We start from the raw sequence: 1,153,433 nt of genomic DNA, 5'->3' as shown, positions 1-1,153,433 counted from the left end.
ATGCCCAATTATTCAACATTTATAACCATAGTCTAAAATTAAGTCTCAGTTTTGAACCTTCCAAACTTGTGAAAATAAGGATTGCTTTAGCACAGAAGCTGTATGAACCCAAGACAACCCAAAAAAAACCTTTGTGATGCGGTGGTAACAAAACTCTTTAAAATAGGGGTTTTCCAGGGTAGGTGCTGATACAATTACTGGGGAGGTACAGCTGGCACCGCCGCGGCAATCCCCCTCGCTCAGTTCCGCACCCATGGCTGTGGCGGGGAGCTGAAGGGGCTGCTTTGACTGCTGCCTCCCCAATAAGATGAGCTGCCTTTTGAAATGTGTGAATCTTCTACTAAGATAATTTTGTATGCTGATGTCTTGTACAAGATTTGTATTTTTAGGATCATACTTATATTTTGAAACCCCTGAAGTATGTGATACTTAAGTGGACTAAACCAGCTTCCAGTCTTTATCTCCCCCATCAAATTGTCTTCCCGTGAGAGGTAGAGCTCTGCTCTCTGCCCTTTTCAGTATGTTTACCAGCTTGAGTCTTTCATTCAAAATCATTTTATTTCAGACAGTTTAAGACTCCTTTTAAGGTTGATTGCGATTTTCTTCTCCCACTTTCCTTCTCAAGCAAGATTATACATTCATTAATCAGTCCATTTTTATTTCAAATCCATTCCTTCAAAGATTGGGCTGAGGGCAACCCTTTCTTAGAAATTATAGGCTATCTGTTGCGTGAAACAATCATTTAAACGATGCCTCTGTAATCTCTTTCCCAGTCAGTTTTGGAGATGGTGGCAGACAGAGCTATTATCATTATAAGTGACTTGGCGGAATAAAGGGAAATGCAGATGTTGTCTTGTTGACAATTTTATGAGCAAGCTGAGTGCAGGCACTAAGAGCCGGTCATTGATACAGCCAAGATTTTGAGAGGGGAGAAAATGGAAGTGTGACAAACAAAATTAGTTTTATGCTTTCTAATGAAAACATCTCTCTGTCTTCATCTTGAAGGATCCCTTCCCAGTGCTAGAGGGTGTCTGAGCCGGAGGACCCATTCCCTCAGGCTCCTTCTGTAGTCATTGGCAGTGGGGACGGGACTGACCACGAGCAGTTTTTGTATGTACAGATAAGTGCGCTTACATGTGAAGGTAGAGCATTTACAGGAATATATGGGGAATAAGATGGGACAGGCTGGCTGCTGTCCCTTTCCCTGCAAGTGTTTTATCAGTTGCAGCCCATTCTCCTGTTATAAAGGACACGAGACCATGCCAGCAAGTAATATCTCAGCTGGTTATACTAATATTATTTATGCCAGTCATTAGAGACCCATATTTAATACATGCAGCTCCAGTTCTACAGGAATGGAAGATGTCAAGCTGGAAGGGAATCAGTTTTGTCATTTCTGTGTGAGCAGATGGAGTGACTGAGGTCAATTTAAGGTACTCATACTTAAGAGTTGGTAACGTTACCATCTGATGGCACTTTGGCCATGAAAGAGAGGCCTAGGAAAACAAGTCCATCCCTATGCAGTATGTTTTAATTTTTTGTGGCCACTGCTATTTTCACAGTTTTTCAATATTTTTAAAGAACTGCATGAATTCCTTAGGAAAGCCAAACTAAAACAACAACAACAAAAAAGAAATTGCTTGAGAAAAACTGTCTGTTTTTTGTGGTTAGTTCCTCCCCGTAACTATTGGGTTAGACAATCCACCAACTACAAATAATTTGCCATCTGCATATCTGTACCACCAGATTCTGAGACCCAATTTGAATAGGCTCATTTTGGGTTTTAGAAAATAAGCAACTTGCCTCAGCAATTCTTAGAAGAAATTATTACTTCATTCTTTTTAGTGAATTGGCATTAGATAAAAGATGAATGATACAAGTCAATACAGTGTCTGCCTCTTTGTGTTTGTACGAGGGCTGGATTTTTTGAGAACTTTGGCAGAGCAGAGCAAACTGAATGCAAAGTGAAAACCTGGAGTGCCCCGTGCTCTGAGCACAGGAGAGGCAATGCTTCCTTGCCTTCAATGAAAGGCAAACACACCTAACTACCTGCTAGTCAAACATACAGCTCTCCTGCAGTCTGGACTGGCATGACTACTGGTCAGAAGAACCATGCCATTTGATAGATAAATAGTAAAGAGGGTAACTTGGCAACTGCAAGAGAGTTGTGTTCTCTGGCACAGAAAGGGGTGGTTTTAGCTATTTTTACTTTGCTCTTGGAACCTAAATAGCTTAGTAGAGATTCACGACTGCTCTTATACCCATCTGGGTATACAAGGGTCAGAAAACTAGCGCCTCTGGTGATGCGGGTCCTTTTTGGCTGCACAGTCTTTCCACCAGCTCTACCCCCTGGTGAAAATAGGAAAAATAGACTATTTGCTTTCCTAATGTTGCATCACTAGGTGAGTCATGCAACGATGAAGCTTTGCCTGATGTGTAAAAACAGATTTAAGGCATGATGACAGAAATGTGAAATCATTTTAATGAGAGTGTTCTTTAGTAAGTCTGTTTCTCTAAAATCACGTAACAGTGTTCCTCTGTTCTGGAAGTCCCTAATAAACAACATTTCAAGCAACTATTTAATGCCATCTCTAGAGGAGTACCTAGATGTAAAATCCACCTCTTATTTTAGTCCTTTTGATACATGTTTCTGATGAATTTTTCAGAATAAGTGAAAAGGGACAGTGGGAAGAGGAAGCTTGGTTGGTTATTTTTTTGCTTTGTTTGGCTAATTATGGAATTTATTGGACTCCAGTTCCTTAATTTTTTTAATTAAATCCTTACTGTAGTTATACTAAGAGTTAACGTGTAATTCTCCAAACTATGGGTGCCTTATGAATATAAATGTATTGTTTTTAACACTGCTTATCATAACTGAATGTCTTTCTCACACTTGACTACTGGGAACCATAAAAAAGCATCTTTAATGCTAAAGTCTGCTGGGCATGTGCCAAATATATTGCCAGAAAGTATGCTGAACCTCAGGAGGAAGGAGCAGGCTTGTTTATATTATTTGAGGTGTGAGTGTTCTTACAGGCTGTATGAGGATGAATAACCGTTAACATCATAGCTTGCATCTCACTGACACGAGAGGTGCAGTGCAACAGGGAATATGTGAATCTTCCACATTAAGACCATTTCTACTGGTTCTTGACAGTCTTTCCTGCCCTGTAATTGCAGTACAGTTTTTCATATTGAAATTAGAGTTTAAAGTATTGCATATCCACTGCATAATGTTCGGTGCAGGCTACAGTAACTGCACTGACCTCCACTGGTTTGGTGCCTTAGAGAATGTGGTCCGATATCATTAATGCCATCATGGCACAAACTCCGTAATTCAGCAAGGTACTGATTTTTTCTGTGGGTGAAAGCGGTATCATTGAAATCAACGGAATTTATTAAAGTTTTTTAATAAGGTGTGTGTTGATATGCAAGATTGAATTGAAACATTCCTAGGACAAAAAAAAAAAAGCAAGAGCGCTGGTATCATGGTGAGAGGAGAGCACTGGACCCTGTCCAACAGTGCCCTCATGTTCAGTTCCCAGGGTGCCTGAGGTAAAGCATCCGTAAAGCTGTAGTGTGGGCTAATACAGTTTGGGACAGAAGAGGCACCTAAAGCTATCCTTGAGACTGGAAGCAATGTGCAACTCAGTCCTGGCACGCTCTCTTATCTGTCAGAGATTTGTATTTTACCACTGCTTGTATATAGAGAGGGGCAAGATTAAGATTAAGCAACCTGAATTCCATGGCAGTGCCCTTTTGGTATGCTGTTATTGCTTGCTTATAAAAAAAAAAATCCCCAAGCACTGCCACTTATTTCATAAAAATAAAAAATATCCATGAATTGCATGTATTTCTGAACACACAGTATCTCGGAAAATGAAAGCTGTATTTACAGCATGTATCTCTAGGCAGTGGGATGCCGTACACCCGTGTGGGTATGATTGAATTTGTTGTCCTAGTTCAATAACGGCCCGTTTCCAGTGTTCGCAAATTGACTCAGTTTGCCCTGGTTTGAATGACTACAGACAAGTGCAAACTCTGCGCCCTTCCAAGTCGTCAGGGGTCTTCCCTGGTTGGTGCAGCTTCGTGGCACAGACGCTGAATACAGCAACAAGATCACAATTCTTAGAGCAGAAAATATGGCTTCAGGTTATCTGATATTTTAAGTCAGGGTAAGAGACTGGCCATTTACCTCCCTTATGTTGTGAAATACTGCAAAAAAGAAAAGTATTATCTAATAGCAAAATACTACCTTAAAGCTTCTGAAAATGTAATTTATTTTAGGGTAGTTGTTAAGCAGCTAATTGATAAAATCATTCTTTTTGGTTTTAAAAATGTTCAAAAGACTATTTTTATTCAGAGACCACCAAGGTAAAAAGTAAATTGCTGAGTAAAACCTTGATAAGTTTTGCAAAAAAAAAAGCAAAAATTAACAAAATATTTATCAGCATGAGCATCTGCAATGATATGATCCCAAATATATGTAGGCTTTCTGGTGAAATTAACACCTTCTGTCACTAGAACTAGACAAAGTAAATTTCAACATAGCTTAACCATTTTCTTTCAAATTTGATTAAATGACACTTACTATTAATCCTTCTGACAAAAAAAAAATCAAACAACAAAACAAAACCAAAAAACCCCAAACAACTTCCTACCAAGAAAAGGCTTTATATCAAACAAAACATTCCACCTGACCTGAAATAAAATCATTTTGTCAACATTTTTCTCCCTGACCTGTTTAAGGATTCAAAATCTGGAGGTTTGGGTTTTTTTAAGTATTTACACTGACTTCTCAGCTTAAGCAATTTTAACTTAAACCACTATGCCTAGAATCCAAAGCACACGCATTTTAACTGTGTCCTCAGATGACTGCTCCTCTAATCGCTCCCCTTGCTTGTCGTGGATAGGTGACAAAAGAACTTTAAGATGTCTCTTCAGTGTGAAATCAAAATCCTGGAGGAAAAGTGACTTTGCTCCACACTCTTTCTGCCAGCTGACACACAAAAAGACTAATGACTTTTCCCTTGCTCCACGAAAATCTAACTGTGATACGTTAATGGCCTTCATTAGATGTGTCACTTAACATCCCCCAAGCCCCATCACGCGTTTACTGTCCTCCCCTCCCACTGAGATGTTTTATCACTCTCCTAAGGATGTGGAGGGAGGCATGATTCTTTAGCAGCAGCGCCCGAAACTTCTGCACTGGGGTGATGAAATGTACTGTCAGCTCCCCAGTCCTGTGCAGCCGCCTTAACTGCTGGTCTTCCCGGCTTCCTCAAATCACTCTCCACTTCATGATGGCTCTCTAGAAATGTGTGTGAATAGCCTGCTTTCATGCTTGGACTATGTTATGTGATTAGAATTATAGAATCATTTAGGTTGCAAAACTGAAACGCTCCCCAGCTTACAGGGCTGCCCCACCGCCGCTCCTCCCTCGCCTATCATTTCTGGAGAGTTTGTAGTCATCCGTTGCAGCACTCCAGCCAGGCCAGCCACCCCACCATGGTTCCGTGACAGCAGCTGTGTCATCATTTCTGTGCTGCACAATGGCTTCCAGCTGCTCCTGTTTGTTGTCCAGGCTGGTGTGGGTGTGCTTCAGTCGGGCTGTTGATCCAGCCACATTTTTGAGGGGAGAAGCCCTAACTTCTATGTTCTCAGGCTCTGCTGTGGCTTCTAACACATCAGTAACCCTTGCATCTTTGCTGCCAGATGGATCTCCATCCCCTGCATCTGATAAGAGAGCAGGCAGAAGGGCCTCCCTAGCACGCTGTCCCTCAAGCACTGGTGTGCTGCCCGCAGGCTTGTCCCTAGTGAGGCTGCTTTTATCCTTTCCCTCTTCAAATCTGTCTTAAAGCTTTTACAGCGAGCCCTGCTAACTCACTCCTGTGCAAAGATCCTTTTGCCCCTTTGAGACAGGCAGACCTCACCTGCTGCCCGCTAGCCTGCTGTCCTTTGAGCTGCCCACGATCAAAACACCCCAAATTCCACCAGTGACACCAGCCCTGGAGCCAGGGATTGATCTACTCGTTCTTCCCTTTTCTTCCTTCGTCATTGCCTCAACTGGGAGGACAGAGAGCACTGCTTGTGCTCCTGACGCCTTAACCCATTGCCCCAAGGCCCTGAAGTCTCTCGTCATTGCCTTCAGGCTTCTTGTTGCAAATCCCTGGCTGCCTGCCTGACAGATCAGTAAGAGGCAGTAACGTGAGGGTGGCCGCAGGGTGGGAAGCTTTCCCTCTGCCTCTTGGCCCCAGGGAGCCAGCAGGCCTCCCTTAAGAAGCGGGTCTAGTCAGCGTGTTGGCACCCTGTTCCCTTCAGCAGGTGTCTCCCATGGCGATGACCCAACTCCTTTTCTGTACGGATGCAGTTTTGACGCAGGGCATAGGCCAGCTTAACCTCAGTGACGCCTCCGTGCGAGATCAGCCGTCTTCCTCGTTGTTGTTGGGTTCCACTTGCAGAGCCTCGCACCTACCGTGTGGTGGTCATGGTGGAGACTGCCCACCGTGTCAGGCAGGGGCTGGTCACCATGGCCCCCATCCCTTCAGTTGCAGCGTTCAGCCAGGTGGAGAGAGGACAGGGAACCCTCCGTGTCATGTGTTTTCTCTGCCTGTTGGGCTTGTCTCAGGGAAGGTAGGGTCTTCCAGCAGCCTGTCCTCTGTCACACCCCCAGGCGCTTCCCAAACTGCTGTCCTCCTCCTGGAGCTCTGTCCCTAAGCTGAGTAGTTCTTCTGCCTGGGCACGCTCCCACGGCTGTGCTCACTGCTGCTGTCCCATACTGGTGTAAAAGCAGGGCAGGGGGTGGCTGCGCTTTTCCCCCCGGGCTCTGTCAGGGCAGCGGCAGTGGCCATGGTAGGTGCAGAGCTTGGAGAGGCAGTGGCTTTCTGCAGGGTGGGCACCATTGCACCCCGGTCTGGGTGGCAGGGCTTCAGCGCTCGCCCCACCATGCGCGCTGCTGTGCCACGCTCCCTGTTTTGTAGGCGGAGGGCCTTGGACCCCATTGCTCCTGGCCATGCCAGCCTCTGTGGCATGGGCTGCGGACTCCCAGTGTTTCTCTCTGTTCCCCCTAAGGTTCTCCTCGTCTGGGAAACCCCACCGTGACCTGCGCTGGAGCGCTGCACCACCAATCCTGCTGACACTGGAGCCACTTGCCTCACCGATTAAAGCTTAATGAGTTCATTATCCTATTTAACATTTCATGGATAATTTGTTGTTATTTAAAAATAAACATGTATATTTAAGGTCTGAATTAACGGAGAGAAAAATATCAAATGCTGAAATACATACATATGGATAGGGTAGGTAATTGCTTAGTCAAGGCTACGTTCCTTCAAGGCTCCTCTTCTCCCACACGTAACCCAAATATATAAATAGGTAGGTAGATACTTGCACGTATACACACTTCTATGTATGTGCTATGTATATTGGCTTTCCTTATGTCTTCATTAAAGGGTTGCATTAAGATAGGTCTTCCGTGCTACAAGGAAATTATGGATTTAAAGGAAATTTTCTATCACCTGTTTACTGAAATACTGAGTGCTGACTAGCAGGTTGGGTCTTAGGTGTTTTTAGCTTGAGCATTTCAATTGTTTTCTAACATCGGTACATAGGGAAATGCAGAATGTAAAAGTAAAACTGGGATTTATTTGCATATATTTTGTTTGAAGAGTCAGTCAGAAAGGACAGATCCTGCTCATGGGGAGGGCTGTGCTAGAAAAGAATTTCAAGTATTTCTGAAGTATCTCTACATCACTTACAAAGCATTCCTTGCCACAGCTTGTCTTCTCTTCCACTGCTACTTTTATTCCTGCTACGATGCTGTTTCTTTTGCTGTCCTCTGCCTTGAAAGCAATGATCTCTACGGCACTCAGGACATAACTGATAACGTTATCTCCTGGTAGACATCACATGCCAGGTAAGGAGATTTGTATTTAGCATACAGCACCTGAAATGAATATATGTTCAGCCTCCACTTGACAATATCCCTTAGATTACGGTTTCTTGGCTTGCTTGATGTGGTATTATGCTAGACGAGACTTGCAAATCAGAAACTGTTATAAGATATTTGTGTCTAAATCAAAAACAATACTCACCTTAGATGAAATTCCAGTCCCCCACAGAAGCCAAGGAAATTTTGCCTTCGACTTTACTGTGACCAGAATTTCAATCAGAGTTGTTACACAGAAAAACAATTGAATAGCTTTGGTGGTTATCATTTCAGTCAGAATCTCCTGCATTTTTATTAAATTAGTACCCCATAACAATAACTTCTAAGAGTGTTAGAGGACAATAGAAGAACAAAGGAGGAAAGGGAAGCTTGAGAGGTAAACACTTTTCTTAGAGAGAGACATGCTAGCCTTTAACAATGGATATATAGTTACCCCCCATCTGTGGGAACCTCAAGAGGAACAAATAATTAGTCTGCTATAATCTGTATCAAAGCAAAATTAATGGTATCCTTTGGGGTTACATATGTCTGGGCAAATTGTGATAGTGAGAATTTATTGGAAATACACTCTGGAACCTGCCCAGCAATAGATTAGTCCATTATAAAGGTAGACAAAGGCATCCTTATCCTTCTGCTCTAGCAGTGGATCACAGCTCACGGTCTGTGGAATTATATTTTGAGCAGCTGGAATGAAAAAAGAACAGACCACATGTCCATGATGAATGGTCATGTTAACACAGAGCAGTAAACCTAGAGAAAGGAAATATATTTGAAAAGCATTTTGTTCCAACAATTTTGAATGCTGTTTCATACTCAGTGGGATATGGTACCAAAATTATAACTTTATGATATCACTTGAGATAGTTCTGCTAGGCTGATACAGGTATTGGAGCATAGTTTGTGCATCATGAAATAAATTGCTAAGTTTTGAAACCCCATGGGAACCAGAAAAAACAAGCTTGCATGTTGAGTTCGCAATCATAGGTTCAAAAACTTAGCAACAACAGAAATATTTATTTTTACTAAATGAACTCAGTAAGGTTGCAAAAGAAGGGCATAAGTTCAGTCTGGTTTCAGATACAGTATTTCTGATTTTATCATTACTACTTTAAATATTAAATGCTAGGGGCCAACTCTGTTTTATTGTCTTTTCTTTTTATACTCATTAAAGAGAAGACACAGAATTCCTAGCTAAGGCTCTGTCATCAACATAACATTGCTAGAACTTTTTGCAGAAGGAAGTAGAAGTCAAGTAACATTGAGAACACCTTGTGAGGCAAAATTCACAAAACAGATAATAATTGGGCTATCCTCATTTTTATTCTTCATAGAATATATAGAATTAGGTGTATTCAATTATATAGATCGTATAGAATTCTTTATAGAATATATATATACAATTCTTTCACAGCTCACGTGGGTACCGTTACCTGTTTTCAGCAGTGCAATAATTTTGCGCGTTGGTGTTGAAGGGGGGAGGAACAGCCCATGCGGCCGGTGGTTGTGAGCCCAGCTGACCGCAGGCAGCAAACCGGCCCTGCCACGGTGGGGGCAGCTGGGAGGGCAGCAAGGGTAGGAAGACCCAAGAAGGGAGGGAAGTGGGAACAAAGCCCAGGGTACCCCACTACTGTCCTAATGTCTGTTTGACTGTCCTCAAGCTTTATTTTTTTTTCCCTTGATGTCTGCATAACCCTTCCCAAACCCACCATAGCCCAGTTGCTCCCAGTAGCACCAGCAGCTCATGGTGCGGCAGTGCAGGGCTCCTGCCATCGTGAGCAAGGGGAAAGCACATTCAGATCTTTTGCAGAGCAGGATATAAAGAAATTCACCCCCTGCCTCAGCTCAAGAAAGCTTTTTGCAAGTTCACTGCCCAGAAAAGCAGTTAAAAAATATCTGCCCCAAAAGTCAGAAGAAATAAAATGCAGAATTTCAATTCTGCTAGTAAATAAGGGAACTCGGGGAGGCAACTGGTATTTAAAAACCCACAACTATTCGTGCTTTTCTAAATGACTCTTTACTTTTCTAAATTCTAAGTTCTGGCTAGGACAAGAGAACTAAACAAAATCGGAAATCATGGTTTTCTTCCTAACTCTGTATGCATTTACAATTGAAATATAGACTTAATTGACAAAGCTGAACTAAAACCTTTCACGTGGTTGTAATGTATTTCAGTTAGGAATGCAGTAACGTTACATCGTCTTACAGCCAGGTTGTAAAATCATAGGAAGAAGAGAACATTTAAACTAGATTTATCCCCTGTGGAGGACTTTGTACGGAAATTAGAAGATGATCAGATCTCTGAATGGTAATTTAATAGCTAATTTAAAAGCTTCTCTTGCTTAAATTATCAAGAAACCACAAGATACATAGTTATATATCATACAATGTGCATTATAACATAGGCATATGCTAGTGAAGAAAGGACTCCAAAACCACAGTTTGAGTTTCATATTACTTTAAATATATATGATTACCTAAAATGTCAGGTGCATTTAATCGTTTTTAAAGCGCAAATTAGCGCAAAAGCATCCTATTGTTCCGGCTTTACACAGATTCTGCCTAATCCCAATATACCACTCTGGGAAGTAATTCCTCATTCAACATCCTGTCTGGTAAATTCACCTGCAATTAAATGAGTGTTGTGCTGCAGCCAGAGACTTGGCAAATTTATCCAATTTGGGACTGAAATTTCTCTGCCTTCACCTCGCTCTCTGTAATGTTGAGGACTGGGGCTTTCATACCTCTGCTAATCTCCAGTGCAGCGTGAACAGAGCCCTCATCACTCAGGCAGGCAAGTGTCAAGCCACCTGTAGGTTTGCACTAACACTGGTGCCTCATGTCCAAGCTCAAACTGCCTCTTACCGTTTTTTGTCGCTGTTATTACCTTCAAAAGTTTTTTATAGACTTTCTTTTATAATAATGTTCCTTATGCAGAGAGGTCACGGAAAATCAGAACTATTAAGTTGATTGCACAAAGCACAATAGAATTAAATAGGGACCCATCAGAATCTTGCAGGAAGAATACATTTTCAGGTGCTTTCTGCTACATTAAAAAAGTAATTTTCTGTTATTTATTCAATAATCACTGGTTATTTTTACACCATCTCGTCTTGGCTTAAAGATGCAGTTGTGAAACTGGGAGACGGTTCTGATTGCAAAGCTGCACAGGGAGAATGGGTTTTGTTAATGGGTGATGATGCACAGCTCTACTTTGTCTTCTGGTTGGATGGACAAGCTCCAAAAGGATTTATCCCTTCAGTTAAATCCTCACAGTGAACCTTAAAGTCCTGTGGCAGTCTCTCTTCCAACAATTCTCTCTTTCATTTGGGTGGTTATGAAAGAAGATGTATTTTCTTTTCCTGCTTAGAAAGAGAGAGACAGACGAAGGGAAAAATAAAGCTAAACAAAACAACAACAACAACAACAAAAAGTCGTCTTAATTTCTTTTCCAACTAAATAAACCTAAAACACACATTTCCCCACAAGGAAAGCTTCTGACTGATATGTTGTGTCAAGACACCATCAAACTTTCAGCTGTCACAGCATTCCAAAAGTACAGGTTCAGCTGCCAAAAGCCAGGAGGTTATTCTGTGACTGCTTCCAAACAAGCGTGCCAGGGATGCTTTGCGGATTAATTCAATCCAGGGGCTTCTGAGAAGATTTCACTGAAAATGACCAACTTACATTTGTGCACTGATATTCTGCTGCCATGGCATGGGGAGAAATATTCGAGAAATGCCTCGGAGCTGCCCCTCGGTCACAGACATCAGATCAGTGAGACTGGCTGGGACTTCTGCCCTGTAGGCAGTGGCCAGGGAGCATGGATGAGTCTTGCCCGTGAAGGGGGACAAGCCCGTGCAGCAGGAGGGACTGCAGGTGCCAGCACAGGCAGCAGCATGCGTGCTTTTCTTTCAGGGTGGCGTAACACCCTAACCTGCTCAAAAGAGAAAAGAGCCATGCCTTTACATCAAGGGCTTGATCCAAAGTCCTTGGAAGTGAAAGAAGGGCTCCTGAAGATGCCCAAGAGTGTTGAGGGAAGGATGAGGTGCAGAGAACAACCATCTCTTGCCCTGATGGCTTCAGAAAGACTGCTTGTTCCACGTTGTTGCAATTTTCCTCATGGAAGAGGACCACCACCTAAGGGCGGGCGTCTGACTCCTTACATGAACCTCGTTATCCCATTCAGCAGGAGCCTTGATGTTCAGAAAACAGTTGCTTCCCTATCTTCATACTGTAAACTAAAAATATTCAGGATCAGAATCAGACTCAGATTTTCGACTGCACTATTGAACAGTTGCCAGCCCTGCTGGCTTTTGATTGAAAGTTAGTGTTTTGCTTAAACAAGGAAAAGGTGTGGAAGTTCTCTTTTCTTCCAGAAAGTGAAAGAAACCCAACACCTTTTAACTGAAAAAAGTAAACCAGAATTTTAGTGAATACAAACATAGTAATTTGACAAAAGAAAAAAAGAACCAAAATAATTTCCTTGAGGAAAACATCTAAATTTCATGAAGCTTTATAAGTTAAGAACCGTGTTCAAACAGCATGCAGTAACTACCTAATTGTGGTAGCCTGTCAACAAGAAACAAAGAGGAATAATAAATGTCTGTATTCTCTTATATAAAACATACCTCTTGCCGTTTTAAGGGGCAATTTCTCAATTGCAGCTGAAATCTAAAATTATCAAGTTTGATCAATGGTCTAGGTAGATGAAAAATCTGGCCGACCCATTAAATAGGAAAGTTAATAAGAAGAGAGAACCGTCTCACAGTTCATGAAATAGTACAGCAAAGTACAATTTTTCAAGTCCGAGTAATTATGTTGGCTATCACACCATTACTGATGTAATGTGAAGCTAATAAGCCAAGTAATTAGAATGCACTAGGTCAGAGTTTTCACCTTAATATGTGAAGGGTAAATGACAATGAGGCATTATAATATTTAGCATATGGCTAAAACAGTACAAAAGCAATAGAACCAAAAGGTTACTTTTTAGAGGGAAAATGTTCATCGAGTTGAAAGTTGTTTGTATTGACTTACATGCTGGGCCTAATGAAGGTCATTATGGGGATTTAATTGTGTTACAGATGTGCCGGAGAGGTCTGGCAGGCCGAGTTTCTCCTCCGTGAATGACTTGCTGCATTCTGCTGCTACCATCCAAGTTCTTCACAGGCTGGATTGCCTTTCTCGCTTACAAGCCACTTACAAATTGAATGCAGCACTACAAAAGATTGTCTAACACAAAAGACCCAAATTAGTCAATACCTCAGAAAAAGAAGTGGGATATTTCTGAAAAGCAGGGGGGAAATACTTCCTTTGCTGGTGTTTCTGTTCGCAACATTGCCAGACCAAATTCTGTTGGTTTATGTTCATGCTGTCAGACTGTTGAGCTGTTTTTGAAAGAAAGCTGAGTACAGGTTTCCAAGTTCATCAGTTTAGCTGAAAATAGTTAGATGCACCCCCCAGCACCAAGGTTACTCAGTCTCAGCTGTTTGCAGACACAAACTACCAGAGCACCATTCTCCTGTGAACATACAGTTTAAAAGATGCTTTGCTTTCAATCCTTGAGGAGGCAGAACGACAAATTCCAAACAAATATGTAAAATGGAGAGAGAGGAAAAAAAAAGAAGGTTATTAAAAGAACAAGCTGGGAAGTAGTCTCAATTTTGCAATGATAACTCATGCAAGATATAACCTATCCGACACTGCCACGTGGTACAGTGAGGGGGCTCACAGAGCCAATGAAGCCCTTTACTGAGTTTGTTATGGGGCATGACGACATCTCACGTTTGAGCGTGACACACGGGACTGCCAAGTGTGATGAAATAGAAAGTGCCATGTGAAAGAGAGCTGAAATCTTTGCCTGACTCTGCCTTGCAGTGAAGCATCTCTATTTGATCCACTTCGGGCATAATAATATTAAAAAAAAAAAAAAAAAAAAAAAAAAGGCAGATTATGGAATCAGTCTGCAGCATATGTGTGGAGGAATGCACAGAGTGAATGAAAGAAGGAAAGAAGTCAGTGGGAGAAGTAATTTGAATTCTTCTAGCAAAGCCACACACAAAAAAGACTGCCTCCCAGAAGGTCTTGAATTAAAAAGGTGCCTTTGAGGTTTCAGGCTTTCTTCAGCCTGCATGTTCAGCCAATATGAAACGCTAAAAACATTAAGAGCTTTGAGGAATGCACTTTCCTATGCTTTGCTGTGCAGTTGTTCTTTGAAGGGTGGGCATGTAAAGTCCTGAAAAAATCACTTCAGAAACTGAAAGGGAAAATTACTCTGATGGGACAGAGCTTACAGCACACCTGATCAACTCTGAAAACGCATGCATCGACACACGTGCATGGTAAGGGTCTCTCTCTGAAGACCTGATCCTGATGAGAATGGGAGTGAAAGTCAGCCTTCATCCCACGCCCACGTTACAGAGGGTGGTGTATAAAAGGTCCGTTTAGCGAATGGGCTTATCCTTTGCGAGGAAATAATTTTAACAAAAGTCCAGTCATAAAAGCAATAACGTTTTAGATGGAAATTGGAGCATGCCCAGCAAACAAATAGTAATTATTTTATTAGTAATTTATTTTATAAGTAACTATAGTCATATTAACAACTCCAACTTCTCTAAGGACCTGAAGCAAATGTAACCGTGAAGTGGACATTTACATTGTGCATCAAACATAACGTCAATATGAACTATTCTAACCTTAACAAGTTTCATAGACTGAAATTCTCCTATTCAAATTTTAGCTAGATCAGTCACATCAGGTAGAAAACCATGGATGGAAATGGAGACTAGGTCTTGACATCAACCTCAGCCATACTGCTCCTACATAGCTATTCTGTAGAGAGCATCTAGGGAATGGGGCCTGGCCTGGCTCCCACAGCCTCTATTACATGGAATTTCTAGAAGCAGGAGTGGGTGCTGGAGGGTGTGAGAACTCACAGCTTTCCAAACCTGAAAGGAAAAGTGTTTAAGGAAAAGGACCAGTCTTCTCATGGCAGCAGCACTACCATCCTCGACACCTTTTTGCTCACAGCCTGCCCGAGAGGAGTGGTTTGCTGAGCAGCACAAGCACACATAAGGAATGAGGATGGTGAAGGGCAGCCCCCAGCCCACCCAGAGATCTGGAAGTCGGGCAGCAGTGGTGGAGCAGTGGGGCTTGCAGAAAGTCTGTGCCTCACTGGTAATCTGCAAAGGGAACACACCACAGTCCCAAACAAACTCCTCAGCGATCTTCTTTGGGAGCCACTCACTCCTTTACTTCCAGCCACGGACAGGCATGTGGGAAGCTGCTCACCAAAGCAGGTCTTCTTGGCACCTGCAGCTTTTGCTTCTACTTGTTTAGATCCTGCTAAGTAAAATGTCAATGAAGTGAATATAAACGAGCATAAAAGTAACTTACCATTGCCAGACTCTACTCTCAAATCATACTTCCTCGATAATTGCTTGACTGATGTATCTAAGCATATATCTTTCATATCCATACTAATTAATGAGTTGGCACCTCCAGAGATTCAGAAATATGCCTTTTCCTTCCCTGGAAATGATGTGTAAGACTCCAGAGTATTTCCACGTAAAATTCCATCTAATATTTATATTTCATTAAAACATACTTTTTTACTTTGGTAGCTATTCTTTAACTCCCACAGGTCTTAACTACGTTCACAAAAGGGCATGAATAATTCATAACATCGTTTATGCAGTTAATGTCACTATTGTTTTTTCTGTTGCGCACACTGTCCACCGGCAGAGCGTGGTTTTGTGGCGTGTCTGCTCTGGCGCCCGCCTCGCGTCCCCGAGGAGCAGCGCATGGCCTGCCAGAAAGAGAGTGGGAGATCCAGGGAGGAGTTGTTGCGCTGCTTTTGCTCATCATTTCAGGACATAACAGCGACTTGGGCTTTTGAATGATGATCATTCAGCTTCTCTCTTCCTGTTGCATCTCTAAAGAACTCCCTGATAAGATGCTCACACATCAATTTTCTATTTTCTTTCACTCGACGAGCTGCTTCAAGACAACAAAGGACTGAGCAGTGCTCAGATTTAATCTGTTCATCTGCTCCTTGCCCCCCCACCACCCCATGCCCCATGTATATCAGGCGGGAAAGTGACACACAAGGTGATACCAAAGCTGTTTTAAACCTTGCCCTTCTAGTCCAGAGTTAAGTTAATTTTCATCAAATTACAAGTCTGTCACAGATGCAGGTGTGAATGTCACCAGAAGACATGCATTGTCAGTTTTTATTTCATCATGCACTGAAATCAGGAGGCAATTATTCATGTTTAATATCTGAACTTTAAATAGTTCTAAAGATGTTGAAGTAGGTGTCCACTTAAATAAAAAAAGTGGAAATAAAGTTTAAAATTCCAGTAAGTTTCAGAGGATAAGAAGGGGGGAAATATCACTTTAATAAAGACCTGCCATAAAATGGAAAAGTAATTTTTTGTTTTAAATCTCTTTAGGTTTTCAGCAGAGCTCACCTCTGCTTGGTTCTTTCATAGAATTATGATCAGTGAGTGCCTAAACCACAGAGAAGATTGCTGCGTAAATCATGGAGCTATATGTTGTCTTAAAACAATAAATGATCATCAGTGCCCAATTTTATTTTAATTTTCAAGAAGGAGGTGGGCAACGTATTACTGCAAAAGGAATAGGTAGATCTTCTTTGTTTATTTCACAGTGTGCAAAGAGACAGAGAAATAGTTTTAAAAAACGTGAATATTGCAAATCTCCCATGGAAAAAAATCAGATCTACTAATATTGCTTTGGGGCAGGGGGTTGTTTGGGTTTTTTTGAAGCGAGTCTAACAGGTTTCTTTTCCGACTGAATGTAGCAGGGATGGAGCTCTAGAGGAGCAGGAGGCTCAGTGCCCTGCACTTGAAGGCACGCTTTGCTGATGCTTCTCTGAACCCCTGGAGGCTGCCACAGCAGAGCCGAAATCTCCCAGGACAAGCCTTCCAGCAGGCATTTCAAAGTTTCTTTTTCAAGTCCTAATGAAAACCCAGAAGAACAGAAGCTGCAGCAAAATGAAGAGCTGTCTAAAGCATTACCAGTATTGATTCTGCGATGTTGTGGTCTGGTTCCAGCCGGTCCTTGCTGTCGGGAGCAGGGACTCCGCCAGCCTTTAAGGTGCTGCCGCTTTAGCTCTGGGACCTGGATAAATGGCGAGGGCACAAAGCAGGTCAGCGTGGAGCTGGCTCCCTCCCTGTTCTGCAAATCACTAAAGTAAATGTTCCTGCACTAAGAAAAAAGTGTCAAAACCCAGAGTCAATGGAGAAAAGTCTTATTACCGCCACTAATTTTTATTTAAAATTTTATTAGCGCAGCTCAGATGAAAGCTAGAAGCTTGACATATGCAGGCCATAAACCCCTGATGGCTGATCATCAGCCAAGCCTTAACCATGACTTTCAAACTGACAGGTGGGGAGAGGCTTACAAAACTTGACCTGTCTTAAGCACATCAGCATGTGACACCAGACCCAGATTAATAAATACTCTTTGCTGCGAACACATGCAAAGGGGCTGTTCAAGTATGAGAAGTTGCCATATGGCACAGCCACTACAGCTGTGGTGTTGCAAGGAATGATGGATTGTGTGCTCTAGCAGTTAAATGGTGTCATCTGTTATTTAGATGAGAGTGGGAGAGACCAACGCAGAAGCTGGGTAACACAGCCTCTCGAAGGTTTGAAATAATACACCAGGATCTGGAAATAAGCGGCTGACGAACTCATCCTTTGCTGTGACACTGCAGGGCTGCGCGGTCTGTTCGAGGCACGGTGTGGTGTGGGACGGCAGTCCCCAGAACCCGGGGGGAGGAATGCTGCATGGCACGGAGCACCTGCCTCGGCGGGAGTGGTGGGACACGGCAGCCGTGCCCCTCCTGACACAAGGACGGGGACAGGCTGGCAGGAATAGATGCTGCTAACCTGTCTGGTGCGGGTGAAGGAGCGCCATCTCCATCCCAGTGAAATGATGCCTGGAGATAGCTTGGAGTATTTCAGGGCTGGAGTCAGTTTTGGCAATGCCATATTACCATAGGGGATTCCAAATTCCTCACCTCAGCGAGCTGGAGGACAGAGAGGACCATAACGTCATTGTAGATTGACCAAGGAAATAGGTCACCAAACGCTCCTTGCTGCACAGAGCACTTTACAGCCAGAGCTCCGGCGCTGCTGACGAGCACCTTGTGGCCGGAGGGGGGGACCTGTCACTGCTCACACACGGGGGAGGATTGATTCCCACCACGTTCCTGAGGCAGCTGAGAAAGGAGATCTCGGAGAAGAGATGCAGCACCCAGCTCGGCACGGGGTAACGGACGTGCTGGGGCGGTTCCCTGGCCACGGTCACAAGCTGGCTGCTGACCACAGGCGGGCGAGCGAGCAGCTTAAGGGGTGGCCAAGAGACAGCTTTTGTGGCCCCTTGCCTGCAGCAGCCTGGCACCCGCGTGCAGCAGCTGAAGGCAAGCAGAGGGCACAGCGCGCCCCTTGCTGCCATGTGGCCTTCGCCAGCCCGGCCATCCACGCTGGGCTCATCTTCTGCCCTGTGTGTCGGGTTAATACTTCAGCTGGAAGATGTGTCTTGCGGCGTGTGTGCCAAATAATCCTGCCGCTGAGACTACTGAGGTGCTCTGGACTGTTTCTGCTGGAGAGCAGGGCTTTGGTGGAGTTCCTCGGAGCAGTCTTCACTCTGCCTGCCCGAGAAACTGCTCGCCAAAGCAAAATTGCTGGGTTTAGCTGTGAGGTGCCAAGACAAGTTAGTGAATTGCTGTGCATCGGCAGATAAATGGGCTTTAAGAAGAAAGGAGGAACCTGCACTACTGACTGCATTTTAATAGTTCACTACTGTCTTTTTGGTTTAGGCCACACAAACTCCATGAAATGCCCCAGCACCATGTGTTCAAATATCACTCCCTGATCAAAGCACAGATTTTTGGCATTTTTATCCTCGCAGAACGCTCTTCCCTGAATAAGCTGTTTTGTAGCATGAGTAAGAGCGAGCAGCAGAATCTGACTCTCTGCTTGATTTCCCTTGACCAGAATACACAAGAGAAACAAATGGAAAACAACATAGAGCAAAAGACCTGTAAAAATAGATCCTACTTAGTATGGGGAGCATTCATGTGAAATTACAGAGAGCGAGAAACTGAACTAGCAGTATTGTCAGGTAGAATGGTTCTGTAATTGAAGAAAAATGTTAGTGAAATAAGTACAAAATAAAGGGTCAGCAAATAGAAAAAACAGGCAACAATATCATAGGTAATGTGAGAAGAAGAGAGGGTGTCTCCTGCATGTCAGGAGATATTTCCTGCTGCGGGATCTGTTCAGCTGAGGATGTTTATCGATAGCTGCCAAAGTACGGGACAAAATAAACCGGTTTGAGGGAAGGGTTTCCGGGTGACATCCTATCTCTGCAAAGAGGCAGGCAAAGTCCCAGGACATCAAGAAAGCCACGTTCAGGCAGGGCAGCAAGCCCAGGTTTGTGGGGCAGCAAGGATCTGCCGATGCACAAATGCACTAAGCAGCAGCAGCAGCAAACCTTCATGAGGCAGGAAAAAGGTACAGCAGACCCAGTCGCTGGAAGCAGCAGTTTCTTTGGAAATAGCTACAGCCATGCAAACACAAAAACCCCGGAGACATGGCCAAACCCATCGGGATGTGTTAATCAGCAGTGTAGGAAGCTGGAAAGGCTTTGAGGGGGCAGCTGGATTTCCCAGCCTCTATTTGATACATTGCCAGAGGAATAACTCGACAGTGATGAGGCTTTTTGACAGGTTATCCCCATCACCTATGTGCCACTGCCTCTGCGCAGGGACACGCTGCCTGGCAGAGGCTGGACAGCTGTGACGTTTGTCGGGGTGGACGGGGTGACCTCTAACTGCAGCGATGGCAGAGGCAACGCGAGTGTGCACAGCATGTTTGCGTGGGTAATCCCATTGCCATTCCCAGGCATCAGAGCTACCTCCAGAGTTTATGCCTTCAGCAGGAATATATGGGTGCTAGCAGAATGTGAGCAATTAAAGACTTCACCCCCTTTCCCCAGCTTTGCTGCTCTGATTTTCATTTATCTCCTTCTGACATGCTCTGAAGGCTCCTGCTTGGTGGAGAGTGCAGATTTGGGACTATTAGTCACAGCCATTAGAGGTTAGATTTGTCCTCCAGTCAGTAATAAGAGCAAACACTTCCTTTTAGCTGTAAAAAACAGTGTCAACTGATCCATTTGCAGGCAAACAGCGAGGAAAGGGCTGGCACAAGTCAGTCTGAGGGCTGTAATTGCCCGAGACGTTTTGTTTGTGTTCCCCCCCTGCCCACCCCCCAGCTTTCTCCAGATTTTCCTATTTCCGTTTGTGTTGTGGAAGGCCCAAAACACAGCAGGGGCAACCGAGCAACCACTGGCTTTCATGGCAAAGCTGCTCAACAGAAGTGCTGTCAAATTGCAAAGGGAAAAGTAGGGCATATTCCCCTTCATCTTTTATAGTTATAAGCTGAATTATGAATAAGAACGATGAGTAAAACAACTGTGATTTTTAAATCATTCCTAACAGCAATAGGATTTATTTTCCTCCTTTCATGTGGATGAATTTTGATTCTGATAACCTGATAAGAGCAGAACTTGACGCTTGCTCTTGGTTCTCGCTGGCTTTGCAGAGGGAGGAGGGGGAAGGAGAGGAGTGGGCTGGAGCAGGGTCCTGCACCAGTCTTTGAAAACAGCCTTTCACGTCACAGCAGCTCTTTCAAGCATCCAGAAGATGTCCTGTGCAAAGTCATGATGCAATTAAAACCCTATGAAGCTCTTTTGTGAAATTTCACCCATCTCAGATAGACAACAGCTAAAATGTTCACCTGGGAGATTCACATTTAAGTTTCCTTTTAGAAGAAAAATGGAGACTTGAGTAGAGTGGGGCAGATTCCTTCGTGCCCCGCCAACATCTGAACCACCAATTATCCTCTTCTTTTTCTGATCAGAAATTTTGTCTCAGATCCAAGAAAAAACATCCTTCAAAACTAATGTGTGTGTTCCCACAAGAATTTCTGGTGGTGATGAATTAACATTTTCCAAAAACACCCAGCCACTTCTGCATATTCTGAATTAAGTGGTTGTGTTCTGATCAGGGCAAGCGGTTTACAGTGTTTGTGATGTACAGATCAACATTTTCTTCTTATCTATTTTCTTACTGATTTCACCCATTCATTTCTTATTTTGTGTCAGAAGGAAAGAAAAAAAAAAAAAAAGGGAGGTGTACTCAGTTTCTGCATTTTCAGATTATTCCAAGCAATGCCTGATCTAAGCAGCACAAGTGTTCAGTGCCGGGGGGCTAGGGGGAGACCCCACGGTGGGTGTGCTGGGGCTGGCCGCTGCTTGGGCTCTGTGCCTGCCTTTGCATGGGGGGCTGGGGGGCTCACTTCCATTGTCCTGGGGGGGGTTCAACTAAGCAGTGATGGTGCAAAAGATGTGCTAAGAGTTATTTCTAGATAGCAGTGACATGATTTTAAAAAAGGTGGAATTGTGGCAGAATTGAAATGTAGTCTTTAAACCTCTCAATGGTCCTCAAAGTAAATACGTGAAATAGGATGTTATGGTCTACACTTTTCTCTAGACTAAATGCTACAAAGTCCGTCATAAATGTACTTTGTGAAATTTATTTCTTTTGTTAATGAAGAGGCACATACTTGGATTCACTGTGTGTTTTATCAGAAGATCAGAATAGCTCTGAACAGCTGTTGGTGTGGAATACATTGGGGTTTGCCAAACCTTCTCTTAGCTAGTGGGGGATGCTGGAACAAATGAATCAGTCTTCACTGAAGATCTCAAAAATATTTGTAACTTCATCGGGATAAGAACCTGTCTCTATAATGCTCTCTTCTTTATAAGCATTAGTATAAATATACTACATTTTTGTATACTAATTTAGTTCCTGTAATACTCGGAGATAATAAGCAAGGACATATTTGGCCAATAAAGGTCAATCCCTTCACCAAAGAACTCGCATCTTAGAAAGATAAAGGACGGCTGAAAGATAAGGAAGAAAATTTTATTAATCTTCCTGCAAATACAATCATTCATTAGTATTACTATTTTCAGCAGTTATTATGCATGCCAGGCAAAACTTCTTAAAGTATGGAGACATTTTTTTTCCTGGAATTTTTTATTCAGAATATTCTGTTCAATTTTACAGGAAAATCACGATGTCTTGAATAGTTATTTGTTTGGCAAGTATTAGTTATTTTCTTTAGTACAGAGATTTAGCCGGTATCCATCCAGAGCATTCTCATTCGTAAGAGTAAGAAACCACTACTCATTATTTTGTTGTTGCATAAAATGTACTGCTATCTGCAGTCATGAGTTAAATACAAATTATTTATTGTTAAATAATAGAAGATGTGTTAAATTAGAAATGGAGCTTTAGAGATGCATGTTAAATGTCAAAGGATTTGTCTAAATAATATAAATTTTGAAATTATGCAACTTAAAATTGTTGGCTTTCTAACAAAAGGTGTCAGCTTTGGCTACAGGGATTGTAATCGCCTAATACTGAAATGAAATAACTTCGTGTGAAAAGCTTGTAGGAAGATTTTCAGGCAGTGTCATATAGTAGGAAAAACTTTTTGCTTTCACTCTAAAAGTTCCTTCTCAGGTCCCAGAGAGACCATGCCTCACTAATATTTCCTTTAATTTCCACCTCAACCTTCCAAACCTCACATTAGCAACGACTGAAAACTAGTGAGAAACCAAAGCTTTTTGACACTGTAGTTCATGGACCTGCAGGGGACTGCTGCAGCCCCCGAGCCATCATGGGCGGGTTAATATCTTCACTAGTGGCATCAAGGTCTTGCAAACGGAAGGAGGAGCAGATGCAGCCGATGGGGGAATCGTTTGTAATAGGCAGCGCAGAAGACGTGGTGAGGACTTGAGTTTGGAAGAAAATGAGCCTAGCACCCCACAGCACCAGGCTTGGTTGCCCATCACCTCCTGTTGTACGCAACTTCATCCACACACCGCTCCCTGGGTCCCCTTTCAGCCTGAGTTGTCCACGCCTGGGGTAATTCACATGCTTGCCCATTTTTGCCAGAAGGAGAATAACCAAATGGAATATTTGCTCTACAAACACTTCAGAAAGTGCCTTTCAGACTTCAGGGTTTAAAACTTTTAGACATCTGCTTGGTGTAGGTGCTAAAACAAAGGCCTAGAAACAGCACCAGGACCATAGTAAGTAGAAGAAGCTACAAGTTCGCCTGTTTGGGCAGGCTCTGTTGACAAATCTCTAGTTTTACACCTAAGAAGAGCAACTGCCATTCCCCACACCTAAGACTGTTAAGCACAAGCTACTCAAGCTGGTGGCAGCGTGTCTATCGTATGTCCTCATGGTCCTGCCTCTGATGGAGGTGGGCCCTGTACTCCTGCCCTTGACGAGTCCGGTTTCGGATCAAGCTTAAGCTATGGGGAATTGTGGTAATCAGGTATATAAAATAAGGGGCGTTGAACAAAGAAAAGGCAGAAGCCTGTGCACACAGGGATGTACCCAGGAACTGTTTTCAGTGTGACTCAGAATAGGTCATCGCTGGAGTCAATAAATAAATAGGAAATGAGAAAACCGTACGCCACGTAATGGCTTCAGCGTTCAAGGCTGGGTTGTTCAAGTCGCTGTTCTCAGGATCATTAAAGATCAAAAGTAAACTTATTCATGTCATTCTATCTTCTTTAGTCTATCACTTTCATATTTAAACAGTGACTCCCATATATGTGTTTGTGTTTACTAGAAACGGAGGTGACTAGCAGAAATCTGATAGTCTTTTTTATTATTATGGCTTCTTGAAGTTTAAACTTCTAAATCACATGCAAAAAATATTAAAATAATACTATCAAAGGCTCTGTCTTTCGGAGATTCAGTTCATAAATATGCACTTTGATGGAGGAAATGCAGACCCTTTTATGCGGCATGAATGTCATCAAGGAGATATTCTCATGCTAATTATTACAGACAATTCATGGCTGAACAGCTCTCAGATAATGTAAGGAATGGTGGGGGCTTATTTCCACTTTCTTCTATTCTTCTGCTAAAGCTCCTGTTAACCACTTTTTCACTAGCTACGCTATTTCATTTGCGACCTGCCATCTCCGGAGAGAGGGTCTGTAGTTTGGAAACAGCTGCTGGGGGTGGTGGGAGGCCCTGAGGGCCCTGGGCAGCCCCAGGTGGGACCTGCAGGGCCCCCCCCCCCACCGGGCTAGGAGCCCCATTTCAGCCCAGGCCAGGGCTCCCAGCCCTTCCCCAGTTGCCCTGAGGGTGCAGGGCTTCCTGCAACAGCCCCCCATGTGCTGCTCCCTGGGCAGTGGTGGGGGTACCTACGGTGTCTGTCTTTGTATTTAGACCAGGTAGTGATGTTAGAGTAATCCATCTCGCTCTGTGGTGATACCCACCAGAAGCAACAGCTACTGTCGGTAAGACCACGAAATACCAGTTTTTGGCAGGAAGTGGACATGAGAAATGCATATGCATGATGAAACTGGAGAATTAGATTGTGATGACCCAACTTATTTTTGTGACCTTTCCTATTGGCATCTTTACATCATTAGGGAGAGGAACTCCCAGCAGCCTGCAAACAAACTGAGAAAAGCATCAGGCCCCCGCTGAACCATGGCTTTGTGCTTGTAGCAGTGGTTGTGAGCGTCTCAAGCTGGAAGAGATGTAGAAAATAAACAAGTGAGGAAAAACAGCTTAAGGCAGAGCAAGTTTAATATGTTTTTCCTTTTACATAGGGGCAGGCAGGGGAAGTGTGTGCCAAATTTAAAGTTGACTGCCGATGGCTGTTACTTATGTAAGTAACGCTGGCGTGCCAGCCCAGTGCACACGGCTGGCTGACCTTGGCAGCCGCATGGCGCTGTTATTCTCCCACAAATCCAGGATTCTTTGGCATTTTCTGCAGCGCTCTGAACAGAGGCAGGCTTGTCAGTTGGTAGAGTAGGTTCTTCCTATTTTTTGGCCTTTTCTTTAAAGAAGCAAGAGGGAAACTCATGCCGGTTTCTGTGTCTGTTTCAAGGGATGTTAAAGCAGGGGGGAATCTTTCAGTTTGGTGGACTGAGAGCGTGGTTGTGGAGCTGGATATAGAAAATGCTGTGTAGAAAAGCAATTGCTTGAAATGGATGCTGGAATAAATAAATTTAGGTAGTGAAGGGGAGATGACTGAGTCTGAGCATCCTGTGCTGTGCTGTTCCCATTTCCTCTCGGTGGTCACAGACTCCGCTGTCTGTGCCATTTTGCTGTCAGTACAGATCCTAAACAGGACTCAAGGAAGAGCTGAAATGTGCATAAGTGTGAACCAGAAAATGCCAGGTTTCCAGGTCAGAAAACCTGGAGAAAAATAAATGGAGGAGGAAAAAATATCTGTCCCCTTTTGTCGACAGAAGGGCATCTGCAATAACTGGCAGCTGCACCAGGGATTAATTATAGCAGCACAACAGTGAATGGCAGTGAGTCTGTCAGGGTTTTACCACCCTGGGTCTGAAGCACTACAAAGCCGGTAGGCTCCCAGTTTTTGGATCGGATCACAGTTGGGTTTCAGGGCGTGTCCCAGTCTAGGAAACCTGCACCCCAGAACACAGGTGTCCCCCTGCAGCCCTTACAGAGGACCTGGGCTCTCTGAAGCTGTCCAGAGGCAAGAGGTGCCCAGCTGTGCTCCAGATTTGTTCTCCATTTCATAGAAATATAGAACTATAGAGTGGTTTGGGTTGGAAGGGACCTTAAAGACCACCTAGTCCCACCCCCCTGCCCTGGGCAGGGAGACCTTCCGCTAGAGCAGGGTGCTCCCAGCCCCGTCCAGCCTGGCCTTGAACCCTCCCAGGGACGGGGCACCCACAGCTGCTCTGGGCAGCCTGTGCCAGCGCCTCGCCGCCCTCACTGTGAAGAACTTCTTCCTAGTATCTAATCTAAATCTGCCTTCTTGGATGAATCCCAAATCAGAAAATAAGTAAGGTAACCTGAAAAGTTCAGGTGGAGGTTTGGCAGATGGATTTCATGAGCTTCTTGCAAGCCAACTTGGAAAAATACAGGCGGCAGTGCTGGGGTGGCTGGGTCCCAGCGGGGGGTCTAGCAGGGCAAGGTGATACGATGATTTTTTTCTTGACACCCAGAGCAGCTGGGTGACACCTTCCCCCCTGCACTGGCAGGCTGTCAGTCGGGCTTTCAGCTATTGCTACTAGAAGACCATTTAAGCACTCATTCCCTTTAGCCTGAATACAAATGACTTTCAGCTAAATCGTTAGTTAAGTCTGAGTCTAAGCCTCTAATACCGAGTATTTGTTCATTACTATTTTATCTGGTTTCTGCTTTATACATCCAAATGGAGAATGAACTACAAGTTTTCCCACTCTTGCTCTTTCCTTTTGCTGCCAGGGTCCTTGAGCGTGGTGTGGCCGAGTCGCAGGCATACAGGGTACAAGAGGGGGTGGGGGTGGATATATGTACATGTATATGTATATATAAATTCTAACAGCCTCCCTGGGACAGGGGAGGAATGCTACTTGATGTTCCAATTTATGTCACTGCAGGTACACTTCAGGCACGAACAAGATTTTTTTTTTATTTAAAGCAAGTCGATTTCATTTAAATGCAGATAAAAATCGCTCTATGCTATACCTTTCATCTTTGTTCAAGAAATATGCATTTTTAACCACCCCTCTTTCTGTGTCAAATAGTGACTCAAGTGTCTAAATCTGCATGGATGAATTTTTAATTTGCAGTGTGATCCTGCTATTGTTGCAGGTTCATCCATCCCTTAGGCACCTTGGATGTACCCACGTGAAGGATCAGACTTGCCTTTTGTAAGTCGGTCTGGCAGGCTCTTAGTCTGTCGTACTGTTGTAGTGGATATAGGTGGGGCTTTCCAAACACAAATGCTCTATAACCCAAGTTGGTCCCCTCAGTTTTCTCATCACATTCGAACCTTTCAGCTGTCAGCCCTTCCTTGTCATAAGAAAATCTCTAACAGAGAGCACACGTGAGACATGAATCAGGCTTATTTGATTTTGTTACTCATATGAATACTTAGGGGGTTGGGTTTGGTTTTACGTTTTCCCAGTTTTCTGCTGGTGGAATGGGCTCCGATTTTACTTTTTCACCCAGCTGTAAAGCAAGTGCTAGGAGAATGTGGCAACCTGGGATAGTAAAGCAGAATTGTATGTCCAGGTCCTTCCTTACTGCGATCCTGCCAGCAGGTCCCCGGGGAGAGATCTTCCAGCAGCACTCTGGAGCAGCAGGAGCTTGCTGAGACCACCGGCAGCACTAGGGCTGCGGGGCTTGATCTTGCCATCTGAATGAAAGCGGCTAAGGGAGAGCACGCAAACGGACTTGCTCAAAATGAGAAGTAATTCTCTGCCTTGGTACAACAATCATAAAGGGGTGCCACATGAGAAAACAGCATAATCTTCCTTCCTTTTAAACTAAAACTTTTTAATTTTACTTTTTTTTTTTTTTAAAAGAATTATATATTATGCTTTTCTTTCAGCACTCTATAAGCCTCTACTTCTTTTGTATCTTAATAAGGAAAGCAAAGCTGAACTGAAGTTTTTAATATATTAAATCAGAAACCTAGACTGGAATGAAAGATAAGAATCCAATAACACCAAAAAGACACATAGAATAGTGTCGGTTATAAATGATTTATGCACCAGGATTAGGAGGTTAAAAGGCAAAAACTTTAATGTTCGCTCATGCAAGAATGTCAAATCACTGGCCTAAATAAGGAATTTGATGGTAATAAGATTTTAGAAGTGGACATTTTCAGGTAGTGCTATCTGCCATAATAAATAGAGGTCATAAAACTTTGATCTAAGTATATTCCTGGGATGTTTATGGCTAAGGTGGTCACTCATCTGAACTCTGAAAATTTATTTCATAACCTGTTTTAATAAACACCTATTAATACATGGCATATTTATACACCTCAGTAAGACTATGCTTCCTGGAGTTGCTTTCCTTATCTGTATCTCTGCAGTCCTTGTCTCATGGCAAACGGTGCCAGTCTTCTGAAGGATTTGCTGCAGGGATAAACCTCATTTACTTTCCACCTTGGCTAGGGTGAAAAGCGTGCAGTTGTCTTGAAAGTTTGATGAGAGAGGAATTTCTAAGTGCTAACGAAGGACACCCCTCCCTGAGTTATTTGAGGTGGAACTTTTCATTCAGGATAGCACATGGGATATAGCAGGAAAGCAACGTTATTTAACTCACCAGAAAATTAAGTTTTCCCACTGCTAGCATGTGTTTACATTTATTTTGAACGCTGAAGAGCTGAACAACATCAAGCTCTAAGATAGATCAAAAATAATACTGAGGATCCTGCCCTTCCCACAAAATCTTCTTTCTGAATCAGAAGATTTGAGACAAGAATAAAACTGTTATAGCAAGCAGGGCATGGCAGGTACTTCAGACCACTGCTTGAAGTCCCTTGCTACCATTTCTAAAAATCGGGTCAGACCATCTATCTAAAGGGAGCCACTGTGTAATTTTCACTTGAGCCTCTCAGAAAAATGGCTGGAGCTCGGTGCTCTCGTTTTGGGGAAAGGTGGCATGACGCAGCCGCAGCGTAGGAGCTGTCGCAGCGGTGCCAGCCTCGCATCTCTGCATCGTCTCTTCGCAGACCAAAATGCGCGCGGTGCTGCGCGGTGCTGCGCGGCAGGACTCGGGTGCTGCCGGAGGGGCCTTCGGGCTCGGGCTGCGCTGACGTTGCTGGGGCCGAGCCGGGGGGGCGGGGAAGGAGCCAGGGCTCGGGCAAGGCGGGTTTTGGGGGAAAGGAGCAAAGGCACGGAGCGGCCGCGTCTCAGTCATTCTGGTGTGTCTGACAAATTAGCTGGTACCGGGTTTTGCGTGGGGCACCAGTGACATCTCCCGGCGCCTGGCCAGAGTTGCAGCCGCCCCACGGCCTCCCGGGGCTCGCTCCCGCCGCTGCCCCACGCCCCCGCCGCGCTCCTTAGTCCCGGCAATTACACACTCGACGGGATTTCTTTCAGTCCCAAGAGCTCACAGTACCTGCCGCCCCCGGGAGCGCCGCCGCAGGTGCCGGCCGCTGCGCAGCATCCCCGCCCGCAGAATCCCCGCCCGCGGCATCCCGGTGCGCGGCATCCCTGTGCGCAGCATCCCGCCCGCAGCATCCCGCCCACAGCACCCCGTCCGCATCCCCGCGTGCAGCATCCCACCCGCAGCATCCCCGTGCACAGCATCCCGCCCGCAGCATCCCTGACCCGCCGCCGGGTACCAAGCGCACCCCGGCAGCCACACCACACCGTGCCCAGCACCCGGGTCTTTAACACTCCTCCTGTTTCCTAGGCTGTTTGCTGCCTACATGAGCAGCCGCTCTAGCATCTTTCCCCACTACCAGCAGCAAAGGTTCAGGTGGGCTGTAGTGTCATGCAGACAGTGCTCTAATTAAAATGCTTCTCACTGGCATGTACAGAAAGTTAAGAGAAAGAGAGACAGACATACTGATGTCTGTTTGAAAAATGTTCAAAGCTCAACGTTTTTACAAAAAGCTCAGGAAACTCTTCCACAAGTACAGTCTAGTTAGTCATTAGATTGGTAGTTTATTTATTTTCAGAGAGAGAGAGAGGAGGAAGGGGGGAGAGCGTGGGAGACACGTAGGAGTTGAAAAAGCACTTGTGTTATTCACCATGCAGCCAGGAGCCGAAAATAAAGAGGCAATTAGAAGGTCAGAACCAATAATAATACGCTGGCAACTCGCAGAAGCTGTAGAGCAGGTGTTTGTTCTCCTGGTACTTTTACTGTGAACCATCATTAAAGCTGTGTGACACCACCAGTTCTCATGCCACAATTATTTGCATGCAAATTTGACATCTTCGATGTGAAGACAGATTATATGTTCACTAATTTGGTCCAAGGCAAATTGTCACTATTTCCTTAAGAAAACACTGCTTTCCATGAGGAAATTATTGAGTGCCAACTGAGGGTTTTTTTTCATGAATTTAGCCTAGGCAACCAGACAGAATCATGCTTTTATTATTTACTTCCACTATATAATCAGCTTTTCATTGAAGATGACAGCTTTCAGCCAAGCAAGTCCGATGTTTTTTCTCAGGGAAACAAGACAAACAGGAGGCAAAAAAAATGTTGAGCTTTTGTAGGGCTGAAGCAAGCTGTTGGTTTTGCTATTCTCCTTGTACTTATACAGAAATGTACACACATATATGCACTCGAAGCATGCATGCAGGGACCTGTGGCCTCACTGAGGACTGGCGTGAAACCCTGTGCACCGTTACAAAGCAGGTCCAAAGCACTGATCAGAAAAGGCCCCTCAGGACCTGAAATGGAGAAATCAGGGCTGAAAATCCCCACAAAAACACAGAATGGATAGAAGCATAATAGCTGCTGGGTTTATGTTTTTATTACACAAGTGCTCTGATCCTCACAGTCTTCATTCTCAGGCTTAAAATGAAAGTGGCATGTGGGGAGGGAGCCACATGGTATTATTCAAGCATTTCCCCTGCTTGAGGCTACCTGCAGCGACCTCGGGCAGCCCTAGCAGGCGCGTTGTGCCCCAGCCGTGCAGGGGGGTGCAGGGCGCAGCCCACGCTGGGTGGGCGGCAGGGCTGTGTGCCTGGCGTGGGTCAGCCCCACCAGCAACTGAAGGCCACGCAGCTGCCCCCTCCCTGCCCCAGTGGGATGGGGGGGAGAATTGGGAAGGGATGTAGAACTTGAGGGTTGAGATAAGAACAATTTAACAATGAAAATAAAATTATAATAATAATAAAAGTAATAGCAATAATAAAAATAATAATAACGTTTGTAATGAAAAGGAAGGAGAAGGGAAGAGGAACAAAATCCAAAGGGAAGGGAGAAAAAATAAGGGATGCACAACACAATTGCTCACCACCAACTGGGCTGATGCCCAGCCAGCCCCCAAGCAGTGGTGGGCGGCCCCTGGCCAACCCCCCTGTTTATATACTGAACATGATGTCCCATGGTACAGAATGGCCCTCTGGCCAGTTCGTGTCAGCTGTCCTGGCTCTGCTCCCTTCCAGTGTCTTGTGCCTCACCAGCCCTCTTGCTGGCAGGGCCTGACAAACTGAAAAGTCCTTGACTTTTGTATAAACGCTACTTAGCAACAACGGAAACCATCCGTGTGTTATCAACAGTATTGTCACACCAAATCCGGAACATAGCACTGCACCAGTGACTAAGAAGAAAGCTAGCTCACTCCCAGCTGAGACCAGGACAGTACAGCACGTGAGCCCTTGCCCTGGCATGCTCTAAAAGCAGCAGGACATCTCCTGATTTGTGCCTTCAGGGTGGCCATCACACGGCAGCTTTTATTACAAAAGAGTCAAGTCTGTAATTTGTGCGTAGTATGTCCAAGAATAATGCTTTATGCTTTGTGTCCAGGAATAACAATGCTTTGCCCAGCTTTGGAGCTGAGGCTTATGGCTCAGGATCACGGTGAAATACATCGTTGTGATGAATGGCTCAAGGACAAGTTCCTAAAACAACCTTCCCTTACAAATATTGCCCTGCAACAAAAAGTGCCCCTTTCCAAAAGCTGAAATGAGGAGGGAGGAAAAAAAAAAAAAGAAAAAAAAGTGGGGGGGGAGGGGGGGAGGAAGAAAAAAAGAACAGAAAAAAAAGAAAGTAAAAAAAAAAGATGGGAAAAATTGTTGCTGCCAGAACTGCCCTTGCGTTCCCTCTTTTTCTGGTCTTTCAGGGTTCCTCCCATGAGCTCGTTATGAAGTGACTCTTCAAGCCATACCTGGGAAGTGAGTGCCACTTTCTCACAGCTGGTGCCCTACAGCTCTGCTTTAACCCCCCCCAGGGGGAAGGGGCCTCTGTTCATCACCCTGGTCCTTCCACAGGGCACTGGTCGCCGAGCCTGCCGGGGCTGGGCTCCAAGCCGAAAGCCCTGGCCCTTTGCTGAGGCCACGGAAGGTGTTGGGGCTTGGGAGCACCAGCCGCCGGCAGCCCCTGCCCCGCCGCTCCTCCAGAGCCTTCGCGCTCGTCTGGCAAACCAGCCACAAGGCGCTGATCTCGCATGTACACTTGAAGCAGAAGATGGAAAAAATATGAATGTTTCGTTGTCATCATGTTTAAAAGTGAAACCTTTTAAAGAAATGGGTCTTCACCAAGGATAAGAGAAATGTTTTTCTTAACTGCATAGCAACAAGCTATAGCTGCAATTATTTATATCGAGTATGAAATTCCCTCAGTGCTTCATTTATTCAAAGCTATATTTTCACCCAGTTTTTGTTTTCACAGATGGCTAAGCTAAGATGCCGTCTTGGGCTTAAATATCTACACAGACTTTGGCAGTCCGCACCAACAAACAAAAATAGATTAAAAAAAAAAAAAAAACACAGAAAAATTGCTGTTAAACTTGCAAAGCCCTCCAAAGAGCACAGCAGTATTTTTAACTAATTTAAAACTATGATTATCTACTGAGGAATTTAATGTAATTCTGTCATTGCGACATAGTATTAAAACAGCCTTTATGGGAACCACTGGTTGTCAAATGACAATTATAAGTGGGATTTTATTTTTTTTTTAATTCTTTTTCAAAAAGCACAGGTTTATAATTTGATTCCGGCACTTGTTCTGAGTGCTTTGCTCAAGGAAAGTTTATTATTATTGTGTAGGAAAATAAAATTGAGTACTTGCAAGCAAAATGTACATACTCAGCCAACACTGAGATTCAGTTTCAATGCTTGCTCTCGTGCTCTTTCGGGATGAAAAGCTGTGGTTGGTTCTGTTGTTGGTTTTGTTTCGTCTTTTGCGCAGTTCAGAGGAGCATGTCGGGGGGGGTGGGGGTGGGGTGCTGCCTTCGCGCAGGCACGCCAGCCATGGGCACGTCACCCCCTCTGTCTGCACCGGAAAACGGCCGCTTTCATATCCAGCCCAAATCAGAGCCCCTTCACTTGTCACCACATCTGCTCTTTAAGATGTGAACTTAAAAAGTAACTGAAATTCCCAGGTATTTCCAAAGAATGTTTTTTAGTTTGATATTTTGCATTTGGGAACCATAATTTAATGAACTTTCCCTTCAAAATAAGTATCCCCATCCTTCATTTGGGGACCGTAATTTAATCAACCTTCTCTCCAAATGAAGTGCCATGCTCCCACTCAACTGTCTTTGTTTGCTTCAACAGTAACGTGTTTTCCTACTGGTTTTTACCCTGTAAGTGGTATTTTGATGGTGGGCACTGCTTCAGCTGGCTGTCAGTGCCCTTCTTCTCGGGCAAACTCAGTTTTCTGTCAGTGTAGAGTGTTACTGAAGAGTAATACAGAAACAGGGTGGCTTTGCCCAGACCCAGGAGACCAAAAAGATTATAGACCAGTAGTACAGGGGCATGGTCATTACTATCTCTATAAAGCACATGGATATTGAGGAGGTGTCTTTCATCAGATGAGAGGTTCCTTCCTCATCTGGTCCCATCATCAACCTTCATTTCTGATGCAATGTATTTGAGCTCTGGGAAAAAATAATTTCTAGCATTGAGATCAACAAGGAGACCTCAGTTTGAATATGAATATGAGTACCAAGCATGACGGACAGGGTCTCCGGCAGCGTGAAGGTTACTCTGGCTTGCTTGCTAAAGGTGGGGAGAAGCCTGCCTGGCCCCTCCCTGGCTCAGGTCCATGGGAGTTGGGCTCCTGGGAAATCTGCCCAAGGGGTGAATATGACTCCTATGGACCAGGTAATAGAAAAATACCGATTCAAAGCCACGTTTGCCATTCAAAATAAAACATGTTGGGGATGCTTCAGCTTCCGTGAAGGCCTCATGAAGGAGTTCCCCTCCCACCTAACACCACCTCTGAGCCAGTGCTGTAGCACTCATCAGTCAGCACGAGAGTGGCTGCCACAATCAGAAACAATTACTCACTTCTACTGCAGCTCCAAACAGAGAGAATAATGAATACTTTTCACCAGCTCCTGCCACTTTATGTTTTCATATCAACCAGTCAATCAGACTCTGTATAAAACAGCATGTGTCTGTTCATTAAGAGGAGAAAAAGTTGATTGGTACCAGAAGATGAGTGCAGAGTGATTTAATTGTAGCCCTTTGGCACATCTGTGTTAGATATATTAGGCACTTAGACACTCCACAGTGACAGCAACAATGGGAATTATATTGGAATAATATGATTTTTAAAGCTATACTTACACACAAAAAATCCCCAAACCCTTTTGATCTTTATGATTAAGTATTCCAGGTAATTTCACATCATCAGTTAGTCTTTCTCCTAAACCAGACTGAAAGCTGTTAACTCCCCTCTTCTGCACAAGCTAGATGATCTATAAATAAGGAATATGTTCTTACAAAGAGAGCATTCTTATTGATTGGCGAGATGTATTGTTACCATTTCATTACACTTGATCATTACACGCTCCTCTCCTGCCAGAATTTTTTATTCATCACCAAGCTAGAGACTTGACACCTTTGGAAAGGCATTCACCCCCCAGTTCCGTAGCCGGGAGGGATGCTGGTGCTGTCTCCTGGCCAGAAGCAAGGCTCACCTGGGTGAAACCACTGGCAACAAGCCATCATTTCACTGTTACAGTCTGTCGTCTGAAACCCACCCTGGGTCTTAACTGGGTTTCTCAGAGTACTAGTACTATTCCAGTCTTCTGGAAAGTGTGAAAGGATAGCCACCAGAGGACACGTTTCTGGAAAGATAAATTGTGGACTGCAGTTTCTTCAGGAACTGTAGGCACCAGTCACCTATTACCTTCAAACAGAGAAAAGAAAGGCAAATCAGACTTGTTCCCTATTGCTGAGTGAGCATGATTTATGATCTTTTTAATGGCATTTTAGCTATTTACATCCCAGAGACAGCCCACCTGGGAAGCAGCTGCAGAGTGGCCAGTCTGTAAAGGACAGAAGCTCCGGGATCTGCTCCGGAGGGGCCCCGGCACTGAGCAGCGCAGTTCTGCTGGCCCCAGCTCAGTGCCTCTGCCAGCACCGCTTTTTGCCAGGCTGCTTCGGCACGGCTGTTAAGTTTGGCCATTTCTGTGCTGCTCATTTTGCCAACTTCTCCACCTTGCTGCAGGTCTCTGGATCTGTAGAGCCCCTGCTGAAATCCAGCACTCCTGAAAAACGGGGGCATCCCAGAGTTGGCCTCAAGAAGAAAAAACATGTTCCTCTAATTCTAAGAGTCAAACAAAGTCAATCTAACAGTTATTTTACTTTAAAAACATAACTTTATAAACCATTTTTGAGGTTATTGCAATTTCTGGGGGAGTGTCCACATTTTATTAGCAATGTTTAAAGCAGGACGCGATTAACATGCTGGGAACAAATGCACACAGCAAAGCACAGGAGCTTTCTCTAGCCACTGTCTTCCTACGGCCCAGGGGCAGGCATGGTCCCAGAGGGGAGGGCAGCTCCTCCCGTGCACCCACCAGGGTCCTGCATCAAGGACCCTGCCCCATCCTTGCTCTGGGTCAGGTGCTCACACTCTGCAGTGCTGCTGATGCTTTTCTCTATGGGCAGAGGTCTTGGGGAGCCTAAACCCTGGGGGAGCAAGAAGAGCCACAGCTGTAAGAAGAACAAGAGCACAAGTCGGAATGCAGGTGCAATGTGACCAAGACCGCCCTGCGAAGCCCAGCAGCCGCCTGCCCCCCCAGCGTGGGCGGCACACCTTGCTGGCTGTGAGCACGCAGCCATCCTCGTTAAGGAGCCAGCAAGCTTTCACATCCCAGCTTAACAATCCCGAATGTATCGTTACGAGAAGAGCATGGCTGAGTCTCTTTTATTGTTTCCGTTTGAAATGTATTCTGCACTAAAACATTTTTGTGAGGCTGGAAATTCTTTCCAGAATCTGCTAATTATTTTCACAATCTACAGTCTGCTCTTACATTTCTAATTGTAACTATTAATCCTCACTCATCTACATGTCCTAGATCTGTGCAAGGCAATAATGCATATTATGCTCAGCAGCACCCTGCCTCTTGACTCATTTGTCAAAAGGATTATTGTACAGTCAGTACTGAATGTGAGGAATTAGCTGCATAAACTTGGCCATTACAAAGCGTGCCTGTGTATTACCTGCGCCGGGCACTGGCATGTGTGCAGCAGTCCCCTCCTCAAATACGCAGATCCATCTCACTAGCTTGGGTCAGATTCCTACACGCTACAAACAAATCTGGAAGTGACTTGAATGCAGTTTCACCTTTGTGTCAAGTTGAATGGTGTTACAATTGTAATTAATAAAGATTGAATTTGACTTCAGTCCCCTGATTCACATTTGGTTTCCTAAAGAAATTTTTTAATCCATTTTATAGCATGGCAAGTGCAGAACATGCTCTGTTGTTTTCAAAACGTGATCAGGTAGCTACCTACAAATATTGACACCCAAGATCTGACAGATATTCATAATTACCACTCATCAACTCTGCCAAGACAAGACAGCATCCCTGCTGCCGCATTCGGAGGCAGGGAAGAGCAGTCAGACCAGAGCAGTATCTGTTTCCCTTCAGCTGCGTAGGAATGATGTGCTTTCCAAGCCTCTCTCACAGCAAAGAAATTCCTCTCTTCTGTCTGATGAATATTGTCTATCCAGGCATCTCTGGACAGCCTTCAGTGAGGGTTGTTTGATGGTGAAATCCATTAGTAGCTGCCTCATCAGAACGGCAGCTGGCATTGCCCCTACCCTCGCTGCCAGGGGCAGCAGCCAAATACTTTCTCTTGGCACAGTATGAAGAGGGCTACTGAAGCGTTCATCTATACCAAAATTTGGCCCATTATTTTCATGGACGGCCCTCAAGCTGCACAAAGGTCTGTTCACTTCTTGGCTTATGGTTATTCACATTCATCAAACATGCTCTACAAGAAGACCACTGAGGGAAAAATGGCAGAGAAGGCACTTTCCTAGTTACGTCCCGTTAGTCCCAGCTGTACTGCGGCCAGACGCAGCCAGCGCCTCTGTGCCTCATCCTCACTGTGCTGCCAGGGTTCAGAGGTTCCTCTTCTCAAGCCTCTTCTCCCGGCTCTTGCACAAATGCCACGTCACGCCTCAGTTCTGGGGCTCAGCCTCACGCTCCCCCCACCACCCCCAGTGTTCTGGTTTTTCCGGGGGTTCCCTCGGGCAGTGGGACCCTTCGCTCCTCCGGCCAAGTTACAGCCACCTCTGGCCAAGCTGGTGAGAATTCACTCCCCGCAAGGCCGGAGCAACCAGCCCGCTGTAAGCTCGCCTTCGGAGCCAGCTCAGCCCTTGCTTCACTGGGCATGCTCCAGGGCTCACCACGGTCCTTCCAGGCTCTGCAGGGACAGGGATAGTCCTTACCACCAGGTAAGGAGTCCTTCAGGAGGAGGTACAGAGCCATGTGTGCCCCTTCTCTTAAAATGCCGTCGCATTTGTACCTTGATGTGATGTGAGCTGCTGTGGGGCTCTCATGGTTCAACTGGCTTGCCATCGGCACAAGAACTCTCCCAAGACTTTCTAGCCGGTTTAAATGTGGAAAGGAAAACCCCTTTCCTTCCCCTTTATCTGGCACAAGCTTTCATAGATGATTACGCTTATCCCGCTAAAGCCTGAAAATACATCAGGCTGAAGATTAGGATATATGTCCAGGTAATTGGGGTGGCATGTTCTAATGCGAAATGCTTAATTAGAAGAAGCTTTGCTCAGGAGACCAGAAAGGAACCATTTGCTGAAATAAATCAGATCTTGCAAGAGAAGCCTGTGGTTTTTTTCCCCATCACACCTGCTGATAGGCAGGAGGCCACCCAGGCAGGCTGTCGGTGTACTGGCCGACAAAATGACTCAACTGTAATCTGAAATCCAGACTGGCTTTGCAGCACTGCTTTTCTGCCCTACATCTGCTTTCCTGCCTCACCCAAGCCATTTAGCCACTTGCTTTCTATTTCAAAAGGTGGCATTTATTCTAATTCTTTGTTCGCATTCACCCCATTAAGCTTCCGCTTTCAATCACCAGCGCTGAGGCACTCGGCTGCACCGCTGAGCAAGGCTCGGCGGTTGGCTCACACCGCAGCACCGTACCCTTTATCGCTTTGCTGACGCTGGACTGATAAAACATATCGTCTCTGGAGGCTGGAGCAGGGAAGGGGCCTTTAAAGCAAAATGAAATTTCCAGTGTGTAAAGATACGGTTGTTCCAAGAAATAAGAATGGAGGTGGCTTTCGCCTGGCGCGGCGTGTGGCCTCAGCCTGGGGATGGCGCATGAGGGCTTCTGGGGGAACCGCCGAAAGGCGTCAGAAACACTGTGTTATGCTGTGTCATATTCATTCATTTTTCGTTCTGAAGTTTTCAGCAAGCTTGCCAAGAAAGCTAGAACAGAAGGGCACTTGTTTGTATTTGAGATAGTGAATGCATTTCTGGAGTGAAGAAAAAGGCAGGTGCCTTCTGCAAGAAATTATAACAAGGTAAATTCTAAACAGACAGAATTAAGTAAAAATTAGGCATGACACAGTTTAATGTTCATCCTGTCCACAAAAAAAAAAAAAAAAAAGAAAAGAAAATAACTTTTAAAAGGGGAAAACTTCTTAAGATGGGCAAGCTAGCTGTAGATTCATTTGCGGAGTGCCTCCTGAGTGCCGCCGAGGTGCGCGGTGTTGCAGAGGAGGCTGTAACAGCTGGATGTGCCCCCCTTGCGCTTCCCCATCCCCAGCGACGGGAAACCCCTGGCATAAACGCAGAGCCCCTGGAGATGTGCTCATTTTCGGCACCCACACCAGTCCCTCAGCCCTGTTGCACCAGCCAGGTAGGGCAGAGGAGTGGGAGTCCAGCACCATGCCCAGCCCTCTCCAGGGCTCTCCTGGGCAAATTCCCTATGGCAGGAGCTCTAGCCAGGCCGTCAGCTCAGGCAGGAGTTACCGTGCGTTGGGATACACCCAGCCAAAAGGGACCACCGCTGATGCCAATATGGGTCAATGTTGGCAAAACTTCTCGGACTGGCTCCTCAGCTGCAGGTGATCTGAGCTCCCAGCAATTGGGTTTGAGCTGTCTTTGGTTTTTCTCCACAGCTTGGACATCTGCTCTGACCACCACTGGAGTGTCACCAGGTCTCTTCTCTGGCTAGTGTCCCCACAGGGCGAGACCCGCTGGGAACCTTCTGTGCACAGCGCTGTACCGGGGTGCCCAAGGAGGGCTAAAGGGGCCATCGGGAGAGTCTGATCTGGAAAATTCCCCAGTGCAGCCTGATACGACGTATTAATTCATCCTCCGCTTTCACAACAAGCTAATAAAGGTGAGATGATTGTCAAAGTATGAAAGTATTCCATCTAAAATCTCAGGGGTTGTTTAAAATATAGGGTAGTTGTTTGGTTGGTTGGTTTTTAAAAAAAAAATACTTTGTACGAGCAGTCTTTTCTATTTTTCCCTAGTCTTCACCGAACACTTTCATTTCTCTTTTTCTTATGATTCAAAAGACCCTCCAGGAGAGCACATGTAATTTTTTAGTGTGATGACAGGGTAGAGTGTTCCTATAAGATGTTCTTGGAATGTGGGGATTTTTACTTTTTTTTTTTTTTACAGGTGAGGATCACATCATCATTTTGGCTTTCCAGTTTCTCTGTGCTATGAGCATGTGGGAGTCACAATTTCTCTCTGGCAGCTTTGGCTTCCCTTTCGATTTGTCTTTATCCTGTTGATGCTTCCTTAGCAAACAGGCAAAGCCCAAACAAGAAAACACATGCACCTGGGTGAGCCTCTGCCGGTTAGCAAGGAGGAGGAAACCAAGTGCAAGAGGTGACTGTGTGAATGATGAGAGCTGAGGCTGTTGAGGAGGGTCCCCCAGCCCAGGGGAGGGCTGCCTGGCCAGGGCCGAAACGGGAGAGATGGAGACTTTGTGCTGGAAGTGCGGGCTGCGATAATTTTCCTTTCTTCTCTCCGACTGAAGGTCTGTTCTGTTTCCTTTGAGTTTTATATTTGTAATCTATAGCTTAGTAGTAGCTCAAGGGTTTAGAAGAATAACTTTGCCTGTTCTTTCTCGGTTTTGGATGTTGTTCTTCTTGTGCTCATGAACTAAGTTACTAGGTTAATCTTTCTGGCTTAGGAAAGGGTTAAAAATCCACACAACTCTTCTAAGTGTCATTTATCAAGGGCAGTACTGTTTCCTATCTTTGTTTAAGACTCTGTGCTCAAGACCTAAGGCATTTTCTGCACTCAAAGAACAGAATCTCTAATGGGGGAAGCTGCAAGTGTTTTCGTTTATGAGGTGCCTAAAGTAAATTGAGCTCCTACAAAGTTACCACACCTGGGAAGTTGTCATATATAAGTTTAATCTCAATTCTCTTTCCTTTAAGGAAAGATTTTTTGATGTAGACATAAATTCAGAAATTCTTCTGGAAACAAAGCCCCTGTAAGGGTCCTGAGCTAGAACTGGAGTGCAGAGACATTTCCCTAAATGTTAGTAACCAAATTTGGTGAAATTTGGAAGTTGAAGCTGTTACAGCCAGATCTTTAGGATACAGCAAAGGAAACATTTTCGTTTGAGTTAGTCAAGGGATTCATGGCTTTTTGTTTAATATACAGCTGTGTGGGCTATTAGAAATGGAAATGCAAGGAACCATAATTGAAGAAAAATACTTTTTCCAGTGATAGGATCAAAGACTTTTGGTCTCTGCTTAACATGTAACAGCCTAAGAGGTACATCTGTTCATAAAGCGAAACGAAAGACTGCAGACAGAACTGGTGTTCTCATTGATGGCCATCTTATTATTTTGATAAATGTCCTATTTAAATCAAAACAAGAGCAGCATCATAACTGTATTTTTTTCCTGTTTCCATTGTAATTGTTCGTACTATCACTGTGAAGGCAGGTGGGTGCTTAGGAAGCAGTGTATTCATTTTTCATATTGCCTTCAGGAGAGCTAGGAATTTTTTCCCTCGCTTGTCAAGGAGGAAGAAATGTTGTAATTTTACAACTGATAAAAGGGATCATCTGAAACACTAAGCATGAGTAAAAGGAACTTCTCAAACCTGGTGGCCAGTGGTTGTGTCAGGCTCTTGGCAGCCCTGGAATGGCTTTTTCCCTGCAGCTGACGACATGCACAGACTTCACCTAGCTTTGCCACCTGGTGCAGTTGCTGTCCTGTGACAGCGTTTTTCCAAAGGACTGTTTCTGCCTTCTTACACAGTCACACTTTAATAATAAGCTTTAATAATACCGATGTGTTCAAGAAACTATACATTTATATCTTTCTCAAATATTACAAAGTAATGCCCATCTTTTAGGAGAGAAAGGATTTTGTTTCCCCAAGTCAGAACTTTCCATTATTTAGCAATGCAAGCACTTTGTTTTATTTTTAATTTAGGATACATCTCACTTGCATTTTGAAATGTTCCATACCAAAATCTTTCTCACCACCTTTTCCCCCTTTTCTGGCTTCTGTTGCGAAAGTATAAAAATAAATCTAAAGCCCAGGGCTGTGGCACTTAAGTTGTAACAAGCCTCACCCCTTTCCTCTTCCTCTGTCTCATGCTCCATGAAAGTGTTGCTGAAATGACCTAAGTGGTAGGATGCCTTCGGTGAGATGAGAGGAAGGGAAGAATTGGGATTGTGAGATAAGAGCTAGATGTATTGCCAAGTATGTTTTCTTTTGGAAGGGGGGAAGTTAGCAAATGAGGACCTCTGGGATGGCTGACCAGAGTTCAGAAAAGCAACACTGTGTCCCCGCCTGGCATTCTGACAATGTAAATGGGATTCGTGGTAACTCTGTCAGCAGGAAAACGCCTTTGCTCTTCATGAGCATTGGTCCCAATACGCGCAGCCGGGAGAGACACCCCTAACGGACCATGCTGTGTGTCACGGTTCACGTGAGAATGGCTCACGTGTCCCAGCCAAGGGATGTTTTTAGCTTAAATCAACCTACTGAGTGCTTTTAAAGCATCCTACCACTTGTCCTGAAGAAGCAATTGTTAGTGGCAATAGATCCTTGTACTCGTGTATGGCTTGCCAGAAGCGTGGGCTTATTTCTTTTCTGCCTTGCTTTAGTGAGTTATTCCTGCAGTGACTCGGGGTCCGCACCCAGCTTGGTGTGCTGCCTGGATCAGTGAGCAGGACGCGGGAGATGTGCGGCGGGGCACGCTGTGCTCCGCGGGGGGGTTCAGGAAGGCAGACCCAGGCAAGGAGGTTTCTCTCCAACCTGCCATGTGGGGTGTTGAGGATTTTTGATCTCAGTTAACGTCTGGATAGCTAACAAAGCACTAGCAGCTTTGCCGACACTTTAATCGGAGCAGATATTTGGCAAAAAACCACTTTTTGTGGAGCGTCAAGGTGCTAGGCTGTGGCACGAGAGAAGGAGCTCTACCAGGCGGGTACGAGACAGGGCTGAGATGCAGTGCGTCTGTCAGGTGGCTGTGACGGCTTTTGTCTGTTGTCAATGATTTTTCTGAATTGAGTCTCGGCAAATTATTCCACTAAATATATTTCATTCCTCTCTGAAAAGTAATGTGACACTTGTGCAATATCTTTTGGTGTCTCTTAAAAGCTACCATGGATAGCTTGAGAAATCTGTGTTTAAATATGATAAATTTCGGGGTCTCTATGGTAGCTCAAGATGAAGCAAATAGGAAGCTATTTAATTTACAATTTCAATTCATGCTGTGGACAAACTAGATGTTTATTCCAGCTGATCTGGAAGTGAGGAGCAGCATTGAATCTAACAGTAAAAAAAATATTTTCCTCTCTGTGAAGCCTGTTGCCACACACCAAGTTTGAATATCCATCTTGTAATGGTATTTCATGCTTTGAAATATGACAAAGTCCATGATCACTAGTTGTGATTTCTGACAGCGAAAAGCAAAAAGATTGACATTTGGCAGGTTGTGGGTCTTTGTAAGCCAAACAAATTCAAGCCAAAATCACTGCTCAGCTGAAGTATCCTTGGAAAAGCTAGTGATGTTTTCAGCAACAGTGCTGAAAAAGTGGATTTGACAACTCTTTTACAATTACTAAAAAAACCCCTAAAAATACTGCAAGAGAAAAGTCCCCTGTGCTTTTTGGAACATTTATGGTAGGCTTGTGTGTAGTTTTGCCATATGGTTTCTTCTGCTTTCCCAAAAAGAAGGGGGGTGAGGGGGGAATTAACACCGTTCCCAGCACAGATCATCGTCACAAAGATTTTAAGTGACTGATCTGTAAAACTGAAGAGTGTACAATTTACAGCTTGATAAATCAGCGGTGTGGTAGGCAGGTCTGAGCTCCGTTATACTGAAGTGGTGTTGGGAACAAAAGTGACTCATAGTAGCACCTTTGAGTCAGAAAAATATAAATTACTGTTGTAGGATTAACTTTTTTTTTTTTTAAGTAAATTAAGTTAACAATAGTTTATTCTCTTCTCTTAATGCTGTTAAGCCTCTTAGGAGCTTTCTCTTCTGCAGAAACCAAATGCTTGGTTTTATTAAAGGGACTTCAGATTCTGTATTCTATCAGTAGGGATATTATTTTTTGTAATGTTTGCCAATTGTTTCATTATGTATTTATACAAGTCACATATTTTAATTTCTGAATACCTTTTATCTCTTGCCACACCAGAGAGTTTAACTGAAGCTGGGAGGATACAAAGATTTAGCCTTTTGTAATGAAGAAAAATATGTGTAATTCCTTTCAAAGAAAATAAAGAAGTACTAGGAGGTAATTTTCTCGGGGAATCAGTATGGGGAAGTAAAGCTTTCTGCATTCCTCCTTTGTCCTACGAATAAAGCACTTGTGCGACTTGGTGCAAGTCCTGTAGTGCCGTGGTTATGTGCAGCTAAAGGGCTTTTGCCTGACACCAGGTTGCTGTTTTGGTCTCTCAGACCCAGCTGGATTAAAATTTCCTGTCTTCCTTCAGCCTGGGTCAAAGGAATTGGTGAAGTCATCTTCATTAGGTGATCTAATGGGTGTCACTGCAAGTGGCAGGGGCTGTTAGGGTTGCAGGTCTAAAGTGTCTGGAGAAGGCAGGTGCTCCTGGAGGGGAGCAGGGGCTTGAGCACATGCCATCATCCATCGCCCCCCGTGCCAGCAGGATAGCCACAGGTACACAGATATTCTGATTCGCTTTCCTCTGGTTTTTTAGTCCTTTCCATGCTGAACCTCCCCTACTACTTTGCCACTCTCCAAGAGAAAAGGGCTACCGGTATTCCAGTGCTACTGAACCAGAAGTACCGGACAAGGAATTACCGCCACCTTTTTCTGCTGTTTATGATGTTTCTCTGGGGCTCTGTTCAAACCTGAATTCCTCCAAGCACTCAGCAGCACCTGGGCAAGGGCTGCCCTGAAGGCTGGCAAGCTTGTGTGTCTAGCAGATTAGAAAGTAGTGCATTGGTTGACCATGATGTATTGACCTGCATTAAAGAAATCGGCAATCTCACAGAAGGAGCTTTCGCCTCAAGTGTATAATCAGCGTGGCATCAGATCAGATGCCAAGTAGAAGATGTGATGCCATTAAGTCACAAATGCTCGACGGTGCAGAGATAAGTAGCTGCGCTCTCCGTTGCTTGCGGTGCAAAGCTGCAGCAGCGCGTTGGACTCGCGGCGGCGCCGAGCAGCTGGGCAGGCACCCGGACCCGCAGCACCCGGGCCCGCAGCACCCGGACCCGCAGCACCCAGCTCTGCCTCCACTGGCCTGGCTCCAGGCCTTGCCCACCCTACGCTGCATTCGCCGTGCTGCTTTGCCTCTGTGGAGCTTACATCCCATCTCAACCTGCCTTAGCAGGGATTGGTGATTGACCTTTCTGGGGTCGGGAAATGTAAGGAGCTTCCCAGCTCCCACCAGCCCTTTCTGTGCAGCGGCTTTTCCCTAGAAATACAGCCAGTATGGGAAAATCCCCAGCGCAGTTCGGTTTCACTAAAGTTTTGTCTTCCGTGTTGGGGTGCTTAAGGGAAATTACACTGTACAGAAACAACAAGGATGATATTTCACAGAGCAGAGACAGAAAACTCCTACGGAAAAAAAATGCAGGCATTTAAAATCACATAAAATCACATTAGAAAGGCACCATCAATTGTGGCTTAGTATCAGCTCTGTCAATGTGTCTATCACCAAACCACACACAAAACAGGCATCCTTGGTCTTTATATCTTCCAGTGGTGTCATTAGCATTTTAATGATTTGCCATGTTCTCTGCTCAGTCTTAATTTGGTCACTAATGTGCTGTTGTAAATTAAGCTTTGGAACAATCCTTTTTCTCTTTTTTTTTTTTATTTTATATGTATTCAGCAGAGTGATTTTATTGTATATGTATTCAGCAGAGAGCTGGCAACAAAAGGCAGCCCTGTGTTTCTCTTACTTGTAGCAAGCACCGCTCAGGTACCCGCTGCCGCCCTTCATGTGCCAAACTGGCTCATGCTCTGACTTAAAGATGGGATGTCGGTGTGTTCAGAGGGACATGTGAGGACAAGGACATTTGCTCCCCTGACACAGGGATGAGTGCTCTCCTTGCCACAGAGTTTTAGCATGCGGGAGGGCAGATGCAGGCAGGCACATCTGAGGAGGGAGGGCAGGGAGGAGAGACCCCGCTGCACACCAGCTGCTGGGATGCCTTGAGATGCAGCATGGAACCAGCACTGCCTTCTGCCTCGACCTTCAAACCCAAACTCCCCAAAGGTACAGGGATCACTTAACTTGGAAAAAGAATGAACCGTTCTTGTAAAAGCACCAATGCAGATGGCTACCCCTGGTAAATCCTCAGGTTGGCTGTGAAATCAAGACTTCTGCTTGGCCAACTAGGATCAGGTCTGCTAGTTTAGGCTGTTACATGGAAAACATACCTGGAAGGGGCTGGGGAGCCGCCAGCTTAACAACAGCCGTTGCAGAGGGAAAATCACTGAGGCTTGGTCTCCACTAACACATAAGGTGGGAGCTCTTTGCAGTTACTGTAAAAACATAATCGACTGCTGCCTCGTTTGCACAGTGGATGGGTTATAATTCAAGGAAATGAGAAGCGATTTCCAGCTGGCTGAAACTCCCTGGCAGCTCTGAAGGGTTTGGGTGTCCCAGAGCGAAGTAGAGACTGGGGGACTGCGAGGATGAGCCTTCCTGTTTTCCAGGCTGAACAGAGGTACCCAAAAAACTCCTGCTATCCTGAAACGTTTGGTCAGGATGGCAGGTGAAAGCCCTAAAACTACTTTGCAAGCAAGTAAAAGTAGGTCACTGCTGCCTGCAGCTGGCACTCAGGAGAACAGGACGGTTGTCCATGAAATGACTTTGTCTTGTATGGTGCACATCATGGGAGAGGTAAGGTCATCGTTGGGGGGAGCACAAAGCTAGCATACAGAAATTAAAGTGATTACTTTTTCTCTTAAGTAGCAGCCAATGCATGCATATTTTTTTTTAATTAGGGTAGATGAAAAGATAATTTGTAGAAAATTATCTGCATTGAGAAGGTGAACAAGGGAAACAGTATCTTCATGAATCTGAAAGAAATGGGGAAACCCATTAGCCTGTCTCTATGACATTGTTAAGCCTTTTTCTATTACATTTCTTTGTGTAATAGCTGCTCTTTTTAAACACAGTGGCATTTTTCATCTAATCTGACGATGATTCAAAGCATTTATGCATTCTACTTATAATATGAACCACTGGTCTTTCACCACAGGGTTCACATTTAAGATTAGACTGCTGTGATTTTCACTGCTGCTCTGGTTGAAGGTCATTTAGTTTAGGAAATGGAGAGGGCAGTTGCCAAAAGATAATCTCTCATTTTACCTGGCAGTTGGCTTTCATGTTCAAATCATGGCATTAAACCCACTGCTATAGCCTGCCTGTAGTCTAGCTTAAAAAATAAAATAGCTGAGACATGCTGCAACTGTTTCTCAATACATTTAAATCCCTGCTTTTCCAGAATGTTTGCTTTGCTAATATGGCACTTGCAGAGCAGGTCTGATTGATCGCTCGTGTCAAACACAGTGCCCAGCTCATAACTCCATTTCATGAGTATGTAATTTATGATGTGTTGGGTCACATTATGTCATAATAGTACCCATAACAATTATACTTTCTTTTGCTTTTCCTTCCTCAAAACCACAAATTCTCGATATCATTTTAGAATGAAATTATTTTCTTCAAAGTTCATTTTGCTCAGAGTGGTGGAATTGTGATTAAAAAACCCTCAAACCACCAGCCCATCAAGCCTGGCATTATGTATGTTCACCAGGGCTTAGTTTCTCTAGTTAGGAGAAGAAAGACAGCACTCTCGATAGTTCCCGTACAATAACGATACATTCAGAGACACGTGAGTGTTCTGGGTCGCTTTAAGCAAAATGGAGAAGTCAGGCTCGTCACCAGTGGCTACAAGCTATAGCTGAAAATGTTAAAAGTGACACTTTATTGAAAGGTCAGGTTGCTTTTTGAAAGGCAGAATACCTACATAATTCCATGTTCATTGCCTCTACCTGTTTTCTTCTGTTTAACTGCATCCAGATCATAGGGAATGCTGCTATATTTCAGAGCCTATCTATGTCACGTACAGTTTTAGAAGAGCACCACAGCAAAGGGAAGGGAAATGTGACCTCCCCCCTCCACCAAACTGTCCTTAAAGACAAAAATCTGTAACATCGAGTGACATCGGTATCGCACGCGCACCCGGTGCAAAGCAGAATGGGATGGAACACTCCCACTTTGCCATCAGGCATTTCCAAATGTCCTCTGCGCTATCTTTGCTCAGCGTATTTTAAGAAAAGGCTGGGAGCATTAAACTGAGTTTAGTAAAAAAGGCCAACATATGGCCTGCTCTGCGTGATGGCTGCTCGGAGAGCAACATGAAAGCAGCAGAGAGGAGCGGTGGCTTTAGCAGATTTCCTTGCGTGTATGCGGGGAGCACAGCAGGTAACTTAATTGGAAGGGACAAAAGGCATCTAGGGGCCTCTCTGTCTTGAGGGCGATAAATGCTGGAGATGCTGAACCTCCCTCTGGAGGGCTGAACAGCAAGTTCAAAAGTGGGTAGAAATTTCCATCCGCTGCCTAGCATTTGAGCTTAAACAAAAGATAACTGGAAGCTGGTTTCTGTGGTGTTTATTTTAAGTATTTCTAGCAGCAGAAGGACACAGTGCTCCATCCCGAGGCTTTATAGGGTGTGAAGTCCATGGTTTCCTAGATTGCAGGTCTAAGCAGGATGCTTGGCTTGTGGCTTGCAAGCAAACTACCCTCCCACTGCTTAGCAGTTAAAATCTGCATTAGACTAGCAGTTTTTACTTGTACTTTACCTGTAGCCTACATCTTCTTCAGGTTTTCTTGTTGCTTTCCAAAGAATCTGTCTGGTTGGCTTTTAGCTTTTTATTCTCTGAAGGTTTAAAAATCATCACTGTGATGTGCCCATGTGAGTCATAGACCGGCATATCCATGGAGAAGTATGTAACGGTGTCTTTACTGAACATGAAGAGCTACTGGATTGCTACTGCATGCGCGAGCCCCGGAGGCTGTGGTACCCCGTGCCCAGGGTGCCTGCTTATGAAGTGAAAAGCTTTGCCTAATTAAGGAAACTTGTAGGAAAACTGATTTGTCACCAAGAAGCGGGACATGGAAGACCCTTTTACTTTGCCGAACGTGCACTTACTTTTCCAGGTGATTGTGGAGCCTCTAGAAAACACGGCTCTTGCCCTCTCCTTTTGCACGGCGCGTAATGCCCCCTTCTCCTGGAGAAGCAGAGCCCAGGCGTGCTCCAGGTCTGAAAGCTGCGGTACCCCCTGGCCTCCTGTCGCCCTTCTCTCACGTGTTTCAGCTTTCGGAGAGTGCAGGGTGGCTACGGATGAATTGTTTTCCTCAAGAACATTTCCTAAAGCCTTTGTGTTCACCTGATTTAAGGAAAACAAGTATAGTTGAGAAACGTGGCTTCTAACCCCACGTTTTCACTTAGGGAATAAACAAAGGAGAAACCCTAGAGGGCTTAAGATGCTTTATGGGGGTTTTGTTTTTCCCCTCTGCTGGAAAGACGCCTGTATTGCCTTGCCAGTGCTCCTCCCGTGTGACTAGTAACAAATGTTTTATGAACAAATACAGAATAAAATGACCTTGATATACCTGGGTAGAAATAAAAGAAGCTATCTGAATATAAAATATTTATATTCATCGGGAAACTATCTGGCACTGTTTATACAACTTATTTACCGAACTTGGATAGTTAGGATCAGCCTCTGGAGGTTTGAGGAAGAAAAGAGGCTATTCCTGACAACCACTTGAAGTAAAATTTTGATAAGCATTATTCTAATTTAATTTAAAAAATAGAAACACAAAGACTCCTCTGAAACAGGACTTCAACTTTGATTTTTAGCCCTGATAAAATCAAAGGAATTTCTTAATAAAAGGAATTCAAGCTCCAGCTGATTTTATTAATCATTTTCCTCAATCTTTCAAAGCAAAGATTTATTTGATACAAAGAGTTTTCGATAAAGTCACCAAAAAAGCGATTACCAGATTTTGTTTAACTGAGTTGCTCTTTGCTGGAAATTCATGCAAGTGTTGCACAGTTTTAGCAATTGGCACAGCATTCCTCCTCATTGGCTTTTGTCATCACACAAAATAAATAACTTAAAACTCCAAAGAAACTATGGGGTTTCTTTTTTGTTTGTTTTATTGCACTTGAACAGTTAACTGGAGTGAATTGGAACTGAATACTGCAAAGGTTGGGAAACGCTGCTGCCTGTGGTTAAGCTGAGCTGAATGGCAGCATAAAGCTGGAAGAATTCAAAAGCGGGTAAAATGGCAGCTGTAACGGCAAAATAGTGTGAGGCCTTGAGTAGATGCGCTTTAGAAGAGCATTTTTCAGTAAGTGTTGAATGTCATCCAGGGGTACTTGCTACGTGGTGTCAGCCTCAGAGGAAGCAGCTGGTTCCCGGAGCTTTCCATGGCCTTCCCTTCTCCCCTTCCTCGCTGTATGCTCTGTACTATATTTGACTTTTCCTGTGGGGTAAAATTTTAAAGAACTTGCCATCAGTCAATGAAATATTTTCTATTTATCAATATCCATTTTTGAACCAAAATTTATATCTCAAGAAAAGGCAATATATCTGGTGGTTTGCGTTCTGTATTTCTTCTGGATCTGGAATGGAAGTCGATACGTTATTTTTATTGCAGTTTTGTCGAGATACAACAACAGAAATCAAGGCCAGGAAAACCACTCGAAGCTGCATGATTACCTCCAGTAGGTGGGGTCTTTAGAGTCTTCCTTTTAATTGTGTTTGGCCCGAGGAGAGATGCTTCGGGTTTGGCTCTGACAGTGGGGGCGATAGGAGCTCAGTGCCAGCCTGGTTGGCTCCTCCATCCTCAGTCCAAAAACTGGTCCCCAAAACTGCTCAGCCTACTGTGGGTGGCACGTGGGGCCTGTGGGAGACCAAGCATGGGGGGCTCGCCGGAGGTGCCTGAGACCCTCTGTCCCTGTGCCCGGCTGGAAGGAGCGAGCAAGGTGCCTGCTGCCCTGGGCCGCTTGGGTCCTGCGGGCTGCGCTCCCAGCAGGAGCGGCCGGGAGGAATGCGGAGCTGGGTGCTGCTGGCCTCCGTGGAGGTGGCTTGCCCATCGCAGCAGGGCATGGTGGTGGTAGGCAGGACCAGCTTCCTCAGTGGGAGTGCTTTCCCCCGTGTCTGGTTTTGGGTCAAGGCAGTGCGTTTGAAGCAAATTGTGGAATCGTCCCTTCATGCCCCAGTCTAACCTGAGAGGCAACCTCCAGGAGGGCTCCCAACGCTGCATGGTCTCTGAAGAGCATCCATCTGTATCCAAGGTCCAGATCAACCCAGGCAGAAATGCACAACTCAAACGTAAATCCAGTAGATGCTGAGTCCACGGCATTAGCTATTTACGACCACAGACCCTTTGCTCTTGCGCTACAGCATTTGCAACTGTGGATGCGCCTGTATCTCTTAAAGGACAGAACAAATGGTCATTGCCAACATATTCTTTGTTGCCTGGCAATTATCTGTGTAGTTCTGTGATGAAAGACTAAATTTCCAGCATTGATTCCTTTTATGACCTTGCCAGAAAGTATTTATCCCACTTTAAATTCTGGCTATCAGCTGTACGTTGTAATAGCCTTGTAGAGCATTGTACTATTTTTTGTAAACCGTTGGTAAACAGACCTGAGTTCATTACTGTCTGCATCCGAGCAGGTATTTTACCCTGTTTAAATGGCTATTGAAATTGTCTCTTTACATCCGAATATTCACATACATGTTGCTGGCAACTGTTGCAAATTCAAAGACATATTTTTTTTCTAAAAGGAAATCGGCAAACAAAATTAGAAAAACTTGACACCATAATAAATCAGAGCAGCAACAAAATTGTAAAAATCATTTGTAATGACATATTTTGTTGCTGTTCTTGTTTGCTAGATTAGATTTCTGCTAAAGGTAATTGAAGAAAAAATTGTTCTGGTTAGAGGGATAAAATACATTAAAATTAAATGAGCTTCTTGAACTCTGCTCAGGCTTTAAGATATCATATCAAGGAATGAAAACACGTTAAACAACTACAATAGTTACTTTGTGTGGGTGACCATAAAATGCATATGGTCCAGCCTTTCCGTCACATCACAGGCGAGGCTCCTTGAGTTTGGGCAACATGAAAGCACGGGGTCCCTTCGCTGTTCTCCACCTCTATTTCAGATGGTCCCTTGTGTCTTGCCCAAACATGACATTTGCAGGCCGAGAATCGGGTGGGAGCTGTGGGTGTCACTCGGAGCATCCCACAGGCCCCTAGTGACTTGGTGCTGTGAGGGGAGGTCTGGGCTGCCGGCACCTCTGTGGGATTGTGCTGGGACGTAAGTTCAGGCTCCGATTTTATGCCTTTTCTGTAAAGGAACATAAAACTGAACTGCTTTTCTTCAGGGCAGCCTTTTCGTACCTCTTTCAAACACTAGATAAATGCAAACAGGAGGAAAAATAATTCCTCAGAAAATAAATATCGAACAACTGAGTAATTTTAAAAGTACTGGATCTTTGAGAAACTCTAAGCCTACAGAACTCACGTTTTCCAGTTGTTTCAAAACACAATACCTTTTAAAATATGCTTAATAGTTCCCCCTGGCTCAATTTGGAAGTAGCATATGCTTTGTATTATTAATTTATTAATTTCCTTTGATGCACAGTCTCCCGTTAAGTATACCCCACTGCCCCTCTTTTTTTTTAACCTTCCTTTCTCTTCTGGCCTTCTTTCCTCGCTTTCTCCCCAGAAAGACTCAGGCAGGCAGGCTAAGAGTTGGGGTTTGAGGGTTTTGTGTTTGGTTTGCTGTTTGTTTGGGGTTTTTTTTTAAGAAAAAAAGAGCAAACGAAAATGTAAGCAGTTATGGATGGCAGTTCCCTCTGCAAGTGGTATGGAGGAAGAAGCAATAATTTCTTTTAAAAGCATCTTTACACATCTGTAGAAAACACTTGAATTTTTTCTTTTTTTATTGTTTACTAAATCAAAGAGAATGCATCTGAGGCTCATAGTGATGATAGCAAAAATTGCAAAGACTTTTCATATGCAAAAAGACATTTTTGTATGACTGAAGATTGGAAATGTATTATGCCAATCTTGTATTCAAAGACCCACTTTGCAGGGTTTGAGTTCTGTATTATGTGACTTTCTGGAGGCTTTTTGTTTCTTGGGTATTTTCTTTCTCCTTCGTTTTCATGAGGTTTGTATTATCAGTGCTTCGTAACGTTTTCACAGGGTCTTTCCTTTGAACCCTGCACACGAGATGAATGAAGGAGCTGGTTTTGCTTTATGTATCAGCCTCTCTAACAGGTCTTCTGGCTCTGGAAATATCCCCAGAATTCAGAAAACTATCAGGCCAATCTTCATCAGCACTTTAGCTCTGGCTGCACGCTGCAGCACACAGCTTTGAAATGTGAAAGATCTTTCTATTCCGCTATTATGCATCTTGAAGGGATGTGTTATCTCGGTGTCAGGGGATTTGGAAGGGGAGGGTGAAGCGCTCACTAGAACCGCAAAATATTTTTATGACTGAATGCCATGTTTTAATGAAAATTGTCAGCTCCACGCAGCTCAGGGTTGCTCTGTATTGCTGTTGCTGCTATTTGGATGCTCTCTGTCTGTAGCGATCCATCAGCTGTTCAAGATTCCTGTGCCGGTTCTGCTGTCAGGTTGCCCGCTTCCTTGGGCTTGTGCCCATCACCTGGCTCACCCCGAAAGCTGGGTTTTTCTTTGACCCACCTCGCCGCTGCGCTGGGGGTGGGTACGTGCCTGTCACACCGGGCAGTTCCTACAGCTCTGGGTGCAATCTCGGGCCCCGTGGCATTGGGGTCTCTAGTCTTATTACCTGTTGTTCTGCCTTGGTGCCCCGTTTTATTTGTTATTGAACTAAAGAGCATTTATTACTTTCTTGCAACTATGAAACTCCCCTCTCCAACCAGCATGGCAATAACAGCTACTGTTAGGAGGGAACTGAGAAGCATGAACTTGAACTTTGATTATTTTTATTTTGATTAATACACAATCGGGTAGGGGTCAAGACACAGGGAAATTCTTGTGGCGCAATAAACAGAATATTTAGACACGGTCATGCCATAAATGTCAAACGAAGTGGTGCCCGTTCCGACCCCTGCTGTCCCCTCGTGCCTTCTGGTGCAGCAGCAGACGAGCTGGGCAGGGCTCCGAGGGCTCGTCCCTCACAGGTCAATGGGTTCCACTTCCCGCTGCGGAACACGGGCAGGGATGGACTCGGGGATAGGAAAGCAGATCTTGAAGTGGGGGTACCACTCCTGTAGCAGGACTGTCAGAAAAGATTTCCAGCATGTTCCCTCTCCGCTCCCGTGCAAAGCCTGGCAGCTTCAGCTTGCCGCCTCTGCAGGCAGCTTCGCCCCAGGTCAGCCCATGCACCGATGGAGACACAGCTCGGGCACGTGTCCCATTCTCTGGACGGCTACCGGGGCCATCAGGAGGCGTGAACTGCAAGAAGTTAATGATCTGTTCTTACAGTCACTTGCAGTCTCTCTTTGGCCTAAGGCAGCCAAGTGCTAGTTAGCTCTTGCCTACTGCAAATTACCTCGAGCAGAACAAGTTGGCTTGCTCAGAAATAAGAATCTGTTAGTTATAAGCAACCAGGTGAAGAAATGTTGACTGCAGCTACTAACCCATGCACGTGTTAGTAAGCATGTGAGCATCAAATAGCCAGCACAAGGTAAAAGTAATTGATTTTGAAATAAAACCTATTCAGAAGGTTAAGGCCAGATAACCTCTTGCCACTGCCAAAACCAGCAGCTACCAAAATGTAAATCAAGAAAGATCTGTCTCAGGAGCTCCTGCGTTTACAAGTTACAGCTATATTTTAAATTGAGGGCAACAGGGATCAGTTACCTATTTAGAAGTTTGTGCCTTTTAACTATCAGCAGTTTCTGTGGTAAATGAGAAAGATACAATTACAAGAGCTCAGAAGCAGCTTTTTCTCTTGATCGCACATTTGGATACATACATGAGGTAGCCTTCAGCGTTCCAGCATCTCAGAATCCTTTTCATAAACAATCCAAAAATTGTCCTGCAAAGCAAAATATATCTACCTTAGTGACAGATTCAGAACAAATTGTGCTATATGAGGTTGATTTTTTTTTAATAATTAAAAAAATTTGCACAGCTATGCAGATGTTTCAGCCATTTGGCTCACTGTAATCAAATATGGTGAAGAAGCTCAAAGTGCATTTCAGGTTTATAGCACGTCAGTTCAGCTGGCTTGACTGCTTTTTTCATAGCAAGTCTGGTGGAAAAAGCATTCAGTAGAGCAAAATGGTGCTGCTGCTAATATTAATAATAATACTTAGCACTTCAATAGCATTTCATATTTTCAAAGTGCTGTACAAATGCTAATTAATTAGGCAGTGAAGCTGAATGCCAAATAGAGAAAAAGCCTTGTGTCACTGCTTGTAGAACAAGTTAACTTGATTATTGCACTTTTAATATTTATTTTTTTTTTTACTTGGGAAAGCACTAGTAATTCAAGGAACAATTCAACTGCACAGGGCACAGCAGGGGCTGGGGAGCACAACTGCCATGAAAAAACAAGGATCTGCTGATCCCAGAGCTGTGACAAGCTCTTGTGATTTTAGTGTTTGCAATGAAAGCAGGTGTCTTTATTCCAGGAGTGAGGTCTTAGTTCAGTGACAGAAGCGGAACAATAGTTTTCCCATTCTGAGCAAAACAGTTTGTTGTTTTTTCTGCTTCCACTGTGTGGTACCCCCTTTACCAGTTTTTCATCCTTCCTCTAACAAAACACTCACACATCGCCTCAAACACATCTTCAACACCTTTGCTACTAAAAACCCCCAAGTTTACATTGCTTTCAGAGATCGCGATGCACCCACCTCGTCGTTTGTTTGGCCGGCAGGTGAAGCCCGCTGAACGGGTGGCTGGTGGCATCCTGGGGCACCGGGTCCCCAGGGTGGCTCTGCTCGCGGCAGGGAGGTAACGGGACCTGCCAACCCCCCCCTCTCTGCTCCTCTGCAGATCTCATGTTAGCTGAAAGAGGAAGGCTGTGCCCAGGGAGCACCTGTACCAGGGCCATAAGCTAAAAGAAGTGATAAAGAAACTTCAGCCCTTTCACCGGGGTTGGTAGTGCTGTTTGCCAGTTCCTATAAAATTATTTTCCAAGGTTCCGTGCAGCCGATACGTGCTAAATGCAGTGTCGGTTCTGTGTTTTGTGTTTCATCACCACTGCAACACTCGGAAAAGCCAAAAGCACCCACCTTGTCCTTCCCCAGCAGGTGTCCCTCATGCTGGCAGCTTCAAGTCTGGGAGGTGTCTTGTAGGAAGGTCGCTTCCCCAAGGGCTGAGTTTGCTTTTTCCTGGAAATGATCTTTCGGTTTCAGAGAAAATAAGACTTGAATTACAGTTAAGTAAGACCCTGGGCTGTGCACTGGCAGCATTAATTTTGCACCAAGTGGCATAGAGACATGAGTCATCCCCCAGCAGACGGTGCACTGACCCAGCGCGGGGTCCTCCCCTGAGAGCGCTGTCACCCAGGGGTGCCGCACAGCTCCGCGGCCGGTCCTCGCCTGCGGCCGGCACGGGTCCTTCCTCCGAGCCAGCCGCGATGGGGGATGCAGCTCCCGGGAGGAGGCAGCACGGTGGTACTCCTGCTCGGGAGCAAGGACATGGGGAGTCAGTCTCTCTTGCTGTCGGTTTTATTTGTTATTTATATTTTTTTTAGCCTTTCATATTGACCAGCTTTTCTGGTTTGGTCATATTTTTCAGTATTCTCAGAAAATATTTTCTTCTGAAGAACGTGAGAGAATCTGTACAAGTGAGCTGTGAGTTAGCAGGGCGAAATGCAGATCGGGTCCAGCATCTCCAGGGCACCAGCACGTGCTGAAGCATTCCCTGGAGCCCAGCTCTCTGCGCGTTTCACTCCGGAGAGTTGCCTTCCAATGCAAACAAGCTTCTAGACTATCAGTAAATGACATCAGAAGCAAAATTAACCTGACTTAAAATAAATTGAGCAGCTGCTTTCAAAGATGCTGTACTGATAATCTGTCTGTATAAAAGAGCATCCTGAGATGGTTTGGTAGGCAATATTTTCCCAGTCTCACATCCTTTCTTATCCTTAGGCACATCCACACCGTAGGGAGGACAGGGGAAGGAATCATGATATTTAGACAAACTTATTCACATTTGAAAGGGACTTTACAAACTCTTGTAACTAAAACAGAGATAGAAATAAAAGTAAAATATAGTAGTCCTCCTTTTTAGTTCTTTCCCAGAGTTAATGAAAGATTTGTTACTGTTTTTGAAAGAAACAAGTATTTATGCTAAAAATGCTGTTATACCAAGTTGCTGTTGCAAACAGACAGAAACAGGCTACTGTTTTGGAATTAGCAGTTAAGGAATTTTCTTTGCTGGTACAGATTTTTTTTTTTTTCAATTGCTTGCTATAATTATTATGATGAAACAGCAGATAATTGTTGGTCTGACCACCAGGCCTTTGTTAAACAATTAATCTTTGGTTCGATGGAAGCAGTGTGCCTAGCATCCTATTTTCAAATTGCCTCTTGTACTTTTCTTGGCTTTCTCTACAATACTAAGAAATCACCATCATTATATTTTTATGTAATTTCCATATGAGCAGCTCCTTTCCTCTATTGAAATAAAAATGCAAGGTGCTCCCATAACTTTGTTGACAGCATGTTGCGATGATCATTTCTCCTACAATACTACTCAAAAAATACATACATTGACAACTGATTTTTTCCAGGCTTCCATTTAGAGAGGGAGGAGAATAAGTGGTAAAATTGGTGGAATTACCTTTCTGTGAATAAATAATCCAGCCAATTTATTTCATTTTGTGGTTGGCAGATCATTCTAAAACTGCCTGTGGTTTCCGTATTGGTACGATTTGCTCTCATGTAACCACAGAAGGTAACTGGCCCCACAGCTCAGTGCCAGGGATTTGGTCACCTCCTGATTGATCCTGAGTGGCAGAGTAATGCACAGGGTGGGATTGTCCACTGCAGTCTCAGGAATTGCTCTTATTTAGCAGATCACCCAACCGAAGGCATGCACGGCAATGCTTGTAATCAGTGATCTATCTCTGCAGGAGTGACGGTGCCTTCTCCAAGCGCCAGAATGTTGAGGAACCCACATGCCAAGTGTTTAAAAACCCAAGGGGCATATGCAATGGCATGTATTTAGCAGCACTGTTTAATTTCCATATTATTTTGAAAAACACAGTGTTAGTAGTTTTAGTTAGTAGTTAGCAGTGGCTTCGGGGGGGGAGGGGGGGGGCACGGTTCCTTGCGCTGCTCGCTGCCCTCTGCCAGCCAATTCCCTCCGTGGCAGGAGGCAAAAATGCTCCCAAATCAAAAGCTAATTGAAAAGTTATGAAAGGTATTACAGGACTCCCCAGTTCTATGGAGGGATCGGTGGTTGAGTGCTAATCAATTCCGAATATATTTCTTCTGGGACCAACACTTACTGGCAAGTAATTATTCTTTAAAAGATATACATCATAATGGATTCTGCTTCCCAAGAACAGTCTCCAATGATATCTCCAGGAACAATACAGACCAAAATGGGCATCACATTGTCCCAGTGAAAATGGGTATACTTTGATTATATTAATATTGCTGGACCAGTTAGGTGGAGCTGCTCATTTGCAATTAGGCTTGCTAGGTGCTAACTCTATTAACGCTCCCAGGTAGTAGCTCTGTATCAGCACTCAGATGCAGAGCCATTTATCTGCACGCCCGTAACAGAAAGCCATAAGGAACCTCTGCTCTCCCCGGAACCTCATCCCTGTTTGTGCTCAGACCTTATAACACACTTATCAAGCACTAAAACTACTCAAAATTTTTACTGCTCGGTGCAGAGTGCAGGTGTGTCCATGTAAATAAGAGTCAGTGTCAGCTGTGTTTGTTTACTTGCTCAAAAAGAGCTGGTCTGTCTATATCTTTGCGCTGAATTTGCTACAGGCTTCACTTTTCTGTGGCGTTGAGGAAAAAGGAAATTAGTGCGTGTTGTAGCATTATATATCCTGTTGCTAAAAGTTTATCCCTTGATTTATATTTTTCTTTTATGAATGTGTACGTAAATCTAGATCTTGTCTATCCTGCAGACACATGCACACACATGCAGACTTGGCATTTTGTACACTCTGTTGTAGCTCAATAGGTAAAGGATTGCCTCTGGGTCCTCTCCGGTCATTCGCCCTCCTCCCATGCCTCCCTGCTTCTCTCCACCCAGTCACAATCTGAGTTAACTCTTATTTTAGCTGAATTAAACGTGTGCTCCCTATTCACCGTTCTAAACTCTAAGCTACCTAAAAAATATTTGCAAATCTTTTTTTGCACTGAAGCTACGTGCAAGAATCTTTCTTTTCTGGAGTCATTTCTACTCTCACTTATCTCAGAATACAGCCAACACATCTGCACTGAAGATGTACAGTGGGATAAGCAAAACCAGAATCTCACTCATACAATATAAATTACTTTTATGTCTGAAGAAGTCATTATCTAGTGTCATAAGAAAAGCAATAATAATTTCCTAATGCTTCTTCCAAGTGACATGGGAAGCATCAGACAGTCTGAATCTGTTCTGTAAAGTACAGGAGATGTTAATGAAGATTAAAACTGAATTAGTGGACATAGCAATGCAATCACGGCAAACGAAAGCAGCCAGATTATAATTGCAAACACTGTTCTGTGGCACTTTCTGTCACGTGGAAGCAAAAATAACCATATTCTCCAGTCCCTTTTCAGTCATTTTTATGAATGTTGCATTTTGTTCCTCTTCCCCACTGTACAAGCCAGGTGTTCCTTTCTGCTGAAAAACAACAATACATCATTTAAGTGAAGTTCATTTTTTGAAGCTCAGCGAGTTGAGGCTTTCTCCATTTCCCTGGCCGTATCCAATCAACCAGCGGAGGCACTGGCATGTGTCATAAATTTTGCTGCAAATATGGGCCAGCTGAAACGTATACCAATTCAGAGATCACATCTCCTCAGCATCCCACTAGGCAGGAAAGGAAATGAAATGTGTGTGCTGTGTTCTGCTGGAGCAAGAGGACGGAGCAGGAGCTGAAAGAAATTTGAATTCTTCACAGGAAAGAAAAACCTCTCTCCAAAGAAAACTTGGAGAAAAATTAACCCCCAGAACACTGCCTACACTCTTCTCCAAGAGTCTTTCCTCCAGCAGTGTCCGAGTCCAGCTCGCCTCTTGTGTGCAGTGATTCACCCAGCTGCCCCCGTGTTGCCCCAGCGGCGAACGCCTTTGCTGCCTCACACGTGAGGCTGCTCTGAACTGGCTTTACGAGCAGTGTCTGGGAAGCAGGTTGAGACTGAAAGCCATTAATAATTGAGGGATTCTGTGATGAGTAAGAAAGTTTGCTCTTCTGCCCACATAGCAGTGGCTTTTGTGGCTCTTCCATTTACAGTCCAGGCTTCCAAACACTGAAGAGCAGGTCAGCACATCTGCAAGGCTGGCTGGCACTGCCAACCCAGTGCCATGTCCGAGAGGAACAGCGTGGAAAAAGAGACAGTTACTTCTGCAAGTAATAGGTGTTACCGCAGGATGCGGCCCAGTCATCCAGCGGCATGGGAGCAAATGTTCTAGCAAATGACTAGACTCCTGTTGTCTAGTCCCCAAAACAACCACCCCTGGCTCTCGAGCAAGATGCTGTCAGGAAAAGTTGTACTTACCAGCCTGCTGACCCCATGGCCAAATGTGTGTCCCAGGCACACTCCTCCTCTTCTCTGCAGGGGTTTTGTGGGGCTTCTAGACTTGCCTTGCTCATGGAATGATCATCTCCCTCAAGTCTGCCACATTAACCATTTTCTCAGCAGAGCCATGCAGTCTGTCGAGGTCACAAGACTTTATCCATTTACTTGATGCTACAGTAAGCTGAAGGTCACATTCCTAAATAAAATAAAAATAAAAATAAAAATAAAAATAAAAATAAAAATAAAAATAAAAATAAAAATAAAATAAAAATAAAAATAAAAATAAAAATAAAAATAAAATTAATCCCCGGAGGATAAAGAAGTGCTTTGTCTCACAAGGAGGGTCTGGTTTGTCGATTCAGCCCTTTGCCTGCCCTGGGATGGCTACGTGGCATGCCCACCCTCAGAGTCAGAATTTGTCACGTGTGGAGTAGGACGTGTATCAAATCTGGAGCTTTTGTCATCCCGACAAAGTCAGTCCTCACTTGTCTGACCTCGGCCTGTGGGCTATGGGGTCATTCTGCAGTGATTTCTAGTTTCTGTATTACCCATTTTTTCCTCTCCATTTTGGGAAGCAGAGGTCAGGGCAAAGTCACACATCTAAATGACAGTTTCTTCTTGCTGTTGGGGATTAAATGTTCTCCCATGGCCGCTCTGTGGTCTCTACCACGGGGCAATGAGCAGTTCGAACACTGAATGGTCTGAGCGAACACAGACACTACAAAATCCCTTGAAATCTGACGTGCAGAGGGGTCGGTTCCCAGTGTATTTATTTCAAGGAGTTTCCATGACTGTAATGAACTCTATGCAAACAACTACATGTCCTCATGTAGGATGTAGCCAAAGCAGGGCAGGGGGGAGACAAGGGGGAGAAAGAGAAAAAAGGATTTAACTATGCTTGGTCACTCTCTGGATTACTTACTTTTGTCTGTTTGCTTCAGGGTTTTTCTCTTAACTCTGCATCAAGGATATGTATTGACTTTGCTGAATTATTGAAGGTAGTTGCAAATGATGCATGAAATGAAAAATCCTTCTTCACCCTTCGCACAGGCTGCCAGCAGACAATCCTGTGCAATCTCTGCTGAGCTGCACTGTGATACCAGGTACAGATACCCACACAAATCATCGCATTTAATGGTCATGGGAGTTTCTTTTCTTGATATTTCTCTTACTCATTTCACCTGTCGCTTTCAGAAGAACTGTGCCCTCCTGCCAGGGCAGTTGGCATCACCAAAAGCAGCTGCACCCACTATAATCTTATGTTGGTGGAACTGGGGGTAGCATTTGGGACTAAGCCAAAAAATACAGGCAGCCTTCTGGTGTGCTTCTAGAAATCAGCTTCTCTCAGGTTTCTGAGCGTACATGTGTGTGTCTTTTAATATTTATTAAGGAAAGCTTGGCGGACAATACATTAAAATTACCTGGAAGCTGCTACAGCATCACATAAATCTGCACAATGAGAAAAGGACTAATAAAGTAGAAGGATATGAACACCAAAGAATAAACAGAATTAGAGAGAAACAGTTACTAAGTTGTAGGAGGAGGGAGAGGTATGTGCGGGGGAAGAAAGCCCAGCTTATGCAGGTGGGGGGACGGGGCGGTGAAGGACGAGAGGAGGAAGCAGAGAAGATGGTGGAAGGTCGCACCGTGACTTTCTTGGGATAAGCCCCGAAGAAAATGTGGGGTGTGTGAAGGTTGTGCCACATCGACAAGAGGTCTAGGAACAGCACGTGTCAGGCCTGAGGCTGTGTAACGTATGGGTTCACTTCTTTTCCTCTTTGTAATGGTGCTCTACCTGCTAAAGGGATCTCAGTGTTGAAAAGCTACATTTCCACGTAGCTACAAACCCAAAGCGGCGCCGGCCTTTGAATTGCGCAGCACACATGGGTGACAACCTGCTCTGGAGCCACAGGAGCTTTTTAGCAACTTGCATGCTTCTTTTCTGCGTGGTGTTTATTTTAGCAAAGCATCCCTTGCCCAGAGGCCCCACACCCAAAACATTATATTTGCTTGATATAATTTGAAAACCTTCTGAAAAGATGTATTATAAAAGCAAGCAATAACATTAGGGTTTGGAGTTTAATTGTGGCTGCGCTGCACAGCTGCTAACGCCGTCCTTTTCAGAATTTATGTCCTCATCTAGGTTTTTCAGGAAAACTTAATTTGAGGAAGTTCTGTTTATCAACTTCCTGGCTTGTTGTCAACAGCACACTGCTTGCTTTTTAATATGAGGTGCTAATTATGTTTTTCTCAGACTTCAATATAAATGAAATGCATTTGGCAGTTGCCAACAGCTTCGCAGAGCATGATAATGCCATCGTGCAAACTTTGAGGCTCTCTGAGCATGAGTTTATGCTTCTGCGCTGTGCAGCTTACAAGTACATTTCACACCGCAGACAAGAAGTGACCTGCAGAGGTCACTGCCAGAGGAGCCTCTTCTGCAGGTGTTTTGGAGAACACAGAAACCGCCAGAAAGTGTGATTGATAGCACCCAACATCAGAAACGCCACTTCTTTGTGACGGTGGAGCACAACAAAGCTGGTCTTTAGGGAATAATCTTGCAGCATTTTCAAAGAGCTTGAATCAGCCTCAGCAGGAGCGCACCGGTGAAATTCCTTCTTGATTCCCAAACTGAAAAGACCAGGCAAGGGTGAGCCATTCAGGAGGGGTGCCTGCCTTTTGTTTCTAGCTACACACAACAATCTGCATGCTACTGAGCCCCACACCACAAAAATTAACGCTTAGGTTCGGTGAAGGTTGATCACCAAAAACTTTCTGAAACGAGTCTGAGCACAAAGCAGGAGGCACGCAGCCCCGAAATCCTTTTGCCACAGCCCTGGCAGTGACCTGCTGAGGAGATCCCACCAGGAGATCCTCTCAGACATGAGCTGCTCCTAGAAATCTTCGGTGAGAGATTATTAAAGGAGTATTGAGCCTCTTTGGTTCCCACAACAAAAGAAAACAATTGCAGGACAGAAAGGAAGGAATTGATAAAGGCTTGAATGCAATTTGAATGTGGCACAAGAGATGGAGGTAACCTGTTTTCCCAGCCACCACATTAGGGAGAGAATGGCATCAGTGCAGGACAATCCTGCAGCTTCCTTTGCCAGTGGCTGTCTCAATAGCAGTGTTTTGAAGCTAAATAACCTGTGGGCTGCTGCGCAGAAGAAAGGATGATGAGGTATCGATTGCGTTTTAGTTAGCGAGAGGGAGAGTGAAAGGGCACAGTCTATTTTTAATGTCTGGTTACCGCCACGGATGGAGCGAGACCCAGAAAGCCTGGGAAGCCTTTGTTTTGATCAGAGGTAATTTCACTGAGGTCTCCATAGCCTTTGCAAATATGTCACTGATATCAAAACTGGAGGACGGGGCAGAAAGGTGATGTAGAAAGCCGTAATTTGAAATTATTAGGTCTATTTGGGGTTAAGAGATTGTTGGGGTTTTTTTTTAATTGCTTTATTATCCTTTATATTTTTAGAAATCAAGCTCATTTCAGTGATATTGCACTTAAATATGATGCTCTTAAACAAGACTTGCTCTCAGTTTGTTTACAGAGAATCTTGAAATGGGAGAGGCTTTTTAACATTTCTGTACTTGAAATCAAATTTTTAATAATCCCTTTTGCAAAATAGGTTTTACATCTTCCATGCTGATATACCTATAATCTTTCCCCCTATCATAATTAAACGATGCTTCCTTGACATTTCCGCCTCCTCCTTTTCCTTTAGATTAAATATTTCTTTAGAAGAAGTAATGCGACTTGCACTTTCCCTCCTGCTCCTGCTGCGCCGTCACCCCGGCTGCAGGACTGGGGCCGTGTTTGTATTCACTGTGCCTGCTTTGTGGCTCTATTTCCTTCCAAAAGCTGTAATGTTTGCATCTTCCCGGCAAAATCTGCTCTAGGACTTGTGTGCGATGATGACACGATCATTTGCAATGTTCACCTCCCTTTGAACAGTGTCTTTGACTGATTCGCCTGTGCTCGCGTGGTGGTTGCCCTCCTGAGGATGCACAGAAGTGGAGCACCTCTGGGGACGCCTAAAATGCTCGCCAGGCAACAAGGATAGCGTCTTTTTCCTTCCCCCAGGAGCCACTAACCATGCACAGGCATAGGGGATGAACACATATTTCTTACGACTGCAAGGAAACAAAGATAATTCAGATCCCTGAAGAGATTCGTGATGCAAAAATGTGTCCCTTCTCCCTACCCAAACTAAAGCAAACTGACTTCTCTAGTCAGTTTGATTTAGGTCAGCATGGCAAGCGCTACAAGTGTTGCCGAGCCCTGAAGAGGGACAGATTCCTCAGAAATGAAGGTATGGCCAATGTAAACGTGCCCGCTGGCACCCCGCTCTCTGGTCCCTCATGATTTTAGGCCATTACATCACCTACTGCTATTTCCGTTGCTTCTCTTCTCCCTACCTATGCTTTTCCTCAGGCTTTTTCTAAGAGTACATTTAGGATTTATCTGGATGAATAATATTTTCTATAGTTTAAACAGGGGGGGAATCTCTCTCAATCTGTCCTCCATCACGCTGGCTGCAGAGTTGCTCCTGGTGCTGGCCAGCGTGCCACGAGGCCAGCCCGGAGCCCTGGCATGGATCCCACACCCCGGCTTCGGCTGCCGCCTCCCTCTCTCTGCAGGCAGGAGAAGGCAGGTCCTCGGCCGGGACAGCAGGTAACCTTCCTGCTGGTGCCTGGGAGGGTCCTCGCTGGCACCTTGCCACGGCAGAAACGCTTTGATAGCTGCTCTCAGGGGTAATACAAGACAAAGTCAAAAGTCAAGAGGGACCGTGGGAAAGCGCTTGCTCAGTGCGTATGTGAATTCACAGGATACCTGGAACACCTTTCTTCTGGTCACAAAACCCACATTGTTTGTAAAGCCTTGAAAATAGCGTGTTGGGGGTAATTTGCTGCTCGTGGTAGACTTTAGAAAAACTTCCCCAGCCCTGTGAGGCAGGAAGGTTGTCCCTGCAATGGCACAGGGAAGGAAATTTGTGTTCCACCAGTGGAAGTCTGGGGCGACCCTCCACAGAGGTGCCAGAAGGCACTGAGGAGTCTGCTCCAGATGCTTGCTGCCTGCTTAACGGTAAGCACATAAGTAGCAAAGAAAGGAAAGGAGAGGCCCGACCAGCAAACCAAAACTGAGGGAGAACCCAAACTGGGGCTGAACCTTGCAGACGTGGGAAGGGGCACGGCGGGAGCGCCGGCAGCATCGAGCCCAGCGTTCAAGTCGCTCTGCCCTGCGCTGGGCTGGCCAGTGCTTGCGCCATGCGCCCAGGGAGCTCGCTTTGACTTTTTCCCTCCATTTAAAATTTGCTTGTATGATCTTTATGTGCAGAAATTCTGGCACAGCTACATTCCACCCCTGCCAAAATGCGTGCCTTGTTCATGCTTTTATTCTTCTCAACATAATCATTGTAATTTAATTTTGCATAATTAAAAAAAAATCCAAACCCCTCAGGCTTTAAATAGCCTGATCTTTTTTTTCTGAATGAACACCGATATTCCACTTTTATCATTGTATTCATACACTTGAAATCACTTGCCATTTCTTTCTGTGAAAATTAATCTAATCTCAGGAAAAACAGTTAATTCATTTTAGTTAATTCAGTTCTCTTCTGAGTTTAATTTCCTATGTGAGATTTTTCCCCTTTACTCATGTGTTTCTTACAGTCACTGCATCAAATTTATAACTCACCATTGCTTCAAAGTTATGACTCACAGTTATGTCATTAAAAACAATAATGGAGAGAAACTTGTGAGCTTCATTTATTTTGACTCATTATATGTTTTCAATTCTAAATGTCAAAAGTGCAGCAGAACTTCTGTCACTTCTGTTCATATGAAAAATATTAATAAACCAAGTAAAATAGCCCACACTGGTAAATGTGAATTCTGAAAAAATCAAAACGAAAAGCTGAAACTCAGCCCATGAAAACAAAGGGAAATAATCCTGAATTTTTTATCAGAACTGTATTTGGTCTACATTTTTGAATGTATTTGTCATGCCTCACACACACAAAGAACAATCATAATTCAGATGATTTTTTTTTTTCAGATTAAGGCAAGAAGCAAACAAAAACGAAGACATAAACAGCTTTTTTTTATTATTATTACTGTGTGCTTGTTGACTTTGATGGAGTTACTTCAAAGACTTTTCATTTCTTCCAGCATCAAGAGAAACATCAGACTCTAATTCTTCTATACAAAAGAGCTGTGTTTGACTCAAACGTTTTCCATCTTGAACTTCCTTTACCAGGTAAGAGAAAACCTCAAGTCTCTTCTCCTAAAACTGGTAAGGAAATTGAATAAATTTCAATGAAAAAGCAATCTGTGTGCAGACAAAATCTAATAGAGGGCAAAGGATGGAAACTCAGTAGGAAGTTTAAAGTGAGACAAACAACCAGAAAATCATAGAAAATCCTCTTATAAATGAAAAAATTAAGATTATTATCTCAGAGTTGAGGTTTTTTTTTTAAAAGAATCTGTAAGTGAAAACAACTGGCCCAGGCCCAGTAGCTGGGCTCTGGACTAAGCACAACACAGCTGTGCGGGACGGCCTCTCTGGGTACACTTTGCTTCAGAGCCGTACCCGCTCCATCACGCCATTTGCAGTTTTGTAGATGAAAGTGGTTGTGCTGAGATGCCTGTCTTTGCTGACAAGTCATTTTGTTTCCTTTCAAAGCCAGAACACCGGGGCTTTGCAGTGGTGATTTTCATAGGATTTTTTTTCTGATTAGGAAAGACAAACCACATCAGTCATGACTTCTAGTTCAGTCTGATCGCTGCTTAAAATAACCTGGTACTTAAACCTTAATTTATGTCAGAAGCACAGAGAACAGTGGTATGACACCGTAACCTTACCCACAGTTTCTAAGACCCACGTGTTTAAAGAGTGACAAATGTCCTTAAACGCAACTGTTTATTTTGCAGAGAGCAATTTCTAGGAATCTGTCTTTATTCAGTCAGTAAAAAAACAAAAGAGATTGTTTCAGCATTAGGATAGATTAACTTCCTATTAATTCTGTGTTTTGAAGACTAGCATGGTACCTGCATAAACTGTATCTCTAAGTTATGTGCATTGTGGGGCGAGCAGGGGGCAGCAAAAAAGCCCCAGCTAACTATCGCTGTGTAAAAAAGCTACTAAATGGAAATATTTTGACCAAGAATGGGGCATTTTAGTACTCAGGCTTTGAATTAATATTTGGTGCTCTTTGAAATCAATAACACAAAGTTCCTTTTGGGCTAAGTACATCAGTGCTTTTTCTGGTTTAACAAAAAGAAAAAACAGTGCCAGGAAGATGCTGCCTAATTCCGATCCCATCCATCCAATTTTGACTTCAAAATTTTCCTGTACTAGCCTGGGTCTGTCAGATCTAGTGCAGAATCTGAGGTTTCAGGAAGACATATAGCACCAACAAACGGTATTTGCTCACCAAGGAAGATTGGCGTTTGAATGTGGTGACAGGTCTTTATAAATCGCAGTGGTGGGTGGCAGAGCAATCCGTAGGAAAATTAAGACTTTTTATTTTTAGGAAGGTGGAAGGGCAATGTGCTAAGAGACCAGTCACAAGGGAAACAGAAGTGGGGTGGAAGAATATAGGAGATAAATTATGCAGGACAAGTGGAAAACATAAAAATCCACGTGGATAAAATTAGAGAACTAGAGGAAAATTTCTGACTCAGGTGAATCCTGAAGTCTGTGATTCAAACTGAGGTTTATCAATCTGTAACAACCAAGAAAAAAAGAAAAGGACTAAAGAGGTTTCCTGAAGGAAAGAAAAAGCAAACTTCTGTCATGGGAAGCTGGCTAAATGTCAGTAGTTGGGGTTTCTGCAGCTTTCTGGCAGGCAGAGCTGGCTGGGACCTGGCAGCTCCACGGCTGAGCCCTGCCGGCGCTCCCTTACCAGTGCCCGGCCTGGGGATGCCAGGAGTCGGGAGGCGAGGGCAGAGGCTGAGTTACAAGGCACCGAGGCATCTTTCCATGGGAAACGCCACCATGCAAGAGGGTTTTTTGCCTAGATGTAGCCAGTCAGGCCCCAGGGCAGTTATTTTCCTGGCTCTTCTTTCCACTTTGTAATGGGGGATGGCAAAGTACAAAGGTGCCAAAATAACGTCCAGGTGAGTCAGAAAATAAAGACCTTAAAAGGACTAAAATATCTTACGGAAATGAAAAGATGTCTCAGTTTAACTTAAACACGGCACCAAGCGGACCTTGCCTTTAGCCCAGGATGGTGGCTGTCCTGCGTCTCCCGCTGGTAGAGCTTCGTGGTGGCGCCCTGCCTTGTGGCAGCACCCAGTCCCCAGAGAGGCGAGAGGTTTCCCACGGGTGCTCGGGGTAGGAGCTGCTGTTCTCAGTCTTCTGTAAAGCTTGCAATGATTGTGGTGTCTTTGGACTGTAAAAGGATCATTAGCTTCCCACTGCTCTTAAATGTTTATCAGTCTCCTTTTCACTCCAATTGATTTTCTAAACACAGGTTGCCCTGGAACTGAAGCATTGATGTCTCTGAGGAGCTGGATACACACGTTTTCCTTCTGTCACCAGGTGAGGGCAAGAGGAAACATTTGCTCAGCCAGAACTGCTGGAGAAGAGGTAACTATGATGCTTGAAAACAGCGGTACTGTTTTTTTCCTGCATTTCTCTCAGATGCAGTGTCCACTGCACTGCTGATCCCTTGCACCTCTAACTTCCTCGTTATTCCTTACCAGAGCTCTTGCTTTACATCAAAGGTGCACCAGGCAGCTTAAAAATACTCTAGGATTTTCTGCATTTTTCTTTGTATTTTTCTTGTCCCCTTTATTCCGTTCCACTTTTCCCAGTGCAGCTTACTGGTATGTACCCATCCACAGCTTCTGTCCTGCTATGGGAAACTAACTGATTCGATGAAAAAAAATAAATATTGATGGGCTTATAACTTTTCAGACAGGGAGTAACACAAGAAACAAAGCATAAAAGTTAGCAGCTTGAGGGTGCAGGTGGAGTAGGAAGTTCTAGTCTGAGGTCTTACTGATTTGGGCAGAAAGTCATTTGGGAAAAATAATTCCTCAGTATAAAAATCGGAACCAGCACAGCTGAGATGTGTGAGTTTTCAGATGTACCCATCTATATGAGATTTGACCCAAGAATCCTGAGGTATGTCTGCTCTCTTCTTCACCCTTACACTTTTCGATCTTCTACCCATGGAAACTGCTGGACCTCATTTGACACACAAAGAGGAAACTTTGTCTTTCCTAATAATTAACATCCTTTTTTGATGAAACTATTTTGTAATTTTTGTTTGATCACACAGTGTTCAACCTCAATGGGAAACATTGGCCAGCCAACCTTCTAATTTCCCCAGACCCATATTGCCCTTGCCTGTAAAGTCAAGAAGACATCTTCAGAAAACACCTTCTTGCCTAATATGTTCAGCAAGGTGGGTATCTGGGTAAACCTCCCCCGCTCAACACAGGTAACAGCCAAGAGTAATATCAGAAAAGACAAGCTGACATCGATAAATTGGGCAGGAGCGGGTTTTACATTCGAAGTACAGTAAAAAAACATATAGAAAGGTTAGGAAATAAACCCTTATATAACAACACTACAATTTCTTCCCTGAAATGTTTTGTACTGTATTCATTCTGGGGTATTTACTACTTTAAAAATATTCTGAAAGGGAAAATACCTTTGAAACCAGTATTTTAATTTTCTATTATTTTTTCTTTATTATTTCTTTTTATTTTAATAATCTATATTTTTAACAGCATTAGTGATTTTAACTTGTAAGCCTAAATGCTTACTTTTGTCAGACAAATAAACTAAACCCAAACCTAAAATAGCCTATTATGTCTGAGAGGATTTTCTCCTGTTAATTGAAAATGAACTGGAACTAAGCTAAATTACTTGAATGTTTAATCTTTCTTTGCTACACTGAGGTTACTAGCGGGTGCAAGCATAGACACATTTCTAAATAGAAATAACAAGCTATTTAGTGTTTCAGCTTTGGTAAATGCTGAGAAGGGCAGTGACCTGTAATACCAGTAAAAGCATGAGCGTTTCAAACTCCCAGGCATTCGTGCTAAAATACAACTTCTCAAAGCTTAGATTTGTTTGTAGCTGAGGGAAATGTTAAAGAAACTTCTTGTAAGAAAGCTGATTGCCTCCATCATTAATGTAGAGAGAATTTAATCTTCAGAAAATTGAACTAGTTTGCAAACAGAAAAATAAAGAAGCTATTTTAAGGATCAAGCAGCAGGATAGACTGGATCTCCTGTCCTGTGGGAAAATTATAGTAGTTACAACTCCCCGTGGCGTGAAACGCGTGCTAATCCTTCAGGCTTGTTCTCCCTGTATCATCAGGCGTTTCTTACGTGCAGCACGCTGAGGCTGGTCTTGGAGATGAAGTACATGGGAGCAATTCACGTAGGAGAGTGGATGGAGGAAATTGCCCTGCACCCCTAGGGAAGCTCTCACCACAGAGAAGGCGGGAGAGAAGGTCGCTCAGAGGAGAAAAGGTGCATCTGGCAGATAGAAGGTAGTTGAATTCTGCTCCTGAGAGCAGGGGTTGGGACTGTTGTCCAGCAGAAGCTGGTTTTGCTGGCCAGGGATGAGGAGAGCTGGGGAGGAGCGCAGTTCTCCACTGCATCTCAGTAAGGGAGGACACATGTCCAGTGAGCCATGCATTAACAAAAGTCAATACTGCACTGACACAGAGAAGCAGAGGCACTTTACATTTTCTTTTCAAAAAACCCCAAACTTACACATCTCCTAGACTCGTTATTTCCACTGGCAGGCAGTTCCCCTGTCTCACAGCACTTCACAGCCCCTTGTTAGCTTTCCCTTTCCCATCCTGCCACTGCCGGTGCTGTTTTACTCCACTGCCACAATTAAAATCACCTAGCTATGTCTGGTACAAAGTGCTTTTTGCTCAGCCCCTCAAAGCACGGATATGAAGAGCCTGATCCCCAGCCCGCTGACATCAGTGGGAGTCCTTCCATTCATCCCGATGGGGTCTGTGCCAGGCCAGGCAGGGATATAGATGAGGGAAGGCAATTTGGCCATTACGTTTGCCTTTCATCAAGTGCTTTACACAGCCAAACAGTTTTTAATATTACTTCTGCTCCTGTGTTGGAGATTTAGTCCGTGTGAAGTGAATTTCCTTTAATAACTACAGAGAGCTGCATGCAATTCCAGCACAGGGCTGAGAAGCACAGTGAAGACCTTGGATCACGTTGGGTATGGCTAAGGCAAGGAATGTTTTTTTATTGTTTGTTTGTTTGTTTTTCTTTGTTTGGCAGCTAAACTGGAAGGTGAGGTGAAGACCTTGGATCACATTGGGTATGGCTAAGGCAAGGAATGTTTTTTATTGTTTGTTTGTTTGTTTGTTTGTTTGTTTTTCTTTGTTTGGCAGCTAAACTGGAAGGAGAGAAGCAAAACCAGTTTGGAGCAGAGCAAGCGGAACATGAAGGCAAATGAAACTTTAGCGTGGTGGTTCAGCTCCAAGCAGCATCCCTGTGCCCTGGCACACAGCAACGGGGGCCGCAGCGGTGGCAGGAGAGAGGAGGGCTGAGGGATGGCATCCAGGTGACAGCCAAAGCATCAGTGTCACTACGGAGACAAAGGCAGAAGCAGCATGAGGAAATTAGCATCACTTTTGGTGGTCCAGGAGGGAGGACAGTCTAGCCCCAAGTCTAGGATGGGATGTGTAGAAACAGCTGCAGTCACCAGAACCGCTTTCCTGGGGTGTCAAAAAAAAATAAATATAAAAAAGGGATCATTGTTGCAGAAAGAGGAGTCTGCAGGACTGGAGGCTTTAGGGAAAGGTATAGATATGATCTTCTCAAGTGACTGTAGAGTTTTCACTTGGAAAATGGGTAATATTGTAAAAAACCTACATTTCTTGTTAAATATTGAACTATCTTTCATAGTAATGGATTGCTACCTTATCCTTTGGGACAGGTGCCAAAAAATGGTACCTGGGGTGTGTCTCTTGGGTACCAGCTTTCTTAGGAGGAAATACACTGAGTGACAGGTAAGATCAAAAATAATGATTTGCCTCTTATTCTTCCTTTAACCCGATGTGAGCATGGCAAAGGCTGGAAATCCAGGTGAAAAGCTCACATTAAGTCAACTTTCTGCTTTCTCCCAGTAGCATCTCAGATGTCTTAATATTTGGAGTGTCATTTAGAGGTCAACTTTATTTTGACAAGGCCATGTCCCCAGGATGCTTGGGATCACAGTCAACCTCTAACAGCTCGATGCATTGTCAGAGAAGTGTGCAGGTGAGGTTTGAGTGACAGCCAGAGAGCCATCTGCTCCTAAGTTCGAGCTTCGGCGTGAGTGGAATGGAGAAAGGAGGCAATGCCCCTTCCCTGCACACAGCCTGGCCAAAAGCTGGGGAGAGCTTCTCTCCAGAGAGAAAAATGGAGATTCTTTTTTTTTTTTTTTCCCCCTTTCTATACGTCTTAATTTCCCTTAGTACATGTTCTTTTCTAGAGTCGTAGGTGCCCACTCTCTGCAAGTAAACTGTCATCTTCGTTGGAGTAAACGAGGAGGGTCTGGGGCATCGGACGTGGCTACAGTATTGGCGCTTCCATTCCTGCAACCGTCGCTGATTATAATCATCTGCAGCCACTTCGGGGGTATCAGAGTGGAACTTTTTAATAAATGTAAGTGCATAATGGTATAGAAAATTTGCTACCATATGAAGCAGCTCTAAAACTGATGATGATATCAAGCAAGGCCTGGCTGAGGGAGGTGTGGTGCTGAAAATGGAAATGGAAGTTAACTTTGGGTTATCTGTGGTTTGCAGATTTTTGTCAGGGAAGCAACGTGTGTCAGGGGAGGGGGAACTCCTTGAGTTCTGTCCCGAAATTATGGACATGGAGTCTCCAGGGACAAGCTCAGGGTGAGGACAGATGGCTCTGAAACAAACAATAGAAAGAGGCTTCTAATTATTGAGCTTTTAAACACTCGGACTGAAGAGATTTAGTGGCTTGGTGCTGAAACCGGATCAGATACATCTTGGCTTTTTAATTTACGGCTGGTCAAAGGAAAACGTATGAAACATATCCCGGTTTGGGTCATGGCATGGACTTTTACTGTGGAGATTCTTTTTTAAATCATTATTTATCTATGCCAACAATTTATAATAATTATATAGAAATCTCATATTATCAGTTCATAAAAATCACCCTATTTATCACGATGTAAAGCTATATTAGGTATGGTGCATGAGAAGCAGATTTTAAGTATGGACCTATGTACTGTTCTTTCTGATTTGCTCAAAGAAAGTTTTGATTGCCTCCCTTGGAAAGTAACTGAAATCAGGAAAAATAATTATTTTTCCTCACTCATACAAGTCTAGGTCTCCCTTTTCCAGAGCCAACTTAGTGTGATTGTCCACAGAATCAAAATCTCCATGAATTACAACCGCCGCTCATATAAGATATTACAAGATAAAAAATGTGTCTCAGATGTACAGTCAGGATACCAATCACGACTGTGCTTTTTTACTAAGTATGCATGACAACAGAAATGTGTACATTTAATTCCTTCAGATTATTGCCTCGGTGTAGTTAAGAGCTAATTTACACCACTGAGACTCCCACTGATTCTGTCACAATTCAGAAACTTTCTTTAAAAAAGACTAGAGTATAAGACAAAAAAAGAAGAAAATATAAAGACAGAAATGAATAAACTGCTTTTAACCTTTTTTTCCCACACCTTAACTTTCAAAAATAACCTTGCTGTAGGTCTGCCAAATTTGCATGTTCTGCCATCAAAAAACACTTGGAAATGGGGTGTCCAGATCTCTGGTACTTAACCCTGCTGAGTTTCATATTGAACATTAGAGGGTGCTCCCCAGCCTAGAGACTGCTAAATAGGGCACAGGCCGGGGGGTGCGGGGGGGTGGAGCAATAGGCTTTTCTATGCTCTTTTGCCCCTGAATCCCGTGAAATTCTGACTGTGTCCACAAGGCTTATCAAGTACACCAGAAGCTAACAAAAAGATACTATGCTCTCTCTTACATTTTCCATCCCAATAGCAGTAGCTTCTGGGTCGAGCTACTGTTGGCAGAGCACCGTTTTTCCACTGTTGAGTGGAAAGCAATAACAGTACTTGATGGCTCTTCAAATTTTAAAAGTGATCTTTTTTCCAGAAGTCAGCACAATGTTAAATCCAATATTTGTAAACTTTTTTTGGTTTTTTCCTGTTGTAATAACTAAGCCATTTTACCTCATAGACTTAACTTGTAATTACACCAGCTTCCACTGTTGATAGTCTGAAGCTAACGAACCTTCAGTTTGGCATATACGTTGTCACTAAACAAAATATCTGTTTAGCAAACCATCAGAATTTGTGTATGATGGGAAGCAGATGTATCATTAAGCACTAAATGGGAATATCATTTACAGTAGATGTCATGTTTCATTTTGATAAACTGCAGAAAAAAACATGTGAAGGATGTAGCCCTGTGTATCCAATGCTGAATTTAAATTTATTAGATTTAAGATTTATTAGAAAATATTTATTAAGATTTACACAAATTTAAGATTTATTAGAAAATACGATACACGACTTGAGCATTACTATGAAAGATAATGAAATGCTATCTAATATATGAGATGCTATCCCATGTAAACACTTAGAGAAGAGAAGCTAGAAAACAACACCCTTCCTTACCATAATGCTTTACGATGATGGGGTTCCTGTTTGGAAGTCTTTGGTGCATGAGCCATCTCCTTCCTCCATAACAGTACGTATCCCTGGCAGGGCACTTCTGTTATTTAAGCTCTTTGAAGTTATGAGCTAATTCCTCATCACAACTGTAACAAATACAATCTTCATTTTGTAGAAAAGGCACATGGAGTGCAGGGACTTGACTGGGACCAGCCAATTGGCATCAGCTGTCTGCAGCCTTTGGGTTGCTGTAGACCAATCTTCCTTCACAAGCACTGACTGTCCTCCAAGCTGAAGAAAAATTGTCACTGTCATTGTCTTAGTCTGTAATGATCAAAAAAAAATAATTAAATAAGAGACATAGTGAAATGTGCTTGAAATTATTCTGTTGTTGGGGAAAAAATATTCCTTCAATTTATCTGTCATACCCCTGTCACTGCTACTTGAGTGCCAATTTACTGGTTTTAATCCATGCAACATTTTCACCTTTCCCTTATTCTGAAATTCTTCTTCCTTTCCCCTTTCCCTTCTTCTATTTAATCTCATTTTTAATGTCAGTCTGCATAGGATGTTCATCTTCTAAATCGCAAGTTAGTTCAGAGGAAATATACAGAAACAGTGCTCTTCTTGGGGCTGTTCTAATTCCTGTTTCTACAGTCAGTTTTGTTCAGGCTCTGTTTGCTTCAGACTTCCCCAAAATATTTCTCAACAAATATGTTTTTCTTTCTCTTTCTGGGATCCCATTAATCCCATAGGTATTATAACCCATTAAGCCATTTCTTTGGGTATTTACGCTGTTCCCCTTGTTATCCATGTGAAATATGTAATATGTATGAAGCAAATGCAAATCATACTACATTATCATCATAATTAATAGTGAAGCTCCCTCTGCACTGACTAGGGACCCACTGCTGGATAGGTACAGAAAGACACTAGTGGCTTGGAAAGTATAAAGTATGATGCGGGGATGGGTGATGGTTTCCTAATGCAATTTTTTGTGTGACTTGTCTATCCCCTGTTTACTACTCCATTTAAATAGGGTGAATACAGACAAAAGCACAAATGTGGCACTCCTGAAGATTTGGACTGATGTTCATTACTAAGACCAGAGCGAATATTAATGATTTACCATTGTAAGTGGAAAACATAAGGATTTCTATCAGAAGGACGAAGTACTGACACAGCTTTACCTTGTGGAACATGCCATGCCCCGTCTGTTGCAACACAAAGCCGCAGTGGCAGGAAGCAAAGCGACAGGCATGGAGCCTGGCCTTCTGCCTTTGGCCTGCGATGGGGGTCTGCTGAGATGCTGTGGATCAGTCGTTCCCGCTGGGAATTGGGTGAGAGGGGATCGCTGCCCCGCCGGGGCTTGGCCAGACCACCACAGGTAAATTGCAGCTCTCACTGGAGGGGTATCCTGTCCTTTAGATCCTGAAAAACTGGGTTCCTTTACCCAAACCTTTGATCCAAAGCGAAGTCCTGGTGGCGTCCCCCGGATAAGCAGCAGCTGAATGCAGCAGGCAGCTCGCCATGGAGCGCGTGGGTTTGGGGACGGGGACGGGGGCGGGGGGGGGGGGAGCACAGAGCACCTGCACGTGCAGGCTGCACTAACAGAGGGGACTCAGGAGGAAACCAGGGGTATGGAAACGCACCTGCCCCAGCCCCTGCCTGGCAGCACCTCTGTATGAAACCTGAAAACACTGATTTTATTTTAAGTGCCTAATAGCCCTAACTGATCTAAAGTGCTGCCAGGGTGACACAGAAGACAGCAGTGAGGACAGGGATGAGATGATGGTTACGGACGGCTCTTACGTGCAGAATGACAGATGTGGCTCACTTTTCACCATTATGCTGCAAACTGCTGGGTCCGGTCCGTGAGCTGACCTCCTCCATGCTCCCAAACCCCTACAAGGCTCACAACACAATTAATGAAAAATGAACTGCTATCAAATTAATTTCAGGAAAGCAATAGGAAATCAATAGCAGTACAGCACAACTGTTAGTTAAACCGTTAACTGCACGTGACTAATTGCACTCAGAAGTTGGGTGGTTTTATGCTGCTGACATTTATAAATTGCAAAGCCTTCACTTTCATGGTTTATGATGTCAGATGAATCCTTTGGGAAAGTATTTTCCTTCTAAACGTTTAAATGTTTATAATTCTGTGCTGAATGCCATTTACCAACAATTGTAGTGCTTTAAAGCATACAGTAAACTCCCATATTTCTCTATCAAGCAACTTGACATTTAAGATAATTTGTTAACTGCAACAAAAATATATAAACAATGTAATTTTCTTGTAAACAGTTGCCATGTAAGATGCAGTATAATTGGTAGCCTCTGTCACAAGCGTGAAAAGTGCCATTTCAGAAAGACTCGTGATCGTGGGTGTACAAAATCAAAACAATTCCACTGGGTGGCACCTGCACTGGGTCTGCTCAGCTGGGAAAGTAAAAGGGGCTACAAGAGCGGTTGCTGCTGGAAATGGGCTTTTTCAGAAGGAAAAAAAAGGCACCTTCGTCTTCCTTCTGTTGCTCTGCAGCAGGGCTGAGCTGCTGAGACGTGGCAGGAGCTGGTAAGGCTGCTGGGGACGTGTCCCCGGTGGGGGGGTGGCAGCAGCAGGCACTGCAGGACCAGGGTCCTACTGTGCAGCTGTTGGGGACTTGGGCCCTGGCTTCCCTGGGGAGCAAGGGTGCAGAACGGCCATTGCTGAGCATCAAAATGACTCACTGTGCCAGCCACTGCCCGACTCGGCAAGCTTCCTGGCGAGGGGGTGCCCAAGAGCCTGTGAGCACCGCAGACTTTGGGTCCCATCCCTCTTCCCAGGATACCAGCTGAGTTTTTGTAGCATGAGTGACCCACAGTTCTCAGCAGTCCAGTCTGGTTTTTGCATCCATTTGTGCTATTGGAACAGAAAAGAACACCTTTGTTTCTGGTGGCCAAACGTATAAGGCTATAAACTGTACGCATCTTATTGAAGCTGTTTGTATAAGCAAGGTGACAGACGTGCACTGCAGCATCCAGCCATTCGCAAACACTTAAGGCAATAAAGAGAAAGTATACAATCACTAACAGCAACGTATTCAAAGAATTTGCTTAGAGATTCCTGGTGACACGATTCTTCCTTAGCAACAGTTTGGAGGATACAGCAGAATTTTTCAAAAATGCTGCCTGCTTCTTGCTAGTCAATTGTTAACCGCACCAACACAACACATATTCATTAACTCGCTGCAATCATTAATACTCTGTAAGCTCTGGTTCCTAAGTAAGCTGCTGAGAAAAGAGAAAGAGGATTTATTTCTAGAGGCACATTTTTCTGAGTGCATCCTTCATCTGCCCACTGAAAAGATTCATTTTCCTCTCCTATTCACTTTGCTTTCTTGCAGGACTGTCTTTTGTGAACCATCTCCCTTTGCAGGGTCTAGGCCTCTTCTGGGCGATAACTAGCTGCCACAAGCCTTCCCCATTCAAATGCCCTCTCCTATTATTATAGCAGCTACCCTTTGTGGATGCTATTGTCCTCCTCACTTCTATTTCTCTGGCATCAAACTCAAATGCTCTGTTTCTCCCCACGCATAATGGTGGAAACACGCTTTTCACAGAAAAGATCTGTATCTGTGGTTCCGCTAGTTATTTGCTTTGGTACTGCAGTCTTTATTCTGAGTTTATATTATGAATCCTGCCTCTATTCAAATTGTGCTTAGGGTATATTTAGAGGTACGTGAAACATTTACAAGCACCTTATCTTTATTTAAAAATAAAATAAAATTTTATTTCCTTCTCAAACACAGTCTTTTAGGGGAATGAGGTTTTATATACTCCTTGTGCATAGTAACAGCGTTGCTAGGGGGACAGTATTTCTGCAGAGTCTCCTTCAGCTGAGATTTCATCTTAACATTTGTCAACTCATTCTGTGAGAATAAAGCAGAGCATTAACAACAACAACAACAAAAAAACAACCCACACCTTTCATGTCACCTTAAACTTTCTACAGGTTCAAGGGTTACGGTAACAAGGACATTTTTTCTCCTCTCAGTTAGACATGGTGCACACCAGCTTTGTATTGAATTAAATTAAATCAGACTGCTATTCTGTCTTCAAAATATGTGCAAATGATGTTCTTGTCTTCGTGAGCAAGCTTAATGACCAAGTGGAAAATGTGCCTTCAGCACACAGAGCTATAATGAAACTCTTTTGTGTTTACCCAAACAGGACAGGTGGGGAAGGTGTTCAGGTTCATTTCTGTGAGAGCTGGGGCTTTGTAGAAATCAGGGAGCTTTCCTCACGGGTGGCCAAGACACACCGTGTGAGGACCTGCCTAACCAAACACCTTTCCACACGCTTTACTATGTGCTCACCTTCAACTGCAAGGTACGTGCGTAAATATGCGCTTAAGCACACAGTCACCTGCAGCAGGAAGAAAGAAATGGTTGCACTGAGTCATTTCATTAACAAAGTTAATCAGATTTGAGTTTCTTCTTTAACCCCCTCAGAACCATCATGGCTATTCTTTAGACCATGAAGGTCTCGTCTTCAGGCAAACCACAGTTTAAAACAAGCGTGGGAATCAGGTAGTGGCTGGGGCCTTTGATTTGCAGCAAGGAAAAGGAAGGCTGAGGAACATGGACCTTCACATCGGTTCTTCAGGGCTATGCGATGCTCCTACAGCAGCAGCTCTAACCTACTTAAGCTGAAATATGTCCGTGTTATTTTCAACAAAATCCCAGTTGTATCTCACCAGAGATATGCTCTAGTTCAACAGAGGTAAATTTCAAAACACAATCACCACACAGGATTTGCTCTCTTATTTAATTGGTTTTGTAGAAGATAAGATGGTATTTCTCATAAACACATTGTTGTTTTGTTTTTTTCTTTAAAATCCATTACCTTCTATGCAAGCCCTTAAATATTTATAAGATTTAAATAATCTTTTAAAGTATCCTCTGAGAAGACATTGACTCTTCCTTTAGTTAAATACTTCTTATTTCTCTGGTAGGAGAATTGTTTAAGTACTCAGCCAACTAATTCCCCAAATTAATCACAATATTTTTATAGTCAAATGTCTATTTTACGTAAGCAAAGATAAATACAAGAGACAAACTTCTTATATTTATGTGTAAACTGACTTACTACTTGTATGATGGGGATATTATGCAGTGATTCTGGAGCTCGCAGTGAACAGAAGATACTTTTGAATAAGCACCTCAGGAAGTTTGTGCCTCTCTAAATATTTATGCCATAAGAAAAGCTTTGCCACAAAATATTTCTCACCTTCACATTTCTTCCGCATAGCCATCTGAAGTCTTCAGACTATTTGCAAAACAGGTGCTGGAGAATAAGCAATATCACCCACAGGAGGAGCCGTGAAGTTTGTAGTGAAAGCCTGAATCAGAGACAACTGCAGAGAGGAGTGGTGTTACCGTCTGGCACTGCATCTTCGCTCACAGCTTGAGGTTAGCACGTGCTGCAGCCACAACCTACAAAAGCAAAGGCCACAGTCACTTGGTATCTATTTCCCATCATGTAAATCATGTGGAGATGACCTTACAGCTCCTGGCTACTGCTCTGATTTCTCAGGACTGCAGGAGACACTGCTCCACAGGCTGTTTGCTTTACCAGGGGCCCCTTGCACAGTCAGGATCTGGGCCAGGGGTGTCTGTCTGCTTTTGTATCTGCCCCTGCGCAGCACAAGCGGATGAACTGCATGTTTCATTTAGTCAGCTCCGGGTTAGCTTTATTTGATCTGCTCTTTTATTGAGCAGAGTTTTGGTTTCTTTGCTTGTCTCTGCTACCAGCAGAGCTTCTGCGTCTCCATGGAGTTAAATTAAGTGCCAGGCTTAGGATGTTGCTTCGGATCAATTAGTTGTTCTTAGAGATATGGCAAAGACAGTCTCCAGTATCATGCGAGTTCAACACAGTTTTCCTGTACATTCAGCTTGTACTGAACCCCTCAGCTGAAACCAATACTGCTTGGGCACATTTTCCAATTCGAAGCCTTATTTCCCCTGCCTGCCGCGCTGTCCCCGGCAGCTACCTGGCAGCCACAGCAGTCAGGGACCAGCAGAAATTGCCTCACTCGTGGGGAAATAATTAACACACTGAACCAAAACCATCCATGCACATGGTTGCACCCTACAAAAACATGTTTGCAAAGGTGATTCATATTAATGCTCTTAAAACAAAACACTCTGTAACTGTCGCCATCACCAGCGTAAGTATAGGATATTTTCTCGCGGTGGCCTAACCCTGCAGCGATAACAATAAACGATGCTCCCTTTTTTTTAATCAAGGGACAATATTCTTGTTGGTTGATGGAAGTGTTTTTATCAGAAATAGCTTCCAATAATAACCTGTCTTGTTAGTACCGTAAATTCTGCAGACTAAAAATCCTTTGTTTCTCATTAAATTACCTAATTACTGTCTCACCGGATCGATAGATTTAGGAGCAACTGCCATAATCTTGCTAGGAAAGGAAAGCTGCCAAATTCCATCACTTCACTTAGATCTATTACCCTAGGATCTGTACACTGGCAGAAATTTATCACCATGTAATTAACAATTTTAGTTGGTTGATCACCATACCAAAAAGATGCAAAGCTTTAAGTTAAACAAACAAACAAAACAAAAGGCACCAGGAGAACTGCATATACAGTTTATGTTAAAGGGTTTGTTTTGTTAAACATATGAAAAATATTTTTAGAAGAAAAAACACATAAAATTCTGCCCATCGTTGCAGGGCTGATGACGTTCAGCGTGCTCAGAAGCAGCGTTTACCTGGCCGCCAGCAGCAAGGGCTCCGGGCGCGTGCCCAGGGGCTGCGAGGGGTGCTGCTGCACCCAGGCTGGCCCCGGGACTGCACAGCAGGCGTCTGTGTGCTTGAAACCTGCTCCGAGGTGCCCCTGCTCTGCACAGCCAGGGAACCCGAGGGCAGCCTGAGGGTCCTGTGCGCCATGGCAGGGTTTCCCTGACCCGCTGACCCTTGAGCCCCACACCAGCTGCTTGTGACTCCTTTAAAACACCACTTACTTGCTTTTTTGCCTAGCTCTGCAACAGAATATTTAGGGTCCTGTCCTATGCAAGAAATATAAAACCAGGTTTTCACAGGATTAGAGAGCCAATTAATCTCTAAAACAGTTGATCCATAGGGTAGGAGGACTAAATTTTAGAAGGTTAATGGTGCAAACAGGCAAAGCCATTTCTCAGCTGCAAGCACTGCACTATATCCTACTCGCAGCTTAGCTATCCAAGTGGTTTTATTGTGTTTGCTCAGCTTTAATTTATACATGTTTTAACATACTCTTAGTTAGTTCTAATTTTAAACTAAGAAACCCTGGCAAATCGCTTTCAATATAATTAGAATTTTTCCTTTAGTTTGCTATTTAGTCATTATTTTCTTATTTCCGCTTTATTTTCTGGGGGATAAATCCTCTTATTCATTTGTTTCAATGAAGCTTGAATAAAGGTCATTTAAATTGATTCACCTTTCTTATCTCCCTTGCGTTTATTCTATAATCCTACCTTCCATTGTGTAGAAGAGAATAGCTTTCTTTTCTCCGCTTGTTTCTGCTAGAAGAAAAATGGTAACCTTTTATTAAATAAATCTTGGAAAGCTGTGCTCCAAATCCATATTATCACTAGCTTGGGGAAACAAATTTTTTCACAAACTCAAACAAAGAAAATATACAGCACTTTTTGGAGTTTGTTGTTAGATGGCCTGAACTTACTGCCTCGAGCCCCTTCAATGAATGAGCGGAATGCTTCGGCATAATTTGCAAAAGCAAATGCACACACAAAAACTCAGGCAGCCAAATATAAGAGCAAATTTCAAACACATCCCTCCAGAAGTGCAGAGCACCAGCAGCCTCAGTGATGCTGGGTGCTGGGGCAAGCGGCTAGCCAGGATTTTCCTGCTGTTCCCAGATATTTCCATGCTTAGGAGCACTGTTTAAACTCACCAGCTTGTCTCTTAACACACAGCTCAGCTTCTGGACCTATACCAGACTTCATTCTTGAAGGGAATATTTCTGTTCTTGACTCCTAACCTGGAATACATAGTATCTACCTCTTCATGCACTTTTTAGCCTTTTTAAATGCAAATCTAGTCTTTTGAAAAGCACCAGCTAGAAGAGAGCAAGTTTATACACCCTCTAAAAGATTTAATATGAGAATAACCATGAGAGACTATTCAGTTTGCCTGGAAAAATTACCTGAGTGCATACTTTATTTTCTGTTTATAGTCAGTTGACAAGAGTGTCTATAGGCTCCTGCCCCACTTTCTGGACTTTCTGGTTTTGTTTCAGAGAGATTTAATGTTTTTTCCTGATCGGATGATGTTCTGTGATGTAGGACAGGTTTTATATGAAGAAAAAATGGTATTTTCTAATACTGGAATGTTTGAGGAAGCAAGAGGAGGAAATGTAGGCTTGAGCCATACGATTAGGAAAATATAAACAACCCAAACCAATCTGTTAACAATATGTTCACACACATAAGGGTGTATGTTCCTCATTTTCAACAACTAAACCAGTATTGCTTTTTATTTTGTTGCCAAGGTTACTGAATTTTTAATAGTCTTTAGAGGGTGGTGGGTTTGACTCATTGAATGGCATCATTGTTTAATATTAAGGATAGTCTGATAAAAGCCATCTCAGCTGTGGAAAATCACTTCCTTTAAAAAACTCTAAAACTAAGTTGCCATTTTAAAACCACTGGAAAGAGAAGGACATTTTTTTGGCTACGAAAGTGCTGCAAATAGCAGGAATGAACAGCTATGTACTACTGCGCTCTGCATCGTGCTGGCATGGGGCCAGCTTGACTGAAGGATCTCCCCTCACCTGGCAGCACTGCTGGGGCTTGGGCAGGGGTGGCCCCGAGTTTGGCAGCCCAAAGTCTGCCAAAGGCAAGCGTGGGGTTTGCAGCCCGGACACAGCCCCACAGTTCTGGGCTAAGACCTCCTGATCCCCTGTAGTTTGCCAGCCAATGCCAGAGATGGGCAGGGAGGCCAAAAGGGCACGTCTCAGACACATTCACTTGCCACAGGCTCAAAAGCAGGAAAGGTGACGTTCAGAGGAGAAGAAACAATTTTTCAGACCAATATCATGGGCAGAATACCAATAAGTGCAGGGAAGTACAGAAGCTGTTTCCAGGATCACAATGGCGATGAGGACACAACAAAATCTTACCTTGTAATCACTGATATAAAAAGGTGGGGGACCCTGACTGCATGCAGAGACAGCCAGTCCCACAGAACAGTGAGGATAAAAGCTGACACTAAAGAAAGGGAAAACACTCGGGACCCAGACTTGATCCCCCTCATCCCAAAATGCGAGATGAGTACCGACAGGAGGCACGATTCCTCCAGAAGCTACCAGGTCCCAGAAAGGTGGGTGAGCAGCAACACCAGCAGCAGTGAGCTCTCTGTTTAGACCCTATCAGCCCCAGATTGCATACAAATGGCTCACTGCCACTTTGAGGTTTTCTTTCTTCTCGCTTTCTTCTGTAGTCACCTGCAGAAAACGCAGTATGGCACCAGCCTTTCGCGTTAGCGTTGTCTGTTCCTCCTGTTGAGGCATTAATATGTAAGAATGGGTGGAAATGGCCTTCCTCTTCCATGCCGCAGGTTGCATTCATGGTCACACCTGCAGAACGTGAAAGAGACAAGGAGATAAAGTCAGTGATCAAAGACTAGAGACAAAGAAAGGTAGACTCAGCTGGGGGATAGGGATGCTATGTTATGTCTTGTTATGTTATCCTGTGCTGCTCATACATGCATGAGTACTTGAGCTAATGAGTCAAGCTAATGCTCTGGCAAAACACAGTTTACAAGAAAGTAATATCGAGCTCGTGGTATAGAAATATGTTGGTTATATGTTATATTTACTGCCACCCACTCAGCCAAACACATGCACACTTATGTACACTGAAATGTGTCAACAGTGATATAGGCAGTAATTTGAATTAAATGCTTGATTTAGGAAATATTAAAAAACATATCTGAATGCTAACAACATTTTGTCTAGCATATGTTAGTCTTTAAGTCTTTAAGTAATCTGCATACACTTTTGCTACCATGAAACTGTAAATCAGTTTTTAAAAAATTTAAAAATAGTTTTATAATGTCCTGCAAGTACAAATAGACTGATGTGAGGCAGGTACTCAAAGGTGGATGGGATTTAAAGTATTTGAGAAATGCAGTTTACGGGAGGGATGCCCTAATGTTGCATTTGGGACCAGTGGACAGGTCTGGGATAACGCCGGGACATGCAGAGCTTCGAGCTCAGGCAGGCTGAGGGAGACGCCAGGAGCTTCCCCTAAATTCTCAGTTCTGCAGCTAATCGCTACCCAGAGCTTTCTTGGGTATGAGTTTGGTTTACACTGAAAGTATTCTTGTCTTGTCCAGCCTGTCATCAAGATCTCGAGCAGCCACAGCCAGCAGCAGAAGAAACCTGACCCCTGCACTGCTTTCCAGCCCGCTCTTTGCTGAAATTCAGCAAGCAGGCTATTTGAATCCGTGGCGTTCAGCCCAGCAGCCTTGCTTGCCATGTGCAGCCCTCCTATCGCATCTGAAAAATCCATTATGCTGCACCCTGCCAGAGCACTCTCAAGGCAAAATGGCATTTTAAAATCTGTAGGAAGAGAGACTCAAATAAGTTAGAAATCTCTTTTCCCCCTGGTAGCCCAATAAGGCAAGTGAAAACTTTTTTGGTTTCATTGGGTTTCAGAAAATTGCTTTCTTCTAACTACCTCGGTGTTCAGTTCTGCAATGCTCTTCTGTGAGTTTGGCTGTTAAGCGCCGAGTGCCACTGCTCGAAACTGGAGCCACACTACTGGGTGCTGCTATAATGACCTTCCTCATGAATATGTATTGCTGGAGAAGTAAAGCAGAATAAAAGATTAGAAACTTTTAACACTCAAAACTCTCCAGAGCTTCAGCCCTGGAGATTGGAAAGGTATTCTGCTTCTTCAGGAGCAAAGCACTGAGCGAGCTCTGCGATCGTTGTGGTCCATTGTTGTGGTTTCTTGGCCTCTAACAAAAAAATAGAATAGAACACCCATTTATTGCACTGCTAAATATTTTCCATTCAAAAAGTGGTTAAATGCCGTAAGAGTGTTGTACAAAATTTTAAAAATTAACCATCAAGGAGTGGTGGACTAATTTCCAAGAAAAATCTGGTTCCAGAATGCACCTGGGTATTAAGGAGTTTGAATTCATTTCAAAATTGGATCAAATTTAATTCTGCACAGAATGGATAGTATTTGATATAATCATAATGAACATTACCATGTACTGTGCAGTGAGGGAACTCAGCTGAGCTTGCCAAAATTCATTCCTGAAATCACTGCCAATGCAAAAAAATAGCTTCCCCCACAGGCACAATATTGAGGAGTTTTAAAAATACTTCAGAGTGATGTTAGAGTTATGTTTCAAAAGTACCTACTTAAGTTTTGGAAACCGTGCTGTGCTACTTGTTCCCTGGACCAGAGTCCTTTCCAGGATCTCTGATGTTATGACTTTGTGTGGTCATTCAGTGACCATCTGCCACTTACCTCCTTTGGCTCCACATGTCCTCTGCTCTGATCGTCATCCCTTTTTTTTTTTATTTTTTTATTTATTTTCCAAAAGGAGAACCATAAACTAAATGCAGCAACTATTACATTCAGGTCGGGTGGGGGGAGAAAGCCCTTTGTTTCTGTAAATTGTTTGCGTGTTTCTAAAGTATTGCTTAGAAGCAGGCAACAAAAAGAGAAATCATTTTATAGGAGCCCTTTCACACTGGGATCATTAAGCTCATGTCCACAGTTTCATTACCAGCCTCGATTTTCAGAGAGGTAAAAGTCATCTGCAAAAATTTCCATGCTAAGTTTTAGTGCCACAGAGAAGCGTTGCGTTGCTGCCTTAAGCCCCTTGACCTTTATGAGCTCCATTTGACTATTTTGCGGTTCTCTCAAAATTTGCAAATTTCCACTAAAATAAAACATGCTGCCAGCAAGTCAGCTGCTCCTCTGCTCGCCTCCCCCTTCCAGGCTGCCTGTTCCTGCGGGGCGCACGTCCCGGGGCTGCTCCTGGACCCCCAGTCCCAGCCAGGGCTCCCAGTGCCAGCCCTGGGAGCGCCCCAGCCCCTGCCCTGCATGACCCCACGCCGCAGCGCCCGGGGCAGTAAGCAGTCTGTTGGGAATGCTCATTCTTTCCTGTATTCTAACCAAATACTTCGCAACAACACAATGTTAACAATGGAATCCCAGAATTTCCATCCGCTATTTTGACTAAAATGTTCTTCATATACCTTGTAAAACCATCCTGTGCATGAGCACTGCTTTTTACATTAGCCTGAAAAATTCAGCTTCAGTAATGTTTCCCTTCATTAATGGCATAGCAGCCTCTTGAATAAATTGCATTTATCCTGGTATTAGCATTGCATCAGTAATCAATAATTCCCTTCACCAAGTTCTAAATCTGGGAGGAAATTTACCTTATGCAGCTGCCTTCACCTAACAGCAACCGTACTAAACCCTGCCATGAGACAGAGGGTCCAAAAGGATTTCACCCCGAGCATTCCGTTTTCCTGTTTGAGGGGGTGTTTCTCCCTGTTTCTGCAGCAACCACCAGCAGCCACTAGATCTGAAGTCCTACCACAGTATTCAGCACATCCATTGATTAAATGCATCTCCCACAATAAATACTCCAGGTGCAGTGCGTCTTCTACTTGGGGAAAACAAGGCTTTGAGGTCTGTCTCAGTGGGATTTCAGAAATGTTGCACTCGATGTAACACCTAAGATCCATAAAACCCAGATTTGTACCTCACTTTCCCACTTACTGACGAGGGAGGAGTCTTACTGCATAAACAGATGTGTAACACTCAGAACCCTGTGCAGACACTTGCATTTGGAAAGCAGCGCCAAGCGCAGCTATGCAATGCAAACAGTTGTCTGATTCATGAAATGTTTTCCTACGGCATCTGCTTTTGTTTTTCAGCTTTTGTATGCTAATGGAAGTAGCATCTCCAAGCACTTTTAGCCTGCCCTGGAAAATCCCAACTTCATTTTGCCTTTGCCCAAGTATCTTCCTAAAGATAGAGGGTATCTGAAAAATGCACACAAAAACCAGACTCACCTACAGAATCCAGCCATTTCCCCCCCACCTCCCCACCCCCCCCCCCGGAAGTCCCAGAGCCATGAGTGGTGGTGTCATCCTGCCACGTTTAGAGGAAGACTGTATCTTCTGACTGTTACAAATTACCACTTAGCGGACTGCAAAACAGCCGATCAGTATCCCAGCTGGACTACTGCCTTTGAATCCATCATTTTTCTAAGATAACAGAAGAATGACTTCTTGGTTGATACGGCCTCATTTATGGGATGCTATTTTCACTTGGATGAAGTCTTACTATGGGTAGTTAGGAGAGCCCGAAAGTGCATCTTGTGTGAAGTACGCCACTTTTTGTCTACTTTGCTTGAATGTCGGCATGTGTAACTGCAAAAGTAGACTTGGAGGAGGTAACCCTATCAGTCATGGGAACACAAGAGAAATAAATTCCCTCTAACAATGTTTTTTATAATATTTATGGTTTCCCAAGTTACTAGTTTCTGTATCGCTGACTGACCTCTTTGGAAGATTTTGCCATTACACAGAGCCATATGGCATTTGAGGACAAAACGGGACCTGAACTTTTTTCAAAAGTCAGAGCATCTACCTAATGAAAGGTCTTTCCTCTGTCTGATTTCCAGGCTGTTCTTTAGTCTTGCTCTCTCATATTTTCAGATAGCATCTTCTCTCCTCTGGTTAGCTAGTGGTACGTACGTTTTGCTGGGTTTTCTTCCCTTCACCAATGGCTTAAAACCCAAGAGATGGTTAACTTTGTCCCACCAGCTGTGCCACTGGGACACAGAACCTGCCTCAGCCCATTTCTGTGACTTTTCCCCATTCTGTTCTAGGCAGGACCTAGCTCAGGTCATCTGCAATCGCCTCTGTGTGAAGTGAGTCAGCAGCTGCAGGATTTCTTTAATTCTTCACCTAGACTCTTGAACTCCCAGGCAGCTGCTATTAGGCCTGCTTGGGTGGTGACTCCTCAGAAGAGGTTTGATGGGTTTTGGGGTGTCTTTAAGAAAAGGTATTTGCACAGGTTTACAATTCTGAAGTGATGTGGTAATGGAAGCCTTTATTGGTTTTTTATTGGTAGCATTTCGAAATGTTTTGCTTCAAACATGCTTTCAAAGTGTTTTCTTTTCTTTGCATTTCTCTCTTCTCTGCCAGCTTTAAAATGTTCTGTCAGAGACTTCTGGGAATTATAGCTTAGTACGGGGTTTTTTTCCCAACTAAAGGTTTGCGCTAAGAATGCTATTTGCTTTCCAAAATTAGAATGTGTTGAATTCCTAATTGCAGCAATAGGTGTAGCACCTTGCCATGAGAGTACAAGGGAAAAACAGCCTTGTGTGAGGCTGCACTCGTACCTACGCAGTCAAAAGCCCATTGTCAGAGAAAAGTTGTTCATTCAACACCATCTTGCCTAACCGGTTCTGGATGGGGAAAGTGATGGGGAACGTTTTTATGTGTCAGACTGATCTGGGGTACAGCTTTTCACATGAAAAAGTACCTTAGCTTCTAATCTACATGGGTTTCAGAGCACACATAAATTTAACTTGATTGTTTTCTATTAAGATTAATTTCCTGGGGCACTCAAAGCACAGGCACAAAGTCTGAGCAAGAATCCTTAATTTGGAAACAGTTTCCAATTAAAAAGCAGCAAAATGTTTTGAGGCTTCCAATTACCACAGAAAAACAATTAGTTGCATGGCTAGCAGTTTAAGACCAGAGTTCTTTCAAGGATTGTTAGAGTCTGTGGGCCTAAGAAACTATTTATAAATGTAAACTTCCCATGTGTCAACTATGTACACATGACAAATATAAATTTACATTCAATTAAGCAAGCAATAATCAAGAATATTCATACAGACACACCGAGACCGAAACCAAATCTGAGTATATAAACTTCTGTATGAATGGTTTTTACATCAAAATGATTTTAAGGATTGCTGTCTTTGAATTTCATTCAGCAAGAAAATAATTTGCTCTTGGCCTTCAAGAGTTATGGTGCATTCTAGCAGACAGCACGTTGTTCTAAGTGCAACAATTAGCAAGGATTTCAGTACATGTTGCTATTGTAGATTGTTTCCTTAATGTAAGGTCTTCTAGCTGAGCATATATTGCTACTGTTTTCTTTAGTAAACCTATCATGATTTTTCCTTTATTTAAATACCTTGCTAACGCCACTCCTAGCTGTGCAAGCAAATTCTAATTTACAGCTTACACAAATAAAGCGTACTCAGGTTATAATTTGATATTTATACTTAAAATAGATTCAGTGTACTTCATGACAGTAAGAATAGTTTGAGGAAATACAAAATCAATTTAATAACAGATAATACACTTCACTATCTCTTCTTCGATGTCTTGCATAGTCTCAGGGTCTTATTCTGATCTCATTTGCACTAATGTTATGTTGGTTAAGCTCACCTGACAGGAGTGAAATTATTTTTCATTTACTAGAGAGTTAGTGACACCAGAGATTCATTTCTATATATCATGTCTTTACATTTCCTAATACAGGGTAATGATGCTAAGCACCTGCTTAAAAAAATGATTGCTCGTCCCAGTGATTTCCATTATGTTAAAGTAGCACATGGGGGAAAAAAGCCATTGTTTCCTTTTAATAAGCAAGTTAAAAAAAACAAATGTCTGTTAAAACGTGCCTTTAATCTTTGTTACATAAATAGCCACATGACAAGCTTCTGTCTACCAGGATGCACAGAGCTTACCAAAAATGATGGCAGAGTGGTTGCAGTGACCAGCCCTTTCCCCTCTCCAGCAACACTTTCTCAAGGTATCATTCATTCTTATGCAATCAGACAGAATGAAAACGGAGACTGTCAATCTACCCACTTCCTTAGATTAGACAATACATCCCATAGTCAAATTTTTAAAACTTACCACCATCGAAGAGGAAGCAGAGGTTAAAATGTAGACAACAGACTATGCTGTTCATCCCACTACTTCTCTAATGTGTGCTCCTGAACCATCTATGGATCTTTAAAACTTGATCCTGCTGTTATTCTGTAAGAGTGGAAGGACAATACAAATCATTCAGTTTATGTGCAGTATATACTCATAGTAATACTTTTCTTGACTTTTGTGATTTCTTTTATACAGAAAATAACATATTTTTTGAAGTGGTAAACAACAGAATTATGTATGAAATAAGGGAATCAAGAATAATTAAGAAATAATAGCAAGTCTGGCACGTTAGTCATTGGTTCAATATGTGTATGACTTGCCTCATTGTATAGTTTATATATAGCTTCATTATGAGCAGAAGTACAATTTAATGTAGAATTATTTTCTGGAAGGCCTGTTTTATGCATCATTGACTTTCCTGTCACCTTAAAACCATGTTTAACTGTACAAAATTAACTATATTTACAGGTGATATCTAAAGGGGCTGAACATGGGTTTGGTTTTTTTCTCCAGCACATTTCCTAAATCAGATGCAGTAGCTGAACTCAGAACAGAAGAAACGTGATGAATTTCAGCTTTGGCGAGACCTCTGCACAGCTCCGTTACTGCCTTGTAATACCGTGATGCCGCTCACCCACAGGAAGGCCCTTTGGCCTGCTCCTTGAAAATGGAGCTCCATGGATCAGCTGGGATGGGGCCATCTCTGACAGAAAAGATTTTGTATGAAAGTATACTGTAAGGACAAAGACCTTTTACTTATAAAAGAGAAAGAGTAGGTAACTTCTAAGGTACCTCACCCCCACTAGAACACCATTTTCCATATAATGTGGAAGATGAATGATAATAATCAAACAAATGACGTTATTTTAAAGTGGTAAGTGGGGGGAGAGTTTTCTGCTGTGTAGATTGCCATCTTATCAGTTGTCAAAGTCCACGTGCATTTGTCTTACAGTATTATGCCTTCAGGAGGTAGCTAACCATCCCACTGCTCAATAATTGCTCTTCGGCTTATTTATCAGAATTATTGCGTTATTGCCAGCATTTGAAGAGTTGTGTGTAAGAGGAATTCACGTACAATGTACCTTCAGTTATCAATGTATTAGTTGGCATCCCCTAATATCACAGACTGTCTTCTTCAGGACATGTATTGAATAAAAGCTATTTTACCTGCATCGAATAATGAAAAACTTCAACCAATACACAATCCAAGGATTTGGCTCCCCAAGATTCACCTTAATTTTCAATTCCATTCAAACTAGACATCTTACTCACTCAGTATTCATTTATACTTAGAAAGTGAAACATGGGGTAAACAAAGTTTTCACTTAGAGGTTATTAATAGTTCTATATGGTTGTTATGATATAATCCTCTGGGGAAAAAAACCAAATCCATGCTTTCCTGCCAAATCTGCTTTGCTTTAGAGAATATTCATACAAATGCTTATTAAACAAATAAATAAATAACGGGGGGAGGGAGGAGACAAATGTCAGAAACAAAAATATAGAAAGTGATGTTACACTTTAAATGTCACCTTTCCCAATGAAGTTAGCAGTAGAAAGTCACAGGGGAAAAGATATGTTTTAAAGTCTACTGTGTGATAAAGACATGGCAACCTCCCAGGAGATAGCTGCTCGCTGATAAAAGGCAAGGTCTGCAGGCTGCCCGTGCCTCACAGATTACAGCCCCGCGCCTGAAGCGCTTCCCCCGCTGCCCTCTCACTGCAGACCCTATTGATAGCACTGCAGACTGAGAAAGCTGTGCTGCAGTATCTGGCATAAGAAAAGACGATAATTCATTACCATATAATGACCTTCCAGAGTTGGAGCTCATCTCAATAGTATATTAAAGCAATCCATTCAGGTATAACAGAATAAATAGGCCAAACTGTATCAAAAATCCCTGAGCCATACACTATTTATTGCCAATTGAAAGATAAGCTTCACAGAAGAAGCAACTGTATATTTGCCTTCTGGTATAAAACTATTTTTAAATCTTCAAAGATAGATTTAAAAACTCTTGCAAAGCCACCTGTCAGTCTAAGGTCCATGGGAAGAATGGGCTTCTAGCTCAAAACTTTCGACACTGTGATTATCATTAGTTTGCAGCTTAACATTTCAGAAATTCTTACAATAAATATACATATATATGTATAAAGTTTACTGTCAGAGTGAGAGGACTTGGTGAAATTAGACTTAAGAAAATTGGGCAACATATACACAATAACTACACAACCATCTGTCTTATTTACAAACGTGGTTCAAAAGACATTTTTTAGCCATATATCTCCTTGCTGTTACCACCCTAGGAAAGCAGTAGTTAAATTTAGGACCTGAAGCTATAGTTAACAGATTAGCAATTAATCAGTGACAAATAGGCATGTATTACTATAATCCCAATACTTTAAAAAAAAAAAAAAAAAAAAAAAAAAGCGCATTTACTCACTTGCATGCTGCTCCAAGCAAGCCAACCTTCAGCTTGGTTCAGAGCAATGGTGTATCTGCAAAAGGGCACATAGGACTGTCCTGTGTGGCTTTAGAGAAATGTTTCAGCTGAGCCTGCCACTGGGGATGAGAGAGAAAGAATTTTAAAAGAGCTTTTGTGTGTCAAATCATTATAATGAGACTGGAGATCATAATTTTAATTTTTTTTTCTAAAACAAAACAGAGCTTTCTCTCTCATTAGTGTTTGGGTTTTTTTAAAAAAAAATCATTCCACAGGTCTTCTAGACTGTCTTTAGAATCTAAGCGCTAAATGACTGGGTGGCACAGAGCAGAACAGGTTGATAAAATGCAGAAATGTACAAGACTGAATATCGAAATCCATACTTGTTACAGCTTATATTTTGGGAGACATCCTGCAATTTACCCTTATTGTGTTTGAATGAATAGTCTTAAGATATAGCATGGATTTTAGGAATATATAGTAGAAAGCTTTCTTCATACAAATTCCCAACACTTAAAGGCAACACTGCTATCTACTGGGACACTTGTTCAAACCACGTTGAAGGCCATTGAAATGGCAGAGAATAATATGTCCATGGCAGCAGACTTGGCAAGGAGTCAAAGACAGTGGCCAGATGCTAAATGACTTAGCCCCACTAAGGGACACCATGAAGTTGTGCAAAAACCAAAACGCTCAATGACATTGCACTTGTAGCAAACCAACAGTTAAATACACTGCTTGAAAGCGATGGGAACAAAGCCTCTGAAGGAAGAAAGTCTGTCCATGTTCTCCCAGCACTGATAGCTTTTGCGTGAGTACAAGGGCACCACCAGCAATAAAAGTTGCACAACTTGCCTGAACCGAGACACCAGTATGTTCCTGGCGTTTCAAGTGAAATGAAACCGTTTTAACAGCGGAGCCAGATAACGTACCGTTTTTTTTCTAGAAGGTAATATTTTCTGCAAGTTGAAACTTGCTCAAGATACCTGTGGTGTGACTGTTACTTAAAAATGATAGTTACCTGCAGAAGCAAATTGACTATTACGAAAAGCTGAACATCTTTCAAACATACCACCTGACAAGTTTTTTGCTGAGTGCTTTCAGAGTAATTGCATTCACTTTATAGACACAATCATAAAAGCTGGAACTGTTAAAAGTAGGACCCTTTGAAAAGGAGGACATTGATTAAAATTAAAGCTACAAATGCTGGTAGTATGCTGGACAGGTTTAAAAGTGTACACACAGACTCGGAGAAATTGTAGGTATGATTATCAGTACAACCCTTATGTTTTTGGTACCATGAAGCTTTGGACCTCTCAGTCTGTGATGTGAACAGCCTGATGATGACCACTACCCATGAAGTGCTACTCCCTGCCTAGAAAAGACTGGGGGGGGGGGGGAATCTTTCTTTTTTAAATACCAACAGAACAGCCAAATAACAGAAAAGAATAACTGCAGTGCTACTGAATGTTCAAATACGAGATGTGTTTAGGGAGTCAAACTGCTGTGTCCACATGCTGACAAACAAGACACATCCTATTTCATGTCTTATCAACAAACAACACTTAATTCTCATTTGGGAGGCCACAAGGAATGGAAAAAGCTCAGAGGGGTGGAAGCAGGAAGTTCAGTCCATGCTCCTCTCTCCAAGGGTCCAGGAGCAGCTTCCCTCCTCTACGTGTTTCAGGGCTACAGAAATACCAGCATTAGCAGAGCAGTGAATGGATAAGCCTGACTGCAACACTGCTTTCATTAGCTTTAATATACTTCATCGCCTTTAGTTACTATCCTTCCAGGGTACCAGAGATAACTAGGTATTTAGTCTTTAAATTACAAACTTAATCTAACTTCCAGAAAGGGAGACCTTGCTCCCCTTTCATTTGGGATTGGGAAGCAGAATGGACGGGGGCTGCAAAACTTCCATATACATTTTCATTTCACTCTAGTAAGTAAACACTAGTGCTAGACAGTCTATATCAAATCAGCTGTAAACCAGTTGATATAAAAGCAGCATTCTTTTGCCTAGATGATTATACCTATTAACAGAAAAATTCATTTGATGTATACGTGAAGAATTCCAGCGGTTGTCTTTTTGATGTCAAATATGAAAGAGCATACACTTCATTAAATGGCACATCAAAAGGATGAAAATGCAATCATTAATCTATCTTTTATGGCATTCTCCTAACAACGTATTGTAGAAACACATATTGCAAAAAGGTCCTGAAAAATTCCTTGAGTTGTAGAAGGTCTCTTAAATTTCCTAAGCCCCCCATTTTACACCTGAAGTTAGCGCCATACTCATCTTCTTCCCACTGATGTAATTTTAAAATCTGCACATCAGAGGCAAGGTTAGGGATATAAAATGTAAACACACATCCACTCTGCTTAATCCTTTGTCTCAGCAACAAATTACTGCATTTGATCCATTCAAGTCTCTGAGCATACTGAACTCTTGGTGCGGTGCACATATCCAGACCTAAATTAAAGCAGGCTAATTTCTTCTCAGACTCACCCAGCACCTCCTTCTAATGCGCTGGATGTGTCTATGTCTGGTGGCACCACCCCAGTGTTGGATTTATATTGCGTTAGATATCGTCTCTAATCAGCAAGGGAAATCCACAGCTGGCAAGGAAGGCAGATCTTCATCCTCACTAGCAAGAGAGAATTGGGATGTAGCTTTGGGTCAAGACATTCCTCACTGATTTTAACAAGAAGTTCTGTAATCGTGAACCCTTTGCCTGGCAGGACCAAGCCCATAGCACTCAGCTGATCACGTCTGCTGCTTGTGGAAAGGAAGAAAGAGTTATCTGAGGCTTGAACCTATTTGGAAAGCATCTGCCTGAACAGGAGCAAATTCCCCGCTGGGGAACACTGATGCAGGCAGGACAGAGGGGCTGCGGAGGGGGCCTCTGCAGTACCCACCTCCCAAGGAGCCACTCCAGAAACGCTGAGTTAAAACAGTGCTGGATCACTCACCTGCTCTGCAAGCTGCATCTTTATGCCAGGTTCTGTGATGATGTGAGCCAGATGAGAACCTGAAGGACCTCGTTTCCCAGTGTAAACTGCTGTCTTTGCTCACAGATGTGTCCGAGTTCCTTTGCAGTATCTGAACATTGCAGTGCCTGGAGCACTTCAGCTTACGTAGGGTTTAGTTTTTAAAGAAAGCCTTTCTTAGTTGTGGGATTGGCTTTAAAAATACAAAATATAATGGCATTTTTCCTACAGTTCAAAACCACTACAGCAATTAAAAACTCTGAAAGGTACTGTGGCTAAAAATGAGACTGGATTAAAATGATGAAAGCAATCCCAATATAACAATTTTTATTTTTAATATTTGAGGTTGAGAAAACTGATTTGACTATGTCCTGAAAGCAGCTACACAGACAGTTTCTGACTTTCTTCATTTCACACAGAGCTTGATGAATTTTCGCTTGGTGAAGAAATGTAATTCAGTTCACTGTTGTAGCTTTCCTGTTGTATTTGCATTCCCCAAATAAGCTATTGAACAACTTTTCTAGCAAAAATGTTCACTTAAACAGAAGCTGAAAGTAAATATTGGAGGAAGTTCACAGAAGGTTCCTCCTTCTACAACCTGTGAATGAGAATACTAACACTGGAAATATGCTTCCACGGTATATTTATCCAATAATAATAACAACGTGACCCATTTGTGGCAATTAAAGGCCATCAACATAGGTAGAAATAAACATGTAGATGTTCCTTACACCAGAGAAGCTATTCTACTGAAAATATTTTCTAACTACTGAATAAATGTAAACACAAAAGAAGGAGAAAAATAGTTTTAAATATGTACTACCAGAGGGGAAGAAGAATAATATTAGTTTTCAGACTGCAGGATTTGTCAAAGCAAATTTAGTCATTTAAAAATACTCCTGTATTACCAATTTACAGAGACATACATCATTCAGCCATGAAAAAGAAGTGATGTTATATGACTTAACAGGTTAATTTGCTTTCCATATTTCCATTATCAAATGCTAAGCATAATCATGCCAATATTTCTGAGCTACCTGTCATAGGGAAAAAATTTACCAAGAAAAACGTTAGTTATTCTGAGTGAAGGATAAATTCAATGTTTCTTTAGTCTTTTCATAAGCTTTTGAAGAAGAACACAACTTTCCATGTAATAAACCGTTCTGATAGCACTCATTTACATATACTTACTACAAATCTAGTATTTGGCATACAGGGATTGTGAAGTTTGAAAAACCTGCTTTACGTCTGTAGACGGAAACCAAACCCTGCAGGAGTAAGACCTGGCCAGACAGCACCGAGGTCCTTCCAGGCCCACATGGGCTCCACTGGTGAGCCTGAGGTTGCTTGACACTGAAGACAAGAAGTGTTCCCGAGACGTGGAGATTCCCTCCCTTCATCCCTCTCCAGGTCTTACTGCACAGCAGGTAACAGGGCAGTCTTGCCTCCTGCATTGAATTTGACTGAAACCAGGGCACCGTACCATGTTTAAATCTGAATCTGGCTGCATCTACCCATGGAGCAGGTGGCCTCCCTGGGATGACAGAAGGGATGTCTGGCAATGAGAGGAAAGCCTTGCACCATCAAGGGCCTAACGGCTTCTGTGGTCAGGGAAGGCAAAATAAAGATAAGAAAGAGCCTCACAATGATGAACTTTTGTAGGAAATGAAAATCCATGGCAACCACTCAAGACCGCACTAAAAGATCTAGAGAGGATTGTTCTTCTGGCCAAACCTTCAACAATTTTTGGCACTTACAGATATTAGGTGATTGGGGGGAAAAATAATACAAATGGATTTTATTTCCTTGCTAGGCTGCCAATGAGTAGCAACTTTCTGCCTGGCCTTTGAACCTGATGGGGCATACTCAGAGGTGTCCGTCCCAGCACTGCCCTCAGGCCTGTGCTGTAAAGAATTGCTGCACCAAGACTACAGCTGAAACACAAACTCACATCCATCACAGAAGCATTGTGAAACATCTGCTTGGCGTGTCTGACCCACTGCCCTCATGCAAGGCAGGAAGCATCCCCATGCCTTGCCCCTTTGAGGTGTCCCCCCAGGCTGGGTGCGAGGGGGGTGCAGGCATCCACGGAGGTAACAGGTACGGGGAGCAGCCAGACTCCTTGGGACAAGTGCCAAGGGAAGCACCTTTCTCAGTCAGGCATCAAGTCAGTCAACAAGTCAGGCATCAGCCCGTTAGCTTTTGCAAGGGCAACGGTAGTTAAGAGGTGACCCTTGCCTGCATTCAGGTCTTATCACTCTCCCAGGAGCTGCAGTGCTCTGCGAAAGAGACTCTTGCTCTTCATGCAGACAAATGAGTTAAATCAAACCCTGACATAGATGCCTTTAACAGCAACTTTGCCCTAAGAAATTCAAGCTGAATTCAACCCACATTGTCTTAGTAGAGCAACCACTATTAAATCACGTGCATGCATGGGTGCAGTAGCACTTGCATAAACCTACTGCTGCCAATCTGAGCCATCGTGCACTCCAGTATTGAAACAAACATAAACTAGCAATTCCCAGGTGCTGTGGGCTGTGTCTGAACCTTGCAGCTTGCTCAGCTGCGCTCCTACTGCAACTCCTCCTGCGACTGTTTATTTGCATTCAAAACCCGTGATCATCAGATTATGCATTAAAGCACACTTTGAGGCTTCAAGCACAAAGGCCTGTTTGAAAGCTGAAGAGGAGCAAGAAGAAGGTTCTTTCCAGTAGCATTTCGCAGGCAGGCAGTTTTAATATCCTTTGCCTAGGCTTCACATAGGTGAGATTTTTGTCTTCCATCACCATAAACTGCTCACCATCTTTCTAAGTTCCCCATGCAGTAAATAGCACAAACAGTAACATAGCTGTCAATAAACCAGCTGAATCCAACAGGTGGTTTTTTTAGTCACTCCTTATATAGCTGTAATTCAAGAGAAAACGGTACTTCCAAGTTTCTGCTCAAACTTTCTGGCATTCAACAAGGAAAACATCTCTGAACATCCCCTTTTTCTCTCAGATTTTTCTCCCTTTACTCTGAAGGTCAAAGGTTTAATTTGTATGCTCATCTCTCTCTTTCAGTCTCCAACATATCCCTAATTGAAATTTGACACATATACCCATTAGCTGAATTTATTCTTTTTCCACGCTTCATTAACAATGCTCTTTGCTATATTACGACGCTAATGCTCATCATAAAACGCTCTCCTATGCAGTGTGGCTTACAATGGATGGTGATTGATGTTATCAAAGGTAACATGGAATCTAGAAGGTATAACTTTACATGCTGAAATTGCAAGCTGCGGCAGGAATCTTGACAGTCAGGGACATATCCTGACCTCACAAGGTCTGCTAGAGTGTAAAATGCCAGCTGATTTCTGTGATGCTGCAGCAGTAACCCAGCTACAGCAGAATCCATCCACCCCTGCACTCTCCGAACCCGAGTCTGTCACAATGAACTTCTGGCTGAACTTGATCTTCATCTACATTACCCACCTGAAATGTTGAATATAATTTTCTCCACTAAATTGTGCACAATCGGGTCTTGTAACTAGAAAATGAAACTCAAAACCATAAATGCAAATTAGCTTTTCATTTTAAAACTGCAATTTCCTTTTCTGATGTACTGTACCACTTGTCCATGAAGTTTTGTCTTTTTTGGAAAATGACATTTTCTTATGGCGTATAAGTTTCACAGGGTTGCCATGGAAACTGGGCCTCTTTCTCCCTCTTTCTCTCTGTCTCCAAGTCTCACCTTGAAAGGAAAATGGTTGTCATTTGCAGCGCATAATTTTGCAGGTTAAACTTTCCATGATCATTCAGATAGTGATGAAATACAACCCCAAAGTTCAGGGACAGCAGAAGAGGGGAAGAGTGCTTATGTATTTCTAAAGCTGACAGTCAAATCCTCCACTGTCTTTTACCCTTACTTTAGCTGCAGGGGTGAAGGGTGCAAGTCTGACATGCTGAGTAAATGACCCAGGCGCTCTGCTTTATGGCGTGTTTACATAGCACAGCACACTGAAACCGGCTTCTCCTGCCCCTGCTCCAATAGGCGATGCGCAGAGGCAGGGCTGCTTCAGGGGCACGTTCACGCTTGGTGGCCCCCAGCACACCCCCACGTGCCCTGCAGAGCCAGCAGCCCCAGCCGCATCGGAACTGCCCAGTGGGAAGCAGGAGAGGCGGCTGCCAACCCACAGTGGCCAGACGGCCGAGAAAAGCAGAAGGGCAGGGAGCACGTGAAAAGCCCCAGAGAGCTGAGGAATGCCTTTGTAGCTGGGAAGCAGGGCTTGGCTTTACCGTAATACCAGCCACGGCCAAAGCAAGCCCTCGTAAGGCGAGGACAGAGGACTGCCTCAGAAAACAAGGCAGCATTCTGAACAACTTACCACTTATTCAGCCCAGCCAAAAGAATGTACCAAACGGTCAGGCTTGTTCTTTTCTCCAGACCCATAGACCGTTCTTGCCTAAGACTGGTTTGTTTCAGTCTCCATGCCAAGGTCATGTGTGTCACGAGCTGCATCCTGCAAGAAAAAAAAAAAGCTACAAGTGCAGGCACCAGCACAAGGTGGATGCTCTTGGAGTGGCTGCACTGAACGTATCAGAAACTACCAACAGCATGCCCCGCTACAGGGCCTTGCCATGGCCACATAACATAGCTGCATGAGCAAATCCAGAATACAATGCCCTAAACTTGGGGACAAAATCCCTTCTCAATCCACCATCCACTTAGGTAGATTGCTCGCCCATAAAAGCCGGGTGTATATAAGCAGCATATATCCACATAGAAAGTGTCTCAAGGAAAACTGAAAGTAGCAACACAAGCAAAACACCTGCTGCTTTTACGGCCAACCTGAAACAAGAAAAAATGGCAATCCTTATTGTAAGTGCAGCCTCTGCGGTTTTAGCCAGAGGTGGCTGAGGTGAGTTTGGATAAATATTGGATAATTATCTGAACCTCTGAATGTTTACCAGCATTATCTGAGGTTTACTAACCACTCAATTTAACCCCTGCAAACCAATTAGCTAATGCATGTAAATACTTGAGGAATGATTAGACAGGAGGAGTCATTTTAGTAGCGCATATTTAGCAGGGAAAAAAATGGATGTTAAAATGAGGCTATTTAGCAAATGAGTGCTTGAAAGCTAAAAGCAGTAGTAAAAAGTTCATTGGTCCTTTTTTTTTTCTTTTTTCTTTGCACTACCAATTTCACCTATGGGAAGCTCTACAACTTTATATTCTCTGTTAGAATATTCTGCTCAATAGAGGACTTTTTTTTTTTTTTTGCAGTTTTTAATGAATAGCACTGCTGTGTGCTGCATGATGTGAAGAGAAGAGGTTTGAAAAAGGTGTTGCAGGAACACGACATTGCACTTTCACTTGAAGAAACACCTTATATGCTTTCCAGCTGTTTCCTACAGATGCTGTACATATGCTTAAAGGTCAGTGTTCTTTTGAGAGCATCCGTAGCCCCACTATCATTTAGATAACAAATGTCTCATGCCAGGATAAAGTGTTTTAAATACAAAATGTTACAGAAATAAAAAGATTTAATCAGCAGATGAGGAATGGAAAACATAACTCCGAAGGAAAACCTGCGTAATATTTTGACTGTTATCCCAGCCTTGAAGTGCTGGGATTGGTCCCATGGGAAGAGACCTTGGAGCTGGCACGTTAGGAGGGGGAGAAGCTGTGCTGCCTCGTGGCTCTCGCTCCCCTGGCCACCCTGTTGCTGATAGGGCTACATAACCACGTATCCCTGCCAAGGTCAAGTGCCTGGCCCTGTGCAGTCTGCTCAAAAAAAACAATCTGCCTTGTAAGCTACCATGAAATGGGAACATAGTCACTCTCTCAGAAGGATAACAAGACTTTGAGATTTCTACAGTTTTCGGGGATGGGGGGGGGGGGGGGGGGCGGGAAACGCGGGGGGCAGGGGAGAAGAGAATCAGACTGGGATCATAGGACAAGAGGAGATGTCCTCAAGTTGTGCCAGGGGAGGTTTAGGTTGGATATTAGAAAAAAATTTATTCACCAAAAAGAGTTGACAAGCATTAGAACAGGCTGCCCAGGGAGGTGGTGGCGTCACCATCCCTGGAAGTGTTTAAAAAACACATAGATGTGGCATTTAGGAACATGGTTTAGTGGTGGCCATGGCAGTGCTGGGTTGGGCTCTATCTTAAAGGTCTTTTCCAAACTGAACAGTTTTATGGTTCTTGAACTTACGAAAAACCCAAAATGCAGAAGGTGCTTGGCTCAGTGCTTTGATAGAAAAAGAGGAAAAATACAGTGTAGCCTGGCTGTAACACACTATTTGGCCTAAGATTGAGTACCAACCACTACAAATAAAAGGCATAGGTTTAATCCTGGGATTATATTTTTCTAAATGATTATATTTATCCTGTATTTGATATCAATATCTTTTAAAACACATAATCACGTAAAACTGAATGGTAAGGTTTGCAGATGTTGATGATTGAGTTAGCAGCAGATAGTGCTTAAGGCTGGCCTCCAAACGACCTCCAAGAAAATCGATGAGGAAGGTTATAATTTTAGTAGTCTGAGATTAATTACTGAAAACTAAATTGCAACTCACAGGTATACCTTGGGGTATTTGGTCTTCATAGTCTGGTGCAGCCTGGGTGAATTCACATCATGAAAGTGCCCTTTTCCTTGAAATACCGTGTCTGCCTCAGCTGTCTGCATCCAGTCACCTATAGATCTGGTCAGGAACAGCGCGTACAAAGAGAACAGAGAGCAAGTTTTGGTACTTCCATAATAGCCCCTTATCCACCTGGCAGTTTATGAGAGGTTTCATAAACCTATTTACTTCAGGTATTTATTCAAATACAGTGGTACATTAGCAAGCTGTCGCAGTACTTAAAAGTATCTCTCAGCTGCATATAAAGGAAGTGCACATAATTACTATTTGTTTCTTTATGGTGTTTTATTACAAGAAAGTAGCGCAAACTGTCCTGAATTCTGTTACAGAATACAAATTCTTCTCAATATACTAGTGAGTCAGAAATGTTTTATAATTCCTCTCTCTTGGTGTGCCCATTAAGCATTTTGGGGTATGTTTTTCTTTCCTGTTGAAGGCATCTGGCTCTCCTTAACAGATGAAAGCTCATGCTCTTTAGATTAAGTACATTAATTTTTATCCCCCACGCTTGTCAACAGATGCGCAGACTGGTTTGGCCATCATGTCTAGGTTATGCTTATAGCCAGCTCTCTACAGGCACAGGGTGACCTTGGGTTTGCGGCTCTACCTTCCTCTCTCCCACCCATAGACACAGGTTGTCCAGGCTTCTTTTCACTCATGTTGTGTCAGTCTACTATATTTGCAATATAACTTGCTTTCTTGAATGTGTTTGTACAGGAATAATGAGGCCATCATCTTGATTAAGATTCCTCAAAACTAGTATGGATACCAAAACCCAAGCAAATCGCTGTGCATTGCTCCAAGGGCAGCTGACTGACCAACATTCCGCACATATTGCCGATGCTTCCGCAAACAAGGTTACATTGCTTTCTTTTGCTTTGTAAAACCCAACCAAACAAACCCCCCAAACCCTAACAAGCTATAGCTGTGTGTTAACAGTATTTTCCATGGCCTTCCCTTCACTGAGTTGGATGCAGGCAGGAGGAACAGTAAGTGCATCCCACCATCTAGGAGAGATCGCACCTGTTGCTGCTCCGCTGCTGCCCCAGCCCCAAGGAGACACAGGGCTCAGTCTTTACATAGAAGTGGATGGGAAGCCATTTTCACACAATTAGTCTGAGCTGGGGGGAAAAAAACCAAACCAAACAACAGTTCTTAGACTGAGAGTGAAGTGATAAAAGGTCTGAACCTTCTAGTAGTCATAAAGAAAAAGCAGGTAAAGGCAGCCAGCCAAGAGGAGACTGAATGTCATGCAAATGTCTGTATTTCTGCAATGTATCTTACATGGAGAAAAATTCTTATGGGTTTTAAGACATTATAATTTAGGGAAAACTCTGTAACATTTCTTATTAACTCCTGGCTTTAAAATACATATTCAAAACAGGGAACATTCACTGTACAAAGAAAATCTTTATCACTGCTTCTGAGCTTGTGGGTCATCATTTCTCCATGAAATCCAGTAAAAGAGGGAACAGCTGACTGAATTTATGGAAGACTGATGTTCTAGCACAGTATCTGCCACCAGCTCTTTGGTACCCTGAAGCAAACTTGAGCTTCAAGCCGCCTAAAGAATGAATGTGGAGTACTGGGGTAGCAAAGCTCCTTTTGTCTGCTACATTGATCCAGAATTTACATCAAGGGAAAAGAAATTTAGTAGGCTATTCCTTCAGGCCACTTGCAACCCATATAAATCAGTCTTGTTCACATGAAGCACAATAAATACTGTGATAATTGCCAAAGTTATTGCACTGATTTCTGCTGTTCTAGCATACTAAGCTGCAACATCCCAAAATGAAAGCACAAATGAACAGAGATCTTAGCTTTGCTCAAGCTATCAACCCCATGAATAGGGTGATTAAATTTTCAATGAGAAGGCACTGTCCATTTGCAAAATTACCTTGACTTGTGCAAAAAAATTTACTCTGGCTGCACTCTGAATTTAGTTGTAATTCTTGGTGGCTTTCCCTTCAAACGCACCTCTCTGTGGGCACACCAAGTTAATAAACTATAAAACATAGGCTTAATTACAGGAAAAAAAATTATAAGTTGGTTACGCCTGGGAGTTTTACACACTTAATGTGTCCATTCACAGTGTTGTCCAATGTACTATCAGTCATATAACACCCCCCCCCATGCATATTCAATCACGTTTACAGAGCGAGCAATGCCTCAGAGGCATAGGGCGGTACCCAACCAGGGCTAGACAAAGGCACCGGGTTTAGCTTCACTCCCAGTCAAACCCCAACCTGTTCCCAGTTTTGGTCACTTCAAACTGATGCTGGAGGTTCCCCTTCTCCTGTCAACATGCATATATTTGATCAGTAGCAGTATTACTGTGATGACTCTCTACAAATGTAGATTGGGAAAATGGAAAATACCTAGTGCCATTCCATAAATAACATTAAATGTTCGTTTTTCCTTGGTTTTTTAGAATGTTTTGGGAATTCTTTGCTTACTCTGCTCAGAAGTATTTTGAACAGGGCAAGAAGTGACTATCCTGGCAAATAGCCTCAAAGCTCTTGTTAAATAGTGTGAGGATAAAGCAATGACTGTAATTATTATTATTTTCACTTCTAGCTATATTTTTTAAGGGTTACACTGCAACTTAGCAGAACAGTTCCCATTCTTCTAAGAAACACTTAAAACATTTACTTGGTGTGTAGGCAAGTGACCTTCAGGACTCATCTGAGGACAAGGCAAGGCACAAAAGCTAAGCCACAGCAGCAGGGAGCTGACAAGCCGGGAGTGCACATGCTTAAACAAGTTTCACTTATTAAAAGAAAAATGTAAGCTTCTTTTCTGCAACTTGTACTACACAGACAGAGTCCTATGATTACATGGTGTGCCAGTGTACCCTAATCTCCAGCAGCTAAAGGAAATAGGTCAGCAGAACAATTAGGACCAAAGCGGTGTGTACCCTCCTCAGCTTGAATTCCTCAGGTGACACCTGCAGATTACTTGAGCTTTAGGCACAGATAACACGGGCTGTCACTGCAGTATAGAGAAAGGTAGATCTGAGATACTCTTCAACAAAATTTCAAGAAAAGTACCTGTCAGTTTGTGGCATTTCACTGACCGTGACATCTTTGACTATTACTCACAAAAGAAAACAACTTGCTCTGTCTTTCATTACTACCCATAGCCATGGGCAATGAGATGTAAGGGCATACTTACAGAGGTATTTATTTGGTCCTCATGTCAGATGATGTAACAAATATTTGAATTTTATTACATTTGTGCTTCTAATACTGAAAGGAAATAGCATACATAACTTCTAATAGACAAGGAGGAAGCCACTGGATTTTTCACGTGTTGAAGACATGACAGCTGAGAAACAACAGGAAGGCAAAGGAGTGCAAATATAGAGTGATGACATGAAAGCAGCAAATAATGAGGAGCAAGCTAGTAGATGGAGGAAAACCAGACTGTTCAATAGCTAAAGACTAGCTAAGATATGGTAATTTGAGTGGGGAAGAAGACTTTGATGATCTCTCAATTAAAAAATGTAAAGTCTACATATGGCAAAGGCTGGTGAGAAAAGAAAAGGAAATTTTAAGAGTTCTATTTAAGCTTCTCTTTTTTTAATAATTTTGCCTTTCATATATATATATATATATATGTCTATAAATAACCACCTCATATTTGAAAATGCAAAAACTGCTGATAGGGTTAGTTATGATAACTTAAGGTCCCTGTCCCCCATAGCCTTTAAGATAAGGAAAACAACTCCATTTAGCTGGATCTACCTTCTGTTAAGCAAATAGCTCAGAAGAAATGCTGATGTCTTCTAGACTGCCTCTCCTGCTTGAGGGAGAATATTAAATATTTTAGTGACTTTTGTTACGCTGAAAGGGTTCATGGTTGCTGTCACATGGATCTTCACATAGAAGCACTGAGTTCACCGAGGTTGATGAGCATACTAGCAGCCTGTCAGTCAGGCGAAAATGAAAAAAGCCATTGTGCTCCTATAATGGATATGACAGATTAAACAAGAGAAGTTATTTGCCAAGGTACAGCTTGACAAGGTCTTTGTAGACGGTGAGTTAGGTTTTGGAGGGTTAGGTACTCCCAATCACGCCAAGAGAACAGAGTCCATTTTTCTTTGAACTAGTTTCTGATTTAGGGGGCTAATAATCATGCTCGTAAAAGGTCTGGCTGAGAGGTTACTTGTATGTACAGCACCGAGAAGTGGCCCACACCCCATTCAGGTTGGTGACTGTGACTGCAATAAAGCATCAGTCAGCCCCTGAAGACTGGATCTGCACAGAAGAGGGAGACAGATATTGTCACATCTGCCCTATTGATGCATTGCTGTTAGAGACAATTTTAAATGTTTTGAAAATATGGAGAAGGAAGGCTATGTCTGAAATAAGAATGAAATTAAAAAAACTGTGAGCAGAGAAATCAAGTGGGATCATCAGAATAAACGGAGACCAACCAGAAATTTCCTTTAGAAGCTATGACTTCAGAATGTCTTTACACCTCCCACTGACAAAGTGGAGTCCAGCCACTTAATTACCACTTATGGTCTGGATGAAAACCACTACTAATCCTGGCCTATTTGACCTGGCACTTTCATTTCTCACTTTTAAGCAGACAATACAGCAGAATATTTTTTTGTAGTCAAGACCACAAATTCCTTGGCCATAAAAGCAAAGAGAAATGTTTGCTGCCACCCAGAAAGCCTTCCCCACCTTGCAGAATTAGTCCCTTTGTTAATTGCTAGGAGGCAGAAGGTTGCAGAAGTTAACTACTAATGCTTTCTCAGTCTGTTTAATCAGGAAAGGGTCATATTACAGCTGAAATAAGATGTTCCTCTCATTAAGGCAGTGAATTTCAGACTAAGATTAAATTCTTGATCCAGGCACAGATTTGTCACAGAGGGCAAATCAATTAAAATTTCTGTTACCCATCAGTAAATGGGGTAATTATTTGTTCTCCAGACCTTTTTGTATTTGCCAATTAACCCATGTTTATTTAGTCTGCAAGTTCTCAAGGAGAGTGTCTGTGCTTAGCACACACGCACACCTGTGATGTTGAGGCCTTAACGTCATTTAGGATCAAGCTATAGTAACACTTCTACTACATGTCAGACAACAGCATAACATTTAAGCAAAATAAATGTCTTCATCTATACCTCATTTTATTCATAAGAACCAAAGAACAAACTTTAGGATAATTCTGGGGAAAAGCAAGGCTATTGAACATAACCAAAAATAAAGGTAATATTCTACCAATGACTAATGTCGATACTCTAGATTATAAATGTAAGTAAAACGGACACAAACCAATTAATCTTTAATCTGTTTCCTGTAAAATTGTTAAACTATTCTATAAAACCAGATTTCGCTATTGAATTAGACCAGGAAAAGGATAACGACAAGATAAAGCAAATGCACAGCCTCCACTGAGTTCAACAATCTGACATCATCCAAGTAGCAAAAACCTGGAGATGTTTTGAAGAAGGATGTCACAAAACCACTGAGCTTAGCACAGAAGGCAAAATCTTTCACTGCAGATCCAGATTCTGTGTCAAAGCCAAAAGAAGGTAAATTCTTCTAATCAAAGTTACAAATTGACCTAATTAATTTTATAATTAACCTTGATAATTGAAAGGAAAAAGGGTGACCTTCACTGAGTTTGTTCAGTGTTTAGTTTCAGACTATAAGCAAATTCATTCCTGCTAATAAGGCCACTACTCCCAAATGCTGATGGGATAAAATCGAAATTAATTAGCACATGCAAATGAAGACTACTTTTATTATACTGTACCATAGTTCCTAACTTATTTTTCCAAAACATAGAGCTATTTTACATTAAAGTTTGAGGGTACTACATCTTAGTCATGTATGAACATCAGACTTCTATGTGAAAGCCTATCTAAATAAACAAGCTTTCTAGCAATAAGATTAGTATTTATTTAGACTACATCTTTAAAAGAAACAATTCCCTAACTGGACAATCCTGGTTGGAGTAAATTTTGCAGTATTTGGTCCCTTCAGATTTAGGTCATCTCCCCTCAAGCTGACAAGTAGAAAAAGCTGATTCATTTCATTTAGGATTAAGTAAAATAACAGGATTTCATTAAATCTACAGAGCGATGATCTTCTGCGTCTGCATACAAATCACTGCCTGCCACCTGGGTAGGTATTGAATAAGTTTTAAACTGTTTTATAGTCCATATTTCTATTATGAGTGACTTCCTGAGAAGGCTTTGAAGAGTCCTGCTGTGGAAAGCAGGATGGTGCCTCCCGTGGGCCGTCTGCCGCCTGTGGGAACGAAGGGAACCATCTCCCGCCCCGGCGCGCTGCGGCCTGACACTTTTAAGGGGAGGGGGCAAAGAAAACCTTCTCAGCTGCTCTAGCAAATGCTCTCACACTCATCCAAAAACTGAGTAAGAGGTTTGTAAAACATGTCATCACAGTGTTTTGAATCGGCAAGCGGCAGAGTGCTCCTAAAGTGGGCTTGAGGAGGTTACTCGCTGAGCGGGGGGGCAGGAGGGCAGCGTGATCCCCCAACTCCATCCGGCTCGGGTGGGTTCCAAGTGCAGGGTCCAACTGGTATAAGAGTAGCAGAATAACCATAATATTTGCCCACATCAAAAGCACTTTAGCTTGCAACTGATAAGTGGTTTTTAAAACTATCTTTAAGAGAAACATATCGGGGTGGGGGGCAGGGGAAGGGTGGAAATGGAGCACTGGAAGTCCTGCGAGTTCACATAGCTGTCATTTTTTACTTCTCTTTGTTGCAGTGAAATGCCGCTTGCCTGCTTTAGAGTGAAATTGCAGTCCTGGGATAAAAGAGCAATAATAAAGCATCACAAGTCTGCTAAAAGTGACTGGAACTTTGTATTCTTTATACTTTTATTTTAAACTGCCAGAACTGAATAGCAAACATGGGGTGTTCACATCTCGGTAAAGCCTATCCTGCTTGGACAGAAACGGCCAGAATGATACAAGCCTGCAGTGGGAACGACCTGCAAACACCTGCTGACCCACATGCAGATTTATCCATCAACTGATCTTCATTCACATACGTCCACTTCAGATGTTGTTTCCCCAAAGCCTTTCTCAGCGACTTGCCCCGACCTGTCTGTCTCGCAGTAAATCGGCGGGGGGGGGGGGGCTGTAAACACAACCCCCACCGTGAGGCTGGCACTTTTTTGATGATTAGCTAAGGCTATCTCTTTCTAAAGGAAAAAAAGCTCTTCTGCTTCCCACAGCTGAATAACAAAAATTAAAAATTGTATAGCTCATTTGTCCTCATTCCTTGAAAGACATTTAAGTACTGCAGAATGGATGCCTATAGTTTTATGCTTCGAGGACAGCCTCATGCACTGGCATTGATCCTGGAACAGAACAAGAAAAAAAGAAAAAAAACCAACAAACAAACGGTTTTCCTTTAGGGACTTTCTGGAGCAGATGTAGGCAGTATGTAGCCATGGTCACTGGTAACTTTTACTTCTTGTGTCCACGTAAAAAGTACTATTCAGGTTGGAGAGACCTTTAAGATGATGAAGTCCATCATAACAAGAAAAGCAGGCAAAATTCCCTGCGCCCTGAAGGACTGTACTCACCCCTCCTGCTCTGCAATTCAGAGTTAGAGTGGGACAGCCTGGGGCAGGGGGTAATTATTTGGGGTTTTCTCATTATTGAAGTATACTTAGGACACACTTTGCATGCTCTTAAAAATTATAAAGACGGCTCTTGGTGTTGAAGAACTTTTTGGGGTCCTTGGTTTCAGCACAGAGGGAATTCTGTGGCCAGTGCTGTAAGCTCCAGCAAGTTCTTGAGCCAAGCGCCATCTACCAGCTGGTATTTATCTGTCTGTCTGTGTGCCCTGTCACGTGTAGTATTTTGAGAAGCCCTGACCTTCTGGAAGCACTCCTGTCCATGCACCTGCTACAGCACGCACAGGAGAGCCACAACACTAGCCACTTGTACTGGATGGCCACGCTATTTTAATTCCATGAGCTACGAACGTGACGGTTATAGGGACGAAGTGACCAAGAGCTGGAGTGAATCAACTAGGGGCAAGGGGAAGCTATGAGGCTATTCAAAGCGTTATTTAAGGAAAAGTCTTTGACAGTTGCGTTAGTGAATCTAATTCTTCAGAAATGTGAATATGAATAAACAAGCAGCTTCAGTGTCTGCCTGAGCTGCAGCCAGCTGTACTAAAAAGCAGAAGAGATTTGTGGTATGAAATTCCTACATTTATTTCAGCTCTGTGCATCCATATATATAGTATTATTTATACAATACACTCCCGACTGCACCACACCTGATCAGGGCATACAAGAACACACAAAAAAAGCACTACTCAGAGCAAGCAGTGGATCAGAGTCCCTAACTGGAAAATCAAATTCATATAATATATTATATATAATAATAATATAATAATAATATATAATAATAATAATATAATATATATATAATAATATAATACTTTTCATCGTCTCTGTTTGGTCTCTTTCTAACATCTTTAATTGCTACCAATTTTTATTATTGATATTTTAAATAGTATTAATTCTAAAGCACTTGTACAATCCAACCCTGGTTCTTGGCACAACAGTATAATGGAAGAGCTACAGTTCTGTTCCACATGCTTGTGTAAACCAAGTGACTGCAAATCCAGTGTCTAAGTGGTCATCAACAGTATACAGTTTCACTGTTATTTATTCCAGTGTGGTATTCATCAGGTCAACTGTTTTTAATTATTGAGCCAAAACCTGTGGAATATGTTTCATAAAAAATTAGGTTACCTTATTTTTATTTGCCAAATCCATGAATAGCTATTACTCAAAACACACAATACTATATACGCTGGCTTACCTGAAAGGTGGAGAGCAGCTTCAGCTTTCACATTAAACTGACTGCAATAGAAGCTAGTACCTTACTGGTGTGTAAGTCCTTCTCAACCCACAAAGCTGGTAGCTTGTGTGCTCTATCAGTGGAATTGTATTCACACCACCTCAATGTCATTCACCTGGGTAAAGTTCCCTCAGCCGGTAACACCCAGGGAGCTGGAAGTTAGGTTTTATTCTTAGGTTACATAATAATATTTTGCTTTCTACAACAATGAGTTTCATACAAAGACCTCAAAGTCTGAACAACCTTTTAGGTAGATAAATACAACTGTATCTATAAAGTAGAAGGATTTACTCAACACACAGGGAGAACTTGCCCATGACCACATAGAATGTATTTTATCATTACGATGGCCAGCTGGAATAGAGCACCTTTACAGGCAGACATAAACTACGGAGGCTTTACAATTTCCTGAGAGTGTAACCGAACATATCCCTTTAGTTTTTTTTCTTTTACATCCTGTGTACCGATGACAATACCCACACTCAGAATTCATTACACTTCCTTTAATTCTCTAGTACAAGGGATCACAGCCAAAAGCTGTACCACATCTGGTAGTACTGTGTCAAGAACCTGTGCAATTTTCTTGCTTAGGCTACTCAGGGAATTATCTTGGCTTATGCTATAGAAATTTAGAATTATCCTCTAGCTTTTTTAAAAATACTTTAAAATTATCTACCTACAGCCAACAGCTGGTTCACAATGCGCCAGTTTCAATGAAAAATCTCTTCAACAGCCTGCAGTATATATGTCTGGTATCACTACATCCACCTTTACTGAAGCAAATGCAATATTTTTAAGACATGTCTGTTCATCACTGAAGGCTCATTTAATAAGGAAAATGAAAGTACAATGCATTCTACCCCATGCACAACAGCAATACCTATCCTACAAAGAATGCAGACACCTCTTCTTTACTTTACTTTATAGTATATTTTAGCCCTTCCTCTGTTATCTTAGAAAGAAGAGCAGCTAAAACTTCATGAACCAAGTATCAGAAATAGTAAGAAACTTCCCAAGTCACAAAAACTATGAAAACCAAATGCCCTGCGCTTTTCAATGATTGAAACACTTTGCCAGCTCGCTCGCTGCGGAGAGCCCGGGTGGTGGGGGCAGAGCACGGCCCTTTGGCCCTCACTGCCTGGGCTGGCCGGGGGTGCCTGCAGCCTGTCTCGGGTCCGGTGGCACAGCTGGGAAGGAGGCAGGTGACCCTGCCTTACTTTACGGGCAGAGTAATAAGTCATAGGGACTAAGAAGCCCATCAGTGAGAGCCAGAGGAAGAGGAAGTGCAGAAAACTTTAGTGCTGCTTTGCTTCATTTCTACCAGTGTTTTCAGTTTTTCTTAACTTGTCATTCTCTAAAATGATAGTCCAGTCTCTAGCTGAATATTGAATTTATATATTCCAGAAATAAATTTGATTTTCTCAGTTATTTGTTGTGAAATAAAAAAAAAAAAAAAAAAAGTTTGCAGACCTCTGGGGATCTAAGGCTCAGGTGCTTTATAAGGACACAGCTGTAGAGTGTAACAGACAGCCAAGGAGAGCCCCCCATCACCCACATGTGCAAGACTGCCCGAAGCTCTGACCCCTCATGGTAGGAAGGGTGACAAGCAAACAAGATATCTACTTTTGCTCGGACCATGTGCACCAGAAGCGCTGCAGACCTTCAGCTGGAGGGAAGCACCATGAAAGAAAGAGGAGCATTTCTGCCAGATGCGGGCATGCATGTCCACCCACCTAGCTGCAAAGCCACCCGCCAGCACAGGCGTTTATTATCACCCTCTACCATACAGCATAGGTGTGCCCAGGCACTGGCAGGGGCTTTCTGAACCATGGAACACTGCTCTGTAGCCTTTCTGTTTGTACTTCTTTCCTCAGGCTGACAGCAAATCCCATCTCTCTCTCTCAAGCTGAGGAACACAAGCTCGCCACCCTGCAGAGTGTATTGCTCAGAGCTGTTCAAGAGATTGCCCTGCAGTAAGGAATAGCTACAACACCACTACAAGCAGATCAGTCAGTCTCTGAGGCTTTTTTTTTTTTTTTTTTTTTTTTTCGTGAAAATAAAGGCACTTGGGACCTGTGGGAGGCAAAAAGTTCCTGGGTCTTCCCTTCTAGAAACATGTTTCAGGAGGAACTTTTTGCATGGTGACATTAATTTTACTCTCTCAGTCCAGCAAGGAGCTAACCTGGCCGATTGTGGTCTGTTCTTGTTGACAGGGACTCCTGGTGATGTTATCGATCTGTGTGATTACAGGGATTATCTCTGAGGGAGCCAATGACTTCAGCATTCATCTGAGGGGTTGCTGCAGAACTCGCTATGACTTCCAAATTCAAAATTACGCTGATCAATGCCTTAAAATAATGTTACAGAAATTATTTGATCGCACCAGTTAATTAACATTTGGAAATGACTATGTAACCAAAATTAATGAAAACAGAAAGCCAATTCTTTTATGTATCACACAAGAGTGAGAAGTAAATGTTGAATTTTAAAGTTATCACTTAATTATCCAGTTTTAACTGGATACAGAAGCACAATATGGAGATCTTCTACCAATACCTCTGTAAAAGAGGAGGAAAACAGAATGCAAACTGGTCAAAAAACAGCTCTGTAGGAAAGACTAACATTTGAATATCTTCAAAACCTCATTTTTCATTTTCTGAGATAGCACATAGTCGTCTCATCAATTCTCCTGAGATTTACTTTCAAATAAACTGAAACTTTCTTTACAGAAAACCTGATTTCGCTGAATGAAAATTTTTCTAAGCATCTTCAAAACACCAATAATAAACATAAGGATACGTTTCAATGGAAAATACTAGGGCTGTACAACATCCAGCCTCTTGTAACCAAAATGCTTAGGAGTTTTTTAACCTCAGTGTGTAAGTTATGCATTAATTTGAGAAAACTGCTATGAGCTTGAGAAATAATTAGAATGTTATTATTCTTTGATCAAAGTCAATTTGTGATTTTCTTGATGTGAATGATGGCAAAACATGTTTGTACTTAATTCTAAAGCATACAGGAAGTCAAGAAATTACAAGAACACGACTCAAGAACAATGGCCAAAGATATAAACAAATACTAAAGATGAGAGCCACTGCTTATCCTTCCTTTATATTTAGGTGTGGAGTTGAACACTGTGCTCCTCATAATTAGAGCACTAGAAGTATATCCACTGATTCCTGCAAGGTTCTCGGAAAACATTGTTTTGTCCAAGACTGGTTGCACATCCCACTAAAGGGTAAGAACAAATTCCCTTCCAAATGGACCAACAGCACAAACAAATTGAAGTGGTAAGCAGGAAAAGGTGCACTATGTTATGAGCAGGATTGCTTTCCCATCATCCTGCTAATGAACTCAAGCCAGGTCCTCATCTAACTCTTCTAACAAGATTCACGGCAGTGACATAATATCACGGTTGCCACATCAATACACGGTTTAATTCTGTATTTATTTTTACAATAAGCATCACTGTGATGCCTGAGACACAGGACTATGACCCTTGCAACCAGTACCAGCTATGCTACTTGTACCATACTACTCTGCAAAATGTTTAACTGTGTTGCAAGAAACATGCAAATGCTTCTTCTTGTCCCCCACTGAATGGTGGTGGCTTTAGGAGTGTGCCGTTAATTGGATTACTTGCTTTAGTCTCCCAAAGAAATGAAATTCTTGGCAAACTAATTTCATGTCAATACCAGAACGCTTTTCTATCAAGTCTGTGGCTGTGTTCACAGGATAAAACGAATAAACACGTGCAACCTATTTGTGCACTGACTGTCAAATGTAAAATGTCAAGCTAAGAAATGTAAAAAGCAGAGCAGAAGGCAACCAAAATTTTTCCAGGGACCAGTTCAATTTAACAATTTAAAATAAGCTATTTAAAAAAAAAAAATAAATAAAGGGACGGGTTTGTCAAATTTCTTCTTTTCCCCCTCTATAACAAATCTGTAAGCTAAGAACATTTCCCCCCCACCCCCACCCTCCCCCCAAACTGTAGGCACAGTTAAAAATCAGGCAGTTAAATATTACTGGATAAATCCAGCCTTCACGACTTGTACTCTACATCTTCTCTATCCAATTTGGTTCACGTCTTCTGCAATGAGGGGAAGAAAAAAAAAGTTCTCTTAGCTTTCCAGCCTGTGCTGTTAGGTCTGTTAGGTGAGAAGTGTAAGATGCTACTGGCAGTTAAACACCACACTCTGGATGTGGTTGCATCCTAGTTACAAAAGTCCAATTGTGATGCCTGAGACACATCTGAAGGGCAAAGAGCCACTCACGGACTGTGACCAGCCTTCAGTCACCAGTTATTAAGAAGAAGCTTATACGGCAAAGAACAAAGTACAGCTGAATTCATCTTCCAACACTGCCCACCTGAGTATCTCCCAAACAGCCAAACATAAAGATGGAGAAGAGTAAGCACAAGTATGCATTCATGTAAACATTTAGACCTACCACTACAGGTAGGAAGCTGTCAGATACTCATCCAGTTCTGGTCTTAATTGCATGCTTAAGTGAAAACACTTCGTGTGAAGCATAATTTTACTTACCCTTCTTTCCCACAAATCACACCAATGAGGGAAAGGGTACAGATCTTCAATAAATCTCTGTCTGGGACTTGGTATATTCCAGAATACAGTGTAACTGTGTCTTGCTGGGACTGATTTATCTGTGCGAGTCATTTGCAAGTTAAAATCCCCTGCCAAACTTATTGCTTCCTTTAGAACTCACTAAGTCTACAGAGTTGCATCCATGTGTTAACATTGAAATAGTATAAAAATACATTAGTCTGTTACTATCTCTTAACTATTTAACAAAGATATCTAGAATGTTTGCAAACATTTTCTTTTAATAAAATAACTCGTTAAGTGGGGAAAAACTGGATGAAGCAGCAGGAGATGAATGGGGGACATGACAACTTTTAGAAAAAATCAATTTTTAATAAAAAAATGAATTGCCTATAGTAGATATCTGCACAAATATTGATACATATTCATCTATGTATTACAGGAATTGACTTGAGGCAAAAAGATATAAATCATCATTTTTAGAAAGCCCAAGAAGGAATTACTTCCTGTTATTTAAAATTCATCTCAAGAGCAAAGAAATGTCATAAGAAAATTGCACAAGATTTCCTCTCCTGTACATGCAAAAAAAAATCATTCACTCATTTTTCTCCCTTTACTTGACATTTACTTTGCTCACATCCATGATATCACCCTTCCTTCTCTCGTGGAGAAAGGGCACATGAAGCCACACAAGGTAACAGTTTAAGTTCCTGATCTGTAGTTCTTACAGAGGTTTCCATTTTCCAGCAGACTTTGTATTTACATGAGAAGGAAATGGCCTGGGAACCTCAGCGCAGTACTAATCATCCTAAATTCTTCACACCAATTGTTCCGGCTGTTCTCTTCCTTTTGTACAAACAGTGGGAACACAAGCCCTGGGAGTGACTCTCTCCCTTACCTGGCGATTGGGCCTTTACTACTGAACACATATGCCCCTAGCTGAGAAACCATCCAGGAAAGCCTGGGAAATAAAAATTCTCCATCCTTGGAAGGCAGCTTTACACCCGTGAGTGTAAAGGGTGCCCCAGCTTGTTATTATCTCTCCCAACAGCATCAGCTTTCACTCAGGTGCAACACATCAAAGGCAGCCAACAGGGGAGCAAGGTATTTGTGGGTCCATGCAGTAAAAAGGAAAAGCTGCCCAAAATCTATCTCATATAATTTTACACACACTCAGATACAGCACACCTTCCCTATAAATCCCTGCATGTGGCTCACGATTCTCATAACATGCTGTTTAGGAAGGGCAGACTTTCCGCTACTTGCTGAATTGGTATTCAAAACACCGATTTAAACACCTGCAAAGGTGTTTAGAACAAAATCTAAATTTCTATTTTAATATGAACACAATTTTATGATTCATTAAAAGACAGCAGTAGTGTCTTTAGAAGCAGTACACATGGGTGAGTGGTGGGGACTTAAATGAGATTACATGCTTATGCAGCATACGGCGCCTACTAAAACTGCAGTGGAGGTACAGTCTATATAGATAATGTTCGGAAATGAAGGTCAGAATGCAGATAACATAAAAGCATAGCAGGAAAATCAGAAAAATCATGTTCTAGTCGATTTTCTCCCAGCTAATGCACAAAAGTGGAAGTTGCATGTGCAAAAGACAAAAAAAAAAAAAAAAAAAAGACAAAACCCAGAGGCTACAGCTGTAGTGCTTGGGGAGAGCAAGGGCTGCTGAGCTGTTCCTCCTGCAAGAATATCTGCTGTGGGCTCCACGCCGCAGAGCCCTCTGGCCAGCACAGGAGCGAAGGAAGGGCTGGGTGGCACAGGGCTCTGGTGAGGTGGGAGCCACAGCTCTCTGAGCATCAGCTCCCTTCCCTGCTCAACGCTTTCCAGATGCTCCTGGAACTGAGGGGGTGCCTGCCGTTCCCCTACCTGCATCTTATTTGTATTGGAACGAGCTGATGGAAGTTAAAGCCCATTGGCAGTAGCTGGATAACTTCCTAGACAGCTGCTAAACTAAGCTCAGCATCTTTCCTTGCACATGGGCACACCCCTCCCACCCAAAAGAGCCCAGCAGTAGGCAGCACATCCCTGCAGGGCTTGGAGACAATTTCCACCATGCTGCAAGCACTGTCCCGTTCCACCCTCACAGCACATGTGGGCAGAAGACCCTTGTTAAAAGCATACTTTTAGCATACATATAGAAGAAAATCCTTCTAGGAATGGGGATTATCGACTTGCCATTTAAAAGAAAAGGGAGAGCAATGGAAGCAAGATAGGAGATATATTGTGGATCGAAGCTGCATCAGAGACAATTCACTGCAGAAGGCTGGAGGCTATGCCAAAGCATCAGCAACAGAGGAGAGAATTTTTTAGTGTGATCCCTAGCAAAATATTATTATTTTTTAAAAAAGACCTGAAAGTGAATAGTCGGAAGCTGGTGTAAAACCCTGATTTACTAAGGGCATGGTTTGCATCCCAGAAACAGCAGATTTGTCTATATTCTCACCCATTTGTGTTCACAAAGAGCAAGGAACATAGTCACATAAGACCTGATAACAGAGCTCATGAAAAGGAACCCAGGAACCCTCTGTTTTGGACAAATTGTTTCAGAAGATTGGAAGAACTGACTTAAAGGGTGTCAAGGTGCCCTTTTTATTTGCAGGCTGGTCTCTGCAATGCCAGCAGAAAAAGGATATTCACTTCATGCTCTGAGTAGCACCTTCCCTTCCTCTGGGTCTCCTGGAGCTCCTGCGCTCAGCCAAGCCGTTTTGCAGCCTCACCCCGTTACCTTTGGCATCTCAGGCACCTACAGGATGGTGGATTATGGAATTGTCTTTGGGGTAAGCAGGCAAGTTTTTCTTTTTCTATTATATGACAGCCTTTTTATATAGATGGTGGGAATTACAACATTACTTACATCCGCTTTGGGGCTTGTAAAACATGACTCAAAAAGCAGTATTGTAGACAAGGAGACTGGCGGCTGCTGTAGCCATCACAGTATAATTTGCATCAACACCTTACCATAACTCTGGTATCCATGGCATGATAGAGCAATGAATCCTGAGGTGTTTCAGAGACCTTTTTTAGGACATTCATCCAGCCAAGGCAGGACCACTGCTGATCCCACAGGAGACTTTGTGTGGATGTGCCCGACCCCTCAGGTTGCAGCAAAGGTGCTTTTTTTCCCTTTTGGTAACATCTTTTCTGAGATTGCATCAGAGAAATCTGGAAATACTGTTGTATATTACAAAAAACATGCCATCACTTTTTTTTTTTTTTTTTTTTTTTTAATCTTGGGACCAAAAAGGAACCATGTTAACATTTCACAAAGGAGTCACTTGGCACTCAGCAGTGTTCCCCATCTCATTACAAAAGCTGACGTCTCTTAATCAGTAACTCAAAGATTGATAAATGGTCAATCAGAAATAAAGTTGTTTCCTAGAAAAGAAGCTGGTGCCAAAATAAATGCTTCTGAGCTTCCTGATCATTAGAAATGAGACTTATCTGCATTCCTATTTCACTTCCAACCTTCAGCATTCTACTAGGCAGATCCAAGGTAGCCTGAACTCTGTAGGACTTAAAATCTGAGTCCAAATTCAAATATCACAGCTTCTGCCTATCTCTGTTTCTCGTGAGTTTGAAGTCATCAGCATTTGAGGTAAATTTTTAACAGAAGAGCCAAAGCGAAGCATCAGGGGTGGCCTTTGCAGGAAAGCAGAATAGATCTGACTACAGCCAGCAGATATTGGTGACCATCACAGCTCACATATTCTGCTGGAACAGATAAAGCAACCCACTTGCACAAAAAGGTGGGGAGGGAGGTAGAACTCACAATAAGAAAAGGATTAAAAGCTAAGCAGAATTATATGTATACGTGTAAGAATAATGCTGACGTATGCATACACATATGAAAGCTCACAGTAGCATATTTAATGATTTTGTTAAAAGCTTTGGGGAGGTCAGCGCAGGTCACAGAGCAGACATACAGTGAGCATAGAGCGGAGGAGAAAAGCTCACAGGAAAGGGAAACAAAGGAGTTGAGTGAAAAGAAGGCATTTAGCTTTTTGGGGAGGAATCCTGAAAAGAGCTGGCTAAGATAAGAGACCTAGTGCAAACTGACTTCTTCGTTTCATATTAATGTGGAGCAAAAAGTGTAATGAGGATATGTGAGAGATTACAACAAACACATTGCAGGGGCACCTAGGAGAGAGAGAAAATCCCTGAATCATTTGCCAAGTAGATAACAAAGCTTTGATATAAAAATAGCAATGAATATCTGCTACAGATGTTCAGTACCTTTGTTCCTCTACCAAAGAAAAGCCCATCATGTGAGGGATGTTCTCAATATTTGCAGTTCCATGTCTGATAACAGATCTGCCTCAAAATGAGAGCTCAGGCGCTGGGGCACAGCTCACTGTATAGGATTTTGCCAACACTCCAGGCCTTTATTTAATACCCTGTACTTATACCCACTACAAAATAAAATAAAACCCTATCAAACAGAATGTTAAAAAAGAAATGTAGGTCAAAGCTTCCATTTTGAGCAATGTACTTCAGCAGTGGCTGTATGCCAAAAAGAGTCATCCCTAGGATGCTGTGCTCTGCGCTGGGAGGGCACTGCTCAGTGACGGGAGGGCAGAGCAGGACCACGCTGTTTCTGACAGCTGGAGCTCACAGAGAAACCTGGGAAAGACAAGGAGAGAAACTGCTGCCCCACTGAAGAAAAAAGTGGCGTTGGTGCATAAAAGCTTCTGGAGGTTTTTGCAGCAGCAGCCGTCTCCCCTAGGCTCTCCCAGGGGCAGCTTTTTGGCTTCTTCCAAGTATTGAGCTGTGATGACCCATCCTCTTCAGGAATCTTCATGGCTGACTGGGAAGACGAGGTAGCGCAGGGATGTGTCCACCAGCCCTGAGGTCTCTCAGCACTGGGTGACCCCTCTGCTAGCCCACCCGGCAGAAGTCTGATTTTCCCTATTATGCTGCCGTGTCAAAACGAGAGGGAATTGTATGTGTGGAACCACTCCCACAGCCATGTCACCCCCGGAGAAATCAGCAATAAGCTTCTGCAGTGTCCAGTGCAACAGAGCTGAGCCTTGAGATCACAAGTAATACGGTACTAACGTTTTCACTATGCAGCTTCAGAACTTTCACGTTAATACCTCAATATTTTCCCCAGAGCATAAGACACCAATCTTCAGGCCAAATAACATTAATGAGGCTGGGTAATGTTTGTGTCTTTCAATATTCCCATTCCTGTTAGAAGATACGCTCACGTTCGGCACACCGGATACTACAAAAAATGTTCATTTTTACCGTATCACTTCAGCTGAGCTTCGGGTAAAGACTACCAAAATTATATGCTTTGCTTATTATAACACTCCAGCTAGAAAAGAACTTTAGTTGTGTGTTCCCAATTTCTTCATTTTGTGCACTTTCTAAGCATATATACACGTGCCAGCATATTTCACAGGCCTTTTGATGTTTTATTATCTCTGTATGTGGGTGGTTTGGTTCCAGCTATAGTTTGAAGTGCAAATTTGCCTCTCAGTTTTCGTATGTGAAGGTTAAAAATATAGTCATGAAACAGCCCCCACACATTTTTTTTCTAGGTTTCCAAAGCAGAAATCTCAAACCAGGCACTTTTCTTGAAACATTTGCATTATTAAAAATAAAATAAAATAAATCAAACAAATAAAGAACAATCAGCCGTTAAATAAAGAGCTTCAAGGCCCACTATCCCTAAGTATTTCTCCATAACCCTGAAGCATTAGCCATAATGCCCACCCTGTTAAAAATCTCCTGGGTGCAACAGGCACAGCAGCAAAAGGAAACACAACGGGTTGGAGATTAACTCAGCACCCGCCGTTTCAGCCCACTGTGCGCTTCTGGTGCTTTACATCTTACTGTGACTCATATGGAAATGAGGGGATGGGTCCCAAACAGAGCTTTACTTTAAAAAATCAAACATAAACCCATCTATTTATTAAATGAACATTTCCGTCTGACATACTGAAAACAAATATGAAAGTGTTAGCTACAAGTTATTTTTCATTCTTTGTTTGGCATTCTCGCAAAGCAGGACAGCATGTTCCCAGCTCTGCTGGTCCGTCGGTCAATGGCAGCAGCAACTGCTACAACACGGCCCCTGGGAATTCGGCTGTCTAGAGGATTTTTTAAATCCTATCAGCTGTGTTGCACATGCCAGTGAAGCAGCGTGTTATCTGAGGGGGTTTTCTCTATGTCTGAAAAACTTAGGAGGGTTTTTTGAAATTTTGCTGTGGAAATTAATGTTTAAAAGTAAACCCAGAGCCCTGAAATTTGAAGTGCTGTGATGAAGACTAGAAAAGGTTAAAGGGAGCTTGCTGACCTTTAAAATTAACACCTTTTTAAAAGACGAGAAGTTGCATAAGGGTCTTTCCAGGAAACCCGGTATGAGTGGAGGGGCCAGACTGGCTGGGAGGGGCGGGCGTGCACCTGGCCTGGCTGGGCTCAGCCAGCTCCAGCAGCCCAGCAAACACTTGCTGCCGGTGCAGAGCAGCTGTGAATGATTGCTCCTGTGCAGCAAAGGGCAGCAGGGAGAAAATTGTGGTTTGCTCAGTGAAATTTTCTCCCTGCAATGATTCCAAGGCACTTCGTGCCGCATATAGTCTTTTATTACTGCAGTAACATTTTGAAGAAGTTGAGCCTCTCATTGAAACAGTCAGACATGGAGAGAAAGGAACTAAAAAGGAGATTTTTTTCCAATTTACTTGACTTTAAGAATCTCAGGATGCTGCTTTTAAAGCTTAATGAGAACAGGCAGAAGTGTGATTTTCAGGTGGTGGGTGCTGCTTTTAACGATGCCAGCAGATTAGAGCTGAAGCAGTAGCTGCAAAGCAGCAGTTACAAGTGGCCTGCTCCCATACTGTTGATGGGTCGTACCTTTCCCAGAAGGTGGCTGCTCTGCTGCCACTAAGCATAAGAACGCTAGGTTGCAAAACTGATGAGAAAGTGGTGTGCTTTTTTTTAATCCATGCTGGCCAATGGTAACAGGATTCTTAATCCACCAAATGCTATGTTGACAGAAGTGAATTTGATCTGTGGATCAGTCTTTCCTTTATTCCTTTGGATTCATTTTGCTTTGTTAATATTCTTAACCCTTTCCCTGGAGACAGCCTTTCTTTTCCAGCTCTGTGACCCCTTTTCCTTTGCTTACCCCTGGCTTTCAGTTTCCTTTCGCCTGAACCCCTACCTGCTCTGTACCTAGCTTACTGACACCTCCTTTCTCTTTCCCCTTCTCTCCCCTCTTTCAACCTGATACAAGCTACGTGCTTTCCACCTAGGCTGAACTGTAAGAGTGTGTCTTTTCATTTCTGGGAGATATGAAATATTAAAACCAACATTCCCTCACTTCAGTCTCAGTAAGAGCTTAAAGGAGCTGTAACAAGGATTATTTTTCCTCTACTTACTGGAAAACAAAGATAAAATTGTAGCTTTCAAGTAGGTCATTTAATCTTAGAACATTTAATTGTGAGGTTGCCAACCATGATTTGATTTCTCATCTTCTTTTGTTCCAAGGTTACAAACTTTCCAATTCATTTATATTTATAAACAATGTTCCCACTATATTACATGCATGGATTATTAGGAACACCTCCCAATAGAGTACTGTCAACTTTTTGTACATAATTAATTAAAAGCCTCAAAGTTACCTTTTATCAAACTTTCACAGAGGTTTAGCCTATCAGAAATCTCAAAATGAAAGAGCTCTATTTAGACCAAAGGGCTATCCAGCTTACCCAAGTAAGGAAATACTCTTTATTTCATGGGATTTAAAGGAAAAAAAAAAAAAAAAGGATTAAAGCCAAAGTGGAAATCACCTAGGGCAGAATGTGGTTGCACTGATAACAGAATTATATTTCACAGTAAAAGAAGCCAAATCCTGGCTCTAATTAACAGGAAGTAAGGCAAAGGAGAAAACTGCTAGCCCAAAACTATGATCTTACCTGCAAAAGAATTGAGGTGGCAGTAATAACTGACCCCTAACAGTTAAACTGCTTATAAATCACCCACGAGAGGGAAGAAGACTGGAAATGCAAAGCTCTGCCTATCTGTCTGGCTGCTGCTTTTTAGAGGAGTTCCTCAAAAGCAAATTGAGCCTTTGAGCTTCAAATTAACTTGCAAAACTTTGACTCGGAGGCCAGGTCAATCTCACGCAGGACCCATGCTCATGGGACTCCACACATTACCACCTAATTTTGTACTTGCCATGTGCAGCATGTGTGAGTAGGTCTGGGATGGCCCCACAGTGCTGGAGTGAGCTGGCTAATAGGAGAAACACATATTTCTCCTTGCATGCCTTAAAAAAAGGCCCTTTTTGTGTTACCTTGCCATCCTAACACATCTGCATCTCTAACTGCGAGCTCTCTGCCAGAGGAAGTACCATGGTGAAGATTATTTATAGGCAGCACATGTCCCTTCGATTCAGACCATCACTGGCATGTCACAAATAAATGTACCACTCTCGATAGCATGTAGCAGCATTTAGCCTTTTACTGGGGCTTTTGGGGCAGGGCTCGTGGCCTGTAAGAGTGTTATTACTTTGCATAAATTTTAGTATGAAAGTTAAAACGTTGGGGATTTTAAGGGCTTTTTTCCCTTGCTCTGCTGTAGGCAGCAGTGGAAAGAGCACAGGAGATAGTTCTCATGATTTCACGCGTTAGTGGACTGGACCATTTCACAGAGGTGGATTATCTGCAATATGACCAATGGTTACGTTCCCACCATTCACTCCAATGGCCAGGAGATAATGTGGGCTCTGTATATGAGATGAGGAAATCTCTGAGCCACACTGCCAGCTCTTATCGGTTTTAACAGCAGACTGAAACCATTTCCCAGGATCAACAACTTTCTGTTTTTCAAATGCTATAAAAAGCAGCTTTGCAGCGTGGCTATCTGCCAAGGAGTTTTCCTTCTCCTGGTAGGTCACCGCTAGTGCAGCAGCACTTCAACCGAACAGACAGCTTCTCTCCAGAGAAAGTCATATATTTAGTTTCTCAAATGCTAGGTTAGATGTCAGATTTAATTTGAAACCTGAGATGCTGTAATTCAGAAGAAACTCTTGGCAAAGTGTTCGTGATTATACAAGAGGACATTGGTTTTACTAAAAGGAGTTGTCTCATTCTGCTTGATATTAATTATCTTTAATGTGTAACGGTTTACCTAAAAATAATTGAGAAAGCAAAGGCTAGCAACTTTCTCTAAAGTTCCCTATGGTACCAAAAGAGAACAAAAGTTAAAGATGCTAATGATGGAGTCTCTGGTCTTATCCGCCTTCTTACTGGTGCCCAGAGCACCATTATATTGTCTATAACAAAGAAAAATTCCACTTCCCAGAGCGGCATTCTGAATGAATAATTTACTACATGAACCTTAAACACAATGATGTATTTTATATTGTTCTTATTCTAAGATGTCCATGCATTTCTTCTGCACACATAAGCCAGAATCCACATGGCTGTTCTTACAGAAATAACTTGGTCATCTTAGAAGCTTATCCTTGTTTTACTTCAGTGTGCCGGCTCACCATAGTTTATGCATTCCCATTACACGTATCTACATCTAAGGTCCTCATCCTGAGCTTCACTTGTATTTAGTGGAGCTCTAGTAAATGAGGCTAGAGCACAGGCTATCTGTTTACATTTGCTCAGATATATCATATCCTGACTTCTTCCAATGATAACTAGATATACAGTGGTAATAGAGAGATCCCTGGGTTCCTGCCTCACATGTAGACATAAATACTAAATACTATCACCCCAGGTTCCTGTTACAGCTTTATATACCGTCAAGCGTGGAGATTCAGACTCAAAAGTTTATAGATGTAAAAAGTAATCAAACATTTTCCTTTTCTTTAAATAGATACAAAGGGAGGCTAATGTAAGGTACAAGACTAGTCAAAGTTAGTTAGCTGTTAGCCCTCTATAGTCTATAAGGGGTGAAAAATTTCCCTCTGTGTAAGTAGCAGAAGTCACTTGAAAAGTCTTGGACATTGCCAACTTCCTTAATCATTTTCATAAAACACTGAGATTGTATGAACTGCAGTAAACTGATGGCCACTTCTAGTTGACTTCAAGACTTCTAGTTGAAAGCCCAGGACACCCCTCTGCTGTGTTTCTGCATCCTGTGCAATATCTTGCAGAAATTCTGTAAACCCATTTTCTGAAAGAAAAAACTCATTGCCATTGCTGTCTTTTGGGACACCTGCTATAAATAGTTAAAATTGCCCTGCTTTACTCAGTTTAATTATTTATTTGGAGAATAATTACTTCAGATGTCAGATCCATTATCATGGAAGTTGCAAATGACCCTGAAACTGAAACAAATGCTGTCCTTGAGATCAGTCACCTTAGCATTACAGACACTATTTTAATTGTGTTTTCATTGCAGAATCCATATAGAATAAGAATGAAATGTGAATCTTAGACTGTCCTGAGATTTAGTTCAGAAGAGCTAACAAAACCTACAGATAACAAGTAGTGAAGGATTTCCCATTGCCGATACTTGTCTGTGCCTGTCAGAGTCTTGCAGATAATATTATATCCTTCAGCAACAGCAGAATAACTAAAAGAAATAGTATTAATGGAGACTCAGTATAAAATGTGAATATATTATGATAGAATATTGTTGTTAGAGTCAATGAACTTGAATTAATTTCTCTCCATCAAAACCCAACCCTTTCAATCATATATGTGTGCAAAGGAGATGCCTGCCAAGACCAAAACTGAACATGCTTCTATTCATCAAAGAAAGGTAAAATTTGTTTATTACATTTATTAAATATTCAGTTGATTTCCTGATAGCTCGCACACATCTGCCCAGTTCTCTGAAACATCAACCTTGCCCACCTCTCAGAAGGACACTGAAATTTTTCACTAAACATATTGTTGCTGTTAAGCACTTTCACAACACTCATCTCTTGTCACTGAACAAGAGAACATGCGGACTGGGTCAGACCAAAGATCTGTCCAACCCAGTAACCTATCTCCAGTAGCAGCTGAAGGCAGATGGCCAGGGGAGGGCTGAAGACTATGGCACGAAGCCTGACACTTCCCCTAGCAGTCCCTTGGCTGCCAATCATCCACAGCCCAGGCACTGCTGGAGCCGAGTGGGGTTTCTTTGCTCTTAGTCACGTCCACTGGACACCTCCTCCCACAACGTGCCCAGTCTTCCCCTCGAGGCATGGAAAGCTTCAGCTTTCAGTGTTGCTTTCAGCCCAGGTCATTGCATGAAGACCGATCCTCTCCAGTGGAGTCGGTGGCAATTGCCTTCTGTCTATGCAGGTTTTCCAGCCATGGCTGTTTAACCATTACAAGTTTTAATTTCTAGTTCTGCACCGCTCTTTCTTGTTGTATCTGCTTCTATACATAGCATATTTGCACTCGCACATTTATCCTTTATTATTATTGTGTTTGGTTTTGTATTTTGGTGCTTATAAACTGTGAGAGACTGTGTATTCCTGGAATGCTAATTCAAAATTGCTATTGGAAGTCACTAGGTTGTGTCACATGAAAATCTTTTGTTCCATGACCTAAAAGCAGCACAGACATCTCCCTTTACCCAGGAAACCAACACGTCACCATCTCAATATTGTTCCTCGGGAGGAACGTTCTATAACATGAAGAATAAGAGGAATATTGTTAGGTACAGACTAAGGGGTTTACTTTTGTTACTCAGAAAAGAGCCTACTACCCCTCCTCACCTGTGTGAGGTTCACTCTTACACCTACCCTCTATCTCTGGTTCATTTTGGCAGATTTAAACATGTAAGGCCAGGTTTTGCATTATATCTACTAAAAGCTAACCTAATTTCTGAACATATAAAATGTTGCTTTTTCAACCATCTTTTAAGACTTACTCTATTGGATTTCAAACCTTCTCTACTTCTCATTTACTATAAACCACTTTTTTTTTATTATTATTGCAACCAAAATACCATCTGTGCTGAAATTTGTTACATGAGGGTTTTTCTTTGGATATCAACTATTTCTATAAAACATCACTTAAAATCAATTAGTCACTTTGGACATAAAGATAAACTAAACAAACAGTTACATATATCTTCCTACGCCTTTTTTCCTTTAGCTCTTATGGTATTTTGAGAAGCACCAGATTTGCCTGATGAATGCTTGCCTATTTAATGACAACAGATAAAAATTCTGTAACAGCACTTGGGAACAAATACAGTGGGAAAATATATCACTCTGCTTATCATCATCAAATGAAGGAAAATATCCTGAAGCTTAAACTAGTGCCTAAGACAACTCGGGTCTCCTCCATCTGCCCACAAGGCTGGTGGCAGTGGTGGGGTGATGGCCGGTAGGATCTCATACCTCTCAGCAAGGTGAGGGTTGGTCCAGGGAAGCACAGAGGCAGACCCCAGCAGGGACAAACTCCTGTTGCAGGAATGGGAACCAACACAGCTGAGCCTGGGAGAATAAGTTGGGAAGGTAGCTTGGGGCTTGTGGTTGTATTCAGGCAGGAATACAAACTACAGAGTCTAGAGGCAAACTTTATTATTTTTTTTAATCAAACTATAAATTGTCTTTTGCCTCTGCTGACAACCTAAATATTCAAAAATCTTAAATCAGAATCTCAAGCACAACAGGTCTGACTTTAAAAAGCAGGAAATTAAAAAAAAAACCATTGGTTATCTTTGTCCCTGAAGACCATTACACAGTTTCCAAGGCTTTGAGGGACACCAGCATTACGTACCTGAACTCCTATAGCTGCAACAGCTACCGTCTTCACTGGAATTAGTTTGCTTTTTCTGCACTTGTGTTATTGCACATGTCCACACAGTGGGTCTTTAGTACCGCACATTGCCGTGACACCAGACTCCCAGGGACCACAGGTGAAGTCAGGTAGCCATTCCAGCATTGGCGGGCTTCTCTGACCTTCACTGGGCTGCAAACTCAGCCAGGGAATACTCTTCCCTGTGCCCCTGCCAAGAACACCTCCATGATCTCCATGGTAATATTTACACTGCGTTGGTGCCTGTGGCATGCTGGATGCTGCCTGCATGTAAGATGTGGGGCTTTTGGCTCTGCACTCATGATCGGTTTAATCTCATTTAAGTATGGGTTGCGACTATGAAGGAAACTCCATCCTGCCACTAGCTGCCTAATCTGTAGAGCAGACACCGTGATAATGGAAGAAGCTGGATCGTGGAAATGGCCTGGTTGAAAAAGCATCCTGACAAAAAATTAGGGGATAGTTTTCCACACTGGCTCCAGGAGGTGGTTCCCCACACAGTCATTCAACCATTAATGCCACACAAAGGAGAGGTCAGGGACACAGGGACATCCATTCAGTCTGCACTTAGTTAAATTGCGGTCATGGAAACACAGATAAATTCCTGAGGTCGTTCGATAGTCCTGTGAGTTAGGACTTTTTCTGCCGTGCTTAGAGCCCAAGCTCTTTTTCAAGAGGACCCAAATACGATGGGAAAATACGGATGCTATACTTTTTTCTTTCATGCTTTGTCAGTCAGATCAGATTACAAACCCTTCAGGGCAGGTTTTACCCATCTTTCTGCCTCTACAGAAAGCGCCTTACTTGGCTGTTCAAATAAACACGCTGGGTAATAGAAAAGCCATAGAGGGAGAAGAAGATGGTGCTACTGTCATTTCCAGTAGTGGCCCGAATTAAGCTTGTTCCTGTTAGATAAGTTACACAGTAATGAATAGCTGCATTTTGCACAAATGAGAGTGAGAAGTGCCCCTTACTGACACGTGGGGGGTTGTACACAACAAATCTGGAAACACACCTATTAGCCACCATAAAATAACTTCCTTTACTAAATCAGCTTAACCTCAGTGCCCCTTGACAGAGAGTTTGCATAGCCTGTAGGGCACATGCATGCTGCTTTATCTCCTTTCTCCTTGTGTATGTGCAGTTTAGATCTCTGATGCGAATTTTATGGGACTTGCAGATCTTAGGGCAAATCACCAAGAAATGAGAGATTTGGAAAGTAAAAGAACAAGCCTTGCTATTAGAATACAACAGTTTATGTTCACTTTTTAAGCCTTAAAAATCGCAATTGCCTTGAGAAGGCAGAGTCCCAGAGAAAGCACGCTCTGTAGGTTTGCTTTTACCAAATGCCAGGCAAAAAAAAGATGTAATTTTAGGTAACTTAGTGCATGCAATAATACCAAATCTAACCTTAAAGGGGTTAGGTTTTTGGGTTTTTTTTCCAAAATCCCTAAGACAGAAGCTCTGCTAATGTTGGAACAGTTTTACTGAGAACGCCTCAGACTACCTAGCGCAGGCTGGAATAACGGAAGGACACAGGCACCACAGGAACCCTCCCGGGGGTTCCCAGCACCTTGGTATAAGCTGCTAAGAGGCCCAGATGAAAGCCCACTGCAGGCTCAGCCAGCCCCCCCCACCCCCCCGGCAGCCCAGCAGCCCCCCAGGAAGGGGGCTGGCCGTGGCACAGGCTGTGCCCACCCCAGCCTGCGGAGCCCAGTGCCTGTGCTGGACGTACTGCAGCCCACAGAGTATGTGGTGTACGCTTTGGTTTTAGGCATGTACGTAGATTTGTAATGCAGAACCAAAGCAAATTAGCAGAGATCTCTCAACATCAGTGAAATGATAACAACTGCTACACTCAAGCTGTAATTTTTAGCTACTTTTTGCTGTATACCATGTATAAATTAAGATTGAAACTTCTTGCAGACACTCTAAGCTTAGGCCTTCCTTTTCAGACCAATACAATGTTATCTTTTGAAAAACTATTCAATAAATCAATATTAATTTAATAGTTAAAAAAATAGTTTAGTAAATCTTTTGCATGAGAAATCTCACCAAGAGGCATCTACTCACAAAAGCAGCACAGCGCAACATAACCACATCTTTAATTTGCTTCTGCTACTGAGCAGGTCGGTTTACCTCTGTGCTTTTCAGTTACAGAAGCTTTGATTGTACTTGTCTCTATAAAAATAAAACCTGCATCTGACAGCATGGAACACATTTATTTCAAATATGGAAAACTATAAAGACATAACTATAGTAGGATCTCCTGCTTGCACATGGGAGTGCATGAGAACACAACAAACTCACATACACCATTATCTATCTGAACAAAGTCAGAATTTCAGTTCCAGTGACTTTACGGTCACAAAGATCACAAATCACAAGACAGAAAAGGTTAAAAGAAAAGGGCTTTAGTCAGTCAGTTGTACATTGCTACAATACAACCTGCAGTTGTTGTATCTCAGAAACTAGTTTTCTTAAGACAGAAATAAGGGTTCCCCTCGTGTTGTTCAATACCTTACAAAACAGCTCGGGATAATTCACACTGTTGCTCAGTAGTAGTAAGGGAAACATCTCTTCAGTTAAAGATGAAGAACCCCCAAAATGCAAAAGAAAAAAAAAAAATGCCCAAAACACAGACATTACAAACTTGCTGTGGTGAATTGGGCATAGTCCTACATACAAGAAAGTCCTCTTAAGGAGCTGAAGCTTAAGTTCAGCAGAATATGGTACTATTGATAGGAATATTACAGTAAGCTTGATATTAAGGAAAGTCCAGATTCTAATATGTGTAGCAAATATGCTTGGTGAATAAAGTAATAGAAACGTTCCTACTTACAAAATTAGTGATATTCTTTTTTGCTTTAGTTCATATACATCAAGTTTCACCCCCTCTGGACCTGGGCTGAGCTGTATGACTCCTAAAAGAGGTCTCTGTTTCGTAGGGATTCCTAAACCCCGAAATGGACCAATATCACATTTAGCTTCTTTCCAGGCTGTAAAGGCACAGCTACCTTACCTCGCAGCTTCAAAATACACAGCTCTCCCTGCCCACAGGTGGTCAGTCCTCCGATCCATGGAACACCACATAGCCATAAACACTACAAAAATAAAAAATATACAGGTCTACTATGAACAGCAGAGTCTAGATCTCTGCTGTTTTTCATACCTAACTTTTCATGCCATCTTATTAAGGACTATGTGAGTATATAATGTAATTTAGAAGAGCTTTTCTGCTCATAAAGCTATGGCATCTCTAGAGGAGTTAATATTTGTTCTGGGGATCAACAGGCACTATAACTGAAATTAAAGATGACTTTTTCATCTAAAAAATCCTTTCTAAGCCTCATTGACTTAGTGCCCTATACACAATCTAGAGTTTGGAGCAAAAACAGAAAACACAAAGCCATAGTCTGATGGCAGAAAAAGACAGTTGTTGGTAGGGTTTATCCAATTTGATCCTACTCACAGTACATCTCAATTTCACACACTGTTTTAATCAAAATATGCTTTTATGGATATCCACTTCTACTTACTCTAATAGATTCAAGGACTGAGAAACGCATATGCTAGAAAGCAGGACCTAGCTATTAAAGTAATTCTCATTAAATAACACAAAATTCAGAGAAACATACTTCAAGAATCACTGAGTTAAAGGAACTAGGACACAGATGCAGTCACTAGGCATTTTTAATTTTCCTCAGATAACAACAGTTAATTGCATAAACAGGTTACAAAGAACACCATTTTGCAGAATGAGGTCAAGCAGGTGCACAGGCTGCATGTGATGGGGCCACTTCAGTATCAGAAGTGCCATGATCTGTGTAAGAAAAAAGACACTGAAGCAGGAAGGCATCGGCCATCCTCATGTCCTGCCCCTCCCAGGAACAGCATTTTGATGATGTGTATTCTAAATGGTAAATCTTTTCAAAGCCTCCAGATCCCTCCTTAGCAAATACCAAACATTTTTAAAAAATGTGTTTCATTTCCCCAAGGACATTAGATTGAGAGGAAATCCAAAACACAGGGTTACTTTCTAAATTTGCCTTTATGCAACTTCATGTTTCAAAGCATTAATATACAGTGCCAAAAGCTCTATGATAAAAACGAGAACAATATCTCAGGAAGCCTCATTTTCTTTTGCAAGGCAAATCAGTACAATATTTTAGGGACGTATGCTACCCAGACCACCTCAGACAATGATCCCTTATTATGTCAAAAGGAACGAAGCAAGCATGAGAGGCAGAATAACATTTTCATCACAGTTTAAATCTTTCATATCTTTGCTTTGTGATAACGTCTGCAGTCCAAATCTGAATGAGGGCATTTAGCATGTGACATTTAGAAACATGGTAAATTAGAAAAAAGCCCAGAGACATATTTCTAGATGAGGATGACCACAGAACAAGTCAATGGAAACGTGCATGCCAGGTCATGGGCGGGTAATAACTCTCACAAAGAATGTAGTGCCACAGTAATGAAAAGAAGTGAGGCCAGCATCCCTGCCAAACAGCACAGGGGGAAACTAGGACATTATTTAGGGTATGTATATTTGGCTTACATCTAGAAAAAAAAATTATATGCAGATATGTATCAGAATGTGTTAGTAGATAGGGCAAGCATCATCACTAGAAACCTAGCTAACAACTTTTTGGGGGCGGGCAATAGTTCTCACAAAACGATCAAAATCCCAGACCCATTACATTAGGGAAAAATTCATTGTGTGGAGGATGGCTAGATTTGTTGGGGCCCATTTAACACTACAAACACAACTGCAATCCCTAGATGCCTACCCGGGGATGAAAAAAGTTAGAGCTTACAAAAACCATCTCTCTCTTAGCAAAAGCAAATACTACAAAGACTGTTCTACTCCAGGATTCACTGTTGAATGTTTTAATTCAGGTGGGCTCTGGGCCCTTTGTTGTCACTCCTTCACAACTCTTTACACATGCGCTTAATTTGAGACACAGAGTCAAAGATTAGTTCCAGCAAAGTCCTATGATATCCTTAACCATAGGATCAAAACACTCCCACTGACTTCAAGTGTGAGAGATCAGACACTGATGGATCAAGCTTTATAGCAAGTAGGGTCAAGCATAAAGTTTCCAACCCACAATACGATCACTGTTTTTTTATTATATATCTTCTCTGAAGGACTATTCTGTGTCCAGCATGGCAGTTTCTCTTCTCTCCTGAATGGCCATTATCAGATCGCAACTTTACACTGAAGTTGTTTAAAAACGTTCCATACAACACTTCCTTTATTTATTTATTTTTTTATCAAGCCATTTTTCCAACATGAAACAGGACGTTTATTGTTCTTACATAAGAGGCAATGAACCTGCAAAAGCAGTCTTCATAAACCCCGGAAACCTCCTCCACAAGCAAAGTCACCAGCTGCGATGGACATTCATAAATCACTCCATATCATTCATCATAATTCCTGAAGTTTCATTAATTCCTAGAGGAAGGCATAAATGTAATGCACATCTTAAGGAGCCAGCAGGTTGGCTGGCTCTCTAGGCATGAAAAAAATATGATGCTCTCTTCCTTACTCAGGAGATGCAAGTTTTGCATGTGCACACAGCAGAAAAATCAACGTCATTCAAAACGTAGAGATATTCTTCTAGTCAGCTGTACAGGCATCACCTTTGTTTGCAGAACGGGTAAATGTTCAGTTCTAATCCTTTCCCCACTGATCTCAGTGGGCTCTTTTCCCTCTGAAACTCAGGCAGAATTATACCTATACGTTTTTTGATCTACCTCTGATTTTGAGCAATCAGGTTAAGAGTGCAGATTTGATTTCTGAGAACTGAGGGGCTGCCAGTGTCTGGGCCAGTGCTGCCCAGGGCCCCTCAAAGAGGACACCTGCAGCAAAGTAGGGGTTAGCGGAACTCTAAGAGCTTGGAGGATCACAGAGACAACATGTCTGTAAAGCCAGCTTTAAAAAAAGACGACAAAATATTTTCTTTTAAAGCTGGCAAGCTGATAAAAGATAAACAGACAACACAAGCCTTTTCCAATGAAGCCTGGTGCTCTGCAAGAAGCTGCGTTCCCTGCAAATGCTAAGGCAAGCTTGACATCCTGTGGCCGGAGCCAGCAGGGGAATGACTCCCCCTTTCAAAACCATGGCTCCCTCACTCAGGAGAGAACCCTGCTCCAGAGGGCATATTTTTTCCTTTGAGGGGGGTGGGGGTGACAGTCCTGTGACAAGCGAGTAAGTATCTTGTAAGAAAGGACACAAATGCGCACACTAAATATTTCTGGCAGAGCATGATAGGAGCTGAAAGAGAGAGATCCCACGTGAAAGCCTGCGGGGCATCATCAGAGGGTAAACAGGGGGTGGGTCCCCCTTGCAGCCCAGAAAGTCTCTGTGGCCTCTCTGCTCGAGAGCACCCCCCACCCTGAAAGAGGGATGCAAATCCAAATGGGGAACCAGAAGCTGGAAAAGACAAAACAGAGCATAGAAAGACTAGTTTCTCCTGAGAGAAACAGGTGCAAGCTGAGATGTAAATCTCTCTCACAAGATTATTTAGTCATAATCATAAGATCTGTTTAAAAGTCTATGGCTTCTTTTTTCAGTGCAGATTTCACAAAAGAAAAGCTGTCCTTAAAATATCTGTGCTAATTGTTATAAAACAATCACATGTAGCAATCTCTGCTTGTCGATGCACAAGCAAGGCACCACATCAATCATTGTAAACCTTCCCAAACCTACATGTGCACATAATTTAGAAGAACTCATCCTACAGCAAAGATAGCAAGGCAATTTTCTAGAGCTTAATATGTAACAAATTATTTCTGTTGAAAGAGCAAATGATAACAAAAGGGATCTCTCTAGATTTATGGTTGTGAGGTAAGACCCAGCTGCGCAATACCTTGCGGTAAGTAGCATTTGCACAATTTACAGAAGATGGTCTTTGAACTTTCAAGATTGTTGGTATACGTTTAAACAGATGTTAATGGATTTATTGCTAGGTTTATTAAGATAGAATGGATATTTATTTACCCTTGTTTTCTTCTCCAGAGCAAACAAAAATAATAATTGTTATCCAACGTACATTATATATTCAACCATAGCAAGCTTTCCAGGTGAAACAAACAGCCTTTGAGTCAGGCTACTGAGTGGTCATGTTGGGTGAAATAACCCATTTTACATGTTGTTACTCAAATTATCCACCTACTGTGAACTGCTTTCTACTATCTTTGCTTGGGACAGATATATACCTCTTACCACTTTTGAATGGTAGCGGTTTGACTTTACAAGTAGTAAATGTTGTTGTGGTTTTTTTTTTCAACGACCTTTATTTTAACCTTTTAAAATAACAATATTTTACTCTATGTTAGAATATGCAGCAGCAAGTTAAAAAGGAGAGACAAATTCCAATCCTGAGGATCCCTTTACAGTTTCAGGGTTTTTTTATTTGATTTCAGAATCTTATGGTTTTGTTCTTGTTCAGCTCAAAATAAATTTCTAACTGGAAAGTTTAACTGTTAGAATGAAAAGTTATTAATGATGTGAAAAAACACGCTGAACTCTATTCCGGCTGATCATAAAAAAATAGGTTTAAACTCTAAACATAGAATTAATGTAGCTGATAATAACATACAAGCACGGGTTTGGATTCAAACTAGACTTTCCAGGGCTTAACATTAAAAAAAAAAAAAAAAATAAATTTCACAGACTTATTAGCAAAATAATTCCAAGAAAATAACCCCTATGCTTGTTACCTAGCATTGACAATCTTCTAAATATAAACCTCATTTCAGCTGATGTGATTTCACTCTGTGCCTGAAAATCCAAAAGCCTTCAGTGGTAATTCATTAAACCAAGATTGTGACCAATTGTCTATTTAACCTAATCTATGTTTCATCCAAACTGAAATGATGTTTACAGACACTTCCATTAACCAATGCTGATTCAGCAATAAAGAGTCCTGGGATTTTACATGTGTTCATAAGGTGAATAGGAGAACAGCACAACTCTTTGTGCTTGGTTTATTCATTGGAAAAAGGTTTCATCACCCTAGACGCCATACATTAAATAGAGAATTAAGCTACGTAAAAGCATACAACATATGTTAACTAGAGATAGGGAGCCACCGCAGAGGTAACAACACATTAGTGCAAACAATGCTTACCTGTTTCTAAGTTTTTTTCACTTATATCTTTAAATTATTTTGTATTAGAAAATTACAATGTGCACATCCTTACAGTTGCAGGGTTAAAGACGGGGAGGATTAGGGCAGCTAATAAAGACAGGTGAACCTTGTCCTAACCAGCAACATCCAATCACTGACCTTCCAGACTGTGGAATGGGGAACTATTTAAATCCTCCTTAGTTGCAGAAGAGCTTCAGCTGTGCAGATGAATGAGCAGACCACCCTCGAGAGTCTGGGTTTCTTTAGCAGGTGTGCAACAGCCACATGGTCTTCATTTTGCAAAGGTAGTCAGCGGCAATTATAATCAGCTTGGAGATGTGTCACTCCAAATTTGTGAGCTGTTATTCATCAATACTTGCACTAGGAAACATTAGGTTATTCTGCAAGATGCTGAATGTTCCTGTTGATTGAAACTATTTAAGGATGTCAAATCAAGGCTTTTCTCTATGCTGTACCACACCTGCTCAATTTCTGATTCATTGTTATCACAACCGCAACAAAAACAAGCACTTCCTCTACAAAGGGCCCCACTAACACTTCCAACGATGAGAATTTGGTTTGCAAACTAGCCTGATTTGTGGAGTAAAAATCTCAAGGGTACTTACACGTAATTTTCAAACGTAACTATAGGCACCATAGAGCTAAACTTTTAATGCCATGTAGGCAAAATTTTAGGTAAAATGAGATCTTCAAAAAGCAGCCTGGCGTCAAACACACATTGTTTAAATGTCTGACCATCAAAGCCACATTTTCAAGCGGGACATAATCCTATTGCACACCAATGTCATTTCTGCTCTCATACCATTAACGTTCCCTCAAAGATGTTACCCCAGCCTTCCATTCCAGGCATTTTTAGGTCACTGATGTTGGCATCTTTACCTTTGCAAAACACACCACAGAACGCGTGCACTGGCAGATGCCTTCCTCATCCCAAACCCACCTTCAGGACAAAAGCTGTATGAGTAGCAACTGTTGGACAATTCAGCTAGTGAAATTAGGTGTGAGGGAAGCGGGATGGACTGAAGGGCCTGTTTTGGAGCGCAATGCCCTTGCAACTCTGAGTCTTATGGTTTATGCATCTTCTGTAGGTGCACAAAGTACAAAGTACATCCAGCCTGTGCCCATTTCGAGAGTCCTGGCTTTTATCTATGTATGAAGCATGCTGTGTAAATGAACGTCTAGCCTGTGAGAGACTGTTTCTGCTCCATGGCTGGATGACTGAAGTTTTGTAATTAAATTGGTGATCACATGCAGTATAACTAACAAATACCTCTCTCCAGATGCATACTGAGGTCTGCATATATTTATACAATCAAAACACAACACTGCAGAAAAAAAAATCAATAACAACTTTGGAAAAACCTAGACTAAGAATTAACCAGAACCACTGCTGTACTGACAGATATTTTCCAACAGGTGGAATCTTGTTGTTGCATCATATCCAAAATACAGCTCAACTTGTTTCATGCTCTGACATCTGGGCTGTAATAGCATGACTGCTAATACCACACAGGGCATAAATTCAGTGTAGGCTTAAAAGAAATTAGGAACATTAGGACTGGCTATGGAAAATAGGTGTAATATTTGTTGGCTTATAGAATCAGAGTGAAGGGAGATTTAACTGCAGATTCAAAATACCAGCAGTGAAATCTCCGTGTATTTAGAGCTGGCCTATTTAGCTATTTAACTGACAGCTGGTGATTAATGTAGATATAAAATTTGAAACGGCTTTTTCCTTGGAACACAAACTTGATAGCGGTTTATGTTTCTGGTTTTGGTTGTTTTCTGAAATGAAAGAATTTCTAGAAGCCAAAGAACATAAATGGGAATGCTGAAATAAAGCCGTTTTCAAAGCTTTCAGAATAGCCATGGTGAGAAGAAAGTTGGTTTAGACCTTAATTTAATTGACAGTAATAACAAGGAACAATTGTTCTGATTTGTTTTTCACCATGGTTTGGACAAATGAATGACAGATTCAAGTGCATTTTTTAAAATTAATAACCTGATAACTCCATTGTGCTGCGTTATATTTATATTTTCCCCAGCTAGTAATACAGTTTTCTAATTGAACCACTGGGTCTCTTATTCAAATCACTATTTTTAATTATTGACACATAAAACAATCAAATATGATGCTTCAGCAATAAATTAGCATCACATTAGAGCGAAACAATCTGAACGTATTCACTAATCAAGATGATGATTCACCAGCATGACTTCAACCTGCACAATTGTGACTGCTGAACTAAGCAGCCTGGGTTATCCAGAAGTTTGCAGGCAAGCTCAGCAGCAAACACAGAAAGATGCCTAAGCAGCCTGCTGTCTGAGGTGAGGTTGGCTCTCCTTTCAGCATCCAGTCCAATGTTCATTTAGGCGAGAGGACCCTTCACTCATATTCGCACAGACACTAGATCAGGTCTTTAATAACAGACTTGGAGGAGGGAGAAGCCATCCTTTACTTGGTCACTGAAAGAATTTCCAGTGATGACAGATAAGGATCGTGGCATCGTTTTCACCTGTGATAAGTTACAAGAGCCACTGAAAATAAAGCAAAACAACTAGGCTGAAGATTTGCTGACTTGGTTGTATCCCTTGCAATCTCTGCCCAAAATTGTTGGCATTCTTAGGGGGACTAATCCCCCGACTGACAAACATGCAGACTGCTTGCCCTATACACACACACAAACACAATGCTTAGGGCAGCCTACACAGACAGAGGTTCTATACAGCATTCAGAATACTGTCTATCTACTTTTCTAGAGAAATTAGGAGGTAAAGGGAGATGGACAGACAGGCCCCGACCCCAGGGCAGTAGACAAACCAGCAGAGCTCAGATAAGCTGGAATAAAAGGGAAAACTGGGCCAGGGTCTTGCAGTGTTGCAGATATACATGAACTAATGGATGACTGCTGCTGGTGGGTACCGGCCATGAGGGCTTGCTCACAAGACTCTTTACAGGGTCAAGGCCTTTATCTGCTTTCTAAGATTAAGCCCTTGAAGAAGTGTTTGCTGTAGGCGATTAAACAGCCCAAGATAATGTACTCTTTCATGTTGCAGCCCACGTCTCAGATGGTATGTCAGAGCATTATGTACTGGGACTTGCACTGGAAATGAGACCCCATGAAATATGCAGAGCTTTGCAGCGTTTTGTTCCTCTTGCCATCTCGTCTGTCTCTGATGAAACTGTTCTGCTTCCGTTTGTGGTGATGTGAAAGAGAGATTTTACTTTTAGTACACAGCCGCTCCACATTGGCATGGCATTATGCACAGCAGCTGAGGGCTAAGTGCCGCCGACACTCCCCCAATCTGTCCAGGACCCAGATGCAGCTGGAGTTTTGGCAGGTCAGCCCTTTTACAGGCACCGTGAGATGCAAGTTTCGATCTGCTTGTTCCAACTCAAATGTTAATGTTTTCTCCCCATGCTTTCCAATCGTAAATAATTATCCATGAAAAAACAGTGAGTTAGGTACCAGATTTCTCTCGCCTTTCTACAGTATTTTGAAATTGCTTTTACATAGTCCTTCGGTTTTCTACTCCATCTTCTCCTGCTCATCCAACTGCTGCTTGGCAACACAGATTACTTTGCAAAATATGAGCTCCCAAAGATTGCTCAGTTCAATAAAACTGAGAGGCAAGCATGCAATGAAATGGAAATGCAGTATTTCAATAGAATAATTGTGTGTTTGGTTTGATTTTTTCATTATGGCTGAAAGATTTCATCTTGATGAGGCAACATGGCTTCTGCTCAAGCAGACCAAACAAGGCGTAGGCAAGAACTTGCATGATTAAAGCCTTGTTGGTCTGGGGACTGTTGTGACACCTCCATTGTGAAAGGACACTATCCACTGTTTGGAAGAAGTACTTCCTAAATACCATCTTGTCCCCAGGATGGTGTGGTATGCACTAATGCACATTATTTAGTACTGAGCATAAGGGGGTGTATAGGACATTAGTTAACAGCTAAAAAACAGGAGGCATAAACTGACCCTTGCATACGGATAGCAATTTAATATGGCCTGGGGGAATTTCCAGCACCATTTCAAAAACCAAAATGAGTCAGTTTCACAGAGTCCTGACTATTCCTTCTGCAGTACAAGCTTTTTCCTTTGCACGACCAGTTTTTTTCCTAAGAAATCAGTTTTTCATTCCACTTGTTCCAGAAAAAACCTGTTTTTCTTCTGGCACTCCTTTTCATTACATGACCTGCCTTTCAGATAGAGCTGGCATTTAAAAATAACCAGGGTTCAAATGGCATAAAAAAGCTGAGAGGCTTTTTTTCTTAAGATTTTTACTTTTTTTCTCTCCATATATTCTCCTATATTCAAATCATTCCCCATTTTATTTTTCACAGACTTAATTATCCACATTCTCAAAGTAGTTTTATATCCCCTTTCTGATATTTTTGTATTGTTGCTCTGGGGTTTATGATACAGTGTGTGTTAAGTGGACTTCAGATAAGTGAGTTCTACTCTCCAGGTTAGTTGGAGTTATGAGAGAGTTTCTAGCAGGGTCTCTTTCCCTCTCTCTCCTCTCTCCCTTTTTATTAATCTTTGATAACCCTCTTTTTGATCTGCACACTACACCCTTCTAATTTACAGATGCTTTTAAAACTCAGGCATGGGATTACTTCATTTGATTCATGGAAGGCCATGAGCACTTCAAATTAACCTTTTGCTTCCTTGGGGAAAAAAAATTTACTTTGGGGATTTGGTTCACCTGTTGAGAAGAAAGCTGTCTCTTCTTATTTACTGAGATTGCCTCAGTACCATGGAGATGACTCATGCATACTCTGCAGGGCTCAGATAGCACCATAAATTCACTGCTGGACACCACGGACCCGGTCCAGAGCAAACTGAGGTCAAAAAAATCATTCCCATTGACTCCAATGCCAAACCTAGATTATACTGAGTGCACTTTGCTCCCAAAGAAATTAATGGAAGAAGATGGTGTTTAGTATATCAAAGTACCATCTAAAGGTGACACCGTATTGTTTGATCTACTAAAAAACAACAGCATGAAGTGACATCATTACACTGCTGACAGTTGCATCCTCTGACCTGTCCATATCTGTTTACCATCATTTTTTTTTTACAGGTATCCAGAGAGAGATGTGGTCAGTGCCCAAAGCACGTGTTAAGCCCTGCTTTTCTACCAGCCCACCAAGGGCATGTAATATTTGCAAGTGTCTCAGTAAAATGGGGAGAATAACAACTCCCTAATGGAAAAAGACATCGAGACCACTTGAAAGAAAAGCTCATCTCAGAAGGCAGGTAAAGGTCTACAGGGCTGATCTTCACTATGAGGCATAGTAACTTCTAAGAGTGTGAAGGACTACTTTGTCGGGATCTGAAGAACAGAACTATGTAAAGCATTCCCACAAACATCACCAAAATGCTGAAAGAGTTTGCCTGTGAGCAAAACAAATACGATGACTCCATTTCCTGATACATACATCAGAACTGGAGTGCAAACACCTTCAAGCACTGGATGTGGTTGCTGTGTTTCAGAAACACTAGATCAGAGGGTTTTCATATCTTTCTCTGACCACTAGACAGGAAGCGTCACAGCATAGTGCTGAGAAAATAAAAAGAGACAAGGGATGAAAGGAGAGCAAACACTGAACTTTGTTTCTGCTTTTCTAAGCATTTTACAAACAAGAACTTTGCAATTAGAAAACAAAACCAGAAACTGGGTTACTATGAGTTTAACACTATTTTCCTTCTCCACAAGTTTCCCCCCTGTCCTCCTCAGTATTCAGTGACAAAACTGATTCTTAAAATCTGGTCCACAGCCCTGGCCTAATTGCTTGACTGTGAACTCCTTTACATAACTACTGTACTAAGCAACACGATTGTGTTGTTCGGACACTGTTAGCGTGCATACCGTTTCACAACCCTGCAAGAAAACCGTGAGCCTAGGAGGGCAACAGCACTTTGTGAGGATTTTACACAATGCCACATTGTGCATACCCAGCAGGGCAGGGCAGCAGCAGAGGCCCTTTCTATTAGAGCTTTTCTGTGCAGACCGTCCATTTTCTGCCTCCAATAGCACAGGTTGCCACTATATATTAAAAAAATAAAAAAAAATCCAGAAAGCATGAGAAAAGTCAGGATGAACGTTGTCTTTTCTTGTTCACAGAAGCTGCTTCCTGGCATTAAATATGAGCATTACACCCTGTACGGCTTATCCTACTTCCTTGCCTTAGCCTATCAGCCTCTCTGCCTCTTAATGAATCAAGACTCAATAAAACCTGGCTCAGTCCATTATACTTGTTCACTTGTGACTATTGATAGCACACAGGGCATACCTTCACCAAGGGTTTCTTGTGTCAAGTCATTGCGCAGATTAGTAGTTCATACAAGACTATAGATGATATTCAAGTTATCTCATTTGAACACCATTTTCTTGCTCTTGATCCCACAATGTGAGGGTGCTTTCCACCAGGAGGCAGCGGGCTGATAGGATTGCAGTAAGAAAGCCACTCAGGCTTTATAAGGTGCAATTCCCAACGCTATCTATTAGAGATAACATTATAAGAAGAGATTAGCACAGATAATCTTATGTCCCTTTAGGCAGTGGGAACCCTGAGCCATAGCATCGAAGGGGCCTCTGATCTGCATGCAGCAGACCCTCTCCATAGAAGAGATCCTCCCCTTTCAGTCACTCGACGTATTACATGATTTTCTTACAAGGAAACAGCTCTAAGTCATCATTGCCAGTGTCAAACAGAAAGGATGTTCATGATGAGTTCTTGCTGCACTCCTTGATACAGACAAAGCCAGGCAGGTGGGGCAACTGCCGGCCCGAGTGGGACCTGCCAGAGACTGCTCTGTTCAGCGGCTGGGCCAGCGTGCCCTGCAGCGGGGGGCTCGGTGCGGCACGGGGGCACGGGTCAGGCGGTGTGTGCCGCTCAGCGTGTGCAGCGCGCTGGGGCTGCTTGGGCTCACTGCATCATGGATTTCTGACACCCCGTTGTACGTGCTCCGGCCAGGCCCGCTCCACAGGGTAACTACTGCTGATGTCACTGCAACAAACACACCGCATTCGGCTGCTGATCGCCCGCGCGCTGCCGACGGCGTTGTAGATGGAGACTCTGGCAGGGCTGAGGAGGCACACAGCAGAAGCTGCGGCTTCATCACCCTAAAAAGCTACAGACTTCTGTAGGTTAAAGTACAATGGAAATATTGGGAATTTATGGACTGCGGTTTAATTCACATTAATAGGGAAGACTTGGGATAAGGGATTTTTCCTGGATTCGCATTGGCTCTTTTCACATAGAGAGCTATCTGGGCCACATAACCCAGCTTCTTCCTCCCTTTCTTCCTCCTCCTTTGTTTCTCTGCATAAGCCAAGTGTTCTCATAAATCAGTCTTCTCAAGTTCTTCAGGAAATAACTCAAAGTGCCAAAGGGACTGAAGAAACAGCAATAACTATAGTGACACCAAAAGCCGCAGTAGCACCTGGACCTGCACTAGCAGCAAAACGTGCAAGATTTATAGGCGTTACTGAGCCAATGCAGAGAACACAGCTGAAGTCGTCAGCCTAGAGCAAAGCAAACTTACTGTGCTGTGGCACTGGTAGAAGATTTTTCTTCAAGGTCAGTTGATCCCTGAGGTTCCAGAGTTTTTAGGAAGAAAGTGTCTGTAGCATACACGTACAATCCTAGTTTTATGCTGCTCTTCTTTGTCTCCCTACCAGCCTAGCAAGAATAACTATTGCGTTGAGACATACAAATGGATTATATGTAGCCTTAAACTGCCAAACCCTTCACTGCAGTGAGAAGCATAAAACCTCAGCACAGTGCAGAACAGATCTAGGAAGGAAAAGGAGAAGGAAAAGGAGGAGGAGTGAAGTATCAGGGTGGCCCATTTTACTCTACATAATTAGAGTGACAACAAAAGAAGGCAATGTGCCCTCCTGACACCTCTGCTACCTAGAGTAGCTCTTTAATATGCATCCCAGCTAGCAAAATCAAGCGTAATGCCAGTGCAGTTGAAGAAACAGAGCAGAGTTGAGATAGTCTCAATATTCACAGTCAGATGCTTAAAGAAGATGTATGAGTGTTTATTTGTTCCTTGCAATGATATAAGATGCCAGACGACTGGTATAAAAGTGTTTAGTTGCGGCTGACCTCTCTTACAAAATACTACATGGCTATGGTTTATGGGGTAGCTGTGGTTCAACCTTGTGAGTCATGACTTCATTCATTTTTGATTAACAACTGCTGTCTTCAAAAATTATTTCAGGAAATGGAAGAACACGGCCTCTCTTACAATCAGCACAAGCAGACAGCAATGTCAGTCACACGTAGTCTTATTTTACAGTAAAAAGACTACAAAACAGGAAAGAATAACACAAGTGTTTCCATATTCAAACCCAGATAATTTCTCTTTGTCAGAATCATGGCAACATTATGAGAGATATCAGGACCCAATGCCAGAATCACATAAATCTTCAAAATCCTTAGTAATCCAATATTAACACTATCCTAGTACAGTGCGACGTCATATACAGGTGTCCCAGCCGGAGAGAGAAAATACCAAGACTGTAAGCTAGTAGTGAGCAGAACTGCCTTTACCTTTCACTTAAAGTACATTTTGCAATGAACAAGTTCAATTGCCTCCATTTGGCTTCGGTAGTAGTGTGCTTCAGTGTAAGCACAAGCGCAAGCTGAACAAAAAATGGAGTCTGTTGCATTATTTACAGCTCTTTGCACAAGCCACTTTACATGAGCATTTATTAATTGACTGCAAAATCAGCAAAATATGTTCCATGTGTGTCAGCTCAGCATATATTGAACATAATTGCACATTTGAGCCACACAGTTGTTTATGTCACTTTGTAATCACACTAATAATTACCAAACCACCAAGTAATTCAATGAACAGTAAATGTAACATTTAATTACTTTATTAATTTCCACATAACATGGAAGAAGAAAAATAACCACCTTGATCTATAATTTCACTCTATTTGCAAACCCTATCTTTATGCAGATATATGGGAGAAATTATCAAAACACAACACAGGAGATACACAAACATAACTCAGCGTTCACTTGATGTTTTTCGTGTTGGCATCTTTCCTGCATGGAGCTTTGAAAATTTGTCCTACAACGTCAAGCAACTTCAAGGCATCCTGGACTTTGAAAATTAAAAGGAAAAGAAAAAAATAAATAAATTCTGCACCGAGATACAAATTCCACCTTCTGTCAGGAACTTACTGATTAGAAAACTCTTTATAGGTTAAGCCAACCATTACATTTTTATGTTGCTATATATTTCAAAACATAAAAAATAAAATATTTTCTCCATAAAACCTTTCAAAACCGTAAATACTAGCACAGTCCACAGCTCCAGATGAAGTTGCAATTTATTATTTATCTGTTTTTATATTCTGCCATGGTATCTTTTTTCTTTTATAAGCCTGGCAAGTTTCCCACAGAAGTTTCTTCATCAGCAGTTATTTTAAACTATATCCTTCATAGTCCATGCTGCTCATACGCTGAACCAGTCCTCAAGAGCTGGGCACGTTTTTGCAGCAAAGCGTCTTTGTTTGGGGAGACACAACAAAATCTTTGTAGTTAACGAGCATTAAGAAAGTGTTTAAAAATTCAAATGCGTCATTCTGAAACACACCTGAATTCATGCTGAGCTTGATTTTTTTTCACAAGCATTTCTGCATTCACACTGCCTTCAGTAACGCTGCTGAGGACAAAGCTGCACCCACGCTCAAAGGAGAGCATAAAATTCTGAACCTGAGTTTCCCTGTCTGGAGCTCTTCTCATCTAGAACGTGAGCCACAGAGTGAGCTATTTTTATGGTAATTTTCACAGGCCACCAGGAGAATTGTATTGGAAACCTATGCTAACATGGAAATGTAGATGTAGCCTCTGAAATGCGTAAGGCTATTTTTCCTAGAAAGTACCACTGGATGTAACTGAGTATTAGCAGAGCGCGACATCCTCCCTGGAAAGCAGCACCTGCCACCTCTGACCAGTCCCTTGGGTAGAAATAGCTGTGTGGCACAGCTACCATGTAATGTGTTTGACTTTCAGTGACAATGACAAAAGGTCTGGGCCAGCTCTCACAGCTGTGGTGGGCAAAGGGCTCAACCAAACCTTCATTTGTCCTGGCCTGTGAGGCATCAGGAAGGAGATGATTATTTGTGCTTTTTTAAAGTGGCACAGTGATGATCTTAAAAACGGAATCTGTTATTGAGATTACTGTTTAATAGCAGGGCAAATGGGAAGGGGTTAGCACCTCTTAAACTACAGCTTAGACCTGCCGTTTAGATGACGTACCCCAGATCAGAGCTGAGGCCCACCTATATCTACACCTGAAAAATGGCTCCAGATGAGCCTGGAGCCTATCTCAACTCAACATGATTTTTTAGCACATCTGTTCAGTTACAAAAACAGTTTGTACTTCTTTTATAATTTTTATAAGCTTTCAGACATTCATCGACAATTGACCGCCTAGATAGTTTGCCAAAAAATAGAATAAGAAAGTAGTGAAATAGACTGAATATAAAAAAGGCATTAGTGCAAAAGGTAAATGCTTTGCTTTGTCCTTGATGTTTAATACTCATATCTTTCAACTCATCTACTTTATTTATTAGACTTTCACCTTATCCCTCACATTTACTCTGACACACAGAATTTCTTAGTTCAGAGAGTAAATATAGTACAATGCAAAGGGTTATGAACATAAAAAATGCATCAGAGAAAAATGTAAATGCTCAGATTTGTCCTTGATATTTAATACTCATATCTCTCAGTTCATCCACTGTATTTATTAGACCTTCACCTTATCCCTCACAGTTGCTTTGACAGTAAAAATTTCTTAGTTCATCAAGGGGTAAGATTGCTTGCGCTGAGTACTGAATAGTACTCCTGCTGCAACTGCTAAATGTACCGCGGGTTTTGTAGCTGGAGACACTGCCTCTGAGAGAAGAATCTCAGAAGTTTTGAATAAAGTCATTGGTACAGAGGCCCATATGACATCAGGTTGTTCTTATATTTAGAGGAATTATATAGTCATTTCTATTTGAAAACATTGTACTGGGAGTTCTACATGCATGGTCGTACTGCTACCAGTGAGGATCTACAACCATTTTCACTTCTAACCTCACCAGTGAAAGTGATAGGTCTCATCTATTTCCAGTCACATTATATATGATAAAGCTGAGACGTGAGTCAGCTCGGCTTCAACAAACACCTTGAGAGATCAACTCGTGTCAGTTTTTTACTATATGTATTTTCAGGCACAAGTGTAATAATTTTTCTCAAGTTAATAATTAGCATGAAATAGAGGCCTGTGACGTTTTAACAAGACAACTGGCAATTATAGGGTGGAGTTGTCCTGTTCAGAGCTGTCCTAACAATCTACACCTTCCACCACTGTCTGGAGTAATTAGGATTTTGTACTGTTACGAACAGTCATTCAGCTGACTTTAGTTTTTAAGAGCTAATTTTCAAAGTCCTTTGATCATGTACCTAATGATACTTCAGTGCTGATCTAGAACCAAAGCTTAAACAAAAATCCCATTCATTTCCCCAAACGGAACAAGAAGGGTCTCTAGAACAGAGACAGTTTATACCAAATACTGCTACTGTTATGAGAAAGAAAAAGTAATGCAAAGATAATAATTTCTCTAAGATGGGGTGTTGAAATGTTGATAGAAATCTAACTTACATAACACAAAGACAAATGCAAAGGATTAAAATACCATATAATTTTGAAACCATTACGATGTGCCTGAGTGATTCTTTATTAGGGAGTCTCAAAAAAGCATGTAATTTCATCTTCCACGAAAGCTGTAATCTCTGATGGGTGTGTTAAAGATGGCATTTCAACCTCCCTTCCAAAAGCCTTTGATTTTGTGGGTTTCTGTCAGGCTACTGTCATTACTTTAATGCATTTTGTGTATATTGTAATAACATAAATGTTTAAATGCATTTCTTCTCAGATCAATCTGGACAGGTATCTCTAAATCAGTCTTATGTAATTATAGGTAAAAAAAGTTATAATTGGATCAATAGGAACTATTGGCAATGAAGCATTTAAACTTTTTGTTCATTTCCTTGTAGTAATAGACTTCTGAAAACTACTCCTAGTTATATTTTTAGTTCTTGACTTTTAGAAAACACTCGTGAGATAAATGAATTTGGAAATGCACATGAAGTGCAAGTTACAATGCACCAGTCCCTCACAAATCTCTCTGAAACCATTTTTATAAAACTCAATAAGCCATGTACAATGATGGCAAGAGACCTACTTTTGAACAACTGGAAGCCATCATGCTGAACCTGTCAAGAAACAGCCTCCAGTGAACAGGGAGCTGCAGAAGAGAAACACCACCACTCCTTAAAGGGAGGTTGATTTCCTAGAATTATTAGGAAGATAAATTTTGTTTGGCAAGTGGCATCACCACACTTTATACATCATTTATAACTCAGTATAATGGAATTAAGTCTAGGCAGAAAGAATCATCTATTGGGAGGCCCCAGACCTGCAATTTTTTCTCGTTGAAGTCCAGTCCCCTCTTTGAGGTAGCTAGAATATGTCTACCGCTGTGTAACAGAGCAGTGTTGGAAGCATAACTTGGGTCCTGAAAGCAGGTCATTTGGCATGACAGCCAACAGCAAACTATTATCGCTATTTGGAAGCAAGTGTCACCATTGTAAGGTCTCTCCAACGTCTTATGCTCTTACCTATAAAGGTGATGATGATATTTAACCTCCTGTCTTGTGCATGTAATTGGAGGAATAATAATAAATGAATTCATTCAAGAAAGGTATCTTGAAGTGCCATTATAATCACCCACATGCTATTTTAATTCCATGTGGAATCTCTACTTCTGTAAGTATACTACCATTCTAATGAAGTAAGTAGCATATTCATTAGAAGAAAATAAAAGGTTGAAGCTTTTAGAGTTCAGGTGGGCATTATTTACTGATGGTCACAAGAAAAAATAGAAAAAGGTCAAATTTCCTACTTAAGCAGGCCATCACTTAATGGTACATCAAATAATTACACCACTACTGCCCTCAAGCAATAGAAAGGTTTACAAGTTTGCATACATTAGCCAACATCCTTAAACTGGGTTGAAGACATGTGAAGACTCAGTTACTGGGTTCAACCCTTAGTCATTTCAGAAGCTCCCTATTCCAATGGCCACTACTTTCAGTAATGTAAGGAACTATTATCCAATTTGAATACTGGAATCAGGATTTAGCCCACCGAACGGCTGATGTTAACCCACATCAGACTCTTTCTTGTGTTTTTTTACCACTTATCTATGCAACCTCTTGAGTAGTCCCTGAAAGGTTCTTGAACTAATGCTGATCAATAACCATAAAAGGTTTTTAAAAGGGATAATTTAACACTAGCACTCTCTCACAGCTGCCAGAGAAAGCTAACACACGGAGTCCAGTGTTCAACCTGATCTAACCACGGTAATTAGACACTTCAGTTGTGAGCCTTATGCACATGGCCCCTTCCTCAGTAGAGACAAGTTTAGCCTTTGGCTGAACCTCTAGCTAAAATCAATCTGAAACAGCTGACATGTAATCTTCCCCAGCATTGTCATCTAATTCCACAGATTTGTATTTCCTACCATTAGGGATATGCTGTATAATTTACAGGAAATATCACTTTCTGAATTTCTGTTGTTCTGACGTTAAGGGTTTTCTGATGTTGCCAAAGAAGTCTTTCTCTGCCTGGAGACTGGCAGTAGGTTACTGAACAAGTGGCCTTTTGGATCCACTATTTAGTTCTGAGGTTTTGTCCTTATGATTTGGTCAGGTTTCCACTCACACCATTTGTTAGGACAAGGGACTGGGTTTTGTTTCTGCACTGTGAGCTCAAAAAGGACTCCAGTTCTCCTGAGCTAAATGTACCAGTCCTCAATGGGAAATATCATTAGGAGATTCCTGTGGAGCCAGAGGAGAGGAAAACTATTTATTACCACCTATTTATGCATCTGGCCACTTTTTGACACTGAGCTGAGAAGATATTAAGCATCCTTGAGTTAGCGAAGCTTTATTTTCCTGCTCCTGAACACAAAGTACTGATGGATTTGCCTTTTTGTGGCAAAATCAAGCTAGTTACTGCTAGTCAGGATGGTTTTTCTGCTTGTTGTATCTTACAACTAGACATGATCATGACTCCTTTATATACGTGCTTGTCTTCTATTTGTACAGCTCCTAACATAACAGAGAATCTGTAGACGCTGATGGCTCATTGGTACATTTTCATGTACCAGTCCACAGGACAGAAGATAATGGTTTTGGAGTTATATTACTTCTCTCTTCCATTTCTGATATGGATAGGGGCAAATACATTGGAGAGAAACTGGACTCAGAAAGAATAAGCTATGGATCAGCAGAACCAAGGGACTTAAAAGCAGCAGAGCAAACTGGGGAGAGTGGCCCATACTAAAGTTTATCTTTTCTTTTCTCAGCTAGAGCACTTCCAGGATTTCAATGGGTGGCACAGATACTGGAGGTGAAGAAGAAGGGTAAGCAGAGCAGAAAAACCTTAGCAGATCACTTCAACTGTTCATGAAACTCAGGCCTTAACTTTTTCTGAGTGTGTAAAAGGCAAAGATGTGATTGAATGCGGAAGGAGCCAACACTGTGCATTCTTTTTGTGCACTTTCACAAGAAAGTGGACATGTGTTTTGGTAATTTATTTTTTTTATTCACTTCTACTACAATAAAAAAAAGGAGCATGGTGCAGTCTGTCAGTCTGCTAAGCAAAACATTTTTCCTTTTATCATGTGTTAAACTGCATCTTTAGACTCCTAGTGAATTTTTTCATCTTGCTGTACTCCACAAAAGACTTAACATTATCATCCTTGCAGAATACTGTAATTACAAGAAATGTAACAAAACCTACTCGACCTTTAAAAAATGTATGCTTAACAAACATATTAATGACTGCAGACACATAAAAAATTTGTAGGTCTTTATTGAAACCCTGATCACACTAAAAGTCGTCTCCTTCCTTTCTGCTATAACTTGGGACAATGTGTAAGTATGTATAGGAGCACCGCATTTTCCAGATATGAGAACTTTGCCTGCTTTTTTTCTTTTTTTCCAGGTATTGATGTATCCTGCCAATAAGACATACATAGCTAAGACTATTGATATATAAGGCAACCATTAGTGTTGGTTAAAAGAGAAAGCTGGGAGCTTGAACGTAGATCTTTCTAAGTCTAAATTTTGCCTGTGATTCTTTAGCCAACAAACCTTCCTGTGGGGATGTGGGGAAAAGAAAACCCCTGTGCCAATTTGCTGAGCATATGCTCATTCAGTAAATGCTTTTCTTTATGTATATTAACAAATCAGTAACAGTTTCTCCTAGAACAAAGTCGTGGGCCTTGGCATGGACAAGTCCTTTGCAAATTGTACCATTCAAACTACAGACATTTGGAGCATGGAACTGCATGGAGCAGTCACTCCTGTAAGCATGTATTTTCAGACCTTTCTTCTTGAGAATATGGAAGAATCTTTCTCCATACTTTAAAACATTGATATTGGCACAAATCCAGGATGAAAACTGCAGTACAAAAGGGAGATTTTTCATAAAGTTACGAGTGATTGAAAACAAGGAGTTACAATGCTAACTACTTTTCAACATTAATTATAGAAGCCGCTACCAGGCATATTCTATAAATACCCACCCTCTTCTCTATAAGTAACAAGAGCACTTTCTGTGATCCTGTTATCACACTGAAACAGGAATTCACATCGTTTTGCATTGTTAACCGTATTTTGATACAGTTTTGATTTGTCTCACATACAGAGCATTTACAATTCTGAAGATCAGAAGAGGTTTTTTTCTGTTCATGACTGCACAATGTATCTTGAAGTGGTGCAATTATGGCAATGTTCTATTTATTTGACCACCTCTTAGAGCCAGAACTGGGAGTAGTCATCTTTCTTGGATCACTGGCCCATAACAGAACAAGGTCTGAGAATCTCTGGACACATTTAAAGTAAGATCTTCTGATTGTTTGGGACATCTCTTGAGCCTAGTTTCATAACTTGGTACGAAGAGGAAGCTGAGGTCTGCACAGGTGCAAGGACCCAGTGGCAGAATCAGAAGACTAGGATAAGCGTTGGTGTCAGACCACAGGCAGGCTCTGAATTAACGATCTGGAGAAAGCTTCCTTACATTTGCCTCTCTTTTTGTTTGCAGCCTCGGGTGGTTGCTTCAAGTGATATTTGAATGTTCACTTGCTATGCACTACTTCAAGAATTTCATATTAGGGGTATGAAATTGTCTGGTCTTCTTACCAATAAAGGTTACGTAGCATATTTCCATTCTTTGATGATGAGATTGCTGCAGTAAGCTTGCTGCAGTAAGCTTTGCATTTCCAGAGAAAACACTTGCAGTTATAAATTCTGCATTGGTAGTCTATACTAATCCTGGTGGAATATTTTCACTAGAAATTTCCAACAAGTAAAAATAAATCCCGCATAGCTCTCAAAACTCAGGAGAAATACAGCTTCTAATGGTGATGTTTGTCTGCTAAACACATTAAGGTCACATCCTGGGGCACGTCAAGGGCGTTTCCAGACTCCTGATTCTCCCCACACATCGGGAGCTAAGCACTCACTACCTATTTGTGGTCACAGTTTTACTTACAAGTTCATGGTTATATGCATTTAACTAACATTATTATTGTTGTTGTTATTATTATTTTATTTATTAGATTGGAAAATAAGGTAGACAATTTGTGACAATGTCATCCAATATCACATGGGAAAATTTTAACCAAAATATGTTTCAGGGGGTGCTATGGTAACAAGAATGTGATGGCAACCAGTGATCTTCATAATAAAGCTCCTTTTCGTAACTCAGAGAGCTAAAATGGCCGGTTCATTCCACGGATTTCACAAATAAGGAAATTAACATTTTGTTTGCTCCTTTTTGTATTTGTAAGTGATCTGAGCATAAGCACAGAGGAGCAGTTTTAGGAAAATGAAATTTTGATTGGATACTGGCAAGTCCAGTTTAAAAAATATGAAAAAGAAGTATTAAGCTTACAGCAGGAGTTCACGCTATAAGCTTTGTGAGACAGTCTGAGGTAAATTACTTAACAGCTATCCTGGTTTTGACTTTTAATAAAAGTGCTGTAGTCTGTATGTTGAGTGTATTTTCATTTTTCCTTCTTCCTTTTATACAAGCCATTCAATGTGATGTATGTTGGTTGTAAATATCTTAATATCTTGCTACCAATGGAAAAACTTGCATAAGGGTGATTGATCTAAAAACTGATAACCATTTCAGCCTGAAGACATGTTCTTTTCCCTTCCCCCTTCATAAAACCCTTACATTCTCCTGCCTTACTACACTAAGTGCAGTCACTCCCATTGAGTTGGAGCACCCTATTTGGTAAAGTCATAATTAAATAAGTGAACCCTTCTCACATTGCACTCTAAAAATGTCAAAAGTTATTTCTGAACAGCCCATAATTGATCTTTCACGTATTTCCTATGTCAAACATTTATGACTAGCATAAAGCTCTTTTGTAGAATTTTTTTTGCCAGAACTAATATCACAGTTTTGAAGCACAATAGCATATATACAAGATCTGTTTTTTACTATATGTTCTACTCTTCCATAGCACGGGGGGGGGGGGGGGGGGGGGGGCGGAATTGTTTTGAACTAATACGATCTAATGGGAAGATATTCACATGTAAAGAAAAAGTTAAGTCAGCATTAATTATGTTCGTAAGCCTCTTTATATCTGTTAAAAGTTTTATTCTCAACATGTAACTGTTTTACTGGGAAAACATTAATAGCAATACACTCTGAGAAACTTGCAGCTCTGGAATGTTTGACACAATCTCCTTGATTGGTATCAAAAACCTGATTACAGATCAAAGCATGTTCATACACTTTAAGCTTAAATACCAGCTAAAACCAAGGTTAATTACCATATCAGGCTTCTCATGAGGTGGGAGGCTAAACCAGAACAACTATTTTTGTATCATGGAGGGTTTGCTTTTTAAGACATTTAGTAGAACAGTGTTCTTGGGTCGCATATGAGAGTAGCTGTCTGGTCAGACTTCCATATTGGCCAGTTTTCAGGCAGCTCCACAGAAAGCTCACTACTTTGAAAAAATCACTGACATTTTTTTCACAAAATATTTTCACAAATTACATATGACCTGAAATTCTTAGAATCCCCAAAACATGGCATTTTTGAAACTCCACTGAAGGAAAAGTAAGGCTGTATCATGGAGAACTTTCATGTTGTTTCCTTCTTCTATTTCTAACTACTATGCTTTTCTGTATAGAATTCTATGATTTCCTTTTCTAAAGGGAGTTAGTAGGGATGTACCTGACAACATATCTTCACAGGTATTTTCCAAGGAATTCTACTTTTTTGAACATTTCCATACACTCAGATTAAAACTGTGCGAAGATGATAGATTTATAGTTGATGTATACTACCAGCATTATTCCAAAAAAACCTATTCTAAATCAATGTCTCTTCTTATTTCTCCCTAAACATTTTTTTTTTTTTTTTTTTTTACTTTAGGCTGCAGATCCACAAAGAAAAACATTAGCAATTGCTCCCTGGGGTTAATACAGTGCTTCAAAGAAGGAGCATTTAATTCCCATAAGTACAGAGCTGATTCAAAGAACTCCTGTAAATGATGAGCTGAAAAGAAAGAAGCATTTAACTGTGCAGAAATAACATGTTTCATTGCTCCAACACAAGAAATTATGCTGTGCAGTCTGCAGCTCCATCTCCTGGTGTTCATCAAAGAACTAAAATAATTTCTGAATGTCTCCTAATCTAAACAGATACTTCAAAGCGCCCAAGCTATACCGCAGGGCAATTGCAAGATTCCTCACCCCACTGCAAGTACAGTTTTGGGGTTGTAACCCCTGTGGGCAGGGAATTGCAGCTTTGCAGCGTGCTTCCCTGAGTCACTCGGGACTCCCTGGGTTGGTTCCACAGCTCCTTCACCATGGGCTACGCACGCTTAAATAGCGTGATCCTGCTTTCAGTGAAAATCATGGGAGTTTGTGCATACTGCCTTGTTCACAGGTTTTTGAGAAGGGTGAAGACCACAAATATGCAACAGTACTGTGCAAAGTAGAATAAAAATTATGCTTTCTAAATTTATTTAATTCTCCATTTGTGAAGGAACTGTCATTTGAAGGTCAGAGTATTGCCTAGGAAATAGCTATATGAATTTCTCAGTTAAAGTGAAAAATTTTCATTTAAAACCTTTTTTTTTTTTTTTTTTGCATATATAAAAATATGCATGTATGTATAATTCTTTTACCAGAGATGTTAAAACATAATTTCAACTGGGCAAAATGTAACTTAGCCAAAGGAAATACCATACAAATAGGTGTACTAAACGTACAATAGACAAGTGAATGTAATACATGCCGGAACAGATAAATCAAGGCTAGTATGCCCGTTTGGAACAATGCATTATATGGTCATAACAGGAGGTTAAGTTAATGAATTTTGTCCATGCATTAGCCACAAAAATAGCCATAATAGGAAAGATACCACACATAACATATTTCAGGTATATTTCTCAAAGAATAAGAAAATTTGCATTATTATGAATGTTAGTTATTTTATTAGAATCTTTTTCTGTTATCTTGCTGGTAAAAGTACCCATTCTTGTCATACTTGTATTAACTTTTCTCCACAAATAGATTCAGAAGTGAACATCCCATCATTTCTTAAGAAAGATCATTATACAAGTCATTTAGAATGTTTTTGCTTCTATTAAAGTATTTACAAGTAAATAAGCTATTTTATTCAGTCAATCAAAAATACCGTAACTAAAATACATGGCTACTGCTGTATGGTGGCTGGATCATTGATTTAATACACTGGCATCATTTTAGGGATGGGCTTTTTATCAGCACTGCCAGTGCAAGCATAGTCAATCTAATAGTTAAGTTTACAACTCATCTATTTTTTACTTTATTTCTTCATCATTTGAAGGCTTACAGGATCACACAGAAATCTAAATCTATTCGAGAGGACTGTCATGAAAGAAACAGAACATAGAATGCGGGATGGCAGTTTCTTTGGGAATGAGTAGTAGTAGCTGTGATCCGCATTTAATTTGAGTAACTGTCACTTGCAGACTTTTGACCAGGTGAACATGGCTCTCCCCATTTTTTTTGAAGTCTGGCCATCAGCAATTGTTGAACCCAAGTCTTGTTTTGTTATCCCAGTGTAAAAAGATACTGGCTTCATCAATTTAAGCTGGTTTATTACAGCTTTGTCTCACTGTGAGAGCAGAGATTAACCCATAAATTGGGATAGCTGGACTCAGCTGCTCAGTGAAGGTGCACCCATCTCTCTTTCGGAAGCTACTCTTACATTTCATGAACTGAATTACACTTTTAACATGTGTTAAACATAAAGAGAAAAGAATAAAATATGAAGGGGAATATGAAGGGGAAAGAATAAAGCCATGGACAAATAACATTAAAAAGCTTTTGCAGTATTTTTTTTTTAAGAGTAGAAGTAGCATACACTTGTATCTACTCTTTAAGTTTAATCACATGTAGTCTTGATCCTAAAAAGACAGATAAGAATTGATTTGGGAATATGAACTGCCTTCCTTGTGAATCATTATGCAGCAAATTCCAGTAATATATGTCCATCCTCCCACAGGGAGCAGAAAACACTAGAAATCACTGGCATTATGTATGTGGCAATTCTCTTAGAAACTATTATTGCTTCTCAAATTATTACAGGTTCTTATTACAAGGCACATGCCTGATCAATAACAGGCTTTTATTAGTTCCCTTACTGACCTTTCAATATATTAGACATGGCTGATGTTGTAACTTAAAACTCGCCAGGACTAACGCAGAAAATTTTCAAAGCATTGGTTTGAGTGGGAACCTTCAATCAGCTGCGCTTTTCCACTCTTTTCTTGCAGCAGTCTGTTAATATTTTAATGAACTCTGGCCTTAAGCTCAGACTCTGACAAAACACAAACACATCAGAATTCTTTCAGGCGAGTTTGTAATTCTACCGTAATAGAATTCCTCCAGGCATTTGTCTCTGTGGCTCTGCTCAGACCATATTCAGGCCCACTATGCACAGATGAATGTGACAGAGCATGATGGTTGATTTACATAGGTTTATTACACAACCTGTAATGATTTTTTAATTTTGATAGTGTAATTATGATTTATAATTATTTTTATAAGATAATTATTACACAGCCTGTGTTATTTTGCCTGTTGGTGCAGCCATTAGAGAACTGCAAGAGGTTTCACATTTCCAGCTGGAGGTTTCCCACAGGAATGCAATCAGCTGGACCTGAACCTAATTAGGTGCGTATCCTAACAAGGAGAGCAGAGGGCTGGCTCGCTCTTCTTGCTGAAGCAGGATCTGCTGGTTAGAGTTAGCGTACGGACGACTAAGCTGTGCAGCTACTCAGCCGACTGAGGCTGCAGGCTTTTGCACCGCTTAGAAAACGTAGGCTGGGCTGGATTATTATTATCTTAAATGTGTAATATGCCTGTAAATACCCCAAGTCTAACTAGCCGAAATAGTTCTGCTTAGCAGAGCAATCTCTAAGACACTCTTTAGTTGCTCAACCTCGCTCACTGCTATGGTGTGCTAGTGGTGTTGCACCTGGTTCCTAGGAAGTATGTGCTAATTTTTAGAGTGGTAGCATGTACTTACAGATCCACAGAGATCATTACCCACAGAGATCATTACAATCATGACCTTTTAAAATGAGCTAACTCTTCAAAATACCAGAGCCAAAGACCTTTTAGGTATTTATGATTCTGAAACCTTGTTGCAGTGAATCTCAAATACAACAACAAACCGAGCAATCTGGAATGAGACTATCCTTCTGGTAAACTTACTCTAGAATGGATGAAAAAGCTTCTCTTAATAGAACACCTCCTAAGTGTATTCCTTATCCTCCTGATGTTTGTTTCCTGCGTTGATGACTTCTAGCTTCACATCATTAGCAATTTCAATAGCATGTTCTCATTTTCTGCCATATAATTAATGAAAATATTGACTGACATCTAATGCAAGGTGGTCAACCCTTCCACTAATAACTTGTCTGCAACCTAATTATTCCCACTTCTTATGACTCATCATTAGCTAGAAGCTTACCTTCCTTACTATCCTTGTGATGTTCTTCAGGTTAACCCACACAATCTCATGAGATACCCATCAGTTGCTTTAGTAGAACATAGAGAAAAAGGGCCTACCTTTTTTCCTTAAACACACAGAGCAATTCTTCTCACCAAAGAAAGGCAGTAGCATGTTTTGCCACCACTGCTCTTGGTGAATCAATGGTGTACTTTATTAATTATATTTCTGTGATTTTAGTTAGTCAATCCCTCAAACTATTTTAAACCTTTACTTTAAAAAAAAGTAAAACCTTTACCTAAAAAAAAAACTTTAAACCTGGTATTGAGTCAGACTCAACTGAACCCAGTTTGCACTTTAACTACCTAACCAGGGTTGACTGTTATTCTCACTATTGTGCTAAGGCAAGTCCTACAGCTGTTGTGTAAAGGTAGATATATATTCAGATTTGAACAGTTAAATTACAGTGTGTTGCTTTTTCTAGATTATTTCCAAGTTACAGTGCCTAATGTTAACAAACTCATTGCAAAAATACTAGCTTGTGAGTTTTGACCAGACAACCAGAGAGAACTGTCATCTTAATCTACTGCTATGACTTTAGAACCAGCTGTTGCTTTTTATCATGTATTTAGTGTACTATAGCACACTGACAGAGCACCTTTTTTAAGGAATACCAGCATAATGTCCTTACCAAAGAAGCAGTAATCATTACAGTAAGCAGTAGACTTGACAAAGACAGGGTGACCAACAAGGAAACTGCTGGATGAGACTATAGCAGACCTTACATGTTGTGTAACCTTGGGCCCACTACAGCTCTGGGGCCTCAGTTTCCCCATTGCTATGTAACAGAGTGCATGCAAACTGCTTTCTTCAAGAGGTGCATTGAGATCCATTCATGTGACACATTAAGGAAACTATTATTAACTATTTTACTAGAGACCCGAGGCCAGGTATTTCCCAAAACCTCTCTAAGTGAACCCAGTCAAAATCCCACAGGAGGTCTTACAGCACCCCTTTGTGCATCCACTCAGTGTGGTTGGCACCTTTCTTCTCCAAAAGAGAGCTCCAAGTCTTTTCCTAGTTAGAAAGTCAAACTGTTCTTATTTGGCATTCCTACAATGTAGGACACCATGCTGTGACTCTATCTCATATATAAATATATCCATTGATGCTAAATAAACTCTAATCTTTCCTTCTTTCAGGTGCAAACTTCCAATATCAGATTTGGGGACAATCAAGAATTGCCACTAACTATGCAGTGCACCTGCAGGCTTAATACAACAAGTTTGTGCTGTGGGTTTTCTTCTTGTTCCTGTTAAATTGGCCTTTTGAAGACTAAGGGCTTGTAAGCTTTGCATGTTAAAGGCTAAACTCTTGTTATAGTGAAACTGATTTTTTTAAGGCTTGAGGGAGATTGAAGGTAAATTGAAAAGAACGCCATGGAGTCCTTGTGCAAGTCATTCACCTTGTAGAGCTCTAGGCTGAGAGAGCTCAAATGCCACTCTACGTAACAAGCTCAAAAACTCTAATTTAAATAACAAGCACAAACTCCACTTGGGATCCACAGTGAGGCATTTGTGGATTGTGCAGCCTGAACTCCCAAACAACATTATTTGAAGGAAAAAAGAAGAGTAATTCCTTTTTTAAATTGGTAATTCAGGGACCAAGTCTCAAAAGCATTTGAACATTTCAAGGACTATTGCTATACCAAATTGTTCTTAACTACAAGTATTAAACTTTAAAAGGGACAGAGTGCTTTTTTCAAATTCAAATTATTAGATTCAAGTCTCACAAGGATAATAAATCTATGCATATTCTTGTCACTTCAGCTTTAGCAGAAAGTACAATATTTGTGCTTTAAAGCTGAAAAGTTAATGCTTGCTAACAAGTGATACAGAGTATGTCTAAACACCATCTTAATGGCTCAAAAACAATGTGTAAGAACAAAACCTACAACTCCTATATCCAATACCAATCAAATAAAATATTTGGGAGAGTGTAACAGGCAGATTTCCTGGAAGAAAGATGCAACACGAACCACTAAACCAAAAGGTATCTCATCTGGCCAGTGAAGTCCTTTGGTACAGATTTTTGTTAACTGGAATGCCAAACAAGTACTGCTGCGTATTTGTCCAACCATTATAACTTGCTCAGCTATTTTAAAGTGCTTTAGTTAAACTTCAGTGGAAGTGTTTGCAACTGATTTGGACACCTATCCATATTTAAAAAAGTTTGTCATAACTAAAAACCAATGTGTTTTCAAAAATATGGAAGAATATTTGCTGGTTTTTACAGAACTTTTTATTTTCAATTAAAATATGTATCCATAAGTCTGTTATTTCACCTGATTACTATCAGTTTTAAAGACTGTTGGTTCAACAAAAAAGGCAAGATGCTAATTCTACTTCTGAAAAATGAAGAAAAAAAATATATATTGGAAATGGATCCTGTGTCCTCTAAGAGGACAAATTTTATGAAAGCCTCTCTTTTAAGTCAGCTGAGATCAATATCTCACTTGTTTTAACAAATTATTTTTCAATTCAAAAGTGATTTAAAAATCCTGGTACTCTTACTCAAGGACTAGATCATACTAAAAAAATAAAAAAGAATAGTGAGGAAGATCTTCAGAAGTATCTTAGTTCCTATGAAAATTTTTAGAAGTACTTATGTTAAATAGGCATCTAAATAGCATTTTTTGGAATATTGTTAAGTTAGAACTAGGTGCCCCCTTTTCAGCTGTTGTGAAGATGATGAATTGTGCAAGAAAAATATGCAGATGTAAGGTAAGTATACGGCTTAAGGCAAAAGCAATAGGTAAGAAATGAAATGCCTGATTTCAAACTCAGTTAGTTTCATCACAGTGTAATTTCTCCTTATTATTTTTTCAAGCTAGTTTTGAGACAAGTCCTACAATTCATATACAGTCAAAGCTCCCATTCAGTCAATGGGAACTTTGCCCACTTTCAGGAGTACAAGCTGCGGCACTTGGCCCCAAGAATTTAATATAGCTATAATGACTCATTATTGAATGTTTATGTTAATAACAACCGCTTATTAAGTGTATTAATCTCAGCTGATGAATGTGAAAACTGTTTAGTGAGAAGCTGTTTTTCTTTACATTAGTATGCAATTATTTAACTGAAAGGTTCAGAGAGACACATCTAATTACAGTGTTGCTTTAAAAGTATTTAAGCATCAGTTATTAAAATAACATTTGAAATATGCTTATGGTTCTCCTGTAGTGTTGTTAAAATGCAAAACTGTTTTCAAATTAGTACTTACAATACGTTTCCATTCAATACCAAACAATTCCTTACAAAATCTGCTTAATGTAAAGGAATGAACTGTAAAACAGAGCAAGAAGATTCATTTATGGGGAAAATATCTATTAATACTAAAAGTAGTTCACCACATAGTTGTCTGTTATTAGAGAAACCAAGATACTTATCATTATCTGCAGCAAAACTAACTCAGCTTGCCATTTAGCATCTTCAAATATTTGTCATCAAACTACCTAAACTATGAGAAAATATTACAAGCATTTGCCTTGCGGTCTGGTGGTTTAGTCACCTGATTTTTGGGGGTACTTGTTCCTCCATCACATGCTTCCAACGGAGGACAGATAAGCAGTGCCCATCACTCCTCAGAGCTTCCTGCCAAGCTCTGTACACCAGACACGCGTGAAGAGAAGAATCAGAGAAGGTATCTTTGGTGGGTAGTGTAGCATGTCAAATGTCTAGCAAAATTCTAGTTGGTTAAAGACACGTAAAGAATTTGCACAGAAGGAGGCAGAGCCGTAAACAGGCATCTCGATGGTAAGAGCTGGGTACTTTTCCAGCAACTTTCTACTACAAAGGCGTGATGTGGTAGAGCTGCTCATCTGCTGAGCTTGAACAGAAACAGTAGAAGTCTGAATGACAGTTCTGAGCCTCAGAACAAATTCTCTGCCCTACAGCTTAGGTATATAATGACTATCCTTGCTCAACTATTAAAGTACAGGTTTTCATTCTTTCACAGATGCAAGGCAGTAAGAAAGCCTGTTAGATTATTTTCTCACTAAGCCCCTAAACTGCTCAGTTAACCTCTTTCTGCTCTTAAACTTCAAGCCTACATATTATTATTATTGATTCTTTCATACTTTCCTTTTCACGTTGGTGTTAATGTTATTGATCTTTCTGACTCACACTGTAATCCTGCCACTTTGTTTTCTTCTCTGCCTTCTGTTTATTTCTCATGGGGAGGTGCTCTCGGTCCCCTTGTTCAGGGCTTAGGTTGTGTGCCTGGGTGCCTCCAAGGGCAGTATGTGCTGTGGTTGTACCGAAGAGGGACAGAAGAGTTGCAAACAAAGGAGGAGGGCAGAAAAGCTGCAGGGCAGCTTGCAAAAAGTACTTTCAGTTAATATTAATTAGCCATAAACCTCCCTAGACTGCTCAGCCAAGGGACAGGCTATTGGCTTGTTCCTTAAGATGTCTTACGCTCTCAGCTTTGTGTAAGTAAGGACTAAACTTCAAAAGTTCTGAGACTGTTGCCTGTTTCACAAGCTGTCTCCTTGATTCATTTTGCATCTGTGCTCCCTTTCTGCATCCATTTTTTCCTGCTGTAGTAGAATGGCTATTTTGTCCCATGTCGCTATTGGTCTACCAGAATCAGGGTATCAGGCTCTGCCAAATATCAGGGTTCATTAATACAGCTGCGAGTTGCTCCTTCTAAACAGAAAAGCAAAATGGTCACGGCCCTCAAACTTTACTTTCACTCTTTGTAGAGACAGTCACAGCAAGCCAAGCTCCGGATGGCTTCACAAGCCTTGAGAAACAGGACTTGTTTGGAGGATGTTGGTGCAGGAGGCAGGGAGAGGAGCCCTGGATGAACACCTCCGCAGCAAGCCCTGCTCTCGAGTGGCAGGCACCACTCCCAGCTCCACACTCCCGAGATTTCTAAGTCACACAGTTTCCCCACATAGAATAGTCACAACAGAAAGAAACACACAAAGGTTAAAATATCACATGTGGCAATTTCAGGGTTAATTTTTCCAGTCAAATAATAGCACAGTGGAAATACGAGTCATTATCTGTGCTGGGGAGCTAATGCAAAACCATTGGTAGTGACCAATATTAACAAAAGTTGTGCCCAGTGCAGGAGGTTCATATTCACCATCATGTGATACAACAGCTTTGGTGACTTTAACAAACAGGTTCTGGATCCATCACTGGTCACCAGCAGTAAAAAAAACCAACACCAACAAACAAACAATAAAATACAATAAAATCAGGTCTAGGACTTTACAGTATTGATTTTAAAGTAAACTTCCTTAACTTGTGATCTAATTGTACATCCACTCAGGATTTGCAGTCCTATTACTGTATCACTAGAACTGGAGAGGGCTTCTTTAAATAAAAGATGAAAAGCAGGGGAAAAAACAGAACCAAGAAACACAACATCTGCAGCCTCCCACTTTCAGCAATGTCTTGGAATAAAGAAGTTTTTAGTAATAGCATAACACTTTCTTTCCCAGTAAATAATTATTAGCCTCCAGCTCAAAGTTATCAGCTAGGTGAAGGGCACTTGGTGTTAAGGCAGCTCTACGGCAGGTGCAGTGGGGAATCAGCTGTCAGACTGGAATCCCAGTTGCATTCTATTTTCTTCCGCCAAAAATTATCTAGATACGTTAATACTACACATTAAAAATTACTGGCTGCTAGTTTGCAAGACGTGTGTCAAAGACAGTGTGTAGCGTAGCAAAACTTCAGAAGTATGGGTACCTGTATTCCATGTTTCCTTTGCAAACGTGGCCTTGCTGGTTCCTTGCCTTTTGTCTCCTAGCTCTGCCTTCAGTATAAAAGGACTCGGAGAAGGCAATAGAAAGAGACTTTCAGTCTCCTATAAAAATCCCAACCTAATCACAGTGCTGGTGCCTCTACAGCAGGGTCTAAGGGGCTCTTAGAGGTGATTATGGGCAACTCCTCAACAGGACGCATGAGAAGAAGAGCCGAGTAGCAACAGGAGTGCGGGTCCTTGCTGTGAGACCTAACCGGGCCCAGCGGCAGCTATCAAACTCTCTGCATGGGAACCCAGCAGGAGAATGGCAACAGCTCTTAAAGCCTCTGCAGGACATTAGAGATGAGTACTAAAAAATACTAGAAAATCACACAGGAGTACTTAAATATTACTTGATCATTAACATAGTAATTACATCTGTGCTGCTTCTGCCTGATGCCATAATTTAAGAGGTTTCAGCATTTTCATTATAATCAGTAGCAGTTATTTCCTGTGGTTCATTGCCCCTAAAATGTTCACCATGGAAAAAAAAAAAAAAAGAAAAAAAAAGAAAAAAGGAGAGGATGAGACTTTGCCATGATGGCAATTAACATCCACTGTGCTGTTCGTGCATCCCTGAGCCACAAATCACTCTGGTGGGTGCTTCATCAGGCTTCAGGGGGCCACACAAGGCACATTTGTTCCTGAAAGCTTTTAATAGACACTCTTAACTAAGATTTTTAACCAAACCTTTTCTGAGGAACTGGGACACTTCTCAAATATGTTTATGTCTATTTTTTTTTCTCTTTTCACCATTATTTTAAATACAAGCTCCTGTACTTACTGGGCTATGTAGAACATGTGGTAGTACTTCTACAACAAAGTAGACCACAGCTACTGCACAGAATGCATTTCCTAAGGAGACTATAATCTCTGACATAAGCATATAGAAAGTGAACTATCAAACCCTGCTGCTGTCAAAATGAAACCTGAAAAAACTTATCAGATATGAATTTATCTAACAAGCTTTCGCACATTTTGCAAATGGGAATGTAAATGATGGTTCCTATCTACCAACCAGATTGCATGATTAATTAAGGCATTACAAGAGAAAAAAGTTTGACATTTAAAGCAAGATTGGGTACTCTCTCAGTGCATTAGTTTTTATGGGTTTGATCTGAACTGGGCAAAGAATTACAACATTCAATCAACTTGAACTGTTCGTATTGATCTGCATAGAAGATTGGGAAAAAAGATATATTGTGTCACTATAAGCTTTTCCCTGGTTTTATTTGCTTTGCAAGAGAGCAATATTTTTCTGAGCACAGATTGAGTGCAATGCCTCCATAAAACGGCCCAGGAGGCTTCTGCAGCACCATTAGAAGCGCGTTCTCTCCGCTCAGAAGCTACTGAGCAATATTGTTGAGGAAAGGAGTCCCCTGGTATATTATTCCCACAGCTGCCATGATGAACAAGCACTTGAAATTCACTTGAAATAATTCTGAGCTGTGGTGACTATGATAAAAGTAGTCTAGTGATTTTTGCCCCTAAAACATTTCTTGCCATATGGATGACTCTTTCAGAAATTAAATACCTTGGGAAATCACTTGAGATGAGAGAATTAATATTAGGAACAGAATTGTTATTTTTCCAACTTCACGACACACAGTTTTTATTTATTTATTTTCCCCTTCCCTCTTTTTTCTTTCTTTCTTTCTTTCTGGGCTCCGTTTTGCACGAGCAGATTGTGGTTGCCTTGAATTCATCTGTTATACTGAAATTACCCTCCAAGAGCTGAAAGGAGCTGTTGGACCCAGCACAGATATGGGCTCTGGCACACAAGGAGATTATTTGGGAAGCAGCCGTGACTCAGGGTACAGCTCCTCCTGTGCTCCCTCCACTTGCATAAGGAAGGGAAGAGGTAGGAGTGCAAAGTGCATTCTGTCACCCGTTCTCAGGGTGCAGCTGGCCCAGGCTGCCTCAGCAGGCTGCATTGCTTTCGCCTCCTTTGAAGAGCACTTCAGTAACTAGAAGAGAGCATGCTAGCAAGAAATGATAAGCCAAGCATGGAACAAATTCTATCATACCCTCCACAGAAAGACCAAGCTGGTGAGAATTAGCACACCATTTATGCAATACCCTTTGAATATGAGCAAAAGGGAACCTTCCCGAGAAAATGGAGGCATCTCCTCTCAAATTAATCCATGCCATCGAACTGTTGTAACTGAGAACACCGTTTGTTCCCAACTGTTTAACTTTGCCACATTTTGTACCACCTGCAGTGACATTTCATTACTGTGGAGTGACAGCAGCAAAACCACCATGCAGCTATCAGCAGGAAAGGAAATTAGTGATGTTATGATTAACAAAACAGCTCTGACTTAGCCAATGCTGAGAGAAGACAGCCTTCAAAGGAAGCAAATGCTACAAGTATCAGGAACGAAATATCAGCACCACCCTGTGGTTCCCTCGATCTGCTTCCTCCTTGTGTGGGTCAAAAGGGACTGGACGTGGCCAGGCAAACTCAGAAGGAAGAGCATCCTTCTGGATTTTCTCCAGTCCTCTTTCATATGGCTGATAGTAAAAACTCACCCTGCTGCCCCTCTGACCTGAATGAAGTCCAAAAAGCTATTCAGAAAAGACTGTAGGTTTTGTGGCACTTGAGGCAATCCCTAATGAACACCCTGCTTGTCTGCAGCCAACAGCCTGTCCTGTCTTCCCGTCTGCAGCTTTTCCCATTGCTCCCACGGGGCAATGCAATCTGACGGCAAGCTTAAGGGAACACAACTGAAATCTAATCGCGGTTCTGTCATAGTTTTTACAGATTTCCTTGTTCCTCTAAGTTCTGATTCAGATAATCAACGGGAAAATGGGTGTGTGGCAGAAAACCTCTCCTGTGAAAGTCACCATATGCAACAAGTCCTGTCATAATTAGAGTGGTTTGGTTGTGCAAAGGAGTACACAAATGCTATCCTTATTTTAGCAGAGTTTTCACTAAGGTATCAAATTAAGAAAAAGTGATACTAGCTGCATATCCTTATGGTATAATTTTCTTTGTTGCAGCAAGTACTGATGTAATTTCAACAAAACTGATGGCCATATATAAAAGCAATAAATGCCATTCAAGAAAATACTTGTGGTGCATCAACAGGTGTGAGGCTATCTGCACTTCCCCCATACAGCTTGGTGGTTATAACAATCAACAAAATACAGACTGACCTTCCAAGGCAAACTTTTTTATTAATAAAGAAAAAAAGTCCCTATATAGAGAGATCACTAAAATAAATGCATTTCACTTTAACAAGTCTTCCAAGGATTTGACGAATTTGTGTATGAAATTCTGTTCATCTTTGACTGTATTTTTCTGTTTTTCTATCTTTTCAGAAAATCAAAAGGCAACTGATGCATAACTAATAGCTGAGATTTAGCACCCCCAGAATGACTCACTCTTTCCTTTTGATTGAATTGTATAATGAAATTCAAATAATAAATTTATCCAAAATATATGCTAACTTTTAGGATGCACGTGACCATCTGTAGTACAGGGTGTTGTTACCACCTTCACAATGGATGGCTGAAACATACATAATAAGAACACTACAGGTGTACGCCAACAAAACACCTGCTTAGAGCAGGTGCTCACAAATGAGCAGACAAGCACAGCCACAGCAAATCTCATCGTTGGACCAGTTAGCTCAGCAAGCTGTCCTGAGAAAGACCAATGTTATCAATTCAAAGGAAAATGCAAGGATTAAGCAGTCGACAACTGGGATCCTAGCTCACCCTATACCTCACCATAAAGAAAAGGGGAATATGTAACAAGTCATTTTTATAAAAGTTAAGGTTTCTAGAATTTAAGGTTTCCTTTCCACATTTTAATTTACCTTTAATTTGGGTCACTTCAAAATTTTGTTAGATAATGTTTTGGAGCAGGGTTGAGGATTTTCTTCCCACAAGGAAAGAATGAGAAGGAATCTGTGTAGGAGTCTGTCAGACTGAGTGATTAGTTTAATACTGCTGAGATTTTGTTGTAATATTAATGGTGTGCTATGGTGCCTAAGGTCCTGGATAAGGATCATTCATTATTTTAAATCTAAAGAAGTAAATAAATACAAGAGTCATGCGAGAAACTTCTTGCTTAGTCTTATCAACACTGTAGCATAACCATAGTCATAATATAATTAAAATATATTACATATTCTACCCATTTAAGAAATTACAAGCATTGAAACTCTGGTTTTATTTAAACACTAAAGAAAACATCAAGATGATTAAATTTGTCAGCAAAGTGTATATTGCCACTCTACTAGTTTACTAAGAAAGTAAAGAAGGGATTCGGGTCACCATATGGGAAATGCAACTATCACTTTCCCTTGATTACAAGATACTGAGTGAACATTTTGAAACTTGTTTGTACAGTAAATCCCATCAAAACCCGTAATGTTCCTTCTTATATTATTTACACATTTTAATCATTACACTACTTCTTCCTTCAGACTACAGCCTATCAGCATTTAAAGCATAGTAAAAAGAAATAATTTGCAGTCAATCTAGAAAAATAAATCCGGCTCAAGGTTTACTTTTTTCCCATGTTTTCTAACTTTAAATTTGTGGAGAGGATTACTGTTTTTCTCACCAATATAAATATATTTTCTATTTTTAATTTAATGTAAGTAGAAAACCTCTGGCTAACCACCATCACATATTTTATACTTTTTGAAAACCTCAAGCAAGCTATTGGTAACACAGCTGGTGTGCCCGGTCTAGTCTGTATTTGTCAGAAGCATGTATTTTAGAGAGGTAATCTGGTCCTTCATTATGACAGAAAAAGTATAGCAACAATTAAGTCAGAGGTAGTTTTACTATGAATTTCATCATAGAACTGACTGTATTAATATATTAACATTATTAAATTCCATATTCATTATGGGTAGGGAAATAACTTCTGCACACCCACTCCTAAGGCTTACTCAATCTAATGCTATCTCGAGACCAGACAAATCTAAGGGCGGGGGAAATGGACATAAATGTTAAAAAAGATGTTCTCTTCTACACAGTTTTTCATTAAGCTCATTGTACAGTATCTCAATTTCTCCTTCTGGGAAAATTCCCATTGAGAGTTCTAGCATCTAAAGGACAAAGAACCAACAGACCTGAGCCACACAGTTACATGTCATCTAAAGCTGTGAGCTGGTCAGTTTAGTTGAACTGGTGCAAGATCTCCAATGGGAATTTAAACTGACCGACTTGTCCTCTGCTTAGGCAGAGAAAACTATCACCTCTTTAAAGAGGTCTAACTCCTGAGTTTAAGTGAGGCCTTTATCTCTCTTTTTTTTTCTCTGATATTCTCAACTTTGGAGAATGTGGCTACTATAAGAATTTTCCATGCAACATAGCTATGCCACGGATAAAGGACAAGGTGCTACAGGACTATGTAGCAGCTTACATTTCTGTTTCCTCGTTGTATGATTCAGCTTATCGCTAAAACATTTTTTAAAAGACATCCTTTTTCTCTTCTCCCATCTTTCAATGTGTTTCATGCAGTTAGCGCCACACTGTTGCCCTGTACATGCAGTGCTATGTCTACAGTGAGATGAGACTTTGGTTTATGGCCAAAAGTTATGTTTTCAGTAATGACTTCACACATTATGCATATGGTTATCTAGCTAGCTGAAACCCATTTCTGACTGGGATTATTTTTCTTTCCCTGGCCTTAATGGAAAGGTGTGAGGAAGCAGCTTTAGACTGACTTTCAGAAATGAGTCCTTCTTATCAGGAATTAGTGTTCTGTTAAATTTTGCCAACAAGGTCATTAAAGTTTGAAGAATATGAGATGCTGCAGTGGAGCCAGAAAAGGTTGTGGGGGTTCCTTTTGGTGTGGTGTGATTTTCAGCAGATGCATACCGTTTTTATTTGCCTAAATTACATGAATAATTCTATTGGAAACAGTTACCTTATGCAAACTCCTTTATCAGGCCTGCTTTTCTAGACATGACACATCTTAACAGATGAGATACCCTTTACATAGTCTGAAAAGCATTTGGAACTGAAAGGAAATCTTTGTATCCTTCAGATACATTTGTATAGATTCCCTCTGGAGATGGAAAAATGGCAGCCAAGAGCTAGCCAATGCCCCTGCTTTGGGAAGCTTGGCTGTAATCTTGAAAGAATTTCTTTTACCACTGCTTATGCCCAAAGCCCTGTAAGGAGATTGGTGCCCCTAAGATGAGTGCTGCACACTTACTGGTGGTCTCCATTTCACATTCGGGACTTGATGGTGTGAAAGTTCCGCTCCCTTACCAGATGTGAATGACTCAAGTATAGACGCACTCCAAGGACAGGGTGAAATCTGAGTCTTTCAAATTTTCACTTGCCACAGGAACACACATATTACGGAAGTACATTCATAGCAGTAATTGCAGGTGTTTGCACTTTCAGAGAAGCAGGAAATGTTTCCTTCACAGAAAACAAGAGGAGCTCATCTAGCACTCTTGAATTAAGCTGTAAGTCCAGCCCATGTCCAGAGCCACTGAACAGTGGTAAGCAAACACCAGGCTATGTGAAGCAGATGGGCTTTTGTACCAGCTGGCTGCCACTCGCTCTGGGAAACTCTTGGCAGATAGAAAAGCAGCTGAGGCACAATTCCCTTCAACTTGCGCTCAGGGCCATGCTGTAGTTACGAAAGGCAAACGGAACTGACAGTGCCTGTCCATGACCAGTTCAGATTCACTCTATTCTTTTGGATAAATAGAGGTTTAAAAGAGTGATCTATTCTACAATGTAATTAAGCCAAACCTATGATACTCTCAGCTTTCAAAAGGTAAGACACGGGGGTTTCCTAAAGCAGAAATTATTCATTACCTACAAAGATGTATAATGTCATGGTGGTAACATCCACTGGTATCCATCTACCTGAGATTCCTAGACCCATTTTACATTTAGTGAGAAAAAGCAAAGAGCCAATGCTTCACTTTGTTATCCTCTTCTTAGCTAATTTTCTTCTAAATTTTATTTTCAACCCTTTCTGCATTGCAGAGAAGCATGTGTCAACAGACCAGAATTAAAAAGGTGACAAACTGTGAAGAATTAAAACTTCTAATTTAACAGATGAGCAACTGCAAATAACAAAATCTGAGACAAACACAATTTTAATGAAAGGTGACATGCTGGAGATAGAAGGTTTTTTCCCTCTCTCTTCATCAAGCAACAACAAATTAGTTTAGGAAGCCATAAAATAATGCTGTGAATGCAATAACAAATTCATATCCTGTGCTGCTAGTTTTGTTTCCTTGTTTGCCTTCTGAAACCATATATGACACTTCTTTTGTAACAGTACATTTTCCTCACACTAGATGTGTCAACATTTGTTCATGTCTGGACTAGCTCTCATTCTTATTACTATCAGGTATAGCTCTTATTTTTCACCTCCTCAGTGGAGCTTTACATTTTAGCCTGCTGAGTGATGAGGGCAGGGCTGGCACTGCGGCAGCCTCTCCGAAGTTTTCTAGCACCTTGGGACATCTCGTATAGAGAAGTGGCTGGATAGATGTTGGCCACTTCTTCGTAATGAAATTTTCCAGTGTGATAAACATCAGAAGGAAAAACTAAACATGTACGTAAGGGTACATACTGAGTATGAAGTAACACTCCTTTACTCCTTTTAGTGGGGCTAAATCCAGGTCAATCATAAACACAAGTGGTTTCCCTGAAGTCAACAAGCCAAATCCAGAACCAGTATAAAGCAACTAAGCTTTATAGAAGTTAATAAGTAGCCACACTGACTTACGCACATTTGGGATTTTGGCCCAGTCAGATGCAATCTACCTATTTTAGAGATGAATGCAGTACTCTTTGAGTACACCCAGCAGCGAATTATAAAGCCAGCAGAATTCTAAAACCTGCTTTAAATGGAATAGCCCTACCTCCTTTACTCAAGGGGTGCAATTTAGATCAATGCATGTGAATTTTATAGGCAACTCGCCTACTGTTGGTAAGCATCCCTTGGCTACCTCTCTGAGGATCACATTGAAATAAGTTTTCAGATGTATGCAATTAAGCTCAAGTGAGCACAAAAAGAGGCTGAATAACTTCAAATGACTTACTAACAAAGTGCTGTGTGTACTACATAGCAGGTGGTCACCACATGTAGCATTAGGAAGGCCTTAACCTAAAATGTATTGTCATACACAAGATCACTGAAATAGCTCTTTTTTGTCCTGCTGTGCTTGAAAGTATAAAGCATGACAAGGATTTTGGTAAATTATAATTATGCAAACCGAATAAAGTTTGATCCAGATCCTATGAATGAGATTTCCAACACAGTGACTGGGAGTCTTTAAGGCATCAGAGTCAACCCACAGCATCACTTCCAGCTAGTAGTCCTGCAGGTAACTTCCCCAGCAGTTCATAACATGCATGGTATCAATTCCCTTAGATAGCAAAGTACCCAGATTTTTACCTACTCTCTACTCATATACTTGAAGATAACTCTTTCATTTATTTCCATATCCATGGCAGATGCCACAGTAAATTAACCAGTGGGAGTCTCTCATACGCACCTCTGCCTCACTGGGTATTAATGAGGTTTTTCATTTAACTTCCATTAGGAAATGATTTCATGAATTCAGCATATGGGACTTACTGTTTAAATTGTTTACAAGTGACACTTTGGCTCTGTAAATGTAAAGTATGTATGACAATGCCCATGTAACCCACCGATGATTAATTGTGGTGTATTTTATGTAATAATCTGAATTTAAAGCAAATACCACAACTTACATTTCTTCCCTCTGACACATAATATACGTTACAGCATGCACTAGCTATGCTTTTTTACACTACAGATGAATTTCACCATAAATGAGTCTGGTTTATGCATCTTTGGGGAGAAAGGACATTACCAGTTAACACCGTCCTAGAATAAATAATGGAACTGGAAGGTCACTTTGCTTAGATTATACCTGGCAATTGAAAGGCCAGGAAGTATTAGCGTGCAAATACCTGAAATTATTAGAAGAAATAACTCAGATGTATCCAGTGCAGGCACAGGAAAAATTATCGCTTACTACTTCACATAAAGTCAAATGACAGCCACTCATTTTACACCACAGTTAACTAAACACATATATTTCTCATAGCAGCTAGGGACAGTGGTCTGGACTGTTACCTCATTGTGCTGACTTGGTACAAACACAAACCAGAAAGAGACAAACATTTTCCCTAATATTTGCCATCAAAACTTAAAAGAGTATTCATGATTTGGAGGAGAATGTCAGAACATCGTAGTAATATTTTAATCAGCAAGATGAGCAGCTGTCTTTGCACACTGGGAAAATTAATGTCAGGTTTTGGGAAGCATTGTGGAATGGGGAAATCTGATAATTGTAAGGTCTTTGATTGTTCATGACAAATTCATTCCAAGTTGGGAGCTAGCATGGCAGAAAACATTAACATGCTTGCTTGAGATTTTAGCAAGAAGATAAGGAAGACTGGCATCATAGGCTAGAGACAGCACTTTAAAGTACTCAGAAATAATTGGTAGGATTAGGTAGCAAAGTTCATGGTGATAAAGACAAGCATCGCATGTTTTTTAATAAAGGAGGGAATTGGAAAAAAGGTGAATGCAACACCAAAAAGTGACATTATTAGAGGGGCAAGGCAGGGAAGTGATATTTGAAGCTGCATTTGGGTAAATAAGAGCTGACAAAATTTAGATTCACTGAGTCAGCTGAAGAACCTTGCAATGGATGGATCAGGAGTTAATGTGCCTCCTGATATTAAATGTGAAAGAGGAGAAAGAAAGAGCACAGCAGTAGCTGGAGATCTGGACAAGGACAAGAGTGATTTGCTGGGTTGGAAAGAGTATGAGGGTAAGATCATACTTGCATTATCTAGAGAGAGAGGCAGTTAAGAGTAGGGAGACGGGGATGGAATATGACCAGGAAAGATCATGGGATGGGTCAAATAGGTTTCTTCTCTTCCGTTCTTATAGAAAGAAAACAGAGGAGATACCTCTGTATCTGTCAATCAACTTCAGGCCCAACCTGCTGTTGAAATCATTCCTGTTACACTAAAAGAGAATGCAGACCCTGTCCTGAGCAGAATATCGGTCAAACAAAATAACTAGCCAATATGAGCATCAAAGGCTGAAGTTCTGACCCTTGGGTAATTTTCAGCACAGCAAGTAGTGCCAGGGCCATCCCTGCACCACCTCGGTGGCTGCTCCACTCCAGGCTAATGAGGATTCACACGGCTGAGTGATCCGAAGTGGCCTGATCGCACAACCTTCATATGGTGTGCAAGAACTGCCCCATTATATTTATTACTTTTGAAATAAAAAGGAGCACCCTCCCTGGGGAAGTACAGTATTTATTAGCTGTTCTTATAGGATTGCCATTTACCATACAAGCTATCTGATTTTGCTGTGGATTCTTCTTTGAATCTGCCTATTGACAAGTTCAGCACTTTTTACTCCAGAATATTTTTCTTATCACCCCTGTAGATCTTTTCAAGTGGGTGGCAGAGTCTTACCATATGCTTCCACTGTTATGTAAGACTTCCTCCTAGATCACTGCTAAAATAGAAACATATATTGCAGCCTATAGAAAAGCCTGGAGCCTGGTGTTATTTGTAAAATCAAAATCTGGTAACAAGCTCCCACTCACTACAAAAATCAAATCCTGCAGCAGGGGGTCCTGGCTCCCCTGCCTGTAATGGGGAAGGATCTCTTTAAATCAGACCTTTCCTGAATAAATTAGCTATGATACTGGCTTTATCAGAAAGAGGAAAAGAATAGATGTCCCACTTGTTGCAGCTTCTTTCTGTTGCACAATATATTCAATAATAAGCCTGAGTATTAATTCAGCAGGGACAAAATATGATGTAGAAATTATATATAAATTAAAGCATCCATTCAAATCAGCAAAGATATTGATGGTATGATGCAGAACCATCTGTACTGTCCATATGTCAGGTAGAAGGACAAATACAAATCAAATAAGATCATTAATAATCTTTCAGGGAATAGTTCAATATTTTCAATAAATTAGATTTATGGAGATTGTTATATTTTTCAAGTAGGAACATACCATTGCCATTATTTATGTGTAAGAAGCAGACTTAATGTAGACTATGTCACCTAATTAACTTAAATAACATTTAAGTAACTACAGTATTTTATGAAAACTCTCTATTATTTATTATAAATTTAGAAGCCTGGGAACAAGCTATCCAAGTTCCTAACTCTCTTAATTTCAACTAAAGAGGAAATAGAAATACAAGTATAATTTAGGTTCTGGAATTCTTGTAGGTGCTGTGAAACAGATATCACTAAACTCTAAAAATCGAAAGGTAAAGGGAGAAAGGAGGTTTTAAGTCACGTAAGCCATGAGGACTGCTCTTTCAGGGAGCTCCAAGGACTCATGGTGCATTTGGAAGCAAGTAGGATCTTGCTGTTATTCTGGTTTCAGCTGGGACAAAGTAAATCTTCTTCCGAGTAGTTGGTGCAGTGATGTAGTTTTTAAATTTAGTATAAGAATAACGTTGGCAACACACAGATCTTTTTGTTGCTGAGTAGCGCTTACCCCAAGCCAAGGGCTCTTCAGTTCCCCAGGCTGCCAGCGAGGAGGGGCACAAGAAGCCGGGAGGGAGCAGAGCCAGGGCAGCTGACCCGAACTGGCCAAAGGGCTACTCCACACCACAGAGCGCCACGCTCAGCAGATAAACTGGGGGTGGGGGTTGGGTGGGGGCCACCGGTCACTGCGCGGGGACTGGCTGGGCATCCCTCAGCGGGTGGTGAGCAACTGTATTGTGCATCACTGGGTTTTCTTGGGTTTTATTCCTCCCTCTCTTTTTATTTTCTCCCTTTTCATTACAATTATTATTGTTATTGTTGTTGTTATTATTGTTTTATTTCAATTATTAAATTGTTCTTATCGCAACCCACAGGTTCTCCCCATCCCACTGGGGGTAGGTGGGGGATAAGCAAGTAGCTGGGTGGTACTTAGCTGCTGTCTGGGGTTAAACCACAATAGCTGTACAAAACTATTCCTAAAAATCAGGTCTGTTCACTATAGCTAAAAATAGAAAATATCATCACTTTGATTAAGCAATCCTCAGAGAATGTGAACAAGGCAGTCAGGCTGCATGTCTGCACAAGTTCTCTGAAAAGAGCTGTGGGAAGAACCCATGAAAAATAGTTTGCAAGCACCTGCAGAAGGTGAGATAGAAAGACCAGTTAGACCTTTTCCAACCCAGGCCCTTTCCTGCCTCATCAAGATTGTACAAAGCAGTGTAAAATGTTCTGTAACGAATAATTTAGTTGGAAATCTTCTGTGTTGTCCAGTAACATGAGGCTTCCATTGATTCCTTTACTTCCTAACTGATACATCTTAATGTCCTAGAGATTTTCCCAACTACTTTTTCTTAATCACAGAGCCTCACTTTCCTTTATAAACAGTTTCCATTTTGTTCATGCACATTCAGCATTACTAGATTTTAACATCTCCTCTTGTCTCCCAAGCAAACCATGTTTCAGTCTTTTAATCCTTCATCTTAAATAAATCCCTCCAACTATAATAATGATTCTATAGCTCGTCTTTGAACTCCATTCAATTTGCCAAGATACTTATCTCCAATGAAGAAACCACTACATCTAAAAACCCACAGAAGGGAACCTTATTTTTCTGCTCCGCAGCATAATGACCCTGCGTGCTTCCCTAACTTTTTGCTGCTGGGCTGCAAAATCAACTCTAATTTCCGAGCTGTTATCTCCCTGAACTTTGGTAGTGTTATGCTTTGCTAGGTCTCTCCCTCCCACTGAATCTCTTTTGTATTAATTTCCTCTAGATATACTAATCTTTCATTTTCAATGGCTCTAAGGCTTCTAAGGCTTGCCTGTTATTTTTGGTCTATACTTTAAGCTCTTTCTTCTTTGGTTTGAATCTCTGGTATTTGCAACTCTTCACAAGTTAATGTCATCTATGGATTTAATGAATTTTATTTTTCTGCTCTTTTTATAATTATAAAAACTAACACAAGTATCTTACGAGATTAAACACAAGAAACGTTCTTGTAAAAGCCTGTACACTGCTACTTTAAAATTTAATGATTCATTCTCCTTCAAGATTTCAACATACATTGCATGTCCATACACAAACCAATTTCTTCAGGAGCACATTTTCAGATACATGAAGAATTAATATAATTCATAGTATACCCATCATGCTCTCCCCAGTGCCTAATATTGTAATTCATTTGCAAGAACAGCACTTGAGTCTGAGTGGCAAGGTCTATCCTCTGTGAACCCAAAACAATTTTTGTTTATGTCTGTAGATCATTAAGGGCTTTCATCAGTACTCACTTTATTAATTGGGGTGGGAGGAGAGGCGGGTAACAACTCTACACAGTTGAATTGCACTGGTAGCCTCTCTCTGGCATCACGACAAGGAGACCCTGCCACCTGCACCTGCTGCACCTCAAACACCACTCTGAGGCTACTCAGACTCTCATGGAGGGATCAGGGCTTGAGGGGAAGACGAGACCACAATAATACAGAGGCATAGTTTCTGGACCAGCACTATACAAATGCTTTAAACACACACATTTGTATGGGAGAATATGCTAGAAGCTACTGTATGTACAAGCTGTCCTGGTGCAGATCTTTTCTATTCTGCTTAATTCACTGTAACTATTACCCTTCAGAGCCAGCTGCAAGATTAAGTCCATAGTCAAGTGCTTTGCAGACATAAGACAACAGAAAGTTCAGCTGCAGAGAAATGCAAGCATTGGTAGGATGTTGGGCATATTATGGCATCAATCTTGCAAGCATCCACACTCGTGACATGCAAAAATGGAAAGACACACAAAGCAGCAGAAGCTTCACTGTACCTAAAAGCCGAGGTTGTACAGCATTTGGAGCACCACTACCAGATGATATTTTCTAAGGAGCAAATGATTTTCCAATCCATTTTTCTCAGAAGCAGGGACTAAAGATCAGTCTTGGAACCTAATTTCCCTGTCTTTTTAGCCAGGTAAGGACAGCCACAAAAGTTTGTGGCTACAAACATCAGACAAAATATAAGCAGACACAGAAGCTCTCATCTCTTGAACATCAGAGGTTGCACTAGCAGCCATTCCCCATCTTATCCAAGGATAAGAGACAACAGGCAGATACAAATATAGGGCAGCCTGGGAAACTGTAAGCATTGATCAGCAGTTGATTCAGCACTACAAGAGGAGGGTATAACTCCAGCCCTGAGCAGGGAGACTGACCTGATTCAAAAGTGCAGATGTTGGTTGGGGCTTCTCAGTTCTTCCCAGCCACCAGGAGCCCGCTGGGAAAGGCGAGTGCTGTCCTGGGCAGCAGCAGGGGGACAAGGTCTCTGTTTCTGAAAGAAGAGTGAGGAAGAGCCGTGAGAGTGAAGTGGAGCCTTCCTGCCTATTACATTCCCAGCTACTTCATGCAGTCCTAGGAATGCAGATATTTAGAGTGTAGAGTTTAAAATGTCAGTGTGGAAGAATTGCTCGATCTATGTCGTTTCTCCCCAGCTGGTGTTTATTTTATCTGGCTTGGAAAAGCAACTTTGTGTTCTCTCTGTGAGTGTATACATGTGTGTGTGTATGTGTACATATATAAAAAATGCATATGCTTATAAAATACATATATAGTACTTCCCTTACTTTCAGAATGTCATTCCCTGTGGCCTTACCTCTATTACACACATCATTCATTAGATTATGAAAACCATTAATGTCAGGCAGCAGAACCAAATGAATTCACTAAGGGACCACCATTAGCATATCAAGTAGCTATTTCTCAGCTAAATATTCCTGACAGCCCTCATTACATATGATGGATGGGCTTTATAAGAGGTAGTAGTTCCAGAAGAAAATAAAATCTCAGCATTCTACCACGTGTGGCCCAATAACTAGATATCATTTCTTGACTGTCTGTTTGCATTTCTTTCCTTTTTTTTTCTTTCAGAATGAAAGAGTTGTAAAACTCACAAATAGATTAACTGCATAATTCAAAATTCATTAAAAATTGTGAGCCTAATTGAGCCTAGTTTCTGAATTCTGCAGGTGCTTTAGTCATGGGATATCAAACACTGTGTGCCATCATAGCTGTATTGCCAGCAGTCTGTCAGAAATAGATATAACTGAAAAAGCAAGTAAGGCTGGATTTTAAAAGATGATGTACTGCAGAAATTTTTTATGAGTTGAAACCCAACATTTTTTAAGGTAAGAAACCCCATTTTAAAAGAAAAAAAGAAACTGTAGCAATGTCTTCAGCAGTTGATGAATAGTTATTTGCAATGCCTCCTGAAAAACAGGGTGGTTACACATGGAGCCACAAACAAGTTTGTCTAAGTACCTACTAACACTTGCGGTGTCCTGCTAGGTGGGCACGCCTGTGACAACTGATAACACCCTTTGATGGGAATACAGAGCCCAGCACTTCATTTGACAATGTGATGGGAAATCATCTGAAAATTTCTGTTGTGCATATTTCCCTTAAATGTCAGCAGTGGAGCACATGTCACGCCAACAGAAGATTTGTCCCTTACACGCGTGAGAACTGAAGCTTTTTTATTTTTAAAATAGAATTGACATTTCTGTCCTTGGGCAGTTGAAAATTAGTGACGTTCAAGGGATCAAATGACCTTTCCCTCACAGACACAAAGACAGAGCTGAAGTCAGGCAAAATATTGTCTAGTGTCTCACTAAAGGAAAACTAAGCATCCCTCCACCTGGCTAGCTATCTTCGGGTGGGCAGTTCCCCAGACATCCACTAATCCTATGTCATAACTAATGTCCTTTACAGGTTCTAGATCTGCCCCAAAATTGGATCCAGTATTTTATTTCTCTTCTTCTCTTTCCTACATAAATAAACATTCCGAGTAGAGATATCTTACTCCTCAAAAAAACAGTCATTGACTGAAAAAATATTCTGAAAAGCGGAGTTGAAACATGTTTTGCTACTCATTCACACACGTTTGGCCTGAGACTGTCATTCAGCTTGAGGATACCCAGAACTACGCAGAGTGCAAAAGTGAGCTCCCACCTCCCCAGCAGAAGCCATTTACACCAGTGGATTAAAGGGTGTGCTCCTGCTGCCTCGGCTGCCCCACTTCTGTTAATGGTTTATGACTTAAGTCCCAGGATCTTCTCAAAAATAAGATATTAGGAGGAAGGGCATAGTTTTGGGAGAAGTATGTTTTCCATCATACTTAACCACTTCTCATTGCATATTATATTAGTTTTCAAATGCAAGAGATTACTATATTCAAATAACTTTAAATCATGCGGATCCTTGGCTACATGTAAAGAAAAAAAACCAAACTTCTAAGGCTTATTAACTACTGCAAGTATCTGGTTAATAGTTGGCAATATCTGTCAGCCGGTATTTTTCTATCATACTACAGTCTGCTAGACCGGCAATCAAACTGTAACACACTACCACTTCCATCTCACCCAGAATGCCTTCAAATAGCTCCAGCCTATCACAAATCCCCAGATGTAACCTTTTGGATAAATTTTGCTAGATTATCTGAAGGCTTCTGATGAATCAATTTCTCTAGCAACCTGATTCTGATTTCTCTTAATTATAGCTTTCTAGTACTTCTGTGCTCACAATTAAATACTGTGTGTTTAGCACAGCTGAGACAGAAGGAAAAGCTCTGGATAGCAAAGGCCCTCCACGTGACATCATGCCTTTGTGCAAACTCCCCCAAATGTCTGATTTTTCCAGCTGCATTATGACATTAAAAACCTGTATCAACTTTATTGGAGAACTTTCCTTTTTTTTCCCCATTGGCCATCTTCTTGCATGCACATTTCTCACAGATTTCTCAGTTTCTATTTGCTGGTCTGGGTCTCATTTTCTTATCCTCTGCTCCTCTTTGCAATATCTTTTGTTGTGGATTTTTTCCTTCTTTTTGATTACTTGTCCTGAATGCTCATCAGTTAATGTCATTTACTTTCCATTCTTATGTTGCCTACTCCTCCCTTCCATACCATTCATGAAAATGTTAGTTAAAATGCAGCTCCTCCAAGGGACGCCTACTGTTCTCCTTATTGTCCTTCAATTATGATGCTTTATATGGGACTTTCCTTGGCCCAGACAGCATTGTTCACATTTGAAAAAGTCAATTAACTTTCCACATCTGTTTTCATGGGAATCACTACGAAGTGTTTTGCTAATATCTATGTATATACCTCGTGTCGTTCTTTCATGTACTGATTTCAATATTTTTTTTCAAAAACTGCAGTATAATTTGCCTAGCATGATTTATTATCAATACTACTAAATCTTCATGGTTCTCTTACCCTCTAAATCTGAAGTGATTTGACTTAAATGAGGCAGAGGACTCCTTTGCAAACCAAATTAAAAAACAGCAGGGTATTAATTTTATTATTGTTCAGAAATGAGTATTGCAGAATCAGAAAACAGATTGGACACCTACTGCACGATGATCACCAGTGTCACGTGCTGATGTGGCAGGAGGATGTATTCAGTCAGTTTCTTTTCCCAAATTTAACTGCCACCTACTACTTCTTAACTTGTTTCAGTTACCTTTTTTTTTTTTTTCACTGTTATTTAGAGGAAGAGTCTCACCAGTAATGAAAAGAGGTTCATTAGAACAAGTCATGTAAAACCAGAATGACACACAAGGAAGCCATTCTTTAGAAAATTGCTGAAATCATTGGAGTAACATTGTTTAACTCCCGAAAGAACTTTTTTCCTTCCAGTGTAATTCTGTAGCAGTTGTATGCACAAGTCCCAAAGTGCTAATAATGCTTCTGAGGTACCTCTAACCAGCTCAGAAAAGAGCCCAGATTTTTTTATACCACTCATTGTTTTAAGTACTTTTTGTGTGTGTGCGCTCAAACTCAATAAACTGTGCTTTTCTTAATGTGTGATTCTTCAGAAATACAGTGTGGTGATCCTTTGAAAATAAATGCTCTAAAGCAAATTGAATTTGCCACCCAAAAATTAAAGGTCAAAAATAAATGTTCACCTTTGAAAACCTTGTCTGATACAATTATAAGTAATTATAAAACTATTGAAAAACCAGCTAGCCGGCATTTTCAACACTGTAGCTCAAGATTCCTGGCCAAGATGCATGTTAAGATTTCTTAGATTTTAATGGAGTTGTAATGAAATACAATGATGGTAATACTTACTGCCTATGAAAGCACTAAAATGTTTACAATTACCTTTCCCAAGCAATTAACTTCAATGTAACATTAATACTATAATGATATTTATTATGCAAAAATAAAACTGTAAGGGCATATTTTCAAGACATACTCTGAATACTTTTCTGCAGAGTCCCTCAGATTTATTATAGCATCAACAATTAAATTGAAATGAAAATGAATATGAATAATTAGTGGTAGAAATTCAGTGCAGGAAGATCAACTCTGCCACATGTTGCTTGTGAAACCTTAGTTTGAGTACTCAGTTCTCTTCAACCAGTAGGAACAATAAATCACAGAACACTTCATAGATTATGTAAACTGTCAAATAAGAGTGAATATATTCATTGCTTTAACCTTCATAATTACATGTGTATCCCGATATGTTAATTCTCATGACTCTCACCACCTGAACAACTGTTTAAACAGAAATTTATATACAAAGCTCTGATATATCTTGAGATTTCGGAGTTTGGGATTCATTTAGTATGGCTAACATCTTCATCTTCCTAGCTAGATATCACTACAGAAGTCTTTCCACTGAACTGTAGGAGTCAATAGGTCTGGGGAAGAAGTTTGTATGCCTGAGATGCCAAAACAGCCATTGGTCTAGTCCTGCCACTGTGTTGATATTCATGTGCTCTTCTTCATGATATTTATTTATCATTTCATTTCTGTATCTGCAAAAGAAGGACACTAATACTGGCCTCTTTTGTAAAATGCTTTTGGGCTTATGTACGTACTTTCAGGCTTATGTACAAAAAATATAATAAAAGTCTAGTTATTATTTATCATGGCCCATTCTTGTGGCACATAAAAGTCAAATCCAGAAATAGTTACAGATGAGTAGATAGAACCACTTTTTTAAGTCTTGAGTATCAGAAGATGTAGCAGATGTTCTGTTATTATTAGAAAAAAGGATGAACAGGCAGACCAGAAAATAAATTACACCTTGTTTCCTCTCATTGTAAGAGGTTTCTGTGCCTATTTCCACAAGGAGTGTTTGATGATTCAGCCATTTCCATCCTTTTGGACTTCAGCCTTGACAAACGTCATTCACTGTGTATCTTCATTCACAAGAATATTAGGATGTATGCAACATGCAGGCATTCCAGCAACACATCTCCAGATTATAGAGAGAAATGTACAATGCTACTGAGTTAGACTTGAGAGTATAGAATGGTTTACAGAATATCTTCAATATGGTTTACAAATATTTTCACGTTGAAGCGTATTGTTTCAAAATTAACACATTCAGAAGAAACATTACCCGGCAGTCCTAGGTTTTATAGGGTGTAAGCCAGCAGGCAGCATACATCCACTGCCACCTTGGGCTGTTTGCTTTCCCCAACCAGCCTCTGTGCACAGCGGTAATCCATATCAACAGGAAGATGCAGTCTCAGTGGTGCTCCCTTTTACCTTCCAGGAGGTTTTTCAAGACAGGCTGCAAACAGGGACAGTGCCTTGCAGACACCCCCCCTCCCCCCAGAGCCCCACTCCATGCACCCCGCTCTCCTTACAGCAAGCAGGCTGTGCAACTAAACAGCAGCCATCTCGTAAATGTTTGATGGCAGTGTTGCCAGTACATTATTTTTACAGGGATTTACACCTGCATAGTGAAAAAAACCAAGAGCTGTTCAGACATAAGTGGCATATTTAGACATTAAAACAGCAGGAGCCTATAACAGATGAGCATACTGCTTTCACGCCAGCCCTGCGCATTGTGGTGCTTGCTAAGAGAATATCTTCAAGGCATGCTGTTGCACCTTCTCTCCGACTGACCATGTACAGTCACTTAATCCCACCTGAATCCTTTCCCTCTTGCAGGATTGACTACTCTGTGCTCCCAAAGACATGCAGCCACAGTAGATCTCAGATCAACAGACCAATTCCAATTAGAGCTTCATTTTCACAGTGTGTGTTGCAGAAAAGGGCAAAAAAGCAGATAAAAACTAAGTTATCTTCATACACATTTGGGAAACCATGCAATGCAGGTCCAGAGCAGGTAGTTTTCTTCTAATGTAGTATAAAGCGCTGGCTGGATCAGAGTTGTTCCCAGGTTATCCCAGTGTCTTTTATAGGTGAGAGCGTACATGGTAATGTCAGACTCTGGTATCTTGACATAGTGTCTATTTTGTGGGCAGATATTTCAAAACGTCCACATCTCTGCTGTGAAACTTCCCTGGTTGAGAAAATGGCTAACAATTTTCTACATAACATTTCTCTGTTGTTTTCTCTCAAAGTTTATAAAGAGCAGGCATGTATTAGAGCCTTCAGAAGCACTGCTTTTTGGGAGACTCATATTTCTTTGTGAAGCTTTTCACATCTGCAGTTAGTCAGGAGGGACAGGGAAGAGCAACATAAGGGTACTTCTTATGGAATGAGACACAGAACTATAAAGAGGAATAAAGCAAAGGAGATGAGACAAATGTGAAGGCAGGAATGAGGAATAACCTGGGAAACAGAGAAAGACAATGACAAATCCTAGTAGGCATTTATAAAGAAAAGTTGAAACTTAAATAAAGGAGAGAAATGTAGGGGGAAATACTATGAACCATGGTGGGAGGGACAGGGAGAAAAGAAAGAAAAAACATGGAAAGAAAAAGTATCTGAGAAGGGATAAGTAAAAGAGAAATCAAAGTTTCTTCAGAGCTGGGTCTGCAGCTTAGGAAAAGGAAGAAGAAACTGAGAAAGTGAGTGTTCACAGACTAACCTGCTCTTAGAAGCAGGGATACAACAGCTGCCTTTAGCAAATACACAGTGTTCTAATCTCAAGCAGATACTGCCAGGAGCCTTAATACCTGCCAGAAATCAAGCTTCAGGGCAGATGATGGAGAGAAGCTAGTGCAGGTATCACTAATTTTGATCTTCCTTTGACTACAAATTACAATAATGCATGACACTTTGGCCCTCCTCACAGCACCCAATGCTGCAGTCATAGAAATCTGGCAGTTCTGCCTCACCAACATCACTCAACATCAAGATGATTTTGTTCTTTCTTTTCCAGTGATTTTTCTAAAGCCTTCATTTGCCGGTTACCATAAATTCCCCATAGCACCTTCCATAATAACCCAAGATAAACAAAAACACCAGCTTGTGAAAATTAGGGAAGAGAAACAGAACTGGAATTGTATCAAATAATCATATCCTGTTCTCTACAGAGAGCAAAGAGCAAAATTAATCTTTTGTTGTGTGCATCTGGGAACTTCAATATTACAGTCAAAAAACCACTTTTACATAAGTTTATCTCTTAATTGATTAAGTAAAAGAGCACTACCTGGGAAAGACTGTGTTTACAATGGACACAAAAGCCAAAGCTAACAGTTTTTTTAAAAACAGCGGTTTTAAAACAGTACCAAAATCCTCTAACTGTCTGTGATATTTCAGATAGAGATTTTTTCCACAAAATGTATTAGGTCTTTTCCAGTTCTTCCCCACTTTCTCTCCTCTTCCCCTAAACGGGAGTGGAGAGATATGGAAACCAAGCAGAAAAAGAATAACTCTCTTTATGCAGAGATGTGCTCTTATCAGAGCTGACAAAGAAATAAATTGTCATTTTCATCCTAAAAAGAAGTAGGAAGTATAAGCACACATTTCTCATAAGCATCCCACCTCAAGTCTGGAAAAAGCACTCAGCTAACCATACCATAACACTGAGAAAGGCTGAACAAAACTGTCAGGAAAGTTTGCCTTTTTTCTTCTCCCTTTACTCCTCCCTTCCTACTAACCATGAATCTACTGTTACCATGACTTGCACGTAACTCTGAGGATGAATTAAAAAACATGGCATGATTCCCAAGCATATCCTTCCGAACAAAACACATATTTCAAATTTAGGATTCTGCCTGGGAGAGAAATAGGAATCTATCAATGGCTGTGAATTTGAGTAAGAGTAGCTGACTATAGCAGCAGGTGAAGAAGTGCAAGGAAATATCTTCTGGATCACAATGATTAATATCTCTGTGTTTATAGACTTCCAATACATTAAAATTATTTGCTTCCCTATATGTCCAAGTAAAGGCTGCTCACTACTTGCCTTTGCAAGAAAGGGCTCAAATGAAAAAAAAATATGACCAGTACTAATTCAGAAATACTGGACAAGTTAATGGGCCTCCTTTTTTTTCCAAGCAATGCTTCCATGCAAGGATGTATATTGGCACAGTTTGCCCTTTGCAGGTGCTATATTTTTCCCTACATACAACTAATCTCTCATATACAGACTTCCATGGGTTATGGCAAGCATAAAGGCTGCAGGTTTGCATGAGACACCATGCTCCTACTGCTCTGAAACTACTACAAACATACAAGGCTATTTTTTAAATCCTTTGAGTTCCTTAAAGTGAACTTATATCTATTTCTTTGAAATGCACGAAGAATGCCTTATATGACAAAAATAATATCCAAGTTTTTCTCATCCTACAAGCCAAAGTCACATGCAACTCAAACGCAAATTCAAATGAGAAAGCAACTGCTGTTTTAGTAGTCCAGGGCAGTTACAGTTTGGATACCTTAGCAAGAAATCTTGCCCTTCTTTCCTCTGTAAAATAGTTCAACCAGAAATGAACTATTTATGAGTCACATGGGTCAAATTTGATGTCTACTCTAGTGAAAAGAAACTACTCTTAATCACCTTTTGCTTCTAAAAAATAGAAAATATATTTAAAAATACAAAATTATAGAATTTCTGAGATGGACATACAAGAGGTAAACATGCCATCTGTATTGTCTCATTGTAACTTTTTCATTATTCAGCATAATGAAAACCAAAATACACTGCAATTTGTTTTCATGAATATTTCATGACTGTCTGCTGTCATAGTTTTCCTTTTAAGATGCAGTTGTTACTAAAACCATGCTTCACTCAATTACTCATCCCAGTCGTCTTGGAAGCATGAGATACTTCCTATTCTGCAAAACAAGAGAGCCATACCGTGCTCCTTTCTTTGCAATATCCCGAGTATATTTTCTAACATCTGAAGTTAGAAGCAGTATCCAAAACACTGCAATGTACCTACTTGAACAACTGAATGAATGCCAAATTCCTAAGAAAAATCTCAGGTCCAAAGGCACAGCCTAAATCAGCTCCTTCATTTTATTTCTCTTTGGCCCTCAGAAGAACCAGGGAGCAAATAACACACCTTAGTCTATTAATTTTTATTAAATTCTATGCCAGAGGAAATCTTTTGAAAGCACAAAGTATTCAGATGTTTGCTGCATGGGGAGGTGGTAGACACCATAAAGGTGCTTGCCACAAGAGGACTGTGCATATGAATCTTTAATTCCTCCCTCAGTGGCTGGATTTTCTGTGGAGGAGATTCAGAGAAATTCCCCAAACTAATTAAGCAGACGTCCAACATTATTAAGCTTTTTCCTGTGAGGCACAGGAAAGAACAGCCTGATCTTAGTACTTCACAGCAACTGGGAAACAGAACAGTGCTGCTCCAAACCCATCTCTGCTCAGTGGAGTCTGAAAGGCATTTGCGACTGACTGCTAACAGTGACTCACATTAAACGAGCTGATTGGCCGTTTTTTAAAGTATTAGTCATATAAGATAAATATTCTGGAGGGGTATGATTTTCACAGTGTGCTGGGGTATATTCTGTCAGATTTGAGTCTGGTCCATATTACAAAATTGCTTTCGTAACTGAACAAAATGTTACCAATGAAGACAGCCTTAGGAAGGGAAAAGGACTGAAAAATCCGAGATGGAATTGCCTTATGGTGATACCTATAGGCCACAATAGAAGTAGCAGAGGAAAACTTGGTTTCCTCCAAACCTGCTCACATTAGTTCATTCTCCACAGCCAATGCATTTTATTTAATGAGGAAGTTACGTGGGGGAAATAACAAAACAACTGGAAATAGAGAACAGGGTGAAGACTTTTTTCTCTGACTGTGGATGAAGGACAAAATTTAGCTACACAGAGCCACTTGTAGTTGCACAGAACAAGTCTGTGAAAAATGGCAGGGGAAAAGGAGTGTGTGGTGGAAGGGGCAGTAGCATTTGTTGCTGATTTAGGGTCCGGCTTCAATTTGTATAAAACACCCTTTAGTGAGTTTGCCTTATTAAGGTGATCCAGCAAGTGTCAAAAATGCTAACCTAATGGAAATAATTTGATTACATTTTGCTAGATTTTCCCATTAACAATATTGATGTTTAGTGGCTTTCTTAATTAGACATTAACAGGAACATAAAATAAATTAGCAACAAGCTCACCAGTTTAAGCTTGGGAGGCTTATGGGCACGGCAGGCAAGAGTAAAATCAGTTCCCAGAAGTACCCCCTGAAGTTGTGCTGGGAAAACATAATTTGTGACATCACTGGAGAGGAAGTATTAGGAAATGATCTCATGGGTTGTATTCCCATGTTCATATTCCAAAACTTGAATGTACAGGTGCCTCTCATTGTTGCATTAGCTACTGCAGAGATAGACTCATGACATAAGCCCATCCTACAGAGCTTTTAAGTTTAAGTTTGGTGAAAGCTGGAAAGATCAACTGATTTGTTAACTGTTTCCTGTCAGTATCAGAGGCTTTTCCCATTTCTGCAGAAATGACTGTGTTTTGCCTCAGCAGTATTGCCAAGAGTGTAGAACTTCCCTTGGAATTTCATACAACGTGAGAACTGTTTTAGGTAAAGAGCAGCAACCCATTTGCTCAGCTTTCTACTTAGTCTTTTTCCTGTTCTCTGTATCTTGTCCAAATCAGCAATGAAAATAAAAGATTTTTTGCTCCTGCTGCTTGCATTCAGCACCTGTTCAACAAATCCAGTCAGCAATGTCCACTAAGAAACATTTTCAGCACCTCTAGATAGGCAAAGCTACCAAAAACCCACAGATTGTAGGACACACTCAGGGCAATGTGATACTTGCTTCACAAACAGAATAAAATGTTTAGTGCTTTAGCATATAGGTATTTTAAGTTCACCTGTGCATATGCATAAATCTGTAGTGGGCTGTTTTATTTCACCTTAATGTGTAAATGGGGCCTAAAAGACTTCACTGTAATTACTGATGTTAAGTCAAGAAGTGCCTAAACAACTGTCTTTGAGTCTTCTGAAGAACTGTCTTTTGAAGTTTTTTAGCTTGATCAAGTAATTTTTAATGCTTTTCATTAATTCACTTCAACAAGCTTTTGTGTTTGGCATCATAAAGCATTTTCTATAGCTTTCATTTTTGTAGTTCTTTTTCACTCCTCTAATTTTTTAACAATGTATGAGTCTGGAGTCTAACAGTATTCCAGGGTCTGAGTCACCAATGCCACATGAAACCAGTATTTTCCAAATTATTGTCATGTTCTGCTTTTCTTTTCCATGCTGCATAAGTCAGAATATCACTCAGAGGAACAGTCTACATTCTCCTGTAGACCAAGATGATTCCCTCCTGGCTACTACTTTTTGATACTTGTATAATCAAACGATGTGTCTGATTATCCCTATGAACAGCCGGTCTGATAGCTTTTCAAAATGGAGAAAATATGTCCCTTCCCTTAATTTATGTTCATGAAGTTAGAGTGACTTACCATGAAAAGGAAGCATCTGATTGTTAAGGCTATTTCTAAAATTACTTTTTATACAAATACCACGAGGAAAGGAGAGGGAAGGACTTAGTGACCATCCATGACCTTATTGAGTCTTAAGCGCTTCAGAAAAACAAGACACATAGGACTGTTTTCTGCCTCCCAATGTTAAATATTTGCTCTTGAGTAGATTTTCCACAGCTGTCTGTTTTTGCACTTGATCTTCCTGCTTTATATCGGCCCACCAAACACAATCCCAGCACACATGCTGCTCAGCTGCTGTATGTGCCCTTCAGTGTTCCTTAATTGATGCACAGTTTGCACTCTTTACAGGGATTCCACAAGGACAAAATTTGTGCAGGCAAAATGCCAGAGCAATCTTCACTGGATAGCCAGATGTTTCATTTCATCAGTTGGCTAGCTGGCAAGCTTTTACCAAGGGAGAAAAGGAGAGATTGGTGCCTTTTTCTTAAATCAGACCCAGTGTTAATTCACTACTAAGTTAGCCTCACAATTTGAAGTTGAATTGGTTTTTTTTCACCATTCATTTGGAATGAATTTGAAAGCAAAACTAGCAAAGCCTGTCAAAATAACTGTAACCTGGGTAAAAAGAACAAACTCCAGTGAGGCTTTGAAGACCTTATAAATTGCTTCTCAGTTAAGACATTCTTAAAAGACACATACAGCAAAATGCTGTCATCTGAATTTAAAAAAAAAAAAAAGCAAACAAAAAACCACGATGGTTGTGCTTATTAATTGTGTTTGTTTTTCTTATGACTAATTTATTAAGGACAATTGAGAAAGCTAAAGCATTTGAACTGATTTCCATTTGTTTGGCTATTAAAGTTCCTCTGTGAAATGTATGTTTATTTAAAGTATCTCCAGCTACCCATTTACAATGCATTTGTTAAATTAGTTAAGAGACTTTAATTGGGCATTGGGGATTTGTTGTGCTATTCCCAAATCCGTTTACTAAAAATACGTGCGAATAGCGAGCAATTTATTTATAACCTTGTTATATTAGGCCATTACCAACACCACAGTTTTTTCTTAACATGTTTTTAATTTGCATTGACAAAATTGAAGCCTTGTTTGCTTTTTTTCTATTTTTAACAGAGCAGCCTGCAAACTGTTTCTAGTTAAATACAGTAGAACCACCTGGTTTTTTTGGAACAGTGTTAATAGAAGCGGATTGCAACAATATTGAATCAGTAATAGAGAAACAGTCTTTCCCTCTTCTGTATCCCACTCAGATCAATAATTTGAGCAGTTAACTGCATTGGAGATTACAAATGCACTGTACTACATTGGCATTATCATCAAATATTCACTTATTTACTTTAACCAGGTCCTAGGCATTTCATACCAATTAAAACAGCACGCCAACAGAACTCCTATTACAGTGCTTTGTTCAGTGACTGGTCTGTTCTCACCATCATACTGAGCCATTCTGCCAGACCCTGACATCCCAGTATCAGACCTACATATATGAATATCTTCTATGAGGCAAAAAAGGAGAGGGTTTTAGAACCCTTAGCTTGAAAAAGGCTAGTTTCATTCAAAGAAATGGGAAGAAAAGCAAGTATTTCCAGCATCTTGGCTAGAGCTAAATGTCAGGATTTCTCTGCAGTGCAGAAGACTAGATCTGTTTTGCTTGCCTCAAGTGATTATTTACGGGTGTTTTTTTCACATATTTCCAGATTATCTTTTTTTTATATTATTTACAGTACTCTCCCCATACCATCCTATCAAAGTTCAGTAAGTTGTCCACAACATATTTTGAAAAGAAACAGAAACTTGGTCTTGCATTCTCATGCAAGAAATGAAGAAAATATTTACAGATCTTTATGTTTTCTCTTTAATATCTTAGCCAACAGGTAGCAATGTACGGTGGAAGGGTACAGACTTAGCTTAAGCAGAGGTAACCTGGGAATTCTGTCTGAGCTAAAAGCCTGGGACCTGGGAGAATGAATGATGGTGGGTTTCCAGGATTTCAGTTCCCCATCTTGTTTACAAGGCTCCCTGTTTGGCTACTACAGGTTTCCAGATTTTAGATTTTATTTTTGCTTTTTTTTTACCTCGCCCTACTTTCATTAATCAATCGTAAAGTCAAACCACCTCCACAGAAAAAAAAAAAAAAAAAAAAGACATTTTAATGTTTTGGGTTTTTTTAACCAGAGATCACTCTGTCTTGTGAACCCCCAAATGTGTAAACCGTGTATTTGACTAGAGAAAAGTTAATAGACCAAGCCCTTCTTTTTTTGAAGTCAGTGAGGGATTTGGAACCCATTCCTTCTGAAGTGAATTACACATATAGTGTGGTTGAATATTCTCAATTTTAAATACGCCATCTCCTAAATAGTCAGTAAAAGGAATAATCTTCATGTCCTTGTAAAAATTTAGCAACAAAACAGGCAAGAGTTTAGACCAATCTGCGTACGTTACTGGGGGAAATTCTTCCACTTTATCAACAATTTTAAGTTCAAAGCAGAGATTCTAATAAAAAAGGACGGGATTCAAAGTTTCAGCCCTTCAGTAGGTTATTCTGTGTCAGGGTTAAAAGACAGCAATAGGGATTCAAATGCTGCTCGGAGATGAGGATGTCTGCCCACCTATTCAGACAGACCATTCACGTCCAAGGTCAAGATATTTCTAAACCAACATCTTACTGTTATAACGACAGCGTACGGGCAGATCTCTGTGCTCACCCAGAGCCTAGGGAAAGTCATTGGACTGCTATGCTGAGGAAAGTGGTTCATTCCCAGGAAACAGCATGTAATTAAATGTTTCAACTTTCCAGAACTAATTTTTTCTGTCTTGTTAAATTCAGTTGCTTTAACATAATTTTCACTCCTGCTGACACTGATCCGTTGTGATGTGATGAGTGAGTAAGTTAACAACTGTAAATGTTAACAAGTAATTTATTTAAGCTGTTATAGAAGTCAGACTGCTTTCATGGTAGGGGAAAGCAACACCATACTGTGTATGCCAAATATTTTTACTGAACATAATGTTGTATGAAGCTTGAGTTGTTTTCCATAGCTCTAAGAACAGCATTCTGTATTACACAAAGAATTGCTGTCATTTTTCAAAGGACTGTACAGCCCTGGTACATGAGGAAAGTCATGAACTGGTACAAATTAACATAAATGCATCCATTTTAATGGAGCAGTTCCACTTTATACTGGCTGACTTTCTGACCAAATATGTATTGTTTAGCAAGAAATAAAACACTAGAGAAACACGAAATACTTCAGCAGGGGACATAGAAAAGAAGGAGCACAATCATACATAAATTCTCTCCCCTGTCATCCTACAAAATACATGTAAGAACATTTTTCCTCTTTTCCTGCAAATTATTATACATTACAAAACTTATCCAGACTGTGCATCACATACTCTAATTTAAATCTTGGGTGTAATTTCTCTTTCTAGCTGAACTTAACTTTATAAGCTTCTTCTTGAAACTGGCCAACTTTAGTGCTACTCTAATCAAAGATCTATCCTTGCTTGTTTGTCAAATGCTGTACCTTTCCCCTTTGAGAGCCTACAATTAATGACAGTTTGCATGCAGACCCAAGCACTTGAAAGACCACAAATTCTTTCTGCTGAATTAGGACTTGGTCTGATTTTCAAAATGTGTTCAAAAAAGTTTTACCTAGGTTAAAAACCTTTTTTTTAAGAATGCTCCTGGCATGGAAATAAAAGTGAAAAAAGCTTAATGAGCCCTTTTGGGGTTTATGACTGCAATCAAAAGCTTGGAAAGAACAAGAGGTAATAAACCAATTGATAGTACTGTACATCCTGGCATAAGCAGCACAGGAAAGAGTATTTGCTTGACTTTGCAGGAAGCTTACAGCTAAATCTTATATTGAAGAACCAGAAATAACAATTAGTACATGTTTGTTCTTAAGAAACCATAGATATTCAAAAACCTAAAACAGCAGTAGGAAAATGTGGAGACAGTTTTAATTAATGAAAATTTGTTTACATATCAGAGTTGATTTTTATGTTGTTTTATATGCTATGTCACATAGCTTAAAGCAAATGTAGTTTTAAATCCTAAGCAAGATATACACTGGGAAGAAATTTTTGAAAAAAAGAAAAGTAAAAATGACAAATATTTTATATAGCTTATCAGGAAGCATCAAAAGCAGCCTTCTTGGTGAACAGAGAGTTTAACAGCTAGCAGCTAATACTCTCACAATGCCATCTTGATAAATTTAGCACTCCAAATCCTGAGAGCCCAGATTTATACCCATCTGGCAATACTGAGAGACAAACACTCATATATCAGATGTGCTGCAGAGTTAACATTCCCACGCAGAGAGCAACAGTCATCCTGTTTTGATCTCAAACTATCTCAAAACATCACGTATTTCCTGATTTTGTTGTCCTGGATGTTGTACTATGCCACAACAGGGGAGACAGATCCAGCCATTTGGAGCTGCTGAAGAGCACTCATAAAAAGCCCGTAGGCAATCTGGGGAAGAAAGCTCAGGCCAATAGTATTGGAAGATGTCTACAAAGGACATGAAAACATGTTTGCTTCTGAGACACAAACGAACAGAAGCGCATCTTTATAGCGGAGAGCAAGCAGGGATAACAGAAGCCTGTAGGCTGGCTAACACTGAGGCTCACAGAATGAATCTAAGGTTACATTTGAATTCCAGTGAGTTTCTTGCACAAGAAATATATTTTCAATGATGGAGCAAAATGTCTCTTTTATAATGTAATCAGTGTTGATGACATTATCTTTCCCAGGTGCATCATTTCATCTCTATACTAAACATAATGGCAGAAGATCAAAAACTAGATGGGACCTGATCTGCTCATTTTCTTCCTGTAGTAGGAAAGCAGGGCTGCACTACAGCAATCCCCGGAGCGGGTGACTTCTCCCCGACTGAAACCTATCTTAGTGGAAGCTCATTTACTTATCCATGAAATGGGAATAATGCCTTCTACATAGATTTTGAGGTTTATCGATTACATCCCTGACTGGACCATGTCTCTTCTTCATACCTGCAAAGTGTCTAAAACAAATGGCCTATTTTCATATAAGAATTACTCCTTAGAGCTTTCTCTTTTTTGTTCACAGGGGAACTGTGCCATTTAAGGGCCATTTTTATCATAACAAGAAAGCCATGTCATGAAAAATGATGTACCGTTTGTCATGGAATTCATTTCTTCTGACTGAAGATGCTGCTTTTTTATGTGTAATTAGAACTCGAGCTTACCTCAGGCTTCCGGGAAGTTTTCCTGACACAGAAACAGAACTATGAATGACACATCCACCAGACTGCACAAAAAGCCACAAGGAACAGCTTAATGAAGTCAGGTTACTTCTGCAAAGGCTGGGCTAGACTTTTGGCCCTGCAATGGCAGGGGTGGGGGAAGAAATCAAGAAAAAGATGGCAGAAAAAAGATTGAGGCATAGCCATGATTATCCAGAAAATGTAAGAAAAGCTTGAAACTTCGGAGCGGGGAGGGAAGAAGTCATGTTTGTCTATTTCATGTTTGTAATGATGAAATAATGACGACAGCTCAATTGGGTTGCAGATGAAGTCCAGGTTTCCCGGTGCTGCAGACACATTAATAATCATAACAAGAAGTATGCTATAGTCTGAATGTTGATTTCTGACAACTTTCAAAACATAAACTGTATTCTTTTGGGGGGCATCCTTTCCCAGTATTCAATAGCATCTTAGAATAGGCCTTGTATAATATTGATGTACTGTAAAGTGGACATGTTTATACATTCATGCAACTTTTAATATACACGCAGACCTACATTTAGAGGAGTTCACTCATGCATAAGAATCTGCAGTCAAATACCTTTAATCATACTTAGCTGAGCATATGAGTAGCCAAAAAAAACCTCAGGATATAAACTCCTGCTTACTGCAACATTAATTAACAACAACATACTTGAGTTTCTTGCTTTACATACAGGACTTCATTATCTTCCCCCTCTCAGACACACAAACATAAATGACAATATATACGCATGTATACCTATTTATCTATCAGTCTCTATATACGCGCACACACACACTTTCAAATACCAAGGTCTAATGAGCCCTCCGAGGTATACAAATGATTAAAAATATAGAACATCAAATTCTTATCTTAACGACACCTCTGACGGGAACAGCAGGAGCAAGAAAATAAAACCAGACCAAATACTCAAACTAAAAACTCCCCAGTGAGATATGGCAGTCTAGGAAAGTACAATAATGAGATCAAATACAAATTGCAATATGAAAAGTGAAAATTCAATATGCAAGTATGAATAATACAAAATTACATTAGTAAAGCAACATCTTCTATTAGTGGAATATCCTACAGTATATGAAACCACCTACTTTACATAACATACCCATGCTTTTTTATATTTCCCAAATTTAACTATACTAAAATACATTTTATGTAAAGTAGCTATTTTCACATGAACCAGAATACTTCAGAGGCAGTGAAAAAACGTATTAGCAGAATGCCTAACCTCCAGCTTCATTCCTTTTCCCCAGAGTGGGCCGCAGTGTGGCTGCACAGACACTCTCCACACAGAGCCCCAGCGGAGCCCAGACCTCCCTTAAGCAGCACCACATCCGAGCACCAATACAAGGGAGAAGTAGCACAAGGAACCTCTTAGAGCTAGACCATCATCTTATTGAAACTGACACCTATGGTTTAAAGGGAAATGAAAGATTCACAGGCTACAGCTGGTGATACACACACTGAGACATACAAAAGCTCTATGTGGCCTCCTCGTGTTTGGTAGCTGTTTGGAGAAAATAAAAAAGATGTTCAGATCTATCTCCAGCCCAGCCATGGGTAGCAGGGAGCACACCAGGAGCAAAACTTCATATGGTGCATTTTCATAAAGGGCCTTCACCGCCCATTTCTTAGACCAAATGTACAGAGAAAATTTAACTTTTGCTCTGTGAAGCAGGATAACACCACTAGACACTCACACCAAGGAACACTGACTTTCTCCTTCACTTGCACACTGCCAAAGAGGCCATCACTAACCCCAGCAATAACAGGCCATTTCCTAATATATCCCAATTTTTTTGCCTCGTCCTTTATCTCTACAGAACCACAGCATAAGTAGCTACACAAATGTACCCATGGAACAAAAAGCTTTCATGTAAATAAGTTTGCACAAAGTTTATCCATATTATATGTGGAATTACCCTTTGCAAAGAAAATGTTCTTCTTTTTTTTGATATGCAGTCCCCCAAAATCCTCCAACACCGCGTTGAAAGGAAAAAAATAATAATTCCATTTTATTCAGATACATCAGAAATTAAAACTAAAAGCATAGTATGTATTTTTTGCTTCCAAGACAAAGGCCAAAGAACGTTCCATTGGCATACCTTAAATCAGCAACACAAGACAGGATGGGCTGTCCCTGGCCTTTATGGATGCCAGGGAAGTCAAGCCTCCTCCTCCTGTGCAGAGACGTTCCAGGCAGCACAGTGCTGGCAGTCTTTGGCTACACTATTTTCTCTCATTTGTATTTCTGTATTGGATTCAACACAGTGGGGAACACTCCTGAGTAATTTATTTTCTCCAACCATTCTGTTCAGCTCCTTTCACCCCTGGGGACTGAAAGGAAATCTTTGACAGCCAGATACCTCTATGTATAAAAAAACCCACCACCTAATGTCAGAGGGAAATCAGTAGTTGGGCAACTACAGTAAATACAATGAAGGAAGAGAAACAGCAAAAGAAAGGCATTTGAGATAAACTAGCATTCAAAGACAGTATTATGAGACAACTGGCTGCCTACCAATCTACCTGATGGTGCAATGGGCACTGGGAGGTTGCCATGTTGTTATCTATATCTTACCCCAAAACCTCTCAGCTGAAAGGTGGGATTTCCTGCTGAGACGTCAAAACTGTACACAGAGCTTTAATTACCATTAGCTGGAGCAATTTATTCTAGTAAAATAAAAATGTCACCGATGAAGACTGCTGTTGCTGATGTGATGATTGTTAGGAGCGCTGAGACATGCTAACACTGATTTTAATGAGGTCGTTTGGTTGTTTCTCAAAGAAATGTTCCTTAAAATTATACATCATTAGGAAGCTACCAAACACCATAAACAAGAATCCTCTCTGTTATAAAAATATTCACCCTTGTAAAGAAAGAAGCAGAAGACAGAGAAATTTAAATTCCAAATATTTACTTTGGCCAAATGATTAAATTCAAACAGCAACACACTAGACAGCAGCACCGTCATCCAACTCTGCAGATATTCCATAATATGTGCTTCAGCACTAAATTCCACATGCACATGAAAAAAAATTACAACCGGGCATAAAATTGTGGATTTTCACTACTCCGTAAATTATATTCACAATCTTTTTTATAAAAAGGGCTTGTGGGAGAGAAAAAAGGAGAGAAACTACTACATTAGAGTATCTAGTTCAGTGCAGGAATATGTAGCAAACAGGTAAATTTTTGTACATAAGAATGTACTGTAAGGAATTGAACAGTAAAACCAGAGGCCTTGAACTAGCAAGCATTCTAGTAATTTCAAGTTTTGCATTTGAGAAACAACACTGTCTTCATTATTTTCTACTTCAGTGCTTCTGAGCAGGAAGAATTTAGGTCAGTGTTCAGTCTGAGTTACTGCTGATAACTGTCAACAAATAAAACTCTGCCCTGTATTTCACTCTTTATGAAAAATAAATGAGCATGGGGGCAAGGAAATTGCCTATCTTTCTGAGACAAGAATCTGTTAGCCAGTGCATTTGCATTTTGAAATTACTTTTGAAGACTCGGTAATGGACTTTCCACATTGAGCTTGAGACACAGACAGCATCAGAGACCTGGCCATATTAGCCTTTGTTGGTCCATGGTATGTGAACCTCATCTTCAGATAAAAAACAGGTATGTTCAGGAGATATGGTATAAGAATTAACTAAATGGTAATAAGAAATTGGCTTTAACTTGCTCAATATGATGGCTTTACCTTGCTCAATATGACAGTGACCTAGAAGAACAGGAGGAAGGATTTATATTCCTGTGGTGGTGAGAAGAAAAGTTAAAGAGCTTTTTGACTGTAGCTTTTCTCCCTTGAGTTCAGTACTTTTACATATGTAGCTGGTTTTGCAATAGTTTTAAAATAAAATCTCTATAATATATTCTTGAATTTAAATTATACTGCTGTAATTGTCCCAAAACAACTGTAGGTGTGAGTAGAAGTCCCTCTTCTCACTCCTCAGCTCTCTGGTCTGAGAGAATTGTATGTTGCCTTTCAAGGGAACATCAATATCTGCAACCTGACACATGCATTCAAAAACATTAATTTAGTCCACCCCTATTCCTGATGGCACCTGCTAGCTTCATGATTGTGTATATGTCCCAGTGAAACCATCAGGATTTAGGCACGCGCTTCAGCTCTGCCTGTCATTTAGCACAGGTGAGCATAAAACCCAAGGACCTAACCACACAGAAATCAGGCATCACACGGTAGTAAATTGCCTTGTAAGTTTTATTGGCATTTATACTTCCAGCTCTTTCTTTTACTGCCTCTCACTACATTTTCCCTCTTACATCTAAAATATAAAATGGAGATATTTTTTTTCCTTTTTTTAACTGAGATTATTTAATTGCTCTATCTTAGCAGTGAAGGAGAAACACTAGAAACTGTGAGTAAAAGCCATTCCTTTTCAAATACTTCTTCCATTAAAAATGTCCAAAACATTCAATATGTTAACTAAATTTTAATTAGTCATTTTCTTTGGGCTAGGAAAATACCTGCTTTATTGCTAGAACAAGCAACTTGGGACAGCATGGCACTACCTTCAGAAAGCATGCTACTAGTTGTTCTTTACAGGAGAAAATAAGCCACTCTGATTCTAGACGAGGAAAGTTACACTGAAGTGTTTAGAACTGCAGCATGTACTTTGAACTGGTGCAAAGCAAATAAAGGCTTTGATATTTTAATATCCGTTTCTGCTACTAGATGTTCTGCATCACCAGACAAAAACACTTAGGAGAATCTCTGCAGTTTACTCAAGGTAAAATCCTATCCCAAACAAATCAGCAGTTTGAACCTATTTTACTGGGGTCAGGATTTCACCCAAGTCACTATCAACCTTCCCTCTTAACTCTTCATGTTTACAGTCGCTTTAAATCAGAGTGTTAGAAGAGTTTTGTATGAGTAACAGTCTTGGCCTCACAGTCACAAAGTCTAAAAATAAGTATATGTAATACTCATTCCCTTCCCTAAGCCTACCAAGCCCAATCATACAAGGTGTCTTTCCCTTAGTTTCTCCCGAATGTATTAGAGCTCACACTTCTACTACCTTTTAGAACACAACTGTCTTCTAGCTTAGGTGTGTATCAGTTCTTGTCCTAAGACTCCCTTGAAATTAATAGTTCCCCTCTGTAACTTAGAGACAGCATTCACATCTCCTCTCAGCTGTAATTTTACCAAGCTGTGCAAGTCAAGCTTTTCAGGCATTTTCTGTATGGGTTTTCAGTATGTGTGCACAAGCTGGCTCCACCAAGGCAATCCAGAGGTCTGAGATGCTTAAAGACAAGGTCTGTGAACTTGAATTCAGCACTGCACTAAGACTGCCTAGTACACAGCCAACACCAGGCAGCATCCGCCACAAAGTCATTCCCCTTTCCTTTGACCATAATACTAGCCTGCTGCACTTCTTCCCAGTACATCTTTTTTTGAACATGGCTGTGCAGAACTCTACCAAACTTGTATCAAATTAGTGTGCTACACCCCACCTGCATTTTGTCTACATTTTCTGGTCTTCTGTTTTTAGACATGATTTGCTTTAAAATGTGCCTGAATTTTCCATCCTGCTAAATTTATGTTAAAGGCCTGCTGCTGGCTAAATCGCTTTTAATTCAGTTGTGATAATATTAGTCTCCATATTTGCAATTAATAACTAGCATCATAAACCCTACTAAGACTGAGGCAAAGCTTTCATTCAGCATAGAGGTCATTCCTGCTTGTGATCTCTGCCCATCTTCACAGCAGAGAGATGCCATTTTCTTCAGTTTTCTTTTAGGTAAAGCCACATTGCCAGTCATATCCTGTTAAAAACCCGAGGTGCTTCATCCCATTTGATTTAAATTTAAGTTCTTTCAGAGGTTTGCTTTTGAATTTCTGTTCACCAGAAACAGAAGATAGCATAATTCTCCATTTATGGTGTATAAGAAAAGAATTACTTCTACAGAAGTAAGGTTCCCATCTCAGTCATTATACCATTATCACATTAAATAAAACCAAATTTGTGCATGACATTTATGCTTCGTGGCTGTATTGCAAGAAAGCCAGAAAGAAATTCAGAAACCATGAGTCTCTGCCAGGTAAGATACAAAATGACAATAAGATTATCTGTGTCAAAAGTGTGTGAAATCACTCAAATATAGAAAAAAGATAGTACAAGTTTTCAAACTTGGAATAACTGAACACAGTTTATTAGAACGCCACCTTACAGTGACATGGCCAAGTGAATTGGCACATTTCTAGCTTTGTAAAGTGAAATAATTCCTTGAACCACTGGAAAGAATTGATTTTTGTGTCTTTTATTATAGTAGTGTAGTAAAAGTTAGAAGATTAAAAAGACCTATTATTTCATCCAACACATAACAGTATATTCACAACTGCTTTGTCCAAGAAAATTTTAATCAGCTCATGGAAGAGTATCTCAGATGTTTTTCACATCAACTATTTTGCAGTCTGCTAAATTTTTATGTAATGAATTTTCCTTTTCTCAAATCTACCCTCTTCTTTTATCCAACAATTCTGCAACTTTTTCAAAGTGAAATCCTGGCCTATTCAGGGTAAGGAGAGTTTTGTTACTGACTTCAGAGTATCTATGATTTCCCACTTAAGGTTTGCCTATATATATTTATTTATGTACAGCTATAGTGCAACCCCATTAAAAAGTGCTACAGAACTTTCCAGGTTTGTGATCATTTATCCAACTAAATAACTGTTTATCATTGTCAATAGCTTCTTCCCACTCTTGTCTGCAGGGCTACGCAGTCAGAATGTGCATATTCCCTCCTATTTTCAGCCCATTCTCCCCATCACTTGCTGATATATAAAAAGTCATTCTCTCTCACTGACATCAGGATTTGTCTCTCCCCTGTGTTTACAAAACCCATGACATTTCTCAGACACACAGAACACCACAAAAGGAAATAGGAAGGTAGAGCAACATTCACTACCACTGATAATTCAACAGAACGTAAAAGCAAGCTTTTCTGTACCATAAAACACAGGCTTCTTCACTTGAGAAGGAAGGCAAGTCCATTTATCGGTACCAGGGTTAGGCATACATCCTCAAACAGTCCACACACCCTGAATTATCACATGCATAACAGCCTATTCGTGGGAGAACAAAGTATCTGACAAACACTACCCTATCTTTCCACCGTAATGAAGACAAGCACTCGTAGCAAAGGACAGGCTTGTAAAACAGACTCCCCAGTACCTTGCCTGTGTCAACACATCTGCCAGAAACATGACAAGAATTAGTAATTTGAATGGTGCTTTGAGGTCCTTGGCTGAAAAGTTTGATGGAAGTATGAAGTATCATTACAGTATCTATTATTTTTATATGAACAAAATTCAAAGCAACAGTACAAGAACAGGCACAACAAATTATCTAAAGACAAGGCAAAGGAACAGGAGCTCTTATTTCTAAAATACTACTGTGTTTTCTGGCTCATACTGTATGCCTGACTGATTCCCTCTGAACAAATATGGTCAAATCTGTTGTCCCATTCCTTTCTCATCAGTTTGAGAAAAAGAGTGAAATACTGAATATATTCTAATATGGTCTTTAAGCCTCTGATCTATGGACAGATGAAGAATATCCTTTTCTGATAGATTCTGTGATCATCTGCATTTCCTGTGTTGCTGGCGCCTCTACTCACTGCTAGCTTCCATTACTAAACATCACTGAGGAAATAGCTTAAAAAAAAAGGAGGGGGGAGGGAGGGGGGAGGGGGGGGGGGGAGGGCAGGAACAAACGGCAACCTGGGAAAGGAGAAACAATAAATCAAATCTGTTTGGGGCAGTCTACAATGTAAAAATAAATATTGTTTGATTTCAACTTACCACAGTAGAAAACTGAGGCATATTTATCTAGATTCTCCCTCTCTGATTACTTGCTTGAATGTTGCTTTACTGTATTCATTGTCAGGGTTGGATGATCATTTTCATCATTCACTTAAAATGTGCACTGATGTGTCATTAATTAATTATTAATCACAAAATTGCCACATAAGTGCAAAGACTATGGGGGCCTATATATGCCTCATTAAGATAATACAGCTTAAGAAATTTACTGGACTTTCAAACATGTTAGTTATTGAGCCCAGTAAGAACAAGTAATTAAAACTCAACTAACTCAGTGTCAAGTATACTGTACAGATGCACTACAGTGAATCTTTCAAAATCTTTCACATCCCTAACAAAAAGTTACTATTATTGCTATTGCTCTTCCTACATTAGACAGCTCATGATCTTGATTTTAAGAACACCCATGATGTGCCAGGCACTATAGAAATTAAACACAAGAAGCAGCCATTGCCACAATGACATACAAAGGGAACAACAAAAAATCAAAACACTGCTCATTGCTTAAGCAAATGCTTTCTACTCAAAAAATAATAGTTAATCAAAGGAGCTTTATCTGTCTGTGAATGCAATACCATGCTAAGTGTCCTATATTTTTTTCTAAATACTTGTCTAAAGTAGTATGGAATTGAAAATTAAATGGCAATGAAGAGCATAATGCAAAAAAGGGGCATTGTATCAACACAATAAATAATCCTAACAGCAAGACATTATTAGTTATAATTTATCTGTTAGTGTTGAAACTTGTAACTGTTCACATTTCTAGTTAAAATAAGAACATATAGAGAGGGACCACAGCTGTTCCCCCCAGGAATCCACCCTAAATGTGTTAAACTCAAAGGCAGCAGCTACAGCTGTATTGTGGAAACAGAAATTACATCCTAAAGTGCATAGCACTAGTATCTTTCCTTTAGTTGCAAGATGCTTTGGTGATATGTTTGAACACGATTCAGAGCTCATGTTGGCCATTGTGCGAGAGACAGAAGATGTCTGGTTCCATGAAGGCCTAGAATTAGCCTTGGGTTTTGTTGCTAGAATAGAGTTAAATGTGAACAGCAACATATGGCTTGCATATGCATAGACATCTGCATATTTCAGTTTGCAAAGGAGGAGAGCATGTAATCAAAAAAATACATTTAATGTGATTTCCTGTATAATTTTTTTGCTTATAAATTTCATTTTGTCAAGAACCTCAGCATATATTGATGGCAATAGAGGATTCAGTTCTGGAAGAGGCCCCCTTAAAATATCAAGTCAGCCTCAGCTATTGTAATTAACCATGATCATAATCCAATCTAGCTTAATACTTTAAGTTTATTACAAAGCTTTATTACAGGGGTCCTCAAACCTTTTAAACAGGGGGCCGGCACACAGATGAAGTCGCAGGCAGCTGCTTGGTATCCCCCCCCACCCCCCACCCCCCCCCCCCCGCAACCCTCAGCAGGGGGGGGAGGGGGGAAATCTGTAAATACCGGGGGCCAGATTGAGGACCCTGGGGGGCCGTATCTGGCCCATGGGCCGTAGTTTGAGTTCCCCTGCTTTATCACAAAGGTATTCTTGCATCTGATCCCTCTGATGATTAGAAAACCTGTTTTAATGTATTGTTATATGTATTCATGTCCACTTGCTCCTGTATATAGATGGGTTTCAGCTAATGCAACAATTCTGATTCCCTAGTGTTTATCCACTGGTGTAGTTCAAAAAATCTCCATTCAGTTTTCCTTTGGCTGTATTTTAAAATATGTATATCCTGATCATATGAAAGCACAAAAAAAGATGGAATAAAAGGAGATTTCTTGATAATTTTGCTTTTTCTTTTAATTGAAACAGTTCAGATATAATTAAATGCTAAACTTATTATGTTCAGAGCATAACACCCATTCTTTAGTAAACCATGTTTCCCATCATGTTAAATCTTAGACCAGAGGGTTGACTGAACAGCTGATAAAAACACTCCATTGTCTTTGGGGGTGAAGGCAAAGGAAGGGCAAAATAAAGATGTAAGAAGGAGCTGGTCATGCTGATGAAGTCATACTGGTGTCCAAACTAGGTGTCCTATGAGCCTGTGAATTTTATAATTCAAACTAGCATCTCAAATTAGCATCACAGCCAACTGCTTTACATGACTACACTAGCTTTTTCCATCTACACTGGACAACTAGCAGCATCAAAAGCAGCACTTCTGAAGTGGCTGGTCTAAAAGCTCCTGAAAAGCGTGCTGTTAATGGCCTCAGAAGAATCATAGGCCAAGTGATACTATGAAGGCATAATTTTTCCAAGCATTGACAAGATTTGCTGGCTGAGAAAAGCAAACAGTGTTCCACGATGGCAGATGGAAAGGAAATTAGTCTTGCATGGGCTCAACAAACTTTCTTTAGCCTGCTCTGTCTTTTGCCAATACCTAGCAAGTTCAGCTGGATGACAGTTGCAGGCTGACTGCCCAGGTCCTGTTTAGCAAGGCAACAGAGGCCTTTTTCATGATTTATTCAGCACTGGAATCTCTATCAGTGATGACTGGGTTTCAGAATGCAGAATATTCAAAAGAACACAGTCCTCCTGTGTTAATCAGACTCTCATTGTTGAATTCTTATGCATTTTCTGAGTAAATACTTTCTCCCAGTGACTTTGGCATTTCCAGGATAAGAAATTCAGTGAACTGTAACAGAGGTGTATAACAATCTATGCAAGAACGGTGTGATAATAAAGATACAGTAAGCAGTCTCTAGATCTAGTCTCCCAGAAGGATGCAACAAAAAGGAACATAAGTCAGTCAACTGAGCTGACAATGAACTACAAGCCAATACTAACTTCAGTGTAATGGAAAACAGACTGTGAGCTACAGAATGATGCTTCAAAATAACAGAATTATAAACACCATTGAAAGCTATAAATTGTTCAAGTTCTTTCAATAACTCCAGAAGCCAATCAAACAATGGCACCTAATAAAAATTCCTGGAATATAAATATATTCAGACTTAAATTATTTGATCTCTTCAGGTGTGCTAGAACTGTTAAGAATGCACTTGGGAAACAGCGAGTGGCCAGAGTTGACATGTTTGCAAGTATGATCTAAAAAACATTTTTAATGTCATACTGTTCCCTTTTCATTTTCTTTTTTTCTTCGTATTTCTAGGAGAAAAGATAGTTCAGGGTGGCAGGGGTAGAATTTGCCACAAAAATAATCAGGACCCTTCTGGCAGATACTAACTCTCTTCCTACTCTCTAGGGATGTGGTGAACAAAGAGGGCAGTAAATGGCATTTTAGTTTTGCTAACTATCAGTTTCAATTTACAGATTTTAATTCTGACCTAATGATGCTTTGGAAGATAAGAATTGACCTTTATGGGACTTTTACCACTCCAGAGAAAACTCCTTGGTGTACACATTAATCCACTCAAGAGGAACCTCATGGAGCTTAAATGCCAAGTGAACATGTGAAATACCAGGTTTTAAAGTGGAGTTTGCACAGCTGCCATGCTGGTTTAGCAGGGAGCGACTGCAACCACAGCTCTGAATAGTGGGAAAACAGACCTTTGGATGGAAACCGTCTTCCTGCTCTTTGCCAGAATTCAGCAGTATTGCACTTTGCCTTAGCTTTGGCTTTCCCTCCTGTTTCTTCTTTGTATTTTTCCTCCTATTTCCTCATTCTTCCTATGCTCTGTGTATTTTTCTTTAATAAAGTTTATTGTTCAAATTACTCTGCAGATTTTCGAATATTAAAGTAAGATTTAATATCTGAGTCAGTTACAATGATGAGGATTTCAACTCCAACATCAAGCTGAGCTACTTATCTTGTAATTTGATTCACGATGTAGGAAGAACTGTAAAACATTTCCACCAAAATCAGGGTTTATTTGTTTTGTTGTCACTGATTGTGGATCCAGATCAAGCAATTACATATTTTGTTACAAATACAAAATATTCCCGATTATAAATATCAACAACACCTAAACTATTTCCTAGTTGCTATTATAAAAGTCAGAGAACATTTCTTGTTGACATTTTAAATATTGGATCTCTAAACATCAGAGCTCCATTTTGTGCCTTGAATATAACAACTTTCATAAATATTTTGCTGTAGTTCGGATGCAACTGCCTTCAGCATTACCATTGCTTTGGAGTAAAAATACAGTTAAAAAGCCAAATGAGTCCTGCTAGTATGATTAGATACTGAGATGTGTCAGTATGAGCTTCTGTATTAAAAAAGATCTAAGGTATGGGATACCACAGAAGGAGCCACCTACCCAGCAAGACTTCCCCCAGAATTCTATTGCACAAGGCATAATAGTACCTCAAGGTAAATTTAGATGTCTCAGGTTAAGCAGAAGTCTTGTTACTTTCTTGACCTGACAAATATATCTTTCTTCAGTGGGGCTTTGTGATGCTCAGAATCTTTGAAAATTAAGCCAAAGAAGTGTTTTCTTCTGGATGTATACTGGACAGACAAAACAAATGAAAGGAAGACTTCACCTGAGATTCACAATTACATAAATGAAATTTGCAATGTGAACTGCAAAAATATGTGAGAAGAACACAGTGTAAATCCACAAGGAAATAGAAAGTGTGTGAAAGGTTTTTGTTACATAAAAAAACACATTGGACTTGGAGGTAAGAAAAAGTTTTAGGGTAAATACCTGTTTCTATAGGGATTCTGATGCTCACATAAGGCTTTATGTACCAGATTGATTCATTTCAATCCTGTTGACTCAACAGAGACTAAATCTCTTATACTTTGGTTGGAATTCACACATTTGTCTCATATTCACTCATTCAAAAATGCTGATTCCAAAATAAAACCCTGGAATTATACTTCTAAGAGATTGTTTCCAAACAAGCAAGAAAGAGAAAACCATTCATATTTCAGACATATCTTAATGTGTTCAGGATTTCCTTAAAGGATTATTTTCTGCTTTACTCCTCTTCATGCCTGTCTATTTGGCAGCCATGAGCAAATAGATGTGTGCAGTCAGTCCTGCTTCCTGTACATATGTATGTAGTCATATTCTGATAAATTGGACTTGTTGCTTTTGTAGCAAAATAAGACTACATAAAATAGTTTCTAATTTTTTTACTTCAGAGATATAATATGTAAATAGGGTGTGAAACTAAAGCTCTTTTGGATTATAAGAAAAACAGTGAGTCTTGACTTTATTGCATATCCTTAACTGAAATGAAGCTGAGACCATAAAAGTAAGACATTTCAGTTTCAGCAGAAAACATTGATAAGATCAAATTGTTTAGCAATCTTGAAAAGTAACTACTTTTGTACCAAGTGTAATGAACACCTGAAGTAATTTCTTGTTATTTGCAGTGATATCCGAGATCTTGTTTCAAGTTATCATGGCAACAATTTACAGAAATGTTGAATTTTAAGTACATGGATCATCTCATTAACTTCAAGATGACTATTCATGTGATTAAGTTGTCCCACACCGAGTCCTTAGGTGGAAAAATACGAAGATAATATCTTACTTCAAGAAAAGTTAGGAAAAAGCGCACCTCTCAAAACCTCAAATTCAAAAAAATAAAGAAATTGATAAAAAGCAAAATTACAGATCTACATCACTGTGTCTTAGTATAGAAGCTGAATACAAAACTTACTGATGTGATTTGGAAATATTTTCATTTACTTCAATGTGATTATTTATCAGGCCCATATTGCTGAACTATCTAAACAATTTCTTCACCTATGAACTGCTTCACCACTTAATTACATGACAGTAACTCCTTTGATTTGTATAGTTTCTCCCAGCTTATTACCAGCAGGTATCCAGAGTCAGAGACAACATCCCATGTTACCATTCTTTTGGTCTGTGTGCCCTACTTATGTACAAGTACAATAAAAAAATCAACCATACCCTAAAACCCATAGATACTACAATGCTTAGCATAGACTCCAGGAGCAGTAGAATCCACAGATCCCACTCTACTTTCTCTAAAAAGACGACTGGTTTTAATCTCTTCTAATGAAATTAGATTTATTGCTCTTGGGTCACAGTTTCTTGCCGTCCTCTGCTACAGTACCATCATCTGTACAGCGGATGTCACTGAATTTGAATTATTCTTCAGCCATACTAGCAACTGACTGAGATGAATGAAATCAATATTCTTTTCCTTACAGGTGAAGTGAATCTAGTAACGCATAACAGCAGTAGACCTTCCTTTCTTTGTCCAGCTCTATGCTACAATCCATCAATGTATTCTGCTTAGCACTTGAATTAACATATCTTAATTTGCGGGCAACTCCTTCTAGCATAGTGAAATCTTTCAGTCTTTGATTTCAAGTCTATTCCATAGTCTGGGTTTTTTCAGCCACTACCAATGATCTTTGATCAGGATATCAAAATATGAATAAAAAAAGATACATCCTAACCGAGCACCACTTGTGTGGTTCTAATAGCTAAACAAGAGTTCTCTGATTATTTTTTAAGAAAGACCATCTTTAGTTAATTTGGATTCAAGTTTATGCAAAATATTTTCGTAGAATTTCATTTGTACTGAAGGAAAACACCAGTGCTTTTTTTCTGGCTGAAAAGACACCAGCTGGAGCAAACTAATGAGCCCCAAAAAGAGAACATTTGTACAGCTGGAGTCTGAATGTTATCAAGCTGCTTGTTTTTGATTGATACTGTAACAGTCATGGTAGTGGAAGGTGACCAATAATACTCCCTCTGTGACAATGTAAATAGTATCATCCAAGAGTGATTGCCAAACAAAAATATTCATAGGTTCAACTCAATTTGGGTAAGCATCCAAGACTTCAGATCTTTCTTCTAATTGCCTAACCTATTGGGGTCTCCAATTTTCAGTCAAAAATAGGTTGATCAGTGGCTCGATTAAAGTATTCCGGATTGCTCTGGTACTTGGTATCAGCCCAAGGCAGGAAGGATGATAATAAGCAAGAACAGGTTTTGAAATCAATGTCTCTTAAGTTTTTAAAAGATTCACTTTGAAAAAGAAGTTTAATTCTTGCTGTTTACCTTGAGGTAGATCATTCTTCAACATCAGCTTCAATTTGTGTATTTAATACACAGAATAGATAGTGCTGTTATTCCTGTTGATATATGCAGCCATGTACACAACAGAAATTATTTAAAAGTTTTACAAGACATGTCTACATGATCTTCATCCAACTCCAGTGGAGGCAGACTGCCCTGGAAGCAAGTAAAACCCAGCCCCATCTGAACACAGAGGGAATTGGTTGGTCACTATGGCCAAAACTTTTCTGTGCTTCTAATCAGCACAGGAGTACACCTGGAGGGAGAGGCCTCAACAAGAAAAGAAGAAAAAAGTACAAGCACATGTGAAGCAACTTGTGGAGGCAACAGGAGCACTTAAGGTAGAAAAATGGATGTATGAAAAATGCAGAAGCTAAGTAAGATTATAGGTATGAAGGCTATAGGTATAGACTATGAAGGGCTGTAAGCAATCTTTTTGTATGTTTTTGCCAGGTAGTGGAAGCACTGTGTCCAGAGCTAAAGCAATAAGGTTCAATATTTTGGAGAAGCGGGGTGGTTTTTTTTTCATTTTTTTATTGTGCTTTTGGAGTATTTAATGCCTCACTAGACCTAAAAAACCCTAGGGTCCCATGCTCATTTCAATTCAATTAAGATATACAGGCTGTGCAAAATATACATCGATAGGGAGCCACATTTTCAGAAATAACTGCTTACCCATGCACTTTTTAGCTCATTATAACAGACTCATGGAATCCAACTTTAAATAAAGGCTGTTGGTGGACTAAGTTACAACATGGTATCAAGAGATTTCATGAACTAGATATATTCTATTTTATTAAGCTTTCATTATATATAGTATGAGTCAGCAAAGCATTCAGCAGAGTGCTAAGCAGAGTCCTGGTACTTACTCTAAATCTTGAAGGCAAATATTTTTTGCCAAGGGCACCCTGTAAATGAACTGTAGGTTTTGGCCCTCTCCCTGTTAAAACAGACGTGACAGAGCACCCACCTCGCAGATTTTGGTTCTCCCATCAGAGACCCTGCCCAGGCCAGAGAAGACAGCGCAGCCCTCCCCTCCCTGCCGCGGGCAGCCGCCTCCTTCCACAGCCATACCAGCCAGGCAAACACACCCCTACCCTAAGATTTTATTTGCAAGATGACAAAGATTTATATATTTTTTTTAAAAAAAATCTGAATAAGCAAACAAGTCATTTCTCTCATAAAGTTACTTACTGGGCTTTGGGGCGCAGGCAAGGGCTGTACCCCCCACCATCCTACAGCCAGGGTGCCAACACTCTGCCTCTGCCCCACATGCAGCCGTGCTTGGCCAGGGGGTGCCATGCGGCTGTTTCACATTATAAACACACTGGTGTACACCATGAGATAAAAAAACACTCTGCAACCGTGTTTGTAGGAACTCACTACTTTTATACAGTTTCCATCTCGGTCAGGTGTTTGAAATCAGCCAAGATTTGCGAGGAGCCAAGAGGCCTGTCAGGGGATGGCAGCGCATTTCCTCAGGTAACCAAAAGCAGTTTCTAACATGGTTTCTAGTACTTTCCTCCAGTTGTTTCTTTTACAGCAACAAGAGCACCTTTGCACCTGCCAACACCACAAATAACACTCATGCCATGCTGGTCAGGGAGCCCTGTCACCCCTCTGCCAAAATGGACTAAAACCCTTCTAACCTGCAGAGAGAGCCTGTCCGTGTTCACACCATAAGAGACTAGTTGAAAGAATCACAGCCCAGGGAAATTACTTTGATCATTAAATTTCCTCCACCGGGGCCCTCAATCGTCTAGGTGAGGAAGGAGCCGGGTGTCGCACCTGGGGCTGGGTGCACCAGGGCCGGGCTGAGGCTGCAGCCAGCTGCTCTGTCTGCCCCTGCACCGCACAGCTGTGGCCACTCACCCTGGGAGAAGGGGCCAGCAGGGGCCAGCTGTTGCCAGCAGTTGCCAGCTGTTGCCAGTTGGCTATTTCAGGAAGAGCAGGGGAGCTGCTTTCCTGAGAGGTGGGGTCTGTTTACAGGCCCTAGAGCTGCTCAAGAGGAGCTGAGCTGAGAGGGGGTGGGTAGGGAAGGTGAATGCACGTATGCTGGGGGGTGCCTGTAGTAAATGTCTCTTTTGGCTTTGTGCTGTCTAGTATATATTGTCTCTATGTAGCACCTTACCAGCTCTGGTCTGTGCTGAAGTAAAGCCTAGTTAAGGGTGTAAAGTCTTTCTGCTTTATTGTAGGGGAGCGGGTAGGCCCCTCCGTGAGGCGTTAGACTTGCTTAGGGCTATGCTACCAGTGGGACCAGGGGCAGTGTTTTGGTGGGCAGGAGGCATTAAAGCATCAGCAAGCAGGTGGGTGGGAACTCTGTTGTGTGACTTGGGGGGAGTAGGGGGACACAGCCGGGTCCCCTAGGCCATGAGGCTGAGCAGGAGCCATATGCCATTGGGCTGCAGTAAGCCTGTGTGCCTCGCAGGAGCGAGGGGCTCTGTGGGGCCTGGCGTGCAAAGGCAGGGCTGAGCTTTAAAAAATAAAGTCTCCCTGAAGAAAAGGTGTGAAAAAGGCAGTAGGGTAAGGGGAAAGAGCAGTTTCAGAGGGAGCTGCCAGGCTGGTCTGGGTCCCCTTCCCAGCTGATTTGAGTAACTGTATCTCAGCCAACAGGAACATGGCGGAGGGAGAGGAGCAAACTGGTGGGCTCTGATGGGGCTGACTGGTGAGTTCTGTGTGCTTTGTGGTTATTGTTTCCCCCTCAGAAATCAGACCTGACAGTACACGAGACAAATATAGTTTGAAAGTACAGTGAGGCACTTCAGGCATGTCCAATACTCAGTTTACTTGTTGCAAATGCACCCAAAACGGTGATAATGAAATGTAATTCCCCTTGGAGTGGGGGAGGGAGAAAAAGTAGCTAATGATTCAATGTTGGCGCAATTCTTAATGTACTCTCTAGTTCAGGCCCTTTATGCTGTTGCATTTTTAAACTTTCCCTTGGAAACATAATGTCAGAGGTGGTAGTGGAGATTTTACAGTTGTTATGGTTTTAGGCAGTTGAGCCTGGTACAACATACCTGTCTTTGCCAATACTTCTGTTATAGTAACAACTTCTGTTAGAGTAACACATTAAGGTTCTTGTGATGAAGGGCTTTGAGACCTCCCCGTTACAAATAATGACTGCTTGATTCACCTTTGAAGTAGATAGGAAAGCTGCAGTCAATTTCCTGCAGTATTTGATTATATTGTAAAGTATATGTAAAATTTTATTTTTTAAATGGCACTGCTCTGAAAGCTGCAGTGAAAGGTAACGTGAAATCGGCAGTCTCAACGCTATATCGTAATTTCTTTGCTTTAGCTATGGGATAAAAGAATGAAGCAAATTACCCTATTTTGTTTTGCTTTCTGGACTCTTACACCTTTTTTTCTTTTTTTTTAATAACACAAGTTGATACCAGCATGTAGGCAGTTGCAGTTAACTCTAGGATTAAAGTGTTATGTGCCAACATCAGACAAATAGCACTCAGAGAACGAGTTGGTGGTGTAATATGTGAAGCAAGTGTTGAACAAGCATACATGTAGCACTAACAAATCTGTCTTAATTTTCAGCATATGCAATGTATGTTCTTTACCGCAAAGTGGTAGTGGGGTCAGACACAAGACCTTGTAATAGCTTTCTTCATCATTAAGGATCTTTGAAAGAATGAAATAGTAGTAGTTTAAAAAAGAAGAAAAAGAAAAAATACATGCTGAAGGGATGCTGTTTTCTTATAAATCACTACCTGGTATTCCATAGGATTATTCAGAAGCTGGCTGATGTCACAGTTCATTCTTCTCAAAGAAATAAGTATTAGCTGTTTCTTGCATAATATATAAAAAAATCAATTTAATATATAAACTAATAATAAGTACTGTGTGGATTAATTTATTAGTGATTCTGAAGTGCTAAAATGAAATATACTACCTGGATCAAGGGTTGAGTGTTGTTTTTAACACCTGAATGATATTCAGTAGTCCTCCAGACAAGATATTAGATGCTAAAAGGTGGTATGTGTTTTAGGTTGTCGTCTTAAGATCTTTTTTGCATGTTTCTTTTGTTGTAAAATCCTAGTGCTTGCTGATAACTATGTAGTCAGATGTAGTAGAACATGACATATGAAGAAACTAAGGGTACCTTCTGTCTTGCGGGCAGCTGGAAAAGTTTGCTCTGTTCCTACCCTTCACTGAGAGTGCTGTAATTCTGAATTTATGGGCCTATCAGTGCCAGGTCTGAAGGTCATGGTGCCAATGAGCGGTTAGTCCATGGATGTGCAGAATGCTTTATCATTTGTCTCCAGCTTCCCAGAGTCTTTGAGATGGTCTTCGCTCCCTCTTTTTGTGTGAGAGCTGGGAGAAACTGTGTTGGCATCTCAGTCAGCAGTTCAGAACTTTCTCCTACACCTAATTGGTATTGGTTCATGTAAATACAGCAAGGCCTGGATTCAGTGACTGAGTCTAGTATATGTATAATTCTGCTCTAGGACAGCTGAAAGCAACAGTCTCTCATATTGTCCCAGTATGAGGTGGCCCTAGTCTCATCTAGAGACACCTTGGATGAAGAAAAGTTGGAGGGGCTTTTTCTTGGGTGCAATTGGTAGTTGTCTTAGCTCACCTTAAAAGAAGTGTGTGGCAGGGGGAAATCTGATTGGGTTTCTGTCTCGCTTGTCACATCTCCCAAATTATCCTCAGAAGTTTGAGTTATTTACTGAAACTCACTTGTCACTTTAATTGCATTCAAGTTGGGGTTGGTAAAAAAAATCATATGGGAATGACATGGGAAAATTAGGGAAGATAAGGTTAGTGGTGAATATATGTAACAGTAGAACCAAAATATCCAATTCAAAACCTCTCATATTTTTTATTTTGCTTCTTAATTTGTAAAGAAAGGGAACAAGCCTACTTCTTTCTTTTGAGGATCACTTTTAGAGGTGATGCATAGCTTATGGTACTACAGTAACTTCTGAAGGAGAGCTGGGGCAAAGATAGAGCTACTGAGATTATCAAGAGCATTGAAAGCTTGCTGATAGAGCCACCAAATTAGACATGGGCACCTTGTATCTCTGGCAGTCGGGGGCGGTGGGGGGAGGGGGAGTGGGATAAAGGAGTGTTGTTTATCTGAAGTAGTAAAAATGTCTTAAAGTATAGTAGTGGGTAGTGTATAACTTTTTCATTATCCTGTCACACTCAAATTCTGCTTTGCAACACCTCAAAGTTAAAAGCAAAAGAAGCCTATTGCAGTGTATGCTCTTTCAGGTGAGGTGGGGTTTTGCTGCTTTTCCTATCTAGATTTCAGACTTGTTTTAATTTCCGATCTCATCCTTAAGATGAGATGAAATAACAAGGGACTACAATGCTAAATTCAGATCAAAGGAAGCCACTGCTTTTTTTTTTTTTTTGGTTGCAGATCTAAAACGATGAGATCAAATAGCTATTTATTCTATGTTAATTTCAGTGTCACTTTTGAGGAAAGGATATTCTTTTTTCCCAAAAAGTTGTCTGTGCATTATATGGTTTCTGTGGCTTTTTGAGTATGGTGAAAATCCTGTTGTTAATTTTTGGTGCTCTACTGAAAGTGAAAAACCAGATGCAGTTTAGGCCTGCCAGATACTTTGTGTCTTATGTGGATACATGCATTTGTGCATGCCTTTTTAATGAGAGCTGCAAAAACTTCTAGTCGTCTTTACATGGCCAGAGCTTTGTGGTTATGTGAAATGGGTATGTAGAAACCCATACTCAGTTAACTGATGTATTATAAATTCCTCTGTGTGTGCAGGTGGAGTCAAAAAAAAAAAAAAAAAAGCACCACCCAAGGAAACCCCACTTAAACTGGAGATGTGGAAGACATTCAGACTCACAATAATGATTAGTGCTGGACAACTGAAAATACTACATATAGATGATTGCTTCTGTAGTTTTTTTTAAAGTTTGAGGGGTTTTCAATAAAACAAAGGGGTTGTTTCTTTCCTACATATCCTAAATTTTTAAAAGCTGAGATTAAAGGAGTGACCTGAATCAATTTGGCAGACCTTTCCCGTGAGTTCTGCCCTGCAACAACAGCTGTCTGAAATGGAAGACTGGGGAATTTGCCAGTGTATACGATGGCATGTCACACCACTGCTGAATAACTCTGTACCCTAGATGTCCACGCACATCTAGCTATATAAGATATGTTTGAATATGGGTGGAGATGCCTTGTGTAGCCTAATTTCTGCTATGTTTGCCTTTAACCCAGAATATCACTGAAATGTGAAATATGACTAGGACTGTAGCTTTGAGGGGCGTGTACAGTGCCTCTCCAGTAAGTCTGACTTTTCTACAACATATGTGCTCATATGGGTTTTCCTTCTCCATGGACTAAAACCTAGTGGTTTTCAGTGCTTTTCTGAATGCTCATAAGATACAGAGGAGTAGAAGTAGCACCAGAAACAGGCTTCTGGCATTTAATATTCAAATAAGAACATAAGACCTCCTAATGCTCAAGGCAATCTAATATCTGTCCAAGCAGTAATTAGCTCATAAGATTTTTCCTTAATTAAAGTTATATTAATTAGGAAGCCACTTAAGTCATAAAGTTTCTGGAGTCTGGACAGTACTGAAGTTTAACTTTGTTTATGTACTGGAAGACAGCGAGCTCTTCCTATAGGAGAGGAAGAAGTAGATTTTTAACATCTCTGACAGTTAAAGACTAGAAATCCTGTGTATTTGTCATTGTTATTCTAAATCTGCTGTTGTAGGTCCACTTATTTGAATATGGATGATTTATTGACTTACCCATTTTGAATCGGAAACAAGATTCTGTCATTCAGATTATCATAGTGAAAGGAATAGAGGAGAGGCTGAAAACTTTGAAGGCAGGAATACTTTTGTCCCTAGCTAGTGGATAAGCCTTTCAAGCAGGGTTACAGCTAACAAAAGGGTTTATGTAGCTAAAGAATACACCATGTGTTCCACAACCCAGTCCTTTTAGCAGTCTTCATCTGTGATCAAAACAGAGAAGTGTTAGGGATTTGAAAGTGCACAACTAGAAGTAGATTAGAAAATGCAAAAATAAAATACTTCTGCATTTCAGAAATGTGACATTGTGAAAGGAAAGCAGTGTGCAGAAGCTGTAACTATCAATGCTAGTGCAAAAGCTTTTTTCCCCTTCCCACTTTTCCTCTAACTTACCCAGCAGTTACTTGTAAAAAGAATTCTCACAGCTAGAATATCTTTTGTCACAGCAGTTACCACTCTAATGACAAAGCTGAAACCTGGAACTCCGTACCAAAGCAACAGTTTCTTCTATGGCCTTATTGTTTATTTCTGCATGGCCTTATTATTTATTTATTAAGAGCCTCAGTCTACATCAGTTTGGGGCAGACAGGTAATAAATAGTTAAGCAACATAGTGAGCTAAGGTTCTTGATTGATAAGGGTTCATGAACCTGATGGGTAATCTGCCTGTCACTGTGCAGCAAGCTGGGCTTGTGGTCTCACTTCTTGGTGTCCTGCAAGATCCTAGTGTGTCATGGACACATGCAGTCATGACCTTGAAATCTGCAGCTGTAAGACTTGAAGCTTAGTTTATTTTCCCACAAAAAAATGTATTTTTTACATGCCACTTGTTCCTCAACCACAAGTGGCACTTGTATGCATAACTCATTCTCCAGCATCTACTGTTAAGCAGATGATTCTTCACTGTTTATCTGTTGGGTTTCTCTTACTCACACCATTTGATCAGTCACATTACTGTCATGGTGACAGTCTGGTCTCTTCCTTATGTGTATGTTGCCATAACTGAACAAGTATTAACTGTTTTGATTTTTTCTTGTTCCAAATGAGAAAGCATATATAGGCTGCCTTCCATTCTATTGTCTTCAGCATTGTAAGACATGTATTATAAAACATGAAGTAGGGTAATCAGCATGCTAAAGTGATAGCATCTCTTTAGCAAGAATAGTGCTTCCCAACTTCAGGATAAAGAGAACACCAACAGGCCTGAAATAATAGGCAAGTTAGGTGAGGAAGAAAATAAGTTATATCATGTAGTGATTATGGTGAGCCAAGGCAGAGAACTAACTCATTCCAACTAATGCAATGTTTGAGATAAAACGCCAAACTGAGATTTTTATGTTCAGGCCAGTATTTCCTGCAAGATCCTTATAACTTTCTAATGTGATTACCCTTTCTGGTTAAGGTTTTCCTACCTGAAAAATGTTTATTTCCTAGGAATATCAGGTATGACCTTCCCACAAAGCAGAAGAAAGGGGCGTTCCTGAGTTATTGGGGATAAAGCAAAAGACCCAAGATTACTTACAATGAACACTTGCCAAGACTTTGTGAGCCATGCTTCAACCCACAGTGGACTTGAAGGGTATTACAGAATAAACATCTAAAAATGGGTCTATAATGGAAACGTTGACAGACCTAAAAGCAAAGCAGTAAGCAGGTGCCACTATAATTAAGAGCGATGACCCTTTAAAGAAAAGGGTTGCCGTCAGGTAAATAAACTGCCATTGTGCAGCCCACCTTGTTAAACAGGAAAGCTTGGAAAATGATTGGAGAAACAGCATCAATCAGTGTTACCTTAGACATCAGTTACAAGGTACAGCTGACTGCTGTGGGACAAACGTAGCGTATGTACTATTAAAAACAAAGTCTTTGTCCTGAGAGTTGTGCTACAGGTAATCTGAACCCTTGAATTTATATCCTGTTTGCAGTTATCAGGTTCTTCAACATAATTTTTAATCATGTCATATTTTCCCTCCTCAAATATTTGTAAGTAATATACGAGGTCAGGTGGCTAGAAATAGTTGAGATAAGTGAGCTGAGCTTCAGTCTCTTGTGTAGTTGATGTCCCAGCATAATTCTGTATGCATGTTCTCCCCTTTTTGAATTTCACATTTTGATGTTACTGTAATTGTATCTGATCTTGACTATTCCAGGTTCATGGATTACTGCAGCCAGTTGGTGCTGGGTTGTTTGGTATGGTTTTCTGGCTGTTGAGTATCTTGTTACTGCAAGTCTCACTTCAGGCAGTTTCACAGAAGCATGGTGAAATTGCTGAATGATCACTGCTTTGATTGGCAGGGGACACGAAGTCACAGCTGAAGCCTTGTGTCATCATGGACTGCAAAAGCAATAGTGTTTTTAGTGTAGTAAAAGAAAACCCAGTATGGAGTTTGGAATAGTTTTGTTCATTATCAAGCGTATCTCATTCTAAAGATTTATTTTACATGTTTTCCCCTAAATGCAAGCTCTTCTATGGGACAGTATGATTTTTTTATTATTATTATTTTGTTGCAGGGAAGGTAGCCAGGCTGTCTCAGGCTTTAACTCATGTTACTGGGATTTTGGAGGGGCAGGTTCTAACAGTCTATGATGTGTATGATCTAAGAGGGAGTAAACTGCCTTTTTTTTTCCTTTTTTTTTTTTTTAATCAAAGATAATGATTTGGACTTGCCAGATCCTGGGTTTAAGGCTGATTTAAAATTTAAATAAGCTCACAAAGTAATTGAGTTAGTGGTGCAAAATCCTATATAGCTGCATTTAATTTTTAACCTATCTTGTCCACTCTTACCTTCAGATTCTAAACCTTAACTGCTTCTCTGCTGGGGAATAGAGAAGTATAATTGTGCAATTAAACTGTAGCATCTAGAAAATAAAATATTTTTCCCCCCTCCAATTTGACGCTACTACACTTTCTATCCATTAATCTTGAACTATTACCAGAAAAACATGGTGTCGATCAGTTTGAACTCCAAACTGACTGCAGCTTTTGAAGCAGCAGGAATTTTTTTTCCTCTGGCAGTCTTTATTTCTAGGTATGGCACAACTTGCTAGCATTTGCAGACTGGTATGTGGTTTCTTTAGCAAAATTGAACATATAGGTGCAGTCTTAATGAAAATTAATTTATAAATTGAGTTGTATTGTTTTTAATGACTAGTTAATACCTGTTGTGTGTGTGAAAGGAGCCTGAAGCTATAAAGTTTACAGCAGCTGCAAATTTGACCACTAAAAAAGCAAAGCATGGCTTCTGAAGATTTTACTTTTTTTTTTTTTTAACTCCTTACAGATTGCTTGTTTATCAAACTGGCCACTTTGATAAAGCAGCTTATCTCTGATCAAGAGCACAGTATCCATCAACTTCAATTTCTTAACTTCCAGGAATAAGAGTCTATCTTTCATTATCTGAATCTTTACAATACTTTAATTTTTGAATAAGAGTTTGTATTTAGCAGCCACTTTCTTTTAAACATGAGATCCTGGGTGTGTTGGTTGACAGCTGGATGAATAGGAGCTGGTGGTGTGCCCAGGTGGCCAACAGCATCCTGGCTTGTGTCAGAAACAGCATGGCCAGCAGGACTAGGGAAGTGATTGTCTCCTTGTACTCAGCACTGGTGAGGCCACACCTGGAATCCTGTGTTAAGTTTTGGGTCATACACTGCAAGACAAACACTGAGGTGCTGAAGCATGTTTAAAGGGAAACAGAGCTGGTGAAGGGTCTAGTGAGCAAGTCTTGTGAGGAGCCACTGAGGGAAATGGGAAAGTTCAGCTTGGAAAAAAGGAGGCTCAGGGGAGACCTTGCTCTCAGCAACCACCTGAAAGGAGGTTGTAGTGAGGTGGGGATCAGTCTCTTCTCCCACATAATAAGTGATAGGACGAGAGAAAAGGGCCTCAGGTTGTGCCAGAGATGTTTAGATTGGATATTAGGAAAAATTTCCTCCCCAAAAGCATTGTCAAGCACTGGAACAGACTGCCCAGGGAGGTAGTGGAGTCACCATCCCTGCGGGTACTTACAAAATGCGTAGCTGTGGTGCTTACGGACATGTTTGAGTGGTGGGCTGGGCAGTGCTGGGTTAATGGTTGGACTTGATCTTAAAGGTCTTTTCTAACCTGAACAATTCTATGATTCTTTTTTTATTCTTGCTTGTCAGCCATTTGGTGTTTCCCTTCCCTCAAAAGTCAGTCTAATGCTCTAACAGGTACTGGGTAGAGTATGTCTTCCCCTGATCTACTAGCTATGGTCCTGTCAATATAGCACAGAATGCTGTGAGCCTTCTTTGCTTCTCAGTTCCCAGCCTGTATTGTTGCGAGGGGCTCTTACTTCCCAGGTGCATGACTGCTTTTGTCTTTGAATTTCACAAGGTCCCTCTTGTCCCATTACTTAGACTGGTTTTTAGGCCTGTCTGAAATAGCGGCCCTGCCTTCAAGCATGTCAAAGGGTGCCACCAGTTTGGTGTTGTCAGCAAACAGACAGCATTATATTACCTCCTCAGAGTCATTGGTAAAGATGTTAAACACAACAGATCCCTGTGATATTCAACTTACTGGCCTTGGTGCAAGATATGAGTAGGCGCTATATATTTAAAACAAACACAGTGTACTTTCTGTGTATAGTCATCTCTTGCATAGCTTTAGTAACACAAGGTGAGTCTTTTACATGACTTGTTATCATTTTTGTTTCCCATTAACTTTATTTCCACTGCTTATGGCTTCACTGTGACCCCACTGTATTGTATTCACACTAATAGTGGCAACACTGCATTTCCCTTAGCCTTTGCTTTCTCAGCCTGTTGGCTGTAGGTTGTTCTACATGCTGGTTCTGCAGCTGTAGCAGCTCTGACCAGGAAATTGAAATGGCAAGCAGAGGCGTTCTGGGGAGGGAAATGCATTTATTTCCTAAATGGCTGTCCAGTTGCATAGGTTAGTAATGGCTTCTGGCTCAGACTCTGTTCTTGGGAAGTACAGCTATTCAGTAAAGAGAGGGATACCTTATAATTGACCCAAAATGTGTTAAAAGAGTAATTGCTGCTTATGATCGCATGGCATCATTTGATCTTGGCATTGTTTCAGGTTTTTGACTGGAGAATGAGGCTTTTGGTGGCTTTGGTCTGTTCTGAACACCCAAATTCCCTTTCTTGCAGCATCCTGGCAATGCTGTCATTCAAAATAAGAGAAGCAGAAAGGTCCTGCTAGCTCAGATTCAGACTTAGTGCTGCAAGAATTCATGTTAATGCAAAGAATGGATTATCTTCCAGTTTTAAAACAAACTTAGTGTGTAACTTAAACACCCTGATTTTTCTCTTCTCTTTAGTTTCTGATTAGAAATCTACTGTAGAAGTTAGCTGGAATAATGACAGCTCCTTTACTAAGGTACACTGGCTGCATATTATGATAGCAGCATAGAATAAACTTGCACTTCCCTTGTTTTCCTGCCTTGAAAGATATGTGAACCTCTAATGCTCTAACTGAAATATTAAGCTTCCAGTGCCATCTGGTTTAACTGGTTCTGACACTCTCAAATAAGTTTATTAGGAGGCTACTGAAATAAATGTAGCTGCCTTTCAGAAAGGTATACTGACCTTGCTCTTATAGATGTGGGTGGGCAAGGTTGAGTGTAATCATCTATCATCACACATAATACTGGACAAAGTGGAAAGAGCAAAATACCATACTCACAAAGACTGTAAGCCAGTGACCCATGCCATTATCTTCCAGAGCTGCTTTTCAAGCAGCAGTGTACAGTGTGGAGCAGTATCTTCTCCATGAAAAGAAACGCAAATATAAACTTTTGCCTCTTCCTGACATCGAGGAGCACGTTCTCCATTCACTCATGAAAATTTTACGGTTGTTTATTCAACCTTTGCAGCTTGCTGTCTCTACCTGAAACCTGCCTGAATATGTCTGCTTCTTACAAGACCTGCTTATAAGCAGTGGAATCCTTAAGTGTCTTGCCTCCAGCTTGGCCTCTGGAAGTATTGCTCAAGGGACTTAATCTGGTGATCTTTGAGACCATTGCTATTGAAATTGAACACTACTTAACCTGTTTAGTTCTTACTGGAAACAACACAAGAAGGTATGCCCTACTTGGTTAGAACAGTGCTCCTTCAGTCTTCAATAAGGACATTGTAATTAGGAAAAGCACACACAGTATCTGTTGTCTGTTCCCTTCATCCTTGTGCAGCATCCTCAATGGCTGTAATAGGGATTGCTTGTTACACTTGGCATCTGTTTACGGGCATGTTTTACAAGTGCAAAAACCAGTAGCATTAACATGAGTGGTGGAAACAAACCTTCTGTCTGTTCAGGCTTCAACATGCAGTTTCTGAATCGCTCCTAATGCCACAATATTCCCTCTCTATGAACCAAGTTACTAAGATGGTACCATTTTGTTGTAGAATTCTTTTCTCTTTAAAATACTTTAACCCTTTAATTAAATTCAAGCAAATAACATTTTAATTTCCTATGTCACACAGGGTTAATCCATTCTTCACAGTGAAGTGCAAAAATTTTGGAAATAGCGCACTCTGTTCCACTGCCATCCATATAAAATTGTTTACACTCCAGGCCTATTGCTTCAGGAAATTATTGATAGGAACAGCTGCTCCTTCACAAGAAGAGTAGAAAAGTCCTTCTTCTCTGACCAGGGGCACTTCTTAGCCACCTTTACTCTATCACTGTGACACAGAAGCATGGAAGATTGGATTTCTGACTTTAAAGAATAATAATAATAAAAAATAAGTAGGAAAAACTTTCTAAAACTTCACTTGAACTTTTGTGAAGCTCTGAGCCATCTCCCTGTGCTCAAAAGGATTTGTTCAAAACAAAACGGAATTCAGAGCATAAGATATACAGTACAATCAGTATCCAACTTCAAATGCATCTCATTGCTACAGTTGAACATTATAATTACAATTACAGCTCTGCAGTGCTTTATGCATAAATTATTTAAATTAAACCACATTGATTATTCAGACTTTATCTCCAAGAAACACTTCTAAAAGCCTGCTCACACTCATGTTACAACTCATTCCTAACATGCAAAACTATTAAAGACTAGGTTATTTTTAAAAATCTTTTTGGAAATAGACTCTGAGCAATGACTTGACTTATTTCAAGTTGAATGAGTCTTGGGTTAAATGTATTTGGTGCTGGTCTGGTGATTTCAGATCTACCTTCAAGCTCAGTTGAGTAAAAAGAGTGCTATTCTGCCTTTGCTTTCTTGGTAGGAAAGTAGCATTCTGTGGGGTTTTTATGCAAAGCAAAAGCCTCTCCAGTAAAAATAAGGAATTCTTTCTTATTACCTTGAAAAAGCAGCCCCAGCTGTTATAGTAATTTGACATATTGGCAATTAGTTGTTTGAGACAATCCTAACAAGAATAATATTTGCAGGTGAAATGAGCTTCATGGGAGATGGTCTGACCAGGGTAAACATCACTCCTCAAGGACATCTCTGGTTTTGAGCATTTCTCATGGGTGGCTGGGGAAAGCAATGTGATCATTTCATTCCTCTGTAGCCAATGTGGGCAGATGAAGCAGGTTAGACTAGCCTGTGATAGAAGCCCCAGCCCATCAGAGAATGTCCAAAAGCAGGGAAGAGTAATGGGAATTCCCCCTTTGCAGCTCCTCATTAGCCTGCACTCAGAGATCTGGTAAAAAAAAAAAAAAACAAAACACCTCAGTTTCAAAGTACAATATATTTTTTCTTTAATATTAATTTTTGGTTACTTTTAAAATCAGAAAGTTCTTCAAAAGTTGCAATACTTAACTATAGACCATGAAGCAAATACATTACATATTTTAATAAGAAAAGATGTTATGTGAATCAATTGCTGTCCTGCACTAGACTCTCTATTTTTATTTCTTCTTCAGGGAGAAGGAGTGGAAATAAGAAAAGCATAACTTCTAGTGATCATATTATCCCTTTCCCTTTGTGAATTCAAACAGTACAATGAAAGATGGATGTTTATTGCTATGTTACTGTTAAAATGCTTAGCAGATCCATGGAGTATCTGAATAACCAGGTGCTTGATTCTCAGAGTTGGCTAAGTTTCCTGAACTGTTCAAACAATCTTCAGCGCAATTTGAACTCCTGCTGTGGGTGCTTCTTAGCAAAGAAACTCTAAAACTTGGAAATGGTGGGGGGGAAAGCCAGTCAGAAGATAAAGTGAAAAAGTAGGAGTAAACATCAAGCCTCATCCAAGAGGACAAATCCTATCTTCCTTGACACCCTATTTCAGAGGAACAGTATGTTTGTAGTAAATCCAGTCCTGGTACCTAATAGCTACAGACTGGCTTATACTGAGAAGCAATAAACAAATACGCTCAGAAAAAATGAAAGCCAAGTGATGTTTCATTTTAGTATCTCCTAACAGTGGTGACCTTGTTAACTCTGTACTGGATGTCTGTACATCTTGCACTCTGGACTATGTTGTGTTCCAAAACACCCTGTGGGTCCCTCATGAGAGGAAGATTCTCATGGCCTTGCCAGGTACTGGATGGTGGCAGTCTGCATTTAGGCACCACAAATCGATGCTTTCTCCATACTCTGATAGAAGGTAAAGCAGCAGTAGGGCGTGGAATTATTGAAGTGCATTGCAGATGTTCCTGAATGTCCTGGAACAGTATAGTGAGTGTTTTATAAACACAGAACAAAGATATGCCTCTTCCAAAGGGTTTTTAAAAACACAAGAGACAAGCGAGGTCAGATGTATTCAAGCCAGACAGGGGACTTGGAGAAGGATGAGTAATCACAGGCAGCGTGTTACCTATCCCCTTCAGGTTTAAGCGTAAGCTTACAGTTGTTGGCACTAGTTACAGAAATCACGCTAGAAAGTGATGGACTTCAGGGTTGGGTTGTTTTCCCATAGAGTTGGAGAAAGGGAGGAGAGAGCAAAAATGCTTTATTTTTGGTGTGAGGGGTTCCAGCATATTAGTCCCAGAGCAAAAAGGGAAATGGAAAACAATATTGAATTTATGCTGTTGGGGAAGCATGACTTTTTCCCCACGTGGTGTTTCCATGTGTCTTATACACATACACTACCTGTATATAAATTAATATTATGGTAGTGAGGTCAACTTACTTCAGGCTCTTAGAAATCTTTTTCCACAAAAACCTGAGTTCTTGAGATTTTTATGTTGAAAGGTGCTGTGCCTCAGCTTTGAAGACAGTCTTATTAACTCCTGAAGAGGAAAAAAGTAAATCTGAGTCTTGCAATTTGCCTGCATTGTATTGCTGCCTGTTACAGTGTAAAAGGGTAATCACTATCCCTTAAAATGGGAATTGAACGTTCATATTTTTTTGTGGAGTCATAAACTGTCAGGATAGGCTGGTTGTACAAAGAAGTCTAATCATTGGTGACTTGAATTCATCTGGATGGACTGCATGTTAATACAGCCGAATAAAGGTGCAGTATCTCAGCATGAAAAATGCGGGTCACCCTAAGTGACAAGAGCATGTGTCTGGTAGGCAGTCACTTTGGCAAGGATCTAGAAAGCACAGCGGGCAACCAGTTGAGAGACAGTTCTGTTGGGAGGCTGGGGGCTAGTCGTGTCCCGGGATGTGTAAGTAGAGAAGAGATTGGTGTCTTTTTAGAGAACATTTAACTCAAACTGAAGTGATGACCTTCCTACAGGAATGCTGGGTGAGTTTGGTGCTTGTGCTGTGCAGCAGCTGGAGAATTGCGATGGCAACTTCTCCCCTTAAAACGTATGACTATTAAAACTCAAAAGCTGTAGAGTCTTGAGACTATTAACCTCACAGGCTATTGATATTTGCATTGGTAAATGTGTCATTTAAGATTGGATTCTGTATTAACTTTTTATTTGACCTTTGATATTGTTGCTATTACATATATATTAATGTGTGTAGCAGCAGGTGCTCTCTAAAATAAATATTGTTAGACAGGACAGTAATATATGACCTGAGTTTAATCGCTGAGGCAAATTACTAGTTTGAAATTCTGGCATATCTGCAGCAATAACTTTCTTGCAAAATACTTATTGTTACCAAACCAGCTGCGATGTAGATAGAGATTGCACTACTCTAATCCTATCAGTACAAGTCTTTAACTACTGGGATATAATTTTCCACCCTCACCCTCTATGGGCAGTCACTTACCTTTGTTCCAGCATGCCACTATGGGAGGCTATTATTTTGCCTACCAGCTTCTCATTTTGGGGAGGCATAGGTGTATTGCAAAATGATTGAGGTATGCAAAGGAAAGTGTCCTCCATGACCAGCAGTGCTGTAAAGGGACATGCCTTTGCTTGTCAATGTAAGCTTTAAGAGTGATAACACATGATGGTAGTATCAGTAATCAAGTATTTGGCATCAAATATGTAACAACAAATAGCTGCAAACATCTGCAGAAAAACAGGTTAGAATACCTACAGCAAACCATAATATGTTTGTCTTTTCAGCAGAACTAAGACAAAATATACTAATAATTTGGTTCTGAGACCAAATTCAGTAAAGTTTTTAACCCTTTTCTCCATCAGTAATTTGGACTAGTAAAATCACTTAACCAATGTTTAATATTATGAATGTTCTTAAATCTGTTACTGGCCATGGACTGTTTCAAAATGAATCACTGAATTGTAGTGTGCAAGAACCTGGTTTTCAATTTACAGAAGGCTGTTTTAATCCTCTTATTCTTAGACATCTTAATTCTGAATTCCTCAATGTCACTTAAGGTTTTCACTTAGTTTAGTTCTGTTTCCTGAAAAATCAGTGGAAAGTAGAGGGAAGCCAATGCAGAATGTGTCAGAAAATTTCATGCTTATAGTGTACGTATTTTTTTCATATTACAGTGGTAATTTACTGTTGTAGAAAATGTAATGAAAAAGGATATGCTTTTTAAAGTGTAATTTTTCTGAACAAATAACTAACACAATTTTGCAGACATGGATATTTGGAGGAGAAATTAGTATTGCTATGACAGTTAGATACCTGATAAGAAAGAAAAATAGACCTGTTTCAAGTTGCTGAAATTGTGGAAGAAGATAACCTAAGATCTGAAATTCCTCTTGGGCTTTGTATCTCTTAAATTATAAATGAAAGGAAAAGCTTTCAACTTTGTATCCTTCATCACAAACCAAGCATTAAGTTAGCTCTGTGTGCATGGTAACTCGGTAACAATGACACATGGCTTGAGGGTCTATATAGAGTTAAAAGGTTGCATAAGAACCATTTCTTCTTCCCTGTGAGGCTACTCAAACCTTTCATCTTTGCATGATCAAGTAAGCAGGGCTGTATGGAGCAACCTTCAACAGCAAGATATTCCTTTCTTTTTGCAGCGATGGAAACCATGATTCTTCCATATGCTATTTCTTGGTGGTAAGGTTATAGCTCTTTTAGGTATGGTATTTGTAGCACTATGTGATTTAGATCTTGACTTGCAATTTCATCTTTTCACTTCTGGAAAGAACCACTGTAGTTGCTTAGGGGCTTTTGTCTTGGTGGTTTGTGGGTTTTTTTCCACCCCAGTCTGGGTGTTTGACCCTCATAGGAAAGTTCTAACCTCAATACCCATTTTAGCTGTGTTTTGAAGTGAGTCAAAAGGAGAAACAATCTGGAATTCTCTAGTGACTCTCTGAAATTCAAAAGACTGCTTGTATATCAAGTCAGACCAATTCTCTGGATGAACGGGAATGTTCAGTTGTTTCTAAATAAAGTTCGAAGAAGAAAAACAACAAACATCTTATTTTCTCTCCCTCTCCCAATCTCCTTAAAACTTTCTTTAAGTTTGTCTATTTCCTTCTTCTACACTCTGTTTTACAGTTAAAAATATATCAAAAAACCAGAAGTAAACCTTAATGTTGCATGCAAATTCTAAACTAACTGACTTCAGCTGTAAATAAAATCATGTCCAAGCAGGGTGACATGCTAAAGATGTTATTTCAAACCCTCATGGTTTATAGCCCACAATTCCATGATTATTTATCTTAAACTCCCTTTAAGATTCCCCATGTTATCACTGAAAATATTTTTTTGTTGTCTTTAATTACTCTGACAGAACTGCAGTAGGTTGTAGGTTGAATGTGTTATTAAACAGGCTACAATTAATTGTATGTTTCAAAGGCATAGCTCTATACTCCTCTACTCAGAACTGATAGCAACTATTCCATGATTAATTCTGTTTAGTAGGGTAGCTCTTATGGTTTGACCATAGCAGGATATTGATGTCCTATGGCAGAGCTGAGAAAAACTACAGACATGGGTATAATGCTTCTTTTTTTTTTCCTGTGCGTAGAAGCACAAAGTATTTGTATCTAGCATATCTAGTACGTATGTGTTCAAGAATTATCTTGATGGCACTTGCACTTAGACTCTTTTATAATAGGGGTTGCCCACTGCCCTAACATAAAAGCACATCTTCACACACAACAAAAACAGAATTTGTTTAATAAGGAAAACCAGTGCTGTTTCCAAAACAATATAAAGTTGATCAAAACCATGTTAACTTTAAATCTGATTGATTCTTCTTTTCAATAAATCTGTGCCTATCTCATTTGTAACATGAAATGTTCATAACTGCAACTGGTTATAAACCCTTTTTTTCAGAAAATAAGCCATAAGCCATTTACCTAAACAGCAGCTACTGTTCACCATTATTCTTGGTTACTGTTACTTGCCTGATAGTCCCACATGCACATCATGAAAAGCTTTTGGAGAGATTTTCTATTGGTCTAATGTTCCTTTACTATCAGACAGTTAATCAGCTAACATGTAAAATGCAAATAAGAGCTTACAGATAGATATCCCAATAGCCTTTTCTACACTGATAGTGATCTTAAAAGACATTTTCCAGGCAGCTTGAAACTTCTTAGTCTTCACAAGCTGTTTTTTCTATAATCTCTTCTATTTTGCAGAAGCAGCCACACTTTGTACTCTTCATTCTGAATGTGCTTTTCACTGAAAGCACTTCTCATTTGCCGACCTTTATATTATCACTTGCATTTTAATATGATGATCTGTAACTATGTTGAAGGATGGAGCCACTTCCTAAAGCAACTTCCTTTTGAAGGATTTTAGTTTTTATATTGATGAGCTAAATGCTTAGAAGATGGAAACCAAAATTTCATGGAAAGAATTAATATGCACCAGCTTTTTTATTGTAGGAGACCTTGGAGATTATGGGCCAAATGTTGCCGAAGAGCCTAAAAGCCTGTGTGAAGTAGTAACTAATCTCCAGTGAATAGACCTTTTTTTTTTTTTTTTTTTTTTTTTTTAATCAAGCCATTCTACTGTATTATGGAATCTTCTCTCTTCCTTTCAGTAATAGAAAAAAAATCCTAATAGTAATTACATGTAGGAGTACATATTTTAGAGAGATTTTTAACTTGCTATGGCCTTTTACTGTCAATTTGGCTTCCAGCCACATTAATAATCCATAATCAACTCAGATTTATGAATGCATGTTGACTTTATTTTCAAGTCATGAAGCTTCAGGGAAGCTGTTGTTAAAGGAAGCCTGAATTTGTTTCACTGTACAACTGGACTGTGGTTTTCTGACTGTGTTTTATTATGAGCTTATGCTAGTGACCTGCAGACAGGAGTCTCTAAGTCTGTAAACTGCACCTGCAGCCATAGCAGCTGTCAGTTAGGGAGTAGGTGTTCATCTGACAAAACAGTGGAGCAGATGACTCCTGTGGATACTACTTTTCTGAAACTTCCTCTAAGGTGAATGGAAAAGATGGACTAATGTTACTACAAAGGAAAGTAGGAAGCACAAGAGTCAGAAGAGGCTGTGAGCTAGAGGAAGACTGTTAAGATCTTAGGTATGTCTGAGTGGCAAGAAAAGGCGTGATGCAATCTCCACCACCCCCTTGTGTTTGCCAGCTGAAATAAAAGAATCGTAGCTTTTGGGAGCCTGGCTGAAGCTGATGTGTTGGCTTGCTTTCCAGTATTACCAAGGAAGTCAGTGTAAACACAGAACTCATGAAGCTGCATGTCTAAGAAAAGAGTATGTTATGAGCTGTTTCAGGCAGTTTAGGAATCGGTGTTTTTCCTGAAGCACTACAGCTGCTAAGCTGAACTTTCTCGCTGACACAGTCAGTACTAAGAAAGAGCAAAAGGACTTGAGAAATGGTGACTGGAGCCTACAAAGTCAGTAGAGCTAAAGTCTTACAATATTATATATGGCAGTAGTATTTCAGCCTAACGTTGCACTCCCCTTTCTCCTTTGAAAAACACGAGATACTTTCTGCTAAAAAAGATACTTTCTGCTATAGACACTAGCCATGAGCCTAAGACTGTCGCCCTGTCTTTTGTGCAGTCCTCAATGCTGAAAATCAGAGTGCTTGTGCATCAGACTACACTGTCAGTAACAAGGCATGATGCATGTCAGAGGCAAGTGTGGTTCACTACATAAAGCTGTGTGAGGGTGTTTAGCCTGGAGAAAAGGAGGGTTGGGGAGACCTTATGGCTCTCTGCAGCTACCTGAAAGGAGGTTGTAGTGAGGTGGGGGTCAGCCTCTTCTCCCACATAATAAGTGATAGGACAAGAGGAAACAGCCTCAAGCTGCACCAGGGGAAGTTTAGACTGGATATCAGGAAAAAATTCTTCCCCAAAAGGGTTGTCAAGCACTGGAACAGGCTGCCCAGGGAGGTAGGGGAGTCACCATCCCTGCGGGTACTTACAAGATGTGTAGCTGTGTTTGACTGGTGGGCTGGGCAGTGCTGGGTTAATGGTTGAACTCAATTGTCTTAAATGTCTTTTCCAACCTAACCAATTCTATGATTCTGAGCATTATTGATGTACTGAAGGGGGGAGATGGTTTTTAAGCATTATTCACTCATTCTTATAGAACCTTAATGGAACATAAGAACACATTGTTTGCATGTGATATCATTATTTGTCTAGATGAGAACGTAAAGAATAGAAAAAGCACTGAATTTTTAAACCATTGGTTAGTCAAAGAAATATATTCTGCTTATACTCTTTAATGTAACAAAGAAAAACAGGCTCTTGAAACTCAGAACTCTACAGTGCAAATTTTCTCACTATTCAAATCAATCTTGGCTTATAAGTTCAGAAATTGGATTAACTGTGACTGATTAAGGGAATAAATAGCATTTAGCATTTGACACTTAATTTGGAGGCTGTCATCACCTGTCCTGGCTTCGATGTTCATCAGACTGTGTCAAGAGGCTCAGTAAGCTTATCTTATGTGTAATGTATATTCTTCTTTCAGAAATCTCCCATCTGATTCAACATTCAAATAGCACTTATTCCATTCACAACTGACTATTAAAAGCGTGGACAGTCAAATATTGGCATCCAAAGTGTTTTCCACACATTCCAATTTGTTTCTTGTGTTGTTTTAAATTCCTGGCTGCTGTCTTCCCACTGACCTTTCTGCAAACAGACACCAGTAGCCTTTCCTACCTGCACGGGGTTCTATTAACTATAAACAGACTCTGCAGGTTGGAAGAGTTTGCAAGATCATTCCAGTCACTAAAGAGGCAAACAAGCTGTAGCACTGAAAACGTGTGGAAAAGCAAGTGTTATCACTTTTCTTACCATCCTTACATCTTTTTATTACTATGAGGTATGAAAGTTCCATCCGAGATTAGGGCTCTGTTAATTGAGACATGTGAAGAGGGAAGGTGGATTCCTTGCCCAAAGAATTTGTAACCTAAATAGTTAAAGCGGAAAAAGATTGGAGAAGGAATAGAGCACAGACAGCTGAGGTGACTTACCCAAGATTGCATGGCAAGAACTTAAGTCCACCATCCTCGCTTGCAGTTCAACAACCTGTTCTGTTCAGTGTGACAGACTATACAAGGGCTTGGTAGTGCTGTGCAGAATCCTGGCTTTGGTTTAATGTGTCCTACTTCACAAAACAATCTGACTTTAGTAAAGGTAACATGTACAGCTTCAGTTATTCAAGTTCTGTTGCTTCAGTCTCTGCTATCACCGGGGTCACTAGGTGAGTCCTGCATAGACAGCTATAGCGCGTGTAACTGAAAGAGATGTCCTCAAAGCTGAAAGACACATGGCAGTCCTCATTAGGAAAAGCACTATCCAGTGGACTGGGCAATCCTGAGAAAGACCAAAAGAAGATTAGTGTCTTGGGCACAAACTAGTGAAGAATTTCATTAAAGCCTTTCAGTAGTCCTTTTTTTCAGGTCCAAAATAGGCTGTTATATGGAAGGGTGGTGGAAGTATGGCTGCAAGGCAAAGACTCTATTCAAAGTCTCAGTGAACTGTTCAATCTGGACTTCAGAGGACTCTTTTCTTCTTGTACTTGTACTTCTAAGAGCATACTAGAAGTTTTCTTTTATGTTCAATATGCTGGAGAATAAGTAGGGTGTCAGTCCTCCCTCCCAACGTCCATTTGCTTAATTCTAGCATTATTTCCTTTTTGCTCTTTATGCTTCTAATATTCTGGCTAATCTACAGTATTATAACATTTGTGGGTACATCACCTGCATTAAATTAAATTTTTAATTTAAAAATAGTGCACTTGTTAAAGCTTTAACTTTCTTATCCTTAGTAGGAACTTGTAACAGTGTTATGTTCAGGCAAAGTAGTGAAATTGAAAAAAACCTCTAAGTATCTTTCAAAATATTATAGGTAAATAATAAGCAACTTTTTCCCTACTGCTGTTACATGGTGATAGCTCTCTTGTCTCTGTTTTTATTTTCCAGTGCTAAATTAATTTAACAGCTACTTCAGACCTCTGTAATTTACCCACATTAAAGGCACAGCTAGGAGAGTTCTGGGGATCTGCAATGACGAGGTAGAAAATGCAGAGCACACTGTTAATAGGAAATTGTTTTCCTTGTGATTATGGCTGCAGGTAGATGGAAATATATAGAAAAATAAGGAAATTATAAAAAATATAAAAAGCCTGCTGAGTTGGGCGTTTTGGTCAGGATTTTCAGAGATTTCTGGATTGGAATACCAACTTTCTATTAAATTTCCATTAAGTTAGTAGGAATCCACCTATTTCATGTAGTTCTGAAAACTTTAGTCCTCTTGTTAATACTCTTTATGAAGTTACGCAAATCAATACATGGGTTTTCAGTTTCATTTTTTTTTTTTCTAGAAAAATTGTGATACAAGGTTTACATTTGTACCATAGGAGATAAAATCATAGTGATCCCTATTGGTTTTACTGGGCTTTTGAACAGACCTTTTCAAATAATATCAGGGAGCTTTACACAGAGGTAGAGCAGGATGCACTGAAGGAGTATCACCAACATGCTTTGCTTGCTGAAATACAATAACTTAAAAGATCAAGGATATAGCCTTCCTCAGATCCAAAGCATTTGTTGCAGGTGCTGTTTTTTAGAGTAACTAGATTTGTAACTCTGCTGTCTGAAGTAAATGTCTGAATTGTAATGAACCCAGACCTGAGCATGATAGTAATATGATTGTGAAATAAGTATACCAGCACAACTTAAATAGTGTAACACATCACTTTGCTTCTGGGGCAGGAAAAAATGTGGTTTTCCTGGAGTGATTTCTTGTTTGCTTTTATGGCATACTTTCCTATTGTAGCTTCCTATGCTTCAAGAACAAAATGTAGTTTCTGGTAGATTTTTTTCATATTAAGAATGATGGAATACCTTCGAACTCTACTGGAGAGGGTGTGTTATCCTAAGGTGCCTCTGGAAAACTTGATAGCACGTGCTTCCTCAAAGGTAAAAATGCAAATAAAGCCATCCAGATATTACTCCTGTTTTTTGTCTTCCACAGTTGGCCTGCCTTGAGCCGGCATTTATTCCAGCTCCCTGTCAGTCCCACAAACCAGAGAGAAGATCTCTTCCTTTTAGTACTGTGTTTATTTTTCTGTTTGGATTTCCCTCCCCCCCCCAGGTTTCTGTTGCCTGACAAGTCTAGTATGCTTCTGATACCCAGGTTAGGTGACAGTATGATCTTTTAATGTTTGTCAGTGTACTGTGTTCGTTGGACAAACTGGAGACACCATCCGGATTTCCAACATTTTTTTTCCCAGCAACACCTCAATGATACAGTGGCTTTATGCCATCTTCAGATCTTCTGTGTTTCAGGATAAGGCACTAAAAAAACCTTTCTCCATATAATTTGAAGCAGCCCTTGGGCTAATGTGCCCTGCTTGGAACTCCTTGTAAAATGCCTGTGATCTACATCTGCTTGTCTTAATGCCTGTGTCAGTCAAAAACAGGTAGAATAGCAAAATATACTTGATGTATAAAGGTTTTGGAAATTTCTTCAGGTTTTTGCTATATATGTATGATTTCAGTTGCACATAGGTACTGGAAAGAGACTGAAGCTGAATGCGTTATGTAAAAGAGAAAAGTAGTTCTTAAGAGGTTGTATGGCATCCTATATACAGAGAAAGTGACTGACAAATTTTATCATGCTGCTTCAGTGCAGACTTTCTTTGTCCCAGCACTTATCTCTCAATATACGCATTCTTCCAGCCAAGACTTGTTTGTTTCCCAATGTATTTCTGAAAACTTGGGCATGTGGAGGGATATTTAGTGAAGAGAAGTTTCCAGAGTGTGTGATAGGACTGGCAGAATGAGAACAAAAGTTGTAACAGCTCAAGAGATACTGCCAAACAGAGAAGGGACCAGACAGGCTGGCTTCAAGGATGAGGAATGAAGATGCTTGGAGCCAGAAAGAGTGGTGCTGCAGGGCAGAAAGTAACTGGTTGACTGAAATCAAGACTAAAAGCAAAGATGTGCTTGAGAGGACACACCAGGCAGCTAAGGCTGTTCCCCTTTTACCTAATTCTCTTCTACCTTGTATCTAAAATCAGTTCTGTTACTGGATTTTGTACTTTTTTGGGTTTAGCATGTTAGTTAGCTCATTTATTACTTTATTGTGCAATTCCAGCATACTTTTCTACTAACCTGGCAGGTAAGTTTGCATCTTGCCTGCATCTAATGTTGATTCCTCAAACGATGAGAAAAATAAAACTTTTAGAAATCTCCCCATGCAAGGCAGTGAGGAAGAGACGTTCAGCAGGAAAGTATTACTTCATATGCAGCTGGTGGAGTGCAGAGTTTTAAATCTGAAAACATGGATGAAACAGGGGTGGACAAATAGTCCTTCTAGAGAAAAAGGAGATTCCTTCCTTGTTCCCCCCCGTGAGAACCATTTTTTAAGCTTCTCATGGGAACTCATAGAAGCAGCTTCTTGTTTAATTTTTTTTATTAATCAAGATTTACATGAATCACATTTGATTCCAGGAACTGATTTTAAGATGTTACCCTTAGCAACCCCTCTTTTGCTTTGGATCACCAAATTATGACCCCAGTGTATGTAGCAGGTGTCCTCCATAATAACTGCAAGGAAGCAGAGAGAATACTGCAGTAATTATGCATTTATCTAAATTGGAAACTGCTCATTTTCTTAAAGAGAAGACTTCTACTTTTTGCTTTACAATCTTGTGTTTCTGCACCCTGTGGTTCAGAAACTGTATTTCAAAGTGAGTAGGGGAAAAAAAATCATGACAAATCAGTCAGGGTAATGGGGGGAAGAAACCATGAAAAAAGGCAAGAATCACTCTAAAATTCAGTGCTTTGTGCCAAAAAATATATTTATATCCGTGAATGGACTGATTATGTGAAAAAGGTTTGGGATTTTTTTAATAGCTAAACATAAATGCTACTTGTTATTCAGGCAAAACTAGTATTTTTTTCTGAGAGAAACTTGTTTTGGTTTAGATTACCTTGCCAGTGGAAGGAAGGGAAAGCAAACACTTCTGGATTCTGAGTAAGGGATTTTGAAATCCCTTGATGCTTAATAATGAATCTGGCCTCTTTCACTGGCAGTTGTACAGAACCCTGCAAAAAAGATGTGAGAGTAAAGAATCTTGCCCCAGATTCCCTGGAAGCCTTCACAAGGCTGAAGATATTGGGAAAGAGCTGGAAGACGTACATGAACTCTTTCATGGATATTCCAAGTCAGACTGACTATAGACATTCCTTTCCTTCTCTTGACTCTTCCTCACTTCAAAGTGAATACACAAAAGGTCACATGAGAAACTCCTTTCAGGCCTCAGGCTAACAGGAGTGTCATTTTTAGTACAGTCCCATGGGAGCCACTCTTGTATGGAGGAAGCCTCAAGGCAAAGAAATTTCTTCCTGCCTGCTCTTCCCCAGGCAGAACTGGCCTCTGGGGCAATTCTGACGTGAGTTTTGGCTGTCGTTTTGCCTTCAGTTCAAGCAAGTCCTTTGCAATTGAAACTAACAGCAGGAAGGCAGAACATGGGCCTAGAGCTTTGAAAATCTCAGATCTGTTATTTATCTTCTCTATATGTCTAGCCAGGGTTATTTAATTTACCTTTTTTGCTTTCAAAGCCTCTTTCCATAAAGAGATTTCTGCACCATTAATGTGTTACTGCCCTTAAAAGCCTAATATGGAAGAGCTTGTCCTTTAGTCTAATTAAAGAGTTAAGAGACCGCAGTGGCCTGGAGACCCCTCCTCCTGCATTAATACCTGTGTCTGCCCTTCAGCTTGGTCAGATTTGAGAAATGCCACTCAATAGGATGAGATCATAAGAATGCGGAGGGTGGGGGGGAATCCTGGATCTTTTCAGCCTAAATATTGGGTAAATAGTTTTCCCCTAAGTTCAAGCATTTAATCAAACACAGAATTGACTTGTCCAGCTCTGTTAAACTCATCTTTCTGTAATGGTTGTATTTTGTGGGCTCAGAGTTTGCACTTTATAGGATTAAACCTTTGGAAAAAAGTCTCATTTTCAGTTCTCAAGTAGGCACCTGCCATTGCTGTCTTTACTCTAGGAAAAAAGTTTACCTGTATGAGAATAGTGTTCAGGGTCTCTATGGAAAAGACCTGTAATCTACTTTTAGCAAATTAAAATCTAATACAGTTTGTCTACTTCATTTATGCCTCAGGACAAATTAATGTGAAAAAAAAGCCTTTGAAATGAAAACGGTGAGACCTCAGATTAACCTACTTGTAGTATTTTTATTTCAGGTTTCGTTTGGGAATTGAATGTGGCTGTTAAATTACTGGTAGGTAAAACATCAGTGACAGTTTGCCTGCATTTTGCTGCAAATAGATTTTTTTTTCCCACTCAAAAGCACAGTGGGGTTTCAAAAAAAAGAAATTATGAAAATAACTGTAGTTGGTCTTTTCCTTAAAGTTTTATTTTATACTCCAAAACTTTAAGTTCTGTTAATAAAGTGATTACAATCCTAGAAATTCATATTGAGAATAGTCAATAATTACTTGATTTAAAGCCTTGTGGAGTGGGGACAGGCCATGTTAAGCTTCCTGTGCAGAGTTTGCTGTTCAAATGTGCGGTCTTCACTGTGCCGTAAGGTGGCTAGAACTTGAAATGAAATCCATTTTCATGTGTGAAGTGTAAGCAGAAAGAAGGAAAGCAAGTATGTTTGCATATTGACCAATGTCTCTGTGTGAGGAGGTCCTCCCATGCACTTGTCATGGTTTTGTCAGCCTAGATGAATCTTAATGGAGGGCAAAAAGGCCAGCAGACTGCATGGAAGATAATTCATTTCTTTCTGCAGAATACCCTCTCATCATAAATTGTTCTGCATTCTTGAGGGTCATTACTAGACAGGCTGCTTAGGATACTGTAGCTGACCAGGAGCGTTTATAGTTTCTGCCTTCCAATTTTTCAGAAATGTGAGGAGAGGGGCCCTCATCATATCTGACCACATGAATATTTTTCCTGATGAGAAGTAGCTAGCAGTAAAAAAAAATTAAATAAATAAAACAAAAAACCACAACCCACACCTAACTGGTTTTCCTTCTAGATCAATCATATTTTTAGGGCTTAAAAACAAATGTTACTTTCAGCAGTAGCAAACATATATTTATTGGGTCAGTGTATGTTGTGAAATGAGGGAGATTGAGGGAGTGTTGTCCCAGCTGTATTTTATTTCTGAACAGAGTTACCTTACGTTGGTCTGATTTCTGTAGGCTAAGCAAGGCTTTCCTGTATGTGAGGTCTGACAGATTTAATCACCTTATAATCAATTCTTGAAGTGGCTAAACAAAGCAGAATTCTAATAAGAAGTATTTTTCAATATTTTCCTTACTTTTTGTCTTAATTATGTTTATAGCTTACATACTTTTCTGATTTACAGATAAGTAATTTTCAAGTGCCTTTGTCCTACCCCCTCCTCACCTAAAAACAGAATACATACATGCACTGTAGTTTATTTAAAATACACGTATTTTTCTGCTCCGTGCAAAGATTCCCTGCAGGTTTTGGAGTCAAGGTTAGCTTTTCCTTTTTTAATGTAACATTAAATCTAACTCTTCTGCAGCTTCTGAGCTCACTGTCATTTCTTTTCACCAATTAAAACTGACTGCTTCAGTGTAGAAGGGGCAAATATGAAAACCCGCTGACAGCCATAGTAGCAATTTCATTCATGGCTTATAAGCCCGGAGGGTGAGTGTCAGGAAGCCAGCAATCTGTTAAATGCTTTATCTATGTTACCCCAAAAATATTTCTCCTTAGTTATCTCTTTCATGTTTTGGTTTGAGAGCCCGTTATTTTGTGAAGTCTAATTTTACTTGCTACATAGAAATGTATTAGTTGAATAGATACATTTTTCTGTCTTGGATAGTTACAAGGGTTGTTAGTCCATTTGCTTCAGGGCAAACACAGATCACCTCAGAGGTCAGAAAGCAATTGCCTTCCATGGTGAAGCAATACTCACTGTAATAGTTGGTGTAATAAAAGGGATTAATTTTCCAGTACTACTTATTGTGGGTAGCCATAGTAGGTTTCTGCACTCTGTGTCAGTCTCTATTTACTGAGTATAAGAAAGTAGTGACTTATGTAAAAGCTTTCTTGCAAAGCCTTCAACACTAGCCAGTACCAGACTAAATGGGTTATTGATCAAATTCAGTGTGATATTCCTGCTTCAGCAACCAGTAGCTGCAATTAAAAAAGAAAAAATGGGCCTGGTCTTCCCTGCAGCATTACATGTTACAGACTTCTTGCTCAACTTGTTGCAAGATGCTGTCATAGCACTTCACGCTGATTTCAGGTACTTCAGAAGGCAGTGCATGATGAATACAGCCATTGAGTCTTTTGATAAGGACTCAACTCGGGAAGCAGCCTGCAAAACATAAGCACCTATTATATATGCTGAATTGATCACTTTTGACCTTTGTAATGCCATTTACTCCAGTGGAAAATGGATAGAAGTATTGCAAAGTCTCCCTAAACATAAAAGAACTTGGTCCTTTGTGTCCCAATGAGTGATAAGATCATGTGTACAGAGCTAACAAAGCATGTTTACTGTTTTAACTTTTAATATATTACAGTTCTACTATTTTAGTATGATTGTACCCATAGCAGCTTTTCCTGTAAAAAGAGTATTTTGCAGTTTTGGTCATAACAAACACTTTTCTGTATTGCTTATGTAAAGATTTGACTGTTTACAAACAGTGCCCATCAAAGAAAGACATACCTTAAGTTTTATACTTGGGTCTGACTCTGAAGATTTTTACTACTTGAGTCTTGTTCATCCATTTCTAATATAAAGAAAGTGTTTGGATTGTGAATGCTTGTCACCTATTTAATGAGTTATAAAGTATTTTGATCTGACACATTATTTTAGCCAGTTCATATTATACATGTAGGGAGAAAAAGTTATCCATAAACTTCTGGCCAGGAACAATGCTCAAATATATTGAAACACTTGGCTGTGGTTACCATGTCAAACAGATTCCTGGCTTTAGTGGCACACACAACAAGCTATGACAACAAGAATGCCAAATAACTGCCAGAACTGATGCAAAGGAAGTCAGGATTCCAGGATTCAGTTTTGTCTATATCCAGCATAGCAAAGCACAACAACCATATTTACAAGTATAGCTCTTTCTCTTCCATGCTGGTTGCTTACTTAAGAATTTTGTCCTAATGGCATGCTCTAATTTGAACTGGTAGCATTGTGCACAAATGCAGATGTTTGAACTAGATACAGCTTCTCAGGGTACCCATATCAGGAAACAGTGAAGAGGATAGAACAAAGCATTGGTAAGTGATCTAAGTTTGCAGGGAAATAGTCTATAATGACTAGTGAAAGACAGTACTATGTTTTTGACAACCCACTTAATGATATTCTAGACGGAGCTGGAAGATCAAATTTCTTTACTGGAGTATAAAAGCCTCCTTTACAGAGTGGAGGATAGTCCCTCACAGGAGGAGCCCACAGTGACAGTACATGAAGCTTTTTCCCTTAAAGTTACTAGGTATAGTGAAGTGTGGGTCTGCTTTCCTGCTGTCTGTGCTGAGCTGGAGAAACATTCCTTTTTTTATAGCTTTACCATTAGCGGGGCAGGGGTGAGTGGGATATTTTTTCTCTATGTGGTAATTAACATAGATATTTTTTGGATGATCATAAATAAACCTGTATAATTTTTGGATGGTCATAAATAATAACCACCTACTGGCACTTGTGAAGGTGGCTCATAAAACAGGATGTCAAGATGAATGTGTGGTAGTTGCAGCTTAGACCACATAGTCTTGCCCTGCTTCTATTTCCATAGCTTGAAAATTCTTTGCATACAACCATCTACTCTGCTTCTAGACACAAGGTGCTGTTAGATCTCATTAATTGGCATGCAAGCAGAAAGGAAAGAAAGTGACCTTTCCATGGACTAATTCACTAGCTTCAGTCCAGCAAGAGCCAGTGAAGTGCCATGCAATTAATAAGAGTACAGAAGGAAGTAAAGGTCTCATTTTATGGTTGGAGAGATTAATTTCACAAAGAGGGACTCAGTGTAATTTTAGAAGCAGTTAATATGCATTCTGTGGCACAGGTACGTAATTGAGCCATTCCCTCTGTTCTACTAGTACATTAAGACAAGAATATATTTAATGTTTTCTTTTGCATTATGTTTTTGTGTGGTTGGTTAGTCATCAAATCTGAAATGACATCTAGGCCTAATTAGACTTTCACAACTTCTTAAGGCAGTCATACTTGGAATTGTTATTGTTTGCTTTTTTCTTGTTTAGGAATAGATGAAAGTTCTCGTTGGTGGTTTGGTAGTAAGGCAAGTTCAAAGGGGAAAACAGCTATAGCTTCCCAATAGTTACTGCCTAATAGCACATTCAGCTGGTATTGATCTACACCCATAACATGCATATATTTAATACTTTTTTGTTGCATATGATACACCTTAACGAGAACAAGAAAATGCCTTTATCTCAGGATTGTCTTCATATTAATGGTTTCTGCTCCCATTCACAAAGAAAGTACAATGGCCCATTGAGTCTACAGATCTAAGCTGTTTAGCTCTGCTTCTTTTTATGAACAAGAATATGTCAAAAGAACTAAATATCCTAGCATGCGTTGACAGGAATGGACCGTGCAGTATCAATGCCAGGAGAAGTGTATATTTAATTCCCTGTTCTCATTTTAATGGAGTTTTAGGCAATGAGCATGCAGGAGGAAGCCCTGAAGCCTTGGCATGCTGTCATTAGTAGTTGGAAATAAAGGCAAAGGAAGAAGCAGAAACAGCAGTTGCACCTGTCAGCAATGAGAAAACTATTATTTGAGATTGCCTCTTTTTATTCTGACCAACATCATGGAACAGCAATGCTTGTATCGGAAGATGTAGTTATTAGTGTGGGCACTTCCAATTCTAAATATTCTGTGGTCCCGCAAGAGTAGTTGCCATGAATATCATGCATATGCTTTTAAACTTGTGCCAGCAAAATGTCATTGCTCCAAATGTTCACAGAAGTAAATTCAAAACAGGTGAAAGCATGGCTGGACTAAAATCACTTAAAAGTTCAAATTTATTTATTGGGAATGTATTGGATGACTCATCTCTCTTTGCTGACAGTACCTCAGGCTTATAATATTTATGGGGACCTACAATATAAGAAACAATTCCCCGCACCACCACCAGCTTCATCTGCAGTTTCGTAGTTATAAAATCTGTTCGATCAAAACAGAGGTGATTTGCAAATGCAGTCAGCCCTAACCCAGCACAGGCTTTATGTGCACAAGAGGGTCTTGCTGAAAGCTCTATATAGTTCTAGTGTTCATCTGCCACCAGCTACGAAGAACTGAGCCTCCCATCATGCAACTTTGTAGGCCTATAAAACATCTCCTGAGATGGACTTTCACTTCAGTAACCTAATAAATACTTCTAAGACAAACTTCATGTCTATATCTACCAATAATATATTACAGGAAGAAAAAAAGTACAGCTGACCCTGTTGTCTCCACAGAATTTCAGCTAATTCTAGGGGGTTTGTTTAATTAAACTCTTTGTAAACTTTGTGCTTTGTCCAGAGGTTCTCCAGAATAACTGTCAGATACAGGTTGGTCAACGCAGTGGTAAACTGGAGTCAGAGGTCAGCAGAATATGTGAATCTTTTACATCAAAGAAAGAGAGGGGAAGGGGAATGATGTATTTTTGTGTCTATATAATACATATATATGCACACACACACTTTTGGAATTATTTGGTCAGAGCTTAATAAAGTGTTACTGTACTGAAATAATTTGTAGGTACCTAAACACAGGCAGTTTTGGAGTTTGGCCACAAGTGGAACCAAAACATTGGGTGGCATTTGCAAGTCATCTTTGGTACTGAGGTTTCTCTGAAGGTACCCACCTCACAGCTACTCACATGCTCGGCATTAAACTATTGCCAGATTTGGAGAAGGGACTAAGTCTTTCTCTGAAGCAACAGAAGGAGGCACTTTGGAAGTGCTCACTTGACAAATTCTGTTACTTCTGCTGCAGGAACTGAAGATGTTAGCAGGGTAGTTGATGCCCTCCCTTCCTTTTCCTTCTAGTGCACAATAGTCTTGTAGCATTTCTATGAATGTGACTTTGTATGAAAGTTTTTATTACTATAGACTGATGCAAAGTAACTTGTGGTTTATACCATAAGGTGGAACACTTGTTTTCTAAACTTTTATTAATTTATTACTTGGAATTTATGTTCTCTGTACCTGTTTAAAGTTAGTTGCAATTAGAGTAAGATGAAAGCTAATAATAGTATTTTTTTTTTATTTCATGCTTTCCAATACCTATCTATATATTCCAGTAACTATCTGTCATTCTAAACTTTCTGTGTAACAAGACACTTTCTTATCTTCTTATATCATTAGGCCTTCGGTTTTATTCCTTTTCTGTCTATAGAGCTCTACGCACACGTAACAATCAGCAGACTGGTTAACCTCTAACAAAATCCCTGATACATTTTTTGATTCACATACTTTGTTTTCCCTCTGGTCCCAAATGTACATCGTTTTGCCTCTTACATAGACACAAACATCATTCTCCCCTGTGCTCATCTCATTGCACTGTAGTGAGAAAGGACAGTCTGTTAATAGCAGACCTGATGCAGCAGATGAAGCACGTAAAAGTTTTGAAAAAAGAATATTTCAAGTTATTTCAAAAGGCACATGAGACTGCCACCTGCTTTCATGTGTTTTGCAAAAAGCACTTCAATAATCTCCCCAAAATCATCTAAATTTGATCCATCCTGTTTTAGCAGCCATGTTATTTCTGCTAGCAATAGGAAACTCATCTGTCTGAAATATAAGTATCTAAGCTGTTATTTTGAGATGTAATATGCCATAATATTTTGAAAAATGAACAAGACATGCTTGATTGGTTAAAAAGTGTGCATTTATGTAAAAATGTTCAGCAGGCTGAGTATTATGTGGGAAATGCCAGCATTCTAAACCTTGATGTAAAGCTAATGTCATGAGACATTTTAATATAGCAATGTATCATGGAATAATGTTTCATTAAAAGAGACATTTGGAAACATTAGACAAAGTACAGTTATGCAAAATGAAATATTTTACAATGTAGTTTCAACTTTAATACTAATCTTTGAGCACTTTATGGCAAAATGGTAATCATGGTGAAGACAAAGCTGCTTACACCACAGTCCATAGCTGGTTCCTCTCATATTTGTGTATTGCACGTTATATCAAGAAAACAGTAGAGGGATTTTCAAATGTAGTGCTGTTCTTAATGTGTCCTATTTTGAAGTACTTACTTGAATTCCATGAAGAGGTATGGTATTTGATTACTGGAGCAGAGCAACTTTTCTCTTTGTGCTATTAAAGAGTTCTCTCTTCTTTTACATTTTCTGTGCTCTGGAAGAAAATATTGCTGTCACTTTCAGTGGTGTTTGCCTTTCATCTCACTGCTCTTCAATGGCTTTCAAGTCTCTAAGTGGTATCCAATTTATTTGTATTTTGATGCCACTTCTGTGAAGCATACCTTTCTGTCAGCTGAATGCAAGCTTTAGGTGTTTTGTATTTGGAAGCTATGCTATAAACAAATTGACAATATCAAGTGCACTCTGTCCTCTTGCATGCAATTTCCACCCATTTGCTACAGACCATTATTCCTCCAATTCATTCAGCAGAACCATTTACCTTCATTTGAGTGGGGTTGGGCTTGACTCTCAGTCCCCAGAGCTTGACTTAAAACCCCTTGGATTTACACGGAGGCCAGATGCTAAACATGAAAGTAAGTCTCTCTATGCCAAAGATAGTGGAGGCAGTTATTCCTGTCACCATATTTCTTCATCTGTTTGCTTCTAATATTAAAGCTTTCTTTACTGTTTAAAGTGGTGGTTCTGCTATACCTTGCTGCTGAGTCTGCAGCTGCCCTGCTAGCGTCTAAATCTGCCTTCAAGTGTGCTCTTCTAAGATGCTAAATTTGTACTAGTGTGTAAGAGATAAGAATTTATTTTCATACATGCTTTTCCTTTTTCTACTTCTCAGCCTTCCTACTGCCTTTATATTTACTGTTTATCAAAATAACAGCAGTCAGCAGTAATGTGTCACTTTTAACACCCTCACCATTTTTATGAGTATCAAACAGGTTTTTTACAGACAATGTTTTCATATGTATATTACAACAAAGTAACATATATGTTTGCAGAATCAAAATATTCTGCATATATTCATCAAAAAGCTTATTTTAGGTCTTAAATACATAGGTGTGGGTACGTTTGAGAGGCAAGGTGTGAATTACAATTAAAGATAACAAGGTGAGTGGAAGAAGCTCATGGTCTCCTATCTTACAGTTACTAATTTTCCTGTGGGGTGTATTTCCAAAATTTGAAGATATAATGGCAGCCACAACAGAGTACAACTTGAGCTGTACAACTACTATTACAAGAAAGCTGTATATTTTTAAACATTAACTTTTTAAAAATTTTACAAATTACTAATAGAGAAATTAAAAATAGTTAGTCAAATGTCCCTCTTCAGTCTAAAGTCTCCTTCGGTTTAGAATGCAAACTTGGAAGCACACAGCCTTTCTACTTTCATATCAATTCATTGCCAAACATGGACCATTACCTTAAGGCTTTAAACTAAATTTCAAATACATATATATGCATATACATATTTTGGATTTAGAAGAATAGAAAAATAAGAGCAAACCTTTATACAAAACATTTTATATGGTTTGTCAGATTTGTGTTAATGGGACCTAGTCACATCCCATACTTAACAGACCAACTCAGACACAATGTGAATCAATTTTATATAAAGTTATTGTACTAAATAACTCAAATCTGCTGACATTGGAGACCCTGACACAGTACAAACAGGCTTTGCCTAATATCACTTCCAAACTGTAATACAGGATTTCTGTTTTAAAGGGTTATTCTTGTTTACGTATTAATTACAGTTGCAACACTTCCTTTTGCAATATTTTAACTGAAAGTTTTATGAAAGCTGCTAGTCTCAGCCATCTTCCAAAGGTGGGGGAAGAAGAAACCTATGTTTTCTTCTCTGAATATATGCTTTTACTCCATAGCTCTTTGACCAAAGCCATTCAGTGAACCTTGGAGAAAACGAATGTTTTTTAGTCAGGGAAACCATAACTGGGACTCGAAGTATATAAGAGAAAGGGCAGCCAACAGAGTCATTGCCAGCATACCCAACATACCTTTAGCCTACCTTAATAACCAATACAAAAGATAGATGCCAGAACACTGCAGTCTTCAGTGATGCTGTATTTATCCTCGAAAGGCTGGCTGAAACACCTGGGACTCCCAGTATCCTAGCCAGTTTGTACTTTGGTTACCCCTATGTGTTCTGCAGTTGCACATCTGAAATATTCCAAGCCCATGTACATTTTACTGCATAAAGAAAATCCTAGTTTTCAGAAAAGCAGTATGGAACTGACTGCTTTTGTGAGACAGTGCCATGTTTTGACTGATACAGCACGGTGCCAAGTGTCTGCGGAGCTCAGGGATTGCCCAGACTTTGTTCATCATTTGGTCTTCTCCAAAACTACTGAAGGAGCGAAAGCATAATGAAGTGGATTCATGCATTGCAGTGCAATCTCAGTCAGGCCCAGAATGCACAGTTAGGAAGGCAGGCAGTAGGCAAACTGTTGGCAAAGCTTTTGACTTTCTCCAAGGCACACTGAAATCAGTTGAAATCTTTCAGTAGACACTGAGGATCTTTATTTTGATACAAATAAAAGTAAACAAATATGCTGACTGACAGAAAGGGAGGAAGGAGGGAGTAGAATAAAAAGCAATAAGGGAATATGAACTTTGTCAGTAACTTACAGGAAGCCAAACCAACATCATCTTCATTAATAATCATAAAAGATTTACAGGGTATTTCTTTCCCTCAGCTTGTCTGACAATACCATAAAATAATGAGCTGAGGATTTTTTGACAAAATTAACATAAAATGCTTTCTTCTTTCCTGTTTCTTAATGCTTTTTTTTTTATTTTTTATTGCACTCATGGTAATCATTAGGAACATAATGATGCTAAGAGAGCATGCCATGCCTCCAGCAGGCACTTCAGCAGATTTATGATGGCAGCAAGTTTCCAGTTTCCCTGGTCACCTTCTATAGATTTACACACTGATTTAATAAGAATGAACAATGAGCTATTTGTCAACTGGGAAAGCAGTTTTATAAGGGGATAACCTCTGAATTTTTGGGTTTTGCTTTAAAGAAGTGTACGTGGGAAAAGTTGCTTGCGTATATTTAAAGTGAAAGGCAGGCAGACCGAAAGGAAGCAGCAAATATTAAAACAACTGGGAAGTTTGAAGAAGTTGGCAATGACTCACTTTAGGAAGTTGTGAACACTTGGTAAGGGGTGGGATGAGAGTAGGATAGCTGTATTAATACAGCTTTGGCTTACATTACTGATGTTCATCTGAGTACAACAAATATAGAAGATGCTTCTGTTAGGAATTGATTTCCGATTACTTTTATGTCTAGTTGGCATGAAGGGAAATGCCAGCACTCTAGTCCAGAGCACTGGCCTTGTATTTTTGGAAGAACAGAGCTCAAGGCTGGCTGCTCAGTTTTCAGTGAGCTAGAGGGCTTTAAGCATGTTAAGGTGCATTTGGGAGTTTAATGGCAGGTTAAGCTAGCCACAGCTATTTGAAAATGAGGCATTAATCTTCCACAGTAATCAATTTAATGAAAAAGCCTGAAAATCAGTAACTCTTGAACTTATCAGAATTTACATAGACATGTATGTGCTAGTATACGTACTAGTGCAATTCAAAGAACCTGAAAGTGTTACTACTTCTTCTTGACTTAGATGAAATTAATGAGATAAATGTGGAAGATGGATGAACTGAGGGGAATTCTAAAATGAAAGGCAGGCTATCTTTTAAATGAGCAAAAGAATAGGTCAGCTAATATTACTGTGCCTGGACATTTGTCAGCTTCATTTTAGTCCCCTGCAGATGGAGTTAGTCTCTTCCCATGACATTATCTGAAATTCTGCACAGCTGTACATCCTATTCCTATGCTCTAGCAAGGCTTAGCTGTTAACTTCCCCTCCCAAAGGGATTTGAGCTGTAAAAGAGCCTGAAAATTGGGGAGGTCTAGAAATTGAGAAATTTTGCATTTCTTCAGCTCTCCCTTAGGCACTCTATCTATTGCATGTTCAGAATAAGAAATACATAAAATACAGAAACTCATTCCATGTTTTTCATTATGTGCTACTAGACAAACAGTTACCCTATATGAGAAGTAGGTCCAGTATGGCCACAGCTAAATGTAATTTTGGTGGACACCCAGTCCTCACAGGAGAAGGTCTTGTACTCCTGTCAATGCATCAAACAAGAAATCCAGCCCAGACTCTGTAGATTACAGTCAGAATTTCCCAAGATTGAAACTATAATCTCTAGATAGACTGGGTTTTTTTCTTTATTGCTTAAATCTTACATGTTTTCAAACAAAAATAGTATGTGAATGGGCAAGACCCATATCTGCATCACTTGGCACATACTAAAAAAGTCAAGCAGAAACAGGGTGGGGTTGTTTTTTGTGAGAAGTGATTCATTTGATGCCTTTTTGTGGTTTTTTTCAGTGTGTACAGTGTTTAATATATTACAACCAAATGCTGAAGTACCTTGCTTGCTTTTTTCCTTTCTCTTCAGCAGAGTTCTCACTGATTTCAACAACAGTGGTTTCTCAGAACTTGGCCTTACATCTAGATGTATACATTATTAGAACAGATTGCCTATAGTCTACCTGGCTCTGAATGTACTCCCTCTGTTATTCTGTTTTAGCCTCATCACAACTAAGAGGGTTTGGGGGTTTTGTATCCAGATCTGACCACAATGTGTAATGGTTTACGCCCTCAACCTTTCGGAAAATTTTAATTGGGAGATTTTTCTTCTTATCTTTAACTTACAACAATATTGTTTATGAGCAGAATCAACAAAGCCATCCTAACTCAACTCTAGGGTGTATCTGAGCTGAACTGAGCTGGCTATGTTTAACCTCCAACCCTGCAAATGTAGCACTGGGCTGATATTGCTATAAACAAGACTGTTATTGAAAAACATGGGTTTGGTTGAACTTAACAGATCATTTTGTCCTATTTAATGTGAAGGCCGTTTTGGATATAAATGGCTATCTTACTGGGAAATTATATCTTATGATGGTCTCAAGGCTTTTTATTTCTCAGACACATAAAGGGATGCTATTGCAAAAAGCAGCTTGCCTATTAATGTACTAATTTGCAGGTGTGAAACCAAGTTCTCTTTTAAAGTACAAAGGTTATGCTGTCCTCTGCACTGTCCAGTGCTCAGACCTTGAATTCAAAGATGGGGTTTGAAGCTAGGAGAGACAACAGCCTCCTCTACACCCCTCTGCTGCAAATAAGAACCCTCCACTCCCAGTAACTTCCTTTTTGTCTTTAAATAGGAAAAGAAAGGATAGATTTTTTTTTTTCCATTAGCTAGATATCTACAAAGAGGAGACATCTGTGCTGGGCCCTATGCTGGCATATGTGAGGCATCCACCAGAGCACAGAAGCATGGGCTTTTTCTCAGGTGCCTGACTAGTTGCATTGACTCAATGGTATTACTTCACAAATGAGCTTAACTAGTTTTATGGGACCTGACCTTGGGGAGCTGTGCTTGAGTTGCATCTTGACAGATTAAGTTGTACATACTGATATCATCATGTTTGCCTTGTGTTTGTTCTTAAATCTGTCTAAAGCGAGTGGAAAGTTATGCTGCTGTACAGACAGGTTATTAAGACAAGTGAACCAAAGCAGCAAGTCAGCTATTCCAACTCTGTCAGCATTGAACTGATTGAGAACAAGGGCTTATTCCTTTCCTGACTTAAGGATATTCCCCTCTTTAAATACAGGATGAGAAGGGCATATTCAGCTAAGGAATCTGTCAGACTAAAGATCCTCTGTCCTTCATCCCCTATCCTTTTCTGGCAAGCTGAGGTGACCTGTGTGCCTGCAGTGCCTGAAATAAAATTCAGATATCATGATGATAGTTTTGTAAAGGCTGAGGAAGAGAGTTTTGTTTTCCTTATTCGTTTCTGTGAATGTCTGTTATATGACCCAATAGCAGATGCAATAATTTGCATTGCTTTTTTTGAAGAAGTTTCAGTTTCACTGGGCAGAAGTGAGCCTGCATAAGAAATGGAGCTATTGGTATGCAAAGCACGCTGCTGCGTTAGTGCCTTATTATAGCATCACAGTTGCTTAAAAATGTAAGTGTGATGCTGAATAGAATTTGTATCTCATTTATATGCAGGAAAAGATGAATTTTTCCTTGTCTTGATGAGAACTTAAGAAAAAACATACTGGGAAGGAATAACCTGTTGCAATATGTAAAGAGTTCAAAATTACAAGCTCACAGTTAAATGCTCACTGTCTAAGGAGGTGTTTGTGTCTGGACACTGTTGTCTCATTTCTTCCTCGAAGAGAATGTTTACTTGTTTCCCCTCTAATGTTGGGGTAGAATATAGCTAGATGCTGCATGGATTTACAAACTGCATCTGATCTGACAAAAGTCATATACCACCTCAGGACTGTGTTGTGATTCTTGCTGTAGGGTTGCACCTGTAAGTTTTTTATGGAATTTCATATACTGCCCTGTGCAAAACATGACATCTTAAAATAGTATTGTGTACATCACCCTTTAGCTTATGCCATGTCCCTTTCTCACGACAAGCAATTTATATAGAGGTTGAGGTGACTTGCATTGGATCCCAGTGACATGTTGTGGTATTATCACATGTCACTTAGTTTAGATTCAGGCAATCATCTCCAAAGATGGATAAAATAAGAAAGATAAAGTGGCAGTTAAGCTCTGACTCACATCTGATGGGGTTTTTTTTGGAGGCTCATTGTAATGTGGGAATGCTTTTAGCTTTTGACTAAAGCAAAAGATAACCAAGACAATTTTTCTTTCCTTCTGGATACAAAAAAAATATAAATACCAAAATAGTGAGATCTGGATTAGTCTTAGAACTCCTACAATCTGTCACCAAATTCAAAAAAACAATCCCAGAACACCTTCTACACCTTCTCTTAGAAGTGAAGAAATCTATCTGCTTTGGTAGATAAAGCGTAAATAACAGCATGTAGAGAAGTGCTGAGATATATAAATAGCTGGAACATGAATGCTGCAGAACCTTGTTTTCGAGCGAGAAGGTGAGTTGGTGCTGTAACAATTTTTGCTGTTACAGCATCTTCTAAAATTTTCAGTGAATTTTACAAATACTACTTAAAGAAATTGCGATCCTTTGGGAAAGCACATGAATTTTGTTACATGTTTGTAAAACAGTCTCTCTGGTCCCTGGGGATGACCAGCAGATAGATAAATGCTACAGCCTCTCCCGGGATGTGACATAGTAACATTACTATCAGCAGCTTTGATAACACCTTTCTCATCTGAACTTCTATCAGGAGTTAACAGACTACTACTTCACACTTTCTCAGACACAAGTGTCTCATTGACCCTCATTTTTTTGCCATCCCAATCCCATCTCCAAGTGCCCCCATTATTATATACTATAAGCCTCCAAGAAAAACAGATTTCTGGGATGAGAGTCAGTAAAGCTTCTGAAAGTTTGACATGTGTGTTTCTTGAGCCCATATGGAGTTACAGGGGCTCTCCTGACCACTTACAGACCTTTGATAATGAGCTGTTTTGCAGGTGGAGTCTTCAAGTAGCATTTCTAGAAAGGGAACATTTATCCAGCTATCTAAAGGGAGAATATTTTAGCAGCTGTGGAAACTTGCAGCACTTTGCGAAGTAGAGGTAACATTAGGAAGCACAGTGTCAATATGCTTGGTACTAAATCTGATCTGCAGGTACTGATCCTGCAGTGTGTCATCTGAGAATTAAAAAAAAAAACCAACCAAAAAAAAAAACCCCAAAAAACCCCACAACGAACAAAAAAAACCAACTAGCCACCTGACTTCTACCTAAAGTGATTGGTTTCGTCATTTAGTGCTAGAAACTTTTTGGTTACTTCTGAATTTTTACACACACACATTTTAAGCTTTCATCCCCATCTGACTTCAGACTCCTGCTGGTGATTGTTCTGTTGGTTTACCAGGGCTGTACACTAAGAAAAACAATTCAGTAAGATTTATAGAAAAGGAAAAGCTTAATGATTTTTCATATCCCATAGATCTTTTTATTTTAGAGTGACTTTTTCTTAATAACAACTTCAAAATTAAAATCCTTCACAGGACTGTGAAAGCAGTAGACTTTATTTCAGTAGATACATGAGATATCGTCATCCACTTTTTAAAACTGGAAATGAGTAGTCCTCTTCAGTCTGTAGGTCTTGCACCAATAATTATTTCATGTAAGAAAGAACAAATGTTTGAGAAAACCCTTAATATTTTTCATCTCATTAATTTCTTGTGTATAAAGACTTCCCATCAATGAAATTACTTCCTATCAATGTTGCCACACACCTGTTTCATTCATACTTGTAAATACTGGTTCTAATAAATAAGTGGAACAAGTAGGAGATGGCAGGAGTGTTAACAGCCAACAAAAGCCAAGAAAAGCAAATCCCATTCACAAACAGTTCAGACTTCCAGTTTGAGACACTTGCTGTGCAGTTACAAATACCTGTTTGTGCATGTTTCTTGGTACACTGCAAACACAGCTTCTTTACAAATCAAAACCCTTAATGTCATGAGGAAAATAAAAAAATCCATTTGAACATGCACACAACAATAGAACATGTGTGTCTTACTATGTATGGATCATAGCTGATCCTAACCAAAATCAAGCCAAAATTTAACCTGGAAGCAAGAAATAAACATTTACCTCATGTGAATACATTAGGAATTTCTCTGATAAAATTGGAGTGAATTTTGCCTGCTGCATGGTGGGGGTTTCAGTTCAAATATTTTTCAGGTTTGTTTTTTTCTGAAATTTCAGAATTTCAATTCAAAATATTTTTTCTGAAATTTCAGGTCAAAATTTATGAATAAAAATTTGAATAAGATTTTAATAAAAACAAATAATTGCCAATAAACTACTCTTTTCACCTCTGTGGTCTGGGAGCTCTTTTAAGGGAGTGCTGAGATTTCATATCCTCAGTGGGGGTCTTTTCTTTTTAATGTCTACTTAACCATGAACATACAGGGTTTTTTGTTCATAGACCACGGGTGAACAAACGGCTGCTATCTAATTTGACAGCTTCTGATATCTGTGCACTGGTTTCTGATTTAACATTTTGACATATCAGTTGCAGGGTGAGGAATGTAGTAACAGGACAGAGTGGTATCTTTGTTGTTCTAGTACTGGAGAGTAGTTTATTTCACAATATGTGTATTGTCTTGAATTTCTACACATCTTTAAAAAGAAAGAAGGAATGTTTTCTCTCAACTCTTTTGAGAAGCAAATTTGCTTTTGCCACACTGATGAATTGATACCCTACTCAAAGTAAATGAGCCAGTGAAATACTGTAAATCACCTGCCTCTCCTCTTTGCACTAACAGTGTTCTCCTAGGGTTGTTATCATTCATTATCAGTTTTGTTTTGCAGTTGTATCACTGCGTTATTTCCTGTAAGTCATCTTAATCATATCAGTTCCTAAATTAGACTCACGCTTCCCAAAAGCAAATCTCAAAAGAAGGAGAAAAGGCGCATTTGGTTTTTTGCCATGAACAACTATTACATTTTTGACATTCAGAGTTCTTCATAATCGAGGTAGTCCTAAATAAAGTTCTGGCCTACCAAGAGTTTGATCTCAGATTGCCTAAAAGTGATCCGTTGGCACATGTATTGCCCGCCTACTATCAGGTAACTGAACATGGTAGCCTAAGACTTCTTTCGCATGGGGGTTTGATTCATAGCTTGAGTTTCTGCTTCTTCTACAAAATTTTACAAATATTACTTTTGGTCTAATTTTATAAAGAACTTCACGGAATCATGGAATCATTTAGGTTGGAAAAGACCTGTAAGATCATCAAGTCCAACTGTAAACCACCACTCGATCATGTTCCTAAACACTGCATCTATGTGGGTTTTTTTAGTACACCCAGGGATGGTGATCTTACCGCCTCCCTGGGCAGCTTGTTCCAGTGCTTCATCACTCTTTCCATGAAGAATTTTTTCCTAATATCCAGTCTAAACTTCCCCTGGCATAACTTGAGGCCATTTTCTTTTGTCCTTTCTCTTGTTATCTGAGAAAAGAGACCAATCCGCACCTGCCTACAGCCCCGTCTAGCACAGGGGCACGGTGCCCCGGCCCTGCCGGCCACGCCGCTCCGGCCACCAGCCAGGGCGCTGCCGGCCGCCTCGGCCGCCCGGGCAGGCCGGGGGCTGGTGCCCAGCCGGCCCCAGCCGCCCCCCTGGGCCCTTTCCCCCCGGCCCTGCCCAGCCGCCGTGCCCCGGCCTGCGGCGCTGCCTGGGGCTGGGGTGACCCGCGGGCAGGGCCCGGCGCTGAGCCCTGGGGACCCTCACACGGTGGCCTCGGGCCCTGGGCCCGGCCTGCGCCCTGCCCCTGCACAGCCCCCTGCCCCGGGCAGCCCCGCGCTCCCCCGCACGGTGCCACCCCAGGCTGGCTGCGGGGCCGCCATCCCCTCGCCCACACCACTGCTCTTTGGGCCTGGCTGTCCAACCGGCTTTTAACTCGGCGTAGAGCGCACCCATCCCAGCCATGAGCAGCTGGTTTCCCCGGCACAATGCTGTGGGAGATGGTGCCAAAGGTTTTACGAAGGTCCGGGCAAACAGTACCCCACAGCCTTTCTCTCATCCACCTGGCAGGTCTCCTTGTCATAGGAGGAGATCAGGTTTGTCAAGCAGGACCCGTCTTTTTTAAAAAAGCTCATACTGGCTGGGTCTGATCACCTGGTTGTCCTGCACGCACCACTCGATGGCAGTCAGCATGACCTGCTCCATACCCTTCCCTGGCACTGTGGTCAGGCTGAGAGGCCTGTAGTTCCCCAGAGCCTCCTCCTTGCAGATGGGCAGCACTTTGGCTGACCCCCAGTCAGCTGGGACCTCCCGGTTTGCCTGGGCTGCTCATAAGTGACGGAGAGTGGCTCAGTGAGCACCTCTACCAGCTGCCTCGGTACCCTGCGGTGGCTCCCATCCGGCACTGTAGAAGGGTGCATGGAGCAGCAAGTACACTGTCAGGATGGCCGAGCGGTCTAAGGCGCTGCGTTCAGGTCGCAGTCTCCCCTGGAGGCGTGGGTTCGAATCCCACTCCTGACAATTAGTAAGAAAAAAACAATTAATTGTTTATGTGTTTTAAGTTCTCAGTTTCTGTAATTAAATAACTGAGTTTTCTCAGCATGGACTTGGAGGAATTCCACACATTTTGGTGGTCAGATTTCCAGTGACAGTGATACATCACCATCTAGGACCATTAATCAAAGAGCGGTTCCAGGCAGTCATATTACTTCAGAGCTGTCGTTTGCTAAACAATTTTAATTTATTTGTTATTGGGACTTTTTTTCCTTTAAATTAGAAATGGATCTGCTGTTAAAATGACAAATTTTAGTACAATTTTTAAATGTGTTCTATTACTTATACTGAATGGAAAATATTTCATTTTTGTCCTGTGACAGATATGTACACTTCTTCATTTTTATTACTTCTATTATTTGCTTTTAGTTGTAGATCAGTTATTGCTAGAATTGTTTTGTTCCTGAAATATGTAAAAACTATGTCTGATACTCACTGATTCTGCTAGCTGTAGACTACTTTCCATCTCTTTTTGCTTTCCATATTGCTTTTCTAAAATTTCTAGCTCTGATTTATAATGATTACCATCAGCTCTCATTCATATGTGATTTGATTCCAGTAGGAAAACACTGATTGAAAGTGGTTTTACTCTCTTCCTTTTAAATTCTATTTTCTTGTGCTTAAAGGTCAATCAATTCCCTATGTTTTTGACTACTATACTTTACTGCTTGTGTATACACTGTCTTAATACTCTCATTACTTGAAGTACATTTATGATAGTAGATGTCAACACCCTTGCTAGACCCCAGAGAGAATCTTTATAATATTCACAATTTCACAGGCTCGTTTTCTCTCCAGGCTGGAGAATGCTTTTTACTGATGAACCTTTGTTACATGTAATATCCAGTACAGTGCTGGAATGAAGACTCATCATCTGGCCTTTGTGATTCTTCTGTTGCTGTTTTTCTGAGCTGCTCCTTCATTATAAGGAAGAGGGTTAAGTCATTCAGAAGTTAAGATGACCACCTGATATGTAAGTTTCTTTTCATGTGAGTTCTCAGTAATTACAAATTATTAGTCCTGAAGAAGGATCTCTCAGCATCTAGATCCCAGATATTGTGACGGGTGACATCTTTCCTTCTAATGAACAGATTGCTTACAATGTCTTGCATCTACTCAAAAAGTCCAGTGCAAATTCTTCATCTTTTAAGTTGGTTTTGTCTTTCTTTTTGCTTCTTTACTTAATTCTTAAAGTAACTTATACAACAGTCCATATTTTTTCCTCTGTTCCAGTGTTTATTTTGGTATTTTATTCCATTAGCCTGCAAAGCCCTTGAAGACCTTTCTGATTATTTTATGCGAACTCTATAGACTTTGGATAAGGTTTCCTGAGACAAAATCGTAAAGAAGCTTATTTGGTAGAATTCTAGAAACTGTAATAAATACACTTGTCTCACTTACTGGGTAATGTAGGGCATATATAAACACAAGGGATTCTCTAAATGATGAAACTTAAAAATTAGCTTTTCCATGGTTGGAGCAGAAAAATGTAAGTAAAACTGCATATATGCACTGAGATTCAACTAATGGAAAAAAAAAAAATCCAGTCACTTCCCTTTGTCAGTCTGTTCCATTGTGTTCTCTAGGATCTGAGTAAGACTCCAGACAGTATCACTTACCATGCCTTTGATTTCAGTTCTGAGAGATCTGTAATCTTGAGTGCCCTCTGAAATGTATTTTCTTCTGAGGATTGTTGGTACATTTCCCTTCAGACTGGAACATCAGCATTTGCAAGTTTTATGAAGTCTGAACTAAAATGAAATCAAATTTCTTCAGGGACAATGTTAAGACACAAAAGAATATGGCCTGGTAACCCAGAGTTTTGAAATCAAAAAACATGAGAAAAATTCTCAGAAAATAAGATATTTTCATTAAAATTATGTGTCAGGTTCTCTAAAGGATTAGAGTTTCCATATTTGAAAGTGAAACAATATTCCATTGTAACTACAGGACAGAGTTAAAGTAAGAGCATACACAATAGCTGTCCTAAAACATTTCTTAAGGAATACATTGAAATGCGGTAATCTTCAGATTGCTAGCAGCCCAACGGTACACATTTGTTGCAGTTCCAGGTGAGATAGATGTATAACTGGAACTGAACATTACATATCACAGCACAGACTGGTCGGGGTCGAAGGTACCTCTGGAGCCCATCTGGTCCCTCCCCTGCCAAAGCAGCGTCACCCAGAGCAGGTCGCACAGAGTCACGTCCAGGCGGGATGTGAATGTCTGCAGGGAAGGAGACCCCACAGCCTCTCCGGGCAGCTGTGCCAGGGCTCTGCCACCCTCCAGGGAAAGAAGTTCTGCCTCACGTTCAGATGGAACTTCTTGTGCTGCAGTTTGGGCCCGTGGCCCCTTGTCCTGTCGCTGGGCACCACCGCGAAGAGCCTGGCCCCGTCCTGCTGACACTCGCCCTTGAGGTGTCTGTAGACATCGATAAGGTCCCCCCTCAGCCTCCTCTTCTCCAGGCTGAACCGGCCCAGCTCTCTCAGCCTTTCTCATCAGGGAGATGCTCCAGTCCCCTCGTCATCTTCGCAGCCTCCGCCAGCCCCTCTCCAGTAGCTCCCAGCCTCTCTGGAACTGGGGAGCCCCGCACCGACCACAGCCCTGCAGCCGCGGCCCCCCCAGGGCCGAGCAGAGGGAGGATCCCCTCCCTCGACCTGCCGGCCACGCTCCTCCTCATGCCCCCCGGGTCCCACCGGCCCCTTGGCCACCCGGGCACACTGCTGGCCCGCGGGCACCTTGCTGCCCCCCAGCACTCCCAGTCCCTTCCCCAGAGCTGCCCCACAGCTCAGCCCCAGCCCGCGCTGGTGCCGGGGGCTGTCCCCCCCAGGGCAGGACCCTACGCTGGCCTGGGTTGGGCTCCATGAGGTCCCTCCCCGCCAGCTCCCCAGCCTGGCCAGGCCTGGCCCAACGGCAGCGCAGCCTCTGGGGTGCCAGCCGCTCCCCCCGGCTCTGTGCCATCACCACCCCGCCGAGGGCACCTCTGTCCCCTCGTCCCGGCCAGGGTGGAGGCGTTGAACAGGGCTGGAGCCAGCACGGACCCTAAGGAGCTACAGGCCTCCAGCCAGGCCCTGCGCTGCTGGTCACGGCCCTCTGGGCTCCGCCATCGGCCAGCTCTCAGCCACCTCGTGCAGAGTTGAAACAGCCTATAGGCGTCTGTACAGTCAGTTGGCAGAAATATTTTTTTCATATATATATATGTATGTATTATAAGTAGTCATGACCAGCGTGAAGAATTAAAAACACATTTTCAGGCTTTTATTCCTTACAATAAAAGCCTAGCTCTATAAGCCTTTCCTCCTAAGGAACAGTTCTTAATACGAGTAGTGCCTTTTTAATTAGTAGGACATTAAGGGTTTAAGACTGGGCTCGAGTTTGTTTCTCAGTTGTATTTCAGAAAGTTACAGTGCTTGTAATCATAAGATGTAGATTACTTGGACAACTTAGTAAAGCACCAGGCATGCAGTAATAGATGTATGGCTTTATAGTAACAGTAACAATGCTGTTTAACCCCTGGCTGATGAACTGGAGGATTCCAAAGTGCTGTACTTGATTAGCAATGATATTCTGTTTTCAGAAATGGGGAAAATTAAGTATAGATAGGGGGAGTAACTTTTCCAAGATCCAACAGCAGGCAGGTGGCAAGGCTGATGATAAAATGCTTCTAGAAATGGGTGGTGGTGCATAGTTTTCAAAACCTAATATGCCTGCCAGATCCAGGTGACTGTCTTGAATAAAACTTTGCTGTTATTCAGGTCCTGGGATCAAGCAGCAAATATGCAGCACGGTAATGTAACTATAAATATGACTTTTCTGTTAGAGGGTGAAAATATGGAATCAACCTTGATTCCATTCCAAAGGATCTCGTTTACACAGGCCAGCACTTACAGGATTATAACTCTTACAACTTTAATGTTATTGTACCCTAATAAAATAGAGTTATGGCAGCAACAGTCAAAACTGGAAGTTGCAAGCTGGCAGAGAGTGCAGGGCTAGCTTTGTCTTTTACGTTGTTGTTCTAATAGCTTATCATTTTATACAGTCAAATGAAGAAAGACATTTTTAAATTTTATTTCGTTGCCCTTTCAGATCAGAAGGACACATGTGCATAAAATAAAGTTATCAATTATGAGAGGTATTGTTGTAAGTAGCTTTAGAAAAAAATATAGTTTTAATTAATTTATTTTTTTGAAACCTCAGCAGCTTGGGCTGTATGAGTATATAGAAGACTATGTCTTTTCATTTCAAACAACTGGCAGCTCCAAGTAGACCAGAAGCATGTTAATGGCATGGTAATTTTAGCATTTTCAATTTCAGAGCAGTCTGAAAAGCAGGGGAAGTGGACCTTAAACCTCTCTATCCATTTTCTTCTTTTTGTGCAGTACATGGCGCACTCGGAGATGTATCAGCGTAGCTGACAGGTAGCACTGCACCCACAATGTCCAATGAATTCTGAAATCATATTCAATAAGGGAAGATTTTTTTAGCTGTAGCTTTATTTGCTTAGTTACAGTCAACTGGCCAGTCATTTGACCTCTGAACCCTCAGCTATGATTTCTATCAAGCTGCTGATATTTCTAGATAAGGAAAAAAGTAACTTGTCTCTGAAACATGCTTGTCTGATTTTAATGCTGTAAATGAAGTAAAGGAGGAATGCCCTTGTGCTTCTATTGAGCATATTTAATGGGTACCGCATTCTAAATTTTAAAATATGTTAGTGCAGAGTTGTTCATGGTGTACCTTATGTATCATAGAATTCATGTTAGAGTTTTTTTGATTGTTTTGGTGGTTTTTGGTTTTTTTCTGATGGCTCATCCGTGGTGTATTAGAACTGTTCTCAAAGATAAAAATTATATGATATCATCAAAAAATAACTGCATATTGTACAGCCTTGATATCAGACATGTAAGATGGAACTTGAATCTCAAAGGGGAAAGGAATATTTCCCTGGTTTCATGGACATATGCTTGAGTCAGCAGCTAATGTATCAAAAGATTCCCTAATGTCTAACCTAAAATGTTGCTGTTACTGATTAGGTCAGAGTTTTGACCTGGTGACAAGAAAGCAAGTTTTCAAGTCTCAAACAAACTGACATTTGCCCTTGGGAAGGAGGAAAAATGACCCATGAAGTTTCCATCTGCTGATAGAATAAACATCTGTAGTACTCATGACTGGCATGAGTTCAGTAGCAGTCGAGCTTGCAGTGAGTGATCTCTGGCCTCCTAAGATACTATTGCCACTGAATAGTAATGGCTTCAAATGGAAATTGCCTCAGAAACTCCCCAAAAGACTGGATTCTGTCTGTCAGAGATATGGTAAAAAAAAATAGGACTCCAAGCATGAGCAGAGTTTAAAGACTTACGTGAAGGGTGAACATGAAAAATGAATTAGTCACAGAAACATACACAGATATCCAAACCATGAGGGCTACTTGGCAGATCAATATATTCAGTGGCTCTGTGTTTATGTGGCCACAGGTGCCTCTTACTGGAAATCACAGATTCTGTATACATTCACGTTTGTGAATACATTTTTCTATCTCTACTATAATGATTCTTTTCATATATTAAAGGATTATAAAAACAAACTTCAAATATCTTAGCTCTTTAGTGTCCAAGGATAAGTTTTATTATACTGTAAATAATAGACATATTGCTTCACTGTCCCAAAACCAGAGATTTTTGCAGGACATCTTGCAAGATAAGACATTTACCGCTCCAAAAGGAGGCGCCACAAGTTCAAGTAGGAGGAAAGCTCTTGTGATTTAAAAGGAAAGCAATTTTGCTTAATAAGTGGTCTACCTCAGAAATTGCGGAAGCGTTTTGTTTAGCAACAGTGCTTTTTGTCTTAATAAAAGAAACTATAGGTTTGATCCCTGAGCCACAGTATTTTACACTACCCACCCACTGATGATATGTCTAATAAAAATCAGGAGACTTGGCTCAACAGTGACAGTAATGTTATGAAAATGTTGAATTATTTGAAAGCAGTGTATTAAATTATTTCCTGGTCTAAATGCAAAAAATTAAAGAAGTCAATGACAGTAAACTCAGCCAGACAACTCCAAACTATTGTGTTCAATCTTTATTTTCCACTGTCACTGCTGTATATACAGTTTGCTCTGCTAACTGCAACTTACACTGCTAGAAGTAAATCTGCTAGGAACCCCAAAAAGATAGTGTTTAAATAAGCCTAATGTTCTGATTTATAAAATACTTCCAAGTAAAAATACATAATTGACATGGTACAGTCTTAAAATTGTCATGAAATTGGTTACAATGTCTATCCCCTAAATGATATGTAATTGCTTTAAGTTAATTTGAGTACTGAAGTAATTAAAAAAAAAAAAAAACAAAGGAGGGGCACCTGAAGCTGGGAAACTAAAATTGTAAACCAGCTACCTGAAAAAATTATAAATCAAAAAATCGAGAACTACTCAACTTTCCAGCAAAAATTTGGGCTTTCAGTTATTCAAGTGTAAAGACTAATAAAAATATCAAGTATGTAATTATGTACCAAGTATGCTTTTCTTTTATAATTATTGTAAACCAAAAAGATTCAGACTATCAAAGCAATCCCATTTCAATATCAGCTTTTCTTTCTGTTTCTAATCTTCAAATGAACATTCCTGATTTTAAATGTTAATCTGTTTAGAATCTATTTGTTATTAGTTGAACAAATGTGAACCCAAAAGTTCACAATCCAAATGCTAAGAGCACCAAACATGTTTAACAATGTAATACATGTTAAAGAGTTTTATCTAGAATTCCTAATCTATTCATTTGGAAGCAAATCTTCATTTTCCATTGGTGATAACTGATTTAGGAGACTCAGTTCTAGAAGATTAGTAAATTAATTGTGACACTTTTTTTTAGGAAAGCTGACATCTCTGAGTGATATCTGAAATGTCTCTAAGCTTCTTTGTAACACTTAGAAGGTTGCTAAGCTCCAATTTCTAAACCCAGTTTATGGCCATAAATTGCTTTTGCAATCAGCAAAAGTGCAAACCAGCTCGTACCCCATCAGGATCCCGTGATGCACCCTGATCCAAAACCAGGGCAGATTCCTACATCTTTCCCAGTGGTAATGAGAAATCTATATAATGAATAGTTAATTTGTAGTTGAGGATCTAAGAATTTTATCTCTATCAGAAGCATTTCATTTTTGTTTTTTATGTTGACACTGGATAGGCCTATAAACCTTCAAAATTCCTCTTGTTCTATGTAAATTAAACTAACCCAACAGCTCACTTGGGAAATGGGGAACACAGGCTTTCAAATAGCTGTTCCACTATCAGAGGCGAATGGTTGTCTTAAACACTACTGCTGTTTTCCTGGTGACAATTTTTTCATTATCATTACACCATACTAAAACCCAAGGGGAAAAAATCATGCTCATCATATTCCATAGAAAGCTCATTTACATAATCAGCTCAATGATCTAAACAACAAGTTGAATGCACATTTGAATCAATTAGATAGACAATCCCAGCTGTTTCAAGTCAAACCATTCTATGCAGTTGTAAATAGAAATGATAACATGGATCGTCTTGCATTTTATTTTTGTTCGCTCTGTATCACACAGCGAATACTATATGAACAGTTTGATATGTTTGCTTAGTAAAGTATATGAAAAGTATATAGAAAAATGCATAGCTGCTTTACATAATATTGCATATCCTGATATGCAACTTTTGCAGTATAACATCCTCTGTCAAAGCTTGTTAAAATAGACCATTAAAATGAACTTTTGATTATACCTTAAGTAGTGGAAAATACCGTAGTTCAGTTGACAGAATAGTTCTGATTAGTTGAACACGTAGTTCACTGCAGAATCTGGGCCACAAAATACTCTTTCCATCAATCCACAGCTATTTCTTTGCATCATTTTTGGGTAAACTGCAATCTCTTTATGTACAACTCTTTGTTGTTACTGATGGTTTACTATTTGAGCACTGGGAGTCTTGTTCCACCAAACTCGTAAAATAAGCATGATTAATGATAATGTCACAATTTTCACCAAGTAGATTTTTCATAATGGCTAAAACTGATTTGATCTGCTTTTGTAAAGAAAATTGGGATGAATTTGGAGTTATTCTGCTGCTTTTTTTTTTTTTTTTTTTTCTGGGTAAAGGATTGTTTGAGGCTCATTTAATTTGGTACAATTGGTTTTGGCTTTTTGAACTGGAAGGGAAAGTCACTTCAGTGATTTTAGTTAGAACATTAAATATACATATATGTATTAATCTTACTTGACTACTAAGAATTCAAAAGGAAGAATGTAAAGAAGGAAGCCTTTGCTATGGCTTCCATGCTTTACAAAATGCAAAGGAATTGATCAGAAAATAAAATTATGCCCATAGAAATTGCATGTAGATAGGGACTGAGTGCACACAGGGAAGATTGATTAGGTTTGGCTTTTCTTCTGTTCAGAACAGAGGCAAGAAGCAAATCTATGCTCAGCTGAAAGTATGATATTAAAATGCACGAGGCATAACTTTACAATGCACCTGGAATATGGGCTATGATGTTGCTGCACTTCTCCACAAGCAGATCCCAAGACTGCACTCTTGATTTGGGAAGTCGCAGCCAAATTACTCACAACAAAGTATTTCCTGCAGCCTGATGACTCGTTATCAAGTCAGCAGCTAGTAAACTTTAAGTCCACTCCTTCCTCAAGGAATATTGGACATTCAGTCTGTCTACTCACCCCAACTTCATTAGAACAGCTGTGTGCATCATTCTCTCCTGAATTGTCCTGACACCCAGTGAAGGCAGTGGTTGTGTGGTCATTCAATGCAGAATTAAGGGGGATATCTAAATGTTAAATTGCTTAAAACTGTCACTCTCCAATGGGCTATGAAATACATGTTTTTCTGCAAAGCTTTGAGATGAATAAATTCTACTAGGTTTGAGTTAGAATTTTCAAAAGGTGTACTTTTATTCTGTGCTTGTTATATAGCATGTTAGTCCTTAGTAATTGTTATACCCAAGAAATTAAAAACTAGAGAAAAGAAGCAGGTAACTTTTATGATGTGGACTGTGCCCCTCTTTAAAACCGAGATGAACTTTCTTTTTTTAAAAAAAGCCATTCCTTCTGTAAAATTGTGATTTTTGTACCATCTTTCTTACCACCTGTGTCTTGGCTTTTTGAGGTATTGAAGTGTGGTGACAGATAAAAGCACGTGACCATCTTAACATTAAGGGATTTGCCTCCTGCATGCCTTCTGTGATAGGGGAAGGTTTTCCAGTTAATGTTCTTCATGTTTTTAGCAAGTAAGAACCAACAAAGGAAGGGGTTTGTGTCATCAACTGACTTGCCAAAAATCTTTTTTACTAGAGTTTGTGCAAGAAGCACTTGCTTTATATACTTCAGGATATATTTGCCATGCTGATTTTTTACTTCTAAAAAGTCAATTTGGTATGAAAACTAACAAGAAACAAAATATGAATGGAACTTTTAATAAGAGCACCTTGGAGAGCAACATTTCATTTTATTTCCAGATTCTAAGTACCTTGTGTAAAGGAACCAATAGAAAAATAATTTTAACTGATTTCCGATATCATTGTTCAGCTGTTAGGGAGCTGGGTGTTACCTTTATAAAAACACATAGTATTTACACATGATGTGATGTGCATATGTATTATAACTTCTAGTTGACTTCTAGCACATTATATTTTTAGGTGTGTTTAAACATATATATTTAGGAATTACTGAAAACATTTTTGATACAGCATATTAGAAGGGTGACATCAAATAAAAGTTCAAATATTAATGCAGCCAGCAAACCTGGAGCTTAGAAAAAGTTTTCAACAATCCTGTTGCTTTCTATTTTTTGGTAGAATTCAGAGCTGAAAAGTGGGAAATCAATGTCAAAACTATACAGATCCTATTCTCAAATGGTTTCTTGCTCTCAACTCTTTGAAGGGCTTTGTCCTTACAAGAGTCTTGCAAACAAATGTTACTATGGAAATACTTGCAGGTTGATTATCTGTAGACATAGCCCTAGTTCCAGCTTCTTGGTCAACTTTGAACGCTACTGAGATTGTAGCTGTTGTGAGCAGGTCTGTCCAGAACCCAGAATGCAACTTTTGAATTCTTGAGGCCTCAACATTTGCTGAGGCCATAGTGCCTCATGTGTCTCTTGCAGAATAAGTGCCAGCAAACTGCCACGCACTCCTGCCTCTCTGCTACCCCTTCCCAAAGTGGTTCATGTTGTTACACAAGTAAATGACAGCAGGGCTCTAGTTTGGTTGCAAGCCGAAGGGCCTTATTCTTCAGCCACGTTAATTTCCAGTTTGATTCATTCCTCTGCTGACAGCAAAATACAAAGGTTGACTATGTCGGCCAGTTTGAGCATGAACATTGAAAGTGCGGCCTACCACTGCAGGGTCCCCTTCAACTAACAGAAACTATCCCTGCTGTAACCACAGTTAGTGTAGCTCACATCCGAAGATAATATACCATGCCACAAGATTGTGCAGTTGGAAGACATGCCAACAAATGATACTTCAGTCCCAGCTCTTGTCTGCAAACAGGAAAGAGCTATCCTAACAGATCACACGACACAGTCTCATGACACATCTCTGGAGAACGCACCTCCATCCTGCAGAGGAACCTGCTTGCTGTTAGTAATGCAAGGAACTGTGGAAGGGAAATCATATTGCAGTTGCAAGTTTTCCTGGTTCGGTACCATTCCCTGACAAGTGTGATGTCCTGAGCCGCAGCCCACCCTAGTAACTTTCCAAATACATAGCCATCAGGGTGAGAAATTAACGACCAGGCTCCCCCATGTCTTGTCTGAGATGCATTTGTTAACAGTGCACTTGCCCAGTCATAGAGTTGTATAGTTTGCCAAGTTGCACAGCTTAATAATTGAGATATTATTTATGATTCCTCTTTGTATGTACTGTTAGTGAAGATGAATACACTCCTGATTTAGTTTAATTTGTCACAGATCCGGGCACCTGTTTCTCTAGCTGAGCTCCTCCACATCTCAGCTGTGGATATTTTGAAGTACTTTGGCAACAGAGCTACATCTTCACTAGTAGAATAACGTACTTCAGCTGCAAAGTTATTTACAAACTTTACTGATCAAGCTGCATATTCTAGGGCTGAATTTGCTACAGACAGCACTTTGCAGATGGAATTGAATTCTCTACTAATCATGGAAGACAAATTAATTTATTTGATTAGCAGTAATTTGCATTATTTGCTGATTATGTTCTTCAGTTCCCGCCCTAAAAAGCTGTGTTGTGTTGCTAGTGCTGGTTAATACACTCTACTTCAGAGAGGAAAGGATTTTGGTTGTAGATAAAGAGATTCTTCTGTCTTGAAATACTTCCTAAAAAATACTTCTTCCATGTCACACAGGGGAAGATATTATGTTTTAAAAAAAGAAGAGTAGAATTTGAAAGTATAGTTTCCTATGAAGGCAGTCTTTTTTTTTTATTCCTTTGTGCTACTACTTGCTTTATTTTCTCATTATTTAATATGCTTATGCAAGTCCTATTACTCTGGCCATTACTCTGGCAATGCCATTGGTTTTGTACCAGCGCTGAGAAGGGGTTCGTGGGTGTATGTACGCACCCACTGAGGTTAGGCTCCTCACCGCACTAGGTTGCAGTGTAAACTCACGCTAAGCTGCAGCCACATGCGTGTGGCAGAGACATGGGAAAGTGCAGTGGTTTACTCATCAGTGGTGAGTTAGGAGGGCACCCTGGTACTCAACACTGCTCACTGGACCAAACTGCCTTTTTTTATCTGCTTTAGTGTGTATTAAAGTGTATCATGGTGTAATTCCTCTGTAAATAAGCAAAATCCATGCAGGAGACAGTGTACAACCTTGTCTTCATAAAAATCTACCTCTACTCTCTGCTGTCAATCTCTCTGCTACTAAGTTTTTACAAATAACATCTTTAAAATACCTGATGGTCAGTCTCTGTTGTAGGCAATTAAGTTTCCCCCCAACCTTACACAAAGAAAGTGTTATTTGCTTATCTATGTAGTGCTTAGAGTAAGAAATTTTTCCAAGTATTGAGTGTTCTCAAATTAAGTGGTTCTCACCTATCATTCATAGAACTTAAAACTTACCAGGAAAGTTTGCATGCAGTTGCTGGCTGAGAGGGCTGGCATAAAGGCATACTTACCAGCTAGAGCTGTGCCCCATTATTTCATTAATAAAAGGAAAAAAATAGCTCACTGACAAATAATCTGAAAAGTTACATCACCTCTTAGGATGACCCCTAAATTAGATCCAAGTAGGGAAATGAATTTTGCATATTTGGCTGGTTCAGAATGCAGTGTAAAAAGATTGAGATTAAAGACTGCAAATGAGGAAAATGTGTTTGTTGCTTAGTAAATGAAATAAAATACAAGTAGATTCTGAATTACAAAGGATACAATTTAGTCAAATGCATGAACATTCAGTGATTTTTTTCAGTTGGCTAAAATTTATTGAAAGTAAGTGTAGAAGTGGAAATGCTCCCATACTGTTACATTTCCATTTGGGACAGATTATCTCTTTAAGTCTAGTTTTGGTTCTAAATTTGGGATCTTATGTAGCACTGATCAGAGATTGTTGGAAAACTAGGGTTTCATTTCTCAAAAAAACAGGTTTCAAAAAACATGGTTTGCATCAGAAATAAAATGAGAGCTCTCCAAAATGTTCACCAAAAATATGTATGAAAAATTCATACAGCAAATTCAAAGCTGTAACTGTATGTCCAAAGTTACAATTTTTTTTCCTTTGTGTATTACTTTAGATTTTTGTACATGAAATTTTGCCCTTTTATAGCTTTGTGCTTTGGTGTCACGAGATCTTTCTGAAACTCCTTGTAGTTGGCTTACTCATCTGTAGTTCTCCAAATCCCCTAAGAACTGTCCTGATATCTTGGTATCACATTAGCTACCTCTATTTTTCTGGCACCAAGGTAGTTATGACCAAGAGGTTATATATTACAACATTACAGTAATTTCATACCTGACTGCCTTTAGAACATCTTACTGAATATCACTTGGTCTTGGGGATTTGTTGCTTATTCATCTTACCAATTTGCTCCTAATTCTATTCTACTGACACTTAGATTTGAGGTGGTCTGTCTGACGTGTCCGTCATAAAGGAGGTTTGTGGTATAACTTAACTAAATTCATTTTCAGTGAGTGTAGGAGAAAGAATTCATTCTCTTGACTTCTTTAAGGACTTCTTTCTTACTGTGAGCATTTATTAGTCCTACAGAATCTCAGGCGGTATCCCTGCTTCTGGCATGTTCGAAAGAAGATAGGTTTAGGTTTTATGATGTTAGCAAGTTCATCAGTGGTTTTAGTCTTCCTGTTATTTTTTGCATCTATATTGCCTATATTTGTGTACAAAAAAAAAAAAAAAAAAAAAAGAGAGAGAGAAAAATCTAAACATTTTTCAAATAATATACTTTGCTTTTTAATTATACCAACTTAGTTTTCTTTCTAAAACCTTTTAGTAACTAATGTGCATTTTCTCCAAGTCTATAATATTTTAACCATTTTAAACTGCCTTTGTACACCTAAATCCACTTTACCTTTTTGAATACACCTTTTAATTACGTTTCCATAATAAAAGGAAGGATTTCTTCTGTAATCAACTTGCTCAATTTTATGTAGCTCCTCTGGAAATTGAAAACTAATAATCAGATTTCTTGGCTTTTTTTGTTGTGATCTGACAGATATCGAATGCAAATATATTATAGTTTTTGTAAGAGTGGTGCTATTTTTTGTGCATCACATAAATGGGACATTCTTTACAACATTCTTCCTCCATTTTCTTTTTCAGTTTTGTTCCCTTCACTCTGTTCTTGATTTTGCAGCTACAAGACGGATCTGGAGCTGGCTTGGGCTTTCTGTCCTTCCATACCCCTTGGCTACCCCACACTGTGTCTAGTTTCTGAATCATTTGCCAGTATAGATTCTTTCAAATGTGGAACATGTGGGGTCCCCAGACTCAGAAATATGGGAACAGGCTTTTAGTTCTGTGAATTAGCGTGATTTTTTGGTGTAAAGCTGCTTTTTGTTCAGACAGTGAGTCTCTTTTCTTTAGCTCCAACAGGTTTTGTATCATATTCTGAGTCTTTCATATTCACTCAATTTAATTATAGTAATCCGGTTATGCTCTCATTCTTGGTGTTATTTTGTTAGAGAATTTTGAATGCCTCTTGAAATCTACCAAAATAGCAAACTTTTCAGGAAAAAAATGTATCTCCTGTAAAAAGATGGTATTTTCTGTGTATAGTGGCAAAACAGTGAGTTCTAGTGAGAAGGTACCTCTGCAGTTTTGCATCTCAAGCAAAGCTGCTATAGATGGTTACTTCACTCTGGTAACATAATTGGTCTGCTGGCATTACACTCACATTACTTCAAGGGATGAAAATAAAATTATAAAGTGCTGCATAAAGTCTGAAATGGCCACCTTTAAGTTTAATCTTCCCATTAATGCTGTAGAGTCTATAAAATATGCATTAATTCAAGTTTTTAATAGCTTTTATCAATCCATCTTTCCTTTGTAAAGGAGACAATATCTAATATGTATGGTGTCTTTCTCTCTTTATGCTTTCAACCTCATGATAAATCTTACTATCTTACCTGGTTTTAAAGTTACTTAAGCAATGTTTGGTTGTCTGGAGCATGCAAAGCAATAAACAGCTGCTGCTCTGCTGCTGTCTTCAGAACCAGGCAGATAAACACATACAGTGTAGGTGTAACCTAGTTCAATTGACTGAATATTAATGCTTTTCCACATAAGCAAAAAGAAAATGGTTCATAAAACTTTAACGTATTGGCAAAAGGATCGTTGTTTTGTGATGTACACCAATTAAAGTTTCTATTGACTATGTATTTTTTCTTTAAGTACATACATACTTTCAGTAATATCCCTCAGCTTACTGCTTTCTTAATGAACCTTCTATATTACATAGGAAAACAATTTAATAAAAGAAATTACAAGAGTACAGCAAAGCTATCAGTGACTTCAAGTATTCTATCACAAAATAATATTAAAAAGTAATAACGGGACGTTGCTTGAACACCTAAAAGTATCATAATTGCAGCCATGCTTAATAATTGACATCAAAGTCAGGGTATGACTGGTACCAAAGAGAGGAAATATAAATTTCTCCTCTTTGAGCTACGCGGATCTTTGTAGGGATCAGCAGGTAAGAGTTACCATTTTCCTGGGGGCGGGGGGGGGGGGGTGGGTGTGATGTAGACAAGGTTCATATTAGTTTCTGTGTCTCTCATGGATTTTTATCTGAAGTAATGTAGTTTCAGCCATACCCTCTGTCCTGGGCTTTCATGACAACACCTAGACAAGAACAGTTGTAAAATTTTGGTTTCCCTCACATGTCTGAATACATTTGAATTGTATCAAATACTTTTACTCTTGCTATAGTTTCAGTAAAAAATTATTGAAAAAATTCTATGTCTTGAGAATAACTGGTTAATATTTTTAACTGAACATTTGACGTCATAGTGAAACTTACTGTCACCTGCCATATACTTGTTTAGATTCTGTAAAAGACAGAATGTTTAGAGTTTTTTTAAATAACCAAGGTTATACAAATGAGTAAGTCTCCAGAGATACTGTAACAGAAAATCTTCATGCTTCAAGATTTAAGCCAAACCCTAGATACTGGCATTGATATTAGATGCTTAGGATTTGTTTCTGGAAACTACAAAATTGGATGCTTGTTTCTCTTCCCATTCCACCTCCTTTAGTCCTTTTGGAAGCTTCAAGTTATTTCTGTAGATGAGACAACAAAATAGGCAGCGCTTATTCTGCATCTTGGTAGGTTGACTTAATTCACCATATTCCACTTCATACCAAAACTGTGCTGTGAGTGGAGCAGCTGGAAAGCTTCAGCTTAGGGGATGGTGACCTGCAGCTGTGGCCCACAGTATGCTAGCCAGCGTGGGTGTTAGAGCTCTCCTTGATGGCTGTAGTATATCATACCAAGGATTTGATGGGATTTTGGTATTTTTAATCCTGATTCACTAAAATCTAGTCAAATCACCCAATGTCGGTTCTCTGTTTCCTGGGAGAGAAGGGGTAGGCAACCTGCTCGGGAGGGGAGAGTAACAAAAAACTGGGGATCAGTGATTACGGGCATCTGTGGATGAAAGCAGGGTTTGTGGCAACAATCAAGAGATTAAAAACTGAAGAGATTTCTGTTAAAGGGAATGGAGCAGTACAGAACAGGTCATCCTAATTTTGTCCCCTTCTGTGCATGTGGCCCGCTGTTCCCACAGCCTGGGTGCCAGTGAAAACTGCCCGTTGCTGGCTATTATCAGAGACAGTGTATTAGATGACAGGCAGTCCCTGCATAACCATCTGGAACTACAGCTTGACATGTTAGGATGAACCAGCACTGAAATTCATTTTCTAGCACCTGTGCATCATTACCTGAGTGATTTTTGCAGTGAGGGCAAAGTAACAGGAAGCACTGCAGCGTTTTATTAGGGAAGACAGCCTAATTCATGAATTTCAGTCCTAAACTGAAAAATGTTTTAGGTTGTGTGTGTGGAACTGATGATGGGCTGAAAGCCTCTGTGATGGGAAGACCAAGATCTGGAAGATGGTAGTATTTTGTCAGTCTCATCTGAGGGGTCATAGGCCATGTCACAAGTCTTGGGAATAAGAGGGAAAATGCTTCTTTTGTAACAGAGCAGTCAGAAATGAACCATCAAGCAATGACTCTATGAATGGACCCTTTACAGCCTTCTTGAAGATCGCCATCTTTCTGTGCCTGATTTCATCGATTTATTTATGTTTACTGGTGTTCTTTTAATTCAGATATACTCTGAGTGAATGAAGAATTGGCTTGACACATTGATATGATGACTGGCTTGTCAATGAGCTGAAAAGACTACAGTTTTGTGTTAGCAAGTCTGGTTAGGTGATGCCTTTGCTGTGAAACACCCTTTCTGACCATACAACTGTTCTGGCAGAGCCTCGAGTCATTTGTCCACAACTGCTCAGCACAGCTATGGGTAACAGTGCATTGCCAGGGCCCTGCTCTTTTCTGAAGGGTGCTCTGCATTCTGGAGCTGAAGTCGTTACACTGCAGACCAGCCTTCTGTGACATTACATGGTACTACAGCCAGACGCAAGGTGTGAACACAAAACTAGATATTGTTACATTCTTAAGCTTAGTACAGTCTAGCAGCTCTGTGCTTTGCAGACGCCAGGGAGCTGTTGATCTGAACAGCTTAGCTGGAAGAACTAACTTGACTTGATAGGGCATATTTATGACTGAAGGACTGGAAAATTCGAGAAGGCAGGCTGTGTGCTGGAAGTAAACGTCACAAAACAGAATGGGGAAACAAGAATAAAGCTAAACCCTGGTCACTGCAGCTTTCATCCTTGCTGACTCCAGAAATGTGAGTTGTTGACTGCATCTCTCTCAACTGCATTTATTCTGGTTCATCGTCCGAATCAGAACTGAACCTGAAATATGAAAATCCATACAGGAAGCTAAAGTAGCCAATGAAGACAGCAAGGATGTGGTAGTGCAGCCTGTCTTTCAGTAGGCTTCAATTTACTACTTTGCTGACTCACAAAATTCTTGCATGACATTGAAAATCAAACTGTTTTGCCTGCAATCCCCCATCGCTAAAATAGAATGGAACTTTAAACTCACTGGAGAAAATCTGAAGATAAGGTAGGTTAACTTAAGTATTGAGAAAGACTGATAGCAAGAGAGGAGATTTTAGAAACTGTTGCAGAGAATCGAGAGTAGAGGTTCTATTGAGGGAGAAAGTGTCTGCTGAAGCAGGGGGTGGCAGTTTCTTTCCTGCTCTGCATCTCATTCAGTGAGTTACCAGTAAGGCTATTCTGATTCACTAGCATCACATTTACCTTTCTGCTGTTAGTGCAGGAAAAATGACTACATGCCATGCCCGGAGCCACCCTGTATAAGAAAAATGGAATTGAGCATTAAAAAAGATGGTGGGATAGGGAAAGAAAAGAGGAGAAGTAACCTGTTTTTCTCCTCACACCTTTTGCAGTAGAAAAGATGCAGAATGAGTAGAAATAACAAATTTTTTTAAAAAATCCTGCAGATTGAGAGAGATGGTGAGCTAAAAAAGAAGTGTTCAAGTAAAGTAGGCTCCAGACCTAACCCTGCTGCCTCGCAGACAGCAAAACCACTTCAAAGATTAATTTGAGGAATTTCAGATCAATACTTTTTTGAAAACAGTGTTCTGTTAGTAAGATTCTGATTAAAAACAAGTGAGAAGTGTTACTCAGTTGCTGCAGATCTCTGGGTTTGTTTTTTTCCTCTAGTCACATCAGGATATTCTGATATGCTTTCCAAATATCCAACACCAGGAGTGTTGCCGATAAACAGGAAGCCAGCAGAGGACACCTATAGTGCTTTTTCATTACTTTTTTTTTTTGGCACTCAAGCATTGGAAATCCTGGAGCATGTTGTTTATGAAATTCTCATTATTAAGCCACACTATAAATGAGTGTGCTGTTTTATAAACACTCCTTTTCTAAATTCTCTGTGGGCAATAAATATGAAAGTCAATTCCCTGGAAACTAGCATAATTAAGAAGATGTAATGTAATAGCAGTGTCCATCTCCTTAGCTACCTTTTTTCAAGCACCTTGTGGTCAGGTCAGTGTTTCTCCCTCCTTTCCACCCATTATTCTCTCTTCATACCATTGGCAATTCCAACGGAAGGGTGCACTGTCAGTGACATTTCTGCTGAGAAATGAAGTTATCTCACTCCCAGTAACACTCCCAGTGATGCTAATGAAAGCGAAATGTTGTTGCTAACATAAAGCTGGGAAAAGTGTGTTCATGATAGCAATCAGTTTGTGATCTCCCCACTGCGCTGTAAGGTAATATCCTGTGCAAGGCTATACGTGATAAGTGGGGCAGCTGCGATTGTTTTGCCTGATGCTTGTTGCCGTGGAATAGAGAGCTGTTTGCACTTGTCAGCATTAGCGGGATCTATTCAGTTTATTTGAGCAATGTGGCCTACAAGAGTGTAGAAGTCAACTGCCAGTTTTGCTTTTAATGCTACTATTTTTAAAAGTTTTAAATTGGTGGTTTGCAGGTTGCTCATGTAAGAAGTCCAATCCTGCAACAAAGGCAGTTATTCACTAACCAGAGTGACCCCAGACAGGGGGGTTGCAACATTTTTTTCAAACAAGTTCATTTCTATTGAAAAAAATGCAGAAAGATAGCAACTGTGAGGTTCTTCCATTTGCAATACGTGTTTAGAACTAGAGAGTAGATGGTAACAAATCAAACAGTCGGGTTTAATAGATCAAGTTTTGCAGGCGACAGGGAGTATGAATGGTCGTTGTCTATCTCGGAGACAGCAAGTCCTTGCAAAACATGTCTCCACGGTGCAACCTCTAGAGAATAGTTAGGTCAGTCTATTTGAATCTCTGAACATCTGAATTTTGTTTCCAAAATACAGCTAGTGAAATCCTCCCCAGTCTGTCAGTTTTCTTTACTACAGCTATGTTTCCTGCTGGCATAGAAAGCGCTGAGCTGACTCAAGCGCGAGATAAGAGTGACACCAAGTGGTAAAGCACTTCATTTCTATGCACTTTTTTAGAAATATTTTTCTGCTTTATCTTTGAATTTGAAACATTGCTCTTAGGGTTTTTTTCTGCTAAATAGTCCTGATTAAACCATTGAATGTTCTTCCCTTTAAATAGGCACATGCAAGCTCTTACTTGTTTTACAAGCAAACATCACCCGTAGATTTATGCTCAGATTCTTTCTGTCCATATAATATTGTGTAAAATGTCTTTTCTCCAGAATAAGGCAGTATCTGTGTTTTAAAGAGGTATGTGTTGAGAAATATGTGGCACTCCTCAAAAAGAAATAGGAAAGGAGCAACTGCACTACAATTCTTTGACTGTAAAACAGTAAAAAGAATCAGCAGCAAAATGTGCTTTTGGTTAAGGAATCTTCAGGGCAGAGAAAACCTAGTCATGCTAGAATAATGCATAGTTCTTTCTCTTACACTTCTTTTTAAATGGTAGATATCTAGTGGCAAGCTGTTCCCCTGTTTTCTTCCTCAGCAGAGCTCTGTGATGGACAGGTGTGAAATAGCCCACTTACAACCCTGCTGAGAAAACCAAAATTGATAGAACTCTTGAATTAGAGTCTACTGCCAGAAAGCTCTTTAAATGATGGTTTCATTCATATAATCAGCAAAATAACAGCTCTGATGATAGCTGTCCCTTCCCTTATCAATCAGTAAGATTCTTGGTAGCCTTATGAACAGTCATTTTTCTCAAATTAGGTAATCATTTCTCTTCCAAAAAGAAAAGACCTACCTAGCCTGAGGTGTTGCTTTCTGTGGCAGGTAGTAAGACTAAGATGAAGCAGAGTTCTTACCAAGTATCCTGATTATTCTAGCCAAAACCTATAGTCTACAGAAGTCCAGTACTTCTATTTTTGTGGTCAAAACCACAAAGGAAATGGAATCAGTGTTAAAGAACACTCAAATGACAGAAAAAGCATATCCCTATCCAGAAGGCAAGCCTAACAAAGGGAGCACTGAAAAGAATAACAGTGGAGACTGCAGAATAAATGCTAGTTTGAATAAGAGTCATGGGAAAGTCTGAGTTAATGGCCAGTCCTGCTACCCACAGGGAAAACAGCGATGTGTAATTGCTTGCATTAAAAATGATGCCAAAGACAAATCAGTTAAGGACCTGTGAATAATGAAAAAATTACTTAGGTCAATCTGCTATGCTTTCTAAAAATATGTTATCTTAAATAACTAGTATTTTAAAAAAAAAAAAAAAAAGGTAACTATTTTAACTGCAGACGCAAAATTGTTTCCATAGGTGAATTTTGGCATAGATAGTAAGCTCTCTGCTGCTCATGTAGGACAAGTGTATTTGTGCCACTGAGTTGGAAGGTGACAATGTTTTTGGATGGTGCCCTTGTGATCTCAGTAATTATCACTTCCCTTGCCAGGGTAACAAACTAATAGAGCAAAATACAGTTTGCCGGTAGAATTGTGAGAATTCAGGTAATTCAACTGTTACTGCAGAAACAGCTGATGTGCCAGGATGGAGTGAGAAAAAAGCTGCAAGGGATCACACTGTGTTTTGTGGAAAAGAGCAGGATCAGCATAAAGGAACAACAGCCATTTAATATGAAAGTTTCCAGTTGATGTTGTAATTGAATTCAAAATTTTAACATACAAGGTTTTTCTGAGTTTCAGTAAATACCGTGTTTGGGTACTGCTGTTACATTCTGTTTCTTGCAAACTAGAAGCTGCTGATAGTGAGCTCTTCAGTTTTGCAGGTAGAAAAATTGTATGTCCACAGTCCATGTATGCGTTTTATACAGAAAATGAGCAGCTCTTCATTGATGTTCTTTGCACACCTATTAACTGGTGTTGCTTTGACAACTTCTTCTTTATGTATTCTATTTACCCTCTGAATGGCTCAGCAACCATTATCTTTGTGTGGTATCAGTATCAATCCAGTTTTATAAGACACGAAATAAAGTTTGTTGGTAATAGCTGCTTTCATGATTTTTTAAATTTTTTTTTTAGTTATAACTAGAACTGGCTTTGTACAGGGTTTTTTTTTACACATTTTTGAGTTTCAGATGAAAAGAATAAAATCTGGGCATAAGGCATTGGTTGCCTGGTCAGCTACTTCGCCACCTGCAATACACCACTGCATAAAAGTCTTTTCTTCAGTTGTGACTTTGCATAGCATACAATAGTGTAACCTTATGTTTTGGAGAATCAGGTGACTGTTCTAAGTATCAAGTGCCAGCAATGACAAATACACAGCCATTTCTGGCCATGCCTCTCAATGCTCGCCATTTAGAGATGCAGTAGTTGTTTTAGTGCCAGAGTAGCCTGATTTCCGTAGAGGTTTGGTGTTCTCTCATTGTGAATGCTGGAAGTTACTTAAGAGGAAATCTCCAAAGAAAGACTGTAAAAAGAGCTGCTTTTGCTATAAAAGGAATTCCATATAGCTTCACGTTTCCCACATCAAAAATCATTTTGCTATTCCTCATGCATGCTTTAGCAAGTTGAGAGCTATGTTACCATCTTCCTTTGCAAAAGGGCACCAAAGATAGCACAGAGAAAAAACCAAATGCAGGAAAAAATTACTGTTGTCAATCAGTGGCAAACTAGGACTGTCTCAAATCTTCCATTTGAAATCTGTATGTCATAGACCTGAGGCCAGCATGGGAGGCTCTATCAAGTGTTTCAAGATGATGCTGTTTATCTCAATTTTCAATAGGAAGTAGGTCTTTATGTATTTAATTATTCATAAGCCAAGTTCTTCAGTGGTTCGTGCCTGCAAATATCAAGAGAGTTCCAAGACCCCAAGCAGTAGGCATTGGAAGATAAGTACTAAACAGAGCAACATAAAAATAACATTGTTCCAAGATGGAGAGCCGGGAAGGAGAGCATACTTGTGTTTCGTTTGTTGTAATGTAGACTTAAGTCCTACGGGGGTGGGGGGAGAAATCACCTTCACTTTCAAGATCCAGGCAGGTTTTGTGACATATGAGGTACCATATGGGATATTGCTGAATCGTGGGACTCAATTTAACTCTTGCTAAAGCTGTTTTATCTAAGAGATATTTTGAATTGTTTTCATACAGTTTGCAGAAGTTAATAAAATATCATATGAAACAGTCTCTGAATCCATCAAAAGCAATTTGAATCTCTCCTCTACTGACAGAAAAAAAGGCTGTGAGCTGTTTAATATTGACTGGCCTCCTTTGAGATGCCAATCAAATCAGCTGTAACAAAGTGACCATGAAATTTAACAGTATTATCAAGAACAGTTTAGAACTGTCACTTTTTTAAATGCCTGATGTGTTAACAGAAAAAAAACCAAAAACCAATCAGATGTATATTTCTGCAAAGCTCTCCATTGACCCCAGCAAAATGAATATGATGCGTGACAATTCTAGTAATTTTTGTGTCTGGTACTTAGAGCAGTGGAGCACCAGACTTTCAAGGAAATCTCAGAAAAGCTTTTATGCAGTTTGTGCTTTCAAAAGCCATGGGCAGGACCAATTTTTCCAGCAAGAATTAGAAGTCAGTATGGTTAATGTTAGCTGCAGGTAACTTATGTGAACTCTTGGCTCTTACATTTTCAAGGAGTCTCTATAGGTCCTATTTGTATACTATTGGTACAGCTGTGTTTTGAGACTCTGAGTATGTCCTTGGGTATGTTCCTACTAAACTGAGAAAGAGTTGTCCTTAAACCCTAACACAGGCATGTAGCAATAACAAGTAGTCTCTCACTCCATAACTACTTATATGTTCTGTCTTAAAGCAGGCATCATCAGATGCTAAACCTTAACTACAGGAAACTCCCATTTACCTTTGTTCTTATTTTAAACTATTTGTTGAGGTTTTAAAGGTTTTTATAGATTTACAGGTTAAAGACTCTTTACCATAATCTTAACAGAGAATTATACAATACAAAGAAAAACAGTCTATCCCTCTTGTACCAAGAAAATACTATCCTCTCTCTCCCAGCATAAATAAACTCTTGCAGTTTTCCATAGAAATTCTGTATCTACCAATTTAGAAGACCTGTCAGGGAAATGTCTTAACCTAAAGGTAGTTGAGCAGGTAGAAGGCTGCTGGCAATTGCATATCATTAATAACTAAAATAAACCCTAAATTTTTATCTCTTAATGATATACAATTGTTACATGTCGTGAGACTAAATTCTCATTTAGGCATTCCTACCTAGTTAATGCGCAATAGCCACAGTGCCTTCTCTAAGTATGCCATTGGTAGCCTAGCTGCTTTCCCCAACTCCCACCAAGTAGCATTCACCACCTCAGGTATGGTGTAAGGGTTAAACCAGTATCAACCCTTATTACTGCACATTACTAATTGACAAGACATAAATGACTATTCATTATTTTTCAATGAGGTGATTATGCATGCGGTCTTAGCAAATCATTTAATGAAATCATCATGCTGTGCATGTTAACATTACAGCAGTACCCTACTCACGAGGGGGAGAGAGGAAAGGAAAGGAAAAAGAATCATTAATGAAGGACTGAAACCTAAAAACATTAACTCCTTTTTTCTACTGGAATTAAACTGCCTTGTATATGAAAACAGGGGAATCAAAGCCTTTTTTGTTTTTCTAGATTTTCTACTTCTTCACCACACTAAAAAGTACAACTAATCAACACAGTCTTGCCACCTTTATAAGGGGCTGCTGCATGTTTTCTCATGCTTCTTAGATTCTTATACATTTCAAGGTTTGAAAACCAGTGGTGTCTCTGTGCATGGGACTATCTCCACTGAAAATCTGTAATGAAGTTCACAGTAATAGGGTTGTCTTTGTGGTTGAAAAGCATTCTGCTTCTGATATATTTTAATGAATACTTCAAAACCCCGAGAGATTAATTTAGGTTTTCTGTGACATTCTGTAAGTGCTTCATTAGGTTTATGTTTCCTTCAGCATTGGCAGACATTCTTAAAAGTGAGTGAATGAATAAACATTGCAAGACTGTCTTCTAAAATCATTTGCATCCTTGTCCCTGTAAACTTTTTATACATTCAGTTAAGGACTGGAGGACATGGCCAATTCAAGGAAGATGCTTTGGAGAGACATTAGGGGCAAACAGGCCTGGTTTCAGATATCAGAATTAAGAAAAAATGCTTTCATTCTGTCTGCTTTCCCACAACTGAGAAATATTTGGTTGCCTACATAGCCCAGGAGGTTCTTTCATCCTGCGTCATTGTTTACTGTCATCAGGCTTATGAAGTATTCTTCACAGGGCTCCATCACTCAGCTGTGATGGCCACAGGGCAAATTAAATAGCTGCATGATATGCTACAACAGCCTGTTCAAAACTCTGGAGCAAAGGTTTAGTGTCAAAGATCTTTCATTTTGAGAGCTTAAGAACAAGGAGAGAAAAGGGGAAAAAATTCATGGCATAATATTGATTATGGTTGTATTATATCCTTTTACCTTGAACTCAGTATCTTTAGTCACCACCAAGTAAACAGTAGATTTTTTTCCAAGTATGGAAAAGATGAATGTCCACTGCACAACAACAAAAAGGTCAGCAGAACCCTCTCAGCAAGCAGGAGCAACAAAAGCAAACCAAACTGGGACTTTTAAGGCATGCTATTCAAGACAATTTCAACCCTTTATTTTTTCCTATATGGCCCCAATTATTATACTAAAGCAGTGATGAGATCTAAGCAATCAAATTGCTATTGCCTGCAGCCTCACTGCTGCAGCTTCCCTTTGGAATAACAGGCACGGGCTGCCTCCCCAGGCAGCTCTGATTCCAAAGGGGCAAGTTTCCCTCAGCAGCTGCGGAGATCACCAGACCTGCTAACACTGTGACTTTGCAAGGACTTTTAATGGAGGGGGAGCGCAGATGTCTCCAAAGGCCACAGACTTTCAGGCACTGAGGGCTGGATAGGGTTAGACAGTAAGCCACTCTAGCAGCATTAGAAAAGCAAATCAAAGATGTGATACAATGATAAAAATATTAATACAAGATGCAGATGAATCTGTTTTGGAGGCATGGACAGAAACAACAGTGAAGAAGGTTGATGGCTTCTAAGCAACATTATTTAAATTCGTAAAAAAAAAATTGTGTGTTTTTTCTTCAAAATACTAGTGCTTCCATCTGTGTTTGCTTCCTCTTCCATTTTGATGGGGTTAAGAAAAGCAACCCTTCAAAATTCAGAGATTGTTTTGCTTGTTGAGAGTGTATATATTATTGCAATCACATTTAAGTAAATAATACCTCTTTTTGTTATTTGTGTTTACTCAGTATTTTGTATTAAGTGACATAAAGCGTTTTCAGGAACTTCATAGTAATGCCTTGGATTTAATTTTAGGAAGTTAGTTTGATGTAACAACATAAATACTTTCAGAATTAAGATAGCAGCCTTGCACTTCTATTTTTCCCCAATTTCATTTTGGTTTATTAAATTCTTCTTGAGGTCTATACACTTTTGTGTTTTGTTGCAACTTTTCATGCAAGAGAAACCCCAGGTCTGTATAGTGAGCATTCTTTTGGCATTGTCCCACGCAGTGACTAGCACAGCCTCCGTAAGTCTGGACATAGGGTCTTGGTGCAAAGACTTAAATTCTTTTTCCCAGTTTCCAATAGCAGGGGATGATCCCCTGTTATCTTGTAATACAAGTTCATAGGAAGAGCTTAGACTATTTAGTTAAATGACTGTGTAGAAAAAAATCTCTTGGTGTAAAAACAGCTTTTAAATTTAGGGTGGAATAGCTATTTCCAATTAATTCTTTGCAGATTCTTACAGTAGTGCTTTTTAATCCAGTTCAGAGTATCTGAGTTCAGAATAAGGCATTTTAAGATCTAGAATAAGAGTTAACAAGGGTTATCCACCCAGGACTGGTTTCCTCATGTGGATGAGCTCCTTAGGTTCCTTGCCTGATTAGCTCTTCACTGTCAATGTATTTACTACCATTTTTCAGTTTTAAATTGCTTCCAACACAACCAAAGCCAATATTGCCATTGCTGTGAGCACATCACCGTTTACTGACATTTTTTCCTGTGTGAGTTTTGTGTTTAAAATAAACCTTTTCCAAAACTTCCTAAATTCTTGGACCCAAATGAATAATCATGCACATTTCTTTTTACCTCATTCAGTATTTTCTACAATGGCTACTGCATTACATTCATTCCTTCCAGAGAAGTAAATCCATCTCTATACACTGAAGCTGCTTTCAGCAACTGTAGTTTGTTGCTATTCTGACTGATGTTGGTACGATCTCGGAGGGCAGCAGCAACTGATTTCTAAAAGCATCTACCCTGAGCAGCCGGGTTGTGCCCCAGCAGCGGTGTGTGCATGACTGCTCTAGTGCGACCAGGAACCTCCTGCTAAAGGGAACATCCCTCTGCAGGGACTGCTCCATCCGCCAGCTGCTGTAGCATCCTAGCCCCATGAGCTCAAAACCAACGTCAGCGCTATTTAAAGTGGTAGGGGTTTGCTAGTTTTAAAAGTCTTCAGTTAAAAATTGGAGAATAGTTGTCATGGAAAGTGTTCTGAACAAGACTGTGTTTGAACATCTTTGAGTTTCGGAAGCGTCTGCATTAGATTTTGCATTTTAACATACAAGTGGCTGTTCTGTCATGAGTGAGTCACACTAGGACTCCTGGGCACGGTGGGGTAATGGGTTATGAATTCTGTGGCCTAGGTGAGAAGTGTTGATGGAGAAAATTATTTCTGCTTGCAAAGAGACAAAATATTTCAGGATCTTTTGGCAGAACACAAAACGTGATATTTTGTACCAAATTAAGTGCTATATTTGAAAATCTTTGTTCTAAATCTTTTGTCCTTTTTTTAAAAGTCTGCTTCAGAATGAAGGTGTTATTTTGAGCAAAACTATAGTCAAAATTGAAACATTTACTGTAAAATTCCCTACTTTCTTTGACTGAAATTATGTGCCAAATTTGCAAATACTTTTAGCTTCCTGAAATGATAACGAGTGACAAATTTCCTGCTCAGCAAATACAAAATTTTGCCTTTCTTTTTGCCAAATACCTTGAAACTCAGCAGCAAATACAGATAATTGCGCTTCCTGCAAGCTCATCCTTACAATTAATTAGGTAGTAAAGATGGGCATGACTCCCGGGTCTGAATTAAGGCAGCCTGGGGTTTTCAGCATATTTCAGTAACATGACAGAGGTGCCTTCAGGCTTTCCAGCTTTTTTTCATAATTAAGGGCTGGAAATACTGTCTTTTTTTCCTATTAACAAATCTGAGGTTCTCATATAATCATGTTGTAGGTGTAGGTGCTGGCTTTGAAGGCTGGGGTATGTTCTGCTTACTCCCTAATCTGGCTCTGACAATTGCCAAGTTATCCAGCTAAATATTTTGTGCAACTGTCTAGTATTGTTACCTCCATTCTAAATGAGCAGCCACATGAAATCTATGTGCAATCCGATCAGCCTCTCCTGGGCCCAGGCTTCTGAGATACGGCAGCTCAGTGGTGGTTTGGTGCTGTTTGGCAAAAAAAACTCTTATCTGAATACATCTATGCAGAGACACTGGACATGGAAATCAAACTGAAAGGATGGGGTCTGAGCAGAGGCATGTTTTTAAAAGTACAGCTCAGCACTCTTTTTTTTTTTTTTTTTCCAAGATAACTTTGTACTCCCTTGGCTTGGCAGGTGACAGGAGGAGAGCACAGGGAATTATTCCTGTCCCTGGGCTTTACTGCTTAGTTAATCAGCTGCAGCAGCACTGTTGTGTTTTCCATAACAAAGGGCAACCGCATATTTTTGATCTGTTTTTTATTAACACTGTGAAAGAAACAAAGGTTGAGGTTCCCATGAGGAAGTGCTGCGCGTGTGAACGCTGTGAACCGCAGCTGGAACAAAATGGTTCTTGTCTCAGTGGAAGAACAGCTGCTCTTAGAAACTTCAGATTCAAGTCTATGGAATACAAAGAAATCCCAGTTCATAACTACTGCATGTACAGTAACTATATTTAAATGAAAGCTTGCTCAAGCCATCCATCCCATAACTGGGCGTGCCTTTCACTTTTCTATTTCATATAAAGGAGGAAGGACTGACATGATAAAAAAGACCTTCCTTTATTACCAGAACACTTAAAAATATGTGTACCTTAAACTGGATACACAGTCCTTAAACCACGCACATCAGCCTTTCTCCTTCTTTCGGCTGCATGTATGGGAGAGAATGCCTGTGTCCCGCTGGCAGTGCTCCAGGTGAGGGGGAAGAGCTGTGTGAAGTGCTCTGTGTTTGTGGGTAATAATTCTGTAAGGTGGCAAACTGTGGCTGCCAAAATGAAAGAACAGTTTTGGAAGTTTGCTGCTAGAGACTTTAATGAGGCCCTGACTGAAGCCAGAGCCACAGGTGTGTTTGGATGCGCTTGTTCTTTGGGCTAGGCATGCATGGTGTCTGTTACACTTTTTACATCTCCATCTTCCCTTTCCTAGGTGCACTTGGGAGGGGAGGGAAATGCCCAAAGCTGCATACTGCTGCCTCCCTAAAATAAGAGAGTGACTTGTTTAGAAAAGTGGGATCACAATGCAGGAGGACTATTAATGAGGTGTACATCAAATCTCAAATTCTAAAGCACAGTCCTGAATCACTGTACTAAACAGAAGATAAATGGGAAAACAGGACAAGTGTATGCTCTCTAAAAGACTGCCATTCTGATGAGATACAACTAATTGCTTTTAACCCTCTGGCAAGCTAAAGAAAATAGCTACCTCCAAAATTTATGTTTCTTCCTTTTCCATGAAGGTATCCAACAGAATTGTAATCTACAGGCAATGTTAACACGCTAGCTGTGTTATCTGTGCAGCAGGATGGAGTGTTGCTGACAAAGTGAAACTGCCCAGACTGGTCTGATTTGTAAAGAGATAAAAATGGGGTCAAGACATGAATAAATACTTGGTTGTATCAGAGCTGGAGTAATAGAAAAGGGAGTTTGGATTAAGTGTTCTAGCCATACAAACAGCATTTTCTTTTTTCCCCATTGAGAGGGGAAGTGTAGAAAGGAGTATTTATATAAATGTGCTTGGTATTGTTCATAAAAGGTCCTGCAAAATTAAACACCTATGAAGAGTTAAGTATTCTTCTATTAGACAAATTTAACAGGAGAATAGTGGAAGTCTTTTACTTTTTTTTTTTCTCCTCAGCCACACATTATGCTTCATGTATTAAAACACATCTATGTGAAAAGCTAAGCCTGCTTTAGTCATTTCAGATGTTTTTTAGTAATGGACTTGCTGACTTTTTTCCAAACCATTTCAGGAGGTGTATGCCCCTTTTGTTAGGAAAAGATATTGCTGGCCTTTAAAATCTGCAGAAATTCCGCTGTCAGTACAAAAACCAGCTGGTCTGCACAAGCTTGGACTTGTGTAATCCAAGGTTCCCCAAAGCCTCTCGTATCTTTGCACAGTTAATCATTGGGCAGAGTTTGTTAGACAACCCTTGGGCTTCTCTAGATGCTGGTTTTAATACCCAAGTAAATGGGATCAGAACAGTATCCAAAAAAATCCAAATCATTACCTATATATTTAGCTGTGTTACATGCACACTTACTTCATGAATATGCTCTGTTATCCAGCATCACCAGTGTTATTTTGTCCCCAGAGCTGTGCTCTTTTGAGGATGCTACTCTGAATTTCTGGAATGCTATTTGGAATATATTGACATTATTGAGGCCTGGCTGATGCCTTCCCACACAAAGAAATATACTTTGAACGGGATTTGTTCAGCCCTAGTGTTAAGAAAAGCAGACAGAGCTTAGGTGATTCATGATTCATTCTCTTTCTGCATTTGACTGTGCTAGTAAACCAACAATAAAATATATATATATATGAACTGTAACCTCAATGTCCTCTGCAAATTTTAAATCTCTTCTCTAAGGACATATTTTTGTGTATCCTAAATTGTTGTTGTAAGCAGGTAAATCAGCCTGTCAGCAAGGCACAAAACAATTTCAGCACTGAGTTCAATACCTTAGAAACAAGTCCACGACTTGAGAATTTGTAGAAGGTTAGTGAGAAATGAAAGGCAGTATTCCACTGAGAAAGGGTACAAGACAGACAGAAACCATGGGGAAACATTGGTTCAGCATTTTGTCTCAGGTGAGAGGCAACGGGCAGCTAATGATTTTAAGGAGACCTCAGAACAAAAGTACTAAGAGGGGGGACTTTCCTTTTTTTCTGAATTTATCCTCCCCCAAAACCTGGGTATTTAAAGACAGATACATTTACCTGTTGACTGTATATGAAAAATATAATAGGGCAAAGAAGAATGGAACGCTAGAAGCCAGGCTAAGTAAATTGCAATGATTTTATAGCAAAGGATTCCAGTTTGGCCTCCAAAATATTGAAGTTACAGAGGGATCATAAAACAAAATTTGTGTTCATTTACATTGAACAAAACTGTTCAATGTAAATGCTTCCGATAGCATTCTTATTCACACAGCTGCACTATTTTAAAACAATTCTGTAAGAAACAGGAGTGCTTTTTACATGATTGGAATATTCATAAATCGGTGACTAGTACAACTAAATCTCTTCTAAATGAGATCCTTATAGATTTACAATGGATGTCTCTCTCAATGGAAGTTGCCATGGTTACAGCACAGTTCTGCATGGAGCACACTTTCATCACAAATTGTTACACATTGTATATACAAATAGTTTGAACACATTTTTCCAGCTTCTTTTGAAATGAGAGCTACAAGGATAGTCTTAAAGGAAAATTCCGTATTTGTGCTCAGGCACAGGGATGGCCCAGCTGCACTCCAAGTCATTGGACAGTTCAGGCTGGGGTCTCTAAGCAGACCCCCGCTCAAAGCAGACAGCCGTCAGAGAAGACCAGGTTACTTGGGGCTTTACCTGGTTGGAGTTTGAAAGCCTCCAAGCTTGGAGACAGCACAGCTTCCCTGAGCAACAGCCTGTGTGAAAGAGACGGTACTGCTGCTTTGAAAACTCTTCCTCTTCGCCTCCTGTGGCTGGGGTAGCAAATGCTTTTGGTTGGACAGGCTGTCCCAGGAGAAAGCCCCCCCGGCGTGCTCGCCCACGCTGCCATAAGCCTCTGCCTTTCCACCTTCTGCTGTCCTGCTCACGGTGTGGAGTACAAACGGCAGAGGCCATGTTCTGGTCTCCCCTCCTGCAGTGGTGCCCGAAGGTAATTTCGAAGCCTCCTTGTGTAAAGACAACAGTCTTCTGAGCGGCCACTTGTCCTGCTGAGGAGCTGTTATTAAAACAATTCTTTTCTTTATTACGCCACTGCGTTTTATTGCTCTGGCTGCATCAGAGCGTACAACACTTAACAGAACGGTTACCTCTGTGTAATCTCGTGTCCCAAAAAGCCTACTGTGCAAGGGGTCTTCTTGCTTGTCAATGTAAGTACTGGATGATATGTCAATGTTTAAGATAAAATTCAACACCTAAACACCCATTTATTTATTTTTCTTAATCTTCATGGTTGTCAGTGTCTGGACAAGTTTTTTTATAAGGTCATGCTAGAGTACTGAGGATTAGTTTGGATGAATGTTTCATGCTCTAATTTGTGATTGAAATAACAAATTTCCCAAAAAATTTGCTTTATGTTTCAAAGGAGAAATTGAAACCAATCTAAGAAAGGAAAAGGCAGGATATCATTGTTTAGGAAGCAGGAAGCAGGTAATTCTTATGCAATACTTTCATTAACTGGCTGCAATACTCAAGGAAAATATTTCATTTGATTTTTGCTTGGTGAATTCAATCACCAGCAAACCACAAGGAATGGAGTCAATAAGTGTTCGTTACGTTTATCTGCAATGTATTGGCTCTTCAGGTAGCCAGAGCACAGGTTTTCTGGTTGCTGTTGGATGTGTTGAAGGCTTAAGTGATGTGTGCCACCACCGAGGCTGTGCAGGGTACAGAATGGCAGAATGTATTGGAGCGGAGGAGTATGTTTATAAAACTGTGAGAGAAGATCATTGCGTTTACTAATTATGTCATGCTCTTACAGTTCTTCAGAGCCATCTTGCTGGAAGCAGGCTACAAAACCTGTTCTTCGTTCACCCTTTCATGATATCCTTAACTCCTGTAATGGATTTTTCCATTTGTACAGGCTCAGACATAGTTGTTCAGAATATTATTTCTAATGTAACTCTGCAAATGGGGAGTACTATTTCTTTTCACCAGTTTGATAAACTCAGAAATAAACCAGCCTTTTATTGACTTTGGCTGTGATTCTTATGTGACTAATTTGGCTCAAGGCTTCTTGGCATGGTTTAGGAGACAGGGCACAATCTTTTTTTATCTTCTCCTCTCCCTGACTAGTCCCTGATAAGTAACGTAAACTAGAAAAACCTGCAGGAGGCCTAGGCTCTGCTCTGAATCTGACACAAATTTTCAACATATGATTCTTGATGGTTTAATTGCAAGTACACTCTCAAAGGCAAGAAGGAAAGCTAAGTTTTTAAACACATTGACATGTAACAGAAATCAGGCCCCAAGTGTGGTCTGTGTCTATTCCTAAATCTTCCTGTTGAAATTTTTGCCTACTTACAAATACATCTACATCTAAACACTTTGACATTTAATGCAAAGTTTTCTCACAGTAATGCTGTGAGGAACTCTGATCTTACTAAAGTGCTTGGAATCTGACTTGTCTGGGTTGAAAACAGGTTGCCTTTTCTTCCTCTTTGGAGTTCAGGGTTTTTAAAAATAATTATTGAAACAATGCTATGAACAAAGTCTGCTTATCACTTACTGCAAGTCCAACAAAAACCTTCACTGTGTGAAACGTGTAGTTTTGTATGTTTGTGTCTATACAGCATGCACAGATCTTTCCTCACATTCATCAAAAAAGAAATGTTGACTTTGTTGTTTGATATGCAGGGTTTTCAAAACACTCTCTGGTCAGCTCTGCAAATGACCCTTTGAAAATAAAACTCTAAGCTTAAAGTGACGATCTTACTGTTAAACCTATCGTTCATTGGCATTGTTTCCACTATTTTAATGTCTTCCAGTAGAGAAGAGAGTATTTTAGTAGAGTTATTTTCTTTATATTTCAGCAATTAAAAAACCTAATCACTACTAAAAATCTTCTGGGCTTTTACTGAGTTAGTTCTGATTTATGTAATTTGCCATGAAGTTCATTAAAGACTTCATTAATTTTTCACCAATCTGTAACAGTCTTATCACTGCTGGTTTTATTAGCTGAGATATAATTAACTAGGTTTGACTTTTTAAATTTTGGGGCAAGTAATTTACCTGCCCTATCACCACTTTTATAATAATTACATTTTGCTTTGTCAGATGTGAAATGGTTCTCTTCTTATCCATCTGTTCCAGTGATTAGGACCCCGTATTTCAGATCAAGTGCTTGTACTGACATTTTGATCTCAGAAGTTTATGTTCTCATTAGCTGACTGAATCTTTGGTCTTTCCCTTTTCCAGAAGAATCATGGGGTTTGATGCTTCCAATGCTAAAAAGACAAAGAAAATTCCCATTGACCTGCGGCTCAACCATGAAGCCTGAATGGGCTGACGTCAGCCTGGAAATTCACTTGGTATTTGTCTTATCTGTCTTCCCTGGAGCTCAGCGGCCCTTCCTTGGAAGAAGGAAACATGAAAACCCTGCAGAGGTATGTTGCATGTCAAACCACAAGTCAGGGCAATGATTAAACCCATTTTGTAGAATAGGATTCTTTAACAATTTTCTGTACTCTGGTGAAACTTTTCCACTCCCTAATGCATGACCAGCTGTGCTGCACCACCACCCATCTGCGTTCGACCTGAGATGTGTACCAGTGATTCCCAAAGAGACTGTCATTCCAAGTGCCATTGGGCATATGGACCCAGTAATGGCCTGGTGGACCAGCTGGGCCATTCTGTTACAGACCAGTGCCTGCCAGTTCTAGTACCCCATGTCTCGATGGCTAATAAGCCATATACTTTTTTTTCTAAATTTGTAGGAGGTAAATAATAAGGATAAGTAGGAAGTAAAGGCAGTGTTGGGAGGTAAAGTGGGAGAAGAGGGGGAAAAGTGCTGGTACTCTGGTTTACCTCAGACCAAAAGTTATTGACCTTTTTTCATTCAATAACCTAAAACCAACTACAAGAAATTAAAAATAAATGTATTTTCAAAGGAAAAATGAAGCCAGTACCCATTCTTTTTTTCTTTCATAACTGGTACTTCATAGTAATTTCCTGTAACACTAATTAGTAGCAATTAGAGAAGAAACATGATTTTGCAAAAGAAACCCTGTTTTATTCAGAATTGTAGTTTAGAATTTTCTTGCGTTGCCCCCTTCCTTTTGTGTTCATCCTTTATAGAGTAAAATAGCTGTGTAAAAGGTATCAGCACTATTGGTATAGTAACTCTGAGCCTTCTGCCCCCACCAGATTTGGAGCCTTTTGTGCCAAAATAATGTTTTGATGCAGAACAATACGCCTGGTAGGTACAGAGGCTGTCTGGCACATTCAGGTGAACTCTTGCTAGACATGGTGACCTGACAAATATGTGTATTATCTCTGATACCTTAAGTTCAGTGGTTTTAATCCCTACCTTTGTGAGGATTTTGACAAACCATTCATTTGAAGGACTTCTGGGATGCACTGACGACTCCGGTTCACATAGTGATTTTAAAGCTGTGTCACTTGTGTTTACTTTTTAATACTAAAGAGAAGGCATGTGGAGAGGGTAAGAGGGACCCTTCGCATGCTTTTGAAAATCTGCTTTGAAGCAGGAATATGTTCTGACATTTAACTGGGAGTTAATTCAGTGATGTATCCTTTAAATTTAAACTTTATTTAATAGCAAAAGAGTAAAAGCATCTCCGTTAACCATACTTATGACTTTTCCCTCTTGACAGATGGGAAACTAATATAGCTTATTTCTAATTCTCATGATTGTTACAAACAGTGCTTTCCTCCTGCACAATGTTTTTCATCTGAAGAGCTAGAACAGTCTGTGTCAGCATGGGAAATAGAATCCCCATCCTGCATCCAGACCTTCTGATCACAGTCTCTGGAGATTATATGTTCCAAATTGCAAAAGCTTCTAGTAGCTACTTAGTTTCCAGCACATGAAAATGAAATTAGACTTGATTGAATGTCTGAATTAAAATACCTTGTTCTACTTAAAGGTTTTGATTAATCTTTTTAAAACTATTGTTCCAGTCTTCAAGTTTTCTCTAAATCAGCAATATTTCATCTTCAAGTTGCTCCTAAAAGGTAGCCCCTATATCTGCACCAAGCAACATGAAGTCCAATGGGAACAGGAGCTTGCTCACACAGAACTCACAGCTTTGATGACAAAGATTTAACCTTCTGATAGCATACATGACAGATAAACTAACTTGCCTGCAAGGGAACTGCAGGACTAGGATTTGTTATTGTATACCTGAAACTTTGAATTCACAAAGATGAAAAGCAAACAAACAGAAAGAAAAACTAAACAAATGTCTTCCAAGAACCACAGAAGAGAAGAAAAGGAAGCGGGTATTTTGTTTGTTGTTTCATGATTTTTTTCTAATTTGAAGGTGAAACAGGAATGTCACTGTGATAAATTTTTAATGGCAAAAAATGAAAGAAAATCTGTCAGTCCTCAATGAAAAACAAGCAACCTCAGCTTTGCAATTGAAAGATAGTTGAATTCTTTTCACATAAATACAATTTTAGGAATATTTATTTGCAATTCCCTTTGAGACTGGAGTTTCAAGTGCTGAGCACCTCTGAAAGCAGAATTTAAAAGCTTTTTAATAGCCAGCATCTTTCAGGATAGGGAATGCTGAGAGCCTGAAAAGCTGGAGGGAGCTGCCTGCGCTGTGTGTGAGTTTGCAAAGACATTCTCCAAAGCTCAGAACAGACACGAAAGCCACAGGGGAGAAAACATCCCTACTGATTCAGCAGTGCTGCTCTTCATTCTCATTCTGATTCGTGTTGCAGCTCTGCATAGTTCCAGCCACTGTGCAGCTGTGGTTTCTCTTTTTTGATGACCATAACAGGGCCTATCATTGCAGCAGCTGACCAGACGTAGGTGAGATTCTTCAACAGCAACTCGTCCTTTCTGGTGCACTTGGCTGCATGCCTGTGACTCCTGCTACTTCTCTTTCCAAATACCTCTCAAGCTTCAAGGAGTGCTATCCACTGTTCTCCTCCCAGCTTCTGCTGTCACTGGGGTCATGCTGTCTCATGCCATCCAGACAGGGGAGATTTGTTGCTCTTTGCTACCCATAAGTACCCCATCATTGCTGTCTTAATCCACTTCTTCCATCTGCTACTCTGTACTTCAAAAGCCCTCTTCCCACTCTATACCTTCAAAAAGATACTCCTCGCCATCACTGTTGTTGAAAATAGAGGCACACACAGTCCAAACCCGCACTTGTCAGCAAACTCCAGCTTGGTTGTTCTTTTTATTTTCCTTTTCCTCAAGTGTGTGTTGTGCAAGTGGAGATTTAAGTGTGACTTGAGCAAGTCTGTGTTGGAGGCTTTTCCACATCCTGCATTAATCTGTTATTCCAGCGTTATGCTTGTCTTTTAATGACAATCCACCAAATTGTTTGCTGATTTCACATAGGCACACCCACATACAGACAAAAATCCTTTAGGGAATATCAAAACCTTGCAGACTCTTTTGAAACAAGATATATAAAGTATGGTCTTTAATGGGAGCAGCTGGTATGTTACTCACTAGTTGGTGGCTTAACGGTAACAGGTTCTTTCTCCAATGAACACTTCACCCTCATGAAATTTGTGCTTAGCCTTCTTTAATAGCCCTATGAATATTTTAAGCTCTTCTCCCAGCAGTACTCCTCTTACACATTATTTCCCCTAAGATCAGTTCTCAATTTATGTGCTACTCATTTGGCAAATGTTTTGCTCAGAACAAGCATGGACTCTGTAACTCAGGTAAGCATTTGAAAAGGCACATGCTTTGAACATGTGCACAAGAATCCTGTGAATCAAGATGCAGCAAAGTAAGGGAACAAAGATCTGTCCTGTGCACACGTGTAGATTTTTCTCAGTATTTTCTATATCGCCTGTGTTTTAAATGTGTTTTGTGCTGGGATGTAGGAGCAGAATAGCATGGGGCAAACTGCAGTGTGAATTTGTAAGAGTTAGCTACTCCCTGGTAAAATCAATGCCTGAGAACACACAGTAAAATGCAATTTAGGCATTTATCATGTGCCACTGCCCATGCGTCTATTCCATTGAAGCAAAGATGTTGAACACTATTTTTCCTCTTTTAATAGAATTGTCTATTAACAGTAGCAGTCTGTAATATGTCCTATCAGGCAATATGTCATATTAGGCAATCTTTCACTGGAGGATCTTAGAAGTTAATTCCACTATATAGCACCCAAGAGAGACAGTTAAGAAATATATTTTCACAGGAATCTCTTCACTCATCATGGACATGTATCTTCTCCAAGAGGGAGTTGCAAAATACACAGAATAAGGTACAGCAGTATGCATAATGGTTTCCAACAACATGGAAAGGAAAAATTATACGGAATTTAAGTTGATGCCATCAACCTCATTTTTTCCAAATTAATCCTGGAGAATTTTTTCGCATTCATTTAAAGGCAATGAACCACATCATGTTGTCATAAGACTAATATTTTTATACAGGAGCAAAATTTGCACAATGATTTTCTTTGAAAATTAAAATCAATGAAGAATTGGTGAAGCCTCCATTTTAATTGAATTTCAATTTCAGTGCATTACACATTCTTTGTCTGGCCTAAAAGGCAGTTGTTTTATTACCATTATTCTCATCAGCACTTCTGTTATTGCACACATTTTTTGTGTATTTAAACCCATTGTGAGTTGTGAAAGCACTTGATTTCATTTAATGTATAGGGAGAAAAGGAGCTTACAGGTTTTTGCTGAGTCTACCTAGAAACAGCAGCACTAGTATCTTTTTTAAATGGGGTGAAACTTAAAGGGGGCCTTCAGCCCAGGGGTAAAGGCATTTTTGTATTCAGTACAGTTTTAATGAAAACGTCTGTCAATAAGTCTTAACTTGTCACTAATTCTGGACTTATTAATTCTCTTGGGTTTTGATTAATCGGCTGCTCGTTGTTTTGGATGATACATATTAATTCCTTATAATTCAGAAATAACTACTTAGCCCAGAATTTTTAGTTATTAAAATTAACATTTTATTAATGTTTTCTTATTCCTTATTTCAGTCCATAATATAGAAATATAGTTAAAGCATTAACACTAGCATTTTAAAACAGCTTTGCGTTGTGTATTTTTTTAAAATCAGTGAGTAGTTTGTAGTCTTTATGTAAGGTGTTAAGTCTAGGAGTCAGATAGAAGGTTTTGTTGCTCTGGTTCAGTACCTGGAGCAATAGTGTTCATGTGCTCCCACCACCAGCTCAATGACTTTTTTTCCACCGTGAGTAGCAGGGCAATGTAATGCTTCAATTTATGTGGTGTGGCAGTCAGATAAGGGGTCTGATGCAGAGGGTCTGCTCTCTAATACTGGATCAGTCAGTAAAACCCTCAGGCTTTGACGAGTTTGAGTTACTAATTTATGACAGGGTTACTGAAGGAAGGCAGCTTGGTGAGATTAGGAGAAGAAAAAACATCCTTGCCACATTTTGGAGGACAAACAGGATGTGGAGCCCTGATCTTAGCAGAGTTGTTTGGAAAGAACAACAAAACTTATTTATATAGGCATGATAATAACAGGTGAGCTGCCAACCAGCCTGAAGGAATTCTGGTGAAGAGCTGGCAAAGCACTTGGACTGCAGAGTGGGAGGTAACTGGGAGTACAGGACAAGTGAAGAGCAAGTCTTTTTGTCTGTATGTTCTCGCATCATTCAGAATCTGGGTTGTGTTTCTTCTCCTATCCTTACACTGTCTTCTAGATACAGGACTGAAAAGATTACTTGGATTTCCTGTACAATTCCAAATGTTATCTTCCTTCTGCAAAGAGTGCCTTTCACAAGGCATTTTTGGCATTAGAGAGAATGAACTGAATCATGGGCTTTGTTTCTTTAATTCTAATTGAAGAGAATCAGAATATCCATATTTTTCAGATGATAGCATTCTGCAAAATGCTGAGGTGGCTATTTTAAGTCCTGTATATTTTAGCAAGACTGTCTTTCATTTCAATTCAGGGTAAAAATAGAATACAGTCATTTAAATGCACTATGTGACAGAGACATTTTAACATCTCTAGTGCATTATTTGTTGAACAGCAAGTGAAAGTAACCAAGTTTTCTGAAGGATTTGCAGAAATAAAAAATATTAAGGACATATAAAAAATAAGCTATATTTTGTACTTCCGATTCACTAATATTTTGACATTTGGTGCTATGCTCCCTAAGTGGATCTTTGACTTTTTCTGAGTGAACCAATTGTGAAATTCTGTGGACAGAACTCAAGATTACAAGATTCTTTTTAAGCTAATGAACTGATGTAACTTTCAAATATTTTGGGAACTATTTTGCATGTTGCATACAGACCTGAGTTTACTCGGGTCCTGTAGTCCTGAAACATTCGTGTCATGCAGAAACTTGTCTGAATATAAATGTCATCAAAATCTGGTACATTCAAATCACAGCCTCTCATCTGCAAGTTACTTCTGTAAAGAACTATGTCAAACCTCAGGTCTAAACACATCTAATCTTAGTTTACACCCAGATCAAAATTTCACAGTGGAGACTGATCTGTCTTATTCTTAGTGTACCCTGTCTTTAGTGGATCAATCTCAAATCTGCAGGAAAAATGGATGATATTTTAAAGTAAATATTAAACACGTTTGTGCCGTTGATTTTGAGAGATTTTTTTAATTATTATTTCAATTTAAAAATCCAGTTTTAAAATTCTGTCCTGTGCTCAAATCGCTTCTCTAACTGAGCTGTGTTTGAATAATCAATCTGTTGTATTCAGTTCTTGGAGTTAGAATTCTTGGCTTTCAAAAGTAATTTATCCTCAACAATTATGTAAATCCCTGTACAGACCTGCAGTAAATCCAAATCAACTGGGATTCTGTTAGATTTATTTTTCAAATGTCTTCTCTCTGTTCTTCACAGCTGAAATGAGAAATACTGCTATTTTCTAGTATGCCAGATATATCTGGCTTTTCTTTCCTCTAAGAGGGAACCTACTTCCAACATGTGAACTTCCCTCTGATCAGGTAGACAGGAATAGGTGCAATGCTCAGTTAAGTTACCAAAACATGAATGAAAAGACATTTTCAGAATTGTTTTCACTATAATATATAGTTCTTATAGTTGCTACATGCACACACATATGGAAATATTAGCCAGTGAAACAGAGATGTAATGCATTTGCATATAACAGATCTTTACTGTTCTCTTCCCACTGCTTTATTTCCTTGGGGTTTAATACAGTGTCTTAAGCCCCTAAGCAATCTCAAGCAGCCAACAATTAAAGCTCTGTAAAAAATGTTTCCATTTCCCCTAAGTATGGAATTTCCCCTAATCTCGCATACGTTAGCTTAGTGGGTGGCTTGCCCTCAGTGTGTTTTTAGAGCTACACCTCAAAACAATGGTGATCGATTCACAGGTAACAAAGCAACTTGTGGAAAAAAGTGGCAACAGAAATGTCATTTTCTTTCTGGTTCCCCATAATTGAAATCTTGAGCCCGGTTTCAGTTCAAGGCAGTGGCAGCTGAAATGTAAAAGTTATGTAAACTTTTAAGTTTACATAAAAGCTGTAAACTTACCCGCTCCATCTCCATTTCAAGCCTGCCTTCCCTGCTGGTTTGGCTGCCCTTCTCTGTTCCTCGTCCTTGTTCTCTGGTTTAGCGCTTCACCCAAGACCTTGACCAGCTCCCCCATGCTCCTGCAGGAGCTTGAGCTCTGATTGCTTCTGCTCCCCTCCAGATTTTCCTCTGTTCTTTCTCGCCTTCTGATATGCCTGGACATTGCATATTAACACCAAAGTAAAATCACCATGATTTACTTAAAGAATACATGGCAGTACAGCTTACTGCTCATCAGCCCCAGGGCAACTATGCAAGATTCATCGAAAATAGAGGCAAGTTGTCATTTTTCCTTTGCTAAAGGTTAAATGAGCAGGCATGCTGGAAAAATTCTTGAGCCAGTTCTGCATTTCACCATGACACAAAAGGCTTGGCCTTATGCAGCTCAAGATAGGAAATATAGCTCCCTGACATTCTGTTGATGTAACACACTGCAGAATTCTGCTAGACAGCTATGATAAGAAATAGTAGGTTTCTCTTACAAAGCATGCTATGAAAAGAAGATATGGAAGATTATTCCAGCTATACAGCACAGCCTGGATTTAAATTAAACCGTGACAAGCTGCGTATATTTCTTAAACTCATGACAATTATTTAACAACATTTGTGCTCTGGTTGGATAAATCACGGAAAGCAATGCTCTGTCACAAAGGTAGCTCATGATTAACACTGAATAACTGCTTAACCAAGCATCTCTTGCTACTCTGAAGATAAAAGAAGTAGCTGCTTACTCTCCATTATACAATTATCAGGTTCTAATCCTTTTATAGACTATAATCTAGCTTTAGGCCTTTCCCCATCCATAGCGATGCCTCTAATTGGGTTTATTTAGGAAGTGAATTATGCAGTTGTCAGTACCAAAACTGACAGGCTCATTTTTCTACTTCTCAAACAGTCAGCCATGCAAACAGCCATAATATCTGGCAGAATCTTGGTATTTGACTGTCAGCTTAACATTCTTCATTGTCTCTCTAAAATACCTTCTATTTATAAAATAATTTACAGGTTTCTATGGATTCCTGAAAGGTACAAGGCTCTGTAACGATGCTGTTAATGTGGTGCTCAACAATACAAACTGATCTAGTTATTGTTTTAGTCTGAAATTTTTTTCAAAAGGACCCTTACTTACCTAAGGCAGTCTACTCACACTCTAACAGGACTTGGAGCTGCTATTCTGTCTTGGTTCCATGCAGAGAAATGGTGTAAGCAAACCAGAGCAGACAAGTAGATTTTGCAAATTCCCTTTGCAGCCAATGTAGAACCTGGAAGGAGATAGAAAATGCAGTTTGTCGGTGACTTACATTGAAGTAAGGCAGATCCAAAAGGCAGTTCCTGGTCCCAAGGAACTTCCAGATGAAATAGCAAGAGGAAGCAGATAGGTCAATGGGGGGACGACATCTTAGAGGAACAGTAAGGAAAGAACTAGCACGGTTTAGACATGGCTCTGAGTCAAGGGAGGTGTGTGTAACTTGGTTAGTTGTGTGGTTGATACAGAGGATGCTGATCTGTTCACAGCAATGCTACTGGTAGAGAGTCTTGCCATGCCCTTGTATTGCCTTGCAAAGAGGAGAATCGAGGTAACACAACCTACAGTGCAACACAGGCTAGCAGTGGTTGCCCTGTCTAGTCTGACTTTGCATGCACAGAGAGCTGCAGCCCACTGGGAGGAGTTGACCAAAAAGTGGTCATTAACAGAAATCAGGGATGGGGGTGTTAATTTAAAAAAAAAAAAAAAAAAAAAAAGAAGTGGAGGTCAGACAAGGATGTAAGTCCTCTTTCAGCTCCAGATACCCCAACACATCTCAGTGAAGAAAACCTTTAGGTAATGTTCAGAAGGTGACAGACTGAGAGTGACGAATGTGGTGACACACAGGATGAGAGGAAGAAGATGTGATCATCTTTCCATCTCTCTGAACAAGGCTGCACTCCTAGCGACATATTTAGCTGTCCCTATGAAAGGGCACTGTTCTTCAGGGTGGAAAGATCTTTTCATTTACCAGTATTATCATTTCAGATGCCAGGTTTAAATCACTTGTGTGCTTCAGATGAAAGTTTACAAATAAAGCTCAGGGGATATAGGAGTAGGCATACATTTCCTAGAAAATACGTGGATAACGATAAGCAAGTCAACCTCTGCCATTTTGAAACCCTAGACTGCTTGCTCCTGCTGCTTCATATTCCAGTGCAGCCGCAGGTGGAGGGTGAGGAGTGCTGTAAGCGGCTGTGTATCGCCGACGCTGAGGTGATACCGTTGTGTCTGAATGGGGGAGCAGCTCAGATCTCAGCACCAGCACATTGGACGTAGAGAATTTTATCCATTGAGACTAAATAAATTGTTTGACCCTCACAAAAGGGGAAGTCTTCCCCCGGGTGGAAGCTTACGTGTTGTGGTACAGGCCCAAATTCTGCTTTATTCAGCAAACCCCACATTTCAGTCTGCGTTAACTTCCAGCAGGTGTTTATATTTTTTGCTTGTATTGAAAAAGTGTAAAAACAACATGAATTTCAATACTTTGTTGCTTTCCCGAATGGTGATATAATGCCATTAAATAAAGCTGTTTTCACCATTGCTTTAGCTTCTGTAAGATTAGTTTCACATTATATCATAATTGAGCTTAAAAGCCTTTCCACAGTTACAGTATAACACAAAATCTGCTGTTCATCTAATGTCCTGACCATTTGCAAGTATGACTGGCACTCCTAACATTTGCTATCATAACAATAGCCTTTGTTTCTTGGGACAGTTTTAGTGTCTAAAGCAAGAAATCTCAGCTTCTGAAGAGTTTTAGAAACTTTTTTTTTCCTTACAAACTTCTAGAAAAAGCATAGCAAAAAGGGCTGGTGTTTTCATACAGTGAGTGTGTCTTTCTGGGTGCCAATGGCAGCTTATCTGACTAACCATGAATAGTAATTAATCATACCAATATTTTCATCATAATATCACCTGTTTTCCCTTTCTAATTCCAAGTGGCTTTCCTGGGCAAGATAAATTTACAAATATAAAAATCCCTGAAAATACAAAGCATAATTGCTCCAGACACTGAGTTTTCCCATATCTACTTATTCTTGTAACTGTAATTAATTATAATAGTAATAGATATGGTGCCCTTGTCATGGAAGTACATTACTTCTTAAATAAAGCTCCATGTATCTAAAATATTTCTTCAGATTTAGCACATGAAAGTAGTGCTTCTAATGAGTCAGGGAATGCCACACTATTGCAGTTAATTTTACTTGTGCAATGCCTTAGCTCAGAATTAGCATACGTTTCTTTTAGTCAGCTAAATGAGATTACCTCAATATAACTAAATTCCAAATTTAGGCACACAGAAAACCCATGAAAAAGTAAATGTTTGTTACATAGGGTATTACTTGGTTGTATTTCATGCCACTGAACTATGCAGACATCCAAGAGTACTAGTGTGATCATTAAGCGTATGAGTAGTACTGAATATCAGTGACTCGGGAGAATCAGAGAGAAATATGACCTTCAGACACAGAAAATCTGCATAAACCAATAGTTTGTACAAGACTTTTTATGTTATAGAACCCCAGCAAACTGTAAATCTATATATGTTTTTATTATGTAACAATCAACATTAAAAATTCCATTATCAGAGCTAATAGTTTGTGGTGGATAAGGCACGATCAGAATATGCTGTCTTTATTGTCTGTATTAATGTCATCTTTCCATTTGCTGATAATACTAATACCTTTTTTTATTAGGAGATTAGGCAGATTTGACTTGGAAAATATACATACACTCTGATAGGTATGACATTGTTGAAGGTCCTTCTTCCTCCTTAAGTTTAAATGTGGTTTTCCCCAGTAAATTCCCTGCGGTATATACATTTGTATTTAAAACATGTAGCTACTTTTCTTCTCTGAGGCAAAATTGCTAGGCTTTTTATTTTAATTTCCTTTTGGATAAAACTTTAATCTACATCTGCTAGAGGCACAAGAAGCTCTAAAGTGGGATCACTGGTGGAAAACTCTTTTGGAATTCATTTTTCCAGAATAAAATTAAAGCTTGGGGATTTTATGTAAGAGAAGAGGCACCCTACTGCAACGCATCTTCTCCTTGTTGCTTTGTACAAGCATATCCAAGTAATGTTCCTTTAACTTTGTTTTCTGTGCATATAGCTTTTCAAGACACACCAAAAGTCAACACCATGTATTAACTCAATCTTCCAGTGATAACAAGTACTGCAGCATTCTTATTTTGATGAGTCTAGTGTTTAACGCTATTTCACCAGAACCTCAGACTTTTGTCAGAGAAAAATACAGAGAGCTCAGTTCTGAGCAGAAAATTCTGGAAAAGCCTGCTGTTCCCCTCAGCCCTTCACAACAGAAGTCCAGAGAGGTTCCATTCTTTTCCTTTCTCTAATTGCCTGGATGAAGCTCTTGTTGGAAATTATGCTCTGTAAAGAAGAGCAGTGCGGGGACAGCAACAAAGCACAAGGAAAGAGTATCACCTTGAAATACCATTGGCACACCGAGACTTATTGAACCCCATTGAAGAATGGGACTGAATTTGAGCAGAAAAAGAGAGTGGTGCTGGAAGATTAACATGAACACCATTAAGTCACTGTACCGGTTGTACGTGGCCTCTGTTCACATAAGAAATGTGCTGTCTGGAGATCTGTTTTGCTGCATCCAAATATCCACGGTAGTGGCTGCTAAAATGTCAACTTCTTTCTGTAGAGCACCAGAAGATTGTCCTTTCTTATCAGACTCTAACTTGGCAACAGCGAAGCGCACACACGACTTCTAGGCTTGGTGATTGCAATTCATTACAGCTAGGAACGAAGCCATTTGCCTTGAGACAGCTCCAGTTCTATCAACCTGCTCATGCGGTAGCCAGAGCTGCCAGTTCCCTGCCACCGACTCGCCACCCTACTCTCTGTCCTGGCTCCCTGCAGGGTGCACAATCCAGTTCCAGTCTCTGATCTTTCCCAGTGGGTGCGGGCTGCCTAATCAGAAACCATCACCGAGGCTGGCGCTGACTGGTGCCTCTGTTGGCACCAGCTGCTGAGCGCTGGATGCGCCTGGAGACTGGGCTGACTGCTCCCTTGCAGATGGGCTCTCTCCACCTCGTTTAGAAGCCAGCTCCCGCGGTCTTTGCCTACTCCAACCACCCACTGACATGAGGATGTTTTGCATGCACACAAAATGAGCAGGATGCCATTCTCTTTCTTCATCTGAGGAATATTTAGTTAATTAAGATGCTGTAATAGAACCGAGGTATTTATAGTTATTATCTAAATTATTATTATATGTCAATGTTTTTATTTGAAAATAGTATCTTATGATATTGCAGTTCATAAAAGGCTGTGCAAGCACTGCTTGCTACTGTTATTGTACAAACATAGATTCTGCGATCAGAGACTCGTGAGGCTGAACTCACGCAGGATGGACCAAAAGTCTGACGACAGCTAGCAGCAGATGTCTAAACAAAGAGCGCTGAAATTAAGCGAGCACACAGGGACAATTTCCATTATATTCCTTCCCAATTTCTTAGACTTTTCCTTAGGAACTTCCTGAAGGGATTGCCTATGTTTTTGTGTTTGACAGACTTTCAGTCTATTTACCTTATATATAAATTATATCTATTACCTAGAATGTAGTTATGAACAAATAGTCATTCTCGCCAAAGATGTGACAAGAATAGGTGTAATCATGAGACTACATTAATCCCGTAAAAACAAGAATCACAGGGTTGTCTGGTCCACAGCAAGGCAAGCAGAGGTCAGAATTTCATTTTGTTTTTTCTTTGTTCTGCAGTCTATATATGTCAGCTGTCTTAAGGAATGTCAGATTTCTGACAATTTTCAAATTCTCTCCTAGGAAAGAACAGCAGCGAGCGTGTTGATCCTGGTTACACACACAGTTTAGCCATGCCGAAGTCACAGCAAGTCCAAGGTAAGCACTGTTTACAGACACAGCAAACTCCATTGCCTTAGTAATTCAGGAAGGATTTCAGGCACAGTCGTATCACTAATCTTTATGCTCCTCACATACAAATATTCTCTGTATCTATACTGCTGGGAATAGCAATGTAGCATGGCTGTACTAGGTCACACCAAAGGTGATTTCTCTTCTGCCTGTGATGCCAAGGGATCAACAGGCAGAGTGTATGTATATGTACAACTAGTATTTCCCAGCCTGCAGTCATTGGCAGTCCTGGGGCATTTTGAGATTAGCGTAGTGATGGCAATGTTTTCCACTTTCAGAGTTCTCTTTTTAAAGATGCAGGCACTAGAAGAGTGCCTTCATTCAGTTTGCCTTTCTGACTGTTACTGAGCACCAAGTCGATTTTCTTATACCATCACCATAACACCAAGATTTCTGAGTCATAATGTTCAGCTTGAAACTCATCATTGTCTGCATGATTGCTGTGCAACATTTATTTGATTTATTTATATTCAATTTTCCCTGCCATTTTATTCGCCCAGTCACTTAATCTTGTAAGGTTCTTTTGCAATTCTGGCTGTGTTTTTGCGAATTATGAATCTCAGAATAGATAGGAAGTATTCTATGGACACTGAAAATGAAAAAAAGTCATAGTAGAAATGCCATACTATTAAAAAAAAAAAAAGTGCATTCACATTTTAGGAAATAAATGGAGATCATGTAAGAGCACAAAAAAATCAACAGATTTTGATTGATTTATTCTAAAGCAGAGAAGACAGTTTATGCAGCATTACAAGAGGAGTAGATGTGATCCACTGTTTGGATCAGCTTCTTTTTGGGGAGTAGCACCAATAGGTAAGTAAGAATCTGGTAAGACCATATTCTGATAACATTATAGGAAGAAGTACTGGAAATCTTTCCTGTCCTATTCTATCCATTCTGTAGCCATTGAGCTTTAGATGGTTGATCTCCAAACCTTTGGAGATTCTTCTCTTACTTATTTTCATACTAGTTATAGAGTAAATAAGCTTTAATATTTTAAACCCAACCTTGTAATATCCTAAACAATTGCAGAAAAAAAGTAAAAGACAAGCATTTGGGACCTTTTTTATTATTGAATTTTATCAGCTAGTACATGGTAAATAGCACCCTGGAAATGCAGCCATGAAAGGCAATTCCCTGTCACAAAACTTGAACAAACACAGTTCTAGGAATATTGCTTGCTTTTCATCGTGCAATTGGCATTTCTCAGAGCAAGGATTTTGACTTAGTGACCAAGTTACTGTGAACCAATGTCCTCAGCTACCTAAATATAACTATAGATGCTCAATTGAAACGTGAGTTACCTTTCCCCTTTGGCTGGACAGGTATTAGAGCACACAAGCAGGTTAGAGGTCTCTTCTGCTCTTTGGCTCATTTCAGTGATTGCTGGGCCAGCCCTAGTGCAGCTTCCTGGCAAAGCCTTGCACAGCCTCCTCCCAAAGCACCCTGCGCTGAGGCTATGATAACCAAAGGCTAGGCTAGGCTTGAGCTCAAAGGTGTGACTGCAGCCACAGAAAAGCAGCTGTTTCATCACTGTCTTCCTCGGTGGCTGACACGGAAAGGAAAAGGGTGTGGGATGTTGACTGCTGGAGCAATAGTCACTTAAAAGAAAAGCTGAAAAATATCAAATGAGACTGTAAAGTAGCTAGAGAAAATCAAAATACATTTTAAAACATTAAAACATGCATACCTAGATGGTTGGCTGCATTTCCTGCTGAATGCTTTGTAGAGATACTGGACCCCAGGATTTCCCGTTTCATCATAATACCTGGTATAATTTATTAGGTTGTCACCTACATTATTAGTGCTGGAAGGAGAATTAAATCTGGAAGCAGTATTCCTTTAAATCCGTATTAGAAATCAATATCCAGAAGACTTTTCAAGGCTAGAATATGATATGGTTGTAAAGCAAACAAAGGAGCAGCAGTATGAATGACAGTTTTAGTGAAACATTAGGCTTCACCTAAGGCCAAAATCATGTGTAAGTGGAATAAAATTGCCACTAATTATCTTGGTCATTAATGTTTAATTATGCATTTCATTATGTAAAGTTCTTATTGTAAAGGAGTTCATTAGTAACGATTAGTGTCTCTCTTCTAATTTATATGCACCTGTTCTTAATTACCATGGTATTGAAATCAATAGTGAAAAATGGTTAGGTGTTTTGCATTCTACATAACGTGCTGTGTACAACTAGGATTACAACACTTCCAATGAGCTCTGCTGATATTGGATCTACCTCCTGCTGTTCGGCACCATACGGTTATTAGCTGAAGATCAGGTTACCTTAACATCTGCTAAAATATGTTCTTCTTTGTGCTAAAATGAGGTCAAATCATACTTCCTGTAAAATCCAAGTTTCATAGTGAAGGTAGAAGTTATCTGAGTGAGTATGAAACTGGTGTTTGTAAGCTATTTTAAACTAATCTTTTCTGTTTTCTGATTTTTAACTTCTCAGTTCTAGAGTCTCTGTCACTATTATATACCACTGCTATATATAGTATACATAGTGTAACTGTTAAAAGTCAGCTTTGCAAGGCATTCATTACCATACGATGTCCTGACAGAAATAGTTGCTAGGGATAGTAACTATGTGCCAACAGCAAGAAAACTAGCCTTAGATGTTTCATGTGAGACATCAGATCAAAAGCCTTTTATCAATTCACTGCTCACACATGCCAGTTCGACTGTAAAAATAATTCTTATTCTTTGTAATTTTTCATACATAGCTAGACACATGCTATTATGGAAAGTCCAGTTTCTTTAATATTTAACTTGATTATTTAACTTTAAATGGGTAATGGTGCTTTCTCATGTAATTAGTGAAAATTTTTCTTGATATGTATCGGTGATTATGCTTAAGAAGCAACCCTTCAACTAGTAAGCAATCCTTAAAATAGTAACCCTTTTAAATTCAGCAAAGCATCACTGAGGTTATAGAGCTGTGCCCTAAAATTGCTCAGACCTAGCAACAAACACAGCAGTAGAATGAGAATCCTTCCAAGTTCCCTTTTACCTCTAGCATTTTGGTTTTGACATCATATAGCCCACAGATTTCAAACACGTTTCTACTTCAAGCCATTAAAGCTAAGAAATGGTTTGTGGTAAATGGAACCTCAAGCGTAGCAGGCACCTGTAGGAAGCCAGGCATGGCTTTCTAGATGGTATCTGATTCCTCAGCTGGCAGGCAGGCGTTAGGCATGCTCCATGCGAAATGCGGCTTGAGGGGTCCTTCCAGGTACCAGGCCCGTTCTGCTTTAGTCTGAAGTGTTCCCGAGTCAGACCAGCCACACTGCCTTCCTCCTTCTCGCCTCCCTTGCCGGCCTCACACCTACTCAAGCTACAGCAACCATTACAGCAATGGCTCTGCATGATGAATGATCTCCTAACCACTTGAAATCTCTGATCTAATCCATGTGGGCACTCATGTTCTAAGGGAAAGGAGTTTAATATATGCTGTCTTGCACCTGTCCCAGAATTCACAGTATGCTCTTCCCCTGTAAGAACAAAGCATGGAAAGCGAAGAAACATCATAGTGCCAATATTGGCAGCAGGAAATACTAACAATAGTCCATGCAGCCATTTTAGCACTAAAAAAAAAAACCACTGACCTGTGATACACCGATACGCAAAAATAACAGAATTAACCTATTTTTCATAGGAACCTAAATGAAAGTTCATTCGCCGTTATGATTTAAAGGTATGATACGCCCATAATAAACTATAGCAGATTTTTTACATGAGAATGGAGTTTTCAAACACACTCTCCTACACAAATTGAAATTTTTCAGTGCATCCTGCACTACATCTACTAAACATTTGCTCATGTCTCAAGATGATGTCACAAATTTCACCTGTGAGATTCACAAGAAAGTGAAAGGGGGAGAAACTGTCTTCATAATATGAGTGCAGCAGAAGGAACCTTCAAAGAAAAACTGACTGATGTGGCAAATACACAAAAAGCATAAAAGCAAAGCAATACTCTCAATTGCAGGGAAGTTAGCATTTCGATCTGAACATTTCAGACTCAAGACTAACGAACCGAATTAGCACCAGAAAACAACAGCTAGGGCTTCCTTCTATGCAAGTTAAAGGCTATTCTTTGGGAGTTTTGTTCTGAAATGATTTATTGATGCTATATCTGCAAGCCAAAGCTTAATTACATTGCTTTGATGGGTTTAATGCACATTTTTAAACATTAAGTTGAAAACCCAACAATATTCATTTAAAATGTTTATTTAAATTATTCTCTTGCATCCTTTTCTTTAAATTTCTTTTTATTTAAAATAGCCATTCAAATGAACAGTCCTGAAAGATCAATTTGTTCAGAAGGACATCAACACTGCGAAAATGTCTGCAATATAATTACATTGTCAATGTATATTCAATTATGGAGATAATTACAGTTTATCTTCACAGAAAAATACTCTAGACAAAAATAATTGTCAGACACAATCACAGAATCTACTTAATTCTCTTGCTCAAATGTGGCAAATGTTTTTTTAGGGCTTGGTTTAGTGCTTGTGGAAGACTGAGGTAGAAAAACAAGTAGCATCCTTGCACTGGACAAGCATTCCTGCTTTTATCCTCCAGTTCACTAGAGACCGGTTGTTTCTGTTTCTGGGTCTTTCCTGCATAAACTGCTAGCTTTATTGAACTGTGTAGCAACTTCGTGACATGCACAAATCACGTATCGGTCTCCCTTTCTCTTTGTACAGTATCCCAGCTTTGTGATGCAGTACAAGGCTTTTGTCTGGTTTGGGATCAATCACTGAGACTCTGCTGCTATAAAGCGACTGGAATTGTTCATTAATCTTCCAGTCCAATAGTTTTGTCTTTCATGAAGTAAAATTGATTTCCTTATCTGGGCTTCTGAAGAACTGGAATGTGCACGTTTCTTGATTCATAGCTCAGGATAAGCAGTAATGTAGAAGCTGTGAAAGCAGCAGCTTTTAGGACAGCAGAAATGGCAAATTTAGGTGCAAAAGTCTGATATTTACTCACAGGTACACTGCATATTGCACAGTAACTAGACAGCACTTTGAAAATAGGAGGGCAGTTTTACTTCTGTGATCACAGGAAGTCTCTTCACTCATAAATGGATATTGTAATTTTGGGAAATGAGATCCTTGGGGAGCATTAGCTTTTTTACAGATTCACATTATTGATTCTCTGCTGGAGAGCTTCACAACAGTTTATACAGTACAACAAATCTCTCCAGCGCTGCAGGAGGGATACATTCATTCCACTGTGTTTGAGTCAGCTGGGAAAATCAGAAGAAACTTTGAGTTGAACTACTGAATAACTTAAAGCTTTTTTTTCAAGGACCAGCAGACCCAGGAACAGACAGGATTTCCATCAGAATCTTACCTGTGTCCTGGCCAGATGGTAGCAAGAAGCATCGGAAAGCAGATTAATCCTGTGGTGTTTTGTACCAGCTCTATGGTTACCGACCTTTCAAATACTTCTCCGAACCTTTTGAGGTTCTTTTGTTAGTAATATTAATACAGGTGATAGCTGACTCTTTGGACCTCTAGAAAAAGGAGTCAAATCTTGGTTCTCCTCTTTGATTTAACTGAAGATCTGTGACAGGCTCCTACCTAGAAACTAACTCTTGAGGAGCTATATTGTTTCCCATTCCTTTCCAATGTAGTCTGGGAGTGGCTGTACAGTCCTTCCACAGCCACCAACATAAATTTTTGAATCAAAACCTGAAAAAGAGGGTCTTTGAATTCAGTCTACACTTTAAATTTTGTCCACCATCGACTTCATCTACTTTGCAGAAAAATGCAAATTATTTAAGCTTGGAGTATAATTAGTGTTCCAGATCCAGATCCCAGTTCCACATGGCTGCTCTTTGACTAGGTTCTTATTTTGCCCATTTTCTTTCCACTGAGAAGATACTCAAGGCACTGCATCAATGTCCTGCGGACAGAAAAGAAACAGATAAATAAGCTAGCTATACCACAATTATTCCCTGCTCTGAAAAAGAATTGCCTGGGTAGCCATTTTTCTTACAGTTTGCTCCTACTTTCAGAGCTGCCTGCATTAATGAGGCTGTGCACCTAGGTATTACTATAGCAGGGCATAAGCTCTGCTAAAGTCAACAGTCACTGTCTGCACAAAGATGATCTTCTCTATGGGTTCCACCCACATGGTTAGTTAGAAGCAGCGATGAGGGAGTGTACCTAAATCTGTATTGTATCAATAAACAGTGCAGGGAATTTGTACCACTAATAACAAAATATCACACCCACAAAAAGGCAAAAACGTAACACAGATGGTTCTAGATTCTATTCTTAACTTGTGTTACATAGTCCTTTAACCCATATAAATACTTGTGACTACAGAAAGATAAACATTTTACTGAGGTGTTACCTGCCAGAAGGTGGTGTCACTGTTTATGACTGTTTCCATCATCTGGAATCGGTATCTGAAATGTAAGTCACACACTGGAAAACTAAAAACTTTAAAAGTGTGTTTTACCGCAGCTCGAATCACAGCACTGGAATCTCTGACCCATGGACACTTGTAATTTGGGGTCTCCTGACATCGTGGTGGTTCTGTAATTTCTTATAGCATCAGCAGGACTTAGCTGCGCATGTAAGGAAGGAGCTTGAAATAAATACCCTTCATGTTCAACACAGCCAGAGCATGAAGGTCACCTTAGGAAGAAGGAAATCAATACATGACAAGAACAAAGGGCGAACACAAAATATAACACGCTATTATCCCAACACACAGTGCTGTACACAGCTTACTGTCAACAAATGCTCAGAAATAACAAGAGAGATGGAATGAAATCCCTCATCATAGTTGTTTGGAAGGCAAAGCAATGGGGAAAAAAAAAAACATTCCACCGGGGAGAAATCTTGATCTCCTCCCTTGAAATGGCTGACAACTGAGTTGTCTTAGACCAGGACACAGGAGGGGAACCATAAATGGAGTAAACTGGTTTTTACATTCCATAGTTATTTATTTCTTTGAAATAGATGTTTTGTGTTACTTATCTCAGTCTTCTTATTACCATGAGCTCTACTATGTGTATATTTTTATGTTATAAGCTAGTGGTGTGTCAGATGTAGTTTGAGGGATCTGTTAAAATACCACTCTATGCAGAAGGCCTGAACAAGACCAGGTTATAATCAGTAGTGCCTTTTTTTGGATTATGTCTCATCTTCATTTAAAACATTCTTAAACGACTTTCAGGCTGTGGTAGAACTGGTGGCCCGCTAGGGTCCCCGCAGGACAGACAGGGTAAACAGTGCATGAGACATGAACTCATTCAACTCTGCAGATACAGAAAAGCTTAAACAACTGTGCCATTCAGAAGGCATTACCTAAATTCCTCTCAGAGGAGAACTGCACGGCTAATGAACCACACAAATTCTGCGTGATATTTCAGTGTTAACCACTTAACCTCAAAAAAATCATGTTTTGGTCAACACTTCTGCAAGGATGAGTGAAATGGGTGCTTTCAGATGTACTCTTGAACAACAAAACAAATTAGTTGATAAAAAATAACTTTGGTACTTGCCATTCGCTTTGTCTGCTTGATGGAGTCAAGACAGAATGAGGTATTAAGTATCATTCCTGTGGGGCTAAAGGGGAAGGCCTTTATTCTACAAATGCCAGCATTAAAAGTGAAGGGAAATCCAACTACCAGTGCAAGGTAAATTCCTGCATAATAGAAGAAAATCAATGAGCTATGGCAGTTGTCTGAAAACCTTGTTAATTCAATGAATCACATTTATATAGACACTAATAATTATAATATAAATAAACCAGTCAGAATAATGTAAAATAGCCCTTCATATAATACTCAGTGTGTCAATGTTATTACTGTAGTGTTATAATCACTGAAGTTTAATAGAGAAATATAAGACGCACACAGAAAGTAATTGGGATAAAAGGGCAGAGTAAATTGATATAGTACTGCAGAGAGTGATGAGCCACAGTTATTAATTTCAACAATTACAAACTTACAGAGCAAGTTCTGCTTCTGTTATCCCAGTGAGTTATTGTGCTAAAGTAAATAGTCCACACTGCTAATGTAATTCCCCTGCTTTATAAATCTGGAAGGTTTGTTAAACACCCCACCTGGATTTTCTGCTATGTGGGGCTGCCTGTGTTTGAGTATTTCTTCCACAGCATTAAGTGCGGATAAGGAAATTCCTTGAAGTGCTGTAGAATGTCTCTGCACTTTGAAGTGTCTGTCCTGAATGTAGCAGACATGCCATCAGCCTGCTCAGAGCTAAGGACATTCATGGATCTCAAATGAAATAAGCTAATATTTTGTGTGTGTGTCCCTTACATTAAAAATACCTCTCCTTTACTATCCCTGGAGTTCTCTCATGTGCTCCTGCCCTTTTGAGTGGCTTCTTCAGTGGGATGTAAAGAAAATTGACTGGCTGTCGAGGCAGCATTAAGAAAGAAGAAGAAAAAAAAAGGAAAAGGAGAAAATAATCCAGTAAGATATAGTAGTGGCCATTTTTCTACATTTCAATGGGAAAAAGCACGACAGAGGTTTTGCATAACCAAAATAATTGCCATTATAAGGAACAAGTCAAACCCATAAAATATTAGAAGTTGAGCAAGCAAGTCAACTTAGTAACCCCTTGGCATGACTTTACATCATACATTTCCTGGAGAAGAATTTCCATTAGAGATGGACAGGGAGAGGCTCTGCTTGTGCTTTGAGGAGCAAAGGATACTGCCTGACTCGGTTAGCTTTGGAAGTCAGCTGAGCAAGGTTTCATGATTAATCGGAAAATGCACAAAGCGCAGTGCTTATATGGTAGGATATCCAGGAAAATCCTTGTTGAGCTCCTCCTTGTTCAGCCCACACATCCTGTGAGCTCTCCCACTTCTCCAGATGTCTATGACTTTTCTACAAGTCCGATCAAAACTCTCTGGCCTTATTGTACTACTGCTCTATGAGTAGTTATCTGGTCTTTAAATAGTCTGAAAAATGAGAGTGACCTAATTTTCCACACACCCACAACATCCAGCAATTAATTCTTCTGTTCCCAAAACAATCTTCCCTCCTGCTAGTCGCACCTGTGTTTGTTCTGCAGCTCCTTCCTCACACCACCTTCCGTAACCCCGGGGGGCTGCAGAGAATCCTGCCTGCCTGCTCCACACAGCAGGGAGAAGGGAGAGAAGGCAGCATAAGATTTAGTGTGTCAGTTGGGTACTGGGGAAAAAAACAAGGATGCAGGTATCCTGAGATATCAGAAATCAATGCTTTTAATGAACGAAATTGTACTATGAATGCAATGTTTTCAAAGAGAGAAGGAAACCATTTTTAAAACGTTTGCGAGTTCAGTTTTGTAATTAATACTTTGCATACATATGAATAGGGGAACAACTAAGGCTGGATGAGACTGAAAATACCTGTTCTGAATTTGAATTTTTGCAGGCAGTCACAAGGACAATTAAAAAGAAGAATGTGCAAATATGGAGGGAAGATAACAGCTTGAAAATTCATTAAAGTAGAGCCTAAAAACTTTTTGATTTGCAGAACCCCTTTGGTGTAGGATTTAATAACTTTTGCAGCACTCCTAGGATTTACAGCTGGAAATCTTTAGAGTCTGGGAAAGATCAGAGGTTTGTGCCTGTTTAACAGCATCGCCTATGAGTCTGAATATAAGGAAAAAACATGCAAAGATGGGAGCAGGAATTACTGCTGGGACATATTTATGCGTTTTCCTGCCACTGTAGGAATGTACAGATTATCAGTCTGGGTCACTTTGTCTCTGGAAGAAATTCAAGAATTTATCCATAGGCCTTGTTTTTCCAGCTGCTTTTCTTCAAAGCTATCTAAGTGAGCTCTGTCAGCATAAATCTTCCCATGAAAGAGCAGCATCTGCATCCTGCCCCGTAACACACACCCCCTTTTCAGGCTACTTCGAGGGAGATTAGGTGTCATGAGGGGAAGGAGCAGTGTCAACTGCCTGTTGTATGGCTCCTCTAAAAAAATTTGCATCCAGGAGGAGATATTTCACAAACACCAAAATACCTTCTCGCTGTTGTGAGGCATGTCTTCATGGTTCTCTGCGTCAGCTTAACTAGAATGCCATAGCACCATAGCACCAGTTGCTACCGATAAAGCCAGAAATATTTCATTAAAAAAACTATAAAGTACTATTCCAACTGTTCATTTACATCTCTTTTGATACAGACTAATTCCTATGATTTAGTAAAATAAAATGTTGAAACATACTTTATATTACAACACAGTCAAAGTAAAAAATTTCTTTTTACAGAAGAAAATTACAGTTTCTTAAATGAGCTATTTCAAGCTTGAGAGTATTTTCAGAACTGCATTTCAATCACAAAAAAATCCAAATCTTAACTTTTCATGCTAGTTCAAATCGTTCAAATCCAAAAGGGTTGTAAAAACCTTGAAATGTTTCATATGATGGAAGTCCTTTTTCCCCACTAGTTATTCTTTGATCTGTTACTCCTCCCTCTAACCCCTACCAAAACAAAACAACAACAACAACAAAAAAACATAAAAGAAATTAATAATGTTAGTCATTAAGGTTTTCACATAAAAATTAAAAAGGACTTTCAGGCTTTTACAGTATAATTATGTATACATTCCCTTTAAAGTCCAACCCAGTACCCAGTGACACTGAAGCATAAGACCTCTTTTGGATGAGGCTAGTCACTGATGAGATTGAATGATGTCACTGAAATGAAGACACTGTGTTACCAGCCTCTCCGCTCATGTTATGAATTTTAGCTGAAAGACCCCATCATTAGTTTGTCCTTACATCAAGCTTTACAAATTCCAGATTATTATTCAGTTGCAGTGGTATATTTTATCTTTAATGTTCAGATCTCTTCAGAATTCTCTGTCTGTTATTAAGAGCTATATGTAAAAATACTGTTAGTTCATAATCAGGGTACAAAATTTATACATAAAAAAATATTTCTCTTTTGAGAAAGCTTACAGTAAGTTGGAAAAAAAAAAATGTGTTTATCCATAAAATTAATACATCAACCTTCATGATTCAAAGGAAAATGTCATAAATACAGAAACTTAAGTCATTTGCATAATTCAGACAAGAAATTTCATGTAACCTACTGCCAGTTTTATCAGTGTTATGTTAAATGATCGTTTCCTGCAATTGCTTCATTGAGCCCTAATAACATTTGTCTGTCTTTCTGAATTGAAATCATGTTAGCATGACGAACACTAGAAGAGAAATCTGCCGGGAATGATTTATGAGGAACTTGGTAGAGCAGCTTTTAACAATACCTAATCCTGGAACCTTAGCCATGACTTTCATTAACCAGAGAAATATTGCCAATTATGAAAAAAGATGAACTTCAAGTGCCAAATTTTACTTAAAAACACTTTAAAAAAACCAAAACAAACCCAAAATAAAGAAAAGCAGTTTGGGGTAAAGGAAGCAGGAAATCTGTTTATGAGAGAGGAAAAAAACCACAAGTTTCCAAACCAGAGTTGGGTAATTATTGAAAGCCAAATTCTTGATGCCAAAACAAGACAAAACCCCCAGATGGGACAAGACAGGCAGTTCCCCAGAAGTCATGTCATGAACAGTGCCACTGTGCCTTGTCCGTTGGATAGCCTTGCTCACCAAGCACTCACGTCAGGAGGCATCACATGGACCAGAAGCGTTCTGTCCTGCTGGGTTGCTCCAGCATCCTGCGGAGCACGGGCTCAGATCTCTCATAGAGCCACAGCCTGCTTTGGGTTGGAAGGGACCTTACAGACCACCTTGTTCCAGCCCCCTGCCCTGGGCAGGGACACCTTCCGCTAGAGCAGGGTGCTCCCAGCCCCATCCAACCTGACGTAATAATACAGTCCTATTTCATACCAGGGCCGTGAGAGAAGGGAGAGTGAGATAGCACCCGTGCAGGAACCTTTCTGAGAGGCACATCAATAAGCTGGAGGGTCCGTGAGCAGCCCGAGCTGTTCTTTGTAAGGTGGGTAGGTGTAATGATACAATGCGACATTAAACACAGCTGTTGTCCACAGTCTTTGCAGCAAAGGAGGATATTTCTTCTCGCTGGAGGAAGGTATTACTTGGATAGCAAGCATGATGAGGGCACTGGTTATAGAAGTTGTAAGGTCTCCCTCTTACTGCAGGACGAAAGCACTCTGTACCAAGCTCTGTGCTGACAGCCTGTGCTTCCCTGAGGACTTTGAACAGGAAGCCTGTACATGGCTGCAAATCCAAAGCAGGCTCTCCCCTCCTTGTGGAGGAGACATGGAACAGATGAGCCCGTGGCTGGTTATTCCTTGGCTGTGACAGATTTGCGCGCTATCATACACTTGCTGTGTTTGGTTGATTTCCTTCTATCAGAAGAAAGATATTTCAAAGTTGTTTAGAGTGCAAATGAATCCATACCCCATATGTTGCTATTTATTTTTATGTACTCTCAGGGCATCCAGCAGACCTGGTTATGAAGCAGGTCCTTGTTGTGTTCAGCTACTATTCTGCTCATAAACACCTAAGTGCAAAGAACTAGACCACTGCTGTGCCTGCACTTCAATTGCTCATTATAATTTCACATCAGCTTCTACTCCATATCAATTTTCTATGCAACGTATTATAGTATCTGCTCATGTATTTTGTGCAGACTGTGTAGCGAGAAGCTTAATCTAAAACATCTGCAGCAAGACAAGATGATCGCATAAACATTATTTCTTGCAGAGGTTCTGTCTATAAACTACACTGAAGTATGTTTGCACTGCATCAGCACAATCCTACCTTTGCATTTACCTTTTATCATGGAAATGGAGAACAAAGGAAAATAAAATACGAGGGGAAAAGTCAAAGTCCCAGGCACATAATCAGTGTGTTCAGACAAAAACTGACAAAGCTCTGAAAATTATGTCCCTAATCTGTAAACCTGTTCAATAAACTGCATTAAATATCACTGCTGAGTATCTGTTTATGTGCCTAAATTCCCAGTAAGCCATATGGAAAATTACTTTCTAATGTGGAATCGCCAGAGCTTTTTGATAGCGAAAACTCCACACACATGCTAAACTGTTCCAGAGTAATTCATGTAGTCAGCAATTTGCAATTTTCAGAGCCTAATGGATACAGTAGACACTTAAGGGATATCTCAACTTCAGCAGTGGCCTTGTACTCCATCGCATTACCCTGCAATAGAAGCAATGGCACACAACACAGTCTCATAAAAGATAGTATAAATTATCCTTGCAGTTGAGATTTAACCTTGAAGGCTGGTATCCCTACCCAAGCGATTTCTCTTCAGTCATGCCCTTTAGGCATTTTCCAAAGGATAGGGGAGTTGCTTGCTATCAGACGTGTTTCAGCTCTAAAGGTACATATATGCGGTCTCATCCCCGTATAAAATATAATAAGGATGCAGCTCGCCATCAACATACAAATAGCTTTTGTCAGCAAGCATGCTAATTACAAAAATATGTGTTCCAAGACTTTCCATGTTAGTTCCTTAATGTACTAAGTACATTAGCTGTTTTCTCATTACATCATTTTGGATATGAGAATGAATGCAAGTCCCAACACAGGTTGCAGGCACTAGAGAGTGCAGGTTATAAAGATTCACCTAACTGTTGAAAATTTCACAAGCAAACGTCATTTTTACAAAGGAAAATAGACTCTCTCTGAAACACTTAGTGCCTGCCCCTCGGAAGTTAGTGGAGCACTTGGATGCCCTCTTGCCTTGTAAGATTTCATTAATAGGGATCTAGTCAGTCTGCATGATTTGTAGCCTCCAGTTTGATCTTTCTAGTTCAGAATGTTCTTCAGCATCCTCAGTGCAGAGGACATATATTTGTACTTCTAGATGCCTAAGAGGATTTTCCCCTTTTATTATGATGTGCCAAACTCGAGTAAGATTCAATTAATAAAGCTTACTCTTAACTCCAACTGGCCTATAATATGACAAATCAGAATATCAGAGCCACCAGTTAAATGCAAACATGTCAAACCTTGAATGTCTGGCGACAAGTAATTCATGAGCTTGTATAATTTCCACCAAAATCAATTAATTCTGGGGGGGAAATCTCATAAGATATTTCCAAGCAGACTGTAAGATAAAAAAGCTACCTCCTGCTGCTGAAGTAGCAAAAGGAGTAAGAGCAGCATTTCCCACCGAACGGGAAGTAAACTCGAGGGAAGAAGGCTCCTTCTCAAACCTCGAAACTTGGCTCTGCGTACAAAGGGAACTGAGGACGCAGTGCTGTTGGCTGCTGGTGAATTCTTTTCTTTGGACTTTAAGAACCCTGGGGATTAGATAACTAACAATCCATGGATGACGGGACAGCCTTTGTTTCTGACAGTTGTGCAGGAGAAGAGACAGAGCCCTTATGGTTCTGAGCTCAACCTCAGCTGGTGCGGCCCCCAGCGCTCCTGCAGCGGTGCCCGGGCCTCGCGGCCGAGGAGGCTCCTGCACGCACAGGCACGGTGTGCCGGCAGCTCGCCGCGAGCACCGCTGCTCTTCGGCAGCAGAAGGAAAGAACTGTGAGAAAAAAACTTGAGGCCAAAAACTGCCTAGAGCCTAAACACTGGCAGTGACTTCACTTTTCTGTTTAGGGCAGAAGGGGAGGTAGGAAATCCTATTCATGTGCAGGGAAGGAAAAAAGTCCTTGAGGCTCATCGGTGAAGTCTATGAATTGAAAAGTACTAATTTAACACATGGGTAGTAAGTGGAATGATGGCATCTCTTCAAATGAATTCATAAATTAAAAGGTATTTCACATTCTTAAGGGAACATTTTTGTTAGTTATAAAAGAAATGAAGAAAACTGAAAACCTCTGAGTAATACATTGTAATTGGATTCACAGGTTATCACCGAACTCGTGTTAAGTGCAGAATATAACATCTACAAAGGTTGTGAGCTTAAAATGAAAACTGTAGCAAGTCATTCTCAGACAGTTTAGTTCTTGGCAACTCTTCTAAGAACACAGTGACTGATCTCTGCCCACATAAAAGAAGAGCCTATACTCAGTGCCTTCAATAAATTGAAGGCTTGGATATTCCAAGAGGGTGTGGAGAATATGGGGAAAATGTAGGGTTTTAAAATAGAATTTTTGAAAATGTCAGGTGTTTCCTTCTGTAGGGTTACCGTGCCCGATCAGTGAAAGCTGGGTGAAATGCACTGCGTATAGAAGAGAAGTCAGACCAGGTGAGCCTTTCTGACCTTAAAATGGAGATATAACTTAACTGAGTTTTATGGGACTCAGTAACAGGCATCTGGCCAAAACGAGTTTTGTGAGAGTATTCCTTTGCAGTCTAGTCATGTATTTAATGAGACTTCATACTTTTACTGTAAATTAGTATCTGTATCAAATTACTTTCTCTACCAGCTTCTTTCCCATCTGCTTCTTGTTCCTTTTTGCTTCATGTTTCTCTTCCTTCATATTTTCCTTCATCCTTTTCTCCTATTGCTGGTCCTTTTCCACTTTACTGTCCCCCAGCCACATACTTTCTTTCAGATTTTACTTGCGTATCACAACTCATTTCTCTTCCTGTTTCTTTCCATCATCATCAGATAGGTACTGATAAGTGGCCTTTTGCTGCTTTGCCTGCATTACTAAATATATTTTACAGCTGGGAGATTGACACAGGTAATAAATAATTTGCTGGTTTGCAAATGCACCTTTAAAATATGTGTCTCTGCTAAAAACAGAACAGAGATCCGCGTAACCAGACAAAGCATTGACTTAATTTTTTTTTTCCTTTTCACAAAACTGAAAGAACATGTATTACGATCATAAATACAGCATATCCTTTCAGAGATATACATACTATTTTATCAGTGAGAAATCTGACAGAACTTTTTTGGAAGGCCTTTCTTTCATTGCCCACATCTGCTTTGGAGATGCACCAACCCCCTGCCAGTTCAAGGCAGTCGGTAGGCACATCAGCACCGCTGCCATTAAATGGAAGCTCTCTTGCAAAACTACAACATTTCTAAATCCACTGCCGCCTTTTCCATACAAAAGTTAAGTTTCACTTCTGCGGTTCTATCCTCTGCATTAACTTGCCATGCCCTGCCCCACATTACGCATTGAGCTGGCTTCCAGCGCACTCTCTAGCGAGGGTGCCGGAGACACAGAAGCATCTCTCAGAACTCGCTGATCACGCTGTGATTTATTATGAAATAATGAAGAAACTGATTGGCATTAGTTTCAAAGCTTTGAATCGGGCCCTTTGAGAATGGATGTAATTGGATTGTAGGCTATTATAACCTAGCAGATTTAAAGAATTCTCTAATTTTGGGTTGTATTACAAAAGATCCTGAAGATACTTAGTTTTAAGAAAAGATCAGCCATTCCCCTATCTGGGAAGGCAAGAAGAACAAGTCAACCATTTCACAAAGCTGAACTCTTACGCTCCTAGCCAGCTTCCTCATCTATTTTGTAGTGAGTTAAATAATTGTTTATACATGTGACATTCTCACTACAGGATTAAATTCATAATTATTCATTGTGCAGCAATTCAAAGTAGAAACACTCATTGGAAGCATGCAGGCTCTAATCAAAACTATTTACAAATAATTGGTACTAAACTAATTTTTCTGTATCAAGAATTTACCAGTGGGAAAAAGAAAACTCTACATTATTTATAACAACACAATTAACTACTTAATCAGATAATAATTAATTTGCTTCTTCTGTAACTTTTATTGCTGAGAATTAAAGTGCATGGATATTAAGCAGGGTCTTGTTTCATGGCAGTCAGAGATTTTATAGTGCATGAGAAACTGTCTTGTCTTTAATTGAAACTTTCATGGCATCTAACTTTCACTGGACCTTGCACAGCATCAGCACTTTTTATTTCTTTTTTTTTTTTTTTTGCATGCCTCTATGAAATTAGAAGAAGCAAGCCATTTTATTTTGTAAATGAGCATTTATTGGTCTTCAAGCAAATGGTTGAGGGTACACCTTGCTCATTAGCACAATTACTGACCTAGCCAGAATTAAATGAACTCTGCATTTAAACTAAAACGTTGTAAACAGCAATGAATAAGGGCACCTAAACAGCAATTTAAATGCATCCATTTTGGTGGAATGAGTATTATAAAAGACAGACTTAGTTCATATTAGAAATAATTTCCTGCCCAACTCAGCATCTTGATATCATCTTCTGTGCTTATTTACTTTTCATATCATTACCACTGTTGCTTTGCCAGATTTTTTTTTTTAATGATAACATCAGTTTCTCTCAGCCAAGAAACTTATTTTCCATAATTGCTTCTCATATTAGAACTTTCCGGAAATTAATGGCAATTTGACACTAGTTTTTGAGGTGATGCTGAGAACTTTCTAGACATCTAGAACTAAAAATACACTTCCAGAAGAGATAGTGGGAAGTAGTCCCACTACCAAACGTAGGATCCTGATTCAGCTGGTGACACTGACCAACACTAAGCCCGTAAGTCCATTCAGGGCACCTCTGAATTCAGTGGAGATAGAAAGGTTCTGTTCACTATAGTCCTCTGTGTGTAATTTAGGCATCCTTTCTCTCTGGTTGACACACTTGTGTGCTGCTCATTAGTGTTCATTCTCAATATTATTTTTTTTAATATCCATATGATGAATCTCTAAAAAATTAGATTTCTTGTAAAATGTAAAAGACAGTGTTGTTAGAATTATATAATGCAGAGAGTAAATCAGGATTTCCCAGAACAGTATTCATAACATTTTTGCACTAAGAACCGACTTTTCAGAAAAGAGATCAGTTTAAGGCCAAATAAGGTAAGAAACAGCAATTATACATTTTTATAACTGCTTTACCATCTTCTCTGAGCTTTTCAAGGCTCAGAGTAGCCCTGAAGGTGGACTGGAACACTCTATTTGTTGTACATATTTAGCCACCTCCTCTCCTGACCCTCCCCAGGTCTCCACCTAGAAATATCCATGAAGACTGTAGTGGGTATCTGTGCTGGGTTTGGCTGGGATAGAGTTCATTTTCTTCACAGTAGCTGGTATGGGGCTGTGGGTTGGATTTGTGCTGGATTTGTTACAGCAACATGGAGCTGAGGTCCTGAAACACAGTTGCTGTACATCTGGTATCAAGGATTTGAAGAGTCATGTTTGGTCCCTGTAATCAATGAAAATGTAGTCTGGGCAGCTCTGAAAATAGCCAAGTATGTGTGAGAATACTGAGATATTTAAATCACTCTTCTTAAATTAATCTGAAAATTAATTTATATTACCGTAAGATCAATCGGATCAAAATCTAACCCTAAGATTCTCTCTGGGAAGACTTTCCCTAGGATTGCACTTCATGTTTAAGTCTGCTGATCTATGCTACTGAAATTGCATAACTATTTTGGGACTTTACCAGGAGATACAAGTTTCCTCACAGCTCAGACACTGATTCTATAAAGTTATTCACGTACTTTAGAGAACTTGATGAGAAGCCTAAATGCAGAGGCCAGTGTCCTTAGGCTGTCTATAAACATTGGTGGAGGGCGGGGGCTATTGCAGGACATGGTTCAGACTAACATCTAAATGAGGTTCAAATGGAGAAGGATGAATTCTGCCTCTTCCTTTGTGCCTCCTAAAAGTGTAATTTGGATCGCACTGCCCAATACTTAGTGATGACAAAGACAGCCTTATGTTATCCCTCAGCTTTCAGGGATGGAGTCCAGTACTTAGGGAGGACAAAGACAGCTGTCAGGGGTGCTCTTGGGCTAACACGGCACCCTAAACACAGCGGCATTGCCATTTATACCAACCTTACACTGCTTCTGCACAGGTGGAATCCTGCCCTGGCGCCTTCAGTCCTGGAACCTTTCTGAAGTTTATGTTCTGGGATTAGTGATCTGAAGTGTCCTGAGACAGCGCAGCAGTTCAAGGCAGGAACCTCCAGGAGCGCGGCCTGACTGCAGAGAACCTGGTAGGGAACTTCCACAGGCTATAAATGATCCTTTGACAAACAAAATCGAAGGTCCAACCAGCTCAGCCACAGAACAGCTCTGCTGTTCATAATTCAGGGAACAGGAAAATGCTCCACTGGCTGTGTTTTATAGCCTCTGACAAGACAAATCTTTAGTCTTGTGCCCTGCTAGGTGCCTAATGGGGTAACCGCCTTGCTAGACTGCAGTGGAAGTTTGGTGCTTGGAAAGACAGGGCGCCTGCCCTGAAGAGCCCTTGGGAGTATGTTCAGTGGCAATGCTTTTGTAAGCCTATCTCATTTTATCCAGCTTTAAGAAAGGTTCTAATATATTTCATGGTTCTGCGTGGCTTAATTGCTTGTGTCTTTTTTACCTCTGACTCTTTCAAAATGAAGAATGTTGTTTCCATACATCCTCAGAGGCTATACGCCATTAATGATCATCCATGCCACAGCTGTATATTTATTTCCGTGCGTGATTTCACACTGCCTCTCTGAAGTCTTTACTTTTAAAATCATTCAGTCTTCTCATGAAAACGTGAATAAGGGGCCAGCTGATTTGTTCCCACAGATAATCAAATTCTGCAAGGAGTGTCTGTGCTAGTTTTTATATACTACGCTTGCCTCTGAGGACACAAGTACTTTTTAAATCTAAGTGTTAAAGCAAGTCAAAGGCAGGAGGGTGAATCAACTAGGCAGTCACATTAGGATGAGATAACTCAATGCTCTCGTACTGCAGGATAGCTATTTCATGATCTTTTGCTTGCAAAGGGAAACAGCAGTTCTGATTAAACACTATTTTATCTGTGCTTTTTGTAAGCATAACTCAGTGAAGATGACGGCATGATATGGCTGAGTTTTGAAGGCTTGCGCTTAAAAGACATATATCTTTAAGGCTAGTACCTTCCGTGGATTCTCTGCTAATTAAGAACACCTGTAGAGGCCTGACCAGACCCTGCGGTTCGGCAGCAAAACTGCCGAAGGGCTCTGAAAAGGCAGAAACTTTGTGTTGTCTTTTAACCTAAATTATAACAGGGTTCAGGCTTGTGCCAAGCGGAGTAAAGCTATATAATTTATGAGCTCTGAGGGCAGCTCTGGGCCCCTCTGAGGTGATTTTTATCAGTGCAGCTCTTCTTTACTTGAGCACTGGAACAGGGAGCACTGGAAGGCCTGCCGTATAAAGGAGACCCAGCCCGTGCTGGTCTATGTAGCCCACAGACCCTCAGGTAAGCGTGTTTGCTTCCCCTCCTTTTCTGAGCAAGGGCCGAGGAAGAGGTGGTGCTGAGCTCTGCCGTGCTGGGGGCTGAGCAAGGGCTGTGTGCTTGCAGGACTGTGCGAGGGGCTGTCTGAAGACAACAATTTGGGTTTTGCCATTGAAGTTTTAAGCCTGTTAGAGAGGATCTTTGCTGCTGTGTTTGATTCATTGCCTGCCTTTGTTTTGAAAGGCTGAGTTGTGGCAAACCTCCCCAGTGGTGTAACAGGACAGCAGTGCAAACCCTGCCCGGCTGTAACCCCACGGCTGGGCCCTTGCTTTGACCGTGTTTTGAAGAACTCTCATTCCTATGCACAAGCAGGTGTAATTTAAGGACTGGTGCTCGAGTCAAATGGAAAACTATTAGATAGAAGCAGAACATATAAAGAATCCTTTTGTTTGCTATAGATTATTAATGTAGTTATATTGAAGCATAGAAGCTGGTTCATGATGAATTCAGAATGTATAGAACAGAACTCAACATAGTAAACTTTTTCTGTCAGGGTTTGAGGAGCTTTGGGAGACTTAAACAATAAGCTATTACTGCAGCTGCACGCTCTTTTCAGCAAATACTGGGGTTGGAGGTGGGAATAGCCTAAAAATATCAGCTAACTGGAAGCACAGCTAAGGCAATGTCCAATTGACCCACCTCCAAAAACAACAGAGGCTCCAGGAGCATCTGGCTTCTGTTTCTGTCTCAGATGGTTGCGGGTTTTGTGGTGCAGAGCTTTTGGGGGGATATGAGTGTTTTGTTTGGGAGGTTTGTTTGTTTGTTTTTAAATACCATTTTGACTCTATAGTTGTTATAGGAAAAGGGACACCTTGAAAGTCTTAGTGCTGTGCTTCCCTATTGCATAACTCCAGCAAGAACAAATTGTAAAATGACCTTAAAAACCTTTGTTGGTATTGGTTCCTGGTGGTTACTGTTAGAACAGCTGCAATAGTTGTCATCTTAATTTAAAAAAACAAAAAAAAAAACAAAAAAAAAAAAAAAAAAAAGAAACCAAAACAAAAGCAAGAAACGAACTCATTGAAGTTGCTCTATTTTTTATTTTCTCTGTAATGCTGCATGCTGACTGCTGCAGAGGCAGGGGTGGGGAGATACATTTCAGGCTCAGCTTGCCCGTTTCAGGTGAAGGGGACTTGTTCTTTAAAAGTTTTTTCTTGATGAAAACCTGGAGCCCTGCCCTCATTAAGCACTCTCAGTTGGCATAACTCACTTATGCCGCTCAGTTATGCCTCGTAAGTTTGGGATAAGAAGCTCCTCTTGATCAACAATTAAAAGGGAGACTTAGAAATGTTTTATAACATTGTGTAAGAACTGAGTCAGGCTGTAGGTTTTCCTTGGACCTGAAACAGCCAGGGCCACAGTTCCAGCCCGAACATGAGCTCGGTGCTCTCATCTTGGAGTTCTTCAAACTTTTAAGCCATTATGGTCTATGACTAACCCAGCAGCTTAGATTGGCACAGTCTCAAAGGAAGGTATTTCCCTGCATCTGGAAAAAAGTGGACACAGTCAACGGCCTTTTAAAGCATACTGCAAGAAAACTATACAACAGCTAGAGGCATCATGTGTAGGTTGTTTAATTTCTTCAGCATCATTATCCTTTTAATAGGTGTGTGCAAGTATCATAATCCTCCTTTCAGAAATCCAGTAGAAGGCTAAATGCTTGACTAGTTTCGGCCAATGATTTCTGCAGGATCTGTGCTGTTCTTTGTTGTATATTTAATGCAATGGGCTTGTTCCGTAAACATGAAGATCAAGGTCAGATTTCTCTTGTAGGATCTGAGCATCGAGAAAAGTTGAAGTAGCTTTTGATTAAAAACGTTTTAATATGTGAAGTATCCTATCAAATGCTGATAGGGTTGTTCACAGTGTGATTGAATAATAGCATAACTTTCTACAAACACCATTGTCAAAATACATATTCTGTGAGTGTATAACAGACATGTGGGGCTAGTTTCACTGAGTGATTACACAGGTTGTAACATCCACTATGGCTCACAGATCATTTTTGTTTTAATTTTCTACTCATTGCAAGTCTGTTTATCTTTGATCCAGAAAGCAAAATGAGCATTTGAAATAACAAATAGAAGAGGAAAAATATTATCAAAGGCAGTTTGGAAACCTCCCTCTCCCCTGGTCCCCAAGACCAGATCTCAGATGGATACTCTCCTTTCAAATAAAGGAGGAACAGAAAGTCATGCCTTAGAGCAATTCAACATGTCTATCAGACATGCTTTGTCCTTAAAATAAGGTGTGCAAGTCATAATAGTTGACGTGGTCACCTTGTTTATCACTGTGAACAAGCACAGAACACTGGCCAGATGAACCAGGCAACATTTTCCTTAGATATGTGAAGGTGTGTTGCTAGCTTGGGGGCGGGAGGGGTATCTGTAATACCTCTACGGGATGTCTCTCAGAAATAGAAGAACATGGAATCTGATTCTTCTATTACATTTTTTCCTACATTGTCCATGTTTGGTCACCTGACATAACAGCAGTTTGTGTATGGGTTTTCTGTTGCTTTGTATAGGTCTTCATTAATCAGTCAAATTTGCTGGTCAGATTCCAGGGTGTGCGTGGGTCAGGGATACTTCATACTTGCCAGGTTTTCTAATGTCTGTTTAGACACTGTTTCAGGATTTTGTAATTTATTTTTTTTAATCCACATCATTGCTTACCTGACAACTGTGACAGTCCTAGAACCTGACCGAGAAGCATGTAGATCTCACTTCTCAGTTTATTTTCTGTAATATTTGCATTTAAGACTCAGTGCTGGTAACACAGAATTGAGCTGGAGTTGATCATAACCAAGATCACTATCTACTGATCTCTGCTGAAATGTTCGGAGGATTTTACACTTCAATAAAGCCTCTTTAAAGGCTATTTGGGCTTAAAGTCAGATTACTCTGTGAAACTGGAATGGATAGTGGAAGTCTGCCAAAATGCTTCACTTCCTTCAAAAGCTTCTGCTGGAGATTCTCCGTCTTGCCTTGGTGCTCGGGGCACGGCGTGTATCTTGGTTGTATTGCTGTGGCTCTTCTCTAGATCTGACAGAATACGTAGCTCACCAAACTGAGCAAGCAAGCTCAGCGACACTGTAGGAGACCTCGCACCAGGATATGTACTATAGGGAATATGCATTCTGTAATGTGAATGGCCAGCACTTAAATGAGAAGGTAATACCTGTCTAAGATAAGTGCAGCGTGTTGGTGAGTACAGAGGTAAGCCCACCCTGGAACAAAGCTGTGCACGGTGCGGTAGCTGCTGCAAGACTGCTGATGGCAGGCATCAGGAATGTATCTTCAACACAAACAGAATGCCTGCAAGTGAAAGTAGTGCCATGACTTCTAAGGCCAAGAAGTCATACTAGAAAGATATGAATCTGGAAATCATCAACTTGCATCGGTGTCCACTTTGAGGCAGGAAGGGCAGCAGGCTTGGAAAATCCGAGCATTGTGAGCTTTGCGCTCCTTGTGCTGTAGGGCCTTCGGGGCAGGGAGCAACCTTTGATGGTGGAAGGCTACGCAGTAACAATCACACCTGCCGCTTAGCAGTCAGCATGCATCACTTGCAATTTGCTGTGAGTGTGCTCAGGTCGTTGCTAGTGCCGCCACAGGTGGGAGCAGCACACTGGGAGTTTGGGCAGGTCCATAATGAAATGTCTGTATTACTAGAAGGGGAGCACGGTAAAAATTGTAACCACTACATTCACTATCAGTGCCTCCTGCTGCACTGTACAGAGCTCCTGGAGAAGGATGTTTGGTCTTCCCATCACTTATTTTGGTGGACTGGGTAGTGTTTGGTTTGCAGTTGGACTCAATGATCTTAAATGTCTTTTCCAACCTAAATGAGTCCATGACTCTGTAAGATGATCTGGATGCTTCCTATAATGAGTTGTTCGTGGCTAGCTGGGCGGCTGGCTATGCTCTCAGCAATACTGCACTAGTGGGAGTCTTGAAGATCAGGAATTGGCAGCTGAGTTACCAGGCAGGCACCATGTACCCTCTTTAATCCTTAAGAAAATGCGATGACATATAGCAGTGCTTTTTAACTGAGAGAATTTCTTAGATGGCTGAAGAGAAAAATCCTGCTGCTAAACCAGGTCTCACAGCAGTGAGCCATCATCAGGAGGGCACACACCATCTGGACAGGCTGCCAGAACAGAGCAATGCCTGGTGTTGATGTTGCTGCTGACTGGGCAGCTGCCTCTGTAAGGCAAAGGGAAATCTTGTAAGAAATCAGTGGATGACTGGAATTATACATGTTCCTAGCATCAAACCCTGAGAAAAGATGTCAGGAAATATTTGAGGACATGGAGGAAGGCAAACCCATCTTGCACAGAAACAGCATGTTTGAAGAGCAAGCCTAAAATGGGTGTTGTCAGGCATGGGCTGCATGGCATGAGAAGACATAGTTCCATTTAACACTGTATAGTTTGGGGGTTTCTTCAAAAGTAAACAACAGATAGCTGTCTCCTGGGTAGCTGTTACGGAGAGGGGGAAATGGTGCCACAAGGACTAAAAAGAAGCAAATCCAAAGTGTGGACTCTGGCTGTGCACATTGAAAGCACAGTAAGCCAGAAATAAAATACGGCTTAGGTTGGCAACCTCATTTAGGGGACAGGGACTACTCTACTGTTAAAATTGAATGCAAATGCAGCTTGGTTGGTTGTAAGGAAGGGACTAGGAAAACTGTGAAAATCTAATTGTAGTCTCTGTAGGACTTGTGACATACTCAAGACAAATATTTCATTTTTTATTAAAATCTATGGATCCCTTCCCTCCCTTAGCCACTTCTTGTATAAAGCTACAACCCTTTCTCTTCGTCAGTGTAAAAGTCTAACCCTGCAAACTTGCTAGAGAATTGCTTTGCCCATTTTCCCTTTCAGCTAAACTGTAAAATTCCACATGCATGAAGTAGCTTGTGTGTTTTACAGGATCAGAGCCACGCCATGCTAGTAACTTTTAATCTCGCAAACCCTTCAGTACTGCCATGGTCTGTCTTCCTTGGACATCCCCTTTGATGGGCACTGCTTATTCAGAGGCTCTGAATATCACAGTGCATAGCTAAAGTACTGTATTGACCATTGAGAGGGGGGTTATGCTGCAAAATAGGACAAACAGAAATGTAAGTGCACTTCCCTAAATGCTAGCTTTGATTTATGATTTCTTCTTAATCTGTGCTAATTTTGGGGCTACGGGGCAGTAATACATAGCTTGAATAAGAACATTAGTGACTCTGAATGTTGTTGCCAGGGTTCTGTGGTTTACTTTTGCCCATAGTAAGCATTAAGCAATTAATCTCCAGGTCTTAGGCATGGCAAAACAAAACAACCTCTCAGATGTGGCTTACTGTCAGTTTGAGAAAACTTTCATTGGCAGTGAGGAGTCTGAAAGAAAGACCAGAGTATTTATAAACAACTATGTGACAAAATGCTTCTGTAAGCAGAGACTAAATTTAGCATTTGCAAGATTTTTACCTGTTCTCTGAGTATTCTGAAGTACAGGTAAAACTGCCTGATAGGTCAAACAAAAGAGTTGTCTACAGTTCTTCCATGTACATTTTTTTTAACATTTTCCTGAAAACTACATGATTTTTTTTTTCCTTTAAAATTCTTTTCTCCATTTGAGAAGGTTTGATAGACATGCCTCAGGTGAAAAGTTGTCTTTGAGACTGCTGCCAAGTATTGTACAGATGAATTAAATTGCCTACAGCACATGCTGAGTGACCAGCCTATGGCTACCTGCCCTTATCCGAAGGGACTCATCCTTCAGTGGGTACAGACAGCCACACGGCACCTGCCATGCTGGTGACATTTGATGAGCCATATCACAGTGCATAGCTGAAGCACTGTATTGACCAGTGAATTGAAAGGGGAGGTTATGCTACAAAATGGGACGAATTCACTGGAGAACAATAAAGAAAGGCCACAATATTTATTTTGGGGGTTTTCTTGCTCCGCACCATATTAATATGTTGCATATTTTTAATTATATAAACCAGCTACAGAACCACGGTCAATGTGCTGGAACTACTTGCGTATCTGGGCCAGGCACGAACCTTACAGCGCTGCTGCATGGCTTGCCCAGCTTGTTTAAACCAGGCTAAACTGTGGGGCTCGATAGCTCCTAGGTCCACTAACAAACAGTGCACCGTGCTGAGCTCTGACACCACGGACACCGGGGTGCATGCATGCTGAGCAGTGCGTGAAAACTTCCTAAAACGCTCCCTCTGACCGGCCTCTGACCCACCCGCTGCTGGCTACGGTGAGCCACTGGGCTGAAGCCTGGCCACACGTGAATGCCCAGCGGATGGGGGACAGCAGCGCACACCACGACACATAACCCAAGGGCTGAGGACCCCTGACCTGCAGTCATTGCAGCCCCAGCCACCAGTCACTGCCCTGCGGCTGCAGTGCAGCCCAACGGTGCCCACAGCACTGCCTTGGAGCACGTCTCCTGTCTCCCTGCAAGCAGCAGGTGCTGCAGCCTCTGCCTTTCAGCTGAAAGTTGAGCTGCTTCAGCAGTGGCTAAAGGCAAGGGCAGCCACTCGGGGAACAACCTCATCTCTTCCATGTTTCCTGCTGAAATAAGTCTTTGCAGCCCTAATTTTTGGGTGCACTTAGGTTTCTTCCCCTTCTTTGATGAAATCCCAGGACGCTGCCTGAGACCATGCTGCAGCATGGGGGGTGACTACTGCAAATCTTCATGAGCCAAATTGCACCAGCCTCAAGTGGAGTTTCCCAGTGGGTCAAGATGACCAAGAGCACGTAGAAGCCCACAGACGCACTGGCCGATGGCCAGTGCAGAATGCTGAGGCTGGGTGGCCGGACAGCAGCTCTGGAAAAGCACTTCTCTCTGCTTGATGCCATCCTCTGCAGAGACCCAGGATGAGCTCTGTGTGTGTAGGTGATAACATAAAACAAAGGGTGTTTAAACCACCAAATGACCTGAAGCAAACAAAAATACTGATGATACAGGTTGCTTGAAAAATATATCTATGCCTTCAACATAAGTATAAACCAGCCCTAACACTTCTCCTTCCCATCTCTCTAGACGTATATTCTGACTTCATAAGGGATTGGAGGGGTTACTTCTTTTTTTGGCTTAGTTTGTCTTCCGAGAAATGAGTGGGAGTTAAGGAAAAATGTTTGAACAATACACTGCTGTTACTGGAAAGTTTCTTAATAATAGTAGTTCAGAGAAAGCTTAGCAGAAGTATAAAAGGAAGCCAGGTAAAAATGACTTTTGCAGAGAAGGTAGAAAATGTTTTTGGATTTCCTGTCCTGACTTCTTGTGTGGGGAAATCAGAGACTGAGAGAAAACTTAACCATTTACCGAATACTTTCACTATTTCTAACAGGTGTGCAGAAGGAACACAATCTCTGCTTCGGCTTTTGCAAACTTCATTAGAATGCACAGTTAAGGACCTAAAATAACCAGGGTTTGTAGTATTATATTATCTCATTTTCCCCTGACAGCTTGGGAGACATTGGCCACTTTCAACCAAATTTGACAGGAGAGTTTTTAAAGAGAGTGAAGTTCACAGAAGTTTTATGAGAGCCATGGTAAGGGCAGGGAAGAGAGGTCCTATAGCTAGTGCCAGGGAAGTTGCCCATGGATATGTTGTGAGGTGTTGCCCATGCTGATCCTGCTGACACTGAGACAGGCTGCAGGGGCTTCTCCCAGTAAGCATGGTGTGGCACAAGAAACATGGGGAAGTAGAGCAGGGGCAGCTAAAGGTGTGGGTCTGAGGGTAACAATATAGCTTCTGTTTTTCTGACAGAATTTTCTGTGCTGCTAATGAAGTAATTTTAAACCACCTTTTCGTAACAGCTCACTAACCTACCCTGCCAATGCTGTAAATGCCCCAGCTGATGTTTTGGAAGTTGTGAGGATTGAGCATTGTCACTAAGGGGAATTCCTAGCTGGAGACAAGCCATTTCTCCAAAAAGCAAGGAACATACTTGCTCTGCTGGGAAAGAGCTGTTCTCTCCTCCTAACCGTTCTGCTACTGTTTAACTAATCAGAAATCCCACTTTTCTCCTCCTGTATGAAGGAATGGACCCTGCTTTCTTATAGTCTGTCTGCACCACCACTCTCCTACTTAATACACATAACTCAAAGCTCAGCTATGTTGTTCCCCCAAACCCCTTCCCCTATCTTTATGTTACCTATTATCCTCATCCCATTTTAAATAGTTGGTCTCTATAGTTACCCCTTGCCTTTATCCCCTGAGGGATCCTATCTGTCTTACACTTGCAGGCCCATTTCCTGCTCTTGTGAGCCCTTGGAATTCTTTATGCTTTTCTATGTACCTGTTTACAAGCTACTTTTGAGGGCAAGCTGTCACTATAAAAATAAAGACTAAATCCAAAATTAACTAAATATAGTTGTTCCACAGGGAAGCACCTTTACTGATAAGGCCATCAAAATACAGGAAAAAATAGAGATGTAGAACATGAGTCCTGTACAGCCAAGAGCAATTAATAGTATTCAAACAATGGCTAAACCAGCTGGGTAACAAAACAAGGTTCGATACAGCCAGGGTATAAAGACAAAAAAAACCCCACACACACAAAAAAAAAAAAACCACGCAAAACCAAAAACCAACAATGCAGCAAACTAAGTAGTGCTGTGCAGGCAGCCTTGTCTTGCCTTGTACCTAGGTAGCTTCCCAATAGGCATGCTTATCGTGGGGGTCCCTCAAGGAAGAAGGCCAGCACCATGGATGTTGTGCTAGCCACCCTGCGATGATGGTGGGTATCCACTACATGTGGGACGGGAAGGATAGCCGCTTCGGGAGTGAGCAGAAACGTGGACACTTTCCAAAAGACTAGGCTGATCCCTTCTCTCTACTCTGACTCTGTGTACCCTCATGATGAGGCACCGCAGGTTCATGGGCTGGAAGAAGGAGCTGAGGTAGTCAACAAATAGCAGCTTCCATATGAGGAATGTGGCTGTATAAGTAACAACCTATAAGTTATCAATCCTTGAGAGCAGTGCAGTCACAGTAATGTAGATCGGCAGGGACCTCTGGAAATGATCTTATCAACACCGGGTCCAATCAACCATGGCTTTGTCTATGCAAGTCCTCAAAAACTCCCCAGGCGTGGAGATTCTGCTGTCTCTTTCAATAACTTATTCTAGTGCTGCACACCCACCCTCCTTGTGAAGCTTTGCTAATAGCCAGTTTTAGTCTCCCGATTGGCAATTTGTGACCATCGTCCCTTGTAATATCATCTGCCACTATTGAGAGTAGTTTTTTCAAGGAGGGGAGAAAAACTATTCTTTTCCACGTGAAAGACAAAGAACAAACTTGTATGTGTATGCTGTGAATCACTAGGAAATAAGAGCTAGAATGAATAAGATGCCGCACCAAATTCACTACTAGTTGTGTCCATAACATGCACACCTCTAGGAATCCTACCACTCTCCTCCACCTGAACTCTTCATTTAGAACTGGGATCCTGTGATGACATAAACTCCACAGATTCACCCTGTTTAATGGGGTTTGCTAGGGGCCAGGACAAGGACAGTAAATGACAAGCCAGTTTTATTTCTGCAGTTGCCAATTTAAAGAAGTATGGAAATGACAGCTGAAGTGAGAGCCCTGAAATGACTTTGGTGAGTTGTAGTGGAGAAGCTGTGGAAGACCAATCTGTACTCTGTTACAGACTGTAACAGAGATGCTAGATTAAGTTGCAAGATGCTATGAAGTCTATGGTTAAAACACTGGCTTGGGATAGGATGGATTGAATTAACTAAAGTGTTTAATTTGAAATGTGGGTGCTCATTTGCATGTTGTCGAGGTTAGGATAAGATTTAGAAAACAAAATACTGTACAACTCATTGTGCTTTTCTCTCTTTGTAAGCCTGCACAGCTAGAAGGAGAGCTGGGCTTGGAAGGTAATGTACAGTTTGCATTCACCTTGCTGAGTGTAGAGGTCACTCATATTTTTAAGTCATTGACACGAGGGAAATTTTCCACACTTGCTTGCAGCACATCAGACTGTCCACACGAGCTTGCAGGCTCATTTCCCGCACAACTCTGGGACCTAGCTGTTACAAGGGCCAGCTCGTTCACAATCAACTAGCTTGCAAGGTCTTACAGGCCCTACCTTGACTTTCATTTAATTTGATCCCTCTTTAGAATACTTTCTGGCCTTCTGCCTTAAAACTGTAAATCTTCTTCCTCCTTTTCCTGAATGTCCATAGGAAGACAGTCTTCGAGAGTTTAGGAAAACTGCCAGGCTGATCCTGCCTTCAGTGCCTGCCCTGGTCCAGAGGTAGCTTCACTAGGAACATCCATCTTTGCCTCTTGAGTCAGGGATACACTTTCTAGTCTGAAGAACTATGCATAGACCCAACCAGTGCCAGGAACTATAAGGAACCTGGGAATAATCAGCAAGTATAAACCCGTACCACTGTCACACACTACAATGCTGGGGCAGAGGTGTCCAAGTGGCATTTATGAGCTTCTGTCAAAAGCTTAAAACTTGCCTAAACTTGGATGGATTTGTAAATTATTATTTTTTCTTGGAACAGCACAGTATCCCTCCCTGACGTGTTCCTCTCATCCTCCCATTCCTTTTGCATACATCTAGTCCGCTGCATAAGACTTAATAAAAATGTTACCATCATTCTTGGCAAATTGCTAGAACTGATAGAGCTTTCCACACACATTAAAAACACAAACAAAAAACAAGAAAAAAAAACCAAACCCAAAACACAATGCCCAAACTTATCCATGCCCTGGGTGTGAAATATTTAAGCCCAAATGGCTGAAATCTTGCAAAATTACAAGCAATTGTAAATGTATCTTGTGAGAAAGAAGAAAGAAGTGATGAGGAAACATATTAATATTTATTAATGTAACAAGCTTTGCCATTAACCAGTTCAAATTATGCTTTATCTGTTTTGTTCGCTTACTTGTTATGTCATTGGTTAAGTGAGAAACACAGATGAGATTTCATTCTTGGAGGGTTTAAATCTTAACATCTGAAGTGCAGGATGCTTTTGAAGAGTGATTAGTACATATTGGAAAACATTCTAAAACACTCTATCTGTTTCTCTGTAAATTCACATCAAATGGGGCTGGGAGCATCATGTGATTAATCTCATAAAATATTAATACAAAGGTTTTTCCTTCAAGTGTTAAGCCTGAACTCTGTCTCAGAGTTGAAAGCCAAGATAAGTTCCTTCATTCTGGTTCATCATCAATAATAAAATGTATGTGGGTCGAACTAGTTTTTCATTGACAATTGCATAACCTCATAGAGCTGCTGAATATAAGCATTTATCCTCCCAGCCTCCATGTTTTTGGTGTTTTTAAATGAAGGACAAGGAAAAAGCAAGTCTTCAGCATATTCTTGGCTGGACCTGTAGAGCTAAAAAGATAAAACATAGCAAAACTCTTGCATTAGTAAAGGAAGCCATTCATCTACCAGGATACAGAATTTATCAGATGCCTGAGCTGGATAGAAAGGTGAAAGAACATAAGATGGAGTGCCAGGTACTCTGCAACGGGGCATCGCTGTTGATTGCTGTTGGAAGTGCTTACACCAAATGGTGCACAGGCAGTGGAGATGGTGAACAACTAGGTATTAATAAGGTATAATAATGGTTCTGAACTAAAAGAAGGCAGATTTAGATTAGATACTAGGAAGAAGTTCTTCACGGTGAGGGCGGCGAGGCGCTGGCACAGGCTGCCCAGAGCAGCTGTGGGTGCCCCGTCCCTGGGAGGGTTCAAGGCCAGGCTGGACGGGGCTGGGAGCAGCCTGCTCTAGCGGAAGGTCTCCCTGCCCAGGGCAGGGGGTGGGACTAGGTGGTCTTTAAGGTCCCTTCCAACCCAAACCAGGCAATGTTTCTATGATCTCTTCATGTTTCAGAAGTGATAGCATAGAGGCAAAGATCAGGAACTCAACTGGAAGTAAAGTACTGGCTATATTTTTCTCTGCAGGTAAATGAATGAACAACTGGATTTTTAACTGGGTTTTTCCTAATCAATTCTCCAAAGGTAATCCTACTGGTCTGCATAACTGCCCTGTGCGTAGAAACAGTAAGACTCAAGAGGGTCAACGTGCCTTGTGCAGATTTCAAGCCTCCAGTTAATGGTTTGTGTTGCTCAAAGAACATGGTTTCTTACATAGTCTGTCTAATCAAGAGATTACAAGAACTCTAACCATAATTGTTTAGGAAGTAAACTCTTACCTGCCCAAATGAAAACAGGATGTAAACTAGCACACACTGCCACACAAAATGTGCTTACAGTAAAGATCCCCCGTGGGACCGTACACAGCTTTGGGCTACAGGGAAGCTTGGTAGATGGAGCAGTTAATTCCCCATCCTCTTGCCGGCTTCTCTGTAGGGGGGCAAAGCCCGGAGCCGTTCTGTACCATGTCGGATGCGGCGGGGAGGAAAGGCGATGTGGAAGAGGTGTTCATTGTAAACTGAGCGCAGCTCTGTGCGTCAGTCTTCAGCAGTACACTATGTCTACTTGCTGTATTCAAATATTTATTAATGTTACAATGGAGCCACAGATATTCATTTTAAAATTGGCATAAGGAAATTAGGCGCTTGAGTCAAAAACCTCCCAATTCACAAATTTTAGGAAAATAAGTAAGGGATAGTGGAGAGTGAAGACAAAATTAGGCCAGTACAAGAGAGAGTACAGAAATCTCAGCACATGAGCAACACTCCAGGAATCTCATGCAGAGCAGGAAATTACCTTAAAGCTCTCAGGGCTCTCTCTGCTCCAGTGCAGTAATGGAAATGGACATGGGAGAAGTATTTGACCTCCTTGACCCACAGGAGGTTTGAGCCTCGCTACTACTTCAGCTAGTGGTGATCTAGTGACATGCAGCTTGCAGAAGATGTAGTAACATCGTTAAGGTTCAGAAAGAAAAGAGACTTCTGTAACAGAAAGATAATTAAGTACTTATGGGGTGGCAGCTGATGGCCAAGTAAAGGGCAGAGAACAAAACACATCACAGGTGAAGGAGAGAGCAGGCTTGTAACTGCCCTGATGAAGGGGAAGGCAGCACTCCAGGTTGACATTAGAGAATCTAAACAAACACACAGTGAAAGAAATCTTATCAGTGGCCCACTGAAGAAGCAAGAGCTTTAATCAGTGCCTGAAACAACCACGAGAAATGGAGCAGTCAGAAGGTGAGGCTTGGTGTATATGAAATCTTGAGTCGATCCCTCATTTTCCACCCTCCTCAGTCAGATTGCTCTTCTTCTGGTTTTGCTTGCCCTCTCTCCCCTTCCCAGTGAAATTCCTCTGTGGTCAGAAATGATTAGTCAAGTTTCCTTAGTTCAGCTCTCTCATGATCTGATCTTCTTTTAATCTCACAGCTGAGGAATATTAACATGGTGGGATCTCAAGCATGTTAAAAAAAAAATGCACATGCAGGCTATCCTATCTCACATTAGCTCCTCTTGGTCCAAACCAAAACATTCAGCACCAGACAGCAGCCTGACCTGAGTGCTGGTGCGTTCAACTTGCTTTTGATTCCATCTCAGTGTAACTGGCAGTAGAACCAGCTCCTCGCCATTGATGCGATTTTGTTTCATTAGCATGTGGACAAGCTAGCCGAGATCAGACCCCTGTTTTTCTAAATACTGTGCCCCACACAAAGCAAGACCGTAAAACCTTTGCAATACTAAGATTAAAGATAATCAGCCCTTAAATAACAGCCTGCTGGGGAGTAGGCTGCTAGTTGAAAATCTGCAATAAGTGAAAGCAAGTCTTTGTCCGCAGACTGGCTGAACTGTGATTTCAGCACACAATAAAATTACAATATTTTACAAATAGCTGCCTTCCAAATGAATCACAGCAACAGTGTACGTGGATGCTCTTTATCTGTCCCCACAGTGAGGTAATGCAGCTTAGAGCAGGAAAAATACCCTGTCTCTGGGAGCAATCCGCTTCAATGTAGAAACACTGATAGTATCAGGAAGCTGAACAGACAACAAATCGCTTTATTGTCTCAAGATAAAACTCAAAAGAGAGCAGAGAATCTTAGAGAATCAGGGAAATAAATTCTGGTGGTCTTTTGACAAAAACACGAGACAAATATTGCGCCATCATCCCCAAGAGCGAGTTCTGAAGCTTCCAGAGGTATGGTATGAATTTTAGGATCAGAAGATGTGTACAGTGAGAACTGAAAGTCATCTTTTATGCTGAAAACTCTTAACTAGGTGAAGTTCATTTCACTGCTTCTTTAGTGAGCAATGAACTTAACATTTTACACTCCACACGACAAATCTGGGGCCTTTAAAGGAACGGAGCATGCGAGGGACAGGGCAGTGAAAATCCAACATGCTTAGCTGGGGAACAGATGGGTAAAAACTTGACTCCATAGCCTTTGAAGACTTCCACATAAGCTCATTTTATGCACGTAAATCATCTTTTTTATTTCACTGGAGTACCCCATTATGTAAAGCTAAGTGAGGTGTAAGTAAAGCCCCTTCTGCTGATCCCACAGGGCCTGGCGGCCCCCGTCGTAGGACAGGACTTGCTGCGAGCCTGCACTGCTGCATTTAGTCCTCTGCTCTGCATGCGTTGTGACGTGGCAGTGTTGTGTCCCTGTAAGCGCCCCAAAGCAGTAACTCCTTTCTGAGAACAATTTATTACTGACCCAACAGTAAGCATGCAGAAATGTGGAGAAATGAGCTGCTGATCTAAAGGTTAAAGGATTTAATAAACAGGAATTTTCGCAGTCAAGTTGCAATAAATATTGTGGGTCTTCACTAACAGCAGATGGATCGTACTCTGGTGTGCAGCCTAACCGTAGTGATTTTATCAGTATCATGAGCTAGCAGCAGCAGTAATTCGTGCTAGAGTTGCACTGAGAAAGGTGAACGAAGTTTAGTAATTGGGCCTTTACTTGAAATGCAAACATACGATTTAACAGATTGCTGGGACAGGTTATATATTAAAATGGAACTGAATTGTGTTACTTCTTTAGAACATTAACTGAGGTTAACAAATGCTGTATGAAGAAAAAGAAATTCCCCAGAATTCCACTGTCAGTAGTTGAAAATGCGTTCATCACAAATCACATGTGACAAACAACTAACCCCAGCTGGAACAGATCTGGAAGAGGGGTTCTTGATTGTGTTGGCAGGTATCTAACACTGGTTTTCAATTGAATTCTGAGCCCACCTCCTTGGAGTTGCCATGCTATTACACAAGTAAGGGCGATAATAATAATAATAATAATAATAATAAAATAATAATAATAATAATAATTCAAACATAGACCATTTGTCATCCTCTAGATGTTAAAAAAAATTACCAGGTGATGTGTTAGTTTATGATATCAGGATGAACACGGTACAAACTTGGAAAGAAACAAATTTAGAAGTACCTTCTAGCTTTTTGATTCCAAAGGACTTAAAGCAAGGAAATAATAACAACAACAAAAGATATCACATCCTGTTTTGTCATCTAGCCATGTATAGTGCCAATTGCCATTACCATTCCTTCAGCCTTTCTGTCCATATTCCCAGCTGTGCTAATCATTAATTAAGCCAGGCATGCTAGCTGTATTTAGAACCTCTGTAGGAATAATGCAACCCTTAATAGAGATATTTAATCATCCCTTCACTCTAAAACCAGCCTGTCCACTGGAAATTGCATTGGTAACATCTTTTCCTTTCTGCTCTTTTCCTTTTCTTTATCTGTTACATATAAATAATTTGCGTTTTTTTCTTGAGTAGTGATACTTTATGGATATGAGTTGAAAAGTAAAAGTCAATTTAAATGTCAGGCAGAAAAATTTGAGAAACTGAATTTGCAAACCTAAATACTGCTGGATTGGAGGTGTTATTTGAGTTTCATGTGCTTCTTGTTGTTGTTGCTGTTGAAAGTATTAAAATCCCCTGTAACATTTCATAGAATCATTTAGGTTGGAAAAGACCTTTAAGAGGTCTACCATTTCACAGGTAGTGATTTACTGAGAAAACTTAAAAGAGACCCAATAGCTTACAAAAGCATAATGCCCAACTGTATTTAGAATTGCTTGTATCTGCACAACAAAGTGGGAAACTCAAAAGGGCTAGTTCTTAAATTAACTACCTGAGCCATGTGATCTAGCAAAGCTCCCTAAGAATGAAAAGTATGTTTAATCTGGTAATGACTTGTTTGATCTCTTACTACCAAAGCAACATAATTGGTGTTGATTTCTCAAGAGCTTCTCTCTCAAATCCACTTAACTTTATTCTCAATAACCTGGAAAACGTCTCCCTTGTGCTTGTGAAGCAAAAATGTAAGGCTGAGCTTTTTCACAGTCTGCTGAAGCCCAGGTGCCCAATGCCTGCTGAGTTCTTGTGGAAAGAAAATGGACTTTCACAAGAGGCTCAGCCCAGCATGGTGGTTTCGTTCCCAGCTGTTCCGTTTAAAGGTGCATTTGACTTGACTGCGGCTGTAACTGCCACGGCAGAAAGCTTGGGTGTTGAAAATAGATCTCAACAATCTAGTTCCTCTTGGTGTTGCATCTTCCTGCCACTTTGATGATCTTCTTTTCCGCTACCACCCCCCTAGCCGCTGCAACCTCTGGAAAAGAGCCAGGACATATGCGAGACACTGACATGTCCAGCCTGTGGTCCATCACCACGCAAGTGAGCAGAGCTCAGCTCTGCCAGCCTCCAGTGCGCTGGGCAGGGCGCAGCTGCAGGGCACACAGCCCTGCTCCTGCTGCACCTGCTGCTGCCCAGGCCAGCTGAGCTCTGGGGGGTGGCTTGGGATGGGGGGTGGCCACGTAAAAACACGCAGCCAGCGCTCAGCTCGGCAGTCAGGGCGTGAGTGACGGCTGGCACTGCGGTCGTTCTGCGAGGATGGGTCACCATGGGCAGGCAGTGTCAGAACACCTCATTCGCGTCATTAATCCACTAAAGCACTGGGAAGAGGGGGGAGGTGTCCTTTGTATGCTGTACCCAGCCTCTGCTTCAGAAGTTACTGTGTGTTGTAACTGCTGGTGGCTGAGGTGTTGATGCCTTCTATACCACATTCTGCCAGCGAGGGGATCTTGTTCTTAGTTGTTCTATGCTGCAGTTTGGGGGGGGGGGGGGGGCGTGTTCAGGGTTTTTTTCACCTCCTCAGTGCTGCTGGCTTGCTCTCAGTTTCATTCATGGCCTGTAATGAACTGTATATTTTCGGTAGGTTTATATGGACCTATAGTTAGCGCGGACTCTCAGCATCATAACTCGAAGTTTAATTCCATCCTTTGCTCTCCTACTAGTTTCTCCCAAATTAGTTCGTATGTATATGTCATTTGGTAATTATATACAATACATATTGTGTAAAGCTGGCAATATAGCCACTTACAGTTTCTTCTAGGTTCTTCATTGAAAATAGATTTATTTTTTGTAGTTTTGGGATTGTGATTTGCAGGTTTTGAGTTGGTTTTTTTTGTTTGCTTGGTTTTTGTTATTGATTTTCATTGTTTTCATGATCTTGCTAATCTGTTCTTGTTAAACCCAGATGATGCTAGCACATGTGACAACTTTTGAATGTTAGTGACGCTGTTTCTGTGTTCTTATTTTACTTCCTTTCAATTCAGCATCACTAAGAGCTCATAGTTTTCCCCATTTATGATCAAAACAATGTAAAAACCTTTAAACTTTTTCATGCTATAGGTCCTGCTCAGGTCTGAAATACGATATTCTGCCATCATAATAGTAGCACGGTGGTTTGGGGTTTTTTTCATTTGGGGAAATGAAAGGGCGGTATTCCACACCACTTCAACCCTGTCCCACACACACTCTTAGTTTCCATTTCATAGGCCAGTAAAGGCCAACATGAATCCGAAACATGATTTGCTGTCAAAAAATAAAAACATACTCTAAGTTCCTATTCTTTCCCTTCTACACCAGCATACAGCCCCATTTTAGTTCCTTGCACATCTCCTTACATGCAGCTGTTGAGAATATTTGTCATTAAGATCTTGCTGTCTTCATTCTGGAGAAGCAGTGCTTAAACTCCACTTTTTTTTTTTTTTTCACATAGCTCTTTGTGAATACTAATAACAACTACAGCTAGACTGCAGCAATCAACACTGGGATGTGGCCCTAGACAGGGCTGGCTTCTTTTCTATAACAGATCCTTCATTGGCTCAGAAAACGTAGCAAGGCATGGTTGGAGCAATCATTTTCCTACCTTTTTGACTGCATGAGATAAACTTGCATTTCACTCTTTATTTCACTCTTTTCCTGCACACAGTGACCTCATCCGCAAAATGATGAGGGGAGAGGAGGAGGGTGAGGATGAGAACTGACTTCATTATCCATGTCCTTCATCAGTACTGCCTTACCATGTTGCAGCCTCTGTCTTCCCTCCTATCTGTTCTCAGTTGATAGGATTGTTACCATTTGTTATAAAGTTCAGTGATCATTGATGTAGACAGCGAACATGATACCTCTGCATCTTCAGATCTGTAGCTTGATCTACCTCACAGGTGATTTCCCACATGGTAAATGGTGCCCCGTGTAGGCAGAACACTTGCCTTCAACCCATCGTTTGAGGCAACTGCCTCGAATGGTAAAGCTTCCTGCATCAAAAGAAAACAAATGAATGTGTGTGCATGTTTCTGTGTGGTTATCGCTTGCTTGTTTGCTGTCTTGCAAACACATACGTATGCTACATTACATCAGGGCTTTATGTTTAAACATATTACATCAAATTCTCAGTTTACAATGGTTACGAGCTACAGGGCTCCAATCCATAGCTAAGATGAACGCACCTCATGGCTGAAGAGCTGATTAGATTTTGTTTGGGCCCATCTCAAATAAGTCCATGCTAATAGCAGGTTTTGGCCTTTTTTCTGCTGCCACTCCTCCAAAGCATTTACAACGCTGGCTTACCTTGGGGCTTGGGAGGGAAGCAGTCTTTCCAGCCAAACTGCTGTGTTAGCCTTTAATCAGTTGTCGGGAGGAGCCGAAGTTAAAAAGTTAACTTTTCTCTTAGATTGATGACTTCCTGGCTCTCCTTCCTTCTTTGCTGCTTGCTTATAAACCCAAACCTGTGCTTATGTATCCCCTGAGCACCAAAGGTGCATGGGGCTTTGGAGGCCCGTGCAGCAAAGGCTGTTTATCTTCTCAACTTAGGAGCTAAAGAGAACAGCAAAGAATAATCAGGAGCCCGGCTGTTAGACTTGACTGCTTTTATCAAGATGTTTCTAGTCCATTTGTAGAGCAGAAAGTCTGCAACATATTAATTGATCAATAGATTTAAACACCTGATGGAGTCTCTTTCTCTGAAGTTTTTTGTTTGGTTTTTTTTTCCAAAACCACCTTTCCAAAAGGACAGGATAACTTTGGAAAGTGCAGGCACGGCCCCTTCAAGCTTGCTAGAGCTCCATCCAGTCTGCAGCAGAGCTGGTACCTGTGATGTTTCTATCTTCTTTCTACTTTGGAAATGCTAGAAGGAGATAGAAAGACTAAAGAAACAGTATCTCTGTAGAATTGTCAGCAAAAACTCTGCACTTCAGCAGGGCTCTTCTGCTACCTCCAAAACTGCCTCTCTGTGAGCATGACACTGTTTTAGCTCCAGCTGGCTCTTAGTGGCATCACCTTCCCATTGACAGGCACCCAGGACATATTCTGGTCCAAGAAAGGACATATTCCATAAAATAAAGATGATAGTCATAAACGGGGGGAAACAGGGTGCAGGGTGGGGGGTGGTAGTTCTGAGTGAAGGGAAGACAATGTCTTCTCCACTGGAAGATTTTACCAGGAATCACCTTTCTCTTCCTCATCATTAACCAGAGTACCCCCAACTCAAATCCATTGCCTGCACTGTCCTCTCTGTCCCCTGCATCCAGTCACAACCAAAAGCAACGAGTAGCAGCAACTCCAGCCCTAGGGAGCCCCGTTTGCCCAGCTCTGCCTCCTGTTCTGGTGCTGATCTCAGGGTCCTTCTCACTCTGTTCCAGTACATAACATCATCAAGCCCTCAAGCCATCGCACTGCCTCATCTTAAACAGGAGGCATTTCCCCATTTAGGATCACGGATTGCTTTGTCCTGAACCTCTTTCATAGGCTGGTCCCTTTTTTCCAAACTCCAAAGTTGGCAATGTTGTCAGAGTGTGTTTCTGCAGAGGACAAGCTAAGGTGACACAAAATGCCACTATATCTGGTGGCCTCTGTAAACTTTTTAAGAACATACACAGTTTGCAGTGACTGCTTTTTAATTGAGCTGGTTAAAGAGCATGCAAACAAATATGTAGCACTTAACTGCGCATATATATATGGGTGTCAATCTCTAAGGATAGAAGAGAGCCTAGAAGATTCTTAAATTATACAAGCTTGTTAACCAGGCTTCACAAACTACTTTCCCTTTGGCCTCGGGCCAGTGTAAGCACATTACAATCTCTTGGCATGAAACCGCATCTCTGATGGATTAATTCTTCTGTGAATGACTAACACTTCACCAGAAACTTTTATTTAAGCACAGAAGAATGGATGACCTTCAAACAAACCATTTCTGAGTGCCCAAGAAGCCGGCTGGGGGAAGCGCGGAGCTGGCCATCGTGCCAACCGCGCCACTGCTTCCCTTTACCTCGCACCTCGCGCCGCCCTGCCGCAAACTGTCTCCAGCTCATTCTTTGTGAGGACAATGGGCTTTGCAGCCCAGCTGCAAACCAGATTACTTCTGCAGCCTTTCGAAGCAGTTCACCAGGTGGTAGTTTTCTTGCGGAAAGGGAGGCTAAGCTCAGCCTCTGGGTTCCAGGACTTGCCAGGAAGGGCATGGTGCTGAATGCCCTCCAAGTTCCAAGTAAAGCAGAAAGATGCATCCTTGGTTACCAAACATTTATTATCCACCATTACCCTTTAGCTGCTGGTTGGTAACACAGGTGAATGGCTGTAGTGCTTGGGGGGAATGCCGAGCAGGAAAACAAACATTTCCTTGCTCACAAAAGCCTAAGTTCCAAACAGGCAGCCAACACATCTCTTGATGCTAATGTTGCTGCTTTCTGCGTAGGGCTGAACTAGGCTTCGTGTTACTGTGGGGAAATCCATGTCTGGTCTAGAAAGAGAGGCAAAAGATATCGGCAGGAACACCTACACAGTTGAGAAACCCTGTTTCCTCCAAACCTTCGATAACCTTGCGTGCTAACAGCTTTCTCTGTCAAAAAATTAACCTTTTATAGGGATAGCTACTGACTGTCCATTAGCTCAAGGCAGAGAGCTGCTGGGTGAGAGGTGATGGCTATGGCATCTGCCTCTCCCTGAGCATCTGCTGACGCCCCAGATTTCAGAGTGATGCTGGTGCCGCTACCAGGCATCACAACTCCGCTCTGACTCCGTTATATGCAATGAATTACTCTGTTCCCTTCCTTCAATGCTACTTACCCAAACTCGAGTGCCATGTTGCTCCAGGTATAGGCTCTGTGGAGATGACTTTGCCATCAGAAAATAATCCAGATTTTAATCAAATCACGCTGTGCGGATGAGTTAAGGCCACTGTCTTCCTAATTTGTGTGGTTAATATGGGCCACTGTTAGTCACCTTTGTGGGAGACTGTTCTAACAGCTTGGGATCTTACTGAACCTCAGTCCTTCTGCTGGCGGGTGTCCCCATGAAAAAACAGGGAACACTTAGAATTTCGGGATCCTTCAACACTGAGCTTCATGGTTGTGAAATGCAGAGGTATTGCAAAAGATGCACCTGATAATAAGTATATTAACTATCAAATGCATACCCTGCAGCATGATGTTCTTTCCAATAAAGCAGGCGGTAACAAACCCAGGTTGTGCTGGATAGGGAGTGTTCAACAGCCCAAACTGGATTTTGGCAGGAAGAACACCACAAATGGTAGCACGCCCCCTCTTGCAAAAAGAAAAGAAAAAAAAAAGGGGGGGGGGGGGCAGAAAAACAGCATTAAATTGTTAATGACCACACATAATCAGAACCTTGATCTTGATTCCAAGAAAAGGCACCTCAAGCCATTAGTTGATATCTCAGCAGCAGGCACAGGCATTGGTTTAATAATGGCAATGACTAAGCTATATGATGCTGTCTGCTGTTGTTTCTCCCCTATGCCTTTGCCTGTGCCTACCTACTTAATCTACAAAATCAGAGGTTTTTAAATGTATACTACAAAACAGGTGATAACCCTCTGTTCTTCCAGAAAGGCTGTTCCATGGCAGTAAGAGGCAGTATGGTTAGAGTGAATATTTTTCCTCAACCCAGTTTGATACTGTCTTTACTAATTAATGCCTGTCAAACTTGTGTCCCAGAATTCCTACTCTGAGCGTAACATTACTAAATGATAAACAGGAGTCCGTTGTTGTTAGTGGACATCTGGCATTCTATAAGTAAACTTGGAAGTACTTGTGTGTACCTCACAGAAGTCTTGTCTAAAAACTGATACTGTACATAAGAAGCTGCAAAATATGAAACCAAATACATCTAAATACTTGTACGAACATAGAACTGCTGCCTGCTGCCGGGGGGAGGACTGGGGAGGTGGCAACTAGGGCTCCTTGAAAAAAAATCTGCTCACACTCTAGGAGGGAAAACCCCCAGGTTGTACACAAGCAAGGATCCCCGTGCAGAGAACAGTTCTGGTGAAGATCACAGAATGGGAGAGCAGAGGGATGGAGGGAAGGGGCAGAAGGGTCCAGGTATTACCATACTTAAAGATCACATTCCTGTTCAAGTTAATGAAAGCTGAATGGCTCAAACTGCATCTGAAGAGTGAAAGTTTAAATACCATTACAGCTATATTTAATATCTTGTCCCAGGTCATATAATCACTTGATTAATCAACTACTTCTGGCAATCCAAAACAGTAATTTGCATAGAAAAGCCATTCAATTATTTATTTTTTTATTATTATTATTGCATACACACCAAATACGTTCCATTTTCTACAGTCAGATATACTGTGGTGGTTTGGGTGGATTTTTTTGTATGTGTATTTTGGTGTATATGGTTGGGGTTTTTTAAGTCTTTCATAAGAAAATGTAAGATCGAGCTCAAGGTGCTCCAATCTCTTGGTTTTCACCGTTCTAAAACCAAAGCAAACTGCCAGTGTTTTTATGAGTTAATTTTCTTCACCCTTCTGTTTTGTTCGTAGGGCCTGTCCTACTGATTTTTACTACATACGTGCTGTGTTCTTGATGATTCATTCCCTTGGGGGGGGCGGGGGGGTGGTGGTGGAATGTAGCATGTATCCTCCTGCTCCTTACCTATGGGATGCATCTTGAGTGATTAATTGCAGGTCTCACTCAAGCCATCACTCCCCTTGCTCCCTAAGCAAACCTGAAATGATTCAGCCGAAGTTTGCTTTCACATCAGGAGGTTAATGGACAGCTCTGTCTGGCGGGGTGCGGGTTTATTCTTTTGGTGACATCTTACAAGTCAAATTCTAAATGTTCCAAATCTGACCTTCATGAAAAGAAATTAATTCTCTTGTTATTGCATATTGGGGGGGTGGGGGGGAGGTGAAACTGGAGACTCCCTGGCTATCCTTCAAACTCTTCAAACAGTGAAAAAATGGCTTCCAGGGCTCTGCTCTTAGGGCATGTGGGGTTTTGTTAAAGGACTTCTACAGAGCTCCTGCTGGCTGGCAAATGCAAGGTAAATTATCAGAGCAAGCAAATGACAAGGAAGCGACAGAGACAGCAGATGCAAAGGGCGGGTTGGCGTGAGGGGGGTTACAGCAAAGCCAAGTACCCTGTGTCCGGAATTCGGGCCTTAACTAACAGGTCTGATTCTGCTGTAACAGCTTCCTGGCACAGCTGCTGGTTTTCTTCCTAAGTATTTTGAAATTTATTTACATCTTAAGCCTGTTTTGTGTTATATTTCAGAAAAAGGGTTGTATTCAAGGGAGATCTAGAAAAGTATAAACCCAGGCCACTGCTGGCATTCATGTAAGAGGCAGCTCGGGGGTTTCTGCGCTATGATGTACCCTCCTCACATCCCATGTTCTCCCTAATCATCCTGGCCATTTCAGGTGTACTGTGAGGAGAAGATGTGCCTCTCTCTCCTGATTTCCCCTGCACTGGCATCTGTTTGTTTGTTTCTTATCAGCAAATATCTATTCATTGGTCCTATCTTTTTCTTTTGCATGTATTTGCATTAAAATGTGTGTCACTTTTTACCTCAGGGTTTGTAGATAGTCTCCTGCATCTAGCAGTTTTATTCTTGTTATTGTGTCACCTAGAAACAAAATTATTTTTCATTTATGTCATTATGTCAGATACTTGAGTTTCTAGCTCTTAATTATTTCTCAGTTCAATCAGTCAGTTTTTGCAATTCGATTGTGTTGTGTGTTGATTGTGTCCTGTGAGTTTGACAGAATAATTGTAATCAAAACGTTCTTCTCCTTCCAAACTCGACGGACCCAGAAAATGAAAAACCCACCATTTTTTTGTGCAAGCAAGAAGTTGTTTCTGACCTTTCTCGAAAAGGAGCTTTGTAAGTTAGTTATTTAAATAGAAAGCTCACAGGTTTACAAGCCTGAGCTGTATTAGCCTCACCCTGTAATAAAAGTCCAGCACCTCGAAGGCAGCTCGTATTTAAATGTGAATTTGTAGTGAGCTACTTGTTACTGTCTTCTGTCCTAGAAGTCTACTTGGGAGAAAATCTTTGAGCACTCCTGCTAACTGCTCTGTAATTATAATGCTGTTTTTCTACTTCTCAGAGTACTAAAATATAAATTATGTAGGTATGTTCATATTAAATTTTCACATAATTTAAAAATCTTACCATACATAATTTCTTGCAGTAACATGTTCACAGCAAAGTTTTAAATTATATGGAGAATGCATTAGTGTAAAAACCAAAAGGTAAATTTGATTATCTAAATTAGGTCCTGATAATTAATGCTGCTCTGTAATCTTTGCCTAGTAGACACACAGTAAGCCTTTGCAAAACAGCTGCGTCAGAATTCTATCATTTCGTCCGAGTAGGGGAACCAAATGCTATGATTATTTTATAATCATATGATCGTACAACTCCAAAGCCCACTGACCCTCCTAGAAGGACTTCAGCGAGTTTCCCACGCGCAGTGCTGAGTCCTTCCCCGAGGAGCACCCTTCCCTGCGCGCCCCTCCTGACTGCAGAGCCTGTCCCTGCGGCTCCTCCACCCCACCCACGGCCAGCCATGGCCCTCCACCGGCGCCAGCCACCTGGGCAGGTGTCAGGGGGTTGCTTATGGTGGGAAGAAAGTGCTGCTTGGTGCTTGACTGGTAGCAGCTTCTAGGGATAATGGGAATGTAATGGTGAAACCAACTTAGAACTAGATTGGGAGCATCTGAAAACGGACTTCGATAGGTGGCACAGAATAGCCTGACTTCAGTTTCCAACCATGTTGCTTTTCAAGTAAGTGTATAGCTTATCCCAGTTGAACAATCTAAACATTTGGCACTCAGATACGGTTTTGTAACAAGGAGAGTTTAATTTCTTTCGGTCACCTGTATAAGCAATTCTCATCTACAGATTAGTTGCCCACGTTTGAATAACGTGCACGTTCAACACAGCACAACGCACGGGTCTAAACCTAGCTAGCAATGTGGAAGCAACTTTGATTCAGACAGACAGATATTTACCATATATTTGGTATCTTAGATATGTACAGTTGACAGCTAAAGTTTATCATACTAATTCTATGTAGTTAAATGTGCGGGTTTTCCAGCAGAAACACAAAGAATATTAGTATCATGGCCGAACAAACTACCTGTAATTACTTCCTGTCAAAACCGACATAAAAGCAGCGGGAAATAAGTTAACTCTCTTACTTCTCTGATATTTGATGCTCTATTGTCTGATGCAAGAAAAAAAAAAAAAAAAAGAAATAATTTATTACGACCATAAGCTCACTGCTGTAGCACAGAAATTACTTCACAATTACATAACCATGTCCTTTGCACACTTTGGTGTCTTTTGTTTGTAAATCATCCCAAGGGGATCCACAAAGCCAATACTGGCACTCAGAGAGGCAGGAATTTTACGTCGTTTTCATGACAAGATTTTTCCAAAAAGTACCCTATTTCACGGTCAGTTCCTGGTAGCACTCTCACTTGATAAACATCCTCCATGTGTTTGGACCTCCTTGTCCATAACATGTTACCCCAGTAGTCTTCTGTGGCACTGCTGTGGATCAGAGGCTTAGGGAATGCTTTACATAATTAGAGTAAAATCTCTAGTCTCTTTTCTCCCCCTGTGAAGACAGAGTCCAGTCATCACCAGGGCAGCCGGTAAGTATAACAGGGTATTTCATTTCTTTCTGTATCCTAGCTGAGCAGTCAGTGTATTACCAGACAATGAAATGGTGAAATACAATAAACTTCTACAGAATTGTTAAGAAAGCTGCAGATGCAGAGCAGGAATTTGAGTCTGCTCCAATCTCCCTACCTCTAGGTCTGTAGACCTGAGGGCAGAATTTGGTTACTTTTTTAAACCGGGAGTTCCAGAAAGTCAATCAGCTTTTCCTGTCCCACAGACTGTTTATGAAACATCAGGGGGAGCAAAGAGAGAGAAGTATTCCTTCAGCTCATGAATAGAGGCAATAAACCTGGATTTAAGCTTATATTTTTAGATTCAAATTTGTTGTGGACATAAAATGATCTCCTTGGGAAGCTGGTTCACCAGTGGGAACCATGACATCGGGTGTAATAATGACATATTGGACCTTCTCTTGCATTAACCCAGAAGTGTTGCAAGTTTCACAGCTTCTTCACAGAGGAGGGTTGGATGTGAAAGCTCTGAGCACGGTGGAGGCAGGGTGGAAGCCTGTTGCACACTAAATGCACTCAGCAGCTTGATAGCTGGGCTAGCAGTACATGTCGTTTACTTTGTAAAATAAGCAGTTTGATAAGTAAAGACCTGCTAGATGATCAGAAATTAAATATATGTATTAAAAAAAAAGGGAGTAGACACATGTGGAATAAGCGAAGAATATAGCTGAACCAGATGTGTCAAGCAGTAACGAATGAGAGAAACATGCCGTTGGTGTCTTCGTCACCAGTCTTTGATGACACATCCTAAGTATTTTTGCACCATTCATGTATAGAGTGTTAATGGCATACACTTAGAAGCTCAAAAAGAAACAAATAAATTTCATCATTTCCTCTGGAAATGTTCTTTAGAGTTGTTTTAGACATTAAACAGAAGAACAGCGATGTGAAAGTGGTAGAGCAGAAGATAACTGAGCTGTCCAAACAGATTCACCAAACACCTGCATTTAAAAAGGGTTATGGTAAATTTGGTACAGGCAATGAATGTTGCACAGTGTGCTTAAAAGTGGGGGGGGTTAAATTAAGAAATGTGTTATATAATTGAAAATTTAATTTGCCAATGATGGATCATCAACAGCTAAAGCCAAGCAAGGTTTAGGGGTGCCACTTCAAGTTAGATATCAAATCTAGGGGTGGCAAGATCACAGTGTCCCCAGAAAACAATGTTTGGAGGGAAAGGGTTTGGGAAGCAGAAGGAGTAGTCTTCCCAAACCCATTTTTACAAAACGATGTAGTGTTTGACTCCAGATAAGGTCTGATCTTGGGTAAACTGCAAATAAAGTGAGTTAGGCAACTATATCAAATCAGACTGCAGGTTACATATGCACATAAACCAGCAGCTTGCATGACAAGCTGTGTGAAGAAAGCATCAGCCTGGGTCTTGAATTGCTTGAAAAGAAAGGGTGTTTTACATCAGAGCAGGTTAAAGCTTTATTTAGGGTTCTGGAGCATCATTAGCATAATCTGTTTACTGTCTAGGCAGATGGTGATTGCTCCTGGATAGGCCAAAGGGAAATGAACATTTCGAAAGCATAAAGGGGCACCCGGTGGCAGGGTGGGAGGAATTCTGAAGTTACTTGAGATCAAATGAGTATTAAGAAATCCTTCTCAGGAGGGTGGAGTGAGGAGGAGGCTTTGAATCTTAATAACTCCCCAAGAAGGTTGTTGGTAGTACAAAAAACAGGAGGATTCCCAAAGTAGGATCACTGTATCCCTCAAGATATAAGCCATGCAGAAGGACCAAATCTCTGAACATCTGTGTTAAGAATCTAGCAGCATATTGGCTGGGTGGAGGGGATGTAGAAGAAACTTCTGGTCTTGCAATAAGTAGTTTCCTTGTTGTTCCCTCTCATTCCTGCCCTCTGCCTGTAAATGCTTTGTTTGTAATTCAGTTATCTACGTTGGATTTTATATAAAGAGTCTTGTTACTTGTTCTTAAATATCCTGGATTTTAATGACTTCAAGACACCTAAATAATATGAAGGTATTCCACCCTTTATAGGCATGGTACATTTTAAACTGGGATGCTGGACTCTTTTCATAGTGCCCTCCCCACCCCACACCGATATCATGCTGAGGTATCCACAGGATAACCAAGTGTGCCCCCGGTAAGGTGCATGGTTTACTGTAGCGATGACAACTGAGAGCTGCGGGCCAAAGACACATCTTTGGGTTGGCAGCATTAACCAAGAAGCTCCTCGGTGTACGTTAAGATAGTGGGACCTGTGCAACTAGTAGTATTTAATATTTCCTATCAGTGAATTCTGGCGGCTTTCTGCTCAGTGCATCAGCTGCTATGGGTGGTGGTCCACAACGTGTAGGAACATGGGTTGTATTTTAGAGAGAGGACACAATGACTGAGGCACTGAAACATTCACCACGTATGTTCTTTTTGAGAGTCTAGTCCTAGGTGACAGAGAGGATTTCAAAAGTGTTATCACCTTGCTTAGATTGTGCCCACGTAAATGTTTTTACACATTTACTTCTATACGATGAATATACAGGCTCCTCACCAAAACTGGTAGGAATTCTACCTACAACACCACAGGCACCGATTAATCAACAATACCCACTTTGAAAGTTAGGTCTTCTGGCAACTTTCCCAGTATTCAGGAGCAAGGCCAAAATCAAAGAAGGGTTTAGGGTTTTTTGGTTGTTTCTTCTCCTGAGTACAGACTCAAATCCTAATAAAAATTGATCTTGGTAAATTTTAAAGAGTGTCTTGCCTGTTAAAATGTCTCCTCAAGGTTTCAAGTGCTACTTAGTCTTTCACACTATCAAACTTGTTCTTTTAAGGTCACTGCACTTGTTCAGTCATAAAAACTTCCCTGGACTTTTTCACTAATCACTTTTGCTGTCTCTCACTTCCCTTTTTCTTTTCACTTCATATTTGCATTTTTAAAAATTTATTACTATTCATCCACTTTATACCCTCATCTTAATTCCAGAATATCCATTGCCTTTATAATTTCTTACTTAGTCCAACAGACTTTTTTTTCCCTTCTTTTTTAAAGTATTTCTGATTATCATCTCTCCCCCTGCATCATTTGGTCTATTCTCATCATTATTCTCTCTAACTCATCCTATTAAGCTTCCATTTAGACATTAATATGTCATTCCAGGTATAGCTGTGTTTAAGAAGTACTTGACCATTAAATTATTTGAAAGTAATAGGCATGATTTCTTCTAAAGATCAGACTTTATTGGCAAGGAGACAGAGGGAAGCTCTCAGAAATTCTGTATTGTGTTACCAGTTATGCATCTGTCCTGGTATGTAACCTACTGGGATTTTATTGTGCTTCTAATTTCAACCTCCAAGCCTCAGTGTTGCAATGCTTGTCTTAATTCTTGCTAGCGTACTTTAATTATTTGCATTCATTTACAAGACTTGTTCCTCAGACCAGTAGAAATGATCACCACGCTAATTCAGTTTTGAAGCACTAAGTGCACTTTAGGTCCATACAGGAAAACTACTAAAAATCAAAGATAATATTTTTTTTTTAATCGTAGATATATTAAATGGCTTCTAGGTTTTGCCTCTCCTTTCTCATCACTGATTTAAGTCACTTTTATTGCATCTTGTATCTGCATGGGGCTGCAGTAGCATCAGAAATTAAAATGTGCTGTTCTATTGGTTTTTTGTCTCATCATTTATAATGTGGTTAATATTAAATGGAAATGTCAAGGTAATGTTCATTGTCCAGAAGAAGATCATCGAGACACCATTGGAATAGACCCCTAGAAAATAGTTTTCATTTAGGTTCCTGTTAGTTAAGGCTCAGTTTTCCATTATAATTAGGGTGAAAAGACAACATCTCTGAGGTTTTATGTAGGTTGAAGAGCCCATCTACCCAAAGCTGACTCTAAGGAAGATGGGAATCACCGTATCTTCCTCTTCTTGTCTGGGGAGAAGTGGCCTGGATGGGAACTGTCATACTGCAGGGTATACCTGCCCGTATGGGGTGCCTGAGGGTAGTACTGCAAGGGCACCCTTGGCTGTGTCGCACAACAGATGTGACTCTGTAAGCTCTAATGGGATGCCTGCTCAACGGATGCCGCAGACTTCCAGATAAAAGCCAATCGTGGGTGCAAAAGCTTGTGCAATAACCGCACGTGAGAAGGAGCTCTGAGGTCTTTCACTGAGAATGGGACCAATACACCACAGCTGTTCGTTCTCTGAAACTAGGTTCTATCTAGGAGCAGAAGGCTCCTGGGAAGTGTAGAAGTATTACTGGCCTGATCATTTCACACTGGTAGTTCCTCCAGGGGATCTTCATGTATGTGATGCTTGAATATTAAGGATTAGGGAGCTTGCCGTTGCTGACGTAATTGTCTACTGCCAAAGCAACTTTTTCCCAGAGATACGATAGTGAGAGAAATCTAGGAAGCAGGGATCTTAATCTAGCCTGAGCCTGACTGTTGGGAATAGGGATGTACGAATGACAGAGAGCTAGGACTGCTTTCCAAGAGCTTCAGGGACATTATCGTACAGTATGAAAACTGCCAAAGCTGAAGATAAAAAGGATCTCTCATAACCTCTGTCACTTCAAAAATCAGTTAAATGTGTCAATTGAGGTACTTAAATGTTCTCAGACACTTCCTTTCAGGCATTCTTCCAGCTCAGTAGTACCTTCTGGATTTTCCCTAAAATATTGCTACAGCCTCCCTGCCATCCACCTTTGCAAAGGGGAGGTGGGAGCAGAAAGCTTCCTGGCGCTGCCAGCTCCTCCAGGCACCTGGCTCAAGTGACACTTGACTGTTTCAGATTCGTTTCCATTTTGCAACTCTTCAGGCCGAACCTTTCATTTTCTCCTATTAAAGCAGTGAACATATAATCATATGCATTTTCTACCTCTTTAATTTTCTCTGAAACTGATTCTGACCCTTTGGTTTTAATTACCCTGAGAGAATCCTTGAACTGCATTTACAAACCCTCTGTGAAGCAAGCCCATGCTGTACCTCTGAACTGTATTTTTAAACTGAGGATTGCTGCCATCCAGTCTTCAGACATACTTGAGCTGCACCCTGAAGCAGAGGTCTGCAGTGAGCACCCACCCACCCCTTCACCACCCCCTCTCCCCCCACAAAGTCTTTCTATAGAGCAGGACCTCCAGGTAATAGGAACCCAGTTCCAGTTCGATGTGGAGTACCTAGTAGAGCGTTACCCCGGTGATTCTCTTGGGAAAGAAGTGATGGCCAGGCAGTGCATCTGATTAAGAGCATTAGTTGTTCACTTTGTGCCTTTCTTCTGTTATGATTTTCAAATGTGTACCTGTCAGGATAACCAAATTGGGCTCGTGAGCAATTAGATTAGCAGAATTTCAAAACTTGTGGCTTTTTATGACTGTACCTGTCTTGTCTTGGCCAAGCAGTGTCATTATTATAATACCATGTGGATAAAGGATGCTTACCACCTCCTCAACAACTTGTTCACTCTTATCTCTATTGGCATGCATTTCCATACCCTCCTCCAATTTCTTGTCGCTGATTGCTAGCTCTGGAAGAAAACAGCAAGAGGCAGGACTAACAGGAGAGTTAAATTAGACCACTTTCACACACCACCCTGAGTAAATTGCACCTGAATAAAGTCTTCAGCAGCCAGAAGAAAGAAAAGAAGGTCAAAATTGCAGCTAAAGAGGCAAGCCTGTGACTTACTCCTCAGATGAAGGACATTGCAGGTATTCCCTGGAATGATGTTCTATGTCCATTTCCCCTCTTACTGGAGGGGAAAGTCAGACCTGATGCTACTCAGTCCATAGCTCCTTGGCGTAATTATTGGCTTAACCTTAGACCTTCCTCTCCCATACAAAAAAATGAAAGCACCTTGGCTCTGCACAGATGGGGTGTTGATCCTCTACAGTGAAGCACTACTCTTGTTACTGCGGGAAGAAACCTCGTGCAAATAGTGGAATTAAGCTAGTCTAAAAATAACAACATCTGGCATCTTCTCTTTAACAGAGAAAGGCAGATCACTGTCGAAATGCAAAACCCAGCTTTACTGCCTGAAAGGGGTTTTCTTTTTCCTGTGTTTCATTCTGTGTCCAAAAATTCACCTGAAAAACTCAGACCTTTAACAGCCTGTTGTGATGACCATAATAAAAGCAAATTTTTTTGCTTCTTTTTTCAGTGCTAAAGAAATAAAATTACCATTTCTTCTCTTTATTCTTAAAGTGTTAGGTAAACTATTATTAACCCATATCACTATGTTTGAAAACATTAAATCTTTGTTCCCCATAAGTAAATGGAAACCACCCCAAAGGACTCACAGGACACTGAAAAAAAACCCCAATAATTATTGTTATAGTGTACGTTTATATATTCTGAGGAATGCTGTAGGCAGTGTTCTTGTGTTTACTGAAGTAATTATAAATACTTAAAGGGTATTTTGAAGGGGGTTTTTAACACTGAAATTTAAGCTTTCAAAGTCTCTTTGGTGTGTAGATTAAGAGATGAATGTACGAAGAAATATTCTAAGTAAAGAAACAGAAGAAAATTCTATCACTGATTTTAGTTAACGTGCAACTGTTGAGAGGAATCCAGTTATTCCCAGAACAGCTATCCCTCTGGAAAGAGTGTGGTAATTTATGCGAGAGAGTACAAAGTTACGTGGATGTATTTTTCGGATTTGTACCGGATAAACTGGGAGGCTGTAATTTATTTTCAGGTTATTGATCGTTAATCTATCTGGTAAACCCCAACCTTCTAACAGAAAACCTAATCGTATGAGAAGTGTCAGTCAGTGGAGACAGTCCATTAACAAGCTGAATGCTGTGTAGCTAATTAGGTTTGGCTGAGCTAACTGCTCTCTGAGCATGTCTTCTTGTGCTCCAGCTAGAAAGCCATCCTCAGGGCATAGCTAGTTTTCCACTCTGCTGTGCTGCCTTAATCTAGTAAACTTCTACCTATGAACTCATTAAAATGTTTTATTTCCTTAATTACAAGATGCTTGCTCCATTCTTCTGCAAGACCATTTACCCCGATTACATCTCTGCATTAAATGTTTTTAAATTTGGGCATATCTAAGCATTAGTGAAACAGAATCAGATTCCATTTTGACTCTAAGCAGAGAGATCTGATCCCTGGAAAAGGAGCTGTGCTACTCTGAGCTAAAGCTAGTAAGATGTTCTTGTAAGTCTTCAGACACTGCTGGAGTCGCGATGACTTAGATATGGAAAAGATGTTTGTCCAGATTAATAGTTTTTCCTGTCAGAATTATTCTAAACTGCCTGGAAGACATTAAGCATAGAATTACAACAGTTGGACCCAGTTCTTTTTTTACCCAAAGTCAAGTGAGCATCAGGTTTTGGATTTAGCTAACATCGTAACATCATGCACTGTAGCTAGGAAAGTAGCACTGGGCTTTGATTCTTGGCGGCAGCAGAGTCTTGGGTATCATAGTCGAGGTGTTTCGGTCTTCCGTAAACAGTCATGACTTCACTTGCTATGCTGCATAGCTTGAGTTAAAATAAATGTTAAAGGTTCCCATAAAAGCTTGCAAAGGCTGGACTAAAGCGGCATGGTGTGTCAAATGTGAGGCAGCTTCAAATATGCTGCAGTCCAGCTTTTCAGTCTGCTGTCATGGCTCAGAGATTCTATGAAAACAGTGTCAATGGTTTCTGCTTAGCGTGCTGCACCGCTCGTTCAAGCAAGGAAACTGAGTATCTGAAAACTAAATAGTTATCTAATATTTTTAATCTTAAAATTTAGGATGGAATGTTGACCAAAAGAACTGGCTAAATGATGTTGCAGAGAGGAATGAACAGTGCTAGTGCTGCTGTCCCTTTGGGCCACTCTCGGGAAATCTCAGGGGGCTCACTGCTGGTTCAGGCTCTGTGTGTCTTGGGGAAAACAAAGAAAGGTATCACATTAGAGTGTTTGAGTAGCGCTTGTTTGTAAAACAAAGCGCCCTTTCCGGCAATAGGCATTGCTCCAGTTCCAGGACTACAGCACTGGAGCTGAAATTACATGTTATAAATACAGTTCGTCATACGTTTATACGGTGCCAGTCAGCAGCTTTACATGTAGGTTTTGTTTCCTGTAAATCTAGAATGAAAATATTTTGGTGGATTTGAAGTTTAGCAAATTGTTAACATAAACACATGGTAATGGTAAGAAAATTCTCTAAGCTTCTGCAAAAATAAAGTACCCATGCTTTTGGACCTATCACAGTCTCCCGCTGTATTTAGTTCGTATTATTTATTCTCTTTAATGTCTGCTTTTACTTACAGTGTTATCTTGCTTGTTTATTTTACTTTGACTTTTTAGGGGATGGGGATTGTGCTTAATTTATTTGTAGAGAATAGGCTGGTACGTGCGGCTCAGTGTGTCTGGAGCCTCAGCCCCGGCCTTCGTTCCGTAACAGCTTCACTCACCCACCACCCTTCCCGACGCCAGTTACGCTTTTCCTACAGCTGACCCACAGGAGGGGCGTGGGCCCCAAAAGAGCAAAGGACAAACTTCTACATAGTGGCAAAACATGAACAACTCGCTCTTAATGTTTTACCTAAATCCCCTTACCACAGAAACAGAAAGGTATTTCTGCACGCAGAACTGTCATTATGAGTAAACTGGACTTGGTAATTACGGTAATTACGGGCTAATAACATGAACGTGAGCAAACGGAGGCAAAGCACAGAGGCAATGTGTTGCGGCAGACAGTGCCTGATTTGGGGAATATCTATGCTGCCTGCTTTTCTGCAACAACTTCTGGCAGCTGAAAGCAATGAAACACCTTGCTGCTTCCAATGAAATACACTCAGAAATTTTCTATGATGACTCAAAGAAATTAAAAGCGAAAGCAATTTTCTTGAAGGGGTGAGAGGGCATGGAGCCTTTCCTGGTGTGCAGAGGTCTCTATGGGAAAGCAAGCAAGCCATGCGTTTAACGATAGCTGTGCATTAGTGCTTAATGGTAGCTGTTGGCTTTATCTTTTATACTTTTCTCTTCGATTGTTACGAAAAATATCTGTCGAAACTGAAACATGAGAAACAAAACCAGCTTTGAAGTTTAATCCAGAGTTTATTGAAGTGAGCATATTAATTTTAGTAGGTTTTGCAGGAGCTGTTTGGCACACTGCGCTCCTCGTGGAGCCGTGTATTTGGGAGCAGCAGGCGTACGCCCCTCTGCAACTAGAGGGCCCTACATGCTGCTAACAAATAGAGAAAGAAACAGTGTCATCGTGGTTCGGGCTGAATTCAGTGTGTATGAAACATCTCATAAAAAAGCAGATTTGTTGTGGTGTTACGGTGGTTGTTAGGGTGTCATGTGCCTGGCAGAGAGCAAGACTTTTTTTTTTTTTTTTTTTTTTAACATGTATGCAGTGCACCTACAGAAATCATGTGGCTTTCAAAATGTCTGGCTTTAGCATCTAGGACTTCTCCAGAAATGGCAGAATCTGGAAAAGCTCTAAATGCTCACGACAGGAAACATTCCCCCAGCCACCTTTCACACGTCCTGCCACGTTCCACCTTCCACGACAAATGCTCGTGTCCTTATTTGGTGTATGGTCAGGACCACATTTTTCAGTAATGATTGTGACATGCAAAGGACATGATTCAGCAAGACCCTAAAGCATGTGCCTCACTCCCAGCACATTTACATTCCCATTGATTTGCAAGGAGCTACTAAGCAACTGAGTAAATACTTGCCTGAGTAAAGCCAGCAATATTTTTAAAACTCTGGAGGTAGAGTCTGATCAAGGGTAAGTACCACATTCCTTTATAAACTTGTTTTATCATCATTTTTGGGAAAAAATTAAAGCAAGCACACTTCCTTTAGGTTCACTAGGTGACTACTGGAAATGATTGCTTCAGGGTAATAGAAACCAAATAATCTTTTTTCCACATTCTCTTGGAACTCCACCAGGCACAAGCACAATGGGGGGTGGAGGAGGAAAGCCTCACATCCCATTGTCTCCACAGGACTCGCTGTTCCCTACGGAAAGTCAGTGTCGCTTTTTCCAGTGCCTTACAGATTTGTCAGAGGGAGAGTGCCTTTCTGCCAAAGATAATGTATGTGTTTTGAGTGTGAGTGAAGAAGAAAACTGTGCCACTCACACCTGGCTTGCTTGTGTTGTAAGCACTTCAGCAATCACTCCTGCCTTGTAGTTCGTGGGTGTTTTGCAGTACTTAAGACCACATTGTATTAAAACCTAGCTTCAGACATCTCAGCAAAGTAGTATTGCTGTAGCTGTCTCAAAATGGTCTACAACATTTTTTTATACCTTTTCTTTCTTTCGTTCTTTTTTTTCTTTTAAAGATCAATGTTGAAGTAAGTTCTCTAAAAACGCTGAGGCGGGCAGCTTTTTCTGTGGGAGGTTTCTGGCGTCTGGCTTTGCTCCTCCTAGAACATGACAAAGTGGAGCTCAAGGAAAACATATTTTTTTTGCCTCCTCTCTGAACTTATATTGGCAACATGCTTTTTTTTCTGAAAACAGACAAGAGTTTCAAGACCATACAAATATTATTGCTAAATTTGAATCCCCTGAAAATAAAGTCAGGCTAAAGCAAACAAAGTCCATTGAGGAGAAGCTGGTTTTATCAGTGCATTAACTGATAAGAAAGAGTCAAAGAGGGAAGACCACTTCAGAGGAGAAAATTATTTTAGACCATCTCCCAGACTGAATATGTTTGATTTGTGGCATTTCAAGGCAGTGGTCTGTTTGTGAACTTGACCATCCCTGTCTTGTACACACGTTGCCACCACCACAGACAACCAATGCAGGGGTTTTTTTGACACCATTAAAGAGAAAGACTGGTTTTGGAAAAAACAAAATGTGCACACACCACCAGGAGCCTGCTGGCACTGATTTCTCCTATTCTTCTATTACGCTAAAATATCTTGATTTCATAGGCCATACAAAAAGAAAAAAATATTTTAAAAAATCCACCCATAAGCCCTACCCCAGCACAAGTTATTGAATACAGAAGCAGTATGCTGCTCTTCTCTGCTCCACCTAAAAAGTGGATGTGTTATTTACATTGGCAAATGTTTTCCAGCTGCCTCAACAGCTGGAAATTCAACAGATTCGGCTCTGTTGAAGTGTACGCTGTCGGGAAAGGACATGGCAATGCTGTCCCCAGACGGAACAGAATTGCTGGCCAGGATTCCTACATCTGGAAACCAGAATATCTGTCGCTGGGACCTCTGCACAGATGTGACCATACATTTAAGTCATGTTGGAAAAAAGCAGGGTCCTTTTGCTGAGATTCTTGAAAATGTAAACTACTCCTTGATGAAGACTCAATCATCTCTGAAAAGGTTTCTGTGGGCAAGTTATTTTCACTCTGTCTGTCAGACTTCAGTAAAGCAGATTTTTCTGAGGACAGGAGAGCAGAGTTGCGTGTTGCCTTTATTTAGATGGCATTATAACCCAAAACGGCTGGGTGACCTTGCTGGTGGTTGCAGCAAGGCAGAAAGCTGGGGGCTGCCCGAGGAAGAGAGACCTGCTCTGGGAGCAGTGAACAGACAGAGATGTTTTGGGGCAATTCCATCTGTCTCTGCCAAACTCTTGATGTCTTGTTATTTCCTCCTCCCTCAGCTGTCTGAACAATTGCTGATCAGGTTATATTAGTATGAAGACCAGGTTATATTAGTGTGAAGACGGACTCTCTGTGTCTTTTGCCCTCAGGAGATCATTGACCTTTGAAATGAATGCTGGTTCTGCGCTGCTTTGCACTGCAACACAAGTAGCATGGGGGGGGGTGGGGGGTGGGAAAAGAAGAAGTTGCAGTAATTTTGATCCACCCCACCCTGCCCTGCAAAAATCGCTCTTCTCTGCATTACATTTTGGGTTACAATTAAAATTATGAGCAGTAACCTCTGAAAAATACCCTGCTGCTGCTTCACTGTTTGCAGGAACTGGGGCTTGCAGACTGCACACGCCGCAGAGCTCAACAGCTACAAGTTGTGTGCAGGCATTTGCAGGGTCCTCCTGTGAAAACAGCAGCTCTGGTTTTAAAAACTGGAGCGCTACAATAATATTGTTTTTACTAGCTCAAGGTTCAACATCAATATAATAATAAACAAAAAAAACCTGTTCAAACAGCTCCTTAAAAATACAGTTTAAAAAAGAAACTGCATAGATAGCAACTATTCCTGTTGAGGGAAGTGGCTACAGGACACGCAGTCTGTCCCTCCTGTAAATGGGGAAGAGGAGAAAGAGAGAAATCACAAGAATCAGGCACTGCTGCGGTGAATGATCAGGCTGGCGCTCAACATCGTGGTGTAAGTGGCCTCGCTGTTCTGTAAGGCGTGCGTGCTGCCCTCAGGAAGGGGGTGCCTGCCCGAGTTCCAGGCACGTCATGGCTGGCAGTTCATTTTCTGATTCACTGCTGTTTGGAAGCTGCATAACCAAGTTTATTTTTGTATAATTAGTGATAGCTGTGGTACCATTAGTATCTTTTGAGATAATAGGGGTGAAATTTGTATACTTCTTTTAGGGTGTGAAGTGCAGATTACATTAAAACTGAAGCCCCCTTGGAAAAACAGCAATGAATTCTTGTCATTCTTACACTATGAATTTTGACACACCCTGTAATATAATGTTATCCCAGAATCACGCTTTTCAAACTAAGTACTTTTCGGTCATTTCAGATAAATTTAACTCAAGCTCCGTGAGTTGGTTTTTGGGGTAAGACTCTCCCAGCGCCTGGCTGCTGCTTCACATGGGAACGTGGCGATGCACCAGCCCAGCCCAGGTACATACAAGCCAGAGAGCCCCAAGCAGTCTCTCTTCAAGTAACTGGCTTGCCTAAAATATTTGTATTCCAAGCTTCTTTGCAAATGATTAGTAAGTATTGACTTAAATTTTAGCTTCTATTCAGTTTGAAGAAACAGTGCCTTGAAGCTCCTGTGTACAATTTCCTTATTTTCATTACATATATTGATTTGCGAAAGGATATTGCGTTGTGCTTCAGGAACTTACTCTCAGAATTTTAGTGAGCTGGAAATTTGATAGATGACAGGCTTTCAAACGTCAGGTTTCACTTGCAATTTATCCAGTGGATTTGTCTCTCATACATTTAATATTTAATTAACAGAAAAGTAATTCTGCAAATGGGAAAGAAATGGCAGTGTTTACCCAGCTACAAGGACTTATACTAAACTACCTGCAAAAAAAGCAGAGAAAGATGATTCTCTGATGTGAATGCTGTTCAAAGTAAGGCTGTGATTCAAATAGCTGTGTTAAGGTACTAGGTTTAGGAAACTGCCTAAGTGGTCTAACAGCCCAAAACTACTGTGAGGCTGTGTTTGGTGAGAGCCACTAGCCACGCACTTCAATGTATGAACAGGGACAGGGTGAAGCACCTTCATGGGTCATTTTTTCTTCTAAGAAATAGCTAAGCAACCTCAGCATAACTTGTACTGAAAAGCTGTTCAGAAGTTATACGGATACCACCTCGCATATTTAGAGAAAGCCACCTGTTGGAAGCAGTTCCACAAGCAGACATATTTATTGAGAGATGGCACCGTGATTAAATGAAAAAATAAGTATCAGTTTGCTCCCAAGACCTTGAATTTTGCCCCTACCTGTCCAAAAGGCAGTAGTATTTGTTTTCTTTTTCAATTATTTTTCAGCCTTGAATTACAACACTGCATGCTTGTGGAGCATTTTGGTATACATTCAATAACGTAAACCTGTTATAAAGAACAGCTTTTTCTGTTCAACATTTTATTTTAAATATTCTTTGAATGCTCTGCTTTACCAACAAAAGGCATGAACTCAAATTTGTCTGGTTTTCTTGGAGAAGTCCATGATAATTTCATTAGAGCTACCACAGAGGCTCATCTGAGTTTACCCTTTGTGTGTATGGGAATGAATTTGTAGTGTTACTTCTAAAGTGCGAGGTAAGAGATACAAGAAGGGAAGCTTACCTGAGCGGGGTGGGAAGACCATACATAGTGTGTATGAAATCAAGCATTTTCAAACATAACTTTATTTTTTCTTCCCAATTTCAGCATTGAAAAAAGTGGCATTAAGTTTGTCTCAGGCAGGATTGCTTCCCCTGAGTTTGACAGGCTGTTAGTTACCTCAGCAATGTTGCTCCGACCCAACCATTGCAGAAATGGCTTTATTTTCTCTCTGCTGGCTCATTGGCATTCCCACCCCTGCGTCTTCTCAGAGCTCCCTCAGTGCTCTAATACATAGCAAAGACATCGCCTGACAGGTCAGCAGAGACGCGTGGCCACATCCCCTCTTTCACAAGCAGTGTCGCTAGTCCCATGCTTGCTTGAGAAAATGCTTCAAAACTTCTCTTCCTTTCCTGAAGGATAACGGGATTTAGTCATCATTCTATTACACTACCCTTCTGCTGCTATAGCTTGCTCTCAGTGGAGTTACTACTGGTAATTGCTAACAAGCAATGAGTAAGGTTGCTAAGTTATGCAACGAAAGAGGCCTCCCCATTTCTCTGCTCTTCCCAGCTCCTAGCTGTGCGACATCCACGTGGCCGGTCTCTCCACTTCATTTCACCAGCATTCATCTCTGATTTTCCTATTTCTTGTCATTTAGACCATATTCTACGTGTCCCTATGCTTCATCTTTGTGGATATCAGCTAAAGTTTACTCTCTTCTTCATAGCTGTTTATGCTTATATTCGCATTCTTCCTTGTGTTTGTTGTTAAAACCATAATTAGCATCCAACTGTGCAGAGCATTTTGGGGCAGCAACATGGAAAAGAAAGCTGCAGCAGTTTTGCAGTACTGTCAGATGGTTGTAGTTTCAGATTTGGAAGTCAGGGTGCTCCCTAATGACCTTCATACTATTCCTGGTGCTGGCTTATTTATTTTCTGTAGAAATGGAGGGGGTTGACATGCTTCTACATCATGCAATATAGGTGGAACAAATACGAAAATGTAAATTATGGGGAGGGTGTGACCCAACAACTTCAGTACATGCCAGCATTCCAAAGGTAAGGTCACATCCATCTAACAGCAATGGCACCCTGCAGGCCAGCATCCTACTGCTCCCTCCAATTCCCATTTATGTGATTATCAGGCATGGAAGGATAAACACAGCTAAGCTTAAGCTACCTCTTTCCATAAACTGTGGGCCAGTTATCAATAATTTTGATTTTTGAGCCTTTCTGTTGATTTTTAGATTTTGCTATTGGTACAGCTGATTTAAAGAAAAGCCAACAAAACATGTTTCATAATTAGCTTTATTTCTGCAAACAGTATCTTTGTTTGTTTTCCCTGCCAGGGCATGTTCTTGTCTCCTGCCTTCTCTGTAGGTGTCCCTTTGAGGCTTCAGAGCTGTGATAAAGAAGGGATGAGGCTGCACAACACCCTTGCCCATTCATTCAGGCTTAAGTTACAGAAGCATGTCCGCAGTAGCTCGTATTGGCTCTCCTTTCCACTGCTGAAACTTCATAGGCAATTAGTCCCTATTCAAGTATTCAATATTCACATATTCAAAACAAGTAGCTGGTAACTTAAGGATGTCTTGGCTTCCTGGTTCTGCCTGCTGACGATGAAGGAATTGCAGGAGTTTAAAATGGGTCATTTTCACTTTCATGTGCAACACAGCTGAAAGAAATGGGGAACTTCACCCCAGCTGTCCACTAAAATCTGTCTTTAGAAGAGCTAGGCTTGCGTTACTCAGCTTAGTCTCAGTCATGTATAAAAATAGCCAGTCATCAACTCAGTGGCTGAAAATTGGCAGGGACTGACATAAAAGATACTGGCCTTGATTTTTTCACTTTAATGTGCTCATTGATTCTTTCAAATAACATCAGCGACAGTATCATTGTATTTGTTCATTTTGTTTGAGAAAAGGGTATGAAACAAATTCCTCAGCATGTAAAGAGATTATTACATTAAGGTCAATATTTCCTCTTCGGTCAGGTGGGTCAGTTTTGGAAACAATCCAGTTTGCTTTCAAAAGTGTTAAGCCTTTAGAGGAATTTTCAATTTACCCCACCCAGCCAGCTAGCACAGCTTTGTTTAATGTTTTGGACCCTGCCCGGCTCCAGCTGAGAATATCCCGTATTTATTGATACAGAGCTCTGCTACGGATATGGCCGTAAGTTCTTTGTGCTCGCAGTCTGACCCCAGTCATGCACTGAAGGAAGCAACTGAGTGGCCTTTCCCTCCCATCATATCCTTTGGTATGAAGATGAGATCTTTCTGCGACCACTGTGTACAGAAAAGATGCCACAAGCAAGCAGGTGCTTTCAACAGGCAGGCAGGAAGGGAGAAAAACAAATAAACCAGACTCTGCAAGAAAGGAAGAAGGCTGTGAAACGCTGTCCTTGCTTTCTAATATCTTCCATTTTGAGCCTTATCCCAGCCCTGCTACCAGCAAATCCCATGGGTCTCAGATCTAACGAAAGGGCTTTTGGCTGCTTTAGACAGCAGGACTGGCAAGTTATGTTTAAAACAAATAATAACAAAACAAAGAGAGAGTATTTAATAAAGTTAAGTTAGCCCAGCAAGAGTTTTCCTGTGGATAAGATGCACTGATGTTTGCTAGGTTTGCAAAATTAGCCAAAGGTCTACAAGTCATGCTGGCTTTTTTCCATATTGCAGAAAAGAGCTTTGTGTGGAACAAATACTTCAGCTATTGCTGCAGCATCACGTCCTTTTGCTCATGTCCTTTGATGTTTAGGTACCCTTAAGTCTAGAGCCAATGAAAAAGGTTTTAATGTCTTTTCACTAAAAATGTCAGCTTGTGTTTAAAAACAAAAAGCCTAGCCCTTTCCCACAAAGAGCCTAGCTCAAAAACTTCTAAAACAAAGATCTTTAAAACCAGTATCTTGGTTTAGCATGCTAAAAAAAACCAACAAAAAAAAACCAAACAAAAAACCAACCAAAACCCCTCCCAAACCACAAAGAAAACCCCAAAACAAAACATGGGCTTCTGTTTAAAATAATTCTCTGTCAGTACTGACACTAGCACCATATTTAAAATTACATAGACTCTGTCATTGACATCGATATTTTTGCCTCAGAACCTATATATATGCCCGTACATGTCTATATACTTTCCAAACAGGGGGAGTATATACAAGTTGTTGTAAGAGAAGAAGCGTAAGATTTGTTTTAAAAAGCAAAACAGCTCAGATGGGTTTCCCTTTTTCTCCCATCTTACAAGTAATGCAACTTTCAAATTATGCCTTCCAGTTGGTGCAAAACTAGCTAGATCTACTTTGAATTATCATTGGAATTTATACCGTTGAAACCACTTAGAACTAACTAAACAAATCTGACAAGCCAAGGCTTAAACAAGATCACCCAGTTGAGCAGGAATGTGAAAAAAAGCATATATAGTCTCTACTAAAAGTACCATTTTTATATACAGCGTTGGAGTTAAATAACCTTGGCCTTTAAACTGATTGTGAACAAGCCCAGTGGTCCTGAGGTGGTGAAACCCCACAGAGGACATCCCTGCCTACTTCCAAGCACCAGCTTTAATCACAGAATCACTGCTTGTTCATAGTGATACTTAAGCTCACCCTGATGCTTAAACACCTTCACTAATGTCCTTGCTGTAAGCAAAGTTTTTGCTGCTTCAGCACCCAGTCGCAGTGCCCTCTTACACAGCCCGGGGACGAGTACGTACCCCGCCACCCAAGGGCGACAGTCAGCCTGTGCTCTGCAACTTAAACCTGCACAATACAACTGACCACGTATGGCTACACAGTTAGTACTGCACTAAATACAAAGAAGAGACAACTGTCAACAGGTCATATTTTGAGATCGAGATCAGGAAATCATGTAACGAGGAAAGAAAATGTCCTCTATATGATTCCCTGATGTTTCACTTCCAACTTTCACACCTCTTGCTAGCTCACTTCTGAGCAAAGCCTCTTGTAGTAAAGCTCTTTCACTCCTAAGGAAATTGGTAAAAACTGCTGGGCAAGTTGGCGTGACAATAGCTGTGCCCTGTAGCCATTCTCTGCCTCCTCGGGCTTAAAGTGGCCACTTCCCATCTCCATGAATCTCTTCACTGAGCTGAATAATACTTGTCGGCCATTGCTAGACAAGAAAATCTGACTGATTCAGGCTCCCAGAATGAATGAGAGGCAAGGACAGAAGCTAGAAGTATGTTTTAAAGAACAGGAAAGAAAATACACATTACACATACACCACAAACCCAGCTATGCTGGCATTCAAACAGATTCTGATTAAATCTTTGGACAAGAAGATTTCGAAGGAAGGAGGAAGTCGATGTTCCAAGCCATTATCTTGACTTTTTCTTGAGGCATCAGTATTTCAAAAGTAAGAAAATTAAGCTGGGTTCTTCAAATAAAAGAGTGAAATTTGCCAGAGGAGTACAAAACTTAATTTCAGCAACAAATAGTGACATTTTTCTCCCACTTAAATAGCAGAAGATGTGTGTACACCTTCAACTACTAGCTTTCTAAATGAAATTTCTCTCAGTTAAAATCTTTTTCAATATTATTGTTCCTAATCTCCAAAGAATACTTACAAGAGTCTTACTTCTGCTTACGGTCAGAGGCAATATCAGGATATAAGAACTAAACACATGTGCAGAATTCAGAACTGGGTATAAGAACACAAGTGGAAGCAAACCCCAAATTCTCCTTTTTTTTTTTTTTTTTTCATTTAGCAGCGAGGAAAATGTTGCTTCTAAACAAACCACTTTTGTGTATACGTATATATGTCAGACCTTCCATCCCTCACATGCAGTTAGGTTGTTACAAGGGAAGGCAGGAAGGGCAATCAGCACATGAGATCTGTCACACGCCAGTCTGACACCCGTTCCCTTCAGGCTGGCACAGCTCGGCAGCCTGCCTGCTCCCGCCTGGCCCCTGGGCCCAGGAGTGCCCCTAGGCAGGACCCCATCTTGAGAGGATCCTGCTAAAAGCCACCATCTGCTTTTGCAGCATCGTGCCCCAAGCCCTTCTACATTACTCACAGGATGCACTCCCTCCCTGCGCCCCAATGCACCAGTGTGTACCATGCAGCGGTACTCAGCCAGTAAGTGCCCTGTGAAAGGGTGGGGGGAGACAGTTCTGTTCTAAAAGTATAGTAACATATTGTTCTGTCTGAAGCTTGAAAAGTCAGTCTGGATTTCTTGCATGCATTTATCTCAAGCTAGCAGCGCTCTTGCAGCACTGGCTGCCCTGCTCTGTTATACAGCTTCCCTGCAGCACGGACAGTTGTTCCCACACGCTTTACAGGGAGCTGCACCCTTCTCAGCTGCGTGCTCTTCATAGTAATGCCTGATTTAATACTTTTTGTTATGGATGTCTGAAGCTGAGGTATAGAAACTCATACCTTGTTTAACTATTGTGCAGGCAGTTCTTCACCTAAAACATACGCTTTAAAACTGCGGAAGAGGTAACCTAATTACAAGATAAAATGTACAACTATAGGGAAAATGTTCCGGATACAAACGAGCTTTTCATTGTATCAAGAGAAAGCCATCAGGAGACTACCTAGCAAGGCTGTAGCCTAACTCTAAACACAAACTTAAGACTCTCCTTTCTTAATGGATTCTTAAAGGATACTGCATCTGACAGTGCTGGTGGGCCTACTGATGGTCCCTTCCGGCTGTAAAACACCCAGGTGCACACTGCTGCTGGCGAGGAGGACTGCTGCGTAGAGAACCCGCTAATACAGAGATTTTTGTCTGGCTGAATCTCTGGGAAGCAGCTATGCAGCATCCCTACCTTCACAGGAAGGTGAAGCTGCCTTCAGAAAGCTTCCTTACCCACTCACCTAAATTTTCAAAGTTTTCTAAATGCAGTAAAACCAGTACAAAATCAATCAAGCCTGAAATTTTAAAGGGCCTTTCTGTATTAAGCATCTTAATTTCCATTCATCCATTGTAGCACTCTTACTAGAATTCTTGATTTTGTTTTTTTAATGAGATTTTTACACTATTTGAATTTCACTCAGAAAAGCTAACAAACCCCAAATGCTCCATTTTATTACCATGTACAATTCACTCTGAAGGAAGACAACACAAAACTGTACGTTTTTTTAAATTCTTTGCACTCGGTGAATTTCTTTCTAGACCAAGCAGCAACACAAATCAGCCACGTCTAGTGATCAGCAGTGGGTGTTATGGTAGGTATCTAATGACCGATGTCAGAATCAGATCTGTATTTTATTTGCTGTACAAAAATTCTGGGAGATAAAGGACCTGCTCTGAGGCAGAAATCATTCAAATCAACATACAAATAATCTGGCGCAACAGTTTGATATAGAACCTTGTAACTGCTTTAACAGTCCCAAAAACTGGACCTGAGCAGAGGCTGTAAAACGTCTGGACTAGTATGTTTGTATTCTAGTGCCTGATTCGGTAAGACATTGGGGGGAAAATGGAGGGAACGTAGGTGTTGATTTTTTTTTCATCTCTAAAGAAATACTAAAGAGAGAAAAAGTGTTGGAGGAGATTTGAAATTAGAAAGTCTGTCACTGGGACATAAAAATGATGGGGGGTGGGGGGTGGGGGGAAAGGGAGTAATTGGAAAAGTTCAGTAAAGATTCAGCATCACATACCAGAAGATTGGTGTAGCCTAACACGCAAAGCTGTATGGTCTTAGGTGTAGGACCATTTGATAGGTCTACGTCTTTCTCTTCATCAGGTTGTTACACTATCTGCATTCTATTAAATATTCATCTTATCTAGAAAAGTTTATTCTGGTCTTCTTTCGCACTATGACTTTGGGATTATGCTTATGTGTTTTTCTGAGTCTTGCAAGTATCACCTTTCTTTTGATTTCTAAACACTGTTAATCCTTTACATTTTTAGTCTTTTAAACCAGTTTTGTTTTAAGGGGGATGTCACCAGGCAAAGACTGACAGGATGACTTCGGGAGGCCTTGGGGCTGCTAAGCGTGGCTGGAGGTGGGACATGGTGGGGTGGCTGGAGGTGGGACTCTGGCCAGGCCCAGGCTGTGGCCAGCTGCCCCAACACAGGGCCCGGTGGCAGTGCCAGGTCGGCTCCGCTCGGTAACGCAAGGGTCTGAAAGAAAACTGTACACATCTGTAACAAATGGGGTGGGGTGGGGGGTGGGGGGTGTGTGCTCTGCTTGATGCTTGAAGCCTGCTATGGAAACACCAGTTACTTCTGGCGGAAACTGTGGTGAAAATTGTATGCAGATTTCTCAGAAAAAAGAAATGAAACGGCCTAAAACTGATCTGAAATGTTCCTACAGCTGCACTGCAGCCTTGGAACATGGTTTCTATAAACAACTGTTCCCAGATAGGCCGGTTTCTTTTAAAACAGTATTTGATAGACGGAAGGACCCCTGTATCTTGTAGGTCCTGCGTTCTAAACCAAGATGTCGAGCGGCGGGGCAGTGTCCCAGCCAGGGGTCCCGTGGGCACAAGGCAGGATGATGTCGCTTTTGGGTTCCGTAGCTGTTGTCTAGGAGCCGAACGTATCTGGGTGGCGGCTCCCCCTCCAACGGGGGGTGGGGTGGGGAATATTTATCACCTAGGTACGAGCAAAATCCGTTTCTGCCCCTAGCAAGCCCGGCAGGATTTGCTGGAGGCCGATCGCTGGCGGGCGACGCGCCCCCGCACCCGGCTGCCAGGGCCGAGCCCGTGCTGGGGAGACCCCCGCTGCGGGCAGGGCCCCGCCGCTGCCCGGGCGGCCCCCGGCGGCAGGCCCGGCTCCCCCGGCAGGGCACGCCGGCAGCCCCGTTTCCCCCGCCGGAGCGCGGGCCGCGCCGCCCGGCCGCCATGGCTGGAGTGCTGAGCGCAAGCTGCCGCGGGGAGGGGAGGGGGCAGGCACCCGCTACGCCATTTTCGTAGCCCGCGGTGGGGCCGGGGAGGGGAGGAAATGGCTCCGCATTGGGCCGGGCGGGCGGCGGGGCCGCGCCTGCAGCGCGGTGCGCAGGATGCGTAGGGGAGAGCGCGGGGAGCGCGGGGCGGCCCGGCGTAGCCGCCGTTGGTGAATAGCGTAGCGGCGGCAGGAGCTGCAGGAGGAGGAGGAGGAGGCGCCGCGGCGGTTTGGTACCGAGCGGAGAGGGAGATGCACACGGCACTCGAGTGAGGTAGCTATAAAACCCCATTTGTTTACATTCCCTCCCCCACAAGCGGCCGGCGCGGCGGTGAGGGTGGCGGCCGGCACTGTGCTGCCGGCGGGGGGGCCCGGCGCGGCGCGGCCCGCGGCAGACGGAGCCGGTGACGGCCGGCGATAGCGGACACCACCTTCCCCGGGATGCGGAGCGGCACGCGGGGGACACGGCCGCCTCATCACGTGGCGGCGGGCCCGGGGCTGCGCGGGTGGGCGAGGGGGGGTCGGGGGGGCCGTGGCCGGGTCTGCCCTCCTCGGAGGCAGCGGAGCACGAGGCGCCACCGCGGCCCTGGCGCGTCCCCCGCGCCCCCCTTCCTCCCTCCTCCCGTCCGCGGGCCCGCCATGCGGCAGGTAAAGCTCAGTCCTGAGCGGGGGGAGCGGCGGCGCCCCGGGCCGCAGAGGCAGGGGGGGCTTGTGGCGGCGCCCGGGGAGCCGTGCCCGGGCCGCTGGGGCAGGCGGGGGGGCTCGTGCCAGTGCCCAGGCCCCTGAGGCAGGCGGGGAGGGCTTGTGCCTGTGCCCGGGCCGTCGCCCGGCGGGCCCCGCCGCTGAGGCAGCCCCCGCGCCCTGCCCGTTGGCGGGGCGGTGCGGGGTGGCCGGACCCGCTGCCCTGCGGGAGGCGCGCCCCCGCGGCGGGCCCTGTTGGTGCGGTGCCGGCCGGCGGCGGCCGAGTTCCCTGGCTGGCGATACCGCCTGCGGGAGCCGCGCCGGGGCTGAGGCGGCCCCGGGCTCCCCTCAGAGGCGAGAGGGGCGGGAGCCCCCGCCGTGCGCGGGAACGGGGAGGGAAGGGAGAGCCGAGCCGGGACGGGCTGTGCTGCGCCGCGTTGTGCGCGGCTGTTCCGCGGCTTGCGCTGCACCCGTCCGAGACGTGCACGTAACGTGGGAACTTTGGAATAAAACTATTTTTTAAAATCTTTAGTTATCTTTGTCTTTCTTGGGGAGTCTTCTGTGGAAGTGTTCTTAAAACGCCTGCCTCTGAGCAAGCGTTGGCCGAGCTGGAAATAATTCTGGTTTCTCACACTCTTAAGCACTGCATGCCTTTAAGTAAAAATCATGACTTTTTTTTGTGAAGATAGGATGCCGTACCGTAATACGGAGGCAGCCTGTGATACGTGGAGCCTAATGCAGCACTGGGAAACGCACGCTGGAAGGCCTGGTGTTCAGAAACCTGGAAGCAATTGCATCTAGTTGGCAAAAGTAATGTGTTCCTTTGGGTCGTTGAAACTGATCTAGTGACATAAAAATAGAAAACTTTCTGTAGAAAAAAAGGTAGTTATTAGGATTTTTAAATTCTGTTTTAACAGGGAACGCACTCAGGTTTTCATTAAGAATGTGCTTTCCATTAGATGCATAGGGGAATAGGTATTTTGTGTGGACGGGCAAGTCATGCTACTCAACTCCAGGAATGAGACTTCCAAATGGTTACTTCATAGGCTGATGCTCTGGTATGGTAATGTAAGTACCATGAAAAAGTTCCATGGTTCGCAAGAACATCGAGGCCAGCGTGGCTATAGACTTTCCTAACGTGATTTTTTGATCTAAGATGACTTAAAATAGGACTGCTGGTATTGTCCTGCAGTGGTGCATTTTTACACTACTTTCAAGGCTTGGGTACTTCTGAGGAAAAAAGTATGCAGCTATGCAATCAGTTAAAGAGAACAGGGCCTGTGTATAGACCGTGAATTAATTGTGTTTTATGATATTAATGGTGGCAGTCCATAGGGGGATGTTCCCTAGTGTCCACAGAAGGTGGGTGTAGAAGGATCGTATGCAATTGCCTACCTGGAATAAGCGACATGAAAGGAGGAGGTTCTGCCTACATTAAAAAAATAAATCACCATTTCTCCAAAATAGTGAGGCTTGTTTTAATTGAAATTCCTTGCTTTCATGTAGGTCTTTGTGCTCTCCAGGTTGGCTTAAATAAAAAAGAGGAACTAACTTTGGAGTAGGTATCCAGTCAGTCATAAAACCTGCAATTACAGAGAAGCTGTGGTTTGAAATGGCACAAATAGGCTCACAGGCTTGGCTGTGTTAACAGTTGTTCCTCCCATTTAAAAAAAAATAAAATTAGTGAAACTGGATTATCAGGGTAATTCAGGAATGTTTCAGAAAGTTTACGTGAAAAAGCACAGATCCTGGTACTGAATACTGGATACCTGCTTGGGAATACAACTTTTAATTAGTGGTCTCAAACAGGTTTATGTGCCGTTGTAACAATACCTATGTTCTAGAGTTACATCTTGAAAAGTCAGCAGGAGAGTGTATGAGTCCATATGGTGCTTGGGCCATACATGTTAATAAACCATTCCTTTCGAATATTGAATAGGAAGCTTTAGTAAGATACGTACTTTTTGTGTAGTTTGACTTACACAAATAAGATAAATGTATACAGATGGAAAAATGAATATAGCTACCCTAGTACAGATTTCCTTTGTGGTCTTCACTAAGTCAGTCAAGCAGGTAATTTAGATACTCTACTCATGTAAATACATTTACTGCAAAGCAATGGCTGATTCTTTTAAGTAGTGCCCAGATCCCATGGACTTCAAGCCTGGGTGTATACAGTCCCAAGGGAGGTATGGTCGGACTTGTTTGCTTTGGCTGTCCAGTTATAACATCGTTTGATCATGACTGTGCCTATTGTAACAACTCTTAGTCCTTTTCTCTGTCACCGTTTTTACAGAAGTGGAAGTTTATTTTGAACCTCTGATGGGCACCTGATAAGTCATCGGTGATAAATCAGTCTGGCTTTGGAAACAGTTACGTGTTTTCATCGGATGGAATTACTGAGTTAAAATTATACACAAGCTACTTAAAAGCTAAGCTCCATGAAAGTTTTCCTGTAAGTTAAGATTCAGTCCTTCACTGTGGTGAAACTTAGTGGGAAAGATCGTGGCATCTTCACAAACTCTTCTGCAGAGTCAGGGATGGATGGGCCTAACTGCATCTGTCAACAAGGAAAATTACATCAGAAAAGAAAACCTCATTCCGTTTTCTTCACAGATTGGCTGTCACCTGCCAGAACACTTGCTGGTTTATAGCGTGTTGCTTTATAGCACGTTTGCAGAATTGTCAGACAAACTTATCCTGACTCCTTTCTTAACACATTCAAAAAACATCAGTAGAAGTTTCAAAGAAGGAAAGCTTAATGGCAGCTCTGTGTCTTGTGTGGCTGTGCTTTTCACAGCATTGGGCTCTAGGTGCAGGGAGAGTTCTGTGCATACTAAGAATTTATGCCTTTTGGGAACCCGTTTATACCCTAATGTGAAGAAAATCAGTGTTAACTTCCTGTTCTTCTGTGGGAGCCCAACTCAATTTAGTGAGCCATTATTTAAAATAATTCTATCATCTGAAAAGTATTCATCTTTGGGGTGGGCTAGTGAATTTGTCTTAAATAAGAACTAGTCATTTTAGCTTGCTGACAAAGGCGTGAAGTAACACCTGATGCAGAAAGAATTTAGATTGGTTTTAGGTAATTCTTAAATTGCAACTGAGATATTATTTGAAGTACCCCTAACGAAGTCTGGTAAACAAATGTGTACTAATTAGACAAAGCTAATAAAAACAAATGGATTGGTTTACATTTGAGAAACTGACTGAAATGCTGGAAACCATGTCCTGCCTACATTGTAATCTTCCAAAGAAAGGTACATGCTACATCAGTCCCTGTATTCATAATATTTTACGTGCTGTTACATCTAATATTTTACGTGCTATTGCATCAGTGCCACTTCTTTTTTTTTATGTAGTAGAAATCTGAGGAGCAAAGAAGTTAAAACATCATTGTTTGAAGTCACTTGTGTTTTGCTACCTCTTGTGATAATCGAAACGCTCTACAGGTTTTAATACCAAAAAAAATGGAGGCCAGCATGAAAGATGGGGAAGATGATGATTTCCTGATGGCGGTCTCAAAAGCTTCTGAGAAGAAGGGATGTTGAAGTTATATGCAGGGTGTCATAGCCATGCTGGGGGATGTGGTTCATTACACTGGAAATGTTCTCATCTGCTAGGTATCAGTGCGCTGCCTCATCTTCTCTCTTCCCGCTTTCTGACTCTGTTGTCTGTTGCTGCAGAGGAGGAATGACTCAGCTGTTGTCTTTTCTCTCTCAGCTTTTGATGACCTAGGAGCTTCTTTCTTATCCAGCCACCACCTTTTCTATAGCTTGCTGCTTTCCAAAGCAGTACGATGAGAGTGAAGAAAATCTGGTTTCACTAATCCAAAATTAAAGTGCCAGTAAAACGGGATGGATGTATTACAGAATTTATGCTGCGTTGTCTGTTGGAGAGCCTGAATGTAGGTGTATTTGTCTGTTGCTGCTGCTCAGTGTGTAATGTTCACAGAGTAAGAAATGTTCCTGAACAGAACTTGAACATCGGCAAAATGAACCTGGCAATCTGTGGATTAGTTTGGTTGTGTTTATTAGAAATTTTTGGCGGTGAAGATTAATAAAATTAGTCTGCAGGTAGGTTGGTTGGTTTGTTTTGGGGTGTGGTGGGTTTTGGTTTTGTTTTGGGTAGGGTTTTTTTTTTCCTTTTGAAGAGCAGTCCTGAGAGAAATCTGCTTTCTACTTGTGAGGCATGTATCTGTAGTCTTAGGATGAAGCTTGCTATAGAAACCTACTCTTTCTGCTGTGTTGACAGTGACATCATCTCAGTATTAAATGCAGTAACAAGTGTGTACAAAATGTGGAATATGAACTAGAGAGCGGTTAGAGCTCTGTAGCTCCTGACCTGTTCAGAGGTACAGAAAATTGTACTGTCTGAGCGTTTGATTTGGTGCTTCAGTGACAAAGACTGACTTTTGAAGTCATTGATGTTGGGTAGCTAAACCGATCTAGAATTGAGACAAAGTCTGCATAATACTGGAAGTGAATGAATAACTATGATCATGTCTGAAACTCATTAACCGAATGAAGTCCCTTAAAAGTGTTACTGTGGTTGGTGGTTTTATAAGATAAAATGCATATGTGAGATAAAAATATCTTTGGATTAAGAACGTACAAAGGAGGTTTTATGCAAGATTGCTGGGTTTGCATAAAATTATAAATATAGTCAACAGGGACTTTCTGTGTGTAGGTTGTAAACGCTTTAGAGAGAGTTTCCAATCACAGCTCCTAATGAAGACTACTCTTAATAAAACATGAATTGCAGATAGGTGCTGTCATGCAGTTTGCATATAGAGACAGGTATCTCAGGATTGCCTGACTTGTACCACATTCATAAACTGATCCTTGTGCATTTTTATTACAGCTGCAATTTATTACTGCAGTGTGATGATTATTAATGGGCAGAAGTAATACCTTGAGTTCTGAAGGATAACTAAATTCAATTTGATTTACAGCTGGTGATTGAATATCTATAAATAGTTCCTCTTTTAACCAGGCCAATTGCTGTTAATGATGTGCAGCGTACTTGGCTTGGAGTATCAAAGCAAACCCACATGTAATCTCCAAGGTAGTCTCCTCAAATAGGCATTACTCAGTGTGATTCTTGATGTGGGGTTTTGGTTTTTTTGAGTAATATTTATATCTTTGTTAATGTTGATTTGCATTTTAGGTAGGACTGAGTAGCACTGCATCCCAGGGTGACTGGTTCTAAGGTTGTTACTGACAGTAATCACATGTCATTTGTACAACTGAAAGATGAGTTTAGTTCACCTTGCAAAATAACTAATCACACCACAACTGAGTGTTTCCTATGAGGGGGAACAGTGAGCAGGTACGCATCTGAAGTCTCACCAAGTAAGGATTTCCACTGTAGGCACTACTTCATTCCTATCATATACAGAGCAGTCCAGAAGAGCTTCTTTACCGTCAAGTGGAATATTGTACTCTCTGTTTGAACCGATGAATTACATCATTTGCCAAGGCTCGATGCAATTTCTGTAATCCATTCCTGTAAAGAAAGACCTCTTTTCCTCGGGGCTCCACTACCTTGAGAAGTACTGTCACTCCGTGATATGCAAACCATATAATTTAAGCCATATTTATTTTCTAGTTCTGTTTGTAGAACACAGGAGCATTTTATTGCTGACCTGAATGTCTGTCTATAGAAGACAGTACCTCAGCCTAAAAGTACACTTCTAAATTGTACTAGCTTACATTAAAGTTTAAGAAATAAGCTACTTGGCTGCTGCCCGAATAATGGGGTAGGCTTGCGCTGCCACATTTTTATCCTGAAAATAAAATAAACGAAATACTCCCATTTATTTAATGTCTGATATGATAGGTAAACAGGATAAGGACAGACCTTCAGTCATTTCTGTCCAGAAGGGTGCATTGAGGCACTTGCCTAGCAGAGGCATTTTATTGTATTAACCGTGCTTCAATTGTCCAGTTGCTCTTAAGACTTATACAATCTATTCAATAAATATACAGTGGTTGCAGCAGCATGTATATACAAAATTTAGCTTTATATTGTAATGTGCCCATAGCTAATTTCTTGATGCTTGTAATATATTCTAGACTTCTGTTTTGTTTGCATGTTGTCAAAGAAAAACAGCTTAAATTTCCTCCCGTGCTATAACTTTATTTTTTAAACAGTTACTGTCTTTGTGCTACAGGTAAGCGATTTGAGTTTTGTGAAGTGTGTAGTCTTAAGTTTACGCATCTGCATCTTGCAGAGTAATGTACAGAGTCCCAGCAGAACTTCATTTTTAGTGGCTCTGGGCAAAAATCCTCATGCTGGCTCATGCTAATTATGTATGTTCAATAGTAGGGAGAGGAATGTGAGGGGTTTATGCTGACTCTTAATAAGAATGCAGCCACTATAGCAAATTATTATTACTCACTTCTGTTTTCTTTGTGTCAAACTTTATGGTTCAAATTAATTGCAGTAAACAGTTATGCTAGGCGATGTAAGAATACTTTCACTGTCTTTGAAGACCATGCTTTGTCTTCTGTTCCCCATAGAAACTGCTGTTCTGTCAGTAATAAGGGGCTGCCTTGGTCTAATGAAACAGTGTATTATTATGGTACCTTTTTAGCCTTTGACACGTAGGAACACCTCTCATAGTTTAATTGCAGTATAGTTTAAGCCAAGAACATCTTAAAAATATATAAGTTTAATATTTTAATGTTTTGTGGTTGGTTTTTTTTTGTTAATTGGACTATGGACAAATTAAAATGGTGTTTTGGAATAAGGCAATGTACCATTCTGGAATTCTTAAAATACTAGTAAAATTGAAAAAGCCAAATTGTCACTAGGGAAAATTCTGAGAGTTTCTACAGATAAATTCATTTACTGGAATCCTCTCGTACTGTAGCTTCAGTACATTTTATAGATAAAACATTCTCCCAAGTGAAACCTTGAGAGGAGTACATTGTTCTTCAAATAAGAGGAATGTATTTTAAGTATGAAAAAATAAATTTTTTGCTGAATTTTTGCCCATGTACTTACCAGATGTCACTACTGAAAAAAGTGAAATACTGAGATGACATGTCATGTGCTCTGCTGTTTTTATTCTGTGCATGCAGGTATGGTTTGCTTTGGTTTTACTTTCTTTGACAATAAGCCAAGTGAGATCCTTACCATTTCTACCTCACAGTCCTACTACCAGAAAATCACTTTTTAAACATTACATTTACATTCTGAAAGTTAAAGCTGAATACTAGAAAGTACATCAATCAGGAATTTATAAATAGTTAACTTGGCTTCAGACAGGAAAATCTTTTTTAGTATTTTTTCTTATTTGTTGTTCTTTGCTTTCAGGATAAAGCTGTTTTGGCCAAAGATAAGACACATAGGTAGTCTCACCAGATTTCTGAAAAAGGTTTTTCAACCTTTATTATTCAGGCATCAGATGATGAGATTTCTCCTTATATTGAAAAATTCTCTGATCAGGGACTGTGGTATAGCATGAGCTAGATCTGAATGCCAAATACAGGTTTGAATGCCAAATACCCAACCTATTTATTGAATATTTATTGAAGTATTTCAACTCCTTAACATGGCGATGAGGTGGCCTGCTAGGAGACAGCATGTTATTCTAGTGACGAGGTACCATTTGATTGTGAAGAGGATCAGAGGATTCGCAAGAAATTGTTGCGCATCTAGAAGTGAGAAGAGTAAAGCCTCAGAGTCTCTGAACACCACACAGATGTTCAGGTGTCTTCAGCTGTGGTTAACTGGAATCAAAAGTGTTCTCGGGATTAAACTCTCATACTGTTTATGTTTAATGATATTTTAAACTGAGCTATTTAAGATGTTAAAATAAGTTTGGAAGTGTAGATGGACTGTAACTGTCTTGATTCTTAACTGGTTCTTCCAGTAGGCTTTAATTTTGCCGAGGTGTATCAGTTTGATAGATCTCTGTCAGATACGCTGGTGGTTTAAGCTGTCTTCTACCACAAGGTTGTTTTGTAGTCGGTTAATTAGTTGAACCTGTAATTTGAAATACAGTAGTTTTAATTGGCTTGATTTTGTAGGAAAGATGTGCAGCCATGATCACATAATGCATTTACTATGGACAGCTTTAGTATGATTGCAGTGAAGTATTTTGGAATATGACTGATGTGCTGAGCAGACTCTGGAAGGGGCTGATGTACTACTGTCAGGTGCAGTAGCAAAAGGAAGAGAGGGATGGAGGGAGGATATTTTTACAGAAAATGTTGACTCCACTATATATGGAATAATACAGCATTTACTACAGAAACTCAGGTTAACATTAACTCTTAAATACTTCTGAAGTTGAACCTGTGAAATAATGGTCACAACTGACTATTGACCCTTTGATTTTAGAGGTAGAGTCTAGTTTTCATTTGGTTCCAGCTATCAGTGGCAGAGAGCATAAAACATCTTCCTCAGATAAATTTGATAACCTGTAATTTCAGTGCTAGACTGCCAAACCATTTCCGTTTGTCAAAGAGAAAACTCTGGATTAGTCAGGATGGTCGTCTTCTTTCAACAAACTGGAATTGTTTTGGGATACACATAGTGATCACTTGTGTTAAAGGTTGAAGACAGCAAGTTGCACCGTTTTTGTAATTTTTTTTAACTGTTTCTTGTACCATAGTATGACAGTAGAAACCATTCTAAGTTTAAATATTGGAGAACTCGTAAGAAATTGGTTCACTTGCTTATTAACTGAAATTGACACATTTGACGTAATTGGGAGGATATATTGAAGTTCCTGATCAAAAGAGATCTTTCTTTACAGAAATGGGTTATAGAAATTAGAGAGCCTTGAGAAGTAATGGAATCACATAGAATGAAGAAAGCCCCAATAGCAAGGGAAAACAATAATCAATAATGAGGAAAGATGTCGGTGATCCAAGGAGTGATGTGGGAAACATTAATGTCACTAGTGACTCTGCTGAGACAGATGGTGACCACAACAGCATGGAACCAAATCAGCCCTTGGTCCAGAAAATCATTATATTTCAAATTACAGTGAAAGGAAGAAGCCATGGTGACTGATGCTCAAGGATAGGGGGGCATCCATACTTCGGGAGAGGTACTAGAAGTATGTGCCGAATTATAGGTGCTGTAAAAGCCAGGATTTTATATTAGATCAAATCATAAAGCTACACAGCATAGTCTAGGTTAGATATATCGAATTGTAACATGGCTTTAGCCAAACTGGTAACAGTCTCGCTTTCCATAGTATCTGTCCTTGCTTGCCTGGGTTGCTGTTAGAATACGTGTGCACTTGCGCAGTGGTGGACACAGGGAGATACATATGCATAATGGTATTTTTAAGATTGTAAGATTTTTAGCCCATCAGTATTTTTAATTTGATTGGCTAGGATGACATCTCTACTTGCATTTTAGATTAAGGCTCTAAGGATTGTGCTTCCTTTCCCCTTTTCTCTCTCTAATCTTGCAGTAAGAGTAATACTGGGTATTAAATACTACATTTTCATTCATTTGCCTCAAAGTTGTGTCCCTTCAAAGTTGCTTTAATGCCTTGTTAAGAAAGATCAGTAGTTCATGGTGAGTGATTTTTGAAGCCAACCAGTATTTGCATCAGTTTGAGTGGTTGCCTCGATCATCACACAGACCTGTTTTAACAATATCTATGGCTAAAATAAGCAAGAGCCAGGCAGTGTCGTGACTTCTGTTGAGGTCTTACTTGGAATGTGATGGAAGTTACACATTTTGGTTCAGTGGGGCTTTTCCTTGGTGGATCTGCCTGTTGTAATATTTAGGACCATTTTATGTTGCGCATCAGACTGGTTAAGCTGAATCTGCTGAGATGTCTTTACAAACACCTTTGTCTCCCACAATTACCGAACAGAGACGGCTTTGGGAGCCCACTAATGCAGGATGTGAGTGGTTTCAGAGGCTGCCTGTTGTCTCCCAAATTTCCTTTAGGAAAAGAAGGCTGTGTTCTTGCATAAGAATCGTAGTAGTTCTCTGGGTTTGTACTCTGACAGAATGAGTTTGCTAAGAATTATTTGAATGGCATGTTGATAGAGGGCCTTTATAAAAGTCTGTGACAGTCATTCATTAATTAAATCTCCTATTTAAAAATACAGATTTGAATTAATGAATTATCAAATAAGAAATTTGCAAATTCTGCATTCTAGAAATGGACTTTAATAATTTTAATCATAAACCACCAGGCACTAATTTGGCACATCACAGGTAAAAAAACCAAACAACACATGCCCTGGTCCCACTTTTCAATGGACTTTTTACACTTGATAGCTTTGATAATCTTTTTCTGAATTGAGAGAAGTCATCAGCTTAAGAGTAGACATGTGTGATTCCTTTTCTGAATTGTAGCTGTGATAGAGGGATTTTTATTGTAATAGTGTAGGAATTAAACACATACCAAAGAGATGCCTTTAATGCCTTTTTAACATACCGCAAGTATTTTAACATACCACTAGGATGAAATATGTGTAGCAGTTTGCAGTATTTTTTATTCTTTCTATAACAACTGGTTGTAACATTTGATAGCAAACGTTACTGTATTCTGTACTGTGGGGGGAGTTGGAGAAGCTGTTGTCAAATGGCTTTCAATAGGAAATTTATCCACTGCTGTTTTTTCAGTGTTATTTGAATACATTTTGAGGTGGCCAGTTGTTTTATTTGTGCTATTGCCAAAATACTCTGTTAGGCTGCAGATCAGCCTAGTCTGTAAGCTGGTGTTGGTGTTGCCACCAAAAGCAAGGATGCTTTTGGACTGGGGTGTTTGTGCAGCTGCACAATGAACCAGATAGGAAAAGTAATCTGTCTTGAAAATAATCTTTGTTTCTTTTTCTAGGCTATTTTTCAGCAGAATCTAGTTGTACAGCTGCATAGTGAACAGATCAGCAAACAAATGTGCTGGTATACAAAATGGGTCTGTGGGAATGGGAAGGAATGAAAGTGGCAGTGGGGGAGGGCAGAACCGCAGCTTTAAGTACAGCAGCAGCATCTTAAAATATTTGTTGAACTTCAGCCTTAGTTCAACCAAAAACATTTGCTTACTTTCAGTGGAAAAATAAAATCTTAAAATGCAGGTGTAACTGGTTCTTCCTTTCAGGTATTTCATTCTTACAAGCACTGGTATCTTAATAGGACCTAGTTAAACAGCACAATATTGGCACAAAAGCAAACCAGCTCCATTATCAATTTTGTGCATTAATAGATGTTCTATGGTCTACATACGGTTTATATATGAAGAACTGAAAATTAATTCCTGTTAACCAGAACTAAGACTTGCAGAACTTCCAACTGTTTTGATATTTTTACATTCTTCTGAGCTCTGAGAAGGAGTCTGTACTCAGCAACTTAAGTTGCTGAATATAGCTTATTTAATATATAAGTAACTGGCGTGCCTTTTAAAGAAGGCTGTCCAGGGTTTTTTACGTTCAAAATAAAATCAGTGCCCCTTTCTGGATAACTGAGCGAGTAGATTGCTACTTTAGGATCATTTTCTAGTATGCTTGGGATTTGGCACTTTAAGTACTTCACATTTCAGATTTTTTAAAAAATTCCATGGGGTGTTCAGTTATGCATAAATGCCTTCTGTACTATTTAAGTCTTATCTGGTATTAACTTAGCAGATATGGCTTGGATCAGTTAGTTAATGGTCTGTTCTTACAACGAGCCCCTCCTACTGGGCTGTAGATTTTCAAATGAATGAGTTTTACTTAAATCCACAAACCTGGGTTTCATTGAAATTGAAGAGGGAGGAAAATACAGGAGATGGGTGAGAACTAAAGTTAGAAATTGTTAATTGTAACTTTCTAGATCTGCAGCATGTTTGCCTATTTGTACGTCCAGAAGCTGATGTCAGCTTAAGTCTGGTAAAACAAAAAGAGACTATTATTTAATGAAATGTTTTTATGGCTTTCTTAAAGTGCCTTCCAGTAACAGCAGTATTTTAAATATCACAGTAATTTTTAAAAAATAATTTATCATAATAATGTGGGCTAGGTTAGTAGGACTTGATATTCTGGCATTTGTTAGAAACTTGAAATTTAGGAAATAAAGGGCTTGGATTTTCAGATTCTAGGCTTTTTTTTAACTGAATATTAGTATGAAATACTGCAGAGTTGCTGGAGTGGAAGTGGTGGGGGGCTGCAGGTATCTCTCCTGTGTTTATGTTGGAATAAATACCTGCAATATAAGAAAGAATTCAGATTTTCAGGAATTGTAGTAAAAACTGTCTTTATGTAGTCAGTAGTTTTATTTCAAAGACTATTTCTCTTAAAAAGAAACAGAACCATTTCTTACAGAGCTGTTACTCTGAGCAGCTCTTTACAGAGAGGGCAGTATCTTGGGTTGGTGAGAACATTGCTTTTGCTTTATTTTTAACACCTTTAGTCTTTCTCAGTTGTGTGTTACCTTAGCTGAAGCATGTGTTGGGTGGTGGTGTGACAGTTCTGGTTGCCCATGAAGTCTTGCTGAGGCGCTTTACTGCTGGCATTCAAGCTGAGTAACTGCTGAGAGGAGTCTTAAGACATTTTTTTAAAGTTCTCGTCTGCAGGTAGGGAAGGGGGGGGGGAAGCAGAACATTCTTCAGAGAAAGTAAGGAAAGGAAGTTGAACAAAAAGGGAGAGAAACGAAAATGACTCAGGAGGGAGCATGGGAAGGGGGGAAGTCCAGTGCACTTCTGTTACAAGTATTTCAGGTTATTAAAATTGCTGGGAGCAGACGGGGGGGGGGGGGGGGGGGGCGGTTGGGGGGTGGAGGAAAGTTGGGCATTTAAAACATCCTAGTCAGCGTTGTGTGCCAACAGAAAATGCTATAGTATGTGGCTTGCAGGTGCTAAAATGAGAGATGTGACTTTCGGTTGGGTTCAGGCTCTGAATGACCACATTATTTGAACCCAAGTTTGTTGTTTTAAGGAAAGCCTAACTCTTGAACTAGTTTTCTAGTCTCAGTGAAGCAGCTGGCGATTACGATCATATCCCAGAAATCAGTTCCGGTGGTTCAAAAATTCCAAAGTCGCGTTCAGTGCCAGTGCCATGTGCATACTGCAGGCTTTACATGAAGTCTTTTCGAAAACGAAGGGCTACAGAAGAGGCACGGCTGAAACAGTTGGCACTGCGGGGAAGCGTCGCGGAGCCAAGGCAAAGGACCCACAAACCAAGCAGCCGCCACCCCCGTCCCCCGGGGCGCACGCCGCTGGTGGGCGGGCGCTGGGCTGGCGCGGCCGGGGGCCACTTCCCAGCGCCGGGCCCGGGCGCTGCCCCGCGGCTGCCGCCGCTTCCCCAGCGCTGCACGGGGCCGCGGGCGCCGCAGGAGGGAGGGCAGCGAGGCAAAGGCTGGCAGCAGCCATCGGCAGAAGCGGCGTAGCCTTGTCCGCGGGCTGCCCGTCCGCACTTGCGGCGGGATTTGGGAGCCATGCCCTGTTGTTGAGGCCAGGCACGCACAGCGCTGCGCCGCTGACGTGGGCGGAGCTGGGGCGGCAGCTTTCCCGTGTTGTACACGTGCGAAAGCTGCCCGAGAGATGACAGCTCTTTACGGTTGCCTAGAGAATTAACAAAGCTTGCTTAAAAAGAAACAAATAAATAATCTGTTCTCTTAGGAGTTCTTTGAGATTTTTTACGATGAGTGCATTTGTTTTGTAAGCATCTTTATTCTGTAGCAAAAATTACAACAGCAGGTACAGAAGATGACATAATAGATGATTTAAAATATTGTGCTAGGGTTATTACTGTTTTAATTGAAAACAGTGAGACATCTAATTGATTTTGAAATTGGTCTGATAATGCTTAGCTCATGTTTTTCAGCAATGAATCATGATCATAGGTTACAAATGGTTTTAACCACTAGGGCATGGAGAAAAGGTACCGTTCAAAGCTGAATGCCACAATTAGAGATGCATGACTAAAGTTTCAAAGTAATGTATTAGTAGTATTGTATGAGACAGTCACATGAAAAAGATCACGAGGTTGTGAAAAGGATTATGATCATGCTTGAGTCATGAATTTCCTGGTGGAGATATTTCAGTCCGGGTTGTGCTTGTTTAAATGGGAATGATTTGACTTCACTTGCTCTGGTTATGTTACCACTATGTGGCAAAAGGGGAGGAAAGGTGTCTTACCTGCAGAAGTAGTACCCTTTGAGTAACTGGATTTTACTTAAACTTCAGATGCTGTTTTCAGTACTGAGATGCTGAAGTTAAGATACTGAACAGTTTGCTAGAGCATTACAGTATACCATGTGTACTTACCTGCTGCTGCTGGCCTCTGTGCAAGCGTATGGAAGTTCATCTTTCCCCCAGGGCTTTCACCTGTCTTGCATGTACCTTAACTGCTTATTCCAGATCCTGAACCTGCTCTTCACATTAAGTAACATTCAACATTGTAAATCCTCGGTTGATGAAAATCAGCATGTTCCTATAGAAATGCGGAGCTCTATTGATCTGCCACCAGCCACATTCCTGATCCGGTACCTTTCCTTACTGCCAGAATGTTTCTGCCCTCTGGGATGATGTAAGTCACAGAGCCCAGGTTCTCAGCCTGTGTGAGGGAGAGCATATGTTCTTCATTTAAAAGTTATGGCATGCGTTCCCAGACAGTATACGGTCTAGGGGCTGGCTCAGTCCAGTGACTCTCAGATAAAGATTTGCAACCTGTTTCTTTTTGCTCCATCAATAACAACTCTGTACTTACCTGTTACATCTAAGGAGAACGGAAAAAGGTTCTGGAAGGTGCTTTGAGATGCTTTTAATGTTTCGGTACTAATCCCAGTGATGTATTCAAAAGAACATTAAGGATGCCTTAAACAGAGTCTGTGAGGGAGAAAGACTATATGAAAGTAAGACCTCAGGAAATTCTGGGGATGAACTCAAAAGTACTAAATTACTTGAAAACGTTTGTCAGACCTTAAATCAGTAACTGGAATGTGGGTGATTGAACTGGAGGCAAACTGGGGTCATTCCAGACCGGTGATTGAACAGCTGTGAATAAAAGTAAAGCAGCAGTATACAATGATTACCCATTAACCTATCTGATGTCCCTGGCATCTACTCTTGATACAGATGCTTCATTTGATAGATATTCTTCCGATCTTATGTTTGTAACTGGGTCAGTATTGCAAAAGAGAGTTTACTTTTTTTTTTCTTTAATCTTGCAAGCATTTGAAACTCCAGTGAAAAGTGAATTTTCATCTTTTGTATTTGTAGAGGTTAACAGGAAAGCCTTCTTCACCAGTCTTCTCTGTTAACTCATTTGTTGGCTGTATAAAGTCATTAAAAGGTAGCCCTTTTTTTCCCTCTGATTCCTTGTCTCTGTCAACCTGCTGCAAGTATAGGAGCTTCCAAGAGATTTATTTTTTGTGTGTGCAATAATGTGGTTGCAAGTGCTTAAGCACAAAACATCAAGGTAATGGTTTATGAAACGTAAAAGGACTTCAAATGTTTGAGGTTTGCTGCAAAGCACCTTCCTGACTGATTTCATGAAGCATGTTTTAGTTAGCAGCTGGGGTGGGCCTGAGAAGGGTAACTACACTTCCCCTTTGCTGTCTGAAAGTCTGTAGCACTTTAGGGTGCGTTGGCCAGGTCACCCATGCCTGTAACGTAGGGTCGGTCACAGCTGTAGTCAAGGTGCACATAAGGAACTAAAGCTGCTTTCGGTGTAGAAGGAGCTGGAAGCATACTCACCTGTTTTCCTGGTCCCTTACATCCTTGCATTTGCTGCAGTGTTTTGGTAGCATCTGAGTGTACGGAAAGCAGGGTGGCTGCAGCTCCTGTCCTCTCAGCTCTCCTTTCCTTCTCGGTCATATTCTAAATTTAACGAGTTACGTGTAAAAAGCCCTACTTCTGCACTTGTTTCCTTTATCTACTTTAGTTAACTCTCTTGAACTGTTCAAAATAAAGTAATTCAACTGTTCAGATCGATGGGGATGTTCCGTGCTGCCTTCTTTTAGGTGTCTGCTCCCTTGCCGATAGGAGGGCTTGATGATCTACTGCATCTATCTAGCAGAGCAGTTGTAAATGGTACGTGTTTTATTTGGCTTGGTACCAGGCAGAGCAATTTAAGTGTTGCTAGAAACCCCTGGGAGCGTTTAAAGGATTTAAAGGATTCTTCCCCCCCAAAAAAAAACCCCATGTATTTTAGAGGTTGTTCTCTACCCAATATAAGTCTCTAGCAAATACAAGTCATAAAGTACAGCTCTTGGCTTATCTTCAGCTTTTTAGTTTTATAACATTTTTTACATAAACCTGGAAATTCTTTTTCTTAGAAGCTTCTTTTATAACAATTATTTCAGTTTTATGAAATTTTTTTGCTAGCAGATGTAAACAAAATAAACCTGTCAAGTTTTGTAAAATAATGAATTGTTTTCAACTCTGAACACAAGACTTCTGCCATGTCCTCGTCGTTACCTGATGTTGAATAGTAAGGTTCTTACGTTTAATACTAAATTGAAAGCCACATTGTCTAGATGATACAAATTCTGAAAATCAGTACTAGCTAATTTGAGCTAGACTGTCAGCATGAACAGTATTTTTGAGTTGCATAAACAGACGTTTTCTGTATATCCTTATTTTTAAATTAACATCCATGTAGATCTTTGAAATCAGTAACTCAATGGAAGTGAAAGTACTAAAAAAATACTAAAATACGAACATTTAAGCAATACATTGAAGTTGTTTAATGGCAACTTATTTTATAATCGCTAATTATTAATGAAAATAGGGAATTGTGTGTGTGTTTAGTGGAGGTATTTTAGCAGCATATAAGAGAACAAATGATGTGTGGGTTTTCAACTTATTATCAGCCTGTCATCCCCATAAATAAGAAAATACAGAACTGTTGGTTTTAAATAATTTTTATTCTTTTATAACCTGTGTTTTAACAAGATTTCCAATCTTACAGGTTATCATAAGCATAGGTGCCTCTGAAAATACACACAAAAAATTATATGACTGACTGTAAGAGCTGATCTTTTTCTTGTAACTGGCTCGTAAGTATGCTGTGTAAGAGTGCATCTCTGAAACACATGGAGCCTATCTTACTGTTGGATAAGAAAAGTACATAAGCACAATTTCTGCAGTAAAAATCCTACAATTGTCATTCTGTTAATACCAGTATCTAAACAGATTTGCAAGTCATTCAGTTGGTACCAATGAGTACCAGACTGATACTGGTGTAGTACAAATGTTGAGATTGCTTTTACGCCTAAGTGCTTCCCCTTGTGTTTCTTGTAGGAAACAGAGATGAAGGTACACATGCACACAAAATTTTGCATCATTTGTTTGCTGACATTTGTCTTTCATCAGTGCAATCATTGCCATGAAGGTGGACATGACCATGGTCCTAAAGAGGAACGTGTACACTACCATAATGACTATCAGATCTCAAATGCATCCTACTTCCAGAATGGAGGAACAGAATCTGTGCCGAGTAAATTTTCAACGTTGGAAGCTGAAAATGAACAGAAATACTACATTGAAAAGATTTTTGAGCGTTATGGTGAAAATGGAAGATTATCTTTTTTTGGCCTGGAAAGACTGTTAATTAGCCTTGGTTTAGGAGAGGTAAAGGTAGTGATGATCAGTCATGACGATATTGGCCATGATCATGTTTCTCACTTATATGCTTTAGAAGTACAGGAGGGAAAGCATTCTCACTCTCATAACCATCCTCATAGCCACGCAGATTCGGAAAACCAAACCGTGGTTGGTATGGCTGCAAAGAGAAACCGTAAATGTGACCCTGAGAGAGACGCAGTAGTGTCATCAGTAAAAGATGATGGCAAACACATGCACGACCAGAGCCGCCATCACCATCACCACCACCCTCGTCTACATCATCATGACCATAATGGTACACATCATTCTCGTAACGATTCAGTTGGTCATAGCGAACATGGAGAACAGAACCATGAACCTTCAACAGAGACAAACACAACTCAGGATCAGCCAGAAAGAAAACAACGGAAACAGAAGAAGAAGCAAAAGAAGATCAGTGAGCCTTCAGGAGATGCTACCCGGGATTATGCCCCAGATCATGATTCAGGTGATCAGTATGAGCACAATCGTGTTCATAAACATGATCATGTACATGATGCATCTCACTTGCATGTGCACCATCATGAACACAGCAGTGATCGTTCTAGTCATGGACATCAAGATTCCAGTTTAGGTAATGAGGATGGACACCACCATACCAGCAAGCGAGAGGCACCTCATAAGCAGATTAGTGTCAGAAAACATACTCTTTCTTCAGCGCATAGTCACAAGGATCGCAATGAAGACGAACATGATCATGAAGAGGTGAGTGTGAAATGGAGAACCGGTAAGTCGGCTTCCGCTGTGCTAGGGAGCAGTTGAAGGTGCACACTCACAAGTAGCACGGCAGCACCTCCGCGGCCGCTGCGTAATACGAGTAGTGGAGTGCGAGCACTGGAGGTCCCTGCCCCCCTTGTGTGCTTACTGTGGGGGTTTTCGTTTCTGTTGGCTTCTCACCCATCTTTTCTCAGCAATCGATCTTCTAGCCTATTTATCTGTATAAAGGAGATCCTTAAAGCTTTCTGAGATACCCTGCTACAGGTGGGGGGTCTCCCTTCCCAGTAGTCATGAATACTTCCCAGACAGACACCTACCTTTTCTGGACTTCTTTCTGAATCTAAGATCGTTAACATTCTTGGAAACTGCACAGACTCTTTCCAAAGAGAAGCACCTGCATCTTTTCAACATGCTTCTAATTTCTTTGTCCTAAGAGATCATGAAGCAAGGTAGATGTAGCACTGTACTTGGCGTAAGCTCTTCCATTTCTCCCTTCAGCATCTGTTGTTTCTGCCAGGACCATAGATAGACTTCCCCTTCCGCCCTATAGTTACCTGCAGAAGCAGGACAGTTTGGTACCATGGCTTTTAGCTAGAAGTCAGGATAGGAAAGGATGGAGTGAGTGCCGAGTTTGAGGTTTTCAGTGAATTAAAACGTGAAGCTGCAAGCACAGAAGGTTGGCTGGTAAAGAAGTGTTAGAAAACCTATTTTGGCTGTGTGTTCTTCCGCTCCTTTCCTGTTGCTCTTTCTTCATTGCTTGTATTCTGTGATGGTAAAGAATATATAAACTAATTTTCATTGACATTTATCAAAAATTATATAGGCGTTTGGAGACTTGAGTTTGCTGGGCAGATACTTTTACTGTCTCTTCCCCCTCATAAACCACCTGGATCAGTTTAGACATGTTTTAGTACTGGTGGGATGTTGTGGGCCAGATTTTCTCTTTTGTGTTCTTAAATTGTATGCTAAATTTTCCATAACTGTAGTTTTTAATGAAATAGTTGCTTTCGTATTTAATTTGTTTGTACAATTTGCTTGCAGTGTTTAAACGTTACCCAGCTGCTAAGGCACTATGGCCTGGAAACCAGCTCTCCAATCTCTCCTGAATTGTTTATATACATGTGCCCTGCGTTGCTGTACCAGATTGAGAGGCGGCTTTGTATTGTACATTATGATGAGCTTGAAGATTTTATGAAAAGTAAAAATGCGTCAATGGAAAATAAAGATAAAACAGGTGCATCAGGTAGGTGTGCAACATCTAAAGCCTTCAAAATTATTTTGCATTGTAAATATTAACTTCAAAGTTTGAAATGTCATACAACTTAGCATTGACTAGAGTAAATGAATAGTTGAAGTGTCGTGTGTTAGAAGAAATTTGAGACAGCATGCTACTTCAAGTCAGGAGACAGAGTATCCTGTTTGCAGCTATAATAGCTTCTCCTGTGTAACCATGGCTCAGGGAGCCATACCTTTCTTTCTTGTACCTTTTAATCCTTTTCCATTATTTTCACTTTTTATTTAATGTTTGCTTATTTTTATTTCTTTTTTTTTTTTTTTTGGTGTTCTGTCATTGAGGCCTAATGTCCTGGCATTGGGCCGGTGGTCCAGGCATGTTGGCCTGGTTTATTCCCACATACCTGAGGAGGTTGGACTCTCTTGCAGGGACAGAACCTTTGGAGCTAGAAGGACCTCTAAGGAGCAAGTCCCACCTGCAGTCTGGATTATTTCCATCATTTAAAATATGTCTTTCTCTTGGTATGACTGAGGCAGTCCACGTGTTTATCTCAAAGGTGCAAAGTTGCAGTGTTACTTTGGCACAGATTTTCTTAATAAATTTTACCTGGATGTATTCATTCAGGAATAGAGAACAGCACTGTCATCATGGCTCATTCACTGGAAAACAAGATTTCAGGTGCTACCATTTTTGTATTGTAGCAGTGATGCAAATTTGTAGATATAACATCCAGAGTGTTTTCTGAACTTAGGAAATAAGGAGACTTAAGCAAGATACAAGAGCACTTAAATTGCTGTTTCTCACAACACTTCTCTTAGTTCTGATTTCCAGTGTCAGTTATTCTATACTACTCCTCTCTTAAGCATACAAGAAGTATTCAATCAAAATCCTCTGTTGGCAGTTTTAATTTTTTGTGTGTGTGCCTAGAGTAAAAATCAGTAGAGATTTTTTTTTTTCTTCTTACCATAGTTCTAAGCTGAAATATTTTTACTCTTGTTAAAGCAGTTACTTTAAGGGCAGCATCCATTGTTGTGATTTCATGATGAGTATACTTTTAAAATATATGGTTACTACTGCTATCTGTCATAAATTATAATGGAACTGTTGACAGATGTTTAGCTGTGGTGAAATATTAAAAATCTAAAAAATATTGGGTACAGTGTCCATGTTTTAAAAATATTGCTAATTGTGACTATTGATTAGGACATAGGTTCTTAATTAGCATCATTAGATATAGTTTTAAGTGACTGGACTACATTCTCATAGATCAACATCTGTTGGAATAAACATATTGCTGGTAATTTTTCTTAACAATGCTGGAGTCATTAAAATAATTAACTTGTTACACATAAGTCTCCTATAGTGACACAGCTGCTATCTTGTTAACTGTTAAAAGGTATCTGTAAATGGAATATATCGTGTGTTTTATATGGCAGCAGTTTGTTTTGTGGGGTAGTCTCATTGTACTAAGAGCTGACCCCTGCCTTATTACCAAGAGGATTTGCCAACTTCTGCCAATTAAAATGTTGAAACCATGTACAAAACCGCCATGTCGCACATGCTTTGAACCAGTTTAATTAGAAGTTTCTACAGATGAGTGATTCTTTTTAAAAGAATTTTCTTTTCTTGTAATGAGTAAGGGAGCTGATGAATAACTCAGCTTGAAGACCTTCAACATTTTAAGAGAGTTAATTTGCAAAAGTAGTGAAGCTTATTGTGAGCATTTAACATGTTTCACAGCATCTAATACCTTGAATATAAGTAAAGTATTTGCCAGTTAATTGTAAAAAAATTGGGTTTTAACTTACTGATTTGGCTCTGAAAACAAACAGTAACCTCTAAACTGGATCAGCTTGATGAGGTGATGGTAGCAGTTTCCTGGATACTGTTGTATTGACTGCAGTGGGACTTCAGTTGATGTAATAATCATTTTCCCTTCTTAAGTAAGGAAGTAAATCACAAAATAAGAAATCATAACTGGTATGTGGGGATTGTGGGAGGTGTAGGACAATTGTCAGTCATAGAGTAACTTAACCTGCAGGTTGTAGGATTTTACTAAAATGAGAATGTCTGCTTATCCAGGCAAATGTAAACATTTTTAGATAGAAATATTTGCCAAATCAGGAGGATGCAGACATTTTTAAACACTGGCTTTCTGTGGTTTTCTTTGGTTTTAATTAAAGCTTTCAACTTCCAACAGAACTTACAGACTAGTGCCGCTTCTATTCATCAATACTAACCTGTAAGGTTTCTGTGAGTTCTGACAGTGCAGTTCTCTAAAGCGATGTAATTTAATTAACCGATGACTAAAAACGTGCGAAGCTGTGTTGGGTTTTCTTTCTATAACATCCTCTAATAGAGGATTTTCAAGGGCTTATACACACAGCTGAGCTTTCACAGTGTGCCTGTTGGAAGGGGTGGCATCGTTACCGTTGACGGCTCCTAAACAACTTACCTTGAGAAGAAAGGCACCCCCCCTACTAGGAGTCAAGCTAACAGAAATGGTACAACAGCAAGCGATTTTCTTTAAACATGGAGATCAGTTAGAGCTGTTGATCAAAAGTGTTTCAGATCAGATTTGTCTTGTAAATCTGCCTGTGCAGATGCCAGAGTTCCCTGGAGCTTCCCGCGCCCGACCCCAGGAAGGCTTTGCTTTGGTGGAGCCTTTCTGTTAGCCTGCGCTCCCGTTACAGCCCGCAGTGCCCGAGCCGCCCGCAGCCTGCCAGGTGCCTGCTGCAGCAGCTCTCTTTTGTTTGCCACCCACTGTCTGAACAGAGGTCCCTTACTGAAGAAATTGTTTGGTCACCTCCCTCTTGGTTTTTCCACAGAAATATTTTATAAGCCAGTGCATAATAACTTCACCTCATTGACCAGGCTTTATACAGTATCCCTAGGAGCGTTACACACCAGGATCTTGAATAATTCAAGAGCTCTTGCAGTGTTCATACTATTTGCATATGAGTTCCACTTCCATAATATTTTAGTGTTTTGAACACTGCAGTTCAATGAAGTCCTTCAATAAAATTCTGTGTCAGAATTTTGTCATACCTCTTCCTCAGCAGTCCTTTTGGTAAGAGTATGTGTACATATATGTAATTGTGGGGTCTTGCACAGCTTTTGTATATAGTAAGTGTTTTGTCATTGACTTGACAGCAACCTTTTGCTGATAATTTGGGTTCCATGGCGTTTTTTAAGAGTTTAAACAGAGGCAGAAGCTGGCAACCAAGATCTGAGAGATGCACAGACTCCGTACGCTAGGTCTCATGTACCTCATCTTAATCATGGTGCCACGTTTAGATGCTGTATCATTCCTAAGAGTATGTAAGCCCTTCAGAGAGGCGTTTGCCAAATCTATGCTAGGATATATGAAACCTAAGCTAGTTTGAATAATCTCTATTTGTCTCCATGTAAGGCTGTTGCTCATCTAACCTGGCATTTAATGTCATGATGTCTGTGTCCAGGTTGGAGATCCAGTGTCCTGCCAGATGACTGTGTAATTTTTATTTGGGCTACTTGTGCATGCATGCACGATACAGTATTGAATTACAAGTCCATGTATGGTGTTTCTTTCAGCAGAGCCTGTAAATCCAGCGTCTGTGATTGAAGCGCGCTGGGGATGAACCCAGGCTACGTAGTAGTGGTAGTTTGGTCGGCAGGGTCCTGCTCCCACTCTAGACCTGCTTTTATATTCTCATTTTCCAGTCTCTGTTCTTTTAGTTCCCATCTGATGGCAGCCTTTGCCTTTTTTACCAGCTTTCCCTTTTCCCCTTGATGTCAGTATGCATTTCGGTGCATGCCGCATGCTTTCTAAAGCTTTTTCCCATCAGGTTTTCCTGGTGGATATGCTCTTGGACCCTTTGCATTTGAATTGGATGGTTTCCATTTCTGCACTGTCGTGGAACGACAGCTACAGACTGTGTAAGGGTGAATGTCCCAAAATAAAATTTTAACTGGCAGATATTGTAAGTTTTGGTGCTGAGCCGCCAGGCCTGCAGCAGCCGCAGGTCCACTGGCAGTCTTGTCACATCTGATTTGTAGCATTTTTGGTACAGACAGAATTCACAGGACATTTGACTGCTAAATTACAAGATTCATGGAGCAGCTACAACATCCTCACTCCTCCTGTCTCCTCTCCTTCCCCCCCATTTCCCAGGACATTTTCCCCCCTGCATCAAAGGCGAGTGGACCCTCATAGATGTAAAGAGAAATCAGATTATGCACTGAAGCATGGAGATGCTAATGATTTTAAATCAGGAATTGTTAATTTTAATGGCAGTTGCCAAACTGTGTAGACATTTTTGATTAAAAATGAAGCAAGGAAAAAGCCTGGGAAAAACCTGAAGTGTTTAGGCTAAAACTTTAAAACAGGGGTCCTCAAACCTTTATCCAGGGGGCCGGCGCGGATGCAGTGGCAGGCAGTCATCTGCGGCTGCTTGGTTTCCCCCCCCCAACCCCCGGTGGGGGGGGGGGTTCTGTAAATACGGGCGGGCGGATTGAGGACCCTGGGGGGCCGTATCGGGCCCATGGGCCGTAGTTTGAGGACCCCTGCTTTCAAATAAAGGGGATGGGGGCAGCGGGGGGAGTTCAGATTGAGGAAATGATGTTCATGAAAGTTCTCGGCCCAAACAGTTAATGTTTATAAAATAGAAGCACCAACTAACTATTCCTGTCTTTGGGACTGTGAACCTTTTGAACTGTATTGTTGGAATTATCAGTTTTTACTTACTGGTCTTTGACTTCTGTGATGGGAAGAAACAAGGGAAGTGATAGAGAAGTAGAGATAGAGGGGAAGAAAACGCAACAGTTTTTAATTCGTAGCCTTACTGGTGACTTGGAAAAGCAGAAGAAAAAATATTTTTATTAGGTGAGATGCTGACTGGAAGCGCCATGTTGTTTTGCTCGTAAGATCTGTTTCTTGTGTAATTTCTTCTTTTCCGTATCATACAGGGATTTGCACATCTTCCCTTATTAACAGGATTATCTTGAGTGTACCATATCCCATTATCACTTTTTCATCTAATGACAACAGTAGAAGTTCTCAGAAAAAAGAGATACTGCTTTTTGTTGGTAGCAAGTTGCTTTCAGCTCTTCAAGCTCTTATTATAGCACTTGACTTTCAAAATTTCTCTGTCAAAGGTTGTCTTACTTCTCGTGAATAAAAATGTGTTTCAAAGCGCCAGGTGAAAAGAATGATGCCTAACCGAGCATGTTGCTTCTGACAAAGGAGGGGCAATATTGATTTCAGGAAATTTTGCATCAGAATTGTGTAAAAACCAAATGTTAAATATTAACTTAGTGCTTGCAGAGCCCTAGTTAAGTACCAGAGATGTTTTTGTTCCAACATGGAATCTTTTGCTTTTTGTGTTTCATCAAGGGCTACAGAGCTAAGCCTGGAACTCAGAGTCAGGAAGAATTGCTGGTTTTAGCTGATTGCCTTCTGATGTCCTTCACTATATTCCACTGTACTCTGAACCAGCCTCTGTGTTTTTTGTTGTGGACTTCAGTACTGCTTTCCTATTTTTCAGCACTTTTGAATGAACAATGACACAACTTGAGTTAAAGGAAGGTCACCTTCTTAAGAGATAGCTGAAAGTCATTTATCAGTCTTAAAAGTTTTACAGGTATTGTTCTGATAACCTTTCTGTGTTCATTTCTTCCCACAGCCTGGTTTTGTGGTATCATCTCTATCACCGTCATTAGCCTGCTTTCCTTGCTAGGTGTGATCTTGATTCCCATCATTAACCAATGGTGCTTCAAATTTCTTCTAACTTTCTTGGTAGCTCTGGCTGTAGGAACAATGAGTGGAGATGCACTACTCCATCTGTTGCCACATGTAAGTACAGTCTCTTTACCTTTTATTCTTAACTGTAATTTCATGGAGTATAGAATTTTCAAAGAACTGTTTGACAAGTATCAACAAATAAATGTTCAGTGATGCAGAGGTATCTTGACTTGAATATGAGGGGCATCCCAAAACAGAGTCTTGAGACTTTCTGTTAACTAAAAGAAAGGAAATGTGTGTTTCTGAAAGGAAAAGGAAAAAAGAAGTTGCGTATTCATAGTTTAACGTCTGTCACAGTATTTTAAAACACCTAATGAGACCAACAAGAGTATTTTAAAGTTAGCAGTATTATTGTCCTGTGTCCACTGGTACTTGTGTCCGTACCACTTAGAACTAGGTCAGAAGGCTTAACCTTTGTGGTTACTAGCTTTTGGGGAGAAAGTAACCTCTAACTTACTGAATCGAGATACTATCCAAGTTCCTAGGAAGGTAAGCAGTTTTTAATTTGTGATGGTGTACCATAATTTTTAGAAGGGGAAATGTTTCCTAAAATTTTGTTAACCTTGATTCTTTCATCAAACAGACTGATGTTTACAGGTTTTCTTTGTGTAAATTTTAATACAAATCTTTGTTCATGCTGTTTTGGTTTTTTGAATATTTCAGATCAGAATTGAGGTTGTAATTGACTGTAATAGTTTTAAAAAATCATGAGTTTTAAAAAAAACATGAGGTTTGGTTGCTAACGGGAGTATAGGATGGTAATTCCTTGTGACGTTTCTGAGTGTTAGTCTCATTATCTTCAGCATTATGACAGAAAAAAGCTGAAGCTAGATTATCTCACACACACACACACCCCGCCAAAATTTCCCAGAAGAATGTTTTTTTATTTGTTAAGGTAATGAATAGTCTTAATGAAAAATATCTACGGTAAATTGTGTTTGTAGTAAACAAACAAACAAACAAACAGAAGAAAACCCCTAAAAAACCCCACCACAAACCAAACTACAAGACCAAACAAATCCCCCCCCCAAATGAACCCACAACCCAACTTTTCAAGTCTTTCTACGCTGCATTCCTGGCAGGGGTACCTGTTGTTTCTTCTGAGCTTGGAGCCATTTCAGTCTCCTGATTGCACCATGCTGTGTTGTTATTTTCTCACCCAATAGTCCCATGGAGGCCACAACCACAGTCACCACCATGGCCAAGGTCATGTTCATGAACATAAGCGTTCTCATCGACATGCCCACGGACACGGAGCACGGGCTGAAGGCTTTCTAGAAGAGAATGATCCAGTGCTGAAAGGTCTTGTGGCACTCGGAGGCATTTATGTTTTGTTCATCATTGAGCACTGTATAAGAATGTACAAGCATTACAATAAACAAAAGGTACGCACTAAAACTGCATGCTATTTTAAAATGTGTCCCTGAAGTTACCTTCTGAGCGCTGAGGGGTTGGCTGTGGGAAGAGGCATCATTCTGTGACTGTGAGCAGTGCCGCTGCTCTGCGTTCTGTTTGGTTTTTGAGGAAACCCTTTTCTAGAAGGGCTTGCCTCTCTTAACAAGGTCATTTGGTAAGTCAGAGTAGAGATCTGACAGGGGAGGGAGCAGCTTTTTGGCCAGCTGTATTTGGAGGTATCTTGGTAAAAGAGATTACAGCTCTTTCTCTAAAGCACCATGATTTTTTTCAAAAGCGTGAAAGGCTGTATGTAAGAAAGAACTGGTAATAGAGCCAGACAATTGTCAGACAATTTTCAAGAAATTTAACTGTACTGTTAGTTAATGATGTCAGTGCAACAGAGGTATTCAGGTTTTCCACAGGAGAAAATACTAAAATTTGCAGACCTCCTGCTTTCTGTAAATTGCCAGACAAATGTAAACTCGTCTCCCTGAAAACGGTTGGATTTTGAGGGCTGGGAGCATGCTGTATTCATGGTGGTGGCATAAAAGGAGAGCGAGTGCCTCGGGAGAGGGGGCACGGGATAGAAATTCAAGCTGCCGAAGAGACATATGCTTTCAACAGTCAATATAAATCCACTCTTGACTGTTGCCTCCGTCATTTGACTTTGAGGAGAAAATGATGTTGGTGAAAGCGAAAGCGGCTTCTCCCCAAATGAGGGTGGAAAACACTAAAGTTCTCTGTTTCCGCATCAGACTTGCAGCCTCAGCTGGGCAGGCAGCAGCAGATTTTCGGTGTTGGGGGAGGCATTTCTTAGACCTTTTGATAAAGAGATAAAAGCTGTCACACTGGCCATATCTTCTTTGAGATTGATTAAGTAATTAAATCCCTTAGGCTGCTTTCGCAGATCTGCGATCTCTGTTGTACAGGCTGCAGACAGGAAAGTGGCGTGCTTTTCTCTAAAGGAAAATACAAGGAAGTCATAGGAGTATAAAAAAAAAATTAAAAGTAGAACAAAATAGAGGAGCCGTTCTTGCTGCATGCTTGCTTTCTTGACCAAAATAAGCAAATACAGTAACTGCACAGATGTGTTTCTGGCTGTTGGCGCAATCCATGTCATAATGTGCTGCCACTGGAGCGAAGCAGCGCCGGGGTGAGAGCGAGGGCCTGTGGTAGGTGGCGACCAGTTTCCACTGGGATAGGCATCCTTGGTGAACCTTAAAAAGCTTAATATTCTGTAGTCACATGCTTCTGTTAGATGTATTAAGAGAGAGCAACTTAGTCTACTTTGAAGAGGTTTTTGGACGGTATTTCAGTGTCTTTTATTTCCATCGGTGTCCCCTCACAAACCAGATGTTACCTGTTTGCTGTTGCAGAGTAAGCAGAAATGGTGCAAGAAAAAGCAGACTGAAGAGTCACCAATTGGAAGGAAACTTTCTGATCACAAATTAAATAACAGACCAGATGCTGACTGGCTTCAGCTCAAACCCCTTGCAGGTAGGCATTTATTTTCGGAATTTTCTCTGATTATGAGATTCAAAGTAATGGCATGTTACCTATGGCATGTAGCGTGTAACCTCTTGTACAGTTTTGCTGCTATTATGCAAATAATTGTTAATAAGACTTAATAGGCTTTCCCTATTAAAACTTTTTTTTTTTATTTTGTTTTCCTTAGATCTGAGCGCACTCAGAACACTTCCTAATATGCCATAGAAATGGTTCTCAGACTTCTGAAGCAGTCAGGTTTTGGGTGGCTTGGTTCTTTGGTTGCTTTTTTTTTTTTTATTTCTTTGGGTTTTGGGGTGTTTTTTCGTTAAGCTGTGGCTGACTAGCTCAGCCCTGGCAAAGCTTAGATCAAAACTGAACACACACTACCTGAAATTCCAGCCTCTGGCCAGTTATGAGAAGGCTAAACAAAATGAAATTTCTTTCCATAAATATAACCAAGAGTCCTGAATATTCCTCAGATATCCAAAATGACTTGCATGTATGTTCCTCCGTGACAGTCCGAGTGCGCGCGCAGTGCGTACCCTGAGGGAACGCCACATCACCCTTCTCAAGGGGGCGAGGGGAGGGGAGGCCCTTTGCTTCATAAAATTCCCTCTCTGTTGCCTGCATGGCTGCTGAACTAATCTGTTGATGAAGAATCCGTAGGCATAAACAAATGCAATTTTGTTAATTGGGATGGTTTGTAGAAGGGAGAGTTAGGGCTGTAGCCTTCTCCACTCAAACAACTGAAAATGGGATTTGGGGCAGTGGCACAGAAGGCGGGAAGGCTTCCAGCGGTGAGGGTGGTGGCACATCTCTTTGAAATGGCTTCCTCTTTTAACGGGCAATCAGGGGAATTTTGCTGCTGCTAACATGGAGCCCGCCCCGGTGCTCTAACACGGCCCCCCTGAAAGGGCACTCTGCCGGGCAGTACAGGAACCCAGTGCTGGATTTGAATGTTGACCTGCAGTGCCACTGCCGCTGACCTGAATGGCCGTTCCGTTTCTTTTTAAACAGCTTCCAAGTGGTGTTTAAGAGCTTGTTTACCTAGACCTCTTTGCTGCTTCGGTACTCTGTGCCTGGGTTTTAATTCCACTTACTGTTTGCTTGGTTTTGACTCTGGAATGTATTTGTTGAATTACTGTGAGCTAATAACTTCATTGGCCAGAACCGGGTATTTTTCTGCCACTGATTTTGCTTCCTGGAGTGTAGATTGCCAGTTTCATTTATTTATTAATACTTCAGTAATATTAGTGGACTTGCGTGTCTTCTGCACTGTTTTCACTTTGTGTTTCTTTGTCAAAATGGCTTGGACTGCTAGCAGGGCAGTGAGCTCACTGTGACACACGTGTCCGACACAAAGCTGCACACAATGCAGAAACTATTTGAAGATCAGTTGTATCGGTGGCAGACCCTGGTACGCCTCAGGGAAGGTGACGCTGTGACCCGTATGGGCGTGCATCGAGAGCAGCCAGTTAAGGTTCCCCGAGCCACTGTGGTTCCACCTGCAGCACATAAGACATTTTTATCATTCTGGCAACTGTCCTTTTCAATGTTGAACCATAAATTTTGTCAGTAGCGAAAATACAGATGCAAGCCAAGGTCGGGCTACGACTGACGTTGTGTGCTGTGGATACAGTGCCGTTGCCTTGTAGTAGAGACTTCTATATGCTGGACGTGCAAATTAATGAAAAAATGGGGCAGTGAGAGAGTTATTTCTTTGGCTGAACATTGACAGCAAGTTTACTAGATTGGGATGTGTTAAAATACTCTTTCTGCTTTTGCAAAGCAGTTAAATTCTCAGCTGCATGATGCGGTGGTGGCTGGTGATGCAGTAAGGATTAATGCAGTGTCTCTCTCAACCGGCTTCGATGCAGGAGCAGATGACTCTGTTTTATCTGAAGATCGACTCAATGAAACTGAACTGACTGATTTAGACGGACAGCTGGAATCCCCTCCCAAAAACTTCTTGTCTGTCGAAGAGGACAACAATATGCACCATTCTCACAACGACGTTTCACGTGCTGCTCAAGAGCGTGACCTTCACGATTCAGAGTACGACAGCCATGGCGAAGATAAAATGATAGCTAGAAAACACAGTCACCACTGGCATCACAAACATTCCCATCATTCCCATGGCCACTGTCATTCTGGAAAAGACCTGAAAGATACTGGCATAGCTAATATTGCTTGGATGGTAATTATGGGAGATGGCATTCACAACTTTAGTGATGGCTTAGCAATCGGTAAGCAAAAGCACTGAGTGTTTCTCAACACTTTCTTCTTACCTTTAGTAACTTCGGTAATATTTTACTTGGCAGTGATCACGGGTAAGGCTTCCAGCTACCTCCTGTGGTTACTGGCATGGTTTACTCTCCTTGGGAGCACAAATGAAAAGGCCATCGGTCGTAGTAGTCTTCCCCTTGTTAATAGGCTGTGACTGTGGCCACCGAGGTTACTGTATGGGTAGCAGTGCCAGCAGCAATCTGCCAGCTCACGAGAGGTGCAGGCAAACCTCCGTATGAGCCACGGAGCCTGTGCAATGCACGTCTGCTCTCTGGGTCCTAGTATTTGCCTTTGAGTAACGACAAAGTGCCTTTCAGTCTTAGTTATAATACTATTACTATTTCTGTTATTATTTATGCATAGAGTTATAAGGTATTTGTAAATAATAAATGTACTATGAGTCAGGTTACCGAAATAATAAGAGTACTACTTAGGACAATTTAATTTTTGGTTGAGCAAAGTATTGTTTCGGCTTATGGTCAGTATAGATTTATTTCTAGCCAAATGTAGAAGAAATTGAAGTACCAAACAGATTTCATTAGATTTATTAAATCACCTTTGGTTCACATAGCCCTCTAAATGTGATTCGAACTGTAAAAGATGTGAATTTGAATATATGCCATAAGCCGTCCAAGTGCTGGTGAGAGTGCTGAAGTGTACCCTTCTAATTTCTTACTGAAGTAGCTCCTAGGAGTGGAGCACACAGGGTTCTGAACTACTAGCAGAAGGAACGTACCCATTCTGAAGGATGGGGGATAAGCTACTTACGTAGGGTCTAGAGTTAACAGTGCAATCTACTACAGTTTCTCCACTTTCTGCGGACAATTTCTAAAGAAACTAAACTCCATAAAAATTAACATTGTGCTTCATTTTCACATTAAACAGGTAAGACATTTAGACAGTGGCTTCTAAGGCCAAAAAGGATCACTGCGCCATCTGTTGAGAGCTTCACTGTATTGACACTCCATTTCTAAATATTCCTGTGTCAAGCCCAAACAGCTGATTCTTTGGGAAAATGTAGGTTTTAGAAAAGCATGTTCGTCTTTTTAATATATCACCTTATGAGGAATCCAGAGGAAAGTTAAATTTCCTCTCTGTCTTCAGATTGTGTCTTCTCTTTCTGCTTTATTTTGCCTGTTCTGACTGCTCACTGTAGGCTCTTCTTGTGCCTCTCTCTGCTACAGTACAGAAACTTAATACCAGTTTTCTCATCTCAGAATTATTTAAGGTATGATCTTAAAGCTGATAAAATTAAATTAGCTTACGGAAAAGTTACTGAAAGAGGTTTATGCTGATGTTTTTCTCCTCGTTATTTTCCAAGTCTGGCTTATTAATGTTGCTGATATGCTCTCTCCAAATAAGCATAAAGGAAATAGAGAGGTTACGGGTTAGACAGTAGTTTGGAATTCCAGCCTGGAAAGGAGAGAGCTAGGCTGCTGCTCATGTGCGTTCTTAACTGTCCTGATGTACTTGAGAGTTCGTAAAAGTAGTGCTGTTTATTAGTTTGTTGCCTTTTATGTCTTTGTTTTGCTCAGTTGTGTTCTCCTCTCCCAGGATTTGTTTTTCAGGTAAACTAAGAAATAAAGTATGCAGTAGTAATGCACATCCAAGATATTTCCAGTATTTTCAGTTTATACACAGACAGGACACGGATGTAATGAAAAGTGTTAGAGTGTGCATTCTAACAGAAGGCTGTCATCTCTGGAAAGTCTGTTGATAATAGTAAAATATCATTCAAATTTTCTTTTTTCCTTTCCTCTAGGAGCAGCTTTTAGTGCTGGACTGACAGGAGGAATTAGTACATCTATAGCAGTATTTTGTCATGAGCTTCCCCATGAATTAGGTAACTAATTCTATAATCTCAATGTGTTCAGTGTCTTCATCTGTACAAAATATTTATCTGAAAGCCGCTGTGGTACTCATCCTGATAAGCACAAAGCAATGCAGATGCTGCAAGGGTGGCCAGAACTTCAGAAAGTAACAGCAGTATTGCCTCGGACTACATAATGAGAACATTAATACAGGATTATATTGGCCGGTACCTAGTTACAGCAGTTCTGTGAAGCTTTTTGAATATGGTTTTAAAAAAGTTTTTAGGAGCATACAGTTTACATTTTGGTGTTATACCTCTGCATTTTACAGAGGGTGTTTCACATGAGACTGTGTGGCATTTCCTTGAACAGAGTCAAGTCATTAAGTAAACACGAGCTTCCCTAAGTAAAATTCTTCATGGAGGTCTTCGGAAGATGCTTTATGCCAGTCGTTGCCGAGTCCCGCAGGTGTGGATGACAATTTAGGGTACAGCCCGTAGGCGTTGTTGCCAGTGCCAGTGATCCTTGCCCCCACACTGCACCACCTCTTCTTGGGGTTGGCTAACCGTGATGAAACCTCTTGTTTTCCTGGGAGCCATAAGGCACACGGCATGAGGTGTTAGTGCACCCTGGGACTTACAAAAGAGCACCTGGAGGGAGGAGCTGTGTCTTCTTTGCCAGTAACATGAAACTGTGCTAGCTGGAACTGTGTATGTACTCACAGCTCGCTTAGCTGATGAGCTGCTAGTTCTGATGGAGCAAAAGTAAGGTAAAACAGGTAAAAAAAAAGCCTTGGAGATGATGAGCGAAAGCATTTTATATAGGCAGATACTAAGTATAAGGTAAGTCCTGGGCACCAATGGGACGTAGTACAGCAGAGGTTCGTGGTTTGCCAAGGGTGCTGTACACTCACTAGGTAAGAGGAGCTGTGCAGTACAGAAAGGATTGCAGTATACATTGGCGTGCTTATAACTTGCTAGGTTAACATGAGTAGATTAACCTTGTGTAAGGGAATAGTTCGCTGTCCATATTTTTAATGTTGATTCTAGGTTTTGATTCTAGATTGAGCAATCAATTTCTAGCATATTGGACATGGGAATACTGTATTAATTGCCCTCAGGACTGCAGCTCATTTTCTGCTCCTCATATTTACAAGAGTTCAGTCTGAAGGGAGTAAAACTATCTGGGCTGATGACAAGATGAAAATTTAGATCTTTATAGAACGTCTGCCTCTATCAGGACCTTCAGCAGAGCTGTCCTGAATTAAAAATAGAACAGGTTAACCTCGCATGTCTTAAACCAGAGACCTGACTCGGCATGGACATGAAGTCATTCTTTCTGAATGTAACTCTTCCTTGCCTAGTGCTCTGTTTCTCAAATTCATTGTCACCTTCCGTGGGGACTGATGCACGCTGTCCTCCTTTTGAATTTGCAGAACGAGGCGTATATAGCTAAGAGGAATTTTCACAGGTGTTGACTGAAACTAAGCCTCTGTGTTTATGTGCCATGAAGAGCTTCTGTGAAGTCTGTAGGCACAGATGGATTCTGTGGGAGGACCAGATCTAGACTCCTCCACTGACCTTTAACCATTGATCGCTGTTACCTTTCTGACTACCAGCACAGTGAATACGCACCCTTAAATCACACTTTAATCAAGAGATTGCCACACATAAGTGCAGTTCCTACAAGAGTTGTCATAGCCTGTTGCCCAGTCTTCCTTTGAGCCTCCGTAGCAGCATTTTTACTTTGGCAGTGCCTTGGATTGGTGTCACAGTAAATGCGCGCTCATTTCTCTGCCTACTCTTCTGAGAAGCGTCGATACTAAACCCCCCCTGTGTTCTGTCCTCATTTTAGGTGACTTTGCTGTGCTTCTTAAAGCCGGTATGACAGTAAAGCAAGCTATTGTGTACAACCTCCTGTCTGCCATGATGGCTTACATAGGGATGCTGATTGGCACAGCGGTGGGACAGTACGCTAATAACATCACCTTGTGGATCTTTGCAGTCACCGCAGGCATGTTCCTCTACGTGGCACTGGTTGACATGGTAAGGTGGTTAGATTCTCTGTCACTTTTGCATTCCACACATACACCCAAGGACCCGAAATGGCACCTACGACAGAACTGGTTTTGTTACAGCACATAAAATATCTGTAGACAGTAGGTGGCTGTTTCTGTTCTATGGCTTCTTAAAATGTTGCAGATGCTTTGAAAGATGTAGTGAAGTCTTATAGTCGCTTGCCTGTTTAGGTTTCTGCTGCCGAAGTCTGCCAGTGACTTCTGTTAAAATACAGAAACTACAGGGGCGATGGGAAAGACGCTCACACTTCCCACTAATAAGCTAATAAAAATAGTAACTTCTCACTACAAAAATAGGATGATTCCCTGGTTTTGTGGATGGGCCATCAGATGCTGGAGTTCAATCAAGTACTTAAATTGTTCTCTAAAATTTAACCTTCATGTATTTGATTCTGGAAAGGTTAGTCTGAACCCTTAGCATGAGCAGCCAGTCATCCATAGCTCTTGCGGTGATTAGCTTTTTAAAAAGTTACCTGGTAGATAACTGCTGCTGCTTCAAGAACACAAAGGTACACTGTATTTAGTGTGTGTGCGCCGCAGATGCAGGTCTTTCAGGCAGTAAAGCACTTTAGCACATGCTACCAGTCCAAACTCAGTCCTGATTTTTCGCCTAAGCAGCTTGAGAGCTGCATTTAAATAAGCCGGTTTTCTCACTTCTTGTCTTTCCCAAGCCCAGCGATAATGAGATCAGTTTTCTTTTTTGGGGTATTTTGTAATGCTCAGCTCACTTCCCTGAATTTTTAAGGACAGATCCGGTAGCCAGTTAGATAGAAACTGCAGCCCAGCTAAAGCTTTAATTCACAAGGGTTCAGACAGCTTCTTGTGGGGTGGCTCCCTGGACTGCCGTCGCCTCGTTCGCAAACTGCTTTTCCCTAGTACAGACACCCAAGGCAGAGGCCAGCTTCCTCCCAGCTGTTACTTTGCTCCTCAAACAGACTAAGAAGCCACCTACCTATTGCCAGTAGATTGCTACCTGGATCGCCTGGTGCGGCTACACACTGCTTGTAGAAAAATACTGAACTGGAACTGGAGTTCTGGCTTTGAGGGATGCTCCAGCAGAGAGACCGTGGTGGGGAGTGTGCCCATGGTACTGGTTACGGTTAAATAACCTTTTTTTCTATCTCGAAGGGGTCTTTTACACGCTGTTCAGTGCCACACATGACAGCTGTCACTAGCCGTAGCTAAGCCTTCCACCTCTGCTCGTCACAGCACTGTGCTCTTCCTACGTTTTGAAACAGATGACAGAATATTCTTCGATTATTCTTAAGAGCATCTTAGCAATGTTATGTCTCTGTAGAAGCTGATTACAAAACTTGAATTAGGTGCAGATCTTCCATTCAGAAAACATGGAGGTGAGAACTGCAATGCTAGCACAACTCTCTGACCAGGTTTTGTATTACTTGGTGAATACAACTTTTGGTTTCTGGTTTATTAAAAAAGAAAACAATTTTGCAGCAAATCTTGCCTGCCAACATGAGAGCTATAGCAATCTTCAGTGAAGTCTGTGATTAGTTCATTTATTCTTAACGACTCAACAGTACTTTGTAGTTTGGTGTAGTGCTTGCTGTTAAACTGTCTGGCCTACTCTATAGGTGATAAACATTTTTCACACCAGTATATTTTTCATATATAAAATACTCAGTGGGTCAGCTTGAGTTGTGAGCTTTACGAACCTTTCTGAAATACAGCAATACAAAACCAGATGGGTAATGTATTTGGGGTTTTTAGCAGCTCTGCTGCACGGATGATTTGTCATTGTTGTGCCGTATTCAGGTCCTGGGAATAACCAGAACTATTCTAGCCTATCTAACAAGGAGCAGGAAATAGAGTTTACTCTACATGAAGTTTCCATTTTTGTTCTGTATTGTTTTCCTGTACCAAGTGTGTCTTGAAGGAATTCCTTTCTTTGTAAAACATTTTAAGTTACTTCTCTTCTGCATGGGTGGCTTCGTAAGACAGTTCATAAGATCTATTTTTTACAATTTTAAAGTCTGCTGTTATTTATTTGTTACTTTCATCAGTACTTTTGGACTTCTTTTCAAAGATGAGGAATATAAGGAATATTCAGAGCTTTCAGAATTTTTTTATAGCTTCACATAGATTTTTGCTTGAATTACTTGTAGGAATTATTCCCATATTTAAGAGGGACATGTATGTGAATATGTGTAAGCATGTAACGTGACAAATGACTGGCTAAGTTAATCAGCAGTTATTGTAAAGGGTAGATCTATACCAATGTAATTACTGTAGAAATAGCAAATTCTTTTTTATGTTTATTTGAGCATGACAATTTTAATTGGGTAAAAGACCCCGAAAGAGCAAAGACTGACAGACCGGTCTTTATCCTGGGGAACTTAAAAGTTCAAGCAGATATGTGATCTGGTAAAAGCTTAAGGGGTGGGGGGGGAGTCCAAAGGAAAGGCATCTCCAGGGTTTTTTGTAAATACATGACGTGCTCGTGTTTTGTCAGATGTTTTTGTGGTGAGGCAGAGTTTAAGCTGTCTCGGTGTATTGTTTTTATAACTGAATCCTGGAGTATTTATTCTTGATGATATATCATCCTGTAAACTTGTCTGTGTGTAAATGGAACAGAGATGACTTTAATCTGTTTTTTCCTTTTAGCTTCCAGAAATGCTTCATGGAGATGGCGATAATGAAGAGCACGGTTATTGTCCTGTGGGGCAGTTCATTCTTCAGAATCTAGGCCTGCTGCTTGGATTTGCCATCATGCTGGTGATTGCCCTCTATGAAGATAAAATTGTGCTTGACATCCAGTTTTGACCTAATTCTGGTAATCACTGTGGTTACAATAATGTTACTGTATGGCTTTGAGTCTGCACTGTTTCACTGTACGCACATTGCTCAGAGGAAAAGCGGTGGCTTGCACTACTTACACAAGTACAGTATATTCATTTCTGTGTAGATTAACTTCTGCTTTTTTTCTAATTCAAATCAGATGAAATATTGCCCAGTGCATCTTGTGAACTCAAGTGATCGACCATTAGGAGATGCTAAATGCGAGAAATAAATGCCAAGTTCAGTGTACTGTACAGGAAGCACTGCTTGCTTAAGAAAGAAGAAAATACAGTGAATGGTGTACTCCTCTGGGAAAATACCATTTCATTAGCACATCTGAAACGTTACAGCTGAAATTCATACCTCTGCAAGGAACCCGAGTAAGCCTTTAGTGCCACATAAGTCTTAAGTAGCGTATATATGTATCTCTCTATGTATGTGTAGAGATACATATATACACGCACAGATATGCATGCATATATATACGCGTGTGTTTGCGTAGAGATATACATTCATTCTGTGCTGATTCTTCTGCACAGTGGTGACTTGAAGTATTAAATCTTGGAACAGCACACAATTGGAAACCACTGTGCTGGTTTAAATTTTAGAAAAGAAACCCCCAAACCTTAAACACTGTTAAAATTCTTAGAATATGCATTAAGCTGCACTCCAGCGTTATAAACTTCGTGTGTAAGAAGGCAGGCTGTTGAATCTACTCTGCAAAGTGCTATGTTCTGTCGAGGATCATTTTGACGATGTTTTTCCTGACTAAGATTTATTTGATGTTTGTTCCTTGATATTAGTAGGAAAATGCAAAATGCAGTAGAATTAGTGTTAGCTTGGGGAAGTCCCTGATGTTGGAGTTATTGAGCTATTTCTGGTTCTTTTTTACAGATGCTAAACATGTATTGTGTGCCACTTGCAGCATAAACTACTGAAGAATTGTGGCTGTGAATTTGTGCAAACTCTTTTACAGAGAATCCGTATGGGAATTTCTCCATTTTTTAAACTATTATTTTTGGACTGTTGTCTCCTCTTCATGTTAAAGCAATCCAAAGTGCGAGATGCTAGTTAGTTACAGAACCGGGGCACCAAGGTTAAATTATGCTCTGTGTATGTAGTACTGGTAGGTTATTTACAATACTGTAATTTCAGCTCAAAATCTGTTTCTACAATGCCTCGATAGCGGATGTTGTAGCACCAGCCGTTTCTGGCAGTACAGAGAGTATGTAAGATTTCTACTTCCAGCATAAAGGAGTTCATTTCTATGATATTTTTTTACAATTATGGTATTTAAATTAGATTATTAAAAAGCAGATGTGATAGATCCGTGGTATGTGTAATTTGGAAGGATAGACTGAAAATCTGGGCCTTAACTCGCTGGGATCAGCTGTCCTAGATCGCATTGTGCTGATACGCTTATATTGCCAGACAGGAGTTAGCTCTTTTTGTACCCCATCTCCTTAAAAAAACTGTGGGTTTGTGAGGAGTGCAAGTTGATTCTGCAGTACCAGTCCTAAGCATGGTAGTAGCCTTTTTTAAAACATACAGGTCGTCTTCTTTTACGCGTATGCCAGGTAAAAGCTGTATTTTGACTACGTGCCGCAAGTTTTGTTTCGGTCCGCTTGGTGCCAGTGTAGCTGCTAAACCCACCGATCCTAACGCCTTTACTGAGAGCCAGTCGGTATCTTCATGCCATTTCAAGTTCATGTGTCTCCTGTGGCCCTTATTTTGAAGCCGCATTAGTCAACGTCGTTTTTACCGAGAGCAGCTCGTGATTTTTAAAGCTGTCGGTTGGTCCTTGCCAGTATTTCTGCCTGACGCAGTACCAAGACGCAGTATTAAGGGGCCATCTCAAGGAGGGGCGCGGCTTCTTCAGTGAAGGAGCCAAAAGCCCGGCGTTCAGGCTGCAGCCGTTCCGCGCCCTGAACTCAGGTTTTCTTTTTGCTTCTTTAAACACGTCTGCTGTTGGACCTTAATTAGCAAACATGCCGTTGTTAGCTTCAGATTACTGAATTGCTGCAGTCTAAAGATCCCGGGTGCCATTTGTTTCAGAGTGCCCGTGTGAGGTCACTGAGCACCATTTTCAAAGAGACTTAACTGACTGGATACCTTCTGAGGATCTACGTTTAAACAACCTATGTTTCCTGTAAATTAAACTGACCCTTATCTCTCCTTTTCCTGTTCATTCTGTCGAGTATAAGGGGGTCTTTATGTGGTTGAACTGGTATTTTGTCAAACCATTTTTTAAAGTTTCTTTCTTTAAATCCTTTTACAAATGAAGATTTCTATATTTCAGGTAGTCTATTTACTTTCGTATTAGTTGGACTAGGGTTATAGCTTAATACACTGCCTCTGTAGGAAGATAGTTAACTTCCTTCCAAGACCATCTTCAGACAAGGGAAAAAAGTGGTCCTTGAAGGTAGGTACTGTATTTTTCATTAAATATGGGTTGTTTCCTTTTATTTTCTAGTATTTATTACAAGTTACGAAGAGCAGTGTAAGAGCTGTGACTTCTGTATGTTTCCACCAGTATTGAATTCCAAATGATTCTAACGTACACTTCTGAGTCATGTTACAGACAATCTGAATTCCACTACATTTCTACTTGGCTTCAACATTCCATTCTGCTTGAATCCAGAGTCTCATTTAACTTGTATTTGTTGGAGGGCATAAATGTTACTTGTATATTACAATGCTGTCACTGTGTGACATCCCATATGAATTTTGATGTAGATCACATTGCACTCAATCCGCTGTGATTATGCTTAGAAAATAATGTAGTTGCTAGATGCAGTGTGATTATTTTTTTTAAAAACTTTTTTTTTCTTTCCCCTCCCTATTAACAATTGAGTCTATGGTTTAAAATGTGATTATGGTCCTATAAGATAACTTGCTGAGCTATCAGTCTTTTTGTTATAACTAAATCATTTTTTTAAAATTTTATAAAGCTGGAAATGATCAAATGCTGTTTTGTTCATTGTCAACAGTGTTGTGTTCATTTTATGTATGTTCCTTATAAATAAGGAGCCTTCAGAAAATAAAATTATTCAAGGAGCAGATTATTTTTGTTGGCTTTTATAAGGTTTTATTGCGCACCTTTGTATTTTAGTATTCTATTTCAAATCTCATGAAAGGCACGAATGAAACATCGTAAGCAAACCCATTTTGATTTCTCTTTATGTGGCATTCCAGGACTGACATGCATCCCTTACAAGTGATCTGGAGAATGCACCGACCTCCATAAACTGTGGTTATGAGTTTATGTGTTTATTGTGTTTATGAGTTAAGCTGGCACAGTAACGCCACACCCCGCCTGATCCAGTGTTCTTGCGGTTTGTCTGAAGGGAGGGTCACTGCGGTGACGAAGTTGGTGGAATGGCCTGTAGTTGACAGGATCCCTCTTCTCTCGCTGGTTTTGTACACGGGGGCCAGGTAACTTGGTCGCTGTGGAATGTCTGCTCTCTTACATGGCTTTAGCCATATCTGCAGTAAAGAATAAAATAATACTTTCCATTTCAGGTAAAAAAAAAAAAAAAAGGAAACAGTTTTGGCTTGGCCAAAGTATTCTGACATTGTTGGGTTTTTGGTTGGTTTGTTTTTTAAGCCCTGGAAACTTGTTTCTTGTTTCCTCTTTCTTAGCAGATTGTCTCCCTCTCCCAAAACATGCAACACCAAACTTCCTGTCACTGTCATTAACAGGGTCTCAGCTCCTCTCAGACACTTTATTTCTATTTCAAAGCAAAACATTTCTATTAAATTATCTTCTTTTTTAATAATTATCCTGTTACTTCCTTCAAGACTTAGAACTGAGTAGTAATTCTACAGTATTTGTGGGCATATACCACTATAAAATGTCACCAAACAAAAGATACTGACCACAGGTACTGTATCATAGAGGATTTTTGGATGAGATTCTCCTAGCTTCTTAGTTTGCCTGTTCCAGCGTGCTCCATCCAGGAACAGTCCGTGAACGTAGACCCCTGAATCAGTTGGAAAGATACCGCATTATGCAAAAACTGGAAACGTCCTCCAGCCAAGAGCAGCAGCTAGCGCAGCACACGTGGCTGTCGGCTCAGAGTGCGCGGGACTTTTTGTCAGTCTTGTGTGTTCTAAGTGATGATAAAATAACTTCAAGACAATCTTGTCTTTTATTACAATCTACTATGATTACAATTCTGTAAAGTTTTATAAAGTCATAATGTCTAGTGATACCCTAAGGTAGCCAGCCTTTTCTGAATGTTGAGTGACAGAGCTTAAAAATTATCCACAGTGCGGGACACTGTTTCTACAGTTGTCATTATTACAGTCTTCTGTATGTACTACCTCTGTCAGCTTTAATGCTTCCAAACCTGGAAGATTCGACCGTACAAACGGTCTTTCACTAGTTAGTTCACGCTGTTTCATTGCTTACGTTTCAAATTGCTTAAACCTTTCTAAAGTGGTTCACTAAAGCAGTAAAGAAAAAAGAGTATTTAAATGTTTCAAAAACGTAACTGTCTTTACTTTGATCTCATAATGACATGATAGAATGACAGCTGTCATTCCATCAGCTCTCCAGAAGCAAAAAAACCCTCTGTAGACTGAAAACTGTAACTCCTAAAACAAAAAATAAAGATGCCCAACAGAAAATGCCTCAAAACTTGACTGGACGTGCGTCTCCCAGGCAACTGCCAAGGCCGCCTCCTTCCACAACTTGCAGTCAAACCGCTCCTCAGGAAAGAGTACGAGGAACCGTTCCATCTGCCCGCCCTTCTGAGGAAGGGTAAGCTAACAAACGCACCTGCAACCGGAACCTAAGGGAAGTAATATATAATAAAGGGGTTTGATAAAAAATCCCCACTGGGAGCGCTCCTCTGTTACACATTGTGATCATATCCGCAAGATATTTTCCTAGGGACAGTAAAGTAGTATACCCGCCTTCTCTACTTAACTGTTTGGTTTTCCTTGGCTTAGGAAATCGGGCATCTTCAGCCATACCTGCCAACGGAGTCAAATAAAGGGGGGAGGGGAAAAGGGCAGGCTAGGTATCGCCGCAAAAGCCTGATCTGGTGTAGGCAGCTGGTGTTCCGTTGAACTCGCGTGCTACTCCTGTTGTATTTGCCTGCTGCTCCCAGGTGAGCTGAGCTCAGCAGTTCTTAAGGACTCTCAGCTGTCTTTGCCTCTTCACTTCTGGGGCATCTCATGGGAGCAGTGCATTGTGTGTGTTTTCTAGCCGAATTCATTAACTTAATTGCATAACTCTGAGCCTGCAAATTAATGCTATCCCTGAACGCATCAGCAAAGGCAGGTAATTTTGTCATGTATTTACTTACCATCTTCAGGAGCAATTTCATATTCCTTATCTTCCAGCACTTCATAGTCAAATTCCAGTAGGTCTATCGGAATGCTGTATTTTCTGGCATAGTTCTGCTGGGCACCTGTTAAGAACGCTTGAGGGAAGAAGAGTCCCGAGATCCAGAAGACTGGTGGAGTTCCATTTTCATACCACAGCTTCAGCAGCAAAAGAGAGAGGAGGAGAAAAGAAAAGAAAAACGCTTGGTTTTGTTTAGTTGATTTGGGGTTTTGTTTTAGTACTTAGGAAAGCAAGTATCTTCTAAATTAACAGCAGAAGTAATTTCTGCCTTTGTGAATCTGAAAGCAGAGGGACTCTGGCTGCTGCCGTCTCTTTAAAGTGTCACTAGCTTCTGTGAGAATCCTTGCCTGGAGATCCTTAGCTTGTATGAAGGACTTTGTCTGAGGATGTCTGTTAAAACACGCCTCACCCTTGTCAGCTCATCAAACCCCCTTCCTCCCTCGTTAGTGAGGGCCCAGCGCCCACCTTTATTCTCTGCGCAAACGACAGTTGGTTGCAGGCTGTTTGCTCGTTGGAAGGAGCGTATTTCCCTTCCAGGGCCAAGTCGCCTGTTGTGCGTCCAGCACAGTGAAGGGGAGGAGGCTATGCGGCCTGAGTAAACTTCTGTTGATGCTGGGGTGTGTGCAAGGGGGGTTTGGGGTTGGTTTGGGGATATTATTTTTTTTGTTGTTCTGTTAATAGCTTTACACTGTGGAGGCCTCCATATAAATACGATTTCTAAAATGACAGAATTAATTGGATTTGGTCATAATATATGTGAGGTGTGTTGCAATGGCGAACATTTACTGCATGCAAGGACATTTTCTGATTGTTGCAAACATCAGTTTTGAATAACGTCTGAAAAAATTTTGCTACAATTATCTGTTGTTACACTGAATTACAGTGAAGACAACTAAAGTAGCTGTCTCTACTAGTAAGCAGTTTTCCTCCCAAGAAATCAAAAGAATAATCCTCCTAGCTAGTGGCAGTTTCCCATTTGTACAAGCTTAATTTCTGCCCTGGATCCTGTTCAAGAAACGGGGCTTTTGTTTTTACACCGACCGCTGGCAGGCTCGCTGCGGCTGCGAGTGGGACTTCCCGAGCTGTGCCTGTTGGGTGACGCGTGTCCAGAAATACAAAACAGAAGCTGAAATACAGAGAATGTCACGCAGAGTGGCTGTCCTGATAGACCTGAAACCAGATGCTGCTTTTGATTTTTTTATTTTTGTTCCTAGAGCTTTTGGCTATCCTGGGACCTGTTCTTACAACAGGCATGGAGTAGGCAACCTGCCATGAGATTGGTTTTCTTCAGTGGATTGAGTTTACTGAGCCACAGAACGGTGCCCAGACTCTAGACGTTGCTCGTTTAAAGTCGGTTTGGGGAATCTGCACTCTTAGAGGTGACAGAACCCCACCGATTCTCCCCAACTTGCCCAGCTTTCTTCCCCAGCACTCTACTGAAAGCTTGGTACTTGAATGTAAGATTTTATGTTAAAACGTTTTACTGATATAATTTTGCACACTAGAAAAGAAACTCTACGCTATTTTCCTTAGTTCTGTTTTACTTAACTTCATTACCACCAGATCTGTATGCAGTTTAGGTAAATCCCCTTCAGACGGCCAGTCTCATGCAGTATTACTGACGTGCTGGAGCTCTGCGGGGCGCAGGGTACGCGGCACAATGCCGGGGAACGGCCGGACGGGACGGGGGTGCCCATGAACTGCACTCACCTGTCAGCGGCTCAGTGGAAGAGGGGGAGGGGAGGGGGTGTGGGGATGTGTGTGCACGCACGCGTGTGTGTCCGTCCCCTTGTGGAGATGTCGCCTGACATCAATAGGCAAAAATAATACGCGGCATTGAACAAATCCGTGCAAATAGGGCGTGCTCACCTGTAAGAACTTCAGTCGGTTAAGGAAGTCGGTCACATAGCTGCCCAGAGGCTTGAGGCTTGGGTAAGACTTACTCATCCACAGTCCTGGAATTTTGCCTTTCAGAATGCTGTTAACCACTTCTTCCAGTTCAGCAGACATCACTACTAGCCCCTAAAAGAAATTTTGGAAAGGAAGATGTCGAAATACTTTGTGCAACAGGCTTGCTTTAATGATTAAAAATCAACGTAGCGCTCTGTCCAACAGACGTTATAAACTTTTTGGCAGGAGCAACACTGAAAACAGGAATAACGGCCACAATGGATTTCCTAACGAGTTACTGGGCTCTTCTGCCTGATCGGTAGGCAGGCACTAGACTGGTCAGGGAAAGGTCCGTGGCCTCTTTGGGAGAAAACTGCCCATAAGGAAAATTCTGCCTTGCCCCCCTTCCTCAGAAACACGGTCTTCCCGGAGCGCTTGTGAGCTGCGCTAACTAACTGCAAGTGCTCGCTCTTACTTAGAGTTCCCTCAAAAATCTGTGACATCGCTGCAGGTGCCTCATTCTAAACTGGCAGACCGTTCAGCTTGCAGTGTGGCTTTAATGGGGAGAGGAGTGATGTTCGTGGGGTTTTTTGGTAGTTGTTTTTTTTTTGTTGTTGTTGTTAATTTTTTTAAAATACCTTGTCATCCTTAAGCTGCAATAGAGAGAAATTAAAAACGGCCAAACCTGAGTTTTTTTCCTGCTTTTTTCTGTGCAGCTGTACCTTTTGATCCCTACCATGAACAAACACTGACTTGAGACTGTGATACCTGAACGGGAATCCTCACTGGCAGGAACGTGCTGTTTGAGGTGCGAGGGGGACCTGCTCTCACCCGTAAACTGTGTCGGGTGCTTCAGGCTTTCACGCCAGTGAGGCACAAACCAACCTAGTTACGCTCGTCTTCCTTGCTAGCAAATCTGCGGTTATAAACTTTCTGGTGTGGTTTCCCTGCAGTAGGCACAGCAGTACCTTTATATTCCATTGTACTCCTGTGAGTTTTAAGATGCAGATCAATAAATCAGTTTGGAATCTGGATTCTCTGAAGTGTCTGGCTGACCTGAATCAGACTTCAGGAACTTGCACTGACAGCTCAGAGACTTGAGTCCAGGTTCTAGGTACGTGATTTAAATAAAGGTTACCTCAGCTCACCTTTGTTGCTTTCTGGATGTTAACACAGGAGTCCCGTATTGTCTGCAGGAGCTTGTTAAAGCGTCCCATCTCCTGGACAAGCACGGTATTCATGCTTTGAGTATAAATGGTTGGGTATCTTCTCATTGCTGCTTCAATGTCAAAATCTGGAGGAAGTTTGCTCAGGATGTCACTTGTGACTTCATGGACAACTTCATCAGTGGATTTTACACCACCACCAGATGCCTGAGACTAGAGAGAGCCAAAAAAGAAAGAGGCCTTAGGAGAGTGAGTAGTTAAAATGCAGGACATCAGAGCTGTTCTAAAGCTGTTGGTTAGAAGATCATTACAGTTCCAACACCTACCCTGTGACAAACTGATTTGTTTCCAAATTTCCTGCATTAATGCAAGAAGTTATTAGCTTAGCATTAACAAGATCTGGTTTCCTACAGATTTGTGTCCTCAATGTTTTTTGCTGAAACCCTGCTTCCACAGTAAACTAGTCTTTCTCCCCCACCCCTGATGTACCCGTCAGTGCCACTGGCTGGCCAGGTGCTGGGAAATGGCACAGAGCAGTGCCGAGTTCTGTCTCACTGTCCCTCCATGTCCCTCTTGTTCTCTATATTCAGCTCTTCATTTTCCCCACGAAGTTTACAGGAACTCTGGTATCCCTGGATTGTACCTGGCTTACAGACTGGACTCAGACTGGTCCGGAAGTTGAAAACTGTTAAAAGCTGGGGTGGAGTGAAGATACACAAACTGACTATAGGATCACAGGAGCTGTTTCCTTAGGAAGCCAGTCAGGAAAAATACAAACCCCAAAGAGCCTTTTAAGATTCTTACGTGGAAGAGTCGTTTCACCAGAATGGACATATAACAAAATAAGGTACAGTAAAAACCTGGACATACTAAAGCAGGGATAGAGTAGAAAGTTATGGTAAGACGGTGTGTAACTTTTACTCTTTACATACCTGTGTAAGAAGAATGGTATCAAATAACAGTTGCGTTTCTGACTGATCCTTGGTAATATCAGCATTTGCGTTCATTCCAAATATCTCCGGGGAAGGATTCAGTGGAAGTGTCTTTGTATATTCAATATAGCTTTGGTACTGAAAAGAAGAAAAAATAATACTCTAGACTTCAAAGGAGATGCAGGAACGGCCAAAGAGCGCATCCCGGCTGCAAGCTGTGTCCCAAAGCCACCACAAACTTTCCTCAGGTGACAAATACGGTGTGACACTGAGGTATGGCAGGAAATACAGGGGCGGACTGTGCCTCACCAGTTCCTTTGGTCCATCCTCTTACCTCAAATTGGGATTGGCTTTGTTTAAATAATTTATGACAAAAATTCTGACAGCTGTTGAAAATTCTCTTACAAAATAAGATACCCAGGGGCTGCAGCCCCTTTCTAGGCCCACCGCCTGCCAGGTGCCTGAAGGCGCACTGCTGGCAGAACTCTCCTTGCGTAACTCTCCCGTATGATAAATTAAGCTGATCACTATGGCATTTCTGCCTCCCTCAGGATGATCTTCAACTAACCCTGCTATGCCTATTTATAATGCTTTGGATTTCGGCAGGCGGTTTCTCCTTTATTGTCCCCTAATGTGCTGACTCACCCAGCAAAGTCAATGTAGTTAGTGGCATTTGGGGTGGGTTTTTTACATCATTTCCATTTCTTAGGAGTCACTGAAACAAGTCCTAATAGAACGTGAGATTGAGCCACAAAAGCGAGCAGTGACAGCAGTAAGCGCTGAGGCACATAGCAATGCCAGTAAAGATAGAACTATTTTTAAAAACCTAAGCCATGGTAACTCTGTTGTTCTGGGATACTTACATCTCCTTCAGGAGGAGCAAAATAAAGGCCACTTGGATCAAATTTATAATCTACATTTGTAATGATTTCCGAGGAAAAGAACATGTTTAGAACACTACGGAGCGTACGCCGATCCCAGTCATCAGTGACTCTGCCACCGTAATTGCATTCTCCAATCATGTAGCAAAGAGCATCATACGGCACCTCCTGAAAAAAAGCAAGAGAACGACCTGAGCGGCAGCCCAGCACGCCTCTGGCCAGCCATGGTGGCTACCATTGTCACTTAGTCATCCAGAATTCTCACTGCAAAGTTCAAAAGCTGTTATTTATTTCTGCTACTTCGTGCTTCTATCACTGATCTCCTGATCTTCAAACACTTTAATGATTAATCAAGCCACCCAGCATTGCTTCTTTTGAAGAATAATAGTACCAAAAATTTCCCTAGTAATGCAGCTGGAGCTCCCTGAGCACAAGCTTTTTCAAAAGTATGTCTACTTGTTTGGCTATACATATTTCTAAAATAAAAGTATGCTGATACAGGGCCATAACTGTGCTCATTTTTTTTTTTTTTTTTAGACAATTAAATAAAAAATGCTTAAACTCTTGCAGTTGGGAGAAGCTGGACTCCTCTTAGGTGCACAAATGGAACAAATTCTAATGAGTGAGAAGAGATAAATTATTTACAGGAAGTCAGGGCAAGAGTGGGTGATACACTGCAAACTGGGACAAAGCAAACCAGTTGAAACAAGTACCAAGAAAGCTGTTTACGATGCACAAGATAATATCTTTTAGTTAAAAAAAAAAAAAAATGCTTCCCTGCCTGCTAGGCACTACCTTTAGCTCATAAGCTCTGGTCATACAATGGGAGGGCATCCCCCTCACCCCCCGCTTCACTCTCCAGCAGAGAAAGAAACCCCCCAGCTTCATGATGTTGCTTTCTCATGCTGAATGACAATTTACGATTAACCACAGCGATAACCACAACCACTCCAGGCTGGCAGTGGTCTGAAGACACCCTCTTCCTGCCCCCAGCCGTAACTTTTAACAGATTCTGGCTCCAGTGGGTTGCTTAGGAAGCTGGAACACGAAGAAGCGGTGTGTACTGCCAGCAGCTCCAGAGGCTGCAATGAAGCACTGCCCAGCTCTGCTAACAGGGAAGGGAACATCACCTGCCCGTCTACTCAAACAGATCCAGGTTGTTACTAATCTGCAGCAGTGCAGGTCTAGCGTTGCCCCTGTCGCTGGGTAACTCACAGTGAGCACTCAGGGGTTTAGTACTGGTTTGTACAGCTTGCAGTAACAGCCCCAAGAGCTGAATCCACAGCTCCCGCCTAGAGACAGGGTAAGACTCCAACAAAAAGGCGACTATATGGAACTAACGCTGCTCTGTTTGGCACGGCAGCACTTTGAAATTTTGATTTGAAAGTTCCCACATTAGTTATATACTGTTCTATGTATCCACACACACGCACACATTACATATACATGGTATATTAACTACTTAAAATGAATGTGGTTAGCAGTATTGCAAGTAGATCTTGGTTTCTAATTCACTGGCCCCAGTGGCAGCACTCGGCCTGCGTTGGCACACGCACTGTCCTGGAACAGGACTGGTGAGCACTGAGAGGCTGCTGTACCTCGTATTGATCAAGGAAGACGTGCAGCTGCTGCACGCTGATGCGCAGGTCGGTCTCATTGAACTGGTACGGAATGTTCCACCCCAAGGGCCCAAAATTCCGCCTCTCTTGCACCAGCGCGTGGAAGAAGCAGAGGCCGTACAGCAATGCCTTGAACTCAGCCTTCAACGTAAATGCAACACCATTAATAACTCATGGCTACCTTAAACCATTTCACTTTTTCTCACATCCTGCACAGCAGCTCTTTGAGTCACTCAACACCCAGCACCTCCTGCTCTACTGGTTATGAGTCAGGGGCAGCTGCTTGATACAGAAAAGCCTTCAGCAGCCAGTCATCAGATTGTCGTAAGCATCACTTCTAGTCTCTTAAACCCGTGTGAACCCTCAAAACAATTCCATTTTTGAAGTTATATACTCATTTATATGTGACTAATATGCATGACACACAAAACTATGTTGTATGAGACCGTGTACCTATGAATATTTTTTTACACTATTGTATTATTGTATTATAAAACATTGTTCACACAATGTTTCTGTTTTGGAGGTTTTGTTTAGGTGTCGTCGTCCCCCCCCCTCATTATCAAGATGGATTTCAGGTATTTAAAAAAAACCCTTCAGGTGGTAGGAATTTTTGTTTTTCGATTGAGACCATTTAGCAAAGTACTAAGTATATGACCTCATTTAGAAAAACTACATTAATTATAGAAAAATAAAGTAAAATATGCTTGCAAACAGACATCTAACTATGAAAAGAGTAGCTTTAAAAATAAAAGTTTTTCCCAGTCTTACTTCTTTTTTAAACTAGAGAACTGTAGTATTAATGCCATATCACAAAATCTCAATTGAGAAGTAGGAGACTAGCAATAAAATAAAAATTATATTTACTTCACTATTGCCAGTAATCAAAACCAGTTTCACTGCAGTGGAAGACACCTATTTAACTGGGAAGATTCCCTCCCCCTCAGGCCTGCACACAGAGTCATCAGGGTCTGCTTATAACTGATTTACAAAGCTACAACACAACATTACTAACGGGTTTTCTGCAGCTGTTGAAAAAGTCAGGATCGGATATCGGGTCCATCAGGTACGAGCGGGTGATATTGGCCCGTAACCCTTTCGGTGCTTCATTAGTCATCTTCACCCCGTGCTGCAGCACGGACACGGGGAAGGTGGCAGACGGGTAACTGGTGAGCCAGAGTCGGAAATCCGGGTGTGTTGTGTCAGGGTTTAGCTCCTAAAATAAACACATACAAAACCACACAACAGGAAGACACAGTAGATTAATATACACCACAAGTGTTATAATTAAAGCATTTCTTAAGTAAGTGGGAAAACATACCACTGCAACATTTAATTTCTTAGATGCTTTCATGTGATTATAGTGAAAGTCACAATTATGAACAACTGCCATTCTACAGCTGGTTTACTTTTACTCAAGACTTCAGTATTTTTAACTAAAATTTGTCTTCTTTGTGCATGTTTGTGGAATATATGAACAAAACCAAGGCCAAGCTCTCCACCACAAGAGCAATGGGATGAATACTTTGCCCACTGACGGCACTTACTGTCATTCAGCTGTTCCGGGAAGGGCTACAGTGACAATATGGACACAGCAGAAATGTGTTAAAATTTAACAAAGGGGGAACAAAGGAATTAAATATATGCTAGTGCCTCTTCGGAAACCTGTGGCTGTTCAAGAGTAGAACTCCTTAGCATACTGCTTTTCCGCAGCACTGGATGTACCAAAGCTCTCAGCCTGCAGAGCCTGTTGGAGCGGCTGGGATTTCCCAGGCGGGGAACGGGGCAGACCCACCGCGCCTGCGAGCACCCTAGTCCAGCAGGCAGAAGGACAATGACAGGATCAGCGAGTGATGATTTCCCTTCTCTAATGGGAATCCCCACCATGCATGCTATTTCAGTCACTTGTATGGTCAGATGTGCCTTCAAAAGTATTTATCAGAAGAAGAAAACACTTATGTTTACCTCACAGACTCTTTCCAGTATTGGCATCCATGAACTTGCTAGATGGCAATTTTGCAGAACCACCCAGGTTCCTTCCTTTACTGCCTTCTCGATCATCTTCATGGCTATGGGGCCTTGGCCTTGACCGAGTGACAGAGCGCTAAGCTTTGTGCCACCATATCCCTGCACACAGAAAGAAGTTACAGGTAACAATAACATTGCCTGAACACACTAAACCTTCTGGTGTGAGAGTTCACATCTATATGTATATTTGAACTAGTTCATGTACAGTATATTTTCAAAATACAGTTTAAGTCTTTTTTTTAAGTCATTCCAGTTGACTAAAACCTCTTACGTATCTTCCAGTGAAAAGCTCCGACTACGCATCCATTTCATCTGGAACTGGAAAATTCTGACAGTTTCGAAATACCCCTGGAAACAGTCCGGAACAGACTACAAAATGCTCGATACGTGGGAAGCTTGGTGGCTGGAGCCTTGAAGCATGTCTGGCATTCTCAACAGCACAGGCTTCTGGCAAAATAACCACCAGGCAATGCAAGAAAAACATCTTGCCAGAAAACAGCAACGTTCTAGTATTAGAACAGTACTCTTCTGCATAACTGATTTAGGCTGTTAGGAATTTTTTGGTTTAAATACCATAATAATGACAGTCAAAGCCAACAAAAATCCGTACTTGAATTCTGAGGTATAAATGCCACCCGAGATCCGAAGGTCCTGTTACCACAGTGTTTATAATTAAGTAATACATTACATATAATGCCTGTTAGGAAAAAAATACCATTTTCAGGTAAGATTCCTTACAATGACTGTTTAACTCATTCACTATGCTTTTGTTCCGCTTTTCCATTTTTCATTTGAGATCACACAAACTAATTAAATACATCATGACAACACAACATTCTAAAAAATGCCAAAAACATTTAACATACAATTTCTTATGAACAACAGGCAAATTATTCGTTCCTAAAACCAATCCACTTGCATTAATTAGTGCTTTGTGTTAAAGAGAAGATGAGAGCAATTTTTACATGGTGTTGGGCAATTAAAACCAGGTTTTTGAACTTACTTCAGCATTTCAGCTTTTACTGAAATAAAGTTCTTTGCTTCATTCAAACACATGCATGCACACACAAGCATCATATTTTAGAAGTTTGGAGATACTGAAATACCTGATCATCAGCAAACTTCAGAAGGGCTGCCATGGGGTCGGCACCGGGAGAAAGTACAAATATCAGTGGTACACAGGAATGACTATCAGAAAATGCTTTCGACAAATCAAATGGAGGTGGCTCAATAAACGGATGGCCCAGGTTGTGAATGATAAATTCCTGCACCATTGGTATTATCTAAAAAAAAAAAAAAAAAAAAAAAAAAAAAGGAAAAATAGAATTAAAGTGTCCTAGTTTTGTGTAAGAATTAACACGTATTACTCTAAACATTTTAATATAAATTTCAAGGACAGTATTCAAGCATGTAAAATTAGATACAAGTACAGTCGTGGAAGACTCAATGACTTGGCATGTGTAAATCAGGCAAAAAAAGATGCTTGCAGAGGGCTGAACCTGGCGGTGCCATGCAGGTGATCCTTAACCTCACTTCCCTCACCAATCTGGACAGACTAATGTGCTGGTACAGGAAGGCAGACTTTTTCTGCAATTACTCCATCTGTACTAAGGAGAGGATTTCAAACTTCAGGTCTCATAATACCTTTCAAAGGTGTTAAGGTCTTGGCTTAGAAAACTGACGTGTACAGCAGTGTTGTACACACTGGTGTTCAAAATTCCTACTGAAGGTAACTGGGCGCTGTACGAAAATGAGAGACAATTCATAAACTAACAGCTTAGTATGTTTTGATCATGTAAACCCTTACAGATATAATTTTTTTAAATATCACCATTTATTCTATCTCTGGACACACTCTAGAATATTTTACAATATCCACCTCCCCTTTACAGAAATGCAACAGTACTTACAAAAGTGGTATTAAGATTTAATCTCTAAACGTGAAATCCAAGAAACACTAAAGGTTTACAAATAGCAATGTTAATTGAACACTCTGGTCACAATCAGTATAATATTCTTTAAAATTTTATATGTAAAATTGCTGTATTTGTAACTACAGTTTTATAATCCGCACTTTTGTCATTTCAATGATAAAATTTGTTATTTTCATACTGCATTAACACAGGTACTTTCAGTTAATAAATATATAGTGTGACTGAGTATACAGAACATGGGGGGGGGAGTTTCAGTAGCTTCATTTGTCTTGATTGTCCCACTCAAGCTCACCTGTGTTTTAAAACTTTAAAACTTCTTACAGCTGCAGTGTGTCACCAATTAACATCATGCCTTAAATGTGAGAGCAGGAGGGAGGCTCTGGGCTATACTAATTGCAGGCTTTATAGATGGAGGCTCTCTTGAAAGAGCTTGGTTCGGCTTCTAAGCTCTTGAGTGATTTTAAAGATATGTATGAATATGAGAACCGTTTAAAAACCTTCACCAACTGGCCTTTTACAGAGAACTGCAAGTGCACTCCAGAAAATGTAAGTCTGAAAATGATGATTTTGACTATGCCTTGTTTTTTATATACTGTGCCTGAATGTGGAGTCATTAAGTATATTTGTGTTCAAGAAGAATTATAAGCTTCCACGAAGCCTGAAGAAAAGCTGAATACTCCAATTTTCCTGTTCCCTGCACAGAAATCCTGTAGTAGGACTAGCTTCTGTGTGTTCAGTTCACTAGTCTAGTGACATAATTGCATACAGATACTTTTCTTCTTTTAATTATCTTTTTGTTCTTTGCACTTAAAAGTTAGTTTTTCATATTATGTAGTCTATCTGATTGCAAATTTTCACTCATAAAAAAGAAGCCTACATTAGAAGAAGCATGTATGCATCTAGCCAGAAGGATGAAGTAGCAGAATGCTCACTGATTAAAATTCAGAAGTTGAAATTACTTAATTTTTAGAAAATTTAATGTTTATGTCCCAGCAGGCTTTGACTTAAGCATTAGAAAAAATCCAGCTGACTTCTACTTTAGCCCCACGCATGAAACTTCAGGCTGGATCTCACATGAGTCACCCTGCAAGAGTTATCTGAGAAGGTGTGGAGTTTGGTAACTGAAACAAACCTTCAGTGTTCAGACCAGGTGTGTTTCTAAAGTGACAGGAAAACACAGAAGTCAGAGGTAGCATTTGACTCACGCGACTTACAATTGAAGGTTTCCTGTGTCCATGGTCTTATGCTATTGTTTTTCTCTGAAAATATGCTAAAGTCCTGTCTACAGCAGATCTCATGCACTGCTACTGAAATGCCTCGTCGCATGGCATCTGCTAGAGCCTTCCGGCACAACGAAGCCACCTGGCAGGCTGTAGATGCCACAGCTAGGCAGAAATCCCTTCACTACTTGTAGCTTACCCCTTGTTCCTTGTTGCTTATTTACCTGCTTGCAATCCTTGCACACTTAAAACTTGTTTTATAGCCTGATAGACAGTGTGGGGAAAGGCAGCCCTTACGGGCTCTCAGCCACAGCTTGCTGATGTGGACAGGAGCGGGGTGTTGGCCGGGGCTCTAACTGCTAAACTGTCGCCTGCAGATGGCAAAGGCGGGCTTTGTCCACTGCCCAAACGCAAGCGAACCCGACGTGGCAATGTGTTTCTTTTGCTTGACAGAACTGGAGAGCTGGGAACCAAATGATGACCCATGGTAAGCACAGATGTAACAATGTTCTTGAAGTATCCTCCAAACTTCTCTGAGGATATCACCTTACTCACTGTAGTATTACCAGTTACTCTGTAACAGTTCACAAAACGGAAGGTTTATCTTTCCCAGTAACCTTGCACTGGTTCAACTAGCTCTTGTCCGAGATATTGCCTGTTTCAGATAGATATATGTAATCAGATAGAGAATAAAATCTATTTTATATGTTCTCTGTATGATCTTTTTTCTACTGATGGACCCAAGTACTGAAGAGACCTGTCAAGATGCCATCTCCTCAAATGCAACTTTCATGCTTTTAATATGTCCTTATTCTGGATTTCTGTTGCAGGGAAGAACACACCAAACGTCAAAGTTGTGGCTTTTTAACCCTTTCTAAGCACTTTGATGACCTGACAATGGAGGAGTACTACACGCTGGAGATGACACGGCTGAGAACTTTCCTTGTAAGTATTAACCAAATAATTTTAATGTAAGATTCAAAACTAGAACGTAAACAAGAACTTCCATTTCTCAACTTTTCCAAGCATCAGTGAGAAGTGATTGTGTAAGGCTAGAACATGACTTATTCTGAAGCAGTGATTTACGTGCATTATTGGCTAAGAAATCTGCACCCAAACACTTCAGTGTAGTCCACTGCCTCACTTCTGAAGGAAAGCCTGTTTCCTTTAGAAAGGTTATTAAAGCAGAAAAAATGTCTTGGGTGCAATGATCAGTCTGTCAATGCAGGAAGCTCTACAATGAGCTGCCCTCTCTCTCAGGAGGCATGAACAACACATACGAAAAGATAAAATTTGACCACGTTGTTGCTTCACATGTCCCGTTTTACATGTAAATCAGACTAATTGGGCTTTCAAACTTTAAAGCCAATTTCAAATGACTTGGTTATCCAGTTTTACTCTTCCCCACTTCTGGGATTTCATGTATGCCATAGTGCTGACATATATCACAGATCAGCTGATCTTGATCAACTAGTTGAGGCAGCTCAGTTCTGTGTGCTTCTGTATATGACCCCTAATCCTATATATATATATATATATATAAATTTATATATATAAATAAAATATATACCCCTATGTAAGAATCAAGTGCACCACGTTCCCTGATGAGGCACAGCAAAGGTTCTGCATCTTACTTCCTGGTGGGTTTGCACAAATAAGATCTTTGCCGTGCTGATAATGTTCTGTATTGAAAATACACCTGGTGACTGGCAAGGTGAAGTATTTAAGTTCCTCATACAACACACTCAAGCACTTAAAAATAGGACCATGTGCTGCAGTGGGCACAGTCTGGTATCTTAAAAGGTGGACTAAGTGAGAAGACTCTTATCTAACCTGAACAGCAAATCATTCTGCGCAGCATTCCAAGGTACAGAAAGCGTCTTGGCCATAACATTACTTTATTTCAAAGTACAGCATATGGAAAACTTGAAGCAGCAGCTTCAAGTGGGGAGACCCTTTTGTCTCCAAGAATACTGTCACCAGTAGCTTGGAGGGCTCTGCACTAGGGCTGACCCAGCACGTGCTCTGCCATCTTGAAGCACTGATACCCTAATGCGTTCTGAGAAGTGAGCTCACACCTCTTCACAGAGAAGAGAATCACTTAAGTAAGTGATCCCTCCCTGATGTGACATAAAATAGAGCTAAACAGTAGGTTCACAATTTACTTTAAAAGTACGCTAGACATTCCCAGAAGTACTCACTGAACTGAGCCCTACTGGCAAGGCTGGTGGATCCCGAGTCCCTGGAGCCACGCACCTGAAGGATCTGCCACGCTGCTCTGGACCATCCAGACAGCAGTACTGCTGACCACAGCCAGAAGTAGACTTCTAAGCTAGAACTGCTGGCAGACAGGTGGGGTTTTGAGGATCTAAGTTTTGAATGTAGCTAACTATAGTTAAACTGCTCAATTGAAAGTCTCAATCTTTTGCTTTGCTTTAAGTGCAAAACTGGAAGAAGCATAATAAACTCTTTTGAAGAAGAAGTCGCTGCAACTAGGCAGCGTCTTGTGGATAACTTTGTCTCCAAGCATCAGTATACACCACCGCAGCCTGCGCCTCTCCACGCCGATCCTTCTGAAAGCTCATACCACCAGGCAAAAAAAATCCAGAAGTGAAATGTAAACTCTGACTCTAAAAGTTTCTCCTTTTTATCCTGTACAAATGTTTATACTGTTATCTGAGTACTAATATATGGCTAAACAGTTGTGTGAGGAAACGTAGAGAATTCCTTTCACAGGCTCTTTGGAGCAGAGGTCCTGACAGTTTATGCTAATTCCTACCTTTTATAATGTGCTTTGTTGTTATGGCTAGGTGTGGACTAACAGTCCCACTAACCTGTGAATATATGAAAAATGTCTAAGCAAATTACTTATATGCTGGTTTGTAGTAGGCTGAATTTTTTTGAATAAAGATTCCCAACTATGAGCACCTTTTGTGATCTGTGCCACATTCAAACCTCACAGCTAGACAGACTCAAATCAGAATAGTTCTGCTTCAAAACACTTTCCATAGAGCAAAATGGATCTGTCTGCAATAATTGCTGCCTTTAGAGCACCTACATTATCTAAACTCCTGCTTACCATTAAATTACCTTCCTGGATCAGACAAAATTTATCATAGTGACATCTGTCAAAAAAGCTACGCAGGCACAAATAGCAGGTGTACTGAAAAAAGGACAGTCACAAGGAGGAATAGCTCTGGGGTTTTTGGTGCGTATGTGAAACTGAAAAAAAAAAAACCAAAAAAACCAAGGGCCTAACAATTTCATAACTATTTCAAACTTTAAAAAAAAGTCTCATTAATTCTGATTTTCCTTTATGAGAGACTGTTGTAGACACCATGGCTGAAATACACACTTGCAAATACTTTTGGTTTCAAAGATGGACAGACCTTTTTGAGTAAGGTAATAGTTTCGTACGTACTTTGTCAGGTCTCAGGCAGCGAATGATGAGCATCCTTTGGAACTCCCCCAACTTGTCTTGCCACTCTGCAGGAAAAGTCTCACGCTGGGGATCCTAAAAGCATATACATTTCAACGTTCTTTAAAGCATTTGTGAATTACCTATGACAGTAAATTATCTTTCAACTTGACACATTGAACCATGATGTATTTTTTAATTAATCTACAGAAACGGGGTTGGCATGCTTAAAGCTTTTAAACACACATTTAAAGTGTTTTGTGGGGTTTTTTTATCTGAGAAGCTTTTCTTACAGCAAAGAAGTTAAAAGTAATCTTTAAATCTCTAAAAGGTAATATTTCAAAGTCCTTCCCTAGAAAGAAGAGAAGGAATGAAGTGGAGGAATCCTGAAAATGTACTTCACCACCTCCTTTCTGTTAGAACTGAATTACGGTGCCAGCTTTCAATGTTACAATGGTAACAACATAATCAATGACAATCACATTACACGGTAACTAAGAGTTAGGCTGCACCTGAATGCAGGAAAACAAGAATTGGAAAATTAAGTCAAACAATGCAGCAGAGAGCTTAGTTTGTAAATGTTGGATGAGTAACCCAGCTGTTATTGCAGTTATCAGACTGGGAAGGGCAGCTGTTGTGTGGCATGTTAATTTCTGGTGAGACTGAAGTACAGTGCCAGCTAGGTATGCCTTTCTGGAAACTGGTGTTACAGCTCTGCTGGGGAGCCTCTGGGGCTTGTTGTAGAGGGCTGGGCACAGAGGTATGCAGACAGACCTGCACAAACGGCATTCTGGGCAGCTTTGATTTAGCAAATCAAACTATGCTGGAGCTTATGTTCTGCTAAGGGTCTGCAGCCTGGCCCCCAACATCTAGGGGCACTTAGTTTCAGACTGAAATCTAGAATGCTCCATTATTTTTATATTAATAAATGGGGGAAATAGGTACCCCAGAATTACATCTATAGCAGCTGTTGAAGGGTTTTAGCTAAAAAGTTGCAAGTTTTCTGGGAAACTGAGAGAATTAGGAAATGCTGAGGAGTTAAGGTTATACTGAAGACTCCATTGAGTTGTGCCACTGTGTCAAACTCTTGACTTCACCGTGAGAAAAGCTGTATCAGTAACTTTGAGACTAAGTCAACCATCCAGATGAGAAGTGAGTTTCTGTCCCTGCTCCAAGATACTGAATACAACTTTAGATAAAATACATGGAATCCTTGAACTGGAGGGTTGAAGTCGGGTCTTCCCTACTTCTGGAAGCAACCTGATCTACAACAGTAGGAGGAGAAAAGTGCATCTCAAACTTCTTTGAAAAACATTCATATTCAGTGCTGATGACAAAGTGGCTCAAGCAATGCTGGTTTTGTGCCCTGTCTCTTTAACACACATGCATATGGGACTGAAACAGCCCTTCATTTAAATCTGTGTGTCACCCACAAGACAGAAAAGGAGCTGGTTGCATGTTACTGGAGAAGAACTACACTGGTGATAAAAAAAACCCAGCCATCAAGAAGGAAACTTCTCCAAAACCCATTAACTAGCATTTTTTGAAAATTCTAGTACATTCACCTTAAAGTACTAGTATTAAAGCTAGATAGGTAATGAAAATGTTTTCACACAACGAGTAAAAGGCATAGCAAGTCTTCTGTGCCAGGACCGTGATAGATAATAGGATTCCTTTTGATCTAGCACTCAGTAACTGAATGTTCCTGGCTTCAGTGTTACTGTTTATTAGATTCTTTGCCAGGTAACTGATGACCTGATTCTATAGATCTCATTTTATTGAATGCCGCTTAAAGTAGTTCGTATTTATTTCACTTTGGCTGTGTGAATGCACACAGTTATCATACACATCTTGACTCTTTACTTCTGAAAGTCAGCACCTTTCATTTATATTAGGCATTACTTTAAAAAGCTGTAATCCCAAAGTGCATAATGAAGTAATCCCCTGCCTCAACCTCTTTTTCAAATGCCATCATTTCTCTGTTGGTTTTCTAAGTGCCTATTTCCCAGAGAAGCCCTTAAGGTGCTCTATCTTTTTGTAAATGCCCAAGGAAAGCTTTATCTCTGCTATTTGCCTGTTTCCTGCAACGCAGACAACTGAAGGAGCTGCAGCTGCTCGAGTTCTGTAATGTTTCTCACTGTATGCTTATAGCATTTCCAACCAAAAAAAAAAAAGCATTCTTTTCCTCTCTGTATACTTTAAGGCCCTTTTTAAAAAAGAAAGGATTTCTAAATCCTTGACATTTACAAAGTTTCCACAATCTTTTTGAAATGGGGTAAGAAGTCCTGGGTCATTTGACTGAATATAGGTGATAATTTTTCATCATTTAACGATGAAGCGAGAAAAGTGGCTCATTGGCTAGTATTATCTGAACATGGAAGTGGTTATGGCCAGATATGGTGCAAGCAGGAAAGAAAGATAACTTTTAAAAATATTTGTCCAGCAGGTATATCTACAATGAACATATCGACAATGAACATATTGATTATGAATCTGCGTATCAAGAAGCTGAAGGGGGGAATATGATAAAATTAGAAAAGGAGTTAACAGTAAGATTGAAGATGAAGCAAGTGCCCAAAGGTGGAATAAAATTAATCTAAAGAACTTAGATTTTAAGGAAACAGTGATGAAGTTAGATAAAGACCAAGTCATTAATGCAAAGATCATCAGGTCACTGTGAGAACAGGGAATCCCACGTCTCCAAATCCCAGTCTCGTTTCTCTACATGGCAATAATTGTTTTTTCAACACTTACCCAGGAAAGCAGCATGCTACATAATAGCACGATAAGCCATCCTCAAAGCATGGTAAACGAAAGTATAGACTGACAAAGGACAGTGTTGCCTTACGTTTAGCAAATTTCACTATTACCTTGCCACATCCAAATTCAATTCAGACCATGACTTGCTCTTCAGAAGCCACCTGACAAATTGCCAACAATCTACTACTACACACCATTTGCTTAAATATTTACAGTCATATATGTAAGAACATGCCATGTAAAATGACAGCACTTTCTTTTCCCCAAATAAATATTTACAATGTGTTAATTAGCATATGAATGCATGCAATCAGGAATGTAAACATACCAAGCTGTCATATACCAATTTCCATCCATCCTTCAGTCGCATAAAATCCTCACGAATGTTTGTAAAGCATGGCAAGTCTTCTAGTCGACAGATTTCATCCCATGATTTTGGAGGAAGCCAGGTACATGGATTAGAAAAGGGATTGTCCAAACCTATGCCTCCAGTCAACAGAAACTTCCACTCATTTTCATCAATCTACAAGGAAAAACACTGCTCTCAGGACTAAATAAATAAAATCAAATGGTTTTAGTACATTATCTAGGAAATCAACACATTTATCTGAATTCTTGCGTTAGTTGAAAAGGTTTCTATACAATTACTAAAAGCTTATTTCCAAAGTATTCAGTGTCTGGTTTTCAGTTAAACATGAATTTAAGGAATCAAAAAAAAAAAGAAGAAGATAGGAGCCAATGTCAGGATTCATCTGCATTACTAACTTGGGGAATGAACAATGTTAACTGATGAGATTTTTAGACCCATTCTTCAAATCCCAAAATGTTGAAGGAAAAAATACTGGAGGTATTTTAGGGAACTAAGCATTTTGCAACCTTCTCCTATAATGCAAGTCTAAATACGGAAAGGAAATATCAGTCTATCACATCTCATTCCTTCCTCAATACTACTTTATCTCAGAATTTCTCTGATGGCTTGAATTTGTAAGTTGAAGTTCCTGTGAATGGAAAAACGGTGTCCCATGATTATTACTGTCAGCTCTTGAAAGAATTCATGTCTATGTATTCCCAAATACAAAAATTTCGAAAGTTTCTAAAATTTTAAATGTTCTCATATTACACTGAAAGAAAATAAATTACTCCAAGCAACCACAAGTACTGCTTTGCAGATGATACGGTTAAAATGCATGTATTTCATTATGATTCAAAAAATCCTGTAAAGATATTTTGTAAAGAATTAATATAAATTAATAGAATTCAGTAGGTACAAGTGTTTGATTTTTGAGGAATTTATGCAAAAATAAACAAATTTAGCACCTCAAGTGAAAAAGATAAATAAAATAAGTAAAATTTTACAGAGTTCACTGTAAGAATAACAGAGGCTGGGCTTTGGTTTAAGTAACATTTAGAAAAAATGTTACCTAGCTCAGTTTTGCCATACTTGTTTGTTATATATATATTCTAGGAAATCTTTTTTCAATGCTTATAATTGCTTATTTAAATGAAAATAAAACACGACAAAATTGAGGCTTAAGTAACATAATTATATATAAACTTATTTTTCTATCTACCTATTTCTATTATTGATAATTTGTATAGGCAGTTTAATATATATCTTATCAAACTGCAAACTGTTTTTAATTACTGACCAATCCTTCATGTTTCAGGAGATTCACAGTGAGACAAAAAGAGAAGAGCAGCTTGTCCTTTTCAAAGAGGGAGCGACAGACATTGACATAAAGTGAGTAAGTAAAATGATCCTTGAGAATCTTCAACCTACAAGTGGCAGAAAAAGAACACCCTTCCATTAGCATCATTCCAAAGAGCGTGCACTCTGGCAACCTATTACAAACCATTTAGATCTCCTTTGTTCTAACACACTCTCTGGTCAATTACCCCAAAGCAATCATTAAATGCATGTACCATTTTGTGAGCAAAAGAACATAAAAAACATTTAAGTTCTATTACATCTTAGTAACACGGTTGATTTTCAGAGGAAGCGAGAAGTCCCTTTTAGGAGGGGCAGAAAGAGCAGCAATTTTAAAATTCATTATGAAGACAAATGCCAGGGCCAAAATCAAAACAGTCCATCTTTAAAGGTTATCTGAAATATGCTTCCCATTCTACAGAGTATTTTCCTTAATACACTATAATACAAATATATTTAAAGCTGTGATTTATTATCAACTGTTTCCTTTAAATACAAAGCAAGGAGGCCATCTATTGTTTTAAAAAGGTTTAAGTTTGAATACCTTGAACACCTAGTCAAAATAAGGAAAAGTCCATTCGGGTGGTTAGGAATGCAGTGTCTGAATTTGCACAACTACTTCAAATGCTTCTTGCAAAGGACTAACAGAGAGGTGAAGAGGTGCTGTGGCTTTTTTCCAACTACCTAGGTCACCAGTCCCTTGGCAGGAAGCTACCTGAACGGTATTCCTGCAGTTCAGACATCGTGATCATTCAGAAACCTAAGTGTGATCTATTACAATTAAAAAGTGGAAAAGCTTCTGGCACAAGATCAAGATTGAGAGCAAGCTATGTTGTTTGACGCTTTTCAGTCTTGTGTTTCAATCTATTTTCATTTTCTTCCATTCAGCTACCACTGATCATTTTTAATAATATTACAGTAATATGTAAATGCCCCTGAATCTTTATTAGCATTTTAAGTCCTTTCAACATTTCTGATTCCTCGTCATACATATATATATATATATTGACCATTCATACACAAAATACTGACCTAAAGATGGCCATGAAACAAAATGTAACTTTCCTCCTTGCAGAAGTATGTTTTGCATGAGAAAAGAATGACTGAAAATCTCAGCACAGAGTCTGTAGTAAAAAAATGTCTGACTAGCGAAGATCACCCAAGACAAACAGTCTTACATGAATTAGTTCACAGAGACTCTCCCGTAAGCCTGCCTCCCCCTGCCTTCACTGGGCAAAATCACCAAAATGGGCTTACAGCGATCACTCCCTGGGCATGCATACTGTCAGCTGGAATTCAGCCCCGTATCTTTCTATCTGTGCTGACAGAAAGGTTCTGAATCAAAATGAGATTATTTATTGCTTACTTTATTTTAGGCATACAGGAGGGGTTTTTTTGAGATACGAAAGATTAATATTTGAAGTCAAAGAGCTAGGTTTATAGAACACAGATTGCCTTATTGATAAAAGGCTACCTTGAATGTAGTTCCAAATATGATACCAAAATACTAAGGTCTGACTTAAATGATCAGTAGCTACATCTTTGATAAAAGTTATGCTGGACTTAGATTGCCCAGACCTTAACTAAATTCTAATGAAAAAATAATCTTCATAACCAGTATGCCACTAAAATGAACACTAAACACTATTCAAATAAAATATGGACAGTAATGAATAATTCAGAAATTGCCATTTGCAATATTAAGTAGAAAAATTCTACATATACAAACTGGGAGAGTACTTTCCCTCTCCCATCCTTTGCTCATTTGATGAACAGGCAAGTAGCTAAGTAATAGAGGCAATACTCCAGGATTTGAAGATGAAATAAAGCCACTAAGTAGAATTTAGTAACTGAAGTAATAAAACACTGAAAAAACCCTTTCTTTAAACGATCTGTGTGTAGATAATTCACTTGAATTTTGAATAATCCTAACACGACCACAATTGTGAGGTCCATCACATGTAAAATAAAACTCAGATCATTAAAGCTCGCAGTTTCTCCTGTTCTCATGAACAAGTTGGAAGAGGGAGGGACACCTTAAGTATAAAACAATAATAAAAAAAGTAAATGATTGGGTTAATAATTACTGCCTTGCACACTCTACAGCCAAGAGCCCCAGTCACAAGACTTCACTCTCTCTCATAAGTTACGTGAAAGTTTCCTGTCTGCTTCTTGAAGACATACAAAGTCACTACATCAAACATAAAATCAAAGCAAGTAGACCATTCTTATCTAACTGATACTTTGTCATTTCACACACAACTTGAGGTACCAATTACTACATAGAAATATTAGAATATGTAGCACTTGTAATACACTGTGCCATTTTGATACTGTGAGTAAATTATTTTCCAGAAAAATATCTGACATAGTTCTGTACCAAAAAAAAAGTAATTTCCTAAATGCAGTGCCTGAGACTATACACTTTGGAGAAATGACTGCAGCGTTTCTGAGGTAGCTATATGTCACCAATTACAAATGGTGAATTATTGCTCTTACCTTGTTTGTAAAGATTCTGATTGTTCTGAATTATCTATAGACATGATGAAAAGGTTAATAAACCACATGAGTGAATACTGGTACATTGGCTCAATGTTGGCTAGATCAGCAACAGAGAAAAACAAGATTGACGAATGGATAGCAATAGGACGATAGCCCATACGAGCAGCATCAATCTTCTTTTCTGTCTCTTCAGCTATAGCTTGCTTTTCAGAAATCTCATTAGCCAGAACTTTGGAAGAAGACAGTATCTTGATAGCAGTTTCATCCTCCAAAATATTTCCTTCTGAGGCTGAAAGAACTTCTAAAATCTTGTCTTCTATTTCTTTTAGCTGCCTAAAATAATATACAAGATTTTTCACGTGTGAGAGTTACAGCTGTTTTCCGTTAGCTTCTATAAAACAAGACAACGTGTAGATTCTATTCATGGCATGCAACATACATAACAAAACCTTTTTTTCTTACTGAACATCCTCTTAAATTTCTGAATAAATTATCCACTTTCAGGCTAAAAATGGATGGCAAAGGAAGGAAGTGACAAACCGCTTTGAATACTGCATATTTCGTGCTTTGACCCACAGGGAAAGATACCTTTGTACACTATGAAAATATTTCTGAAACACAACCTGATCAAAATTTGTGAGGATAGCGAATCACATGCCAACATTATGGAAGGGATGCATAAAAACAGAGGACAGGATCAAGAGTCACATTTTGTAATTACACAACCTGCCATTCAGCTCTTTAACATTCTCTCATATTCCCAGAAACAGGACACCATGTCAGAAGAAGAAAGGCCCAACCGGCAGGAACACGAATAAGAGCATGCATCCAAATCAGCCCAAAAACCAAAGAGAAGCCTAAGTTTGGGCCTTCAAAAATAGCACTCTTGAGCTTCCAGTTAAACCAAACAAAACACTGGTCTCTGAAATGTATTTCCCGTGATTGCATTTCCTTTAACTACAACCTGCTTCTACCCCTAGGAAGGGAAGTTATCTTGATACCTTTTATTCTCAGCCCCTTGAAGGATGAGAGCTTGTTTTTCTTCTTCAAGATCTGGCCTTTCTCTTGCAACTACAATTCCAAGCAGCTGATCCTGCATTCCTTCTGAAGTTATCATGAAGTTCAGTAATGTTACCTGTTAGAAGAAATTTTTTTTGAAAGATAGCATAATTACAGTCAGATGCAATTAAAATGCTTCTTCATTTACAAGATGAGGTTTGTATTATGTCACATAATATGCTCAACCAAACTCTGAGACAAACGAAGTCTAGCTGAGGGTTTAAGGTGATGTGTTGGAAAGCTAACTCAAAGATTAACCCAGAAAGCTAACCATAAAGGAGATGGGACAAGAACCTATAGAATTTCCTTCTGTTCCTCAAAATTACACTGAAACTTTGAATATCAGTGCTTCAGGTGATTGGTCCATATAATGTGAATTGGCACATCTACATGCAGGAGGGGTATTGCCCATTTGGTACCTGCATGCATCAAGCAGCCTTCACAGAGAAAGCAGTATTTCTATGAATGGAAGATTCAACTTAATGTACAGATTTTGTAAATAAATTTGATATTGTTTGTTTTCCAGAATTGCTCCAGCTGAACATCCCAGCACAAAGGGGATGCTGGCACAGTATTTTGCAAAAATTAAGATAAAGACCAGGCAGATCACGGTTTACGGTGTTTAGAAGCTTTCCACCCATAACATTTTTGCGGCTTTCATAAAGGAAGTGGTAACATACATGCCAAAGTTGTGCTTCAAACTACGATTGCCTCTGCCATGTATGTTTTCTCTCTTTAATGGCCTCGTTCACATGCAATTTGTGGTGTTATTACAGGGATATTTGTATCCTAGAATTAGGATAGCATCATGTTCTCTTTTTCATGAGAAAATAAGTGACTGGGAAAAAAAATTGTTTAAAAGAATTCCAATCCCATGACATATTTATAATGAATCCAGAAAAACCCACACAGTCCTGCTGAAGAATTGATGAAAACGTACAATATTCTATGTGAGAAAGGGAAGGAACACATTACCAGCAGAAGGCTAGAAAACAGTTTGATGCAGTTTGACTTCAAAACCAAAATAATCTACTTATCGATCATCAAGACTGATGAAAGTACTGGTTTTAATCAATGTAATAGTGACTACAGATTCTCTTTGGGATTTTTTGTTGGGTACAGTTATCAGTGACTTGTGTTTCGGAAGAACATTTGCCTTGAACATAGTGATCAGTGAGAATATGGAATACCTGTGAAGTTACATTGTCTTGATCTGCTTCTGCCACTAATAACACCTGAATTGTGTCCAAATACTTGAGGCTTTTATTCATGAGCTTTGCTTGTAAAGTTAGGAGGGGTAGTATTTTAACTTTCTTAAAATACATCACTAATATTTTTTGTTACAGTAAGCCTCAACTGAAAAAAAAAATGAGAGCAGATTGAATATCACACTGTTCCTTCAGACAGGAATTTTGAGACGAGGTTCAGTTCTATATGACACTAAGAATCAGTAAGATTTCACAAATGGCCCACTTCTTCATGTTATTTAACAACTTCAGTAATGGAAAAACGTAAGGGGGACCTAATGTTTCAGGTGTTCTATAGGCTGCATTTTCCTTCATCAACATAACAGGCCATTACTCGAATCAAAGACCAGTGGTTATCTAAAAGCACGACTGCTCAGCTCCAAGCAAGAAGTTAACATTAACAATAAACAGTTACGACTTAGCTTCCCGTGGGAGCTGCCATGCTCTGGAGGTGGCCTGGCTCAGGCGTTAGAACCTCAGAGGTCTAGCACTAACTGATGCCTACAGGCTATGTTTCTCCTTGGTCCCTGAGGGACACAGTATTTGCTATGTGTCGACAGGAATAAGTTCACCTTTCCCGCAGCAGTGCAGAAAATCATCTGATTTTTTTTTGGTGGTTTATACAACATTTGATCGATAATTTTAGAAACAAACAAAAAAAAAGCTACTCACTGCAAATACTTATCTATGTAGTGTAGATACATGTGAATCTATGACCTAACGTCACTTTGCAGGCTTCACTAGGTAAGGCACATCAGATTTCAGTATGATACATTAACCACACCAATTAACGTTTTCCCTGGACTCATTTCATTAGCTAGCTCCTGAATAATCCTCGGGACAAATTCACCAATGGATATCAGAACCAGCTTCAGACCAAGGCATTTAGATAGTACTTTTCTGCCTCCTGCTCCCTGTACATGAGCCACCTTACTCAGGTAGCTCAGCAGCCTGTGGTGCAGCTGGCAGTATACCCAGCCATGTCATGAAGCAACTGCTCCTCATTAGAGAAATTAACATTTTATGTCTGACTGCATGGGTGACTAGAGAAGAGTCATCTCTAGAAACTTTATATTCTGAGGGAAGGAAAAAAAGGAACAACATATTGACTGTTGATTGGCAACTAGGAGATTTTAATTGTCTGTTAAATAAACTTTTCCTAGGAAAGAACCTTCATCCAGCTTTTAAATGTATACGTGCTCTAAGAATAAAACTTTTGGATGTTATCTTCCTTTCATATTTTATCCTTTTTCCTGAACATGCAGCTAATTACCTTCTTCGATAAAAGATCAATGTCTAGCTGATTTGATGTGCATTGAAATGAGCAAAAGTTATTCCATTTCATTAATTTTTGTCCATTTTTCCTGTATCACTTCTCCTTCATTGCTGAAACAATGTACTGTTCCATTTTACTATCATAATAGTTTAAAATGTTTTGATTTCAAGGTTTTGTGTATCACTGTGGTCTATGTTTAATGGAAGTGCAAATTTGCAATACTTTTCTATAAACAGTTCTTCAAAGAGAATAGTAACGAGGGAATATATCTCCCAAACAACTCCAAAGACTAACCCACGAATTTTATTCTTCAAAGCAAGAAACTACCTTTTTGTTGTCCTAACATACAAAAATAAGAATAGCTATAGTTACCAAATATATATCTGTAAATATATTTTAGTTATAAAAATGTTTATATTTATATATGTATTTATATATACATTTATACAAATATATTTTAGTTCTAATCAAGGCACAATGCCAGGAATTTCTCAGACTTTTGTCTCTAACTATACTAGAGATAAAAACTGTGAATATGAAAGTGTAATACAGAGTTTGCATGTGAGGTGACTCTGATATTAAGTCCTCGTAAATATTTTTTATTATGAAAGGTGACTAAATAGCATCAGGAGATACAGACTGGGAAGGGTGATAATTAATTAAAGAAATTCTTGGCAGTACGAAAGAATGCAAGGTGAAGCATTAGATATGAGAAATGTCAACACTTCTAAGATGATACCAGTCTTCCAGTAGCATAAAAATACCTCCAATGTTGGCAGGGGAGGAGGAATGAACAAATGCCAGAAATTCTTCCCTGGTTTTAGCCAAGGAACCATTTTAAAATTAAAACAGGAATTGTACATTCATTTTCAAAATTCTTACCTTAACAGATGTTTCAGGAAGATAATGTGGATTTCTCAACTTAGTTGTAATGTAAAAGCGGAATTCAGGAGCATACTCGATAGTGGAGTCCCCAAGGCACATGCATATAATCCCTGACTGCTTAAATGTCTGTTTGAGCAAAAGTGGCTCTAGGATAGGATCAAGTTCTTCTCCAACATTCTCCAGTAGCACTTCAAAATAACGTAAGCATTAGTAGGACTTTATAGGCATTCATAGTACTGATTGTTCTTTACAATATATATGTATAATGGGTATTTACAGTGTGCAAACAGTAAAATCATTAATTGAGCAATATCTAGAGATATGGTTAATGTTTATTAAGAGTGCTCAGCTGACTAAAAACTAAATCAAAGAAATGTACCTTTAATTTATTTTCCTAACATTATGTCAATTTGCAAAAAAAGCAACTAAAAGGCTATCACCATTACTGCTGCCAATGGCTTAGAACAGCAGTTTAAGGCTACCATTTTTAAAAGGGAAGTAGCAAACCAAATGGTACATGCCACAGAAGTCACAGGGGGGTAACTAAGTCTGCTTCAATTTTCACTGTAAGCATATGAGATTGTCAAAATCAAAAAAGAAATAATGGAGAATAAAAAACCCCAAACATTTTCTTTACATGTAGTCCAGTTAGCCACTGAAAAATAGCCGGAGTTGTAGCAACGTGTTTCATTAATTTATTTCTATTTGAGAGTAATAAGACTACTTGCAATAAAGATTCTACAGAGAATACAAGAATTGTGAATGATCACAGCCTAGCAATCTGGTATTTATACTCTTGAAAAGCCAAATAAAACCAGCATTACTTTTTAGAAATAAGAGTATTATAACACGAAAACAAAGAAATGGCAAATCTCATAAAGCAATTAAAAGCTGAACTGAATATTATATTGTGCTGAAGTAACTTATAACCTGGGGTGATTACTTCAATTACTATAGTACTAATTTGATTCAAAACAAGAAAATTTTTTTGCTGTTTTCCTTAACTATGAGGTTTGATACTCACTGGAGCTTCATTTTTTAGCTAATTGTGCCCCCTCCAGGCTCTCCTGTAATTTGCACTTTCATTAGCAATTCACCTACCAGGACTGCCAAACTGAATGCAATTTTCCAGTGTTGTAACAAACTGAGGGTCGCTGAGTTTGATTATATGCAAACTATTGGCTTTTTCCATGTTCTTTATCCATTTATTTGCTTGACCCTGAGGATCTATCATCAGAGGCCATCTTCTTGCATTACTGAAGGGAGAAATACAAACTTTCAGAACGGACATATAAGCTGTTCAAAAGTTTACCTCAAGGTACATCTTAAGGCAATTTATTCCCTTTTTTCATTAAAATAAAAGCATGTCAGTATGAAATCGTAGTAGGGCACATACTCAGGTATAATCTTTGATGAATTTAAGAGTAGTTAGATTAATCTTAAAGTTCTGTTTAAAAAAAATAATTACTTTCCAAGAAAGTTCTTAGAATAAGACTCCTTACTTCCTAGAAAGTTTAATCACATTTAGTTTTATAACACTTTCAAAATAAAAATATTTTGAAAAATAAAAGTTTTGAAATTTTAAACAATAAACAGCTTTAATATCGTCATATGCATAAGTGAGCATTTTCAAGTGAAAACCAACAGAATTTTCCACTAAAGAGACATTTTAGAGTTAAAGGGAAATATATAAGCTTTTAATCCTTGAGCAGCAATGGACAAAAGAACTTCTGGATTTTATTTTTGGCGGACTTAGTAACTATTTCACAGATTTTTTTACAGTATTCTCTACCACATGTAGTTAGATTACCAAGATATCTAAGACTAGTGACACACTTCAATGGTCAATTACAATTACAGCAATAATCACCTAAATTAAAAAACCCACAAACATCTAAGCAGGCAGAAGTGAGAATTCAAAAATCAATGTGGTCCTAAAAATTTGCATCGAGGGGCCCAGTCAGATCCCAGCTGGTTAGGAGATATAATACAGTCTGCTACTGGAAGGAAAAAAGAGCAGTATCTTTTTTTCCAGGTTTTTTCCTGTTTTTTTCCAGGAAAAAGAAATCTTTCAGACTACTTCTGTGGCCTCTATCATCATTAGAAGTCAGCTTTCGCACAATGACACTGGCAAATTATTTATCATTAATAATTTTTTTAAAATTGAAGCTATCTCTCTTGAAAAATTCTGATTCACAAATAAAACACAATGTAAACATGTCCGCATCTGTTTTCTTTTTTTCCTTTAAGATACTGAAAAAGATGAAATGTATGCAATTAAGTAAAACAGTCTCATTTTTGTCTGATCTTCAAATATACCTCTTCTCAGAAAAGGCGATGTTTTATTAAAGCTTTCCATAAATTTTCAACAGAAGGTGATAACCCTTGTATTAGAAAAAGGTACAGAGCAAGTAGTTGTAGATACAGTGTAAGTTCTGAGAGACCGTGCTTAGACAAACTTCGCTCCGGCAGCCTCGCTCCTTGCACACTTCAGTTTCGAAGCTGCTGGCGGGCAAACCTGTGCGACACGTTACAACCCCCTTTCAAGAGAGTCATTTGAAAACAGGCAAAGCACAGTTTAAGAGAGAAAAATCCTTTACATTCTCTGTTACAATCTCTATTCCACAAAGTTCTTACTAGGGACCAAGCATAGTTGTAAGGCCTATTTTGGGCGTGTAAATGTACCACCACACAACAAGAAGCGTGCAGCCCTCAACCCAGGGGTCCAGCCACCCGGACCCGGGTGCAGGTCTGTGAGGCGCAGCTGTGCGATTGGATTATCACTACCGAAAAAATACCAGCTGAGAGAGACTAGATAAGCAAAACTATGCAAGATCTAGAGAGTGAAAACAAGCTGAAAGGGAAGTTGGTTGCTTGGGACTCACAAGAAGTTATGGAACTTTGGAAAGAAGAAAAAAGCAGAGACTTTTTTATTTTTTTGGCAACGGCTGTCAGATCTGGCAGCTGGGCAAGCTGAAGAACCAGTCCCTTCCAAGACGCTGCAGAGACCAGCATCCCCGATTCAGGGTCAGCCCTCTGGCCAGCACAAACTCACCGTGTTCTGGATGCAGCTATGAGGTTTAGCTCAGCAGTGTTAGTCCTATCATGTACGTGGCTTGGTGAAAAGGTAATTCTGAACTCTGAAATCGTGACTGGTCCTGCTTGCAGAATCTCTGCACAGTAAAATGTGCCCAAATAAACGTGATCCCTTAGAACAAGGAGTACATATGGAGGCAGGGAGCACAAGCACCTCAGGTTCTTTGGACTGAAAATGGAGATTGCAGAAGCAAGATAGCAGAGATTTAGGAGCACAAGTTTTGGAAATGTACCATGTGTGGCAGTAGCCTGGGATTATACATGGGATGCTCCAGAGGTCCCTTCTGTGTTACGGATAACCACTTGGGCTTGGGAGTGACCATTCACCAGCTGAAGGCGCATGGCTTTCTTCTCCCTTGTAGAATGATTTAGGAAAACGGGTCATCTGGAAGGGACCCTGTCCAGCCTACCCACGAATGAAGAAAGCTTTCACAGGCAAAATACCTTGAAAGATTCAGGAAATGCATTTGTAACCCACCAGGACAGGGTGGTATCTAAGCAGACATTAAGAAAATTAAAATGTGGGCTTTGTAAAGCTACAAGTATTTGAATAATTTCATAAACACAGACAAGGGCAAATTTGGAAACACGGTAGGTCTAGAGAAGCAAAGAGAAGGTTTGAAATCTCAACATCTGTCAGAGAAGGCAGTAGCATCTCCAGTCTTAGAAGGTGATCTCACAGTAGGTACCAGTGTTCACCAAGGGATCCAAAGCACACTGAAAGAATCGCTGGGCTCCCACATCCCTTGGCGGCTCAGTTGCTTATGAGAACCCAAAAGGAGACCCAAGGGATACAGCCAGGTGATTTAATTTAAGAGTAAGGTGATACAAGGTGACACAGCAGCTACAAACAGTAAACTGAACACAGTCAACTTACACATCAAACACATTCTAAAACAGATTTGCTCATAATAAATTTGCTAATTTTAAAACAGGCATTTAAGATTTGAGAAACCTGCAGTATGTAATTGTTTCCTTAATCACTTCAAAGTTTCATGCAGTTATTATTTTCAGCATATCTTATTTCAGACTTACTGTGTAACAGAAATTAAATACTTAAGACTGAATAACTGAAGAGTGGTTCTCTACAAACAGCCAAACACACATAGCTTTCATCAACAATAAAATAATTCTTCATTGATGGGAATGCATAAGCAGTCACTGTGTACATGTTTGCAAATTATCCTTTAATAGCTCTCTAATTCTGCTTTTTTTAAAAAAAGTTGTTGTTATAAAAAGTTAAGAGTTGCGTTTTATATGGTACCTGGGGTCCTAATATAAAATTAATCTGGCCATAAACTCGTAACTACAGACACAACAGGTATCAACAATTTGAGGTAGATTCTATCTCACATTTCAAAATTAAAAGCTATCATTATTTAGTTTTAAAATGCTAATCATCTTTCCATTAGTTCAAAGAGAATTTTGATCAAAGCTTTATAGAAGTGAAGTGTTAGGATGTACTGCAGAAGTGTTGAATTCATTAACATTTGCCAACTGTTTAGTCTGAGTGATTGAATTTTTAAAGTAATTACTGTATCACTAAGTTACATACAGAATTATAATACCAGCATATATCTTCTGACTTCAATACGCAGCTTTGCTTCCAGAAGTACAATCAATGCCAATTTTTAAAGTCAAATGACAGTACACTGAGGTCCTTTAGCTAGTGCCTTGTTTTTGTCTTATCTGTTTCGTTTTGCACTTTGTCAGCTGTCCAGTTGCCAAAGCTGAAATATTATCCACATATCTATGCTTCCAAAAGGTAACGCTATAACATACAATTTCAGCTACATGTGCACCTTAACATTCACTCTGCAATAAAAGAAGTATCCATTCACCTGTGCTACACAACATCAGACTCCTCAGAGACCAGAATTTTCATGTAAACAGCAGCAAAAATTAAAGATTTGTATTAGTAAATTTCTGCAGTAGTATACTATAAAAAAGATGCATAAATAAATGTTAGGTACACGTTATCATAGACTTGAAAACTGTTAACCTGGCTATGGAAAAGAATTATAAGAATTATTTATTCATTATTCAGGAAAGAGACCCGACAGACATGAAGTAAACAGTAGCAATCACAAAGAGACAAGCAGTTAATGCAGCGCTGTTCCACAGCCAACTCCGCTTCAGCTGTGCTAAGAACAAAACCTAAAAGCTGAAAGTCAGCAGCAACGCACTAGCAAGCATACTGGGCAGAACCAAGGGGCTCTTTGTTCACGGTCGTAACGAACACAAGGCCAAAGGAAAATCATAACTGCTCGTGCAAGGTCACAAAGCCTAGCCTACTGCGAGCACCCAGCTCTGCGTTTCACACGGCTGTCAGTGCCACACGTATCTCAGGCATCAGCAGGCACGTGAATCTAAAGCTGATCACCAGTGAGCTGGAGATATTTCTAGATGTTAAAACATTAACAGGGTTAGTTCTCATGCTCCACAGTCATACAACTCACTGATGTCTGCACTGACTGTGATACCAGACAGATAGCAGATAGATACCTCTGCCCAGACATAGTTCTAGTGACTGATGAGAGACACAGACATGCATGTATTAGACCACCACGTAAGAATGTAGAATCATCTTAAAAGCGGAAGGCAATAATATCAGAGTCAGAATTCATGGATCCATGTTTTCTGTCTATGAGGAATTTTGCGATTTCAGAATTTGTTTTGCTTTCCAAATAAGAATGAGAGTATCTTTAAATATGCAGAACTTAAAAAATGTTTTCAATCAAACAATGTGTTACTAGAGAAAGTCAAACTATTTTATGTGGATGTAGCTTAAGATAATTACACAAGGGAAAATTTAAAAACAAAAAAGGGATTTCAAAATGAAAAATAAATTCTTCTTTCCTTATCAGAACTTTCTTCAACTTGTGATAAGACTATTGTCATACTAACTACATTATTTTAATGTAAGGAAGCTAGAATTGCAACTGCTAAGCTTTTAACTATAAATAGAATTCAGAAAATTCCAGCATTCCAAACATGTAATCAAGTTTTCTGCTATAAATTAACATTTTACTTTTTTTTTTTTTCTTAAAGTTCTTTGAGGACTGGACTAGATGCAAAGACGACTTTGTGGTGCCCCGCTCATAATGCCTGCTAAAGAGGTCCCTACACTAACCCAAACCCCAAAGCTCCCTGCTTTTGTCTAGAAATATGCCAGGCTGTCCTGCTCCAGAAGGGACCTAGGAATGAGTGGTCTGTATAAAGTATTGATAGCTAGGGGAATGAGGCCCTGAAAAAACCAGACTCCAAGTTAACAGTACAGATACACCTTTTCACCTTTCATCAAATATCTAACCCCATATCTAACCATCACATGCCAGAAGTGATGTGAAAGCACACATTTCTGAAATCAGAGGTTACTGCACGACAGGCCTCTCCCACCGCTGCTTGCTGAAGCCGTTTAGAAGTACACAGAACAAGAAGTTCTTTAGAAGTACACAGAACAAACGGCAAGAAGAGGAAGAAAGTGGCAGGAGCGTACGGTGGGGATCATCCTCTGTAAGCAGGGAGACTAGAAATTCTCTCCTTTCTAGCTTTTTGCACCTCCCTTACTGCCTTCATTAGAAGATATACACAGGCCTTTTTTTGTTGTTTTGTTACTGTGTCCTAGCAAAATAAAAGATTCAGCTCATCAGTGTACAAACCAATACTTCCAAAATGTCAGGGCTTTACATGCTAAGTATGTTACAAGCCTGAATATTAAAATCTCCTACCAGCTGGCAACATAAACTGGGAAACTGTTTATAGAGAAGTAATCAAGACATTATCCATAGTATTTCCAGTGCCATCTTAGGGAAAAAGTGTGGCCCTCATAGAAAAATTAGCAAAATAATCTTCAGTACCTCTGCAGAAACACCTCTTGGTAGCAACTGATGCCAGCATATTTGTTAAAAATTGAAGAGCTTTTAGCTTTTTAAAAGGAGAATTACTTCCATAACTGTTGATTATACTGCAAGAATAGTACTCAAACTTCTACTCCTGAAGCATTTTAGGATGTCTTAAACTGAGCAGTGTGTAGCATGTTCAGGAGAAAAAAAGGAGGGGACAGGGGAGAAGGTATTATAGGAATCCATAGGAGTTAAAAAGGAGAGAAGTGAATTCACAGATTTAAAAACTTTACATTATAAAAAGTATTATTAGTATTTATCATAAATGTAAACATTACAGTCATTTTATAACTCCGGTTGTTAAACTGGATATACAGTACAAAACTGTCACCAAAGAAACAACTGAAAAGCATGTTGTAAGAAGCTATTTAATTAAAATTATTCAGTGTGTATATATATATATAAACACATGCATAGATATATATATAGCTATATATTTACTTACGAGATAATGATGCCATTATCAATAGAAAACATGTCAGAAGGTAGTCCAGCAATATTCCAAGCTCTGATCTCCACTAGGTCTCCCAGAGTATTTGTTAAGGAAAAATCATCAGAACAAGGAATGTCTTTTGTTTTACATAGCAATGCCCACTCTTTAGTTTGCATCTAGATAAGAAGTAAAAAAAAAAGTATTAACTGAAGTCTGCCTATTCACAAAATTTTCAAACAACTAAAACATTTTTCAACCTATTTTCCTTAACAGTTGCTACATACAAGATCACTGTATCGTCAAATGGAAAGAAACTCATCCTTCCGTATAAAATGTCTAAAAACGTCTCTAAAAATGCCTTCATATACAATTCCTATACATGAAATATACATTTATTTGTATATAACTGGTATCAGAGCCTTGGTATGATTTTATTTACCATTTTAGCAGTAGTCTTCTATACTGTAAAATGAGTGTAGAAGAAATGCACATATTCTAACAACAACAAAAAAATAATGAAAATCTTCATTATTTAACTCTCAGGGCACACATGATGAGTATCTGTCCGCACTTCACCAAACTTAACAACTTAACGATCATTTAGAGTGGCTTTTCACTTCTCTGTATCATCTAACTCACTACAGTTGTGTAAACTATACAGGTTTGTATAATAATGAAGACCCAAACTTTAAATATGTAAACCAAAAAGCATATTCCACTAGGAAGAATGCTTCTAAAGAACAAAACTGTATAGAAATAGCATGTTCGTAAGAAGGGCACAATCTTCTATGAAAGCTATGTGTAAGGTCAAAGAAATATGCTGTGGTATTCTAAACTAAAAATGAGCTGGCAAAGGCTCAAGCCACAAAACTCAGAAATGTGGTGTTTAAGGAAATGGTCCCAGAGCTGGACACATCCACAGAGTGCTGAATGAAGGGTTCATCGATTTGCATAAAGCAAAGCTGATATTCCAAAAGATGTTGTAACAACTTCTCCTATGAAAACTGCAGGGGGAAATAACCCCAACACAGCAGCAGGTGAAATGAAGAACTGCACAAACGTGGTTACGCTATCCAGCAGTTTCTGAAAAAGATACCTAACGCACGCGTCTGCACAATCACGAGCGTCAGGACAAGCAACCGTGAAGCCACTGCATGTTCATTTTTAGTGAATATCATGCAGATGTCTCTGCCTTTTAGGAATATCATCCGCACCTCTATCTACACTTCCCTGGAACACAGTTCAGGACCCCTTAACATGTTTCACCAAAAGTACCCCCACCTACCCAAACGCATTATACACAATGCAGGTTATAAGCATAACAGAGAACGCTCTCAAAATTATGTTATTCAGAATTGTAAAAAATGCAGACTATCTATTTACACTATAAACAATCACACTACAAACTCTCACTCTGTAAAGTTTTAAAATAGTAACATCACAACATTGACACTATGAAGAAAATAATTGCTTGAAAGAACAGTACAAAAATTTTCTAAAGCAAAATGGACAGAGGATGTACATTGAGGGAAAAGTGGAAATAAGGATTATATCAAATTCTATGTTCAAATGAGGTACATTTTTTTTCTCTTTCTCAATTTTTAGCCATTTTTGATACCCTGGACCTGATTTTCAAAAGAAATCAGCATTGATTTCTTCAGCTGCATTCAGCGGCAGGTTTTGGTCTGCTGTGTTATTGAGCTGCTAGATCTTTTCTCTCTTTTTGTACAGAATTACTCCACTTTCAGAACTGGCTTAATGGTGCTGCTGCTGAAATAGTAGCTAATTTGTTTTTTCTTCTGAAGTTAAGGAGAACTCAGCCACTGAATGGAAGAGGAGTAACTAGAGCCATGAGGTATAAAATTACCAGCAATTGCTTTAGAGAAGGAAAGTAACCAAAGGACTCCATGCCTTACACAGAAGTACTTTACAGTAAAATGAATTTTTTTCCCCCAAGAGTCTTACAAACAAAACTCAAAATCCTACAATACAGCTTCAGTTCCACTTACAAATCCTATTAAAACATATTTTTTTAAATATGAACTGTACATGAGAAAGAAAAAATAGTAAAATCTAGATTATTACAAAACACGGGGACAAAAATGACTGTATGTATTACTTGTCTGTAGCTGGATGTGAAGGCTCCTAGGTAAGCCACAATTCCCGATGAAATAAGTACATCCCCGGTCAGAGTGACGTACTGCCTTCCCAGCTCCAAAGCAGTCTCATGCCAGCGAGATTTCTCCCCCCCAAGGCCACCAATCAACCGTTCTGCTCGCTGTAGCTTCTTGCTGCACAAGTCAACCTCAGAATAAAAAACCAAGGTTGATTATATTACATGATCACTTTAAAGACATTTTACAAATATTAAAGCATTCAAGGATTACTTTCCTGTGCAGATGTTTTCTTAAGTAATTTCACCAAATAGAAATAAAATACCTTCTTATTATAATGGAAATGTTTGAAGAACAAAAGCAATCTCAGTACCAGCACAGTAAACTATTCAGTTACATTTTCATCCAAATAAAGGAGTATGGACCAGGACAAAACACGCCACTCAAAACAGCTCTGTCTGCGACATGGGATATATTAATAGTCAAGGAAATTATCTACATGTCATAAGACAAACAAAACGCCTTAAAGAGATCAGTGTCTCATGAAAGTAGGTACATTCTTTTCTGCAAAAAACATCCTTATGAATACATAATCTGCATGTCTATTGTCAGCCATCTTTCCAGGCATGTTTATAATCTAACAAAAAAAATATGATTTAACAGGAATTTAATCCAGCTCTGTTAGGATCCTTTACTATCTAGTAGAGACACATTTCAGCCATGGGATAGGGGGAAAATGATGCCAACTCCTGCTGCTGCTACAATCCTCCCTCTCTCCTGGTAACCACAGCAGCCAATTTACACCACAGTAACAAACTGCCTGTGTAATTTATCCCTCTTTTCTACTTCCAAACCATATCAGGATGCAGAAGAAACACATAAAGAGCTGACTTTAACTACAGACAAGAATTACGACTCCATTTCTAATTCAGATACTATTTTTGTAAAAAAAAAAACAAACTCAAGATGATGTACTGCAAATCTTAAAAAACAACCAAACTGAACAAAACCAAAAAAACCCCACCTTCTCAGCGTTGCCTCTTTCTGCACACATAACAGCTATTCAGCAGTCAGAACAGAGTTCACCAAAAACATTTTCAAAATTGCATTAGCACAGGAGGCATCAATAAACTTTCAAAACTTTACATGTACTGACTTGCAAGTTTATAGATGAATCAAACTCTTAGTACAATCATTGAAAATTTATCACCTTACAAGAAATCAGGTACGAGCGAGGATGTAGGAGACGGATATCAGTTGATAAATCCTTAACATCTACATTTTCTATTACTTTAAAGCATTTATTCCCCATGCTCTCGTCATTTATAACTTCAAAACCATTACATTAAAATAAAAACTGGTTATCTGAAAGTACAGATTGTCAAACATATTGACAGTTAAAAGGAAAAATACCATTTGACAAAGCGGAAAATTTTAAATAACTTTTCTGGTATCTGTAGAACAATGGTTCTTCTTTTGCATCATATACCTGATTTTCCAAGTCAGCCTTCTCTTGTTTCTTGGATTCCAGCGTCTGCTGGAGTACAGACAATTTATCTTGAACCTCCCTCAGGTCTGCTTGTTTCTTTCTTAGGTCATCCATAGCAATCTTTAATTTTCCTTCAGCTTGATTCAGCTTTAGCTTTTTGGGTGCAACATCTTTTGTCACTCTAAATGAAGTCAAAGAAATTAAACATCTGAAAGATAAACACTTACTCTACGGTTACTATTAAAAAATGAACATAGGAAAGGTGAAGCGAAACCTAGCAACTTAGTAACTCATGCAATATTTCATTTCATAATTTGATGGCATCTTAAGACAATTGTTTTTTACTTAATCACTTGTTTCGGTGCTGATACTGATTTATGCAGTTTCTGCACATTTTTCTGTAGTAACAGGTAACGATTAAAAGCAAAAAGGGTTATGCTTCTGAACTGTGCCCCATTTGATCACAATTGAGAATCCATAATGGATTTGTGCCATTAGAAACACACAAATAATCATATACATTAAGTAACATACATACAGCCAGCTGTGTACACAAAATAAATCAAAGCTTTTCACACCCAAGGACCTATTTTCTAGTTTTGAGGGGAGAGATTTTTGTGAGGGGAATATTGCAAGTAATACGTAACTGGAAGCATATTGCTCATCTTTCCAAAAACAAGCAAGAAAATATGCTAGAATGTCCCTGTATCATCTGAAAGAGAATTTCAGAAGTATTAGCCTCGTAATTAATTCCCTCTTGTACTGCTCTAAGTTGCAGATCTCCTTTAAAGTCCACCTTTTTAGTTAATTTTCTCTCTAACATTGTTACTTGTAATGTTGATAGTTGTTCTCAATTAATTACTAATCTTTTAGTCAAGTAACAAAATGTCCTCTCAAATGAAGGCACGCACGACCTACCGTGACTGAACCTTCAACTTGCAAGTTGACTTTAGTCCCCAGTGCTGACGTACTGTTAAATGTGAGTTCCAGGTGTTTCAAATTAGGAAATACCATAAAAAAGCAGCACACTTTTTCAGTGCATCAAATATAATGTTTAACAAAAAACATCCTTTGGGCTCGATACAGTTAACAGAAACTTCCAAAGACTTATCAGTAACGCCTCTATTTAGTGCAACACTCGAAGGAAGTGAACTTTATTTGCTAACTGAACAGATTGTTGCCCCCATGCCTTCTTAAAAAATTCAGAACTGAAAATAAGGCTCTACATCTTAACAACAGGTACCTTGCAGGAACAAACCCTTTACGGCTGCTTGTTTGCACAAATTTCCCATTAGTAAGAAATAATTTCACATCTCTTTTGGTTTAAAAATAAACTGGTATCTTTAATCACATTTTTTTTAATATATATACATACTTACTTATCATAAAACTCCATGGCTATGACCCATTCGCACAGACCTTCTGCTGCCGTGGAAGCATTTCGAATCTTGTCTGGTACAAACTCAGGATTTGTAAGATACTGTTTTCTTATGGTAGCCATGTAAGCTGGGGGAATGTTGTCCCTGTCATATTCATGTAGAGACTGAAGAAATCTTATATCCCCCAGAAGTCTCTTAGCAGGACCCCAGAAATCCTCAATTTTTCTTCCAGAACCTGTTGGATCTGGAATCCTATCTGCTTTGATGCCTTTAAGGATGCATATAGCTTCCATTACAAGCTTGACACCAGCAGGAGGACTCTTCATGGACTTAATCACTGTAATATCCTTTAAAAATAATCAGAAAACCCCACTTTTAGAGCTCTGAAAATAGGCAGATTAATTCTTCTATTATCACAGAAATAACAACTCTTTTTATGTCAAAATAATACATCTCCATATAATTTGTTATTCTTATACTTGACAATTTTAATACAGTATGATCTCAAGTTCATAGCACAAGCCTGCATATTGATTCTATTTTTGCAAAATTTTTATTTCTTTTTTTCTGTTCTTTCCAGTCCTTTCTTTAAGGTCCTATGCAGGTTAAACTAACACTCACATCTAAACAAAAATATCTGAAACCTAGTCAATAATCAGTTTGGATGAGACAAAAAGTTCTTATCTGTAACTCATTCTTAGCTGTATTTTTCTGCTCCTAATTCAGTAGAGGCTTTGCACCTCAGTCACAGCGTTCAGGTGTTCCAGCGTCCTGCTCTACCCTTCCGCTCAGCCTCTAACATGGTACTTCCAAGCTTACAGGGCCGTATCAGTAGTGGATTAGCAGATTTAAGATAACAAGGTAAAAACTACCTTCAATCCAGAACTAAAGATGTATGCTTTCCAAGTACAGAAAATAAATTAATTAGTATTCTGGTTAGTTACTAAGCTCTCTATCAAGCTGAATGAGGGAAGAGGCAGCTAAAAGGAAGCAAACTACTGGGTAAGAGATACTGACATTGTAATAGCAGGAAATGTATAAGCAAAGTTTTAACAACAAATATAGAATAGTAACATAAAATAATGAAATGCTTCTACGCATCTATGTAAAACTAATCAAGCAGAAGGTTTGTAAACTAAAGATTTATGGAAAATAATCTCTCTTCCTCTTCCCAAAGAGTAACTCTGCATGGAAATTCAAATATTCTAAGAGCTTTCCTCAGAATACGTACTCTCGATGAATTAAAGAATTTCTACATTCTCATGTTTATTTTGCCAACGAGTGTTAGAACCTGAGAGCTTGAAAGTTTTAGAAGATCTTGTTTTCAGCAACAGTAGCTGGAGCATATAGTCAGTCCCAGCCTCACTCCTGCAACCCAGGAGACTTCCTTTCATCCCACCAAGAGCAAAACATTATCCAGGCAAAGAACACCTGACTAGCCATAAAACCGAAGGTGACTGCTACACGGTCCTACTCTTACGGAGATGGTCCCTTAACGTGGGGAGACACAGAATTTCAACCTCAGTTTCTAGACTCTGAAAGACTCGATCTAAAAACTAACTACACTAGCGACAAGCTGGCAGGTTCTGAATTAGGAAGTAAAAATGCATACATCTTCTAACTTTTGAATTGTTGAGTCAAAATATTTTTATAGCTGAATTTTGAAATGTCTAGACTAGTATTTGATTTTGTAGTTCACAAAAATTCAGCATTACACCTTTTTCACTAGAAAATAAAGACAGAATAACATTTTGGTTTTTAAAACGGAAAGATTTCAAGAAGTTTCTAAATTATAAAACCGTGTAAGTATAGCATAAAATCTGAAAAGGCAGATATTCCGTGCTTTTGTGGATCAGAATACCTCTCCAGTGCGTAAAGATGCATTGTTAGCCATACCTGTGCTGTGAGTGTGTCAAGGGCAGCCAGAGCACTTTCTAAACGAGGCATGGCTTGTGCTAAGTCAGCATCACACTCATCTTTGATAGCTTTTGCAGCCATAGCCTGTTCATTTGCCACAGCTTCATCAGCTTTCACGACTTTTTCAGTTTTGGCTACTTCCAAAGATTCTTTTTGAATTACAACCATCATCTCATCAACCTGCTTGCTAGCTTCCTGTAACTGAGGTTGCAGAGCCTCCAGCTCAGACTGCATCAAGGCTATTTGAGATGTAGCAGAGTTCAGTTTCTCCAAGCCAACTTCGTATCTTCTTTTCATTTTCATGACCTTACTGTAAATAAATAGTACTTTATTATAAACATATGTTATCAGTACTTGAACGCTTAATTCATTGGGATCCATTCTTCAAATTTCTCACCGCTCTGAATAATCCAATGCTCTGCCATTCTTGTCTGATTTGCTCAACAATTAATAAACATACCTCGAATTACATGAGCCATATACCCTGAACTATTCTATCATGTATACTCAGAGATTGGGATATAAATAAATAAGTGGTCACTTATAGTTAAATAAGTGTTTGTTTAGCTTCTTGTTAGCAGGAGCTACAAAATCAAGACGGCACAATAGTAACAGACAAGAAAAGGAGAGGGAGGAGGTGGGGATACACTCATGAAGATTATTAGCTGAGGTGAGGCTTAAATAGGATTAATGTAATTGGGAAAAATAATTTTAGCAGCAGAATGTGGATGGCTCTGGGGACAGCCAAGAGTGTCAGAATCAGGACATTGAAAAGACATTGGATCACTACGTTCAAAACTCTATTCCTTTACTCCTGGCATTTCTTGCCGCAGGCAGTGTTTCACACAGCCTGTTGATCAAATTAAGCACTTGTCTTAACTGTTACGTAGTACCTTATCAATGAGGAGAGGAAAGAAAAAAGAACTTTCCCTCCCCAGCCATGAGAACAGAACAGACACAGATGTGCACAAGCATACAGAGGTCCTTTCTGCACAGGGACAGCTGAACCGTGCCAGCAAGCCAACGACACCCAGCAATCTGGAAGCTGGTTTCCCAGAAGTCATCTTCCCTGCATCCTCCAGAGAACCACAGAGAAAGCAGGCTGCATCAATTACTCTGGTAGCATAATATAGATAAACAACATGTAGCAACATCACCAGGGATGTTAGAAGTGGCCTAATGTATATTTTGAGAGCATCATCAGACCTTTTGTCCAATAAAGAAGCATGTGTCCCAAGAGTACATTTTAACCATCCACCATTCTGTCAATTTAAATTAACTAAAAACAATTCACTTGTTTTGTTCAGATTAGCTATAAGAAATAGAAATTAGTATTTTTGAGGAACTTGAGTTCCCCTAGAAAAGGTCACATTATAAATCCTTACATGCGTTTCTTTTCAAGTAGACTTTTAAAAGTGGAGATCAATTCCAAGTATGAAGTAGGTGTAACATAGTTGTGTCTTTGAAGCTCTGCACGGTATAAGTCTGATAAAGCAATGGTAGATGTATGAAAGCTTTTACACATTTCAATACACCCACTCCGAGTTTCTTCTGACATTTCAACATCTTCCAAGAAGCGAGAAGCAACAGCTTCTAATGCATCTTCTGGCCATGTCTAAAACAAATTCATAAATACCTTTCTCTTACTCAGTACTTCACACTCATAAATCTCAAAACATTTTTCAAAAAGGTACATTTACGCCATTTCATATATAAAGTTAGTGAGGCACAGAGAAATGACTTCATGATGAAAAAGATCATCAAATAGGACAATAATAGAACTGGAAAGGACAGAACTACTTAGGGATTCAGTTCAGTCCCACTGTCTTATTTCATCCAATGGAAACACTTACTAAAAGGAAAATTTCGGATTTTCATTATGTCCATATGTGTGTGTAACTGTCCATGCTCTTCATTTTCAAAATAACCATTAAAGATACAGTACTACATTTTAAAACTTGATGAAATTTAAGTTCTTCAGATTCTCTGTATGATTACATTCTACATCTTAAATATTCTAAGGTCTTTTGCATATAACAGATAGAATAGTTTTATGCAGAGTAGTGGGGAAAAAATCTGCTATTCTGCATGAAAACATGTCTGTATTTTTGACAGGTATTTCAGTTTCAAACCTTTTTGGCACCCTAGATTCTGGTAGTCCTGGTAATAGAAAAAAAAACATTACATATTTAAATTTGCCATGTCCACAGTGCTATGTTCATTCAGTTATACTCTTATACCGCAACCAGACAGTTATTTTCTTGATGATTTTGTATTCAGCCTATACCGGCCTTTATTACAGTAAGAACGATTCTAATTGTGTAAACAATTTTAAACATGAGACTAAGAAAATTCAAGATATTTTTCACTGCCAGCTTCAGCAAAAAAAATTACTTGCTACAAAAAGCACTGAAGTTAGGTTTCCATTGCATTTCTGTTAGAATAACAAGTCCAACAAGAGTTTTGGGTTTACCTGAAACCAGTCCAGCGTGCAGCAGCTGACAAGAGCTGGAAACTGACGAAGGCGGTTACGGAAAGCATCTCCGATGGGACTCATGGCCACTACTATATGAAGCTGATCTCGACAGCGATCAACGAACATGTTAAAAAGAGCGGCAGGACTGCCATCTGTCTGTTTTGTCCTGCTCTGTCGGCAATCTACTTGACGCATTTGTTCACAAATTTCTTGTTTCTCATCTACTGCAAAGAGGTTTGGCACTTCACCTGCATTTAGTAAGTTGTTAATGTCTTCTAAGAATGATTCCTTTTTAATCTGTGTATCTGTGAACAAGAAAACTCCCTGCCTTTCCCCTTCAGTAGATTTTCTTAGTATGGCTTTTAAGTCTTTATGCCACTCATTGACACCGTAACTTTTAGTTATTTCAACCTGAAAAAGGCTGTATTCAGCCATATGGGCTGCTAATCGAGTAAGAGATTGTCGACCACTACCTCCAACACCAACAAGGAGGGCATGGCTGCGAGGCTGTTTCAGAATACGGGAAATCCTACAAATATGCTCTATAGCGAATCGGAACAAGACAAGCTGCATTGGCTTTTTGCTTATGTTATTAAATTCTTCAAGGTGACTCTCTACAACTAATCTCAATTGATCCACATCTCTAATCTCCCTGTATTTAGTGTCCTCTCTCTTAGGGTCATGAAAATCACAAAACATTAAGCTACGCAAATCATCTTCTTCCACTCTGCCATCATTGTTGAAGTCCAGATTCTGGAAGAGTTCATGAAAGTCTTCATGCAAGTGATTTTTCACTACTTCCTGGATAAATCCAACAAGCCAAGCTCGGTCAGGATTATCCACCAAGCGATCATAATACACTCTAAGAACCTGCATAATAAAAATGTAGTTCTTTTAATAGTTGTTTCTGCTCCTGCTCCTGAATGTATACTTCTTTTACACAAGATAAAACAAATACAGTTCTGAAAAAGGCTTCAAAATATAAATTATCTTAAACTTCGCTTCACAGAAAAAAACAAAACAGACATTTAGAATTAATTCAAAAAGCTGAGCCGAGTAATATTACTTCTGAAGTAAAGTGAAAATTCATACAGAAATACATACACACACATATATAGATACATATTTATAAACATCACTACATAAATGCATTAAAAGGCTGCTGCAAAGAGGAAGGGAACATGTTGGTCTTTGCACTACACCCAGATAGGACAAGTGACGGGTTTATATTTCAAGAAAGAGGACTGCAGCTGGAACAACATAGTGAAGAACACGAACAGATTCCCTTGAAGTATGAACACCCCTTCATCCTTAGAGAACTGTAAGAAATTTTTAGAAAAAAACACTTCAAAAGTTACTGCAGTTCCTTTCTTTATGTGATCCTGCTTTGGGGAAGGATGATGGGCTAGATGATCACCAAGAAAGAGGAGGGGAAAAAAAAGAAAAAGAAAAAGATAGGGACCAAACTTTAAATCACTCAAAATTTCCAGTGACCCAGGACTACTTGCTGTTCTTCTCACTGTTCATTTAGGTTTTTTTGAAGGAAGGAGAGAAGAAATGGAAAGGACTGTATATGCATTCAAAGCAGCAGAGACTACATAATCACATGAAAGTGAAGGTATCAACAATCAAGTTGTCTACTAAGATATGATTCACACTTTGAAAAAGTCAGATTTCCTCTGCCCATACAGTATACAAAATCCTTTCTCAGGAGTGTGACACTAATTCACAGCTATTAGCCAATACGAGATGGCATTGCAAAAAGAATTCACAGTTTTTTCTTATTTATAATAAATATCATTTCTTAGTATTAGGTAATTTACCTCATGAACCCAGAGACGTTTTATCGATCCTGGAGAGTCTGTTGTTTCAGGCCTCGACAGGCAAACACCTTGAATTACACGTGAAAAGTCGCGGAGATTGAACAAATAGTGAGATTTGGCTGGGGTAGGAAGCAGATTCTTCATAGTTTCTTTATACACATGCATGGTTCCGTTAATTATTTCTGAAGTCAGTTCTACGTATTGTGATGGAAAGCTGTAACTGACAAGTTATAAAAGGTGGTTAAAAGAACAGAATTATTTTCATAATTTCATCACACTAGCATGTGACTAAATAAATAATATTATATATATACACTGATTTACTTATAACTTCGTGCCAATTTTTACCTTCTATGATTACACTTCCTCACATGCAGTTTTACAAACCTTATTTCTCTCACTAGATTAACACTGCAAATCAAATCTAGTAACTGTGGAACATGCTGACAAATTTGGCTATGTCACACAGCTAATTATACCCTTTTTAACCCCCTCATTTTGATGACTAACAGCAGCAACAAAGAAGTCAGGTCAAATAGCCCTTGCTGTCCTCTGGGAACTCTCTCCCTGAAAGGGTCAGAAGCTGCCACGTCACAAACTTGGTCTGGAAACAGGGTAGGAGCATCTTTTGGGGCTTAGCTGTCAGAATGGATAGACAATGGAAGTTGAAGTCCATTTTTAATAATGGATTTAAAAATTATGCAGCACTGTAAGGCCAAAGAAAGAGTAAGCCTTCTCAAACCAGAAGAAATTTAAGAGCAGTTTCCAGTTCAATTTTTTTAATGACTAACCAAATTCTATTCTTATTTATTATATATCAAAGAATACTGCATTACAGAAATATCTCAGCTAACTTAATTAGCCTCAACTAATATAAACCTCTGTTAGAAACTTCAGAACAAGAACTTTACTATTGGAGTATTTTAAGATAAGCCCTACTTCTGCTGAGTAATGAGTAACTCCAAAAGCACAGGATACAAAAGATTGTAACTTCTTTTCAAGAGCACTGTCCTACCAGCACATCTCGGAGACTTCCTAGTACCATAATTTAAACACTGACTTTGATTTTTTCCAATACACAGAGGTCACTTACCATACTGTTAGATGCCAATCTAAGATTCTGGAAAAAATTGTGTACATCGATTCATCATCAAACTCATTGATAGTAACTGTATTGAAGTGTCGCAGGAATCGTGGTGTTACTGGGTTTCGACCACCACCTAAATATTAGAGAGCATTAACACTATAACTAACAGAAAAACTCAAAATAGAATCGTACAAGCCTAGCATTTTTTTTCCCTAATAGTCATCTTTGATTCGGCTAGGAGTCTCACATTGACAAGTACCACACCTTGTCATAAACCCAATGAAAGCAGCACGCAGTTCTGTGTCAACCTGCTCCTGTAACCAACAGTCTGTAAAACACACATTGAAACCATCAACTTAGAGATAGATAGATTTGACACTAATTTAACTATGCTTCTGTTATGAAAGAAAAATTCTTATAAACTTCAAACCCATGTTCTTGATTTTCAAAGCGTTACAATGAAAGAAGCCTCTACAAGTAACGCTGTATACTTTATTCAATTTAAATTTTATCCCAGTTCTAGAGTTAGTAGTTTGTATGACTTCGTTGTGATTTGGACAATGAAGCTATGGATGGAGATAAGGGGATGTAAAACAGAAAATAACTGGATACTTGCTCTTCTGTTTGGATTCAGGGTTAAGCTGCTGCACAAGTGTGTTCAACCCCCTTAGAGCAGCGAATCGGAAAAAAAGTAGCTGAAAAGTAGGCAATTTACCATCCCTAACATCAGGAGCACAGCTGATAGCAACCAAATTAGCACGGTGAGTTCTTTTAAAACACATGACTCTCAGGCATGACCCTGGACTAACGAAACTAAAAGACCCCTGGCCTGGAGCTGCCCCCCCCAGCCACCTGGCACTGCAAGCAGCACTGGTGACTGCCAGGTTGAACCGCGCAGGCACTGCCACCGCCTGCTGAGGAATCTCAGCACGTCATGCTGAACAGGCCAGTTATGCATCTACTCCCTTCTACCCCAGCTAAGGTCATCTCTCAGACACAGCAGTTTACAATGCTTCTTGGAGTTTACATGTGCACAACATTACACAAGTCACTGGGATATAAATATGAATTTTACCCAAGACAATACTTTCCTAACATAAATTTTAAAACTGACTTTAACAAAACAGCTTTAAACATTCTTTAAATAGCTTAATATTTGCTTCAATAGTACTATATACAAGTACAGAGTCCAGATTTTCATTTCTAATTAGATTTTTTTAAAAAAATTAACATAGGCTGGAAAGGAATATATAATTTTGTAAGTCCTGGAAGTAGCTCCTTGTACATAGCTACTAAAATAAATTCTTCACCCTGAAGCTGAATTGAGACATTTGACACAAATAATTAGGACCATAACTTGTACATCTGATCGGTCCATTTTTCACCATTTAATCAGAAGAGGACTGGAACAAAAAAACTGACATGAACTTATCCTGGGAAAGCAAATTTGTCCCAATTTCAGAGCAGCTGAAAGTCACTTCTACACTATCACCCTGAAACAGGAATGTGGCATGAAGGATGCTTTACAGAAAAAGCACCTCCAAGAACTGGCTATTTCTGATGTTAAAAAAAAAAAAGTTGTGCAATTTAAGTTATGCCAGAACATATTACAAGTCCTGACTTCACCTAAGCTTTAGGAAAATGAACATGTAAAATTTTAAAATTATTTCACAGTCTCCTCCTCATTTATTCCACAGACTGACATTTAGATCAAGTGCCCTGAACCATGGATGAACACTGCCCCCAGTTTAAAATGATTCCAAGAAGCAGTTTTGCTTCTCTAGGAAACCAGCTATGTGGAACAGCAGTGGACCCCTACCCCACAGGCATGCACCACCCTCCCAAACACAAAAGCAGTATCAGCAAAGAAGAACCAGCATGTTCGTGTGTGTAAACAACTCTACAAAAGAAAGGAGGAAAGTCCAGGGAGGCTGAAGTAGAAAAAAGAAGGAAAGCTCTGATCGCAGCCTGACTGCACACTGTAAATGTGCTCAGCTATGGCAAAGTTTTTAGGCGGTATGGGGCAGACACAGCTCTGCATAAAAGAAATTCTGTTTCATGCTTCCTGCTGTAGGGAAGGAAACAGATTCTTTAAAAACAAACATAACTGCATTAAAGAAACATTAATTGTTCATTTCAACTGATAAAATCTGCTAGACAACTTTTTTTTAACTACATAGCTGTTGTGGTTTAACCCCAGCTGGCAACTAAGTACAGCTGCTCACGCACTCCCCCCTCCTCCCGGTGGGATGGGGAAGAGAATCAGAAAAAAGTGAAACCTGTGGGTTGAGATAAGAACAGTTTAATAGAAAGTAAAATATAATAATAAGGAAAATGAAAAAGGGAGAGGAATAAAAGCCAAGAAAAAACAGTGATGCACAATACAGTTGCTCACCACCCGCTGAGGGATGCCCAGCCAGTCCCCGCGCAGTGACCGGTGGCCCCCACCCAACCCCCACCCCCAGTTTATCTGCTGAGCGTGGCGCTCTGTGGTGTGGAGTAGCCCTTTGGCCAGTTCGGGTCAGCTGCCCTGGCTCTGCTCCCTCCCGGCTTCTTGTGCCCCTCCTCGCTGGCAGCCTGGGGAACTGAAGAGCCCTTGGCTTGGGGTAAGCGCTACTCAGCAACAACTACAACATCCGTGTGTTGTCAACATTATTCTCATCCTACATCCAAAACGCAGCACTGTGCCAGCTCCCAGGGAGAAAATTAACTCTGTCCCAGCCAAAACCAGGACAATAGTTTGCATAGTCAATGTGTATGCAGGCTATCAGAAATGTGACAACCTTGGTACATCAGATACTTTACTACTTCTTTTTGGCCAAATAAAGTACAATAAAGAACATCAGTTAGTGCTATTTAGAAAAGTTCTGAAGAAGAATAAAATTGACTGAAGGCCAATGGAGGGTCTCATTAGAGCAAAGGGACTTTGCTAATACTTTGCAGATAAATCCTTGTCTTCCTGAAAAGCAGTACTTCTTCCTGGCAGGCTTGTGTAGTCTCTCTGCTGGTCCTCACCCGCTCTACTACAGCTGCTGTTCACATTTCCTTCAAGGAAAAGGGCTCCTTGAGCCCCATCCCTAGCCATAAAGACCCAAATTGTCATAAAACAGGAAAAAGCATACAAGACACATCTCTTACCTGGTGGTTCCATCGCACACATAATCTGAACATCTACAAGTTTAATCACTGAGCAGTCCTTAAGGTCGTACCAATTCCCGTGATCTAACCACTGCCGTAGTAACTCAACAGGTGGCTGCGCACCATAGACCTCTCGCGCTGGCATATTAACATCATCTACAAATACAACCTGAAAAGACAAACACAAAGGATTTTGCATTTATTTATTTTACTGAATATATGCCACTATTCTGCTTGATTCTCAAAATGCTCCACATCAATTCACTCCCATTAAAACTAATGGGAGTAATACACATAAATACATGTATTTAAAAGCAGACCTAAGCTCTTGATGGAGTTGCTGCCGAGTTAAATAAAAGTAACTGTGTCACTCTAAAGCCATCACAAAACACACCTATAGAGGAGAGAAAAAACGATGCTTGCCTTATTATTGCTGAGTGTATTTAATGAAACACAGTAAACTAATACTTGCTATTTAAACCTTACTGTGCTACTTACATAGCTTTCCTTGGAAAAAAGATGGAGTCAAGAAGACCCACAAGAATTTCAAACTTTAGTGAGACTATGGTTCTCTTTTTAAATCTGTTAAAACATTACATCTTTCTTGGCACTGCTGTTCCTAAAGTATAGGCCCCTGCTGATCAGGAAATGTCTTCACACAACAAAGCTAATGCAACTGATTCAAGTTCTAGAGAGAAATTTATGCATTTTATCCTCCTTTCTTCTCATTCTTTAACCAATACAGAGTAGAAATTTGGTCAAAAGAAAAACAGGTTAAATCACAGGCCTTGTATCTTATCTAGCACTGCAATTTGGGAGACATACTGAAATGGTTTGAAGTGCTCTTGACTGATACAGATCAAGACAAAATTTATCCCTAAAAAGTATCTTTACGTTTTTAAGACTGGGCTAAAATACATCTTAAAAGAATAGCCTGGAGAGAGGCAGGGGAAGACCATAAAACACTTTAAATGGTATTTCCTTAAGAAACTTCTACCATTACATGTTTTACTCTTGATAATAACCATTTATTAAATAATATCTAGAAAATAAGAAAAAAAAATAAGACTGCAAATACCACAGGTCTATAGGCATCCTAAAAGTGCCAGTATTAAACCATACACATTATAATTGCATTGTAAACTTAATGATTTAAAAAATTTTCCTTAGAAGCTAAATTCTTCCTTAATCTGGGTTAAAAAAAAAAAAAAAAAGATGAAAGAAACTCCTTAGATTTTAATTTTCACTCATTGAACTCTTCCAGACAGAGGAGAAAAGGATTTTCTCATTGGAAAAAAAAAAGAAAAAAAAAAAAAAGAAAAAGAAGTCTACTCTTAATATCCTTCCTGAGTTTCTGATTACTCAAGAGTTCCATTGATCTTTAACGGTTTGGGTTTGGCAGGCATCAGTGATAAAAGATTCAAATGCCCTTTAACTCTTCCAAAACCATTGAACTACCCAGGCTGGAAGGAACCTCGGAGTTTATCTAGCCCAGCCTCAGGCTCAACGCTGATTTCTCAACAATGATTTCAAACCAGTAACAAGCTTAGCCATACAGAACTCTTATCTCAAGGATAATATCACAAAATATGGAGGGAGACATATGGCAATGCTTTTCACAGTTATTCAAATCATTTTTTTCTGTTAATTAAAACAGTATACATATTACTGGGAGAAGGGAGAAAGAAAAGGAGAGACATGAGGAACTAAATTAGAAGAACTAGAACTTTGATAGTTTATTTCAAATTGAGTATTCTTTCCTGATTATCACCTGTGAACAGCTGAGAAAATAATGCATTTACATCTTTGTATTTAAACATTTATTTACATACAGAAATATAACAGTTACCATTCTTTTCCCAAGAGGAGGTCCAAAAATTCCTCTTCTCCTTTTGTCCAACTTGGACATAACAATATTCTGAGTCTGAGCTGCTGTAGTTTGTGCTGAGAAGTTAATGAGCAGTGGCCTGTAGACTTCTTTATTCAAATTTTTTAAAAGAAAATTCTGGTAAGATTATGAAGAAGAAGAAGTTAAACTAGAAATATAGATAAATTTTATAACACTTAGCAAATGGCAATCAAGACAGACATTTATGGATCATTTTTATTTCTTTTAAAATGCTACAGTAATTTATCTCTAAAAGAACTCTAATAATATTTCATCAGTAAACCAATATGCTTGAATAATTTAAAAACATATTAAACTTGCCAGAGAAAAATTTATGTCTCCAATAGAGACATTTTCACATTTTGAAAAAAATAAAATCTACCTAGTGTACTATATAAATTCAGTATGTTAATATTTTGCACACACAACACTTCATAGTACTAATTAGAGTTGACGCACATTGCCTGTACTAATCCACACCCACATTTGCAAACGTATCCAGCGGTCCAAACATTTATGCCTAGCCTTGAAGAGCTGTCAGGAATATTTCTTTTGGAGAGCACAGCAAGAGTATCTGAAGATAAGCTTTACCATGAAGCTTTTGGCAGTACATTGTAACGGGAACTACCTTCCAAAGTCCCTTACATCAGCTGCAATTTAATCTCTGGGAGAAATCTGGATCCAAGTCAGCATTTCAAGTATGACTGAAAAGGACTCATTTCTTACCCACGACCAAGTAAAATAAAACCACAGGGGAAGACACCCTTCCACCCTTCCAGCAGTTGCTACAGAGCATTACTGCATATAAAGTAATGTCTCTAAAGACTAGTCTAATCTCTGCCAACCACTGCCGAGACCATCACCATACAGTTTTCTCAGAAGAATGTTTGATCTCTATCCTTGAAGGAAAAATCTGAGCTGCTTCACAAAAATGTACAATGACACCTTAAGGAAACTATAGAGCAGTGTGACTTAATGGCCCTGTTTCTTTTATCCTTTTTATCAGTTCTGAACTCTGAAGAAATATAATTTTCTTATATATCACGCCAGTAATGAACCGGGCAGTAGAAAGTAGTCATATTCTTCATTATCAACAAAGGTTTACTTATGCTTTATTACATTTCTGAGATCAGTACTCCAGGAACAGTCTCTTATGAACAGATCTTCCAGTCTTAGCATTTATTTTCTTCAAAAGTATTTCAGAAAAGTAACTTAAAACCAAAACTAAGTTTAGTCCTTAGTCAGTAACTTCACCATTAATTTTTATCACACAAAAAGAAGGAAAGTAACAGATTCAAGACCATAAAGTCAGATTTATTTTATCTGCTTACATAACTCCCAAGGTTTGCCCCCTCTGCAAAATAATTGCGTGTGCCCAGGCTTCATGCTGACTGCACTGGAGCAACCAACAGAAGCAACATCCTCTACAAAACAACATATTGAAGGAAAAAAAGAACAAATAAAAGCACTTTCGTGCTGCTGCTCAGAGGAATGACTTCTCTCTTCCGAATTACTTTGAGACTCTCATTAGCTAAAAACACAATGGCTTTGCCATATCTCCACTCACATATGCCCTTTTTGCCTCAAAAGTACACTTTCCCACAGATCTAGATGGAACCCAGTGAAAAATGCTGAATTTGGAAATCCTTGTAAGTGAACCTCAAAAGCATGAAGGTTCTACTAGCACAGTTCCATTGCCTGTCAAGGCTCTAATAGTCTCCCAGAAAGATGGATGGTATCAGCATTTAACCCATAGTATCTGTCAGATCTGTCTGAAGAATTAAAATTTATCTAAAAATGTGATCTCGACCATTAGAATAATTTTCTGTATTACCCATATTGTTATCTTAATAGCCCCATGACAAAATTAAAATGAACAAAGCATCACAGGGTGACTGAAGATGAAAAAAGGGAACACTCCATCCCAAAATAAGGACTCAGTTATTTCAAAAATGTAGTAAAATCTGCTTTCACTTTCTGCTTTCACAGTCTGACTTGTTCCTTTAGACCGAAAACGTAATATTTGTACACATGGAAAGAATAAGTTGCCCATAATTTTATCTCCTAATATCCAACAATTAATGTCTCATTTTCCTTTTCTAGAAAAGTTATCGATTTGGTCCTCATTTTACCCCTTTCATAACTATGGCTAGTGTCAATATTAAAAGTACTTACAGTAATATAGGCACTTTTCCCAGTTCCTGTTGGTCCCACAAACACTGAAGGTTTCTGATGCACTGTCAACAATTCCATCAATGCCATGTATCGAACAGTATCCAGAGTTGGTACAATTATTTCATTAAACATCATATCTTGAGGTACAGGAGGAGTTGATTTGAGTGTCTCCACCCAGGGCTCCCAAATTCCTGCTCCCTATTTCAATTTATACGAAAGTCATATATTTATTATAAACTGGAAAAAACACCATAGGACCAATGGAAATAGAAAAATCTAAATTCTGTGACTTAACAGATGGGGTTATCAACCAATGTTCAGAAGGATTAAAAAATAATTTCATAGTTTGTTTCAGAATGCAATGCTATCAGTTTCAGAGTACCTCAAAACATAATGCCTGTGCATGAAGCAGGCAACTACTGAACCACAAAGGCTTAATTTTACCTTGTGTTACCTGTACACATGCTTACACATATGTAATGGAAAAATACATATATTTATATATACATTATATATAGTATATAAATATGTAATAAAATAGGAAATTGCTGTATAAATTTAATCACTAAACCTAAAAAAGCATCATCAGCCTTTTCACAGGTTCTCATTCATAATAAATACCTCCAAACTACGGGAATTTGAGGGCAGGTTAATTTTCATGCTGAAGCTCCACAGCAAAGCTTTGTCTTTTAGATCCACCTACTACAGGAGCCTTAAAACAAGTCAAAACTCTCCAAGAGTAAATTAATATACAGAGATTTTTAAAATTCCTAAACAGCCTTGAAACAACTGTATGTTCTATCCTAGCCCAAAAACAATCCACCTTGAGATAAAAGTCACATGAAATTCCTAGAGGTTGATCTCCATTGAAGTCTTTCTTAGAGGGGGCATATTCCCACCTCTGAACACAAAAACTCCTTTTCAGGAACATGTTTTTATGGATTATGATAAGAAGACACAAAGCCTTTACTGCTGATTGAAATCTCAGCCACTTTCCTTGGCAAGACGCAAGAATCACGCATGACCTGAAATCTAGACACAAGTAATTCTCACTGTACTGCAACAGGACTTCACAGGAACGACCAACTCAAAACCAAGGTACGTTTATTTTATCTTGGGAGTCTCTGGAGCACACCAGATCCAGTGTTTGAAGTTTTCATCTCCACTGGGAGAGATGCATTATGGATCCACATCTTAATCCCCAAAAAAAGAGCAGAGAAGAAGAGGCAGAGAGAGTTATGTAATGAGAGTATAATAATGAGTAATGAGAGAATTATGGCCTAAAGTATTTCAAGTGCTTCTTCCTCAACCTAAGAAAAAGGCTGAAACCCAAAATAAAATAAACTTGCAAGAAATCAATATTTTTTTTTTAAATAAAAACCAACTAAACACCCCTCCCCCCCCAACTGGTTAAGATTTGCTGCAAACTTGTTCTGCCACAGTAGCAGTTCTGGTAACCAAAACGTCAGGCCATGGCGCTGCAAGTCGCAGCCAGCACGCTAGACCATCACCAGCTCGCAAGGAGGGATGTCTGGCTATCCAGTGGTACACGCAGCAGGCAGCAGAACCAAATCTACAGTAACAATACACACCTTGTACCATACATAAACGATTACTTCAAAACGGAAGTTTTTTGCAGTCCTCACCTTTTTGACAAACCGATAATCATAAATTGTTCCTTCTGTTGGAAATGGGACTGTGAAAGCTTTTGAAGGCTGCTGATCAATATTCCTCAACAATCTGTATCGCTCCCTTGTCTCCTTGCTAATTGGTCCATTAAACATTTCTCGCACAACTCCATCAAACTTCAGTCTATCATCTTCTTTACAGCTAGCTCCTACAGACCATATCAGTGAAAACAAAAAAATACCCTAGAGTTGGAAAAAAACAAAATGTAATTTCAGTACCTGCATATTACCAAGTTCTCATTCACTGAAGTCAGAGATACTTGCCACAAATCACAGTGTAATTACATTGGACCAACTTGATTTTATGCATATAGTATGGACCATGCTGCTGGTAAAACAGAACACCATTATGCTTTCAGCATCTGCTCACCTCTGCTGGGCAGCAAAATGCCTGACCTGCCCAGCTCAAAGCCATTCATTTGAGAAAGTTCAAGCAGACTGCTTTTTATTCCAGAACAATTTAGATTATCTTTCTGTTATTCAAAGGCCTATCTCATACAGTGATAGCTATGTCTGTTAACAGCGCTTTCCTTGAATTGTAATTGCTAGATAGCACTGATATAACTAGTAATAACCTCAGATATCAGAAACCGGAGCATCATATACAATTTCAGCCGGTTTGTATAAAATGCATTAAATTTATATGAAGACATCAAACACATCAGACTCAATTATGTATCAGTGATAAAGAATGTAATAGTATTTTCCTCCATGGACATGACAAAGTATGTATTCCAATTACAAAATACAGGTTTTATTGCCTGTGAAGTCCATTTCACTAAAGCTTGGTTTGGAATTCCCTGTTCTGTCGGTTAAACTGCCTACCTCAAGCCAAGAGAAAATATCATGGTCATTCATAGCTTTAACTTTGGCTTCATCAGCAAATTCATCCATCATGCAGTCCATCAAATTCATTAATGATCGAATTAAGTTTGTATCTGAAGTAGGAGACAGTTCCTGAGAAGAAAGAAACGCTCCGTTGCAGCTGTGTTTTAACTCTGAAAAGAGATTTCTAGATGGTACAGGATTTTTCCCCCTCACTGTGAAGATTAAAAGAGGTGCAGGATAAATGTGTATAAAATACACTCAGAAGCAGTTAAAACAATACGCTGCTCACAGCCTTTCTACAGCTGTTTCTACAAAGTTATAAATATAAATTAATACGGTCCAAACAAAACAATTTGTTCCTCTGTCACTTGGAAGTGAAACTAATTCATACACTTAGTGTCTCGGAAAAGTTCTTTATCCTACCTTCGTGTATTTCCTAATAAACTCAAGACAGAGTGGAACCATTCTGTCAAACAGGCCTATTATAAATTCTTTATGCACAGAGTTGATTCCTGAATGCATTGTGTTTATCCAAGACATCATTAATGGCCTCCAGCCTAACATATGGGGCTCCATATAGATCATACCACACCTTGAAACCTAAAAATAAAGAAACAAACAGGTGCAACTCATCTTACACAATCTCCAAAATTTTTTTCCTATCTACCAGAACTTAAAATAACATTCAGTGTTACAACATATAGTTCTTAGGATTATTAGAAGCTGGTATAAATGTACAGTGGGGTTCTGTGAGCCCTGAGACAGGGAGGTTTCCAACCCAGCTTTATTCCTTCAGCCAACAGGAGACCTAACGTCAAAGACAGATCTTCCTCTTGAATAGAATTAATTCCCAACAGTAAGGTCTCAATAAAAAAAAATAATAAATTAATACAGTGCCTTATTAAATATTAACATCACTTAATTTTGAATTGTTTTATATACTTTTTTAAGTAAAAAGTCATTCCCAGTATGACTATACAGATATTTTCTTCTGTTACATTATTATCTGAATCTCTATTCATACTTAAGAGAAAAGTCTGGTATTCCATTAAGTGCCATCAGCATCAGAAAAAATAGGCGTGATAGATATAGAGAGATGCCAGAAAACCAGTGATTGTTGTTTTTACCCGAATTTGTCTGGGAGATTAAAGATTTGCACATGAATAATTTTATTTTTCTTGTCAGATACTTGCAAGGGTTGGACTCTAAACAGTTACAGGGTCTTCCGTACATGCAATTTACATTACATTTGTATGTTTATGCAATTTGTCACATCATATTGTAAGATTATTAAAAACTTGAACAAGAAAACCAAGCTACAAGGTTCTTAATTTTAAACGTATATCAAAGAAATACAAAAAAAATTTACTATTTTCAGGTAAGTATATTTTTTAGAATTAGAATATATATCACAATAATCAAACACATTTTTAATCAGTCTTTCAGACAGGTACTTACAGTTGCAGGCGAAGCAACTTCTAAATCCATTGGTTCAAAAATAAGGCTCATTTGCTGTGACATTTTGATGATCTCTCCACTCATAAGGCACAACTTTTTATTATCGTCAAGCACAGTATTCATATTCTCAATCCATACTGCATCCACTGGTCCATCAAAAACCAGCCATTTTCTATCTGGAGTCTGGGTTGCATAAAATATTTTCAATCAAATATTAGTAATTTATTTTATTACATTTACTTTAAAGTAAGTATTTTAGATCTAAAGTTATTTTCCACAAAACAATAACTGAAAGCCCTCGGAGCACAGAGTTGTATTCACATGCAGTTTCTGAAATCACAATCTACATTCACAATTTAGTTCTATAACTTTAAAGCATATGAAACAATTAACTATAGAAAGGTTAATATCTTTGACTGGTTTCCTGCAGTAACACTTGCAATACAATACACTGCTCTGGTAAACTGCAACATAGTCCAATATTTTGACTTACCACACAGTGAGATTGTTAATACCAATTACTACTCATCAGTAACACCTACCACACACTTACCATGGAAGTCAACAGAACTAACTAAAGGAATATGGCCTACCTAAATGCAGTATGTCTGGGGGTTTTTAACAATGTAAGCAAATTGTCATAGGTATTCATCACATTTCTTACAGGAAAACACAAAGCAGTTGTGCGGTTCTGCAAATATTATTACAGATGGTGAACTTTGCAGTGATCAACTTCAATATGCTATTAGTTTATTTAAGTTTATAGGGGCAAAGAGTCCCATACTGCAATCACAAGCAAAAAAAGTCAGGTATCTGTCAGACAGATACACCTTTTATTATATGCAGTGAAAATATTTCAGTGGATTTTAATGGAACGTCAGCCATAAGGCACACTCACTATTTTCTTTCAAAATAAACGTCAAAATGCCCACATACCTAAACAGCAAAGATCTGGGCCACAATCAATACAAAATAAGGGACGACAACATGGTAGAAAGATTAAATATTCATCTATTTATAACATACACACACACAAAAAGCCCATTTATCTTCACACAAGGAATTCTGAAACACAAAACTTAATTCACCAGCTTCCAGAAAGTACTTTGCACGGCACACACTACAATCAAGCCAAACTGCAGTCTCTGCATTCAAATGATTAAACACATGAATCCCACAATGGCTGTGCAAACAACATGGAATTAGAATTTAAAATTTATAATTTGAAAAGCCATTTCTCAAAATGCTCTAAGCCTGTTAAGCACTTACTGGCGAAGAAGCAAATTCTCTGAAGCTCACTGCTAGTACCCCATCTGACCATTCATGTGACACAGGATCAAACTGTCCATATAGCTGACCCATTGTTATGGATTTGGGATTTAAAACAGTTATCTGAACTTTGTTTTCTTCCATCAGCCCCTGAAGACACAAAAGTAACAGAATCTGTTAACACCAAACATGCAATTTATTATGCCATGTTTTATTTTGAATTTTACAGTTATAATTAAATCTTCATAAAAATTTCATCAGTTTACAGCAGGAAGGACATTACATGTTACACTTGAAAGATGGTTTACAAGTGTCTGAAGACAATTACTGAAAATTTATCCTATGTAGTTGGAAAGTTAATTTTAATATGAACAGTGGCTTGATAAATGATTTTTTTTCTTTTGCTTTCTTTCTTTTTCTTTTCTTTTCAATGTTAGTGAACTGGACATTAGGTAGTCAATAAGGAGACCCAAGTTCTACTCTTATACTTAGAGGGATTTCAGCAATCCAAGCCCTTTTTTCTCTCTATGCCGTTTTTCCCATGTTTAAGGAATACATGTAACTGCCTCGGTAAATTTCTGAGATTGATGTTAAAACGACATTACAAAGTTGGTTTGGGTTTTTGATTGGGGTTTGGTTGTTGGGGTTTTTTTTACTTAAACTATGTAAAAATATCTAATTTTGTTTTTTGATTAAAATTAAATCAATTATTTTCTTCTCTCCACCTGACTACATACTGCACGCTGCTCACATCAGAGATGAGGTGGTGGAGAACCACTGTTCCACCGGAATGAAACAAGCAAAGGTGACAAACTGCACTCATTTGAACACCTACTTACTAAAGCCTTAAAATATAGGAATGTCTACCCCTGATTTAAGCAAAAAACCCCACTTTCTTCCAAAAGCAGCCCTCTTGTTTATGCATTTTAACTGAGAAACCAGGAGTCTGACATCATTTCATGCCTGTTCTGCCTGCTTTCCTCCCACAGGCAGACATAATCTTTCTTTGTTTCCCATCATGAAATGTAAAATGCAGGCATTTAATATTTCAAAGAAGAAACAAGTATGTTTATAAAAAAGTATGATTACAACTTTGTTTTCTGATGGTTTGTCTTGAATTATAATTCATTCTAACATACTTTTTTATTTCATACAGTGAATATTCACAGGGAAATGTAATACTTAAGGAAAGGGAAAATGGGTAACAACTTCTTGGAAAGAGTTGTAAGCTATCTGAACAGTGAACACATAAGTATGTCAAAAATCAACTTAAACCCTGAGTACAGCAACTTCATCACAGCTGCCCAGCCAAAAAGTGAAAACACTGCTGAAATAACAAAATTTTAGATTTAGAATCTTCAAGATTTGCATGTACAATTTTGTTCTGTATTATTTCTGTTAGCAGCTTCTTACCTCATTCATCACAGATATATCCTTCTCACCTTAGCCACCACAATGCCCCCTAATAACAAAATTCACATATAGTCCCAATAGAGCTGCTAGAGCTCCCAGAACTAAACACTGATCAGTTCAGATCAATGAGATTTTCTTCAAAACAGTAAAACACCTCCAGCAAAAGCAATTATTATCATCAAAATGAAATTTTGTTGATTAGTTGGATAACTGTTCTTTTTTCGGGGGGTGGAAGCTCCAATAGCTGTGATGGCCATTAAATTAATCATTAGAGTTGATAGAGAAACTGAGCTAACAGGGAGAAAATAATCAGACAGGTTTCTTGTTCTACCATGTAACTTTTTCCTTAACAGACAGAAATGGGAAGGAGTGGACAAGGATTCACTGAATTACAAGGAAATGCAGAAAGTTACATACCTTTTTATTGGAATGACAGGCAGGAACAGAATTTGTCCTACATACCTAAAGCAAAAGCTTCACAATGTAAACTATAACATGGGAAGCAACTAGGCTTTTAATAAACAACCCTAAGAACAGAGTTCTGTTTGACAGCATCACAGAAAGCCCAGCCAGCCTAGTCTTCCTGATATCAGCACAAAAATACAAGGCGCCTGCCTAAAGATCACCATTAAGGAAATGAAACAATTTTGCTAAGGTGGTTGGTTGCATGTTTCCAGTCAGCCAGCCTGAAGAAATTCCGTGTCCTGAAGATCTCTTATGCTTCATGGTTATCACTATTTTACTTTGGGGGTGCCGGGAGTTCACCAAGTAGGCCAGTCACCTCTCAAGCCTCAAATCCCAATCACTTCATTTCAGAAACAGCTACAAAAGTGCCTTGTATTGGGTTTACGTTTCATCCTAGCAGATGAGATTGGACTAAATCTAGAGGTTCTCGGAGCACAGAATACTAAGGACAATAACTACGGTTAGATTATTCTGCAAAAGCCTCCACAGCCCAAGTGGCAGGATTCCAGAGTACCCATGTAATATACTGATGGCTTGAATTTGAGCAAGACTTGGTATAGCTGTACTACTGGACCACTGAAATGTTCCACAGATGATAATTATTACCCACTTCTGTGTCAGGTGAGAAGTTACTTAGCTGAACAGATCTTGGATTTGTTTCAGGCCCAAAATTTGTCTGAAAAATTAAGTTACTGGGGTTTCAAAAATAATCAAAATTTAAGACTATTTATAAACAGAGTTTACATGGATTTATTATATTCAGATTTATTATACATCAGAAAATTTCAAAACTTTGTGTAAGTTTATGAAGCAAATCTATTGTTTGGTGTAGTTTGAAATGGCATAATGTCAGTTAAAAGTGTTCAACCGCTCTCCTAAGTTGGAAATCTGGTATAAAGCTTTCACAAGGAACAGTTTATCATAAAATTTCAAGTAGCTAATTCATTCCTTGTCCAATCCAATGAAAGAGTTTAAAGAAAACACCCTGTATAGAAACCCATGAAAAGTATGAAATGCATACATTTAAAACTGGGTCAACCTATCTCACCTAACTTTGGAAGTACAGCTTCTCAATCAAATCCTTTAGCTTTTCCTTACACTTTTAAGTTCCCTAAAGTAAATTCTGTATTCACTATAAATACTGTAATATTTATAAAATTTTTTTTAATATAGTTTTCACCAGAAATATTTTATAAAAATGTTTAGATACCTTCTCGCATATGTCTCCCAATGCTCCTGCCAGAACTCGATAGGCAGATGTTTTTCCCCCAAAAGGCTCTCCAACTATCATAAAGCCATGACGCACAATCATCATCTCGTATATCTGCAGGATCTTTGTTGTAAAGAACTCGGTCATTTGCAAATTCATAGCATCACAGTTTGTTTTGATGGCTTCCAATAGGTCACTGTAGTCTGGTTTTGGTAGCTTCACACCAGGAAACAAATCAGAAGTAATAGCCTAACCAAACAATAAATTGGAAAGTACACTTACTTTCACAGTAATTTGGTTTGAAACTCATGCAATCAACCCTTTGTTAACACTAGGCAGACTAATACCTATTTTGATTAAAATAAAATAATTGTGAATTTCATGTCACCCTTGTCTGAGCCAAAATGCTGACTTTGTAAATTATTATTGGTATTTATTGTATGTATCTTTTTCCTGTTTACCTGGGCACATAAAGAAACAATTTACTATCTAAGCATACTGTATTATTTCCTAATAAACATTAGCTTTCATTAAACTAGTTTATAAAACTTGCAGTTATAAAGTACAGAAAGCATTTACCTTTTTTCCTCAATAACTGAAAAGTAAATAACTGAAATCTACATTTAAAAGCAAAGATCCTGCAGTTTTGCTTACAACAAAACAAGAAAGAGAGAGAATAAATTGAAGACATAACAAGTGAGAAAAAGAATCTCTGGACTATCATTTCAATGAGGATCTCATTATTTTGAATTTTCCCTGTTATTACTTATGTTGGTTTCCTTCCACTGTGTGCTTTGGTTTCCTTTTAGCACTGCTAGTTTCCACTGCTAACATGTTAATGAACATACCGCATCCTGACCTTAAAGTGTTTGTTTTCTTATAGCATATGAAAATAAACGCTTAACAGTCTGTGGTACCAGGGGCATGTTTTACAATTGACTATGACAAAATCAGGGCTTTTCCAATGAAAATAATAATATTTCCAAAATAGAAATATCAAGCTGTGTTCCGGGTGAGCAGCTTTTCTTATCTGAAACACATTCGATGTAAAATTTCCATTGGTTATTCATCTCCTGCACTCTTTGGTCATGCTCCCTGTTAAAGAATTAAAGACTTATACACTTCTGCTAAAGTATGGTCTTTCTATGCCTACTAGATCTTATAACCAAGATCATTAGAGAAAAAAAATTCTATTAATCATTTCCTTCCTACAATACGGATGACATAAATATGGGGAAATATAAGAAACCATTTAGTATCACATCATAAATTGTACTGCTGGGTGAGAGAGTGTCTTCTTCACAGCAGAGCAGAATCAGTATTATAAACAAACCTATTAATAGGGTTATGTTATATGAAACATATATTTATGATAGGCCCAATGCAATATACTACAGGATAGTATTAAAGGAACATCTTTATTTAAGCATTAAAAAAAAATAAAAATCAAGATCCAAAAATCTGGATGGACCATAAATAATTTAAAATGAAGTGAAGCAGAGTTTTGAGCAAAACAAGACAGAGAAAGCATGCATCATTCGTACGATTCCATATAAACACACAAGTGTTACTGTGTATCTCAAGTCAGGTGTACCTGACGGCACTGGAAATCTGAACAACAATGGCAAAACCACCATAACTCAAATAAACGAGGGAAATGTTTGCCATTTCTTTCAAGCATGATATATAAATGGAGGGTAGAAATTTATATTTCTCATAATAAAAATGCAAATAATTCATAAAATCATATTTAAAATTTTAATTTACATCACTACTGCTGAACTTAAATCTTTTTATAATTCTTTCTGTGTCTGGTAAGAATTTCAAACAAAGCTACTTTATTCCAGAACTAACAGAATTAGGCTATTACAATTCCCACATACTCTAGGTCTAACTTACTGCTGACCCTTAAATCTGTCCCCCAATGGGTAACTAATTACTGCAACATCATGGAGTCACGCTCACTTGTTGGTGTCTTCCTTCTAACATGCATCTGTTCTGCACTGACAGAATCATCTAATTCTAGTTTTTAGCTTTACATTCCTTAGCCTTTTGCTGATTACAAGTTGATAATGTGATACTTCCCAGTTTCAACTTCTAGAAGTTTTCCTACTTTTGGGATATACCAACAAGCAAAGTATTAGTATGTGCAGGCTATGTCATCTCTAAATCAGCATACATTTATTATTTTAGGCAAGTGAAAAACATATAGTATTACTTAATAAATGTAATTTCTGTACACTGAATTCTTAACATTGCTGATCATCTTCTTAAAGACTGAAACTCAGACAAACAACTAGTGAAGGCGCTTCAATTTTCCCAGACAACTTATCTAAATTTATCCCCATTATTTTAAAACTTAGGACAATATGCAACCTCCCTCCATGCTCATGACTTGCTTTCAGGAGCAAGTGTATAATTTAAGCAGAATTTTAATTAGAGTAACAGTGTCCAGTTTCTAATTCATTACATTTCACATAACTCTGGGCAAGGCAATTACCTTTTCTGTGCCTCAGATTTCTAAGGCTTTTTCTTAAAATTCCTAAAGGAAAGAGCTTCCATATTACTTTCATGCCCTCATGGATGTTTTCTTATAGAAATTATCTTTTTTTTTTTTCCACTACAAAATTACACAAAAGTATTAAGCACCTTATACATGAAGGACAGTGTCTTCACAGTCTCCAGACATCTATATACACCAACCCAGACCCTTTCTTCTTTTCCTAACAGGACACAGAAAGCTCACAGCTACCAAAGAAGATGGCAAACTCTTCCTAATGGAGTTCACAGCTCCCATTTGTGTGAGGCATGTCTGCTTCAATCAGTGGTATATTTTAAACTGACTATCCTGCAGTAACAGATTAGAAATCCAATCCAAAAGGCACATATTACGACACTGACTGCCTGTGTCAGTGCATCCTGTACATCAGGGGAGCTAGTTACACATTTTTCTCCATGCCAAGTTCAACTCAGGTCAAGAATGAATGCAACCCGCTTAGTTTGTTTACTGTTTTGCACATTATAAATGAAAATCCAAATCTTCTCTTATAAAGAGGAGAACTATTAGTACCTACCTATTTCATAAGAATACTTACCAGATACTCTGAAATCCTGGATACACGATATAGAAATACAGTACATTACCATGTCAAGCAGCAGACTTGGCAGAAACTTCCATTGGTCTAAACTACCAAAACCCAAATGCTCACTGTATTTGCTAGGAAGGCATAGTTAAGACTAAGTTTTAAAATAATTAGAAGCTAGATTTAAAAAGTCTTTCATCCATCCATGATAAACTTGTTATATAATATTTTTATCAACTCGTATTTTTAGCAAGCTCTTTAGATTACTAAAAGTTTGTACGTTTTCTACCTCAAAAAGCGGTAAATCATGAGACAAGAATTTAGGCAGGTTGACATCTTTAATGGACCTAAGGAGCAAAATTTCTTCATCTTCCAATGGATATTTCAGCTAAAAAATAAAACAAAATAGTGTTAGTTCATGTTTATAGTTTCTAAAATCAGATGTTCAATTTGCCTCTTTTACTGAACATCTCCTGATGTGCATCTATGCAATTATTTTGGCAGGTTCAGGTCCACTGATGATAACACATGTTCTGCAGCAGGTTTCCACGGTCAGGCCAATTTCACTTTAGTTTGTGCCCAGTGATGGCCGTTACTATAGATCTGGTGTAATATTTTCTCCAAAACCACTGACTTTTTGCTCTCTAGGATTATCCTTCTTAGGAAGAAAAATACATTTCCCCTACTTTGATGTAAAACTACTGCTTTCAGCAAAGTGGAAATTCTAAAAGCTTGCATACAGAGCTCTCTCAGGCTATAAAAAACCTCAAAATAAAAAAAAGTGCTTCTTTTGCCACAATACATAGTTTAGTCACTGATTTTGAGTTTTGTGGAGTTTTTTGTAATAGGAGGATTGTAGGTTGAAAAAGAAACTGGAAGATAATTTATATTAGTCTGCTTAAATAAAAATAACTGAATTAATAAAACAACAGTTTAGTTTCCTAGCAAAATGTATGCATTCATCCACAATGCAAGTCAAAACAGAAGGCTACAGCCTTTTCCTTAAAGATAGAAAAGTGATGAAAGTCACATGGGGCAGATACTAGCTAGCGTGTTACTGGGAAGTGTTCACATACTATGACAAAGGCATCTGAACCTGATACGAAAGGCAGAGCAAAACAGTGGCCAACATGCCAACCAACTCAGTAAATCTGCATTTAACTAGAACTCTTGAAAGATAATCAGCACCCTTAAAAGGCATGTCGTTCAGTGACAGGTGGTGTGGAGAATGGCCTGGTAGCTCTGCCTCTTCTTGCCTTTCCTCAGCTTATGCCCCAACACACGCCCTTTGCATTTCCACAGGTACCACAGGATGAACTTTTAAACAGCTACTTGCCATCAGGTAGAATAGCGTACCTCCTGTTAGGAGAGAAACACATTAGTAAGTTATTGGATGACAAAGAAAATTCAAAAAACCATTTACCTTCAGGTTGCCAGCCGCAGTGAGTACTGACTTCACAGCTCTCATTCCATAATCGTAATGGTGCTGAGAAGATAACTGTTCAGAACACAGACGATACGTAGCTACAATTTTTACAGACAGAGGTCGAGCAGCGACAAACCCACAAGAATACAGAACGATCTCTGCAATCATGGCATAATCTGGAACCATCATAGCTACTGTTCTAAAGAGAGCCTATTAAACATATATAGGAAAAATGACATCAGAAAAAATTATACCACGTTATTATATATGACTTTTCCCTACAATTACATAAAATACTATTTGTCATTATTTCATTAATACACTGACAGCTAATTAAATTTAACTGTCACAATTATGACTACAATATATTTAATAGCTTCCCATATATGCTTAGAAATAGACTTTTCATTGTGCCAATTCATGGCTGTAGGTTATCTTCACTCAAGATTAACAATCAAAACGCATAAACCACCACAAGCTCTAGAACGAACAGGGGAGCGCTATAGTGCCATAAGTAAGTTGATGCTGTCAGGCTCCTATTAGCATTGTTCTACCAAACATGCATCAGAATACTTTCAAACAGAAAAAAATTTCGCTCCTTTTCATATTCTACCAGGAAATTTTTAAAATTACCCTCTTTCATCTACATAAGTAATATTTTTGAATCTTGTATTCATACTATGTGTGAGTAAACTTCCCAGACAGCTCTGAGAAGTATTTCAAAGACTGTACTTTTCTACGTTTTCATTAGTTTATTGAGGTATTTGCTCAGACTTCCTTTTCCCTCTATGGACACAGGACAAACACTTCTAAAGGGCTTTACATTAAAAACACAAGTCCCTTCAGATAAAACCAAAAGATCAGAAAACACAGAAATCAGTAAAACCCCACATTTTTATTCAATATTAAGATATTATTTGCTGCTTGTACACTATAAAGCATTCCTTTTAATTTTTGAACTTTCAGGTGCTTAGCCAAAGAACACAAAAAGGTGGGTTTTTTTAAACTTTCTATTTTTATCCTAAGAATTAGAACTTGAATCAAGCAACCACTTCCTAACGTTTTCAAAATTAGTTTATTCCTATTTTTCAGTCTGATCATCCTTCTTAATTTCTTTTTCCTCTGAGAGATGTATTTTACGCTAATGTAATCAAAAACTGCAGGTAATTGATATTAAATATTCTTAATTTCTATACACAATAAAAAGTTGTTTCTTTTTTACTTTCTGTATTAGCTATTAGAAGTAATAAAATTACAAGTGTTACAGTACCTTAAGATTATCAGGAAGCTCTGAACGCCCAGCGTAACCAGGATTCATGGTAATAAAGACAGCACATGTAGGGTTCAGTTTCAGTTCAGTTCCTTCAAATGCTATTAAATCAGATCCTGAATTAATGCCTATGGAGAAAAAAAAAAACTAATGTCATTGCTGGGCAGGTTTTGTTACATCTTTATTCTTTGTCATATGTAAGTGAAAGGCATGATAAAAATAAGAGATTACCTCTTTGGATAGTAAAAATCTGCTGAGCAACCACAGAGAGTACTTCCAAATCAATCCTATTGAATTCGTCAAAGCATGCCCATGCCCCACAAGACAATAAACCCTAGAAGAGACAGATGTATGACTAATAAATAGGTAAGTACTTATTCTGGACATGCACATCAAAACAATTCTTTAACAAGAAAAAGGTTTAATGGCAAAGAAAGGACTTATATCCATGATCCAGAGCACAAACTTCTAAACAAAATCACTCCAGACAGAATTTGTTTTAAAAATAATTACAGAAATTTAAAAACTAACTTTGCTTGTAAAAAAAACCCAAACCAACCAAATCAAACAATTAAGACAAAAAACCTGTTCAAACTAGTCCAAAATCCTAATTCTTCTGTCATATGCAAGGTGCCTATCAAATTTTGCATGTTTTACCTTTATAGCCAGTATTTTACAACTAGATAAGGGGGAAGACTTCAGCACTAAACAAGTCTCCAAAACACCTACTCTTCTTTTAATTCTATGCTAACAGAGTTCACAGTGACAAAAGGCCAAGTAAAGACTTCTGCACAGCTAAAATTAACTATTTTGGTTATGGCATCTTACAGCATACCACATTACCTAAGTGCAACTAAAGAGTAATTCTCTTTTCCTACAGTTCTGGTTAATCCACAGGTCTTTGCTGAGATATGCTCCCAAAATGCTACTGTACCATCTCAGCTGTACCAGCACTGGCATCTCATACTCTGCTAAGAGTAAATCTAAAATTCCCACATAAACACAGAATTTGTCTTTCATCATTTAAATAAAAATCCTTAATCCAGTGTATTTTGGTGAACTTCCATCATTTTTAATTTTGAAGGCGAATCACATCATTACAGTGGCGCCACTGACTCGGAACGGAAGAATAACACCAGGGAGGAAAGCATACTCACTCTCTTTTTGTATCATTCTAGGTTAAACCAGGACACTGGGCTGTAAGACACAGATGTCCATTCAGAATAGATTTTGGTAATACAGAGCTGTCTACTCAGGCTAATATCAAAATGAATATGCTTGTTCTGTATAATATAATGACACCACCTTATTTAGAGTTTAGACTAAACCTCAAGTCCTCTAAAATTTGCAATCAGCTATTAAAAATGCACTCACTGAAATGGCATCTATGATGCCTATTGAAAGCAAGTGAAATCATTACGGTGTATTTAATTTTCAAAGCACATAAAAACCATTTTGATATCTCAGTTGATTCTTACAGTAAGGCCTATCTGTACAACACTAGCATTACACCGCAGCCCAAAAGCAGAAAACAATTACATTTACAATACCTTAAGGCCACTTCCAATGTCAAAATAATTAAAGGGCTTTTATGTAATTTAAAATATAACCCTCAAGTTTTATCCACACCTTAAAAAATTTTCCTAATTCAAGGTAATCCAATCCATCTGAACAATTGAAAACCACACACTGTTTAGCTACAGCCTTTGCTAAATCTTTTGTAGTTTCTGTTTTTCCCGTTCCAGCAGGACCTTCAGGGGCACCTCCAAGATGTAGGTGCAGTGCACCAAACAGGGTTCTGGAAATAAAGCAACAGAAAAAAAAACCACAGCTCGCACAAATTTTGATGCTATTTTTCCAGCTGCTCTAGCTTTTATCAGAAACATTTTTCTGTGATGGTGCAGTTTACTAGCTTCTGGGCAGCTATAGTTTAAAAATACGTAGTAATGTACTATAAGTTCACAATAGAGAACTACTTTCCACTTTCTAAACCTAAATCCTCTTGCAATTTATCACTAATTATAGTGTCACAAAAGATTAATTTTATCACAAATTTAAATTAAAATATTCATACAGGACCAATTCTATTCCACCAAAAGAAATGTGTCCTATTCTAATTATGCCTATTAGAACACAAAAATACAATTCTGGAGCCATCTGTTCTCAGGACTAATTAAAATACCTCAACTAAATAAATTCTTGCTAATACAGTACATTCAGTAACTTGCAGTTTTACCTGTAGCATCTGTCTGTTAGTGGAGTAATAACCAACCTAGGGGTATTGCCGAGATATTCATATCCATACCTCAGTCCAGCATTGATCATCTTAGTTTGTAGATGCCCCTCCTAACAAATGAGACATTAATTTTATAGATTAAACAATAATTTCAACGCCCCTACACACCCCCACAACTCAACACAATACCTCAAGTTCCCTAATAGGCCCGATGCTATTAGAAACCACTACAAGGCAGGCTACTGACTGCTCTGAGACGCTAGTTTCAATGTGACTCAAAAAAAAGTTTGCCAACTACAGTATCAAACAAAAAGACCATTTTTTTACATTAACTGTTATCTAAAAAAGGGTGCTACTAACCACATTGCAGAGTAAAAGTGTCTTGTGTAGCTACTTAGAACATTAAGGGACTTTCTAAAAGATCAACAGAACTAATCATGACTCATAGCCCATTATGGTCAATCTGATGGTTCTGATATGGCAATGTATGATCTCTACATACACTTTTTTTTTGTTCACATACAATGTCTTGCCCTGATGAATGTGAAATATTGTATCCTACCACTATACAGTATAAGCACTGTTATTTTTCCAATAAATGTAATGCAAAAATAAAATAATACTGACAGTAAGTCATTTAAAAACCTCTAACTGCAAATTGTCATCCCTACAGCATTTGCTATCCTGCAGAATCAGAAAACCAAAATACAGTTTTTGAGTGAACAAATTTTATCTGTAACCTCCCCTGCAGATTGAGCAAATGTACTGAGACTCTGCAGCGATGAAAAAATTAATTTAAAACTGCTTGCATCTGGCTACTGGCCATTCCAGTTAGCAATCCATAAAATGGTTTGCTATAGGTATTCTTTTACCAGCAGATATTCCCACAGTACATAACGATTCTCTGTGTGAGCAAGCAAGCAGATACTGAACAACTGTGAACAGGAATTACCTGCTAACAGGATTAAGAGGTATCACTTACCTCCCAGTAGTACCTAAGCTGACTTAACCATTCAAAGTCACTCTCATCTTTGACTTTCTTGCTCACTAAAGATGCAAGAACATCCCGAGCATGAACATCAAGCACAACAAGCGCTCCTAGAGTCACTCGATTCTGCTTAGACAGCTTTCCTCGCACCAAGGTGACAATGTCCTCAATCTGTCTTTTATTCTGTTCCAGAAGATCCTCTAGTGCCTGCAAAAATGTTTAGAAGTTGCATGTCTTGTCTAAGGCATGATTATTTTTTCTTACATTACTTTTATTTCTCTATATTAAAAAGTTCTTTCTCACTATAAGTAGTACAATGTCCTGCATTTACTGGTAGTTCAATAGTGGTTTGGGTTGGGTCTGGCTTTTTTTGTACTCTACAGAATCATATGTAAAACATCAACGATACATATCTGGAAATAAAACAGCATACACTATTTTTTTCCTGGAACACAGGAAATAGTCATTATCTTTTTATACATTTCACATTAAGTAAAGGAAAATGCCACACATTTTAAAGATCTACTTAAATGTATACAATATACTTTCTATGGCTAAAGGACACTGTCTCACTAGAAAAACGCCCTTATGTCCCACAATAGAAACACCACCACACCTATAATTCATAAAGTTAACAAAAAAAAATGCATTTTTCTACAACTTTTCAGTTTGCTGACTTCTGGTCATAGTCTGTGTTCAGATAGCTTAATGATTTCTTTTGCGCTGTCATTGGTTACTTCATGCTAGTAAGTCGATGATAAACAGGAAAGGCCCAATGAAGGAAAGCACCTGTATCGTGACAGTACTTAGATGTGATGAAGTGCCTTATTGAATTGAAATTAAAAAGTGGGAATTAACTTTAGTAATACATTCGCACCAAAGCATGTTTCTATAGAAGACGGCTTCTATTTGCAGAAAAACTTATCCAACCTGGTTTAGATTTTTCTCCCTGCTAGCCTGCTGCTCCTCTCCAACACACTGGCACTGGTAACCCTCAACAGATTATGATCATTTTGAGATCTCTCGCCTCAGCTATCTATTTTTCAAACATTCAGTTTAAATAATCACCTGCTTAGTATGACTTCTTTTTACTTATGTGAATAAAGCTGTAAACACAGAGTTCAAAAGCAGTACAGCTTCTACAGTGTTGCATTACAGGTTGTAACCAAGACAAAATCTGAAATAATCTTGTTCAAGTCGGGGATAACAACCCCCTGGCTTACTACCAAGCCCTCCTCAGCAAACAGGAGCTATCAGCTGAGGCACAGAGCGTGTCCTCAGCTCCTGCACCAGTAACGCTCCTTAGTGCTATCCTTCTGACCATACGACCATGTATCACCAAGAACGCACACAGGCCGCAACACAACACTCTCAAAATTTATGAAGCACCACTGTTTTTCTACAGAATCTCTGTTTTATTACTTGGTTTTATTAAGAAATTTGCACTTTTGATTTATGTACAATAGTTATTTGTTAAAACAACTAATTCAAAAATGTCTGAAAGAGAGCAGGTGTGTGTATGTATGTGCTAAAACATATTTAATATTTACGAATGACTTAAATGATATTGCCATCCTGTCCCTGAAAACACTGAAGCGCTTCAGCCAGACTGCAGTACTTCTGGCCTCTCACATGGTCACTGGCTGACTGTCATGCTTCTTACGCTTCAGCACATGACATAGGAACGGAAAAGAAAGAGTATTTAAGGCTGTAAGACTAAGAGTTCTCCCTGCCACAGATTTGTGACGGATTGTCAGGAGATACAAATACTTCTCTACCGCTTCGCTACATACAAGCTCCTTTCTATAGGAGAATGAAGATTCTTGGGCTGAAGCCAGATGAGAAGAATTCCCACAACAACAGAATTTCAGTGAAAGATACGGGAAGGGCAGGTTTCTGTCCATGCTCATGTACAGAAGAGGCTTGATACAGACCACCACAAGAGCTTTTGTCTAGGCTGAGAATTCTGTAACAAACATTCCCAAAAGTAAAGCAATTTAACCTCACTTCACTTCCTCTTTTATTTGTTAACAACAGTAACTACAGGCTCATTAAGGTGAGGCTGGATTTAGGTTTTGGTTTTGGGGTTTTTTTTAAAATCTAAAATCTCTAAGATTAGAAGTCCTGTCTCTCCTTTCTGAAAGTCTTTCACCAATGGAGGATAAATGGTGCAGTATGTAGAAATCTTATTTCTTTCCCCAGGAAACTGAGAATCTCCTTTACTGGGAAAAGAAAACATATTCAAATCTTTTTCCAAATCTTCAGATATGTTGCAAGATCTACTCCTCGTATTAGCAGGTAATGTCCTCTTCTTCCTTTAATTCCCTCTTCCAAAACACTCAGAAGCTTTGTTTTCTTTCATGTCAAACTCCAGCTGCTCAAAAGAGCCACTATTACCAGGAGCCATTGCTTCAACTTGTGAAAAAGCAGAAAACATTATACAGTCTTAAAATACTGCCCCATATATGGATTAAAGATTAAACATCGTGTTTGTGGTACAGCTCAACTATACATAAACAGGAAGAATCAAAAACTACAATACTGTTTAAGTTCTTTCAATTGATACCACATCATGGCAAAAAATAGGAATGAAAAGTATCATGAAGTATCACAAAGTTATAATTTTATGTATAACTGAAAAGAGACTTGATGATTCTTTCTGTCCAAACACCAGAGAATTAAAATTTAGTTGCCTCATCTGATGGTGGCAATTCTGGAACACTTCCAAATACAAGTGAGAGCATTAACCCTTGGTGACAAATAGAAGAAAGGTCCTACAAAACATATATCCTGAATTTTAATTCAGTGCCTTAAGTAGCTTTATTCCCACTAGCATTAGCTAACTAATTATAAGTTCTGTACCAGTCAGGCATATACATTCATTATTTCACAAGGGCGAGGATGGTATATATCCCCTAATGCTAGTCCTAGCCCATCTTCATAAAAAGCACTAAACATTAATGAAGGTAAGTTAGACTTCTGAACCAGACATGAACAAACTCCATACCACCCAAACTCACCGCTGCGCTGCTCTCACAGAAGTGTGTGACCTACACACTGAGCCGAACTGAATGCGCTCTGACGGCTACAGAAGCATTGGTGCCTATACCCAAAAGGAAATACTAGCTTCAAAACCTTCAAGGATCCCATTTCAGGTAGATACTCAAAAGATTAACTGTTGAATTGAACACCTATTCATCCAAAAAGGTTACTAGCGAAGGTCTAATTTACTACTGCATTATATCAAACTGACATAAATTTAAATTTAAAATATCCTTACCCTTTGGCCATTTCTAATAGACATCTCTACTTGCATTGTCCAGAAAGTTTGGGATGCACAAAGAACTGTTTGTCCAGGCCACTCTCTTACCCAATTAACACGTGGAGTTTCTGGATAAGCTTCAAGTGCATCCCCAATGACCTGGACAGGAAAAAGCACACTGTAAGTACATGCAAAACCAGGTGATGTTCAACTTTAGAATTGAAGTTAGATTACACTGTATTACCGAGAATAAAAAGAACAGGGTCTAGATTCAGCCTCAAATTCAATTCTGTAAATACTGACACCTTGCAAGCAAATCTCTCAGTAAATCTCACCCCCCCCCAAATGTCATAATGTGAATGAAATGATCACATAAAATTTCCAAGAACTGATTTCACAACACATTCTAAAATGATTCCTGCCATCAGATACTTAAACATTTCCATCTACAATGAAACTAGAAAACAAGTACAAATACCATTTGATATTGAAGCAATATCTCAAACTGAAATTTTTTTCATCCATTTATTCTAGTAAAAACCCAGAGCTTTTAATTTTGAAGACCATGCTATTTCAACTTATATCTAACTTCAAGTGTATTTTCTAATAATACAATGATTAACCTGGTTCTAGTGCCACTCAAGGATAATCCCAACGAAATCAAAACTTGCACTGGAAAATATCTGCCAGTCCTGACCAACAGGTTTTTCTCCTGCCACTAAAAAAACCCAAGGAAGAATAAAGTCATATTACCAACAAACTCCTCAGTAAATCTGGATGGCTCCTCAGATAAGCCATATAAACTACCTGAGTGAAAATCTGCCATTCATTTTGCAGTTCCAAGCCTTTTTGCTTTTAACAATGTATACATACAATAGCATCAATACAAAACAACAACAACAACAAAACCATCTATGAGGGAAAACTGTGTCTGTATTGACATTAAAACTATCTAAATGTTATCTGGTCTAGGTCATTATAAAAGTTCTGTAGTCAAGGCTAAATGCAGATGAATGGTGCTTAACCATTTCTTGCTCATGCAGCTCAGAGTCCATGTCTGATATGCACCGAACAGATCAGGTTATTGACTTTCTTCTGTACTGCTATGCCACTACAATAATTAAACTGCTGTGCTGTAAGACAGCGTCAGGGAAAGTGTGTGCATGCTTAATTACCTCACTTGACATTAAAAAGGACCACAAAAAAGAAGGTAACAGAGATGGTTAAATATATGACACAATGATGAGACACTATAAAGACCAGAACGATAAAATCTGAAAAGAAGAGTTGAGTCTTGATTAAGGTAGTCATAATCAAGCAAAACATCAAAAACAACCCAGCGGCAATCTTTTCAGTTTAATATTGTCCCTTAATACCACATCAAGTGTGGAACATTATCCAGTAAAACAATCCTTGGCACAAAATTTTTTGTCTCTACTATTAAATTTTAAAGAATTTTAGAGAACTTTACAACCAGTAATTGACACCAGAACTAAAAATTGAAGAATAAAAATTACAACCTTTAAAGACTGAATTAATTGTTTTAATGTTCACGCTAGGTGCAAAGCGTAAAAAGTAATTCCAGTACATGTTAATGTTTACTGAAGAAATCAAGGCCAAATGACTTCAGCCTAGAGCGTAAGAGCTCAGGGCTCCTTACCTTGTGGATAGACTTCACCATAGCTGTCTCCAGTTTAACCAGCCATTTTTCAACTTGACCTCTTGCTTCTGATGTGGAGATTGTCTCTACGAGCTCCACAGTTTCTCCTTCACTACTTTTAATGTGTGTAATATCTAATATATCAGTAAATTGCACTCTCGCAATTCCTTCAAAACACTTTTTCAAGTGAGGTTGTACTCTAGAAAACAAAACTAGTATTAAACAGCTTCTGACAATTTCTTCCTGCCAATACTACCAAAGATGATCTAATTAAAAATAAAAAAGTGAACAATTTACTTCTATTTTAAGTTTGTTAAAAAACAAAGTTTATCCTCAACAATAAATTGTGTGTACTACTCCCCACAAGATGTTACCACAATATTTTTTTGAAGATCAGTTTAGATCAGTTTAAAGGTGTAAAATATTACTTATAGTCTCTATAACACACAAACTAGTAAGGATAAACAAACATTCTTTCTTTACTGCTAATTACCCTACAGTACATTAAATTCCATTATTTTTATCTTCCCAGCAAACCAGAGTAAACATTAAGGAATTTGAGTAAAGCAACCTAGTACAGTCTCAACACAATAGCTTGTAATAAATAAAAAAAGAACCCTTTAAGATTTTTTTTCCTCACAAGATTTCTTGCCCTGCTCATTGCACTGCATGAATATTTCTCTGTCACTGAGCTGGCATTTCATTTTTCATTTTTGTTCTTATTTTTGCATGACCTCACACTGCATTCACTGCAAGCTATCAAGCCTGCATATTGGGAATCCAACCCCAGCTCCTCTGCTTATAGCGAGGGCTATATTGCTTAACAAGATCGTTACTGCAGAATTCTTGTAGAGTTAATACCACTCAGTGTAAGAAGGACTTGGACCGAGTTAATACTTTCTGCAGTTTAATCCTGAATGAAGTTGGGGAGTAGAAATCGCAGAGAGAGTTAAAACACAGCAAAAAAAATTGAACACTTTAATTAGGACTGCCCCTAAAAAGATAAAACTCAAGTCAGCAGTATACAAGTTCCACCTGATATTCCAGTTTTCTGCTGGGAAAAATCAGGTATGTTCATTTCACCATGAATTACTATATGGGCTTCTGATTCTTCTGAAAACCAGTGTATGGAAGGGTTCCTAGCTTAAAAAACAGAACTTAATTACCCATATTAAAAATTACTCTGTGCTCACCCATCATCAAATCTAACCAAGGAGGCACTTAATACCATAATCGCCAGTGAGAAAGAGAGTGTTCTGGGCTCAGAGAAGCAATATAACAAGACCATCTCCATGCACTGTGAGTCACAAATACATCTATTAAATATTACCATACCGAGTAGGATCTTTGGTCTCTGAAAGAATCTCAAGGAGTTCATCATTAGATAAAAAAAAGAATCTGGGGAAAAATAGGCGCTTCTTCTCTAGGTATTCATTAAGTCCCTTGAGAATTAGCTCCAGAGATTCATTGCACTTCCTCAGTTTTTCAAACATCTTGTCTATTTTTACTACTGTCAGCACACGTTTGTCCTGGAAAAGAAGTTACTCTAGATTAGTATGTTAATGCCTTCTCAAGTAAATCACCACACAGCACTGCAGGAACTCTTTAAGCAAAATGAGTATTTATGTCAAATTCTGCTTGACTCAAACCATTGTGAGGTTTGTAATTTACTAACCTTCATTGCCAGGGTACACTGGAAAAGTAGTTAGGCAGTTGCTATTAATTTTTTCAAAACATGAACTATTATTTTTCAAAAATAATTTTCAAAACAGGATCAATTCAGCACAGCACAACTCCCCTCATTCTGTTGGAGCAACAGCAATTTACACTGGCTATTCAATTGGATTACATAATTAAGCAACATGAACAATTAAAACATTTTGATGGGTTTTTCAAAGCATACTTTTACAACAAGGCAGTCACACATTTTAAGCGGCACTCATCTGCCAGAGTTGAATTCAAAATTAATTATCTTTCCTTCCTTATAAAATACATAAATATATACATGAGATTGTAACTACTGAGATGGCAAAGCCATACAAAGGCAACACTGACACTTGGTACTGACTGGTAGCGCGATCTAAAAAAAGGTTTTCTCTGATCCCAACGTGTACTAGCTACATACGTTTTGCTAGCAAAAACCTTTAAACACTTGAAAAGTTGTATTTGCTTTAAGAATATAAAAAATTTGTATTTTTATTTCTTTTTATAATAGCACCTGAATTAACACCTGTCAAGATACATACTGGATAAAACACTGGGTTTCTTCTATTTATACGCTGTGTGGATGGCAAAATATATTAAGACATACAGTGCTTTCCAAATTCTTTCTAGTGCTTCCCAAATTAACCCCTCAAGTTAAATAAATATAAATGCTTACAAAAGCTACTGCATAAGATGAGTTTATCTCAGTTGGTACAAACGTAAAGAAGATTTTGCAAAAGACCTAGACCTAAAGGTTGCCAAGCTAAGAAGCTTTAGAGAAACACAGTTGTCTGAACATCAGGTTCTACCGTTCAGTATGCCTTATGACCAATCCATAGCTTAATCATCATTACAGGTTTTAATCTTGCTCATCAGGCATGGGGATTTGGGAGTAAAATGCGACACATTGCAAAGTAGCGAATTACACAGATTTATGACTGAGGAAGTCAAACCAAGCAAACGCTTCTACTCAGTTCCAGTATGGGCCTGGGTTCATCTGTGACTGAATTTATTCTAGTTCACTTCTAGTTCAGATCCCTGCATTAACGGACTTGTTAACTGTGAACCGATTCAAACCCACTCACTTGAACATACAGAACATCATGTTCTATAATGACAAAATCCTGGCAAGGAAAAGGAGAGGGATTAACCCCAATCCCCTGCTCCACTTCCCGAAGTCTGGGAACACAGCTTCTGCCATAGCTTCTCCTTTACCACCTAAACCAGACCGCACTCCCCTGGAATTTGAAGGGGGCCACAATGACCACAGGTGAGATGGAAACAGAGCTAACTAGCAATGTTAGTCAGCCCGGAGGTCCCCTCCGTTCTGCCCAGTGAGTCTGCGCCTGTAAACACCCAGCGAAGAACACATACCCAGGATTAAAGTAAAAAAAAAAGACAGAGCTATATGCAACCCTAAGAGATTGGTAGGGAGAACTGCAGACTAGTCGGTCTACTGAGGGCTCGTAAGAGCTGCCGACAGTAACAAAGAACACCCCACCAACGGACAGCAGAAGTCAAGGATGTACCCAGAGTACTTCTACTAGGAATAGTTTTGTCAGAGCCCATTACAAATGTAGAATGTTCTGCTCAGAAAAGTCTGGCCAGGCTTGCAGAACAGCACAGTCTCACAGGGCAGAACCACGGGTGCCTCACGTTGCAGGGGCAGAGCAGAGGAGCCAGGCTGGACTGCCCTGCAACACCCCGAGGTGCAAAAGGTGTCTGCAAGAAACACTCCTCACAGGCTGACAATGCGGATTTGACCCAGGAGCCTGACTGCAGTTCAGCTTCAGTTTGGTGAACTGAAACAAGAAATTCCAAGTTCAGTTTCAGTTCAAAAACTCGTAACATTATGAAATTATTTACAACATGCATTCAGCTTTGGTTCAGTTCCTGCTCATGTTACACACGTACTTCCAATCTACTGAAAAAACCCCCACCCAGAATTGTATGTTTAGCTAATTGATTTTCACGGGGGTGCATCTCCCTAATACAATAATCACAGCGTTCCTCTGCACATGAAATACATTTACCTTCTGTCACCTGCCTCTTGCATCACACCAAACCACAACAAACTCAATAACTACATACTTTTCATCTATACATAGACAATTAAGCTGTCAGCATACAAACATAACTCAAAATTGGTTTTATAAAACAGTTTTTAATGCACAACCAACCATATGACTACATGTTGTCAACAGAAAGAGCTTTTGTTCCCTTTCTTAGTGTATTAATCATCAGCAAATAGATTAAGTGCAACTGGTAAATCAAAGCTGTGTTACCAGTTTTATAAATGGGATTCTTCCTGCTTGTTTTTTCCTTCATATGAGGAAAAAGTAAAGAAAAAAAAAAAGAATTTATGCTACAGCATAGATTTCCTATTTACAGGTCTGCTAAGGCATAAAGAAAAAGAGCTAATGACATCATTCTCAGTCATTCAAAACATTAGTGTAACTTTGTCAGTGACACTGTTGGTGTTAATTAGGGGAAAAAACTGTATCAAGAAAAGAGTATAAATTAAATGTATAAAAATAGTTTGAGCATCTTGTTAAAAGACCATCACCAACTCTAGTTTCTAAATATAATTTCTGTATGTATCACAGGTTACAGCCTGGGGGGTGGTGGTGGTCTTGTTTTTTGATTTTGTTTTCCTTTTTCACCACAAAGACAGAAAAGCTTCCATACCTTGATTTTTTTTTAAATATAATCTAGAAAATAAACCATGAAGTAATTTAACCCTCATTGATGTGTGCTGCTTAAAAAAGATATTTAAACTGAAGGAATAATATATGATTATTCAATTTTGTGATGAAAAGCTAAGCAAATAAAAGCAATTCATAATACACAGCAATTTTATAATAAAACAGCTTATAAATGCAAAAAAGTGCAAACAGACTCAAGTTAGCTTTTAGCTTTGGGCTTTAAGAAAGACCCTTCATATGGACTGGGGAAGAACAGTCCCCAAACACTGTATTTGTGGAAGCAGAGTGCCATCTTCTGGAAAATAATGCCCACTTGTCTAGCCAAAATCAACTTTAGATTGTTAAAACTTCTATTGCGGCGTTTACACTCTCCTGTACAAACAAAAGATTGTTCTCTTTTCTGGCAGTGAGAACATGTATCACATTTTAAAAATACTTTGTATTTGATTAGCACTGAGTATCTGACTTAGAAGATTTTTTCAAAACAGATCATCAGCACACAACATTCAGAAATATAATATTCAACAAAATTCTGAAAGTCTTGCCCTTTTTTATTGTTATTGAATTTCTTCCCAAAAATGACTACTATTAATTTCACAGCACTATGGGATAAATTCTTCTGATTTAGAAGAAAATCAGGAAAGAAAACAAGAGGAAGAAGGGGGAGGGGGAGTGTAAGACAGAAGGAGAAAAAGAGGGGGGGGAAGGGAGAAGCGGAGGGAGAGAAAGGGAAGGAGAAAGACTTAAAAGATAATACAAAGTGAAAAATTATTTTTAAGTGATCAAGCTAAATTGCCAGGAAATTAAGCAAACGTTTCCTTGTGTATACTACACATTTTGTGTATTCCTACAGTGAGACCACATCTACAATCTGAAAAGAGCTCAGACCAAAAGCTTTTAGACTGAGTGAAAATTTCAGCATTTGTCCTAATGACATAACGGATCTCTGAAAGTTCTGCAAAGGCATGAGACACATGAAAACTAAGCTGATTTTTTCCTTCAAAGAGTAACCTGGAAAACAGCGGACCTCATAAATCTTCTCAAATCTGTTGAATAGTTAAGTAAGCCCAGTTAATAAAATATTAAAAATACAACACCCTGCTAGAAAAGTCCTTGATGTTAGGGAACTTTTTCAGAAGGAACGCAGTTTCTCTAATCATTATTAGAATCATTAAAATTATGTAACAGGAGCATCAGAATTACTAGCTAACTGGTTATCCCCTGAGGAACAGTTTGTAGAGCGTGCATTCAGCCCATTGACTGCGCAGCCACTCATGAGTCAGCTGTGCCAGGTTCAGACCTCTCCTCCTCCCTCACTGGTACCACCGCTTTGCTAGAAGCTACTGCCCTGCCCTCTCGCAGGGTCAGCAGAACAGAACGTGGGAGTGTTCTCCATCCAGTTAGGCTGGCAAACATAGCCAATCTAACCCGATCCAAGGCTGGGAACATCTAACAACTGAAGCAAAGCATTCATATAATCTCATTAATTGATCCTAATTACTGCGCGAAGTTCTGGAAAGCATCAAGTAAAAGCAAATTGGCAAGACAGTAACATTTTGAACTGCCAGACATGCGCAGTGATGGCATCTGACAACTGCCCTATATACTGATGTACAGTAGGTCAGATTAGTACTTTTGAAGCAAGTTAAATATCTAACCAGCTGGAAGTTACAGAGGCACCTCTGCCATTCAATATCCAGATAAACAGCATTTTTCGAAAGGATCAATCAGTGTGAGAGCTGATTCATGTCAATTGACCTACAGTGCCAGGATCATTATGTCTGTTACTTTGGTTTGTATGCTGCTCAATTTTACTCACCAGCATGGCACACAGCCTGCGAGAAGAGGCTGGGACAGCTGGACTTGTTCAGCTTGGAAATTAAATTAAGGTAGCACTTCGCTGCAGCCTACAACTACCTGAAGGTCAATTGTAAAAGCCAGAGCCAATTTCTCAGTAGTGATAGTTGGGCAACAAGGGGAAACAGGTATAAATCTTTGGACATTTCTAGAAAAGTATTATTTACTAGGAAGGTACTGCAGCACTGCATTCTCTGGAGGTAATATGCAAGAAAACTGTCCTTGGAGATTTTTGAAATTTGGCTACACAAAGCTGTGGCTGAGCTTACGTAATGCTGGCAAAAGTTCTGCTTTTAGAAAGAAGACTAACTGAACTCCAGTGGCCCTTCCTGTTCAATGCTTACATGATTCTATGTGAAACAGTTCTGCAAAACAAAAGAATCTAAGAAAGGGGGCTAAGATGAAACAGAAAACATAGGACTGTGTTATCAGAAGCAGTATTTTTTTCTCAGTACACGCTACAAACTCACTCTATATTCTTAAGACCACAGTACTTACCTGAAAAACTGATTTCATTAAGTCCTTCCATGTCCTAACCACACTACTGAATCGTCTACTTTCCTCCGGCATTTGAGCCATGATGTCAGGAGAACTGAAAATTGGCTCTAAATAAAGCCAAGTAGCCTGAACCTTCAGCCATTCATCCAGGATCTCCTGTGCTAGCAACAGTGTTCCTTCCCATTCCCTATAAAATAGCATTAGTTGAAATGCATTAACTGATGCTTCCAGTAAAACATTTCCAGCAGACTGCTAAGATCTTTTTGGAAATTTGTGTATTCAGCAGCAAGTGCAATATATTTAAGATTTCAGCACAATGTCATATTCACCTAGCCTAATTTCCTGCATATGAGGCCCATGTCCATTTCTGCAACTGGATCATCCATAAGGTTGACTGTTGGATTTCATGAACTAGGCTAACCCAATAAATAAACTAACAGTATCAGTGAATAAACATAGCACACACTTCAGCATGTAATAGTATCTGTGGAAAAAATTACTTGAGTATGTAATCTGTTTCCAGCGTAAACAAAAGCCCAGACTACTATTTCTGTTTGCTAGGACAGACAGACACGGAAGTAGCTTAAATCAGTAAACCAAAAATACGTAGACATTATCCTAAAAAGATATGTTAGCTTAATTAAAAGATTTCAAGAAGTAAATAGTCCAATGGTTAAATCACATTTCTGACTTCAAATTCCAAACATGGATGTTGGACACATTTGTTTGATAGATTAAAGACTCCCTCAGTATTACTGCTCACCACTGAGTACACAACATTATAATTCAATAACTAGTCAGTCTTTCCTTTTCATAGCCAAAAATTCCAAGATACTTTAGACTATCACTTTTTCTGTGTCCTCAATTTTTCTGCATCATTTTAAAATTATTAACACCACTATCGGACACTTGTTACTATCTCACCAGTATCAGACACATGATATTATCAGTTCCCTCATACCACTGGTATTCTTAATTCACTGACATAAGCAATTTGCAAAAAATATATCAAAATAAAATGCTATTTATAATCCTGTAAGAAGAACGTATATTCTTCTTTCCTGTATAAAACCAGTAACTATTATTTTTTACAACTTTCATACCACTGGACAGTACAGACAGAATTATTATAAAAAGTGCATGCTGTTAAAAACTGTATTGTACAAATAAACCATGGCAAGAATTTTCTCAATAAGACACTCATACATGGGCTGCACTGAGTTCTGTAAAATGATACATGTGAAAACACACTTAACTTCTGCCTTCATTCCTCTACCTGCCACAGGTTCTAAACAACAGATAACTCTGGCTGCATGTACCTTCTCTACCTGAAGCCCCTCCTTTATCTTTTGGGTATTGGCACCTCATCTTTTGTGATTTTTCTTCTACCAAGAGGTAGAGTAAAATGTAGCTTTCCAAGAAGAAAGTAAGGCAGGTCAGTTAATATCCTTACACCAAAAAAATTCCCAAAATGAAGATGAGGAATTTGGAAAAATCTCTGGCAGCAATCCAGAATTCTACATGCTTTGGTGGGTCATTGAGAAAGCAACCATTGTGTAATTGCCTACATCTCAAAGACCAAAATAATACATTGTATTTTTACAAATGCTGTCAGTCACCAAAAAATTGCCATAGTGTGCTTCCTCATCTTTGATGAGGACAGGCAAAACCCACCTTTTTACATTAACAAGGAAGAAACTACTACACTGTAGTACAGTAGTAACTGGAGAATTAATACTTATTGGAAAAAAACCCAATGTGTGTACATATGAATTCATATTTATTGAATACGTGCTGAAATGTGAAATAGCGTTTTTGCAGATTCATGGGAGTTTGGCAATACCAATAGAGCTAGATGTAGTTTAGATTAAAGGCTTTTGGGTTTTCACAGTATGGTTATGTTTGGGGGATTTAAGAAGCAAGTAAACTATTTATGGAGAAAGACACACAACCAGATTACAATCTATGCTCAGAGATGGAAGTACAGGATCTTTAACACGTAATGCTAAATTTTAGGATTTAATTTTCTGCATTAGAAAAAAAGAAATCTTTCATAATTTCCTTGAAATGTGTTGTTTTCATTTTCTTCATCTCCCTTACATAAGCCCTATCATTTTTGATTGTTGGAGACCTAAAACATTCAGTAGCTTCAAAATTTAGGTAGAAAGTTTAGACTATATTCTCAGTCTACAACCTTTCCATCTATACCTCAAATGTGTTTTATCTGGTAATACAAAGGCAATGTTATGATGTATTTGGTACCTTAGGAACCAGAGCACATTAAAAATACTTAGCAACCTCTCCAATGCATCAGCATTTCCCATATTGTTAATTAAAAGTAAAAATCAGCTTTATGGGATTAAACAGTGTGTAGCTGACGTGGGACAAAAGCTTTAGCCCTTTTAAAATGAAATTAATTCACTGCTTTCGGAGGATAAACAAAAGCATCTGAAGTCCCTGTGCTTCAGATTAAGCAGAAAAGATTTCTTATTTGGTAATGTTACTTGTACTTGCTATTAGAAAAAAATAATTACCTTATTCGCTTTTCATGATGCTTAATGAATGAAGAGCCTCTCATAGTCTGAGTTTTGACAATGTGGTCATCCAATAACATCTGAATATCTTCTACAGAAGACAAAATATGGGTTCCTGTTTCTCTGTAGGCAAGAAGAGTGAACTCCATTTGATCCCATTCAGAAATCATTTTCATTAAAGCTTTCTCAAGCGAATGTTCTTTGCTGGCTGTTTCACTGATGGTCTCAAACTTTTCCAGGAATGGTTCAAGATGCAAGTTAATATACGACAAGACGTTTGAGTCTTCAGAAGGATACAGTGGTAAGCCAGCAATTTTTGACATCTCTTCCCAGTGCCTTTCTTGCAAACCAGGATTGCAAATCACCTGGATTAGAGGAATGTGGCACCTGAACTCCTCTACTTTTGATTTGACATGTCTTGTAATTGCTAATGCATTTGGAGAATTCTGGAAGGCTTTTTCTAGTTTATACAGTCCACGCCAGTGGTTTCCTACATCTACCTCTACTTGGTCTGGATTCAATTCCGTAAGTGATCCCTCTGTCCAGTCTTTGTGTTTTCTGTTGAATTCAACAGTCGTACGGTAGAGATGAAGATATGGAGCAAGAGTATTCCAGATGGTTTTATGCTGAGGGTACTGAGATATTGGCCATCCAAAGGACTCTTCTTCTGAATTCAACTGATGAATCTGTTGAGACATAAGTGAGGTCTGAAATGCAACCAAAGCTGTCCGTGATATCAGGCCCTTAACACACGGATTAGGGAGTATTCATCCATATTAGGATTCTGGTGTCTTCAACAAGCTTCGAATTAAGTTTTACCAAACCACTCCATTATGCAATTGCCACCACTGACCGCAGTTAAAGCTGCCTTTAACAGTAACAGCTCAGCATTCATGCTAGGCAATAGAGGAATATAGTCAGAGGTTTACAATGGTACTTGGGCATTCCTCCGTAGCTTGCATTGCTGTGGAGGCTTTAACAGACAGAGGTAATAATGAGTATCAGGAATTGCACTTCCAAGCATATTAAAGTATAATTTCTATGCAAACCAACGTAAACTTAATCCACTCTTTCACTATGCAAAGTACTACCATATTAACTCCAGACCACATAGTAACAAATTACTGTGCCCAGTAAATTTGCAGTTTAAATTGCAAATCATAAAAAAATATTTTGTAGCTGAATTAAGAATTATTTTGTCACACCTCAGAAACTGTATTACTAGGACAACTCTTGATTCTGATAACACAAATATTAAGATTTACAGTTTATACTACTGGACTAGCTTAGACTGTAATTTGTACCTTCTCAGCAGCAAGATCCAATTTTGTATTTAACGCTTCAGCTTCCTTCAAATACCTGTTGACTTCCTGAATATCTCCAAATGCAATAAATTTTTCAACTTGCTTAGAGTAGCTTTTCAGTTCCTCAACAAATTTTTCACAGCGTACCTAATTGAACATCAAGCAAGCATACACTCATTTTAACAAAATCACAATAAATTTCTGTCAAAAGAAGGAATAACTATTTGGATTTGGTATGGTAGAACACTTTGTACTTACAGAAAAACTGAGACATCCAACATATTTTTGCACAAGTATCTATTCCACCCAAATGAGAGAATTTGACCCAAATCCGACTGTCATCTGCAGTGATTTACTGGGCTGACAGATGTGCCTTTGGGTTCTATGCCATAGTTGGACATAACAATTCCTGCTTTCTGTGATGGACACTATCAGCAGGCTAATAATAGAAAGCTAAACTCAAACGCCTAGTACATCTCGAATTAAAACAGAATAATAAAAATAATTCAAATGACAGATGAAGCTAAAGACTTTCACGAGACAGAGGTGTCTCTTGCCTTAAAGCCATACAGTTCAAGGACAGCTTTTTCCTCACATATACAACCCCGCAACACATATTTCACATTGAGTACCAGTAGTGGTCAACATCTGAAACCAAGCATCAAACCATACAAAGCAATAACATGTTTGAAGGTACAGAGCCTATGCTGCACGTTTATTTATAACCCAGTAACACCCACCAGCTACTTCTTTAAATGTCCTGCATAAACACAGGAGCTCCCTATCTCAAAGTACGTACGAACTAAGACAAAATGACGGTGAGACTAAGGAGTCCTAGAAAACCAAAGCAGACAGCTATACAGGAAGTAACTGTAATGAAACAGCAGCCTAGTAATTAGCAATCCTTGTGGAGAGACCACATCACTTTAGATAACAAGATGTACTGTAAAAGCCTAGTAAACTTAATGAAAAATTCTAACAGAGATAAAATACACATACGAGTTTAAAAAATAAAAATAAAACAATCCTGAATCAAGATGTACTTATGTTATAAAACTACCTTATTTGACATTATCCTAACAGCAAAATCACACTTGGCAAATTAACACACTTTTCTTCTTTTGAGCTATCACAGAAATTTTATATACTGCCACTGACTCCAAAGAGACTGCTCATGTGTATAAATCAAGGCATGTACAAGCCTTTAAAAGATGTATCTGAATTTTACTGTTTCATCTACAGACAACTTTCATCAACATCGCTGGAAGACCTGTAATCAAAGAGCTTTCAGAGTGCAGAATGTGAGATGTGGCTTGTCTTGCAGTACCTGTGGATATGTGGAAAACAAATGAGTGGAAAGGAGGCAAAAGTTAGTTCATACCAAGAATAATATAAAAACACCTACTTCGAACTTCTTCTTAAAACATATGGGAAAATAAAAGAGGTTATTCAATCTGCTATTCCATGTCCTATACGTCATTCAAAGTCAGAAGCTCAAGTATTCTTAAAGTACTGTCATTACAAACCTTAAGGCCATCTTGAAATTGATCTGTTTTTTCTTTAATTATCTTTCTGTGCTCTTCAAAGATATCTGGCATTCGTGCATACCATTGAAAAACACTGTTGTTCAGTTGAATGTCTGCTGGTGAAAAGTTGACACATTCTATCAGGAAAGCAACACGATTTACAGCATCTGATAATTTCTGGTCCAATTCAAGCATGTCACATGATTCCATTTTCTGCACACAGTCCTGGGGAATAGAAATTAAAAAAGAAGGTATTTTTTAATATAATTTAATGCCAAAGTAATGCCTGAAATAGTTAATACTTAACTTTAAAAGCTTATTTTTTACAAGGAAAATTAAATAAAATTAGAAATACATGCCCTTAAAAGATGCTTATTTGGAATGGCATGGTTTAGGCTAATGGAAGCCAATCCAGCCAGCCTGTTGTAAGTGTTAGAGGTTTGGGAAAGAAAGCATGGTGCTACCACAGAAAAATTAGTAAAATAATTACAACAGAAAAGAAGGACATGCTTCAGAAAGGGAAGCATTAGATGGCCCACTGTGAAATTAGGTCTTCCCTAGCAGTAAGAATATAAGGATCATAAACGATGGCTGTACTGCTCATTATGATTAAAATAAAAATTACACCGTTCTTTCAGATCTCCAGAGTTGGCAGTAAACTGCACTAATACACATCGCATTCTGCAAGGTACTCTTAACAGAAAAGCAACACAGCCCAGTGTAAACAATAATCCATAACGAAGCACTCTGAAAGCCTCTTAAGAAAAGAACTGTATTAGTAAAAACGTTGGCCACATGGACAGATCAATAGTATATTGGTACACAGAAATATTACTTGATATCTACCCATTGAAGATACAGAAAAATTTACTACAATGGCACAACGTGATATCACTGGAATAATTTGTAGGTAGGGGTAAATCATCCAGTAAATCTACACTTCTGCTCTTTTAACAGCAGTTTTTCTGCTTCAGAACGTACTCGTTGTTACAGACCTAGAGAATATTTGGCTATTAAAAGAATACCCCAAACAAAGCCTGACACGTCTTTTCAGCCATGAGATGGAACAGCTATTAGAAGGGGGTTGATGCTGGTATAATATTACATGCTACCCATGATTACATGCGATTTTTTTATTGTCCAGCATAAAGATATAGTGTAACAAGCATGCATTTTAAAGGCAACATATTCTCAGCTCATAGTTCAACTTGTAAAACTCACTTTTTACTGGAAAAAAATTACTCCAGTCATATCCTATGTTAAACTTCACTGTAACAAAAATCTGACTCGCTCAGACCCAAATGCAACCAATCACTCAGGCACCCAATTTATTTTAAGCACACACCTATATCCCACACATTTTGCTGGACACACACCAGAACTTTGCCGAATAGCAAGAGACTAAGACGTGTTCCATTCTGAGCATGAATAAAGTGCTTCACTGAACTGGAGCCTGAGTACATCAAAGAAACAGCAGGGTTTTGATTACAGAAGTGGTATTTCTAAAGTGAGATGATGGGATTTTACAGTTACTGAACTGCAAACCCTACATCTGCTAAATTTTAAATGATCTTTCAACAAAGGGTGTAAAGGCAAAATTACTTCATACAACTTGGCAATGCATGCTTTTTAAAGTCTTCTTGTGAAGAATTAAATACACATTAAAGTTCCCTACATCCCAGGTTTCAACTCTTTGATTAGTTTAGGATATTGGGAATGGTTACCGAGTCTTCCACATCTAATTCAACTGTTTGAATTTAATTCAGGAGAACCAAGAGAGACTCGCTGTTTAATGCTGTCTGTTCAGAAGCCTGAAGAACACGCAGTCTAAACTTAATGCTACTGGCACATTGCCCACACTACAGAAATTACTTGTTATCTGCTTACACTAGCTAAACGGGGATAGAAATAAACCCATGCACTTATTCCAAGACATTATATATAAATGCATTGCTTCCTGATAATCAGTGAAAAAACATCCAGGTAATAACTATATTACTAACTAAATACCTATATTGCTAACAGGCTCAGTCAGCCTTCCAGCCAGCCACGTTGCTTGCTAGCAAGGAGCCCTACAGCAGTGGTCTCCAAACTTTCTTGATCACACAGCAAGAAATTTTGAGACATGCATCCTCAATATACATACATTTATTTATAGATAATACCCACATACTACTGTACTAACTTATTATGTACATAATAAAACATGCACAAAAAATAGTAAAAAAGGATTCAATGAAGAAGAAATAAACAATATTTTAAATATTTAGTTAGTAATTTCACAGAAAACTTTTTGCTTTCCCTAAATAATATCATTAATAATATTTTCAGTGAGAGCAGTGTGATTGAATATGCTTCACTAATCTTGCTTTAATACTTTTGAGATTCAGAGGTCTTGTTCTAAGTTCAGTTTATTTCAATACTTCATTTTAATGGCTGTCATAGCTGGAAAAACCCTCAAATACACCTAGATCCAAATGGAAGAACTACATCATTGGCTGTACTTTATAAATCATGATCATCCACCAATAATTTTTAACAAACACGTTCGAAACTCAGTGAAACATTTGTAAGGTTTTTAAACAGGTTAGAAAATTCTGTTTCCAAGTTTTTAAAGTGTACAGATAGGTGTTTTTATAGGGAGGTACACACGTAACAATGGGAACACACATGCATCATTTGTTCCAATACTTGTTTCTACAAATCTTTAGCAAGGTTTTCCGTGCGTGCCTTCCAACAGTACTTTCTGTAAAAGACACGCATTTTAGCTTGTCACCATATTGCTGTTCATGTATTATTTCAGCCATTTCTACCATAGCAGGAAGATGTGTTTCCTTAATGGTACGTGGCTTCTTCTTCCACTATTAAATAAGAAGAGGATTCTGAGTCTTCTGAGCATGGATCATTAAATTTTGTAGAGTAATGGATTAAGTAAAGTATGACCTGAAATTTCACTGAAAAAAGTGTAGAGGTTTCTCTTTATGATCTAGATGCTTTGTTTTTACATGTCTGACTAAGTGTGATGGTTTTGTACTATCATTAACCAGTATCTCAGGGCACAACAGACATTTCAGGCAAAGTTCATCATCAAAGGTAGTGGATGTAAATCCGTATTTCAAATACTCTTCCTGAAAATTTTGAAATTTTTGGCCAACTTGTCAAATCTGATTAGACCATTATTATTTTTATCTCATAACGTGGATGATGAAGACCTTGTACTCGGGGTAGAAGTGTCACCTCTGCCATTTTCTTGTTGATCACTTGTGCTCGCATTATTAGTATTACCTTCAATCTGCAGTTTCTTCGAGAGAATAATTTTAAGCCCCTTGTCCATTTTGCAAGGGCTAGGTTAGTTAAAACTAGCTAACATCATCTGTGAACCTATGCAACTGGGCACACAAACTGCAATACACGGTAATATGCTCCAAGCAGATGAACAAGCAAGGGTGCCACCGTGAATCCCTCTGCATTGTGGAGCACCTGCCCTTTCCCCAGGACACGTCATGTATGCATGCAGCACAGGACCCTCTGACATACAGACTGAGGGCACCAGTCTCAATCTGTATTATTAAATATAGGTAAAGCTCGATTTCTCACTTTTTTTAGATTAAAAAACCCATCTGTTTCCTTCACATACTCCAATGGATATGTTGTGCACCCCCTGGGCTGCACCCCCCACACTTTGGGGACTGCTGCCCTACAGGGTTTTGGCCCAGGCCAACTGGCATCCTCACCAGCAAGGCCATCATATGGGACAAGCGACAGCACAAAGGACTGTTCCAAACAGGCAGTCTGGCTGTGGCCAGGACGTTTTTGGGGGGAAGAGAGTTGCGCTGTATGTCTAAGAGCCAGACTGTGGTGTTTAGCCTCACGGCCAAAGTCCTGTCCTTTTCTATTTTACAATACAGAAATAGCACCAGTGACTTTAACAAGGCCAGAACCATACCCATAAAGGGGGCAACCTGCATATGCTACTGCTTCGGGCCAGAGCAATAGTATTGGTAACTACTCACTTAAACTCATAAAAAAGAAAAAACTACCTTAAGTTCCATTAGTTCCTGTGTATTAGATGGAGTAGTAAGGGCTTTTTCTGATATTCTCTCAAACTGATCACATAGTCTGAAAAATACATAAAATAATGAGTTTGGCATGCATTTTGTTTTAATCATCCTTGACAAGTCAAACACATTTATAACAGCAAAAATGAGATCAACATATCCTTTAAGGATTAAAAAAATTCAACAGTGGAAACAAAGTTAAGTACATTTCAATATACATTTTCAGTCTGAGAGTTACCTCGCATTTATGTCTTGATGATCTCTGAACACTTTGGAAATAACTTGCTCACAAATATTATCCACTCGCTTTACCAAAGCATTTATTAATTCATCACAGTGCAATTCAAACATTCCGAGACGGACACACTGCAATACAAATGTAACAGTTGTCAGAACGCTGAACAGCTTTTACCGATTTGCTGTCACCGTCTTAAGCAGACTGTCGGGGATCTCACCTAGGAATTTAGTTAAACCACAGAATGCTTCTAAAATTTTCAAGCAAAGAAGGGAATAACCGTCCTGTATCCGCACAATGAACTTCATATAAATCCTACTTCTATCCCTTTTTACCTTGACAAATAATCTACATCCTGAAAAAACAAGGGCACGTACTACCGTAGCAGTGAATGTTGTCTGGTGAAATTAAGAGTTTGAGATACATCTAAAATGTGGTAATCTTGCTTTACTGTTAGAGACACGTGACAGTCTTTAGGATTAAAAAGACTCTGCCACCTCCCAGTGAGCCTCTGAATCCAATGTGTTGATCACTGGGCCAGTGAGCTCCATTTCCACACGCGGGAGCCCTCATGACAGGCCTGTTAAGTACTAGTCTCACCAGAACTGAGGTTAGCACTGAATGCTGGGAGGGAAACAATTTAAGGAGAACCGCTTTAGCCTTCCGAGCTCTTTTTCAGAACAGACTGACAAAGGATTCTTACCAAAGAAAATCCTTACAGAGACAGAAAAAGGTGGTTCATGTTAAGGATCATCTCTCTGCCCTAGATGCTCGGAATGAATTTGGAAGTGGTTGGACTCACGCTTTCTCTTACTCCTCAATGTGTAAGAGCAGCATGCTCTGGATGCCCTCAGAAGTCGTCAAACAATTTCTAGCAAAAATAACTTAAATCTCACTTAAGTACTACAAATACCCCCCAGAAATGCTAAGTCTTAAAAAAAAGAAAAAAATATTTCATTTTAATTATCTCATGGCTAATTATCAGCACCTTTGACTAACAACATTCTTAGTACAAGATCAACATTAAATAGTAGCCATACAAGTTTATGAATATTATTGTAATTTACCTTCCTAGAAGTGTATTTTATTTCCTTAGCAAGTTTCTGGTACTTTATAATTTCCCTTTTCATTTCTTCAAAGGCATGTTCCTCTGTAAGGAACTGATCAATATCTTTTTCAGCTTGTTTGTTTATCAGGAAGCTGTACTTATCATACAGTTTGAGATGTTCCACAGGTGCAGCACTTTCTTTGATAATTTCTTCTCTGATCCTTTTCTTATGTTCATCCAAGATCTCATCTAGGATAACAGGCTTCAAGACAGTTGATGAGAACTCACCTTTTGGCTTTGAAAAAAAAAACACACATAAAAACTCATTTTCAAATTACAGTTATGTCTGTAGCTCAGCCATGTCATGGAAAATAAACAGGATAGTAAAAAATTCAACTAAATGTTACTTCAGTTTTGTCAAAATGTTTGTAATTAAAGTCTGATTAAAACCAAATTTTGTAGATACAGCTATTTCCAATCCCAATTTTTTAAATCATAGCTTAAGGATGTTTGCCTTAAGATGTTTGCCTTATTAACAAATAAGAAATCAGAGGTGCTTCATTGAGAAACTCAGCAGTCCACATACTTATCCACTCAAAACAATTCTGTCAGTAATTTTAAGTTTGATCTACAGGGATTTTATTTTTCCTGAACCACAGGCACAACTTCAATTTTGCTATCAACTGATGAATCTGTAACATTAGAAATATGGAAAACATTTTCCTGCAAACCCCCAGAAGATCTAAAGCCTTGCTGTTATGCATTTAGACATACTTGAGATGCTTCTTTTAATTTGTCTTTTCACAGATTATTGATTAGTGCTTCTACAAAGCAGTGTACTACTCAGGTTTCTGCTTCATCACTGTTCAAGCATTATTAACAAAAATGTTGACAGTATCTTTATTTAAAATTCAAGTTGGTGATAAACAGAAAGGGAAGCAGAATATCCCATGATATTCCTTCAGGAAAAAAGAAGTGTTCATCTCCCATAGCTCTCTGGGAAATGATCAAGAGGCCCCACAGGACACTCCTTTATTCTCTCCATATTAAAAACTAAGACTGCTATACTAAAAGTAACATGCAATTCTAAACCAAGTAAGTACTTTTTATGAAATAATTACATTTTTTAAAAAAAGTTTTTTACTTAACCTAGATTATTTCCTGTTTGACCTAACATTTCAACCTGGTTGAATACATAAAACAACTAAAATATAAACTGCTTAAAAATTAAGGTTTAGATTATTTATTTTAAGGATAGTCTACTCAAAGAGGGTCTGTATTTAAAAAGACAGTACCCTTTCCAGTATCAGTATAGAAGATATTTTACAGAATACTGCAGAAATGTGTTTAAAATTTAAATACATCAGTATTATTTCTAGTACGTTTGTAGTAGCTGCTACAGAAAATAACTCATAAACTAGGCAATTCTTAGCTTTTTATTTCCTTAGAGAACACTGATTGGGCCTTTTATTAATAAAATTTAGATGATGTCAAATTGTTCCAAATAGTTCTGACAACAAGGCCTAAGAACAAAACGTAGGAACAATACAATGATAAAACAAAACCCTCAAGTATTGTAATTTCTTACCCACTTAGAAAATAATTTGGTCTCAACTCTTGGTATATCACTGACAGCTTGAATCATAACAGTATAAACGTCCAGTAATACATCCTCACAGTCGTTAAAGTCAGGTTCAAATTTAATACCGTCATTCTCAAGGATTAGCCTCAGGATTAAACCTGGCTCTTTGTAGGTTTGGACTGATTCCTAACATGGAGCCGGGGAGAAAGTATAGTATTAGTTAACCTAACTCATGCAGGAAAAGTCATTAAGAATTACTCCAGCATATGAATTTTAAATTTTCAAGACTTTAATTGCAAATTACATGGCATAATCCTAACAAAAATACTTGTGCAAGTAGGAAGTACGTCTCTGATAAAATTTGTATACACTGACATTCATTAAGATGAAATGCAACATTATTTTCAGTAGGCACGAGAGGCATCTTCTATACACCAGCAAACAACTTTTGTAAGTTTTTTCTGCGTAGACTGAAGCAGAGTAGCTTTACAGTAGTAGCGCTCACAAACATAGCAATACGTAAATTATTATGTGTACAGCAGTACCTGTATTCATCATCCAGAACAGTCACTATCAATCTACTAACCTTAAAAAAATAAAGTGTTACATCCAATTCTATTTGCTAAACAAGAATTTGATTACTAAAATTGAGTATTATGAAGGTTATATATGCAGTATGGAGTCCCATGTATTAAAAAAAATAATTGTATATGCTTTTGTCCTCTGCGGCATAATTTGTTTTTTTATCATATTTTTAATCTGGCTCATGTAACTTTTCCATATCTGCTAACATATTCTAACTACAGAAAAATTTGATTTGGAAATGTGAGGAAGCAATTTATCGCTACTAGGCAGCACAGGATAGCTATTAGGAAAGGTAAGACTAGAAAATACATACCAATTACTAATACTAACAGAAAATACTATTGTAGACATCACAGCTTACTTAACTCAGAAGTAGACAATGCAATTACAGGGGAGCGGGAATGAAAAATATATACTCTGCCTCCACAACATGATTCCTTACTTCCTTACATTCTCTGCCTATTTTTTCATCAATATTACCTGGAGCCAGAGTTCTGTGGATATTTGATGGCAAGGCTGTACTAACAAAATGCTGATCCAGATGCACTCCAAGATATCAAACATCAAGAAATATTTACCTCTACAGTAGACGTTATGTGAGTGCAAAGGAGAAACTCCTCCTTTTTTACCTTTCCCCCCCTGCCCAGAACCATCCCGACAAAGCATGTAGTAGCTAACTCCCAACAGGAGAGAGAAGATAAAACTTCCTCAAAGACGGGTATTACAGAGAGCGCGCTAGTAGATGCAAACAGCCTTCACATTAATGCATTTCTACTGTATGCCTGACAGCAGTGTGCTCTTGAGGACACCAGATTTAAAATATGTTGATATTCCCCTTCTTACATGAAAAAAAAAAAGTTATTTTAATTCTACTTAATAAATAATGCATTCCTAAAACACTATTCCTTTTCTTCCAGAAAGCATCTGCCAGCAAAGTTCGTACCTTCTTTTCTATTATTTTTTTCAAAATAAGCGAAATAAACAGGAAATGACTTGTACATACATGGATAAACAATGCTGCTAGCATGCATGTTAAAGACTACTTACTGCAGGTTGAACAATTAAATCTGTGAAGTCTTGAATCGAATGTAGAAGTAAATGTTGCAGTTGATGAGTCATTAAAGTGGCAGCACAATTGAAGAAAGACTCTAGTTTAGCAATGCTGGCATGGCTGGGTACTTGTTTTCGCTTATTACCTTGGTAAAAGATTTTCTGCACTTCTGGAAACCACCTGAAAAAAATACAATATTTTTAAGCTTTTCAAGTGATTAGCATTAATAAATCTGTGCTTTTAAGTTAATTGCTGTAAATGCTTATATTACATGCAGTCAGAAGATGCTGCAGTATACTTAGGAAACTATACCTTAAGTAAGTCATATGGTAGTATCTTGAAACTCTAAGGAATTTTGTCTCTGAAAGTATTTTTATTATCATGAAACCATACTTAAAACACCAGGTATTATGATAGACAAGTCTGCTATCTTCATCTCCTGTTTCACAGGCCAGAAAGGCTTCACAGGCAGCACACTCCAGTCCCAGGGGTTGTGCAGTGCATTATGCACCCTTGCAACCTCAGCGGATATTAAGATGTGAAAGCAATCCAAAGGGAATTCTGCCCAGTTGCCCTTAACCAAAATAAAATTGACTCTGGCATGTCTGTGAAATCAAAAGAAAGCACAGAAGTGCAGCCTTCAGTTAACAGCAGAAAGGTATTTTAAGGGTCTGGAAGAAAAACACTTGAAAGCAATAAAGGCCATACATAACAGAACCATGGACAAGTGCAGAAATAAAAGCCTTCAAGGTTAATAACATGAAAAAACAAGTATTTGAGAATATAGCTGTCTTGACAGTTGTTTTACTTGACTAAAACTTGAAATAGTAAAAATGCAGTAATACTTAACTGCAGAAATCAAGCATTTTAAGTTAAAGAAAGATCAGATGCATACAAATAATACACATTGTGTTTGGCCACAAATACCTAAAAAAGACCTAGCAATTTTGATGCTTTATTTGAAAACTTAATGGCAGCTTACTGAGTCCGCTACCAAGAAAACTGCCTTTTTTCTTTTAAAATACCTGACTGAATATATAAAAATTATGATATCCAAACACTTTTAAAAATCTTAATCATAATCTCTGAAGTCAACAGATCTCATTAATGCAGCATTTTTCAGATGATTCTGTTCTCAGAAGCAGCTGCAAAACTGAGACTATACAAACAGAAATTCATCAATACATGGTCTGCAGAGATACTGCTAGTGAAGTGACATGAGGTTAATCTTCCTATCCATGAGACACTTCCTTTGTGTGAAGTAGGGATGGGGAAAGTCTTATTATCTAATAAGTTATATCACAGTTTATATTCTAAAATGTCATAAATAATTGATCGTATTAAATGGTATTTTCTCATTTATCCAGCACAACTGAGTCCACAAAACAAAAGCTTCTGTCAGACTAACATACATTGTTACTGTCCCTCTAGGAAGTGAACAAAATATATCACACCAAAATTCAGAATAAGAAAACTGCACAAATCATGACAACATGCTCAATATTTACACAGCAGCTTTCATTCACAGGCCTCAATTTCACAACATTGCATCTCTTACTTTAACACATATTATTAAAATGGGACATTTTTCCTTTCTCCAGAACGTTCAGTTTCAAAAACAGTGGGAAAAAAAGTTAAATATTTCCCTATAACTTAAAAAATATGATACAGCGAATCATACTTCTTAGATAGAATCTCTCTGGATTTTTCAATTTCCTTCATGACTTTATTCTGGAAAAATGTGAGGTCCTCCGCTTCTTGTTTACTGTGAAATATTTCTGTATCAAAAAGGCGTAAAGTTCTGAAACAGAATGTAACATGAATATTTCAGGAGCATATTCACCGTATCTTGTTTTTCATTCTTCTGTTTTCATTAAACTTTTTTCATATTTCGCATTTCAAAGTGTTTTTAAACATATCTTACAACACTTTAAAATAATGTTATTTTCAGAAATTATTTCCTATTGTTTCAGAGCAACCAAATATAACCACTGCAGTGCCGTCTGTATGCATGGTCTTAAACTGAAGTAGTAATTACTGCATTTAGGCATATTAATAACTGTTTTCAGAATCAGAGTCTGTGTATACGATATGCATTATATATAGGATCAAACATTAAAAATTCTGAATGTATTAAATATCATTGCTTTCTAGAACTGGACGGATTTCTACAAATACTACAAAATAACGTAAAAATAAATGAATAACCACCTAAACCTAGTTTCAAAATAATTTTCAGTTAAATTTTTTTTAAAAGCCATTGGCTGAATTTCATCTCCCACTTAGCAGATACAACAAAAATTTAAAAATAAAACAAACCACTCCCTGTAACTTGTTATGGCACTTGGCCTGGACAGGTCAGTTCATTCTCTTTTGTACCACCAGCCAAGAAACAAGCAACCAGTTTGGTCTACTCTGGGAAGCAGAAAATAGCTCATCTAATGGCTTTTTCTCTTGTTAATAAGGTAAAAGACATAAATGCCTTGCTATGCAAGACAGTAACCCTTCTTTTCTTGGGAGACAGATTGTTTTGAATACTCATGACCTGAGAAAGACTGAAGAAAAAAAAGAAAGGTGTCATATCTGAACAGATTAAGGGACCATACTAAAAGCAAGAAAGATTGAGAAATGGAACTCATTTCCACAAATAAATAATTTTTTCAAATATGTCAGAAGAAACTTGCCAGAGACTGTAGAAAAAAAACAAACCAAAAATCAAAATCACAAACTGCCAAGTCCAAATGGCATTTCACCCACGCTCTAAAAAAATAATCAAGTACAAAACAGCTGAACTATTGAACTTTCATGTTCAGCTTCTTGCTTAAAACTGCCTAGATATCAAAAGACATGAAGATGGCAAAGTGTTCCATGTGATTTCTGGGGATGTACAGATACAAAAGCTTGACCTCTATGGAGAAACAGTCAGCAGAAACTCTTAGAAGCATGAGGAGAGAACACAGACAAATCTATTTGGGATAAGGGCTGTCAAACAGTGCCATCATATCCATGACCAGTGTTCAGGTAGATGTATCGTAGCAGTCCCAATTCAACACAGTAACTTGGAAATCTTTAGATGTCATCATCCATTATTTCCCTACATAGGTTCTGAAATCACTGAGCAGCTGAAACCTAAGAGATACAAATAACACTTACTTAAATGAGGTCTCCCATAAGTTCAGAACAGCAAGCATTAAAGGATTTATTGCATGCAAATTTTCTTTCACGTAACTGCATGCTGACAAGAAAGACTTGTTCCAAAGTTTTGGCACTACTTCTAGTCTAAAAAAAAAAAACAACAAACCACCACCAAAAAACAATCACAAAACCAGTAAGAAACAGTAGAATGAATGTAGTAGCCGTGCTAAGAACCAAAATGTTTATACATTTACTTTAAGATAATTCTTTTGCAACCCAGAAAGCACAGAATTCAGGAGATAAATCTAACTTTCCGCTTACTATTCAGATACCAAAAAGAAGGTCTTCAAATACTGACCACTACATAAAAAAAAATAACGAGAGAAATACTGACCAAATTCTAAGAGATCCATAACCTATTCATGGTCCCTTATATTTAGCATATAAAATCATTATACATACATAATGTATTTAGTCAATTAATAAGCAATTTTCTACAATAAGTACTATTTTATATAAGTTTATGCTCATCACTCCAAATCTGTAAAGACTCATAGATTTAGAGCCTTTTCATTAACTCAGTTGGCCTGCTTCCAAATTTTTCAAAACATTAAACTATTCTGGTGGGGTGTTTCTTTTCCTGCTTTAAAAATCGTTGTCATTTTCTACAGGCAGTCTGATTTTACTATTAACATATTAAGCACTACCACTTAAGTAGCATACATCGCAACCTTTAGGTTTCAGGGGAAAAGCAAAAACACTCCTGACAAATGTGTTATATACTTGTAACACTATTGTTCTCATTTGCACAATGAGCTCCCACCCATAAAAGTAGTTTCCGAGATAAAAAAAGTGTCAATTTCTCAGAGAATCTCTATTTTACAGGAGACAGAAAAAGTAGCTACAGGAAATTTAAAAAATTCCAAGGTTTTCCACCTTTATCTTATATTGTTTCTTTAGAATGAAGTTTCAAATTTCAAATACTGCTAATGGACTGAACCTGTTTTCCCAATGATTATTCTGCTAGGAGAATTTTGTGCTTTTGGATTTGCACGTTAAGCATGTGATATAAGCTTATACACATGCTACTGCGATGTCCCACGCAGGTCCTAGGAGGTAGGGAAGACCTACAAAGAATCAGATGCAGGATGGCCGCTTACCCCGGGGATACAGTAACAATAAATTCATCGTGTATGATTTCTCTTTTTAAAATGCAAATTGTTTCAATAACATCTGTCACAGCCACCCCTTCTACTATATTCTAATGCCTAGCATTTGAGATCTAAAAGCATCTATCTCAAACTACTATTTCCAACAAAACCTTTTCTGTTTTTAAGATCACTCAGTATTGCTACCCTTGAGCCTGGCTGGTATTGGTGGAAGCGTTCTCCTTCTGCAGTGTTTGTATCATTTCATTCCCCGACAAGGCAAATTTATTTCCCAGTTCTTGGCTGTATCTTTGGAGGAGGTACCTCTTCACTTCCACGTCTCGGGAAGAATGACAGTATGATGTTCTAGGAAAGCTGATACTAGGCAGGCTGACCCACCCTGGGCAGATGCTACGATCCCTGGAGTAGCACTATACTTGCTTCCAGTAGACTGCAGATTTTTTAAGGCAAGTGCGAATGGAACAGAGATTAATCCATTACTCAGAACAAAGGCCACGTCTATCCACTCCAGTATGGAGGTTGCTACGTACTGGAAAACTCAGCCAGAAAAAGCCAGGCATCTATCACCGTTCATACCACATATTGCCGAACTGCTCTTCAGATCAAAACAGTCTGTATTTATTACATTCTTAAACCTGGATCTATTGACCCAAACTGTCACAACCTGTAAATGAGAGACTCAGTGAAATCTGTGCAGAATATGACACTGTTCCATAGATTACAATGCAGTTTATACATAAGCATTTGGCCTCCTCTATCAAGGGTTGTCTGTCGGCTGTGGGATTAATTGTGAGACTTCTTACCAGTTGAGCACTGCTAAACAAAACTAAATCCAAACAACCTTTCAAGGTAGACACATTTTCCAGGGTTTTTCCAGACTGTGTATAATCATTATCTCAATTTACTTAAGTAATAATTAAGTCTGATTTATGGCTGACATCGACTACCACTACTAAGACTGTTCTCTATACGTGCTATTCTACCCCACTGTTCTCTAGTCAGTGTTTTTGAATCAATATATTTTCTTACTCTGCACGATGAGGTAGAAGAATATCCTTCTTGTCTTCATCTTTTGCCCTGGTGTCTCTAAACACAAAGTCAACTGAAAAAATATATTAAAAAAGAAAAAAAGAAAAAAGAAGCCAAAATAATTTTAGCGAAGGAACAGAATCAGAGAATCATTTAGGCTGGAAAAGACCTTTGAGATCATCAAGTCCAACCGTAAACCTAACAGCACCATGGGCACCGCTCAGCCACGTCCCTGAGCACCATGTCTACATGTCTTTTAAATACCTCCAGGGGTGGTGACTCCACCACCTCCCTGGGCAGCCTGAAGGCTTGACCACCCTTTCAATGAAGAAATTTTTCCTAATACCCAACCTAAACCTGCCCTGGTGCAACCTGAGGCCTTTTCCTCTCATCCTGTGGCTTGTTATCTGGGAGAAGAGACCAGCCCCCACCTCGCTGCAGCCTCCCTTCAGGCAGCTGTACACAGTGAGATGGTCTCCCCTGAGCCGCCTCCTCTCCAGGCTGACACCCCCCCGCCTCCGTGCCCCCAGCCCCCCCCCAGGACCTGTGCCCCAACCCCTTCAGTGGCTTCGCTGCCCGGCTCTGGCACGCTCCAGCCCCTCCATATCTCAACCAAAATGACCCAATACACAACTCATTGAGAACAGTTCTATCTAGTCATATGTGAAAAAGGATTTAGAAGAAAGCTATACTATTAAATGGGGATATATATATAAAATAATATTTTTTTAAAGTGTTGAAAGATCAAGAAATAATGAATATTATCATCTTAGGTCATTACAAAGACCAGAAGACCCAAGTATTCTTTTTATTAAAATGTGCCTCTAACATGCAGGAGAGCACTTTCATATCACTCTTCCACAACGGCAGCTCTCAGCAGTGAGCAGCGCTCAACCACAAACACTTCTGAATATTAGCAATTTAGGAGAAAACACAAGTAAACTCCTAGAAATCTACCTATAGCCTTTTTTATACTCAGAAGATAGTCTTCTTTCACTTCATCAGTCAGTGAATGTATACTTTCATCAAGTACTTTCAGGCACTGTGGAATTAAAGCTAAGATGCGATCTAGCCATGAGTCATCCATTGGGGCCACATTTGCTGTACCAATTCCATGGCAAATGTAATAGTGGTATTTCTGCAGGATAAAACAATAAGATGCACCGGTTAAGGCCAGTATGAGACAGCCATTGCTACTACAGGTTTAGCTAGAGATACAGGCTTACTTAGTAAAAATAAACATACTTATCACCAAGTACTGCTTTATGTTGTAAATTACATACACATCACTAAATGTGATGTAAATACCTTCACCAGCCTGCCAAGCACTAGTGGGCAGAATAACAATAAAACTCCGTGGAGACAAAAAACCAGAGTATAGTGCCATAAGCCTCATTCCACTTCTCTGAAAAGAGCTAAATAACAAAAATTTCATTGAAGAATGGACAGAAGTTGTAGAATTCTGGCTTTTGTTTTGCTTTTGCTTTTACAGTTCCACAATTCTGGTGCAATGCCCCTCCTTTGCACTGTTCCAGTACCAACTTTTTCCTCAAATAAATTTTCAATATATATTGATCTATCTCATCACTCCAGTGCTTCCATTATTATCCATTAACTCTGGGGCTGGACCACATATTCAAAAAGAAAGCCAGGCATTCTGCAGACTTTTGTGTGGGCATGCAACATACAGCTAATGCACTGCTCGGAATATGAATGTATAACCACAGATAAGAACATCTGCTTGTATAAGAGGCACGTGAAATCTGCTTAACAAAACCTCAGAGCATCAGTGGAAACATGAAAAAACTTATCAGCCCAGATGCATAGAAATGCACAACGGAATATCAAGTGGAAGATTACCAATGTCAGGAAGTAACATGAATCTATTTCAGTCAATTTATCCCAAAATGAACTTAATCTGTTTTAAATATACATAAATCACAAAATTGTGCATACAATTGTGTCATGCAAGGTATCTTAAACCAGAATGAGAATGAAGAACATCCTAGGCCCTAGATGAGGGTAACCCAAAGAGAATAGTCTCATGGGTTCTATCTGCTTAGACAAAGCACTGCACCTGCCCTTGCACAACATTCTCACCTTCAGGAAGTGTGGAAAAGATTAATTTATTGCTTTCTGACACCGGTTATCCTCCAGTTACTATTCCATTCTATAATTCCTTGAATCATCTACACGTTCCTAATGTTCCATTCTCAACAGTAACATGATAAATAACATACTGTGTGAAACTAATAATGGAAGCATATGTCATTATCAGTCATCTCTCATTGTGTCAATCATCTTGACAATATTTACGATAAATGATTTGCATTGTATTTTAAGTAATACTCAAATTAACTTCATTTAATACAGTACTAAATACATTCAGCTACCAAGGTATCTTTCTCTACTGGTGTAGAAGAATCTGCTCCTGCAGGCTGGGTTCTGTCAAGGGATGGAAGCTGTTCTTCAGTAAGGTCCTGCTGCCTGAGACAAAAAACCAAACAAAATACAGAGTATGCATCACATTCCTCAGATACATTTTACTGGCATTAATAATACACAGCCGTCCTACATGTCAGTTGTGAAGAAACACAACAAAAAAAAAGGGAACTGGAAAACCTTAACAATGAGCACAAGACATTCTGATTCAAAAGGAACACAGAAGCATGTGACCAAGTTTCTATTTTACCTGCTAATGTTCAGCTTTAAAAAATTGGTGATATAGTTCATGCTCATATACATATTTTCCATTTACAATCATCAAAATCTTAAAATAATTTAATTCAAATATTTGGTTCATCTATGAAAAAGTATAAAACCCACAATATTCAAGGATGAGGAAACTCACAATATAATGTCAACAAGAGCACTTCTGAAACTTTCATGGTTTTTTTTCAGATGACTGCTGCTCTGCAATGTAGAAGTTGACGGCCCAGCACCTGCTTCATTATCTGTAGAATCCTGTATCTTGTGTCTCTTGCATCTCATCTTCAGATATTCTCCTTGCAGAAAATATATTTTGAAATAAAAAAAAAAGTTCAAATGTATCATACATGTTTTATGTTTCTGAGAGGTTTTCTTTAGTAGTGCTAAAAATGTTAACCTTACCAGGTGAACACTCATTTTCTACAGTAAACTCATCTGCCTCGTCATCTTTCTGTTCTTTGCTTAGATGGAATGAAGGGCAAGTCTGCTGCCATAGTGGTTTACACCTTCCCTGGAATAAACATTTATTTTATTTCTACACTTGTCGGTGCTACTAACACACACTTCAAGGCTTCGTAAATATAGTAGATCAAAGAAACTGTAGCCTAATATACAGCAGGAATAATGCAACATGAAAATCATACAATGAACTACTACTTACACAGTACCCTCAGATTCTAAATATCCAGGCCGTTAGAGAGAAGCATGTTAAACTTTTATGTGATATTTATAAACTCACTAGTTTTATACTTCACATAAACATTTTCAAACACTACTTTCAATGTTTTCTAAATATTGAAATATAAACAATGTTCCACATACAGACATAATATACATAAGCAATATACATACATAGTGCAGAGAGAGAATATACACCTCGGCATATACTGGAATGAGGACCATGGTCTTTACATAACCATGCTGCGACACGTATTTGAAAATGAAAGCTTACAAAAAAGCCACCAAAGCTACCTGAGACAACTGTGGTAGTAAGTTCACTGTTCTCTTGGCCAGCTTCCCTTTGCCACTTGGACTGGGCTTAGGAAAGGAAAAGAAAAAAGGGGGAAAAAAAAATAATGATCACAACTAGAAAATTGAGATTACTACTAGTATTAGACTTCAAGAAATACATACACTTGTAATCTTGCTCTAGCTGCATTTTTCTCTCATATAATAATTTTTACACATACAATTTCCTATCACTTTCCCTGTTCTTCCTAGAGTGCTTCCACGTAGAATTCAACTTTCTCAAATACCTTTGTAAATTCATAGCTCTGAAAAATTAATTTTAGGCTGGGAAGCATTTCTGTTACCTTTTGGGCAAAATATACATTACAGCATTACAAGATACCATCAAGTAATACAAAAAACCAAGTAATTTCTCGATTCCCATTCTTCAGTCAACGTTTTTTAAAACACAAAATGGCCCCCTTTTTTTTTCTAACCCATAAACTTTCATTTAAGAGTGTCCAGTATTATTTGCTTTTCCACAATGCGGATCCCTCAGCATGAGACATCAAAGCTGTTTGTCCAAAAGCATCCCTGACCATGCCCAGGATGCTGGCTAGCACACTTCAGCAGGGTACAGCGCCTTCCTATGAACAAACGAGACAATCTAGTTGTAAAATTTGGCTCTAACACAACTGCCTTTGGCTGCTTATTTCTCCTTGGTTTCACACCACCACCAGTACCCCTGGCACTGCCCACACTGCCTCTTTCCATGTAACATGTTTTGTTAAATGTTAAAAACATTAAAAAACCCAAACATAAACACGTTTTGAAAAAAACCCAACAAATAAAATCAAACCCAACCAAAATATCTAACACTGCACGACTACGCTACAGCCATTCTCTTTCTGCTTTGTGCCTTATGCAGACTGTAACTGACGAAAGACACAAAGCACAGAAAGTCTGTGCAGACTTCAGCTACCCTTAAACAAAATGGGTTTGCCATCATTTTCTGTACAGTTGCTGTGGTGTAAAACTCACACAAGTTGTAGGCACTTAACTATCTACATAGATTTTGCAGTCAAGAATGAAGTCTGGCAATTCCTCAGCGAGCCAAAAATCTAATCAGGCTCCAAAGAAAGCCACCTTCAAAATACAGGAATTTGACAGTGATAAAATATGTAGAGACATACATTATCAGTTGTTAGCAATGTCTTCATAAACTAATTTGCGATCCCATTTGTGAAAGGGGAGCAAACTCATTCCAGCTCCAAGGGGTTACTCCCCTGAACATGATGGGAAAAACTCCATGAAACTCCCTGACTACCACTACTGCAAGAAGGTCATACAACAAAAGGTTTTAAGTATCTTGTTTCAAAATCAACAGCACTACTCTTTTAATGAACAAAAGATCAATCCTCCCCCTTTCTCTCCTCAAATGAAATCAAATGCATCTGGCTTCCCCTTAAACTGAGAACAAAATGCCTGGTAAATTAAAGTACTCTAAACACCAAGCAGGCCAGTTTTGGTATTTTTAATCTAGCTTTTTGGCAATCACAGAACAGGCAACTGAAGACCTTGCCACCATAACCACCTCTCTTTCAGTCCCTCATTTCATGCTCTCGACAGTCCATCTTCCAGTGAGGCACAGCCCATGTGCAAGATTTTTCACACCTTGACATTCTAACACCCGCACCAGTCTCACAGCCTGCAGTGACACAGACGATCACTTCTGCATAAATGAGAGAAAAGCAGGATTATAACCAATACAGGTTTACTTGACAAGCTTGCTTTTTGTCTGGTAATTGGAACGGTCACTGGGAAAATACAAGGCCATTTACTTCTCTGTAGTCTAACATATTCAGCTGCAAAAAGTTTCTCACCACAGACCATGTAACAGCTCCCAGTCTTTTCTAACGCCAGCACAGACACACTTCCCAGCAGCGTACCCACGCCGCATCGCCGAGCTGCTGCCTACCAAGGCGGAAAGGCCGCAGGGTGCAGCGCAGCCTATGGGCAGCGTTTGGACTGCTTTGGACACAGCTTTGTACAAACTGCCCGCGGCAGAGTCACGAAGAAAAATCAGCAGAACTGTGGCTGTGATGATCCGCTCTCCTCCGCACAGCAGCACCAGCTACACAAAGCTAGGTCAGCTTGCACAGGGCCCTGGCCAGCTGGCACTACCTCCCCAGGCAACCTTCTCCCCGGCTTCATCACCTCAGGGCGAAGAACGTGGTTGCCATGCCTTGTCACAGCTCCCCTCCCTGCAACTTGAGAGCCTTGCCTCTCCTCCCGCTGCTGCACAGCACCAGGAGGGATCTAGCACCATTTTCTCCCTAGTTCAGGCACTGGAAGACAGTAACTACACTCCTCCGCCACCTTCTCCAAGCTGACCGCCGGGCTGTTCCCTCAGACTCTTCATGCGATCTGATGGACTCTGGTTTGGCACCAGCCTTATGGCTGCTGGGCCGGAGCCGGCTCCGCAAACCCACCCTGGGTGGGTCTGAACTGTGCTACAGACACGCCGTGTTCCCCGTGTCTCACGTAAGGAGGCTGCACCGTACAGCTCGCTGCTCCTCCAGCCCAGATGCTGGAGCAGATGGCGAGTGGGATGGGGAAGAAAACCAAACAAACCAAATCAAAACAAACCAAACCAACCAGCCAAACAAACAAATGACCAAAAAAACCAAACCAAAACAAACAACAACAAACAAAACCACTTTTCTATAGGAGAAAATAGAACTGAATGCTTGGAAGAGTATTATCTAGTTCCCTCAGTCACAAGGTCCACAGTCTTAATTCCTAGGATTCCTCGTTAGGAACAAATAACAGAAACCTGGGCATTTGTACAAATAATGGGGCTATAAAAATGGCTAAGACTACACCTTATCTTCACATACAACGCCACACAGTTTTGATTAGATCTTCTGTTGAAAAATTCAGCACCGCAACTTGTACCTCTGAGCTGCGATACTGATAAACTCACATGTTGAAACCAGTTCCCCCGGTGACAGTAGGAATATTTTAAAATACTGTACTGCAAACTCACTACTGGCAATAACATGTACTAAAAAGAAGAGTGCTGGGTGGCGAGGACTATCGGATACTTATGAGCAGCTAACTCACACCCTCTAATCAGCACCTCAAGCAGAAACACGTGAAGTTGGTGAACTTTTAACTCACTGGAGGAAGTTACTGAATTATTTCACTTAAAATATCTCACATACTTTGTTTAGAGCAAAACAGATCCGAATGAGGACATCAAAACCTAGGGTGAGTGAAAGAGTAAGACTGACTCACAAACAAACGAACATGGCTTAAGAGGGCAAACTCTTCCCTGGAATTACATCAACCAACTACACCTTGATCAGGCCATCAGAGAAATAATACAAACTAGTATCGGTTAATGCCCGGTGATTTAAAGCCACATTTGCAGCTAGAAGCTTCTGGTGGCATCTGCCTTCAGCATGTAAGCTTTCTGCGCTTCTGGAAAGTAGGACGCTTCATGTTTAAAAAATCAAACACCAACACCAACACCCCCCCCCCCCCAAAAAAAAAAAAAAAAAAAAAAAAAATAAGGAGAGGGCTTCCGATGCCGCATTTTGCACCAAGCCAGCTCACAGCTGGGCCGCGCTGCCCCGCTCCTGAGGGGCCGGCGGGGGGCAGGGGGCGCCGGGGCCGCTCGCAGGGCACGGAGCCCTCGGGGGTGCGGGGCCCGCCATCGCGGCTCCCTGCGCGCTCGTCGGCAGCGCCTGCGGGGAAACCGGCACCCCTCACGCCAGAGCAGCCCCCCGCCCGCCCAGCGCGCCCCGGCGCCCCGCTCTCCCCCCTTCTCCGTGAGGAGCCGCGCGGCCCCGCCGCCCCCCCCTCAGCCGGCCGGGCGCTCCCCCCCTACACACACTCAGCCAGGCCGGCGCTCTCCCTCCCTCTCCGCCCCCCCCCAGCGGGCCCACCGGCCCAGCGCCCCGCTCTGCGCTGGCCCCCCGGGGATCCCCCGCCGTACCTGCTCGGTGCCCATGGCTGCGCGGGCCAGGCCGCGGCGGGACGCGCCGTTACCTGGCAGCGCCACGCGCGCGGCGGCACGGCACGGCCCGGCCCAGCCGCTCCGGGGCGCGGGAACGCCCGGGGCCGAGCCCCCCGCAGCACAGCCCGGCCGCGCCGGGGCAGCCCGCAGCGAGGCCGCCCGCCCAAGGTAACCAGCGGCGATCGGGCTGCACCTGTGCGCGCCGCTCCGCTGTCGCAGGGAGCAAAGAGCTGTGCCGTTGCAATGTATTTGCAGCTACACCCCGAGTTCAGCTTGCTGCCCCCGCACTGAGACTGCCAGCGGGCAGCGCCGTGCCCCGCGGGAACCGGGGCAGCAGGGTGGCTGTGCGTGGGGCGCCCCGCTGCTGCTCCGCGCCCCGCCGGCCGGCAGCCCGCCCCCCCCCGCGCCGTGCCGGGTAACGGCGGGGCTGGCGGGGTCGCTGACACACGGCGCTGCCACCCCCCAGGCAGCACGGACGGGGCGCGCCTGCTGGAGAACCCCGTAAATGGGCGCTGCTGCAGGCCTGTACCAGCCTCCCGAACTGCGCGCGGAGCCTTCCAACAGTCCACGGACCGAGTTTTACACATAACCTCCCTTTGTTGTTAAAATGGCACAGACCAAGAACCCGCGGGGTACTTCTGCTTTGTCCAGCTGCAGAACTCTCAACAGCACCTGGACTTCCCAGTGCATTTTCTGCAGCAGGATCCAGCCTGGTTTTGGTTCTGCAAAGAGGAATCCCCTGGCACTCCGCGTACCTTCGGGAGTGCAGACCAGCTGCGCCAGCTCTGATGTGCAACAGCCCGGCCGGAGACATGCAAGGGGAAACCCGCGCCGTTTAGCACCGAACCGTTCCCGTTAGAAACCATATCCACAGAGGGCTGCAGCACATTCAGCACACATCGCCACGCTGCTGGGCCTCACGATTCCTTTTCCTCAAAAGCAGCATTTCATTTGGTCGCGTTCTGATGAGGAAACTGCAAAAAGCACACCTGCTTGTACTCCTCAGGGGAGGAAAGACACAGTTAGGTTGCCAATAATACAAAAGCTACAGACAAAATAAATTCTTGTATAGATAGTGTTTTTCCCTATCAGAAGGACATTCCTTCTTACAGAGAACTAGAACTTCTATGTTGCTGTTTATTTTATCCCTTTTTTCCTGCATTTCATTCTTTTCCTGCAGTGATCAGTTAAACACAATTTATTTACATAACAATACCAGCTGATTTTAATCAGCATTGACAAGGCCACAGGAGGACACAGCAGAAAAAAAAATGGTTTAAAACTCAAGATTTTTTGCCTTCCTGTGTTTGGTTAACATCTCACTTCCATCTGAAATCCCATAGTCATAGCTAACATAACAATCTAAATCTAACTTCAGAGATAAAAATGAGATCAAACGAATAAAATGGTGAAAGGATGAAGAAGGGAGCACACACCGATATAAAGTAAGTACTCGACATCTGTTTTAGAACTGTACTAAATGCAATTTAAAAAATGGAGCAGACTTTAAAAAAAATTCATCGTGACAAGACAAAGTCAATAGAGCGTAGGCATTGCCTATCACACAGTTCATACATTGTTCTAGAGTAAGTTTAGCCAAGACTGGCACATCAGTGCAACAAAAAAGGGTCAGCGATGCAGTAAAACTAAGTACAGGAAGGAAATAAGGCCATAGCTGACATTTTTATCACTAACTTTTCATTTTCTGAGTCAGTGACATGAGGTATTTATTCCACCTTGATGCCTCAGTTCAGTTCTGGTGGGCCATTAATCAGGAATACATTTCTTTCTCCCTTCAGAGGCAAAAGTGGGTAACAATGTGGTTTAGTCCATGGAATTAACAAAACTTAAGCCAAAACACTATGTACAGTGAAGTGTTTTACTGACCAGATGTTTCCTTCTAATGCGAAAAAAGTGATCCTTCAGTTTTTAACCAAAGTACTTACTGGCATGCTTTCTAGGTTTTGATTAGAGCAAATAAATAATGTTTGAAAGTACAAGAAATATTAATAATGCCTGTGTGTACAAAAATGAAAATTCTCAGGATCTGAGTATTGCTTTAAAAATAAATTCAGGAAAGGGTTTTTTTCTTCCCCAGAGGTTTCAGATGACAGACTGAAAAACATCAACTGGCATGAAAACGGAACAAGATGTTTGAATGCAATGGAATCGCAGCTTCTGCAATGCCTGCAACCCATCCCTCAAAGCTGTCTTCCTAAATCACTCCAGCAGTTACGGCCGTCTCAGCTGCACACCGAGAGCACATACTGGAACCTACCCCCCACATACGTCCTTTTCTTGTACTCCATCTAGAATCTCTTTTGTCTCTTTTTTAAAAAATTAAATATATATGCATATATATATAAATAAGTTCTTTCACATTTACCCTTCATGAACTCAGTATAGTTGTACATAAACCCAGTAATCTCTCTCATATTGTAAAGAACTTTAATGAATCAAGCAAAGCTTTCTAACAGTGGGGAAATTTATAATGATTGGTAATTGGTAATGATTTCTGTAAAAGAAAAGTTTTTGTCATCAAAATTCAAATTTAAGGGTTTTAAACCAAGAATTGATACTTACACTGTTATGTTCACAGGCAGGACTTGAATTTTTGACAGCACTTAAAATGCAGTTAAATGATCATTTCAAAAAGGTAATGAATTTAACGTTCCAACCCACCAGAAACAGCAAGAAATTACACTTCAGGCAAGGTTTCGGGGAGCAGGGGGAGCATACATTTTTCAGTTCAAAAATTTTTTTAAAGACAAAACCAGGTCTCTGTGTTTTTCCTTGTGTATCTTGGTTTTGCCAACAATATGGAAGCACAAATATAAGTAGTGGGTTTATAAGTAAGAAGTAATTCCTATTAAATACTAGAAAATTTTCCCCTATTTGAAAGAAGTTGGGTTGTTGGTTTTTTTATGATCTTTATTAAGTCAGGTCTCGTTACGCACATCTCCTGAGTGCAGAATAATATTAATGCCTGAAAATCAAATTAAAAACACAAATACAATAGTATTTGCTTCCCTAAAAGAAGAGCAATAATTATTTACATACTGCTTGTAAAAAAAAAAAAAAATCTTCATCAGAAACATGCTGCGCTATAAGAAGGTGAGACTTCCACACATACCACAACAGAACTACTGCCCAGCATGGAACGATAACTTTGCAAATTGTTTCAAAACAGCCACCACAGTAACAGCACAGAGGTACAACACAGTCCTACAGTTATGGAACATGGAAAAGATCTTTAAAAACAGTGAAGAGATCTGGGTTCAGCTGTGTCAAGGGAAACACAGCAGGTTACAGGCCACAACCTGTGTGCTTATTTCTTCCTCCCAGCCACTCCCAAAGAATATTCGAACAAGCTTGAGCACCTGTCGGTGCTGGTTTAAAAAAGAAAAAGGAGCCCTTGTTTACTGTCAGGGCTGTAACTTACCTTACTTGGCAAAAGTACGAGCACGACTGCCCTGGTAAGAAGATGGGGAGCTGTTATCAAGATGATATATTTTTCTAACCTCTCCTTCCTTCGGAAGCCTTTTGAAAAGACAGAAATGTCAAGCTGTCTCAAATTCCTACTAGTGTTAAACAGAACAGTGTGTTTTCTAGAGGTCTTAAAAAATAGTAATCCAGAAACGAGGCAGCATTCCTGGTAAGAACCTTCAATGCAGGAAACTGAAATATTGAGATAATTTCTGAACTCAGTGCTGCAAGCGACACCAAACCAAGCACAAGTGCACTATTTCTTTCACTAAAAAGAAAGCCCGTTTGTGCATTTCTGACAAGAAGCAAGCTTTCATTTTGTCAATTAAATGCGCCTTTGTAGGAAAACCTATTATCCAGGCCACAAGGGTTTACCACCTCTTTTGAGTGTAATTCCCCTTCTAAAGAAAAACTGTTTTTTTAAATCCAGCCATCTACTTGAAAATGAAACAAATGTAAAATCAGTGCCCTAAGAGTTAATAAGTCACAAATGTGCCATTTAAGCTTCCTTACATGGCCATTCAGCAAGGGCCATTAGAATTTAACATAAAAGGTTATCACCTTAGTAAATACTGCAAGACTTAACTAGACCAGTACATACAGGAAGACAAACTTTTTATGGATAAAACGCAGGCACATATAAAAGTTTCAAGAAGTTAGTCAATAGGCTCATGCATCCGTAGTCGTCAGCATGGATACACCAAGGGGAAGCTACACTTGAGCAACTCCATTAGCTTCTGTGGTGAAATGAGGGGAGAGCCGTAGCCGTTGCCAACACGGACTTTGACAAGGCCTGTGATGCTGCCTCCCGTAAGGTCCTCATAGACAACCTGCTGATGTGTGGGCAGGATGAGCAGAGAGAGGTGAACTGGGAGGTGGCCGGGAGAGAGGTGAACTGGGAGGTGGCTGACCAGCAAGGCGCCAGGGGCAGCCACCAGTGGAACAGTCTAGTTAGAGGTCAGTAACTCTGACCCCCAGGGGTCAGTACTGGCTCCAATCCTGTTTAACATCTTCATTAACGATCCAGATGATGGGGCAGAGCATACGCTCAGCAAAGCTGCAGATGACCAAACTGGGGGGGAGCAGCTGATACACTGGAGGGTCGTGCTGCCATCCACGGGGACCTCTGCAGGCCAGAGAGATGGGCTGACAGGAACCTCAAAGCTCTGCACCTGTGGAGGGTCAGTCCCATACACCGGTACATGCTGGGGCCACCCAGCTGGAAAACACCTTTGCAGGAAAGGCCCTGGGCTCCTGGCAGACACCAGGTTGCACATGAGCCAGCAGCACACCCTCACCACAAAGGTGAGGAGCTGGAGCTGGCCCTTCCCTTCTGCTAAGCACAGGAAGACCCAGTCCTGCTCTGGGCTTCTCAGTACATAAGGCATGTGGACATACAGGGTGATTAAGGGACTGGACCATCCCTGCTAGGAGGAAAGGCTGAGGCAGCTGGGACTGTTTGCCTGGAGAAGAGAAAGTTCAGGCTGGATCTTATCAACATACATAAATATCTGAAGGGAGGGTGCAAAGAAGATGGAGCCGGGCTCTTGTCAATGGTGCCCATGACAGGAGAGGAGAGAATGGGCACAAACTGAAACACAGGAGGTTGTCTGAACATAAGGAAATACTTTTTTTACTGTGAGGATGACTGAGCAATGAACAGGTTTCCCAGAAAGGTGGAGTCCCCTTCCTTGGAGATACTCAAAAGCCATCTGGACACGGTCCTGGCCAACAAGGTCTAGGTGGCCCTGCCTGAGCTGGGGGGGCTGGACAACATGTCTTCCAGAGGTCCCTTCCACCCTCAACCATTCTCTGATTCTGCAAAGAAATGAAAACACAGAAGTTTTGAAAAAAGGCAAAGTTTATTACTTTTTTTTTAATATAAAAAGGTCATGAGCTACATAGAAATATGACTTCAGTCATCTTAAAATGTTACTCATCACTCATTTAAACTTTTTAATTCCCAGGAATATGGCAGGAAGCAAGACAGGCTAACAATTGTCTACAATGTATGTATTTACATTCAGTTGAAGTTATGCGTGCACAATAATATTTTTAAATAAATCAAGCTCACTGATCCGAAGAAAACCTGATTCAAGGTATATTTTAAGTTTACATAAAGTACAAATAAAGTCTTCAAAACTTAAGTTTCTCACGTAATACCAATTTTCTTATTTAAGTTAGCCCCAGAAGTAGTAAGAAATGTAAACATCAGATATCATGATAAAAATCTTAAGGAATAACAACTTTGTCATAAAGTGCTGGCATATGCTTTCAGCTTTATTTTCCAGATGTTAAAAGTAGAATACTCACGTATGAAGACTTTCACAAGCTTCCCAGTTGTCATTTCAGTTCGGTAATATTTTTGCAGAATTTAAAAATGTAACAATTTTATAAACATCGTTTTCTACCTTTCTATGTCACAGCTTTTCAACATTTTCTCCTTTAAGTGGACTTTAACTTCTGAGTGCATACAAAATTGTTTGTGTTTTTTAGTTTACCCGGTTCAAACTGGACTCCATGCTGGTGGAAAAAACCAAAAGGTTAGGTATGACTTCAACTGGGAAAAGCCAAGGACTTTGAAAAGTAAGGGTATAAAGTACCTGAACACAATCCAACAACTGCCTCCAGTGAAGTAATTTATAATTATATATATTATCAGTCCCACTGAAAAAAGCAACATGAGATTACATAGAGAAGACTCAGTGTGGTTCACTTATACTTCAGCATCTGAGCTTCATATGTGCTAAATATATCCATTACTTCATTTCACATGGGATTAAGTCCTTACTACTTCCAACAAACATAAGCTGTAAGATAGTCTCACACGCCTTACACCTCAGTCGGCCTTTCACTTGTTGACTTGAGTGTCACCCACAATAAAAACAGTCCTAAACCCCCACACATTATGGTGATACTATATTGAAATCTATTTGTAAAAAAACCTTATTCCTTCCTTGCGTGAAGAAAGGTAAAATACAACCTTTTACCATTCCCTGTTCACCTCTCAACCATAGGTTGTTCCAAAACCTCCATCTGCCTAGCTATTGACAAGTCCACAGGCACACTTGGGAATGATTATCAGATTGTTGTATTTTATTATACAAAACAAACGAAAGACAATTTAGTCTAAGCTCTGAGGAGTGGAAAACCCCAAAAGTATCTTAAAGTGCCATTTACTTTCAAAATATTTGCCAGAGCTTTAATACATTCCCTACACAAAAAGGCTTCCAACCTCAGTGTTACGATCAGGATTTTATCTTGTCAGTATCAGTTTCAGGCTGTTAAGGCATGACTGGTATTTGCTCTAAGTCAAAAACTGACATAGGCATTTTTTCCTCAGAGCTTAGAAACAGGAAGTGGAAGGGATGTAACTTGAAAAAATAACAAACCCACTAAACAAACAAAATTGAAAGGCTTAAAACAGTTATTAGGTAGTTTGTCTTTAAAAACTAACACACTGCAGTCCATTTCTCAGAGTGGGCACAAAGCTAAGTTATTATGCATAACAACAATTGACAGAAAGATGCACTGCATTTCTACATTAGAGGGCATAATGAAAAGCTTTTAATTGCAGCTTCACTGGCAAAAATGGTTATTTTCAGTTTATTCAGTTACTACTTTTAACTCTAAAGAGGCTTTCTGTTTGGGGTTTTTTTTTTTTGGTGTGGTGTTGTGTTGTGTTTTTTCTTAAGATGAAGAACAGGTCAATACAGGTAGACAGCACTATTTCAGAGGTTTTATGAAAGCAAACTAACAAGTTTATCAAATGTTCCCATCAGCGTGGGACCTTCATCCTCTTCAAATACAACTTACTGATAAGAATCAAAGGATCACTAGCACAAGGAATGACAGTCTACCTGCTGTCTATTCAAGCACTGCAGAGATCCAACACAGCAAAAACGCAGAGTATGTATTATAATTGCTGAGCAGACCAGATCAGTAAGGCAGAAATGTTTCATTAACTACGAACAATCCTAGAGAGGAAGTAATTTTCCACGTGGCCCCAACAGATGTATCATAATCCCAAGACATACCAACATTAGCTTCCATTTAAAGGGATGAGAGTGATCACAAATAAGCCCAGTAGGACAGATAGATTCGGTTTCCCTGCTTAGACCAATTTCTTATTAAGGCTAGTTATAAAAGTGTACATGTATTTAACCACTGGCAAAACTTGAGCTTGAACAAACTCATTTTCAGGTTTTAGTTTGTTCAATCTGGCATCACTTTTGGACTGAAACTTGAAAAGTGCAAAAATATTTAATTATATCTTCTTAAAAAAAATAATTCATTTTATTGGTGCAACAACCCAAATTTTTCAGGAGTTAAATCCATTGCCCGCAATGGACAGAAAAGGAGGCACCAACATAAAAGAATCAAAGTGCATTTCCAGTATGCCAATGCTGCATGAACTGGCAAGCCATAATCTTATATTCACCACTGGAATAGATTATGCTAAATTCATTTTTACAAAAAAGTCTATATTACAGATCAACATACGAAGTCTGTCATGAAGTCTTGGGGATACTGCAACGAATCATCAAAACGGAAACGTTTGGAGACCATGCTGCTGTCCTCTGGAATATTTTCTTTGTCTTCCTTGTTGCTACAGGTACCATTAGAACTGGATTTTACACTCCGCTCTTCTAAGCATTTTGTTGCATGTCCTGGCAGCAGAGAAGAGCAACAAGTTTCTTCAGGGCTACACAAGAGTGTGAACTCCCCTTGCTGCAACCACAAATGAGAAAGACAGGCCTCCGCTGTGGGTCTTTCCCTTCAAAAGAGAAAGGGGTAAAGTTGCTTAGGTTAATTTCAGAAATACTAAAACCATAATCAAAATAGCTCTGACACATGCTAAGAAATCTTAAGCAGAATTGACGCTAAAGAGTTAGTATTGCTGTTCCCCCACCACTACCAAGGCTGCTACAAAACACATCAGATCCTACCACAGTCAAGGTTAAGTATTGGCAACATGCATCTAAATTTTAATTGACAGTTTCTCCTACAGCTGGATGTCAGAACTGGTAAGCTATTAATCAGCAAATACCCACAGTCCCTCGGAACACCTCCAACATTGTACATACAAATGTCCACATGCTTTTGCAGTCCTATGTTTTATACAGGCCATTGCAAATAGGGAGGCTAATGCACCGTCAGGTTCTCAAGGAGGGCTAAACAACATTATGTCATCAGCTCTACCTGACATTTTGCAGGGTTTTACTCTTGCAATTCTGGTGTAAACCCTTCTGGAACATAGTTACTACCAAACAAACCACAACCTTAGAAAATCGTTCCTTTGGATAACCTAGTATAGTGCTACTACAGTTTTCATCATGTTCTGCATTAAGGTCCATAGAACTTCCTGCAAATGCGATAGAGCACACTACCTGTCCTTAACTCTACTGCAACACCTAAGTATTTTTTGGTCAGAGAACTGTAACTTTACAGGGTTGACTATCTGAGGACAGATTTTTCCTCTTAAGATTCAAGAGGGTATAGTCATCAAAAACTGGAATGAGAAAAATAAAATAAAAAGGCTATTGAGGATACGATGAAGACTCCACAATGCCCAGAAGCAAAAAAGCAAGCACAGTATTAACAGTGATAGCATGTCAAACATCCCGCAGGTCTACACCAACAGGCATCAAAGCAGGCTCTTCAGAACTGCTTCTCTCGTGACACTACGGTTTTTGTGAATTATTCCAGATCTTGACAAACCCTCTGTGTGAGATACTAAAATAGAAAGGACTGTCCAGACATGAATTTATATGGAGCCTATTATTTCGTCAAAGTAGGCACTCTACAGGTATCGCCTCCCACTGTCCCCTCCGATCAGGAGTCTCTCTCTCAGCCAACGAAGAGGGTCGCTCCAGCTTGCTGCGGGCTCTCCGAAGGAGACAGGGGCTACTGCCTCACCACGAATGACAATACCTAGCTCTGTAATTGGTAACACCCCACCGAGCCTAGTAACCACGACTAACTGACTCTACTAAATATTATTGCCCCGTATGTACCTTTCAGGGTGGTGGAGTTTTTTGAGGTTTTTTGTTGTTGTTGTGTTTTGTTGGGTTTTTTGGGGTTTTTTTTTTGTTTTGTTTTGTTTACTGCATTTGCTGGTGCAACAGTTAAAAAATATACAGTTTTAATGCTATCCAGCAAGCACAGACATAGTTAATGTCTCTAACTCTCCCACTCTCAGAGACTATCTTTTCAAAGTTCAGCTGCTCTGAAAGGCCTTAATTCAAGTCTGAACTGCCAAAGAATGAAAAGTTATGGAAGTGTGCCTTACAAACAAAAAGAAGTTTGTGCTTTTGATTGAGAACTTCTTTTAAAAGACTGAACATGGCAAAACACTCTGTGTTTCTGAAGAACACATACTCAGTCAGAACATTGCCAAGTTTTTATATAAAATGTATTAAAGTAGAAAGATACATTGAAGGTATATCAGAAAAGAAAAAAGCACTGCACCAAAAAGACTGCATTTTATCTCTCCAAATTGTGCAATAAAAGGTCAAGTTGTAGACATGAACGTGACCTTTCTGTAACATGTCAGCAGATTTGTTAATAATCTGTCCTCTGAATGAAAATATAAAGAAATGCAAAATAGAACACTCAAAGCAGAAGGCTGACTGCAATCACAGCCAGACAGCAAACCAAAGATCCTTTTTATGCATTATGGAAAAGCATAAACACTTTTAAGTATCTAGCTGATCATGCCAATGCATTGTGAAACGTCTGATCATATCAGCAGTATTAAGCTCCCAAATTAACTTTTTCTAGGTGCTCCACAAACACAGAAGACCAGATTCTTGCACTGAGGAGTTTGTCACTTACTCTGGATTTTTTATGAGAAGTTTTTGAACGAAGTCTTTGGCAGGCTGTGAAACCGATGAAAATGTTTCTTCTGAATAATCCACGTTAACTTGAGATATATTAAGGTAAGTTTCTTGATTATCAGCTCCCACAAACGGCGATTCTTGCGTCAGCAGCATGTATGAAATTACACCTATATTCCTGAGGTAAGAACACAATGTATAATCCTGCTAGAATATCTAAACAACACCCCCCCCCATATTTATTGGGACGCAGATCAAACTTCCTGATGTTCTCCACACCGAGAATTAGAAACATCACATGTGACATCTCAGATTTATGTGATTCACGCATATATGCACATGCACACACAAGGAAAGCTATGCATATACCTCAATGAAGGGATTTCTGAAAATTGCTTACTTTTAATATACCCTTTTCTTCTCATTGAAATTGTTCAGAAAAGGAACTATAATCACTTTTACACAGGCCACTCTTGGCCATATGGCAATTCTGGATAAGAGAACTGCAAAAAGATAAAACTTTCTAAATCTCACGTAAATAAAACCCCATCTTTCACTACAATTCCAGATGAAGTATCAAAGACTGAGATTTAGTCAGCCTTTCTGTACAATCGGCATCCAAGTTGCATTACAATATCCTCTCGCTGAGATGTTTTTCACCAAGAACATGAGTACCACACATCACGTGATTTATTGTAAATCCTAGATAATTTCTTGATGCATAATAAAAATTGTTTTGTGATCTGATAGATCAAACTTTGGTAGTCATTACAGTGTGGACACACGCAGCTGCTCTGTTTGTCATTCCGAGTAGAGCACCAGTAGTCTGGTTTTATGTCTTCCCACAAAACCAGGCAAATAGTAAGCGGTTAAAAAACATTCACCAACAGATTTATTTGCTATTGTAAGTTCAGAATTTCAACGGAATAATTAGATCATAGCAACTTTTAAAACTGAATTTTAATTATTTAGGTGCTCAAGAGAAGCATATGAATATTTTATGTTTTTAAGAAAAAAATCTCAAAGCTAGCCTTTACACTAACATAGCTCATGAAAATAGGCTACAAGGGTATACTTAAGAGTTGTGGATCAGTTTAAGATACTTGTCTCTTTTTATGACTTGTTCTGCAGATACTGCTCTAAAGGTAAGAGGTAGAAAGCTAAAATACTTCTTACCATCTGTATAATCAAATTATTTAATGATACAGAAGTGGGGAGGAAAGAGTGTCCAAAGTAGTTAATACCTGAAGCATGTCATCCAAGAGTAACTAATACCTAGAGTATGCTATCCAGTCATTGCTCTTGCTCCCTTATAACAAATACCTACACTCTGGCATGCTCGGAAGCTGCCTGCGTTCCCTACTAGGTATGCAACGGGCCCATATACAGAATTCCTGTAAGCCCCGAGTATCCTGAGGGCTCCTTCCCATCCCAACTCTCCTCTTCTGGTCAGCTCACCAAGAGAAAGGCATTCTTGGAAGCCAGATAAAACCACATCAGAGTCTGGATCTGGCCCCTAGATTGTTAAGTGGTCATGCCTACTTCAATAAAATGAATTGACATATACAACCTACCACATATCTGTAGCTGTGGTAATAGGATCGTAGTTCAAGATTTCTGGAGCTAGAGAAAGAGATGATGAGAAGAAAACCCCTTTAATAGATATATTATTCAAGTAGCCTTGAATCATACACTAAATTTTCAGTAGTTTTTTGCCAACTATTATTATGACACTAAACATGCAGCTTCAACCATCAAGTTTTTTTATTTTCAAGCTAGAAGGGTGGAAAAGTTATTTCTGTTTGGTTAGACCCAGTGATGCCTCATAGTGCCATTTTAGTGTGAATCAATCTGGCCTAGTGTCTACTCTATCCAAGCCCCAATAGATTTTCTAATCAGACACATGCAACATAAATATTCTTTGAAGACATTTTTACGGTATATAGCTTTTTAAGGGGAATGCATAAAGCCTTCAGTGTATTAACACTGCAAAGCCAGCTGACCAAGCCAATTGTAGTGGTTGTTAGTGTATGCTAGATAGCAAGTTATTCACTACAGACTGAAGTGCTCTTAATGTTTTGCCTGCACTCAATTTTAAGTAAACCTGCCTCTCAGAGAGGGCCAAGTGCTAATGGAAGCCTTTCCCTTTCCAAAGAGTATTTTAATCTCATTAAATCACCACGCTAAATGGCACTACTAATTCAAAGAACTTATCTTTAAGCATGCTAGCACTGCGTTTCAACTCCAATCAAAAAATTTAACAGACAAAATTTATTGTTGATTTAACAGTCCGCATCACAGTGTGGAATCAAGAGGTGCACTTAGTGATACAATTTGGGATATTTTTGGTGCAAGTATTTGTTGACTACTCAAGAACAACCAAAGAGCTCAAAACATGTTGCCTTATCCTGCCGCTGGCCTTTCTCCAGTAATGAATGCTAAGTTGATAAGCACATTAAATGAACTGTTTCTGTTTTTTCAAAGCCACACATCAGAAATTGTGAAGCAACTCTTCCATACCTAGATACTCTGTTGTTCCCATGATCTGCCGCAGTTCACTAGAATTCTCAAGCTTCCGAGACATACCAAAATCTACAATTTTTACATCACCAAGAGGATTGATGCTGCTCAGCAGAATATTTTGAGGCTAGAAAAGATTTAATTCTCAATTAGTATAATAATACAAGCAGCAAAAAAACCCCAATGTACTAAATGACATTTCAGTTTGTTGCTAATTTTTTTAACCATTATTTAATCTCTAACACACTCATCTTTGTAATGTATTTAACAAATGACTGATTATCATAATATTAAATTGAAGATAAAGTACTAAAATAAAAAGTTTGCTGCAGCCTCACCTTTAAATCAAGATGAACAATATTGTTTTCATGCAAGCAACGAAGTCCTTCAAGTATTTGTCTTATAAGTCTTACAATATCCCTTTCACCAATTCTGTCATCCAGATCAGGGACACACAAGTCAAATATTTCTCCTCCAGCAGCACTGAAACACATTCAAGAACATTTAAGTATTAAGTTTGCATTTTCAAGCTTAAATGAGGAAAAATTTTATATATAGTACCCATTTACGTTACTACTTTTTTTCTTCCTTTTTAAGAAACCAGACACTTATACCAAGACACATCACATAAGCACTTAGAAAAGGAAAAAGAAAAAATAAATCTGATTATGCTTTTTCTTTCCTCATACCCAGCAACAGCAGTTGAGACAGTGAAACAGACCTTTGTGGCTGAAAACCTCATAATGCTTTAGTAGCCTCAAGCATGCTTTCCTGTAAGTAAGTGTGAAGATGCCTTCAGGAAGATGAGTTCTACCATCATTCCCTAACAAAAGAAGCCTTTCTCTTCAAGTCAACTTCAAATTTCTTCCGTTAGACTAGTTCCATAAATAATTCAAAGCAAGAAAGGCCAGAAGTATTCCTTTTATCTGAATTTTGGCAGTAAAAGCCATCATTTTTTTACACGGTGTGGCTGTGGTGTAAATACAAGAAACACAATGCAGTGAACAGTTAAAAGCTGCTGAAAAATATTTCTGGAGTGGCAGGAAACTCCTTAATTGTCACTCTAGATCCTGCCACTGACAGAAGACTAAGAATCAGAGAGGTACCAGGAAGAAAATCTGGCACACCGCTGCTCATTAAATATACAGCTGCCTAATCAGTTAGTGAGCAGTATCTTCCAGAAATCTACTAGACACAGAATATTCAGAAACACAAGGACTCTGCTCTGTCACTTTGAAACCTACCACATCCACACTAACAACAGAAATGAGACTGATAAGCTTCAAGATTTCATACAGCATCTCAAGTGTGTCTTCCTCAGAAATAGGCCGCTTGTTTACAGAAAACCCTACAGCATAAAGGAAGCATGGAAATAACCACGTTGCATATGGTTTATCAGTTATACTTCTATACCTCACTGCAGTGTCAGCTGTTTCCTTTTGTGCTGGTTTTGAAATCATTATTCAGCCTGCTCTAAACGCCTGAGGTTTCTTTATCTTAAGGACAAAGGGCTACCTCAAAACACAGATAAGTAAGCCTGAATTTCATCATTAGTAAAATAATGGAGTCTATAAACTCCGTGGATAAACACAGCCACTAACTGCTGGAGCTATGCAAGGTCTGGTAATGCCTCCCCTAGTTGCCTTTACGACAAACGACAAAGCATAGATGAGGGAAGAGCACTGGATGTCATTTACTTTATCAAGGTTTTCAACACTGTCTCCCACAGTATTCTTGTAGCCAAGTTAGGACACCATGCTCTGAATGGGTGGACACCCAGATGGGTAGAGGTGAAGAGCTCTGCTGAAAAGGATTCGGAGGTCCTCACAGTGAGCTGAACACACAAAGACAGTCAGCAGCACCTTGGGCGGTAGTAAGAGCAGCACAGCCGTAGGCTGAGGCAAGCGACTCCCCAGTGCACTAGACCACAGCATCCTGGTTTCGGCTCCCCAGTTCAAGGAAGACATTAACAAGCAGAAGAGAAAGCAAGTAAAAGAGCACCAGATGGCCTGTAGCATACATAAATGTAAGGTATCTTCAGAAAAATAACCAAACAGAATCCTACACAAAGCCAGACTTTGAACTGGCAGGTACTGTTCAGGCAATTTTAATTGACAGTTCTCCGAAATAATCGGACCAGTGTGCAGAGCAACCAAAACAAAAGCCAACACACATGGCTACCATCAGGAGGGCTCCTGGGAACCCAGAGCAGCAAAGTGACACTCAGTATAAAACCTCAGCATGTACTTCTGGTTTCCATATCTTCAAGAAGGATGTAAGATTAGTGAAGACACAGAGACAGGCAAGTAAGACAGCTGCTTTACAAGAAGAAACCAGCAACACCAACTCTTCATTCTGGAAAGAAGACTGGGGGCAAGTCCATGAATGAGGCTTACAAAAACACTAAAGCTGGTTCAGAGATGAACAAAGAACTATTATCCACTGGAGTCTCACAATATGAGAACTAGGAGGCACCGGATGAAACTAGCCAATTAGTTTAAAATTGACAAAAGAAAGTATTTCTTCACACAGTAGGTAACAAACATCCAGAATTTCTTACCACTGAAGCAGATGGTATCATGAGGTTCAAAGAAGGGCAAAACAGATTGACAGATACTAAAAAGGAAGAGGCAGAGAGGTATCCTCAGTGCAATACCTCTGGGTGCTGGGGCAGCGCAAAGAGAATGCACAGCAAAAAGTGGACAGGATCATACACTCCTTAGTTCTTCCCAAATCGCATCTCCCTACAGCACTGCTGGAAAGGGCAGCAGGTTAGACAGACCTTCGGTCTGACACTGTGGGGCCTCGCTCAGTTCTTCCATGAACAGAACTAGAGAGATTTGAAAATTAGTTCAGCTGCCTGGTACAGCCATGAAGCAAGCAAGCACAGCTGCCTGGTTTCTCTCTAACCGGATTCCTCCAATTACCTTTGACCATCAGATTAGAAGAATAACAATCTCCATTGTGGGGCTTTTGGAGTATTCACATCTTCAGTAATTCTTTCTACAAAGATGCCCCTTATTAGGAACTAGCATCCATTTCTCTCCTTCATTGAGAAAATGTGTGCTTATACAAACTGACTCTTATTTCTGCATCTTCCAAAGAACCCCACCAATACAATCCAGCAGCAAGGACTATATATAGGAGCAAAAATACAGCTAAACTGAAGAGGCTTGTGACCTATTTTATGAGTAAGAGACTAATTTCTTACAATTCTTTTAAAATGCTGCTTCAGAGTTCTGATAATGAGAAACAAGCAAAAACCAAAAAAAAAATTCGTGTTTTCTGCTACAGAAGGACATAATTTACAAGCAGAATCAGCCCTGTACTTATCCCAGTAGAACTAGGAACACTTACTGCACCACTCTGGAACACTACTGCAAAGCAGACCATCAACACCAAAGTAGTATAAGGAAGTTGTTTCATTACAGAGCTTTAATAATCAAGACAGCCGAGTTGAACAAGAAGCAAGAAAATCAGTATGGCTTTTATGTGAACTTGCACTTGTTCTTGATAAATAGTTCAACACTTGTCATTTTGTCTTTACTTCTACATCATTATCATTTTAGCCTTCTCAGAACAACAAATAGTATGCTAGGTATCATCTAGTTCCATGAAAAAAAAGCATTTTTAAAGATAATCAGCTACATTCTTTGGAAAATCTGAAGGAAATTATGGGGTATGCAGATCACTCTTAATAGCTCCTCAAATACTTTGTACATGAAGCTAAAATCCTAGAGAGGAACTTCCCTTACACTCCAAACAACCATGTACCTATACAGCAAATATGATAAGATATTTCAAATTAAATTCGCAAGTTAGACTTGTTTTCCAAGCAAAGAGAAGCCACAAGGACATCTAAAAAGATTAGGGAATTTTGGAGGAAACAGCTCCAAAACCCAAACAGTTCTAAAACAAAACCACTCAATTTCGAAGCTCAGAATCTGCAACAGAATTGCAGGTTCTCAGTCACCAATAAGCATCAAGCAGTGACTGAAGTTCACAGAACATGGATGTGCTCAGCTTCTCCAAAACCTGTGTTCTTAGTATCCATGCTATTATATTTTTTTATGGTATGATTTAAGATGCATCAAAGCACTATGCACTTTCTATGGAATTCAAGAACATTCTCTCCAGTCAGCTTGCACAAAAGATTAAGAAAAAAACCCCACTTAAAATACTAATAAAACAAAGAAATTGCACCCTAGAGTTTGTATTCAGGTTTTATATTAGGTTGGACTGACCTGAAAATTGATCAGAGCTTTTTTACAAAAATTGAACTAACAGGAGAAATAAATTGCTCAAACAGGCAAGTTTTATCAAGATTACCTTCCTGAGATAGTACTTAAAAGGAAAAAAAAATTCAGTTTGAAATTGCATGAAATTGTCCACAGAAGTTACGCAATAAAAAGAAAGACGACCTTTTTTTTTTATAGTATTTAAAAAACCACAACTTTCAGTCCATTTTTAAAATTTTGAGTATAGAACTACTGTAGGTTTTGGTATTTTGTTTAATGCCTTATTCCATATTGTTTGACATAACTCATCAGCTCTGGATGCAGTAGAACACACGTACAAAACAACAGATTCAAATTAACAGCAACTGATTCAAAAGTCCCTATGAGCTTATAAAGTATATCATAATGAAATATTAGCATATGTATATAGCTCACTGTTGTAATTCTTCTGGGTGTTCAAGCAACTCCTGCAAGAAATTAGTATCTTGACAGATTTGTAACTACAAATGTGGAACATCTGATGAAGGCATACTCACTATTCCAACACTAAGATGATTTCATTTGCTGTTTCATAGACTTCATGAAGATTAACTATGCGAGGATTAGATTTCATTAATTCAAGTACGGCGATTTCATGAAGAATCTCTGCTTTGCAGTCTTGACCTCTTCTTCTTTTCTTTAAAAATTTAGCTGCATACTCTTGGCCTGTGGATTTAGCTATACATTTTCTAACCACAGCACATCTTCCCCTACAAAATAAATGGGAAAACATTAAAACCTAAGACATAAAAAGTAAATCAATTGACATTAGAAATAAAAAGGCATGACAAATAATTGGAAACTAAAAAAAAAATAATTAGGGGAATGCCATGTTTGGCCTACTCCCTGAACAATGACTTTCGGCCACTGTAGGAACAAGGACATTAAGCTAGATGAAGCTTTGGCGAGACCCAGTACAATTCCTTTCATACAGGCTAGCTAAGCATTAAACTAGTGCATCAGGTGACACTGACAGTCTCACGGTAGGGTCACACAGTGCTGGAGTAACCCAGGTTGGAAGGGACTTCTGGAGGTCTCTAGCAAAAACTTCTGCTTAAAGCAGGCCCAGCTGTGAGATCCTACCAGGCTGCTGAGGGCTTTGTTCCAGTTGGCAATGCTGTATTAAAACAACTCAACCACATTACAGCACCTACAGGATACGGTAATAAACAAAGCAAACCTCTGTGAAATGCAGAGAATGAACATGGAAAATAAAGCATGTTTGTATGCTGGGGGGGGGGGGGGGAGGAAAGTCTTCAGTGCAGAAAATTTTAGAGTCAAAAAGAGAACATCCCTCTACAAATCACATAGTACTGCTACGAAAAACACCCAGGTATCTGCAAAATGCTTAGAAAAATCTTAAGAGAAAACCCACCCACTACTTAGCATTCTCTTCTCTATTACAGTTAGATAGAGCATGCTGCTTTATTTCCTAGCCAACTGTTTAGGTATGGAAACAAAAATGTGTTTTGGCAAGGAAATGTTTTTAAAAGAAAACCACATACTGTAGTCAGAACACCAAGCTGACCTTTTATAAAATTAGGGGGGAAAAAAAGGGCAGTTTTTTAAGCCAAGTTATAAACTCCTGAAAAAACAAAGTTTTATAACAACCAGTTTTGCATTCCCAGAAATGTCTAGTTGCATACTTGTAATGTGTTTTCAAATGATACAAGAAACATTACTTTAAAAAAAAAAAAACACTTTATGGGCTAAAAAAAATTGTGTAAAGTTCTAAAAACAGTTATAAAACTGTGTACAAAGAACCAGATCTATACTAATGCCTTTAAAAAAGTGCCTTTCCATGCATGTTTTTTGTTACCACTGCATACTAAGAACAAATTTAATGAAGAAGCTCAGCTGAGCTGCGCTTTTTCAACTAAATTAGCTTCCTTAGTAGGAAGGACTATGTTGCCCTGTAGGCTTTGCCTTTCTTCTGGTGCAAAAACCCCCAGTGCCTCAAAGGAAGATCTCTAAAAAAAATGTCTGAAGCTTTTTTGGAAAAAAAAAAATAAATAAATCTAGACTTCAGTATTTAATCAAAGAGTATAGGAATCTCATGAAAAATCAGATTTCCATTTGCAAGTAAGTGTTAAATAGTTTGTACAAATTGACTAAAATAAACACGTAAAGCTGACCTTTAATCATACTACTATCACTTATCTAGAAGTATATTCAACAGAACAGCTTCTCTGTCATCATTTATCTCAACATCAATTAGTTGCAGGATTTCTCTATCCTTTTCTTAAAACACTAGATTTAGAAATGTAAGGGTACAAAAACTCAAAAGAAAAATTTAAAGAGGTGAAAGTTATTTGTAGTCTGATACACGCACACTCTTCATTTTAGGAACTATTTGTAGGCCTGAAATGGCCAAGACCTTTCCGAGTTGTTAAACCAGCTTATTGTTGTAGAGCATTAAGTTATTGAGCTGAATTTCATCACATACGAGAGTTCAAGGTACTCCCCCACAGCTTACATTCTCATTTAACGTCACATCACCCTGTCAACCACAAAAGTTTCTCTGAAGTTAAAAAAAGGGGAACTGGTTGAGTTTCATGAGAACAGAAAGATGTTCCCCAATAGTTTTTGCACATCTTCCTTCAAGTTGGTGTGGGTATAACAGCTTTGAGGGGTCAGCGGTATCTCCAGACTGATGATACAAGAATTTCCACTTGTTTATACTGTATTTGTAGTGCACCAATTAAGACAAAATTATCAAGATTAAAAAAAATGGTTGTAGAGCATGGAATTCCCCCAGAAATGCAAAACCACTCAGATCTGAAGTGCTGCACTGAAGCAAAGTGCTTCCCACTCCTTGTTGCCTGCAAGGCAACTGTTTAGCCATCACACTTCACAGCCCAGTTTTATGAGATAAAACCCAATTTCAAGTTGTCTTCATATCCCAAGATATAGACCACAGAAATTCAACTACTTCAAAAGAAGCCATACCATCCACACGCTGGGGACAGAACTACCTAACCCACTAAACAGAACCTGCCTGCTTCGTGAGTCAGTGGCTTAAATACCAAAGGACCTAAAAGATAAGGTGTGGGAGGAAGAAGCAGGGCCTGGGAAGCTTAAGCAGAGAACAAAAGAACCATTGACTAAGTAACCTGAAGAGGAAGAAGAAAATTGCAAGTGAAAATAAAAGCATATTAAATCTTTTAGTGATGCTACAAAGAAAGGTGGATTTTACATTACTTAGGAAGTGTTGTAAACACTTCAAACAAACAAAAATAATAAATACACACTGTTAGGCCAGGAGAAGTCAAAAGTGTGTTTGGAAAACATGTTACTCTGTGTTTCTTGGCATGTTGGCACTTTGTTATGTCTGGTTTAGCACACACAGAAAAATATTACAGACTATGTGCTGGAATTGACACAAAATCTGTATTTTTGTTTGCTTTAGACATCATCCCACAGGTATATATAATCTGAAATCAAACATTTTAAGAATACTGGAGTTCTAGAGGATGGTGCATATAAACTGCTTCTATAGAGCCTAGAATTTAAAACTAGAGCTGACAAAAGGGTAACAAAACAGGAAAATTACTGGCTGCAAGGTGTGCCTTTATGAAAGCGTACCAGATAAAACACATGCTAGGAAAAGAACAACCCCAGGAGAACGATCAAGGCTGAAAAGCACACAGAATCACATGTGGAAGAGCATCTTGGCTGACAAAACAAGTTCCAGGGCAAAAGATGGCTATGTAGCACAGCAGCATGGCACAGAAGCAGCGGGACTGGCCCATGCCTCCTCTGTTCAAAGAGCCTGGAAACAACCACAGTGGCATTACAGTTGCATGGCTCTACACCCAATCCACTGAGTATCTTCAAGGTATGAATCAACCCAGCGCTTTCAAAAAAGCATTAACTCTGATGTCTGAAACAGTATCGTAAATACCAAGCGCTTTTTGTTCTTTTGTTTTATTTCCTATTTTACCGTTGCAAACATGAGCAAGGGAAGCAGGCTGAAAAACTGCTCTGAAACAGCAGGTTGTTTGATAGACTAAATGTTTGAGGGTGGGAGGAGGAATAGAAAAAGTTTTCTGGACTTCAAAAAAACTTAACCAACCAACCAGAACCACCAATTCAAAATGCCCATTCTTTGTTGTGCAGTACTACCCTATGTCATCTCTTCTTTAGTTTATGTACCTGGAATGTGATGTGTGACTAGACAGGGGAAATGGAAGAAAAGGAACATAATCCCAGATCTACATGCCTATGAAAACAAGCTAAACCCCTCTGACATGAAAAAGGCTGGCAACTTAAGCCTCACTGTACCTTTTCCTGGTCCCTGGAGAACCTGTCAGATACCGCCAAGAAAGGGGCAGGCAAGGACAGAGGCATATTTCATCCCCCCATCTACTACCATGAAAGTTTGCCAGAAAAAGCCCGTCATTGCACAATGAATTCTCTTACAGCAGAAATTCCTCTTGCTAAAATAAATGGGAAAAATCTTACCTTCCCAGCTCTTTTGATTCAAGCATATAAAAATTATGGAAATTGTCTGTCTTGATTTGTGTCTGCAGAGATGTGGCTAACAAGCCAGAAAGGCTTTTATTCTCCAACTTTCTCCTCGACATAGTCAGGAACAGGTCTCTCTCTTCTACCAGTCACCTGTCAAAGCAAAACAATTAAGAGTTTTGAAATTCCATAATGACAGCACAGAATATTAGAGTTCAGGTCTATCAGACTAGAATAGCCTTAAGTTTGTTCAGTAATGACCTGAAAACAACACACTAAATTACTGCAAAAATAAGAACCGAACACTAATCAAGACAGGCTTAGAAAACTTAAAATTAAAAAAAAAAAAAAGTTGTAACATTTCAGATAAATTGGTGTGTCTGTCTCCTGCAGCATACCCATAAAATACTAGGGACAAGCTTCAGTAGCAATAAAAATGCTGGGTTTTACTATTAATGATATGTACTTTTCTTTTTTTAGCTTTCTAAAAATAAGCTTTAACTCTTCTGTGGGCTCTGGGTAAGTTCAAGCAATTCACATGTCTACACTTTTAACTGGTATCCCTGGGGAACTTAACCAAAACTCCTTCCTGTTTGTTGTCTGCAACACAGCAGGAATAGCCAACCACAGGAAAAAAAAAAGTATTTTTTTTTCCAGTGGGAAAATTCACATTTCTTACTAAACTCACTCGTAGCTCATCTAAGTTTCACTTTAACACTAAATTAATTATCAAAAAGCAGCATGAATGGGTAACATCCTCTTTGCAAGTTCAGATCATTTAGAACCAAATGATGTAGCAAACCTGATTCAATTACCTTAATGAACCAGTAGAACAGCACATTGTGAAGATGCACCCATCCACGTTATTTCTAAAAAAAAAAAAAAAAAACACCACCAAAATCCCCCAAAACGAACAGTAGAAATACTGGGGGTTTGGCACTCGCACTTACAGACCTGAAGCATGTCTTCAGGTGAAATGCAAAGGCAAGGCAAAAAAGAGGTTATTGAAGGGTAACAGAAACCTTAATTGATGGTTTATTTTAAGTTAGAAGAGTAGGTTTACCTTAATTATCAAAGAAAAAATAATGCAAGGCAAATAATAGTTCAGATACAGTTAAACTTACAAAAACAAACTTTCAGTTTTCAAATGACAGACATGTACCATCAGAAACTCTGGGGGAGCACTCAAACTAGTTACGATTCAAATATAATCCAGTACCCATCAAACACTGTTCGAATTAACAGCTGGTGTAACATACTAGAACTATTCTAGATTTAAATTATGATTCATACTTAAACAAGGAAAAACACCCCAACCAAACCACTCAGTTTAAGAATATCTTTAAAGCAGCATTTGATAAGCCTGAAATAGCTTCTATAAAGATTATCAAGGGGTCAAATACTATCTAACATACAAGTCTTTGAATTGTCTCATTCATAACAAACACACAATTCTTCTTTCCCAATTAGGTGGCAGTTTATCATTTAAGAAACTGATCTAGATGTCTGAAGTTTTACATGACTTTCCATAGAGCTGTACTCCCTAAATACAGCTTAACAGTTGAAATTATCTTGCTTCTGCAGTGCTTCAGCATGAGAAAATTTACGTTAGACAGCTAATCTAATCGATTCAGAGCTTACAGCTATCAAATTTATTACGTAAACTTTCATTTCATGTCGTTAATCTTACAGAATAATTATTAAGGAGAACTTTTGTCTTATGTTGAGTTAGCTCTGTTTCTCTGGTAAGACACACCTCGTTTTAGCTTGGCATTATCAAGAATAAAGAAAAACACACACTGACAGCAGACGGCAACCCACAACGAGGCACAGAACCTGCTGAGGAGCACGCAAACCAAGTTCAAATCCAATTAGCCGTGAAAAAAGGCACAAATCCTAATGCATTAGCTACTTCCAAAATCAGAAGCGATACCCGCGCTGCTGCCCCAAAAGCCCCAAGTGACAGACAGCAGAGTCGCGCAGAAGTTTGCAAGTAACAGCTCCCGCTAACCGGTCCCGCCGCAGGGAAAGCACCGCGCTGAGCCGCTTGCGGGAGGAGCCGGCCGGCGGTGCGGGGCAGGGCCCGGCGGCGGGTGTGCAGGGGGGCGGACAGCGCATCCCCCCGCCTGCCGCCCCGCCGGGCTCCCGCGGCCGCCTCACGCCGCGGGGGGGGGAGCGCGGCCCCGCGCCCCGCACATCCCGGCCCGCGGGGCCCGAGAGACCCGCGCCCCCGACACCCGCTCGGCACGGGCCGCCAGCCCCGCGCTGCGCCCCGGCTCTCCTCACGGGCACCCCCCGCGCCGCGCGGTGCCGCCACCAGCGCTGCCCGCGGCGGGGAGACGCGCCCCGCCCGGACCCGGACCGGGGCAGGCAGGGCGAGACTCCAGCGTCCCGCCGGCCCCGGCCCCGGCCCGGACACCCGTGCTCCCCCGCCCCCCCCGGCCCGGGCACACGCACCTCCCGCCGCCGTCGCTCTCCCCTCACGGGCCAACGGTCGCCGCGACGGCCCCGCGCGCGCTGCAGGCCGCCCCGCGCCGCCGCCAACCGCCGCACAGCCGCCGCCGCCAACGCTCAGCCCGGGAGATGTGGCTGCGCCCGCCCGGTTGCGTCGCCAAGAGCCAATCAGCGCCCAGCTGGGCGGGCCGCCCGCGCGGCGATTGGCCGGAGCGCCCTCCGAGCGGGCCGCGCGCCCGCCCCGCCGGCCTCGCCCCCGGCAGCAGACTGAGGCGGCAGGTGCCGCCCGCCCGGCCCCCTCGCGCCCCGCTCCGCCCCCGCCTCCCCCCGCGGGCCCGGCCCCGCTGAGGCGGGTGGTTGGGGAGCCGGGAGGCGCCCTGGCCGCCGGCCGCGGGCCCGGGGAGCCATCTTGTCGGGCCGCCTGACGGCGCGCAGGGGCGAGGGGCACCGGCAGCTGTGTTTAACCCAACGGCGCGGCGGTGCGGGGCGCGCTGCGGCCGGGGACGGGACGGGACACGATGGCGCTGAGCGGGCCCAACCCGGGCACCCCGGGGCACAGGCACGGCCCCACAGCCACCCCGCACCCACCCCACCGCACGGCCGCTCGCCTGCGGGGCTCCGTGCGTGCCAGCGGGCTGCGAGGCCTGCAGGGCTCGCGGGGCGGCCGGGCACGGGGCGGGGATGGCCGGGCTCACCGACATCCCGTGGAACAGCACCAGCTCCTGATGGCGGTTACACAGCCCGACCCTGCACAGAGCCTCTTGTCTCAGCCTCTGCAGCAACGGCGTCTTCAGAGCCTCTTGCTTTAAGGAGCCGAGAAAAAGAAAAAAGAAAGAAAAAAGACTTTAAGTTGTGGTTTCAGACACCCTTTCCGAGGATATAAAACAGCCTAAAGCATGCTTTAGAAATAAGTTGAAATTAGAAAGAGTTCTAAAATAGCTGCAATTTGTTTGTCAAATTTATTTCCTCCATGAAGCAATCCAACCAGCTGCCCTAAAAATTTGCAAACATCTGTTTTATAATAGATTTGCCATAAAGGCACTAACAGTAATGCAGCTAAGAATTTTAAGAGTTACAAACTTAATTTGAGCAGTGTGCCATTAGAGCTACTGGGTTAATTTTGTTTATGCCATGGCACTGCCAGTGCAATGGGTAATTGCTATGTGCATGGCGAGTACAGCACCCACGTCACACTGTCACAGCAGCGCCTACGGTAAGATCAGTTAGAGCAGTATAAATGAAGGTGAGATACGCAGTCTGAGAAAACGGGAAGTACTCTTCAAGACTTTGGAACGCGTTATGCCTCGTAGCTGGCACAATAACATACACCTACTAAGAACATGAGAAGCTTTTCAAGCGTAAGTCCTGCTCGCTTGACCTTCCATCTAGACTTTCAGTATTTTGAGCTGTGGATATTTTTGACAAAAAAAGTCCAAAGTCTTCACTCTCTCCCGCAGAGTTCCACTGTCTCTGCAGAGGTCCACACCATGCCCTTTCCTCATGACAACACGACTTCTAATACATCTGCCAAATAAAAATACGACATGTAGAAAAGATCAGTTTTGTTCAGAGGCATTCTTTGTGCAGTATGAAAAGCAAGCAGCATTCCGAACATACCGAATGATCCACAGGAGTAAAATTAAATGACGACTACAATTAAGATGTTTTAGGTTATTATAGCACGGGGTGCCAAGAAGTAAATGACAGTGCTTATGTTTGCCTCCTTAGCTGCTTGTGTGTTTTACCCATCCTTTTCAAGGCCAGGGTTTGCTCTGCTTTCCCTTTAAGTTCTGAAAACCAAATGAATACTAAAAAAGCTTCATGACACGCATGTTATTGTAGTCTAGGTTGTCTGTTTATATAATGCCATAGAAACATGTATGGCACTCAGAGAAGGGTATAATTGGCAGGACTCCGCCCTGAGGACTTTGGAATTTTACTTAGATACACCACCACCGAGAATGACAAACAAAGGGTGGAGAAGGGGGAATGGTAGGCTGAAGGTCACAGCAGTGCAGGATCATGAACAATGCTTATTATTGATGCATACAACTGGTCATTAATTGCTGTTTTTTAATTAACCCAAAGGCGTTAGCTTCATCCCTCCCATCCTTGGTGACTTCTCTCACTTTCCTTAGTTACTTATCCATTACAGAGCTGGCTTTTTACAGTCTTCAGAGGCCTTCAAGAAAAGAACCATTTCTTCTTGATCAGTTATCCATTTGGCAAAGCTGTGCCGTACAGCTCACATTGATCAGACCCACAGGTGTTTTAGGAAGCTAACCTTGTGGCAGAAGCTCAGTTCCCTCAAGAAGCGCCAATGTCAACACAAACATGCAGTGGGGTTGATGTAGTTTGGACCGGACAGACAGCAACGACCCTTCTCAGCAGGGAGCTGCGTCACCTGGGGGGTTTGGGACAAGCACGGAACATTAAGAGCCTCACAGATGGAAGCTGAGAGTGTCTGCGCTGCCTTCTCCAATTCGTTTGCAGTGACTTCTTTGACAAGACATGGAGAAGGCAAGACCCCCATTCTGTACCACCAAAGAAGGCCTCAAAAAACAAGAGGCACAAATAGCTCCACCAAGCTGTTAAGCCTCTGTGTCACAGCCATTCCACAGGGCAGCACGTGCCTAAGTAATGCAACAACACATGCAAAACAAAGCCTTACCTGAGCATCTTCAGCCTCTGGCAGTTCAAAAGTCATGGGGAAAGAGCCACATCTTCTACACGTTGCCCCTACTACTGCAGCCTTCAAGAAGCAAGAGCAAATCTGTCTGTGCAATGCCTGATCGTTGCTGTGCAAAGCGTCCGCCGCTGTTTGCTTGGTGGAAGAGCATGGAGCTGGCGTGCCAGAGCACCCCGCAGAGCGGTAGGCTAACTGGAAAACGTGCCATGCAGCGCGTCTCAGATCACAGTGTGACGCTGCCCGTCTTCGGGGGGATACTCCTGTGCTTACTGACACTGAATGTTGTTTCTCTCATTCTGTGGGGGTAAAAGGAGCAACACACACACACACGCACGCACCCCCACCCACCCCGCCACAAACTACCACCCTACACACATTACCCATGCCTCAAACATTTGAGAGCACTGCTGGCTGAAGCAACCTCTGTGGTAACAAATGCCAACCAAACCCACGAAACATCCAGAGCACAGGGTGATCGATATTTTGCACAGGCCCCTCAGAACCAGCATGCCACCTCCCGCCCTATCTGCAACAGCCAGTTCTGGACATGACCTGATCACTGAATACAGATAACCCCTCATCCAAAAAGAATTGTCATGCGTTTATTTAATACAGGTCATCAAAAAAAAAAAAAAAAAGACTTTTTTTTTTTTTTTTTGCCTATGCCAAAACCTCTGCAGGAATCCCACCACCTGCGGACACAGGAAATCAGCAACAAAAGGCAATTGTCCACGCAACAGGCAAAGCCACCCCGTCGCTGCTTACCATGGCTGCCTCGCTGTCGCCCAGCACGCGCTTCATACAAACTCCGGTCTCTATACTGAGGAAAAATCGAGCAATTGCTCAATGCATGGCATCAGGTATCCGTCATCTGGATGTGTCTTTCGAGTCTAACGTCAAGAATGACAACAGTCTGACAAGACTGAAGTCTCAAAGCCGCTTCTCTTCCCACAGCAGCTCTCCTTCAGTGATTTAGGTTAGCTTGCATCACATGTCTGGTAGCAGCAAGGTAACACAAAATTACTTTCTAAAAAAAGTTTTAAAATAATAGAAATAACACATCAGTCTTAGATTCTACAAAGAGTAAGTAAGAACTTGCCGTGCAACTGTTCTAGAGCAAAGGTCTCCTTGGACTGTGTCTGGTGGGGAGAACCCCTGCCCAACCGCTGATAAAAGACCAGTTTCTCTTACTGGAACTAGTATCACCTGTCACAAAAGCAGAAGGAAATGTTTGGCTGGGGCCCCTGACTTTTATTAGAGACAGAAAAATGTATTTTTTCTCTGAAGAAATTTCCCTGTGAAAGTAACAGTGCTTCTCTGTGCTACAGCCACTGTTGTAAAGCATGTTGCTGCCAGTTCGGAAGCTCCGTTCAGAAGCAGAGACTCTTACATGAAGCCTGGGCCTCTCCCACATGTTGACCATAGGATCTGGTGCTTTGTTTGTCATAGTTTTTGTTTCATACGTAGTTCTTGCTCAAATTATGTTGCAGATGGCTGCAGAATCCTTACTTGCTTCGCCTCCAGAATTACAATCTGTAACATGTCAGACTCCATAGGCCACCAGAAGTCACTTCGAAAAGGTGACGTAAGAGTTATCCTGTGGTTTCTCTAAAAGGTTTTAAAATGCTGCAAAGGACATGGAATGATCTAGAGATAAGAGGTACTCATTTAAAAAATAACGTTACAGTATTTTCAGAGGCCCAATAAAAGAGCTGATTTCCAAAGTGGATTTTGTAAGAAGATTTATTTTAATTAAGTGATTTCATGATGAAACATGGTCTTAAACAAAATAGAGATCAGTATGAAAATAAAATTATACACAGAAAAATCTTTTCCCCGAATGCTGAGTAACAGGAAATACAACACAACACTCCTGTATTCAACCAAGTAGATAATGATGTGAATCTGTGAGCAAACATTATAGTACATTCCGTGAAGCCAGGCACAAGGAAACACAGTGTGTGCCCCCGTTAACACTCGACACATTTTGCGTCTGCTCTCTCTGCCTCAAAGGAAAAAAAGTGAAATGTAATGCAGTGTAAATGGAGAAAAGGACACACACCATCTTAATGCCTGAAGCACATATTCCCCACTTAGTGTTTTGTGAAAGACGTATACCAAATTCAGATGAAACTTAAATTGGCTTGTAGAAAGATAGAAAAACTTGATATTGTATTTGATATACAGTCTTGTGAACACTTAACTGAAAAGTATGGAAAGGGTTAAAAAATACACCACGTGTTCTATGTAAAGCTTAGAAATAAATACACACTCTATTCTCAGTGCCTGAAATTCTTTAAAAACAAAGAACTTGGTATAAAATTATATCAAGTAATTGTCAAAAATGAGGGAGATGCACCTATAGACCGGTTAGATTCTGGATGCCTGCATCCCCACTACAAAAACTTGTAAAACTGTATGTGCTTTCAAACATGCTGAATAAACCACACCGCAACCTCGCGAGGGGGTAGCAGTATGCCACACCACACACCCCTCATCACCTTCCTTTTCCCTAAAGTTGCCCCAGTCCATGCCGTACCAGCCCTTACAAGTACAGATGTTTGGTCACTTACACAAAAAGCAGCCTTGCTGATCGGGATTCGTGGATGCCCTCAAGGCTATGTCACTCCAAAGGAAAACAGAGTGCAAAGAAACAGCATCCTCCTAAGATGACTTATGTACTTATTTATTATTACAATTCTTCTCCCTCCCTGCAATGCCGATGATAAACAGCTGGCTCCTGAGTGTTGCAGGCTCACTGCAGAGAAGTGTCCTGCCATATGGAACGACTGAACCATTATGGTCCAACATTCCAGTTGACTTCTCGCTTAGAACTTAAAAGTTTATATAAAACTCTTACCACCTCAGATACCATGTCAATGAAGAAAACTTGCAAGGAATTCCTCTTTGACTCTTACACTGACTTATCCAATAGTCTTGGCTTTTAGGTGAAGAACTTGGTCAGCTTTTAGGTACAGAACCAGATCCTGAAATCTTCCTACCCTCTTACACAGTATTATTTTTGGTAACGTTGAGAACATTTTAATTACCTCAAATAAGCTTTAGAAATGTCCTATCAGTCCCTCTCTTTGTGGAGATTCATGGTTCTTACACAACCATAACACAAACCCCAACTATCCAAAATAAAAGCCCGGCAACCCAAAAATACACTTTCACACATCTACATGCCAGGCATTTGGCCCATCCTGTTTAAAATGAAAGCCACCTTCGGTAGTGGTGATTTAACTCCTTACCACATGCTACTTCTCTTGCAGAATGCAGCTAGTAATAAACACAGTAATTATTTGTAGAAACAAAAGAGGACTTTCAGACACCCCTATGTAGAAGCCTTCATCTTCATAAGTCTAGTCCAAATAAAAAAAAAAAAAACAAAAAACCACGCAATCCAATAACACAAGAAAAACCAACAGAGAAGAATGCTTTCTGATTGTGTATTTTAGATTTTCAAGACCTGAATTAGGTAAAATACAGCTTGCATTTGCAGTGACACCAACATATTTCAGGACGAACAGTTGTTTTTCCTGGGTACACACTATCACAGCTCGATTTCCCAGCAGAAGCGATCCCTTGTGTGTACCCGCCTGCCCCCCGTTCACCAAGCAGAGTCTCGTTTCTGTCCCTACTCGTTCAGTCGTGTCTCCACTCCAGGATTATTCCACGGTTGCACTTTGTGTGCCTGATCTGCTGTGTGGAACGGTCATATCTTATCATTACAGCACCTACAATTACATTCCTTCCTTAGTATTGTTTATGAGGCTTCAGCGATTTATTTGCTTATTCACACAGCAATCTATTTTTAAATTACTTGGCTCCAATGTCTGATTGCAGTCCGCGTGGCAATCAAATATGATGCCTCAGCAAAATCTTTTATTGACCCAATTTATACTGCTAGGTGAGCGTTTCTAACTATAAAAATTGTAATTGTCATTTAAAATGAGAGATGCCAAATAGTCATTGCAGTTATGTCAGGAGCTGCTTGTATTAGCAATTAGCAGGCAATGCAGGTATGGACGAGCTTTTGTAAGAAACCTGTTCAAGGGCTGTATTGCAAAAGCCTCCCCCTGTGGAAGGCACAGTCCTCACTAAGGTGACGCATCACCTGCTGCCGTGATTTCTGGATCAGCGCTCACCCTGCCTCCCTGCAAGAGTGACTCACCCTTCCAGCCAACAGCCCCGAGCAGCCCACGGAGGCTCAGAAATTCTGGCCAGAGAACCACCCCCCCCCCTCCCCCCCTATTAATTTTGCAAAACCAAAACAAAAGGACATTTTACCCTTGGATGCCTAATCAACTGTTTTCCAAAAAACTTTTATGACTATTTTTCCTAAACCACTCACAACCTAGATGTCAGAGTAACAGCTGTCCCACCGACTCCCCGGACTGAACAGACCTGCTTTTGTCGCAAAGGAGGCCAGTTTAATTCTTGATGCAAAAATAAACAAACCCACAACTTATTCTGATACTATAGCTACAGCCAGTGTAGGTGGTCAATGATTGTCTCTCGGTGATTGCAGGATTATGTGCAATTAAAAGGGAAAGGCCGGCTGGCCTTTGGAAGGCAGCCCAGAGTAAGGGAGACCAGAGTCCTGCGGAGTTTTGTAGGTCTATACATTTAAAAGCCGATTACATTGATGTCAGCACAAAACTATCTTCAATTAGCAGAACAATATACCTCCTGAGCGCTTAGCAAAAGCCCTCTTAAGTAGAGAAGACTTTTTCTAGCAGGGGCTGAGCGAGAAGTTTCTTAAAGTTCTAAAAAAGAAACAAACTGAAAAACAAAATCCAAGTTTCATTATTCATGTATTTCATATATAAGATTTTTGAAGGGAGGAAGGATTGAAAGAAGCATAGTTTAGCTCCTTTTGCATTCACTGCAACTTTAAGAGACCTGCCAGAATACATCTAAATTTTATAAATCAAAATGTTAATTTTTGTTATTATTCTGCAATGTAACTGGACTGCCTTTGGTACGTAAAGGAAACAAGTTAAAAATCCCAATTATTGATTTAGGCAGGGGCTAATCAATAAGCATAGCAATTATTTTACATAGTCCTCAGGAGGTAATTTAATTGCATTGTGAATCCATACAGATACTACAGTGGATTGTAACCATTCCGGAGGAGTCCCTGACTGTCAGCTTTTCCCTACGGTCAGGAGGAGCCTCCCTAAGCAGTGACCAGAAGGTCATTATAATGTCACTGATATTAAATAGAACCTTGAAATTAATCATGAGTCTATGAAGTAGAGCCCTAACTGAAGTCTCAGCCTGAACAATACCTTTCTTTACAGTAAAACTATTTTAGAAAATACCAGAAATGTTTGAATAAAAAACTTTTCATAGCAATGAATATTCCATATAGCAGTAGTCTAGCGCTGAGACGGGACAAAAGCACTACGAAGCTCATGGTCTGTTTGAAAGAGATGCAAAACATAAACCACACTGTGTGTGTATATGGTCAGCTTTATAATTTTGCATACTGCCAACAAAAATGGGCTGTAAAAAGGCTTTCTGCCTTGCTGGCTTTACAATAAAGTTCTTCTTTCCCCCTGTTTACCTACTGTGTATTTATTTTTCCAGCAAACAAGCAATTTCAAATCGAACCTCCTGAACGCTTTTTTATTTTAAAATATTTAGGCAAGAAGGTTAGACTAGTCCAACAGCAGTTGCTGTGGTTATGCTAATGAAATTGTAAAGGCTATTTCACTTGCAATTGGTGAGCTAGTCAACCCATAACATTTCTGCAGTTCTGTTTTGTACTGCGTAATTGAGCCAAAACGCAAGCAGTTGAAGAAGCCAGGTCTGAGTAATTATTCTGAAATTTTGTTTGGAGTTCAGTTTGCTTGCCTAGGGAGGAAAGGAAAGGGTGAGAAGGGGAAACAGCAGTGACGGCTGAGCATTAGCACTGTAAGGTTAATGTTAAAGCTGTCTGCAATCTTGCGACTGGAGACCAAGCTTTGCTCAATGCCCGTCCATGCCAACAGGAATAATTACCCATCCACATAAAAACAGTGGAAAGAAAAACGTAACTGCTAGTATAACTTAATACACAAAGTGAGGTTCATTTGCTGAAAAGAATTCATTTCCTTCATGCTATGGGAAATGAACTCCCAACTGGCTATTCAGACACAGCTGATGCAGATTCCCCTTTGGTGAACAGGAATTCCCTCAGCAGAGACAGGGTGCTCCGAGGATCTCCTTAAACCTCTGCAGCGAAATTCAGTAAACATCTGCAATTAATACTGCTGAGATTACATTCAGCAACCAGCTGATACCATTGCAAATGCTTCAGAAGGAAGCTTCTCTTCTCTTTTTTTTTTTTTTCTTTTAAAAGTATTAAAAATAAATAAGAAACCACAGAACCCTCTCCTTTCCTATAATTTTAAACTGAGCAAACTACCAGTCCGGTCCTCTGCCAGTTTAACTCACGCCAGCAGCTCTGTCTGATGTGCTGCCAGCACGCTGCTGCCCAGCTGTGCAGTCTGCCCGCAGATGACTGCACTCACCATGCCCTGGGTGACCCGACGTTTGCCGCTCCAGTGCCGTGGCCACCTGGTGCCCAGGGTGGGCTTCACCCTGGGTACTCCCTAAGCCTCATTAACACCTTTTTATGGGGGGATTGCTGCAAGGATACTGAAAAATATATTTAAAAGCAAAAAAGGCAACTGCAAAAAGGCGATTATTTGATAAATAGTAAGGAAAAAGAGCAGGGAGGTGGGGAGGAAAGGTGAGCAGGACTGCAGATTAGATAGATTGGATGTGATTTTGGATTGCAAGAAGGCTTTGCCGTGTTACTCTGCAAGCTGCTGCTGACGATGTGACAGGAGTAGTGGATGGCTGTCTCCTGCCTGCTGTGGGCAAACCCACGGCTACCCTAAACCGCTGTTGGCTGGCAGATTTTTAACAGGTAACTGCTTGCTAAAGGAGGTGCCACGTTGCATAATTTTATCAATTACCAGCTTTCCTGGTGTATTTAGGAGCGTTATGGGTAAACTGACCGCTAGCAGTGCCCGGTGAGCAACACACACCTCTGCTCGGCTGGGACACCGCGGACAGAGGCCACTGGCAGGCAAGCGCAGGTCTGCAAGGACCTGCTAGGTGCTTTTTTGGCTAGCAACGCGGGGTTCTGCTCCCCAGCAGAGCGGGAAACCTGGGCAGCTCACTTGAGCTCTCGCGGGGACCTCCCAGGCAGGCTCTGTCAGACGGAGATGCTGCAGGTAAGTTAATACAAGCTGTCATCTCGCTGCAGCTGAAGGGAATCTTTTGTCTGCTTCAGGCTGACCAGCTTTTTCACCCTCCCTAAATGCAAAGCTCCTCAGCGCCGTCTGGAAAAGCTCCGAGAAGATACAGAGCTTTCCAAAAGGCTTCTCAGCCTGCATCCGCACCCTCGCGCCTGGCACGGCGCGCTGTAAGCAGAAGCACCGTGGTCACCCGTTGCGGTCATCTGCAGGACGCGGAAAGCTGGCTTTCTCTTGGGACATGTTGAACAGGAATGGCTTCCCACACCAAAGGGGGAGTATTCCAAGCAGTAGCCAGGAGACATGGGTATCTCGGAAAGCTCAGGCTTCCTTTCCTGTATTCCCTCCCTGCTAATCTCTTCAGAGCAGCAGCATCGCTCGTATCATTGCACAGAGCCAGCCAAGGGTGCAAGACACCGCAGGCAGCCGTACTCAGGGCGCTAACGCCGCATCGCTGTCAAACAGCGCTTCTCTGGAGACCCTCAGGTGGTGCTGGCAGCGAAGGAGGAAGCAGTAGCTCCTCCTCAGTCTCTCTTGGCCTTAATACTACAAGGATTCTGGATTTTTTTAATTTTTTTTTTTTTTTTTTTGAACTGACAGCTGCCCCACTGGTGACCCTGTCACATCTTTACAGATTACCAGATCATCATGGCTGATTTGACTTAGTTTGACATGCATAAATACAGAACAAATGCGTGCAGTAGATATATTTAAATAAAAATTGACAAGATGCATTTATTGGTTTAGTTTTGTACAAAAGCATAACTTAAAAGGCAGACTAGTATAAACTTAATTTGTGCCAAATATTTAAACTTCATTCCAAAGAGTTTCTGGTTCAAAACTTGTAGATACAGTTTCCACCTGGGAAATCTCCTTTTTAGACCACAGATAATACGGTACTGTAAAATCTAAATTCTGCAGTCCTTCAACCAGTCAGAAGTTGCATTCTGCTCCGAGTGCCAGAGTTTTAGCTACTCGGTGAATGGGTCATGAGCTATGCTGGAGTGACCTGATGAAGAGTCAGCCTACTGCTCATTCGTGTTCTGAAAAAAAGATGCGCATTAGGATCTGTGGCATGCAATCTTAGCAAAGACTGATAAATACATGTGTAAAAATAGGGTGACATGTTTGCATTTTTCTTTGCCACTTCATACCAGCCAGAAGTAGCGTAAGAAAACCTATGTTACTTAAGTGAGTCCCGGATGTCATGCAGAAGCTCAATTATTCCTGAAATAAAAGAATGCTTTCGCTCTGATTTTGCAAGTGGATTTTCCTTTGCACAGGCAACAATTTTTTCAGTAAGCCTAAAGGGTTTTCTCAGTCTTGGCTGCCACCACCACAGCTGCACCTGCCTTCTGACTTGGAGGCTGGAGTGGCAGTCCTTGCTGACGACATCTCCACAGACGTGAACCGCCGCTGGAAAAAAACCCGCCACAAGAACCAGCAGGATACCTCCCCGAGATGCCCTTTCGAGAGTCTCCAAAGAGAGAGCGTTATTTCCAAAGCTACTTTTCCCACAGAACAGGGCTTGCTGTGCTTCAGGGCTATCAAGAGGGCTAGCGCAAAGCTAGATTCACGTTCTTGTCATCCAGTATCCAAGCGCAACTTCCTGGAATTTTAAGATGTGGTGGACGCACTGCGTGACAGCAGCTGGACAAGAAACGGTGCGCAGCTGCCCAAGTGTTCCACAAGACCGTCTGGAGGAAAGTACCAAAAATAGATGCCAGCAAGCCTCGTGTATTTCAGCAAAATTAAGCATAAAGAAATTGGTGTCCATGCAGTGTTTGATATGCCATAAAAACTCTTCCAAATACCGTTTGATAAGAAACTATTTATCAGTGGAAATGCAAGCTTAGACACTATGTGAACAGTTTACATCTTGTAGGTGTTCACTGATACGGGACAGTGGCACTGTGACCAGTGGCTCACCTTGAAGCAGGTTACCCATGGGTTTCCCAGCTGAGCTAGTGTTTTATGGTGCTGTACAAATCAAAAGTTGTGGGGAGCATATGAAATATCTGTATTAAAATCCACTGCATTAAGTTATCCAATGCATGAAAAATGACCCAGATGCATTTAAAATAAATGCATATTACAACATCACATATAGTATTATAAAATTATTACTTATGTGCACAGTCCTGGTTTCTCTAGACATGGCACCGTGAAGAAAGCCTGGTTCCTAAGCATTTTTATAGATACTTGATAGTGATGCAGTTTGCTATCAGTCAGATCATAATGTCCCTTCAACTTTGGTACATTCAGTGCAAAATATTTTTGGGAGTTTTTCACTCTTATAAAAATAAAAGGCATTTTTTTTCCCCTTTGAGAGTGCTTAAAGAATAAACACTAGCAGAATGTCTGTTCAAGCATGGAAAGTGACAGAAACAGAAAGAGCGTTTTAGTTTGCTTGTTTCCTGTTTACACTCTAAGAAACATAATATAAGGAACCTATAAAAATAAACAGAAGTCACTGTGTTAGGGTTTTTCTCCTGATATGCTGTGATAAATTGCTAGTTTCTTCTTAAAATAGTTTCCATGCAGTATAAAGCATAAAATCAGTCTTATTAAGTCATTAAGTTCATTATAACAGCTAATCTTTTGTCATACACACCACTGGCAAACACATTTCCACAAACCTCAACGCAAGCCGTTGCTGTGATATCCTTTGGCTCTGACCTTCCCTCCAATTCACTTCTGCCCCAGGGACTTGAGCTCTGTGGTGCACCCCATGCAGGCACTCGTAGTCTTACGTAAAGCAAGTACTGAGAATGCTATTACAACACGGCATGAAGTAATGTACCTTCAGGAATTTAAAAAAAAAATAAAAATCTCTCGTATGATTTTTTGATAATTTACTGGGTAGGTAAGGGGGCTGAATGGTTTCACATTTTTCCTTGCATTTGCTATTCAACAACTCTGATGAAATCCAGTTTTCGGATACGTGTCAGTTTTGCAGTAGCCAGGTTGATTGTAACGTGGGATCACGTTTCTTGTTTGCTCAGAACATAAACTTAAGAAATTTGGCTGTCCTGAAAAGCCATGGATTGCAAGAATTGGTTTTCCCTGCACATCAGGCACACTCTAGTTTCACCGTAGAGAATTTCGCCACTACTACAATGCATTTTAATTGCTTCAGAAGCTCTTTCATGGAACCTCATTATTTGAATTGCACCGTGAAACAATTTTCCTCTAGGAAATCCAATACAAACGTTCATTCATTCCTTGAGAAGACAGACCCACAAAAGTCCAGTGAGCTGGGCACTGTGGTTTGTGTATCACTCAAGTCCAAAAGTACTTGTCTCTTCAACTGCTGTCAACAGTTTTTCATATAACATAGAGAATGACGGATAAGGGGGAAGGTCCAGACGATTGAAACAAGTGTGAGCCCTGAGGGGGGGGGGGGGTGGGGGTGGGGTGGGGAGAAAAAAGAAAAAAAGAAGAGGTGAAGTAGTACATTATTTTAAAAGTTCAAAAGAAAACACACGGACTGGTATGTGCTTGCATAGAGATGGGCAGATAGTGTTCTTTCAGAAGACTTTGTTCTGTCAAATGATGTTTTCCAATTCAACAGGTAGTGAGGTTTAATCTACTTTCTTCTAATTAAAATAAGCCAGTAAGAAGCATTTATGAAGGTTTTCAGAAACACACTGACAGCCCAGAGAGCTTGGGGTAATCTTTATCCATTAAATGTGCATGAGAAAACAATGATATAGCGTGGTACAGTTCAAATAGTCTGTTCTGAAATCGTGGCTTTAAATTATCTTCTGAGCCGTAGTATTTTTTTGTCTCTATTCATGACACTTGAATACTGCATTTGGAATGATAAACAAGGTATTTCAGTACATTGAGCATGCATAAGATATTAGATTTGATGAAATATTAAAAATATTCTAGATATGCAGGAAACAATCCCACAGTCGTAAAGGACAGACAAATTAGATGCTCTTAAGTCTACGTTTCCCTGGCATACGGATCATGTTCTTGGGAAGTTCCTCCTTGTGCTGATTTGCACTGCGTACATATCTGACCCTGCAAGCCAATGACCTTTAGAATAACACTTTTTGTAATTACCCAAAACTATGCACGTACCTCTGGCACACTGCCCTGACTTCTTCAGAGGACAACCACGTGGTTTATTTCCAAAGTCCATCTACCTCGGTTTTCTGACATGCTTGGAACCCACTCTCAAAACCTCTTCCAGGGATTGTGAAGGGAGTTAATAGAGGTTACTCCTCATAGTAGGGCAATGTATCTCATTGCCTGACCTCAGGGCAGGCTAGTAAGGATACTACTTTCTAAAACATGCAGTGGATGAGGCTGCTGTAGTGAAATCCACAGCATAACTAGTAATGCGATGGGTTCTTGAGGAAGAAATGACATGAAGAGGAGCTGGAAGAGGCATCTTTTCTGCTCTGAAGCTCTGTACCAAATCCTCACTGTAGACTGATTTTAGAGGATGAAAACCTTGTGTTTTGGTAGGTCTCTGTTTACAAATACTTTATTCTTTTGCAATAAAACACATCACTGAGTTACTTAAACCCCAGCTGAAAAACAAATCTCCTGCGGTGACCTGCCCTTCATCAGTATGATCCGTATGAGGTGTAAATGTGTAACAATGTTAATGGAAGGACTGAACAAGCTCCCTCCTCACAAATGCAACTCCTTGTTTAACCTAACCCCTCCCAGGAACTTGTACTGAGCTTCCTCTGAGCCAGAAAGCGCTGCCTTCCATGGGAGCAAGTTCATTAATTGCCATTTTAAGTGGCTCTCGGCTCCCAGCAATGCAACAACGGGGATGGAACATGAAGTGAAGTGGGTTAATCTCATTTGTTAATAAAGTAAGAGTTGATGACAAACCCCCTGTGAAGCTGAAACACCCACCAAGTTACATACAGCCTTAAAGTGTCGTAAAAAATACCAAGCTGTGGAAATGTATACACAGCACAGAAGGTCACAATATTATTATAAACACAGCCCAAACAGCAAATACGCAGTCCCTTACAGAAGCACTTAAATCTTGCACGTTCCCCCAGCACAGTACTCCTAGAAGTACGCTGCTAGTACATGTGTATAGCAGGGAGGGCATTTCCCCACCCTGGATTCCAGGAGCCCGGGAAAATTTCTCCACCCAGCCATCCCTCTAAGGCTCCTGGAGGAAAGCTGTCTCTGTTCTCCTCGCTTGCCTTTCCAAAAAGCTTACAGAGTAGTACCTGTGGTACAGATTAAATTATTGCATTTCATGCAGAGTGCTTTTAAAAAGGTAAATAAAAATGCCCGTTTGAAGAAAGAGATTGATTTAGACCCAGCAGCAAATGGGCAACTGGAACTCGGTGATGCCATTGAGTTCAGTGCAGCGTGTGGAAGAGTCTTGGGCAATTAACAGCCTAACCACATGCTTCTGCTGCACGGGGCTGACAGCCACTCATTAGAACTATGGATCATGTTGCGTGGGCTGTAAACCCACAAATTATAGAAGACATAATGTATAATTAGCAAGGGATTCATTACAAACTGGTTTAATAGTAAGCTGGTATGTTGTTTACATTTATTAAGAGAACTGAATTTTATCTTAAATTTGAGGGTAATTTTGAAAATGCAGTCACCTACTGTGGAAAACCAAGCCATTAAAAAAAGACAAAAATGTAAGATCTTTGTCTTCTGAGGGAATGCACGGTTTCCTCACCATAGCAAGCAACATTGTAAGTCTTCAAGAAGAAAGGGTTTTTTTTCATGTGGGCAGTATTTTCCCATTCCACCATTTCAAACCATGCAGGCACGAAGAGTTCATCTTCCTGGACTCGCATTTTATGACAACATGAAAAACCATCATGGTTCCCAAAGCCCAGATTCCCAACTCCACTTTAAAACCCTAGAGTGGCTTAGGGCTAAAATGCAGCAGTCGGACATAGATACTATTTGCACATGAATCACCACATGCAGCAGATACAAACGTACAGCAATGAACCTGGAACTAATTTCTCAGCACGTAAGTGAACTGAAAGCGTAACAGCCCTCTGCTGATGTACTGTCATCTACAAACAGTCTGAAAGAAGGAAGTAGAAGGATCATCAGGGATAGCCACCGTTAAGCTAAACCTGTAATAATCGATCTTTTCAGGGCCTTTTACATGCTGCTGACTTACCGCTGTAAAGGACAATGATAAAGGCTAGGCAACCTGACATGCACCCCAGAAATGTCACTACTTTCATCCAGCAGAACTGATCACACAGCAGGCAGAAGAGTGGCAACTCGGTAAACTTCTAGTGAATACTTCTGCGGTTATATTCACAGCTGCTCAGACCACAATCACACACCTAAGGAACTGTATTAGTTGCCTTCTGTGTCTCAAAATCAGGAAGAAGAGATGGGGACGGGTATTCTTAGGTGTTTTCAGCAGTGCAGTATTATTTTTGTTTTAGAAACAGGAAGAAATAAAGTCCACTGACAATTGTTGAGTCCTGGCTCTTGCCACCCTCATGCCAAGTATTACAAATTTCACAAGCACTCCCACTAAAAGGGCAATTTGCAAACTGTAAGGCTGCTAGGGGTGAGTGACGGTGCCTTAACACAAATGCTTCGCTTTACCTGCAAATGAGTGAGAGCCACAGAGTCCCAGGGCAGCATTCTCAGCAGCCCTAGCAATGTGTTTACACATGAAGGGCTTGTTTGGAAACCTCCTGAGAGTTTGCTACTTGGGGTCATTGTTAACCATGTCTTAGCTTCAAGCCAGGACTACGTGGTGTTCGCACAGTACATCTTTGAAGCTGGTGAGAGAGAGGCTGCAGCTATGCTGCATGCAGGAAGTAGGTATGTAAAAATGCAAATCCTGCTTTCTGTTTAGGGCTCAGCCCATTTAAGCATAAACGTGGAAGCTCATTTATTTTTTATGAGATCAAGGTTCCCTGTGTACGAATGCCAGGAATTGCCAGCTCATGACAACTGTAGATGTTTGCCATACACAGTTGTCTTTATTTTAAGAAAACAAGTGTGGTGTTGGTTTACTTTAATTCTCACATTTGTATATTAAAAACTATCCACAGAGAGAAAAAAAATAATCAAATGTTTCCTAACCAAGGAAATCATACATGACATTTCAAGGGCACGAAACATTCTCCTAAATGTTGGCATTTCCCCTACAGCGGCTGAACACCCTGTGGTAACAAAGATTCTCCATGTTGCACTACAAGATAGAGTCTTATTCTGCAGTTTATTACAACCAGGGCTCTCCGTAACCTTTTCAGGGAAAATTCTGAGCATCCTGTTCTGGCATTTCCTGACGTTTTCCATGCTGCAAGCCGTGCTTGTTAGCACCAGGAATCCCAGTATTAGAGAATACATGGAAAAACTCCCACAATGTTTAAGTTTCTTACTTAAACTCACAGGAGTATCTTGTATTTTGAAGTCAGAAGGTATTTAAAAAAAAAAAAAAAAAAAAAAAAAAGCTTTTTCTTTTTAAACAGAATCAAAGCTAGTCCATAGGTCATTCATAATAAAATCATAAAGTAGAATTACCAGGTACAAGGTATGACTAGGCCCCCAAAAGGTAGCAGAGTACTTCATTTGAAATCGCAGTTTCCAGAATTTGCTTATCTCTAATCCCCAGCTGCCTGGCTCTCATTTGTGCTGTACGCTGGAAAGTGGCTTTGTCTGAAGGCCACCTGCTGTGCCCTGGCTTTTGCAGTGCCACTTCTGCCCCTCGGACGTCTCGGTGCGGTTCCACAGCAGCCTGCAGGCAGGAGCCAGCCCCGAGACGGCACACTGGAGGAAAAAGCTAAGGGTTGCTGGTCAGAGACCCTCTGTGTGTCTGACAGCCACCTTGTGTCTAAAAGGAGAGCGTGAGCACAAGGTATTCCTGAGGAATCTTTTTATGAGGAGCGGGCTAGGATTAGGGTTGAGTTTCCTCCCCAGATGAGCCCAGCCCAAAGCGTCCCCAGCCGCTGCAAGCAGCCTGCTAAAGCTGAGATCTGACTGAGGAGTTAGCTCACCCACACTCCACACACTAACCTGGGTCTAACCACTGTTAACCCATTCTAGAGGCTATGGAATTAAAGAAGGGTGAAAGGAAATCTTCCAGAAGCAGATCAGACTGATCACAACACAGAAGAGGCTAGAATCTGACATTTTTTGTCAAAGAAGTGTCCATGCTGGAAGACGTCTCTTGCATCACTCATGTTACTTGTCTAGTCCTGGTATTGTTACCATGGGCCTTGGAAAACAACCCTTTTCCCTGTCATTACAAAATGGAAAATTCAGAGAAGGAACTTTTTCTTTTTTTTTAAACTCCTCATTCTACTCCTCCAAACCTGCCATCACCTTTTTTAAATGCTGCCTCTTCTCGTCAAGGGCTTGTACAACTCAGCTCCTGTGTTCTATCTCAGACTCTCATCCTGTTCCTTTACCCTCTTGATGTATTTCAATTGACCCTACTTGTTCTCTTTGAAATCTTCACCCTCTCTTGTCCCTGTGCTGCCTCTTAAGTGAAGTGACACCCTCCTTAAACACACTTCTGCAGCTCCTAACTTACCTCTTCCATATTTGTTAACACTTTTTACACCAGAGGATAAGAATTACATCACTAAACTCTACCGTAAAGGCTGTGTGTCTAATGCAAAAAGTCTGATTCTAGCTTTCACTCAGACACAGTCACAAGTGCCATTTAATTTTAATTCATATTAACTTTTGCTCCTAAGCAAGGAACCACATGTTCAGTAAGTAAATGCTTGTACCTTTAATCAAATGTAACAAAATAAATGTCAGAAGCAGTTATCTTCCTAATATAATTTTCCATGAAAAAAGCATGACAATCTGGACATCAGCTGCAGTTACACTGCCTTGTCCATCTTACAGGAACAAAACCAAGTTCAAAGAAAGAGGGATGCATCAGACACTGGAACAACGGGGAAGGAAATTTTCATCTAAGGTGCAATTTATTTGCACAGTCAGTTAAAACTTGTTTATGTTTCTCAAATGGCTTCTCTGTTATCACGGTAACTGATATTCTAAAGTATCTCTATCGTTAACATACACACAGTTGTACCTTGGAAGAGCAGTGATCTTCCCCCACTTCTCCACGCAGAACCTTCTTGGACCATTGCTCCCCCGCAGAGAGGCAAATCCTTCATAAGGTATGCTGGACGTGCCTGTAACAAACTGCCAGCGCAAACAGAACATCATGGGTATCAGGGACACAGATGGTGCAGATTAGAAATTTATTTATATCAGCATATCCAACGAAGTCCAAATGCTTATGTAAAATTATTTGCAAAATAAAGAGATTTGTGAGGCACAAGTAAGAAATGCTGCTTTAAATGGAGGATAAGGGAAAACTAACCATTTGCTGGTAGGGCTCTAGAAAAGACAACTTAGATGATCAACTCCCTTCAAAGGTTTCTCTTTGAAAGAGTAATTATGCTACATAAATAGTGTAGAGTAAAACACTATTAATTTTAAGTTACTTAAACTTCAGCCTAAGTGACTTTTTCCCTACTGTCATTATTTTGTTTTAAGAGGAGCCGGTAAAAAAGTAATAAAGTATGATAATGGCTCCATGTTACGCTTTTTTGGCTATGTGGATTTCAGTGTCTTCATAAACTGGTATTGAATGCTCTAAAAAAAGGAATAAATTCTGAAGGTTAGGTAGATCATCCACTGACATTTGCTGAAATGCTGTCTGTTGAGCAGATTTAGTTATAACCCGTCATGAACAGATGAAATGCTGTTTTTGACAGATGAGAGGCTACTTAATTTTTAATTACCTGGATATGATAAAACCTTCTAACTAACAGATGCAATAGGAACGTATAAGCAGACATCTCTGGCACTCCATCAAATGAGGTACCACACACTGTTACAAACCTGTTTTAAGTACTTAATCAGATACAAAAAGAAAATCCTTCATCATACTCATATAGGTAACTCAATAATCGGATGCAAACTCTGAATAGTTAAACAGTGGATTTGTAATAGATCAAGAACATGGTATGGGTTGGGGTTTGTCTGTTTCTTTACAGGTATGATGGATGTAATCTGAATTAAAAAAAAACCACCACCTCGATAGTAGACCCACATGTATAAATATAACTCTGCTGAAAGGTTTTTGTCCTTCATCAGCAGGCTGACTGGATTCTGCAGGCTGACTTAGTGAAAATGGCATTGGACTGACTTTCAGGTTTTTATGCATTATTTTGTGATGTGAGGCACATGATCTTCCACTGAAGCTTTCTTCTTCCTAAACAAGTATTATTCAAATATCTACCTAATGGTATAACCAATTACAATCTTCCTCTTCTATCTTTACTAGTCTTAATATACTTTTAATCAAACAATAGCAAAGGATTACTGACAACAGATACTTTATCTTAAATGTGTTTTTTTAACTTAGAAATCTAAAAAAATAGAGATTAAGCTCCAGTCATTTAAGATTATTACAGTTAGTCTCTGAGGACTGTCAGGTTATTCCCACTAGCCAGCATCACTACAATTTTTGTGTGTCATAAACCTGGATGGGACTAGTTTAGCATGTAACTGTAACGATGCACATGACACAAACCAGCAGATTTCTTACCTGTAAAAGTCTTAGTCGTTGTTCATTGTTGAACCTTTCCACAGCAGCCCAGAACCACCGGATCACAATGTGATTGTCATGATAACCTGTTAAAACAAGAAGAGCCTTTATACCTTTGGGTGCTACAAAAGTGCTTGAGAGAAGTTAGTACGTTTTTCCTAGTTTGGCCCTAGTCACACTAATGCTGTATTTCTGATCCAGTTGCAGCAAAAGACACTAGGTGAGTGAAGAATACTCCTAAAATGCTTAAAAATCTTCAAGGCAGAGAATTCATTTAGTACGACAAAAAGGAGTGAAATCTATTCTGCAAGCATTTCTTCCATTCATCAATCACCAACAGGAATGCAAATTCCTGAAATCTCCAGTGCTGTGCTTTTTACATATTTAAAGCTACAAACGGTGTTGCAACCATCTCTCTCGAAGTAGTTCCCAAATCTTCCATTGTTCTCAACCGATCTTAACTGCCAGTCTGCAGTCACTAGGATTACTTCTGATTTCCTGCCCCTCTGAGAGTGGAAAAGAGGTAGATCCTACTAAGGACAGTTGCCACCTCCACTTGTCCCCAGCGCCCAGCTGGTCCCCTACTGGTGTACCTGCTGGGGAGAAGGCTGCTCCGTTACCCTCTCCAGGCAGGAACAGTAAGGGAAGAGCTGCAGGGGGAGGCCATGAAGTAAACTCAGATGGACAGATTACCTTCTGCTAACGCAAACTCAACCACAGAAATTCAGAAGATACTCATGTATCTCATAGGACGGTGCTTTGGTGTCTTTGAAGCCAGGCAATTCCAGGCCCCCCAGCACAAGAAGGCCAGTGAACAACTCAAAATTAAGGTCACCTCCTCTATATTCTGTGTTATTTCTCCAGTCGCTCAAGTCAATTTCTGCTGTTCCAGCTATAACCAGTTCCAGTTCTCTGGCATCAAACACAGACACGAGCCTCGCATCCACCACCTGCGAAAGGAAATACAATGCACAGTAGCATTTCTTCATTTATTGATTTTTGCCTCCCTGTGAAAGGCTTTAGTGGGGCTAAGGCATTTATCAGGTAACATTTCTCTCATGAATGGAAAGAATAAAAGTGGTTTTTTTCTTTTTAAAGGCAAGTAAATCAACTTCTTTTTCTTACACTGCAGATACTTTCAGTTTCATTAAAGGATCACAGTGATTGGGAAGAGAATTCTACTGGCAAATAATACAGAATTATTTCAGGGCAAATTAAGTTCAATACATTCCATTTAATTGTCCACGTTAAAACAGGTGAGAGAGAAATACCTTGAAACACACTCAGTCCACCGTGTTACACCAAGTACGGCACACGCACAAACCCCCTCAAAGGCCCAACGAAGGAACGGATGGGTGGCCTAGGCAAGCGTTCCGTGCTAACCACACAAATAGGGATCAAGAGTATTTTCCAGTTTACAGAAGATAAACTAAACCATATCATAAGTCAATGACTAACAATTTTCTTTTTGTTTTATTTAACACCCCACCCCACCCCACCCCCAAGATCTGTAAGGGCACTTCTGCTTCTGTATGTAGCTGCTTTTTGGGACACTGTATCTGGGAAATGTGTATGAGGAGAAAAGTATTTGCGGAAGATAAAGGAAGAAAGTAGATTTAATTTTGTAGTTTTTTACCTCATAGAAACCACGAACTAGACTTTCTGTCTGTTGTACAACTCCTCTCTCAATTCTCCATTTCACCATTCTTTCTATATATTCTTTCTTGTTCTTTTCAGTTACTGGGATGTTGGCACCTCCGGGCTTCAGTTCCCGTTCTGTGATCTTAGGAAAAAAAAAAAAAAAAAATGACCAAGTGACAAAACAGCATTGTAATGACAAAAGAAAGATTTGTAATAATTCAAATTTTCAAGTTGAAGTAATTCCTTAAAAGCACGAGCCAAAACTGACTTTAGCAGACTGGAATATGTGAAATAAGAGAACATACAACTACATACAACAGAGGTGCTGCAATACCTTTGAATGCTAACTCTACTGCAATTAAATTCACGTAAACTACCTCCAGCAGAGCAACCCAAAATTTTGGTACTTCAGATACTCTCCAGAAAACTCTCCTTAACCAGAAAGACATGCCTGACCAGTTACAAATAATAATTACTCCTTAGATTTCAACATTGTTTTCACCAACCAGAATTTTATAAAAGCAAGTTCAAATCAGCATGGAATGACAATAAATCTTCTGGCCAAATAAATGTTTATCTAGCAGTAGACTACACAAAGGAAATTAAATTGAGAATCTTACACACCTGCCCAAAAACTTCTTCATTTACAGTAAATGTGAGATCTAGGATATCATGTATGTCATTGTCTTTCATCCACTGCAAACTCTGGTGAAACTCTTCATCGAGATATTCCAGGTCACTCAGGTCACAGAGTCTAACATAAACAAGAAGAAAACACCCAAGTACAGATGACAGCAGCAGCGTGCGCTCAGTAACTAAACTCAGATAGGACAGCCCTAAAAAAAGAGACTGAGAGTGGGAGCCAAGAGGAAAAAAAACCAACAGAATAAAGACGACACTACTTCAAATCTGTTTATTTGCCCAGTAATAGCAGTTACTGTGTAACACAAAATAATTGTTGGTATATAAACTCCAGATTTATTAATTTGAAGACACATTGCTTATTAAGCTCATGGTGAGTCTGTCCTGTGTTTCGTGTGAAGAATATTTTGGAATTCTGAAAATACATAGATTGAAGAGACAAAAATTTTATATCATAACAGAAACACTAGGTTTTTATAAAAAACAACTACTATTCTTTTTGCTTATGTGACTACACTGCCCCTTGTCTCTTTGCTGTGCAACGAAGCCCTTCCAGACACCCTGCTTATCACAGAAATACTTTTTTACCTTTGCCTGTTCCCCCTTACCCTGTCCTCCTCCTGCAAACCCCACCTGTAAGCCAGCTGCCCCTTGCTGGTTTTAACAGTTGCTACTCAGGCTTTGAAGGTGCCATCTGTTAGTAACATTTAACACTGTGGTGGCAATTCCTGCCATTGGTAACTCCTGTTCTGTGGAACAGGCCAGCGGGGCTGTTCATTAAGGAAGGTGCTTCTCGGCTGCAGCGCTCCCTGCTGCTTCCATTCCTGGTCCCTATAAAGTCAGATGAAAGCCCTGTACTTTCAGTTGGATACTCAAGTGTCGTTCGAGTGACGTGCTGCAGTAACAGCCCCTACATCAAAGCTGACAGACTGGGCACCATGTCCCGCTGGCAGAGCTAGTCTGGATGGCTTACCAGTTCTGAGGAAAGCCGAGGTCCAGGGCTTTTATGGGGAAGCTGCATGAATTAGGCTGTGTACAGAGGTGACCGCCCCTCATTTTTAATGTTACTGTCCAGAGAACCACCACGTCAAACAATTAATATAATTTTGCAGTCACACCATACTAGTATTAAAGTCCATCTGGAATAAGTCCTCATTAAAATGACACTGTTAGCATTGAGGTACTTCTAAAATATCTGTGCAATAGAAACGGATGCACTACCCCACACCACTAAAACTTACGATGTTTTATACAAAAAAAAAACTTTCCAGACTTCCCAAAAACAGCTTTCAGTTGGAGGACAAAAGGTGAAGCACCGTATATTCATTAGGTCTTAAATTTCAGACATGCTGAAGAAGCACAGCTCTTTGTTTCAGCCAGAACACGAGTAGTAGTTCTGAAAACAAAGTCTGAAGTGTATCAAAGTAAAGCTCCTCAAAATGGAGATTGCCAACACAACAGTCTACCTCGGAGAATGGGTCTTGCACTTGCAGTTACAAAGTGATTCACATCCTATCCTGTGAGTCATTACAAGGCAAATGAATAAGAACCCTATTAATATTGGGAATAAACCCACAACATTTTATTGTACAAGTTCAAACGTAAGATTTTCGTAGAAGAAAGCTGGTAATATGGCTACAATAAAACAGGAGGTTTTCATACTGATCAGAAACATTCTGAGTTATTAGGTAACTGGCTAATAACCATAAACAGAAAAAAAATAAACTTTTTTTAAAAGTCCTCAGTTGAAATGAAATGATTGAACTATAAATAATGTCTTGTCTTCTTCAATGATAAAACATCACGATTTACCCATACGCAAAATGGCATTATCCACGGGGATGGAATCAAACAAAAAAGCTGACAGAACAATTCTACTCACATTCGGAGGAGGGCTTTATAAAAGGGTCGTGTAAAAAAGGCATCTAGCAAATACTGATGTATCAGAGCAAGACCAAGAATTCGACCGCTAAACCTGAACCTGGAAGGGAAAGAGTTACAATTGTTATACTGAAACTTTGTGGTTTGTACACTGCTCTGCGTTCAAAACTTACATGTATTTCCAAACAGCATTTTAAAATCAGATAGCTATGTCTAAATTGTGGTATTTTTGTTGGGTTTTTTCTTTTACATTCTCAGCAAGGCAGAGAAAAAAATGCAAGCCTGTAGGGTGTGGAAAATCCCTCAGATACCTAAGTTGCAACTTCTCAAAAATGTCAAATCCATATTAACCCAATCAACCCCTGCCAGACTAACCTCTTTATAAAGGCATATCTTCCATGCTTTTCTTGCCAAAGAAATATTCAAAAGATATTGCAAAGCATATCTTTTCTTTGCACACCCCTCACAGGATTAACTTGTTTGCATGTTACTGGGAGGCCAAAGGTTTTTCCACCCTTTCCCAGCCCAGCAGTCCTTGCTGGCTGCCTTTTCTCCTTACAGTGGCTCCTTGATCCCTCTTCCGACTGGTGACTATGGAGTTTTTCCAGACATTTTCACCAACAGCAGCTGGAAGCTTTGTTATGTATCACCACAGTACTCTCCAGCCCTACATCAATGGGACCTAAATGATCTCCTCCTCTCCTCTCTCCTGTTCTTCCCCTATGAGCTTCACTTTGTCGGGCGTGTAAGGAGGGGTGGGGGGGGGGAGGGAGGGAGTTTGACAGATCTGAGATCAGATGGCAGCAACTTGGAAATAGTAGGGTCTTTGCAAATATTCTCGTGAGAATAAAGATCCATTGTGAAAAGTTCCATCTCTGAAACTAGATTTAAGTCTAGTATTTTTTTTTCCAAAGAAAGTAGTAGTTCTTAAACTTTCTGTTTATGCATCTTCAGCAATGTTTTTCTTGGAAAGACGAAGACTTTATTATATCTGTCTGTACAGAGGGTTTGCAAGGTGAGGGTGGGTGTGACATGCAGGGCCTTCTTCCATGCATAGCTGCTTGACACAGCTGCATTTTCTGAATTCCCCCTGAGGTTGTACGAGACCAGCCCGTCACTGGCACTGGCACCGGCACTCCCAGAAAGGGAAGGGGGTCATGCCTCCCTCACCCCCGAGGTCTCTGGTCCAGCACTGCAGAAGCCAGGGAGGAATACAAAATGTTGGCAGAAGCTGCACAACACGCAAAGTTTTTTCTCCCCCTTCTTGCCAGACTGTTCTGTTTTTCCAATGCAGCATATGCCGAGTTTTGTTGCAGAACTGGAGTTCAGCAGATAGGTTGCTTCAACTGACTGAAACTGGATGCAACCTACCATTTAATTCTCTATAATTTTTCAAACTAGCAATGAGGTTCCTTTTCTGACATTCATTCTTCATAACTGGCTTCCAATACATATGAACTCAGTACGTATCTGTCCTACACAGGTGAGCAGTTGTCATTCTGCTGTTACAGTAATTTAACTGCCTACTCAACAGAGTTCTCTGTTAATAATCATAGCCCAGCTTTACAGACTTCTGGCAATGCCATGGCTTAAAAATCAACTGAGGGTGATTTAAACTGGCTTGTAATGGTGAAAATGGGCTTATACAAAAATCCTTGACAACTATTTTAGAAGTATGTGTGTATGTAGACACTTTGCTTAAGAGCTATGTAATCAGCAGCCTTCCCCCTGTCCCCAGTTAAGATACCACCATAGATTTCCTTCCAATAGACATGTTGGGTTTTTTCCACCGAGACCTCTGTAATCTTTAGGAAGACTCAAAGAACTTCCATACAGTAACACCTGTTTGAAATCTCCCTTAGTCTCTGCCAATGACTTTTTTTTTTAAATGCACAAGAGGCTAATACTGCTTTCATGAAATGACTGCTAATGTACAAGAAACACGGAGAGTTGTGTTGTGAGACAATCCCATGGTACACATTCCAAATCATGGTTTTGCTGACCTTGTGAGAAACAAGATCATCTAAAACTGCAAGAGAAAACAAAATCAGGATAAGTCTAAATAAATGCAATTATTTTGCTGCTGGTTAAAAAGATCAGGTTCTGTGTTATATGTCTGAGCAGGTAAGAGCAGCTGTCTGCAAGTAGGCACAACAGAAAACGTATTTCAAAACCAAAAGGAAAAATAATCCTTACCACTCATGGTGATTGTCTACAAAAGCAGACATGGGACTTATTTGTACTGTGTAGGTATCGTTGGCTGAATACTCAAACAAACCATAATATGGATTGAAGAGCTCTCTAGACACCAGGAAAAAAAACTCTCTTGAAGGTCCACTGTAGTCCAACCTTTAAAGAGAAACTTGACATTACTATAAAGCGTTCATTGTGTGCGAAGAAATGCTGTTTTGAATCTACATTCCTTACGCTATATTTTAATTAAAATTTCATAAGATTTTAACCAGAACCCTTATCCTGCAGATTGCTCAGTGCCAAGGTACGTGCAGTCCTCACGGGGCTATTCTGAAATGGAATGGCTTGGAGGACTGGAATGAAGTGCTCTGTGCCGGCTGCTCTCATCAAAAATGTTGGCTCCAGCTGTGACGGCCTCTTTGCCACAGGAACATGACTGACTAACTGGGGGAGGGAGGGAGGAGGAAACATGAAAAGAGCCAACATTAGACCTATCTGCATCTGACTAATTAAAGAGTGAAAATGAACAATAGGCATAGTTTGTCTTTGCAGACTTGCAACAATAGGACAATCTGAAGGATAATATTTCTGTTTTCCCTAGCAATATAATCTGAGATTACTTCAGTGATTTATCTTTCTTGGTCTAAATTTTCTTGTCTGTCTTCCAAACTTGAGTGCATTGAAATGTCTTTTGGAGAATGCATTTCCTTTGGTTTTGTTTTGTGGTTTGGGTTTTTTTTTTTTCTATTTCAAGATTCCAGTACTAATGAAGAAGGAATCTAAATAACCCCTTCTTCCTGAATCATAAACAAACTCATTGCTGACAAAGCGCTGAGACTGAATGTTGACATTACGCTGCAGGTCACCAGTGAAATGAGTTAAGTATGAAGTTAATGCTCTGGTAGAGTTGGAAAAGAGAAAACTAGGGATTTTCCTTGGGGAACAGAGATTATCATAACCGTAACAAACAGATCTAAAGATCTGTCTTCTAAGACTGGAGATTTCATACTTGACTTTTAAGAAGGCCTTGCTTTAGTACTGAGACAATGCACAGACAGAAGTATTACAGAGAAGGTCAGCTGTCACATAGGAGTTCTGCTGCAAGTGCTTTGGCTCATGAACTTTTACACAAGACAAACATCGATGAGAGCTGGTTTTGAGGATGAGGTTGTCAGGGAAGTAAAGGCTAGGTACCATTGTCAAGTTGAGGACAGAGCCTCTTTCCTCTGTTGAATGAAACACATTTTCCCTTCAGTCATTTGGAAGCACTTTGCATCTGTTAAGCTTCAGAAGTGAAGTACTGCAACAGATCCTTACCCTGGCAAGAAGGGCAGATTCCATCCTCAGACTGCAGAAAAAAAACTCCAAATGGTTTGATATCATGGACAACTGTTGGACCTTAATCTCGGCACAAATACCAGGATCAAATAAAGGGTCTTCTGGAAGATGTTGTTGCAAACTTCTGGGATGATCAGACTCGCTATGAAATCTTAAGATAGACTAGAAACCGTGTGCTTGACTACCAGCCGTTTCATACGGCTCCTTTTGTACGCCGAGGTACTGTGAGTCATGTTAAATAAATCAGTCATGAGAGTCCTGCACTGCCAGTCAGATTTATCCCACAATTAAAGGCTTGGCACAAGGGTGAGAAAACTTCATGCAAGAGGTATGCAACCACACAACAGCTGCAACTGTGGGGCACTTGGGTATTCAGGAGCAGAGTAATATGTTGTTGGCAACATGACTCATGTCTCCTAGGAAGCACCATTAATACTTCAGATTTACCACCGTTAATGCAAAGCAGCTTCTGCTTATAGTTTATAGAACTTCGGGAAAATAACTTTAAGGAACCATATTCTTTGTATCAACATTTTCTTCATTTATCACCACATGAAGTATGAATGTAAAAGCATTAAACCAGCATCACAATTGCAAGATGGTAGAAACTGAAGGTTCAAGAAAGATGCCAAACATTACGGAGACAGGATAAAAATCTTAGGAACAGTAATAACTGTGTTCGAGTTGCCTCATTTACTGATTTATACACTAAAAAAATCAATAGTTACTGGAAAGTTTTGATTTGTGAGGATTTCATTACCCATTACTTTAGGACTTACACCTCTTTACCAAGACTAAAGAAATACAACAGCAAACTCCCACTTAAAAACTTAGAAAAGGAAAAGGACGAATGAACAGGAAACAATTAACTTTCAGTATATTCCTCCTCCTCCTCACCCTCCTCTCCTCCACCCTGACCTGTCTTTCTACACCTAGCCAAATTAACATTTGATGCGATACACATCCTTACACCATCTCTGATGAAATAATACTGTTTGCATACATCCTTTCTTCATTCAAAACACGGATTTGTAAATAGAGAATTGAAGTCATTTTAATTTGACTTCGCTCTTAATTAAGTCATTCTTTTCCATTAAGAAGAGAGTCTTGTGTAAAGCTGGATATTATGGGAACAGGATGTGTCACCTCTGTTTCCAGGTCATCCTTCATCTTGCTCTACTGAGCGATAAAATGCAAAAGCCTGACGTCTGATGAAAGGAGATGGACTATCTGGATCAATCTCTATCTCATGAACGATTTAAAATTTTCCCTCTCATTTTTAAATCCCAGTCAAGATGGTAGCTGTGAAAATAAAGGCTGGTGGGGCTGTGTGAGGCCTCGTTTCTGCATCCCCACCCTGCTCTTTCAGTACAGTGTAATCTCACCCCGCACCAGCCTCGTCATGCCCGTTCTGAACTCTTCCTCAGACAGCACAGCGGTATTATTTATATGAACAAGTCCACACTTGGCTCTCGGCTGTCAATGTTTTTTATTTTAAGACTTCAGTGAGTCCTTATCAACACTAAGTACTTCAGGGTGAACTTTGAACAAACAACAGGATTTAGGGGTTTTCAAAGACGTATTAATTTTATCTAATCTTGCATGAGATGCTTCTCTTACAACTTAGCAATTTTAATGACTCACACATCACATGGCAATAATGCACACTACAGCGTTCCAAGAGCTGTGTCCTGCAGTTTCCTAAATATCAAGGAATAACATTTTGGATGTATTTACAAATACATTAATATATCAATAAAAATATTTGTGCCTGAGGCATCAGGCTTTAAGACCTGACAAAGGGGGCACAAATGAAGCGATGAAAGAGAGCAATAGCATCTCGTTCCAGTTTCACTCGCAAAGAAAAACCTAACCATGTCTTGCCTTGCAACACACGTCTCGCGACATGTTAGAGTTTCACGAGACACAGACTGAGCATTCTCCGAAGTGACTCTGAAATGTCAGAAATATTTGTGTTTATTTGACAACTAGCAACAGCCTAGGCGCTTTTATTTGCGGCGCAGGCCCTGGCCTGGAGAAGCAGTGAGCACCTCCTGCAGCGCTGTGGGCTTTCAGCTCCCACTGCCTCAGACAGGAGCTGAGTTAAGGGTTGAGCCTCTAGCCTACGCTGGAAGCACTCTCCCCTCCAACAAACATCAGCTGTCTTTTAACAAGCACCGGAGATACAATGTCAGCACTGACAGTAAAGAAATATGAATAACACAAGCAAGTTGTTTGGGTTTTTTCTTTGCTTTCCCAGCAACATCCTGAAACACACACTAACTATTGTGAAAATTCACATAAATACATGCATTACTTCTGCAAAGGCAGGATGCATTACATTTCACAATGCCTGAAAAATCATCTTGAACAGCTATATGTTCTAGGCTTATATATGTGGCATTTCCTGACTGTAATCCTTCCTCTTTTCACTCCAGACCACAAGAAGTTTGATGAAACAGCAGCTGCGAGACACACTGAGTTCTGAGATCACATTTACTTCCCTGTTCTACTCACCCTTCTTCCCCAACAAACGTGACATAGAGTTTATTTCTCTGCAGGTCTTTTCTTGAGTAGCCCATGATCTGGTTAAAGGCATCTTCTAGCAAGTGATCTCTCCTGATGATTAATCTGAACAGGAAAATAATTTTGAAATAGCAATTTATGAACATGAGCCACAGTTAGAAACATCTATTTATACTGCAAGGTAACAGGGTGACTTCCCAGAGATATGTGTTTCTGCTGGATAATTAGATTCAGATCTGGCAGCTTCTGTCTGTAAATCTATTTCTCTCAAGGATCTACATTTCAATATTTCAATAATATTTGTCTCGTGCCAAGAAGTGTAGCTTTATTTTTTTTGACCCTGGTTCTTCCTTAAACTAAAGGCTTCAAGGGGAAAGGTCCTGAAGGGAATTTTCATTAAGTTTAAAATCCTTTTGTAAGGCTGGGCCTCTAAATCAGTCTTACTGTAAGCAAGAATCTAATCTTTTGTGTAAAAATCAATCTCTTAACAAGGAAAAGGAGAAAACTGTGACAAAGTCACTGAACGGTAACTCCAGAATAACACATTCCTAATGCTATCCCCAGTGTGTGACAGGACAAAAGTCTAGAAGGAATGGCACTTGTTTGTCCAAAACCAGACTGAAGCATCTGTACGCGAAAACATGTTACCTTCTAAAGAAAAATTGTGATAGTGAGGAAGTGTCATAAAGATCTAAAATAAGAGGTGAAGAATCCTCCTTCCTTAAACATTTTACCCTCTGCCAAAAAGCTGTATTTAATTTCCTTCCCGGAACTTAGCTTGCCTTATATTCACATACGTGCCTTATGCCAGTGCTTGGTCAGTCGGGCAGACCGCAGCGGGCGCTGCTGCTGCCGGCGGAGAGGCAGCGTACCCCACTACGGCCTCCCGCAAAGCCCCCGCTGTGCTGACTGCTAGTGCCGGCATCAGCCTGGGACTGCACCGTGCTGCCCTGCCGAGGGCACGGCAGCTCCGAACCAGGGGCTGGCAAGGCACCTGGGCAACAGGCACCCAGAGGAGCCAGGCAGCATGCAAGTTGTGCTGGCGTCCTGGTCTGAAAAAAAGGAACAGGTCAGCGTACGCCTGGGAAAGGAACCCCGAGAAAAATTCTGTTCAAAAATCAAGCTGCTGTTCTGCTTCAAAATCCCCACTGGGATGGCAACTAGGTCAGGAAAGAAAGGTGCAGGGAATGGTATGGATCTTACAGGTGGCAAATGCCAGCCTCTTCTACCAACTGTTTGCCCAAGCATTCGCGACAAAATTTTCATACATTAATCTTTAAGTGTTTATGATTTCATTACATATAAGCAGATAATGCCCAGCCCTGCTTCCTAAGGCTGTCTAACCAATACCGTTTTAATCCCATTTCAGTTGTGGAAAACTTTTAACAAGCTCACACAAATGAAGTCTGAGCTCTGCACAGATTCCTGAAAAATGTGAGAAGTCACTGGCTAGGGGAAAAAAACAAACAAAACCCTAACCAAAGGCCACAAACAAACCACTCCCCTATTCCAGTAGAAGAAATGGTTTAAAAAAGGGTTCTAGGGCCTCAAGGCTTCTATGAGAGTTCAATAGCTGGCACAAAACTTGGTCATTTACAAAATTATAAAAGTACCTTATGGTGATGATTCTTAACACAGCGGTATGTAATCACATGATTATCAAACAAAGGAAGGAGGGAAGACCTCACTACAAGCACTCTAGCTGCCAGTGCTGAAGTAAAAACATAAGCAGGTTTTTTTTAAGAACCACCTTAGAATTTGATAATTTTTATGAGTCCTCTTTACTAAAGAGGACCGTGCTATCAATACAGGCAATGATGTACAAATGACAAGCCTACCTAGTTTCTTCAATGGAAACAGACATGAGAAAATATTTATATCACAGCAATTGCTATAATGGAAGAATTCAGGTGCCTCCTGTTCTGCAGGCCTCTTCCCAAAGCACTTTTTGGCAACGTATGGGTAATATTGTTTGTATGAAAATATAGTTGGAGGAAACAGAGAAAAGAAGTGCTCAGAACTTGCTGTACCCTCTGCTATGAATCACATGCTGGAACTAAGTCTTTTATAACAGGCTTTATATTTCCAGGAGCGCAAGGGCATCACATCTGCGTTCCTCCTAATGGGAAGAAGCTTGCAGACGCGCAAGGCAAGGCAAGGCAAGCTGCCTGAAAAACAAATCCAGTGTCATGAAATTCTCCAACATACTTCAATTTCCCTGGGCCTTGTCCATATCCTTTAGTCTCCAACTTCCTGTAAAAGTTCCTCAGCTTGGCTTCAAAATCTCTTTTGTAAGGAGCTGGAGCTCGGGCATTGGCACGCTGAGTACCTGCAGGAAGCAATAAGCAAAGAAGGAGCTGTAGTGACATGAACTGATTACTGTCCCATCACCTACTGACAAGATTTATTAACAGCAAAAGACATGGCATGTGTTTGGTTTAGTCACCTTTATAAAGAGTTAAAGCTGTGTACCTTCAAATCTGTTTTGCGTTCAAAACTTCCCGTTTGCTCCTCTGCAACAGCATCATCCTTCTAAAGGAAGTTTTAAAAGAGCAGATCCAGGCCAACACAAAAGATGAATTTAAACCCCAGCACAATTAACTGGTGAGACTGAACTTTTGTCTGTGAAGTACACTTTACATCCTACCCTTTACAATAGTTCATACAATAAATGTTCTGCTCTGTTCTCGTTTTAGTATTATCAGGAAAAACAAGAACTCAAAATGAAGCATAAACAGACATCAAGCTGAAGGACGATGACTTTTGGAAATTCCCTAGTAGAATTTTTTTTCCCCTGGGGAAGTACAAGAAAGAAAATTATTGGAAGAACTGGAAGGCTACCAAATTTAAGTTTGTGGAACTTTTCACATGTGACTGCAGGAACATGCATGATGGTCATCTAAGTGCATTTATTTTTGAAAAACTGTTTTTGAGGGTCAATTCCTTAAAAGCAGGGAGAGATGAGATCTGTGTGCAAAAAAACCCAGCATACCCCCACATGTGCAGGTACAAGTCTCATATATACAAATCAGGTGTTTAGTCTGATCTATTCTGAATATTACAACCATCAGAACTTCCACTGCCTCCTTGGATAAATTACTTCAATTGATTTGACTGCAAGACTGGGTGCCAAAGAGGCAGTTAACCCTAGCCCTTTGACGCTCATCTTCTCAGCCCTAGTTTTTACAACACTAAGTTCCTCCCCTGCACGGCTATGCAGACATCCCCCACAAAAAACTCAAGAGGATGTTTTAAGATTTCTCTCTTTCTACAGAATACATAGGTTCCCAACTACTTATCTGCAACTGGTGGCCATCTGACAGGCCCATAATGCCCCGGCCACACAAATGAATGGTTCAGAAGCACGTACACGTAGATGTCTGTCTCTCAGGTGACAGTCAGTGCCTTACGCGAGTTTTCTTTTGGCTCCACGTGTGACACAGAGCCCATGCAGAACCATCTACCGCTACTGTGGGCGAAGGCACCAGAAGGTTAACGTTCTGGGTTACGAAAGAGAGAGCACGTGTATCCGCTCAGCCTGCGGGCAGAGAGCAGGGGAGAGGAGAGCAGCTGGCTCAGCCACAAAGCACACGGCTCTGGCGGCCCAGGCGCCGAGCACGTCCTGCGGCAGTGGCTGCTGAAGGAAGCCGCGGAGCCCATCTCTGCAAGGACCAGAGCGAGAACAAGCGAGAGCAGTGTCAGCGCTGAATGCTGTTGAGGGGCCTTTAAAAGACCTGACCAGAAGGACGCTTGCCACTTGTTCTACGCTTAGAGCAATGTGTGGGAGGATTAGAGTTCAGGGAATCCTCACAGCTCCAACCGGAACATGCAGGACCCCTCTGGAAAAACAAATCATGGCTGTTGGTTAATCTGTAGTGGTTATCCTCTTTTACTGAGAACACCAAGGGCTCCCTAATGGTACCCTCAGCTGAACTCTCTAGAAAACTCACAGAGACTTGAAACTGTAAACAGCCTTTTAATTATCAGCCTTTTCCTTCTGCTTTGTTTATTTCGCTTTGGGTCAAAGTAGGTACAAAAATGCAGTCACCAAAAAAACGCAACAAAAGCATACTTCAGCCTCAGCCCCTGAAGGAAGCTTTTGCTGAGAGATACTGCAGAACACGTATCTGGTAACACATTACTTCACGGTTCAGAAATCAGCAGTATATTATTCTGTCAGCACATGACAAGTCCTCATTGCAAATCAGATGCAAATGCCAAGAAATTTCTGGGCAATTATAGCGATTACTTCCGCCTCGGGAACAAAAGATGTTAATGGAAGAGCTAAAACACACCAGTGATGCGATAATCATATTTGATTTTCAAAGAGGTTATATTCTAAAGCAGATATAAAGAGCAGCTTCATGACTATTCATCTTCCCCAAAAGAGAAAGCACAAGCGACTGTGGCTGCTCTGAACAATGGACCCTTAACACGCAACCTCACGCAGCGCAGCGCGGCCAGTTTAGCTGACGGAAGAACACAGAGCCTCCACAGAAACGATGGGCTATTTACAATTCCTCATCAAAAAAGTCATTTGTACACCAACACAAACATGCATACTCGCAGACTGATGGGGAAATTCAATGGCCTCTCTATATTTTTCTATGAAATAGAATACAAATTACAATTTTAAGGAGAACGGGACTAAAAACATCACTGTTCATCCTTTACTGTGTGCTACTTGGGGAACAGATGAAAAGATCACGTTAAAGACTGAATCCATTTTGAAATTACTTTGTTGGAGCAAAGCCCTGCCCAACATGCTTTGGTGCATGTACTAGTAATGAGGAAATTGTAACTCTGAAAGCCAAAAGTATTTTTACTCATTTTACTGCCAGGTTTGCAGTTGGAAATGATATACGTACATGCAGATTTCATTCTTCCTTTTTTTTCAACAAAGGGAAACAGTTATATCTAAACCATGTATGTATCAAAAATATCAATACAGATAGACGGTACATTTTAGCTGCTTTGAAGAATACTATAATCTTTGGAAAAGTTTCTTCAGACAGGTCCAGCAGAGGTCCTCTGCCCACCAGCAGGAAAAGCTACCACTCAGGACATGTTTATGAATGGTTTTTATCTGCTTTCTTAAAAAGGCAAAGCTTTTTATGACTGTGGACTTATGACTGGGAAAAGCCTCTAAAAATCACAGTACTTTTTCTGGTAAAATTTTCTTATTGTCTGGAACCACCTAGAGTTCTCTATCTATACTTCTGCTCCGAAATTTGTAGAAAGCCCCTTAAACCACTGCCGATTTACTGCAGTGATTTTATTTTACTTATTATCTCCTTGAGAAAACTAAGAATAGTGACATCTATAAACTTCAAATTGATGTATATAGCCTTCAGAGGTCAAATGGACCTTGTCATATTGAAATAATTTAGTAATGATCCACAATTTAGTTAATATGTGAAATATCGATTTCATTCCATTCCGACAGATGCATTTTCCAGACAGCTGTAAGACACTCTCCTTTGAACTCATGTTAAGGGACAATAATCTGGCTTTACATGAAATTGCCATTCACTGTCCCACAGCCCCATTAACATTGGCATCTTAACGAACAGTTATTGGATCTCGTATTTTTAATTCTCCAGGCATCAGGATCCTGGCATGAGCAGTCACTTAGTTGTTTCACATCAGTAAAAAACAAGTCTGCATGTTTTACAAGTCAGAACAGAATCGCCACCTCTGAAGTTGTAATACACCAGTCTTTTCTACTGGCAAAACATCTTGTGAGCCCAAGGCAAAGGTTCAAGTTTGACAGTCAAATGCAAACAGGTATTGACTTTGCTCAAAAACAGGACTAAATCTTTGTTGTTGCTGGAGCAGCAGAACTTGGATCTTCAGAAAGGTGGGGAGTCTTTACATGCAGCATAATGTAATCTAAATTACAGGACTAGCTCCACTGCAGTATCTCACAGATACCATCATAACGAAAGTACTGCAGTGACAAGCTCACTGGCCACTGGGAAGGTGCTTCAACTCGGGTGACTTTACCCATCAGAGAGCTGGGAACCACAGAGGGGAACTGGTTGTATTTTCCCAAGAATAGGTTCCTGGCTGTAGGCTGCTGTGAATTTGGGAAGCAAACAAAAAAATTATAGACAAACAATTTTTCTATTGTTTTTGTTCTCTGACTTCTGGGAAAGCAGCAGGAGTGTGGTACTGACTTCACTGATCTGGAACTGGTCCTTACCCAAGCATGAGAAGTGGTTTCATACAGTCCCTGCAGAAGCTGTGCCTGCGCAACTTACCTGGAGAGTTCTGAGGCGAAGACACCGGCGAGCCTCTCGGGGACTGGCAATAACTAGGGTGAAGTAAGGCATGTGGCGGCACGTATGACATTATCTCCTCCTCAAACAAGCTGGTAAAAAGGAGCAAATAAGAAATAACATGCTTATTTGAATGAACGGCATTTTTCACTTTCTAGGAATAAATCTCTAGTTACTAACCTGCTTTCTTTGGTAGTCACTTGCCTATTTCCACTACACACACCTAGAGCGCTACAAAATATTTTACTGCCTTTCCCTCAATCAGATCTTGAAAGTACTGGAAAGCAGTAATTACTACTTTTGTGGGACACTGCAATACATAACATGGTATTTGTTTTGAAGGTCCAATACAGTTAATCAGCCTTTAAAAGTCGCTTTTTCCACCACCACCCCCCACCACCCCCAGTTAAACTTCAATTCTCATTTACAAATGGGTCAATAACCTTAGTCACACTTTCCAGGAAAAAGATCTGCAATACTGCACCAAGACCAGGAACAAGACAAACCTTCAAAGCCTCCAAGATTAAGAATCACATCTGAACTTGAGTGAATCGAATAGTAAGCTTGTTGACATAAGTTACTTCTCTATTTTATCTTTAATGCTAACACTGTTGCTGAAACAGGTATCACATCTAGTCTGTTCAGGTTGAGTTATTTCATGCTTCTTCTATTATTGCTACACAACTTTTAAGAGAAAAACAACAAGCATTTTGCAGCTTAATCACTGCATCTGTATACATACAGTCTCTGTGTGTGTGTGTATATAGATATATATATACATATATAAAATTCAGTCTTTTCCCAAAATTAACACAAGCAAATCCAAAAAGAAACAGGATATCCAATATCAGAACGGATCAGATATCAAAGCCTATGTTGGCTGTTACACATGACACAGATAAGAATAAACAGTTGAGATAACATGAAACAGCTACAGAAAGAATCACAAGTTAAGTCTTTTACTATAGAGCTCAACCAATGAAACCAATGTTCAAACAAAATGTGCTTCTTACTAGGTTTGCTCACTGAAAAAATAGCTAGAAATTTTTTTTTTGCATGAGTTTATTGGGCTTTTTTTGGAATGGGTATTTTCTGGCAGTTCTTCTTACATTCATGACCATGCATTGTTTTCCTCCCAATTACACTTTGATGCTGAAAACGTGATAAAACATTAACCACTATTTCAATCCTGGACTAAATTAAAAGTTAAAATGACTTGTGCTGTATACCAAACACCACGTTTAGAAGAAGAAACTTAAAAATATTTTCTTCTTAACATCTGAAGCAGTTTTAAGTAGTCCTGCAAGGAGCAGGGAGTGAGATGGGTCCGTTCCAACTGAAGATATTCTGTGATGCTATAATATAATGCCATTCTTAGAGTATTTTTAAGTATGTGCCACACTGTACCTCCTTCAGTCCCTAAACGTATAGGGGCTGGTTTATTTCCTTTTAGTTAGTTGCAACCTAGTATTTACTGACGCTTGTGAAAAAAAGTACAGTGTTCCCAAGCAATAAAGATATCAGAAATTGTGATCCACCCATATATTTACTAGACCTCAGAGTGCTTTACAGGAAAATTGTACCATTCCCACTCAGCTGAGGAACAGGCATGGAAATGGGTACAGCCTTCCCCAAGGTCATCCAACCAGCCAAGCCAGAGACAGCACCCAGCTGTCCTGAGCGCCAGGAAGACTGTGTCATCGAGATTACAGTGCAGTTCTTGCAGGGTTTCATAGGGAAGGGCCATGATGACACCTTGCTAAAAGATACTGTTAAAAGCAAAAATCCACCGAGACTAAATAATGGTAAGAAAATATCTTTCATCATCTTGGTACGCCATGGATTTTAACTTAGCCCACCCTTGATTTTATACCAGTATTTACCCACACAAAGCTTAATATAACCCTGTCCAGTCTTGAGGTTTAACATCCAACATTTTAAGAAAATAATGAATGCATAGATAACATTTTATCAATAATATATCTTTGGGGCAATGGTACTACTAGATTGTTAATAAAATGGGAAGAAAATCCTCAGGCAACACTTTTCAGTTAAGATTTTTTTTGGGGGGGGAAGGGGGAGTAGATTAAGAGAAATAAAATCTGAAGAATATAACATTATTCTAGGCATATACTGGCTACTGATTTTCTCTTAAAAACTAGTTATACTGATTATTGCTTTTGTACAAAAGAAAGATTTCAATCAAAATCTTGAATTTGCTTTACTTCCACTGTAAGAACTACTTGCAGTCTTTGCCATTAACAGAACAATAGAGGGAACAAAACCCAGTCAAAAGAGCTACAATAGAATTATTCATGCCATCTTTATTTAAAAACAAATGTCTGAAGCTAGATTTTTCTGTGTAGAACTGGTGTCATCTCCATGCACTACATATCACATAAAAGTTTTGTTAGGAAACAATATTCACATTTTTTAAAAGCTTCAGCATGGCTTTTAAATGTGATTTTTTTAATAGCTGTAATTAATTCAAAGATTTAGGGTCCAGAAAGGATTATCATTATACAACTTGACCTCAAAATACTACTACTAAAGCCAATCCTATTTCACTAGATTAAATTTACATGTACTCATGAATTTCTGGATGCACTATTACACAGGATGAGAATGTTACATCAAGATACAAGGTTTAATTCTAGCAAAAAAAACCCTGCCTGATTTTTTGAGCTAATTGCTTAAATGGAAAATATTAAAGTAGCAGGTTCCCATTTCTTGAACGCTGTATCAGTATTCCCTTTACTAAAGGGGACAATGCTTCACAGTGTAGTGAAGAGGCAGCAAGACATTAAGTAATAAAAACATGTCAAGTACGAACGTTCACAAATACAGACTTACCAAACCACAAAACTAAACAGATGCATTCTTAAAGCAGTAGAAGGCACATTCCTGCAACGAGGTCTAAACTGTACCACCTATCTAAATGTCAGAGCTGGACGCAACAGGACAGTAAAAGGTGGCCTGGGCAAACTCATAAATCACAAGCACAGCACTCTTGCACTCGCCTTTCCTCAGAGCGAGTATCACATTCCATCACTCCTATGAAAAAAATGTGACCCTCTAGAAACTGAACATATGAAAATAAAAAAATCTGACCCTTGAGAGTTGTAGCTCTTGCAGCTGCAAGTCCAAGTACTGCAGGGGAAATGATTAGGTCACTAAACCCGCACACACCACGCTCTGAAAGGCTCCGCAGCAGCTACCACAGCATACTCCACACGTGCATCCAAAGCGACAGTGCCTACCTGAGTAACATGACAAGGTCTGCATCACTGGATAAACGCACCAACCCAGGTGTTCCCTCCGTCCGGATGAACTGGATCTTCTCCCTGTGTAAGCAAAAAAAGACTTCCAAAATATCTTTTGCAAATAAGGCACCAATGTACGCCACAGCAACAAGAAAAAGTACAGGGTATGTGTCATAAATACCCGCTGGATTATGCTTCTTTATTTCAGAAACCATTTTTTTCCCTGCCACACCAAGTCCACACCAAGCAGCAAAATACTACAACCAAAAAGCTAATTTGTTATGAGGAACAATACTCTTGTAGCCCTCATCTCTTCAATGCCCAGGCTGTTTCAGGTAGTACTGCCATCTAACCAGTAAAAAAAAAATACATTTTTTTTAGAAAAGAAAATTACCGGTCCTTCAAGTTCATGCTAGCTGTGTCCCTGAATTCAAAGGCAGAAGGCTGAGCTCTGCAGGAGGACATTACTATTCCGAAAGTGAACTGTTTAAAGAGGTACTGTCTTTTTTGAACCTTTGTACAAATGCAAGCCATACATTACAATGCACACTTACGGTTTCAAAGGCGGGTTTTTTATACCACACTGCATTTCAGAGATCTTCCAGAAAAACCCTTGTCCTGTTTCTGCCCCTCTGCCTCACGCGAGCACACACCCTCCCCTCCCAGACGCAGTCTGGTCACTGTTGTGGAATCTATCCATGCTGAACCCTGAGCATGCCAACATACATGACTTCTAGAATCTACACTGAATATAATTCCTTGGCTTACGCCTGTTCTTTGTAGAGTTTTTTTCCTGCATTCTAAAATAGAAGTACATCCCTTTTTTAAAAATTTCTACCAGTACAAGGTATATGACGGTACAGTAGAGAGGAATTCTAATTTTGCTTTACTCTTCAGGAGGAAAAAACTGAAAAGCAAACTCCTGATAAGAACAGCAGCAGTGGCTCGGCTCTGAGATCCATCTGCCCACCATCCTACGGCTAACAGTGACAAGAAGGTCAGACGCGATCAGTGCTGCAAGAAGGCTGCTGGCAGCTGCACACCGCTTACGCTGCAATATGAATTCCTGGAACACATCGTTTCATGCACAGCAGATTCAACAAAAGGATCAAACCTAATTTCTTGCCACCTGCCTCTAAAATCACGGTGCATAAAGACTTCTCCAACAGTGGACCCCCCCACACATTCCCCGGTAACGTGCACTGTGGTTACAGCAGAATCAGGGGCGAGTTTGTCACCATGAGGCTGTCCCGCAAGGCCCTGCTCGCCAGGGTGGCAGCTGTGGTGGCAGCAGCAGTGTGTAATTCACTGCTTCTCTATGAAGAGAAGTACTGAAGGTCAAGCACCTGTTTTCCCAACGCTGAGGCTGTGGCCAGCGAAGACTCCAGCTCAGCCTGGGAGCCCCGTGGTCCCACCAACCCAGCGCGGAGCCCAGGCCGGCGCACGCGGCCCCGCAGTCCCAGGGCAGGGATGTCTGGACACTCCAGAGCCTGCCCTGATTTACACCACTGCCCAATAGGCAAGGTTTGAGAAAATGAATGGTGAATTACAAAAGATATCTTAGCATTTTGTTGGCAGCAACACCAGGAACCAGCAGGAGGTTTTCTGGGTTAACTAACGTATGCAGCCCTCCAAATGAATGCAGTCCATGACTTCTTGGGCTTACCAGTGAAAGCTGTGATTTCAGCGATATTTTTTCAAATACATACCTTTTACCTTCTGTTAAGATATAACTTATGTTTGATGCATAATAGGTGCCTTTGCCTGAAGTCTTTGACATCATTTAACAGCCTCAGGTTTATCTGTGGTGGCTTGCAATGAGATTTGATCCTGGCTACGTGCTTAATAACAGTACGGTAAGTACAGTGTTCTCGCTCCACCATAAAGCCTCTGAACACCATTTTCCTACCTGTAGTATACCTTCATTGTACATTTTAATAAACTCTCAACTTTTTATCATGTCTCTTCATTCTTTTTAGGAATGATAAATTATTTTAGACAGAAAATATAAGAGATCTGTTCAAATGATCTCTGTTCTCTTCCACTGGCCAAATACTGGTTTTCCTCCTCACCTATGTAGCAATAATGATTATGATAATAATAAAAAAACCAACAGCATCAGCATTCTACTTGGATTGTACTGAGGTCCTTACAGAAACAGATTACAGACAGTTGCATTAATCACTACACACACACACACACAAAAAAAAGACACAAAGAAATCACAGTGTGGGATTTCACTTCGGTCTCAATTCATCAAGTGTTACAGCAATGTCAGTGAAGTTGCCTGGTCTCGCAATGTGTCAAATAGACACGGATTCCAATAACTTGCTAAATCAGGGTCTTAAAAGACTAACTTAGACAAATGAAACTAGGATCTTTCCAAAAAATACAAGAAACGTTACTGAAGCATCAGCTCTAGAAGAATATAGGAGAGGAATAATGGAAGATACTTTATCTTAGGTATACTAACCCCAAAGACTAAGACTAGAATGGAACCCTTCGGCTTAACAGAATGGCTTCTCTGACCAATCTGACAATGTCCATTACAGCCCTCAATCTTTCTACTAAAGCAGGTAAGTGAGACATACATATTCAGCCTACTTATGAAGCAAGCACACAGGACATACAGCCTCAAGTAAATGAGGAGTTACAGAAACCAGTATCTTTTATCCTTTGATCTTCCACTGTTATTCTGAAACCCATCTTTTCTTGAGAAGGGCTCAGCTTGTGGCAAATCATGGTTCTCTAATCAGGAAGCAAGGTTCTACAAGAAGCTGAATCTGATAATACCGGCGTCTTTTGCACAGTCTGAACTCTATCAGAAACCCACAACTAACAAGAAGAAAATGACACACTGATTGCTATCAGAGTAGAGGAAGCCAAGCACCTGGGGAAAGGAGAAAGAAATAATAAAACTACTAATAAACAGAAACTGTTATACTATTTCCCAACAGATTCATTTGCTCACATTTCAAACCAAGTCTGGTGGGACAAACTTGCTTGTAGTGATACGGGTGCAACATAGGAACTGTTGTGACAAGCTGAGAACAGTAGGTTTTTATTTTCCTCCTTTTTCCTCTGTATTTTCTAGAGAACACGTATTCTGCAAGTACGTAATTTCAGGTTTGTCAGCCAGGACTTATTTGGAGGGAAAACATATTTTAACATAGAAGCCTCGTCACAAAACTTGTTAGAACACATTGCTTTGGGAAACTGCAAAACAGGGTAGCTTGCTGAATTTCAGAAACTTGCAGGACATGGAGGAAAAGGGATCAATAAGTAACAGTATGAGAACAGGAAAAAAATGAAAAACAGTGCTGGCTGCTATGCCAACCAGTGTGGATAGGCGTCTGGAACACGAAGCACTGCACTGGCAGCTGTCTGCACAGGCCAGTCCGCAACCATCAAGCCAGCATTTTTTAAGTTTAGTGTCCAAGGAGGAACAGATAGAGTCATTTGAGCCAACGAATACCCAAGTTGTTATTTATTGCATCTTTTACACTCAAGTGCCTGATCTAAAGTGTCTTTGTGCAGAATACACTCTAAGAGGGATCTTGCCACTTTCTGAATTTCACTTTTTATGATTCCTAGCCTAAGCATACAAGGGAGTTACAACAACCATACAACAACCGAAGACATCCTTCAGCAGATCTAGTTAGACTATGCAAAAACCAGCAGATACCCATTTTGTAAATTTTGGAGAAACACTAAAAATTCTGATTGATGTAAGATTACCTCCAAGGCCATTAGCCTTTCTGTAAATGTGCACTGAGAAGATAAGGACAAAAGCAAATGCCATTCTGCCTCGTGCTCCCAGCTGTACATATGCCCAAATGAATGGGCACATCTGCCCTGCCATCCAGCTGTCTTGGCACATTCTGAAGACATCAGCAAATCTCCTCTGCCAGTTGTTTAGGTACCTTTATTTGCTAATAACACATTACCTCTGCTCTCCTAAAGCTTATTTCAGGGAGTTACGCAGAAATACAGTAGAGAACTATTTCCCACAGCTCTATGAATATGTTTGAACAGGCCAGAAGTCGAAAATCCGCTACGTTCCACTACTAAAATTAACAAAAGAAACTAATTCTGATTAGCATTTTATATTGAAAAGGGAATAACAAACTTCACTAATTTTATTACCTGAGTGAATGGTTCCTGGTAAGATCTGGTTGACGCTCTTGTAAAATTTCAAAGATATTGGGCTGCCGCAAAAATGCAACAATCTTGTCATTGTAAGCTGAAAATGTCAACAAAAACATCATGCTGAAACAAGGAAACACTGAAAGACAGGACTGCATTCCTTCTGACTTCTGAACAATAATGACAGCAGACTTCATCTTCACTGTTTTAAGTTTAGCAGTATCGTGTTAATACTTTTTCAGGTAAGGCTACTGATTCTACTGTCATTTAGGGAAAACACTTCTTCATTATGAACCAAATCGCATTCTGACATGTCCTTCCCACTGTAAACAGCTCTAATTCTGCTAGCAATTTCTATTATATTTTATCAGTCACACTCAGCCAAGGTCAAACTAGAATATTCATCACTAGAACAAAACTGCAAGGACCTTGGTTTTCCCTGCACTGAAATCCATTCTCAAACATTAAACAGCCATTGGAAACACCCATATCAAATCCTCACTAATTGCTGAGCGTGCAGTGTATTCACACCATGTCCATGGCAAGGGAAGGGTTTAAATTAGCAGAGATTTTCAAGTAAACATGCCACAGTACAAAGAGCCAGTTATAGTCAATCGGATTAATTTATCTTGATCTAGCACAATGTGACAGCTGTTAGATTCAATAAGCTAAATTCTGTTCTCAGTGGCACAGAAGCCACTAACTTTGTGTGTATGTAACTGAGAACAGAAGTTAAGCTAATGACTAATTCCAAGCTGATTAACACTTTCTGGAACCCTGCCAAAATAGATGCTTAGACGTTGCACAAAAATCACTGGGAATACATGGAGTCCGACCAGTGAGGACACAGCTTAGCTCGCTGGCTTCACCTCCTCCTGTCGCTGCGGACAGTGAGCGAGCCAGGGAGGCGGAAGCGCTACACCGGTTCTTTGGTGCCGCACAGACACTTCGGTATCAGTCCTGCAGGTTGCAACTGACCAAGGGGGAAACGCAGCAATCATGACCATCGGTGACTTCCACCCCGCCCCAACAAAGGAAGAACCCAGCAGCGCCCAGCGGCCGCGGCGGCAGGCAGCACCGCTCTGCAGAGGCCCAGAGCTGACGTACCCACTGGAACCACATCCTGGTACTGCGCTCTGCTGACGGTATTGAATGTGCTAGATGGTCTCGGCAAAACCGGTGGTCCTGAATGACGGGAGTCCTCTCCGACCTGAAAACGTGCAAGTAACCACAATGAGTGTCTCTGCGTCAGCCCATGTACTCGGGTACATAAAAGTGAGAACTCGCGTGGCCTAAAAAAAAAAAAGCACGTACATAAATGCTTTGCTTGATCGCTATCCCCAGTAACCACTGCGGCAGGAATCAGCTGTGTTGTATGACAGTTATTAGTAAAGCATTATTTAGTCTACTATGCCTATTAATACGAAGAATCAAACCTGATCAAAGTTTATTGCTATTTTAATATAATAGTCCCATTCTGAAAAGGGACAAAAAAATGCAAACTGGGACTCCTTCAAAAGGTCTTTTGTACTCCAGACATCTTTATCCATATCAAAGATTCTGAAAATCAAATTCTGCTCCTTCATTAGCACCTCTATCACCTCTGTAAATGAATGGAGTTTCCCTAAATTTGAACTGGAAACAAATTTGTGGCTGGAGCAGGAGGCTAAAAAAGCAAGTTCACATTCAGGCAAGGCAAACGAGTCCAAGAATGGTAAAAAAAGATTTCCTACCATCATTCAGTAAAACTGTTCTGATTTTTTTGTGTTCATCTTCTGGTATTAAAACATGTTGCATATGAACATTTTTTAGGGTAAAACCACAATGTAAAGTTTTTCCTGGCAGCATTTGTGATGTCAGGGCAGCTTCTCCAGTTTCCTGTATGCTGAGGCTTCAGTCAATTCTACAAGGTCAGTATTTTGTATTTCATCTACACAAAACATTTTGTCCAACCTCTTTTTCATCCTGCTGGACCTTTATGTTTACTTCTCAGTTCCTCTACCTACATTTAATGGTTAGCATTTGAGCTACACTTCCAAGCCTCAAAGACCTCTAAAACATCTACTGCAAAAGATCAAATCATTTTAAAGGTTGTTTTTCAATCCAGTCTCTGAAATCATGAAGCAGCAAAAGTCCTGAGGTATCTCCCGTGATCTTTGTGCTCTCTCTGATAACACTCTCTCAGAAAAATGAAAGATTATTTCCTGTAGGCACTGTGCTGGAAAAGGAATGCCATTATTATTAGCTCCAGCTTCATGCTGCTCTTCAGCTTTAGCTAAAAAGGCATTCCTGACACTGGTTGATGTTTTCTTTAGAGTATCTCCCTGTAAAAAACGGGTCAGTGGCTTCAAAACATCAAAGTTCGTGGCTAGGCAAATCCAAAGAAAGTATTCTGAGAATTTTTTTCATTAAGTATTCGGTTTTTTGCAATAACATATACTTCCTTGATGCAATGGTTTAAAAATAGGAAAAACAGCTGCAAATATGCAATACTCGAGTTGTAAGCACAGAAGAAAAAGTGGTGTTCAGATTCGTACATATGCACATAAATGAAAATCCTTACATCATTAATCCCAGAATAAGAATACTGTATTGAATTGTGATGTTTGAGAGATTCCTATCTGGAATTATACTTCTGTTGAATTCAAGTTACAACTGTAACAATACCAAGGAAATAATTCTAAAATTACATGTACTTTAAGGAACTTCACATATCTAGATGGAATGAGAAGTTCTGACAGGCAGTCAGCACTGTGTGTATGTAATATACACGATGACTTCCCGTAGGATAAACTACGCTTATTTTGCAGCTTTTGACAACTTCACCAGCAAGACTGACATGAATCTCTCTGTTTTAAATGCAGAGCTTCTAAACACTGCTTAAGAAAAGGTAATTTCAGTGACTGTTTGGTGACGTTAACAAAAAAAATATTCTTTTTGCTCTGTTATAAATCAATCACAAAATCACAACAGAAATACTTGCTTTACCCTATTGAAGATCTAAGTAGCTATATGAAGACACTTCTATTCCTTACCTGCTGTAAGACATCACTGCCTAGATCACATCACCAAATTGACAGAAAATGCTATTTAAAACCACTTGTAAAATACATCTTACATTGAGGATGGGGGGTGGAAAGTATTGTGGGTGACTAAACCATGTTCACACAGGACACGCAGGATGTGACACGACACGCAGGCAGTGGTACGCACTCACACACCGCAGCTCAGCAGAAACCCTGTTAGAGAAGTGGCAGAGAAGAGCCGTGCCTGCTCCGAGACAGACCTCTGGCAGAACTTCATCTGCCACAAGACTGAGCTATAAAAAGGATGAATCAGAGCATTTCTCTTGCCACTCTGAACTGCATTATCTTTAACTCCTGGCATGGAATAGCCCTCTCCTGAAAGGACAACTTAGAGCCAACAGTATGGAGGCTAATGAAACACGGCAGAAGTCTAAGCCCTTGTATGTACACTTGCTCACGAGTAAAAAGAAGTTATATGGAGACTGTTGGTGAAAATGGTCCGCAGCGAAATATCAACAAAATAGTGGTTTCCATGTATTAATGTTTAGAAAGCAGACGTGAAATGCATATAACAGTCTGAGAAGACTCTATGTGATAAGATTTTTTTATAGTTACTCAGAAAGTTGCACATCTAGCTGTATCTAACGATAGGCACTTCCCCCCCCTCCCCCGACGTGCAGAGCTATATCACCATACTCAGCAGACGCCGTATTTTGACAGCAAAAGACAGGACAGACACTGGTAGTCAGCACCAGTTTGCTCTCCTGTGGTTAAATGGGGTTACTGCGAATGGGATGTAAGAGAAACTGATATTCTTCCTCTGAAATCACACATTTCAAAAGCAACAATGGCTAACAAATAATATATCTTTGTGGATGAGTACCATACACTTACAGGAGAATCACGCTCTTTGGAACATGGAACTGTGAACAGAACAATGTGAAGGAGGATGATCCTAAAAACCCGGATTTTTTAAGAGGAGGGGCAGCTCCAACTTACCTCACCAGCACTGTGGCTGCGTTGTCTAGTCAAGTGCTGCCGATGGACTAACGCACTAGTGGGCCTGCTACTCTGCAAGGGAAGCCGGGGATCAATGAACGTGGTAGTGCGGGAATTGTGGTCAACAAAGAAAGCCTAGAGAAGGAGAAAGGAGAAAGAATTTATAGCCGGGACTTTTTTTTTTTTTAGTATGTCCAAGGTTAATGTCTATTCAGGAACTAGGTTTTATTCGTTGATGTGAGGCCTTCGAAAATCTTCCTCACATTACTGTGGCTTGCATTTCTCCTCAGCAGAAGAGGGATAACAGTTTTCCATCTCACCTAAAGGATGAATTCTTTAATGTGTTACTTCATTCATGTCTATAAAGTCCTTTGAAATTCTCATCCGACAAGCATCAGAAGCAGGAAGCTTTATTACATAAGATCATCAAGAAGAGAAGACTTAAATGTTTAATGAAAGTAATCCTGGTATGTATTCTCCCTTCCATTTCCTTCTAAGCATCTAAAAAGATGACATGAAGTGGCAAAACCATTCCCTTCTGTGAAATATTTACCATGTATTTATGAACACAACTGGGTGTATATACACCAAGTGTGACTGCATCCTGTGATGAACCACGATTACAGGCCAACAGGCATTTTTGCCATCCTCCTGATGGAACTATTCTAAGTTTGCTAACCTCTTAAAGAAAAACAAACAAACAAACAGGTCAGTTAGGGACATAAAGATGATGGCAACAAAACCATTTAAACAAGGCAACTGGTGAGAGCTACTATATATTGGCCAGCCAGCCAATTGCTCAAAGCAAGGTCACAGAAGCGTGTATCCTGGAAAGCGAAAACCTCCTACAATTCCATCCAATCTGAACCTGAAAGATTTCTAAGCTCTGAAACTTGAACTTTTTCCAAGCGCTGAAATTTAAACTTTTTGCAGCATTAGGGCTGCACTTGGAAACCAGCGCTGTTCTATTTCAACATGCTTTGCTTTTTTCAGTCACAATGCTGGAAACATGTGGAAGTGGCAAAAAAACCCCAAACCAACAACAGGGTTTTGAGCTGGAGAGTTACAGGAAAGTGACATCTGGTTTGAGGAATCAAAGAATCTGGACCAGCTGGGTGGTGGTCGGGGACTGCAGGAGCCATTTCTGGGTTTGGTGAGGTCCTTCAACCACAGTTTCATCAACAATTCAGTCCTGCAGTGTCAGCAAGAGAAACATTCTCATCTTCCCCCATCCTGACCACTTGTTCCATCCCTTGTGCGCCTTTCCTGCCCTGTGCTGGCACCAGTGTTTGTGCAGCCATGCAGTGAACCTTGCTGGGCGGCTGGTCCTGCCTAAATTGACTCTTTCTGTCCCTCTCCCTGCTGGTTCCTCTAATCTCCATCAGCCCACCAAGGCTGAGAGGAGAGCAGAACTGGCTCTTTTGGCAGTGACACCAGCTTGCAGTGTTCTTGAAATCACTGTTTCAAATTGCTTGGTATAGCCAGACTAGAGAAAATGAAATTCTTCCATCTGCTATGATGAAGGTAGGTAGACAAACCAGCTTGTCATGCTATACAGCAACTAAATGCCAATTGTCGTTGGAGAAAATGTCCATACTTCCATTTCCCAAGGAAGGAGAAGCCTACGGAGGGACACCAGAACTGCAAAACCTTAGGAACACTCCAGAAGAGGGCAGGAAGCCTCCTGCAGCCCAAACAGCAATTGCCTATCCTGCAACCTGTGCCTACAGGCAAGGAATCACATTACCTGAAAAGTAAGAACTCTGTTTTGATCATCTGACATAGTTACAGATATGCATGCAGAACGACTGCTCCATGGTTCAAAAACTATAAAGTGTATTCAGTAAATGCAATTTTAGGTGCAGCATTTGAGCCTGATGCAGGACTTGTTCATCCTGACAAATAACAACATCACCTGCAGTGCAAGCACAGAGATTAGAGAATGTGAAACCAGTGGGAAAGCAGAATGCAAACCATTTTGCAATTTCGGTTTGGGGCCTGCAAAATGACTGCAAGAGGTCACTGGAACATATCCAGTCTTTCTGAAAACGCCGATCCTAATTGATAGGTTTATTTCATTTACCAGCAAGTGGTTGGTATAGGTTTGGTTTTAGTTGTTTTTAATGTCCCTCTATCTACTATTTTATCTAGTCTGGTCTATATGCATTTATAAGGTGTGAAGTGCTTTCATTAAAACAAAAGTTGTTTTCATTAAGTCAAATGTAAAATCACTTTAAAAAAAAGTATTGATCCAATGTAGGAGAAAGTACTACCTAGAGTGACACTACACAGTTCTTGAGTTAATGCAGCAATCTAATATTGCATGCAGTGTTCCTTAGCATCACATTTAAATAAACAACTCAGTTTAAACATTAAGTTAAGACAATCATGTCTTACTAAATATGAATGTTTATATGCCAGCTAGTAGCAGACTACTTTAAAATAAGGCATAAATTACTACTTTGAAGGTGAAGATAATCATTGGAGCTTCAAGGCTTTGGACTAATCTGGATATTGGCAAAAGCGTGGCTCACAGTCTGCTTTCAAAAAAATTCCTCTCATAACTCCTGTCTAGCTGTAATCCATAAATCTGTGATGCTTGAAGAGACTGACTTAAGATGGGTAGTGCCAAAACTACATTTAGCCCATTAAACATGGATAGTTGCCCACGTTATCTTTCCAATTAAAGTCTATGAAACCTGCTAAAATAGCTTTTCTTCCCATTGAAGATGTTAATAATCAATTACAATGTATTCTTTCACCGTAGAAAGAAAAACCAGAAGTGACCTACAAGAACTTATTACGTATTGGCACATCTTGTGGAGATCTATTTAAAAAGCGTATACAGTTGCATCTGGCTTTAAAATATGCACACGTGCTTACACGTACAGCACAAATGCACCAGGGCGCCGATCTGTACAACACATGTGTGTATACATATGTACGTGGCAATGCAGAATTCCAAAGTTACTGGCCTGAGTTCTGCTCAGGGACCTGTCTAGCCTATACAACGCCTCCTGCTACCACCTTCTCCAATGGTCTTCTGCTTCCCTGTGGTCAGTGACCAATGAAGGTCCACCTGTAATGCCAATCAGAAACTACATCCAAGTTATGCCAGACCTTTGCATGCCAAACGTATTTTATCTTCTGTAGGGGACACAGAGAGGAGTGGGCAACTGGGCTTTGCTGTGCAGCTTTGAAGAGAGTTCCGAGGCAGGCAGTCCCCACCTGACCTTGGAAGACAGCCCGCAAAGAGGACAAGCAACCAGGACCACACTGCCATTGGGGAGTAAAAACTCTAGTACTCAGCCCTCCATAAGGGTCAGAACAATCACTGTGCCTTTGTGAGCAAGAGCATCAAGCCTCTCACTATGATATACTTAGAAAAATAAAGGAAAACCTCATCTCAGCATGGAAGAGTAGCCAGGGAAAGGAAGTATAATTACATATTGTGGCATGGCTGATTTCTACTTACTTCTCTTTGGCTTTATGCTTTTATAAAGGCAGGACCAGTTTCAGTTTGGTCTCATCAAGCACTGCTCTCCCCATGTACCGGCCATCATCTCTCTCGAGTGCTGAATATGCTTTTCTACCGGCCACAAGTGCTACTTGTGATAAAGGCAATTCACTTAATGAAAATGAACAATACTGAGCCTAATTCAAAGTGAAGAAATCCCAGTGGGGGTTTATTCAGTGCTTCCCCTTGTTGATTAATGTTGTGGTAGCACCACTGTTACCAAATACCACAGCAGAAATCCAAAGGTCTAATTCTCTCTATGGAGAATCTATTAGAGTCAATTGAAAACTGCTCTATTCTTCAGGAGAAAACCAGCCTCTGAAGAACTGAACAGAAAAAGAATGACTATAAAAAGAAAAGCGTGAGGGAGGCAAAGAACAATGTTGGTATAATTGCACATGCCTAACTGTGCTGCTAATGAAAAAAACCAGTGCTTTCCAGAGTTAATAAACCCAAGAAGAAAACCACCCTCAAGCACTTTTTCTACCCTTCAGTTGTGAATCTGCCTGTAATCTTTTCAAGCATCGAGATCATTAGTTATATGGACATGCACAGCTAACTGCACCAAGACAGATAAAGGTAAGAACTGAGAAGCTTAATATGGTTATAGACCTAATTATACATACAAATGTCTGTTCTTTGATTTTAAAATATTTTATTAGAAATTGAAAAGCACTACCTGTTTTGAAAGACACTAAGACTGACAACTCTTCAATATCCCCATTAATGAAACTTCCTATACAAAATTTCTTTCCTGTTAACCACTATATAACCAATAGAGTGATCATCCCCAAAGCTATTCCAGTCTTAAGTGCATCCATTTTATCTCAGGAACTGATGAACACTGGATCTACTTAGATTTTGGGTAGAGGACTCACCTAGAAATATGTTTAGCTATTAAAAAAACCCCGTGTAAATAATGCACACTAATGAATCCCACTCAAGACTTTGAGACTGATGAAGGGAAAAAAAAACGTCCTAAGGAAAAGCTTGACAGTTAAACAATAAAAAAACTAATACAAATGGTTCAACAATAATTAAATAAAATTCAGTAGAAAATAAAGTAATGTTACATCTAAATTATCTTACGAGTACACAGGCAAAACTCCAAAGACTTCACTGAGATACCTGTATTTACACAGTAGGTAAGTCTTTGCAAAAGAAGTTTTAAACATCCAAGGGAATCTAAACAACTTATTGTAAAAAGGTTACAGATTTTCTAGCAATTTTCCTTGCAATGATTAATACCCACTTTTCAGTCTCCTTCTCCTTTGCATATAATGTTTTGTCAGCACAGACAAGAAATTCCAGTCTCCTTTTGGCACAGGCAGGAGACAAGGATGCACACCTTTTACATCTGGAGAACTACGCGTACTTAGATTCTTGTTAAGAGCAACCAAGTCCTGACATCACAACATCCAAGATCAGGCACTGAACAGAGACGTGTGTGCATTACAGTTACCTTGCCCTGATGGTCGTGTTTCATTTCCCAACCTCTTGGCAGCTCCAGCTGTTTGTTAGCAAACATGTTGAGGAAGCCCACCAAGTCACGATTATGCTGGTAGCGCTCAAAATGGTGGGTGTCCCGCCGGACTTTGGTGATCATGTGCTTCAAACACGTGTTATTTGTAAACATGCGGTAGGCACTCTGAAAAATAAATAGCAGGAAATACTTTTAGAAGACAAAATTTCTCCTTAGTACAAAAGACAACATTTCCACTGTAAATAAATTACCTAATCATCTATAAAACCTTAAAAATTATCTCCAACTAAGCCACAACAATATGAAAAACCATGGCACTTTTCCTGGGGCTTTGGGATGTTTGATGTTTCTTATTTTGCTTGATATATACAAAATTTCATAATTGACTCACTTCACAAAAGTGTGAAATATATTACAGATTCTATTTACCACACTTGTCCCTGGAACTTTGAAGAATCCTATAGCATTAAAATTACTTTAAAAGTGGAAATTTCATAGATATGTTCTGATATCTGGAATAATGAGTTGAATACAGCAATAAAGCTGTTAAGTTTTCTGCAGGGCAGGAATACATAAGCTTGTAGAAATCTACATAAATATTGTTTCCAGCTATTGATTTTTCAAAAATACCCTATCACTGCATGTCCACGTGGAGTTTACGTAATAAAATTAAACTAAGAGAGTAAAACGAGAGCCCTAGGGAACAGGAAAAACTTTAAATAGAAGGGGTAAAATAAACAGTTAATGCTGTTCCCTTGATAAAAAACCCAGCCAAGCAGAAACCAGGTCTTTCTCTCAGGATGAGCAAGAGACCGAAGCGAAGACATAGGCCCTCCTACTGCACTGCGCCGTCACCTATATCACTCTGTGCCCCTGCACTTCCAGCCCTTGGCCAGAGGTCTTTTCTACCTCTGTCCTACTTCATATATTCAAGATAAAGCTATGCAAGCTAAGCAGAATTATTCAGGTACAGACAAGCATACGTATTATACCAAACCCAAACTAACACTGACCAGGAATTAAAAAAAACACCCTGAATCATTAACAAGTGTGCTTGCAGACAATAAATTATTAATTCTGTTACTTCTGTTTACACTACACTTCCCATTACACAAAGGAAAAAAAAATTGAAAAAAAAAAAAGATATAAGAAGAACTGAAGAACAGGCAAAACAGAAAAGGAAAACATATATTAAGATGCTTTTGTGTTCAGGGTGAGATCTAACATGTTCTGATATAAACCAGGCCACCCGGGGGAAACAAATCATCCATATACAGCAAAGTGATCTTAAAAAATAAGCATCATTTTCATTCTTAGAATTGTCTCTAACCCTCTGCAAAGCACAGTAAGAAAGCTATTGCTTCGATAAGCAACTGAGTTGTGACATAATAAAGATGAATTGAGTGAAAAGTAAAAACCATGGAAGCTATAATACCAACTAGGATGCCTCTAATAGCCCAACTGCAAAGAATGACGAGCGTTTGAATTTATCCAGCCTCCCTAGATACTACCAATATCTTAGCATCAAACGCTGAGCATTGTCTTTGTACACAAGACAACTATATTTATAAGCACACATTTATGAAAGTCTTTCAGCTGTAGACACTATACTTACAGGGTTAGAATGCAGCACTGTAAAGAACTCTGGGCTGATAAGGAATTTCACAGGGGGAGACTGGAGCAATAAAGTAAGTCTGGATCTGGAGGTAGAGTGAGGCAGCACGTTCTCTCTTCGAAAATCTAACAGCAAAGTGAACAACAAAGACTTCCAGTAATAATCATTACCAAAACACCACTGCAAACAACTATATTCATTTGAATCACACAAGCAAGAAAAGCACGAGGTATACAACTATTTCAGATTTATTAAGTATTCTCCAAGTAAGTGTACCTGAATGTCTTCTAACACAGAACTGAAGTCCCTGAAAATACCACAGTCTTAGTTCAGTAACTTTTACTTGTTGCCTTTGGTGAACAATCATTAAAGAGAAAAAAACCCAGCCAATTATTTGGGTTACCAAACATGTGCTTGGGTGTAAGATGCAAGAAGGTCCCTGCAGCCAGCCTACATTACTATACTGTAGCTGTATGCGCTAAGTTATTTTTTAAATGCTAACTAATGGATATAAAAGTCATTGCCCACTTAGAAATGTTTCATTCCTCCTTTAGGAAAAAAGCCAATAAATCACTGCCGTTAACACAGCCCCAATCCTGATATTTAAGCAACTTATGTAAGGTACTTTCTCGGCAACCTTTTCCTTTCAAGTTTCAACTTTCAGTAAACATTTGGTGGTTCTCCTAGCAACTGCACAAGGGCACTGATTTTTCACCAGTACCAGGAAGTGAAATATATTATGAGTGGTATTTCTTAAGATGTTAAGAGTTCAATTACCTTTGAAAATCAACAGGACAACAACTGGATGCATATTTTAACATAAATAAAAATTGCAAATTCAGATTGGGTCTGCACTGATTTGACTCTAAAATGTATGCTATCTTCCACATTTCACAGTTTCTTTTACATACCACTGTATTCGCACAGCTGCCCATCAAATGAACATTAATCACCTAGAACACAGCTACCGTGGATATAAAAGAGCATAAGCCACAGGCAGAGAAAGGAGAAGAGAGGCTGTGAATCAGACTCTAAACTGAGGGAAAAGTAAGAAGAAATTAAAAAAGAGAAGGAAAAGGACAAAGAGTAGAATTCCAAATATGGACGGGTAAATATTACGGAATAAAGGAATGGGGAAAATAAAGACGTTCACTCTAGGTGTTAAAGGAAACTGGAAAATGGGAAGGTAATAAGGACAAGATGCGTAGATGACCAGAGGATTTTTAGAGACACTTAAAGAGCAGACGGCGAGCCCTTCCCCTCGAGGCCTGTCTCTGGAGTGACTGTGTAGCACAGAATGCCCTGAAGCTCCGCCAGAGTGCTTGGGGTGGGAGTTTCTCCCAGGCATGCACAGCAGCTGCATGTCAGCTCTGTACTGGCACCAAACCGGGGTGTACCCCAGCCACTTCTCACGCCCTGGGAGATGCTGTGACATGCTGCAGATAGGCCCACTGTCACAGGCTGGGTAATCCGGAAACCAGAATGTGTCACCAGGTGCGGGGGTTCTTCCAGTTCTGACGTGCATGAATTTGATTGACAAAAAGCCTGTTCAGCCGAGCTTGCCGATTAGTGTTTAGCCTGAATTTGCTTTAAACTGGCTTGTTTACAGCACAACAAACCATCTAGCTGCACATGCACAAAGGCAGAAAAGGCTATGGCAGCAGCAAGGAGAAAAAAAATATCCGAAGAGAGCACTTGGCTAAATCACAGGTTCTGCAATGACTTGAAACCAAAGAAAGGGTGCCATTGCTTGGGTATCAGATTAATTTAGGAAAGAGTATTATAAGAGAGTATCAAAAACCTCGGGAGACAAAGCCAAAGCACATAATAACACACAACTATGCAAGGGACTGGATGGGTAACAAATTAACCTTATAAATGTGTTAGTGAGTTAGTAGTAGGAAGATTATGGAGAGAACTGCCTAGCCAGAAGAAAAACTAGTAATCATACTTAGAGCTCATTCAAAAAAGTATCTTTCCTTCTGTCTTCAGTCAAAAAGTTAACACCAATCAGACAACCAGAACAACTGAAAAACGGAAGAAAGAGAACTTTCTTCTTAGGCTAGTTTAGGTAAAGAGCAGGTTAAAGACTGCTGTGCAAATCAGAGGGTTTTCAAACCCTTTGGGCTTGATGAAGTGTATTCCAACACACTTAGGAAACCAGGCAAAGCAATCTCTGAGACACTGGTCATTATTTCAGAGGTCTGAAGGAGTTCTCAGAAGAAAAGACATACATATTATATCCATTTATCCAAAGAATATGTAAAAAAAAAAGATGAAGGAAACTATAGATGAGTTGACATATTTTCTATTCTCAGACATATGAAATGTCATACTAGTTAATACAATGAGAATACATCAAGGTAGAGAAACGCAAATAACTAGGATTGCTGAAAAATGAATTATAACGAACTAAGTTATTTTCTACTAAAGTGGTGTAAAGGCCACATATTTTGATGTTAATGAGGCCTTTAATACTGTCCACCTGATACCCTCATAATCATGTTTGGTGAAAAATTACCTGAAACAGATGGTTTGCAAAAATGTATGGAAGAGCAGTTATCATTTATGTCAAACAAAAAGAGCACACCAAACGATGTTTCACTGAGATCTGTCCGGGTCTGGTCCTATTCATTATTTCTATTAATGACTGGATAGGAAGGACAGAACTTGGTCCAGCTAGAAGATGATGCAGTACTTGGACAGTAGGATGGACAAGATTCAAAACCATAGTGACACGTTAGAAAAGTGCGAAGACCTGTGTGCAGGGTAGGGATAATCGACAGCACAAACATCAGATGAAAAACACATCTGTGCCAGAGACCAGTACACAAAGTTCTGGACCCGATTTCAGCAGATCAGAGACTGAACATTGGTGTTTAGTGTCAAACTATCAGAAAAAAAGTAATTATGCAATGAATGTACAAGGAGTGTTGTATGAAAGACGTGACATTTCTGCAATCTCTTCAGTGCAGTAGTCACAGGTTTGTTTAATTTTCTGAAATAAACCTCAGGAGCTGCAGACCAACTGAAGGCAGTCCTGACAAGGCCAACAAAATAACTGGAGACCTAAAAACACAAGCCATGAGGAAAGAGTAGGAAGTAATGGATTTAAGAATATGAGAATAAGAATTATTAGAATATATTCTAATATAGTAATATATATTATAGGACTAAGAAGAACAGTATGGGTAGATTGTCTAAAGAAGTTACAGAACGTCCATCAACTGAAGAACATGTTATAAGAACACAAGACAGAATTTGCCAAGTATGGTTTAGGTAGAGCTCATCCTATCTATCTTCAGCACAGAGATGAAGCCAATGACTGTCCGAAGTCCTTTCTAGTCCTATATTCTACCATTTCAAAATGCAATAGCAGATTCAAAATATTTGTAACTCAGACCACACAATTTTATACTTTTTCACTGCAAATGTCCGGCCTATATTTTCGCCCAGCCAGGTACTGACAGAAAAATGCTCCAAGTCTCACATACGTCTCCTCAGTGTATTGAACAGGCTGAGCCATAATTTTCAAAAACTACACAGCAATGAACACAAATGGTTCTATTTTCACCCAGGCTTTCAGGGGAATAAGTTAGGTTCTGCCTTATGTCACTCTCATTTAATCATCTATGACATGAGTGTTTCTCTGGGGCTGGGGGCTGGTGCTGGTGGGTTATTTTTTAACCTGCATTAGAATGGTGAAAGTCAGTTTCCTCTCCAGCTCCATCCACGGCATTTGTATGCTCTTCAGGCCTGTCGTTAGTCATTGTTCTTCGGATGCTCTGGTACCTAGGGTTAGAAAACTGGACTTTATATATAGTATATGGTAACTATGATCCAATTCTGGCTCTGAGGGAGCTTGCCCATCTTCTCTGCCATGTAGGTTAATATACATTGACCTCTAACTCCTGCATTAATTTCCTTTTGAATTTCTGAAAACCATTATCACAAGGGGTTTTTTTAGCTACATAGCTTATGAGCACAGGTGGAACACAAAAGCCCGAGAAGCCCACATGCTAATTAAAAGGGCCAGCCACATAAAAATAAATACATATAGTCAGCTGCGGTAGCAACTGTGACCCTGCCTTCATACTCAGCCTCGTAACAGTGAAGGCAGCTTTGCAAGCACACAATTCACAAACACCACTGGTAATTCTTACCGGCGATTCAGCTGTTCCATTTGCTGTATGGAATTTGACCTCTGGAGAATCTGTGGGGCTGGGGGGGCTGTGGGTCGCTGCCATGTTGTTGTCCTGTTCACGTGGTCCACATAAAAAATCCGTCCATGGCTGTCAATCCGAGCCTCCCAGTCTAAGTAGCAATAAAATACTGTGAACTGCGGAGGTCTTGGGGTTTATTAATTTCTTTAGAGAGAGGTATTTAATATATATATATATATTTATTCAATTAGTGACATTATATATATATTTATATATATATAATGTCACTAACAATCTATTTCAAGTTACTGTTTCTCTTTTACAGGATGACTTCAGCACAGAACTTTCTTACTGAAAGGGTAAGCGACATGGCTTTTCCCTATTTTATCTTGTAAATCAAATTCCCCAATGTCGGTAAGATTCTGTGGAATCCATATCTAATAATTCCTATTACTTTCTCTATTCTTATTTCCCGCTAACCAGTAATTGTTCCACAGGAAAAAAAATAATAATCAGGACACTTAGACTAATTCTCTTGGGCTGAAGTAATTTAGATCCAATCCATGAGGCTTATTCCAACGCAAAAGGCCAATGGGTAAGTACCCAAACCCTCGCAATACTGGACACCTGTCACTGTTTTTCCCCAGCTAACTAACAGCAATAAAATAGGTGCCAGTGCTGTTTCTTTGTTTACATGCACCTATGTTAAAAGCAAGCAGACCTGCCAGAAAAGATGGGCAATTATAACAATAAAACTCCATATATTAAATGCATGCCCCAGAATTGCCAATTATGCAACTATCATAGAAAATTCAACTTCTTATGCAAGTGGTAACTACCATGCCGTCCACTGGTTTTGCAGCACAAGCTACAGACACTGTTAGCAGTCTAGACCATAGAGACATGCCAGGAAAGCAGAGATGAAGGCACTGGAACCTTTCGCCAACCACAACTGGCTTGGTGCTCAGTGGAAACCAGTTCCATCACAACACCTAGGCCTTTAAGCTTTTTGGGGCAGAAACACCATCATCTGCCTAACAACTGCTCAGAAAATGAACAAGATACCAAGACACTGATCATGGCTAGGGTCCATGCAACAATAATAAAATACTGAAATATTTTATATACAGAATAGACATGCCTGATTCCTGGACACTAGCAACTGTAGAAAAAGTGCAGACCATTTAGCACATCAGTTGAAAAAACTGCCTTTGAGAGCTCAGGCTTCTAGACGAGACTTTCTAGATTGCAAGTTTAGGTGAAAACATCAGTCACTGCAGCAACATTTCAAAACCCATTGGCAAGCAACCAATCCTAAATGACCACCACTCTGCGAGGAAAGACGGCATAAAAATGTCTTGACAGCAGAGGAGGAGAACTAAATTCTACTGTAAAGCATTTAATACTGACAGCTTTAAAACCTCGGGCATTGTTACTGTACGCACACTATGGCTTCTGTCAAGTCTTGGAGGCAGCCAAGTGGCTCACTGCATTAACTGTAGGGCCTCAGCTGACTCACAAAGAGGGAGGGAAGGCAGGTTTTGAGATAAATTCATGGTGTCACCTCCACATGACAGCTGTGTACTTCAGCTGGCCACAATGCAAATTACTATTCTATTGTCATGATGGACAATCAAACCAGCCTATTAATGTTTATAAAGTATTTCTACTATGAACAAGAGCTATGCAGGAAAGTAAGCTCAGAGGAAGAAATAGGATAGGAATAAAGAGAACCATTTAAGGAACAAAGTGCAATTTCAGGAGGAAAAATTCAAAATTTTGTACTATACTGTAAATTTAATATACAAGTTTAGAAATAAAACTCCAATGCAAAGTTTCTGGCATAATCACTACATTTGCTATTGAAAATGTAATACATTTGAAAGTTACTATTTTGCTTAATGTCAAACCCTAAAGCACTGTATAATAGCTGAGGTTTTTCTTGCGGTGATTATATGTCCAATTCTGACACACAGTCACCATTTCTGTAATGTGGTCTTGCAGAATAAAAGCATTTTTGCCTGCACTCAATTTTAAATACACAAGTTTAAACACTTGGGCAATGGCTTCTAAAGTAAAGCACCTGCACATAAGTAATGACAGACAAGGATATCCTCCGTTAGTCAAATGTTACAAATAACTTAAATTTTGCAATTCAGCAAGCTAATTCATCAAGGTTGTGTGGTCAAGCTTATTTGTTGATTTTTCCCCAAGAATGTAGGAACTGGAGCATAATGTTGCATATTATAGACAGAAATACTAGATAAATATTTTCAATTCTTTAATTTAGCTTACACACAACTGAAAGAAATAATCCTGGTTTTCTTTCTTCGTTTCAGATTCTGGTGAAACAACAAATAGAATACAATCCAAATTACACAGAAATTGCAGTTTATAACTCAAAATCGTATTCTAAATGTTTTCTCCATTTTTTCACTATTATTAAAACTCTGTATCTGAAAGCAGAGCTTTGAAGGGAAAAACTGAATCTAGGTAACAATTAGTACTTAAGATTTTATTCACATTAGCAAATGATCTACATAAAGATCGCATTGGGCTTTGGTTGTAAAGCGGAGATGTGTATATGCATGCCTATGAATGACTGTGTAAAACTTCCAGCAAATGTTAGAATACCACACAGCCAAACCTTTCCATTAACATTCCAACAGTTTTCCCAAGTAGTTATTATAGTGTATGGTTTATTTCTCAAACACAAAAAGCAATCTATGTATAAACCAATAAACCTATACTATAAAAGCCATCTCTGTGCATTTCTCATTTATTACATTGCTCTCTAGTATTTCCCGTAATGTTCTCTGTCTTTTTCAATATGAAAAGTGATAAAAATGCAACTGAGATATGTGTCTCCCAGGCACAATTTTGTAAAACGTAATACTGGTTTACTGAGGTGGCAGTTAACTTTAGGATCTGTACGCAGGACAAATTTGTTACATGCACTGATAATAACAGAAGCTCAGGGAACAAAAACAACTCACAACCCTGGCTTTCCAACATCCAGTTATACCCGTGTTCTGCTATCAGGCTCCTCCCAGTTACCCTCTCCAATTACAGAGCAAGCACAGTCCCATTCCATACTGTGGAATAAGGATCTATTGATTTTACACTAAATAGCTGAACTCCTGACTCCTTTAAAGTAGTAGAGCTTTGCCACAGACTTCAGTGTGTCTGAATTTAACTTTCTTCTATGCTCATTTAACTTTCTCTAATACTAAATGGATTTTCACTGCCCCACGATTAAGCAAGTGAATCAGTCCACCAATTGGCAGGAATGTATTTTCCATATGCATTAAAGAAATTAGAATTTATCTGTCAATTTAGGCTCATCTATCTGTTGCTTAATACCTAGGTTTATTTTAACTCAGTAAGTCTTCACACTACCTCAAAAAATGCAAGAAAAACACAGACGCCTTTCACAAAATCTGCAGAGATTAAAGATGTTATATATTTCTTTGTAAATCATGACAATACAAGAAGTATTTAGAGGTTTCAGAGTGCTTGACGACTTTTGCTCCAAGTGTCTCATACAGCATATCACTTCCCCTCCCTACCCATGTACACTGCATGCGGAAAAAGCAGCACCGCGCCTTCCTGCTTCTCCGCAAATGTCACTCAGCACACCTGTATGCACCAGGTGTAACTATCATAACCCGTCCCGCAGCCCGCAGCCCGAGCACAACGCCTTTTACAAAACAGCACTGGACTTCGCCATCATCGCTCCTCACTTAGAACTTCTCAGCTGTTCATTTTCAGTTCTCACATTTAAAAAAGAAATGTAATGAGATCTCAGTAATGAGATCCAGGCAGCTTAGCCCCCAATTAAAGTATGAAGAACCTCACTTGGTGGTAGAGCCTCATCCACTCTCTGGTACCGACTAACATCCTGACGTACCGAAGGCAGCGACCTCAAGGGCTGATGGCCATTGGCTTGAGAACCTGGAAGCAAAACGCCCACAAATTATTTTTTCAGTCGATGTGGGGAAGCCCTAGAGTTGCCTCGAAAGTGAACGAGACATGCTAAACCTTCTGAGGACTAGCGTTTTAGGATAGATCTAACAGTCTTCATTTTTTTTAGGCCAAACAAGTTAGGTCTACAGTTCTAGGCAAGTGATTTCTCTGGGATGTGCTGCAGTCTTTGTCTGGAAAATGTCACTTATTGGGATGTGGCACATCCACCTGTGACCAGCAGAAACCAGGGCACAGAAACAACAGTGTGTGCCTGAGCCATACCCCAGCAAGGGACAAGGACAAACCTCCACCTGGCCCCGGCAGACGCCTTGCAGTAAGAGTGGGAGGTGAAGGTCCACTAGCCTTCCTTGCTGTGGCCACACTGATCTGCAAAACATGGTGCAACCTGACAGCTAATAAAAAGAGAGTCCCAAATGTCTAGAAAATGCCGTAAAATAAAGTATTGACAGTATTTGAAATAAATATCCAAATCGTTCTTTCCAAATCAAAGAGCTGATTACAAAAAGAAATGAGTAGATCTCAAAACTTTTGAAATGTTATGAAACAGACACATTTAGAAACCCACTTGATTAGATCCATTTCAATTCCTGAAGAAATTGAACAGTTAATCCATTAGGGACACATTTCTACTTTCAGTGACTTTAACGAGACACAAAATGCTAAACTGTTAAAACAATTTTACAAATGGTAAAAGTTTTAGTGTTAACTTGAGTAACACATTCCTCTCCTCCCACGGTTCCAGCTGTGTTAGGATGTGTCTATATAGATAAGGAATGGGGAAAGGGAAGATAAAACAACCCGAAGCATGACTAAAAAACAATTCTTTTTTTCCCCCCTTTCTTTTCATTACTTTTATGTTTTAATGCTAATACAGAAACATGCAAAAGAAAAGACCCAAATATAAATTCTAGATTGCATTTCATAGTTTGGGGATTTTTGTCCCCCTCTCATTACCATTTTGATTAGCAAGCAGGGTAATATTGTGGAGTTCTTTCCTCCTCTTCATCCTCCTTCTCACTACTCTCTCAAGAACTAAAATATATCCCATTTCAAAACAAACATGTCTCAGATATTTCAGGTTTTATTTTTTGTTAAACCAAAAACCCCAGGAGTCTCTTGAAGAAGGGAATAAACCTCAAAGGAACAAAACCCCAAAGTCTTGAAAGACAATGAAATTGAGAAATGAAGATCTTTATTTTCAGATGTTAAGTTTTTAAATAATTTTTACTGGTTGCAGAAAGGTCACTTCAGGAAGTGCCTCCTGCAGTTGTTACCTCCAGTAGCTCCTTCAACCTGTGCTGTAGCACCCTCACAAGCTGCTTGGGCTCCTTCAGGTTCTTCCTCCTGAGACTGGCTGTTGGCAGCTGCTGCCTGCAGGCTTCTTCTCCTTTGCCAGATTTCTTCTCCTTCCTCTCGGTCTTGTAATTCACCTGCCTCAGCCTCCTGTGCTTCCTCTGGAGGTAACTGTACCACAGGTAGAGAGCCAGAAGTACTTGCAGAGTCCTGTGCTTCAGCACCTGGTTCAGTTCTAGCTGCATCGGTGGCACAAGCTCCCTCTTCTTCCTCCTGAGAAGAAAAGGCTGGGGTCTCAGGAAACCTGGCGCTTTCAAAAGAACACCGCATTTCAACTGAGGAACGTCGCACAGTTGCGCTTTCATTGCAAGAGCTGTCCGCCCCTTCCAGGTCACTCTCCCCTTCTGGCCGGGTACTAGCCTCACTGACGCTTTCCGTGCGAGCAGGATCGCTCTGCTCAGTTTCTGATGACATCTGGGAAGGTTCAGACCCCTGATCAATGGATTCCGTCTCACTAACACCCCTTCTGCTCCCAGCAGAGGCACTGGCAGATCCTGCGTCCGCACTGCTAGGGGGCTGCTCTGCCTCCTGAGCAGCACAGGACTCGCTGCCAGCCTGCTCTGCTGCTGCTTCGCTTTGAGAACCCTGCAGGGTTTCACCTCCTGCTAACTGGGACGGTGGAAGCTCTGGGGGAGCCTCTTGCTGCTCATCAGTTGATGGCAAAGGAGCTTCAGAGGCTGAAACGCTTTCGCTCTCTGCAGGCCCTTGCATTACCTGATCTGATGAATAACTTAGACCATTCCTTTCGACGTTTCTTGTAGCACCATTAAGCATTACTAAACCACCATCATCTTCCAAGGAAGACGGAAAACCCAGGTCTTGATGTAGCTCATGCTCCTCTTCATCTGAGTCAATGTGAAGCATAGCACTAAGTCTTGTGTCAGTTGGGAAGCTGCTCCTCAGTTTTGGAGAGGCTCCGTGGGGACGCTCACCACAGGCAGACGTCCCCGGTCTGGGATGATTATTGTGTTCTATTGCATCCAGATAGTCATTTAGCGAGTCCTGGCGACCTCTGGTAGGCGATGATCTTGAAGCACCGGAGGTCAAGTCATCCTGATCTGTCTCCAGAGTTGTACTAGTCCTTAAAGGGTGTCGCAGGATTGCTTCTCCAGAAGAGTCCTCGAGGACTGGACCATTGGAACACACTGTGGATGTATCATGATGTCCTGTTGGCATGTCCTCATCATCGGAGGGGCTCCCCAAGTCTCCATTTACAGAGTTAACTCCCAGCAAAGTGCCAACTGCTTCTGGTGAAGCATCTGCAGAGGCACAAATACTGAATGTCAAGCACAATGTAGCAACGCACAGTTCATTCTACTTTGTCTGCATCACAAAGGTTATATAAAAATACACATCTTGCAAGATGTTTGCTTATTTCAGACAACTACAGGAAGAAAATGCAACTAAAATAATAGAGGCATTTCCAGTGTTATAACAGCAATTACAGAGTTTTCTCTGTATGTCTATACTATTTTGCAGGACAAAGAAAATGTATGGGGTGTGAAGTATGACTTTAAAGGAATCTCATTTTGCTTTCAAAAGACAGAGCGCTGCCAAGGGCTGACAGTCCTCCCAAATTGTCAGTAAAACCAGCCTCAGAAGCAAGGAACCAGATCTCTACAGCATGTATCTCATATTAAAAAACAGGATGTACACAAAGCCAGTCACTGACACCAGTTGTCATTACACCCTTAGCAGCATGTAAACGAGCATTAAGAATTGCAAATTGTGTACAGATATCAAATTCCATACACAACGTTTATTTTGAGTTAATTTATAGGACTTTCCACTATAAAGAATGGGAATCTACTTCAGTAAAGTTCACGAGGTATTAGGTATGCTATGGTAATACATGCAGAAGGAAAATAACCCATCTCATTTGCAACAAGGGATGGTAGCTCCCCACACGGAAATTAAACAGGCATAGAGTTGACTAATCCAACTGTTAAGTGTCTGTATACGTCTGCACGAAACCCAACAGTGACGTCACGGAACTACAGTGCCTGGCAACAAACAGGACTGAAGACAGAAGCATTTTTTAAATGGTGACAGAGCAAAAATATTAATGAGATACAGGACTACATAGCTATAGAAAAGGCAAGAAGGTTGTATCAAGTTAAGGCAGCAATATCTCACTACCAAGGAGATTATACCAAGTCTAATGAAGGAGAATCTAAGACTAAAACCATGTTAATAGACACATATGATGTGACAAACACGCAACTGTACCATCCATGTTCTGCTAGTTGCCTTCAGAACAGGAAAAAAGGGAAATAAAAGAATTGCCTAATGGAAGCATGTATTCTCATAACTGTAAGATATATTCTCAGTTATAAGCAGGACAGAGTTCTCTGAAAGGGGGACAGCACAGTGATCTGCATGTACACTGGCAGGGGAGGAGAGCACAGGTGGAATATCAGTTGCAGCTGCTTATCTCAGCCAAAGGTGTTGCAGAGGGAAGATGTTACAGAGTGAAGAGAAACAATGGATTTGATTACCCAACCTATCCCATAAAGCGAGAATCATAAGCGGATTCATTTAAAATCTATCCAACAAAACAGGCAAACAATATGGCGAGTGTTGCTGTTTTGGAATTGCTGTCTCCAAACCAGTAGCTGGCATATCTAAGCTTCAAATCCCAATAGAAAAATCTGTCATAGAGGCACTGTACACACATGAGAAAGTGTATTATCACAGAAAGTCCTAGAAATAGAAATAAATAGATCTAGATCATCAACAAATTCTTACCTTCGTGAACAGAAGATGTGATTTCCACTTTGAATTGGAGATACCCACTTACATGATCAGCTGGGAGCCTTCTGCCAAGATTATAGCTGAGAACCTGGTCTCTGCAAAAAAAAAAAAAAAAAGATAGTGGGGTTATTTTAAAATTTTAACTGGTTTTATTTTTGCAGTATTTTGTATTAGAGGCCCTTATCAGATAAAACAACACGACAGGAGGTAATTTCTATTACAGTCTTAAAATCAGCCACATACTCTGACTTGTATGGGAAAGCACAAACATTGCAACAATGGTGTAAAATACCTTTAGTTAACAAATAAAACAGCCTAACAAACTACTTTTGATCATTTACAAATATGGACTGTGCTCCAGCAATTCTTATACATCTATATCTCTTCTTAAGTCGTAAGAATTCAAATTGGAAAGGATCCCTTTCCCCTAACCTTCTTCCCCCAACTCAACACATGGCTTATAATTAACAAAATCTTTCATTTTTTAAAACCTTCTGCCCCCTTGTGGTTTTGTAAAAACTGTATGTGGCTCTACAGAATTCCCAGATAGTTTCTTCACATTTTAGTTCTTGGTCAGTAAAGCACTTCTGCATTCCTATTTAGAAAAGCTATTAATGCTTGGATTTAACTTCAAATATGTTTTTAAGAGATACTGAACTGATTGGGACTCAGACTTGACTTAGGAATAGACCCTCGGCTATACAGTCTTACTGGGCACAGCCGGAATTCACAGTCCCAGCCCCGCTCAGCACAGCTGGGACAGCTAAAGGGAAAGGAGGGAACTACAGAAGAATATTACTGTTATTTATGCAAATAAATTTATGTTGCTATAAAGACCTCTTCTTTATGGGAGGCACTCCTACTGCAACACAAGTGACAGACAAATGCAAGGTCATGACTGAAATAAGCTGCAACAGTTTGCATTGACTTTTAGCAAAAAAAAAGGTCCTGAGTGGAAAAAAAACCAACAAAGCAGCCTCCCCACGTTGCTCGGCACATCACATTATTACAGTATTGTCTCCAGCACCTGTCACAGATTCATCGCTCTGTACCGCAACTCTAATTCTTCGGCTAGACTTGGGGCTATCCTCAGAAGATTGCTATTTGAGGTTTCTGCAGTTTTTACATCGATTTCCATTACTCTAGGCCATTTAAAGTTAGCAAAAGCCACGACACAAATAACGTCTCCTCTGTATTCAGTTGAATCAATACTAGATGATTCTCATGCTAATTTATCATACTTTCCATTAGATTTAAAGCCACCAGGCATTCCGTCACACAAACTTGTAAGCTATAATGACAGCTAAAAGTGGGGCAGAATTTTAGTTCAGTCTGTCTAGAAGTGGCTGTAAATGGACAAATAAATTACAGATGAAGAGGCAAAACTGGCTTAATGTCAGTCCTGACAAAGCCAAACTGAATACTTACCTGCATTCTTGCTGCATATTTATTATACAGCCCTTTCTTTCCTAGAACAATTTGATATGTTAAATATACAGAACTGAGGTCTGGAGAAGAGAACAGGAAATGTCTTCCAGGACACTGGTTTCAAAACTCATAGACAAGAACTGCTGAACACAGCAGATGGGTAATTTCCAGACCTCACACCGAAGGACTCCCAGGGCAGAAAAAACATTTTGGGGTTTAGCATGGAAATGAAGACCCTGAACTAGTCAGTCTTGAAACCAGTCTGTACCATGATACTATTTTTGAGTGTATAGCAGTGTGCAAATTTATTAGAAAAAGCTACTTGCTTGACATCACAATTTCTTGAAAATAAAGACGAAGCATTTCTTAGAAAAGTTGGATTGTATATATACACCTGACCTGCTCTTGGATACCACTACGAAACAAACAGACAGGCTTTTTTTTTCTCTTTTAAAATAAATTCTATATCAGAAGATTTATCAAAATTTTAAGCTACTCTTAAAATTTTATTCTTATTTTACTTATCAGTTAACCACTACTTTGGAAACTTGAAGCTGAAAATGGTTTTCAAATAGAATTTGATCTTCTCCATTTCTCAACTTGTTACTTTGATAGGAATACCTGTGAAAAATAAGGCTAGTCATTTATATCCTGCTCAAAAGCATGATGATACTGCCATGCCCTCAAACTTTCAGGGAAGAATACCTGCATTTTATTTCACCATCATTCCTCATGGACTTCATCCAGTGGCCTTTTAAAGTTAATGGAGACGCATTAACTTTAGCAGACTTTGAGTTAGGTTCTATAAAAAACCCACACTTGAATAATTCAGTTCCTCCTATTGTCTTTTAAGGAATTCTTATTTCTAATTTGTCATATACAGCATATCTATATAAAAAGATGTTAACAAAATAATATACTCTACAATTACTGCTCTGTCTAAAATGTAAAACTGTGGTTTTGCACACACTACTGCATCTCTCACAGACCTCCAGCCATTCACTTCACACCTGCAACCTGTCACAGTGCCTAATGACCAAGTCTCAGGCTCTTCTCAGTGCACACGGTTGTAGAAAGCCCTCGTTGGATCACCCACTTGGTTATGCTATTGTCCCCTCCAGTAACCATCATGAAGTATAAAAAAAAAAATCTTAAAAATTTCTAAGTGACCTTCATCTTTGTATCAGAACAGTTAGCTATCAAAAAAATGAATAGATTTTTTTTATATATATAGCATAACAAGTGATTTTTGAGTCCCATTAGAGCAATACTATCAGCAAAAGGCAATTTTAATTGCATAGTACCACCAGCACTCTGAAAAATAAGGAGTCACAGCCTTGCAGTTCTGGCCAATTAGCAGAACATACATTAAATCTCTGACTACTAAACTGACAGTTACAGATACCTGAACTGTAAGAGAAATGAGACAATAAAATCTGCTTCCTCTAAAAGATTTGCACATGATCACATAGTATTGTGATAATGCCTTGCTTCATGACTAGCTAGCCAGAGGGTAACATCTTTTGCGTAAATAAAGCAAGCTGAAAAAAACCCCATCATAGACACACATGTATGCAAAGTTACACGCATTCAGAGCAGGGCTGGAAACACTGACATCTTCCAGTCAGGCAATAAGGCTATTAAAATTCCTACTAAATTTTCTATACAGACGCTGCAGAAATTTGCTAGTCTGTGCCAGTAAGCCAGAAAGGCTGCTCCATCCTAATATCCTAGATGCTGAGTCTCCCTGATCAATGGAAGGTAACGTTTAGAATATATTAATTTACCCAATTGCATGTCTCTCCAGTAGTCTCTGAACAGGTATGGTTAACTTCCCAAGAAAGCGCTTGATGATCGGGCGACTCTTGGCAAATTTGTCTTTAACCTCAATTTCCAGGACATCTGTTAGAAGTGCAACAAAAGAATATTTCTGGAAGGAAAGAACAGAGTTGACACTACTATCAATACACCTTTATTCAGAAAATATGTACATAATTATTACTAGCATGCAGTGAACTCCAAAAGCAATGACTGATGACAGCAGTTTCCATATTGCAAAATAACGTCAGCATCATTTATTAAGTGTTGTATTTTTGCATACCTAACTAGCCTCTCAGGAATTCCACACCCTTTAACTTCTCCTTGAAAATAACTGTTCAGCAAGGAACTGCACTGGATAAAAGCACTTGCATGGTCTGTGTCAGAAAGCAGAAAACAGTATGTCCTAGTGCTTGCTTTGGACAGTAGAAAGCAAAAAGAGAAGGAATCCTTGCTGTACTCTATCAGGTTATAGAAGAGCAGCCAGGTCAATGCAGAAGGAAGAAAGTGTCCCGCTCTAAGCCATGCTTGGTGAACTTCCCTTCCAATACCATGCTTTGCGTTCATTTTTTTTGTATGCATGACAGAAATGCAAGAGGGCAATGTGTATACAGTATTTTCAGGAGTACTGTAGCTAAAGGAGGAGAATTTTCTATAGATTCTTTCCCCAAAGTTCACAAATCATCTCAGCAAGATCCAACAGAACCTTCTTCTGCACTTGGGGCCTTTAAAAAACATGGTTCTACTTCGTAAGAAATGTCTCGATGTCTGGTAAGATCATTCTTCCACCTTTCCCTGTGAGGGAACACTATCACAGCTACTCCCTCAGCCTGGCATCTTTTTTCATGCAGTTTATGAACACTTGGAGATCTGTGCTGCTCTGGCAAGTCTGCCTGAAGATGGCCAAAAGATTCAGAAGTGGTACAGGGCAAATACACAAGCAGGCATGGTGTTAGACACACACATACAAACAGTGTGATAATGAATTCCCGTAGGAAAGCAAGCTTAAGAACCAAAGATTTTTATTTTTCCTCTAGATTTTAAGATATTTCAAATAACCAAACAGCAAAGTATGGTATCACCTACTCAGAAAAGCTGAGGTCATTCTAGTTACTCTTTCACCATCTGCCATATTTAAGCCCTCTGAGCAAATTGCAACCTGAGTACAATGCCTAATACACATCTGGCCAGATAGCTAAAGACGTATTGAATGAGGAACAAAACAAGGAACAACAGTTCAGCTGCAGACATCAGCTAAATATATTCAAAGACAGCAAGTAAACTGGGTTAGAAATAAAACCCACTTCCCTCATGCTGGGCAACTCTCAGAGCTGCGTTCCTGTAATAAACAGAATTTAAAAATCTGTCACACTCAGTTTGCTAAAAAATTGCACATTATTTTGCAGAAAGGAGCAGATGTAAAACAAGACCAATCCTGCACCACTAGGGCAGCATATGTAATGGTATCATAGCCTGCTGTAGTCAGAGCACTGCTACAGGAAGGTCAGCAGCCAAAGCAAGCCGACACAACGCACGTACCAGTGAACATTATCACTTTTCTAAGAGGCTTCAAAATGGGGGAGAACTGGAGGAAAGCAAAGAGGAAGAATAAGAGTAGATTTTCTTCCTATCTACTGGATAGATGGATGCACAGACAGAAAGATGAAGAATCAATAAAGAGATTAGAACTCTGATCTTTTGAAGATTTTAAGACTTCCACACACCTACAGCCTTTCCCACAACCAGGCACCGCGGAGCAGTGCTAAGGCTGGCCCTGCTCTGTTCTGGTTTACTGCTTGTTTCCTTTGATTATGATTTGTGGGAATATTTTCCCAAGCCCACTCAATTCTCCAGTCTTCCTAAAGAACACGTTAACGTTCATCAAACACAGTACAAGCATCTGCTCATTAGAAAACAGGCACAGATCAAGAACGCTGCCTGACGGTCCTGAAAGGGCTGTGGATTTGTGTATTTTCACCTTGCTGCCCACAGAAACATTTACCTTCAAAGGCACAGCCTGGCTTTTCTGTGCTCTTGAGTTCCCTCTCTGAGACCTGCACAGCTTATCCAGTACAAACACACCTGGAAAACTGCCTTCTGCCAAATTGCCTTTCCCCCCACCTTGCCGAGGGGTGCTAGAAAGCCCTCCCCAGGCCCTCTCCTTCCTACAGCAGCGCACAGAGGCTACACCGAAGGACATCCCTTCTGCCTGACAAAGTGACAGCTCGCCACCTGCTATGCGCAATGAGAATATCATTTCCCAATTCACGGTTATTGCAATCACCAAGCACAATTATTCACTTATTGTACCTTTTCTTAAAGGGTCTTCTCACAACATATAATCCATTTTAATTAATTAATTTTTGTAATTTCAAGAAATCTACAGGGCTGTTGAGCGAGTTCAACTCTTGTTAGCAGAGAAGGAAATGAAAACCTCACCGTGGTGCAGCTTAAATACACAGATGACAGCTGTTTCTATCCAACAACAGGGTTCCTAGAATTATTACAAATTTTGTGTCACTTTAAATAACTAGCTATATAATAAGCTCACAGCCTTCAGAGAGTAAGGACTAATGCATAAAGAGAAAATACAGGCCTGGTACACTGCATCTGCTGGCAGACAGCTCTCAAAAGGGATACATTACCTCTCTGTGCCAAACAGGATTAGTTGTGTTACTGATGATGGTCGACCTTCTTTCCTGGCCATGATGAGCAAATGTAGGAAATGTACTTTTCTTGCCTGGCTGAATGGACATCTTTAGATAAGGATCAGGGTTGAAGAACATGCCTTTTTTAAGTCCAGCTGCTCTAATATCTATGAAGCAAAACAAGAGGGAAGGAGAAAGGAACTGAGCAAATTAAAGCTAGTTCACAAAGCAGTAAATTACTACCCAGGAAATCAATTTACCATAAACAACTAAATAAAGCAACTTAAAACTACTCATATGTTAACTGGATCCGGCGTACAGAAGATAGTTAAAGCAGGAAGTCAAGTGTTTTCCCAAGAGACTAGAGGGAAGAAAGGTATCAACATCCTCATTTACATTTTAGCCCCTAGTTATTTGTAAAACACGAAGCATGAACTTGTAGCTCACCTATAAATGTTTTTCTTAGTATCTAAGGTATTTCCACTCTTAAAAAGAAAAACCAAAAGCCACAGAAAAGAACCCTATCACATAGTGCTTGCTCTGTTTCTGGGCAAGGGGCTAAGATAAAAGACTGTATGGGAGGTAATGTAGCAAACTCACACTTTGCCGAAGTTGAGACTTTGATAAACATAATTTCAAATACTCATTATCAAGGTTGCTGTGGACTATGATGCACACTTTGCCCCACCACAGAAGAAGGTAAGCTATTTTGCATCAAAGGAGGCAAAGTTTTCTGAAAATGCTTTCTTCCTAGGGAAAGCTCAGTTTTACAGCCCTTGCAACTTGCAACAATAAATAGTCATTTCCTCAGGTGCATATTCTCACGCCTAACGACTTCAACAGTAGCTCAAGCTTCAACAAGAACAAAAAGAAAGAGGTATTTTTGTATACAACATTAACATCATAAACTTAAATTTCTCTTTTTAGGTTTGCTGAAGCACAAGATCGTTGTGTTTCTTCACTAGGTACTCCAACATGCTGCGTGCAGTCCTCATGACTAATGCAACTGGCACATACGTACTTAGATGAGCAGTTTATACATGCAGGCAAAACTCACTGCACTAAAATGAAATGCCACACCTGTGATTTCAGTAAAGCAACCAAAAAAAAAAAAAAAAATCCTACTCAATTTTCAAAATCAAGCCACACAGCAGAAATACCATGAAATAAAGAGTAATTGCCCTTAAAAGCGACAACTGTGCACACGCAACTGAGCAACCAAAAAATGTCCTGGGAAATATGTTGCAAACCTATCAATCAACATGCCTTCCAAAATTAATTTAGGGGACTCCTCAGGTGTGAGCCACAAACTTACACTAAAGACAACCGCTTTTTCAGAATTCAGGGAGTTTTTTTCATACTACTCTATGTGAGTCTACACAACCTATCAGCCAGATCCCAGGTAACTGCTGAAAGATTATTTCAAAAAGTGGGGTTTTTTTTCTGCTCTACCCCTACAATCTCTAAATCTGTCAGCTCTTCAAGATTCAGAAGCAATTTTTTTTCTGTCTTTGCTCAAGCTGAATATGCTTTAGTCTCACACAAGACTTCCTGTGGAATAAAGTGCTAATCAAAACAAGTGAAGCTGGTAGACTGTTATCGCTGCAGCTATTTTCCTGCAGTAACAGCTTAGCTCTGTTACAAGTAAAGATATTTTTTTTCCCCCTCCTAAACCACCATTCGCAGCTATTGCATTTTACTGCTTCAGAGTGGTGGAAGCAGCTTGCATTTTATTTAGAGGTGAATTTTTCCACTCTTCAACTCAGGAACTGTCCCTTGTGAAAACTGGAAATTTCTCCAAATTTTTCACGCTAGGATCCATCATATCTGTTCCTTTCACTCCTGGAGATTCATGATTCTGGTTTGTTTTCAACAAAAGTTCTAAAGAAATAACATCTTTCAAGCCACTAGAGTGTGCTCCTACAGAGGCTAATGAAGAAAAGCATTCCATCTTTGATGTTATTTAAAACTGCAATTTATTTTTTGTTTAACAGTAATTTCTAAAACACCATGTGGTGGGTTTTTTTTACCTGACAGGGTAAAGCTGACCAACTTTCTAGACTGCTGGGCTCCAGAAGCACCTTCATCTGTGCCTTCCACTCCCATCTGAAGAGGAGGAAAAAAAAAATAAAAAATAGAAATATACCAAAGTTTTTGATTGCTTTGGACATGCTTGAGGTTGATAATGCAATTGTAAGGCAGCATGCATGATCAGCTACTGCCTGTGACCACAGACACGCAGAGCTATGGCATTTGTTTCTAGGAAAGTATCTACTATTTATGCCACACTGTACTAATACACCAGGACTTGGAATCTTCCAAACAGAAGATGTGTAGGCTAATTCACGTGCAGACACTATTCATGGGAGAAAAAGAGACTGTATTTTCTTACAGATTTCCCTTTTGTAAAATATAATCAACACTATGAGCTGGTAATGCATACCAAAGCACTGAGCTGGCCAGTGACAGGCATATGCGACTTTTCTGACTTTCCACAAAGAGATAACTTACTGTGCAACAAAAAAAAAAAAAAGCAAAGGGATCAAAGAGAGACTAACAAAAACCTCCAGATCTACAAACAAAATCTCCTTCTAAATAGAAAAGTGCATCGAACATCTAAACATGAATATCGTCTAAAAGCTTACGCTTCACAGATTTTCAGGTTTGGTTTCTACTGAAATCCCTCATCAGGTAAAGCACTACTTCAAAATAAAAAGTTCAAGTATTATTGTCTTATTAATGTCTACTTCTTTCAATTAGCAGAAGAATTTGTCTTTCAAGACAGACACATGCACCCAGGTGAATAACCTATCATGACTGGAGCTATCTTTAAAATCAAATGGTTCTCCAGGTAGGCACTGCACTCACTCCCATCCAGAAGAGGTGACACAGCCTGATGGGCAAGCTTCAGCCAAACACCGCGCCGGGGATCAGTATTGGCCACCTGATCTATTGAACAATTAAAAAACCCAGGCTGAGTAAAACTCCCACACCTGTGTGCATAGACTAAGTATGTAAAGCAGTCTTGAGCAGCCTGAAGTTACCCGACTGATCAATGACTCTGGAGCTGTGGTAGCCGCAAGGAACTCACTTGCATCAACCGAAACCGTAATGATTCCCTTCTATATCGCTTTAAGCTATTTAATACCGTTAGCTTTCAAAAGCTTCCCACAACAAACAGCAATCACGCTGATGTCTCATCGGAATTGGCAAACACTGGGAATTTCTCCTGTGGCACTCACAACTGGAACACTGCATACGTAACAAGGAGCCAAGCGGTGAAGGCAGAGCAGTGACGCTGCGGCCTGACATCCCCCCGGCCCGCCGCAGCCCTGTGAGGGAGCACCCTGTGCCAGCGAGCACCGCGGCCCGCCAGTCAGCCCGGTCCCCCCACTGCTGGCTCCTCCACGCACCCCCATCCTCAGGGCCAGACACTTCTCACCAACGCACTCGAAGCGACCCATTTCCCACCCAGCACCACGCTGCTACGCCAGCCACTTTAAAGGGATACGTAAGCGGTGACAGCTGATAGTAAAATTCTGAGGGCACCAAAAGCAATGGGTTAATTCCATTGGGATCCGCATCTCTTCATCTACAGACGGATTCCCTGGAAGCAGCAAGGGGCGCGTCCCCCTGGGACGGTGATGCTGCCCAGGCGAGGCCAGAGGAATGCCATATATCCCAGTTTACTCTTTTGGGCTTATTCTAACATGCATTGTTTTCTTGTTGAAAGCAAAGAGGCCTTCCTCATTCTACACCTGTTTTCCTGCTGCATCACCGACTCCATTTGAATAACCTTGTTTGCATTGCTAGTCATTGCTTCATTTTACAGAAAACAGGATTTGTCCACAAGTCAGTTATAATCAAATTAATTGTAACAGTGCTCCCTAGTACTTTGGTTTCACTATATAACCTTTCCCTGTCCCACTGTGGTCTGAACAGCAATTTCATTTCTTTCTGCACCAAGTACAAAACTTCACCCCAGCATATACGCACTGTTTGTTGCCCTGCAAAGGCTACCTCATCTGGTGTAACGCAGCGTTTCTAATGCCAGATCAGGGCCCGTATTCCCACTAGTTCAAATGAACACAACAGAACGTTAGTTGCTTATCCAAAACAAAGGTGCACTGAAATGCCTGGTGTGCTACGCCGGCAGCGTGAGGAAAACCAGAAACCTGTCTCCCACCAAACCACATAAACCAAAACCGCAGAACGATCCAAGCAAGCAGGTAATTCGCTGCAGCTTAAAACAAGGGAGTGGGGCATCCCATGACTCTTACCACCTCCACCAACAGCTGTTCGGTAACTACAGACACAACCAGTGCCAAGAGAACAAGGTATTCTCTACTGCACAGTACTTAACTCCGAAACCATGAAGATGGTGTGAGGTATTAACATTTAACAACAGCTGTAGTTCCATATAACTAACCCAAAATTATATTTTTAGCAAGACTCATCCAAGCTGTCAACATGACATTCTCACCAGGGAAACTGAGAGCTCACTATTACTGGAAGTCCGTACTGTTAGCACAGAAATGTTTCTATGAAATTACACCTTCTAGCAGGTGTATAAATTCTGCACAATGCCAGGGCCCTGCCTTACCTTCCAAAGGAAAGAAATTTAAATAGCGACAACCTGTTAACCCCTCCAGATTAACCAGTAACTCTGAAATTCAGGTAGCTGCCAAGTGAACAGATGCATGTTCAGGGACAGAAGTTTAGATTTCCTTCTGTGCAACAAATCTCAAAAATATTGGTGGCTTGTATGACAAGGTCAAGAAAACACAGAAGTTCAAATGATTTCTCCATCCAACATAATCATGCTCCTTCTCAGCGACACAGTGCAGCTCATAGCCCATTTTAAGGGTTATTTTGCGATGCATTATTTCCTTTGTTCAAAATCAGGTTACCTTCCTGTCTTTAGTTTATAAATTGGTATTAAAGACAGTGGCTGTCAAGTTCATTAACTGTAACACATTTTCTTCTGTAAAATATCAAGAGTCCACATGCCTGCTGCAAAACCCTATTCTTCATAGTCACATCTTGGAGATCTGGCAACAATTAAATGATGCTATCACCTAGGTCTGAAATTCTAAGAGAAAGAAAAACATCTGGTACAATGAGATACAAAGTCTAGCATAGCACATACCGTATTGTTTAGCCATAGCATGCACTTGTATATAATGCACAATGCAGAAGTACAGGATCAGAATAAAGGCTATTTAGTCTGAATAACTTCTGCTCTTGTTCAGTGCTGCAGTTGTCAGGACACCATCCCGACAGATGTGATCTTAAATATTTGGCAGCTAGTATCACTGAAGCAAATGCACTGTGAGCCCTCACGTCAGCTGAAGAGCTAGCCTATTAGATAAATTATTTCCACCAACAGCACCTGGATGCAAGTTTGGAAGGTTCTTCTTCCACTACATATTTAAACTGAAAAAAAAATAAACCCATACAACTTTTAGTGTTTCAACAGAAAAAGTCCCATAACAAAAGGATTGCAACACAGTAATTCTCCGTGGTCACAGACTTACTAAATTCCAATGGTATATAAACATAAAAAATAAAGTAATTTTTGTAAGAACAGAGTTTTGTCCCAGTTTCATTTTTATAGTAACAATTGCTATCTCCACAACAGTTTCATTTCTAATATTAACAAATTAGAAGAAACAGAGACTTCTGATAAAGATTCAGTTTGAGTTATATAACCAATGTGAAAAATTTCTATTTTGGTGTTAAATTGCAGTGAACTGTAAGCCTCAAAATTGAACGCAAGCAAAATCAAATTCTCAGCACAAAAGATTTCATTTAGGCTGTGGACTTTTTACTGTTATTTTACCACAAACACCACAAAACCATGAAAAGTGTTTCTCAATTTTGGTGCTTTTTGTCAGGCAATATAATTTTTTGCAAAAAAATGGTAGAACTAGGATACTTATATTGATAGGTTTGTCTGAGAGTTAATATTATAATCTTATACAAATAAAATGAACAAACAGGCTAAACTTACCATCACAGCCGGGTTTTTCACAGTGATACATGGAGTAGTAGCTCGGAGGGCTCCACTAACACCATGGTAGTATTTAAAACAGATCTTTATTTCAGCTGAAAACAAAACAAAAACCGTATTAAACGCTTCATAAGTGACCTTAGGCAAAAGAGAGACAATGAAAGGAACACGTGCACACAGTCATAATTCACTTCTGTTTGCAGAGTTTGGGCAGTGACTGAGACACCTTCATTATAAAAGCACACACTGTAACTGAGCTATATTTTCTTTCAACCCGTAGAAAACTGGAAACCTGTCTTAAAAAGTCTGAATAGTGTTCAGCTAAAGAGCTGGTAAAAGCTGCCATTTATTATTTTTTAAAAAACATTAATTTTAACTACATTTCTGCTCAGGCGGTAAAAAAAACAAGAGATCATTTTTTTCATTTCTTCCCAGTTCTTGTAGTGAGATGTCCATGGTCACTACTGGATAAGAAATGTCCAAGTATTCACAAGCTACAGTTCACACAAAGCCATTTTTGTATGTTTTATACGCACCCAGAGGGAAAGAAATGAGATCATTATTGATCTCTGAAGACAAGTTCATTTTAACATAATAGGGTTATTGTGGATTGCTCTTTTCCAGCAGATTTGTAATTTGCAAATCAAAAAATAATTGCACGTATGCTTTATTCCTAAATTATTTAATCATATGAAAATGGAGATTTTTTTACACATTTTACACACACAGGAGATCTCTACAGCCTTATATATGTAGATGGATTTCAAACCACCGATGAAAATGTCTAAAAATACTGTATTTTGTATTAACTCCTGCAGATCCCAACTGGTAAAATTTCCCTTTCTGCGTGACCTTTCAAACCTTTTACTACCGTTTAGTTTGTCAAACGAAAAATACCCCTGATCCTGGTAAAATAAGAGAGTAAACAGGCACAACTTGAGGTTGAGATAAAATACAACAAAACACAAGTTCTAAAAGTTTGGCCGTTAGCCCTACCGATATACTGACGTTCTGGTAGGAGTGGAGATGCAAGTATGGCTGATCATGGTGGAAAGCTGTTATTACATTGGTCAGTGTACTCCTGAAAGCTGGTTTTATACAAATAGGATCCATCAGTCAATGATTCATCTTCAGAAATACTTAAACAGGAAATTAAGAACAGAGCAGCTCGTTATCTCCACTTTGTGTGCTGGGTCCTTCCATTACTAAACAGACAAAGACAAGCAACCTACCTAGTTCTGCAGCTTGTATTTGTTACTATTTCAATATAATCGGCTATGAAAAAGGCTTACTGAGACATTTTCTACTAGGATGATTCTTGTCAGACTTTGGAAGAAGTTGCATGACACATCTGAAGGAAGCTGGAACGTTCTGCACTGGAACACAGGAAGGGTAAACATACCGTATTTCTGGTTCCATTGAATGAAGTTTTGTTTGCTAAACTGCATTTACTGCAAATGAAAGGGCATTATGTTTGACCAAAGCCTGACATCCACTGTTCCTCTGCACTCTTCCAGCCCAGCAGAACAGCTATAATTATGGCTGCCCTTGATCCTGTGGGATTTTCCCTGTCTGGAACAATGCCTCTGGTTTTCTTTTCCATTGGGGTAACTCTTCTGTGTGAGGTTGATAAGGGTTACCTCTGGGTACAGAAATGGCCACAGGCAGGCAGAAATCACGGCGGCCAGCTCAGAACAGAGGATGTGCATGAAAGTCTTGGCAGTTCAGCTCCTCTGACTTGGTTCAACAACACGTCGGTACTCCTGAAGCAGAGAACTGCAATGTTTTGTATAAGGTTTTGAGACACGTACGGCATGTTCCCTGAGGGCTGAGGTATTTCATCTGCAAGATAAAATACCCACTTATCCCTGCTCAGAAGGATCAGAAATCCACCCTGCAAGTCTGCTCAGCCCAAAAGGATTATTTATTTATTTGTTTTTAAATTTGCTGCAGTTATAGGCCAACATTTATTTACTATCTTCCTCCCAGAACAAAGAGCAGGCACCTCAGAACTACCCTTCAAAGACAAATGTCTGGCTGACAGTGCCTCCAGGGATTTAGGAGGTGGAGGAGCTGCTGATCCCACTTCCTCCTCCTCACAGCTGAGTTCACACACAGTCAAAACACGCTCCATTTAACACCAGCTTTACACCAAAATTCAGTATGCAAACAGGATTTCTGATTACCTACAAAGGTTTATCAGACCTAAACATTAGGGGTCAGGACCCGCAGGTTCTTCCTAAACTGAGCAATTCTGCTGACCTACCAACAATGCTTACAGCCAAACAGACACACCAGAATTTCTAGCTCAGAGTTGGAGTTTCAGCACTTGCAAAAGTTGGCAGGATTTATACCAAGTGCTGGACTCTCCCCACTTTAAAACGCACATATTAAGTAACCAGGACTCAAACCCTGGGCGCCTCAACCACACTGTGAACAGACGACTACATGAGAGCATGGTAAGACAAATGATTCCACAGAGACTTCTGCTTTCTAGCTACATTGCTCAACCTTAGCGTGACCCAAACTTTGTTTTTCAGAGAGTTTCTGGAGCTGATGTTTATTCAGTCTACTGTCACTATCTTCTTTCAATTTGTGACTTCTGACAAGAACCTAGCATTGAAAAGCTGCCGCTTCTATCCTCAGAGAGTCCATAACGTGATGGTGGACAGTAGTTTGCTGTATGGTCTCAGTACACTGACAGATACATTCCCCTAAAGGCTGAAATGCAAAGCTCCCAGCTTTTTTGAGATTTCTTTCCCTCAATGTTTTCTATGAACATTTCAATACCTGTATGTGGCTGGTGATAGAAGAAAACAAATATTTATTCAAGAAACAGATCTGGCGACCCCTTCCATATAAACTAAATTAAAAAAAACCCCAAAAACCAAAAAAACAACCTTCAGGACTAATTGCTAAAAATAATCAGAAAAATCAGCATTTGAAAACCTGTCATGAAGACTTTTCCTCCCACTTCCCAACAGGAGCAACACTGATTTAGTTTGGGCTTTATACAGCACTGCACACAGGAATGGCAGCCCTGCTGTTAGCATTGTGTTGCGGGATTAACACAAGAGACGCCGTGCTTGAAATGCAGCATGAAATTGAAAAATGGGCGGCTATCCATCACATGCATGCAGATGTTGCCAAAGTGAATATGGGTTTGCAAGACTGGATCTGGTACACAGCAAGAATACAATCCCTTCACAGGGCCAGAGACAACTAAGTAATTCTTTTCGTGGCTAGAAATGCTAGAAACTGCAGTTAATACTTAACAGCAGAAGAAAACTCAGAGGAATCCTGTCAGTTCCAAACAGCTCAGGATCTAGCTTCTTGACATTTCTTGTACTGTGTTACCAGAAAAAAATGTGGATTAGAACAGTATTTTCTTGATGACTGATGGATTCCTGAGCTCCAAATAAATCGAAAATAGGTATCTGTGGCTGTTCCTGGTAGAACACATCTCAGCCTACCACCTGTAACTAAGGCCCCATAAAGACACAGACCTCTTCAGAAACAGAAAGTTCAATTATCTGCAAACAGGACTTTAATATTTAGAGTTGAGTTCAACACCATATTGATACAAAGGCTTCTCTGAACTGTTCAATATATAAACTGCACAATGTAAATAATATAAACTGCACCACAGCATGCGTCGCCTTGAGTTTTCCTAGTTTCTTTCACTTCTCCTGCCACCTTGCTTATATATGTTTCCTTCAGGGCAAAACCTGCACTTCTTTTTTCTTTCCTACTTCTCTCAAGAAGTTAATTAGCTTGCCTTGTATGTGATCGGTAATGGAAAAGTTCATAGCAGTAAATCCAGCAAGGGAAAGACATCTGTACCTGAGCACAGGGCTATTTGCTGTCTCATTAAAGAAAAATATGACATTTCAGAAGAAAAAGTATTTTAATTCATGGAAGGAAAAAATTACTGTACCTAGACCTGCGTTCTTGACACCACACACTCCATTGTCATTGACATTCCTCCAGATATCACACAGGCCACAAGAAATTACTTCTTCATTTAAAAATTAGACAAAAATGAAATTGGGGTATCTATGATTCTTTAAGAGTTATCACACAGCCATATAAAAAGTGATATATATGTTAATTAAACCGAACACTCCATAAAACCATAATCTCCTTTAAAAGTCAATAGCTGTTATCATTTTATAACCATAGTTCAGATCCATTACATAAAAGTGTTGGAATTAACAAAGGTTTCTGGGACTCAAACACTGACATTTGAATTTCAAAAGAACTCCTGCATGACATTACAGGGTTGTACTTCCCCCTACGGACCACACACTCTTGCTTCTTCAATAAGAGAGATCAGCTTACACCAAATAACAGCTTCTTTTTAAAACATCGCTAATTCCCCCAAGTCCTCCACTTTAACTGCCTTTAACTTTGCCCAGCAAAAAATTGCTTTAAGATAGAAAGATACATGAACTTGGAATACATAAAGACATGAACGTAATTCTGGAAGAATGCGTTCTTTCTAGAAGACTGATAATTCAGGAAAACAAATGCATTCACTGTAAAAACATTTTGCTCCAGATACACCCTAGTCAAATGAAACGCCTGTGTTAGAGGCGGACTCTCCCCACGCTCCACTGAGAAGGGATGGGCAGAGACACCTCCAAAGGACAAGTCAAATCCTGGCTGGGTTACAAGTCTGCGGAGGTGAACAGTGCTCCTGCTTAATGACATGGAACCGGCACAGCAGCTAATACTTCCTGGCCACCGCAGCTAGATGCCAGAAGTTACCTGGGCTGAATCCACGGCGCTCTGCAGATATAATCATATGCCCTCCAACATTCAATGAAGAAAAAGCTGATGCCACTAACTTACCTGAAAAATATGAGATCATGTTCCACAAAACTTATTCCAGAAGACTTTATCACTCTAACGAATTAAGTCACTCACATTCAGGCTTTACAAAGCTATAAAGGGAGATACAATCCAAGGAAAGGCACTGGGTTAAAACCTGACTTTTCCCAGCTGAACCCAAACATCTCATCAACAGCTGAAGGATTTAGAAGTGCTCTGCACATCCTGCCAGTTGAATTCCTTTTCCTTAGCATGCCAGTTAAGCGAACGCAACCTTTTTGTTTGGACATTCAGCATTCTATTCTCTGCATCACTTTAACCACATACCTCGATTACTTCCTACTGGGAAGTAGCAAACACAGCAGCAGAACACAACCACCAAAGCCAGCTGCCTCCCAGTACTTGCTGTCTCTCTCAGCAGGTATATCATAGAACTTACTGGGCAGGAAAAAAAAAAAAAAGAAAAAAGAAAAAAGAAAAAGAAAGAAACCAACCAAACCTAGAAAGCGACTTAAGATGGCTTACAGAAAGATTTTTAAACCAGGATCAGCAACAGAAAATGTCCCAGTGGTGTCTCGTTATCTAACCTGCCTCAAAGGAAACTGCTTGGACAAATGGTTGTTCAGGTAACAGAGCCCACCTATCCCCGCCAGCCCCACTCCGAGACGTTCTTACTTACAGCCACGAGCGCTGCCTATTATATTCCAGTTTGGAAAGCATTTAATTGTAATCTAACCTTTAAGAAGAAACATTGGGGGTAGTATGTGCCGAAGGAAGTCAACAAGGCTTGCCACAAGTGCAAAACATACAAGACCCAATCCTGTTTCAGTTATTTGTGATACTCAAAAATAGCTGTTAAGAGACAACAGATATAAATAGCAGAAGAATAAAAGTAGTATTTCTAACTCAGTGAATGTGTTTATAAATAGGGTAGGGACAATAACCATGAGTCCCCAGACAGCACTGAACGGGCGCTGGTTGCAGGGCACTACACAGATGAGTGTTCCAGGCTCAGAACAATTCCATGTGAGAAAACCGTGACCTTCACAGAAATTAAATTAAATGATTAAAAAAAAATAAAGAATGGATATAAATAATGCATTATGTTAACAGAAGAGCCAATAATAACACTGAGATTTTGGTCAAAACCACTAAAAATACTAAATTGTGCTCATATATCTAGTAACAACTCTTTGCTACAGCAGCCCTTAAAAGCTGAAAGCACATCAATTATTAAACTGATTTTTTTCCCCGTCAGCATATGTTAGCTTTTTTAACAAAGATGGGAGGTGGGAGTCCACCCTGCTAGCTACAAAGTACGGCAGTTTCAGTCTCAATACACCATTTTTGCAGAAGTTTTAATTTCGTGGATGCAGGGACTGAACATGGAGAACTCCACACAAAACCTCACTTGCAACAGGACAGCTTTGTGACTTGTTCCCAGCGGCAGAAAACAGCCCCTAGCCTGGTTTATGCCCTAGAACACGTATGGCTTTTAACTTCTGGGGACTTTGCATATGGAAGTGTATAAGCCCCAGCTACTCTGATGGTGACTGCACTATACTCCATCTCCCTCCCACAGCACCTCCAACACGACCCGTCCTTCCCTATGCTGCAGAAAACTGACTCAGAAGCTGCAGTTTGTAAATGAGCAGCAGCTTTTATCAAGCAGTCTTCATAAAACCCATGCTTCCTTTCACATGCTTTTTCTGTCACCAGCCTTTCCATGGATCATTTCACTCCATCTTTCTGCTAGCTCTGTTCTCCATAAGGAATGTCACCATCTCCGTTCCGCCACAATGCCCCAAAGGGAGTCCCTGCCATCCCAAGCTCCCACACCGCTACACCGAGAAACACTCCCCCATCTAAAATCACTCCTGGGGCAACTGCAGCTTCTCTTGCACCAGAGACTAAAGGTCCTGACATACTTTTCAGGACCCGAACAGTCTGATGCCACGCTAAATACCAGATGACCATACCAAATAGGAAAACATTAAGCTATGTTGCACCTTTGCACTATTGCCAACTGCTCAGAATACTCCTCCTTGAACTTGTCCTTTCCTTTAACAGGAAAAGGATGAAAACTTCTGGATGGAAGGATGGTTGTGGAGCTGTGGCCATATTTAGCAATCCTTCTGTAATTTACACAGCAAACAACTTGAGGGAGCTGTGTAGCGAGTCACTGTTTTCCTTCCCCCACATTTTAGTCAGCCTAGCACAGGACGCTTTGAAGCCACCTCTACTACATGAGTACAGAAACGGCATCTCAGGCGTATGGATGCTCAAATTCACCTTCTTGAATCTCTAAAATGACTGAGTTCTCTTTCATGCTTACGTGACACTTCTGTTCCTCCCCAGTGAAAAGCAAGAGGAACACCTGCCTCCATACTGGCTGGCTCGGCAGTTCAGAGCCACTCACTTTGTCTCGAGGTGACAGCTTAAGGACACCAGCTGTTTGTGATGGTGAGCTGGACATCATACTTTGCAAGTATTTTCTTTGTCCTTCGCATATTCTTCCCTTCGTCCCCTCCCTCAGCCACTCCCCTCAGAGCTTGCTTGCATTTCTGGAACACATTAAATTTCTCATTATTTCATTGTTCATTCCTTTGATTCTCCCTTCTCAGGGTAGAGTCTACAGAAATTTTTTGTGTTGATTTTTGTCTAAAGCAAGTCAGAGTTTTCTTTGATCATCCCTGTTTTGCTCATTTTTGGATGCTTTGGATCAATTAATGTCTGGTTTTAGTATGAAGATGATGAGGCTCTCCCTGCCCTTCTTTCTGCAGGTTGCTTGATCTGAATAGAGCAGATGGCAGACTATGCCTTTACGCGTTAGTTGCTTGGGAAATAAGAGATGCTGAATCCATAGGGAGGGAATTTAAGAGGAATAATCAGAATGACTAGAAAATTAAGTCAGAAGACTGCAGATACACAGTAATACGAAACTCAGAAAAATGCTTATCCAAGGCATACCTTTAAACATAAGCACAAATTCCACAGACCTCAGTGAAACTATTAATAAGTTTACAATTACACTCATGGAAAAACAGCTCCCCAAATCAAGGCACAATATGCTTTTCTTAAAAGATACAAATATGAGAACTGCCGAAAGAACCTGAGACCCAGTCTAGCTGACTCCCACCGATTAACATTAATGCAATTAAAATGAAAATACTCCTTCTGCATGAGATTCATTTGCATATGGCTTGTTAGCAAAGCTATCATCCTCTGCACTTTGCCCTACAGAGATGTCACATTGCTGGTGAAAAGATCTCTCATGTCTCTAAGTTCCAACACTGCTAGGGAAAAGACACAACCAGTTCCTGGGATAACATGAACACCGAGTGATCTCAACCCACCATCCAACATTAGTAACTCCTGTTCCTTTCCTTGCCAAAGAGACAGACAACTTCAGGCCAGTTCTGACTGCAAATCCTGACGGATTACTGTAGTTACTAAGTGTAACTGTTACCACGCATCGTCAGTTCTCATTGCCAGAGCTGGTTCAAGGCTTCTCATGCTCGCAGCAAACATCCCTCTTCTCTCCTTATGTATCGGTAGAGCAGGGAGCCTGCCAATCATGCAGGTATAGCATGATAGGTGGTGGCAATTAAGCATCACCTGTGTTCCAAAAATGAAACAGCTCCAAGCCAGAAAACCCTGGAGTGACATAAGCCCAGCTCTAACTCAGTTATATACCCAGCTTACCACCAGCCTGCTGGAGCTTCTCTACATGTCGGAGCATGAGCAATAAATACCAGGAGGACTGGGTCAACACTAATGTCGTCATGTTCAAGAGGGAGACTTGCAAATCTCTGCATCACTATGGTCTCTGAACAGACTGGCAAATCACAGAGTGGTTTGGGTCGGAAGGGACCTTAAAGACCACCTAGTCCCACCCCCTGCCCTGGGCAGGGAGACCTTCTGCTAGAGCAGGGTGCTCCCAGCCCCGTCCAGCCTGGCCTTGAACCCTCCCAGGGACGGGGCACCCACAGCTGCTCTGGGCAGCCTGTGCCAGCGCCTCGCCGCCCTCACCGTGAAGAACTTCTTCCTAGTATCTAATCTAAATCTGCCCTCTTTCAGTTTAAAACCATTACTCTTTCTCCTACTGCTACAGCCCCCACTGAAAGGTCTGTCCCCAAAGCTGCAGCCCTGCTGAAAAGGAACTGGGCTCCGGATGGACGCAGAGTTCAGTAAGAGCCAGCACACACTCTCATTGCAAACACAACCAACCACCTCACAGGCTACATTGGAAGGCGCGTGGCCAGCAGATAGATGGAACTTACTGTCCCCCTCTACTTGGTAGTGGTGAGGAAGATTTGAGTGCCTTTATTTGAGTGCCTAGCTTCAAAAGCATGGAGAAAATTGAGAGGGGACAGCAGAGGGCTACAGAGATGGATGGAATGGAGAAAACATGACTTACAAGAACAGGCTGAAGGAGCTGGCCTCGTTTAGCCTGGTGAAGAAGAGGTTAGGGCAAGACAAGTATTATAAACTCAACTCTTCCCAGTTTATCAGATTTTAAAAGGGGCAGTGACCCCAAATATAAGCTTTAGCCATTCAGAGTGGGCACCGGAGAAATCTTTTTAGCTGGAACAATCCTGCAGCACTGGAAAAGGTTACCTGCAACATATGTGAAATCTCTGCCTTTGAAAGTTTACAGCAACACCACGCTTTACAAACCACAGCTGACCAGGTGGAGTGTTAGTCCACTTAGAGCAGGAGGCTGCAATGCAGCCAGCACTCCTGTGCTGTGATTAGCCTCCAGCTGAGTTCAGATTGATCCATTTACACATTTTGTCCATGCTGGTCTCCCAAACACTGTTGATCTTCTCATTCCTTGAGAAGCACGGTCAGGTTGCTAATGGCCTGATGCATGTCATTGCTGTGAGGGGTAAATATGACAAACCCCTAATACCATGACTTTTATCTGGTATACTCTGCCCCTTAGCAAAGGTATTTCTAAACACAAGAAATCTACAACTGTAGATTTCTTTCCAAAGTCTGGAAAATAATGGCAGATTAAAGCATCAGAGATACCTTAACTTCAATAATCAGGCACATATTTTCTAGGGATGTTAGCCTCTCCATTTGCCTCTCCCTCCTGCTCCCCTGCTATGATAGTGGCATCACAGGCAGTGCTAAACTGAGCACAAATTGTATCAGCACCATGGCAGGAGAAAGATGCTAACAGGGGAGCTGAGTTTGCCTCTGTGGCGGGCACAGGCTGGGCAGTGGCAGTGTCTGCGGAGCACAGCGAGAGCCCTGACAGCACGGCTCTTCCCACACCGCAGAGGCATTAACGCTGTAGTCGCACCTGAACTGTGCAGCCACCTGCTGCGTTTGCCTGAGCTGTGATTTAGTGATCTGAGGAATAAAAAACAAAGGGGGTGGGGGTGGGGGGTGAAGCAGCTGCCTGTAGTTGCAACAGAGTCAGTTCACCACCTGTAAGCCACAAGATAAAGCTCTACTGAGCAAATGTGGTCACAGATCTGTGGAGCCTTCTAGTATAAAAAGTGGAATCAGAAATTCAGTGAAGTGTTTCAGTGCAATTTTTGGCCTCTCACTAGAAACACAAGTGTCACTGGTGGTATATTTATCTGCTATACTATATGCTATAGCAACATATGCTCATAAATATTCCTTTACAGTTCTCAGCTGCTGCATAATTGCTTGTCTCCAGTTCATTGTATGGCAGCAGAACTATTCATTAGTAAAGCTAACCATGACCAAAGAATGCATATCCTGCACTCTTTCAGCTGGTTAAGAAAAGTGCAGTTAATTGTGAAATGCTAAGTCGGTCGCAGCTGATTTTAAGTCAAAACTTCTAGTTCTTGAAGCACTAGTCTAGGTTACTCACATGAATGGAAAATGTTCTTCATTCATAAGGAATGTTCCTCATCTCCATTCATTATGGTGCAACACATAACCAGCTAAATCCTACAAACATCCTTGAAGTCAAACTGCCCACATTGGCAACAATGCTATTAGAGTATACGTACAAGAAAGATGAGGCAATGAACATTTCTAACGTACATTTTGATCTGCTTTAATATACCACTGTCTTTGGCACCAGGAAAGTTAATTATCTTGATCTTCATTATTTTCTTGATCTTCAGCTCAATATTTTTTTCCTGTGATGAGCTCCTGAAAATTAATTTAATGTTCTCCTATTAAAGCTTGCTGTCTTTTTTTTTTTTTTTTTTTTTTTTTTAAGAAATGTGCTGCATAACGCATAGGGTAACCTGGCAAGATTCCATGATGAGTTCTACAAATAAGATCTGAAAATTATTTATAGTACAGCGTATACAACACCTCTTGAAATATGTGTATCGCTTTTATATCGGTTAATTAGAATAAAAACTTCTGCCAAGACCTACAGTTAGAAGCACTGCAGCATGCACTAAAGTAATAAGAGTGGGAGTATTTTTTATTTTATTTTTTTTTTTAACTTACGAAGATTCATTGCTGTGAGGCTAAACAGGTGGTAAAGCAGCTCACAGCTCTTTTGGTACCGATTGCCACTTTGATGCTTGGCACATCAGAGTTTCCAGCAAGCTCAGACACAACATCCTAGGGTTAGAATATCAATTTCTTTAGGGGAGATATAGATATATATATAATATACGTTAGATGGTAAGATAGCTCCTTTTCATCAAAAAGCAAAAAAAAACCAAAGGAAAAAAAGGCAAAAACCCAAAGGAAAAAAAAATTTTAAAAAAACCCACCACACAGCAGAGTGGCTTAAATTCCTATAAATCCTGGTCGCCTAAAGGAGTGACATAGCTGGCCGATTTTAAGTTTGGCTACCAATACTCCTTATGGAGTTCAACTGAAGATTTTTTCTGCCACTCACACAGAGACTCTCAACATTTCAAAACTGCCTAGTGCACTTCCCAGCAAACCAAAAATTCAGCTGTGAAATCCTGATGCAACTGGACAGGAGGCTGGCACTTCCTAGAGACAAATCTAACCTTCATACTAACAAACATTAGCAAGTACTACTAGCTTATTACATTTTCCTTCATGTGCATTTACTGCTAATGTTTGTCCAGCCGAAATTTTAAACATCTTGGGAAGGGATTTCATCTTTCAAAGCATATATACTGGATGACATTGCACAAGGCAATTTCTTCCTCCCTTAAACTGAAGCAAGCTGTCCAAGATCATCCTTAGAATACAAACGTACATCTAAGCTCAACTCCATTTTTTTAATGTCCAGCAAACACACTAGAAAATGCTTCTCCTTAGAGCAATACAATCAATTAGTTACATTTATCAGAGGGACTGATGAAATGAGTATCAAATGCCACGCTTTTAATTTGCCCTGACACAAAGGCATGCTTGCCTTTGGATATGCACTGGGTAACTAGGTACTCACACTCCATAAAATAGGGGCCAGGTTCAATTCGCCATACAATTTGTCCTTTTTGCGTGCCAGTCACTCCCCGATTCTTGGAATCCCAAAAATTGGCTGGAGAGTTCTCATCTGAAAAAGGAAAGAAAAAAAATACTTTGTCAAGTAGTATTTATAGTAGTAGTTTTCTTGGTTTTCTGTTTCAAGAGGCCTAGAAACAAATAATGACTTGTATTATTAAAAAAAAAAACAACAACAAAAAAAACCCCAAACACAACAACACAGAAACCAAACTAACTGGCAAAAGATAAATGGCTTCTCTTTTACAGTTGATACTTAGATCAATTTATGCAGAGTGAGCAGACTGACACACAGCCAAAGCAAATATATGGTTTCCTGTAAGACGTGACCTGCCAAGATAAAGTATTAAATTCCAAAACTTCCCTAACTCAACAGAGATGCTATTGGGAACATATAGCTGATTGAAACTTCACCACGGAGCTACCAAACTGTTTTATGGAGCAATCCTGCTCTGTGATGTAAAAATTCAGCATTCATTTCCTAGCTAGGAAGTACGGAATTGCAACGAGAGATATCAAGACTTCAGTTTTTACTACATTCCTGTGTTTTAGAAACCGGCGAGAATATTTTTATACATACACCAAATATTCAACACTTTCAGTTTCCTGACAGGTACAGTATTATTCCCTATCAGTGAAGTCAAGTTAGTTAGAGGCTCAAAGCACAGAACTGTCACTTAGCAAGCCAAAGATACACACAAGAGATTCAGCAAAATACATTCAAACGAGAAGGGAGAAGCAAACAGTGTCTGCAGATCAGCTTAGCAGTATCGGTACCCTCCCCTCTTGAACTAAGCCATTTGTCCTCGCAGTAACAAACACAGGTCTTGGGGTCTGTTTTTTATTTACCAGCCTGTATTCAGGCATCCGGAACACTAAGAATGAAAGAAAACCACAGTGAGAAGCTGCCTGAAAGGGCACAAAGGTTAGTTATGATGACACAGAGGAAGCTGACATAAATCCAACGTAACTCTTTTGTAAAGGAAGTTCTTTGGCAGTATGCATTATAACGTTTTACAAGTGCATGTAGACAGCTGTTTATTAATTAGACAGTTATATCTGTGACCTCAAATACAACATCCTAATTCTTTCCAGCGGTACTTCATATCCCTTCGTTTTAAATGAAAAAAAAAAAAAAAAAAAAAAAGGAAAAATATCCTGGTTTATTACATACATTACATACATTTCATTACAGTGTGTTCTACAATCTTAAAAAGACTTCACGAAGAACTCAGTCTACTTTGGGGTTTTTTTGAAGCTCCCACCCATCCAAGCATGCTTTCTTTGTACTTCAGTAAGAACTCCCACATAAATAAGATTACAGAATTGTCACCTACATTCAACAACCTTTATTTTAGTGCTATTTCTGAAAGAATAACACCACAGCTTTGTTAATTTTATCTTAAAAATAAAAGCTTACAGTAAAGCTTCTCTTTCTCTTTTTCCTTCTGACTGCTCATCTCAGCGCATGCACAGGAACTCTTACTGAATCACAGCTAGCGCAGCCTGTACATCCATGGCTCACCGAGCCGGCAGGCCAGGCAGCACCAGGCACACCATCACAGCTTAGCAGTGAGCTACGCACCCCCTCTGCAACAGGGAAGAGCTTTGGAGAGTCAAGAGGTGGCCGTGGCAAGCTGCTGAGATTTTTTATGCCTCCAGGCGTAGGTGACTTTGAGAATTTTTAGAAAGCTGTGATCCCCAACATCATGATGAGTCCAGAACAGTTTTATAATTATCTTAGCGACGATGACAAGGGACTTGGGGTTTCTCCTAATGCCTCAAGCATGTAATAACCTCAGGCTTAACTTTTCGTGTGGAATCAACATGATAGTACAGAATCTGCACACACCATCAAGGCAGGCACACAGGCAGTAAAAGCTTAAAACATGCATGCTTTTTCTTCATTACAGCAAAAAACTTTCAAAGGTAAACAAATCTGTGTCTTACCCATGCATTTCAGTTTTTTCAAAGCTATATAAAGAGGAACCCAAGGTACAGCCTGTAAATCATCCTATGGGTTTTAAAAAAAATAAATCTCTTGTGTGTGGTTTGCAATGACACTCTAACTGAAACAATACACTGTTCACTTATTTATTTATCCCACTATCACCTTCCACAGGCAGGACTCTGGGAAGCCATGAGATACAGCTTAACTTCCAGCAAATCTACACGAGCGCCTATTTTGGTCCACCATACAAACTTGATTATCCAAACCTTCGCTACTGAAAGCGAGCAGATTCTTTAAAAATCCCAGTTACCCGAAACACAGATAGCTTTAAATTTTTCAGTGTTCTCATTATGTCTAGGTAAATAAGGATGTACTGTATGACAAAAAAACCCAAAAAAAACCAAAACACCTCCCCTCACATGCTCTAGTTCTTCTGAATTTCTGCATTTAATTGGCTGGGGAAGAGTCTATTCATAATGCTAAGCAGAAGGACAATATTTGGTATATTATAAACATAAACATGATTTTATTTATTTTTATTTTGTTCAGCAAATCAAGGAACGCTGAAGCAATGAAATATGCCTTTAACAGTGAGATTTCCAGCACTGAGGCACAAGAAATTGTTCTTTGTTTTTTAAAATCAGTAACCAAGTGAAGTCAATGGTAATTTTTACAGACACTAGTGTGCCTCAGTAAAGGTCCTACATTAATTTGAGTTTTAAATTCTGAGCTGATAGTTCCAAGAAAGCAGAACATTTTCTTACACCTTATTTAATAAAATCCAATGTTTAGAGAAAATGCCTGGATTTTCAGCCCTTTCACGAAGGAATAGTCTCCTCTGCAGCAATGAACACTAAATCATCAATACTCTGCCCACAGGCACGCTGCCATTGCAACAGAAGGTGGTAGAGACAGAGGAATGAAAAATGCTGACAGACCACTGCCTGTCAGCAATCGACTCAAATTACAGAATTTATTTTGGACAGCTTTGATTTTCTTCTGAAACAGATTTTTCCCCCTAATTTTATGATGTTATTCACATAGGGGGAAAGAAAACATTACTAATGCATATGGAAAAATAACTTCAAACCTCAGTAGTACATTGAGTTTTAAACAAAGAAACTGCACAGAAAAAAAAAAAAAATCAAACAGCATGAAAACATTAAAGTACATAATATTGCCAAAACTTACTTATCAACATTGCAATAAAAAACTAACTTAAACAGTGACAGTCTCAGTAATATTGAGCTGTGCAGAAAAAAAAAAAAAGTGTGAGCACAAAAAGCAGTGTCAAAATTACCACCTCATCTCTCGTCTTCCCCAAAACTTAGATATGTACATGTGTACATACACACAGATATATATAGATAGATATATAGATATATTTTCCATAGGGAACTTCAATTCTAAGACATTCTAGTCCCCTTTTAGCACATAATTGTTGCTGTTTGTGAAACTGGCAGCTGTTCCAGAATCTGGGCCAAAGAGTAGATATAAATATCCCTTCCCACAACATAAAATATGCAACGAAAGACTGTCTTACTACATTGGTATCTTGTCCAGTGAGTCTACACTTCTGAAAGACATTAAACAATGCAAGACGCTCAGTATCGTTCTATCTTCAATAACTCTTAGACACAAACTATTACAGAAAGTAACGTACTCCTCAGTTACAACTGCTGTACAAATCAGCATATGTGAGATGTTCTACAACAAAAAGTTGTAAAACAAAGAGTAATAATAAACATAGTGTGTGGAACTTGATACTGACTAGCGCTCCTTGACATCTAAAGCAGAAGTGTTCTGAGTAACAATATTTTCTTTATTTAAGTGCTAAGTAAGTCAGCCAGAGCTGGTATTACGAACTGAACTCATTTTTTTTTTCCACTTTCAGGCTTCACCCTCATTACAACACCCTTTAAGGTATGTTAGATACCAGTGGCATCTGTAACACCCACAGCCCGTGCTTTCCATGTCAGCATTGTAGTTCTCCACCTGTGCCCGCAGCTCTGCCCTGACGTGACAGCGAACGGGACGCAGCTCCCTCTGGCATGTGTCAATTTGGTACGGCTATCTTCTGTGAAAAGCAATATATAAGTACTGGATAAACTGATGAACAGTGCAATGAAAGAAGGTATCACTTTCACAAAATTAAGTTTTCATGATAAAATTATGCCCCTAAGAGGCACAAGAAGCTCCAGTATGCCCATGCCTTTTCTGCACTGGGAGCCCAGAACTGGACACAGCACTTGGATGTATGCCACCAGTGCGGAGCAGCGGGGAAGGACCATGTCCCTCAGCCTGCTGGCTAAGGCTCTGCCTAAGGCAGCCTGGGATGCCAGCAGGGGACCTGGGCACGCTGTTTGCTCTCGTTCAACTTGCTGTCTGCCAGGACCTCCAAAGATGATTTCCAGACAGTCAACCCTCAGCCTGTCCTGGTGTCAGGGGCTATTTCTCCCCAGCAGCAGGACTTGGCACTTCCCTTTGCACTTGGTGACATTCCTGTTTTCCCATTTCTCCAGCTTATCTGAATGTCAGCACAACCATCTGGTTCATCAGCTGCTACTCCCAGTTTTGCATAAAGATGTTACTGGAGTGTTGAAAGCCTTGCGAAGCTAGTACCTGACATCAGGGGGTCAGGAGGCTTCTGTGGAGTCCATGTTGTGTTCTTTGTCTCTCATTGCTTTTGCTATTTCCGTTTTAGGAAAAAGGTTAAACTACCTGAAGTCCATCACCTTACAGAGTCATCTCTCATAGCTTAAATCAACAAACAAACAAACAAGATACAGCCTTTTATAAGGCACTTAAAAACAAAGAACTGCTACCAATCAATATCTGAAACAAGCCGCATAGCCCCAGTACACAGACTGACCGTATGCAAACCAACGTTCATCTTCTGGTCCCCATTTCTGCAGTCAGTAGTGTTATGTGATAAAAGGTTTGTCTTCATGAATGCAAAGGATTTTTATTCTCCAAATACCAAAACATTATAGAAGTCACAAACTCCTAGTCTGGAAACATCACAGATTGTTTACTGCATGGGAAAAAATTTGGAAGTTCTCTACAGCAATCTAAGAGCTTCAAAGTTTTGCATACCGATCTCTTTGCTGTAACACATTTATAAAGATGCTTGTATGCAGAGCTCAGAGAGAAGGTGATGCTTAACAGATTCCCAGTGTCACTGAATGGTTTTCATTATACAAAATTTTAGAATTTTAATCTTTTGCTACCATACGTGGGTATTCTAACTCACAGCTCCTCAAAAAATCTGTGCACTTTAGCTCACAAAAAATCAGTCATGTTGGTAACACCATTGTATCCCTGCTTAATTCTGTTATCCTCATTTGAGATTTACACTCCAGTCTCCGGGTTTTTTCCCATCCCTTTCTGGAAGATATTCTATGCAAAAATCTTTTGAAGCGCTTATATAGTTTATTCTTAATTTAAAATTTTAAATTAAGTTCAGATTGTCAAAATGCTGACTTCCTTAAGCATTTTAGGTAAATTTTAATAGATTGTTGGGCACTGAAGATGATGCAAGTGATGCATCCCATTATTAAGAGGGGTGTTTGTACTCAGCCTGGGGAAACTGATAAAGCACCGATCCAAATGTTATTTCTCATCAGGTGTTCTCTTACAGTATGTATCAGAGCAGCCGGAAGGCTGGTAGATAGCAAGGCTACATATAGTTTTGTCTCAAGCTGAGATCCATGGATCTGCCATGAGTTTCTCTCATAAGTATACAGTTGGGAATGGTCATTATCTATTTACTGTGTCATTTCACTCAGTCTTTAAAAGTAACAGGTTTGTAGCTATTGGCATCAGAGGATATTCTGAACTTAATTTAGAGCCAACCATCAGGAGATGTCTAGCGTGGCATTTCCAATGTAAAACAGAAACCTGATTTACATGCATTTTACTGCATGACTTCCAAAGCCTCGGTCCCAGTGCCAGTAAGTGCTCTTGAGCCCAGACATCCAGGCAGTAAAACAGACTGTCACCAAAACGTAAAACTAGTAAGAACAGTCCAAAGGGTATGTACTTACAAACTTTTTTTAGTTGCTCAAAACCCACAGTAACACTAAATTTTGTGCAGTATTTTCACTTCGGTAACCTCTGATAATTTTAATTCTAGAAATACTAAAAAAAAAAAAAACCACAAACCAATCCGTGGGTAATCATTAAAGAAGTAGCACAACATTTACTGAACTAATGAACTAAATTGATTCCTCCCTTATATCCCAAATATGTTTAAAAGCAACTGAAAATTGCATCAGGACATATTTAAAGGAGAAGACAAATTTTATCACCTGAGGCCTCGCTCCTTTTCTGGAAAGCCAGTACATAAATTAACAATATCAAGGCAGAGTTTCCATTGCAAGTATTCATTATAATAAATCACATTATGTCAATCCATTTAAGAGACAATACATATCAGTTACCACCATACGAGCAAGTATTAACCCACTATGTGCAGCTTATGTTCTGTGATTTTCAGAATTCCCCATCTCAGTCTGAACAGGTTTTGCAGGCTTTCTGGTAGAAGCAAAACATTTCTCACAGAAGACAGCACTAGCGTATGCAGTACACTGCTGAAATTAAAGACCAACACTTAGTTGCACCTTCTAGCCTTACCTGGCCATTCCAAAGGATGCCTGTGGATCCTAAACTGCATTCCTCCATCTGAGCCCAGTTAACAAACTGAAGAATAAAAAAAGTTAACATTTGACAGGACGGGTCCTGAAAATACCATTCCTGTTCCCAATCACAAACCGTATTTCCTACAAAAGTTGCCTTCTGGACCCAGCCTGTGCAGCCCAAGTTCGGAGGCTTTAGCTCTGTGTTAGCACCGTTGCGTAATCTCAGCTCCACGAGGCGTGCCTGTCCTCTCCCTTCCTCTTGTCATTTGAAGGAAAGGGTTTTAGAAGGATGTTCTCAAACTCCCCGACAGTTCCTAGCAGTTACACACAACTGTCTGCCTCTTCTCCTTTAATCAAGGGTTTATCTAGGTTCAAACAGCCTGTGTTAAAACATATGAAGTATTACGTCCTTCAAGCTCAGCTATTTGCAGCCACTCCCCTCCGAAGGGTGCAGGATGCCGAAGCCCCATCCTCCCTCGACTTCCTTCCTCGCCTTGTCCATGGGAGGATTCCCAAGCACGGCCACAGCCCCACAGCGTGGGGCGGGCTGATGGAAACAGGAGGACCGTTAAATCCTAGAAATGACGGCAAGGCAGCCACAGCAACAAGCACAGCGGGAGCTCACTGGAAGTGCTGGCTTTTGTTTACTCGGTATTTTGTTCTCCCGCATGACTTCCCCACAAATCCGGTTATTTTAGAGAAAACAAGACTGCTCGATGACATTTGGCTGGGATGAAGCTGCCTTTAACCCAGGGTGACTCTGCACTGGGTGCTCCTGAGCAGGCAGATAAGCAGGTGGCAGAGAGCTGCTATTACCACCTCTCTTTTTTCAGATTGGTAAATGCCACCCCAGAGCTGGGGCTTGGACAAGGCTCCATTTTGCCAGGTGCTCCGACTGCTCACCAGCCTCAACCAGGAGGATGCTGGCAGCTGACCTACAACTCCTTCAGCTTACAGCAAGGACCCAAACTATGCCAAAGCAGCCCCAGCACCACATGAACAAAAAAGGGTACTTAAAAGTATCTTTGCAATGCGGTCCATGGTCTGCAGATCCGATCCCTGTACATGAAATTGTATGCTTGTGGAGCACTAGGTTCAAGCTCTCAAAGCAAATCTTGGTTTTCCTAGTCATAATCAGGTAACAACAACAAAAAAAAGGGGGGGAGGGGGAAATAACAACTCTCACAGGAATATTTAATCATACACAGATTGCAGGCTTGCCAAAAAAAATGCTTCCAGTCATGGTAATTAAGATGGACTCTTCACTAATGGAAGTACTAAATGCCACTGCACTATTTTATGTTTGCATGAGCACCTACAGGAATTGTATTTTCAAAGGACAGGAGGACAAAGAATGCCAGATCTGGACTACTGTAAGAGAAATTTAAAACACTAACGTGTACTAAATGGCTAGAAACCATTCTCCCTTGAATGCCAACAGAACAACCCCCCAACAAGCTTGAGAAGAACAAAATTCGTGGACAGTCTTAACAGCTGCCGAAGCAGCTACAAGATCCTACTACATGCTATCACAGATCTCTCTACCCTTCATAACACTCTGGAAAACTTGGATGGTAATGAACATACAAGACAAATCTTCAGCTGAGAAAAGCAAGGGCAGAAAAGTAAGAGGCAGAGAAAAGTACAACAGGTGCTCTTAACAGCCTCACATGGGAGAGAAGGGGCTGTTGGGGCTCTTCTTGAAGGTGATGGTGCACTGCCAGAGGCTGCAGGGTGATGCTCTGAAGTCCAACCTAGACACAAGTATTGGCCTTCTGATGATAAAGTCCAGCTATATTAGCAGTGAAGGATTGTCACCATCTATATTCAGGTATTTAATATCAAGACCCAGGGTCAATAAAGCAGGAAGGTGTTTGTTCCCCACTGCACAACAGCAATTTGTTCCTTGCACAACCAAAATTAGGCTTCACATATCTTCTCTTACTACCTCTGTGCTGTGGGCAAGAAGAGGAAAGACTCCACTCACATTGCCTCGGGTGCCTTCTGTGACACCCTACATACCACATTTATTATGTTGACGTTTACTGTACTCTATTACTTTACAAAGCAGAAGCAATTATTGTTCTACTTGTGACTGACGGGATGGTCAGGAATAAGCTGTATTTCTCTAACCCTTCACTCCCACTTCAGCTGCAAAAGCAGAAAAAAGGTAGAAGCCATACCATACATCCCATCAAAACACTAAACAATGAAAGCTTTTTGCTATTGAAGCTTAAATTAATGGAATGGCAATATCCTATCACAGCCTTTATTCTGACACTGGCCACAACACGGACTATTTCCTTCTTTTTCAGGAATTATACATTTTTTTCCTTCTATAAGTACCCTTACACTTCAATGTGGGGTTCAGAGCATCGCAATGTGTCCTCACACAATGTGATATTTCAAAGCACAGCAGCAGCTCAAAGGATTAGTTAATGAATACGGGACACGAAGATATTGCAAAAAATACCAGTAATTTTTTCAGACATATTACACAGTACAATGGCAGGAATAAAGTGGAATTCCACTTCTCTGTATTCCAAGTAAAGACATCATTGAAATTCAAAGCATTCAAAGACAAAAATAAATCCTTTCACCCATCTCACTGGCGAAAATTCAAAAGCTTAACAATAGGAAGGAAATGACCTCAAGCTTAACCTCTTTCCTGAAAATCTTATTAATCCTCCTCCATAAAATGACGTGCATTTCATTCCCATCTACACTTCAGGTTTCACACACACACCAGCCCCACAGCACAAGCACTCAGCACAGCATGGGTCACCGACCAGCTGACCAGGCTCATCTGGAAGCCAAATCCTACACAACACTTGGGTGTTCCTGTAAAAGACTGGATACAATGAGAAAAGCATAACGTTAAGACAAAAAGTTAAACTAGAGAATAACACCGAATGAACTCTGACTTTCCTTAGACATAAAGGCCATTAGATACCTGATCATATTGTGGAAAAGTCCGTGTCTTTGCAAAATGCTAATAAATCACCTACCACGTAGTTCACGGAGGTCCAGCTGGCTGTATGAGAGGGTAAACACAGTGTGGCGGCTGCTTCCCTGTCCTCCTGAAGGAAGCATCACGCAGCTGAGGCAAGAGCTGCACCACCTCTCACGTCAACTCACAATCGCCTCAAGCTGCTGATGGTTCTGGGCAAGGACGTCTGCAGGAGACTGAGACAACCTGTTCCCCAGGGGGAAAGCCAAAAGCAGTGGCCACCAGGCAGGAAATATTTTGGAAAGTCAGATTTAGGCCACCAACGGCTACTGAAGTTGGGCTACACTTCTAATCTAACATACTAGACTAACTCAGTGGACCACATTGTAAGATAAGTATAACAAATGCAAGCAATATACTGAGAAAAAGGGGAGCCTGTCTCTCTCCTGTAGCATCAACCTTGACACTTTCAGAAGTAGGTGTTGGGTTTGTTTTGTTGGTTTTTTTTAAGTGCTTCGCTGTGTCTCACACCTTGTTAAAACTCTGATACCAACCCATCCTCACAACCATTATCCCTTCCCAATAGTTCCTTGCCATATCTCCAAACACACCCCAACACACCCACAACCTTGTAGCTTAAAGGTGATTTTCTTCTGCTTTTAATGGTAGCAAGTCAAAGAAAAACAAAAAAACCCTCTCTGTGTCCAAGTATCCTAAAGGCCTGTTACCCCGGGACAGGACTGTTCAGCAAATGCAGAAACATAAGCAATTTTCCTAATTAACTGTAAAAGGTCATCCTTGGAGTAAGTACTGTCACAGCTAAATTAAAAGAAAAAGAAAAAGCTGCAGCTAAGCTTTTCTGTGTCATATTTAATCTGCCAGTCCAAGTTTATTGTGGAAATGTTTTTCATCATTTTCCTTCTCGACCGCAACCTTATATGGTGTCAGATAAGCACTTGTTTGCTGGCAGTGCATGAACTGCTGAGCTCGCCCGAGCCGCACGCAGAAGAGGATTGCAGCTTCCCAAGAATAAAGGGCAGGCACTTGATCTGCCACCACGTTCCCATCACAAGGCTCTGCCAGAAAAGCTAGGAAATAGAACAAAGTATTCCTGCTGTGGAAGGCATGATACCAGCAAAGCCGTGCTTTTGTCAACATAGCCTACCCTGCCCCTGGAGAAATTCTGCTGGTAAATAAACATGACCAACAAAAGCACAATTTTGCTGGCGCAGCTGCACTTACAGAGAAGGCTTTCTGTGGTGTGGCTGTCTTGGTACAGATCATATGTAACCTCACAGCCAGCAGAAAAAGTCAGGGGTCACTTACTTTGTGGCCTTCACGCTGTGGGTTTGCTGGTTTTTGTTTTTTGTTGTTGGTTTTTTGGTTGGGTTTTCTTTTTTTTTTTTTTATGGAGCAGCAGCATCTGGTCATTTATGCAGATACCCAATGCAGAAAGTCCCAGAGAGACAGGGAGTTTTGCTTTGTGTTTGGTTTTCTTCTGGTCAAATATCTGTCTGAAGTGGAAATGGTGGAAATCACTGCAGGGAGGGCCAGATAGTTACAGCAGCCCTGTCGAGTCCACCACTGGGGTCAGCAACCCCACTCCTATCCCTCTTTCACAGCCCCAAAATAGACTTGGCACAATTACTCCCCTGCAGTAAGATCGTTACTGTAATTCAGTCTGCCGCTGCTCTCTGACAATGGTACACATTTTCTTTTCCTGAGAACTGGAGTATTCAGGCGCTGAGTGGCCTGTAGCAGGAAAACAGATGAAATGATGTAAAGATCTCTTCTGGGTTTAATTTCAGTAAAATTTAGGCTCATTTGAGAACCATTACTACGCTAACCCTAAGCACACTTTATTCCGCAAGTAATTCTCCAGTAACGGACCGACCCTTTAAAAAGTAGTTTTTCATGTGGAACTGCCAGCTAACACAACTGCCACAACTGAGAGGCTTTAAAACGGAGTCAAGATGACTGTGTGCTGGGTTGGGTTTTTTTGTGTGTTTGCAAATCTAAAAATAAAACACCATTTTGCTTCACTACGAAACATACATCTGCCCTTTAAACATCATACACATCACCGAAATGCACATGTGTAAAAAGCACAACAGGCTAGAAGACATTTTTAACACATACACATTATTTTAAATCTGTATTTTGAAACTGTTGCAAGTTAATATAACTTATAATTACTAAATAAAATATAATTTAGAAAATCATATAATCATATGATTAATAAATAATATGTGGTTATAAGAATAAATTATAATTATGAATTTTTAAAATCAGATACCAGCAAACAAGTAGTTGGCAATCATCCACCAAAACCTACGGAAACATTAGGCTTGAGGACTCACCTTTTTCTCCAGATTATATTTTGCAATATAAATCACGTTGGCTACCCATGAAGCAGATCTACTACCAGCATATTTTGCTGTTACCAATCTGTAGGCTTGCACAGAAAGTTTCATTCCTTCCTTTTTGTCCATCTTTTAGCTTCCTTTTTCCTATTTCCTCCAGCCACTGATAAAGCAGAAGCAACAACCCCACTTCATACAGGACTTACAGTAGTACTGGTACATTATTATCAGAAATCCTGTCAGTGGTAAAATGGGTACACCCTAAGAAGTATTTAAGGCAAGTATTAAGCCCGTTACTACCTGTATAATAAACTAGAAAACTTCACGCCCTAATTAACAAGAGCCATCCCAGTCCCATTTATCAGCAGCCATCCTATTTCCCACACCCTACAACTTAATAATGATACACAAGTACTTTCAAAATTCACAGAAATTTTGCAAACACTTTTTGACAAGTATTGTGCTTATTTCCTTTTTACATCCTCTGGTCCTAAAACAGAGATGATGATATATTTTAAGAAACTGTAATTTATTAACAAGTTTTTCAGGTTAATAAGTTTATCATGTCAAAGACCTCACCTGAGAGATGATCCTCAAAACCACTCGAAAGCCAGACTAGTTACTGATCACAGTAATCAGAAAGAGTTTTTTAAAAAACATTTTAACTCACTCAAGTGACACAAATTCCTCCCTTTCTGCAATTAATCTTTGAAAAAGCTGACCTGAACTCACCATTTTCCATTCATATTCTAACAGACATATTACTGGCAGAAGTGTTTACAGTTTAGCAAGTGTTAGAGAATAATCACACAGAACAAAGGATGAGCTCAGTCACTTCAGATCACATCTTGACTGACAAGACCTTCCAGGCACTGCAGAGAGACAAACACCAACCGACCATAAGCAGCTACACCTGAAAAGTAACTTCACCATCTTTACTCATCAAAACAAGGGACCCCATCAAGCACAAAACCAGTGTCATTCAGCAAGAACTTGCACTTCTAATCCTCAATTCACGTCACAACTTTCAGTGAAAGAGCTGCAGGCCCAAACAGATTCATTAAGTATATATAATAATTCTGGATAAATTCTGGAAAAAATCTTTAATTGTACATATGCAAATTGCAAGCAGACAAAAAGGCTAAGTTCAGTAAATACATTTATTTTCTAGAACTGAACAAATAATACGCAACTCAGAAGAAAGTGCAAGAGATGAAAAGGTATGTATTTCTTCTTAAATCCCCGGAAGGGCACAAAGTATCCTAATGAGCTGGAATCTCATTTGTGGGGAGCTCTCAGGTGTGTAAGGGGAAGGAGGCGCTCCCCTGCCAGATGGCTTGTTCTGCTGATGGTAACAGGGAAGGAGCATAACCACGAGAACAACTGCAGTGTTTTAACTGCACACACGCACATACCCTCCACTAGTTATGGCAAGTGGCTTTTTGTACCGGTGAGAGTTTCAGCCAGAATCACTGAAGGTTTTCCATAAGATTTTTATTTTTAAAAAAAAAAGATAAAAATTAATTCATCATTAGCAAGGGTGTAAAACTCAAAGCACAGAAACTTCTGAGCCACAGAGTCAGCATCACCCAAAGAGCCGACCCAGTCTTTGCACACAATCCATCAGCTGCGTTTATAGCCAACTAGTTGGGTGACTTTATTTTGCTTTTGATACTGAAGTTCCACCTTCAGGTTTCCAAAGCTCTGTTTTCTTTCCGGGAATGAACCGGCAAGGAGCTAAGTCAGTGCCAGGCACGCTCCCCAAGGGTCCTGTGGAGGTTCCTCTAACTGCTCAATCACTCCTGCATTTTCAGCCCTTATTTCACTTGGTGTTTATTTAGCCTTCCCCTCCCACAGTGTATGAAAGTGTATTTATTGCTAGGGACAAAGGGCTAAAACAAGAAGCTCTATACACAGTATATCCATGGAATAGATAAAATGGCCAGAAAAAGCTTTCCTACATACAGCGGCTGACATCTAGGGATCCAGGAGGTTAGTTTGCCTTTTGCCTTCTTAAATGGTTGATGGTTTGAACCCTGGAACTATTCCAATGGCACAAATGTCCCTGGATTTCCAACCATGTTGCATCGGCATCCCTAACACTAGGTGAGAACAACTGATTCATCACTGAAAATGCCTCCAGATTCTTCAGCTTCGCTTCTGATTGCACTTAATTATTGCTTGCAGTTTCTGATGTCTGAGCAATACTCTTCTTAATCCTCTCCAGCCTTCTGACAGTCACAGTATCAGCTAGCATTTCATTCTCAGTGTTCGAGTCCACTCCCATGTCCAAAACTGAAACATTTCTAAAAATTTTCTTTTCCTTGCCAGTTCCAAGTGATTACTCACTGCCTTTTAGAAATCCTTCTAGTTTCTGAAAGTTGTCAATAAAATATGTCTCTGCAGCACACATCTCTTAAGGATCTTGTGGGATTTAATATTCCCTTAGCAGCTGTTATTTTTTAAGTTTATCTTCAATATTATGAGCTGTTTAACCAGGAATGCAAGCTAGTCTATTGTTGTCATCAGATAGTAATAGCTTTCTTAGGGATTTTATTAGAAAGTGAGAGAGCTTGCTGGTTTGGAATATAGAAAAATATTTATATTTAAACAATACGCTTTTTTCATATTTCAACTTTTCAGTGATCGAAACCAAATGCAAAACCCACTAACACGAAGAGGAAACAGCCCAAGAACACGGGTTCTAACCAAGGCAGAAACGGGCCTCAATGCTTCCCTCCCGTGCCCCTATTGAAGACTGAGCCCATTAACTGTGATATTGTGGATACCTCTGCATAAGAAACTTCTCCTTTCCCTTCTACAAACAAACAACCTCTAGCTTAAGTAAACAGTAACATCTTCCTATTTTATTTATATACATGTATGTTTGCTAAGGCATCCAAATGGCTGATAAGTAATGCTGTGAAAAAAACTACAGATAGAGAAGAATAGCTCAGCATACAGACAGCACATCCATGCAGGCAGCGCGCTAAGGCAGGCTGTTAAAGGAATACGCTGAATCACTATCCTTCACTACCTTTGTCACCATTACCGCTTACCTTCCTGGCCAGCTACACTTCCCATCTCCCCTTCTGTGCCTCAATGATGGCAAGATCTAATGGCAAATTCCTCATCTTGGAGGTTTTTCCATTGCTGAAAAGCTCTTTCAGGGTCTTTACAGTCTCTTTTCCTGAAATGAGTTTATTCCATAAACTTTGTCCTAAACTGGCAAGAAAGTAGACCTAAACATTACGATAATTAAAGAGTTATAATAAGGCCATTGCTATTATTTGACTTCAAATGTGCTGCGATGCTTTACCATTGTGAGAAGTAGTACTCCTAGCTCTGACCAGATTCCTCCTTTTACCTACCTCCTGCTTTTCATGTAAGGATTCAGGATGCACTATAGATTTGATATGGCTATTAATAATTAGCAGAAAGAATACATTATATAGGATAATCTGATGTCATTATGAAGCCCAGCAAAGCCACAAGAAGTGAAACATCATCTCTAAGCATTTATGGCTTACTAGTATTGCATCTGATATATTTTAAACACTCCCAAAGACATGCAACATTCCTTTACTGGTAGATGACAACAGCCAGCACTACTCAATATGGTAGCGTATATCCAAGAAGCAGGAAAGTAATATGCAAAAAAACCCACAAACCAACGAAGAAGAAACCTATGGCTTTCAAAGTATATAAGCATGCTTTCTTAAACAACAGCAACAAAAACCCCTGCTCATATTGGTTATATTACATCTAACTATGCACAATTTTATACATCTAGCTCCGATCCTGAAAGCCTTAATGCGATTTGTGAGCCGAGTCCTTCGGGCATAATTTTCAGCTAAGCTGTGGTTTCTGCAATTTTTGTATGATTTTATATTGTGTGTCATTGATTACTTACAAACACAGACCATCCCATTTTGGAATCTGGCACTAGCATGCTGACACTGCAGAATTTAACAGCACAATTAAGGAAACACTGTAGACATCAGGAGAAGGCTTTTTTGGATGAGCATACGACTGAAGTCTGACCCAGTTCACTTTTCAGAAGCACCATCGTGTTTTTTTCAGTCCTTTCTACCAAACAATATAGCGTGGTCATACATTGTATCAATATTCAGGCAGACACAGGATAACCCAGAAATAGTTCAGGCACGCAACACATTCTAAATTTGCACACACACTTTCAAAGATGCTATTTTTGCAAGGTATACAGGACAGGAAATCTAATTTGTTCACTTCTGTTTCAGTGTCTGCATTCTTGTACTGTCCCTGACCTGATTCAGGTTCCCATGGACAGCAGCCTGGGGCTTATTTACTTGAGAGAAACTCACAAGCTTTTGTTGGTTCTTCACTGAGGAGACCAAACCCATTTTGTCACAATGTGGTGACATGTTTGGCAGGGTGGGCTGTAGCCACCTACTTCTGCCGATTTGCTCGACCACCTGCTGGATTACCATCGCCTATGCCTCAGCCCAGAGCTGCAAGCAGGTATGCACACTGACCCGCACATCAGTCTTGTTCTTTATTGCATTCCTGCCAAATACATTACAATCAATAATTCCTTCAGATTCTACTAATGCAGTACTTCTGGTTTTGTTTGGTTTTCATAAACGATTACTATTCTGTCCTATTGCTTGCCCTTGCTAAGAGGAATGCGGCACCCACTCCCTCCTCATGCAGTCACAGAGCCCCAGCCTTGCTACCTCCACAAGAACTAGGAAAGATAAAATTAAAAATTAAGACCACGATGAAGTAGTCTGATTGTTTCACCGGGAAAGCCGAGACGGTTGGAAATATTTATATGGATTTGGGAAGAAACTGTAACAGATATACCACATGATACTATTTTGTAACTATTCCAAAAGCAGAGCAGGGAAGAAGCCATCCTAATCCTAAATCCAACATTGTGAACTGGGATAGCTTGGCAACTGCACGTAATTATTTTTTTGGAGTTTTTGGTTGGTTGGTTCTACATTCCCCTTCACATTTCACCCTCTTCAGAGTAACTAAGAAACACCTGTGCTCCTCCTTCAGCAAAGACTTCAGCTGCCTTCACGGCATGACAAACCCACTATGGACCTCACAGCTGCAACTCCTAATGCATACTGCTACTTCACTCTTAAAGGTCATATTAAAAAAGCATAAAAAACAAAGTTACAAACTACCCTGGCCAACACTTACGCTCCAATAGGAGCAACATAGCAAGTCAGTTGTTCATGACTGCAAGCCATGGACAAACACTGACAACAACTGGAAAATCAGAGGCAGAGACCTGCACCATCCTTCCAACTCCCTCCTTTTGCACGGTGGGGTGCAGAGGGAGCAAAATTTAGATAGAACATTGCAGTTGGACTTTTATTTCGCATCTGCATTTATCCAAGACTCATTGATTTGAGACACCTGACATACCAGCAGGGTCAACTCCTTTGCAGTTACTCTGCACTTTCTTCTTTCCATTGTGATTTGCGTGTATTCAGATTTTTCTGGAGTGCCCAAAAAGCCAACAGTGTCTGTAATCTGTGTGGAGATGTGGTATCGATTGCTTGCATCAGGGACTTTCTGTAACACACTAAAACAGGGCAAGCTGGCTAATTACTGCCACATCCAAGTTCAGAGTTCAGATCCAGATGTCAAACTTCTTAAAAATTCAGAATCACCTGGTTTAATTTTAGTTTGGCTCACCAGAGAGAAAATCCCAAATCACGGTATTTGATGCTGACTTCCTCATCTCTGTCCCTGGGTTGCTGCGCGGTTCTTGGGAAGCGAAGAAAATCCTGAAACGTTGCCTACCTCCTGTATAAGGCATGTTACTAAAATGGTGTTGTCTTACTTATTTTTAAACTACGTAGGATTCCAGGCAGTTGCCTGCACAGTGACTCGGCAAAGCCCCATGCAGAGAAGCTCCTGCTGGGCCTCTTGCAGCCCTGAAGGGAGGGAGGCCAGGCCATGGGCCTTTCACAGAATCAGAGAACCATTCAGGTTGGAAAAGACCTTTAAGATCATCAGGTTCAACTGTTAACCCAGCACTACCCAGCCCACTGCTAAACCATGTCCACGTGGGTTTCATGCACCTGCAGGACAGCATCAGAAAAGGCTCCTGAAATCAGAATGCAAATTGTTCGTGAATAATGAAATAAGAAGCAAAGCACATTGCCTATGCAGCCTTCAGATTTCAGGATGCTATTTTAAGAAAAATTGGTAGTCCTCAACTTGGCATCTTTACATTATTTCTCTTAACCTACACTCAACTTCAGTGACATCCTTAATTTGGCATTAGAGATTCTGCCTGTCGCTTCCCAACCTGCACCTCTCTCATGCTGGTACCTGGGAGCTTGAAAACATGCCCTACATTTCTAGTAGCAAAGTTCAGGTGCTCTTCTGGGATATTTTCTCCCACATATTTTCAGAACATGTAGTCTATTAAATAGATTTTTCAGATAATTTCTGTAAATTAGTATACTATCAAGGGCATCTGTGAATTTGAACACAGCATCCCCTATCCAGTAAGCAGTTTATTTCAGGAGATTGACTCATTTCCTTAAAGCTTTTTCAGCTATCTGTTGTGACTGAAAAAAATTCAGAAAATTTAGAAGTACTCAAGGAAATGAGCCAACACATCCTGGAAGAAATTCATCCAATACACACACACCAAGATAAGTCAGTCTAAGATTTCTAAAGAAATGAGCTGGAGGAAGTTCTAGAAGAACCTGAAATATTTTCTGTGAAACACAATGTTTATTTCACATCATCATAACTCTCCTTAAACCCACTTTAAAAGCAACATACTATGCCTAATCAGGAAGATGAGATGGTTTTAGTTAGGTTTTTTTTCCCCTGCAGAGACAAAAATCCTTCCCTGAAATAGTTTAGTTAATCTTGCCAATATTTGAATTAAAAATATTGCTGCCATTATGCCTCATCAGAACTTCATTTCAGATCCCTAGTGCTTACACCCTGGGGCTGTAGGGTCCACGGTCGAACTATACATACCAAGATGAAGCCTTTTCAGTGAGATGCATAATGCACCACAGAACCACCTCGCCACAGAGCTCTGGGGACGCTGGCTACCTGGAGTCGTCACCCAGGAAACAAGGAAACAAGAATTTCCCACCTTCAAGCAATGTAATCAAGTGCACTGCCTTGTAAAAGCTCAAGTCTTTGAAAATAAAAGCAAAGAACCCAAAACTTTTTCAGAACCTTTCCAAGAACCAGTCATCCCCAGGGTTTCATGTTTCTGAATATCTGAAATCATGACAGGAAGAAATTAAAAATCCTTTGCCAAACAATGAAGATTTCATGAAATAGTAGTTATTATAAATGGCTTTTGTCTGTCTCTGGATTCTCACATACTTGTGAAGCACAAAGAGTGTGACTCCAGTATTCTGAGTATTCTCAGTCACTAAAAGTGAAAAAAGGCAATTTTTCATTAAAACTTTTCTGAGCCATCATCTGTTAGACATGAATTTACCAGCATGACAACGCTGAACAGATGCCTGTGGCTAGACGTTTACCAAATGACGGCGTATGTCCATGTGCTGGACTGGCAAAGGTGCTAAGCATCTTCTGTCACTTGGGAGGCTCACTCCCTACACATGGCTTTGGGAAATGCAGCATGGTCCAGCCAGGTACTGAATCTTCCAGAGCAGGTCAGCATCATCAGCCAGTTCCAAGAGGCAATCTCATCAATGCCATCCCACTCTTGGAGAAATGATCAGCTCTGGGCTCTCACGATGGAGGGAAACCGCACCCTGAGTTTGCAGCACAAAGTCACTCTTCACACAAACACAAGCAAGACAATAAAATTGCTGTGCCGCCTCCTCTTTTTCTGCATTACTCTTGACAGCCTTTACAGTTGGGATCAGTATCTATTCAGTCTTTCCACCTGATTGCCTTGGGCTTCATTTCTCTACTTGATGGTTTCTCTCTGTTGAAATATCTCTTGATTCCTGTATGTAATTTGTCATCTTTACTGGTCTGGCAAACAAAAGAGGTTTCTAATCCTTAGTATGCCCCTTTGCAATCCACCAACTGCTTCATCATATGCAGGTGCTTAACAGGCCAGTCCCAGAAATATTTCATTGTTTTAAAGCTTTTATCTCATACAGAAAAGCTGAGATCCAACTGCTCTTCCAGTGAGGTAGTGTCACATTGCAGCTAATGGGTACCACCACGGGACGGGCAGCCAGCCGTGGAGCAGCAGCCTCACACTGCCTCCCACCATGCTCCAGCTAAGAGCTGCACGTTAAGTCAGATCAGCTTTTTACCCAAAGGAAAACTATAACCAAAATAGATGCGACCCAAAAGTACACTTAAAGTCGGTAGATTTTTCTGGAAGAAGATAGGTTTTTTACAGCAAGGCAGCTTCACCTTACTGATCATCTTAATTTTTCCAATTCAGACTCCCCTTTACCTTAATACAAGAAATGCTGTATAAAAATACAAGAAGGGAAACTAAAAAGGCAGGGAGATTGAGTCAGAAGGTGTAGACAGACTCTCCAAACCAAGAGCAGGAAAAAGTGTGCGGAACTGGGGAAAAAAAAATATTTTAGAATAAAATAATAATTTCATAATTTTCCACTTCAAATTAGCTTTTTTGTTTATCTGCTCACAGTACCCAGAATATCATAAACCTAAATTGTGATGTGTTTCCACAGAACCTTCCATGAAAAGAAAAAGGATGGAAGGAACAGAAGGGGGATTTGGAAAACAAACAAACAAAAATAATTAAAAATAATTTTAAAATCCCACTCAATGCAAGCCACTGTATTCATTTAAAAAAAACCATTTAAAATCAAATACTTTTTTCAGGTTATGTAGCTTATTACCAGAAAGTTAATTTTCAGAATGAAAATGCTCAAGCTTTGTCTGAGCAAAACCAGAAGTGGAGTACTGCTAGATGGTAATTCAGCAAACGAGCAAGTGGGACCTCCAAAGAGCGAGGTCATCCTGCTTCACTATTTTGAAATCAAATACTTTTAACACACTCTTCTCATCTTCAAAGAATCACAGCACTCTAGTTTTAGCCAAATGCAGTTTTCAGATTAATGTACTTCATATCCAACTACCCAAAGTAGCTTCAATGGTTCACAATAACTGGAGTTTCTGGTGAGTATGTATCTATCAAGATTACCAAGACGTTAGTAAATTTAAGCTACCTCAAAGTAACTGGTGGTTCATGCCCTAGCTAAACAGAAGACTGTTTTCCATTAGAAATTAAAACATTTTATGGCAAAGTCTTGATTAACTACATCTAACTGCACAGCAGTTATCAATCAAAAGACATTATCCCAGTGACAGCAGCTTACTAACCTATTCTTCATTACCTCTCATGCAATAGATGCAGAAGAGTGAAAAAGAAGGCTGGAAGATTGCCCAGGATATTGCCTCTCTACTTCAGCAGAAGAGAATCTAGAATTTGCAGGATCAATTCACTCCAGAGTAAGGCACTAACAGTATAAACAGAGTTTTGCTGTAATGACCAGAAAAACTGCTAACTTGTCTTCAGCACCACTGTATCGTACTCAGAGGAACAGGAGTGACTTACTTTCCCCATGCATTGCCTAGATCTTTTTTCTCACATGTATGCTTTATTAGTTTTGTAATGAGATCGATTATTTCTTCAGGGTTAAGATTTACCTTTTAAACAAAAAGGATGCTAGTATTACTTCCAGTCTCAAATCTTTAAGCTCATGTAATGAAGATGAGAGCAGGCAAAGCCTAACACTGCTTGTGAGAAGTGCTAAATGACTCTGCAGATTAAACTGGGTAAGACAAAAGCTAAAAGAAACACGAAGATCATGTTGCAATTCTTTAGAAGTGCTACCATTTTACCAGTGCCCAAAACCAAAGCCAGTTATATTAAAATCATCACTGGAAGTCAAAAAAGCAGATAAGCATGTTGCTTATTTAACTTTTTAGCACAAAACCTCAGAATTAAAAAGCTTTCTGTCTTGCAGTGTTAACATGCAACAGCAAAAAAAGGACCACCAAACTGTGTACACTAATGAAGGCAAAGCAGCTTTATTAATTTGCGTAAATATCTTGAAAGCACCTACAGATAACATTACCATGATATCTCCTAGGAGAATAATTCTAAAAAGCAGTAATTCCCTAGGACTCTGCAGGCAAAGAACAGAACCTAGAATTAAATGCAACTAGAAGCAAAGGCTCGCCAACTCAGCTACCCCCAGCAATACGAATAAACCCAGAGCACAAAAAAGGAATTATAAAAAGTGCAATCAGACTTGCACTCCTATTACAGCAGCCTACAGATCACAGCCACCAACACCCTCTCTGCTGGGGTCACCACTGCACATTGCAGCTGAGCAGGTCGAGTGCAAATTACTGCCAGAGAGATGGTCCCTCACTCCTGGGTACACCCTCCTGAGGCTACTCTCCCTCATGCCATCGGAGATGCTACAGCAGCATAGAGCTGGTTGTGTTCTTGGGAGAGTAAATGCTCCGCCAGCTTAGCACCGCTCAGCCAACAGGCAGTAAAGACTAGCACCGAAGACAGTAATCTATGTTAATCTGAAAGGTTTAGTTCAGAAATATTTATTTATATATCAGATATATTTATGTTATTTATTTATTCAGAAATATTTAACTGCTTGAGCAGGAGAGAAGGAGTGTACTCAAGTATGCAGTAATTAGGACTGCTTTTCAAAATCAAAATCTTATATGCTGATGACTCAGAACATCTAGCCAAATGGATGAGTCATAAAGCTATTCCACATGATTTGGCAAAATATCAGGTGAGTTGCCTTTGATTTTACTTGCCGAAAACTTACCACGGTACGTTATGGGGGTTTTTTGGTTGTTTTTTTGTTTTGTGGTTTGTTGTTTTTTTTTTTAAGGGAAACTGGACGATGCATTTTCAATCCTATTGCTCAAATAATTCACAAGCGAAAAAATACATCAAAGAAGGTGTTGCTGCCTGTACATTAAGAACTATCCCATCAAAAACTCCTAAAAACCTCACCTTATTCATTGTTGACTTTGGTAGATTGTTGCATCCTTATTCAGTATCTTGAAGGCAACTGCCCGCCTGTAAATCTACTAAAATTCAGAGATGCATCTAAGCTGAAAAATTTTTCAAATAGAATTGTCCCTGTCCCTGCAGGCTACCATCTGCTGCACTATGTCATGCATAAAACTCTATACAAATTAAACTACAGTGAATATAGAAATATGGGGTTTTTTCTTTTTTATAAGGTCATTACTGGATATTTACCTCAGTGACAACGTATGTGCCTGCTATTGCGCTATAATGTTTTTCTATGCATATTTCATCTTACAAAGCCAAACCCATTTAGGCTTAACTGGCTTCATATGCAAGAAAGCGCTTCCACATTTGATGGCAAAGATAAAACACTGATTAAGTTCATGATCTTGGAAGGCACTGAATGCCTTCAATTCTTAGCCCTCTTCACAGATGACACCTAGTAGGTCCAAGGTTTCAGTTTTAATCTGTCAAAAATTATCCTCAAGTGCAACTGCACTCACATGAACCACATTTACAGCCATCAAATAAAGCTTAAATCCTCAAGAAAGGAAGCACTTCATGGAACATGACAGTTCATACCATATCAAATAACAAAAACTTCTAATGGCAACTGAATAGCAACAATCAGAGAATTTTTGTCAGGGAAAACCAGAAAGAGAATTTCTAAACACCCTTTCTGTAAGAAAACTAGGAAGCGGTGACCTGTATCCATCAAACCTTCTTCAATGTACAGTTAAAAGAGGGCTTGATGTTAGCAGGGACATGCAAGAAGAGATCAAGCTGAAAATGAATTCTTAAATATTCCCCTTAAGAATAAATATCCTCTGTCCATTTCCTTTTATGATCTTACTATGTATCTGCGTAACTATTCAAGTTTTTTTTAATATATTCTACAAATTTTCAAAATAAGCTCCTTTACATTCAATTAACACTCTACAGTACTTATCTCGCTTCTTCAAGGCAAAGTCACAAATCTTTGTTTTATCTTTTCCTCTTCTGCTTACTACAGTATACAGGAAATTTTATGGAAGTTGTAGGTTCATTTTTTGCATTACCGCACATTGAGATATAAAAGATTAATTTATTCCCAAGTCAGGCAGGAATTACAAGGGCAATGAATATACTAATTTTTATAAACTTTCAAGGACTACTGACATATTAGTGATGGGATGAGCAAGCAGGGGCTCAAAATACAACCAAAAGCTGAACAGTTTGACGTTAACTCTGAATGACAGCTGGACAAAGGAAACAGATCTCATGAAGCGAGAGTTTGACCAGACCTTGAAACAAAGATCTGAAGCACAGGATTTGCTTGCCTGGGAACTGGCTGCCCACCAGAGTTACAGCGATGGAGTCCCGGATGCTGCTGGGCAGAGAAAGAAACACTCCCAATGCAGACGTCTTGCTTTTTCCCATGGAGTAAATGCCAGCTACGCGCAGCCAGTTTACCTGCATTCTTGTAGCATCTTCACCTCACATCAGTACTTGCCTTATGCCAAACTGGCAAACTGTACAAGGGTTGGGTACTGCTCAGGCTTACCTGAAAATTTTTCTGTCCCAGAGGAGCTCTGAGATGGTCAGCTCTGGCCATTCTCTGCATTATTTTTTTTTTTGTTCCTCAATTAGCATAAGTTGCAAGATAGACCTTGATGAGATTTGCTAGGAAAGGCCTATCAAGATCAATATAGGCACCTTCCGTAACCTCCTTGATTATAAATTAAGAACCTGTGTATCCAATATCACGATATATTAAAAGGTTATATTGAATTTACCCACCAATGAAGTGTTAAGTTTCAGAGTCGTAGTATGCTTTTCTCATTTTTTCAAGTGCCACTGGTTTTAACTACACCAGTGATGTCCTTAACATACTATATTTAACACTCCGCTTCTAACACTTCTCCATTAATTCAGATTATTATAGTCACCGATAAATCTGTGCAGGTGAAGAAGCCAAGAACTTCATAAAAAATTTACAGGAGGAATTCTAACACTGTGCATAATGTAAAACTAATCCATAATCTATTACTTACATAGAACAAATGAATAGATGAATTAATGCAACTAATCCAGTTGTCAGTGATTTGGAGTAACTTTTTTTCCCAAATTATTCTGAAAACACTGTATGGAATGTTGACTGGATGACAGAAAACAGCTCAGCAAATGTCTATAAAAAACAAAATGAAAGCCAACCTCCCTCAAACAAATAAAACACCCAAGCTAACACAAGGCAGTTTTATGGTAAAAGGAAGTATAGCGAATTTAGAAGTGTACGTTGTTTTCCATTATCCAGAGTTTGTATTTGCCATCTTCTCATCTGCTGGAACAGCCACTGACATCAAAAAGGCAGGGTGAGGAAAACACAGCTTCCTATCCGAAGGATTATAAATGTTGTCGTGCCAAAACCTCTTGCAGTGGAAAGATACTGACAACACATCTGAAAGTGCCCTCCCTGCAGCTACGTTTGTCTATTTTTCAGGTCAGGGGTATCTCAAAAACTTAAGAAACACAATTAACTGAAAAGTTTGGATGTTCTGGCAACACTTTCTCTGTCACAGCTTGAACTTCTTCCAGACATAAATACCATCCTACAAGCTTTCAGGTTTTGTTTTTATTTCTTTATCAGGCAGGCAATTCTTTTCTTCTTAAAACAAGTATCATAATTGTATTTTAATGTAGTGAGTATATATAAGGTACCTGCTACATGCCATGAAAACACACAGAGAAAGCACCTTCTGTTCATGTCTTCTAATTTTTGCAGTAAAGAGAAAGTATTATGCTGTCCATTTACTGATTTTTGAGTAAAATTCACTAGCTCACAACTGAGGAGGAGAAAGTACCAAATTCTGTGATGGTGAAAAAGTAACTTTACATGTGGGTCAGGATCTAGGAAGAAAGGGAAGAGTAAGACTGAAATGCAGTACCTGGAGGAAAAGCTTCCGAAGACCCCTGGTTTATTACAGATCTATTTTTTTTTTTAAACCACTGTAAGCCTCACCACGTATGATTTTGCGATACAATTCCCATATTAGACTGCCTTCACTTTTCATTATCCCGCTCCAGAGGCAGCCTTTCCCTAAATATTACTAAATCACCAGCAAATGAAGTATTTCAAGACAGCTTTTTCCACACGGTTTTGCTTGTCACAAATATCAACATCAGACAGACACACACAGACTAGCGCCAGCCCCAGATGCAGGCCAAGATGAATTCACATTCTTTCCTGTAATCCTACTTAATTGTCGACTATGAATTTTGCTTCGTGATACATACTATTTAAGCATACATCTCCAGTGGGAGTTTCACCGATACCTCAACATGCACAGGTATGGCTCTTACAGAGCTTCAGAAACATAGCTGGTCCTTTTGTTTATTTCTTTAAGAGAACAAAATCACCACAGTGCTTAGATGTTCAGATGATATCATTAAAAAAAAAAAAATAAACAAAACCCAACAGCCCACAAATCAATCCCCAAGGGCTCATGACAAGCAGCACGCCAGCCTCCTGGAAGCCTAAACCAAAGACTCTCCGTGGAGCCAGCTGGGCAAAGACCAAGTGTTCTGCACAGAAAGTCAAGCCCATGGTTTGCAGATTTTAACAGCAGCTAAAATGAGGAGGAACCACAAATTCATACTGTTAAGCCCAGTAACTAGTCAACAGATATTAACAGTACTGCTCAGATTTTACAAGTACAGAAAAGTACTCATATTGCTAAAAAAGGAAGGAAAAAAAAATCAAGCAAATAATCAGGCTTTTCTGGAAAATAATAAAATCATTACTTTGTATGTTATCCATAAAGAAAACCAGAGAAATCTTCTGGAAATAAAGTACCTTAACATTTTATAATCTCTCTGTCTAATGTAAGTCACTATTTTAAGTGTATTAAAGGCAGTTTACATGAAAGCTTTTTTATTTTTAATCGTGTCTGACCTGAAATAGAGAGGCTCCAAACCCCATTACCCTAGGCGGCTTAGCATAAACCTACATCCTAGCTGTTCTGCCCTTTGTAACTTTGCATCTTTTTGTTTGTGTGGTTTGATTTTGGTTTTGTAATATTTTTGTGGATCCATGTTGTCGGTGTAACAAAAAGCCAAGCAGCCTATGAAAAGCAGCTGATGGAAATAAATATAATGACCTTTGATAGCCAGCATTTTAAATGTGCTAAGAATCTCTAGAATAAGGGCATGCGTCTCATAAATAGGACTCTGTAAATTAGAACAAAAATAGGCCAACCTGGGCAATTTGGCCATGGGAGCTGATCTATTTAAACCAAAAGTAGGGTTTGCTTCTCCCTCCTGACTTTTTATTCTTTATTTTGTACTTTCTGATTTCTTTAAATATAAGACTTCATGGCAACGCATAAAACTCATCACGTTTCATGTTCCCTCAGCATCCCATGAGCAGTGGAGAGTCTACCTGCTCATCTTCTTACACGGTTCTAACTGCCCAAGAAAGTCTTGGTACTCTGCTGCTACAATAACACAACAGCAAGAAAACCGGGATGTCTCACAGTCCCTTCAAACTGAATATCCATTTCTTTTCTTTGATTCCAGCTGGCTTCAGTATGTTGTGCAGTCTTACTCACTGTAGGACTTCCAGAGCATGACCACTCTTGCCATAGGAAGATTCAGATTCCTCTTTAACTAGTGGAAAAAAAAAATCTGTAAAACTCTAATAGCTTAAATATTGCTTGGAAAAAACCATGTACAGAGCAAAAGCTATGTCAGTACTGCACAGGAAAACATGGGTCTAACAGGATGCACGTGTTTGTTAAATTCCATAGTCTTCTACCACTTAAAAAGATTAAGAAGGTTTTTAGTCTGAATCCTAGTTTAGCTCTTAAAAAAAAAAAAGTTAAAAAAATTGAGATAATTCCTCCCTTCCTTCCTTCTCCATTAGGATAGAAAGACTGAAAATTTACCTTTACTCCCCAAAGTACAGGTACAATACTCACTAAAAAGCCCCATCTCCAAATTGCATCACACCTTGTCACTTTCAAGTGACAATCCTCAAAACTGGTCCTGAAGAAAAAAAATGAGAAGCCCATTCCAGGCAGAGCTTAAAAACCGAATTCAAAATGATAAACTTGTATTTCAGATTTGCCAATTTCACGTTTCATGCAACACTGCCCAATTTACCTAAAGAAGAGCTAAGACTCAGAAATAACATTTTTCCCTTGCATGTAGTCTCACTGGGACACCTTTCTGTGCTTTTATAGATGCGTTATCTACATTCTCCACACATCTTGGCCCTGGAACTAGAAAGCTGCTTCAAGAAAACTTGATGGACAAGACTGTTCAAGAAGTGCTACTGACACTTTTTGAAGTTCAGATAGCACAAACCCAGAAATAGTCAGGAAAAAGGATGTTTGCCTTCACAGAATATGCTGCATCCCTCACATATACTTTTATTCTGGTAATCCTTAGGAATACATTGGAAAAGATGACATCCCTCTGTACAAAACAGTCCCACCACAAGAAAACAGATCGCGTTTCAGCTGTACACAGTGATGAGACAAAGGAAGACATGAGTATGGTACTAAAGCCAGCAAACTCATCCGTGTATCAAAAACATTCTTTAAAATACAAAATTCTAGAAAAACTGAGCACAAATTTAGCGATGTAGAATTTTTCAGTTAGGTTCAACTTTGTGCATTTAAAAACAAAAGACAAAACGTTACTGCAGAGGAGTATCTCAAGGGCATTACAGTCAATTAGTGTCTAATAAAATATGCAGCCTTTTCTACAAAGTATTCGTTCATTTATGACTTCCCCCCCTTTTTATTTTTATTTTTTAAAACAGAGGTCTAGTCTGGGAAAAAATTCACATGCACTTAAAATATAAGAATCAGTCCTTCAGAGTAAGATAACGCTGTGTTTCTCCCCTCAGGCTTTCCCATTTTAAAAAAGATTAACACCTATTTTCATAACCATTTAGCAGGGCAAACATTTCACTGAAGTTGTACTGCAGTAGAGCAAGCTCCATCCACCACTCCCTAGCGTAAAGCAAACATCTGCAAACCACCTAATAGTAAAGGCAGTGATTCTGATTACTAACAGTCGTGACCAACTGACGCCCAGGTGAACGTGTAGAGCAGTTTGTAGTAAATCTCTTAAAAATAAAGAGATATAATAAGTGTGGTGGGATTCCTAGTAAGCCACTGCAGTTTTAGCCTTGCAGTAAAACCACACTTGGAACAGCACAAAACTAGTTTCTAATGACAGAAAACTAGGGAAAGCATGCTAAATAAATAAATGAATGAATGAAGAGACAAGATTGCTTCCAGTGTGTCATTTTCAACTCCTTTCATAATGGATATATTCTGTGAAATTAATTGGAAGTGAAAAGGTACCTGGATTGCTTCAGACCTTTGCCAGATCTCTCTGTACTACACCTGAGCTCAGAATGATGCTCATGTTTACAATTTCATCTCTTCATTTACAGAATTAATAACTACTTTTGCCCCCTCAAAACACTGATCCAGTTTTCATGACAGATAATTGTACAACAAACATTAAAAAAAAACCAAAAAACACACACAACAACAACACAGGACTGTGCTTTTTTAAGTAAGAGAAAAATATTTGCCTTTTTCTGTTCCTAGCTCCTTGAAAAATGATGCTTTACTAGAAGACGTGGGGGAACACTGGAGGTATAGCAGCAGGCTGGCACAGCCCCAGTACCATCTTGTGTTAGTGAGCACACACAATTTCTGCCACCTTCCGGAGGCAGTGTCAGAGGTGGGCAACTCTGTCAAGTGAAATGGTTTTCGTTTTAAAGAGCGAGCAGGATGGATAACCTCAAGCAACTACATTGAATATTAATAAGGTGTTTCAGAATGGGACTTTTATTTTTAAATATACTCACCCACAAATATCCCTCTCCAGAAAAAAATAAGAAGTGAACGTCCTCAGCTTTCAAAGTAGTAAGTGGCAACTGGACGTACTTCACAGCAATTATTACCAAGGACTGAAAATCCTGGATTATACCCTGTGCAGTTTAACTTACCTTAGCTATGTCTGTAAGAGTTATGCAAAAAAAGTTTTTAGATCATACTCTTAGAATTTTTTTAATCTTTATTCTTAAAACATGCTAGATACTTGAAAGAGCGTATCAAAAGGCCTAAATTAAGATAGACAAGCACGCCTATCAGGCTGAATATATCCTTACCTCTCTGTTGTAAAAAAATGTGCAATTCACTGAGCATGCAGATCATTGAGAATGATGAAACCACAAGCCTTTAAGCCAAGACTCTGCTCAGATCTATTTTAAATCAGTAACAAAACTCTCACCAGCACTCACAGATTTTAAGTGGCAGTGGAAAGAAAAGCTCAATGTGAATGAGTTCCTGGACCTTTCATCATTTAACAAGAAAACAAGAAACCAAACGTACTCAAACTCAAACACTCTGTTATTACACAGTAGCGTGATGGGGGTGGGGGTGGGTGGGGGGGTGTTTAGGCCCAAGGAGGCATAAATTTGGCTGTTCCTTATAGGAAGAATACAGTACTCCAAATTTTCCAGTCTGTAAGGCAGCCACCAGAGGAAAGGTGAAAACAAGAAATTGTATGCACGCTTGTTTAAGAAGAATGCATTTCATCTTCTAGCAGGTTACTGTGGAATCAGATCTACATTAATCAGAATCATGTTTTTACATAGTTCACTGCACTAAGAAAAGCAAAGAGAAACCCAAGATAATTTTCTGCAGTCTTACCTCAACTTTATCTTCAAATTAATTATGCAGTGTGCCACAACACGCATCAAGAAATTAAATACGAAGTGGCAAAATAGCAAGAAACACACAGAAGTATTACAACATGGTTCTGACTTACCTATGTGATAAAGTCCTATCCAGTCAGTTGGGTCTACTTCTTCCTTAATATCCCAGAAAATTATGAGGTTCTGAGATTGCCCCAAGGTGTATTCGTACATACTGGCTGTCAAACTTGACCTGCTATCCGAGGTCACTAAATCAGTGTCACTGTTGGCACGCTGCAAGTTCATGTTCTCAGCCATGGTGCCCTGAGATGCCAAACTATGCAGATTCTCTGGGCTCAGAGTATACCGCAGCTGGGGGTTGCGACGTCGCACAAAAAGCAGGTGTTCTCGGGCTGAACTGGCCATCTCTTCTCCACCTTTGTCAATTTACGTGAAAAAGTTGTTGTTCAGAGATCTATCACGAAGAAGAAAAAAAAAAGTGTTAAAGTGAGACAGCAGGTTACTCAGTCAAATGGACTGGCACTAGCGCAACAACGTTCCTCCAGAAGCCTAAAAGGGACAGAGTCTAGTATTTTACTTTGTTGCCCTACTACTGCAGCCTCCTCAGTGTTTGTACACATACATAAAAAAAAGTACTAATCACTTGCCACAAAATTCAGTTTAACGACACACCACGAAACAAAATTTCTAAGCGAGAAAGCGACAAAAAGCAAAATATCCAAGACCACCTATCAAGCAAGAACAGTGACAGTAACAAAGCTAATTTAAGTCTGGCCGTAGCCTAAAGAGCAAAGAGATAATGAATTCGTCTTCCACCAAAGAAATCAGAGCAGCACATGATCTACTTTCACTTACATATGTTAGTCTGCAACAATACTCTCCATGCACTGTTGTGTTCAGAATTGGTAAAGTGTTGAAGATATTAATAAGGTTGGACATATTTCAGTAGAAATACGGTATCACAGATTTATGCTACTGTAAAATAATTTTGTAAGAATTTTATTTTTTAAGGTACATAGCATAGCTTCTGAGATCCTCTATACCATACAAAAATACATCGGACCATTGACTGGGGTACTTCAGACTACGGATCTATATTCAGTTAGCCCATGTCAGTTTATCTGTGCAGTCAGATTTTGTTGTTCTTTTCCATACATCAGAAAACAGAGGCCTTATAAATTCAACAGCCTTCCTCTAGCCCTGAGGAGACACTAGGTGACCTTCACTGAAATGGTCACGTCAACATCATCACGCCATACCTTCAGAAACAGAACTTGCATCTCATTATGCACAGCACTAAAAGTGTCACCATTTGAAAATAAGCCCTCACATTACTCACAACTTGAGATAAATCATCAGAAAGGAAAGACAAGAATAGCAAAATATTGAAACAGAGGGAACAGCTTATAGGAAGATAGAATCGGCAATGGGGAACACTCTTGCCATAGGAGGAGTGTGAAAACTTCCTTATCTAAGCCACGTGACTTTGACCAAAGCTGTCTGCCTTTTTCAAAAGCTGTAGTTTATATCAAGTCATTGTTTCTTAATTTTACAGAGGAAATAAAACAGTCCTCATCTGGCAGAACCATCTGCCTTCAAGAAGAAACAGAATTTCATGGTAATGTGTTTTTCAGTCAAAATTGTGGAAGTGGTCTTCAGTAAGATACTCACCTGGAATAAAACCCCTGTATTTCCTGCAAAGTAACCCAAACCAAAGCTGTTGTTCTGCCCAGGAGTAACTCCAGAGCTCATTGCGAAGAAATTGTGTCCTTTCACTCTTCATACAATTTGAAAATCATATTTCAACGTTTCTGACCAGACTGCAGCTTAACCAGTGACAACAGCAATTATCCCAGTATAGTACCTGTGAGGTATGTATACTGCAGGAAAGATTACCTTATTTTTATACATACAAATAACCACACATAAGAAAAATGTGTGCATGTACACATATATAAAAACAAATAAAGGCACCTGTATATTATTCTCAGGCTTTCTTCTTGCTGTCAAAGACTGCAGCTATCATACACAGATATATTTATTCTCTTAAGATAACACAAGCACTGTCAGGCAGTGCTGAGCATCACCTGCTAAAGTGTTCCTTGTTTCCAGCAAGGAAGCCTGTAACACAGAATTAGGCAGAACCCATAAGAAGTGAATGGACTGGTTGTGGGTATGGCCACTTCCATAGTACTGTAATTAGACCTACGGTACACTACCGCTATCAATCAAGTGTCTGATGACCAGTTTATTAAACAGAAATCTCAGCCTTTAAAGGTCAAAAGACACAGCCTCAAAAGGTCAAAAGACACTTAATTGTTAAAAAGAAAATCAAGGAGAGTTCTTGGAGGTCCCAAGATTGTGTTTAAGAAATACTTGTTGGTTTGTGTTTTTTTTTAAAAAGGGCATTTTCCTATTTTGAGGGTTTTCTTTTCCTGTTAATTCCTCTTCACCCACATGATGAACCTTCAAAAACTGCTTCTTACTTTCACTTCTATTTCCTATCGTTTATCTTCAATTTTCTTTTTAATAACATTTCAGTCTATGCACCCTTCCAGTATATCACAAATTCTTCTGCTGTTTTTCAGCTTTTCATAAATTGGAAAGGTTTTGAAATATTAATAACTAATAAAGGGCAAAAATAAAATTCAACTCAGTTGTATGCAATTCATCACACACTGTACATGGCTCAGCATCAAATATTGCAGAAAAGGAAAGAAACAAAAATTCAGTTCAGTAGTTCTGCATATATAGAAGTGACATGGAGATTACCATAATTACATCAAGAAGTATGCAACACAGTCTTTCCTGACATGAACAATGTTTTGGCTAAATACAAAATGCATTTTATTTTTGATGCTAGACGTCAGCAGCATTCACTAACTCCTGCGCACCCTGTCTCTGACACCAGTGTCAGTGATGAAAAGGAAACTTCAGGATAAAAGGCCTTCTTAAATTAGAGCCAGGGAAGTTAGCTACCTTGTTTCTTTATGCTGGGTATTGTTTGCTAGATCTGAAAATCCTAGATGACTTTGAGACCAGAAGGGTAAGTAAGAAATAGCTACCAACTTCCCCACATGGCCGCGAAACACACAGGGATCAGCTCCCCACCCTTTTTATTTTGTCCCTCTTCTTTTTTATTTGTGATCTAGGCAACAGCACATGCTAACAGTTAGGTCTTAAATGTCACAGTGAGAGTCCCTCTGCACCAGGAGATGTGGTGAGATTCATTAATTAATGCTGTCAGTCACGTAGTTTTCTTCTGTCCCACAACTAGAGATGTATGCAATTTTGAACTACTGTATACAGTGGGTTTATGGCTGTAAAATCACTGCAAACTAAGGGTCATGCAGGAGGATTACAAGTTAAAGACAAAATTTTAATAGGATGGATGAAAAAATTTCCCTCAGTTGCAGAGCAGTACAGTGCACCTGGGGCAGCACGGGCATTTGTTGGAACATATTGAAAATTTGTATGTGGCAGATGGACAAACTCATCCATGTTTAAGGACACATGAGAACTAACTTGTCCTAGCTAGGACCATCCCACTGTTTGAGAGATGAGAACAGCCTGAGAAAAACACTAGCTCCTTTGCCACAGTCCATTCTCTTAACTCCTAATTGTTACCACTCTGGTGAATCACGGCCATCGTTGCAGTTTGGAAAGTAAAGTAAACCACAAATCTAAATGCTGGGTAACTTCTCTGATCCTACTCATGAATTCAAGTGTCTTGAGGTCATGATGTCAACTACGATCCCAACAAATCATATAAAGCAATCTAAATCAATTTGCAACAAACATGTTAAACTCGCAAGTAAATTAAGTCCTATTATGGAAAAAATGCCTCCAAAAACCTGGGACTCGTAAGTTTTTAGAATATTTTCTAAATTCTGAGAAATAGGTTGCGAAGGCCCTAATGTCAGACAGCACCCTGCTACATAGCATCTCACAGTAAGCTGTGAGGGTAATTAAGGAGATCTTTAAAGAGAGAAATAGGATACTCTTGTTGTAAGAGGGGAAAAGGTGACTGCCATAAAACCCAAACCGTAAAGAGCGATGGAAGACAAAAAAGAGCGACTACTTTACTTATATGCAGTCTGAAGATGGGATGAAAGCTTCACACAGTGTCTTCCTGCCTACAAAAAGAATTGCTTATCTGACACTTGGTTAACAATTCCTGATGTCTGTCACGAATAACATAACTAGCAGTACACTAACACATACATCCTACCAGAGACTGAAAATAAGAATTATCCTCCCACCTTCAATTCCTGCTAAATAGCACTGAAACAGCATTTGCATCCAGACTATGCTGTAAAGACAAAGCCTGCAATTAGCTGCATGCACCTGCCCTGCCACGGTTTGGCTGATCAGGCTTAATGTGATCACAGCAGCAATTTCACCAAGTATCCAACCAAGCTGGCGAGGCATATTGTTTCATGAAGGCTATCTGAAATATGGAAACTGAATCAAAAGCACAGGGAAAACATAGGCATTTGAGAAATTAGCAGATACTAGCTTTAGCAAAGTGCTTCAGTTGAAAAGTGAAACCTGTACCAGAGTTGCTTTTCTGTATCACAGCATTTTCTTCGGTACTTGACAAGAAGCTTTGAGAGAAATAGGACTGATTTCCTTGCAATCTCTAAGCGGCACAAGTTCAGGATTATTTCTGTCTAAATATACTCCTCAATTACTCATCATAGAGGGACCAGAATTCAGAAAAAGTTCCACTTGATATACAAAACACAGACAGGAAAAATCCGCTTGCCCAACCTTCTTCACTAAAGGAGATTGAAAAATGTCAAACCATTTCTGACATGCAGCCAAACATTCAATAGTCTGAAAAACACACTAACGTACTGGATGTACATACACGTGTGAAAAATATATGAAAGTCTGGGAGTTCCAGCACAGGAATAATCAAAACAATCCCACCCCACCATGCAAAACAAACCAGAGTTCACACACTGCCCTGTTTATGTTACTCATAACAGTGACTCATTTCTTGTTTACGTAGTGATCTTTTACACGGCTTACAGGTCTTGTTAACAGCCTCTTCCCATAACATTTGCTGCAAACCAACTCCACAGGGCTGGCCCTGAGAGCACGACAGGTCAGCCACCAGGCAGGATTAGTGCCCTAAGTGGGTGGCTGAGCCTGCTGCTGGGGAAGCAACAATTAACACATTTCACTGGGGAACTGGCTCCACGTCTCCGCACTGCAACATCACGTCACCCGCAAGAGAAGCGAGGCGAGGAGGTGGGCAGCCTGGCAGCCTCCGGCCAAGGCTCGGCAGGGAGAGCCCTCAGGGACCACTCTGCACCTGAGCACCACTCTCGCTGTACATCAGATGGGCAGGAAGAACGGTCCAGCCCAACCGGCTCCCAAATTTCCCCTCCGTTCATAGAATCATTTACAGTGAAAAAGACCTTGAAGATCATTGAATCCAAGCGTTACCCCAGCACTGCCCAGCCTACCACTCAACCATGTCCCCAAGTACCACATCTACGTGTCTTTTAAGTGCCTCCAGGGATGGCGACTCCACCACCTCCCTGGGCAGCCTGTTCCAGTGCTTGACCACCCTTCCAGTGAAGGCAATGTTTCCCAATATCCAATCTAAACCTCGCCTGGCGCAACCTGAGGCCGCCTCCTCTTGTCCTATCGCTTGTTACTTGGGAGAAGAGACCGACACCCACCTGGCTACAGCCTCCTGTCAAGGCAGCTGTAGAGAGCGAGAAGGTCCCCCCTGAGCCTCCTCCTCTCCCGGCTGAACCCCCCAGCTCCCTCAGGCGCTCCTCACAGGATTTGTGCTTGCTCTAGACTGTTCACCAGTTCTGTTGCTCTTTGGTCACATTCAGATGACGCTCAGTATCACTCCCAAATGCTGCTTGCATGCAGTACAAAGATTGACATATGCTACAGTAAAAGGCTCAAACTGACCAGCTCTGGGCTTTACGTGGATGAGAAACCAAAATTTTTCTTGCACAAATTCAGAATTTGGCGGTTTTTCTCCCCACAGAACTTTCTGTGAATTTTCTAGGATAAGGTATGACTACAGTTCATTTGCAGCTAGCCATACACTGGCTTCAAACTTGCCAGAAACTCTGGCAAAAGCAGAAGTCAGAATTCACTGTCAGCTGCAAAACCTAAGAAGCTGGGTGGTGGTTAATCGTACGGTTAACTCCTATGCCTAACAAGTCTGCACTTATCTCAGTACTAAAGAGCTTTCAAGCTCCTTTACAGCTGCTGCATACTACTTCTGCCAGCAGGACAGAGGGGGCTCTCCCAGTAAAATTCAGCTACTTGGCAAGTTCATCAGTGATTCTGCCCAGGACAAAGAGATGAACCCGATATTTCTTTAACTTTCCTTCCAGGACTACACTCCAGTATTTCTACAGCTATCTGGAGACACAGATTTTGTCAATAAAAGATAAAAATAAAATCAGATAAAGCTGACATGAAGCATCCTTTCCTGTACCAGCAGAAATAAAAGAAAAGCTCCATCTTTTTGCCCAGACATCCTTTTCTTATTATTCCTCCTGGAAGATTTCCAACAATTTCTACTCATCACGTTTCCTGCAACTGACATAATGGGATTTCTCTCCGAAGGTATTTTACCATCTGATTATTAGGATTTTTCTACGTTAACTAACTTTTTATCAGATTCGAATTAAGCTAACACATTTGGATGCTTCCTATTCAGCCACCCAGATAAAGCTGAACATAAAAGCTGTCACAGTATTCAAGAGCCAGAAAAATCAGCTGTTTGGGATCTCCGTTTTCTCCACTGTCTACCAAGCAGAGGGTAATAAGGCCTCTTCACTTACATGACCATGGCTATCCTAAGTCTTTAGGATGATTTAGCATAAGAATTAATCAACTTGTATCATGTAGTATAAATCTACTATTTTTCTAGTAGATCACAAAGTTCAGTACTTCAAAAATATAACAACCATTATACTATGTAACTGCACAGTTCTGAGCATCAGCATCGGGCAGAAAACTGCTGAGAGCTAAAACATAATCATAACTGTTCAATATTGCTACCTAGAGTGCCTTAGTGCTCATTGGGTCTGCATGTTGTAAATAATAAATCATGTAAGTAAATGATATAAACAAGTCCCGTGATGGTATATTAGAGGAAAAAAGCGACTATTCTAAACCTAGGGAATTCATGATTGAATTAAAAGCAACGAAGAGATGTCGAACTTGGAAAACCACATCATTACATGTCTGACACCATTTTTCTTTTTAATTACAAAGATATTGAGGATATCTCAGAGAGATTAAAAGAGGAAGATGTCTCTTTTTCTCACAGTTCTTCTAATCTGCACATTTGACAGCAAATTTGTATTCACTGCTTTTCCCTGAATAGCCAGTTCTGTATATTTCTTTCATTAGGGTTGCTCTTGAGAAGATATTTGACGTGATAGAAAACTACCATCATAACTGACGCAGGACTTAAACTATATCTAAGTACTTAAATGTTCTTTAGTTTCTTTCTAAATGGAGTAAAAATCAAATGTACTTTAATTCAAGTTAATTGAATAGTAACTGTCTTGATATATAAATTGTTCTACCCAGAAGTGCAAAGAAACAAGTTGAATTCAGAAACACTTTATTTTTCTGCTGATCTGCCTACTTTCTCCTTTAACAAAGCCCCCTAGACTTTTGTAATAGGACAATTACTGGATGCTCTTAAAAGCAGTTTAGACTGAAGCAATGATGATGAAAGAATTTAATAAACTTGCTAGTTTCCAGAAACAAACTTACATGCACAGAATTGTTTAACCAGATTTCCTTTTTAATCAAGAAGATTTCCGAGAAAGTCAACTGAAGCATCATGAAAGATAAAGCATTTTGTAAATCCTCTCCTTATAGAAACGTCCTACACTGGGCAGGCAGCTGTGCAAGGTAGCTGGCCTCCTCCTTGAATAGTCAGAGACTCCTCCAAAGAGCAAACCAGAGTACCAAAATCGCTCCCTCTCTTGATCTGTGCAGAAAGTTGGAGTAACCCGAGACAGAGCAAAAGAGGACAGAATTTTGTCTAGATGCCCTTCTCCTTTGTTGCCCTGCTCTGAGCCATGCCCAAACCACCAGCAAAACAAGAAAAAAAGTAAACTGTGCAGAGAATACTCTGCCTTTGGCATGCTACCTCATCCTCTGAACTCATTGCTGGGAAATCACAACTGGCACCAGAATTTATTTCTGGAAACTGTTTTCAGATGTTTTAAGGTAAAGCTAAAAATGACTGTGTTGCCATACAGGATAAGGAGGGTAAAAAAAAAAAGAAAGTGCCCATGAATATTCTCATCTCCTGTGGACTCAAATCTGGTGATTCAGCTCAGATGTTAAACATCAGCTCAGATTACAAAATCACCATATAATTTAGACTGGCTGAAAATCTTCCCTAAGGCAAAAAGCATACAGTTCAGCATAAATATATATTTTTAAAAAACAGTCTGTGCAACCCATTATTTGGCCAGAGAATAGCTCATTCAGAGTGCAGCAGAACATCTATTTTAGACCCTTTCAATGTATTTTGTACAGTCCTTTTGTAAAGTCAGTCCTATACACTTTTGTATCTAACTAGCTAGAAACAAACATCTCTCATATTACCTTCAGCTGCTTGAGCAAGGCTTACATCTTCTGTCCCATCAACTGTGACTCTCTTACATCAGGCAGAAGTTCCTGCTCAAACCTATTATGAAGACCAGCACTCTGAAGGGTTCTATGTTATTTTTGTAGCCCATCAGGCACAGCTGTGCTTTCAGTACAATTTATATTAATTCTCACGCAAAAGCACCAGCATGGAGCTATCTGATACATGGAAGACCTGGCCACTGGTCAAAAGAGTAAAGGGTCATAAATACATATCCAGTGTACATACCCGTCAGCGCAGACCAGTGTCTTGTCTCCCAGCAATGCTATACCCACAGCTAAGCTGGAGTAAGCAAGCCCTAAAACATTTCAGCCAGGCGACCTGCCGTGTTCAGCACCAAAAGCTTGTACAACCTGTCTGAATTTGCACTGAAGGAGGGTTCATACAATCCCTTCTGCTGCAACTGCCAGGCTGCAAGGTCCAGCTGGCGTGTAGATGTATCTTAGCATTGCTCTGGAGATGTACAAGATGTCCATGGCCTAAAACTCCTAAAACTCATTCCCATCTTTCACCAGAAGTAGTAACATAAGAACTGCGTATAAATTTAAGTTAAATGTATCAGATACACCTCTAGACCAGGGGTCCTCAAACTTTTTAACCAGGGGGCCGGCGCGGATGCAGTGGCAGGCAGTCATCTGCGGCTGCTTGGTTTCCCCCCCAACCCCCGGGGGGGGGGGGGGGGGGGGGGGGCGGCAGGGGGGTCTGTAAATACCAGGGGGCAGACTGAGGACCCTGGGGGGCCGTATCCAGCCCGCGGGCCGTAGTTTGAGGACCTCTGCTCTAGACTATTCACATGAAGAGACAAAACCTGACTGGAAATTTTAGCACAACTTCATAGCCAAGAGGCTGTGCTCCGTATGTATTGCAAGCCCCTCAACCTCCTCCTGGAGCAGCAACTGCTTTAACAAAGTTCATTTATTTCAGTAAACTTACCTGTAGCACCACCCCTCAAAACGCTGTGTTCACAAACGAGGCAGAGCCTGGAGGTACAGACATGTAGTCATTAAACCCAGCTTATCATAAAAATATGGCCTTGGCTAATTCACGATACCATATTACTCTAGATGCAATTTTAAAACCAGAATCCCCACTGCCAGAGGTTTGATCTTCAGTGTCCGTGACTGATGTGCCTGCTGCTAGTTGCTGTTGGTTGGTTGTCCTGAAGAACTTCCCTTGAAGTACTGAGGCAGTTGCTCTCAGTTTAGCCAGGTCACACAATCGATCTAAAATACAGTCCTCTTCAAATGTCTATACTAGAAAGACAGAATACAACCTCTGCAAGAAGCTACTTCGTCACAGGATGGGAAAATGCACGTTCAGTTGTAATATATGCTCACACTTACATACGTGAAAGCCTGCAAGAACACACTAATGACAAGAAAAACAGGTAGCCGATTTAACTCTCTTGAACAAAACTCCTTTGTATCTTTAGAACTTCTAGGATAGCAGCATCACCAACCCAGGGTTCCCCAATTACACATCAAGTCGGGTTTTTTTCACAACAAGGGACAGTAAAGACCAAAACACAGAACTTTTACAGAAAATAACAATTTCACATTTGTCTGTCCAGGAAAGTAAGCAAACACATAACCAGGAAAAAAAAAAAAGAGTACAATCCCCAAAAGCCTGACAAACAGCAAAGACAAGATGTATTCTTCTGAAAAAAAACAGAAAGGAAAACTGCCAGGCCAAAAAAGCCACAATTCAAAAAGCCATTTATAAAATAACGCACTTGACAGAAGCAGCAGTACAATTATTTTCTGCTTACTATCAGAGTAGTTCTGCAGTTTCATTCCCAGTCTCTGCAATCCATATCAATGTAGATACTATTCAATGAGTGCCACATCCATAAATGACAGATTTATCTTAGTGATACTCGACAGAGCCTGATTTAAGTATTTATTTGGCAGTTATTAAAAGCTAATATATATACTATACGATAAGCAATTATAAAAATTTATTTAAATTCAATTTTAAACTGGAAATCCATTATATACTGATGGAAATCCCTGGAATATACAATGAATATGAATCAACGTTCATTGTTCCCCCATCCAAGTCCAAATCCAGTACAATCGTTCCCATTATCAAGCCTGTACAAGCTCAGTTTTCTACCACGTAAAATTGATTTCACTCACTGTAATGGTATGAAACCATCACAGAAACGGTACACCTCTCACACTGAGAGATTCCCACATTACCAGGAAACACAGGAATGCTCTGTTCCTCTCAAAGCAGCATACCTCTTCAATTCATGACGGTACTTAGAAACTTTTTTCACAAAGGGGATACCATCCATTTGAAAAACAGTATTTCTTTGTGTAAAACATATATAAGCCAACTTCAAATTCAGGAATTCCATAACTGAAACATGCTAGGAGGCTAAAAGCAGAATTAAAAAAAAGTGCCCACCACTCTATAGATAAGTAATTTCCCTGTTTCCCCATTTTTCAAAAGTTCTAGCTTGGTAAAACTGACTGGGAAGTAGGGGTGGTGATGTCTTGAAAAGAAAAAAGAAAAAAGGAGAAAAAAGACTCAGCTTGTCTCCTTAAAGAACAAAGTAAAATTTAAAACAATCAGTAGATCAGCAAAACAGGAAACAATTACTTCTAAAAACTGACAAATTTTGCTAGTGACTTTAACTGTCCACCAGTATATGTTCAAATTTCTGTCCCCCTGCCCCTTCTACCCTTCCAGTAGTTCAGTTAGGAACATTTTAGCAGTTATAACCTCCCCCTGAAAAAGACTGCGTTTCCATAAAGATTTGAGGAGACAGGCTGAAATAAAACCTCAGAACATTTCTGCTTGCCTACAGTTTAACTGAGGTTTTTGCCCGATAATATACTAAGCAATCAGCCCCCAAAGACGTCCCTGAAACCAGCAGGAGCAGTGGAAGAACTGTGAGTCAAGCCAGCCCAAAGGCAATGAATGCCTTTCGCTTGCTGATGTGCCAGGTATGTCCTTAAGCAGTAGGTGCCGTTAGCAAAAACATTTCAATATGACAGTATTTTGCGTAACTGTATTCCTAGATTCACTAGAAATTTCTTTTAATCAGCTTTTCTTCAATTCCCTGTCTTCGTAAGACTTCAAAACGCAAAAGGACTTATAGCTAAAAGGTAAAAATTAAGCCCCATACTCATATACACTTTTTTGGGGCAGAACTTAAGAGCATGACCACAGTAACTACTACACTGCTTAAGTGTAGTGCCGATTATGTTCCATATGTTAAGCCACAAATATTGCAGAGAATCAAATAGGTATGAATGTAATCTTCGCAGAAACTACAGAGATGGAAAGCTCTAAAGATTTCCTCCTCCAGAAAACGTACTCTGTCTACACTCTTTTGAACTGCTTCCTTACAACCTGCAAAAAGGAGCCCAGGATAAGAAAAAACACAGCTATTTGTCTGCATTCTGTCTGTACTGTTTGTCTGTATTACAGGTGGATGCTGATCTTCAGTGTCAATAAATCCAAGGAGAAAGTCATTAGAGCTGTATACCAAGGTGCTGATGGTACTGCCCTCTGTACTTGCAGGATACATCACTTTTAATACTCAACACTTTGGCTCTAAAACAAACCAGTTCTGTTGGTTGTCTTTTATGAACCAGAAAACAATAACATACACACATTCTGAAGTCTAACAATTTGTTTTAAAGAAATGCAAACGGCAATTTCATATCCTACTTCAGATTTTCCCCATAAATGTATTTTAGCTCAGAATTTCATGCTTGAACACTATGACAGAATTCTTACGGCCAACTGCTTTACTATTTTTTTGAAAACACTACTTAATTTTAAAAAATCATTTTAGCTGGATAATTCAAGAAACAGAGTACTTCATCTTAGTAAAAAGTAGTTAAGAGTGGTATCTACCTACTCTCTTCTGGAAAAATGCACTTCCACAGCTGTGTGAGTCAGATGAATTAATTTATATCAAAAAATTATTAACAGAAGATGCCTTAATTTATTATGGTGTAGCAAGAACATCAGTAGGACACTTAGTCATGCTCCATGCCATACAAAGTCCCTGTCTGCTTAATGCTACACAGCTGCAGCGCAACCACTGAAGCTGCCAGAGGTGAGGACCACAGCTCTAGGAAAACACAGCCTACTTCAGGGAACAGGCTCAAAGCACAGACACACACTGCATCTCAGACAGAGAACTAAAAGGGAAAAGGGAAACAAACAGGGCAAGTTTTCCCTATTTAGCAGTTTACTGATTTACAGTTTACCATCCACAATCACACTCGAGAGAAGAGAAAAATAGTTAAGAGACCTAAGGAACTCCACTATGACAAAAATTACACTCCTGCAGTAACTCACACCACCATCACCTGCAAGAGTAACCCAATACAAATTTGTCTCTGTTCTCGTTGTAAGAAAACTGTTGGAGCCAGAATGCAGACCACTAGGGAGTTAGAGATATCAAGGCTATCACCACCCATGCTTCCTCGCCTTTTGAGTACACATTACAATTACAATTAATTATTTAGTTCAGTGATCACATGCTGTAATTATTTTTTTTTCAGGATTATTGCTGCCATTTGCTGCTTTCCTCAGCTTCTGCAGTAAATGAAGCAGAAATCCTTCAGAATCTAAAAGAACAATTAATGAAAAGACAACAATATAAAGTGGGCTATATAAAGATGAGGCCTATTATGAATTAATACTTTTAGTATTAAATATGCATGAGTTTTTTAAAAGTAGAGCTAAAAATAGAGACATGTATCACCCGATTTCTCCAGGCTGTACAATTTTCATTCATCTTCATCCTGCAAAGAAATGGGCCATCGCTAAAAGGACTCTCACTGCACATTTTTATGCTGTCATTATCCCTAATTCATCATTGCACACACACACAAAATAAACCAACAAACAAACAACAAAAAAAACCAAACCACAAAACCACCACCCTTCTGGAATCCAAGCATAAAGGATTCTGAAGACCTCCACCCTCTCCCATAAGGTTTGAGGGAATCTGCAGCAAACCGTGTGGGTTTTCATAGCCTGCTCACCCATCTACCAACAGGCACATGTCTCAGCAGCCAAGTCCCCATCCCCAAATTGTGTGCTTAGAATCTATTTGAAAGACGACTCCTGCATCAGATAATGAACAGCAGCAGATGCAATGACTGGACTTAAATAAAACTGAGGTAATGATTTAAATATTTATTGTTTGCTCAATATTTCATTTTTAAGAATACACAAATCCTCCTCATTCCTTCATCATGCCACCAAGGAAAGAAATCTCAAATTAAGCCAAATGCAACAAATTCAAATTTTGTGTTTTAACATTCATTTCTAACATCAAGTCATGTTAGAGAAATCAATGAACAGAAGATTTTAATAAAGACTGTGTTAATTCTGGCTGAGGGTGTGCACACTCAGGAACACAGCACAATTCTATATAAATCCACCCCAGGGCGTAGGTGCTACAGCACCAGGAAACGGAAGAAGATTGAAATCAGTGTTTATAAATACAGCCAAGAAATCCTAGCACACATACCACCAAATATATACACAGAAGTTAAGACAATCTCATCTGGAGGCCTAAATTTCCTACACTTATTTATGCTAGGGATTTTTTTTTTTAAGACATTTTGTTTCGTGTACTCATGTTTTTGAAGTGACCTTGGTGTATTTAAATCAAAGCATGCACACTGAGTAAGGATTTGCTAATGCTGTGTGACAATAGGAAACAAAACCAAAGTAATCATAGCATACTGCATCCTAGTATCATCTTAAATTACTCTGAAATCTGTATTTTTAAAAATCATTCTGGTTTAATTTTAACTTTCTCCATTTCTCAATGTGTATCAACAAAAGCAATTTAATCTGTATCAGATACATTCCTAATTAAAAAAAATAACATAACCAAAACACCTTACAGCAGAGGTAACTTTCAGCTTTTTATGGATATATATAGAGTTTTGAATCATAGTTTATTAAAACAAAAATATTTATATTACTTATTACCATTTTCACCTTTTTTCTGGGGTACAGTAAGAAAGGTGCAATAACATGACAGTGATTTTCACTGGAAGGTCCTCGGCTTACTCTTTGTGAAGACAATTTAGAATCTGAGCTTTTCACAGATGTACAGCTACTTACAACTACTAATTCAGAGTGAAATTCACATGACTTACTGGAACCTCAGAATAATAATGGCAAAACATTCTTTCCCCTCTCCCCCAGACTCATCCTAGTAAACACTCAAGATTTTATGTTTATTTTTCCTATGACACATTATAGTCGTAATGATCATAAAGACAAATTTTTTTCAGATGTTTCAGAAACAACTGCTCTTTCACCACAGCTGCAGAAATACACAGAATCAGAAAAAAAGAAGAAAAAAAAAAGACCCACAACATTGACATCTTTCCTTATTTTGGTGCCCTGACTATTCACAGGTGCATTGGGGGCTTCAAATATCCATCCCCTGGGCATCCAGGATACAGGGTTGAGTGGCGGGGGGGGGACGACACACACGACTTTTTTTGGGAGTGCTTGTTTTTTTGTTTAATAGCAAATTTTAGTTTTTTTCATCTGGTGTATCAGGCCCATCTATTGCTCTTTTTTTCTGTCCTCATCCAGAGTATGTTGTCTCTCAATATCTGATTTCTCTGCAATGGCAGGACGAGATCCTTTCATAACTCTCCCACCACCTCCCTTACGCCCTTCCGAGTGCCTCAAACAGGGCCTACTGCAGTGTGATCCGACCTACTTCCACCACAGTTCAGACTTAACACTCCAGCTTCTCTGAGCGCAGCCACGTCTCTGTCTCTGTGCACCCTGCAAACACCAAGTTTTAACTATACAATTACCCTTGCACGAAACAAAAATTCCCACCCTCTAGACACTACCTTGCAGGGATGGCCACAACAGCAGGAAAGGCATCCAACTACACATTCAAGGTAAAGTTTGTAGTCTGACATCCTTTACCAAAAGGTGACAGATACCGAAATCTCTATCTAGATGTATCACATCTGATGGAATCATTCTCCACTTTGCCATTTATGGGAAAAGTCTTAATGCTCAATATGGCACTCCCCTCTCACCAATAACCGAGAACAGCATAACAAAATAATAGTTGTATTGCTCTACTTCTATGAAAAGTATTCCAGTATTGCGTATCTTCTCACATCATAAAAATGAACGGGAAAAGATACAACTAGATACACTTGTGAAAACCAGGGACATTGACATTGACTTCAGCTGGTAATTTGGATAGCGATGGTAACAGTTACAGCATGGTGACAACGGAGGAAGCAGGGACTTCCTTGCTGGGCACTGTTCTGCAGGTCTCGGGCAGAACCTGGCCCCAGAGGATGGTACAGTCAGCTTCATCCCAGAGATTTCCATCAGCCAGGTCCCAACGGGGACTGTACCGTGGGGGAGGGAGCGGCTTATTCCTGTTCAATATTGTCTGAGCAAATCTCCTGCCTCTTTATGGCCAAAGAATAGTATGAAATCCTTTGGTTTAACATAGGAAAATAAAAACTGACTGAAAAAAAGCTATATACAGCTTGATCAAAAGCCAATGAGATAAAAGAAGAAAAGGGGGGGGGGGGGGGGGAATTAAAACCTACATTGGTTAGTTGGGGCTTTTTCCTGTTAATGGAAATGTCCCTGCATTGTCCCGCATTTGGAAGTTAACCTCACAGGGTGACCTTCCCCAAAAGTAAGATGCAATGCAGCTTTCTGGTTAGATAATGCCACTGCCTCTGTATCAGGTCTCTGCTCGTGCCAAATTACCACAGCCAACCTCTCTCGCAGGTTATTACTAAGCAGAATTAAAGAGAAATTGCTAGAAACAAATAGCTGCATACTGACTGGTCTTCATAGTTTGACAAAACTACAATATTATTTTTAAAACACGAGTGAAGTCTCCTATCAACACTGCTGATTAGCTGGCGATTTTCTATGTGTTTGAGACTGATTTGATGATTTTTTTTTTCAATCATTTGTCTAACAACGTGACCATATGATTACAGACAAATTACTAATTATCACCACTAAATTGTTTTCTCCCTATGATGTAATTACAGTAGCTCAATAATAAAAGCCAGCAGGTTTAGGTAACCACCCTTCCATCAGGTTCCAGAGCAGCACATTTAAGCCGTGTTTCCCAAACAGCCGCAGCAGCCCAATCAAGCACAGGATGTTGTCCTACTTCACTAACAATCCTACCCCACGCTGTAATGTATACACAAACCTCAGATTAAAAATACAAACAAGTCTTACAGCTGCCAACATCAAACACTTGGGAAGGATGCTGGAACTGCACAAGAATACCACTTATTAGACAAAACAGTGATACAATAGAAAAACACTTTTTAAAATAATGCTGCTAGAACCCAGAAGCTGAACACTTCTAAAAATCACAGCCACCATCGGAAGCAGCAACCAGCTATTCTTGCTGTCACAACCATGCCTGGTGACAACGCAGGTCTGCTGCTGAAATGCCATTGCTCTGCAGACACTGAGGAATCAGATCACTCCTTCATTCAAAAAGCTTCACTAGAAGCCTTTTGTAACACCCTGCAAGACTCTAATACACATCAGTGATGCCAACTGCAGCTGGGAAAGCAGACTGCCGACCATGGCTCAGCAAGCCTCCATTACCGACGTAACACAGGCCGTGTTAGTGAACTTCAAATTAATATCCCTACTGGACACTGCAAAAGTTTTGAATCCAGGTGTCATAACACTGAGGCACTAGTTTGTGATCAGTGGAGGAAAGTCACGGGAAATTCAGAGGTTTCCACTACTACTGACTGTAGGAAACTAAGCAGACTATTTTTAAAGTCACCAACACAAATATAATTACTTAAATCAGTTTCTCCTTGGTCAGAAAGGAGCACATGTACAAGCATTGCTGACATCCCATCAGATGCTGTATCTTGTCTTGAACAAAAACAGAGTTTCAACTATAAAATATGCTATTCTCACACACACTTATTTTCTAACATTTCTTCTTATGAGAAGAAAAAGATTTATAATTGCATCCAACCTAACACAGAGGTAAAAGTAGCTCCCACCGCAGTTGACCAGAAGTCATGACCAACTCTGAGCAGATACACACATGACATACACTAATGCCAATCACCTTCCATGAAAATAACTTCCTGAAATATTTTACTTTGCTTCCTGGCATTTTCTAGAAATTTAGCACCAGCAGTGCTGGGTGGGTTAGCAAACCAATCTGTACTGCAGTGGACTGGCAGCATAAATTTGGATCACCACATTAATTGTGCATCATTTTTAACATCCTACCTTAGAGCTACAGTTCCTGAAGCAAGTGGTTAAAAAAAAAAAAAACAAACTAGCAAAGGTACACTTAGAATGTCAGAGCATGCTTATGGCATTTAAATGTTAAGATATGCAAACTGATGCTTCTGATGCAAGGGGAAAACCCTAGGATAATATGCCAACCTTCAAAGCAAACTGGCAAATGCTTACTTTATTTGTAATAAAGAGGTTTGGCACAAGTAACAACGAGCAGTTTCAAAACTCAAGTATTGCATGACCACAAAAGATTTAAGTGTTAAAATTTGCTTTCATTGCTATGAATTTCAGTGTTGTAGTTAACCTCTCGGGTCCTGAACTACATCCAGCAGCAGCCAGAGGCTGCACGCGCCCGTGTATGTCGAGATGAGATGCATTCAGTCTGGAACTGTCCTCACCACTCGCAGAAGCACTGAACATCAGCGCACAGGGAAGCTGGTGCTCATCTAGCCCAGTTCAGCTCCGACTAGCTGATGTACAGAGAGCACAGGTTACACAAAAATAAATCAATAGGCTGTTAAAAAGTTTTAATAGCCCACTTAGTGGTTAGCCAGACCATTTTGCAGACGGAGAGGCATGGAAATTAAAAAGATCAAATAATAATGCCTCAGATCCATCAGGGAACTTTCTAGCAGGTCAGAAAATTAAAACGTTCTCATTATGTGTCACGTCACCGGCCTTTTAGAGCTAACCAGAATGTGCAATTCCTTCATTTCACTGCTACCTAAAGGCTACTGGCATGATTTAATTAAGAATACATGATGTAACAGGCACTGAAATTCCTGGACACTACAGAATGTCACAGAGGGTGTCAAAAGGTGTCATAAGACCAGGCTACAGAAATAAAGTGATTTCAGCACGAGACCAGAAGAGCAATTCCTGAAAAATACATGACTCCTTAGTGCTGAAAAGTATAATTTTGGATACTCTCTACATTTAATGAGCAATACCCAAACAGATCCAAATATAACATGAGCTTTTATAGCTGCCATAAAGACTGAGGAACCTTTTCTGTGTTGAAAGGCTGATTCAGCACTAAGGTAAACCCAAAATGCAACGTGCCTTAGGTCTTTCAGATAACATAACATTCCCATGACAAAAAGCTCTAACAAAACTGAGATCTTATTTTTCTTAATCACAGAACAAAACAAGCTCAGAAATACAACTAAAGTACTTCACTCACTTCAAATTTCCAATCTGAAGATGTCATGTCCTATAAGCACCACTAAGCCTAACCTCATAAGAGGCATAAAACCTGTAGCTAAGGTGGCCATTTGTCCTTACCTAGAATTCACAATTATCTCATTATCAATCCATAGTCATGGTTCAAATATGACTAAACTCTTCTATTATTAATAGATCAACACTGGAATATTCAGCTTCACGCAATCAACTATTTCAAGATCATTAACCAGTGGCTCTGTGGGGGGCAGACACCCTGCATTTCACAACATGCCATCATTTTTGTCAAAGATGAAAAGAGAAGTAGGTGAGGTACTGGAAACACAGTATCTATTTTACATCTAACACCAACCCTGCACAAGAATAACACATACACTTTTCTAAGAGAATTTAAATTCTTATGAAGCAGGTTTTACGATCTATACTAGGGAGCAGGAAGGGGAGCAAAACGGAGTGGTAAAGAGGCAGGAACCAGTCAGAGGCAATCTGAATGTGCATGACATTTTTAAAATAATGAGCGTCTCGGGACTAATTCTCTGGTCTTGATGTTATTCTGCTAAACAAATATGAAGATCACTGAAACAACGGTTTCTTTTAAAGCAGATTTTTCATCCTTTCTGGGTTTGAGGTTCCGCCTCCTCTGTTTGCTTCAAAATTCATCAGAATGTGTCAACATAATATTAACCATCCCTGAAACACTTTTCAAAGTATTATAGGCTAAGCAAAGGGTTTAAACCCTCCCAACACATTCTACTGAGAATTGCTATATAAAGCTCTCCTCACTTCTCCTTCACAGCATCCCTTACAGCTTCTCTGATTGGCACCTGATAGGTGTTAGTTCTGTATTGCCATCAACTATGTGAATATTTACAATTTATTTCAAAATATTTACAAAAACCTGGAGTCAGAGTTCATATTGTTGTTCTTATTACCAATTACTTATTTTTAATACACAGCACTAGGTCTAAGGTTTGAAAATCTGAATGACAAAACACTATGCACAAGCCACGCTGCCAGGAACAGTTATCCAGAATCATGTTTTACTCAAAAGAAAAACCATCACCCTCCAATAAACAGAGGATTTTATTAGCAAGCTCTTTGTCAATCTCTACAATGCATATGTAGTCAATGAATTAAACTGATAAAACTACCCTGAAACACATAATTAGACAGAGAAGCAGAGTGCTCTTAATGATTTACTAAATACACTATGTTTACAAAAGTAGCCTTTGAAATTAAAAATTAACAAGCTATTAATAGGATGAGACAGCTTGTGACTCATTGTCTAACAAAGGAAACAAAAAAAAAGGAAAAAAACCCCAGTAGACTCGAAGTATGACATTTTAAAGCTGTATACACAAGCAGTTCATTTTAGTTATTAAACACAACAGAGTGACCTGTCCTCCAAGGGGACAAAAATCAACAAAGAGAAGTGAATATGTCAACCAGGAAAACATGGCCAACATTCAGCAAATGTAAGTTGAGAAGAGAAGTCATGTCCTAAAATCACAAGGAAAGAGGGGAAGCTCTCCTACACATCATAAATCAAGAGATGCCTGTTAGAACTTTTTCATTAAGCTTTTTGCTACCACTTCTTGTGTTTTCCTGAAGCTTTTATCCTCAGAAATCTTTGCAGATGCCATTTGATCTAGTCCCATCTCTGCAAACCAGAAACAATAACAGAAGAAAACATGCATGCTTTGATTGTCAAGATGTATTTTGAAAAAAGCACAAATTTTGCCACTTGACCTTAATTTCACCATTTTCTTTTGACTCACGGAAAAAATTAATCTGTGTGTTGCAAGATGTAAAAGTACAATAGCTTGAAACCAAGCATTTGAATAGAGAGAAGTAAGTTTATTCCAGCAAGGATTCTCTAGGATTACAACAATGCCGAAGTTCTCTTTAAATTAAATACCTAAACTGCTCTCAAATATTGTGGTGCTTTTGATAAAGCCCAATTAATTTGTTAGGAGAAACGTATTCTTTTTAGAACAGTTCATCAACCAGTAATTTCTCTTCTCCAACACTTCTTGTGAGAAAAGCTGGGGCTGATGTTCCAGCCTCTGTTGGACAAGGGGTTGGTTCTAGCCCAACTGCATCAGTATTTTGCCCAAATTCCTTTTCTCTCATTGCATTTACAAGCTTAGATTATACAACTACAGTCACTAAACACACTCATTATTTGGTAGGTTTTTGGCATTCCCTTTATTTCGTTCTATTCCTAAAGATAACAGTCTCAAATCCTTATATGCTTTTTAGGAACATTATTTTTCCATGCGTTTAATTACCAAAAGTTATTGCAGTGATCAACTGCGTGCTCTTAAATTCCTTTGATGCCCTATAAAGGGCATGTGTAAGTTTGAGGCAAATCACACAACCCTTCCAGCACTCAAAGTTACCATATTACACTGTGGTGAAGTAAAAGGAAGATTTGATCGTATGTCAGTCTCTTATACACAAGATCTTTTCCCATACAAAGACAAGTGTACCATCTTACTTCTCCCAAAGAATTCTTTTTGATAAAATTGTTTGTGATGTTTCTGATAGACCAGTTCAGTGTCAGCAAAGCTGGCTGAAAATAATGGAAAATTAGTCCAAATCACCTAATTTGGAAAGACTGCCAAAGCCTCCGCAGTAAGCGGCTGACATTGTCTACTTTTGCGTCAAAATTTTTATCAGGTTTCCCCCAACAATAACTGCCTTGCTTTGTTTAAATCTGTAGTGAATATTCGGAAAGTACTGAATTGACTTATATGCGATGCACAGTTCATTCTGAGCAGGCACTTATTTTTGTAAGAACAAAAAAGAAAAAGGGTGGTAAAATATGTATCAAAAAACCAAGCTCTAAGTGGAGCATCAGCACTCTCTGCCTCCTACCCGGACTGTCTCAGTTTTCCTTTCTTCTGCCTTGCTTTTTGGCAGACTGTTTTCCATCAACACGGGCATCGGATGGAGAACCCTTCACAGCACTGCCTCCTCGGTGCAGCAGCACCAGCTTTCAGCCGGTCCCCAGCAGAGGGCTAGAACATCCTTCTACTCTTTTTTTACCCCTACATCAAACCAAACCAGATGCATTGTCACCTGTCTGCCACCTTTCTAAGAAATGGACCCGAAGTCCCACAAAGGGACCTCAGCGCTGCTCCCTCACAACTGATCACCACTTTCAGAGAACTACTCTTCTGTTTCACAGCTAAACTGTAACAGAGGCTTAGTAAACGTGCCAAATGGCAGATTAAAACAACATTTTGCTGCCAAGGTGAAATGTTTTTAAACATCAGAACTGTTTTTCTTGAAGCTTTGACATCCTTACGTTATAATCTTTTATGTTTGCATCTTTTCCTCATATTGCAGCCTGTCTTTGCCACCTTTGTCCACTACTGTCACTCTTGAGTAATTTAAGCACATTTCTGTGGTTCTCCCAATACAGCCTGCTGAAACAACCCAACTTGGCTGACTAATGCTATAAATAAGCAAAGCAAAATTGGCACCTCCAAATGCAATTCTAAAAAAACCCCCATCTGTTCAATACAAGCCAGGGCTCCATACAAATACACTACCTTGAAATATTACTAATGTATAGAGCTCTGAATTCCTGAAATGTTATGTTTATGAAAAAGGTATACAAATCCAATTTATATTCCTTCAATTTTAGAGTTTTAGAGTAATATGAAGAATCTAGAGTACAAATTTTAACTACACATAATGCGCCTCACCACATCTTGTCACCGTCAATGGGAAAATAAAAACTTTGCAGCTCTCTTCCACGTTGACACTGATTGCAAAGATAGATTGTGGTTAAATGTATACAGCCAGCTCCAATGACTTGTACTGCTGTTTTTTATTAGTGGTAAAACAATTTCCCAGCAAACTTCTTCCCTTCAGAATTAAAACCACAACACTTAGACATGAGGTTTTTTTCCTCCCAAATTCTCCAGTGATAATTCATACTTAGTGTCCCCTCAGTGACATAGGAAAGTGGCAAAAGATATATTCACAAAGAGAAAAATCTAGAGTTTCCAGTCGAGAAGAATATATTTTCTCCTTTAAAAGCATTTATCAAACGGGCAAGGTCCAAGTTAGCACTCCTGAATGAAGCTGGATATGTATCAGTCTTTCCCTCTGAAAGACTGTCTAGAAAGAATGCCACCAGTTCCTTCTGCTTCTGTCTTTACTCACTTGAGACTAATTGTTCTGTTCTGGCTTTCTATATTTATAGAAAAATAAATAAATGAGCTTCAGACAGTTTCCAAGTTGTAAGTACCAAATTCAAGCTACAGGGGAAAAAAACCACCTGAGAAATCTGCTTTCCAATTAATGCAAGAAAAAAAACAATCTTGGATTATAATGTTGTTCTCCACATTTCTCAGGAGGACTGGTACAAGACCAGTACATCAGCCTACCCACTCCTGGGAGAAGGAAAACACATCTGTGAAGTCACCATCAGAAAGATGTAATCCTGCTCTGTCTGAAGTTCTCTGCTATCCAGGACCCAGTCCTTCTACAGCACAGAGCCAGGGGTCTGCAATGAGATTTAACAAGTACCAGACTTAAGAGCCTAACTCATCACCAAGGGAAAGGGCCCTCCTGTTGTTTCTCCCAGCAGAAACACAACCCAGATGCTGCCACTGCAAGAGGGAGTTGCAAAAGGAACTCTCTCTTTTGTCCCACTACCTGCACACTGAGCTTAATTTTGATTTTAGAAGTAGCAAATTGAAGGAAACAAATAGGAAAACATAGGATTATTCCAGAATTTAAGAGAAAGCAGAATTAAGAGAAGTCCACCTAGATGTTTGGGTATCTTTGGGTTTTTTTTCCTTTCTGAGCCAAAAATTTCAGAACATAGAATAGTTACGTGTAAGCACTCTGTGGAGGAAATAAGGTTTTAAAATCTTCATTTTGGCATCCTACTGAATGTTAGCCACATACTGCTTAATAATTTAACTGAAATTGACTCCAAGTAAAATACAAAACTGACAGGTAGCACAACAGACTGAAGTACCACTTCTATATGTTAGCATAAGCCTGCAGAATTTAGTCTCATGCTAAACATTATTTGACAAAAATACTGGCTTAAACCAGGAAAATAAACAACCAACCACAAACCTTAGCTACTTTTCCTACACAACTCATTGTACCTGGGTGATTATCCTTCAGAAACACTCAAGTAATTTTTATTAGTGATATTACTGTAACACTCTTTCTTTCCATTTTAAAAGCTGAAAATGACGCAGACACAGTATTCTCAAGGAGTAAATGAACTGATTTTACTTCAAATAAACTACTTCTTAAAAAAAATATTTTTTTATAACCTCCTCAAAATATTTATTGTGAATTTGCACAGATCTTTTCAAAGTCATTAAAATCCTGCTATATTGTAGCTGGGATTTAAGAAGAGTCCTTTCTGCTTTTGGTAAATGCATAATCTAATGAACTCAGTCTCTCTAAGAGAAGAGCTGAACCTAATCAGCAAGAAGAAATCAACAATAATTTAATTTATCCAGATCAAAGCATATATGGGTGGTAGGAGAGCGAAGCATTATGTATAGCAGTCATTTCCCTCTTATCTCAAGAGTCTTTTTTTGTCTTAGTCCTTTCTCAGTAACAAATATGACTTTAAAGAAACATTATTTTCCTAAAAATATTTAAGGAGGACAGGAGAAAGAGTAGGCATTAAACCACTTAGCAATTCATCAATCATCAGTGATTGGTATTGGAAATCAGTATTTCTATAAAGTGTATCAACTAAGTTGATTTTTTTTCTTTTTCTTTAGGTCACTTGCTGCCTCATCCATTATTGGGTTAGAACATACACCTATTATTCCAAACAGAACAGAACCCAAACATAGGTATAGCATGTAAATGGTCACAACATGTGATTACATACATGCTAGAATAAAGTAGCTTTGCCGTTGCCTGTGCTATCCCTCTGGACATTCACAGTGTGTATCAGGCATTTTCCAAAAATCAAATACAGTCAGAGCACTCGTTCATAAAGGTGTTTACCATGAAGGGATGACGATCCACTGATGGAGCATGAACAAACACATAGGAGTTTCTGCTGGCTGCAGACACGTTCCAGAGCCTCCTGACAGAAGCAAAACTCACCAGAATCCTGTCAAAATAATGCTGGTGCTACTGGAGGAAACTACCTACAACAGGAGATTAAGGTCCTAGATCAGAAAATGGTGCAAAACAAAGCATTACCAGAAACCTCCTACTCTTCAGCAGCACTGGAATAGTGAAAACTGCAAGTTAGTAATACCTGGGAACAAAGTGTGCGGTACAGATCATAAATCACAATGTAATACAAATGACAGAGGCCACAAGCTAGGTTTTTCATATTGGTTAGAATACCACCAGGCACCTCTTTCCCAGCACTCATGCCTAACTGTTAGTCACTTCATTCCAGGAAACTATTGCAGTACTAAAGTGATACTTCAGCGAGACAAAAAGCTTCAGGTCTTCACTGTCATTCCAAGACACTGCAATAATGAATCTCAGTGTCTTCATTTCATGTTGACACTAACTAGTATTGTAACATCTTCATTAATTATTTTCTGATGAATCTTTTAGAATGAGGATTACAGTAACTTATTTACTGCACACCATATTGTTTGCATCTACTGTACTGCTACAAAGGCCAGCTGCCTGAAAAACCACCCTCAAAGTGCTAAATTCATTTACTATCTTTTTTTACACCATTGTACCATTGTCTAAAATGTTGAATAGGCTGTCAAATCTAGGCTAAACCACTATTTCTACAGTTCAATAAATGCTGTTTATACTCACACTAGCCAGTCAATTCATGCTAGATTGCAAAGGATGGATGCTCTCTGTAATCAGAGTGAATTTCACATAGGAATGTATCTCAGGTCATCTTAAGATGCCAAGATAACATGTATACTATGACATTTTTTTCACAAGAGTTTAGTAGAACAAATGATAAAATGAAGTTACACGATGCATTTTTGAAAAATTAATACAAACTTCCAGCACTTAGATATCACTAAGTCACAAGTACAGCACCAAACCAACCAAAGAATAAAAGACTGAAGCTGCTTTCAGAAAGCTGCAGATTTCAAGAAGTTTCAGATAGGATCTGGCATGCGTAGTAAAACCCAGCCGTTTAAAACTCCATAAAAATGACACATTCCAATTTCCTTCCAGGAAGCTTTCCTCAGACGATGTTTTGCTACTTCATTCCAGGGCCCACTGCTTCACCGTATTAGCCCCGACTTCTCCTCTCTCCCACAGTACCCCTGCCCTGGGGCTTCCACTGGCCTTCCCTGCCCCAAGCGTGGCCACTGAACTATCCAGCATGACGCACGTTCAGGAGGGAATGCTCAACTCCAGCATCCTTTACCCTCTCCTGTCCATATCATATATACATATACACACACACACTTCTGAAAGGTTATTTCCTGAGCATAGAAAAAAGAAGCAGCGTGACCTTAAAGTTGTTTTATGCGTGGGTATCTACTGCAACAAGCAGAAAGACTTCCTTACTCAGTGGTTGGACTTGATCTTGACTCTTAAATTATGCAGCTTTTTCTGTTGCAGATAGTAAATCATTCATAAGTTTAGCATTAGGGAATTGGAAATGAATTATTAGCTACAGCGTGCTCTGATACACCGTAACAATGTGTGAGCAAAACTGTTACGAAAATATTCATACGTTTTTCTATTTCAATACTGTATACTGAGTGAATAGCCCAGAATAGACTTAGCCTCCCTGTAACCAAGGCAACGGGAGCTGCCATGCAGCTCGGTTCTACTATGTCTCAGTCCTGGATTTTCAGTTTTTCTGTTGTAAAATGGAAAGGATGCCTGCGCTGTGAGGGCACATACACACACGCTTACAAATTACATGTAATTATATCGTACATAGTATGTAGTATGTCTGTGCACACATATATGAACGGAAATTACCAGGGTTAAAGTTATAATTTTTTAAAGTCTCAAATTCAAAATCTTAACTAAATAAAAAATTAAAATGTTTGTATTCGCCCGTACAGGCCCCTGCTCCAGGGAAGATCATCAGCTGAAAAGACATGGATCCACATTTACTAATGTATTTACAATGCTAAATTATAAAATCCTTATGAAGCATTTAGAACTCAGGCCAAGTGTTCACATTCATTGGGACATGGGTACATACTCCTAGGTAATTTATATAAATAAAACACAGCAGTGCACAGATGAAGGAAGGAGATCATAACAGCAATTTCTTAGCTTTAAGCCTCCAAAAATGTGTTTAGGAAAACCATTCATGGAACTATGACATTTTTCCCACACAAAGATTATTTTGTAGTTTCATAAATACATTTGTGGATAACAAAGCGTTTGTTCCTTTTGAAGAGGAATATGCCTTTACCCTATGTTACCCATATATTTATCAAATTTGATATATGTATTTTTTCCAGGATTAAAGGGAAAACCATTTTCAGTGGGTGACTAATACACAAATACTTCTTAAAGCTGCTACTACACTCTTCTACTGTTATTTTTTAGGAAGTTTTACTGGCATACTAGGAATTACATTAAAACATTCCTTATCACTCTTCATTTCTGTAGAACACATGCATTTCAACTTTTACCACATGCTAATAATTATTTTGTGGAAGACCTCCCCAAGAAGATGTTGCGACATCTATCTGATCTATTAATTGATGAAGCCTGCAACAGTGTAATATTCCAAAGACACTTACGGATTAGACATTTACCACCAATGAGTCATGGCAGTACCTGCATTCATTGCTATTTATAACAAACAATGGCAATGCACAAAACCCCCACATGAAAACAGACGGATATCATCGACAGATCATTATGGAAGAAAAAGAAGATCCTCAAAATTAGAGACATCCCTTGAACATGTATCACTGGATCAAAACACTATACAATACAAAAATACTCTGTTTCCATGCAAGTCACAAAAATATATTGGAATAAAAGATGTCTGAATAAAATGAATTTCATTTGAAGCGCTCAAAATCAAAAGGCGAAACTGAGTAACTCAGCTGACAAGCAAGAAAAACTGCTAACAATAGTTACAGGCTAATGCCACTGCAATATAGTAAAAATCCTTTACCTTGCACAGTATTATTTTATTTAATATATTCTATCCTATTCTATAGTTCATCTCCCCTTTCATTTCCCTTGGGTTTTTCTCTTTGTGCTTCCTTTGCTGGTACTTTTCCAAGTCCTCTAACAACATAAACCACTGTAGAATTATGAAATTCTTACTATGATTCTACGATTGTCAGGTTTTTGTTTTCCTTCATATATTAAAAATTCAAATGTATAAAGACAAAATATTACACTCAGCAATATCACATACATAAATAAAACACAACATATAATACCCGAATTTAAAGGAGCCCTGCATATCCGAAATCTAGGCATACAGGAGTATCATACCCTGAAAGTAAATCGAAAGGTGTTACTTGTGTGACATTCACAGTTATGATGAACTCTCAATGGAGGAAACTAGAATCTTTTAAGGACTGATCTAAGTAGTCTAAGTGCATGTAATATACAGTAATTTCCCACTCACTTTGAAAATTATTTTTATATATAATTTGTAAGAACACTTCCTAGCCATATTCGAAGAATATGTATGGTAGCATAAACCAAGGTTAGCTTACCTTATTTTCCAAGGAGCTACACCAGTTTAAATATGATAAGGAAATGGTACTTTATCATCTACCTCTGTGAGAATGATCTGTTTTCTAGTGCTTGGATATGCTATACTTTACTGCAGGTCAGAATTCATAACTAGAGCTGCTCAGCATGAAGCCCACAAAACAACAGGAGTCACGAAGAAGCTGTCAGGTTTTGTTTGAGAAACATCTTGCTCTCCATTGACATTCTTTCCACAGTATACCTGCATCTCAAACCACTGACATGGAAATCTCACTTGTGAAATCCTGAAATGTTCAAAATCGCCTTTATTCACTGGTTAAATTAATCAAGATTTCAGAAGTGCAGGTTTTTATAGCATGATCTTTTTATTTTTCCATGTTTGCAAATATAAACTCGTTTTATACGGAACCATCGTGATGGACTTTGGTCTTTGTGTGTCTTAAGCTTCATTTACTGTAGCCATGGTAAAAATGTGGGAACGAATCCAACTCGCAAGTTCTAATTTCTATTCTGATTGCAAAGCTTTCCCAAAATTTGCTAATCGACATACATTCTGAAAATGCACACATCACAGAACTGTGGGATTACACAGAAGCCTTCACTTAGCCTGGAGCCAGAAAAAAACCAGGGAAAACGTCCCTTGCTTTGACATCCTTTAAGGTGACACAAGTATGATGGTAGCAGTCTGGGCCATGAGAGCAAACTTTAAAATAAAAAAAAATAAATTAAGAAAAAACAAACCACCACAACACACAACACTCAACCACATTCTTTAACAAGCAGAAGTCAAAACTTGGGTGCCCAGGATGTTTTGGATGCCTGGGAAGAGACAGTTTGCCCTACAAAAAATAAAATACATTAAAAAAAAAAAAGATCTTATCACACAAAATCATTATTCACTGGAAACATCCATTAGCATCAACTTCCAGAAACTTCCTCTTTGGATTGTGTCATGGAGTGCCACACTTAATTTAGATTGGTCCATCCAACTTTAATGGACTTGGAAAAAACATAAATCATTCTGGTATTTCAGGAATAAACAGTGAAGCTCCAGGTACCCTCCAAGCAACTGCCCAGGGGGTATTCATGTGTTAAGACACTGTGCAAGGTCCCTAAGGAGGGAAAAAGCAAGGTGCTCTGCCTAGACAGTGAGAAATAATTCCTGCCCCGAAAAATGTAAACAGAAGAGAATTAAAGAGAGAGAAAATAAATATCAAAATTAGAAGCAGGTAGCAAGGTCAACAGCACAGCAAAAATCTCAAAACAATGTTCAGTTTGCTAGAGTCTGCAGTTTAGAAAGCACTGGGCTCTCAAGTCATTGGGAATTTATGTATATTGATCCAAGGTAGGACCCGACATCTTTTCTCCGCAGGTTTGCCAGAGCACTATGTATGCCTGAAGAATGGCTCTAACTACCCTGCTCTCAACTGACACCACTCAGTTAAAAAAGCAGATGCCCCCTTCCCACTGTGGAGACCTCAACGCTGTACAAGTGTTTTTTTAGTCTTGAAAAGACTGGCAGGTCGCTAGTGCTCAGTAAGGTAACAAAAGCCCAAGAGCATCTTATAATTTGAGAAAATGTTTATTTTTGTAAAGACCTTAGCAGTTATGAACTGTAGAATCCATTCATACCCTCTTCCTCCCTCCTGCCTTCTACCCTTCTATTTCTCTACATTGAGGACCTATCTTCTTAGATCTTCTCCCTACAACAAAAAATATTACACATGATATTCTGAAGTACTGTCTTCTTATTTAACACATCAGCCATGCAATACTGAACTCCAGTTGTGCGAGCCGTTTACATAAAAGAGGATGTGTGAAGATTCACAAATAAGGCCACCCGGGAGACAGAAGTGCTAGGCTAGTCATACATATTGTATAAACCAGCCTCTGCTGCCTTTTCTAAATTTTATTTGTGGAACACTTATTTTTCTGCATCCTTAACAGAAACACAGCATAATCTAGGTTGGGAAGGACTTCAGGAGGTAATTCTTGTGTAGTTAAGCACGATGATACTCATTCTCATGAAGGAGACAGGCATATATATTCAAAACTTCTGATCTCATGGCTTCTTCTTTGTTTAGGAATTTAAAGTAACACTTAAAGAGCTTACCTAGGATTGCAGAGGAATACACTCCTTTACTAAGAAGCACCCGTGCTACTGTAAGAGTTATACAACCAGCACTGCACAAAAAAACCGCCTCTTACCCTAGCAAAAAAGGAATCAGGGATCATTTATATTGGTGGCAAGGGTGCCCCAGAAATCGCAGTGGCGTAGGACCTGCGCAGCACAGTGACGGGTTTATGCCAGCAGTGAGAGAATGCACAGGCTTCCAGAACAGAAAGTTTGGGACTTAAAATTTCACTGTTTGGAACAGGGAACAAAACTTTAATGGGAAACGATCCAAGAAGCATCCACATGTAGAAAAGAAAGAAAAAAAAAAAAAAAAAAAAAAAAAAGGAGGCTGGTCAGCAAGCAGTGGATACCCAAATTAAAGATGTGTATCATTAAAGCTGAAGTCTGGATTGGAAGGAAAGCAGAAAATGGTAGATAACAGTCAGCCAGCGTATTTGGATTCAGAATACAGTACTCTCTGCTTCGTAAACCAGTAGTTCAGTCCTCTCCTCAGGATGAACAGTATTGTTCTAGGTCAAGCTCTAATTCACTATGCTGTATAGACTCTGAAGCTGTACCTGCAAGAGTACCGTTATCCATTAGCTTCAACAAATGCTGAAGTAGAAAGCCGAGAGATCAGAGCAATGCCAAAGAATTACAAATATCTACAAAATCAAAACCCAACATCAAATAAAAATTAACAAACATGCAGCAAGGGTTAATATAGATTTTCATTCAATGAAAGGAAGCAGATAGAAAATGAAGGGACAGCCCGACACAAACAATTATCTGGTATCTTGGTGATAAAAGCATAACTCTTCTTTTCTGAAGGATTAGAAGCCACATCACTGGCAGCAGCAAAAGCCAAACCCAACACAATAATGTCATTGATTGACTTACTGTCTGGACTTGTTATTCTGAAACTCTCATGAATTTACTACAGACTACAATCAGGAGTATATAGCTGATTACTCACCTAAAGGGGGAAAAAAACAAACAAACAAACAAAAAAATCCCCACACAGGTCTTTTTGCAGTTTTCAGGCCTGAAAAGACCCGAATATTTAATTAAGCCACATAAATGAAAATTAATCCCACATTCAAAATCCCCCAGTAGGATCAACTGTGCAGCAAAACCAGGTTTAGTGGGAGTTTCAAAAAAGATGGGTCACTTCCCCTCCCTTCATGCAAGTATATTTTCTTACACAAAATTTCAAAGCTAATCACGGTTTTACTATATCTTTACAATGATACTGAATATATTAATTATTCTGATATCTTCCAAGACAGTAATTTCAAGAAGAAATGAACTGAACTGCCAATTCCTGCAGCATGCCCGTTTAATCAGGCTAATGAATTATCCAAAGCTTCTGTTAATCTTTAGACAGTGGTCCTGAATTTCTCCACATAAGAAAAGAAACCTGACGAACCAGAGGACTGATGCCAGAAGAAGAAAGTAAACTCTGACACATTGATTATGTACCTCATTAGTCTAAGGCTATACATATTTCACTTAACCTTCTAAAACACTGAACTTTTAAGCATAGTTAAATGTTTCTAAAGCTCAACCCTGAGTTAAATCTCACATTCATCTGCATTTCATTGCAATGCTTATATACAGTTTGATTCAAAATTCCTCCTAGACCAAAGCTTTACACATTCATATCCTTTATTACGTATAGCCTATTTGCAATGTATCTATGGTATTATCTTCAACCTGAAAGCCAATTTGCATGTCACTGAAAAGAAAGCAGCAAGAGACAAAGATTACTTTCTCTGCAGTGCAGTAGCTGGTACAGTACTTTGACAGACATCCATTTTCCCTATTGACGTCCAATTAGTGAAAAATAGAAAATTCACAAGACTTACAAACACTGAGGACACCCCCATCTGTTTTCAGCTAACAAAGCTTCCTTGAGCTATACATGCATCAAATTTCCCGACACCTTTGGGATTTACTAAAACCATGGAGCCTCTTATTTTGCATATGATGTAAAAATACAATGCCAGTATAAACCACAAAGTTAATACTATTAACAGTGCTTGCTTCTAGTGCTCCACTACTGTGTCCAAGGCAAATATATCCAACAGACAGGCTGCCTTCACCCTGTGATGTGGTGTGTCTTGGAGCAAGGGAGAAGCTTGGCAGTTCCATGGCCTGTCTTCCCAACACTCTCACTTTCTGCTCATTAACCAGCTCTACACCAAACATATGCATACTTGTCAACTTGAACTAAAATGAGCTTAGGGTATATTTAAGTAACCAGCAAAGAACTCCTAATTTCGGCAGTGCTGCACTGCCATACTTTTTACACAACAAAACCACACAGAAAAGAATAGAAAGACTTTCTCTTCCCTTCAGTGTTGTGTAATTTTTGTTTCCTTAGGGTGATGCAGCATGACTACAAGATAGCTAACAAGACTGAAGACAGTATGAATTCACCTAAACACTGGGGCTCTAGTACTTGGCACTGGTGGGGCTGCACCTCAAATCCTGGGTTCAGTTTTGGGCCCCTCACTGAAAGACAGACATTGAGGTGCTGGAGCATAGCCAAAGAAGCGCAACAGAGCTGGTGAAGGGTCTAGAGCACAAATCCTGTCAGGAGCAGCTGAGGGACTGGGGGTGTTTAGCCCCGACAGGAGGCAGCTCAGGGGGGACCTTCTCGTTCTCCACAACTGCCTGACAGGAGGCTGTAGCCAGGTGGGTGTTGATCCCTTCTTCCAAGTAACAAGCGATAGGACAAGAGGAAACAGCCTCAAATTGCACCAGGGGAGGTTTAGATTGGATATTAGGAAAAATGTCTTCACCAAAAGGGTTGCAAGCACTGGAACAGACTGATCAGCCGAGTTGCATTTTATTCAAATGAGAAAAAGTTACACCAACAGAATCAGAGCTAATAATAACTTGCAAAAGCCAAAAGGACACAAAAGGAAAGCCAGTAGAAGGAATGACAAGGAAAATAGAGGAAAGCAGTAAATAAATTTTAAAATATGGGAAACACAAATGATGACACTTGAAAACTGTACAAAGGCCATGCACAGGTCGATCCTGGAAGATGTAGCAGCTACCACAAAATTAGCTTCTGGGGACAGAATTCAGCCTCACTAATCTGCCCCCCTGCGTGACCCAGGCTGGAGAATTCACTCATCAAATCCGGCATCTCACCTCCCCAGAAGCTGTGTATTAACTCATCCAACAACACTAGAAAAAGTTTTGATCTGCACTCAGCAGAAGAATACAGTATATCCAGTCTTCCTGACCAGGCAAGAAATTCCAGACTCTTCCAGCATCAATAGAAGTGCAAATGCTGCATCTCCTGTCTCTTGAACTTGTATGCGACCACCAAAATCTGTACAAACACATTACCGGGTTACGTGCCCGCACCCAACACTTCCAAAAAGGGTATTTTGCCAGAGACCATGTGCACATGCACACCTCCTGATTAGTTCTGAAGTTGAGCCAAGAAACAGGCAACAGGCCACAACTGTCCACATCATTCCTGCAGCATATTTTCTGGCACAGCTGCAAAGCACCCAGGGTGGGCTGCAGGCTGGATGAATGGTTCTGCTAGTAGCAACCTTCAATCACAGTTTTCCTAGAGCTATTCTTAGCCCCTCCTCTGTAACCTTACAAGTCCTTAAATTTAGAGGATTACAACACCGCAGTTCTTTTTGTGCAAGCAGACTGCACATCCATAATGAATGTAATGGAAATCTGCATAGAAGTGGTCACAAAATTAGAGCTTACATCAACGCTGGATACAGATGTAAATGGGAAGTCAATACTGTTGGAGGGGAAAGAGCATTTAAACATTTTTATATACTGAATATGGTATATCTGTTGTTTTTCTTAATAAAACACATGGATTGATATCCTAAATACTAATTCAAAGAAGCATCATTCCCAGTGTCTCAGCCAAGCTGTAAGTTCATATTAAACACTTTCCTGTTTTATGATAATTGCTTGAAAGTAGTCACTGAAAATTGCAGTGCAGTGCTTGGCCAAGATCCACACCAGCACCACAGGGCATGGCAGGCACCATTTCACATGCTGTGAAGGACTTCAAGGACCTGGGAAAGGACCTAAACGTCTAATTAGATTTTCTCAGACAATTTTTCTGTCTCTGAAGTGGGAGACGTTTCATAAATGTCATCTTATTTGCTTTACCTCCTACGTTCTGATCACCATCACCATTCACCATTTATTTTCCTCTGCCATCTACTTTTTCTATTTTTGAAGTCTTAGGGAGCCCTGTCTATTTCAGCTAAATGAAGAGAAGACGTCAAGAGGTGATTCTATTACCAGACATAAGCACTTACAGAGAAGGAGATCTGGTAGCAAGACCTTTTCAACCTTGCTGATGGTAACGCAATAGGATCCAGCAGCTATTAAAAGCCAGATCAATTCAACCTTGAAACAGTCCGCAATTTCCTAGCAGTGAATGCAGCTGAACCTTGGAACACTTTACTGGGAAAGACAGAGGGCAAAAAATGCAAGGCTTACCATCAGGCAGAATCTTTGTCACCTGATAACATTTGTAAAGCAAAAGCTTTTAATTTATCTTTGGAAGAATTTATATAAAGGTTGTGAAATGAACAGCATTTCTTTCTGGCGTCTGCATCTCTTGATCTACAGATACTTTTCTTTACTCATCATTTGCGAGCCACAGGGAGAAGAAGGTACCTTTTAACACACAAACCATGTTGCTTAGACAAATGTTCCCAGATAAACTGCAGAATGCTTTAAACAAACATATAAACAAACACGGATCACTTGACTGAAGCAGATCACCAGATCTGGTGTAGGAACACATTATTTCATCCAGTTAGACTGTTAGACCTTCGGTTTGCATTTTTGCGTGTGTTTTCAGCAGGGAGTTGAATAAAAATTTTGCTTTTCTCTGTTACATGGATTATCTGAAGATATCCCATTCAACAGACAGGCCCTGAGCATTACTGACTTCTGGTTTCTAACCACACAACTGTTCAGTCTAATGCCACTGTGGTTAGTATAGCACCTGCCTGAAACCAAATTGACACTGATTTACTCATTTTCCCAAGATCAGGCTAAAGCCCCAGTAATCCCCTTAAATCCCAAATACCACAAAATCACAAAAAACCCCCCACCAACTGAACAAACAAACAACCAAAAACATTCACCTGCACTTCACTTCAGAGAGTTACACATAAGGCATGAGTCAATCAGAAATTGCACATGTAATACGAATAAAGCTTAACCTGGAAAAAATATTACCATTTATATACACAGTGGTCTACAGCAAACAGCAAGAAATAGTATGTAGAAGAATATTCTGATTAATAACACAACTAAACATGTCTGTGTTTGTCTTCAATAGCAATTTCAAAGATGGAAAGCTCTAGTGTTCATTTTGTCCATAAACTCATATTTCTCCATTCCAACAGGAAACGCTCCATCTTTATTTGATCCAAAACCTTTACTCTGGAGGGGGGGAATCCTTATAAGAACTTGCTTTTAAAAGATCATCTACAGATTCTATTTTGTAAAAATAGAGCTGATTTTCAAAAGAGGAAGGAGTCTGACTTAAATTTCTCAACATCTGCAACTGCAGCTCTCCCTCAAGCATCTGATTAAGCATCTATGGAAATTAACTAAGCACTTCAGCATTCTGCAAACCAGACTGAAAAACATGCTTCAATACTTTTCTGTATTTGATTTGAGATTTCATCTTCAAAACAGCTCAGGTCTGAAATACACTCCACTACAAAACAGTCAGATTTCTTGCTTAGTGTTCAAATTTGGCCCACAATTCTTCGGCAACTTTTTTCAGGACAAGGAAATATCTTCTTCCCTTCTCGCCAGCGTTTGCTGTAATGCCACTAATTTTCAGTCCCACACTTCTACCACAGATGTAACTACATTTTAAAGGCTAATAAAGTACACGACACACTTTTTAAAAAAAAAAAATCTATTGCGCAAAACCCCAGTCTTTCACTAAGCCTCTGGCTGCAAGGTCCATAAAGAAAATAAGGGAAGAAGTCTGAGAGATACGGTTTAAAATTAAGTGTGCAATACCCTCTCTGTCAGATACCTTTCTATCAGAATCACACATGAAATTTAACTTTTGATTTGCAGTTCCCCTCTGATGCCTAAAGGTTAATTATATCAGAAATATGTTTTAAAACCGTTTAAGACTGCTTTCATTTTATGAAACAAAGTTCAACTACGTAGCCCTACAAATCTGGGTACTTGAATTAAAACCAGCGTTTTCCTGAAAAGCACATCAAAGCCAGAGTCTGAATACACACGGTGTTTATTAAAACATTTTTTCCCTTTCTTAAAGGAAGATTATTTTACATAAATTCCCTCTTAGAATTTCTTGTTCTGAAAACTATTATTAATATAAATGCCTTATAATGACATTAAATGCAAACATGTCTCTGATAGCAAGCTACCTGCACACTTAATTTCACATACACATCTTCCTAAATAGCTACTGATGTGAAAATTTAAACGCAAGTCATGTATAGCCATGATGTCACCACAAGTTCTTATGATTACAAAATGTTCCTATATGCTTCATGTGTTCCCTGGAAAAAAGGACAATCACAGTCCTCCTATCTTTAAGCCAACAATATTATGTTAGCTTAAGCTCTGTAGCAGATGATCCTGAGAAGTTAAAACAAGAAATCAGTTTTTCAAAGGGAGCATGGTTTATGCTGTGCCCATCATACAAGCAGCTTTGTAGATGAATGCCAACATTTCTTTTCCATGTCCCTATTAAGACTAAATGCCTTGGAGATCAACCAGGTATTGAAGGTCCAAACTTGCCTCTACCAATCATAGCCAGTGATGTGAACATCACTACTGACTGAACATTTCTATATTAGAGTCAAGGAAGTGTGACCACGTAAGTATGAAACCACAGAACCAGAAAAAAAAAAGAAATTACAATAGGCTTTTTCCTACAAGGACCCATCAAAGCTAGAAAATGTGGTTTTAAATATTGTATACTGGACTCATTATAGGGAAGAGCCAAGTGTATATATGAAAGTACTTAAAATGTAAACACTGAGGAATGTTGTCAAAGTAACCATGAAATAAAACTGAATTGCAGAAAGGCTTAAGAAATCAAGTGGCACACAATGACTTTCATATGACTGATTCTCAACAATATGAAGCACTGTATTCTCCAACTGAGACAACACGAGAATGACAGCATGCAAAAATCCAGCCTCTTCTACTCAGTCTGCTTTTACGTTAGTATTCAAACCACTACCTTGTATGACCAGTATGTTCTGTCTACTTAAACAGGACCAGTTTTTGAAAGAGGAAACAATTATACAATGCTGCTCATCCCAAAAATCAACAGTTGAAATCAAGAAACATAAAACTAGAACAAAGTATAGTAATAAATGCATTATTTAATTATTTTTAGCCTGTTAATTAAAGCTAACATGCCAATAACAGCTGACAAACATAGGGACTCTTCAACAGACTAAATGATGATTTGACATGGTCATTAGATTTGGATTTAATTAAAAAGTCATTTAACCCTATGTCTCCTTCCCACTGCCTCAAAGTCCTCAACTGACAAGACCAACTTTCTCAATGTCCTTGCACTGGGTGATGGTCCATACTGACTAACCTACATGTATCACATCTCCACAACTGTATGGGCTAATCTTTGAGGTGTGCACTACCAGTACATTCACAGAAATTACAATCCATTTACAAGAAAATCTCACCAAATCACTAGAAGCATCCTATAACACAAAGCAAGATTTCTCGGTGAAGACAATTTGCAATACAACAAAAATTCTCACCCACATCTGCAGCAAATTTTTGCATGTCATAACAGTACTGTAAGCGAACAGTCTTCATGAACTCAAGTGCAAAACGCTTAAATTAACCCTATTTACCTTTCCTTCCAAGCACAGTAGCTGCTTATTTTTTGCTTTCAGCCAGTTTTTCCTCACATTTGTTTTCCTTATTCTGAAACACCTCATAAAATAATTAATCATAGTAAGTTCTATAAAGCATTTTAAAGGCTTCTCTTAAAGAATCCAGAAGTATTTTAACAAGCTTGGCATCTCTGTCAAAAAACAACATTTACTGAATCACAACTGAGTGCATTTAATTGTCTAGAAAACATTGTGGAAAAAATGCAAACGCATGTCTTAGTTCAACTAAAACTCAGCACAATGTGGGCCTACCTATGTCTTAGCCCAGCTGTAGGTCATGAGTCACTGTTTTCTGGAACAGCAGCCAGAGCACCACCTGCAACTTGTCAGTGGGCTGGAATGTGATTAGATTACCCAAAGCTCTTCTCTAGCAGTGAAGTCTTCCCTTACACAGAATTACTGCATGAATGCATTGACATAAAACAGTATTTCCAAAGCACGTATCATTTAGCCTCCACACTGAAAGCGAAGCATAAAAAGAATAAAAGGTTCTCACCGCAACAGCAGTCAATTTGTTTTTCTGGTTTTAAGGGTAGCTTTGGGGAACCAATAGTTACACGGATTTTCACTCAAATTCTGCCTCTTCCTTTCCCTCGCTTTTGCATTAAGGACTGGCCTTGAACACAGCCATTACAGTTTAATACATCCCCATAGCCGTAATCACATGGGCCACTTCATGCTATCTAATGGAAGAAAACATCAGGGGTGTCTAGTATTTGTGAACTGTTACTCGTATTCCTTGGTATTTTTCAAAACATCAGGCTATTCAATTATCCTCTTGAAATTGCAGAGGAGAACACAGTAACAGTCATGCAACTCAAAATACAATAATTACAAAATTTTACATATATTTCCTGTATCCTTCAATGTTCTCACTTTGACAACAATATCAATTCCAGAACTGTACAGCCACCCATATAGACTCTAATAGCAAAACTCAAGAATTGTCTGTCCTGTTGTCTGCCCTGTGAAGAGCCAACGGGGGGCGGGGGAAATAAACGAAAAAAGAAGCACACTGAATGATCTAACGTCTTACAAAATATTGATAAGCACAAAGCAACCAGCCACAAACAGAAAAGGAGGGAACTAAAATATGCCAGCAGCCAGAGTGTGTAAATCCTTCTCCCTTTAACAAAAACAACAGTCAGCTCCGCCTGCAAACAAGGAAAAGGAACGGCAGGTATCCTTTACAGACCCTCTTGGCTCTGACAACATTCTCTCTGATGTACCTGATCAACTTCCTAGTAGTAAGTTCACCTTCCAAGTTAAACTCCGAGCTGTTATTTTCTACATACAATTAGTTTCAAAGATTGATGCTGCTGTCTGAAGTCTGAAAAAGGACTTGCACGTTCAGAAGCCTGTTTATTCCCCCAACTCCCAGTCTTACCAGTTCACTCAGTATAAGCTGCATCTTCCACCTCCGATTCGCCCCAAATCCTGCCACGTTTGTGCACTGCTCTGAGCCGTTTCCGAGTATTACTGTCATGGAATGTACCTGGGTTTGACTCCCACGTTATTTTATGACAAGTATGAATTAATTATGCTTTCTTAATGCTTGTTCCATGATGGTTTGGCTAGATGCCTCCTCCTAGATCTTACACTATCTGAAAAATGAGAGGAACCCCCCCACACACAAATCTATTCAGTTTCTCTGTATGTTCATGATACCATGAATATTTCCATGATTCTGTATGTATTTGTCATATCCTTCTCATCTGCCTTTTTTACCAAGATTTAAAAGACAACTCCTCAGCTTAATTTCATTAAAGCTATTTCATACTTTGTCTAGGTCTACTATATTCTTCTTCAGTCATTCTGAAACTCCTACAGATGTCAACAGTACATTTAAAAAATACTTTTGTGATTTTAACCTTATAGAGAAAGTATAAGGTCTCCTGGCCTCTGTACTAGAAGAACAAGCTATCAGTCTCTATTTTTCTGATGCTGATGTTCTTCAGTTGCTGAAAGAGCAACAAAATTTGTAATCCTGCCTGTTTAATGACTATAGGAAGAGCAGGGTAAGACGGGGCTGGTACTGTTGAGAGTTTCAAGATAATGTTATGTCAGAGGTTCTTTCTGAGCCATAAAACCTGACAAAATTTCCATCCATTTACCAAAATAATGGCCATTTCCACTTCCTAAGAAGTTAAGCAATAAAACATACAATTATTATTTTTTTTTAAGTTAGCCTGCACTCCAGGATTTTAATGAAAACAAAAGAAGATACACAGATTCATTAAGGCTTACCACAACCCTGATTCTTCTTAAACTGCTACTCTTTTCAACACGTCTGATGCTCCTATGTGCTGTTCTTTGACCTTCATGATCCAATCCGTTTTGTAGAAGTACATTTTTAAAATTCTTTTCTTCCCATTAAGTTTTTTTTATTTTCCCTAGATCCCAAATATATTGCACACACACTCCCACCCAATCAGCTAGCTCCACCACCAGCAACAGAAGCAAAGCTGACTCATACAGCAGGCTCCCTGCACTGCACAAGCTTCACTTCAAGGCCACGTTCCTGTTCTCCATGACCACGAACGTGCTAGGAGAAAGCTACTTCAGAGATTTCCTTTCTACGTGGAACATGTCAAGATCTCCGCCCTCAGCTCTCAAAGGGAAGAATGAAAAACAGAAAAGCCACTTTAGAAGGTGGAATTTTACTGCATCAAACCACAGCAAGTCCATCTTGGATCACCTTCAGAATGCAGCGCAATACAATGCAACTTATCTCTTGGTGTTTTTTGCATTTCATTTGTGGTTTTTTAATGTTGTTTTTTTATTATTTGTTTGGGTTGGTTTGTTTGTTTGTTTGCTTTTAAAAAGATGCTTATGGTGATTTAAAAGAACCGTTTACTTAGCATTTGGAAAGCACAAGGAGCTCGGACAACTGCAGTACTTCAGGGGATGGGTAGACACTTCCAATGTGAATCAGTAATTTCCCTAAAAATTATACTGACTGCCTGCACTCAAATGAACATATTTTAACTGTAAAGACAATCCAGAGTAATTTCTTTCTCACACATCAACAGTGGAGAAGAAAGAAAATGGGAAGAAAACAGTAGCGGTAACTACAGCAGAAACAGCAATCAGGCAGGTTTAATAACACTGTTAATTTGATATTTTGCAGCTATTTTGATGATGGGGACACACACAGAGAGAAATGAAACATAATCTATGATAACGCTACCAGGAAATTCACCAAGTAACTGCATCAGTGCTCATGTTCTGGCATTTCCTTCTTCTATATAATCAATCTTTCACTTTGTGTTTCTCACATGGCATGCTGAAATGCACTGCATTTATACAGGTTAACTTGCCTTCCACCTTAGTACACTTCTGTACGTACTGCAGTTTGTACAACTAGTGATGGATACACATCCAACACATAGCTTACGCAATTGCCAGAGTCTTCTCCAGACAAAACAATTATGGCTGAATATTTAATTGCATTTTGACACACATATTTTTTCTCTTCCTCTTTCTGCAAAGCCCAGCTCTCTTCTGAATGTGTTAACAGTGAAACGAAGATGTTAATTGGCAACTCAGTAACACTGTGTTGCTCTACAGTTGTACCAAGCTATACCAAATCCTTACAATGAAACTGTGACTTGTGCCTTTGATTTTGCAAAACTGGTTCATCTCCCATGAAACTGCTTGTTTGCCTCCATAGATTTCCAAAAGAAAGGGCATTCTAATTTTACTATCTGATCATCTTGTTATGAATTATATAACTGGTATGTTATTTTTCAGTGCAAGACATAGCTCCAGCTCAGTAGGCATTACCCAGTACCAAATTCTCATCAAATACAACAGAAATTCAAGAGCATAACCTACAATTTTGTGCCTCAAATGAAGAGAACCACAATCGAAGGGCAACACATGAATTCAGATGCACTGAAATAACAGAGGACACTGACAGAAGTTAATGACCAGAAATCCTTATACAGCTGTTTTTGAAATTCTTTGCTGCAACCAACTTCAACAAGACCATTAGACAGGAAAGCCAAAAAGGATCAAAACTCAGAATTTTAGGCACCAACACATTTCAGTAGGATCAGTTACAGCAGCGAAGTTAACCTGTGTGGAGTTTCTAAGTGTTGATACTAATCATAATATTCAAAGATAACAAAGCAAATGAGAGTACAAAAGGTTTCTGGACATGGTGCCAGAGGAATTATTTTTTCCAGTAATTCAAACAAATATAACAGCCTGTATCAAGGAGTTTCAAGACCAGATGCAATTAAAGCACCACTGTTCTAAAAGAAACAGCAAAGGGTTTTCATTATTCAGGAATTGTAGAAGCACCACTAACATGCAGCAAATATTTCTGCAACCCTTACGTCTGCTTAAGTACATATAAATTACTTAAATTTGCTTATTGCTCACACTCCTGGCTTCTGATAAAATTACTTTTCCAAACCTAATAAAGCATCAAGGATCACTTCTAGACTGATGCTTCAAAAAATACTGTATGCAGAAAACATTGTAAAAACGTTACAAATTTGTTCTCAGCTCAGAAACGTCTCCAACAATTCCATGATTTTGCTAAAATAATCTCAACCTAAAATTAGTATTCTGTGCGTGGGCATAGCACTGTATTTTTAGTTTTTTGAAGAAACTAAAAAAAAAAATAAATCTGTGTCATCTGTGTCTTACCCTTAATCATTTATAGCTATGTTCTGTGAAAAAAAAAACCAGTAAAACTTACTCCAACTGATAAAAAACTGACAAAAAACATACGAATACCTGCAGAAAATTAGTTTGCAGATCGATCCAAATCACTCTTTGCTCCATTTCCCTCGTTGCATATTTTGGAAGACAGCATCCCTCTCTTCCATTAAGGAAGACAGGGAAAAAAAAAAAAAATCAAGTAAATGTTCCTCCTTATTGCCAATGCACCGGAGCTGTTAGAGGTGAAAGAAAAAGCTAGTATGTGCCACCCTTTCCTGAGACATGGGAGAAAATTTGACATCAAGGACTTTCAGGCTCTCAGACGCACTATCTTTAAGAAAACTTAGAGCACTGGCAGAGTTCTGCAATTGATATAAAAATGCGACCCAAATCACCTGTTACAGACCAGGCAGAGCGGAGAGGGAGCTGCATCCTAACCACATCCCTTATTATCCTTTTAATTCACATTTTCTCAGTCCCACGGCTGTCTCCAGAGGTACCTGCAACAGCCAGAATACATCCTTTTAAATTTATTTTTTTTTTATTACTGTACTCAAGGGTAATCAAACTTCACCTCACTCTCCAGACTTCCATCCTTACTAAACTAGAAAGGACAAGAAAGAAAAGGATGGCCAAGACCATGAGAATGAATGTGTAGGCATAGAACTAAAGGAATAAAAAATTACTGGATGTCTGGGGAGGAATGAAAATGACAAGAGCGCTGCAGAGATGCCTGAAGACAAAACTAATAGAGAGAGAAAGGAAAAAAAAAAAAAAAATCAGCGAAGGAAGGAAATCAGAAGATAAAGTGCTTTGGGACATACAAGATGATAAGACAGGAAAACTTCAAAGGAAGGAATCAAAAGAATAATTTAAAGATAATGGAAACATGACATTTCAGAATATATAGTCTTAAAACGCAATTTGTTTTTGTTCTGTGGTTAAATTGATTAAAGTTCTGTGGGTTTGTAATTAAAATGCCACATTAAAACACACACTAATGATAATTAGAGGGGAAAACAATCTCAGATCTGATATTACATACAATCACTTGGACTCTTACAATAAGCAAGCTGAATTTAGAATGATCAGTTCCATAATGGTTGAACTGTCACTCAAGAATCGGATGTCAGGCATAACTCTTTATAGAATATTATTTCTGTGAAGATATGGTGCTTGTGAAGCTTGAAAGTGTTTTGGAGATGCATTACTTCCCTATCCTAAGTTTCAACAGCAAACAGGAGGATTTATGCTCTAGTCTTTGGGCTTTATGCCACCACCAAGACCAACATTACAGTGTTTGTAAATCAAAAGCAATAGTGAAGTCCTGAACAGATTTAAGGGCAGTTGCCATATTTAAGAAACAAAAGCACTGTTTAGGGTAGCATTTTTACTTGCGTGCTTTTTGAAAGCAAGATAAGGGTGACAAGAAGAGGAAGCTTTTCACATTGAGACATCATTTGTCATGAAAGAGCCTTCTCAAAACCAGAAGTCTGGAAGCATTTGTAGTTCAGATTTCACCGATCTGATTTGGAAGACCGCTCCACTGAATCCTTATGACCAAGAGCACTGTTAACCCCAGTTCTTTCAGCGTTAATCCTGGGCTTTGCTAATTGCATTGTGCCAGAACGGCACACCTAGGGGATAGTTCACAGTCCAACTCGTTCTTTCCACCGCAAATGACTATACAAGAATTTTTCCTGCTTGGTCCAAGAGGAACAGTGCTATAAACACTTGTAACTCTATTCCTTGGGTCCTTTCCATGTATGAATAACGGATAAATACTTAAATCCACACTACATTGCTGTCAAAAAAAAAAAAAGCAGACAGTCTGCACTCTTACACATTCAGTGCCTGCTAACGGTAAATTAAGTGGTATTCTCTTCACCTCAGTAACACTGCTAGCCATGCTATTTAATACAAACTACAGATAAATAAAATACCACCTGCAGATGAAGACGTGGCTATAGCACCTAACTACAGCTTGGAATATTCATGCTCTAGACATCATGCATCAACTGTTTTTAATTCCAGGTAACTTAACAACAAGAACTGAACTTGTAAGTGAAGAGATAAAAAAATGCAAAGTATGATTACCTACATTTACATTTTAATGAGACAAAATGTCTCCAGTCAAGTTCAGTTAAGACTGAATTATCTAAGGTTTTAGAAAGGTGACAGAGTATGTGCAGTAATACAGATACCCAGCAAGTAGGCTGGAAAGTACAATATTAATCCAAGAAAACTTTTTCCCCATATACAGAAAATGTGAACGTATCATGCAATACTTTGGGGGGGGGGGGGGGGGGGCGTTCTGTAGTAAACTACATTTTGGAAGACAGACCAAAGTTTTAAACTAGTTCCTTAGTACACTGCACAGATCAAAGGAAAAACTGATCAGATACACTAATCAAAGCAGATTACATTCTGTTAATCCACTTAATTTAAACTGTACTTGGCCTGATTTAGGAAGCGTAAATCACAGTAGCCCAATTTAGTGTTATGCCCATTTACATTAGCCAGAATCAGGCCTACAAGTGTCTCCTTTTTCAGTAAATCTCTGTAAGTTTGAAAACATCAAAAAAATACAATAGTGTTACACACAAGACCAGTTTCCCATATTCAAATTATTAAGTACAGAACTCGGCTGAAAAGACTAATTTTTTTCTCGACAGGATGCAAAACTTCCCTTAATTTCTCCTCACTTAGAAGACAGAATTTCTAGGCTTCAAATCTGCATTAGACTTAGGTCATCAATCTGAAAGTAAAAGATTTTGTTACCCGTTTCCCAAGAGATAATAAATGAGGTTTACATTTTAAATGTATTTTGGACAGAGAAGCAACAAAAGGAAAAGCCACCCACAACAGCAAGACGACACACAATCAGGATCTGTTGTGGTATTGCACAGATCTAATCGTCCTGCCCCAGCTGCTGTCAAGACTGCAGGGGCAGGGAGGGACTTAACAACCACTTCTGTACTAACAAGGAATGATTATGATATTGATTTTTCATGGGGCTGCTTATATGAGTAAACATTAATTAATTTATGTTAGGGTTGCAAACCACGATCAAAATAATTATTTGAAAAATAAGGGTTGCTTGCAGCTGACTTCCAGCCTACATCACAAGTCATGAAGCATATTCAGTATAAAGCCAAATCCTTTACTCTTTCTATACTGCTTTTCATTTTCCAAATGACATACAATCAGCTAAGACACTAAGTCAACACACTTTTCCTTCGGTAATGAAGTTCAGATATATGACTTGCACCAGGCTTTTCTTACTTCTGTGACATCTGGAAGACTGAACTCGTCACCCATACCTACGAAAACTGCTTCTATTATTTTTAAAAATATTTCACATGTGGTTAATGAATGCATATTTTAGTTAACAAAGTGTTTAATATACAGAGAGCCAACACCGTCTTATGCATTACTGAAGGGATACCATTGATTCAAAAATCACAATCTGTCAGAGAAGTTTCCACATATTAGAGCCTCACCAAAAACCCTGAAATTACATTGAAGATTTGAGGAAAAGAACCTCGGTTTTTCCAGATTGAGCACTTGAAAGTTCTTCAGTGCTTGTGTTTTGTTCCCTCAGAGCAGCCTCCCATTTTTTGGCCGTGGATTTTTATCTAAGCATTAGAAAGAAAAGCACCTACATGGCAACAATAACACCACAAACTTTGGAAAGAAGACACGTGCACAAGACCAGAAGCTTACATTTTCTTCATTGAATAAACACTACAAGACGGACTGTGTCACTGAGGGGGGGGGAAGGCAGTATAGGAATGACCAATTTACAGTAAGAAAAAAACCAGTTGTAAGATTAAAAGAAAGGCTTCTTTTGTGCCAACATATGGTAGTTCTCCCATCAAATTAAAGAGAAAAATTAAATACATGTATTAGTCCTCCTTGTAGACTTCATTTACCCCACCCACTTATAATCAAGAAATGCAATAGAAATAAATTTGTCTATAGAAGCAAGAGACAAAACTTGTTAGCAATTTTTTTCCCCCTTAATAAAGGGCTCTCTCTGTACAGCCAGCTGACAACCGATAAAGCTTACGCCAAGAGGTGCTGAACTTACCTCTTGGATCTACAGTACCTCAAACTCTTTACAACCTGAGATAAGCATAAGCAAGCTTTAAAGGGGCTTGCGTAAGCAAGCTTTAAAAACCTCCCGACTTCATGTTCTTCAAGCCGTGGCAGTTGATTGTTTCAGTTAGTGCACTATCCTATTGTGATGAGGCAAACATGGTTTAAGTTCAACAGAAGTCAAAACCAGACTTTTTTGTAGTTTATCTAAACCAAAGCCTTTTACCTATTAACTTACCTTAGCTAGAAATCCAGTACTTCAGTCTATGCTTTTGCAGTTAGTATAAATATCAGTATTACGAGGAAATGAAACAACATAAAAGCAAACGTTTCTTCCAAAACAGTGAGTCACTGTGAAACACAGAATCTCACTAGAAATTAGTATTTTCAAGACTACAAGGCAAAATTAACACGTCAACCTCAATACAGTAAACAAACAAAAAACATCCACCCAAATTCAATTAAGGAAAATAAGGGTAAAATTTTAAACCAACAATTAGTCCATCTCCAAGAACATAAAATATGACAATTTGACTTTATTTACCCGTATTTTACCTTTATTTCACACGATGCCCAAGGAGGGAAAAAAACCCCACCTCCCTTCCTCAAAAGAAAAGCTGGCATCTTTGGTATAGGGAACAAATATGTATCTGAACTGTTCAGCGTAACTAAACATGTGACACAAACTAAGGCATAAAGTGGGAATTGTCAGAATTCTGTGGAACATGAAGGAGCACGACAATTTACAACTGCTGAGCAGCAGCACCATGGTGTTTACAGTGGCTCTCTACATTAACTAATAGTCTCATAATGAATAATAACAACCTGTCACACTTAACAATCCAACATAACATATACTTATTCAAGTTCAGAGCAAGTTCATAATACACATTTACTCAAGTTACTAGAATGTGTTTATAAACTTTGAGCTAGGTTTAAGTTACATTTTGCTGGAAGTTACTTCATTCTAAGAAAGCCAAAACACTTTTTAGGAGATGAAACAGAGAAGTGGCATCATAGCTACACACTCAGAGATTGTTCAGGTGAACATCTGAGACAAAACTACCATGTAAGACCAGAACTCGTACATTTATTCTAGTTCTGATACTTTGATGTACCTGCTTACAAGACCCTAACAGCATTTCTGGAAGATCTGGACATTACTCAACACGGTATTATTCAAAACACGAGAAGCTAGTTGTTATATGAAATAATAGGGGTGGGGTGTATATATATTTTTTTTTTTTTAAACAGACACACAAATAAGAAACAACACACAATGAATTTTCTTAAGTGTTGCTTTCTCATGAATGACAGTGGCTTCTTGTTTTTCTGTAGGTAAACTGCAGGCAACGGGAGCTTTTTCTCATCCAAAAACATCCAGAAGCACCTTTATGGCCACATCTGCACTCCTATGCAGAACAGGCCAGGAAACAGCTGCTGAAGCCATGCAGTACAGCGCACACATTAAACGCTCTTCCCTCACAAAACAGGGCTGTCTTATCCATAGCCCATTTTGGGATAGTCCCTGGTCCACGCCTTTCCCTGACCTGTCCCTCATTTGGGCTGCTGGCACTGGCCAAAAGCATGCCAAGGAGCCCACCAACATGGGACAGCATTCAAGCTCAGGCTCTTAGCAGGTACAGCCACAGCCTTACTGACCCAGCAAAAAGTTCTGCAAGTTCCAGAAAGCCCTCCACAGCTACATTTGTAATTTTCATGTTTTCCTATGCAATATAAATATTTGGGAAATTACTCCCTTGACAACAATATTTACGTTCATTAAGACAATGTAGACATTTTTATTAGAGCAATTAATCAAGCAGCATAAATTAATGGGTTTTTATGTAGCTATGGCTACGTTTTAAAGAGGTAAGTTTACAATCTCTATTCTTATTTCTAGTGGGAGAAATAACTCCTATCAAACTACCAGCTCGAAATAATTCAAATTAGTAACCTAGCAGAAGAATAACAAGACCAACCAAGCAGATTAGCTGGTTTTAAAATGCATGTTAAATAAAGAAAACACACAGCTTAACAAGCACACCTTTTGAAGCTGGAACGTTGTAACCTAGCTCTATGAAGCTCACATGCTCTTGAGAGCATGAAGTTAAGGAATTGCACAAAGACAGGTATATGCCTTTTTGTGACAATTTGGATGCAAAGGGAGTTGCTGGTTTTGTAATTTTTTATTGCCATTTTGCCAATACTCAGCACCTATAATATCCAATTTAGTGAAGTCATTGATATGGAGCACCTAGTGAATGATCACTTTGAAACGTTCTTTCAGCAGGATCCTCACAGTCCTTGCTGCTTCCCACCAGACTGTGGCTGACCCACTCCACCCACCATGAGGTGCTGTGGCTTCAGCTGTCACATTCATTTCTGGGAAACTCTTCTTTCTTACTGTGGCTATTCTATCTGACAAGGATCAGTCAATCTTTTCTTTTTTTAAAGATGCTGCTGGTCATTCCTGGAAGAAAACGAGTTTTACTGTTGCATGCTTTGGGCTCATCTAATTACAATACCCAGCCTTCAGGGAATTTTTAAACTAATGACATTGTATTTGTCAAGCACAGAAACTTTTAATCTCATTTTACAAGTGGATCCTAGCCAATGGATCCTGGCCACCACAGCACTTAACAAAACACATTTGACTGTCCATGCAATATTTAGGTGGGCTTGTTATCAAAATGTTATTTTTTGTTACCTAATATCTTTCTCTGGTGGTCAACAGAAGGCATATAGGCATAGTGACAATGTTATTAAAGTTTTAATGACTAAATTATGTGCGTACATACAGTTTCACAAACAAATAGAGGCAGGTGCCTCAAGAAATCTGAACTTCCCAGCTTCTCTGCTGATCTCATGATTTGTTATATGCCAGCAGCAAGAAGCACCAGCTCAACAGTACGCTTTATTTCAACATCCTAGTCTTTATTTTCAAGATTTTTCCCCATTTCCAGTGCCAATACAAAGAACAAAACCCCAAATTCTTAAACATGTCACAATGACTCCTTAACACCCCCAAAAGCAAACAGCTCAGATGACCCATCAATCATCCACTTTTGGGTCCTTGCTTAGTCCTAAAGGACAAATAGTGCACTATTTCAATCATTAAGTTTGGCTTGACTGTACTAATCATGTCTCTTGGACAAATAATGCTGGATTCACATTTCAATTTCAAATTAATTTTATTTATTACTGCTTCTCCAGAACACACACAAGCTGCAACTGTACCATGTAGAAAGGTTGATGACTACACTTCAAAGATCCTCTTTCAATATTTTCATCTTTCAAAACTGTCTTTCAAACATGATTATTATCTATTGTTTTTCAAAACTATACTTCGGGGCAAATTTACTACAGAAATTACAAAATACAAGTATTACTGTCCATTAAGCAACTGGCGTCGGCCTACCAGTCTTCTCCAATCAAAAAACCCACAAGTTGTGACACAGAACTGTGGAAATGTAATGTAACACAAAATACTGGTACAATCAAGATAGTCATCATAACTGTCTATTTCCAAACCAGATTTAGACTCAGTCACTTTTAATTTTCTCCCCAGTACTACAGAGTATCACGAGAAGAAGGAACAGCTCTCCACAAATAAAGACAGAGATATGAAAGCTATGACTAGCCATCTACCTCAAAATCTGAATTCACACACCCTGTCAGCAGAACTCGGAAACCTAACACCAACATCATCAAAAGAAACTATACCATCCCTAGGTGTTGGAAGGCTGGCTGGAACACGTGCGCTTGTAGCGTGAGTGACTACATCTCAGACTAACAGTCCAGGGCTTGCACTTCCCAATGAGAATTCAGTTTGACTGCAGCCTTTTAACATGACGACTCAGAAATTTTATCAAGATGCTCAGAAGAGAGCATGCAACTACTGTGCTAATTTTGCCAAATACGTAATCGATTTTAAGACACAGGTTTCAAACACTGATGTCTACATTTCTGTAAGAAATAAAAAAAAATAATAAAGTGTTACTTGAACTCTTCTACAAGTACTATGGTATTCTAGGATCACGTTCTACTTGGCATCTCATGCCATGAAGAGGTGCCCTTCTAACACATGTCCGTGCTACACAAAGCTTTATCACCACTGTCGATCTCACTGCCAGAGAAACGGGCATTTTCAACCTTTTCTTCAGTATCACTGACATTCCAACTGATCGCAAACAAGCTGCCACAGAGGAACATCACAGAGGCCCTGTATCACTGTCTATGTAAGCCATGCAGTTTACTTCTATTTCAATAGAAATGACGTGGAAATTTTCTTACAAATAAATTTTCTTACAAAATATCAAAATAATTTGTAACAATAATAGTTAATCTCATTTTCATCTTGCAAAGGGCCCTGATGTGATTAGATAAACACGTTATATGCTGCCATTAGCTTCAAAGCACCAAAACACAGGCTCACAAGGTTGCAAGAGTACATCTCCTTTCCCTTTAGGTTGGACGACTTTATTTATATAGAACGTTTAATTCAGTTCCATCTGTTGGGCAATGTAATACTCTTCCTACTGGTAAACGAGTAACTTTACTCTAGCCTCTCCCCCTTTGTAATATGACCAAAAGATCAGCAATGGATGATGTGAAGACAAAGGTATGACTGTGCCATGCATGATGGCAGCAGGATCAAGCAAAATTAGGCTTAGCTACTCAGAGCATAGCATACTATGAAAGGCAGCGCTGTTGGATATGGTCTCACACAGGGGTTTTTGAACATGCTACTTAATTTTAAGCACATATTTACATCTCGTTTTCAATTATTAAGTAACATTATCCAAATAGGTGTTTTGTCACCATTTCCCTTGTATCAGTATACATTAGCCAATGGAGAAAATGCAATACCCTAAGCATCCTGTTTGTCTGACTAAAGGAGAGCTTTTTAAAAAAATAAAACAAAGAAAAAATGTCGACTTGGATTAAAAAAAGAAAAAATGGAAGAGGAATTCCACTTCATTATTCAAAAATGTAATCTGCCAATTGAGTCCCATACGCCGAAAGCCCCCTTATTTTGCAGCATACTGGAGCTTTAGCTACAGTTTAAAGAATGCTGGCACATCAACAAGAAAAAAAAATGTGTTTTTATTCCAGTCAGGCATTACTATTTAATCTTACAAAGGGGGGGGGTACACAAAATTATTTCTCTTTCTCCCCAGGAAATCTGACAAAACAGTATATTTTTTCTGGCGAGCAGCCACTCTACTATCATAGGGCTTCTTAAAGGCGTAACATTATGAATTCTACCAGGTTTGAAAAAGCACTGGAAGCATAAAACAAAGAAAAGTACCCATTAGCTAAAACGACTTCAAAAATAAATAGCAAGATAGTAAATAGGTCTTTAAGGAAGGCAGAGGGTCCTTGTGGAGCCTGGCAAGTGCTCCAGCCCACACCAATTCCGTAGTGCTAAGAAGACCGAAAGATACACCACGAGTTTGCAGTGGCACCACCAGAAGGCTGTTTATAAAGACAGGTGAACAGAAGGCTTTTCAACTACAATTCTGTGAAGTTAAACTACTACCAGCTGTAACTTTAAAAATGGTCTCCAATCAACCACATGAGCTCCATGCAATGTCAGAGCCCATTTTAAGGCATTGTGTTTAAATTCCAGCATAAGATGTGAGGACAGAAAGACAGACACACATACATGGACTAGCACCTAACATCCACTGTGGTATCTCCAGCTGACATGAAAGCATACACATTCTTGGAAATTTAGAACCTGAACAGCAGAGGAGATTGAAAGGCTGCAATAGGTTTGTTCCTTTCACATGCTAATAATGACACCATACCTTATGGGCTGCAACCATACACTGTCATCTAATAAGGACAATTTTTTCGAAAGGCATCTAAGAACTAGGTGAACTGCTCACCTGCATATAAGAAGGGGGTTTTTTAACCCATCCCTGACATAGATTTCTTTCTGTTCTTCAGGGCTATGAATAATTACTATTGAAATATTTATAATGGTCTGACTTACTTTTTTTAAAGAAGTAAAACAATAATGTAATTGTTGGGGAAAGAAGAAAAAAAAGCTACAGAAGAAGTTTTTGAACATACAGGAAGCAGCCCTGGATATTTATGAAGTGAAGCAAGGTAAGGCCCTGCTGGGATTTTGGGTACAGGGCTGAATCTCTTAGAGACATTCCAATGCAATGTATCGTAGTGCAAACACTCCCTCACACAGCATCCCAGAAAAGAGGAAAAAAAAAAAAAAAAGAAAAAAAAAAAAGAGGGAGATGTTATAAATACTCTCTCCATGCTCCTGACATATATCCAGTAATAAAATATGAGATAATAAATTATGTAACTGCTACTAATCTACATATACCACACTCACTTTATTTTGACATCAGTCAGCCCCAAAAAGAATTTTTAATTTATTTCTTTTTAAATACCCTCACAGCTTGCAGTGACGCGGTCAGAAACGGTAAAGAGAAAAAACCAAGTGTACTAAGAGAGGGGAAAAAAGAAGGAAAAGGAATTACACATCTCCACATCAAAAAAGATGCACAGAATGGTGAGAACATGAATACAAGCCTTTTTTCCTATTTTTCGCCTCGCTGTCATCGCACTGTATTTCGTGCACACGAGAAAATAGAAACAGACATTGAACCCCATTGTTTTGAAATCAAGACGCTTGAAATCTGCAGTGATCCTTCTTTCCCACCACGGACACGGCTACATAAAATCTGGAGAAGAGCCTCACACATAAATAAGCACGTTAAATGGCGAGGGATAACAACGAGCGGAGGAACAAACGCGGCACACGAAGTGCCGAACGCGTTCCCCGGGCAGGGAAGCAGTTACAATGAAACGGCCCAGAAGCGATGCGCACGGCGGCCAAGGGCGCGCAGCGGGGCTCCGCGGCAGCTCCCGCATGACGGGGCGGGCAGCGGGCGCTGGAACGCACCAGCGGAGCGCGGCGCGGGGGCTGCGGCCGCCCCGGCCCGTACGGCCCCGCACCTGCCGCCGGCCCCGCCGCGGCCCGATCCCCCGCGGAGGCTCCGCCGCGTCCCTCGCCCCCGCCGGCCCCGGGCGGCCCCGCGGGCGCGCCCACTCACCTCACCGAGGCGCGCACTGCGGCTCCGCGCCCCGCGGCGGTGCCCCCGGGCGAGGGCGGCTCCCGCGCCGCTGCGGAGCCGGGCGGCGGCCGGAGTCACCCCGTCCTTGCGGCAGGCGGCTCCCGCCGGCGGCGGCGGCCCCTCCGCGCCCACGGCGGGGCGAGCGCCTCCCCGCGCAGGGCCGCCCGCGCCGCCCCCCGCCCCCGCGCCGCCTCAGCGGCCGGGCTGGGCCCCCCGCCCCTCCGGCGGCCTCCGCCCCCGCGCCGGCATCCCCCTGCAGCCACCGGCGGGCCGGGCTGGGGGCGGCCCCGGGCCGCAGCCCCGCGGGCCTGGGCGGCGCCGGGGGCGGGGAGCTCTCCGCGGGGCAGCCGCTGACAAAGGCGCTCGCCCCGGCGAGCTGCGGGTGGGGGGCTGCGGGGACTCCGCAGCCGGGCGGGGGAGCAGCCTTCCCGCGGGGCCGGGGCGCGGTGCTCCGGCAGTAGCTGCGTGCCAGCCGCGCCGCCGGAACGGTGCCTCGGCACGCCGGTGGCTGTTCTTCATTCACGTACGGTTACTGGCCCTGCCGGTGCCGCCAGCGGGAAGGGGAGCCAGCCTTGGCCATTTTCTCTGCCAGCTGTCCTGTCTGCCTGAGAGCGGGTAGGTGCAAGCAGCTCTATGCGTCCTACTTTTTCGGCAATTTCACTTGAATTTGTTCATCACGGTGAATTCAGGAACGTTTTCGTAGGAAAACTTGGTTACAAAAAACGTAAATTAAATTAAAACCTATAATACACACAGTAATTGTCGGAGGACCGGTGATGTGAAATGCTGCAGAATCATGGCCCAACAGAAACACGGTAACGCCAACGGCAGGCGGAATGGACATGTTAAACCCACTCTTACGTGATCCAGGTCCAGGTTATTACGAGACACCACCTCGTGCTTTCTTTTTGTTTCTGAGTCACAGGAAGGCAAAATCTTCCCACAAGCCAGGAGCTCATCAGTCCTAACTACTTTGTATTCTACATCTGTTTCCTAAATTATGTATGTGTACCAATTTATGGGCAACTAAATGGGTTTCTGTAGACACTGCTCCTTCAGAATAGCCAGCTGGCAACTATATTAAATTAACGTACGTCAAAATACAAAGTAAATCTTGTCCAGCTCATGGCTTATTCTCAAAGCCCTGGGCTTGAAATCCTTCCTATACCGAAGCCCATGGCACTTTTGGTTTGGGCTTCAATAGGAGGAAGGAATTTGCTGTTCAGCCCTTCTGTACAATACTAGACAAACTGCTCCAGATATAAGCGTATGTGGCTCTATGCCAAAGTAGGTCAAGCTATGAAAGTCATTAACACTCTTGATCTATACGAAGCTTTAAAACTTTGTTTTGGTTCTTTTCTGTGAATTGCGCGTGTATTGGTACTTACGGTGTCGTTTAAACACGCTTAGTGTGCAAATGATCGGGGTGCAACCGATCTGTCTCACACAAATTTTCCCTGACTCCTTATACTTAACAGAGTACTACGCCGATGTGTGATTGCAATCTGTTTGGATTTACATTAAAGGTTCAGATTTGGGTGACCATATACAGGTTAGTGGTGATTTGGGCATTCTTAGATACCTCTCTCTTTCCAGCAGTACCTTGCCTTGGCATTAATATAATGCCTACTTTACCTTCTGAAACAAGATGAAGAAAAGAATGCCAAGAGTTTCATAACACTTACAATATTTGTGCTTTGTTTTTGGTTATCATGACATTTTTATGATGATAAGATGAGAAACTGAGAAGATGAAAACCGTTAGCTAATGAATTATTCTCAGTGGATTTGCAAGCTGTAAAAGCCCTTTGACGGTGTGACATGAGTGCAGACTGTCTTTATGTTAAGACTTCTCATCTGTCAAATTAAAAAAAACTACATAAATCATACACTAGATTTTCATGTTTCTCTCCCTCAAAATGGATTTGGAGAATGTTCTTGTGTCCATGCTAGAAAAATCCTATTTCCATTGAACAAAAATGTTAATTCATATGAATCTTTAAATCCCCCTGACTTCCCCCCAGACATAAATGGCAGCGATCACACTAGTAAAACCTAAAGTATTTGTAGAAATTCAGGACTAGTGCTTTCCAGTAATTACAAACCTGTTGATTTCTATGCTTACATTTCTGATATATTAACATTGTATGCGATGCTACCTGCATAGTTCTTTACTAACACTTCCTGTGCCTTTGGTACGATTTAGGATTCTTTTCTATTTTCCCCAGAGGTAACTCTGGCTGTAACAGAATAGAGTTGGGTGCACACTACTTCATAAAAGAATTGCTACTTCTGTCTTCATGGGTGCTTTTCACCTACAGACACTATGCTAGTAAGGAATAGCCTAACTTCTCAGAGCCATGTGCTGAGGCAATGAGTAGTTAACCTTCAGCAGACTCAAAAGCAGAGAAAACCAGCCTGCTCTGCTGGAGCAAACAGCTGTCTTTTCTCCTCTTTCCAACTCTATTGCCTTCCCCACCCCCGCATCCATCTCATCTCTCCTTTTCTGAAAAACTAATGCAAAAGAAACCAACGTGACAGAAACTCGTACAAAATCAGCTTTTCCCAAGTGGGTATTCCTGCTGTCTTCACTAGGGCTCTAGTCACGTTCTGTAACAGAGATGTGCAGTGCACAACACATGGCAGCACCTTTCCGGATGGAGAAATACCTTTGTAAAGTTAAGTTACAATGTATCTGAGGCAAAACTATCACTAAGTGAAAGCTAGGAAAATTACATTGCTCTCACATGGGGATTAGCACCTAAAAATAGCTGAAGTACTAGAACACTAAAACTTCCAAAGAATGCTTGTGTTATGTTCTTGGAAAAGGTTTCACTGGAGAAAAAACAATTTTCAGTCACCCCCAGAAACTGTTTAGTAAAAAACCTGCAAAATCCTATGAACTGTAAAAATCCCTTGCCATAAAAATAGACATTCAAAATTTCCAATTAATGCCCTTAAATTTGTGTCTATGAAAGCCCATGACATACTGACATAAGGATGCACCCTCTATAACGGGGATTTACAGCTGCTCTAACTTTGGACATTGGTAACTTAACAAAAGAGGACAAATACTTAATATAACTCATTAGATATTAACCTTAAAAAGCAGTATACATTTTGCCTGGCAGTATTGCTTAATTCCCACATGAGTACTTAAGAGACAAGTACAGAAAAAGCAATATATAACTCTTCAGCAAACAGTAAATAAAGAAAATGAAGCAATATTCCACTACTTTTCTTTCTCTTCCTTTTGGTTACCACTTAGAGCAAACAAAGAAGGACCTGGTGAATCATTACTGAAGGTCATCACCTAGCACCGTGTACTCAGCAGTGGAGTGTAGGAAGAACAATGCCCTTTGAGCGGTAACTTTCCTATAAACGGCTAGAAGCATTAAAAGCCAAGAAATGCTGCTCTATGTTACATGAAGATTTCATATTTTCCCAGCAGATCAATTCTCTGCAAGACAATGGGCCAAGCTGAATACCCAAAATACTAGTTACTTTGACATGACCATTAAAAAGGCAAAAGGATCAACTGGAAGAACATTCATGTGGGATGGAAATGTAATGTTTCACAAGACTTCTGGACAGATTACTGTGCAGCCGGTGAAAGTATTAATTCAAAGAATCACCCTAGGTGCCAGAATCTGCAGGGGACATTCTCTGGCCTGCCCTGCCTCTTTTTTGCTGCACAAAAGACTTAATGAGAGTGAAAACCATCTGCAGCTCCCCAGCTAGGGATTTTTGTGGCATGAAAAGAGTCCCGAGTCACTGTGGAGTTGTCCACCCCATGGGAGGCCACATGCCCCTGCAATCTGAGCAGAGAGAGAGGAGGGCACAGTGAGGGAAAGCACGCCTGGCGTTTGCTGCTCCAGCCGCCTGCATCTGGTCCACAGGCCCTCGGGAGCTGCCACCACCCGGTACTACCTGGTGCCAGTGCAGGCTTTTATCCAGGCAGAGAGTCAAGAGGCTTCGCAGCAGCTCTCCACTCTTCTGGTGTGCAGAGGAGAGACCCACTGCACCGGGCCATCTGGGCTGATCTGGTTAGAGCCCAAACCTGCAGACCCTAATCTGGCAAAACTCCCATGGGTATCTCTCAGCGCTTACCCGAGTTGGCCTTCTGGTCTTGGACCTAGGGGAACATTAATACATAATGGCCAAGTTTTGATTTAGAAAAATGTAAGCCACTTATGAGAAGTATATTAATTGCAAATATTAAACCAATCTCCTTACCAATAACATTTTATGAAATTATGGAAACAGTTCTTGGGTACAGAAATTAAATCTGCTGAAGTTCCTAATGCTTCCAGACAGTTACTAAAATGTGCTTAAAGATCACCAAATTGGGGTTAAAGGTATGATGACAAAAGCAATTGGCAGTTTCCGTTGATACTTGCAGAGACTTAATTTTAGAACTGTACCCTTAGGAAAGTAATATAGGATTGGATCCATACACACCACATCCGAAGTCCTACCAAAATGTCACCTGTAAAACTCACTTTCACGATCTTGCTATTTGACTTATAAACATGCCAGTCAAATCTGTAGAGAGCCTGCAGTATATGTAGCTGTATTGAGGTAGCGTGTTACAGTGTCAGTGGATCATGCTTTTGTAACACCAGGAAGCTTCCGTAACAGAAGAAATGAAACGCGTCGTTCTTTTGGAATATTCTTGCCGAAACAAGTAAGAGAAGTGTGTGGGGCAACAGTCTAACATAATGCTAAGAAGACAGATGATAAAAAGATTGTGAAGGTATTAAGGCATTAGTGCAGCTGAAAAGAGGATCACAAATGTGCATCAGAACCCTAGAGAATTTAAAGATCTGTACTGAGAGTAGTGGAACAATCCCTGGTTTTCCCCAGGGAAGCGAAAGCAGAAAAGGCTCAAGCAGGTAGCACAAAACTGCAACATCACTAATATCACTAGGACTCAAATCCCAGAGTATTTATCTGTAGTCCCTCTTCATGTTAGTTTATACCTCTCTAGACAATAACCGTGGTTATTTGAATTACACATTTGGTCAATAACTTGACTAAAATCCTCAAGTGATCTCGTTAGGAGTCTTACTGCTTCCCACAACAATTACCCCTTTAGTGCATTTACTGCATTTAGTAATCCAAGGCAGCAGATATTAAGTGAGCGATCCATAGTACCAATGAATTTTCCTTAAATTATTTGAAGAAAGCAATAATTTCTTCGGCAACCAGGCAGCAGGTTACCCTAGTGACCTTAATTCCTTCTGTATCCTACATAGGATTGAATGTAGACTTAGAAGAGCTGGAAATGCCCCTGCAGCTCAGGCAGAAATAATATACTTCTCACTCGTAAGTGGAAGTTTCTCTTCAGGAGATGCTTGTGTGTCACTACTCTTTATCAGACAGGGTAACACAAATATACATTTCACTAACAGGCATGATCAGCAATGGAAACTCAACTTATCAGGAACCAAGAGAGAACTGTCAAACACTTGAGACACATTGATCCTGCACAGAACAAATAAACGTTAATGACAGAAAAATAAAGCCACTCTGAAAGCCTGCAGAATCAACAAAGGAGCTTTTTGCCCGGGCCTAATCCAGCTAAACCTTCTTAAAAGTCCCATTCAAAACAGATAACCACAATAGCTTTCTTACCCATTATATCCTCTACCAGTTATGAAAGGACTATAAGTTTGTATTTAAGAATCCACAGAGTTGTCTAAAGTACAGATACCGAGACTGTTATTTTGGCTAAAAATTGGATTCCAAATGGTGAAAATTACTAGGGTTCTACCTTTCCCAAATCTTTTGCCAAATTTGGAGAGAGAAGACATTCTTTCAGTGACTGCATAATATACAAATTATGGTGACCTTCAAGCCAGTGTTCAGTCCATTTTCCATGTAGAAGTGTCACCATAACCATCCAGCACTGCTACAAAGATTACCACAAAATCCTGACAGCCACAAATATAATCTTACTCCCTGTTGAGTCTCAAAGCAAAAGCAAGATCTACTTTGATATTTTTACCTTGGTCTTACTACAAGGTGTTATACAACTTCTATGTTAATTTTCACCTGGCTTTTTTTCCTTGGCATCATGTGGAAAGACAGCAGTGGCAAACCATTAGTTTGTATCAATGGCAACATACACGCCATGAGAACATAAATATAACTTATTCTATTTTTTTAATGTTGTGTAGGGTATCAGATCACCTTGAAATGTTGCAGCCTGTCCATTCCAAATGTATATTCATGTAACAATAGCTCATTGGGCAGGTCTACTGTGTGAGCCAACACTTTTGTTCATAAATTAAACATCAAAAAAACAATCAAGGGAGTAGAGACCAACCTGTAGGTGTACCTTTCACTTAGAAAGTTTACGTAAATAATTATACAGATAACTTCTTTTAATGTGTTCCTCTGCCTTATAATAGAAAGGTTTTACGAAACTCAAAATTCTTACTCAGATTTCCAACATCTGTTGTACGTATTACAAAAAATTTAAGCAAACAAAAAATGAGATTTTTGAGGCTTACAGATTCTGAATCCCCAGACCCAGTGATGTAACCAGTACAAGCGAGAATAGGAAACTCAGCCGAACAACACATAAAAATAAGGGCTCCAAACTAAAGCCACAATGAGGCATATCAACATGCTGCAACGTGCTTGTACATTCAGCATGCCCTTAAATTCTAACACAAATTTAACTGCTTAACTGAAGAGGGACAACTTAAAACTGCACTTCAAGTTAAGACAAACATCAACAAGCAAAAACATCGCATGTATCTGTGAAATACAATCACTTCCAAAATTTAAAAAGTGCTCAGGAGAAGGGTGGATGACACATAGGGAAGAAATGGTAGCAAAGAATATTAGAGGAAGCAATAATATTAGAAATCTTCACAAATCTTGACAAAGAACAACAATCAACAATTTGGGTTTACAGAGTAAATAAAACCAGTACAGAGTGGAGGAGGAAATAACGCCCAAATAGGAAGTGTGATCAACAGAACAGCTACCACTGAGCCTTGTACCCAAATCACTATCTACCTGTGTTACCCTTCAAACAGAAGGATGGTGGTGTATGTTGCTCTATGCTGCTGAATATGCAGTAACTCTTGTTCACATAATCTGCGTGCTGGAGACTAAACCTGAAATCCTGCAGGTGCTTTGGAAAAGCAGAGCCAAGAAGAAAAGGAACTCCTGCAATGAACCTTAAAAACTCACAAGATAAGAAAAAACAGTTAAAGACCAGTCCAGAGTATGGTTGCAAAAACTCCCTAAAAACTGAAGCGTGGAGAAAATAAATCTCTACAAGTATTTACAGTTTAAAATATTCTGACACACAGATGACATACCACACGGATATCTGGAGTGCAGTTTGAACAGATCAAAGTCACTTATCCTGACGTATTTGGATCAGGAATACCTGTCAGGTTTCAGCTAAGCTCACATCACTGTATTAGGCAACCATACATTAGGCAATCCCATACAAGATTTTGGGCTGGTATGTGATTTCAGAGCAGGAATCCAAACTACCACATGGGAATTATTCCAGGTGTAGCAAAACCACATACAAATGTTTCTCTCACTGATAAATGTGGTTTTGGTTTTATAGCAACACTACTGAGCTGAGGTAGGCAGCACACTGTTCTACATTTATGGCCTCACCTACTTAGCTTTATACAAAAAATAAAATGCCATCTGTCTTTATTCTACAGTAGAATTCACAGAGCATATCATTCTTGCCACATCAACACCCCTCTGTTCTTTTTGGTTGATAGGCGCAAGCCTTAGTTTTGTGGTTTGCTACAACAGTTGTTTTACAAGGCAGCTTTCGAGACTTCACTTATACTCCATTTATCCAAACTTTGTAATAAAGATCCACTTTCTAACCTCTGAAGCAAAGTACTGAACCGTGTATTATGAAACTTGTATTTACATGCTGGCAGGCTGAAAGAACAGACATAACGCCACCGCCCATGTACTACACAGACAGGTATCCAGATTTCCATAGTGAGGTTTTGCCTGATAACGGTTAATGGCATCATTCACTTGCAACCTGTAGGAGCTACTCTGCATCACCTAGCATCTTGTATGAAATGCTACCCCCCATTTTTTAGTGAAGTCTGAATGTGTTGTACAGATCATAACTATAGATTTTTAAAGCAAGACTGTATAGAGTGCTATCATTATTCTACAAATAATGATCCTACAATGACGGAGTGCAGCCTGCACATGCAAAAATGTATCTCATCTTAAGGACTCTCGTTCAGGGGACAAAGATGATAGAACTTGACAACAGATACTGGAGACTTTTGGTCATGTGAGTTGAGCTGCGTAAGTGATCTGGTTATTACATGACCAGATTACTGCAAGGTGAAAGTTCTGCAAGGTGAATATTTGCACCTGGATTTTACCAGTGAATAGGAAAAGGACTCTGAATTCTGAAAAGTCTGTTCTAATCAGATTTGAATACCACACTTAAATCTAAGCTAATGCATCTTATTAAGCATAAGTGGAATTAATTTCCTGTGAAAAGCTCAATGCAGCAGGAAAAAAAAAAGGAATAACTGTTCCTTTAATCTTGATGGCTAATTCATGGTACTTTACTACACTATTATCAAAGGTGTCTGAATAACTTCAGTAAAGTGCTATAACATATTACTGCAGAAAACGTCACTGCCACATCATTTTCTTATGAGTAATGAATGCTATTTAGGCATCAAGCTACCACTTTCACACAGTTATAACATTACTTCCACAAAGAAAGGTGTGACATATGAGAAAAACAAAATATTCCAGGTAATGTATTTAAAAATCATTATGATTACAACTTGGTATATTTTGGAAAATATCATTAGTGTATATTTGTTAAACCTCTTAGTTTGCCTCAAATTACACATGATTTGGAGAAGCTTGCTGAAGCTAGTATTTATTTCAGGTATTAGGTCTATTTTTTTCTGAGAAGTGCTAGGTTGACACCTGAATAGAAAGTGGCAGGAAAAGCAATACTGTTTCTCCCACAGCAAGCGCATTAATGTAAAGTATAAAAACGAAGCAGCAGCACATTTTTGCTTAGACCTTTGAACTGCACCATATGGTTGACACTCAATTAAGCAAAGATTTATCAGACCCTGATCGGAATGTGTCCAGAACTCACTATTTTCTCGGATTTTTGAACCAGAGGACTAGCACTGAGCCCACAGTTTTCTGAACTCACACAAGATACCATACACTTTCAAATCTGTGAATGAAATTAGGAAAATTTAATGTAAATTTTCTGGGGTATGCATTGCTAGATTTTAGAATGAAAATATACCAGTGCTACAAAAGCTACAAAAAGGCAGTTTCATGTTACAACTTTAGCTGAGTTAACATCTTACCACCATCAAAAAGGTGAGGTCCAAATCCCCACCAATCCTTCTCAAGCTGTCCCATCACTTACTTCACATCTGCTTTAGCAGCCACCAAACTGCATGGCAAAGAATGTCCTAGTCACTAAAACGAGAGAATACCAACTCAGTAAAAGTGTGTGTTTTATTGCTGAGTTAGCAAATTGAAGGGGTTCACCATGCAATCCCACGGGCACAAGACCTGATATGACAGACAGGTGACCCCATGATTGGGAAGAGACAGCAAGGGAGAAAGGAATGAGACAACTTCTGTTTGAAAGCATGAAATGCTGTTATTTTGACTTCTAGTCTCAAAAATAACGGTTTTTTACACCCTGGACACTTTGCTTCTGCTTTTAGGTGTATGCTTTGTTAGTTCATTTACATCACACGCAACTGCAGCACTAAATTCATGAACAGACAAGTCCACAACTTCAAGTCTAAAAGTGCTAATGGTGGAATAAGAAATAAGAACTTCAGAATGAATCCAGCAGGAATTTTATCCAACTGAATATTGGAGTTAAGATCTGGAACATAGAATGTTGCAACTGCATATGAAAAGACGTAACTTTTTCATTCAAGATTGTATATTTCAATTTTTTTTTGTTATGGATCCAAACACAGATACAAGATTAGACTGAAGTAGGTCATGAATCTTTTCCCATCAGATTATTTGAGGCAATAGGAATGTAACAAGAAAGTTGTTTACAGTGAAAATCCTAACCCAAAATTTGGCAATAATGAAGTCTGTCAAACGTAAAGCTTTTATGTTAAATTGTAAAATCTTAATTTTAAATTCCATGTAAGATTCCATGGTTAAATTCTGCTTTTATAGACAGATGGTAGGGTTTTTTCTTTGCTTGTTTATTATAAATGTACTTGAATGCATCTATTCAGTTCACTGAAAAATATAATTTGCAATATTTTAATCCATGAGGCTTAATTCCTTTGCAATCGCCATTTCAATGTAACAACAGATTTCACTGTCACTATTGCTACAAAGGGATTAAACTCTCCCTGTCAATTTTGTATACTGGGCAGGAAAAAAATGTAATTGAAGGGTTCAGTCAGTTTTGTTTGGAAGTTTTTGTTTATTTGTTTTTCCTAAGTGCCACCTCATTGCAATTCATATTTTCATAAATGTTGGAATATTCTTTTACCATAATAAAACTATAAAATGTTTCTGTAGTCCTGTTTTTCCATGTCACCACTTTACTGAAACCTCATGGAATAGTTAGTAATTTCTAACATAGCAAGTGTGATGTGGGAATGAAGAACACTACTTAAAACCAACTTCAACTGTAAATTTACTAGCAGCACTATACAAAAAAGTGTATGTACAGCATTTAGGTGTTCACATAGTTTGTACAGAGTAGTACTGGTGCATTGCAGATCATGGCTAGTCTACTTGCATGACCTTTCCCAGTGTGTTCCATTAAACTCTTCGATCAGGAGAGATGCTCTTGCTTGTTTCGACAGATTACTGCAAACATGGGGACGAACAGAAACTTGGCAGCTGCTCTGGCATTAAGTTTTTTTTATCATTATTATTTTACACATACAGTATAGCCCAATAAAGTATCTTCAATTACTCTGGCAAAACATCACTTTTCTACACTGATAAGGCACTGTAGCAGATTGCTACGATTCTTAGCCAGGTGTGTATCAAGGGACAAAGGATATTAAGTGATTTAGCTGGAGTTATTCACAAAACAGCACCTTAGCTGGAACCCAAGAATTCTAGTATCAGATTCTCAGCTAGCATACCTTGGTATTAGATGAGAACCTGGCCACCAAGGTGTAGTTTTGCCATCTACGGTACAAAGCTACATTCTTTCTACAGTTGGTTTGCACTGTGTATGTTCAGAGCTTTCCTAATTTCTTTCAATTTTATTGGAAAGGAGGGGAAGGAATAGAGCGAGGTCATCCGGTACACTGCTTCCAAAAGTTTTTAAAATCCAGGGACCAGATAGTACTTTGGGGGAAAAAAAAAATTATGGAAAATGTATTCTTTTTTTGGTAGGAAGGCATGTGATAAATATTTACCATTTAGGCAAAAGAAGTTGTACTAAATTAAAATGCTACCATATGTACCATCTTCGTTTAAAATATTAATTAGAAAAATTATAATAACATGGCCTAATTCCTGGCTTTGCCTGTCAAAAGTCAATGACACAGCTGATAACTCACATAAAAATGTATTTGTTTGAGGTTTTATTTCTGCACCTCTTTACACATGATGAGGCCATCATCTCTTGTTTAGGATGCCACCAGGGCCTGTGGACTATGGGTTTAGTCACATAGGTCTAGTCCGTCCTTCTGCCCTAAGGTAGAATGGATTATGACCGAACTCTTTGTGAGACGTTTTACGCAGGACATCAGAGCAAATGATCAGAACACTGTCCTTGGCAACAAATTCTATAAAGAATAGTGATTACCTTGAAAATGCACAGTAAGATTACAGCATATTATATACTTTTGTTGTACATAGTTATGATTTATGATTACAAAATATAATGGACAAAAAAATCTGTCCTAGTAAACTCAGCTAGTAAGCACTGAGTGCTAACATTTCCTTCAGCCTGTATTTTCTATGATTCAGTAATTTTGGCCATACAGGTAAGACTCTATGCTCATTGCATCTAGCAGCCTATCAGTTACTGATATTCCAACTCTGTGCTATTTATTTTAATGGTCTGGCACTGCCCTGCCGACTGCAATTGTGCACTTTTTCCATGACACAAACCTTTTTCTAAGTGGCAGGAAGAGTCACTTACACGCTACAATACTTATTTGTGTTTTTAAAAAAATCAGGAGAAAACCATCAAATTCCATATGGTGTGAGCAGGCTGTCAAAGGTCAACGTTAGCAGAAAAATTTAATGCTATCTTTAAATAAATAGTAATTATTCATCGATACTTTTTTTGAGCAGGAACCAGGATGTTGTCTGCAGTTTGACACAGAGAGTTAAGAACATAAAATCTGTCAGCATTTAAGGAAAAAAGGGTCTGAAGGGAGAAATAGTATATTATAAAGCAGTATCTAGGGCAATTGCATTTTAACAGAATTAAATACTGCACCATTGGCAGTACAGAAAACCCTGCATTGTTTGTAAATGCAGTTAAGCCTTTTAATCAGACTACCACCTTTTCGTAAGTACATCGACAAAAATGACAGCCAGTAGAGAAAAATAAAACAATTAATACTAGAATATTGCTTAGAAAGATTAATTAACTTCAGAACATTCAAAACAATAAGCAAAGTGATATATTTTGCTACATTTATTAAGTTTTGAATATAAATTAAATTCTGCCACTCAAGATGACTAAATATGTTAGCTGCATTAATATCTGTTACTGATGCAAGTTCTTTCAAGTGATAACAGACCAGATTCTCTGGTGTGGAACTGGTATTTTTCACTGCACTCCAGTGTACTCCATTAGACCCACAAGGATCCCAGCATAAAATGGATGCTGACAGTGTCAGTTACGCTCCTCTCCTTTTCCCCTGCTGCTGGCATAAATTCAGGCTCAAATCCCCCAGTTCTGTGGTTCAAGCCCCACAGGACCACCATAAATTTCAAGCAGATAAACAACACTTTCACTCCCACTGATGAATGGACTCTGCACAAAGCGGACACAAGAATTTGAAGTGAAAATAGGCAAGCTGTATTCTCCTTTTGTGCATGCATCTGGTTTACAGCGTGTGTCAGTCCGCAATTCCCAGGATTTGGGCCACTCTCACCAAAGCTTATGCAGCAGTCTCTGGTTATTCACACACAAATAGCACAGCACTTCAAAGACTGCACATGCACGTTTAGCATATAGTAAGGCAAAATCTCTCCCAACATTATATGCTGACTTTTGTTCCTATTCAAAAAGAATATGTTCCTCTTTATTGTTTATTGCATAAACAATTCCTGAAGTCAAATTTAAAAAGTTAATTACAATGTAATGTACCCTGTGTGTTGCCTTTGTTTTCTATGCATCTCCGGTTTAAATCCGATGCTAGTTCTCTTGTTGTCTGATGGGGTTCTCCTGGTTTGTTGTTTACTTGTTCTGAAGAAGTCATTCTTCTAGTAACAAATTGAAAACACAAGTCATTTACCTCTTCTATCATGTCAGTGCCTTACCCTTAGAGACTCCTGCACTTCAAAAATAGGCCAGCAGATACGTTAAGCTTCTGTGTCACTGGCATTAAGGCAAGAGGCAAACCCTCACTCAGAATTTAATTCTATTTTATAAAAAGCACTTAAATAGGATTTACAGCTTTCAATTTTAAATGTAAAAGTAGGAAAAAAACATTACTAAGAGCATTGCTGTTGACTTAACAGCTGAAACTTGTGATATTACATATTGGCATTGGAGATTTTCAGCCAGGCGGCCAGAACGTATAGAAAGTAATAATATGGAAAACAATAAAAGCTATTATATATATTCTTGCATTCATACAATGTTTTTCTTATAATTAAAATCAGCATTTCCACTGCCAGCTGCTAAAACAAAAGACAGAACCCTACAAAGAACAGAATTTTTCTTCCGTCTTCACAAAATGTATGCAATTGTTTCACGCTTTGTTGAATTACACAGATGTAAGTAAGGAAAGTTACTGTTTGTAGGAGTACTACTGACAATCTGTTTAAAATGGATTCAAACACCTAGCAGAATTCACTGTACTCTGCTTACATGAAATACTGCTTCTCAGCAGGAGTGTAGGTCACTGTTCTGTAATCTCAGCGTACCAAGCGTTCTCTAATGATTTCACTTGATTTCCGTGAAAGAGGTGCAAAGAGTGACAATTGAAATAATGACAAACATTTCTGTCATTGCAGGACTATCATGTTTGACTGGTTCAGATGACATTTAGACTTGTCACTTATCTTTAAATCTCCCAAAATTTATGCATTAACTCGTCATGTACAATGACACTTTTATTATACTTGAATTCTGGATTCTTTTAGTTCAGTGCCTGAAAAGTGGTATGTGTCTCTGAAAGGTAAAAATGAAAGAACGTCTAGTGCCACATTAGGTTTTTAATGCTAAACCCTTGAAGATAATGAGCTGGTCTAATAAGCTCATATGAACTAATTAAGACAGAAACCGATCCTGCTCCCGTTTCTTAGAGTGAAACAGGAATGATATCAACGAGTCATGATTTCTTGCCCTTCTCATTTATTAGTACTGTACACAGAAGTTAAAAATTATAAATATTTACACTTTGGCTAGTAGCTACTTGCTAAAAAGTAAACCTGAGTGCCATAAAAAACATTCTTTATTAAAAGCAATAAGCCTTTTATGTACTCCTAAAGGGGCAGATGCTATCTCATATTTTGCGGATTTCTCAAAGAGGAGATGGACAGCAAATTGATACATTTTCAAAAATTTATTGTCCCTTAGTCTAGTGCTCTATAGCCTGTTTCCTGATTTCCAAAAGTGAAAGTTCTGATTTAGAATCAATATACCACTTAAATAGCCTTCTTATCAGACCCTTCTTCAAGCAAATTAATAGAACACAGATAAAATGCCAATTATCTTAAAAGTGTTCCGCACTTCTCATATATGCATTTACACACTAGAAATATTAATATTATCTATTGCAATATTCATCAAGATGACATTTGAGAAGAATGTCATTTGTTCTGTCCAAAAAGTTGTGCAAAAAAGACTGACAAATAGTTCTGCATCCTCGCTTTTTTAGAGAGTAAGAGCCTTCATAGCCAGTACATTGTACATGAGGTATACATCATGTTCATTTTTTAATTACTGAAATTGCAACAAATTGAAAGGAAAGCCAAAGCAGGAGAAACATGACTCTTATTTTTGCAACATTTTAACTATGGATTTCTTCTGTGCCTACAAAGTAAAGACAGAACACAGCTGTGAGAATATCTTCAGTGACTTGCAATATCTAAATTGGCACTAGACCTCTATGGTTAGGCACCTGAAAGCTTAAGCCATCCTCCCTTTTGCTCTCGTCTACCCGGTATGAAATAAATCAGAGTATTAGCACAGTATATTAATTTTATAATAACAAGATAAGAAGGAAACTGAAAAATAAAAGTACTCTTCTGCGGATTAATTTTTTAATACAGCAGCATCTTCAATGAAACATTAATGTTACATTCACTGGTTTGTATAAGCATTCTTATACCATACTTGCAGAAGAAAATTGATTTCTGTCAGCAGTACTGATCTAACACGTGAGTTGGGTATCTCAGGATTCTGTGATTTTCTACTATAATCCCTCCTTGTCTGAGACAAAGTTGTCAAACTGAAGAAATATTGTGTTAGCTCGCTATAAAAAAGGGGAGGAGGGGGAAACGATGGCAGATTCAAGGCAGGTAAGCATAGAGAGATAAAACCTGAACTTTGTTCTTTATCTGGTATACAAAATAAGGATTATCAATCCCGGCAGCATAAGGAAGAAAAAATATGTTATATGGAATATTTACAATGCTATATTATTATGTAATATATCTAATTAATAATATACTTACTGTAAGACTCTATAGCAGCTAATAACACTAAGCCAGGGATGATCTTCTCATTACACTCTACTCAAAAGCTGGTCTCCAGCTTTCCTAAACATCTGACAGGTTGCTACAAAGAACAGATGGATGCAAACAGACTGGGCAGCACAAAGTAATGAGTTATTGCCAGTAAACCTCCACAGTGGTAGAAATACACTGATAATCCAAATTCTCACAAGGTTTTGCAGATGTAACAGCGAAGGAGAGTTTGAAGGATGGATCACAGAACAGTGCTTTCAGCATATTTATGCTGATACCCTTCTATATGTGCAAGCGATGAGAATAAAAAAAAACCCACCCTCGTGTATGTGCTTTATAAGAATTAAATTAAAACATGTTGGAGTTTGGCAGCATGGACCGAGCAAACTAAGGAGCTGGTTTCTCATTAGTGATAAACCGTACCAGACAGGATGAATAAAAATCATGAAGCATTCTGAAGAGGAAACTTTCAGCTAACAATTTCTACAGCTGATGCAATAAAAAAGGACAACTTAGAAGATGGGGATAAACTAATCAAAGCAGCACTCAAGGAAAGCAGACTTACAGCAGTGACAGAATACAGCTGAGGCTCTTACTCCTACAAAGTACCTTCCTTTGCAGAATGCTAACCTGGATGGACAAACTGATCCAATTTAGCAGATTTGATTTATCCCACCTTTCAATTCAAACTTGCAAGCTCTACCTACTGCTGCAGCATTCTCTCATACCATCCAAGTAATCCAAAATAGAGATCTTTGCACTAGCGTTTGCTCTCCGATTTACCTTCACACCAAAGCATTCTGCATAAGCAAGTAACTGAGCAAGATTAAAAGAATTCTAAAGACAAGCACTGCAGAAGGCCTGACAGCTCAGACTCCACCTTGAACAAAGACTTCACTTCTACCACAAAACAGTAGAAGGAATTCAAGAAAGATCAACAAAACTATGAAGAAGGAAAGAATTTTGCATATGCTGGAATAAAATTTCTTAACTAATGACAATTGTAGCACATAATTATCTACAAATACATAGCACATTAAGTAGAAATAAAATTATTAGAACAGTAAAAACGTTAAAACTAAAAGAAATGTCATTACAAGAAAGGAAAACATAACAGCACATTTAAGCAGTAAGCTCTATTCAAATATGGAAAAACTTCCCAGGAAAAGCCCCATTCCCTGAAAAATGTGAAATCAGACTGAAAAGCTGATTGGAGACAATATACAAAAATAAACTGGAGCCATAAAACTGCTTAAATAATAAAACACTATATGGATGATCCGATTTTTAAATACATATCATTTACATGAAAGTTTTACTGAGATACGTGAGCTGCTGTACGCATAGGCGTTTTGACAAGAAACAAAAGTACACTGATGTTCTTAACCAGAAACCAAAATACCATCTTATCCCACTTCAGCTTGGAACTTTGTGCAGAAGTGATGATTCCACCAGGCTTATATGTAGGTGGCAAACTATGGAGGAAATGATACGGATTTGAAGAACAAAGCAGGGTATCTGTCATCATAATGCACTTGCCTGCCCCACCTCCCATTGCCATACAACTTATATTAAAATAAAATACCATTTTTAGGTTATTTTGAAGACTCCTGTGAAACTGTCAGGTAGGATATTTGGAGCAGAAAAAATATCAGATCCTTAACTTCAGCTTTCAACATTCAGTTCTTTGATCACAGCTGTCATCTTAAAACTTTCCCATGGAAAACATGCTACAGAAAGTTAGATGCATACATTAGATTCCTACATTTTTTATATGAATTTACTCTTATTGAACTATATACCAACTTCTGAAAGTAAAATAAACAATGTGAATAAAAAGATCAGAGCAATCAGTTCTTTTAATGGAAACTAAATTAAGGAGAGTGTTTGATCTGTTTGTTTAAAAATTTATACAGTGCCTTCAGAATTAGCTATCATTTTGTCAAATGTTATTACCCTGTTTCAGCTCATGAAAGGATATCTGAAATATAGTTGCCATTTGACCTACATATCGGTTGTTCTTTTATGTTCTCACTTCCTACACATGCTCTTCTACTGCATGAACTAGGCATCGCTACATAGCTATTGTATCAATATCATCTGACTAAAGAACAGCCTAAGTACACGACCAACAATTATCGAGAAATTATACAATAAAAGCCACATTACTTTTAATATTCAGTGTTATTTATGCAGCCCTTCCTAAGCTGAGAGGCTTAATACTTAATTTATCATTTTAAATCTCCTTTTTCCTTAGTGATTTTTATATTCCCTTATGTCCCATGTTTCTTCACAAGCCTCCTGGCAACATCCCCCAGGCAAAGGCTTCCTGGAGCAAATTCTCAAGTGGAGCAACAACATCCTTACATCAGCTGAGGATATCTTTATCACACACAGATTACTGTTCAAATGCAGTGTTGCCCTGTCTGCAATATCACCCTCTTTGCTCAGAAAAGCTGCAACAATTCAAATAAAATAAAAAAAAACTCTTCAAATAAGTCATGCCAAAAGATACTTAAATCAAAACAATTATATTCATCAACAGAATGCAAAATTTTCAGCAGTAATGGATAGCCACTAGCTGCAGTTGCACAAATTATAAAATGCATAGTCACCATGTTTAGGTGTTCCAACAAATAACAGTTCCTCTCTGCTGCCATCTACAGATAGATTTAAAATTCTGTAAAAATCTACCTTTCACTTCCAGATATAGATATATATAAAATACTAGGATCTTAACAGGCCCTACAAACCAGTTCACCCCAAAACACGTATTACCTCAACATATTAGAAGCTTCAGGCAAAGCTCAGCCCAGGTGAGAGGTCGCCAAAAGGTATTCAGATGTTGCCACACCGCATGCGTTGTGGTGCTTGATCCTGTGTGAAACCCTCAGCTGGGAATCAGGTCCTCGTGTTCCCTGTTCAATGCATAGGAAGAGTTAAGTCACACACAGATGCTTCTTAGAGGCCAGATGAGCTGCCAAAAGCGACAATAGGTATCTTAAAACAGCTTTGCTTGAGCCCCCAGAATATCTAATGCTGAAGAGTTGCAGCATGTTATTTGATGCCTGCTTCAGAGACCACATTTCCAGTTTCACAGCTGTATGTTCTAACCAGGAGGCTACAAAATCTGTTTCCCTCTCTGCACAAAAATAAAATTCAGTAGGCCAAAGCGGTACCTTTGTATAAGACTGGCACTTCCGATGCAGAGTGGAGACAGTGTAGCTCAGTAAGATTACTGATCTGTATTAAAAGACCCTTAAAAGGGTCTTTTTAAAGGGCCCAAAGTGAACATGTCATTTGATACACAGTAGATTGATCTTGGGTAAAGATAACTGTTACCCTCGGGGTTACCACGCTCCTGCTTGAGCCTACATGCCCCGCAAGCTGATCCTAACCCCCTTCAAAGGCTAAAATACTTCAGTGTTCTGTTGTAAAATGTGCTGCACTGTGAGAGGTGAGAAGAAAGCAGTGGTAGCTGAGGCAGCCATGCCCTCCTGAAGCGCTTCACAGGCATGGGGGTGACAGCCGTCACGCCACCGGGTCCCACCGCCCCCTGAGAGGAGCGCGCCCATGCCTCGCCTCAGCGCCTGGCTTCTCCTCAGCGCCCAGCCGCACCTCAGCACCCTCGCCTCAGCACCGAGCCGCGCCTCAGCACCCTCACCTCAGCGCCCAGCCGCACCTCATCACCCTCGCCTCAGCGCCCGGCTTCGCCTCAGCGCCCTTGCCTTAGCGCCTGCCCTTGCCCCAGCGCCCGGCCCCGCCGGCAGCCGGTGGCTGGCGGAGGTGCGAGGAAGGCTCTCCGGTGCAAATCCCCGGACCCCGCTCAGCGGCAGCGGCTGGCGCGCACCCTGGTACGAGGAGGAGAGCCCGGGGCGGCCGCCACCGCCACCTCCCGCCCGTCGCCGCCGCCGCCACCGGCGTCCCGCGGCCGGGGGGACTACGGCTCCCAGCGTGCCCCGACACCGCGCCTGCGCGCGCCGGGCCTGCGGGGGGGGGGGCGAGGGGCCCGGTGCGGCGCGGGGACGCCTCGGGGGCGGGGGGCCATGGCCAGGCCGGCCGTCGTGCCCGGGAGCGTCAGGGCCTTCATGGTGCTGCGCCTGCGGATGAGGGCGGTGGAGGGGCAAACCGGCGCGCTGGTGCGGAGCTGGAGGCGCTCGGCGACGGCGGGCTGAGATAGGGAGGGGCAGGGGTGCGAGTACGGGTGCGCTCCCGTCCTCCCGGGGGGCTCCCGGTGCTCGATCTCCCTCAGCCCGTGCGCCGTTAGCCGCGCGCTGCGGCGGGGGGAGCGGTGCCGGCGGGGGCGCTGCCGCAGCCCGAGGGCGCGGGGGGCTCCGGCCCCACGGCCGAAGGGCGCCGGTAGCGCGGCGGTGCGGTGCCGGGTGCGCAGCGCCGGGCGTCTCCCCTCCAGCCGCCGTCCCTTCCGCCCCAGGCCCGCGGGAACGGCCGCCAGCCACCCAGCCAGCCCCCGCGCCGGCCCGGAGAAAGCCCGCTGCGGAGGGACTGCGGCGCGCTGGGGAAGCGCATGTGTCGCCTAGAGAGCGTTGCGCAGCCACTGCAAGCAAACATCTTCCAGCTGCAGGCAGAAAAGGAGCTGAATCCAAAGCATGCAGGTAGCAAAAAGGGTTTTTTCCTATTACTTCGCCCTTCATTGTCCCTCCATATGCTTTTTCTGTCAGTGGAAGTTCTTTGCCTTTTTCTTGGCAGCCCAGCTGGAGCAGCACCTGAGTGCAGTCCACGAGGAGCATTTGCAAGAAATGAAGATTGTACAGCAAGAAGCAATGAAGTTGCACCGACACCTTTGTAGTATGAAAAAGGCTGAAGAAAAAGTGAAAGAAGAAGTTCAGAGGCTGAGTAAAGCTCTGGAGATTACAACTGCATCCAAGGTACAAAAGATGATCTTATTATAGTTTCAAGGATTAACAGACTTGTTTTTAAACACGTTCATCTCAGACATAGTTAAATAGAAAGTATACTGAGCTGGAAAAAAAGAGTTTATGATTTATTGTTGGCAGTAGGATCGAACACTTTTGACAATGAAAATCTGTGCTTTCATCAATTAAAAAAATGCATGGGAAATCAGCAATAAAAAGTATTTGAGATTTGCAAGTCTTTCATCTTTATGGCTTAAGTTCATCCTGGCTTTCATGCACAGAGTTCTCAATAGCTTTTCTGCTTTTCCAGGAAGTTACATTTCTCTGGTATTTCATTCTTGCACTTTATTAGTATCTTCCCCAAAGAAACTTCAGTGCAGTATGTCACTCATTCTCATTAATTGTATCAAAGAACACATTGCTGCTTAGTGTTCCCACGCTTACATTCAGTGCTTCAGAACACAGAACATCAGACTGGAGATAGAAATCATGTTCTGGGTGTTAGCATGGCAGTTACATTTTATGATACCTGTTGCTTTTGTAATAGTTACAAACATGAAAGAATTAAAATATCTGTTGCTTTCATCTTCTTTAGGTGGATGTAGTGATTGCAGCTGAGGAACGCAAAACAGAAGATTAACTGTCGACTGCAGGAGGTAAGTACAACAGCAAGGAGCTTAGTAGGAGGCTGAATTTGCCAACTCTTATTTGAAGATTTGAAGAAGATGATCCTTGAATAACATTCTGGGTGCAATTTTGGATTGTGCACAACCCAAAGGAACCTGCCAGCCAGCTCATAACTAAATATCCAGACACATATTTTGTATATGATCTGGAAGTATTTGTTTGATCTACTTAATTAGACCTGGGTCAGAAAGAGTTCATTTTTTTTCTAGCTAAGACAACAGCTGTCCCAGGAGATCAGCCTGCATCAGTCCTTGGAGGAATCCCAAGCAACTATGATGTGTCATGTACAGGACATGGAACCAATGCTAGAAACAGAACAGAAGCAGGTTTGAGAAACTTTGGATCCTCTTTTCTGACTGTTTTTGTTTTCTTAGCTGGGAGGAAGAGCGAGGACTTGGATGTCATGCGTAGAAATCAGTTTAAAAACTTTAAACCAGCAACATTTTGTACCGACATTGATCAGAAGAGATCGCGTAATCAAACTTCCTGCTCAAAGTAGGAGTATCGCACTGGACTGGGGCAGTGGTGGATTTGTCTAGCAGAGTTCAAGGACTGTGATTCCGTGGCTGCTTTAGCTACTTTATTATAGTGCTGCAGTAATGTGCCAGTTAAGTTTTTTTTCTTCCAGCATCCAATCTGAACATTCCAAGCTTACATTTGGCACCATTGCCCCTTCTTAAATCATTCAATGCGACTGAAAAGAGTTCAACTTCATAATCTTTGTAACTGCCTCTCAGATTTGTCAAACACAACTGGATCCTTCCTTAACCTCTTCTTCACCAAGCTAAACAAGCCTCTTTAGAATTGAGGTACTGATAAATAGATAGAAAATGCAATTTCTGAAAAACATTCAGTTGAGATCTTAAACCTTCTGGGAGTATTAATTGTCATGATGACAAAGTTAGATTTTGGTTCTCAGCTGTATTTGTATTATCTAGCTGTTTTGGAATGTGAGGGGGGGCCACAGTTCATGGTAGAAATGAACTGTCTTACACGTAATTCAAATAAAACCAACCTCCCTCTCTGCAGGTGTACATGCACAAGCCACATGCAGTCATTTTAACACTTCTGAATTCATAGCAACAGTTCAGTAAGGATAAAAGAATATGAATATGTATCAAAATATGCAAAGTATATACTTTGAATATGCAAAGTATCAAAACTTGAATAACTAAGGGTTGGTTTTTTTCCCTTTTTTCTGATGACCATCAAGGTTCCTGAAACATACAACGTTCTGTTGGAAATCAGTAGATTTTTCACCTACATGCCTTTTATCATCTTGTGTGTTCTTCTATAGCAGAAGTGGAAAAATGATGGATACGTTATTGAACTATATGAATTATACATCTTGTGAAAAGCAGAGGCTTAGTTGAATTCATCTGTCGTTTTCTGATGGATATAGTTGGCTCTGTAGTATATTTATTAGTTAACAGGAAAACAAAGATTCCTCACAAAATGGCATGAGATAGACTTCTTAAGTGCCTTCAGTGTTGTGTTCACCTTCATCTTCTATAGCTTGATCTTTTCTGTAATCTTTAATTGTGCAAACCTATTAGGTTCTGTCTGCCATGTAAAGAGATTATAAGAACACATATGCTGCATTACGTATAGTAACGGAGTCGCTTGCTGTAAAGGTCTTCTGCGTAAGATTGGGACAAGCAGAAAGAGAGGAGAAGCTGGTCAGGCTATATCTTTTCCAGTTAGATAACTTTTTAAGCTGTGAAATTTGGTTAGATTTGCCTGACTGAATTCTGCCTCTTAAAGAATAGTCTGTGATATCATTGCAGGTACAGATGTTACAGCAGGACTGCCAAGAGTTACGCAAAGATGTCCAGCTTGCCCAAGCGAGGCTGCAAGGGGAGGAGGACAGAACTGCCCAACTGGAGCAACAGTGCACACAACTGAAAGCTGAGCTGGGTATGACAGTGGGCGCTCGTCGTATCTTCTTAGCCCTTCTTACTGCTTCCACAGTGAGAGGAAACCAGCACTGAGGTCCCGCAGACCCGTGGCAGGTGTATCAGCCAACAGGGAACGGAGGGAGGTGAGAACTACTAAAGGCCTTTAGTTTGCATGTGATGTTTCTAAAGGCTCTTCTAAACCTAGAGGAAACTGACAGCAGTGGTAATCACGGTAATGAATACACAACAATAATATGAAAAGATTCCATCAGCATAAATTCTTTTCATCTAGCAAGTAACCATTAATGCATGATTACTGAACTGATTTGCAAGTAGAATGCCCATTTGTACTGAGTCTTTTTACAGATGATTAAAAAACATCAGTATAAGGACAAGCCTCTCGGATAAGCCTCTAGCTGATCTCATTTAGATTCCTGGTCTACTGATGTGAAAGTAGCTGCTTATAAGGGAGCTGAGTGGCATTTAATGCGCTCCAGGGTAGGGGGAAGCTCCATATTGTCAAAATTAAAGGTAACGTTCCTAACCTAAAGTCTGTTCCTTATTCCTAAATAGCTCGCAGTAACTGCCCAAATCCTAGCATAATTATTGTTCTTGTTGATCCTTCCCTCAGGACCTGTTTCAGATTTCTAGTTACTCCTTTTACAGAAGTGTTGCCATTTCCCAGATTTTTGGTTTGTTATTCTGCAGATCACACATGCGATAATAAACTCACATAAAAAAGCTCACAAAAGGCAGTGGGAATTTCTGCATAAGGCATGGCAAGAGGAGAGAAACTTGTCATCATGTTGTGGCAGAGTTGGCTGAATGGGGGACAATGATACCAAAATAATTCTTTCCTTCAGAACAAAGTCATAGGCAAAGGACAAATTTAAATGAGATGTACAAGTTTTCTTTGCTTCTATATCAAATAATCCTGCTGATCAAGGCTTTTTCCCTTTGTTAATTGAAGGAAGTTTTGAGTGATCCTTGGATGATACCGTAGATGTCATGATATTTTGGCTAGAATTCCCTCCCTGCCCTGCTCATGGTGAATTGTCTCTTGTTGTCTTCCTCTTTTTCCGGTACGTTATACAGCACAACAGAATCAGAGGCTAGCTATTACAGATAGGTTGACTGAAATTCCAACAAAAATGCTTCTGCTTTTAGATCTGTATGGTTAGAGCAGGGATGTAACTTGTTCTTTGTCAATGCACAAAAACTCGTAAAGTTGCATATGGGCTGTGGGTTATAGTCAAGACAAATCAGTTGCTTACACACTAGACAGCTGAATAAGAGACAGGGTTATTTGATTTGCTTAAGCAGTCGCAGAAGTGGTATGTGTAGGAGATTGGCATGATGGCATGCTTAATTTAAAATTAAATTACAATTAACCTAGGTTTAGCCAGAGGATTCTGTTAAATGCTATAAAGATCATGTGAGAAAAACTGGAGAATAGTATAGACATTCTCAGTCAAAGGTCATTGAAAACCAAACAGTATATTGGGGTTAATCAAGGAGACTTGAACGCAGTGAGTTATGACCATGAAATTCAAATTAGAATGATGGTTAATTTCAGTTGACTAATTGATGACAATGAAGAAATGGCTGAAAATTAACAGGGATCAAAACCTTTTTGTTTTTTGTTTGAAAGAGATATAGATGAAAGTTTAGGTTAAGAAACATTAGAATTAACAACTGGTTTTGACTGAAAACCCAGCTTCTTGTATCTGTAGCACTTCCTGAAGCCTGGGTGCTAGGAGTTCAAGAAGCATTGGAACTACCGGTTGAAACACTCAAAAAACCTCAAGGACACCACCCACGCTCAGCTTGGGCTTAAACCAGGGGCAGGACAAAGGTTATATAATTACAGGAAGCTGTTTCCATGTTCAGAACCATTACGCACTCTTGGCACTACTAACTACTAAGCATGCAGGTTACTTATAAAAGAATCCTTTTAAGAGACTCTAAGAGATGACTGATTTTCCTGCTCCTTTTCCTAATGATTTCTTGTACTGCAGATGGCAAACCTGCAGCACCAGCTGGATGCAGCGAAGTATGATAACAGTAAGGCGAGATCCACGCTGGAGCATGTCTTAGCTTCTTATAAGAAGATGCAAGCAGCTCTGGATGCGGTACAGACTGAGCTGGGACACAAGGACACTGAAATCAGCAACCTCAGAAAAGACATGTGAGTGGAACTGATTGTTTCTGTGGTCTGTCAAGACAGATACAGTTGCAAGGTGGCATCTTCCCCATGGTTCTGGCTAATGAGCTGTAGGACAAGTTTGTTTGAAAAGTTTCCTATGTTGTTTCCTGCAACGCTGAAGCATCCTTAGTGTTAGTGGACCAAGTACACCGAGTTCTTGTAGCTAAGTGCACGCTTGGCAGGCCTGGCGCATCTTGTGGCAAGTAGGCAAAAGAGTTTAACTTCAGTGACGGGCAGAACTTAATCTGGTTAAGGTAGAGAACTGAACTCTGAGATGGTCACCGCTTCAGAAGAGATGTCCACAAATTGATTTAATGCATGATTTTTCTTTTAATCCAATCTCCATTTCCAGGAGCCAGGCTCAACAGAAAATACAGATGTTAGAACTGGAACATTGCCAGGCCAAACCGGTTGCCATGGGAAGGCAGCAGAGCAGCCAGGTAGATGCTACATTTTTCCGTAGTAACAGCCACCGCTATGTTTTTGGTGTAGAGCCAAGTACCTTTTCTTTTTCTGAATACAATATAGCGTGACACATTCACATGAATCAAGGCGAAAATACGCTATCAACTTTTGGCAGTGGAGCAGGAAAGTAGTTATGCAAGTGTTGAAGGCGGCAAGCATCTCCTCTTCAAAGAAACATTCCTTGGCACAGGTGAAGGTTTTACAGTCTGCAGCTGGATACATAATATGAACAGAGATTTCAGAAGTTTGTATAGCCTTTACTTTTTTGTTATTAGAATGGAGGGGAAAAAAATTCCAAGGAATTGTTTTTATGTTGGCTTGTAATTCTTAGTTGGAAAAGGATTACCTCACAACCTAAACACACTCATTATTGGCAAAGAACTGCCCCTGCTGCCCCCTCCAAGAAAGGTGTGACTGTATGAGAAGTTGTGATCCTTCAGCCTAAGCCAGCCAGTAGTGGATTGCTGTTCTAAGGATTCCCAGGTATATGCCTGTGCTTAGGACATCAGGAATCAGACAGCGGATGAACACACTGTTAGACTGGGAAGGGAAAAAAATAGTATTCCTTTCTAAGCTTTCTCATTTGGGTAAGTATAAATCTGATTTGTGGTTACTGCACAGGTGGAGCCACTTTGTAAGGCACTAGAAAGTGCTAGAACAGAGCACAAGAAGCTTGTTCTTCATTTGGAAGAAGTTCTGCAGGTCAGTAATACCCTGCAGAGCAAGCTGATCCAAACCGAAATTGAAGGGAAGAGTTTCAGCTCTTCCATCTGAGCTGGTGCTCAGCAGGTAAGACAGATCCACGACAGGGGAAACATTACTTTGCGCTGACATCGGAGCTCCACGGCTTTACTCATCTGTCTATCAGCGCTGATCACCAGCGGCACGGCCACGGTGACATTCGTGTGGAGCCATAGAAATGGGCTTTTCCACTCACTCCTGTCATGATGCCTCAACCTGCTCCGCTGCACTGAGGAACTGCTGCCCCGGGGTCATTACAGCACTTCTACAAACAGCTCTTCCACGAGGATAGCTGAAGCAGCCTGTAGTAGCTATAGCAAGGGGAGCGTAGGATAGCTGCTTAAATTCCCCCCCCTAAAACTGAACGCTATTAAGTAAACCTGAGGGTAGATGCAGTCTGAATCTCCTCATTGTCCTTTGTCTAAACAGGCTTAGCCATTTAATTCTCTGAAGTTGTCCTAAAGTGTTTTTTTCCAAAAAAGTCTATTTACCTTGTATAACTATTTGGAACCTCCTTTTAAATAAAAGGAACGTGAAATATTCGAAAACACATTCCAGTCTTAAAACAGTAGTAGTGCAGAGTATATACCCAGGACAAAAGTATTAACAATGGAATTGTCTTCCCTATTCTTATTTATAAAGCATATTAAATATAAATGTGAATAACTTAATTTCTTTTTACAGGGAACAGTTAATGGAAAAAGCCAAGACTGAGAAAAGAATACGTGGAACACTTAGAGTCTTTGAAGAAGCAGTTTCTGACCGAACAAGAGGCTTACAGGAAAGCTGCCTGTCAAGAATCTGCTGAGGTGAAAAAGGATAGAATTAAAAGATTTCAGTGGGTGATTTCCAGAGAAAGAGGTCTGCTTTATGATTTCCCAACAGAACAGGAGCACCTCATGACAAAAATGTCTCCTTTTCCATTCGTCATAGAGTTGTCCATCACTTGTATACAACAAACAATTTTGTCATGTGGTGGGCAGACACTTTGGTGGCCATGCACCATCTGTGCTCTCTTAACTTTTTCAAGTACCGCTGTGTATCCCCCAATACTATATATCTCATTGTACATAAGCTCAAGGCGTTGATATCAGTCATTCCAATGACTTCAAAAGGATCATCTGGGGTTGTATAGCAATCTCCAAGGATAAAATACTGGTTTGGAAGTCTGCTTTGTTCCTTGAGGGCTGGATCGTGCAGCTCAGCGTAACCTTAGTATTAGTCAGATCCCAGCATTCACTTTTTTGCCCGTTTTATTAGAAGAGTGGTAAAGTCAAAACACCAGGCGCTGTAGCTTCAGCTGGGTGTGCTGCTTATTAGCTGTATAGAATGAACTAATTCTTACAGACAACGTGAACTCACTTTTTCCTCTAGGTAAAGAGAGCCCCTGAAGAATCCTTCTCCAAACTGGTCGAAGTTTGTGGTGCTAACAGGGACCTGCAGCAGAAAGTAACAGAGCTGGAAAAGTCTTTGTCCAGTTACAAGGAAAAGCTAAAAAGCCAAAGAGCTCAAGCCAGACAGTGATGCTAACACCGACAGGGTGAAGGTATGCACGCGTTTGTCAATAAAGGCAGGTGTCCTAGCTGAGAAACTCCTTTTTTCTCCTACTGAGTAGGACTGTTGTTGATCCTTTGCAGTGGAGCTAGACTTGAAAATAAAAGTAACTCTGGACTCAAATTCTGCAGATGAATAGACTGATAGCAGCTGCAGCAATTGTGTGGCTTCTCCTGTCATCCCTCCCCCCACCATATAAAACATGATGCCATAGAGTTGTCCCCCCTCCCCCCATTAATTTTTATAGTAGCATTTGTCCTCTTTATTGTTTTGTAGATACAATCTATTGATTGATGGGGTCCAGTGTTGCTTGTGTAGCGATGAATCCCTTTCCGTCCTTCATAGCTGTAGAACTTACACTTCAGCTGGTACCTGATCCTAAATGAGAGTCTGGGCTCCTTGGCCACTCTGCCACCTGCTTGTTCCCCTTGCCCCAGGGTGTGGGTTCTTAACTTCGGTCTCATAGGGCAAGAAATAGGGACACTATGTGCAGACATCTGCAGAAATAGTTCCCACATAACAGCCAGTAGCCTGAAAAAATCCTGATTTTTATTTTTTTTTTTCTCAACAACTTCCAGGAGATTGAATCTGAACTGAGAAAAATGGAAGCCAGAGAAGAGGAGTATCAGACAAAAAATTATGAAAAAGTGAGCTTTCTTGAGCTGTTTCCTGAAGAGACTGATCTGCTAAAATGTTGTTGGAACTTCATTCCTGTGTCGTCTCTAGTCACACGACATCCAGAAATGTATGTCAGTGTTGAAAAGTGTGCAGAGCGAGATGCAAGTGGTGTTAAAAAAACAACATGAAGTGCAAGTGCAGAACAGGCAGCTGGGGACCCAGCTGGAAGTGGAGAGAAGGCGAAGGCAGCAGATGGAAAACAAATGTCAGGTAAAGTGGTAACAGCACGAAAAAGTGGTGAGACATCCATGGAAGCATTTATGTGCAAAATCTATGGAGTTGTAGAAGAGGTGGTAGAAAGACGTTATGAACTCAGTCAAAAGATATGCCTATAAATCATACTGTGTCTGCTCCAGAAAGTCCAACTGACAACTTAACATACATTTACTATATATCTGAATTAGGAGAGAAACAGGAATTTTATGGGTTTTTTTAAATAATAGAACTCTAAGCAATTTACAGTAAAGATAGGAAAGCCCTTCTGTTACATTGCAATTTTTTTTGTGCCATGAAAAAATGTATAGAAATTAACGTTGCTTCTTTTTCTACCTAGGAACTGGAAAAAACAGTCAAACATCTGAAGAATTGTACAGAGGAGGCAGAAAAGAAGCTGAAGGAAGCCAGCATGGAGTCAGTACAGGTGAGACCAGCTAGCATTAGAATAATTCATTGAAAGTAACAAGATAGTATTTCAGCATGTGCACCAAGTAACCCTTTCCATAAAAAAATGAGAATGTCTTTCAATAAAAACCCTTTTTCAGATATAGGTTTCTGAAGAGTGAGGTGCATCCCTGGGCTTTTCTACTAAGTGGCATTTATCATACTTTTTTTAAAATAAGAAAAAGAAAAATAAAATTTTTATCTTTTCTGTGACTCACTTCAGCGTAGTGGGGCTTGTAAGAAGAGCTTTTGTCCCCCACAGCCTATTGTTTTTATCGGACTGGGGATCTCTGTGCTAACCAACTAACCAAAAGCATTGTGGCCAAGTACACTGCCCCCCCAGCTGCCCTCGTGCCACTCTGTATGCAACATCACGCAAAACCTCTTTCCCACCCACCCCACCCAACAAAGTCATTTGTCCTTACATCACCTCATCCTTGCACTACTGTATCACAATGTCCAAATTACTGTAGTTTGCATGATTATAGTAGTTTGGGGTGAAAATCTAGGGGTTTAGATGTTATATAGGATATTAACCAGCATAAATTTTTTTAAAAAACAAAGCTAATAGAGGTGTTCCAGCCTGAGGTCTCACAGGCTGCTTACCAGTCCAAGTACCGTTCTAGGATTAGGAGGAGACTAACAGCAAGGGAGTATTTCTACAGCATTTTTCAGGCAAAATTAGTCTTCCCTCACCTTCCTCAGGGCTTTGTGGTACTCGGCATCCATTTCCCCCTGCCTTCTTCCCAATACCTCTGTGGTTTATGCTGTGCTGGAGACCCATGTTGGCTTTGTTACCCCCTAAGAGGGGCAGCTCTGTGGTGAGTGCCGCCCCCATACACCCCTCTAACAGCGCTGGGAGAGGGTGTCGTGGGGAGCTCCTACCCGTGTGCCGCAGACACATCTGAGGTGTATGCTGCGCTGCCCTCTCTCACACAGGGCTCCACAACTGCAACAGCGCATGCATTAACCGCTCTCCCTGCAGTTCTAATCGCACCCGCTGCCTAGTCACCTTCAGCCTGGAGCTTGCTGTTGGTTCAGGTCTGCAGTTTCACAGCCTGCCAGTTAGAAACTGTGAAAAACCAGCAGCCAAAATGCTGAAGAAAGCAAGGACATTCATTTCAGAGCGGGAAGCAAAGAAACTAGGTGGGAGAAGTATTTGCTAGCTCATTATCAGTCAGGATTTCAGTTTCTTAAACTTCCTTCTGTATTTCCTTACACAGGAGTGGAAGACAGACCCCTCTTCTAGTTTAGTTTGTTTCCTCCTCTTTTGCCAAAGGACAAACTTAAGCAACAAAGAGCACTACAGGGGCTGTTCCGTGCTTAGAAAAGGTCTCTTGAGCATACTTCGTGTTTTGTTGATGCTTGTTAACCAAATACTGGTCTCAAAGCTAATAGCTGGTGCATTTTCTTCCCTGCATTCAGCTTTCTCTCAGTGGTTCTCCTTCCCCTCACCCATACCTCTTACAGATACCCTTCCAAAAGCCGCGCGTACCTTGTCTGCGCAGGTGCATCAGCCTTCTCCATAATTGATAGCTCTCCTGTAGCTGGGTAATTGGCATCTAGAGATGTACGTATTAGACTGCCAAAATTTTAATCTCTTCTTCAGTGATGACAGAGATTCCCCAGACAGTCATCAGCTTCATAGAGCGCTGCATCTTGTCCCAGGGGAAGCAGCAGGAGCTCCGGGTCGGTCGGTCAGCAGGGCTGGCCCCGCAGCCCAGCTCAGCCCAGGGCCCCACGTGAGCTGGGCAGGAAATGAGCTCACTCAGCCCAGTGCTCCCAGCCCACCCAGAGCATCACCTGCCCAGCAGCCTCCGCCCGCACCCAGCTGCTGGGGAATCTTCACCTGCCCTGACCCGGGGCGGGGGGGGGGGGGAGTTGTCAGTCTGTGCAAGTAGCAGGTGCCTGCGGCCTACGAGTGCCTGCTTCAGTCTTGGACTCTGGTTTGAATTAACACACACCTTTCACCTTGGCTTTTTGACCCACGTTCTTTGCCTTGTGAGGCTGATATTAACAAAACTACTGTTTACAGCAAACCCATTATTTTTATTTATTATTAAACTATGTGCTGTTGATATGCTACATCTTTGCTTTCATCACTTTTCTTTTACCAGCTTTAGTCCAAGGCCTGGCAGGTGCTACCAAAACAAACCTCCGGCGGGTTTGCAGAGGGGTCGGGTGAGTGACTGAGGACTGAGTCATGTGGCTGTGGCTGGGCGCTGACGTGACTGGGACGGGGAGGAGGTGGCAGGACTGGCTGCTTCTAATGGTAGATGATGCCTGGGTCTGAGAGCACATAAGCCTTGGGCTACTTGAGGAGCACATAAGGAATTCATTAGGGGTGTGATATCATACCACACGTCATCTTACCTTCGTAAGAGTTAGTGGAATTTGTTCAACATACCCCACTGGGGAAAGAGTAGTTGAAGCAGATGACTTACATCATAATACGCTGAAAATGATTACAACACGGGCAGTTTTCATGCTTTTTCAGCTAAGGATCAGCTCACCGTCGTCACCGCTTACTCTTTCACGTGGCTTCAGTACAACCTAGCATCAGTACAGGTGGTGGTGTTGCACTCTGATCTGCTTCAACACAGCTGCTCGCAAACTCCTCTGTGGTCAGCGGTACTATTTATTCCTGTGGGATCCATACATGTTATTTGCAATACTTGTTTAATAGGGCGGGAAGTCTTGCGTACCTCTGGAGCTCTGAGTAGCCCGAGGACGGGCTGCAATTAGCTCGTTCTGCTCCTCCAGAAATTTGGTCCTAGACTGTAACTCACGTGGCAGGACTCTGGGCTAATTCACGGTGGCCTGAGCCGCTCCTCCTCACAGCAAGTGTCCGTTCTAGGGGAGAAGGGCTGGCTGAGCACACTACTAAAGCTAACGCACACCTGAGCTTCATGCAGTTGTGCTGCTTAAAAGCAGGGCTGTGCACTGTGGCTTTGGGTTTGTCCCAGCCAAGCTGGCTCCTTCAGAAACCCACTGGCGTCCCTGCCACCCCTGCACCGCAAAGCTGTGTGTGCCCTCTCTGCCCACGCAGCGCCCTCAGCAAACCGGTCAGTTTTGCTTGCTGTGAACTCTGGCTGTAATCACAGCTGGGAAAGCGCCTTCTCACACAGCACTTGCCATCGCACACTTTTGTTTATACAGCACGCTTAAGTAGGTCGCCTGGCAAGGGACAAACGGTAGTGACCTTCGTCTGTGCAAAAGGACAGAGCATACGGCAGCTGCATGTGTACGAACGGCATGGTGGCCACCCCTCTGCAGCGAGGCACGGCACACCTCACCGGTGGGGTCCCCAGCCCCACGGCAGCACCCCCGCTCTCGGGCCCTGCAGCTGCTGTTACTTCATACATTGAAGTGCAAAGGCTGATGACATGGCCGTGGCCATGGCACCTGGTATGTGTGCGCAGCGGGCGGCTGGTCCAGCTGCAGCAGATCGTGTTGCTGCTTCTAACCCTGCTTGGGCTGCAGGGTGGAAAGCCGCAGGACAGGGTGTAGCTGTGAGAAGGCGCTGGGCTACAGTAACCCCTGACTGTAGCGCTACCCTGAGTTTTGGCTACGCCTGTGACAGCAAGCGGTACCCCTTGGTGGGGCACAGGCAGACTGCCAAGAGCTGGTCCAGATGTGCAGGACATGTTTTGGATTGGTTTTTACTTCAGCTTTGCTCCAGTGTGATCCCGCTGACTCCCGAGCAACTGGAGCACTTCAGGAAGCCATCCTGTCACTAGCTTTCATCCGAGAGGAATCTCGTTTGTCTGCTCAGAGCCTGCTCTGCAACGTGAGCCACAGCGTGGTGCGTGGCAGCTCACCTGTTCAAAACATCGGAACTACACATAGGCAAGAACTTACTTTCTTTGAACAGTAATTTCAATAAAGTTACAGTAACGTAACACTGCCACCACCTGCAGGATCAGGAATCGAGCTCTACAGTGCTAGCCTTTCCCCTGGCTCGGTAGCCACTAAGCCTCTCAGTAGTATTTACAGTATTTAAAAATGAATTTTCTAAGCAGCAGAAAGGTTGGGTTTCTCCCATCTGCCTGTGGCCTTCAGCAAACATGGATGGCAAACAGCTTTCTGTGCCTGTCGGTGCTGGTATCAGGTAAGCACAACTGAAGAGGTATAATTTGGTTTCTAAGACAGTCAGATGCTTTTATGACCAGTACTTCAAGTATGCCTGGAGGTAGTCTTTTATATAAAAAAGTAATGAATGGTAATGCCTTGATGGTGGTCGATTTTTAAGACAACTCTTAAAAAATCCCTTTCCTCTATGTCAAGACTATTTAAAAAAAAAAAAATGTACAAGCAATAGGATTCCGAGTGTTTCAGACTGTTTTGGAAAAGAATAATGCACAGGGAATCTGCACACTGGGCCTCTGGCGTCTGCTTTCTAAGCATGAGTTCAGTGCCAAGTGCTGTTATTTCCTGGGACATCATGAATGTTTTTTGTATGAGGGGACAGGAGTCACTTGCAAGAAGAAACAAATCAACAGGGTTACAAGATGTGAAGAGGCCAATAAAGACTAAGGAGAGCTTCAACAGAAGAATTTTTACCCCTAGGTGATGCAACAATACCATCCTGTGAGACAGCTCCAGTTCACACAGCAAACACTGGGCCACCTTGACAAAACCAGTGATGAGGCATCACAAAGAGCAAGAAGTGAAACAAAGGTGAGGGACTTGTCGTCTCTGTTCTTCTGCAGCTTATGAACGCCCCTGGCTGACACAACTAAAATGGCTGTTTAATTTGCCATGCTGCAAACTTGGCACGGGGCTTGGAAACAGCGAGGGCAGCGCTGCATAAACACAGTGAAACACGCTGTCCCTCTGCGAGCTAGCGAGACTGCCTGGGAACGAGTCTCTCACCTCTGTATTCCCACTGTGGCCCAGCATATCTCTAGTGAAGTGGACATGCAATATATAGTAATTTAATGTTTGATTTGAGATAAAATTGCCTTTAAAATTAGATCTGTCTCTTATTCACTGATTTAAATTCTGTGAAATGATCACAGAACAGCAATACCTGTAACAGTGGGCCAAGCAAACGGCAGTTGGCTGCGATACCGCAAGTAACAGGAGTACCTGGGAGGCAACAGCACGGTTTGGTTTCTGTTCAGCAAGCTACCTGGCTGGGAGGTATTCTTCAGCCTTATTTTGCTGTAGAGCATAAGATATATCAATTTCAAATTAAAAAAATCAATAAAAATATAAAAAATCATATGCATAGAACTATATACCTTTTTAAATTTGTGTTAAAGCGTTGCATCCTCCTTCTCTTGCTGGGTAGGAAGCAGCATGCTTCCACCGTCATGTGCTACTGTTCAACTGTCAGAAACAAACCCCAGACCATTTGCAAGGTATGTTAAATAATAAGCTGTATGATATTATTGCACTAATTCTTGCTGTAAGGTGTTCAGTAGGCTGTATGTTTGCTGAGAATAAGTAAATGTTATCGTTAACCTCAGAATTTTTATTAACAAGTCCAGAAGAACAAAGGTCACATTGATTTCAGTAAAACAGGAATCAATCTCCTTCAAACAGACCAGCTGCTAGGAATACAAACTCCTAGAAAATTCTGAACACTTTAAATATCTCAAAACACCAAGTTCTCCCTCCTCTAGGGATCAGTATGTGCCTATTTCTTCTACATTATAGTAATTTAATGCTGCACATGACAAAACCCCCATCACCAGTGAATACGGCTTCTGTTTTCACTGGTGGATTCTATGTGCCAGCCTGAAGGTCCGATCAGAGAGCAAGGCATCAGAGGAGAGGCGCTACTAACAGCCACGCTTGAGCACGTCAGCGCGGCGCAGTTTCCATCCGTATGCGATACGGCCCAGTGGCAGAGGCAGAAACAGTCCATAAAGCTGCATACAGCATCAGCCATGTCTCTGACCGCCCTCGGGGAAAGCTCTGCCTAGAAAAAAGCTTCCCCAGCATCGCATAATGCTAAGGTTAATACACAGAGTATCGATCCCACCTGCCACAAACCTCATCACACGACCGCATAGGTATAAAGCATCTTTTGAGCCATTCTGGTATTTCCACTGCTCTGATAAATAAGCGACAAGTTAAAGGCAGTATCTCTTCTCAAGTCTGTCTGATCGGTTTCTATTCCCTGTAAAAATAATTATGAAGAAATATACCTTGTTAGTAATGATTAGAAAAGTTACCTATATGCAAAAGTAGTGTAAAACTTGCAACACGAGTAGAAATCAAATGGGATCGTTTCAATGATTCTAGTTCTCGGTGGAAACCAGTGGAATCAAATCACACATTCATGGTTTGTACAGGCTTCCAGCTGTACAGAAACGGAAGCGGTATTCCCTGTGCCCTCCCTCTTTAACGAGTTCCCACATGTTAATCACAAGAGTTCTATAATTACATACTCAAAATGTTAGCTGCAGATTAGGTAGCCAGCTCGCCAGACAGGAAAGTACCAGGTTCACTGTCTCTGCAGGCCAAGTGTGCGTTTGTCCCGCCAGGACCTGCGTGCTGCCTGCATCCCTCCCGCAGCCACGCGGCTGCTGCTCCAGCCCCGCCGCGCTGCCCTGCTCCCACGCCTCTGACACACCGACCCTTCCCGCTGCCCGCGCGCGCTCGGCATTCCCCTGCCCACCCACCCCAGCACGAGGCAAAGACCCTCCCTGGGACCGGCCTTGTAAACCTGTGATACGCCAGCCGGGGTGATCCCACAGCGACCAGCTGGAGCCAAGCCAGGCTCAGGCGCCTTCGGGCCCCCTTCGTACCGCTTCGTGCTGCTCCAGCACGCTGTCTTACAGCGCAGGCGAGGGCGCAGAACTCCCAGTTATTATTTATGGCATGTGATATAGACGAAGTTCAGCTACTTAACGCAGGTAAAAAGTTGTTGAGCAACCCTTTTTGCTGCTACTTCAGCCTATTAGTAAATCCTTCACAACTCATAAACCTCTGAAATCAACACATGCTTGAACACATTACCAGGTGACATCAGGCTGGGGCTTCCAGGGACAAGGGATTACAATACAAATTAAGGGAAACTCAACTACGCAAGTTTTATGCACCTATTTTAACTGTAGCTGAGAAATGATTAACATTGACCTGACTTTATTCTCTGCACGTACAAAGATACGGTACCTCTAAGGTGAGAGGAGGAAGTTCAAGTGCTTTTTGGTAGTAATGGATGGCCAGGTGCAGCAATCCCAGCTGGTGAAGGCCACGGCCAAGGTTGTAGAAAGACTCTTGACAGGGTCCACGCAGGTCCAAGTACCGGTGAAGGAAGGAGAATCCCTGCACACATGTTACAGGCATTTGTGAATGTTCCCTTTGAGAAGACAGCAGTGAAGTCTGCCAGAGAACGGCTGTTCAAATGTATCTGTTCACGCTTTTGACCTGTGCTTCCCCACAAAACCATGTGCAAGGGGGAGGCCAAAAGTCAGTCACATGTGATTGCTGAGACCATAAAAACCGCTCTGTCAGTCTCACTGCCATGGGCAACAGCCGGGAGATCTTTTGTAAGTAACTGAACACACAGGTATTTAGTATAGTGCCTGACAGCACTAGCTAGCTGGCTAAACGTGTACGTATGCATGTGGGTGTTTACGTACTCCACACACAGATATGGCTGGGTCATGTTCAGAGGAGCCAACCACCTTAAAAAACATGCAGCCAAAGGACTGGCTAGAGCAAGATCTTATTTTATCTCTAAAAAGTCTTTAAAAGCTAACTCTCCCCCACTTGCCTCTCCAGGGCAAGAAGGAAAATTTGGAAGAAAATCCAGAATGCAGCCACCAAAGCTGAAATTAGTAACATTTTCAAACACAGCTGGCAGCTGCTCGCATCTATGCCAGCAATCACTGCGCGCACAGCACAGCAGGCTGTGTGTAACTAAAAGGAGAGGAGACTCAGATGGGTATAACTAGAGTTCAAAAGCATAACTCGCCTGGGCTCATGTTTCACCACTTCCCTCTTTTGAAACATCACATTAATTATGAAAAGCTATTTTAACAGACTGTGTTGTAGCCAAAACTGTGCAAGATACAAAGCCAGGAAACAGTTTAGGTAAAGCTAATGACACTAACTCACCTGCACGAGAAGAGCGTGCCTCTTCAACACGTATTTCTGAGAAGCCATGTGGATGAACGTCAAGCCAATACAAAGGCTGTACAGAGGTTCATCTGGGTTTGCACGAAAGGCTTGCACATACTGTCCTAAAAAGCAAATAATTGTGTGTTGTGAAAAGCATTCCTTAAGAATTTAAGGGTAAAAAAAGCAAATATTCAAATTAGAAGTGTGAACTGAAAGAAATGGCTTAATAGATCTACATCAAAATACACGACGAAAAAAACCTGAAAGAAAATTCTACGTTTTCGGCCTTCTTTGGATTCCGAAGGAAGAATACAGACTGGGATGTAAAAATGTAAACAGAAACCAACCAGTCTCAGAGGGCAAACACGGTCCTTGCTGGGATTTATATCCTGGAGGCCACACATCTTAAGTGTGACACGTGGAGGGCTTGACTGAAAGCAGTAGGCTTACTTCAAAGGCCTGCTTGAAATGTCCAGCCAACTTTATTTGCTGTGTAAATTGGTCTGCTTCTGTCCTCGTGCTTTATTATCATTAGCCTTCAATTGTCTTTGCAAGTTAGTTACATTTGCAATGTGTGCTGAACTTGAAACATGCCAGCTTATTTTTTATTAGCAATGCTTTGATTTGTGTACAAAATAATTAAAGCACCAGACCAACACTGCAAAGCCACCTAATTTTCTAATATATGAAAAAAATGGCTGTAATAAATTTTTCTCAGAAAAAACACATCACTTGTTGTATTAATATTAGAACATTTATGGTATTACCAAGAGCATGTTTGAAACTGCCAGATACAAACGCGTTATGCCCGTTTAGGACACACAGGGCGTGATTATCGGGATTTTTCAGCATCAAGCGGAGACAAAAGCGATGGTGACGGACATCCTGAGATTGCATAGTGACTTGATTGAAGATGTTCCATAGCTGAGGTTTATTGACATTTTCCATTACCATGATTCTACAGAATGAAAGGTATATCAGAAATCAGTAAACACTGTACCTGCAATAAAACCTCCACAGTTTAGGACACTCAAAGAGCAGGTCATGACTGAGGCAAAGCCCAGAGTGAAAGACAGAACCAACGGTTCTGGGCAAACCTACCAGCCCACGGCAGGGTGCCCTTGTGGAGCTGTCAGAAAGCTCCTGTAGCTGCAGCAGCCTCCTCTGCTTTAGCAGAAGCTGGAAGGCACCCGCCTGCCTCCTGCAGCTGTATCTGCAGCGGCACGACTACAGCCCCAGTGGAAGCAATAACAGAAGCGACTGCTCTACCTCCTCAGCACCCCACCTGATATAGTTGTACGCTTTTCTGAAGTTCTTGTCCAGAATCGCAGCAGAGAGCCCAAAGTATTCCAGCTCCTTGCGCTTTTGTCTGTCATCATAAAATGAGTAATATTCCAACGAGGAATCCACTAGTAGCTCTGCCTCCTTGTACCGGGAGAGGTCACACAAGGAATATATAGCTTTCAGGAGGAGGTTCCACCAGTCATCTTTTGTCAGGACACTTGTGAGAACAGCAAAAATTGCTAAAAATATTGAAGTCAGTAAGCTGAGAAAATTAAAACCAGAGCTAAACTAATAAAAAAAAAAAAGGGGGGGTATGTACATCAAACTGATCTTTTCAAGAACATTAACAGGTAAAATAAAGATTAAACGTTTACTTTTTTCAGTTGGAGTGCAGTTTGTAGAACGCCAGCAAAAAAACACAAGTCAAAACTTGGGAACAAATGGCAAGAAATACACACAGTTCAAGTTATAAACCTACTACATAAATGCATCGAAATCACTCTTCCTAATCTACCAAATGGTGCTTAAGAATGTGTAGCCTGGTTCAACCCAGTCCAGGCCAGTTAAAAAAGTCACAGCACTTTTACAACGTGTATTTCATCACATTCTAGATTTGCAGGAACTATATTAGCACTGGGGAGAAAGCTGGACTACACGCTCTCTAGAGATCCTTCTCAGTTTGAGTTACTCTGTAATCTTACTAATTCTCTCCAAATGGGGATTGGTCCCTTAAGTTATGTTATCTTCAGTTTTGCTGCCTTCTGTGCCCTAGCAATAAAGCAATGTCAACACGAACTGCATGGCCTTAGCGTGCAAAATAGTCGCGCTCATCTCGTTTTTCAGAACTAAGGAGCTCGTCTTGTTGCTTCATTTTTAATAAATATTTGTTACCTTTCGCATCGCAATTTGCTGTCTCTTGGTCGTCATTGTCAGAAATTTTATCCCTTGACACCTTAATAAGATAGAGGTGCCTCTCTCCAGATTTGGAACTAGATATCAAACACACCTGAGCTCTGCTCATTGCTACCTAGAAACAAATTCAAGGGCAGCATTTCAGATTACATTAATACATCCTACGACAAAGGCAGCTCTGTGGCCAACCCAACTTGCTCACATCACATGCCAGAACAGTCTGCAGCTCAGAAACGCTGCAACTGAGCACGATCATGCCAGAGAACATTCCCAAGAGGGAATGTATTATCTCTGCATCGTCTCACGCTCCAGCGCGAGCTGGGCTATGCAAAAGATGCAAACTCTTCAAATGACTTAAAAGACTTCTCCTGGGGTTGGAACATCCCCATACATACTGAAATCAAAACTATTTGCCGAGGCACGACAAGAGCAGTGCCTTTCTGTATCTCTTCCAGAAATACATGGCTCATCAGCCATTCAGCCAGTGCAAGGCAGGAGTAACGGCTCTGACCAGATGGATAAAACTAAGGTCTAAATATTCCCCTCCCTCACTCCCTATCTAAAACAAACAAAAACCAATTAACACAAAACTACCACCACTGTATTTACTGGCTAAACAAATTCTTTTTCCATTATTTTACCACAAGAAAATATAAAAAAAAAACCTTCTAAGAAATTAAAAAGAAAACTGTTGAAACAGAAGCCAGCATCCACACTTCAAGAAAGCACTCTGCTGACGGCTAAAAAGGTTAAGAAGCAGCTTTGGTATTCAGTGCGTTCTATGTACACCGAGAAATGCGGAGGTGAAGTCACTGTATTAAGAATTATAAACACAAGTGGTCCTCGGTTCTGAACACAACAGGGAGGAACACCAGCGTTACAGGCTCCCTGCAAGATTATTACCTGACAAAATTATGAAACCATTTGCATATCAAAACCACTAGCTTTCCTCCCGAGTTTGTCACTTGTCTTAACCCAACTCATAGCTATCCAATTTCTTCAAGCGTAGCTGGGAAGACTGCCTTACCTTCAGCAGCATTGCCAGCATCGTAAGTAACGTGTCTATGTAACCATACATTTTGCCTTGGGAATACAGCAGCGTCGAACGATGGAGGAGCAGCTTTAATTCCTGGATAATATTGAACATTATTATTCAACCTCTTACACAGAGTGAGTTTGCAAAACAAACCATTTTGACTCAAGACAGTATTAATAGGATTGTAAAAGCTTCTAGAAAGCTGTAAGAATCTTAGCAGCACCAGGTAAGATCTCCCTCAACTGCCCTGCAGCAGTTGCTGTTTCAGGTTCTTGAATTTCAGAGAATTCCGGCACAACTCTTACCTACAGCGAAGGTGTTGCTGGAGAGGGGATAGAGGACCTTCGCTACGCCACCAGTGACCATCAACAGGGGCCAAACGAAGTAGCTTGTACGTACCAACAGCTGACCAACGCGATGCGAAGTGACTGGCGTCACAACTGGTTCTCAGCACCGACACAAAGGGATCAGGTGGGACGGGGGAAACGCTGACGAAATGGTCAGGGAGAAAAAGCCACGAGGACTCACCCCCGATACCCTGCAAGAACCTCACTGTGCTCTGAAGGCTCACCATCCTGTAGGCAAGTCTCAACCCCGGTCCTATATAGCTGACACCTTTGAGCACTGCCATGGTTTAGCAGAACAGCACAGCCTGAGCTGGCAGCACAGAACCTTTACCCACCTGCTGGGCGGCGTTGGCATCCTGAGCCAGCGTGTCTGGATCATACATGGGCTCCAGAGCCTCCAGAGCTTTCTCAGGCCGGCCCAGCTGCTGCTGAAGTGTTGAAAGTGAGATTCTCGCATCCAGATGCAATGGAGCAAGATCAACAACTTTGGCATAGCTCTCTGCGGCACGCTCCATGTGTCCCAAGGCCTTCAAGCACTCTAGAAATACCATAAACACCACAATACACTTACACGGCGGGAAGAGATGACTTCAAAGCTTGCAAAATAGTTAACATGATTTTCAGATACTTCTTCAGTTAAAACCCCACAAAACACGTATTAATAAAGTGAAAACATTCAGAAATATGCAGAGGCATTCGCAGCTTCACTTAAAACATCATCAACTGACACAGGATGGAATGCAGAACAGATGCTGTTTCATTTACATGAAAATAAAGTATTTTTAGCTGAAGTAAATTTCAATCTACATGAAGAACACAAAAATGCTCCATGACAGGGTTGTCACAGTAAACTCCAATTACAGTTTTGCAAATACCAATTATCATTCCACATGTGAATCTAAAACTCCTGCGATCTTAGGTAAGGGCCCCTGGAAACGCTCAGGGTTGTATTCCCAGCTCTCAGCAGTCCTGCTCCTCCTCACCTGCGTGCCGAAGCCAGACAACAGCCAAGTTGTACCGTTCCGAACAGACAAGGGAACTCAAGAGAGGCAGTGCCGAGTTGTATTCCCCAACATCCAGAAACGCCTCTGCGACGTCCAAATACAAGTCACCCATTTCTTCTGGATTTTGTTCCACCAGAGTGGTCAGAAGAGGCTTTAAAAAACCCACACAAAACACTAACAGCACAAATAACCAACGAGAACATTTCTTCAAGGTACGGTTATTGGAAGCTTACATTTTTATGCTATGATTTTTAGTCTATCTGCATTCTGAACCACATCTCCTTTATTTAAATGTTAGTTTAAAAGTGAAAAATAAAGATCTGAATTTCAGAATACCTGAAAAAGCCACACTTTTCTATTCTAGACATTTCACATCCATACATTTCACATCCAGTGGGTGAAAGTTCCCACCAGTAAGGAGTGCTCTTTATGAAAGAACAGTCTTCTCATTTAGTAGGGCTTTAAAACAAAGCAAAGATGTGTTCCTTAGTGTTCAACAGCTTTGCAATGCGGTCCTGGGCCTGTCACAGCACCCAGGCTGCGAGTTACTGGGCTTTCGTAATACTTCCACTGGAGGCATAACTGATAAGAACAAAAATAGTATTTCTACTGTTAGAGGTTTGCTAGGTTTCTTTCTTGGAGAATTGCTGCAGCGTTCTCAATGACCTCAGTCATACGAAGACAGGAAAAATTACTTGCTTTGGTGATTTATTAAAACATCCCCCAACTTCCAAGTTGGTTTCTACGTACATTGAGTGGCTCTAGGATGTTCAAGTGAACCAAGCACACCATCAGCTTGACTGTGATGTCTATGGGGACGCCCTCAGGGATGCAGCAGCTGACCTTCTCCACAGCTGTGAGAAAATAAGGAATTTCTTTCTCAATGCATAGGCCTTAATAAGCACTTCACAAGCTACACATCCCCTCCAGGCCATGCTCAGCTCCACTGAAGAAAAAACATTCTCACTGACTCTAGCAAATGTCAGTGTAGGCCTGGCCTCTCTCCTTTTATACCTTTCCTGACAGTTGGAACAACTTTTTCCTGCTGTCTCTGATTCTACTAATATCATGTGAAGTATCAAGTGCTATCATTGTCCACTGATTCCAACGGCAGGGTGTCGCAGGATGTGCTTACACCTTTGCCCTCTTAAGATGTCCTTGCTTCATAAAGCTTTCCTTTAGCAATCTGTGCACCTGTACCCTTTTCTCCCTGCTTTTTGAAGGAAATACCCTGTATTAAGGTATTTGTTCTTATTAAGCTAAGTCCTGTGTAGCAGGGATCTGGCTGTATACAGTGGAAAACGCTGTTAAGTACAGAACCCTACGCAACACAGAATGCAATCTGATGAGAAGGCAAAGATGAGACCAAGCAGTTACCCACGACAACGCCAGCACGTTTCGGGTCACATAGTAAAACTCCATTATCAGATTTCTTTCACATGCAGTCGTGACACCTCCTTAACTTCCCTGTTTAAGTTCTCCTTCATCTTCATTCTTATACCAGACATTCAAAGGATGACTGCTATGACCTGAAAAAACTGATTTCTGACATAAGGCTTCCCTATTACTTCTATACCCCCATCTAACTACTGCAAAGCACAAAGTGCAGATTCATTTGTCATTTCTCTGAACATCTTAATACCCAGCATGACAGTAACTATTCACCTACTGATACATTCTTACAAAATTAAAGATTTTCTTTTCAAAGTGGGTAGGCCCTGGGAGAATGCTTTTGGCTTTGGTGGCTGGCTGGGTCAGAAGTAAGTTCTAACTCAGGAAGACAGTACACAGGAAACCTTTTCTGGATGAAGCCCTATTTCTCTGCTGTTAGAAGTCTTTCACTGTTTTTATATGGTTGCAACCAGGCTCCTGAGCGTATAATCAGTTTGCAGACATGTACGCAATTAAAAAATTAAATTACTTACCTGCAGCACTGGATTCTGCAACTGGATGACTCTGGTCGTCAGCCACTGCCTCCTGGTTTTCCTGAGTTTCTCCCACTGCCCCTGCATCTTCTTAAAAAGATGAGCAGATTACCCTAGAAGCACCAGCTAAGCCAGAAGTCACTTCCTTTTGAATCCATAATCAATTGGTAGCTTACTCTGAGAAGCAGATCTTTTTTTTTTTTTTTTTTTTTTTGGAAGGACAGCAGAGCAGGAAGCAGTCAAGAAAGGTATAAAGCGGCTGAGGGCGAGGGACCAAGCAAGGAGGGTACTTTAGAAGCTTTGTCTTAACCAACTGCATACCACAGGTAACTCGGCAATGCTGTGCTACAATTCCTAGACTCATTATAGTCTTCTTATAAATTACCTGTTAGAAGTCTCTATCAGGACAGCTGTTCATTGATCAAGTGTATTTTGACCTGGTCCATTAAAGCAAAAAGCCCACAGACGGAGTTTACACCTACATTGCATTTGGACCGGATTGCTGAACCAACCAACTGGTTTAATTGTAGAACAGATGCCTGCTTATGGAGTTGGCACGCCGCGATCGCTCTACAGCCCAACATTTTCAAACGTAAGCAATGACTTGCACAGAGCAGGTTTCTCAAAGACAACATACTTCATTCAACTACAAGCTAACATCCCTACATTTGTATATACCAAAACATTTAAATGCTTAACAGAAGTAGGGTTTGTGAATATTAGTCTCAGGTCAAAGATTGATACTCTTGAGTATAGATGCCACTAAGCTCATCCAATTTTTTTCAGAAGCTATTTAGCTGGCAGAAATAACTGGTCTGATGTGAACACTCAGAGGAATGTTCAGCGCTTTAAAAGGCCTCCAGTTGCCTGGAGAGCAGTCCTTGTCCTTAATGAGTCAGCAGGGCTAACTGGACATCAGGCTTAACTCCTCACAGAAAGCTGAGGTCATGCCATGTAATGCATTAAAAACACTGAAAAGTTTCAAAAGAGAAAACATGCATCAAAATATACTCAGGAGTTGAAAAGGTAATGGAAAGAAAGATGCCCTAGTAGATGAACAGCAGGGTCATACTAACCACTTGTTAGCTACTTACCTTTTCTCTCCTCTGTCGGACTTTTTTCCGATACTTTCTTTTCAAGTACAATTCCTGCAAAATCTGTAATAACCTAAAACAGACAAGTAATTTGGATCACTTTAATGATTTAAAGGATGTATGGAGTAACCAGCTCACATGGCAGTTGTTCTGGACATCGCAAAAGTTATAAAGCTGCATTCATTTCACATGGGGTTAAGTTGACCAGTACTGAGTCTGATCACCTTACATCTGTCTGTTATTTCTGGACTACTTAAGATGATCCAATCAGCATCTTTTTAGCAAATACAACAGTTACTTTCATCACAACTAGAAAAGGTTTTAACCTTTAGAGCTACTTTTAATGCCTTTGGAAGATGGAAAAAGAAAGCAAAGCACTGAGTAAATAGCTCAGCTCTCCACGGATTCCTCAGCCTAACACCCTGCAAGGAATCCGTAGGTCTGCCTCAGTTAAAAAGGAATAACTGAATAAAATTCACAGCTACGTACAGACATTTTACAACAGCCCTGGTCATGCACATCATGACCTCAATAAAATCGGTACAATTCAATAAAACAACTAATTAAAAAAAAAATTGAAATCAAAGACACACAGTTCAAGACATTCACTTGCCAACAGGGAGCTGTGAGAGGGGGAACGCACAAGTGTAAAGGACCATTGTCTGCGACCCTATGCCGTTTGGTATTTTGTCCATGAATTTAAAAGTATTTCAGTCATTACTGTTGCCAAAACAAGAGTGATAAACGCAGAGTACATGGCCATTAGAGGAACATCCCAGACGGGTGTATTCAGGTATATTTTTTAAAGGCTCAGTTTACCAGCTCAAATGCAATTTCAGCTTTCCAAGAACAAGAAACACCATCACAGGAACAGACCTGAGGAGAACCATCAAGCAGAAACAGGGGAGCAGTTCTGCAGCTGAGGACTGTATTACTAAATCTGGCAGCTAAATGCTGGGTACATAAAATTGACTGTTTGATTTTTAAAACAGGAAGAAGTACAGAGAAGGGTCAGAGGAGTTGTCTGCAGGCTCATGATGCTTTGCACTGATAGACAGTGAGCTAAATAAAATCTTGGCGGGGGGAAAGGAGATCGTTTAACATCAGAAAATGAGAAGGTTAACATGGAGAAAGTCCCTACTAATGGTGTCTCTTCAATCTACCTTGGAAAGGATAACAACGGCCCAATACTAAAGTCTTTCCTCTCAAAGCCAGACCAAATCATCTCAGAAACAGGCCTCAAAAGTGAAGGTTAACACCCCCAGAATAAACTGAAAGCAGATATGCTATCTTCTCCAATTCCTAATCCTTTAGAGTCAAGACATATCGCCTTTCTGGAATGCATGCTTGATGCTTAACCCATGAACTCTTAGCCATAACACGGGTATGCCAGATAAAGCACAACGGTCTGCATTTGAACCATGAGGCCATTCTGTGTCGCCCTTTTAACCTTCAGCTTAAGGAACACCCTTTGCTGGTAGCACTCACAAAACCAGATCGTGGTCCTCTCTGGCTACTAAGATTAGAGCAATTGTAGAGAAGGAAAGGAAGGGTCCCCAGATTTTAAACCTGTAACAGCATACAAGTCTGTCAGCCCCCAGGTTCTTAAATCAAGCTGTTAACTTCAATGCTAAGTACTACAGAACTAAGAGCAAGCAACCTGTACCTGATCAGCTCTACCACTATAGAAACATGACCATATTTAAGCACTACAGGAACATAAACTGCACATCCTGGCTTGTAAAGAGGTGCCGAACACGATACAGAAATGCATTTAATTCTCCATACCGCCAATGCTTTGTCATACTGTTTGGAAGAAATACACAGTTCAGCTGCGATGTTAACATCTTCCATGGAGACAAGGCTCTGGTGTTTAGCAAAGGCTTCTTCTATTATCTCAATAGCAGAGGTTACATCATTTGCTTCGTAATAACTCCTACAAAACACAGGTATCAGACAATAAGTATTTGAGATAACTGACAATATGTACTTTGAACACTAGCGAAAGGATTTTCATATTTATTTTATTTTTGCCTATTAGCAAATACTTTCATTAGCAAGAGTAAGTCACAAAAGACAGTGAGAAAGGGGGTGCTTTTCCTTGCCTTACAACTGTTGACAATTTTTATGTATTTCAAAGAAATTTCAAAGAACTACCATGTTTTTTTTCCCCTGTGTTAGGACATTCCTGGAGTTCTCATCACAGTATCCCCAACCTGGAGCCAGGTGTCAATACTGTATCACATTAACCTAGTTTCAGGAAAACCTTCAACAACAACATTGTTACAATACACTGCCTTGCATTTTTTCGGTGCATTTCACAGCCACAAACATCAAAAGACTTAAAACTGCTCTGAAACAAGTCAACAACAGCTTACTACAAGTTATGTGTGAGAAAGCTGAGATACAAAGTAGTTAAACAACTTCCTAAAAACTACCATAAGAGAGCTACAGGCTTTAATCACCAGCCTTCCCTGCCTCAGGCAAGCGTCCATGACTTGATCTGCTCTCTTAAGCAGAAAAAGGGAGGCAGACTTCTACTGGCTCCAGAAACAAGTGACAAACGACATATAAATTACATTCTGCTGCCGATGGTTCCTATTGCAGATCGAATACTTTGTTTCATTCAGATTTGCTGGCAATAGGTTTCCAGGTCTCTAGTGATATTATATGGTTAAACATACTGCATTTGTATACAATTGTCCGCTGTAGGCATTTTTCCAATGCTCAGTGTTTGCATTTTATTCTCTTAGTGTAAAAGAATGGAACACTTCTAAGATGATGCATTGATCCTACCCAGGACAATTCCCACATGTCAGCCTTTGGTAACATCACAACAGCTGGGGGGTGCATGCCTGTGGGGGGGTCACTCCCACCAAAACCACCTGCATTCCTTGATTTCAGCTACATACCCAGCTTGAATCAGCTGCACAGGTTATTAATATCAGCTTTTGAGAAACCCTGGAAAACCAAATCGCAATATTTTTAACTTATTTTAACTTACTTTGCCATGTCTCTGGCCAACTGCATAAAGCGCTCTCCATCCGAGGGAGACAGGAGGTTCAAAATACGCCTGTAGCCATCCATGGCCAACTTATGTTCCCCCAGCTGCTCATACAGGCTCGACCTCTCCCACAGGTACCGCACATTGGTTGCATCGTATTTCAGAGCTACAAGAAAAAGTGTATTAGGAGCCTAGTTGAGGAAAAGGCAACAATGGATTTCACGCTTATTTCCCTGACTACGTGAATGTTAATGGACACGCACAAGGTTTCTCTAAGAACATGACATCCCGTATTACAGTCACTAATCTTTTACCAAAGTCCAGACAGAGGTACCAGAATCTCAGCAAACTAAAAAGCAGAAGAAAACAAAATGATTGCCATTAGCACCTAACATTTATTTTACATGATTAAAACAGATGCTACGCTACCTTTTGTGTAGCAAAAAACAGCCTGTTTGATATTGTCCTGTTCCAGTGACATTTCTGCTAGTCTAACCCATTCCTCAGTATCACTTGGATTTAAGTGAGCTGCAATCAGTTCAAACTGTAATGACTTCTCCATATCACCCTGGTCTTCATAGATCATGGCAAGAGTGGAAAACGGCTCATGAGCAAGAGGAGCTGTGCAAGACAAAAAAATGATTAAGAACTATTATTTTAAAACCACCTTGAAAAACAACTTGCTTTTCTGCAAAAACAGACAGCAGAATTATATGGAACACCACCATTGGTGTTTAAATTCAGAAAAAAACTTGCAGACAAGCTTCTAGTTCCTTTTTGTAAATTATTAAACAGCCTAACCGAATATAACAACAACCATTTACAAGCATTATCCTACACTGTAAGTTAGGCCAATGATCATACCCTGGTTCTACAAAGACAATAAAAGCAAACTGGATAAAGCTAAGCAAAGGCCAGGCCTCTGCAGAATTAGGGTGCTAGTTTCCTTTCATAAGCAAAACAATATAGGAAATGCACCATATATTCTTAATTCCACACTTCTTATACAGTGACTTTCCTTGTACAAGTATTTTTCATCATCAGTGAAGCCATACTGAGTTTTCTGATGCACCGTCGCAATTTCACCCCGCCCTTAGAGCCAAGAAGTTTTACCATTCTAGCCTACCTTGTCGAATGATTTCCATGCACATTAGAATAGCCTCCTCACGCTCTCCTCGAGCAAACCTGATATTGGCCTCTCCCATCAGACCTCTCAAAGCACGAGGAAGCTTGCTGCGAGGTCTTTTCTCCTAAAGGGAAAAGGGGTATTGTTTCTACCGAGGATTCAGCAGTGCCCAAATTCACGAGACATCAATCACACTTGTGTCTAACACAACCTAATAACAAGTTATTTAGTACTAACGATATTAAATGACTGACTGAAATGTTTGCTTATTTTCAGAACTGACACAGTAACTCAGATATGTAACACAAACATCATCCAGACACTAGAAAAACTCACTTCATTATTTCTGAAAGTTTTCAAACGGTACTCTACAGTAAATCTCAGAAAACCAAAGACAGGTGACACCACCATAAGCATTAGTATCCTACACAGAATTATTTTTCAGGCCAGGTTCTCAGCAAGTAGCTAAAAATCACATAAAGCGGCATTTATGCACTATGCTGCAGGAGATACAGGAAAGTTACGTGAAAGTTTAAATACTTGCTTTCATCATTTTCTTGGTCTCTCGATTAAGTACCATCTCCAATACAAAAACATCTCCAGCTGTGGGTTGCTCAGTGGTTTCTTCTTCCTCTTCTTCCTCTTCCTCTTCATCCTCGTCCTCATCATCATTTTCCCCAAGCATGGATGCAAAGACCCGATGAACAGATTTACTGACGCCATCTGAAGTTTCTCCTGGTTAAGAAAGAAGCCAGAAAGGTTTACGATATCATCAAGAGTACACGCTGCTTATCAGGACAAATGCAGAGAAAACCGCATTGTTCGTAATTAGTAGCCCACTTGAAACAGCTATTTGATATGAAAAAGGCCTGCAGAAATGCAGAAAAACTATTAACAACCTCTGGTTCTAAAACTCTGCGTGATTCATCACCAATGCTTAGCATACACCAACCTCTAACATTTCTTAGATATCTGAAATGAAAGCATGCAGGAACACACAGAATGAAGCAACAATTCAAGATTTTTCTCAATCCATACAAGAGAAGCATATTAAGCAATTTTCAGGCACTGAACTGGATGGATAGAATAAAGCTTTTCAGCTGAAGAGGCTAAGTGAGCAGACAATTATACCTAACGACAGTCCAGCACCCGACTTCTAGAAGTAATTTAAAACAAGATCTTGTAACCACTCTATCCATGACAAAAAGTACCTTTCAACGTGTGTAAATGCAAAATCCAGATTATTCACATTTCTCCAGAAAAAGAAATAATTTTTTTTTTAAAATAAGTATGAATATGATGCAATATATATCCAAAATAAATATGCTTAAAAAAAAAAACCAACAACCTCACATTTTTTAATTACAACTTTTCATTACTAAGTTAACCCAGGGTTATAACCTCCCACAAGTCTGTACCTATGCAAAATATCAAAACCTGTAGCATTTAAAAGTTTCAGCTGGGGGACTGGTGTCCCTGCCCATCACAGGGGGGCTGCGACTAGGTGATATTTAGGGTCCCTTCCAACCCAAACCATTCTATGATTCTAGGATTGGGCACCTAGAAGTTTGATAAAAGAATAACCACAATATCAGGTTGGGACTGAAAAATAAATCTATCATGTACTGCTCATAAACAAGAGGGAACTGGGTACCTCACCTGAGTTTATGGTTTCCTTTTGGGTTATTTTGATTCTAGATTGGATATTAAGTATCTAAAAATCAAGACTTTTCTTCCTCCCATCTAAAAAACCCTGATTATTGATTTTATTTCCCTTTTATTTCAGTCTTCTTGGCTGCAGGAATCATCTGAAGATTGAAGCAGATTAGCTCTGAAGATTCACATATCAAAAGTGGTTTTAACAATGACCTTTACCTAACATTTTTCTTCTGAATGTCTTAAGTCTAATAGCAGCTCTTAAAATAGCGATAAATATTACCAATGCTTCCTTGATTCTGAATGCTCTTGAGTCTTCCATGCTCTCCATAGTAGGAGCAGAAGTAACACTATCACACAAATCTATCAGGATACCTTTTTTTCTTAGATGATGGTGATGTGCAGACTGGGTGGAATACAGAACAGAAAAGAGCAGGCTGGAAGTATTTCAGAGACATCAGCAAAAAAAAGTGGTCAATAAGGAAGCACAGTTATCTGGCTCCAACCACACTTCAGTGTTCATTTTCTGTCCTTCTAGGATGAGGTCTAGCCATGCTTTCAAAATCAAGGCACCACTGGTGCACATTTTAAATGAGACAATTTCAGGCCTATTTTTGAAATTTAAGAAAAAGTCAACCAACCAACCAATCAACCAGAATGACAAGAATTTGCAGAAGAACTAACACAAAGAGATCAAAACCTGCACTTTACTATCTCACAGCACTGGCAATCCTACAAGAGTATGCCCTGACTGGCACATGGAGAGCATCTCTCTGAAGAGAAGGTGTCTGAAACAGACTGCAACACTAAATCCCAAGCTCAAATCCAGAACTTGAAGTGCGGGATCAACAGGCACTGACACAAACTAAAGAGAGAAGAGCTGCTCTGACCACTTCCTGCACGTCCTTTCACTATGTGAGAACCCCAAGGAAGTTACGCTTATTTTGCTAAGGCACCTAAGGAGATAGTACCATCCCAGTAACTGCGGGGGGTGTGTGTGTGTGTGTGTGTGTGTAGACTGGGACAGGGACGGATGACCTCAAAAACCAGCCAAGGAATCTGTAGCTAGGAACATCCAGCAGAAAATGACGATAAAGGCAGGCACTCCAAACAGACCAAAGAACAACTAAGCAGGAGAAAAAACACCAAAAAAAAAAAAAGAGAAAAAAAAACCCCTCTTGGTTTTAGCTATTTCACTTTAGATGACAATGGAAGAAAGCAACACTCATACTACAGCATTAAATATTCTGAAACGTTCGAGATAAACAAGAAAAAAGCCAAAACAAAACAGAGAGAAGAGTGAGACAAGTTAAAGACTCTGAATTATTTGTAACTTTAGAGAGGGTAAATTGAAGCCACATGTTAAGAAGCCAGGAGGGGGAAAATGGAATGTTTCCCAGAAAAAGACGGCCAACTGGCCAGCTCCAGTCCCTCAGAAACACTGAACAAAGTTAAACCCCTGGCTATGACTCAGAACATCCTACAAAGATAAACATTCTAACAATGTGCTTCAGTACCTGCAGGTTCAAAAGAAGCAGCCAGGTATTTAGAAAAACTCAGTTGTGAAAGAACAAACGCCTTCAATGACCTTTTAAATACAAATGATTATGTTAACATTTACCATCGGTTTCATCCTGACTTTGGGATTTCCCGGATGCTTTTCTGGATGAAGACGGAGCCTCTACATCTTCAGTGGCTTCCTCAGCATTTTCACCATCCTACACACGCCAACAATATTAGTTTGCAGCTTTATAGTATGATTCATTGGTACTTCCCCTAATATTTACAATTAGCATTTAGAACATGGGTTTCCAGCTCATGCATTGCTAGTGAATCAGGTGGAATAAGTACTGTATTTTTAAACCAACAAATCCCAGCATTAGCTGCTTTCAAGACATTCTTATCAATGTGAGGTGACTCCAGTGGTGACTGTTCACGTTACTTTTCACCAAAGATACTAACTAGTTCATTGCTTATTCGGCATTAGAGGGAGGCAAGATGATACAGCTGATTGATATTTCCTTTTGTGTTTTAAAAGGCTGGCTTCTAAAAGGATTTGTCAAGTATTGGTAACTTTTTTAAAATACAAACCAGCACTTGTTAATCTGGTATGAAGGTTGCCCTGGGATATCGCTCATCCCTCCATGACTGATTTCTGCTGGATTTGCTCTTTGAAGACCAGGAAATGCAGAAATTCAGCTGCATTTTCACATAAACTGCATTTTCATATAAAGATGGCAAAGTGAAAGGTAAATACAATGCTCCAGTCAAGCACACAGAATTACTCAGGATACCTCCATCTGCTTACTTTTGGACACAAAGCCGTGTCTCCCTGTATTTATTGCCGCCAAGAAGCCACAGTGATTACCAGACAGCTGAACTGGATCTCTTCCTTAGATCCCGCACACAAGATGGCAAGGGAGCAGCAGTAGCGTACGTGGGACTGATTTTAGATCAAAACCTGCTTCTGCTCACTGCTCTGGCCTGCAGAAGGCATTAACGATGGTGCCTGGGGAAAGCACCGCCAGCTTCTGCCAAGGGCAGGGCTGCAGGCCCCAGGGCTCCGCGCCGCCCGGCGGTGCCCGCTCCCCGCAGCGCCCGGCTCTGCCGGCACCTCGCCCGTTACGGTCAGACACACAGAATTTATACGCAGCACGGCGGGCACAGACTGCGGCCGAGGAGAGCGGCGCGGCCCGCAAGGCCAGGCAAGGCCCGCGGCTGCCACGGCGGGAGGGAGCGGGCGGGGGGGCCCGGGGGGACACACGCACCTTCTCGCGGCTCTTGCGTTCCTCTCGCCGCCGCTCGAACTCCTCGAAGGAGATCTTCCCCTCCAGGTACTCGATCAGCTCCGGGCTGAAGCCCGACATGGCGCTAGCACCGCCCCGCCGCCGCAGGGGAACACTTTTGAAGAGAGGACGCGGGTCCTCCCGCTATGGCGCCCGCCGCGCTACGGCGCCCGCTCGCAGGAGTTCCGGCCCCGCGCCGCCGCCCGGGGCCGGGCGGCCGCGCCCCAGGAGCTGCGCGGCGGGGGAGCGCCCCGGTACGGCCCGGCTCTGTCCCCCCTGACGCCGGGGCTGCCGCAGTTGCAGCGTACGAACCCCACCCTGGCGCGGGCAGGGCCCGGCCGAGGCCGCCGCGCCGCCCCGGGGCACCAGAAGCCTTCCGGTAACAGAACGTCGGCAGAACCGGCGCAAAACACCTCAGGAGGCCTCGTTCCGGTAACCCAAAGGGAGACGTTTATTCACGGCGCGGTACAGACACGGGGCGGCGCTGAGCGCGCTGGGCGCTGCCCCTTGGCTCGCACGGGCCGACCCCCGCCGCTGGGCACGGGGCGGGGGCGGCAGCGGGACAGCGGGTGCCGGGGCGGGAGCAGCGCGGCGAGGGAGGCGGGGCCTGGGCACAGCCGGGGGCGGGGGCGCGGGGCGGGGGGCGGCCGGCTGGAGCTCCGGAGTTGGTGCCTGAAAAAGAGGAGAGAGGGAAAAAGGGGGAAGAAAGAAAAGGGGGGGGGGGGCAGAGAGGGAAGAAACAGAGGGGGGCAGAGAGGGAAGAAACAGGGGGGGGCAGAGAGGGAAGAAACAGGGGGGGGCAGAGAGGGAAGAAAGGGGGGGGCAGAGAGGGAAGAAAGGGGGGGGCAGAGAGGGAAGAAAGGGGGGGGCAGAGAGGGAAGAAAGGGGGGGGCAGAGGGAAGAAAGGGGGGGGGAGTGGGGCGAAAAGGGGGGGGGAGTGGGGCGAAAAGGGGGGGGAGTGGGGCGAAAAGGGGGGGGAGTGGGGCGAAAAGGGGGGGGAGTGGGGCGAAAAGGGGGGGGAGTGGGGCGAAAAGGGGGGGGGAGCGGGGCGAAAAGGGGGGGGGAGCGGGGCGAAAAGGGGGGGGAGCGGGGCAAAGGGGGGGGAGCGGGGCAAAGGGGGGGGAGCGGGGCAAAGGGGGGGGAGCGGGGCAAAGGGGGGGGAGCGGGGCAAAGGGGGGGGAGCGGGGCAAAGGGGGGGGGGGAGCGGGGCAAAGGGGGGGGGGAGCGGGGCAAAGGGGGGGGGAGCGGGGCAAAGGGGGGGGGGGAGCGGGGCAAAGGGGGGGGGGGAGCGGGGCAAAGGGGGGGGGGAGCGGGGCAAAGGGGGGGGGAGCGGGGCAAAGGGGGGGGGGGAGCGGGGCAAAGGGGGGGGGGGAGCGGGGCAAAGGGGGGGGGGGAGCGGGGCAAAGGGGGGGGGGGAGCGGGGCAAAGGGGGGGGGGGAGCGGGGCAAAGGGGGGGGGGGAGCGGGGCAAAGGGGGGGGGGGAGCGGGGCAAAGGGGGGGGGGAGCGGGGCAAAGGGGGGGGGGAGCGGGGCAAAGGGGGGGGGGAGCGGGGCAAAGGGGGGGGGGGAGCGGGGCAAAGGGGGGGGGAGCGGGGCAAAGGGGGGGGGGGAGCGGGGCAAAGGGGGGGGGGGGAGCGGGGCAAAGGGGAAAACAAAAAGTATGCGAGACAAATCCAGCAGCATCCGCCGCCCCGCGGGCAGCAGCCGCGCACAGCCCTGCCCCGCGGGCGCCCCAGCCCTTCCGGGAGCAGCTCTGCGCGCCGAGAGCCGCTGGGACCGCGCTGAGCACCCAGCGACAAGCACTTGCTCCACTGGTGCTGTAGCCCTGCCAGCCGGCACAGCACCCCTCCTAACGGCCCTTTCCACGTGCCTCATGCACCGTGCCCGGGTGCGGTGGGATTGGGTTTTGCCCTGACACAAAAATGTGGCAGAAAGAGAACCTGGGGTCAGTATTTGGGTGCGGTCTTTGCCGTGATTCACGATGATAAGGATAGCAGAGCTGTGCTTTAGGTTACAAAACGAGATGTGGTTAAGCAGGCAGAGAGCAGGGCAGAGCTCAGAATCCTGAGGTGAATATTGATTACAAATTAATCTCTTTTAAAATGCTTAGATTCAAATCTTACTGAAATCTTCAACTGTTTGAAAAATGGGAGATAACAATGATTTATCTTGCCTCAGAATTCCCAGTACTCATTGGCTCTCAAAGTGAGATATAAAAGGATTTATTTGTTACAGAGGATGGTTATACATAGATAAAGTAGCTGTCTGGATTTACTAATGGTGCACACTTGACCCGCTTTATTTCATATTTACAGAGAGGTGCAATCCTTTTATCAACCTTTAATTTTAGTGGTAGGAAAGGGTAACGGCATGAGTAGACAAAGATGTAAAAGATAACGTATACTTTGTTAGTGCAGTATCTTAAGTCTAAATTAATTTTCTTAATATACATACATGACAGGAAACCATTAGTCTCAATTCATAATTTTACTGATACCAAGTACCTAAATAAAACCTGTGTTCTCTATTATCTGTATGTTTTCAGAATTCTTCACCACATGAAAAAGGGGAGAAAAAGAAAAAAGGAAAAAAGAAAAAAGCATAGTCTACATAGGTCTGCACGAGCACCATGTGTTATTTTACCAAAGCAGTAAATACCTTATAAATCTCGACCTCAACAATTTTAAACCACCTTTAGACAAGAGTTAAGGTACTATATTTTTAATTTCTTCTGAAAAAGGAGTTGTTTTTATACTTCAGACAGAAGTAAGAATCACTTGAATCCAAATCTTTCACTTGGTTACATGTAACAACATTAGAGGAAAAAGCATCCTCTTTTACCTTGGTCAGCAGCATCTTTCAGCCTTTGAAATAACTTGGAAAAGAATTTTTCCTTTCTTCATAATCTGCAAACGCAGAAGCAATAGGATCTGAGTAGAACATGACGGGCCTCGGTCCTTCATTGTTCATAGTGAAAGTCGCTGGAAACTTTCTGAGATCGAGACCCCTGCCCGAAAAATAAGCCTGGAGCGTTCTGAAAAACTGAACATATTGCATATGTGAAAACAGAGCATGCCAAAAAGAGATTAATAATTTCTACTGACAAAAAGTAGGTGTAATATTTGTTCCTGTGTGGGATGAAATCCTCTATTTTGATCATAAACTGGTACAATATAGGCAAAATAATTCAGACATATCTGCTCCAGCCAGACGTGTCCACAGCATCCAACTGTTTACTCATCACCGATGCTCCCCACTGAACCACAGAGGATTTAAACTTTACTCCTTATAAAACAGGCACAGCAAAACCCTTGCAGAGTTCTGTTACGTGTTTCTCTAAGAGACATGTTCTCTAAAGAGTTAGCAACAGTGGGCAATTGATTTGAACTGGCCTCTCAGATTGCTCAAAAGTAGAAATTAATGGTTCTTAAAACAGTGGTGAAGAGTTGTGGGAAATTGGGGTTTTTTCCTTCGCAAATTTCTTATAAGGTCTTGCAAATGTTCTCTTAATGGTATTTTCTTAGCTGTAATGAACTCTCAGATCTTTAGCCACGATTCATGACAATGTGTCAGATGTGAACTTGTACTCCCAGAAGACAAAACAACATGCGATTAACAGAGTACACCCTGGAGAGAAATGGAATACTCACTCCTCTTCTGTTTCATACAACAAGTGGTTGTGTAATCAAAATGCCTTTTTAAAAACCTAAAGCTGCTGGATGGAGACAGAAGGAAGTTTTATACATTACTGCAGACTGAGAAATTTTTTTCAGTTAAGGGGTACATCTTGACTGAGGAATGCTCATCCAGCTGTGGTTATTGACTATACAAAGGGCGCGGTTACTAATGCTGCACTTAAAGGACCACTCTTACCTCTCTTACCTTTAAATTTAGAAGACAGAAATTCTCATGATGGAAAATAAAACCCCCACACAAAACGTAGGCTATCTTTCTTGCAGCATTTCCTTACCAGGTCTCTGTTTCTAGGGTTATCTAGAGGCTTCCATTTTTCTTCTGGTTGGAAAGGAGCACCCTTTGCCAGCCCTCTCACAGCCAATACTGTGTACAGACCCAGGAGCACCACTTTCCACATGTTGAAGAGATAACAGACTATCTGCAAGAAGGACAATGAACCAGACTCCTTAAGTTCTACAGAGCTGTCACTGGTAACAAACAGAGCAAGCATGACAATCCAGTGGAGTGCTGGAAATAATTTGTGTGTGGCAAGGAAGACCTGCCTCCTGCGGGTTACACCTGTGCACTAGCGACTTTTTTTTGTTTTCCTAGTACATTAAGGTAGAACAAATTATTCTAAAGAATTGTTTCCCATACCAAAGCTATTCCTAGACACTGGGTTTTATTTTTGGGAGGGACTAGTATGACATTTAACACAAAATATTTACATTTGTAAATTTAGAGTTGTTACTACACGCAGCCATTTTCATTGGCTAATCAGTTACAGCATCAGATCTTTGTGCGCTCCAAGGAGAATGCAAAAATATGGCTTGAGATCCAGATAGCTCCATTTTTTAAATTGCATGAAATTAAATGGTACTACATATATTAATAAGTGCAATAATAATACAACCTGGCATAATAAACTAAAGACCCATTTCAAAACTTGATTGAAGGCAAAAAAAAAAGAAAAAAAATAATTCTCCCTTTCACGTTCTTTAAAAGAAAGCTTACCAGTGAATTTGGCTCTGGCTTGCCCCTTCTTGGTTAGTCTCCTTGTAATCTGCGAACAAACCGATCTCTGCACTTATATTTCTAGTGGACTGTAGGTGGGTGTCAATGACGTTAGCAGGAGTTCAAAAATACAGTAATGATTCCATTTCCATCCATGACATAAAGACCCTTGAGAATTTCATCCTTAAGAGTATTAAGACCTGTTGCTATCGAACAGCGCAGTGCAAATTCCTCCTCCCTAATCCACGTTGCAGAAAATCGCTGGTAAGCATATAGCACGTTAAAAACAAATCCCAGTAGAGATAAAAGAGTTTTATCAAAATATTACTTTTAATGAAAATTAGTTAGCCATATCTCCGGCATGGTGACTAGCAGATAACTATAGCTGGTTGAATGGTTTTTGAGTAAGATGAGGTATATAATTTTCTGGATGCTGGAGAGAGAGAGGGCAATTTAAGGTCTGTTTCAAGGTCCAAAACCATAACGTTTTAATGGGAGTGTTGCTTTCCTACCCTGACTTTATTGGCAGGCAGTATCTTCCCATCAGACTAGAAACTGAGACAAAGACTGCAAAGAGGGCTATGCTAATTAACCTGGGCTTTATTTCATAGCATTCTTCATCTAACAGCTGCTCAGATTTTTTGCTTAAGATTTGCTTAAGTCTTCTCTCCACTATTTAGATGATACTTCAGTTAGTATCACATAAAGTAGAGCTCTAAATAGACATGTTTAAACTAAAGATTTTTGGCCATTAACTTATTCCAGATTATAGATGTTTATTTCTGACTAGAAGCTTTATGTCTGTCTTTTGTTTAAACTTTGAAAGCAAACCAAAACCATAACACCACCCTTCCAGGCAGGCAAAGTTGTGAACATCCGAACTTCACTAACCACACACTAAACAAAATCCTAGCAGTATTATTTTCGTAACTGCAGTAACATATAAAAACACAAGTCAATTTATCCAGCTTGCATGTTATTCTACAGACTTGGAATTTAAAAAAAAAAAAAATCACATGTACACAAGAGAAAAATCCATGAAAAGCCATCAATTACTTTTCATAATAGACAACTTCCAGTGAGTAGACCCAAGAACCAGAACAGCAGCAGCAACAGAAGAACTTATAAAAAGGCAGGCCCCAGTGCAAGGGAACTTTGTTGATTTTCTAGGTAGATACTTATTTCTACTTTAATTTTGTGTGTAATTTACCTTCTAAGTCAACCAGAAGTAGAAATACATTCCACTAGAGGAAGTGACAGGAAAGGGAAAAGGCTTGGGATTAGATTTTAGTTCTTTAATTAGCTTTAAAAAAAGGTAAAAAAAAGGCCAGAACAGCAGGTGGTTTTCTTACACACACACACACCTGCTCCAATTCTTTTATTACTTTTATTTTGAAAGAAAAAAAAAAAAGGGGGGGGGAATATATGCTAGTAAAACATAGCAAAGAAATCTGTAAATTTGAAACAAATTCTATTACTGCAAGAATTTAGAGAGTTTGGTTTGACTGACGAAGCATGCAGATATGCAAGATACTCAATCAGCTTATATTTTCTGTGAGCCCTCTTAAAAACAAAAGCCTACAAATTTGTATTGTTGCTTCCTGAGCTAAAAGTGTTTGAGAAACTGAGTGAAAAGTCTGGTTAGATTTAGTGCTCATTTTAATGTGTGGGGTTTGGTGTTTTTTTGTTTGGGTTTTTTTTGTTAAATAATTTCATTATAGCTCTTTCCTTCAGTGAAAGTCAAATGTAACTGCAACAGAGTCATACTCAAATATTATTAGTATAGTTACACTATTGGAACAAAATTGCATCCTCCTTTGAGGACAGTAACTAGTTTAACAAATGTTTTCCAAGCTAGTGTGCTGCCTTTTTAATGCAGCCAAATTTAAGCACTAGGTTTTCTTGACAAAGTAGGTATGTAGACACACGTCTTCAGTAAACCGAATCTTTTGAAAGTGGCTATACTAATTATATAGCCCTTATGGCACAGTAAGTAATATCCATATGTTTGAATTAAATTGCACTGAAGCTGAAAATGCTCATAGCGTCATTTGTTCAGTTTCACGCAAGTTACTTCAAAAAGGTAAAAATTTAAACCAGATTAGTTTAGCTGAGGACAGTTTTTATACATGATGCTCTGTATAAACTATATTATTCACCAAACTTTTCCATTTTATTGCATTTCCCATTCATGATAGTAAGGCAGGTATAGCAGCCTAAGGTACGCGACTCAAGATATTGAGAGAATCTTCCTCAAGTATGATCTTTATTGCATTTAAGATGGGGAAAAAAAAAGTGTCTGTTATTTAAAATACTGCTCTAACCACAACACTTTTGTTCACTAGTTTTATTTTCTGCTTAGAATCCCAAGTATTACAAGTTAGAAGGAAAAGCACCAAACTGCTCCACATGAGTACCTGAGCAAAGACTAAAGGCAAACATTCATCACGACACTCATTAGCATGTTTGTACAACAGAAGTACAAGTAACATTCACAACACTCTACAGAGTATGACCAGTAAGTGGCACTTTTTGTGAATTACAACCATTTGTATAATGCAACCATGTTAGAACACCATACAAAAGTATACAGAAGTGTTTATTTAACAAAGCATATGCTATACAGTGTACTCGAAGTCATGCATGCTTAGGTTTAAAAAAAAAAAAAAAAAAGTGAAGCATATACTGAAGACAGGGAAACCATCAAACAGAATACAAACACCCCAGAGTAGCTCCCACTCAAGTTGCCCTCTACTTCAACAAAAAAGTACCAGTATCTAAAAGCACGGTTTTAAAAGATTCTGAGATTTCAGCAATTTCAACATTAGCTGAAGATACCTATTCTCCAAAGTTTCTCAGCATCTCACAAGACAAGACCTTTGCGAAAGCTTATTGCATATTGCATGACCTGTATCTGAGAATTCAGTTATAAGCATTTTAATAAGGACAATAATTTATTATAGCATTAGTCAAACTTCTCGGTAAGACCCCGTCAACATCTCTTGTAGAGTTAGCTCCACCTACAACACCAGATTTACACTAGCTCTGTAAGAAGTGAAAAAGAGGAAGTTAAAAACATGTAAACCCAGTTGCTTGTGAAGCAATAGATTTTCTCCAAAATTACATGTGTTCTTCAAAGTTTTAAGTCCTCTTAAAACAAAACAAAAAACCAGTGTGCACACACACCTCATTACCCAAAACAGGTATTTTGGCCAGCATTATTCTGTCTTTGTGCTTGGAAAAACAATTAAAAGCCAAGTAGGGAGTCAAGTTACTAAACCTAGGTTACAGTTTTTCTAGACTAATCATAATACATAAAAGCCTTAAAGGTAGTTCTGCTCTCTCAGTGATGTTAATACTAGAATATTCCTGTAGCTAGGAAATTAGCAATGGCTAGGTTACTGAAACAACATCATCACAAAAGAAAGAAGTTAGGTCACCAGAATGAGAGATTTTATAAATCCTAAACTAGCATACAGAAGTAACAGGGAAGACACAAAACCTGCATGTTATCTGTTGTGCCACAGTGTCAGCAGCATTGTAGTAGCCACATTCAAGTTAGTTCTCAATAAAAGGTTAATAACTTTGATTTGTATTGCTTCAAACAATTACTTGGATATCTGACATGCAGTGACTTTGTGTGCATATCTAAATATCCAGAGTCCAATGAGAAGCTTTGAGATGGCATCTTTATTCAAGATTCAGTGTTACACGGTACTAATACTGGGAGGAAAAAAGTCACAATTTGGGAAGATTTGTTCAAAACATACAAAGAATCCTGCAGAGACACATAAGGAAAGCCAGTGGCTGCTCTTTGTATTCAAAAATATACTTAAGAAATCCTTATACTATATCAAACCAAGATTTTAAGATCGTGACTATTTCTGGTTTTCTTTAATGAACTGAGAAGAACAGAAGGTATAGACCTTCCCCCCCCTAAAACCTTTCAGAGTTTTAGATATGAATATTTTTCAAAAAAAAGTGAAGTCCATTATTCAAAACTTCTGGACCTTTAATAGAACTAACCAATCCCACCACCATTCAGTTTTCTTCTCACGCTGGCATAAATATTGATACTCAATGGCTTAAATACAGTATTTTGCTTAAATTACAATTAGAGAATTTTGGTTTTTATTTTGAAGAAATTAAAGAACAACATTTCCTAAAAAAAAAAATTTGACTCACACACTTCCAAGTCGAGACAGATATAAGACTAGTTTTCCTTCCTTATTTTTCTTTTAGTCACAATGGAAAGACTTGAGAAATTAATTCAGCTATAACTTTTGGACTTTGGTTGGTGTGATTCCAAACCACAAATATACTGTTACTTGTCATAAATCTTCATTTCTGTATGTGTAAAAAGGGGGTCAAAAATTTTTTACAGTATTTTCCCCAAACCAAGTTTCAGTATGATCCACACACATATTTGGTCAACTTCAAAAATCAAATGTAAGGCTACAGAAGTCCACAGGCTACAGCTAAAGTGTATTAAAGTGTATTAATTAACTGGTTTAAGGCACAGTATTTTTAATTTTTTTTTTGCTCTAGAAAGCTACAAGTTTAAAGTCACAGTGGATAATTTCACATGTCAGTTTTGGTCTGGCACTCTAATTATACATGTCATGTCTAACTACTTGTAGACTTCTGTAAAATATTTAAGTTGTCAGGTGCTGCAGTCTGAAATGACTTAAGTGGAAAATAACTGAAGCCTGAACTGGTCCCCAAATAGTGCACTTAACATTTTATAAAACTAAAAATCAACACACTTGCATGTTCAATACTTAATATATATGCCCTGAAATTATTTAAGTCAGAGGGGCAAAAAGTGTCTTTGCTGGTATTTCAACAAACATGCAAAACTGCAATAGCACAACAGTGTGCAAGGCAGCCGCTGTTTAACTTCACTCGGGCAGTCACTGTTCCTGCGAACGTTCCGTTTAGTACGACAGCGGCAGGACACCGCAAACCAAGGATACCTGTGTATGGAAGGAGGAACTGGAATGCTGTGTGGCAAAACAAGCTTGCATGCGCCACTCCCGACCTACATAGACACAAAACTCTCCGATACCACACCGCTTCCTACAGAAACCGCAACCTGCCAATAACCGCACAGAGGCCACGCTCACAAGATTTGTTTATGACAGTGTGAGTATTTAAGAATGCAGAATGAGACCCTAAATCTTAAGCAAAATTGGAGTCGAAACGTCACAGCTTTGACTCAGGTTTCTGTGCTACAAGGCAATAAGCACATATTCAAGGCAGCTATGTGCTTAGATACTTGAAAAACTGAGGTGCTGCGCAGATTTGCTTAAGTAAGGGCTATAGAGTTGTCTCCTTAAGTGCTTAAAATTTACTTTTAAAAGCAGTAATGTTTAATAACAAGATGAAATTTATGTATTTTATTTAGGCTTTAAAATAAATGAGCCGATTAAAAGCTTTAAATACATTCTTCTGTAAATAAGAATATACATCAGAAAATTAAAATATTTTTAAAAGGTTTTCAAATAAGCTTTTAGAGATTTTAAGGTTTCTATTATGAATACTAGCTTAAAGTTCTGGCTCTAAAAAAAGGTCAAAACCCCATTTTACTTCAACATAAAAATGAATCTGTTTTCAGTTGTCATTCATTGGCACACATTTCCAGAGGTATAAGAGAGCAGCATGTAGCTTTGGTGACAAAAGCAGGTCTCCCCTAAAGGAACAGCGATGCAAGTTTTAAAACCTTTTCCAGTACAGTGCTAAGTGCTTATAAAACCTAGCTTGATTGTCTCCCAGAGAGATGTAAAAAGTCAAAGCTGTAAATTAAGCGACTAACATTGATCACGAAATGGAAAGTAAGCATTAAAAATTTAGTTTCTTTTACAGCTAAAAATTTTCTGGTAGCTTAGTGACTTAAAACAGCAGTGCAATTATTGTACAGACACTTTAACCACTTCTAAAAACATATTCAGTAACTCAAGAGTATTGAAGGTCTGTAAATGGCTGGGTTTTTCTCAGCATCAGTAAGACAAAAGTCTAAACACACTTATCAGTATTGAAATAAACTTGATCAAATGAAAGCTTCTCAGATGTTTACATTTATTCACAGCACACGATCAACTTTATTCTCTCCTATCAAAGCTTAGAAGCAGAAGTATCAGATTTCAGAAAAAAGTCAAGTAACAAGTTCATAACCTGTTACTGGCAAACACATGGAAAACTAGACTTCATGCCAAATACTGACATAAGCAACAATGCTTTTGGGTTTTTTTAAGCATCAATACATTTCATCTTTTTTTTTTTTAATGTTGACATTAAAGGTAGCCCAATTAGGTTATAGTTGAAAAGTTCACTTAGACATACAGGCAGCCTCTATGTCTTCTGCAACACATGACTACTACATTGTTTAGGGTTTTGTTGTGTTATTTGTTTGTTTTAAAACTTAGCAAGGTCATATTTTGGAATGAATGACTAAATGTATCAGCTCTATTCGAAACCCAAATCAGAGCAGAACTCTAAATATTAGAAATAATACTAACTTAAATTCCAGGTACTGCAATATTTTTTTTTAAAACAAAACAAACAAAACCACAATCAAAACTCCAAACCCCAATCCTTTTAACAGGATGCTGAAACATGACATACGGCAACCAACTTTTAAATCAAAACAGAAAATACCACCTTTGGACAACACCCATTCATTCAGTTTCAAGGTACATTTGGTAATGCCAGTTAAGAGGTAACAGTTTTTCCTTACCAGATACAGACCTTTTATGAACTGTTAGCTACAGGTGTAGCTATTATGATTGCAGCATGATAAGACTATGAGGAACACATGTTTGATCATATCAACCAGAAAAGATTATAGACCTCAAGAGCAATTCAAGGTACAGAGACGTCGCTAAAAGCTTCCATTAAATCTCCCCCTGCCCCTGCCAAAGAAAGATTCTGCTGTACAGATATGCCGTACCTAAAATTAGTGACATTTGGTTCTTTAAGTTCTTACCCTATTTTCTTATTCTGTTTCTGATAGCTTATAAAAAAAAGAAAATTAGAAAAGAGCCACACAAATAGTTCTTATTTTGAATGCATCCTGAGGTACAAGCCAAAAAATGGTGGCTTAATCTCAACCTAAAGGCTTGATTATGTGGCATAATTTCCATCTGAATGTGGTGAACTTTCACATGGATAAAGAACAGTATTTTTGCCAAATCAGTACCTCCACTTCTGAAAAAGTAGAGAATGACAGAATTTGGGTCTGCATGTTAATAGAAATCTTCCCTTTTAAAGCAGAGATCTAATCTGTTACAAGTTAATTTGTGTCTTGGAGCCCCTCCCAACACAGCCTAGGTAACCTACAATTTGAAGAATAAACTGGAATTTTAATTTAGTTGAAGTTATTAAAAGACGTTAGAATATATTTGCCAAAAGCTGTTTTATAGATGTAGCTTATTCATAATAAAGGATATTTCAGTAATATTTACACTTCCTCATACACACAGTTAAAAGTATTTATACTGGGTTAGCCTATGTTTCTGCTGGGATTGCAATTGTGAACAGTGGCAGAACTAGAGATTCTCGTAACAGAAGCCTCTTCTGGAAAAGTAACAAAACTATCATTGTATTTTACCTGAAAAACAATTGTAGGCTGTTAAAAAAAATAATCTTATCCTTTTCAGAATAGCAAGCGGGATTATTCATCCTCTCTTAGAACGGGACAAATCATTCTCTGGACTTGTTCTCATCCTGTCCCCCTTCACTGATTATATAAAAAATCTAGTTGGGATTAAGACACCTAATGTCTCAAACAGCTGAGGTTACAGAGTCCACAATCACTGCAAAACCCAGACGTGCAACACAGAACAGTTTTCATCTAGCAAGTGACACAGAATGCATGTAAATCCAAAGCAGCCGTAAGGCTTTCCCCTCCTTTCCCCAGTGAAGGCAAACCATCTCGGAAAAAAGGCAGCCTCGAGGGAAATGTGAGAAATTCTGTCATCCGGGATCCCAGACTCAGGATTATATTGATTCCTACCTCCAACTTGAAAATCAGGTAGCAATATATGCAAGATTCTGTAACCTATTTCTTGAAAGGTGGTAACAACTATCAATACAATTCCCAGCTTTAAAAATAGCATTAAATGAAAAAAATTGGTGTTATTCTATGCTGCTGTAATTCAGTAAAGTTTCACATTGTGGCAGATTTTGGAAGCTACTACATGCAGAGACTGTTTGCTCTCCTTATTCTGATTATTATTTTATTCCATCAACACCTCCAACAAATGGATTTGTGCATAAAGAGCCCATTAAGATAGCAAAACAAAATCAGAAGTTACAGACAGTAGTAAGCCAAAAGGACCACGAAGGCCAAGGAACATTATCTTCCACAGAAATCAGACCCTGCACATCTCACAGACGGACTTTTACCAGCCCCCATGCAGTTCTGCCACCATCTTTCATTCACAGCCATTTGGAAGTAGAGAAACTATTCTTCTATGTCTGGACAGCAATTTTTAGGTTAAACCAACTGGTAGATTTAGCTACAAGTATATTTAGACACACAAATTCTTATATACACATACTGTAGCATACACTTGATTAGAAAGTATCATGATATAATCTATTCAAGTAACTTCTGATTTACAAACACTGTGTATAATTGAACCTTTTTTTTTTTAGAAAAGGTGAAGACTTAGAACGCCAGCATATAGATTACTGATAGCAGCGACAGTGGTTTGGTTAACTACAATAGTCTTACTCAGTTAAAGCAGTTTTAGTGACTCGGTGATAACTTCAACTGCTGACTTAGATACAAGACGACAAAACACGTGCTTACTTCACATCTGTCCTTCATTTCAGAAAGTCACTGTGTGAATGAAGCCTTCCAGCCAGCTCAATTTAATTGGCCCTAACAACGCGCTAGAACTAACTGAGGCACTTCAGGCAAGATTAATGAGATACGATAAAATTAATGGGTCAGGCTAGCTGTACTGCTATATATCAAGAATATACTTTGACTGTGGGTAGCAGATTTCCTCCTAGTATTCATATAAGATGATTAAGCTGGTCTAGTATTTTCATATGAAGATAACAGGTATCTCGGACAGAGTGGAGAGAGCTAACACAGAAGCAAGTAGTAGGCTCATCTCTACACAGAATCAATAGATCATCTTAACCTAACGGCTACTGAGATTTCTTCTGTTGGCAAAACACATACCCAGGGGACAGGATTCCTTGCACATAGGTATTTTAGGCTTTATTATAAATGGCAGTCACTGTAGCATCTAGGCACTAAGATAATACTTTATACAGAGCTAATAATGATGGTCAGTATTTCCCACTATTACTAAGAGTTTGTCCATGTGAGGAAGTTAGCCCTGTGTGGCAGGGCATGAATTTACAGTGTTGTAACTATTCCATATTAATTTCATGTATGGATATCTATTATGAGACTGTTGATTCTCTGTCTACAATAGGAAAAAAAACCTGCCTTGCCTACTTGGATATAGTGCGATACAGCAGCTGCACTGTAAACTCACAACACCATACATCGTTTGCTAGCTTCTACATATGGACAAGGTCCAAGAAGTAGTTTCAGAATTGAGAAAATTCCAGAGAAATCTGACAATGTTTTAAAACAACATTACAGCAAATTGTTTATGAATCTGCTGGTATCCTTCCTGAATAGAAAGCTACACAGATTATTGTTGTTTTCTCACTCTCACAAAAAGTAAAATGTGTAAGACTTTCAATAATCTCAAAAATGTTCAGCTCACACTGATTGAACAAATGATTTGATAGAAATAACAATTCTATATAAGCAGTACATTCTAGTTTGTCTAGACACAACTGTGGCAGCTTTCAAATGTAGCATAAAATAATTAAAAGTATACGTGGCTGTGGAGTTATTGTGATAGTCACAGTGTGCTTGAAACGTATTGAGTTTTAACCAGCATAATTTAGACCTGCAAGAAATGCAAGTTCAGAACATACGCACCGTATGGCATACTGCGTGGGAAAAAAAAAAAGTCTGTTTCAACAGAGAAGTATAGTGAAAAATTGAAGTGTCTACAAGGCAAACAGATTGAGATGTTACACTGATATGATTTATGTGCTTACACACACACACACACACACAGAGTTTCACAGTCAGGAAATAAACACCATGAAATCTTTCTAAGCAACACGAACAGAACCATGAACTTCTCAAAGTATTCACAGTTCTGTCTTCTTTCCCACACAATGTAAACTACTGATGATATTAATCTAGGCCTTTCTTTGTTGAGTTTTTCCCCATCTCCAGTGTTAAGTTTCTAGGCTGCACTGTTCTTCGTATGCATAATGAACATTACACAATACAACACAGCACATGTAGAAGAAGAGAAAACGTTACAAAGTGTGGTACTTTGTATAAATGCATTCGTCCAAAGGCCAACATTGCAACAGACAAAGGGAGTGGAACTTTGGCTGCGATCTTCAAGAGTTTACTGTAAGAATATAAAGAAAAAATCGCCATTTTTGTAGCCATACATGCAGAAGGTAGGCAAATACCATATTTCACTTCCTTTTGAAAATTAATTTATATATTTCAAGGCTTTGTTAATTTATAAAACTGAATTAATAGGTCTAAAGGGCAAGGGCAATAACAATGCATAAGCAAGACCAATTTTTCAAAAAGGCTAATAAAATGTCAGTTTAAAATATTCTAAATATTAATTTAGAAATAAGTTCTCTGTAGCGAAGAAAGATTTAATGTTTTAGACCGTTTGAGATAACAGGTACTGGTCAGAAGGATAAACTACATTGCTTATTATTGTCTTTCACAAGGCACTAATTTTATAAATGAACAAGAAATGCTCTACCTGTCAACAAAACCAAGTGCTCTAAACTTCTTAATGCAATAGAAAGCATGTTACATTGCCAAAAGTGTGCCCATAAGGAGGAGTTACAAGAACATAACTATAATGGTTTAAAATTCACTTCTCCATGTAACTTTCGAACAGTAATTGCTAAACATAAGATGATTCTGTAATATTTGGAAGGATTCAATGAATTATGAATGACGAAGTCACAGTTAAAGAAGTCTTTGTGAGACTGATTGCTATGATAGCGAATAATTTAAGTCCATGTGGTAAATACAGGTAATTTTCTCCACTTAGCTGAACTACAGGTAATTTGGAGGCATTTTACCTAGTCCTTAAGATTTAACCATATGAGTTCATGAATCTCTATGTAGGCTGAACCATTACATGTCTGTGCAGCACAAATTAAGTTTTACCACACAAATGGAAGTAGTAAGAAAGAAGCAGAAAACCAAAAATTGGGTATTAGGCTACAGTACCTTGATTTCAGTTCCAAAGCACTTGAATTCATGAGAATTTCTAAAATGCATATGATGATAATAGCTGTAGATCTGCATGGATCAGGATCAAGTCTAACATTGTACCTGCGAAGAAGTGGTTTAGAAAGCATGTTACTTCTAAATTAGGCTACCAAATAGTTAGGAAGAAGCATGTGCTAATAACAACAAACATACATAAAATACATACGGTATCATAGCCTGATTTAAAATTCTTTCTGAATCATTACTTTCTTTGATGTATCACTGATTCACTTAACACCTACTTATAATATAAACCACATTACATTATAAGCTACCTTATAATATCAAAGACTTCTGTTAATTATAATTGGTTTTTTCTATGCAAAGAGTCAAACAGTTGCAATTTTTATTGCTTCAAAGATTCATACTCATTTCTTCTACCTTACTGGCAATTTAAGGAAGTACCTGAGATTTTTTAACCAATAAATTAAAGATGGCAAGTTCAGCAGCACAATCCACGTGAGTAAATTGAGAATTGTAATGTGTATCTTAAGACTGTTAACGGCTTCAGCAGTCGTACTGTTGGGAAGAGATTGTGTTGCTTCTGAAATACTGTCCATCAAACTCTGGTTTTTCACTGTGTGTATCCTGGAGTTCTGCGAAGTTTCTTTTGAGTGGTCTGAATCCTGAAAATAAAAGACAGAAGTCACAAAAACATGCACAGGCTTGTAAGAAGCCATTCCGGGGGAGGAGGAGGGGAACATACCAGCTCTGACTTAAGAAGAAAATTTGCAATTAACCCTCAAAAAGCCATCACAAGCAGAGTTTGGTAGTTCAATTTTAAAGCATCTAGATTTAACCAGAAACTTCTCATACACTAGTAGTTTATCTGTCTTTGGAAGAAAAGAATGGAGAGTGGAGATGCCCTGACACCAATGCAGTGATAAGAAATGGAGTTCCTAGAAGGAGGAAGAACAGAAATAAAGGGGTATACAGGCACAAATCACAGATGATTATTCATGGAAAAACATACAGGAGGTAACACAACTGGGAGTAAAATATTAGCTGTAGGAATAAACAACAAAGATAAGCTAACAAGTTGGAAGCAGCTAACTTCCAGTGACAGGGGGAGAAAAGCCCACAAATGAAACAAAACGAAATTATGCGAAGATGAAAGAAGGAGAGGATTTAAAACTAAACACACAAAGAACACTCAAAGAAACCCAAATAAAACCGTCAACAACTTTTTCTGGCAGACTGTTTTTTAAACTATGTTCTATGTCTGCAAAAAGGAACAGGTAATTATTATATTCCTGTACCCACACCTGCTTACATCTTTGATCCTATACCTTAAAGTAATTGAAAAAGAAACAAATTCACAGTATATGAAACCTAGTGCTTCTTCACTCCTTTTTAAACAGTTCCAGTTTACTGGGGTCACAATCCATATCCATCAAATAAATCCTATTTGTCATCTCCTGATTAAAAACACCACTAAACTCCACAAACTACCTACCTGGAAAAAATATTTACCTGTAGTAAAGATTATTATCTAGAAATTTTATATTTTTTTTAAGATAAGGCATGCATAATCAAATACCAAAATTTAGACCAAACCTATTATTCTGTATGTATTCAGAGAGTAAGTTTCCTTCTTAAATGTACTTCAGACAAGCTCACACTGCAGTGACCTTGAACAGTGAATGCAACAGTCATACGTGATAGAGCAGGCTACTCACGTCTTCGCTTCTCTTTCACATCATGCACACAGTAAGTAAACTACAGCCATCCAGTGACGCACAGCACAACCTAACGCTACCAAGGCGAGATGATAACAATTCATAATGCATAAGTTAGCCAAACAATTTTTGGTCACAGTTTTGAACAGAAACAAGAAACAGTCTTACCCCAGTGAGCATGTTTTGTTCTGCTCTTACATTCACATGCAGTTTTATAACCTGTAAGACAAACAGTTCCGCTTTTTTTAGCGACATTTCTTCATGCAAAAGCTGTGGTATAGAAGTAAAACAAATTTGGGCTAATTTTTTTTTGTCCCTTTTTATAGCTAGATGATTCCAGGGCCCCAGTGGAGCTGCAATGCAAGAACTCCCTCTGCCTTTCTCATCAGCAGCATCCAAAGTGCTCTATTAAGGAAGGATTTCCAAGCACAGAGAGAAAACGCTGCTCTGATTTTTCCCTTTCCACTGTGCTGGACAGAGAATACAGAGCAGAAAATCTGCATATTCCTCACCTCCTTCTGCTAATTCAGTTCTACTTCATTTTCTGCAGAAACCCATAAACAGGCCACATAGGAAAAGTCCCACGTCAGAGATTTACTGCAGAAGCAGGAGTAACATCAGCATGGGAACATCCTTCGCAGGGTAACCTTATGTGACAGGGAGTTCAATTAGAGATAGCGCTGTTTCTCAGGTTGTGCTTTCAGCTGCCATCTACCTGCTTCAGACCACCTGTAAGCTGCTCTGCTTGTGCCCCTACTCGCAGATGCATGCTCCAACGTTTCCCTAGTAGAGCCAAGTATAGTAGCTGAATTAACAGCTATATAACCATAGGGTGAATCAGAGAAGTTTGACACTCTGATGCAAGGAAAACCATGGAAACTGAATGGCAGGGACTAAGTATGGATCTTTGTGGCACTACCCGAGGGACCAGGTTAGACAGACATTAAGACTACCCTAATTCTACAATATATCCACCCTCCTTCCTTTTACTCCATAAAGATTTGTGAAAAGTCTTAAAAGATGGAAAAAACTCTACAGAACATTCCAAGTCCTCCCTTTGCTAAAGTTTCTCTTCAAGGAAATTATTAGTCTTTGATCTTATAACATTACCTGTCCGTAAGTTAAAAATTGCAATTATGCGCATTATTGTGGTGGGCATATGGGACCATACATTTCTTTGGAAGAAGTGGTATGAGAAGAAGAAAAATAATTCTAAAAAATACAAAATCATGAAGAGTCTGATAAGTTCAAAAAAGACATATTTCAAGTACACAAATAATAACTTCCTTTTAAGCATGAAAAATAGTAATCTGTATTTTCGCTTTTAACATGGGGTTAATTCAAAGCATACAGAATTGTGGATAACTGGCTAGCTGAAAAAGGTCTCATAGACATAGTCCAGCTGGCTGGACAAAAATGCACATCGCTCTCAGCTTATCTGAAGTAAAGCAAAATTTACACAGTAACAGGAAGATCGCGGTGGGAAAAGAATGTTGCAGGTGGGAACAGATAACTACAGAAGAGACACTAGGGGGAGGCTTGATATTTAGGCAACTAACCAATAATGAGCTTAACTTTTGTAATATGTATGAGCTAATTATAACAAGGCATAAGAGGTGACTGTAAGGTACAATAAATGAAGTCTGCTGATCACTCATATTAAGTGACTGTGTCTTCCCTCCGTCGCAACACAGAATTTTGAATGCAGTTATAAATTCAACATATTTAGCTTTTCAGTACCTTAAACAAGTATTGAAGATAAATAATGAAGACAGCAACTGCACCACAAGTGGTCCAGCTAAGCACAGCAAGGGATAACACCCCACAGAGTCTTCTGGGTGTAATCAACTTATCTTTTTGAAGTACAGTAGGCCTAAAAAAATAAAACAAAACTGCTGTTATACTACTGTAACAATGTCACACCTACAAAGATCAAAGCATAATTCTGTTTTGTGAATGACTGAAAAGAATAAATTATTCCTGAATATTGATTAAACAGCGGAAAAATAAAGTTAGACAAATTTTAACATACATACCAACTGCTACATAAGCTACTTTGCACTAACAAAACAAGCTTATACCTCCTAGAATGTATGTCTGTAACTAATGTATTATTTTTACTTCATTTGGGGAACATAAAGGTTACACTGATGAACATAAAACATTAGCTAATGCTAACTGTAGGTCTGCATCAGTCACTGAGTTACTCTGTCTTACTACTGCACAGCTGCATCATGAAAGTGTCTCCTACTACAAATGTTAATGCACTGCAGCATTCAGTGGCAGTACAGCAGTACACAACTGTAAGGCTCCAAGAGATTAATTCTGTGAAAGCATTCTTCCTAGACAGGAATTTCTGCTTGCTCACGGCCTGAGAAACACAGAAAAGCTTATTTTCAGTGTCCAGATTCCAACTGGTACAACTAAGAGACAAGTATGAATATGAAATGACAAAGACGAGCTGGGAAGGTGTGACAATGAGGGGAATGCAGTGGGGATTCCCCACTTTTGCAGTAGTTGAAGTACAATACAACCATGAAAAAGTCTGTACTACTTGGATATTCAGGGGATATTCCAGTATTAAAGTAGACAGTGAAAACAGAAAAAGCATTATTTGGAAAATACAATTTTAAAAGCCTTTGCAGCAAATATTGAAAATTTTTGCCTACGAAAAATAGGCACAAAAAGAAGTCTAGCTGACCTAGAACAAAGAATCCCACAGACAGCAAGTGACAAATTCTTTGCTGCTGTCTACATCAGATCATTTCCAAACATTGAGTAAAAGTCAAGTGATACTATCTACTTTAGGGAGATTTACAGAAAATAAATGGGTTGGATTTTTTTCAATAAATTCAGGGGTAGATCAAAAACTGTGTAAGGCACTAGAATTGAACCACCTGACTTACAGGCAGGCATACAAAAATCTTATTTTCCTGCCTTTGCCCAAGACATTCTCTGGGTTTGAAGAGCCCAGTAAAAGCTTTAATGAAAACAGCCGGAATTGAGCTAACACCCTTAAAAAGTTTGGAAGAACAGTTTTGAAACTTGGAAGTTCATCACTTTGTCACTTAAAACTAATACTGAAGCATCCACTGTAATTTACGAAGAAGGCTGAAGAAATAGCTGGTGCCAGATCTATTATTTGGTAGAATAAGACCAGAAGTGCTATTGATGTAAACAGAAAGAGTTCATTTGGCAGATGTTTTCTGAGTAAAGAGCATCCCAGCCGACTTCCTGGAGACAGAGAGTTGGCTCAGATCTAGCTGAGGACTGCTATCAATGTCGGAACAGTCAAACCTTTAAAACAGCTAAGCATGTTATCCAATTTACTCATTTACTCTTCCAAAATCTTTTTATCTTCCTTGCTTTTTTTAAACCCAGTTTCATATTTGAATACTCATCTGTACAAGCAAAAACATTAATTCTATGTTCTTACACTTGTTCTATAAAATTCATTGGTCTTGTAGAATGAAGCGAACATCCAATAAATTTTTGTTTTACAAACCTGCTTGTATTCTTTAATGCAGTTTATTCAATACGAATAATGAGGCATGGATTGCAATGCTAATATTCTCTTTTCTAAACATATGCATTTATTTTTTGAGCTGCTGAAAAGGGAATAGTTCAGTTGCTTTCTTTTCCCCAACAAGCTTTCCTCAAAAACAAAACTGAAAACCTGTATAACAGCCTTTTGGAGATGTGGAATAAGGACTATGAGGCAATCCTCATACTTAACACCAACAAACCCCAATGTCTTAAATAGTGTATGAACTAAACTGCAGAATTCAGTCTGCCCAAGCACTGACACTCACGCTGAAGCAAAAAGAAAAAAAAAAAATGGACAGGCTCACAGTCATCTAAAAGAGCGTAATTGTATAGCATATTGGTTTTTTACCTCATCAGAGTCAACCATAATGAAGAGAAGAGTCTCAGAGATGTAGAGAAAAATACTCCACTCCAGTAGGCAATGCCTGTCCCAAAAAGAAATAGAATCAGGGACACAAGGGGGAACCATGCATCCTGACTACTCAGTACAGCAGCTTCCACCTCTGGTAGTGACAGTGATTCCCATATCTCTCTAAACCAGTTAAACCTGCCAAAAACATGAAAGTAGTATTACTTATCACTTCCAATTTCCATTACAGTAAGATATCTATCAACTACGCCTCCTACTACAGCCTTTCAAACAAAATCAGTCAGGTGTTCACAATGACTACAGATAAAATAGTATTCTTCTCCACTAATAGTTTTACTAAAACTTCTGGTTTGGAAACTGCTTTAAGTAAATAAAGAAAGAAGTCAGGCAAACTCACCCCTGCAGAAACACAACAATGCTTATAAGAGGTTCTACTTTGTAGGGCTTAGCTGTCCTAACTAGTTCAAGGGAAAAGTCTGAACACTGGCCTAGAATCAAGAACAGAAAGCATCTATAGTTATTATTTTGTCATGAACTTTAACAAAGATACACACACACACACACACACACAAAAAAAAGACAGATTTGAAAGTCTGCTTTAAAACAAAATAACCATGTCTTACAACAGCACTGCAAGTCATCGTATTTTATCATCAAGACCCTTATTCACTGGGTCACTCATATTAGGTAATTGTCACAAGAGCTTCACCACCTGAACTTAGATAAAAATGCATTTTGTCTGAAGACATGTCTAAAAGTTAAGCCTGCAAATCTCACCTTCATGCAAGAAATAGTGTTTTGTGCATATTAACCATATATTTTTAAACTTTTACATTTATTTTTTAGTAGACATCTATTAATTCTAAAGTATTGTGTAACACCAATCATTCACAAAGAAGGGATTGCAGAGTAAAATAATTAAATACCCTGCTACAACACAACCTTGGAGAACTACCAACAAACAAAACCCGAAATTGAAGAGCATAAATCCAAATGCTTGCACAAGTTAATGATACTTAGCTTTAAAAGTTAACAACAACTAGCTAGGTTTTCAACAGTAAATTGGGTAATTAATTTCTCTAAAAACACTTGTGAGAAAAAAAAAATATTTTTCTGCAAAGCTACCTGTTGATATCAATGTGCTCAACTGTCCTCCATAAGTAAGAAGAATATTAGAAACAATATAGACAGGAAGAGCGCCACCATGGAACCTTATTATCTGAAAGACAAGGGTGGAAAGATAACTTTTAATTTCTAGATATATATATAAATATATTTTTAAAATACACACACAATCATGTAGCCAGCATGATGATGTGATTAGAAAATCTTTCTTAAAGGATTTAAACAGTTTTTCATTTTTATGCATAAGTATTTGATAACTACCATTACAACTAATGTTATATATGGAAAACGCTCAGACCTCTCATAAACAGTAAATCAAACATGTTTTGATAAATGATCAAATTATAAGTGAATGCTGTTTTTCCAGTCAAGACAAATATTAAAAGAATACACTAGTGCACTAATGGTGTTTCAGTAAAATAGAGTTTAAAATTGAAAGGCCACTTTCCAAGCAATACCTGCATATAGCTACATATGCTTTTGGGTAAAGAATTTTTGGAAGCAATTTCACGTATGTTCTAATTGGCTTCCACTGTCCCAAGTCATGATTAATAAACAAATAGGACATAAATTCCTCTAAAGTGATAACAACATGAAAAATCCCCAATATAAATGCATACATTCAAATTGAGAAACCTGCCAGTAATACTCCAGCACTACACTTAAGTGCTTGCGAATTAGTTACTCTTTAGAATCAGAAAACTGCAGATGACTAGTCTATTTTCACTGATACCAATGTTTAAATGTATTCTTCATTGATAACCAAAGAAAATTTGTTGAAAAGGAGCATATGGATCTACTTCAACTTTTTTCCTAACTTGTAGTTGATGCCAAATGTATCTTAAAGTTTTAACACTATTGACTCATCAGGCAAGAAAATGACCTATGGATACTCAACTAACCACAAAGCCAAATGCTCAACATTTACATTAGCTCTTTAGAGCTAGGCTGCTTTTGCACTCCTCTGAAAACTGAGGCCTGACATTTATCCGGATGGGATGCTGTGCCAGCTGACAAGGTTTACAATGATCACTGAATAGTGTCCCGCTTGGCATCAAGAAGTGCCATGGCAGGGAAGGGAGGAAGGACAAACTTCTTTAGATGCCACTGACATAAAAAACAATCTAGTACTAGAAAGTGTTCTTACTTGTCCAAGAACCTGTAAAAGTGACGTCTTCAGAACTACCTTGATACAAAAAGAAATATTTTATTATTTTATATAATGGCAAACATAAGTACAAAATACTTTCATTTTTAAGAAGCCAACCTGAGTTTTAGAAGACAGCAATCCTATAACTAAAATGTACAACAGCTGACTCCTGACTTTTTCAAAACAAATGGTTTGAAGTTTTTCTTAGAAATGAGAGCCCAACTTTCAATATTACTCCGGCTGTTGCGAAATACTTGTAACATGCACTACATTTAAAAAAAGGCCAAACAGCCTACCTTTATTTTAGATTTGCTTAGTATTTATTTTAATTAATTAGCCACATTTTTAAAGACTGAATTATATAAAAGTTATACAGTAATGCAAACTAGCTATAAAATAAATTTGTATTACTCACTTCATACTGACAGTCTGAGGAGGAGTAAATATTCAATTCTGGAACCCTGCTGTCATTTTTAGGCTGAGCAATATGCAGTTTTGCAGAAATCTCAGTAGAAGATGGAACTCTGAAACAGCAAATTTAATGGGTAATTGTTGTCCTTCTAGTGAAGGAAAGCCCAACAAGCCTTAGTCTTCAACAAGTGCACCTAAAGCAGATCTAGTACAGCAGCGTCACCACAAGCAGTGAGTGAAATGGCATGATGAACTTGTTTATCCTGTCACAAAGGACTACACAACATTCTCAGCCTACTGTCCTCTGAACTATCAAGGGGCATGGTACTAGAAAACAGACACGTGTAGTTTTAGTGTACACACTGCCTCACAGAACATGTAAATACTCTGAGTGACAAGATGGGGAAAACACCTCCTCAAGAATACAATTCAGTTTCCTGCAAGTATTATGCTGTTAGAAAACAAGGGGGGATGGGGCGGGGAGAAATAGGGAGGTATCCTTAAAACACCTAAAATAAGGAAGACAGTTTTCCAACCATCTAAAATAAAGTCAGGTTGTTCAACTGTAATTCATGAGTGACACATTTCAATCCCTATCATTTGATTTTGTCAGGACTATGCTGCTGAAGCAACTTAGGGCTGCTGGGTGATCTAAACCCTGGCTTATGGGAAGAAGCCAGCATCCAGAGCAGCCTCTACACCCCACTCACGAGGGGGTCAAAGATCATGCTGAGAATTTCAGACCAGCAAATCTGACTTCCTTTTTGAGAAAATTAGTGAGAACTATTAAACACAATCGGTAGATGTTCTGAAAAAAAATTCAGAACAACTTTGTCAACAAAGGCAGAAAAGTAAATGAGGAAAAGATGCAGAAGGCAAACACTTAAGACTGGAGAAGTTGTCTCATATCAGAACTATTACAAGAGGATGCAAACATGCTTCAAAAACATATCAAGTAGTAAGTTAAATTGTCAAAGTCCTTACTTTGCTACAGTTACTGAATCTTCATGTGACCAGGGTATATGAAGTCTGTAAACACTAGGTTTTCTTTCTGAAATGGAAAAGAATCAAAAAATATAAAATTAATTAAGAACAAGATGTGGCAACTGTCTCCAAAACTAAAATGCAAGTAAAACAAAGGTGGCATATCAGTCACTGTACAGAATCACTGGGCTTGCAGTTACATTGCAATGCGGATCAGTGCAGTTAGCATTGAACAAAAAAGACATTTTTAAACTCATGCTGTTACAGAACAAGACAGCAAGACATCAGTGTTTAAGGGCAGAAAAGTTATGAGAAAACTTCTAGTTTTCAATAGGTGTAACCTCAATCTAATAAATCCATCACTTTTTTTTTTTTTTGAAACAAAGTCCTTCAGCATCCCATTCTGTTTAAGCTTATGTAGCTCAACATTCAAATTTGAGTCCCACAATTAGCAAATAAAAATCCTAGCCAAATGTGCTATTCTTGAGAAACACTTTCAATATAACGCACAAGCCTGCTGAAAGTTCAACTTCCCTTTGCTGGGAAGCAAGAAAAAAAACATAGGAGGACTAATTTCGCATTTTCTTTGAGCTATACCTTCTTAACAAAAAGTGGACAGAGAGATATTATCTGCTCAAATGTCTCTGCTAATAACAGTACTGCCTAAACCCCATTGCTTGAGAGGACTTTTGTTTCCACCAGCTTCGGTCTTGAGAATTTTCAACACATTTGGTTTATAAATTTATGCTTTAGAAGACTTATATTTACCTTCAAATGACTGGCAGTGGCTCTCTATATAAATTTTGAAAGCTTGATATATCTAGAACATTAAAAAAAAAAGAAAAAAATCACATTCTTTAAACAGTGGTTACATTAACTTAAAAAAATTAAGTAGTATTCTTACTTGGTTAAAGTGCTGGAGCTGTACATTGTAAAGTAAGCCAGTTGAATTTAATAGAATTTTGCTTGAAGAAAGCCCTGTAAAGGATGTATTTTTTTCACGTATTAGATAAAATTATTTGAGAACTCGCTACTTCTTCAGATATTTATTTTTTTTCCCCAGGAGACTTGTGTGCTTCTATATCTGTTAGTCAAAACTCCCACATTTCTTACTTTTCTGTTTGTTACTAACAAAAGCAATATTAACTTTAGTAAAAACAACACCCCCAAAACCTCCTGACCATTGGAATTTTTAGGTAAGTTTATTATCCAAATATTAGTAATACTAGTTTTCCTTTTTTTTTTTTTTTTTTTTTTTTTTTATCTACCCCACGCACCCCACCCCACCCCCCAAAAAAAGTAATATGCTAAACTTACCAAATGAAAAAAGATGTGTTACAGGAAGTTGCACTGTTCTGGAACCCTCTTTGAAGAATTCACAGCCCAAAGTATACTGCAATTCAAGATATTACATACAGATCTAAACTGAGCACAATACTAGAAAGCCTTTACACTTGCCAAATTCTATTCACAGGCTCAGGCAAAGTCCAGGACAAAAGTACTGAAGCGCCACCTCTCCACACACTGGCAGGGACTGGCAGGTAGTTTGTTCCTGTACACAGCGGTACAAGTTTGGGTAGCTGAAGCATGACTTGCAGGTTACTCTAGCTTTCACCCATTTGCAACAGCCTTCAAAAGGCTATTCAAACAGCTAAGAACAACTAGAATCCAGTCCACATCCCTCCTCCTCAGGTACCTCTTTCTTTTCTGGGGGGCGTTGCAAAGGAGCATGACTTGTCCAAAATCTGGATACAATTTACTAAGCAAAAAGAACCTTTAGTTCGTCTTCTGAAGTTTAATCACAAAAAAGCAAAGCATTCAGCAGGTATGAGTTGTACCATCTCTAACAAGTATGTAGGTCTCTCGAAAATTATTTTCCATCCCATTTTAAATCCAGCATTTGTTTATTTTTGAAAAGCAGTTTCCAAGATTTAACACAGGACTGCAACTCAACACGTTACATTTCACAAGTGATCTCTCTTCTACCTTTCTTATCCAGAACATTGTATATTACTAATTTAACTGCAAGATGTTTCTGTCACAACTATCTGAAGATGCGCTCGTATACAAGCATTATAATCACTTCAGCTGTGAATAATTTATTGGATCGTGGATTATTATATCAAAGATGCAGAGACAGTATTTGTGTTGCAGAAAGAAATGTCAGACCTACTTACACTTTAAATTCAAGTTCAGTCTTCTGCCACTTTCAAGACTACCTAGAAAGGCCTGCCAGACCCAGCTGGGTAATACACCAAGTCTGCTTAGATTCCCTGCAAGTGTTCCTCTTACTGGGAGCCTGAGAGGCCTTGATGCAAAGACATCCAACTTCTCTGTGAGGTTCAGAACTATCAAACTCTGTACAACTCAGCCTACCACATTATTTGTGGTCTCAGAGCTTGCAGAGGTATCTGTACCACACTCCTCAGAATCCATATGTGGTGTCTTCAGTTATGAACAGCATTCTCCACTATGCTGGGTAAGAGAACTGACTGTTCAAAAAGATAATAGCCTGATTGCATTCCTGAACATTAAGGAAGAAAAACATTAGAACCCCCAACAAGAACTCCTAAGAACTGGTTTGAGAACTGTTGCTTTGTATGTTTCAAGTAGTATGCATGCCTTCCGTTCGGTGTTTTATCAAACGAAGACGTTTCTGAGCTTACCCAAGGATAACAGTTATCTACAAACCACACTGGAGTGTAGGTCTATGGTTTCTCAAAGTAACTTAGCACATATTCAATACACTTCCTTTTCCTGCTGTCATAGCACCTGAAAGCTACGAACACACTAAGCAAGCAATTTCTGCATTTCTTTTTTTTTTTTTTTTTTTACCTTATTGCCAACTGTGGGTGGTACCTGAATGACAATGTGGGACAAAGAAGGATAGTCCTGAAGCTTCAGTATTACAACCTTAAAACAAAAAAAAAAGACAAAAAAATAAAAGCCATTGTGAACTTAGCTTAACAAGCCTTAGCTTGCCCCTTGCCAGTTCCCAGATGTCCACCTCTTGCACCCATTCCTCTGGAATACAACTGCATGTTCCAATGCTGTAAACAGAACAGATCTTTCTCCTGTGACATGCAGCTACACCATGGAGCACCTCTCCCTCCTTCAAGTTGTGTGTGACACTTACCTTGGTGGTGGGAAGTAACTCAGCTCTCCAGGACAAATCAGTAGCTTCCAGGCTGTAAAAATTTATGCACATTAAGGATGAGCATGTCCATTATGACAATGGATTAAAATACCAGCTTTTATATATATATGCGTGTGTGTGTGTATATGTATATATTTCACATGATTTTAAAATGAGGATAAGTTTGGGTCTCCTGCAGTTTGCTACCATAGTAATTTATCAAACTACAGTCATTTCAAATGCTCCAAATCTTGTTTGTGCAAAACCAAGTTAAGCAAAGCTCTAACTTTGTCACATACAAACATTCAGTACTTAGCCATGCAACTTCACAAACATAACAAAAAACCTCAGTGAGCTGAAACATCACTGGTATCAAATTAATACACAATTTTATTAGCATTTTTAAACATCAGAAGTGCCAATTTTTCATATGGGAACATCTAAAACATATCATATGAAATAAAACTCTGTTAGCTGCTGCAGAGCTTGCAGCAGTTCTAAAATGGTGTGTACTTAAACACTGAACCGCAACACATTAATTCAGTCATTTTAAGTTATGATTTTTACAATATACCAGAATACTTCTGTTTCTCCAAACAGTGTTACATGACCACAGGACACAGTCCAAAGCAAGGACACTATTATCAGATGAGGTTTTAGGTAGCGGTCCTGAACTAGGCTAACCTGCATTTGATGCTGATCAAAGGTTATGCAAAGGAGTAACAGCCAGCTTCTTGGATCAGGAAAAAGTAATTATGACATCTAGCTATCAGCTGGAGGCAAAACTGTGGCTATACACCTCAGCTTGGATCCCAGAGCAGATAAATACTATTCTAGCTCAATTCTACTTGGAAGCTTTCTGTAATCTGAAGGGTAGATTGAATTTACTTTCAGCTTACTTTGCAAACGTAAGCTAAGCCAGTGTTTTAAATCCATTTTGTAATGATTGTAACAAACTGATTCAAATAATCACTAAATCACCCACACTGCTAAATATTTTTCATATGACAATAGCAATTTTGGAATCAGCAAAAAAATAGGAGATGCTTCTAGCCACTCTTCTGAAGGCTTTGAGTGACGTTAGATGTCTTCTGTCATAGGATTCTAAAGCGATTCTACAAAACACACAATTTAGGAATCCAGCACAGCATGTAGTGTCCACAAGAGAGCAACAGGAGCAACTTCTTACTGCTGCAAAGGTCAAAAATACAGCTTAAAGAAGTTCACCTATTTTATTCTGCATTCATGCAGCAATTTTTGAGAAAACCTATTCTTTCCTGTTTTCTTGGTGATACAGACAGCAAAAATTACAGCAAGAATTTTACTTTTCTTCCCAATCTCTTCCTTCCTAAGGAGGAAGATATCTTAAATGCTTTAAATTCAAATTTAGTCCCACAATACCCATTTGAATAAAGAACAGGAACTGTTTATACTCACCACATTGATGAATTATTGTTCATACAGCCAAAAATCCAGCTACTTGTGTCCTGTAAAGTCAATACCATAAAATGGTACATTACTAATACGTGAGTGTATTTATAGAGATATTAAAAATAGCAATTATTTACTGCAACAATGCAGGAGTTAATGCTGACAATCTTCTTCAAAATTTATATATGCTAACTGTTTCAGTACACCAGATGTCAGCAGCTGTTCCAAAAATCCTCTGATAGCAGAACCTTGGTGCAATTGACTGCCTAAAGAGAGGAACAAACTTCCCTCTTCATCTCGTTCCTTTTCTGTTAAGTGTGTCTGCAGCAGCTGTTATTACAGTGACCAAACCCTCAGAAGGATGTCAAATACTGAAGAGTAAAAGCAAAGATTATGATAAAAACAGTTTCTCTCGGATTTCCTCAATTATTTATAACAAAAGATATCCACCATCTTTTTTTATTCATTTCACAATGAAGTCAGACTTCTGTGTTAACAGCAAGTGATATCCTCCATTAAAATTCCGATGTTGTGATCTTGGAATTACAATTACAAGGATGAAAAGATGAAGAATAAGACTGAAAGGTGGGGGTTTCTAGGAACCATTTTAAATAATTTCTGTTTGCCACCTTTTTGAATACATTTTCTAAAAATCAAATACAAGGTTAAACAAACTTTCACCATTGCCCTTAAAAAATATCTGCCTTACATATGGTGTCAAAATCAATTTTAAGTTTATTTTTTTCTAATGAAAAGAAACATCTCAATGTACTATCCTAAGTAGTCAAGAAATACTTTAGAATTTTAATGTTCTACTGCTCCCTCCCTCGATAATTTAAGCGCTTTGAAATGACAGCACCATGATGCGAGTATCTCAGACATTGTTCTGTACCTCCTCCTCAAGCAGTATTAGTCCTGTCTTTAAGATAGTATAACAAAGGCAAAAGTTAACCTGTTAAAGCACAACTAAGATCACAACAGACGTGTCAGTATTGAAGCTGCTACTGAGAAGGACAATTAGAAAAGCACTGAGAACACAGAATCTTGTTTTCCCCAAGGGTGGTATGAATCTCTTCTTTGGGATGAGGAGGAGTGGTGACACAGGCAGGTAGGATGAAACAGGAAAGCATCTCAAGTTTCTTGCCACTAATCTAGAATACTCATGTAATTCTGAAAAGTGTATTTATCCATCTCCAGTTTGCCAAGAAATTACATTCCTTCCTTTCAAAAAATATTTTTAAAAACACGTCAAAAGCATTTTTGCTGAATTTATGTCTCTTGAGATTAAAAAAATTGTTGCACATTATTATCTCTCAACAGAGGAGACAACCAAGAAGATACTGTTTTCTCATGTGGCTTCCATTTGCTTCCACTGCTTAGTGGAAGATCCCTGCAGCCTTTCAGGCTCATTTCAATTTTATTATGGGAAAGCAAACCTATAAACTGCTTTCCCAAATTAGAAGTATGGCTGAATCCTGGCAGCACTAAAAATAACTTCTTCATTCAAGCCCATCAATACAGAACTGCCCTAAAAGGAGAAAGTAATCTGGGGCTAACCATAAGAGAGTCAAAAATAAAACGTTTGAGGTTCAGGTGACATTGAAGGTTTCAGATCTAGAACATTAAGTGTGACATGCTAAACCAGGAAGTACATCTAACACAATGTATTAGGCTGTGAATGTAAACAAATGTCAGTAATTTCAACAGCTGTTCATTAAACTGTCTTAAAACTGCAGCAAATCTAAATTAAAAAAATACAGCTTTATAAGCAAACTCCAGACATTAAAGAAGTATTTTCTCACCAACATACTGTTTTCACAGTAAACATGACTGTATGATTTTCTGTGGCTTGCAAGAGGAAATGTGAAATATTTTCCATCAGAATCCTTCAAAGAAAAGAAAAAAACACTGCTCATTAGTAAAAAAACCCAAAACCAAAAAAACACAATGAGAAAAAAATGTTACGTACATTGTAAACTGAGTAAGTCCATTTTGAGGCTTTGACTGTAATCCACATGAAAGCTCCTAAAAGAAAATATGTTTTTATGTGCCACACTGCAGGACCTATTATCCTTATCCCCAAAATCTTATACTTATCTCCAAGGTCTTATCTCTTATCTGTAAATGGCCATAAACTTTGTAACCTTTAATCAACACAAGATTGCTACTGCTTAGAATTACATGCAACAGTTTCCATCAGTTACACAGGAAACAGCAAACCCCTAGGATCCAGTTACTAAACATGAATTATAAAATAAAAACCCTATGGAACTTGAAACAAAGCTCTCAAGGCAACAAAACACCTAAGAAAGCGAATGGTACTAATGTAATTACAGGGTGACTGATTAAACTGAGGCCACGTTAGAAACAGCTTTGATCTTTGCTCACGTCAGCCTTTTAAGAAAACTAATACAGAAACTTGTGTAGAAGTCAGTCAATGATGACTGAATAACACGTACATGAAAACAGTAGCAGTTTAAAGATATGTCTGGGAAAAAAAGACTAAGAATAATGAAGAGATCAGAGATAAAAACAATGCAAACTGTCATGCAGGAAGGTTAACATCTTTCTTCTGTGTAACTAGAGTAATAAATTCACAGAAATCTAGCTAACTGTTGAGAGGTCACTACAAATAGGAAGATGCAAACACAAAATCCAGTCTAAACATATTCCTCCTTATTGCTAAAACTGACCCCCTAAAAAAGGCAAACTAAGTACAAAAAAACCAACAAACAAAAAAAATCAGTTCCACAGCCTGTTTGGGCAGCCGTTCCAAGGTCTGACCACCCTCCCGGTGAAGTACTTTTCCCCAGTACGTAACTGGAATTTCTTTTGCTGTTACTGGGCTCTACTGCCTACGGCGTTAGCATGCACACCTTTGAGAAAAAATTAGGTTCACCTTCTCTCCAATCTTTCATTAGGTAGTTGAAGACAGCAACAGGATCGATCCCCCTTCACAATCTCCTCAGGGCAAAAAGCCCCAGTTCACTCAGCCTCCCTCCCCCACAGCCTATGCCCCAGGAGCTCCACCGGGGTGGTCCTCTGCTCCGGGCTCACTCCAGCGCATGTCACTGCCTAAGTGCCTTCTTATACCAGGGTGGCCAAAACTGGACATCAAAGGTCAAGCTACCTTAGTACTTCTGCAACAGCTTATATTAAGAAAGTCCCTGAAATGAAATGGTTTTTATGAAATGGTTCAGCCCACCTCAGCAAAGCTAGGAATACAGCTGTGCCCTACAAAAGTTCTGTTTAGTTCCCAAGGCTCCACACAGTCATAATTTCTCGGCATTTACAAGGAAACCATTAGTGTGCACTCCATTTTACCCTGCCATGTCATGAAAAAAAGAGGCAGTCACTGATGAAGCAGATCTGAAAATTCAGGATTTCTATGAGTAGCACAAAACTAACACAGTGGCTCTACAATACCCATACTATCCTTCTTGCAAGCATGGGATGTAAGTGTAGATTAGACTGTACTTTTGACATCCAGCTATGCCCAGTTTCTGACATTTTCTACTGGACACCCTGGTGTAAATACAGCTCCTGCTCACCCCGCAGACTCTAAGACATGCAAAGTGACAGGTTTTTTCCTCCTACCCCTTTTAACCTATTTAGTACTGAAACCTCATGAAAGCTGATAGTTTAGGTCTGTAATAAGTAGATCATTTCAGCAATGTCTGAAGAAGGACCAAATGTATTCCAGAAGTTTGTTAGTGAGAAGATTTAAGTAGTAACAAATGAGTATCATTGAATTCTGATCAAAAGAAAAGTGCTGCACACCCGTGAGTTCTGTAAAAGCTTCAGGATTTTCCTCAAATATCTTTGCAGGGTGTCTCACAAAGTGGTGATTCAGTACAGACATTCTCTTCTTCGGATCCTCAGTTATCTAAAAAAAAAAAAAAGAAGAGCACACTGTCAAATTTAATTTTACTGATTTGTGTGATTTACAATCATCACATGATCATAGCTAGCAATACAGTTTTGGGGATGAGAGGCAGGAGAGATTGTTAGAAGACATGGTATACTTTCTATTCTAAATTTAATAATCTGAACAAATAAAGCACCATCGATAGTCAACCACTGCAGTACAGGAAGTCTACACATTATAAAGCATAGCTAAAACTTTTAGGAGTGTTACATCCTTGCCCACTCTTAACACAAGGAAACCACTCTATTAAGCTTTCTTTATACATACACATGCATTCTTCCTGAAATAACACACTTATAAATGTCAGAATTCTTCCTAAACTATGGCATATTTACTAGCCTGAGATCACAAATCCAGCCTACCACATCTCATCTTAGTATTTTGAGCATCCAAACAGCTGCAGAGTTACATTTTTGTTTGGTTGGTTTTTTGGGTTTTTTTTTTCGAAATCACATTACTAATGTTTGTCTACTCAGCTTTTCAAAATTATGGCCATTACAACTGACTTCTGTAAAGTTTTATGCTCCTGCGCATTGTCAGTCAACTCCTGAACAACCGTAGCCCCTTTTTGTCTTTCTCAAACACACGTTAAAGTAAGTATATCTAAGAAACTAAAGAAGCCTGCCCCAAACAGCCTCAAAAAGAACACCTGAAAGCCTTCCTTTTCTGTGGCTGGGGCTTTGCTCTTACATATTTTCAGCCTCTTGGACCTTAATTCCAATTCATGTTTATTGCTGAAACATTTCAGAAAGGGAACAGTGTACAATGGAAGATTTCTCCAATAGTTTTCAAAAAGTAAGATGCAGGATATTTATTTAGACAAGCAATAAATAATGGCAGCTAGAGGTAAACAAATATGCTTGTATTTTACTAACATTCTATTTTTGTAAGTGCTATTTGCAAAAGAACACCAGAAATACGTGCTGGCCACTATAACAACACAACATTGGGAAGTTTGATAAGTATTATGTCTGATTTGAAGTATTGGAGGTTTTTGCCCTTTATATACTAGTCAGAGAAGGTCACTCGAACACACAGTGAGAGGGAATGTTCAAAGCTACACAGCTAGCAACACTTCTTCTTCCTGGTGCAAGGTCAACTAAACCTGCAACATTATGGAAGAAAAGTTCAGTCCATACCTCAGCTATAAAGCATCAAGCAGTCAATAATAAAAACTGAGTTAACACCTAATTATTTCTGACATGTTGGTCAAACACCACAAAGCCACAGGATTTTTCAGTGCCTGGTACAAAACAGCAACAATTTTCTCAGCATGACTTAAAAATAATCAGAAAGAGTTTTCTGTATAATAGGGTGGGTTTTTTCCTGATCAAGTGCTCTGGGGGAAGAAGAAAGTGCGATGGGGAAATATACTGGAGATCACATATACAAACCTGCCTTGTATTTTCATCTATGAGATCAAAAAAAGCTCTAATGGTAGCCAGGATCAATTCTTTGCACCTAAACACAGAGTAAGTAAAAATAAATATAGAAAGGAAATATCCAGGGGAATAACAGTAGTCAGAAAAGATATCATAATAATATTATCCTGAAGTTAAATTATTACATAATATGATAACAGTAGAGAATAGAGGGATGCACGGTCAGTCAATTAACCGTTGTTCCATGAGCTTACCACACTATGGAGAGATGGTCTGTTGAGGCCCAAGCTCTTGGCACAGCTGAGCTCTGTTTGAAGAAGGAAAAAAAATTAGATTTTCTTAGTATGCAAACATTTTAAAATTCTAAGCTAGCCTTTCCCCTCCTTATTTAAACATATTTGTGCCATTAAGAGCAGCAGCATTTTTCTTAGGAGTTTCAGGGGACTAGGGTGCAACAGAATGACTTCGTCAGTCTAAGACCTTACAAGTGCTGAAGCACTTATAAAATAGGCCTTGTAAAACAAAATGACCAAGTTATTATGTTAGATAGCAGAGACTAATGGCAAACGGGCAAATAATGGCGTGGAGGAAACTTACCAAAAATTTCTTCAAAAACTGCTTCTATGACTAATCTTACTACTTTAACAAGTGATCCTGGCACACAAGAATAGAAGCATGCCAACAAAAGCTGCTGCTGAAAAATCAAGGGCATCCTCAACATAAAGATGCGTCGGAACACCACGCAGAAAAAACTGGACAGCCTGAAGCTATCCATGTAAGTGTATGGCACGTACTGCATTTTAGGGACTAATACCAAAACCACCTCCCATAAATGGAGCTTATCACCTAGTTGAACAACTTAACTTGATTCAAGCTATGAACTATTAATGCATTACAGTTGGGAAGAAAAAACCCAAACCAAACCAGAACACCACCACCACAATCTCCAAAACAAAACAAACCCTCCGCCCCACCAAACCCACAAATCAAAAACCCAAAAAAACCCCCCAAACCCATTAAAAAGAACTGGTACCCCTGCACAGGAGATTTCATGCAAAATTCTGGTCACCAACACTCAAGAGAAATGAAAGTGGAACAGATGCAGAGAACGGTTACTAGGACAAAGGGAATGTGGAGTTAATCTTCTTAGCCTAGCAGAATCAGAGCTGAGACTATTTATAGACAGCTTTCTGTACAACACACAGGAAGGTAAACACCAAGGGAATGACAACTATTTCAGATAACATTTCAAGTTGATGACAGAACAAATGCATTTAAAGCTGGAAATTACAAATGTTCTCCCTACTGGGAAGTGTTTTCCAGCTTCTTCCATGTACAGAACAGGTTGATGGCAGGGGGATGGATGACAAACCTAACTACTTTATGATGCCTCTTGATTAATTTTGGAAGGAGACAGATGCCTGCAAAAGCAGAATACTGGACTTGACAGTCTACTGCATCCTTTCTATACCTTAAATTCTTTGAAAAACAATACATACAAAAAGAAGGCTCCAAGCCAGAGCTCCCTTTTTGTAATTGAATGAGCAGTCTAGACCTATAGTGCGCATCTGTCAGTCTCCACATACACATCTCTTGCAAAAACACAGGAAAATAAAACCTGGGTTCTGGAACTGAAAAGGTGCAAGAAGGTGGTGACAAGAAACAGTACCAAGTGGCAGATGATTCAAACCAACCCCAACACATACTCCTCCAGAAGACGCTTGTTTATACTACATGATTTTATAACCATGCACTATGTAGTATTTTCATATTCAGTTATACTATGCTGCACATACAGACTATAATTAGACACCAATCCATGCATTACATAAATAGCTATCTAACATAGCTCCATGCAAAACCTAAAAACAGTTTGCTTTTTTACCACAACGGATAAGGCACTGTCATGTTGACTCGATCTTGGTAGAAAAGCCAGTCCTGAACGAACTTGGTAATCTCTGAATCCTCCCGCCACAGAAAGGGTAGTTAAATTTCTTAAATCTTGGGCCTTTAGAATCCAATGATTGTTTACAGCTGTATAAAAATCTATAAAATAGATTATAATCAATCACAATTTCTGCATAAGTCTATTTTATATACAAAAAAGCTATAGAAACATTTAATTAAAAGTTTCTGTAAGGGGCCCAAGAGGCATTCAAGCTCTGGTTATCACTTTTGATTCATATAAGGAATGAAAATTACTGTTTTAACCCCAAGGAAGCAGCAGTTGAGAAAGACAGATAGGAGCTGAGCATATACATTGTTAAAATAGCAAACCATAGATATATTTGAAGGACAGCCATGGTCCAGAAACTTTCAACAAAGAAGAAGCATTGCAGTGCAATCAATTGTAGAAAGTAGAATTAACACAAGCACAATAAATGAAATTCAGCAGCTAAAGATAACCCGCTCCTCTCAGATGCCACAGAGAATAATGAGAAATAACTGTCTATTCCCTCTCCTTCACCAATTCCCTCAATATCTACACAACTATCACCGAGCACATGTATTTCATCACCACAGTCAAATCTAGCTTTTCAAAAACACATACAGTACATGCATAATGATTATAATTTATTTTTTATGCCACAGTTATTTAGGTGAGCATAAAATATGATCTACCTTTTGTGTAAATAGATTGTATAAAATATAATTTTCTATCTACATTCCATATTCTCACTGCCCCAGCCTTTGGGCATGACAAACATTAAATTTAGCAACATCCACAGAAATAACACTATTTAGCCAATTCATGTGATAAATAAATCTATTAAAGAGGTCAAGTTTTAAAAAAGAAAAATGTCATTCACTGGAGAGCTTACAAGTTTAGTAACATGCTTTGCAACTTAATAAAAATCACAAATTACTGAGAGCTCCAGGCCCTGCACAGAAGCTCGAGTCCAAACAATCCATTTTATATGACACTTGAACTACTCTTGGTACCATAGAGCTCTCTAACAACCACCTAAGTAACAAAGGAATAGATTAATTACAGTAGACAAACCAGCACATTTTTGCTTTTGATTTGCAAGAATCTCACTTATTAATGCTTGAGAGGATCAATAAAGAAATACGACGTAATTACATAACCTGTAATACTTACCAGTAAGGTATTTATCTAAAGGCATTACAGGTGCAACATGAGGTGTGGCTTGTGTAATGAGGAGGTTTATCAGCTCAGGCTTAAAATTCTTCAGAGTAAGCAATGCTCTTGCAATAAGACCACCCATGGAATGACCTACTATTGCAACACTGGTTGGTGCGAATTCTCGACCCTTAAGCAAAGAGCGAAAAGTAATCAGACACATCCAAAATAGATTTGACATTGAACTATGGTTATCAGCTGTACTTTATTTCCCCCCCCAAAAAATAATTAACTTAATGTCCTTTCAAGGATAATATTAACTAGTATCAACTTGATATGTTAGCAACTAAATTTACATTCATTTTGTAATCTCGAAAAACGTGCTTAGCATGGAGTTTCCAGCTCAAAAAGAAATATTATATAGTCTGTGTAAGCATAGGAAACCTAAGCTTATTTTAATTTCTGAGACTCCTAGGGACATAGGATATCAGAGTGCTTTCCTAGAGAAAACTGGATGTAAGGTGATGTTATATTAATATTTTAATAAGCTAGGGAAAGTTTACATGTTTACTACAAAAAAGCCTACATTGTGCATGAAAATATTTACTTAGAAACACAATATAGAACGTAACCAAAGCTCTGGGATTGTCACAAGCATTAAAAACCTATTAAAGAGCAGCAATTCTCTATTGCACTATTATCACATTCAGTTATCTCCACACATTATAAAATCTCCCTCCCTTATTCATCACTCTTCAGTTTTTCAGCAAAAAAGGCAGCCCAGAATTCCATTCCCAAATGCAAGTACATTATTCAGCATACGTCACTACTTACCCTGTACAACTTCAGAATTACTTTTATGCATTCATGCACAAACTTGGTCTGTCGTTGTAGACTACCACCATACAATGCAACCAACTCCTCATTGAAGTTGACGCTGAAGAAATTAAAATGATATTTGAAGTCAACGTCTTCCGCTTTTCTAAGTGCAATGGAGCCAAGAGAACGCACTACAAAAGAAACCACAATAGTTAGAACAGTCTAATAGTCACTGCTTCACACCATCATTAGTAGGCAAACACATAAATATATAATCTATTAAGAAAAAAATGTTATCTTCAATCCATTACTCATCTAAAGTAATTCATAAAAGTAAGAAACAGAGGAAAAAGACGTCCAAAAGCAAATAACCTCTTTTCTAATATGCAATCACAGTTGTTTTACAAAAACAGATTTGAAAATATAATTACATCAAAAGTATCAGCCAGTCACTGTCAGAACTGAATTGCAAAATGAGAAAAGAAATAATTGTTTCCTATTTTTCTAAAAATCCCTCTGAAAAAAAATTATTAGTAAACATATAACAACAAGAGCTTTCAGAACAATGTGCAAAAGTACAAATCTGATTAAATGAAAAGGAAGTTTGGAACAAGTTACCAAGAGCTGCATGCTATACTTAACAGCAGTTAACCACACGACCTAGCTTACTGCTGACTACAGAGATATTTTATGTCAGAAACAAACTTATACAAGATCAAGGATTATGTTCCTCCGTCTGAGGGCTGCTTTCCTCAGCTCATTTGCACCTTCTTACTGCCACCAGGACAAGGCGGCAAAATGACTTCAACTCCAGAGGCATTGCTACTGCTAGGCTTTCCTAAAATTCCTTTAAAGATCATCAACTCTCAAACAACATTCCCAAATACCACCAAGATATGTATATAAACCAAATACCAAACCCTAAAAGACACTTTTCCACCTGAAACCTTGAGGGAGAAAATCTTGTATTTACACGGTCTCGCTTCTGACCTCTCTTCTCCATCTAACCTCGGCTGCTACTTATTACAGCCTTCCGAGTGCAGAATTGTCCCTGAGTTTCCATGGAGACATGGCAGGATAGGAACAGCAATGGCTGCAAATGGAAAAGCATGGCAGGAGAAAAAGAAAATAAAAGGCAAAGTCCCAAAAGCGAGTATATAAAACAACTAATGGTCACCAGAAAGGTCTGCCCAAATCCAGCACATCGGAGCAAGATTCTTCCAGAGTGCAACAGTGTGAGATCTGCAGCCTGCAGAATTCTCCTTCCGGACAAGTATGTGACAGAAATTAACACACCAAGCAGTTTTCAGTGAAGTTTGTAAAATAGGAAAATAACATTTATGAAATACTTTATATGTTCGAACACCCAAGCAGGTATTATCACCATGATGAAAACTGTAAATCTAATTTCACCAATTCTATCTAAAGCTAGTAAGTGGTAAGAACACATTCATAATGGTTTGAAAAGACCTAAACAGTACTTAAAAGATCAAGTATCTTATCACAACTTTACATCTTGGAGGTCATGGTAAAGAGAACAAGAACATTGCCAAAGATCACAAGACAAGCATGTGATAGACACCCAAGTTGAACTCAGGCTCTCAATTCTCCCAGTCTCGGGTTCATTTCCAACAACTACACCAGTACATCCTTTACTCAAAGTCTGAATTTTGTACATTTTAAAAGGTTCATTTTCATGCCCACGAAAGCTGATAAATTAACATGTTTCAATAGTGTTTCTAACACATCAAAATCTCCTGAAAGGAAGTTGTAGTGCAGTGGGTCTTTTACCAACTCATGCTTCCAGAGTCTTTTCTTCCAAGAAATGGACTCAAGTCAGGAGAGTTTTAGACTGGATACTAGGGAAAAAAAAATTCTTCACTGAAATGGTTGTCAAGCACTGTAACAGGCTGCCCTGACAGGGAAGTGGTGCAGTCACCATCCCTGGAGGCATTTAAACAATACATAGATGTGGTGCTTACAGCCATGGTTTAGTGGTGGGCTTGGCAAGTTTTAGGTTGATGGCTGGATTCAATGAACTTATAGGTCCTTTCCAGCCGAAATGATTCTATGAAAATAACAAGCCCAGCAAAGGCAGCAACAGAACTTCTGTCTTCCTTGCTCAGCAAATATGGATTTATTTTAAACAAGTATGAAAATAACAATAGCAACACCTTCTCTGTTCATCTAGGTATCAGAACGAAAGTGTGTTATCCCACAGTAAATTCTGAACACAATATGAATTTCCATAAATTCCACAACAAACCAAAAACTATTCTGAGCCACTGATTAAGGCTGAACATTTTCACAAAGATTTTGAGAAAGGCACATATTACTTATTGCCAGTTTCCCTAAATCAATTTCTCAAATAAATATTTAAATTTTTACTGATCTTAAGCAGCACATCATATCCACAGCAGGTAGTACTTCTACTCACTTAGTTTAAGTTTTTCTTCAGATACTCCCTTTTGATTCCTAACATGCCCTGAAGGTATCATTTTATTTCCCACATAACAACGTACTGCCATTGTTTTAGACAGAGCATGAATTCACAGATTTGCACAATTACAAAAGTCCATATGGCATCTCTCATAATCATTGTGTTGGTAATCTTTTTTGGATGCTATTGAGCCTGAAAATCTGTAGGGGTTTTCTGGAAGCATGAGTTGGTAAAATATTTTACTTTGTTATAAGCTAAATAAGTATGTCCTCAAAGAAAACAACTTTGTAAAGGTTCTCCGAGATAATTTAATCATCAAGTTTAGTAAAAAGATAAGGAAAAATTATCACAGTGAGACATCAGGGTTTAGACTGCGGTGGTTTTCCCCGTGCATACAAATCAATTTTGTTCACATCATGGAGTATTACTGTTTCAAGCACATTTTAGAGAGCAAAAATCACTGCCTGACAAACCCAGCCTGGAAGGAATACCAGATACTTGCATAAACACTTAAACATAATACCTCATGTTCATCAAACTACTAACTTCAGTATTTACAATGAAAAATAATAACACTTTAAAACCATTACTTATTTTCATTTGGAGCCTAGAAGTTTCAGAGGGAATAACCTGGAAAACAAAGCAGGCTATGTGTAAAGTGGGAAGATGACCTTAAGGGAAAAAGACCACTACATGAAAAAGTAGGAATTAATGAAGCTACAGGGCAAGCCATAAGATGATGCTTATTTCTATAGCACGTAATTACTTCACAGATGGTAGCTTGTGCAGTTTCTTCTAATCAAATTCAGGTCTCGTGTTATTTGGCATAACTGCACTAAACGTTGTTCAAATCAAAACCAACTAGATGTTTGCAATCAAAAATACAGCAAGGGTGCAGTGCTGCCATAGTACGGCCTAAACTGTACTGTTTCTGGCTATCAAAAGTTAAAGTCTCACTCCAGAAAAATATTATAGCTGAACTGTTCAACAGATTTCAAACAAAAAGAATGTATTTTGACTGCTTGAAATTAACCATGGACTTACAAGGATATCTACACCATAATATTGTCAGTCATTGTGACTCTTGTTGATACTATTTCAAACAGAAAACTTCTTGCCACCAGCTGAAGTATAAACACAAGAGCTGTTTGTAACACCCCTGTAACTTAACTAAATGCTTACCTTGTTTGTAACTGCCAGCATTCCCAGGAAGAAAGAGAACTGGAATTCCTGTCAATAGGAGATTTTTGTTTTCTTCGGCATAGTTCCCTTCTCCATAGAGATAGAGCTCATATGCTGGGTATCGTCTGGCTATTTTCTTGGGTAATTTTATTTTCTGTTGAAAAGTTTAAAAGAAAACAAATACCTTGCTTATACTGTTGCAAACAAGAAGATACAGTGGCTATCCAGTCGTTTAAATGATCTGGCTTATGTTTTACCTATTAAGTTACAGTCATATAATTATGTCTACAGAATAAAAAATTATGACTACAGAGTGAAAAACGGGGATTTGCTTAAAAAAATAATTAAAAATAAAGTATCAAGTATTTTGTTTAAGTAGGTATTACCATGCACACTTAGTGGCTACACTTACTTGAAACAGCTATTAACTGGCTTTGAAACAAACTGCAACTGAGTGCAACTATGTATCTTTTAAAGTTGCACATTCATCAACTAAATCCAGACTTACACTACAGAGGAGGAAAAAGGAAAAGGAAAAGGTACGGCCCAACCCACTTCTCCCAGGTCACGAGAATTTGAGACCAGAAACTGGGGCACCTGAGTGATCCTAATTATTCCAAATGCTCCTTAACAGCTCTGGAATCCTTTCCAATACCATTTAACTCGGAACAAGGATGTGCTACCGCACCTGATGCCAAAGCTAAATCTCAAGAACACAGTTACGTAGGTGACTGTCAGATGACAACTATCATGTCAGGGTAAGTTATAGATGCAACGCGAGTTCTCTTAGGTGATTTTTACAGAGTTGAAAACTGCAATGGGAATTTAAACAATAGTAGTAACCACCTTAATATGGCTCATCAGAAAAAATAAACCCATGATACTTTTTTCTTGCTGTTTTTAGAGTTGGTTTTGTGGCCTAGTGATGAACCACCTGGTTTTGTAACAACTCAGGATCCAATTTACACAGTCAACTGTCGTCTTAAAGAAGGCCGTATTTCTTGTACTAAAACAAAGAAGCAAACAACTGACCACCTCACCTACCACATAACATAATCATAGGATTATGAATTCCCAAAGAGGAAAGAACAAAATCGCTTTGAACCTGAGGGCTAGGTGATGGTTAAGTCTTAGACCAGTAAGTGATGACTCTGAGAGCCATATGCCACTGGTTTAAACTAAATAGACTGTAAGTATGAAAACGTTTAATTAGCTTCTACATGGAGGCTGGCTGGTTTATAATTTTGAGTTTCTAAGACAGAAATTTTTAAAATTTCTATGAATGTGAATACACTTGTTCTAACATTTGATTGCTTATGACAATTCAGAGATAAATAAGATAATAAAAAAATAAAATTATTAAGGTGTAGTTTATATTTTAAGGAAACACTTCATTTTACACAATACGATCAAAACTAAACTCAGGTTTGCATCAGAAATCTTCTCTAAAATCGCTCTTAATTGCTTTCTCAAATCAAAGCATCGTTGTTTTGGATATTTCAGTTGTTTCTCTCAAACCAATCTAGAGTAAAGGCAATTTAGCTTTAATTTCCTGCCAAAACACACTTGCCCAAGGAGTATTTCCTTTCTCCCTTTGCCTTCAAATTGCCATATTGGTTATTGGCAACCTCTTCTTATGATGCTTGATAAATAGATTTAAAATGTATTTTATATAATATGTATAAATAGGTATTATATTTTTATAATATTATATATTATAACAAAATACACATACTAGAGGCAGACAGAGTGTGTTCCAATTCCTTCACTGTGAACAAAAGAACAGTTAAGCTTTGTTCAGGCCTTATGTCTTCAGATCATTGTTTCCATGTTCCTTCCCTTTTCTCCAACATCTCACCTTCCTAACTTCACTGACCTAACTGTCCCTTTCTACTGCTCCTTTTTCAAAGGTTTTTTCAAAAATCTGTGAAAAAATGTTAAATTAATCAGTGTCCATTACTAAACTAAGAATGCCACCAAGATATGTTTATATAACCTCCTGATGGACCACATCAGCTGTCCTTCCATGGTATCTTCCTGGTTCACTATTCTTGCAAACAATTTTACAGAACATAAAATTAACAAGCTGCCCTTCTTTGGGTCCATGTTGAAAGCAAAAAACTACACAATCCATAAGAACTGTACTACCAAAATACTGGGTTTATTCAGTCAATCACAACGCTCAAACATTATAACAAAACAGCAATGCTTAACTCGAAAGGAAAACAGATGTTCACATTCCATGACAGTGTATTTAAATTATGAATTCCCAAGACACTGCTTACATAATTGGTTGTAGTGAGCTATATTAACTTTTTACAATGTCAAACAGGCTTCATTTTTCACCCTGGTTCCCAAAGAAATGAGGCTTATGAAAAAGTTCTCATTATTACTAACTTGTGAATCCCTTATGAAGCACAGCTGAACAGGACAAGGCTAGGTAAAATTCAAATAGTGCAATTCTGCAATACATGCCAAAAAAACCCACCAAAGATGATTAAGTGCAAAAAAAGAAAAAAAAAAGCAAACCAATTCCATTCCTTAGCATTAACTTGACTGTGAGCTAACCCACCCTGTCAGACACAAAAGAAATTAAACTTCTCATGTTTAATTGCTCAAATCATTATTTGTTTGTAACATGACACCCAACCTGGGAGGACCCGAAATTCCTACCTTGTGATTCTCGTACCAATGTCATCATTACAAAGACATTAAAAATTAAACAAGCAGCCTCTCAACAATAAAGAGGTACTTGAAGAGTATAATGCCTTAGCAAAAGCAGACAAATTAATAATTTCTCTCACCCCAGAAGTACTGCTTTCCACACAGTAAAAGTGACTATTCATCAGCAGAGATGGACGAGAGGGAGTGCTGCCAGCCCCAACCTGCATCTCCTGTGTGGAACTACCGCTTACCCTTAAGCCTCACATCTCCTACTGCCACAACGAGTACCTGAAGACGCTTAGAATTTAAGCCGCGACGTAACCAGTAAATACAAAAGATGTGTGGGGGCAGATAAGAATTTCAAGCAACTACCAATAACATTAGACAGATTTTGCTAGTAACTTTCTGTTGGCTGGCTTCAGATTGAAGATGAAGTAGGTTTTGGCTGCTAGGTGATCTGAAAAATTAGCGCATAGTATTTGGAACTGCTTAAACGATTTTGTTCTACAGCACTGACAAAACAACACTTGTAACTACACCAAGGCTCTCTTTTGTAGGCTAACATAACCATGTCAATGTTAGCAAATGAAGGTTAATAGATCCAAAAATTAACTTTCTGCTTCATTACCAGTTTAGGTACTAAGGTTTAAGATCTTCTTTACTGCGTGAACCAGTTTGCAACCTACTTCAGAACACAGTATTATTTAGAATACTTCACATTTTTTCTAACATAAATTATATCCCAGATGATGCTAAACTGATGTTTAGGAGACAACAAATCATGCTTTGGGATGCTTTCAATAGGACAGAAAATCCCGTAGTAAGCACAACTATTAAAAAGAGAAATTGATTTCCCACAACTGCGGCATTACCAGCGAACCTACATGCACTCACATATGTACATCCTCCTGCTCTTAAGCCGTAATACTGTGCCTGGAAAATGACAGTTCCATCAGCAGTCCTCTCTCTCAAACTGATCCAAGGTATTCCAAGATCAACTGATCAAGCAGTTTCCGAGAGGCTTCGTTAGCAAAGGAGGGACTTCAGAGAGACCCACAGGCTATGCCGACGGCTGCAGCTGTGCCACCTACAAGAGCTCACAGGGAGGCCCTTGCGCTGCGGGTTCACCAGTGCAAGAAATACACTGGTGTTTGAATCTCAGCTGTTCACTTTTTTGGACACAGCAGTTGCTTCGCACTCTGAAAAAGGACCAAGCACAAGGCTCAAGCTCCTGGGCACTCACGGTGCTGTCAGAGAACCTGGCCTGGCCTCTTCCTCCGCAACAGCTCGGGTGAGCTTTTGACAGGTTTTCCCAGTACTACAACAGGCATTTACCTGTCAGAGAATGGGAAGCTTTACTGTTCGTTGTCCCTTCGCACAGGTGGCAGTGCCAAACCCCTCATCACTTTGCAGGTAGCCAGCTTCTCCCTTCCGCAGCCACCCAAGGCGCACGCCTACGTGATGCAGCCAAAGCAGCGCGTTTTCCCACGTGCACAGACCCCTCAGATCGACCACAGCTATTTTTACCCCGTTTCCAGCTTGCTGTTACGCAGAGGCCACCTCAGCAAGTTAGCTACCTCACAAGTTCGGGGAGCGGCCGGGACCACCTGTGTGGCAGTTCTCCGCGGCTGAGCGCGGCCGGGGCTGCCTGCCCTCCCCGGTAGCGGGCCGAGGGCAGCCGGGCCGTCGGAGGAGAGCCGCGCCGGGCCGGGCCGGGCCGCCGGCGTGGAGCCGCCGCAGGGCTGCGCCTCAGGAAGCGGCTGGCGGCCGCTCCCTCAGCGGCGGGCTCTCCCACCTGTTACAGCGCCGCCCGCTCCCTCGGCGCGCCGCACTCACCAGGTACTCGGGGTACTCGTACATGTAGGTCATGCTGCACCGGTTCTCCTCGTAGAGGAACAGCACGTCCCGCACCCCGAGCAGCACCAGCGCCGCCAGCGCCCCGCAGAAAAGCGCCGCCACCATGGCACCCCCGCCGCGCCCAGGTGCGGAGCGCAGCGCAGCGCGGAGCCGCCCGTCCCCCGCTGCCTCTCGGCGCACACAGGCACGGCGGGGCGGGCGGCGCCACCGCCCGGGGGCGGGGCGGGGCGGGCGGCACCACCTGGCCGCCGCCGGCAGCGGCGGGAGGGCGGCCGCCATATTGGCAAGGCGAGGCTGAGGGAGGGACGGCCGCCATGTCGCGGGAGCCATTGCGGGGAGGTCAGGGGGCGACCGGCAGGCTCCCTCCGGCCGGCAGCTTGCCGGCGCTGCCATGAGAGGGAGGTCAGCTCGTCGTCGCGGCGGTGCGCCTGCTCAGCCGCAGGAGGGGCGCCGGCGCTCGGCCCCTCGGCGGGCGGGCAGGAGCCGGGCCGCTGAGGTGAATGCGCGGGCTCCGGCGCTCGCCCGGCTCCCGGCCCGCCAGCGGTGTCATCAAAACGGCCTTAAGGTTTCTAAGCACTCAGCACGTAAAAGCCGCTGTTGACAGTGGGTCTTTTGGGGGGGGGGTTGTTTGTTTCCTTTAATTAAGCACTTTTAACAACTTCCCATCTTTTATTGCCGTTAGACACCACGGGACCGCTATGCGGCCCGGTGCGCGGCACGCACGCTGCTGATCATCAGCGAAAAATAATAGTAAAATATTTAATAACTGACATAAAAAACATCTTTTTTTTTTTTTTGATCGACAGAGGAAGTGATACTATCATCAGCTAAGACAAGGGGTAATTACATATGAGGGAAGTACAAAGCAGAAATACATATAGTTGCATTTTCATGGTCTTCACTGCTAAATACTTCAGAAGCCTTTACCCCTCCTTTAAAAGAAACAAAATTTACTCAGTTTTCCAACAGTATTTGTACCATTTTTATTTGTAAAAATAACCATCTGAATGCATTGCAATTGTAGTTTACAGTTAGGATTCTTCATTACATTAATACAGCATTCAGTAGTTGAAAAAATTACTAAACTGTGCTTGAGAAGATTCAGGTTGAATTCCAAGTCATTCACTGAATTAAGTCTTTTTTTTCTTTTTTTTTTTTGTCTCATTTCATATGAGACATTTACCCAAGTCCTTAAACTGCAATTTACAAAACCAAAACAATATCGACAAAACCCCACTGAAACCATCAAACAATATTTTTATATTGTTTATTACAAATGTTATGCAAAATATAACACTGGCACCAGATTCGTATCACCATGGTTTGTAAAGATATATTGCACATGCTAAAGCATAAAATATAAGACAAAACCTACAAAACATAAGATATTGGCTTTAATATGTAGATCACTGCATAAGAAACGCATAAAATTACATTTTATACACACACTCGGATTGTCACTAGTTTAAAACGCCCTTTCCTATAACACTGACCTAAGGTTTACTTTTTGTGTGATAAGAAAGCATTTTCAGCACTGCAAAAATTATACATTATTCCTATAGAAATTTAGCATATTAATTTTCATTTCAATGCAGGTAGACATATGAAAAGAAGAAACACTTTATACATTCAAGGAAGGTCTGAAATGAAAATTTACTGGTAATATATTGCTTTTGTAACACTCAAAGGAAAAAAAAAAAAGGGAAAAAAGACGGTTTCACAAAACATTTCCATAATACACAAATATAAAAAGGCACTCTAATATTTCTTACATGACTAAGAATAAAAATCACAATTATTTTTTTTAAAATCATCCTCAAGATACATAACCAAGTTTCTCAACAGTACAATGGATAAACAATTCATTTCATGTGTTTGTTCTAATTCAATAATCTGGCAGTTGTTTACTGCGTAAAAGTACCAAACACATTATGGTGCCCTTTTAGTAGCGATGAACAGAAATCCCCTGAGCTATTTCACAGCAATTTCAGGCAGTCTGGAGGTTGTAACTCAGTATTTATGAGAGAGACTTGGGACCCCATCCTGCTATGGATTCCACCTGCCACTGTGGTTAAAATACGGGATGAACCGATCCTGCTAACGCACTTGGGCATACAGCTGCCCCTCCTGAACACCCTCTGCTTGGTGCAGACACAGAAGTCGGCCACGGTAAATTGCAGGATCCAGGGTTAAGTGCAACAACTATATACGATTAACTCTACTCTCGCAAAGAGTCCGCAGAAAGGCAAGGTGATTATTTACAAGAGTAAAATTATTCCCATGCTTAAATACCTGCCCTAAATTTCAAATTTGTTTTCTACATGTGATAAACTATATTGCAGATTAATGTACTAGCATACAAAAAAAAGGAAAAGGGATTCTGGTAATTCATGTGAGATGTGGGATAGGCCAATACCGAGTACTTCCAAGTGTCTTGCTCATGACAGTTTTCCTCCTAAATACAGCACACTCCAAACGTGACTTTCACAATGCCCTTAAGACACCAACAAATCATATGTTTCTATGATTTTTTTGGAACATTGCATATTTACATCATTGTTAGTTTACAGAAAAGTTTAATCGATGAAGTTTGGATTTGGTTCCTAGAATCAAAAGCAGGATCAAAGTAATTCAGTAACCACCTATGTAAGAGGCAGCAGTTACTGCACTACACGATTTCCAGAGTTACAAGGTATTGCAAATATACAGAAGAATTTTCAGTAACTCTGTGTTAGCAAGTGAAAATACTGATTTTTTTATTTTTTTTTTTAATAGCTGCTTAAAATAATACAGCATCCTCTTTGTGGAGAGGACTGGTTTTCTCCTAATGAAAGCAGCTTCACATAGGATAGCGTAACTTTCTTTGTTTCGGGGTGAAACTTAAAAGTAATACTGCCAAGGAGCCTGCCTACATCTCTGGTTAAAATAACACCAAAAGGATGATCCTGCTGTTAGACAGGTGGCAGCTCCTTCCCATTTGTTTATTTGTTTTCAATGACATAATTCAACATAAAACAAAGAAAAATTTTGGATTTCTATTCATTTCTGAACAGACGCCACTGAAAACTTTCAACAAGTGATCTCTCTTATTTTCAGTGCTTAAAGTAAGGTGGTTATTGCTATTCTGCAACCCTTAAAAGCAAAAACGTTAAGAAAATTCAATCATAAAAACGTTGTTCTGTGCTATTTCTGAGGAGAAAACCAGGGTTTCAGGTGCTCTGTCATTCTACTGCAGAAATACAGAGCTGAGGGAAAAGAAACGTTCACTTTTACAGAGACTCTCCCTTGTGATTATTATTTTTTTAAAAAAACTTTGGAAATCTGTTAACGCTCAAGGAAAAAAATATTTCATTTTAGCAAGGCAAAATAAACTTGATACATAAATATTTTCTTAATTAAAGAACTGGAATCTGCCAACAGATTTTTAACAATACAGTGGAACACAGCTAAAAACTGCAACTAAAATAAAAATCCTTACTTTTCATTTACCCTGCCCAAAGCGTGCACTGAGGAGAAGCTCATCTCATCCTCCCCGCACAGCACAGATGCAGGCCTGCAGGCAGCCTGAGCGTGAACCACAGGAACCCGCACACCTTGACCCTGTGCTGTACGACCTTCTCCCCTCTTTACTGTGGCTGCACAGGGGCTGCAGCCCTTTCTTATGCACTTACATGAGGGAAGGTGTTTTGCTTTCTGCTTTTTACCACCATAGCCTGTGGACTTAATCTTTGCGTTCTGTACAAGAAGGTGGGCACTCTCCCAAAGTGCATCAGCCCTTCCTTTCTCTACTCAGGCCATCACTCTTGCCTAGATTCACATTTCATTTCACATCATGCCAAATAGTACACACAAATGCTAACTAGGAGAACAAGCCATAGTTATTTTTCCTGGGCATTTGTTTCATTTCAAATAAATATAAACACATTTACATTAAAGGTATATGAACATATTCTTTAGTCTGGAAAAAAACAAAACTGTGGTCAATACATCATCAGTTACAAATGTCAACTTGAAACCTGCGTCATAAAATGTAAAATTCGCTCGAGACTACTCATTACCTCAAAAGTTTATATTTTTATGGTTTAGAAAAACTACTTCATTATGTCACTCACATTTGAAGAAAAAAATAAAAGTAGCAAAGTCTTCCATTTAACTACTGAAGCATTTTGGTCCTCTTGGTACAGCTGGTTAGTTCATGATAACTTTTTGTTTATATTTTTGTTTGGTTTTGTTTAGAAAGTGTCATTCTTCCTTTTGTATATCTGTTGCAGGCGAGGGTCGTGGTCCATTTGACCTAGAAACTTTGGCAGAAGGAGTAAACATATTCACAAAGTTGACATTGCTTTAAAAGCTGGTGACAACAGGCTTTTTTAGCATGTATCTCTGATCACACTGCTATGTTTTCTGGTGTTTGGTATTTCAACTTTTGGTGTTCTGCTTTCATTGCTTTACCTTTGCTCTGTTAATCCAAACACTGGCAAAAGTATTTTAAAACTTGATACTGTTTACAGTAAAAATAAATTATTTCAGCATAGAAGAGGAAAAAAACAATCCATTTAAGATGGCAAGTCATTATAAACTCTTACATACACCTTTGTCTACACCTGATTTCCTCCCTCCCCACCCTACCCCACCCCACCCCTTTTTTTTTTCCTGGTGCTAGATTCATCATTAATGGCTCAGGTGACAGAAACATCTAATGACCCTAATTCTGTAGTGCAAATAAACTGTACATGTTTGTGCTGAATTGGAAAAAAAAAAAAAAGTAAGGGCCAAGTGATACTCATTTTACACAAGTGGTTCGGGAAAATATGGTGAGACAAGTAGAATTTGGCCTTAAGAGTTAGTAAGTATATTTTTCTAACTGTGTGCTGCAACTAAGAACTGTAAAAAGTGCCTTCTGTACGTTTAAGTGCTTAATACACACAGAATGTGAAAGGTTTCATTTCCTGCAGAAAAGTAATACAGGCAGTTTTAAGATTTACAACTTTACCTTTGGTTTGTGTAAAAAAAAGAAAAAAATCATCTAATTATCAGAGCCCCGGAAGCAGGAAACAGACAAACAGGAAAGGGGTGATGCTCAAATCTACGAAGGCTACACTGGGAATATGTTTGTGTGCTAAAGGTACAGCTAAAACATTTAGGAACTTTTTACAAACAGTTCCCTGTTTATTTGTGCTGTCAAAAAGAAAAAAGGCATTTTCTCTTCTTCTACTTAAAATAAGAGGTAGAGACTTTCCACAGGGGCACTTAGGGCCTGAAGAAAACATCAGAGAGCTGAAAAGCTGCAGAACATTAATGGGAATATGTTCCAGTAAACCCCTCTAACTTTGTTGTTTAAAGGCTCGATTTTCGGCAACTCTACAAATCTTTCAATACCTACTTGTCAAGAATAATAGTTAAGAACATAGCTGTGGGATTTAAGCTGTTTAAAAAGACAAAAATAAAGCTGACATGAAATAATAATGAAAAGAAGTTTCTGAATACCAAAAAGTCAAAATGTTTCAGAATCCGAATCATTTTCATTGTACCCATCCTCTGTTCCTACGTTATTACTCAAGGGCTTATTGTAAGAGTTAATGCTACCCATACTGGAGCCATCGCAGAGATGTGTCCTGCCCAAATTGTCTTTTTTAAAACAAACGAAGTTGAAAGCCGTCATTGAACTGGAGGGAGAAAAAGGCATCATGGTAGCCAAAATGAGTGCCAGGCAGTCAGCCACGTCTTTGTTAGGAGCGCAAGCCAGGGCTGGCGTATGACCTGGGCACAAATGCAGACAAGGCAATGGTTAGTACTAAGGGTACTGAGAATGGCACTGAGCATTCCTCATATACATCTCTAGGTGACGTCGTAAGCGGGAGATGTATGTTCAGTTACGAGCATGCCAGGCAACAGGGGTATGTTACTAATTTTAAATTAGACATGCCAGGAGAATACAAACTATATGGAGCATTTAAATCACTGTGACCACAACAAGCACTATGTTTGTAAAATCAGGCAGCAAACAGACTTCACGATATGAATAAAAGCTCTGGCTAAACGTGGGTCTACAGCACAGACGGTACAATGAGTACAGGACACGGAGTACAGCAACAGGGGCAGAAACTGGCTTCAGTTTCTGTGCGCATCAACGAGTCTCATTCTGAGAGCAATGACTTTCATAAGAACGTGGAAGATATTAGTTTAAAAATGTTTTGAAGTAAAAAGCAAATGATTTTAAAGACTGACCCGTTGAGTACCTACTCAACTCAGAAAGCAGTTTATTTAGCAATTAAATTATAAGGGAAAAGAATTAGACCTGTGCATGTGGTACATGTATAGCAGGTACGACTACGTGGATGTTTAGTTACTCAAATTTATGTTATGTTAGAAGAATAACGACTGTATTCAGAAAGCATGGCATACACTTTAAATACAAAGTTAATATTGTACAGATGTCAGTAAAACAAAGAACTGGGGAGCTAGTACAAGTTTGTCTTCGCTGCAGTTTAACTTGGCTCCGGCCCAAGCGCTGCCCCTACAGCAGCTCTTCACGTATACACACCTTGGAAACCGGTACGCCGATTACACTTGCTATCGACACATTTTGCAGGCTGCTGTGTAGCCCTGCAGCACTTTCCAACAAATCCTCCTGTATGCTAGGAGCCAAGAGATTTTTTTCCAGACGGCTAAATGTTAAGTGCTGCAGCAAGAGTAACCTGCAGCCATGAGCACTACCGACACCCTACTGCCTCAAGCAAGCCGGGAACGCCTGCAGCGCAGGTGAGGCTGGCGGACAAACGTGAGTACGGTTTTGTAGCAAGCTACCCACGCTTAAGCACTGACTGCAGTGAACGCATACCCTCAATGGAGTTTCCTCTTCCACTGAGTTCCAAGCACGAATATTCTTTAGAGCTGTACTTAAGCTAAGATTGTACTTACACTTCTCTCTTTTAAACTGCATATGCAGTTTTTCCCCCCAAAAATTAAATGTGTATAAAATTCAAACCTAATTTTCATTAGTGACATACATGCAAATTAGCTGGATCTGTATGTACAATTTTAATGATAAAAACTGTGGTTAGAAGTTAGTCGGGTTCATTTTTCTGTCCCCTATCTCTAAAATGAGGCTGGGGCCAGATGACTTCAGTGGAACTCATTCATGCAAGTATATCTAGGTAGCATCTGGGTAACAGCAAATACTCACCACTCAGTTCTTTTCATCCATAGATCTCAAATGTCTTGCTATGATGGGTGAGTATAATTATTGTTACTTTACGGATATGGGAAGAGGGAGGTACCGAATTGTTACATTAATGCCATGAAGTCAGTATTGTAAGAAAGACCAGCTTATTTCAGGAAGACAGTTTTGAAAACATTAATTATAGAAGCACAGCCCTCTACGGGCTTTATAATGTTTAGGGAAGGACTCCATTGAGATCTGAAACAAAATTATCAGATTTATTAACTAATCATGTATTTTACGAGGCAACAGTAATTTACTTGCATCTTGGATTAGGTCAGGCAAATGGTAAGCACAAGCTTTGATCTCAGAATGAACTAGGACACAATCAAACATATGTTGATGGTTTTCTTCCTACCCATTAAAACATGCGCTGATTGAATGCATAATCCTTAAATCTTCTGCAAGGCTTCAGAATTATCCGGTGCCACTTGCATGTTTAGGAAATTCAAGTTACCACTGCACTCAAGCATTAAAAAAGACTAGCTGTTGACAGTACATGCAAAATGAACAGTAAAAGGGACTGCTGTGATGTTTAGAATACATTTTTATACTAAAGAAAAATAAATAGTATCTTTCTTTCTTTTTTTTTAATAGGTACTCACACAGCTCACTGTTCTTGAAAGGATAAAAGCACCGATGATATCTATCACCAGCTTTTAAGTCTATTGCTTCGGTCTGTTGTAAAATTACCTGTTGGGTCCTACTGAAGATTGTCAAAGCATATTATTTTACTCACCATTTTCATCTACTGCTAGGACGCATGCCCCTTTGGCTAGCAACTCTTCAACCACCATCTTTAAGCCATTTCGTGCAGCAATATGGAGAGGTCTACAAAAATACACCAACTAAATTCAGACTTTCAAAAAAAGTTGGGAAATGCTTAATGCATACCAAACATCTGAAAAAATGTTTTCCTTCTTTGGATTGTTACAATTATATTGTAGACATTACATTATATTACAGCCTTTAAAATAATTGTCATGATCCACACCCATAAAAAATGTGCAAGACAAATATAATTACCTTTACATACACAAAGATCACTTAGTACTTCCCACTCTAAAGGCTTTCTTTAAAAAGCTATCCTATTTCCACTGTTTGCAGCACACAACTGACATTTAAAAGGAAAATAAATTATTTAGACTTAAGGTGAAGCTCAAAGAGCTAGGAAATGCCAGATGTATACTTAGGCATTCACATGATTAATAGACATTTTGATACGGTCTTCAAATAAATGACCTCATATAATTTTTCCACCAGACCATGGATAAAATTGGCATCAAAGAAATCAAAATTAAAAGTGAAAATACAATATAAACCTCTTCAAGGGCAAGCACTCAAAACCCCCAGAAATTAACTTTTTTGTTCTATAAAAGTATCCAAGACATGAATTTAAAATGCTAAATTGGAATTTTCTGGTAATTCAACTGAACTTAAGAGGAGCAGGCTATACTTACGTCTGCAATGCATTATTTTTTGCATTGATAAGGCTCTGTTCTTGTATCTTGTCAAGTATTAACAAGGCACATTTTTCATGACCCTGTCATTGAGGGAGAAAAACAAATAGTGTTAATTTGCTGAGGAGTTTGAAATTGCAGCAAAATAAATGTTACATCTAAAAATGAAATGGAGTAACTCAATTTGAAATATTAACGGAGTGGCATGTTCTGTAAGGATGTGTAGTAAGTGAACAGTAGGAGCCTTGAAATACCATTTATGAACCACCACCGGTAGGATGCTTTAGCACATTTAGAAATTTAGGCATTCATCTGTCTTTCAGCCCTCCATTCATTATATATGAATTCACGTCCTCACCTTTCAGAGAAGACAACTATTTCTCTTGAGAAAGCGCTCAATGGATTATTCATTAGAGCCTCATAGCAACATAGAAAGAGATGGCTTAATGTCAGGAACGAATACTATACTTTCTGGGTCTTTAAATGGCCTTTCTGAATTATTAAAGAGCTACTACAAAACCCCTTCAGTGTGAGAGCTCTACCCATGAAGCTTTGGCAGTAACACAGACCCAGGCCTTATTTCTGACACTGTTTCAGCACAGCAAGTCGCAGGTGCTGAGCCCACAGCCCCAGCAGGTGAACAGCTGCCTGCAGGGCCTTGAGAGCTCAGCCAGGCTCATGCGTCGGCAGAAACTGGAGTAATACTGTCACCCAGGAATACAGCCTGGGGACAGGAGCAAAAGAAAAGGCCCAGGAGAGGCAGTCCCACGGGCATTTTTGCTGCCAGGAACAGCAGTAGCAACTGGAATTCAGACAAAGAAAGGGTGGGAAAAGACACCACCACCAATCTAATCAATGCCTCTGGTTCTACTGCTGCTCTGGTAAGGGAAAATGTTGGGTTTCTTCCACAGAAACTGGAGAATAATATTAATAAAAAAGAATAAATACCTTTTTTTTTTCTTTGCCACTGAACCTATGTTAAGCTACTTTACAGTGACATTATTTGGTAAAATCTTAAAGGGTTTTCCATTACTTCTCTTAGGTCACCTCCTTACATTTATGTTGTCATAAGAAGCATCCGTATTTTTCAATTTACAAAACTTTGAAACAGACCTGAGAAAAAGCTTGGAACAATGTTCCCTTCCTCACCACAAGTTTGACCGCCACACTTCCATTGCAGAAAACAATTTAGGAGCATAAACACACATGTGCATACAGACACACTGCGGTGAGAAGCATACAGAGCTCTTTGACTTACTTTACTGCTAGCCAAGTGCAAAGATGTATTCAACTCCTTATCTTTTAATGTCAGGTCAGCCTTGGCAATGTTCACCAAAAAGTCTGAGGTATAGAACACAGATCAATGAACAAACCCAATGGGCAGATGAACATACGAAAACAGAGGAAAAAATTACTATTTCAGTATATGCATGCATACGTGCTAATCAATTAAGCCTTTACCCAACCTAAGCTTTATGAACAGGAACTGAAAATAATGAATGAGAACAGACTAATCTTGTGCAGTTAATCAGCAAAGGCAGAGCTAACAGCTCGTTCATTGTGCCCCAAACTGTCAAACTTCTATTCATCTTAATTCCTTTGTGAACTTCCCCATTGGCGAATCAGCAAGTTCTGCCTGAATCACCTTCTCCTGGGAACAGCTGTGGATCCTGCGTTGAGAGGACTAAGCGGATACAAAGAATTTAGGGTGCAGTCTGTGCTGTTGAAGCTAGAGAAAAGGGAATTCTCTTACGTCAATATGGCCCTAATCTGTATGTCTATAGTATATAGTCTAGCCTGGAAAAAGCAGTTGCTGATAGCTGCCATTTCAACAATAGCACTTGTATAACAGAGCAGAGAAAAAGGTCACACAATCTTTTTTTCACACATGCAGTTTTACTGTGCCACAAGATCAAAGGAAGCAAAGAGAACAGAATTACTACTCCCTTCGTGCTCTTTACCTTAGGAGGAAATAAGACTCAAATTCGTTATTGCAAATGTTCACTGTGACTGCTGAGAAACAACGGTGAAGAAGAAAAATCTATTTTTCACAGATGCAAAGGTAGCTCCTTACAGACATCCACACAATTTGTTTTCCTTCCTTAGTTCTCACAGAACAAAGCCCATTACTTGTTTGGGACAGTAAATGCAGTGGCACTCACCCTTCAAGACGCACAGGGGCAAGGACGTACTCACCCACAGCGCCTACGTGACCGTTCTGAGCTGCCATCATGAGAGGTGTTTTCCCTGTGTGATCCGCAGCATTGACTTGTGCGCTGTGGCTCAGGAGGAGCTGGAGGCACTCCACATGATCCGCGAAGGCCGCTGCGTGAAGGGGCGTTCTGTGGGGAAAGCAACGTGGCCACAGCTGTTGCTCAAGGATGACAATACTCCTGCTTACCTACCTTCCCAAGAACCTGAAAGTGCAAGACGGTTTTAACTTATTTTTCTTCCCAACAAAACTTAAAGTTACCGCCAGGGGAAAGTTATAGTAGTAGCATCTGAAAGAAGTTAAATAATATTTACAGTCTCTGTCCTGGTGCAACATAAACTTCAAAAAACAGGGAAGCGGAAGGTGGATATGCTAGCGTGGAGGTATGAGACTGTGGAGAATCGCCTATCAGCAGCACATTTATTTTAATGGAGCATACTGTGTAATACGAAAAGCGGTACACAATCCCTCATTCTTAGTCATCTGATCTTATTTTTTTAACAAGCCTAAGATGGGAAGAACTATCAGAAAAGAACAGACTCATTACTTCAAAAAAGTATTTCAAGTTATAGTCAAAGATACTGCAGCAACAAGCGACAACAACAGCATTACTACCAGAGGCAGAAGGAATTCAACCCACTGTGAAGGTCACCAGTTTCCAGAAGACTGAGACACCAGTGTCCAGCCACTACCTCGCTGTGGCATTTTGGGTCTGAAGCGTGACCAACAGAGACGAAAGGTAGCGGGTACACAACCCAGCGCACACTGTTACTTCAGCTTTGCTTGTCAGTAAAAGGTGAGGCGGTCTCACCCTTACAACAGCAAGTAGTCACTGTTACTGAGGGTCTTGAATTTGTTTTAAGTAACAGAAACAATGAGTATTCAGTTTCTAGAATTTCAGCAATGTTATTTACAGAGATATACACACACACACACACACACAGAGTGAGGAGATTATCAACACGACAAATTAAGGATTTGGCTGAGCCCGTATCTCTTGCTGTATCAGCATTATTTTGCTGCATAGATCTTTTCAGCTGTGTGCCTTGAGAACACTAACATAACATTAAAGCTTTTAATGAAATACTTTTCTATGTGTACACAGTATCGGTCCATCTAGCAAAGACAAACACGTTTAAACATTTAACAAAGAAAACAGGTTCAGGGAAACAGCCTATAGTCATAGCTGCTCTAAACAAACAAAATACTACTTATTTTGTATTTATTTCCAGATGCACTATGAAACGGAACACTTCACAGTGTTCTTGCTTCAAGTGAGCCACCACTTAACTTTGTTGCAGTGCAAACTGCTGTCTGAGTCGGCGTGATAAGGCTTTGCTCAACCATATCAGAGAAGAATTCATTGCAGAGGTTCAGGGAGAATTATGACAAATACTAGATTAATTCAGTAAATACAGCTTGTTTAAAACAGTATTACCTTCCTTTGTCATCTTCGCAATTGACAATGCTGGCATCGATGGCTCCGATGAGCAGTGATGCACAGTTTTCATGATCATTAATTCTGCCAAACAAAATAAAAAAAAAAAAAAAAGACATTTTCAAAACCATAAAAAGACTACATCTTTTCCCACTTCCAATATTAATTTACTTCACTTCCCATTAATATTTCTTACTGGTTATTTATAAGTTAACATACCTTTGCCTTAATGATTTCAGTCACATTTCTAAATATTCCTCATCTGTCCATTTAACCAAACTGCATCTGCTGCTAAGGATTTCAGTCTCTAAAGCAAAGCTGATCCTGCAGTTTGCTATGCACAGAGATAATTGAAAGTGCAGCACAAACCTAGGATTAAAACCTTAATATCCTAAAATCCTTTAGTCTCTATGTCAAACACCTGGATCTGGAAAGCACTCAGTCATAGACACCTACTTACAGAAAGCTTTAGTCTAATGTTTAAGGTACTGAAGTCCACATCTCTTCCAACTCATGCATTTAATACTTCACCTTGATGGATGTACTCAATAGTTTTTCTGGTTATTGTTAATTTGACTCATTTCATTATGAAAATGAACAGTGCTTGGTAACAGTATTGGACATATAACTAACATACACCCATGCTGGATTAGCAGCTGTTTTCATTTTAAATTTATGTGCATTTTTAAGTTGCACACATTTGTACTGGGTTTGAGAATTACATGCTAGTTTAAAAGAATATAAGTATTGAAAAAATTATTTTCAAAGCCATCACTAGAAATTCAGATTTCAAATACTATTTCAGCCACAAAGGATTTTATTTTGAGTAAAACCAGTGCTTTCTATATGCTTTTATTTCCCTAATATATAGGCTTTTTATAATTTCAAAGTTCAGTATATGAACAAATTACTTTTCAATTTCCAATGATGTGGCCTGTAGAAGGAAAGCCTACACAACAGTAACTGCCATCGTTGTTTCTGGAAGACATTAATTCTTCAAATAGAAGACAGAATAGAATACAGTTGTTCTGTTGGCAGGAATTAGGAGAGCTTGCATTTGTCTTTACAGCGCTTAATTCCTTACTCTTCTGATGGCTTTCATGTTTTAATAAGCATGTTGGGTTCTACGTACTGAAGTAATCTTGCCTTTTTTTGTAAAACACATTTGCAATTATGTTATGAAATGTTAATGATGTTGCTCTATTAGAACCCTTCCCGTACGAAAGTGCACAGCTTTATTTGAATCAGGAAGGTGTCTCAGATACACGCCCAACCTGTAACAGCCAACCTCTCTGCTGTTCCTGACAGGAGAACTCTGGATACAGAGTCTGCCTCTAAAGCTGATCAACCCCTTCGGCTCGGACCTGGGCAAAAGTACCAAACCTTCAAGACACAAGATTATCTCAGAAGGCAAAAAGTCCGTGAAGACAATCAGAGTGGAAAACACTCTGCCTAGGATGCCTTGGAAAAAACACAGCCTGCACAGAACGCCATTCTAGCATGGTGCAGGTGGTTGTTCCAGTCTTTTCTTCATTAAGGCTTTGTCCCTGTTGCTAAAAAGGAATCATCTTGATTCTGACAAATGCATTAACTTTCAGCCACCGGGTTTCAAAGGAACCTCAAAAGCTCCTAATTACACAGGCCGAGGCACTATAGCCCAGGCCACGGCCTAAGAGTGGGAGAGCTATGAAGCGCCACGCTGTGTGAAGAAAAGGCACAGGTCTGTAATTGTACGCAAAGGAACAGAAACTAGAAAGGGAGCAGAAATGCAGCTATTTAATTACAAGTTAGTATTGCATCAAAAAGCCTAAATGTATGCAATCTACACAAAAAGCCTCTTTTATTCTGCCACTTTTTCAGCCAAAGTACAATTTTATGATCAGCTTTAAAATTTTTTGCTCATGCAAATGATCTTAAAAAAACCCAACACACTTTTTTCTCGTACTGCTCGTATTTCCCAGACATATCCTAAAGCGATACATCTGTGTTTGTTACTGGAGATTTCTACTTACACGGCACAGTGCAATGGAGAGAAGCTATTACCATAGAATTTGCGGAATAATTTTTGTTCCAATAGTACCTCTATGCAGTTTTCATGACCTGTAAGAGATCAGACATTTCACAACGTTGCACAAAGTGGGTAATTCAATTAATTCATATTAGGCTTATCTGGATTAGAATTGAACACGTTAAGTTCAAAGCTGAACGCAATGTGTATAAAAGCTCTTATGTGATAAAATAATAAGCAAACATATTTACTTATTTATATTTTTATTAAAGCTGGAGCAAGATAGATTTGGCCTAATATTAGCACTTACTGAAAAAAGAGGAAAGGAAGAAAAGCCTCTTTTTTATGTGATGTTATGTGTGTTGCCTTACACATCTCCAAAGATGATCTTAAATGATGACACTGAGAAGCCTGATCCTTATATTAAGCAACAGGTTCAGATTATTCAGTTTAGAATAATCAGTTCCGTTCCAAACATCCATCTAGGTACCTGGTCTCTCGCATCAATAGATAAGGTGACACCTCAAAGGAGCATTCCTGGCCCCACAGAAATCAATTTCATCACTGACATCAGTAAACCCAAGGTTTCACCCTGGCCTCCCATGCCTGGGAGCAAACGAGCTGCAAAGCCACCGGGGGGTATTGCTGGAGTCCCCCCGGCTTCTAAAGGGAGGGGTGACCACAGCGCGAGCTGCTACGGAGAGCAGTGAGCAGAGCATCTGCCTCTGCGCGTCCAGCTTCTCCAAGCGTTAGGCTGCTTCGTTACCGTGCTTCCCTGCAAGCCAGGCCACGTGCGAACCTGGCACAAGCCCCCGGGAGAACCTTACCATTGTAAGACGCCCAGTGCAGCGGCGTGTAGCCCTGGTTATCTTTCAGGCTGCAGTCCTCCTCCGAGAGCGCTATCTGCAGTAATTCGCTCAGCCAAGTGGCGTGGCCCCGAGCTGCTGCAAAGTGCAGAGGGGTTCTGCCCCTGGCGTCTTTACATAAAATAGACACTTCTTTCTCTAACAGCATCTGAACACACTCTTCGTGCCCAGTCATAATCTGACAACAAAGAAATGAGTAAAGAGGTTGACATGGTACAGACTCTTGCCCAGGAAACATGGAATATGATTGATTGCCTGTGAGCATGAACCGGCCTGGGTGGGATTCAGGAGGCAGAGCTGAAAGCTCCTTTGCTTCCATGAGTACCTATGATAACTGATACGCTGAAATGCATTTGGTACTGTCTTCCAAAGGCATCGATTCCTAGTCTGTGGAAGAGACTCCACTAAGTGAGGCACAAAACCAAGGAGGCGTTTAAGACTAAGGAAACAGATGAAATAGGGGTGAGGTTCAGAAAAACTGAGCCTGGCTTCTCAAAACCATCTGTGAATTTGAGAGAAGAACTGAGGGGAAAAAAGATCAAGTGTATCACCAGAAATATGAAAAGCTGCTTTAACAGCCAGCCAGCTACTATCAGTGACCTCTGTATCATATACATAGGTTAGCTCAGGTATCTTGAGCATGTTCGCATAATGCTATCAATACAGAAGAGAATTTTTATGCTATAGCTTTTATTACAGACTTGTGCTGGACTCCTCAGCTAAACTGCTCACTGCAGTTATCATAGGATTCTGTATAAATGTCACCTCTTGCATCAACTTACCCAATGGGTAAGAAGCTGACTCCTAGAAAAGATTATCTGCCTCGACTTTCACTGCCTCTAATTTAAGGCTTTCTTATTTACACTGCTGGGCAGTTCTTTTAAAGAAATTATTTTCAAAATTCGTAAGGTGCTCAGTTATAAGAATAATGATTGCTATTGTAAAATGCTTAGAGCCAAGAAAAAGAAAGGTCTAATCAGTATTTTACCTAATTAATTAAAGCAAACATGAAGTCAAAAGCAAAGCATTACTGAGAGCAGATCTGTCCTGCTTTTTACCTCACTGACTGTGCTTGGTCATGTTTCCAACCATTTACAGTATTCCCTACATTCAATATCCCTGTATTTATAAGTGAGTTGTAGTCACAGTAGAAGAAATAATTAAGAATCATAAAAAGTCAGTCACCCCTCGATGTAAAGCTGTACATCCCAGGAGATCAGCTGCATCTACAGATGCTTCTTTTTCAAGTAACAAAGAAACAGCATCGATGTGCCCATATGCCACTGCAAGCATTAGCGGGGTTCTAGAAAAAGCAAAAACAAACCAGTCGCAGCTATAAAATGATACACTACTTGCAATGCTGACTTACAGGACCGGAGAAATCAGGGAGCCCTGCATTCCTGTCCATTCCTACCCACAAACCTGCTTCTTTCCCTGTACTCATCTATATAACACCCAAGCGAAGGCCTTTTGTATGAAATTATAAAGACATTTAACAACCAGCTATCGTGACTGAAATAGAAACAAGCACATCTGTAAGCAGCGTACAGCGAAACATCATTCAAGACAGTCTGTTCTCCTAATAAGCTAGAATTATGGTCACCTCCAGCAACACAGGAGCTTTACAGTGCCCAAGTGCTGTGAATGAACGCTCCTGCTAGTTACCGAGATGACAGCCACGCAAAGCACTTCTTTTGCAAATGCTGAACAATTGCGTACAGGGGATGAAGGGACATGAGGATACTATTCAAGCTGAAATCTGGACTAACATATCTTTGATTTTTTTTCTGATAGAGATCCGTTCTCCTATTTTCAGATAAGACTAATACCATTTAAAACTATATATACAGTCAGATATGGTCCAGCACCCCAAATGAGTTTTTTTTAAACGATTCACATTTTCACTTTAAAAATATACTTTATTCTCCCTCTGTAACTGTCATTTAACTAGAAGTGAAATTTTTGCAGGAACATCCCAGATGCATGTGTTGCCTCAAACAAACATTGGGTCCCACTGCACCAGCCTAATATACCAAGTAAACCCTGAAATAGCAACATTTTGGTAAGAAAAAGACTCTCTGCAGAAACATCCCAGGAGCAGGAGTTTGTTAGTTTTTATTGAATCTGGCCCTCAGCACCTATGAAGAATTGTTTTAAGTATAAAGCAGAGGCTAAGGTTAATGAGTGATTCTTTCCACATGGCTTAGTTCAACTGAACGCGTACTTTGTAATCTCTGCCACATTCTCTAAGAGGAAGTGTGAGAAATACAGTATTTCAAATAAATGCTTTTTGTGCGAGAAATCTGAGACTGTTTGAATCAGAGAGCTGAAAAACAACATTCTCAAGGAAAACTTACTGTCCTTTGGCGTCTGTCACGTCAGGGTTGTCTGCAACTTCTAGCAACAACCGCAAACAAGGTGTATGGCCATTAATGACTATAAAGAAAAAAGTAAGTTTAATTAAAACATGTTTCATTTCAGATGATTTTCCATTGAGATGCCTATGGATAAGAAATGTCTTTATAAAGAAGAAAAATATTCCATAGTATCAGAAATTAATATTCCTACAATTTTCATTTAACTTGTGCCAATGAAATGGTGAGCTGTTTTTTCCCTGACCTCAGTAAGATGAGGATTAGTTCTCTTACATACAAAAAGCCCGACTGAGTAAAGCTGAAATCATGATTTTCACTACTGAGAAGATTCTTGCTAAACCAGAGAGCATTTCAAACCCCCTCAGACCGAGCAGGCAGACAGGGCTTTCTGCGATCAGGTGTGGACCGCAGTAGGAAGAACGTCAGCAAGGCTCCTTGATTTTGTGTGCGCTGTACAAGCAAGTGCTCTGGTGCTGCCCTGAAAAAGAAGCGTCTGCATGGAGTGACCGACTATAAATGTCACATTCGTAACAGCTCGTAACACCAGAAATAAAATTCCCTTTGGGTTTGTCCATCTTTTCTCATTTAACGTTACTGGAAGCCACAGCTACTTCTCAAAAATGGCATTAACTTTTTAAAACGTGACCCACAGCTGTTAGAACGCAGTGTGAGTTACTGCGTGTTGCAGTGCCTGGCACTGGAAACCCATCTGTGTGTCAGCTGGCTTAAAGGCTTCAGCCTTCCATGGGATGAAGAGAATGGTATTTTCTTCTCTGAAAAGCAATAAATGCTGCACTCAGTAGATAGAGACTGCGTTCTCATTACAGCAAGTCATGCATTCACACTGCCTACACCCCGTGGGCTGAGGCGAAACCCTGGGACACCACCTATGTCACATCATCCTGGCAGAGCAACTGGCGCACATCATCACATTTAAATCACTCATCCAAAAATAATCTTAGTTGCTCTACCCAGAAAAATAAAAGGCATTTTTAGTTATTTACCACTAAGTAATGGCATATACATAACACGTAAACAGTTCTGCAGTGCTGATGAGTCACTGGCTTAGGGAAACAAAAAATAAAAAAAAATATCTGTTCTTTCTCCCAGCCGGAGGAAGAAAAATCATAACTTTTTCCCACCAACATCTGAAAAGGATTTTGGTACATGAGTTTTAGAACAGATACTCCCAGAAACCCTCAGGAGCTGACCCAGCACGGCGAAGCGCTGCAGAGCCTGCAGGGAGCGTTGGTTCTGCCAGCGGAGCTGCTCCGCTAACGCCAGGGAACACGTGCAGCGGCATTCCCAAGGCAGCCAGAAGAAACACTGGTGGTAATAAAATTATACAGGGAACATATAATTTAGCCTAAGGAAATTCTCCATGTTATGAGGTCAGAGGAAGTCTATTCCCTGAGGGAGGGAGACAGAAAAAATAAATACTTCATTAGGCGATTTCTCTACCAAAGTTACAAATCCCTTTACTGGACGGAGCTCTGCAGAGCCCTGTAATCCAGCCCACCGCTTCAGGCCTCTTTAACTGTTGCGTTCAGCGATTGTGCTTGTGTAATTAGAAGGAATGAAGGCGAACACGTTTGCACCCACGCCTGCTTTCTTCCTGGTGCCCAGTACTGCACGTGCAGGTGTTCTCTTCTGTGTGTGCAAAGGTGCACTGTCACCCAAGGGACTCATTCAGCAAGAATCCCATTTCGTTTCTCAAAATACAGCAATTTACTTCTTACACTTGCACTGCAAATAAAACCGGCTGAATACTGCAGTGGCACCATGCAGAGTTACTGACAGGTGGCATCACTCTTTGCTAAAACACTCCCAATCAACAAGTATCATTACGAAACAGCATAATAAAAATCATCAGATTGCAAGTGGCTCTTTATAATAGCTGGCAAGTAGAAGCTTTACTCCAGACCTGATTTCCACAAAATGCTGCACAGCTCTTGAGTGGAAGGTTCTAAATATTGTCTTAATGGATATTTACCCAAAGCGCACTTATCACACATTTGATAGCCTCCAAAAACTATGACAGTGATAGATTTCCTTTACTAAGAGTTCAAACATTCAACTTGTCTGTGCAGTTCTTTCCCTTCTACTTAAGGTACATGCTCTCCTTAGCGTCTCATTCCTCTGTGGAGGATTTTCTTGCCTTTTGGTTGGTTGGTTGTTTTTTTTTTACATACCTAACTTATTTTGCTTCACTGCAGATTTAAAGAACATTTTGCTTGTATCCCTGGACAATTTGCTTTTAATCTGAGAAGCAAGAAGTATCACAGGCCAGAAAAAGATTACAGTGAATCTTCCTACTGGTTTTACGTGGAAGTCACTTGTACTGCAGTGGTGGGGGGCAATTACAAAAGAAATTAAAACAGGGAAAAGAACTCCCAGTCAGGATTTGTATGAAGGCAAGAAATGTGCGTATTAAAATAACACCTTCTATTCAACAAGTTACTCAATTCTATTCAACAGATTTATTAAAAAAAATAGTATTTTAAGTCAAAGCTGCTAACAAAAATAAGGCTTTGTTACTGTTTACTTTCCTCAGTACTGCAGAACCCTTACAATGCAGCTGTGGCAACAAGAAACCTATGTCACTATAACCAAATTTTTAAATAAATGCAAAATCATCACTATAGCGACGACGTACCAGACCGAGTCACACCTTGCTCACCATCAGACCCCGAGCTATGTTTGAAGTGACTATAGGAAAGCTCTTGACCAACACAGCTCCAGTTTTGTGGTGGCACTGACCTTGATTTAAATCCATTAAACCTACAGTTTGAAGAGGGTGAGGATCGGCTAGATTAAGTATTTTGTGGTTTTATCAAAACCAACTAAAACCCCCTCTCACTGAATGCTTGTATCAAACTTCTGATATGTAAACTCTGGCAGCACATCTCTGTATCGTTAATTTATTGCGGGGAGTCATGTGCTCAGTTCAGATGCAAAACTTAAGGCAGCAGAAAGCCCTTCCCAGTATGCTGCGGCGACGGACTGTGCGTTTTCTGCCGTACTGCAGACCAAACTGGTAACAGCCTGCCTGACCGTAGGGTGCTCGGTTGCACTCAGATGATCACACACAGAGAATAAACTGGTATTAGAGGTTGTATATGCATCTTAATCCAAGCAAGACTGAAAGATAAACAGAAAGACAATTAAGTGTGGCCCTGAAAATAATTGTTCCCCAATGAGGTATTAATTTCAGTTCCCACTAGAGGTCGCTGCTGTGACGTACCGAGCCCGGGACGAACCCCCAGAGGAGCCACGCTGCCTCGGGCACCTCCGCACGTGTATTATTAAATCATAACCTTTAAACCAATGGGAAATTCTACATTTTCCAGTTAATTATGCAACGTGCATAAATAACACCCAACACATGAGGAATGGAGCTGACGCCCAGCAAGAGCGAGGTCACAAGCTCGCTCAGGAGGGCTATGGCTGAAAAGGGGGTGAACTTCGGTCCTGTTGCCACTGCGAAAGGTTGAAAGTTTTGAACACCAGGATAATTTCATCAACAACCAGAGCCTACCTTATTTTCAACCTTTCTTCCATAGGAAAAGCAGTGAGGCAAGCGTTCTCCCTTCCCCTGGTTTTTTGGCCAAGGAACCATTAAGAGAAGGTGTCACAGGGGAAACGTCACACACCTTCAAGAGTAGGTGGTAATAGAGAGGTGGGGTAAAACAGAGGCAAGCAGGTAGGGGCACAGCAGGAGTGGTGTGGAGAAATACGGGATTCTGTGTGAGGGATGGCTGAACCACAGGGGCAGAGGAAAAAAAGACCATGGAAATGAAAGAGAAAGGGTTAGCTGCAGGAATTCAGCAGACGAGCAGCAGTCCTCAGTACGCGCCAAAATCTCCTTCCTCTAAGAAGAAATCCGCATAGAGGTAGCAGATAGGCAAAAGTAACTGCTTCTGTGTTGTAGGGCTTACACCACAAGCGTAACATAAGGTCACGCTCACCTGAGGCATGGAGGGGGGTCCTTTTGGTGACATTGTCTTTTACAGTGACAGAAGCACCCTGGCTGATGAGAGCTTCCACACACTCCGCGTGTCCTTTAAATGCAGCCAGGTCCAAAGCAGTGCGTCCCTTCTCATCCCTAATATCCAGATCTACCAACGACTGGAGAAGTACCTCCAAGGCTTGGTGATGACCGTTGTAGGCCTGGAAATACAAAAAGTGTCATGTAAGTAACGTAACTTTTGTCTTTCAAAAACTTGCACATAAAATGTGAATAAATTCCATCGTTGTCACCAGTCTTCTAAACACAGCAGAAGTGATACCGTTTTCTTGATTCCTTATGACTTTCTCTTTAACTTGAAAGGATTTTCCCACGTTACACTGTAGCCAAGAAACTAAAAAATTCCTAGTGTTCAGGGAAAGAGATTATGATTGTTGGTTTGCTCTAACCTTCTAATACAACCCAAGGTGAGGAATTTCAGGCAATAATTTGCCAGTTCAGCACAGGTGAAACAACAATTAATTTTTCACGTTCTACAGTATCAGGAAAACATTTGCTTCCAAAACTGGATTCACTAGTTATGCTGGTCAGAGGTTGCATGGATTATCATCTAACTGGGTGTTAAGTTCAACACATCTGCTGGTCTCCAACTAAACAAAAGCAATTCTCAAACTCAGATTTTTGTGCAAATACAAACACAAACTTGACCTGCTGTTCATAGCTGATGCTTCATGGAGTATTCCTGACAGTAGGATCTTCTGGTAGGACGACTGCAGTGGACAAGTAGATGCACTTCCAGACCTACAGCCACATTTGGTCCAACAGCACAAACACAGCTGGCATTGCAAAAACCCAGTGGCTAGCCCCAGAAACTGAAAACGTTCCACTCAGCTGTGTAGGGACTGCCCTTCTCCCCCTACTGTCAGGCTCACAGAGAACATCCTTTTGATTTATACACAAACGTATAATTAGCATAACCAGAGCTGAGGCAATTAATGAAAACAGGAGATGCAAACGGCAAGAAACCACAGAGGTTAAGCACTGGTGGCAGCAGCGCACTCCTACTGACCGCTTCGAAAGGACTGCAGGCAACACACAACTGTTTCCCTGTCAGACCAAGACAAGTACCTAAAGAAAGCAAAGGCAAAAGAAAAGGGTGATATCTCAGATATCAGGGAACCCATATCTCAGAAAATACTCCACCACAGCTGTCAAGATTTTCTTCTTCATGACACTTACAAAACAACTAGCAACAACCTGATCTTTGACACAATGTGAGGTATCTATCTTGAAGGTGCCATATGCAGACTGCATGGCCCATCCTCTCCTTGAAAGGTCATAAAGTTTATGGTGAAATATCTGCAAGCAGAGGCCTCGGCCACCGCGCCGTACCAGCCAGCTGACAGGACTCCATGTTTTGGTGCAGATTGCTGGCTTTCTGGATCCACACGACGAGACATTCGGTGGACACCACCAGCCCTGGGGAAGGATGGCCACAGGCACCCCAGCAATCGGGGGCGTTTGAACCGAACGTCAGAGACGCTCCTGGACAGCTGTAATTGAACTGTGAAACAGGGATGTTTCACGTAAGCTTTTTTATTTTTAAACTGTGCGTTTGGGGTGCCTCAGGTGAATGAACTGCTGTTAACCAGCAACAAGAGGGAGAGACACGGCGATGTCCTTGCACGGACCCTGTCCACGGGGCAGAGAGGGCAGGCGCTGCTATCTGGCAGGCTTCGGAGCCAGTCCCTGCCCAGCACGGGATTGGTGTTGGCGACAGTGCAGGCTGTAACCCTTCCTTGGGCCGGGGAGTGACACTCTCCTTCCTGCAGTCTTCACATTGCAGACAAGATGGAGAGAAGAGTTCAGCGACAAACTCCACCTTTTAACCCAACTGTTGTGGCTCCTGTTCCCTCAGGTCACGCGTGGCTAATCCAAACACCAGGTCAGAGCTGTTCTGGCTGACTCGGAAAGAGGGAAATGATCGCTACAGAACCGAAACTTGCCCCTGTTTTCCAGTAAGCAAGTTGCTCCCCTTTCCAGGGGAGGCCAGCTTCGTGGTGAGGCTGGATGTTCAGCAAAGGGCCAGTCCGACAGGCGTGTGTGGAGAGGCTGAGAGAGCTGGGACTGCTCAGCCTCCAAACGAAAATGCGTTTTCAAATGTGGATAAACACGCGACGGGGGAGCAAAGACAACAGAGGCAGACTCTTCTCAGGGGTGCCCAGTGACAAGACAAGAGGCAATGGGCCCAAATTTAAACACAGGAAATTCCATTTACTGCAAAAAAATACCATTTTTACTGTGATGTGGTGAGACACTGGGGTGGATTATCTCCAGGAACTTTCCGTACCTGGAGATACTAAAAAATGTGATGGGGCACAGTCCTGAGAAACCTGCTCTAGCTGACGCTGCTTTCAGCACGGAGGCAGGACTGGCTGATCTCCAGAGGTCCACGTCAGCCTCCACTATTCTGTCATTCTGCACAAGAAAGCTGGGAAGAAGGATCCCGAAACCTTGACCTCCTGGGAAAGGGGACCTGTTGTGATCTCTGAGGCCACACGTGCTGGACGCCTTTTTGACAGCAGTTTCCACGGCACGCTCTCCAGGCGCTGTGGGGGGTTAGGCATGCTCTCCCACACCTTGCCGTGTACCAGGCGGGTCTTTGCACTCTGCACAGCCCCAGGAGAACATCAGAGTATCTCACTCCATGATCAAAGCCATCGGCTCAAGCTCCAGCCCCAAATTTATAAGCTAGTTACGAATAAAAGTTGCAGCTTTCCATTTATTTTCACTTCGGTGTCTGCCTTCTTATCCAACTGTTTTGAGTCCGTAAGAACCAAGAGCTTCAGCTGCCAAAAGTTTAATTAATAATTCCAGCCCAGAACCTGGTTTTGTTACATCTAGGCCTACATCTCATACCAGCTTTTTTCAAAACAAGTCTATGATTAAACGTGCTTCAAAGACAGAGATTAAGGAATTATTCTAGGAGATACTGATCAAACACTTTACACTTGTCTCATACTTACAGCTAAATGCAAAGGACTTTTCGTAGCTGCAGAATCAGATTCCTCAAACATATTGTTCGTTTTTTCCAGAAGCTGAAGGGGAAAAAAAAAACCAAAACCAGTCTTAAAACATTTCTGCTAAGAAAGGATAAATTCTCACAGACTGTAAATCAGCAGACGCAGATATATTTTGCCCTCAGACGAATGCGCTAAGTACTGAAGGACTGTGAGGTATAAATACTTCATAACCTTTTCTGTAAAGTATTTTCAAGTTTTTCCCAACAGGGTGAAGTTATAAAACTAATTTAAAAGCTTCTCATGAACATTCTTTCCCAGATTAATTAGTTTCCCTGAAATCACAGGGACTGCTTGGTGAGAAAGGAGCACTCAAAAGGAAGAATTTGTGGAGCAGAGCCCTCCGTAAGTTTACATTGGAAAAAGCACAGTTTCATGATTACACAGGTAATGCATATGCAAGCCATGTCTGATACAGCGTTTCGGATAATTCTGATGCCTAATTAGCACTGGGAATAATTATAACTGAGCTGTGAGTCATTCACAGTCATTTTTACAATTTAGCAAAGCAGAACCTGCTCCTGTAATGACAGTCTTCTGAAACACAACACATCCTTGAAATCCTACAAACACCTAATGACATGCATCGCACTTTTGTATGATCCTCCTCATTTCAAGGGATCCCAAAGCACTCTGAGGCTTAAAACCCAGGGCACTTCTGTCCAGCGAGAAGGAGGAACTATAGATTAGCACCACTCCACGGCAGCGCACGAACCCTGACAACCCATCCAACTGAGGCTGCAAAGATCATACCGGGTATTGACAGAAGCAATATTGCCAATTCAGCCGCTGCCGACAGCACTGCCCACACGCACGGCCTCTGACCGAGTAACTACTCAAAGAGTTAGTCTCCAAATGCCTTTGGAACTGGAAATTAGCATTTTACAGAAAATTAGTAATAGGAAACTGTGAACAGGAAAGAAAAGCGTGACAGGTAACTACAACTGACTCATGACGTGTCTAAGGTTATGAGCCAATTTGTCACACAGGGCTTCTTTGGAGTTTTATTTTATTTTTTGTTTGGGATTTTTTTGACAGAATAAGGAATTAATGAAAAGACTGACAAAGAGGGAAGGACATTTTTGTGACAATCTGGATAATTCTAGAGCCTGACAACATGGAAGGCTCCCCAGACAGCCAGGAGGAAGCCCACAGCAGCCTTGCCTACGCTGCCAGGCGGCGGCGTATCCCAAACTCTGACGCGTGCCCCAACTTCTGGCGTTGCAAATTAGTCTGTAATAGACCTATAGCAAGGATAAATTTATCCAAGAAATTGAACTGGAATCCAGGCTAGCATTAATAATGTATAAGGTGTTACAAAGCAGTAATGTAGTTTATTTGTATATTTTGTGCCTAGTAAAATGTCAGGACTGGGAAAGAAACGTGTATTGATGCACATTCTGTTCATAGGCAAGTGGGCATGTGCATTAACAGGTAATGTGAATTTTAACACTTCCCTGCAACTAAGGAGGGGGCAGAACCCCAAAAAGTCAAGCCACACACCAGTTTTTCAGTAGGTCTGGCGCAGAGTCAGGAAGCATTTGGTCTTACCATGTGCGGCCATCTCCAGTTTAAAATATTGTTCTCTTATATAAGATAGCTATAAACAGGACGGAGCAGCAGCCAGCTCTGAATACATGAGTAAATTCTGAATTTCTCCAGTGAATAAACAAACTAGAAAAATCCCGCCAAACAAACCCAAGCACTAAGCCTGTTCCTCCGCCTGCCTAATACCAGCCTTTATTCTGAGTCCATAAGGCCAGCACAGCAGACTAATTTAATCACTTTTAATTATGTTTAACATCATCTGTTGAAATTCCAGAATCAAAATCTCAACAAAGAAATACTTTCCTTAACCTGACAGAAGGCTCCAAAAGTCTCCTGGAACAAGGCAGATAATTGCTTTTTGAGCAGATGGAAAAAACCACAAAGAAAACTGACAAAATTAAGGCTCTAAAGGAACAAATTGTGGGATTGGAGAGCCCCTCACAAAAGGCATCTCCATGGCTTAGAGTTAAAGCAGCTTAGGCTGATGCAGGCTAGGCTTAATGAGCTTATTACTTATAAGGCTGAACGCCTCCATCATAAAGTCAAGCGTAAACACGAACTTGATGGTAAACCCGGTAGCTCTCAGATACATAGTCAGTCGTACAGTGCAAGAAGAGAAATTAGAAAGGAGAGCAAGAAGAGGAAGGTTCAAGGCACAGCGCCAGTAATTTTTCAGTATGTCTTGTCAAGCACCACTTTGTAACAATTAAAACTAAGTCATCTGAAGGATAAACATCAAGCACAAGAGACAAAAAGTGCCAGGTCCAAGTTACCAAGCAATTCTCCAGTTTCACCAGCGTTTCTGTGGTTCTAAGAATGCATTTATAGTAAGTTACACGTACTCGTTATGAGAACACATAAAACAGCCCTTGAAGGGCTCTAGCTCCATAATGCTTCCATCTTAAAAGAATACACTTGTAAGAAGCAATCCACAGTCGCATCTGTTTTTAAAAAGGTGAATTTGTTGCTCAAAACCATTTGCCCTGACAGCCAGGGAAGCTTAAACCCACAGACCCCGCGGCCGATGCAAGCCTGCCCGCTTGCCGCGGTACGTACCTGCCCGCCAGAACCCGCCCCATGCATTTCACTGAAGACAGCCAAACGCGTGGGGGTTACTAACCGCTTGTGCTTACTGGTGGTTGACAAGAGACTGTCCCAGCATATCTCATTTCTAATTTTCTGTGCCACTGGAATGATGTCTTTTAGCCAATTACATTTCTATGTATAGATTGCGTGCAGATTTTAAGTGGCTGTCAGAACTGTGCAGAGACACCAGAAATTGGTGAGCACTCTGCTCTCTGGTTAGGTCATAACTTTTTAAAAAGTAAGGATACCCTTCCTCTTCTTTTGCCTCTTGGAAATTCCCAGCCCAACCCCTTCACTTCCCGTAACAGGGCTATTCAATACTGTATGAATCATTTTGTAAAGTCTTCTTCATACTCAGAAGCAGGAACTTGAATGCTTTGGGAGTGAGATGCAGACAACGAAAGATAAAACATGTCAATTATTCAGTTCTATTGTCACAAACTCACAGCACTACAAGGCTGCTATTATAAACTGTCTTCTCTCTCCCAGGTCGGTATGAAGATAAATAACTTTTACAGTTCTCACAATTTTATTTTATTTGGACAGCAAGGGTATTTACAGGCATAATAGGATTTACTGAGCGATTTTATTCTGTGATTATATTAAAGGATTATATGGCAGGATACAGTGTGGGGACTTTTCCCCCCCTCCATTTTTATTTTTTTGACTCAGATATGCCAGTTAATGAGTCAGGATACTTCATATAAATGTCCTTCCAGACTATAATACGTTCTAAAGTTCAGCTCTAGTTTACAAAAAGCAGCTTCATGGAGCATCTTGGTGATTTAGAATTACCATCAGGCAGAAAAGGCGATAATACGCTCAACATGCACAAAAGGTTTAAGCTACACTTTTAAAAGGAGGATGCCAGAAGAAGCTCCAAGCCATAGACACCATAACGGTGGGTGCGATCTCAGATCCTGGAAGAGAACAGAACGCATGATCCTGCACCAGCCAGCGTGCACCCACACCTCCAGGCACAGCCATCTCAGTGGCTACTGGTAGCGATGTCAAAGGTTTAATCTAACTACCACGGAAGCTGAAGTGACTTTCCTTTGAGAGTTTTACTATTTTAGTGCGTAAGGAAACCTCTACATTCCAACACACATACTTCAAGCACTGCTAATGAGCTTCTTCAGCTTGGTGCTACTAAGAGCAATGATAAAATGGCAAAACATTAGGTTACATGTGTATCATCTATAAATGGCCTTTACTCTGAAAGGTTATTAAGCAAACAGCGTTCAGAAATTTCCACACATGTAAAAAGCTGATCAAAAGGCAACTGAGACAAAAGAAACTGTTAAACATTGCTCTTCTGCAATAATTACACAGAAAGGTAGCTTATCACTTACAAGGTCATTCAGAAGTGGCAATTAGTAACAATTTTTAATGCCACTTTCAGAACTGAAAAAAAATATATCAGCTAGGATGTCACTTTGAATCTCATCTTTCCTGATAAACTGCAATAGATAATTTTCTCTACTGGGGGAAAACATACCAGCAGCAGCTTCTTTTAAATAAAGGCTTCACCAGCAAGTAGCAAGCACAAGATTGAAGATCCATCACTTGTTTCAGATGAGATAGAAAAGACTGGTAGAATTAACCTCTGTACTACTTTATACCAGGAAAGCACATTTTTAAATCTCAGAATTATTCTTGATTGAATAATTCAAAGGTGAAGTGGTACAAACATATCCTCAGGGGTGAGAAGCAATCCTATAAGCTCTCTCCATATTTATTTTAATTTCATCAGGTTGAAACCAATACACATCCTTAATGCAGTGTCTGATATGTTTTCCTAAAACCAGGGTTTAAAAATCAGATTAATCAGTGTTTACGTCAGTTTCACTCATGTGCGTAGATTACAGGCGAAGTTAAAATAACGTAAGCAAGAAGGAGTTTTGCAAGAACTGAGGTAGACTGAGTCTGCAGAAATTTATTAGTAGTTCCATGCAGCTCTCCCAGCACAAAATTTAAATATCCGATACCCTGCCAGAACAGTCACCACCATGCGAACAGGACACTTACCTGGCATCTAAAAGAACACCGTGCAAGTCTTTAAACATATCTAAATCTCAAAGTTCGAGCAGACCTCCAGGCCACTGCTGTTCTCATGTGGGACACTAGTCTTCTGTTGGAGCTCTCCCACTCCATGCAAGTGTTGCATGTTATGCCGTTGAGTGCCATGCTCGGTGGGTGGCACAGGAGGTTCTCACCCAGTGAGCGTTAACACGAACCAGGGACGCTCCAAATGAGAGTGAGAGATCCTACGCAGCACCAGCCAGCGTGACACGCTGGCCACCTCCTGGGATGCAGAGGTCCAGCTCCTTTGTCAGTCGGCGGAGATTTTACCCTGGAACTTTCACACCGAATGATATATATTGTGTTTCTCTCTGGCCAGAAATTCTGCCTCAGAGGTTCTGTAAAGCCTCATACTTTGGTTTAAGGACACTCTTACACAGTGAAAGTTTTGCAAAACTTCACAGAGTTGCATAAAAGGTACAGGAAGGATTTTATTTAGAGAAATTATTATCCTTAAAAAAATTTCTCTCTAGCTAGAAAATTGGAGCGCTGGTGAAATACAGTGACAGTAAACTTTTTTAAATGTGCATTTCAAGGGTGTATTTGCTACTCTCCTCTCATTTGTGCCTCTACTATGAAACACAGACAAGTGCTTTTTAAATTCAGACTCACTTGAAAACACATAATTTACATTTCTCCTCTGAACCGCTTTGAAATTGGCCACAAACTTCCAGAAAACAGACAAGTGTCGGTTCCATTTCACATCACCAAATGCAAAGTTACTTTAACATCCAGAAAAATGTCATGCCGGTCAGGTACATGCACTTGACTCGCAGCTCCCAAGACTGACTGAGGAAAAGCAACAGACTTTCCAGCAAAGCTTGAGCCTGGAAGCAACAGCAAGAAGGAAATCCAGCGGAAACAAAAGCAGCACACATGCAGTCGCTTGAAGTACACAGCATGCTCGTTAAGAGTTGTGATTCTTCTTCTTCAGGCTTTATCAGAGTGAATACAAGGATTTGCAGAATACTGAGAAGTTTAAATAAAAATGGAAATACACAGCATGCAATCGTTTTTCATTTACTCACTATATCCAATGGAGTTTTGCTTCCAATCTAATTAAAAATGTCAATTAAAGACGTAAGTATTCAAGTATAACGGCAATCTGCAAGTGTTTTTTGTTTGTTGTTTTTCCTGTAGAATAAACTGCATTGCCAGCAGCGCGTGAACACAATCAGAACCCAAGACCTGACCCTGCGTGCACTCGTCCCTGCGCTGCCCGCCTAGGGACGGAATGCTCCTGAAGCGGCGAGACCACCGCCTACTGCTGCCAGTCCCGCTGGATGGGAACCAGTGCCACGCCATCAGTGGACAGCAGTGAGCATGCTGACGAACAATCTACTCAGCTGACAAAATACAGACATACAGATACAAAAGACACACACTGGGAGACTGTCTAACAAAGTTCGCTCGCTTTGTAAGCCTACAGGTACCATCAAACCAGCAACAGTTTCTTTTTGAATGTCTGCTGACACAGGCAGACACCTTGCCTGGTATAAACAAACCCCATTACACCCCTAAAACCCCAGCGCCCGCGGCTCTTTCTGAGCCATACGGCCTAATGCAATGCTATATGCCATGATCAAGTGCCGTTTTCATCGGATTCGATAGATTTGAGGGAGTCAGACATTCTTTTCACATTTACATTTAAACACCACAGAGACAGACAGACAGGTATTTAGGGCAAGAGCAGAAGTCCATGACCCAGAGGTGAAAAAAACGTCTCCTGCAGTTCTGTAATCACCTTGTTATTCTGTCCAACAGATCTAAGCACCTTGCTTTTCCACCCCAGGAATATAAAAATATGAACTAAAAATCAAGACAAAACCTGTCAGAGAGACAAAATAAGCCCCAGAGATGCTAGGCAATACTCTCATCCTCCAAGCCAAAGTGCCAGGAGGGTGCCAGAGCAAATGGTAAATTCCTGCACTCGCTGAGTTCACAAGCAGCACTAGCTTTCTCCAAAACGTTTTTAGGATCAAAATTACCCAGTTTCCAAAACATAAAATCTAAGCCAAAATGCACCGCTATAAGCTAACATATACTGGCATATCTAGCATATACAGGCCCCTATTGATCACTTAACCAGTGGGTACATATCGCACTAATGCTGACTTAAAGACTTAATTAAATCAATCTACCATGATCTGGGGGGTTCTAGGACTGACAGACAAATTAGGTTTATTAAAGTTATTTTCAAGCATTAAGTTCCTACATTCTTTTCCTTGTTAGAGCCACTCAAGTTAACGACTTTGGACTTCTCCACTAAAAAAGGAGCGTGGGAGAAGCTCTCATAGACGTAGATACAAAGTCATTTGCCACACAAAACGCTATCGCCACTGGTTTCGGACAAAATGCCACCTTTAAGAAAGAGGGTGTTGCTCGTGGAGACGGTCGGGAATTCCTGAAGGAGACAACCCAGAAGGTATCCCCGAAAGAACAGGCTCGGGTCAGGAGGCTTAGGGTCTGCCGCCAGACAAGGACCCAAGCCAGACCCCCACGTGGCAAAAGGCTTTTCAGCACCTGTCCCAGCCACACTGAAGTCATCGTCACTGCTCACCACTGCCCTGCGCTCGGAGGGAGGAAGGAACAAACTCTGGTTGACAAGGGACACACACAATGAGCAGCAGCCGCACCGAAGATTCGTGGGGTTGGTGAGTTCAACTTCTCCACAGGTTAAGGAACGAACTGTTTGAAGGCACGGCTGAACTCTTCTCAGTGCTAACGGTCAGTCTAATAAAGGAGTTTGCTTTCTCTTCAAATCCAGCCTCTCCTTCCACATGGTGGCCAAAGCAGCCCTCTGCTAGCCCGAGCCTCCCCTGCCCCGCGGCAGCTGGGAGGCTCACCTCGCTGCGGGCAGGCAGGACGGGATCTGCCTCTTCTTTTGGACATGGTTTTTGGTGAAACCATGCTCTCCTCCCACCCTCAACCGAATTAGTCCCTGTGCTGATTCAATTTCTGTTAGCCAAAGAGTGAATTTCATTTGCTGATGGTTTAAAGAAAAAAGCAGATTAAAAGAAAAAATAACCATCAATTCTTACAGTCAGAGAAGAGATTTCACTACAGGAGACAGGCATTTGATTGTTTGCCCTAACACTGCACAGAAACCTATTTTTACCAGCACAAAGCGCATGACTGGCTCTCCAGATGGAATTTTAACGTGAAATTACAAGTTAAATTTCACTGTTTTCACACCAATAAGGATTTTGTGATAAGAGATCATTTCAACAAAAAAATCCACTATATTTTTCTTTTTTTCAAAGTAATTTGGTGATCTTATCAGCTCTAAAATACCGGCTAGCGAACATGACTGATGCCCCTGACTACCAAACACCAAAGTCGGTCTCAATCTGAACAAACTGAGGTTATTTTTAGCAGCAGGAAAGCAGATGGGAGCTTCAGCCGCCTGCGAGCGCACATGCCCACCACTCAGCCTTTATGAATGGCCCTTACAGATGGAGAAAGAACTCGAAAATCTGCTTCCCCGATTCTCTTTTTAGCAACATCACGTCATTCACTGCAGGGCAACTAGCCCACTAATATCCCAGACAACCTAAAGGTCCTCCAGAAAAAAGCTTCTGCCATTGAGCTCTGTGGTTGAACACGCAAACACAAATTTTATTTGTTTGGGTCAAAGGATATGACCTTTGCACTCTTAATCCTTATTTTTCCTAGTACCTCTCCTCTCCCCATAAAGATATTTAGCTAAATTCTAGCCAAGGTATCAGGCTCACAGTAAACACAAAAGTCAAAAAATGAAAAAATATTTTTGTAGATAAACCAGCCTTTCCTAAACTGTACTTAAACATGTAAATATTTCGTGTTGCTGAGAAGCTATGGTGCTTAAAGCACAGACCAGGTCGCTCAGCAAAGAAAACTTGACTGGATACTCACTCTTCTTCTTCAGATTTTTAAATGACCATTTATTTATAAATAGGTTATTTTAGATACCTGTTCTAAAAAACAGGCAGGAGAAGGGAAGAAAGAAAGAGCCTTACAAGGTCTTTGATAAACTTGCCATGTTCTGGAACACTGAAATAATTCCCTAACATTGTGCTGCAGTTCGGTATGGTACATGTAGAGAAATACTAGTAAACGTTCCTCATCAGATCGAGCGTATCGTTGCACTCACTTTGCCTTAGTTTTGACCAGAATTCAAGCTTCATATTTTATATGAACTCTTTCCCCTAACAGTTTTATGCCCATAAAGAACTGTCTTGCTCCAGGGAAGATAATTGTTAGGTATTTTCATCTATGAGCTATGAATAATATACCAAAAATATTTACCCAAAGATAAAAGAGTAAAATAACAATCAATTTGGCACCAAAAAATAGTGTTTTTATTTCAGCAATCCTGCCTGAAAATCTCTTCAGCAGGATACAAGGGATTGGAAATATTTTATAAGTATTGCGTATGTCAGAGATTATCTGCCGTACAGATTAGTGGTTCAAAGCTAGCACTTTTAAGAAAGACATCAATTTATCTCTGTTGCATGTATGAAGCCAAAATAAAAAAAATCTTCCTGTCTATCTACAGACATATTTACATAGGAATTAGGGCTGCTGGGCTCCCAACTTTCCTTGAGTAAGAGCAACTGAAAATATTGTGAATCTTACTTTCCTTTTCATTAGCACTGAAAACTTGAAAGGAAAATGTATGACCAGGATACAGTGATAAACCCAGCCAGGTTCCCTCAGACACAACCTGCCTCCTCGTGCACCTACTCCACGGACCATGGCACCAAGGCAGCCTGCAGCCTTAGCTGGAGCTGGCACAGCCTGCACTGGTGCTGAGCACCCGGCGCGGCTCAGGGAAGAGGAGCGAGGCACGCGCTGCTGCTCATTTTCTTGATGCGTTGGTTTAGGTTTCAGAACAGATAAACGGAATGCTTGAGGACTAAGATGGCATTTGATGACTTACTGCTCCTTCTGCTATGTGGCAAAGAAGAGGCCTCTAGCTGAAAGTCACACCTAGGAGCAGTTAATCCTTATTGGATGCTTCACTCAGTTATGAGTAACTAGACCAGTCAGCGTGCTGTGGTTAACAGCTACCAGAAATAAAGATCGTGGTTCGTGACGAAGTCCTTGTCATAGGTCTGCCACAGAGAGCACAACAAACTGTGCCCAAGCCACCAGTCAGCCTCACGAGACAGCGAGGCTCCTTTCCATCTGCACCACATGCATCCTTATTGCAGCTTTCAGACACAGCCTTCGAAGAGCTGTAAATAACCATAACTCTGTCAAAAACAATTTGATTGCGTTACAGGTTTGTGATGCCTATAGGTGACACTACTTTATGAGACAGATGAAGCACGGCAAACAACAGTTGACTTAACACCTGGGACTCTTGCATTGGAATAAATGAATAAACCTCGGCATGAGGATTATTTCCATTTCATGCCCGCAGCACAATTACCTTTCAGCTACTCAGGACTGGTCTTGGCCCTTTTGCCATCCCAAATCCAAGCAATGCAAAGAAATCAGTGTGAAGGTGGTGCCTGTATCAATTAGTTAGTCACTGTTATCAAACATCAAGTTATTAAACCTAGGACTCTGTAACTCACTAGAGCTAAGGGACAACTGCTCACACAAACAAAACAGAATCACCTTCTTCTGACAGTGGGTGCCAGGATGAGGAGTCCTGGTCCTGCTGTCGATTGAGCACAAATGCTTTCTGGTACACTGAGCTCCAGAGAAAATGAGATGCTTGTCAGCCTCTAAGCACCAATGACAAAATCCTGGTCCCCACAAAACATTCAGGCAGACACCCTAGTACGCAACAGTGGTCCTTTGCACACAAAATGCTCGAATTCATAGCCGTTTGCCTTCACCGGTGTACACAGAACAGCTGTATGACTGTAACTCTGGAAACGATGCTTGACCTTGGGTTTCTGTACTGCAGCTATAGTGAAAAATACGGGAAGACTGAAATGGAAAACCATTGAATTTCTCTGTCCAAATATAGAACGCTTGCTGCACAGCTGTCTCTAGTCCACAGTTTGCATTTCACCCTCCAAAATTAGAAGAAAACCCAACACCTCTGATATGCACTGCATTTCCAGCTCTTCCTTTTGTCTGGCAAGCCTAAGCAACACTAGGACTCAATAGCAGGTCACTGTCTGCAACTGATATGCTGCCAGAAAACACACACAGCAATGAGGAAAAGAAAAGAGAGACCTTGCTCTGTGCCTGCTCTGTGCATGGCGGCACACAGGGACTGATGTGAAGGCTGAAAGAGAATCCCCCACTGAAAATACTTTTCTGGAGGTCTCTGCTCCTGCAAGTCATGCAAAAATTTGGTGATAAGACACGGGTAAGGTTGCAGTACACATTCCTGTGGCCATACAAGTGCAGGCTTGTACATGGCACAGAGGAGGCTACTCCATATAAGTGCCCTTCAAATACCAGCATTTGCTTTTGTTCCGAAGGGGCGGCAGGCTGAGCTGAGGACCCCTCCATCCCCACGGGCAGAGTCACGAGAGATCAGCTATCGGAGAAGGCTCCAAACAAGGAAAGAGCAAACTTGCTGCCACAAGCAACAAAGAAGCAGGGACATTTTAAGTGTCCTAAATATATGTGCTTGCGCAGGTGGGAGCTAAAAAGGCTTGACATCCCACCTGAAACTCTGACCCAGGGCTGCCCTGGTGTAATTACAGGCCAAGGCTCCCAGCTGTGTGCCCGCGGCAGGCCAGCTGCAGCCTTCCTCCTACGGTGGCAACCACCGGCAGCGCTGGTACACGCCGTGCAAAAGCTGCATGTGCTGCGCAGAGCTCCTTTCCAACAACCAAGCACTTTGACTCTTCAACAGAGAAAGAACGGACCAAACAACATAAAACACTAAACAGCACGCAGCGTTCTTACTAAAGCATGAATACCTATACAACTTTCTAATTAGAGCCTTTTTCTTTCAAAGAAAGTGAAGTCTATTCATATGTGACACAATCATTTTGGATCACCCTGTATATCAAGCAGTTCAGTTAACACCCATCTTCATGGCAGTTATTTTTACAAGTCAGAAACTTCTACAATTCCATACTATACATCTCCCAAATCCAATTTTTGGCTAACAATTTTTGGCTTCTTATGAGATGCAATTTCTAATCATTCAGGTTCAGGGTATTAAAAAAGCAACAGCAATAAAAAGAGTTACATGGCATACAAGCTTCATCTTGATTATGATAACTTTATCAACGCTGCTGTTATTTCACCAGAAGCCAAAAGCCACTGCAGGCACACAGCTGATAAAAGCTATTTACTCTCTCAGTTTGCAAGTCAGATACTGTGCCAGCTAACAAGGCACATAGACTGTCATGCCCTGGGAATTATCCCCTACTGCTGCCACATACACATACACTGGGAAAACTCTGATCACAGTTAAAATTAATTTGAGCACACATAAATTCCACTCAAAGACAACACTTAAGCAGCAGCTTGCTGAACAAGAACTGGATTATCAAGATTAACATATTTTTAAGATACATCTGGTTGCATATATTTGAGTTTACTGTACCATATTGCAGGTTTTCACAGGTTTCGGAACATCCACAGAACTCAAACAGTAACGTTCCGGGGAGTTCACAATACTAGCATAGGTATCAGCAGATAAGGGGCTTCCGAAACCGAGCACTCACCAGTTCCAGACACTGCCGGTGCCCATACGCAGCAGCGTAATGCACAGTGTTGTACCCCTCTTTGTCTTGGATAGATGGATTGGCGTCGTTCTGCAGAAGGAACTCTAGACACCTGTGGACAATTCACTAGTGTAAATGTGAGCTCTCAGTATTTAACAGACTCAACCCTCACCGCAGCTGGGAGGGGCACTGAAAAGTGGCACTTAATTCTGTATTTCTAGCAGCACCTCAAAACTCTTTTCACCAATAGCTTCTCACATTCACCATTTTTTAAAAGAGAAAATCCCCACTCATCTTTGAAGATCATCTTTGTAAAAAACAATCTCCAATCTAACTTTTGTGCCTACTCGAGATTACCAAAATTATTTTCCATTACAAAGCCTGCAAGAAAGCTACTCAGCTCTGTTCTTAAAGACTTAACTGAGTCAATTTCCCAGCAGGTAGCTACATAGACATATTTTCTTCTTTGTTGGCTTGTTTGTTGTTTTTTTTAAATCATATGTTTTTCAAAGGATCCCTTATGCTCTTTATAGATCCTGCCACTTTTTTTTAAACCAGCAAGAAACCACAAATTTGTTATTACTCCCTTCTCCCATAGCTTGTAATTTGTAGCGAACATAAGGTTGTCATATGACAAAGGGGATTTTTAAAACAAAAAATTCATTAAGCAGCTAGGTGAAAATGTCAATCCTAGTAACTGCATTGAGGAAACCATTGGCTACTTCTTTTTGCAACATACTCAGTGCAAAGCATTAAAATAAGACAGTGCATGATACTAAAGAATTATGAAATTACTGAAGCAGTACCTTTTCAATTAAGAAAAAGCAACAAGCACAGGAAGAGAAATAGCAGGGAATATGTGCACAGAGAAGAGAGTAGAGCTTTTTTCTTTAGGTTAGCCCTCATTAAAGCCAAGCATTGTGTTTAGCAGAGCAATGAATGAGCAAAAGCAGTGGCATTCTCCAGAAATGAGGTCTAACTGCTTTACTGATTTACCAAACTTACAATGCAGCTTCTTTTTCCTTCATCTCACTGGCTCTTTCAAGTTCTTCAGCATTTTCATGGGAGTTACCTAAAATATTCTTTCTTCTCAGCATAGAGGACAGAAAAATGTAACTTATTTTCAAAGTATCATACCAGTGATTTGATGCAGTCTGCCACCCATCCCTGCAAGGAGTTGACCTCCTCCAGCCAACAGTAAGAATTATACAAGTTAAGTGAGTATACTGCATGGGTCTGCAGCTAATAAGTTTTGCAACCTAGGGAGACCACTACAACATGTGGTTTACTGTCCCACAAGGTAACGCCAGGGGAAAAAAAAAACAAAACAAAAACACACCCAACCAAAAAATTCTGGTTTCCATCAGAAAATTTCTCCCACAGCAGTGTTGTGCATTTTGTTTCCTTTGCAGAGAGGAACTCAGGATTACAACAACTTGCTTCTTCCTACAGTAACCTGCTAGTTCTTCTCTAGCAATTAGCATTTAGAGAAACTTAAATCACCGGTACTAAATTGGTCTATCCTGAATCTGCATTAGCTGGGTTGCTGACTCCCCTCACATTCTGCGAAATATCCTGGCAACACTACGTGGATCTCTTGGTCAGGTTCTTTAGATTCTTCAAATAGCTCAGCATGCCTTCGTAATCCTGCACACCCGCATTGGTTTTGGCACCTCTGTTTCCCAGCGGGACGGATGGCAGACAGAAGACTATGATTTTTGATCTTATAATCATGAACTTGTGATTATGATCTTTCTTGACCACCAAGGCTAACACAGCACACATTTACAAACCGCTGCCATCACGGACCAGTAGCTTGAAAGGTTTGTAGAAGGACAGTTTGCTAATTTCAATCCCAATACAACACGCAAATTCCAGACTGGATTCTGCACAATGCAGAACAGTATATTCTTTCTTTAACATGCAATTTCCCTTTTGTAATACCAAGATCTGACATTCTTCCTGTGGGTGCTACCAATAATGGGTTGTTCTACAAACCCGGGGTCTGTCTGATGCCCACTGACTCAGAGAAAACTTCATTATCAACAAAATAACTCTGCTGAATATTAACATTGTAAGGTCATAGACAGCACTCATGCTATGCTGAAGTCCTACCTGTATCTGCTTTCAGTTAAACATAAACCAGTGAGATCCCAAAATAAGGTCCCCTGAACAGAGCAAGTGATGATCTGGAGAAACAGTACATACTCAGAAACCGCCATCAGCTCGTTAACGAGCGTGTTGCTGTCATTGCCATTGCAGGAAAGGGTACTTTCTGAAGACCATAAGCAGCAACGATTACCAGAACAGCTGAAACAGCAGGGCAACCTCGCTGCACCAAGACTTCTCCCTGCTCATTAACTGTCCACATCCAAAGTTAAATAATTATGAACGTTCTTTGGACTGAGATTGTCTGACCTTGGGAGTTTTTTGCCATTCAGCAGGGAAGAAAAAATATGCAGACCTGTAAAATCGTGGACTGCAAAAAGCATTTCATCTGTGTAACAAGGCTTCTTTCAGTACATCTCAAACTGGAAAATTTAATGAGAAGACAGCATCACCACATCAGAATCAATTTAGGTTTGGACTATGAGGGCAAATAAAGGCCATATATTCCTGCCAATGTTCAGGATGTGACTAAAGCAAGCTTTTTTTTTTTTTTTTTCAGTGATGGAAAAGATACATCCTGAAGTTAACCAAGAGCTTGTTTAAATGCAGGAACTTCACCTACAAAGAGCCAAAAGCTGAAAACCACACACCGAATCACTATTCTCAACACTATGGGCAACACCTCACCCTGCCAAGGCAGTATTAGAAACAGTCAGTGGTGAAAGCCTTCCAACAAGCCTACTCTGACTGTAGTGCCAAGCACACACCTTTGAAGATCCTGCTGCCTCCTTCCTCCCAGCACTGTTCAGGTTTGAGAGTGACAGGGAAGACGTTTTTTACATCAGTATCATTACAGCAAATGCTGAAGCAGCTATCAAGGTTCTGGTATGGCATCCAACCTCTGCCACAAAGTTAAGCTGAAGTTTTCCCGCAGTGGCTTTGAGGTGGTATTCTGCTGGGAACAAGCCAGATGTATTTTCACCAGACCTCACTACACAAGAAACCAAAACACCAGTTCCTTAGTGTCTAGAGGAATGAGATGGAGAAACATGGGATGACCTAAAATAAATATCTACCACTTTTAAGAGAGAACTAACAGGATAATTGAGCCTGTCTTACACTGTATGTTGTAAGGAAGAGATTGCCAAAATATGCAACTATCTGGGCATTAGACATTGAAGTCGCTAACCACAGGATTTTGAAGTTCTGCAGCTGTTTTCCCCCTTTCTCACAAGAACAGCACTGCATTCTGGCAAAGGATATTTCCCAAGCCTCCCTCTTTTTGAAGTCTCTAAAAAGCAACCTGTTTGGACAGAGCAAGCATTTTTATCAGCTCTGACAGCGGAGAGAGGCTGATGGGTAGATCTGTCCCATCTTTTCCAGGCAGGCTGTCAGCATGGCCAGATGTCTACCTGTCACTGCAGCCCATCTAGGAAAACTTCTCCTTGTGCTGTCTCTTGCTCCATCATTTCTGACAGAGTAGAAAATTCTCTGAGCTTACTCTTGTGAGGAAACCACACAGAGGAAAACAGAAGACAAAATGTTCTGAAAATAGTTCAGTAGGACAGGGTGGCTGCAAAACCGTGCGTTACATCAAAGGTAAACTGTAGAGCTGAACTGCCACATCATCTGGGGATTTGGCTTCTAGTCAGGGCAACTTTGTGCAGAGTCATGCATGCATCTGAGAGAAATACCTTTGCTGGTGGGGTCATTTTTTTGGCTCAAAAGACATAGCATCATAGATGACACTAATTTAGTGAGGCACAAGGAATACAAACGAGGAATACAAAGAGGCTTTCTTACTTTCGGTCCATGTCAGAAGCAGCAGCATAGTGCAAAGGGGTGCGTCCCCAGTCGTCTGTTTCATTAATATTGGCTCCTGTTGTCACCAGTGTCTCAATACAGTGGAAATGACAATTTGCAGCTGCATAGTGCAAAGGTGTCCTGGAACATAAGTGAGAATGTGTTACCTCATATTCCAATATGCATCACTGAGGATAATGATAAATCTTAATTGCTGTATTCCTACACATTTCCAGCAGTTAGCATCAGTGCCTTATGTTCCTGTGATGAAATGCAAAGTTATGGAAATTTAACAAAATATTGTGTTAATTCGAAGTTTTGGTGCTCCTACAAAGCCTAATAGGATACAGATCATCAATCTGTGTCTTGCAAACAACCTATTCCCAGCGACAGCCTCTGCTGTCGCTCTGGATACACACTACTTTCTTCCAGTTGGGAGGCAGAGCAAAGCACAGTGTCCCTTGCAGCATCTCATTTAGCTGGCATAGCAACACTCATAGCAACACTTCATAGCAGGGGAAAAACCTCGAGGAAGCACATCAAATAGCAGCAATCCTACCATCATAACCCACGTGCTGTCTTGGGCACACAAAGTAAAGAATTTAGGCAGTACGAGAAGCAATAAAGAAAAAAAAAAACTGTGAAATTTTTAAAACAGAAAACTCAAGAGGGTGGGATGGCTTTCATGTATTTAATGAAGTCTGCACCTGTCTGGCATATAACTGCAGCAGCAGGAGTTCTGCAGGGAAGGCCAAACTCCTACTTTATTTTACTGTCATTTTTCATACAACATATGATTTCCAGACTGAGATGGTCTTTCTTCCTTGCCTGCTAGAAGCCTTTTTTTTTTTTTTTTTAAATGAACTTCATAATTTACCTACCTCCCACATTTGTCCTTCTTATTAAAATCTGCTCCACTGCTTTGCAAGAGTTTTATACATTCAACATTACTGGAAAGAGAAGTAGAGAAAACAAAACATGAACAAACCAGAAGTTTACATCTGTATTGCTCCCTGTCCCCAAGGAGGAAGAAGTTACTCTTAAGTATTTTTGTACTACTTGCCCTGCAAAACCAGGGTACAGCCAACTGCAACATGAAATTCAATCAAACAGAAAATGAAGCTTTTAAAAACTATTTCTTTTTTTCTAGAAAACCTCAAACTTCTCTTCTGCTGAAGAAAAAAAAAAAAATTCCAAAGACAGCACAGTAAATGTGATCTGAAGTCAGTGGTCTTGGAGATTTTCAGTGGGAGCTGGACTCTAATGCTTCCCACACCAAACTGGTATTTTATAAGAGAACCTGAAAAGAAAGTTGCTGCCAGCTTATAAAATGCCAGTCTAATAATGAAGAGGTGACATTTAACGAAATCCACCCCCATTCAGCAAAGCATTCAACAGTAAGCACTTTGCTCAAATCCTGTTCACGTAGTGACATTTAATCACAAGAGTTACTCGTAGGTTTATTCTGCTATGTTTTGTTGACTGTTGACAGATTTAAGCACACCCCTACGTGCTTTGTTGAATAAGGAGCATAGCTATTTAAAGTGACTGTCACATCAATACTGCACGTATCTAAGCGGATGAGCTGGGCTCCGTTGCTTTTTATCTGTTCAAAGCGTTCACCACGTCATAGCTGCTGCTCCACCTTGTTTAAAGCCAGGTGATTTTTAATACAAAACAGAACAGCTGAATTCTCACATCTTTTGTAATTCAAGCGAATAAATGTATGACTCCAAGCCAGAAAGTGACATAAAGAAGCACAGCACTTTCCAAGACTCCTTGTCATTCACAGGGGCAATAAATCATTTGTGTTCACAATCAGATGAGCAGGCCTTTGAAGTACGTTCTTTTCCTAGTACCCATGCAACTCCCATTAATGTAATGGGAGTAACAGGCATGTATCAGGAAAAAAATGAATGCCTTTTGTATAGCTCCAGCTCCAGGAAAAAAAAAAAAAAAAGACTAGATGCAATATGTTGGTGTATGCTCATCCCTACTCAACATCACTATTGTGTAAAATAGCTACAGAACACTCACCACAACGTACTAAAAATAAGAACACTTGTTAGCGATGACAATTATAGTAAACCATTGGAAAAATATGGTTTATTTTCATGAGCCACTTTTGCTTCTCATGAAGCCTGTCCTTCTCTTTAGGACTTCCAGGTTATTTTCATTACTCTTTTTGGGGTGCAGCCTTATCAAAGAGAGAGTGTCTGAGCTATACTACAATAATCTCCATCCAAGCAACAGTCATACCTCCTCTATTAATATGACAGAAGTATACAGAAGAGTAATACCATAAGAATAATAAAACCAGTATTTGGATCAATTTCTTTTTTTTTTTGTAATAACAAAAACTTTGTGATACACATTTTGAACCACCAAGAAGAAAAAGCAACGTCCAGAAAGACTGCCAAGTATTTCCTGTGGATGACCATTTCTGCCTGCTATAACCACAGAGAATCGAAGCTGGATTCCAGCCAAAGCTCCATTTCAGCTGTTTTCTGAGCCATAAAGTACTCGACAGAAGAGTCAAAAATCAATGCTTGCCAAATGTTTTGTCCTTTTACTAGTTTAACTTCACAGCACTCCACTGACAATTATTTGGAAAAAATTAAACTAACTGGATGCTACATTTACAACTTAAATTGATGTATTTCAGTTTTCTTTTGTTTCCATTTCTGGCCTCCCAGCACTTAGCAGGAATGCATCACCCTGAGAGAACAAGTCTTCTGACTTTCTGATTTGGAGGCTGGGGCTTGGTTGCTTGGTGTGGGGTTGGGTTTTTGTTGGTTTCTCTTTTAGAAACTTTTGAACTTGCGGCTGAAAAACGGGAAAGAGGGAGACAAGCTGCATTTGGACACTGGGGTTGCAGTCTGATGGGCACTTGCATAGCTGCATTTTTGGACAAGGACACAGTCCAAAGGTGGAGGCCAGGAATAACTCCCCTGCCAGCAGCATCCCAGGAGCTGCAGCTCCTCCTCGCTCGCTATGCCCTAGGAACTGATGATTTCCTGCTGACTGCCAGCCCTCGGCCACCGCTGGGGCCAACAGACACACCTGGGTCAGTACAGAGCACCCCCACCCCAAGCTGAAGCAATCTTCACAGGGACACGAAAACAATGAATTTTACCCTACGCCTGAAACCCACACTTCAAATCACAACCCAGCTCTCTGCGGCAGAGGGAATCAGATCGTCTCCTTTACTTTGCAAGCAACATCTACATGAGGGCAGTGGCAAAAGGCAGTCTCAAGTGACCCAGATTTGACATCAGACCACTTTGCTTCCCTTGCACCGCAATAAATTCCTCTGTGGATGGCACAGTTAAGTTGGCTGGCACCAGATCTGCAACAATGCCACAAAATAACTTACAACAGCTACAGGCGCAGCTACTCACCCTCCTGCAGCGGCAGCGTGGAGGCACGTTCTTCCAAAACTATCAGGGGTGTCTATTTCAAAGCCTGCAGACAGCACGTGCTCATTACTAAACAAGGACACTATGCTATACTTTTGTCCTAGTTAAACCACAAGAAACATCGCAGAGACAGAAAAATCAGTTAGTTGGAAAAAGACAGAACGCAAGCAACTACAGTCAGAAAGAGGTTGTCACGGGAATGGTGAGAAGCTGCTCCAGTTTGGCAGCTTTATAAAAAGAGCTGCAAAGTCGACCAGCATCTATTTCCACATCCAGCTCTGCGCCACATCCCTATTTAAAACCATGTGACAAGCATTTATGAGGCACATATTTATCTAGAGGACTGTGACAGGAGGACAGGAAGACAGAAAACATGAAGAAATGAGGAAAAACCACAGAGTCCGCCTGAACATGAAATGGGGCCATTTTTACTGTGTGTGGTTTTCAGGCTGGAAAGCCTTCCAGGAGCACGCAGGGGTATTATTCACCAAGATGTGTAAGGCCAGAGATAGAAGCCTGGCAGTATTAATTCTGCTCACTCAGAGAAAAAGCTCTCTTCCTTCCTGACCTAGCGGTCAAGGCCAGAACACACCAAGGTTTAACGTAACGGTGTGTGCAATTACCATCTTTCACATTGTTTTACATCCTACAGGACGCAAGTTTAGGGGGGAAGGTTGTAGGAGTTTTTACCTGTTAAGTAATGAAGCAGTTTTCTAGAAAAAGCATATGATCTGCTTTGTGATTTTTTAATTCAAGGGAACTCTTCCCTGGAAAAAAAGATTGTGTGATTTGGCACCTGATTACTGCCTCTTTTGAAATGGTTGTGTCCTGCTGCTTCTGCTTCGGGCTCTGCTGAGGATCCTAAGACTGCTCTCCTGACGCTATGCTCCCACTCATTTCCCCTCTCGTGCCCCCAGAGCCTTGGCCAGCCTAAGTCCTCTACTCTGGCCGGATTCAGAAACACACTTCAGCTGTACCTAAACTCTACCATCATCAGTGAGATGTTAATACCTGCACCGGTGGAGGTCCCAAAGAGATAATTTCCTGAATTATTCCTTTGGGAGGAAAAAACCCAAAACAAAACAGTGTCTCCGATTCTTATCGTTTGGAAGAGGGTCCTAAATTTCCTCCCTCCTCCTGGGGAATTAATATATACTCTCTGAACCTGCCAGGAGAAAAGAGCTTCAGGCATGAACAGTACAGGGTGGAGGAAGTACCAGCATGCTGTTAGGAAAGCCTCGCGCGCTCCCGCACACCAGACCACACAGCCAGACACCCACAGCACAGGAAGCCTTCCACTTCAACAGTCCACAACAACCAGTACAATGGGACCGTAAGCAGCAGACACACACACACTACTGGAGCTCCACAGACAGCCCAGGATTTACTTACCCGACGACAACAATTTCCTGCAGCAGTCTGAGTGAGCATTCAGCGCTGCTAAGTGTAAAGGGAACATGTTGTGGATCCCACACCTGAAAGGCACAACAGCCTCGTCACACGGAGTCATGTGAAAATGCGGGTTGCACACAGACACAACATAGCAAAACCTGCCACAAAGGCAGCATTTTCATCCTTTGCGAGGAAGATTCTTCCTTGCTGCCTGCCATTTATTTTTATCTGTATTTCTTTACCAGCCTTCTCGGGAGTTAAAAATATTCTGATACAGCAAAATCTTGGCATTACACTTTGAACAGAATGTGGCAGGAAGGTTTCTAAAAATTCAAGGCAAAAGCTAACGTAGCAAGAGCGCAGATTATTGCTCGGAGTCAATTTCCCAGTGTGGGATGCACAAATTTCTGCATCAGCTACACATACTGCAAATGCCATTCTGAGGTAAAAGTAAATGTCAAAATCTTCTCAATGTTGTTTCTGAAATCCATTTTTCCTGCAGTTAGCATCCTTTAGATAACTCTCGGGTGGGTTTTCAAAGCCTCCCCTTCTTCCCCCTCCCTCCCCCAGGGCTGGGGTCGCTGATGGCTGTTCACGCTTCCCTTTAGGCTGCCACAACACACACAGTTTTCTTCCCACATCCTAAGAACTAAAGGCCTGATTTTCCTATTTGCTCCAGCTACTCTCCTCACACACCCTTTCCTTTTTTCCACCTGTTTAACAAATGACCCTCTTCTTAATTACACTATATACTCCTCAGAGCAGACATGCTGGGTTAAAAAAAAAATAAGGTTGGCCATCTATCACTGAGCTAAATCTGTACCAGGCAACCACACAGCTTTCAAACAGGCTGAGCACTCAGCAGCTTGTATTTACATCGGCAAATTATCCCAGTTCGGTGCCGAAGCATGCCGGTGTTTACTGTCTTAGAAGACTTTTGGATTTGGACATCTTGGCTTCTGCCATTTAGCGTTGCTTTTGTGAAAAGCATCTTGTTATTCTAGAAAAACTATCCTACAGGCAGTCCTCCAAGCGCGCACAAACATGGAGCCTCTGACAGCAACTACGGTGACAAGATTATCATCTACTGCCGGCTTCAGCAGACAGGTTTTTGAAAAATGGCAACTCTCAAACAACAGCAGGTGGATTCATAGGTCTCCTTCATTTCTGCAAGAGAACTGGATGGGAGAGTACGATCACCTTACGGAAGAGGATTTCAGATACAGACCCAAAGATGAAGGAATCTGTCTTTCTGCAAGACTCACCATAAATCATAGTTACTTATGAAGCTTTAGACAAAAATGAAAGTGGATGTTTGTAGAGATATGTCGCTCTCTCCAACATTTTGTACATAGATCTAACTAATTTTGGTTTGTAAGTTTTTAAAAAACTTAATCTTTCCAGAATCCACAAGCCCATCCTTCCTCTGTCTTCACATTAAATGCGTCCTCCTTGCTGCCTTACTACACTGAGGAGCCGACTTGTGGCGCTGTATAAATTTTGATATTACTCGTGTCAGCATCTAGATCCCAGTTAAACAACTAAAAGGCAGTCTGACAGCCCGTTCTTTGACGGAAACGGCACAAGCTCCACCAAGCTGCTGCAACTGTATAAACAGGTTGCATTTTTTAGCTGTGGATTCATTTAAGCTAACATTGGACATTCTGTATTGCCGTGCTTCTTTCCACATCCATCTCCCTCTATCTCCTCCTCCACCTAGTTATCTAAAGCTGTATTTTTCTTCTTTTCAGTCAAGATTTCCACCCACCATACGTTTTGGCTGGTTTCCATCAATATACACTATCTGCACATCTGCTAACCAGTGTCACACTTCTATAACGCTGTTCACACTGGTTCCTCCCACCACTTACACACTTTTCCTTTAAATGCAGCTGCCTCAAAAAGACTGACCAAGCTGTCTGCAGTTGTTGTTGCTAACAATGCTGCAGAATTTTCTTTTCAAAGCCAATCTGGGGAGCTCAGCCAGAGTTATTTACATGCAGCACATATGAAAGCCCTTCCCCAGCATTTCAGCGATCCTTGTTTAGCACAGACAGTAGCATCTGCCTGGTATCTCTGAGCCAACTTCTTATTTCACTTATTTCTGCTGCTGGAAAAAGGATTTTATTCTATCAATGTTCCAGTCACCCAAGTGTGAAATAGAAATTTCTGACTAGATCACCCTGATTCCAAGAGTGGGCTATCCCGCTGCACGTCATTTTTCCTTTAAACCTTAAGATAAGAGACAGACTGATGAACTGTACTGGAGAAAGGGCTAGGAAAAATACACAGCTATTTAGACACCAAGATCCTCATGCTGGCTATAGTGATAAAAGCGAGCGACGTGGAATTTCATTATCCATGCCAACTGAGGATCTGTTCCATCTTCCGAGTTTGCATGGTGACAGTCATACTTGATAAAGGAATATGGGCAAATGTGCCACTTTCTCAAATATTATCAAGCAAACAAACAAAATACAGAGAGCTGCAAGTATCTTCAAAATTAAAACCAGCTAATTTGCATCTGAAAGCAGGTTTTCCTAACTAGGTAAGTCAAGAGAAGTCACTGAATTCTATGGTAGGTTCTAGGTAGAAGACTCTTAAATTACATTTTGGAGGTATGTGCAGGTAATTGCCAAAAACTTACATTCGTGAAATCCTATGGTCCCTTTAACACCTGGCACAGATATCCCTCATGGCATTGCATTATTCTGGTCTTACAGCCCGCTTTGTCCACCTTCAGGTTTGCTACTTTCTTTTGACAGGCCATAAGTAACCAATACTCAAGTACTCTTAAAAGTCAAGCACCTGCCAATGTTCGAGATGACAACACATCACATTGTGGGTGCAGTCTTGACACATGTGCAAGAGAAAAAAAAAAACCCAAACAAAATATTAAAGCAGAAAGCACTATCAGTGTTTATAAATCTGTCTAATTTCAAGTCCTTGTCCTTCTAGTCAAAAAAGACTCCCAATCACAAGTGATAAAAGCAGTTCTATTGTTTCAGCCACCTAATATCAGAAACCATGTAATATCAAGACAGGCTGTAATTATACCAAGATCAGAAATACTTGGTATCATCTGCTTTGCAATACTGCATTGCTATGGATTATCCTATGTCATTCCAAAAGATATAAGACAAAAAGATAACCACCACGTGTAACAGGCCACTAAACATTAGGTTATTTTAGATACTACGGAACAGGCATACAATTCCTTTGGAAGGCACCTGATTTTTTTTTAATTACATTTCCTTTACAAACTCATCGCTACAGACTTTCTGGAATAACTGGGATCAAGATGCACTTTATATGCCTATGTACTTCAGGTACATTATATACCACTGTGTCATAGCAATGCTTTAGGAAAAAGAAGCAGTACTTGTACTACTAGCAGTACTAGTACTACATACTACAGTGTGTAACTGGGCACAAGAGCAATTTAGCAGGGCTTCTTCCTCTCCACACTTCCCAAGTGTCCAGATTTTAGCCTCGTGTCACCCAGTGAAGGACAGTACAATTATGCTTATCCATTTTAACCTTCACACTTCAGAACGTGAGGAGTAACCGTTTCCAGGCGTCAGACAGAACACTTGATCATTACAAACAGCTCCACTTCAGCCACCTACTTGGCAGTATCAGCTCCGCTGGTTATGAGAGTGTTAATCAAAAGCTCATGTCCGTATCTTGCAGCCACATGCAGAGGGGTGTTACCATCCTTATCAACACAGTCAATTTCCCCTCCTGCAAAAGACATTTTCATACAGTTTAACACTGGAAGATTAAGCATGAACCGGTGACCACAACCGTTATTTCTCTCTAGAGAATGCAGCATAACCAGTCCAGCCACAGAGACTCTAAATTTCACAGACCAAGAGCCAGCCCACAGCAAGCTGTCCGCTGTCAGCCCCTGGTACCACACGTGGTCTGGCAGCAGCATTTTCACCTCCCTTTCCCACTGCACTGTTGGCGGGGGGGTGGGGGGGGAATGGTGGGAGACAGGTGAGCAGGATGGCACACAGTGATCAAGTACACGTTTCAGACTTGCTGCTCATCCAAAGGTATAAGTAGATGCCTTGAATTAAACTAACAATAAAATGCTGAAACGACGTCCTCATTCCTAAAGGTGTTGACACTCAACCTTACCTTTAAGACAACAATGTTAAATAGAAATAAATTCGTTCAAGAGGCCATCAGGAACACGCTGCAAACAAGTGTGCTATGTGCCTTCTCGGCATCTCACCAAAGAACAACCAAACAGTGCCCGAGTAGAACTTTCCCTGTTGCTATTTAAGCCTGTTGTCTCATGTTCTATCCTCACAAGCAGGAAAAATACATTATTCCGTTCTTCTCCGCTGTGGCTTTTGACCCATGCAAAGATTGCTATCAAGTCCTTGTTTTCTTTTTGGACCAAGGAACTGTAATTTTTTCAGTCTCCCCTTGTAAGCCAGGTTTGTACTCCAACTTTTCCTGTCCTTCCCCCAGTCCTCTCCAGCTGGCTCACATACTTCTGCAAGCAAAATGTCAAAAGCCAGAAACAGTACTACAGCTGACGTCTCCCAGCTCCGAGCTGAGCAAAAGGATTACCTCATGGCCGCTGGCTACAGCCCTATCTATACACTCCTGTACGTCGCACAGCAGCACGCACACGGCTGACCATTCCTTTTAAGCACCACGCCACTGTGGACTTGTGGTCAACAAGCTTCTGATGCTCTACAAGCCCCAGCTCCTTTCCCGGGAAGCCGCCCCCCAGCCAGCTGCTGCCGTTGGGCACCGCTGCAGCCGCCCCTCCTCGTGGGGCATGCCTCCTTTGCTTCACCTCTGCTACAGCTTCTGTCGCCAACCTGACAGGAACATTTTCCATTCTGACTCCGCCTTCTGCCAAACTAACAGTCTCTCCCAACTGCGTGTTTTCTCCAAATGTTAAAAGCACATTTTCTATTCCACTATCAAAGCTGTTAATGAAAATACTGGATAGTTCCAGACCCAGGAGGGAAACGGAAAAACCCCTCACTGCACCTTCCATTTCAGCAACAACCCCTGTATTAATAATGTCCAAAGAGTAGTTTTTCAACTAGTTATGCATCAACACTGTAATATTTTAATAGCCCACTAGTTTGCTGTGAGAATACTTTATGAAAGCTTGTAAAAAGTCTTGCTAACATCAGGATACAGTAATATTTACTGCATGTCCACTATTCACAGGAGATAGCAGGCCATAACGGCAGTAAGTTCTAGTAAAGCACTACACAGCAATTTTGAACAGAAATAAAGGTCAGTGAGATGCTGGAAGAGGTTCCCTGGGGTGGAGCCTCCCCCAGCGGAGGTTTCCATGAACACCACCTGCCCACACAAAAGTCAGAGGACTGTCCTGCGTTCACAGAGCCTGTTACCCTGCTGTAGAAGAGAATTACGATGTTTTGGCGTATTTTACTCTTGAGAAATCTATGCCAGATATTGCCCAGATCCTCCCTAAGTGTTTAAAAACAGTTTGCTCATTTCAGAATTTTTGGCTGATCTATGTAAAATCAGCCAGATTTTCTTTTTCACCATTTTTAAAGATAGGTATCTCACTTGCAATTTCCCAATCTTAAGGTAATCCATTCTTCCTCTACAAGTTACTACAGACAGCAGCCAGAAATTCAGACCTCTTTAGTCAACTCATTAAATACCGCAGAATGAAACTCCATTTCTTTCTATCCTTGCTATTTCTTTCTTCCATAATATCCCATGGCAATGAGGCATAAAGTCACTTGCAATCAGATCTGAGTACAAGACTAAAATTAGAGGGGCAGCAAACGAAGAAAGAAGCGAAACCCAAGTAACTTGAAGAGCAGAGAGGCGTGAAGGATGGATGAAGAACTGCCAGTCCTTTCACCCACAAATCCAACCGACAGCAAACAACAGCTGTAAGTCAGACAGCGTATCGGACTAAACAACTAAAAATTGCATTAAAGCACGGTCTCTTCCAGTTTGCCCAAACTCCTTTTATTATGTCTATTTTATTTATCCAAGGAGAGATACGACAACAATTTGCATGACAACCTGAAAGAAGCATGGTGTACTGAAGACCTCCATTTTAAAACACAGTCTTGTGTAAACGTGCTGTTACATTTCCAGTGTAACTGTTCAGCCCTCTTCAACACCTCACACTTAAGTTCCACATCTGGATTTTGGAAAACAACCAAAAAAACCCAACCACCCAACCCAGCCACCCCAGGCCACTATCTGAAGTGTAAGCAAAGAACCAGTAAGAGCAACCTCTGTCAGCTGGAAACAGACCTCTGCCAGATCTCCAACAATAATATTAGTTACACTCTAGTATTCTTGGGCAAAAGAGATACCTGATGAATGACTGATAATCAGGAATCCTGGCTGTACCAGAACAAACAAGGTGGTGCTGGTCCACCCTCCTGAGTATTTATTCAACACTTAATGAAGACAGGGCGAGGAGCAGGGCTAAGGGAGGTGACAGGACAGCTGCTGAGTGGACAGTAGAGAAAACGCTCTGAGCTCTAAGAACACCATCGTTCCCAAGGGAGGACAACTAGAAAATTTTTCTTTTTTTCAGTTTTTAAATCATTTGAGAAAGAAAGTCGTGCCTGCTTCTCAGCAGAATAAAAGACCTAAATACAGCTCTGAATACTTGTTTTCAGGTTGAGAATCACAACAGCTCAGCTGGGCCATGTCAGCTGGACAAATGTGGGGTTCTGTTAACCAGCAAAATCTCAACTTGCGATGACACGCAGGAATGAGAGCTGTCAGTGCAACTCAAAGCCAGACGCTGACAGAGAGCTGAGCAGCTCTCAGGACAGCCCACTGGCACTCTGGGTCAGAACAACTACAAACCGCAACCTTGGAAATGCCTTTTCTCTCGGAGAGCTGTTAAACAGGCGCAGAAACTCACCGTTCTGAATGAGGGTCTGCGAGCGCGTGAACCTCCCATGGACAGCTGTCATGTGCAGCGGGCTCTTCCCATCCTTACTCTAACAGAAACAAAACATAAAGCCATTTAGCATGTAAAGCGGTGGTAAAAATTTGAAGTCTCTCAGCTCAACACCTTATAGCTACTCTTCAGACAAAACCTCACTGGCCTCCAAAGTCTGTAGGACCGAATCTGTATGTGACAGTAAGTGCATGCAAGTAAAACAGTTCCTCAGCGATGAGTAGGAAATGGGCTGGACACAGGACCTTACAGCCTGGCTGGACACAGGTATTAATTATTATTATTATTATTATTAAAGTATTTAAATATTATTAAATATTAATTATTATTTGAAACTTACAGATATACGATGTATTATTCTTGAATATTATTTTAAAATAATGTTTCCCATTCAGTCATTATTTTCCCTAATCCCTGCAAAGAGGGGAATAAAGAAAAGCAAAGGAACCATAAACCTAAGCAGAAGCAGTCTCCGAGATTCAAAAACCAAATCCTGTTTATCAATCTGCATTTTACAGATACATCCCAGAATAAAAGCCACTGCATTAAAAAGCTTTTATTCCTAAATTTCCATGCAATCAAAACCAGGATGTCTACAAAAGACAATCAGAAAACAGGGAAGCTTTGTGAAAGGGAAGGTACAATGAGTAGAGATCAACATTTTGGGTTCTAGAAAAAGAAACTGAGACTGGGGAAACCGAGGAGCTGAGGTAATAGCGAGGGAAGGTGGTCCCAGTCCCACTACTCACATCACATCTTGTTTACCAGCAGGGGGTTTTACATTCATTGGCAAGCACAATCCCTAATTTCATTTTAATAATTCTGAGTTTAAATAGTGCACTGACTATTCACTGATCCCAAGGGACTCGCCAGAGGTGTTAAATGCTAGGAGACCAGTTTTACAGATGGAAAACAGAAACGAAGTTTAAAGCAGTTGAGATCTTATATGAACTCAGAGATCTCAAGTCTTCTGGTAATTATACCAGTACCCTCTGCTGGATTACAGCAAGTCCCTTTCAGCTTCATCGACATGTATTGATTGTATTCAAAAGCATTCAGATACCCTAAAAAGAATCAGACCTTTTAAACTCAGGCTCTAAAATAGGTAAACAAGCAACTTCCAGGTCCTACTTCGCTGGGAAAGTCAAAAGGAGCTTTTTCGAATCAGATGTAATTAAATCTGTACTGTAGGGGCAAGGAAGACACCAGAAAGGAGCAGTTCCTTGACTTACCACCACTCCCTGAGATAACATTTTGACAGAGCTCCCAGGACTATATTTTAGTAGTGGTTCAAGCCTTCAGGAGAGTGGCTGGCCTAGAGTTTAAAGCTGCCCTCATATTTATCAAGGCACTGAGAGCTCCTCTGCCAGGGAGTAATCTCATCCAAAAAGTTCAATGATCAACATTCTTGGCATCACTCTAGCTCCATCAAGGATTTAAAACCATGCTCTAATTCTTATAGTTTCCAGTCTCCTGAGGTATGCAAACAGGGTAAAGTAACACTGAAGAGCTACAACGCAAGTTTTACCTGAATGTTAACATCTGCCCCATTATTCACTAGTAGTTCAAGACACAGTGCTCCGTGAGTGGAGGCAGCAGCAAAATGCAAGGGAGTGAATCCACTATTATTAGGCTGATTTACATTAGCACCATAGTCAATCAGCTCATTAACAACAGAATCCTGACCATTGTAACAGGCAATGTGAAGTGCAGTATTTCCGTAGATGTTCATTTCATCAATCTAAAATGAGACAAGGAGACACAGTTAAAATTACAGACATCAGCTTACCATTTTACATAATGCATCACATACTGCAAATGGAAATAGCTGGAGGCTTGAACTGTCATAGGGCGTATTTCTCACCAGCAAATTTCATTGACAAAAATATACTCGCAGAGAGCTTAATTTGGCATGCTTTACCTTTACTATTATTAACTTTTTATCCTACTGGCGATTTCTAAAAGCCAGTATGAAGCCTAAAGCTGACAGCAGGACTATGTAATGATGATGATGACAAAAGTTCTAACAAGCTGGAAAGCTTTTACATATAAGCGGGGAAAGCAGAATAAACAAAAGCTCACAATCTTTATTAAAAAAAAAAAAAAAAATTAAACCAGTGACTACTGTATTTTTGTTAACAGAATTAGGCTTAAGAGTTCTTTCCACAGATTTCTTTTGGGAAGGGAGTGAAGGCATCCGAGTAAAGGGAAGGTGAAAATGTACAGCCATTTTCACTTCAATAAGAAACCGCTTCCATTAGCTCAGTATTATAAAGATGTAATTAAGATTATATTACTTGATGACCAACTTGGTATTCAACTGCCGTTCTGTAAAACAGGGCAAGACAGACTGTACAAAAGACTCGGGGATGACATGAATACCCTTACATGAAATACAGACGTCTCAAAGATCATCTCCCCAGTGGTGGAGAACGTGGAAGTTCAAGGTAGTTATTAGCACAGTACTGCTAATAACAGGAAACACCTATTGCCCTTCAACTTCACAGTCAACAGCCTGTGAACACAGACTTCTGACATTTTTTTGGCAGGTCAAGTCAGCTGAAAATGCAATGGCAAATGCAATGGCTTTATTTGACATCACTGATTAACCAGTGCAGGCTCTTCTGGTCATCTCACTGCTGCTTTGAACCACTGAGTTGACAGTATTACACTAAGAGAAATCTGTGCCCTGAAAAAAAAATTTCTTTTCCAGAGTGAAAATAATCCCTCCATCAGCTACTGAGGAAATACAGGTCCCTAAACTAAATCAGCCTGAACTGCTGTTTATTAAAGTATACAGCGTATATGCTGAGAACAACGGCTCATCATATCAAAGGGAATCTTGAGCCAAGGGAAATTTCACTATTCCATCTTCCTCTGCAGGAATAGCACATATTTCCTGATTTCTTTAGCAAGGCAGCCTGGAATTTACTGTCCGTATCAGGCATTCTTTATTCCAAAACGTTTGCTGGCTCTTGAACTAACCGACCACATGAAGCACAAGGTGGTCCTGAAAACAGGTTTTCTTTAGAATCTCTGCCAGTATCTGTAGCAGCATCCATAAGAAAGAAGAAAATAATATGTCCAAATACGGAGAAACATGGAAGCCACGAAGAACAGGTTACCACATACCTCTACCCCCAGGTTAAGAAGGTGTTTCACAATGTTAATCTGCCCATTGGATGCAGCTGCATGAAGTGGGGTGTAACCCTTCTTGTCTTTACAAGTCACTTCTGCACCATGATTAATCAGCAAGGCAACAACTTCCAGGTGACCTTAAAAAGATGAAAGATAGTAAACAATGAGTATACCATCCTACAGCATCACTTCTCCCAGATTACAGCTTTCTTGCTAATGCACTGCCCTTTTTGGTGCTGTTTCACAATGCTCCCACAGTTTTATAAGGGAAAAAAGCCCCATTTTCGTCAATGTTCTTAATCCTAGCTCCAGGCCTTGTCAAGAAAACCATGCATTCACCCTCACCAGATGTGTCAAATATTTCTTTACTGGATTAGTTTTCCAGTCATTAAAAAAACAAAACCACACCTCTTTTCCACTTATTTCTCCAAAAATAACAGTTTGTGCTTTGTTCTCCCTGTTACAGAAAAAACAGTGAGCACACAGGAGCGTGACGATACAAGTCTCCCAAAACAGCATCCTGGTGACATCACCTGCAAACACAACTGGCTAACACTTGTTTTTTGTTAGCAATACAAAATAACTTTAATAAATGAATGCTCTTTTCTAGCACCACTGAGGACAAACAGAAAACTAAATTTCAAGTGAGTGCAGAATCTGATGCAAAGTCTACCAATATAAACACAAGATTTTCTACTGAATCCACTGACCTCTGGATAATGTTTTTGACTCTGCAAAATTGTCTCATTAACTCAAAACTGTGCGAAAAAAATACTGAATATAGATTTACAAATGTTTGAATCTGAACTTATAATCCATACACGTATACTCAGCCTGCAAACTAAAATAATTGCAATAACAGCCACACAGATCGAGAGCTGTCTGCCAGGTTGATGGAACATCTGTCTTCAGGAGTTAAATGCTTAGCCCTGAATCAGATCCTACAGAATATAAGGAAAGAGCTGAACATCTCAAAATGCAGTTTATAACCCACCTGTATCTTCTTTTTCCTCCTCTCCCTGAAGGTGTCAAACCACCTGGCCCGCCTTCCCAGATAGTGCCCCACCACCAAAATTAAACCAAGGCTAACTGAGGAAGTAGTCTTTGTTGCTTCATGTTGAAGCAGAGCTGTCTTTAATAGAATTAAAAATACCGTATGTCAACCACCATATAAATTTGTCCTTTATATGGACATATACGGACATCTGTCCTTTATGATTTGTACAGCACTTCATGACAGAGGCAGCTCCAGTCATGTGCAGGACCTAGGAAACTTTATAGACAAAGTCCAAAGTGCCCAAAGATATTTAAAGCATTCATAAAGCTATGCGAGGGTTTACAGGGTAAGATGCTCAGGTCTCATTATCTAAATTCTGTCCAAATTATGCTACAGCCTCCTAAAACCCATTGCTAACTTAGGCCTTAAACGTTACCTAAATATTCAGAGAAGTACATCATTAATTTCTAAAAAGAATTAAGAGCAAAAGAGATGCGGAATGGCACAGCACATGTAAAAGCCTTTCACCTCTAAAGAGTGGAGTTCAAAGCTCGCTAGCTCAAAAGCCAAATCACAGCTGTTGCCAAGAGTCTTTCCATCTGTCTGTGTATATTAAAAAACCACACAATATGCTTTTCTCACAGTTTGAAATCTCCTATTATCTCATTTCCAAAAGTGCCAGGACTAAAATCAAGATTTTGACAGGTCAGATGAAAGGGTTCCTGGCTGAGGCCACACAACACCTCACAAATTACGATCTGGAATATACTGCTTGGCCCACAAACACTCTTGAACAAGCATGACCACTATCACAGGCAATCTTGTTCTAGTATTTTTAAATTGCAATGCCCCACTGTAAGAAATTTTCCTTTAACTTGAAAGGAATGTTAATATCAATTGATCTAATTAAGCAGTATTTGCTAACACCACTGACGTTCTGAATGGACAAATCAGTTGCTCTTGTCCACTCTGGAATAAAAGATGACAATTTGCTCCTAACAGGAAGAAAGCCTATGGAGCACTTCCTAACAATATCTCAGCTAATAAACACACATAATCAGCAGAATTTATGATATTAATTGCCTGCATTTTATATAAAGTAGTTCTTAGCAAAAACTGACACAAACATAACCTGCAGTTTTTCAAGCCCAAATACACTTCAGGCTGGAGTTAAGAGTCAGAATAAAAAGACCAAAATGAAAAAACCAACACAGAAAGCCACAACCAACTGTCTTAAAAAGGAAATCACAGCCAAGTTCTCACCAGCTGCAAAACCATAAATGGGCAGTGTGTGTCTAGATCAGCTGAACCCTTCCCTCTTCAGGGCAAATACAATGATCACTTGCCACGGCCAGGTCTGCTCTTGTCCGTATCTTAAAACATGCTGTTGGTCTGTGAATAGGAAATTAAAAAGAAGGAGCAGCCGCCCAAGCCTTACCCATGTACGCTGCCCAGTGAAGAGCTCTTCTGTCCTTCTTGTCAAAAGCATTAATGTTTGCCCCCTTGGCTAAGAGCAGGTTCACCATCTAGAAGTAACAACAGCAAGTAAACCAACCCTGTAGATCACACACTCAACAGTTCATTCCAGCAATACAGTTGCAATCACAAAATCCTACTTTTGAATAATAAATTTGTGAATTACACAAATACTGTTCAAAGCTGTGTGCATTAATGATATGGACCGGTGACAGCCACAAGTAACCAGGACAAATTCTGTGTCCACAGAGGGGGCTGAGGGTATGGAGCGCACTGCTACTCCAATGTGCTTCAAATTCAGCTTGGCAAACAACCTGGAAGAGAAACAGGCCTGGAAGAGAAACGTTAACTGCTCTTAGTTTTTGCTGTTAAGACCAATCTAAGGAGTTTTCTTGTGGATTGGGATGAGATTTCTTCAGACTGTGAGGTAACAAACCCTAAAATCTGCTTGATCTCACAACAAGGAGTGTCTATTTCTTGCAACACCACGGTGACTTCTATTAAGTTGTGTGTGCCCATGGCACCAGGCTGCTTCGCACACGACGCTGGCCTTTTAGACAGCATGGCTGAGAGGTGAAAAGCTGCCTTCCCCATTGCCAAGCATCCAACATTAAACATCAGAAAAATCAGGGAAAAAAAGAAAGAGAACTGAAAACTCATTCAACAACTTTCTCAGCAAAACATCCTAAAATCGTAAATCACAGAGCTGGATGATTGCCTTCCTCTTGTACACTGCTTTGCCCCAGAGATCAGCTAGTAACGGTATATATTCCATTAACATTTCTGATATACTCTACCCAAAAGATCAGGAACTTTAGACTATGATGGTTAGACTCAAGCATTACTATCTCTTTCCTACAGTGCAGCCAAACAGCATCATCGTTTTACAGGAACTACCATTCCTCTTCCTTCTTTTAATTACAGTAGAACTGAGTAGTTTCTGTTGACAGATGCCTACTGTTCCAGTCTAAGAGTTTTTATTCCATCTCTAGGTCTTCAGGTGTGGAACGGGCAAATGAGGATCCTCGCACTGGGATCTAAAGACGTCAGCAAAACCCTTTACATGGGGGCTTTATTTACAAGAGTATGCTTTGTTCATATAAAAACAGTAATTAGACTAGAAGCGTTTGCTTATGTAAGCAGAAAAAACAGAACTGCATTTTCTAGAACACTAATTAGAAAAGCAGACCGACTGGATCTCACACAGCTGATCATTTCTTCAGCACAAAATGAATCCACCAGTTGTCCCTTCTTTCCATTTGGCCACTCTCATTTTTGCAGGCAGTCAGGCCCAAAAGCGCCATGGACACACCTGGGTGGCCAGAGCTGGTGGCACAGCCAGCTCTCCCAGTCGGTGTGCACACCCCACCTGCGGGCTGGCTCCGCACAGGTACTTCCCAGCCACTGTCTTGTTCCTGCAGGTAGGAAACCTTTTGCAGAGTCTGGAAAGCAGCTGAACGACAGGAATCATTCAGTGGGGGTCAGGGATACGGGGCTCAGTCTAGACCCAGCCACAGCAGGTCACTGTTTGAACTGGGAAAATAAATAAATCAACCAGTGATCAATTACACTCTTAAACAACTGACCTCGATGTGGCCATTGAGAGCTGCGTGGTGCAATGCTGTCCGCCCTCCCCGGTCAGAGACGTTGACGCTGCTCAGCATGGGGATGATGACCTCCGCACACTTCACTGCCTTGTTTGCAGCCGCCACGTGCAATGGTGTCTGCCAGTTCTTGTCCCGAGCATTGACATCAGCTGAGTGCTTAATCAACACTTGCACTGCTTCCTGCAATGGCAACACAGTTACATCCACAGCCAAGCAGTTTGAATACGTACCTGGCCCACCTGCTTGGCAGCTTGATCAAATTACCCATGCATATTACTTATGGATATCAGACATGGCCGGGAGGAGGGAAAGAGAACAACATTTACCAAAACAACCTCCCAGGCTAGTGAAATGGTACTGCTGATTCAAATGCCAGAGTACACACCGCCTCTGCTGTCATTTAGAGCAGTGTCCTCACGATCAAAAATTCCCAACTTGATTTTAGGATGCACGAAGCTGCCTATGCAGACAGACCAACCTGTTTGGTTGATTAACCTTCAGTACCTCGGTCATCATAACTGTGCTCTCAGTGAAGAAACTAATGTACTTATTTGAGCTCAGTGTTACAGAAAGTATTTACAAAACAAAAAGTACATCATTATGGAGAGTAAAATCACAGAAAATTGCTGTAAGTTTTATTTATAAACAAGAAAAAGAAGAAAATAAAACAGAGTATGTGCAAACAAAATTTTAGCTTCACAAAAAGATGAGAATCAAGTTAGCAGTAGCATTCCTTCCCTCCCCAAGGGCTAAGCACAGGCCAAGGGTCTTCACTGCAACATCCATTCTGTCAGCCTGAGACCAAACAACATCTTTTAAGGTTAAATTTGTTGGTTACAAGTGCATATTTCCCAGTGAGAAAATGTACTTTTCTGTCTTGAGAGACTGCCTTACTGGAGAATTCACGATCTGTTCTTTTCTGCTTCTACTCATGCATCTGCCATTAAATGAGTCAGATGAAAAAACAAGTCACTCTCAAAATTACGGTTTGTTTCTTCTTCTTTTTTTTCCCCACAAACAAACAAAACACAAAGGAACCACTGGGACACAGTAGCATTCAAGCAGCCTTGTCTGCTAATTACAACTCACAGCTGGTAATTGGGAGAGCCCTAGTCCTACATAGTACCTTATTATTTTTCCATAAACTGGAAAGTTTTCTGGCAAGCTCAGCCAAAATTTTATTAGTGAATAAGAAACACATACCGTGTGTTTAAATAGCACTGCTGTACCTAGAATGGCCCAGGAGGGTGCCCGCAGCAACGCTACACCCATTACTAAGATTTTAGTTCTCTGCCCTCAACCGATCCCGGCCGTTTCATTTTCTACAGCCATCTCACAACGTATCCTCTAACAGATTTGTCCTTAGTGACACCGCATCTTGTACAGCACCAATAGTGATATCTCACTATTGATGTCTCAACAGGATTTTGATTTTCAATGAAAGGGCTACTATTTTAGAAGTCATTTAAATGTAATTCACTAGAGACCTATCCAGCTGGGACATAAAGTCAGCAGGAACCGACTCTTAATGAAAGAAAGAAAAAGCTACAGAAGAATTTTCAGAAGTAAATACTGAGGACTGAAAAGAGAAAGCTAAAAATATTTACTTTTTAAAAAAACACTTACACATTTTTGTTTACATCTCCAAATCTGCTGCTCTATCAGATTTGGGATCAAAATGTTAGAGTCCTTATGGGGAAGTTTTAATTTTATTCCCTTTGAGAGCATGAGCTATCCCTTTTTTATTAACGTAATTTCTACATGTGCATGCAGTCAGCAGCTGTGGTGTAAGCCTCTGCCTTCAGTGTCTCTACTTATCCCAAGTCAGCACAGTGAAATCTCTTTACTTTTTCAAACTGGCTACGGCTGAAAGCTGATGCATCCCCTAACAATCCTGCACAGACACACCTAAGGGTTGTTGATTTGTAAACAAACATTTAAAGCCTTAAAGCTCACTTGAAAAGCATTAAGACTTGAGTAAAAACTTGTTCATGCTTTTAATCAATCTATAAAAGGGTGTAAGGAGACAGCTTCTGAATCCTGTGAAAGCTTCATAGCAAAAGATTGATAATAAAACTTAAAACTTGTAGGTGGTCATTCTAAAAGCAACTGTGCTCACAGGAACTTCAAAAACCACTCCGAGTCCTACTGGTCAGCTTCTGGACCATAAATTCTTCTTACCGTCAATGGGAACTAGGAACTCCCCTACTGCTATCCGCTTCTACCATTATCAGTTTTGTCCTATTACACTGAAGCTGCACACTTGTTAGCTTGTGTAATAAAAGCAGCACTGAAAGAGCCTCAGAACGCTGAATCTTGTTCCAAAAATATTACCAGAAGTAGCAATTATCACATAAATAACAAAGAAAAATACCGGGAGAAGAGAGAGATGTGTGTTCATAAAACCTACAGCAGCCCATGAAAAGGCACCAAAGGCTGGCGCCTTCCCCTGCTGCCTCACCACCGTACTGGGGGCTCGCTTGCCCCGCGGTACCACAACTGCTGCACAAGGGAAAACAGTTTCTCATTGTGCAATTGGCCTTCGGCTGACAAAGAGTTAAAGATGAGACGCAGAAAGACATACATTTTCTGTTAGGATTGTCACTGACAATAAAAATCATGTACTCTGGCACATCCAGAAAAAGAAACCAAGCACACTGCAATTCCTGCATCGGAAAGATTGTGGCTGTTTTTTAAGGTTTAAGCCTGACCTTTGTTTTCCAGCATGGCTTTTTGTATTTTGCCTCATTACAGCATTCATACTCTATCAGATATTCCTTTCAGAGGGTTTCAGCGGATGCCAGCAGCTGGGAAGCTCAGCCAGCAGCCAAACAATGCCCGAGTTCAGAAGCGAGCCCAGGATTCCTGCCTCCAGGCTTGGCAAGCACTTGGACTTTGACGGAGGTGATTCAAGTCCATCAATCTCTGGAAGACAGCCACCCTCTGTCTCTTTTACAACCCCTCCCCTCATCCCCAGCAGCCAATTTGGTCTGCAGTTGGGCTCACTGTTAACTAAGTATTAGGAGGATAAAAGTATGCAGGGAGGTCCAAAATGGAAAGCCAAAAATGATGGTGCAGTTGAAAACAGTCATGCCTGAGCTGCATTCCTGACAGTTACTGCTGCTCCTTTTTGAGATAGCAACGGAAGAAGTACAACACGATGCCAGAAGATTTCTACTTGTCAAGAAGAAGAAATACGGGCTAACCCTCCTTTATGCATGAATCAAATGCATTAACAAAAAACCTAATGGCTGCCTTGAAATGCAATTAACCAAAACAAACTATGTGGTAATACATGCTGGATCACATACATATATCCACTCCCTTCTGGGACATGCACAGTGTGCATACATCCATATGGATTTATTCCTCTTTACTTCACCACCTGAAGATGATGTGGCCACTGTAGACCCATGTGGACTCTAACCCACTTCAGTCCTGGTCGCCCACTCCACTCCAGCTGACGGTTGCTCAACAGGACTTGCTATGGTGATGTGTAAGCGTTCCACAAGGCAAAAATCAACCACATCAATGCCCAAAGGCAGCTACAACTAACCTGTAAACACTGGCCTCCAGCTGCAGCGCTGAAGGCCCGGCACACCAAAAATGCTTTCCCTGTTTGCATCACTGTGCTGCCTACTACAGCTCTCAGCGGTCTGCTTTCTCCCCCAGCATGTCGTTCACGTGCAAAAGCAGGGTAATCAAATCTTACTCACTTCACTTCTTGAAGCAACTGCTCGATGGAGAGGAGTCAGCCACATATTGTCCTTGGCATTAACACGAGCACCTGCAAGTAAACAGCAGAGGTTACATCCATGCCCTGGGTGCCACACCAAAAGCTTTGCCCAGCTGTTCCCTGAGAGCTGAGCCGTGTGTGGTACTCCGGGTGCTAACCATGACTCTCCTGGCAGCCTGTTCACCTTGAAATGCATTTCCAGATCCCAGATAGATAGGAGCTAAACCATCATTGGGAAAGGAAGGAACTGGACAGGTCAGACTTATCAGGATTAGCTTCGTTTACAGCAAGATTTGTTGCAGAGGATTACATATGTATGTATGTATGTACACGTAAACCTATGTATAGGCATTTTTTTAGATCAGTTGATACAGTACGGGGGAAAAAAGCAACCCTTTGCTCACAGCACTGCTGCTGTCTGCAGGCATAATGAAGGGAATCAGCCTGAACAAGCCATCTCTTGTTCCCAGCTTCATCAGGCAGACCACTAGAAGATGTAACTGCTTCTCTGCTTTGCAAATCTTGCTGGGATCAAGAAAACAGGACCAGGAAATGCTCAGGTTGAGGAGGAAACTGGGCACTGACTACCTTAGCTTCTGTGGGTGTTGTTCAGCAAACATCAGAAGAGGGATGAAGGAGACAATCTGTTCACTGCTAATGTGCACTCCGATAGACAGCTGCACAAGAGGATGGGTTTGGAGTGGCTCGCCAGAAAAAAGGGTAATGGAAGAATATTTAACAACTACAGCAGTTCTGGCTGACTGCAGACAAAAAAAAAAAAAAAAAAAAAAAGGATTCCTGTATTTGTGTGATAAACCAGATTTGTTTGAAAGAAATATTAAAGCTATTCACTGATGTGATACCCCAGAAAGGAACTCTAGTGGAAAGGACTAGAGCAACTAGGACTAGAGCAACTAGTTTTAAAAAGGACTTAACCTGAAAATGTGCCTCTCAGGTCTGTAGGTAGCAGTACTAGTCTGAGAAGATCAGCATATGCAGGAAAAAATTTAGAGGAGCACAAGCATCATGCACATCGCCTGGATGAGCCTCTGAACTTCTTGAACAAAGAGATTCTTAAGCTTCATTTTGCATCATAACTTAAATGTATACAAAAGCCTGTGATTAATAGATCACACTCTCTGAATCAGAAGTACTTTCCAAGAGCCTTTTCTCAGGATCATCACGGTGCTTGCCTCTGAATCACAGTGGTTACTGGGAATTGTGCTAGATAATCAGAGAAGAAACAAGTTATTTCATATTTCCACAAGGTGGATATTGTTTTTTGGCTGCAAGAAAAAGAAATGCACTTTTTTAACTATTGCAACAATTAGAGGCAATCCTCCCAACTCACCTCAGAACCTGGTACCTGGTGTACAACCTGCCCTCTGGAAAAAAACCCTTTAGAAAAGAAAATAGTTTCAAAGAGTTTTCTAATGAATCTGTCTAAGCAAGGAAGCTGTTAGCCTCTTTTGTCTTCACCGAGAAGGCCATAAATTATGGTTGACAGGCATTAGTATCCTGCTCTTTGCCTACCTGCCCGAGGCTCTGGAGACACTCTGGAAGGCAACAACCTCCTGAACTGTCCCGAGGCACCTTCCCTTACACTGATCTGGCCTAGCAGGGGTCCTGGGGACACAAATTGCCCAGACGGATTCCTAATTATTGCCACCAGAGACCTCTTTTGGGGTTTCAAAATTTATTTTGTATTTGCCTTGGGGTTTTGCCTGATGTTCTTAACTAAGGTTTCTTTTCGTTTATTTCTACCCATTCACTAACTCCTACAAGCAGATGGTTGCAAATCAGAAAGGCTTATGTGTGGAGTAGCAAAGTGTGACAAACATACCATTCCTCGGTATTCAACAACTCCAGTAGCACTGGTGAATATGAAGATGGTTAGAAAACCTAGGGAAGTGTTTCTGTCCGTAGCTATTCATGCCTCTCACTGATCCACTTACCCTTTGAGAAACTGAAATAGTTGCCAAGAAAACAGCTAAAGAAAATAATAAAAGCAAAACCATACCAGTATAAATAAAGTAACACACAGCATGCTGTCAGCCTTTTCTTCCTCAGCTGCTTTGCACATCCCTTTACCTATTTGTGCTTTGGGGCTCTTTACGTGACAAAGTGGATATGCTCTTACATATCTAATTCAGTGCATCAGCTGAATACGTTTGTGATTTCCGATTTTAAAGAGCTGCACAATTCATCTGTTGCCTGTTACAAGAGCTGCTGTTGTCCTTTTACTGAGGTGCACATTTTCTGAAGAGACATGTCAAAATGTTTCCCTCTGAGCTGCCCATTTCTTTCACCAAAATTCAGCTTTTAAGTTCCCAGCAGTTTCTTGCAAGCAATAGTTAATGACAACGAAAAAACTTAACCAGCACTGATGCACTTCCTCAGGGACATAAAATATCTGCCATTTCAAAGGAGATCAAGCAGAGGCACCCAGCGAGCAATGCCCACGTTTTCAAAGGTGTTCTCTATGCTTCACAGGCTTGAATGTCCACCCTGTGACAGCCTGGGGCATAGCACTTTGAAAGCACTGGCTAACACAGAAATCCAACTCCAAAGACTAAGTGCCCTACAACATGCTAAGGCACTTAAAACGAACTGTGCCCAAAAATCAGAAGCTTAAATTTTCAAGTCCATCTACAATGTTTTCCCAAAGTCACCCAGAAATTCAGTGCCCCTCTCTTCACTCTGGACCAAGTACCTTAACCATGTTTCGATGCACTTCCTACAATACTCCATGAATTAATCTGTGTATTTACAAGGACAGAGAGGCCTGATAACACACTCAACATGGTGTATGTGGTGTCCTTCGTATCCTTGGAAAGATGAGCTGCTTTAAACAGTTCCCCTTAACATCCTTTCAGGTAGCCACAGCACCCACTCACCCCAAAAAACATCCACTTAAACCCCTCCTCTCTCCAGAGAAAAGCTGTTTCTCAGCCCCATCCCCTGCACTCTGCCCTCGGGAGGGCTTGTACCCATGGGCCTGAAGGCTTGGCTGTTGGATTTGCTCTGTGAGGCTGAATTAGACAACATGATATATAACATTACAGATAAAATCAACTGAGAGGAAACTTTCTGTAATCCACTTTTCTTTAATATGTCTGTTTTGTAATCTTTGCCATCTTTCACTCCCAAATTTTTCTGCCAAAAGAGGAAATAAATCTGTTCTTTTGAGATCTGAAATAAACAACCCGATGCCGACTTTCAGGAATAAAGTTAACATGTCTTTATCCAACCAAAGTACAATTTTCCATCCAGCCACATCTGCCAAATCCACAGGTCCCCAATAAATCTGGATTCTGCAGTCTAAACCTCTGAAATTAGGGATGGTCAATGGAGGAAGGAAATTCTAGTCTTTAACCTATTAATGATATTATTAACGTGCACCTTTCCAACTTCTGTTATGTGACACAGCAACAGACACACAAAAATGTAAGGAATAACACCACCACCCCCAACCTGACAAATAATACAAAGCAAAGACCAGCACAAATAAAATGTAACAGAGCGGCACCACCCGGCAGATGGAACTGGGGCCCACAACGTGGCAGCCACACAGCGTCGTGCTGGAGGTGAGCACGGAAACCCAAGAGCCGCATGCCAGGAACAGGAGGTCGGGCAGGATCTCCCTGAACGCAAGTCCGAGTCACTTGCCCAGGAGGGAGATGGCCTGGGGATCCCCCAGGTGGGGTCACTCAGGAAGGAGGGAGGGGACAGCCCTGGGACACCCTCCAGACTTTCACCCGAGGGGAATGCCCAAAAGCCCCAAGGAGAGGAGTCTGGAAGCCCGGGGACAGGCAGGGAGCAGGCTGCCTCTCCAGCCCACCTAGCCCTTAGCCCGCCCTACGAGGAAGCGCTGGTTACACAGCACCTTCCCCTGCTGCCTACACAACCGCGATGGGCCAGAACGCGCTGCCCACAGGACAGTCTCCCCTCCAAACCTGCGCGGCAGAGCTCACCAGGAACCCTCCCAAACCACGGTGGGGTCTGCCCTCCTCCTCAGGTGCTGTGCAGTTTATGAAGGACAGACGTCAATACTGCACGCACGCCCCCAGCACATAAAACTTCTCGCCAGGAAGCTCGGAGCCATCTGAAATAGCGAGGCATGGTGATAACTGCCCAGATCGCAAGCTCCGCGGTGGAGAACAAGGCGTAAGGGACTGAGCTCACACGTTACGCCCTCGAGCACCAGCTCAGAGCCCAGGATGGGAAGAGGCACCGGCACAAATGAGAAAGGAGCTTGTATTTGCCCAGACAGTTCATCTTGCACATCCATCATGCGCCATCACACAGAGCTTCGTTTACGTGAGATGGCTGGTTACCCTGGTCCTTCTTGACAGAAAGGAGGAGAAAGAGAAGGGCTCAAAGCTCCCTGCTTTCACATAGCCTGGAAAAACAAAACCACATAGCCCGTTTCCCCAGTCTGAACCATATGATTACAGATCAGACCTTTGAGCTGGTGTAAATCTACCTAGCTCTGACATTTAATGGGCCGGGGTGATTCATACCAGTTGAGGGATCTGGCACTCTCTCTCCTATATCCATTCCAAACAGACTGCATTTCAGTGGCTACCTAGAAAGCCATTTCTGGTCTGTCTCCAACCACCTGGGCAGAAGTTTTATTCATTAGACACTACATTTATTTGTGCTGCCATCAGTTTGTGGGCCACAAATCTCAGAATGTACATATTTCATTTAATTTCTCTCCTGAGCCCTGTACAAAATGCAATGGGTTGCTACTCTCCCTAGCTTCTGCTCATGCTGGGAATATTATTTTTTGATGCCAACAGCAAACATTTTGTGCTTTCTCTCTGTGAGAACACCCTTTCATTTTAAATCAGACAACAAAGTTTTTCTGCTTATGTAACTAAATGTTACGATCAGATTAATCTTTTATGATACGCTTTCACTAAGACAGTTTACTGAATGAAGCGGTGAAGCAGAGGGAAGGTGCTGCAGTTGCCTTTGGAGCCTAGTTCACAGAGAGATCATAGTAACAAAGAATTGTTTATAATAACCCGTAAATCTGCTCCTCAAAACCTCACAAACCTCCAAACCTGCTCTTGGATACAAGTACTCATGCTCACCATAAGCAATGATACTTCAGAGATTAAAGGACAACAAACAGGTAGAGTATGCAACACCAGATTAATTGTGCCTCATGCTGAGCTGGTTGGGAAAGCTCCACAGAGTTCCTGCAGACTGAACCCCAGCACAGTCCCACTGACACGAAGTCCGATTTTTAAAAGTCCATATTCGAAGTTTTTCACACTCATTTGGATATATAGAAAAGGATGAGGATGTATCATTGGCATTTCATGCTGTGACCAGACAAACGCTACAGCCCGTGGATGACACTTTGGCAGTGAGGTGCTGGAACTATAGTGTCCCAGGAGAACACTAGAACGTCTCCTTCCCTCATTAGCAACACAACCGAAAACAAGAATGTTCACCAGGACATTTTTAGATGTCATTGGGATTCAGGGGAGGAATGGGCAGAACGGCTTCACCTTTCTGTTTATGGGATATTGCCTGTGCTGTTATTGTAAAACTTCTAAAAACCGACATTGCTCCTGCAATCTTCTCACGGCACAGTGGAACAACAGTATGTGACAAATGACATGCACTGCAAGAATATGTGCACAGATTAACTATATTAACTCTCACCTCCCAGTGAAGAAAATTATGTTTACATTTAGCATAATGAAAACTCATCCAAGCATAACCTGTCAGCAGAGGAATGTTCATTTAAATCATTCTGCTGGCATCAGGGTTAGAGCAGAAAGATCTGATGTATCATGTATGTCCAACTAGTCACCCTCATTAAACAATTAAACAACTGAAAAATCCCCCCAAAATACAGAGAGGAAACGCATTAGCTACAGGGAACTGAATTCTCACTTTCTGCCTTCTCCAGGTGTGGTTAGGCTGGTAATCTGAAGAAATATGTTTGTGCGGTCTGTGTGTGCCTGTCAGCAGCCTGATCGAATCGTGAAACTGGCTGGTGCTCTAAGCAGGGGGCTGGATCAGGTAACTCTAGAAAAGCCTCCCAGCCGAAATTATTCTAGGATTCGAGGCTGAAAATCAGAAGGTGCCTTGCAGTCATAGGACTGATAGTTCTGAAATAACTTTCTAAAAAAACCATGCAACTCATTTAAAGAACTCTAATAATCTGTGAAACCAATCATATAGCTTGCACGGGGCTACATGTTTGTACCATAATGTTCCTTTCAATCCCACATTCTTAAATCCCCATAAGCTTTACCCTTACAGTTCTCTGGTTTAGAAAAGCACCGCCTTTGAAATCTGGAAGCACATCCAGCAGCTTGCCATGAATCATGTGTACTTCTTGAGAGATGTCTGCTTTATGCTTTGTTCTGACATATTTCAGTTGTGGTTTCTGTCACTGCAACAGTCTGCAAACATTTTTTGATTTTTTTTTTTTGTTTACATACATCCTACTGCACAGTTTCTATTCTCCAAATCAACTTCCTGACTCTTAGAATCATGTTTCTAATGTAAATACCACTTAACAATTCATCCAAACTAATTCATAACTTTTTTGCTATTATTCTGTAATAATTTTTGCTTAACAGGAATTCCTGCCTTGTACTCCAGGACGTGAGCCCACATTTCAAATACGCATTTCAGCAAGTTTCTGAATCCACAAATATTGTCAGTTTGAACGCTTCAGAAGTTTTTAAAAACTAGTTCGTTTATTAATTCCAGTCAGTCACAGTGCATGTTTTATAATTGTATCACCAAATTTAAATACATTTCCTAAGTTTGCAACAACTGCAACCAGCTCCATGAAACTCAGAAATCATAGCACTGCCCAAAGCTCACTCATATATGCTTTGCTGGGTATTCCTTGGAGCTTTAAAATTACCTAATTTAGCAGTTAATAACAGGGAGGGACACTGCCTTACCAGACAAAATGAGAAGCTCGATGATGTCTGCATCCCCCAGGAATGACGCAACATGAAGAGGAGTTCGTTTCTCAGCATCCTACAAAACCACAGAATGTCCAGTTATAAAACATGGTCAGTAACTGCAAGCATCACCGTTACTAAAAGAGCAACAAATTTCTATATAGTGTTTGTTTTTCTAGGTGTATTTCTGCTTATAATTAGAAATGCAATCTCAACCAGTGAAACAACAAAATTCAAGGCCTAAACAACACACTTCCTCCCAGTAAACCTCAACTTTTCTATCACTTGGTTCTACCAGACTTTGCAGAGACATGGTCCGTACCCTGATACCCTGTTTTCAGGTAGATCAAATCAAATCAAATCTAAAATGAGGAAAGACATCACCCTTGGGCCTCTTTTGGAAACTTTTTCCACTCTAAGCACTGCAGCAACATCATTCAAACGCTTCTGGACATCAGACTTAGTAATGCAGTTTGGATCAACAATGTAACACTCAGAAGGGTCTCTGGGGAATGGTTTGGGACCACACACTAGGTCTGGATGCAATCCTCTTAGCCTACAAAGGTTCTTGTAGAGCATTTAGCCTGGTTGTCCATGGCAGCCCAAAATGGGCTTGTACACCCTGAATGACCTTTAAACACAAATAAAAGCAATACTACCAGTCGGTTTTCTGTCCTTAAACTTAGAAGAATGGCTAAAAATCATATACACAACTTCTGAAATCCATCTACTTTTATTTGATTTCTGTAATTTTCAGCCCTAGGGAGTCACATTGTCAAGATTTTTTTTTTTCTGACTTCAAGGGGTGTAAATATAGTGTTTACAAAACCTCCTTTCCTTTACTACTTTATTCAGATGATTCCAGAGCATAGGCTTTTAAAAGAAATTGCTAAACACTGCAATATGGACAACAAAAATCACAAGAACTGCTAATAGTGTTAATCATGCTATTTGACCCCTGTTGCCAGTCCTAAACATACTTAGTTTCAGTTTCCTAACCACTAATACAAAAGAAATTCTAAAAGACTTACCAATGAAACTTACCAAATTACAACCTACCAACATTAAATGTCGTAAGCTGGTAACAGGTTCAACAGTTCCTGCAAATACCAACACAGAAACCCTACTGGTATTTACACTCTCTCCCTGAAACACATCCCTGAGCCTGTCAAGTAAAATACCACTTTTAATATGCCTGGGAGGTCATCAGCTGCAAGCTATTTTGGACTATCTTCAAAGTATCCTTTAAATGTGGACAAAGCAGTGCAGCGGAACCGTTTGTCATGTGAAGGCTGAAAACTTGTTTTCCAGCACTGGGAGGCACAGCACCACCAATCACCAGAATAAGTTACATTTAACTTTTATATTTGTGTGTTTTTTCAAACATACATGATGTCTGTAGTCCTCAGACGCTGCTGCAGTGGGTTTTGATCTTACATACTGGGCACGCACATAAAACGCTCAAGAGACAGATCCTGTTCACACCCTGGTTGTCACAGGTCAGAGGGAAAGATATCTTGGAGAACTTCACCTCCTCTCGTGGTAGGCAAATGACAACAATATTAAGCGGTGTCCATCCAGCAGTGTCCGCTCAGGAACTGTAACCACAAGCCAGACTCTCTCCTGTGCTCAGTTCCTAAGACATAATCCTCCATGGAGTAGCTTTCACAGGCCACATGAGACCTTCTGGGAGTATTGCTTAACATTACCTGTCCTAAGGCTATCCATGGCAAAAGATACGCTAAGAGTGATCGAACATCTGTACAAAAGTAGAATCAGATTTAATAATTTTTTAGCTTGCTCATTGTGATGCATGAATCTCTCTTTAGCACAACGCAGTATTTGTAATAGCTATGGTACCTGTCAGTGATAGATTTTGTGGCAGCTTCTTGCAACACAGCCAAGTTTGGCAACAGACCAGAGCAGTTGGAAGGTGCACGCGACAAGACAAGACCAAGCAATGTTCTCTATCAGGGAACCAAGGCTATTCAGTGCTTCCCCAATTATAAGCAGCATTTTATACTAAACTGTAAATCTAGTGGAAATTTGATAATCGAGGGAGGAAAGGACATGAAACAGAAAAAGTAGAACTTTTATCCTTCTGTAACAGGAATAACTCTGTAAGTATTCTCAGCTTTCACTTTTTAAAATCAATGCAACATCCTATCAAATTAAGTGAGAATCAAGTCTCCAGAAAAAGATGGGTTTAGTGCCAAAACAGAATATAAGCTTTACTTCTCCAAGAGGAAAAAAACCCTAAAATTTCTCCTATTTTATGATTAGTTCACCCTCAGACGAACCAGCAGATGACAACACAGGACGTGCGGCACAGAAAGTCAAACACACCGAGACACCCTACAGGCAACGTTCTCAGCAGCCTGGGGAGAAGCCCCCGCACTCGCCTGCAGCCGAGGGTGTACATGAGCAACGCAGCCGCCAGACACCCTCGGGTTCCTGGCTGCGCCCTGCACATGGCTGATGGGACCAGAGGGACCAGGGCATCTGCCCCTCCAGCCGCACGCCCTGCGCCCCCCCGGCGCTGTGCCCCCTCCAGCGAGGCCGAAGCAGCTCCCTGGCTGTGCCCCTGGCCCGGGCACCGACACCCGCCCAGCTACGGCTGACCCTGCGGCATGATGGCAGTAAAAGGAGTGTAAATATATACAAGTATAAATAAGTCAGTCAGTAACGATATAAAGACTGAAAGCTACCAGCGGGGAGAGAGGAGTAATGAGTATTTGTCATTGCCACAAAGGCCTGGCAGTACCCCAAACCTGAACATGCGGTATCAAGGCAAGGAAAGGGAGGGGGGGGGAGCAGGGCAGGGAATGATACCAGGATTACAAACAGCATCAAGACAAATAATCAGACCTGCTTCAAGTGCAGCTCTCAGAGGAACAAAATGTCAGTAAGAGACAGTAGATAAGCTAAACAATGCCACTAGAAAATCATGCTGAGATGAGATAAACACCCCCTCCCCCAGAGCTGTATTTGTGACATACTAGCTCACAGAAGAGATGCTGCTGCACGTTAACGTTACCTTACATACTGTCTTCAAAAAAGTACCGATGAAGGAAATGAAGAATTTAACAAACAGGCAACCGAGTATATTCAAGAACAATATAGAACAATATAGAACAATACAGAACAAACAGCAAGAACACTCAACACATGCTTAAACTGTTCAAGTGATCACAGTGACACTGATAAGGCCCTTCACAAGTCTAAAGTTAGGGTAGTCCTTAAGTGCCTCACCAGGTCAGCGCCTTAGAGCACATGTAGGTGTACATGAAGTAGAATGCGAAGTACATGAAGCAGAACAGTGGCTGGGATGAATCATATCAACATATGTAAAATATTCAGGCATATTGAGAACAAGGTCAACAGCTTCTCAACACAGCCAACATCTGAAAGGAGATGAGGGAGTTGAACTTTTACATCAACTGCAGCTGTTCAGATCAGATGTTTGGGACAGTTATTTTAAAATTATAATTTTAATATAATTTTAAATTATAAATCATAATTATATATTATATAGACAATTATAATATAGATATTAAAATGTAAATGCAACTGCTACAGAAAATAAAAGTCTGTATCCTCTTTCTGTCACCAGACTGCCTGAGCAGCCAACAGGAATAGTTCAGCACAGAAGGAGTTAATGCACCACAGAAACAGAGTTCCCGGTTTCATTGGTAAGGAGTGTTTGGATTCCCAACCACCTTCAAGCTGCCAGGGATCTGCCTAGTGGCAAAATAAACTACAGTATATTAGAGGCACATGTGAATGGCTGCAACTTCCATTGATACAAGTCTAACCGAAACAGTAACAGAAACAAACCTCCTGCCCGTCCACTCCATTTACTGTCCTTACATCTGAGGACACCGTATTTGAATAGCACGAAGTAGCTGGCACCATCAAAAACCCCAAATATTCAGATACAACTTGACTTTAGGAAAATTAAATATTGGGAACCAGTTAGGAACTACAGAAGAGGCTAAAAGCAAATGCACAGCAGCTTCTTGGGCTATTTACAACTGTTCAGAGCCAAAAGCTGATGCTGCACAAAGAAGATCTCTGCTGCTTCAGGATTTCCTCCTCCTCACAGATTCTTTTATTAAACCCTCTAATACACAAAAATCGAAATACCTAACTGTGAGTAACAGCAGGGAAGTCAAAGTCAAGCTGTGTAACTTATGCCTGGTGCTCTTTTGCACAGAAATTCCCATCTGAAAACACAGATCCTGGTTCCAGCACCTCTCATCTCCGCAGTCTTCAGTTCAGCCTCAGAAACAAAAACTTTCCTGGACTGTTTTTAATTGCCAAGTGCCCATGACATGGAAAAGACAAATACTTGGATCTTCTGGAGACACAAAAAATTATCTTCTCCCCCACCCCCGCATCTAACACTTTCCTTCCATGAGGCTGACAGTAGCTTTTATGCTAGAAAAAAGTAACTTTTAAAATTAATTACTAATCCTAAATCGAGACTGTAGAAACTGTTATCCTAATTAATGGAAATATTTTAATGTTTACAGCAGGAAGTTTCCAATGTAAGGCTTAATAGATAGTATTAAATAACTCCTCCGTTTTTATAAATGCAATATTGATTTTTTGGGGAGGAGAGGTGATGGCATAACAGGGGTCCTCAAACCTTTAACCAGGGGGCCGGCGCAGATGCAGTGGCAGGCAGTCATCTGCGGCTGCTTGGTTTCCCCCCACAACCCCGGGCGGGGGGGAGGGGTTCTGTAAATACGGGGGGGCCGGATTGAGGACCCTGGGGGGCCGTATCCAGCCCGTGGGCCATAGTTTGAGGACCCCTGGCACAGGAGCATACATCATTCGTGCGTAGATGGGAAAAGCAGATTTAGAAAATTCAAGTATTTCAGGCTGATGTTGCTGCCTTTGAAGAAAATAAAGCAGCTACAGCCAAACCCTGCCATGAGTTTTTAATGGCCTATACATCCTTAACTGTCTCAAACATTTTGAGCACACCAATAAAATGAATTACCAGCACAGATACATATAATTTAGCATGCACCAGTATACTAGCATGCTGTACAAAGCAACTCGGAATATTTCAGGCTCTCAGTAAACTCAAGCATAATCTTCTTCACAGTTCACACATTTTCTTTATAATATATACAAAATCGTATTTATTTTCTAAAAGAAAAAATATTTTAGTCTAAATAAGTGTCATACTGGTTACCTTGCAGACATCAATGCAATTTGATATTGTTTTCTTACATAACTGGGAATTGTTCATAATTTCAGTCTGCAGAAAAAAAAAATATTCTCCATCACTTCCCACTTAAATTAACGGCATATCAAACAGCACTACTAGAGGCTAGATACACACTGAAAACACAGCTGCTACCCAGCACCAAACTGTCATACTGTGTTCAAGGCAGAAGCCCCCCAAAGTTCCTTTACTAAATCCTCTGGAAGACTTTCCAGCACAGCAGAACTACATCTAGAAGAGAAGCATTTACTTCCAGGATAGCTTTATCCTCCTGCAAGACCCCACAGCGCCAAGAAGACACTCATCGTTCCTCGGGTGAGAGGAGAGACAAGGGTCTGGTTCCCAACATTACTGAAATACCACATCACAGCCTCTCTTAGTCCCAAGTCCAACATGTCACTCCAAACCGAACGGCAAGCTGTTCTTCACATCGGCTAGCCCAAGCATGCAAAGCCTTCCAGACTCACAATCCTAAATGTGTGCACACTTGTACCCCCTCAAAATGCATGCTCAGCAATACTACAGAAATGTGTATAACGTGTGTGTGTGTGTGAAGACCTGGATGAAGCCTGAATCCTTCAGACAAAAGCAGTCCTGCAAATCTGTGCCTTATCAAGCAGGCTAATGAGAAAAAACCCACATAATAAACAGTATGCACCCATGTCTCTCCATGAGGACCTTCTCCTTGCTCTCCTTATCCTGGAATAAAGCACGCTGTACATACATGGTCCGCACGCAAGGCCTTGCGCCTGCCTTTCCTCCACAGAGCTGCTCTGCAGCTGGGAACAGGCAGGCGACAGCTCCGTGGGGCTGGAGCCCACCTCCCACCTGCCCCGCCGGCAGTGCTGCAGCCCACCCCGCTCTGCCAGCTTCGCAGCTCTGCTCTTTGTTAAAGCAAGCCAAATTCAGCTAAACCATCACCTTCTCCTAACCTGTCTTGTTTGGGCAAAAGTGGGTGGGGGAGCGTTTGCACAAGCTCTGCATGCCCATGAGCGGTGAGAAGAAGGAGCTGTTCCAGCTGGCAGAGCATCAAGGCAAGAGGCTACAAGGGCCGAGCCCGGAAGGCTGAACCAGCAGTCCTGCCCCAACAGCAGGCACAGAAGCAACTAAGTTTTAGGAAAGCAGATGCTGCCTTCAACAGTCTCTCTGGTGGGGTGAGGGGGTGATATTAATTACTTTCCCAGAATTATGAATGCAATAGAATAGAATACAATTCTGGGGACATCAAAGTTTTGCATATATTTTACTTTTTAGGGCTCTATCCAAGAGAAAACGCAGGATTAGGGGATAAAGAGTGAAAACAGAGGCCGGAAAAAATGTCTGGTTTGGCTTGCAAACGTCACATTAGTTATGCAGAAGAACACTGGAAGGGTTTTTTGCCTTTTTTATTTGGCTTTGAATATTTTGAAGGGAAACTAAACTGAAAGACTGAGCTAAGCATGGAAATTTTATGGGAAGGATTTTTGTTTGGTAGAAAATCATGACATTGCACATAAGAACTGGACTCCACAGACACAGGGTGCTGCACAGCTGCATGTATTACAGATCCCAGCTAACCAAGGGTTATCACTGGGTCCAGAATAATCCTTAGATTCTGGGGGTCATCCCTCACACTCTTCCCAAAGCAAAAATAACACACAAAAAATTCCCCACCTACACATATATAGTGCAACCACCCTGGCATTTCTAGATGCACTGAACAGCAAACGTAGAGGATGTCTACCTGAAGCTAGTCTGGTCGTCTGGATGGTCCAACCCAATATCCCACATGCCCCAGGAAAACAGGCTGCTGCACATCGCCCACAGGCATACCACATTTCCCACAGAAACAGCGTGTATTCAGTACTCAGCGGCAGGGAATTGCTCATGGCCAGCCAAGTATAACACTGTCCATGCTCCCAGAGTGCAAAGTAGCATCCTGGTCCCCCAAAGCAAAGAGGTCAAAGCGACAATTACAGTGGCAGAATGAACTAAAAGCACATTGCTAAGCCCAACAGTTACAGCTTTCACTTTTGCAACAAAGCATTTCACTTTGTTGCAAAACAGAATGCACAATTACAGCAGCATCCAGAACCCAGCCATTTCCATCAACACACACTTCCCAGCTTGGAGAGACACTAATTATTTTACCAGACAAAAAAGAAAGTATCTTTCTAAACTGCTGATTTGCTCTAAACTCTTTCCTCTGAGATTAAATTTTCTCTTAGGAAGCATGCGTATACATCCCTAATTTTGCAGTTTCTCCAAATGCTTTTTTTTCCTCTGCCTTCCAAATACTTCTCTTGCTGAAGATTTTGAAAAACGGTATTTAAAACTTCAGAAATCCCAAAGCTTGCTGCAAAAACACAGTTTTATTTTATCTCCCTGTCCTACCTATATTTGAACTATTTCAATATTAACACAGCTAACCAAAACGATCAACAAAGGACAAATTGCTGCCAAACAGTGTCAGAGTTTCCTCTCACGTGAGCAACCAAGCACTAGAGAAACACTAACATGGAAGTAATTAAAAACACCCTTAAAATAGAAACATAAGCACATGGTGCAAACTGCCAGCTCACAGCACAAGGGGAGAAAACGCTATCTTTTGATCTTTCTTTAGTGACATTTTAAGCATTTGACACTTGTCGGAGATCACTATCCAGAACACAATCTTCAGAATTCGTGTTGACTGTTATTTTTCTAATTATGCCAAAGAACGGCTTTGGTTTTTGCTCATGACAAAACAGCTGTTCAGCCAAAGCATTCTTGGATGGACTTTTAGCATCTTAAAACAGGTTTCTGGGCAAGACCGTTCAAATTCAATGACTTTTTCTGTTAAGTACCATGGTACTCAACTACAAAATAGATATTCTTCATTTAATATCACACCTGACAGTTGAGAGCATCTCCCTAGCAACCATCGCTACCACACTTGCAGCCAGGGGATACAAAAACATCTGAGCAGCCTGCAATAACCTTGTACAGGAAATGCGATTTTGAAAACCAGCATGAAATACAGCAGAAATTTTAGGACCATCATGTTCATCTATGTTGCTTTTTTTTGTTTGGTTTCGTCGCTTTGGGGTTTTTAATTTAGCTTTTGAAGACCTTTAATAAGGAGGTAACTCAAGGGAGATGATGCTTTAAGGAACTACCTTTAGGAATTTATTTCAAGCAAACAACCACGTACTGATAATCACAGCAAAAGCCTAATGTCAAGGTCTTTGATCAGATTCCCCATTTAAAACAGCAGCAAGTCTTTCCTTCCATTTGAAAGCAAACAGAGTGGAGCCCCAGTTAACCAGATCTGTAGGATCACTTCTTCCGTTCCTTTCTGCAGCTCTGAACCAGAGGGCTGGACCCCACTGCCTGCAAAAGCTGCAGCGCCAAGACTACGCCAGACAAACCGCTGGAGTTAGCTAAGAATAAACTGATGGCTTTATGTCAGAGAAAGACATGAAGGAAGGTTGATTTAAAAGTCCAGGAAACACCTGGAAATCATCATTCTGCCTCTGCTTTATATTCTCACTACTTTCAGAGGCCACAGATTGCAGTCAGGACTGGCAAGGTTCATTTCTAAACAGTACAAATTTAAGTTAAAATCAAAGAGGGGAAAAAAAACCCCAACTTCTGCAAAAAGACCAAGTTCAAATGGAGATATTTTTTTCTCACTGCCAAAAACACTTAACTACTACTTGTTTACAGCTGCTTACCATTGTTCTGGCTAGAATAAGCCAATCTGCAGAACAGTAATTCCTCTGTGGGCAAATTGTGGCCAAGATACTGCCTTCCTTACTCCCGCTGCTGAGACCTATAGTGAAGCTTTATTTCAAGTAGAGTCAAATGCTGAGTAACAGCTCCTGATCTGCAAAGACTCTTCATAAAAGGAAACTCTACAGAGAGTGAAAATATGTGGCTTTCAGCTGTTTTCATTCATTTTCTCAGTAAGAGAGGAAATAACGTCCCTGACTGACCTGCAGATTTGGAATAATTACCATACACTTAGAAAATTTAAAGTCACCTGCTGGCGATAATTATATTTCAGACAACTAATTAGGATTCCGCCAAAGTCCCAAATAATTTCCGTTCTGTTATATGTTAATTACTACAGATGTGATTAATACTGCCATTGCAACAGTTCATAAGCATGGTGCTGAAGTATCACAGGCACATAGCGTGCCAAGTCACATACCAAGGCGTTGACATCCTCAGTTTTGTAGATCAACATCCGTATCTCTTCTGGATCACCACTGAAAATTGCTTGGACCAGCGGTGGCTGAAAAAATAGAACAGAAGAAGCAGCATTACAGGTTTGTTTGTCTTCTGTTTAAAAGGAGAGCATATTATTCCCACTAACATTTATAAAGCTGCCCACAGACATTGCATGACTCCCGTAACAAATCACCAAGAGTATCTCATCATTAAGAACTATCAGTTTGAGGATAAACGGGAATCGTGAGTATGTTTGTACGTATAATGAGGGTGTGTGCACAAACAGCGACCCCCATTAGAGTGGCAACTTTTGTCAACAACACGCAATTAGCCCAGATGTTCTCCTTGGCATGTAAGGGGAAAACTAATTACATCAGATACTGCTGTATGCTTGCTGTTGGCACAGATTAATGGTCATGCGATACATATTTAGAAACAGAACATTATGCAGATAATGAATTTCTGGGCAATTACTAAACATCTTGTATCTTTTTACTGAATAAATATGCAACAAGCACAGTTAATTTTAACCACCCAAGAAGCAAAATAATTATCTTATTGTTTCAAGTCTGTTATTATGCTATTATGAATTGGAATGCATAAATAAATAAGCAGGCATACGGGGGAAACAATATGCCATGCTCATTCCTCTGGCAGCGCTGGCGTCACTGCCCGGCAGCGGGAGGGAGCGCTGCATATGCTCAGCTGCTCCGTTACATGTCCAGAGCTGGCAATTCCAGTCCTTCCGCCTAGGTTTGCCCTGGACCCCTAGTAGCAAGTTTCCCAGTTACTAATCAAGCTGGCAGAAGACGCTCTGCTGAACTAAAATAACACAAACCTTGCTGCTGGAGGCTCAGAAAAAGAAGGGGACAAACCACCCAGACACCTACCGCCCTGAAGCTCATAGCTGTAACAGGCAGTAGCCCCGCGTCCCCCGCCACCCCTCCTGAAGGCAGGGGGTGCCCCCCCGAGCTCACAGCCCCCCTCCAAGGTGCCTTGTGGTCCTACCCGCAAAAAAGAGCTGTGGTGTCATGCAATCACCGGAATCTAAAAGAACCCTGCAAAATGGAAGCGTGCATGGCTACTTAAGCACATAAACCTGCAACAATTCTTAAGACTGCAGGATTTAACTGTCTTGTAAACGGGTTATCTCAAAATTCACATGTAAGCTGAAATAACAGAGAAAATATCATTTTTCCCAATCTTTTCACTGCAAAATTCATCATACTCAAATGTGGAAAATACATTTGTAAGTTGATGGTGTGTATTTTAAGATATATTAATTCCTTATGTCCTTGAGAAAAATTCACACAGGAATTTCATCCTTGCCACTCCTCCAATGGAAAAAGGACTAAAGCAGCTTCTTTTACCACACCTGTCTGCAGTCTTATGTATTGTACTGCATGTTTGAAAAAGAACAAAAAAAATTTGCATTTCACTGGACCTCTTTAGCATGCTTCCTTCCCAGCCCATGTGTGAACAGCCACAGACTATTCCCCACCAGACCTCAGTCTGTTCCCTTCTGCCTCATCTGCCAAACTCAAACAAATCAAAATTTAGCTAAGAATGAGATAGTCCAATTTCTGCATTTTTCTCTACCAAAAGAAATCATTTCAAGCAATTCTTTAATCTTATGCCCACCAGCACGCTAATAAAAATTAGTATTTCCTAGAGGTAGCACAAACCAAACATTAACAGCTACGAAGAACCAGCAAATATTTATGAAATTAGAATGCTCACACCAAAATATTTCTGTGTCATGTATGTTTCTCATAACATTTAAATAACAAAAGAAACAGGAAAGCAAAGAACTCCTCCATTTCAAACTGAATGGCAACACAACCCAGTGGCCAAGCAACAAATACCCCCAGGGGCTCGGATTAGTCTCTGAACCCACTTGCAGGGACACCCAGCAAAAAGTATCAGCCGGGCTTTGATGACATGTGAGCCAAGACTGCAGACAGAGGCACCACCACCAAGAGGAAAACTCAACAAACTTCAGATCTATTGGATTTTTTAAAAAAAGTTTAAATACTGATACAGGTGTTGGTTTTCTTTTAATAGGGAGAGAGTACCGTGCATCGTTACATTAAAAAAAGGGGAAAGTCTACAGTAAGACAGTTTGACCCTTCTTCCCTCTCCCAGAAATCTGAATCAGACCCCCGGTTTTACACGAAATACTTGTCCTTTGTAATTAGCATCAGCTACTTAACACACAAGGCAGACTGAGAATAACACTGTGTTCTTTAGACCTGTAACGTGTATAAGATTCTCATCTCAGGTTTTGTCCATCAGACCAGTCATATCTACATGCAGTTCCTCATATCAAACTCAGCGTTTGCTGTGCCTCTAAAACAGGTTGTAAGTCTCACACTGCTGATGCCTACCACTTTGCTGGCAGGAGACAGCTGCCACATACCCATTTGAAAAGGCCTTAGTCCTGCAGCCCTTTTTCCCAGGAAATTTATTTTTTATAAATTAATTACAGTAGAATCTACCACTGCTAATCATGACAGCAAGAGACAGAGATACCAGAGAATGATCAGAGCCTGGGAACTGGAAAGCACAGATCAAACCAGTACAGGTCAGTAACCATCTCGAGTCACTGCTGTGCAGCCTTCTCCAACTGGCCATTTTTGTGATTCACTATTTCATGATTTTACTTTGTCTTCCAAGGTATCAGTTCTGAAGTGAGAAACACATTACTGTTAAGGAATTTTTATTACATATTAAGACATGCTTCTGCATCAGATGCAGAGTCTTGTATAATGACCTGTTTAGGAAAAATATGTCAGAAGTATGTTGCAGTGCTGCTGCTGCAATTTGAGGTCAAAGCTGAGAATGTACATCTGCATCCACCAGCACGATGGGGAAAGTATTGCTCCATTCAGCAGCTGACAGTGATGAAATGGAGCTTGTGCCATTAGGTACGTGTTGATGATGGATGTCCAATGACCTAACAGATTACTTTCTTGTTCTTCAGTGAAAACCATGTTCATGCATAAATGACTTCAACTTCAAATAATTTTTTTTTTACTTTTTTTTTCCCCCACATTCCTGAAAGACAGATAATGACACTTCCTAATTATCATAAAAGGATACAGTATACTTCTGGAAATAATTTCTAAAACCTGTGACATCATCATTAACAGGTCATTTCATTAACAGAAATATTTTGCTTTAAAATTCTTCAAATTCAGAAGTTGTTAAACACTCAGAATGAACAAAAGAACAAAACAAAAAGAAAGCACAGAGCAGGTTATGTATAACTATTATTAGAATTAAGCAAGGGTGCAGGCTTTGGAATGATGAACAACTGTTTCATCAACTCAGCTCTCCAGCGCTTCCAAATTCTTGAAGAGTATTTCAGTTGGGAGTGTTCACATTTTTTTCCTGAAACATACACCAGCAGCTAACAAAAACCTTTCCATGTTGCTTCTTCTACAGTTATTATTATAAGTATGAAACTCATCAACAAGTTTAATAATATTAAAACACTCTTTCCTTCGTGCTGTAACGAGCGTTACAGTAAAAATAAAATTTTATTCGCAGACACCTTCCGATGCTGGAGCACATCCCTACCTTTACTGCATACAGGGCAATCACAAGCTGGACCTCATTCCACCAGGTAAATGAGCTTGGTGGACTGAAGGTACAATGACTATTTCAGCAACAGAGAGCTTAAACCCAGGTGGAAGAATGCCCACACCAGCAGAGAAAAAATGGCATTGAGAAATTCTCCTCCATAGATCTGACAGAGGAAAGGCAAGACTATTATCGAGCGGCACTGGCAGGTCTTCGAACCCCTGATGATGATGATGATGAGATGCAGCATTTAAGTAAACTGTCTCAAGCATCATCTTAATTACTATGTCTGAAGCGGGTGCTGAAGCTCCTAGCAAACCAGTAAGTATTTTTGTTGAGTAACTGTGACATATTTAAAATACTTTGTCTTGATTTTAGGTAACCTGACTCACTAACAAGGACTTATTTAAGCCATTTGACAGCAGCCAGAGGCAGACAGGGAAAGGATCATCAATTCCCACGCTGATTTGATATACTATGCTATCATTTGGTCTTGTGAGTGAAAAGAAGTTATATATCGATCCTTCACTTGTTCTAATTGCATTACATCAACTTGCTGGACTAAACACTTGGATATGTCCATGTACTCATTTCTCTTTAACTAAAAGACACACAACGATTTCAAAGTGGTATTGATTTTGTCAGTGTTTTGCCAAACACCTCTTTTTTTCTGCAGGTACTCCCATTAATCAGGATTACAAGGCTGTCTGCAACGCCACATCACGTACATCTATTTCCTTGCACTGGTCACAGCACAGCCTACTCCTGTTACTCCTAAATCTTAATTTAGGACGTTCTCCCTCCGAGTGTACACATGAGTATCTGAAATGCTGTTTTAACTCCGAAGTCTGCATGAGTGAACAGTCATTAACTGGATTTCTCTTAATTCTTAGAGTGCATTTCCCTGGTGTTTAGTATTTATACAGTTCCATGTACAGAAATTATTCAACACTAAGCATTTTTAACAGGCCTTTCAGTCTGTTTCACTTGCAACAGGTGTAAACCTTTTACTGTGTTTTAGGAATTAATTGCTGGGTAAATAAAAAAAAGAATTCTACTCTCAAGTTGTTATTATTTCAAAGATTGTGTTTCTGTTGGAATTTCTATATACTGGTTTATGACAGCAAAGTACTTTCACAGAGCTGGTATTTGGAGAAGAATGTCCTTGGATGGTTGCTAAGGGGTGTTTCAGAGCAATTACAGATTTCTACTGAGCAATTCCTAAGGAATACTTGTCCAAGCTACTGAAAGGCCAGTGGAGAAAATCAAATCTGTAAATAGGGCGTACTGGTCCTCTGGAAGCACTACAGCAAACTGACAGCATAGTTAAGTGAGCAAATGTACCTACCTAGTACTGACCAGACCAATAAATACCCTGTACACTGAGGTATTTCAAATACAGCAGGAAAAAAAGCTTTTCATTTAATTTAATTCTATCTCCTTATGTCATTCCATTTTTTTGCAGACTAGCCCAATTATTCATAAGGGTTGCACGTAATCCACTGCAGAAAGGACAGTATGTATGTCTACACATTGCTACTTAATTTGTTCCACTGTGTTGCCACACTCAAGGACCACCAAACTTGCGTGACACACAGAGGTATTCAACAACACACAGATCAGTGCTCCCGAAAGGAAGAAAAACTCTGGGCAGATGGCACTTACGAACTTTGAGAGGTCTTTGTGTTGTCTTTAAGCTACTGTTTAAATAACACAAAATAACTGTGCTCTGACATTTTCCCCACACCAATGACTTTATAACTTGCTGCTACAGTGTGCTCTAAGTTGCTTAGAGGGATGTACTGGGCATTTAAGTTTCACTGCAAGAAGTGTTAATTTTTTCTGCAATGGCTCCCCACTGCTCCTCACATCATTTGTAACAGCCACTTTCTATTTAGCTTCTCCAAAACCTCAGGCTCATGCATCCTTCAGTTCATAAAAAGGACTTTAGCACTGATGGTGCAGGGCACACAGGGAACATACTCCAGAAGCAGTGGAGAATCGATCACTGCTTGCTTCATTTGCTGTTACGCTCTTCTGAGACTAGGAAAAAATGTATATATAAAGTGTAACTAGAGCGTATGTTTAACTTCAAGAGCATCTTTGTACCTAAACTTTTTAAAGAAAGAGGAGCTGGAGGGGGAACGTCTGCCTTTGCCTGGACAACCCAGCATCTCCTGAGCCTGCCCACAGCCTTGGTGCCCCAGGGCCTGTCCCTCTGATCTGTCCATGCAAAGGGTGAATGGCACCTTCATCAACACGCCAAGAAAAGCTCAGCAACCAATTGTGAAAATACCCCAGCACACACCTACCCAGGGCTACCAGTATGGTCTAACCCTACGGGAGGGGTACTGACCGGCACCGACATCATCGGGCAAGGATGTCTACAAAGGCATTCAGTGTGCTACAGACAATGCTGGGTTTGTATTCAGTGCTTTGCCTCCTCCCCCAAAGATTAGTTAAACACTCAGTAACGTGTAAGTGGTTCTGGATTTTAAGTAATGGTTCACATATGTCTGAACAATTCATGTTATGCTAATATGGTTGTAGGTAGCTCCCACTTAGGCGTGCACTCAGCATTTCCTAGAGTGGCTTCACAAATTAATATTTCCAGAAATACTTGGTGCAGAAATAGTTGGATTATAGTGATTCTAACACGATCATCAGCTACTGCCACTGCCGGTGACATTAATAAAACCTGAGTTTAACCACTGGTTATACGTCGCTAGCTGGATGGTGATGAACCACAAGCTGCCCCAACAGCTACTGACACAGAGCAGCTCCAGCCCCACTCTGCTGGAGAGCCGGGGGCTTGTGCCGACCGCGAAGCCCCCACGCAGCGTGGCCCGGGGGCACCCGCGCCCTGGGAGCACTCCCACCCCTCCAGCCAAATTCAGCCCAGTGCCTGGTATTCGGCACTGATCGTCTTTAGAGGCTGGACATTCAGCCTCGCAAAACACCCTTCCGCAACCTGAGGGTGGAAAAATCAAATCCCCAGCTTCAGGTGAAAAAGTGTATTTTCCAAAACTACAGGTTCTGCTTCATCGCAGCTACTGTACATCATGAGGAGAAGGGGAAAAAAGTCTAATCGCTGACAACGGATTGAAGCAGTAGCAATGAAGATGCCTGAAACAAGATCGTCCAGCGACAAGCTGAGAAACACTTTCCCGCCCAGCTCTCGCTTTGAACATTGCCAGTGCTTGTGTTTGGGAAAGGCCAGCCCGAACCGCTCTGCCCTGGGAAGGGAATAGGGCCGTCACAACACAACCTGCACCACCTGCTCTGACATGATCTCCCCTCCCTATCAGTTAGGCCTTTGCAATGGCAAACCGGGCTTGGGGCTGGAGCCCAGGCTGGGCTCCCATGGGCTCCCAGCTCTCTGCTCCCGGTCAGCAGGACCCCCGCCGCTTGCATTTACACCCCACCCGCAGAACTCCGTATCTCCAGCCAGGTAAAAACGACAACAGATCTGATTCTACAATTAAACATCATCACAATCATTTAGTAAGTGATGTGCAAACCAGAATATACTTCAGTTTACTTTTCCATAAGCACACTGCTTGCGAAGTAATGGGAATAAACCTGCTTCACACCCCTGCCCCCCTGCCAGCCCCTGCACCCTCCCGTTCTGGTCCCCTCTGTGACCAGCGCTCTCCCCTCCCTCCACTCATCTTCTCCAAGAGATTTAAACTTTTGCCTCTCTCCTTGCTGCCCCCTTTCCACGCTGCTGGAGCAGGGGACCTGCAGTTCTTAGGTGATGTACACTTGAACACCTTTAATTGCAAATACATGCTATCCAATACACACTTGCATTTCAAGCAAGTGCGTAAGAAAGAAAACCGTAAGCAAAAGGAAAACTATCTGGGGGAAAAGTATTACAGCACGTTAAGACAGCTGAAACTTTAACGCAACATTTATTTAGTCAAGCTTTCATGATACTTAAAAAGGAAAATAGTCAGGGCTGACTCTGCTTGTGCAATGCCAGTTCAAGCCCAGCATTTCTGTTCGCACCATTTCTGATACGCCGTTCTGGACAGTACAAAACAAGACTCTCGGCAGATCTATTTCTGGCTGTTAGCTTGGCTCCAGATTTTGGCTGCCTCCCATTTTTCATTATGAAGCCTATCAACTGCCCTAAGAATTGCTTATGTTTCCAGGTGAAGCGAAGGTTACATCCTGCCGTTCCTGGAATCCTGAAATTCCTCTATACACCAAACGCGCTACAAACGGCGGATGCTTTGTTAAACTTATCAGTTAAAAGCACCAAAATAACTCATGGCATGTTAAATGTACATCACTTCTAAAAAGGAAAAGAGCTAAGTATGTTTAATTCAGCTTGCCCAGTGTCCTTTCCTTCATTCTTACTACTGGAGGCTGTCCACCAGTTTCGAATTAAGTGGTGGGTTTTGGGTTTGGCATCTGGGGTTGGGGCGGGGGGGTTAAGTGCCTGCAGATCATATCAGAAGAGTAGTTAATAAACACTGTCTTGAAGTTACATTAATCAAGTGGAGACAAAGACTCAGCAGGCTGCAGACTAGTTAAAATATGAAAGCATTTTTTGAAGGAGACAAAAATAAACATAGTAGTATAACATTTCTTATATTCACCACCATTTGTTACCCATTTTAGCAGAGGAAAGTCTGTCACATAATAAGATTTGCTGGAATACCTACAAAAATTGAGGATAATCCATCAAATGGTATCCTGAATTTTTCTTGCCCTCTTGAATTTGTTTGTTCAACATTTCTTGGGATTTTCTCTTGACACAGAGTATGTGTTGTGTAATACCTCACAACAGATATATCCATTACACCATTAAATAACGGTCACGGGATTGTAAGGGCACTACCAAAAAAAGTACCAATTCTTTTTATACATTCCCAGCAGCGAGTGCTGCAGCAATAATCCATTTGAGTACTTCTTGTCACATCACTATTTTGACTCCCAGAGCCTTTGCTTCCCTTCTCTCCTCCCGCTCCCTTTTTTTTATCCCCTCCCCCACACTCCCATCTATCATCTAGGCAGGAGCAAGGAAGCAGGCCTGGCACCAAGGCAATGTTTCTGAACAAGACAACGGCGGAGAGTAAAATCTCTGGGGGCGTAAATTCCAGCTGGTGTAAATCAGTTTAAGTGAACTCCCAAGCAAGAGGCGCTGTGCTGCGTTCCACCCCTGCTTTCAGAAGAGCCCTGCGCTTTCTCCCTGCCAGAAGCATGGCTGAGAGGTGGCCAGGCACCATGACGTTACAAACCTCAAGAGAAACACAACGGCTGGCAGCAGGGCAGAGCAACAGCAACCCTGATGACACGTCTGCTCTTTGCTAGAGATTTAAGAATAAAGCGGTTAGGGGAGAAGCTCACTTGAAAAACACCAACCCTACCAAAAGCTTCGTTTCCTGCTCACCTGTCTTGAAACACCTTTCAAGGACACCAACCATTTTGGTTTTTTTAACAATTGCATAGGTGTTGAATTCCACAAGGGGGTAAGAAAAAAAAAAAAAAGATTATTAAAAGAAACGCTGTGCACAGAGGGGAATGCTCTGGGGAACAACCAGAGTCATGCTGGCTGCAGCTGCCCACCTAAAGTGACATGTCTCCTCCACTCAGTGGCCCCACATCCTCTGGGGACCGCTGACATCCTGCCTTCACCCGACTACCAGCAGCAATGGCAACCAAGGGGAGAAAAAAAAAGAAAAAAAGGAGAGAAACGGAAATGTTGCAAGTTTATCTTCCCTCAGTTTATCGCTTATGAAACCATGACTTACCCCTCTCTTCCTCGCTGAGGTAAGCACGAGCAAGGACACCTACAGACACCGCAGCTGGCTTCAGCAACCGTTTCAGATTCCTCCTTCAGGCAGCAGCACAGCCAGACCTTCTTCCACCTGGCCCCCTGGACACCCCACAGCACAGAGGAACAGTCCAGCGGATCTCCGTCGGTACTGTAATTAAGTGCTATAGCCGATACACGCAGCATGCACTGATCCTCATCATATACTCTAATGAAAAGCCTGTCATTTTTAGAAAATTAATCCTGATTTAGAGAACTATTAAAGTGGCATCTGATCCTGTAAGATCTTACTCTGTAAGATTAGGACTTCCGCCGGTTAACAGGCTCTGGTTTACATTAATGTACACACAAAGGCGGCCACTATGAAACAGAGAGTGCCCTAATAAATTTGCAGATACTCCTGAACTACAAGAGACTACAAGGACGTTGGAGGGCAGAACCAGCATTTACAACCACCTCGACAAATTATACAAACAACTGGGCTGGAGGAAGATGAGGACACTTTTCAGTACAGAGGAGAACAGCATGCCTGTTAGCAAGAAATCCAGAGTTGTTACATGGCAGTTTTGTATAAGAAAGAATTCGACACTGCAGCTTACTAACTGAATGTAACCAAACATTGTTACCAAAGAGGAACAGACCTTAAAATAGGAATACAGCTTACAAAACACACAGCAGTCCTGCCACACTGCTCAGCACTGCTTAGGCTGTGACTCGAGTGAGACATCAGTTAGACCAAACCAGAGCTCTAAAGCGTGATTTACAGGGAAAATCTAAACAGATCAGAGCTATTCAGCCTACACAGAAGAAAATACACAGGAAACATGAGAACAATTTGCAATACATAAAAGGTTGTTACTAGAAGAAATCATCTGCTTTCCACATCGAAGACATACAGAGCTTGAACGGCTGCTCACAAGGAGGATGCAATGCTGCTCCACTGAAGGCAATACAAACCAGGACATCGTGACCAATTTGGCGGAGTTACATACAGCAAATGGCAGAAGACCATAATTTCAAAACCAGATCTAGTCCAGAGATCACTGAAAGTCAAAAGGATTCTTTTCTGCAGGCTTCAGTAGGCAAGGGATTGAACACACGAAAGCAAAAGAGCCCAACAAAATTCACACTGCACTTAGATAAATACAAAGCTTAATGCAAAAAGGATAAGCTACAGCAGACTGCACTTCCAATGAAAAGCAGAGAACATGCATTTTCTAGCATTTCAGCTGGGGATTACACCATAAAAGGGGCAATTACTTCTATAGTGTGGCACATGGTGCTAGAGAAATTTCTACAGCAATCAATAAAAAAACATGTATCTCCATAAGTTCAGTGGGGGTGTTGTGCCTTTGGGCAGAAACGCACTAACACGTGCTGTGACCCCAGCACAACTTTCAGACCCTGCTTCAGTTACTTGTCAGAAGGTAATTACAGCTCTGGGTCTCTTCACATGACTTCACACACTGAGTTTCTATTAAGGACAGACACATCTGGCAGTCACAATCTCGCATGTTCCTGAATCTCACCTTCCTCCTAGCAGTGACCTGCAACACATCCAAGGTCCTGCTGATATGGGTGTCTAAACCAAGCCCCAGACAACAGCAAACCCCTCGGGTCATGAAAGTGATGTAAGGGAGGGACAAGATATTTTGAGGACTTGAGCAAAATCTGAAACATCTGATTTGCTGAGTTTTTCCATTATACTACAGGTAGATCTTGCTCAGGTTCAAGTAACTTCCCCTTTATGTTGGGCATCACACACTAAGCCTCACCACTGCCTATCTCCTAAGCACTGCAGTGCAGCTCATCTTCTGGTGAACAAGTGCCATCTCAACAGCCATCCTCCTGCCAGCCCCAGAAAAAGTCAGAAAATCTCCCAGCTTACTTTATCGTACACGGCCAGTCTCAAATATACTTTAAAAGACATCAATCGGTAACGTTTATGTTTCCCGATTTCTCTCAGAGGGTCATAGAGCTCTCGATGCTCTTGAAGAGCACCATGGTCAGTTATTACTGTTTCCATAAAATAGTAAAATCCTTTGCAGATTTTAGTCACTGTCATTCACCTTCTGCAAAGCTAGTATAAATTTCACATTGAAAATGTTTAACTACTGAGGCTGATGACAGTGTTATTTTCATTAATGGCAGAGTAACTATGTGTGAACATGCAGATCAGTCCATAACAGCATTTCATCTCTTTCTTTGCATTAGGCGTGCTGCAGTTGGCGTGAAGCTCCGCTCGACAACTAAAGCAGATGTTTTACCTCTATTTTGAATCTGGAACAGATTAGCAAAGTTAGTTTGATTCAACATATCCTGATAATAGCCTCATAGTCATCATCAACCAAACTATTGAGGCTGACAGGCAGGGGAAAAAAAAAAAAAAAAAAAAAAAAAGATAAAGCTTTGCTGATGACTGCAATGCTAGGTAGCCAGGCCAAAGAAATGAAATGGAAATTTAAAAAGGTTTCAAAATTGGCTTTACTTTAGAAACCATTCAGGATCTACATGATGCATCTGATTGTGAAAAACTGAGCTGCTTCAAAATGACTTTATACAGACCCAAGTTAAAAAGATGAGTCTGAGAGCTGTAATGAACTATTACACTCTTTCTTCCAGCAAGCTACCATCACAAGTTATGAACACCTTTGTCTGGATCCCTCTGGAGAGGCTGCAAGATGTCTCCGAGACTACTGTCACAACTCAGTCAGTGTGAACCTTCCCTTCACCACACACAATCCCATGCATTAAGTACATGTCTGTATCTGAGAAAAATTCGTCTTGAATAAGCATTCTCATCAGCTGAGGAAGAAGGATACAAATCTTCCTCCTCCTACTTCTCAAGGAGCTTCCAGCTGCAGTCACATTCTCTTAATGAAATCCTTCAGCACTGAGAAGGGAGGCAAGAAAGGGGCTCAGCACCTCAGTTCCCAACACAGCTAACTCGTTTTGTACGCGCAGCTCTGTCTTCACTATCACTTCCAGTTCTTGCCGTACAAGCCAAGCGGTAAGGTTTGCAGTCAGGCACAGCCCAGCCATGGTAGAGATCCTCTCTCTGTCCATATCACATCTAGACATGTCGATCCGCTCTGGCCTGGGACAGTTGCCCAAACAGAGCTTTCTTTTCTGGAGACAAAGGCCTGGTGTGGGGGTGCTCAGCCACGGAGTGACCATCCCAGCAAGGTCAAGACAAGCCCCGCTCGTTTCCAAACATAGTTTCATAAAAGCCTCCTTGCAACAGAGGAGGGCCAAGAATCATCAAGTGAACAAAAGGCACCACAAGACAGGGAAAGAGTGCAATCCACTTCTGCTGCCCTTCCACTACACAAAGTGCTCAGGCAAGGCAGAAAGAGGGGAGAAGAGTCAGTTTTTACAAAACCCTTTTTAAACCCAAATTTCAGGTGCCATTTGTAATCCATTTGTAATTTGCTAGAGGACATAGCTTATTAAAGCTGAAATTAATTAGACTTGCATAGCTTAACACTTCAGCCTGTTGTTTATTTTTTGTGAACCATTCCACTTCAAAAGTGAAAAACTTACTATTCTGTGTTGTTCAGTCACACATCTGATGCCAAAAGGAACGTCTGCAGAAAGGAACACTTTGAAGGTTGAAAAAAAAAAAATTAGGTTCCTTTTTTTAAAAAAACAAGAGGTTTTTGTAAGAAAAAAACCATCTGTACCTTGAGTCTCTACAGACTACAGATCATGATCTCCTCTCGAGTTCTTTTGTAAATATTCCTGTATTAGTCTTGTCAAATTTAGCTCAGTAAATATGCAACCTTACAACAAAACAAGAAGCAACCCACACCACTTACTCAGCTAAAGCACGTAGCTGCCTGCTGTCAAGGCAGTGGCAATGTGCTTCACGTCCATATTTGATCGCTCTGTTAAGCAGAGCATTACTCTCAACCTCTTCAACGACAACAGCAGAAAGAGCTGGTGACAGCTTGATCAGCTACCTAATGAAATCAGGAAAGCTGAATTACAGTAACCTAGCTAAATGATAAAACCAAAACAAACCAGAGGATTTCCCCATCCAGTCTGACTTTACCGTTCTTTTACAATTCCTTGGCCACCCACTGGCCGCACCACTGCGGCTGGATGCCTGTGGTACGTGAACGTTTCCTTTTAACAGGGAGCTCTTCAAGTCTTTCTGCCCATCAGAGAAGAGGATGTTTGAGTAAGAGCACAGAGAACACATCTGCACTGCCTTAGATGTGCTACCTAGATGCCTCCTTTGAAAAGGAGATGTCATTCTGGGATCACGCTATGGGAAACGAACCCCCTACATGAACTCCAGAAGAAAACTTAGATCTCACTAGCTTCTGAAGTTTTGAGTCACTTGTAAAGAACTATGAAAATGAATGGAGATGGTTACTAATTTAGTTCCACAGGCTCTGATTTGGCATTTACATGGGATTCAGAAAGAAAATTCTGAGAGCCTCATGGAGCTGGTTTGGCAAGGCACTGTCCTGTTTGTTGTCCACTTTGTCCATTCTCAGGCCACCCTGTTGCTCTGATCTGCTACAAAGCAAATCTCTGTGCCTCACAGCCTCCTTCTCTTCGTCCTTGTGAAGCTCTTGCCTGCTTTTCATGGTGGCGATGGTAATTCAGGACCTGTATGTCTCCTTCCCTGATGTCTTGCTTACACTGCTACGTGTAGCTCACCACCCACGGGCTGCCCAGCACCTCAGAAGAGTATGCACTGCTGTGTCACAGACCTTAGACTTTCGGGACAGGACAAACAAAATGCATTTAAGGGCCACCTAATGCTGTTTGCATTGAAGTTGATGGCAAAAACTTTCGAACTACATCTAAAAGACTGAGAGCAATGCTTGGCACTTTTTAAAAACAGCTCCCTCAACACATGAAGCTGCAGGACCTTTTGGAGGGATGGGAAAAGTTTCAGAGGGGTGGGAAAGGTCGTGCCATCTCCCCATCTTAATCCACCATGACTGCAAGGAGTTAAAAAAAAAAATTTTAAAAAAGGAAAGAAAAAAAGGAACCGGCCTGTTCCCAAACATCTACCAAACTGCTTTCACAGAGAGTTTTGCATGGGGAAGTACAGGACTCTTCTGCTTGCAGCCACTTCACGTAGACTCCAGATTCCCTTCTCCGCTGGGGTAAGATGAGTAGGACGACAGTTTCTCTATGCTATCTGCAAAGTCTCATTGACCAACCAAACTATGCCGCAAACGGGACTTGCCCAAGGGGAATTCAGTCCCAGTGCACGGAGCTAAAACAATGGTTGGCAGAGAGCGCTAAGCCATGGGAACATGGCGATGTTGGCAAAATAGGTGAATATACATTTCTCCATCCCAGCGAGATGCCTGTACAGAAAACTTCAGGCTGTTTAAACACAGGCAGAATCTTGAGGGAGTAACTAGAAGGGGAGGGAAAAGCAGCAAAGTCTCGCTGGTGAGGACAAGCCACCCACAGCACCCTGCCCTCCTGCTTTGGACTAGCAGTCTAGACTTCAGATCCAACTAGACCAAAACTGGGACTGCGCTGGTCCTACTCCTCCACAAACCTCAAAAGGCCAGAGCTATACTGTTACAAGTTTTAAGTAAGGCAATCTGGATTTTCAGTGAGCTTTAAGTAAGGCAATCTGGATTTTCAGTGGTCTCTTTTATAAGTGAATTCAGACGTCTAACTTGTAAGCTGGACATCCTGTAAAATTTAGAAGGTGAAATCCATACAGCCATAAACAGCCGAGTGAAACACAGGAAATCTCTCATCCCTTTCCGTGCCACAGCAGTATGCAGACCATGGGGACAGACTGCATGTTTCTGATGTAGTCTAACTCCAGTTCCCCTCGTCCCTGAAACTGTTTGGGTCCTAGAAGCATTTTAAGTGTTTCTCACTTGAATTTTATGACTGTCTCCATGGGGGGGGGGGGGGGGGGGGGGGGAGAGATTTAAAAAAAAAAAAAAAGGGAAAAAAACCAACTCTGAGTCATATTAAATATTTGAACAATTTCTGCAAACTAAGAACAAGACTCTTCTGATCTGGGTTATCTTACAAAGTTATTGCAGTGTCACCATGTTAATTTTCTACTCTCTGAGACAGAGCTGCCACTAGCTAACTTGCTGCGCTGACACAGATTCTGAGAACAGCCTCGGGAAATACTTTAGGCAGGTTTCTGTGAAGAAAGAAAAGCACAAATCACATTTCTCAGCGGCTGTACCCAATCCCAGCAGCCAGCTCTGCTTCAGATACTGGAAGCACCATACAACACAGCTTGCTCTTGTAGGAAGTATCAAAACAACTGATAACATGCCAGTCTTTTTGCAGTTTTTCACTGGAGGGCTATCTGACTCCAGCTTTCATTCAGCTTGCTGTATTAAGTGAGCAAAAGTTGGCTGCGACACACTCCGAGTTTGCTAAGCAGTGTTTAAGAGAGATAAGGGGGGAAGTAAATCACAGTTGGACGTCACTAGTCGGCCTCCAGCCACACTCGGCTCAGGCTGGATATGTGCAGCTACATTCAACTCCAAGCTAAGATACCCTTTGCTGTGCAAATCCTACATCTTTCCATCTTTGCAACCTGCTACGTCTTTCTTATTGACCAAGGTCAGCTCTCCTGAAAATTAATGTCAAAGCAATCCTTCCTGCTAAGCTTCCTGAAGGCTAGGATAGCACGGAAGAGGAAGAGGGAGCTATAATTTTACAGGGAAGAATCATGACTGATAAAGACAAATCAGTGACAAATACCGGAAAGCAAAGAGGAATAGATACTGTGTTGTCCCTCATTTGCTACAAGCATGAGAGCTTGTAGATACTCAAGCATACAAGCTCTCTGCCGACCACCACCCGTGTCCTCTGCAGCTTTCCTCCTGGCTACGATCTCAGACATCCCGACTGCACCTTTCCGGAGCAATGTCACTAGAAAATGTTGCCCGCTGCAACAAGTTAGGCTTTTTACATTACATATAAAGGATTACATTTGTGTTTTTAAAAGGCCAAAACTAGAATAGCCAGATTGAGGACTACCACTGAAAAACAAGTCCTGAAACGCAGAGTGTAAGGGAAGTTCACCGTGTGTACAGACTGAACTCAGCCCTGCCTCGATTGCTGAATGCGTCCCCATTAATTAACAGCGTTATGTGTGCCAGCAGCACCAGTGCGCTGTGACTCAGGGCAGACAGCAAGATGCTCTCTTGCTGTTATCATGAAACATGACTCAATTTTCATGCCTTCATGAAGAACTGTCACATACCTCAGCTTAAAAAAAAAAAGTTGCATAACCTGTCATGAAGGTGAAGCAATTTCCCTAGTGCGAGTACAATTCACAATGCTGTCCCCACAAGCTTCAACTGGAAATTTAAAAAGATATAATGAAAAATAAGTTAAGAAATGTATATATTAAAGATCACATAGCTTTAAAATAAGACCAAACCTTTAGAGTTCTCCAGGATGCATTTACAGAAACTACAGTGTCATCTAACACCCAGAATGATCACTTCAGTTCAAACCACCACACGTACTGTACCATTTAATTTTCTAAAAGCACGGACTTCTTAAGAACTATGCCCTGCATTAGAACCTTCAAGTAATGCCTGAAACTTGCCCTATGACAGTGATGCCTTTGCACACCTCTGCCCAGAGTTTATTTTAGATTCTCTAATCTGTGCCATTTTTAAAAGAAGGTGGTAACGGGTTCTGTTCTCACGGTCAGAAAACCACTTCTCACATTCATAAAACCACTTCTCACATTCATTTCTCCTAATCATTTCTCACAAATATTGCTGCTCAAACACCATTATGTGTGCAAAGTGTAATTAAGATGTTCTAGATAAATGAACAGATGACAAGTCTGTTTGCATGATAGGAGGGGAAAAAACCCCGCACTGAACAAGCTGAAGGTTCCTGAAGCCTGTAAAGGGGGTAACTTCTCTGATTTATAGCCACTCAAAACTGTGTTACCTAAAACTGATTAAAATTGACAGGTAAATGACACGCTGCATTTACAAACCTCCACTAAGGTGACACCGATAACTACAATGAGATCCAAAAATCAGAAGAAACTGACAGATTAACGCCTCTGCCATTTAGTTCTGCCAAAGCCATTGCAGGTGTCTCAGGACATGTTTTGTAGGCAGTGTGTGCCACAGCAGCGGAGCAGGAGTTACGAAGCACTGCCCCCCGAGGTGTCCAACCCGTGGCTTGGCTCACCAAGGCACGGATAGGTACTGCTCTTACTTACACTGTTCATTTTGAAAAGTGGCAAAAGTCGTATCCGTGCCAGTACATGTGTGTGCCGTTGCCTCCAAAGTAAACAAGACATTCGTTGCACTTTGTGAGCAAGCGAGACAGGTAGCAGGAGACTGTCAGAACTGCAGACGGCAAAAAACACATCTACGGAACATGTTAAATATGCAGGTGCTTTAAACACATCTCCTGTCATCGAAAATGATCCATGACTGGTTTGTCCCTGGGCATTCCAGTCAGAGACCTAGCGGCCGGCACTAGCGAATAGGTTTGCATACCTGCTGCATACTGAAGATCTCCCTTTTACTAGTCCACCATCTCAGCAGAAGCCACCTGAACTGCCATATTTCCCTTCTCCAAACTGGGGCTCAGAGCCATCACACTTTACAGATGGAGAAAGCAACATTTTTTCATCCCACAATCTCAAAGCACTTCCTAGACTTCAGAGACTAAGAAACAAGCACAGAGAAGCACATGTAAAATTGTTGTAGGAACTACTACCTTTTCAAGTATTTTCAGATTTTATGTTTTCAACATCTGCTAAGCACTGAAAATATTTCTCCAGTACTTCTTGTTAAGTGACAGCATTATTAAATTTCATAAGTAAATTGGCATTTATAGAAGAATGGGTGATAAGATCTGTAAATGAACTCCCAGGCACCAGAACAAATGGAATTACAAAAAGCTAGGAAAAAAGGTGTGTGCTCTCCTCCTCACCCTGTTCCACCCAAAAAAGGCATCTACCTGAACAGAGATCCCAGCACTCATGAGTCTGCATGGCATCACAGCACTGGGGTCACATCTGCATGCCCACCATTCATTCAAAAAGCCACATACCAAAAGCCTTTGCTCGTGCTTACTCTCTGCCAGGCTGCGAACATCAGTCCCAGCCCCTTTCCAAGGCAGATGCCACAAGGTAGAGGTCAGGGCTGTATGAAAAATGCAACCTAGCTCTGAATCTGGTTGCAAAACCAAAGATGCATACATACATACATACATACATAAAATGCCTCTCCTTAAATTAAGGCCATCCATTGGAACATCAACTGGGCACAAAGATTTCCAGAGGTAACTATGTAGTGACAAACCCGCATGTATATGAAAGAAGCAGAACCCGATGCAGAAGAGTTTCACAGCTTGGGCGCTGCAGACATGGTGGAGCAAGACCAAGCTGCTCAGGCCTCTCATCCTCCACGGATGCAGAGCATCCCAGTCAGGCCAGAGGAACTCATGGGAGTCCAGTGTCCAGCTGTGATAGTCACAGCTAACGAAAAGCCAGGAGAGCAGACCTGGGCACTGAGGAAACAAAGATTAATTGCTTTAGGGAACCTTTTTGCACACTTGGTTCCCACTGTCCAGACAACATTTTCTTTCCATAACCCTCAGCTGGACTCCCTAGACCCACACTGGCCTGTGCTTTGCACACCCAGCCAGAGGGAGAGCTGAGCAGCCTGGGGACCCATCTTCCCTGACGCCCTAAGCAGCTGGCCAGTAGTCACGGGTTAGTCCCAAGGAAGGGAGCTGCATTAGTGATTGTTCACTTTCTAGCACACTGCTGTCTCGTATCACACCAGAAATCCCGTCAACACCCTCAGTCACACAGATGGCACAATAATTAACGCACTGCTAGGGGGAAGATTATCGTCCCTGCTCCTTTCTTCCCACGGGACTGGTTCAGAAATCAAAGCAGAACAGTGAGAAGGCCTGTATCCCCAACACCCACACTTCACAGGGTCTACCATTTAGGTACCAATTACCATGGCTGTCAGCTGCCCAATACTCCCAGAGGATAAAACACATCCCATATCTAACCAGAGAGCATCACGTCAGAGAAATAATCCAAACATTTCACAGGCCCACAGCACACATAAGGAAGGAAGGAAAGGAGTAGGTAATTTTACTGTGCTATAGGTACAGAAGATGAAAAGCACTCTGTGGAAAGTATAAAGCAGAAAGCAAGAAATATACGTTGATTTTACCCCCCTGAGATGTTTAACTGTGGGTTGTCTTTCGCAACTCTATCTCACAAAGCTGTCTAAATCCACTGCCAGCCATGGATTCAGCAGTATTTCCAGGCTCATATTGTAATTCTGGAAGCATTACACTGCACACATGGTTTGGTCACCAAGATATCTGCCCAATGCAAGACTGGCTGCAAGCATCGTTGCACCGCCACTGCCAATCCCTGAAAATGATCCCAAGCAGCAGGTAACACTCTGCAGCCTCCCTCTGACATGGGATTCACTGATAAAAGTCCCTTTGTAGGGAAAGAAGGGTTAATTAATCTCTTAAGAACTATAATTAGTCTGGCAGGAAAGTCAATTCTTTCTTCCTGATTCAGCACACTGAGTGCCAAGAAGTCTGAACACACATGCGGGGAGGGCCAACACGCACAGCCTTCAAGAGCGAGCCCCAGTCCAAGCACCACGCTCACCTACCAGTTCTGACACCTGTATTTATATGAGGGACACAGACCAATTTCTCTTTAATTATCTTGTTCATAAAGTATAATGCTTTGCTGTTTTTTGTTTGCTTTGTTTTTTAAATCTGACTGGGAAATCCAAACCCAGCTCTCCTGCACCAGTGCTGCTTGAATTTCAAATGCCAATGATTCATTTTTATTTTTTTTTCTCCCAAAGACCAAGCAACTCTAGTATAACATAATTACAATAAGCAGGTTCCAAGTAAGACCTTCAGAAATTATTAGTTCCTGTAGTTGATATATGCAGCTTGCTTTGTAGATCTCTTTAAATAAAACATTAAAATGCAATACTGGATGAGTTTTACAATACTTTTCTTCCCCCCATGTAAATTTAATTTCATTTATCAGTTCAGCTTCAAGTCAGGAGTTCAATATTTAGTTCCTATATTTAATTACGTTTTCTTTTCATCATGGCCCTTTCCAGATAAATGTTTAATCAGGGTATTCACTGTAATATAAAAATTACTAGAGTGAAAAGAATGAAGCAATAATGTTCTCATCCTTATATGTAATATCGTATGTTAAATTCTAGGAGGTTGATTAAAAAAGGGCAACCATGTCACTGAATGAAGAACCCACTAATAAGCCCTCAAGGAGAAAATGAGCTAAGTAGTGGTAAAAATTAACAACCAGAATATGAAACCATCATGCCTCTTACAGAGTATCAGTGATGCATTCATGCTTCAGTAAGATGCCGTAAAAGCAAAATATAAAGTTAAGTTCAATGCATCCCAGTTTCACCCATACAACACCAGCGACAAAAATCCGGTTGCCAAAAACACGGCACAGATTTATCCACCTAAATAACGTGCCAGGTTTGGAAGTAGAATCAGCAGTCCGTGTAACAGCGTTATCAGAACCACTGCCTGGTCTACCACTTGTGTACTGGTTTCAGAGACTAGATGTCTAATCCTTGTTATTCCAGCAAAAAAACCTACCCTTGTCCTGATACAAATTCCTTGTGACCCCAAACCCTCCTATTTCACAAGAGTGTGAGGAAGGGCTAATGCTTATTTTTGAGAATGTCCACATGCAATGTAAAGTCATCACTGCTACCCATCTTTCACTTTGTCTTTGCCCACAATGAATCACTTTGTTTTCCATGATTATTCAAAATAAAACTTGCTATGGACCAAACATTTCAGTTACTGGAAAATCAGTAGATCTACTATAAAACCTGCTGCATAAAAAAAAATATGTATTTCCTACATATTAGCAGGTAGTTCTTTCTAGCTTTGACTGCGCAATATATGTATTCTCTCCCCTAGTTTTTCCTGGTTTGCAATCCTGTTTTCTGAACCTCTTTTTCTTTGTTGTAGTCACCAATGAGGCCACTTCTCCCTGCAGAAATTACTCATTTTTAATGGGCACCATCAGTCTTCGGTTACTGTCTGTTTATTGTGAATAGGCCAAACTTCTAACTCTTCTTTTTTCTAAATCATGTAAAGACATGTTGTTCATCAAACCCTATCTGCAGAGGAAATTTCTTTCTAAACTAGGCAGGAGGTAGCTGCTTTGCTTCATAAAGCATGAATTATTACTCAGATTTTTCAGCTTTTTGGGGTTTTTTCATTTACTGGCAAATAGTTTTTTGACATTTTAACTTGATGCAGCCACATAAATCTTCTGAAAATATATAACATTAACTGGATTTTTAGACACGCCTTCTCTAAGAAAATCTGCAAGGTTTTTCTTATCCATCAACATCCACCATTTAGTATCCTGAAGAATGCAAGGCTTCAGTTCCTTCTGCCTGTCTTCTGTGCCTCCCCGAAGTTAAAGCATGGAGCCTACTGACCACCACCCTAAATGAGGAGATGCTGGGTGACAGTCACACACACTACTGAGGCTCTTGTGAAAGTTAGTCACCTTAACTTTCATGGACTTGGAAAGATAAGACTGGAACCTTTAAATGAGGCACTGTCACTGTTCTGGAGATACGAACTGCCCAAGTGTTTTGGTGTTTTGTTTTCCAGTTCAAAAACCTCACTTTGCCTTAGGGCTCTGGCACGCCAGGGCTGGGGCCGAGCTGCGACAGCCTAAGGTGCTCATGTCCCCAGTCACCTACTCTGCAACCCTCTGGTAGCAGAGAAGCCAGAACAAGGCATGTGCCACATCTGCAGCATCTCAGCCACCAGCAGCACAGCACAGCACAGGTGGCTGTCCCAGGAGAAGGGACAATCCCACTCCCCCTTAACCCTGCTCTAGCCACCAGCTCCCCTACAAACTCCTCTGGCACTCATGTGGTCCACAGCAAATAATTCTGGGGAGATGAATCCCACTGTCCGAGAGGCAGCAAATATTTTTCTTCTGGTTTAAGAGTCTCAGAAGCTCAACAAGCAGCCCAGCGAATGCTAGCACTAGCATGCAGGACAAGGTAGGAGTGCACAGCAAGGAGCAAAAAAGGGCCCAGGACCATCCCTTCCAGCCAGCCAGCGCATCGGGTCACGGCTAATGGGAAACCTTGCTGGCACTTCAGGAAGGCTGTGCCCCCAGGGACAAGCTTTTGCTAGTGCAACAGCAGCACCGGCAAGCCATCCCTTCTGTTCTCACTGATCCTGGGACAAAAACTACCAGAAAAATGTTTACAATGACTCTAACAGCCATGAACCCATAGCAGAAAGGGAGGAATTCCTTATGCTGCAATCAAATCTGCCAGAACATGTCCACCAGAGCCCTTACACAGGACAAAAAATTCCTCTCTTGCAAGGGTTCAACCCAGCACGTTGGGAAAAACTAAAGAATGTAGAGTGCTTCAAATGCCCCACGCTGGATTGCTGTTAATGCTTTGAAAAATCAACACAAAGGTAAAGTGATTCAACTTTGCATTCAGAGCTTAGCTTTGCAAAAGGGGAAACACACTTTGGCCAGGAAACTGAAATATATTTCAGGAACTGAGGTCCAACAGAAAGCAGGTTTAAGAGCTCTCCTTTCATAACGAACACTTTAACAACATTTCATTCCTTTGATTGCTTTTAAAAAAAAAAAAAAAGCCACAAACTGCCATATATGGATGCAAATGATATACAGATTTCTTGTAAAGATTTCCTCAAGTACCCACAGCAGCAAAAGCCCTGATGACTGCTAACCAGGCTCAGGGCTGCCTGCACTTCGGGACAGCACCCCTTTTCTTGTGACTATCCTATTTTTTTCAATGTCAGCAACTCCCTCAACTTTTCTTGAGATCACTGAAAAGGTCCAAAGGAAAGAGGCTGGGGGACAGAGATGCAAACAAAAGAAAAAGAAAGCACTCTGAAAGACCAAACAGCAGCAGTGCCTTGGAATGACACCATCATGTACTTCATCTCATGAAAGTAAAAGCCGCTCTCTGCTACAGTTTAGCTTCAACAGGTTTCACAGTTTAACCCCAAAGGGAAAATGCTCAGCATATACTACATGAAAGGCAACAACCAACCCTGAGTGGCAGTTTATGTTCTCTCCTTCATATAGGTAGAGAGTCTGGACAACATAAATTACACACAGTGCACTTCTGTAAGTGGCGGAAACTCGTTTTCACAAAGTAACTGGGAAGGCACAAGAGAGACGTAATAGGACACTGAGATCTTCCCTTTCAGGACACCCGCTTGCAACCTGTATCTATGACAGACCAACCTGTCACGTGAGGGTTACCCAGTGATCTGGGTCAGTGTCCATGTTCCTAAAAAGAACATCTCTTCACAGAAAATTCAACCCAAAACAGAGCTTCATTTGTTAGAAAAGCAAAACATGGAAAATTAAAAAAAAGTGTGGTGCTATGTCTGCATGCCTACAACGAATGCAAACCACGTCTAGATGCAAGCATCTTATGCTTAGGTGACTTTATAGCCCAAAACCACATAGCTGGCATTGGTCCCAAACACTAATCTCATTTTCAAGAAATCACAATTAGTGCTATGTGCCAGCACAATTCTCTTAGGTGGTAACTGAATTTAACCAGATTTTTCCAATATGAAACAGCTAAATAAATAAATCAGAGAGAAGACAGCAGTAGAACAGGAAGAAGTAAGTTTTTATCTACAGGAAAGATGGCTCTTATTTACTCGTCCCTTACAAACACAGAATATGCTCTGCTGAGCATTAAAATGCTGTAAGATACTCAAGACAATAATCTCTTATGTATGCACCATCCAGCTGAGAGAGAAGGAAAATGATATTCCACATTTAGTTTTGCTGATGTGACTGCATAGCCTCCTAGTAAAGACTAGAAGGATTAGAAGAATTTTTAATGTTTTTGTGGTGTTTCCCTTTTAATTTTAGTCTATGCACTTCTTTGAACAAACTAAAATACAGCAGCACTAAATCTGGCATGATTTGGTATAACTGGTATGACTTTGTCTACACTAGGAGGCCAAAAAAAAACAATTAAAAATCAGAAAATCCCCACATGCCTTGGGTTGGCAGAGACATGTTAACAGAAATATCTAGTGTAAGCAGGTTATTATGTAAATACTGTGATTCAGATGTGGATATATGCATAGGTGGATACATGCACCGTGCATGTTCACCCCATTCCCATAGAAGTAGTCCTGGCCCAGATAGCCAATCTATTGGCACTAAGAGAGTAGGATTAGCCTACTAGAAAAATCTTCATCTTTACTTTTTAAGAAATGTGGCATTCCTCCTCAAAAACTTAGAGCTTCGCAGCCCAGATCCATGATTTATGGTTGGGCCGAGAACAAATCTCATACTCACCAGATCCTCAGGTCTTTAAAGTTTTGGGATAACTAGTAGAAAAACAAACTGTGCCCAGAAATGCCAGCAAACTGCAAGGGTATCAGGAGATGTACAAAAGAAACCAACTACATCAATACATCAATACAGATATCTGTGTTGTGCAGACAGTCGCACACAATTATCAAGCACCTTTGTACTACTTGTGTATGCTGGGTATGTCAGGCATCCGTTCCCTTGAGTGCCCCTCTAGTAACCCACCTCTATAGGCAGCTCAGACTGCAACAACTTCTTCAAATTTGCCAAAGACATACACATAAGATACAGGAGTTTCTCTGAAAATTACATCTGTAAATACCCAAGAAAAGCAAGATTTCAGGCCTGAACCAACAGCATATTCTGCCTCTGAAAGCACTGTGACTATAAACCCATCAGCTCCCTGGGCTTCAGGCTGGAAGTGTTTGTCGCTGAGGAAGACCAGATGAAAAGCCAATGCCAACAGAGCTGCGTGACTCATAGCACTCACCTTGGCCAAGACAGTCCTGACAAAAATATCACGGGACTGAAAAGAGCAAGTAATCCTTGGTCATCATGCAAAATAAAAGGTAACAGACACAGAGACCTTATTTTTTCAAAACAGCACAAGGCTGCACTGTGACAGTGTGATGCTAATTACTCTTTCAATAACCCTTCAGAGTGCTGGACAAGGGAGAGAGACAGAGAGTAATTAAAGGTTTATAATTATTATTCTTAAACAAGAGTGCTCAGTTGCAAGGCTGAGCCTCTCCATGGCATCTCGGGCTCCTGCAGCAGGGGCTGCCAGAGCTGGGGCTGAGCCGTCACAGCTCCAGGGCAGCACAGGCAGGAGCAGCATGGCACTGTCAGGCAGCGAGTCTCCAGTGCAGCCCACAGAGCGAGAAGACGAACTGGCACGTGGCCCGTGCCGCTCCAGACTCCCAGTTATTACAACGCTGCATCACTGGCAGCGCTCCTACAGCCATAGAAAGAGAGGAGGAAAATTAACTCAGGTTTAATAAACACTGTAGAGTAAACACAATTTCAGATAGACACCAGATCTAAACACTTGGCTTTTTCTTAAAGTCACAGTCAATCTAGGCATCAATATCCAGATCTTAAAACACCAAGGTATCCCACAGCTTTTTCTTATGTCTGTGTAAGACAAAGGTCCTAAGAGGTTGGTTTTTTTCCCTCCCACATTTCAACCACAGGATCACAATGTCTCAGATGACATTAGACCAAAATGAGAATAGGGGATGGTGTATTACTGAAGGCAGGTGTCTGTTACAGCCCAGCCATCTAGAATATCCTTTGCACCAGATAACCTTTCGGTCAAGACAAACAGCATAACTAGGGCAAGTGTGTTCGTAGGGTCAGGACACAAACAGAAACCCACACAGAGAGTTTGGAAAACTTCACCCCTATGTAAGAGTGCTGCCCAGAGCACCCAGTGATAAGATTGGCCTCAGCTGTACAGACCAGAAGGATAAACGCATCTCCAAGTTGTGCAGATGAAGAACAATTTCTACTGATATTGCATTCTTGGAGCCTTGATATTTTGGCATTGCCAAATACCCACAAAGACACTCAGACAGAAAAAAAAAAAAAAAAAAAAAAGTAACCAGAAGAGAAAAGCACTGGGGTACACAATACACTTACTTGTCATGTCGTCTTTAGAGAATAAGAAACAATCTCTACCAAACAGCAAAATACTAGGAAAATGCAGCATCTGAAGAAACAGCAAGGTAAACAGCCTACTGCAATACCATCAATATTCTTCCACTTGCACAGGTTGCCCCTCTCAGAAGACTGCAACATCAATGCTTTGCTTTTAATGCTTTCTCAATAGATGATTCCTGCTGAAATTACACTTGTGGTCACAAACGATTTGTCCTGTGCCACACTCTGCTGGCCCAAAGTTTCTCCCTGGCATGTGGTTGCCAAGTCACTGAAAATGCACCCACTAGCTCAGATTAGTGCTTCCTCCAGAGCAGCAAAATGAACTGCAAAAGGTGACAACTTAGAAGGTTTTGATATAGCAAGTATCATAGAAAGCAGCTGAAAACACAAGATAAATGAACATTACCATATCAAAAGACAGTAAGTAATACTAAGGGACAACCCATCCACTTTGCTCTGAAGTCTTGCTTTGATGGCAAAGTGTAAAATCTAGCAATCTATGTTCTGGAGGGGAGTTACAGGTTGCAGTCCAAATAATCATAGAAACAGAATCGCTCAGGTTGGAAGACCTCTGAGATGACGGAGCCCACCCGTTACCCCAGCAGTGCCCAGCCCACCGCTCAGCCATGTCCCCAAGCACCGCAGCGGCACATCTTGTGAACCCCTCCGGGGTGGGGGCTCCGCCGCCTCCCTGGGCGGCCTGTTCCCGGCTCCCTCACGCCCGGCCTAACCCTCCCCTGGCGCAACTCGACGCCGTTTCCCCTTGTCCTGCCGCTCGTTCCCGGGGAGAAGGGACCGACCCCCGCCTCGCTCCGGACACGCTCCAGCCCCTCCGCGTCCCCCCTGACGTGAGGGGCCCGAAGCTGCCCCGGGGCCCGAGGGGCTGCCGCACTGGTGCCCAGCGCAGGGCACGCTCCCTGCCCCGGCCCTGCCGGCCACGCCGCTCCGGACACCAGCCAGGGCGCTGCCGGCCGCCTCGGCCACCCGGGCAGGCCGGGGGCTGGTGCCCAGCCGGCCCCAGCCGCCCCCCCGGGCCCTTTCCCCCCGGCCCTGCCCAGCCGCTGTGCCCCGGCCTGCGGCGCTGCCTGGGGCTGGGGTGACCCGCGGGCAGGGCCCGGCGCTGAGCCCTGGGGACCCTCACATGGTGGCCTCGGGCCCTGGGCCCGGCCTGCCCCCTGCCCCTGCACAGCCCCCTGCCCCGGGCAGCCCCGCGCTCCCCCGCACGGTGCCACCTGCAAAATACATCCCATTTAAAGCAAAACGTAACTCTGAAGGCAAGGAGGGAATAAATCGTATGAGTAACTGCGGGTTACAGCTAAATGCAAGAACACTTTGTGGGATGAGACAGCCAAAATATATACAAATATAAAAAAACCACAAACCCAAAAGGACAAATTCTCCATGAGATGGAACAACAAGAGATCAAGGAAGCCCCATGAAATTTTGGTCTTGCTTCCCAACATGGCAGACACAGTCAGGTTGGGGCAGAATGGAACCAGCACAGCCTCACGCCCTCGGAAGTCCGCGTTACAGCGCAGCCCTAAGAGAATGAAGATGCACTGCAGACAGGAATCACGTAAACAGCAAAGAGTCCAGTTACGTAGTCCCTGCTCACAAAATCCAAGCTACAAGACCAATTTATGTAAAACTAGTGAATGAATTTGTGACAGAGGGAAAAAGGGGCAGGTGGGGTGAGGAGGGTGCAAACCCCTGCAACAGCAGAATTAACACTGAAAAACGTGAATATCCTCCAGGGAGTTTCCACTCTGCACGTCTCCCTAACTACTTTAGAGCACCCACGTTTCAGCATGGAGCAGGAAAAAGACAAGAGGGCTCTGTCCCAGCTTACAGTCCAGTTAACACACGACAGGTCTTAAGATTTCAAAGTCCTTCAGGTGTTGATCCATGAATGCACCCACCTGCATTCCTACAAATATCCAAGAACATCCAGAGCAATAGACTGACATCTGAATGCTCCCATAAATGCTGTGTCAAAAAGAAAGCTTTTGCCTCGTTAGCTCTCGCCAACAAGATATCAACGGAGCTCTCACTTTCAGACCTGAAACTGAATCTGGGTCATTACCATTACTGGAACAAGCAGGTCAATTTTCCATATCGAGCGAGGAACAAACATCTGAACAGGCATCATGAAGGGACAGCACTTCCTTTTAAAAGAAATGTGACAGAAGGCCAAAGATTAATCAGATCAGTGATGGAAACCCACCAACCCATACAGCAACTCCTATATTTCTGTTACTCATCAGAGCAACGTGACACTTGCTTTTTGATATTAAGCAGCAAGACAGCACTTTCACAACAGAAAAAGGCTGACATGTAGGAGATTGTGCCGAGTGACCAGCGAGCAAGCCATGGCTGACGTGGCCGAGGCAGAGAGGTTCTCCAAGGGCACCACTGCTCAGCAAAGCCATTTTGCATTCCCAGCTAGAGCACAGCCTGTTGTTCCCCTGCCCTCAAACCTTTACTGTCACACATACTTCACAAAACCCACATTCATTTTTTCTTCCCACGTCTTCCTGAAAGAACCTAATCCTGCATTGGTGGAGACAGGCTGTTATTATTATCTACAGGAAAAACAAAAGATACTCATCTTATCTAAGGCTCAGCATAAACAATGGATGGGGAGAAGGGAAGCGGAGACCACACTGCAGTGCTGCTCTTTGGTATAGCCCTTACAAGCACCAAAGGTCCGAGTGCCTTGTCCCCTTTCTGCAGGCAGGGGAACAGAGAGGTGAGGACATGGCACTGTCCCAGGAGGGGCAAAGGCTGAACCCACCATTAGCAGTGGGACCTGCAGGCACCACTGCCTGTGCGACGCAGGGTCATTTCAAGTAACGCTTCCAAGGCAAGGAGATCAGCACATGAATGAATCACGGTCTTCTTCACATAAAAAGGAGAAAAGGAAAAATGTTTCCGATTTCACAGGCAAGCAATTTCAGACACACGACACTCATGTGACTGCAGCTACAGGGGACAAAAAGCAGCACTGTGCAGTCGGATGCAGCCCAGCCCAGATCCAAGTTAATCGCTTCCTCAGAGGGGGCCATGGAGGAGCAGTGCTGTCACAGATGTTTACACCATCCTCCCCTGAGGCAACCAAAGGGACTCACATGAGGATGGAGGCATTTGTAGCAGCAGACAATAGAGCAAGGGCTACCACGGCTGCACCTACCCTGCATGCCTGACAAGAGCATGCTTCTATTCAGGAAATAAAGAGTACGTCCTGCTGGAAGAATCTCTTGTGCGGTTTTGTATTTGCACATCAGCTGGCACAACAACAGTCTAATTCATGATGAGGGCTCCCTGGGTGATATAACAAACTGTCCATATTTGTTTGTCTGTTTTCTACAAAAAGAAAGAAAAATCTCTTGCTTTCTTTACAAAATAACACGAAAAAGTCAGCAACAACTCTGTTTACACAGACTTTGTGCAGGAACAATGAGTTAGGACATTATTCCAAAAGACAGACAAAACCATCGATACAGGCCCCTGTTAGACAGCTGTTTCACTTATTTCCCTCTAAACAAACTAAAAATACAACAAAAGTTCTTGTTGAAATACAAGATAACTTCTTTTTGATTCTGAGGTGGTAAGAGGGGACTTAGAGGACAACAGGAAAAAATGGGCAGGAAAACACAGAGAAGAGCAATATGTTAGTGTCAGGTAAGAATTCAAGCAACAAGTCTCCACAGGAAGATGGGTCTCCAGCAGCTCAGCTGCTCAGTAAGCTCCAGCTGCATGAAGAAAACGTTCAAGATGAACAAAGCATGCCAATGTTCAAAGCCAGGTTCATGAGTGGCTCCATCACTTCATTGTGCTGGAAAACAGCAATAGGGCAGATGTAGTCATTTCTAAATGTTTTGCCACCACCTCTTCCTTGACAGCACAGAAACACTTTTCACAGGCAGTCATTTCAGACCTGAAACAGAACAAGACGTGCTACAGCAAGGATTTATAGTTTTTTCTGAAGGTCTTAACGTTGCTTCCTGCCAGCACGGCTTGGATGGCATAAAAGGAAGGATATGCTGCAATATAGTGGCATTGACTTGCAATTATCTGTTTGCCTCAAAATATTACTGTCTTCAAAACATCCTGGGTGGAGGAAGGAGGTGACAAATCATCTGAAGGGTGGCAAGAGGAGGATGAGAATTTCCATTACAAACTAGACGTTAGGTAGTCCCACCCCAGAAAAGTCATGGTGCTACACTAGGATGTGAGAAAAGAAAGATCATGGTTTGTGTGTGTCAAATTACAAGAGTAATGTTCGCCTGATTTTAGGGCGGCTCACATCCAAAACCTGCATGAACACTATTGACTTTGAAGATGATCAGCTCCTAAAATGCTTACAAAGTGACTCTTGTATTTCAGCCCAGCTTGAAGAGAAGTTTGCATCAGAGATTTCTTCAGCAAATATTTTCATACATCACGAGCACTTACTTTCAGTCCCAACTACAGAAATGCACCAGGAAAAGGGACAAAGTCATTTTCCGAACAAATTTTTACACTGGTAGATGTGGTATTAAAAACCTTCACAGCTGTAAGGAGGCCTAGAATAAATAAGACTATTTGAGTCAAGGCTTAGCTCACCATAAAATACTTCAGGACGAGAGGCACTGCCTCATTCATCAAGAGACTAAAATGAGAAAAGAAAGTCAGGCAACTTACTTTACAGAGGCCACTATTTGCTGCCTGAATCTCCAACCCACTTCAGACATGTGAAAAGCTATCCTTCATGAACGTTCACTGTTCCGGCAACACTATTTTGAGTATATAGATTATGTCACAGACAAAGTAACCTATTCCTGAAAGCTTGCTAAACCCATTTTTTAATAAATTAAGCCCTGCCACTACACCACTTTCTCATAGATCTTTGCTCTGTTTTCCTTCAGAAACTCAAGTCTTAGGAAAATTTCAATCTCTTTCTTTCAGTTTATATACATGAAGCAAAAAAAGAGCTGCCGTTAAATTTTAAAATTTGATCGAGTAATGCCAGGGTAGATTCCAGCTCAGTAGATGGTAAGCAGGGAATACAAAAGACGTGTTCACAAATTCCCTCAGCAGAGCTGGCACAGCAAACAGATGTCTACAGGTCTCCACTACCAAAAAAAAAAAACCAAAACAAAGCAAAAAAAAGAGTAAATTAAGCTATGCTTCACTTGACTATACACAGCAAAAAAGCGTGGGTACTTCCTCCACCAAAAACATCACGCATGCTGATAAACAGCAAGCAATGGCAACAAGCCAGAAAACGCATCGTAAATAGCAAGAGTGTTTTTCACTGCCAAAAGACAACAGTGAAATGAGTTGCACTACCGGAACCCAGCTGGGAAGAGATTTTTACAGAAGCACATTCATCGATTTTTAAGTTTATAATTTCAAACATGTACATATGAAAAGGTTAATTCTGTTTCTTCCCTTTGGAGGTCATGAAGGAGGCAAAAATAAAGCACTCTTTGATACCATCACAGCCTACATGGAGATGCTATTTAACAGTATGAAGCTGTCTGCAGAAAGACTGGCTAATTTTCTTTAAAGCAAATCTCAAAGTCTTCTATGAACTCCTCATATAACAAACCTCTGTTTCATGTTTTTCAAGATAAAATCTGGGGGGAAAAAATCATTACTCTAAAGTCTGTAAATCCTTGAATTCCAGCGTTAAATAATAAGCATTAATCACTGTTCTAAGCTAAACCTAGAAAAACATATTTTAAGAAAATGTAGCTTTGTAGCCTTTGCAGATGAATGTACTTGGGTTTGCACTTTGGCCTTTCCCCTCTACCAACACACATATCAGCTTTACATCCCAGCAGCAATTTCAAAATAAACCTTTAAACCAGCTTTTTGTTGTGTTGTAATGTATTCTAGCAAAAATGGAAAACTTTCAAACTAATAACAAATAATATGTCAAAATATAACTATGTCCGTTAAAATTCTTCATAAAGTTTACGTTTTTCCATAGCAGAACCTCAAGCTATGGAAAGTCCCTATCGGTTCTTGTTCCAAACACTGCCCACAGGCTGTCTCAATGACATCTAACACGCGCTCTGCCCTACCCCTACTGCACGGCAGGGAAACCGAGGACCTGAGGGACACCTGCATGTCACCAAGAGGACTGTGAAGAGCTGAACTGCAAGACTGCTATCCATTACATGGCAGGGCCACAAATAATGCTGCATTCACTGAAAAATCACTGCGAGAAGAGACAGCACCCAATTCTCCTGAGAGTAATGGAGTGCTACCTAACAGGACAGATATTTCAAATCAGGGACTGCAAAAAATACTGCCAGGTTGGGGTTTTTTCCAGTTCCTCCCCCTTTCACTGTGGCCAACGCTGGCTGAGGGTGCACATGTGCACGTTTACGTTCACCATTGCTTCCACCCCAGAACAACTCCACCGTGAGAAGCGATGCCAGGACATACATGGTGACAAGCCAGCAGGTCTGCTGAGGCGCCACCATGTCGCGATCAAATGGCCCAGGCAACGTGGTGATCCAAAGGTGGTGGTCTGGGTTTCAGCTCTCCCAAATGATGTTAAAAAAACCCAGAAGAGCAAAACACAGATGAGAAGACTCTCCCTTCCAGGAGGCAGGCAGAAAATTTGAAACATGGCACAGGTTTTGGGGGTTTGGGTTTTACCCCTTGCTTAGTGAAACAAGCGCCTCCCTCACAGGCCTCTTCCTCCACTCTCGTCCTTAGGCAGCTTCATTTAGTTGATCACTGGGAACTGGACTTCATTCAGCACCTTAGAAGTCTGCTCGCTCAGATTGTTCCTTCAGGCACTGGCAAAGTTTTTAACTAATAAGCACTTGCCTGTTAAGCTGAAGATAGAATTACTTTTAAAATAAGTTATGTATCTAATACCTTGCTGGTTGAACTGGTTTTCATTAACTTCTGGAAGAAAGGCTTGATAACAGCGTGGAGTTTTTGCCTGTTTCCGCACAGGCTGTGGCCAGCTCTGCAGAGGAGGGATGATGACAGCCCTGGGCACCCGCAGAGGCCAGCTCCAGCCACCCGCGGCTTTCACAGCACAGGAGGGATGGAGCATCGGCACCAAAGCCTAGGGAGAGCCAGGGGCACATTCACCACGACGGAAAGGATGAGGAGGTTTTACCTGATAAAAGGATAATGCCGTTGCAACTGTAATGGCTGTTTACTTACCCCTGTGTTTTTACTCATTAGGACTTTAAATAGAAATAAAAATTAAGCCTGACACAGAGGGGAAAAAAGAGGAAAGAAAGGGATGGAGAAGTGAGAGCTCAGGACCTGTTTGCAGCAAAAAAAGCTCCGTTCTAGTGAAAGAACAGATTAGAGGAGTTACTCTAACTTCTGTGTGCTTTCATCTCAGCACAGCCGATGAGGACTCCCAACAATGCACTAGACAATACAAGTCTGAAAATTGCATGTATGCTTTGAAGCAGGCAGCAAGTTTATGACGCAGATGGAAAACATCCTCGAAGTCTCAAATGAAAGGCCTGAGTCTTCCAGAGTTAAAAGAAAATAAACAAGCATAAAGAAGTCAAATTTTATGCTGGAAGTCATGCCTTTTCCCTTTTGTAACTAGAAAAGGATCAATATTTTTTAAAATAGAAAAAAATGCTCATATAAATCCCATAATACTCTGCTCACAACAACAATGACAACATTAATGGAGTTTGTTGGCATTTAAACAAGAATGGGTAGAACTTGTTTGTCATTTTCTTGTATTTCAGCCAAATAGCTGTAAGGCTGGCGTAGGAGGGCAGCATCTAAGCTTAAGATACATAAGTAAAACAGTATCAAAGTAGTAATTAACAGCAAAGTAGCCTCAAGAACGATAATATCAGGTAATCATCACTACGAAGATTTAACTGCAAAATTTGGAGTTGGTTTATTTGTTATGGGGTTTTTTAATTATTATTATTTGTTTCAGTTTTGGCCAACTATTTTGAAGGCATTTCAAACTAGCCAGGGCTTCTGAATGTTGCTTAGGGTTCATTGTCAATTGAATTAATATAGGAGCGAAACAATAAAGTAACTGTCTCTCAGCAAGTACATTAACCTTTAACATCCACAGTATCACCCTCCTCCCTTTAAGACAATGGAGAGGGCAGGGCGCAGGGGGCAAGCGACGGGAAGAAATCTTTCCCAAACTGGACAGGGGTTCCAAAGAGCAACGATTAACACACTAGAGCATGAAGCATCCATACAAATACCATATCCTACCTAGTCCCCTGACACATTTTCTGTGTCTGCTGTGTAGCTCTCAGCTCGCCACAGACAGATCCTCTGCCCACAGGGAGCCAATTATGAGTTTCTTAGTCACCAAGAAATTATGCCAAGCAGAATTTACCCTATAAGTTTCTGCTGAGACAGACGATTCATCTCCTCTTTCAACATGGACAGAGGCAGACGGTTTTGAAAACTGCAGGTAATTACTGGGAACCTTTCACTGTGCTTCCTTAGGTCAAGAAATTTGTTGTATCCAGAAGTCAAAACTTTCAAAATAACATATGCAGTATTTTATACATACGTATTTACATTCTATAACACACATGTATATACACACACATATACTAGATATACCACAAATATATTTTGGAAAAGATTACAAAAGTTGGATTTCAGGCTTTAATCCAACTCAAACAACTGGGACATATGAGAAAACCCTTTGGGACAGGGAGATCATCCTCCATCTGTATTCTTTCAGCATCCTTGCAACCTCTCCACGGTTTCAGAAGCTGACCACAACTAGGAACGGGACAAGAAGTGAATCCAGCTCCAGCAGATGCTTCTTATGGTCTTTCCCCCATGAGAGTTTTTGCAGGGAGGAGCAAAGCCAGTCTGCTGGGGGCAGACTGGGGTTTCTTCTGCGAAGTCTCTTCTGGGACTCTGTGTCACGCAAAAGGGGTGAGGACGGCTGAAGGGAGTCTGAGGTATAACACAAGGTATAAGCACTGTCATGTCCTAAGTGGCAGACGAGAGCAATTCACCCAGCAAACAAGCAAACGGCTACGTATACCATACATACGCCGCTGCCAGAGGCTCTGTTAAAACAAGAGCTCTCCACTATCCAAATTTGATCAGTCAGGAAGTGAGATACATTTCAGCTGAGTATCATATCCTTCTGATACTTAAACTGCACTGGAAAAGACAGCTGCAGTCAGTAACTATTCCTAATAAATACCTTATTGTAAAATAAAATCATATACATCCTTTTTCTGGGTAAACATACTCCTGTTTTACAAGAGGTACACAAAATACCCGTTAGACTTTGCTCTAACGCAACACCTAGTAGTGGACTTAGGGATCCCATCATTGTGCATGGCTACTGTGTCAGAACAGCACAAGGACAGGATAGGATAGTACAGTATATATAGTATAATGTATAGTATTCAAGAAGAAATTACATATTAGGGTTTTACTACATCACTGGCTCAACATACCATGACCATGCCAGAAAAACTAGCTCAAGCCGCTTCAGAGTGTACCAGTACTGCTGTCTAACTGGCAGGGAGAAGCAGCTCTGAGGGTGCTTTAGGCGCTCAGACTCCCTCCTCGGCCATAAGCAGCCAGTTCTGCACAGACACTCCCTGCCCTTGCTGGCTACAGAGCCAGAGCCTCAGACCGGTCCTCAGGGCTGCCCTTCCCTAAAAGCAGGCTTGGGTTTTATACACCTTTTTAAAGACGTGAAAGCTCCCTGCCCAGTATCCCTTCTGCAGACAGCCAGAGCCAGACTCTCCTGAGGCTGACGCAGGGAAGCCCAGACTCCAGCCAAATCCACTGCATTTCCATGTGTCTCCCACGAAGGTTTTCATTTCTGAGAGCTGCAGCTGAGCCACTGCACAAGCCAGGCACCACACGAGGCCACTGATGCAACTTCTGCTAGCGTACATCCCCAGAAACCCAAATGCACTTCTTACAATTGTTAAAACAAGCATAGCTGCCTAACCAAGTCATTTTTATATCCTGCGCCATTTAAACCTAAGGCTGTTGGTGAAGGCCAAATCACTAGATCAGGGAAATTACAGAGGATACAGCACTTTTAACATCTATGCACCTGCTGAACTTCAGTGACAAGTCACGTCTTGCTTATGCATGTATAAAGATTTAAGAGGTTGGGATGACTAACATGAATGAATACATTCATTGGGATGAATACAGGCAAGAAAAAGAAACAGTGCTATTTTGTCTGTGATAACTTTAATAACCATCTCAGCACAGCTCAGTCTGAAAAGAAGCGACAGAAATGCAAACCACCTGGTTTGGCTGGATGCCTGTGTTGCAGGGCACTTGACCCCAGGACTTCCTGAGCTCCCTGCTATACTGGATCTCCAGCAGCAGCCCGGATGAGTAACGACCAAACACCACTGACATGCAGCAGCGGGGTTACAAACCACTTCCTCCGCTGAGACATCTCCCGCTGTATTACGACCGAGGTGAGCAGCACAGGCAGCGAGAGCCTGCCTGCACTGCAGGACAGAGCACACCAGCGCCTCATTCAGCATCGGCTACCCCGCCTGCATCCGCTAGCTCTATCAGATCCCCCCGCTCCTCTACCTTTCCCCTCAAGTAACCCCAAAAGTCTCTTTAGCACAAGGTCGAGCAAAGGAAAAAAAAAATATTAGGAAGCAATGCAAAACCATCATCTCTTTGAGGCTTCTGGATTACCTACAGGCTTCCTGCTCATTCTTCACAATAGAAACTTGCAGAGCTTCCAGCCACGACAGTCAGGCAGTTTAACAACAGCAGACGCCAAACAAGCAATGCAAAACCAAATAAATAGCTTTGAAGCCTGCAGCAGACCCTGGCTATGCTTTTTTTCGGTCACCAGCCTCCCCCTTTCGCCATCATGACTCATCTCCTTTCTGCATCATCACACCTAGCTGCTCATGCCCGACTCTGCTCAGAGCAGCACCCAGCTCCCAAACTGCGAATCACCTGCTTGTGCTAGCTGTGCTTTTGTTTGGCCCACAGAGACCATTCTGTAGGTATGTACAGAAGTGCATGGCTGAAGTATCATATAAAACATGTGGCAAGAACAAAAGGTCTTCCTCATGACCTACCGCAGAGACACAAAATAAAAAAGGAACAGTAAGGTATGAGGACTGCGATCACCAGCCCCAGGACCCCGGTGAGGCCAGGTGGCCATGTGGGCACACACAGTGGCCAGGTACGGAAGGGCCAGCCTTTGAAGGAGCCAGCTGGAGTCACTGTCCCCAAGTAAAAGTAATCTGTAGACATGCAAACTGCCATAGAAAATTAAAATAAATTTGCAGCTATAACTTAGCCTCAAATCCTCTTTTAAAAAGCTACCGAAGTTGGTTGGGGATTTTTTGGAGGGGAGAGTTGTTTTTTGTGTCCGCTTTTTTATCTCTGTTCCTCCTGGAAACAAATCCACAAGCACGCTTCAGTATAAACAATAATTGGGCAGTATCATTGCTATTTGTCATAAGTCTGAATAAAAGACTTACAAAGATGGTATCTCCCTTACTTCTGCAGAGTTCACCAGGTAACTCGTAGTCACAGTCAGTGACTTTCATTATTCCCCATGCTAAAGATAGAACAGCATTTTGCCAAATTTATTTGGGGGAAAGGCGGCAGAAGCAGCTTTAACTATATAAATTAAGTTAGACCGTAGCATGGAACAGATTGACCTCCCAGACCTTCAATTATATAACTAACCCTGCCAAGTTTAGAACTGGATCTCTTCCAGGTTTTCTTGTGAAACTTGTGATTTTCTCTCATGTTATTACAATCTCTTTTTTCAATACAGGGATATAATCAGAGCTGTCCGCTTTTGCACAAATGTAGTCTATTTTGTTCAAGCAAGATCTTGAATTATAATTGAAGCTCTAAGGGTGGGTGCAGTCGGTTTGTTTTGATAATGTTTCCTGTTTACAACAATCCTAAATTTCCCTGCATAGGGGAATGAGATCATCACTACGGCATGGAAGGAGGGAAGTAGGATGTTTATAGCATCTAATTCATTTTACCTGAGCTTACAGACTTCATCACTTTGCAGACCTTGAATAATTCAATCTGCAGGTACATACAGCAAATACAGACTCAATAAGCAGGGTACCTATGGCTGAGCTGTCTCCACGCAGAGAAAAGTCATCGTCCATTTTCCACATAAGCACCCTCTGAACATGCTACGGAAGAAGAGGAAGCTGAGAAGCTCCAGGAAAGAAAACACACAGTTTGAACACATCTGAAATTTGTTATGGGCTAAAGGAGGAGTCTCAAGAATTTATCTCAGCAGAAAACAACTGGAGTATTTCAAAGCTACCCTTAGCTATACCACTGCAATTCTGTAACGTTGCCTGAATCCTAGACTGACTTCCACCCAGAAGATGGAGGTCAGCTTCTACCTGGCAAGATGAATCACACTGTTGGAGATCACTCAGATCAAAGGCTGGGTCTCACAACACTTAAGAACAGGGAAGACAAAAGGACACAACAAAAAAGTTCAACACTTGAACCTGGGGCATTCATTAATTTCTTGAATCTGACATATTTTCCAGATAAAAAGTCTCAACTCACCCAGCTTAATTTGAGACTACCATCTGACTGATGGAAGAGAAGACAGCAGGAGACAGTAAAAGTGGTTTTCAATCCAACTGGAATAACAATGGGGGGGGGGGGGGGGGGGAAGGCAGAGTCTCACTCACTTTTTACCAGCTACATGTCAAATTCAGGCCACTGCTTCTACTGCCAGACATTAGCCCACAATATATTATTCAGTTCTTTCATTATTAATAAGGCACAGCAACAGAAATCATGGCAGCACTACATCAACACCTGACTAATGCGGATTTTAAAGCACAAGATACAGAAAGCGCCTCTCGGTGTGAGCTTGCTGGAGCAGTGACCAGCATTTTAACACAAACACTGCTACACTGCCTTATCTTTGGGGCCCCGACTGCTGCCCATGTGGTTTGTTTGCCTTTGTACGGAAAATTTCCAAAACCTACCCACATAAGCTGCCTTGTGAGAAAGCACAGAAGCCCGCCCCACGCCACTAGCACAGCTCCTTTCTGCCTTCTCAGCTCTGCGAGTTTACTTTGAACCAATGGCATATTTGAGAATAAGCTTTTCATCATGCCTGGTTATCTCAGCGTGTGACCAGCAAAGTCTGTTCCTGAGCTTCTTGGCCCGCTGGTGGGAACGTCCCACTGACTAGAAATAACATGATGTCTCTTCACAAGAGAGGGCAGGGAGGACTGGTGGTAGTGGGTAGGGAAGCAGTGCCGTGACCTGCTGCTGATCAGCGGTTTAATGATGAACGTGTTCCACCAAGTCTGAGTAAGTCTTCCCGCTGAGTTTTGCCTGGACGTAAAGAAAGCAGCAAAACTTTTCCATTGTGATGGTTTAGGGAAGAAACAGAGGTTATCCCAACAGGCACAGAAACAAAAACTAGTGAGACAGATCAGATAAGAGGTGATTTAAGATGCTGTGATATTGTCTTCCAGGTCAGAAATACAATACAACCTTCAAATGAAGGCAGGCGTAAGCTTCTATACATGCTTTGATCTGTGATGACTTGCTCACACTGTTGTTCTCCGTAGAAAATTTCCAGCCTCTGTTTTTGTTCTGTCTTTTGTTGTACTAGTGCTGGCATTAGTCCAGCTGTATTTTGACATACAGTTTAGTGTCACCTCAAACATCACTTTTTGAAAACAGCTTCAAAAGCTTCCCATTTCCAGCAGAAGCACAACACAACATGACACTTTGTATCTCACAAACTGAACCCCTTTGGAAAAAGTTTACTCCCAGCTTAATGGTGTTTTATGGAGGTGCACATGCTGCTCGAAATACTCCTCATTCTTAAAGGTAACATTGGCTATTACACCAGGTACTCGTGTTTACGTGCTACATTTTAATTTCACACAGAGTACTACTAGAAGTAAAATTATTGGTCAGTACATACACAAACCCACTACTGGAGGCAGAAAACCCTCAGTTCTTTTAGAACCTCACTGACACAGCTGAAACACATACTTTCATTTAGATAATGTGGAAGCAATTAATGAATTTTCACTGTTGCTGCTATCCCCTGGGCTTCTTTCTCTTCAGCACAGGGTATCAGCATCACACAGCAAGCTCCACACACACGCGCACACATTTCTACCTCCTGAATATCATGAGAGATAAATTACAATTAACTGTATTTTTAAAAAACTAATTACTGGATTTTTTTGAAAGCAACCTGCTTTTATTTTAAAAAGCAATTCTGTATTTATTAAAAGGCAATTATGTATTTATTAAGTATGCACAAGGGGTGGGTCCTCCAGCTTAAAGAAACGAAACAAAATAGTTGCATTTTTCTAAAGGCTTCGAAAGTTTTCAGTGGGATTGCAGCTCCAAGCAAGTGAGGAGCTGTAGAGAATGAGCCTAAACCACCACCAATCCAAACATCAAAAGCTTTGGGATGTTCTAAAACCTCCTTTGATCCCATCTCTGCCATGCTGGGCTGTGAAGGTTTATCCACTGAGTCTTCCCTTGTATCTACTGACTCTAGGACCCCTTTTTCCTTTTCAGTGTATGGCAGTTTCCAGGCTGAACCTCAGCCCTCAGCCATACTGTTCCCTGTCTTCACCTGGCATTGCCTTCATCGCAGGTCGTGTATACAAGAACCCAGGAGCCCCAAGTCAGCTGCCCAAACCACAAATACACCAGCACAAACACATGCATCCATACTATAATATTCTAAAGCCTATACAAAAAGGAAGTCGTCAGGCCAAGAGATAGATTTTGTGATTCAGGCTGTTTAGTAAGTACCTGTCCATCTAGAAAAACAGGCAGCTGTCACTTCATCAGATGAGTTCATTTGTATATCTAGGCAACTAGGCCAGAATGTCACACGGTATGTCAAGTTAGCGTACAACCAAGGTCATTTCCAGCTGAACAAAGGCAGCCAAAAACCTCCAGCATATTGCGCTGCCAAAGTTTGTTACAGAAAATTAAGTAAAGCTAATACACCAGGAATAGTCACATAGATCTGATTTCATGGACCACTGGCCCTTGGACACTAGAAATGATGGTGGAAAAAAATACGCATATAAAATTGTCTGTCAAAATGTAGAACCCTGAGATTACAGAAGGTTGTTGCCCTTAACTGCAGCAAACTGATACATAGTTTACATGTCACCTAAGAGCTGAGATTCATTTAAACCTGCAGTTACTGTCATGAACAAGACATGCAGAAATTGTAGACATGCAGAAATTGTATTTTTACTAATTAAAAATTCAGTAAAACACTCTTTAGTGTCTAAAATAATATGGTTAACAAATAACTACTTGGCGCTACATCATGTTCTCGCCTTTCATATAATATTAAGACATAAATAATTTCATCCGCAAATAACGAGAGCAGATTCTTGAAGGTACAAGCCTTGCTGGGAGGAAAAGAGATCCCTCAACTTAGTCATTAGTAACAAATTAAACTAATGCTTATTATCATACACAAAAAGAAATATTTCCTAGCTTTTAGCCACCTGTACAGAAGGGAAAGGGTAGTGTATTTCAGCTCCAGTCCTGTCGTCTTTAACCTCAGGAATGACTGGCATTGGTTTGTGACAACTGTCAAATATACTGGTACCAGGTTCCAGTTATTCACAAGGATTTTAAAGGGATAAAAATTATTATATACATGGTCAGGTGCAAAAAGACAACTGTGTAACAGTTAAAAACACCACTGAAGAGGTTAGGACAGAAAGCGAGTAATGCTGTATCCACAAAATCCAAAGCAATTATTCAGAAACTAACAGCACGCCCATCCCCACAGCAGGTTAGACCAAAAAGGAGGGTATTTCACACACACACTCCATTTACCCAAGTAACACACTTCCCTCGTGTCCTCTCAAGCGCCCGCCGCACTACGCATCGAGTCCCCAAGAGGATGATGAACACAGCAAAGCTCATTGCTTTAAAGCAAGAGATGTCAGACTGAATTCCTGAGCCCATGCCATCAGATACACCCCCACGATTTTCCATTCCATTCCTTCCAGCAACGTCCCAAAAACCTCTCCAGTTGCCGGCTGCTTCAGCCACCACAAGAAAGACAGACTCAACCACAAGTGAAAGATCGTGTTCAGACTATTTTCTCCTTCTGGCAAGGGAAAAAATGGGTGTGATGGCCCAGCAGGAGGTGTTTGGCATAGGCCTGGAGGACACCATGATTATAGCTGCAGCACCACAGTAGAAATACCTAGCACACAGGCAGCAAAATGTCTGTGGCTTGGGAAGGAGTGAGAACCTGATCAGTGCGTTAAGCACAGGGGAACACGCAAAGGCAGCACTCGCGAGCATTGTGCCAAAATCTGCCCCGGCCAAGAGCCGCACAGCAGGCGCCTGACACCTCTGCAGGGAGGGGGGACCTCCCAAGGGTCCCACAAGACAGCAGCCCCACGGCAGGGTCACAGCTGAGGCTGGTGGCGGCACAGAGCCAGCGCCACAGCCGGGACAGGGGCTCGGGGTACTCGGCCACACCATGTCCAGCACCGTGTGGCCGTCCACAGGCGGAGGCCAAGCACAACCCCTGTGACTGAAGCGCTCGAGCGACGCACACCGCAAGCAGCCAGCCAAAAAGCAGACCAAGGGGTTTTGTGCCACTACAGTACTGTTTCCTACCCAGCTCATTCCTGTATCTGTTTGCAGGATTGCCCACTAGGCAAAAGATTCCCTGATGCCTAACCCAAAAGGCAGCCCAGGCTTTGCAGGGGGTGAAATCTGATGCCCACCCTTTATCAAACCTCCACCAGCCCCTCCAAGGCACCTCGTGTGGCCAGCCACTAGCATCGGGGGCTCCCTCCAGCACGCTTCGTCAACCTGAGCGAATTACAAGGGGTAAGTTTAAAGCAAGATGAAGATATATATATCTGTGCTGTCACCACACAGACTCAAGGGCTGAACAGTCAGTTTCAATGGTCAGTTTCAGTAATTCCAACAGTAACACCTAAATTAAGGACAAAAGCTAGAAATTAGGGATGATCTTACGAAATTATAAATACAATCTGGGAATTCCTATTGCCTTAGCCCCGATCACTCCTCTGGATTAATACTTTAGTACGAAAGCTCCAGTAGGTGCTCCACCAGCACTGCAACTCCAGCCTGAGGAGCTCATGCCAACAGACGTGGAGGAAAGGCGAACAAGACTGCCTCTCAAGTACTCCCAGCACTGGCAGCCAGCATCCAAGGGGGAGATGCTAGTCCCACTCAGGGTAATGGTAACGCAACCATAAATTTCGGTGGAGCCAAGCTTTTACATCTGAACATCTAAAAGGCAGTTCCTGAATGAACTGTTACAGACCACTAATGCAAACCCAGCAAGCTGTGCTGCGGCTTGGGGGGGGGGGGGGGCGGGGGGGGGGTGCAGGGAATGCCAAAAAGGTTTCATTAGGGTATTTTATGAGAGGTTAATTGTAAAAAGAAAGTGACATTCTAAGAAATTGGTTAATAATCAGAGAAGAGAGATTTCTATTTATCCCGCAAGCAAACAACTCCATTCTCCGTTAGTGCTACAGGGCTGCTCTCTGCCAACAGAAGATAAATGCATTTCTTCTGCTAGCCCGAACCCGCACATACTGTATAAACATATTGTAGAGTAACAATGCATATGCAGGGAGTTTATACCAGGCCTGCAAAACAGATGGTCCCACAAGCCACAGACAACCTTCCAAACAACTCCTCTGTCCTGCCATATCATCTTCACCTTGCAAGGTGGAAGCAGGAAGGAAAGAGAAGCAGGAGTGAATGCTGTTCAGAAGATCAATATCCCCCACAACTTGCTCCTCCAAAGAAAGGAGCCTCTGACAGTGTGCCAGTCCGACTGGTCTCAGAAATCCCAGGCCACTGCCAGAATGGCACATGCTGACACAAAATTACTCGGTAGAGGAATTTAGACCAAGGTGCTCCTAAGCAGTAGAGGATGCAGTGCTGGTGGGCAGAGCCTGGGGAGCGGGGCTGGCAGCAAGGGACCCATCCTGCTCTGTGAGTCTCGTCTTGGCATTTTCTTTGCTGGCTGTCAGGTCCACGATCAAGCTCATGTTTTATGTACAAGCACCCAAAGGTTGCAAGAGATACTGTGCAAACTAAAAATACCATCACCCTTTTCATACAGTCTTCAGGGGGAAAATAATTATGATTTAAAGGAGAGAGAAGTCGTGCGTCAGAAATAAATCAGATAGGACCAATAAAGGTGAAATTACATGGCTGTAAGGCGTCTTGCTAAAGCAGTGTTGAGTACAGAGGACAGAAACCAGTGGGTATAACGCTACGATGTCCTGCCACATCCTCCTCGCTCTACTGAGCCTTCAAAAAGAAGTGGCTAGAGACTGTTTTTTGGGGTGGGAGGCTGCTTGGGTTTTTTAAATTTTTTTAAGGATGACTTTGTAAGGCTAGGTTACAGCACATTTTTCTTATCTTGACATAATAAACTTCACTTCCTTGGCTATGTTGGAGCATCGCTCAAGTTCTGGGAGCTCCTTTGGCAGCCAGACATTGGGCCAGCAGAGGAAACTGATATTCACTGCCCTGGCTCCTAGGGACCAGGGGCCAGGGGCCCTGGCTGGAACTGGGCAGCCAGTTTCAGAGAATCCAGGTCTTTAATGAACTGTTCACAGAAAATCCTGCCATGACATAATAATACCCATGGGCCTATTGCTATTTTAGTCCTAATTTTTTTATTACTGTATTCAGGGATTAAATTTTTGATTTATATCTGTATATTGAACACAGTCCTGAGCATTCAATAACACTTCTTACCTTTGACAGACAGGATATGGTTTTATTGCTGTTTTAAGCATGAAGCTACACGGAGCCACACACCAGAAGAAAGTCTTTTTAATAAAAAAGTCAACATTTTTAGAAACCAAACTGCAGCTACAAAAGTAGGTGCCTTCTAATACCATGACAGAGTGCTTCACACATGTATTTTAACACCAGATGGTTCAAAACTAGACAGAATACAAAATACAAGGCACAGTATTTTATGGCCCTGTGATAGAGAGCATGACTTCCAAAAAGGAATTTTTGAATGAAATGGTTTCAGCTAAGAAACAGGGAAAACTATCTGGAAGGTTCAATGTTTGCAAGATAAACGTCAGTGTAAATCATTACTGGCACGAGCATGCGCAGTCATGCAAAGCATCCTTCAGTCAACCAACAATACCTGGGTCTGCCCCACCAGGCCTCCCATCGGGGTGTCAGTTTTAAGGACACGTGTTGAGCCGATCCCTGTGGTCACAGCAGCTTGCCCACAGGCCATCTGCAGAGCCCTGCTCCCGCTACAGAAACCCCGCAAGGCAGCAATGTTGCTGAGAGCCTAAGTCAAGCAAAATCACAGCTGGCAGAACACACAGCGTAAAATAATCTCAGAAGACAAGAACAGAGAGGGAGAAAAATTCAAAGAGAGTGAACAGATGAAAATAATTATAAGACAATTTCAGAGACAGACTTTGGGTGGCTTAAAAGGAAGTGAGACAAAGTTCAGGAAGGGAAAAGCAGACAGCCAAAGGGTCTCAGCTATTCTGATAACGAGAGAAATGTCACAGGGGATCAACACACTGCATTTAATAACCGTTTGGAGCCAGGATGAGGTGGGAAAGAAGGCGTTAAGTTTTTACGAAAGATGCGAGCTTTGGCAACCAAAAGACTACAGCTCCAAGTGGTGTATGCTGACTTTCAAAGGCTGTGGAGGAGTACAGCGATAAAGGAAAAAACAGCACCGTTCTGTTCTGAACACCAGGTTCACCTAAGCTATCCACTACCAGAAGCACTAACGCAGGGGTCACCGGCTGCCAGGGAAGCTGCAGCGGGACCAGCACCTCTCTGAACACCATGGAAGCTGTTGGTTAGGTGCAGACCTACACCTTTACAAAACCAGACAGGACGTTCCTTCTGCTTCCATGAAGGAGGAAGGGGAGAAGGAAGATGAACGCTGAAGCCTCCATGTTGGGACAGCATAATCAGTTAAAAGGCAATTCTTAACATTTTCAAAAGGAAACACTGTAAGCACGGTGCCCACATTGCCCCTTCCCGATGGAAACACAGCAGTGCATCCTTCCTGTTCTGCACTCTGGTCCTCTTGAGGGCTCCCCTCTGTTTTGAACAAGCACCTGCAGTGGTTTTATTAGGAACTGAGTGGAATGGGAAAGAGATCAGCCAGCTCAAGTGCTTTCAAGAATGCATTAAATATAGCTGTGAGACCCAGCCAACCTGCTACAGTAAAAGTAATGTTTACGGTGGGGTTTGAGAGCACAGACTTCAAAGAAAGAACTGGCATCAGCCACAGAGAGCTCCTGTCTTATCACAAAGGCTTCGCAAATCACAAAACAACCTGCCCCAGGTATTCAAGGCATGCAGAAATCACGTTCCCTACTGTTACACTCCTCACCTAACTTGTCCGTTTGTTTTCCAGATTTGACTTAATTCGCCTCACCTTGAAGGCCTCTCAAGCATTACGGTGGATGTTCTGCAATCGCAGATCCACTGTGTACAGATACCTGCTCTTAACTCTCTTAAATCCCTATTCCTTTCAGATGGAATTTATTATAAAGGTAAAAAGAAGCAAATATCTCAAACCCTTAAAACCCATACAAAGCAGCAGAAATTCTGGTTTTTCCAGTTGCAGCCAGAAGAATAAAGTATTCAAAATTCTGAATATTTAAGAAATATAAAATGTTAACTTCTGCACCTGGCAAGCCATTAAGCAAAAAAGCTCTTTTCAAGCAAAAGTTCTGATACTGACAGACCCACGTCACCCTGCTAACATCAAATTTTCCATTCAGTCGTCCTTCAGCTATACCAACACAACCTAAATGCCCTGAACAGGCAGCTCTTCTAGGCCTATTAAAATGAAAACTTTGATCAGAAAACATCACTTTCTCTCTCCCTCCCATTCACTCATCTGTCTTGTAACATGCTGAAAATACTGGTACCGGCATTAAAGAAACCAACTATAGTGCACCATTTAAGGATTAAAATTACTTCTGCACAGAAGGGACAGTATCTACAAGCCATTGCTACCTTCTAATGCTGGCAGATTCAGACACTGTTAAATTCCTTACATATTTAAAAGGCTACTTTAGTGTACAGTTATTTTCCCTCAGTTTTACAGCTTTCATTAAACTAGACAATGGCAGATTTTTTCCCCCTTTGCATGCTGAAACTGGAATTGCTTGCCTTGGTAACCAAATCCTGTAATTTCTATTCATGCCAAAAGCATCTTTCTCTCTGTATCACTGACCAAGTTTGCTGCAGCTACGGCAAAATCTTGATCAGAAAGCTGCATTGCCGGCAGAAAGTGAAGAGCACCCTTCTGAGGGCCTGCAAAGAAAACCGTCACAGAAAGTGAGTGGTGAAGAGACACTGGGTTCTCTTACCAGCTTCCCAATTTAGACACAGCTGAAAATTGCCCAGGTGTCAGCCTATCTCATCATGCGTGTACGAGAACAAGCCCAGCACTTACTGTTCCGTATTATTCCCCTTGTGGCTACAGCGGTTAGCAGAAGTCCAGGGTCCTTATGGGGTTGTTTCTGCTGGTGTTGTAAATTCAAGTTTCACAAAGAGTGCACAAAGTCCCATTTCCCTGAACAGAGTAGGAAAATCAACAGCAGAGACTTCACTTCTCAGAAATCCTGAGCTCTGCCATCCCAGAGACTTCTGGGAACTAGAGATTTTACGGCTTTTCATCATCACAGTCCTCCTCCTTCTCTACTACTACTGTCAAAACGGCTAGATGCCACTAAACACAGGGAAGTTCAAATGCTGCTGAAATCTGGGGGACCAGGATGCAGCCCACTGTACTTACAGCTTTTAAAACATGAACCAACTGTAACAAACAGTATAGTAATTTCAAAATCTGAAATAATATCCCATCTTCCCATCTCTCTGAATGCCTGCAAGAAAAAGAAGTACAGATATGGGCCCTTCATTAGGATGAACATTTGTTTCCATGCTTTTTTGTGGTTTTCTTTTTTTAATTACCTTAACATTCTCTAGATGCCTATAAATCTGCCATCCAACAATTTGCTTTGTATACTTCACAATGTTGGCATTACATTGACTAATTCTCTGGCTCCTCACTTCCCCCCCTTTTAAAATAGGCATAACATTTGCCTGTCTCCAGTCTTTTATTTTCCCCCTCCTTCACATGCTCAAAAATAATCTGTATAAAATTTCACATTGTCATGGCTATTTTACATTTTAATTTTTCAGTCTTTTCTGATTGCATCCATTATGTGTATACCTTCCACATCATATAACAGAAGTTTAATAACATTTATCATTGCCTTCAACTTACATCTAACATATTTATGAAATCATTTCCACTTTGTTTAAAAAGAAAAAATATGGGCTGTTTATAAGGCCAAAATGAATGGAGGAAACGTACAAAATGAAGCGCCACAAATAACAGACCATACCTAGAACTGTTTGAGAACTACTGACTCTTGCTTGTACTGCCACCAGCTCCAGTCTTTTGGTGTTCTTAGGAGAAAATTATCCTAGCTCTTCTGAAGCTAGGAATCAAGGGGATGATGAAACTTCAGCAGAGATCCAAGGGATTTCTACCAGCACACCCAAGGGAAGGACTGGTACAAAGGCAGTATTAACCGCTGCCTTTCGTCCGACTCCACAGCACTGCAGATACTGTGGCAGTGGCAAGAAAGGAAAAGAGAGACTGTGCTGAAAGTGTGAAAGGGGGTGGAAATGGAGAAGTCCAACATTTAAAGGTCCCCTATGACACGAGCTGAAGACAGGAGAATGCACAGACCATCTTCCATCAGGCGGTGAAAACACAAGAGGTGTGAGGAAGGACAAACTGGGCTGCATATGGACAAGAGAGAAAGGGCTCCTCAAAACAAGGAAGATTAAACATGGCTCTACAGCAAACCATGGTTAAGGCAACCCAGAAATCCAAAACAATATGTTAGGGGTCCATAATACACTATGTAGTACATATGTTTAAACATATGTATGTGGGACCATTGGCCACAATGTTAAAACAGAATAGTTATCGTTAATATTAGTTTAATACAGTATTGCCCATTCACTGGATTTAATCCCCTGTGGCTCATGAAAAACTAGGCACAAGTCTGAATTTCAGAAAGTGTTACGTACCTAATTGAAGCGACGCTTCTGAATGCACTGTCTGGGCGGCAGCTGGAGCACAGGATGAGCCGCCAGAGTCGAAAAGAGTCACTCCAGCCAGTTAAAGAGGCAGCTGGATGGGAGAGTGGAAAAGTCGGAATGCTAGGCCATAACCACTAGTTATACTTTGGGGTTAACAAGAAGATGTGTCAGTTGACTTCTGTTTCCCAGATTGGGGCGAAAAAAAAAAGAAAAAGAAAAAAGAACAGTTGTTTTTCCATCATTTAAGGATTATTGCCTCCTTTCATATCAGATAAAGAAGCTGTGTGGCTGCAGCAGAAAAATCTCATCTGCAGAAGAGAGATTAGCTGAATCATCACTTTCCTCTGCCTGGAGATCTAAAGTGAAAACTTCTTCCTCTCTACCCCCCTTCCCCACTCCCAGGCCCCCATAATTAGTTTGTCATTATAAACTGTTAAGAGCATCCCATTACACTTTATAAAAGAGGGTGAATACGGGGAAAACATTTGTCCTGGTAGAGAGAGGAGGCAAGTAAAACACCTCCTTCGCTACTCAAAGCACGAGATCATTACATAAAAATATAAAAGAGCAGTTAAAACATTTGAAGTCTCCTAGTCCTAAGAAATTTATACTGATAAAAGCAGGCATTAATAGGCAGCCCATTTTCAGCCACAGCAAGAAAAAAGGAAGAATAAGATTCAGACTACACATTTTTTGCGCATCTATTTCTGTCCCTATTTGGTCACTGTATCTTGTGGCAGTATATAAAACTACTCTTGTATTAATGATTTACTAAATGGGACTCTGTAATTAAGACTAATAGCCCAGGTGGCAGACAGAGAGAAGAAGAGAAAGGATTACATATAAATGCACTTATTTAAAAAAAGAAGAGCAGCATCTAAGTTAAATTAACCTTAAGAATAAAAACAGTGCATACGAAGTCTTTAACTCAAGAGGCTGCACGTACAGCAGTAAGCAAATAAAACCCAGGGTTTTTTCTCTCATTTCTCTCATACTGGAGCCACTCAAACCCCCCAAACTTGTTGTTACTGGGCATTGCTGCTGCAAAGCTTAAGGCACTCCAATGTCTCAGACCTCTGAATTCTTCTGTGACACAGTTACAGTGACCACAGATATGAAAGCGGTTCAAAGAACATCAAAAAGCAGGTAAGCAAGAGGATTAAAAATGTACAATGCCAAGTTAGAAATCCATCCTTCACATGGGCACACTGAGCCAACAATAAAACAAGCCAACAAAACGATGGTCAGTGTCCCTCCAAAAGGCTGAGCTGATTTCATACTGCTAAGCATCCCGTATTCAGGAAAATGACAAGATCTATTTGGAGTGCGGAGGGGTGAGTGGTACAGAGATGAAATGCTTTTCTCTCTGAAGGTGTGCTGAATCTTGTTCATTTTCATCTTTTTGGGCCACCTTTCAAACTATTTAAAAAAAAAAAAAGAAAGAAAAAAAATCCTGTATAAAGGTCTAAATGAGAGCTGATGAGTATAGTTCTTAATTACCACATTGTTCCTCATTTCCTGGGCAGTCCTATAGGATTAACCTGACCACATCATTGCTTCAGGAGCGCTTTACACTTCCAGTACTCCAGCACTCCTCCAAGGGCTTGCTTCCACCTTCTCCATGAAGGTGACAAAGTCTAAGTGACACACTGTGACAGTGCTGTGGTCTGCCAGAGCATCAGCGCCACAAACAGGAACAACCTGCGGGACCAGTGTGTGGAGCCCACTCACCCAGAGGAAACATTGCTCCCTCCTCAGCACCGGTTTTGAGGGAAAATTCTGTGGGAACAAGCCAGGTATCAGACAAATCAAACACTTCTCGGCCTGTAGCGCTACAGAGATCCAGACAGTTCTGCACAGCACTTCCTGTGTAAGCAGCACAGTTAATTAACTCTGTGTTGATTAATGGTGCTCTCTCACATCAAGATTTTATTGAGTCTGTTATTATATACAAGGTCATAATTGCCAAACAGCCACAGCTAAATACCATTCCTTGCAGTCTAGTCCTTAAGCATCATAACCTAAAATTAATTGGTACTTGTTTGTTAATTAATATGAAATATTTTAAGTCGTGCACCATAAAACTTACCACTGGCATGTCCTCTGTACACTGAGCATACTCTGTGTAATCTGGCACTGCCTTCATCGCAGTTTGCTCCGCAGTTATTCTACTTCCATGGTGCATTAAGGCAGACTAGCAAAAGACATTCTTATGCAAGAACATGAGCGCCCACACCAAAATATCTGTTCAGAATAATTATTTTGGAGTAGCTGTTTCAGTACATTTCCAAGCACAACTGAGATCAGCTCACAGCAAATGATCTAACTTTGCCTCAGGGTAGCAACAGAGATCAAAAAGACACTTGAACTCCTTTGTCCCTTCTGGGATCTCGAAATGCAGGGTTAGCTTCTGTTTAGGGAAAGGGCTGGCAGCATAACAAAGCAGATCCCCACCGCGGGAGAAAGCCCACAGTCAGACCGAATCCTAAGGAAGAGGAAGCTCGGCACAGCCGTGCCCCCTGCCCAGCAGCCAGGGCCTGGGCAGTCACTGCCATCCCAGTTAAGCTGGCCTTCCCCCAACCTGTGGTGGCCCCCCCCAGGCTCGAGGCAAGCCAGCACCCCCAGCCCCGCTCTCCACGCGGGCAGGGACAGCATGGGGGCCCGGCGGCCCCCCGGGAACAGACCCTTGCTCCCGCAGCCCCACCTGCACCCCAGCCAAGTAAAGCCCCTCTATCTGCTTTTCTGCAGGCGGTTTTAACAACCCTCTGAGGGTTTCTCAGTAACGCAAACCTTTTCCTCAACAGCATTCGTTTCCAAAAGAAAGGGGCGTGGGCAGCGTAAACTAGGTCTGCCTGGGTTTTAAACTCGTTTTAGGCAGACCTCGGCAGGGAAACGGCTTTTACACTGATTCCACTTGTCATGCTACAAACGCCAGGGATCAGCACAACTCTACGGGGAATACAACACACGTGAACTTGTGCAGTAAGGCACAAGTAACCAAGGTCTCCTCTGGCTGAGCAAACTGTTTATCCCTCTGTAAAGAGAATTACTTTATTGGTAAAACATCTACTGTGGCTTAAAATGACTACTGCGTGTGCTCAAGGTTCATTAACGTATTAGCTGAACACTTTGTTAAAAATAGGCAAAAATATGGACTGTTTTCTCTCCAAGCCTACTGCTTGAAAACAAAATACAGCAAACAGAAGCAGTGTCAGGAATGAAACGATCACTTTTTCTGAAACGCAACATTACTCCTGCGATTGCATCCACATAGCTGAAGCACAGTTACTCACACAGCACTTATTTTTGATGCTCCGGTATCCCAGCAGTACCATTCAATCCAGCAGACTCCGGAGCATTCAATAATCTCACAGGGTCAGACAATACATTAAGAGATTTTGTTACTTCCGTGGGTCAGAGCCTTCCCTTTTTGTTGGGTACTGGACAGGCAGCTGTAAAGAGGCACCAGGTGAAAGCTTGCTCCATGCTAGAGCTTTTTGGAGGCAGAATATAGAAGAGCAAAGGCACTGAATTACGCCTGCTTGTCCACCTCCTTTTAATTTTTGTCCCTACAACAGAATTCTCCAGACAATGCACTGAAAGCGTGCAGGACTTTAAAGACCTCTTTTAAAGGGCCAGAGACCACATGTCTGCAGAGCCATGTCTAAGGAGTCACACAAGGGTTTTCAGACGGTTGTCTGGAGTTGACTTCAGCCAGCCCTGTGGGAACAAGAAGCGCCGAAGAACACATGCCTGATCCGTGGTTTGCCATCATTTGTGCCTCCTCTTCCAGGCAGCTCTCTGGTAAATCATAAAAACCCGTTACAGATATGCCCACTGCACACTTTACCCAGGAACAGGAACCAGGAGATCTTAAACACAGTCCCAGATTAATGGGACAGCTGTGCCTATACCTGTAGGAAGAGGCTAACAGCGAGGCTGGCCGTGACCAGCTGCCCCAGGTAAGTGCACCTGCAAAGCCAGGGCACGCAGGCGCTCCTGGGCTGTGCAATCCCCCCCCCCAGCAGCGCACGCACCCTCAGAGGCTCGGGTCTGGGTAGCTCGCTCCCTGAGCTGCACAGGCTACACGGCGGTATGAGCCAGCCTTACCCTTCTCTGCAGAGGAGGACAAATTTGTTCAGCTCCATTTGCTTCGTCTGCAGAGAAGAAACAGCACTCCTCTGGGTAGCAGGGGTGATGTACAAATCCGCCAGTCTTCCTGAAAACGTTTCTAAAAGGAGCACCTTCTTCTAATTAGAAACTAGATTATATGTCTATAAATATTTACACGTAATAAACAAAACTTAGTGAGAAGACTGCTCTGTTTCAGCGTGACATGAAATGGACCTTGTGTGAACACACCCAAAGGGCACCATCTGACCCGCTGACAGCAAGGGTTCATATTTGAGAGGCGATCTCCATTTCCCTGAATGACCCAGCTTTGTAGGCGTGCTCTATGGCCAAGAGTCACACAGTTCTGGATTATTAGGAGGACATTTGGCCTAAACAAGTGGCATTGATGCACAACACTCACTTTAACAGTTTGTACTGCCAGAATACGACACTAATGACACAGGATTAGTGACCAAGGACAGCCACCCACTGCCATCAGCCAGAACAAATCTTTACCTACCAGGTGACCTAGAAACCATTTTCTAACAGAGCACTTTCTCTTAAGCAGCACCAATGCTGATTTTACACTTTACAGAACAAATACCTAAACAAAGTATATGCTCATTGCATTTAAAGCTCTGCTATAAAACTGCATGCCACTGTTCATTTCTCATCTTGCAACATCATATGATTAGCATCAGCCCACACAGTAAACAGTGTTAAAACAACTTGCAGGAAGGAAGGGCACCACCATGAATCAGCCACTGAAAGAGGTAAATCAGGACTTGGCTCTTGCTCTGCCACCTGCCACCTCGGTCACAGAGTTTCTCTGCATCCCAGTTCTCCTACAGCAAACCAGGGCAACGACCCCCTTCTCTTGGCAGCAGCACCATGCCTCCAGCTACACCTTGCCTGCCTCCTCCTAGCATCCCTCCCGCTCTCCGCCTCGGCTCTGGCTCCGCAGGAAAGCTCTTCCCCCTTCCCCTCCCCCTATAAAGCTACCTTGGCAGCTTCTTAAAAAATCTCAGATTTGCCTCCAGCTGAGAGGATCCAAGCAGTGGGCTCCATCCGCAGAAACAGGGCCACATCTCCCAGAAGGGAAGCAGGATTACACATCTAGCTGAAGGGTCAGGGCTTGTTTACATTAAAGGAAGGCATTTCCTCACACTAGGCTTGATTCATGCTGAGCCAGGTGCAGCAGGGTCACTCACCTAAGCGCGCTCCTCTCAAACAGAGGCAACGGTTGCAGGATCTGGCACACCATGTTTACTTGACTGGTAGGAGCACTCTGGAAATGTTCCTGGAGTCAATGACTAAATAAGTCCCTCTCTTGATTTTAAATTGGAGATAAATGCTGCATGTCGCATTGGCAAGCACATTAAAGCAGCTGGAAGCACAAAGACAATATGGGATATTTCAGGCCTTTGTTCTCTCTTTTTTTTACCCTTGGCATGTTAAACAACTAAAGACCACACTGAGCAAATCAGTGTTTTACCAGATAATACTGCAGGCTTCTAGCTTCTAGCTCCCTGCTGGCACCAGCTCAAACAGCCAGAGGGCTGGCTCAGGCAGAGACATCAGCCCAGCCTGGTGGCCTGCGAACCCAGCCTCCTGCTGCCTGCAAGGCACAGGCACGGCGTTGCTGTGCTGCCTTACTGTGCAGAAGGCAAGAGAAATAACCTAGGAGCAACCTAGAAAGCCAAGAATGAAAACACTAATGAAAAGGACATGTTGTCCACTTTTGTCTATTTTAAGTATGGAAAAAATGAACTTTATACACAGAAACACAAAGGCAGGTGCTGCTACCAGTGTGTTACTAAAAATACAAAGCACCTTCCCCATACTGCTGCAAAGCTGGTCTAGATTCAATGCAGCCAAAAGCAAAACTTCATCCGAGGATGAGATTTCAGAAGGCAATCTGCGGCCCTTTCACCTTGGAAAAGCAAGGAGCTTATCATGCTAAAATGACACTATGATAAAATGCGTTATGTTCTCCATCTGAACGGTACTGCCTACATTATTAAAGATTAAAAGCTCATTAATGTTCACATTAGTTTCCTTTCCCAGGAACGATTTGATCATATGTAGAATGTGAAAGCTTGTGCACCTAAAAGTGCACTTGACTGCCATCTTTTCAGTTTATACACTGAGGATAGCAGTACCTGATTTTTACATTTTTACTCTTTCATTTCTTCAAGTTACATGCTCTCTACTGCCGGTCATACTTAGTGTACAGAGGTATCCGTTAGAGGCCTGCAACTCAGTAGGTATCAAACAACTATTTTGCTAAAGCTTTTGCACAGACAAAAGATACCTGATCAAGCAACAAGTTTGTAAAATTACAAAGGCTGCCAGATGGGGAAAAAGCAGATCATATAATGTTATCACAAAATATGCCAGAATAGAAATGGCAATGCTTAAACAGCAAATTATTCATCACTAGCGATTATTTGCAGACTTTCTGTGTCATGAAGGATATCAACACGTGGCCCTTGGAGCAATCCTACACATATATAATTCAGTATGCAAAGGGGTTTTGTAAGAAACCAACTCCTTTATGCAAAAAAGCTAAAGCCTTAGCTCAGTACATAGATGCTGTCAGGTACCTCTTAAGACCATGTGCAGAAAACGGCCATTATGGTTTTGCTGACTTCCTCACAAAGACGCAGCAGCACGCAGCTGGGAGGAAGAAGCGGGGGCGCTTTGCAAGGGCATTCTCCCCAAGTACTCTTTTCAAAGCAAGACAGCAAGCCATTACAAGTAATCCTAGCACAAAAATGCACATCCCTACATAAAACCAGCTTGTAACACCAAGTACGAACATCAAGCAACCAAGCCTGTGTTAGGCTACGAGGTTCGGCACCCCATGGCAGAAATGTATTCAACAGCCTCCATTTTTGGTTGCACATCTGCAGCCAGGAAAGATTTTTTCTTCCCTCAAAAGCAAAACACATGCAAATGTCCGTCATCAAAAAGCACATACTTTTTCAGAATGTCACAATTACCTAGCCACAACTAAATGCTGTAATTTGTTGCCCAGCTCCTTGCAAACTTCAATAATGACCTCAAACCCTTGGATAAAACTGCAAAATAATTTCCCCCCTTTAAACGTAATTTTGTAATCCTTTGATTCCCACCCATCACCAGGCTTACGGGCTCCAACAGCATGCTGCTACATGTTTCTAGTGCGGCAATTAAAACAAAGCTGAAGCCACAGACAGCAGCTGTGGGAACTTTCCAGCCCAAGCTTTCCAGCTAACAAAAAAAGTGACAGATGTCAGATATGTACTTCTGGAAAAAAAATGTTAATTTAAAAATGGAAACAGCTGAAAATGCAAAGGTTTGCAGCTAATAAGCATTCAAACAAAACAGTTAAAATACAGAGGTATTCTGTATGTTCTGCAACATACAGAGGCAGCAATATATGAAGCAGGACATTCAAGAAGAAAAGCAGGAATAAAAACCAGGAGAAATGGTCAATGTTATCAGAATATACTTCGAAACATTGGCGTAAATGGCTTATACCTGCAATAGCTGGCTCCTGTAGTCATCTGATGACACTAGAACCTGTATTAGTGCCACTGAAAGAAATAAAAAATTCTAGACAACAGGTTAAAAAGAAGCATTAAATATTTTGTACAAATACTGCCCAAGCCTGCAGACAGTCTGAAACAACAACTCCTAAACAGTAAGCTACTCTCTTCTCAAGCAAAAAGTCAGAGATCTGCTGAGCCGGGGGGCAGCTTTAGCAAGAGGAGACGATGCGTGGCCACTCTCCTCTGGCGAACGCACCGCAGAGCATCGGGCCAGCATGGGAAAACCCTTCCCATCAGCAGCACATCCCACAGTCTCTGCCTCTCTGGCAACAAACAAGCAGGATCAGCTACATCCAGGTCTCTAGAAACAGCCCTTAACAGTTTTCCTCACTGGCTTTCAGGGATTTGCCCCCAAGACCGGCGCACGACCAACAGCACTGCTGCAGTGCTGTCAATGGAGCGGCACCAGCTGCAAACCGGGCGCAGGAGAGCCGCAAAGCAAGCAAGCGCTGCGTTCTGCGGCCAGCTGGCCCCAGCGTGGGCACCTTTATGCCCAGGTCACAGAAATCGCCTGCCCACCATCAAGCAAGGATCCAGATAAAAACACCACCTTGCCTGAATCGAGCCATTACACAAGCACCCAGGCTGGGAGGAGTATTTATTTCTCCACCGAATGTAGTCATGACAACCACATCTTCATTTAAGAGATGAGCAGGAAGAGGTCATGAGGCACTTGTCATGCAGGAATATAAGACCGCACCTCAGGTGTGTGCAGGAGGGTAAGCTTTGCTGGATGCCATCTGCAATTCAAGAAAACTAACATCGGAGCACGGCAGGCACACACCCCCTCCAAACAGCCCAGGCATCCAGGTGCAGCCACTGCAAAACCCTTACAGCACTACCAAACAGCAAACCTGAGGATTTCTCTGCTACAGAAATATCTGTGATAGATCTGAGCATGCTATACAGCTCCAGAAATCCCCCTAATTTAAGTGCTTCTTGTTTACCTTGAAACAAGCTGCAAAACTATCAGGAAGTGATACCTATTGCAGAAGCCATGACCAGAAAAAGCAAGCAGCTTCCTTTTCAAGCCGGCATTTTGCCCTCACTGGCAACCAAAAGCTCTCCCCCACCCCACGCCGCCTCCTCTGAACAGGACCATATCTGGAGGCATTTAAAAGACATGTAGGGACACGGTTTAGCAGTGGACTTAGCCACGTTAGGTTTACGGCTGGACTCGATGATCTTAAAGGTCTTCTCCAACCTAAATGACTCTGTGATTCTGTATTAGAGCTCAGGTGCCATCTATACCAGATGGTAGCGACCACCACTCCTACAGGTCTGCACAAGGGCAGGAATGCTGCTGACATCCCATTTTTTCCATAAGTTCATTTTAAAACACATGGAGCCACATCTCACAGTATGCATGGCATGCCTAGGAACATCATGGCTCTAGAAAGCCAATGGCTGCCATGGCAGAGTTATTTTGGTCCAACCACGTTTTCATTGCGCAATAAGAAAGAAACACTCCTATGGGTAAATTCCTCCTCCTTCCTTCCCAACAGTTACCTTTGTTTTCTGGCTACCTGAGTATTTTGTACTGAAATGGATTATCTCTCCTTTGCTGTGAGCCCTTGCAAAAACACCTGGCAGCCTCTAAATTAATATACACCTTAGCATTATCTAGCAATAATATGGGGAGGGCAGCAACTGTGGGACTGCACGTCACACAAAATTAGCCCACGGGCTGGCAGTGGCCATAAGGCACAGGTTCATTACTCCTCTTTCATACAGCAGATTCAGGAGCATCTTCTCAAATGCTTTTAATCACAGAGAAAGGATACAGAGAAAGACAGACCTGTCAACTGAATGATTCTGAAATAAGTTAAAGACACACCATCATTTGGAAATTTCATTGGTTTTGTTAGGAGCTTATTTGTTACTGTTGTATTGATTTTGTTTTAAGCGTATTCAGATGCAAGTCCAGCCTCTGCCCAGCCGATTTTTATGATCTTTGACATCTGCTAAAAATTATTTAAACATCTGTTTAATGCTGTTTCTCTGTGGCCATAATAAAATGGATCCTGATGGTCAGTGGAGAACTGTCAAACACAGGAAAACATTTGGGAAAGGGAGGGAAAAAAATGGTCCTTTCGGTTCTAGTCACACTACATTACTCTCAGCAATCAGGGACAACAGGCAAAATATCAGGAGACACAGGATGAGGTTTTGCAGTTAATAGCACCCTAAGTGTACACACTAACCACCATTTATCTGGGCTTCATTACCCTTATGCATGCATATGCATGCTTGTAAAGGCCGCCTAAAAATAATTCTGTTGTTTTTTACATACAGGGCCTGAGCCGGTGACGCCGAAGTCACAGTACATTTTCACTCCCCAGGTGCTCAAGGCTACACAGAGCCTGTGCCTGTCAAACTTACAGCAAGCTTCCCACCAAATCCGGCAGTGCAGGAGTGAAAATACTAAGCACTACATCTCTTAAAAGTAGCTACACAAGCTCCACCTGTAGCTAACTTCCCATTTTTATTTTATTTTTTTTTATAGAAAACATTCTCAGTGTCTTTCAAAGACAGAATGATACATTCCTCCTGTAAACATGCCTAACTATAACCAACAATTAGGCAGGGGAGAGCTCACATCAGCCTCTGACAGACACCAACAAGCAGGACATCCCCGAGCACCAGCCGCTCCGACCACCGCCGCCTCTGGTGCGGCGCGATGGGTGCGTTTGTGCCAAGGCACGTGGAGGCAGCCCGCTCCGTGCAGGCAGAGAGCTGGCATCCCAAGCCACACACAGCCATGCACAGAGTGACTCCATTGGCTTTAAACGGGAATAAAAGGATGGAGTTAGCTGCAGAGACAACCTGCAGGCTGTGGGCACTGCCAGCAGTCCTGCAAGGAGGGCCTCAGCTGGCAAGGCAAGCCTGGAAATGACACGGAGACACTTAGATTCTTCCAAAATAGTTTCCCAAAAGCTAACTTGCACAACTTTATATTTTAAAGGTATGTTACCTCTCAACAGAGTGCTGACAGGAGCAATTGTCTGTATTTGCTGCCTAGAACCCTCAATGGAAACCCTGAAGATGAAAAGCACACTCAGCAGGACTGTGACCAACAGGCTTTCTCTTGCAAAGTTTGCATGTGGCAAACAAACAGTTCTCAAGAAACCAGGTTCCTCGGTGCAAGTATGAAGAACAAGCCATGCAAAGAACTGGAGGCAGCAGGCAGGGCGAGCAGCAGCAGGGAGCACCCGGCATCTGCTGGTTCCTCAGAGGACAGGAGAGAGGTGGGTCCAGGCAACAACTACTGCTCAAAAAGCAGCCACAGAAGTCAAAAACCAACTGATACTTTCACCCTTAGAGAGCTTTGGCAAAGGGGAAAGGTGACTCTTGAGAAGAAAGGAATGGCAAAATACGGGAAGGAACGAAGAGCTGCAGGAAGCAGGTTTCCTCAAAGAGCACCCAAGGGGCACAGCAAGGGTTTTCATGCCCTCTATACATGCAGAGCCAGGCTCAAGCTGCGTCAGGGCAACCGAAAGCCTCTGGCCACCCACTTGTCTTCTGCTCCTTCTGAACTCCAGTTTAAATGCAAAGGTTTCTATCACATACAACTGCACCCTCACATAATATAAACTACTAACACTTATCAAAATGGGAAAGGTACAACCAATAAACTGGATGTGGAACAACACAGCAGTAACTCTTAGAATTGAAAAAAAAATTTTTTGGAGTCTTTAAAGCTACGTGCATGCTTGCTGTAACCATCACTGCAGAGATGGTAAAAGATAGATAGATAGATAGATAGATATGGATGAAAGTTTTAAGATTTAGAGTAAGTTTTGCAATATTTGTATATGACAACTAAAATCTTTAGAATGTCCAAATGCTTACAACTGCTCAGACACGCCACTACAGACAAAGATTATGATCCTAGGATTCAATTTAAGTTTTATGAATTATCTTAGGTTGTTTTCAGTTTAACATTAAGTGATTTAAAAATGGCTAGCAGCGGATTACTGAAGAAAGGAAGGCCTGGAAAAAAATTCCTGCAGAAATGAACAACGGTAGAATACACTTCCTGTGGTTAAATGATTTGAGTTTCTCGTGGTCCGACTGGTGAACTAGCAGTTACCATCACTGGAAGCAAACTCAAGTAACCCACACTAATGCTAAACTATTAAACGAAGATCTCCTGCCTAAGCAAAAGCAGGGATAACCTCTTTGGAGGATTAAGCATAGCAATACCTTAGCACCTTTTCAGCCGTACCAAGAAAGAAGCAATAATGAAAGTCTGTCTGTCTTCAGAGCCCGTATGAGAAATGGTGTGATTAATTTCTCATCTGTCTGAACATGCTCCACGTGCTGTGAAGATGTGGCTGGTAAGAGAAGCCAAGAATGGAGCAAGGAGGAAACAGGTTACTTAGAGAAACGCACGTTTAAACCCTTAGCGTGGAGGTTCTCTAGTCTTTTCCTACACGAAGCTCTCCTCACTGGCCAAGAAAGGCATGAATCCAGAGGAAAGCACGTGCTACAGAAATTGCAGTGACAGGCAGAAGAGTGAGCGCTCTGTGTCGGAGTCAACCTCCCCTGAGTGTTGCAACTGAGACCTGAACCCGACTTGACACTCAGTGCACAGAGAACAGCCCACGCTCGCAGCAGCCCGGGTCCTGACCACTGCAGGTACGCATGGTACGTAGCGCGCTGCGTACTGTAATTCTCACTGCAGGAGACTGCAAGCACACAGACTGCTGTGGCCTCTGGGGCTTAAGCAAAAGGAAACAGTTTCCTGAAATACTGCAAGTTATCACTGCCACAATTGCCTTGATTCTCCAGAGCAGGAAGAAACACAGAAGGAGTCTGCTCCTGCCGCCTCAGCGACTCTGAGCACCGGCAGGAGTTGTTACAGGAATGTAAGTCTTCCCAGGCACGTCATTCTTCACCCCAGCTTCACATCTGTTTTGCCTGGGTCTGACTATGAAGCTGTGGGGCTGCTGCTACTGTGTTTTCACTTAGAGGTGGGCCAGCCTGGGGACAGCGCTCTTCAGACCTGATGTAGATGAAAAGCACAGCTTGGCCTGATGCATGCGGAGGCTGTGCAGCCCCAAAGCCTTGGTTACAGCTGTCCGGGCTGCACGTCGGGAAGGCTCCGCCAGCGACAGTTCCATATATGCAGAAACAGGCACATGTAAACTTCTGCACTTGCTTTAAGAGGAAGCACCACACTCAGCTTTAACATATCCTCCCCCTCCCTCCTCCAATCTCTCACCTCAGAAGTGAAAGAAAAAGAACTGATGAAGAAACTGAAGAAAATGAAAAGAGATCCAGTAGGACGCGTACAGGTAGACCAACATATCCCTTCGCAAATCACAGGAGACACAAACCCACAAAGAAGAACCATCAGCCTGTTGTATTGTGTCCCAGGCCACAGCCCGACCAGGACCCACCATGAGCATCCACCAATATTCTGAACATCCCCAAAGCAGGCACGCTGCAGGGATGTAATGGCAGCTCTAATGAGCCTCATCCCTCAGCTTTGAGGGCTCTCAGAGGAGGAGGGAGAACACTAAGACAACAGCCTGTCATTCTTTATAGCAATACAGACTTCACCAAGGCGTGATCCGCTTGATTCAAATCTGTTTTGACTTCTACTGCTGCTGCTGAAGCAAAATCCTGGCTGCAAGCTTCCAGCAGAGGTTTCAAAACTCTAAAGGCAGTAAATTCAAGGGCTTCACGACACACGTAAAAAGCACTGAAACGGTACAATGTTGGTCCTCTGTAAGGTATGTATTTGTAACATTAACATTTGCTGTTTGGATTGTTAATACGCAGATCCTACCTGAACATCCTTATTTACGAGGCTCAGCCTGTGCACCACAGGGTAACGCAGCCTCATGGTGTGAAACATTTTCTCTGCCAGTTGTAAGCACCACATCTAAAGATGAGGATATTCGAGGGACATGTCAGGAGACAGCCCATAAATAAGTAACTGCCGTCTGCTACATAAGAATGTGTTACAGACCGTGCTTGGCCACCCAGTGCTGCTTCTACATCAGAAGCACCTTTACCCCTTTTTCCTTGCAAAACTCCCTTCAGCACGCTACGTGGTGGCTCTGTGCGTGCGGAGGACTGTCTTCGGACAGCACAAACAGACGGCGAGCGGGGTCTGTGGTCCGTGTCTGTGGGGCGCGGGGCGTGCAAGCCGCAGTTGGCCACCGACAGCCCTCCCCAGTCCAGCGGGAAGGTCCGAGCCCGGCGGACACCCACACCGCAGATCACAGGCACCCACGTTAAATTAAAAATAGCAGATCAAAGCACGCAAAGTGTGTAACAGTTGGTAGAGTCCGTGGATGAATCAGGACGTGGGAGCCGTAACATCAGTTTCTTGAATATTTTTAAAGGCTTTCAACTGCCAGCGACGAGAAACGCTTTAATACCGATTACAGCCGCCTGCCCGCTGCTACAATTTAACGTGGTCTCAAGGGTTTCAGGGCTTTTTCCCAGTAGCCTGCAAGCGACGGCCACAGCCAAACCCAACGGGCGCTTCCTAACTGGCAGGGCGACGGGGTAAATAAGCCACTCGCACGGCTCGGCGGCGGGAGGGAGACCCCCGGGAAGGGCCAGCAGCGCCCCGAGGCCTCTCGCCGCCCGCGGCACCCCTCGCATCCCGCCCGGCCGCCGGGAGCTGTCAGGGCTTGGCCGAGCCCCGGGGACCCGGCTGCCGCCGCCCGCGGCCCGCAGGGGCAGGGACAATGCCCGCCGGCGGGGAGGCGCGGCGCCCCGGGCGGCCGCCCCGGGGAGGGGGCACCGGGGCCGCCGACTGAGGAGAAGGGACCCCCCGGCCGCACGGCGCGGCGCTGAGGCTGAGAGAGAGCCCGCCGCCCCCCGCCCGCGGCGCCCACCTGGTCGGCCAGCTTGAGCACCGCCATCCTGCGCCGCTCCTCCCGCGCACATGCAGCTCCCGCGACGGGCGGCGAGCGCGCCCCGCCACCGGCGCTGCGGCGGCTCCGCTCGGCGGGGCGGGGGCGCGGAGGCCGCCGCGCCCAGCCCGGCCCAGGAAGCAGGGGCGGGCGGGCCGCCTCGCACGGGCTGCGCCGCCACCGCCGCCTGCCGCCGCCTTTGTTCGCGCCGGCGGCCGGTGCGCAGCGCGGCGCGGGGCCGCCCCGGGGGCTCTCGCCGCCCCCGCCCGCCGGGCAGCGCCAGGGGCGGCCCCGCCGCCCGGTCCCGCCCCGCGCCCCGGGAGGGCGGCGGCCCTCAGCGGCGGGCCCGGCCCAGCCCGGCCCGGGGGTCCCGGGGGCACCTGCCGCGCCCGGCGCCCGGGCGCCCCCGCTCCCCTCAGGGCGGTGGCGGCACCCGCGGGGGCAGCCCGGCCCGGCGGGAGGCCTGGGGACCCCGGCTCGCCGCGGGGGGCGGCCTGGCGGGCGCCCGGCTGCCCGGCCGGGAGGAGCGAGGTGCCCGGGCCCGCTGAGGGAGCGCCCCCGCCGCCGCCCCCGCCGTGTGAGGGGCCCGTCCCGCGCGCCCGTGGCGGGAGGCGGCGGCTGCCCGGTCCCGCCAGAGGGGCCCCGCGGCCCGCACCGCCCTGTGGGTCACCCGGGCTTAACGGCGGCCGCGCAGGCACCCGGCACCGCCGGGCCGGCCCAGCTCGCCCTGCCCGCAGCGCCGTCCGTGCGTGCGGGGGCAAGGGCTCGGTGTCGGGACCGGCAGCGAACGTGCAGCGCCCCGCGGCCGGGCAACGGGAGCGTCCCCCAGCGCCCCGCCGGCTGCCCGGGGGCCCTGGGGGTGTCCCCCCGAGCCTGCCGGGGCCCTCCAGCGCCGGGGCCAGGCCCCCTGCCGAGCAGGCAAGGGGGGGCGGCAGAAGAACCCCAAAGCCCGAAGGGATACGTTCTCTCGCCCGATGGCCAGGCCGTGCCGCACCGCAGCGCAGCTACGAGCGCGGAGGGCCGGTAACTCCCGCCACGCCATGGAGCAGAGGGGGGCAGTCCCCCTCCTCTATGCACACCCCCAGGTATTTCCCCGCATTAGATTCTGCAGGAATGAGCTCCCGTACCCCACGACACGCCCGATACGATGGTGAGTTACGGCTTTCAACCCCTGATTACAGAATGGGGTGACTTGAACTAGTTCAAAAAAAAAAAAAACGGAAGTGTCTTCTATGGAAGAAAACCAATCCAAGAAGGAAACAGATGTTTGTTTCAGGCTTCTGAGGCATCATTATAAATGGGGATTAAAAATAACATACTAGTCACAACACATTTTGACTCCATCTATTTGAGAGGGGTCTTAATGGAAAAATGGTGTTAATACAAATCAGTCTTTAAAGAAACAAAATTACAAAGCAGCAAGAAAGAATCCAGTACCTGTTAAGAATGTATGAACTCTGCCTGTTTTTCTTTTTAGTATCTTCACCCTTTACAGTCTTCCATCATGCCAGAACACCTAGCAGCATTACGCCTGCATCAGCGGATTTGCTCTGTGTCAAAGCACGTGCTAAGAAGGGCAGCTGGCAGCCCTGCGCTGCCGTGCACCGTGGACAGGAGCCTTTCCGTGTCCTGCTGGTTCAGTCCAGAAGTTCTGCTGTGACAGTCCGCTCCCAGGCTCTGTCGAAACACACGCTCACCACACAGAGGTCAGAAGCAAGCAGAAGTTAGCTTCCAGCCACAACCAAGCAGAAAAAACAGAGAGGGAATATGGAAGGAACTTTCAGCAATACAAGGAAAGATCTGGTTTGCTGTTTTGCATTGTAAAAGCCTATTTCCAAGGACTTAGCGTTCACCATAGCATCTTCCCTGCAGTTAAACTTGAATACATAAGGAAAATGATTTTTTTTTTTGGTTTGCTCTGTGCTCTCCTCACTTTCCAATCTAAGAATCTGGTACAAACCTTCATACCTCCTCTGGGACCCCCAACAATGTCCCATCGCAGAGCTAAGCTGATGGTATGCCATCTGAATGGAAATCTGCTGATCCTTGGGAGTATGTAACTGGACTAGATGCAAGCTAGTGTTAAAATATTTTTCTGAAGTTCTTTGTTCCCAACAAGCACAGTCTTGTGCCATATCCTCTTTTCCCAGGCCCCACGGGATGGTGTCAGGGAGGACCAACCATCTACAACGCAGCTCCTTTGGACGGTTCCCCTGGGGCACACAGGACAGCAGAAAGCATTCACATCCTGTACTAACGGGACAGCACTTGGTTTACAGAGGTCCTCGCAATTATACTTACACTATCCATTTAAAGTGTCACTTGCACGAACTGCCAAGATTAGTCACAGTGCTACAATCATTACCATCACAGTAAAGGAGTCCAAGATTTCTCTGAAAGTGCAATGTCCTCCTCTCCTGTTCACAAAACTGCACAAACAACTACGTGACAGCCTTCTGACTTACCATGCAGAATCAACTCTCTTTTCTGAGCTATTTTACTCAGTAACTCCTCAGCCCAGTCTGGTACATAACAGTAATTTCATAACACATTTTCACATGAAAAGATGCACTATGCTCAACTGTCTTTTTGGGGAAGAACAGGCACAAAGACATTTGTAGTCAGAGCCAAATTTTCAAGTAACGGTCATACCTGCAACTCTCAAACCAGTGGCATTACGTTGGCTTTCCATACTGAGACATTAACAAGCATCATCAAAGCAGGTGTGCAGCAGCCTTCATGAGCACACACTTGAGCTTGCCAGATCCTGTCATCTTGGATTAAAGCTGTATTGGGAAAGGAAAAAGCCTTAGGGCTACACTGGGCCTCTGACAGGGAAGTGGAAAGAAACCCTGTATGGATGGCTGGTGCATTTGTTCCCTACTGACACGCTTAAGCAATTTACGGCCAACAGCAAAGAAGAACAGATCAGTCCCAAATATTTTGCAGTTGCCCATATGGAGATTTCTTGATCTTCTGGCCACAAGGCAACAGGGCTCTGTAGGATACTGGCCCACTCTAACAGGCCTCTGCCTTTTTCTTTTTCTTCCCCCAGCGCCCCCCCCTTTTTTTTTGTCCCCAGAAAAACCAAAGTTCCTCCAATTCCATCTGAAACTGGATGAATGCCATTTGCCATCAGCAGTGAGCCACTTCCTCATTCAGATTTTGCATCAGAAAAGCACTTGGCATTCTTACACTCTTACACCCACTTGGGCTCAGCAAAACTCCCAGGTGCACTTAGATATTAAGCGTGTGACTTGCACAGAACTTAAGCATCATCAAAAACGATCTGCCCTTTGTTAAGGTCTCACATGCCACTTTCACGTGGCATAATACTGCAAGTGTTGGTTTGGGCACAGACTTAGGACTTGATAGAGATACGCTATCAATTCTCTCTCGTGCCACAGCGTTCCTGTGTGGTCCTAGGTGAGCAACCTGGACTCGTGGTGCCTGGCTTCCTGCTCATACAGGGAAATTCGCCCACCTTGCACAGCGCAGCACGCCGACACAGCGGGGGAAGGATCTCAGGTAAAGGCCGGTGGCTGCTGTTCTGAGCATTACTCTGCCATCACAGAGCCGGCGTTAGTCTTCCCATGCAGCATCAGGAAAACAGTATCTGGGAGCTGCACCAGAGGAAAAGAAAGCAACCTTGTTGAAATAAATCCATTTGCACTGAACTTAAAACACTACAGAGAACTGGGACACGTGTGTGAAGCGGGTGAACAGACTGAGCGCAGGAGCAGGGTCAGGAGTTCTCCCGGCACCACTGTTCCTCCTCCAGCAACACAAATGTGTCTGTAAATTATCTGGATCCCCACAAGCGCTCCTACATCTCAGACAGACAGATCGCTGCATTAGTCTGATGTTTCCACAGCCTAACAGGATGTGGTCACTTTAAGGCAGCCAAAAATCTGCACCACCACCCTCCTCTGCTCCTGCTCTGCCTGCACAGCTGAGCAGCAGAGGCAGAGGAAGGGCTGGCTGTTTTGCTCTCCAAAGTCAGGTCTGCTGCTGTATTTAAGCAGGATGATCACTCACATACGGACGGTGCAATTATTTCTAGACACGCGTTTGGCTCCTGCCTCGTGAAGAAAGCTGAAGTAAATACGGTCAGGATATTTCTTAGCGGTGTTTATTTGCCACTGTTGAGCACGGATCAAAGACAGGATGGATGGCAGAAGATAAATTTATTATCTCTAACCATTTTGATGACTTCAGATATCCAGCACACCTCTGCTCTCTCTACCTGTTGCCTATCCTCTAACAGCAGCACGTGAACGTCCTGCTGTGCTTCATTTCCCCTTGCAGACTCGGTGGGAGTCGGATTAGAGTGACGCGTAAGCATCATCATGAGACTGCAGTGGTGGAAACAAGCAAAGACAGAGCAAGCTGTGCAGATTTGAAATAGGAAGGCAAACACAGGCCACGGCAGGAGACTGGGTGAGCAAAACACGAGAGACTGTAACTAATTATTGCTGTCACCATCTCCCTCTCCTGCACTGCTGGAGCACACTGGGTGACTGGGGGTGGGAGGGGGGTGGCCACCTCAGAAGACGCTTCAAGCTGCCTGTCATTGCCCTTTCAAAGTCTTCCCCCTTCTGTTTTACTGATGATTGATTTTCACAAGGCAGAATTTATTATTTTTTCCCAGGGGAGATTCTTTTTATCTCATTAAGTTACTTTTCCTCCTAGATCTATTTAATATTTGCACCTGGGGGGGTTGTGGAGGAATGAAACAAAACTAGTCAATCCCCCGATACAGGCAGCGAGGGGAGGATACCTTAGCAGCACCTCCTCCTCTTACCCAGACATGGGCCTTCTCTCGTTTCAAATACTTTTTTATTATACTTCTGCAGCCATGTAGTTAATGCAGAGAGGCTTTAGACACATGACACAGTTGCAAACTGTGAATTTGAAACCGAAATTGTAATTATTGCAGCCTGCTGCTGTGTTAACCAAAAAGGAATAAACCCTCCCCCATACATTAAGGTGTTCTTACAGTTGGTCTTAGCTAGCCCTTCTTGCAGATGTCCACGTAACCAGCACTAGGTACTGAAAACGGGGGAGGGATTAGGGCAGATGACAACTACACAGGCTAAGCTGGGTCAGCTCCTTTCTGGTTACACCAGTCTAGAAACGCACCTCTGCAAAAGAGGAAGATTTCACCCACAGCGGTAAGCATTTGGCTCACTTCGGCTCTCAGAGCGATGTTAGTGGCCTGTGCAAATACATATCTTATCTTTACCATCCCCGACAGAGACTGCAACAAAATTTTCATCTATTTGTCACGAGGCCTGGGGCTCGATCTAGAAACCAGACAAATCAGTAGAAAGACACATTGATTTCCATGGGCTTTGGGCAAGGTTTCACATGATGCAGTGAGGGCAGGACCAGGGGGAAGAAAAAAACCTACACTTTTTGCTGCTTGGTATCACATAAAGAGTGCCAGAGATCTGGGTTATTTTCCTGTTTGTTTGGGGTTTTTACGTTTATCTCCTGTCCTTCTTTCCTGAAAAATACTAAGTTATCTGAGTCTGCTTTTAAGTTTTCCAACAGGCACACAAAAAAGCCCCTCAAACACATAACAAAAAAAAAAAACAACCAACAAACCACACACACATTGGACATTTCACCACTCTGCGGAGCTGCTGGCCTGGCTGTGGAGTCTGGACTCTGTACCAAAGCAAGACAGTCTACACGAAGTGGTGCTAATGTACTGGAAAAAAAAGAAGAAAAAGGAATAGGGGGGGCAGGGGGAAGGATGAGAAAAACCAAGCTAGTGAGAAGGAAGTTCAGTATTTAAGTTTTCTGTTCTCAGCCCTATTCCATCTATGGGTATATACAATATCTTAGATCTCCTCTGCAATTAATCTTTCAGGAGAAGCATGGAGAGAAAATAGAAGACATAAGAAAAGTATGGGTTTGGGGCTTCCTTGTGCATAGCCTAAGTATTTAGCAGTTTAAATATTCCAGTCTTCCCCATCCCCATTCCTCCCCACCCAACGCAGGGTAACAGGCTTTGGAGTTTAAAAGCAGTACCTTCCAGCTCATGGTCTGAAGTGATTCACCAGCTCTGAAATATTCTTTTCTAACCTAAATCCTCATTTTCCACTGACTTACATTTTGAAGTATGCCTAACCTTTAAAGAATTCAGCAAACGCTCTTCAGGGGGTAGGATTCCTGTTACACTGAAACATCCTGGTACCCCTCTGAGTAATTATACTCATCAGGTAATTGTACAAAGTTCTACTTCTCTAATGAGTCATACTCATTAGAAAGATATCATTGATAGTTGAAATGGACACTACACCAAACTCTATTTAGACGCTCACTTCACCTAAATTGCCTACAACAAATAGTTACTTGTCATCCCTAGCTCTGAAGTCTCTTTTTTACTTTCATCCTCAAGATCAAATTCATTGAACTGTCGCACTAATATAAAATACCAGATTTTCATCTCAGTTGTATGAGGACATCATCATTATTTTACTAAGAAGATTTCATGTCCTTGGTTTTTTCACTTCTCAGTATACCTGCGCAATCTTCGCTTCTGCCTGGCAGCAGGTACAGCTGATGGGACACTGATGAATGCATGCCAGCAATGCTGAAATCCTGTCAGCCAAAACAGAATGATTTTTGAAAGAAACAACCAGGTTAGTTGTCCAAAGTTGCAGTCTTGGCAGCAAGCAGCACTGCCCAAGCTAAATTCTGTAGAAATCCGTATCAATCCGTATCTCAGTGTGCAGAGAGAAAGTGAAGGCCAACACCTGAGCCTCTGTCAGGACCCAACGAGTCCAACACCAGCTGCAAGACCCAGGTAAGATTTGGGATGGTTCTGCTGGCAAATTCTTTCTCTGACCGCAACTATATTTTTCACAGTGCCGAAAAGCCAGCAAGAGATGTCATTTTTCAAGTCACGTGGAGAAAGGGATCCCATCCCAAAGTTACATTTAATTAGAAGGTGCGTGGCAGCACACAGTGACTAACATGCAGTTGCCACCAAGGAGGGAGCAGTGCTGTGGTAGTTTTCTCTCTGATGTTAGGGTTTAGCTCATAATCCAAAAGGGAGGATTTTTCCTCTTCCATCAGAAAAGCTACGTGGCCAAGAGCTCTGTGGGGAGAACGATGGTGACAGAGGGTGTCAGTAACATCATTTTTGGAGGAATAACGGAAGTCTGGACTAAGTTCAGATTTGCTGGATGAAAGCTAATGGAAACATATCAGCCTAACAATCCATAGTCCGTGTTGCTTTATGGTTAAATATAAAACACGCTACGCAGTACGTACTGTATCTTCCCTTACAAAAAAGGAAACATTAGACTAGAACTTTGCAGAATGAAGGTCTGTGAAGTAAACCAGTTAAAATACCTGAATACACTAAAGTATAGATGAGAATTTACAATTTGTTTTCAGAACAAACCTGGGGGAACAAAGGGTACGTGTATTATGGTGCTGGCTTACCTCAAGCTAGCTGGATGATCGCAGGCCATAGCAGAACTGATAGACATCCAAATTCTCCTTAGAGGATAAATCAGAAACAACCATCATACACCCTTTTCCTGTAGCAACACCTGGAAACAGCAGAGAGCCCATATTCACCGTCACAGGCCACAGCCTAGAAGCTCGTCTGCAGACTGAAGGGGATGATGGGACTGAGCTCCATGTGTCTACCAAAGGCAGAAAGCCAGAGGAATAGCCAGCCCAGCTCTGAAAATAAGCAGAAACAGCAAGCTCTCTGGGGCACAGGATCAATGGGAGGGGCAGACTTGGAAAGAGTTTGTCCTGCGTTCAGAAACAAAACTATCTACACTCTCCTGCAAATTTAAAACAAGACCATATGCCACAGCTGATTCACAGGACTTTCTTGTTCTTCTATCAGAACATAATTCAGCCAACCCTGAATTTCATCCTGCCACTCATGCAATAAAAGAAAACAGTGTTTTGCTTCTAACATTTCTAGTGCCTGGTCCCGCTGCAGTTTGTATCCCAGGACTTGGCCAACTGTACTAGCTGCTCCACAGGCTGAAGAGGACAGAGTTCCTCCCCTGAAGAACGAAAACCTTTGGAACATGAGGAATGACACAAATCCAGCAGCACTGCTGTCTTGGTTTAGCTTTACTAAATTTTACCTCACGTTTCATAATCGCTGTAAGACACTTGTATTTACTGACAGCATTCATTCTTAAGTTTGTAGGGGGGTGGTTTTACAATTTATACATTTTGAGATGTTTTATTCCTTATTCTTGCTACTTCCTTGTTAAAAACTGGGATATGATTTTTTACAACGGTTTATGCTGTAAGCCTGAGGGAGGAAAAATACGTTTTCCTTTCTGTGCTTCAGTTAAAGAAGGAAATAAGTAACATGAGCCATGAAAGGACTTTGATCCAGAACTAGGGAATGTAAATGCTTTACAGATGCCAAATAAGGATGTTTCCAAAGAAAAAGAAAACAAAGCATTCTCTACCCCAACCCCTTTTCATTTCCAAACAAGGTAACGGAAGGAGAATTTTCTAAGATTTTGATGGAATTTCCATTTCTCCAAGAGGTTGTTCTGAGTTTTAATAATTACATACATGCATCAGAATAAACAACTGATTGTTTTGACAGGGGCTTATTGCGTTCCTGAGAGTGGAAACAAAAATAATAATTTATTTAGATTAGGAGTGTCTCTTAAAGCCCTATAGCGACTGGAGAGAAACAGGGTAGAGGCAGGCATCAGTCCTTAACTGCAATGTTGTTGATGAAATTACAGTGACCTGCCTGACGGCCATACTGCCTGCACAATGCATCCCAGGAAGTCCACAGCACGTACCGGCACTGGTGAAGCCCATGCAGAAAGTGCCACAAATAGGAAGATCTGTGGTTGAGCGGTTTTATTTGTACTGAATTCCTGGACAGCACATGACCTTGCTCTGACTTAGAAACATCAACATCAGTTCATCTTGCATGTTCTTTATGAAAAGCTGGCCTCTGTGGGTAAGAGCCACTGAGAGTCTTCTTCAATAAACAGACAAAAAAGATCCAACAGACTAAAATATGACGCATTTCCAACTAAACCCTACTTTCCTTCTAAGAAATGAGGAGTCTGCCCTCTGTTTATGTGAGCTGTAACAAGGTATCTGAGAGGAAAGTCCTAACTGCAAGACTGAGTAACTCTGTTGCAGTCTACTCAAATCCCTCTTAAACGGATTTGTCTTTCACTGTAGAAGCCTGTTAGAGCTCACATGAAGCGAGTATCTGCTATGTTTTTAAAAAATAACGTGAAGTATCTTTACGTATGCAGAATACAACAGTTAAAGCTCTTTTGGCATTGTATATTCTTAAACATGTGTTTTGCACAGCATTTTGACTTAGCAAAGGATGGAATAAATAATGCTCAGCACACATGCCTGGCCCCAAGATAAAAATCTACGGATTCAGCCCATGCAGATGGGCCCTCCTGCACTTGCATGATGCCTCAAGGACATTTGTAAGATTCTGCATGAGCGCAGATGTCTTCGCTGATTCTCTTGCAAGATCAGACTGGGTCAATGGCTGTGCTCCAGATACTGTCACTACTAACATCTCCAGACATAATCACAGATACAGCTACAAAAATAAAGCGGGTCAGAAATGAGCTTCTAAGCTTATGGTACAGCTGCTTTACTATTTACTTTACTCTAATTCCCTAAATCCCAGAGCACAGTGAGAATGAAAAACCACCTTGCTGGCAGAAAAGCAGCACCACGAAGCAGCCAGTGTTCGGATATGGGAGATGAATGTCCGAGTTCAGAAAGGTCAGGTGTACACCTTTGGGGAATAGCAAGGTAAGAGCTCATTCCCTTATCTCTCAAAACAAAACTGCGTGAATATATCAGGATATCATTTTTTTGATTGTTTCACATTAAAAACAAATGTATGCTTTTATACTTTTATATATACTAACGATTTAATAGTGCATTAACATCTTAACTCCACTGTCCAGCCATGGCAGAAGAAACAAATACTTGCAATAAATGATATGTTACAAATCATACCCGTATCACACAGCACTTCCTGACAGGTTTTGCAGTTCCTTTAGTGCAGGAAACAACATATTTTGGTACAGTATTTCAGTGATTCTGTGACTTTCTTTGTTGACTATGCAGGAAACTAATTTTCCAAACTGTATGTTAGGGATTCAAAGCCACTCACGTGGAAGTGGGGAGGAGGACACAGTCAAAGAGGCAGGAAAAGCTACGCCTGTGTTACTAGAACGCTCCCCACTGAACAGCAACATCTTGAACCGGTATGCCAAGTAAGGCCGACTGCTTTTAATCACAGTGGTCTGCAATTCAGCGTGAGACTCCTTACTAAGTCCTCCATGTCACACTGCTGATTTGCAAGCAGCTTAAGATAGCTGACAGCAGGCTGTACTCTTCCTTTCCAGCATCAGGACAGATGGCCCAAGTTCACTCCAGCAACTCAGTTCAGCTGATACGAAAAAAGAAACACTAAGCAGCATTCTCATCACAGCCATGAGATACAGCAGAGCCCTGGAACAGAAAGGGAACCTGCCTCCTGAAGGACGGAAAGCATTGCTCTGCCATAGCAAACAGCACCAGCAGGGCTCTCGGGTGTCTTCCTGGGGGCAAACTGCTGGGGAGAATCCACACTCTAAACACGCCTTGCAACTAACTCACCCCAGACGCAAGTAAATGTTTAAATTTTCAGCAGCCACTAAATGACAATATTTCTTAGACTGCTTGAATTATGAGGGAGAATAGAGCAGATCGATCCACTTCAGTACCCTTGGAAGAAGGGAGAGGAGGGGACCGCAAGCGCGGCTGGCACAGCACTCCCTCGCTGCACGCAGCCCAGGTGCTCGAGCCCAGGGAGCTGGCTGGCCTCAAGCCACTCTCACAGGATTTAGAGTGGATTTACCGGCTCAGTCGTGGCTTGCAGACCTGCATCTCCTCAAAGGTCAGACCCTGGCACACATTCCTACAGGCCCTAAAACTAGCACTAAGCCCATGGTTTCCCCAGTATAAATGCCTTCTTCCCACAGATACATCCTTGTAGAAACCAGGGTTAGAAGTAGTTAAAACAGAGAACTTCACAAAGTAACTACATACAATGCGCACACAGATAAAGTCCAAGAGAACAGAAGATAAAATTAATTATTTGCCTGCCAAATACATATTCCTCCTCTTTCTAGGACCAATGCTTTAGCCAGTGCCTGTTCTTGGAAGAAGGTAACAACTGTCTTCTAACTTCCTGCAAGATCCCTCTGACTCCCCTCAGACCAGTTTCAAAGAACTGATACCGAGTGTCACGATTCCCATCTTCCAGAAAAGCAGAGCAGCGGAGTCACACAGCAAATCCTCTGGCAGAGCAGGAAGTCCCAGTATCCACTACCCCACTTCGATCACTGGGCACCACTCCTTCTTTACACCCACACTTGCCCAATTTCCAGCACGTAAATCAAACTTTTGACAAGACAACACACAAGGTGTGCTAGACAGCTCCACATTTTAACCCGAAACTGAAACGGCAAAGCAAAGCTGTTTGCTCATTAAGACCCTTAACGCTACAGAACACTGGACCAAGGACCCAGTCCTTAACTCTGCATCCTCAGGAAATATATTCTGGGGTAAACAAGAAAGCACTTGAGCTAAACACAGTGGTAGTGGGTACTTCAAGCAAAGTCCAGGACTTGCACCTTGATTGGGATACCTGGAGTATCTATAAAAACATAATAACATATATATGTTATATAATACAAACATAATATATATAGCATAAATAAGTTAAAGGAACTGTTCATCAGTTGGGGTGTTAGAAGAGGAATTGAGCAGGGCCGAGGGTTACAACTTTTATCAATGAAAAGAGCACACGTTCCTGAAATAGGGGAGAATAAATAGAAGCACCACATGTGTTTACAGAGAGATTTGCAAGCAACAGTAATGCAAATATTACAATCAAACGCACGTTGATTCCTTTGGAGGGAAAAAAAACCACCTTAGAATCCACAGCAGCAAAACTCCAGAGGTAGGTACCAAGGAGACCTCAAGAAATCCAAAGGAAGCAAGGACAGAGGTAAAACCTTTAACAGATGTGTGAGGAAGTGCTTTGATAGCTGAGCTGCACAGAAGTCCCAGAAGATCCCCCCAACGGCAGTATCTGTATCACAGAGGCTCCCGCACAGCGGGGCCAGCAATGACCCTGACCGAGGCCTCTTCTCCGACACCGAAGAAAGCTTTGTGAGCCTCACTTGGGAAAGTATTAAAAACAACCCCAACAAAATGGGTGCCATCCAAGCAACTAGTGAGACAAGCTAAAATGCAAATGTGGTGGTGGTTGGACTTAGTGTTTTGGGTTTGTTTTTGGGGGGATGGTTTTTTGGGTGTTGGTTTTTCTTTTAGATCACTGCATATCCTGTACTACATGAAAAGTAAGATTTTTTTTTGAAGGGTCGACAACTGCAGTACACGGCAGTACCTCAGCACAAAGGACGCAGAGCTAGCAGCTGACAAGCTGTCACGATCAGCAGACTTGCATTTCTCACACCAAGAGAATAACCAACGTATGAAAAGGTAGTAATTCCAAAAAGGTTGTACCACAAGCCCACCTCCAATGACTGAAACGCCCAAGAGCCACCTCAACGCACAGTAATGTAGAAAGAAACTGTAACTGGCCGTAACAGAAAAAGCAAGCTGCACCCAGGAGCATATAATGCATTTTTTACTTGCACATGGGCAAGTAAATGCATATTAATACCGGAAAGTATGCATAATTAACACTGGGAAGTTATGCTGTCCTATGCCTATCGTACTCTGTATGCAGGTGGCAGAAAATTTCAAATAACATTCTGAAGCACACTTTTAAGTGCAGACAAGAAAAACTGTTCTTGGAAACATGCAACCTAATTAAGATAAACGAGGCTTTGAATCAACTACTTGAAAAAAGTGCACTTTGCCTTAACACGAACAAGTTGTAGAACGTGTTTAACAATGTGTTAGTTTGCGCAGGCAAAACCACCTGAATCAACCTCCAGCCTTAATTTAGATACTAAGCAGGAAGCCCAGCTTCTGCGAGGTGACTGCTGCAGGGGAAGCTCCTCAGCAGCCACCCGAGACTGCTTTGAGTCACAACGCACACATGAATGGCTGGCCCCAGAAAAGCACGCAGCAATAGGGCCTGGGCTGCAGGCGCCAGCCAGCTGGGAAAGCAGCTTTACACCTGCGCTCCAGTGCGCTTCTCCAGCATCATCTGGGCAAACAGCAAAGCCTCCAGTACAGCCTGCCACTGCAGGGGACACCAGCTGCAACATCGAGCTCGGGGGAGCTCTGACAGCGGTTACAAGTGTACTGCTGTGTGGGTAACAAAATGACCCTACAGCTTGACACTCCCAAGTCCTGTTAACCATTTTCAAGAGAACAAAACCAAGCTGATTTGCAAAGCGTGTTGTCTCTAGTTTCCCAAGATTTAAATGAAAGCCACACCTGAAAAAAATCATAATTGTGTTAAATAACTTGCCATTTTAGTTTACAGATGCCTTACACTGTTTAAGTTACCATGGTTACATCTTTTCATTATAGATATCATAATAAACAGGAGGGAATAAGAAACAATTGTGCCCTTGATTTGACTTCTTTTTTTAAATGTCAGGGTGGTTTGGGTTTGTGTTTTTAAGGTACTGACGCAAGATTAGTAGTATCGTGTAACGGGTAGCATTACTACTGCAATATTAAGTCATGTTTGTACACAGCTAAATGCAAGATATATTGGACAGCGAGACAAAAATTTCTGCCTGCTCTCACTGAGTATTATACACCATCCAATCTTGTCTCCAGCCTTGTCAAAATTAACTTACAACCTAGAGTTACGGAAATCTCTAGCTGTATCTCAGCAGGGTTTTCAAGACAAATCTATTAATCATTGTGCTTGTCCTGTGGCAAGATATGATACGTGTACAGAAACATCTGCAAACCAAGGTACAGAACAATTAAATGATTTTGTATACATTTAACTTATTTTTATTAAGTGAGGAAATACCCTTTTTTGAAGGTAATTTCTTTGGTCTTAAAAATTCAAACCCAAGCCACCTGGTTTTCATTTCCTGGCATATTCCTCCTGTCTCAGCTGCATACTGTGCTAAAAACAAAGGCTCCATTCTTTAATTGTGAATATCGGACACCTTTAACCTTCATTCTGTTGCTAGTGCCTTGGAATGTGAAAAAGCTAATATACAATATCCTCTTTTATCAGCTAAAATAATAAATGGCCAGTTCCATTCCTTTTATCAGCTGGGCTCAAGATCCGCAGATCCCTGGAGACTTAAGACTTTGACAGAGACAAAAACGTGTGGCTTTCAAAGCAGAATCACTCTATTTGAACACAGGTCCGTTCTACTGTTTCGGACGACAGGCAGGGATTGAAGGTCACGGTTTCTAAAGTTACCTAAGAAAAAGCTGGAAGTCACTCACCTCAGACCCTTGCCACCCTACGGCAGCTGACAGCCATCACGTCTGCTCTCAATGAGAAGCCAGCAACGAACAGCAGCTAGCCTGTTCAAAGGCTTCTATCACGTATCGTTTTAACATAAAAAAACTGGTACGGAGCGTTAGGACCAGTGAAGGATGGCATTCTTCAGCGAGAAACGCATGCCGTCAGAGGAAATGGACTGGGGGAAAGCAACTTGAACAGCTCACTGAATCAGTCTGTTAGCCAGCTCAGCGCAGAAGATTATTGCTAATAGAGCAAAGAAATATTTATCTATCAATGGAAAGGAACACTTAGATATTAAGGTGACCAAACTGTCTCCCACTTGGTAAAAGCAACAGGAGGCTCAGAGTGAATAAACTAATGGATGTAGACCCTGGAGAAGATCTTAAAAATAAGCGAACAAACAAGAAAACGAAAGAAGTATCTCTTTTCATCACATAAGCAAGCTTTCAGAAAACCTGAAACTCATTTATGATCATGATCAAGAAGGGACACAATAACTGACTTGAAACCCATCAGATACAGTCTTGGGATAAACAGATCAAGTCCATTAACTACCTCCCTCATTTATTCACAATTCGTAGCACACTTGTTGCTGTTTCACCTGCAAATAAAACTAACTTCTCCATGACTTGCAGAACCTTTGGTGTGGGGCTTGTGTTTGGAGTGACTGTGCATAGCTGGGTAAGGAAGAGGCACTCCTCACCCAGCGGCGTGCCGGATCCCTTAACCAGGCTCCTGGGAGGCCTTGCCCAGCCCCACGGTGCTTTCAAAGGGTACAGCCCAGGGAAGGCCGCTGTTTCAACCACGGGGGCCAGAGGGAAACCCAGCAGTGAGACTGAAGGCTCTCCAGTGTGCAGCAGCACACTGATGTACAGATTTATACTGTGGATCGCAGAGAGAATCACATTCACCTCTTCCCTTTTTAACTGACGAGCGAGATTCTGCAGTTGGTTCGCAGATGTAAGTTAAATAACAGGCAATCACTTTACTCGCACATCAACACTTCCCACATTTAATGAAGAACCACAGATTTGAAAGCTGTTTCCCATCTCACCCCAGTCTATTAGTAACAAGGGTATTCGTTACAGCAGCCTAAATAGAAAGTATATTGCTTAGCTTGGACAAAAATGCATAGAAGAATACTCAGTGTGCTGCAATGCTGTCCGAAACTGGATTTCACAAGTTATTGCACCAAGTTTAAGAAAGTGGCCTTAAGGGACAAGCTTGTGAAAAGTAACAAGAATAAAAACCCTTGCACCCTGTAGTCTCTGGGAGCCACATGGATGTAAAATTGACCACACTCCGGTTCGGTTTGTCTGTAGAGCTAGTGAACAGAACGTATGCCACAGTGATAACAAACATTCTTAAGGTTTCCTAGCATTTACTGTTAAGACCATTCTGTTTATGACAACCATACAAAGCTCCAGCCTTTCTTAACGTGTTAGAAGCCACTTTGTAATGACCAACTTTTCAGAGAGCACAATTGCTTCCTTGACAAGATCAAAATGTTGAAAGTCTGCTTTGTTAATTTTCAAAGACTCTTACATGCAAATTTACTTTCAAACCATCACATCCATACTTTGCTGCACAATTCTTTGAAATTCTGTCAAAATACCTCAAAACCTTGTGCTGGGCATCAGACTTGGGTTCTTGTGAAAAAGCTGCAACTCCTTAAGCAATCTTGAGTTCTCTGAAGAAAGGCAAATTAGAATTTCTCTTATGTCTGTAATGACAATTGCCAACGCATTTCTGGGTTATCTGCAAACCTTTATTTATTAACTTGAACTCCTCAACTCTGTCTACAGCAGGAACTCAGGCTTGAAGCTCTGCTGCGCTTTGGAACAAGCTTTCCCACGTTCCCTCTGGAGACGCACACAGAACAGCATCATGGAAAACCTAGCGTTTCAGCCACCTCTGGCATCCCGCTCCCTTGGCTTGACAGGAACGTTGTGACAATTGTGACAAGCTCCACGTGACTCCTACAATGACCCTACTATAGCATCATGAAACTGAATGTAAAAAGCCGCTGAACAGGCTACATCTCCACTTTACTTGACCAAGGAGCAGCCCATGTAGCTCAGGCTGGGCAAGGACAGTGGTATCAACCTTGCCACCACAGATATACATGCACACTGCACTCCCTAGTATTTTCTAAAACAATTTCGTTAGGCAGCTATATTCTTCAAGACCCCCCTGCACGTGGCACACTCCAGCAGCAGCGTGAGAATTTTCCAGCAGTCACTGGTTATTCACGCATCCAGGAACTGCTGCAGTTGCAAGTGCAACAATCAGAGGCAGGGAGACCCTCCTCAGCGCTCCCACTGCCACCACAGCCGCGCTGTGTCCAGCCGTGCAGGGGCAAAGAGAAGCCCGATACAGACATGGCGGCAGCGTACAGGTTTCAGTGCGAGAATGAGAGGGGAGAGAAGCAGATTAGATACGTGACATGGAAAAAGGAGGTGCAAGCAAAGTGGGTACAGCTGAACCAAGACTGCAGGAGTGAAGGGGGTGTACATGTGAAATTGCATCAGAAGAAGGAGAGGTATAGAAGCAACAGAATCCAACTACAAGTGAACATAAATATTGAAGAAACATGCGATCATAGTCTTTTGCTGCTCTCAAAGCAGCCTCACTAGACACACAAAAAAAATTCCTCCCAATCTTTTCAGATTAGCGTATCTTAAGGATAACTGCTAACCTTGGCCAATTTTAGCCCCATCAGCTCAAGCTGTGCAGGGGCACGCTTTGAGGGAGATGAGACTGTAAGGAAACGTAAGTACATACAACGGCTGCATCCTTTTTTCCATTAAAAAGGACAAACCAAAAAAACATTTACAATCAAGAGCCATGTTAAGTGGTAAAATCAAATATTCTGAACTAGGCAAAGCCCAAGGTAGTATCGCTTATTGCAATACGGCTTAGCGCAGTATGGCTTGCACTCTCTTAAGTCACTGTCCCTCTCCAAATCCATCTTTGTAATTGATTTAAAAAATAAATACAAAAATCACGTACCTTTTTCGCCCCCATAGGTCCCTCTATCTCGTGCCACATACTGGATGAGCCTGTTCAGAAGAACTGGGGCTGTCGGCGAGGCTTTAATCTACAGATTGTTTTGTGATTCACTGATAAATTTCGGAGCTGCATGTTGATCCAGAAGGGTGGCATGAGAGAGCTGGGAAGGAACACTTGGTTCCCCTTACAATGACACCTAAACAAGGAACTTGAGAGGCTCTCTGGACATTCGGATTTTATGCTTGTACCTGTATCCACCAGCCAACGCATAGTAATTCTGTAGTAAGGTAAACTTCTCAGTGGCCAAGCTGTGGCATGTCTCCCATTTTTACAACCAAGCAGCAAAACAGCAAATCTTTTGTTCACTTCACCTAGTTTATTTTTTGTATTAATGGCACAAATAATTATTCATTAATGGAATTTAAGTAGTAGTGACCCAATCTGTCCATTCATTTAAACACTTTGCCCTTTGCTGTCCAGAATCAGAAATCTGCAGGTCAGCACCAGCCACAACCTCAAGAGTAAAACTTTCCCATTCATTAATGATTCTAATTTGTACTGGCAAAGAAATGCGTTTGTCTACAGATGGATCTCGTAATAGTATGTCTAGATATACTTTACTTGCGTCCCCAAAGCTTTTTGCCCTTGAGCAGAACAAAAACCGAAGTCAGTACTCTTAGATACTGTCCCCTTAACCTGCCCATGCTAAGTAAAACTTGGTATGGTTGCTAAACAACAGACACAAAATTCTTTAGGAGCTGCTGTAGGCTCCTAGAAAGTCCCATCAAATGGTCTGTGACCCAGAGATGACCTTTTTAGGTAAGGGCTGCACAGACCCACTGAAGACTCAGGAAGGAGAAAAAAAAAAAAAAAAAAAAAAAAAAGCCTACTGATGACACGGCACAGAAAAAAGTGCCCTTAAATACTGCTGTTTCAAACCGGATTTCATACCAGCTACTTGTGACAGCAGAAAACCCCGAAATATGATCATCACAGTTTTCCTGTACAATTCTGTTTCATCAAACAGATCTTCCCCTCTCCCCCTTTTTTCTCAGGCAAGAAAAAATGTTTGCATCTTCCTCAAAAGGATTTATGAAAATACTTTTCAGAATTAAAGTGATGACCTTGAAAGATACAAAATGAGAACAAGCTGAATCTGCTCCCCTCAGTTTAACTAGCAAACTTTTGCAATTTCACTTGTTTATAACAGTAACGACTTTTCTAAGATGCATCTGGAAGTCATGAGCCATCATCCATTCGTACCTGTTTCAGAGCTCTCTTTTGGCTCATCTCTCAAAACTCGGGGGTTTTTTCAGCCCTCCACCCTCTCTATTGGCACTTGCTTGGTCCTAGCTCGCAGAACTACTGAAGAAATGAAGATGGCAGGCCATCTGTAATACAAACAATATTATTAAATGACAAAGTACTAGAAATGCACTAGAATACACGTGTTACTCCCCAAGGGAGTACGTCAGCAAGAGATCTCAAGAAGTTCCAGCTGTTTTCACCTAACAAATCTCAGGATAAAGCACACTGCTGAAAAAAGTCGTTTTTTTCATTTCCTAACAGATCAGTACCTTCATAAATAAAAGGGTCCCGAGTTGTTGCACCACCGCAAACCCGTACCAAAAACTTAGGCCTTGCGAGGGTGGAGTCTTGTTATATGCTGAACAGCTGAAGAATCTCACATTTATGTAAAACAGCTGAGAGAGGCCAGCTAACACCACTGGCATTAAATCAACAATCAAGAACTTGCATTGCACTTGGTAAGATCAAACTTAATCACACAACGTGAATCAAGGACTCTCAGAACAACACGCCCAGTAGCCAACTACTAGCTTATCTTACAGGAACATACAACCCTATCAGAATGACTTAAAAAAACCTTGTGTTTTGTTTGATGTGGTTTACTGTCAGATAGCAAGACCTTTTTCCTTTTAGTACATGCACAGAAAGAAAAAAAGCAAATGAAGAAATAAAATGCTTTTCTTATCCCAAAGCTGAAGCATTTCCTGCCTCATCTCAGGTGCTGCGGACATTGCTTTCCTAGCTCTGTATAGGAGTTACAGCACAGGCTATAGACAGCATTTAGCTTTTTATACCGCCACGCAAGCTAAAAGACATGCTAAATGCCATCAACATGCCTAATTTGGGCAACCAATTCTGCACATACCATTTATAATAAACAGCTTCTAAAAAATTTAACCACCTAATCCATCCCCCACCACCAGGATACTGCACACGAAGCAATAATAACCAACAATTAAACCCTAATTTTGCCATGAAAATAAACTGCCACTACTAGAACCATCAGCCAGACTACAGCTACATTATTGCATGACAAAGATACACACGTTAACTACAGTTTGTACATTTTTCTTATTTATTCAAAAGCTAGAGGATGACAAAAAGGGTGAAAGTGTTTTATGCCACCTATTTATTACATGAACAAATACTTAATCCAAAGGGACTCGTTTTACAAGGCCCTCTGTCCAAAAACGACACACAAATTAGTTTTTATACACAAATGTTTATTTCTCAAATAAACTTCCCCTTTAAACACAAGGAATGAAATCTAAATCTTCATAAAGATGAATCCAAAATGAAATCCCTCCAGTACATGGTAATCACTGTTTTCTTGGTCACTACTGGCTTTAACTGTTTAACATCAAAAAACAAGGACATATTTAAAAAATCATGCTACTGGATACCTAGCTCTGCCTCTGACCAGCTCTATACTGATCTCCAATATTTTAAAATTTTACATCATCAAATCTGAAGCATTTAATTGAAGAACAGCTGTGCATTAAACACAAACAACTGAACAAGAAGATTATAAGATGTAATCAAGTTCATAACGAATATAGGTGTTCTTTTCATCATTATAGATCCTTGGATAATGTGCTATCAGAGCATCTTGTGATCCTATGTAGATCGAATTATAGATCTTCCAATAAACATCTCTGACTTTCCTGGCAGGGTGAAACAAACCCTAGAAAACAGAACAGAACAAAATTTATTAAAAGCTTAAAGCTGTAACTATCTGTTACTGATTTTAATCAAGTTTTGCACAATAAGCATTTTAAAAAGCAATTATAGTAACTAGCACCACTTATAACCAAGAAGGAACACTAAATGTGTCGCTGCCAATCTGTGACTATCTAAACTAGCAAGCAGTAACAAAGCATTATTTAAAGACAGATTTTCTTATCTTTTTTCTGCATGGAGAGATGAAGTATATCTAGTTTTGTGTTCTTCTTTTTAAGTAAAAATTAAAACCTCCTGCAGTATATTTGGTTGAAACAGAGTCTTACCTTTGGCTCTGCTAATAGTGATTTGTACAAAGTACACTAGGTAGGAATACAAGAGAAACTATTAGACCTAAACAAATCAGCGTAACTTTAAAAGCTCTAGAGAAAACCGTTCCATATAATAAGAACATACAATTAGTATCTGCAAAAAAAAGACACTGTGCAAGAGACTTCTATCACCTTCCTACTGATGCCAGTATCTTTAGGCTGAGGCCCTCCACATAAAAAAAACCAACCCACAGTGAAATTCCGTATCTGCAAATAATTAATAAAAAGCTGTCACATCTTCTCTACACTACAGTCATCCTTGCTTCCCACCCACTACCTGAGTTCAGGTTCTATAGCCAGCACAGCAAGAACCGTTACGTGCAATTACACAAACAAGGAGCCTTTGGATTTTACCACCATGTACACACAGACAGAAGCTGAATGGACTAGTGTTGATGTAACGGTATAAATTCTGATTAATGCACTGTTTTCTAATGCTTCACTCTTACACAGTTTTAAACGCCTTACAGTGTTTCTTGGCTAATGACAAATAATCTTGATTTAATATTAAGCTTACCCTCTCGTTTATCTCACTTCTCACTCGTTCTCATAACCCCTTGCACTATTTATTCCCCCATCATTAGTTAGCATCCTCAAAATTTGTGAGATGCTTCCATTTTGCAAGTCAACTACTACTTCTACACAAACTCCTCAATGAGATCAGCTGTCTCACGATACCAACATCTGTTTATTGCATACTGCACTTACTGAAGTCCTTGGCACAGAACACCATGTTTAAAGAATACTTTACAGAGACAGAAAACCACACTGTTTCCCTTTGCCTGAAATCTTACTCAGGTGACTTTTTTGTCTCCTGGAAGGAAGCCCTGCCTGATAGCTCTGGTCTCTGCTACCCCAGCACACATGAGGACTTACCTGTAAACAATACTGCAACATTCTGCAGGGACCGATAGCAACTCTGAGGCCCTCCAGAGCCCCCATAACTGCCTGAATGACGTGAGGAGAGGTTTCAAACACATTAGGCCACACATAATTTAACAAGTGATTAAGAGAATCTTCACAGCCAAACCCATAAACACCAAGCGACATATGTTGCACCACAGCACTGGCTGTTTGTCTGTGCACAAGATCCCTGCAAAGAGAACAATGGCCTGTTAATAAATTATACTTAGAAGCAACACGACTGGACAAGCATAGTATTTCTTTTCAATAACACTTTTTTTTGAAAGCACTAATACACATTTTTAACCTATACTTATTGACAGCAAGAGGCAGAGTAACAAAAATCAGTACACTAAAAAAAGAGGTGGGAGTTTTCTGACAAATTACTTTGTTCTAATTCCACAGCAAAAGCACTAACAATAGAAATTATCAAAAGCAGTTGTAGTGAATCAAGACTTCTTACATTAAGATGCTTGTATCATTTTAGTTTTCAAAAGTAGCAAAGGTTAGTAAAATAGAAGTATGCAATCTGAATTATTTGCAGGCAACAGCTTCCAAATTATGCTGGTCACTTAACATCTTTGGCAAACAAGGACAGCAGGCACATTTGCTCTTGTTAAGACCCAGCTACATACTACTTAAAAGTATATGACAATGGCTAACTGTACCCAAATGCACTCACCTGTCCATTAAAGCATCTTCAAGCAGTGGTGTAACTGCGTAAATGTAATCTTTTCCCATCTCTCCAATGTATTCAAACAGGAAAGAAAGAGATTTTAACACACCATTCTGGACATTCAGTTCTGGAACTCTGTATTCATTCATGAGCGCAGGCAGCACTGTGAAAGGTGAGCATGTTTCAGCTACAATAGCAATTGCTACTGTAGTACATACTCTGTTCTGCCTTTCCTGTACTTTCAAGTTGTTCAGCAGTGTGGCCAATACATCGTGGGGTCTGGAAGAGATTACACGCACGTCCATGTCAAGAGATTCAGTGAGGACTTAACTGAGTTTCAAACAGCAAGTGGCAGAAAAGCATGGCTTAAGCCCTCAAAAAAGTTTAGATCACTGGGAAACAACATAAACCACAAAACTGTAAGACAGCTTGAGCAACTGCGTGATCTTATTTTCATTACCAACATTATTTACTTTCCTATCTAGACTTAGCCTTTTTCCTGCCTTCTGTTCTGTCTCCTGTAAACTCTGGAGAATAGCAGTAGCCTCCCCACTACTACTCTGATCCTACAGGTAATTACAAACCTGTATTAAAACGATATGCATTTGAGAGAGATGGGCAACGTCCTGTATGGATAAGCGCGCTTATGGCATTCCTAGGTTGCTGGCTGCATCTGCGTTAAGTCAATAATCAGCCACTTATTTAAGAAAACGCACACAATGGGAATTGTGCTTTAATTGCCAACTTGCAGTGTCACTGTGGTGGCAAAAAATCCTTTTCAAATCAATAAAAGCATCGATTTGAGGAAAAAGAAAGATTGCGTATTTAAAAGAGTTTACGAAAAAAATACAGAGAGGGTCTGAATGCATATCACTATCAAAAAGTCATGAAGCAAACAGTTCTTGCTACCAAACTAAGACGCTAAGCTTGCTAACCTACAGGTTTAGTTCAAAAGTACAGCACCCCATACTGATGAAGACAGGCGACTGTATTGTCCTCCTACAAAATGAGTAAAATCAGGTCTACACATTTAACAAGTTAACCAGATACGTTCGAATATTTCTCACGAGAACACTCACAACTGCCAGCATGTTAGGTAACTGCGTGCAGAAGCGGGTAAACATTAAAACCAACTTACCCAATTGCTTTTGCAATATAACCAAAAGTGTTCACTGTGGCTCTCCGGATAGCTTTCTTGTGAGCTTTTAATAATTCAAGCAGTTCAAAGCAGATCCTCATCCATTCTCTTGCAGAAACATATTCTGCACCTCTGAAAGAGAATACAGTGAGTTACCTGTTCAGTGATGTTAGAAGTTTTTAAGTAATACCACATAAATGGCAGTACCTGTTCTATTTGCTATCAACAGAAGAGTAACTGCTTAAGCAATTTCTTTAATCAGTTATCTGTTAACACAGACCTTCACTGGTTAACAGTGTACTCAAAACTTACTATATTTCATGCAAACTTAGAATACACACACGGACAACACATTTCTTACAAAGAGTTGCAAAATAATATCATTACAATACATTCAAAAGACTCTCTGCTAAGTACCTCATCTTAAGCTTTATGCACAACTTCAAAAATATCAAGAGATACAAAAATAAATACCCAGATGCCAAACCTGATACTTAACTTCAGCTTTTGCTACAATAACTGCCCAGAGGGTCAAATATTTTATCATTGGTCAGCTTACCGGTCTGCAATGCGCCCCACAAGATCAATACAGTTCTCCTGTACTTTCTCATGTCTGTTCTTCAAAATAGGTGTAAGCCGTGGCAGGAGATCTTTGATTGGTGGCGTCATCTTGTGCATTCCTGTTGGATTCAGAAAGGCATATTTAGTTTTATAATGCCTTTTCATTTTGCTCTTGAACGGGCATGTAATCAATACACAAACATACCTATAACATTCACAATAGCTTTAAGTGCTCCGAGGATGCTGCCCAGTACTTCAGGATATTCTTCACCCAGGTACTCATACAACACAACACCCAAGTGTCCCATCAGTTTTTCCTACAGCCAAGTAAAAATATTTACAAATTAATTTTTCTCTCTCTCATTACCATGACATACCACAGCAAACTTCGTAGGAGAAGTCAATACAATACCTCTTGACAAGTCTTCATGACAACTGCAGTACGAGAGATCAGGTCAGCAGCCTGCTGCCTAACTTTAGCTGATTTGTTGTTCAGACGCCACAAGACTGTACCACAGATCTGTGGTAAGTAGGGTTTCACTCTTTTGCCTAGAGCATTAACTACTGTGCCAAAACCATTCAGCATCACAGAATCCTGTGTGTAAAAACAATAGAAAAATCAGACCAAAAGCAACACTACATTTTAATTAAACTTGACATCGTTAAAATTGCTATTGAAATGCTAACTTTCCAGAGCTGGTTTCTGAATTTCATCAATTAGAGCATTGACATCTAAAAAAGGATTCTAACAATGTAATTTAGAAGCATATATTTCTGTACAACTAACAGTGATCTAGCTTACAACTACAGCGAACCACACACTGAATATCCCTGGCCATACCTCCGTGGTCTGCTCCTGAAAGGCGTACAAGATGCCATCAATAAGTTGTTCTTCCAGTTTATGATCAATGTCTGCTGCCCCCAGATTTCCCATTATCTTCTCAATTGTTTCCATGACCATTTTTCTGTACTGCTCAGCCTCATCTTTCAGATCATCCACAATCCTGGAAATAATTTCTGCTGCTCCAACTTTATTTGCCAGCTCCACAGTTGTATCAACCAACTGAAATATGCAAACATTAAATAAGCAACCATTGTTAAAATCAACTTTCTACATCTTGAAAATAAGCTTCCCTACTCTGAAGGGGAGAGACAGCACCACGCATGTTAAGCCTGCTATGAACAACTGCTTTTACCTTTAGAAATCATCCAATGTCCTAAACACCACAAATGGGGTGAACTACCCCCCTTACAACTGGTGTAGACTCTATTCACAGATGTAAAATGCCTTGATTGCTCCTGAAACCCAGTGAATCTTCTGCCTATGCAACTTCTAAATTACTAGTCCAAACAAAATTCAGTTTCACAACATACAAGGCAAAATCAAGCATCTAGCCTGAATAAACACTCTAAATGTGAATTTTATTCTACTGTAAGTAATTTTCCAACTAAAAAAACAAAATACCTGTCTGTAATTTCTTCTGTCCAATGCCATTCTGTGCTGCCAGAAGTGTTTGAAAAAAGGGGGCAAGATTTCTGTTTTAATGTAGTTTGCTTCAACACCATCCGTACCACAGCACTGCTTTACCACCTGACAGGAAATAAAAATTCAACAATTTTAATTGTGTGTAGGGTTTGGGTGGGGTCTTTTTGTTTTGGCTTGGTTTGAGGTTGGTTTGTGGGGTTTTTTTTCAAGAAAAGGATAAAATACATATGTTTTGTATTAATACTAAACAATCGTTCTGACATACCTTCAACACAATTTTTTTCATCTCTTCATCAGGAGACTGGAACTCCCTGATAAGGATTAGCATGACTTCTCTGGTATAATAGTTTGCATACTCAGCATCCATGAGTGGAATCAGGTAACCAATAGCCTTCAAAAAGGCAGCCAAACCCTATTTAAATGCAGAAATGTGTCTTTAGCGAGTTACAGAAGATACACATCCATTTCATCCAAATTACATCCAAATACATCCAAATTACTAAATACTAAAGGATTTAGATATACCTTTCCTCTGTGTTGACGTATACCCTTCCATAAAGGCTTCAGAACAGAATCAAATGACTCAATACCATAGGGAGTGGCTGCCTCTGCCAAAGCAGCAATAGCCAAAGCACTGATGGTGCGAACTTTCTGCTGCTCATCCACCAGACCTGCAAGAGAATAGTATTCAGTACTACTTCTTGTACTCGTGTTCTTGAACTCCTTGAGTTCAAAACAGCAAAAACAGAGGGGCAGTATAAAAGGGATTAACTCATTTTGAGGAAAACTGAACCACTGCTCCTCCTTCAGAGTCAGCTGAATTATTTCTCAGCATCAAAAGAACACACAAAACAAGGTCCTCACTATCACTGTGCCTCACTGGGGTACAGAAAATTTTCCAAATATGAAGCTAATTAAAGAAATAATAATAAATCTTTGCCTAGGAATGCAGAAACTTACCGTGTTCAATAATTTCAACCAAGCTCCTGAGATGAGGCAATATAGCACAACCCATAAGGATAGCAATCTGCTGAACAATCTTGATGCCGGTATGCCTAGCCTGCCAGGATTTTTTGCTTTTACAGACAGCTTTCAGGAAGGGCAACAGAGAAGGAATGCCCAAAGCAGAAGCAACAACAGCAAAGGCTCGAGCTGTTGTATTTCGGACATATTCATCCATATTGTCGATATCAGGTCGCATTGTGGAGATCATTGTCGCCAAGCCAGCAGCCTGAAGGAAAAACATAAAGAACATACCACTTGGATTTACAAACGGCATAGTTAATTCTTCTGCCATGCCTATAAACACACACCTATATGTAAGCTAATTCAGTGCCTTAACGAAGGATGGAAGCTTTACCTTAGCCAAGTTTGAAATAATTTCTCTGCCTTCCACTCTAGCATAGTAGTCTTCATCAATCAGCAGTGGTTCAATAACGACAAGGATCTGAAAGAGATGAACAAATTACTATTACCTTTCATTAATACTTTCAGTAGTATTTCTTGCCCTACTAGATTCCATGAAACAGAAGGTGATTCTATGGATCCAAGCTTAAATCTTTATCTTGACGGGAAAAAAGTTAAATTTATTATGCTCTTTGTTACATCTCTCTGTCTCTACAGGACCTAGACTGGAGATACTTTGCAGATAAGATCCCCAAGTATGCCTGTAACATTTTTTATATCGCGCCTTAATGCCGAAGCCCACACTTCGATCACACTACAAGAACTTGAAGCATGGCTTAAAAAGACGTATGAAAGCAAATTATTTTAAAAAAACATAGTATCGTCCTCTTCTGGTATGCAAATAAAATAGACACTTCTCCAGCAGCGATCAGAAAAAGCAAATCAGAGATGAAATAGTGAATTGCAACAAACCTTGTGTACGTATGGTCGGACCAAATCATCCAGTTTGTAAAGAATTCTGTCGATGACTTTGACAAGCAAGTGACGCTCCTGATCTTCAAGTGTCGGTGACATCAGCAGAGGCAGAATCTGATTAAACAATGGCCCTGCTCCAAACTCCCGTGCTTTATCAGTAATTTGTCGCAATGCAGCCTAAACAAAACCAAACAGCCTATCAGTAAAACTAAGAAACAACACTGAACCATTACAAAACAGGTAGATACTAACGAAGTTAAAATGTAATTCACTGTAACCACAGGCTTCAAAATACTGTCTCCTACCACTGCAAAACTCTACTTCAAACAATTTTACGCTAATCTGTTTAAAAGCAAATGCATCAAGAGAAACACTCTGATGTTAGCTCCCAGATACTCAGTTTTCAAGAAAAGCATGCTCCTGGTCTAGTATTTAGAACGGCTCCATCTGAAAAGTAGCTTACACAGCACTTACTTGCATCTGGGCAGCTTGGTGCTATGGTCAGTTCAGAGCAAAACTGTACAGAAAAGACTGCCAAGGTATTGCAGAATGTGCAAGGCTGAAACTTAAGTGAGAGCTAACACTGCTAATGTAAGCGTAACAAGGAAAAAACAGAAAATTACAAAGCCCTGTAAGCAAAAGGCACTATAAATCTAGTTTCTCATAACTGTAGAAAAAAAGTGAGGCCACGTACTATTTAGTGACCAACGTTACTATACAAAGAGCAGCCATACTGAATTACATTGAGTGACAAAAAAAGCCACACAGAGAGGAGGAAAAAAGCACTTAACAGGTGTGTTGGTTTTGGCTGGAATAGAGTTAATTTTCTTCATAGCAGCTAGTATGGGCTAGGTTTTGGATTTGTGTTGGAAACAGTATTGATAATACAGGGACGTTTTAGTTATTGCTGAGCAGTACTGGCACAAAGACAAGGGCTTTTCTGCTCCTCACCCCAACAGCGAGCAGGCTTAGGGGCACAAGGAGTTGTGGGGGACACGGCCAGGACAGCAGACCCCAACCGGCCAAAGGGATAATCCATACTGTACGGCATCATGCACAGCATGTGAACTATTGGGAAAGTTAGCAGTGAGCAATTGTTTTTCATATGCATCACTTGTCTATCTTGGTGTTTCTTTTTATGTTGTTGATATTTTCCTTTTCATTATATTGTTACTATACTAATATTTCAACTGTTAAACTGTTCTTATCTCAATCCATGAGTTATCTCTTTTCCGATTCTCTCCCCCTCCTCCCACCGCCAATGAGTGAGCAAGCAGCTGTGCGGTGTTTAGTTGCCAGCTGGGGTTAAACCACAACATATAGCAAACTTTAGGAGATTACCTTAAAGAGAATCCCATGGACAACTGAAACTAAACCTGAAAGCAAGTATAGATTTTTTTGAAAATGTAATTACATAAAACGCATCTGACAATTAGTCTTACCTTTCTCATGGGAGGTGTGCCATTCTTTATTTTCAGAAGTAATTTCATTATTTTTCTCTCCTTCTGTTCTTCAGGACTCAAAGTTGATTCATCAACATCAACCTACAAGTAATTCCAGATACATAAATAAGCACTGCTACATATTCAAAAGAAATCAGGAAACTTTAATCAGCACGAATGATATCTCATTTACCAGCAGTTTATCAAAGTATTGGATATCGTCTGGTTTTAGGAATGGAAGATTGCCAGATGGCTGGTCATTAACACTCTTCATAGTTCTGTCTTCTGTCTGCATGTGGAATCCAGTCATACCACCCAAAGGTGTTGGAGTTGCTGTAAGCTTGCGAGCTGGAGTACGAATAGGTACATAACCAGCTGGTGGGGGAAGAACCTACAGAAGAAAGAATAAAATTTATTTTATCATAACAGATATATAAAAAGAGGAAGGCATCAAATACAAAACATTACTGAACTTCCATTTTATGTGTTTGGGGATTTGTGTGAGTGTTACTGCACACAGTAGATCCCATGTTCACAGCAACGCAAACAAATTCACTGTGCCAGTTTATATCCGTGCTTATCCTGTATTGACAGTCTTTCAGAAGAAAACTCACTTCCACTGCTGAGAGCTTGAATAACAAACTTCAAAGTCTCTTTACAAAATATTCAAGAATCAATTCATATCTGTATAAACACAGCATACTTGCTGACCTAGAATTTGTGACTCTCTTCCATGTTTTTCTTTAATTTTATCAATCCATTCGGAGCTGATTTCTAGCCTTGACGGGCATTCCCAACATTGACAAGCAGAATAATGACCGACTGGCTCTTGAGATCACCTTTCATTCTCCCTTTCTAATGGATTTACAATAAATCAGTAACCAAACTGAACAAACATCTACAACCAATAATCAATACTTAAGGTGAAACATTCTACTTCTGGGACAACTTGGTTAGAAGAAAATGTTAAAAAAAAAAAAAAATCAATATCCCCTGGCAAAAGAAAAACCAGATGATTGTTTGCTGTATTTTAATCCAGATAAATTACCTTATATCCTTCTGGAAACATAGCATCCAATTCTTCATCAGAAAGTGGTCTGTTTCTTTCATCAATTTCCCTTTCCCAGCGCCAAGCCTGCAGCTGTTCAGGAGTCATGCTCATGATATGACCTACATTCAAATGTTAAAAAATTATTTTAAAAAAAAAAATCTTCTTTATGCAGAAGGAGATGACTTGTTTACTTAATCTTGAAGTGCACTCAAGCCAAAGTTTCCACAGCACTTGAAAACTGTAGCCAGTAAGAAGTCAGTACTTTTAGAGACTTTCATCATATTTTTACCAACTAAACTGAACAGGAACAGACGTATAACCTTCATCTCGATTCCCCTCCAGAAATTAGTTGCTGGAGGCATAAAAAAATGGTAAACTGAGCATATACTACTGATGGCAGAAGAACATCTTAGGCAGAAATCTACTTCAAAATATAATATAAAGATAAATGCTTCATTTCCACAAAAGTGAAGCCCCAGAGAATGGACTAGGCTTACCTGGTGTAGGAGTTGCCATGTTCATAGCTGGTGTACCAATGGGTGTTTTGCCAGGTGTCAGAACAGGAGTGCTGCCACCCATCTGGCTAGCAGGTGTTTCATCCCATCGCGACTTTCTTTTACTTGCTCCTGGGGTTGGCGTCTCACCAATGGAGTCACCACCTCTATCCGTACGAGGCGTCTCAGCCCATCCGCTGCCATGTCCCGGAGTATCTAAGAAAAAACAAAACAATTTTCACAGAAAGCTGAAGAGTATACACTCCAACTGTAGTATCAATATCCAAATCCATTTTCAGTATCGCATTGATTTGTGTAGACATGAGGACAAGTATCAAAAAATACACTAAACAAAAAGACTGCCTCGGTGACTATTGAAAAAAACACAGGCATTACACTAGAAACATCCAACAGAGAACTTCATTCTATGAAATAAGTATGTTTTGTCTTGTTGAGTCTTCGCATAAATAGTAAGATTCTAAAAAAGACCAGGAACTCAGGTGTTTTAGAAATTGGACAAAGATACTTCATGTACCCCCTTGATAAAAAAGCACTAAAGAGCAACGGCATTTCACCATTACATTACACATGAGCCTAATTCAAATTAGGCAGGTGAGAAAATGCTTCCAAAACTTCTTTTAATTCTAACTTCTTAAAAAAAAAAACAGTTCAAAAACAACACACACAAGTGTACTCCAAAAAGCAATTCAACATCAGCTCCTTTACAATGACCTTGACGCATTAAAATCCCAACCTGAAGCCATCAATAGACATACCACAAAACTTTGATTCAATTTTTGAGCTGAGGTGCTTTCCCCGATGCGAGTTAAGCTAGCAGGCAGAGCTGAATGCTGTAACACGGACGGAAACACCACCTCGCACCAACCACTAGATGTCACACTTCCAAAGCTACTGTTTACCCAAGGTGAAAAAATCCTATACAATTAACCATTCCAAACGTGTAACACGTGTTCCAGTTCACCATAAATACCTCTTTCTGTTTTAGGCGTTTCATCCCATCGATTTTTACGTGCACTGGAAGTGGCACCTCCGTGGCCTGGTGTGGCGTGACCGGGCGTGTCCCGTCCAGGTGTTGCAGCTCCTGCTGGTGTATGACTGGGAGTCGGATCCCATATTTTTGAGCCTGGTGTGGCACCAGGAGTTTCACTACCCTTTGCACGGCCCGGAGTTTCATCCCATCGCAGAGATGGTGTATGTCCAGGAGTCTATACCAGACAAAATCGAAAGTATTAATCTCTCTCATACTACACAGTAAGAGACTGCTAGTTACTCATTTTCAGTAGAAAAGGATACTTCTGAAATTCAAAAGGATTAGCTCTAATGTCTACCGTAGATAAACTGATGAACACTAGGATTCACTAGGATTATTACCTCTGCTTGATCCCAACTGGATAACTTTTTAGGTGTAGCACCAGGAGTCTGATCAGCTGTCTGATCCCAGCGCCGCTTGCGTTTTGAAGGTGGCTGAGACGCGGCTCCATTGACGACTTTAAGCTCTCCAGCTTTAGCTTTTTCAGCTAGCTGTTGCCTAATTTCCCTCTATTCAAGGGCAGAATGAGACAAACATAAGAAAGAGGTTTGCTGGAATAACATGCAATTAGCTACCGTTCTAATTTCAAGGTCGTTCTCAAATGTATTGTACTGACAAAGCAGCCATATGTTTGGAGGTGCTGTTTTTAAACGTATTTCTTATAAAAGCCATTATTACGACAAATACGAACGCATGGAGAATTTTGAGCGCTATCAGTTTCTGCTACCTCTATCTGTGCCTCAAAAATCATTACACATCTGTTTCAAACAAGTTCTGCTTCTGTAAATTAAAGGTGGATGAGTTAGAAAATGTGTTCATTTGACTTACATCCGACGACTTAAGAGAGCCCTGAAATTATTATTTAAAAATCTGAGACGATGCTGTTACAACAGCACACTGACCCAGGCTGGTTTTCACTTATCAATGGATCCATAAGCACTTAGACTGTCAAAATTACAAACTAATTCCTCATTAAGGTAAGTCAAGTAGGGTAAACCAATGTAAATCTACAGAGGTCACTGGAACTACAAGCTCTTGCTCTAATTAACAATGTGGCACCATAGGTATTACACAATAAATTTGATTATATAACCAGAATCTTCTTACCTCTTGAATTTTTAATAGCCATGAATAAAGCACGTATTTTTACTACTTTTTTTTTTTCTTTTAGTATTTAAAATAAAATGTCAATCTTGCACCAGTTCTTAGTACTGCAATATCTGTTTTCAGTGCTTCAACAAAAGCCCTTTAAAACCTCCCTGGACTCCCTTTACACAGCTCACAAAAACAAACACCTCTGACACTAAATACCTCTCAGTGACCGTTAGCTTTTGTCTTTCATCCTCTGAAAAAAAATTAACAAAAATTCCACGTGATATAAAAAAAATCCAGACTAAAATACATTGAGACTATTTCTCCCTCCATTGTTTAGGTACTGTATAGAACGCATGTTTTTTCGAAACTTTCATCTTTAAATTCTACTAACTTTCAACACACAAAGAACAGGATTTTCCAAAGAAAAGGACTCATTAAGACAAAAAAAGTCAACAGAACTTCCATTCTCCCTTCCTTATAACACACTTTCAAAGGCTGTAAAATGAAACAAACTTCAAGTGGAAAACCCTCCCCTCCACACACCTCTTCCTTTGTTAAATGCTGTTCGCGCATAACATCCATGTATGTTCTGGCATTCATTTTAGGATCTGGTGTCTTCCCTCCTGCAGAAGAGAACAGCAACAGGAATAGAGCACAATGAGTACAGGATAAGCAGAAACCGCTGACTTTTTCTATTGTCCTGCTCTAATATTATATTATTCCATGATCATTTAATTTTACTTTTTGATTGAAAATTTTAAAAATTACATGTATCTTACGTTTATTCAGTTTGCTGATCAATTTAACCTGTTTGAACACAAACATAACTACTGCAGTTTCAAACAAATATTTTAAAGCCGATATAAATGATAAAATGACAACACAGTTAAGAGTCTTCAGAAGTGATGGGTTCCTGGGTTGCTAATCCGGAATACGTACACTTTCGTGCCTTTGTCTCCATCAGCAGTTCTGACTTCAAGCAGCAGAATAGAAGCCTAGAAAATTATCTCTTTACCATTAGTAACACTTTGGAAAGATATTTATATTCAAAACATTACCTTGTGTAAGCTGTTAAATCCTAGTAATCTGACTATAAATAACTACTGCATACCTAAGTAATGTTCAAAATGTTTTATCATATAGACCCATTTATAAGTTTGACAAATTTGGACACGTCTCCCAGATCTTCTAGTGTCATATTGTAAAAGGGCTTCATTTAAAAAATCAAACCAAACCAAACCAAAACACCCCAAAAAACTGTTTGATGACATTTTCCCCCTCTTGTCTTCTCAAGGTACAACTGTGATTGGGAGCTGAATGCAATACAGTACATACACCACCACAATGATACTCACAGGTAATGGGTTTTGTATACCATATGTTGGTTTATGCTGTGTATCTTGCGTTAATTAAGCTTTTAAATACCTTACAAGAAGCCCAACTTTATAAAAATGAGACTTGTCAAGAAAAACACTTTTCTTTAAGAAAAATGTGCAGGTTTGCTATACAAGTGGTATAGCATTATAATTTAGGGAAAAAAATAAACTTCTTTAACATTTCTATGCTGAAGATCATTGCCCAATTGGCTGTGTCATTCTGACACTAGCTTTGATAGGACTTTCCTTTGGAATACTTTTTCACCATAATCTACACAGGATGTGTTGAACTGCACCCTTAAGAATGCAGACAGGACTGGCATATAGCAGTACTGCTGTAGGAAAGAAATTAAGGACAGTTAGTATGGGCCTGTGAATGCTGACAATACATGTTTATATCAATTACAATTAAGCAAGTAAAATAATTAATATCCCTATTAATTCATGCAGGCTGAAATTCTCATTTGTAAAACCTGCAAAATAGCTACCATTTTTAAGCCAACAGGCACCTTACTGCCACACGTGAAACTCACTCACCTGAAGAAAGTTTCTGTCAGACCCACTAATACCCCTTTTCCTGACTTGCATTCTAAAATTATCAGAACAGACTTGAACTATTAATAGTATCAAAGTCTTATATATGCTTTTGTTTCTTTTAGCTATACCACCTAAGTTTACATAGGATGGTAAGAATAAGGTGCTCTATTTTGAGAACTAGCATTTCAAAAGCAGTAACCCTGTAAATCTATGATTTGGAATGAAAACTTTCAAGGTACTGAAAGAATTTGAGCACTCAATACACAAGCTGTTCAAAGTATAATGCACAACCCAAAACAAAATGAAAAGAGAAACCTTTAACCCTTTGTGTTTCTATGGCAATGGCTCATTATTTTCTTGTCCTTCTACCTGGAAAGAAAATTCGTATTATAAAGATGAAGAATATGGCATCTAGGTTTTCAACCAAATCTCTATGAAAAGGGGATGTTTAAAACAAAACTAAGTTTATAAGCATGCCAACAGAAATCAAAGGGCTAAAGACAATTACAGACAACAAATTTCATAGAGGGTATAGAAAAGTCAAAAGAAATTACCATCTGCAAAAGGATCAAGACGCTCAGGGGAAATTATCATCATCCGCCTGTGCTTCTTGTACTCATCTTCCCGATCTGCAATCTTTTGAGGACGGTGTTCTGCAAAAGGATCATACTAAAAACCGAAAAAAGCCTGTTAGTCACATATGTGAGAAGAACAACACAAAAAGTGTCTGGTGACCATAAGCCTGTATTTGTTTTCAGTATTACTATTTTTAATCTCAGCTATGCAGGAACGTCAAAACACTACGTTAATATAAATTTTACTTCTGTGACTGGAATTTTGGTTTGGTTTTAAACACAGAATTTCTTAGAAGTAACTTCTGACAAAACTTTGCTATTTTAAGTTTATTCATTTGCTACCAAAGCCTGCCATGCTGCCTGTCATTCCCCTTTTTTGGCAGGGGGATTTAATGCTACTTCATATGTTTTTAAATTTTACATTTAGTTTTCCAGTTGTCCAGTCCAAGACATTAAGTTTTCCAGTTCTTTTCATTTTTGAATTATCTGACCTACAAAAAAATTTTTTGATAGTTTAGTGTATATGCCCACATTGCCTTTTACATGCAGAAGTACCAGTTGTTATCACCCTGTGGAATTCTAAACTGCAGTAGTAACAAGCTTAAAGCAAAAATAAAATACCACATCCCTTTACACACACCTTGCATGTAAATCCAGAAAACAAGACCTGCTCTCAAAAACGCTCTGACACTTCTCGCCCTTAATATCTACAACAGTATTTTACTGTGCCTTCAGTTAAGATGTACCTGTTCAGTAGATTGTGGTATGTCATTAAGCAATGCCACTGGAGCATGGTACCCTGGCTTCTTCTGGCCAAGCAAACTGGTAGAAGGGTAGTCATCATCATCCTGTCAATAAAAAGACATGGTGAATTTGTTGTGTTAATATTATATTTAGATAAACTAATGTCAAATTAACATACTGTGGTCAAAGAAAAGATGAAAACAGACAAATAGAATAGCTAATTCTAAATTTTAGCAAGCTTCTTCATATAGCTTGTTTTATTACTCCCAAACTGCTAAAACAGATAAACCTACCCACATGACTAAAAAGACTACTTTTTCTCTACAAAACTCAAGTATTCTGCAATATGCTACATTTAATCAAGTATACCGTCTACGCTAGTTACACAAAAAGTCTGTATTTCACATTAGCGCTACTGATACAGCTCCTTAGTTGGTATGGGAAAGTTGGTGCGCAGAAATTCAAACTATTCTTTCTTAAAAGTCAGCTAGATATAGAACAAAACTTCAGTAGACAACCCTACAGAAAAAGCTTCAGAAACTGAAAACTTCGGAAATACATTAATGTTAATTTAGCTATACCTTCTCAATCACAATAGCAGTAATAAGTACTCAGAATGCATTAGATGCTTTCACAATCTATTTTCTCACATCAGTAGCCAGTTTCTGTGCAATAATTTACAGCAACCCAAAAGAAAAAATGCTCTTAAAAGTATGAACTGATTTTTGTGAGATCCTGTAATGGAAGTTTTTAATTAGGGAATTCTTATAAATCTGCAGATGACATAATACATCACTAGAAAAAAATAGTATTAACTAATACTAAATTGAACATAACAATCTTCATTCCTCTTAAAAATACCATTCACTCTGTTTAATCTGTAGTTTCCTATGTATTTATGGTCAGAACTGTAGTCTCTTACTGCTCCTACAACTGAAAATGTGATCAAATGTTTGACATTAGAAATTAACATAATCTTACAAGCAGGATACACAAGGAGAACATAATACAGTGAAAAAGTCAATTCTCAAAATTTGCTCTCAAATCGCATGCAAAGAAATAGAAACCTTAAAACAGTCACTTCGGTTTGTTGGCCCAAGTTTTATTACACTTTTTCACCATCATTTTTCATCTTGGCAGCAACAACAGAACAATATTAATTATTCCATTCAAGGCTGACACTGATTATGTACCAGGCCACCACTTTTTGTCTTCTGCTTAGGCCTACATGACTTTCAAAGCACAATGATGTACAAGCCTGACTTAGAACTCAAGAGCTTCTCTGATAAGACATATTTACTTCTGTATGGCTTTAAATATCAGTAACTGCTTTTACTTTAGCAACTGCTATTAAAAATTACATAAAATCAATTCCAAAATACTTGGAATGCATGCCCTACATATACAAATATATAAAATCACTTACATCTTCCAATTCAGTTGCTGCAATAGAAGTGACATATCCAGCAAACCTGCTGTCACTGCCACCATAAATTTCTTGATCATAGTATCCTGTAGAATCAAGGCCTACTCCTTGTGCTTCATCAAGGGCAGGCTTTTTTCCTTGAATTTCTCGAATCTGTGCTTCAATATCTAGGGTAAAAACGCACACACACAAAAAAAAAGGTATTTTTATGCATATACACAAAATGTAATATTCATGTTACTATGTACAGCAAATTGAGTTTTTCACCCTATTTCAATTATATCTAAGTAATAAAAAATGACACAGAAAGCTATAAAATCATGATATTTATAAGCAGCTTTTTCTTAGTTATTATTATAGTATTATCCAGCAGACTACTTCAGTTGTATGGCCTAGAGCAAACTATTCAAACCCAACTGTCAATGTACCTCATCTTCCAACAGCAACGGCAGAGAAGGCAATTTATACCGCAGTATTATTTCTCAACACTACACTAACACAACACTTTCTCAGTGAATGTAATTCATTTTAAAAGCCTTTTAAAATGTTATCACCAATTAACAAACTCATTTTGCTAATTTAAACAAATCTGTTCAGAAGAGCTACTACATGAGTTGTCAAATCTGAGAAAATTTAATAAAACAACACTCTATTGTGTTATCTAACATATTGCAAATCTATATCATCTTTGAACAAAGGAAAAAAACCTCTTTAATATGGCAAATAACAAAGTAGCCCCCACTCCCCCCCCCCCCCCCCCAAAAAAAAAAGAAAGAAAAAAAGGACCAGCTTCTTTTCACTCTGGCAGCTAAAATGTTATTTACTCATGACACTTCCTGCCTGCACTACCTTCTTTGAAGAGCCTCTTGATAACAAAAAAACATTTAAACAGGATGAATGGGAGCCTCTTCATTCTTCTAACACACCAAGGCCTGACTCTTATCAACTTTGGTGGTCATGTTTGACCTTAGAAATTTGGTATTTTCGGAGAGAACATTAACTTGTTAACACAGAAAACAAGGAACCAAATTAAACCATGCTTTCTTCCTACCTGTTGTAATGCAACAAGAAAGTAAGTTACAGTAATCAAACTGTCTTCAACAAATGTAATTGTGATGGAGGTACATTAAGGCACAGCTAACTCCCTAAAAATTATTACTGTTTCCATCTGAATTTTGATTCAGCAGGTACGTAAAGACAATTATCCATACAATGCGAATTTCAGTAAACAATTATTTTTGTGGCTAAAAAAATACCCACAAGTTGCATTTCATGGCTGAAGGAATACCAAGGATCATGCCTGAGCGGGAGGGTTGGACTGTATCACAGAATGGTCGGGGTTGGAAGGGATCTCTGGACATCACAGAGTCACACCGAATAGTCGGGGTGGGAAGGGACCTCTGGAGATCATCTAGTCCAACCCCCTGCTAAAGCAGTCACCTAGGGCAGGCTGCACAGAGTCGCATCCAGGAGGGTTTTGAATGTCTCCAGGGAAAGAGACTGCGCAGCCTCTCTGGGCAGCAGAAGTACATTTGTGAACTCAAGAGTCCCAAGCACAGAAGATACATCATACTAGATGGTAAAGAGGATCTTGCTCCAGCCAGTTAAGGGCTCCCACTGAACTTCTGCAGGTATCTAGCACACAGTAACTTGGACAGTCATCTCTGTGTTACAGAAATTCATGGTATCTGCCTGTGACTCAAAGAAGCTGAAACCGGACAAGAGCCTTATGCTGCTGGCCATGAACCCCTGCTGAATCCTGCCCCCAGGTACACAGAACTCCTCCTAAAATCTGCACAGCACTGGGGATTCCACAGAGTCCAAACCTTGAGACACACTGTTCCCCAATACATCACTCCCTGGAGAAGCAGCAGAAAGAAGCTACTGCCGAATCAGGGATCCCTCCCTTGCCTTCAGAGGTCTCAGATCATCTTCAGAGACACACCACACGCATCCCATTTACCACTGTTGTCTTAAGGTATTCCAGTTTTGTGAAGTGGTCCTGTGGTGTGGCTGTGGAACCGATACAACTCAAATATTTCGCTCACAGATTTTCTGGTTACTTCTGTTTATTCCGAAGAGCAGATCAAGTTCCCGATTCCTTTTGCAGCCTGGTGCAATGCAGCACTGGGGTGAAAGGGAATACCTTGGCAGCAAGGGAAGCTTTAGGACAACAGTACTGGCACCAAGTGTTTTTAGAGTACAATGACATTGTTTCTTATTGCTAAAGAGCAGTTACTAGAACACACTGCCTCTTTAGTAGCATATTAAGTGCTGGTTGTGCATCCATAGCTGTCAACTTCAACACAAAAAAACCCTACAGATCTTGCCTACAATGCAAAAGCCTTTCCACCATCTATCCACTGAATCAATCGGACCATGCAGCTCAGCCAAATAAAGCACCAGTAAGTACCCTGCCATGCAGGAATGGGTCACAGAGATTTGCTTTTGCCTGGGCTCCCACCACTACTACCATCCACAAAGTCTATTAAAACAATTGTGGGATTTCTGCAGCACAAGCATTAGAACAAAAATATTTTTCTATTAGTAATTCTTACCAACACTTTACATACTAAGACCTTGTTCTCTTATTTTATTCTTAAATAGCTGCATTTACTGAAGAGGGTATAGATGTCATTTACTATTGGTCTCCTTTAAATTAGAATGACTACAACTGTTTGCAGACTAAGCAGCACTTTCATTTACTTACAGCAAAACCTGCTGGGTTATCTACACCGCAAAAAAAGTCTACACAGGGTCTATAGGGTTAACAAACCCTCACACTTATAGCCACCATAGTTTTCAACTAATGCTATGCATTATGCTCTAACTGGCATTTTCTTAAAAAGCTCATACCCTATTTAACAAAGCACTGAAATACAAATCAAATTAAGAGTCATCACAAAGCTTAATACATTGTGTAAAGCAAAGTACTTGTTGGATGCTTTAGTCAACCAAGACTAAAACAAACTTCAGTCAGACAAAGAAACAGTAAAGGGAGTGGGACTTCCAAAAAAAAAAAAAAAAAAAAAAAAAAGGAGGAGGTATCAGGCACGGAGATATATTATCCCATATCCTACTGATCATTCCTTTTTCTGTATTTTACTCTATTTAATATATTTTGGTATTTTAAAAGAAGTTTCAAATCAACTGTGTTTATTAAAAGTTACTAAAAATGTTGAATATTATTAAATTCAACATATCTGAACTCAAAGTCACTGAGAATCCAGCTCACAGCCAGATCATGATAGCCTTTCTCAAAATACACACTCCATTACCGTACATGTAGGTCTACTTGCAATGTCTGGAGTGTAAGACATTCAGCATTTAAAAAAACAAAAACAAAAACCACTCTAATCAGATCCTGTACTAAAGCAGTATTTTACAGCATAAACAGCTTCTATGTTTTCATGCCTTATCACATTTTTGCACGTTTAGCTTGCCCCCTGCAGCTTTATTTCTAGCTGCTTTAACACTCTCATACATGTTAAGTCTCTCTATTAGGTTTGGACATCTCTTCTGCGCAAGAAAAAAATTATACAAATTAAAAACTGCCTTAGACAGCATTCAGAACTCAAGCATTTATTGAGCATTCATAAGCTGCCATTTAAAACTTTACTTCCCAGCCTATAACAAAGAGCTCCTCCTCAAACTATTAACTGAAACAATCTACACTGTTTTCAGACCTCTTTCAAGTTGCATCTTGAACAGATCAATCAACAAGTATTTAACAAACAGTACAAAGACGTAAAAAAATCTTCTAAGACAATTTAGTAACAACCCAATTTGGAAAATCTGTCAGGAGCTGAAGAAAGTAAGACAGGATAGAACTCGGAAGAAAAATAATCAAGGTGTTCAGCTAATACCCCCATGTTGGGAAAGATCGACATTACATGATCATACCCAGTTATACGTTATTTTTTTATTTAACTACCTAACCACCACCACCCCTTAAAACCTGTTCTGATAAAGCTAATCAAAACACCAGGCAACCGGATGCATGTCAATGTTTTTATTAAAGTCAAGAGACCACCATCTGCTTCAATAAATAACCAATTTAAGTCAAAAAACAACTACTCCTCTACTATTTTATTATTAGAAGCTCTTCAAGTAATATGAGAGGCAGAGTTATGTGTGGATAACGTGAAGGGTAATACTGTGATGGATAATATTGGGTATCTCACACAAACCTTATGCATGTTACAGGATATAAAGAAAAAAGGCAGTTTCTGTAATTCAAAACAGAATGTTGTTCTAGAATGCTAAAAAAAATATTAAATTTTTTAAAAAGTGAGAACAACAGTTCAAGCTTTTCTTCATCCATAAATTCAATTAGATCTGCAGCATTAAAGACTACATTGGCCTCGCTTCCACGGGAGATGATGCCTCTCCATTTGAAAAGTTTTCTCAGCGCGAAACTCCCTACTCCCAAAGGTGAGGACTGCCTGGGTGCCTGCCCACCTCACAGCACTGACACTCTGCAGCGGCCTCTGCTTAGTGAATCACTGATGTCACTAACACAAAATGCAGCAGATCGCCTATCATACACAGAAACACACGTAAAAACCCAAAGGCGAAAAACAGCGGAAGTGGTAAAATCCTAAAAGCTACTCTCCCTCGCCCGAAGCTATTTCAGAGCAGGGCAAGCCACAGCCGCTGTCCGTGAAGAAAGCTCTGCTGCGTGCTACGAAGAGCCGGGAGCGGGGCGGCCACAGAGCAGCTGGGGCGCAGCCTGCCCCCGGGCCTGCCGCTGAAGCCCTGGGACCAGCGCGCTGCGGCGGGAGGACCCAGCCGGCCCAAGCCCCCGCGCTAAAATGGCAGCTGGAGCGCCGGAGACCTCGCGCTGCTTTTTCTCCTCCTCCGAGGCACTTTTCCCCGCAAGCACCACTCGGCACGGCGCTCAGTCCCAGCCGGAGCCATGCTGGCTCCCAGCGGGCAGCACCCGCCCGCCCTGCATCCCCGGCCCTGCCGCTGCGGCGCCGGCCCGAGGGGCGGGCGAGGGAATAGCCCCGTGGGGGGACGGGGAGGCGTGCGGCGCGATGCGCACCGGGCGGCGGGGCCGGCCCGGCGGGGAGGGGAGGGGCGCGCAGCGGCTCAGGGCCGACCCGCCGGGGAAGCGCCGCTCGGCCCCGGCGGCAGCCCGGCAGGGACCCGCGCTTCAGCGCCGCCGCCGGCCCCGGGACAAAACCGGAGCTAACCGACCCGCTCCCCTCACCCCCCCGCGGGCCCGTCAACTACCCCTCGGGCCGTGCACAGCGGAAGACATCCCCCCTCAGGTCCGCTGTGCCCCCCCCCCGCCCGCCCCCGAGCGCCAGGCGGCGGCCCAGGCATGGCGGTGACACAAGCAGAGACGCCATTACAAACGGGCCCGGCCCGCCCGCCGCAGGGCCAGCCCGCCCGGCCCCCGCCCCCGAGGCCGCGCCTGACGCTGCCCACAGCCGGGGAGAAACACAACGCGAAGCCCAGGGCAGGGCGCGGGGCGCCGCGGCGGCTGTTTTTCGGGCTTTTTACCTTCGTGGGTTTTGGCGATCTTCGCCATTTTGTGCAGCGCCAACAACGCCGAGGCGGAACTGGCGCGGCCCCGCCACTTCCGCTACGAGGGAAGGCCGGGAGCGCAGTGCGCGAGCGCGGCCCGGGGCCTCCCGCCGCGCGCCTCGCGCAAGCGCGGTGCCGGCGCACGGCGGGCGTCGCTCCAGCGGCTGGGCAGTGCCCGCCCACCCGGTGATGGACGGCGCGGCGAGCCAACGGCAGCGCGGCGGGGCAGGGGGCACGGCCACACCCCCGGCATAAAGCCCATATAGGTATACTGCCACAGGGCGGGACTGCGGGCGGCTCTGCGGGCAGGTCAGCCTTTCAGTCGGGGCTTGCCAGGGGGCGTGGAAGCCGTCTGGCTAACGTTGGCAGGTGGCACCGAACTGGCCAAAGCTGCTAGCAGGTGGGAGAAGGGATTCCGAATCGTCTTACATCGATCCGTACGAGAAACAGTCTCAAGATGAAGAAGGTGAACTTAATTACGAACAAAAAGCAAAAAATTCTACATACTGGAATTTGAAATCAAGTGTATGAATTCGAAACAGCCATGAATAATCAGAAAGTGATCACATGGGCAGCAGAGCAAAGCTAAATGTCCATCAGCAGCAACATGCCACTGCAGAGGAGGAAAATCCAGTTCCAGGCCAGTAAATTGGCATTGCCTATAAAACCTGGAAAGCGATCATTCCACTGGGCACAGAGCCGCTGATGGAGTGCGCGGTGACGGAGCTCCCTCTGGGACTGCAGTCGGACAGATGTGGACAAACTTGACACAGCCTAGAAGAGTGTAGGAGGCATGATCAGAGGTTTATGAAATGTGACCTAAGTGGGAATGGAAACAGAAATTGTTCAGCTGCTCTGCAAGAACTGTCCTTCTGCAGTTTCCACATTTCATTTGGAAACTGTGAACTTTTTTCCCAGTTCTGCTGATGTAATATACACATATTTCAACATTAGTGTCTACAGTATGCATCATAACTGAGATTGATTCTATCCACAATGCAAAGCCCTGGAAGCTTTCCCTTACAGTCAAGTGTTGTGAATGAGCTAACTTTTTATTCTCTCAAATTTTTGTGGTGGTAAGCACAAACCTAAGTAAGGCAACAAAGCTGGCCATACAACCTAAGTTCAAAGTCCATGATTGCTTAATCATGCAACACATTAGGACAAGAGGAAATAGCTTCAGGTTACACCAGGGGAGGTTTAGGTTGGATATTAGGAAAAATTTCTTCATTGAAAGGGTGGTCAAGCACTGTAACAGTGGAGTCACCATCCCTGGAAGTGTTTAAAAAACGCAGAGATGCAGTGCTCGGTGACATGGTTCAGTGGTGGGCTTGGCAGTTCTGGGTTCACAGTTGGACTTGCTGATCTTAGAGGTCTTTTCCAACCTAAATGATTCTATGATTCTATTAATGGCATTTCGTAACAGTGTAATATGTAATTTATATAACTTGTACAATAAAAGTGCATGACAGTAAAAAACTGATACATTTCTAATCTCAGAAGCCTTTGCAACAAGCAAAATTGAGTCAAGTTGAAAACTTCTGATAAGGTAAAATGTATAGATTATTTGCAGAAAGGGCAATAAATGCATGAAAAAAAACCCTCATTTTCACTACCCACTAATCATTCCCATTATGAAAGCTGGTAGTTCACATTACAGCTTTTTGAGTGTTGTTTTAAAGAAAATAAAGCAAGATTGATCTGTTCATCAATACATCTGTTGGTCTTTGCTTTGTATTGCTTAGCTTGCATAAGTTTGCTATCAGTTCCGCTTGAAATATTTTACATAACTACAGGTATTCAAATGTTCCTAAGTGGGACTGTCATTTCAACGTGCAGAGGGTCTTCTGGTTCTTCTCCTAGTGTTGCTAAGCTCAGGTTCTGCATTTGCAGAAAGATGCACTTGGGCATACTCATAGGCCACAAAAGGAGATATTTACTGAGCTGCCCAGGGACATGTGAGGGTAAGGTCGAGGCAGACAGTAATTCCCTACTCCAAGAATTTAATGCATGTAACTATTTTAAGTAAATGTCACATGCTTGGGTTCACTATGAAGATCAATTTGCAGTAACTTTCTCTTGTTTCTTCAGCCTGACTTCCAGCTTACAGTCCACAGAACGGTTGCAATATTGCATTTCCTCTGTTATTAAACAACTGAGCTCAGGGGTTGTGATCCCAAGGAACACTTTAACAAAGTTGTTTTGGAATATGCCCTTTTCCACATAAAAGGGAGTTCAGTGTTGTGAGAGCAAACAGAATTGTGCTGTGATGAAGCAATGAGAAAACTGCTTTCTGCTTGTGTGTGTATGTGTCCGTCCCCATCAAATTGTGTTTGCTGCACCAGGTTCTTTGTGTCTGCCTGTCAAAGCCCTGAATGCATCCTTTTGCCCCCTGAACAGTATCTCTACTGCAAAGCTTCCACAGGATATGGACAGGGTAGTAACTTAGTAGTTTACCAGTCCTGTTTTGCCTGCCCAAGTTCCCATCCCTTTCCTCTGCATACACATGTACATATACTTTATAGAGATTCCTGTATGGATTGGAAACAGACTGGATTTAAGAGCCCATAAGCTCTGCAGATCTGGAACCGGTACCTAAGTTACAGATCTGTGAGGTCCTGCTTTATGTAACAGTTTCAGGTCCGATTTCATGGCCAGCTTAAGCGATCACTAGCTGGCACTGCTGCTGAAAGAAGTATCCGGCCACTTTGCCTGTCCTTGATTGACACCATCTATAGTGCCAGTAGAAGTTTCTGGCACTGGTTTACTCAAGGGAGCCATGCTTCTGACTACACCCTCCTGCTGATTTTTCCAAAAGGAACTTTTTATTTGCATTCATTTTTTCCCCACACCCTATGCTATGAAGAATTGGACAAGGAGCTGACATTATGCAAAAAGCCACAAACCTGGTCTAAACCCCCAGCCCTGTGCTTAGCTTCATGTGCTAAATTTACTGACATTTATGTGTCTATTAAAGATAAGGGCAAAAATTCTTAACTCAGAGGAAATACGTTAACAGCAGCAGCTATGCTTCAGCTCCATAGAAAGTTAACTAAAGTTTCTCTCACAACACAAGCAAGAAAAAAATAGCATGAAACACAATCTCTTCCAGTCCCCTTTTTGCTTCTGACATCAAGAAGCAGTAAGTTACAAAGGATCCTTTTTCTCACTGAAAAGCCAATGAATTAAAAAAAAAGCGCCAATACTTTGGATGATAAACTTTTTTGGAGGGGTTTGAACAAGGGCTGCGGCTGCTTTGTGTTTCGCAGCACAGCAGACGTGTGGGTAACCTGAACACAAACTACTCCTGCTTTGTCTGTCACTGCTGGTAAGGACAGGCTGAGGAACATAAACAAAGGAGTGGATGTGGCAGTCAGCCGTGCTCCTACAGCACTGCGGCCTCCCCTGGGGAACTTTGAGGATCCTTTTGTAGATTTTATCTCAAGAGGAACCAGGCTTCAGGCCCACAGGAGGCCTATGTCACAGCTGGCACAGCAGCCCAGCGCTGGCAGAGGGAGGGCAGTTGGGTAAAGGCTGCATCAGCCCCATGAAGAAGCAAAAGACAGCCTTCCTCTGGCAGCACTCCTCCCCACCCTGCGAGAGGCTGAGGATGGGGCCTTGGTGGTTTAGTGCTGATCACGTTCTTCCTTAGCCGCGAAGTAAATACAGCCTGTATGGTTGTGAAAGTGGGATGGGGTACAAACAGAGTAGCTCTTTTTAAAACTGCCTGTAAGCGAGTACGCCTGGCGGTTTCAACCCCTTTTGGATTTACAGGCCCACCAAATTCTTACGAAGGTATAACAAGTCTAATCCTTTGCACAAGAGGATTACAGCCAAATACTTTTAATTATTGCTATGCCAGAAACACCCAGTTCACTGGTGCTATCTGAAATATAAGAAAATTATCTTTATTTTATATTGTACCTCCCAATTAACCCACTTAAAGTGTGAAATAGTAAATCTGTCCTTAATTCCTAGCTGCATCATTTGCAGATCACATAACTAGCCACTTAATCATCACCCATGCTTATAGATCATCTTTCCCAGCCTAAACATATGATTGTGACAGATTTTGAGATATTTCAAAGGCAAGTACTATTCAAAACTAATTTATAAATAGGAATACGTTGGCTATATTATTGCTTTACTCAGCATTTCTTTGGCTGCCAAAGGAACATATTAAACTAGCTGCCGTGTTCAGTTGTCTGTAGGAATAGAGCTGAATGTGTTGTGTAAAAAACAGCCTGATTTTAAACAGGGATATGCTTGCCTCACCTAAGATTGGCTCTGTCTCTTTGTCCACTTAAAAAGGTCCTTAAAATTCTTAGATATGTTTTAAACAGTATAAACTTCATAATCAGTTTAGACTGAACCTTTTCTCATCACGGTATTATTACAAAAATAGCATTTAGAAAGAAAATATTCTTTGTGGTCATACAGTAAAGCTCTTACTGGTGTATCAGAAATGTCTTTTACCTCTCTGGTGTTAAGTATTAACTTGGGCCACTCTTCCTGTCAAAGTTAGTAAATGCACATCTCTTTGCCAACAGCAGATAGCAAGAACTGTAATTGAGCCTACCAAGGGAGAAAAAAATAAAAAGAAAACAACCCTCAGATATCCATTATCTTTTACTTCTCATCACTTGAACCGTCAGCTGTTCTAAATGCTAAAAGACATCAGCCTAAGATGCAATTCCTGATCCACAGAGGCAAGCTACGACAACAGATACAGAACACAACCCCATGGCAAACACAGCATCTAGCAAGTAAGAGCAGCCCTGATGGAAGTTGCACAACACACACATAAGGTTAGTAAATTGGAGGTGGGGAGGGAGGTTAGGATTAGGGCTTTTTGTGTGTTTCTGGCTTTGCTGTTTTGTTTTTCACCTGCATCGGAGAACACAGGTTTTTAACATGTTTCTGTTTTTTCATCAAGATCAACATAAGAACATGCTGCAGGACAGCCTGTCTGAAAAACACCATACCCTGATGTAAGATGAGGTAGGAGCCACTCCAGTTAGTTTCCGTTACCCAAACTGGTGGTGATGGTGTTTAGTAATGAGTGGGTTTGCTAACGGCAAGGACACCTAATTATAAGGAGGACTTTTCTGAAGAGGCTGTATATGTGGCCTTACAAAGCTGAACTGTTTTGTCCAGAAAGCTTCTCCCATCCCATGTGTTCAGCATGCAACTGATTTAACTAAAATAGCTTAAGGTACATTGCAGGTAAAATTCCAGTTACATTTAATTGAGTGGGGATGAGTTCATCACATAGTTGAAGAGACATTGTTGACGATGTATCCAAGCTGTTTTTCTAGCATGATACGGCCCAGACACCTGTGCAAGTTAAGAACGTGTAAGTGCTATGAAGTGTGACTATTACGTTTCAGTTCAAGATTCCCAGTCAAGAGTTGAATGCCCCACCGTGTACTAAATTAAAAAAAAATCCAACAAAACCAAAACTATTTTGTGGAAATAGATTTTTCAGACTTACTTTTAAGCAACTTGTGTAGCACACGATATTACACAATATGAAGCGTACGATAAAACTAGCTCTATTTAGGCAGTAGTTCTTCCATTGCCGGAGTTGCAAACCCCACCGTTGCTGAGGGAGGCTGCATTTGAAAAGTGGATTACGAGAAAGCACCAGTAGCAACGTGAGTTTTTTGTTGCGATTCGTAGTAAATCGATGCTCTGTGATTACAGCTAGGCCTGGGGAGGCACCGGTAAGCTTTAATGCCGTTGATAATTGTACACTTTTCACCTGCACCGAGCTGCGCACCGGACCGCACACACCTGCTGAGCAGGAGCTGAGCGGAAGCGAGGCACGGCAAGGTCCCGCCGCACGGCTGGCTGGGCTGGGCTGGGCTGGGCTGGGCTGGCTGCCGCCGTGGGCGGGGGGGGGGGTGGGTGTGGGGGTGGGGGTGTAGGTGGGGGTGTAGGTGGGGGTGTGTGGGGGGGTGTGGGGTGTGGGTGTAGGTGTGGGGGTGTGTGTGGGTGGGGGTGGGGGGGGTGGGTGTGGGGTGGGGGGGGGGGTGGGGTGGGTGTGGGGGTGGGGTGGGGGTGGGTGGGGGTGGGGGTGGGGGGTGTGTGTAGGTGCGGGTGTGGGTGTGGGGGGGGTGGGGGGGGGTGTGTGTGGGGATGTGTGGGTGTGTGTGTGGGTGTGTGTGGGTGGGTGGGTGTGGGGGTGTGGGTGTGGGTGGGTGGGTGGGAGGGGGGTGTGGGGGGATGTGTGTGGGGGGTGTGGGGGGGGTGTGGGGGGGGGTGAGGTGGGGGGGTGGGGGGGTGGGGGGGTGGGGGGATGTGTGTGTGGGTGTGGGGGTGTGTGTGGGGGTGTGTGTGTGGGGGGTGTGTGTGGGTGTGTGTGGGGTGTCGGTGTGTGGGTGTGCGTGTGGGGTGTGTGGGGGTATGTGGGGTGGGTGTAGGTGTGGGGGTGTGTAGGGGTGTGGGTGTGTGTATGTGTGGGGGTGGGGTGTGTGTGTGGGTGTGTGGGTGTGTGTGGGGGTGTGTGGGTGTGTGTGGGGGTGTGGGGGTGTATGGGGGTGTGTGGGGGTGGGGGTGGGGGTGGGGGTGTGTGGGGGTGGGGGTGGGGTTGGGGGTGTGTGGGGGGGGTGTGGGTGTGGTGGGTGTGGGTGTGTGGGTGTGGGTGTGTGGGTGTGGGTGTGTGGGTGTGTGTGGGTGTGTGGGTGGGTGGGTGGGTGTGGGTGGGTGTGTGGGTGGGTGTGTGTGGGGGTGTGTGGAGTGGGTGTGGGGGGCTGTGGGTGGGGTGTGTGTGGGGGGTGAGGGTGTGTGTGTGGGGGTGTGCGGGTGTGTGGAGGTGTGTGTGGGGTGTTTGTGCGTGTGTGGGTGTGTGTGGGGGGGTGTGGGGGTGTGGGTGGGGTGTGGGTGGGGGTGTGGGTGTGTGGGTGGGTGTGAGGGTGTGTGTGGGGGGGTGGGTGTGGGGGTGGGTGTTGGGTGTGTGTGTGGGGGGTGGGTGTGGGTGTGGGGGTGTGGGGGTGTGTGGGGGGGTGTGTGCGTGTGAGTGTGTGTGTGGGGCGTGTGGGTGTGGGGTGTGTGGGTGTGGTGGGTGTGTGTGGGTGTGGGTGGGGGTGTGGGTGTGTGGGTGGGTGTGAGGGTGTGTGTGTGTGGGGTGGGTGTGGGTGTGGGTGTTGGGTGTGTGTGTGGGGGGTGGGTGTGGGTGTGGGGGTGTGGGGGTGTGGGGGTGGGTGTGGGGGTGTGTGGGGGTGTGTGTGCGTGTGAGTGTGTGTGTGGGGGTGTGGGTGTGGTGTGTGGGTGTGTGTGGGGTGTGTGGAGTGGGTGTGGGGGCTGTGGGTGGGGGTGTGTGGGGGGGTGAGGGTGTGTGTGTGGGGGGTGTGCGGGTGTGTGGAGGTGTGTGTGGGGTGTGTGGGGGGGTGTTTGTGCGTGTGTGGGGGTGTGTGGGGGTGTGTGGGGGTGTGTGGGGGGTGTGTGGGGGGTGTGTGTGGGGGGGGTGGGGGGGGTGTGTGTGTATGTGTGGGTATGTGGCTGTGGGGGGGGGTGTGGGGGGGGTGGGGGTGGGTGTGTGGGGGTGTGTGGGTGTGGGGGGTGGGGGGTGTGTGTGGGGGGGGTGGGGGTGGGTGTGAGGGTGTGTGTGGGGGTGTGTGGGGGTGTGTGGGGGGTGTGGGTGTGTGTGTGTGGGGGTGTGTGTGGGGGTGTGTGTGGCAGTGTGTGTGCGTGTGGGTGTGTGGGGTGTGGGGGGGGTGGGGGGGGGGGGTGTGTGGGGGTGGGTGTGTGTGGGTGTGTGTGTGGGTGTGGGTGTGTGGGTGTGTGGGGTGGGGTGTGGGGCCTGTGAGTGGGGGTGTGTGTGGGGGTGTGTGGGGGGGGCTGTGCGGGTGTGTGTGTGGGGGGTGTGTGTGGGGGGGTGTGTGTGTGTGGGTGTGGGGGGGTGTGGGGGTGTGGGTGTGGGGGTGGGTGTGGATGTGTGGGGATGTGTGTCGGTGTGTGTGGGGGTGTGGATGTGTGGGGATGTGTGTGGGTGTGTGTGGGGGTGTGGGTGTGGGGGTGTGTGTGGGGGTGTGTGTGGGGGTGTGTGGGGGTGTGGGTGTGTGGGTGGGTGTGAGGGTGTGTGGGTGGGTGTGAGGGTGTGGGTGTGTGTGGGTGTGGGGGGGTGTGTGGGGGGGGGGGTGTGGGTGTGAGGGTGGATGTGGGGTGGGGGTGTGGGTGTGTGTGGGGGGTGTGTGGGGATGTGTGTGGGTGTGTGTGGGGGGTGGGTGTGAGTGTGTGGGGGTGTGGGTGTGTGGGGTGGGTGTCGGGCCTGTGGTGGGGGTGTGTGGGGGTGTGGGGGGGGGGGGTGTGGGGGGGTGTGGGGGGGTGTGTGGGGGGGGTGGTGTGTGGGTGTGAGGGTGGGTGTGGGTGGGGGTGGGGGTGTGTGTGTGGGTGTGTGGGGGGTGTGTGTGGGGGTGTGGGGGTGTGTGTGGGGGTGTGGGGGTGTGGGTGGGTGTAGAGGGTGTGTGTGTGGGTGTGTGGGTGTGGGAGGGTGTGTGGGGGTGTGTGTGTCTGTGTGTGGGGGGGGTGGGTGTGTGGGTGTGAGGGTGGGTGGGGGGTGGGGGTGTGGGTGTGTGTGGGGGTGTGTGGGGATGTGTGTGGGTGTGTGTGGGGGTGTGGGTGTGGGTGTGGGTGGGTGTGGGTGTGTGGGGTGGGTGTGGGTGGGTGAGGGTGTGTGTGTGGGGGTGTGCGGGTGTGTGGAGGTGTGTGTGGGGGGGTGTGGGGGGGTGTTTGTGCGTGTGTGGGGGTGTGTGGGGGTGTGTGGGGGTGTGTGGGGGGGTGTGTGTGGGGGTGGTGGTGGGGGGGTGTGTGTGTATGTGTGGGTATGTGGCTGTGGGGGGGGGTGTGGGGGGGTGGGTGTGGGTGTGTGGGGGTGTGTGGGTGTGGGGGTGGGGGGTGTGTGTGGGGGGGGTGGGGGGGTGGGTGTGAGGGTGTGTGTGGGGGTGTGTGGGGGTGTGTGGGGGTGTGTGGGGGGGTGTGGGGGGGTGTGGGGGGGGTGTGGGGGGGTGTGTGTGGGGGTGTGTGTGGGGGTGTGTGTGGGGGTGTGTGGGGGTGTGGGTGTTGGGTGTGTGTGGGGGGGTGGGTGTGGGTGTGTGTGTGTGGGGGGTGTGGGGTGTGAGTGTGGGTGGTGGGTGTGTTTGGGGGTGTGGGTGTGTGTGGGTATGTGGGTGTGGGTGTGGGTGTGTGTGGGGGGGGGGGGGGGTGTGGGGGGGTGTGGGGGGTGGGGGTGTGTGTGGGGGGGTGTGGGTGTGTGGGTGTGGGGGTGTGTGTGTGGGTGTGTGTGTGGGGGGGTGTGTGTGGGTGTGGGTGTGTGGGTGGGTGTGTGGGTGGGTGGGTGTGTGTGTGGGGTGGTGCGTGGGGGGGTGTGTGGGTGTGGGTGTAGGTGTGTGGAGTGGGTGTGGGGGGCTGTGGGTGGGGGGGTGTGGGGGGGTGAGGGTGTGGGGGGGGGGGTGCGGGTGTGTGGAGGTGTGTGGGGGGGTGTGTGTGGGGGTGTGTGGGGGGGTGTTTGTGCGTGTGTGGGTGTGTGTGGGTGTGTGTGGGTGTGGGTGGGGGTGTGTGTGTGGGTGTATGTGGGGGTGTGTGGGGGTGTGTGGGGGGGGGTGGGGGGGTGTGTGGGGGTGTGTGTGGGGGGGGGTGTGTGTGGGGGGGGGTGTGGGTGTGGGTGTGGGTGTGTGGGGTGGGTGTGGGGGGCTGTGGGTGGGTGTGGGTGTGGGTGTGTGGGGTGGGTGTGGGGGGGGTGTGTGGGGGTGTGTGTGGGGGGCTGTGCGGGTGTGTGTGGGGGTGTGGGGGGGGTGTGTGGGGGGTGTGTGTGGGTGTGTGTGGGGGGTGTGTGTGGGGGTTTGTGTGGGGGTGTGGGTGTGTGGGTGGGTGTGAGGGTGTGAGGGTGTGGGTGGGTGTGAGGGTGTGTGTGTGTGGGGTGGGTGTGGGTGTGGGTGTTGGGTGTGTGTGTGGGGGGTGGGTGTGGGTGTGTGGGGGTGTGGGGGGTGTGTGTGGGTGTGTGTGGCAGTGTGTGTGCGTGTGGGTGTGTGGGGTGTGGGGGGGGGTGGGGGGGTGTGTGTGTGTGGGGGTGGGTGTGTGTGGGTGTGTGTGTGGGTGTGTGGGTGTGTGGGGTGGGTGTGGGGCCTGTGAGTGGGGGTGTGTGGGGGTGTGTGGGGGGGGCTGTGCGGGTGTGTGTGGGGGGGTGTGTGTGGGGGGGTGTGTGGGTGTGGGTGTGGGGGTGTGTGGGTGTGTGGGGGTGTGGGTGTGGGGGTGTGTGTGGGGATGTGTGTGGGTGTGTGTGGGGGTGTGGATGTGTGGGGATGTGTGTGGGTGTGTGTGGGGGTGTGGGTGTCGGGGTGTGTGTGGGGGTGTGTGTGGGGGTGTGGGGGGGTGTGGGTGTGTGGGTGGGTGTGAGGGTGTGTGGGTGGGTGTGAGGGTGTGGGTGTGTGTGGGTGTGGGGGGGTGTGTGTGTGGGGGGGGGTGTGGGTGTGAGGGTGGATGTGGGTGGGGGTGTGGGTGTGTGTGGGGGTGTGTGGGGATGTGTGTGGGTGTGTGTGGGGGTGGGTGTGAGTGTGTGGGGGTGTGGGTGTGTGGGGTGGGTGTCGGGCCTGTGGGTGGGGGTGTGTGGGGGTGTGGGGGGGGGGTGTGGGGGGGTGTGGGGGGGTGTGGGGGGGGTGGTGTGTGGGTGTGAGGGTGGGTGTGGGTGGGGGTGGGGGGTGTGTGTGGGGGTGTGTGTGGTGTGTGTGTGTGGGTGTGGGTGTGTGGGTGGGTGTGAGGATGTGTGCGTGTGTGTGCGTGTGTGTGTGGGTGTGTGTGGGTGTGTGTGGGGGGTGTGGGGGTGTGTGTGGGGGTGTGGGGGTGTGGGTGGGTGTGAGGGTGTGTGTGTGGGGGTGTGGGTGTGGGAGGGTGTGTGGGGGTGTGTGTGTCTGTGTGTGGGTGGGGTGGGTGTGTGGGTGTGAGGGTGGGTGGGGGTGGGGGTGTGGGTGTGTGTGGGGGTGTGTGGGGATGTGTGTGGGTGTGTGTGGGGGTGTGGGTGTGTGGGTGTGGGTGTGGGTGGGTGTGGGTGTGTGGGGTGGGTGTGGGTGGGTGTGGGTGTGGGTGTGTGGGGTGGGTGTGGGGCCTGTGGGGGGGGTGTGTGGGGGGGTGGGGGTGTGTGTGTGGGGGTGTGTGGGGGTGTGTGTGTGTGGGTGTGGGTGTGTGGGGTGGGTGTGGGGCCTGTGGGGGGGGGTGTGTGGGGGTGTGTGGAGGGGGGGGGGGTGGGGGGGTGGGGGTGTGTGTGTGGGGGGTGTGTGGGGGGTGTGTGTGTGTGGGTGTGGGGGTGTGTGGGGGGGTGTGTGTCTGTGCGTGTGTGGGTGTGTGTGGGTGTGTGTGGGGGGGGTGGGGGTGGGGGTGTGGGTGTGTGTGGGGGTGTGTGGGGATGTGTGTGGGTGTGTGTGGGGGTGTGGGTGTGTGGGTGTGTGTGTGGGTGGGTGTGGGTGTGGGTGTGTGGGGTGGGTGTGGGGCCTGTGGGTGGGGGTGTGGGGGGGTGTGGGGGGGTGTGGGGGGGGTGTGTGTGGGGGGGGTGTGTGGGGGTGGGGGGGGTGGGGGTGGGTGTGGGTTTGTGTGTGGGGGGGGTGTGGGGGGTGTGTGGGGGGGGTGTGTGTGGGCGGGTGTGCGGGTGTGTGTGGGTGGGTGTGTGTGGAGTGTGTGTGGGTGCGTGTGGGGGGGGGTCTGTGGGTGTGTGGGGTGTGTGGGTGGGGGTGTGTGGGTGGGTGGGGGTGTGTGTGGGGGTGTGTGGGGGGGGTGGGTGTGTGGGTGTGAGGGTGGGTGTGGGTGGGGATGTGGGTGTGTGTGGGGGGTGTGTGGGGATGTGTGTGGGTGTGTGGGGGGGTGTGGGGGTGTGGGGGTGTGTGTGTGTGGGGGGGTGTGGGGGTGTGGGTGGGTGTGGGTGTGGGGGGGGTGAGGGGGGTGTGGGGGGTGTGTGGGGGTGTGTGTGTCTGTGCGTGTGGGGGTGTGGGGGTGTGGGGGGGTGTGGGGGGGTGTGTGGGGGGGGTGGGTGTGTGGGTGTGAGGGTGGGTGTGGGTGGGGGTGTGGGTGTGTGTGGGTGTGTGTGGGGATGTGTGTGTGTGGGTGTGGGTGTGTGGGGGGTGTGTGGGGGGTGTGGGGGTGTGTGGGGGTGTGTGTGTGGCTGTGTGGGGGCTGTGTGGGGTGGGGGTGTGTGTGTGGGGGGGTGTGGGGGGTGGGGTGTGGGGGGGGTGTGTGTGGGGGGGGTGTGGGTGTGTGGGGGTGTGTGTGGGGGGGGGTGGTGTGTGCGTGTGAGGGGGGGGTGTGGGTGGGGGTGTGGGTGTGTGTTGGTGTGTGTGGGGGTGTGGGTGTGTGGGTGGGTGTGAGGATGTGTGGGTGTGTGTGCGTGTGTGGGTGTGTGTGGGTGTGTGGGGGTGTGTGTGGGGGGGGTGGGTGTGTGGGTGTGAGGGTTTGTGGGGGTGGGTGTGTGGGTGTGTGGGGGTGTGTGTGGGGATGTGTGTGGGTGTGTGTGGGTGTGTGGGGGTGTGAGGGTGTGTGGGGGTGGGGGTGTGTGTGGGGGTGTGTGGGGATGTGTGTGGGTGTGTGTTGGGGTGTGGGTGTGTGTGGGGGTGTGGGTGTGTGTGGGGGGGTGTGTGGGGGGGGTGTGTGGGGGGGTGTGTGGGGGGGTGTGTGGGGGGGTGTGTGTGGGGGTGTGTGGGGGGGTGTGTGTGTGGGGGTGTGTGTGTGTGGGGGTGTGTGGGTATATGGGTGTGTGGGGGGGTGTGGGTGGGTGTGTGGGGGTGTGTGTCGGTGTGTGTGTTCGGGGCTGTGTGTGTGGGGGGTGTGGGGGTGTGGGTGTGTGGGTGTGTGTGGGGGAGTGTGCGGGTGTGTGTGTGGGTGTTTCTGGGTGTGTGTGGGTGTGGGTTTGTGTGTGTGTGAGTGGGTGTGTGTGGGGGTGTGTGTGGGGGTGTGTGTGGGGGTGTGTGTGGGGGTGTGTGGGGGGGTGTGTGGGGGGGTGTGTGGGGGGGTCGGGGGGGTGTGGGCGGTGTGTTTGGGGGGGTGGGTGTGGGTGTGTGTGTGGGTGTGTGGGTGTGTGGGGGGGGTGTGTGTGGGGGGTGGGTGTGGGTGTGTGGGGGTGTGTGTGGGTGTGTGTGTGGGGGGGGTTGTGGGGGTGTGTGTGGGGGTGTGGGTGTGTGTGTGGGGGTGTGGGTGTGTGCGTGTGTGGGTGTGGGGGGGGTGTGGTTGTGTGTGGGGGGGGTGGGTGTGGGGGGTGGGTGTGGATGGGTGTTTGGGGGTGGGTGTGTGGGGGGGGGTGTGTGGGGGGGGGGTGTGGGGGGTGGGTTTGGGGGGTGTGTGTGTGGGTGTGTGGGTGTGTGGGGTGTGTGGGTGGGGGTGTGTGGGTGGGTGGGGGTGTGTGTGGGGGGGTGTGCGGGTGTGTGTGTGGGTGTGTGGGGTGTGTGGGTGGGTGGGGGTGTGTGTGTGGGGGGGTGTGGGTGTGTGGGGGTGTGTGTGGGTGGGGGTGTGTGGGGGGGGTGTGCGGGTGTGTGTGTGTGCTTTTGTGGGGGGTGTGTGTGTGGGTGTGGGGTGTGTGTGTGGGGGGGTGGGTGGGTGTGCGTGTGTATGTCTTACCGGCCGCTCCGCCAGCTGTCGCCTCCACAGGGGTTCCGCCGCCGGTTCCGCGGGCAGCGACCCCTTCCCCCCCCCTTCTCCGCCCGCCGCTCCGGCCGCCCCGCCTGCGGCCGCGGCCCCAGAGAGGCGGGGAAAGGGCGGGCCCGTGGCGCGCACAAGCCCAAGTATAGCCGCGCGCGGGGCTCGCGCGCCGCTGGGCCAATCAGGCGGGGCGCCTCTCCCCCTCCCGCCCCGGCCGCCCGGTGACCGCCGCGGCGGGGCTGGCCAGCAGCGCCTGACGCCGGCCCGCGGGCGGCCCTGAGGCGGCGGGGGCGCGGCGCGGCTGGGCCCTGAGGCGGCGGGGCGGCCGGCGCGGAGCGGTGCCCCGAGATGGCGCGGAGCGGCCGGGCCCTCGGCAGGGCGCTGGCCGGCGGGCTCGCCGTCAGGTACTTGGGGTGAGGCGAGGCGCAGTGACCGCGGGGGTGAGGTGACAGCCCCCCGAGGCGGGCCCCGCGCCGTCCCGGGGCCCCGCCGCCTCACGGCCCCTCCGCGGTCGCCCCGGGGGGCGGCGGGCCGGGGGCGGGCCGGGCCGCCTCGGGCCCGCGGTGCCTCGGCCCGCCCCAGGGTGAGCTGTGCCGGGCGGCCGGCGGCCCCGGGGGATGCCGCGGGGGAAGGCAGGGGGCGGCAGCCCCAGCCCTTCTCAGGGGCGCCTGAGGCGGCCTGGCCCGTGTCGGTTTAGATTATTTGATTTGCTTCTTCTTTGCTAGAGCCGGTTGGGTAACTTTGAGCGATCCATAAAAGAAATTAAAAACTGAGTAAAGCGCCCAGATGTTTTTCCTCCTCAGATAGTGGAACAAGTTCCTTCTCCCCTGGTCACATGTGAGGGTGGCTGGAACAACCTGCAAAACCAAACGCACTCTGGGAGAGGAGTTGTTCTTGTAACTGGAAGAAAATGAACAAGCAGGCGAGAGAAAGAGTGCAATTTGAAAATCTTAGGGAAAAAAAAATAGGTTCCCTGTCCCAACTGTTACGGCAGTACTGCTGTTTCTTTGTTAAATTCAAAGTCTTACTATCACCCTCATAAAAACAGCAAAAAAGTGGCATAGGTCTTGGGTCACCATGTCAGATTTCAAGCAGTCATATGACATAGTTGTTACTGTGCAGTGGTATAATGTCATCTTACTTGGACTGCATTTCTTACTGTATATCCTTTGTGTTTTTAATCTTTAGGATGCATTTGCAATATTAAAGTAGTTCAATCCTGGTAAGCAACATGGCTATTTTTAAAAGTAATTTATTAGTCTTGAGGGCAGAATCAATTACTGGGAAGGGTGTTCAGTATAAGGTAACGGGTTGCAAACTAAGTTGGAAAATGTTTCTAGTGTAAGCCGCAAGAATCTTGGCAGATGGTTTTCGGCAAGTGCAAGCTGAATCCAAACTGGTGCTGTATTTGTAGCCTTGAAGCTGGGTCTGCTTTCACATCTTGCAGTTGTCATTGATGTACATTCTGTACCTGTTGTCGACTTGGTGGACCCCTTACTGTGCTGAGTAGCAGACTTCAAGGGCTCAGGTAGTAAATTAGCCTCTTGTGCTTATTAAGATTGAGATGCTAATAGGGGCACTTGTTAGCAAAGCTCATTTTATAGGATGCAAACAGCTGTTTACAAAGAATTTGAATGAGATCAACTCATGCCTGCAGACCATAAAATGGCCATCAGATATCACTAACCGTATGGAAGTAACATTCGGGATAACAGTAAACACAATTGCCCCGACATGCTCTTACCACTAATTTCAGTCTTTGCAGTCAGGAGTTCAAGGTCCCTTTTTTCAAAAACATGTTAATCTGTAGGCTTAGAAAATTTTGTAGCTTTCAATCACTGATTCTAGATCACTTATGTATGCATACCATACACCAGTAAATGCTTCCTTTTCAGGCGGTGGAAGTCAGGTGATACTGTGATCAGTACCCAAGTGTTTAGAGAGAAAGCAGCGAGTGATGGCAGTAGAGCAGTGTGAGCGGATATGGTTGTATTACTGGCAGAGGGTTAATACAGAGGTGGTAGCTGTGCCTGAATTAGAGTGTGGACCTGGCTTTTCTTCTGTAGTCTTGATCAGGTTCACAAAAACAGGTGTGACGGTCTGTTGAAATCTATGCTTCTGTGATTTCTTGGGGAGGTATGCTTTCCTGGACTAGGACCAAGCCCAGCACGTTCTCATAGTGTCTGTTTTTCTTCTGATAAAATCGGGAGAGAGATGAAGTCTTGCTGTGTTTATTAGGGTTATAACCTCTCTTAACCTCACCTTCCTTGAATGGCAATGTAGTTGTGAAAAGGACATTGTCTTACAGCAGCTAAAAGATTATTTGTAGGCGTTGTTTTTCAGCTTTGCGGCTGAAACAAGTCTAGATAAAACTGTGTGAAACAATATACTAACATAGCATTAGAGTAAAAAAAACAAACCAAGAGAAGAAACCTGGCAACTAGTTTGGACTGTGTATTGTACATAACCCCAGATGCAGAAAGTAATTTAAATTAGCTCTCCAGAATGTGAGGTCTGGTCCAAACATTTGAACACTTTCTATGAATCCCGTTGAGGCAGCCACAATGTTACTGGCATCCTTCCAGCATTACTGTCAAAGCAGTGCTTTTCCTTAACAGTCTTGTCCAATCTGCATGGAAAAAGAACAGACCATGTCCACATCCCTTGAGTTACAATTGCGAACATTTACCAAGTTCGTGGTCTGCAGACTTGTGAAGTCCATCTATTCTTCCTTAATTTTGACACCATGCCTCTGTCCCATCTTAAGTAATTCCTTTTCAGCTGCCGTGATTGTGACCTGTGTTGCTTCATATCACAATCACTTGTTTCTTTTTTTAAAAGTCTGTACATACTGTTTCTAATCAGATGTTGCTGATAGTTATTTTCCTCTAAATACCTATTTATTGTTTGCCTGCCTTCTAATAATGACCATATAAGCTAATGTAGTCTGTCCCAGGTTATTACTGTGTTTCTTTAGAATTCAAAGTTATGCTGTTAATAATAAGTTTAATTGTTTAAAATTGGTAACTGTAATTTGCTAGACTACTTTGGTGGTTAGTAAAAAAATGCATTCATCTGTTCATTGTGCTAAAAACCCCCACCAAAACAAGCAACAAGCCTAACGCTAAGTGGGGAAGGTTGGTCCCATTTTTGACTATGCAAATCCAGAAGTACAGTCCTGATTGTTTAATTAGAGAAAGAACAGTAAAAGACCAAGGTTGCTCTTTAGCTCATGTTTGTAGAATCACTGACAGCAAACAGTGGCATTTTTAACTTCCTGTTGCCAAAACTCAGACTGTTTGACGTAGCATTTTGCGTCTTAACTGACTTGATCTAGGCAAAATCAATAGTTTAGCAGAACAGACCTATTAATCACAATGAATGTTAGATTTTAGTGTAGATGTTCACAAACAGAGAACACTCAGGTGCAATCCAAGAATCACTAGCATTTTTAAAGGTCGTTTGTTAGGTTTTATTTATGAAAATACTGTGTCCAAGGTTTTGTGTTAAATTTCCTGAAGGAAATATTGAAAGCTCGATAACAAGTGCACTTTCTGAAAGGACTTTCAAAATGAAACTGTCCTTTTAAGAGAAGGATGTCAGCAGAGGGATTATAGCAAGTAGAAGCTCCTCTTTTTTGTGTATTCCAAAAGGGTAAAGTACTGCAGACTATGCCTTGATTTTGCTGTTAAAAAGCCTGTTCTGCAAATTAAGTGCATATGAGGTTTGTACATGAACTCATGCTGCCACCAAGCCAATGTTTAATGAGGCCCTTTGTACTTTGCCAGTTACATTTCTCCTGACTGGGGGCTATTTTTAGTTTCTCTGAAGGAAAGGGGGGGGAGGTGGGGGAAGTCCCCCTTGTGTTTTTAACAGTTTGTGTACTGTTGGGAGCCTTTGTTTTTCCATCTGACTCTGACATTTTCTGGAACGTTATACAACAGATTGTTTGTCTTTCCTGAATGTATTGTTATTTATTTTGTTGATACGAAAGACATCTAAAAGCGTTTTCACTGTTTCAGGCACTTGGCTTCTTGTGGTATTCTGATGACCAGAATTTCTCCTTTGCAAGTACCTGTAGCAAGCCACACCTTCTCAAGAACTTTCTTCAACATTGCTGCACCACTAGTAAACAAAAGAAAAGAATATTCTGAAAGAAGAATTATAGGGTCTGTACAGAAGTGTGGAAAGATACTTTGTATGCTTATTGGTTTTGTGTTTGCTGTGATTAATCCAAATCACTAGAAGTTCAAAGGCTGAGCACCCCTGAGGACACATGCCCCTATGACTCTGCCCAGCTGGAGGCTAGAAAGGGGTTTTGACATTCAGAATTTACAGAGATCAGGCTTTTCCAGTCTTCTGAAATTGAGTGTAAAAAATGTAGGAACCTAAACCCTTTGCCCCGTAGAAAGAAACAGCAGAAATAACCCTTCTATTCCATGATAAAACAAAACCAGCCTTGAAAGGGAAGACTATAGTATTAATTTCATCTGGTGAAATGGGAACAAACCAACAGGTGTGAAAACTCTGTTCCTTTCTGTCCCATATGCATGCTAATGTTTGCACTTGCATTATGTTGTAGTTCTCACTTCTCAAGATTTTTTTCTTTCTTTAAAAGAAGGAAAATAAGTAGTTGTGTGATGAAGAAACTTAGGCACATAGGAAACTATTTTGAAATCTTGTTTGCCTTAAAGCTAGTGGGAAAATTTCAGTTCATTTAATGAGACTGGAATCCTGCCCCCAAGTCTCTGGTCCACAATAGTATGAACTATTTGTTTATTAGCATAGGGGTTTTTACTATGCTTAACATTCATTTATGTGATAGTTCTTGAACTTCAACAGAATTTGTTCAGGCACTAAAAAAGAGCCTCTGTCCAATAATGCTCACTGTTAAGTACTTTTGAACATAACGCTTCATTTTAAACACAGATGGAATGAAGCATGTACTTCAGTTCTTTTCTGAGTCAGAACTAAAAATTAAAAAACATAGCTTTGTAATGCTTTGCTGTGTTACAGTACAATGAACCAAAATGCTGCCATCATATTCTTTCATTTGATTTCAATATCCTGCTTGAGCAGGTGGGCTGTACAAGATGACCTCCAGAGGTCCTTTCCAACCTCAGCCATTCTGTCATGCTGTGAGGATTTTCCATTGCATGTGTTTTTTAATTAAGCTTTTTTATTTGAGCAGTGTTCCTCTATTTAAGCCTTATGGAATATAGAACTTTAGTTTTGATACATCTTTTCCTGGTAGCCATGAAGTGTGGATTCTTTACACAACGTGTCTAAGATCTACCTAAATGGAAACATAGCTGTGCTGGAAACATTATTTTTTCCATTTGAAATGTATGCATATTTACCTGGTATTGCAGAAAGTAGAAGGCACAGGTTCACTGTTCAATAATTTTACTGCTGGATGTCATGTAGTGTTTTGCTTTTTTATGCAAAGGCTTTTAGCAGTTTATCCCTTTTTTCTTCTTAATTAGCAAAGCTGCATTTTTTATTTCCTTAAACATTGATAGCATTTTCAGGTGACTGTAAGTTCACCTTCCAAACTGCCTATGCCATTTATACCATTTTTGAAACTTGTTAATACTGAATTAGAAGTTAAATACTTTGTAACTGTGACATTCATATCTCTGTTTCCAGGTATTCTATGCAGGAAATGTATGAAGTTGTTGCTGTTGTGGAGAATTACAAACTATTTGTTCCTTGGTGTAAAAAGTCAGATATATTATCAAAGCGCTCTGGATACTGCAAAGCACAGCTAGAAATAGGATTCCCTCCTGTAGTAGAGAGGTACACATCGGTTGTTACCCTAGTGAGACCACATTTAGTTAAGGTAATCTTTGTTTTTTCTTAGCTTTTTCTTTGTTTTTTTCTTAGCTGTAACTTTCCATAATCTCTGTTGAAATTCTAATATTCCAGCAAGGTCTTGCTTCAGAACAACACTGGAAGTGCTTTGCATGGCTCAAAACTTGTGTTGCTTTTCTTTCAAGACTTTAGATTAACCGGGGAGAATTTGAACATGCTTTTAAAACGCAACCTGCCAAATGTCAGGCTGAGGGAAGATTTCTTTTTAATTTGCTTTTGCTGGAGAAACTAGCAGCCATTGATGAAGATATACCATTTTTGTTGGTTTTGTTATAATTTTGTCCAAGCCTCTCTAAATGCAAAATGAATACTGACTTAAAAGTTATCTTTGACAACTGTAGCTTCTGATGCCTTAGCAAAATTGGTATGTCATTACTTTTCTTCTGACAATTTTAACTAGTTAATATGGGAGGTCTTAAACTTAAGCATAGGATCAGCTGAAGAGACTGTTATTCAGTGTATTGATGAGAAGATAGAGTGGATTTGAAGTCAGTTTTTTAGAACTGATTTGTTTGGGAAAGAAGCAGTTGTATTTCTCCTCCTTTCAGCTTTTCAAGAGTAGTAATTAAAAGAGAAATGTCAAGGGAGAAATTTTAAATGACGTCTGGATCTTCTATCTACTTTGCCTTGTATATTTAAGTCTGTTTTGGTAAGGGAGAGCTCAGAACAGGTTTCTTTCAGCAAAACTGCCTCTCCCTTCATGTGGCAGATCTTGATTATTTTTTGGAATAACTACTGGAATTATAATAGCTGATTGCTGTTCAAGATAATTGTTTGGATATCCTATTTCATTATTCTTTTCTAGGCTTCCTGTTAAGAAACACTGCTCACAACAGAAAATGGGTTTCTTAAGTGCAGGGGAGACATAAATTGGAAAAGGAAAATGCAAAGTGCCTTTATTCAAGGTACTTAATGATTCTGGAAAGAAAGAAAAAAAATCTCTCACTTTCTTAAAGTTGAACAACTACAATGGGAAATCTGCATTTTACATGCTGACTTCTTTCCCTTTCTACTCTTCCCTGGTAAGACTGGTCTTTTTCTTTCACATAGCTATCAGATCAGCTTACCAACTCTTTTTCCCTCTAATTCACTCATCAGAGGCAGCCTTCTCGTCTCAGGAAAGACGTGAGAAAAGTGGTGAGGAAAACAGTTTCTTTAGATTTCCTCTTCCTAGACTTAACTAGCCTTTTCTCTGCTGGGATGTTTTTTCCTAGAAGTTTACATTCTGTTCATACAACTGCAGAACATTTCTAGAGAAGCAGTCGTGTGTTTGGACTACCTCGCTGTCCTCAGAAACTCTGGGCAAAGGCAGCTTGCATGGTGGTCTAGCATAGCGGGCTACTGGCAGGGACAAAAGGAGCACGGATTTGTTGCTTATGGCAGCAGTGCTTGAGCAATGGAAAAAATCAGACTGGTAACAGCAGCTCTTGCCGCAGAGGAAGGCACAGAACAAGTTTACTACTTTTAAGGTTGGGAGCAAGGGGGACACGGTGGCAATTTTTCCATTCTTGCTGCCCGTTTGGGAGCAGCAGGAAAAGCAAGCTGCTCAGCTCTTTGTGTCTAATCTTGCCTCTACTCCTCCCCTTTCTGTTGTAGAAGTAGTAAGGCACTGCATCTCATTCCAGGGCAGAAAAATTTCTATGCTCCTGCTTAGTCTTTGAGATGGCTTACTTTACTATGGCTTTCAAACCACAAACAATGTCTATTCAGCATAAGTAGTCTTGTTGGAGCAGAGCTGAAACAAGAAATTAGAGAAATTCCCTCTAGAAATTCCAAGCCAATTGAGATTATGTATTTGGATTATTTTGAAGTATTTGTCTTTCAATCTTTTTCTATTATAAATATAGGCACACCAAACTAGCTCTATTTGCTAAAACCAAAATGAATGGAAATAAGGACCCTATTGTCATGAAAACTGTGAAGCCAACAACTGCCTAAACTTTATTGTTTTAAAGGAGAATTGTATGCAAGTGCTCCTGAAATGTTAAATATCGCTTGCTGGAAACTAAAAGCCAGCATGTAACCTGATTATGAACTTAAGCATATCGTCTTACTGACCACATGGTAGCTCTTGATCTTGTGATGGAAGATGTTTGGGGTTTACTTTCAATCAGGTTTGTTTTGATGCTGAGTTCCCTGTAGTCCAAGACTACCAGTCTATATCTCAGTATATAAACCATTCTATAATATAAGGAAAAAAATAATAATCTACAAACCCAGTAAATACCCACATCCTCTGCTTAAAGCAGTGACCATTAGCATTATTTTGGTGTTCTATGTCTCATGATAGACATCTGTTTTATAACTCTCACCACAAAAAATTTTTCCTCTCCCTTAAAAGGAATTCAATTATTTTGCCATAAATGACGCAGCGCAAATGGGATCTGCACTAGAAGAATAATTTTAACAATACTGCACCCTTCACTGTCTAACAATATACTAACGCGAGCGTCAGTAATACCGGTTCGTCGCATCTGTAAAAGCCTAACTTTAGCTTGACTTTGTAAACTTTATTTTAGGCATCCTGCACAGATGGAAAACTGTTTAATCACTTGGAAACAGTGTGGCGTTTCAGCCCAGGTATTCCTGGCTATCCAAGGACATGTACGTTGGATTTTTCAGTAAGTATTGTAATTAAGACTACCACATGCTAAGAACGGCATAGAAATACTATCTTTAACTGTGCTTTTTCTTTTTTTAATGCCTGGTACTTTTGTGGGGTTTTTTCCAATTACATACACGCAGAAAACAAGTTAGCTTTAGTCACTACTATAAAAAAAATTTTGTAAACTTTACCATGTGGAAACTGCTACAGTGTCTTTCAGAGACAGCAGTCTTCTGTGCAGCGTCTGCATATCATGAAGCAGTGTAGGGATTGGTGTCTCTCACTGTACAATCCTAAACATGCTCAGGTTTTTAGATTGTCAAATAGAGAGGGAGAAGTACTAAATATACTTCGCTATTTCCTTTAATTGCTCTACAACCTAAATGCTCTTGGTACCTATCAGAAAGTAGGTACTCTGTCTGTTCCGTTTGGCTTGCAGTTTGGTCAATTTAATTTTCTGGCCTCCAGTGTTACTCTTTCACGCATTTTAAGTCTTAATCCTTCCTTCCATAATGCAGGTACAATAGATTTTTGCTGTTTTTCTACTCTATGATGGGGTATCACTGCAGCTTAAAAGTATTGCTCTTTAAATCTAGTATTTGATTTAGCCTGTAACTCCCAGACAAGTTCTCTTCCACTGAAGTTACTGCTTTTCTATTTTGCCCATATAGTCTGGCATTTTTTTCTTACATTTTGTAGCATTACAGGTAGGTGTTGCACTGAGCGCGTAACTAAGCTGAGGGGGCTGGTCAGAGCAGGGTACAGAAGTACAGAGAAATGGGTTGATCCTGCTGCCATCTACTGGGATACCCTGCTTTAAAAGATGCCTTCTGTAAATAGGAAAAAAGAGCTTTTGGAGTATTTGTAAACTAACGCATGAATCTCCTTGGGTTAACAGCTTTCGGTTTACTACTATGTTGCACTCCAAACAGTTGAACAGTAAACATGAATCTATAGGCACTCAGAAAAATATGTTTCTCATGGGATTTGCCAAGGATGTTTGCATGTTAGTTGCTCAGTGTTTGAATTTCTGTGGGCAAATGAGTGCCAGTTCCTGCTGATCAGTACAGAAGCTAGCTTTTAACCCAAGACATAAATCAGTTGACAAGACCTGAATTAAGGAATTGTTTAAAATGTATAATCTAAATACTAAGTCCATGAGGAAAGCAATTACTTCTGCACTGCTGTTTCGCAGTTAACATGCTTTACTCCTAAGCAACTGGAGCAAAGCTATATTTGCTCCATTTGGTATTTAATCTGCTGATTTCTCAGGGATGACAAAAATACTGAAATCTCAATCTGAAAGACACACTATAGCAAGAAGTGATGAGAAAATTGCAGAAGAGCAACCTGTTTCTTTTCCTGAAAATAACAATCACTTTGGGAAGCCACATATTCCAAAACAATGTGATTCCATAGCCTTAGAGGAATGTTATTTAACTAGATAGAAGGCCAGCACAGCACAAAAGCATAATCAAAGGCTATTTGACATAAAAATCACCTTCTCTTTTGAGGGTGGAGAAAGCCAACTCCCTGCTCCCCTGCTGTAAATGTCAACTGCTACAGTAGCTTCAGTTTAACTGCAGGATTCAGTAGCTAAAAGAAAATGGAGTTCTGAGCGCTGCAGCAGGAGCGCCTGAGGGCAAGGTACAGAGGACTTAACCAGTGCATCTGTACTCTGACAGTGACTGCCCAAGCCAGGACAGTGAAGGACACGAGTGGGAGGTGTTCAGGTGGGAGATACGGCACACAAAGCTGTAGCTTTAGTCAGTAAACTGCCCGTTTGAATATACTGTAACTACAGTTGCCAAGATGGAAAGACCAATTTCAAATGTTGGTATTTAATAGGGAACTTTTGATCTGCTTTTAAATGCCTCTTGGGATTGCTTCACTTTACGGGTAAGTCTGCTGTCTTGCCATGCAGGATTTTCCTCAGACAACTTTTGTTCCCAAGTGAATTCTGTGAACAAAGTAAATGAGTTATTGTTTGTCATTATCCCCAATCTTTTACTTATGTTTTGTGACTCAACATTTATTGAGTTAAATACAGCTTAGATAAATGGAAATGATTACTTCAGAGGATTGAACAAAAGGATTCTTCTAATTGAAAAGCACAGGGAGACAGTCCTCTGACCGAGGGGTAAGGCTTTTCTTCAGACTGATTCGCCTATAGCTCCATTTTAACTGTTCTTTCTCCCACAGCTTACTCACAGACCAACTGGAGATTCCGTAAGAGAGTTGTCTTATTTGTAACAGCATTTTACCACAATGGTAGACTCGGGAAAAACAATTCTTCTCTATTTTCTTAAACAGGTTTCTTTTGAATTTCGTTCGCTTCTACACTCAAAACTTGCTACACTATTTTTTGATGAAGTGGTAAAGCAGATGGTAGCTGCCTTTGAAAGAAGAGCATCCAAGCTCCATGGCCCAGAAACAAGCATACCTCGGGAGCTAATGCTTCATGAAGTTCATCAGACATAAAAGGGAAAAACATAATAACCTCCATTTATAAACTGGTTTGTACACTTCATCTGTACAAGAGGTGCCACGCTCCTCCTTTGGGGCATGTTTCATATCTCAGCTTTGTGTGTGACTTTATACTGTACAAAACACCTGTTCAGCCAGATGTATATAGAATGTGCAAGCTGCAATCAGGTGCAACTTAAAGCTTTATTGGTAAGAGACAATTAGCAGCTACTGCAACACGAGCTATCTTGGGCTGCTGACTATTAACTTGCCGAACAGTTTGTATAATCACAGTGCAAGTTCTACCTTATTCAAGCTTATGTTTTTTTTCAGCGTTGTAACACTAACTCAAGTTTAAGTTGTTAGTAGTGTGAATGTAACTTAACAGCATCACCTCAGCCAGCTCTGGCCCAGCAAAGGGAAACTGCCTGTGAAGCACCCAGCAGCAGGTGCTTTCAATTCAAAGCCATGACAGGGGTAAGTCAGGAGTCTGCAGCTGCTGCTGAACTCTGGGCAACTGCTATAGAAAAACTCGCCAAGGCTTCAGAAGTGCAAGGGTCCACCTAAGAGCAGGAGGGCTGTAACTCGGCGCAGTCAGCCGGCGGGCCTCAGCCACCCATCGATCTGCAGGCGGTGCAGCAGGCTGAACTCACCTACCTGCCGCACTCTCACTGTTACACGCTGCCCTTAGGTTACAGCAGGCACGTCTCATCTAACGTGAACAGTTTCCAGTTCCAACCCAACTTTAAACCAAGTAGATCAGCATTACCTCTCCAAGAGCCAGGGCATGGATGCACAGCACGCCGCACCACAGTGCCGGCCTCCCAGGAAGGAGTGAGCGGGGAGTCCTCCACTTCCTGCAGACAAGCACACCCAAGGCCGGCCCTCGTGAAGAACACAGCGTGCAGCGCTAACCCTTAGTTCATAGGGGTTTCCAGCACCACGCCACCATTTACTTATTAGTCCATTACAACGGTACCAGCTGTCTTGACTGGGTTAGTTTTCAGTAGTTCTGTTCCTGACACCAATATTGTTTCCACTCCCTGAAGAAGTATTAGCGAATAGGTTTGAACAGGTTTTAAATCCTGTCTGTACGTTGCCTTGCATTACCCAATTTCCATACTGAAATTAGGTGTATTAAGTAAGACTAGAAGGTATGCTTTGGGACAGGGACAGCCCTGAGGCAGCGTCAGACCACTTACTTCTCCTGAAAGAGCAACTGAAATGTCACATGTCCCATCTGTGAAGGACAGTCCTTATTGGAGGTAGGAAGCTGGGGGAAGCAACAGCTGGAATAAGAGGTCAATTTTGCAGCACCATGAAGTTGTAAAGCCACACTGTTTGCCAAGACAATGAGAGGTACTCAAGTTTGGAAAGCAGACGACCACACACCAATGCCACGTCAGGCCAGAGCACTCAGGGGCAAGGCAAACTGTCTTTTTTAAGGGAAAAGCAGCACCCAGCATCAACAGCAAGTTCAACTAAATCCTGGAGCCCATTACCAGAAAGCTAGAAGACAAGACAGGGAGGCTCAAGGTGAGGTAACCACATACTTACTTACAAAAACCGCAACCCTTTCTTAGCAAAGGCGACTTACCTGCTTCACACCCCCAGGGCACACTCCCTCCCTCGGTGTAGGGCAAGGCGCTCAGCCTGTTCCCTGTTCCGACAGGTGAAACAAGCAGCAGACAGGGCAAAATAAAGCCAGCGCACGTGCCTCATTTTCATAGCATTGTTTAATAGTTTAAAGAACTGTTCCGTCAGTTCAGCTTCTGCATTTCTTACCAAAATCAGTCACTTGTCTTTCTGAGAAACATCCTAGACAACAGACTGTTTCCTGGAGGGGACGCCTCCCACCCCTCTACTTCCAAGCCCAAGTATGGGATTTCTAGTCAGTCTTAGAAGCAGCAGGCTGTCAGGGCTCTCCCCTGACTATGGCTTTGGGTGCAGATGAATAAGGTGATACATTTTGTAACTTTCGAGCAGTCTGTTTTATTACATAAAGGTCACAGAACTGTATATTTGCCTACTTTGTACACAACTGTCTAGTCTCACGCACAGTGGCTTCCAAGTTCTTAGTACTGGCAAGCACCAACAAATTCTGGAACAGAATATCAAGTGCCTTAATTAACTTCGAATCAGGACCTTGGTAGATGGATCTTGCAACCCAGTTATCAGGAATGTACAAATGTCTTTATTCAAAAAATACAAAATAAATTATCTGTAGGCATGGACAATGACTGTAAACAATTACACGTGTGTTAAATGAAATCCAGTAACTGATGGTTACAGTGATTCTTTTGAACACCAGCCTCACTTCAGTCACTATCCACCCTCTTGCACTGACATCTGAAGTTTTTAAGTCAGACCTGTCAGTCTTAAACAGCCCAGCCCGTGATGCATCCCTACCACTGCAATCAGAACATGCCACCTCCCATTCCTCCACCCATCCCTCCCATTCCTCCCATTGCCGGCTCCTTTTCTTCTTTAGGAATTTCGGTCACCACTGCTTCTGCTGTTGATAGGAGAGATGCGACACCTGCAGCGTCCATCAGAGCAGTTCTCACAACCTAAAAATAGGAAAGAAATAACTCAATACCTGCTGACTGTCACGTGAGGGGGGAGGAAAGCTGAGAGTTCGGACTATTTTAGGCTACCTTTGTCGGGTCGATGATTCCTTTCTCTACCATATTTACAAAGTCCCCAAGCATTGCATCATAGCCAATGTCTGACGGACTCTGCAGGATTTTCTCAACTATTAGTGATCCTTCAACACCTGCATTCTTCGCAATCGTCATTGCTGGGATTTTCAGTGTTCTCTTTATTATTTCAATGCCTGTAAGAAAACGGGTGTTTAGAATTACCTATTGCATACGCTGCTCCAGCTGCAAGGGCACACACTCACGTGCTGGAGATCGATACAAAGAAAACCCTCTGAGCAAGGACATACGCTAGTTTACTTTTATCAGCTTCAGGGAAAAAGGTTCTCTGCTACTTGACATTTGCCAACAGATGAAGCCCTTGCAAGACATTCAGACCCATTTTCGTTTTACTTCTGCAAAAGGCAGTCAGGAGTATTATTACTGTAACATCGCACAAAGCCTTTTTCCATTTGATATGCCACACCATCTCTCAGGCATTCCTGGATTTTATGTCCGTCTACAATGGCTTAACGATCAACTCAATTCTTCCTTTAATGGTCTGCAACCCCTTGCAGGGGGTACTGCTGCTGCTTTACTGTTAACTGGCTCTTTCACAGCCAGGTCGGGGCTGCAATGAAAGTTTCTTCCCACTGTAAAGCAGAGACTGCTGTAACAAGGGAGTATGAGGGTCTAGAGATGAATTAACAAAAAGCTCACCAAAAGCAATCTGTATTTAATGTTACAAAGGCTCAGGACAGAAGAAGGTCTATTCTTAACGCTTCCACACACGCATTCAAGCCATTTACTTACCAATTTTCTGATCTTCATTGGCTGGAGCTAAGGCATCTAATGCTGGAATGCAGCGAAGCAACGCACAGCCCCCGCCTGGAACGATGCCTTCCTCTACGGCAGCACGGGTGGCGTTCAGGGCATCAGTAACTCGGTCCTTCTTCTCATTCACTTCCACATCGCTTGTGCCACCAACCTACAGCAAGCAAGCCACATGTCAAGGCCCACTCCAGGAGCCTGGCAGGAAGAGCACTGCTGCTGCGAGATTAAATCGCCAGCTGGAGCCGTTCACGGCAAAGTGCCAGAAAACTAACCCGGTGCCCTCCCCTGCCAGCAGTGTTCTTGTGTACCTCAGCGCTCAAGAAACCTGAACACACAGTTTCAGTTGATTATTTCATCAAGTTCTTAATACCAAAGCACAGCACTGTAAGAAGCCAAATTCCTTACCCAAATCATGGGACAAGCAGACAGCAGTAGCTTAAGACTGGCAATAAAGGACCGATGCTGCGCCCCTTTCCGAAGGGGTTTAACTTCTCACCTTCAATACTGCTACTCCATCAGAGAGTTTGGCCAATCGCTCATTCAGTTTCTCTTTTTCGTATTCACTTGTGGTAACTTCTAGCTGTTCGATGATTTCTTGAATACGTTTTTCAATTTGAGCCTTTTCGCCCTTCCCCTTTAGAAGCATGGTGTCATCCTTTGTCACGATGACCTCTCCGACTTTACCGAAGTCATGGGGCTGGATATCCTCCACATTTAGGCTCAAACCCTCTTCTCCAAACACCTGAAACAAATTATGTGAAAAGCTGCAATTCACCACTCCTCCTGATGTTTGTTATTTGTAGACACACAAACACATGGAACAGGCTAACGGCGCAAAACAATCGCACTGCAGCAGCCCAGCTCAACACACCACGTCCTGCCCCCCCCTCCCCCGGGTGCACAGTGCCCTACTCCTGTTTCCAGAGGTTACAACTATAGGCACTAAAGTGACTTTAGAGCAGGGTTTGCTGCTTTGTTACTTCATACTCCAATCAGCTTAAACATGAAGTTTTATTTCAATAACCCCCTTCGGATCCCAGTACCACGCTACAGTTTTGAAGCACATACAAAAAAAAGGCAGCATAAAGGGACACTAATCAGCACATCAACTATTTAAGTACAGAAGAAAATTATCCAGTCTGTTCCAAACATTTAAAATAATTAGATCTGCCACACTGGAGCTGAGGCAGCTGCTGAGGCAGACAATCAGTTTTACAAGGCAGCCAGAAAGCTTTGCTGTTTCAAAGGAATGTCCTTGAAGTTCCTTCTTGCCCTTAACAACCTAAATGCTACAAGGAAGTGGTGCGTAGCTTCAGTCAGTTAAAAGGACATACTACTCACGGTTGGCATGGGCTGTATTACAGAGCCGTTACCAATATCCGTATTTTTTTTAAAAAAATGCAAAGTATAGTATTGGTTTTTGAAAGAACAGGACACAGCCTGCAACACAGCCATGAACCTAGAAAGACACATTCTTTTCCTCCTTAGGCACCATTAGCATTTCTTGGAGCAAAAAGCCAGTTAAACCATCGTTACTTACCGCACCGCCAGTAGCAATTGCCATGTCCTTAAGCTGGTTTTTCCTGTTGTCACCAAAACCCGGTGCTTTTACAGCAACAACCTGAAGGCCAACCTTCAGTCTGGAGAGAAGAATTCAGAGAGCAACACTCCACATGTGTTCAGAGGATGAGTCTTAGTTACTAAAGCCAATTATTTCAGTACAGCCCTAACAAGCAAATGAAGAGCCCTTCATGAGCCGAAAGCTGGTTTTGCTCAAAAAGGTAGTTAGGAACAACTGAAGTTCTGTCTGAAGCGATGCAGTGTAGCTACACACAAAAGGGGCTGCTTCTCTGGTAAGCAAATGCAAATACACGCTTTTGTATGTATCCCTTTAAAAGGAGGAATACACACAGGCGCACACAAAAGCAGTACCTGTCTGCAAGCATGGACTTTAAGCCTCACCTGTTCAAGACCAGAGTGCTGAGGGCTTCTCCATCAACGTCTTCAGCGATAATGACCAAAGGTTTGCGGTTGGCATTGGCAATTTCAAGAGCTGGAACTATGGACTGTACACTAGAAATTTTCTTTTCGCTGATTAGAACGTAAGCATCCTGGAACTCGCATTTCTGCCCTGCAGAAACAACAGGCGTTATCTGAACAACCCGGTTGTAAGAACGTATCGGGCATTCTCTTACACTGAAGCAGCTACTTTGGAGCAACTGCCGCTCTTTTCAGCAGCGTTAAGACACAAATTGTTGTCTCCAAGACTCCACCTTCAATTCTGCACTGTTCTGGAGTGCTGCAGGGCCAGCTTGATGTTCGCACAGACACAGTCCATGCTTGGCAGAGAAGGGAAAAAACCAAAGCCCAAAGACTCCAAGCTTTTACCAGGAGTTAGAAGTTTCTGACGTGGAAGGACCCCCCTGCCCTATTTGCTGTGGAACACAGCGTAACAGACTGTAAAGTCTTTATAGCAGGTACCACAGACAGTAACTTCGAAGAGCCCCTATAAGGTATCTGACACATGTTATTGTTAACTCACCTTTGGTTGTGTTAATAAAATACGGAGAGATGTAGCCTCTGTCAAATTTCATACCCTCAATGATTTCCAATTCATCGTTCAGAGTTTTTCCATCCTGTTTAGATGCAAGAAATTCTACATTAAAGCTCCCTTATTTACCACCATAAGCACACGCAGAGTTAGGCTCCGTACCACACATCGGCTTTATGTGCCTCCCTTCAAAATAAAGGATTGTTAAGAGGGAACAGCAACCAGAGCCCTATCTAACTGAGCTGGGGAGGAGGGAATTACGGTGGGATACCGCATGTGAGCGGCAGCAGCTACATCACGTGCCACAAAAGCTGACAGTGGCTTTGCATGAAGTCCATACATTGGGCAGTTCTTACCTTGACAGTGATCACACCCTTCCGTCCAACTTTCTTCATTGCATTGGAGATTATATTGCCGACTTCCTGATCTCCGTTCGCCGATATCGTGGCGACCTGGAACAGTAACCTCATGTAACTGCATGTCACAACACAAGCGGTATTTCCTCACTATGCAGAAAATCAGAACAACCATTTTTGGTTCTGCTGTCTTTCCTGACGAGACAGGGCAGCCAGCCATCGCACAGCCGCGCCAGGACCCGAGAGCCCCACCGGCAGGGCTCGCAGCTCCAGCGCAGCCAGGCAGCACACGCAGGCCAGCATGCCCAGTGCCCCAGACCCAGCTGGGCACCCACCTCTACCCGAGCCTCCCACAGCAGGCCCACCATGCCCCCAGGAGTCCGCCGTCACCTTCCACCCACAAACACATCTCTGCTCTCATCAACTCTTCCCCAGTACACAAATTCAGGACCAGATTTTTGGAACGAAACTCAAAGATGAGAAAAACTACCTACTTCTGAACTATCTGCTAGCAGTAACTGAAGGCAGAATATTGCTAATTTTAAGTAACTCAAGAAAATCAAAGCATAACCATGAAGATTATTCAAGGAATCACACTCTGAATCTTGGTAGATGAAGAAAAATACTCAGGTGTCATATATGCACAACCCAACTCCATTAAATCTGATGACAAAATATTTGAGGGATGAACAGTTATGTAAACTTGGTTTAATAACTTTTTTTCCTAACCTGTGCAATTTCTTCCGGAGTTGTAACAGGTTTAGACAGCTTCTTCAGTTCAGCTATGACAGCATCAACTGCAAGCATCACCCCTAAAGATGAACGGAATACTAGTGAGCAAACGCAGCGAGGCACACAGAACAGAAAAACCAGCCCCAAACAGTTCAAGTTTCAAACAGAGTCCACATGGCCAAACGCGCCGAGCCTGCAAGCTCCAGAACCAGCAACGGGCAGTTCTAGTTCCCCGCTGCCATCCGTACACCTAGTGATCTTTGGAACTGGCACGACATTCTTTCTGTCACAATTGAAGTTTATGGCAAATTTATTTACACGGCACCCGTAAATTTATGTACTTATCAAAAATTAATTAAATGCAGAAATGGATTTAAATGGAATTTACTTACGACAAATTAAACAAGTTCACTGCATATAAAATCATAAAATTATTAGAAAAATGAAGAATTTTTCAGAGCAAGTAACGTAACAGAAGCAAGTGGGTTCTTTACTCATTGCTCTTCCAATGAAGCTTCATGCGGCTCTTCAAAAAGAGGGCAGCTTACTCAGGAAGCTGGTCAAACCTGGGATATGTGAAATACAGACAGGGATTAAACCTTAAAAACACGGGAAAAAGATTTACCCCTCCTGATTTCTACTGGATTAGCTCCTTTGCTGATCTTCTCAAAGCCTTCCTTGGCAATGGCACGCGCAAGCACCGTCGCAGTAGTGGTACCGTCTCCAGCTTCTTCATTTGTATTGTTGGCAACATCTTGAACTAATCTGGCTCCAATATTTTTGTATTTGTCTTTTAAGTCAATTGCCTTTGCTACTGTCACGCCATCTTTTGTCACTTTGGGACTTCCCCAGCTTTGTTCGATGATAACGGTTCTTCCCTAGGGTGCCAAAGAACAGATGTTAAATCAGAGCCACACAACCCACAGCGTGTTACTCTAAGAACTCAACTGAAGATGAAGACCCCTTTGAACAGCCACGGCAGAACAGAAACACCGCCTGGCACAGAACTTCCAGCTGGGACTTTTTTTCGAGCACACACATTACCAAGGTTCTGCACGACTGGAAGAAATGGCTCAAAGGTTTTATACTTTCACAGAAGGAGGCTTCGCTCCCCAGCCATAATGCTGAACACCACAGACTCAAAAGTCTACAATTAAGTAAGTCTGACCTCCCAGAGAAAAATATAGAGATTCCCTCTAACACTGGTATTTTCCCCTAAAACTACACTACAGCAACAAACTGAATTTGCAAAATCTAAAAACCAGCCATACAAAGCTCCGCCTGTTGCACGTTCTGGAAAAAAGCCGAGACTTGCAAACCTTATTAATGATTAGCAAAGAGAACCGAAAAAACTGAGAATACTTAAGCAATCTGTGTTAATGTGTTGCAATAACTTCCCAAACATCGCCAAGTTAACAGGCCTTTCTTTGCCTGCACTTGCCTCCATCTCAGCAGCTGGACTCTCCCCTGCAGCGTATCCAGACCCGGTGAACGTGGGAAACCACGGGCCATGCAGGGCAGCTGCGCTTGCACAACGGACTGCTCCTTCCCAGATGAATTCAGCAGCTTTAGTAGCTGCCCCCATCGGTCACGCTCCAGCTTGAGCTGGAAGCAGCAGAACTGCTAGGAGGTCCAGCCCTGCCGCCCTGGAAGCCCTCAGCCATCCTGGCAGCGGGAGCTGGTGCGAGAGCGGCAGGGGGAGCAGGTGCCCCACTCCCCTGCGGGCACCCCCGCTGACCCCGCACAAGAGCCCTCAGGCCCCGCTGAGCCCAGCACGCCAGCGGCCGCCGGGCACGGCTGCAGCAACACCACACCAGCAACACACCAGCGCGGCCTCAGCGCCAATCCGAGCCCGGGTCACGCACCACGTGCCAAGCCAGCTCAGCGCTCCCAGACAGCATGCTGCCGCTATGGCACCGCACAGCGTGTTCCTCGCGTGCGCAGAGCCCGCTCACATCTGCCTCCGGCCTCCTGCCACGCACCAGGCTACGCTGCTTCTGAAGCACCCCCACCCCTAGCAGCTGCAGAAGCAGCATTAAGCTTCAATTACTGGTGCTGAACTTGTGAAAGTGCTCACGTAATTCTAACTGTGCTATAAAACAATCACACCAAAACAACGTGTCGTCTGGCTTCTTAACTGCTGTTTTATTTGACCTGCGCTTTCCCTAATCCTAAAAGTTGTTCAAGGCTACGGACAACCCTGGAAGATCCTGCTACTGCTACGTTCTTTATGTACTCCATCCTTGGGTTTGTGTAGTCTCTCCTCATTTTTGTTCTATGTTTTGACATAGTCTCATTTCAAGTGGGTGTTTGGTAGCTATGAGGGAACAGGCACAGCAAGATCTACTTGTCTCTGATCACATTAATCACTTACATTCAAACATGTGGTCTGTGTTTCTGAGAAAAGGCACGCCGCCGGGGAACGCACGCCCATTTTGAATGGTCCTGCACATCGAGAATCCAAGCACACACAAACTACTCCTGACAAAGTAATCACTGTGTCGGTAGCAGCAACAAAAGATTGCGTGAAACTGCAAACCACGTTTCTTTAAAGACAGAACAGCGCCAAAGGCAAGTTTCCCCACCAGCACGACATTTCTTACAACGCTGGAAGCAGTCAGGTCATTGCAGTACAACCCCTACAAGTCTACAGATACACGCACAACAGCAGATGAAGTGAGAACGCTGGAACAAAACCCCCGCAAGGTTACAGCAAGTTGCATCAGGAAGCGCCCTTTAGCCAGCGCACTAGAACCACACTCAAGGCATTCACACAGCAGCTTGATCCCAAAACCCCGGAGTTATATTAACTGGCTACACTTAAACTTTGCTCCTTTATGTAAAACAGCTACAGCTTGCAGACATCTCCGTTCTTTAACCTTCATCTGCTCAGCTTATGGCATTTTTGCCTTTAAATAAAGACAGCAGCACAAAAAAGGTGCAAGAAATACACAAGCTGATGTTGCAGAGGACAAGCAGCCTTGAGAACAGCCACACACAGGCTGTTATTTAAGGATGTTAAAGAAAATATGTTTTGAATTAAGAAATTTAAAGTGCTGAAGCTGCTAACTGGCATAATCAGGCCCCGGCCCTCATACAGGCCTAATCCAAGGCTGGTTTAAAACCCAGTCAAGTTAATCAGTGGGAGAACAGAAAAGCAAGAGATGATCAATTTCTGTACCAGGTGCTCTCAGAAACACAGGTGTTTCTAGAAAAGAAATCAGTATATGTGAATAGGAAGTGCTTGTTCAAAGACTAAGCGTGCTTGAAGGAGCAGGTGAGTTAAAGCAGGCAGAAAGATCACAATCTGAGGAGGAGCCTGGAACCGAGGAGATGCATCAACTGGACAGTCAGGTGATGGATTCGCAGAACTGACAGGACCAAAGGAAACTCCTAAAAACTTCAGACGCTGACTAATGGTTTGATAAGTGTATGTAAGCTGTGCTGTATCACTTGGTTCTCTGCCACTCACTGGGGTGGTGGCCTGGCTCCGAGATGTGACTGAAGCAAGCCCAGTGGTACCCGCACCTGTGTGAGTTTCTCCTTCAACAGGGAACAGATATTCCTGTGAGCACAGAGAAAGTCAGTGTCTCTTCCCTAAAAAGGAACCTCGTTTCAAGCCTTACTGCACATTGCATGACTATGCAGAATGCAGTAGACGGTCTTCCAAAAGATGGAGGACTTGCAGGGAAACGGACACTACCTTCCATCCCACTGGCAACATGAAGTTATGCCACTGCCACAGGGTTCCACTTAAGCTGGTAACATTTAGCAGCCAATTGAGAACTCAACCAGATGCTTTCAACATTCCTTTTGCATCGTGAATACTAAACGGCAGAGTGATACAAAACCATCATTTACAATCAGAAGAAAATTTTAAAAACCCCCACATGCTAGTTAACCCACATCACGATATAGTCACATTACCTACTGCATTGGTATGGGCCAACAGCGGAGCCGCAGTAACCTATCATGCACATCTCCTTAACCTTCAAACCGCCTGAACAAATACACTGCGCCTTTCACAGCCATCCCATTCATTTCACTTTGCTCCTACGAAAAGCACGCACGCTACTGTCACGCTCCAGTGACGCGAACGGGAACATGGCGGCTTGCAGCAGGCTGTGCCTGGCCCTGCAGCTGCGGGTCACGGCCCTGCGGCGGGCACTCCCGCAGCGCTGCCCCAGGAAAGCTCACTGCCCCTCGCTGCTGGGGCGCCTCCAGACAGTTACATACAACAAATGCAAAATCTTCATTACCTTCGGCCCCATGGTGACAGCTACAGCATCTGCTAGAAGATCCACGCCTTGGAGCATAAGAGCTCTAGCATCTGCCCCGAACTTCACATCTTTTGCATACGCTCGTGTTAGATGGGGGGCGAGTGCCCTGGACACCGGCCTCATCTGACCGAGCACTGTAGATAAACGGAGCATGTCTGAAAGATTAAAAAAAAAACCGAAGGAAAACATAAGCATTACGGCTTTGCACAGATACTTCTAGAACAAGAAAGAATAAAAAGCTTTCAGAAAACCAAGCAAGTGACCCTGAGCTTCTAGTTTCTCGACGGCTGGAACAGACACGCCCGCAGCTGCGGGGAACTGTGCGGGGAAGGCGGCTGCGCCCGGCCGGGCCTGGGCCCCTGCGGCCACGAGGATCCCCCGGCAGCGGCCGAGCGCGGGGCCGGCCCAGCCCAGCCCAGCCCAGCCCCGGCCCCAGCCCCACAGGAGCCCCGCAGGCGCGGCCCGGCCAGGCGAGGCGCCGCCGGCCCACCCGCGGCGGCGGGAAGCGGCCCCGGGCGCCCCGGGCCCCCCGGGCGGGCGGGGACCTGCGGCCACATGGCCCCTTCCGCGGGCCAAGGTCAAGCGCCGCTCGCCCCCTGCCGCCAGCCCGGCCGCGCTGCACCGCCGGGGCCGGGGCCGAGGCCCGCCGCGCCGCCTCGCCCCCCGCCCAGGGCCCGGCTGCAGCCCTCGCCCCGGGGCCCGGCCGGCCCCCTGCCCCCGCGCAGCCCGCAGCCGCCGCCACGGGGGAAGCGGGCTGGAGCCAGGAGGGGGATCGGGGCAGCCCCCGCCGGGCCGGGCCCCCGCTCACCTGCGGGCAGCAGCAGCCGGCGCCGCCGTCCGGCCTCAGCGCTGAGCGGGCAGGTCTGCGCGCGGGGACGGGCGAGCGCTCGGCACCCACCGCCTCCGCCCCGCCCCCGGCCATGCGGGGCCCCGCGCCGCCCGGCCCGGGAACCAGCATACCCGCCGCCGCCCCGCCCCGCGCCCCCGCCGCGCACCGGTACGCGCATGCGCGCCCGGCCCCGGCATAAGCCACTCAGGTTCCGGGGCCCGCCAATTCCAGAACCTTCTGGAACGCTCATGCTCGCTGAAGGTCAAAGTTGAGCCGACCTCACTTCCGGGCGAGGGGCCGGCGGCGGCGCGGCGTGGCGCGGTGCGGTGCGGCCTGCGGCCCCGCAGAGGTTCCCGCGCCCGGCGGGCGGCGCCCGGCCCCTCGGCAGCGGAAAATTCGGCGGCGGGCGCGAGCGAGCGTGAGCGGGCCGCGGGGGGGGCGGGGCGGCGGGCGCCTCTCGGGGGCGGGGCGCGGGGCGCGCATGCGCAGCCCGTGACCTTCCTCACGTGTGCGCGGCGGCCGGTCACTCGGCGGCGGGGAGCGGCGGCAGCATGGTGAGTGCCCGCGGGCCGGGCCGCCGTGAACGGGCTCGCCCCAGCTTCGGCGGGACGGGACGGGGACGGTGGGGAGGCGGGCGGGCAGTCAGGATGCCGGCCCTGGTTCGTCTCCGCCTACGGCCGCCCCGCGAGATGCCACCAGCCCCGCGGCGTTAGCGGGGGCCGCCCCGCGGGGTGCGCGGTGCCGCCGCAAGGTCACGCGGGCGGCGGGACCGGGGCAGCGTAGGGGCCGCCTGGGGCTTCCCGGCGGCCGCAGCCCCGTGGTGTGCCTCGCTCGCTGTGGCGGGAGCGGCGCGGCCCCGCGGCTGGCGGTGGGTGCCAGGCGGGGGCTCCCTGCGGCCCCGCCGTGCCCCTGGCTCCCGGCCGAGGCGCGCTGCTGCCCGGCCCCCGCTGGGCGCGGGGAAAGGGCCGTGACGGCGCCGGTGCCTGGCCGAACCAGCCGCCCCCGCCCTGGCGTGGCAGCGGAGGCCGCAGCCGCGGGAGCGCGCCTAGCGGCTCGTGCCCGGGGCGTTCCTGGCGAGGCCGCAGCCGCCCGCGGGAGCCGGCGCAGGTGGCGGCGCGGCCCGGGAGCGCAGGGCCCCTGGCGCTGGGCACCCGGGTAGCGTTTTGCTGCGTGACTGTAAAACACTCCGCGAATAAAACCGTCGCTGTTCCAAGAGGCCCTTAATCGTCATGGAAAGGCTGGCTCTGAATGAGTACGTCCAGTTCCTGTAATCAGCGGTTGTGCTCGCCGGGCTAGAGTGACTGAGGGCTGGGGATTGGCAGTCGGTGGAGGGGGCTGCCCTGGCTGGGGGATTGTCCCCAGCTGGAGCTCATCTTCCTGCGGCTGTGCTGTCAGCGGAGCCCCGCATCTGCTTGTCTTTAGCAATTTCTGATGCAATTAAAGGTAGCATATCTTTGCTATTATTAAAAATACATGCTCAGCAGTTGTCTCAAACTATGAATTTCTTTCAAAAGAGAAGTCTCTTTGGTTGTTGTTTTTGACTCTTTAATTGCAATTTCCTTGAAACGTTGCTCTCATTACAATGTACGATTGCTTCCACAGGCAGGAAAGGCATTCAGGAAATTTCTTCCCCTCTTTGATCGCGTTCTGGTTGAAAGATGTGCAGCTGAGGCGGTAACCAAAGGAGGCATCATGATTCCAGAAAAAGCGCAAGGGAAGGTGCTACAAGCGACAGTGGTAGCGGTTGGCTCGGGCGCCAGAGGAAAGGTAAATGCCCTGCAGCATTCCATTGGGGTTGGATTACTTACAGGGCAGTAGCTGGAGCATGCCACAGGGAGGGGATGGCTGCAGGTGTAACTAACTGTAGAGACCGCTCAGAAAAATGGATGATGGCGAAAGAGGAGGGAGAAACCTCGGGTTCGCCAGACTGGCTCTGCTGTTTTGGGGGAGATCTTGGTTCATTGGTTCTCAGCCAGAAACGTGAAGGCCTGGCAGCCGCCTTTGTTAAAACTATTACGTGCCTGACTTTCTGTGCCTTGTGAGCAGGGTGGAATCCCAGCATGTGGCAGTCACTGCCTTGTGCTGTGCAAAATACTGTCTGTAAGGATTAGGGCTTACTGGAAAGAAAATCAGGAATCAAAAGAAATAAGTGTTAAGTACTTTTTTGTTAATTTTGCATGTTGACTATGTACCTGGAATCATAAAAAAAATAACAGTTTTCACAAAAGTGCCAGCGGCTGTGGGATTTTTGGCATCAGAAGGGTTTTTTCCCCCACCACAGCAGTGTTCAGTTAGTAGTGGTATTGGAAAACAGGTTAAACTTCAACTTGGGTCTGCTGACTTGGGCTGTCTCTTTACCATAAGTTGCTCCATACATACCGTGCTGTTTCGCATCAGCATCTGATAGTTAAAGCTTTATATTGTGAAGTGGTGCTAATATTTGACTAACATGTTAATATTCTATTTGTAATGCAAAAATATAATTAAACTTTATCAGGTGTTGCCAAACAACTGATTTGCCAGCAACAGTGCCAAGTTGATCAGAATAACAGGTGGGAAGATGCTGCCAGCTGGCACCTGGGGAAGTTAGCCTTGGCTGCAGAACGTGGAAATGGGCTTGCTCCCTTCATTTCTCGTGGGGGTTTCATGGTCTTTCACTCAATTTCTCAGGTTTCTTGGGTGTATTTTTTCTTTATGTGAAGTCCTATTTGGTACATCAAGCAAAAACCTCATTGTTGTACGTACACTTGAAACTAAACAAAATGAATTATATTTAGAAAATCAGTGTAGTTCTACTGCCTAAATGTCGCAGGACTCCCATGCTTGAGAATTGGCTGCTGTGCTTCTCTCTTCCTAGTAAGCCTGTATGTTCTAGTTTCACTGCATGGTGAAAGTACAGAGTCATTGTGATTTCCTGGATGTTTTGTATGTGGGTGGATGATGGTAGTTTGGAGGAATTGCGTTACATCTGTCTATATTGTGGAAAACTAAGGATTTCTTTTTTCTTTCAGAATGGCGAGATTCAGCCCGTGAGCGTAAAAGTTGGTGAAAAGGTTTTGCTGCCGGAGTACGGTGGCACTAAGATTGTACTAGATGATAAGGTAGGTTTCCCAGCTCTGTGGGTGCAAACGAAGTGGGTTCCCACAGTGTCGTACTGCTGGTGCTAAATACTGTAGCTAGGTCATACTGTTAGCAGCACCCAGGAAACACAGCTGTTGGTATTCGGATGGGAGCAGCTGAATCCAGCCGGCTTCTGGCACCTGTAGTACTTGGTGCTTCCACCCCTGCTTAAAAGGAAGGAACCACGGTAACCTCTGGCCTGACCTGTGCTGGGCGGACAAAGCGGTTCCATAGGCCAAGCGTATGTTAAGAGGGAACCCACAAGGCGCTGCAGTTACTGGGGGTCTCCCTGCTTTTGACAGGGAGAGCCTGCAGAACTGTCTGGTAACAGTTCCTGCACTGCCTACTACTAAGAATAGTCATGTGGTAGCTTTCCCAAAGGGTGTCTTGGGACTTCTCAAGAAGTCAACATGTAGAGCTGGTCTTGGTTAGCTCACTTCTGACAGCGGGAGCCCTGACTTCAGAACAAGGCAGTATTTGCAAAACAACTGAAAAGAATAACTGATACGACAGGTAGTGATGTATGGCTTTTTTCTTTCTTTTGCAGGACTACTACTTGTTTAGAGATGGTGACATTCTTGGGAAATACGTGGACTAAACCTGTTGCAGTATCAGTCATCCATTCCACTAAAATGCTGAAAATTTTCTTTCATCATGTAAATAATGTCTTTTATTTTATAATAAGCAGGCATTGAGTCTCTGAAATAACTGGTGATCTCACTGTAATGATGGAACGCAAATAAAAATATGTACAGTCAGAAAACAATTGCTCTTGCTTCAGTTCCATTGAACAGTGAAATTCAGATGACCACCACCCAGCCTTAATTATTCCAAACAACACACCATTTTATATCCTTATCTCTGTACTGAGGTTGTAAAGGTCTTTACAATAAACTTCTAAAACTATTCCGCCTCCGTCTCAGTTTCTGCTATTGCTCAGTGAAACTGAGTCTCAATTGTGCCATGAACTAACCTCTCTGAAATGATGCAGTTGCGGTAATAATTTTCCCTGAACTTGTATTAAGCTGGAAGATGAGTTTAAAATGGTAATCACTCAGATGCAGGGATGAGCGGGACCGTCGGCTAGCTCCCTTGCACTCTGGACTTTTAAGGTAACACAATGGGGTTTTTTAACTTCTGCCTTGGCAGAACACTAACAAACAGCCTGTCCCACAGCAGTCTAAAAGGAGCTTGGTACTTGCCATACCCGTGTGAGAACAAAATTGTCCAGTTCACAGATGAAGCAGATGACAATTAACTTGTTCTGATATATCCCTCACTGGATTTTGCCAAAACAAGTAACTTCCACACCAGCAGTTAGTTGGGCAGAACTGGGGCTGATGCTGATCTTAAAGCAAATTTCTTTACTGGTTACTACGCTATCTTAGGGCAGATCTCCAGCTGCACCATAACTCAGTAGAGAGCAGATTTGATAAATTTTACTTCCTTTATCATTAATGCAACGTTCTTAAATGGCAAGATACTCACTTGGGTGATGCTGAAGCGACCAAATTTGCCCATTTCCAACCACCCCTATCTTGCCTTGGAAAAGGGTTCGAGGTGGTTCACACCACGGGTACACAAAACTGCCCTTTATAGACTGCGCCTAGCGCTGTCGGAGTTGGTATGCATGCGTTGATCTGGTGCAGTCTGAGAACATAAGCTGCCTCAAAATGTTTTGATGTAGTCTTAGGTGAAACGAACCTGTATGTACTTGCTGCTAATGAAACTTTTAATGGCAGTCGTTAAATGGTACTTCTTTCTCATTCCATTCAAGCTGTTACAAAATCAATGTTGCTAGATCCACTGTAAGTCTTATGCTGGAGATAACAAAAAAAGTCTACTGGAAAACATTTTTTAGAACTCCAGTAGCTGCAGTGGGGGGACATCAGCTCTGAGGTACTGTGAAACACACTGCTTTCTGCCAGGGCACTGCTGGGTCCCTCCCCACAGCAGCTGAACTTCAGCACAGAGGTGCTACCTAGATGCCAGTTGCCACCCAGCTACTCCGCCGGGAGCTGCATTCTGCAGTCTTGGCTGTAAGGTCTGCTCCCCGAGGCTGCGGGGCGTGCTGCTCACCGCCCGCTCACCGCCCGCCTGCTTTGGAGCTGTAGGCAAAGCTGGCAAAAGTCACCGCCGTGCAGGTGCTTTAAAGTCCCACCGAACCATGTGCCAAATTAAAAAAAAAAAAAAAAGTTTTTACTAGAAAAGGCCTACTTCATGAAATCTGCCCTAGCGCAGTTTTACCTTGGTAGTTACAGCAGTGCACTTCGTGGCTGAAACTTAAGGTTACCACCTTACGAGTATCTTGAAAGACAATAGATTGTGTAATGAAACACAAACTCGCTGAGAAGCATTATCTCCCGCTAGAGCAAGGACCCTGTGCCTTCCCTGATAAGGTAGCTATTCTGGGGCAGGCACATACCAAAGGAAGGTATTTAACATATCTACAAACTACTCGTGGGAACTAGACCCCATCTCAGTGAGAAATGGATGCAGTAGGAGTCGACTCCCAACAGAGAAATGCTTGGGCCTAACGTGTCAGCATTTCCTTCACGATGTCTTTTAGAGGCATCAGTTACATCGGGTCCCCACTTCACAAAGAATTTCAGGACGTTTGCAGTTCTTGGTTATGAGGAGCCGCTACAGTCGGCGGGGTGCGATCTGAGGGCGGGTGACCCAGGGGCAGCAGGTACCCCCTCATACCTGCACAACTTGCCTTCAGCCCCAGGCGCCGCGCTCCTCGGCCGAGGCAGCAGGGCTGTGCCAGTCTGCTCCCCACCAGCACTGCCACAAACACGTGCCGCACAAGCCTGCTCCCCGCAACTCAGCCTTCATCCCATGTTCTCAGCCCCAGCAGATTTTCAGCAGCTTGATATCATATTTAATTATTTAATAAAATATTTAGCACGGCTTTATCGACTAGTGTTTACATAACTGATTAGAAACGAAAGTTACATTTTCCTAAGAACTTTCATGGAAGTAAGTTATTTACGGATATGGAGAAAAAATGCCCACATTCCTAGCCCTAATCAAATGAAGGACATGCTTGAACATCTGCCTGCTGGATCGATTGCATTTTTTTCTTGCACCATGAGGCTATCGCTGCAAGCAAGGACAAGATAACTCTTACATAGCCAAGGCGATCCATCTGCTGTGGCTGTTCCTTAGCCCACGGTAGCATGCCAAATTCCATACCCCTCAGGTTCTATAGAGAAGGACTGAATCAATCACAAATGCTCTTTCTTTGCTGTGTCATTCCTATAGGAATTTAGATTTCTTTATTCCACGGTTTTCTTGACTATTCCAAAGCTTCAACTTTGGCAAAAATGTTACATATTGCCCTCCCTGCTTTTTTGGGCGGGGGGAGATACAGTCCTTCCCAGCCTTTCCTCAGGCTGTCTGAATCATGAGGAAACAAGATGAACTCCACGTAATTTTGCTACTTTCCTTTCTTAACATTTCAGAACAGCGTCCGCTAGCAGCAGCTATACTGCTTTCAGAAAACCTTTATTGTCCTGGTTATGTCATCCTGCTGTAGCAAGAAAAGGATGAAGCTTTTTACACACTAGTAGAGAAGAAAGGAAGGCCAGGCCCCACACAGCACAAGAACAGTCAGTAAGATTTTGGCCAAATACTCCATTTTTCACTCTTGAAAGCCATAAGACAATGAGGACCAGGTGAAAACCAAAAAATGAAATTACTGTTGATCAGATTTTGTTTAAAAACAACTCAATATCCAAGAAAACAAAAAAAATGAGTGGCTTCTGAGAATACAGGGTTAATTATCAGGGGCAACAGGAGAGTCTACAGAAACACTGCAGATTTCTTTCCTTTTTCTGCAAATCCATGAGGCAGTTGCAGACTGAACTAACATAGCTCTCTCCGAGAGGTATTTCTTCACAGCCAGATTTATTTTCATTTGAGAAGCAAGATGTCCATGAAACAAAAGTCAGGGACAAATGTAAGTATCAAATCCCTGACTCTTCTGTGCCTTAGATACCAGCTAAACCTTGAATATGATGATAAAAAAAGAAAAAACAACAAACCCCAAACAAGCTGCTGAATTTTCAAGGACTTAAACAGCTACAATTTCTTTTACCTTGGGACTGGCTAGTTACAGTATCAATCTCATAAAAAACTAATGTTGGATTACAGCTGATCTAATGAAGTACTAGGAGATTTGTACCCTTCATTCTAATGCACCATTTTTGCCCAGTGTTATTAACCTTTTCAGGGTTTCTTACGCAAACTGCCAAGAAGTGCTGAGTTTTGCCACATGACTCGAATAGCTAACATCTCTGGGGCAGGAATGCTGACCGGGAGTAAAAAAGTAACTAATGCAAACTGAACTCAGGTGCCTGAAGTTAGGAATGCCACCCCTGTGTTACAGCCTAACGAGAACAGAGCTGCCTCTGTCAATATAAACTGCTGGTTAGCTGGGTGTGTGTGCTGGGGCAGATGATGACCCTGTTACTCACACTTTGTCCAGCTTTCAGCTCTAACCTGGCTCCAGAACAAGGCAGGATCCTGGTCATAGCACTGGCCAGGCAAAATAAGTATTCAAAATGCACTTTGCCTTTGGATGGGAAAACCCGATTAGAGACTTTTCAATGTTTTTGATCCGGAAATGTTTCAGGTACTCTAAACTCATTGGGTAGATGGAAGAGGTTTTAATATGGAGAAGCGCATGGTATTGTCTTGAGTGACAATTGAAATGAACTGAGTCAGGGGCAGGGACACCACACGTAGCATTCACTCTGTAATGCAGTGGGGGTAGGGGCAGCATCAGGTACCAGCTGTCTCCACTTCTCAGGAAACAACACACAACTGCAGCCATTTATTGATTGACTGTATACAAGGAGGCATCTTGGCTCTGCCTTGTTGCTCTATCGTTCTTGCTTACAGACCGAAGCAATTCACCCTTACTCTGTACTCCTTGTGACCATCTAGTGCTTGGAAACAGGGCAGCTCCCAAATAATTTTCTTCTTCCTAATCCTACAGAAATAACATGAGCCACTCCAGTCTTCCAAAATGTCTACTTGCTTGTAACAGGGACCTATTTACCAGCCAGCTATAAGCTAAAGGTGCCTTTTTAATGTTTTCTTGCCAAATACAGCCAACACATGTAACACCCAACTTGGTAAACCTTAAAACCCAAGTGAACTGTTTTCCATTAGCAGAGCAGTCCATGACCTCTGTGCAAGCCTGTCTGTCCTGCCCCCGAGGACCTAGAAAGGCTTCATGTCGACTTTGAAGCATTTTGCCCCGAGTCACTGTTGTTTGGGGTTTTTTATTCATCATTCTCAGCAGTAACAACTATGTATCATTAATATAGGACTTCAAATATTTGTTTAAAATCACACCCTTATGGTTTATACCATACAAAAGAATTGTTTTGTACAGAATAGCGTATTGTACAAAATATTGACTGGGTTGCATTGTACAGAGACTGGCACAGAGCGAGGACTGACCGTGGAGGAGAGCACACGCAGCCAGGTGCTGACAGAGGGGCACCGATGGAGCGGGGTGCAGTCTGAAGCATGTATTTTCCTCAGCAGCCAGCCAGCCAGCCAGCTCCTTCTCTGGAGGCTTCACCTCACAAACCCAGCCACCACGCACTGCTCCAGCCCCGGCGCCATGACACCGCCCGCACCGTGCAGCTCACGCATCCCGGCGGGGACCGAGCAACCTGGGCAAACGGCCACCATGAAAGCCGTCCCCGCCTGCCGGGGGCACCTGTGGGTGCTGTCCCTCGAGGCTCGCAGGGAAGCCCTGGAAGCAGCTCGGGGGGAGCTGGGCCACAGAGAGGCGGCTGCCCTAGAGAGGGGGACGGAGGGAGGCAGCTGCCTCAGAGGGGGAGAGCGGGAAGGAGGCGGCCGCCCCACAGCGGCCGCACGGGCAGGGTTTCCCGCGCACCCCCGCGGCCAGAAGAAGGACCAGCACGTGCCGGGGCGAGGGGCGGGGCCGGGGTCAGGGGGCCGCCTCGTGCCGGGGCGGGGCGGGAAGGCCCCGTCCGCCAGTGCCGCCGGCTGCTCTCGCGAGAGGCGCCGCCGCGGCCGCCCCGCCCCCCGCTCCGGCCCCGCCCGGCGCTGCCGCATCCGGGTCCTGGCGCCGCTGTCACTATGGTCATGGCGGAGGGGACGGCAGTGCTGAGGCGGAACAGGCCGGGCACCAAGGCCCAGGTGAGGCGGCGAGGCGCCGCGGGCCGTGGCCGGCTGTGGTGGGGGGACGGGCAGCGCCGCCGCCCAGGCTCCGGGCCCGGGTGCCCGTCTGGGTCTCCCCGCGGGCCTGGCCGGGCCTGGCGGGGCCCAGCGCTGCCCGGCGGCGGCGGGCCGGGCCCGGCGGGGTACGGCTTTGTTCCCCGGGGCGGGGCGAGGCCGGGCCCGGCCGCCCGCTCTCCCCGCGGGGCGCTGAGGGGCCCGGCCGGGACGCGGGGGCGGAGGGGCCGAGGGCAGCCGGGCCTGGCCGCCGGCGGGGCCGCCGCTCGCGGCCTGTCGCTGGGGTCGCGGCTGTGATGGCCGGGGAGGGGCGGGCGGGGCCGCACGGGCGGGCCCCGGCTGGGGGCTCGGCAGCGGCAGCCCCCGGTCTGCACGGGGAGGCAGTGCCGGGCCCCGCCGCCTCGCCGGGGGCCCGGTGCCTCGGGGGACCCCGGGGGACGGCCGTCTGCGAGCGGTCGTGCGGGCCGGGCTCCCCTGCGGGGCACGGCGCTGCTCCCCTGGCCGCGCACGGGGCGAGGGTCCCGCACAGCCCCGGCTCCTTCTGTCGCGGAGGATGTGTGAAGGAAATAGAACGCTGTCCGCCTCTGACATAGTTGGGGTATTCTGAAAAACTGCAAGTTGGACACACACCTAGATGTAGTTAAATTATAAAGTTTATCTAGGCTGAAGCCTTTCGCAATCATACCATTTCTCTCGTGGCTGTATTTAACTTTTAATTTTGGATGACACTGGTATAGCTACCCAGTATGTGAATACAATTACTTAATGATACCTCAGCACTGGATGTGCACTCTGGATACTTTCTGAGCGATGACTGTGTTCTCCCAAGAACAGATTGCAAAGCTGCGCAGCTGGAATGTGTTCATTGAGTCATTGCCTCTACTAGGATGGCTGTGGGAGGCTGGTGCGCAGCACTGCCGGATAATAAGAGGGAGTAGCACCGAGTTCTAGGTGTGAAAAATGCAGAGTAAGAAAACGCGTGTGTCTGGGACCATTGTAATTGCAGCAGATGCAAACTGCTGCAGAACGCTGAAGTACAGCTGGATCTGAGGTGAAGCTTCAGGAGGGTGTTAGCGTTAACAGTATTGAACACCGTGGGTTAGCAGAGCCACCAGCCACCCAGTTATGAGAGGGAACGTAGCGCCAAGTCAGGCCAACACTGCCTAGCTTGTCTCAGTTTAGAGAAGACTTTTCCAGTGGTGCGTATACACCTACTGGGATATACTGGGATTTTTGGCTTTGTAACTGTTGCATAATACTACACTCTACAGACCTCTTTTCTTCCCCATTCTTACATGGTCTAACATGTGAAATGGGCACTGTATGCAAATACTTCATTTAAAACCCACAGGCTACATAGGTGTTACAGCAAGATGTAGGGAAGAGACGTTTATTGTGTAGTCACACAGAACTTTTAAGATAGGATTGTAACATTAGGCACGTCAGTCCCGTTTCACCCTGCTCTTGCCAAGATTGTGTGCTGCTTCTGTTAAGATGTAGCTTCCTGGAATTGTATAAACCACATCTATTTTCCTGTGTGTTCAAGCTTATTGTAGACTGCTCGCTTTTCTTCCTCCCCCTCTATTTTTGTTAAATTGGTTTTAAACTTTATTTAACAGGATTTCTACAATTGGCCTGATGAATCCTTTGAAGAAATGGATAGTACGCTGGCTGTTCAGCAGGTATTCTTCCTTATGTGAAATCCTGTTAATAAGTTCAGTTTCTCAGTTATGTATTGTGGTGAAAAAACGGGCAACACAACATGCTATTGATCTGCTCAGAATGTTGCTGCACAGGAGTACATTTCATAAGCACATAATTATTAATTGTGTATGCAGAAATAGCTAGAATTCCCATGTCTGGTTTAAGCAAATTAGATTTAAGAAAATGGTGGGGGTTCCTGTTGGGGTTCTTTTGTTTGGAGATGGATGTTGTACAAAAGCTGTAAAATTTACCTATTCTTTCACCTTTTCTATTTAAGGAAAGGCTTTTTGCAGATCTGGCACTTTTTATACCATTTTTTTTTTTACCCTGCCCATCTACTCTAACGTTTTAGTCTGTCAATAACTTCTTAAGTAAAGAGAAAAAGTAAGTCCCTCAAAGATCTCATGTCCTAAATATACTCTTACAATAATTAACAAGAAGATCTAGATTTAACTTCTTCCCCCTCTCCTAGTACATTCAGCAAAACATAAGGGCAGACTGTTCCAACATCGATAAGATCCTTGAACCTCCTGAAGGCCAGGATGAAGGTGTATGGAAGTACGAACATTTAAGGTAAGAATCCATGTTTTGTCAGCGTAGTGTCCTGATTCTATGTGTTGTTCATCGACAGTGGTAGTGAGTCTTCTGAATATGACAGATCAGAAGTAACTTAAATAGAACTTGATATTTCTACTATTGAATATTTTTATACTTAGGTATTCATTATTTTCAGAATTCCTTGCTCTTTCTAAAGCATTATGATACACTCTGATCTAGTGTTCTGGATGTTTTTTAAGAAAATGTACCTCACTTCAAAAGCTGTACTAGCATGCTTTGAATATGAAAATATGGTCGTGAGTTTCCATAGCACTTTCTCCTAGTATCATCAGTTCTTCCTCTCTGTTAATTGGGAATGTGATTCCCAGATACTCCCAGTGCTTTTTCTGAAACTTGCAAGAAAGTAGGCTTTAGCTGGGAAAGCAAGAGTACCTGTGTCTTGCAGTTCCTTTTCTGGTTGCAAGGAAACTCAAACCTTTTTTCTCCTTCTCCGTTTGTTTTATGTGGTAAAATAAATACATTTTGGCTAGGCAGTTTGTGCCTGAAAGTCTCCTTCAGTTGTAGTGTAGCTTTACACCCTGTTAATACATATGTAGTAATCCTTTTTTCCTGGTATTACTTTAGTATCCTTGTGTCCTGATTATTGGGGTTTTTTTTTTCCTTTTAAGGTGTCTTCTAACTTTATCAAATACACTTTCAGGAATAAGAATGGTTCTAAGTTACTCCTAGATTTATATAGCTTGACTTCTTGCCTCATGTTTTCTTTTTCTCTCCTCTGGCCTGGAATAGTTCAAGTAAGACATAGGGTGTCCTCAGAAAAGGAAGAAGTGTATACCTACAGTTACAAAGGACACATTTTAAGAATTTCCCCTGTCCTTTCACACACCGAAAATCGCTGTAGATTCACTGAAATGACTTGTCACTAAATACTTGTCATTTTTTGGAAAAATTATTCAGATTTTCTTACAGGACAGAGGGGTGAATTCTCCTAAGTTAAAGAATGCACTTTCAGGTATATTCTGGTGAAAGCAGTATTTCTAGAAGCCCCATTCTGTTAATGATCTGTGGTGGGACTTCAGCCACTCAGTTGATCTGGAGGAATTGTATCTTGGAAGGATGGAATGATCCAGCTGTATGAATTTAAAACTTGATTTATTTTTTTTTTAATCTTTATTTGTGAACTAGCACTTTCTTCCATAACAAATTCAGTGTCTTAAATGCTTCCACAAAATTATTTGTTAAGCTCAGCCTCTACTGTCAGGTAAGAATTAATTCATAATTGTTTTGCCGAGTAGGAAAAAACATGCTCGTGTGAATTCTGTTTCTCTCAATTTGTAGCCCTTTTATAGCGTGTTAATTCCTAGCCTGTTGCCTTTTCACATGTGACATCAGCTGAAAATTATTCGATGGCATTCTTTGAAGTACAATTTGTTTCATGTTCTGATGTATTTTTTCCACTTTACAAGAATAATTTCCAAAAACATTAAGAGATCTGTGAAGAAGATTAGAATGTATGACGTTGTTCATTAGATGTTTCCACTGGGAAAACAAAATGTTGATTTTGATGCTGCTGTTGAAAATTTTTCAGACAATTCTGCCTTGAGCTCAATGGACTAGCTGTCAAGCTTCAGGTAATTATTTTCTTGATATTTTTATATTGTATCAAGGAGGGGGCTTTTGTATTGTAAGATGCAAACTTTACGGAGCTTTCCTCTAAATTTATACACATAGACTTAAGCAGTGGTTTGCAGTAAGAGCTTTCTAGGGTTTTAAAGACTTCTGGCAAATAAACTTTTTTGGTGGGGGACATGGCAAGAAAGTGCTTTGAAAAGCTCAGCTCATTTTTGCTGTTGGGTGGTTTTCATAACTGAACAATTGTTTTAACAGAGTGAATGCCACCCAGACACATGTACTCAGATGACAGCAACCGAACAATGGATTTTTCTTTGTGCCGCTCATAAAACTCCCAAAGAGGTACGGATGCATTTTGGAAAACTGACCCCACTGATGGAGGATTTTCTTTCACAGTTTGTATGTGCATGGGGAGACCACTAGATCTGGCGGCTTACTCAAACTGAGCGCTTACGTGGGTTAGGAGTGTCACTTGAGGTTTCCTTCTTTCCTGTTCTGTAGTAGTTTGCAGAAGAATGGGATGAGGTATGAAGGAACTGCTTCTTACCGCACTGTTAGAGACTTCGCACATTCCCCTCTCTTTCTCTCTTAATTTGTGTTGAGACAGCCTGAAACTCAATGGAAAAAGGTCTTTGTTTAATTGAAAGAAGAGTGCATGCTGAGAATAGGCTGTCCTTTTCAAACTCTGGCCTTGATCCATAGCACTAGGCGTGTAAGCCTGACAGTCTGAAGGCGCCTGCATGTGCGCACTCTTAGGGCAGTTACTCCTAAAAGGCAGCGGAGTCATAAAAGTACTTTACGTTGAGCAGGTTATCAGCATGGCCGTAGCTTGTCTCTCTGAGCGTCCAATTACTTCAAACTTTGTTCAGATCTCCTGTTGAACCACTTGATAATACTTTTTTTTTTTTATTGCCGTCAGAAGGTCTTTCTCTGTTGCTATTGGTTATGGCAGTAGTGCAGTCTGTCATATTTTTGTATTTCACCTTCTAGAAAAAGGTATTGGTTCTCCTTAACCCTGCTTTTTTTGTCCTGTAAGGTTTTCTGTAAGCTTTTTTTTTTTTTTTTTTTTCCAAATTTCTGAGATGCCTTGATTTACCTCTGCAGGCCAACTTTTTTTCCCACTCCCTCCTTTAACCCTCATCCCCACTCGGTATCTTGGCATGTAGTAAGTCTATTTACCCAGCTAACCGGAGAATTGCAGGCTGCTTTTCATCTCTGAGCACACATCATTCAGCTGCTGTTTTCCACGTCGATAATAGCTATCTGCCAGATAGGGGGTGATGCAACCTTGGACTGCTGATAAAAACGTACAACTGAGAAGTCATCTTCCTGAAACTGGGGAATGGAAAAGGGACAGACGCTCCTGTTCTCTCAGTCCGTCTTGGCTCACCCTTACTTTTTTCCTTCTCCTCTCTCTGTACTTGATCCTAGAGCCAGGACTTAGCTTGCCATACATTTAGCTATGCTAATGATTCTGGTTTTCTTTGCCAAGGTAAAAAAAACACTGATATGCTCAGGTTTGGGGCTTTTTTTTTGTTTTGGTTACATTTTTTTTGATAATGTGTTACCAGTTTAGGCTGTGAAAGAAAATGTCTGGTGACTGGACTGTGTGGGAAACAAATGAACGATGAGGTAGTGATTGTCTTTCAGTGTACTTGCAGTATGTATGCTTGTAATACAGCTTTACTTAAGGAGATGATGCATAGAATTCACTACTCATGCATAATCACATTTCCATAGTAACTTTTTTCTTGAAACAATTTACATGGGTTGTGAAACAGGGAAAAGAAACGGCTCACTTAAGGAGGAAACGTAGTTAGACCTTCAGAGAAGCTATGTGAAACTTCTGGGAATAAAAATGATCAGTGAGGTTAAAAGCACCAGGAAACATAATTAAAATGTTTCTCTTGAAACAAGTTTTATGACTATGTTTATGTATGCATGCACTCGTAACGTGTGCTAACTGTCTTATTTTTGTAGTGTCCTGCTATAGACTACACCAGACACACACTTGATGGAGCTGCATGTCTTCTGAATAGCAATAAATATTTCCCTAGCAGGTAAAAACGCATTCACTTGGGAGGAGGGAATAAGTGGCACCTAAACACTTACAAAGCACACTAAAAGGCATAAATGCGTTTTTCATGGACTGCGGCTGAAAATACCAGCAATCCCGCATGTGTCACTTGTTGGTAGACCTACTGTCACTTCTAAGCTAAGGAAGAATTCCTACCTGTTCGAATAGTTTGCCATTTACTGGAGCTGACGGGTGCTTTTTAGGTGGAAACTGTTTTACTAATATCTGTGTGTGTTATGGGGCTTCCGTTGGAGTAGTATCAACCTAAATAACAGATTGGCTTTCAGAGGGATGCAGTGACTCGAAGGACTTAAACCAGTATGGCACCGAAAGCCTCCAGAAGCCAACACCAGTCTACTGTGGGACATCAGTGACCACAGAAGACTGAGTGTACTTAATGGGCAGCCCACATATTGGGTTACGGAAACCTGTTTTTGATTGGAGAAGTCAAAATTGTGCTTCTCTAGGAAGCCAGTGTTGGCGAGGAGGTACAACTGGAAGTCTTTCTCCCTTTGCCCGTCAATGCTAGAAACCAGAAATCCAGCCATTACCAGAATAACTGATGATGTTTAACTACAGGCACAATTTTTTTTGCAGCCAGAGTACGACTGTAAAATGTGGAGTGTGCACCAACGTTTTTATTTTCCTTCCAAAAATAAGCAAATGCAGACATAGGTATCCGCAACACTTAAGTCTAAATTTTGTGTGCAGTTATATAATGTAAAAATGAGAATTCATACCAGCATGTATCTCAGTAGTCATTCCAGTAGACCTGTTTTGTAACCTTCCTCCTGGTGCTTACAGGGTTAGCATAAAGGAATCCTCTGTAGCCAAATTAGGATCCGTGTGCCGAAGGATTTACAGAATATTTTCACACGCTTACTTTCATCACCGGCAGATATTTGATGAATACGAAGTAAGTAGTTTCAAATTACATCTTGAAAGAAGGGCGTTTACGGACGTTATAGCTGTGACACAGTCGTATTACACGTTTTCTTTTAGTCCTGCCAGAAGATCCGCATTCAAACAAAAGTATTGATTATAGTAATTAGTTTTATAATAACTGAAATGCTGTGGTGCATTACTTATACATATATGTAAATGAAAATTATTATATAAAGTTTACCCAGCTAAGGTTTCCCTTCTATTTGGATAAAAGGCCAGAATTTGAGAGATCTTGTGCAGACAGCTCAAATTCGTCTTGTTCTACAGATTCCTGAATGCATTCATGCGCTTGGTGCAGTTTGTACAGCTTACACATATGATTTCCTGTTTGCATGTGTTACACAACAGCTAAGGAATTATAACAGTAAAGCCACAAACAGAGAGAGTAACTGGTGGCAGCTTGTGTGCCTCCAGTAACTTCCAACTTTTTTTTAATGGAAAAGTAGAAAGTACTAGATTGAAAGGAGACAGGGGCTAGAGCTGGATGTAAGCGGAAGCCTTTGCCGATTCCCAGTGAAGGCTGCTGGAACAGCTGCGGGATGGCTGTGCCCCGTGCTGCTGGGGGTGGTGTGTGTAGGAGGAGGTTCACACACCTTAAACCTGTCTTTGGGAGGGTGGATCAGGACTGCACTGCTACTTGAACATACTCTTGTCTAAGTGCTGCTGAATTGAGCTGTGACTTAAGCCTGAAAGTCAGCAGGGTTTTTTGTTAATTACAGTAAACTATTAGCAAGCAGTAACGATATAAAGGTAGTAATATAAATTTACTATTTAAGTGTTACTACTTCTAAGGCTTGTAAATCTAAGGAGGCAATTACATAAAAGCAGGTGGTTTTTTAGTGTGTTCTCCTCAATTGTCTGAAATATTCCTTCTGCATATATTATTTTTTCCCCTTTTTTCATCTCCAGAATGAAACTTTCTTGTGTCACCGGTTCACTAAGTTTGTGATGAAGTATAATCTGATGTCCAAGGATAACCTGATTGTACCAATTTTGGAGGAAGAAGTGCAAAATTCAGTGTCAGGGGAGAGCGAGGCATGATGGGAATGGCAGTACAGAAGTCTGTACTGAATCTAAACATTAATTATGTACTGTATATACCATTTTAGACACTTCAATCACGTATCCTCATAGCTTTGTTTAGTATACTTTTTGTATGCTGTGTGCATTGCCTTTTAATATGGGAAATACTTTTAAGTTATTCATGAGCTGTATATTCATCAATGTGGCACTCATGGTTTTTAAATAAAAGTAGTAGTATCTGTTTATAATGCCTGTTAATAAAAGAATTTACAGTTCTCTAAAATTGCTGCTAAACAATCATTGAATCACAATCCTGAAGAGGTGTCTGATTGGGTGGGGAAAAAAGTGAGATTAAGATTGCACAGCAAGCCATTTTTTAATGCAGTAGCTATATTAAGTCTTAGTTCAAAGATTATCACCTTAAATATATAATTCTTCAGGAATCTTCTTGCAGTGTAGCTTATTCCTAATTTAGCTTTTATTTTTTTAAGATGGCTTTGAAGATTTACTTTTGGATGTGCACATTCCTGTATGCGTATATCCAAACACTAATAGGATCTATAGTATTAGTAATACCGAAAGGACAATTTCAGTATGCTATTGGACATATATATTCTTGATATACATCTAACATACTTTCTGGACTTTTTTTTTTTTTTTTGTTAACAGTGGAGGTTTGTGTACAGCAGGGGCCAGGTTCTGCACTGTCTTCTGCTGTTCTCCAGTCTGCAACTTCTCTAAACAACAACTGTGGCAGAAAAGTCAATGGCTTATACCTGTGCATATTTATAGCAACTGCTTACAGATTATACCTCATAAATATTCATGTTACACTACATAACACACTAGCATGGTCTTTGCTTGTATTCATAGTAACAGCCTTCTGAGTACCTGAAATTGCAAGAGTTAACTGTTTTCAGCATACCTTCATTTGTTTTTCCTGGTCCACCTGAATTACATTCTTTGACAGATGTGGATTCATGCTTCTGTTCCCTATCAAATGTTTAGGTCAAGTTGTGTTTGCAGATTTGCAATAACTGACAATTTCCATGAGTGCTGCTTAATTGTGTTATGTCTGGAATGATAGAATTAAATGTTTTGGAGATTAATATAGCAGACGTACAGCTAAGCATACATGAATGCAGGGTCTGAAAGCACTAGCAGGGTTCTTATGCTAAATGACTTTTGCCTAGCTGTTTGAGAATTAGCTGGTTGTTTCTCTCCGAGGTTGCCAGGGGCCCTCTTTATTTCTTTAAGCAGGTCAGAATGGGCTAACTCAGCTGCTTTTGGTAATCTACACTTTGTTTTCTGTTATACTTACTTGGAAAGAAGGAGGGAGTCCACCTATTTTTAATAAGTCTTTTGTCATAATATACTGAACATGCCTTAAATTCTATTTTTCTTTATACGAATCAAGCACACCTCAAGCAACTGTACCACCTGGATGTAAAGGGAATTTAAACAATGAGAAAATAGACTAAGCTTAAGTACTTCAACAGCTGTATTCTTCAGCAGCCCCTTTTGTCTCCTGTTTATCACTGTATTTAATTGTCAGCAGGGTAATTGCACGAGATGTTGTCCAAGTGAAAGTAGCTTTAGTCACTGTCTATACACTTAGCTGTAACTTGCCTTGTATAGACCAGATTACTTGATTTTGATAGGTATCTCGAAGTTTGTACTGCAGGTAGGAGGACTGTATTCAGGAGGTAGTAAAATGTATTTAGTTTTGTTCCAGTCGGCTGTAGAGCCATCCCAGGTGTGGTTCTGTACAGTCACTCTGCATACTCGTATGGCCACGGTGACTGGCTGAGACAGGCAAACCCATGTAACTGGTGTTGCTAATTACATTTCCTCTACAAAACTGAAGAAAGTGATGTGGTGCTCAGGACTGCATTAAAATTTTAAACCTCTTTTCTTCCTCTTATGCTTTAAGAGTTTCACTTCAAAACAAAACTCGGGAAGTTTTGATCCTGTTTATTCTCATTCAGATTTGCACTGTAAAGCTGACTTGCTATAATACTAAGCTGATTATATAAGGCCTAAGTGAAACACTGCTTGTATTTTCCCTTGCTGTTGTTTACATGAGTACTGTGTACACACATGTGCCTGAATGGTACCATAAAACTTCAGTTAGCCTAAGCAAACCATTGATTTGTCTAATAAATATTAACAGGTTTAATTTAGACTCTACATAATAGGGAAACTGAGACTGTCTTTGAACTATATTGTAAAAAAAAAAAAAAAAAGGATAAAATTAAACTGTTTCTTTATCCATACCGCTATATTTTGGCAAGTTATTCTCATTTTTCATCTTGTCCAAGAATGCAGGCAACTGTGTACTTCCAACAGAACGTTCAGAGCTCTCCCATCTCTGCTACAAGGTGTGCTGAAGAAGTTGTATTTTTTCTTTCAAAAGTAGAATACTCATTAGTGTCTTGAAGTCAGACTTCGAATTTATACATCTCTCGAATCACAAAATGCTGGTTCTACAATTAAGAGAAGTAGTAAGGGAGAGCTGGAAGAGGACGCTCCAGGTACCCAAATAAGCACATTATGACAGCACGTCACAGATGCAAGGCTGTATTGTAAGCAAAGAGTAACTTTCAAATGGCTTTTTCCTTAGTCACTGAGGTTTTTCCTGATGTTTGGCTTCGCATTGTCTTGCAGCAAGTCAGCCACAGTGATTTTGCTAGTTTCAGGATTTCAGTTCTCTCACATGTTGTCAGTTTATCTGCTTAAGCAGATCAGAACATTTCAGCAGACCAGTTTCTCTGAACCACTTTGTCTCTTTCAGGTTATGCTTACTGGAGGTCAGGAATATGCTTTAATTCATTCCAGTCATCTAAATTCTAATACAGGAATTGGGCTTTGAAAAAAAAATATCCCTGAATCCTAACTAATGCTGTTCTCTAAATTAAGCCATAGGGAATTGTCAAGACAGCAGCCTGCCCTTTTTACCTTCAGAAGGTTAACATACTAAGAACAAGGAAAACCTAATCAGCTTCTCGTAGGTGGCTGTAAGCCTTAAGAAGCTTTCCCTCCCGAGTGTATGGACGTACAGACAACACTGCAGAAAAGTAACTCTAGCTGAAGGAAAGGTACACATTGGTCTAACGCATGTAACGCCAGTGTGAGACAAACGTAATAAAGAAACTGGTAGCTGATTTGGTAAGTACTTTTAATGGCGAGAAGCCTCCTACCAGAACTGTAGAAAAGATCTTGGCTTTACAGGAAGAAAATAGTATTTTACCAGCCAGAAACACAGAAGCTAAGCAGCAGTTTATTGCAGTGGACCAGGTATGTAAATAAACTGTTCTGACAATTCCAAGCAAGGCACAACAGTGTTTTTACAGCTGATTTTTTTCTTCCTGCTTGTAAACACTAGAAAAGTAATTCCTCTCCACACAATTAAAGCATCAGAAAGCATAAACAGTCTTGCAGACGTTCACAACCAGCACTGGTTGCTCTCTGCTCTTTTTAAGAGTTGCAGTCACGTACAGGTAAGGGACTTTGCCATTACATTTCAGACCACAGGCTCCTCACTGAAGCCCTGTGATTGAATAAATAAGTGTACTTACTTTTTTTGGTCAGGGAATGCATCCATGCTTAAGTCTGACTTGCAATTCTTTTAATAAAAAGATGAGTATGTAAAATATGTTCTGGTAAAATAAAAACTGAGCAGTATGTGTATATATGTACACATATGTAATAGGAGCATACAAAGAAGTCTTGCCAGAGTAACTTTCTGACACCTCTTCTGATTTACAAACTTAGTTTAATTGATGGATGGTGCTGGTCACAACACTACTGAAGGCGTAGCTGAATGCTATCGTTTGTGTAAGACCAGGTGATGAAACAAGTAGCTTGAATGAGAATCCCCTATACCGAAGATGCACCCTCCCCTTTTTCACTTTTCCAAGGAAGAAAAAGTTGGCTTTCAGAATTTTTAACTACAAAAACCAAAATATAAGATTTTCCCATTATTTCAGAACCATTTTCAATTATTTCTGTTTCAGCACTCAAGCCCCAGGAAGATGGGTGGCTTATTCTGTGTTCAACTAGTGCATGAAGTCAGGTAATTCCTGCACACTCTTCACACAGGCTGAGCAAGCAACTTACTCTCCCCGATTTTGGAAAGAAAGCCTTGCAGCAGGGAACGCTCTGAGCTACCTGCCCACCAGGGGTGAAGCACTGGTGCTTAGTGTAACCTCAAGAACAGGACAAGCACACAGTCAGTCAGACCAGCTTTCCCAGTCTCCAACAGCAGTTCCCGGTTCAGTGGCTTTCAGAGAGAATAGGGCAATGCTTTTTTTCCTTTTGGGAATTTTTCAGTCATCTTTTAAACGCATGTAGTTTTATACACAGCACCCTGCAGCAAGGAGTTCTACAATTAGCCAAACAGCTGCCGTGCCTCATTTCAAACCTGCTGCTCGCTGCTGCCATGATTCCCTCGAGTTCCTCTATCAAATGCTAAGGAATTTATTCCTTTGCTACCCTCTCCGTGCCACTGGCTTTACAGATCTCTATCTTGGCTCCCAGCAGGTTGACCTTTTTTCCCAGGTGAAGAATTATATTTTGTTTGGTTTTTTCCAATACAGAGCCTAAATGTAGCCCTGTGAGGTGAAAGACAACAGAGAGCTAGGAAGACAATCTAAGGTTAAAGTTTCTACAGCAGAGGTAACTGTACATACTGTGAAACAAATGGCATTAAAAAAAACCAGCTGCCCTTAACTACACAGGAATCACTGAGCAGGTTCAGAACAAACAGTTTAGCATATTTACACTGAATTAAAGAGAGCAGGAAGAAATTCAGAGGTTTGCAGCACAGTCAATACCTGTGAGATTTGAGGAAGGACTGAAGCACAGTTAAAACTGGGCTACTGAAAAGGAATATTTCACTTCAAGAAGAAAAGCCTTTTTTGCTAAAACTGGGCATATTCCAGAATGTACCAAATGAACCAAAGCACGCTCAGTTTCTACCCTTGTTTCAAATCAGAATCTCCCTTGTGTACATCCCACTAACTGTAAGGGGAAAAGTTCTTTTAAGAAAAGGTACTGATTTATTTGAATTTTCTGTATTCTCAACAGCTGATATAAAAATATCTCAGTTAAAAGTTAAATGATGCTTTTTATTCAATAAATGTATTCTAGAAAGATTAACTGCATTCAATTTATTAATTTATACATTGTACCTTATTTAAACAGTTGTAGTACACTTTTGGTTTAGGATTCTCTACTGTTAACCATCTTACGCAGGGATACTTCTTTACAAAAGGTCATTTCTTTGTTGTACTTTAAGAGCTTTAACTTGGAATATTTAGAATTGCTAGGGGGTTTTGACCAATTTTTGCTGGTTTTACAAGTTTGAGTTGTATGGAGGATCACCAGTAGTTAAAATTACACACACACACACACGCACGAGTTCTGGATAAGTCATGACAAATACTTCAAGTAGAGCAACATATTCCAAGTTGCACAAGACCAGCTGTTACCCCATTTTTAATCTGCTAGAGTTACTTGGCTTTCTGCCAGAGACACATGTCATGTGTATCTTCATATTTTTTCCATGGAGGAGACTGCTGTGTGAGGCACCACCCGGTCCAGCACCCTCCCCATTAGTGGGGCGATCCTCCTCCGTGTGATGCCCCCCCAGATAAGGAATGAACGCGAGGTTTGTGCCCCACATCCGTGACCTTGAGATGCTGGTGGGAAAGCAGGGAGAGAAGCCTTTGTCAAGAGTGGATTTCTTACCGTGCGTGCTATCCCAGGTACTCCTGCGCCCTCATCGCTCCCCGCAGTGTGCACGGTCCTCCTCCTGCCCTACTGGCTGTACTTGGCTCTTAGAACAGTCACAATGCGGAACCATCCTGCCAGGCTGCCAGCATTTTTCTTAAGAAATTCAAATGAGAAAATGGAAGCTGCCCTTTTCAAAATGTGCAATAGGAAAACCAAGCCGAAAGAATGTTTCCAGCTCCAGGGCTATAGATGATTTTTTTTAAAAAAAGCAACTCCAAACCTGCCACAAACAGTTGTTAGAGTTGCTCTTCCAAAGTGAAAAAAACAAACAAGCCTGCCTACAATTTCATAATGAAACTGGGATGCAGCTCCAAAGCAATAATCGTTTCAAGCTCCCACTATGACACCCATGCAAGTAGAAAGGGTTTCCCCTGCCTTGTAAAAATAAACTGAAATACCACTAAGGCTTTGTACTACTTTTGCTTATCCTAGCAAGTGTAACTCTTTTTTTCCTTTCATAAGTTACTTTTTGGCTACTGAAATAAGCAGCTTTTGCCAGCCTTCTTTCTGCACAGCTCCCTGCCACCAAGATCACAGTCTGACTTCCACTGTCCTGGTCATCTCCTGGGGTGCTTGTTTGCAGTCACGTTACCGGCATTCCTGTCACTGCACTAATTTGCCCACTGCCTTTAGTGCCAGCAGCTGCCACTGTGGACAAGGAGGCTCCCACGGCATCTGGTGGGATACCCCACCAGGGGAGTGGGGTAAATGTAAAGCTCACACACACAGGCACCAAAATCCCTGGGTGATGCACGTGCTGTACTGCAAACACCGAGAGAAGTGTTGTGAATACATCTGCTCAGTTCTGTTCCGACTGCTCATTTTGACCAAACTATTTTCCATCTTTTGCTTCCAAAACTAACTGAAAGATGGAGTTTTTAGTTATCATCACATTTACCTTCTGGAGATGCATTTTTATTCAACTCCTCTGTAAAATGCAATTTCAAGACAGCAGCGTAAAAATAATTCCTGTTCATGCCTCTGCCCACAGAGCCCCGCCAGTGTCTACCTCCCTTAACGCAAGGAGCTCCTCCCCACGGTGAGGATGGAAACACAGCAACTTCGTCCTCTGAACATTCCTTCTGGTGTTTGATGCATGTGAATACACCTCACCCAGTGTGACATACATTCAGCTGATAAATTTTTTATATATATATCAGCATATTTGTGTATAGTCTATGATCTAATATTGCCTAGTAAGTTTAGCCTCCTTCCTCCTCCTCTGCATTATCAGCATCACTGTGCACGCTGCTGTCAATGCTGCTTTAGTGAGCTTCTCAAACTACTTTTTCAGAAACTGCAAGTTATCTTTCAGGGGGTGGGTGGTTCTTAATTTCCACTTGTAAGTAAATTATGAATACATCATTAGACAAGCTATATGCTCAGATAGCTTTTGGCTTAGATGTACAAGGAACGCCGGTAAAACCTGCATACGTGAAGTTATATTACAGGAGTAAGTGTCTGCCTACAGCCTCCAAGGTTTTCTGTATGTGCCAAGTCTGAACGCAGCCTAAACACTCTAGCGTAAGACTTAATTTCTTTAGGCTTTTGAACTCACGCAAGGCAAGTAAAGTGAAAGATACATTAAAACTTAACAACAACCAGACAGTTCATTTTCCCCACCAGTATTTACAACACCCTTAAAAAAACAAATACAACACTCCTCCAGCTTGTGGAATATACTAAACACATCCTCTTTCTTTTCTCTCTCACACAATTCAAACTGTCACTGTTTTGCAGCATTTGCTTCCTTGCTCGTCAAAAGCATTAACAAGTTAGCAGAGCACCCAGTCATGTAGTTACTCTATTAAAGAGAGACAGAAAACCAAATTATTTTGCAGTAGTATTATTACTACAGTAGGATTAACACAACAAAGAAACAGACAAAAACCCAAAAGGAGTCTGGGAAAAGTAATAGGATTATACCAATGCATTTGAAGTAGTATGTTGGGTTGGGATTTTTTTGTTGTTTTTGATTTTTTTAAAGTGAATTATGTACATGTCCATCTGATACAGTTACTTACGTTATCACATACATGTGACCTGAGTGACTCCATCTTCCTGATCAAATTGTCCATCATCCAGTTCCCTTAATACTCCATCACTGCTACTGAATCCTGGAAAGCCTCCATACTGGGAGGATCCCTCCTTGATCCAACATTGTTTAGAAGGAGCGAGGTGAAACTCATCAGATGGTTGTCCAGTTTCTACAGGGCAAGAGGTAGCTGTGTCTAATCCAACACTTCTGCTGCAGACTTTGCTTTTTTCCTCCCCAGTAACTTGTCTTAAGGATTTCCTCTGAAATACAAGAGGATGTTTGAACATTAGCTTGTTTGGGGAGGGGGGCAGGAGGGAAGCCAAACACTTTGCAGTGAGTCATGCATTAATTTAACGTGAGCTGCATTTTAACACAGGGCAGCATTTAACACTCTGGTTTAAACTATGAACTTTTCTGGAGAAAAAGCCTCTGACAGATAAGGTTTTTGTTCTCTATAAATACATTTTGAGAGAGACAAAGACGACAAGATGTAGACGAGACTCAAGAAAGCAAAAATGAATGCTAAGAAAAAGTACTTCAACAGTGCTTGATTCTTATGGAGTACTCGGCAGATCCAGGATTATTTACAAGTCTTAATCCGCGCTCCAATCAGCTGTTTGAGAAAGCATGATTTCTGTGCCTAACATACACATCTATGGTACCCCTGCCTCTGATGCTTTCTGCTGTATGTATGTGCACATGCTGCCCTTTTCTTGTGCTCTGCAGGGATGAAAGCTCCAGGGAAGCAGAGCTCCTGCTGTCAGATTCCTCTCAGCTGCAGAAGTCCCTCCTGCCTGGAGGGGTGGAGGGCCAGGCAGTGGTGACAGGCAGCTGGCACAGCTCCACCACCTCCAGCTGCCACTGCAGGCAGACATTCGCTCTCCTTTACTTGCATCCCTACAGACCACCACGTCCAACATCTGGCTAGTGCCCTCGTCTGCAAGCTGCTCTGAAAGTCAGTGCATGTTGATCAGTGCCCCCAAACATAGCTCTGTCTAGAAGCTTCAACAAAGAGTGCAATATTTGATGAAGATGTCAAACTCCGTCAGCACTGAGCTCTTCAGGAGCGTGATCTAACTGCGTCACAGGACTGAAGGCTTCCCACTGACCCATCTCATGGCAAGACTGCTGTGCTTTCTTATCTTTCCAGTTCTGCCCATGAAGACCTGCCAAGGCCTCCTCAGATAACGGTGAGTTTGAGGATTGCATTTAATCCACATGGTGGATCTATGCAGACAGAAGTCAGCAGCTATCCTGTACCGCAATGTGCGGGGGGATCTAAAGGACCTTGCACATGAAGAAGTGAGTAGAGAGTCTGACATTAGCCTTGATCTTCTGACATGCTTCTGGTTGCAGCGATGGCTACCAATGTCAAAAATAAAAGTAAGCAGACTGTGATTTATGCAAACAACCAACCTATCAGGCTATGCTAAGGGTCCTCTGAGGCATTACAAATAAATAAAAAGGTTTATTTCATTGTAGCACCAGGAGCTACCCAAGGTACTCGGCTCTGTCACGATGCAGCACCCCCAGAGGCAAGAGGTCAGTGCCTCGAGCCACAACAGAGGCAGGGCCAGGAAGGCAGGAGTGCCGGGGCTGGCTGCCCAGAGCCCTGCTGTCAGCACAAGCACTACCGAACCAGGAAAAGCTTTGCCAGGGGACACAGCACTGTCCACAGGAGAAGGACATCTAGCTAGTGAAGAATCCAGCCTCAGCAGAGCGCTGTGTTTTGGTGGTGAAGGATGCAAGCATTCTTGCAGGGGGATCTGCACAAATGCAAACACTTTGAAAACAAGAACACCCCACAACTGTTTCTGCCATGCTCTGGCAATTTGTGTGTCCCCCTTCTGTACATTGTTAAGTTTTTTCTCAAATCCTTTTGAAACAGTGAAAATACCCCAAAACAATGGCCCTTGTGGTTAAAGGAAATGTATTTAGGGAAGCTGTTACAGGAGACATTGGGAAATTACGCTACGGGAAAACAGTGTTGCCTCAGGAGAAACAGAAGGAAATAACCTTTGGATGCCACAGTAAGAGGATGGCGAAGTCTGCTTAAGGGAAATAAAGGTAAAAAGAGAGAAGAAAAAAACCAAACAGAACACGCTCGAGTACTGTGCGGTTCAATTCTGTTATCTCCTCCTCTGAACTGTTTTCTTAGAAAAGCAAATGGTATGTGATAAACAGCCCACGGACACAGTACGGCCCTTCTAATCCAAGTGGCCTTTGACCCATTATGTAAATCATAAACCAGGTCATAATGTGCTATCCCATGAATACAGAAGGCAGAGATGAACTGTGACAACACAAAATACACCCTCCTCAGAAAAGAGACCCCGAGGGAATAAAAGACCAGGTAATGGGAGTTTTCCCCTCAATTCTCGCTGAAGCAAAACTTCCTTTAGAGACGACAATGCTAACTTCGACCCAACAATTAAAACCAACATAATCCTGAGTACACAAAGCAACCCACACCCCGTGCTGCCATTCTGCAGAACGCAAGACACAGAGGTCCAACGGCTGGACCTGCCTGTGGGGCAAAGCTCCTGCCACAGTCAGACCCCGCTGCACTGGGAGAGCTGGAAAGTGATGGGATCGGGGCTCTGCGGGCTTGATAATTACATGTCTGAGAAGGCCTGTAGCAGGCTGCTTTCTTATTTCAGTAATTGAAGAGCCTTGGTGGGTTCATATTCTGACTCTCTCATAGTTAGCATTCTTCTCAAGGCATCCAAGTTGCAAACCTGCTAAAGGTATGCTTAAATAAACATTACTTGTGATGCAACCTTTTTTTTTTTTTAACCTAAAACATTTCAGATATCTTAAAGATTTCTGTGTTTCAAAAACATCCTAAGTAGTGGATGTGAAAATTTTTTTGAACAGCAGCTTTAATGTAATTTGAACACCAATGGAAAGATATGCAGTACCAATGAAAATGAAGACGCCATGCCCAACAATACAGAATGACAGGAATTAAACTTTTTTACTAAAATGATTGCAAGTGTTTGATAAAGGTTTGTACAGCTGTATCCTCAATGTCCAGGGGACATTGTAAATAAACATATTAAAAGTTTCTGAAGCAAAAGTTAATGCTTTCAAGTTTCAGTAGCTTGTTTTGCACCCAAAATCTAGCTATTCACTTCAAAGCTAGCATGACATTCTATACCAGCTAGGTATTACTAACAATTCTATGAATTCAAACTGTAGTGTTGGTAATACGCTGTTCGCCTATTTGGACTTTTTGGTAAAAAAAGTAATGAAGTAGAAGGATTAAAATGTAGGGGGAAAACAACATAATTAGAAAAACAGAAGGAAAAAAATGTTACTCTGCTAAACGTTTCAGCTTCAGCCTGAATTACCTACTTATCCCAAGCTAAAATGATCTCAGCGTACTGAAATTTCCTGGTGGTGAAGTAAAACATCCACTGGTACTTAAAGAGCACATTTAGATATTAAGATTGCTCAGATTTTAAACACAGTAATCCTGATGTAAATGGCCACGAATCAGCTATTTCTTGTCCACTTCCAGTATGTTAATGCTTTAGTCAAAGGTTTCCCATTACAACAAAGTGAAACAACAACTACAAAACACACCATTTTATTTGCATAAACCAAAGCTGCTGATCACATCACAATTGGGTGAGGGAGTTTAAAATGTGAGCATAATGGTTCCTATTTTTAATTTAATCCCCATCTCAAAGATTCATCAGTTCCTCAGACTGAATGTTTTTACAGTACTGGTTTGTATTACTTCTCTTGGCAGAATCCAGTCTCAACCATTCTAAATTTTGAGATGTAGTCATGTTGCCTTTTTAAGAGATGCTTATAATTAGAGATACTATGCCTTACCAAGGAAAGAGTATTTATATTGGGAGTCTATGCCCTTACACAGAGTATTAAAAAACAGTTGGGAAGCATCAGGAAAAGCACGACTTCATTTGATAGTGACTGACATAATGAGGTTTTACATATTTACAATACTGATACCAAAATTATGTTCCAAAACAAGCTGTCAGAAATGTATTAGGAACGAATGCAAAGACTACAAAGCCAGGCAAAGCCATTCTATGAGGAACTGGCAGGATTCAGAAAAGGGTATGAATGGAAAAGCAGATTATGAAACTGGCAAGGGAGACTACACAGAACACTGAAGAGAAAAAAGCATAAGCTCCGATTTTGTAAGTGAGGAAACAAGCTACAGATAGTGTATGAGAACTAACTGGGAATTGAGATGGCAGCAGAGACAAAAAAATTAAACAGGACTTTAATTGTGCATGTTGAATGGAGTTCTTCCAGGCATGGAAGTAGTAATTATCAGGGGACACAGTGAGAAGGAAGTTAGGCTGGAGATAAGCAAAAGACTGGAGAAGAACAAAAAAAATGGGAAAGTATGTTTTAGGAACACTAAGTAGAGAAAATTCTGAACAGAAAACACAAATGACGGTAACAGACTGGGTAGAAGGTAAAAAGAACAGAGAAAGATCAAGTACCAATGCAAGAAATTTAGAGACTCGTGGAACTATTTATACAGATGGACAAAGAAGAGACCAGGTTTTGTTACCTTGTAATAGTATATAACACCACGAATGACACAGTTTGTAAAGTTACTACTCTGGTGCTGAACGTGGCTGAGAACGTCCAGTTTTCATAGCTGGTTAAGACTATCACAGGAAAGCCATGTTGATTACAGAAAGGCTGAATGGCCATTGAAAACCAGAAAGAACAAAGCTTAAGACTCATCACGGGATGTTGAAAGACTTGGCAAAGAAAAGCCCACCAGTAGTTCATCCTTCTCTGGCCACAGCAGGATGTACTATAGCACTATACAGGTGCAATGACTGCTGTGATTTTCACTGAGCAGAACACGATGACTGCCACTTAATTAATGCTCAAAGCATTTTTATACAACACTATTATGGGAGCCTTATTCAAAAGGAACAAGGAGCCATAGAGGTCCAGCTGCAGGAATTTTGATTTCTCTGTCACTCACTTTCATGCAGCACCAGCTAACAGCCCTTCACCCCATTAACCTCCAGATTACAGTACTCCTTGCACAGCTTCGCGCTTGTATTCTACAAATGTGAAATAAAATGTTTCCTTCTGTGCAAGAGATCCAGGATTTGAATCAGAACATTTAAGACTTCCTGAAGACTTCTAAAGAAATACTCACAGCACAGCCAACCTTACCCACCTGAGATATAGTAACTTCTCAGCACAGAATAGGTTTCTAGCATGCTTATGATTTTCTCTATGGCTTAATTTAAGAGGTCTATGGCTGACAAAATAATAAGATGAGTCCAGCCACAAAAGCCCTCCACAAACTTAAACCTGTTTCAAGTGAAACACTCTTCTGCCATTTTTCCCCATTAATTTTGAATTCATTTCTGTACCTAACCACTATATGAAGTACAAATTTGTAATACCATAGACATGTTACTTACCTCTGGTGTCTGGACGGCAGAACTGCACATAACAGGTCTCTGAAGAAAAACTACTTGCTTTGTGGCCAGATTTCCTTCACTAAAAGTTAAAGAAAATAATGTCAATACTTTATAGGCAGTAATAGTCACTGTAGCACACCCATACCTTTCAGAGTCAACTCTAAGTTGCACATACTTCAGTCCATGAGTGAGGACAGACTACCAAGTGTTAACTGGTTTATTAATTCCTGAACAGTTTTGTAATCACATTTTAAAAAAATTAAATATAGAAGCATAAAGCTGGGTTAAGGTATTATACATGAAAATATGCATAGAACAAAAGAATTGTATTACTATGATTAGTTATTTTACATGTCTGCTCTTGACAGTTTAAGTACCTGAGATCCTACTTTCAATCAAAGTCTGCACCTTTACGCCTGAAGTAAGCCTCGAAGAGTCTTTCTGCCACGTCCCATTCACCGACAAATATACAGCAACATACTACTGCTTACTAATGCCGCAACAAAGAGGCCCAATCTCAACAGATACACAGCTTCAACAAATATCTCAACACTTTGTGGTATGAAACTTGCAAAGTAACGTTCCTTACTGCTAACTAAAAGGTGTTTTCTGATTGTAACATCACATCTAACTGACACAGCAGGGTAAGCTTGCTGTCAGACTGCCTATACATAAAAGGGCTCAGCTCAGTTTTTGTAAGCTCTACAGTCACAATGAGATAAATGACACTGGCTGTTTCGTATGTGGGAGGTACCTGCATAGGAAGGACAAGATAAGATAGCAGTAAGATAATAGAGGAGGGAAAAAAAAATATAAAATAAGAGGAACTTTAGTTTTTAGTCCTGGGACTTTACAGATGTTGATACTGTTGTGGTAGACAGAATTTAAAGCAGTACAGTTAGAGTTTTTTCAAAAGGAAATACTCATAGAAAAATAAATGTGAAAAGGCAAAGTTATTCCTCAAGACCAAACTAGATGTTACCAATATGATGTTTCAAAAGTTTTAAACTCTTTTAGTACCAGTGATACATCCTCTGAAGTTTTTACGGATCTATTTTCATCACCTTTCCATCAGAAATACAAAGTCTGCACCTTGATTGTGTATATACTACAAAGCTTGACTATGTGGCACTGAAAGTGTCCAAGAATTTGAAGACCAGAGCTCTAAGATGGGAGGGTTTAAAAAACTTCTGTGCTCTTCCAAGTATCAGATACTACATTTTGATAAACTCTTCTTCTCTCCCCAACTTCTACTTCTGGGTAGCATTCAATGAGATCTTTATGGACTTTAAGGATGGACACTGAAATACTTCAGTAGAAAGAAAAGCAGAAACACAGAAACACAAGAGAGACATGTAGTGAGCTCATTTGAGGTATTTATGATTCCACCTAATCTATCAATCATAAAACAGTACTATTGTGCATAACATTACAGAAAGAACTACTAAAATAATGTAAGCTTGTGCTTCAGTATGGGTATGTCACCATCCGAACAACCACACACATGAAGTTGAGGTAACATTCACATTTCACGCCAGGGCTAGGACTGATAGAATTAATTTATATTTAACATCAGGGACTGGCACCATGAAAAATCAGGGATTAAAACTGTTCCTATGAGATCAGGAAGAGCCTATGAACAGCCTGTCCCAGTAGAGCTTCCAGAAGTAAGCTCTGAGAAAGTACACAAAGCAAGGCTGTTCCCAGCATACTGAGCTACACCTGATCTACAGTCAGTGACGGTGGTTCTGCGATGGTGTTTGGCTCCTCACAATCTTCTCAGTCCAGCTGAACCTGGGTCATGGCATATTTTGCATGTCTTCCTTGGATGATAATGGAGAACTAGCTTAAACTCCAGCTTGTGGCGAAAGCAAGGAGGCATGAGAACAAACTCGTGATCCCTTAAACTAACAAGGCTTCCTACTCTGAGAGTCCCACCTCACAATCTGCATTCATTAAAAGAAAACATGTTACAATTTTATGTCATGAGAAGGAAACTGGCAAACCTGCAACCTTACTTCACTTGGCTAGGTACCCCTCCCTGCCTCAGTATGTCTGTTTTGATGGTACCAACCAGGAAATCTCTCTTCCAAGGGACACAGCTGAGCACAGTCCCTGGCATGGGCAAGAGCCTGCTGCTTATTTTGTAACAGTGTCTGCATTCCTTGAGAGCACAGAAAAAAACCCAAACATTAAGCTACAGCTTGTACAAATTCTACTAGAAGAGAGAAAGGACACAACGGTGAGTAGACAATAAGTAAATTAACAATTTTCTAAGTCTGACCTTATTAAAATGCCGCACACGACAAAGTGGCTATGAGCTTAATTCACAAAGAGCTCAATGACAGTGAGATTTCCACAGAATTTAAATGAGAAAAGTGCTTAGGGCAAGCCCCTCCATACCTTCCCTCACATTTCCACATACTCTATTTGCCTTGTAAAGTCAGGGCATTTTGAAAACTTAGTTGGAGTGGTTTGTCTGATAAATTAATAACCACCAAGTCAGTATTTTTGCACTGCCTGCTTTGCAGCGCTTGTGACAAGTCTGCCTTGCCCATCCATTTTCAGGGACTACAGTCATCAGAGAGGGGAAATAAAGGTCACTGCAGAGTAAAGGCTGCCGAAGCCTTTTTCCTGTCTCTTCTTTTAAGAGGGATGAAGAGCAACAGAGACTCTTTTGTTAAAACACCAGTGATTTGCTTGTCTGCTTATGCTGCACGGGCAATATATTTGTCCTCTTACACGTATATATTTAATAAGTCCCCCAAAACAATCATCAGGCTGGAAGCTAAGAAGCACTGCCAACGGCTCTGATTTTTACAGATTTTTTTTTTTTATTTTATGCATGAACATTTTATATACTAAGCACTTAGAACTAAGGTCAGACAAAATTTTCTGAAATACAAATAAAAGGAGCAAGGTAATAAATTATTTTAACCCATTTCATTAAACCCCCCCAAAAAATGGTGTTTTGCATTTCCCCAAATGAAGTTCTGTGCTCCTTTGGAATTGCACATCATCTAGACTTTCAGTTATGAGACAGATACCAGCCTGGGATAGTAATAAGTCTCCTGGCTTAAAGGATGTGTTTAATGGAAAATTTAAAACCTTAGAAGTACTAATTTTAGACCACAAACATATGAAATGCTACAAACTCATGATAATATCGTATTAGTAACTGCAGTAGCACTAAGTTACTAGCAAAGTATCTTCTAACATTTTTTTTCCACTCACTAGATTTAATTCTTAGAAGGCCTATTAATCCTTGCTAGATAGCTTCTGAATTTGGCCTAATTACTGTCAAATTCTTGTCCTGAAGACATTTACCTGGTAAGTAAGAGTTGTCTATAATGCAGGAGCCTCTTTAGGTCATTAATATTAGTGTGGGTCTGTCTTCTGTTCTTTTTTAGTCTGCTTTTTTGGTCATTTTTTTTTTATTGACTGCTGACAAAATTTAAATCCAAGATACGGATGGACACAACAAACATTGCACCATAAGCACTTCTCTCATATTCCTGGAAAAATGGAATCACTGACAGAAGAGGGGAACTTCTGTGGGTTTTACAGTGTCCTGACCACAAAAAACCCCACAGCATGTATTTTTCAAACAACATTGCATAAAATAGCAACTCTGCATGTTTCAAGTATACAGCATTTACCATTGCTCTATTTGTAACAGCAAAGATAGCATTGCTCAAGGAAATGTTTCCTGCATCCAACACAATTTAGCTACTGAGATCGAGTTAAAGGACTAAACAGGCATACAGAGTGCTGCCCTGCCTGAGACCGGACAGTGACCCTTGACGTTCAGCTATCATGTGGCGTGACACTCCATGCAACAGGACATTTTATTTTATGGAGAGCAACATCTGTTAAAAGAAAAACTTCAAACAATAAACCCACACAGGAACAGACGTGACAGCCTGCTGTTTCTGAAACTGCTTCAAATCCTAGCCATGTGAAAACCAAACAAGGAACACATCAGCGCATGACAGTCCTGTCACACTCCAGAACCTGTGTTACCCTGTTGGTCACACTCTTCATCTGTAGACAAGCAGTGGCTGTAACGGCTAAGAACAGATCACAGAAGATCTGAGAGGGAAAGTTCTGCAATAAATCAGGAGGAAGACAGAGAACAAAGCAAAATATTATGGTGAATAAAAATGGGAAGCAGGCTGCCCTGCTAACGTTTTACCCTTAAACAGGTTTTTCTTTATATACTTCATACAAATTCTTTTATTTTTTTTTTAATGTGAATTTGTGAGATCTTCCCCAAATGTTGCTCATTTGGTTCTTTTCTTTTCTTTTTTCTTTTTTTTTTTTTTTTCTGTGCTTCTGAAGTCCGTTAATATTCAGACTGGGTTTTGAGGTCAGAGTTTCAAGTCTGAGAAAAGACCAGCTGTTCAGCAGCATAAAGTGTCCTTCTTTATTGAGACATTTAACTTGCATTCCTAGGATAATCCACCACCACAGTAATGGCATCTTTCCTATCAGACACATAGTAACCATCCAAGAATTTCATCTCTTCTTTAAATACCAACATCAATGCCTAAAAATAGCATTTATCAATCACTACTTAGCCTATCAGGACAGAAAGACTTTTTTTTTTTTTTTGCAGTCTGAAGAATTCTTGATTCCTAGTTAGGAATTTTTGTTCATGGGCTTTTTTTTTTTGCTTTTTCTTTTCTTTTCTTTTTTTTTTTTTTTTAAGAAAATTGAATAGCTGTGTATGAGATACACCACAGGCACACAGAACATGATTTGTCCTATTTCTTCCAAAAGTATCTCACAAGCCACAGCAGGACAACAAATACCAGACAATTCATGAAGACATCTATCCAGCCAGTTAGGCCAGAAAACAAATGCTTTTTATTAGTATGAATTATTTGAGTGTTGATACAAAATGAATCCAACTTCAGATTTGGCCAGGATACAACCCCATTTTGCACGATCACAGCTATGAACAGGCTGGTTGTTCCACATCTGGGAAGCAAGGCTACTCCAGACATCTAGTGCAACTTAAGTATCTTGCTGGTGTACCACCTTCTTACTAATCAAGGAACAGGTCCAGGCTAATTAACCTGTCAGCACTTCCTACAGCCCTTTTTTTTTTTTTTTCCCTTTATAGCACCTGACTTCTTTTAAAATGGCCCTGCCGTTGCTCTGCCACCTGTGGGGTACAACACAGGACCGTTTTCCCTGCTGCAAGCACCAGCTGATACTCAGCATGTTGACCAGCAGCTGCTTGGGATCACCGTGACCCTGCTGTCCAAACCCTACAGGGACGGGTACAACCACACTGCTTCTGCGATCGAAGAGGTTTGGAGTTAAAAGCCCTCTCTCATCCTACGACCCACAGTGCATCACAACTGTTAAAGTCTTTCCCTCTCCTTGTCCACTCGCGTCTTTCCAGAAGTAGATCCAAATCCTGAAGGCTTACTCCGAAGCTTTAAGATTTGGCCAAAAACTTTGGCTGTTTATGAAAACAAGTGGTTCACATACCCTTACAAGCCACCACGTTCAATGACAATACATTTAGACTATGAAATTTTGTTTGAAGAATTAAAGGATAACCATTTGGTTTCAGATTCTGAAAACTGCTTCTCTCTGGAGCAGGAGCTTTACAAGGTCAGAATTTCATAAATTTCAGAAGAAAACAAAACATGCAGAGACCCTTCAAAAAATAGCAGAATGTGCAATATTGTTTTACCACAATTTTTAAGCAGCTGGTTAAAATCAACTCTAAAACCCCCCACCCATAAAAATAAACAGCCAAAAAATCCCTTAACACCTATTTCCTGAGCAGAAAAACTTCCTTCTCACCTGGGCGAGTTGATTTAATTATGTCAAATTATTTGAACAAAATTCTACTCTTGGAGCCGTTCTCTTAGAACTTTTCATTCACACCATTTTTCAGGCTGTCTTGATTTAATACAGTGAGGTCTGGATCCAAAGATTACTCAAGTCACCCACTCTTTCCACTGTCCTTATAGAACTCTAAGCTATGCCTCAGTATATGTTTGGTTTCAAACCTTGGCAATCCTAATGTAATGGGAGGAGAATTTAAAAAAAAGAAAAGAAAGAAAAAAAGAGAGGTGTATGTTTAATCCAGTGTTTCATTCGCTGTTTTTTAGTCTGCCATAAAGAAAACCACAGTACTTAATTATGGTTAAAAAAAAAAAAGGAAAAGAAAAAAGAAAACCTGGAACATTTTAGCGGATCTAGATCTGTTATTTAGTTTTTCTTTAATATATATAAAGCCCCCCTGAGTCATCTAAATACATTTTACAGTAAGAGAACTGAGATCCAGTACTTTGGTACTATATTTGAAATGAAACGTAGTATCTACATTAAAGAAGAGGAGGAACAGCCCAATAATTTGCTGGATTAGCACAGTCTCCTCCCTAATTTGCAAAATATTGCATGACTATCTTGTGACAACATGACTTCTTACAGTCTAAACTCGTCATCAAGGTCTTAAATGTTGAAACATGTTACTAATTTATTTAAACACTGGGGACTGGGTATGTAGTAAAAAGTTTCCTAAATAAAATTTCTAATGTTTAAATACAAACAAAGTATTTTACATTTAGGACTATTGGTCTAGTTTGAAACTCACTTAAGTCAGTAGTTCTAAAACAGTGTGGTAAAAAAAGATTCCACTGTCATGCTATTTACATCTCAAGTTTTATATGCAGTCAACATTACTAGCTTTTTTCTCCCTTTTACATTTAAGTACGCAAGTAATTACTTGATAATTCTCAGATGCATATCAAAACTACTGTAATCTATTGTTTGGGTACCTGTCATGTCGTATGATAGGTGTAGGCAGGACACAGGTGAGAAGCCATCCAAACTCAGCCAGCGTGTGCAATAAAGGTCCATAATCTGTTTTAATTTCACACCCCTACATTAATAATTATAAAAAGTAGTAAAGAGACTCTGTACAGGTTTTATTTGCATTTCTACACAAATTACAATGACTCTCCTCATTTATAACTAAATAATCCTTTGAGATGACATCAAACTCTATTGTTTGGTAAAGATTCACCATTTCAAACTGAAAACAATTTGAAAAGTTCAAGAGCACAAAAGACTAGGAGCACAGACAGAACAGACTAACTTTAGGTATGAGCCCTGATTCAGCAAGACATTCAAAGCACATCTCACTCGTTACACTTGTCATGTTGCTAAACAAAAACCTAAAACTTTTTGAACACCGTAAAAGGTGTCTCAATTGAACTATTTAGGTTTTTGATTCACACCTGAATAAAAAAGCATCTCACCTAGCTATACACTTAAGTTTTTGGGGTTTGGTCATTCAATTGTTCTGGTTTTGGTTGGTTTTGGGGGTTTTTTGGGGCGTTTTTTTTGTTTGGTTTTTTTTTTTTTAATATAAGAGGTTTTAGTTTTACACTGTTTCTTTTCACTATTGGTAAATGTACTTACCACTGAATATTTCCAAAGTCAGTCCTTAGCATCCTCCAACAACAATTACTTTCAGATATTACGAATTCATACCAATAATCTTGTAATTTTACTGCAGTACCATGCTAAGATAGTACATGTAAATTTATTAGGAAAAATTAAGTCTTCCGTATTTAGCAATAAAAATTTTACTAAGAGTACACATCTGAAAACCATACTCGATTCATTATCAATTTTTTTCTTGTTCTGTTGCTAGATTTTGCTATTTTCTTTCCCCTTTTCCTTAAAAATTCTTCAGCACTTTGTCAGTAGAGCTGCACTTGCTGAAATTTTGTCTAAATTGATCTGAAGCACATATATTTTTAAAAACATTTTTCTCTCTGGTGGTTGTGTTTGTTGATATGAACATTTGTAAACATCAGGGCAGAATCCCTGTGGCATATTTCTTTTATGCACATTGACTAAAGGCCACAGGCCTAACTTAGTTTTTATCAGTCAAGACTTTAGTTAAGCTTATGCAGAAGGCTTCAAGGAACCATCCTAACTGTTTATCAAGCACTGCTACAAGCATACTAAGGAAAAAAAAACCAAAGAAAAGTGTACATAGGAAATAGCATTGCTAAATAATCACCAATTTACCTCAATGACTGTCCATTGTTCAACAACTATGGCATCATTTCCTTTCCTGTTAGAACCTGGAACCCCAGCACCTTCTTCTTCATAGATAAATAATCCTTCTAAAGATTTGGGCAAATAGTCCCCTGTGAACATAAAGATAAATATAAACTCAAACACAAAATTTTAGGTTGATATTTTACCGAGATGTACACATGGGATGCTTTTTTCTCATTAACACTACTCTAAGACAAAATGAGCTGAGACAGCAAATAACTCAATTTTCTGGTTATTTCTGCATCTAGTTACAACTGGATGAAGTATGCAAGTCAACTTACTATGCAAACCCCTCTTTTCCATACAAATTGAACTATCAACCCTTTCATTTTCTCAAAATCATTAGCCGCTTCCATGCTTGTATCTGCATTCCGATTTCCTGTATTCAGCACAGCCCCTGTAGCAGATGGGCACAAACCCTCCTCACTCCACCTCCACACTGTACTCCTGACAATAAGCGTGGCTTTTGGTGTGGCGGGAGAGAACATAAAGTTAAATGAAGCACGAAGTGCAAAGCCTAGCTACTGTTACTTAAATAAATACATAAAGGGCCACAGGAAAAGCCTGAAACAGAAGTAATTATAGGAAGATTCCTGATGGGAAGGAAGTTTCAGAGCACAACTCCCTGACTCACTCGTTGAAGCCCGACGGTATCCGGTTGGCCCACACTAAAGCTGTGCATCAAATGTTGGTTCATTTGCCAGTTTTGCTTCTCTTAAGAGTCATTGGGAAGCCTTTTGTGCAGATGTACCTCGGCAGCTGACCACCTCAAACTAAATTTGAACTGTGAAACTACGTAAACCTCAGAACATCAGATTTAAATCCTCTCCAATATTGCACAGAGATGGTTATTTTTGCCACAGCTTCAAGGAAGGCAGATAAACTTAAAGAAAAAAAAACACACTTAGCAAACAAAGGAAACTCAGGGAACACAACTGGTCTGGTTTTAAAAAATGACGGGATTGGCACTGAAGTTGTGCTACATAAACCAGGAATTCCCACTTCTTTGAGCATGCTTGTTCATGCACCATAAAATACCAACTTTTTATTCATACTATCTTTTACTCTATTGCACGTAGCAGATTTATGTAGTTTGAGTTATAATTATTTAGATACTTGCAAGTATATATATCTCTTCCACACATCTGCAGAGATATCAGACACGTTCTTTTTAACTACACATAAATACAATATGATTGTACATAGAACCAAATATATGGCTTAAGGCACAAACATATGACTATCTGCACAGCTCCTGATGATTAATAAATATCTAATCTTATAAAATCATGGACTTTGACCTGTTCTCAGTGTTCAGGCAAGACACTTAAAATGGACAGGCCACCTACCACATTAGAGTATTTATTTTTCTATCCTTTTTCAAACATGATAGAAGAACTCTAAATTTTGAACAGTTATCGACTCAAGAGACCTCCAATCAACAGTATTTTGATAATTCATAGTGTACCATGCCAAAAATCACCTCTATTGAAAAAGAAACATGTGGCTAACCAGCTCACATGCCTGTTCTATCAATTAGAAAAGTTTATCTTTGTTAATAGCAGTAATCAAACACAGACCAAAACAAACAAAACAAAAAAACAAAACCACCAAACAAAAACGACCCCACACCAACCATCCAACCAAAAAAAAAGCAAAAACCCCAAAACCAAGCAGGGGGAAAAATAACCCCTCAAATAAACAAAAAAAGCCCACCAAAACTGCTGCACGACAGGTAGCACAAATCAGAAAAAGCAAAACAGCAAAAACATTGCCAAAGCGCTTCTTGTAATCTCATGTACTTCTGTGGTCATGAGAGCTTCCAAGGCAGCTACAAATAGAGGAAACACTACAACGATCCAAATGGCTGCTTAAAGAGAACTTTCCTGGGCTGATTTTATGACTGCATCCTCTTTCGCCAGAAGAACACAGAAGTTGGTAATTATTAGGAATTGACAATTATTTTTTTTTTTTTTCATTTTATGTTACCACTTCCTCCTACCTTAAACTGGGCATTGTATTGTGATCCCGGTGGCAACAGAATTCTGCAGGCTCTGCAGAACATCTGTAGAGTCCAAACCAGAGGTGGATTTCTGCAGCTGCCTGACTTGTATCCAGTAGTTTTATTTTTATTAAAGCAACAGCTAAAATTTGCTCATTTCACTAAAGGTATATAGAAGGACAACTACTCCTAAAGACACCTCACAGTCTAAAAGCATACAATCAAAAGTGAGGAAGATGACAATTACATGCACATGCAGACATAGAGAAGTAATTTTAGGAACAAGCGCAAGTGCTTAAATACTTTTTCTCCCCAAAAAAGCACTTTATATTTCCCTCTGTTGGATGCTAAACTTCTGTTTGTTATGAAGCTCTTCAGTGTTCACCTCAGGAACATTTTAGCTTAAGAACTCAGTAGCTAAATTGATTTCTTACTGTGGTTACAGACACTTGATCAGCTAGAATTCCATCCACCTAGTGAGCTGTGCCTTTGAACATACCCTGTTTAATTCAGCAGCGTCCCACCCGTAAGTCTAATGGAAACACACATACCAGCCAAACGGGGCTGAAGCAGAAGCACCAACCGCTGCCAAGAGGCAGCACGAAATCCCTAAGTCAGTCACAACCTGGGTATTAAAAAGACGGGATAGTTATTCACATAGAGGAGAGCAGACCACTACAGGGGAATGGGAATACTGTAAAGCTATTGTTGGACAACAGCTGCAAAGATTAATTTCAACAGCTGCCAAAAACACCCTCAGTGAATCGTAACGGATCTCCAGAGAGTTATTTTCCAGCTCTAAAAAAATCTGTATTGAAAACTAGGAGTCTGATTTCTCACCTCTCCTCCCCCGAAGGAAACTTTGTTCTTCCACTGACTTCAATAGAAAGGAATTATAATTTAAAAGCAAAAAAGATGACCAAAACAAACTGCTCCATTACTGTTTATGTGCACAAAATATGCAGTTTGTGCACAAAATATGCAGTTTGAGAGGGGCTAACTGCCAAATTCACTATGTTTACCTCAGACTGATGCTGATGCGCTTGTGTTCCTCTGACAATCACCGACTTGACTATTGCAGAGCTACAGAAACAGCGATTCACACTCAGAACTGAACTACATAGAATAATGAATACTGAAGAGTTCTTATTCTAAGGGTTTGATTTTTGAAGAACCTGCATCATCTAACATCCAAAGATTTTGGTTTAGACTTTTTTTTTATTTAAGCCCTTTACTAATCCAAGCCTTGCAAAGGGGATGCTGAATGCATGTTAATTTAAATCAGAATACCAGAAAAAAAGCATTAAATAAGACACACAATAAATATAAAACCTACTCAAACCCCCAATAATTCTGCCCTTGTGTAATTCACTTAAGCAGCAGACGTGAAATGACTTATGAAATCCACTTTAAGTAAACTACTGCACTCTATAATCAGCCTTAGTACTGTAAAAATTAAGGTCTCTGAAACCTTTTTCAACTAACTTTCTACAAGACTTCTCTCCACTACAACCCTGTGTTTTGTTTGCTTTCACTGAACTGCCAGAGACAATTCTAAAGGAACACCAACTTAGAACAAGCAAGACATGAATGCATCCAAGCACAAAGTATCACATCAGCGAAGTATGAATTTCAAGTTTGCTATCAAACACCACTTACTATAATAATTCCTAAAATTTGAAACTATTAACTATATCGGACTCTCGGTGTGTTCCCCCGACACTAGAGTACTACCATATTCTTTGCATTACTGTCAAATAACTGCACAACAGTAGCTACATAGTATTTTTTGCAACACTTCTGATTTTCTGGCTTTCAGGCAAAATCAGTTCAAATGCAAATGAATCTCTTAATTACGCATTTTACCAGCGACGGAGATTCCAAGTTCAAAATACTTCAGTCAATAAAGAGCTGCTCCTGCTGTCAGCAGTTGTACAGCTCTGCCTCGCAGCTTCGCCGAAGCGCAGGCTTTGGGCTCAGTGGGGTGGGCAGCAATGGGCCCGGGCTAGGAGCAGCACTGCTGACAACTGGCTTGTGTCCCCTCATCAGGAGGGTGAAGGCTAGGAACTCTGAGAGAACTAGTAAGATCTCTCCAGAACAAAAACTGAGAATGAACTGAAACTGGCAGAACGAAGAAGAAAATTTGGAAATCGTGTGGCCTGAAGCTCTACCACCGTTAACAATGTGAGTATTCACTGAGCTGGCAGATGCCTGCAGAAGAGCATGGGAAGCAGGAGGGACCAGGGAAGACCCCTCTTCCAGCTGTGTGAAAAGGTCCCGGAGGATCTGCCTACACCTGAAGGCAAGAACAAAAACAGATTTCTCTGTTCTGCCTATGTCCACATCTGACCAGAACAACCTGCAGAAACATCCTGAAACTTCAGGATCAACAGCTGAATTTTAGTGCAATTTGGCATTCTGGAAAGAATTTTTAAGCCCAGGGAAGAGCCAGAGAAAGCAGGAAGCTTGGAAAGTCTGACTTGTGCTTACTTTACCATTAAACCTAACAACTCAAGGTGTTCTTTCATCTCATTAGAAATATTCAACAGAGTGCAGCACAGCATCTACAGGGAGCAGCAGAACATGACCATCAGGGGACCATGTATCTAATGACTTTTTTCCGTCATTATCTTTTCCTTTAACAAAAACAAACCAAAGAAAAACAAACTAACACAAAAGGGTTATTTCATCGTAACACTACACTACCTTCCTGCTTTGGGAATCCTCAATTCGATGAAACAACGCAGAAATTTCAATTATCCAGAGCTGTAACTTCCCAGAAAACAAGTTATTCCATTTCAAGGTATCAGTTTCTATGAATTTACAAGGACTACCCAAATGTGTTTACACGTTGCCCTTCACACCAAGGAGCCAAACATGAGCTATTTCTTGCCAATTATGTAATTCACTATAAACAAGTAAAAACATGACACTCCAGGACAGTACTCACCTTTAGAAGTTTCCCAGTGTACAAAAGACTCAATTAAGGACAATCCTTGTTTGTAGTAAAATGTGGTTAATTCTAGCCAGTCTGCTTCCAGTGTACTAATAACTGGCCCCTTTCTTGTTACTTTCACAGACAAAACACCTTCATGATAGTTCCAGCAGGTAGAATCATCATCAAAAACATTGAAGACTGTATACAGCTTGTCTAAGGAAAGAAAAAGGAAGAAGAATGAACCTCTGGAAGACAGTGCACCAAAATAAAAATATTACTAATCTCTTACTTCAACACGGTTTTCTAATTCTAAAAAATTTTTAAGGATTGTTTCCTGATGTGACTGTATCAGCTGGAGCCCTAAACACATTCAGGTCAAGGTGTGAGGTGGGTATGCTCTGGGATATGAGAAAAATTTGAACATATTACAGTCAGGTTGTCACTGGACCTTTTAGGTAGGTGGCTTTGCATACAGAAAATACACTAGAGCTAAGAAAAACCCAGCAGAAACAGGCTTAATTTCTGCTACTCATGGAACTTCTGACTACAAATATCTGGGATTACCACAGCTGAAGATGAAAGATATTTTTCTAAATTGTTAAATATTAGGAATGCCTAGTACGGTATTGATTTTACCCATTATTTTCTGATGATTACTTAAGTACTGGTGTAATTAGTGGGGTTTCCCACACAGTAACTAATGAATATGCAAGTTACACGTATGACATCTGCATATCCTCAAATGTTTTTTGTATCTAGGCGTTAATACAGTGCTGTTACAAAAACAGTCATTAACAGGCATTCATCAGAAATTAAAAATCACAAATACACAGCATTTTATGAAGCTACTGGTGAGAAGTTGTGAAGTCCTAGCTATACAAAAATATTGTACAAATACAGTCACGTGTATGTTATTACTGTGGAAAAGTAACACAAAGCAGTTGCCAAAAAATGCTCTCAGATTGTCTAATACTTCAACATCTGAGCAGCCTAAACCAACAAAAACCAACCTCTAGAAAGCTGAAGTAATCACATTGTCAAAACAAAGGATCTTGGTTTAGATGACCCCACTTAAGATTCTAGCTCTCTAAGCTCCAGAAACAGAGCAAGATTTAAATTTCCCAAGTAGGATGTGGACTGTAAGTGGTCTGAATCAATCTCTGGGATTGTTTTGAGAGGTGTTACCACACCCACTGCAAGTGACATCAGGTGCCTAGAATAAGGTAAATTCAGGACAAAACTTTGAACTCTGTCACTAAGAAATGACTCGCCCCTTTCTATACAGTTTTACTTTTATCACCTCCACAGGTGGTTGTATTAGCATAAACGTGTTTATCCTGATAAACCTTCATTTCCTTTCCCATATAGTAAAGTGAGATCACTTTTATATTTGTTCTTCAGAAAAAAAATAATTTGCTGCTGCAATTATTCAATTGCTCATGTGTATCAGAAATTTGCCTCTGCAAGTGGTGTATTTTATAAACAATCAAAATTCACAGGTTATGATCCCCAAAATCTAGAACTCTGACACAGTTTTGCATCCTTTGACCAGACCCAAATAGAAATGGCATATTGAAGTGGCATACCTACATGCACCTAAGGCATTTGAAAACTCCATCAGTATTTTTTAAAATGATGGTTACATACAACACTTATAAAGAAAGGTGGTTAAGTTCTCAGAAGTTTTGTTGTATGAACTCAAATAACTTTACTATCTGACCAGTACAGAGAAGCCTGGCATATCCTTGCCAAAGCTTTTTGAAGAATTTCCCAAGAACACTGCATGTAGAGGATACACTGGTTACTAACTGACCTGGTCACACCAGTCTGCATGAACAAAGCTCCATAACAGAACCAAGTGTCTTCCACTTTTTACTTACAAGATTTCTATTCTGCTACAAATAGCAAACCCACTATTTCAAGCTGTAAGGAAAGAGTTAAGCTTTAACAGATGATGCTATAAAGAGTTACTTGTACTAGAACTGCTTTAATTCAAGTGTTGAAAGTAAGAGGGACATTAATTATCTCACTGCTTAGAGTCATTATCCTGACAGTCTACAAACCAGAGAGAGTGCTTAACTCTTAATTGGAAAGTGAAAATGTTGCTTCTGAGAGCAATTAAAACGCGTCCATCAGGGAAGAACCTATTACGTCAAAACGCAATGTGACATGAAAAGTTCCATGCTGCCTGCTTCCTACACAATACTATCTTGTGTTAGCTCTCATGCTTTGGATTACTACCTCTTTTTCACCCTTCCTCCCTAGCAAGCCAGGAGGCCTTGGTGCTTCGGTATCAGAAGTCACTGTTTCAGGCAGTCTCTCACACAGACTACCCTAAGTATCTCAGATTCTTCTACAACCAAGTACTTACCACAGCACCAACATTTTTCAATGATACTTTTCCTTCCTATACATCCTTTTAATGCTTAATTTTCTCTAGTGTAAATTCGTTTTGTAACAATTATCCTCTTTGATTTCACGGTCAATGCATTAATTTACGTGATCTCTTTCAGGATGCTTCTTGAAGGCATGTTAACCAGAAAGAATCCATTATGTACGGATTTGGTTGCTGTACATTATGTGAATTGGCCAGAAGCACGTAAAATTCCAGCTCTAGCTGGAAGGGTCTCTCTTTGTTGTCAGTTTTGAAACAGGCAGAACTAGAATCATAACATATTCTTGGAAATCCATTACATGTTTATGATTTAATATTAGGAGTAAGTGAAAGCTGTATGTATTTAGGAAAAGATTTTAAAACAATTGCATCCTTTGAAAAGATTTTTACTGTCACATATTTGTTATGCACGTATCAAGCAAAAACGTCTACCTGCTTGCACAACATCTGAAATCAGAATTAGACTGTGGGTGATTTTGGGGGGGTTTATTTGTTTTTTTTACTTTATCTTTAAATTACAATTTTAACAGTATTTTTATATTATTAGTTATTTACATTATTAATTATTACTGTATTACTTTTAGTTATGTACATTTAAATAAATTATATAGTTATTAATATTTATAGTTATTTACATTATTGTTATTTTATTATATATATTTGCACATATATAATACAAAATTATATTTTTAACAGTACATTTGTAATATTCTGTATGAAAAATGAAATGTCATTTTAAAATATTACCACAGTTCACGCATACACAGAGCAGAAGGTAAACATTTCTTGTTTCTTCAACTGGCAACTTTTTAGGAAATACATATGCATTCAAGGAAGATGCACGTTCCAAATCAGTATCTGATACAACAGAACATGCTGCTCTGTTTTTTTCCAACCCCTTTTTAAAATAACAGCTCAATAAAATGCCTTATTTCTGCAATAAACAATCCGCATTATTACCGTCTCCTTTTCGTGGTTTAACAGGGCTGACTTCTTTTCCAAACTGGAAATCTGCATCTTGTAACAGACTGCTTTCGCCTTGCAGTTCTTCCTCTATCCCACTCTCAGATGACTGACCACTCAAGGTCCCTTCATTCCAGTTTCTATAGTTTTCATCAGAATTTTTTCTTCCGTGTTCCCTATTTCTTCTGCCCAGTGTGGATTCCAGCTCTGCATTTCCATCTGTGCTTGTTCCATTACAGGCTTTAGGTTGAGGAAAATGTTGGGTTAGAAATCCCACAAACTTCTTTCCTCTTTTAGCAGCTTCGTTAACCTGTATTACAAAAGAAATATATCATAAAATCACAGAATCGCTCAGGTTGGAAGACCTCTGAGATGACGGAGCCCACCCGTTACCCCAGCAGTGCCCAGCCCACCGCTCAGCCATGTCCCCAAGCACCGCAGCGGCACGTCTTGTGAACCCCTCCGGGGTGGGGGCTCCGCCGCCTCCCTGGGCGGCCTGTTCCCGGCTCCCTCACGCCCGGCCTAACCCTCCCCTGGCGCAACTCGACGCCGTTTCCCCTTGTCCTGCCGCTCGTTCCCGGGGAGAAGGGACCGACCCCCCCCTCGCTCCGGACACGCTCCAGCCCCTCCGCGTCCCCCCTGACGTGAGGGGCCCGAAGCTGCCCCGGGGCCCGAGGGGCGGCCGCACCGGTGCCCAGCGCAGGGCACGCTCCCTGCCCCGGCCCTGCCGGCCACGCCGCTCCGGACACCAGCCAGGGCGCTGCCGGCCGCCTCGGCCACCCGGGCAGGCCGGGGGCTGGTGCCCAGCCGGCCCCAGCCGCCCCCCCGGGCCCTTTCCCCCCGGCCCTGCCCAGCCGCTGTGCCCCGGCCTGCGGCGCTGCCTGGGGCTGGGGTGACCCGCGGGCAGGGCCCGGCGCTGAGCCCTGGGGACCCTCACACGGTGGCCTCGGGCCCTGGGCCCGGCCTGCCCCCTGCCCCTAGCAACTCTATCCCATTTTATCTGCAGTGTGATTCTGGAATCTCACATGACTATTTATTTTTTTTTTTTTTAAAAAAGACAACTTGTATATTTATGTTCTGTTTAACTAAACAGCTGATTCCGAAGGAAACGAAGACACAGCTCTGCACTGCACAAGGGTGGCTTGTCTTTGCACACTGCCCATGTTTCAGAGCAAATGGAAGTCCTCCAGCTTGTCTTCTGACCCAGGCCAAGAAAGGTGGCCAACCCCTTTACTGACTTAAGTGTACAGAAAGTCCTTCCATTTACAACAAATCAAAAGTGTTTTACTTGCTGCATTGTAGTGATAAGCAGCACACCAGTGCAATAAATACTATTGTTTCTCTGAACATGTGATACCGGTCATACTAAACTTACTGACTGCTAATACTACAGAAATATTTGTCATGTGCCATGATTCATTATCCCCTGGTTCCCTTAGAGGATGCTCAGCTTCACTATTACTTGAGAATAGTGCAGGAGCAGAGAAAGGAGGGAGCTAGAGGCAAATTAAAACCCTCTCAACTCTGCTTTCATCCAGCAGTAGGTCTTCTATCTGCACTGAAGTCTCAAAATACAGCTGTAGAGTATGTGCCACATCTGGGATGCGTCTGTTTTTGGAGAGAGGGCTTTTTTTGCTGGCATAAGGAGCGCTGCTACATTGCAAGGTGATCCCACTGACATCTTGTGCTACAAGCTCCCCTGTGCAATCAAGTCTTTCTGGGAAAACACAGGAACACCAGCCCAGAAAGAAGAAATTGCCTGGGTAGTACTGCAGGCAGTAGAGGGAAGGTTCTCTACCCTGTTATACTCACATAAACTATTAATCAACAGAGTGAGTAACACTCATAGCTGATGGTACTACAAGCCCTTTTTAGTACCACAACAGACTGAAGTCTTACCATCAACGACTGTATCACCACAGCAATGATACAGTATGTAATCACTGTGATGATACAGAGCTGCTGCTTCTAAGGCAACCAAAATAAATTTAAATGTGACAAGCAACATGCAGAAAATGAGGTAATATGACAACCTTTTTCCTGTAGTGCCAAGAAGTCTTATTTCAGATCTTAAAAAACAACAATTTTTTTTTTTTTTTTACTGGATTACTGGCTGAGTCTTTTTAAAACACTGGGAGCATTCTAAAATCAAATTATTTTCACATACTACTTATGCACCAGATTTGCTTGCAAGACTGAATCACTGCTAATTTCAAGTGTATTTTTCCTTTAAATGTTTGTGTTGGGCATGCTGTACAACCAGCCTGGCAATATGCAGATAGTGTAACGGTAATGGAATCCCTTTTTAAATTCAAAATACCTGAAAATTTTTAAACAAGCCATTTAGAAGTTTTGAACAACTCTGATAATTTCAAACATTATTAAAGATCTCCAATATGCTTTTTTCCTCTACTTCTTTCCCTGGCAACTAATGTAAAAGATATCACTAACTCTTGTAATAACAATAGTTTCCTGTTTCGGCAAGTCTTCAATTTTGCAGAGGAAGTTAAACACAAAAAGAATGAGAACTGGAGCTTGCATTCCAGTGGAAGTTTAGTTTTCTTTAACTATAAGATATTTTTTTTAAAGGCTGTGCCAAGTAAACATTTAGTACAGTTACTGTGTTTTTTGTATTTGTTAAAGAACGAAGAAAGTCTTTTTTAGAAATTGAATATATTCATATTCATCAGGAATATCTTACTTAACCCAGAACAACATAAAACTTTGGATTTTTAAAAAAATATTAATTCCAAAAAAAGCTATCACACCAGTATTTTATAAAGACTGACTGAGAGTTTGGGCCTGATTCTGCTTTCAGTGGTGTGAACGCCCAGTCTCCCAAAGCTTTACAGGGTTCAGTACCAAGTCTTACATTAGAAAAAGCAACTAGTGCAGAAAAAATAACTCCTTTCACAGCAAGAAGAGACTTTGTAGCTTCTCTGAAATAAACCAGTGTTAAAACTCAAAACTAAAAACCCCCTTCAACCACTAAATATAACTTACGTGTACAGTAAAAATTAAAATTGGAAGAGAAGTTTAATAAAACCCTCCATTACCTTTTCTAACAGTTCTTTCACTACCTCATTTGTCAGTGTTTCATACATTAAAGGACATTCCTCAATCACCAGCCTGGGGTGCCTTTGTCCTCTGGGTGCTGCATGCTTCTGGCTAGAACACAGAAAGAAAGCGGTCTTTGTCAGTAGCTTGCCACTAACTTGGGCAAATGCTTGCATATAGAATTCTTTTGGAATAGTTATGAATGAAATCCTGGCAATGCCTCTTCATACTTTTACTTAGAACTCAGTGGGTTTTGGTGTTTTGTTGTGATTCTCACACAAAGTGGCAGGTACTGTGTATTACAATGTCAGGAGAAGAATATGAATATTTAGCAGGAATTTAATCTGAAGACTGTTAATAGACATCTTTTGGAAACCGAGCTTTATTGACAAACAGCCCTGCTTTTGTAATAAATAAACCCCAAAATCTCCAACAATGCAAAAATTACAAGTTTAAGCTATAAACAGCAAGCACAAAAGAGGTTTAGTTTTGTAGGAAACACACCAGGAATAGAAATGGTACTTTTACACTGTTAACATGCTGCTGTTGAGTTTTTTAAGCTAAAGCAGAGTTGCAGCTACTGTATGAAATACAGCGTAGGCAAATACTAGAAATACAATGCACTAACAATTTTACTTTGGGTTCAGAAATGTTTAAATCACTCAGATCTGAGAATCTGACAAGCTTTACCTTCCATTTAAAGAACAGTATTCATCATGTTTTATCTAAAGCCAGTTCAGTTATTACTCTGACAACAACATTTGGTGTATATCAGCAGTAGAATGGAATTTCATTCGATACTTCTTCACACAATCTTTTGCTTCCGAATGAAACATCAGAGACACTCAAATTCTTCGAAGCCTCAGCTGCAAAGAGCAAGTATTCTGCTTTTCTTACTCCTGCATTTGCCCACATGGCCGACACTCACTTTGTTTGCAGATGAACGTATAAAGTAAGTTGTATGAACAGCAAATACCATGGACAATGCTTGTTTAAGCAAAGTGTTTGAGAAGCTCCCTCAAACGTGCCATGTTTCACAGAAGCATGACTGGAGTGGCAGGGGCACTTCCAGAAGAAAATGAGAACCTTTGCACATTGCACTAGGACTCAGGAGAGCAGGGGAAGCGTTGACAGCTCTTAACACAGTAAGAGATCCACTTTGAGTTAATTCAAAGTAAGAACAAGTTACCACCTTCGCATTCAAAGAACTAACAGCAAAATTTCTTTGTACATTTTCTTTATGATCACATGGTGATTACAACGCAGTGAAAACAGGAGTAATAAACAAAGACTGTGGTGCTGGAACATAAACACAAACTCTTGACTCTCCCCCAGTGTCAAAACCAAGCTTTTGTATGACCTCCAATCACAGAGCAATTATTTCCTTCTTACTAAGAAGGAAAAATAAACTATCTCTGACAGACTAATTCACACTTTATAGGTCATTTTCTCTGAATAATGCTCTTACGGGAAAAGTGAAAACATGAAAGTTTGAAAAATGAAGAAAAAACAAAACCGAGATAATTTAAAGCAGCTTATTACTCTCCTAGTGTTTTGTTTAATCGTAGATTTGCTGCAGGTTCCAAGATGATACTTCATTATAAAAATGTATTAAAAATAGAAAGGTAACCGAACAATTTATCTTCCCACAAATTATAATAAGCAAGTTTGGAGGTTTTTTTGAGCATTTACCAAAGCAAAGTAAACATTCCCCTACTGCGTGCTTAGCTTCAATTAATAAAACATTACTAACTTGCTTAACAGTTCCTTCTTTAAAAAGGTATTTCATTCTCTGAGGTGCCCATTTTGAGCTGATAATAAATTATGCATGTGGAACCACCCATTTAGAAATGGCTTAAGTAATGGATCAATGTATTCAAATTGTTTCACTGTTACCTTAATTTTAATCGTGAAAGTACCACTCGATACATGTGACTTGCAGGGAAATTCCTTCTACATCCAACTGGCAGTAGAATAGGATGAACAGCTCCTACGACATATCCTTTGCTGTAATATTCTTCCACCTTAGATGCTATATCCAACACAGAACTGATCTTGATAACTTCTGGATTTGAGGAAGCTAAAACACATTAAAAGCAGCAGAGAAGCATATGATACTGTGTATAGCCACATACTTTTGGGGCGAGTTCCTTTTATATAACCCACACAAAATCTAACCAAGGCATTTAATAAAAAACCTACAGTTCTATTTATACAAGAAAAAGCAGATTCACAGCTAATTCAACAGTACCCAAGTAGCTGAAGGACAAATTTTTACAAGTTAATATGATCTATTTTTAATCTATTTGGCAACACTTTCTGTTGGACCTAAGCTTTGCCAAGCTAATTTAGGAGCTGCGTCGACATCTAAACACATAATGGGTCTGAACTTAACTACGCAACTATTTTGTCTAGCCAAAGCCTTAAACGTACTGAAGCAGTATCCTTCAATCCCAGTTGTAGGGTAAATTTCTGGACAATGAATTCAAGCCTAGAACAACTGGTTTGTTTTTCTTTAAAAAAAAAAAATTTGTATCCCTTAGAAGTGATCTGTGGATTCTGGGTTGGAAATGCTCATACACACTCTGAGGGATCCTCCTTAGAAATCAAGATGGCATCACAGAGCTTACTTAGGCCCATGTACTAAGGCCTACTGGACTATGTTAAAATCTCAGTCAACAGGCAGCAGCTAGGTACTACATAGTTACTGGGGGAAACGACACAAATCAAGGGAAAACTTTCGGGGGAATCTTTTTTGATCCACAGCTATTGCCCAGAGAAAAGGAAGAGCCCACAGTTAATCAATGATGTACTGTGCTGCAGTCAGTCTGATGGCCAGTATTTCCTGTTCCCCTGAACTCTAGCTGTATTGCAGATGCTCTCAAAAATCAGGAATTTAATACTCATATACAGACAGTAACTGGAGAGTAATTATGCCAGCATATATTTGCCATCATCAAAATTTTCATCGTTTGCAGATATGAACTCTTAGAACAAAGACTGCTTGGCTTGGAATTTTATGGTCTCCATCAGCAACCCTTGCTGCAAGTGACATACTTTTTTGTGTTCTGATGGGTCCTTCTCTTTGCAAGACTTTAAGTGCATTAAGACCAGTGTTCAACTGTATTAAAGGGTGCCTCATTTGGAATTAAGTGAGCTCACAAAACTTTTTCTGAGCTACAAACATTTTAACACGCTACTCTAAACATTCCCTTTCAAACAATACAAAAACCTGAAAATTAAATACACTAATTCTACTTTGATTCTGTAATTTAAAAAATATTATAAAAAAGAAAAAAGAACAGATAAATGCAATGACATAAATCTCACTCACCACACTGTAAATGTGCTCTTTAAGAGTTTATTTCATGTTCTTACATCCTCTTATCTACCTGCCCTATGCTGTAGGTGGGCAACAGCAAGGAATTTAAAGACTTTATCAAAGACACCGCAAGTCACAAAGTCTACCTATCCTAGTGGTTTAAAGTATCATCAACCGGAATTATAAATCTTCAGTTTGCCTAAATCTTTTATTTTAATAAACTGAATTAGAATTCTGCTGGTTCATGAGTGATGTTCTGCAAAACATCAATCTCTATACTGTTTTCCCACTGTAAAATAGGGATAATACTGATCCATATACATTATGGAGGAGTTTTTAAATGAACCAACCAACAAAACACCAGAAGCTAATGTTCTGCAACACTCAAATGCTTTTAAATACCAACTTCTACTAAAGGGAAACAGGAATGGAGGCCTACTTTGCTTGTTGCTATAAAAGCCTTAACAGCTCAGAAAAGCTACAAAGAGAAACCAGAATAATATGTACCACTAACATACATATTGAGGGTTTATTGCTAAGAACTAGGAAACTCGACCTATTAATGTCAACTGTGCCATTCTCGGTCACAGGGACTGGGCTGTTGCATGTTCTCACACTTCCTTGCCCCCCCCCCCCCTTTTTTTTTTAGCAGACACTACATCACAGCCCTCCCTTTCACACATGGATGGTATCTGGCACTTAGTAACACCTCCATCCCATGATTCCACTCACAGTAAATGTAGGAGACATTAAATATTTATTGAAGAAATAACCTTATATAGTCCACAAGCCAAAAAAGCAGGAACATATGCAACGTGATCACCAGTTCACTGATTCTGCAAATATCTTTTAACCATTTTTCATTAAGAAAATTCCCTTCCTGATCTGCTGTCAACAGGTAGCCAAAACACTTAAAAATAACAGAACTACAGCTAACTTGCTAGCTGTGTAATAAACTTCAGATACATGATATTGAAGATGACAACAAAACAGTGACTTCATACATATTCATACTATTAGTCAGAGCGACAAGAACTTCACAGCATGTCATCTTAGTGGGCTGCATGAATACTCTTTCTCTTCCCTAATAGGAGGGTTGTGGAAAAAGTGTAACCATCCTGCTTGAGTAGAAGTATCCCTACTCTATGGTTTAAACTGACCTCAAAAAATATCAACTGTTTTTTGTAACTGAGATATACCTCATGATTGAGACTGTAGAATTTACAATCCTTGACAGGCATTTAAAACTACACTTCAGAGTCCACTGCTCCCTTTCTTCTGTACTATTAAATCCCACCAAAATAAAACATTGGCTGTCATTTTCTTGTCTGGGATTCTCCTGATGCAGAACCACCTCCACGCAACTCAAAGTGATTTTTACAGTAGGGATGGAATATTTCAGGGACAAGGAGGGGAGAAGCTAAAGTACAATACACTGCTGATAACTAGTTAAGATGCACAAGGTCTCCAGCCAGCAAATTTAGACTACAGCATGGTTGACCTAATCTGCATCGTGGCTTGGGAGTTATCAGGGACTCCTGAAAGTCTCCCCAGCAGGCTCACTTCAACTTCACATAGCATGAATCTGATGAAGCAGACAACAAGGTATATTAAATTGAAATAACAAATTTATGCTTGCTATGCTTTTCTCTTAATGCAGGGCATGGCTTGCTGTAGGATTTTATAAAGGATACTAAGTGCAGATTTTCTGTTTTACTTGCTGCAAGATCCAGTGGTAACAAGTCACTCAGGCAAACAGAAATCTCAGATGTTGGGGAAGATTTTCCTCTGGAAATCAGCAAACACAGAGTGCCATGAAGACAACACAACTTGACAGCAGAGTGAAAACTAACTTTGGTCTGAAGTGATGAAAGGCTCTTTCTTAGGATTCATTTAGCCAAAGGATATTCAAGTGGCAACAAGTATGTCAGTGAGTTGATTAGGGTAGAGAAAAGAAAAAAAACCCACCCAACACCCCAGCATATTCCCCACAGTACTTTAGCCAGTCTCCACACTTCATAAGCAGACAGAACTCAGAAATGCCTCCAAGACAGTATGTACACCATTTTTTTCCTGTATTCACTATCTTAGCTCTAAAAAGTAGAGACTCTAAACAAAAAAATATTGTCAGTTCAAATATGCACACAGCTAGAACCATTCAGCAGAAAGATACCTCTGCCTACAAATCTACTTGCTTACAGTCAGAAACCTGTAAGTTAGGTAACTATCTGAAACTGATCTCACTGTTATTTAGCACTCATAATTCCACATAAAGTCACTAAAGCTAAGCACTTTTGAATATGAGACTAAATAGGAGAAAATTAATCTTTACTGCTGTACCAATAGGTTATTAAAATACAGGTGTGCACCTTTACCTGCACTTGTTTGAAGTGCTTTTTCTTAAAAGTCACAACCACCTTCACAACAAATCCTTCCAGAAACTTGTTACTGTAAAACACAACACTATCCAGAAAACATATTATTTAAAAGCACTAAATGCTCCTCAGTCTCAGAAAAAAGTTTTATTACCCTATTATCAGTAGATGAGTAGCTAATTCATTTATGCACTAGGCAGCCTAGTTTTATTTCCACTATGTTCCCACTACTACTCAACACAAAGTCTTATTTCTTCACAAAGAACAAGCCAGTGAGAAACTCTTTTATTTGTGTAAATAAACAGAACAAATACAGTTGGATGTCAAAAACTGGCTTATATTAGTATCTTGCAGTTTTTCAATGAACAGATTGATGTATTTTTTTAAAAAAAATACAGTCCTCTAATTTAGAGTTAAAAGTAAGCAGAGGCCAAGTTTTGTTCATGAAAAAGTTCCTGAAAACGTTAACAAGACATGCACTTACACTTTCTCTCTATCAAACCCTTCTAGCAATTGCATTTACTTCAAATCCTCGTTATTAAGCATTTCCAGCGGACTGGGTTGTTATAAAATGCAAGTTACTACAAAGTGAGGGTAAAACTGAGCTGTCTGTTCTCAGAGGGCAGCCATCTGGGCTTGTTTATGTTTTCAACTTTGTGGAACAGGGAGTTGCTCTGTTAAGAGACGGGACACCCTCGGGAAGGAAGTATCCCACAGAGTACTGTCTGCCTCCAGCTACGCATACAAATTTTGTTTCATTTTGGTCACGATTTCAAAAGACTATTCAACAACGAGAAGTAAAGCATTTGGAAGAAAATACTGATGAAACTGTAAGACTCTAAAGTATCTACCAAGAGGCTGGGGGGGAGGCTACTCTTGGTATACAACTAAGAAACAGACTTACTTCTGCATAAAGTAACACGGACAATGACAGCCTGTTTTCGGAAGTTGAGTGCATTTTTAAAACTTGTTATTCAATTAAGGCTCAAGCACAGTGTATTTTCTGAACCGTCACACTGAATTCGGACACCCATTATTCAAAGTGAGTATGGATAGCAGTATCTGACTCACAGGAAACTAGGAAAATTTCTAACAGTTTAGCCAGCTTCCTTAACAGGGACAGTTGTGTAATTTGGGGGGTTTGGTTGTTAAAAATACTTCAGTAGTTTCCACTGTAATTTTATATAAGTGAGGACCTTCGTCATGATTTGTATTTCAAAATAAAAGTCTTACATTTTGGCTAGCTTTGTAAAAGTATCTAGGATTTACTGTAAGTCAAACAAGACAGAACTAAGTTAAATCCTATTCCTTGCTGTCTCAGAATAGTAAAAATACAACATAAAATGATACCTTCCAACGTAAAATCCAGCAATACGTATTCATAAGCAGAATCTGTCTTTGTTTCAACTTGTGGTCTCTTCAATGTAGAAAAGATTTTTCCAGGGCTGCTATCATCTGGGTCTTCCAGCTTTCTCAGTCCGCACCCCATGGCAAGATCTGCAAATGATTAAATCGCAGGAAAAGGTGGGGGGAGCAGCAAGATCTGTCGCTCTCGCTACAGGATAAAAAAAAAAAGCAATCAAATAATTCCCTTTGACTTTGCTTTCTATTAGCTGTAAATCCAAAGAGAGAAAAAGTCCGGTTCCCAAATCAAAAAGCAAAGGTACTTTCCATTCATTTTTTATATAGAAATGGTAAGCCCGCGATGATTTCAAGCTACAAACTTGGCAAGAGTAGGCTTGATTCTGCAGCCTTAGAGCTGCTACAAACTAGCAGAGATTTTCCATGCCACGTCAATTTACAGCCAGCCCCCTATCAGTGCTCTCTTGCAGAGGACACCAATAGTGCTTTGTTTGTCCTTCTAGACTGACTGGGCGAGGGGGGGCTATAGGGGGGAGAAGAACTGAAAAAGAAAGTTAGAGAGAAACTGGTCTGCAATTACTTACCTCCAGAAGTTCTCAACTGCAGTGGGAAGTCAGAGGGGAAAAAAACAAGTTAATCAGAATGAAAGAACACGAAAAGAGCCTCAACATGGTTGGAGACGAAAATCATTTCCAGAAAGGAAGTCAGCTTCAAGAGGAAATTGCTTCTGGCATCTCAAAGGGTAGAAAAGTAAATGAAAAGCAGTTTAGTCCTTATTTTAGATTTCAAAGTTTGGTTCCTATTTCCTTTCCACAGGAACTTTCTTCCAGAGAAAAACCACACATGAACACAGTGTAATATACTGTAATAATGTAAAAATAGGTAGTAAAGAAATTTGTCAAGAAAATCAGTAAGAATCTACATCACTAAGATCAACTTAGGCACCTGGTTTTGATAAACACCAAAAATGACACTGAAATATTCCTCATTTCAAATCAGAAAGACTTTTTCAATGTTCATATATGAATATAGTTACAAGACTTTGTTCCCCATTTTTCATGCGCATTAACAACCACAATCTTCTCTGTCAGGCTGACCTCAGCTGGTACAGCCACAGACTTTCGACACTGCTTCCTAAATACATTTTTCTTTTAAATCCCTAAAATTTAGTATCATTTCAAAGGCTCTAATTACTCTTCCATTACCTACTGCAAGTCATTTGTAACTGTACTACGCCTGATGCAGACCATGGTAATGCCTGGGAAAAAACAGGAACAGCAGTTCATTTTCTAAGGCCCCATTACTGCCAGGATGGGTGGTCAGAAAATTTACCTTTTTATTTTTAGACTGTACCTAGAGCAATTAAGAGTCATCCAGAGAAAACAATAGATTTAGAATACCATTTTTGATGAAAGGAACTGCACAGCTGAATTTATTAAGCTTTTCACTTTCTTTTCAATGAAGAATACTAATCGTATTAAAAATGCCCTCATTTTCTATAATCAATCACTGTAAGCCTGGTGTTAATCATTTGTGGTTTTCCTCCTGTTCTACTGCACGCAAAGTGATCTAACTTTTATTTAAGTAGTTCACCAGGAACAGTAGGTCTACAGACTATACCGCCTTTGAAATCCACGTAAAGTTGCTTAATTCTAGAAGGATTTAAAAATCACTGAGTGTAGAGCCTAAGACTGAAGTTGTAATTATTACATACAGTCTTTAAAACAAGCTCCCAGGTGCTGAAACCGAGGAAATCCCTCAGTATTGTCTTCTTGATTAAAACCTAGGAAAACATACTAAACAAGCAGAATTCTTCAGCTTCCTGCATGTCTGCTTACACAGAAATTGCTCCAAGGTTGTTCCCCCCCCCCCCCCAATGAAGGTCATCTCTGAATTTTTGCTATACCAGACATTCATGTGCACTGTCCACTCAGCCTTGAGAACCCTGCTGCTTCATTCCACACGGTCCTAAAGATCCACTGTAACTGCTTGCATAAAGCCACGGCATGACTAAGACAGCTGCAAGTAAAACAAACTTTTTGCAGCACTAGTCCAGTTGCCGGCTTGTTGCTTTTTTTCCATTAATTTATTTAACTAAAGACAGCTACATTTTAAATGAGACCAGGATATTGTATTCTGAAGTCTTTGTGACAAGGCTTAAACCATATTTCAATCCTCCCACCAAGACAGGATTTTTCACAGTACAAACAAACTCTTACGACATCAGCACAGAAACACTGCTGTGGATAAAACCCATGGTCCTTATTTTGGGTAACCCTAGATCAGTCAAGCAGTTACAAGCTTCCAAGTTGGAAGTCAGTCAACAGCTGTCATTCCAGACTTGACTCGGAAGTCACTAGACTGAACTGATGAAACCAAAGATCCCACCTGTCAGAATAAAGAAAACAAAGGAAAACAAACCCAACCATGAACTTGTGGCATCCCTCACAGGAGCTCGAAACAGCATCAAAGCACCTCAGTGACTCAGGAGAGAAACAGGACCTTAAGATTCCTGGATTCAAGAGCTGCTTAAGGGGCAGCCTGAGCAGCTATAGTATCCTTTGCAAAGTGGGTATGAACTAGAGAACAGTCCATTTCCAGTGACCCACAATGCAAGGTTCTGGGAACTGGCATCAAAGAGCAGATCCGTAGAACAACACTGTGATTCACTGGGGTGTGGTAGCCACAGCAACCCCCACTGAAGGAGCACGTGACTCATTCACTGAAGCTTGATATTTTTAGACTTTTATAAAGGCAAGATAGCCAAACAATGGACCAATTAATCCAAAGAAACTACGCTTCTGTGGAAGGCTTCCAGGATCCCCCTACTTTTTTTATTCTGATGAAAATGGAAAAATGACAGCAAGTCAGCAGAAGAGCAGCACAGCAACAGGAGCACAAATCCAGCACTGGACCACCGACTGCCTTCCAGCAGCGCAGGAGAGGCAGCTGCAGTTCTGCACAGCAGTTATGACCAGAACGCCAGACAACAAACAAGCCCTGCTGCCTACCCACGCCTCAGGGCTGCTCCTGTCCCTTACTTATGATATACTCTGCTCCCTGTTGTCAGTGTCATGGCAAGTCTGAAAACATTTTTGTGGGAGGCACTGTTGTTTTTCTTGTACATTACTAAACTTACTGAATATAAGGACATCATCTGATGCTTGAAGATGGTATTTTGAAATAGATGTTCCTCTGTTCCTGACTCCATGCTGAGCTGCTCATTATTACTGTTACTGACATCCAAGGCAGGCTCTCCGTCTGCGGTGTCGGTGCCAAATAGAAGTGGCATTGGCCACCTCCTTTTTGCCGAAATCTCTCTAGCTAGAATTAAAAAGATGACACTTCGGGTTTGGAACATCTGTGATAAACAGACTCAAATACAAAGCCTATTTACAAGAATGCCTTCTCTTCTCCAAAACTAAATATGACCTGCATAAACCATTCAATAAAATACAGTTTCAACTTTGTCTCTCCCCAGTATCTTAAAAGATCAAAAATGGGAGATAGTACTTGACAGTACTGTGTTCTTTTCTCCAAGTCATCTGAGCTTTCCGTTGATTAAAATCCTAAAACTTCAGGAAAATTACAAAAACAATGGAGGTACACAGGTTTTCCTTGTCTGTGTTGCACAATGTCAAAATAAAAGTTAAAAATAATAAACGTTCAGGGAAATTGACTTATAAGGATTTAAGTTTTAATGTATACCAACACTCAAGAAAGATCGTAAGCTACTGAATCTGCAATTCGGTCAGTTAGCTATACCAGGCTCCATAGCAAACATTTCCTTAAAGACACCTCTCTTTCCGATTAGGACACATGCTAGTATGTTAAAGGCAAAAGGAATCATACTGCTTTAACACTATGTTAACTTCAAAAAGCTTCAAAAGTAGTAGTACTTTATTTTAAATTATAAAATATGTATCAAGGACTTGTAAGAAGGGCTAGAGAATTTTTAAGCAGTATCACAGTCATGACAAATGAGCCCTGCTCAATCACAATTTAGAACTGGCTGAAGATTCTGAAAGTAAAACATTTCACACTTCCCAGCCTATTAGGCCACCACTGGGACAAAACCATCACTGCTGGTACATCTGTGAGGAAGTTATTCACCCAAAACATTTCAACTGATGAGCTTACCTGGAATAAACTCAGTAATACAAGCTGCACAGCCTTTACAGATCCGATCTTATTCTTGAGGTTGGAGTAGCGAGCATCAGAAATACAAATACCTTAGAACTGCACCAATTACCTAAACAATAAATTATTGCTATTTATAAAGATTTTACTACGATGAAAACTGACTCAACAAGCAAGAAACAGAAGACATAACTCTTAGTTCCTCTGATGAAGTCAAAATGTGAAATATTTGAATCAAACATGTTCCCTGCTTGGGGTCATAACCACCCATGTCTGCAGCTTACAAAGGCATGTAAGAGCACCACTTCACTTAATAATGTGTTTGGGGTTTTTTTTGTTTGGTTTTTTTTTAATGAGCTATAGATCAGTCATCACTGACACAGAATGTTTTTAACAAAGGACAGACACATAAGATGCAAGGGAGCAAATTACAAACACCTTACATCAATGAGATTCCTCCAGAACCTGAGGCTATCTAAACAACTACAGGACTCAAAATTAACACACTAAAAAACCCCAAATACTAATAATCTCAAATTGCAACACATTTGACCTTTACTGTTCCTCCCTGAACTTTTTAGGCGCACTTCCTTTGTTTTATGACTCACAGCAAACGTAAAGCTTTTACTTGGGATAGGATAATGACAGAAAAAGCAAAAAAAAATTCTGTAATTCAATTGCCAAGTATTTTTTACATCCCCACCCCAAGAACTATTATCGTAACTAAAACAAAATACTGATGTTTAGTTCTTTCTTCTGCAGAATTTTATTAAAACTGTTTTGTCCATAATTTATTTTAAGATGTTTAGAAAGTAGCAGTGTTCCATTCTGAAGGCTCCTTAATTTGGAAACTTTTTTTTTCTTCACCCAAATTGTTTGGTGTTTTTTTTCTTTTGAAGGAGTACGTTTGTGAATGTAACAGGAACACAGTCTTGTTAACATGTTTAACTTGACAGAGCAGAAAAGTCAGCTTTTCTGCAGTAGTATTTAACTTAGCGTTCTAAAAATAATTAACACAGAGACATGACAATAGTTTAATGACACAAAAGCATCGTTTAATGATAAAAGTTAATCAGCTCCATTTTTCGTATTTTTCTAAACCCATATTTAAACTACTCATTGATGTTACAGTTAAGCAGAAGTTACAATCAAAACAGTAGACAGGCACCAATCTGAACTATACTTTTAGTTACCAACCCAGAACTTTACTAGAAGTTACAAACTACAACAACTTGTTTATTATTGCTGTATCACAAGTATTTCCAACACAAAGAGGTTTTGATTTATAAAACTCCGTATAGTTCTCTAAAGTAAGGTCTACAAAATCATTAAGCTCTTATCTGTGCATATCCTCCACAGCACCTCATTTACCAAGGCTGCAGTAACTAGAACATCTCTATCTGCAGTACAGTATCAAGTAACACAACCATGTGATTAACTGACATTACGCATTCTAGAATGAAACTGGATGTTCTAGTTTATCAAATTAAAACCAACTGGAAATACTACGAACAATATCCTGTTTACATTTAATGTACACACTTACACAGACTGCAAGCCCACTGACAAGCTATACAATATAACTATGTAAGGCCCTCAAAGTTTGTTTCAATGCTGTTTCAATTACTCATGACTCAGTCCAAGGCGGCCTTACAAGAGGGACGCTTTCCCATTACATCTAAGCTACATTAATAAACACTGCTAAAATGAAAGCTACATATTACTGTTCTGCTTTCTGTATTTCTACTTGGCTTTCTGACATAACAGCTTATAAGGATTTGCTTACAGGATTGCGCATATGTATCAAGACATTGGCATTTTATTTTGGATCCTTAAACTATTGCTTTAAACTGTGCATTTTTTTAATTAAACAGAAACGTAAGAAACTTTTGTATCAAGTGAACTAAAACTACAATAGTACTTCAACATTACAAAGCCACAAACCTATTTTACTGTAAAAAAAAAAATTTTACAACCATACAACTTCTCCCATTTTACAGCTATGTTAAATGGAGGAAAACATTTCAAGAAAGCCATGTGTTCTGCTAGTTTCTGCTAGTTTCTGCTCAGTTACTATCGGAATGCAGCTTACTCACTGACTTAATATTAGCTACTTTGGAAAATGAATTTCGGAACACAAAGAATTGCAAATTTAATATGAAAAATGTCAACAGTTTTACAGGGATGATGAATGGACCTCAGATGCTTAAGATTAGAAGTAGCAGGAATCAAAAACATTAGTGAATTAGAGAATTCTGCTTAATGCAAGAGAAATGGTCCTTGATCAAATACACAAAAATACAGGAGAAAGATAACTTCAGTAACTTTTCTGCCAGTCTAAAGGTTTTTATCCAGTGTTAACTAATAGAGAACGTTGAATTAACATTTTGCCATGGAAATAAAGCATTAAATATACAACAGTTGCTAGAAATACTGCAAGAGCTAGCTCAACAGAAAACAAAAGATACCAGCAGGGTTTCTAAATTCTAGGTGGTAGAAACCAGAAAATTAATTCAGTCTGCTAATAAGTGACAATGCAAAGACAAAATTATTATTTGCTATCAGTTACCCAATGTCCATAGGGCACAGACCCAATCTGATGTTTTCCCTCCTAGCATGTATGTAAAGCCTTACAAGTATCAATGGAAAACTGGAAGACCAAAGAGAACCCCCTCCCAACCTCAAAATCAGTGAGGGATCAGGATCTTAACATCTGCAGTTAACTAAATGACTTCTGTATGAAAGCACAGGGATCTCCGTATTACAGAAGTTTTAAGTGGCAGGAGAATAATACTGTGTAGTACAAGAGAATTTAACAGTATCATGAATGCTAGAATATCAAGGCAATGCAATTGTATGCACTACCTGAGGAAATGATGTAGCTCTTTCTCAGCGCGTATCATCTGTGTAACTCTGTAACGGAATTACAGCAGTCAGTCATTGCGCCTTAATTGTTTCTACAGAATTCAGCCATTGGTAGGTTAAAGGTTTAGTTACTGCTGATCGATGTTACACCATCATGCTTAGCAAGCATTCTGAAGAGAGACTAGCATATGACCAGAGAGCCCTCAGTATTTCAACAGTGATCTGTGATTCCCGGAGGAAATCCAACATTCACAGCTTCATCTTGGTCTCCTCTAGGTCTCAAATCAGAATGAAGCATGGTTAGCACCTGGTGATACAATCCTAACCAAGAGCACCTCCGGACTGATTTTATAGGCCCCACAGAACACTGCAGGTATACTTCCTGTGCCTAACACTGAACATCCTTCCAAATGATCAAGTTCACAGGCAAGTAAAAACAAAGTAAATGTACTTTGAAGCAAAGGGCGTGGGATCAACTCTTTATCAACAATTTAACATCTGTACCAATTAATGAAAAATAAACTACATTTCCGAGTATCTGGACTATAGCCACAATCCGGTAACATGTAAGTGACTGTACAGTATTTGTACACTTTCAAGCAATTAAGTCAAGACTTCTCTGTAAGCACTTCCTATTTTTAAAGATAGTACTATCTGTTAAATTTACTTCTTGGATCTCTAAGCATTTTAAAACCAGGGAAGTTCTTTTTGGTAAACAAATTGTGAATTCCAAAAATAAGGACTTGGGACTAAATCTTCTGAATCCTGGGTCAAATGTGTTTGTACCACGATACAAGAATAAGGCTCTAACAGAACACACCACCTTTCTGTGGCATCTTGAGACAGCATGTCATTTAAAAACCCAACAACTTACTATGTAAAAGTTCTTCTGTGGAAATGAATTATTATTACAATGTGCCAAGATTTCTGTAATATATTTATACTGATGAATTCTAAAGTCTGAAAATCAAACAGAAGAACAACTGGACAGATGCTTCAGTGGTACAGACTGGCTCAGAAACATGACAATGCACAGCAGATGAGTATTCCCCCCCTCAAAAATAGGCTGACATCCCCATGCACGTAACAAATGGTATGCTCTTTTTTGATACGTATTGGCAAAACAATCTCCCACAGCTGCTGTGGTAACAATTTTTTTTTTTTTTTTTAGAAAAGAACCTCTTAAATTGTATTTTTATAGATTTTTCTACCTAGCAACAGGTGGAAAGTCACTTGAAGAAACTTGCAAACAAGACAGCACATGGCATCTCCGTTCACAACAACTTCAAAACCATTTCAAAACAGCGTTAAGAACAGAACCAGACTCCATCTCTCCTCCTGCACAGTAGGAAAGAATGCTATTGACTCTAGAATCATCTTTACATCTATCCACATATTACACATAGACTATTTACTGAATACAAAATGTCCACACTATAAGATCCCTGAACAATTAAAATAAAAAAACAACAACAAACACAAAAAGAAAACCCCCAAATTACTACAGAGCAGATTAAAAAAAATAATTGAGAAGCTCAAGGATATTTTACATACTTAAAATAAAGACCTTTGTGCTACATAAGCAATAAACCATGGCTTGCACTCCCTATTAACTACAATGGCTGTATTTTAACCTTTGAGGAACTGATTTTTATAAAACATGGAAGGAATCCTAGGGGGGTGAGAGGAGAAGCAAGGAAAAGAAAGAAAATTATCTCCCTGTGGTTGAGAAGAAAGCAGTACTTCATCCCAACTTGTGATACTGCCACAGTTCCGAAGTTTTGCACAAACACAGAAAAAGTTTAAGAAACAACACGTTTTCAATGGTCCTATAATAGAAAGAAGTCAATTCTTCCCTTTTTCTACAGTTAAAAACACCATAAAACCAAATTTATTGCTTACCATATGCAAGCAAAATGTCAGCCTCATATAAGGATAATTATTAAACTAGTGGTACAAATTTTATTTGAAAAAGTTACTATTCCCAAGCACTAAAATGACATATAAGTAAAATACCTTGTAACAATAGAAAATACCAACTGCAAACCAATAAAAAGTAGACAATCTATTTTGGAACTGAAACAAAATGTACAGACTTCAATAACCAGTTTTTAATACACAGCATATAAATGCTGTCAGCATGTGGGAAAATGGCTTTTCCTTTGTAACTAATATATCTTTAAAATTGATGTAATCCAGAAATTAAATGTTAAATTTTCCCTTTAATAAAAGTATGCTGGTTTCCAATGCATCTTAGTAACCAAAGTTTATACAGTACGCCGTGTATCAGAAATCACCATTTTGTGCTGTAACAGTATTTCTATTAAGAAAGGAAATGCAGGAAAAAAATTGTAGTTTGGACAAGTAAAAACACTTGAAACCACAAAGTATTTTATTACTTTACAAAAAGGAGGGCTATTTGAACTTGGTCATTTTCAGGCAAATGTTAAAAGTTAGGAAGAACACATCCTCCACGTGATAGGTATGTTAGCAAAGTAGGTAGCTAAAAGTCTGGTTTACAGAACCTGTAGAAGTAGTGTAAGAGTTTTTTATTCCATTCTGTAATCTTTTCTAGGATGAAAATGGGGACTTCATGTTATCTCAAGGTTTCAGACTCACAGATGTTAGATGTGAAAAATCTCTTTTCACAGAATGCGACCTTGATTCCTAAAGACATGGGAAAATGTTGTGTTGTTTCTTCTATTTCAAAATGTGTCCCATTTACTGCATTAATAATGCTTCAATTAAAAGTTACAGTCTACTTGGATATTGCATTAGCTAGATACACTTAGCTCAAAAAGGAAAAACAGATCTCCATTATGTACACAGGTGAAGTCAACAGTGGCAAGAAGTATTTTCCTTTTATTTACAAGTATGGAATCTTAAAATGATTTATCAAGTTTGGTTCATTGATCATACAGCTATAGTAAGGTATGTCATGTTATTAATGCAACTGTATCCTCTTTGTAATTGGAGAGGGAAAATGTATTTTTATGTTACAGTGCAAAACTAACAATTTTTTTTACTTTTGCATTCTCTGTAATGTAGATTAAAGCAATGCGTTACTATGGGAATTTATGATAATGCTTACTTTTTTTTTATTAGCTAAAACTCCAATTTACAAAACTTGAGCTGAATAACTGAGAGCTTTTCTATTTGTAAACTAACAAGTAGGCAAGGAGCTGTGATTAACTAATTTGTCAGTGGACACCACTAGCTGCTAACAGGACAGCAAGATCCAGAAAACAGGGCTATCAATTTTAGGTACTGGCAAGAATAGTTTTTAGAATACTTGTACTCTTCTCTTTATTCTTCCCAAGATCAAGTTCTCGTACAGTCTTCCTTTGTTTCTCAGCTGCTCTGTATCCCATTTGTGGAACTCCCATCTGTTTTATTCCCCTTACTTGACCAGCCCGAGTCCTTTCTTCCCATGCCTACTAGGCCATATGACAGCTTCAAACTATCTTTGCTTTCTAACCTTGTCTTCTTACCTCAGGTCTTTTCAGTACTAACTTTTTTTTTGGTTTATTAAACTTACTCAATCTTTATACCCTCCCTTCTGGCTCTTCTTAATACAACTAGCTCTAGTTCCTACATCTGTATCACGGTATTCAACCCACTTTAATCTCCAGATGTCAGTTTCTTTCCGTTACCTGTTAGCTCCACATCGTGTTGTGCACTGCATTCCTAAATCTCCAGGTTCTCTAGTCGCAGTCTCCCTGTCCACTTCAGCTTTCATTACATCCTTACATCACCCTTACAGGACTTCAGTTGCAACCTATTTCTCCTACTCTTCCTGAGAATAGTTTTGACTCCTATTCTAATAGGGAGGAGACAAACACATTTTCTCTTCTGTACTGCCTGTTCCCAACTGAAAAGAACTATGCTCAGTTTTATACTGGCAGACTTCTAAGATTTTTTTAAAAGCCACATCTGGGGATAAATCACTGAGGTACGTATTCAGACCAGAAAGAAATCACAACTTCAGAAATACCTAGCCCTTGCTACAAATCACTGGTCTATTTAAAGGCTATCAAATAAGAAATGGACACAAATTTTAACGTGCAAAACATTCTTCCCTAACCTCATTTTATTAAAATCCTAATTTTTAAAGAAGTGTAAGCAACTAAAAGCAGAACCTTTTTCACAATAAAAGCATGGTTGAGCACCTGCCAAAGTTTAACTCTATTAACAGAAACTACTGTACATCACATGAAATAGGGAGAAAAGGGGAGAGAGTTGACTTGCCAATAAAGGATTTAAAACAGTTTTCAGAAACAAACAAACAAAAATAATCACACATTGAATACTGAAAGCTTCCCTTCCCACTGAAGGAAAATAACCAAAACACACAGAACTTGGGCGGTTGAACTAGAAAGAAAATAACAATGAAATTATTACGTACATCATCATCCCAGGAATGAATGAGATTATAAAGCTTGTTTTACATACGAGAATTGTTAGGACATTTACAAACATGCAGGAAACAGCTAAATAATGTTGCAGACTATGCTAAATTCTATCTGAGCACATTTTATTATTTTCCAATTTCTAAATAGGAAGCATTACAATGAAACAACTGACCCCAAGTTTCACAACAGGCAGCTGCTAGCTATGTTGATGATGGATCTCAGCCACACAGGAAGGACAGGACAAGAAAATCAGTGCAAGTAGATTAGATCTGCCCAACTCGCTTAATAGTGAATGCTCCACAGTGTCTGTCAAGTAAACAGAGAGAACATACAGATCAGAGAAAGCAAACAAAACAACCCCACTAACCCATAATGAGAAAAATTAGAAAACAGGAGATTGTAAAGAGAACATAGCATGAAACAACACGATAAAATATAAACTGGATATTATGATCACTGTGTTACACCAACCCCCTTTTAAGTACTTCTTAAAAATATGAATCACTTAGGATTAGAATTCTCAAATTCATATTCAGCTTTTTTTTTTTTAAAAAAAAAAAATTGCAGTACTTGCCTTTCATTCCAAGACAACACTTGATGTTACAGCCCCCTCTACTGGAAATATTTAGTAGATATCGTTACACAATAGTCTGGAAAAAGATTCTTCTCTTAATAGAAAGGTAAAATAAATAAAAAATACATTAAAAAAAAGACAGCCTTTTCCATGGCGCTGATTCATTCATATTTAGCCTGTCATCTGTACGTGAGTAAGCATTTTTCACAGAAGAGTAAGTGCTGTAATATCAAGTAAAACTACTGATACCTTTAGTTCTTTGTTATCAGGCAAATCTAGGCTATATGTAGTTTAGACATTATGTGTTAAGCAGCTTAGTAATTTCAGCAAAAGGGGGACCCAGAAGAGCCCAACTACTTGCATCAGGTGACACAGAAGAATCACATTTTAGAATGCCCATTTGGAATCAGAACTGCACATAAGAACATGCATAGGTGGCCAACTGGGACAGTTCTTCACACCCTGTGTTTCAAAATCCCATCTCTCCACAACATGACATGCTTATCTACCTAAGGCTGCAAGTAATGAATTCAACTTCAAGATCCAGACACATAGAGACAAGGATTTGTAACCATAATTTCAAAAAACTGAACGAGGTTCACTGTTTTCTCTCAAAATGCATTTTTCATTTGCGGTTTTCTTTTTATCTCAAGTTTTAAAAATAACTAGTTATGTTTTGGGTATTTTTTTTTTAAGTTTCCTCAAATAGTTCCAAAATAAGTAACACTCATGTCCTCCGTAACAAAGCCTTAAGTGAAGAAAAATCTCAGTTTCTCTGCAACATTTTCCTTATTTATTAATTCATGAATAGAAGATTTTCTCATCCCTGCCCCTCTTCTCCTACTGCTTCCCCCTTCAGTAACGGGGACAGTAATACTACCATGCTTGCTTTAACTGTCTTAGTTTGATACTCACAGGTGCAGGTATGGCTATGGTACTCTGGGCATAAGGCTGGTGATGTGGTGCTTGAACTCCATGATCAGAATACAGCTGGTATTAAAAATAAATAACTAAATAAATAACCAGAAAAGCTTGTTTCACAATTTTATGTTTTTGGAAACCTTTCACATGAATTTCGATTCCTTAAAACTACAAATTGTGCACTGTGTTAATATAAACTACTGATTTTTTAAAAACTAAAATTTCAGTACTAAATCTATGTTTTCCCCATTGTATCAAAGTTTGTTAGATTTAGTTTATCTAGATCAGTATAAAAAACACTTGACAGAAGTAGTACACTTCTACTACAAATCCATTTTTCTCAGCTCTCATTGGAACAGTATCTAAATGTGTAGAATAGCAAATTGAAATGTAGTTCCCAGCATTATCACACTTAAAGATATTTACATACAAATAACACATAGGCTTTCCTTTGAATTTTACATCATCTTCTGAATTTCCACATACTGCTTCCTTTAACATCAACAAATTATGTACCTGTGAACTGAGAGCATGTTACGCCCAAATAATCCTTAACTAATTTCCTTAGTGCTCACAGATTTAAAATTTCTCAGTACAAGCTGATATCCGATTCATGAAATACAAAAGGTAAAATAACAACATGGATAATAAGATTTATGATTATGCAATAAATATTGAGATTCATGCATTTTTTAAAAACAAGTAGAAACAAACAATAACCAAAGTCTTGCATTATTCAATACCTTTGTAGGGAAATTAAATTACTTCATTATGTCAGGATTTCCTACTTAAGATGACTCAAATGCCAGTTTTGGAACCTCTCTTGTAGCAATAAAACACTTCAAATTCTGTCACAATACTTGATTCCTGTCCTAATTTATTATTTATTTTGGCATCCCTGATAATGAGGAATGAATTATCAAGCAGGAAAAGTACTGATTAATGATAATACATTTTCCATTTTATAGTAAGTTTTTCTGTAGCCGTGTCTAATTGGATATTAAAAAATACAGTAAAGAAATGGCCTTACTGCACATTAAAAATCTCCTAAGATACCTTAGAAATGCTACTGATACAGAAGCAAAAAAAACTGTAAACAAAGAAAACAATTATTTAGTTATTCAACTACTCTTAATTCATTCTGATCTTCAGAATATTTAGAGATGAGCTTCTACTAGCACAGAAAAATAATTACTTCAGGAGTCAGGCTCTTCAGAATGCTAGGTTAGTCTACCCAGGCTGTAACAGTTTTCTGTTTTATTTAAACTTATTTTCAAACAACACTAATTGAGTCTATGTCTGTCATACACTTCTACCTCTCTAAAACTATTTCAGAATCAAAGCATCCTTCCAGAAGAATGGAAGAGATACTCTCAGTTGAGGACAACTGAAATGATTTAAGAGCAGCAGCATGGGTGTGGGAGTAAGTACAGGTAAGTGCTCGGAACCGTCTGTGCTTAAACTAAAAAGTTACGTTTTTCAGTTATAGATAAGTACTTCAAGTAAAATTTTTTATAAAAAGTACCTCAGGAACTGCAGCTTCCACTAGGAGAGGTGCAGGTATACATCCACTTTCCTGGGTAATCCCTACGGGCTGATAAATGACTTCAGATGGTTGCAAATACAACAATGAAGGTGGAGAGGCAGGAGACTGAAAAATACATATTTTCATAAATTACATAATTTATACACTGTAAATACCAAAGCTTGTTTTACAGTTGTCTTTGCTACATATAAATGAAGATAAAGCTTTAAAAGAAAGTGTTGAATTCATCTTTGACAACCTAAAGAAAGTGAGGGGGAAGTGGGTAGAAAGGTCAGGTAGTAGGATAAAACAAACATGTCATCTGACCACTTCTATGTATTTTCCAGATTTTACTTATATTTTGGAGAGCACTGTTAGAGAAATCCTAAAATTTATAAAATTGACACTTATTCTCAAGATCACAGAAACACACTACAATTTTCCCTTGCAAAAGTGTTACATAAAAAATGCAAGTATTTTTGTTTTAAAATAAAACCCACAGTATTTCTGTAATTCTGCAGTATTCCGTAAACATTCAGATTTCAAAGCAGCAGACTGAAATCTATTAATAGAGTGGATATGACCATAACTGAAGAAGGCTGGCTGTTACTAAAGTAAAGAGGACTGACTGTAACAGTACAAGCTTAAGGTACTTGGTCCTCCTTTCAGCTTCAACCTCAAGTTCCTTGAGTGCCAAGATCTCCATATTAAGCTCCTTTGCTACAGGGATCAAAACCTCGATACAGTCTCCTCCCAAAATCACCAAGTTAGCAATTTCAAGTTCTTCCCCGTTTCAAGGGTCTGGGTCTAATTTCACCACACTTGTGTGTCTACATCCTTCTGCTAGCAATACTCCAATGAAATGTCAGAGTTAGCATCAGTTAATGCTCATTTCTCCTATCTGGCAAAATACGGCAGTTTTTACCTGCTCCTGAGAAGCTACTACATAATTTAATACAAACTTTGTGTCCAAGGGAAAGGGGAGGGAAAGATGCTTTCTTTACATAAGATGTGTATTGGATGTTTCAATAAATGCTATTTTATGCCTCCTATTATTATCAGCAAGTGTTGCAAATGCATTGCTAAAATACAGCAATTAAGACTTATTTCAACAGTGTTGTAAATAGTGGGAAATTTCACTGTTAAATAAGCACTCCATACCTTTAAACTAGATGTAAATTAACATTAAAATGCTGCAGCTATCAACTGTATTTACCTGTGGAACAGACCACTGCCACTGACTTGGAAGACACTGTGTGGGTGCCTAAATTCAAATAAAAAAACATTACTTAAGTGATTAAGAATATATACATGCACACACTAGAATTCTCAACATACCAGAAACAAAACCATCTCAAATCTATAATCAATTTTTAATTTAAAAAAGTATGCTTTTAATTAAGCCCCCAAATAATTCAGGAATATAGTTTTGTCTACTTCCACTCAGCCTCTGACTTGGCCATTTCAAAACTTTCTAAAATACTGAAGCATCTAAGCGGCATGCCTAATTTGCAAAAACGAAGATACAAAATGCAGTTAACTTCCCAATATACATTAAAACCACAGGCATACTGCATAAATCCAGTAATGGACCCACCACGATGGTTAGGGTACTGGGGCACAGACATAGATGCTGAGAGAATTTGGTTTGTTCAGCCCTGAGAAGGATCAAGGTGGGAGGGGATAATTATTGCTGGCTACAACTACTTAACTGAGGGGTGGGGTGGGATAAATATGACTGAGCTAGACTCTCACCAGAGGTGTTCAGAACACAAAAGTCAATGGAGACAGGTTGGAACACTGAAAATTTTAACTAGTTATATTTAACTAGTCAAGTATCGGAATAGGCTGTCCAGAAAGGTCATGGAATCTCCATCACTGGGGATATTTTAAATTCAACTGCACAAGTTCCCGAGAAACCTGATCTAACCAGCTCTGCTTTGAGCAGGAGTTTGGCTTAGATGGTAAAAGTTAAAGATGCTAACTAAGCCAGTTGTCTAGCAACATCAAAGAAAATTTTTATTTATTACATTTCCATGTAGCTACAAAGACAGAATAAATTGTATTCTACTGAAAAGAAAGCCTTTGATGCAATTAATATCTGTTTTATGTGACTGTTTTGAACAGCCTTTTTATTTCCTAAGAATAAACAGACCCGAGACAGTGCTGCAAATGAAACAGCATGGCTGAAAGGAATACTGATGTTCTGAAACCCGTTTTCAAACAGATACCTGATAATGGTATGTAGGAGACTGATAAACCGGTTGAGCTACCATCACAGGTGGACTGGAAACAGAGCGAGACTTAAAAAAGAAAAAAAGTTACACAAGTCTTAATGCAGTAATTTCATAAATGGTCATTCCTATTAAGAACAATTCTGGTATGCTGTAATGTTGAACCACCTCCCCTCCCATCTGAAAACGCATTTACCAAGTTTTAACCTACAAGAAGAGTCTTCAAAACCACTGTTACTAAGGGCCCACATTCAAGACGAAACAAAAATCTTTGTCATATTTACTTAGCTCTTTCCAGAAAGCATGCTAAGGCCATCCACTACCATACGTACGTTTCTGTGAACACTCGGGGCAATCAATCTAAGCTGTCAATGATTGATTTCTACCACCACCACAACCCAAACCCAATCTTCCCTTTTCCATTCCCTACTTCACACCAGCCCCAGCATTCGTCTGATTTGACAGTGAGCCAGTTTAGGGAGCTAAACCAGCTAGAAACCTCCTTGGGTTATGTGGGGACCCAGTTTAGAAACACCAGTAAAAGGAAGAGGGGCTGAAATACAGCCATGGTAGAGGACAACACAGTCCTGTGGAACTCTCATTAGCTAGTGTGTGCAACTACCATGTCATGAAATTCCCTCATTCCTGCAAATATTTAGGAAGGAACAGCTCCAAAACTACTATAATTACTTCTACACTATATTAAAATGCATAAGGCAAAATGAAAAAAATGAGACCCATTCTGCACTGTAACACATGCACAACACACACAGAAAAGTATTACTATCTTTAATTTGATTAATATTTTCCATAATATCAAATTTATATTTTCTTCCCTTAACTTCTTATGTAGGTACTTTTCTAACAATGAAAGATAAGAATATGCAAATAACTGAAGCCAAAAGAGGCAGCACTATTTGTAATTTGAAAGACTGAGTGCTATTTGTTTGAAACACAGTAGATCTGAGTCAAAGCACAAGAATCAAAGTTCAATATTTTTTGTGACTAACAGGTAGGATTTGATTAAGTTCTCCAGAAATATAGAGCATGAAGTTCAAAAAGGCTTTCTAAAATATGTGATCAGGTGTTTATGCTTATCCTCTAAAGCTGAGAAGGCACCATAAGGCACAACATCATGTCTCCGTTAGAAAAGCAAACATCTATGAAGTTAAGAGCAGTGGTATAAACAGAGGCTAAATACTGAGAAAAAGATTCTGCAGGGCCAAAATAAACATAAAAGAATCTATTACTGTTCTCATCTCTGTTTTAGGGAAGTTTGGGTTTATTTATTTGTTATTTCTTTTACTGAGTTTTTCCCCCAATATGTGAAGGGTTTCCCACTCATTTACAGAGATGGTGTGTACAGCCTCTGTGAATGCTGCTTTTACAGAAACTGCCAAGGATGCATCCCTTATGTAAGTCCTGTGCTTTATGCAGACCCCATCAGTCTTGCAATCCTTCCCCCCTGTAAAAAACCTGAAGTGATTGACAACTTTTTCCTTTACCTCCCAAGTAATTACGTCCAAGTTCCCCAAGGATACTGAAGACAAACAATTAATCTACTGAATCATCTTCCTTCTAAATTGAACAGTATTCTTGGGGGTGGGGGGGGGGTGGGGGAAGGAAAGCACAGCAGGGGAAGAGTATGTGAATGACTATAAAATTAACCAATTTCTCTTTTGCTTTGTTGATCTAGTATTATTTCTCTTTGCATCGTCAGCATAAGTCTGCAGCCAAGAACACCTCACTCATGAGGAAATAATAAATGGAGCCAACCAAGGGTCATAAGCACCATCAACTCCTTAGTAAAACAAAACTTCTGCTGCAGCGAGGGGCAGCCCTCACTGATTCTGAATTACCCTCTCCAATAGGTTACATCAAAGCAACAGTCCCCTGCAAAAGAACAATAAACTTAAGTAATATTTTAAACTCACAGAATAAACAGACTAACATAAAGGAAGCCATTTAAACATCAAACATCAGGTAAAGTTGAGGAAACTGGAATCAGGAAGGACCTAAAAACACTGCACTCATCCCGGTCCACAGAAAAGCATGCATATGCAAAAATAAATTACTTACTGGCCATGGCTGAGGAAGCGAAGCAACTTCAGCCATATGAAAATAAGCCACTCCATTATGGTAAATGTACGGATATCCACTTGAAGTGGTTAAGTACATTGTACCAGCTTCGGGAATTATAGTAGAACCTGGAATTCATATTTTCATATTTACTTGACAGCAAATTTTTTTTCCACATGTGTAGGTCATAAAAGAAAAGAATTTCTGATCTTCTGAGAAGCAAAACACTCAAAAGAACACAGAGCAGTGCAGCTAGTGCAATCTAAATTCCCTCTCAAACACAAAATCATCAAAGTACATAGTCACAGGATGTTTCCATAGGTAGATAGGAAGGGGTGCAGAAGATGACATGCATATAAATTACTAAACACAGATAACTGCAGTTACCAGAAAATATATATATATTTAGTCTTCAAATGTCCAAAGGTAACTTCACATTGTAGGGAATTTCCATTGGTAACCTCCACAAATTCATATTTAGCTGAAACAGCATACAAGCACTAAAACCAACAGATTTATTTCATTACAAGGTGCAGTCTGGTTTCTCAGCACACAAAGACTGTTTTTATGATGGCATATAGCCTGACAAAAGTGAAAACTGGTATTTAGATGTCAGCAATGCTGCTGCTATGGATGGATCTTGTCTTAAAAGTTGGTGATTTATACCCTGCATTTTCAGTAGTGTATTACAGAAATAAAACAGCCCCTGGCAGCAGAGTTTTCTCTAGAAGAAAACCTGTCTTCTGTCTCCCCCTCAACAGACCGTCTTAAGAGCATATTTGCTCAAGATAAAGTAGTCATCTGACAAAGAAAACTTATCACTACTCCTGTGTAAGTGTTCAGTCTATGTAGTTCTTTGTCACAGCAGCATCCATTCCATTCTGTCACAGCAAAGAACTTTTAAGAACTGAATGGTCATGGCAACCACCCATTCCTGATGGTTTCTACCAAAGAAAACAAGACTTAGTCCTGATGCATTTTGCCAATATAAATGAATGAATAATTAACAACCCAACCAACCAGCAGAGCCTGCTTTGTTCTGTAGAACCGACTGTGAGGACAGGCTAAATGTTCAGATTTGAGGTTCTGCCTGGCAACTGAAAGAAATTTCCATTTGGTTTGTTCCTAGACAGATAACCTTTTCCAAGAAAGGAAGTAAACAACATATTAGAAAAGATACAAGAATCAAAAGATCATCAATCTGTTCATCTGGACATTTCCACTGGCATGCATTTACTCCCACTGCAAACCATTCTGAGCATATTCCACACATCGCATTAATGCGGTGCAAGCCCAGGCACATCTTGGTTAAAAGCTTACACTCATAATGACACGTAATACCCAAATGCAAGTAAAAATACATACGAGGACTCCGTAACTGTTGTTTTCTTATTGCTGGACCAATATTCAGTTTCTTATCCTTATAATTAAGTTTTTTAGCCTAGAGTTAAAGGAAGAAGATGTTATTTTCTATACATATCTAGGCATCCAAAAACCAAAAATCAGAAGTAGGTAAGGCACTTAGCAGGTTTCACCCTCCCCTGCTTTTTATTTGCAGTGCATCTCAAAAGAAAACCCAAATGTTATACTAATTCCTTTTCTATCCTAACCTTAAACTTCACATACACAAATTACCAATTATTGTATAAATAAATAAATATATTATGTAATACATATATTTATACCTATTTATGCGTAATATTAAAATAATTATACTATTATTATCTACTTGTAAGTAATCATGGAGCCCTTTGACTAGCAACTGATACCTGTAATTGTCAGCACTTTTTTTTGTTTTACCTCATGTAGTAAGCTTTTATAAAAATATGTGTACAAAACCTGACAATTTCAAGTATAAAGATTAATTTTATCTTTTTCATGATCACAACTTTAGGTTACAAAAGATGACAGGAACAAATAAGTCTATGCACATGGTCAGATTATAAGGTCTGAATTTAAAAAAATCCCCGTATTCCCTCAGGACTGCCTTGAAACTTCCTTACATCCAGGCCAACAAACCAACATGCACTAAAACAGATATCCTACTAAGGCTAAACTATTGCAGAATTTTTAAATAAGAAAGTGCTAGGTACAGATAAGTAAAGCTAAATTCTCTTCCAACTGTTTCACAACAGCAAGTGAGCATCAAGTACATCAGGTAAATTAAAGCCTTGCCTTTGTTTTTAAATTGAGAGTGAACTCACTACTTCTTAATATAATGGAAAGGAATAGAGTAAATCGATCACATTTTTCATTTGGTAGCATCTCTTTAATATTGCTTTGCAAAACCTAAAAGGGTTCTGAAGGCCTGTTTCCCTCAACAGGTACATAAGGGAGAATGTGCATTAAAACATTACCACGTTATGCCATGAAGCTTCAGTTTTCAGGGCTGTTAACTTCTCCAGTAAGGAGATGATTACTTCTTAATGAGGAATATAGAATGAAATATATATGTTCTAAATCACGTCCAACAGAAGGACAACAGCTAGGTAATCAATACATTTTCTTCATTTGAGCCTGATTTAGTAAAAGAATTGGACATCTGTACATAAAGCAAAGTCCCACCAATCAGATTTAAAGTTAGGAAGAGACTGAACTATTCTGTTGAAACTGGGGCTTCATAAGCAAGTATTAATTGTGGCAAACATACCCACATAGCCTATTAAACACAGAACAACTCCTAGAAAAGATGCACATTTCAGTCCAACTGCATTGCAACACAGACAATAGGAAGATGATTCTTCCCAATGTAATGTATCTCATTGATGTGATCCATTGGAAGCTAGACTTTTTTTATACACAACTTTCACAGTTATGTGAAGTAGCCAATCTGCAAGTACTTCTTCAAAGCATTTAATACAGCACTGCATGAAAAATTACATGATGCTACAGAAAGTGAAGACTAAAAGGAAAAGCTGTGGTGAATCAAAAAATTACTTCAGGAAGATGGGAAGAGAAAGCATTAGTAGTAATAACCTATGCCCAGAACGAGGATCTTGGTGAAACCCCTCAAGATCTGTTCTCGATACTAACGCAATTTAATACTTTCAAAGACTACAACATAGAAAAAGATTTCTGGAGATGTTACTCATGATGGAAAAGTAGGATAAAAAAAAAATCACTGCAAAGGATGATCATCGAGAAGACATTAAAAAAATCATTAATTTTGTACATTAATTATTAAAGCCTAGAAACTCTCAGCTTAAGATGTCTGAGAAAGACCTAGATGCTAACTGATCTTAAGATGAATATGAGATAGCAGTATCACACAAAGATGAAAAATGTGCCAGAATTGTATGACATGTAAATTAAAGCACTTCTATAGACAAAAAAATATCAGTGAATGAGACACCAGTAAGACTTCACATGGAGCAGTCTTTCAGTTACAACAGAAGCAAATATCCTAACCCATTTTCACAATGCTACTCAGTACTGTTGGTATTCTTCTAGTTTATAGAAACAAAACAATAAAAAAACCTAGAAGATAAGTAGCTGACTCAAGAAGATCCTGTCTGTATACTCTTTTGGCTCCACGTAAGAGTGTTTTCAAAAAACTTTGTTATTTTGAACTTTAGTACAATTCCCCAAAGAGCTTCATTATTTAAATATTTTAACCAGCTTTATATTTGGGAGAAGGTAATTTGCAAGCCTTGAACACTATTTTCTGGAGGGGTTTTGCCTGCACCCAGATAACTTCATGTGTATGAATACATCCTGACTGACAGATCTCTCCAATACATTCCAACCAGAAGATGGAGCACACATTTAAAAAAGACAAAGAGCTAACCATGTCTCATGGGAGGTTCTAGTAATGTAGCTAAGAGGAGAAGCAAAAATTACAGGACATAAAAGGAGCTTCATTGCTTAAGACTTCAAATAAATTTAATTATTCCTGAAAAGAATTACATCAGCTTTGGCAATCACATGTCAGAACAAACGACAGCAGTTATCGTCTCAACTTCCCATGAAATCTTGAGAGCAATGGATGTTCTAGTAAAGCAAGTGAAAGCAGTCGTGAAGGAGTGTCTTGGTATCTCTGTACATACTGCTGACCACATATAGACCAAGAAACTAAAGACCGTATGTCAAAAGTCAAGAGCTGTACTATGAATAGGAAACCCTCTTCACTAGTTCCAGAAGACCTCTGTATAAATCACAGAACCCTCTAAACCATCTTCTTAACTATGGAGACCAAACTTAACAGGTCTTCAAATGCAAGCTGGCACACATAAGAGGACACGACAATCAGGGCTACTTCATGTCTAATATGATTATCCCTTAAACGAAATACTTCATAATGGAGACTATCACTTACCTCTTGTAAAATCTTCTGTGCATCTTCTTGGGTTTCAAAAGTAATGAAGCCATACCTAAATAAAAATTACAGAAACTAAGGCTCTGAAGTTCATATTTACATACATTGCACATTATTACTTGGTATATGGTACAAGTGACATTAAAAGCTAACCTAATGGGGAAAAAAAACCAATAGTAGAAATAAAGAGTGCAGTAACAACTGTAATCTTAATTTTAACAATCTTGTTATAGTCTACTTACTAATATATTTAAGTAAGTGGTAATGTATTAGTTCCTATGCAGTGAATGAGTAGCCCACACAGCTATGCACAACTCTCTGTACTGTCCTCGTTCCTCAGCGTACTTCTTTAGTTCCTTCACTTCTATTAACAAAGAGATTTTGATCTTTTGCTCTCGCCTGTTACATGCCCAAGATAAGACACTTGGCATGTTATTTTTTATTGTACTGCACTTCACAGCACAGCTCCCACTTACTTCAGTGACAGCTGTGAATGCTCCACACTTCCACAAGCACTATCGGCTATATTAAATTGAGTTCTCAGAAAAAGCAGCAATGCAGAGACAGTGTTTATCTGTGAATTATTCTCGTCATTATTGACATGCCTAGCATTAAACAAGAGGTCTGTGGTGACTAAGGATGAAGTATTCTCATACTTTGTGACACAGTATGCCTTCTGCCACACCTCTTCTAACTGCTACAACAAATCAAACAGCCTCTCTGCCCAGAACTCCTGCTGTACCAAAACGCCTCAAATTCATTCCCAGAGAAATTTAGGCCACTGGATGTGGCACTGCGTGTGCAAGTATCTGATCTTGTAATTGAAGTCTGTACCACAACACATATGTACAAACAAAATGGATTCCCCCCCCTTAACTTCAACTTTCTGAATTTCAACAAGTTTTTTTTTTTTTAATTCTTTTAGTTTTGCATACATAATTTATTAAGTTTATGACTTATTTCTCAGGGTCAGATTTCAGAAGATACCAATACAATTCCAGCCAGCAGATCAAATTTTCCACTACAACATACCATTCTTTGTGAGCATTTGAGTAGAGGTCCAGGAAGTCTCCAACCAGCTATACTTTTAAATCTCTGGGCTTTTCCTGCATTGCCTTCTCTAAACAAATTTTGAAACATTTCCAAGTTCAAAGAACACAAACTGTTTTCCTAGCTTGCGACCTTAGCTACACAGGCTTTTCATTCCACGTGTTACCTGGTTAAGTTTCTTTAACCACCTGCCAACAGGCAACAAAGCTGTGCTTGGATTTCAACAGAAATCCCAACACCACTGTAAGTAATTACTTTCCAACATATTTACTGTAAGACATATGTTGGGAATCACAACTGCTTAATAATCAGATATTCTCAGGTTATTGTATTATACCGGCACATGTATTGCAAGTCCCAGATACTTCTTGGAATTTAGTAAAAGGGTAAGAGGCTTGGTGATGGGATGGATCTGGGACTAGGACCAAGTCCAACATGCCATGCACGTGTATACTCTATGCTAAGACCTGCAGCTCAGTGCGTAATTTGCTGATATAAGTGCTGACAGCATTAAAATTAAGAAATTCAGACACCACAGGCTTGCTGCTCAGAAGAGAGCTTCTGACCAAAGTGAACTTTCCAGTCACAAATTCTCATGCACATTCCCCTCTTGCTTCACCCCACCCCTCCCACCACTCTGTGGCAGTACAGTTCCCCACCTTATTTCCTTCACCATTTGTTGGGTTCTAGCAATAACTTTACTACCTGGTCTTATTCTTTCTCCAGATTTACTCTTTGGCATTTCTCTTATTGCAGACTTCCAGTCATAGCACCTTTTCCTACAGTCGTGATTCATTGTCAAATTTGTCCCCTATGTTCTTGTTCCAAAAATCTTCACCAAGACCTCAATTACTGTCATTCGCTCCAGCACACTTAGGTGTGTACCACACCTCTTCCTCCATTCTTAGGCTCCTTTCCACACCGGCTTTTTCAGTAGTAAAAATATATACGTATGTTTGGTAACTAAACTACTTTTTAAAGATTATCTACTGAAATTATTATTGTTATAAAAAAATCAGACAGGACTAATGATTTTGTCCTACTTGCACACAGCTTCATCTTAAAACAACATGACTATCGAGCTTTACAGTTACGTGAATTACAAAGACATTTACACGTATATGTTAAAGGGCAAGAACATATTTTTGCATACATGGAATAACTAGGAACATCAATGACACAATAATATTCCAAGCTATGAAAATCATAATCAAATTTGCTATAGTTAGTCAGCTTTCTGTCACATTTTCAATTCCCACAACATCCTTATTCTACTATACCAACCCCTTTGATATTCCAGCTCTGTCATTTACTATCTTCACTTCTTTCACACTGCCATACTGAGCAAAAAACTTCCTCAGCTCATTTTCATTAGTCTAGTACAGTAAATCAAGAAAGGGGGGGGGGAAAAAAGAAAAGTTGGTTTGCATAGTTATTGATGAACATTTACTGTAAGACTTTAAATGGATATACTTTGGATAAAGTTTGCTACAAACTAATTATAACCCTGGACAGGTAGAGAAGAATAAGCATGTATGAGCCTCACACCTACGGTGTAATCACTGCATTTTCACATTCAGCAGTAATGCTGGAAAGCCACTAAAATATTAAAACTCCTCTTTTACTGTATTTTAAAACTGTCCTTTTACAGCCAAGACCATTGAAGTAGGTTTACTAGAGCTGAATTTTAGTTTCTGTAAATTATGTACTAGAGTGCTGTTTGAAATACAAAACATCACTGCAATGTTTTCAAACTGTAAAACAGCAGAGTATGTAGGCTTCCATAAATGATATGGATAGGTCACATATGAAAAGTCACCACTAAACCAGTGACTTAATGGTCAAATCCATCTAATGCACCACGACCCCTCTTTCTACAGTACATTTAATACATATTTTGCAGAGTATTATATAGGCACACCATAGGAACTCCCCATTATAAATTAAATAAGAAAAGGTCCTTTTAATGGTGAATAGTCTAAGGCTGCTTGAAGGAAAACTGTTCCCTTTGAACATGCATGGAGTAAGACATTTTCCTGATGTAAAGGTGCACCTAAGCTATGTAAATGCTTGTCCACCTTCTATGAACCATTTCCTTTTACAATATAAGCATATATCAAACATGGTGCCCTACACACCACATTTCACATTTTAAAAATTTTGTTCTACATGGTCCTTGGTTAATACTATACCTAATGCTGGAAGAAGTATGCTTATATGTACAGATCTCTGTATGCTTCAAGCAATTTCCACATTCATCTATACTTCTCATTATTTTAAGGAAGTGTATCAGAAGTACTAATTTACCTTTAACTGAATGACTTTTACTGTTTTTAACTCTATGTATACAATGTAGTAAATCCTCTCCTACATATCAAAGGCTTACCTCCCTCATCCAAGTTTGAGAAGCAAAAAGAACTTAAGAAACAAAATTTAAACAACTTTCATGAGTGGAAAGAACGTCAAGTTAATGCTCTTTTTGAATAATTCTATCCTCAAGACACATTTCACAGAAAGAAATAATGCAGCTTGCTTGCTACAACCTCTATGTCCAGCACAGAGCAATGATGGTAGAAGACTGCTTTATCTCCCTCACTAATCCAAGCATTAAAACATTAGAAAATACTCACATGAGGAGTAACAACAGATGTAAGTGCACTGAACAGACAGGAAACACTTCAATGTTTTGTTAAAGCTCAGTAATTGTGTCTTCTTGGAAGCTGCCTGCACCTATTCTTGAGAAACTACCCACCATTAACCCAGGTTAAACGAATTCTGGAGACCAGAACCACTCTCTTGAATAGATAACCACATTTTGTACCTAAACATAAGTGTGAAAGCCTATGTACATAGGAAAATAGATTCAGCCAAACAACTGACTGCCTATATAAAACAATTTTATATCATATGCTGAAGGGTTCACACATTCTTGAGTAACAAAAAGCATGTACATAGTACAAAAGACTCATAGTGGAGATTTTCCTTCCCCTTAATTTTTTTCTCCAATGAACACCAAAACTTACCTACTTAGAAATGAAAGGCCTATAGACAAAATTTCCCATTTCTGGGAGATTGTTTCATTTGAGCTCCCTATGTTACATGTAGCTCAGCTGCTTCACAAAGCTGAGAAAAAGAACCTATGACAAAATAGTGGGAGGCTAAAATACGCCAAGAAACAATCAAAGAGCCCTTAAAATTGATTAGTGCTGAAAGTGTCATTCAGTGCCTCAAGGACATGAGTGATGGCTACACAAGACTATAAACTTGGAAAGCCAAAGGTTAATACACTGCTCTGCAGATATAAAAGGGGAGTAAGAAAGAAACACTGTTCTAAGATTCACAGTGAAATTTGCAAGTCTCTGGACAAACCTGGTATGTAGAAGCTTGCCAGAAACCTGTTGAGGACTTGCTTTTTCCTGCTTATGACAGACAACAGCACTTGCCATATTTTAAGAAAGGCTAACATTAAGCCTTCACCTATGTCAAAGATACAAGGGCATACACCACTGAAGAGTGACCAAGATGAACATGTAGCCAGCTATAACTTCTCTTACTGAATTTTCTCTCTGAATTTAAGAGGCGAGACACTTCCTCTTACAAGCAGGAATCGCTTCTATGGTGACAGACCAAATGGAAATGCCTGGTGAAATTATACAAGAGCTTGCAGGAAAGCAAGTAGTTTTTTGTTAAGTGTCTCCCTTTTTCACAAAAATAATAAATAGCTTCTTTACACCCACCACCACCCCACCATCTGACTTTAACAAGACCTTTGAGGTAAAAAGCCAACAGACCACAATGCTTTTTGCCATAAGATGTCCAACAGAAAACAACTCAAGACTGACATATACATCTTATGACTGGTACAGAAATATAAGACTTTACTTGCTATCAAGAATCACAGTAAATGGAAGAGTAGCTAAAATGTCTACAGAGGTTTCATCCCTTCTATGTCCTCTCCCAACAAAATCCATCTTCTTTATGCTTACAAAAACACTCGAAATCCTCTACTGTCGAAATTAAGATTTGTAATAGATTCTGATGCATCAGCAACTGAACCAAGAAGTCAACAGATTCTTCCAAATGAACAATAAATATGACAATTAAGAGAAATATTGATATGTTATGCAGAAAAGTGTTTTAACCTTTGAAATTACAGTGAAGAAATAACAGAGTGAAACAGGTGTTTTTACAGCTCTAGTAATTTGCTTACTATTAATGCAGAAAGCTACTGCGCTTCTTTGCTAAAGCCGAAATATACTGAAGACCTTAAATTATGAACGCCTCTATTTGAGGTATCTCTGCCAAATGAGCCAAAAGGTCCTGGAATTTCTTGTATTAATTATGCAAATTAGTTTGAGTGAATTATCATTCTTCATCTAAGTCAGTGCTCAAAAGGTCCTCAGCCTAGGAGGATTAAGGGCAGAGAAGACACTCTTGGTGGGAACAAAGACACAGCTAAGCAGACCAAGAATGTTTTGCAAAAGTCAATTACTTCACTCATCTAAAAAGTGGCAAGAAAAAAAGAAATGAGAGTAGCTGGTACAAGGGTCTGGCTCACATCTCCTCACAGATGTTGACAGCAACTGAATAACGTATAAATGGCTCAAAATGCACTGCTATTTGAGGTTTTTAGGGCAAAGGCACAAGCATTCTAAGATCAGTACTGCAAATCACCCAGAGAAGCCTTAGCATTTATTTTAAAACAAACACTTGCTTTTAAGAAAATTACTATGGTAATACTGAGGAATACAGTGCATATACTGTTGCCCCTTCTTCGTATGAACTGGAAGAAAAGTGCTAGAGGAACTAATGCTACTGACATTTGCTCTCTTTGCAACCTATAACACAGCGTTTACAGTTTATTAAATTACACTGTTACACATACTTAAAAAAACCCTTTTACACAGTTTTCTACCATCAGCTCTGCTGATGACAAAAGCCATCTTGTTTGGAAAGAAAATTCTGAAGAATCAGTATGACAGGAGCTTATGTACAAAGAGTCAACTTTGTACTACAGTTACTTAAATCAAGGCTTAAAGCTTTATTCTCTCCTGTTGATTTGAATGTTAGTGAAGCACACTTACCACCTAAAACAGACACAGGTATATTATGTCTCATTTTTTCCTATTGATTTTTATAGATTATAAATTACCATTTAATAGTAAAAATAGGGGAAAAAAATACCTTAAAATCAATTCCTCCCACAAAGACCCGATTTGGAGTAACTGTTCCAAAACTTGGACCACCGGTCAGATTATCTAATGGCACCGGAGATACAGCATTGGGACATGAAGATAAAGATTCTGTTTGCATCCGATTTGTGGTCTGCTGATTGAAATAAAATATTTTCAAATATTTTCAATATCTTACATGTAATAAAATATTAAATAAAAATGCAACAGAAGATACACACAGATTTTGTGGGGAGGCACAGAAAATGCTGAATAACTTAAATACTTCGCTGAGCTGCATTCTGGATAAGAATATATGGTTAATGTTAATTGCTTAAAACTAATCTTATGTTTGAGTAACTTAGTGAATACACTGCAGTCTGAAGTTTTACTTTTATTTTAATACCTTTCTGAATTAAGACATTTAGGGCATAATCCCCCAATCTCAGTTTTTCTGTTTGCACAGCACCCTGCTGTATGAATCTGAAGTTATTAATTCCATTTCAGAGATTAATTTATAGCTGTTAGAAGCCCCTTAGTTTAAGTCTATATAGAAAGGATGCTTTCAACTAAATCTGTGCTCACACACATCTACAAAACTCTACTCTCTACAACAGCTTCAGCTTCATTTTCCAAGTGCCAAGAACCCATAATTCCACCACATTAACATCGACAAGCTCATTACAACTGGTAAGAACAGCCCTTGAAGACGAATCTTTTAATTCAACACTCTCTTGGCCTACAAACACTGTGCAGAACGATCTGAACAGAAATTCTCTCTGCAAAAGAACCAGACTGCTCCTGCCCCAGTAAAGGAAAGGGACGCAGTATGGTGGGAGCTTCATGGAAACCATTATTTAGTTGTCTGCCTGATGTTTTAACTTCCACCATGCTTACACCTGTGAACTGTGAAACCATATAGGCTTGCATTTCACTGGAAAACCTTCTCAGAACAAACTAATACTGCCTTACATAGTCAAGCCTAACTGTGAGATGATAGATGTAGAGCAGCCACAGACTACTGTCACTAACTTCTTGAAGACAGATTGCAGTAGAAGCTTCAGGACCATTTTTGCTGTGGTGTTGTGCTGCTCCCCACCCCACAAGTTGACTAAAACCAATCCTGGGCTATAGTGCCCTGGCAGTATCACTAAGGAAGGAGCCCAAAGTGAAAGATAAACAGCTGCCACAGACTGCAGGTAACAAGACTAATAGTAAGCTGAGTAGTGAAAACTACAAGTAGGAATCTAGTGGTCTCAACTTTAAATCCTTTCAAGAGACATGTATTTTTTCGTACTATTGTGCAACCCTTAAAATTTGTAGTGAGGACCAACAAAACACATACAAGGATATTTTAAAGATAGAAAGCTACCGCATCTAGTACAAAGTTCTTTTGCTTCTTGTGGTATCCGTATCTTTAGTCTCTCAAAAATCAGAGCAGAAAATGAAGGGCTCTCCAACAGTTCTTGTCACAGAACGCCCCTTTCATTTATACTGTTTTACTTCCTGATTTTGTGCACCTCATTCACAGACCAGCATTTTTTTGACCTCTACCTTTAAGCATTCCCTGATAAAACCAAATGAATTATTGGGAGAACATGCAAAAAAAGAAGGCTGACAGTTAAAGTGCAGTGAGAAGGGAAGATCGGTAATGAAGAATGTTAGGAAAAAAGTTGTCTTTCTGTTTGCCCCACGAGCCCTTCCAGGATTATTTGATATTTCCTTAGCTACCTGCAAATTAGTCCTATTAGCTCCAAGTAACAGGTTATTGCTATTGTTCTATATACCTTAAAGACAATAAATTCAGCTAGTCCATGCCTTTTTAGATTTGGGAAAGACAAAAATCCTTTCCAAATGTACTAACACCCCACACACACATTTGGGGCAGAGGAAAAACTTAAGTCTTTAACCTGATGTATTCAGGAGAAAGTATGCATTCCTCCTGCTGGGCATACTACCTTAGAGCAGCACCTAACCTGAAGAAAGAAAAAACAAAAAACATCCCACAAAACAAAATCACACTTGCAGGCAAGGAACAACCATAACCGCTATAGTCCCAAAGGCCTCAGGAAAAACATTTTCTGCTGCAGAACAACATTTGATGATGAGATAGGTTATTTTCTTCATCTCTCACACCAAATACAGTATTCTACTTGTGTAATCACCTGGCAACTGTGTAATTATCTGGCAATTGTGTACAGCACTAAAATACCTGAATTTCATTATACAGGAACAGTTAACAGTTGACAGTACAGCCAAAACGTATTCCTTACCTCAAAGGCCTCAAGTTTCATTTTCTCTATACAAGTTTTAAAAGTTGTCTTATTGAAAAAAAAAACACAACCCCCCAATCCCCAAAACAAAGAAATGAGGAATTAAACACATCACTTGTGAACCCCCAATAAACCCCAATTAATTTTAGGTGTTAAAATCTGTATGATCACCACTTCAAACATCCTCTCTTCAATGTCAGCGCAGTAGCAAGAAAACAGCGTTAAAAAGATCATCTGTGCGCTAACAGCGCACCACCTGCCTAGCCATTCCCGTTTCTACAGGTTTTAAAATTAATTTTATCAATTTTTTTCTTCAAACAGTACGGATGTATTTGTTCCACAGTATTTTTACGGGTTATTTGGCATGTTTGACAACCTCTTTGCACCAGAGCTGACAGACTCCCCGCGGCGGGGTGACCAACGCCACCTCCGTCCCTCAGAGGCGCCCCCCACCTCACGGCCCGCAGCACGCCCGGCCCCCAGGCGAGGCCGGCGGTTACCAGACCCCGAGGCCGCCGCGCCGCCGGGCAAATGGCGGCACCCGCAGGGGGTTTCGGCGGGAAGGGCGCGTCGCCGCCGCTCCCCGGCGCCGGGAGACAGGCCCCCTGCCCCGCCGGGCCCCTCACCGCGCCTTCGGGCTCCATCTGTCCGCCGCCGCCGCCTCAGCCCCGGCACGTTGCCGGCACGCGTCGCGCTCCTCAGCTCTGCCTCGTGCCCGGGCGACGGCAGAGAGGCTGCGGCGGGAGGCGGGGGGCCGCGGGGCCGGCAGGGGGGCCGGAGAGGGACGCAGCAGGCCCTTCCCGCCGCCCCTCCGCGCTCCTTCCGCCAGGGAAGCGGCCCCTCCACAGGCGCACGCCCGCTCCCCGGCGCCGCAGGGGCCTCTCCTCCCCTCACGGGCGCCCCGCGGCGCCTCTTCCCCCGCCCCGGCGGCCGCCGTCACTCACGTCCCGCCCCAACTCAGGGGGCTGCTGCCTCTCCCCGTTGCGGTGCGGCCCTCCCCGCAGGCACCGTGCCCCCGGCCAGCCCCGGCGGCGCCTGCCGTGCCACGCCTAGGAACGGCGCTGCGGGGCGCGGCGGCAGCGAAGGAGCCTCCCGCCGCCATGCCCGGGGAGGTCGGCGGCAAAGCCCACTTGGGCTTTTATCCCCCTCAGCTAGGGAGTGGAACGGCGAGGCAAACCCCAGTGTGTGAAACGGGGTCCTGCCTGTTGCCCGTCCCCTGGCCTCGAGGGAGGCAAAAGTGGCCGGCAGGGCAGTGCCCCGGGGCCGAGCCAGTGGGCCTCGACGGCAGCGAAAACAGCTCAGGCCTCGCAGGGCAGCGCCGAGGAGCCCTTACTCAGCCAGAGGCTTCCTCTGGTACCCGCTGCCGCATAGGCAGGTGCCCTGAAAATCCTCTCCAGTGGCAGGCCTGGGGTGCCCTGGGATGTAATCTGGGGTCTGCTAGCAGGGAGGACTGCAAAATAACGCCTTCATCACCGCTCCTAACAATATTCCAGCTCTATTTTTTCAGCCCTTACTGAACTGGAGGAGAAGCACTGGCAGCAACACTCATGTCAGATGCACCTCTGTGGTCACTTCATGAGCAGCACTACAACCTGTTCCCATGTTCTGTAATTTCACCCTGTTCACACATGCAGATTGCCCTGAAAATGGCTCTGCTGCTGAACAGGTCAGAGAGGGTGGAGTGATGCAAATTTCAAACTCATAATCAGTGTAGTTACAACGTGCAGCCCAACAAAAATCCCTCGTTTGATGATGGCGAGAGCTGGAATGCAGACAAATGCGTGCTGGGAGAGCCACCCTAGTGAGAAAGCTGTTTTTCAAAGTGATAGAACCTTCACAGGCTAAGGCACAGCAGCTCAACCCTGAGGTACGATGCCAGGATCACTGTAGGGTCGATTTATCTCCCGTTTTACTTTTTTGGACGCTTTAAAAACTTCAAGGAAGATTATCTTGATAACAACATTAAATTATATTCTAGTAGAATTCAAATCCTTGTGTCTTGCTTAAGTTTACTTTAGGCAATTCATACTGATCTAACCTAAACTGAACAGCATTTTCCATATAAATTACATCATTTAACTCTCACTGAGTGTAGGCAGGGCACTGACCTGCAATCCTTACAGCACCCTACACTGCTCCTTGCTTTTTCTGGCGTTGCTTCAACATCCACCAGCTTCTGCAACATTATTGTTACCACAGGGAATAAAAAAAAACCAAACTAAAAGAGTTTCTAATAATTCTGTGTCTGTGATATATAACAACGTAATGCTTTACTCTCAGCAGTGAGTTTTTTAGCTAGCTGAGAAAACTGAATAAAAGTAAACGCAATTGCAGCGGAGCTGATGAGACTTTTTAGAAATACTTTGGGAGACTACAGAACTCCGCTGAATTGCATTCATTGACTTTTATGAATATTTATAAGACAGCAACAAAGCTTATTCTAAGAACAGCACTACATTTTAATGACGTGAAAGGCAGAATAGGCCAAGCCTTTCATGTGCTTTGTATCTTGATTTGGGGAATTTAAAGCCAGAACAACTGAAAGAATATAGTGAAAGTGAATTTTACATAGTTTTAATTGCATCTCCGTACATTACACCTCCTCCTCAAGTTAAAAAACCTAAATCTGGGACATGTACATTTAAAGTAAGGCAGCTGTGACAAAAATAGGACTTTTGCAAATAAATGAGAAAGACTGAGCTATTTTTGATTCTGATAATTTAAAATTTGTAAATCCAACACATCTATAAATTTAAAAAGATTACTAGTAGCGCTGGCAGAAAATGTTGCCATGTGTACAGGACTTAAATATTCCAACAGAAGTTGCTGGGCTGCCCTAGCACTGTGTGGCTGCTTCATTAAGGGAATAGTATCCCGGCTCAGGGAGTCACTCTCAAAGGAAGTCAGGAGTGCATCTGTTTTTCCTGACTCCACATGTCAGCAATATCCACAGCATGAAACCATCTCTCCTACTGTTTTCTCCCACAAATTAAAAGGCAATGCTGGACAAAGACAAGAGTCTGGCTTCTGGTTCCTGTAGGCTCTTGCCTTTTGTCCTTTTTTAATAGCATCAGAGAAAGTCAGAGGTTAAGTGAGGAAGAATAAACTGAAAAAGAAGAGAGAAAAGTAGAGAGAAAAAAATATTTGGGAGGAGAAAGGAGGAAAGGAATTCTCCAGGCACAAAAAGACAAGGATGATTTTATGAGTAATACATGGGCCTGCCAACAGACTATTTCACCTGATCTTGGAAAAGACATGCTACCTCTTTTTGCCTCTATTAGTTATCTGTAGATAATAATGCTAGCTTTCCTACCAGCATCTTAAGATCCTTTCATGGAAATATGAGCATTAATATATTGTTTTCAGGCAGGGACAGCCAGACTGTGCCTGATGAAAGATTACTTACTTCCTGCACTCAATTTCATAAAAATGTCTCTCAGGATGTTACTAAAATACTGATTTCTGTCTCTGTTGCATAGACTACCACTGTATTAAAAAGAAAAAATAAATCTGTAATTTATTAAGAGGTACTCAGTGATTTCACTTAGGAGCTTGTGAATGGATTCTCTACACCTTGAGCTTTAGCCAGAACAATCAAAAAGCCAAGATCTCTTCTGTATTCAAGGACTTTGAGGAGGCCTTCTGACAGAGTTAACAGTGCTTTGAAGCATATTGTGGTGGTCACCTACGGAGTGCCACTGAGTAAAAAAATTTACAGCCAGTGCCACGTGAAAAATGCAGAAGGAAACGTGTCTTTTCTGGGAAGTTTTCCATTTATTCAAATGGTGTATGTATTTCTCTGATACAACATTTCCATCTTACAGGCCCTTTTCTTACACCATTCTTGGGTTAGCTGGGCACATCACCCTTCTAGATGAGCCATGACTCCTCACCCCATCCCAATTTCCACCATTCTCTCTGGGCTTTGTCTCTACATCCTACTTTGTTTCTGGTTGCCCTTGCTTGTTTCCTCTTGTCTCAGTCCTCCATTCCTCCTCATAGTGGCTGCACTGGCATCCATTACCCCTTACCCCTGCAGTCATTACAGCGTGGATACTGGGGGCCCTGGCAGGGTACTGCAGGACTCTAGAATAGTATTCAGAGGGCTGTCAGAGGCACTGGGAGAGTTATATGGGGGCTTTAGGGGGTACTAGGTTCACTGGGCATGTACCGGGTTGCTCAGGGGTCTGTGAGGAGCACTGCAGGGTACTTGGGGGCTCTGTTGGTCTCTGGGGGGTTCTGAGGGCTGGGGTGGGTGAGGGGGATTCACACACTGTGTCCTATGGCTCCATCAAGCTGAGCTGCTCTACTCCTATCTGAGTTGCTCATTTGCTTCCTGTTTCACATTTTCCCCACCTGCAAGCAGTGGGTGATCCAGAGGAACAAGAGACTTAAATCATTGGACTACTCTCCTGGTAGTATTTTCCCAGGGTAGTAGATTATTACTACATAACAAAAGCATTCCCATTCTGACTGTTGTTGCAGAATATTAACATTACTATGGATGATTTCTAGTTCAAAATATATGAGGGCAATAAGTGATTTCTTCCAGATTTGAAGACACAATTAAATTTTATAGCTTAGTTGAAAAATACCTTACTTGCCAAAAGCAATGGTCAGCATGACATAGATTGGAACTAAGTCACTGTGTAAGACTGGTTTGTTTTCTGTCTTGCTTCAGAGCATATATAGGCTTTATTTATAAAGGCATTTGTGTGCATTTTATTTTACATGTCCTCAAGGAGGAAAAACTTACTGGAAACTGCTGCATAAAAGTTCCATTTCTGATGGAACTTGTCAAAATTAAAATATGAAAGATACTGTTAAAATTGCCAGATGTGGAAAAGTACTTAAAAATGTAGTAGCATCTGAGTAAAACTGTAAAGTTTACCAGTACTTTAATAAATGTCCCTAGCAAATGGAAGAATTATATTACAATCCTTTGCTAAATCTAATAATGTGGTTATTAATAGGAAATACTAAATAGGTCTACTGAGAAATCTGATTTCTTTACATACAAAAGCATAGTCTTCCAACAAAACACCATAGATACGTGTCACGTGGAAATATTAATAGATCTCCAGTTAGTTGAGTGAAAATTATCAGTCCTCATTAACTTAATGTGACAGCTTTGATTGGCTTTTCATCTCATTTTTCCTACTATGTTCCCTTTAGTCAAGCAAAAATTTAGTGCTTATCCTGAGCTTGATAAATTTTAGGGTTTTAATATTCTTTTGCATTAGTCATATGCCCTGGTTTCAGCTGGGATAGAATTAATTTTCTTCTTAGTAGCTGGTGCAGTGCTGTTTTGGATTTGATGTGAGAACAGTGTTGATAACACGTTTTTAGTTGTTGCTAGATAATGTTTATCCTAAGTCAAGGACTCCTCAGCTTCTCAGGCCCTGCGAGCTGGAGGGGCACAAGAAACTGGGAGGGGACACAGCCAGGACAGCTGACCCGAACTAGCCAAAGGGATATTTTACACCAAAGGGATATCATCATCATCATCATCATTTTGGATTTTTTCTATCCTATTCTATTTTATTTTAATTTTTAAATTGTTCTTATCTCAACTCTTGAGTTCTACATTCCTTTCCGAGTCTTCTCACCATCCCTTTGGCAGGGGGAGTGAGCAAGTGGCTGCATAGTACTTAGTTTCTGGCTAGGGTTAAACCATGACATCATAATATTATATTGTACATACTTCACTGAACTGAATATAAAGTTCTGCATACAGGAATAAATCAGTAAAAAAGACTATAAACAATTGACATGTATTATGAAACAGGTGGGAAAAAATACTTGCAAGAAAGGTAAAGTAACAGGCTTTGCTTGCTGTGGAAGTGTAAAGCTACATGGATATAAGTGCAATTTAATAACACCTATATGCTGCCATGATCTTATAAGGTAAACAGGTTCTCTTCCTTTCACAATTCATTTGACTGCCATCCGAGAAAATGGCTCTGGGTTTTGATCCTACCTTTTACGACTTGATTCTTCAAATGTCATTATATGTTTCCAAATTCCAAATATAAAAGGAAGTAAAGAAGAATCTCACTGTAGATAGGATGTTGCTAATCTATTCCAGATAATTTGGGACATTTTTATGAGTCATGTTGTAATTTTCTTCATTGTGTTTTATATCCAATACTCCAAAAGGCCATCAGCTTTTCTCTCTATTGACTTCAGCAATTTGAAGTAGAACAGCACACAGACATACAGTAAAGAAGCCAAGACATTTTATTATTGCCCATTACCATTTTTTTGGTTTCTTTTTTGTGCATGTGGCAATTTACACCATATATGCAGTTTTCCCAATTCAGGTAAGACAGCTGCTTTGGTTTTAGCAGTTTTGGGGTTGATTTTTTCTTTTGCTTAGAAACACTATTCCGAATAGTTGAACACTACAGTAAAATAATCAACATTTGCTTTACTTTGTCTTGTTCTTTCCCACAATGTACTGTACAGAACTGTAGTGAATGGAATATATAGCAACCTACCATCTACCTTTCTGCTGTGAATGAAGAGTTGCTGCAGCTGCAGCTCCAGCTGGCATCAGTTCAGGATGGTTATGAAGGCATCAAACATACCAAGAAGTGTTGTCTTTTCCAGTGTTTTCCTTCCTCCTTCACATGAGTTAAGTACCTAAATAGGAGTCAAAAGAGAACTGAAATGGGATGAAGGCAGCGGAGTACAGGAAGTTGATGCTTGGTCTCATTCTATGCATTATGGTTTGATTTACTTTGCGTGTCACTTGATTGAAGTGAATATGGAATTTAATGGTGAAAGGAGAATTGCAACTGCAAAATACCAGTTGCAGAGATGAATGAAAGTAGTGCATTTTACAACCTCAGACTTTGATATCCTTTTTTAAATATTTAGTTTCTGACATTTATTTATCAATTCTAGAGAAATAAGCCTGGTAACCTTTAATGGGCAACACTTCATCATATTCTGTTTGTATAATGAAACAGAGTATTTTATCTGGAGATTTCAAATAATTATACAAAGGGAGCCCCTTCCTCTGAAAACTTCTATTATTTTTAAAGTATCACTAGGCACGTGGGAAGAACAAGAACTCAAGGCAGTGATTTTTAAAAAGAGTGGCTAATCTTGACAGCACTAGATTTGAGTTGTTTTTATGTAACATGAAGATATTTTTCCATATTAATGTTTCAGTTAGAATCAAGCTTTGTAAGATCACTTATCTTGCCTGTGTCAGTGATTATGATTTTTTTATTTGTTTCTTTTTTATTTTGCTACATTTGTAATTCACTCTTTTTTTCTTCATTTTCTGGAATACAATCTCAGAGCACTTGTGAGCTCTGAAATGTTTTTAACCTTTTGCCTTCCATTCAGATCAAGGTTTTCTAAGTATTTGGACCAATAAGTAGTTTAAATTCAATTTGTTTTACTTGCAGTGGCTCACAGGAAATAATACAGTGTAAATTTTGATCCACACTATGGACTCAGGGATTTACAAAACAAGAAACATAATTCTTCTTTTTGCTTTTCCTATCCTCCCCAAAATCATAAACCTTTGAGAAATGCTGTGTTCAGGTATGGTACACTGAGCCTCACCGAGTATAATATCTACTCATAAAAATACTTCTTGGCATCTTGGACATCGCACTTGCAGAGTATATGCGGGAAAAGTCCAGCTGTCTTTTGACAGCAGCATAGCCTGAAGAGTTACGCTTCAGTTTTTAATGTCCCCAGATCTTGCTACCAAGTCTGACCGTACATCTGAGATTAAATGAAGAGAGGGTAACTAGTTACATTTAAGAGGATTCTTCCAAACCACAGTGTAGAGAGGTGTCTTTTGAAGTTTGCCCAACACAGGTATAATTTTCCACTTTTATTGTGAATTTGTCTGTAAATCTCTCCATTTGGGAGTAAAACTCTCCTGGCCATTTACCTGCAGAATGTTTCACTTGTGTTAACCCTGCTGGAAGGTACAGTGGGAGTTAGTGCTGTAGACTATGGATTTTAACTACCAGTGTATTTAACCCCACTCAGAAAGTAGATAAACTGGTTAACAATGCTTTCAATTTATGCATGTTAGTATTCCCACAAACTAAAGTGCAAAATTTTAGGAAAATAAGCTTATCTAGATTAGTCATTAGCTTTTTTTTTTCCATGTCCTTAGAATACCTTTTAACCTGCCATTAAGGAACAAGAGATGTTGCAATTAAAGATTAAATATATTTCATCCTCGATGGAAACTATTTTGAATCTTCTTAAAATCCTGTTCGATTTGTATGAGAGGAATTTAAGTTATTTTGAGGATTATATTTTGATCATAATTATATAGCATTTTTTTTTCTTTGAGATGACTTTTTCTAATGAATTAAGAGAGATGGGCCAAATTTGCGTGAACAAGGCTCAACCAGACATCAATGTTCTTAGCAAGTTTTCAAATCCATCTATCTAGCTTCATTTAAGCTTGTATTTGGAAGTGGTATCAAGGACTAGGCCAAAGCCTGCCTGTAATTTTAGTTCCAGTACAAAAAGGATAGACTTTACAGGGTACCCTTCTCTGCTCTCATCTACTACCACTTTAAGCCAGTGTAGAAGCTGTCAAAAAATATTGCCGGGAAACACTGCTTTGAGTTTTTTCATAGGAAATCAGCTTTCTTTGAAATGAGGCAGATGTGGGTATAGCTCTTTACGCCCTTCCCTTGGGTAGCCAGTCAGGCACAGGCCATCTAAACATAGCAGTGTACTTCTAACACTGATGGACTTTGGGTGCATCTGCTTTAGCATTTTTGTTTGGATCGAGAGTGAAATTCTGAAGCAAATCTGATCATCCTAATTTATCTGCTTGGTTCACATCACAGAGCAGTTTCGGAGTCTGCAAACTGATGATTTCTCCATTGAAACTAAGAGAGATGTGCCCTAGGAGGGCTGCTACTGTACTGTAATGGTCAGGCTAGTGCATATCCCCTCAGTGGGCCAGACTGCACATGATTAACTCGTTTATGACCAAACCTTACTGAGTAATGCAAAATCTTTCAGGGACTACACATTAAGAGGAAGGTTGTGTGTCTGATTAACAGGCAGAATAGCCTATATTCTGTGCCTGGTATGCTGACCAAATTCCCTCCAAAGTCTTTACCTGCAAAGTTGATATGAATATGGCTACTGCTGATGTTGCTAGCAATTTTCTTCTGAGGTGGCAAGATTAGAGATCATAACAAAGGCTTTTTTAATTGGGATATTACCAGAATGCTTTCTGTCCTCAGTAAGAAGAATTCCTGGCTAATAGGTATCATTTTACACTAATGCTGCTTCCCCAGCAGCTGCACAGTTCATGATTATCCAAATGTTCCCCCAGAATTGCCTGTAAGTGCATGGGAACCATGGTGCTAATGTATATTTCTAACAAAATATATCCATTGATCGAGCAGTGATGTGAAAGGCTGTGACATAGTATGCTGGCATGAAATTGTACCTGTTAATAGATAATTACCAAAGAAAGGGGGGAATGGCATACACCTATTGGATCATACTGTTCATAGCAGTTAACGAGTAAATTCACATAGCCTGAAAGGTAGCAACAACTACAATTAGGTTTCTATGTGTGTGTCACAGCCAAAGAAATGCTAAAAGCGATAATCAGAGGAGTTAAAAAGAGCTCTGTGAAAAAGACAGTCATTGGTAAATGTTCTTATTAAGTGGAATTACCACCTACCTTAAACAAGAGCCATTATTATTAAGTATCATTAGACTTGAATCAGAATTCATCTTTAAGACTCCTCCAAATCCTTAAGACAATTTCTGTTAAAATGTATACAACATGCATTCTCTTCCCTCCCACAAAATTTAGCAACTAAACATGGGAAACTTGAGAAAGCTTTACGAATTGTATGAATGAATAAACTCTATGTTTTGCCTAGGTTGTAGCACCACTTCTGGGATCTTCTGATTCTGCCCATTAAAAACCTTATTTTTAACCTTATTTTTATCTGAAGATGGGTGTACGACTCATGTTGTGATTCTTTGTTTATATAAGGAAAATTATTCCCATCAAACATCTACCCTTGAAAATCAGAATAGGAAAAAAAAGGGGTTTAAATATTTACAAAAAAACCCCAACATGTGACATTATACCATCCTTCCTTAGAAAAATTCTAATGTCATCTTCTTTTACAACTGATGGTAAATTTGGTCAAAGAACCACTTCCTTATCAGGATATGTTCTTTCCTGTCTACAAAATTTGGTTCAAATGTTGCTACCTGCTATGCCTCTGAAAAACTTCTTTGCAGCATACCTGTATCTCAGATTTTGCTCTCCTGTTCATGCTAGCCATTACCTAACCTGGGCTCCACTCAGTCTGTTCTGCAGCTGTGGAGCAGGTGTGCTGTATCATGGTCAAAGTCAACCAGAAGAGCCACGAGCAATGAAGTTCTCCTTCCTGCTTGCAGTGACCTATCACTATGCCTGGGTTGGGGGTGAAGGAAGCTATGCCAGTCCAATGCACAGTGGTAAGCGCTGAGCCTGCAGGAGAGGCAGCAAATGGGTGAAGCATGTCCATAGCAGGAGCAATGGAAGAAGCATCCCCAACAGTGGCAAAGAATGCCGCCATTCTGGCAAGGGTGTCCAGTAGTTCTCTGGGGTCCCCTGTGCTGCGTGGTCCATGTCAGCTGGTGAGCGAGGATCCAGGTAGGGGAAGGAGGAAGAAGAAGAGATGCTGAGTGCCAGAACACCTTGTTACAGCTTGTAGGACAAGGAGGTGGGTGACAGTAAAATGTCCTGTCTGGAGGAAGGTGAGAATTGGGATAGCGCTCAAGGTGAGGAAAGCAGTCTTGTTCACAGGGATTATCCTGTGCAGTGAGAGGAGCCACAGTCCTATAGCTTTTTACATGACTGCAGTGTTTGCACCAAAGCATATCAAACCGCACTGGGACCACTAACCTTAATTCTGGTGTTTGCTAATTTTTGGGTGGCTCTCTGCAGTGCTAATGATTTCTTCATAAGCACTGATCTCCATATAGGAATCAATATATTCCATTCCAAGGGCTTGAGCTTGTGTCTATATAGTAAGCAGTGGCTGTAAAATAGCATTAAACATGACCTAACTGAGGTCCTGATTTTGCCCTTTTTCATATTTAATTGGTGTATCTGTTTGGGCAAACAATACTGCTGAAATAAAAGATTATTCCTTGGAGCTAAGAATTGACAGGAATCTTCCATTACTGTGGTATTTTAAATATTAAAAACACCAGATTAGCCTGAAAGTGCTATCAGAGAGTGAAAAGAATTCATCAGTGACTTCAGCTGGAACAATAACATCATTGAGATAGAGGTATATCGCAAAAGTACTTACTAAGTTAGAGAAGACATAACATTTATTCTACCGAGAAAAAAAAAAAAAGTAAAATGTATTAGTGAGGCTTTTTCAATAAAATAGGATGCAAGATAAAACAAGAATTAAAGAGGCATTAAATTGAGTGGTGTATTTTTTTTAATTTAACAAAAACTGAAAACATACACAGTATATTTTAAATTAAAGATCATGACCTTTTGACTGTGTTTGCTTCATACTGACTCAAATTTGCTTTCCCCCTCGCCCAAGCCTGAAAACTTAGGAATAGTTTTATAGGCAAAATGTGACTTGACGTTGTATTGCCAAAACTTAAGTGAACAAGTACATCTTTGTATAAATAAATTATATTATTAATATATGGCTTTTTTGTTTTATAAGTTCATATTTAAGATATAACAGCACAGTCACACTAACCATTGAGACTTAAAAAAATCACTATTGATTACCTAGCAAAACATTTTATCATTAATAGCTTTGAATAAGTCTCATCAATTCTAAAATTAATTATGATTTGCTATCATTGTGAATGCTTACTTGAAGAAATTACAACTTGTTCCCTATTGCTCTTTTCTGGTCTTGCAAATTAGATATTCCTGTGTCAGGAAAAGATGCCAGTTTTCACACTTCATCAGCCATGGTCAATTGGCACAGGAGCACCACTTCCAGCACCCAGCAGAACACTTAATTTTAAGAGCTTCCCAAAATGTACTGTCTAGGTGCAAACTACTGGTTTATGTAAACTGTACTCACTCCAGCACAGCTCCAAGACAACTGGATTTTCAGCTGTTTTATCATACAAAATACGTCCACTGAGAAACAACTGTATGCCTTGAGGATGGAGTAAGTTGAGTGTACAAACCCCCCATTAAAGTAGACACTGCAGGCATCTGCTGACTCATGTGTTCAGGCAAACACAACAGAATTTTTCTTTAATCTGTTATCTTGCCTTTCTTGGCTTGAGTGGATTCCTTGACTGTTCTTGAAAAATCTGTCCCTATCTCAAGTAATTGTAGACAACACTGCAGTGTCTTTGTACAGTGGGATGCATCAGATCCTCTTAAAACTTAATATGGAAACCTGTTAAACACACTTATCACCAAGCAATCTTGATTTTTTTTTTTACTTTCTATGCAAACACTTTTCGTGTAAAGCTTCCTTTTTGATTATTCTCTTTAAAAAAAAAAATTAGATATTAAAAAACTATCGAAACCAACGGCTTTTTTCCTTTATGATTCATGGCTCTTCACTTTTACAAACAGAAGCAGATAGATAGAGATGCCTCAGAAGCATCCAGAGACGAGTAGTCAGAAATACAATACTAAAAAACATGCAACATTATATTATCTTCTGGAGAGAAGTTTAACTAAACTCTCCCCTAGCTGTACCATACATAATTCTAAAACCTCTACGTCTTGTGGACAAAACAAATATGATTTGTTTTGTGTTCCCAGTAGGCCTGATGATTAGGAAACTTAAAACCTGTAGGTTCCCTGTAGACCCTTTTTGGTTAAAGGCTTCAGGTGTCAAAGGTTGTAATTTAAGGGGAGAATTAAATTACTTTAAACTTTTGATACCAGAAGACAAATGCATTTGACAACAGGTATCTCTCTAATCTGAAATGTGTAAGACATTCTAGAAAGGATGAAGTTCTTTATTATATACATCTGTCTGTGCAACAGGCTGTAGACAGCTTCTGGTAGCTGCAGCAGATTCCAGCTAGAAGAGTACTTTGCTGTTAAACCAGCGAATAAACTTCATATGATTTCACAAAAAATATGAAAAAGCTGCAGCATATTTTTACATGAAGTAATGATTCCCCGTAATAACATACTGCATGGTAATTACCTTTTCCATTGTCTTTAGATTGGTCTTCTTGGGTCAGTCTGTGTAACAGGATGTGGATGTGTAACCATAAGCTTTTGTTAATTCTTATTTTTCCCCTTTGCTGCAATGGCTTGTTATCATGTTCTCTCTCATGTACAATGTAGGCTGGCGGTGAGCCTGCATTGATTTTTTTTTTTTTAAAGTTGTTTCTTCAATGTAAATATTTTGTACCTTCTTCTAGGGTTACTTATTTTGTGGCCTCTCCCAGTGAAAAAGAAAGAAAACGACTGTTGTATACATGTCTTATGACATTTTTACATCAAATTTAGATGGAAGCTCATGAAAAGATGTTCAGTGGTATTCAGGTCTGTCCCTCAATTAGCGTTTCATTGTGTTGAACATAAACACCTTGACAGAAGTTCTGGGTTTTTTTAATGTGGAATTATAAATATTATATATTGTGTATATATACATATAGAAAAAAGTCATCCCCTTTAAGCAGCAATTAAGTCCATTTGTTAGCAGCCAATGACTGGCAGGTGTAAGGAGCTTACCTCTTACTCTGTCCTGCTTAATCACTGGCTGCCAACAGGTGCCCAACACATTCATTAGGGAATTACTTCAGAGACCAGAGGGACAGGAAATTTTCCACGGAGCCTTTAAAGCAGACAGTTGCAATTTTGAATAGTCCTGCGACTCCAGCGACTGTCAGCTTGCCCGGCCCTACCCCTCTGAATTTCATCTTGCAATGTAACCCCTTCCTCAGCTGCCTGTCCTCTTCCCTGTGCTTTTACCCATGCTGCGCCACCCTCTACCGCACCTCTCCTGAGGCCTCCGTGCAGACAATCCCATTGCACCACAGATCCACCCGAAGCACTGCGAGGGGCAGCACCGGACTTGCACCGGCTCCCCGCGGCTTGCCGGGGACAGCCCCTCCCGGGACCGCGCGGGAACGGCCGCCGCGCGCCGCCGCCAGGGGGCGGTGTTGGCCCTGCAACGGCGCGCGCCGCGCGCGCGCGGCCCCGAGGGCGCGCGGCTGTGAGGGGCGCGGGTCCCCGCCCCGGCCCGGCGGCCGTGAGGGGGGCGAGCTGAGGGGAAGAGGCGGGAAACCGCGGCGCCGCAGGGGCTGCCGTGTCTCGGGCTCATTCCCTAGCGACAGAGGGTCGCCAGGTGAGTCTTTGGCGTTATTTCGCCAGACGCCCCCTCACGCCTCGCACCCGCGCCGCCGGGCCGCTCGCAGCAGCCGGTGCTCCCCTCACGACGCCCGCGCTCCCTCGCGATCCGCCGTCCCGGCAGCGCCCCTGCCTCCCCACGCGTGCCTCCGCCCGAACGCCGCGGCTACGCGGGCTTGAAGGGGAGATAACCCAACCCCCTTTTCCTCACACTTTTTTTTTTTTACTTTAACACGGGCGCATCTTAAACTGTCCCAAAACACTCGCGGGGAGGCGTTCGTA

The 1,153,433-nt window shown here is 41.0% G+C and overlaps 14 protein-coding genes, 5 long non-coding RNA genes and 2 other non-coding genes across 47 annotated transcripts; 10 read left to right on the top strand and 11 right to left on the bottom strand.

Annotated features, from left to right (window-relative positions):
- Positions 1 to 38,935: 38,935 nt before the first annotated feature.
- On the top strand, positions 38,936 to 72,721 carry LOC114016191 (uncharacterized). The gene is made up of 6 exons (XR_003560543.2): positions 38,936 to 39,135; positions 66,178 to 66,265; positions 68,484 to 68,599; positions 69,297 to 69,422; positions 71,397 to 72,267; positions 72,482 to 72,721. It is a non-coding gene; the product is annotated as an uncharacterized LOC114016191 (long non-coding RNA).
- Positions 72,722 to 256,436: 183,715 nt separating this feature from the next.
- Positions 256,437 to 256,519, top strand: TRNAL-CAG (transfer RNA leucine (anticodon CAG)). Its single transcript has one exon. It is a non-coding gene; the product is annotated as a tRNA-Leu (tRNA).
- Positions 256,520 to 359,749: 103,230 nt separating this feature from the next.
- SLC39A10 (solute carrier family 39 member 10) lies at positions 359,750 to 412,744 on the top strand. Of its 4 annotated transcripts, XM_055719211.1 has the most exons (11): positions 371,975 to 372,120; positions 389,734 to 390,801; positions 391,855 to 392,056; positions 397,711 to 397,880; positions 398,996 to 399,214; positions 400,601 to 400,721; positions 402,590 to 402,958; positions 404,761 to 404,841; positions 406,664 to 406,854; positions 409,509 to 409,677; positions 410,577 to 412,744. In XM_055719211.1, exons 2-10 carry the CDS (start codon positions 389,743 to 389,745, stop codon positions 409,665 to 409,667), a joined length of 2,571 nt encoding a protein of 856 aa, XP_055575186.1. In that variant the 5' UTR covers positions 371,975 to 372,120; positions 389,734 to 389,742; the 3' UTR covers positions 409,668 to 409,677; positions 410,577 to 412,744. The 4 variants fall into 4 exon arrangements, with proteins under 4 accessions (XP_027662889.1, XP_055575187.1, XP_055575186.1 ...); XM_027807088.2 differs by lacking the exon at positions 371,975 to 372,120 and adding an exon at positions 359,750 to 359,843 and having other exon boundaries at positions 409,509 to 412,744; XM_055719212.1 differs by having other exon boundaries at positions 371,974 to 372,120; positions 397,828 to 397,880; positions 409,509 to 412,744.
- A 119-nt stretch (positions 412,745 to 412,863) lies between these two features.
- DNAH7 (dynein axonemal heavy chain 7) lies at positions 412,864 to 524,536 on the bottom strand. The gene is made up of 64 exons (XM_055719207.1): positions 524,420 to 524,536; positions 520,441 to 520,506; positions 519,871 to 519,979; positions 519,611 to 519,764; positions 519,153 to 519,246; positions 517,717 to 517,897; positions 516,760 to 516,832; positions 514,580 to 514,705; positions 513,108 to 513,227; positions 511,423 to 511,606; positions 509,797 to 509,976; positions 508,228 to 508,503; positions 507,164 to 507,291; positions 506,908 to 506,986; positions 502,868 to 503,092; positions 501,342 to 501,488; positions 500,038 to 500,723; positions 497,504 to 497,690; positions 492,075 to 492,268; positions 490,740 to 490,938; positions 489,098 to 489,238; positions 485,812 to 486,024; positions 484,830 to 484,939; positions 484,223 to 484,391; positions 482,825 to 482,927; positions 482,594 to 482,721; positions 481,321 to 481,533; positions 480,187 to 480,285; positions 476,815 to 477,063; positions 473,727 to 473,876; positions 472,458 to 472,640; positions 471,423 to 471,599; positions 470,997 to 471,128; positions 470,130 to 470,354; positions 468,484 to 468,681; positions 466,270 to 466,425; positions 464,421 to 464,589; positions 461,289 to 461,415; positions 460,196 to 460,415; positions 458,370 to 459,242; positions 457,282 to 457,511; positions 455,876 to 456,206; positions 453,980 to 454,326; positions 452,601 to 452,781; positions 451,117 to 451,302; positions 449,010 to 449,173; positions 442,665 to 442,819; positions 441,561 to 441,751; positions 438,098 to 438,231; positions 437,094 to 437,429; positions 434,536 to 434,662; positions 433,215 to 433,409; positions 430,130 to 430,222; positions 424,661 to 424,837; positions 423,492 to 423,653; positions 422,542 to 422,742; positions 421,506 to 421,667; positions 419,890 to 420,075; positions 419,027 to 419,164; positions 418,077 to 418,307; positions 416,908 to 417,060; positions 414,998 to 415,175; positions 413,562 to 413,665; positions 412,864 to 413,168 (listed from the first exon to the last, which is right to left on the bottom strand). The coding sequence occupies exons 1-64, from the start codon at positions 524,432 to 524,434 to the stop codon at positions 412,962 to 412,964; spliced, it is 12,027 nt and encodes a 4,008-aa protein (XP_055575182.1). The 5' UTR covers positions 524,435 to 524,536; the 3' UTR covers positions 412,864 to 412,961.
- Positions 425,897 to 429,322, top strand: LOC114016184 (baculoviral IAP repeat-containing protein 5.1-like). The gene is made up of 4 exons (XM_027807090.1): positions 425,897 to 426,034; positions 427,086 to 427,195; positions 427,539 to 427,653; positions 429,149 to 429,322. The coding sequence occupies exons 1-4, from the start codon at positions 425,897 to 425,899 to the stop codon at positions 429,320 to 429,322; spliced, it is 537 nt and encodes a 178-aa protein (XP_027662891.1).
- Positions 524,537 to 525,688: 1,152 nt separating the features above from the next.
- LOC129736678 (uncharacterized) lies at positions 525,689 to 526,874 on the top strand. Its single transcript, XR_008733649.1, has 2 exons — positions 525,689 to 525,885; positions 526,539 to 526,874. It is a non-coding gene; the product is annotated as an uncharacterized LOC129736678 (long non-coding RNA).
- Positions 526,875 to 529,769: 2,895 nt separating this feature from the next.
- Positions 529,770 to 548,637, bottom strand: STK17B (serine/threonine kinase 17b). Of its 2 annotated transcripts, none has more exons than XM_055719213.1 (8): positions 548,487 to 548,637; positions 546,027 to 546,182; positions 542,060 to 542,272; positions 537,624 to 537,768; positions 537,286 to 537,412; positions 536,340 to 536,388; positions 534,764 to 534,943; positions 529,770 to 532,703 (listed from the first exon to the last, which is right to left on the bottom strand). In XM_055719213.1, the coding sequence occupies exons 2-8, from the start codon at positions 546,146 to 546,148 to the stop codon at positions 532,421 to 532,423; spliced, it is 1,119 nt and encodes a 372-aa protein (XP_055575188.1). In that variant the 5' UTR covers positions 546,149 to 546,182; positions 548,487 to 548,637; the 3' UTR covers positions 529,770 to 532,420. The 2 variants fall into 2 exon arrangements, with proteins under 2 accessions (XP_055575188.1, XP_055575189.1); XM_055719214.1 differs by lacking the exon at positions 548,487 to 548,637 and adding an exon at positions 546,845 to 546,867.
- A 543-nt stretch (positions 548,638 to 549,180) lies between these two features.
- On the bottom strand, positions 549,181 to 725,498 carry HECW2 (HECT, C2 and WW domain containing E3 ubiquitin protein ligase 2). The gene is made up of 33 exons (XM_055719209.1): positions 725,321 to 725,498; positions 670,732 to 671,072; positions 639,922 to 640,029; positions 627,711 to 627,805; positions 623,728 to 623,803; positions 621,695 to 621,864; positions 619,019 to 619,161; positions 615,798 to 615,898; positions 612,971 to 614,308; positions 611,568 to 611,663; positions 607,710 to 607,860; positions 607,235 to 607,338; positions 603,547 to 603,671; positions 601,911 to 602,096; positions 596,932 to 597,066; positions 594,014 to 594,116; positions 592,907 to 593,003; positions 588,758 to 588,841; positions 585,480 to 585,589; positions 581,425 to 581,545; positions 579,208 to 579,321; positions 575,356 to 575,508; positions 573,161 to 573,259; positions 571,261 to 571,390; positions 570,632 to 570,778; positions 569,831 to 569,945; positions 568,996 to 569,081; positions 567,469 to 567,581; positions 551,938 to 561,818; positions 551,155 to 551,468; positions 550,768 to 550,887; positions 549,817 to 550,007; positions 549,181 to 549,286 (listed from the first exon to the last, which is right to left on the bottom strand). Exons 2-29 carry the CDS (start codon positions 671,021 to 671,023, stop codon positions 561,707 to 561,709), a joined length of 4,704 nt encoding a protein of 1,567 aa, XP_055575184.1. The 5' UTR covers positions 671,024 to 671,072; positions 725,321 to 725,498; the 3' UTR covers positions 549,181 to 549,286; positions 549,817 to 550,007; positions 550,768 to 550,887; positions 551,155 to 551,468; positions 551,938 to 561,706.
- Positions 725,499 to 725,784: 286 nt separating this feature from the next.
- LOC129736653 (uncharacterized) lies at positions 725,785 to 735,899 on the top strand. The gene is made up of 2 exons (XR_008733578.1): positions 725,785 to 725,956; positions 735,078 to 735,899. It is a non-coding gene; the product is annotated as an uncharacterized LOC129736653 (long non-coding RNA).
- A 9,413-nt stretch (positions 735,900 to 745,312) lies between these two features.
- On the top strand, positions 745,313 to 760,314 carry LOC114016183 (uncharacterized). The gene is made up of 12 exons (XR_008733477.1): positions 745,313 to 745,838; positions 745,933 to 746,111; positions 746,695 to 746,755; positions 746,996 to 747,112; positions 748,574 to 751,330; positions 751,977 to 752,057; positions 752,781 to 752,905; positions 753,471 to 753,642; positions 754,229 to 754,297; positions 754,377 to 754,538; positions 754,882 to 758,778; positions 759,491 to 760,314. It is a non-coding gene; the product is annotated as an uncharacterized LOC114016183 (transcript).
- A 138-nt stretch (positions 760,315 to 760,452) lies between these two features.
- Positions 760,453 to 779,357, bottom strand: GTF3C3 (general transcription factor IIIC subunit 3). 3 transcript variants are annotated; one of them, XM_055717961.1, is made up of 20 exons: positions 779,224 to 779,338; positions 778,764 to 778,939; positions 778,077 to 778,173; positions 775,344 to 775,534; positions 774,800 to 774,923; positions 774,103 to 774,294; positions 773,674 to 773,839; positions 772,458 to 772,605; positions 770,670 to 770,742; positions 769,576 to 769,665; positions 768,401 to 768,504; positions 767,630 to 767,801; positions 766,982 to 767,184; positions 766,291 to 766,392; positions 765,243 to 765,378; positions 764,353 to 764,590; positions 763,835 to 764,025; positions 763,065 to 763,189; positions 762,117 to 762,269; positions 760,453 to 761,118 (listed from the first exon to the last, which is right to left on the bottom strand). In XM_055717961.1, the coding sequence occupies exons 4-20, from the start codon at positions 775,482 to 775,484 to the stop codon at positions 760,996 to 760,998; spliced, it is 2,481 nt and encodes an 826-aa protein (XP_055573936.1). In that variant the 5' UTR covers positions 775,485 to 775,534; positions 778,077 to 778,173; positions 778,764 to 778,939; positions 779,224 to 779,338; the 3' UTR covers positions 760,453 to 760,995. The 3 variants fall into 3 exon arrangements, with proteins under 3 accessions (XP_055573936.1, XP_055573934.1, XP_055573935.1); XM_055717959.1 differs by lacking the exon at positions 778,764 to 778,939 and having other exon boundaries at positions 779,224 to 779,357; XM_055717960.1 differs by lacking the exon at positions 778,764 to 778,939 and having other exon boundaries at positions 769,576 to 769,662; positions 779,224 to 779,357.
- Positions 779,358 to 779,525: 168 nt separating this feature from the next.
- LOC106631268 (uncharacterized) lies at positions 779,526 to 783,895 on the top strand. 2 transcript variants are annotated; one of them, XR_008733479.1, is made up of 3 exons: positions 779,526 to 779,673; positions 781,786 to 781,950; positions 783,228 to 783,895. It is a non-coding gene; the product is annotated as an uncharacterized LOC106631268 (long non-coding RNA). The 2 variants fall into 2 exon arrangements; XR_008733478.1 differs by having other exon boundaries at positions 781,786 to 783,895.
- A 4,555-nt stretch (positions 783,896 to 788,450) lies between these two features.
- PGAP1 (post-GPI attachment to proteins inositol deacylase 1) lies at positions 788,451 to 827,291 on the bottom strand. 4 transcript variants are annotated; one of them, XM_055717956.1, is made up of 27 exons: positions 826,460 to 827,291; positions 821,960 to 822,113; positions 818,353 to 818,528; positions 817,537 to 817,708; positions 816,319 to 816,479; positions 814,688 to 814,740; positions 814,446 to 814,512; positions 812,904 to 813,009; positions 811,093 to 811,148; positions 810,926 to 811,009; positions 809,130 to 809,179; positions 807,693 to 807,744; positions 807,392 to 807,469; positions 805,874 to 805,949; positions 805,461 to 805,534; positions 805,325 to 805,376; positions 804,557 to 804,623; positions 803,577 to 803,685; positions 803,159 to 803,197; positions 802,012 to 802,105; positions 801,284 to 801,374; positions 800,866 to 801,063; positions 798,711 to 798,843; positions 797,139 to 797,189; positions 795,697 to 795,917; positions 795,250 to 795,354; positions 788,451 to 794,395 (listed from the first exon to the last, which is right to left on the bottom strand). In XM_055717956.1, exons 1-27 carry the CDS (start codon positions 826,871 to 826,873, stop codon positions 794,257 to 794,259), a joined length of 3,072 nt encoding a protein of 1,023 aa, XP_055573931.1. In that variant the 5' UTR covers positions 826,874 to 827,291; the 3' UTR covers positions 788,451 to 794,256. The 4 variants fall into 4 exon arrangements, with proteins under 4 accessions (XP_055573931.1, XP_055573932.1, XP_055573933.1 ...); XM_055717957.1 differs by lacking the exon at positions 803,159 to 803,197; XM_055717958.1 differs by lacking the exons at positions 816,319 to 816,479; positions 817,537 to 817,708; positions 818,353 to 818,528; positions 821,960 to 822,113; positions 826,460 to 827,291 and having other exon boundaries at positions 814,450 to 814,512; positions 814,688 to 814,737.
- Positions 827,292 to 827,438: 147 nt separating this feature from the next.
- ANKRD44 (ankyrin repeat domain 44) lies at positions 827,439 to 970,837 on the bottom strand. 6 transcript variants are annotated; one of them, XR_008733476.1, is made up of 29 exons: positions 970,593 to 970,837; positions 906,439 to 906,522; positions 897,023 to 897,101; positions 890,059 to 890,129; positions 886,322 to 886,522; positions 884,698 to 884,785; positions 882,257 to 882,399; positions 880,653 to 880,865; positions 879,086 to 879,164; positions 875,808 to 875,922; positions 872,179 to 872,261; positions 870,769 to 870,832; positions 868,249 to 868,317; positions 867,368 to 867,508; positions 864,461 to 864,544; positions 863,456 to 863,567; positions 851,055 to 851,126; positions 848,030 to 848,231; positions 844,044 to 844,122; positions 842,872 to 842,989; positions 841,648 to 841,864; positions 840,825 to 840,912; positions 838,813 to 838,896; positions 837,359 to 837,504; positions 836,421 to 836,503; positions 835,163 to 835,245; positions 834,442 to 834,533; positions 834,061 to 834,161; positions 832,107 to 832,240 (listed from the first exon to the last, which is right to left on the bottom strand). XR_008733476.1 is itself a non-coding variant. In XM_055717951.1 (28 exons), the coding sequence occupies exons 1-28, from the start codon at positions 970,617 to 970,619 to the stop codon at positions 831,975 to 831,977; spliced, it is 3,183 nt and encodes a 1,060-aa protein (XP_055573926.1). In that variant the 5' UTR covers positions 970,620 to 970,837; the 3' UTR covers positions 827,439 to 831,974. The 6 variants fall into 6 exon arrangements, 5 of the variants coding, with proteins under 5 accessions (XP_055573926.1, XP_055573928.1, XP_055573927.1 ...); XM_055717951.1 differs by lacking the exon at positions 834,061 to 834,161 and having other exon boundaries at positions 827,439 to 832,240; XM_055717953.1 differs by lacking the exons at positions 832,107 to 832,240; positions 834,061 to 834,161 and adding an exon at positions 827,439 to 830,781.
- A 19,615-nt stretch (positions 970,838 to 990,452) lies between these two features.
- SF3B1 (splicing factor 3b subunit 1) lies at positions 990,453 to 1,013,559 on the bottom strand. Of its 5 annotated transcripts, XM_055718097.1 has the most exons (25): positions 1,013,399 to 1,013,559; positions 1,007,888 to 1,008,054; positions 1,006,464 to 1,006,565; positions 1,005,697 to 1,005,811; positions 1,003,773 to 1,003,852; positions 1,002,476 to 1,002,643; positions 1,002,075 to 1,002,309; positions 1,001,087 to 1,001,299; positions 1,000,587 to 1,000,708; positions 999,732 to 999,929; positions 999,539 to 999,640; positions 998,094 to 998,273; positions 997,576 to 997,662; positions 997,176 to 997,446; positions 996,741 to 996,886; positions 996,481 to 996,627; positions 996,195 to 996,320; positions 995,571 to 995,792; positions 995,142 to 995,324; positions 994,935 to 995,046; positions 994,728 to 994,848; positions 994,169 to 994,300; positions 993,037 to 993,309; positions 992,328 to 992,544; positions 990,453 to 991,084 (listed from the first exon to the last, which is right to left on the bottom strand). In XM_055718097.1, exons 1-25 carry the CDS (start codon positions 1,013,424 to 1,013,426, stop codon positions 990,926 to 990,928), a joined length of 3,906 nt encoding a protein of 1,301 aa, XP_055574072.1. In that variant the 5' UTR covers positions 1,013,427 to 1,013,559; the 3' UTR covers positions 990,453 to 990,925. The 5 variants fall into 5 exon arrangements, 4 of the variants coding, with proteins under 4 accessions (XP_055574072.1, XP_055574074.1, XP_055574073.1 ...); XM_055718099.1 differs by lacking the exons at positions 1,006,464 to 1,006,565; positions 1,007,888 to 1,008,054; positions 1,013,399 to 1,013,559 and adding an exon at positions 1,004,169 to 1,004,224 and having other exon boundaries at positions 1,005,697 to 1,005,713; XM_055718098.1 differs by lacking the exons at positions 1,006,464 to 1,006,565; positions 1,007,888 to 1,008,054; positions 1,013,399 to 1,013,559 and having other exon boundaries at positions 1,003,773 to 1,005,511.
- Positions 1,013,560 to 1,027,258: 13,699 nt separating this feature from the next.
- On the top strand, positions 1,027,259 to 1,038,291 carry COQ10B (coenzyme Q10B). Of its 3 annotated transcripts, none has more exons than XM_055718965.1 (5): positions 1,027,259 to 1,027,449; positions 1,031,059 to 1,031,205; positions 1,032,686 to 1,032,878; positions 1,035,430 to 1,035,531; positions 1,037,829 to 1,038,291. In XM_055718965.1, exons 1-5 carry the CDS (start codon positions 1,027,385 to 1,027,387, stop codon positions 1,037,994 to 1,037,996), a joined length of 675 nt encoding a protein of 224 aa, XP_055574940.1. In that variant the 5' UTR covers positions 1,027,259 to 1,027,384; the 3' UTR covers positions 1,037,997 to 1,038,291. The 3 variants fall into 3 exon arrangements, with proteins under 3 accessions (XP_055574940.1, XP_055574941.1, XP_005440531.1); XM_055718966.1 differs by having other exon boundaries at positions 1,027,263 to 1,027,440; XM_005440474.4 differs by lacking the exon at positions 1,027,259 to 1,027,449 and adding an exon at positions 1,028,543 to 1,028,564.
- A 1,657-nt stretch (positions 1,038,292 to 1,039,948) lies between these two features.
- On the bottom strand, positions 1,039,949 to 1,050,501 carry HSPD1 (heat shock protein family D (Hsp60) member 1). Of its 2 annotated transcripts, none has more exons than XM_055718961.1 (12): positions 1,050,481 to 1,050,501; positions 1,049,353 to 1,049,528; positions 1,045,719 to 1,045,971; positions 1,045,091 to 1,045,173; positions 1,044,362 to 1,044,457; positions 1,043,997 to 1,044,090; positions 1,043,417 to 1,043,585; positions 1,042,995 to 1,043,094; positions 1,041,951 to 1,042,196; positions 1,041,434 to 1,041,608; positions 1,040,639 to 1,040,817; positions 1,039,949 to 1,040,551 (listed from the first exon to the last, which is right to left on the bottom strand). In XM_055718961.1, exons 2-12 carry the CDS (start codon positions 1,049,524 to 1,049,526, stop codon positions 1,040,399 to 1,040,401), a joined length of 1,722 nt encoding a protein of 573 aa, XP_055574936.1. In that variant the 5' UTR covers positions 1,049,527 to 1,049,528; positions 1,050,481 to 1,050,501; the 3' UTR covers positions 1,039,949 to 1,040,398. The 2 variants fall into 2 exon arrangements, with proteins under 2 accessions (XP_055574936.1, XP_055574935.1); XM_055718960.1 differs by lacking the exon at positions 1,050,481 to 1,050,501 and adding an exon at positions 1,050,182 to 1,050,338.
- A 98-nt stretch (positions 1,050,502 to 1,050,599) lies between these two features.
- Positions 1,050,600 to 1,067,766, top strand: LOC102046771 (MOB-like protein phocein). 3 transcript variants are annotated; one of them, XM_055718964.1, is made up of 9 exons: positions 1,050,600 to 1,050,756; positions 1,051,805 to 1,051,969; positions 1,061,164 to 1,061,226; positions 1,061,721 to 1,061,821; positions 1,063,395 to 1,063,437; positions 1,063,694 to 1,063,780; positions 1,065,419 to 1,065,498; positions 1,066,320 to 1,066,431; positions 1,067,370 to 1,067,766. In XM_055718964.1, the coding sequence occupies exons 1-9, from the start codon at positions 1,050,754 to 1,050,756 to the stop codon at positions 1,067,499 to 1,067,501; spliced, it is 786 nt and encodes a 261-aa protein (XP_055574939.1). In that variant the 5' UTR covers positions 1,050,600 to 1,050,753; the 3' UTR covers positions 1,067,502 to 1,067,766. The 3 variants fall into 3 exon arrangements, with proteins under 3 accessions (XP_055574939.1, XP_055574938.1, XP_055574937.1); XM_055718962.1 differs by lacking the exons at positions 1,050,600 to 1,050,756; positions 1,051,805 to 1,051,969 and adding an exon at positions 1,059,366 to 1,059,508; XM_055718963.1 differs by lacking the exons at positions 1,061,164 to 1,061,226; positions 1,061,721 to 1,061,821; positions 1,063,395 to 1,063,437; ... (2 more) ...; positions 1,066,320 to 1,066,431; positions 1,067,370 to 1,067,766 and adding exons at positions 1,053,214 to 1,053,303; positions 1,053,870 to 1,054,228 and having other exon boundaries at positions 1,050,620 to 1,050,756.
- Positions 1,066,134 to 1,067,142, bottom strand: LOC129736660 (uncharacterized). The gene is made up of 2 exons (XR_008733601.1): positions 1,067,054 to 1,067,142; positions 1,066,134 to 1,066,519 (listed from the first exon to the last, which is right to left on the bottom strand). It is a non-coding gene; the product is annotated as an uncharacterized LOC129736660 (long non-coding RNA).
- A 2,878-nt stretch (positions 1,067,767 to 1,070,644) lies between the features above and the next one.
- On the bottom strand, positions 1,070,645 to 1,108,002 carry RFTN2 (raftlin family member 2). 2 transcript variants are annotated; one of them, XM_005440476.4, is made up of 10 exons: positions 1,107,851 to 1,108,002; positions 1,107,255 to 1,107,459; positions 1,102,104 to 1,102,287; positions 1,100,207 to 1,100,318; positions 1,097,148 to 1,097,460; positions 1,093,805 to 1,094,005; positions 1,088,820 to 1,088,941; positions 1,087,556 to 1,087,659; positions 1,080,753 to 1,080,831; positions 1,070,645 to 1,075,577 (listed from the first exon to the last, which is right to left on the bottom strand). In XM_005440476.4, exons 2-10 carry the CDS (start codon positions 1,107,391 to 1,107,393, stop codon positions 1,075,308 to 1,075,310), a joined length of 1,524 nt encoding a protein of 507 aa, XP_005440533.1. In that variant the 5' UTR covers positions 1,107,394 to 1,107,459; positions 1,107,851 to 1,108,002; the 3' UTR covers positions 1,070,645 to 1,075,307. The 2 variants fall into 2 exon arrangements, with proteins under 2 accessions (XP_005440533.1, XP_027662901.1); XM_027807100.2 differs by having other exon boundaries at positions 1,107,255 to 1,107,401; positions 1,107,851 to 1,107,996.
- Positions 1,108,003 to 1,112,269: 4,267 nt separating this feature from the next.
- BOLL (boule homolog, RNA binding protein) lies at positions 1,112,270 to 1,139,696 on the bottom strand. 2 transcript variants are annotated; one of them, XM_055719377.1, is made up of 11 exons: positions 1,139,452 to 1,139,696; positions 1,136,566 to 1,136,706; positions 1,132,666 to 1,132,757; positions 1,130,332 to 1,130,386; positions 1,127,382 to 1,127,457; positions 1,126,017 to 1,126,144; positions 1,123,935 to 1,124,006; positions 1,122,920 to 1,122,967; positions 1,121,704 to 1,121,829; positions 1,120,173 to 1,120,247; positions 1,112,270 to 1,118,989 (listed from the first exon to the last, which is right to left on the bottom strand). In XM_055719377.1, exons 1-11 carry the CDS (start codon positions 1,139,467 to 1,139,469, stop codon positions 1,118,966 to 1,118,968), a joined length of 855 nt encoding a protein of 284 aa, XP_055575352.1. In that variant the 5' UTR covers positions 1,139,470 to 1,139,696; the 3' UTR covers positions 1,112,270 to 1,118,965. The 2 variants fall into 2 exon arrangements, with proteins under 2 accessions (XP_055575352.1, XP_055575353.1); XM_055719378.1 differs by lacking the exon at positions 1,122,920 to 1,122,967.
- Between the last annotated feature and the right edge of the window lie 13,737 nt (positions 1,139,697 to 1,153,433).

The sequence above is a fragment of the Falco cherrug genome, chromosome 8, assembly GCF_023634085.1.
Source record: "Falco cherrug isolate bFalChe1 chromosome 8, bFalChe1.pri, whole genome shotgun sequence".
In the NCBI taxonomy this organism is placed as follows: Eukaryota; Metazoa; Chordata; class Aves; order Falconiformes; family Falconidae; genus Falco; species Falco cherrug.
This window is presented reverse-complemented; position numbering and strand designations above follow the sequence as displayed.

Coding starts and splice junctions, on each gene's coding strand:
- SF3B1 (XM_055718097.1), bottom strand. CDS start 1,013,426: ATGGCGAAGATCGCCAAAACCCACGAAG. Junction 998,274..999,538: donor GCACACCTCCCATGAGAAAG/GTAAGACTAATT, acceptor GGTTTTGTTTAG/GCTGCATTGCGACAAATTAC. Junction 994,301..994,727: donor GTGGGGCGCATTGCAGACCG/GTAAGCTGACCA, acceptor ATTCTCTTTCAG/AGGTGCAGAATATGTTTCTG.
- HECW2 (XM_055719209.1), bottom strand. CDS start 671,023: ATGGCCAGTTCAGCCCGAGAACACCTGCTTTTTGTGCGACGTCGCAAC. Junction 579,322..581,424: donor CAAGGCCCAGGGAAATTGAA/GTATGTTGGAGA, acceptor TTTCCTGTTCAG/ATTAATCATCAGGAGAGATC. Junction 575,509..579,207: donor ACGTTTGTTGGGGAAGAAGG/GTGAGTAGAACA, acceptor TTCTCTTTAAAG/GTTGGACTACAGTGGACCTT.
- SLC39A10 (XM_027807088.2), top strand. CDS start 389,743: ATGAAGGTACACATGCACACAAAATTTTGCATCATTTGTTTGCTGACA. Junction 402,959..404,760: donor TAGTGATGGCTTAGCAATCG/GTAAGCAAAAGC, acceptor CCTTTCCTCTAG/GAGCAGCTTTTAGTGCTGGA. Junction 406,855..409,508: donor ACGTGGCACTGGTTGACATG/GTAAGGTGGTTA, acceptor TTTTCCTTTTAG/CTTCCAGAAATGCTTCATGG.
- PGAP1 (XM_055717956.1), bottom strand. CDS start 826,873: ATGGCAGCGCCGGCAAGCTGCCGGCCGGAGGGAGCCTGCCGGTCGCCC. Junction 795,918..797,138: donor AACAAAACATGCTCACTGGG/GTAAGACTGTTT, acceptor TTTTATTTTCAG/GATTCAGACCACTCAAAAGA. Junction 794,396..795,249: donor GCTTTGGAACTGAAATCAAG/GTACTGTAGCCT, acceptor ATATTCTTACAG/TAAACTCTTGAAGATCGCAG.
- GTF3C3 (XM_055717959.1), bottom strand. CDS start 779,322: ATGTCGGGCTTCAGCCCGGAGCTGATCGAGTACCTGGAGGGGAAGATC. Junction 764,591..765,242: donor AGCAAATTGCGATGCGAAAG/GTAACAAATATT, acceptor CAATATTTTTAG/CAATTTTTGCTGTTCTCACA. Junction 761,119..762,116: donor TTCCTCCTCTCACCTTAGAG/GTACCGTATCTT, acceptor TTATTTTTACAG/GGAATAGAAACCGATCAGAC.
- HSPD1 (XM_055718961.1), bottom strand. CDS start 1,049,526: ATGCTCCGTTTATCTACAGTGCTCGGTCAGATGAGGCCGGTGTCCAGG. Junction 1,044,458..1,045,090: donor CTCCGGAAGAAATTGCACAG/GTTAGGAAAAAA, acceptor TTACTGTTCCAG/GTCGCCACGATATCGGCGAA. Junction 1,043,586..1,043,996: donor TTTTATTAACACAACCAAAG/GTGAGTTAACAA, acceptor TTGTTTCTGCAG/GGCAGAAATGCGAGTTCCAG.
- COQ10B (XM_055718965.1), top strand. CDS start 1,027,385: ATGGCGCGGAGCGGCCGGGCCCTCGGCAGGGCGCTGGCCGGCGGGCTC. Junction 1,027,450..1,031,058: donor CTCGCCGTCAGGTACTTGGG/GTGAGGCGAGGC, acceptor TCACTGTTTCAG/GCACTTGGCTTCTTGTGGTA. Junction 1,035,532..1,037,828: donor CATGTACGTTGGATTTTTCA/GTAAGTATTGTA, acceptor TTTCTTAAACAG/GTTTCTTTTGAATTTCGTTC.
- RFTN2 (XM_005440476.4), bottom strand. CDS start 1,107,393: ATGGGGTGCGGACTGAGAAAGCTGGAAGACCCAGATGATAGCAGCCCT. Junction 1,102,288..1,107,254: donor GCTGGATTTTACGTTGGAAG/GTATCATTTTAT, acceptor AATGTGTTTTAG/CTTCCTCAAATCCAGAAGTT. Junction 1,094,006..1,097,147: donor TAAACCACGAAAAGGAGACG/GTAATAATGCGG, acceptor TTCTTTCCTTAG/ACAAGCTGTATACAGTCTTC.
- LOC114016184 (XM_027807090.1), top strand. CDS start 425,897: ATGGAGGCTCTCTTGAAAGAGCTTGGTTCGGCTTCTAAGCTCTTGAGT. Junction 427,196..427,538: donor GAACCAAATGATGACCCATG/GTAAGCACAGAT, acceptor TTTCTGTTGCAG/GGAAGAACACACCAAACGTC. Junction 427,654..429,148: donor CACGGCTGAGAACTTTCCTT/GTAAGTATTAAC, acceptor CTTTGCTTTAAG/TGCAAAACTGGAAGAAGCAT.
- DNAH7 (XM_055719207.1), bottom strand. Junction 482,722..482,824: donor GATTTTTACTATCCAAAGAG/GTAATCTCTTAT, acceptor TTTTCTCCATAG/GCATTAATTCAGGATCTGAT. Junction 423,654..424,660: donor TGAAGTTTGCTGATGATCAG/GTATTTCAGTAT, acceptor TTCTGTGTGCAG/GGATATGGTGGCACAAAGCT.
- LOC102046771 (XM_055718964.1), top strand. Junction 1,061,227..1,061,720: donor GTACGCTGGCTGTTCAGCAG/GTATTCTTCCTT, acceptor CCCCTCTCCTAG/TACATTCAGCAAAACATAAG. Junction 1,061,822..1,063,394: donor TGGAAGTACGAACATTTAAG/GTAAGAATCCAT, acceptor AAAATTTTTCAG/ACAATTCTGCCTTGAGCTCA.
- ANKRD44 (XM_055717951.1), bottom strand. CDS start 970,619: ATGGCGGTGCTCAAGCTGGCCGACCAG. Junction 879,165..880,652: donor GGGCAGATGTTAACATTCAG/GTAAAACTTGCG, acceptor TGTTTCTGTTAG/AGTAAGGATGGGAAGAGCCC. Junction 863,568..864,460: donor AAGGAAAAAGAAGCTGCATT/GTAAGTTTGGTA, acceptor AATTGTCCACAG/GTGTCTAGAGTTCCTTCTGC.
- STK17B (XM_055719213.1), bottom strand. CDS start 546,148: ATGTCGAGGAGAAAGTTGGAGAATAAAAGCCTTTCTGGCTTGTTAGCC. Junction 537,769..542,059: donor ATCATCTTAGTGTTGGAATA/GTGAGTATGCCT, acceptor AATGTGTTTCAG/TGCTGCTGGAGGAGAAATAT. Junction 536,389..537,285: donor GGGAACAACAGAGTATCTAG/GTATGGAAGAGT, acceptor CTCTTTCTCTAG/CTCCAGAAATCTTGAACTAC.
- BOLL (XM_055719377.1), bottom strand. Junction 1,121,830..1,122,919: donor GGCAGTGGTCTGTTCCACAG/GTAAATACAGTT, acceptor TGTATTTTTCAG/TCTCCTGCCTCTCCACCTTC. Junction 1,118,990..1,120,172: donor CCATAGCCATACCTGCACCT/GTGAGTATCAAA, acceptor TTTACTTGACAG/ACACTGTGGAGCATTCACTA.